Source organism: Drosophila virilis, chromosome 5 (genome assembly GCF_030788295.1).
Source record: "Drosophila virilis strain 15010-1051.87 chromosome 5, Dvir_AGI_RSII-ME, whole genome shotgun sequence".
In the NCBI taxonomy this organism is placed as follows: Eukaryota; Metazoa; Arthropoda; class Insecta; order Diptera; family Drosophilidae; genus Drosophila; species Drosophila virilis.
The window spans coordinates 11,813,159-12,910,136 of record NC_091547.1 but is presented as its reverse complement, the minus strand read 5'-3'; the positions used below and the strand labels follow the sequence as shown (position 1 = coordinate 12,910,136).

Sequence of the window (1,096,978 nt, the reverse complement as noted above, 5' to 3'; positions counted from 1 at the left end):
GGTTCGTTCGTTTCTTTTGCGCCTGTTTGTTTTAATATTAAAATCGATCCAACGAAGTGAACTGCATTTGCGGCACTTGCACTTGAATGCATTTTAAAGCAGCTCAGGCGCATATTTTTTACTGTTTCCTTCTCCTTTTTTTGTTATTTGTTGTTGTTTTTATTTTTACCGAATTTCAGCGATTTCAACAATTTCTGTTCGCATCCACGAGGCATTTGGCGTTATGAACTGCATATACATATCTGTATGTGCGCGCGCGCGTGTGTGTGTGTGTGTGTGTGTGTGTTTATACGTGTGCATTATTAACCAAATATTTTATATTCATCTCTGCGTCTGTCTCTCTTTTTTTTGGTTTTTTTTTGTTTTTGTTTTTTTTTTTTCGCTCTGCATTTCATGGCATTCGGCTCGTCTATTTGGGCTCTCGTGTGGGTCGTGGGCGCAACGGATTCCCTTTTAATTAACTCAATTTCATGCCATTTACCACTTTTTACTCTGATCCGGACATATTTCATGCATGTCATGCACGGTAACCCATCAAATATCCGATGCATGTTTTAATTAACAGATTTCGACAAACTTATTTTAAGTTTTTTTCTTTCCTTCTTTCTGGTCACGAAATGGGTTTCACTTTTAAGCTATGTTTTAATTAATATCCTTGTCTCGCTGCAAAAAGTTTTTTTTATCAAAAAGGATATGAATAAGGATTATGTATGGTGATCAGATCAGACCAGGGAATAGATATATGTCTAGTTGATGACTAATGAAACCCTAGGAAAAGCCTACTCTTAAGGCAACCTGACTCTTAGCCTTAGGTTAAGTGCAAGAAAGGCTTCTTATGACAGAGATGGGCGTGGCAACAACTGTTCGATTCTTACAGAAGTCATCTATTTTGGGTAATAATTAGAATTAGATACTTCAGTTTGTTTTAACACGGATAGGCGGACGTATACTTGTTCTTTAAGTCAAAATTTGAAATTTGACTGAAAGTATTTGACTTTAACATTGTGTGAACATAAACGAACTATTTTTAGCTCATTTTTATCTCTATAATTTTGTTCTAATGGCTAATACACCATATTTATCCATGACAGAGAGAATTTAAATAAATTTGCTTTCATATATTGCAGCATATTCCATGTATTGTAATCGAATCAATAATAATGGAATTCTAAAATCATTCTCACATATGCCGAGTCAGTCAGTTTGGACTTACATGAAAACATCATCTCAAAGACTTTTGAAACTTACAAATATCAAATTGGATTAAATTTGTATATGTTTCTCATTTCAATTATCTGGAACACTTGGATATTCAACCGTTTTGCTTAAAAGAAGGGAAAGAATATCCGCTTTTACAAGTGAAAAGTGGAAAGGATCAATGTTATTTGTTATTTGTTGCAAGTGTTATATGCTACTCGAATTACTTTCTGTAACCCAATATGCATGTTTACATAAAATATTTGAGAGGCTGGGAATGAGTTCTTGGACTATGTCCTCTTAGTTTCTGGATCAAATGTGTTTTAGGATCGCTTTTTACATATGATAAGTTCAAAAAATTGTAAAGGACTTAAGCGAAAGAAGTTAAGTTTCATTAAGTAAAATGCACCGCAATATTTCCCCATTGAGTTTATAATCAAAAATGAGTATTTCCCAATGTCTTAGCAGAAGGACGAAGGAGTATGAGCAGATGGTCTGTCTTAGGCCGGGCAAAACTAATAAACTCGCCTTTTTTTTCTTCGGTTAAATTTGCCCACATCCACTTCCGCATCCTCATCCGCTTTTATGGACTCTTTGTCTTCTTCTTTGAGTCGCGCGCCTCTAATTGCTGTTTAAAGCGAATATCTTGGCCATGGTGGAGCGGTAGGGTGGCCCCACAAATTTACCCAGCTGTGTTGGCCAAGTGCAAATGCAGCTACAACTGGAGCTCGAAACGGAGCATTTTTGTGAATTATTTTCCCATTATGAACAGATTAGGTTTATTGTGGAGCGTCTTAGCAACGGGCTGCAAAGGAGTTTCCACTCAGGCGAAAGTAAACGGCACACATCGGGCTCCGGGCGGCGGGCGGGCGGCGGGCGGGCGTCGGGCGGGCTACGGGCTGAAGGAAAGCACAACCCAACGCGAGCCGGCTTTAGTCTTGGCTGCCTTGGGGCTAAGATGGAATGACTCGACCCCCAACCTGGCATCAGAATAAGGACTAGAAGGTGCGCTAAGGCAAGACTTCGTCCTGTTGTCTTGTCCTTCTGTCGTCCCGTCGTCCCGTCGGGCTGGCTTGTCATGTCGAAACGGTGAAAAGTTCTCCCGTTGCCGTTTGCCGCCTTTGTTAGGCAAATTGTAAAGAACAAAGGGGAAAAGTATTTTAACGCGGTCTGAATTTCAAAAGTTTGCCAAGGTGCTCAATGTGAGTCTGTTTGTGGGTAGAGAAATGGGGTAAATGGGCTGGAGCAGCTGGCAGACACTTGAAATTCCCGCTTTGAAGCGTTTGTTTTTATGCGCATTTTCCATAATTTTCCCTCAGTTGTCTAACATGTAAATTACTAAATAACTGACAATGTCATTCTTTGGCTCGAAGTACGCAACGTACAAGATATCTGTATAATTATGTATATTGAAACAGGCATGTGTTTTGAGCACACATTAATTAGAATATCAATGGGGCATGTTTCTTTTCCGATATTGTTCTACAGGAAATGTCAATTGCGCCACCTTACACATAAGCAGAGGCAGCAGCAGAAACAGAAGCTGCAGCAGAAGCTGGGAATCGCCTTTCAGATGGTGAGAGATCAGACAAATAAATCACAATAACGCCAGCTCCTGACGTGACCGGCCAACCTACAAAAACCGCACACACACACACACACACACACACACGCACACACACACACATATGCACATGGAGTGCAACCGCAGGCCGGCGCACAAATGAACCCGAAATGAGAGACGAGCTCAGGCCCAGGAAAATGATGTATTGCTTTTTTAACGCTGCTGATAGTCTGCGCAATCGCAATCGCAGGAGCCGGCGACGGTGACGGCAACGGAGCTGGAAACGCCACATGGATGCGGATGCGGCTGCGGCAAGCGAACCACAGCAGAAGCAAAAGCCGCATCAGTAGCCGGCTGGATGATTGGATGACTGGCTGCTTGGCTGGCCGTAATCAGCGCTGCATGTGGGATCAATGGACGGACGTGGAGCAAATGAGCAAACATGTGGTCGAAATGTGTTAATTCTACGTTAATTATAAATTGATTTCTGTCTCAGTTCGCCGCTTTGAGCAGCCAGGATATTTGAGCTCGCCTGTGAAATGGCAATGCACCTTAGCTGGAGCCCTTACTTGAGCTAGAGCTCAGCCAGACCCCACCAACCCTCCCCAATTAGCAGGCAATTCAGTTTGATCGAATTTACGATTGGCCATTAAGTATTTAAGAGCCGGCACGGGCAGAAGCACGGCTACCATCTACCGGCTACGTGGCACGAAGTAGCCGTAAACTCTGCTCGAGCCCGGAACACCGTGAAATGCCCCAAAGACAACAATCGACTCCCGCTGGAAATGTTGTTTATTTATGTTTGCGTTTGTGGCCAGAGAAAGGTAATGGGAATCAGAATGGGAATGGGAATGGGGATAGGCACGAGCACGCACAAATCCATAACAATCCCGAGCACATTCGGTGGCCATAAAGTGCGTCAGTGTTCCGTTTGGATGTCAGAGTTCCAATAGTTCACACTCGACCCAAATGTGCCCAAAAATATCCGTCTTGTTGTTTCTGTGTTTTTATTATTGTTTTTCCATCTTATTTATTATCAACTTTGGCTTCTCTTTTGACGTAATTTAACACGTCAGGCAATTTGTTCCCGTTGACATCTCCGAGTTCTTGTTTATCTGCACCAAAATTAATTTTCATTCAATTTGAAGAAGTTTTCATTTGCCTAACTTAATAGTTCGTATGCAAATCCATGGACCTGAGACATTTGAACATAGAATTTGAGAACTAATATAAACGTAAATTAAGCAACACAGTATTAATTCGGGAATCTATTTAACTTTGAATAGGAATATACGATTAAGTAAAAAAGCACTTTATTGTAGCAATATTCTTCATAGAGACCCAGCTTACATATGTTCATCTATCGCCCTTCTTAGCGATTCTCACAAATTCAACTTACATGAGTTGGGTTGACTATCTAATAAGCTTTATTTCTTCTGTTACTCTAGCTCTAATTAACTCTCTTAGATAAAGATAGATAGATAGATAGTGATAGAATTATATACCGCTTACCTTACCTTTTCTCTCTCCAGGTCTTACTCTAACCGGCTTTACACTTAGTTTCTCCTTTTATTTATTGCATATTTATTGTATTTATACTATTCGTGTTCCTTTTGACATAATTCTTGAATATGGTGCTATGTATAGAAACGTGAAAGCTCAAGAGTACATAGACACAAATTTATTGCATCTTTCAAGATTCCGACCCAATTCACAAAGTTTTATCCAGAAGGGAAACTAGGTACAGACAAGGAGCCTCGATTCCCATAGAGGGTTCAGCTTTCCATGCCAAACCAACTGATTACCACACAATGCGACAATAAACTTGTGATGTAGACTGAGGCTGCTTCACATTGGGTGCTGTCTTATTTCGTGTTGGCCAAAACGGAAGGAGGAAGTGCCGCCAAAAACGGAACCATCTGTCGCGTCTCCGAGTTGAGTGACAATGTCGCAAAAAAAAAGGTGCAGGGCGAGGAGCAGACTAAAAAAAAAAACGAATTTAAACACTGTCCGTGCAGTTATTAAAAAGCGATAAACCCAGCGCAAACGCATTGGCGAATTGTTGAACACCTTGGCGATCGGGGCGGCGGCCCAGTTAGCTCCGCGAAGCTGTTTCCAGTTATGGAATTCTTATGCTAAAATAATGTGAGCACGGCTGCCACAACTGCCGGCCGCTGCCACAGCCAACGATCGGTAATAAATTTGTTTCGCTACCATCTCTCAGTCTACCCCCAAGCCGGACAGAGCGCCGAGTCAGAGCCAGAGCGAGAGCTGAGCTGGAACCCGTCTGGCAGTTGGTAGAGTTGGCAGTGGCAAAAAGACTTGATGTAAATACGCACACGGGAGCATGTCGCGCGTTTGTCCGTTTCTTTAATTCATGAGCAGCGGAGCAGAGGATCTCCTGGAGAACGGCTGCCGGGCTGCCGATCTGGCTGGCCGGCCAACTGTTTAGATTCGATGAGGCGCGCAAAGTTGACCAACTGCGCGATAAGTCATTGAAAGTCAATAATATGTTACGCGCCTTTCATCGCATTGTATAATAGCAATAACAATAAGAACGTCGCCCCAACTCAGGAAGTGCCTGCTCTTGTATCTGTATCTCAACTTGTATCTGTATCTATAGCCGTGTGCCTTTGTGTGTGTGTGTGTGTGTGTGAGTATCGATGCAGTAGCTTCCAGCAACGATCTCGGTCACAGTCACGGCCACAAATTTGTGTCTTATTTGTGTCTTATTTATGACTCGAACTGTGCCGGCGACTATCTGAGATTTGTTTTTCATTAATTATGCATCTTCTTAGCCGGGCACCCTCGGTCCGCCAACGCCGATGATAAATAGCCCGAGATTAATAAGGCGCCTGGCTAAATGGCGTGGCAAACATGCACATGTGAAATTAACGATTATTAAATTTGTTTTTTTCTTTGATTCGTATCGGGCTCTGCTCATCGTTTTGGCTGGAAGCTCACGTTTGTTCGAATCATTAGCATAAATGATGACTGCGCTTGCTGCTTAGCAGGATGAGCCCCAACCAGAAGGAATCATTCGAATGGGTTAGGCAACGTTTTGATTGTGTTATGTAACATTGATTCTTATCGCAGCGATTGGCAGGGAGCCAGTAAGTCGAAGGTAAGATGAAAGGATTCTCCTTTTATCTTTAAATTTATGAACTCTTAAACTTCCAGTAAGCCCACTGAAAGGGCTTTCAAATACATCTACACAAGCCAAACCTGATATTGTCTGTAACGTTCTTTGATTTCTTTCCATTATTAGACTAAAAAGTCGAATACTATGACATATCCTGTCTGTGCTTGGAATACCTCTGTAGAATATGATAAATCTTGCCTCTGAAGTTTCAGTATTTCATTCGCAATAAGAAAAGAAAACACAGATTGGCATTTTGATTGTATTCAAATTGTTTTTATTTTAGTCATGTTTTGTTTTTGTTGCATTTCAATTTGTATAACCTAATTTGTGAAATTCAAAATTGAAGATATTAAACAAAATAAATTCTAGCTTTCAAATTTTATGTCCAAGTCGTTAACTATACAAGAAATGTTGATTATTATCGTTAGTTTTATTATCGCCGTAGTAAATTGTTACCAAAAAACTCTAACGCAGATAATGCATAAGAATACATATATATATATATATATATTTATATATCTATATATATATATATATTTAAGTTTATATGTACTTGTGTGTGTGTATATATGTATATTTTTAATTAATATTTATGCGTGTCTAACTTGCTGATATGGGATGCTAAAATTATGGGGCGTACAATACAATACAAAAATTACACAATTTTAATACGCGAATTGTTTACAATATAAGAGTAAAAGTATATTTAAACCTCACAGACTCACTTTAATTACAAACAAATTTCATAATTATGCAAATTTCAGCAACGTTCAACAGAGGATATTCAATCTAAACTGGTTGCATTGCGCGGAGGGGGAGCGGGGAAAGGGCACTCATCTCAATCTGTGCTTAACATAAGTTTGCACATTTAAATATATTTGACTTAATATTAGCGGAGCGTCCGTTTATTGTTTGTTGTTGGGTTTCCTTTGCTTGCTTGTGATTTAGTTGCATTATTTGTTGAGTGTCATTTTCTGTTTTTGCTTTTTTTTTTTTGTTTTTATACATCAACGAGAATTCCCCTCACACCTGCTGGCGTCGTGGGATAACACTAGAAGAGAGACCTCTGGCCGTCGAGCGCTTCTAGAACCAGTACAGATCCTTTGACGATTCCTGCACTTGAGCTTCCAGACCTTTTGTAAACAAGTTTTAGAAAAAAAAAAAAAAAAACAAACAAACACACATTTCATTAAAAAACACATCTCGGCACAGGTCAAGCGCTTTGAGCCGCACCATCGCCATGACAATAGCACACAAATGGACAAATGTCACAAGTCCTTAAAGCCGGAGTCGAGTACGCACCTGCCATTGTTGGGTAGCTCGAGTAGGCTGCCGCACTCTCCAAAGCATGTGCCGTCTGCTGGTCGTGGTGTAGTCTGCAATGTACCCAAAGAAAAAGGTTTTTTTTATTTTTATTTTTAAAGCATTTTTGTACATGCTTTAAGTCTCAATTCAATTGACATATATTTCTTATATAAAAAATAATATTAATATAATCTAAATCTTCATCCAAATCGACAAAAAAAAAACAAAGATTCGCATGATTTTACTCTTAAACTTGGGTTCATTTCTATAATCAACATTGTTTTGATTAATTTTTTGAATATCTCGGGTAAATATCGTCCGATTTTGTAATTTTATACCATTTTGGACTTGTAAGGATCTGTACTACCGATTGGCATCAAAAACAAAAAATCGAAATTCTGACCCAAATCGACCAAAAAGCCAAAATCGAGTTCGTTTCGATAATCCAAATTTTTTGGATAATTTTTTTTTCAGTATCTCGGGTAAATATTGTCTGATTTTGGAATGTTATACCTTTTTGAGTTCAGATGGATTCCTAATATCAATTGGCATTCGAACAAATTAAAAATCGATTGGTTAACAAGAGTGTTTGACCACAAAACGATTCGTTTTCATTTAATTAATTAATTGTATAGGAACAAGCAACATATTTGTGGGCTGTCAGTATTAAAAGGCGTTATTTAGCATAATTGCGAAAATAGAGTAATAAAAATTGTACCAAACAATTGAATACAATTTTTATTTCGTCTATTTGGGGTGCTTGGAGATTTGCTTACCTTGTGCCGTGGCTGTACTGCTGGGGCAGGCGCAGCAGGCTGCCGTACTGGGCCATGTTGTGGTGGTAGGCATGCGCGTGGGCTGCATGCGCATGCGCCGCATGCGCGTAGGAACCATAGTGCGCGGCTGCCGCATGCGGCACCCAGGGATCTGCGGCGTAGCCAGTGTCTGTCGCGGTGCCGTACAAGTCGCTAACCTGGATATGGACAGAGATTGCAGAGAGAGATATTGACGGTCAGCAAAGCCCGAATTACAACTTATTTAAAATGCGTGTGTGCGTGTGCATCGGAACCTGGACCTGGACCTGATCGAGGTGGACTCGTAATTGCGGCACGTATTGCAGTTAATCGTTTTCGTGGCCGTGGCATTGTTTTGCTGCCGACACTTACCTGTGGATGTGTGGGGGCGGGTATGGGATGCACGTAATTGCTGTTCCAGAACGATGGTGGGAAATTGCGACTCGACATGGGGCTGCTGCTATCTGAAAGAGTCGAAACCAAAGAATATCGTTAATCCACATGGCCAGCCACTGTTAGCTGCAATCGTCTTGCATTTGAATTCCCCGCCCGATTGGGGAGTGCCAATAGCATTGGCAATTGCAATTCAAGTGCATAATGATAAACTGAGCATCTGCTGCCGGCTACACACAAATGGGAGCTGAGGGAACAGCCATGACCACGTACTTAGTTGTCGTCGGCGCCATGGCTTGTTGCAAATAACTGAGCGGAATGTTTGTTGTCGTTGTCGTTGTGGTTGTCGCTGCCGTGTTCGGGATCATCACTTGTATTAAATGGTTGTAAATCTACGCGTTTATGAAATCGCAAAGACGAACACGCAGACATCTCCATTACGTGGCAAACTGGCAGCGGCGGCACCAGCACTTGGAGCGAGTGTAATGGAGCTCTGCCGCTTGAAAATTGTTGCCGAAAATAGCAACAACTTTTGGTTGGCTGCCTCGCTGGCGTCTGTGGCATGCACATGTGCCAAGGACTGCAACTGGGGACTGGGGACTGGCACTGGCACTGCTGGCACTGGGACATAGGCGCATTTGCGTTGACAACATTCCAAACTCAATTCAAGAGAAAAATATACAACAACTGCAGCCCATCCGGGCTGTTGGGCTTCTGGGCGGGTGGGGTGTGGCATTGGGAATAGAGTCCATGCGATAGGGACGAGAAGGCGGAGGAGACAGTTACTGAGGGTAGCTGCAGCTTCGAGGATGTGCCAACGCAAGTTGCAAGTCGCGAGTCGCGAGTCGCGAGTTGCGAGTAGCCCGGCACGTTGTGAGTGTGCCTTGAATGCTGATGATGTGGCTGACTGGCTTGTGACTTGGTTGGTTGGTTAGCGATGCCGCGTGCCCCATTCAGCTGCGAAGCCTGGCAAAAAGTCGTCATCATCATCGTCGCCATCTTCAGCGTCATAGTCATTCACTCACTCGCTCAACTGGCGGCCAGGAATTCCCATTAATGTGCAAACAAGCACCAAGCATCAAGCACCAGTTGCAGTTGCGGCCAGCGCTGGCAAAGATTTGGCGACGATTCTCTGCCCTCCCGCGTCGCCTACACGGTTTTCACTTTCATGCTGGCACTCGGAATTCAAAGCGAAAGCCGCACAGGCTACAATTGCTGCTGCTGCTACCTGATGGCCGCTCACCTTTCACCTGATCTTGCCGGCCGGCCTAATGAAGTTGCACCTGAATTGACTGCGATGCTGATAAGCGCCGATCACACGACCCTGGCCACACACTGACCATGTCCACTGTCACTGCCAGTGTCCTTTTAGACCACAAACCCATCCACATCTGCAATAGGATAGCGCGTTACCCAAATGGGAGCGAACGGCAGGCAAGTTGAATTTAGTGCTGTTTAGGGTTCGGGCGGGTGCGCGGGTCTTGCATCTGCGCCAGCGGCGGGTGCCAAGGAATTTTAAATCGAATTCTTCGAGCATCTAATTAAATACTCGTAGCATTCGAATATCATATGAAAGTGCCACAAAACCGAAAACAGGCAACGAGGCACAACTGAAGGCTGCAGCTGAGGACGTCGTCTCGGGCCAGCCACATCTTTAGGGCGATGTCGACGATATTTTAAGAGCCAGAACAGAAGCCACAACAACTGAAAGTGCAAGCGTGCCACTCAGCCTGTGTGTGTCAATGTGTGTGTGTGTGTGTGTGTGTGTGTGTGTGTGTGCCATGCAATGCGTTGTGAGTGTATCTCGAGTGAGCAGTTAATTGAAATGCATTTTAAAACCGTAATGAGGAATCTATGCGGCATTCGGCATTGGCACCGCCAGACGAACCGCACAACACCAACAACAACAACAACAACAATAGCAACAGCAACAACAACAACAACAACAGAAATAACAAACAGCAACAGCAGCAGCAGCAACTGCAACAACAACAACAACATCGACCACATCGCATTCCGGCGACATTTTATAGCACATTCCAACTAGATATATATACACACACACACACCTCATGCACATATATATATATATATATACATATCTATTCATATATACGATATGTATGTGCGTGTGTATGTGTGTGTAACTGCACATCGAGATAAAGAGAAAAATCTATATAAATACTGAATAGTTTTTAAAGTACGTACACAAATGCTAAAATGTGTGTGTGACTGTGTTGGTGTCTGTGTGCACGTGTGTGTGTTTGTGTGCGTGTGTGTTAACCACTCAAATAGACAAATGGCCAAAATGAACTTTAAATACCATTAAGTAGCGTCACAATAAAGCAAAACAAAAATAAATCAAAACGTGAACAAAGTATTTATTTTTATTTATTTTTATTTTTGTTGTTGTTTTCATTTCGCTTGAATTGCGCAAGTTTCGCGACTTGAACAACAACAAAAAACGTTTGTAATTAAAGCCGCATATTAACAACAAAGACAATTTTGTATACACAATAAAAGAAAATTGTAATTTAATTAAGGCATTTTATAATTTACTTTGTTTTACTTTTAACCGAAGACGTTCACATTTTATTTGAAAATGCATTTAGAAAGTTTCTTCGCAATTAGGCAGAGAATTTATGGCATAGATGGGCATCAACAGCCTCGTTAATATATATAATAATCAATATACAATATAACAGCCTAATATATATCTGTCTGTCTTTTGTATGTATGTATATGTCGAAACCGGATCGGAGGACTATATCATCAACCAAATACAACATTTAGCTGCCCCATTCGACAATATATGTATATAGCAAATATCAGTTTTTAAACAAATGTGTTTTTGAAAAATTCTTCATCTAGATATAGAGCAACATAATGAAACTCTGCTAAGCTCTAGAAGCTACAGCTTAAGTCTGTATATTATTTACGAGCTTGACAGAAAATATCTAAAATATTTATCTAATAGAAGAGAGGTTCTCCATTCTATACCACTATTCCATCAGAATATTGTAAATTAATAATAAATTGCTTATAACCAATCTCGCTCATGATTATACAAGCTTTAGAAAGGGAGGGCACAAACAATCTGTGTTCCAATTGGAAACCCGCTTGCATCTGATTGGATTTATACGGCCAATATAAACGTGAATTTGCAATTAATGCGTGTCGAATGAAATTTGACGAAATGGCACAATCAAAGCGGAAGCCCCGTGAGCCATAGACACGGTAGACAACAACCACCCCGAAACGCCCTTCCGACTCCCCTCCCCTGCCCACTCCCCGCTCAATGGCAGCCACAGAAGCTCAATAAAAGCCAGCTGAGCATTAAACGCGACTCTGTCTCTCCCGATTAGCGGTAAAAAGAAATAAGCCACAAAATGTTCGAGTGCTCGTTGATTGGCCGAATTTGTGGCCGTAGAAGCTGAGCGCAGCTCAGCTGAAGAACACGTACGGGACATTAGCGTACCTGGCGGCGTTACCTGCTTAGCATGCAAATGTGTGCGTCGACTCCCAAAAGTGATAATTGATTGATTTAGCAATTGGTCTAATTGAAACCAGGACTGAAAATTCAAAAACAATCTGTTCTTAGATTTATTTCTTTAATTTGTATAGAAACAATTTAATTTTTAATATATACCTTCCTGTTTTACTGAGAGGAAGTGTTTCCATGGGTTTGGGTCTGCCGCCAATGTCTTTTATCTTTAGCCTGTTGAGCCGAACTGTTTTTGGTGGGGATTAGCTGGTTTAGTTTAAGGTTCAGTTTATGGTTTGAAATAAATAGGAATTTAATTTTCATTCCATCTAACTAGCTGCTATAGCTTGGCAGATTGTTCTGTGATCTTGGAAGATGCAAAGACAATGAATTTTATACACTCTGAAAAATAAAACGAATATGAAAAAGTACTTGTGCGACAGTAGCCAAAAGATGCAAGAGATGTGTGCGCACAGACATTGTGTTAGGGGTTAGGGTGGAGGGAAGGCGGAGCAGGGGGCGAGCAGAGCGACAGGCATGAACAAACATGAACAAAACGTTTATCTTCATTAAAGGAGGTAATTAATTTTGAAATCGAAAGAACAACCGAGTGGCAAGTGGCAACTTGATTTATTTGGTTTATTGTGCGACGCAATGGCATCCAACGTTGGACAACGGGGAAAAACTGACGGCATCGGGGTCTTCGGGAGGAATACGTACTGCAAGCGCCCAAGACTGTATTGTCTGCTTAAAGGCGGCTCTTATTATAATCAACATTTGCGAGAGTCATTTGAAAAGTTTCCCTTAAGGAATAACTGAGAGAATGTCTCGAATAATATCTGATCGTTAAAACAGAATCTATTAAAACTAAGATTGCAAATTTAGTCAAATATCTAAGAGAGCGGTTACGAAATAGGTTTCCCACTCTTATTAATTTCTTATACAGCTCTGTGTATGAGAGAACGTGCCCCTTACTCTACCCCTTCCTCGTTGCCATTTCCACTTTCATTACCAATTGCACGCGACATTTTAATAACTCGCTCTGATTCTTGGCTAATTATGAGATTTTGTGCCCTATTCTTCGGCTCCGGTTCTGTTTGTGGCCCTGGTTCTGGCTGTGATTCTGGGTAATTGTGAACGCCAACACGCAAACTGACAGCTGGGACAAGTACATGACATGCGCGGGTCTTTTGATCAACATGTAAATGTTGAGTGTGGGCCGAGGGGCGGGCCGAGAGGCTGAAGCATAGTCACGCGGATGACATGGCAGATTTGCTGTGGGCAATATATGGCTAAGGATTACCTACCTTTTGCCTCCTTATTGCTGTAGTTGAGCGCCCGAGAGAAATGCTCGTCCACAACGCTGGCCGTATCGCCCGAGTAGTTGGTGAAAACAACGCAGGTGGCCGACAGATACTGAGCGCGTCCTTGGCTGCCGCCGCCGGCGACGCCGCCGCTGCTGCTGCTGGTGTCCAGTGGCAGCTCCTTGGACATGGCGCCCGTGGCTGGGCCGACGCCCGCCGAGGAGCCTGCCCCCGTTCCGTGCAGCGAATGCGGATGCGCGTGCGGATGCCGCGGCGAGTCTGGACCAGAGGAGCAGGATGATTCATTGTGATGATGCTGTTGGGAGCCCACCAGACGCGCTGCAACGAAGCCAAGTGCAAATGCATTACATTATTGACAAATCAGGAAACAGGACAGAGTGAGAGACAGAGAGAGAGAGAGAGAGAGAGAGAGGAAGAGAAAGGGAGAGAGTGAGAGGTGTGAAGCGAGCCGCATTGTTGCATGTTCTCAGTTGCATTTCCGTAATAAAATATGATATAATTTATTAAATGTTAACTCGTCGGAATGTTGGCGAACTATCTCAAAAATGTGTAAATTAATTAGCCTGCTTGCGGCTCTCTCTCTCTCTCTCTCTCTCTCTCGCTCTCGCTCTGTATCTCTATAAATATATGCATGCATCTCTTTCTATATCTCTTTCTCTCTCTCTCTCTCTCAATCTCTTTCTCTCACTCCCTCTCACACTCTCCATGCCGTTCTTGAGTACATTTAAACGGCAGCACATTCCAACCATTGCGAGCAATCGATCTTCGACGCTGACAGCAGAAATGTGATTATAAATGCTTATTTTTATTGGATTTATCTCTTACTAAGGTGGATAGTAAAAAAAATATATATATAAACATATCTGTGCAGACATAAAAATAAATCGTAGAATGTTTGTTTTGCGCTGTCACGAAATCTAAATTGTCTGCTTTTAAGCTTGCGGCTGCATATTGCCTCATTTTGCAGTACGTAAATATTTAGCCGAATTCAGCTGATCTAGTTATCTATAATTTATATTTATTTACAATTCAATGTTTCTTATCTTATTATAAGAAACAATTTTCATGACTGTCACATATTGTACATAGGTAATTGAAAATAAGTTCGTGCAAACACGAATTCCTTTGTTCATAATTTACATTTAAACTTTTGACTTTGAGCCCGTTTTCCAACCGAGCGTGGTGGATTTCGCGAAAGCGTGAATATGTTTCAAGTCACGAAGGAGTGCATTTTTCGAAAATGGTGAAACACGTCTCAAATTACTTGCAATAAACATGTTAAAAAACTGAGTTTGGAGACAATCGGAAAGTAAACAATAAGGTTTCCTAAATATCTTGACCAACATTAACTTCGATCTATCTTAAATTTAATTTATGTTAAAAATACTGTATCACAGACGTTTTTCACTATTTTTTCACACTTGTGGGTGGATTTTTTGCTCTCTTGGTCACTCTCTATCTCTCTCCCTCACTGTGTTTTTTTTTATTGCTCCTGCTAGTGATGTGTCTACCTCCTGCTAATAGTTTTTCTCCTACTGAATATTAAAAAAAATAACCAATTCCTTAAGACACCTTTTCTGCTGTCAGTCCTCGTGGGAATCGTGCTCTAGCTTTTCAAAATATTTAACTTTTCTCACTTACCTTCAGCTTCGCTGCGCGGCACGATGAGATCTTCTTCTTTGGTTTGGTGTGTCCGGCTGTGGATGCCGTGGCCGGGTCCGGCGCCGCTTAGCACGGGACTCATGCCCAGGCCGGCGCTGGCGGCGCTGCTGCCAATGGGCAGATTGGAGCCAAGTAATCCGCTGGCAGGACCGCCGCCAACGCCGCCGCCCACTGGGCCGAGCTGCAGGCCGGAGGAGGAGGCCTGATTGGCCACCGCCGCAACGGCTGCGGCCGCTGAGTTATGGGCGGCGGCAACAGCCGCTGCGGCTGCATTGGCGCTCACCGAGGGCGGCAGGATGGGGCTGCAGGGCGAATGAGAGCTGCCCGAGGCGCTCGAGGAGGCGGCCAGTTGCACGCCCGAGGACGAATACAGATCCTGGTTGAACTGCAAGACAGACACAGAACAGATTGCATTAGTTGCGAGTGCATGCGCCAGTGTCGGCGGTTGGGGAAGATGAGTTATGGGCGCGTTGGTGCAAATTGAAAATGACACAATACGAGAATTTATGTTGATGGGAAATGCAGCGTGGCCATTAAATTTACGAGCGTTCGCATATTGTCACGCAGTTGCCACCGAAAATGGGGCAGGGGCAGCTAACCCATTGGGGAGGAGGTCACAGCCCAAAGCCGTTCGTTCACAGGGCGATAATCACGCCGCAATCTCCCCGGCTTGGCGACGTGTCACACATAATGCGGCGCTCGAGACAATTTACGAGCGCAGCGCAACACCTTCTACCCCAACCCCTACCCGCTCCCCTTTCCCCTTCCGACTGCTGCTCCAGCGATGCACCTTCTCCGAATGCGCGTCTTGCTCTTTAATGAGCCCATTAGCGCAAGCGTTCTATAAGTGGCCGATAACCCGATGTCGTTTCGGCACATTTGCGAGCAGGCGCTTCTAAATTTAAACCAGCCCCGCACCAACCCGGGTCCCCTTGGCCCCCGCTCCCGCCCCCGCCCACGCGAAGGCGCACGCCAATTATGAGGCTGCCAGGGGTTAATAATGGGTTAACCAGCACGATCCATTTGAAAAGTGCAGCGGGCATCGACAGCTCGTGGCCCGGCCATGATTTATGTGCAGCAACAATGCGCCGCCTGGCGTGGGCGTGGGTGTGGGTATGTGTGGCGAGTATCTCGTAGATACATTCCACAGCAGCAGCAGCAGCAGCAGCTGGCACAGACGCTTCGGCATCTCACTTTCAGTTGCGGCTTGTTTACAAAGTCTTAATTTGTTCCCCCAAGTGCTAGACGACCTAATTAGATAAGAGCATAGTGCCAAGTCATGGCAGGCGCAGGATACGCCGTCTATGACAACATCAAATGTATCTGTAGCTGTATCTGTAGCTGTATCTGCATCTGTATCTTTGGCCGTCAATCGATTTAAGCACATAATCAATATGTTGCCGCTGCCGCTTATCGGGCGACACGATCGCTGCCCAGCTCCAGCCAAATTGGCCCAGCCAAGTGCCAAGTGCAGTAGCCGACGTGCGAACAATGCGCAGATACAAAAGTATCTGCAAGGGCCGCGATTGCAGCTGCAGTCGTTGTCGCTGTTATTAGCTGCAGCGATATTTCGATTATGCTGAGCGGTCAGCTCGAAGCTCACACGGCATAAATCACCTGGCCAGGGCAGACGAACCTGCGACATCTCCCAGTCCAAACTTTGTTCTCTTCTGTTCTTCTGCAGGTTTTGCTGCGACGGGCTGCGACGGGGTTATCTGATCGCAGCTCGGGCTCGCTCGCCGTTTTGATGTGCTCGGCAAGAACTAATGGCGATACACACAATAAATTAAGAGAAAGGGAACGGGCATAGGCACACAAGCCTTTACGCAGGGGCCCGCCAAAAAAGCAAAGTGTCGACGGGACGACAAAACTGTGCGCAACTTGGCCAGAGCCACAGACCATGGGCAAATAAACCGGTCACCGGTCACCGGTCACCAGGCTGGCTGCTGACTCAATCTGCGATTGGCCGGCCGAGCCGAGTCCAACACCGAACCCTAACCCTAACCGTAAGCCGGGACGTGCGTATGGCTGGCGGCTCGGTGGAGCGTCGTGCGGCGATCCTGGGTTTATCTGGGCCTCTTTATGGTCATGCAAAAGCATAGAATCAGAATCGTGTCGTATCGGTTACTTACATAAAAGGCCAATTTCGATTTGGTGCCGCGGCCTTGTATAATTGGAACTTGCGACACAAGAATTTCTTTGTGCCACAGCGACAAGCTCCAAACACCGAAATGTAGACGGAGACGGACCCAGGCCCCAGCCTCAACCTCAGCCTCAGTCTCAGTCTAAGGCCCAGGCCCAGTCAGCGTCCCTTTTGGGCAACTGTGAAGCGCTTTTGGCATCGTGAGAACTTTTCTGTACTTGTCACAAAAAATCACAGATATCTTCGAAATCAATGTTAGCAAAAAACGCAAACAAAGCGACATTTGCTGGCGGAATTCCTTGAATCTTGAAGACTGCGTCCACATTGGAAAACGATTTGCGTTTTGCGTGAATTCTTATGATTTGTTTCCCAGATTTAATTATGCCCTGGCCCAAGGCGAACAAATTGCCATTCGAATTGTGCGTGCTTATAATTATTATGTTTATGCACATTTAACTAACTATAATTAACTAAAAGTCACAATCTAAAGACAATTATTTTCTTTGGATAGTATTTTTAACCTTTTATCAGGATGCTAGCAAAATTTTTTTACTTGGTTAAAATATGAACTAAAATAATAATGTTGAATCAATTGGCACAGGATATGTATATTACCCAACCTAAGAAATGTTTAGAGGGCTTTAAAGCACGTAAAGATATGTCTTGCAATAAACTATTGAATTCTTATTCTTATTATATTGAAATAGACATTTCTAATACCATCATATGAATAATATTCTTCATGCGGACAACCATTTGAATCGTTTTAGATAGATGTCCTTTTCAATCTGTCTATTTCTATGGGAATAGGCTCTCACGCGGCAGATAAAACATACATATCTTCGATCCCGATCTTTTATATTGAAAGCAAACCGTATGTACTTAAGTCGGCGTAAGTTTATATATAACTAGATTATTTTTATACCCTTGTTTTCTATCAAGTAATTACTAGCTCACGGAATAAATCATATTATCCTACTATATCTTCCAGGAAAACAATCGCTGGCAAAGTGATCTTTCCTAGAAAGCACAGTTAGATATTCTTTCTTGTTATATCTAAGATATTATGATGTATCTAAAACAAAAACAAGTAAGAGGTTCTAGTCGGGAGCTCCCGACTCCCTCTTCTTCCAACATCAAATGCATATATATATTCTATTTTAGAAGCAACATATATTATTTACCAAAAGTGCCCAAAAAACAGGATATCGATATCGATTTGTATCGATACACTTTATGGGGTCGGAGATGCTTCCTTCTGCCTGTTACACGCATTTGGATTCTGCACAAATACAATATACAAGCGAGATGTAACCCCCTCCGCGCGGAGTTCTGTCGTTTTGGAACGTCATATCTCCGCTCGGAGTTATTTCCCGAGATATTAAAAAAAATCATCGATAAAGTTTCGATTTTCGCACCGACCTCGATTTTGAAAAAAAACCTGATGTAACCCCCTCCGTGCGGGGCTCTGTCGTTTTGGAACGTCATATCTCCGCGGGAAGTTATGTCGTTTTGGAACGTCATATCTCCGCGGGAAGTTATGTCGTTTTGGAACGTCATATCTCCGCGGGAAGTTATGTCGTTTTGGAACGTCAGAGGGCTTTAAAGCACGTAAAGATATGTCTTGCAATAAACTATTGAATTCTTATTCTTATTATATTGAAATAGACATTTCTAATACCATCATATGAATAATATTCTTCATGCGGACAACCATTTGAATCGTTTTAGATAGATGTCCTTTTCAATCTGTCTATTTCTATGGGAATAGGCTCTCACGCGGCAGATAAAACATACATATCTTCGATCCCGATCTTTTATATTGAAAGCAAACCGTATGTACTTAAGTCGGCGTAAGTTTATATATAACTAGATTATTTTTATACCCTTGTTTTCTATCAAGTAATTACTAGCTCACGGAATAAATCATATTATCCTACTATATCTTCCAGGAAAACAATCGCTGGCAAAGTGATCTTTCCTAGAAAGCACAGTTAGATATTCTTTCTTGTTATATCTAAGATATTATGATGTATCTAAAACAAAAACAAGTAAGAGGTTCTAGTCGGGAGCTCCCGACTCCCTCTTCTTCCAACATCAAATGCATATATATATTCTATTTTAGAAGCAACATATATTATTTACCAAAAGTGCCCAAAAAACAGGATATCGATATCGATTTGTATCGATACACTTTATGGGGTCGGAGATGCTTCCTTCTGCCTGTTACACGCATTTGGATTCTGCACAAATACAATATACAAGCGAGATGTAACCCCCTCCGCGCGGAGTTCTGTCGTTTTGGAACGTCATATCTCCGCTCGGAGTTATTTCCCGAGATATTAAAAAAAATCATCGATAAAGTTTCGATTTTCGCACCGACCTCGATTTTGAAAAAAAACCTGATGTAACCCCCTCCGTGCGGGGCTCTGTCGTTTTGGAACGTCATATCTCCGCGGGAAGTTATGTCGTTTTGGAACGTCATATCTCCGCGGGAAGTTATGTCGTTTTGGAACGTCATATCTCCGCGGGAAGTTATGTCGTTTTGGAACGTCATATCTCCGCGGGAAGTTATGTCGTTTTGGAACGTCATATCTCCGCGCGGAGTTATGTCGTTTTGGAACGTCATATCTCCGCGCGGAGTTATGTCGTTTTGGAACGTCATATGTCAGCACGGAACGTCATATGTCCGCGTGGAGTTATGTCGTTTTGGAACGTCATATCTCCAAGCGGAGTTATGTCGTTTTGGAACGTCATATCTCCGCGGGAAGTTATGTCGTTTTGGAACGTCATATCTCCGCGGGAAGTTATGTCGTTTTGGAACGTCATATCTCCGCACGGAGTTATGTCGTTTTGGAACGTCATATCTCCAAGCGGAGTTATGTCGTTTTGGAACGTCATATCTCCGCGGGAAGTTATGTCGTTTTGGAACGTCATATCTCCGCGGGAAGTTATGTCGTTTTGCAACGTCATATCTCCAAGCGGAGTTATGTCGTTTTGGAACGTCATATCTCCAAGCGGAGTTATGTCGTTTTGGAACGTCATATCTCCGCGCGGAGTTATGTCGTTTTTTGAACGTCATATCTCCGCGCGGAGCTATTTCCCGAGATATTAAAAAAATCATCGATAAAGTTTCGATTTTCGCACCGACCTCGATTTTGAAAAAAAACCTGATGTAACCCCCTCCGTGCGGGGCTCTGTCGTTTTGGAACGTCATATCTCCGCACGGAGTTATGTCGTTTTGGAACGTCATATCTCCGCGGGAAGTTATGTCGTTTTGGAACGTCATATCTCCGCGGGAAGTTATGTCGTTTTGGAACGTCATATCTCCGCGCGGAGTTATGTCGTTTTGGAACGTCATATCTCCGCGCGGAGTTATGTCGTTTTGGAACGTCATATGTCCGCGCGGAGTTATGTCGTTTTGGAACGTCATATGTCCGCACGGAACGTCATATGTCCGCGTGGAGTTATGTCGTTTTGGAACGTCATATCTCCGCGGGAAGTTATGTCGTTTTGGAACGTCATATCTCCGCGCGGAGTTATGTCGTTTTGGAACGTCATATCTCCGCGCGCAGTTATGTCGTTTTTTGAACGTCATATCTCCGCACGGAGTTATGTCGTTTTGGAACGTCATATGTCCGCGTGGAGTTATGTCGTTTTGGAACGTCATATCTCCGCGGGAAGTTATGTCGTTTTGGAACGTCATATGTCCGCACGGAGTTATGTCGTTTTGGAACGTCATATCTCCGCGGGAAGTTATGTCGTTTTGGAACGTCATATCTCCGCGTGGAGTTATGTCGTTTTGGTACGTTATAACTCCGCGCGGAGTTATGTCGTTTTGGAACGTCATATCTCCGCGCGGAGTTATGTCGTTTTGGAACGTCATATCTCCAAGCGGAGTTATGTCGTTTTGGAACGTCATATCTCCGCGGGAAGTTATGTCGTTTTGGAACGTCATATCTCCAAGCGGAGTTATGTCGTTTTGGAACGTCATATCTCCGCGGTAAGTTATGTCGTTTTGGAACGTCATATGTCCGCGTGTAGTTATGTCGTTTTGGAACGTCGTATCTCCGCGCGGAGTTAAGTCGTTTTGAAACGTCATATCTCCGCGGGAAGCTATGTCGTTTTGGAACGTCATATCTCCGCGCGGAGTTATGTCGTTTTGGAACGTCATATCTCCGCGCGGAGTTATGTCGTTTTGGAACGTCATATCTCCAAGCGGAGTTATGTCGTTTTGGAACGTCATATCTCCGCGCGGAGTTATGTCGTTTTGGAACGTCATATCTCCAAGCCGAGTTATGTCGTTTTGGAACGTCATATCTCCAAGCGGAGTTATGTCGTTTTGGAACGTCATATCTCCGCGGGAAGCTATGTCGTTTTGGAACGTCATATCTCCGCGTGGAGTTATGTCGTTTTGGTACGTTATATGTCCGCGCGGAGTTATGTCGTTTTGGAACGTTATATCTCCAAGCGGAGTTATGTCGTTTTGGAACGTCATATCTCCGCGGGAAGTTATGTCGTTTTGGAACGTCATATGTCCGCGTGGAGTTATGTCGTTTTGGAACGTCATTTCTCCGCGGGGAGTTATGTCGTTTTGGAACGTCATATCTCCGCGCGGAGTTATGTCGTTTTTTGAACGTCATATCTCCGCACGGAGTTATGTCGTTTTGGAACGTCATATCTCCGCGGGAAGTTATGTCGTTTTGGAACGTCATATCTCCAAGCGGAGTTATGTCGTTTTGGAACGTTATATCTCCGCGCGGAGTTATGTCGTTTTTTGAACGTCATATCTCCGCGCGGAGCTATTTCCCGAGATATTAAAAAAATCATCGATAAAGTTTCGATTTTCGCACCGACCTCGATTTTGAAAAAAAAGTGATGTAATTGCCATTTTGTCGATTTGGGTCAAAATTTTGAATTAAGCACTTATGATGATAAAAAAAGGAACTTAAACAGCATTACAGAAAAGCGTCGCAATAACCATGCTGTTAAAATGCGAAGCATGTACACAGAAATTCTTAAAGATGCTGCTCTATTCAATTGCGCAGTTGCATATAACTTTGTTTTTTTTTTTTACCGATCTTTATGAATTAATATTAATATAAGCTTAAAAGAAAATGTTGACGAAAAATGACCAAAATATTGTTTTCCTAAATGACACAAAGTGAAAATTGATACTAATTTAAGAATATTTTCAGGGAAAATTCAATAATATTGTTAGAAAAATGATCTTATAACTAGATTCAGAGAATTTCTTTTTTTTCTATTCCTTCAAAAATAGTCACAGTTTTTGTTACTTAAATCCAGGATCGTAGATGTAGGCGTGGTGAAAACTTACCCTCTCATATTGATAAAATGAACGACTAGGTCCTGCGCGCCCATACAGATATGGATAATAGGCACCGTACATAACTTCTGGGCAGGACACTGCCATCGTCGCAGTTGCAGTTGCAGGCGCACTCAAATCCCGATCTGTCGATTGAAATTTGTTCACTTCGATGTATTAAAACGAGCTTGTATTACACGCACACACACACACACGCGCGCGCACACACAGTAATCACAGTAATCACAGTTTTCCGTGAGCTTTTCCACAAATTTTCAGTGTTCGACAGCCAATTGCTATTCCAATTGCCGTTTTCAGTTCTCGGTTCTCTGTTTTTGGAATCGCAGCAATGGCCGCGCCTGCGCCTGCACCTAGGCCTCAGCCCCCCGGCCTGGGCCTCGGTCTGGGCCGACAAAAATGATATATATATATATATTTATATATATGTGAAAAAAAAGGTAGCTCAACTCAAGTGCCGGCCAGTGGAGTAAAGTGGAGTAATTATAAAACCGGCTCAGACTGAAGTTGCAGTAGCGTGTTTGTGGTCGGGTATTTGTGTTTGTATATTTGCCGCTGACTTCGTTGGCAATGGCGAATTCCAGGAATGAAAACTCCGCTCGGCTAATTATATTTACATATTGTAAAACACCATCGCGTTTGTATCAAGCGCTTTAATTACTTTTCGTCTTTATGTTTTTGTTTGATTTTGTTTTTTTTCTTTTCGATGTTGTTTAAGTTGCTGTGTGTTGTTTTTCCTTAGCCTTTTTTTCTTTGCTGCTTTCTATGAATTTTCCTTGCTATTTTTTTAGCTTTAACTTTCTTCAGACGCTTTGCTTTGCTTCTATGCGCAGGCGATTGCAATTATCATTTCCACATTGTTGACTGCTGTTAGTTGTTGTTGTTGTTGGTAGTTGCTATTGTTATCATTGTTGTTGCTTGCCCGGGCATCCATTATGGGGCCGTTCCCTTGTCCGAGTTTCCGTTGAAAAATTGCAAGCTGTGGAAAAGACAAGGCAATGAAAGGCATTAAAATTGTTGCTTGCGTCAAAATACGAGTTCCTACACATAATTAGCTATCTTAATGGTGCATCAAAGCCCTCCAGCAGCAGAATCTTCAATCTATAACGGATCTGCATATACACCTATATATATATATACATATATGCCCAACGTTTATTATAGTGTATATTTATATATTTATTCTTCGACAGCCCCAAGATAACTCATATTTCTTCTTTTGGCATTTGACATAAATGATAATAATCTTTGGCTTTCTCAATGTGATATAAAATTGTTTACGCCTCGTTATTTATCATTTTTACTTGTGCAAAAGTAGTTTATGAATCGCAAATAAAAAATAAATGAGCACAATTAATAGCCGAATTTCTTTAGGTTGAATTCTAGAACTGATTTTCTTGAGTCCTTTATTTATTATTTAATGATTTGGCAAACAAAACAAATTTTATACTTAAACTTTAATTCTTTCGTTATGCGCATTTCGATATTTGTAAGTAAAAACCTATAGTTCCCATAAATATATATTGATTGATTCAGCAGAGTCCAACGAGCGCTCTTATGGATTTTCGAAAAGCACGTTGGCAATTGCAACATAATTTAATACAATAGACAGAAAATGCAATCGACTATTAATTATAAAAGACAACTATTATTAGAATTGAACTCCATAAAAAAATTCCGCGAAATGCCATTTTGCATGAGTATAAAATATTAGGAATTGTAGCACATTGTGCTCGATAAGAATAATTGCTTTGTTTTTCATTTTCTTTTTCAGTTTTCACCTCTTTCCCGCCCTGGGTTATCTTAAATTCTATATCTCCCTTTATACGCAATTTGAACCTTTGATTAGTCCAAACTAAACTTTCGCAACTGGAAACAAGTCTAATGCTGATAGGGACTTACGAAAATCAAATGTTAGCCATTTTCTTATTGGTCAATTAATTACCCAAACTACTTTTAGAAGGGAAACTTTTAGTTACATGACTTTAAAGGTGAAAGCTATTGGCCGTTTGCGGGTTACACGGGGAATTACTATCTGGGAAATATGTCAGTAGGTAAATAAGCAAAAGCAGTAAAATAAGTAATTCTAAGATTTCTAAAGTACATATAGATGATTTGTTTGCCATCTTTATTATATGGTGATTGAGACCCCTTTTTCACTAAGCTTCATATATATTGTATATACTTACGCGTCGCAAAGTGAAATTTTATAATCCAATGTTCTGCGCTCTGAATTGGTGTGAGTTTTATCTGATTTATGCACTTTATCCATAAGCATATAGACTTTCATTTGTATGGGTACTGTATAAGAAAACACTTGGCTTTGTGATTCACTTATGGGCATGGGTAAATTTCCACAGAGAGTGACGGATTAATGCCGTCGTAAAAACTTGCGTTTTGCGTATTGCTAGCAGTTAATTTAAATAGTAATTAAATTTATAAGCACCGGAATTTACACGTGAATTTTTAAGATTTTAACGCGGCTTTTATGAGTGCGCGGGTTGCGGGAATATTAACGGGGTACGCGGGCGAGATCTGAAAACGAAGCGTACACAAAAACATTTGCTCGCGCACTCAATGAAAATATTTTCGCTAAATCCACAAATGCCAAATTCCATAAATTCTTGCGAGTTGGCAGCGCGGCAAAGGCGACGGCGACGGCGTCGGTGACGGCGACGGCGACGGAAACCGCAATTGAGACGATGACGGAGACGGAGACGACCGATGCTCACATTCACATTAGTTTACGTTATGCATGCAGCATCAGTTGAGCTTAAAGTGAAGGTGGAAGCGCATCGACGACGGCGACGGCGAATAAATCTTTTAATTGCACTCAAATTGAACTGCATTTGCTGCGATCGCTCACATTGACTGGGTCTGAGAGGGCGCGTAGAAGTACGCGAGCGTAAGGCGATGCGGAACCGCCGCTGCCGCTCGATTGGAAGGGAGAAAACAAACTGGCTGCCTGCTGCTGGCGTTCGTTCGATGGATGCACTCGCGACAGCAGCAGCGGCGCAGCAGAAGCTCAAACAAAATGGCATTTCAACCAATTGCTGTCTCTCTTTGCGCTGCCGTCGATTCAATGGGCTAGAGCGAGACAACTGCTGTGTGCTGTGCGCCAGCACTCAGCACCGCCCACTTTGTCAATGTGTGTGTGTGTGCTCGCGCCTGTGCCATTTACGTGCATTGGTTGTTGTTGTTGCTGTTGTTGTAGCTGTTGTTGTTGTTTTAGTTGTTGCTGTTAGTATTGGTGCACGGTGTCTGAACAAACGATGCCGCGGTGTGAAAATAAAATGGAGTGCGTCTCAATTGTGTCTTGAAGTAGACGGACTCGTACTCGTGCAGCAGCAAATATTTGCTCCTGCCCTGTTCTCCTCTCTTTTCCACTGTTCTGTTCTGTTATGGTCGGCTCTCTGCTGCGTCTGTCGCTCTGTTGTCTGATTTTAAAGTTCGTTTCCCGATATCAGAAGCCACGCACAGTTGCTGTGCAACACGTACACGCACACAGATTGAAAGGAATTTGTATTCGTTCTTTTGTTTGACCGAAAAGTATTTGCCAACTGTGTCAACAGTGTTCCAGTTGGACACAACGTGACGTATACGTACTTGCGTACTGATAATAATCTGATTGAGTCTGAATCAAATTTATTGTGTTTTCCTCGTTGACAAGGTGTGCACAGCGAACACTTGTCCGATAAGTTCAATAGGCATGTCAACGGTTCTCAGTGAATTTTCATCTCATGCTCATCGATGTTGCATTATCCTGACGGCTTCATAATGAACTCTTAATCAGTGGCTGACAGTGACAGAAGAATAAATTGTTTTAAGCACTAAGTAAGATTTTCAATTAAATCAATCAACATAATAATTGCTCGTTATATTTACAAGCACCAATATTAAATTGATATAAAAAGATTCTCGATGAGCTTCGTTTGAGCCAACTCTTTCAACCCAATTTCAACCCAACGAATTTACACACTTAATGAAAAACAACTTCAATTCCCATTACAAGCCATTACAGCAAAAATTCGAATTTTAATTTGTTTAAAAGAGTTAGTGAGTTCTTTTTTGGATAATACATAAAAATATATTGAACTAAACTTTATTTTTATGTGAAATATATTTATTTTGTCAAGAAAATATATTTATATCAAGTATATTGTCAAGTTATTTATTCTTTTATTCTATTTCTTCTTTTATCAACCTTATTTAGATAATTTAAACAGCCCTGTAATTATTATTAGTGAAAAAAGGGGATTCCCTGCGAACACAGGCATTAGTTATTATTTTTTGCTCAATTTAGTAGAGGACGATTCGAATTTTCAAAGGACGGAAAATCTGTTTCTAATGAGTCTGAAAAATACCGGCTGAGTAGTAAATACCATGAACTAGTGATATTCTGAGCCTGAGTGTATAACAAGCAGCAGGTCGCTTTCTCAAATCCATCAGCAATTTTCAATTTCTATATATATCTATTTATTATATAACTGCTCAAACTGAACATATATAAACAATGCAGACAATAATTAATATAATTTGTGTATTGTTTTATTAATTACAATGTATCCATGGCCAACAAACAACAAACAAGCTTAGAACTTTTCGACAAACATATGCTATTTTTTTTAATTCTTAACAAATCTTAAATAGCAGCACAGCTCTTGTTTTAAGCATAAAACTGCATCGTTATCCAATTGTTTGCCACTTAGAAGAGCTGTAGTCGAGTTGATCCGATCAGCAGATACCTGTACTCCAACTCCAATTCACCTTTTGACATCGCGTATCCAATTTCGTTTCCTCGACAGTTTGTTGACAGATTTTGAAATGGCTTTTGTGTTCATACTTTTTAAAATTCCGAAAATATAATACTAATTAATGTTTAGCCATTTGATATTGTCTTTAAGTCAACTTGAAAGTTTTCTTTCATCGGCCATTCTTGGTAATATGCTTTGAGTAAAGAACCATGGAACTTTTTAAAAATAACGTTGCTCTAATGAGCCCACTCCCTGGCGCTTAGGACCCGGTCCTTGCTAAACAGACTAGGTTAATCAGTACCTTAAACGTGGGCTGCCTGTCAGGGGCCACCCCGAGCTGGGTGAAATTATCAGTGCACAGGCATGGTGCGTTGGGATTACTCGACATATAGAGCGATATTATATTGAATGTCGCAGCAACTGCTTTTTTTCCATAAAACTAAGCCTTAAACGATCGATCCCTTGGAGCTATAAGAATAGTGGTCCGATCTGACTAGATCTGAAACACTATATGTATTGCCTATAAGGAAAAGCAAGACATGTCGAAAGATTAAAGGCTGAGAGACTTGTTTACTTGGAAGCAGACAGACGACATGGTCATATCAGCTCGGCTGTTGGTACTGATCCAGAGTCGGAGTTGTCTCCGTCTATACATTTAACAATTTGCAAGAAACTAAAGGTATCTCTTCAAAGATACAGATAATCTAATTTTCTTAGCAATTTATTAAATGGATTCAATTTCTTGGATATATTGACTGAGGTACCCGTAACAATTAATTAAGTGGGTTTCACTTTGATAGCTTCTATTAATTGGATTACTCATGCCGAAAACGCAGTGTCTTCTATAATAAGGACAAATATTAACCGCTGTTGAAATCGTTCTCTTTTTCTCGTAACAGAAGTTGCATTTGCCTATAGAAACAATGGACAGAGACATTACCAAACACACTTGCAAAGATTTATTTCGTATGGTTTTAAACACTTTGACCTAAGCAGTCTTTACAAATTTTGTTGTCAGACAACTTTGCAGTATGCAAGTCCTTAAAAGAGGATATAGACTTAGGGAGTAGCAGGCGTCTACTAAAATAAAAAAATGTTGAGAGTTGGCGAAGGCTCACAGATTGGAAAGTTAGAGGGAAAATTAATTAAGAAATTGTAGCGAATTTAATTCAATAAAATAGAAGTTTTTCCTTTTGAATCGATCACGTTTAAGGCGTTAATCGTTTGGGATCACGTGGGAACATTGACGTCTTTCTAATGTTATCCAAGCCAAGATACAACATAACGACACGCTCCATGCCAATGCCGCCGCCAGCGTGCGGTGGACATCCATAACGGAAGGATTCAATGTAAGCAGCAATTTTCGTGGTATCTGCAAGAATGTGAATGCAAAGAATAAGCTTTATGCTGCCTGAGTGCAATAGTAGTAACACCTACCAATGCCGTGGTGTTTCGCACGCTCAATTAAGTACTCGGGATCGTGTATACGTTGCGCGCCCGACAGGATCTCTTCACCGCGCATGAACATGTCGTACGAGTTGGAATAGATCGGGTTGTTGGGATCGGGCATCGTGTAGAACGGACGTATCGACAGCGGAAACTTGTCGAGGATGTAGAAGTCAGTGTCGTATTTGGCTTTCACCAGGCGACCCAACAACTTCTCATTTGGCGTTGACAAATCCTCCTCGTCCCCCGTCTCGATGCCAGCTTCGCGCAGCATAGCCACGCCCTCCGCAAACTCGAGTATAAGCGGCGGCTCCAGGAACTTGAATGGCTCCACCTTGTACTGCTGGCCAACGGCTTCGATCTCTCGGCTGTACTTGTCGCGCAGTCCCTTAAAGATGGCTGTAAACGTGTTGCCAATCGTATGCAACACTTCGTGGTAGTGGTATTTAAATGCCATTTCCAAATCGAGTCCAACGAACTCGGTCAAGTGCCTGTGCGTGTTTGAGTCCTCTGCGCGGAACACTGCGCCAACAGTGTACACCTTGTCAAAATCGGCAGCGATTGCCATTTGCTTGTACAGCTGCGGAGACTGCGCCAGGTATGCAGAATCTGGAAAAGCCAAAAATTTAATACCATCGGCAAAGCTTATTAATATTTCCTCAGAAAACTTACCCTTGAAGTAACTCACGGTGAAGACATTAGCGCCACCTTCGCTGGCAGCGGAAATGATCTTGGGCGTGTGGATTTCGGTGAATCCCTTCTCGGTCAAAATATCGCGGAACAAACGACATACGCCAGCCTCCAGGCGAAAAATGGCCTGATTTGCTGGCGTTCTTAAGTCGAGTACGCGGTTATCTAGTCTGGTGTCCTGGTTGACGCGTATGTTAAGTCCGTCGGCCTCGTCTGCGTTTTCAGGTCGAGATGCGTCCTCAATTTGCAGTGGCAACTGTGCCTTTGCCTGCGAAATGACGAAAATCTGCTCCACGCACAGCTCCAACAACTGTTCCGTGCAGGACTCAATTCTGGTGGGCACAGACACCGGCTTCGCTTGGATATCGATAATGCTCTCCTTCGGTATGCTGCAATCAATCAATACATCAATCAATCAAATGCATACAACTCAATCGCATAATCGTTTAGCTTACTTTCCGGCAAATTTGACCATTTGCTTGGAGATGATGTCGCCCACAGCCAGAATACATTGAACCGTGCTGCTCTGCTGGCGCAGAATGAGGAAGCACTGTTTGCCCTTCGAGCGCGACGTATGTACGCGGCCACGTACCCAGACCAGACCCTTGCCCACATGCGAACTGAGCTCGGGCACAGACACAAACTCACGCTCGCTGCGCTTATCTTTCGACTGTATCATCTCGGAGAGACCGTAGCGGCCTGAAGCATGATCAGCTGCATTGTCGCCGGCCGCATCGTCGGCGGCGAGGGCAGCGGCAGTGCCGGCTTTCTGCTCAGCTTTCTGTGGAGAGATAAAGTAGAAGAATTAATGAGCAATAATGGCACTAATCAATGTTATCAGCCGTATATAAGCATGAGCTCAGACTTATGCCACGTCGCCACGCGCAGCTTACCTTGGCCGCTTTCGCTTGCTTCTTTGCTCCCTTCTTGGAGACCGGCTCCTGTCCAGCAGCGGTGTTCGCACTGGCTGTATTCTCCTTTTCCTCGACCATTTTGGAATGCAACAAAGACGGCTGAAAATTGCGACAATTTTTATAGTTTTACAGGCACATCAACCGCAATGGTTGCGATAAGCAACAGGCGAGAGGGGGCACGAATTCGGCACTCAACTATTGCGTCACACACATACATATACACATATATGTGTGAGTGTGAGTGCATGCGTTGTCTATAAAAATAGCAGCGAATGTAGCGTGCACTAATTTGCATATGCACTGCAATTGAAAGCCGCTGCTGCCGGTTACATTCTGCAGTTCAGTCAACCCCACGCATCAATTGCCCACTACATATGGAAAGGGAGCCAACCTTCGCATTGTTTCGTGCCGCACTCACACATAACCTAAGCATACAACACTCTGATGACAAATTTCACCATTGTTGGCCTTCATTTATTGATTTTGGTTGCACTTGCAAGACACTTACCAGATCTTTCCTAGCCTTTTAATACACAAACGAATAGATTACACGAGTGTCGGGAACTATTGCAGCATGCTCGGCCGTTGTGCAGTTGGTAATATTTAGGTTGTTTTTGGCCTGTTATCGATGGTTGACGGAAACTGTATTATCGATATATATTAATGATGAATGCATCATTAGCCGGTAAATACTTTGAATAATAAAATGAAAATCCACTTACAAATACAATAAATAATATATATTTAACGTTCTACAAATTTTAGTTTATATGATGGTCATATCAAAATGAACAGTTGATTCAAAAACTTGCTAATAGCTAGCGATGGCATTTTACCAAAATCGGAAATGCACTCCGTACTAAACTCAACACTGCTTATCGATATTTTTGGAATTATGCTATATCGATATTATTTTCATCCCTAAGAAACGCAGTTTTCTGAAAAACACTCAAGTGGAAGTTTGTTTAATTTGTTTAGCCACATTTCTGTGCGTATTTAATAAGGTAAATTTCAACGATGGATATTTTTAGAACAAACATTCTTTGCTAATCATATATAAACAAGTGTTTTTTAGTTTCTTTTGTTGTTTTTAACCCAAATAAACACTTAAGTGGTGTAGCGAATGAGTCACCAGCCAATATATAACTGCTTTGCCTTACTTTAAGCAGAAATGCGGGGGAAAATTTAATCATCTCGCACAAGTACAGTGGCCACATATCTGGCTAAACCTTTTGATTAACAACTGCACACTTAGTATATGCACAAGCATACAAGCGACAATTATACGTATTAATAGGCATCTGCAGAAGGTTCACACGTCATGTTTACTTTTTTCCACAACAATCCACGTATTTTAGGACTGGGCAATTTTCCATTGCTCCCGAAATTCCCCCAGTTAGAGAGTTCCAGCAAAGCTATTTAAATCGTTAGAAATCTGACTGGAAATTTATCTGAGTCTATTTAAACTAGCCTCTTAGTATATGTATTTAGATTTTGTCTATGGAATATCCTATTCTGAGTGCAGTTAAAATAAATAAGTGACAAGAAATGATTAAGTAATGACTAGACCAAAGTAAGTGTGCTTTTCATAATGATAAAGTTAATAAGGAAACAACAGAGTAATTATGTAAATTAAATTTCAAAATTACTTTATTAATCATGTTCATCAATCGAACAATGGGGGTTGTTGCATGTTTCATTAGGACAATGCCCCAATTCGTATTGCCACAAAGACCTTGGGCAAAATTAAACTCTCCAATTGTTGTTGGACTACTTGACCGGCTTCATAGAGTGATCTGAAAAACAAGAAACGAGATTTAAATATTTTACTTATGCATTTCAATATTTGATTTTGCTTGATTTCAAACAAAAGCTTTATGCACTTACACTCAATTATCCAAGGTAGTAACACATTAAATTATAAATTCAATTCATTAAATTATTCTGCATTTCTTTTATTTTGCAGGTAAAGCGACATCCATTGAAAATATCGAGCTGTCACAGCGACAAGAATAGCGCAATGCAGGGTAAGTTCTTATATACAAACTGGAACTAACGGTTTCTTGGGTCTACTTTGCAGTGAACACTCGATATAGTGGCCCCTAGTAGCTAACTGTAGGAGCAGATCGTTCAGTTCAGTTGAGCCCACAAACGCGACAAACTTTACAGCAATGTCGTGGCAAAGTGTCCCTCAATATCCTCAATACCAAGGTTTAACTTAATTTTACTTTTACTTTTGTTGGTTAATTGATATGATTTGATATGCTTTCTGTTTCGTTACCCGTCGCATGCTTTTGTTGCGTTTCATTATCTGCCATTATTTACATATTTATAAGGTCTGCTAGCCATATTTGTAGCTGGTCCATTTCAGAGTACATCACGCCTTGGTTGGATGGTTTATTGTCGTATCCGAGTGCTCTCATTCATTTTAAATATAAATGTAAACAGATTTTGCTGTTCCTTCATCTTTTACCAGAATTTTCGATAATCAATAATTTTGTTGAATACTCAGAATGCAAGTTGGTTTGGGTTTGCGACAATTTCTTTTAACCTGTGCTTACTGAACAAATTAAATATTTGCACATTATATATATACTTTTCTTTATTTATATATTCCTTCATGGTTCTCCATACGGACTGATACACATCTTAAGATAACAAAACATATGGGAAACATATAAATATCGTGCGGTGCGTTATTACTAAGTGCTTTCTTATCTATGCGAATGAATGAGGGTTACTTAGTAACTTACTAACTTTTGTGGTTTTCTAAAGAGAAAATACTTTCATAGACTTTAATACATAAAGTACTTTTGCATAGGGAAGTACGTTTTCCTCATACTCGTGATTCATAATGACTCTTTTAATGATTGTTTCCATTGTTGTTCTGTCACAAAGTGTCTTAAATTGTGAAAATGATTTAGCTTGACTAATACCCAATTTAACACTTCAATTTACAAGCTTGATCTTAAGCTCTGCTCAACATTACAGACAAGACGTAAATGCCTTTTGGGACACATATTTATTTATTAATATATATTGCGATCTTTTGGTTTTTGAAACCCTGCACAATATAAGATGATGTGTTATCTTTCTTTGGTTTTTCTTAAGCTGTGCACTTGATTCTTGATTGGAATATATTTTTAGGATTTCGTGGTAGACGTTAAGATTATTTTTCGAATGCTCATCAACAAGTCGAGGCACATTTCTGTTCAGTTCGGATTGCATGAGTGAATCCTTATATAGAATAGATTCACATATTACTCTTCCCACAGATCCCAATCAGCAATACAACTATGGTGGTGGCTACCCGCCACAGGGTGGTTATGGCGGTGGTTATCCCCAGGGACCGCCACAAGGCGGTTATCCGCCGCAAGGAGGCTATCCGCCCCAAGGTGGTTATCCGCCGCAAGGAGGCTATCCGCCTCAAGGATATCCCCCTTACGCCCAGGGCGGCGCTCAACCATATCCGCCTCCGGGCGGATATGCGCCTCAGCCTGGCTTTGTTCAACCACCTTCTGATGGCTACGGGTCCTACGATGATCCGGAGGGTCAGCCCAAGAACTTTTCATTTGACGACCAGAGCATCCGTCGCGGATTCATACGCAAAGTTTACATTATTCTAATGGTAAGCAGCTTGCTTCTGATAGCAAACGTTGCCCAATTTATATAACTAAAACAATAATTGAATTTGGATTTTTATTGCAGGGTCAACTCTTGGTCACCTTCGGAGCTGTAGCACTGTTTTCCTTCCACAATGGCACTAAGAATTTTGTACATAGCAATAGATGGCTCTTTTGGGTAGCTCTGGGCGTTTTGGTCGTGACCATGTTGGCCATGGCCTGCTGCGAAAGCGTGCGCCGCCAGACTCCGACCAACTTTATATTCTTGGGAATATTTACAGTGGCGCAATCATTCCTCTTGGGTGTATCAGCTAGTACCTACGGTCAGACAGAGGTGAGTACTGTTTGCAAATGTTTTGTCAACTCCAAATTGATTTCCTTGATCCTGCAGGTTTTAATGGCGGTGGGCATAACGGCTGCTGTTTGTCTGGCACTCACAATATTTGCCATGCAAACCAAGGTGGACTTTACCATGATGGGCGGCGTATTACTCGCTTGCTTGGTGGTCTTTATGATATTTGGCATTGTGGCCATATTTTTCAAGGGCAAAATTATAACGCTGGTCTATGCGTCGTTTGGTGCGCTGCTCTTCTCTGTATATCTGATATACGACACTCAGCTGATGATGGGCGGAGATCATAAGTACTCTATAAGTCCCGAGGAGTATATCTTTGCTGCTCTGAATCTGTACTTGGACATTGTCAACATTTTCATATATATTCTAACCATAATTGGCGCCTCGCGGGACTAAAACCATGCGCCCAATTAACTTGTATTCGGCAAACTTTGATTTAATGTTAACAGGCAATGTGAAAAACTTAATTGTATTGCCCTTACTAATGTTATATTTCTAATAACCGCATAATCTCATTTACCAGTCACAGAAACGAAAGCGTTCGAATATTATTATTTTGAGCTGTTTGGTTGCGGAAATATCACACGCTTTGTTAAGTTGTCAATTTCCTTTATATATTGTATTAATCTTAAGCTGAAATGTATGGAAAATTCTTATGTTGTTATGCATAGAAATGCACTGATGTTGATGTCGTTTACTTTCTTGATATGTATTTCAAAATTACCTAAAGACTCTGCATACCTGATATTGATTGTTTATCCAAACCAAAAAATAATATCGCATAAATACAATAAATAGTCGTATATGTAATCACATACAAATAGCTATGTACATACCTATATTCAAATATGTATACACGTATGTATGTACATATATGCAGCGTCGCTTGCAGTTGTTAATCAAAACCTAAAACCTAATACAGGCGCCCCAAATATTCTATTCTGTGCAACGACACACAGCGGTCAACAAATCAACAATAAAGTGAATCTATTTATTTATTAAAACGAATGTAAAACAAATTTAAAAACAACCCAATCGACAATGTACTCTGTATACTGAGGCGCACTCTAAGACAGGGCATTGTGCGAGACTTGTAGGTCTTCCCCATAACATTTTAGGGCGTGGCAGCCGATGCACTTGCGTATGTAGTTAATGCCGCAGTCAACTGGCGGCAGTTGCCAGTTGGCGTTGCCTGCGAATGGATTAGTCAGTTTCGACATTCGCCCACATAAACACGTATCATATTTAGGTTATTTTCTTATCTGGGGCGATAAGTGTGAGACAGCCAAATATTAAAAGACTTGTGCTAGCTTCGCCGCCAAACCTAGTTGCGCCCAGGTTGGCCAGTTTTATTCGGAAGCTTCCAGCAGTGCGTGTGATTTACGGCGAGCAACTGCCCCAGAGAGTCATCGAGATATCAGAGAGTTACAATACATACCTTAAAATGTATCATTACCAGGCAGGCAAGTAGTCAGTACAAATATGTGAAAAACAAATTGCGAAAAAGTGCTAAAGATTAGATATTCCGGTTTATGTACATGGCACATTGAACCACACAAGGGTTAACCGCAGAATGCGAAACTTTCTCGTTTCTTGTCGCAAGCTCACATTACAAATTCCACTCATGAAAGTAGTTTCTGTGCGGCACTCTTTCCTTATCAAATGCATTTGATAAGATCTGATGATTCACGGCGAATTGTACATAATTTACCAATCAACTGGTAAATAAATGGAGCCCAGGTGTGTCATATCGATACGAGACTGTGCGAGTGACGCGTTATCAGCACTTACCAATACCAGTTCGGGCTCCAGGTAATATGTACTTCGTCTACTCGCTTTGGCTGTTATCTAAGGCTTTCGATGTGTTTGTGTCGGCGGCTAATCTGCTGCTATCTGGCATATGGACAAGCGAAAAAGGTGTCAGGTAATATCCATTAGCCGAACGACACAGACGCATTCGGAGTTAAACCAAGCAACAAATACGAATATATAAATATATAAAATCATGAGCAATACCCATTTTCAATACGGTAAACCAGCTATGGCACAAGTTGCTTCCATTCCACATTTTCTGAATCCTCTCTTTCTCTGGTACCCAACAGGCGATAACAATGGCGTCTACGCGGATGCGGAGGCGGACAAGAGTTTCGCATTCGATGACCAGACCATACGCAAGGGCTTCATACGCAAGGTCTACCTGATACTGATGGTAAGTGCAGCCGGATTGGTATGTTGACAGACGCCCATTAAACGATCCTTTGACAGGTGCAACTGCTGATCACCTTTGGCTTTGTCAGCGTGTTCACCTTCTCGAAAGCGACCCAGGAGTGGGCAATGCACAATCCCGCGCTCTTCTGGATTGCGCTGGTAAGTTGAAATGCCTTGGGCAGACCAAAAACGGAGTATCTCAATATTTATCGATATCTTAGGCTGTGCTGCTTGTGACGATGATCTGCATGGCCTGCTGCGAGAGCGTGCGCCGCAAGACGCCGCTCAACTTCATCTTTCTGTTCCTGTTCACGCTGGCCGAGTCCTTTCTACTGGGCATCGTTGCCGGCCAGTACCAGGCGGATGAGGTGCTCATGGCGGTGGGCATCACGGCAGCTGTCAGCCTTGGACTTACGATATTCGCGCTCCAAACGAAATACGACTTCACCATGTGCGGCGGAGTGCTGGTCGCCTGCCTGGTGGTGTTCCTTATATTCGGAATCATTGCGATCTTTATTCCCGGCCAAATTATTGGATTGGTCTACGCCTCGCTCGGTGCGCTTCTGTTCTCCGTCTATCTGGTGTACGACACCCAGCTCATGCTGGGCGGCAATCATAGGTACGCGATCAGTCCCGAGGAGTACATCTTTGCCGCACTGAACCTCTATCTGGACATAATCAACATCTTCATGTACATTCTCACCATCATCGGCCTGGCGCGCAACTAAGTGAACCCGATCGGGCTGTGCGCTATCTAGAACTATTTATTACTTTATTACCTAACTGAGATTATGTGTCGGAATTGTTCAAGAAATACAGTTACAATAACAATTTATATTTGTGCGATTTGCGAGTGTTCCAGCGACTGTTGCTTGTGCTGCACCAGCTGCAATCTGGCAGTTGGGCTGCTGCGACCCTGTCTCACGCAGCGGTGTCCAATTAATTAAAACACACGAAAGGCCGTAATGTAATTATGTCCAATTGAGATTTGGCCGCGTGGCGGTTGAGCCCATGGCTTAGCGCTTGGGCAAAATCTGGTCTGGAAATGCGCAAGGCCCCGCGATCAGTTGTGCGCGCATTTGATTCGGGTTCGGTTCGGACGGTGCGATGGATTTCGATGAAGTACTTAAGGAGGTGGGCGCATTCGGCCTGTATCAGAAGATTATCATATGCTCGGTGCTGTTGCCGGCGGCATTGCCGTGCGCCTTTCACGCCTACAGGTTGGTCTGACCACGCCCACAAGTCTCTGGACTCCGGATTAGCCCCTTTCCTAATACCCTAATGGCTTTGCAGTCAGTTGTTTATTGCAGCCACGCCGAAGCACTGGTGCCGCATCCCAGAGTTGGAGCCATGGACACAGGACTATATACAGCTCGTCAAGAACTTAAGTATTCCGCGGGACGGACACGGCGCCTATGCTGAGTGTGCCATGTTCGTCCGCAACTACAGTGAGATAGTGCGTGAATTAAGCATCTTTTCTATTTTCATAAATAACAAGTACATATTTGCATGCATTTGCATTATAATTGCCCAATCCACAGGAGATCTTCAAAGATATCGAAATATTCAAAAACTTATTAAATTCCTATAAGAACTTCATAATGAATACCTACATATCTAGTATGTATGCACTGCTTACATCACTTACATTCACTGCTTACATCAGTTTGCATACACATTTACTTGTGTGTACTAAGAACATCACAAGCGAAAGCAGTTTAAATGTGAAATCAAGCAGTGCACAAGCAGTGTACCCCGTTTGGACAGTTCGTTACGATATTTAAGCTATTTACGATATTTTAAGTGCCGCATAAAGCGGAAATTTTAATATTTTTCCTTTATTACAGGTGCGTTATCTGGAGTATCGTACGCCGTATGAGCTGCAAAAGGAGCAGGCGTCAAAGTTATTAAAGGTGGATGAGGATTCGGTTGTGGCCTGTCAGCATGGCTGGCATTACGATAGATCCATGTATCCCAGCACTGTCGTCCAAGAGGTACGAGATGCTCCCTGATGGAACTTAGTTAATCCTCTTTTGCTTGTAGTGGAACCTGGTCTGCGATAGGAGCTTCTACGTGACCCTTGCCCTAGTCCTCTTCGGCGTGGGTGGTCTGGTTGGCAACTATGTGTTTGGCTATCTGGTCGATCTGTGGGGTCGACGTCCCTCCTTCTACGCCTATCTCCTGCTCGAAATAGTGGCTTGTGCGGCCAGCGCCTTTGCCTGGAACTACTACTCATGGCTGGGTCTTCGTTTTGTCGTGGGCCTCACCGTGCCAGCCATATTGGCCAGTCCCTACGTCCTGGCAATCGAACTGGTGGGACCGGAGCGTCGGGTATTCTGCACAATTGTCTCCAACATTGCCTATTCTCTAGGCCTGGTCCTGCTCGCGGTAGATACAATCTCGCTGAACGAGAACATAGAAGATTTAAGATTTGTATATTCGAAGGGCGTGGTCTACTTAGTGCGTGACTGGCGATATCTGACACTGGCCGTATCGCTGCCGCTGCTGATGCTCTTCTCCTGCTTTTTCGTGCTGCCCGAGTCGCCACGTTGGCTGATAGCCGTGGGCCAGACAAAGCGGGCAGTGCGAATCCTCAAGGTCATGGCTCGTGTCAACGGAATGCATGTCTCGCGGGACTTTGCGGAGCGGCTGCAGCAGCGACTAAGCCGGACACAGCCCGGGGAAACAACGCACTATGGCATTCTGGACCTCTTCCGCGGCACAAATATGCGACGCAAGACGCTGATTGTGACCCTGATCTGGTTCGCCAACACCAGCGTCTACGTGGGCCTCAGCTACTATGCCCCGGCGCTGGGTGGCGACGAGATCTGGAATTTCTTTCTTGCGGGCGCGGTGGAGCTGCCCACGTACCTGCTGCTCTGGCCTGGCCTTAGCTACTTTGGACGGCGTTGGATTCTCTTCATTTCCATGCTGGTCGGCGGAGTGGCCTGTGTGGCCACCGTGCTGTATCAGCAACAGGCGGAGGTGATGCTGCTCCTTTACTGCATTGGCAAAATGGGCATCTCATCGGCGTTCGTCGTATTGCCCCTGCTCGCCTCCGAGCTGTACCCAACCGTGGTGCGTGGCCTGGGCATGAGCTTCAGCTCCGTGGTGGCCATGACGGGGCCCATTATTATACCGTTAATTAATCACATGGTGAGCTCATTGAGATTAGCTAAATGGTGCTCATCTTAAGCTAACGTAATAATCCATTCTGCGTGCAGGGCCAGCAGATGCTGGTGCTGCCCCTGATTGTGATGGGCGCCCTGCTGATTGTCGGTGGCTTTGCCAGTCTCTTCCTGCCCGAGACGCGTGGCAGGAATCTGCCACAGACTCTGGAGGAAGGCGAAGCGGTTCCGCTCAGTTTTCTGCTCTGCTGTTGCGCAGAATCGAAGCCGAAAAGCCGACAAAGAGGTCTGGGCACGAGCCGGATGATGCCTGAGGAAGCTGCAACGGTTTATCACAGAGTCGGCGTTGGAGGTCCTGCGTCCTGCAAAATCGTTTGCAGCATTTGTAAAAAAGAAATGCGAACATTGTAATAAATAAACAATTGTTTAAAATCTTCAGTAACAATTGGATCATATAATTATAATTGATATTGTATATGTACACGTGCTTTTCGAATTGGTAAAAATCACAAAGCCGAACTATGACAATGCGATCTGTCACATATTAATATTCTGCCTAGAAGTATGCTACGATTTTTTTGTATTTCTATGCAAGCCCTAACATTTATGGGCTAGTTACGCTCAGTGACTCATTTCGCTATTTGTGATATTTGTACATAAGAATTAAATTCATAATTGATTTTAAAGAGAGATTTTAGGATACATAACTGCATGCCATACGCAAATGTATTATTATTCAATTCAATAAGATGATATACTCTTTCAAGCGTATAGTAGATGTTAAATATTCTTTTAATTCTTTCGCATAATGGATGAGACAGTGAAGAAGACATCCATTAATTAATGGATTACAAGCAAATTTGTTCCTAAGTTTAATTAAGACTCTTCTTGATTAGAGACGCTGAAATCGGATTGCTAGATTATATAACATTATAGGTTTTTGTACAAATGTATCTTATAACAACTTGAACCACGTTCAGTTTATAAAATTAAGTATGCTAAGCTTGATTGCTTCACGTTATTCAGATCAGATAGATAAATAAGTTCTAGAAGTAATTTAATTAACTTGCCCTGAAGGGCATCCCAAAGACAAGAAGCCATTTTGTATAGAGCAACCGCTGCTTGTGTGTGTGTGCACGTGCGTGTGTGTGTGAGTGTGTTTGAGCTGAAGGGTACTTCAGTTATGGGTAAAAGGTGTCAATAGTCGATAACACTCAAACTAGTTGCTTAAGAGCTAGTATATACTTAAGGCAACTTAATTATATTTGTGTGTGTTGTTCAGCTATTTACTTTGTAACAACTTACACACACTCACACACACACACACGCACACTTTATTTACATGCTTACATAAATAAGTATGCATCATTTATTCAATACACACGCACGTTTATCAGCACAACTACATATATACATATGTACATACGTATTGGTACGTTTGCATGAGAAAAAGTGTAAAGTACAAAGTCCAAAACACTCGACGAGTGGCTGCGATCGCAGTTGTAAAATTGCATTCGCCTTATCAATGGCACACGGAACGCCGGAGCACAACAAATAGGAAAAGAGAGAGACTCGCAGTGCGGAAGTGTGTGTGTGACAGGTAATTACATGCGCGTATGCCAACAAAAATGGATAAACACTTAAAATTGCAATTCTCTTATGTATACGTATATTTGTATGTAAACTTAAGCAATAGCCGAACAAAAGAATCCATAAATAACATAAGCAAGAAGTACCGAGAATAATAATGAATATATGCATAGGTGAGTCTTAAGGTAGATGTGTATATGTATTTGAATAGGGGCTGGTTTAATTGTCATACTTTCTTCATTAACTGGATTTTATGCATTGTTGCAGAAATGAGTTGCTTGGCTTCGCTTAACTTTTACCTTGCGATTTGCTCAGGTTCTCAAAATAAACTTTTAATTGCAAATAATGTAAAATTAAGAAACACATTTTTTGGGTTAAACGAATCAAATTCAAACTGTTCCAATTTGTGCCGCGAACACACACCCTGTTTATATGTATGCAAGTGTCCATGGAGTGGGCATGTGTGTAACAGTGAGAAACAACGATCAAAACAAACAAGAAAAACTGCCTCGACCAGGCAGATAAACGAAAGACAACAACAACGCCAGATGTCGCCAGCGAGTCGAAGAAACCCATGTGCATTTAAAACATAATGTAATCGGTTCGAGCATCTACAGCAATGTACAGCTAGTACACACACACACGCACACGCACACGCACACGCTTGTATATAAATGTATGCATATGCCCATGTATATATATAAACTTAATGTTGTGTTTGTGACGCCTTCGCAATTGATTAAACCTACGGAGCGCCCGGCATCGACCATCGAGCAGCGTTGTCGGCGCTGCGTTCAGTGCGATCGCAGACATTGTGCAAAACGGTTCGCATAGGCTCCAAACTGAACGCTGGAATTGAAATTGGAATTGAAATTGAAATTGAAATTGGAAGTGCGCAAGTAGCTGTGCTGGAACTGTGTCAGGCCAATTTGTAAACGTTGAAAAGGGCGTTACCCCCACCCCATGCATAGTGGCCATCAATCATTTTAACCAATTACAACGAAGCACAGCACAACTCGTCACAGCCTTGAGGTAGGTCGCGTTTGGCCTCTATGTTATGTCCAACTAGTGTAAGGCCCTTGCGGCTCGACGGGCTTCAAGGCTGACCTTATCAGCAAGAGTGCAACGTCGTCTTAAGGTCCATCTTATCGTGCCACGTTTGCTGTTAACAAATCAAATAGCTGTTGACTATAATGGCGCGTGCTCGGCGCTGATTTTAGTAGTCAAAAGTGTTATCAGTGGTGCGAAGTGAACTGTTTTGAACTTGTTAAGCGCCCGAGTGCTAATTGATAATATGTATGAATCGACATCGACTATATAGTATATATAGAGGTGCTTATCTTCAATATTGCCATGCTGAAACTAAGACGCAGTTTATTTTCTCTGCGCGGCGAAATTCATAAATTGCATACTTATCGCTTTCATATCAAAAATGTACCTTCACAAAAGTTTGAGCCTCAAAATAATATTATTTGCAATTCATTTACCTTCCAATGAGTTGTTATTTGTTTCGAAACGCTGCAAAACTTTATCGCAAATTGAGTTAATTCAAAGCAATCATACGAGGCCATTATCACACACACACAAAAAAAAAAAAAAGAATAAAAAGCCAAACACTTGGAAACAAGAAGAGAACATAAAAAACAATGTGCACACAAATATATTTATACGAGAGTCCACTGAAAACACGAATTCACAAAAAAAAAAAAACAAATCATTTTTGATATATTTTTAGCTTTATCAATTTGTTTTCTTACGGGAGGCTCGACATTTGTGCGCTCTTACTCCTCCAATTTATATAGCCATGGATAGCGTCAAGTCGTTTTTCGCCAACCCAAACAAAGAGAATAATCTGGCCAATCAGCAAAATGGCGTTACGCGTCGCTGGGCCACCTGGAACGGCAACATGCAGGCACACTCGGATCCGGGTTCGGTGAACGCGGCCAGGAGAGACCCGAACCGCGTCGATGCCAAGCGCAAGGATAGCGACAATTACTTCTATATCATGTAAGTTCTAAATATAGTCCAAATAATGCGGGGCAACAGATTGTGTGCAGCCTTGACTTGCTTATCGATAGAATTTATAAACGATGTGAGCAATCAATTTGTGATTTCGGTTCACCTTTATCAACTTGCATGGAAATATCTTTATAAACACTTCGAAGCGTTATAAGTTATAATTTACTCTTGTTATCAGAGCGTAAACAGCAAATACTTAACATTTTAATTGGACCGAGACTCCAACGTTCTCTAGCACTTTTTGTAAACCAGTTTTTCGATCTGGTCGTCGTCATTGAAAAATACCAGTATCGTGTTCATAAAACCAACATTCAACCCGAACAATTCCAAATCGTTGGCAAAAGCTTTTCTGACGTACACACTAGAGAACTTGGCATAAAGATTGATATAGTGAGGGGCAAAGGGTTGGTTGGGGGATTGCTTTGGGGCTTTACGTCGTACTCGTTCTCCACTTCAGTTACGAATTAGCTGCGACGAGCGTGAGCTGTTGCTTAAATAGCTTGTCGAAGGCGGGCTAAAACCCAAAAATAAACTCACCTGGGTAGCCAAGTATAAAGTGAATGATTCAGCACGGCAGCTGGAACAGTACCAGTTGGCCAACGGGCAGGATTACGTGCAGCGCGTAAGTTTCAAGATCAGCCAAATGTTGACTCATTCTGCTTGAGGAAGGGCGTTCATTTTATCCAGATCCAACTAATCTCTCTCTCTCTCTCTCTCTCTCTTCGTCTTGCTTCCAGGTGGCGAGCTTAAGGGAATCCCAATAGCAAAGGAGCCATAAGGATTAGGATTTAGTCTAAAGTGACCTACATCTAATTAAAGAGACATCGGCGCTGTGACAGACGTGTTTTGCCCTGTTGCACAATCTCGAAGCGCGGTGTTTAGTGATATTAGTTATTTATTTGTAATTGATTTGTAAACTCACATTGTCTGATCGAGACTGGCTCACCTTTTCCGGTGTTTATGGACGCGTTAACAGCTTTTGGCTTGATTTATTGGCTGATCTGCATGTTTCTCTTTGGACCCATGATGTTCTTCGTCTGCGTTTATCTGCCCGAAGTGCCAGTGCGATATGTGAAGAGCCTGAGACAGCAAACATAGATCTTTTACACCCTACTTAATTGTTTATAAATACTTATATACACACCCAATACATAGCACATAGAATATACAATTTATACTGTAATTGATGTACTCGTATAAACAATATAACAACGCATTCTTTACGATAAAAACCTCCGATGTGTTATATTCAAAAGTCATGTTCTCTTGAATCTTAAAATCAAGGTTAAGCCCAGCGAGGTGCGAGGCTTGCCCGTCCAAAGTTCGCGTTTGTATGAACCCAGCCATGGCCTTCTATCTATAAGCGAACATTGAACTCTCTCGCTGTATGGGGATTACGGATAAATATTTAACGCGTGAATATGTGAAACAGAAAACTGCAATCGCATTGACTTCCTTTCTAGTAAGTCCAGGCTTGTCATCTAGTTTTCTTATTTATAGATTGAATTTAAATTAAAACATTTTATAGCAAGCCAAGAAGAGCTCAACAAATGGCATGCAGAATGTCTCTAACTACAGGTAAGCTGCTTACCATATTGAAAAAATTAACCATATTTTTGATCGTGCTAGACTATAATAATTATAAATACCTCCAGGGTAAGTTAGATGAACGTGGCTTGAGCTTTCTTCGAGATGGATATGTGCCAATCCAACTTGCTAACATTTATATAGGAACTACCCTTTCTTCTTCGATTACCTTTGCTAGGAACGATTATCAATTATGATGGAGTATTTTGTTTCACTCTAGACTGTCAACATGACTTTATAAATAAACTTGGACCCAATGTGGCTTCTTGGCTCCTGTGTGAGTTTAAGAACTTTGCTGAATGAATGTTGACTGTCAAATTAGTCGCACGAGCTGTGTATCCAAAATAAAGATTAGAGAATAGAAATAGCTTTACGCAGCCAAATCGATATGCAAATGGCAGCTAATGCCTGGGAGCTGGGAGAGCTGGGAGCGTTAGCAAATTTCTATAGTAACTCGAATAAACAAAGACGTTGACGCTGGCAAAGGAAAAGCAAGCGGCGAATTCCATTGTTCTATATCACAATTACGTAAAGTTTAGACTGTGAAAAACGAAAAATTTGTTCAGTTAATGTCAGGAAAACATTAGTGCCCCCACATGAGTGTGTATAAGTACAAGGGGAAACACGTTTAGAAAAACCTTTTCAAGAACAAACAAAAAAACTATCCACAAGCCACATCCACGCCGAGAAACCCGAAAACGAATACTGCTCCATCATGCAGGTGGCTAAGCCCAAGGAGGGCAAGCAAAAGAAGGTAAGCAATTATTCCAATATTCCAACAATCAAAAAATAAAGAAAAACAAAACCACTTTGCACAATTCCATACGAGTCCGGGTCCGGGTCCATTCGGTCTCTGTGCATGCGCACGCTTTGCGAGCTGTCAACATTGTGATTGGGCTAGGGGCAAATCCTTGTCAGCGTCGCGCATTCCGTTGTCCTTCGCTACCAGGAGTCTATTTTCGTATTTAAAAATTCGCAATTACTTTTTAATAAGTTCGCTGAAACGTAGCGCAGCAAAAGTTATTGGCGCTCTGATGGAACTTTGTCACGAAACATAATTTGCAATTTGCCCGAAGCGCAGGGCGGGTCAGGGCGGGGGATTGAGGGATTGGGGCTGGCAGGTCAGGTGGGCTGGTTGGCATGTGCGTGCCGCCAAAAGAGATGGCACTACCAGCTTTCAAGCACGGTAGATCAGTGCAGAAATGCAACTGTATCCAAGAATTTCTATTCGAGTACTCCCGTTACGAGCCAATTGGGTGTCACTGGCAATCAAAGTCAAGTCAAATCCTTGCCTCAACGCAATAAAAAGAGTCAATAAAACAGACATTGATACGACTCTAGACTCGACATAGAAATAAATAGCTAAGTGAAAGCAACGCCTAGGGCACAAGTCCGCCCAACAGTAGGTCGGGATTCCCTTTAAGCGGGTTGTGTGCAATTTGCTATTTATTTACGCGCCCAGCCGGAAATGTCAACACCCTCTCGACTCCAATCGCATCCTTGCCCAGGACGATGACGTGCTGTAGACGTCAGCGTGGCAACTTTTGGCTGCGCGTCGAAAGTCGAAAGTTTCGCGAACGTCATCAGCTTCGCTTCCAGGAGCTGGCTGCCTCGTGGTTGGCCCAGGCCAAGACTCAGTCGTGTTGCGCCCTCCAAAAGGTTCAGGCCTCGCACGTCTCGTGCCCTAACATTTCCCACTAGTGCTCCGCCCGTACAGATTGCCGAGATGTGGAAGCTTGCCAACAAGGCCATGGCGGTATTTGAGTATTCAATCGTAGCGATCAGTATCTGTATCTGTATCTGTAACCATATATCTATCTGTATCTGAGCAGTTTTGTACTAGACCTTATGCAAGTTGCTTTTATCGCAAGTAGTGCAAATTGTGTGTGTGTGTGTGTGTGTGTGTGTATATATTTTTATGTGTGTAGTTGTACAGCAACAGCAACAAGCCAAACAAAATGTAAATACAATCTTAGACTACAATTCTGTAAATACAAATCTTATTTTCCAACTATGTATGTAGATCTTCTCATTCAATCAGTCAGTCAGTCGGTCAGTTAGTCAGTATGTCAAATTGTGCGTACTGATCGACAGCTGCATATACTGTATATAAGTGCATAGCATCAATAAGTAGATTACCTGTCTACTACGCACCTGATCCATTAGTGTTTAGCTTGTACAGTTACTCGTCAATAATGTCAGATACTGGTGCCGCGGGTCTACCGGAAGACCAGGATGAACAGACCATGAAGGAGCAACAGCTACTCGAGGAGGTAACTGCAAATGTCACGCCAGCCAGTCGAGAGCTCGGCTCGCCGAACACAAATGCCCTTTCCAAAATAACTGATAACTGATAACTGCCCCATATCAACAAAATGTTACCATGCTTAAAGTAAATTAAAAAGCGAGTTGTTGTGAGAATAACAAATAGTCAAAATTATCAACGTAATATCTGTTTCCGATCTTCAACCGCAAATACTATAAGGAATTTTATTATCTCTCTCGCACAGCCACTAAATCAAATCTGAATCCCTTTTAACATAAGCTTTAGATTAATGTTGTTCTAGACTTTTGGAAAGAGTAAATTGGCAAGTATTAAAGTAGTTTCGACTTGAAAAATGAAATATATGCATGCCGTGGGATTTTGACTATATTGTAGATATATCGAACCCATGAATCACGTAGCTCTAAATCGATGCACCCTTAATTCGAACAATTGATGTTAGATTCCTGTAAAGTATCCTATGTCATCGAAGGTAAGTCTTTGACCGGTTTTCCATATATCCCGCTCCCTGATAAGCTAACCATTATCGCACTTCCAATTCCACACTGGACTCTTTTTTCGTGCTAAATCCGTTTGATCCAATTATCTCTTAACCCATTATTTGTTTTATTAAAAATAATAATAGATCAGAGGATCCAAGAACAAGGGAGAAGGTGGCGGGGGTGGTGGCGATGCCGATGACTTTGATGCTTGGATGAAATCGCGCCAATTGATCAAGCCGGATGACCAGCTGGATCTGACAGAGGCCGAGCTCGGGGAGGAGGTCACCAAGGTGCTCACGCCCACAAATACAAATGTGCTACGCAATTTGGTTGTGTTCAGTTTCAAGGAGGGCGAATATGTGTCGGCACCCATGCCGGGCAATACTGTGACTTTAATAAGCTTTCCGGGAAATTCGCTGCACGTGGACTCCGAAGAGGCGCGCATTCAGGTTGAGGAATCCGATGAAATCGGTTATCCATTGCCCATGCCGAACTATTCGGTGGTCGAGCAGCGGGAAACCGTAATGGAGGGCGAAGAAGAAGGCGAAGGGGAAGGCGAAGAGGACGAGAAAAGCGATATTGGAAGCAAACACGGTCATATCGCTGGCGAGGAAGAGGAAGCCGAGGAAGAAGAGGACGAGGAGGGTAAGGCAACAGAGGGCGAAGCCGCCACCGAGACCGAGGCTGCCGGCGAGGACGAGGAGCAGGGCGGAGTACAGCAAGCAGTTGCTACTCCAGGCAAAAAGCGTAAACTGATCAATCAATTCAACTATTGTGAACGAGCTACTCTGACCTATGTCAATCCCAAGCGTGTAAGTATAACCATAAATAGCCATCGCATTATTTCTAAATAAAATCCGTAACGTGTTTCCAGAATGTGGACACTCAAACCATTCCGCCGCCTCGTTCCCAGTTCGGCGCCAACGTGCTGCAGTGGGTCATCTATGACACCTATATGGAGGACTACGAGGAGCAGCAGAAAACGGGCCACATCCATGGAGATCAGAGAAGACGCTCGACCAAAAAGAGCTTCAAAAAGAAGACCGCCTTGGCGGAGCAGCTCAACCGCAAGTATGTCAGATGCTGGCAAATTCTGGAGCGTATGATAAACCAGAATATATACGACGATATTGGCAACGACTATCGCTATTGGGAGGATCCGGCCGATGAGTATCGCGAAGGCGAGGGCAACCTGCTGCCACTTTGGAAGTTCCAATACGAGAAGACCAAGAAAATGAACGTCACCGAGATTACGTTCAATCCGAGCTACTACGATCTATTCGCCGTGTGCTTCGGTTCACGTAAGTAAACCCGTTGTCCTTGGGAATTCACCTCCTGCTAACATCCTATTCCTTGCAGATGATTTCCTAAAACAGCCCAATGAAGGCTATCTGTGCCTGTTCACCGTGAAGAACCCCTCGTATCCGGATTACATAAGTGAGTTTGATTGGGCCTCCAAGTCAGACTTCAGTCATAAATGTTTTCCTACTCTAGTTCAAACGGATTGCGGCGTCATGTGCTGTGATATCCATCCACACTATCCGTTCCTTGTGGTCATCGGCCTGTACGATGGCAATGTGGCCGTCTATGATCTGCGTGATGGCTGCAAGGAGCCCATGTACGTCTCTAGAGGAGTTAAATGTAAGCATGCCGAATGCGTTTGGCAGATCAAATGGGGACCGGACATGGTTGACGGCGAAATCAACTTCTATTCTGTTTCCTCCGATGGCTGCGTCTTTAACTGGATTCTGATGCAGAACAAACTGTGGGTAACCACCATAATTACGCTTTATCTAGAGAACGGCATTGCGGATGGACCGGATGGCACCAAAGTCACACTCAGAAGTGGCGGCTCCTGTGTTCAGTTCCATCCCACAGATACAGCCGTCTTTCTTGTCGGCACCGAATGCGGTCTGATCTACAAGTGCAGCACGGCGTTTAGCTCCAAGTATCTGATGACCTACTATGCACACAATATGTCCGTGTATCGCATCGACTACAATCGCTTTGATTCGAATATATTTGTGTCCTGTAGCGGAGATTGGCGCGTCAAGGTCTGGGAGGACATGCGAGCCGATCCGCTTTTCATATTCGACCTCGGCTCTGCCGTTGGCGATGTCAAATGGGCGCCCTATTCGAGCACCGTATTCGCAGCGGTCACCACCGAGGGCAAGGTGCATGTCTTCGACCTGAATGTGAACAAATACAAGCCCATATGCGTGCAGGCTGTGGTGCCCAAGCGCAAAAATAAACTGACCCGACTGGCCTTCAATGAGAAGCTGCCCTTCATTGTGGTGGGCGATGAGAAGTGAGTATCGCTGGGATATTTGTGTGCTCCATGCCGGATAAATGCAAGCTTATCTTTTTTCCAGGGGAGTTACCACCTCCTTAAAACTGTCGCCCAACCTTCGCATCATGGTCAAGCCACCGAAGAAGCAGCTCTATCTCGACCAGCTGACACTGCAGAACGCAAAGCTGGAGAAGCTATTGTCCCTGGTAAGGGAGTTGCCGGAGGGTTCACCCGTGCCGGATGCAGCTACCACTGCACGGACTTAGACGCCAGCTATCACAATGATAATGTATTATATTTTGATAAGTTAACCTATTAAATAAGTACGAATAGTACACGAGATCTTTATTGAATGGACTGTAGACGAGTAGGTCCGAGGACCTTGGCTTGAGGATTAATCACTTACTCATCTAGCTATAAATATAGACAGATGCGAGCTAGCTATCAACATAAATATGGGGAACACAGAAAGGAACACAACCTTAATCTTACAAATAGAGCTTAGCACAACGAACATATAGTACATACAGGAAGTAAAGGACCTACAACTGTTCTTTAACGATCTTTAAATGGAAACTTATGCTAAGGGCTAAACACAATTGTTGCTAAGTTGTTGGTAAGGATCATCTAATCTTCAGCGGCATCATTCGAGCTGACCTTGATGTTTTTGCCTTCGAGGAACTCCAACACATTGTTGGGGCACATGACACTCTTGCCCAGAAACAACACAGTCGACATGGGATGCAAGTAGTCGGAAGCGAAGGTGGATGCCTTCCAGCCGAAGAAGCCGCTGGCCCGGACCTCGTTGCCGCTAATCTCGTAGGGTAACAGATTGACGCCCACCTGATTAACCTTGGAGAACTGCACACGGAAGTAGTGGCCGTCGGTTGCCTTTATCCAGTAGAAGCCCTCGCCGTCCACGTGGGGCTTGCTCTGCGACTTCTTCATGGCGTTCGAGCGCTCCAGGTCCTGCACATTGAAGCTGATGTCAATGTCGTAGGCATCCGGGGAGAGCTGATTGGTCTCGATGGCGCTTTTCAGAGCATAGTTGTCCAGCCAGTAGCGTATGCCCACGTTCTCGAACTCCTCGAGCACATGGTTAAAGGTGGTCTTCAGCTTGTCCAGGCAGCACGGGGGCGTGTGCTTGCCCAGATAGTGGTAGAAGGGACGATTGTTGTAGACGGTGCCAATGCACGACTTGGTCGTTCTCTCGCAGCCAAACAGATCAATGTCCGTAACGAGAGGCAGTGAGAAATTGGATGACGAGAACTGTGCATCCAGCACGGGGCTGTGCGGCTGCCAGTTGCCTTCACGTGCTGTCGTCTTGCCGCCGACTCGATGGGTTCGTCGCACCAGGCGCTTAATCTGCAGCTTCTTGTACATCTCACGGAACTGCCGACGACGCAGCTCCATGCGCCGCTGCTTCGTGTGGAATGAGGCAAATAGCCGGCGCCCCTCCAGAAAGGATTGAGGAAAAACGGTCGTCTATGCGAATGGAAAACTTCGATGTGAAAGCGAGCACAGGGTAAGTACTATAAGACTTTATGTTACCGTTAGGTTAGCAATCTTGGCCTGCACGTAGAGCATCTCCGGGAAGGGTAGAGCGAATGGCTCCGGCATTGAACCGAGTGTCGCCACGTCTATGAGAATCGCATGCTTCTGCAGGAACTGGAAAGAGAAGCAGAAGCAGCGTATATTTTATGTCTATATCATATTCATATCCCATTTACCAGGTCGCAATGCGTACTATCATTGCGTGCATCCAATTCCATAGTCCAATTGGGCAGATCCAAGTTGAGCTTGGCGCAACTGCTGAAGGATTTCTGGTTGCCGGCGAACGGCACGAGTACCAGACGACGCACAGTCTCCTCCGGCGCGACGGTCACTCGCTGCTGCACTTTGCTAGGCTCCCGTGAGCCGGACTTCGTGTTCATCTCGCGCAGAATCTTCTGCAGCAGATTCTTGCTGCTCAAGCGCACACTGTCCGGCATGAGGAGCGCATATTTGGTGTGTATTGCGGCGAGCGGGTTCAGTTGCTCGCGTGTCCGGCGCACATCGAAGGCTAGACTCATAAAGTGAACCGTCTGCTCCTCGCCGCTGGTCAGGTTCCGCTCAAAGCTAACCGGCGGGTAAGCATACTCGGCGGCGCCCTCCTGCAGCACCAGGATGGGTATATTGGGCACAACCTCCAGTATGCTAAGGAGACAACGAGTGAAGCAATAACCGGCATATAAACAGGTGAGATACTCACCTTTCGATGCTGGGTCGCAGATCCTGCTCGAAATTGTAGTGGCCATAGAATACTATTGTTATGGACTTGCGTATGTGCTTGTTGGCGTTGCGTGCCTTGTCCTTTGGCGAGAGCTTCGTGCGGCTGCCATCGCCCTTTGGCCTCGCCTCGGCGGTCTCGCCCGAAAGCGCCCTGCTGATGCGCCGCCAGAGCAGCGTATTCCAGGTGTAATAGAAGAACACCAGATTGGCGATAATAAAGCCAAACAGCAGCAATTTGACCAGCCGAAGTCTGAATATCTTCATGATGCTGAGCGTGCTCGGGGCAGCGTGTGCTTAATGGCTGGCTGCTAAACAGATTATCCTTGCGGCTGCGAATGCAACTATGAACTCTACGGATAACACTTCCACTGGCCGTGTATCCCCATCAATGATGCGTGAGCCGGCTCGAGTTCACATTAGCATGTGTTCGTTTGCAGTGCAAACACATTTTATTTAATATTTTGTCACTTTTGTTTTTGTTCAGTTTCCTTTTCCGTCAGCTTTCCGAGTATACTTTTCGCGTCAAAAGCTTTTCCCAATCCCAACAGCTGATTCTTTTCACCAAGGAGCAGCTGGTTTGGCAACGAGCTAAATTTCCACATCCTGCGAAAGCTGCCGATGAGCTTTGTGCCGGTGAAACGGACGAGTCGAAACATACCCTTAACGCGGCTACTCGCTCACAAATTGGAAGAAAATTCAAAAAAAAAAAAAAACTACCATCAATGTAAGATATGTTAGGTAGAGGGTTATTATAATTTTTTCATTAAATATATAACACATAGCAGGAAATATTTCCCATCTTAAATTCTTGATGTCCATTTAATAAATTGTTAAATTTGACCTACCTGGCCTCTAATAGCAGATATTGCTATTGCATTATTAAAAAAGCTTTGCACTTGATGAATGCCAACAGCCGATTTAATATATAGTTATGTCCATGTCTGTTCTTATGGAAATTTGTCTCTCCGAAAGCTATCGTTAGAAGCCTTGCCTAGGCTAGACCGCAAACCCAACTGGATCCAAACACTATATCCTACAGCTTTCATTTGAATTGTTGGAACAAATGAAATGTTTGAAAAACATTTTTGTCTTTCAAAATATCGGCACTTATTGTTTTCACTATGTTTCTTAACTTATCAGAGTTGTCCATACAATAATTTAAAAGAAATATTCAAATATTTAAATATTTATTCGGTGATTATAAGAAATATATTTTATTTTGTTTACATAATGCAAATCTTGTTTGAAGTTGCGAAGCAAATACAAATACATACACTACATTTTATGACCGACATGCATATTTGGCATTTAACAACAAGAGAAACATTTATTAACATTTATTGGGAAAATTCAAGCATCGAACATATATATTTAGTTCCAGATCTTAGGGTAAAGCTATGTTGCAAGCGGCTTTATCGGATTATAGAAATCTGTATAATTTGCAATCTATTGTTTTTGGCACTGCGGAATGTTTTAAATGACAATTACATATGTCAATTTTTTGGTATACAACTTCTTGAAAACCTGCGCTTAGCTCTCATATTAATATCACACAATATTTCGAATACTAATCTCTGTCAGGTAACTCTTAGTTTTTTACTATTGTTCGGTTCAAATTGTGCTCCAGTGAAGGGTTTTATTTTGGCTGTAACCGACCGCGCAATACTCTATTCAGTTGAAGCGGCCGAAGGGGGCTCTATTTCCATTTGTATAGATTTTTTCGTTCTGGTTGGAAAAAAAAGTCTACCACGAATTATTTAAAAAAGTCGACTCACAGGAACTAACATAATCTCTTGTACTTTACGAGCAGTGTATAGAAAATTGAGCAACAATTATATTTGAAGCAACTAAGCACTTTTCGCACCAAATGGTTAACTTTCTTTTTAGATTAATTTTCGGCTAGATTTGTACTTGAGATGTTGGGCATGGGATACTCTGCGCTGGCTCACTTTCCCATGCCGGCGAAGAGCAGGGGAAAAGGTACCTCGTCGGTGTTTAGGAGCGGCGGAGTGGGAGCACGCGCCTCAGCCTCGGTGGTGCTGTTTAGCCAGTAGGTGGTAACGGTGCCCTTGCCCTTGAGCTCCACATCGCCCCTGTGCTCCAGCTCGAATGTGCCAAACTTGTCCAGGATGGCCTTGGTGGCCGACGAAACATGAATCTTTCCAGCTGCAAATCGGACGATATTAGAATACAAAAAGTACTATAAAAGGCCGATGGCCACATACGCATGCCCGTGGTCTCCAAACGTGAGGCGGTGTTCACGGTGTCGCCAAAGAGACAATAATGGGGCATCTTCTTGCCCACGACGCCGGCACAAACGGAGCCCGAGTGCATGCCGATGCGAATCTGGATCTTGTAGTCGGGCTTGTGCCTGAGGTTGAACGAGCAGACAGCCTGAAGTATGTCCAGGGCCATCAGCGCAATTTCCCGGGCATGCTTGTCGCCATTCGGCTCCGGCAGGCCCGAGACCACCAGGTATGCATCGCCAATTGTTTCCACCTGATGAAAGACAATCAAGGCTTGTAATCTATCCAGTTGTGAACTCACCTTGTACACATCGTAGAAGCCAATGATGCGATCGAATGTGCTGTACAGATCATTGAGGAAGTTCACCACGTCCATGGGTGTGCTGCGGGCGCAGAGCTCGGTGAAGCCCACAATGTCGCTGAAGTAGATGGTCACGCTGCTGAACTCCTCGGGCTCCACGAGATCGCCGGCCATCAGTTGCTGGGCGACGGGGCGTGGCAGGATTTGATACAACAGCTCCTCGGTGCGTTGTTTCTCCAAGCTCAGCTGCCGGGTTTTCTCCTCGACAAGGCTCTCCAAGTTGTTGGCATAGTGCTCCATGCGATTCAGCAGATCGTCCATTAGATTCTCGCAAAATCCTCTGACAAGCCCAGATGCATATGAAAATTAATGGAAAATCGGAGACACTCTACTCACTTCATTATTGTGCGTATGTTGCTCCTGATCGTGGAGAATGCGGGACGCTCCTCCTGATTGTCGGCCCAGCACTTCTCCATGAGCACCAACAGATCCGGCGGGCACTCTCGCTCGCGAATGAGCGGCCGGAAGGGCGGATATTCGCACTGGCGCACCTTGTGCAAAATCGTGTGCACGTCCATGCCCTGTTGCCGTGCCTCCTGGTAGGGGCCACCACGATTGACAATCTCCTCGAGAATAATGCCAAAGGAATAAACGTCGCCGCGCTGCGTTGCCGGGCAGCCGGGTATCGATGTCATCGGCAACAGCTCCGGCGCAATCCACAGCAGCTCTGGAAAATCAACTTGGTTAGCAACAACAGCAAATAGCAAAACATTTATTCGAAAAGGCCACTTTCTTACTGGTATAGTAGTTCTGGTCGCGCACAAAGTCGGAGGGCGTGGTCAGCGTGCTCAGGCCAAAGTCGGAGATCTTCAGAACGAAGCGTCCATCGATCAGGCAATTGCAGGAGCGCAGCTTGCCGTGCGCGACAACATCGCAGTTATGCAAATAGCTCATGCCCTTGACAATGTCGTGGATGAGGGACATGCGGAAGTTCCAGTCCAGCTCGATGGCCTCGTTCTCCAGCACATCCTTGAGACTGCCGCGCGAGCAGTATTCGGTCAGGATGAGCACAGTCGGTCGCGGCAAATCGATGCAGGCGCCCACAAAACGTACCGTATTCTCATGGCTCACGTCGCGCGCCTGCTTGATCTCCCACAGCAGCGTTGAGGTCACCTCCACCTTTTTCACATTCACCTTCTTGATGGCCACCCGCTCGCCCTTGAACTGCCCAATTGTCGTGTACACCTGCGGCGGCAACGAGGCGAAGCTGGCAATCGAGGCTCGTCCAGAATGTATGCCGAACTGTTGCAGCGAAATGTTCTCCACGTCCAGGCGCTGCAGTCCACCCTTCGAGCCGAACATGCCGCCCATTTCTATCAACACATCTTCGGGTCGCACGCGCCACGACATATTGTGCAGCTCCTTGCTGAGCTTCATTTGCCTGGCGAAAGAGGGGAGAGTCAACATTAGTAGGCTAGCATAGTACAAGCAACTAAATCCCTTTATTATTTATTGAGTAGATAAAGTTACACTGAATACCTGTCTTGAACAAAACTACATAAGGAGAGATCCTTGAATTTTCGCAAGTATCTTTATAGAGATACTTTGGATTAGATGCTTTGCTAACTAGGCCGAATAAGAATAATATTGGATCATAGGGATCTACTTGATACCCTAAATGCATTGAAAATATGCACAAATTATTTTGTGGCTCTGCACAAGGTTTCCTTAAAGTTTTCAAGGCTTCATTAAAGTCTCGAAGACATGTTTTATATCTACAAGAATATTTAATCTTCCGCCGATCTTTGATCTTACTTGTTATTACTTTTCTGACTTTACTTACCTTTGCAGCAGACAGATGACCAAAAACACAAGTGCCAAAAACAACGCCAGTCCGAATACGGAATACATGATTGTGGTTTCTGGAAGAGATTAATATTGAATCACCAGAAGTCAGAGAATGGAGTGGATTATGAGCGTACCGTTTCCGTGACAGTCGGGTGAGTTGCCCAGAAAGCCGCAGGGTGGAATATCCGGTGGTGGTTCCTCCCGGCCACCGGGCCAATGGATCTTCTTGCCATGCGCAGCCGCATATTTCCTGGAATAAAACGCCGTTAAAGAAAGCCTGCGGCAAACAGGCCAAGGATACGCACCTGTGCAGCCCGTAATAATGTGCCACCACTGAGAATTTGCCATTGATGGGATCCAGATCAAGTATAGAGTAGTCAGCATCGCGGTCCCCGTTGTCGTCTATGCGAACGTGTCCGGTAATGCCGTGGAATGTGCGATTCCACATGCGGCGCGTGATATTGACACCGTCTCGAATGTCTCCGCCCTCGGTCAGCGTTTCATTCAGGGCCATGCCCAGCAAGTAGACGCCATCGTAGAAAGCCCCAATGAAGAAGTTAACCTCCTCGCCCTCGCCAAACGTGTAGTTATACTCGGAGAGGGCATTCTCGCGCACATTGTCCGCAAAGTCCTGGAAGGTGGGGCTGGTCGGCTGCAGCAGCGAGACGCGCAGCAGAGCCTCGTACGCTTTGCGGGCACGCATATCGTTCTCGTCGCCCAGCTCCCAGTCCTTATCGCCCCAGTAGGCGCTCTGGAATATCTCCACATCGAGGAACACCCACTCGCCGTTCGTCATGCCCAGACTGTGCGCGGCCAGCATAAACTTGCGTACGAGAACACCGCGTACCGACAAGATGACCACTTGGATCGGGGCACAGAAGCACTTTTGAACATTCAAATCTGTCAGATTGATCTCTAAGCCTTACCCCGCGCATACATGCTCGCGTCCCTGAGATAGTTCTCGTATATCTCCTCCTCGTTGCCGTTTAGCTCGCGCACAAAACTCAACAGTCCCTCCTGACGCAGTCCGTACTCCAGATTCTTGCCAACCGTCAACGAGAATAGTTCCGAACGATCCACCAAGAGCGCCACATGCTTCCAGTTGAACTGACGAAAGACGCTGGCAAAGACCAGCTTGAGGCGACACTGGCAATAGGACATTCGCGTCAGCGTCGGATACTTGGACTTGTCCTTGAACATGCCCTGTAACAAAAGTCTGCTTTCAGCCATACAGTACTACGAAAAAGTATCTAAACCTCTTGCAGATAAATGTTGAAGAAGATATTTAGTCTATCACAACAATGTGCTTCGAAGAAGGGCTTATTAGAAGCGTTTGAATTTGAAATCTTTCTTTTTAATCTTCTTTTCTCTTTACCCAATTCGACATCCAATATGGGAAGATGGGGGTCAAAGCTTTTATGAAATACATCAAAATTTGTTATTTTCAAGAGCCTCAGGTGTCTGAGCCTCGGACTAACAAGCGAGAAGACGCTAGTTCAAATCTTTTATTTTCGAACCTAGCGCGAATTGGACCAAAAAATTATTAGATATTATATATGGAAAATATTCCTGGAATATTATTCCTCCTTCGTTATCTTAGGCCCTGAATATTTCATTGGAATCGGCCTATAAACACCAAAGTTAATGGCTTCAGGGTATCTGCTCGTCGTGCATATCTTAATAAATTATTTGGATTTTTTGTTAATTAATTGGGATAATTCACTTACCGTACTCTCGTTTTTCCACTTATGTATTCTGCCCAGAATGCCGGAGGTTACGGTCAGTTCGCCCTCGGATGAGGGCGGCTTTGGGGAAGAAAGGAAATGGAAATGCGTTTATTGAATCTGTGCCTCGTCTAAACATTGTCCAAGCAACTAGTTTGTACAATGATTCAGTTCCCAATTGGCTTTCGTGCAATTGCTTAAAAATCCCGTTTAATTGTCAATGCCAGGCAGGGATTGGGGGAGGGGTGGGTGAAATGTGACTGCCTGGAGCTGTGTGGTGCGAGGGATTAGTTGGCTATTATGCACCAAGCCGAGCATATAATTGAAAGCCCACTTGCTGTGCCGCGGCAGACATGGCGGATACGCGTTGAGAAGGGCACGGACAGATGTCTCACTCACCTGATCACCCATTCCCGTTATAATGGGGGTGTTCCAGTAAGCGGCCAAACGGGCAACCGGCTCCAGAGCGAACGCGCACGCGGGTCCTATGAACGCGATGACATCGTCCTTGAAATGCATATCCGCCGCCAATCCCGGCGCCCGAGCGCCCGAGCACGACGGGTAACTGGAATGAGCGGGCGTCAGGAAAGGATTAAAGCATAGACAAATAATTTGTGCAAAACATTCTCGAAATGCATTCCATGGAAAGGCGAAGGGGCGTGGGAATGGGAATGGGAATGGGATGTGGCGGATCAGGCGCAGAGCAGCTCAAGAGTGCGACCATGAAATTCGAGTAATTAACTGACTCGTGCAGCACGCAACAAATGGCAGAACTTAAACTTAGGAGGCAATTGGGAAACAAGCTTAATTCACGCAAGTTGGGCAAATCAGGACTTACCTGGCCTTCTTCTTGACCAGCCGGATGTTGTGCGGGCTGAGGAAGCGCTTGTTAATCTGATCCAGGGCCAAGTCCACGGCAGGGCCGCAGCGTTCCAGGTCAAAAGGTGAATCTAAGGCAGATTGCATGAGGTTGAGTCTATGCTGTTGCCCCCAGCCCGCCCAGTTCACTTACCCAAATGAGAGGCCATTAGGACGCCAACATTGTAGACACGCATCTTGCTGATGTCACTCTCGTTGAATGCCCCAGTCTGATTTTTGGACTCTCTTATCCGCTCGAACACATTGATGTCGATGCTTTCATTTAAGTGGCCATTGAAGTTACCATTGCTGGATCTTGCCAGATGCGTAATGCCATCAACAGCCTGTTCCCTGCCCTCCCGAGACTCGACCTGATGCAATCCAATCCCAAGTGCGGGCATCAGCAAGCCCAGAGACGTAATTAGGTTGGCAATAAGCAGCATATTCTATATCTACCGACACTGAAAATGAGAAAGAAGCCCAAAATTCAACGTTGACCCCCAAATTCCTTCAAAGGAACACCTCTGAAAATAAATTCAAGATCGTTTTTCGCCAATTTTCCACAATAGCGGGTGAAATTCCCCAAAAAATATCGCATAATGTAATTACTCCACAAACTAAAGCTTTTCATGTCATATTGCTTGGGCTGTGTGTTGATCATCAATCAGTCAGTCAGTCAATCAGTCAGTCAGTCAATCACCCAGCACGAACAGTTTTATATGCAGAGATAAGCTCGTTTCCCATATAATAAAGCTCCATCAAGTGGAAGAGATGTCATTTTGGACTAGTCGTATGTACGAGCTTATGAGAACTTTAAAAATTCCAGAATTGATTATACGAAACAATCTTAAAATTATTCAAAATTTAAAGCATTTCATATTTATCCACCAATTCACTTTCTTTAGCGCTGGCAACATAGAAATGGGAAATTAATTCAAATCACACTTACAAAAGATAATGAGGCGCAAATAATTATTCTGAGTTGTTGCCTTGAAATGTTGCCAAAAAGATGTTGAAAATTTAGCAAAGTATTGTTCGAGTTAGAAATTAAAAAATGGGTTAGCTTTAATTTTAATTTAGTTTTCACTTTAAATTCACTAAAAAATATTTAGATTTTGTTGAATAGAAGAGTTCGATTTGTTCCGAGAAATACTTTGGCCGAACTTTGGGAGTCGCGTCTATCGAATGAGCCAGATGCAAAGCCTGGACCTTTTATATAGGCGGGACGCTGCTCGGCTAACAGGACACCTCCAACGCGGAGGCGAAGAGCAAGACATCGGCACGAGCTACCCAGCCAATGGCAGGCACTCGCCAGTGGGTGAGATGGCGGCTCGTGGAGCCGAATCCGGAGCCGGCATCGTGTCAATTGAAATGCCAATGTCTAAGGTTAGGCGAACAATGTCAGCGGCACAGACTCTGGGGCAACTTTGGGGCTGCAAAACAAAACAAAAAAAAAATAAAAAGAAGGACATAATTGTTTTCCTTACACTGCGTCTGCTTTCACTTGTTGCCTTCCGAGCGTGCTCCATTTGAATTTAAAGTGTTTGCCAGCCAGAAGAGCAACAGTCTAATAAAATCGTGTCGCGTGCCGCCAACAATTAATGCGTCTCTGCGTCTCTGGCTCCGGGTGTGGGTAGGATTTGGCCCATGCTATTCGCCAGCGAGCTATAATCGTGTCTGCTTGAGCTGAGTTTATGGCCCAGTGCATGTTGAATTCCCGCCTAGTCTGCCTGGAAATGTTGTCTCTTGCCTTACTGTCGATACTTAATAATAAATTAATCATAAACATGCGCATAATATAATATATATACTTTATTAAAATCAATTTAGAATATAATATATGGAAGCAGCATTTGAGAATGAAACCTGGCCCTTGCATAGGAAACTATTTCAGGAATATTGCTGTAGTTTAGATTAAATTAAACTGTAAGCCTGTTCTGGTCGGGAATTCCCGTATAAACGTTACCCTTAAAGTCCAAAATGTAGGATATATTCAGAGCTTCAACATGAAGGATCCCAGAGGATCTCAGAAGTAAAGCATATAATAAGATTTTAATTAACATGTGTATTTTAAGATTGTGCCATCCATAAAAATTGTAAGTTTCACAGTTTCACATTTCACATCAATTAACTTCACGCGTGTTTTGCATTTGAATTTTTTCGCTGTTTTTTTATGTGTTACCAGCTTACAAGACGAAATTAATTTACACATCCTTCTAGTATTTAATATATTTCTGTTGGTTTTTTTTTACCGTTGACAACAAGTATCGATGCTCGATCGATAGCGATAGCATAATTTTAAATTTAAAATTGAGCAGTTGCTTAAATGTGCATCAATCAGTGGAAACAGTGGACAGTTCGTGGTTTCTTGGAAATCGATAGTTTGCATTATTATCGATGTATTATCTAAATCGATTACAAATAATGTTTCTGATATTAAAACAATTAAGTATTTGCCACAATGAACGTTAAATTAAAGAGCTTCTATATACTACAACTTCTACACATTTGGTCGAAATACTAATTTAGAAAACTATCGATATATTAGTTCCCCTATCGAATAAAAAACTAAAGTAAGGCGACAACTCTATTCGGCGATGACAAGTATAATTTGGGAGAAACAATACTCGACGCCGCATATTTGCTTAATTTCATACAAAAAATTGTCTATACTTTCAAATTAATAAAAAATGGTAAGTACATTTTATACACCATCTACAATTAATCAAATCTGATGTAAGCACAGAGTTTAAGACGCACAAGCTCTGCGGCTTGCACATGCATGTGCAATTTGCCTAATCACCTTTATAATACTTTTTCGCCGACTTTTCCAGGCGCGTCGCTATGATTCCCGCACAACTATCTTTTCGCCCGAGGGTCGCCTCTACCAAGTGGAGTACGCCATGGAGGCCATATCCCATGCCGGCACATGCCTGGGCATTCTGGCAGAGGACGGTATTGTGCTTGCAGCCGAATGCCGCAGCACAAACAAGTTGCTAGACAACGCTATTCCATCCGAAAAGATTTACCGGCTGAATGAGTAAGTCATAACAAATATACACCAAATAGTTAAATAGTCAATTCAAAATGTAATTTTTTAGAAACATGGTCTGCTCCGTGGCGGGCATTACGTCCGATGCAAATGTGTTAACCTCTGAGCTGCGCTTGATCGCCCAACGCTATCAGTTCAGCTATGGCGAGGTGATTCCATGCGAGCAGCTCGTCTCCCACTTGTGCGACATCAAGCAGGCGTACACTCAATACGGCGGCAAGCGCCCCTTCGGCGTGTCGTTGCTGTACATGGGCTGGGATAGCAAGTATGGCTATCAGCTATATCAGTCCGATCCCAGTGGCAATTATGGTGGCTGGAAGGCCACTTGCATTGGCAACAACTTTGGTGCCGCGATTTCTATGCTAAAGCAGGAGCTGGCCGACAAGGACAACATTAAGTTGGATGAGGCCAAGGATTTGGCCATCAAGGTTCTGAGCAAGACTTTGGACACAACAAAGCTGACCACAGAGAAGGTCGAAATGGCCACTTTGCAGCGCATTAACAACACGACGGTGTACAGCGTTCTGGAAAAGCCCGATGTGGAGAAGTTAATTGAGAAATACAACAAGTTGGAGGCTGAAGCAGAAGCCGCTAAGAAAGAGAAGCAAGCTCAGCAACAGTCGAAATCCTAAGCAGTCTGTGTTGCTTGAGATGGTACATGAATAACTTCTAATTATAATGGAAAAAGTTAATTTTGTATATGAAATAAAATTTCAAAATTATGGGTTTAGGAAATGAAATTGATTGGCGATAGCGATGACGATAAATGTGCGATGTGGCAACTCTGACAATTCAAGCGCGTTGGCAGTCATCGTCAGAAATTGCCTAAAAATGACCTGATTTTTCGTATGCACTAAAAAAATACCGTACAAAACATTTTGTGGAAATTCCGTCGCTTTTTGCAGTTTTTGCTCCTAAGAAACTAAACTAAATTTGTAAAAATAGTAAATAATCGGTTTCCATCGATGGAAAATTACTAAAATATATTTCGCGCATCGGTATAGAAATAAAAGCAAACATTAGGAAATTTTTCCTACGCAGCAGATCATCATTGAGCGCGCGTCGGTGTGAGTGTGTGTCTGTGTGTGCGTGCGTGTGCCACAGAAAGTGGCAATCAGGCAGCAGCAATAGTTAAAGTGTACAAATATTCGTTAAGCATTTGATATTGTTAATTTATGCAATAAAATGTGAAACCAATGGCAATATCTCAATGTTGTCAATACAGAAAAAAGTTGTGTAGAAGCAGCCGCAACAGCGACATCCGCAGTAGCCGTCAACGTTAACGTATAAAAGGGCAAAAGAAAAATAAGGAAAATGAAATAACACAAAAAAAAAGAGCTGCGCTGTTGCGAGCAAGTATAAGAAACGCGAAACACACAAGTAAAGAAAAATCGAAATAATAAAATACATACGTACGTACTGTATGTATGTGTGTGTATCATAAAATTGTGCTTGTATGCGCAGTGCAAGTGTGTAAGTGTATATGTGTGTGTGTAAGTGAAACGTATAAATAAAATTCAGCCAAATGCAGAAACCAACAACAAAATGGATAACAAAACTACACAGTTGGATTTTAAATTACTGGTAATTAAATAATGTTTTCTATAAAATACCCTGCCTGTCCCAGTCCCCTCGCATTTAACTAAATACATAAATGTGTACATTCATGCTCACATGCATACACACAAGCATGCATGCGTATATGTACATATGTATATGTAAGTCTACATTCCGTGCGACTATCAAATGAGAGTGGCAAAACAACGTGTAATGCGTAGGCAAAGAAGAGAGCGGCAGAGTCGCATGGAGAAGCAAAAGAGAGAGAGTGAGAGAGCGAAAGAGATAACAAATGAATTGAAGTACAGTGTGCACTAACAGTTTAATTTCAGCTGTTGTTTTTGTTGTCATCTCTTACTATAAAAATGTGCGGAGTCTCATTAAAAAATTTGAGCATTTTTAAAAACCTTCCAGCAAAGCGAGCAATGGCAAGCATACATATATGTATGTTCAGTATATATTATGATCCCTTATGCATATGATCTGTAATCAATATTCATTTTGTTTATTCATCATTATATTATAGCCCTGCTTTTGGGGTGGTGCAGGCAGCTGCTTGTTTTATTATTTAAAAGCTACGTTCGTTTAACCTGCCCCTTCCGTTTTGCCCGTCCCACAATCAGTTCTTGCACAATATCCGCGCGCTTAAGCACACACACACGCAACATGGATATTTTGTGCTTGTGTCTGTGCATGAACTTCCGCAGTGTAGTTGTGTGCCCTTGCCCCACCCCTACCCCTACCCACACCTTCTACCTCCTAAGCTCACCCCCACCTACTAACCCGTAGCACTCCCTTTCCTCAATTCCCACACCAGTGCCACATAAAAGCATTATTCTCTTCTCTTTTATTTTTTCTTTTCTAAAATGAATTGTAGTTTTGTTTTTCTTTCCCCTTTTCCCTTGCCCCTCCCAAACCCACAAGCTAGTCAGTCAGTTTTACTTCTCCCACTTTCGACCCATTTTCTCATTGCCGTAGTTGTGGGGCTGGCTATTATTCACTTTTGTTTTGTTTTCTTCGTCGTTTTGAGAAAATATTTATTTTTATTTTTATTAGTTTATAACAACATTACATTACTTGAATGCACACACGCACACATGCATACAAACACTTATGCATAATATGAACAAGCGTATTTACATAGCTTAATATGTTTGTATGTATGTGCATAAATACTACAAATACTACGAAAACCAACTTGTGCGCGCCACTCTGACTACATATACAATAAAAACAACAAGAGCGACAACACTGGCAACAACGAGAGAGCGAGAGCATGAATTTGATTGTATTTGTGTTTGTGTGTTTGGGTTTGTATGTTTGTATTCGTGCTCGTGTGAGGGGGAGAACGAATGGACGAGCAAAGCACAAGTGAAGAATTGTAAACAGCGTGCACAGTGGTAAAATAAAACGTTGCAGCAAATTTTCATAAATTTCTCGATTGTGTTCTTGTTAGAATGCGAGTAAGAGTAAAATGTTAAAGCCAATTGGTGCCATTCGAAAACAGTAAAACTAAGCTCGGATAGATATTGTCTAATTGTACTTGAATGTTGCGTTCATAAATGAGCTTAAAGTGTTTCAATTAAACATTTTATCGCTGCTGATTAATTTAATTTAATTAAAAGCTACAACAACAAAAAGTACACTGTCATGCACACGAATCTACTGTATGACTATTTTATAGGGGAGGGGAATGGCGATATGTATATATACAAACAATATTTGAAAATACAGGCTTAAGTTTTGTGCATTTTGAGAAATTGAAATCATGAGCCACTGTACGCAAATTCAAGTCTGTATATGTTTGTGTATATGTATATGTGTGTGCATGTGTAGCTGGTTTTGTTTCGCTTTGTGCCAATTTCATTAATAAAGAAGGACAACGTAAATGCTATTTTTATTTGATTAGTAAAACTACACAAGTGCTTACACACACATGTATGTGCATAGTGTATGTGAGTGTGTGTGTGCACAACGTACACGTTGCATGCGCTCAAAATGTAAAACATAAGTTTTGCTAAAAATGCAGCCGCGATTCTTGCCCCACTTCAGCTACAGCTGCAACTGCAACTGCAACGTTTACAGTTTGGCAACCTAAATATGTGCTTTGTATGTAAACAAATACCTCGAAACATGTAAATATGTATGTCTATGTCTGCTTCTATGTGTGTGTGCGTGTGTGTGTGTGTGTGTGTGTGTGTGTGTGTGTGTGTGTGCTCACTCTCTTTCTTCTCATCTCTTCCCCTGTTGCTTTATCGCTGTGCTTGTGCGTGCCGAACAGGTACATAACAATATCAAAACGAAGCAGCCCAAAAAGAAGCAACCAAATCCAATAAATCAAGACAAATTGCATTTGTATTTCAAATACATGTGTACATAGGCAATCGTTTATCGAATACTCCCCAGTCTATTATACCATTAACTTTATAAGCACAGAGGAAGCCATAGACTTGGAACATCCAGAAATCAGATTTGTCTAGAAAATTGTTTTAGAGAACTTCCAGAGTTCATACTTGTCTAGAAGATAGTTATTCGCATGTTCTTTAAACTTTTAACACAACATTTTTTGTATAAAACATTTGAAAGCCCGCTAAAACTGTTCCACATTTGACTTTCACAAGTTCCGTGCGATTTGCTACGTGGAATTAAAAGTAAAAGGCTTAATTGGAAAAACAATAAATAGTTAATTCATGGTTTTTTAAAGAACCAATTTGAAGCTCTTTACACATGAATTTAGTTTTGTTTAGTCCAGGTCTGAGAAACACGTGTTATATTCATACCAGGCACTTTAAAAATCATTTACACTTACAATTTATTCCTTATTTCATTGACCAACCTTTTGCTTTACTTGCTTTTACCAATTTTAAAACATTCCCTGCTCTTTTTGAGCACTTTTCAATTTATGTAATTCAAAATCGAATCAGGTTGAGATTAGAGAAGTTAATCGTAATTAGTTATAAAATTGAAATTCCGCTCATATGTGTGGAAAATAAGTGGAAACTTATGATTGATTTTCTCAAGCGTGGAATTGCTATAAATACATCAAAACGAAGAAGATGAAAACGTAGTACGGGCAAAGCCGGACAATAACTGCTGCAATAAATTCACAGTAACATAAATATGGATACGTACATGTTAATTGCTTGTAATGCTGAACAGCTGATAATAACTAAACAAACAAAATAGAACACTTATCATCTTGCTAAAGAGCTTTATTAAATCTATAATAAATGAGTTTAATTGAGTCAAATAAGTTGATTATAGAAAAATCTTAATGTTTTTATGATTCCCTGAGAATGCCTGCTTATGTAAAGTTCTAAATTCTTTCTGTTTAACATATTGCCTGTCAATTTAATGTCAATTCAATAGATTGTAAACAATCCTTTCATATAGAGGACACAATTTCATGCAGAAACTAAGAGTCTAAGAGGGCACTATTGAACCCATAATTTACTCGGTATCTTGAGCTAAAAGTTAGTTCCGTTTATGTCTCAAAGCTCGGTACGATTTACATAAATACAATAAAAGGAATCTAAAACGAATGAACCATAAATTTGAAGCGAAACAAAAGAACAAGAATTTCTCGCATGTTGCGCTAAAGAGAACTTAAGCCTTCGTGCTAAATGCTCAAATATTTGTAAATACTATATGCATGCGTATCTATAAGATATATATGTATCTATAAGATATATATGTATCTATAAGATATATATGTATCTATAAGATATATATATATATAAAGTGCAAGTGTACACGCACACACGCGCACATTACTTATTTAGTTTGCTAGTTGCTGTGCTCAATTTGGTTTTATAGATATTTCAGGCACTTTTACATGCATATTTATTTATATATAAGAACAACTTTCTATTAGATACAATAGTAGCTTATTTATCAGGGTTTCTTTGCCTATAGTATTTATGTATTTAAAAGATGTAGATACTAAACCGGCAGCTTAATTTCCTGCTCGCAAACGAAAACGTTTTCGTTTTTAAATTAAAATAATCTTAATGCAAATAAAGCTGACAAATGCTTTTAGTCGGGATTTGTATCAAATTATATTTATTTATTATTGTGTCAAGCGAACTAATATTTCAATCTGTGCTTTTTGGGAAAGGCATAATCACTGGAACTAAATGGGACAAAATTGCCAACAATTATCTCGCATGTTTATTACTAACTAACCTGTTTTATATTATATTATCCAAGAGTTAGGCAAATGCCATTGGGGTTTACTAAGCGCTTGGATAATTTAATGCCACATTTAAATGTACTCTAGATCCTGATATTCCAGGCCAAAACTTAAGATCCTTCGTAGCTCTAGATAATGCTTAATAAGATTCTCTTCGATATTTCCATGTCTTAGCATAAAGAAGAGGCTTAATAACATTTGCTAAATGTGTATAAAGCAATAAATGTAGTTATATTTATTACTAACATAAAAAGAACAACTTCTGGAGTCGATAATGAAAAGATATATTTAGATATTTATGGAATTAAGTCAAGAATCTAAACTAATGTATATTACATAGCATATACATGTATTTGTGCACACACGCACACACACACACACACACATACAAGCATGTGTTCATATTTATGTAATTAAAATTATAATTTGTTTTTCCTTTACACTGCTTGCGCTCAAGCTTTGCAACAGGCACACACACACACATGTACATGTATGTGTATGTATAGCACGCACACTCTCTTACTACTGTACATGGACACACACGTGAGCATTGCTGCACGCACACAAACGCACGTGCGTTTTCGGTTTTATGCGCTGGCCGTGCTCTCTTCTTCTTCAATCTAAGCTTGCAACAATATTAACTGTCAATTTCGAGAAGAACGCAAGCGAAAAGAGTTGCCACCGCGTCGCAAGCCAATAAATTTTACACTATAATTAGATTGCTTTGGGCCGTAATTATTTATAATTTCCTGATGCTGGCACGTTTCCCGTTAGCCTTTCTTTAAACTTTTGTTTTTGCTTGGCATTCCAGATATTTAAAAAGATTCATTCTATATTCTCGAAATCTGGCTTAGTATTTGCATAACATTTTAGGTTCTGACTCGAAATACCAAAATTTAGTTTTTAGTACAGTTTCATTGAATATTGACAAACCAACCTTGAGAGATAAACCTTTTTTTTACCTTGTATGTTTATGTTAATTGGATATTGGATCTGGCTTCGATGTCTTAAAAATGAAAAGCAATTCACAGTTATTCAAAATAGTCACAAAAAAGCTTCCAAAACATGCGAAATATTATTTCGAATAATTTGTAACATAATTGTTATGCAACAATATTATCAAAGCGGGCTTATGGAAATCTCTAAAGTTAACTCATATTTATGATGTTTTTATAATCTTTTTTTCAACGTTATTAAATCAGTCTACACTTTTTGTTGTTGTTAAGTTTTGCTAAATACAAATGATTACATTTTAATGTGGCGATATTAAATACATTAAATGCGGAGTTTACATAAAGTAAAAAAACTCTAATTTAATACCCATGCTACTGCACCATCCCAAAGAGATTTTGATAACAAGAGAAATATTACAAAACATCCAAATATATAATTAAATAGTCATATATTAATCTAAATATATATATTAAGTAACCAGTTATTGTTTCGCCGTAATGAGGAATTTTCTCAATTCGCTAAACATCTTATTAATTTTGTGCTCGTGCTAAAAGAATATTTAAAAACTGGCTAGCATGGCCATAGTTTTGTTGTACAGTGCCGTTGCCCCCAACCCGTTCCTTACAGTTGCCGCTCACACACTCGCGCTGCCACTAGCTCCTTCTATATATATATATATATATATACATATATAAGAGAATATACATGTCTATATATTTGTTAACCTCTCTCGCTCTCTAAACAAATGCCAGCCAGTGGGTGGGTTGTGGGAGAGCAATTTAGAGAGCGCCATCATGTTTTTACAACTACAACTACAACTACAATAATTTGTTGACTCGCTGCTTTAACTCTCGCACACACATAAATATAGCCGCGCGCACACACACACTCACACACACATGTACATTAACATTATATACAGAGATGGCAACATTGTGGAATGGGGAAAAAGTAGCACAAACTGTGCGCTGTTTTAATTTCTTTGTCCCCCCTTTAGCCGACATCGTCGCTGGCAGCACGCTTCTTTTTTTCTTTATTTTTATTTTCATTATTGTTGTATATGTGCATATACATATGTATGTATACATAGATGTAGCATTTTTATTTTTCCTGCTATTTTTTATACACTTTTGCCTTTGCCTGCCATCTTCGCTATGCTGTGCGCTAATCGTTCGCGTCGGCAGCGCAGTTACTGTCGCTGTCGCTGTCGCCGCGCTGTCTGCTGACGGTCTTCTCATTGACGACGACGTCGACGCTGACGCTGACGCTGGCTGAGCTGAGCGCGCGCGCTCTTGGCGCTCTAATTGCATTAAATTGTTTGGAAAATCATAATCAGTAATTGCATTTGATGACAGTTTTTGAGTGCACGTGTGAGTGTTGGCTCTATTCAACTTAATTGGAGTAAAAACATACATACAAAACACACGCACACACAGAGAGAGAGAGAGAGAGAGAGAGACTCACATACACTCGTACTTACAGTGCATACATAATTGATTTAATTGAGAATTTCATTAATTATTCCATTCTGGGAGCACGTGACAACACTGCCACACATTATTGTGTGGGCCGCACACCAAATGGGGCCACCTAACGGAAGTTGGCCATTTGTACGCGTCACTTAAATAAATATTGAATAAGCTATTAATGGAGCTGGCCAACACCAACAATTGCGACTGCTTTTAATATGAAATCACAGTGTAATTAAAAAGTATATATTACATATTCGAGACGTAGGATCGGCACAAAATCAAAATTAAAACGTAGTGTTTTTTAAATGGGTCTTCAATTTAATCGAAATGTATACCGCAAGAAAGGAGACGCTTCAAGCCCATAAAGTATATCCTTTAGCATTGATAAACGGACAATCAGCTAACATAATAATTTATATATTATATTCAGAACAAAATAATAAATTAAATATTATTTGGCATTTTACAGGTGGATCAGTCTGTGAATCTACTGGATAGTCTGAATGCGGCGTCGCGGTGCGATGCGATCAAATTTTTGCTGCAAACGCTTAAGTGCAAATACCCAGAGGCCTGCGACAGAGTCGTCAGGAATCTGTTCAGTCACAATCCAAATGACAATGGCGACGGGACGGACGCAACGCAGCTAGCGAAGAGCGAGCAGTTGCAGCTGCTGCTTGCCACCAAGAAGGAGAAAACGGAGCCGGGCGTGAAGATAAAACGGGAGAGCGAGAATGAGGCAGCCGCTATCGATTTAAATCAAAACTTTGAGAAGATTCTCTGCAAGGAGGAGTTTATGTGCCTCGATGAGGAGGATGACTTCCTCGATGATGACGCCGATACCGAGAACTCGTCTTCCATGAGCAAGCGTTTGCACTTTCATCGCGCCATCAGCGCGAGCGCCAGTGTCAGCAACAATGTGGATACGATTACCGGAGCGGGAGCCATCCTCTCCAGCGATCCCCTCGATCTGATACACACGGCAGCAGCGGCCAGTGGCTTGGTGAAGCGCAAATATGCTGCGACGTTCGACGAGGAGGCGGAGGAGGACTATGAGAACGGCGATGACTATGACAATGGCAGCAATAGTAACAACTGTGAAGAGCTCCTGATGCGCCGGCAACAAAAGCTTATCGGCTCCACGTCGCTGGTCAAGCGGAAGCGTACCAACAACAGCCACGTGGCCAGCTTGGACGTTATGGCGCCGGCCATACGCTCGCGTCTGGGCGAGGGCTATGTGTTCCACGAGGATAATCAGTACACGCTACGCTATCACCACAGCAGCGGGGAGTTCAGTGAGCGCGCTTTCAGGGCGCAGTTCCGGGTGCTGCTACGTCTGGCGCTGAGCCAACATCACAAGCCCTTCCTTAAGCAGTTCTACGACAACTTTGTGATCACTGGCCGGCTGCTGGGCACAACGCCTTCGACACGAGTGCTGAAGGAGCTGCGCGAGCAACGGCTGGACGAATGGCGACGACAACGCGAGCGCAGACAGCTTGCGAAGGCCGCCGCCGATGCTGCAGCAGCTGCTGCTGATGCTGCTGCCGCTGCCAGGTTGCTGGGACAGGAGCAGGAGCAGGAACAGGAGCAAGAGCAAAGGCAAAAGCAAAGCCAACAAGTGGACCAACATCTCGAAGTGCCGCTGCAGCTGGAGAGCCAAGAGCAGCGCCAGCTCAGATCCATTTCGTTTGGCGACTCTGAGCTAGAATCAGAGACAGAGTCGCAGCTATCGTCGGCTCAGGAGATTATGAAGTTCGAGGAGTTCATTGACGATGGTGTAGGCGCAGGTCGTCTCATCGATGGGCTGGAAATGGAGCCTGAGATTGACGAAATGCTGGCTGGCGTAGGCAGCGGATTGGACAGCGTAGCTGGCACAGGCAGCGGGAACAGCAACAGTAACAGCAGCGCCGTCCACGACAACGGCATTGCCTCCCTTCTCATGGACACCAGCCATGGGACGCAGATTCATTCTACCCATCTGTAAGTCAACTAATCCCAAAATATATTACAGAGTGCTCGACTAGCAGATACTGTGTACCCAGACGTAGATTCATATTCACATACACAAAATTATGAGTTGATGTTGCAAGCACCTTCCCATTCATTTGATGCTTTAACTGGTTGAGAATTTTAGGCGTCGAGCAACGAAAATTCAATTCAACCCAAGTTAAAGGGAATTGAAGTGTTATATATCTATCCTCTTTAGAGATGGAATAAAGTTAATATTTAGGGCAGCGTCTTAGGCCTGGGTACAGGATATCTACTAGTCTGGCACACCGGAATAGTGCTTATTTATAGTTTCATTTGCACTCCTGAAATGAATTACGTTTTTTCTCGTTTTATTTTGCAGCAATAGCAGCAGCAGCAGCGGTGCGAATCTTGTGATCAATGGCCTTACATCGTCAAGCAATATTAACAACAACATCAATTGTAACAAAAGCGATAATGCGCTGTCCCAGCAGCTGGGAACGGAGCATGCCGCCAAGCAGTCGGCGTCGCAAGGACAGATGCAGACGCAGTCGCAGCATCTGGCCATGCCCATGAGGACTGCGTATGGACTTGAGGGTGTCGCCATGTCGGCGACAACGCAGCTAATGTCTGGCAGTGAGATTCAGCTGCAGAATGAGAATCAAAACCAGAGCCAGAGCCAGAACCACTATAATTCAAGCAATAACCCAATCTCAATGCCGCCCATCATTGAGCAGATGATGCAGATGCAAATGCAACAACAGCAGAGCCCCTTTCCACAGCATCAGCATGCGCAAATGATGAATAATCGTCAGTCGCATATGCATTCGCATCCGCATCCACATCAGCAGTCGCAGCCACCGCACCTGGCTCCATCTGGAGTCGGATCGAATGCGTGTCCGCAGCTGAACTCCTCGCTGGAGTTGGATGATAATGAGCTGTCGGGCGAGGAGGAGGACGACGAGCTGGACACTGAGATGGACGAGCTGGACGCTGCCAAGCAGCAGCTCATTGATGGCGGCAGCAGCAGCAGCACCTCCCTGCAGGCGCCGCCCTCCCAGCTCGGCGGCAGCCAAACGCCCGGTAGCAAGAAGGACAAGCCCAGCTATAATTGCTTGCTGTGCCCCAAGTCCTATCGGAAGCGCAAGTCCCTGCTGGACCACTACAAGCTGCATCCCGGCTACTGTCACGACTGCGGCCAGCCCAACGGCAACACGCTGGAGGTACGAACGCAGACCATTCATATGTTTTATTTCACAAAGATACGGACGAGCAGGCTTACCTGAAAAATTTACTCTTATTACCCAAGATCCGCTTACCAAGCTTGATCGTTCTTTAATGTCATATTGCTGCCGCGGTTGAGTTAACTTATGCATTAGTATCAGAAATACTGGAATTCAGTTGAATTGATTACAATTATATTCCTAGGCGCATGTAATGTATATTGTTGATAGAGATGATGAGAGATGCATCAAATTTATGCAGATGCAATTTTAAATATTGTCGGTCATTCATCTGTGAATTTACATCATCTTTCATTTGCAGCTGTGAGCATTCAACACAGCTTTCTATTTGGTTAATTGTATTCCAATGTTTTTTGCGTTTAGTTAAGATAAAAGAATGAAAATAATGACCATGTTTTGGCCCAACCCGTTTAAGATTAAAACCAGTTTGCAGCCTCTTCAGAATACTTGGGTGAAAAGTTGCAACTTTGTATTTCATTCATGCCAATCCATGGATATTGATAGGTCATAATATAGGCCAGCCATTATTAGGGATAGAGAACTCAGAGCAGAGTTTCTTCAATAAGAAGGAGTTCGGTTAAGACAATAGACAAAAGACTTTAATGAGACTTCCTTTACATTATAATTAACACAGCAAAAGTACTTATTGATGATAATGTTATTGCAGGAAATAATTCAGCACAATCGCACGATGCACGTGAAGGAGTTTCCATTTGTATGCGAAACCTGCGGCGAATCCTACTCGCGTCGGCAGCAGTTCCACGCGCACGTCGAGTCGCACAAGAAGGATTTCAAAAGTGAGTCGACGTGAATGTAAATTTCACCAAAGCCGCCGGTGCCTAGTAAAGCCTGGTCGAGGAATTTTATCTTGTATATCTATTGTTAAAGCGAAGCTTTTAACTAATATCCTTGTTCTATTCTTGTTTGCAGTCTTTCCGTGCGGTGAGTGCGGCCTGAAACTGTCGCAGAAGAAGATGCAGCAGCACTTCGAGGAGACGGGCCACAAGGCCGACGGCGCCATCTGCGAGGTGTGCGGCGCCGAGTTTCCCTCAAAGAACGCCCTTTATCAGCACATTATTCGCGTACACAAGCGAGACAACTTCTTTGAGTGCCACATTTGCCATAATCGCTTCACTCTCAAGGCCAATCTGGAGCGGCACGTGCAGCTGCACACTGAGGTCAAGCGCACCTATGTGTGCGATCTGTGCGGCTCCTCGTACTTTACATATCCTGCGCTCAAGGAGCACTACAGCAACGCCCACGTCGATGTATCCGAGTGCAAGTGCACGCTCTGCGGCAAGCGCTTTGGCTCCGCCAAATCGTTGCAGCGCCATTTGCCATCTCACTCGGAGGAACGCCCGCACTGCTGTAACCACTGCGATCAGGTATGTTTATTGTCTCATATTGTTATGTACAGATTAAACACATCATTTCTTCTCTGTAGACCTTCAAATGGAAAACACATTTGGTGCGCCACAAGCAGACAATGCATGGGAATCAGCCGCCGCCCCCTAAAAAGGGTAAACAGCGTTTTCCCAAATCGAATGATGAAGGTAAGTGCATGCTAATCCGTTGACTGTTGACAATTTACTTATTTGCTCTCTTTCTCTCAGATATGGCGCCACTGCCTGATATGCCAGGACCACCACCGGTTAAGGCTAGCAAAAAGTCAGCAGTCAGCAAGGCAAAGTCACAGGCAGGAGCGGCAGCTGCAGCCGCGGCACAACAGCAGCAGATGCAGCAGGGCGCAGGCAAGGGAGTTAGCGTGGGGGCAACGCCCACACCGCCGCCGCCATTGTCAACAACGCCGGGCTGTTCGCAGCAGGAGCAATTCAATGCCGCCATTGTGAGCAGCAATAGCTCGCAATCCTCAACGGCGTCAACGTCGCAGCACTCGGTCTCCACGAGCGAATCTCAGCAGAATTCCATGTACAATCAAAGCTTTAGTGCAGACAAGCTGCAGCAGCAACAGCCGCCGCCAACGCAACAGCAGCAGCAGCAACAGCAAAATGCGCTACATCAGCATCAGCAACAGCAACAGCAACAACATGCAGCGACGCCGCCGCCAACTCAGCAGCAAGCGGTGCCACCGCCTCAGCAACAACCGCAGCCGCACCATCGCCATACGCCCCATACACCCCATACGCCCAATAATAGCACCCCAGAGCTGCATATGCAACGGATGAACAGTTTTGGTGGCCAGGAGAGCCAGTTTCACTTTGAGCCCACCGGCAATACGGCGGGCGGTTATCAGCAGCACCAGATGATAAGTCAATATCAACAACAGCAAGCGCAGCAGCCGCAACCGCCACAGCAGCAGCAGCAACAACATATGCGTAGCCACACGCCCCAGAGCCCACATCCGCATCCCCATCCGCATCAGGCGCAGCAGATGCAACAGCAACAACATTTCACCTCGCCGCACCACATGCCCCCCATGCATCACCAGCATCAGTTAATACTACAACAGCATCGTCACACCCATTCGCCCCAACACCAGCACTCGCGATTGCAATCACCGCAGCCACAACCGTCGCCGTCAGCCGCTGCGTCCGCAACGCAACAGCAATTTATGCAGCAGCAGCAACAGCCAACTGACTCCTGGGGCAATATGGGCTTTGGCGGGGCACCAAACAATCAGCCAGTCGAGCTCAAGGACAACAAGTTCTACATTGTCGACTCAACCGAGTTTCTCGGGCTTCCAATGAACGTCGGCGCCCCAGCGCCGTCCACTCAGCAGCAGCAGCAGCAAGCAGCCGTCGGTGTCAACAAGGCACAGCAGCAACAGCAGCAGCAGCAGCAACCACCACCACAGCAGCAACAGCAGCAGCAGCAGCCACAAGACCCAGCATTGACTGGCGAACTATTGGGCTTCCAGCACATGTGGCCACAACAGGTGCAGCCTCAGCAGCAGCAGCAGCAGCAGCAACAACAACAACAGCCGCAGCAGCAGCAGCAGCCTACGACGGCACAGCCACAGGCGAACCAAGTGGGACCGGGAGATGCTCACAACTATAACAACATTGGCAGCATTCTCACGAATCTCATCGACACTAATCCCACGCCTCTGGAGTACAACTTTGATTTAATGCCACAGCCGCCGCCCCAACAGCAGCAACAGCAGCAGCAGCAACAACCACAACAGCCGCAGCAACAGCAGCAGGCGGCACAGCAACATCACAACGCCGGCGGCGCCTATGGCAGTGGTCTAATGCGGCATCCGAGCGCTGGCAATGTTTATGAGCAACATTACAATCACAGCGCGCTAAGCGAGCAGCTGGTCAGCGAACAGCAGAAGCATAACAGCTTTCAGCCGTACCATGCCCACGCGCATGCGCACGGCCTACAGCAGCCGCTGCATTCGCTGGCGGGCGCCACGCACCTGTTGCCACCGCCGCCGCCGCACGGCAGCGTTTATGAGCGCACGGCGCCGCCCGTGGGTGTTGGCGTAGGTGTGGGCTATCCGATGCTGGGCGACGATACGAAGTCAGTGCTGCCGCCAATCAACGACTATATGCATCATATGCAGCAGCAGCAGCCAGATCTAATCTATTATCCAGTGAAGAACGATTGACAACCAAAGTAGCCGGCGCTGGGTGGTGTTCCAGGGCACCACCAGCACCACCACTACGCGCATAATCATAATCATAATCATAATCTAACGCGCTGGTGGCCAGCACCAGCAGCAACTTTAGGCGCCAAGAGAGGCGATGTTTTTCATTGAAAAACATTAACCATAAACATTTGTTTAAGTCTGTACGTTAAAGTGTGCAAGATCCGGATCGGAAGCGATTCGTAGCACTTGTGTAGATAACAAAGATGATTCTAACTAGATAAGGTTAACAATAACAAACATTAACACTGGCATGTTATGGAATATAGAGCAATAATTTGAAGATTGGAGCTGCGATGCTCAGTATATCTAATCCGACCGACCCTATGAGGCACGTGTATTGTATACAATAAACTGAATTATAATAATAATAATAATAATACAGACAGACAGACAGACAACAAATCAAATGCAATGTCAAAATGATGAACATGAACATGACTACAGACATCTATACATAGTAGCGAGTAAGCAAAACAACAACAAACAAAGATGATTAAACACTAAACATAATTACGTAAATGTTGTAACATGATGTAGCCTGTAAGCATGTATCAACAATAATGGCAGACCACAGCAACAACAACAAACTTTCGAACAAATTTTGCAACATATTTTATGCTTAACACAAATACGTACGTTGATATATGCATAATCAAAGCATACGTATCCCATATGAGTCGCAACAGACAGACCCTTAAAAAAAAAAAACAAAAAAAAAAAAAAACGATAAAACAGATTGTAGATTTATTTGATTGAATTAACGCTTGGGGCCTGGCATCACACCATAGGAGGCAAGATCGCGAACCGGACAACGTGAGAGTTGTTCTTACCATATCACGAGGCCCTTTGCCGTCAAATAATTATATATTATATATAAATAATAATTTTAATTTCGATAGTGCTTGTTATTTTCTATTTAGTTGAACAATCAATGATTATATACATACATACATTTATTGCATGCAGAAACAATTGCAAACAATTTGATTAACATGACCTAAAATGCCGATTGAGCCCACATTTTTTGTTAGATTAGTGCCTAAGTCTAAATGTATATCCATTTTGTGGCTTTTTACACCCAAAACTTGTGTAATTATATAATTAATTAAAAGTGCATACGACTATATGCTGTATGCCCCTCTATCTCCCCGTCAATAGTTGCATACGAAAATGTATTTGTTTAAATCTTTTGGGCGCAAACTATTGCCAAAAAATACTATTTGTATAAATTGTAAGCACACATCCAAATCTCCTTACTTCCTTCGCTTCCAAACGCAACTAAAACATGTTTATTGGTATGTATGTATTTCCTTAATATTTTTTCAGACTCCCCCCCCTAAGTTAATCATATTAATTATAGCGTTGTTCTTGTTTACAAATTGTGTATTCAATTCAGCTAAGAAACATTACATAAGTGAAAGTTTAAAACGATACAAGTGTAAGGCTACTTTTATGAACAAAAAAGCAACCAACAACTACATTAAATTAGATTTGTATTCTGGATACAAAAATAAGAAACAAACAAAAAACACAAAACAAACAAACAACAACAACAACAAAAAATTAATAAAAACAATTAAAACACACACAAAAAATATAAATAAAATTTGTATATTTAATAAAAATAGCAAAATAAAAATAAATAAAATTCTTTTAAAAAACCTTTTGAACAATGTTAATTGATCACAAAATCTAAGACTAGCAATACCATTTTGTAAGTTCTTTGTAAGTCGTATGGAAATTTGTACAAAATTCAAACTAATCAAACTTCATGGGGAAAAATGAAAGGAAACAGGATCTTTAAATAATTCAACACTTGCTAGTGTTATAGAGAGTCCGTATTGAAATTTCAACAATTTATTTGCACTTTTCATACATTCCCAAACGTATCTATTTGAATAACAATTTACATATATATTTATCTAGTTTACGCCTCCGATAAGATTTACAACGCGATTCTTGTAACGTTTTGAAATATCCTTTTCAATAAATGCTTGCAGGGTCCGGGTTTGTTCAATCAGCTCATCCAAAACGGGATTCAATTTTTGACGCTCCTCCCGTAATTCCACGGCACGCTTTTTCAACACCTCCCGTGTTGTGCGCAGCTTGTCCACAGCCTTTGTCATCTGCTGCAGCTTGCTGGTCAGCAGGTCGGCGTACTTTGGCGAATGTTTAAGTTGGAAAAGATGACTCGTCTGCTCATCGGAGGCCTGCTGAATGATCTTCCCAACGTCGGCCAATATTTTGCCAATACTCTCGCTGTCATGCGTAGAAATGTTGTCCATCAGTGAGAACATGATATTATTGGACGACTCCAAATGATTGAGCTCATAGAGACGCATTTGCAAAAATGCCTCCAACTCGTGTAATTCGTCCAGAAAACGCTCGCGATAATTGGGCGAATCTAGTAGCGTATAGGCCTGATCACCTGAAACATGTAATCCATATTTAAAAAAAAGTGAACAAGACATTATTCTGAAAGCAGACCTTTGGCAGTTCCACCGTCCATGCCAGTGCCCTCGACTACAATGCCGTACTCCTCGACGGGTATATCAAAATTAATCTCAACCGCATCTGTGGGCGCGCTTTCAATGCCCCAATCTATGTTGCCGCCATCCGTTTCCTGGAAGTCGCCGTAATCAATAATCTCCGCGGAGACTGTCGAGGATGTGCCGCCGTTGTCATCCGTGCCAAAGTCAATTTCATTGCCATCGTTTTCCTTACTCGTGCTGGAGCCGCTAAAATTAAGCCGTACCTCCGGCTCCTCAATAGCAAGAGGCGCCTCTTTGTGGATGTACTGATAAACTGTAGTGTTTCCGTGCTCCACTAAATGGCGCAGAATAGGCAAGCATTGCTGCTGACCGCTAAATTCAGCGTACAAATCAATACCAGCTTGCACTCTTCCAATGTTTCGCAAGGACTTTGCGTATAGCTCTGGCAGACCTGCAAGCACTTCTATGAATTCAGCATGTAGGTTATCACCTTTAACGCCCAGCTGCTCCAACAAGGCGGCGTGCTCGGACAGAAGTTGTGCCTCTGGTTTGTGCAGATCGTGGGCTCGCTTTAAGCACTCATCGGTTTGCTGTTCCAGCTTGATCATTTGCTTCCGCACTCCGGGAATTTCATAGTTCACATTGCGCACGAATATTTGCGCCGTCTCCGCCAGGTATGTGGCGTTCTTCTCGTACAGGCGGCAGACTTCCTGCCAGTCTTTCATACGCTGACTGCCATAGGTGCCAAAGACGCTTTTGGTATCCTTTTCCGTCTGCTTAAGTATTTCAATTATCTCCTTGACATGCAGATAGTTTATATCTGCAATAAAGTTACGAACATTAGTTGCGAACGTGTTTACCAAAATGGAAACCTACTGGAACCAGATAACAATTTAATCAATTGATCATTGGCGGGCATATCATGTAGAGCGTTGCTGATTTTGGAATGGATATCCTTGATCGGAGCCTGCACATTCTTTGGAACAATACGTCTGCTTATAAGCCAATCCTGAAGCTTTAGCGTGTGGATGTCAATTGGTATCTCCGATTCCTGATTTTTTACATAAACAGGTGAGTCAACGGAAACATGTAAAAGTGATAGAATTGAAGCGCTCAATATATTATTTTGGCAATTTTGCAATATAATTTATAAAACTTACATTCATTTTAACGTTGTTGACGTAGCTGTTTGTTTTAAGAGTTACAAGCGCTATGAGGTTGTGCACGATAGTTCGAAACCTTTTTTGCGCAGCGCCTACGTCACAAGTGAATCTATCGATATGTGCAGAAATCAAATCGATATTTTTGAATTTTAAATAAAAACAAAAATAAATTCTTTTATTAAACTAAAGAGAATACGGCCCATAATAACCATAGTACAATGTATTTGATGTAGAATGTCGATAATTTCTAGAGAGAATTATGTAAAATATTTCAATACTTTAATTCTCTGGGCTTCCCCTTCTATCGAATTTGTATTCCATTTAGTTCCACAAGGCATCTCGTATCTCAATTATATTCATTGGGTTTGTAAACATTTTTACATACGTACATATATTTCTACACTTAGGGAAAATATATATATACATTAGGTAGGGGAAGGTAACTAGGTGCATTAAAATACATTTGAAATATTCGGAATCGCGAACGTTTCAGAATCTTCTCTGAACATTTGCGACACCTGGGCACTGGGTAGCACCTTTTGGGAGCTACCCGTTTTTGTTTTACGCCAGTGATCCCACTCATTTGGATGCATACGCTTTTTGTGGGAGTGCATATTAGCGTTTGAGTTAAAGGTCCGCGGACAAAAGGGGCATTTATAAAGTGGTTCGCCAGTATGCTGAGCCATGTGCTCCTGAAATTCAGATATTAATTAATATATGTATAAATAGACAGGTAATTGAAATGGGAAACCTTAAGGCTAATATCCTTTTTGAAAGTTTTGCCGCACTGTTCGCATGTGTAAATTGTATTCGAGTGTGAATAACGCTTGTGTCCAATGAGGGCGCGCGAATTCTTGCAGCTCTTGCCACATTCTGAGCAAATGAACGATTTGCCCTCGTCGTTATGGCGTCTTAAATGCTGTTTCAAATTATCCTCATCTTTTAGCCAGCTCTCGCAGTCCGGTCGAGGGCATTTGATGCGCGGCCCGCTCTCTTCAAAATGCAGCCGGACGTGCTTCTCGAAGACAGCCTTATCCTTGATTTCTTTGCCGCACACATGGCACACGTTGGCTGCCTTGCGGTGCTGCATACTTATGTGAACCTGCATGTGGTACTCGGTGGCAAAGCTGGAAACAGATGTGTTTGTTATTTAGTGGTTTTTTTCTAGTTTTGTAGCCGGTTACGCACGCATTATGTTTGGGACACTCTGGACAGATGAACTTCCGCTCGCTGGCTGGCACATGCGAACCCTTATGCAATTCCAGGAGATTGCGCCGGGAGAAACGCTTACCGCACTCTTCGCACTGGAAATCACATTCCTCGTCAGGCACATGGTGCACCAGCCAATGGGCGCGTAATACGCTCGAGTTGGCAAACACCTTTCCGCAGTCGTTGCATCTGAAAACAACAGATATAAGTAGGACATATGAGGACATATATGCATAAATTTACTTAATGTATTCAGGATTCTCGTGACGCCTTGCATGCTCGACAATTAGGCAACGTTTATTTAACTTGCGACCGCAACATTTTACGTAGGGGCGCTCGCTTGGGTGTTTGTCCTTAAAATGATCACGAATGCCATCGAAATCATCCGCCAGGAAAATGCACAGTTCACAGCCCATTACAATATAACGTTTTATTAGGTCCTCGTCCTCTTTACAAAATGGGGGCCATTGCTGTTTCCTGAATGTCCTTTTTGTCGTGGCTTTCCGCTTATCATGGCCTTTGGCTTGTGTTACCTTTTTCACTTTGACTGTCCTCAACTTATCACTCGTTTCGGTGTCACGTTTCCGCTTGCGCCCACTTCGTGTTACGATAATATCAACATCGTCCAATTGGTTGACGAACTCGTCTGGCGTGAGTCTCTCTAGTTTTATGTCTAGCTTGCTTTCGGGGCCGACATTCGCATATGTTGACATTTCCAGGTCTAATTCATCTAAGGGATTTACGCTAAGTTGTGTGCTGGTATAATCGTTATTTGTGCCGCCATCCACTGTGAGCTCTTCGGCCGGCATCATTACCTCCTCTGGCCACGACGAGCTCATCATATCCGGATCAGGATCCTGTTTGAATTTCGGCGCATTGGCGTAAATCACCTGAGCCTCTTGTATGGACACGTAGAACTGATGGAACTCAGACACCTGCGTCCAGCACACATTGCACACAACTTTCGATATTGCATCGTTCGGTAATACCTGCAGGAAGAATGATCGAGTATGTGAACAAATGTCAAAGTGTGCGTTTATCACTTGGCTCACCTCAAACCAAAAATGCTGGCGCAGAACTTCCGCAACATTTGGCACGTTACCTTCTGCACCTGCATCGCTGCTAAAGATTTGAAGACACATCTGGGAGCCACAACCACGCAAGCATAGCCGACAAATTTGTGGTTCCATTTCAGCAGCTTATTTAAAGGCTCTTAACGCCTTGCCCAGCGATTGAGATCTGTCTGCGTGGACTGGCAGTTGGCGACACACAGTCTATTTTGTTGTACAAAAATTATTAACTTAATTGTAATTAGGGATGTTGACTTCATATCGATATATCGATATTTCACATCAGAATTTACGATATTGTCATCAAATGTGTGATAACGCGATATCGATACTCTCAGTTATTCGTGTGTTGCTATAATTAATTAAAATAATTGCTAATATGCAGAAAACCTTAATTATATATACAGCGCATTAACTATTATATTTTATTATCAAATAAGCTCAGGTATACTAATTTTTGAGTTCCTTAATATTTAGATTTGGAAGCCCATAAGGTTGTGGATACTCTGTATTGAAGAATTTTAAAAACATAATAAGTCGTTTCATGCAACATTCTGGCTGCCGTCTTATGCATGATGCGCATGTATGAAATGCAAACAATATCAGAGTTATCGATAGATGTTTGCAGGCCTTATCGATATAATTTTGCCGAGAAGAAAATTGTATTTCTAAAAATAAGAACATAAATGTTAAAAATTAAAAAACACAAAGCATAACAGCATGAAGGTAAAACAGATACATAAACAAATTGCGAACGGGTATTACACGTTTCTCTATTTAGCGCATTAGCGAAAAAAAGCTGGAGGCCTTTACGGTCGGCACATTTTCCAAGCGGCAATTGGTGAGTTCTTAGAACATAAATATTATGCCTTACAATAAACAATAACAATTCTGTTAGTCCAAAAAAGAATTAGAGGAGCAGAAGAAGAAGGAAGATGAGGCCGCTGCGGCACATGTAAGTTTAATAATGCTTTGATTCGAGTTGCAGTAACTATTGACTTATAATTTTCAGGCTTTTAAAGAGTTTGTTGAGACGTTTCAAGAAACGCCCACAGCCTCTTCGAAAGTGTGGGTGAAGGCTGGCACATACGATGCGGGCTCCAGACGGGAGGATAAAAGCGAAAAAGGCAAGCTGTACAAGCCGGGCTCCAAGCTTGACAAGAGTGCCTCCGAGAAGGCGGAGGACTATGCTAAGCTGTTGGCCTCTGATCTTAAGAAAGATCCAACACCGCTGAAAAAGAAGAATCAGGAGAAAAAGAAGAGCAACTTGGAGCTGTTCAAGGAGGAGTTGAGACAGTAAGACAGTGACAATTTCATTAAACTACAAACTGTGTGACGTGTCCTTAACATATTTATAGAATACAAGAAGAACGTGAAGAGCGACACAAGTACAAGCATATGGCAGTAGCGAGTGCTCCAGTTTCACAGCAGCAAAAGCCAGAGCCACAAGCTCCGAGCACTTCACAGCAGGCGAGCAACGCTCGAGATGCTGGGGGTTCATTTGACACTGGCGATCCGAACACAACGAACCTGTATTTGGGCAATTTAAATCCCAAGATTTCCGAGCAGCAGTTAATGGAAATCTTTGGTCGCTATGGTCCGCTAGCCAGCATCAAGATCATGTGGCCACGTTCTGAGGAAGAAAAGCAACGTGGCCGAAATTGTGGCTTTGTAGCATACATGAGCCGCAAGGACGCCGAGCGGGCGCTACGCACTCTAAACGGACGCTATATAATGGGCTATGAAATGCGTTTGGGCTGGGGTAAGACGGTACCCATCATGAATACACCAATTTTCGCACCGCAAGCCCTGTTAGAACTGACATTGCCGCCACCTCCCTCGGGTCTGCCTTTTAATGCCCAGCCGCCGCCAAGCGAGGCGAATACATTGCCTAAGAAGAACTACAAGGATTACGATTCTATTGAGGACAAGGAGAATATGGAAAGAGTGAGTCAACCATCTTATCTACAAGAGCATTAAGCTAATAAAAGTGTTTTATTAATTTGTAGGTTCTGAGCAAATCTATTGTTAAAGTCTTTATACCGACGGAGAAGTATGGTTTCTTGGAATGCATTTAAATAGATCGGTTCATATATGTATGTCTGCATTTTAGATCTGTTCTGAATATCATACATCGCATGATCGAGTTCGTAATACGAGAGGGCCCTATGTTCGAAGCGCTGATCATGAGTCGCGAAATAGAAAATCCTATTTTTTCGTTTCTCTTCGACAACGAAAGTCCAGCGCACATATATTACCGCTGGAAGCTCTTCTCGCTGTTGCAGGGCGACACACCGAGCGAGTGGCGGGAGCAACAGTTTCGTATGTTTAAGGAGGGGCCTGTCTGGAAACCTCCTGTGGCTAATTTCTACACTCAAGGCATGCCGGATGAATTGGTCGTCGACCCAGATGCACCTGTGGTGCATAAAGGCGCCTTATCGAATGCGTAAATCATTTTGTTTATATCCACAAACTTGTTTATTTATAAATCGTATCTTGAATGGCAGGCAACGTGATCGACTGGAAGACCTGATACGGGCTTTGACACCAGAGCGCGCACGCATCGGAGACGCAATGATATTTTGCATTGAGCATGCTGATGCCGCCGATGAGATTTGCGAGTGCATCGCCGAATCGTTGGCAAATCCAAAGACGCTGGCTTCAAAGAAGATTGCGCGCCTATATCTTGTCTCCGATATATTGCATAACTGCACTGTGAAGGTGTCGAACGCATCTTTCTTTCGTAAATCGTAAGTTTATGCGAGTTGATCTGTAGCCTTTACTGATTGGCTTGCTTACAGCGTGGAAAAGCAATTGGTGGACATATTCGAGAGCCTTCACACTTATTATTTGGCTATTGAGAGTCGTTTGAAAGCTGAGGGCTTCAAGACTAGAGTGTGTAACGTGATACGCACATGGGAGGAGTGGACAATTTACCCAAAGGATTTCTTATCGCAATTGCACGCTATATTTTTGGGTCGACAGGTATATATAGCGTTGTATATGCTGACAAGATAATATTCACAGCGGGGAATTAGTTTGCAGTGCAGTCTAACTCACCGGTGCAAGCAGATGAATCGCGCTCAGAGGAAGCTCTAGATGAGGACATAGACGGTGCGCCACTTTCTGGGGAGGAAAAAGATGATGAAGATTTGGATGGTGTGCCACTCGATGGTGCTGCACTGCTAAAGAGCGCTCTGAAACTTGTCCTACCAGAGTCAACGGTGGCCATGCAACAACGAGATACACCCAAGCGGGAACAATATTTTGACGAAATCGATGGCGTGCCCTGTAAGCCTTTGTATAAAGGAATATGCTATTGTTTATTGTATATGTAAATAATACTTTCAGTGGATGAGGATTTGGATGGTGTGCCGATGGTGCAAGCGCAAAGATCAACAGATTCCAAGTCGCAGGCCAAAATGCCCGGTTTTATTCCATCTAAATGGGAAACGGTTGACCCGCAACAAGTTGAGGCCCAGGCCATAACCACAAGCAAATGGGACACGTTGGATCCCCCAGATCCACCAAAGTTCTATAGTTCGGATGATGATAGCGATGGCGACAGCTCCCAAAAATTCAGCGACGAGAGTCGCCAAAAACTGCGCGAAATTGAAGTGAAAGTCGTGCAGTATCAAGATGAACTGGAGTCTGGAAAGAGACGCCTGGAACCGGGCTGGACACTTTCCGAGCAAGTGGCATACTATCGTAAACGTTTACTCAAGCGGGTAAGTCATTGTGCAAGCATTCTGACTTACTAGAACTTCAGTTAGTAACACTCGAACCTTGCTTACCCACAGCATTCCCCTTCGGATTCTGTAGACTCACCGTTGAGCTACATGCACTCGAAATCGAGAAGTTCACAGCGCAGCGAGAGTCCTGACACCAGGCATGCCCTTAGTGCTCACTACAGCAGCAGCTCCCGCTCCAGCCCCAGCTTACGCACCAGTCGCAAGCGATCCCATTCGCCGTTTAGCGGAGGCGAGAGCAGCCGCAGTGGCAAGTCTACCAAGCGCAATCGGTCACGAAGTCAGTCGGACTCGCCCAAGCGCCACTCGGAGCGCTCAGGTCGCACTTCTCGAAAATCCCCATCGCCAACGACGTCATCCTACAGCTCACGTTCGAATCGACGCAGCAGCGTGTCCCCAGGACGCCATCGGTCGGAAAAGCACAAGCACAAACATCGCCATTAATGTGTTCAGAAGTTTCTTGTAATACGTTTATATATTCAGAAATTCAGTGAGCAGCAGCCAAAGGTCTCGAACAAATGATTTTTGGTTTGGACTGAGAATAAATAAAATCATGCAGGAATGGCGAGTAGGTCAAAAATGGCCAATTGTTGATAACAATGATGCGTTGCGGTCGTGGTTGGTTCAGGTGGCCTTAAGAGACGCCTCGTGCTTGTAGACTTCAATGACATCCTCGATGATTTCCCACTGATTCTCCCTGGTAAAGTCTTTGACCAATGGCTTGTACCACATCGAAGCCTCGTCTGATTCGTCGGTCAGAGGCACCTGCACGCCATACGTTTGCAGTGCCAGAGACAGGCATCCAATGGCAACGTGCGTGGGCTTGTACTTCAGTATATTTGGACTGTGGTGAAAGTCCTGCAGGTACGAGGCGGCCGTCTTGGCAATCGGTACAGAGTTCCACACATCCGATCCCACCCAATCCTGCAGTGTCTTCATGTAGTAAAGCAAATACTGCGCATGCGAAAAAAGAGAAAGTGCATGGATTAACTGGCGCGCCAAAGAGTTGCTAGTGTTACCTTGTGCGCAAGTTCAATGTTTAGGTCAAAGCTCAAGGTACGCGTTATCAACAGCTCAGCCTGGACAATAGCGTCGCGCATGGCCCAGTACTCATCGTTCAGATCCAATGGAGCACTGCCGCGGTTCAGTGTGCTGTATGCCACGTTGATGACGTCGCGGATTTTAACCGTGTCGTCGTCTTTGATTTTCCCAGCCAAGTAAAGCGAGGAGGCGGCTATCAGCTGTAAACAAACATTTTGAGTACATATGCGCCATGGCGGGGCAACCTGATACTCACGAACTCATCGTAGTCGCTGGGCTTGACCTCCTTGAAGAAGCGATGGTAGACAATGGCGGCGCATGCGGCTGTCAGCGGCTTCATCTTTAGCTTGGCAGCGCACTCGAAGATGTAAAGCGGAACCAGACCTGGTTTAGTGGACTTGCTGGAATATTTAGACGCGTATGGAGTATGGAGTTGTATGTCAGAAATTGGAGCGCAAAATGCGCAACTGACTCACCGATAATCAATGGGCTTCATGTTTTGTGCTTTGCTTGTCTCCACGTGCTGCTGCAATGACATGACATCCAAAACGTTTTTCATTTTATTAGCCGCAATATTTGACGAATCGAAAACTCAGAATTAGCCTAAATGATGGTTCCGCGAGCCGTATTCGGGTTCGTTGCCACTAAACAGCAAAGAGACAGAGATCCAGACCACTTTAATATGTCAATCTTAACCGTTTACTCAGATCAGCTGTCCGCGACCGAACTCTAAAATTGACTGCACGCAAAACGCCAGACACGATGAAAATTCGAGACTCTGGCACGACAATACCCGAAACCGGTTCGACAGAAACGGCCGGGCCGACTGCACAGTGGGCAGTGCTCGCGCATTGTTGTCTGAGCGCACAGTGGTTAAAATCAAACAACAAAAACCCACCCGAAAGATACTTTTCTTTTTTTGATTTGGCTGAAATTTGCGACGCAATATAATTGTTTTCTTGGCTGCGCCTAGTGACAGACATTGGAGTAGAAATCAAGCGATGTGCAAATGGAAAATATTCAAAGACAAGTATTTGAGATAAATGTTTATTTATTATGCATGTAATTAAGAACTAGTGGGATTTTTTTTGTTTTAATGGACTTGCGGCTCTCAAGTAGTTCGCTTCGGCCTAGCAAATTTAGCTAAAGAACAATCTAGTGGCGCGCTCAATAACATTTAAGGAAAAGTTGCCGAAATTCAAGAAATTTGTCATCTTTCTGCTCCAGATCCACGCTCGAACTGCTTTAAGCGCGCCAACAGGCAGGCTCACATTTTATTACATAGTATATGCGATATTATGATTAATTGTTATTAGGGTCTACATTTAAAAGTAAATACGAACGGCCTCCTCGGCATTCTGTTCGACGGGACAGTAGGGACACTTCAGGATGTGGCCATTGCTCAGCTTGTGCAGGGCGTCATTGGAGATGACATGGCCGCATGTCAGCTTCTTCGGTGGATTGTCCTCAGTGGTTTGCTGCCTGAGAATCGGGCAGGCGAAAATAGAATGAAACCGAAACTCTGGCTGCAAGTCGATCTCAATGGGCAGCTCGTCGCAGCCATTCCACATGCCCAGCACCTGGCGCGACTGCATTACCTGCTTGATGTTTAGCAGCGCAGGCAGCGCGGTGCAGCCAGCGTTTACGACCACCGAGAGTGCCGAGTTTTTGCTGATGCCCAACAGCTGGCAGGCGTCCTTGAGGAATGTGAACGATAGCTCGGTCCACATTTCCTGGGCTAGAAAGATCTTGTACGGCGTTTTCTCAAGGCCACCGGGCAAATATATAAAGCTGGCCATCAAGTTGGCAATCTCATGCTCGTAACGCACGGCAAACTTTTGAAAGTTGGTCCTGGCGTACACGATGGCTTCGTGCTGGGACTCCAGGCCATACGAAACCAGCTGCATGAATCGCATGCGATGCAGCCGAAACTCAATGAGCGAATGCCGCTCCATCAGCTGGCTCGAGTGGCGTATGGCCCACTTGAGGGCTTCGGACAGCTCACGCTTCTGTATCTGTATCCAGATGCTGTAGATTTCGGCGAACTCGCGCTCCGAATCGAACACATCTTGGGCATCGTTCTCACTCATTTTACATTCCTTGATTAGCGTGCGGGCAACCTCGTCCATGCCCTGACGGCAGTAATGTTTGGCAATGGCCTTGTTTAGCAGCATTAGGTTATCCTCGTCCTGCAGCGCGTCCACGCGCATTGTCGAGCTAAAGTCCGAGCTAAAGTTGCGATCGATGGCCTTCCCAATCTTCGAAACGGAACCATGCGAGTCACGATGTTCCGTCGACAGCTTCTGTACGCGATCATTGCACTTCAAGATCGCTTCTCTGATTATTTCCATTTGGCTATCGGTCAGACGTTGTGGAGCTGCTGGCTCTGTCTCCACCTGCATGTTCACGCCATCGCCCATGGGATCGTCTGTGCTGCTCGTGCCTGGCGCATTCATTTGCGTACCAGCATTCAGTGTGGTAACCAGCATCTGCTCCGCATTGCCCAGAACATTGACCAGTTCCGACATAAGCGACGCAACATCTCCAATTTCGACCGAAGCGATCTCGTGCAGTTGCTCCAACTTGCTTACAACGCGGTCGAGCTCTTTCTCAACGGTCAAGCATGCCTCGTCGTCCATTATGTCGAACTCCGTCTGTGGCTCAGCAATAAATTTGGTTAATTTGGAGCGACGCCAATCAACAGCGCGCATTAGGTTTTTAGCCAAATACAATTTACGACGTTTTACACGCTATTTACTGGGACGCAAATCCGATTTTCACTCCACGTTCCGTGTACCAATATGTATTTATTTGGCAAATCTCAATTTTATTATGGCTTTGTCTACAATAATAACACAAAGAAGAGCACCATCACTACCAGAGTTGCCCTGCAGCTTACTCAAGCACTTTATTTTCCGTATCGCAGGATGGCAACTCTGGTGCACGGAGCAGCTGTTCATGCTATGAAGCACGACAAAACGCAAAATATCTATGCATACGTGTATCACCTCAGAATTTTGACTTACCCTGTGCTGTTGGTTTAAGTAAATGATACTGATTCTTATTCCGTTTGATGTCTGTTAATCTTAATCATTATTTTGCTACATAATAAACCCTTGCACGCGTTGACATTTAAGCCGGGAGAGTATAGATGCCAGGGTTGCGTTTTTTGCCCAAGGCACAAACACCTAGCACAACCTTGCTGTATAACAATAGCACTTTACACAACCTGCTTTGCCGACACAGGCGAATTTTCCAACTCTGTTTAATCTAATAAGAATATAATTGTCATTTTTTTGTCATGGCATTTATAGAGAGATTATCGTTTCAAGCCGCGCTAAAAACTATAAATTTATTATAAAAATTCTTGTTGATGTTCGCAGAATGTTGAATAATTTGTGTTATACAAGGCCGACAAGGACTATATGTTAAAAAGCGGATAGGAATGGAAATAGTTCGCGCCTGTTTATTAAATATTAATTTTTGTCAGCGTTTTACAGCACTGTTGATTTTACTGTCGATAAATTGTGGTGGTGGACCAATAAGTTGGCCAGACGTATATTGATTTTCCGAACACACTTCATAACGACAAACATATAGTTTGAATTTAGCATTTAAGAGTTTTTGAATACTTAATTTAAATTAAGGTAAATTTTGATATGGATTAGCAGAAATTGCGAAAAAAAAAATGGAATGTGTGCATCAATATAATTGCATCAAAACTGTCACAATTCGCGCTTTACCAATTTGTGTATTTATTTATAAATAAGTTATGAAAACATTTGTGAACCGTGCGACATTGACTTCTTACAATGTCCGTGACTCTAAAAATAACCAAAGCGAGGAGCACTGGAAATGGACGGCGAATGTCAGATCTTGACCATACCAACAAAATAACGAAGGCACCAGCACTTAGAGATACTTAGCTGTGCCATGCGACTTGTTAATTAGAGTAAAACAATTGCAAAAGAGCAAAAAATATGTACGTATGTATGAATGTATGTATGTGTGCACATGCAACACTTTCGCTAGTCAATGAGCTCGAAAGCGAAATGAAAATGTCTGGTCCCGGCAAAAAACTTAAGTAAGATATACACATATATATATATATATATGTATGTATGTATGCATGTTTACAGTCAAAAGAGCGTGTGCCATGGAAATGATAGTAAATATACAAAAACAAACAACGCATGTAAATACTTATGTACATACATATGTATGCACGCACATACATGTCTGTGTATTGGTATGAAAATTCCGTTATGCGGCTGATCAGCGCGTGCGCTTGCCGCGCTGCGCGGAACTGTCAAAGCGCGCGGCGAGTGCGGGGCGTGGGGCGTGCATGTTGCAAATTATTTTGTCGTATTCATTATATTTGAGTTTCGGCGGCACAAATATAACAGACAAACGCCCAAATTATGGCCGACTGGGCCCGCGACGCTAGCAGCGACGCGACGCGACGCGTCGTCGTCGCTGAGCTGTTTTTAAAAATTCGCTAATAGTTTGAAAATTTTTGCTTGGCCAGTTCGGCAACAACATTGGAGCTTTGCGTAAGCATTCGTCGTCGTTGGCAGCGAAATTGAATGGAACACTTAGATCAATAAATTTAAATTATTGCTCTTGTTTTTATTGTTATTGTTGTTGATTTGATTTTGTTTTGTGTATTTGTTGAGATGTGCGTTCGTTAAACGTAAAGTTGTGCTCAGTTTTGAATGCAATATTTATGGTTCACGGCAAGAATTATTAGACAGCCAAAAAGATTGAAACGACTGAAAAGTGTGAGCGCTAAAAATAAAATAATCGGGACTGCTATTTATGTAATAAAAATTTGTTGTGCCCAAAAACAACAGAATTCAAATACTCTATAATTGCGAGCAGGCGCAGAGATGGCTTCAATGTGAACCTTTGTGCCCATATAGTCTATATACGAAGCGAAAGCATTTTGATTGAAAATTGTATGTGCGTATTTTTCAGATAATGCAATAACAAGGCAGCAGAATCAATAGGAAAACTGCATTAATAAACGTAACAAAAATGAGCCAACGCCAAAGTTAACCTCAAATATTCGAACGCCGAACACAACAATAAGAGCATCAGGTAAAACACCAAAGAATTCTCAACTGGAGCACGAGCAGACACGGAGAGTTGCCTTAAGATTTGAGCTTTAAAAGGAAAGCCTGCGATCACGTCAACATGTCCACAGCATCGTCTCAGCAACAGCAGCAGCAGCAGCCGGGGGCGAAGCTAAAGCAGAAGCATCGCTCAGCCACGGAGGAGAGCATGTCGCCCAAGAAAATGGGCATCATTGCGATTGTGACCGTGGTTGGCTGCATTGCCATATTATGGCCAAAAGTATTCCATCCCATGATGTTTGGCGGAGCGCCGCCCAAGCCAAGCTTTAAGGATCAGCCCCAGCGCGGCGCACCTGGCGGTGAGTCTCGATCTTCACATTATCAAATCGAATTGTATTATTTTAATTTGATTAATTTCTTTATTTATTGAATATTGTACGTGTGCGTGTGTGTGTTTTGGTGTTGTCCTGCTCTGACCAGGTTGTTGTGATGTCGTGCTTGACAGGGAGCAGTTCATGAACGCCTCAAAGCCGGGCCTCGAGCCGTTCGGGCCTCATTTGTATCGCAAGCAGATCAACTTGTACACGGGCGAAATAAGTAGGTGCAATCCGTGAAGCGTTCTTCCATCTCGTTAACTAATCTTCAGCTCGACTAACGGCACGATTGTCTTGATTAGTATCTAACCAATCTAACGGCTTTTCTATGCATCTATCTGATAAATAATCACATATTTAATCCCTTCACTCACCGATCTACGAACATGTTGATTGTTTTCCCAACTCTCTGTACACGTTTAATTGTTTGCAATATGTTTTTTTTTCGCACAGGTCTGCGTCAGGAACGGCCAGCCCACCTGCATCCGGAGTCCATATATCAGGCGATGCGTGAGCGGGGCCGCGCAATACCAGCCACGCCCACCGTTCCGATAGTCGAGCGCAAGAGTTCGCCGAGTAACCCACCGCCCCGCATCGTTGACGGCCGGGTGAGTTCCGACTTCGATTTGCAGCTCATTTTCCATTGACGACGAAGTGACGCGTCGTCTCATTCGCATGGGCTTCGTTGGGGACGCTGGGGATGAGACATCGGGCCAGTCCTATAAATAGATGCGTTTATTTTATTTGGATTTGGGTTTTGTTTTTATGACACTGCACGCAAATTGAAGGCAAAAGACAGCCGAAAGAAAATATATACAAAAGCAAACCGTAAAGGAAGAGTGAAATGAGCAAAAAAAAAAAGAAAAAAATAATACAAAAAATATATTGTTCATATTGAACTTGTGCCAAATCTAATGCGCCACCTGCCCGCGCATCCATTTGTTGTGCTAGGAAACTACAAACGGTATATGGAGGTGGAAATGTGTGCGGTTCCGATCTCTCTAACATATACATACTAAAGCCAATATCAGATAATCCCCGTCCAATAGGTAATTTGTTTATATTTATAGTAGAGCATATTGTTATAAGACAATTCTTACATTCTTACACTAGCCAGGGATTAAGACCCGCCGGCCCCTTGCTATTTAGTTGCCTTAATCTCAGGAGGTCATTCTATATGTAGATGATGATAGGATATTCCCTATGACGACGCAAAGATTAGGAAACTACAAGCGGTATAAGATTAAGAGTGGAGGATATTGTTATTGTTATATTAGTTGCCTCAATCCAATGTCTTTCTATATATAGAGGGTATTATTCTCGTTTAGAACTTAAAATTTAATTTTTATTTTAAGCCTGGACCCATACCTGGCATGCGACCGCCAATGGGAGCGGGTGCCTTTCATCAGCCTCAGCAGCGAGCCGGCAGCAGCATGGGCTTCCTGATGCCGCTCTATACCATTGGCATCGTGGTGTTCTTCGGCTATACGATTATGAAGGTGGAAGACAGTTGGCTTTACTAATTCCTTGAACCAAATACTTACACTCTCATTTTTTAGATTGTATTTAAGAAGCAAGTACCAAATGCGCCGTATGGGCCCGTTCCAGCGGATCCAAGCTTCCGCCAAGAAGTTTTTGGCCAACAGAATCACAGCCAGGTGGAGGATTTGGGCGGCACCAAACTGGGTGAGTTGAGCTCCATGCTGATATATATATATATATATATAGATGATGATCGAGACTTCTAGTTCTACTATAACGACTTCTTGTAGTTGCACATACTGCATCCTTATAAACAATAAACACACACACACACACACACACCTATACAGACAGACACTAGCACAAGTACTTAACTCATAATCAATTACTAACCAAAGGCGTTCATCTGTTTTTTGAATTTTCTGCATTGCCATTTGCGAAAAGGTTGGCGCGAGCATCAGACAAGTAAGCTAGAAAAGATTTTGTTTTTTAAAAGTCTTTATTTTGAGTCCTTGTACGCAATGAATAGTCGATGTTGTGTGAGAAGATGCGAGATCTCTGATCGCTCTGGTTCAGTTTTAAAATATGTCCTCCTCATTTGGTGTAGCTAACCAACAGCATTGAGGGCTCAAGCCTTTGATGTGTTCTGTTTAATTTATAGATTTTTTTTTTTATATAAATGTTGTACTTGTTTGTATGTATGTATGTAAGTGTCTACTAATTCACAAGCCATAACCAAGCCAAACCAAAAAACCACATTGAAGTAGTTAGAGAATTTTTGTCATATATATCCTAGTGATAAAATACGATTTCATACAGTTTCCGTTCTCTCACCTTTTTATCGTTTACTATTACAATTATTTTTTTGTTGCTGTATATAAATGACTATGCTAGCTGTTTCGTTGTCCTTGCCTCAACATAATTGTTAGTTAAAGCAAATCCTACGAACACTTTTTAGGAACTGCGACGAGCGCAGCGAACGGCAGGCGCAACGACAAGGAGCTCTACAAAGCCACCTTGTCGGCCACGGAAATGGCCACCAATTTGTCCAGCACGCTGAAGGCGCACCAGCAACAGTGCCACGGCCAGGCAATAGCCCCTAAGACGCTGGCCGAGGTGGAGAAGTCGCTGTTCAATAAGGAAACGGAGCAATTAATGGAAATTGAAAAGTTGCGCAAGAAACTCGAGGACACGGAGCGAGAGATGGCAAAATTAATTGCCGAAATGAACACCGATCAGTATGAGGCAAAGGTTAGCATCCAACCAAAACGTAGCTAGCCGCATCAATGCACAAGTGTGCGCTGCTGTCATTCACGTCAACTCGTGGAAACGGTAGCGCCATTGTCCATGACACACTTAAACCATTTAAACCATATGAAACCATTTAGATTTTCGCACAAATTTAATGTACATTCGTACATCTGTATGTATACATTTTTAGTTGACGCGTGCAGTTTTCATCGGCGTTTGATCTCATTTATTAATATGCTATATTTTTGTATTCTCATTTTCAAGATGATTGCTATGAAGTTTCTCAAGCGGCAGCCAAATTTCTAATGCAACCAACATTTATTTACCGCATATATAATACCAAATCACAGAAATAGACCAAACTAAGTACAAGTCATAAGTTCGTTTCTACTTTTGATTTCTAGATATTACCGAGTTTTATCTATACCCGTACATGTACTATATCCTAGTTCTCGAAAAGTTTGACATTCTGTTTGTGTAATGCCACAGATTCGTAAACCGTCAGCTCCTCAGTTGCATGCGGGAGCGCGGCTTTATAATATTGCTTCTGTGGCCCGCTCAGTATCCCATTTATCTATGACCTTCTCTCTGTTTCTCTCCTTGTTATGCTCACGCTTCGCCTGTTGCATGTGTGGGCCTCGATATGGACTGATTTCTCTTCCCCCATCTCTCTGTCATTCTTTGTTGCACTCTAACTTAACTATTTGCCGTCTTTCTTTCTAACTGTGCTCGTCTGCGATCGGCATGCGATACTGTAGCCATACTAACTAACTATCCACAAATACTAAACACTACTAAGTATGTATGTTTATACGTAATTGTGTCTGTAGCTCTCTATTACTATATCAATACTTATGATGGGGACATATTTTAGAAACCAAAACAAAGAGACTGGAAATTAACCATACATACAAACATATGATATTTATGTATGTGCTTAGATACTTTTCGATTCATAGTTTACCTTTTGCCAATACTCATGCCAATTCACAATTCATACGAACTTACATCGAAAAGTTGAGCCTTAGTCAAAAGCAAAGCCAATTGCCTATTGCCAATGCAAAATGTTTATTAAATCTACTTACATTCTGTCGTTTCTTCGTCTCCATGTTACACATGTACAAATATATATATGTCTCTGCCATCTTGTATATTGTCGCAAAAAAAAATATATATATATAATTAAGTTTTACACGTTAGGTTACTATAAAAAAATATATTTCAATTTATTATTTTCACTTAACGGCTACTTTTGTTGAGTACATTCAGATTTGCTTCCCGAATATGAACTGATTTATCTAACTGTTGCGGTCGCTTAGCAAACTTCGCTTTGAGAGAGTTTGAGTCAAAATTGAGTGAAGTTTGAGCTGCGTCAGCAATTATGCGTGGGATAGTACTCTGATGGGAACATTGACAGTGGCGTGATATTTAGGGTGAATTGTTTATGTCTACCAAAGGGGGACAGTTTGATCTTGACCAATGTCGATGTTATCACCAGGCTCTTTGTTTACAATATTAGAAATGTTTATAATTGTGCTTATGCTTATGCGCCAAGTTATGTTAAAGGGTGGGTGCGACTATGGATATGTCACTCCCCCAACCATTAGAAAAGTGCCTGTCCTCAGGTGTTTAAGTTTGGATATAGTGTAACATTTTCTTCTTTTACAATTGGTATATCTCCTATTATTGTAGGTGTTTCTTCTACTTTGGGTTTTTTATATTTTATAATTAATTTCTTAGGTATGCTTTTGAACTTATATGTCAAATACAGTGTTAAACTTATTAATATGATTACAAATATGGTTATTGTAATTATCTGGAATACATTGTTAAATTTTGTATGTGCATTTATAATTTGTTTCGTTTGTACAAACGAAAGTGGTTCTAATTTTATAACATCATTGCTTACGTAAATGCTTTGAGTATAATCTAACATATTGTTTGAAATTGAAATTTCATTAATTTGCAATGAACAATTAAAGATTTTTATTATATTGTTTCCTTCTATTGTTATTTCGTTATTTATACAATTATGGTTTAATATAGTTTTTGGTAAATTCCAAGTTAAAATTATATTTGGTTCTATGTAGTTGATTTGAAAATTTTGCAAAATTTTAGTATAACTACATTCTGATGTTATTTGGTTTAAAATTCCTGTTAAACATTCATTATTAATTAATTTTTTTGTTTCTCTGCTATAAACTTTTTTATCTTGGGTAAAATATTTTTCATGAGCTATTTCTGTCAAAATATTATTATTTTCATCCGGGTATGGAATTATTTCGAATACCGGGCTTTTTATTATTTCTCGAGGAATATGGGATATTATCAGTATTTCGTTTGTATCTGATTTAAACCAAGTGGAAGTTTTTGTATTCAACAATTTCTCAGAATTAACATGCAACAAATAGTCATGTTTTAGTAATTTTGGGTTAAAAATTCCTAATCTTGTGAGCTGCATTCCCATCTCAATGTCTTCTATATATTCTGTAAAGTGTTGTAAGTTAAATATAAGGATATCTAATTTCTTTCCTTTTTGTTTCTCTTGATCTAGTTCGTTCATGATTTCTATTCCTTTGTTTATAGCTTCTATTATATAATTTAATTCGTTAACCTGAACGCTGTTTTCTGCTAAGTTGCTTATTTTTTGTTCAATTTCTGCTTTGTCTTCTTGATCTAATGTTCCAAATAAGTATTTATATGCTGTTCCTACTATGTTAACTAAACCTCTTTTGCTGCGTTTGGCTATTTTTAAGCCGTTTATTTCTCTGTTTAATTTTTCTACTAGGTATTCGATTTGTATAAGGTTATTGAATTCTTTACTTTGTTCAATTAAATTGTTAAAAGTTTCTTCGGTTTTTGTTATATTAACCGTTAAACAGTGGAATTCGTAATCTGTCGGAATGTCTATGGTTCCTGTTTTAAATATGAGATATCCGTTATGGGCTTTGATAGGATTAATTTCAATACTCTGTGCATTTATATGGTTTACAGTTATTGATAGTAATATTATAATAATTAATTTAAGCTGGTGCTTGTATGTTTTGATCGCTGTCTGTTGTTGACCTGTAATTGTTATATTTGCTTTGATTAGTCTTCTTTTTCTTTTTGAATTTGGTTTTGTAATGTGTTATTTTCCTGCCTCTGTTAGTTTCCTCAAAATGTTTGTCGTCGATTTGTCTTAGTTCTCCTGTTTTCTTGAACGGGGTTGTCGTCTTTGATTTAACTAACGGTGAGTGTTTGTATCTAGTGTCAATTTCATAATTTGTTCGTTTTTTGTTGAGATTATTTATTAGTTTTTCTTTATTAGCTTGAGTGTCATACTCTGGTGTACCTGCATATATGAATATGTCCGCTGGTGTTCTGTTAGTCGTTTTGTGCTTTGTTTTATGATTGTACGTGTAGAGTATAGTTTCAAATTTTGTAAGTTTATTTTCGACGTCTGAGTCGCTGTTAATGATTCTTAGTTTTTCGTTAACTGTCTTATGAAATCGTTCTACGTCGGATATACCATTTTTACTAGTGGTTATATTAATATTTACTGCTTCTGATTTTAGCCATAATTGTAAAGCTGTGCACATAAAAGCTGAGTCTTTGTCTGCCTTTATTTCGATGGGTTTACCCATTTGGTTGAACACTTGTAATATAGCTCGTTTGGTTTCTAGCCAGTCTCTACTTTTTATTTCTATTAATGATGCAAATTTTGAATAGATATCAATGCAAGATAAAAATTGTTTATCTCCTACTATGTAAAAATCCATTACATATTTTTCTCGGATATTAGCGATTTCCGGAGTTATTTCGAAAGTTAATTTTGTATCTCTGTGTTCTGTTTTTGCGATGTTGCAAATCTCACATTCATTTATTAGATTTTGAATTAAATTTTGATAATCTGGGAAATAGTGGGTTTCTTTGAACCAATTGATAGTTTTTTCAATTCCTGGATGTAATAATTCTTTGTGCTTTTTTAATATTAATTCTTTGAATTCTGCATATGTTTGAAGGTCTATTAATTTTGTACTAGTTTTCATTGCCTTTGTTGAATTATTCGGACTTATTATTTCTAAGTAGGCTTCTTGAAAAATTGGAAAATCTGCTTCGTTGTGGAAGTATAGCACACTTTTCTTTGTGCATAAGTATTCTTTTATTAATTCTTTGGCATGCGTATTAGTCATGTCTTTGTACGTAATTTTTATGTTGGTTTTGTGAAAGTAATTCGTAACTTTTGTTTCGTTCTCGGTTCCTTTTTCAAATTCTATTTGTCGATTATAATAATTAAGTGGTCTTTCTGTGATTTGTAAATGGTTACTGTTGTCTTCTTGAGCACTATGTATTGTTGCTCTTGTGCTAATTGTATCTTCGCCTAAGAAGTTTTCGTTTAATTGAATTCTGGACAGAGCATCTGCCACATAATTTTCTTTTCCTGGGACGTATTTAATTTGGAAATCAAACTCATTTAGCTTGATCTTCCACCTTTGTAATTTCATGTTAGGTTCTTTCATATTATTTAACCAGACGAGTGGTCTGTGATCACTAAGGATTTGAAATTGTCGACCAAAGAGATAGGACCTAAAGTATTTAGTGGCCCAAACGATTGCTAATAATTCTTTTTCAATCGTTGAATAATTTAACTCATGCTCGTTGAGAGTTCTACTTGCATAGCATATAGGCTTATGCTCTTGCGAAAGGACGGCCCCTATTGCCATATTACTCGCGTCTGTAGTTAATGAAAATGGTTTTTCGAAGTTAGGGTATATTAAAATTGGGTCGGATGTTATGAGTACTTTTAGCTTTTCAAACGCTAGTTCGTAGTCTCTGTCTTTTATATTGATTTTTGCTCCCTTTTTTAATTTAAGTGTTAATGGTTTTACTATATTAGCGAAATTTGGTATAAATTTCCTATAGAAACCACATAATCCTAGAAATGATTTAATTTCTTTTGGGGTTTTTGGAATTGGGAATTTGACAATTGCTTGTATCTTGTTGGGATTTGGTTTTATACCCTCAGTTGTGATGATGTGACCGAGAAATTCAGTTTCTTTTCTCATAAACTCGCATTTATCCAACTGTAGTTTTAAGTTAGCTTCTCTAAGCTTCTTAAATACCTTTTGTAGCGACAAAATGTGTTCCTCCAATGAAGTGGAAAAAATAATAATGTCGTCTAAGTAGACCAGACAATCCTTAAAAATTAAATCTTCTAAGAGATTGTTCATACAACGTTGGAACGTTGCAGGTGCATTCTTAAGACCGAATGGCATGCGAGTGTACTCGTAATGGCCATGTTTAGTCGAAAATGCGGTCTTGGGTATTGAACCAGGATCCATTTGGATTTGGTGGAAGCCTTTGGCTAGATCAATGGTTGTGAAATATTGACATTTTCCAAGTTTGTCTAATATTTCATCCATGATCGGGATAGGGTATTTATCATTAATAGTTAGTTCATTGAGATTGCGGTAATCTATGACTAACCGGAACTTTTGCTTTCCAGATGCATCGTTTTTCTTTGGAACGATTATTACTGGTGAGCAGTAAGGGGATTTGGATTTACGTATGATATTTTGTTTTATCATATCGCTTATTTGTTTATTTACTTCCTCATCGTATATTTGAGGATATTTGTATGGACGCTTGTAAATTGGGTCCTCATGTTTTGTTAGAATTTTGTGTTTAATTGTACTAGTGAAAGTCAAATTGTCACCTTCATGGTACTGGATATCACGAAATTCATGTAAAACTTTTTTTATTTTTTCTTTTTCTTCTGAGTTTAGGTGCTCTAGCCTAAACTCATTGTTTTCTATTAATTCATTATTAATAGCGAAGTTAAATGGTCTGTCCTCTGTTGAGGGTGGATCAAGGCACTCTTGTGCGGTCATGTCCTCTTCGACCTCTTCGTCGTTATATCTAAAACAAAAGTTAAATTCTCCTAAGGTTACGGATCCTTGTGCATAGTCTATTTTTGCTTGACATGCCTCAAGGTATTCTCTCCCAATCAGAACATCATAATGCTCTGAGAAGTCGTGAATATAGAATTTTTGTTTGCTCGGACAAATTTTGCTTGCTCCTAATCGTATACTTTGTTTTAATTCAATAACACCATTTATGGTGTGAACCTTTAATGTTTCGTTGTAAACTGGAAAATTTAAGCGGTTAGTTTTCATTAGATTAATGGTTGAACCTGTGTCGATGACACATTTTAGAACTTCGTCATTCATAATCAATTTTATGAATGGATTTCTTCTGTTTGTTCCGAGGCTTGCTGATGAAAATTTTCGGATGTATCCATTTTCATCTGCCCACTGTTACTATCTCTTTGACGTTTAGTCGGAGGGTTTGGTGCATTCAAGCGTGAATGGGACTGATTTTGGTAGTTTAAGGGATTTTGGTATCTACCTTGACTTAATTTCTGTTGGAACTCGTGGTGAGCTTTCTGATTGTCTTCGGACTTATTATGCTGTTTATTTTGTGCGTGATAACTCTGATTCGTGTTGGAATAGCCACTTGAAATGGTGGTTGGGTTAGCATTTTGCTGATAATTTCCCATGTTCCTACGATTGTTATTTGGATTTCCCTGAACATTATTATTTTTAGGTTTTTCAGTAACGCTATTTTCATATAATCCCTCTCTTTGAGCTACTTGCTTTAGTTTTTGTGTCGACGTAATGTCGTGTCTGGCTAACATCATGAAAAGCCTATCTGGTAATTTTTTTGTAATAACATCTTTGATTGTGTTATTCATAGCATTTGTATAAAGGGTTGTATTGCTAGGTATATTTTCTAGTGCTAACTTATTTAATATAACAAAAGATTTATTCTCGAGCTCCTCGATGAACTTACGGACGTTTCCTTGGTAATTCGTGTTGTATAAGCGTCGAAGGAGTTCTTCAAATGGTGTCTGCACTTTGTATTCTTCAATTAATGCGTTTCTCAGCTCCTGCCAAGTGTTGGCTGCTGTCCTTTGTGATATTCTCTGAGCATCTCCTGTGACTTGCAATTCGATGGCTCCGTATAAGATGCTATGTTGTCTAACATCTCGGGTTGGATACAGGTGTAGGATGTAATCTATCCTTTTAATGAAGGCGTTTAGTTGATCCGTTGATCCGTCAAAGCTTGGCACCTGTCTAAGTTGTGAAAGGGCCTGGTTGAGGTGTTGTTCTGATAATTCCATTGTCATCTTGGTGTAATACACTTTTTTTTGAATAGTTTTGAGTTTGTAGGTTTGAACTTTATTGTTCTTTGATTTTGCACTTTTATTTTAGGTTAAAGTTTGTGATGGATTATTGGTTAAATGTTTCTTTTTTTTTTTTTTTGTGTGTGTGTCTTAAAAAGACTCAGTAATAACGTATTGCAGGGATCAAACGATATGCAAATCCAGTCGTTATTAACTGTAGTAGCTTTATTGCCCAAAGGGTCAATATTATTAAGCTACTAGTGACCCGAAGGTTCTTGTGCGGATACGTATTCGAGAAAATTTTTATTACACTCCGACAACACTTTCGGTCGCGATTGTGCGTTAGATCTGGGAATTAATTATCCTTTAGCGATCTTAACTTTTTCCCGACGTATCCTACCGGCTGCGCCAATTAAGTTTTACACGTTAGGTTACTATAAAAAAATATATTTCAATTTATTATTTTCACTTAACGGCTACTTTTGTTGAGTACATTCAGATTTGCTTCCCGAATATGAACTGATTTATCTAACTGTTGCGGTCGCTTAGCAAACTTCGCTTTGAGAGAGTTTGAGTCAAAATTGAGTGAAGTTTGAGCTGCGTCAGCAATTATGCGTGGGATAGTACTCTGATGGGAACATTGACAGTGGCGTGATATTTAGGGTGAATTGTTTATGTCTACCAAAGGGGGACAGTTTGATCTTGACCAATGTCGATGTTATCACCAGGCTCTTTGTTTACAATATTAGAAATGTTTATAATTGTGCTTATGCTTATGCGCCAAGTTATGTTAAAGGGTGGGTGCGACTATGGATATGTCACTATATATATATATAAATGAAATCGAGTAGTTGTAACGGCTATACAAGGTCTTATAGACGCTGCCGACGAGCAATTGAACGGTCGAGACGTGCACGGGGCGAGGAGCGAAACTGAAACTGAAACTGAATCTGATTTGAATAAGGTTAGCGTCGACGACGGGCCGCTCCGCAGCAATCGTTGAAAGTTTGTTAACTCTTTTGTTTTGTTTATTAACCAGCCAAGTAACTGAGAAACCCCAATTAATGCACTTTTTTTCGTTGCGTTTCTTAACAACAATTAAGTAAATATTAAAAGTAAATATTGTTTCATTGTTCTAATTAATTTAGTAAATTACAAAAAATAATTTCAATTATTATTATTATTATTTTTTTGTTGAGCCAACCAACTTTAAAAATGCTCAGTTCTTTTGTTAACTTTCAATATTTCAATGTTATGCCAAAATTAATGATCCGAAAATAAATTTTAAACAGCATCACGACGACAACGAAAAAACGAATTTGACAAATGTAGAAAACCAGAACATTTCCAATGGGCATACAACTAACGATCAGGAGCAGAATAAAACACAGGGTATACAGGATGCGACTAACACTAAACAACAGCAACAGCAAAGGAAGCGACGCGACATCAGCGCAGAGCGTGAAATGACGGTAAAATTAAATATTAATTGCAAATCGGATTTATACAGTTATACTATTATATTGTTTTTGTATATACTGGCATGATATGTATATTAAATTGTATACATACATGGATGGGGTGCAGGTTCTTGGCATGGAGGTAACAGCCAGTTGCGAGGGCGGTCAAAGATGGACTGGACGCCCTCCAACGCCTGTCTTCCGCGCAAATAGTGAACATGTAAGTGCCTCCGCTGCACCTTATTACGCTCAAGCGAATCCTGCCATAGTCAAAGAAATTTCCAAGCAGCGAAACACTTTGATAAACAAATATCTAGTGCTTATGAAAATTGTGTGCTCCATATGACTGACAATTGACAATTGGTGTGCTTTCATTTCAGTCCAAATTGGAAGAAAATCTACCCGAGCCGCAGTCCATTTACTTGGAGGGCGCATTGGCACACGACTCACAGATTTTGGTGGCCGATTCCCAAACGAAACGTGAAGAGGTCTACGATTCTGAGCTGAATGGATCATCTGAGGAGCCGGCAGTAAATAAAACAAATAAATTAAATCACAAAGAGTACAACGAATTTTCTATCTTATCGCAGGTCATACTCAGCAGCAAGATGACGTTATCATTAATTAATTTGGATGCAAATCAACAGAATGGTAGCGAAAACAAACAGGAAATCGAGAGTCCCTTGGCTGATGATATTGAAATAATTGGACACGACGAACAATAAAATGCAAACTATATATTCGTATGTATGTTTGTCGCATAACGTTACGGCAATCATAATGCAAACATCGAACCCTATCGCATTGTTTTGCCTAACTTGCTATTTTCAAGTTGATTTGAAAACAGGCATCACATAATTGGAAGATTTGAGTGAATTTAACCAGATTCAGCACGAATTTTACGACTGATTAAAAAAACATAGATCCTGTTCGTAATTTGTCATTTGATTTGTATATAATTATGCCCATATATGTATGTATGTATTTCTATATATGTATGTATTGTGTGTTTTATCGATTTTGTTCTCGAAATCATATAGTTTTTGCTTTGTATCTGCACCTGTTCGGTCAACTGAACTTCTAAATGTATGCCAAAAAAAAATTCATTAAATGGATATCCATGCCTCCTTATTAAAAGTGCAAAATTTTACGTGCATATTGTTAGTTGAAAGGCAAAAAACTAGTCTACCATCATCGATTTAAGAACCTTAACGTATTCACATTTGAAATCAAAAGAATCATTTTTAATTTTAAACGATAATTTTTCAAATAAATTACATCCTACATAGAACCCATACAATAATGTTCGATTGCACCTCATGATCAAACATTAATTAATGTTAGTGCCACAGTGTTTGTGAATTTAGAATAAAAAGAATACGTGTAAAAAATAACATGTTAATCATGATTTGAGAAAACCTGGATTTCTTTTCTTTTTAACTTGGCTAAATACAATACAAGCCTCTGGCTTTTCTAGATTGCTTACGATATTTTTCAAAATAGACATTACAGTTTATTAATTTGAAAAATGTTAGGAAAAGCCGCTACATTTAACGTAACAGCATGTTAAACTCAAAATGGCATGTTGCTAGTATTTTTTAAGTATTTTAATGGTTGTATTTTTCTGTGGTTGGTACACACTGGTCAACAGCTGTTTTTGTCAAACTATTTTGCGTTTGGGAATAATTACGTAAATTCGGCAGGTTAGTAAATTAATGGATAGATTAAAGCATTTCTCGTTGCATTAATTGTCTAATCAAATGATAATGGACCAGGGAAATGTTAACAATATTCTGCAATGCCCAAAGCGCACTGGCCAATGAGCGGTAGACAGATTAGTTTGAATATTTCTGTGATTATTATTTACATGCATTCATATGTTTTTTTTTTTTGTTATGGCATCTAGGCAACTATGTCGATCTTACGCTCCAAATACTACGACCATCCTGATGGCGAAGATGCCTTCGGAAAAATTGTGGCCACAAACAAATATGCCTTCGTCGCCGGTATGGCGTGGTCCACATTCGACGTGTTAACCCTCACCAAGCCACAGGGCTACATACCCACTCTCGGAAGGTTTGCCTACAACACGGGCCCGCTGATGGGCATGGCTACAGCATTTACGCTAACTACGCTCGCTGCCACAAACGCCCGCGGCAAGGATGATAAGTGAGTGTTAACCGGTTTGAGCTTTCCAATTCTGATTTATACAAATGCCATCACTTGCAGAATTAACTACCTGATTGGAGGCTTTGCTGCTGGCGGCGTCTTTGGCGCATGGAAGCACAATCATGTAGCAGGCCTGTGTGCTGGTCTATTCCTGGGTAAATCGATATAGACTCGATATAACAATTGTGGCTAAACGTTTTAATTTACTGCTAGGCATTGCCGGTGTCATCAAGAAGATGTCCATTGAACAGGGCTGGGAATTCTTGCCTGACCCGCCCACGCATCAGTATGGTGGCGTGAATATTGCCAAGAACGATTACACTATTATGGCCGAACGTCCCAAAAACTGGACCGCGGAAAAGAAGTAAAGAGCCAATCGCTGAACATGGCTATAAGCTCTTTCGTGTTTTTAGTTATTAATGTACCGAAGGGAAGCCGGCAATTGTGTAGCTTACAAATGAATGTAAACGAATAAATGCCTAGTGAGAAGTGATACCTAAAGCAGTGGCAGCTGTGCCGAGAAGAAAGCGAGCCAATCGCGCAGATATGCTAAGCTATAAGATGTCACACAAAGCTTTTCAGCACTTGTGCGCGCGGATTATTGATGCCAAAGAGTCGGCGATCACATAACAGTCAACAATAAGCGACAATATTCGGAATCCAGTCACGCTCACAGTTAAGCCAACAGTTTTTGGGCTCTTCGGGGGCCCATTTTAAAAGCCATGAATGTGCACTTAGTCACTTGGGTCTTTTCTCTTATGCCTTTTTACCTTTCTTAAGCGTGACCGTGAGTCATGCGGCATGTATCTACCTATGTATGTATGTCTATATGTATCTGTGGACAGCACACGCATAGCAATCATAAAGCTCTGGCTGGCCTTTCGCTTGGAGCCAGCAAACTACATTAATCTTGCACATGGAACGGGTGAGTGCACATGGTTCAGATGGTTTACATTTAGTCAAATTAGCTGCTAACGTGTTACTAAGTAATGATTATCAGTTTATAATGGGCAGCTAGCGATCGCAGTCTAACTATAGAGAACAGGTTTTAGGCAAAACTTAAAACTAGGCAAAATCTCTTTCAGTTCACACATAAGCAACTATTCTTCATGCACACTTACAGGAAATTCCGTCGAATTGCTGAGAATCGGTAGGCTGGAGCCACTGTTACGACCATTGCCAACGCTGCGTTTCCTGTTACCAGTTCGAAAGTTTCCCATTTTTATTATTTTTTATTGTTGTGCGTTTCTTGTTGGTGCTAGCTGCTGTTTTGCTGCACTTCGCTTTCTTAACCTTTGCCAATTCTGGGCTGAGCTCAACATGGAAATTGCAGTGCCAGCAACTGCTGAAAATCAAGATCTTTTGTCTTAAACACGAACAATCGCGGCTGCGGTTCGTTTAGCTGAGCTGAGCGGAGCGGAGAAGCGGTAACCATGTGAGAATGCGAATGAGTCTGAGAAAGCATGAGTGGGTTAAGACCTCTTCGTTTTTAGTGTTTCATAAATTTTGCGGTTTCATTGTGGCGTCGTGTTCTTTTCTTTTTTGATGGAATAAAGTTTTGTTCTGTGAGTGACCTCTAAGCTGGGAACCGTTAAACTTGCATTGCGTAAGATGATGCTCATTTGCCCAAGGGCTTGTTGATGAATCTTCTTTATATTGTATTTCATTTATTCATATAGTTACACTAACACAAGTTAAATATTTCGATCTAAGTAATAGTTACTTTATTTAGCATACACCAAATATATAAAAATTAATTTGCATAGATGCCGAAGGCTACAGAAATCGAGCTAAAAGAAACGGTACATACTTTTTGTAGTATTGTAAAGTTGCAAATTAGTGTAACCAAACTTATTAAAGACAAAAAACTTAAAATGTGCCAATTTCTGTGTTGCCAAATCTCCACAGATCCTTTGCATTGACTCTAATTTCCAACGAATGTCCACACTTGCGATAGTTATGTGATTCAATTCGATTGGCATTATACGGTTTTAAACAATATATTAGTTATACATTGGCTAGCACAACGAATTCACCTTGATCTTTGTGCACGTTTCGCGGAGCAGCTCCTCGCAACTGCTGCTCCCCTTTGCAGGCGCGCAAACCAGTTGAGCGGCTTGCCCCGAGAGAATTAAAGTGCGCCAGTGCCGGCAGTCACTAAGACTGACTAATCTCTGGCAGCTGCTCCACTTCGCTGTCTGCTGCTTGGCGTGCAGCCGCCGCCGCAGCCGCAGCCGTGTCTCCAGCTGTCAGACTTGTGCATGAGCATAAACTCCGCGATCGGGCCGTGATTTATGGGATGCTTTTGTGCAGCAGTGCTTGTTTGCTCGGTTGCCTTGGGGATGACATCATCATTGGCAAAAATTCAGCCATCGCAAGTAAAACAAATCGCATATTTATACGAAACATTTGCGGATCCCATTTTCGCGTTGACAAGGAATATCAAATCGGACGGAAACGCTGTGCAACAAGACGCTTAACAGTCCCATGCATCATACATGCCTCATAATATCGGGAATAGCTATGGAAGAGACACACGCATACACACGAACACACACATGTAAGTATGGCACATTTAAATATGGTTAAGCGACCCTTAATGACACTTTACTAATTGGCGGAACGCTGCCGAGTCCGACCCTCTGTTAAATGTCAATTATTTGCGCCCCTGATGACACTTATCCTGCTACTCGGGCCCTGGTCCTTCTCCCGTGGGCTCGCGTGTCAACAGGATACAAAAACTAAATATGCAAATGTCAAGCAAGGATTACAGTAAAGGTCTCTGGGGATAGCTCGCAAAGTATTTGAAGTTTATGGAAAGATCTTAAAGCTTTTAAATTAATGATACACTTGAAAACACAATGAAAGACTTCAGTTTGTAATTGTCATGTCACAACATTGTTCCGCAGCGTGTGTGTGTGTGTGTGTGTGTTGGGTCTTGGGAGAGGCGTTCGTAATTAATCTTATTACGACTGCAGTTGCCCACATACCCGCCCCGACGCCAGAGTCTAGCTGGCATTTATGGAATTGCGGGTCCATCGGACGTCGCACATTCACGTCTTGTAATCCTTTTAATAAACCCGCGCAACTCACGCGACACCAGCGTCAATTAATCACCAAGATCGCAACGGACACGGAGGCGTATGGGTAGATGGGTAGATGGCCGCTTCGCCGAGTCACAACGCACATTCATCCTCATCTATGGGTCGGCAACACAATTCTGCAATTAAAGATCGGCGACAAGGCAGCGCACAGCGCAAAAGAAGATACACTCGCACACACACACACACACACACACATGCATAGATACGTGTGCAGCTGTGTGTATCTGCATCTGCAACTAACATACTATACACATTTGTTGTCATTGAATCGGTGTCAACTCCAACGACTTGGCCGCGCACAGTGGGTCAATATCTATTGTGCACAAGCTCAATATGGGCATTTTTAACGAAGACTTAATCACTGACTGATTGGTGAAGAAAAGGGTTGCATAGTATTTGTTTATGTTTATCTAACAGTCTGAACCAAATTTATTTTTTAAGATATATGTGAAAATTCAGTTTTCAGATATTTCGCCACATCCACACCTTCGTGGTGGAAAATGGGTGCAAAAGATGAGCACAGTTCGGGGCTCAATTTAATTTCCCAGAATCTTTATGAAAATTTCTTTCTTTCCGCAAATCCGTTCCCCTGCGTGGAATATATTGGGCGAGTTTAAGTTAAGTAAAATTTCCTGCAAGTACTACATATTTATGTGTTCTTCGTCCAGTCGGTGTCAAGCTAATTTTCTTAGATCTTTTTTTTTTTGAATGATTCAAATAGCCGGTGAACCACTGTGCCCGTGTGCACATCAGATGATTTTGCTACTGCCTAAGTAGATACACATATGGGGCCAGGGACACAATCCATCAGTGCACACAGTTAAAGCATTGCGCAGCTGCAGCTTGACTGTGAAGCGGTGGCTATGGTCAAAAGGGGGGAGGGGGTAAAGAGAGAGAGAGGGAGAGAGAGAGAGAGAGAGAGAGGGAGAGAGACATTGCTTGACATTCTGAGTAGCCGCCGGCAAACAGACAACAGAGACAACAGCCTCGCTTTCGAGATGCAAATGCAACGGCAACAGCAACAAATGCACGCGGAGCAGAGTCCATATCGGATTCACTTAACCCGATCGGCGACAGCCAACGCCGGCATGGGGGTCATAAGTGCAGAGTAAATAAAATATATTTCTGAGTTAGGCAAGAAGCCGACGACGAAGATGATGCCGAGCCCAAGACGTAACAAATAAAGTGATTGAATGCATTTGGCAGCTGTGCGATGCCGAGGGGGGCGAGAGATTGTGAATGGGGTACCGGGCGGGCGGGCCAGCTATTGGTGTTCCAGCGACAATAGCACGCTTTGGGGGTCTCCTCGCGATCATTTATTTGTTGTTGTGGCTGATGTCTCTGCATCTCAAGTTGGATAACAACAAACAAGAGTCAAAACCGGTCGCCAGCGACAGATTGATTTCTTTTTCGTTTCCTTTTCGCATCCATCAATTGTGGCAGCACTTTTGCTGCTCAAGTTCCTACAAGACATATTTCAATACGCTCTCCACTATATGCTCTTCCATATATGAACATACATATGTTATGTCGTGGAATGCCTGCCCATGCTCCAGTTGTTTTGATTGACATCTTTCAATGGACCGAGGGCATTGGCGTTGACAATAAACTGTTGCAACACCAAGAAGTTCAACAGCTCTTCGACGATCGTCCGGGTGCTTCACTATTTACAACAATTGGAAATGTCGTCTAGGTTCCAGCCTGAATGGGCTTCCCGTTTGGAGTCACCCTAATGAAGTCGATGGCAAACATGTTGCAGATGGAAATTTTTATGTTGCAATGAATTGTTACTGATTTGGCCATAAAGTGCGTGGAATTGTGGCGCAAATGCATAAATCAAGTTAAAATTCGTCACAAGCGACTCCTCGATTTCCCGATCTGGCAAGAGACAGGCAACATTTGTTGCAAATGAAGTGCGGCACATGGCTGCAGCTCCCCAACGGTGCGTGGCACGGCAGACACTCTTCATACTCTCTGCCAACTTGCAGCGTATTCAATTATGAGACTTGTGGCAGCTGCTAATTTTCTTTGTTGGGTGTCTTCGTTCCTCGATCCCATTCCACACACACTCACACACTCGCAGTTGTGATTTGAATGCGAATATGAATACAGAGATGAATACTTGGTGGCGTCGCTGGCTCCTCGAGTGGCATTCTTGGGCTGCCGCATGCCTTGGCCTTTCTTTCGAGTGGCTTCCGTTTGCGGCTGGTCGCACACTAAATCTTCGGCTGGGCGTGGCGTGGGCGAAGGCGTCGTGACTCATGTGAACTGCAACTCCAACCTTCGCTGAGGCAACGCTCAGCTCATATGAAATCAAACTCGAAGCACGCGAGTTGAACTTTTTATTGTCTGGCATTTAAAACCAATTCCGGCTGCATTGCCGCCGTTAAGTGCCCCTAATGGCAGTCGATTGACATCGATCCATACGCAAGTGCTGCGATCGCCCAGATCCAGGCGCAGGCGCAGCTTACCCCATGCCCCATGCCCTATTCCCCATCAATTGCCGCAACTTGAAATCTCAGCAGCATTGGAAGCTTTCAATTGCCAGCTACTGCTACGATGGCTACTACTTGAAGCCCCCTTCCCCTGGGCTGTTGCCTTCCCCCTTATTTATGGACTGCATTTCATGCCACATTTGCTCTTTTATGCTGGCAACGAAAAAATCTCTGCAACGCATTGTTCCCAATTCCATTTACAATGCATTTTGTTCGCCGAATTTCCATTAATTATGAATGCTGCATACCACCAAGCGAGGGGTATACACGACTACACATATGAGCTGTATGCGGTAGAAGAGTTTCCACATGTAAAATCAACTTTTCAGTTATATTGATCCCACTTTAAATGTAGATGAAAGTTAAAATATTCTTGGATATTCTTCTCCCTCTTGTTTACAGGGTATTCTGATGGTCTAGTTCATGAAAATATTCGAGTAACTTAATCATTTTTGGGTTTGTTGGGCCGTCACTTAATTGATTCAATTATGCAGAGCAAATCATAATTTTCGTTTGATCAAATCTCACGAGAATTTCAATTGTTCTCTCCCATGAAGTCGAAACTTGGACTCGATCGTCTCTTAATTTTGTGAATTATGCGCTTATAGACAAGATTTAAAAACAATTCCCCCCTATGTACTGAGTTAACTTTTTGATTGATTACCACGTGTCCGCTTAATCTCTATTAGAAACTACAACAAAAATTTATAGAAACGATATATATATATATTATACGCTAGGGAGCAATAGGTTATAATCGATTCGGGAAGTACATTTTACAGTTTTTGCTAAAACAATAAAAAATATTATACAAAAAAGTTGTATTTCTGATAATACAGAATCGCCAACTTCTAACTGTGTATACACTGAGAGAAAAATGAACGGGGATTTAAAAATCTCGAGCATTAGACTGTTATTTATATACAAAGATGAGTAGTTATTCTTAGACAGTTAAACAAATAGGGTTAAGTTTTAGAAAGTTTATGTTAGATATTTATTAAACCTAAATGTGCCTTCTTATTCTCCAAGCATATTATATTAGCCTATATGTATAAAGTATATCGTATTTAAACTGTTTCTTCCGGACATACTTACAATTATTCTCGGTTAATAGGAGCTACTGTATTTTGTACATTAACTTGCCTTTAAAGGCCCATTATCCATAAGTTGAATTTCGAATGGAATTTTAGTATGCGCTTAGCTGGGCAATTTTTCAATCAAGAAACAGGCGTCGGGTGCTTCTGGAAAATGTGCATACGTCGTGTTTTATTCATAGCTATATCGGATTCCGGCATCTCTGACGCTTTGGGGGCGAGTCCATTTCCATCTATCGCCACAATTGGGGCCAGGGCGAGGGCGAGGGCGAGGGCGAGTGCGATTTCGATTGTTTTGTCTGCGCGACTTTTACTTTGTGGTTGGGTCTATTGTCGAGACCCACTTAGACACATGGACAGACATCGAGACAGCGTTCAATTTGCGGTGCTTCTTTGGGTCCCCTTTGGGTGAGCTATGTGCTGCTCCGCAGTTATCTATTGAACACATTTAGCTCTGTCAACTTTTTCACTGTGTCACGCTTTAATTGTCGTTGTCTGTCGTTTATTTTGTCGTATCTGTCGTCAGTTACTTTAATTTCGGCTAGCTTCCGTTTTATGCTCTGCTATTTGTACCCAGCACTTGTGGCAAAAGGGGTTAATAGATATCCTTTGATAGGCGAACCAGTTCACAACTCGAATCCTAGGCTAGAATATCTTACAGGCTCAGCCGAGTGTTAGGTATAATCGGAGGTGATCAGGGCTGATCAAAAGATATTGAGCATCTTGTAAATATATCCTATTTTATCCATGCTATGCTTAGAAGAAGGAAACAGATATAATCCCAGATATGGGAAGATCTTTGTTTTAAGGAAAAATCGTACACAAAATATGTAGATAATCGGAGTCAGAAGTGAAAGAAGTTTAAGCCAAGTTTTACATAAGTACGACTTAAATCAACAAACAAGTGTTAAGAATGATTGGTTTGAATTTAATGAGAACAGTGTTGGTAAACGAATATAAATGCTTTCTACTTTTTATTTTTATTTATATATCAAAGTACTTTATGTGTATGTATTAAAATTTGATCATGTTTGTTTATTATTCTATATTAAAATAATATTATTAATAATTAAATAAATAATTCAATAGACGCAGACTTTAGTTCAATTACCAAAAGGCCGATTCAGTCCAGTTTCAGATAAAGGGTACCGTCTGCCTTTTAGATAGTTTTCTGGACATTATATTTGTAGTCAGTAGCACCGGAATATACCCGATTTAAGCTTTTTTTTCTCTCTATATATTTTATAGTGCTTGTCATTTGCAAGGTATATCGAAAGTTGGCAATTCGCTAGTTTTATTCTCGCTTTTGTGCGCCAATTTCGTTTTGTTCGACTGTTTACTCTTGATCGCATTGTATCGTTTTTATTATCTATGGGTGCGCTACTTATTGGACGCACTGTGGACATCTGAGTGGGTGCAGGTGGGTGGGTGCAGGTGGGTTGCCTGATTGTTGACTGTGTATAGAGACTCGCACATAGATAGATACGCATTTCGGTATTGTCTCGCTTCCATGCCTCTCTTCTCTTTCGCTTGGTCAACTGCGCGCAGCAATTCGTGACAATTTCCATTTCTACAGGGTATTCATCTCCAATTTACAGTTGCTGTTGCTGTTGCTGTTGTTCTGCTCCCGGTAATAGAGATTCTCAGCACACTTTTCGACATGCTTTTGACTTTATGGCCAGCATCGAAGATTTGTCGCTGACAACTCGCAACATGTGGAGCTCCCGGAAAGTCGCAGCCGCGGTAATTACGACCATCACGCACATCGCACATAAAAACGGTGCATCTTGTCGACCGGGAGCGGTGGCATGTTTTTTTCTTCATTTTAGTGGCAATTTAAGAAGAAAGTTCTTAAAAACAAAATTGATTCGGTGGCAATGGGTGGGCGTTGCATTTGAGTACGGAATAAAGCTAGATTTTATTTGTAATATATGTAATCCGAAGAACCAAGCTGTATTTTCATATACCCAACTATGAACAAGGCTTCAAACGGGCTTTGAGTCGAACCTGTTCCAGTTCGTGATCAAAGAACTCTTTGGTTTAAAAGAAATAACTTTTAAAGGGAGAACTTAAATATGCCCAAACTATCAATATGAAAAAAAAAAATTTAAAAGAACGAAAAACCGTAGTAAGGAAGTTGGTTTGCAGCCCTGGTAGTAATATTTCTTAAGTTTCTCAAGTCTTTAAACTCCACTTGTACATACTTAATTTTACATTTTTTATGTAAGTATTGAAAAATTTGATTGCCGTTTTGAATGTCCATTAAATGCCTGTGATAAAATTGCAATCAAAATTTTATAGAGCCCAGTCAAAGAAATCAAATTGCACTAAATCAGAACTAATGTGCCTTTTACTATGCGAGCTTGTGCATATATTTATTTCCATTTCCCTGTTTATGGAGTGTCGCATTGTGAAATTTATGGACATCGCACATGCCACAACAAGCAACCGCCGGGGCAGATACACACTAGGGCCTGTACCTAGTCAGAGCTGGAGTTGTACTGCAGTTAGAGCCTTTGTGCCCATGTCAGAAACATTATCGAAATTGAATCACTTGAGCAATTTGTAACGCAACCCACCCCGGCAGACTGTTAACCAACAAGCTGGAAGGGAGGCTGTCACAATAACAAACTAAAGTAAACTCGCGAGTGCATATGACACTCGTACTACCGGGAGGGGAGCTGGGTGAATCTGGCTTTTCTGTCTGATAAACATGACCAAAAAATGTAAACATACGCTGTTTATTCTAAACTCTCCCAAGTTACCAAATCCCCCAACTTTGTTTCGCTTTCTGTCTGGTACGCGGTTTCTATTTGCATTGCATCAATTTTTGAGTACATTGGAGCTGGGCCAGGATGACGCTGAAAAGGCGAACCCCGCGACAAAAAGAAAACAAAATAAATGGAATTACTAGGACATAGCTGCGGGCATCCTGCGGCGCAGCCTGTTGAGTAATGTGATGGCCGCACGCGTCTCACAAAACGAAAGGAACGTGGAACTAACCCCCGGAGCACACGGCAGCTGCTGCAGCACCGAAAGGGCTGATATTGTACTTGTATTTGGCGTGGGCGCGGACCAGCTGGATCAGCTCCTGCTGCTCGGTTCAGCTTGCTGATTCCATTACTTCGCCTCATGTTTATGCTGACTGCACCGAAATCCGGTTGCCAGGCCACGCCTTGCCCTTGTTGTGACAACCCCTGATGACTCCTCGTCCCCGTTTTATGTGCCCCTTGTCCATGAACGTGCATTTGGTGGTCTCTAAAGTCGCCGCTTATCAGCAGTTAAGTCCTCTGGTAAGTCAAACGTAAACAAATACAACCCTCGGGACTTACGGACAGAACTCCAAAACTGTCTTCGGAATATTTATTGCCTTCGTTCGGCTTTCTTTTAATAACTTTGCTTTCAATGGGGCTTTGTTTTGTTTCTTTTCGGATTTTATATGTTTGTTTTTCAACTAAACAAACAAGAAATCTCTGAGTAAATATATTTTAATAAATTTAAAATTTAAAAAACTTGATTTCGAATTTTGTGCTAGCAAAAGTTACTTTCGTCCCACTGTGCGCAGCTTATGAATTATATATATTACATCCTCTAATTTCAGATATAGCAGCTGCCACAGTGAAATATGCACCAATTCTACGGCTTACTCAACTTCCACGAACCAAAAGCTATATGGGAAAACAGGTGGGTGAAAATTTCGAAAAAAAAATTTGCCAATATTCAAAAAGCTCGTAACTTTATATATATAAAGTCTATAGCAAACAAATGAATTGCAGCTTTAATAGCAAAAAAGCAGAAGTCAAGGCATTAATAAAGAAAGAAACCCTTTCACACATTTCGCACAATCCACCCCCATGCATGGAACATGCAAGTCAAAATTTGAGTTGGAGGTGTTTAAATTGTTAGCTCAGCTACAATTCAGAGTTTTTCAGTACGTTTCCAGCGAATTAACTAATTTCACACACAACTGTGGAATATTGGCGAAAAATGGTTGAGCTCAACTTTTTTGTTTACTTTCCGATCGGATTCAAATATTTTTTAAATAATCTTTGCAAGACGTTTTTGAGATGTGTTGAATATTTTATAGAATGTCGTTGAAACTAACTACATACAAGAGTTGCTAACATAACTAACATTCCTTTATAAGAAGCTACAAAAATTATATTTCTATAAATTTTAAGCCGGGGCTAGTTATGAAAAGATTTACGAAATGAGTCTGCGGATAAAATTATATTCAAAGAACACAAGTGACTAAGTCCAATTAGAAATGTCGCCTGAGTCCAATTAGAAAAGATGTGTTTTTTTTTTAATTGAATGAAAAACAAAAGCGAAAGTAAACAACGCGCTAGCTAGTCGTCGACATTAACCCGTATTAATTATAATCATAAACTATAATTTTCACCCAACACGCGGCCAGTAAAAAGAATCACTGACCGGAAAGACTGAACTCTTGCGGGTCTGTTGGCTGAAAAAGAAAGCGAGCACACATGTTTGTTTATATTTATATGATATATAGATATATACTTGTATGTACTATATATATATCGTATAACTCTCGAGCCCGACCATGCTCCCAAACCAGAACAACTGCTCGCGACGCGCGTTAATCTGGCCACCAAATTGTCGAGCGGCTCAAAAGACAGTTTGCCATTTTATGCGAAATGTTGGCACAAAAGTCACATGTCAAATAGGTCGGATAATATAATACCCCCTCCGGTAGTCTTGGTTCCTGGATACAGCGTTACAGTTGAGCGCGTTTTGCGTGCAGAAACCAGAATTTGAATTCTCCTCGACGCAGACATTCGCGTGGGCGTCCATAACTTGATTTCGATAACAGGCTAAAATTGTCAAAGCGAGTTGTATGTAAATTTGGGAGCTTTACGTAGACATTGGGCATTCGGTGTGACGCATAGGCTTTGCTCTTTTTGGGTAAGGTATATGAAACCCGAACGAAAAACCTTGGTATCTGCAAATACATATATAATTTTGAACATGGATTGTGTTTTTAGAATACATAGACAAAAGTTTGTCTTGTGTCTAACTTATTATTAAGTACCCATTACCATAGATAGAGTATCTGATATTATTATAAGGGTTCGATTAATTTAAAGAGGATTTTGTCAGTAATTAACAATGATATTCCATAAAAAAATATTTTATTTACTGAAAGAATTTAATAGAAATTCAAGCTAAAAGAAAGAGCTTAAGAAGCCTAATATCAACTTGCAATTGTTTTCCCACACTTTATAAATATATGTAATATTATAATTTATCTGCCCACACACCTCTTTAACGCAGTTTGTGTTATTTAAATTTTAAGCAAGCCCACCTACTTAAATTCTCAAGATGCCTTTCGACACTTTTATGTGCATATGTCTGAATATAGTATGCACATGCATATACATATAAGCTTTATCTGCCGTTGTAAGTTCACATTTTATCATCATCTTTTGCATTTTACACGCAACTCTGTTGCGGAGGTGCCGCAAATGTCTTGAAATGAAACTGGATTTCGTGGTGTTGCATGTGTGGGTGTGTGTGTGCGTGCATGTGTGAGTGCATTTGGCATGGGGTTCGCCTGGCCGTGTCCGTGTGTTGGTGAGTGTGACACTTTTCTCTTTTATTGCATTATGACATTTATTTATGATCGCTCTCCCGCCCCGACACAACAGACCCAACAGCAAGGGGAGTGTTGAAAAACGACATGCAAAGGCAATTCTAGGGTTGTTCCTTGTGACACTATTCAATGTCGCATTCGCAATGGTCACTCATAAATACGGAGTATGAAAATGCATGTGCACATAAGTATTTATGTGTGTGCGTACATATGTTTGCTATTTATTGCTATCAGCTCTGACTTCAGTTGAATTCGTTTTTCATACTTTTTCTTTCTTTATAACGCGTACTTCCTCACGTCTGCTCTGCTTTCTAGGAAAATTATCACGAACATACATAAGTACAAACATGCATATACATAATTGCATGAACACTTGTTGTATGTATGTATGCACATAATTATGTAACCGTATAAACATATGCCAAAATGCCAAATGCATTTCCAAGACCGAACTGAAAGCTCGAATCTGACAGCCGAATCTGGGGCTTGACTGAATCACACCTTTGTTGCCGTTGCTGTTGAAACTGATAAATGAAAAGTTACGTTTATACATACATATGTATATGAGCACCTCAATAAATATACGTGCATACATATATATGTAATTATGTATGTGTTCAGACTTCCAGTAATATGCATGCGTCAGGCTGTAGCTGTTGCTTTGAACGAGATCTGAAAGAGCTTTGGGTGTGATATTGCGAATAAATCATACAAAAGTCAGACACACACACACACATACACACAGAACTACACAGATGTCTAACTGCTGTGTACTTTGTTTTTTTTTTTTCACATACTACTTTTCTCATAATTGTTTTTCAAGAACAGTTAAATATAACCAAAGCTTGCGTAATGCATTTAAGCTTGAAGAGCACGAAGAGAAAGAGAGAGAGAGAGAGAGAGTCAGATAATATCGAACAGAGATGACCAATGGCATAGTCTGGCCAGACAAAGATCGGTCGCCGGAGCGCAGAACAATTTAAATTCATTCAAAAACTCGTAAACTTAATTACCGAACGGCGAACAGCAACAACTTGAAAGTGTGGGTCGCAAACTAAATACGTAGCAGAAATGGCATCTCAAACAATATTCAGTGTCAATGTGAAGTGGGGGAAGCAGTTATGACAGTATATGTGTGTATGTATTATCATACATGCATACATACATACATATGTGTTGTCTGTCGAGAGAAAACAATTACAATGAAGCATTGTTACACGTTTCATCGTGAATGAATAATTATTGTGAATAGTGAGCATTTACTTTAAGAACACATATTTCGTGGTACCTTATGGTTGTGTATGTATGTGCATATAACAGAATCAACACTTTTATTTATACATAAATAAAATTGTTTTACCAATTGTTATCCAACCCACATACCTACAACTGTTAACAGCTTATGTTAAATCTATGCCATCAGCAAATGTTATTCCATTGTTTTTTTACTGTTATAATTTCTCGAAATCTACATTTAAATGTGGTTAAACGAACTAATTGTCAGCTCTATAAATGCAAGCAGGAGTGCCCGACTAGCAAACACCCTTCACAAGCATGCACAGACACCCCATGGAAGATTTATTCCGGAATCGAGTCGGTGTTTATAGTCCGATCACTACGAAATTTGTAGAGGCTTCATGGGAACTCAACGTTTCCCAATTTGGGGAAAATGAGGAACGGTAAAAGTGAGGTTTTGACATAACAGGGTATTTCTTTTTGTTGAATGTGAAGAAGTTAAACATGAAACGTAAAACTTACTGAAGCACACTGTTCTCGCTGGATAAAATCTTAGTGAGCTTTGTAATATAAGCAATTTTGTTGACTAGTATAGAAACCAAAATCAATTCGAAACTCATCTAAGATCATAACATTTTTATTTGACTTTAAATTCCGGTGTTATTTGTCCCCGTATAACTCGTATACCCGCAAATGAAGTTCCGGCGCAATCCATTGCCACGACGACTCGTAGACGTCCTATGTTTCCTAACGATAGTCGTTGTGATACCCCTTGGGATTCTCTATGACTTCATATTTGTGTTGCCGGCATACCATCAGCCTGGCGGATATGCATATGCCTTCACGGTACTTACAGTTCTATTCATGTTCCTCAACGGAATTGCAAACCTGATTGCCTGCATGATAGTTGACACAAGCGTCGACCGTGAGTATTGATCGACCCGGAGCTGGCACTATGTGACTTCCTTTCGCCTTTAGAAGAGCGTGTCGTGCTGTACTCCAATGGGGATGTGGAACCTCTCAATTGGCGACACTGTGCCATTTGCGATAAGCTGGCACCTCCCAGATCCTGGCATTGCAAGGCGTGTGGCGTTTGCATATTGAAACGCGATCATCATTGCATGTTCACGGGATGCTGCATTGGGCATCTAAATTATCGGTATTTCGTGTGCTTTGTGTTCTACCTGTTCGTTTTATCGGCCCACCTGCTAGTTTATAATTCGATTCATTTGAAGAGCTTTTTCAGTTTATTGACTATTTTTCATTTCTGGACCGATCCATGGGGTATGCTACACAAGCATTTGCTTTCTCTCAATGTGCTGCTATTCGTCATAACGTCCATAACTTTGGTCTATAATGTGCCCAAAATGTTACGGGGTCGGGTCTGTACGGAGTGCAAGGCTTCGCAGAAATACAATTGTGGAGTCAACTACAATTTAAAAAATATTTTTGGCCAGCAAATGTATATCGCTTGGCTTTCTCCTCTGATCAAAAGTCAATTACCTGATGATGGTTACACGTGGAAATCAAAGTCGGTAGACGACAAGTTGAAATAGATAAATGAAGCAAAAGGCATAGATAATAGCTAATGTAGTCTAAGTATTTAAAATCCAGCAATGCTCAATTATACTATTTGAATTTTGTTATATATATTTTGTAAGATTGTTATAATAAGTCTAAAAGAAAAAAAAAAGAAAAGGAACTTTCGTTAACCATGCTCTATTTTTATGGTCGCAAAGGCTTAAGCTAAGGTTCCAAGATCATAAAATAATACTTAATTTCAGTCCAATTGTTGCTTACGATACAGGCTCCTTTAGCCTACATATGCCTACAATTTCTCCTTAATCATGGAGTAGTTTAGGAAGAAAGCTAAGCTTGATTTGCTCATGATTTGAGCGAATCGAAAAATATTTGGTTAGATCGAATAGCAAGTCAACTAGTTGCTCTAAAAAGTATATATACATATATTTTTGGTTCGCAATTAATAACGAAAACTATAGACTGAGCATGGGACTCAAGTGGTTGTTGTTGGCGTTTGCATCGCAGGAAGGTGTCTTAACGGATTCGGTACGTGTTGTCTGGACCAATCTTCGGTTCGGCTGGCGGCAGTGAAACCAGTCCCGGTCAAGCCGAGGCCCTAAAGTGTAAATTGGCCATGTCCAGTGCTAATGGATCGACGCACGCCAGCGCAAAAGGAAAATGTGAAAACTGTTTATGGGCACACAGCATTGGAGCAGCATATAAATGGCAATGAATTGCCGTCGATCGTGCAGGAAAAATGCCATGGAAAACATGTTCAACACGAAAAACACGCGCCAAAACAATTCCCAATGCGCTGAGAAAGTCGAGAGGCCGATCGAAGTAACAAATGCTTAGAGTGTGAAAAGCTATTAAAGAAAAAGGGGTAAAAGGTGCTTAGACTTTCCCTACTCGCCCTAAAAGCTTCATTGCAAATCTGCTAGGGATAGCTTATAATTAAAAATAATAATATCTCTGTGCATCAGTCCTTTCATTATTATATATAAATCAACCCAAAAGAAAGGTGAAAAATTGAAGACATCTAGAGATATCTTTAGCTTGGGGTTTTCTTTCTCTAAACAAAGATTACCCAAGATCTTTGTGGTAAGATTGTGGAATTCTTTTGTCCGCCCAAAGCAATTCTGATAACAAAGTTATTTTTATTAAAGCGCACACATCAAATTATAATCGCAGGCTCAAAGGAAGACAGAAGAAACGCTTCAAAAGTGCAAGCATGAAAATATTTTTATGTATAAACAAGGTGCAAGGTAAATAAGCAGAGAATCTATATGCGAAAATCGCCGTCTAGATACCCTCTCCAAATGAGATTTTCTAAATAGCACTTAGAACTCTTCATAAATTTAAATAATTAGTTTAGCAAAACTCAGTAAAACTCAGCCAAAGAAGAAACTTTGCTTCAATTGGAGCTAGAATGAAATACTTAATAAGTTGTACTAAAGTTAAGGTAAGAATCAGTATACCCTTTGTGAGGGTGTTAAACTCCACAGAGTCATTCGCAGGCAGTTGGCCGAGCTGGTTAGCTAGTAAGCCGAGTTGCTGCTGGGGCTTTCATGCTGGCCAACAACTGCAAACGGTTCGTAAACTTGAAAACTGGTAACTGTCTGCAAGGAAGGAAGAAGAGAGAGGGAGAGGGCAGATATCGAGAGAGAACGAGAGAGAGTGAGAGGAGGAGAAGACCGGTTTTGCAGACTTGAAAAATGCAGAAAACGGAAAAGAGTCAAGCACAAGCATAAACATAAACGCTGGCAATCAAATGAGGCTTGGCACTCGCAAAAGGGGTCAAAGTTGAGCACGGCACTCACATTCTTTCATACGAATACATACTACATGCATGCACATATATTTAAGTACACAAATATTAATCATTTATATTTCTTAGACTCAAACTTACTAAGAAAGCTGTTGATTGCAACTATTTGTTTTTCGTCCGATCGATTTCAATCTCGTTTTAATACATCGCAGTAAAATGTTATATGATTGCGAAAATCCATTTCCAAAGTGGTCGAGGCAAATGTTAACTTTCCTTATGTTGGATATGGATATCAGAGATACAAATTTAGAACGGGCAAGGCCGGGTAATATCGTCTGTATACAAATGTTGCGCCATTATAACAAATGCAACTCAGGTTTTCTTTAGTAAAAACAAACTAAGAAAAACGCATTTTCACTATCGCCCTTCTACGCGATTCTCATGAATTCTAGTCACAAGTTTTCTTGCTTTGATAAAAAGTGAAATGTGGCGTTAGCAATCTTCAAATGTTGTTTTTAGTGACACATGCCATTCTATTGGTATTTGTTAAGATATTTCCAGAATCTCCCATATTTGTTATTGTTTATATATAAAGCAAGAATATTTGTTTGGATATGATTGAATGGGCTTGTAATTCAAGTGAAAAGAACAATTTTGGGCTAATTTAAATGTTGATATCTTTGTAGATCTTAAGCATTATACATTTAAACCTCATTAACTCTCCCACGGCTATGACTATGTCTATGACTTTGGGCACATCATTACCGCCGAGACACCTCGACACCGTCATTAAAATTAAGTTATGAGATTGAAGCTTTCACACCCAATTGTAATTATACTTTTCATAATTTATGATAATTTTCCATCACCTTTTCCATGCCATACCAGAAACCCCCAATTAAAGATTGTGCTATAAATCCGAGATGAACATACACCAAAAATAAGGCATCCAAACATGAGAGTAGTTTATTTCTCTTGAAATCGGTCGACAGATGCGGGCTGGTTCAAATTAATCATGTTGAAGTTGTGAAAGGGGCGGAACGGGCTTGGGTGGATGACATGAAATCAAGTTGCCACAATTAAAAATCTTTTAAGTTTCATGTTTTAGTCATAATGTTAAAATGATTCGTATGGAAATTGGAGATCATTTACCAAACCATTTGACACTTAAATTTCGATCAGACATTGAGAAATGGACTTAAGCAAAATATTTCCATTTAACTATGTATGAAATTCTATATAAGTAGTTAAGGATGTTGAGCCTCTGTAATGCTAGAGAATATCAAGATCTCCAGAGTCAATTGAAGAATGTAAATATAAGAAAAATTAATGTTTTTCGGCTGGGATGGGGGCACTCAGAGATTCCGGTGTCGTAGTTGAATTTCGAAGCCAGATGAAGCGTCATTGAGCTGTCAAGCTGAGGCATCGAGGCACCAGACTGGCGGCATTCAGCCTTCAAACTGTGGCATACACGATTATTATTTCAAATTCAATTAAAACTCGCTCCCTAACGGATCGCTCTGATTGACAGGGGGTTTGGCCAGGGACTATTGACATACAGCAGTCGGGCGTGTAAGTGCGTGCCGAAGGAGTTTGGGTTCTAGGAATTCTGCTCAGTCTATGAACAGCTCTCAGCATGGCGGGTCATTGTTTGGAAATTGTTGTACATATTTTTCTATATGGAACTATAGCTCTGTAACGCAATTCAAATCAGATTGCCGAGGGAGGGGCAGGGCAGCTTGTGCCTGTTTTGGGGTCAGGCCCGCGCCGAATGTCTATAAAAATCATATTAATTATCAAAAATGTGCTGGGCATTTATCAAAAAGCCAAAGCGCATTAATTTACCAAAGTGTCGGGAAAATATTTCACACAAATGGGCAACCAAAGCTAATACAAAGATTTTAATTAAGAGCGACCATATTATTTATGGGCCTGCGAGAATTGCCAGAGGCGTTGGCGGAGGCGATGGGGGTGGAGGAGGGCAGTCCGCTTGGATACCGTGCACTCCAGTCGAATTTCGAATTTATTTGTCGATCAAAAGCTGTGCGTTTTTTTTTAATAATAAACTTTGCATATTTATGAAAGTTTATGGCACTGCCGAGCGTCTTCCCTCGCCATGCGACGCATCTGTATCCTCATCCGCACACGCACGACGAGATTTACAATTGCCCATAAATCTTGCGGCCGCGTCTGCGCATGCTGCACTCGCTCTTCGCTCCCCTCGGCGCAGTCGGTGGCAGTTGCCCATTAAGCGACACCAGGAATCAAAACATTAAAAGTAGCGGTAGCCATTGATGACGGAGGATGGAGGATGGAGGCTGGAGAATGGAGGAGGAGCGGCCGCCGCCGGCGGCGTCTGGTAGCACTTGCTTTCGCTTTTCATTCCAGTGGCAGGGGATGCTGAGAGCCGGCAACAGCCGGGTAGTGGCTGCCACATGCAACGTGGCACATGCAACATGTCTGCCCTCGCTGCTTGTGCATCTTTCAGTTTGTTTACTCGACTGTCATAAAAATTAAATGCGTACTTTGGCGCTAATTTAGATGACGCTGGCCTGGCGTCTGCCGATTTGCCGGAAGATGCGCATTTGCTTAATTGGAAGTGTTGCTAACAGGCAGCTCCAAATCCCCCAGTTGACAAACCTGCCCACGGCCAGATCTGCTTTGTCGTTGGAAAACTATCCAAGTGCTATTTTTGGCATTCTAATATTCGCCCGACGGTGAAAGTCATTGCCATTTGAACGTTGGGAAGGTGCGAAATTCTGGTCTCAGGGAATTTAACAAGAGACCACAATTTATCTTCAATTCATTAAATCATCTTGAAAGTAAATCAAATAAGAGGATAAAGTCGGGAGTCTTATGGGTTTAGACCCAGACATGAGTCTTAGGGCAGACAGACGGGCATGGTTTATTCGACTCGGCTTTTGCTTACGCATTTTCAATAGGTTCAGGGTATACAAATTTTAACATAAATTTAAGTTTCTTCAATTAATTTACATAATAGTTGGATAGTTCTTTGTGAAAAGTCCGATTTACTAAAATGATTCAATAACAATCTTATAATGATCGAAAATAAACAACAATATAGGAAGTTATTCCATTGATTACAAGAATAATGTTGATATATGTGAATGGACTTAAGTATGCATGTTTGTATGTATGTGTGTGTGAATGTGTGTGTGTGTCCGTATGTGAATGTATGTATGTGCGTATATATGTATGTATGTTTATATGTATGCATGTAAATTGTCTGCTATACCAATAGAAGTCCAACTTGTCTTGTTGCGCGATAAATTTAAATAGGGAAACGTATTTATTAAAGCTGCCCTCCTCCTCGATTCTCAAAAATTTAAGTAAGGCCTGCCGGCTTCACCCTTCAATTAGTCGCAGGAGGCCTCAACCCTGGAAGCTGAGGAGCCGGAGGAGCATCGCGGAGGACCAGGAGGAGGAGCACCAAGGGGGCGGAGCAGGAGGCGTAGGTATGTAGGTATGTAGGTATGTAGGTATGTAGGTATGTAGGTATGTAGGTATGTAGGTATGTATGTATGTATGTATGTATGTATGTATGTGTGTATGTATGTATGTATGTATGTATGTATGTATGTATGTATGTATGTATGTATGTATGTATGTATGTATGTATGTATGTATGTATGTATGTATGTATGTATGTATGTATGTATGTATGTATGTATGTATGTATGTATGTAGGTAGGTAGGTAGGTATGTAGGTATGTGTGTATGTATGTATGTGTGTGTATGTATGTATGTATGTATGTATGTATGCATGCATGTATGTATGTATGCATGCATGTAAATTGTCTGCTATACGAATAGAAGACCAACTTGTCTGGTTGCGCGGTAAATTTAAATAGGGAAACGTATTTATTAAAGCTGCCCTCCTCCTCGATTCTCAAAAATTTAAGTAAGGCCTGCCGGCTTCACCCTTCAATTAGTCGCAGGAGGCCTCAACCCTGGAAGCTGAGGAGCCGGAGGAGCATCGCGGAGGACCAGGAGGAGGAGCACCAAGGGGGCGGAGCAGGAGGCGTAGGTATGTAGGTATGTAGGTATGTAGGTATGTAGGTATGTAGCTATGTAGGTATGTATGTATGTATGTATGTATGTATGTATGTATGTATGTGTGTATGTATGTGTTTGTATGTATGTATGTATGTATGTATGTATGTATGTATGTATGTGTGTATGCATGTATGTATGTATGCATGCATGTAAATTGTCTGCTATACGAATAGAAGACCAACTTGTCTTGTTGCGCGGTAAATTTAAATAGGGAAACGTATTTATTAAAGCTGCCCTCCTCCTCGATTCTCAAAAATTTAAGTAAGGCCTGCCGGCTTCACCCTTCAATTAGTCGCAGGAGGCCTCAACCCTGGAAGCTGAGGAGCCGGAGGAGCATCGCGGAGGACCAGGAGGAGGAGCACCAAGGGGGCGGAGCAGGAGGCGTAGGTATGTAGGTATGTAGGTATGTAGGTATGTAGGTATGTAGGTATGTAGGTATGTATGTATGTATGTATGTATGTATGTATGTATGTATGTATGTATGTATGTATGTATGTATGTATGTATGTATGTATGTATGTATGTATGTATGTAGGTAGGTAGGTATGTAGGTATGTGTGCATGTATGTATGTGTGTGTATGTATGTATGTATGTATGTATGTATGCATGCATGTATGTATGTATGCATGCATGTAAATTGTCTGCTATACGAATAGAAGACCAACTTGTCTGGTTGCGCGGTAAATTTAAATAGGGAAACGTATTTATTAAAGCTGCCCTCCTCCTCGATTCTCAAAAATTTAAGTTAGGCCTGCCGGCTTCACCCTTCAATTAGTCGCAGGAGGCCTCAACCCTGGAAGCTGAGGAGCCGGAGAAGCATCGCGGAGGACCAGGAGGAGGAGCACCAAGGGGGCGGAGCAGGAGGCGTAGGTATGTAGGTATGTAGGTATGTAGGTATGTAGGTATGTAGGTATGTATGTATGTATGTATGTATGTATGTATGTGTGTATGTATGTGTTTGTATGTATGTATGTATGTATGTATGTATGTATGTGTGTATGCATGTATGTATGTATGCATGCATGTAAATTGTCTGCTATACGAATAGAAGACCAACTTGTCTTGTTGCGCGGTAAATTTAAATAGGGAATCGTATTTATTAAAGCTGCCCTCCTCCTCGATTCTCAAAAATTTAAGTAAGGCCTGCCGGCTTCACCCTTCAATTAGTCGCAGGAGGCCTCAACCCTGGAAGCTGAGGAGCCGTGGAGCATCGCGGAGGACCAGGAGGAGGAGCACCAAGGGGGCGGAGCAGGAGGCGTAGGTATGTAGGTATGTATGTATGTATGTATGTATGTATGTATGTATGTATGTATGTATGTATGTATGTATGTATGTATGTATGTATGTATGTATGTATGTATGTATGTATGTATGTATGTATGTATGTATGTATGTATGTATGTATGTATGTATGTATGTATGTATGTATGTATGTATGTATGTATGTATGTATGTATGTGTGTGTATGTATGTATGTATGAATGTATGTATGTGTGTATGTGTGTATGTATGTATGTATGTATGTATGTGTATGTGTACGTGTATGTATGTATGTCAGCCAAATATATTTATGACCATTGGGAAAAAAAACGATGCTCAATTCGGCTTTCGGTATAGTTTATTTTGGTTGTTAGGGCTAGTTTAAGGTTCTAATGATAGTCTATGGTTATTTTGCACTCGAATTCGAGACATATCAACATTTGGAACCATTTAGCTTACAATTCAGAAAGGGCTCTTCAAATGCTTTGGTCATGAATGTTTTCTTTGGCTAGATCCTCGTGAAACAATTTTCAACCATGATATATTCTTTTTACTTTTGAGGACCAACCCTTTCCATGATAAGGGACTAATTGCAATCGCTCGACTGCAGCAGCTGCTATTTGAAATGTTTGTCTGTATATTCGAATATTTATATACAGAGAAGTGTCGAAAAAAAGGGGGTAGCAAAGCAGAATGGAGTGTGCAACAAATAAATCTGCAACGGGAACAAAGCAGAATGCGAAAGTAACAAAAACAAAAGAGAGTGCTCTGGCGGGGAGTGCTCGAATAGAAGATACCGCAAGCTGTGATTCTTCGTACCTTGAATAACAATAATAGAAGCCCCCCTTGGACATTTTCTATCAAACTATTTTGCCCTTCTGTAGCTGTCCGTCCAAAAGAGTTTTCCCTGTAGTGTACTTACACAAAACCAGTATACCCTTTCGCAACGATTTCCAATAGGTACAGGGTATTAAAAGAAACTGCAGAGCTTTGCAGCCAGCGGCGACAGCTGCCACCGAACGAACTGCGAAATCAGCTAAAGCCAAAAAGTTGGACTTGTTATTGTGGCTAATTATGCGCAACTGCAGCAGGAACAGCCGCAAAAAGAGTCCCACGTCGAGCGGCACTCGAGGGGCACGAAGCCAAAGGAGGTCGCGCATGCGCCGCACGCTGCGATTAAAGTCCAACGGGGGCTAGAGTTGCAAACCATGTGCCGAACGGATCTGGATCGCGGAAAGAGGGAGGGGTGGACTGGTTAATTGCTGTGTCTCAATTTTCAGCAATTGGGATTTGTCCAGCTTGCATTCCGGTTCGTGACTCATTGGCAACTTGGCAACGGAAGTCGACACGGGAGTGCGGCACATGTATGTTGCACGTGGACCATGCTTGACCCCATAGCCTGGCCCGAGCCTGACCTGGACTGTCGCCTGTTGCAACGCTTTTTCTATGCTTCGGCTTGTCGGGCTTGTCGTTGCGGGCCTCTGCATTTGAATTTACCCCTCTAGGGCTTTTTTTTTTTTGTCAGTTTTAACCAGTTTTGTTTGTTTTATTATTGTTTGGCTTTTGGACTGAGCCTGCGCTTTAGTTCAGTTCTACTGCCTGGCCAGGCCAGGGGACGGACGGGTTGAACGAACTGACAATGAGTTGCACAGTTGGGTGCAGCGGATGTTATTGGAACACAATGCCAGCGACTAGATACACATGGCCATGTTATGCTCACGTCGGGCCCTTATCACTCTGCTTGTTCAGATAAAAGTGCGCTTCGATAAGATATGATTCAAAGTTTGCTCACGGAGCATACAAACATCCGTCTCTTTCTCTTTCACTCTCTGATTCGGTTGCCAATCTGTGTTTACTCAACAACTCGACAACTTCATTCGAATCTGCTAGTTTTACCTTCTGATTCCACTTATGGCAACACCTTTCTGATATACCTGAAATATTATCTTTAGTACTCCAACGTTTACAGAAAATGATCGGAATTTTTATAACGACGGGTCATTTAAAGCCGACTTCTGTAAGGGTTTTTTTTTTTGAAGATTATAATAAAATATTCCATCATATTGGGAAAGTAGCGTCACTCACTTTTTCTAAGAATTTCATTTTTGTCAGCTAAATTTTCTTGGACTCAACCAGGAAACGGGAAACGGGGGTAAGAAGATACAAATGCGGCTAATACCAGACCAGATGGAACTGCCAAATGTGACAAATGTGATAATATAAATAGCGCGGGCGCAGCGTGTGAAAAGACGCCAAGAAATTGTCCCATGCCAGAAGCGGGTGAAAAACCCGTTGGGATCGCTCCACTGTTCGCTGTCCAAAAACAAAATGGAAATCGAAATTTCGCAGAGTGCGGCTCGCATCTCTGTTTGATTCACTAATTTGCATTTTATTCAAATTCAGCGCCAGTTGATGAGACTTGCCGCTGCTTCATATTCAAGTTAACCAATTCATTTCTTAATTATTCGCTGGAAGTCACGTCAACAGTTCGAGTGTAAACATAAACAATGCAACCATAAAAAAGTTAATTCCCAGTTGTTGTTGTTGTTGTTGTTGTTGTTGTTGTCGTTTACTGCCAAGTTTGTGCAATTTTCTCAAAAATTAATCAGCAAAATGTTGTCGCTTAGCCAAAAGTATCAAATAACCCAATTGGGTGCAATTGTCGGGAAATTCGATCGGTTATCGCCGCAATTAGTGTGCTGCCTACTTTCGAGCTACGATTTAAATAGAATATCACAAAATTACAAATCAACTAACAAATGCTGACAACAAGCCTGATGGGCTTCCAAATGGGTTCATTCCACCTTGATCGGCAGATGGCCAGCAGGTGCAGCTGAAGCAGTAAAAGGTTCAGAGCTTGATAAAAACACGGCAAAGCGGATGACACCTGTGACGTGTCGGGTGTGTGTGTGTGTGTGTGTGTGTGTGCATATATATTGTTGTTTATCATGATAATGACAGGCACAAGAACTCACTGCTTGGCCACCAAAAATTTGTAGGTGCTGCGGACTACAACAAAATTGCAGCGGCAAATGCACTCGACTGTGTAAAATGAAGTTGAGGTCGCCCGAGGATGTGCGGGGTGTGGCCAGTGCGAGGGGGGCGGTTGGTGCGAGGCAGGGGTGCCGCTACGCTTGGCTGCCTTTAGGCCTGGGAAACTGTTAACGAGAAGTCGCGTAATTGACCTTTTTTCGGTCACATTTCCACAGCACGGCCAAAACTAACAACAAAAATGGAATTTCAATATGAACGCAACCACGCCCACAACAATAACAAAGTGCATAAGTGCATAAACATTTATACACATCACATATTGTGTGTAGCTACTATTCAATTATATTTATATTTGAAAAAGTTGATTTTATGGCTATTTCGTGAATGTCGCCACTTGATTTGCATAACAAAAGGTTGCTCAACTCAGCAGTGAAAAGTTTTAGAAATAAGCCCAAGTTTACACAGAGACACATCCAGCATTTGTTTATCCATTGGCAGCGCCGGGCAAGCGCAACTAATTGCCGGCACAACCATATGGGGGCACCTTTTTGGGGAACTGGAGCTGAGAATTGTGTAAACAATTTGGGTGGGAATTTAGCTGCGCCAGCACTTAAAAGTGCTTCGCGTTCAGTTTATGAGAAATTCGCGAGAGCTCAAATTAAAAATCGTTTCGTTTACTTCATTCTTATGGCCAGTTTTTATGATTTGTTTAGAATCCAGGCCAGATGCGAACTATGCATATATATAAATATATATATTTTGTAGGTGTATGTGTATTTAATGGAAAACATACTATTGCATTTTTGCATTTGTTTACCAGACTAGGAAACAAGCTATGTATTTTTCTTTTGTTTACAATTTTAAGCTATAGTTGACTGAAATTTCTTATATAAAATGCGTTTAAATATTTAAATGAGAGCAATAACAATTGGCCCAAATTGTTGAAATTAATTAAATGGATATCTGTTTATGGAACCAAAAAATTTGCTTTACTCGAAATAGTCGAAAATTATATGAAACAACTTGGGTTTTTCAGTTCTTTTTGTTTGTGTTTGTTTTTCTATCATGCGTGTGAATATTTCTGCAGCATTGTTTGAATTTCGCGCTTCATTTGCTTTTGGGCTTCAGTTTTGTATGTTGTCTCCGGTTCAATAAATAACACAAAAGCAAAAACAAATGCGTTCCAATAGACTCTAATTTGCTTAAATGCTCTTTAAACCAAAAAACCCATTTAAATGCGCGCTGCGTTGGCTCCAATTGTGTCCCGGAATGTGCGTGCGCACGCGCCAATCCACTTCCCCCCCCTATAACCACCCCCTTCCCTTTGGATGTAAACGGAAGTGCACTGTCAGCTGAGCTTGGACGGGCTTTCTTTGAAGCCGCCGTCCATGGCAAGCAGCTTGGCTTTTGGTGCGGCACGTCCAGCACCAAATTAACAGACATCCAAACGGCAAACTTGAAAAGATTTTTTTTATGGCCGCGCTTCAAAAGATACTTTTTACATAGACAATTGCACTCGGAGTCATTGTCACTCGGCCATCGGCGGCAGCGGAAGCCTGCGTTCCAGCCAGATGAAAGACTCAAGAGAAACACCCAAGCTGAGGTCCAACTCTAACGAGAAAAGCAGCTGACCTCATTCTTAGATTTAGCACTGCGTTAAATGCAATTTACGCAGAAAACAAAAGCCGAAAGTCCGAACGTGCAACAAGTGAGAAGCGCAGCAGAAGCACAAGCAACTAGCATAAGTCAGAGTTAATAAATCTATCCATCTATCTATCCATCCATCCATCTATCTATCTATCTATCTATCTATCCGTCTATCTATATATCTATCTATCTATCTATCTATCTATCTATCTGTATCTTTGTTAAATTACAGTTTTCGCTCTTAATATAGTGTAAGCGAATTTTGGATATTCTGTGAATCTATCACAAAGATTTTTGCTAACAGTTTAAAAGCTGAGTAAAAATGTATACAAAACATTTTGGAGGGGACTTCGAAATTATTTCAAAGGAAAAGGGAGGTATCGCAGAAATATATGCTCGTCTCGTATTCAGGAAGTTTGTCTTACGATAAGCATAAGTGAAGGTAGCCAAAGGGAGGGCAGCATCCAAAATGTTGGAAAAATGGGGGTTTTCGGCTTTTCGGTGACATGTTAGGATTTTCCTATTTATATAATTGACAGGTATATGGCTAAACCCTCGACGGTCACATGTGCCTTATTAGCCCAGCTGTTGAGTGTGGATTCCAAAATCTGGAAAAACTAAAAAAATATTAAATTAAAGTAGTTCCTAATAATATTTACAAACATTGGTAATGTTTTAATTCTCAGTCAGCAAAAAGCGACGTCAAATACCAGAAGAGCTTAGAAAGAGTTCGCTGTAAAAACAATTTGCGTTTTTTAGTGGCAGAGGGGGCGAGGCGGTGCAGCTTGTTGCAACTACTAAGCGGATCCAATTCTTGCCACACTTGCCCTGCCTCCAATAGACTGGTTGGAGGTGCGTTCCTCGGTCTCAAATTCCCAAATGATCGACTAATTTGTCAAATGGACCTGGACCGCGTTCATTACTGCTCGAGGTGGATTATTACCCAACAATGCCAAGATTTTCCTGCCTCTCTCTAACGCTCTTAAAGTTGTTAAATCATGCAACATACGAGACTATTGTGTGTGTGTGTGTGTGTGTGTAAGGGTCTTCTTTCAACCGCTTTGGGAACTGTCGACGCACTCAAGTTGATCGGTTCCAGCGCCATTTGGTGCGAGATTTCGCGCTGTGTGGCCCCACCAGGGTTAAGTACCTCATAAACCGGGTCTGTGGTAATTGAAATGGGTTTACACACTAATACGTTCTTCAAGAATGTTGAACAACTTCAGAGATACAAAAACTCTGAACGATGCGTCTTATGCAGAAGTAATTTGTGGTCTGTAAATATTAGAACTTTGGGGTTAAGTTTACAATTTGGAAGATATACTCTCATCTATTATATCCAGTACTCAAAAATTATTGCTTGAGATTCACACAATTAGGATCCGGATCCGTGAAACCTTCCAATGCGTATAGTAAATACTTATAATAATAATAATTAGAGCAATAATAAAAATGATATTAATAATAATAATGATAATAATAATAATAATAACAATGATAATAGTAATAACAATTATAATAATAATAATATTAATAACAATGATATTATTAATAATAATTGTATTGTCAATAATATTAACATCATTTAATCATGTGGCACATGAGCTGCAGTTTTGACTGTGAGGCCAATTCTGTCGTGCTGTGGATTGGCCGACCTTTGGCCTTGTTTGTGGGCAGCCTTAGAAGCGTTCACATTTGGCCGCTTTCTGCAGTGTAAACTGAATCTTTTGTGTCATTGCTTTTTTGGTTTATTGGAAACGTGGACACCATGCGGCCAGTCCAAGTCCAGAAACGAAGGCAACTGATGCTCCAATTCGACGACTTCTCTATTTGTTTTGCGCTGTTTTTTTTTTTTGTTTATTTTTTATTTTCTACTTAGGTTACTCAAATGTCGTGTTTCTTTTATTTCGACTTAGCAGTTTTTTGCAGCGAAACCTTCGCGTCGTCGTATTTTAAATGTCTTCTTTTCTTTTTTTTTTTTTTTGGCCATTGCTATTTGAATTTCTGCAGCGTTGACGAAACTCTGAAGCTTATTTGACAGCCACAGATTTTGAAGCCATGTTTACCCGACTTAACATGCTGCGATTGTTTTGAGAACGTATCATCATCCCATAGGAGAAACAGACGCAAGTCTTCAACAAATTTTAATTGGTGAAACGTTCTGTGATTTCCTTTCAAACAATGGCATCTCCATCATATCTACCATATGTTTACTTCATTTAAATAGAAATTAACATTCAAAAGCTTTCGATGATCCCTGGACTTACAAAGGGCGCCTGTGTTAAGTATATTCACAAAAAGGGTTGAGGTTTGGAGGTTGAGGGTTCTCCAAGCCTGCGATTTACCGATTTACCGCTATCGAACTGCAGCACATGCGGAGCTCTTGTCACGACGCGGCATTTATCAAAGCTGTCAAAGACTCACATTCACATTCCACATATTCCATATACACAACCGCACATATCCATGGCTATGGATGCATTCATTATGCACTCAGGCGGCAATAAGGCCAACAGGGACAGCAACAACAACAACAACAACAACAACAACAACAGCAACCAGGCGACATCTAGATAAACGAACTAGCTGAGAATTTCAATATCTTTTCGCAGTTGTCAATGCGACGACGATAGAGGGAAACACGGGCACGCATTCACATACATATCTATTTATGTGTACATAGGGCAACTATGTGTGTGTGTGTTTGCCGTGTGTGTGTGTGTGTGTACCCAACGACCTACATATCCGGTGCTCTTATCAATTATCACAACTGCCAGCAATTGAGGCAAAAAGCCGACATTGGTCACAGAAAAGGGCATTAGTTTACCTAACTGGCCAGAGATTTATCCCAGGGGCGGGAGGCCCCTAATACCCGAGTAGTAGGTACCTACATGCACACATCCTTGAGTCCTTGAGGCTGTTGCTCATGCGCAAAGCTTCGATTTGGATTTCATAAAGACGAATGCGATTCTTTAGCACAGCCCTTTTGCTCTTTGGGAATTCCATTTTGGGTTCGCATTGTTCATAAATTATGGTTTATGGCGAGGGTTGCTGCGCGTATGTATCTGTGTGTGTGTGTGTGTATCTGTGTGTGTGTTTGTGTGTTGTGGGGGGTACTCTAATTTGTATTAGGGTCATATTTCACTTGTAGGGTTTCCAGCGAAGTTTCATTTTAATTTTATTGTTGTCGCCGGGCCACCGAAACTAAAGCGAGCGAGTGCATTGTTTACGTGAGTGCCACGATTTTTGGACTGCATTGATCCACCCTGCGGTCCCGGGCGCTATTTGGGACTCGTCCCGTTCCACGAGGGTGGGTGCAAAAAGCATTTCGTGGGTTTCCGCATATTCGTCAGACTCTCCTCACATTGTTTTGGACTGCGTTTCCCTTTTTTTTCTATATTAATAATCGACATTTGTTGACGCACATTTATAGCAACAAAAACTCTGACAGCTGGCGTATGGATTTCTATTTCTATTTATTTGCAGTCATATCAGATATTATGTCACGCTTAATTGGGCTACAAACAGAATGCTTAGGATTTTGCTAAAGATTACATTTTGCTGAGACTCGCAAATAACAAACAAGTAAAAATTGCAGTTGAATGTTTGTTAAATATTTCTAATGTAATCTCACTTCAGCATTTCCAAAATATTTATGTTATATATAAATATTTAATGTTGCGATTCAGTAATTATTATTATTCAACTCGTAGCCTTATATTTGTTTTGTTAGATATTCTGCAGATTATTAACCAACTGCCAGGTGCTGGGAAAGGGACCGAGTGTACAGCTAAAACCAAAAGCAATTCTTGGAATTCCAAATTCTTTGTAAGTCGATGCAAAAAAGGTGAAAAAATTCACACTCTAAGAATGCAAATGAGGCGGTAGGAACTGCCGCGCTGCCACAGTCATCGAGCCCAAGTCCAAAGTGCTGCGGGGCACCTCTCTGCGTCCGTGTGCCCGTGTGCCAAGAGTCGCAGCTGAAAACTGAATCACTTGGAAACATTGCAATTTAAGCAGAAAATATGGTCTTAAACTAGTTTTGCCACGTTTTCGCCTTCAGCCTGGTCTGTGAGTGGCAACTAATGCTTACGCTGGCAAACAAAGCTAACAAAACAGACTAAAGCAAAAAGGCGACAGCAACAAAAACAAATGCAATATAAGCCAAAACATATTTCTAGCCATGAACAATATGTATATTGCTTTCAAAATGCCCTTAAAACCGAACATAATTCTAAAGAAAAACCAATTTCTAAGCGTCAAATTTTAGAGCTACAAAAAAGCCTTTTTGGCTTTTGCAAAGCGCCTTTCTAGTCTGAGAAGCGGCCACTGCACACATTATTTTTGCCACCACTGTGACCTCAGCGCCAGGCAAATAAGAAAAGCTGTTGAGTTTGCCTTAAGTAAATCTATCTAGATCAAGTGTTATATTTTAACACTTAACACTTAATGTTGAATATTATATTTTTAGGTGTAATATCTTTAGATGCAATTCTAGCTATGAATTTCTCTCTCCAAGGCATATTTGAATATATAATTTTGTATGCTGCAACCAAAAACGGCCTAAGAGGTACAATATTTTTGCCACCACTGTGAGCACAGCGCCAGGCCAATATGAAGAGTTGTTGAGCTTGCCTTAAAAAAAATCTATCTAGATCAAGTGATATATAAAGCCTGACAATAATAACATAAAGATTTGAAGATTATATTTTTGAGTCTAATATCTTTAGATGCAATTCTGGCCATGAATTTTTCTCCAAGGCCTATTTGTCCAAATATGAATATATAATTCTGTATGCTGCAACCAAATACGGCCTAAGAGCTACATTATTTTTGACGTTTAAAAACGATTTTGGCCTACAGTGCTGGGGCCATTAAAAGATGGCCAGCAGAAGCTCACCTTAGCGATTGCTGCATATCATCCATATGCACTTATATGCACCTATGCACATAGGTTTGTGTGTGTCTGTATGTGTGTGTGTGTGTGTGTGTGTGTGTGTGTGTGTACGTGCCGGGCATGGATAAACAGTTGCTGCGACAGAACCTCGAGCCGGCACGTCCCGCTGGACAGCATTTGGACTCCAATACAAAGGCCTACTACGGGCAGCAATTGAAGCTAAAAATTTCCCTTTATGAGCGATCTGTATTATTGATTCTAGACATCTGCCAGGCCAGAGCTACCTGTTGGCATGTTGGCCAACTAATAAGCGACTTAATAGCCCAGACACGTAGCTCGCTTCATAGAGTTATTAGTGTCGTCTCGAAAGGTGTGTGGGTGGAGGAGGCGCAGGTGGTGGAGGAGTGCCAAATGAAATGCTGATCAAGCCGTTCTAACGATTAATTTACCTTAAAAGAATTAACAGTAGCATATAAAGAAATTTTCTATTTAATTATTTGCTGCCTATTAAATAGACTCCATTTACCGCGTTCACGTTTAAGGCAAGTGTTAATAGCAAAGATATTTACATTTTGAAAGCTTTGATTTCTTACAGTGCCTGTTATTTGTACAGGTGGGTGCAAAAAAGTAAGACTACCTTTACACTGCTCTAGACTTTGGCATATGTATAATTCAAATGGAAGTAAAATAGATTTGACTACAGTCCGTGCAAAAAGTATATTTGCATCAATAGAACTGAGCACAATGGAAGACCTTTGTGCGATCTTGTGAGTGGAACACTGCCAGCATCTGCTCGCCATGGTAATTGATATTGTGATGAATAGTCGGAGAGTGTTAATGAGCACTTTAGACGAGAAGCTCGGCATTTGCCGAGCAGCAGCATTACGTCCAGGGCGCATTCCTTAATGGTCAGCTAGTTGGCTGTTATTAATCAAGAGCAGAAGAATGTGTGTGTGTAGGCAGGGCAAAATTGCAGTGCTGAGCGGAGACAAAGATGGGTAACAGCAGAGGCAGCAACAGTGGCAGCAGCGACGGCGGCAGCGGCAGCATCCTCATCAACAGGTAGTAAAACGCCAAGACGTGCCCATCAATATCAATACAATGGCATCGTGCGTGACATGTTCAGCTTGTTGCTGTTCACAGCGAGAGAGACAAAGGGAGAGAGAGCGAGAGAGAGAGTGCGAGCGAGCGTGCTTTGAAGCGCAGAAAGAAAGAAACCTCGAACTAGCAGAAAGTGCAAAGAAGGCGGCAGCTGGCGAATGAGCAGGAACAGCGTATACGAATACGAGTGCAAAGCACATCCGAATGCACTCAAACTCCGTTCGCTGCCGAACTTCACTCAAGAACACAAAGAGACACAGCGCGGCACGGCGCTCAACAGATACACACCTCTCGCTGTCAAGCAGTTCAAAATACTGGTTTTCTGCAGGCGGCCAAGTTCGTTACAAAGATTTGCTTTCATTTTTCCGTTAACGGCCATAGCGTATATACATATGTGTGCGTGTGTGTGTGTGTGTGTGTTAGTTGGCTTGTGTGTATCCGCGAGATACATGTGCTTGTGTGTATCCGAACTGCAGCAGCAGCAGCTGCCGCTACCTTTGCTGTGTCCAGGTAGTATCTGAGCCGAGTTCTCGACTTGGCATTGCTCAGCTCTTCGCTGCTTTCGCCTCGTCGCTATTATGTTAATCCCAATCCCGTGCCTGGCTCCGGCTCATACGCGTACACACCTGAGCGGCAGCTGCAGCTGCGCCGAGCTCTCTGGACAGGTAGCAAAAGGTTATTTGATTATTCAACAGCCATTTTTTTTTCTTTTTTTTTAGTTTTGGTTTTGTTTGCTTCCTCTACAGCGGGCCCTACGACTTTCAGCGATGGCCTCTACCTGGGCTCACGTTCTGGCGTAGCCAAACGTCCTTATGTTCATCAGAATTTTTGCATTTATTTTTGTGGCAGTTGTTGTTGTTTCTTCTTTGTTTTTGGTTGTGTTTTGTTATCGACAATTTGGCCGAGATATAAACGCATCTGTCGTTTATGCCGGGCCTTTCCGCAATCCACGAAAGCCTTACCAATGACATCAGAGCTCAGCCCAGAAGGTCTCTGTATTTTGAGCACCGCAAATCTATTGAGAGGCAATTGAAAAGCAATTTCTGGAAAATTGATGACCATCTGGTCGCTATAAAAGTCTAAGCAAGACGAAAAGCTGTGCGCCTGATCAACAATTCAAAAGAGTTCCCCACATTCAAAAAAAGGAAAATTTCTGAAGGGCGGGAAATCGAAGGAAAGATCATGGGAAGAGGCAGCTGCTTAGATCTAGCCGTGTAATTGTACAGTCATGTGCTGGATAAAGATTAAGATACATCTGCATAGTCAATCGATTTGGTGGGCTAATGTGCACCTGCACATCTAAACTGTTGGCTGCCGGCCCAGTTCGATGTGTGCGAGCCATAATCCATTTGCTCGTGCCGCAATCGATTTGTTCACATTCACACACAATTTGAAGCCGGCGACATGGCGGCCTACTTTCCAGGCCGACCCACTGATAAGATAATGGGGCTTTTCCTCCGACGCCAAATGCTGTTCGGTAGCCGCCAGTCAATGACTTCCACTGTGGGCTGCTCCCCTGCCCCTACACCTCCCTCTCGCCCAACGGAGCCAAGTGTAAACAAAATGCGTTTGGGAATCGTTCCGTGGTTCGTGCTACGTTTGCATTTGTTTAGATTTCGGTTTGCGTTTATTTTGGAGCTTTCATAAGTCGGAAAGTCTACGCGTGTGTGTGTATACTTTGATTTATAGAAAGAATTCTGGCAAGCTTATCGATCGTTTCGGCGGCTCTCCATGTGTAATACTATACATATTTCCATGCCTTCTGCTGACCAGGTTTCACATGACTTTTACGGATGAGCTCTCGAAACTGATCCACAAGTCTCGCTCTCTTGGTTAATTCTTTGTTTTTTAATAAACATATTATTTATTATTTACATTTACATATACCTACGCCCATACCTTGGCTTATCGCCCACGGGGTCAGGTTCGGGGTTCATTTGTTGCTGCTAATCGAAAATCGTAAATGAAAAATAATGTTCTTTTCTTTTAAATGTATTGTTTATTTTTACACAATTGCTGTGTGTGTGTGTGTGTGTGTGTGTGTTGTAAATTATTTTCATATAAATAAATTTACGTTGGCATGTAAAAAATTCGCTTAGTTTAGGACTCTCGACGAAAAACGACTTATAAAAATACATATAGCATTTATTTATTAAATTTATTTTTCACATAAAACTTTGTTTTCTACTTATTAATTCGACTTCTATATGGAACATAGAAATATCTGCATTATCATAATTACAGCGTCTAACTAAAAACTGTTGAATCCAATAGATTTGATTTTTACATGTGTGTATATATGTCATCATATATCATCAAAAAATATACAACGAAAACTTAAGCGCTTATTTTCAAAGTGAGTTGTTTTTATCGTTTTCTTTTTTTTTCTTGATTTTCTTGATTTTTCGTTTGTTTTTATTTATTTGTATGCATATAAATTAGGTGTTTGATATATCGCGACTTGTCTTAAATATGAGTTATTATAACTTTTATTCGGAAGATTTAGCGAGTCTCCAAAGTCTGTACATCTGGAGCTTCTTCTTCTTTTTTTCTCTTCTGCGTGTTTTAAACTTAAAATAATGCCTTTTGTAGTACTTGTACATATATAAATATACGATATATATATTTATGAAAGATGAAATTAATATTAGGCCCTAAACTTAGATTTAAATTGTTGGGAATATGCAAGAAAATGCAGTGCGTTTTTTTTTTTTAATAATTTGTTTTCGTAGGAATATTTGTTGAATTTTGATTTTCATTTCATAATGATTAAATTATATTTATATATATATATATTTATTATATATACTTATGTGTACGATATAAAGTTTATGATAATTATGTTAAGTTCTATATTTTGTCGAAAAATACAGACAACAATTCTGCAGATGTTTTGTTCTCGGTTGCTTTGCTAAATTAAAGTTTCGATTTTTCTTTTTTTTTTCTTTTTTTTTACGTAAGATCAAGATCACTTTCTGCGATTACATACAAAAAACGTGTTCCTATGCCCTTGCAATGCTCCTCCTTTATAAAATCTATATATATTTGCAATGTCTTCAAGAGCGCACGGCACGTCGATTGGCCGTGTTGGGTCCGTCCGGCTATGCCGGCGTCCCGGCGCCCTACACAACTTATCGTAAAAGTCTTTTCAATTTCGTTCGCGCTAACGCATCCTGTTCCAGTTCACGTTCTGGTGCCTCAAATGCGCCAGCCCTGCTCGTCGTCCACGTTCGAGTCCGTGTCGGAGGGCTCCTCGCCGTACATGTCGGCCAGCTTACGGAAACGTGGTCCAAAGTTGGACAAATAGTCGAAATTGAGATCACCGTCGTCGGTGCAGGACGCCAAACTTGAAAGGCTGCCGTCCGAGTTGCCGTCACCCTCGTACGCGTAGTGCCGCACATCGTCCACCGTGTTGGCGCCCGTGTCGCGGTCACAGTTTTCCTTCTTCCCGCCAAGGAAGTCACCAATGTCGGGTATATCGTTGGGATCGCGCATGCCCGACTGCAGCGCATGCGGATCCTTGTAGAGCTTCTCCTCGTACAAGGGCTGAGTACGCAACACGTTCAAGTCGTAGTCGGTATCGCGCTCGCCGCCGCCCTCGTCCTCGTAGTTGATGATCGTCTCGCGTATGTCGTCGATGTCCTTCTCGTGCCAGCCGTTCTTCTGCTTCTTCTGCACAACCACGGCCAGCAAGATGATCAGCAGCAGCGCAATGCACGTGATGATCGCAATAATGAAGTTGCGATCAATGCCAAAGCTGACGGCCACAGCCACGGCGCGCTGGCAGCCGCTGTCGATGTTACGGGAGAGGGAGGGCAAGCCCAGGTTGTAGGTGCGCTCATTGATGGTCAGGTTGCGGACGCAGCCGAAGAAGCCCTGCTGGTTGGGCACATGCGTCCAGTTCAGCTGGCGACCCAGCTGCACCAGGTCCACCGGCGTGCCGCCCAGCTGCAGAGGCGCGTTCACGTTGAGGAACTCGTTTGGGCCCTGCGGCGCGCCCAGGCTCATGCAGGTGGACAGGCGGCAGTTGTCGACGGTCATCTCGATGCTGGCCCTCTGCAGTATGATGTCCAGCTGATAGGAGCGACCCGCCTGCAATTGGATGTGCTGATGCTTGATGCGTACCATGCCAGAGCCGTAGTCCACGCTCAGCACCGGGTAGCCCTTGTCCAGCTCCAGGGACAGGAAGTCGGTTAGCGGCAGCAGCGGATTGTAGTTGAGCGGGCCGAGGTACATGATGAGGCCCTGCTCGTGCTGCGGTGCAATCTCCAGGCTAATGCGCGTATTGTCGCAGGCAGAGATGGGCTCGTAGAAGGCGTAGCCGTTGCCGTAAAAGCCCACGGATACCAGTTCGCAGTGGGGACCCGTGAAGCCATCGATGCAGTCACAGGCGTCGTTCTCGCCGTAACGGCGACTGCCGCCGTTGAGGCAGGGCGAGGTTGAGGGCGGCGCCTCACAGACGCACTGCGCCTGGACAAACGCATTGACGCCGACAAAGGAGCTGGTGTTCGAGTAGATCATGTAGGGCACAGAGCTCTTGTGCAGCTCGTTAGTGCAGGAGCTCTCGCACTTGAGCCGCTCGATCAGGCACTCGTCTATGTTCACCATCAGCATCTGCAGATCGAGCTCGTTCTCCAGGCGCTGTTGACTCTGGGCGACCATGCCGTTGAGCTTCTCGGGCGCGTAATAGGGCGAGCCGTGGGCGGAGTAGCGCACGTCCAGTGTGCGGTTCTCATTCTGTAGCACAGTGAAGACGTCCACGTTGGATACCGAGGTGTTGAACAGCTTGGCCAGCGAGTGCTGCAGGCGATCCTTCAGCGAGAAGACATCGTCCGCCTGCACATCGCGCGGCACACTGATGAACTCCTCCTTGGTAATGTTGTAGAAGCGAATGCTGCCGCTCTTGTCCACCGCCTCCTCCGGCAGCTCGCGCACAATTACCGTCACGTCGGCATAGACCCAGTGTCTGGTTATCAGAATGGATTCCTCGGTGACCTTGAACTCCAGCAGGTACTCGCCCTCGCTGGTGCCCTCGAGCATGGTGATCATGCCGGTGCTCGGATTGAGTCGGAACTGCTCGTGCGGTATGCCAGTCTTCCACTCGAACATCTTGTCATCCAGATCCCAGTCGTCCTCATCGTCCACAAAGACGCGGCCAATGTCCGTGTCGGGCGCTTCGCCCTTGTAGTTGTACATGAAGATGCGGGAGGAGCCCTCCGACATGGCATTGTCATTCACGTCGCCAATTATCAGATGTAGAATGCTCACGGAACTCTGCTTGGGCACGCCCGCATCGCTGATCCGTATGGGTATGAAGTACTCCTTCTGCACCTCGCGATCGAACTGCACATTGGCGAAGAGGTAGTCGTTGTCGATGCTGAACTTGGTCTTGATGTCGGACGAGGCATCGCTGTCGATGCCGAACGTGAAGGGCGGACCGTTCTGTGGCTCGTCATAATCGTTGGCCAGCAGCTGGACCACCTGGCCGGGATTGCGGTTCTCCTCCCAGATGACGGGCATCTGATTGATCAAGAACGGCGCATTGTCGTTGATGTCCTCCAGTGTGATGATCACGGGTTTAACCGATTTCAAGGATGTGCCAACACCGTCCTGATCGCTCGCCGAGATCAGCACCTGCCAACTCTTGTGCCCATTGGGCGGGTCGCGATCCAGCGGATGGATGAGCCGCAAGCAGCCGCTATTGTCGATGGTCAGCAGTTTCTTGTGATCCTCCTTGACAATCGAGTACGTGATGTGCTGATCCGCAGTGCGATCCTTGATGTCCGGATCGTATGCCTTGATGATCAGAATGCAATCGTTTGACAGTATGGGCCCCTCGGGAATGGTCTTGCTGTACTCCTCCATGAAAACGGGCGGATTGTCGTTGACATCCTCAATTTTGACCACAACCGTTGTGTTGTCAGCGTAAAAACCGTCGAAGGCCCGCACTATCAGCACGTATTCGGTAATTGTCTCGTAGTCGAGGCGCTGGTTAACTGTGATTTTGCCAGTTTTGAGGCCGATCTTGAAGGCGTCACCCACGTTGCCGCTCTCAATGCTGTAGACAATCTGCGAGGCGTTGTCCTCGTCGTCGGCCTTCACCTCGATCACCTCGAAGTTGGTGTTAGCATCCTCGAGCAGCTTATCGGCCAGGTACATAGATTTCTGGAAGTGCGGCGGATGATCGTTCTTGTCACCAATGGAGATCCGGAACACCTGATAGCCATGGTTGTGATCCCCGTTATCGAACAGGCTGGACGGCGAGTTATCCGTGGCGCTGACCTTTACATTGTAGAAATCGCGCTCCTCCCGATCGAAGGTCGTCAGCGCCGTTATGTTGCCCGTGTTTGGATCGATTGCAAAGAACTCCTGGTTGTCGGCCAGCTCAAAGGAGACGATATTGTTGGCCGGCGTGCCGTCCATGTCGAAGGCGCGCACCTGCATCACCGGCGTGCCGGGCGGCTCGTTCTCCAGTATCGTGCCCGACTTGACCTCCGTGAAGAATGGAATGTTGTCGTTAACGTCCTCTACCTTGATCTTGATCTGGTGCTCGGCGGCCAGCTCAAAGGTATTGCGCACGCTCATCGTCAGCGTGTAGTCCGTGATGCCCTCGTAATCGAGGCTCTTGCCCAGCTTGATGGTCACCTCGTTGCCGATCTGATTGAACACGAACGTGTTCTTGCCGTTCGTCTGCTCGGTGCGGCCGGTGATCAGCTCGAAGATGACCTCCGGCTTGTCCGGCATATTGGACACGGCGCGCAGTGTGGCTATGGGCTGTGAGAAATTGTTGAGATCCTCTTTCAGGTAGATCGGCTCGTCAATGGGATCGACGAACGAGGGCGACTTTATCGATGACTCCACCACGCGTATGCGCACCTCGATGCGCGCCTCCTGCAGCGGATCCGGCACTATATTATAGGCACGCACATTAATCGTGTACATTTGGCCGGGCCGCTTGTCAATCGGTCGACTCAGATAGATGATGCCCGACTCCTTGTCAATTCTGAAGTACTGAAAGTCACGCTCCCGCAATATCTCGTACTCCACAATGCTGTTGTTCCGATCGTCAAAGTCGCTGGCACTGATCGACATGACCACCGCGTCAAGCTGAAAGTAAAAGAGAAACGAGTTCGATTCAACTTCCATACAAGAGACCAGTTTCCCCCAGGCTCCAAGCAGCGCACTTGCCCACCTGCCAGAACACAATTATGCACATTTTCCTGCACTTAATTTATGCAAGCCAATTCCCAACAGCCCATCCAAAGCTCCAGCCTGAACTGAAACGAAAAACCTGACCAATGCAAAACTAACACACATTGTGCCCTTAACTACAGTGGCTATTCGCAATGTGCGACCTTTGCTAGCTCGAAATTGAATTCAAACCAAAATTCTTTTTGCTTATGATTTGAGTGAGAAGAGGGTATATAAGGGCTTTGGAACTCTTCGTTTGGCTGTCTTTCGTTTGATAATTTATGAGATTTGCTCTAGAAGTTTTTACATATTTATTATATTAAATTATTATTTGTAATTTTCCTTGCAATTGGTTTGTTTTTTTTTTCCTCCTAATTTAAATGTTAATTTGCATTTAAATTTGTATTGGAGAATTCTGGGAAACGGATTTATTTGCATTTATCGAGCGAACACTGTATTTAATTATTGATCGATTTTTTTGTGCTTGTCCAACAATTTGAAACCATCAAAAGCAGCACATAGCAGGTGGAAGAATAACACTAGTTCAAGGCCAATTCTCTTTTATAAATATGCTCTTTATTCCTGGGTCTGTCGATAATATAGAACATTCAAAATTGGATACAAGAGAAAGTAAAATAAATGCCCTAGATTTCTATATATACCATTTTTTATAAATATATATAAAATGAAAACTTAGCTCTACGAGAAAAACAATCCATTTAACCTTTTTGTTAGCTTGTTCATAATAATTTATATATAGATATATAGATTGATCTAAACGATCCCCCCTCCCCCCCGTAAAACATCTACCAATTAAGCTAATACCCCAACTAACTAATTCTACTGTCAAAACGGGGCATTATAATTTTTGTTTATCACAAAATTTGTAAAGGTAGACAATTTCGACAGGTATCTTTTATGTATCTTATTTATCTGAGAATATTCATCTGCCAGCTCTTTATGACTTCGTGAGAATTTTCGCTGCAAACCTTTTCGAAATAACACTAAAAAGAAAACCTGTTTTAACCCGCGACAACTTTGTTAATTATTTAAAAAAAAAAAAATAAACGACTAATAAAAGATCTAATCAAAATATAATATTTAAAGAGCTTTAAGTTTGCCCTAACAAAAATTAACCTATTTTCTTTAACTATAAAATATTTAATAATATTTTCACATTTCCATATACCAACATGTTCAAGCCACAATCTAACCTGATGCTGTTTTTGAGTCTAACTAAAAATCGAACCTTCCTTATATGGATTATCCCTATCCCATGCCTAAAATTTTGAAATCCCGCAATTTCTTGAACGTATCCAAATTTGATTGGGTTGCAAATAATTCGCCGTTAAAAGAGAGAATCGAATTCTAGGATCACAAAAAAGTTTGGACGGGATGCTACGTATGGGTCGTGCAGGTCAAACGGCGGTAATCCGTGGTCCACGCGTTTGACCCGGTTGACGGAGCGGATGCAAAAGATTTGCGGCGACTCACCATGGTATTCTCGGACATGGACTCGTCGTAGCGTGCCTTGTTGAAGACAGGCGGATTGTCATTGATGTCCACAATGGTCACGTTGAAGGTGCAAACGTCGTCGAGGGGCGGCAGCCCGTTGTCCGTGGCCTGGACCGTGACAAAGACGAATTTCTCGTGAATGGGCTCGTCGCGGTCAAAGATGTGCGAGGTCATAATGACGCCGGAGGTCTCATGTATAGAGAACTTGGGCCGTTCGCTGGCCGACTGTACCAGGCTGTAATGTATCTCCTGGTTGGGATCCGGATCAACTGCCTGCACCGTGAACACATACGTGTTCTCCGGCTGCTCCTCCTTCACGGAAGGCGCATAGCCGGCGCAGTTCTTGAAAGCCGGCTTTCGATTGTCGCCCGCAATGCTATCGAACGCCCCCATCTGGAACGAGGAAGCACTCGAACTGGAGCCGGTGCCGGCATGGAGTGCTTCGACGAACAGGGCGGGTGTGCAGTGTGAGGAGATGATTAAAACTAACGTTATCGCTAGCAGCCTGTGCAGTGGGCGTGGCTGTGGCCGCGGGCAGGTGTAACTGTAGCGAGTTGTTCGTGTTGTTGTTGTTGTTGTTGTTGTTGCTTGACAGCGACATTTTCGCTTATGCTGATGATGTGGCTGCTGTTGAGCGGGATTCGCGATATTGTCGTTATTTTGTGATTTTAACAACATTTTATTGCATTTTATTCTCTGTCGAAAGGAGTGGTAGCACAAGTAAGGGGTGGGGATGTTTCGATGAATTTAAGTAGTTGAAATCATCGCGGCAAAAAAAAAATACACTTTTTCATGAATCACCCAGTATTTCTTTTAGTATTTTTCTATGCTGATATATCTGTGTATGTGTGCGTGCGTGTGTGTGTGTGTGTGTGTGATCACAGGTTCACGTTGCGTCAATTGACGTTTTCTATTGAACTCCAACTCCTAAACTCGCTCTCGTTCTCCGACTCTCTCTCTCTCTCTCTCTCACATTTGTTTATTTGTGTTCGTATGCTTCGCCGTTTGTTTAGACTGCATTTTCATGGCAACCGACGCACAAATTAAATCGAACTGAATCAGCAGAGGGCCATAAAATACAATTTATTTAATTGATTTTCGCTTGTTCTTAGCGTATATTCAAAAGTATTCACATTTAACTTAACAATATCATTCACTCATTTGCTTTGGTATTCATTTTGATTGCCAACTTCGCTTTGTTCACCTCTTCGCTTTTGCCGCTCTTCGGCTTATTTCACTCGCACAAACAGGTAAATCCAGGTAAAAAGTGGTTTCACGCACACAACCACAGGCGTGTGTATGTATGTGTCGTATTTAAGAGCGTCGTTTGTTGTTTGCACTTGTATTTGTTACCAACAGACGAATTTGTATGTTCGTGTGCTGGTATGTGTGTACGTTGGCAAGAGCAAGAGAAAAGGCACTTTTGTTGCTTTTGTGACGTTTGCACAAGTCACAAGCTCGGTTTTCTTAGTAATATTCTTCACAGCACTTCGATTCAGTTGTTAACTCTATTGAACATTTGGGCGTTTGTATTGGACGTACACCGGCGTTTTGTTTTGCTACAATTTTATTCACTACCGCATGTGATCGTGCTTGAGGGCGACCGTTAAACGAGCTAAGGCGACGACAAGAGCGCGTAATCCGCACGAGCGTCCGCACGGTTCGACAGCAAGAAACAGAATGAGCGACAAGCCGACAAATGAGAGGCAACTCTGAGAGTAAGCGACAAGGCGACATTGTAGCTTGGCAATTGCAGAAATATCGATAGTTAAATGTTACCGATTGTTTATAATTGCCAATGTTAAATAACAGCTATGAGTACTCTTACAGTTTGGAGAATCTGTTATTTCTATGAATGTTCGTTCTAATCCAAGCACTTATTTTTCAGGAATAATATTATAGTAAATTCGGAACGTGGAATATTAAAGCTACACTTGTATCAGCGAAGTTTTGATAGGTGGCAGGCTTTGCTGCGTTCGTTAAAAATTAATTAATCATTGACTATACAAGAGTGTGTATTGAAATATACGTAATTAAGATATAGTTCCCTGTCTAATAGTCTTTTTAAATTATTAGTAAAACATGTTTCATTTGTAGGGTGCATTATACAAATTACCGATAATAACAAAGATTGCGAAATGTGTTTTAAATTTACTGCTTTAAAAGCAGTTGGCGCCTACATTCGTGCGATATATGAGTATCGCATTCTTTTGAGTACCGATATATTTATACGATGTTAGCGTACTTTCACACCTCTGTAATTTATCGAACGACTGCGCCAGACAGCCGCAGCAGATTAAGCTATGCAGGATGTCACAAAGCCATTGCAAGATTCGGCTGTTACACAAAAAACGGTCATCATCAGCACGTAGAAGGATATTTACTCTTGTAGACAAGTTTTTAATAAGATAAAATATTGCCCAAATGTAGTAAGCATAGTACAACTCCTAAATACCATGTTTGGTCTATTTTTTTTTTTTTTTTTAATTTCCAATATTAGGCTAAAGTACAAAGTCAAGTGGATGCCAATTTTTAAACATAATATTGGTGACAGTCAAATATCGACAGAACGCAAAATGTGGTGTCATTCTACCATTGCTAAGCAAATCTATCGATATATCGCTATCGATATTTGTAAAAATGTATTAGAAAATATAAGACCTCGACCAACAGTCTGCTTTAGTTATTGTGATTTTTAAAGCTCTGCCAAAACGTATATTTTTGCAATGTAAATCAATAATAACTACCAAAATATTTGTGCAGAAAACAAATGCGACACAAAATGTTGCACAGCAAGTTCGCTACGTAACTTGCAGATCATAAACAAAAGTTCAAACACTGTGTGTCGTCGTCTGTCTGCAAAAAAATTCGTCATCAGCTGGTCGCGAGTCTCGAGTCGTCGTCACAGTAATTGCATTCGCAGTTAATTGTGTGACGTGCGCGAGAGAGCAAACAGCAGCAGCAGCAGAATAATAAAAAAATAAAAAAAAAAACAACAACAACTGAACTGTGCTGCCCACTAAGAAGGGGGTTAATAAGGTGAAATGTGAAATATATATATATGCAACATGAAGCAAAAACAAATTCAATTTGTGGCCGAATAGATGTGTGAACAAAGAACACACACATAGACACACACACACACACATTCATGTACAAGCATATTTTTCGCTAGTGATTTCAACACTTTTGTCCATTGTTGTTGGACGCAGCTGCAGCTGACGCAGATGCGGACGCGTGTGCGCTGGATGCCACACTCATTAAATATGTATGCATTACGGTTAAAACAAACGGCCAGCGTCTAGTAAAAGCCCAAGGACACACACGTCGGCGGCAACAAGTGTTTGTTAATTGTTATTGATTTTCTTATTGTTGTTTTCAATTGGGCTCTCTTCTTCTTCTCTTTTTTGGTGTGTGCTTCTTTTCAGCAGTCACAAAGCTCGCCATGGAGTCGGCGGACACGCTCTTGGAGGAGCAGAAGCTCATGGCCGAGGCAAAGTATCGCCAATATATGACCAACATTGACAAAGCGCTGCGCAATTTCGAATACTCCAGCGAGTGGGCGGACCTAATAGCTGCACTGGGCAAACTGAGCAAGGTACGCTGCTGACCCACAAATAGCCAAACACAATTTGCCGCAGCCACGCGCCATCTGCCAGCTCTGATAACTATAACAGTCGCCAGCCAGCCAGCATTTGCTCCGCTGGTTCATGCTGATTCATGCGCTTATTTAGCTAGCGTTATCGCCTTTGTTTTCTCGTTAACGTATTTCTGGGATTTTTCACTGTGCCCGAAGTGTATTTCAAGTTTCTAGTGCCTAAAATCGGTCAGATTTCACGATTTATTTTGTTCAAGAATATGTCTATATCTATTTATTTTCATAGTATATCCTCAAGATCTGAATGGTGCTTACAATTGGGAATACTCTATATAGTTTGATTTATGAAAAATCAAGAAAATGAATGTAAATTTCCTTCAATATCAGAAAGGCAACAAAATGCAGTTTTAACATATTTATTAATTCATATTCAGATTTGCACTTCATTCAACTTTATTAATATTTTTGTAAATCTTCTTGAACCCGTTTTTGCGATAGGCAATATCAAGTAATACGCAGTACCAGGTCATACCCAGACGCCTGAAGATAGCCAAACGTCTGGCACAGTGCATGCACCCCGCCCTGCCCTCGGGCGTACATCTGAAGGCGCTGGAAACATACTCGGTGATATTCAGCAAGACGGGACCCGAACGTCTGGCCACAGAGTTTATATATGGGTGAGTATATTTGGAGCCTTGACAACGTATAAGAGCTTTTTATATGAACTCTTATCCATATTGTAGGGCCGGACTCTTTCCACTGCTCGGCTATGCGGCCATGAATGTGCGCCCGGCGCTGTTAACAATCTATGAGACATACTTTGTGCCGTTGGGCGATAAGCTGCGTCCGGCGCTGAGCGGTTTCCTCAGTGGTGTGCTGCCTGGTTATGATTGTGGTCTGGATCATTTTGAGCGCATAAGTGCGCTGCTAAAGAATGTGTGCCTCGCAGTCAATCCCATGCACTTTTACACAGTGCTGTGGGAATCGGTGGCTAATAATGCGGCTATACGATTGCCGGCAATTACCTTCCTGCTGGAGCACTTTAACAAGCGCCTGGACATGCAAAAACAGATATACATAATGGGTCACAATCGGGAGATCATGATGTCGGCGCTGTGCGCCTGCCTCAACGATTCTGTGATATTGGTGCAGCGCAATACGCTGGAGTTCCTGCTGCTGGGCTTTCCCATGCACACCAAGCTGCTGGACGAGGATCAGCTGGTGTTATTGGTCACGAATGGCTTGAATACAATACTGCGGCGCGATATGTCGCTAAATAGACGACTCTTCTCCTGGCTGCTGGCCAGTGAGGTAACCAAAAATTCGCCCACCTATGACACGCTTTCGCTAGACTCTGCGCCAGTGGACGGACAAAAAGAGGAGCCCTATTTTATTACACATTCCCGGCATATACTTATTAGCGCACTGGTCAGCACGCTACGTTTGAGCTTGGAGTGCCAGCCCATGGATCTGAAGCCGTATCGCATTATGCTCTCACTATTGGACAAGGCGGAGATCGGTAGCGCCGTGCTAGACTTCGTTCTGCATGACATAATACGCGCCATGTACATCTCTAGCAGCAACGCGGACGCGCTCAAGTCGGCCAATCTGCTCTTTGCCACCTTCGATCCGGCCTACATCTGGAGCTACATGACCAACATGTTTGAGCGCGCCTGCCAGCAGGCGCCCAGCTCTGTCCAGTCCAATAGCGATGGCAAATTCGCCAGCATCGTTGGCTCCGGTGATCCGTGTGTGCTGGAAATATGCGTGCTCACCGAATTCCTACTGGAGACCATTTCACTTGAAATGTACACGGAAACCACTCGAGTCTACTTACCCAAAGTGTTTCTAGCCATTACCCAGCTGCTCTCCCTGCACATGGATTGCTTAAGCAGTGATGAGATCACCGCCGCCCTGAAGCTATGCATGAAGATTGTGTCCCGCGTGCAGCCTATGATTACGTGAGTAACTAAGAGTTTTAAGATAAATGTGACGCACTTTTGCTAACTTTACTATTTCAATTGTGCCTGCAGAAGCCCAATTAAACTGAATAAGCTTATGGAGCAGAGCAACTCCGGCTCAGATGAGAAGTACGTGAATGCCACCGGCAGCAGCAACAGCAACAACACTTTGGAGTCTACCACACAAGCCAATGCGCTGGAGAAAAGTAAATCAGATTCCCGATTGAATCAATTTGGTGAGCATTCTCAGTGTGCGGAGCCCGAGGACGAAGAGCTTATCCGACGCTCTGCCTCCAATCAGAGCGTGGTGCGGCACAGTCCCAAAAAGAAGGCGAAATCCTTTTCACGACTCTCCGAGCTAGACAAGGATGTAAGTCTTTGCGCCAGATTCTAAGATATTTATTAATATGACTGTCAATTTTGCAGATAAGCGCCTCGGACACAGGTCAGCAGTCCTCCTCAGATTTGGACACGCCGCGCAGCATTAAGAAGATCAAGGCCAAGGCCAAGATGCCTTTTACACGCAGCAGCCCAAAGAAATCGCGACCTAAGGATATTGTAATTGCACCTAGTAATCCGACGCCCATTGATGTCGCCGACGATGCGGGCGAGGAGCCGCCCAAGAGTGCTCCCCCGGAACATTGTGCAGAGTTTCAGCTAGACGATGAGCAGACCAAAGCTACACAAAAGCGCGGCTTTTCCATTCTGGAGAAATGCATCCGACAATACGAGATCTTCTTTGAGGTTTATTTGGCGCGCCAATTGCTGCAAATCGACACGAGCTCCGACAGCTCCGACTTAGGCTCGAGCAGCAATAAATGCGCAATCAAGGTACAACTACAGCGCAGCTCCAGTCATAGCTCTAGCCTGTTTATGGTGGAGCAGGTGCTGGAGCATCAGTGCGCGGCCCGTGAGTCACAAATCGAGCGATTGTTTGGCCTGCTGCGCGTGGATCTGGTGCCGCGCTCCAAGCAGCTGCAGCGTTTACTTAATCTATCACTGCCCACTGTCAGCGCCAGCGAACTGAGCAGCGATAGTGATGCCACCGAGGAGCCGCAGCAAAAGTTATTAGTCGACGGGCAGACACAGCGCAGTGTGCAACAGCTGTCCGAGCTGCAATTGAGCACGGCTTTGCGCTCTGCCGTCAAATTGGCCGCCACGCTGTTGGTGGAGATGTCAACGTTTCCCAATTGCAATAAGCACATTGTGCTGGACAAGAATGGTAACTGCAACCTGGAACCTATTTCTGCCCTATTTACTTTAACTAAGCCTTTGTTATCTTTTGCAGAGCCGGAGCTGCCCAATTGGCTAAAGGTGCTGTGCCTGGTGGCCTGCTTTGCGCAGAGTGATAAGGAGCTGCAGGTGGCTGCAATTACCACGCTCTTTGATCTTATCAGGTAGCTATAGCCTTGATATCAAGGCCATGCCCAACTTTAACAGCTCTTTTATTGCAGCCTGTTGCGCTCACAGATCGAGCACACGACGAGTCCAGGCGTCACATTTGTGGTTATGCTGCCACTTCTCAAATTTGGGCACGTCAATTACATGGAGCAGCGTACACGCGTATTTCAGCTGGTCACCTCCATATTGTGGGACTATCTGGGCACGCCGGGCATTGATCCCTCACAAATATCAGCGCTGCTGCATCAGCTGCATAGCTGCCTGGAGTCAGGACTAGTCGAATCCGTCATAGGTAATCGGATGCATGCCCAGCATTTGCTTCAGGCACAAGCCCAAACTGGACTCGGTGCCGGCAACGCATTGCGTAGCTACCAGCTGGAGCGTGTGGCAGATGCTCAGCTGCTGTGTCCCACGGCCAGTATGGAGCGTCTGCGCGAGAGTCAGGCGCGCAGCTACAAAAAGTTCGAGCTGCTCTGGCATCTGGGCAGAGAAAAGCAGATGACGCGTGGTTTCGAGAAGACGCTGCTCAAGGTGCTCGATACGCTCGCGTTGCCGCACTACATGTCCGAGCGCACATTCGTGACCAATTGGCTGCAGGCTTCGCTCCTGCGCGGCGATTTGGCGCGTCTAACAAAGCCGCTGTACAAGATTCTGCTCTCCGCCAGCTCTAAGCGCGTGGGCATTGTTCACATGCAGCAGCTGTATCGCGAGTCAGCGGAAACGGAACAGGCCTGCGATGAGGATCATCAGGCGCCGGCCTTTGAGCGTGATGTCTATGCCATAAGCTCGGAGCAGGGCAACGTTAAGTATCATCACATGGAAGCGGCTAGCAGCACCGCCGGCGGCGTTGGCACAAGCGGCAAGAAGAAGAGCCCCATCAGGCATTTGCCGAAGAAGATCTTTGGGGTAACGCTCAGCGGTAAAACCAATAAAACATCCAATTTCGTGAGCGACAAAACACCGCTGGCAAGCGAGGCATTACAGGATATCAATACCATTGGTCTGATCATAAATCCTCTAGAGAATGCGCATGATTTCGATGATGAAACCGATCTGGAGGAGCCACGCATTGAGCTGGTGCACAACGCTGGCAAAGATGCGCCGCAAACGCCGCTCGAGCAGAAGTTGGCCAGCGCCATGGATGAGAGTGAGCCAGCGCAGTTGCAGACTGCACCCGAGCCGGAGCCATCGCTGCACTTCGACCAGGACATCACCGATCATTCGGAAAGCAGCGATTTTGAGTCGGACTCGGAGTTGCGCGAGACCAGCATTGAAAAGGAGGACAGTCTTACGATCAGTTCCAGCGGAGCGGGCGGCGGCGGCGACGATGTCAAGCGTTTTGTGGGCGACTGCGAGCGCGTCACCGAGGCGCTAACCCAGCACGAGCGCATAAAGAGCCGCAAAATGTATCGTTTGACGCGGGAGAAGACGCCGGGTGGATCCAGCCTGAATGAGCCCGAGGAGCAGACGCCGGCGCCGGACAACGAGCACGCGCTGCCAGCGGATGAGTATTTCAGCGAAGCGGCCGTGGGCAAAAAGCTGGCCAAGGAGCTGCGCAAACGCAAAAAGCTGCTGACCAGCAGCGAGAAGAAGCGGCTCAGCTGCATCTCCAAGACCTCGACGGACAGCAATCACAGCAATCTGGCCGAGCAGCTGGACACAGAGGCGGCGGCCACGCACAGCGAGGAGGAGGCTGAGCTGGGCAATGAAGCGAACACACAAAACACCATAAATGTGGAGGACAAGCGACGCAGTCTGTCGCTGGAGACCAGCAAGCTGCAGCCGGACTGGCAAAAGACGCTCGAGAAAAGCAAACAAAATGTGGAAATTTTGCGACAGAATGCGGCGGCGGCAGCGGCTGCAGAGGAGCAGCTCAGCATACGCTCCTCCACAAAGAGCAACAGCTCCTTGGGCATAGGCACCTCGCGACAAACGGATGCAGCTAATCTCTATCACAACCACTTGCTGCTCTATCTGGCCATCTATGACACACGACAGACGCTCTACGCGCTGCAAACGCTGCGCAACATCATCTGCTGCGACAAGCGCACGTTCCTGTGCCTGTCCATAACCACATCCTTCAGCAGCGGCAGTCTGAAGCAGCTGCTCATCCGACATCGCAAGAGCATCTCGGGCAAGGGCTTCGCCGGCAGCGTCAGTAACTCGGAGTACGCCCAGGGCTATCGAGGCTGCATGCAGCTGGAGCTGTTGGTCACGTTGTTGTTGTTCTATGCGCGCGGCTACTTTCAGCGCGAGTCGCTGGATGCACAACGTCAGCCGCCAACGCTGCAGGATGTGGTCAACAATCGTCGAATTCAGCTGGAGAGCATTGAACTGCTGGCGCTCATCTGCACGGAGCTTATCGATATAGTCAAGGGCATGGGTCGTGGCCTGGCCTGTTATATAGCTGATCTGCTGGCGCGCGCCAAGCTGCAAAAGGTCATGCTGCACTGCCTCAACAGCTCCGTGTGCAGCTATGCGCGCAGAACCGGCGGCAGCAGCAGCTATGCGGATCAGGTGCTCAGTTTTAATGATCCACAGGATGATCAACTGCATGCGGATTGCTTTCAGCTGCAGCTGCTGCGTCTGCTGTTGGCTGTCATTAGGCTGGAGCATGAGGTGCACCAGCTGCGTCAGGATACGCCCAGCGCAGGCGCTGCCGATGATAGCAATGCCTCGGGCAATGCCTCGCCCACACGGCTGGCCGAGGGCGCCGCCGCCAATGTCAAATATTTGCCCAACTGTCTGATCAGTCAGCAGCCCATGTTCCTGGCCGCCGTGCTGGGCGCACTGCAGCAGGAGCGGCTGCGCCATTTGCATCGCAACTGGACGGATCTGGTGACCAGTTCGCTCAACTGCTTCAGCTTTGGCTCGCTCACGAACATTGTCATCAGCGTGGTGCATCAGCTCTGCAATAATCTGGATCGTCTGGCGCGACTCTCGCTGCCCCAGCAGCGCCACTTTCCGCCCGACTATGTGCTCTCCCAGCTGGAGGCACTCACCATACTCTGTCACTATTGCCTGCTGGACAATACGCAGCAGACGGCTCTCTCACATCTGTTCAACCAGGCCTATCCGCAGACGAGCGTTGCGGCGCAAAGCTCCAGCACGGGCCAATTGCTCAATAGTATTGTGCACTCGTTTCTCTCGGCGAGTGAATCCAGTTCCACGGCCACAGCGCCGCGCAATCCTCAGCTGCAGGCGGCACGCAACGCGGTCCTCTCACATTTGCCGCGCATCATGACCAGTGTGGCGGCCATTTGGGACAGTGAACTGGGTCAGCTGCGTCCGGTGCGTCAGCAGTTGCTGGAGTTTCTATCGCCCGTTTCTCTGCATCATGGATGCAATTTCCTGACTGCCATTGCTGTCACCTGGCAGCAGCGTGGCTGCAACAACTCTAACAACAACAGTTCCAGCTCGTCCAGCATTTCGGAGCAGTTCCAGCGCAACTCCACGCTGCAAGCGTGCGCGGCACAGCTGAGCCTTGTCTCGCTGGTTTCCAGCATACGCGTCATGCCCATGGATTCATTTGTGCAGACCCTGCATCAGGTGGTCAAGTCGCCGCCGCCCATCCACCGGCCGCCCGCTCACCTGAGCATTGAGGTTAGCGCCTTGGAGCTTTTCTACTTCTATATGAGATCTGCGCCCGCGCCACAGCTGGCCGATGCTTGGGCCTCGCTGCTGGTGCTCATCCGCGATGGACTCAATCTGACGCCGCCTGCGCAATTCGCGCTGTTGATGCTGCTCAATGAGTTTGTGCAGCGCTGTCCCCAGATGCCCTTCCCCGACAAGAAGGAGGTGCGCGAGCTGCACGATGTCACGGCGCGTCTGGTGGAATCGCTGTCCAGCGTCGCGGGCGCCTGCCTGGAACAGACCACCTGGCTGCGACGCAATCTGGCCGTCAAGGAGGACACCGATGGCCATGCCAAGGACAACAGCCTGGGCGGCGGCATACAACAATATTCGCTGCAGGCGCAGAGCGTGCTTGCAGGCATACTCTCGAATCTGCTGGACGTAGCCTATGGCTCGCAGGAGAAGGACAAGGTGGTGACCATTGTGACGACGCTGCTTTACAATATAACGCCGTATCTGAAGAATCACACGGCACGCAATGTGCCCTTCTTTTACGCCTGCTCCGCCCTGCTGGCCAGCCTCAGTGGCTATCAGTATACGCGAAAGGCGTGGCGCAAGGATATGCTCGACCTGCTGCTGGACAACGCTTTCTTTCAAATGCACATCTCATGCTTGCCCTTCTGGCGCCAGATCATGGACAGCCTAATGACCTACGACAATACCACATTCCGGGAGCTCATGACGCGCGTCAGCCTATCCCAGGCGGGCAGCCTCAACATTTTCGCCTCCCGCGATCAGGAGTACGAGCTACGCGCCATGCTGCTCAAGCGTCTCGCTTTTGTTATCTACTGCAGCGAATTTGATCAGCACAACAAGTATATGCCGGATATTCAGGGTAGGATTACAGTGTTAGCACTTGTGGAACTCGTGTATTATAATATATTGTTCAACTGCTTGCAGAGCAATTGGCCAACAGTTTGCGTCTAGTCCCGCTGGGTCCCTCTGTGCAGGCTGCTGTGTTTCTGTGCTTCCGTGTGCTGCTGCTGCGCATGTCACCCGATCATGTGACTTCGCTGTGGCCCATCATCATAGCTGAAATGGTGCAGGTTTTCCTGCAAATGGAACAGGAACTCAAGTCGGAGAGCGATGAGCGCAGGTGCGTCTATTTAGCGTAAGGGGGGATTCTCAGAGAATCCATTCTCATGGAAGATAAATAGGTGCAAAACAATATAAATGTTTATATATACCCTCTAAACTGTTCTTACAGCCAACAAACACGCCTGCTGCCGGGCATTGATGTCTCCTGGTCGTCTTCCAATTCGAGTGCCAGCAATGGCATCAATCCCCAGACGCCCATGCAACACTGGCGTTCGGTGCAGCTGGAGGCGTGCAAGCTGCTGGAACTGGGCTGTGTGCTGCCGGCCACGAAGCTGCCGCATTTCCAAATGTATCGTTGGGCTTTTGTGGGCACCGAGTTCGATGTGCACGAGGAGGTGGTGCCGCTGCCGCTGCCCAATGGCAGCATTGAGAATCTGGCCGCATTGCCCAATGCACTGTATGTGCCGCATGTGCGGCGCGTGGCACGTCTCATGGACATGAAATATACTAATCAGTCGCCGGTAAGTGGCATCCCAGTTGAGTCAGTTGTGGGTAACAAATTAATCCTCTGACAGCTCTTGCAGCGTGCGCGCAATCGTCACCTGATGTTGGGCTTCCAGCAGCTGCAGTCGTTGCAGGAGCTATATCCATTCTTCTCCACGCTGGGCATTAGCTGCCCCAATCCGTGCAACTATGCCGATACGGAGCAGAATGTGGCCAGTTGCCTACAGGAGATTGAAGATGTCTTGGCCCAAGATTTTCTTGAGAAATTGCCGAGCATCACAACGCCCAGATGAAAACTGGTCGCGGCCTACAGGCAGACGACGCAGGCGCACATCCAGACAAGAAGCCTGACACAGTTCGAGCTGGAGCTGAATCTGGGCGGCAACGGTCAAACGGCGCGCATCTTTGCGGCGGTTCAAGCGAAACTGAGCAGCCAGAACGCGGAGACGAGCTTCATGCAGACAACCAAGAAGACCAACTTTCCATTTTATGTTTAGAGAGTGAGCCGAGCGATACGATAGCTAGTTAGATAGTGCAGTATAGTATATATATATATATAGCCGACTATGTGTATTAATGAATATTATGTTTTAACTGTTGAGTAAGTCCTATGAAATGTTTAGCTTAGTAGCAACCTGTATGTATGTATGTGTATATTTCAACTGTTGATAGCTGCGCCGAAGTAAACGACAAATTGCAATTCAATAGAGCTCTAGTAGTATTTAATTACAAATATTTATTTTGTATATATAAATATGTATAAAACGAAGGCACACGGTAAACTCTTAAATTAAACAGTTGCCGACAAAATGCAACCAAAATGAGGAGAGCTTCACACGAAATGCGAACACCTGGTCGATTCAAACAACCACCGAATGCTGCGGCGAACTGCCCTGACGATTCTTCAGCTGCAGGTGGTACGAGTACACGATGCGTGCGCAGAACAAGCAAATAACTGAAACGAAGATATACACATATAATTTATTTGGATCAGAAGTTCGAGGAGCTACTTACGCATCACGACAATGTAAAAGAGCAGCGCCAAGATGACATTGTTAAAGCCCGTCGCCTCGCGATAGCCACCAAAATGGAAGATCGTACCGAATACGGCAAACGGAAAATTGATGGCTATTAAGAGGGCGTAGATCAGCCAGATCCCGACCAGCACATGGTTATACTATAAGGGGAATCAAGAATAGATCTTCATTTATCAATTTACATATGTTAACAGCTGTAAGATGTAGAAAGTTTATTATCATTAGCAAATTAGTATAATTAATGCATACAGCAAAAATATTGTAGGCACGACTGCTAAATACCCTGTAGTCAGTTTTAATACCAGCTGCAGGCTATGAAAGTCTTGGTACAAGCTGCGGCAAGGGAGTAGCAAATATATTTCTAACCTAATCTTTTAAGCTCGTAACTCAATTGGCAGATTACTCAATTGTAAAGATACACGTGTTAACTGGCATGAAAAAAACAGGGTATTAACCGGGTTGGCATTCAAAATATCAAATTTCCATAAGAAATATTAGCTGCCATTTCTGAATAGAATTCGAATTTTTTAAAAATAATATTCGGTGACATCACAGTTGTTGCGAAAATGCCGAATTCTCTGATATCATCGAACTGCAGCGCTTAAATACTGAGAAATATATATATGTATGTATGCATGTAAATACCTATATATTTATAGGTAAACTAACCGAGTGTGACGGTAGGCGTGACCGCAACTGTTATACCAAATGTGTTATGGGCAATGAATTAAATTCAATTCATACGAACAGATGTCTACTCAACGAAACCTATATGCCCGCTTTGCCTGTGGGAACAGAATATATAGAACTGCAAATTTAACACTTGTTGCTCTCAATAACAGGACTGTATATGTATGCATGTATGTGTGTGTGCGTGTGTGTGTGTGTGTGTGTGTTGTGCACATTTTTCTTCACACAGTCAACAGAGTGTAGAACATTTTTAAGAGCAATCTTAACTTCTAGATATGACTTATCAGGCGTACAAAGAAAGTGCTACTGCTCGAACCGGAAATATCAAAGCTAAATATAATGTATATATTTTTGAAAACTTACCCGCAGGCAGCCAAAAAGCAGGCAAACATTGGCAATGACCGCAATTGCGAATCCAATAAAAGTCAGAGCTAGAAAATAAGAATTAATCTCTGTGTGATCATCGCTTGATTCAAACTTGGCATCACAGTCGTTTAAATTCCAAACTATCAATGTAATTTTGAAAAAAAAAAAAAACAACAAACGAAAAACTGAACGAACTAAATAAAACGCTCGCCCCTTGTCATGAGAACACGTTTCGAAACGCCTTCTATAGAGAAGTATTAGCTCATACTTTATATTTACGTATATAGGTGTTTGTGTGTATGTATTGAAACATACACACACACATATATATATATATATATATATATGTAGACTGTATGACCGTTGGAAGTGTATTTGCGTAGAAACCAAAACATATTCATGTGAACATAAAATTTAACGAATGTTGTAGCATATGTAGATTTACATATAGAAGGCCACAAAAACTTAAAATACATATATTCTCACTCACCAGACGGCGCAAATAGCGTATTTAGTGCTATGGAAATTAACGTATAGATAGCTATGCCCAGACACCAGCTACGTAGCTCTGTATCGCATGGTCCACGGTCTACGGTTAGCTCGAATCTCATTTTAAGGCCTGGCCTATAGTGTGCGCGGCAAAGTTGACAAAGTTTTCAGTTTTTCCCGAATCGAAGCGGAACGGAACGGATCGCGACGCACAACTCAAACACAACCGAAGCGCGCAACAGGCGAACAACAACTGACAACTGACGCGTCTCCACATTCTGCTACGCCCCACATTCATCTCCCCAACTAGCAATAGAGATGGGTATAGCGTGCATTAGCATGTATATATGTATATGTGTGTCATGAGTCAGGAGTACAGTAAATGAGCGTGTTTACGGTACCCCTGAGAGGCGTTTATAACAATTTTATGTGTAAAATGCACACACAGTTCATATAACACAAATATAACAGTTATTCATTTTTTTAAAAATTTCGCTAAACAAGCAAAAGCATTTTTGCAACAGTCTGGCAATACAGTCACGTCTTAGTCACGCTGATAAATGTAACTGTTAATAATAATTATATATTTGAATTGTGCTGATGAAAGTGAATTGTTGTTATTAAATTTAGGCGGAGCGGGGTACAAACAAAAAAAAAGTACGATTTTAAAGCATTAAAATAAATGATTCAATGAACTTGTACGCGATTTCTAGTTCACCGCATTTCTGTGCTCAGTTTGCGCAAGAGGCACAGCATCATTGTTTTGGTTGTGATACGACAGTGTCATCCCATTATAAATCTTGCCAGTTACAGTTAACGTTGCTGCGCATTTCTCATACTGCATTCATTCTCAATTGCGACGTGTAGGAAGCAACTACAAATTACTGAACGAAGTTCTGTGTAAGTGTATACAGTATGTCAATAAAGTGTTTTTACTAACAAAAAAAAACTAATTTTTTGGGTTTAGTTGAAAATAAATGTACCTAAAAGTGAGAATTTTTTTTCAATTATAATTTATTTCGATTCTATATTTCTCCTAGAACTTAATGGCAAAAAGAATTGTTAAATAACATTACCCAAACATTTTATAAAATTAAAAAACTAAAAACATTCACATTTTATGCTGTCAATAAAGTGTTTTTACAGCTACGGTAAATTGTTTTGCCGTTCTCTTTTGGGTGATCCCGTTAGATTTGGGCCCATGCGTTTTGGCTTCTCTTGTGTCTTCGACTTTTCTTGTCATTTTCTATTGCAATTTATAACGTTTTGCTTTAATTTTATGAAAAATAAAATGCCAGGAAAAAGAACAACTTTTGAAGTCGCTCAGCTGGTGTATTATAACCATCAGATGGGACGTCAAGTCTCGGAACTGGCTGATATGTTTAATTTATCAAAAGCAACGATATACAACATATTAAACAGAGCCAATAAGGAAGATAGGCTAGAGGCAAAGCCAGTATGTGGTCGACCCTGCAAAATTTCTGACAGAGATAAGCGAAAAATTCTGAGAAAAATTGAGAAAAATCCACAAATTTCGCTTAGGGATATTGCTCAGGAGTTCAAGGAAGAAAGTGGTGTTGATGTGTCACATGAAACTGTCCGAAAATTACTGAATTCCAATGACTACACATCACGAGTTGCCAGGAAAAAACCTCTACTATCGGCGGCGAATATTTTGAAGCGGCTATCGTTCGCTCAAGTCCATGTAAATAGTTCGAACGATTTTTGGAGTAACGTCATATTCTGTGACGAAAGCAAGATGATGCTATTCTACAACGATGGGCCATCCAGAGTCTGGAGAAAGCCACTAACAGCGTTGGAAAACCGCAATATTATTCCAACCGTTAAATTCGGAAAACTATCAGTGATGGTGTGGGGGTGTATTTCGAGCAAGGGTGTAGGAGATTTGACCTTCATTGAGAATACCATGGATGCTAGACAATATCTGAGCATTTTACAGACACATCTCGTCAGTAGTGCACAGAAATTTGGATTCTATGAGGACAATAAGCCAATTTTTAAATTTTACCAGGACAATGACCCGAAGCATAAAGCTCATATGGTAAGAGTTTGGCTGTTGTACAACTGTGGAAAGGTGTTAGACACTCCACCACAAAGTCCAGATATGAATCCAATAGAAAATGTGTGGTCATATTTGAAAAAAAAAGTCGCAAAGCGGAGTCCAAAATCAAAAACTGATTTAAAAGCTGCTGTACTGGAAGAATGGCAGAAGATTCCAGAAACATACATACAAAACCTTATTGTTTCAATGAAACGGCGATTGCAGGCTGTATGTGACGCTAATGGCAGCCACACAAAGTATTAAAAAAAAATATTCCTGTTTTTTTAACATTGTTATTTAGTAATAAAGTTTCGTGTAAAAACACTTTATTGACAGCATAAAATTTGAATGTTTTTAGTTTTTTAATTTTATAAAATGTTTGGGTAATGTTATTTAACAATTCTTTTTGCCATTAAGTTCTAGGAAAAATATAGAATCGAAATAAATTAGAATTGAAAAAAAATTCTCACTTTTAGGTACATTTATTTTCAACTAAACCCAAAAAATTAGTTTTTTTTCGTTAGTCAAAACACTTTATTGACATACTGTATGTGTGTGTGTGCTTGCGTTGGAATTTGATTTCATTACTCATTACATATTTTCTGTTTCTGGTTTGTTGAATTCAGTTTATATCAAATTTTGTGATAAACAAACGTTGAAAATGATGGAAAGGGTGTGCTGCATGCGCCTAAGCACCGCCGGCGTCGTCCTCGGATGGATTGGTGTTGTGTCCTCTTTTGTGCTGACAATTCTCTTGTCCACCATATTGGGGAACGCCGATGTGATTGCTCGCAGCATTGTGGGCAACATGACTGAAGACGCAGCGAAATATGATGAAATTCACATGGGTAAGTGCATTATGGGGAAAACCGACAAGTGCAAAGTGCATTAAAACTCCCATTAAATTGTATATTTGCAGGCTTAATCGTGTCGTGCAGCGTCTACTTGGGCATTTTTGTGCTAAATTTGTTGGCATCGGCCATGCTTATCCTGGGCACAATGAAGGTGAGTGATGCAGAGAGGCTGCACATGTGTTCTGTTATACTATTATATATAAATACGTATATATTTTTTTCTCGATTTGTCTAATTGTGCATTTGTATGTCCGTCTCTTTTACTCTAATGCAGGAACGTCATCTGATGCTGTTGCCCTGGCTGATCAACTCTGGCGTTGGACTCATATTAAGCATTATATATAATTTCGTCGTATTGATCTTAGCGCTGTCCAGTGCCCAGATCGATCGTATTGTTCCTGTGCTGATAGTCACTTTCATTGGGCTTGGTGAGTCACAATATTGTTTCCCATTGGGGAACTCAATGCAATCTTAATTTTGCACTCACACAGCCAAGTGCACATGTGTACACATACTCATACGTATCTGTCATACTGATAGCCTGCTTTGACGGCTCTGTGTACACATGTATTACAGCCGCTGCTTATCGTGCGCTTATTGTTATATATACAACTGTATATACACACATGCACATATATGTGTTCCTTGTATACTGTACTAACTGCGCATTGCTTGTTCTCTTTTAGGCTTGCATATCTACATTTATTGCGGCATCTATTCGCTGTTCAAGCAGATTCAGCGTACACGCGAGCAGCAGCAGCCGCTGATTAATCAGTCCCAAGGCGCGAATGTGCCCGCTCAGGGAAACAGTTATCCCAGCTATACCAAAATCTAAACTCCTTAATAACGAGCAAGCGAATGTTGCCGACCGGGAAGCGATCGGGAATATTTGGAAACGAAAATCATATTTAATGTTTAATGTTAAAACCCATATATATATATATATACATATATGTATACATGAATATATGTGTGCACAGGGTGCACGCGTACTGTCGTAATAATCGTATATGCTGTAACAGGATCAAATATTTTTTTGCTATTTTTCCGGGCATTTTTTAATGCTTGCCTTTAAATATAAATATATCTATATATATATATGTATATGTACACACAGATAAGAATTTGAAAAGTTGGGAAGCGGGCAAGCTGGAAATGGATCTCAATCGTTGTAACCTGTGGATGCGGCAGCTTATGGTCATTTGCCCAGGCCCAGCCACATGTAGCTGGGATCAATGAACTGGGAGCCACGATATCCGTTCGGATTGCGTGATACCAGCGAGCGTACCTTCTGCGAGGGTCGATAGCTGCGTATGGATTGCAGCAGCTTGGATGTCTTACGATCGGGCGGCTGGCCGGAATCATAATCGTCATCCTCTTCTTTGTCGTCGTCGTCCTTCTGCAGCGGATGCGGATGCACACCCTCGAGCAGCTGAGATTCCGCCTCGCCCAGCTGCTGCGAATGCTCCGCAAAGTGCACGTTCGCCTTTAGCTGGTTAAAGAAGTCGCCCAGATTGGTCATGACACCTGGAAAAGAATGTGGCACTAAGCAAAACGTGGCTCCCCACCACACCTGGCATTTCAGCTACCCACCAGCACTGATGGACGGCTTGTAGCGTGTACCCTTCTGCTCGGACGGCTCGCGTTTATGTTTACGTTGTTGCTGCTGTCTGGTGCGGGAGTAGCCAGAACCTGGTTGACCGGATAATGCCAGCAAGTCGTCCTCGCTGGCTGGCCAAAGCTGGGTGCCACTTGTCTGTCGCGCGGTGGAGTCATCAGCCGGAGATTGCAGTTCGTCCAGCCATGTCCGATGCAATTGCAGCTCCTTTAAATACTTATCGTAGCGTTGATGCCCAAGACGCCAACCCTTGTGCATGTTCAGCGGAAGCAGTGGGAAATTAAAAGCCTTCAGCAAGGCATCGTCGAATTCGGGCGCCATTTCCACAGCCTCAATTTTTGGCAAAGGGCTTCCGTTGTCAAGAAAATCGCGGTAAGAGTTTTTCGATGTGCCCGCCGGCCAGTTCCAGGTCGCCAGCGCGTCCTCCGTCTCCGCTTCGATGGGCGCCTGGCGCATTGGCGCCGCTGTGCAACAAAATAACATTAATTGTGTGTGGCCCCAGGGATTCATATTTTCTGTAGCCTGGAAACGGATGTTCAATTTCCGTTCGGGCCCTGCAGATTTTAATTGCCGATATATACACATATAAAATACAATTAATTGAAGGTCAATCGTTAATCTGACATGGATATATGTGCGAATCAAGTTAAAAGGTGCACGAAAGTCGGGGTCATGTGGTTAGATTTCCACGCTGTTGCCTCTGCATCATTTCCAGATTTTATGAATGATTATATATATATATATATATATATGTATAGTAGGTAAATTGATATTTGCGCTGCTCGTGTTACAGCTAAAAAAAATGATTCGGCACGCCGAAGATTTAATACCCTTGTGACATTTGTCGCACGGAAAGAAAGAAAGAAAGATTCTTCCTTTTTTTTTTTTATTTTGTGGCTATATAGCATTTTATAATATAATATAATATATATATATAAATTAGTATATGTCCCATTTGGTCAAGAAATCTTTTTCTTGCAAGTGCTTCATTTCCAGCCGATCGTTCCGTGCATAACTATATAATATAGTGATCCGATGTCTTGGTAAAACCAACATATGTCAAGTTTGATATAGGGGTTTTTCCAAGAATCTACCTTCGATCGATTCGACCAATAGCAGCTATATATATAGTGATCGTGGCGGATCTCTGACCTATGTAAAGTTTCAAGGCGACTTAGCCTTGAACCTGAACGAACTTAGATCTTGCTGCTGATCAAGATAATATATACTTACTGGGTTACATTTTGCATGACATGATTGTAATACCCTATACCAGAGTATGATAAATAATCGAAATGGGTTTTCCCTCAGTGCGCAACTAATGGGCATTTCGGGCTTATCTCTACAGTGGATATATATATATATATATATATATGGGTACAAGCAGAGATGAGTAGATACGTACAAGCATATATGAATTAATTTGTATACGCTAGGTAAATAATATTTCCACGTAGTACCCAAGTCAATTGAGTTGATGATAAATATATTATTTAGGTTTATTTAAGGCCTTCAGTAAAAGCCTTTTCAAAGAGCACATGGACGATTAGCAAAGATAAAGCAGCATCTTCGATTATTCGACTTTTTCTTTTGAAAAAAAAATATATATATATATATATCTACTATATATGTAATCATATGGAAATCGCCTAGTTTGCACAATGCTGCCTTTTTGTACATATGTCTATCACATTTCTTCCGCGAATAGTTGTATTCTGTTTGTTTGTCACTTTTTCAATTCTCGTGAATTAGATTACGATTAGATTTATATACTATGTACATATGTGATGTGTAGGGGCTAGGCGCGAATTCTATTGGAAATATAGGGTTGATATTTTAGACTCCTTCTGAATGATCTAAAATGGCTAGAAAGCTGAAATTTGTATTTCGCCCGCAAGCGTGAAAAATTCACGGAAAACGTTCGCATGAAACTTTTCTGTTTAACACTTTGCGGAAAATTCAAGGGAAACGAAAGTTTCAGTACGTTAGAAAAGAATCAAAATTTGTTTCTTAGGCGATTTGTTCACTTGAAAATTGTAGTATAAATTATATAAAATATCTCTCATTGAATGGAAAAAAAAACTATTTGGCAAAACCTGCTAGTTAAAATTATAAACATTGAAAGTTAAGAGATCTTAACTAAAAATCTTAATATTTTCCAGGCTTTGATTCCGATCAAACTTTTCGAAATCGAAACTGATTTCACTTTCATTCCGATAAGATCTTCTCGATTCTCACTGAAGTAGCTTTCACTTTATTACAAATAGCATATGGAAAAAATCTGTCTTAAATATATGATTGGCATATCTCACCTGCCATTGCGAGCATCAAGAGTAAAATGCATCGCCTAGAGCTTAAGATTGGAAGCGACATTATTGGTGTTAGTTTTATTGCAGGCCTTATAGGGATACTCGGCCTTGGGCTAAAGGATTGTTAAGCACATTATGTTGGAAGTACACAGAGTTTTGAAAGCACAGCTCAGGGATTGGAGCACGAGATCGAATTCCACAGCGTGGCAAATGGCAACTAACGGCAGAGGCGACAGTCTGGTGCGTTTTTATAGCGTCAGGAGCGTATCCTGGCCAGCGTGCCGAGCACCTGTTGTCCGCGCCTCGGCTCAGACGGCACGACAACGAAGTCGCAGGTGCCTGATGCTTGGTGCCTGGTGGGTGGCAGTGGAAGGTGAAGAGTGAACCGAGGACATGCGCAGCAGACGCAGCCGCAACCGTCGCATTAGCTGACTATTTGAAACGCGACTCGAGCTTTGGATATTGGCTAATATGCATGGCAATGGCAATTGGCCAATTGGCGTGTGGGTGGCCCACCTTGGCGATGCCATCTTTCGAATACCCATTCAGCTCCTTTTGCAGTTGTTAAGCGCCAATAAGGCTCAGGTGTGCCAAAAGGCACACAAGTGCGACACAATTATCCTGCCCTATTGCGTAATCTCCATGTCATATGATAGTTCTTCTTTCAACTTCAACTGATTGCTGCTCCCGTCTGCTACTGGCTGCCCCTCTCGACTGTACGCAATGTGACGCAAAAGGCTTTTAAAAATTCATAGCATTTACATAATTGGGTCAGTGGCTGGCGGTTTTGTTAGCCATCATTGTTTGACTTGGCCTGCGCTTTGTTGTCGTGCATTCTGCATATATAGCATCTCCGGTCGCCTTTGAGCCCAGCTCCTGACTTCTTTTACAGCAGCAGCAGCAGCAGCAGTAGCAGCAGCTGCAGCAGCACGACCTTGATGCTGTTGCTGTTGCTGCTCGGCAATCTAATTGGATTTGTGGGCAGCGGCGGGTTCTTTGTGACGCGCCCGGCGAGCTAATGGCCAGCAACGGCAACTTTCGCAAAAAGCATTTAAAAGTTTTTAAACACTTTGTAAATTTGCCTACTTTCCTGTAACTTTATTTGTGCTGCAGCATTCCACGAAAAAATTATGCAACGGACCAATACATAAATATGTCATTTTGCATTATTTAACATTCGTAGGGAAAGCTGAATTTTCCCAGTACCAGAAAATTGTTTAACCGCCTACAAGTATGCAAGACTTTTCGGCGTGGTATGGATTTTCTACGTCAAATTCTGGTTGCGTATAAGTACTGTCTGCAAAACAGTTATATTTTCTGCAAAATTACTTATTTTATTTATATTGTGTAAACATTTCATATTTATTAGCTATCGTTAAGGAAAAGTTTTGATCAATTTCACTTTGCATAGAAAACAAACACCCTGTTAAGCAGTGCATAAACAAATTCAAAAGCTGTTGCATTTCTTAAGCTTTAAAAGCTTTGCCTTTGAACAGCAAAACAAAAGCCACGCGCGTAAGTCTGCCTCGTAACAGTTAAATGATGCCATTTTGAGTATAACAGCAATAAGCAAACACAGCTTAGCATAGCTGTTAGTTTACAGCGAGTATGCTAACAGTGCTAAACTGCTTCAAAGGAACATCATTCTGACAGCATATCCTTAATAACAGTGCAATACTTTGATTTATAACAGACAAACTTATTTTTATAGTTTTATGTTAGCTGCAAAGGCTAACTATGTCAATAAGCCAATTAAAAATAAGGGTTAGCTGCTTCTAAAATTGCGTATGTTCCTTTTTGAACATATAGAACAGTTATTTATTTAATGACCCTCGCTCAGCATTGGCGACCATCTGCGCTCTACGCCTCTGGCTCACTCACGTTCGTCGAGTCCGAGAAGCCGATGCGTACGTCGCGCTCAGTTGCGTTTGAGCTTTCGTGCCGTTCAGTTGTTGACCGCGCAGAGTTGTCAAAGCCAACGAAGTTGTTCACGCGACGCTGGCAGCAACAAAATAATTGGCTAAACAGCAGTTAACATTTTCGGTGTGTGTGTGTGTGTGTGAAGTTAATGTTGCAATACCAAAAGGAACAAGGACCAAGAAAAAACAGTTAAAGAGTTTATGCAAAGCAGAGCACAGCTGCCAAATTAAAGTTCAGCTACAAATCGAAAACAAGGTGCGGCAGTAAGTTTATGTGAATATGTGAAAAATATTTAGGGGTAGAGGAGTTGTATGCGGCACATGCCGCTGCACTGCCCAAAAGAAGCAAAACTCCAGTGTCATGCGCAGACGCAACAAAAACATAAAACGGCTGTTTCACACATTTTCCCGCGCTGCGGCAGGTTGACGACCCGCTGCGAGAAAAAAATAATAATAATAGCCGGCACAGGCCGAACAGCGATAACAGGCTGAATATGGCGACCCAGTCCCAAGCCCCAACTCATCTGCTCCACTCACTTTCGTTGCGATGTTCTTTTATTGGCCATTCGCCAAACCAAACGAAGGCCCACCACTCAACGCAGTTAACATACATTAATTGCGGCACACGCGACGTATACGCAACGCGCTGTAAATCGTTGTAACTGCCTGTGGGCTGTTGTTTACCTGGTCGCCGCTACCTAGCCAGGTAGTCAGCGCCACCTACAACCACATTCTCCATATTTGGCCGTGCTCTCGAGTACTTCTTTCGCATTGGCACCTGAGCGCGTGTTGGGGGCGCTTCAAGAGGTTCAATAAAAAAATGTGCTAAACATTCGTGCCGTAGAGGTAAGCCGCGAATTCAAGTAGACAAAATTTTGGTTGTCAAGAGGCAAATAGAAATCCAATTTTAATATTTCCGCCGAAAAAAGAATTACCCAACTTTTTACTCTGAGAAAGTTTTCGAGCAAATTCTGCGCTACAGCAAAGGTTTTCCTGTCCTGTCTCGCTATGTGGTAAAATCTTTAGCCTATCACATATATTTTTAAGAGTTTTATTTTAAAATTTTTATTGATAATATATTAATATTGATTCGGTTTTTTAGAGAGACTTAAAGACATTGCTTGAAATAATTGCTATTCAGAAAATTCTTGCCAACTTATTCATTGTTTTAAGCCGTAATTGAAGCTGAGTTGGCCGCTTATTTCCGCGGCATTGCTCAAGGGAATTGCATTGACAACAACTGGTTGACCTTGCTGCATGTAGAGAATCGCAAAGTCGTTGTGATTAATCATCAATGAAGCGTGCAAGAATCAAAGAAACTGTTGGCACTTGGCTGCAATGTCTGTTCGGGGCGGGTCTCACGTGGAGCACAAAACTTGGCTCAAAAGATAACGAACAAGCGTATCAAAGAATAGGCATTATATATATATATATATATATACATAAGTGTAGATATTCTAATACAACTACAACCGGTTCAATGTTTGCACAATTTCTGTCGCCAGACGTTAAAATATTACTGAATGGCTTTTGCCTGAATTGGCTGCGGCTCTGAGGGAGCCACATGAACTCGTTAAATGCTTTCGGCAACGTGTGCCGCATTCGGTTCTGGCTTTATTTGTTAATTTGAATTTCACACACAGCACACACACACACACAGACTCAACTTCAGTTTCTGTTGAACTTAAATTTTGTTTATTGTTTTTCATGTGAAACATATTTTTGTTGCCATCGGAAGCTGGTTGACTTGTTGAGCGAATCTTTTCGCATTTGAGCTCCCAACTGGTCAGTTGTTGCGGAATCTATATATATATTTAAAAACAAACTGCAGCTGCATCCATTAGGAACAATCCACTTCCTGTTCCTCTTAAACGATGCTTCCTTAAAGCTTATTTCATAAAGAAGAAACAAGTTAATTAAGCACAGAGAGGCAGGTAGAGAGAGTTAGAGAGAGAGAGAAGCAGCGAGAGAGTAAAAGAGAGAGAGAGAGAGAGAGAGAGAGAGAGAGAGAGATATACACAGCTCCTAAAATATTCAAGTCTGGCGAACTAGAAGTCTTTGCGGATTCTTCAATTGTTTAGTTGCCCTTCTTTGCGATTCTCATGAATTCAAAAAGCCTCACAGCTTTCTTGCTCTTATTACAAGCATTGTATTAACAAGCTAAAAAGCTTCTGACTTCATTCAACATTTTATTTACTGACAATTCTGTAGTTTTCATAACTATATGTGTCTCCAAGTGTAGACCGCAGAACTGTTAGAGTTAGTCCGTGTTGGCTGTCACTGAGATGAACCGCAAAGCGTAACGGCAAACGGGGTTCCTCGGCCCGACCCTGGTGCAGTGCTTTGATTACACGCACATTGCGTATACGCCAAGTGGCACGCACAGTTTTTTTTTGGGAACTGACCCTCGCGTTCTCAAAAACTCAAAAAGTTGCATGCGAATTGGTAACTGTGACAATCCCACGGCTGATTCTGCTTCTGTGTCAAGTCCGTATTGCAACTGTTGCAATTGTCTGCAGTTGTGTGTGTGTGTGTGAGTGTGTGAGTGTTGTGTGTGCGTGCAGTAATAAGCACCTAATGGGGCTTCTTTTTGCTAGGGTGCCTCTACGGGTCCCACATATTAACGGGCATTGCCCTTCCAGCACAATTGCGCCCTCAAGCATGGCATTTCGCCCGGGCTACGCATTTGTGTAGGGATGACCATTCGATGGCCTTCACAAGCACTTGAGTTCTTTATGTTCATATTATTTATTTAGAGAAATTGGTGAACAAGCGTAAACTTATGATTATTGTACATTTTCCGACATGTATTTCAAAGACAACGAGCAACAGCGAACACATCTTTTCATTGACTCTTCTAGCTTACAACTGAGCTTCTCCTTCTTGTATTTTTATCGATAAATCTATCGTTGATTAAATATCCATAGCAGGGTTGCATATGATAAGTGATTTTATATTACCAAATGAGTATAATGCCAACATTATACTCGCCTGTTTAATTTAACTGATTGTAAGTTCGACCACTCCTAGTTCTGTTTCCAACTCCTACACTCGGCCATCCTGACTCTTCATTCGACCCGAATGACGACTCTTCTGTTAAATTAGCATTTGGCTCCCATTTTTTCATGTATTCTGCTACAGTTGTAGTTTTCCCTGGACCTTCGTGGTCGCCTACCTTTTCTACGTCATATCTACCATGGTTTTGAATCTTTACTATTTTATATGGACCAAAGAATTTAGGTTTCAATTTTAAACCAGTACCATACTGTGTTCTCTTAATGGCTACAAGTTCGTTTATTTTATAATTGGACTCTTTTTTGCGATGTTTATTAAAAGATTTTCGGTTTTCCTGCTGTATTTTTGCTATATTTTGCCGCGCTTCTTTACGAACTTCTTCTCTTTCGTTACTTAGCTCCTCTATAGCAGCTTCTTCTAATAGTTCTTGCAAGTCCGATATTCTTTTAAGTTTCATCTCCACACCAGTCAACAATCTAAACGGTGAAACTTTAGTGCTTCTTGGCGGCGTACTGTTGATTGTTTGTTGAACGATATCAATATGCTTATACCAGCTACAAGGATTTTCACGACATAGTTTAGACAACATTGGTATTACGATTTTGTGTATACGTTCTACCTGGCCGTTTCCTCTTGGAACTCCTGTAGCTATCGTAAGATGCTGTATACCTTCTGTTTCACAGTACTCCTTGAACAGGTTTGAAACGAAAGCTGCACCCCTATCTGATATTATGCGCTTAGGATTTCCAAACACTGCTGCCTGCCGTCTTAGTCGATCTACAACTCCTTCTGCGGTGGTATTTTTTGTTGGATAGAGCCAAACAAATTTTGAAAACGCATCGACTATCACTAGAATATAGTTATAGTTTTTACTTGTCTGTTCTATTGGACCGACATGATCCACATGGTACGTGCCTAAGGGCTTGTCTTCTTTGTCAATTGGTGCCAAAAACCCTTCTTTCTTGCCTGATTTGCTCTCAGATATTATGCATTCTACGCAACTTTTTACAATTTTTGGCACTTTTGACGATAGCTGCGGAATATAGAATGTCTTCTCGATTGCTTCTTGAGTTCGTTTCGCCGAGAAATGCCCTTGCTTGTGTGCAATTCTTATGATTTCGTCTTCCATCAGCGATGGTACTACTATAAGTTCCTTGATGGGATCCTTGTATAAAATACCATGCCTGACATAAAAATCTTCGTATGTGCTACAATCCAAAACAGTTAGCACCGCTCGGACCCAATCATCTCTCGCTTGTGCTTGCTGCAATCTGTGCTGCAGTGAGTCTTCAAGCATAAGACAGGATACGCGGCTTAAAGCATCAACATGCCTCATTTTGCTGCCATTTCGATGCTCAATACTGTAGTCAAAATCTTGAAGGAAGAGTGCCCAACGCGAGACTCTCAATGGAATATCTCCACGTTTTTTCATGGTCAAAGCGAAAGCGTTACAGTCGGTCACAATCTTAAATTTTATGCCAAGTAAGTAAACGCGCCACTTTTTCAAGGCCTCGACTATAGCCAGCACCTCAAGCTCATAAGAATGATACTTCTCTTCTGAGGGTTTTGTTTTCCGACTTAAATATTGAATTGGATGCAACAATTGATCGTCCGAGTCTTTTTGCAAGAGTACACCACCATAACCATTCATTGAGGCGTCCGTATGCACTTCAGTCTTGGCTTTCGGATTATATAATCGCAATACTGGAGTACTAACTAATGCTGATTTTAATTGCCTGAATGCGACTAGTTGTTCTTCATCAACTTTAAATTGCACGTCTTTCCGTAACAAATCGGAGAGCGGTTTGGCTATCAGCGCATAGTCTTCTACAAAGCGCCTAAAGTACGATGTTAATCCGAGAAAACGCTGCAAACTCTTTCGGTCATGCGGTATAGGAAAATTTTGAACTGCCTGGGTTTTTCTTGCAGATGGTCTTATTGTGCCTCCCTGTATAACGTACCCTAAAAAGTCAACTTCCTTCATGAGAAACTGGCACTTGCTCCACTTAATACGCAAGTTAAACTCTGCTGCTCTGTCCAGTACGCGCTTTAACTTTTGGATACCTTCATCTATATCCTTGGAGGGAATTATAAGATCATCCATATAAGTTACGACTGTACCATCCTGTACCAGATCTACAAGAATTGCATGAATGAATCTGGAAAATACAGCTGGGGAGTTCGATATTCCAAAAGGGACGAACAGGAATTCATATTGCCCTGCACTTGTTACAAATGATGTAAATTTTCTCGAATTTGGCTCAATTGGAACATGAAAAAATCCGTTTGCGAGATCAAGTGTAGTAAACACACTTTGGCCCTGCAATCTCTCAATCACATCGTCTATTAAGGGCATTGGAAAATTGTCCCTCGCGATCTTTTCGTTTAAACGCCTGTAGTCACAGCACAATCTTTTGGTACCATCTTTTTTCGGAACGAGGACAACAGGAGATGCATACTCCGATGTACTTGGCTGTATGATCTTTTCTTCTAGCCAAGTTTTGATTTGCGAATCGACAATAGACTTGTCCGCATGTGATATGCGCCTTGGGCGTTCGAAAACTGGACGCTCATCATTTAACAAAATTTTCATTTCAATTGGACATTTCTTCTTCATTTCAGGTGAATAGTTTTTAATCATTGCTTGAACTGCGTCTGCAACAGGTTTTTCTAAGTGATGTAGATCGATCTCAGCCTCCTGATTTTCTGCAAAAAAGCATACATCTTTGAATTCTTGTAAAAGCTCTATGTCTGGCTTCTTATTTTCGACAGTATCTTCTGTTATTGTTGATGTCTTGTCAATTACTCTCTCGTTTGCATTGTCCTTCACTTTGGGTCGAAATTCTACGAAATTTTCCGATACTATTAAGTCCGCTTGCTTCAATACGCTGTTTCCTATTACAGCTGAGTATTGGATGTCGTCTCTGCTCGTAACATGAAAGGTTATATCCAGTAAGATACCATCAACTTCGACTTGAGTGACAAAGCTTCCCAGTGTATTTAGCTCACTATTACAGATACCAACAAGACACTGTTTTTCATTATTCAGTTCAACTTTTCCTAGCTCTTTAAGGATATCATCGCGTATCAGACAGAGGTCACAGCCTGTATCGATTAATGCAGAGAAGCATATGTTCTTACAAGACAACTCCTTAAAAATGCATTTTCCACTACTGTTGGCCTTGTTTATCATCGTGTTCGCATTTTGGCCTTCTTTCTTCTCCACTGCACGCGATCCTGAACAGTTAGCTGCCTTATGCCCTGGTTGAGCACACTTGTAACATTTTATTGGCTGTCTACATTCTCTGGCTAGATGTGATGGATCGCCGCATTTGAAACATTTCTTAATTCGTTCTTTATTCAAGTCAGGTTTCTTTTCTTCGGTATCGTTATGCATCCTACCCGTATTAGACGCTTGAGGGCGACTACTACGGATTTTCTCATATACCTTGATTTGTTCTTTTAGTTGCTGCAGAGTCTTGGCCTGATACAGATTACTTTTGTTACTCCTCGAGTCAGGTATTCCCTCAATAAAATATTCTATCAGGCTTGAGTCATCCAGGTTAAGAGGTCCGCCAATTTCCATAAGGCTATACAGATATTCTATATAATCTTCACCTTGACGCTTACGCCTATTCCGCAACATGCGGTGGACGTCTATTGATGAAACTACCGTCCCAAATTCTTCCAATAGCGCTTGCTTTAAAGATATCCAATCTGAAATTCCATGCTGACTGCGCACGAATAATTTTGCTGCACCTTTTAGTAATTGCTTTGAGTAAATAAATTTCTGAAGGTCGTTCCACTGCACTGCCAAAGCGTTATCTTCAAATTCATGAATCCATTTTTCAACAGCTGGTTGATTTGACCCATTGAATTGCGAGAGTGAATCTTCAATGTCGCGTAATGTAAACGTTGTTCGGACTATCTGCATTGGTGAGCTTTGACGGGTATGAGCCGACCCAGCATCGTCATACTCAGATTCATTATCGTCAACCTGCAACCCATAATATTCTAAAAGTCGGTCTTGCAAAGTTTGCTTTCTACCTGTTGTTACCAAACTAAGTGCCGATAACTTTTCTTTTAATTCGTTAACTCTTAACGCCAAAATTTCGTCTCTGTTCATTTTGTTATCGTCGTTGCTCGCTTTTCACAATGCTTAAAATTGAATCTTACAAATAAACAATTCAATGTACTTAACTTAATGGTATAAGTAATTAAACTCTTATGAATCAAATTTTAGTTTTTTTTTTCAGCAACTTTAGAAATTATTAAATTATTATATTCGTCTGTCTTAACTTATACTTTCACTTTGTGTTTGCTTACACTTAATTTCTTCTTTGTTATAATTTGATTCTTTGAAAATTTTTTACTGATTTAACACTCTTTACTCAACAACTAGTTAATTATTTTCATATAATGACGAAATAACATACTCTGTTGTTGATCTGTAACTTGATACACCCTGTGATCATCGTTGTCGTGTTGAAGCACGTTCCAGTCACACGCTCTTTTATTGAAAGATTCCGCGCTCTTCGCTCTTCGCCTCTTTGATCTGCAACTTCTTATTTCATCACGAAGTGAAAATTTTGCGCTATCCAGCCTTTGCTACGCAGAATTTAAAACATCGCCTTCTCGCTTGCGCTTATCGACCACTGTCACGCAATACACGACTGTTTGTCTCGCTCTTACTAGAGCTCTCTAGGCATACTTCGCCGCTGTCGCCATTAATCCTAGACGATTCTTGACTTTTTCCATTTTTTCCAGGGCATACGAATTTTAATGAATTTTCATGCACCCGCTTCGTTTTATGCTCCGATTAATAGTCTTGCATACGTTTGTACTCGTTAATCAATTTACGAATTTCACAATTTCTGTCTATCCCACTTCTGACACCAAATTTGTAGGGATGACCATTCGATGGCCTTCACAAGCACTTGAGTTCTTTATGTTCATATTATTTATTTAGAGAAATTGGTGAACAAGCGTAAACTTATGATTATTGTACATTTTCCGACATGTATTTCAAAGACAACGAGCAACAGCGAACACATCTTTTCATTGACTCTTCTAGCTTACAACTGAGCTTCTCCTTCTTGTATTTTTATCGATAAATCTATCGTTGATTAAATATCCATAGCAGGGTTGCATATGATAAGTGATTTTATATTACCAAATGAGTATAATGCCAACATTATACTCGCCTGTTTAATTTAACTGATTGTAAGTTCGACCACTCCTAGTTCTGTTTCCAACTCCTACATTTGTTGTTCTTGCTTTAAACTAAAACCAAAAATTGTCGTTAATTTGTTTCTGTGCAAAGTGAAATTTTTTGTGTGTGTCTTGTTTTGTTTAATTTCTTGTTGTTGTTGTTGTGCTTGTCTTTTTGTTAATGCAGCGTTAAAATTCGTGACGCTGATTTCACACATGCCGCTGGACGGCTGTCTGGCCACGTTTTGTTGACCCCAGAACTTTCCAAGCGTGTTATTATTGTTGGGGAATGGTGGGAAGGGAGAAGGGGGGATTGAGAGGGCGCATATACTTAATATGAGTACGAGCACAAATAATAAGCAACGCGCTTTTTCATTTATTTGCACAATCTGTCGATTGCATTGGGCTGTTTATTTTGCATGGCCAGCCGCAAGTAAACATTCAGCACAATTTCGAGCCGGCCAGCACAAGGGAAATAAAAGTTACAAAAAAAAAGTCGTTTGAAGCACGCATTCTATATACATATACATATATATAGCACCGCTATCATATCAGATATAAAGAGCTATTTATTGATTTTTGAATTTATATGCATTAACAATTATCTTATCTTACATTACAGTATTGCGCAATATCTAATAACAATAGCGTATATTATTAGCATATAATATTATTATTATTATTATTATTATTATTATTATTATTATTATTATTATTATTATTATCATTATCATTATCATTATCATTATCATTATCATTATCATTATCATTATCATTATCATTATCATTATCATTATCATTATCATTATCATTATCATTATCATTATCATTATCATTATCATTATCATTATCATTATCATTATCATTATCATTATCATTATCATTATCATTATCATTATCATTATCATTATCATTATCATTATCATTATCATTATCATTATTATTATCATTATCATTATCATTATCATTATCATTATCATTATCATTATCATTATCATTATCATTATCATTATTATTATCATTATTATTATTATTATTATTATTATTATTATTATTATTATCTTCATCTTCTATTAATGTAGTTTATGAGATTCTGGGCAACCGTTTTAAGATCCGGGGCAAGCTCTAACTTTACGAAGTCGTCTTCCGGACCTAAGCTTTCTTTTTCTTTCATTTTATTAGCTAACTTGTTGACACTTCACTTTGACATCTTAACCTAGCTATACAATAAGTTCATTAACATACTTAACATTAACATTACTTAACATTAACATACTCAACATAACATTACTCATTAACATGAAGTGAACCCTGCGACGACTCCGTTGCTTTGTTCTGCAAAGTCTTCTTGTCAGTATGTTAGGGTATATTAGACAGTTGCGGTAGAAGGTCACCCACCAAAAACTAACTAACTTCTGTATACCCTTTTTAACATTATTGCGCTCTCATGTTACGCTATATTCCCGCATATTTTGGCTTTTTATAGACTCTGTTTGCAACCTTGAATGGAATGCAATCGTTGGCCTAGCAAATGCGAAAATTGCATGTGGCAGGACATTTGGCCGGCTTCTACAATCGCATCCTGTGCTGCAGTAAGAGCTATGACAAAGCGACTTCAACCCAAATACGGCTGGGCGCAGCTTTACAATGCGTGGACAGGGGAGTGGAAGGGGGAGGGCAGGGGCGGGCAACGGGATTGTCGGCACTTAACCTACTTTGCGCAGCTATTTAGATGCTTACTTTTCACTTTGACATGGCCGAAAAGTCGAGCAGCTATGATCTCATGTCTGTGGCCCGCCCCCAAACTGCGTGTGACCTAAATTTGGTGTCTTGTTGCTGTTGTTGTTTTAGGGGTGCCAGCTAAACAATTACATTCTATTGATTTTTACTTTGGCGACTTCATTTTAGCTGCAACTTCCGGAACTGCCAAATAAAAGACTGAAATATATAAGTGGGACGCCTGCAGGAGCAGCTGCCCCAGCAAATAACCAAGGACCAAGGATATGTTTTAGACGCAAGTCGCGATAGACTCGTGGCAAGCCGCAACGCAATGTTTCTGCCCGTCAAATCGAATCAGTGAGTAAACATAAAATAAATATGAATCAAGTGCTTCCATTCATGTCGTTGCCGGAAACATCCCCCAAATAAACCGGAATGGGGGCGAGTTTCGGCGTGAACAACCCTCAGCCGCGCCGCTGGCGCTGTCTGGCGTCATCTTGTCGCCCCATAACCAGCATCATCGCCATCATCGTCATTTGGGATTATACATGAAATTTGATTTAAAACGGCAACGTGTGTCTCTTGTTATCTTCCCGTGTGCAGCTCCGCCGAGGCGAGTGGCAACAATGAGGATGTCACCACGACCAGCAACAATTCAACACAGACGCCCAGCGATCTGAGTCCGCCGGGTCCCAATGAGGAGGTGCTGCCGCAGGCGCATCATCAGAACCCAGGACACTGCATCGCCTCCTTTGCGGCCATCAACCAGATGCGCAACAATGCACAGGTAGGCGATAAAGGGGCCGAATCTAATAATAATCCTTCTGATATATTCAAGTTGACATTGCCAGGATAACTAGAAATTGTCAAGATAAGAGTAAGATATTTAAATAATGTAAGAGCTATCAGCTGGCCGAAGGACATCCTAAGGATTTAACGTATTTATTATGGTTTAGTTGGTTTAGTTGGCATTCAAGGACTTCCAGGACACGAACAAAGTTCTTATGGAATTTAAAAGAAAGTCCTTCAGACAGCTGAAATAGCCTTTTTTCAAAGACAAAATTCTTTCGAACTCGGCGTTGTCCTTGCGACTGGACTTTCAAATCGTTCTGTTAGTACTCGAAATATCAAGGATTTTCGACCCATTCCCTTTTCGATTGAAAAGTTAAATGAACTTTTGATGAGTCCCAAAAATGCAAGTCGAAAGAGTTGATCCTTGCGAGACAAACGCACTATATCCTGTGAAAAACCGGAAGTGTTCCGGCTAAAGCTTTTCTCCTTATAAATACAAATCGTTCGTATCCACAACTGGCCGGAATCATGATTATTGATTGAAAACTTCCAGTACTTCGAGCATATGACCTGCGAGTAGCACTCATTGACCTTAGCTTGGACGAAAGTCCTTTACGCCTAAAGGCCTTAAATTAATCCGGTTGGTTTCCGGAACTTCAAGGAACTTGTGTTTTTGGCCTGCTCTACTGAGTTTACCCTGAGATGACTATCTTCTATCCAATCGCTAGAAAAGGACCTTGATCTAGTCCCTAATTTGCAAAGAAAAAACTTGCCAACTATCTTTCGCCAGTTAAACCAGCTTAGCTAAATGAAATCTATTAAAGGGGCATCTAAGATAAGAGACCTTTTTACTATTTATACGATCTGTTCAATTAATGTCGTCAGTATTTAGCATAATTATAATTGAACATAGCCGGGCGGACAGCGTGATTGGGCCAAGCGCCCGGCGGCTCACATGGCGTATACATAATTTCACTTGCCATTAATTTGATATTTCTTGTTTATTTTTTTTTTTTGGCGCAATTAATTGCCTGGTTGAGTGAATGTCGTGCCGCCCAGAGGGCAGCTGGGTGAGCTAATAGAGCAAATTGTCGTTTAGTTAAAAATAAAAAAAAAAAAAAGAAAGGCAACAGCAACAAAAATATTTGCCCTGCGGGTGGTTGGCCTTAAGCCGACTCCATACCCGCCCCCGTCACATGACGTGTGCTGGCAAATTTGAATAAAAATAAAAATAAAAAAATACGAGAATTTGTAAATTGTTGCAGAGCCATTAAAAATAGATATTAATCGGGTGCACTGACTTGACAAGAGGCCGCTGCAGGGGCTCAGTTTTTGCGTTATTTATGGAGAGGCTGGCACAGTGTCTGGCACTGAAGTTGAAGCGAATCACTTGTAAGGATTCAAGGGGAGCGCACAGTGGTTCAAAGCCGCGCAAAGTTTGAACGAAAAAATAAAAATGTTAAACATATTTGTGAATCAAATATATTTGCGTCTGTTCGATTTAAATGGTAAAGGTTTTAGGATTTAAATTTTTGAAAAGATTTGGAGCATAATTTATAAAGATTTAAATGTTGAATTGTAAAAAAGAGCTGAGAATTGAGACTTAAACCAATATATTTATGTTAGTACGTGTAGATTAAAATTTAATTAATTAATATTAAAATAATATAATATTAAATGGAGGTCCTGCATTTTGCCAAGTGTTCGAACCACTGTGCCTTCGGTATGTCTGTAGCAGACTGTAAAATTGAGCACGTAGTGCCAGGACTTGGGTGAAAGGTGACACTTTGTTTGCCGGCTGACGTTGCTTCATGTGTCAATGATGGCTTCTTCAATCCCGTTGCAGCTCTGCGATGTGCGCCTGGAGGTGGGCGGCGACACCATCAATGCGCACCGCGTGGTGCTGGCCTCCGTATCGCCTTATTTCTATGCCATGTTTAATGGTAAGTGGCGCAGCTCACGATGTGGGAACAGGGCAATTTAAGATCCTTTGCCACTTGCAGATGACATGCTGGAGCGCAACCAGGGCCTGGTGCGTCTGCACGATGTGGACAGCGCCGCGCTGCGCCAGCTGATAGACTACACGTACACGGGCGAGATTACCATAACGGAGCAGAATGTGCAGGTGCTGCTGCCGGCATCGGGTCTGCTGCAGATGCACTCGGTGCGGGATGCGTGCTGCAAGTTTCTGCTGCGGCAGCTGCATCCGTCCAACTGCCTGGGCATACGCAGCTTTGCGGATGCCCACTCCTGCAAGGAGCTGCACACGCGCTCGCACAAGTACGCGCTGCAGAACTTCCAGCAGGTGGTGGGCACTGAGGAGTTTCTGCTGCTGCCGTTCGAGGAGGTCAAGGAGCTGATATCGAACAGCCAGCTGAACATCAGCTCCGAGGAGAAGGTGTTTCTGGGCGTGCTCAGCTGGGTGAAGCACGATCTCAGCCAGCGTCGCCTGCACATTGCCGAGCTCATGTCGCACGTCCGCCTGCCGCTGGTTAGCCGCGATTTCCTTATGAGCTGCGTCGAGGCGGAGACCCTCATGCGCGACGACTCCGAGTGCAAGGAACTGCTGCTGGAGGCCATGAAGTATCATCTATTGCCGGAACAGCGCAGCCTGATGGGCAGCCAGCGCACCCAGGAGCGCCGGCCGGAGGGCATGAAGCCCTACATCTTTGCCGTTGGCGGCGGCAGCCTCTTTGCCATACACAACGAGTGCGAGGTCTATAATCCGCGCTGCAACAGCTGGTCTCCCGTCGCGCCCATGCTGTGGCGTCGCTCCCGCTCTGGTGTCACCTCTCTGCACAAGCAGCTGTACGTGGTGGGCGGCTATGACGGCGTCAGCGATTTGGCCACCGCGGAGTGCTACAATCCGCTGACCAACAAATGGACCAACATCACGCCCATGGGCACCAAGCGCAGCTGCCTGGGCATATGCGCCTACGACGGGCTGATCTTTGTGTGCGGCGGCTATGATGGCGCCTCGTGTCTGAGCAGCATGGAACGCTATGATCCACTGACGGGCATCTGGAGCTCCTGCCCGGCCATGAGCACGCGCCGACGCTATTGTCGTCTCGCCGTGCTGGAGAATCAAATCTATAGCCTGGGCGGCTTCGATTCGACCAACTATCAGTCGAGCGTGGAGCGTTTTGATCCGCGCGTGGGCCGCTGGCAGCCGGTGCCCAGCATGACAGCGCGACGCAGCAGCTGCGGTGTCGCCTCCACCGATGGCAATCTCTACTGCATTGGCGGCAACGATGGCACCATGTGCATGTCCAGCGGCGAGCGCTTCAACTTGCGCCGCAACTGCTGGGAGCCCATTGCGGCTATGCATTCGCGCAGGTAAGCTTCCAGCTAAGACAGTTAGCAATAAGTGGAAATTATTAATTGACCCATTTGGCTTACAGATCCACGCATGAGGTGGTCGAGGTGGAGGGTGTGCTGTTCGCCTTGGGCGGCAACGATGGCAGCTCCTCGCTCAATTCCGTGGAACGCTACGATCCGCGCCTGAACAAATGGAGTGTGGTCAATGCAATGGTCGCGCGTCGCAGCAGTGTGGGCGCTGCGGTGCTGGAGTGCTTCCATTTGGAGCGCGGACTGGTGCAGACGACGAACTTATGACCCCCGCTGAGCAGCATCAGCGAATCTTTTGCCGCTGCCGCAGCGAACAACGCCAGCAATAACACCAACACCAACAGCAGCAGCAGCAGCAATGGGAACGGGAACAGCGGCACCTTGAACGTGCCCAGTCGCGCCGAGGCGGCTGCCTTTACAGCCAACATTGCTTTGAGCTCCTCGGCGCCATCGGCCAGCTCCACGCTGCGTCGCCATCGACGCGATACGCCCGCCCTGGCGGAGAGTCGGCGCGCCAATAGCAATGCCAGCAGCAGCAGCGACAGTGCCAGCAGCAGCGGCAAGACACCATCGACTGCCTGATCCTGGTCCATGTCGAGTGGGCGACACTCTTAAGCAACAAAAAACAAAACAAAATACACTAATCTACAAAGCTAACCCCAACGCGCCTACTGCAGGAATTATGATTGATTGTTCGAGTTCGTTATTATGGATAGATCCAATATGATATGGTAGATATATATATATACATATACATATACAATACGGGAAAGTTAATGGCAGCACCTTAGCTAAAGGGGCACCTTTTTGCTCAAAAAGTTGATCAAAACACACGCAAGTTGCATTTAAAGTGAAAGTGAATCCCACTTTGAGTACACAAAATTCGATTGTTATGCTGACGTAGGCGGAGGAGCCAAGGAATAGATTCCATAAGATCAGACCTCAATTTTGAAGACAAATCGATATATCCGACTTACGCATAAGCATAACAATAAACACACACACACACACACACACATTTTTCTAGTCAAGATCTCGCACGAACTTTAAAGAACTCCCAAATGTAACAGCTACAACAAGGAACCTAATCTGCCTACAATTTTTACATGTGAATCGTCTATACATACATATTAGAAATTATACTATATACACGACATCTCTCTTATGTACTATTCTTATGTATTTTATACATGCAATTATTATAATAATAAGTAAATGTATCGTATTTGATGAAATGCCATCTGCAGTCAATAGTCTTGCTAATCGATAGGTAATTTTCATAAGGCCCTCATGTAGTCGTTTATATAAGTCTGTGTTGTGTGTTCTTGCTTTGTTTGTACTGGGTTTTGAATTTCTTGTTATTTGTCGGTAAGCCAAAAAATGTTGCAGCCATAATGTGATTCTTCATTCGTCAATTACATGATGCGTTCGGCGGTGCTGCGTGCTACATTGCCCACATTGGTGTCGCCAGCGGTTCCCATTTTGCGTGCGTCTAGCCAATTCTTGGGCAGGCCGGTGCCAACTGAAAAACGATGGGGTTTTTGTGGTTTTAGGATACGAGTCGAGCTAAAATGTATATAATCGATTGATTGATTTGTTTGAGGCTTGACAGTGTTTTCTCAATGCGCATTTATTAAGTTTTCGTGGTGAGTTCTTGAATGGGATAAAACGCTAAATGCTGCGGCGATTTGGCCGCGTACTCGTCACCCCATTGCCACACACTGTGTGTGCCTCAGTTGATCGCGTGTTGTGCGCTTGCGCGGCGGCAACGATATGAAATGAAGCTGTTGCCGCCTGGCAAGACAACACGAGATGAAACGCGGCGCGGCGCAGACAGTGTGTGTGTGTGTGTGTGTACGGCAAATGGCGACGTCGCGTTCAGAGGTTATATAACTAAACGATACTTAGGCACTAGGCTTATATGTATGCAATTTCGCGTTATTAAGAGAAGAAAACAATCGCATAGAATTAATTAATCAACAATTAGATAATGAATTAGCCCGCTTACTTAATCCAAATCGTTTAGAACTGCGTTGCGCGTTTCAAAAATAAGTAAAAAGAAAAGGAAAGAAGCGTAAACGAAGTGAATTGTGTGTTGGCAAAGAGAAAAAAAAGAGAGATTTAAGAAAACGTTACTCAAATACACGGTCTACATATGTCTAAAGTTTTGGCCAATGCTCGAAACCAAAAACAACAAATTTTCAGTTTGTTTCAATTTTCAACTTAAACGTTAACTCAATGACGAAACGAGTTATTTACTTTTGTAAACCTTCTCAGTCATGTCATCGAAGCCGGAGTCCTGAATGTTCAACATCAAGCTGTCGGCGGACAGATAAACCTTGTTCTGTGAGCTGGCAATCTGTTGGGCAAGAGATTCAGGTATAACATCAGTTTGTCAGAATATTGTTATTTGCTTTTATATCTTACTGTGCGGGCAATGCTCTGGGCAGCACGCAGCTTACGCAGCTTCAGGTAGGCTGGATTCTGCTTGACGGCCAGACCTAAGTAAACATATCAGTTAAGGTGCAAACCAAGTGCATACAAAATAAATGCCTAAAAAGTGTGCTAGAATGCGTTAAGTTTTGTTAAAAGGATATCATTTTGGCTGCCTCGGCTTCACCCTCGGCCTGCACGATCTTCTGTTGTTTCTCCTGCTTGGCGCGCTCCACAAAGAAGACGGCCCGTTGTGCCTCTTGCTGTGCCACCTGCTTGGCCTCAATGGCCGCCGTGTATTCTTTGCCAAAGCTCAGCTCAGTCAGCGAAACATCATCCAGGATAATATTAAAGTCACGTGCGCGCTCCACTAGCTCCTTGCGTATCAGCAGCGAGACCTACAGAACACAGCTTATCAAATACAAAAATAAAAGGAATTGATTTTAGCTTCTACAGACCTGTTGACGCTGTGTAATCAGCTGGGAGGCATTGAACTTGGCAATGACACTCTTGAGCACCTCATTGCAAATGGAGGGCAGCACCTTCTCGTCGTAGTCAACGCCCAATTGCTGGTGCAGGAAGGGCAAGTTCAGCGAATCAGGACGCGACAGCACACGCAACGAAATATTAATCATTTGCAAATCCTTCGAGCCGGTGGGTGATGAAATTTTGCGGGGACGCGAGCGTATATCGTAAATAATTGGATATTGGATCCATGGAATGCGCACATGAAGACCCTCAGAGTAAATATCACTCTGTATGCCACCCAAGCGGCTAAAGATGATGGCGCGATGACCACCCTCCACTGCAAACAGAAAGAGATAAAACTTTTAAAGTTGTTGTTATGCAACCACGAGCAACGGGCAAATGGGAAAGTGCTGAGCAAATGTCATCCCGGAAAATAATTCCAATTGGAGTCTGTGTACAACTCTTAAGTGAACCTTCGACAACAGAGAAGGAATGCATTGTGCAAGCGTCTTAATTAGTTATGAAATTCCATAGCACCGCTAGCACCCACACACACACACAAACACGCACAGCCGCATACAAAGGCTTTTTGAGGTTATGTGCACATGCCGCTACGTAAGTCGTGTTTTGTTGTTTTGACCATCAATGTAAGCTATTTGTAGTATATCTAAGAACTTACCGGTATACAAGGATTGACTGACACCATAGGCTGCTGCACCCACGGCAGCCAAGAGCTTCAGTCCAATTCCCAGGCCAGGTGGGCCACCTTTGCCCAGCTTGCCCGCTAGATCATTGAGTTTGCTTTGTGCCATTGTGTGTGTGCTATAAAAAAAAACTTATTGTTAATTCGCTTAAGAATTTGAAACAAACACACTTTGTTGAAATAAATGAAATAAAATGAGTTTTTCCTTATAAATTGCTGTGCGAGGAAATCTTACGCACGTTATTTACTTGTGTCAGAAAGCAATTGGTATCGTTCCCATTCACCAGCGTATCGATGCTGCTGCTAAAGAGCTATCGATACCTGCTGCATAGCATATCGATAGTATCGCATCGAGTAAAAATGACAACCCTACAATTGGAGCTGTTTTTCGCGCCTTGTTAAAATTTTCGCATTCAACAAACTACATATTTGGCATTACAATCAGTACGTTTATATATATTATATTGTTAAAATCACATATCATGTGTCACATATTCGTTACGTTGTGCATTTCATTGCGTCCAAAGTTCGTGTCGCGCAAATAGTGTACCGTGGAGTCGTTTATCAGCGCCATCACAATTCCCTTCAGGCCCAAAATGGATGCCAATTTGTATTTGAGGGTGACGGAGCGAATGAGCTCCACCAGCTGAGCCAGAGATTCCTCGTGTTTGGCACTCGATGGATTGTTCTGAGTGTGCAATATATACCTAAAAAGGGAACAAGCTCGTTCTAGTCAGGCGTCAGGTGAGTGCCGATTTCGCTTACCCCTTGACAACCTGCTCAATGACATTGTCATTGATGCGTTGATGGCCGCGGTAATCCTGCAGATAGCTGCGTCTTTGAAGCAACACAAACTGAGTTAGCAAAGCTTCGCTCCAGTTGACATCGTGACCATAGGCGCGACTCAGTATCAGGGTTTGGGGTACTCTATAGGGCGGTAGTTGGTAGTTTTTAAAGTTTCATTTTGAATCCACCAAAAACCCACCTTAAGTGGTTGTTGATCAGCTCGCGGAATTGCTCTCGTGTTTGCACGCCAATCACGCTGATGCAAAGCGGCGCCGTGCTGCTTGTGCCAACACCAGCTGGTCCACTGCCGCGCTTCTCCAGCGCTTTGTTGCACAAATCCAGCTGCATGGCCACCAGTTCGGCGCGCGCCACGCTCTGCTGAGCGAGTATCAGCTTGTTGTCCAGCAAATAGTTCTCGGTGGCATGCGTGAAAAACTCCAGCGCCTGTTGCAGCTGCTGTTGCAGCTCCAGGCTAACCTTGAGCTTGCTTGGCTCGGCTGCAGTTGATGCTGCCGAGCGCACTCTATCCAGGATACCTTGCGCCTCCTGCGACCACATCTCCGCCAGCTCTTTGTACATTAGGAAATGATGCGCGGCCAGACGTAGCAGATCCTTGCCATTTTTGGGATTGTACTCGCGCAGATAGCCCAAGATGGCTTGCCGCAGACCGCTCTTCTGATCCTCGTCGAACTGGCCCAGTAGCGATTCGAACTGCTCGTTTTCGATGAGCGCATCGAAGCAGTAGAACATCTCACGATAGCGCGCAATCCCAATCAGCAGGCGCACAATAAGCGACCAGGACTTGGCGTTGGTCAGCTGTGCGTTGAGCAGCTTGGCGCGCTCCAGCACACTGGCAATGCCCTCCATGGAGCACTCGTGCACAAAACACAAATGCGCCTTGATCAGCAGCTCCACATAGATTTGATTCTGTTTCTTGTGCGACAGCACTTGGGGTATGCCCGGTGAGCCAGGCACATTGCTGCTGCTGCTGCCGCTGTTGGGCAGGCCATAGAGTGTAATAATCCCGGAGAGACGTTCAAAGGCCGTGCTCTGCTCGTAGGGCTTGTTGTCTTGGTAGCGCCTGTAGGCCTTCAGTGCATCACAGTACTCGAGTAGACAGTTGCCCAGCAGCGTCGTATTGGGCGTTAGCTCCAGGAAAAGGTGAAAATCCCGATCAATATTGTGTCCCCAGAGATCGGCGTTGCGCGGCGCATTGCGTGGCTGTTGGCTGGCATGGAATATATAGAAACGTGGACGCACAATGCAAGTGGTCAGCTCCAGGGCCAAAGAGTCGGCAATCTGCAAAATTAAATTCATTTAGCAGCAGCATAAAATCGTGAAAGAAGGACGCGCACCTCCTGTGGTGTCAGTCGCGTGGAGATGTGTATATCGCTGACCACCAACAGACGCTGCAGGCAATCCTCCTCGGCGGCGCTCTTGAGCAGCACGCTGACGTCCTTGGTGCGCAGCACATCCAAATACTCCTTGTCCAGATACATGGCCGCGCGATAGGCCAGCACAATACGCCGGCCCAGCTCGACGCCGTGCTTCAGCTTGGAGCCAATGCCCAGCAGTGTTTCCAGTGTTTGTTGTTTCTCCTTCGATGGAATCTCCTCGAACTCGAGCGTGGAACAGCTGCCGGACAAATCGCTGCTGCATCTGGTCATGGGACTCTGGTTGAGCGTCAGTCGATTGAACTTGGGAAAGGCGCTCTTCTCGATGTCGCTTAGCAGCTGACGCTCCTTGCTGGACAGATTCGCTATGCTGGTCATGCCCTCGGCCAGGGCCATGGCGAACACAATGAAGCGCAGATCATTGGGTCGAAACTCGAACAGCTCCTGCAGACGCAGTGCCTCCACAATATCGCCCTCGTCCAGCAGCATGTTGAGCAGCGCATCTAGCCGCTGCTCCATCTCACCTGTCAGCTGGGATTTACTGGCTATGCTGAGATCATCGATACCCGCCAGTTCCTTAAGCTCTGAGAAGGATTTGTAAAGAACGCAGCGCTCCTGTCGCATTATCTGCTCAAAGTACTCGGAATGATAGATGTCCACGATCGTGAGCTGCTCCTGCTCCAGCTGCAAATAGCACAAGACCATATCGTACTCAATCTGATCCCGGTCGAAGCATTCGTTGGGAAACAAATGGTGCTGTTTGATGACGCCCAGCGCGCTCTGCAACAGCTCGTAACGACGCCGCAGCTGCGACTCCGGCTGCTGGGCGGCAGCCTGCAACAGAAAGTTGACCAATATGGCCGGGGGCAGGGCATGCTGTGCAATCTCCTGCTCGTACTCCGCGTGCAGACGCAGCTGACCCGCCTCCAGCTCGGCCAGCCACTTGGCATAGACAATGTCCGCCAGCGGCAGCTGCAGCAGCGACGCCAGCTGCAGCGCCTGCTCATAGGCCTTGGCCTCCGTCAGCGCATCCACCAGACGTTTGTATTCGGCGCTGTCCCGCCGCACCAGCTGCTCGTAGTTGATGCCCAGTTGACGCAGCCAAGGCGCTGCCACGCCAAATATGCGATGCAGCAGACAAAAGTCCAGCAGATCGCAAATGTCGCCCACATCCGAGCGGCAGATGCAGTCGAGAAACTTTTGCTGCTGCATAATGCAGTCGAAGTTGGCTTCGAGCTGAATGAGCAGCAGTCCAATGCAGCGCTGCAGCAGCTGTTTGCGCGCCAATGGCTCACAGAGCGGCAGCTGCACTGCGTCCTGGCTCCAGCTGCAGAAGAATTGACGCAGCTCCACAATGGTCGCGTCGCTGAAGTCCTGCTGCTGCGCAGTTAATTGCAGGAAGTGACACAGGTGCACGATTTTGCAGTGCTGCAAGAGGAATATGAGACTATATCGATGGATCTGCGGGAGCGGTGAGGAGAGGCAACCACTTACCGGCTGAAAGATGCAGAAGCTGTGCAGGAGCGCATTCAACTGACCCCCGCTGACAGCGCCACGTATTACCAGCCAAACGAGCTCCGTTTGCTGCTGCGGCTCCTTGGACTTGGTGGCCGCCTGGAGCAACTGCAGCCACTGGCCACTGGCCACGGCTAGCCAGAGCAGCCAGCACCAGTCGCGATTGTGCTCGCCCAATGTCGCCGCGAGCACGGCCAGCACGGGCATCTGCTGGCGCACGCAATGCTTGAGCAGATTAATGCTGCTGCAGTGCTGTGCGCTGCTCTGCATAAGCTCCATGAATCTGGCCATGCTGCCGATGGTCTCCTCCGGCAGGCTGTTGCTGCTGCAGAGCACCAGGGCAAACAAATCCTGCTGTGCATTGTGCGTGAGCAGGCTGCACAGCGACTGGCCGGCATCGCGCTGCAGCTGCTGCAGATTGGCATCTAGTCCAGAGCTGTGCGACGAGTTGGTCATAGTTTCTTGCGAGGAATTGGTTTGTCCATCGCTGCGACGATTGCCGGCGCGCTTATGTTGCCGTTCATGGATGCAGTCGTAGCTGAGCGCCCGCAGCAGATGCACGCCCAGCGTGCCGCACTTGAAGTGCGGCAGCAGCTGCTTCAGCGCGCTGAGCGGCAGATCGAAGTACTGGAAGAGCAGCAGCAGCTGCCACCAATCGTTGCGTGCCGCAAAGTGTTGCAACAGCGCCGAGGGCCATTTGCCTTGGACGTTGCGCGCCGCCAGCCGCATCAGGGCCTGATACGACTCCAGTGGAAACTGCTCGGGCGTGGCCACCAGTTGCTGGACCAGCGCCTGATCCCAGTGCTGCAGTTGGCTCGTGTAGCCGCCGGAGACGCCTGTTGCCGGCAGCAGGCGCTGCAGATGTAGAAAACTGCGCAGCGTTTGCGTATCAAAGTCCAACATTTCACAGCAGGCGACGCAGTGCGTCACGAGCTCCTCATCGCCGGCATGCTGCAACGCCAGCTGTGTGGCCGTCTCGCAGGCGTGGAATAGCTGTGTGCGCGTGATCTGGCCATAGAGCTGCAGCTGCTCCATGAGGAAATAGTATACGGCATAGGCGCTCCTCTGCTGCTTCAGATAATGCGTGTAGTTCAGCTGCGCCTTGCTCGCATAGCGTTGACTTAGACGCGCATTCGAGAAGCTAACCAACTCGCCCTGACCCGCCGCCGCCGCCAGTGTAGCAAAGTTGACCTTCTTGAACTTGTGGAACAGCTCGTGAGCGCTGGGCACCGCATCCGAACTGCTCGTGCCATGATGCTCAAAGCGCGCCATCAGGGAGTTCAGGTACGGCACTCGCCGCAAATTGCTGGAGGAGAGAAAACCCTCCAGAGCACGCACGCTGGGCTCATGGCAGAGGAAGTCATAGAAGGTCAGCAGCGGCTGCTCCTGCAGCGAATCGGCGCCATGGTGCGTGCGCTCCAGATAGCTCTGAACACTCTTGGATATCTGGGTGGAAAATAAGTGAAAGCATTAAGACTACTCTAGTTGATTTCCTGATAGATACCCGTCAAGGCCGACGCACTCACCATTTCGAAACCCTCGCGCTGCATGAGGTCATGTGTCTTGAGATCGATTATTAGTGTCAGCAACGGCTCATTCTCGCCCGCCAGCTGCTCCAGCGCCGAGACGGGCACACAATCTAACAGCAGCAGGGAGTGATAGCCACGCTCTAGCAGATGACGCGCCAGTGGCTGGCGACTGAGCAGTTCCGTGTGCTGCTCCAGGCACTGCATTGTGCACAGGCGACGCAGCAGCGTGGACATGTCCGAGGATTCAGCTGAAAAAAAGTAGCCAGCGCGGGCAAAGTAATTGCGCAGCGGCTCACATGGCTGCTGCAAGTGCTCCAGGGCATATTCATACATGAGTGGCTCGATCTTCCAGCGTGCATAGGCCTGCTCCAGTGGCCGCAAGTCAGCTGTGCCTGCCGCAGCCTCCTGGCACCAGCACCAGCGACGCAGTCTGTCCAAACGTCCGGTGTCTACCAGATGCTGCCACACCAGCTGCTTGTTCAGCTCCGGCAGCAGTGATTCATTGCCATTGGCAAAGTAAAGTTCAACAATGAGCAGCTGCAGCGTTTGCTCGGGCAGCGTCATCAACGCCTCGATGTGAACTCGTGGCAACAGCGCCTGGTGCCGGGCCAGCAGATCGCTGCACTCGCGCAGCTGCTGCACCAGGGACCAGTAATACGCCAGGACGGGCTGTTCCTGCTCAAACAGCTGCGGCTCACGACAGCGCAAATGATCCAACACAAACTCGCTCAGATCCGCATCGTCGCATTCGCAGGCATATTGATAGAAGAAGCACTTGACATCCCGCTCCACATTGTGCAGCACGTTGTCCGCCTTGCAGACGAGCCGCTCGGACAGCAGTCGCTGCACATAGGCCTGTACCACATCGTAAAAGTAATGTCTGTATTCTTGAACTGGTATCTTTCGCTTGCCAGCCCAATATTCCATGCACAGATCGATGTGCTCGCCCTTGGTGGCCACCTCCTTGATGATGGACACCTCGCTGATGCCTGACCAGCTTTTGAATATTTTATTCCGTGCCTGGGCCGTATGCATTGTGTATAGCTGGTCTGGTATGGGCGTGTCTCAGTTCAGCTTTTCACATTTTTCACAGAGTTCGGTGCAATATTGTTTTCTTTGTTTTCAATAAGGCAATCAACAGATATGTATGTTTTTTTTTATCTCCATTGAAATCAGCTGCGGGCGGCACAGCGTTGCCACCTGGTTAATGAGTACTTTTCTGTGAGTACTTTTTGAAATGTGGCGGCAATCGCAACTCATGTGTCAGCGTATCAACTTTCCATACTCAAGCCTGGCATTTGCATTTTTTGTTGGTAATTGAATAGCCCAGGCAATGTCCTTGCCTTTGTATGAAATTTAATAAATTGCAGGAAACGACAGCCGCTACGCAAACAAGTTGCCTGGCAAAGTTCAAGCCATGAACTTGGGCTTGAGACCACACACGCAAAAAAAAAGAAGAGAAAAAAAAATACGACAAAACAGGCAGAAACAGCAAAATGCCTGGTTTTGCTTAATGTTTTCATGTTTGGGGCCTTTTTCTCTCACTTTTCGCTAGAACAAATTGTACGTACAACTTCAAGTGTGTGTGTGTGTGCGTTTAGATTTGCAACTGCCTGCTTACAACATCCGCTTACAACTTTGGGTGGGCCAAAATAAATCAGCTTACAGCATATTACAAGTGCCGAGTGGGCAATTTCCAGGAATGTCACATTTTTACAAGATCCCAAAAAGACCAGACAGACGCCTTTCTAACAAGAATTATGAATCGAGCAAGTGGATGCCGTTTATTTTTTATTTTTTTTGTGGGGTGCCATTAATAAATTTCACACGACTGTTTTACATGGCATTTGGACATAAAAACGTTGCTCAGCACTAAACCCCGCCAGCTTATAGGCCAAGTTGCGTAAGCTGCTATTCTATTTTGTTTTTTTCTCTAGTTTTATGCAGCAGCATAATTGTTGTTCTTCATATTGTTTATGAGCCAAGTAAAGGCTCGAGAAATGCTGCCGTTTCTTCTTGTTGTTGTTGTTGTTGTTGTTGTTACCGTTTTGGTCACTTAACAAATAGTCGAAAAGCTTTATGGGATTCGGCGCTCTGCAGTTTTGTTTATAAGCGGGTGACTTGGCTATCCAAACCAAACCGGTTGTCCCTGCTTCAAACACCCCGTTGGCGCGCACTCGCTGTGATTTATAGTTACGCACAAGCGCGCAAATCCAATTAGACGAACCGACTGACTGACTGACTGACTGACTGACTGTAGCCCGCGGCCAGATAGAGTCACAAAATGCCGCCAGGCCAGAGGACGGTCGCAGTCCAAAAATGATGTCTCACATCTCCTCTTGCCATATAAATATAATTCAAATATGTACAGTGAACGCTCCACTAAAACGGACAAACAACTATTTTTTGCTTGAACAATTATTCTGTGCAAAAAGCATTCCTGACACGAACAACAGTATAAGTTATAAATATAATAATATATTTACTTTTAAATCTTTTTTTTTTATCATAAAAAATAATTATGAATTTATTTCCACGACATATCTTAACCTATTATGTACCACAAGCTGTTGTTCGCTTGAGGGAGCTTTCACTGTACCTAAACGTACATAAAAATATATTTTAAGTAGATTCGGGTCACCCGCTGCATCTATGTTTCTTTTTTTTTTTGATTCGATTTCTTACATCATCGCGGAACTGTGCGCCTCCGTTTCGTTTGTCCAAAATGTCGCCCCGCGCCAACGTGGCGCGTGGCGGGAGGGCGGCCTTTTGTTGCATTTTGAATATCAAAGAAAAACTGCAGCATCTTTATCTAAGAGCTGAACAGATACATGTGTGTGTGTGTCATAATACCAAAGGCATGCCGGGCAGTCTCTGCGGCTGCTCGCCGCATGTTGCATGCAAATTTTCAGCATATGGAGCAATGGAGCGTTGCCAGCTGATGACGTCATCGGAGGCGCTCAATTGAAATGCAACGTGGCAGCTGCCTGACAACAATTGCAAACAAATTATACAACATGCTCAAAAGGGCTCTGAGCTCTGATTTTGACCGTAGCGTTTCCCACGTCAAAATGCCTTTGATTTGATATCAGCAACTGGAACTGGGTGTGTTTCGGTTTGCCAGCGTTTCGCACCTGAATGCTTAAACAGCGAATGCACCCGCATACGCACCTCCTCCCACCCACGCTGCCGGCAGCGTAACCTTCAGCTTGGCCAGCAGCTGTTTGCCTGGTCTAAGGGGGGGGTTGCTTTTCCAATGGAAAGTCAAGCCAGTTTGGGTCAGCTGTAAGAGCTACTAATACGGATTTGGTAATGGCAACGGACAATAGACAATAACTGATTGATAGTCGCGGCACATTCCATGCTGCCTTCTCCTTCTCTTACCCGGAGCAGGGCCAGCGGTAAACTTGTTTTTGTTTTGCAAACCGCACAAATAAACAAATGTGTGCGCCCACCAAAAAAAAAAACAAAAAAAAAAAAGGAAATCGTGATGATTAATTGGAGAGGAGCTCCGTGCGAGGCGCGAACCCGTGTGCGTATAGTTGGCATTAACTGTGTGACCACAGGCCGTGGAGTTGCTGATCTCAGCGAGACATGTTTAGCCACAAAACTACCGCGGGCTGGCTGGTGAACTTTAGGCCCAGTGCATGGCATCTAACGAGCGCGCGTGCTTTTGGCCTTTATCATTTAAAATCGGTTAATGAACTGTGAGAATGGCAAACGAAAGTTGAGAACTAGCCGAGAACCGTTGATTATTGTTGATATTTGGGCTTTGTATTGTGTTTTATTTTTTGCGTTGATGTTTTTTATACATTTTTTTTTTCTATTTTTATTGTGTCAATTTGCATGTTGCCACCTTTCGCTTGTACCGTTACGGCAGCGGCGACATGCTGCAGCCGCATGGCAATTATGCCTTATAAGCATGGCACATGCATACATACATAAATTAAATGCCACAGAATGGGCTCATTAGCACCTGGTTGACACGGCCAAAGGAGACTGGCCATAATCATAATTGGGCACAAATATTGGTCTAAATCAATTTGTATGCTGTGCCACGACGTTGGTGGTCGATCTTCTTCTTTTTCATTTGCTTTTGCTTAATTGGAAGAGACTTGCGCTGAAAATCAAAAGTGCCAACAGCAACAACAACAACAAACGGCAACAAACGGCAACAAACGGCAACAATAAGAAGAAGCAGCACATACATAAATCAACTTTGAAGTGCAGCGACGCAGCAGCAGCAGCAGCAGCAGCAGCAGCAACAGCTCAGCCTTAGCTCGGCCTTGCTTATCAACGTTTCCTTCATTTTGCTTTGCCGCTTCTTGCTGCGTTTCTTTTTGTTTTAGTCTTTACTTTCTTTGTTTGCCTTTTGTCCGCACGAATTTTGGCTAAGTGCAGCCATAGCCGCTATTGCTGTTGCTGTTGCTGTTGCCGCTGCCAGCGTCGCAGTCGCCGCAACAGGTTCTCGTTGTCGTGCTTGTTCTTGTTGTTCTTTAGCAAGAACTGGACGCATAGCACGCGCAACAGGTTCTGTCCAATGCCTGATTAAGTGGCGAGCGAGCGAGCGAGTGCTTGACTGCCAGTGCATGTGTGTACGTGTATGCTTGTGCTTGTTTGTGTGTGTGTGTGTGTGTGTGCATGTTAGATGCCTCTCTCGCACACTCTCAGCAGCTCTATTGCAGGCGCGCTCACCGACAGCTGAGATATACTGAGTGACTTTCAATAAAAAAAAAAAATACCTGTTTTTGTTGCTTTTGCTATTGCTATTGGTTTGCTCTGCTCTCTGCAGGCAGGCCTCTATGATAAGACTGACCCCCATTAGAAAACGTTTTTACCAAATGGAATTGCCACTCATGTCCAGCATATTGAGAGCAGCGTTCAAATTTCCACTGGGGTTTTTAACAGCCAGCGCAGCGCAGGTAAATCAGACTTAACATTTGTTTTTGTATGTGTTGCTACTCGCTCTCTCTCTCTCTCTCTCTCACTCTCTTTCTCGTGCGCTGCTTTCGGCTTGCGTGGCCGAAGAAAACATTTTCGCAATTGCCGCTGCGAGAGCGTGTCTCAGTGTGTGCATGTGTAGGTGTTGGACTCTGACTCTGACTAGCCGCTGCTGCCGTGAGCTTTGCCTGATCGTGCCTCTGTCTCCAGTGTCAGTCCACTTTTGGCTCTCGTATCGTGCAGTTAGCAAGCAAAAAAGTACATGCCGCGTTCATTGGCCGCGCGTTACGTGTCTGTGTGTCTAGCTGGTGTGTATGCGTGCCTGTGTGTCTGAGCGCACCATGCAATTAATTCAATGAAAATTAATATAGAAAAATTAATATTCGATTCTCTGTTTACATTCGGTTCAATAATTGACGACAACTCTTAAGCAGCCAGCCTGTGTGTGTGTTTGTGTGTGTGTGCTGTTACATGAGCGTGTGTGTGTGTGTGTGCAAAGTGAAGCAGCGGCGACCATCACGCGTCGCGCTAACAAACAAAAGTGCAACAACAACAAAAGCAACAACAACAACTGCAAGAGCGGCCGCAACACGAAACGGCATATTTAGCACAAAAGCGCGGCGTGTAAAATGTGCCTGAAAAATTACAAAATTCAGCAAAAATAAACAAAACATATAAAAAGAAAATAAAAAATTTAATAATTGTATAATAAAACTATAAAAAAGAGTGCAGCACAGCCTTCAACGTGCACATTTCTTCCGCTTACAACAAAACTGCTTTTGCTGCGTCTTCTTCTTCTTATTCTTCGCCCTCATCTAGCGGGTGGCAAGAAGCTTCTGCTGCTGCTGCGGCTGCTTCTTCTTCTTCTTCGCCAACTCCATCTTGTGCTTTGAGGCCAACAAGTTTTGCTCAGGCTGATATTTTTTGTTGTTGTTGTTGTGCGCCCCACCCTCCCCTCGCACAAGCAACATTTTCCTAAGGCAGACCAGTTTTTGGCGGCTGCATTTTGCCATTTTCCGCGCTTCAACTGCAACTCCAAGCAGAAGAAGAAGAGGCAGCGGCCAAGGCGGAGCACTGACTGAGGAGAGCAGCTGCTGCTGCCGCCGCCCCATTGGCAGTTGCACTTGGGAAAACTCTTCCCAGCCATATAAAGCATACACATATTTGCACACAGCCCCATAACAAAGGCGGCCAGTACGTGTTTTGGATTATTTTAATTGGCGCCAGACGCGAGACATGTTCAGGAAAACAAAAACAAAAACAACAACAAAAAACAAAAAACATAACCAAGAAACAGCAGAAGCCGTAGAAGAAACAAAGTGAGAACCAAAGTGATGCACACTGAAAATTATTTGCATCGGGTCAGTTTTTTTTTTTTTTTTTAGCTTAAATGGACCAAAAACATGTAGAGCTGATAAAACGCCAACAAAACTCAACAAAGAAGTCGATGACATAACGAGTGTAAGAGCTGTGTAAATCGGAGCAGAGGTAGCGCCAGGTGCTAGACTAGGTACTAGATAGATGTGCAATGGGTCACAAACGATGCGGGCTAAAATACAGAACTAACAAAATGTAGCCAAAGCTAGAAAATTAAGTTTAAAATGTACATAAATCACATTCAAATGATAACCTGATAAAGATATAGGCAAAAAGATATATGGGTAGATATAGGTAGAATTAATAAAGTTATAGAAGCATTTAAGCAGTTGGGTCTTCAAGAAAACTTTAGAAATAAATTAAGTAACATTAACTTAAATAATTGTTACTTTTATATAGAAAAAGAATTTCTGAATGAAATCCTACTATCATTATATTTATAGAGAATTTTACTTCGAAACTTTTTACTTATGCCCCTTTTGTTATTATTTTTGCAGAAGTTGGCAAAACGTCAGCTTTATTTATTTGCATTCCCAACCAAATTTGAGCTATTTAAGATCTATTTAAGCCCGGAACACGTGTCACGCACTTAATCTACATTTCCACAAAGCCTGATAAACTGTTTAAATTTTGTGGAAAATTTACATGTAGCTTAACTGAAAGTATTGCGCCGATTTCAGTTGCTGATAACGTCTGATAAAAAAAAAAAAAATACTTACAACCGCAATGTAAATCCCGCCAGCCACAAAAAAGTGAGCGGCATTACCTGGCATTCAGTTGCCACGTAATGGGGCATTGACGAAATCGGAGTTCGAAGTGACGGACTTATCAACTGTCACAGACAGAGGCGGCCGGCAGACCTAGCAACAAATACTACAAAACAATATCAGAACAAACATGTTTGCTTTAGTGTGCGTGTGTGTTGGGGGTGGGCGTGACAGGCCGGGGGAGCCCGGGGGGAGTTTGCTTGGCTGCCGATGGGTTCAATACACTGCAACGCGGCAGAAATGTGTGCATGAGAGATTGATTGAATTATAAATTAAGCTACAACGTTTCAATTAAAGGCAACAACATTGTTGCATGCAGCGACCTTGCCGTGCAACTGTATCTGACGGATTGCGTACAGTGAAGACATCTTCAAGTTCCAAGCTCTTTGCTTACTTTCGCACTTTCAAGTGGAATATCAGCTGGAAAAACTTGCGAGAGTCGAGAAGTTTTCTTTCTCTAAGGAATATCTTGTAGCCTTTGTTTGTTTTTCGACAAACGCCTCAAGAGAGCTTTTACTGTGCATTTGTATCTGACGGATTGTGTCTGTCTGTCTGTCTGTCAGGCATCATTGGCAACCAGTTTTCTTCTTATTCATTCCTTTTTGTTTTTTTTTTTTTTTTTGCTGCGTGCGTATGGAGCAAAGGCTCTCGTTTATCTTATCATCCACAGAGACTGGCTAAGTCGAATTTTAATCTTATCTGTCAGAACTAAGTAGTGCAAACAGCAGAAATAACAAACGAACATCAACGGCAATTCAAGTATTTCGAGTGCGTTTCTACTCTTCGCGTTGTCATTGTAAATTGTTCAGATATTAAAAACAAAAACAAAAACAATATAAAATCGCTTGTTGATTTCCTTAACAGCACATATTATTCTTCACAAGTTTAAGGTAATTTTCCCGAAAACCAGCAAATAACAATGGATAAAAAAAAAACAAAAAACCAACAATAACATTTTTAACAAATTGCGCACAACATTTTTCTGCGCCCAAATGACTGAACAGTTAAGCAAATAGCAAACAGACAGTTGAACTAACCGAATTACGGCGAGCTCAAAAGTTCCTCAGAAATAACAATATCATCATGAATTTCCCATTACTCGTGCCGCAAGATTTCGAGCAAACTCTGAAAACTGTAAAGTGGGAAAACTATATTTAGGAATCGATATGGAACTCTTTCCTCATTTCTTTCCCTAAGGTTGTATATCCAACTTTTTACTAGTATATAATTGTTGATCGACCTTGGACTAAGTCCAATCCTTATAAACTGTTGGGTCTAACAACATTTTGCTTGGTTTGATCTATATCTTCGTAAACTCTATAAATTTAGGCTAAATGGACGACAGCTGCTGGACTTAAAGTAAAATCTGAACAGATTGTTGAATTGTCAAGAGGGGATACTGTTTTATTGATAGATATCTTTTCCTTCTTTAAGGTTATGTGTCCAAAGTTTAGCTAATCTGAATCTATCCAAACTTAACTTTATTCCAATCTTCACAAACTCTATAAATGCTCGGCAAATTCTGCGTTTGCAGTTAAATCTGAACTAATACTTTTTATGAAGTAAATTGGAGATCTTATGACTGAGATAACTGATCTATTATTGATTCACGTGAATTAATTCCAAAATAATAATAATAAGACTCATTTTATATATCAGAAGCTAGTCAGATTCGGTACTTCAAATGCATTTCAATCTTTCTTAGGAAACCCAATCACAATGTGTTCCAAATGTGTTCTTGGGAAACTTCTCCCAGGTTAGATGTCAAGCTATCAATTGATCTACATGTATTTATATTAATTCTTTTTTTATGTTTCTGAATTATTAAATTCTTTTAGATGAAACCCATTTGAAGACCTCGAATTCCGCAACATTTTAGTTTAACTCTTGATAAGATACAAAGTTTTTAGTCGCACGTAATCTGTTTTTGGCTAATTTGATGAGCTGCGTTGATAAATAAATACCTAAATAAATAGATACTTATTTTGGCTTATAGATATATCAAGTGTTAGTCTGCTTTTAGAATCTCTATAGTTTTTCAACTTTGTCCAGATATAATTGTTTAAATATTGTTCACACATGTGGCTGGCATATATGTATGTATACTTATATGGCCACTTGGCCATAAGTATTCCCTAACTAGTTTTCATTGTGATTATTTCATATTTCAAAAATGCACTTCTCTCGCTCTTTTGCGCTTCTTTCGTTTTTGCTCCCGTTACGTTGCACGTTTTACAATTTGTATTTGCTTTGCCAAAGTGCTTGGAATGTGCTGTGCAAATATTTGTGGCACATAGATACACACACCTACTAGATATTTAGTGAGTGTGTGTTGTTGTCTCGTTTCGTTTCGTTTCGTTTCTTTTTTTTTTTTTTTTGTGTTTTATTTTTGGTTCACGCTCGGCTCAGGTGATAAGCAAAACGCGACGACCTTGCGACAACGACCTTCACATCCTGCCCGCTGCGCTGCGCTGCCCGCTGTCCTCAAGGCGGAAGTAAATCGCGAGAACAATGCGCAACTGCTGCGGGCGTATCCGAAAAATAAAGTATCTGAAATCTAAACTCGAGCGCTAGGTAGCTAAAAACTAAAGCCCAAACGGAGGCTGAGATACAAACTGGGGCCGTGGCTGTTGACAGGGCCTGAAAAACCGTAGAGACCAAAATGAGCTGAGGTTTTGGTTTGGCCTCTTGTGGCAATGAGGATGAATAATGCCAGGCAACAGGGCGAAGCATGTGTGTGTGTGCAGGTGTGTGTGTGTGTGTGTGCGGGTGCTGTTGCCGCTACCAAGAAGCGCGCTTGGGAATCGCATAGCCATTTTTTGCGCTGTTTTATTTTAGCTGCAAGCGAAGCGCGGCAAGCACTAAAGAAGACGTTGAACTTGCCACAAGCGCTGACTGCAATTGCAATTGCACTGCAACAATTGTTGATTGTTGTTGGGAGCCCTTTTTGCTGCTGCGGCTGTTGCTGCTGCTTTTTGCGGAAATCCAGCGAACGAATTAAATTTAATTGTAAATTTATGCGTCTTGTTGTTGTTGTTGTTGATGTTGCTGTTGCTGTTCGCCCTGTGTGAATGTCTCAGCGCCATGCGATCTTCACCTTTGTCAGCTGCTGTTGCGCGCGTTACCTGTGAGAATTGACAAAAATTATAATGAATCGCAGCAAGAGCTACAACGGGGCCAAAACCTTGCAGCTAAATGCAAACACACACAGCTCACACAGCTCAGGTAAAAGCTAATCACAACATAAGCGGGCAGGTAAAACAGTTTCATTCATGTTGTTGCAGTTGTCGCCGTTGTTGTTCTTATTGTTGTTGTTGTTGTTGTTGTTGTCAAGCACTTTGTTACGCTTGTTAGTAGCTGACACTACAGCAATTTGAGCGGAATTTATGACAGTCACAGTTCAGGGACAGCTATATCTTTATCGGGCAACTCAATCTGTGACAACTCTTATTTAGCGGCTACAACCCTGGCGCAGCGGCATAGCTGAAAAAATCTACTGCTGATAAGCCCCTGGAAATGACACGGGTGCTAATACCACAAAGTCGGGTATTTAAGTGCTTATGAGAAATCTTTGAGCTGCTGTGACAAAATATAATTTCACGCAGACTTCTCAGAGCACAACATTTTTTAATGCAAAAACTCGTTGGACTTAAAAGTTCTCTAAATATGAAGTATACTTAGAAAATATGAACCATTTCTTATGCATTTGTTTATAAATCTAATGAATATTTTCAATTTAGTCTTTCATCATTTCTTTCATCAGTTAGTTTCTGGCAAAAAAAAAAAGATACGAATCATGAACTGCAAATCGTGTTGAACATCTTTTATGGAATTATGAACAACAAAATTATGTTTAATTTCTACAATTTTTTTCCGGTTCTCAGTTTAACTCAGAATTTAGCAAGCGCCCCAATATTCAACAACTGCTTTTTTTCTTTGTATCATTAAATTTAACCCAAATATTTGTGAGCCTATAAAAATATTCTGTCCATCCGAAACTCGGAACTTATCAGAGCTAGAGTCTTGAAATTTTAAACGTAGGTCCTTCTATTGCCCGCGTGTTACGAGTTTGTTTCCGATATGCGATAAATTGTCCCGTTTCCACCAGATCGATAAAAATCGATATCTAATTGCCATTATTAAGAACATCTCTTAGGTTTTTTTCAGCTGGGATTACCAACCTTGGTCAAGTTTATAATATTATATCAGATCAAATAGTTTTCAATTGATTTTAAGCTTCAGCTTAGTCACTTTATCTTAAGTCTGTGATTGCTTGACACCCAAATTAGTTATTTGTTCCAAAAGCATGAGCATTAAACTTAAAATTTAAATCGATCTGCTACAAATTCCGCTTAGAGAGATTGAGAATCTTAATTGTGAATAATAGAGACATGATCTCTATCGCACAGCTGGTTCTTGATTCCCACAATACATACTAAGTATAAAGCAGGCACATATTTTAAATCAATCTATTATAAAATTTCCTGTTTAGGATCAACAATCTTCAAAGCCAGCTCACATACAGATCTATAAGAGATGCCTGGAAAGTGATCGTTCGTTTCACTCATCTATGTAAGACACACGTCGACGTCGTCGTCGTCGTCGTTGTCGTCTGATTAGTGCCGCAGCCTGTTTTTGACCTCGCTTGTGTGGAATTTATTGGACTACTGATATTCATAAGCAGTCTATACCATATAAACCCGTTCGCTTGGGTGTGACGCTGACGTGGGGTGGCAAAGGGGTGGGGGGACGCCGGCGTGTTCCGTCTTGTGCTGTCGTCTTGCAGCTGGGAACTGGGTGCTCTGTGCCCATTTCGCTGGCGCCAGTGTTTAGCCATGTTTTTCCGCATTTTTAACGCTAAAACTGTCATTTTGCATTTCGCATGTGTCGCTGTTGGCCAAAATCCGCACAGTCCAGCAAAAGTGTCTAATTTCGCTTTTAGCGCAATAAAAACAACAACAGCAACAACAACCTAAAACCAAAAATTAATAATAAAAAAAGAGCGAAACAAGCAACAACAATAACAAGCTGTCGACAATGTTGTCGTCTAGTGCCCAAAAATCGGCTCGATTAGAGCTCGAAAATGGCCAGCGGCTGCGTCCGTTGCGTGGCAGAAGTTCCGCTCAGCTCCTTGGGGCCATAATTAACGTATTTCTTAGCTGCTGCTCTTTTTTTTTTGTTTGTTTGTTTGTTGTTATTGTTGTTGTCTGTTTTGGGCAGCAGCTTTCACACAGCAACGCCGCTGGGCACAAAACTGGCGACAGGAGCATTTGCAGTTGCAGCCTGCGATTGCAATGTCATTGCACTTACTGCACAGTCAGGCTGGCTAGCAGGCAGTTAGCCAGGCTAACAGGCAGTCAGGCAGCCAGGCAGCCAGGCACTCGTATGTCGCAGATTTATCTGCGCCGTCTCGTACTTTGCCCCCTCAAACTGGCTTCCTTCTTGGCCATCTAACTAGGCCCAGTCGCAGCCTAGCTTAGCCTAGCGTAGCCCGACTTGACTTGGTCTGGCTTTTGTGGCTGCAGTTTTTTCAACGGTGCCTTAGAATCCAGTTTTGTAGTCTTGACAATATTTGCTGTCTCTCTGCCAGCATATAGTATTTGCCCGTGGTTCCAGTTCTTGGGCGCCCGCTAACGCAGCCTCATAATTATGCATTAAACACTTGAGGTTTACGGTGCAGTTGCTCGGGCATTAATGGACAGCAATTTGCATAGAAACCATACACAAGATGGGCGCCCATTTGACATGGACGGCCAAATGACCAGCTTGACATTTGCCAAAGGTAAGCGCAGAAGAGAAGGGGGGGTGAGGGTTGGGGCATAGGTAGACGGAACTGCTGCGATGCGTGGGCAACGAAACGTAACCGAAATGCAGTTGGCAAACAAATCGCATTTGAAAAAATATATACACTTATATATGTATAAAAAACTTGTTTATTGGCTTAGCTGGCTGCGGGAACAAGGTGGGATGGTGGGAGAGGGGGGGGGGGAGGTGTGTGCTCTGTCTGTCAGCGTCTGCCCTCTTGGGTCAATGTTATGTAAACCTGGTTCACTTTTCACACAAATGCATCGAAGCAAATACATAATACGCGGCCGCATATTACACAAAAACCCAAATAACTCAGCAACAGCAGCAACAGCAGCAGCAACAATAAATAACTTGGCCAAAGCAATCGATTCAATTTGTTGCCACTCTTTGGCTCTCGCTAGCTGTTTGGCCAGCTCTTGGGGCTGCATTCCAGAGATGCGCAACGGCCAACGATAAGAAAAAGTGCAGCAGCAAAAAAAAAAAAAAAAAAAATGAAAAAAATGTGTTGCCAGACGAAATGAGAAATAATAATTTAACAAATGCTACAAAGTTAAAAGTGAAATGTGTGCCATTATATATATATATATGTATATATATATATTTTTTTTTATTTTGTTGAATCGCGTGATCTTTTTCTTAGAGTCGCCAAAATGCTGGCAACAAGGTGTTAAAACAATTTCAACATTCACATAATAATCATAATAGTAATAATCGCTGCAACAACACAAAAAAAAAAAAACACCAAACACCAAACGAGACGCAACGAAAACTTCCAAAATCCCAGCAGCAATTACTTAAATGAAAATGCGAAATCATAAAGAAAACGGAAATCATCAGCAGAGCTCAGCCACGACGACAGCAACAGCAACAGCAACAACAACTGCGTCGGCGATGGCAACAGCAACCGCGACGTCGACGACGACGACGACGGCGACAATGCCACTGGAGAACTCCAAAATGGACAACGCCAATGGCAACAGCCACAACAGCAATGGGCAAGCGGATAAGCTGTCTGTGTCCAAGCTGTTGCTGCCCGCACTCAAGAACGGCTCAAAGGATGCAATTCAGGCGCAGTCACAGTCGCAGTCACAGTCACAGTCGCAGCGAAGGCAACAGCAATTCACGCCCCTCTCCGTATCGGATGCGGCGAGCAATGCCAGCTTCAGTTCCGCATCAGTCGCCGGCTCTATACAGGTAAGCTATCCAAAAACTCAACTCAACTTAAACTTCAACCTAAAACTCGCATTGAAGGAACAAAAATATAAAAAACATTTAAGAATTTTCTACTACATGTGCTAGACTTATATGTTACCCTTTAATTAGCTGCTGTAGCATATATATATAATTAAAATATAATTAAATAGTATAATGACAGCTTATGAAGAAATATCGACAGTACCGATTGTTCATTTGCCAACTATCGATGATTGAAACTTGTTAAATTATCGATATGCAAGTAATCGAAAACTAATGACTGATGACATTGGCATTGTATTAGTTTGTCAACATATTTTATGTATTAAAAGAATTTCTACATGTAGTCTGGCATGCCCATTTTCCAGTCGAAAAACTACAGGGTATTGCCAACGAATAAAAGTTTGCCAACCGGTTTAACGCTGCCGGCTCTTCTCGCTGTGTCTGGGTTTGTTTCTGTTTCTGTTTCGGTTTTTTATTATTCTTGTTAATAAATCCTCAAAGCGCGCAGAATTCCAATCGCACTGGCGCTGACTCACTCTGGCCCACAGTTCCAGTCTCCGGTCTCCGGTCTACGGTCTGAGCCGCAGAAAAAGTGAAGGCTTAAACAAACAGAAATTTAACTTTGATCGTCGTCGATGTCGATTTACATGGCCGGCAAAAAAAAGAAAAGATGAAGAAAAAAATAAAAGACGGAGAAAAAAATGTGCACAGCAAGCGGAAAATAAATTTATAAAAATTGGATTTTTTTTTTCTTTCTTCTTCTTCTTTTGTTTTGGCCCACGCACAGTGGGTCGGAATTTTTGAGGCACGGCCTGCAGTGACACCGCTGCAGGTTCCTAATTGAATTATGAGGTTGACCTCCATTTGCGTGTTGCTTAACCCGATGCTCGGTTTTCGTTTTCGAAATCACGATACTGTGTCACTCAGGCGACAAAACGGTACTCTTGTTTTTTTTTTTTTTTGTCTCGCAACGAAGGGGGTGGGGTCTGTGCACCAAGTGGATCATCGAGAGCTGGGCATAAAATGCGGTTTATTCGCATGTCTCATGCACAGGATCTGACAGCGGGTTATTAACTGGCAGCCCGACAATGAATGAAAACGTGGATATCTTGCTTCTTTTTATGTTTTGGCTTTGGGTTGTCATGTGTTGTCAATGGATGGTTACTTTCTTTAAAGATTGGAATACTTTTCTTGTTGCTATTTTCCGTATTTTTCTTTTATATTTTACTATTATCTTAAATTTGTATTTATTATATCGAGAATTACGTATAGTATCTATCCTGACTTAAGCATTCTTGGTTTGTTTTCTTCCTAATGTAAAATGCTATTTCTTTTCTATTAAGAAATCGATCAGATATATAGAAATATACTTCATTTTTTCGAATTTCGAATTCGAATATACCGTAGTATATTTAGTATATCTTAGTAATATTTCTTGGCTTTGTGGTATTTTGTGGTATTTGTCTTATATGTTCGAGTACTTTTTGTATAATTTTTAATCTTTTTTTCGCTCTTTACTTCTGCAAGATGATATCATCTGTAAGAACTGTAAAACCTTTTTCTTTTTTAGCCAAAATAATATTTATTTTTAGAAATTCGATTATAACGAACATTCCTAAGTTTCTATAGAATTTATTTCTACTCTGTTTGCCTGCCACGACTTGCCTCACGCACACAACAACACAAAAGCACATGGAGCACCGGCTGTAGGCCCCAGCCCGGCTCAGTTCCATTTGCTATAGTTTTATATGCCCGTCACCCATTAACCTTAACTGAATTACAAGTTTATAGTAAACTCGCGGCCGCGGTGGCATCATCGTAATGATCATTATGGATATCATCATCGCGATCGATGGCACAATGAAAATGGATTGCTTTTGCTTCTAAATGCAAAATAATTTACCAAATTAACGGTACCATTATCAACAGCGACGATCCGATCAATCAAAGTGAATCCGATCAATTAAATGTTGCCTCGAAGCGTTGCACGAAGAGGAAAGAGAGAGAGAGAGAGAGAGAGAGAGAGAGAGATGGAGAGAGAGCACAAAGAAAATGGGTTATGAACAAACAACAGAGCAGAATAGAACAGAATTGAAATAAACTGAAAAGCTACAGAGAGAAACGCGGCGAGGTGAATGTCTATCGGGTTTTGCTGGGGCATTCGAACTATGTATGTGAATTGGAACAGTTACGACCTTATCAGTGTGCAATGCGCATAACCTCAAAACGGCAGCTCGTCTTCTTCTTTTGTTTTCTTTTTTACTCTTCGCCTGCTTTTGGGGCTCTATTGGGTTCTTGACTTTGTTGATTAATCATTGTCTTTTGCATGTTGCGAACTGTAAACGCCTGTAAAGGGGGCGTGTCTGCGGCGCTGCAAAGTTTTATCGATCATCATCGATACTCGCCGATCGATTGCCGATTGCCGATTACCGATTGGCAGGTTATTGAACCGCTCAGCGACGCGGTTTTTTTTTTCTTACAATACGTACGCTTGAGTATTTGTAACATTTTTCTATACACATTTTTTTTCTATCATATTTTTTGTGGCATTCTGTGAGCAAACGCTAATTGCCGTATGGCCGTGCCCCATGCCGTTGCGGCGCATGCTTTAGTTCCAGTTATTAGAGAAGACTCCATCTGCCATGGCCACATCCATTGATGGTGGTCCAGGCAGGCGGGCAGGCTGTGAGGCAGGCACTTATAGCCCATCTGCATTTCGCGCGCTCTCTCTCTCTCTCTCTCTCTCTCTATCTCTCTCTCTCTCTCTCTCTGTCTCTCTCTTGGTTTGGCTTAGAACAAGTTTTGGGGCGATTTTTGCATCGATTAGGCGCATTCCAAGCGTCGCCTACTTTGTGGGCGTGGCTAGTAGACGACTGCAAGCCTTAGCTATTTATAGGCTGCAATCAAATTAATTGCAGCCACGCCCACTTGCAGCACTGACAAAAACCAACTGTAATGAAGCCCAGGTTGACGAAGGTCGCTTGGCTTTTGTTTCTTGTTTTTTTTTTCTTCATTTTTTTTTTCAATGTGGTTTTTGTTTGCTTTCAGATGAATGCGCAGATTTCCACAGAAACAAATGCATAGATACAAAATATTTTGGCTTTAGATGTAAGAGTTGCGCGAGCTGCCGCTTTTAATGTGTTTAGTTTTGTTTTTTTTTTTTTCTCTTTCTGTCGAATCAGCCAAAACACTTGACGCGCTGCATTGGAATTTGTTGTTTTTCATTTCATTTAGCCCTGCATGATGTAAAGTTCAAGTGGTCAGCGTGAAGCATTTGGTTTGTGGAGCTGTTGTGGCTGTTGTAGCTATGCAGCCAGACTTTGATCTGACTTGGCCAAGCCGGTGTGTTGGCCATGGCTCTTAATTGCTGCTTCATTTCCGTGAACTGTCCACTGTTCGCTTTCGTTTTGCCCACGGAAATGAACACATATTTTGCCAAAGAGATCAACAAACAGTTCCCGAGATCTCAGCTCAGCTCAGCTCTCCATTGTTGCGCAATTAGGGCGGCGTCAAGCTAACGCCTCCTTTTTCAATACCCTGTAAATAGAAAGGGAGTGCACGAGAGCTCAACTCTAAAGTTTCAATATACTTCTCAAATGGTTTTTGGGGCTCAGCTCAGGATATACTGTAGACAGAAAACACAGATGACATTTAGACCGGGCAGTTGCTTATAATTCCCAAAAAGTTTAAGCGTAAATAGGTTGAGTTGATTAATGCCTAAGTAAATTTTGGATAAACCTTTCAGCTCACAAATATATCAAGAATTATGTTATATTTATGGCGTTTCTTCGCCGCAATTTAGGGTATTTTGTGCGCATTGTTCTATTGTGTTTAGCGTGTTTCTTGCCTTCATTTGCTGTTTCATTTTCATTTCCAATGCTCAAGCACAAAACTCTTAACGCTCATTAGTTTTCTAAGTTTGCCGTCGAACTCGTTTCTCACACACGACGCGCGGCGGCCTCTCTGCAATTAATTAATGCCAACAGGCCAACAGAAATACCAACAACAACAACAAGAACAGCAACAATGCCGCCAGTCAGCGCTAAATTCTAGCCAGATTCCAGCTAAATTGTTTGCGCTGTCTTTGAACTCGCGCCGCCTGACTGAAGTCCCGGAGAAGCTGCAGCTCTCTTGGCTGTTGTTAGCTGTAGTTGGCCAACCGTCAATGCTTTGCATTTTTTCAACAGAAATTATAACAAATAATTGCAACGCTCACAATATGCAGGGGTGGGGGTTTCGGGGCATAAAGGGGACCGCGCTTGACAGGCGACAGGTGCAAGAGTTTCACCTTTTGCATTGTTCGAGGCCAACAGCGCAGCGGCTCCCAGGCCTGCACTTTGGCCATTGCCATGGGCATATTGGGCATTTCTTTATGAGCTTTTGGCTTGTTAATTCATTAACAGGCCAAGTGAAAATGCATTTTGGCCAAGTGCCGTTTGCCTGTCGGCCAAATTAACTCTTCTGCCGCTTCGATTTCATTTTTGTTTGGATCTTATTTTGAGCTTTGGCTTTTTTTTTATTTTTGTGGCTAGTTCTGAACCCACACGAGAGAAATTTCACTTTTGTTTCTTGTTGCAGGCCACAGACAAAGCGACATTCAAGCCACGAAAATTTTGAGGTCACAAAAGACTCGTTCCCATTGCCAGGCCGGCGGGCGCTCCGCTGCAGCCTGGTCCAAAAACAGACTCCCCGGCTGCCACTCGAACAGCAGCAACAGTGGTTGTTGTTGTTGTTGTTGTTGTTGCTGTTGTCGTTGACTCCATTGAAATTCTTGGGCTGTTGCTGCCAACCGCAAATGAACTGCGTGCATGTTGTTTACTCCCGCCCGTCTCCCGCCTGCGGTCCTCTACTTCCCCTGTATGTAATTTAATGCCAACTTAGAAGCTTTCAGCCTGCATTGAGTCTTCGGGCCACGCAAAAATTCCTCAGATCCGGACAGCTGCCCTTGCGAAACTGAAATAAGTAAGAGTGCTCCAGTCGGGAATGCTAGACTGGCAGTTACCCTGCAGTTACGCTCGGCTTCGTTCTTCACTTAGCCCCAGACTTGGCACACTTTGACTCTTGAATAAGTTGAAGGTAGTGTGAGGCTGATTGCCAATGCATCTGATGGGAAGGTTTCCTATCTGCCTGTTGCATACATTTGTGCAGCTTTATTATACCCTGCTTGTACATGCTCTATATGTAGAGGGTATAAATATGCAAACTTTCGATCCAGTTGCAATCCCATGTGACAGACACCGGAGACCTCAAGACATGATATGCCATTTTGAGGCAGCAGCTGCCAGCAGTTGTTGCTGTTGCTGTTGGGCCATCGATTTTGTGTGTTGTCATCGCTTGATGAGTCTGCTGTGCGCAGCAGCTGCCCAGTGTCCAAAGAAAAGTGAAAATCTGCGCTTTCTAATTACGCGCAACGATGGCAGCTGGCGCAAGTTCTTGCCAGGCGGAGCGTGCATAATTAAGGGTCTTGCAACCTGTTGCCTAATTATGGCTAATACATGACGCTGCTTTATGCTAGCAGGAAAGTCTAAGAATCGGCAAAAACTAAGTCTAAGTTGCAGTTGCGCTTCGCTGAGCGCTGGGCATGACCTTCAGGCGGTGCGCGGGACAGACCATGTGGCCAGCATATTCTCGCATGGACATGCTAAAGTGGAGCTGAAGCTGCAAACGGGTTGGTTTGGTATGGTTTTTTTTTTGGTTTTTTTTTTTTTTTTAGCTTGACTTGTCTTTTGCTTAGTTTGTTTTCGCATGGCTATTTATTTGTTCTTGGCATGCTCCTTGGCCTGTTCGCCAGTTGATTGCCAGAGTCAAGCGAGCAGAGAGCTTGCGTTCTTATTGCCTGCACGCCTCAAACTTATCACTGGCCATAAATCTTGTCCCGCATACCAGCGACAGCCACAGAGCACAGGCCGGATCCACACACACACATAGAGAGAGAGAGATACAGAGAGGGGGGCGATGAAGACTCGTAACTGGTTGCCATGCCATGACCATTACCAGTTGGCGGCCTGCTCCAGCTCCAGGTTATTAATTCGCACAATGCAGCATGCTTGCTGCTTGCTGCCAACGGGGTCAAGGATGCAGTCAGTCAGCCAGTTGCTGCATTGTCTGCCCGCATATATATATATATATATATATATATATATATATATATATACATATATCCTGCGTTCAGTTCAGACACTCCACACGCTAATGAGTCCCGCCTACAGCTTGCGCAATTCGGTGACGCATCCTGCTCCGAACGTCTCCACCACCTTGTTTCTATCCCCCAGCTGGCCAGCAGCTCTGCAGAATGCCACAAGTGATTACCAATCAGGCCAAGTGGCGTTGTCTGCAGCGCATTAAGTCACAAAGATTTACTTTCATTTAACCCAGGCACTAAAAGGGTCCCAACTGCCACTTGACAGCTGGCGAAAGGCGGCAGGAGGCCGCTGCCCATTTTGGCCACTTCGTTGCGAAAGTGTGAACGCAATCCGTTTTGATTTGTTCAGCGGTCTGACCAAAAGTTTAACTCACCGCCTGTAAAAGCCAGCTTGGAATTTATCAGCTCAAAAGAATCATCAAAATGCTGTCAGAAGAAAGCCTTTTACCAAATTCAGAAGCTCATACAATTTGCCAAATCCAATTAAAAGTCAACGTTTGTGCGTGTAAATAATAAATACTCTTGACAGGCCCTTAACAGCTCTGTTAATCAGTTTGTCATGCTTTAAACGAATAAACGGCAAAAAATAATTCTTAAATCCGGCAGTAAAAAGCATCAAAAATATTTATTCATAATTCTATTGAAGACATTTTGCTTAACATTCCTGCAGTGAAAGACACTTAACATAATGATAATCTTACCAATATTAACAGTTAGTAGTTGAGGCAAAGTAGTTTGTATTCATACTTCTAACATTTTCGGCTTAACATAATTTTGGCAATATGCAAATGCTGTTAATGAAACTATTATTTTTCTGTACTTTTAAATATTCTTAACAGTTTTGTTCATCAATTTTAAATGATATCATATTATATTACCAGGTCTATGAGTAAAGTATCTCAAATTCATTTTTAAGCTGGCTGTTGGGAAATTTGAAAATTGTAATTAACATGGCAATAACATGTCCCAAACAGAGAAAATAACATAACATAATGTTAAATTAAGCTATTGAGGTTCTGTAAAATATCCTATTGCCTTACTTTAAGAGCTACAGATGAGCTTTTAGTTAGACTAACATTAATTCACATTTGATAGATATGCGCTTGGTAACTCAAGCTTCAAGTTTTAAGTACTCGTAAACATTTTGCAACACAATTCTGAACGCTGGGCTGATAGACAGCCAAGCAATTGAGAGACTGAGTGACTGACTATCCGACTGACTGACTGACTGACGCGTCGTTTGGTTTCGTGCTCTTGCCAAATTCAAATCCAAATCGCGGCACGATCGCGCCAAAGTTGTAAGCTTGAACCAAACGCTGAACGAAACTAAAGTTGGGTAGCTGAAGCTGAAGCTGGGGAGCTTGAGATGGAGCTGAAGCTGAAGCTGAAGCTGGCCACGTTGTAGCCGACACGTTTGCTCGCATTTTGATTGCAATTTCTTTTTGCTGTTTGGCCGGGGCGCGTTTTCTCGCTGACTCCATTAAAGAGTCAAATTCGTGTTGGCCATTAAAAAGCCAGCGACAATGGAAAACGCAAATCAAAAGCTAACAAAATTTCCTCACGAAAAAATCAGCAAAAAGATGATGATGCTGCTGCGACCAGGCCAGACTGGCAGGAAAACTCCAAGGAGAAACTTTTGTTGTATTTGCTTTTTGATCAGCTGCTAAAACTAGCGACATTTTTGCTATACAACTTCGATTTTCAATCAGTTGTTGTTGCTGTTATTGTATTTGTGGGCAGCTTGACACGAAAATCTCTGAAACAATGTGTGGTTGAGGGGTGGGGGCAGGGTTTATGTATCTTTTCTTGTATTTGTTGTCTCTTGGCGCATTCTCAATGCACATTCCGCCAAATATTTTTCCACATCTTGTGACAGCTTGGCAGCCACACATATGCACACTCAAGTGTGTGTGTGTGTGTGTGTGTGTGTGTGTGTGTGTGTGCTGCAATCAAAATAAAGCAAAACTCAAGTTGTCAACGCGTAGGTGGCTTTATTTGCTGTCTGCCATATCCCCCTCTCGCTGTCCTTCCCGCGGCCTGTCTTATCAGTCGCATTTTTTTTGTACCCTGAACCCATGGCAAATCTGTAAAGAGAGAGTATATTGGCTAAGAACATATGTATGTAACGGTCAGTAGGAAACAAACAGGATTTATATATTCTTTATCAGGACTATAATGTGTCGATCTTAGAAATTACTAAAACTTTGAAATCATGAATGCCCATAAATTGTATGGGAAAAAGAAAAGAATCACAAACGACTAACTTGCAACGTGGAATTCTTTTAAGAATGTCTCTTTTAGTGTTTAGTTTTTAGCCTTTAAGTATTGAGAAGGTAATAACTGCAGCTCGGCTTTGGGCTTAGGGTATCTCTTAGCCGGTCCCGGCTAGAGTTTTGGGATATTTTTGTGCTTTTTACTGGACTCTTTGCAAAGTAAACAGCGCGACAAATAAGCCGCCGACAATTGAATTGCTGTCGTCTGACTGCCTGACCCGCTGACTCCGCGTGGGGGTGACTCAGTCGCTGACGTCGCCGGCATATCAGCAAAATATTGTATTTTATTATTTTTGAAATACCAAACGCTTAACCGAAGTTAAGCTAGTTGTTGTTCTTTCTTTGGCAATGACCAATGTGTATTCATTTACGATTAATGCGAATTTCGAGCTGTCACACTCACAAGCTGCAAAGCTTAAGAATTATGAATGAAATTTCACTTCATATACAAAATGAAACACGTTCTTATGTTTGTTGGTCTTTTGCCATTTATTGAATGTCAGCTTATAGCCGCATCATTGCCCAATGACACTAGCTGAAAGTGATACCTAAGCACTGGCATGACATCTTTGTGGAAGAAAAAAGCAGCTAGAAATCTGGCCAGCTGAGACTCGTTGAAAGTGACATTAGCATAAAAAGTGTGTGCGAAAGCCTGTGGTGATAATTGCTCAATGACACTAGCTGAAAGTGACACTTAGCTGTGGACATTAGAATGAAAGATATGACAGCTAAATGTCTTGACAGAGACACTTGTTGAAAGTGACATTAGAATGAAATTTTTACCGCAGAAAAAAAAGCCACTAAAAGCTTAATACTAGCTGAAAGTGACATAAACAACAAATCTGTGTGTTAGAAAATGCCATTCTAAATTGGGGCCAATACTGGGTAAAAGTAAAATCTGTGCGAGAGTAATAGCAAGAATGGCGATGTCTAACAGAAAAAAGATTATTTTCAACTAACTTTTCACCTTTTATAGCTATACAACACTGCAGAAAAATCTGTTTTAAAAGCTTTAAAAGCACATGAAAGCTTGACTCTTGATTAAATGTCGCGTAGGAAGTAAACACTAAAACTAACTCCAGGCTAAGTTGATTTTCTTTCATTAGAGTTGAACTTAATGAATTTTGTTTTAACATTATCTTAAATTTGTGAGCTGTTAATCAACATTGAATTGGTTTTTTTCCATGCTTTTTAGCTAGTGTCATTAGACGTTGAAAGGCACTTCTAAAATTGTGAAAGCCACACAAATTGATTACACTTTTCAACTACGCTTAAGCTTTATTTAAACGCCGGAATAATTAAATATTGAAAAGCGACCTGATACACGAGTGTCATGAGCTCTCACAAAGAGTTTAAAGTAATTTATGGTGAAATTTCATGCCCACCCTTGGCTATATTTGTTACTCATACGCAACGTGTAGCGGCTATTGGAAATTAATAGACAAATTCTCGCCATTCTCTGCGCCTTTGAACGTTCAAAATAATCGAAATGGGCAGCAAATTTGTTGTGCCACTCGCTTCCCAGAGCAACTTTCAATAGTTTTCCAGAGCCTTAGGGCGCATGCTTAGCACTCCATCAAGTGATTTATTTAACACGCGCTCAATCCGAGTAAGTGGCCAGAGGGGGTAGGGGGAGAAATGGAAACTGGAGACCCAGACTGGAGACGGGGCGACCATTAAGAAGCATCAACGGCCAGCGGCGCTCAGCTGCGTCCAGCTGTTGACCCACTGCACCAGTTTTAATACGCGCCCCGCCATTGCCATTGATTTATAGATGCGAGTTGTAGCTGCACAGATGTATCTGTATCTGTAGCTGTATCTGTAACTTTGTATCTTGAAGTTAAAGTTGAAGTTGATGCTCATCCGGCGCAATTTCACATGCGCGCTCTTTAGCCACACAGCTGTGTGGATGGATAATTATGGTGGGCTGTCAGTTGCTCTAGGAATAGGAATAAAGTAAAGGGCCCCATTGCCCCGTGGGACAGTTGCTGATTTAAATTCGTGTTAGAGAGACAAAATAATTACGGCAATTGGCCAAAAACAAAAAACCAAAACGAAACCAAACTGACAAGCACGACGAACGTATAAGTGAACGAATGAGTGAGTGAGTGAATGAATGAATGAATAACTTCGGCAACGAATTTGAGTTTAGCTGCGATTTTGGTCTTGGGAACGTTCAAAGCCATTAAAATTCTTTTGCTCTAGCTGCAAACGATGCGCGCCGCCAGGCAAAAGGCCCAACTTGCGACTCTTAACTCGATTTTCGGCTCATTGCCAGAGACACCGCTGCCTAAGTAGTTGACCCACAAAATTATTGTTCTTTTTTCCCTTTATTTGTTGTCTGCTGCATTTGTCTGTCATATGATTATTATTATATATTTGCCATTAAGCTGGCAACAATTCTATGGCGCCAAAGTCAAAGAGACAATCAACAGCTGCCCACGTTGATGGCGGCGATTGCGAATGCGCTGGCGTCGCACCACACTCAGCTGAACTACAGTGAACCACACTGACGTCGACGTTGCCAGTCAAAGCCAGTCAAGTGGCTCAGAGGCTTGGTCGTAATGTTGCCCATAATTTTTTTTTATTATTTTTTTATTTATTTATATATATAGTATTTTTTGGGGGGCTTTATGTGCCTGAGTATTTACAATTCGATTTGGTTTGTGAGAGTCACCGACGCCGTCGCACAGTGCAAACATTCAAAATATTAAGTATACGTAGCGTGTTTTGATTGAGCATTTGACACCAGGGCTGCCGTAAATGTTGATAGCCGGCAAGGCGATTACATATCGCAATGATGGCTTTTCAAATTGTGATATAATTTGAAAACTGTAAATAACTTCAACTTTATTGCATTGTTAACACTTTTTGAGCACATTTGACAACACTTATAGCTAACAATCTTAGCATAACAATCGACAATGGCAGCTGACAGCGCAGACACACAACATTTTTTTTCAGTTTTGAATGAAATTGAATATTTTGGGTAACATTTAAAGTAACATATCAGTATTCAGTGTATCGCGGATCAAAACCAGATGAATAAATTTATGTATATGATTACCTTAATGTGTTATTAAGGATAATGTACTCTTAACTCTCCATTCATTGTAATTTTCATCGTTATATTCCAATTGTTCCTATAGCAACTAAATGAAGTATAGATAAACTAGCAAAGGCCAAGTTTGGTCCAGATACCTTCCAAAACCGAAAAGTTCTCATATATCTCTTGTACATAGTGTGGACTATGCGGGGGCATATGTTATAGACATGTATATGTTATCTATAGACACGGACCTCTTATCTATATTTTCTATCTATTATTTAACTATAGATTTTAACAAAAAATACCTTTATCGATGCCTGTAAAATGAATTATACGAATCAGATGCTTATCTGAGCAACGATTTTTGGTCTACTTTGCCTATCTATTATTCATTATTATCTGTTAAGATTGAAGTTCTGCTGACACCTCCGGAAAAGGCTAACAAAAATAGTTATTGGAATGTTTTCTACATAATAAGTGGAAATCATTTTCGCTATTTGAGCTCGATTGAAAACAAAGAATAGCTCAAATTTAATAACAAATGCAAAGCTTTAGACGAGCCTTAGTTAGTTGCAGGTCCGCAAGTTTGACGATCTTGCATGTAGATAATCAGTGAGTTGTTATCAAATCGGGGGGTAAATATTGCATGGGTTTAAGTGCAGCCCTCGTCAGACAGACACAGTCAATCCCTGGGTGGGTTCAGTTACTTAATCCGGCTTATTATGGACGCTCTGTTTGGTTGCCTGTTGATTTGTTGAGCTGGCCGCGTCCAGTTTTATTTCGCGCTGCGATTATGTACGAGTAATTTTTTGTTGGTTCGCTGTTGTTTCTTTGGGTTTCTCAACATCGCACAAAATTCGTTTGGCTGCACTTCAAATGTTTCGTTGCTGGCAATTTTGTTACCATTGGCAATCGTCGGGCTTTTTGGGCTTATCGCCAGCAATCGCTGCACAGTGCAACAATAATAATTTTCACTTAATTATCTAATGAGTGCGCAGAGTAAACAAAAAGCAAAATAGAAACCAAAGAGCATTAGGCTGAAATGATGTTTGGGGGTATTCATTCATTTTTGGTTTTATTTGATTTTGCGATCATTTGCAAACTGATTTTAAAGCTCAGCTCGGCTTTTGACCTGCAGCGATGTGGACATAACTAATGATTAAATTGCCAAGAGCTGCAGTGAAATTTTTGCCAGGCTTCCATTATGTATACGCAGCGTTATGCAAGCTGCCAGTTGCCGGTTGCCAGTCGCCAATTGTTGGTTACATTTAATGAAAGCCAACAGTAGCATTTAACTAAATTGTTTTTTCTTACAATTTTTTTTTGTATTTTTCTATTGCAGGATGACATGCAGTCGCCACCCACGCAGCAGCAGCAGCAGCAGCAACAATTGCTGCCGCAGCAACAGCAACAGTCGCTGCAGCATTTGGATCAGTGCGGTCTGACACAAGCCGGCCTGGAGGAGTATAATATACGTGCCTCGTCCTACTACGATCAGACGACATTCCATCATCAGAAGCAGGGCTCCTATGCACAATCCGAGGGCTATCACAGCTATGTGTCCAGCTCGGATAGTACATCGGCGACGCCGTTCCTAGACAAGTGAGTATAGCTTGGGCTTGAGCTGGGGCTTGGACTATTGATGCGTTGTACTTGGGCTTAGTTGCAAAACATGTTTTCTGGCGACAATTATGAATTTTATTTGCGCACACACACACACACATAGATCTACATAAAAAAGTGATTAAAAGTGATTCTTGGTAAAGCAAATAACAAACGTCGCACATGAGCCATAAAAAACACAAACGAACTAGCTTAACTTTCAAGGTCTTGGCAAGAGACTCGAGTTGCTCTATTGTCATTGTTGTTGTTGTTGTTGCTGTTGTTGTACGTACGTACCTCGCTCTTGTTGTTGTCTCATATGTTTTGGAACTTGCCACCGCAAACAGCTTGAAGAGAGTTTTTTTTTTTATATTTTTTGGCTGTCTGTGTCTCATGTCTATCGCCATCGAAATGCGATTTTGAAGGCTAAGCTGAAATTCAAGTAATTACGGTCATACCCGACCGTCGTCCGACGTCCGTCTTCCGTTGTCCGTCGTCTGGAGGCCTCCGCGTAGAAGGAAACGCCAAACATGACAACCACAAATTTCGGATTTTTATATTTTTATATAGTCAACGACGCAGCACGCAATGATTTGCCATATTTGAAGTTCTTACATTTAACGCCTTCCTCTTTCTCTCTCTCTCGCTTTCTTTCTCTCTTTTAGATTACGTCAGGAGAGCGAGCTGCTGTCCCGGCAATCACATCACTGGTCCGAGAACGATCTCTCCTCAGTCTGCAGCAATTCGGTGGCCCCATCGCCCATACCATTGCTCGCCCGCCAATGCAGCAGTGGCAACATTAGCAACGCCAACGGATCCGCACACCAGCACACCCATGCCCAGCATCATTCCAGCGCCAGCAATCACAGTCCCAGCAACAACAATAACAACAACAACAACAACAGTTCCGAGAGCACCTCATCTACTGAGACGCTCAAATGGCTCGGCTCCATGAGCGACATATCCGAGGCGAGTCATGTGACGGGCTACAGTGCCATTGCCGAGTCGGGTGAGTACTCCATTAGCTTATAGATGACATCTTATATATATTGAGTTTACGAATAAGTACGCCTAGAAAAGCTTGGAATTGTTAGCAGCTCATAAAACTTCAAGTTTGGGTTAAGGCAGTGTTAAATATTATTATCATTGTTGCAAAAGATATTTCCCCGAAGTGTAACAGAAATATTTATTGCTATAAGCCATTTTAATATGAAACACCAGCGCTGTGATGCATAAATACTTCAGGGGTATTCCTTGAAACTCTTATAAGATTTTTAAGCTTTGAAATGAGATCTGAAACACTACAAGAGTTTTCTTATAGAGATAGAGATAACTTCTTTATATGGTTTTATTAAAGCTGCGTTCGTTCATAAATATATATCATGGGTATTTTATCAAAAATTGTATAAGAAGTTTTGTTGAGTTTTATGTCAAGCTTGTCAGCTGATCGAAACTGCAAATTATTTTGAAATGCATAGTAAAGGTATTCCCGTGAATAGCTACACTAAGTAAAATCCATTCTCTGAGCAGGATAAAACCAACGTAGCTATCACTGCTCGCCTATTTCTTATTCGGTTATTTATTTATCAGCCAATTCAGCTGTTGGAATACCCCTAATTTTAATATGCATATCAAAAACATGCCTGACGTGAACGTGACTTTATCTAAATTATTTCTATTAGCAGTTTTGTTAGATATTAGAAGCCTTCTAAACCAGTTGCTGCAAAATTCGGCGACTGGCGGCCGCTCACATTAGGGTGGGGAGGGGGCGCCGACCTTGGGTCATTGTTTTGGCCCCACCGACCCACTTTTACTAGCAGCAGCAACAGCAGCAGCTCCTGGCTGCGCCTTTAGCCCATTAGAATGTTGCTATCGAACGGTTTGTTGTATTTTTATTTATATTTATATTTGTTATTTTTTTTTTTTTTTGTACCGCCCGCAGTTTCCTCCTCGCAGCTGATTGTGCACAGCTCGCGTGTGCTGACGCCCAAACGGCATCAGAGCGAGAGCGTGCTCTATCTGCACGACAACGAGGTGACATCGCCGCTGCCACCGCCGCCGCAGCCACCAACCAAGCCGGGCAGCAGTTCGGCCGTTAACAACGTCAAGCAGTCGTCGCCGATCTCAGAGGATGTTGTGCAGCCGCTGCGCTTTCAGCATCGCCACAGTCCCAGCTATCCGCCGGTGCACACGTCCATGGCACTGCATCGCTTCCAGCAGCAGCAGCCGCAAAGCTACAAGCTGACCGCACAGAGTTCCTTGCCCGAGCTGGAGTCACCGCCAGCGCACGAGGCGCGCTCACTGCTGGGTCAATCCCAGTCCACGGGCGATCTGCAGCAGCCCGCGCAGCTGCTGCGTCCGGCACAGCAGCACAAGTCGAGCATATCGGTGACCATATCCAGCAGCGAGGCGGTGGTCACCATTGCGCCACAGCCGCCGCCCAGCAAGCCGCAGCTCAACAAATTGGAGCTGCACAGCTGCAGTGCACCGAATGTGGCCAGCAGCAGCAGCGGCGGCAGCGCGGAGCAATCGCCGCCGGCGTTCATCAACGATTCGTATCGAAGCAATCATCGCCTGTTCCCGGTGAGCACCTACACGGAGCCGCTGCACAGCAACACCTCGCAGTATGTGCAGCATCCCAAGCCGCAGTTCAGCGCCAATCTGCACAAGTCCGCCAAGTGAGTACGCCCCCGCAGCCCCTTACCCCATCTCCGATCTACAACTGAACTCTTTGCCTGCCTTTCAGACTACCTGTGATAACGCCCGCGGGCGCTGCGGTGCAGCCAGCCTGGCACTCGGTGGCGGAGCGCATTAACGACTTTGAGCGCAGCCAATTGGTGGATTCACCCAAGTTTTCATATCTGGAGCCCAGCAAGACACATCGCCTGTCCAATCCGGCGCTTAAGGCGCTGCAGAAAAATGCCGTTCAGTCTTATGTGGAGCGCCAGCAGCAGCAGGCGCACAAGGAGGAGCAACAGCTGCTGCGCTCACAATCCCACTCGCATTCCTATCAGGCGCTGCACGTAGAGCGCAAATCGCTGCCCAACAATCTGAGTCCCATGCTCTCGGGCATGTCCAACAGCGGCTCTGGCTCCGCCTCTGGCTCCAACTCTGGCTCTGGCTCTGGCTGTAGCTCACCTACTCCACCACCGCCGCCGCCACGCTCCCGTTCGCTGCTGCCCAATCTGCTGCGTCGCTCCAGCTCCGCCTCGGACTATGCGGACTTTCGTGAACAGCATCAGCAGCATCATCACCACCATCAGCAGCAGCAGCTGCAGTCCAAGCCACCCAGCATACGCAACATTAGCAGCGCCGAGAAGCTGTCGTTCAATGACTGCGGCATGCCGCCGCCGCCGCCACCACCGCGCGGCCGTGTAGCCATGCCGGCACGACGCACCTCGTCGGCCACGGAGTATGCGCCCATGAGGGAAAAGCTGCTGCTGCAGCAGGCGGCTGCCTTGGCACATCAACAGCATCATCCGCAGCAGCATCGCAGCGTGCACATTTACCAAACGGCCGTGCAGGCGCCAGAGCGGCCGCCCGAACGGCCGCCCAAGCATCCGCAACTGCGTGTGCCCTCGCCCGAGCTGCCGCCACCGCCGCTCGGCGCTGAGCTGGACAACAGCTATACGTTTGATGAACCGCTGCCGCCTCCACCGCCGCCGGAAGTGCTGCAGCCGCGTCCGCCGCCATCGCCGAATCGACGCAACAGCTTTGCTGGCGCATCCACGCGCCGTTCTGCCTACACTCAGCCCACGCTGGCGCCGAAGGTGCCGCCGCAGGTGCCCAAGAAACCCACCAGCTTGCGACAGCAGGTGAGTCTAGCTCATGCATTTGACTGATTAACAGATGCACTTACTCATGTGTGTTGCCTTCTCATCTCTTGCAGCTGCCTCACAAGCCACAACAACAACAAGCACTGTCCAATGGCGGCAACGTCAAGCCCACAAATCTGCCCACAAGCCGCAAGCGTCCGCACAATCCGCCGCCCATCCTGGAGAGCGTCGTTTCCACTGCCAGCGCCGCGCCGCCGCCGCTGTTGCCGCGCGCTCGGCCCACGCTCGCTGACAGCGTTATAGCTAGCAATCTGGAGAGCAATCAGCAGAAACGGTGAGTGCTGCACAATTTGTACATCAATCATACGCCCCGTTAAGCAGTTGCATTTATTTTCCCCCTTTTTTTTATATTTATGATTTAATTTGCAAGCCCGAAAGTGTTGGCGGCTTTGAATTAAGCAAAGCGGGAAATTGTGCGAAAAGTTTGCTTTCCTTAAAATGAAAAAAACCGATTGCGCAGAAAAGCTTCATGCTTAACGCATTAATTAATGGTCTAATTTTATTCAGTGTTAGTTGAGGCTTAAAGCTCCGCCAAATGTTTTTTTTTCGGGACATATTTTAATCGTAACATTCTCTAATCAATTGTATTATTTGCAAAGCTCTTAAATGAAAGCTTGATACAATGAATCTGTGCTCCCTTATGCTTTAAGCAAATGTTTAAACTTTTTCATATTGACTTAAAGTAAACGCTCAATATCTAATATCTTTTGATATTTCAATACAAATCAGCTTAAGCTATCGCTCGCAGCTAATGTCATTGACATTTACAATTTAAAAGCTCTTTCAGCCGCAATATTTTATAATATGTAATTTAATTTAGTCCATTAACGAACCAATTCAATAATAACCAAATTACTTGGCTCGCATTCCACCTTGAAATTTGCTAAGCAAAATATGTGTGCTCAGTCGAACTCATTTGGCAATTGTGGATTAAAGAAAAATCGCTTTAAGTGTAGCCATGACGCGCCTCGCTCAATTGCCGCATTGTTCTTGACCTTATCGAATCCAATTAACTCTGAATGCGGTGCGTGGCACAGTAGCCGCAGTGCAAGCACCACTGAGCACACAAGCCTCAGCTCAGCTCGGCTCCATCGAGCTGTGCTGGTTAATAAGCCGCTTCCTTTGGGCCAGCTCGGGCCGTCAATCAGCTGTCGTCTAATGTTCGCTGAGCAGCTGTGCCTTGCGCCTAATTGGATTATGAAACACACAGACACACATACACACACACACACACACACACACTGCACTGCACAACATAAATCAAGCAAATCGAGCGTCAACTGCGGACTTTCGCTTTTAGTGGCCATTGTGGGTGACCCAATATTCGAAAAAGCCAAAACGCCAAAAAGCCAATCGCCAAAACACCAAACGCTGATCGCCAATTGGCGCGGGCGCACCTGAGCACCCACCACGACAGCAACAACGGCCACAAAAATGTGTCAACAATTTATGTTTTTTATGTATTTTTATTTGTATTTGTATTTTTTTTTCGCTGCTCCTGTGGCGCGTGGGCCGCAGTTCTTTGTTCTGATTGTGGGGTAAAAGCAAAGCGAATTCAATTTGAACGTAATCGAAATCGAAATTGAAATTTATCTTAAAGGGGTACCCCTTAAAATACAAAAGGTACCATTCTTTTGCACCCGCGCTGACATTGATAGATGAACGATGCTGGGGTTCATTAGCGAGGCGCGCATAGTTTTTGCACCCACTGTACCGGAGGCTGGGTGCGGGCATTAGATAACCAGCCACCAAGTGGAGCAACAACGAGTTGTTGTTCCTGCTGTTGTTGTTGTTGTTGGTGTTGTTGTTGGTGTTGTGGCATGCTCAATAATTTCTGTGGCCTGTCATGTATTTGTTGCTGTTGTTATTTTTGTTGTGTGGTGGCTCTGACACCGCTGCAGACCTTTGCGGCACGATTTGTTGCAGCACATCCAGCACGAGACAAATATTGACACAATTTGTGGCAAGTTTTTGGGCTTGTCTCTCTCCCGTATCTGTAACCCGGGTTCAAATGCCGTTCAATCGTTGAACGTGCCTCATTTGCATTTTGAAAGTTTGGCTGGCTGTCGCGTCTCGTGCAGAAATTGGAGCAAAGGGCAAGCGCATTTCCTTGCAACGCTTCCACCACCTGCACACACACACACACACGAACTGTAATCACAGCATTGCCTGACAGCTCGTATTTTTGGCCCGCTTTGCGGTCATTAATTGGCCAAACACCTACGGCCACTGTCAGTTTCGGTGCTAGAGGTGTGTCAATTTTTGGTGTACTAGAGGGGGGGAGAGGTGCCATGTGTTCTCGACAGGCGCTAATTATCGGCTCTGCACAGCCGGCGGCGGTGCTGCCCAGGCCAACTATTTGAATTAATTTTCCATGGCAATTTGGCCATACAGTCGCCTTTTAGCCGAGTGCCAACTAAGCAACTGGCCAACTAGCGTATTATTTTCAAATTAACTGCCAACTCGATTGCGCACACGCGGCGTATGCGAAATAAATCACTCATGCGCCGCGTTGCGCCTGCGCCGCAATCAAAAAGCAAAAAAAAAAAAAAAACAGCTCGCCAAGACAATTCAATTTGCGAGACAGTCGCGACAGACGCGCGATGCAGTCGCCATGATTAGAGCCAGAAAAGTAACAACAATGAAACCGACGCGACGCCAGTTGCCGGCATCGTCGTCGTCGTCGTGAGCAACATTTAACAAAGTGCTTGCCATAATTTTGGCGCTATCGCCGGCTAAATATCGACAGCAATGATCGATTGAACTTTGGCTGAGAATATTGCGCAAATTTCACGAACACTCAAACACACACACACACACAAAAGGCGATTGCATTTATTTTATGGTCAACGCCAAGTTTATCTCATTTCAAAATGCATTTTTTGTTGTTTCTTTTGTTTATTTGTGTTGTTGCCTTCTGATTTGTGTTCACTGTCATGTTATACGCAATTGTCTTTTACGATTTCTACGCTTGTTAAAAAAAACTCCTAGTGTGGGCCGTAAAGCACTTTTGCTCAGAATATTCCTAGATAAATATATTTTAGTATCATAAATTACATCTAATATATCTCAAAATTCCCCCTAGCCACTTTCGAGTATTTATCGAAAGTCGTTGCATACTTTTAAGCGCCCTTGATAAATGTTATGTCGCGCTCAAGAGTATACTTGAAGTTTTTGCTGGCGCTGAGAGAAGCCTCATGACTAATATGAATAAATATTGTTTGACAAATGATTAACACTTACAATCTTTATAGTATATCAATAAAAACCTATTCATAAATATAAATACGAAATATGAAACCTGCCAATAATCTTCAATTGTTGCTGCGCAGCTATTAAATCTTATAAAGATAAGGTGTGAGTCCAAACAAATTGATGACTACAAAAATATATTCACAAGATCAAGCAAATGTAAATATAAATATAATAATATAAGTAATAATAACATAAATAATAATAACAAAAAGTAATAAAAATATCAAAGTATAAGTAGAAGTTAAAAAATTAACTTACTAAAAATACTTAAATATAAGTGATAAATATATTTCCGAGAATATTAAATACTTTACTTTAGATTACGTTCGGTTTTATGAGCCACTTTATTTTGTGCAGTGCAACTCACACACACACACACACACTCACAGTTTGGCACAGTTCTATTTGTGTAAATCGCTGCCTGAGCTCAGCCGAGATCACTGCAAAGGCCGAATGCCAAATGCTGTCTCACCTGAGATACGGACAAAGAGATAGATGGAAAGAGAACAAGAGCGTAAGCCAGAGCCAGTCAAACATCGCCAAACAAAACAGCAACAACAATAACCATACACTCTCACTTTTTGTGAATTGTCCAGAGCTCTGCGCTTGGCACGCTTGCGCACGCTCTCGCCACTCCGTACGACTGCGCGCGCTCTCCCACTCTCTCTCTCTCTCTTTTGGCATACGCTCTCACGACTGCGCTTTGCCGGCTGCTCCATTGCGGTGCGCCGCTGTCTGCCGCCATCGTTGCTGACATTCGGCCATTTGTGGCCGCCACTTCAAACGAGTGAAAACCGCTGACGCGTGCAGACGTACGCGCAGCTTTGTAGCGTTGACATCAACGACAGCGACAACGACGGCGCGCGTGCAAACAAATTCTCTCAGCCAAACGAATCGCATTTAAAGATCTAAACGCAATGCAAACGAATTTGTCATAAAAAAAATAATATTAATATATATGTGTGTATATATGCAACAAAACATGTTAAACTTTCGCCTCTTTTGCATACGTGTAAATCAATTGCAATTGTCGCGCACTCCTCACGAATAATATATACACGCCCACCGAGCGCCCCTAACTAAAAAAGTGCTACCCAAACGCCAAGAAAAGTGTCGTCCAAGTGAACAAGGAAGTTCGACAGCCCGGTTCAAATGTTATGCCAACAAACCGCACAGCAAAAGTTGCATTTTATTTGCACAAATAACGACAGTGAATTACAATAAAGTAAAAAATAAAACAACAACAACAATAAATACAAGTAACAAGAAAAGAAAAAAAAAACAGGCAACACGTTTCGGTTGTTATTGTTGTTGTTATTTGTAGGCCTTTGTTGTCGCTCAAATTGGATTTCACAATATTGGATACCGTGGATCAGCTGAAAATGGTGTTCGGCGGCAGATTTCGCATTAGAAGGTAAACGATACGTTACACAAAAAGAACTGCCTAGCATATAATTAGTGTTCAATTAATTAAAATCTAATTAACCAGGAAATTCTATAAAACAAAAAAAAAAAAGCAACATGCTATTAATTAAAACTGGGCGCAGTGAAAATGAAAAGCCTCTAATAAGCATAAGCGACAGTTTCTCAAGATATAATCGCAAAACGTGTCTGTGTAAGCGCTAATTGCACTAGTTTTTTTTTTTAAGTGTGTGCGTGTTAGTGTGTGTGTGTGTGTGCGAGTGTGTGTAAGTGGCGGCTAACTTCAGTGTGACCATATTTAGCATGCTCAATGCCTAGCTCCAGACTCGCTAATGACGACAGTTGGCTCCGGTTATAACACACACACACACACACACACAGAGAGAGAGACAACTGCTAATAACTGTTCACAGCTGTTGGCCGTCCACGAAGTGATCTTTAACTCAACATCAGCAGCAGCAGCAGCAGCAGCCGCAGTAGCAGCTCGTGTTGCATGCCACTTGGCAGTTTATATAGCTTGACTCGCTGACTTCTGGCCATTCTCCATTTCCATTGTAGGCGGCAGGTGCAAAACGAAATGCTGAAAGAAACCTTCGCGGCACGTTTCCTGCCTGACAATCAAAATGCCAGCGTGCAAAAAAAAAAAACCTTCCTTTTTATTTTTGCTTTTTGGCTTTTGCTCACATTTTGCCAGTGACACGCGCCAACAATGCAAATGCAGAGCCTTAAAATTCCCAGTGATCCGCTGACATGTGAACAACCAGATGTATATATACGACAGTATATACATGTATATCTCTTATGGGGCTGTCTCTAACATTTCTTCATCATTTTATCAGCTGCTCGGATCTTATCGATTTTTGATTTACGCCATAAGAGAATGGTTGCCTTTGTTTGGCTGCCATAAACTGGCCAAAACCGGTTCTGGCCAAAACAGCCAGTCACCCCTGGCAACAGCAGGCAGCCCTTAGACAGCACCCGCACCCTTAGCATCGTGTGCTCACCAAGCCGGAGTCACCCTCGTGCCAAGCCCAGGTGCCTGACATAATAATGAAGTACCTGCTTTCCAATTGACAAGCGAGCCGCTGACAAAAGCTGCCTGCTATGACTAGACCAAGCAGTTGCCTCGTATACCCTTTCTCCAAAGCATTCATTCATGAAATCCCCTTCAATTTCATGCAATTTAGCCAGTTTTCTCAATCAAAGGCGCGTACAATTTAAGGCCAGCAAAGTCACAGCCCAATTACTCACACCCTAGTTTAATTATGTATATCGTCAGCTAATGCATCTCGCACTTCCCGACTATATTTTTGTAGTGTAAAGACTTCAAAGCGTATTTAATTTGTTTGCGTTTACAAAAACGTCGCTATTCTCAAAATGCTTTTGTTTTTGTTTTTGTGTTGTTTTTCTTCTTTTTATTGAGGCTTTGCACGAATTTCGACATAAATGAAATGAACGAACGAGCTCAAGAATTTGCCAGCTATGGAGAAATGTTAACGAACCACGAATTTCATTCGCAACATAAACAAATAATCAATATGAAGCCAAAAAAACAAAGAATGAAGTTGTATTGCTTTGGTGTATGATCGACATAGTAATACCCTTGCCGATATTATATGAGAAATAAGTAGTTCAATCATGTGTATATATACGCCATATTTTCTTCAGATAGGCGGAATCAAACTTAAAATATTTGAGAAATTTGTTCTAAAGTCTATTTTCTAAGACATCTTTATATGAGAGATATATAATATAAACCCATTCGAATTAAACAATAAAAAATTGCTCGGTTTGATTTATATGAAAAGTTGCACAATTTACAGACTAGAAATAGAAACCTGTCTCACCTTTTCTTGATCTTCACTAAATATATTCCATATTGTCGTAATGTATTATCCATTAATTATACCCTTTCCTAGGGCATAAAATGCCGCATTTACAATAACGAAGAGCACTTCAAAATAAAACCTAAAAAACGCTGTGCTTTTTACAAAAATCAGTTTTGTGGCACTAGAATTTTGGTTTACGATTATACGAGTGTATCTGGAACAGAAATTGGTGTGACCTTCGTTCCGTCGAGAGGGCGAGGGAGGAGGGGGGCAGGGAATTTGGAATTGATTTGTGCCTGCGGTAATTTGTGTAGGGCTCAATGCTGTTTATTATTATTGTTGTGCGGGGCCACTAAACAAATCAAACAATAAACGTTTATTGTGCCACGAAACGCTTTTCATTGCCAATCGATGAGATGTGGAAAAATTGTAATGGGGCAGATGCTCAGGGTCGGAAGCCCGACCCCTCCCCTCCCCTTACGAAAGGCTTACGAAATGAGAAAAACGTCAGCGCCAAAATGTCAAGAGTTTTCAATTAGCGCATCTCGCTCTGCTGCTCTATTAAATTGATTGTTCTTTATGCTGAAAAAAAAAAAAAACAGATATGTCTCGAGTTATGGCAAATTATTGAAATATTTAAACGTGTTTTTTTTTTTGTCTCTTTTTGATTAATTTTTTTCGCGTGCTTCTTTTTTTGGGTTATTTCTGTGGCATGCCAAACAAAACATTCAACACTTGTGCAAATAAAAAAAATAATAAAATAAAAAAATATATTAACATGCATTTCAATTGCCATACAGAAGCAGCAGCAACAATCAAATACAATACATATGCATATATTTGTTTTAATATCTTGTCGACACGCGGCAATAATTCAGTCTTAATTAAAATGTATAACAGAACAAAAATTCCGCTTCTTTAATCAACGCTGACAAATTGACAATTGAAGCGTTTCATTTAAATGTTTGTATATAAATGCCATTTAACATAAACAATTTGCCGGAATTTTTGCGGAAATTGTCAAAAACAAATGGCTATATAATTAAAACCTAAGTGCACTGTGAAACAAAACATGCATTTAATTAATTAACAAATAATGTGAAAGGGCGTGTTTATCAGAAAGATATTTACAGATTATTTAATGATAAGAATTAAAATCGTAATTTACACATCAATTAAAATCAACTTATTTTTAATATTATTCGCATAATCAAGCTGTGTTTCCTGTTTTTTCACTCGTTGTTATAAATTTAAGACTCAAATCTGACATTATTTTAAGCTGTTTATGTACTATTATTTCTGTCAGTGTACTCTTTAACATGCTGTTAACTAACAGAGTTCATTAGACTGCTAGCAATGTTATCGGAAATTTGTTAAACATGCCGCTTGCAGTTCGCAGCTTTTTTTTTCGTTCTGTTTGTTTTAAAGCTAATCGAACTTGTTTCAATTTCAATTCATCAATCGATCAATAGAGCGATTTATTTGTTGTTGGCTGTTGTTGTTGTTGTTGTTGTTGTGCCAGTTCCTATGATAATTAGATAAGAGCGTTATAAAACCAGCCCAAAAACGTGAAACTTGCCAGCATGTCGCCTCCAAATGTGCCCCCTCCCCTTCAGCCTGCCACTTCCCCTGGCCCACAATCGATTGCCCAGTGCCCATTTGCGCTTTGGATACGTGTTAACTTCTGGCTTATCCACACTGAAACTGTCATTGTACCCCACGACGAGCACACGATATGCAAATGAAGCCAAAGCCCCGCATTATCATTGTCACTCACTCGGGAAGCTCTAGAACCCCCCCCCCCCCCTCCCACTCACACGCAAACACGCTCAGGTGAACCGTGGGTAAACCAAGCTGAACCTGAAGCGATCCACAACAAAGCGCCGCCACAGAATAGAACAAAAGCTACCCACATACTTTGCACAGTTGTTCCATACTCTATATATCATTGCGTTCCGATTGTAATTTGTTTTTTGTGCTATATTTACGTAGTTACTTTCCCAACTTTATCTGAAAGTGAACGGCGCGCGGCGCTCGTTACTCAGCCAACAGATAGACAGACAGACAGACAGACAGACAGTCGGGCAGTCAGCGAACCATCAAGTTTCTCGCACTCCGTATCTCTGTACAATAGCCCGGGGAATACGCGGGCATTATTCATGCATATTCTAAAACAAAAAAGCCAAATGAAGTTAAATGAGTGCAGCGACAAAACAAAAGCGTTTCAGAACGTCGCTTCATACAATATCTGACTAAGCTATACGCTACGTTCTTTTCGAGAAAACCAGAAATCGATCTTATCGATCAGTTAACTGAGTGATCCTAACATTGTTAATAAATGGGACAGATTCATAGGACTAAGACAGGTTACAACGAGTAGCTTAGATGTTTATATTTCTATAAGTTTCGTCTGCCTGCTACACTTATTTGCTAGCTTCTCTCTCCAGTGTTCCTCCTCCCGCTACTATCTTGCATATTTATCGATAACTAATTTAAACTTGTTCTACGCATAGAATTCGCCGCATTTCGACAGTTTCTAATTTCTAATTTATGGACCAATAAACAATGCTAAACAAAAAGTTGCGAACATTGTAAACTGTTTGAATGGTGTGGAAATTGAGCAAACTATAAAAATCAGCATTTATAGCCAGAACTCCACCTACATATATTAACAGAGTCTGGCTAAAATGCTCGTCAGCCAAACGGCATATTAAGTATTTTCACAATAGTAGAGATTAACACACATATCATTTGGTTCCCTTGAAATTCTTGGTCTCATTCAAAGGCAAATATGTGCTTAAGATATGCTCGGTAGCATAGGGCATGCCATAGCTGAGGTGCTTCTAGGCACATCAGCATACCTGTGTTGGCTGTAGATTGTAATTACAACAACGGTTTACATTCTACAGAATTATGTGTAGATAAAGTTGCGGGCCCAAGTCGTGGCCTCCAGCCGCAGCAGCAGCAGCAACGGCGGCAAGTTCAAGTCGAGCGGGCTGACAAAGTACCGCAAAAGTTAAACAAATGTGGCAACAAGTCAAGACGAAAAAAAAAGAAAAAAAAAAAGAACAGCAAGAGGAGGAAGCAAAAGGTGCAGTTCACGAAGAAGCAGCAAGAACAGCAACAGGTGCGGGCCATTTGCTTGCACACAGGGCTCGCACTCAAGATAGCTTTTTGTTTGGTTTTGTTTGTGGCCAGCTTATGGCTTATGTTGGCTTGCAAACAGCCAAGTGACAAGGTCACAATTGAGGAACTGACAACCGTTTGAAGCAACATCAGCAGAAGTGGCTGCGGCCGCGGCAACATTAACTACTGCAAATTCAATTAGCTGAAAATTAATGATGAAACGAAGCTAAACGCTCCAGTAACCTCTGGCAATGGCGCGCAACTTCCTTTGCAGACGTGCTTGCTGCACGAGCCGCGCCAATCATTAAGAAATCCAACAGCAACAATAAAAGCCGAAAAAAAAAACCAACTGAAAATTTCACAAATTAACTTTATAACACGAAAATTTCTCGCACGAGCAATAATAACAATGTCTGCGTGCCCCAGACGAGCCACCTATTCGTACAGCAGATATATGCACATATATGACTGCCTGCCTGCCTGCCCATACATACATATATTAATAATTATGAGCTGAAAAGTGGCCAAAAGGTAAATATATTGGCTTCCGCTACTGGAAGCGACACACATGAATCGCATCGATCGGATCGCTGGCATCTGCCGGGCTTGGGCCTGGGCCTGGGCCTGGGCCAGCACGAAAATTGCTTTGACATAAAAACAAAATATACCAAACGATACGATACGAAAGGAAAAACAAAAAAACTACTCTGTTTAGTGGGTCACGCGCCTCATGACGTGCCCAGACCTCATAGCACAGAAGACAGTCCAATGTAAACCCTTGGCCGGCGGCCAGCCCACCCAGCTGATAAAAATCAAAACATGCGCAAAAAAAAAAAACGACCCAAAAACACGACCAAAAACCCAAATTAAAAACGGAGCAGCACTTGGCTAAGGCTGCGAACTACGGGCCGGGTTTCCCGGCCAAAGCGCATGCTTAAATTGTTTGCCTAATTTACGTTTTTTGTTTCGTTTTTTTTTTTGTTGGTCAAAATGTAATGCAATTAACATAATTTTTTTTATTGTACATTTATATATAAGTATATATAGGTGTAGTACTATATGTATGGCGATTTAAACGCAAACAATTTCACAGTAGCCTGGGAAGGTTTTCGCTCATGAAATATGTAATTGAATGGGGCGTTGGGCAAGTTTTGCTTAGTTGGCGTCGCTTTGCAGATCCGCAAATATGATTTGGCTTATGCGAACTTTTCGCTCAAGTTTCGAAAAGTCACTTTGATTTGAACCACTTTAACCTAACAAGTATTATATAACTGAACATGTAACAAGTTTAATTAAAATTGATGCTGATTCAGTTAGATAAGCTCGTTCGTTAATCTAATATAAGTATATAAGCATTCCGCAAGAAATATTAATATTAAGCTTGGTGTTGACATTTTATTGGACTTATTTCCAATTTTCATGCAAATCTATCTTAGTGTTAGGGTTATAAGATGGCAATGATAATGTTAACAGCTTCCCAATGCTAGAGATAATGTTAACAGCTTGTAACTCTTTATTTACCTTTTTAATGGACTATAATACAAATATGCTGTGATTACCTCAAAATTGGCCAGTAACCTAATATAATTCTACAACATTATTTCTTCTGCATCTAATATTCCATGTAAATCCATCGTGTTGTCAGGTTTGCGTTGAGTATAATAACTCAGATCCTTAACATAGCTGAGCAGCATGTGCTTAACATTTGTTTTAACATAACCGCAAGCTATGCTCAAATCAAGAGTCATTAACAGTTTATTTGTGTTAGCTAAGATTAGGTCAGATTTAGAAAAAAAAAAATTGGCAATTTGAATGCGCCAGTGGGTTTATTTAATTGCAGCCCTGGGGTTTTTCTGCGGCTGTTACAAACGCAAATAACTTAAATTCATGCAATGTTTTGTGTACTTTTTTGGTATTCGTCATTTGTTTTTGCTTATTGCATGCCTTTGTTTTGGTCACGATAACTTTGCATGAGTATCCCGTCGGTCGGATACTCTTTGGCTATGGGCTAAAGCTAATGACCAAGTCGATAACCGCAACGCAGCGCAACTGGCAATCGGGCGTGGCTGACAAGATTTCAGCCGCGACACTCGGACGCCTGTCAATGAACTTGGACTGTTTTTTTTGTTTTGTTTTTTTTTTTTTTTTTCGCTACGTGCCTGCAATTATTCTTTGGGCAGAGAATCAACGTCTCCAAAGCGGGCACCAAACTCTTTATTTTTTTGCATATTTCTTTAGCTGCTCGAATATCTTGTTGCGCAACTTGTTGCCCAATATTAAAATGAAACATTTTATGTGGTCTACGTGAGAGCACAGTTCGAATATATATTGGGCCGAATAAAGTGCCGTTAGCACCGGCTGACTGGAAATTCAATTAGTGACACCCACAAGAAGCCGAAACGCTGCCCAAAAGTTCTGCGCCACTTAATGGACACGATCATTACAAAAGCAACGCACACTCTGACACTCTCATAAAACTTAAAAAGCAATTTAATTTTATTACGAGTATGGAACTCAAATTGACACCAAAAATAATATTGAAAACCCGCTCGCTTCCATTTCGAGTCAGTTTCTCGAGCCTGGGAAACGCGGCGAGTGTCAAATTTATGTTTTGATTTTGATTTGAATGCGGCTTATTTCTGTGTGACAATTGCGCGTCCACTTTGAAAGTCATCCAAATGTGAGCTGACTTTGAAAATATTGTACGACGACGCGCATATAAAAACCAAGATAGAAAACAATCAATGTATTGACTTGTGCAATATGCATATTAAATGCTTTCACTTTCGTTTTCGTCAGGCCCAACGCATGGACATTGGGCTGGGATAGCAGATGCCGCAGCCAATCGAGGACTTATGTTCCTGCTCGGACGCCCAGACAGCCGATATCCACATATAATATTTAGATACAGATACAAATTGTGACTAACGCGCGCACGCATTTGACGTGCATTGGGCGTGAAAGCCTCCGCCAGGGCTCTGAAAATGAAAGCAGCTTTTGCAACAAAGGCCTAACGAGCCAGGCTGGCCGGTCCGGGGCGGGCCCCCTTTTTAGCGCTCCCCCCGCCACCCTTCTGGCTAATCAGCGCCATTTGTTGGTCTGTTCGATTAGCACGCGGCCCGGTGAAAAGCGCCAAATGAAAACGAAAGCCAAATGTGCACACACAATTGAAATGCAAAGCCAGCTGCAACGCATAGCTCTAACTATAACTGTAACTGTGTGTGCGAGTGTGCGAGTGTGTGTGTAGGTATGAGATGCATACACTAGGAGAAAAGTGCAAGAACTTGGTGCTCAAATCAATCAGACTTAAAAATTCATTTATTAGGCTTTATTTGTAAATTTCTTCGAATCCTCATAAATGATTGTAGTTGAATTTAAACAGAAATGTATTGCTATAAATTCCAGAAACCGCTAAAATGCAAGTTTATAGCTACTTTTTCTCAGAGTGTACTATAGAGTAGTTATATTTGATAGCTAGAATGGCCAATGCCATTAAATGATTGTCAACAAGTCGTCGCGTCGTCTGCCTTGTGCTCAATCATGATTATTGCGATTATTGTTGTTGCTGCCAATTGCGAGTGCAATTGCAATGTTGTAAGTACACAAAATAATAGTTGTGTATGATCGCATGCAGTTAGCCACGTTAATAACTAATAAATGACTCTGACTAGACAGCAGTCTGGCCGACTGAGACAGAGACGCAGATTCAGGCTCCGGCTCTGGCTCTGGCTCTGGCTCAGATCAGCGAGAGGCGGGAGGCGAGAAGCGGAAAACGAGAGACTCGATTTCAGCTGGATTCGTGATTGATTCTCACAATGCAAATGAAATGCAATCAATGTGAACACTTTGCCTGCGCTGCATTTTGCTGTTTGTTTTTCTTTTAGCTCTTTTTAAGCCTCGTTTTTTTTTGTATAAGCTTTTTGTTCAGTTTGGAGATCATTATTATGCGTCCAAGTTCGCGTCCGACTCTCGTTGCACATTTTGCTTTCGTACGTGGCCAGCGACAGCTCAAGGCCGACAGTCTGGAGCCAAGACTCTGAGCCAGCTCACGTTGTCAATGCATTACATAGCTCCCGACTGCCTGACTGCCAAATGGACTAACTGACTGACTGACTGCCTGCCGCAGGGCCTGACTGCATAATACAACAAAGTAAAAAGCGCCAACTAAGCGGCGTATATTGCTTTTTATTTGCTGCCGTTCTCGCATCGCATGACGAATTACCACGCAGCTCCACAAAGCCAAATGCCTGGCCGCAAAGGTGCAGCGGAGCCCCACAAGCCCACAAAGGCTGACCACAAATATGCAGCGCATCCTGCTGCCTGCTAGCCAGCGGCTGCTTTTGTTGCCCGGCTTTGTTTGCATCACGTTCTTCAGGGAAAACAATTTTCAATCAGAATGCAAGCAGCTTCAACTTCCAACTTCAATTTGCAATTTGTTTGTTTTTTTTTTTTCTCTCGCCAGCCAATTTGCAATTGCTGCTGAAATGAAATGCAAAGCTAAGCAGAAGACAACAACAACAAAATATAATATATATATATATATATATGTAATACATTCCACAGCGCCGGCCATAAATAAAATAAAAAGCAGCAGCAGCAGCAGCAGCAACAGGCACATTCCTGCCAACTTCTTGACAATTTATATATTTACATTTTTTTGGGTCAGCCGCAGTGCATAAATCAGACAACAACAATAACAGCAACAACATTTATAAAAGCCAATATGTCAGGCATGCGTCTAATTTGTTGGCTAATCAGCTGCCCGAAAGTTTCCCGTCCAAATGGAACTGGATGGGGGGGGTGGGGACAGAGGCGACACCACATTTTCCATCTTATATATATTATGCCTGCAGCCGGAATTATGCCATTTATTTTTAGACAACTTAAATCTTCTCTGCCGCCGCATTGTAGATTTGTGTCGGACCAGGCACATTTGGGCCAAATCGATAATTGGCCGACTGCAGCGCTGACTCACGGCCATATAAGTGCGTTCTGATAAGAGGTGAACGCTTATCGCCCATTTGGCATTAATTTAATTCATTATATTTTTATTCGCAACATTTTTTCTCTCTCTTAATTTAACGTACGCTTGCCCTTGCCAAAATGTATTGTTTTAGTCCAGAATGAGTACACTTAATAGATTCATTTGGGAATGGTTTTTCTTATGATGCAGCACAATTCACAGGCAAATACACTGAGCGAAAATATGTGCTAGCCAAAGGAATTAACTTACAAATTTATCAGCGTATAGTTAAAAAGCAGATAAACAAAAATTAAATACTCGATAATTCCGGGTGAAACAACATGCACTTGGCTCATGACAGTTTCGTCGGGCTTAGCTTAATATATATTTGTGATATAAATTAAATGAAATAATTTTATTTAGAAGATTAAGTGAGAGCATAACCCAAGGGCTTAAGACTAGGATTTTGTACATTTCGGCTGTTTTGTTGGGCAAGAATTTAATTGGAAATCCGGACTCTGGAAATCTCTCTCTCTTTATGTGTTTTATAAATTTAACTGGAATAGAATAATGAATAAACATTTTAAATAATGGCGCGTATTTTGGTAATTGTTCTTAATTTAAATGATATTTTTGCATGTCGATTTAATTTAATGCATATCATAGAATATTTAGTTTTTTTTTTGTCTTAACCTCGAGCTTAATACAGAATTATTTATATATTTCTGTTGCTCTTTCATTTTTATTGAATTGTAAATTTAAAATTAAATTGAAAGTCATGGGCACTCGTTTAATTATAAACAATATCTGAGTTAAAACGTATATGTTTTTTATGTATCTTATATTTATTTCACTTTGTGCGCCATGCTTTTATGTTAATCAATGTAATTAACTATATTTAAATATGCACAACAAATCACATAACAATGTTTTATAGCCCGCCACGTTTTATTCGTATGTATATAGATATATAATCTTTTTAATAGCTGGCGGCCATTGTTAAATAATACATTTTCCCACATTTATTTGTTCCATAAGGAAACTGTCATTATTAGCGCCCTGGCAAGGGCATTGCCAGTTCGTTGTTTACGTTCCACAGATTTTCCCGCTGTCATATGCTTGCGCTCGCACATTTCGTGCACATTTTCAAAAACAATTTCGCGTATTTGCTACTTTTTTTTTTTTGGTTTTTCACGCTGGGATCCACAAAAGTTCGCGTATCTTTTGGATAGCCCGCGGCAGCTGTCTCATTTAGTACGTTCTGTTCAATGATGAGCAGCGGATTTTCGTCGCTCAGTTGATTTATTTTTAAGCAACACAAAATTAATGTGCGAAAATAGACGCGTATTTTTAGTTAATTGAGTTTCGGCTGCGCATAACTGGAGGAGTTGCTAAGATGTCGCATTGGTGCCAACATTTGGGCTTTAGGTAATCATTAGTGAAGCGTGTAAATGGCAAAAGTCTAGACGACAGCTGGCCAGTTGTGTGTGTGTGTGTGTGTGTGTGTGTGTGTGTGTGTGTGTATTATGCAAAACTTTAAATAGCGACAGCAAATGTGACGTCATTGTTGGCGGCTGGCTGCGCAATTTGGGGCACAAGCGTCGCAATTGGCGGGACTGGCAACATTTCCTAGCAGAGCAAAAACACGCCATATATGTTGCCAGTTTTAATTGCAGCGCGCCAATTTGGGCAATGCAACAACGACAACAACAACAACCTTGAAAATGCAATCAAAGCCAAATCTTGATCTCGTTTTTTGATTTGTTTGTTGTTGCTGCTGTTGCGAGTACTTAATTGCGTTTATTTTTTTTACATTTGCCAGACTCTTGCATTGCTCTTGGCATTCACAGTTGCTGCTGCTGTTGCTGCTGCTGCACGCGAGCAACAGCAAGCCAAATGAATGCCAAATGTGTAACCAATTTTGGGGGCGACGACAAAAGGCAACAGCGCTTCCTGTCCTGCAACAAACAAGCAACAGCCAGCCATCCTCGCAAGTGCAACAAGTGCAACAGATTGTTGTCAGTTGTTGTTGTCAGTTGTTGCCGTTTTATTATTATTATTATTATTCGGGTTCGTTGTACACATAAAAAAAGTGGCTTTGACTCAGCGAGCAGCAACTATTTAGGGCCATCAGGAGGTGCGGCGTAACGGGGCGGATGATGTGGCAGGGGCAGCTCGAATGTCATGGCTGCCATGGAGGCACAAACAATTTCACGCTTTTGCTTGCCCCAAACTGCCGCATCGCACTGCCTGTGCAGAGAATTATGTTTATGGCAAATTTTGTTGTTGCTGTTTCGAAGCAAAAAAAAAACAAAAAAACGCCCACCAAATGCACCAAAATGACCATTGGCGACGACTCGAGCTGAGGATGTACATGATGATGATGATGATGATGATGTTGTTGTTGAAAATGCTGTTGATAATCGGGCCGCTGATCGTCATTGGCTTTGTATCTTTTATCAATAAACCGTTAATTATCGAACGCCTAACATTTTGCGGCAACTGTTGCAATTGCTGCCAGCCTGGCCAAACAATACGCGGATGTATTTGAGCATTCGGTTTGGTTTATTTTTATTTTTCACTGAGATTTTCTCAGCTTTTATCCACAAAAGCTAGGAGTGGCACTCATCACCAGCTACAAATCCGCAACTGGGGCCAACGTTCGGTTAGCTGGAGCGCTCGATACACGTCCACGTCCAAGGTTTTGTAAACAACAACAACAACAACAAGGCTTTCGGCGTGGGTGTGGGTTGGGTCTCCTTTTGCGCTCTTTCAGATCTTTATGGACTTGGGAACTGTTACTTACGACGGACATTTGACTGGGTGTTCCGCTCCACAAACCTTCGCTTTATGGGGCAGCACAGTTCAGAATTCGAATCTCAAAATTAACAACCAAAATAAGACAGCTAAAATTGATATTTGAATGAATTTAATACCCTTACAGAACATTGGACAAGGCTGTTGTTCAATTTTCTAATTAAACTGGATTATTGTGTGCTTCAAGGTTATTTGCAAAGAGAAAAAGAATGAACAGCTCCATTTCTTAATTAATAGAAATAAAAACAAATTTCAATTTTTAAGAATTGTTCTCCTTTTATTAGAATAAATTAGTCTTAAATTTGTAGCGCTTGCTCTAAATACGTTTTGACACTCTTTAATTTTCCTAGTTTAAAACAATATTGAAATAATGAATTTAATATGGAATTTAATACTTAATCAGATTCAAAATGAATAATATATAATCTTTATTAACATAAATATTATTACCTTATGCTGAAAGAAGTTTTTTTTTTTTTAAATTGAAAGATTTATTTAGCTATTCATATTTGTATATAATTATCTAAATATTGATATTCATTAAGATTGTGGTATTTCATTATGCTACTCTATAAAACTTGATTTAGTTTTGATACTCTTCCATGTTAAGGGAATTCAAAATATTATTCTTTCTCGACTATTGTTTATTTTGCACACAATAACAAGGAAAAGAAAAAAAAATAGATATGTTAAGATTCTTAAGAGCTGGCCTTGTGACGTCACCTGTCCGGCTATGATGAGTGCAAATACGTATAGTTACATTCTCGTACTCCAATCCGGTCGGAGGAGTCATGCTTGGAGCTTTGCTGCCACATCCAACACATTCGTTCATTCGTTCATTCGCTACGCTTTGTTATTGTTTGCTTTTGGGTTGTGGAGCGCGTGACATAGAAAACAACTGGAGTGCAGCCCCAGTCACCAACTGAACTACACCGAGGCACAGCCCAATGTTGACACAACACCAACAGCAACAACAACAAACAGACAGACAGACAGACAGACAGACACAGGGGGCAATGGCTTACTCTGGGGCTGCATCGGAAATCGATCAATCGAGCATTGCTATCGATTGCCGCGACTTTGAATTAAAACTTGGACTTGGTCTTCGAACTGTTCGCTGTTCGGCAGCGTGAGAATTCTGATTTTTTTTCTTTCAAATTGGCAGCTGGGTTTTTTTCTTTGCCCCTAGTTCTTTTGTGAGCTTCACACTGGGCGCTTTGATTTGCATAAATAATTGCAAACTGATGCAAATTTTTTGGTTCGATATCGATAGCGATTGTTATTGCTGGCCATTAATTAAGCAATGTACAGTACAGTGTCTATCTATGGGAGTCTGCGGCATTAACCTTGATTGATTTACGCTACATCAATAACCATAGCTCCATAACTATCTGAATCTATTGTGTATCTTAAATGTGTTTGGCTCTGTTCTGGGCGCGTCTGGCGCAAAATAGAAACAATGCAAGCGATTGTTGTTGTTGAAGCTCTTGTTATAGTTGGACCACATCATTAATATGCTAAAGGTCAAACTGGAAACTAAAATAAAAATAACAACAGCAGCGACAACAGCGACAACAACTGCAGCCAGCACGGCAATTAACTGACGCATATAAATACATAAACTTGCCGGACCATCCATCAATCTCTCACTTTCATTCCAAAAAAACTTCAGGAATGTACTTATGCACAGTTGTACTGCCGGTACTCCATCTGCTATATACGCATATACAATGTGTAGCTGTAATTTGTATCTGTATCTGCATCTGTGTATCTGTGTATCTGCAGTTGACACGACCATCGTTGATCATGCGTCGCCGCGTGTTGAAATATATAAATGTCCATGATGATCGTTGCTGCTGTTGTTGTTGTTGCTCTTGATTGTTGTAATTGCCTGACTTTGTATATATATATATGTATATATTGTTTTTTCTTTATGCTTGTCGTTTAACTTATTTTAGTGCCTGTTGCTGACATGTTTCACTGATGAGCTCACGAACCTTTTACACATCCATTTAACACCACATTTGCTGCAGTTCCGTTCTGTTTGTATCTATCGTAGCTGCCTTATGATATCATATATGAGTTCGTTCTGTTCAGTTATTGCAGCCAGAAATTTGCAATCAACAGCTAATGAAGGCTGATGAGGCGATTAATTTTAGATGCCAGCAACGACAACTTAATCACAGAGTGCAATATCATAAATAACTGATAGGCAGAGACTAATATCAAATTCGAATTTCCAAAATGAAAAGATTTCTTATTTACTTCACAAACAAGTTCTCCCGCAAGAGATTAACTAAAGATGTCATAAGTCAAAGTACTTAAACACTCAATCAATATAATTAATCAATATATTAATATATACAATTGGGATTTATTTCAATTTTATCAATGTCCAATAGAAACTGGCTTCAAGTACTTAATTACATGTTAATATTTTGGCTGAAAGGAACGCTTCAAATTGAGAGAATCTTCAGAATTGTTGGGCTCGATTAACAAGAACTTTTTAAATGGCTCAATACATAAATAATTAGATATTAATAATTATATTTCATATTGTTTTCTTGCAATAATTTTGCTAGAAAGTTATTGTATTTATCGCCCGCTTGATATGTCTAGCTTCTCTGCTACGCAGTTGTTGACATGCCCGGATCTTCGAGCTGTGACATGGTGCCAACTGGTAAATCAGAGTGCCGCGCTTCACACTCTTACCAATTCCCGACGCTACTCTAACTACCTTGAATACTTCATGCACTTGACGCATTTCGCAAAGACAAAAAAAAAGCCAAAAGCTAAGCGCACAAATTAGCAGCAAAAACAACAAAAAAGAAAAAAAAAATAAAACAATGCGAAATCCGTATTCAGGGCAGTTCCTACTCAAACGGCGGCAACACTTTGGCATTCGCCAGCAGCTTTTGTGTAATGTCTAAAACGCAAATGGCTTAAAGAGCTGCTATCTGCCGGCGACTCCGACTCCGTCTTCGTCTCTGAGTCCGACTGCGACTCCGGTTAGTGCGACTGATCCATGTCGGACGTGTTGCGCATGCGCCCGCGGGCCAAATGCGCTGTTGTTTTATTTTTTTAGCTACGAGTGAAAATGTCATTGGCAGATGTGTCGCGGATATTTGCAACAAGACACAAGACATGATCATTCACTTCACATGATCAGCAGCAGCAACGACAACAACTTGGCCCAAAACAAAAGACCCGCAGCACGAAAGGGTGAACAATAGGCGGTCTCTGGCTGGCTTATGGCCAGTTTAGTTGGCTTACAGGTGGTGGGGCGTTGGTTTTGTCTGTGGCTCTTCTAACATTTTTACGATCTTGGCTTTGTTGTAGCTGAGTGCGCACATGTCCAGGCCACAGTCCACTGATTCAAGCGGCTGCCGCTTTTGTTCTGGGGGCCCGCAGCTGCTTGTCTTTGCCTTGTTGTCTCTCATATAATTATTATGACTTGGCCGTTTAGCTCACAAGTTAATTACCCAGTTTCAGAGTTGCAGCTCAGTTCAAGTCTTGCTGCAGCCACTTTCGACACTTTCAATAGCTGCTGCTGCTGCTGCTGCTGCTGCTGCATTTCCCAAGTTGTCTATTTTGGGCAGAGCCCTCGAGCGAGAAGCGCCATTAAATCGATTTTACATTAAAAATATTGCACAAGGCGCCGCCCGCCGCCAGAATTAATGGATCATAATTATTGTTGAACGGCAGCAACAGCCACGATAACAACATCAACAGCAGCAGCAACAACAGCAGCAACAACAGCAGCCGCAACATCAACAACAACCGCATTAGAAATGAAAACAGCCCACGAAACGTCTGGCCGACGATTGTAAGGCTTAAAAGAAGCAGCCACACAATGCACAGTGGTGCAGGAATTAAAGACTACAGATTCGAGCAAAGATTCCAGGTGGATTTGGCAGCTTTGCTCACAAAAGTAGTTGGTTAAATAGTAAATAAATCAATAAAACAAATTTCATATTGGCTTAAATGAAGAACATTTTATGCTTATAATTCGCAAACGGTTATGGCTTAGCATAGAAAACTGTTTGAGCTTGTAATTCTCAAATGGTTGTAGCATTAAGTATAAAGTCCTGGCAGATCATTTGAAAGTCCAGCATTATGGCTTAAGAAGAAAAATTGGCATCTAATTAAATTTTAATATTTGACACCACTGTGCGGCACGCAGAGATGAATCTTTCAAGTGTTGCTGGCCACTCACAAGCGGCAGACGCAGATGCTGCAACGTCCACTTTCGATATGAAGAGAGAACTTTTCTTTTCTTGGCTTGTCTTGTCTTAACTTTGCTTTTCTTTACATTACTTTTTGCTTTGCTTTTCCGTGTTGTTTTTTTTTTTTCTGTTTTTTGTTTTTTTCGTTTGGCATTTTACAGTAATTTTTCCAAGAGAAATTTATGCCATAGTTTGATGCGTTGCTGGCAGTTGTACAAAAAAATAAACGCCTAAATACCAGAGTCTTACGACAGTTGAGTCTCGAGCTCATTTGAAGAGCGAGTTGCCGCTGCCGCTGCAATTTGTTCTGGTGTGCCTGAATGCGTGCCTGACCTCTCGATCCCCCCTGTACGCTGCTCTGACCTCAGTGCAATTTCATGCCCCGCCGAAAGAAGAAAGTGGCGACTGCGACGTCAACTGCGACTGCGACTGCGACTGTTGGCCATCTGTTTATGTTGGACTTGACGTCATTTTGCGGCAAGTGAAAATGTGTGCGACGCGTACAATCCGGTTTTTTTTTTCGGCTCAGCTTGTGAGATGTTTATGTTTTCAACAGCAACAACATCAGCGAACATTTGTTCGCCTTCTTTTTTTTTTTTTTTTTTGGCTCAATGTTAAGACGAGATGTTAAAAACGTGATTTCCATGCGTCGCCGGCGTCGTCGCCGTCGTCGTCGGCATATTTAAATAAAATACTTTTACTATCAAAGAAAACTAGTCAGCGGCAACCAGCTCGTTATATTGCTGATCAAAAATTATAGTGCAGCGGCGCCAAACGTTGCATACGCAACGCGCAACGCGCCACGCAGAGGCCACTGACCACAAGCATCCAGACTCAGCTTGCAACTGGAACTTGCAACAGCAGGCGGCAGGCGGCAGGTGGCAGAAGGCAGGCGACTGCCCGTTGACAGTGACTCGCCAATCTTCATGCGTTGCCATTTTGGACACTGAACCCCCCGACAAGCGGGTGGAGGCAATCAGCGCCCCTGCCAGCTAAGATAACTACCCATCATCATCATCAGCATCATCATTATCATCATCATCATCAAAATAGCGTATCTATCTATCGGGCGAGCGTATCTTATGCAACTCCTGACTAGCAAAACAAAAGACCAAGCAATTTATCAAAATCTGCTCTATGGTATTCATAATTTGCATCACATAACCAGCGCCCCAAACATGGCAAAAAAAATAATAATAATATAAATATAAATAAAATAGCAGCCATACAAAAAATATGCGTTAATTGTATGGAAATGGAAATGTTATTGACCAGACGCTCTCGGACTCTGGCGCTGAGTAAGAGTTGGAGACTCCCAGTCCCAGTTCCAGTTCCAGTTGCAGTCTCAGTCCAAGTCCAAGTCCAAGTCGGATACCAGCTCAGCCAAGCATTTCATTTGGGCCCTTTCTTTAGTCTATTCGGCATTTCTTTGGCTTTTAAGCATTTTCAATGAAATGCCTCAGCGCATTACGCGTCTTATACAACATTTAAATACTCATTCAAAGCGACTCGCGGCTGCCAAAAAGACCGAAAACAAAACCGAATAAAACAATAATTTGCCATAAATCTGGCTATTATAAACCAACTACTTAGCATTGCGGGTGTAATTTTCTCTTCATTTGTAACACAAAACAGAAGCGAATGTTATGTCAGCTGTTGCCCAATCTCAGCGAATCGTTTGAATCGTTGTGATCTCCAGATGTTGCTCTAGTTCAGTAATTGACATTAAAATACGCTTATTTATGTTTGGTAAAAGAAACTTGGGTCGTATTTTGGTTTCTGTGCAGCAACATTGACTAATTAAAGAAAATTTACGTTTGAATTGATCATTTTTCAATAGAATTTTTAAGCATTTCCTATACCTAGTCTCTGAATGATTACGAGGAGGCAGTTCTTTAGAAACTTGAGTTAGGCGCTTTTGTTTGTTGTGCTTATCAATAGGAAACAATTGTTCTATTGTTAATTTGGCCTATTATTAAATAAGTCATAGTCTATTTATTTTATGGCAACTTAAGCACTTTTATAGCCAGAGAAGTAATCAATTGATTCAGCGAACAGCACAAAGAACTTTCGTTGTTTGCATTTTCAAGCTAAATTGTAAATATACTTGAACTTTTTGCAGTAGCTTCCAATAAACTTGGCCAATTGCTGCCAACTGTTTGATATATTTAATATTTAATAATATGAAAATACACAAAATATTTTTGTAGTTAGGCAAACTATAGTCATAAATTATATATCAACGCTTGCTTGACTTCGATAAGATTTTATAGTTAATTTTAATCAGTTTTTTACCTGAGTGTAGTCACATTTCCTCATTGTAGCTTCCTATGTGATTTGTTGTGCTTGGCATAAAATTTACTCAGAGCTATTTTTGTTTATATTACCCGGCGCGGGGCTTGTCCAACGGGCGGGCGGGTGTTTGATGACAAATAGACTTATCAGAGCATCAAAATGTCAAGTGCATTGAAATCAGTGTAAACCCGAGTTGAAGATTATAATTCGAGGAACAATATTTAGGTAAGATAGGAATAGAGAAAAGCAAAGAGAGCAGCACACAAAGTATATGCTGAGCTTAGCTTGTCAATCAACACTTTTCCAGACAAACAAGATAAACTCAGTGGGGTTGCGTGTGGGTTGTGTTGGGTATCTTTTAATATTTGGCAGACATTCTGTCGCTGCTGTAATATGCAAATTCCATAATATGCAAATGAAACGCTTTGCGGCTTGTACGCTAAAAGCTAAACAGAAACCAAAAAAAAAAACTACAACAATAAACATGGCAAAATTGGCAATACACACACACACACACGCGGACGCACACCCATGGTGTTGCATATTACTCAACAGGCAGGCGGCGAACGGAAGTGATTAAGAGAAGCAACAAGTGGACAGCTATCAGCAGCAGATACATCTACAAGCAGCTACAAGCAGCTAATGTATCTGACGGATGCCTGCGCCCGAAGAAAGTGAAGAAGCTGCGTTTTGTCGGCTATAATCAAATGTGAGGCGTTGGGAACTAGACAAAAGGGTCGCTTATGCAAATGCCAGCCAATTGAGAGATACAGATACTAATACGGTCAGCCAGCCAGCCAGCTTAAGATACAGATACATTGGCTACAGCTGTTTTTTTTTTTCGGATGATGTAAGCGGCCAAAATGTATTTTTTGTTGGTTTTTGTTTCTGTTTTTTTCATTTTTGCTCTTAATTTATGTAAATGTGCAACTTGTCAGCATTTCTACGTCGGCTTTCTTTTGACTATACGAGCTCAGAAATACTCAAATATGTGCACATTTATATAAATATATATATAAATATAAATATATATATAAATATAAATATATATATAAATATATATTTATATATTTTTCGCTTTTACGCACATTTGAACCGTTAGAGCAACACCTTTTGTCCCATTCCGGGGGTGGCCAAGCCGCAAATCGCGCTTGTTAAGAAAAAAACACGGCAAAAAAAAAAAGGTTAAAATTAGTTTAGCACTTTTTGAAAGTTGTCGACAACATCCGTCGCCCCCTCGGCTCGGCCCCGCTTTGGCTGGCTGCACACAAAACTGAGCCTCGACTTTGACTGAAGACTGAACTCGTCAAAACCGAAAACTGAAAACTGAAACATAAAACTCTTTATAATTGCACTGTAAACATTTCACTTTCGTTTTTGTTTTGTCTCTCGCAAACTGTTTTTAATACCCGCACTGAAAATAAAAAAAAAAAAAACACAAAATGTTGTCGCCGCGCATCGTGCACAGAATAATTTTTCGGCTGCTTTTTATTATTTTTTTTTTTTTTCGGAGCAGCCACTTTCGCCATGTGGGTGCCGCGAAATGATGAGCTGCCCAGATGTGTATTTGATGCCGTCGAGGACTCAATTAGCAGCAGCCCGTTTCAGATTTGCATAATTTTTGTGGTAGCGCAACGCTCAAACGAGACTGACTGCCAAATCGTGGCCTGCGTGAGCAGCCGATGACCCCAGCCGATGACCTGTCGCCCACCCCTGCCAAGCTGCCACAGACTATCTCAGACTGTCTCAAGCTAACGATTGACATTTAGTTGGGTTGGGCCAAAGGCAATTTCATATGCTTATTAGCTTCGTACACGTGACAGAAGTTTGCCACGAAATTTCCCAACAGTTGAGCGCAGAAAAAACATTTTAGCTGCATTTTCTTCTTCCCAACTAAATATGTTTACTTTAAATTTCTTCAAATTCTCAGCAAAGAAATGCAAAGATTTTGAAAGAATCTATAAACAACTTTTATTTTTTAAAATGAATTCTCTTAATTCGAATTTTAATAAAACCCATGCTTCTTTCTGCTTTCAGATCCAACTCAAAGGCCTCGTATCTGCCGCGTCAGAGCCTGGAAAAGCTGAACAACACGGATCCGGACCATGGCATTTATAAGCTAACGCTCACCTCCAACGAGGATCTGGTGGCGCACAACAAGCCCAGCTATGCAGTCGGTGCTGGCAAACTGAAGTTGCCCAACAATTTGCCGGATGTGCTGCCGCTGGGCGTGAAGCTGCAACAGCAGCCGGTCAAGCCGCCGCCGCCGCCTAGTTCGCCCGGGGATGTTGTTGCTCTGCGCTATGGCTCCAATAATAACCTCGCAACGAAATCGCCAACAAATGCCACGCCCACAGCTGCAGGTGTTGGCAATAATACGGCCTATGCCATGATCTATGGACAGTCGCCGCAACAGCCACAGCCGCAACAGCAGCAGCAGCAGCAGCAGCAACAACGCTACTCATCGCCTGCCCTGGGCCACGCCTACAGCAAGAGCAGATCGCCAGCGCCGCAATTTACGCGATCTCAGTCGTACGATGTAAAGCAGCAGCAGCCGGCGCACGATCCGACGCAGTTCGTGTCCCAGTCACATGTCGATCTGAAGCAAGCCGTCCATGACCTAGAGACGACGCTGGAGGAGGTGTCGCTGCCGGACACACCGCCGCTGCTCTCGCCGGCCAACTCCGACTGCAGCCTGAGCAACAGCTCCCTGGAGTGCAGTCCAGAGAATGTGAAAAACAATCTTAATGGCAATCCTGAGGCGCACATCTTTCGCGCCGAGCTAATTAGCACAACGACGACAGCGACACTCCCAAAGCAGCCGCCGCCGCCGCTGCCGCCCGTGAATCGACAGGAGTCGCTGCGCGAGAACATCGAGAAGATTACGCAGCTGCAATCGCAGCTGATGTCAGCGCACCTGTGCGACTCCGCCGGATTGCTGGGTAGCTATGCCAAGCCGCTGAGTCCCAGCAGCACAGAGCCACCACCGACCACAGAACCGCCGCCTAGCCCACCGCCTAACCAGGAGCAGCTGGCGGAGCTGGAAACTGAATCCAAGCCAGGCTCACCAATGGTTGCCAACACGGATAGTCTTAAGCTGATGCAGCGCAGCGAGCTGGTGCTTATTGTGAATCCTACGCCCAACACCGCGGACATGGCCTGCCAGACAGAGGATTTGCTGGACAATGAGCTGGTGGCGACGCGTGAGGAGCAGCAGACGCGCACGACGCTGCAACCACGCCAGCGTCAGGCCATTGAACTGGAATACGAGAATCTGGCCCTGGAGCTGATCAAGCAGCTGGCGCCCAACGACAAGCTCATCGAAATATTGACACCAAAAAGCTACAAGCCGACGACGCAGTACGTCAACAATTTGTACAATCCAAATGTCCAGCTGCGTCCGGCCAAGCGAGATGTCGGCACCACGACGCTGATGCGCATGAAAGGAGCCAGCGGCACAACGACGCTGCTGGCGACAGCGGAACTCCAGGTGGTCAGCGTGGAGCTGCAGCTGGCAGATGACACAGGCGATGCGGATAGCACGAATTTAATCAAACAGAAGCTGGTAAGTAAAGCCATTGCGCTCAATCGAGGCGGCTTGACGGTCAAATCTAATGCCAATCCCTTTGCAGGATGAGCTGATCAAGCAGTTGAACCAAAAAATTGGCGCACTGAAGCGCGAGCAGCAAACCATTGTCGATGAGTGCGCCATCAATGATCAACTGGGCCTGGATTTGCTGGCCAAATTAACGGAGAAGGTGCGTCCCAGCGAAGCGTCCAAGTTCCGCACCTACATCGATGATGTGGGTAACATAACAAGCCTGTTGCTATCGCTGTCGGAACGGCTGGCCCAAACCGAATGCAGTCTGGAGGTGCGTGTGCCCAGCAGCCAGCAGGAGAAGGTACAAAAACTGCATTACAATTTAAGCAAAACTCTTATGGCTAACTTGTTGTTCTTCTTCATTTTTACAGAGCACGCTGGAAGCCAAACGCGCACGCCTCTATGAGCAGCTGGAGGAGGCGCAGCGCCTCAAAGCGGACTTTGACAGGCGTGGCAGCAGCATTGCCAAGCTCTTTGGCAAACATCTCAGCGCCGACCTGTGCGCCGACTATGATTATTTTATCAATATGAAGGCCAAACTCATTGCCGACGCACGCGATCTGTCCGACAGGATTAAGGCCAGCGAGGAGCAGCTGGGCGCGCTCAGCGATGCGCTAGTCCAAAGCGATTGCTAATGCGTCTAGCTCTCACTCAATTTTCCGTGCTGTCAACTCAAAGTTGAGAGTGGTTTGCGAGAATTGAGCGCTGCCTCTTTAGTCGCCGGTCGGGGTATTGTGTGTATTAACTTAAACATGTGCTTAAAATTCAACCACACACACACACACTATAATGTATAAATATTTTATGTTCATTTGTGATTTTCAATTAGCTTGTAGGTTAAACTATATATCAACCGCATATGTGTAAGCAATTTTTTACATAATTATCAAAAGCAAAGATAAACTGTATGCATTAATAAATATTTTAAAGCAATATAAGTTCTTAAGATCGATTTCAAAATGATGGCGCGCGCCCAGTCGTATAATGCTATCTGGCAATACCTTGGCGTTGCCACTACTGTTCAACACCTGTTATTGTTCACAAGCATCGTATGACTGTTTAACATAACTATCGTAAAAAGTATCGAGTAGTATCGATCAAATAGATTGTCAATCGATAATCTAATTGGAAATTGCCCATTTGCAAATATTTATGAGAAATTATAATTAGTGTTAGCAAATTCGACGTCTTTAAACATAAAACAATCATAGAAGAGACACTTATTGGTCTATCTGTAGTTTTTACTACTTAGTGATTGTGTGTAATCGATAACTTACATTGTTTATCAATTCAGTCAGCTGATGGAATGCCCTTTCCATTCAGCATTATCAATTAAATTGCTATGTTTAGAGGCAAAACACTCTGCCAAACCTGGATAAGAAGCGCTTTCGCATTTACAGCGCCACAAACACAATTACAGCGTAGTTGGCCGATAGACGAGTAAGTTCTAATCATATTTGGCATTAGTCACAATTGTTAACTCCAATTTGATGCCAAAGACAATTACTAAACCGTAGCAGAGCATCAATAGCAGAGACGCAGCAGCACCTGTTTCGTGGCATGGCTACGGGTGGCGAGACAAAGGCGCAGTCGCCGAAGCACATTAACCGATTGGCAGCCTCCAAGTCGCCATATTTGCTGCAGCATGCGCACAATCCCGTCGACTGGTGAGTATACCAAAAGAGCATTAAGTAATTACCAGCCAACTCAAGAGCTTTGTATATTTATTGACAGGTATCCCTGGTGTGAGGAGGCCTTTGAGCGTGCGCGTAGCGAGAACAAGTTGATTTTCCTATCTGTGGGCTACTCGACGTGCCATTGGTGCCATGTCATGGAGCACGAATCGTTCGAGGATGCCGACACGGCCGCCGTGATGAACAAACATTTTGTCAACATCAAGGTGGATCGAGAGGAGCGACCCGATATTGACAAGGTCTATATGCAGTTTCTGCTCATGTCCAAGGGCAGCGGCGGCTGGCCCATGAGCGTTTGGCTTACGCCCGACCTAGCACCACTTGCAGCTGGCACATATTTTCCGCCCAAGGCGCGGTAAGGCATTAAACATTCCATATTCGTATAGTTTCTAATGGCTTCTCTGTTTGCTGACGCAGTTATGGCATGCCCTCGTTCACCATGGTGCTGGAGTCCATAGCCAAGAAGTGGCAAACGGATCGCACATCACTCAAGAAAGCGGGAAGCACGCTGATGGAGGCCATGCGAGCCAATCAGAATGCTGGAACCGACGCCGAAGCCGCCTTCGAGCCTGGCAGCGCTGATGCAAAGCTTGCGGAGGCGCTGGCGGTGCACAAGCAACGCTTCGATCAGGAGCACGCCGGCTTTGGCCGGGAACCAAAGTTTCCGGAAGTGCCGCGACTCAACTTTCTGTTTCACGCCTATTTGGTCAGCAAGGATGTGGACGTGCTGGACATGGTACTGCAAACTTTGGATCATATTGGACGCGGTGGCATTAATGACCACATTTTTGGTGGCTTTGCGCGATATGCTACCACGCGAGACTGGCATAATGTCCACTTCGAGAAAATGTTGTACGATCAGGGCCAGCTGATGGCGGCGTATGCCAATGCCTACAAGCTAACGCGCAGCAAGGAATTCCTGCGCTATGCGGATCGAATTTATGAGTACTTGATTAAAGACCTGCGTCATCCGGCAGGCGGCTTTTACGCTGGAGAGGATGCCGACTCCTTGCCTACGCACGCGGACACCGTGAAGGTGGAGGGTGCGTTTTATGCCTGGACCTGGGATGAAGTGAAGCAGGCCTTCGAAGCCCAGCAAGCGCGCTTTAATGATGTCAGTCCGGCGCGTGTCTTTGAAATTTATTGTTTTCACTATGGCATGAAGCCGGCGGGCAATGTGCCGCCTGCCAGTGACCCGCACGGCCATCTGACGGGCAAGAATATTCTGATAGTGCGCGGCTCTGAGGAGGACACGTGTTCGAATTTCAACTTGGAGATGGCACAACTCAGCCAATTGCTGGAGACGGCCAATGACATTCTACACAAAATCAGAGATCAGCGTCCGCGGCCTCATTTAGACACCAAGATCATATGTGGCTGGAATGGCCTGGTGCTATCCGGTCTTTCAAAGCTTGCCAATTGTGGGACCGACAAGCGGGATGCGTATTTGGCCACAGCCAAGCAACTCATGGACTTTTTGCGCACACATCTGTACGATGGGGAGCAAAAGTTACTGTTGCGCTCCTGTTATGGTGCCGGCGTGCAGGATAACACCTTGGAGCAGAATCCGTAAGTTGGGATTTATATGATAGCATCACTAAATATCTAAAAATCTATTAATGCAGAACACGCATCGAGGGATTCCTGGATGATTATGCTTTTCTTGTCAAGGGATTGCTGGACTATTACAAGGCATCGTTGGATATGAGCGCTCTGCACTGGGCCAAGGAACTGCAGGTGACACAGGACAAACTCTTCTGGGATGAAAAGAATGGCGCCTATTTCTTCTCACAGCAGAATGCGCCCAATGTCATTGTTAGACTCAAGGAAGGTTCGTGTTGTGTCATATTGATTCCATTTAATTCATAGACATTACTTCTCACTCCAGATCATGATGGCGCAGAGCCATGTGGCAACAGCGTCGCCGCACGCAATCTCACCCTGCTGTCGCACTATTTCGATGAGGGAACATATTTGAAGCGTGCCGCCAAGTTGCTGAATTACTTTGCCGATGTTGCACCCTTTGGTCATGCATTGCCCGAGATGCTATCGGCGCTGCTGCTGCACGAAAATGGCCTGGACCTGGTGGCAGTCGTGGGTCCAGACTCACCGGATACCAAACGCTTCGTGGAGATTGTGCGCAAGTTCTATGTACCGGGCATGATAATTGTCCACTGTGATCCGCAGCATCCGGACGAGGCGTGCAACCAGCGACTCCAGCAGAAATTCAAAATGGTCAATGGAAAGACAACCGTATATATTTGCCATGATCGTGTCTGCCGGATGCCGGTGACTGATCCTGCGCAACTCGAAGAGAATCTGATGGCCAATTTCTTCAAGGAGCGCATCTAATTAGATACACACCTATTGACATTACTCGAATTAGGTATTAGAATTATGTTATTATTATTAACAATGTTATTGTTTAGCTTTGAAAGCTTAAATCGGTTCTCGGAACTTGTTCTATTATAGCCTTAGCTCCTCTTCTCTCGTATTATCCATGTTCGTGTGCCTCTTTAGCGGCTGATTAAACAGATATTACGAAAGTGTCCGTGTTCGGAAAGATCCTTTTTCGTTTCAAGACATCACTAAAAACTAACGAATCTATAAGCCTGTAATGTAATGGTAATATTTCCTTTAAAAAAAAAAAAGTATGTTTTTTGTAGGATATCTAGGAAATTGTTTAATTGTGACTTTTAAATCAATTCGGTAAACTTTAATCAGGATTGCACTATTATATAGTCGTTCGAAATAACTTGTTTGTACAAATTGAATTTGAAGACGGTTCGTTTGTTTTTTTTTTGTTTGTAGTTTTTGCTTTTCTTAGACAAGAATCGAAATCACAACATCGTAACGCTGTCATATAAACAATTTCTTAAATAGATCCGATCGGGATATGTTTAATGGCGGCGCGATAAGAAAATTGCGTTTTCATCTTCACAAATACAACACATTATTTTGTGCATTTATTGGAATCGTTCGCTTGGCTCCCATATGGACGCGCTCAGGCAACAACAACCAAATACTAGACATTGTGCTGATTGGTTTTGTTCTGGTTACTATTATTATTTTTGTCGTTATTGTTGTTGTTGTTGTTGCTGCTGCTGAGCACGGTGCACGGGGGAGCCGCACAGGCGTAAGAACTAAGCTAAAAACTAAATGCTCGCCCTGCGCTGCGCTTGGGCTAACCCATATGGATCTGGGGATCGGACACATGCATTGGCCGCAAGACGCGACGGCAATCGGCGCAAAAGAACTAAATGTATGGAGAGAACAGTTCGATAATCGATAATCGGTAATCATAATCGTAATAATAGTAGTAGTAATAAAAATAATTTAGTTGAAATTCACATTCATCACATTGGTTTGCACTTGGCGGCGAACCACTTGCCCGTGCCTGTGGTGTTGGTTGCTCGCGATTGCGGCTACGGATCCGGATGCTGCCGCTACAGTTGTTGTTGTTGCTGCCGCTGCTGTTGCTGCTGCTGATGTAGTTGCTGTTGCGGCAGCTGTTGCATCCGCTCAGGTATCTGCATCGTTAAAACTCATGGCCGCATCGAAGCTATCGACGATCGTCTCCATGCGCTCGTGATGCTCGAATCGTGCAAATTTACGCTCCATGCGCGTATACGAGTGTCGGCGCGAGTGCCGTGTCCGTCGAAAGAAACGGAAACGTGTGTCCTCCTCCTCTTCATCGTATTCGGGCGCCGAGACCGAATCCTCGTCCGTTTCGCGCAGGAATTCCTTGGGATCGCGATGAATCTTAAAGATTTTCGTCGCACCATGCAGCTTGGAAATTGTGCGCGATGCATTTATGATGCCGCGCTCGGCCAGCTGCTGTTTGTGCGTCCGGTTCTTGACGGCCGTTAGCCGATTTGTGATTGAGACCACGTTGAACAGTTTGGACAGCTCCGAGTCAACGCAACGTGATTCACGACGCAGGTTCTTACCGTTTTTTACGTAGATAAAATGATTGATTTGATTATCGGCCACCAGGCTGGCGGTGGGTGAACTGGAGCTACCATTCCCAGTCCCGTTGGCGGTACAATTGCCGTTCCCAGTGCTGCTGCCGTTGCTGCTGGACGTTAACAGCGTCGGTGTGGAGGGCGGCGCGGGGGGAACGTGCGGCATTGTGTAGCAACGCTGACGTCCCTCATACAGGTTGGCCACATTGTACCGGCTAAGTCGGCACGATTCCGACTCGATTTCTTCGTGGTCTGAGCTCGGCATGTCCATAGCCTGCGGCGAGAAGCGTATGTGTGTGTATGTTTGTGTGTGTGTGTGTTTTTATGGGTATGTGCATATATATGTGTGTTGGTGTTTTGAGAGTGGGTGCGTTCGCGTGAGTGGGCAGACGAAAACGGGCAAAAGTTGGGCGTTGTAATAATTGAAACATTTAAATTTGCCATGCATGCAATCTGTAGGAGATGTTTTTATACCTGTAGCAAGCCCTCTACTTCCGAGTAATGACGATCCGTCAGACGGTGCAGTTGTTGATCCATTTTTGCTAAACAACAACAACAACAGCATAACAAAAATACGACCGTCCGATACCAATACTTTTGGAGCACAGCAACCCTGCGCACTGCGCAGTCCCAGACGATACCAATACCAATGTTGACGCCCTGGCTAGCAAGAAAAATATGGCGATTTACTCGTTTGCAGATTTATTAAACCAGATGGCAACGCTTAAAGTTGATTAGACTTGTTGAACGGGCAGCAGCAAATAATAAAACATAATATTTTATTAAATAAATACAGAATAAATAAAATTTATTTTCACGTGTATGTATCATCCGAATCGTGGTATTGTGTAGTGGTTTACAAATTAAATTACGTTTCCGATTTCGCCGGCCATAACGTTATTGTTCTCAGATTCTTGTACAGCAGTGTTCCTAGCTCGGCCCCGGCCCCTGCCTCTAGCTCCACCACGACCTCTGCCAACATTGTTCGCGGTATCCCAACATTCTATGGGGAACTTGTTTATTAAAAAAAAAACACAAGTAGGAATTCTATACCCAATTACACACCTGGAAGTGGACGTTTTCGTGAGGTTTTCGGTTGGTTTTCCTCCTGATTATTGTGCTCGATGACGCGGCCTTGTTCAAGCAAATCGCGGAATGTTGGTACACTTTGACGTGCAATGTGCTTGCGGTACTTGATGTTCAAAAGCCCGTACAAGAAATCGAGCTCTGTCTCCTCGTTGTGACGGCCCTCTGGCAGCTGGGCGAGCAGCGCGCGTTTCTCGACCACAAAAGTGTCAATGACAACGTCGTCCTCTTGCCTCTCCTCAAAGAACTCCGTATAGACTTGATGAGCGGGCTTGGCGGGCGAAAAGTGCTCCCGGATAAGGACAATGACGTCGTTCCAGCATTTTGCCTCCTTGCGTACACCCTGCCACCAGGTGGATGCCAAGCCGTAGAAGAGCAGGGATACGCCCTTAAGAGCATTCTCATCGCTGATCTCTTCCAGCTCCTTGTAAGTGACAATGTTTGTGATGAACTCCTCGACCTCGTCGTGACTGCGAGAACCGAAAAATCGGTGCGTGCACGCGCTGAAGCTGCCCTTTGACTTCGAGCTGGAGGCAACCCCAACAGCACTCCCAGAACGCACAGTCTCGATGAGCTCGCGCAGTTGCTCGTTGGTCATTTGTATGGTTTGGGCCATATTGTTGCTGTTTTGGAGCCAATAGGACAAAGTAGTCAATAGCAGTGGATCTCTTGACCTGTTGATGTCGCCTAAAGACTTGTAACGATTTTGAATTTCCACCGGTTTTATATCGCAGACTTGTGAAATTAGACTTCAAATGACAGTTGCGCTCTTTAAAAATGTTGCTTAATGAAAGAGCAATAGTAGGTCTATTAATATTATACGAAGAGAGCTGCAATTTAATATGTATAGATAATTAGCTATGGGTAAGCGTATTCAAGCTGGCAACATTCTGAACTTATCAATTGTTGGGAACTTAAGAGCACGAGCAGTAAATGCACTTAAATAATAACTTAGTAGCAACTCGTAATACCTAAAATGGATTCATCATGATATTTAGGCTCAGTTTGAGTGCCGAGCTGAATTGATCCTTGCGATCCTAACTCTATTGTCAAAATATCTCAAGTTTTATATACATATGTATTTATATATTTTCAATCAACAATTCGATCTAATTTCCTGCTGTCCGTGATATATACCCAGATCACCTCATATTCTTTTGCATTTCGTTAGCTAAAAGCCAAAATATGTTCATGTCCATGTTCAAATTTCGTTGTAAATTTGTTTAAAAATAATTTTCAATTAAAATTTCATGCCTTATCAGTTGTTTGCCTGATAAAAAGTACACGAATCATGTTAAAAAAGAAAGTGTACACCTAACTACTGTTATATGTATGCGTATGTGTTTGTCAATATATGTATGTCAATTAACTAATGACACTATTCTGAGAAAATTTATAAAACAAAACCCCATGGAAACATATATATGTACATATACATACATCCATATATATACACATTGATATGTTTATACACACAAATACATATGCATGCGTTTAAAAGTATTAATCACAATATCGAAAGCAAAAATTGCCGGTTTTTCGAACTCGAAAGCTTTTTCAACTCTGTGTACTCAGAGAGCAAATTGTTTTAATTTCACAACGAAAAAAGCTCAAAACAGCGGCCATCATTTTGCCTAGTTTATTTCTTGGCAGCAGCGAAGCAGCTGCGTTTGTTTATTTACTCTTGTCGGAATCAAAGTCTTGCTTTGGCGAAATGACGCAGTTGTCGGACGAACAGTTTCGCATACTGATTGAAACCATCAAATCATTGGCACCCCAGAAAGATGAAACAGAGCAGCACTCAAGGGGCAGCTTCAGCAATTGTATGGCCCGATTTAGTGGGCAGCGGGACCATGACGCCGTCGAGGTGTTCATAACGGCAGTGGAAACGTACAAGGAGGTGGAGGGCATCAGCGACAAGGACGCGCTGAAAGGCATCACGCTGCTGTTCCATGGTATTGCCGTTGTCTGGTGGAAGGGCGTGCGGCGCAATGTTAAGACCTGGCAAGATGCACTGCAGCTGCTGCGGGATCACTTCTCGCCCACCAAGCCCGCCTATCAAATCTACATGGAGATCTTCGAAACGAAGCAGACGCCGGGAGAAGTGATCGATGCCTATATTTGCAAGCAACGCGCTCTGCTCGCCAAGCTGCCGGACGGGCGGCACGACGAGGAGACCGAGCTGGACTTCGTCTACGGCCTAATGCTGCAAAAGTACAGAGAACACATACCACGACATGAGATCAAAAACTTCCGAGAGCTGCTCGAGCGTGGCCGCAACGTGGAGCGCATGCGGCACTAAAATCTAGACTAAGTTAGTGGAATATTTTTAGATAGACAAAAGTATTTATTAAAAAACATAAATACAGTAAAAATTTTAGATATAGACAGGAACAAACCGAACTAAGCTCAAAGAATTCCAAATTGAGAATTTCAAAAACAAAATGCATTTACTTCTAAAAACAAGATTCATTGAATGAAACAACAAAGCATTTGCCTCTCGAAGATTCGATACCCGATCTATTGTTTCCATGCAAAAACTATCCCTCTATAAGAGTTATATATAGATGCATATCTAGATTTTAAGCGAACGAGTTAATTCTCGATCTGAGCAGAATTTACTTTAATCTTTAATACATGGCCTGAGTAAAGTTGTGTCAGAAACTTGATTTGATTCACTTTTTTAAGTCGGCTTTCCCGCAATATAATATAATGCAAGAAATCGGCTTCAGCTGATGTTCCTGTAATAAATAATAATAGTAATTAATTGAGCAAATCCCGCCCTCTTCCTCCGCGTAGCCACATATAAAACGACGTAGAAAATTGGTTTTTGGGTTTTTGTATTCTGGTTTTTCAGTTTTCTGGTTTCAGTCTTTACAATTTTTGATTTCTTAATCGGCTTATCGTAGCCTCTTGTGGTCATCGTTAGGCCCCCAGCTGGATGATGATGCGAATATGCCAAGGAGCTGGCATCGCACTTCATCGGGGAACGCGGGCCGTCGTTGTTGCAGCGCTTCGTCTGGCCAATGCTCCAAGGTGCTGGCGCACGCTGGACGACGACGGTCACCATGGTATGGACACCGATGTTAGGCATGGATGGCACTACGCGCCTAAGGATTCTACACAAGAGGCTAGACTTGCATGGTTTGGGGTTTCGTGACAGTCGCCGCAAGCTGGAGCAACCGAGCAGCGACGAATCCGAAACCCCGATGTGTGTGTGTGTGTGTGTGCGTGTGAGCGCTGGCGTGCCTAATGCTTGCCGAGTACAGTGAAGCCCCAAGGAGCTGCCACCGACAGGCGTCAATTTAGCGTGCCAATTGCACGAATGGCGACAGCGTAGCCATCGTAGTGCAATGTGTACGATTGAAGGACATTAATAATGTCAATGTAGGTTTTCGAATCGCCTTGAAAGACGATTCGGGTTTGCCCATGACCAAGCCGCAGCAGCTGCTGTCGCGCCAGACGCAAGCACCGCAAGCACAACACCAGGCCGGGCATATCCGCAGTCGGCAGCGGCGCTGCAGCGCACCGAAGTGAGCCGCAGAGTGCTGCCAACTGGCCACAGCGTGGAATTGCGTCGAGCACGTGCGCCGCACAAAAGCGACTGCGCTGCTTCCCATGAGCGTGTTTTGTTTTGCCGCATTGATTAAGGACCAGCGTCGCAGCTGCTGCAATTCGAACTTGGCGACAAGCGGACGCGAGCCCTGCTGGCCGAAGCCTGCAGAGCTTTACGCCTACGCCTGATCGCCTTGTGCGCACTGCAGCAGCGCTGCGCCGGCACTGGGCCAAGGCAGCGGAGTTTGAGCGTGTAGGCAAGGGGGAGGAAGAGGGCGCACGCAACACCCATCACAGTCATAGGCGCTGCGTCGACGCATACGCAGCAGAGGCAGCGACGCTCGCCGCACAAAGCTTATCAAAAGCTTTGCACAAGCAAACGCCGCTGCTCTGCTGCTCTGCATAAAAGCAACGACTTAACCTGGGGGCGAAATGTGTGCGCCAACCTCCACTCCATTACCTGCCGCTCGGTGTTGGCAAACAAAGTTTGCTGTTTAAATTCCAAAATTTGTGAAAATATCACAATAGAGTTGTGTGGGAGTGGCGTTCAGAGCCAAAAATAGCCGCAGGCGCGACGTGAAGATTCGACATCGAAATGTCGTGTATGTTGTTGTGTTTGATCTCTGCTTTGCTTGCCGGCACGCCACTTGGCGCTGAAGGAGAGTTTGAAATGAACTTAACCAAAAAGCTGCTAAAGCTTTGTGCTGATGCTGCTGCTGCTGCTGCTGCTTCTCTTCGTTGTTGTCACTCTCGTCTCTCGCTCATGTCCATGTGTGGCCGGCGCGACAAAGTGAGTGTTGGTGTATTGGTGAGAACATGACGTAGGCTGCGAATATGCGCCCAGCGCATGATGTTAATAGTTGTTGTTGTCGCTGCCGATGATGTCACGTCCCGCGTAGGTTGTGTGTGTGTGTGTTTCGCCTTTTACTCCTCCGCCGCAGTTGCCTCATCCCGCGCCTGACGACGCTTGCGACAGACTTCGAAAGTGTGGCCGCGGAAGTTGCAGTAGGTGCAACGTTCTCCACGACGAGCACCGCGTAGCGGACCCTTTGCAGTCGCCTCATCCTCCTGATTGTTGTGCTCGATGATGCGGCCCTGTTCGAGTAGATCGCGGAATGTTGCGATGCTTTGGCGGGAAATGTGTTTGCGGAATTTGATGTTTAGCAGGCCGTACAGGAAGTCCAGCTCTGTCTCCTCGTTGTGACGGCCCTCTGGCAGCTGGGCGAGCAGCGCGCGTTTCTCGACCACAAATGTGTCAATGGCAACGCCGTCCTCCTGCTTCTTCTCGAAGAATTCCATGTACACTTGGTAGGCGGGCTTGGCGGGCGAGAAGTGCTCGCGGATGAGGTCGATGACGTCATTCCAGCATTTGGCCTCCTTGCGAACACCTTGCCACCAGGTGGATGCCAAGCCGTAGAAGAGCAGGGATATGCCCTTAAGAGCGTTCTCATCGCTGATCTCTTCCAGCTCCTTGTAAGTGACAATGTTTGTGATGAACTCCTCGACGTCGTCGTGACTGCGAGAACCGAAAAATCGGTGCGTGCACGCGCTGAAGCTGCCCTTTGACTTTGAGTTGGTTGCATCGCTGCCGGCAGCAGCAGCCGCAGTTCCGGCTGCGCTGACCGCGGATGAGCGAACCGCCTCGATTAGCGCATGAAGCTGCTCATTTGTCATCTGAATAGTTGTTGCCATTGCAAACAGTTAAGGCACACACTTTGTTGCGTTTGAAAATTTTTGTTGAGTTACGGAATGCAGCGAACAAAGCCAATGTAAGATGGCGAATGGTACTGCTTCCACTTGTGTTGGTCGTTGTTGACTGAAGTTCCGTTATTTGGTCTGTCAGCTTTTATAGCCGAGCGTTGTGAAATTCAATTTCGAAAAAGCTCTGAGAAAAGAGAGAGAGAAAAGAAACGAAAAGAAAGAGCAAGAGTTTTGAGATAGCATTGCCTTCAATAGTTTGCTGCGATTTCTAGTCTCTAAATTCTAGTGAGTCACTTTTTCGGCTTAACAGTAACTAAAAATCGATAATTATACATACATACATATGTACATATGTGTTGGTATGGTGCCATGCGAAGTTTTTAACATGTATGGATATGAATATCTATGTATGTATGTATTTCGCTAAGTGATTGGTAAAAATATTGATAAGCGCGACAATACTTTTAATAATAGTTATAAAGTTATTGCGTACATATGTACATGTGTACACACTAAAAATTGATCATTTCAAATGCACGTTAATACATTGTATGTATGTATGTACACACATACATATGTAACTAGCCGGGCCTTGTTACAATTGCATTTCGATTTTAATTTCATAGAAACATGAAAATGCACGCATTTCGCAAATACATGCATACATATGTAAGTTTGAGTAAAATGTTCTTGTGCATATGTGTGTGTGTGTCCGCATTAAGGTATGAATGTATGTATATGCATGCATGTGGACACGAATTAATAAGCTAAACAGAGAGAGAAATAACTGTCAACATATGTTTATTTTCTTACAAAGCGCTGATGCTATGCTATATTTTGGCATGGCAAACAATGCGATTGTCGTGTCGGAGCGGTCCTCGTATACAAACCTCGCGCCCATCTGTAGTCTGTATAACATCTTCATGTACAAATACATATGTACATATGCATGAATTCAAACTCAAGCAATGTATAGCCAATAAACAAAACTTTTAAAATAATATATGTGTTCATACACATGTGGCATGTGGCAATTGGCACAGCGATCAGAAAATGCTTCGATAGCAAAAGTTTTGGTCAGTTGAAGCTGCCTTCCGAAGGCTTATTTGTTTATTTCATAAAATGGAAACGTTTGCCACATATTCTAAAATTCCCTATTTTAAATAGTTTTACAAGTAGCGTGTCAAAAACATTGCACCACCATATAGGATTATAAAAAAAAAACTAAAAATTATATTCCGTTTTTCTAAATTCAACTAGAAATTCAAAAGTGGTGCGCTTTTTTCGTGACGTTGCCATATCGCTGTGACGCATTGCCACACCAGCTGGTAGGTTATATGCGTATTATGAACTAGTTCGTACACAAAGTTCCCAAGCAGAATTAGCCGGGAAGCCAATGATAATACTATTTGAAGAATTAGTTATTACTAAATTCAACACAAAACTCAAATATGACCGATTATGTGGTTGAAGGCATCGAAGGCAAGCGCATAGTAAATGGAGTGACCGAATACTTATTAAAATGGCATGGATATCCACGCAGTGAAAACACTTGGGAGCCAGTCGAAAATCTCTCTTGCCCCGACTTTATAGCCGCATTTGAGGAATCGGAGAGGAACAAAGCACAGGCTAAAAAGAGACCTTCGTCGGAGTATAGCAATACACGTGATGAGCAAAACAAGAAAATAACTTTCATAAAAGACGAAACTGAAGAGAAATTTGGTTTCGAACGTGGATTGGTCGCTTCGAAAATACTAGGAGCCACCGATTCTTCAGGAAAGCTCATGTTTCTCATGTCGTGGGAAAATTCAGATCGCTACGAACTGGTGCCTGCCAAGCTTGCCAACGTAAAATGTCCACATGTCGTAATTAAATTTTACGAGGAGCGCCTCACTTGGGAATCGGATAAGAAAAACGAAAATAATGCAAAAAGAGAACGCTCAGCTAAAAATGATAATAAAGTCGAGATTGACTTGACAGTTGGCGAGGACGTCAACTTTTGAGCAAGCATCGGTACGTGCTATATACATACATACACATATTCATGCACACTATTTGGATGAACGGACATTAGCAGTTATGCATATACGCAGGCATATATGTAAATGTGTATGTGGCGGTAATATAAAACCATTTTTATCTTAGAATTATGTATATATAAATACCATATGTATTTGAAAAGTAACCATTGTACTTGTCATATCCAATTTCGTTACTTTGTAATACTTAAGTTGACAGTTTAAAATATTAAATACTCTATTTTTGTATTATTTGAGACGGTCGGGCGGGCACAATTTTGGCGCCGGCAACTAAAGATTTGTAAATTGGAGTTGCCACAGTTTCCAATTATCAAAAAAAAAAACTAGTTCAGTGAACTTGGGATTTTCGCTCCGTCACGAACCACAAGCACTGTTGGGCAATTGCACTTTGCTACGAGGTGCGTTTTTAGTAATCTCGTGAAAATAGCGAAGTATTGTGCTATATGGCTGTTCCACGTTGCACAGCATGATTCCGAGAGTGCCTGGGTGACGCTGGCATCTGCATAAATGTATTTTATGATGTGATATGATGAAAATGCGTGTTCTTTGCATATTGCAGGCTTGGGCTGGCATCTGAGAAATTGATGTGAACTGCAATTGGATTTTATTGAAGCGTTGCCGCCGGCTGCAGACGTAGACACAGACGACAACGATGACCACCAGCAGTGAAGATGTGCTCCTCCAAATGGGTGAGGTGCGCTACAAGAAGGGTGACGGCACGCTCTATGTAATGAACGAGCGCTTAGCATGGATGGCGGAGCACCGGGACACGGTGACCGTGTCCCATCGCTATGCGGATATAAAAAGTAAGTGACTGCGTGCATAAATTGCGTTGTGTGAAACTAACTAAAGGCGGTGCATATAAAATGTAGCTCAGAAGATCTCGCCCGATGGCAAGCCAAAGGTGCAGCTACAGGTGGTGCTGCATGACGGCAACACTTCGACGTTCCATTTTGTTAACCGTCAGGGCCAGCCGGCCATGCTTGCCGATCGTGACAAGGTCAAGGAGCTGCTTCAGCAGCTGCTGCCCAATTTCAAGCGGAAGGTAGACAAAGATCTGGAGGACAAGAATCGTATTCTAGTGGAGAATCCCAACTTGCTGCAGCTATACAAGGATCTGGTTATAACCAAAGTACTTACCAGCGATGAGTTCTGGGCCACGCACGCCAAAGATCATGCTCTAAAAAAGATGGGCAAGAGTCAGGAAATCGGTATGTGCACATATAACAAGGATTAAAATATATTGTGTTTTAATATGTCTCTGCTCCCTCAGGTGTCTCTGGCGCTTTTTTGGCCGATATTAAGCCCCAGACGGACGGTTGCAATGGCCTTAAATACAATCTTACCTCTGATGTCATACACTGCATTTTTAAAACATATCCCGCCGTTAAGCGTAAACATATGGAGAATGTTCCCGCCAAAATGCCTGAATCAGAGTTCTGGACGAAGTTCTTTCAATCGCACTATTTTCATCGAGATCGTCTCACCGCTGGCACCAAGGACATCTTTACGGAGTGCGGCAAAATCGATGATCAGGCGCTTAAGGCGTCCGTGCAGCAGGCTGCAGGTGATCCGCTGTTGGATTTGAAAAAATTTGAGGATGTTCCGCTGGAGGAGGGCTTCGGTAGCGTTGCCGGCGATCGCAATGTGGTAAACAGTGGGAATATTGTGCATCAGAACATGATCAAGCGCTTCAATCAGCATTCAATCATGGTACTGAAGACGTGCGCTAATGTTAATGCCACTTCTGCCACCGCTACTAATGGCACTAACGTAGCTAATGGCCCACTAGGGCAATCCACCTACACAAACGGACTAAATGGCAAGGGAGCCAAGCATACGGTCGATAGTGCTCCCAGTAATATTGATGCACCACAAGCGAAGAGGCAGCGTCTCATTGAAAAGATACACTACGAAGATTTGGGCAATCCGCTAATCGAATCGGATGAGGATTCGCATCAATCGACCAACAAAGCCAAACAATTTGAGCTATCCAAAGTGGAACGCTACCTCAACGGACCGTTGCAGAATCACATGTACGAAAATCATAGCGATGCTCTCAGTCTGGACGATGTACAGTACAAGCTGGTTCGCAACTCGGAATCCTGGCTGGATCGCAGTGCGCAGCGCAATGTCATCTGCTCCAAGGCAGCGGTCAATGCTCTAGGCGAGCTCAGTCCAGGTGGCTCTCTCATGCGTGGCTTTCAGGAGCAGTCAGCGGGGCGTAAGTACACTTTATTATTAAGAATCATTTTTACTTACATAAAATCCCTTTTGATTAACCCGCAGAGCTGGTACCACGCGACTTTCAACGCGACTTGCGGCACTTGTATCTGTCGCTCTTGGAGCTGCTGAAACATTTTTGGAACTGCTTTCCACCCACCACGGAGGAGCTGGAAACAAAGCTACAGCGTATGCACGAGACACTGCAGCGTTTCAAAATGGCCAAGCTAGTGCCTTTCGAGGTGAGTAAATGCTTAAATATGCTGAATTCATAAGGGTTAATAACTCTTTCACACTCTCCATAGAATCGTGCAATGCATGAGCTCTCGCCGCTGCGATCATCACTCACGCAACATATGAACATGCTGCTGCGCACCGCCAACTCCAAGTATGCCACATGGAAGGAGCGCAAGCTGCGCAACAATAGATAACAAATGCAGCATCAGCAGCACCAGCAACAGCAACAGCAACAGCAGCCGCAGCAGCCAACCATCCTAAACAACATTATTATCGACTAGCAGTACTCAACGCATTGAAATAAAAATATGAATTACGTATATAATTAAGATATAACCACTGTTTGTATGTGTCTATGATGTGGTGCTTATAAATTTATACAACATCACAACGGATTGTTTCTGTGACTGTTCATCAGGATATTGTGCATCATCGGTTTTATGATAGCTTATTGTAGCCGCGCCCCTTGACGCCGAATCAACATGTTTCGCACGTAGAGTTCAAACTGAATTTAACCAATTCCCCATGACCCACATAGAATGTTACGCACAACAATCAAAAAAAAAATTCGTTTCATTTGTTTTAATTAACAAGTTCTTGATTGTTTTGAACGACAAGTTTCTTGCTTGACAGTACGCACAATGGGCGTCAGTTCAACACGAGTCGCGCTCTCAAGAACAATCAAAAACTGGACGTAGTTCCAGAAAGTTGCCTTGGCTATAAAGTGTATTTTATATTTCCATTATCTCTAATCGCTATGCAGGCAATCTTTGAGTTAAGCCTAGTGCTGTGCCTGATTGCCAGCTGCTGCATTTCATCCGGCCACGCAGCTCTGCTTTATCCCACAAATTCGGAATATGGTGTAACTTGTCAGCTTTAAGCACGCCTCGCATTTTGTTGCTAACAATAATTTATTGCAGCTCTTTGTGGCCATATCCGTGCCAATAAGTCTGCCGCATCGCAATGTGTTTTTGTCCTACAATTACGAGTTTAATTACTATCATCCGGAGCATGTCTACAAATTTCCACCTATTTTGGTAAATTAATTGAAGTTTGTGTCCTAAGTCTTTTGATTTAGCGTTCACATTTTTCAACAGATGGGTCAAGATTTCGCAGATGGCTATCTTACGTATCCCACCCATGATGCAGCGCAAAGCAGACAGTGTCACAATTGCACCGTCGGCACTAATACTACCAAGGCAGAAATCCCGGATCCGCAAAAGACGAGGGACACAAGTACGGCGCCGGTTCGTGAAAAACGCGAGTTGTCGCTGATGACACGCAAGACCTTCTACACTATACTGCGCGATAAACTAGACAGGTGTGAGCCGCAGTTTGAAATGTGTTCAGTAACCAATTTAACAGTTAATCCTCGCCAGATCTGGCTATCCCGCTGAGGCCTGTTTGCTGCGCATGATCTGCGAGACGAACGCCTCAACGCTGGGCGAGATAAATGGATTCTTGGGCAGCATTGTGCACGTTATTTTCACGTAAGCCAGGAATCAATTCCATCAGTAAGCACAACTACATCTACATTTGCAGTCCCAGCAGTTCCAGAGATGAGCAGCTGCCTCATGTTTACTATCAGGCCGAGGCGGATGGACTGCAGCAGCAATGCGCGCTCTACGAAAGCGACTGCCCCTACAATGTTATGGATCTGATTTCAACGCCCGTGGAGCGAATACTCCAAGACATCGTGCAAAGAAGAAGAAGAAAATAAACTGGAGTACATGATATAGAGTACTCGAAACATTGCATCTCACTCACTCGCTCTCTGACTTGGGTTGCCTCTTGGTTCTGTTCTCTAGCTGTGTTTGCCCTGCCCATTAACAGTTGTGTCTTTAATGTAAACGCACTTTCGGTGCTTGCTGCGGCTGGAGCAGCAGCTCAGTTCTTGGCTGAAGCTCTGCCTGATCAATTGAATGTGTGTGTGCATACGAAATGGGCTCAGATCAAACTGTATCCCACCTTCTGCTGGCCATGAGCGCGCTGTGCTTGCGTTCGGCCGACGCCTACCTGGCCTTCGTGCCCTCGAGCACGCATGGCGTGAGTTGGCTTTTAGCCTGGTGTTTTGGTCGGTGGTTGGTTGAATGTGCTTTTCTCGCAGGTGTTTGCCGCATTGGCTGTGCCGCTGGAGCTGCCGCATCGCAACGTTTTTGTTTCTTACAACTTTGAGGCAAATTACAACTCGCCATATAACTGGAGTAAGCCGACCTTATTTGTAAGTCTAGCTCATGCTGATCTGACGTCTATAAAATGCCGCATTCACTGGCAATTAGCACAGCATTTAAAAGGCCAATTAGCAGCTATGCGCCTGATATTCTTTCCATAGACATATCGATTCTCCAGAAATAACATTAAATTTCACATTTGAAATGTCTGCAGCAAAACGGTCCCATCGAGTCCGAGGAGGTGGAGCTATCACGCAAGACTAGCCATGCAACAGACGAGAGCAGGAGAGAGCCGGAGGAGGAGCTGGACATAGAGGGCAGTGCAGATCAGGAGCAGGAGCAGTCAACTTCCATGCCCACCTCTGAACCCAAGCGCGAGAGACGTGCGCTGCTCACCCGTAGCAATATTTATCACATACTAATGGATAAATTTCAGAGGTGCTTATGACTCGAAGATTGGGGGAATAGTTTATATATAAAATCGTTTACTTTCCAGGAGTGGCTTCTCGGGCGAATCCTGTTTGCTGCGCCTGATTTGCGAGACCAGCGCCGCCGAGCTGGGCGAGGTCAACGGTGTGCTGGGCAGTCTAATACACGTGCTCTTCAGGTGAGTTGCTCAGAACCCTATGCGAGTAAATTTCTATTAAATGAGTTAACATGACAGTCCCAGCACCTCCGAGCCGGAGCAGCTACCGCTGCGCTTCTATCAGGCGGAGCACGATGGCTGGAACGATCATTGCAGCTTTTATGAGCAAAACTGTGGCGAGAGTTTGTTGGAATTGATATCGGAGCCGTTTGAGCAGATCCTTGAGCGCATAGAGCGCAATGAAATGTAACAAGAATCATACGTGTATTCGCAGAAATATAAATTTGTTTTGTTGTGTGCCCCAGTTTAAAGTGCGGCTGTCTTTTTAATTAGCAACTTTCACTGGCCAAGAACTTTTCTAGCTGCTCCTAATTGCCACATCAGTTCCGAGTCGGCCCCAGTTGTCGCTTGGCGTTTGCCGAAAAATTTTGATTTTCAGTTGTTCGAAAGAAGCGCTGGAGCTTGCAGCGCTGTGAGGCAATCATCAACATGTATGCGGGCCTGCTTGAGATCCTGCTAACAATCTGTTTTGGGCGCACAGTACAGTCGGCGCTCGTATGGAACACAGGTGGAACAGCTGCGGTAAGTATTTTCCCATCTGTAAGTCTATTAACATTTACAATTTCTTCTTTTTTTTTTAGCTATTTACAGCTATTGCCATACCACTCGATCTGCCGTCAAGGCATGTGTTCATGTCATACTATTTTGAGGCCACGTATTCGCTGCCCAAAACTTGGCATGAAGAGCCACCAGTTTTTGTAAGTTTCTTGAAAATTTGATTCGATTCACATCACATTTTTGCCACTGTTTACAGCGACGTGGTAATGATACGAACTCGGATCCAAGTGGTGATCCAGTGGCTGATTTTGGGGACTACTATGACGACTATGAGGACCACAAACCATCCAAGTTGAAGCCGCCCAAGCGTAAACACAAAACCAAAAAAAAAACGAAGACCACTCCGAAGCCGTCGTCTGATGACTACAAGGACTTCTTCGAGGGCTATCCGCGGCAGGAGCGGAATGAGGCTGTGGCCAGACATCGCCAGGAGCATCAGCTGCTCTCACGCACCAAGTTCTATAAGATACTTGGCCAGAGATTCGAAGAGTTCGTATAGCTTCAAAGCTGCTTTAGTCATCTATTGACCTGTTACCTCTTGCTCCCAACAGACATGGCCTGGGCAGCGGCGACGGCTGCCTGCTGCGGCTCATCTGCGAGGCGAACAGTGCACAGCTGGGCGAGCTCAATGGCGTACTGGGCAGCCTGATGCATGTGATGTTCAGTCCCAGCAGCTCCCAGTACGAAGCGCTGCCCCAGCGCTACTACAATGCGGAGCGCAATGGACTGCGGGACAATTGTCGAGGGTATTCCGCCAAATGTGGACGCAGCGTGCTGGACTTGATAACCCGACCACTGATCGACTATATAGTAGGCAATAAATCCATCTCGCTATAGTTCTTTATTTCATGTACTTTTCATGAACATCTTGAGCGCTGGCCAGGCACAGCTCTTGATATACGCGCTCGCCTCCTGGCAGTGCTTGTTGGCGCGCTGCCAGGCGCTGGCCGGACAGCGTCGCATTAGCCGCGAGTAGGCGCAGAGGCTGTAGAAGAGCGCATGGCGATCGCAGGCAGCGCTCTGGCGGCTAATCTCGGCCAGCTCCGTGTACTTGCTGGGCACCAGCGACGCGCAAGTTGCGAAATTGCTGGCATAGGCATCGATTATGTCCGGATTGGTAAAGGCACGCTCCAGCATGGTACGCACCTGGGCTAGATTCAGCTGGCGGCCCTGCAGCGCCATCGTGGCATTGAATATGCAGGCCAGCCGGCACTGGGTACAGTCGATGAACTCGAAGATAGTCAGTTGATATAGTCTGGGTTAATATAAGCTAAACACTTACGCTAGGCTGCGCGCCCGACTTGCCACACTCGCTGTTGTAGGCGCCCCAATTGGGCAAGGGCAAAGGACAACACATTTGAACGTTCTGTAGAGCCAGATTCGATTAGTCGGTGATTTTTTTTTAAGCTTGCCTCCTCTACCTGCAGGGATTTGGGTGCTGCTCTGCACTTGGCAGCGCTCAGCAAAGCGGGAAGTTCGGCGATTAGGAAAAACAGCCAACTCAGCCGCATGCTAGAAAGTCTCTCAATCAACTGCATAAAAAATACCCCGATCTGCCTGTGGCTAACAATATATATTGCAATTGCGTGCTGCAGCTGCATGTGCAGCCCGATAAGCTGGCGACAAGCGTGGCGGCTTGTTCTGGTCAAAGATACAAAGATACATAACGATTGGTATTTTAGAGCCATAAAAGTGTCTACAGCTATTAATAATAGTATTACCTTTATTATGACTTTCAATTAAACAAGCGTTTGCCTAATTACTTAATACCAGCTTATTGTACAACCATGACAAAGCGATTTGTGAGAAAAATTATGTTTTCTATTAGTCAACCGCACTATGTAACTAACTTTGGTTCGCCACTTTAGTTGAGATACCTGCTTTTAAATAGGGTTTTCTTACTTATCTTTATCTAACAATATATACATACATATGTAATATAACAAAGACAGCAGCTTCTCATTGTAAATACCTGAAAAGTAGAAAAAGTGCAGAGTTGAGAAAAATCATCAAGAATTTTACTCTGATTTTATTTATTTATTTCTTTTTTATCTGTCAATTTAACAAGATGAGTATTTGGCATTGTACGTTTTAACATTTCAAGTTACAGCTTGCTTAACATCATGTTAAAGCGATTTTAAAATTTACAATGAAGATTAGAAATCTAGAATCTCTAGTTCAACTCCTTTCTAATGTTTTCAAAGTGCCAGTAGCGCCTTGCTAGTTAAAGTAAGTTCATTTAAGTTTAACAACATGTTAAAGCGCGTGTTAACCTAACAATGGAATGTGAGACAACGTGCCAAATAGACCTCAAGAAGTGGTATCTGTCGCAAGTCCTGACTGAGAAGTCGCATAGACTCGAAAAGTAAGCATATGCGGAATTATGTAGGCATATTTGGGCGAACTTTTAATTATACAATTTATTTGCCAATTAGGTGCATAATTTGTGTGCGCTTCATTAATTTGTAGACTGTCTGAACAGTCGTATATATATAGCATCAGATTCGGAAAGTCATGGCTCAAAACGACAACAATGCTGACAAAGTGTGCGAGTGTAATAATTTGGCTGTTGGCCAACATATTGTCCGGCAGTGCTGACATCGACTGCAGTCAGCGTTTGCAGCATAATGTGAGTAAAGCGAAAAAGGATATTGAATCCTTAACGAGCACTTACAATCGAATTTCCCAAACAGACGATTAGCAACTGCTGCGCCAAGCCCAGCTTGAACTTTGAGGCATTCCGGCAGAGTTGTGGCCGGTTTATGGCCGATAACCGCAAAAGCATGTCGCCAGTAAGTAGCAGAGCATGTCTCATGTCTACTTAATACAACTAACTAACACATTTTCATATGAAAGTGCCTCTACGACTGCATCTTCAATGTCAGCCAGACGCTGACCGGCATGCAACTGAATGTGGAGAATGCACACAGGCTGACCGAACGGCTACTGGGCACCAACAAGGAGTTTGTGGACATATATGCGACAGCTCTGGAGAATTGTGCTGCCAACGAAAGTGCAATGCTCAAGTATAAGAAACGGCGATTTTATGGCACCGAAAACTGTACCCTGCTGCCCCTGTATCTGGGCATTTGCGCTGCGGAATACGTATTTGTCCACTGCCCCTCGGCCAGCTGGACACGCAGCCGGATATGCGAGGAGGCGCTGGAATATAAAAATACCTGCCAGTGTGATATTAGTGGAAGATTTTGCAGTGCCAAATCCAATTAGTTTTACCATTACAGGAAAATAAATGAATGACCTTTAGATAATCAAACTTTCTGCGGATCTTAAAATCCTTGCCCCAGCATATGCTCTTCTAATAGCTAGAGTAATAAAACCCAGACATGCTTGGCATATGTTTCTATTTATGATCTTCAGATGACAGCAATTTATATTGGTTTAGTTGAAGAACACATCATACCAGCTGGGCTGATCGCGATAGCTAAGCGACTCCGCTGCACTGCAACCAGCATCGGAGTCCAATACATCCTCCTCCCCAATTGCCTGCATTTGAGCTGCTTGCGATTATCAATCAATTAGAAAAGTTAGACCAGTTTAATTATGTACCTACCCAATTGCTCCAGATTCATGCCCAGACGTTGGGCATGTTGCATGAGCGCTGCGAGCAGCAGCTGTGTGTCGACAATGCCATCTTGTTCCACATCATGGAATGAGATCAGGGGCTGTTCCTCTTCTGCTGGACAGCCCAGAGCTATGTCGTTATTGGGCTCCAACTGTAACTGCTGGAATAGGCATTAATGAGACAGGAAGATGAATGGATTATGCCCACCTGCTCTGCCTCTGACTCAACGACAAAGTCCCTAAAAGCAGCCCAGGCGTTGCTGCCGAGCAGCAGGCAGCTGATTAGAAACACAGTCGAATGATTCATAATGCAAATCCAAGATCGAAGATCGTTTTTCAACTAAGCTGTTTGACAACTGAACCTTGAATGGGCCAGGGTGAAAAAGATTTGCCAAACTCGGCAGCCAGACACATGTCACGGCTCATTTAATGGGAACTGAGTCAGACTAATCAGCGTAATTATGAAATGATTTTAGATTTCTTTTTTTTTTTTTTCAGTTATATTTTGAACACTCGAACACAAAACATAAAGCTAAAAATGTTTATGAATAGACTTATCGAGATCAGCTCATGGGCAGCGGCACGTGCGGCAGAGGATTGCATTGCTCGGCAAACTGTTTGGCCACGAGGCAGTGCTCGTCCGACTTCCACATCTTGGCCGGACAGTTGATAAAGGTCTCCGCATTGACGCAACTGTAGAGCATGGCGGCATAGGGCGAACAGCCCTGGGGTAGCACCTTATACGACTCGAGCTTTGCGGCCTTCATGTGGCCATGAACTGCGGAAACAGTAGAATGCAAGTCAGTTAATCTTTGATGCAAAATTTATATATATTACGCATACGCACTGTTTTTCCGACAGGTCTCAAAGGAGCGCACAATATGTGGCACCACCTCGCGATCGCGTCGATGCACATGCTCCTGCAGATACTGTCGCACCTTGTCCATATGCAGTCTGCCATTGACCAGGGCGCCCGTCTCTTTGTATATGCACTCCGGATAGCACTGGCAAGTGTCCGGATGTTTAAAATATACTTTAAATGACATTCGCTTGGTAGTATTGGTATTTGCTTACCAGATGCGCAAAGGCCGGATACTTCTGATTGGCGGACTTAAGTTGATTTACGTGCTGCTGGCATTTTTGTGGCACGTTGCCTAGATTGATTTCCGGCGTGCGGCAGCACGAGTTCACGTCCTGCCAAAATATTTCATTCAATATTCATTTATAATTTATAACGCTCGATTGAATTTACTTACGAAATTGTTAAAATTCGGCGGCGATGAACAATTGTAGGCGGCATGGGCGTGGCACAGCAACAGCGACAGCTGCACATAAATATATAATTAAAGAGTCCGCGCATAAAAGGCCATTTACTCACCATTGCCAATGCAGCGCACTGGAAAATTGTTGGTCGCATTTTTCGGAACTTTGTTTAATTGAAGTGCGGCAAATGAATAAAATTTGTGCGCCAGCGAATCGCTGCTTTATATAGTCAACCGGAAAACATACTCTAATGAGCTAATGTTATCGTCATTCTAATGAAAACAAAACGCTGCCTTTGGTCCAATGCGTCAATTGAAGGTGACACATCCGAAACACTAAAACAAAAAAAAAAAAAACAAAAAATCATTTTGGCCAACTGATGGGCAGAGTGCGTCGACTGATACGTGATTACTTTCACCAGGCAACTGACAGTGCGTGACCAGGGTAAACAGTCATTTTTTTTGTTGGGGGGAAATACCAGCAGCTAAATGGGTTTTAATATCCACTAAATACCCTGATTCTGATTCTGAACACGATAAAAGTCTTTAGTCTATTGTTTACAGTTTATAAGAAGTAACATAGTGTTTCGTTCGCCTATCCTCCACTTATTATAGCTATTTTATAGGACTTCTCAGTAAATGGACTAACTAAGTAATATATCTGAACAACGAGTACAACGAACGGGCTTGAGTCACAGTTTTGTGTTTCGATATAGTAAAGTATTGTCTGATTGGTATTTAAAGACATATAGGTTGATAGTTTGAATGGAGGATTTTGATTTTTTTGCATGCCAATCCAAAGTCCTGTTTTGTACGTATGCATCATTCATGCATCTGACCACATTGTGCCGACAGCTGCATATTAATTATAATATTTCTAAAGAACCTTCATCTAATCTCACGCATCTGAAGTCCAATCTAATATGACAAATAAATATAAGCATGTGTCAAAACAATGTCAATGCAACTAATTAATAATGCATATAACTCATAAGGGCTCAATTGCTGGTATCAGCACGTCTCAGCTCAGTTAAACAGTTGACGGCTATGCAGCCTTCAAAGGAGTTAGTTCATAAATGCATGAGTAATGTGCGTAATCAGATTGTTGTTGGCTCAATGCCAACAAGTCGCCAGCTATTGTTGTTGATGCTATTGCCAAGCACCCAGACCACCCACTCGGCTGTGAGCTCACTTGAGCCAGCGCATTGTTCAATTTCATTATCATCTCCGTTTTCATTCTCATGTCAGTCTCATATGCTCGGCGGTTGCCTTAAGCTCTTAACCGCCGCACGTTGATGGGTTTTTTTTTTTGGTTGTAAACTGAGCTACGTGCAGGAGATTAAAGACATTAAATATTTTGAGTATTGTTTGCGTCAGGTAAGTAGCATATAAGATAAAGTTATATACGTTAAATTAAAGATTAAAGGTTCAGCATTTTTGAAATTTCTTACTTTAACGACATCATTTGTAGCTCTTCTTCGTATAAGTTTTGTCCACACTTTGCATACATTCGCTAGCTAATTTTTAGCAGACGAAGTGTAAAAAGGCCTAACTGCAAATGCTTCCGATTAAGGTTCAATTTTTGAAACTGGTTTTCCATATCTGTGAATCCAGCTTATAAAGTTCTCACATACTTTATTTTATTCAAATTAGTGATTTTCTCTAGCAAAAAAAAAATCAAATCAATTTTGGAAAGATAGATCGGAAACTTTATTTTCTTAAGCAATTACGACTTTTATTCATCATATTTATTCATTTATCAATATTTATCTTATGTTTGACATTTGATAATGTGCTGTAACGATTTATTGTACAAGAGTTAAGTAATCCCAAATTTGTATCTTTTTGTTAATGCTTCTATGTAGGAAATATAAATTAACTCAGATATGGGATAGTCATGGACAAGTCTACTTTTAGTCCAGTTCCTCGTCTCTTGCTTGATTTTCTGAACAGTTCTCTTGCTCTAAAACAGAAAAAATTAATCTCAATTAATCTCAATTGTCGTTGCATTAAATAAATTGCACTTACAAATTGCATAACTTTCTACAGCAATTGACAGCGAAAGGGTATTAAAAAGGCCAGCAGCAGGCAAGCTGAATTGCAAGAACATTCAATTCATGCGCCACTGACTGGCAAAGAAATCACAGTTAACTCTTTGCCACAATGCGAAAACAGTTTGCACTGATAGTTTTTCCCGTTTGGTTGAGGGAAAATTGAAAAACTTTTGCACAGTGTGTCTTAGCAATCAATCTAGGACTCGATGCCAAAGCACTTTAGACATACTTGAAAATCAGTTTTATAGGTTGCTTAGATACTAAATGTCTGGTGTTAAATTCAATTGGCTGGGGCTATGGCATGTCCTTGCCGTGAATGTGGATGAGCGCTTTAATATGCATAAGGATATGCGCAAACAAGGCACGCAACGGCTGCAGGACATTTACGGCGAACATGTCTCTGTGCTCTTGGCAATGAATTTTTCAAATGGAATTTAAATGCTCTCGAGTGGCAGTTGACATTAGCATTTATTTTTGTAGAATTTTGTCCGTGCTGTTGTTGTTGCTGTTTTTGTTGTTGTTGTCGTTAAGGCTGTTAAGGACGCTTGCCGAGTGTGTCAGACGCATTCAGCCCTCAACTGTTTGGGGCCAAAATGTTTCTCATTGTGTTATTATCAGCCGGTTCCATGTCGGCTTTTTATTTAAATACGAATGTGGGTTTCGGTGTGTGGGGATATCTTTGTTTTCACTGATTTATTTTTTGCGTTTTTCAATTTGAGTGTGCCTTACGGCAATTTCAGTTGAAGCACCTGTCGCATATTGTGATTTTTAATAAATGTCGACACGCGTCGTGCTTGAGTTTAATTTGATTAGCTGCGAACTGAAACTGAGCTTTGGCCAGGCGCAACTTCAAAGGCGATCCGAAATGATAACCTTTTGCCTGCATTTTCCGACCCTAAGCACACACAGTTGCCGAAGGGGCAGCAAAATGCTGCTCAAACATTGGGCATAGCAAATATTTACATAATCAAATGAGCAGATTTTCAGGCGCTTTAGCGAGTGGTAAGCGACAAAAAGAAATTGCATTTCCCTTGGAAAATATTCCCGAAAATCTCAACACACACACACACACTCACACGCACACCTGTTGCGGCAAGTCGGGCGTATGCCCGAAGCAGCAACCGCCTGTCGCTTATATGGAACGCAGCTTTCGCAGAGCTTTTTGTGGAATCTAAATATTTCGCGCCATTTCCCCCGAGTGGAAGGTGGTAAGAACTTGGTCGTTTTCCGGGGCTTGTTAAGATGCGACAGCATAGCCTTCAGTTATCAGCGGTTGGTGAGCGAGTGCGGTTCGAGCAGCGGCGGCCACAAATTGGTTCAGAGTAAAGCTCGGTCAAAACTTTTCAAAATCGCAACGAATCCCGAACACATACGAGTACTCCAATTAAAAAGATTAAATATTAAAGAGTGCATATATGAGGAGTTTATTTATTTGTTTCAAGTATTCAGTTTAAAATTGAGTTATTTTACGGCAGTGGAAAACATAAGTGAAATGCCATGACAAATAATCCAGCATTCGAATGCTTAAGTGACAACAAGTAGTGAGTGTGTGTGTGTGAGTGTGTATGTCTGTCTATAACCAAGACAACGCGACAGCACACAGAAACCAAGAATAACGCTTTAGCATAATCATTTTGCAGCTTAGCAGGCGTTAAACAAATGTAAGCCAGGGCAAATAAGTGGTCAAAGTGGAGAAAGGATACCCAAAGCATTTGACTAAGCAGCGGTCAAATGAAAAATCCCACGCCAGCTTAGGCCAACACACACAACGCCGAGGATTGCAGCCACTCGACGCTAAATTAACACAAGCCAGAGGTATGTGCAATTTGTGTGTGCGAGTGTGTGTGTGCGAGTGTGTGTGAATGTGTGGGAAGCAACAATCATCCACTGTTTGTGGTTTTAATTAAAATGCCAAGCAAAAAGCTATACACGCCCACACCTAGCACAACAATGCGTAGCAAAATAAAAGGATTGGCGATTGGCTTCATTGTTGTAAGTGTGTGTGTGGGGGTGTGTGTGTGTGTGTGTGTGTGGGTGGGTGCACACCCGGTGCACTATCGATTGCCAAAAAATCCATTAGATATGGATAAAGATAGCCCTAGCAACAGATTCATGTGGAAACGGAAGTAAAAATATTGTTATTGCTGTTGTTATCGAGCATAACAATGGCAGCCAATTGAGAGAAAACTTGTTGCCTACTTTTGGGCTGGGTTCGGTCGTGTAACTTCAATTTGATTTCGTTTTATGAACTTCCGTTTGCCGCACTCTTAACATATCAACCCCATGACAATGGCCATGTTTGGAGCCCCCAGCACGGTCGTAAATCTTCTGGCAAATCTCTGGCATATTTGGCAAAACTTGCAATGCATTAAACCAAATTTTTATTGACCCAATAAATAACAGATTTGCCCACACGCAGGTTTTTTGTTTTGTCTTATTTAGCTTTTGTTGTGTGTTCATTTTTATGGATTTATGCGAGTCAGCAGCCGCAAGTAAATCCTCAGCTTGTTAGCAACATATCAGTAAAAGCCACAGCCACATCCTCTCCAGCACTCACGTAGCTGCAGCGCGTGCCGTTCCGAGCTTTGCTGGTGCTGCACGTGCCGCAACACTCAAGCGGAACGGAAAACCGTTAATGGCGAGACAATAAAACGCAACACTTGTTGGCAATGGCGCCTGATCCTGCTCCAAATGGCCGACCATCAAGTTTTGGATAACAGCCAAAAGTGGCGCCCCGACAGGTGTGGGAGGCCCTCGAGCGGCGGAAGTCTGTGCAAATTATGTTGCTCGTCTAGACAAGAGTCGGTCGTTCCTTGGCTAAAACTTGCCACACCCACTCCTCAAACGGCTCTTTCGACATTCGCATGCGTAAACCAATATTTAAACCTTTGCCAGACCTTTGGACTGGGTAAAAACAACGTTTGCGTTTTTCATGTCGTCCATCATCAAATTTCATTGCCGCCTGTGGATACATTAAAGTCGAAGAAAACACTTGCCACAAAAGTTTTATGCCTCGACCAATCTATGTACCACTACATTGTGCACATTAATGCATTGCGGAGATTGCGCCTAGGGGAGTCGTATCAGTGCGAGAATTCATACATAAATAGCGCAGACAAAAAATCTGAATGTGTGGCCTGAATGCTGCCAAAACATCAGATGATAAAACTTAAAAGACGTAACCCCTTAATTTTTGGTCGAGTTGGGCCAAATTTAGATTTTAATTTTTTGATGCCAATCGATTTGACTGTTTCTTACGAGTCCGAAGTGTTGTAAAATTCCTAAATCCAACATTATTTGGCCGAGATATTTAAAAAAAAAAATCATCGAAAAAGGTTGATTTTCAGATTATGATTTTTATACCCTGAACCCTTTAAAAATGGGTATAAGGGTATATTGTATTTTTGCAATATTCAAATGTATGTAGCAGGCAGAAGGAAGCATCTCCGACCACATAAAGTATATATATTCTTGATCAGCATCAATAGCCGAGTCGATCTAGCCATGTCCGTCTGTCTTAAATACTTACTAGACGTAGTCAGTAGTCAGTAATATGCTGAAAGTGATATCTTAGCAATAAAGATTTTATTAAGGGAAGAAGTAAGAAATCAAAGAGAGAAAGATAGAGAGGGAGAGAGAGAGAGAGAGAGAAAGAGAGTGAGATTATAAAGTAGAGCTGCCAATTCTCAATAATAGCGTAATCAACATAATAGTTTAGAGTTCATATCAATTCGTTTGTTTAGTTTAGTTATTAAAGGTAACAAGCATTCGATTATTGTTATTATTTTCTATTTATTTGTTTGTTAAATGGCTTGTTAGGTTGCTGTTGCATTTTATTTTTCTATCTATGGATTTGTGTTTCTTTCGGTATTCAAAAGCATCCGATTAAAATCTAAGCCATGAATGTTGTTTAGCTGCAGCTACTCTTAAATACATATAAAACGCATTTGATATTGTCATAAAATATGCCCAAAGGCGAAATATATGCGCATATGCATATGTGTGTGTGCTTTTAAGCATTTTGCACTGGCGCACGCGACGTATGCGTAACATTTGCTCATGAATTTTTAAATGCTCCGCGACTTCATTGTCTCTGCTTTGGCCCTGCTCGCTGTGTGTCCTGTTTGTGCATATAAAATTTAATGAGCTACAATAATGAGAGCTGAAACAGAGCAGCAACAGCTAAAAATAGCAATCAAGCTGTGTTGGCTTTTTGTTGGGCACATCCTGACATTGTCATCGCGCTGTTCCGACTCTGCTTTCTGCGGCTTTATTATCTTGGCGTCTGCTGATAATGAAAATGTCTTAAATACGAGCGCGACCTGTCCACGCGACCTGTCACAGCCAGGCGACAGCTGGCATTAAGCTGCCCCACTTTGGCGGTGTCAACCGCAGCCATTTAATGCTATATGCCGCAAATGGCGGAACAATTGCACCACTGTGTGTGTTTCTCTTGTATGATTATTATTATATTTTTAATTCTATATATTGGAATGCTCGGCAATTACCAGCAGCAACAGCAGCAGCGAAAGGAGCGTAAACATTTATAAGCATTAGAGCAGCAGCCGGATATTGCAGACACTCGCAGAGTACAGAGGGCAGAGGGCACAGGGCAGAGTGCAGAGCTTGAGGTATGAGCATTTCGCATTCCGTTCACTACGGTACTCATTCAGCCGCAGGAATTCGATACACACACACACCCGCACACACTAAACGTCTTTTTGTGTGTGTGTGTGTATGTGTGTGCGTGTGTTGTCGCCAGCGCCTTTGGCAAATCCATTGTGTGCAATCGCACGAGATTAGATACAATCTTCTATAATAGCATATACGCTGGCACTGTGGCTTGGGATCTGGGCGGAGGGATGGCAAGAACTGGGCAAGGATGCGACAGCAAATAAGCAAGCGTTATACTACATTGCCTCCGCCCGCCGTTTCCGCCGGCCACTAGTGTGTTTATCCATTTGCTCTGCTTCTATTTGTGTGTGCATTTTATTTGTTCATCTACATCTGTGTCCTTTTATACCCTGTATACAAAGCAGCATAGTAAAGGGAAGTATGTGTAGATAGAGATACTAATTCATATGCATCTTGTTGAGAATTGTTATTATGCCGATAAATTCACAATTTTGATGATATTGTATTTTTGATATCGTCAATGTGAAAGGCTATACTGTTTAGGAACTTGTGTTTACTTCAAACTTGAAAGGAGAGGGTATCTCCCAGTCAAGATCTCATATGTCCGTTTTTTTTTTACCAGCCTGCGGGCGTTTTCGTAATGTGCTTTTTATATTTGTGTTGATTTGGCCAAGCTGAAAATATTTTATGATGCCAGCCGGACATTCATCAAGTTGTGAACGCCATAAATGAGATTGTCAGATGAACACATTTCATTTGTGTGTGTGTGTGCGCGTGTGTGTGTGTGAGTGTGTGCGGGTGTACGTGTTGGTGTGTGTTTTGCCGAACTGTCAAAATAAATTTGCATTTGCGCCTGATGAATTGTAAGGGACATTCTGCTGTTTCGTCTCTTGTTGCGGCTAATTGAAATCAAATATGCATTTAGCAATCATATTTCCATTTTAATTTAAATTCTTATATATTTCCCTCTTTTTTTAAGGGTTCAGCTTGCCAGCTGCACATTATTTATGAGGCAATTAGATGCTCGGGTATTTCAATTTTGTTCTTAATCATTTTTTGTTGCCGCCTTTGCGCGTGCAATTTACAAATTTGCGGCTTCAAATTGAAATGTTCAGCGGGCGCAAGCGCCTCCGCAATTGCAATTGGCTGTAACCAGCAGCTAACGCGGCTAATGAATGCTGGGCTGAAAGTAAGTAAGCCCGAGGCATGTGCAGAAATAATCTAGTCGGCGGCTTTATGTTGCGCTAATTTACGAGCCAGGCGGCATGCACAACAATAACAACAATAAACAGAACAGTTTCAGCAAAAGAGCGTACAACAAAGGGCTAAGCAGTTATGAGCCATTGCACACAGTGAGTCAGAAAAGTAGAACGCCCATATACACACAGTGCGAATATGTGCTAAATAGCCAACGGGCAATAACTTTTCTGTTGGACTAAAAAATCCATTCTTTGCTATAATAAAAAAATACAGTGTTCGCTCGCATATTAGAACTTTATTGTTGAAAAGTTTATCAATATATTATTCCAATTTGTTATATGTTATTACAATAAAGTAAAAAGTAAGTTATAATCGAGCTTACTATTAGTTATAATATTTTAATATTATATATAAGAACTTAAAATGACAAAATCCTAATAGATCAATCCTATGAATGGCACGATCTCAGATAGTTCGTAGTCGGTCTTTAGTGTAAATGTTAGTTAAAATGAGCATAAATTGAGAGTTTCTGTTGAAATTGTTTTCTGCTATTCCGTCTAATACATAAATAATTGTTAGCTATTTACTATGCCGCCCCATGCATAAATAAGGACTTACTATTAAATGCGAAACCCTTTACGGTCTTCGCAACAGCTAGTCTGGGCACATATATGAAAAACCACTTCCCTTTTCATATTCCACCCGTTCGCATACTCCACACGTGCACTGTATTGCACGGTTGGCTGGGCACAGCTACTACATATTTATTATCTGTTTATATAAGTGTGTGTGTGTGTGTGTGTGTGTGTGTGTGAAATGTGTGTATTTGCGCCTGTTTTTATGCCATGCATTAATGTAACGATGCATCATTTATGCCATTTATTATCAGCATATAAATGCAAGATTTGGGTCCTGCTGACTTGAAGGTTGTGCTCCCGACCACGCCCTTTGCTGGCTGTCTAGCCTCTAATTTCTACTATGGCCTGTAGGCTACCTTTTTGTTTTTGGCCTTTTTTTTCAGCCAAACCACGGCCAAAACCCCAACTGACTGTCAGTCAGCCGTTGATGGCCAACTTTTGTGCAAGCTAATGAATTTTTATAGCACTGTGCTATTGCCCCCCTCCCTCCTCCCTCCACCCTTCCCCTCACTGCTCGTACTATATTAATAAATCAGGCAAAATGTGTCTGGGCCAAGTTAAAGCCATAAGGTAAGGCCGTTGGGCATAAAATGCAATTTTCCCCATTGATTTTATGGCGCTTTAAACTGTTGCCCTTTTGGCACAGAAACCATTCCGTTGGGTTCTTTGTTGGCCAATGCAATTAACACACGCACACACGCACGCACACACACACACACGCCACACACACAAAGTGTAGTTGCCGCAAGCTGCGGTTGCCATCAGCTTGTTTGGACCTCAGTCCTGGTTTCTAACCCAGTTGCCGCGCACAATCCCTGGCACTTTGTTAGCTGTCACATTGAACTTTGTTTTCTTAGCCATTTGGCGGTTTGGCGGTTTTTCTGGTCAGCTAAAAGCGATTTCGTGGCAAATTTACATGTTTAAATAGTCTAAGAGTCTTGGATTTGTTGGACTTTAAGCACCGAGTAAATAAAGAATGCCTTACCCATATGTGGGGCCAAGGAACCTGTGTGTATGTGTGTGTGTGTGTGTTTGAGTGTATGGAAGGAAATTGGAAATTTTAAATGACAGTTCGGAGTTAGGTGCAGGGTATCGCCCAGTTTGGGCACTACCGACTATAAAACTGTAACCGACTTACGACTAGAGTGTTGCAACTTTTGAATCCTTTCCAATTTCAACGTTAAAAAACAGTTTTATTCTATGTTTTAGAAATTAAATTCTTTGCAGAACTTTGAGTGTTGTTTTACTTGAATTGACGACGCAAAGTGCAAGTAAAAGTAAGTTAACCCAAGCTGCTAATATGCCAGTTTGACACGCCCACAGCCAAAGCAGGCGCAGCAGCTGCCACAATGAGCAAGGACAACAACAACAACAACAACAACAACAACGGCAACAACAATCCGATCGCTAGCGAAGCATTGAACAGCAGCGTTAATGACGCGCTTTGGTCCCTCGACAATCTGGATGGCATCAATCAAAGCGTCGAGCTGCACTGCCTGCTGCAGCAGCAAATTGAGGCAACGACCTATGGCAATGCCAGCGACCATTGCCTCACCCAGTTCGATACGATACTCTGCTGGCCGCGCACGGCACGCGGCACCCTGGCGGTGCTCCAGTGCATGGATGAACTGCAGGGCATACACTACGACAGCAGCAGTGAGTATATGTCGTTGACGTGGCGTTGCCTTTGACCTATCCAACCGGCTGTCGTTACGCTCCGCAGAGAATGCAACGCGCTTTTGCCACTCGAACGGCACCTGGGCCCAGTACACGGACTATGATGCATGCGCCCATTTGCCCGCGGAGACGCAGACGGTGCCGGAGTTCGAGACCATTGTGGAGCTGCCCACCATCATTTATTATATTGGCTATGCCCTAAGCCTGGTTTCGCTCACGCTGGCGCTGATTGTCTTCGCCTACTACAAGTAAGTGGAGTGTGTGTCCAGCCATGCCAGCTATTCCTATATACAACCTTTTCTTTCTCCTGCCTTCAGGGAGCTGCGTTGCCTACGGAACACCATTCACGCCAATTTGTTCTTCACCTACATCATGTCGGCTTTGTTCTGGATACTCTTGCTGTCCGTGCAGGTGAGACGTGCCCAGCGCCCGGACAGCGTCCATTTCTCATTTCGCTTTACCCTTATGCCGCTGTGGCCCTTTTTGTCTGCCATCCTTGCAGATCTCTATTCGCAGTGGACTGAGCAGCTGCATTGCCCTGGTCACGCTATTTCATTTCTTCACGCTGACCAATTTCTTTTGGATGCTGGTGGAGGGTCTGTATCTGTATATGCTGGTGGTAAAGACTTTCTCTGGCGATAATATACGATTTAATATCTACGCCTCAATTGGCTGGGGTAAGTTTTGGCTGCGATTGCAATTTGTACAGCTAATTAAGTTGTCATCTACCCACCTCCCTGTTTGACTGCTTGACAGGCGGCCCGGCGCTCTTTGTGGTCACCTGGGCGGTGGCAAAGAGTCTAACAGTGACCTACAACAACAACATGGAGAAGGTAGGTTAAGGCCGCACAGCTTACTCTCGTTTCGTTCGGGCTCATTAAACTTTTATTCGCGCCCAGTATGACATCAACTGTCCCTGGATGGAGGAGACGAACGTCGACTGGATATTCCAGGGACCCGTCTGTGCGGTTCTCATCATCAATTTGACATTCCTGCTGCGCATCATGTGGGTAAGTTGTTAGGCTCAACGCCCGACGCATGTCAAGCCAGGTAAGCGCAACAGTTCTTCTTCTGTTGTCAGGTGCTCATCACCAAGCTGCGGTCCGCGAATACCGTGGAGACGCGCCAGTACCGGAAGGCGGCCAAGGCGCTGCTTGTGCTCATTCCGCTCTTTGGCATCACCTATCTGGTGGTGCTGGCCGGCCCCTCCGAATCGGGCCTAATGGGTCACATGTTTGCCGTGCTGCGCGCCGTGCTGCTCAGCACCCAGGCAAGTGTTTTGTTTGCGCAACGTTGCGGTTCAAATATTTACTCTTCCGCTTGACAGGGCTTTTGGGTGTCTCTGTTCTACTGTTTCCTCAACTCGGAGGTGCGCAACGCGCTGCGACATCATGCATCCACTTGGCGCGACACGCGCAACATACAACGCAACCAGAACCGACGGTGGGTGCCAGTTTCAAGTAGTTAGTCCCAACTATTCAGACACACAGCCACACTTGCTCTCACCTTTTTGATACACACCTCTAAAGCTCTTCTTTCGCAACTCCTTGGCAGGTATACAACAAAAAGTTTCTCCAAGGGCGGCGGCTCCCCGCGCGCTGAGAGTATGCGGTAAGTGTAAACTGTCTTGAGAATTTTTCGGGTTTAATTACACGCACCTGTTTCGTATAATGAGGCAAAGCGTGTTGCAGGTGTCAGGTAAGACAGTAATGAGCAGGTAGATCGTACAAGTAGATTAACTTACGCTTGAACTAGTTCTTTTGTTAACGTTTTTTTAACAAACATGGTTCACATATCGAATTTTGTTTATTCTTGTGTATTGTTCTTCAACTTGAAATCTTTTCTTAAAGTTTTAAGTTCATAATATATTTTTTAGCTGTTTCTACTTTTCCCCTTACACATTGCTATGTATATATATGTGTGTGTGTGTGTATGTTTTACTTAAACCCTTTCGACTACAAAGTTGGTGCTTGTATTAAGTTTTCGTTTAATATGCAGCCCTTTGACATCTTACTACGGACGTGGCAAGCGTGAATCTTGTGTATCTTCGGCCACAACCACCACGCTGGTGGGTCAACATGCACCGCTGTCACTGCACCGTGGTTCCAACAATGCGCTCCACATGCTGCCCACCAATATTGCGGGCACTGGCAGCACTCTGAGCGTCATGCCCAGAGCCATCAGTCCCCTAATGAAGGTAGCTGGAAAATTAACAATTTATTGCATGGAATTGCTAAGATTTTCTACGATTGCAGCAGGGACTCGAGGAGAACTCCGTATAAGAGGGCGCACCACACACAGACAGAGGGTAGATGAAATGAAGTCTCCTAGGTCTCCAATTGATGTTGTTGTTGGCATTGATGGAATTGTAAATTGTACAACTAAGTAGTCAAGATTTTAGCAAATGGCAAGCAAGCTGCAAGCATCTTAAGAGACTGAACTGAATTTTAATTTGAATTTTTCCATCCCACAATATTTCACAATGTGGAGCTAAAGTTCATGAGTTAACAATTATTTTCCAATCACGCATAGCTATATAACGTTTTTATCTTTTAACTACTATAAACCCATACAGATAGCCAGACAAACTGTTTTAATTGTTGGATGTTGTTGTAAATGTTTTCAGCCATATAAACTAAACCTATGCGAACGCTACCTAAAACAACTATTCTATCGTAAACTAATAAATGATATTTATTTGAGTGTATACAAAAAATACCAGTTGATTCAATTAACTGGCTGCTGATTTTATTCGCCCGTTGAAATGTGGTCGGCAGTTTTGAAAGTACGTGTAAAATACGAGCTGAAGAGAATCAGAAATTTGCAAGCCTAAAATAAATAATCTGAATAATTTATATGTGTGACATAAATAAATCACAGGAGTTGGTTTAAATATTGAATTGGTTTCTTTTTATGTTCACACAAATTTTGCCAATTCATTGCGTTCGCTTTTTCGCTTTCTTTTCTGGGCGAGGTCATTAATTTTTATAGCTTATTGTGCTGCTGCTATACGACATTTTTCAATGAAATTTTAATTTTCTTGTTTTCATAAATTTAAAAATAATAATAATAAAAAAAAGGGAATGGTGCATACATCAAAGCAATTTTGTTGCGCACAGCAACAGTTGCTGAACGACAAAAGCGACATGAAAATGATTTTCTTTTTTAATTGCATTCTTTGCTTTTTGTTTGCTTTGCGGCGCTGAGAACCATTAAAACGAACGTCAATTTTATTTGTGTGTCACCAGCAAAACTGTCAGCACAGTCGAAGATGCAGTCTTGTCAGACCAGCAGGATTTGTGCCAAATCCTTGAATTAGATTTTACGCCAGCTATAAAATGCGCTGCTGCTGCCGCAGTTAATTAGGGTTAAAGCCAAGGTAAGTAAGCGTATAATGCGTTTATTGAGTCTAGGTGCAGTAAGGCACTTTAATAACGTCTGTATTACAGCGGGTTCACTTAATAACTTAGCTGGCATGTTGCAGGCCACGAGTTGTCGGCTGAGTCTTTATGAATAAACCATTGCTGCAGAGCAGACGTCATAAAAATGCATTGCATTGCCACAATAAAATGCCAGTGCCTATAAATATTGCATGAGCAGCGCGGTTCGCACATAAAACAAGTGGAAATGCAAACGAGGAGACCTCTAGACGTGAAGATACCCTGCATAAAACTATTGAAGCATTTTTTTACGAGATTACGGCTCTTGATGTTTAGGGTAAGTATCAAAAGGCAAATTCATGAACCACAAGAATCTGCATACCAAATTTGAAGTCTTCAGCTCTTATAGTTCCTCAGCAAAATCGCTTGTATTTCTTTTAGGTTAAGCATGCGACTGCGAAGATGGCAAATTTTCAGAACACATCTCGTATAGTTCCTTTAATGGGTACGGATAACCGGAAATTGCTGAAACGACACGACTGTTAAAGTTGATAAGGAAATTTTTAGGGGCAGAACTGCTTTCTGCTGCCATTTACCCATCCTTTTTGTGTGTGCTATTAAGTAGGCAGAGGCTTGTCGAGCTGGGGAATCGTATATAGAGGGCAATTTGAATGTGAAACATGAGATTTCCACTAGCAGCAACCACATGAAGTGCATAAATATTTAATATATTTTTGTAAAAATGTGACTGCGGTATACTTTTTACTGGCCAGCTAGCATATTTTTAGCCGGAAACTAATCGGAAACATGGCGTATGAGCAATATGCGACTGCTAAATACAGCAGACAAACTAAACTCAGGGCGTGGTGTTCGCCTGCACCTAACCGAATGGCAATGAATTGGGGCACATTATATCAGCATGCCACAAAGTCAAAGTTCAAAGCACTTAAATGCCACAAACAGCAGAACAACAACAAATGCAACAATAATAATACTGAAACTGGGCGGCAGCATATACATTTATTGTGTTACCAAGTGGCTTTTGGCATTCGAAATGTGCTTCGGCAATTGCAAAGTTTTTTATGCAAATTAGTTATAATAAATAAAGATTTTACAGACTGTGCCACAAATTACAAATTGAGTCGTGTGTGGCAGCTGCCACACGGCCAAGCTTTGACGCGTCTAGCGTAGTTGTGGCTCATCCCGCAGGGAGCACGCCCTTGTGCGCTTGATGATTTGCATAACTTTTGGCACTTTGCAACAAACACGTCAAGTGCAGTTGCTTGAAAGTGGCAAGGACATTTGCCACCTGGCAGTGACATCGCACACCCCAAATGTGTGGCAAGGCGCAGCACAAAGATAACCACTGGAAACTGGCAACTGGCAACTGGCAAGTGCCACAAAAATGCCAACGCCAATTGTAACATTTTAATTAACCAAATTGTGCGCCCTCAAAAAAGAAATTGGTCGACTTTACGAGTATGAAATGAAACTCAATTAAAAGTCGCTTAGACGCTCAAATTGCTGCCGCCTGTTGAGGATCCACAAAATGTTTGCGCCGCTTTAATTAAGTGAGGCCCGAAGAGCATAATTTAAGTTGCCGCATAATCAAAAGTGAGTCACATTACCCACTCGACCGCTGCCAGCTGAAATGATGTTAAAGGTCACTCAAGCGGCAGAGCACACAAATTGACGGCCCCAAAGTGTTGCTACAAAGTCAAAGCTGCTAACAATAGCTACTTCAGTAGCAGCCACCGCAGCTGTAGGCTAAATAATTACCCGAATTTTTGGCAACGCAATCTACTTCATGCCAACTTTTTTGCTTGAAATGAAAATGTCGTTGAAATACTGCTATAGACCTATGAAAGACATAATTGTATACATAAAACTGTGCTGCGCCCTGAATCCACTTTTCATATTTTATTGCATACTTTTGTGCGCAACAATTGAAGAGCTCCAAGTAAATAAATGTTAACAAAAAGACAGGTTTACTTGGCCAATTCAGGATAGCTAACACGTTGCTTGGCAATTGTCGTAGCAAATGATGACCTGGCGATAAGGACCCCGCTATTGCCAGCCCCTCCAGCGCCAGTCAGTGTTTCCGGATGAAATGGCATTGCGTCGTTTAACTCTAGCCTGGAAAATTTTAGAGCAAAACAGAAAAGCTGTGTTCCGAAACGACATAACTCCGCGGAGAGATATGACGTTCCACAACGACATAACTCCGCGGGGAGATATGACGTTCCAAAACGACATAACTCCGTGCGGAAATATGACGTTCCAAAACGACATAACTCCGCGGGGAGATATGACGTTCCGAAACGACATAACTCCGCGGAGAGATATGACGTTCCAAAAGGACATAACTCCGCGCGGAGATGTGTCATTCCAAAACGACATAACTCCGCGCGGAGATATGTCATTCCAAAACGACATAACTCCGCGCGGAGATATGACGTTCCGAAACGACATAACTCCCGGGGAGATATGACGTTCCAAAACGACATAGCTCCGCGCGGAGATGATTCATTTCAAAACGACATAACTCCCGGGGAGATATGACGTTCCAAAACGACATAACTCCCCGCGGAGATGTGTCATTCCAAAACGACATAACTCCGCGCGGAGATATGACGTTCCGAAACGACATAACTCCCGGGGAGATATGACGTTCCAAAACGACATAACTCCCGGGGAGATTTGACGTTCCGAAACGACATAACTCCGCGGGGAGATATGACGTTCCGAAACGACATAACTCCCGGGGAGATATGACGTTCCAAAACGACATAACTCCGCGCGGAGATGTGTCATTCCAAAACGACATAACTCCGCGCGGACATATGACGTTCCGAAACGACATAACTCCCGGGGAGATATGACGTTCCGAAACGACTTAACTCCCGGGGAGATATGACGTTCCAAAACGACATAACTCCGCGCGGAGATGTGTCATTCCAAAACGACATAACTCCCGGGGAGATATGACGTTCCAAACCGACATAACTCCGTGCGGAAATATGACGTTCCAAAACGACATAACTCCGCGGGGAGATATGACGTTCCGAAACGACATAGCTCCGCGGAGAAATATGACGTTCCGAAACTACATAACTCCCGGGGAGATATGACGTTCCGAAACGACATAACTCCGCTGAGAGATATGACGTTCCGAAACGACATAACTCCCGGGGAGATATGACGTTCCAAAAGAACATAAATCAGCGCGGAGATGTGTCATTCCAAAACGACATAACTCCCGGGGAGATATGACGTTCCGAAACGACATAACTCCCGGGGAGATATGACGTTCCAGAACGACATAACTCCGCGGGGAGATATGACGTTCCAAAACGACATAACTCCGTGCGGAAATATGACGTTCCACAACGACATAACTCCGCGGGGAGATATGACGTTCCGAAACGACATAACTCCGCGGAGAGATATGACGTTCCAAAAGGACATAACTCCGCGCGGAGATGTGTCATTCCAAAACGACATAACTCCGCGCGTAGATATGTCATTCCAAAACGACATAAATCCGCGCGGAGATATGACGTTCCGAAACGACATAACTCCCGGGGAGATATGACGTTCCGAAACGACATAGCTCCGCGGGGAGATATGACGTTCCGAAACGACATAACTCCCGGGGAGATATGACGTTCCGAAACGACATAACTCCCGGGGAGATATGACGTTCCAAAACGACATAACTCCGCGCGGAAATATGACGTTCCAAAACGACATAAATCCGCGCGGAGATATGACGTTCCGAAACGACATAGCTCCGCGGGGAGATATGACGTTCCGAAACGACATAACTCCCGGGGAGATATGACGTTCCGAAACGACATAACTCCCGGGGAGATATGACGTTCCAAAACGACATAACTCCGCGGGGAGATATGACGTTCCAAAACGACATAACTCCGTGCGGAAATATGACGTTCCACAGCGACATAACTCCGCGGGGAGATATGACGTTCCGAAACGACATAACTCCGCGCGAAGATATGACGTTCCAAAACGACATAACCCGCGGGGAGATATGACGTATCGAAACTACATAACTCCCGGGGAGATATGACGTTCCAAAACGACATAACTCCGCGCGGAAATATGACGTTCCAAAACGACATAAATCCGCGCGGAGATATGACGTTCCGAAACGACATAGCTCCGCGGGGAGATATGACGTTCCGAAACGACATAACTCCCGGGGAGATATGACGTTCCGAAACGACATAACTCCCGGGGAGATATGACGTTCCAAAACGACATAACTCCGCGGGGAGATATGACGTTCCAAAACGACATAACTCCGTGCGGAAATATGACGTTCCGAAACGACATAACTCCGCGGGGAGATATGACGTTCCGAAACGACATAACTCCGCGCGAAGATATGACGTTCCAAAACGACATAACCCGCGGGGAGATATGACGTATCGAAACTACATAACTCCGCGGAGAGATATGACGTTCCGAAACGACATAACTCCGCGGAGAGATATGACGTTCCGAAACGACATAACTCCCGGGGAGATATGACGTTCCAAAACGACATAACTCCCGGGGAGATATGACGTTCCAAAACGACATAACTCCGCGCGGAGATGTGTCATTCCACAACGACATAACTCCGCGCGGAACATATAAGAGATGCGCAGATCGAATTTGTTTCCGATAATCGATAACTTACTCCGTTTCCAAGCAATCGATAAAAATCGATATCGATATCCTGATTTTTGGTCAATTTTGGTAAACAATAAGAACTAGAGTCACGAAATATGATATGTTGTTTTCAAAATAGAATATATATATGCATTTGATGTTGGAATAAGAGGGTTCTGGGTACTTACTTACTTACTTACTTGTTTTATTGATAATCTTTTTAATGCGGGGCTTTCTTTGTAAACTATATATAGATTGAATACACTACTTTTTTGGGATAAATAATATATGTAGATGTGTATTGAAACCAGGAATTTTCTCTTAATGCACTCTACTAAGAGGAAAACCCTTGTGCTTTATTCAACGAGCCGAGCAATTAAATTTAAGCAATTAAAGTTTCTCGATAGCGTTGTAAAGCCAAACTATACGGTTTCAAAGAGTATCTCAGCGAATTCGACTCGCCAAAAATTTACACTTTTTAATGAGTAGGAAGCTAACTTATCAGTTTTATTTCCTTGGCTGCTTTTTTATTGCAGTCATTTCAGCAGCTTTATTAATAGAGCTCAAATGTAGGCATTTCTCTTTTTCTCTTTGTCCGTGTCTTTCCTAGTGCAGTGATTTATGGCACGTCTTGGCAAATCCATTTTAATTATGCTTAAACTCGCTTATTTATGGATGAGTATCTGGCATTAAAGCGTGAACTCTGGGCATAACTTGGCGCATAGTTGGCAACTCATTTGGGGAATTCTCTTGAATCAGCCACCAGCCACAAAATGAATTTCTTTCGACGTGGTTTCACGCTTCACTGCCGCCAAAATGTGCCTGGGCCACCAGAACCGGATGTGCCAGTCGCCTGCTTGACTGGCTAACTGTCTGCCGGGCAGGCTGACAGGCAGTCGGGGAGGCCTTCCGACATTCCCTTAGGCGCTGCTTGTGTTATAGCTAATTAAATATTTGCTCTCTGCCCAAAAGCATGTCATTGCTGTCCAGAGATTAGTGTAGAAAGTTTCTGTTAAGTTTTAGTCGACGGCTTCGGGCTGCTGCTGACAACTTGAAGAACTGTCCGTTAACGTTTAAAAAACAATTTCCGCCATGCAGCCAATGAAATACGGCTCACTGCTCCGCCTCGCTCCTCGGCTGTGTACCTATAAAAGTATATATGCAAATTGTAAGACGCAGCCTGGTCGCCTGTGTCGCAAGTAGCACGAGCTGCCATGTTGCAATATCAATTGCCAATATGCCTCAAGGGGCGTCTCACGTTTTATTGGACAGACCTGACCGGAACAAAGAAGTCTGAATGAACTCAAGTAATACCCTATTTACACATTCTGATTAATCTTGATAGAACTTCTTTTTGACTTTGATATATCATTTCGGAATCCCCCTTACTCGACAGTTTCACGTTTATAGGGTATGCAGAAGTGTTAACGGATTTTCCCTTTGCCTTTGCTGCTTTCCTTTTCGAGTTGCTGCCCGTCATGCATACTAAATACTCTGATAGCTCTTCTATTAATACTCTCCAAGAGTTCAAGTTGCCAACTCATGAATTGTCTACACTCGAGCTGCTTGCTAAGCATTTTATTTGTGCCACATTTGAGCACATTTAAGCACAATTGCGGCGGATCCATAGAATTCAGCAACATTTTGTCGCTCAAGCGGCAAAAGGAAAAATCAATCAATACAGAGTAGCAAAACATTTGACATCGGATCAATCGATTACGTAATTGATTGAAAGCGGCAGGCAGTAGAAACAACAACAGTATTCAAAGCAGCATCAGCAGCACCAGCAACAACAGCTACTCAAGCTGCAGCAGAAAAATAAGCAACCATTGAAGCATTAGCAGTAACAGCAACAACTGCAGTAGCATAGACATTAACTATAAGAGTATTAACATCGAGAACAACAAAAGTACAAAAATATCGACAAATATGTCAGAAGCAGCTTCAACTGCAATTAAATACAATAGCAACATTCACAGCAGCAACATCAAGAACAATACCGAAAGGCAGCAGGCAACATCTGCGGACGGAGCGGCATCCGTAACAACAACAACAGCATCAAAATAGCAAAAGCTAAGAACAGCAGCAACATCAACTAAAACAGCAAAATTATCCAGCGAAAGTACAAATATTAAACAGTAGTAGCAACATCAACAAGTAGGCGAATAACAGCAGCAGTAAATGCACTGCATTTGAGGCTATCACAAAAGCACAACCCGTGACTGCAACATCATCAACAGCAGCTGCAACAATTTTAACAGCAGCAACAACAGGAACATATACAAGGCAGTGTTGCAACATCATTAAATGCCATACCAAGAGCAGCAGCAACATCAACTAAAACAGCAACATTATCCAGCGAAAATACAAATATTAAATCGTAGTACCAACATCAACATGTAGACCAACAATAGCAGCATTTATAGCACCGCACCAAAGGCTATAACAGCAGAAGCAAAAGCAAACCACATAACAGCAACAGCAGGCCAAGAGCAGCAGCAACATCAGCTAAGACAGCATCAGGATCATTATCAAATACAAGAGCAGCCAAAATACAGACAGAAGCCAGCAGCAACATATACAGCAATAACATCGGCAGCGACAACAAAACCCATAACAACGTCAAGAGCAAGAAGAGCAACTGCAACAGCAACAAGAAGTGCACATATAACGACTGTAGCAGCAACATCAACAAAAAGATGAACAACGAAGGCTGCAAGAACTGAAGCAACAACATCTACAACAAGAGGAACAACAACAGCAGCAGCAACATCAACAGCAGCGTATAACATTAAAGCTGGTTTAAACAATAAAACTGATTAGTGGGTATTCTGAGAGCTGAACGCGTTGATTAGCTCATAAATGGCGCGTGATTATGCAATTAAACTTGAATGCAGTTATGTGGCGAAATTTCGCATAATTTCAAGTGGCTGAGCGCTTAAGCAACTCATAATCAAATAAGCTATCAAGTGTTGCGAACGGGTTGTCAACAACAGGCTTCTTAGCTAAGCTGCTTTCACAAACTCAAGGAGCCGAGTCGAGAGTAAAAGCATTTGCAGCATTCGCTCGAGTGTTGTTGTGTTCCATTAAAACAACAGAAATTGACACTATAATGCAACTTGGTGCCAGCATTTCAGCAACTTTTCTTTAAGGACTTGCTGCATTGGCAATATATTCATATTTCACAGCAACTGCAGCGACATTTGCAGCAGCAGCAGCTGGCACGGAACTTGTTTGCACACCGGAATATAAGAATAATATCAGGCAATTCGCTGGGGAAATGCCCGTCAGCTGAATTTGTAGCATACTTTTCCGCGCGCCATTAAAGTTTCCTGTTTGCAGAGGCAGAGAATCAAGCGAGTGGAAAACTGTTGCAACCTGCTTGAGCCACTAATTGGGCCATTAATAATGCGGCTTGTTTTAGATATTTCACGGGGCAACAAGTCATTCTACGTGTATCTACAAAAACTTTGCGGCTAAATTATTATTTTAGGCATGTTGTTTGGCCCAATGCTATCTGATATCTAACCGGCGGCAGTTCGAACTTCTGTTGTACATTGAAAAGTTGGCCAAGTTTTGTGCGGTGGGTTGGGCAAACCTTTTTGCGGCTACACAGCACACAAGCACCAAGTTTAAATAATACATAAATACACGCACATACAAGAGTGGGGCACACCGTGACTTCGTTTGTAAAGTTTTGTTTATTTATTTTTGCTTTTGGTCATTTAATTGGTTTTTGGGACTTAGCCCAAAGCTCAGCCTCAAAACTAAAACTCAAATGCGAGCACTTTTTATTTGTTGTTGCAAGTTTAGTGCAGTTGTGTGGCATAGCCCTTGCAGTTAGATATGCTGCCACACCAAGACAGGCCGCACGCCTTAGGAAAAGGTCAAGTGAACAAAAAACTTTCAAGCTAGCCCAGCAGCTGCCACATTGCAGCATCCTTTACTGCGGCATGTGGCACATTATAAACAGCATTTGGGCAGCAAAGCAGAAACAAAAAAAAAAGTGAAACTTTTCGCTTGCTTTGGCAAACTTAATTTGAAAGCATCAAAAGATACAAATGCTGCCTCGCAATTTCCGGCTTCAAATTCGTTTCACCTCAGCCTTTTACCTTTTATTTTTGTACAGCTTGCATACGGCCAAATAAGCAACAAGTGCTGACACACACACAGTTTGTTGTCGGTTCGAGTTTGACACTCGTTGAAAACTTTTAGCCTAAACAGAAGCGACAACTTTGGCAGCCAGGTAAAACTTTGGCGGCCTAATTCAATGAGAACTGCGTCGACTTGACGCCTGGCCAACTGCTAATGGCAGTAATGCAATTTCAATTACTATTTAATATTATTTGCGTCACATTCTTTTTTTTTTTTTTGGCCACTGGGCGCTGCCAATTATATTGCAGGCTGGGGCACATCAAAGGCTTGTTGGCCGGGCCAAAGCAAACAGCTTGCTGTGTCAATATCAAACGATGTACATATTTAATTGTGCCTGCCCTTAAATATTGGCAAGCCCTCAGCAGAACGGTTAACAATAGCAGCAGAAGGTATTGTTGCTGTCTGGCTTTTGGCCATTAGCTGTGTGGCAGGTGTGGTAAGTGCTGCCATTGACAGCAGCAGCAGCGGGTGGTCTTTGTTGTTGGTTTCCCTTTCTCAATTGTTATTTTTGTTGTTGTCGCACATTAGCCGCAGTGTCCTTTTTAATTGCAACACATTTGTCAGCGCTCTTCGTAGACAAATGCGTGATTTACAGCCTTTGTTGCTCTTGACTGGATTGGCATGCTCGGTGGTTAATGGCCCAAAATGGTTGGAGCTGGTCAGTTCAGTCATTTATTTACCGCTCGAAATCAAGTCTTGATTTCCACTCGTAATCTGTCACAATTTTGGCGCTGCCCCCAAAATTATGCTACACACAACTGAGCTTCAGTTGTGCTCAGACAGCAGGGCGTATGCGCAATGCTGGCATCCATTTGCTTGATTGATTACAACTAGATCATGACTGGGTCACCTTTGCTGTAATTGAGCATAGCAAAGCGACAGCAGCAGCAGCAGCAGCAACACTTGAGATGCCTGTCGAGGAGTCTGGGAGCAGACGCTTTTCACGCTGTGCCATTGTTAGAAATATGCTCATGTGGAAACGTGTTTTTCCATCAATTCGAGCTCAAGTGTGGAGCTTGAATTTAATTTGTGCCTTTTACCGTATGCCTCGCACGCAGCTCTCGCATTTCCAATTACGTTTTCAAGTGAAATTTTATGCATGGAAATTTGAGCTGCCGACAACATTTGACTTCAATTTATTGTGTAACAAGGCAACAGTCAAGCGTATCAGCTTCCAAAACGAAGCTGATTTTCTTGCCAAGCTCAAGCATATTATATGTATTAATAACTACAAGCTGCTCATGCTTACATCATGAAGTTTCTGTTGCTGTTGTTGCTGCTGTTTCCACTACTGATTTCTGCGAGTCGCCGCCACTCACAACTGTATCGCGTGCCACTGCGTCGGTTCCCCTCGGTGCGGCATCGCTTTCAGCAGTTTGGCATACGTATGGATCGGCTGCGTCTGAAGTTTAGCGGCAGGACGCGCGGGTTTGAGGTGAGAAACGTGCCGCTAAGCAACTACCTGGATGCGCAGTACTTTGGGCCCATCAGCATTGGCACGCCCCCGCAGAAGTTTAACGTCATCTTTGACACGGGCTCAGCAAATCTGTGGGTGCCATCGGAGTCGTGCCATCAGAAGCTCGCCTGCCAAATTCACAGTCGCTACAACTCCAGGCACTCGCGCAGCTACAAGTCGGATGGCAAACAGTTTGATATACAGTATGGTTCCGGCAGTCTGGCTGGCTACCTATCACAGGACACGGTGCGCGTGGCGGGGCTGGAGATAACCAATCAGACGTTCGCGGAGGCCACGGAAATGCCGGGTCCCATCTTTCTGGCGGCCAAGTTCGATGGCATCTTTGGCCTGGCCTATCGTGGCATCTCCATACAGAACATCAAGCCACCGTTTTATGCTGTCATGGAGCAGAACCTGTTGAAGCGTCCCGTTTTCTCGGTCTATCTGAACCGCATAGCCAGCAGTCGCCAGGGCGGATATCTCTTCTTTGGCGGCTCCAGTCCGCGCTACTATCGCGGCAACTTTACCTATGTGCCGGTCACGCATCGAGCCTATTGGCAGGTTAAGCTGGAGGCGGCGCGCATTGGCCCACTTCAGCTGTGCCTCAACGGATGTCAGGTCATCATCGACACGGGCACCTCCTTTCTGGCCGTGCCCTACGAGCAGGCCATTCTGATTAACGAGTCGATTGGCGGGACGCCCGCTGCCTATGGCCAGTTCTCGGTACCCTGCGAACAGGTGCCGCATTTGCCCACCTTAAGTTTTACACTTGGCGGTCGTCGCTTCGAGCTGAAAGGCGAGGATTATGTATTCCACGACATTTTCTCGGATCGCACTGTGTGCGCCTCGGCATTTATAGCCGTGGATCTGCCCTCGCCCAGTGGCCCGTTGTGGATACTGGGTGATGTGTTTCTGGGCAAGTACTACACAGAGTTTGACATGGGCAATCATCGCATTGGCTTTGCCGATGCCGTCAGTTGAGACGAGCGCTCCGGTTTGTCCATTTTGTTGTTGTTTTTGTTTATTAAACGGCTGCCATGGCAGCGAAAAGTCTGCAAAGTTGACAACAATTTAAGGCAGACAAGAAAAAAATAAATATAATCAGTAAACAGCATTTTGTTATTTTATTACCTGCTCGAAGCGACAAACAAGCGGAGCTGGCCCAACCACACGGTTCCCAAACCCATGCATTACATCCAGCCCCGGATGCGGCACAGAGCCGCAGTTGACGTCAAATGTCCGCCGAGCTGCGTGGGCGGAAGCTAATCAAAACTTGCTTCCAGGCAGGCCCAAAAAGAGGTGGGGACTGGCATGGAGTTTGTGCCTCTTCTGGAGTTGTGGCTGTAATTGATTTGCAAAGCAAAAAAAAAAAAAAACGAAAAACAAAACAAAACAATGTCCTTTGCTGACGCATCCTGAATCTACTGCGGTTCTTGAGTGAGCGCTTAAAAATTGAAATGAATAGCTTTAAGTTTACGACTGACGCGTTGCGTTTGAATTTGAATTTACATTTTCTAACCCACCTTCCCCCTCCCCCCTCCCCCCGCATGCACTACAACCGTTGGCCTTCACTCTGTTAGGGTTCGGCGAGTTTTTGCCAGTTTTACGAGCGCACACAGCAAATTTTTAGTTATATGCGAACCCCCTGTATTTCGGGTAGGGTCAGTTGTCGCCTTGACTTTCTTTCTATGCAAAAAGGTCGCGGGCATATGGACACTAAAGTAAAGATGTTATGCGATTAAATGGCTCTGCACAGCACAGGGTAAGCCTTAGTCGAGCGGCTGGCTGTTTTTACTTTTGGCCCTTGTATTTAATTTTTTGCAAGGACCTTTCACCGTTTCGTTTTGGTTTCCTGCGGCTTACAAGGCCTTTATTGATACTTGGCTCTTGGAAAGCTTCTTTTGAGCCTTTTTATAGCACAGACGGGACGCGAGGCCGAACTCATGCCTTTAGCATATTTGTGGCTTTAAAATTGTTGATATTGATTGCTGTTTGCCTAACCTTTTCTTTTTCCATAATTTCGACACAATAAAGACTGCTTTTAGTCGTCGGGCATAATGAGTGGCCGAGACACAGCCTTAAGCTGAATGTTGACTTTCAGTCAGCGGCTGTCAGCTTTGTATTGCTTTCAAGTTTTCTTTCTTTCCTCTGTCCCTCAGATAGCTAACATAAAATACATTTGCAAAATACTTGGCTGAAAGTGGTTTTTATCGTCAGCCGGTTTGCCTGTTAAATGCTAAGCCTTTTTGCGGCACCCGCCTGCCAGCTACCAGTTTCAATACAACAACACTAAGCTACTTTCGCATTGTGCAATGCAGGACCAACAGCAACAACAACAAGGATGGTGTGAAAAATTCGCAGAGTTTTGTGTGGCAGTTGCAGCATTTGCGCACAAGTGTCGCCTGGGATTTGCGCAATCAGCAAGAGGAAGCGTAAAACAGAAAGCGGAGACTGAAGTGAAAATCAGTTAGGTAAAAGTAAAGAGCCATTGCCAGTTGTCAGCCCTAAATCCTGTTCGACACAAGGGGTTAACAGTTGAGAGGCTTGTCGAAAAGTGTAGCATACTTTCAAGCGCTGCTCAAAATAAAAAACAGTGCGAAATCAAACGCTATAATTGTTAATAAAAGGCACTTGCGTCTGTTTCAAGACGCACTTGGCAAATAATTCTAGCACCAAATGGTAAATTGAATCATGTGTGTGTCAGAGTGTATGCTTGTGTGTGTGGGTGTGTGTATGTGTGCTACATGTAAAACTGTTTATGTCACGCATCCAGGAAGGCCCGAAAACGCAAGTAAAAACTGTAAACTGTATGCGTTGCGCACAGATAATCACCATGACAGCCAGCCAGCAGCTGAAAGTAATTGGCTGAGGCAGCTTACGAACAGGCCGAGCACTAGAGTTGCCAATTTAGCTGCTTTCTAGCTGACTTTCAGAGATCGTAAGCGAGAAACTTGCAGCTGTTTGTCATTGTATGTTTAAACTGATTTAGCTATGTGCTTTTACCTTTTATTAGGTATCTTCTCAATTTTAAGAATGAGGTGTGGTTGCTTTGCATAATTAATATAGATGTATTTATAGAAAATATTCAAAGGTAGCTGCGAAAAAGTAGGCAGCTAATGCTTTTTCCCAAGATAGTGACTATACTGGAATACCTTGCTAATTAAGCTAGTTACATTTGGTAATATTTTAACATTAGACTTAGCTATATTTTCTTTAAAACCATTATTTGGCATCACTGCACACCACACAACACACACAAACAGCTCATTTGGATCACAATAGTGGTTGGGGAGAGGATAACGCGATAAGCATCATAAAGCTAAATGGTAAAGAGCCTGCGACTGCCACTGACAGCAAAACCAGCATCCCCAGCAGCAGCAGTAGAATTAAATCATTCGATAAGATTATGCATACATTGCCAACGGCATTGTCCTGGCTCCTTTGGAGCCGGCGCTGTCCCTTACATTTCCATGCAAATTTATTTGTTTGGTGTTTTTATTAAATTTTTTTTTGGTCGGCAGCTAGCAAAGCCCTGCTAATGACACTCAAAACTCGGCTAATGAGTCAATAAGGCTATTTGCCAGTCAGGCCAAAAATGTGAGCGAGAGTGATACGCACGGGAACAGGAACAGGAATTTGGCCAGGCACTGGGACAGGGGCAGCAATGGCACTTAATTACTTTAATATGGCATTTATGTGAAATGCTTTGATTAGCAGCCAGGTCCAGCAGCTGACCACTGCAGGCACTTGCTATTTTAGCCTGCCACCTGTTTTGCCTGGCATTTTGACAGGCTCGGCTGGGCAGGCAGGTCCTCTGACAAACACGTTGCACGTTGCGTTGCGTGTTTGCATTTGATCTTGACTGGGCTTATGGGATATGGGACATGTCAATTAGTTTTTGAAGCAATAGCAATTAAATGTGTGTGTGTTCAGCTACTTCTTACACACACGCACCACACACACACACACACACAGCCTGGCAATCATTGCAATTGAACTTTAGGCCTTGCTGGCAATTAACTTAAGTGCATGTGCTTTAAAGAACAACAACTTGAGCTGCTTGTAAGAAATTGTACATCATTTATCAAAAATCCTTTTGTGTCTGCAGCTTAACATTAATCTAAGCCGCTTGCGAGGGCCGCTCAAACAGTTTGCAATTGACAATATTGCTGCCTTGCATTACTTTGTGTTCCCAACCACGTTGTCGCTCAATATATTCGGTCGTAGGTAAGGTCCTGTCTTAGCTTTTTGTTACATTACACGTCTTAGCCTTAGTCTTAGCGTCTGCCTCAAGGACACACGCAGACACAAGCCGCATGCCTCACTCGCTGCTCTCTTTCCAATAATGTTGCAACAGCAACTTCAACTGTCAGCATGCCTCATTTTTTAAACAGCAAACGTGACAATGTCAGGGCTCAATCGAGCGTTAAGCTGAAACAACGACAGCAGCCCGCTTGACTCACACGTTACTCATACGCACCGTGTCACACACTGCTTGAGTTTCGCCAGCTAATTAGACATTTTATGGATAGCCACTAAAAAACTCTTATTTTCGGCCAGCACACGCTATTGCGTGTGTGTGTGTGTGTTGTGTGTGTGTTTGGCATTGGCATTGAGCCTTTTGTAAGCTGTCGCAGCAGCTGGCGTGCCGCTCGTTTCGCACGCCTGTGACATGCATACTAATTAGGCAGTTTGGCATGGCTTTAAAATTTCAAAATGTGATCAACACACACCCCGACACACACACACACACACTCACACACACATACACATGACGCAGCTTAAAATGGCTTTTCGAAAATGCTGCATAATGAAGCTAATCAGGCGTGTTGCGCGTTGCGCGGGCTTAGTGCAAAATAAAATTGTGAATTTGAATTTGAATTGAGTTTTGGAATTTGAATGCGAATGCGAATATGGCGCAGCTTTGCATCACGTATTTGCATATTCAACAGATACTTGAAAACTGAAGTTGTATCTGAAAATGTGCAGGCAATTCAGGCTAATTGAGGGGCATGCAGCTTTTGAAGAGCTGCCAAATTACAGGGCCAGCCGTGCGGCGCCAACCAGAAACTGTTAACTGATTTTTGTTTACCCAAAAAATATTAAACACCTTGACTGCTTGTTTGTACATGCGTTTGTTAGTGCAACTGACAGGAAAAAAAAACTTTTTGGCGCCCCATTGTCAAAAGCGCAAAGTCATTTCTAGTTGGTCAACTACCAGCTCCACCTGCCACACTGAGATTCCTGTCAAATGGATAAAACTTGCGTTGCCCCTAAAAACAAGATAAACGAGTTTTAGTTCTTCATGAGTTTGTTAAAGAGCTGTTGGCAAAAGCGCAGCTAATTGAATTACAGCTTAATAAAATGGCGCTGTACCTGTTAATGGGATAATCAAGGTTGAGTTGTTCGGGCAAGCTGTTAAGCCATTAAATACTTATTCTTGTTTTTGTTACTCAGACTTAAGCGTTAATTGCTTAATACCCTTATTATTTGCCTGTTATCAAAATGTTATTTCTTGATTATAAACAGATAAATTTAATTACAGCAGCCAACTCAGTCTCTAACTCTGTTAATGCGAGCTGCAAATGTTAATTGCTTTCATGTTAAAAGCCTGTTATGTAGTTTTTATTTCATATCATACTTATATTGTTATTCAATAAAAGCCCGTCCCTGCTCCGCTTCAACTGCTTTCTAATAAGAATATTATGTCACTTTAAACATGCTGATTGCTCTGCAAACCCTTAAGCTGTCCGGGGCCAGAGCTCATAGTTGAACGTTTTCACTCAGAGCAATCAATTGCTTAACCAGGCATTTTTAATGGCTTAACCATCGAACATTGATTGCATTTTTGGGCGATGGCAGAGTTCAACAATTCATGTGCAAGTGTCAGCTGGTGCAGCTGCTGCGGGCACAATTTGATTTATGCGCTCTGCACTTTTGATAAAGTGTTTGGCATTGACGTTGCCATCCGATGCAGTTGCCTCTCAGCTCTCAGTCAGCCCGGGCCATGGACATGCCGAGGCAGCAACTGGCAGTCAGTCATACAATATGGCCTGCCAGCTGTTCTAGCTGTATTCGCATTGTGGCATTGTCATTGCTTATTGGCCATTGTTGGCAGACAGTTGGAGCTAGAGCAGGACTCTCGCAAAAGTTGCTCGTGCATAGTTGTGCATGGCATTTGGATGTTTGTGTCCCCAGTGGCTTTTGCTATTTCGAGTTGAATTTTTTGCTTGCCTGCTTACATAGAATTATGCTCTGTGTTTACTATGTAGGCTAACATGAAGTTTGCGCTTTTCATTCTGTGAGTCCTGTTGCGATCTGCTACCTGTCTGAAGTGTACTTCAGCGGGTCGGCAAGGAGCAGGAAATGGACGCCTTAAGTCTGCCCCCTAGGATTTCAAGTTTTGCCTTGTAACGTTATCAGAGGCAAAAAGTTGCGGTTGAAGCATTTCATTGTGCTACTTTAAGAGCCATAACAAAAGAAAGTTCACGAATAGTAACAAAAGCAGAAAACAACATCAATTTTCGTATACTTATATTTATTTTAATGCCTTAATAATACATTTGGATTCATACAGATACAGAAAAAGTTTAGTTTCTGAAATTATTTTATAGCTTACACAATTTCAAGCTAAATTTTAAATGAAATATTTGTTTAATTGCTCCATCGAAATCAATTAAACAATTTACACACTTTCCGCGAATTTCGTTCAACTGTCGCAATTTTCGCGCACACTTCATTTGCAGCTGGAGCTCATTAAAGATACATCAGCAGAGGTATTTTAATAAATGAAATATACAAATTGCAGTGGCGCATGCATTATTCACATCGCTAATGAAATATACAACAATTACAATTTCAGGCTCCCTCAACATTACACAGCCTGCAATTAAATCCATCAATTGCCCGTTACGAGTGATACCAACAAATTGACAAAGTTGCAACTTCCGTCGCGTCCGTTGGGCATAAAAAATTCAAATAGTATATGGCGCGAGTCCGTGCGGGAGTGGGCAACGGGGTGTAGCGGGGTGTGCTGCGGCGCCTGGCATAAATCGTGCCAGCAGCAGAGCTCGGTGCAAATTTGATGGAAAACGGCGCCAGTTTCAACGCCAAAAGACGCACACAAACAACGTGCAACGAACAACGTACAATGTACAACAATGCCCAAAACTCCCTGCACTGGCACGCCCAGTGACGCCCACACGAGAATTTGTTTGCTTAACTGCATGACTGGGTCGAATTGGCTGGGCTTGGGTTGGCTCTTTCGAGTTCGAGTTCGTATTCGAGTTTCGGTTAGGGTTCGGTGGCTCAAGCTCCGGTCTTTGGGTCCCAGCGCAGCGCTTCCGCAGCTCCTCTCGGCAATTCCCACGGCGTCTGCTGCCTGGGTACACCCTGCAACTTTTAATTTGGAAAATTTGTAACAGCAAACTTTCTGTGTCCGTATACCCTGTAGGAGCACTGGCAAAGGAATGGCTGTCACAAATGTGAAATAAATTATGTAGCTTACAAGTAAACCAAGAGGGAGCTGGGTTCGAATTGCTTTAGATAGTTTTTGAGCCATGTTTTTGTTATGGACAAAAGTTATTATTGGGAGAATGATATATTTAAAACAATTCATTCAATTGTTCCTATAAATTGTAAGGGGTATTCTTATTGTACATCAGACACAGATGTTAATTCTATATAAATCATTTGCTTTCGCTCTTCTCCTCTTGCCTGACAGTATTTACTTCCCTATGCTTTCTTTTTGTTGTTTCCCCATTGTTGTTGTAGTTCTTTTGGCCCCAACTCTACTCAAAGCTGCAGCTAACCATTTTAAACAATTTGTGCAACATTTTTAGTGTTAAATATGCACAGCTATTTAGCATGTTTGTCTCATTGAAGCAACTGAGCGGAGCAGACCGCATGGCGACAAGAGGAGAGTAAGGAAATTTGGTTTGATTGTGCTTTAAAGTTTTGCTAAACAGAACGTGCTCCGCCCTTTGTTGAACTAAAACAGCCTTAAAATTTGACCAGGCAATCAAATGTGAATCCCAGGATAGTTTTCATCATTGCGTCCGCATCTTATTAACTCGCCTGTCAACCAGCCGACCAGCTGGCGCTCAACTTGACCGGCAGTCAATAATAAATGATACAAATGGAGCAGCATTCGCATATGCTAGCTATTCGTATTCCCAATTCCCAGTGCAGACGACCCAACAACTTCAAAGGGCCACACAGAATTGACAAACGTCTGGCAAATCCTCAGCTCGTGTCCAAATTTGAATGTGCTGAAAATGTTTGATGCGCAAATCCGTTGAGATTTCTATTTTAACTAAGCGAAGGCGGCACAGAGATAAATACATTTATGTATGGTATGTGTATGCATTAAGCTAGACGTATTGCTTTTTATATAATTTATTTGCGGCAATTGATATTTTTATACGACATTTTAACGCTGGCTTTTCGAGGCACGCGGCACGCACTTGGCAGCACGTCAGCCGCAGCTGAGAGACGGCTGTAAAATATTTGAGGCAATCAGCCGGCGGTGGTTGCCGCACAATGAACTGCTGCGACTGTTGCCAAATGCCTCACAATTTCCGCCTAAATGTGACAACAATTGCGTGCCACCAAAATTGAAATGTTTGCCAAATGCCAGCTTACCTGGGCCTGACTCAGATGCCGCATCCTTTGTTTATGTTTAAGCCAGCCCAAATAGATAACAAGTCTGCCACGGGGCATAAATCTTGGCCTAAGCTGAGCCCATATATGTGTGGCCCATTTATCCCTTGTATTTTACGTTTAATGGTCGTAACAAATTTATTTCGAATTATGGCTGCGTCTCACGAATTGTGTGTAAACAGTTCACAAAAATAGAACGTAAACACTTGAAATTGAATTTTAATAACAGGCAAAACAAATCAAATGAAATATTTAATGGGACATTAATACGCAGCAAAGTCATTTCTAATTAGTATCAAGCAGCCTTCCAGTCTGGCTACTAGCCAGGGCCAGGGCCAGGGTCAGGGGGCCAAGGGGCCCGGGGCCCGTGGGACAAGGGGCTGGCGGGCCACGCGAATTGTGATATTTTCAGATGCCGCAACGTATTTGAATACATATTAAATTTTGCTGCGGCCTTCATTTTAAATGCAAATCAGTGGCAAACGCAATCGCTTCGGGGTAATCAATATGAACAGGTTGCCAGAGGCGTCACAGCAGCTTTTTTGCCGGGCGTGGCTAGCGTCTTTTACTTACTGTCAAGGTTATAAATCTGGCACCTGAGGGCGTTGGTCCCAGCCGTATTTCATTAGGCATTAATGCAGCCCGTATGTTCGGTAATCCAAATCAATACAGCAATATATATTAAGTCAAAAGGTTTCGAGTACTCTTCAATTCAATATGAAATTTTAAAAAATATACGTATATACTGTGTGGTCATAATAAAAGTTTTCGATTAAGTTTAGCTTTAGCTGGAAATCAGTTTTCAATAAAACTTCAACATGGCACTAGACTTCAGCTTTCAGTGTGTAAATGAAAAACTTGCATATTCCAGCAGGGCCACGGGGCGTATGAACAATATTGAGCATACATATGGCTGCAGCAAGCAACAGCATGTTTTCTAATAAAATGCCAAGCTGATGCAGAGTATATCCTTGAGGGGGGTACTTTAAAATGGTCAGGTCCTATGTAACACTAAGTTCCAATATATATTCATACTATATATCTTACTGATGAAGATTGAAAGCTATGCAGATAAAGACATGCACATTTTTAAAGAAAATGTTATACGAGTATAGTTTATTTTGTATACATTTATCATATTACAGTCTAAGGGCAAGGCCACAAAATTGGCCTGATTATAATTCTGTAGCTAATTAAATAAGGCAGATTAAAGCTAGAACATGAGTTGTGACATATTTTTTCTGGATATGTATATGTCAACATGGATTTATCTACTCTCTGGTATGCGCAGACTCGTAACTACGAAGAATTTGTGTCGGCTTGCAAGTCAACTAAGCATATTAATTTAAGCAGTTGCTGAAAAGGGACTTCGCTCATTAATATGCTGGAAACATTAATTCATTTAGATATTTACATGACAACAAAGACAGTCACATTTGAAGCAAGCCAACTAGCCCAGGCTCATGCTAGAAATGCCACATTTTTTTCTACAAAAACCAAGCAGACATATCTCAAATGACGCAAATTCCTGCAGTTGTTAGCATCTAAAAAGCTTTCTTGTTTCAATCTCCATCTGATTAAAAAATTACCTTAGTTTGGAATTCCATTGGCATATCATAGAGCTAATATATGGGCTGGGCGAGGGTGTTATATATTCGTTTGTGTGTAGTTTGTTGTTCTTTCATCTTTTTTTCTCTTACTTGATAAACATAATTTGCTATATACAATGCAGCTGCATACACAATGGACTGCCGACTACAAATTGACTTTATGCTGAAAAGCAGCAACTGCTGCTCCTGCAGGAGTCGAAGCAGCAGCAGCAACAGCAGGAGCAGATGCTGCAGCAGTTGGCAAGACAAAGACGCAGTTGAAGTTTCATATGCTGCTTATAACATTGTTGTAGTTATTAAGGACCTGGCATGCATATAAAATAACAAGTATTAAAGTTACTTGGTGTGTGTGGAGAAGCAGCATTAATTAACTATAAAGGCAGCAAACAATAGAAACAAATTACCAGCCATACAGAAAACTGGGGTTTGAGCTTCAGTCAGCAGCTGTGCAGATGAGAGTGCAAAATGTTGTTAGCTGCCAAAGAGTATGCAGATGACAGGCAGGGACGAGTTAAAGGATTTCAACTAACATACATATTTTATTATGAAATGCAAGACTTGTGCACAACATAAGAGATTATTTATTAGCGTTTGTGCAATTCGCTTGTTCATCTCAATGTCTGTCCGTCTGGCTGATCGTCTGTCTGTCATTCTGTCTAATTTATTTCAGCAGCACTTTAGCATTTGCCCCAAACACAAGAGACTCCCCTTTGTATGCTTTTTGTGTAAGTTTCTATGGCAAATAAACATGAGGAACTCAACAGTTGCATATTTCGAAGCCATTCGCAACTCATGTATTATTTATATTTGTAGTTGGAGTTCTGGAGATTGTCGAATAGAGATGGAGGCAACTCGGACTTTGTCAATTGGAAGAGATATTGACGGCACGCAGGAACAAGAATCACGAAATTTGTTGGGTAGTTTAAAAGCTTTCGTAATCCAGTCTATATTTTCGAGGCGACTTCATCATCAGACAGACTGCAGGTTTTCTATTCCTTTGAATCCAAGCTGACTTGGAGGTGTACCCAATATTCTTGCGCACGACTGTAGATGATGGCCCTAAGAGAATGTACCAATTAATTTATTGACAAAAACTGAGAGGTGTACCCAATATTCTTGCGCACGACTGTAGATTATGCCTTTAAGAAACTGCAGCAATTAATTAACATTTGTGAATGCTTGTGTTCCTGTTTCTCATTTTGTACAGCACGAAGCACGCGCCCAACTCGACTTTAAGAAAGAGTCCAACAATGGACGACAAACGGAAAATGTGCCTTTGAAGCAAAGGACTGGACATTAGAGTGGCACTCAGAGTAAATTTAACTGCTGCTTTTGCAGTATTCAATTTAATCAAATGCTGTTTAGTTATTGTAGTGCGACTCAACTAAAAGAACGTGCCAGAACTTTAGTTTCGAGCATGAAATGCATTTAATAACTGCAGAACAACAACAGTAATTGCAGGAACAGCAAAAACAGCAATAATTTATGCATGCCTGACATTCTGCACATTACTCTTACATCCTGGCGGGCCCCCGCAGGCTATTGGGCTTGTAGTATATGGCATGGACACTGAGCCACTGAGCCAGCGAGCCACTGAGCCACTGAGCACATGAAAGCCAAAGGCAAATTCGAGTCCAGCACCGGAACCAAGCAGATCGGACATTTTGATTTGCATTTGTAATTTTGATATTGGGGGCAACAGCTTGACGCTTTAAATGCGTCCAGCACCAGGCTGTGTTAAAGCCCTGTCAAACTGACTAACAGCTAGTTAAGCCACTCAAAATGTGCCAGCATTTAGGCGCCCTGGCATTTCCATTAGTTATCTAAGCACAATTTGTGACCATTCTGGCCAAACATTTATCTTCATTTTGTTCCAGAGCACAAAAACAAAGGCCAACAAGTTGGCAAAAGGCAGCTCAACAAACTGTAACTGAAATGGAAACTGGAACTGAATTACCTAAAGGGCTATACACTGATTGCCATGTTTAGTCAACCAAATATGGTCCGCTCTCCCCCTATATCCATACAATGCGTATTCCCCATTTAAAAGTTAACCAAAGCTAACATATAACAATAACAATAGAGGCCAAGTTGATTACCTTTCATGCTGCCATTGTTCTTGTTGTCGTGGATGGTTTAAACAAGCAGACACTTAACAACTCAGCTGTCCTCTGTCGCTGTTGACACCCTTTGAGGTGGGCTCTGCCACAGTCACACAAGCTGCCAGCTCTTGTTAGGCCAACTGTGTCTACAACAATGTCTACGGTGTAGCTTTGAGCACATTTTCCAAATTAACCTGCCCTGTTTTGCCCGCCGTTCTTGCTTGCCTAGCTGGCAACGCGTTAGTTTAAGCGACTTTCGTGTTTAATAGCTATCTACATATGCCGCTCCTACTCAAACTTTGCATGTGTTGTGTGTGCTTGTGTGTGTGTGTGTGTGTAATGGTGGGGGGGTGGGTGTGTTTATAGGCCTAGCTATTTGGTGGGTCTATCCACACGGCTGTGTCACGTTCAGAGACACACAACATCCGCTGTGACTGGCATGCCAAAAATACAAAATATAATCAAATAGTAACAAACTAGAACGGTTTAATCAAAAGTTAAGGAGTAGCCCAAACAGCAGATACCCTATAGCCGAAAGAGGAGTAAACAAAAATTGCCTGTCACAAAAAACACAAAGTCCTTGGTATTTTGATAACTGTCAGATATATGAAAGCTAGATATTAATATAGAAACTTTTCTCTGTTCCGCATCGAAAGTTTCTACTTAACCTTAGAGAATACCTTTGCATTTTGCAATATGTTACGTACATTACTTTTGTGTCATAATACCCTTCGCTGGCAGTTTTATGACTACGGAGCAAAAGAAAAAAAAAACAAGTAAGAGGTTCTAGTCGGGAGTTCCCGACTAGGGGATACCCTGAACCCTCTTCTTCCAACATCAAATGCATATATATATTCTATTTTAGAAGCAACATATCATGTTTCGTGACTCTAGTTCTTATTGTTTACCAAAATTGCCCATAAAACAGGATATCGATATCGATTTTAATCGATTGCTTGGAAACGTAGTAAGTTATCGATTATCGGAAACAAACTCGATCTGCGCAGGCACTAGGAGCACCTACATCTAAAATTTCAAGTCTATAGCTCTTATATGTTCCGCGCGGAGTTATGTCGTTTTGGAACGTCATATCTCCGCGCGGAGTTATGTCGTTTTGGAACGTCATATCTCCCCGGGAGTTATGTGGTTTTGGAACGTCATATCTCCCCGGGAGTTATGTCGTTTCGGAGCGTCATATCTCCCCGGGAGTTATGTCGTTTCGGAGCGTCATATCTCCCCGCGGAGTTATGTCGTTTCGGAACGTCATATCTCCCCGCGGTGTTATGTCGTTTTGGAACGTCATATCTCCGCGCAGAGTTCTGTCGTTTTGGAACGTCATATCTCCCCGCGGAATTATGTCGTTTTGGAACGTCATATCTCCGCGCGGAGTTATGTCGCTTTGGAACGTCATATCTCCGCGCGGAATTATGTCGTTTTGGAACGTCATATCTCCCCGGGAGTTATGTTGTTTTGGAATGTCATATCTCCCCGGGAGTTATGTCGTTTTGGAACGTCATATCTCCCCGGGAGTTATGTCGTTTTGGAACGTCATATCTCCCCGGGAGCTATGTCGTTTTGAAACGTCATATCTCCGCGCGGAGCTATTACCCGAGGTATTAACAATTGCGCAGTTGCATATTATATATTATATAATTATTATATAATTATATATATTATATAATTTTGGCTTGATTTGTAGCTCTATAAAATTAAAGATACTTGACAAATATATAATATTTTAGAAGAACATATCATGTTTCGTGACTCGATATCGATTGCTTAGAAACGGAGTAAGCTATCGATTATCGGAAACAAACTCGATCTACGCAGGCACTAGGAGCACCTACATCTAAAATTTCAAGTCTATAGCTCTTATATGTTCTGAGATCCTTGCGTTCATACATACGGACGGACGGACGGACGAACAGACAGACGGACATGGCTAGATCGGCTATTGATGCTGATCAAGAATATATATACTTTATGTGGTCGGAGATGCTTCCTTCTGCCTGTTACATACATTTAGATTTTGCACAAATACAATATACCCGTATACCCATTTTTAATGGGTTCAGGGTATAAAAACAGTTTCTATGACAGCTTGGCAATGACTTCATTTGGCTTATGACACACACACATGCGAAAGTGCGCATATCTGTTTGTAAATGTGACAAAAATCAGTTTGTTATTTAAATTCCGGATGCCGTTACACCAAACCCATGAAAACCGCTTGATATTTACTTTGGGGTATTTATATAGCTGAACATATAGTTGGTTTTTATTATTCTTGAAATAAACCATCAAATTGAATTGCATTAAAGTTGTTTTTCGCCGTTTTTGTGCTGTTTACTTAGTACGGCACGTACTCGGGGGCGTATGCTTAATTATTGTTTATTAAATTCGCCTGCGGATGTGCGTGCACAAATGCTGTTGGTGTCGGTTCTCCGTTTGTTTAACCCATCGAGCAACATAAAATCCAGTTACGTTGCAACTAAGCCAATTTACCGTTGCTCTGATGGCAAATTAAAGTGCAACCGCAGATGCAGATGGAACCGTAACAGCAGCAAGTGCAACTACCACTTCAACTGGGACTGCATTTGATGCCACGACCATTTGACTCCATCAAATGTACTAAATGCATGGAGCCAACTGATGTTGTCAGCCACCACATACGTGGCCACAAAATGCAACCACACATAAACGGGCATTGTAACCACAGCTGCTTCGGATTCCGTTCTGTTGGTCGCCTTCCTTCTTTTGTGGCTCGCATTTCTGTGCCTGTTTCGGCTTCTTTTGCTGCGTGTCGCCGTGGTTGTTGTTGCGTGTTGCTGCTGACATTTTGCGGTGCCACTTTCCAAAATGACATTGCCACTTTTCTAGCCAAGCTGATAATGATGATGACAGAACATTTGCCAAATCAATTTGGGCAGCGAGCGCGCGCTCGCATGTTCGTGGGCGTGGCTATTGGCCACATAAGCGTTAATATCAATAAAAAAAAAAAACAACCATCGAATTTGCAGCATGAAAATAGAATTGCGATTGGGGTATTTAACTGAATCCAGCCACATAGAACTGCACCATTTAAGCAAATTGTAAACAACTTTAATTGAATTAAGTGCAGTCAGTTATGTGTGTGACAGTGCAACTAGAAACTAAGTTAAACTTAAATGGAACATAGACAAAACGGTAGAAATGAAAATAAGGTAAAAGTAACTTAGATGGTGCTTTGCAACTGCAACTGCTTATGCTTACAATGGAGAGTTATCTTTTCATTGGAAATTTGCGGGAATGTCACAAATTTCATACACAGAAAACTAGCTTAAGCTCTTATAACTTATCAAGATAATTAAGCATTAAAAAGGGATTACATTTGAGGGAATAATGTATTCTGAATGTAACTTTAGATTACAAAATATTTGACAATTTATAGCTGATTTTTTACAGAAGATTTAAACACAGATGAATTACCTAAAATTTCTTTTACAGCCACAGTTGTTTCGCGGAACCTAGTCAAGTTAAAATGTATGCTGCATACTTTCAGGCGCTGCTTTAAAATGAACTTCGCCTCGCCGCCATTTTGTTTGCGCTGGGCTGCGACGTTAATTAAGCGCCACGCGGAAACTCATCAACACATTAACCATGACGTCAGCGTGTGCCTTGCTGCAGAGCTCTAAATGTTTGTGCATTCCACTTTGATTACGCGTATTTGCATGCTGCGCTGGACTCGGCCCCAGACCTTCCCAATGGTCACACAATCTGGGTGCGCAAATATTTGTTGTGTATAAAGCACACAAGACGCCATACGGATACCTTCTGTGCTCGGCGGAAGTTATGACTGTGCGATATTCATATCGATTTCATGAGTATTCAATTAAAAACAAAACAAAAGCTGCATTTATTTGCGCACAGCTTAAGTATTTTTTTGTTTTAGCTTTAGCTGAGTGTGAATTTAACTGAAACTCAAGTCGACGTTTAAACGCATCGTATTTTCTGCTGACAACTGACCCAGCAAGCATTTTCATAATAAATTCATAACGAATGTCACGGTCTGCTATAATTAATGTGGCCCATTTGTCTGGACGGACATTAAAGCGGCTATTTAAGAAACTGAATGCCAATTGAACGCACACACGACGCCCGAGCGACGACAACCGAAAACCGCAAAGAGATGACGGCGAGCAGGAGCATGAAATATTATGGAACTGACTGGGCAACAGAATGTAACCAAGTGGCGGCATAATAGTTTGATTTACTGACTATCTCGGCGGGCAAACTCAGTAGAAACTTGGCAGAGTTCACAGAAAACATCGCCTAGGTAAAATTCTCATTCTGTGGCAATAAAGATTCCATCTTAATAAATAATCTTGTGTAATGTTAATCACGTAAACAAGTACGTGACAGTAATTAGTTTTCTTGGCATTGGAAATCTAAAAATATATTATCGATCCAATTTGTAAAAGACAAAACCGCTATCAAGTTGCAATAAATTGGTCAAAAGCGTAATGATTTTCTCAACAAAAAAAACAGTTTCTTAGATTTGTAAATGAATGTAACATCTAAATTCTTTTAATTTGTAAATTTCCATATAAAAATCAATGGCAGCAATATACCCAATAAATAATATTTGAGTAGGGGCTGGGTGTAAGTATAAACACATTTGCCCATTTTTACAGCTAAAAGAAGTGTCCGACAAAACGACAATTCACACGTCCAAGGTCTAAAACTTCCGCTCGAGTACTTTTGCCTTCAGGTCTTTATGACGTGACAAAATCAAATGCCGAAAATCATAAAGCCATAAAATCGCACAATAGGCGAGTAGTTAAAGTCTTAAATCTTTACGGGCAATAAATTTTCACACCTGATTTTACATCGCAAAGTTCCGTTTTCGATTTTTACTGCTTTAAATGCAATCGAATTGCAAATACGCTTAAATTACACAATTGGCAACTATGTTGACGCAGTTGGCAATTAACAGTTACAATTTCCATTTGTTATGTCTTGCATTTATTTATAAGAAGAAGAAATATGTTGGCCTGCATATTCATTAACGTAGCAGTCGCATCTTTCATATAAGGTCGCACTCACTTGATTGGATTTATATTTTGTTTCTGGCTGTGGGTGGTATGAATGCGATGTGTGTTGTGTATGTATGTGTGTTGTGTGTGTGTGTGTGTGTGAGCGCGCGTGTTTATGTGCGTGTGTATGGATGTGGCATTATTGTGTAGTCTCAATTATGATCTCGTGCGTATCCAGATCGGGCACCGAAAACTTCATCGGCAAGTAGTCGTCCGCATGCATATGAGACATTTGATTAACCTCTAGCTGGGTGCGTTCATGTTCCTCATGGCACTTGCCCTCGTGCTTCTCATAATCCCCAAACGTTTCAAAAATGGCACGACAGATCATGCACTCAAAGAAGCTACTGCAAAGATTAAGTAATTGGGATGTTAGGCAACCGGTGCAGTGGTCAAATGGGAAGCTGGTCTTACGGTTTCTGCTCGGCCTCTAGACGCTCCCTCGCCAAAGCCGTAGCCGCCTGTATTGCACCGGGCACATCCACATCGACGCCTTCCTTTATGTGTGACTGCAGATGCCGCTTAAAATTGGAGAGCTGGGTGAAGCCTTTTTCACAGTAGTTGCACTGATAAGGCTTGGCATTCAAATGACCCAGCTTGTGCTTCTTGAGGTTGACCAGTTGCGAGAAGTAGCGGCCACAACGCTGGCATCGAAACGGCTTCTCTCCGGTGTGTGTCATTTTGTGGCGTTTCATATTGCTTTGCTGGGTAAAGGATTTGTTGCAGAAGTTGCACTGATATGGACGCTCGCCGCTGTGTACGGCATAATGTCGCTGCAGGTTAACCGCCTGTGCAAAGGCCTTGGAGCAGATGTTGCACACAAACGGCCGCACATCGTTGTGCACCTTCATGTGCCGATCCAGATTGCCACTGTTGCAAAAACTCTTGGCGCACAATTTGCACTCATAGGTAGTTTTGTTATGGTTGTGCACCTCCTGTCGATGGAGCGTCTGATCGCGTTTACTTGTAAACATCTGCGGGCAATATTAAATATTTGTAAATAAGTTGTTTATTCGCCAAGGCGAGTGAAACCTACTCGGTCGCAACGTTTGCAGCTAAACTGATTGACCACAATCTTATCGAATTCCACCGGGATGCCCGCCATTTTTGGCGCTGCTACAACATCGATCCGGTGCGGTTTTATATCCTGAATCGTACTTATTGGAAATAACAGATCCATATAGAGTACAAGTGCACTAAAACTTACTTTGATTTGCCTAATTTCTATATAATTTTTTCGCGTCTTGTAGAAAAGTCATATGGTAGTAGAGATGAGAGCTAGATATCAATATATCGTTTTATCTGCATAGTGCACACGGATTTCCATGAATTATATATCGATGTTCTGCGATATATCGACTGAAACACTTCAAGATAATATTTTGATTTCATGAATAAATAGGTTTACTTTTTCAGCTGATTTATGCTACAAATAATGACTTATATTGAATGAAACTATAAAAACTTGTAGTCGTAAACAATTTTGGAATTTATGATTATTTTGACAATAATGAACTATCGTATTTACAAAAATGTGACTATCGCTTGCTTCAAAAATCAACGTCTTCAGATTCAAAGAAGAAGAACATACATTTTTGCCGCCATACTCAAATTTTAAAATATCTCACAATCAACAATTTGCAAGACTTCACAAATACTTATAATACATCTCCAATACAATGCTATAATATCTAATAATTCAATTTATGTTATGCATGACAGTGATGTAACCCATCGATAGGTGTGTAGCGTAACCTTCACAATGTATCATTCTTGTGAAATAACTTTTTAATGATGCAACACGATATATAGTGGGAAAATATAGACACATTTGACTCCATTAGTTATTATCAGTAACTTATACAATTTTATGTATAGTATTTGTTTGTTTTCATGCTCTAGAGTTGTGACCGTAACAAAATAAGTAATATATAAGTTTATGCAACAGCTGTTCTGTTACGACTCGGTTAGTTAGCAGATGTTAAAATCAACTTCCAATCATATTTACCGTTTTCGGCCAAAAGTGACGCCGGATTAAAAAATTGTCTTACATCAGATCACTATTTATATAATTTTCTATATAATTGCATTTACCAAGTCTACGTTATATAACTCAAAAAACAATAACGCCAGCTTTTCCAGGAAAATTAGTTTGCTCTGTTAATAGCATTAAGGCAACTGTTAATGTTTTTAGGGTGCCCACATATGCCGTTTAGTGTTGATTTGGAGCTAAAAATCAAGAAGAAGCATAATTAAGAAGGAACACAACTCCTTGCACACACAAATGCAGAGATAACTAAGAATTTGTATTGTTTTGTGAGTAAGAGACGTACCAAGTGCAATGGCCACCTATTCCAACCAGCACTGGCTTCTCTCGCACATACGCAACTCATTCATTTCCACGGATGACACGGGCATATGCGAGACCGTAATGCTGAGCGACGATATGCCGAAGCATTATCTGAGGAAATTTCAAGCTGCCTCAATTATGGATGTCTATAGGCGTAGCCACCGCAGCCAGGCATCACAGCAGCGCAAGTCGATGCCCAAAACTCCAGATACTGCCACGCCTACGCAACGGTCTGCGCCACTGCAGCACATGATGCCACCCAGAATAGCGGATCCGCCGCTGCAGGAAGTAGACTTTGTCTGCTATCCTGGTCTAGATCTGAGCGATGATGAGGATCTGGACATGTCCACGCACTCTTTCGACATTCAAATGTATCCCGAAGTGGGCGCCCATCGATTTCGCTCGAACACAGCACAGAAGCTGGAGAAATTGGACATAGCGAAGCGCAAGGCGGCGCGCATTAAAAGTGTTAACTACAATGAGGAGGTATTGCCACCGGACCGCAAGGATTTCTTTAAGCGCAAAGAGGTTAAAGAGCAACCCAGAGAAAAACCCTCCACTTCAAAAACAACTGCAGCAAATGTGAAGCGTCCGGAAAAAAACAGCGATGACGACCTCTCTGATGAGGGTGTTAAGAGCATGCTGACGGAACAGCTAGCCAGAAGCCCCAAACAGACGCAAAATCGTTTCATTGAATACGCTCGCTTTGATGGCACCGCCCAGGTGGGCATGCCCACAAAGCGCATCAATGTCTATGTAAATATGCTGCCCGAGCCGGAGCGCAATTATCCGCTCAAAATCTGTGTACTCTCCACGGCAAAGATCATTGAGGTGATTGGCCTGGTCTGCTACAAAACTACCCTACAGTATCCAGATGCAGTGCAGCTCAAGTCTGTGCAGCACTATGCATTATATATGACGGAGGATAACGATGATATGGATGATTTTCCGCCGCTGGACAATCGGGAGCCTTGTTCCAAATTTGGATTCTCGCATTTGACGTTGGCCGAACGCCGACCGCTGGCGCCGGTCACGCGCATTGACTATCACAATCAGTTGGGCACCAAGTCTATGACTTCAGAGGAGGACAAGGTGGCGATGGCGGATGCTGCAGTGCGTGCGCTGCAGAACATCAATTTGAATGGAGACGTGCCCGACGCCGGCGGGGGAGATGGCGGCGGCGAAAGCCCCCTAGACCATGTTAAAGAGTATGAGCAACGCCTGCTTAACCACAATGATATGCTGGAAGCGCCAATGCATCGGACCTATCGTGTCAGCATCATCGACAAACGTTTCTTCAAGTGCGACGTAACGCTGGCCGTATCCGGGGAACGCATCGAGATAGATCAGCATAAGAATACCAAATTCTGGACGCAACGGAAGCCGGTGTCTACGCCCATCGATATGGTGGCGCACTGCGAGATTGTGGAGCAACGGCAACTAAAGGCACTGCTGCGTATTTGGCTGAAATCCAACTCTTCCAGCAGTATGACTACCAGCTGCACCTCGGCACCCAGTACTGCCAGCATTGCCACGCTGATCCCGGGCAGCGGCAGTGTGGGCCTTATTCATTCGCCCGCCAGTCCCCGTCATCAGGCAACGCACAGCTCCAGTTCGCCCTTTGGCCTCTTTGGCAGCGCGTCCAACATTCGATTTAAGCATTACGACTTCGATACGGACGTGCACACGGCCGAACAGATACGCAACAAACTGAACTGCATTCTGGAGATGCGCGCCAGCGATATACGACGCGAGTTTCTGCAGCAGCGCGAACGAAAACAGGAGAAACAGCTGGCCAAGCGCCAGCTTAAGTTGTAGTATTTTGTTCCTAAGCTGGCCATGCTGCGCCTCGCCTCGAGCTGCTTGTGTGCCGCCTAGCGTGCAGTGGACGTAACTCTGAGGCCATCCTTGTCTGTCGCCGGCTAATCAACTCCAATTTCCCATCCCCGCCCCGCTCCCTCCAACCCGTTGAAGTTGTATTTTAGTTGCTAACCTAAAGAGCGTGTGTAACACACGTTTCGCATAGCCTATAAGTATTTATTCAAACACTTAAGTAACTAAAAACAAATCCGAAGTGCAAAATGAAAAATAAATAGCATCAAAGTTCACAATTATGCTGAAAGACAAACTGTGCTATCAGCTTCCACTTTATTACTGTAAATTGTGTAATATTAGCAACAACAATAGGCACACACTGACACTGATTCTCTCGCCTTCGCCTTTAGCTGCACTTGTTCCCCAGCCGTACTTGCGAGCATGCTGTGTAGCCTGAAAAGTGCAATGGGTTATTCACATAAGAATCAACGCTGATTGTTGGCAGGCAAATCATATCCAAAGTACCTTTAGGATCAGCAGCGTCGTTCGTTATATTAGCAACAACAATAGGCAACACACTGCCAGCGATTCTCTCACCTTCGCCTCTGGGCTGCACTTGACCACCCAGCAGAACTCGCGGACATGACAGCAGCATCGTTTAATAGTGATCGTTAGCAGCGTTATGAATGCCTATGTACATTGTAAAAAGTTCTGCTGGGTGGTGTCGCTCTCTTTCTCTTTCGCTCTTCCTCCCTTCCTGTCTTTCTGCCGTACAAACGCGCACTCGGACTACTTCCGCATTCGCGGCTTCAATTGTAGGCGGCTGGCGCGCGACTTTGAAGCGTTTTACTGGCGTTTTGTGCGCGATTAGCGTTTTGTATTTCCGTTTGGCGCGGCTCGTTGACATTGCAATTGTCTGTAATCAATGTGCAATTAATCTAACAGACCCCCAGACGGGGCCAGGCCGAGCTAACGGGTATTTTGTTATTGCTATTGTACTCATAAGTATGTTTTGTCGTTAGACTTGTGTTTTATTTATAGTCTTGCAATGTCAGGCAGAATCTCTGTGAATGGGCGGGCGGTACCTAGGGGCGGCGACAGCTGTTAAGCTTATTAATAGCTGCTTTTACATAGTGCCGTTATAATTATGATAGATCTGTGTGAACAGACCAATAAGATATATAACGATAAGTCATGAAACGTTTGTTTTCGTTTCGTTCTATGTAAGGCCAAGGCTGCTAACAAAACAAAAGCTCACAATTGCGACTTCACTGGCAACAATTGACATTTGAGGTCAGCAGTGCTAAAGGCGTTGATGATGATGCCGATGCCGATGCTAATGATGATGATGATGATCATGATGATGCTGCTAACTGGCGTGACTATATAAAGTCAGCGCAAACAAGTTCATCGAATGAATCACAATACACAATGATTGATATCGATATGAAAACGAAATTGAAAATTTGGTTGTATTTTAGAAATCTGTACATCTGTACTCAATTCCAAAACTTCTGACGCTGTCGATTCGTCTCAAAAAGGCTGCCCTTAAGCGTTGTATTAATGCCGTAAGTTGTATTCGGCTTATAGAAGAGTATAGAAAGCGTAAAATCCATCTCGGGCATAAAAGCTGGAAACTGATCCACACCAGATATGTTATGGAAATACAGCAGGCCCTGTAAGACGTAGGCGTAGGCATTAATTAGGCACAACTTTAATCAAATCTCCTTTCATACCTCACTGATGGGACACACTTTTGCCAGATTGCTGTTTCTGATCATGTTCTGATAGACGAGGTACGCCAGTTTATTACACATGACGCCATCACGCAGCACCTTGCAGGCATCAAATGCTGAATCGAATAGCACCATTTCGGTCTTTTGAATTGGGCGTGGCACCACCAGCTTATACTTAACCCACACGTCTTTAATGGGCTCAGTCACCTGGATGTCGGAGCTCAGGTTGCCATCGTCCTGAATGCGACAGCTGAAGTTGCTGATAATGGGCCACAAGTTCACGCAATCAAAGCTGGACCACTTCAGCACGTAGCGCGATCGCTAAAACCCGGCAACAAGCTTAAAACAGTTAACAGTTAAAACAGGTGCCTCTTGAGGGGACTTACGCGTACTGCGTGTACAGATGACCAATTGGCCAGAAGCCAGAGGATAACTAAGAAGCGACTCCGACAGATTTCGTTCATGTCCATTTGGAAACTGAACGGGCATTTAATGTTTTCGGCTACTTGTTGTAATAAATGCGACTAGCATAACGATCGAAATATCATCAGTTATGCTTAAATGAATATGCGAACGGGCGAAAACAGTTGGATTTTAATTATGTATTTTTTCGTGCCACGTGACGTATGCGTAATAAATGCGATCTATTTTGTCACTGCCTTTTTTTCAACTGATTTGTGCAACTGATTAAGGATCACTATATATGGCATATTTATGCCTTGTCCGTGCCCATGATTTATGCCTTGACGGCTGCTGCTGCTGCTCCACCTCCGAAACTGGCAAAGGAAAAACAAAAAAAAAAGAAACGGAGACAAAACCCCAATTCAAATATCACATGCAATTTGTCAAATTGCGTTGCGGGTTCAATGATTTTTTTTCTGATTTTCTTGATCTCTGCAAATGCGAAAATATTCATTGCGAATAGAATTTATTATTAGCAAGTGCAGTCAGCGTCGACAAATTACCTTCAATATTTTCTGTGCTCGTTGTTTTAGTTGTTCTTTTTTTTTCATTTATTTATTTTTTTTTTTTCTGCTGTTAATGAACTAAATTTGCGTTCGCTTTTGTGGGCGTCATTTTGTAACACATTTTGAATTTCACTTGGGCGTGCCACTTGTGGTGCCGCTCTAAATACTATTATCAGCTAATTTACTTAAGAACAGACCCACAAATATGTGCATATAAATGCGTTTGTATCTATGTGTATCAGTGTGCATGTGTGTGTGTGTGTGTGTGTGTGTGGGCTACAAGGATGCGTGTTGCAGCAGACGAGACATTGTCGCTAGAGCTAATTGAAAGTCAATAAATGCTATGAAAATTAATTAAAAATGCACACAATTGCAACCTTGACATTGAAATCGAATGACAGACAACAAACATAATAACAGAAGCAACAACAACAACAACAACAACAACAACTATGAAAAGTTCACGTATGAAAGTTGCCAGCGTGTTGGCTGTCGGGCTGACGGGCTGTCGGGGCGGGACTGGGACAAACTTGGCACGCATTGTGAGCGGATTTTCACTGCAAAACAGCAGCAGCAGCAGCAACAACAACAACAAGAACAACCAGAATATTAGCAAAAGCAACAACAACAACAAGAACAGCAACAATGTTGTTGTATTGTAAAAAGTGAGCGGCATAGCAAACAGTTTGCCGGTCCGTTTCTCAATTTATCAAATGCATAAAATAATAGGCCTAGGCGCATAATTTAATGTCGCGATTTTAGAAGGCCGCACGGGCTTCTATGCATATGCAGATTAATCACGATGCAACAACAACAACAATTGTGGCATGTGGCATGTGTCACGCAAAACAACCGGACAATGCAAATCTAAAGTTGATGCACCCGATAAAGCTAACCCCAACAAGACTAGAAGTATAATATTTAAACGTTTTTTTTCAGAGATAACAACTATAGTTCTTAGTTTTGAATGATTCATGACTTTTGTTCAACTTTACATTGAACTTGTCCTTACTTCGGTTTTTTGTTTTCGTCCGACGAACACTTCTAGTAATTTCCGTTGCTTTTAAATTGCGTTTCTATAGAAATCTTGCGTGCAATTGGAATGTAAATAGCTTAATTGCTTTACGCTACAAATCAAATAAACAATAGCGATGTGGGTAAGGTTTAGCTAAGCAATAATTTAATTAAATTGTTATTATTATTAATGGAACTGTTTTGAAGTATTGTACTTTTAAAGCATAACTGAGTAAATGCTTAATTAAATAAATGTTCATTAAATATTTATAAAATTAATTTAATTTAATGCATAAAATTTGTAACCAATTAGATTAAGAGATTGGGGTAAAAGAAACTATTATAATTTTTTAAATAATGCTTGAGTTGATGAAAATTGCAATTTGCAAAAAAACACTTCAAAATGAAGGTTAAACCTAATGAGACATACTTTAATGTACTTTTGCTCGAGAAAATATCAAAAAAATGCACAAATGGGCAGCACTTTTCATTGCAGTACTGGCGCGATTTCGCAATTTGGTAACACTTTTATTTAAAACTGTCAGCCCATAAATGTTAAGAGTTTAAAGTGCCTGAAATGTGCTTTACATTATTGCCATGTCTTTCATTATGGCCATAACATTTTGCACATACCGAGACCAACCCACACACACGCAGACTCTGTGCGTTGTTACCGCAGCACGCACCAAGCAGCCAGCGTGGCCAGTCCCAGTCGCAGTCGCAGTCAGTCAGTCTCTTGGAGCCATTCACAAAACGTTTGCGGTCCCAAAATGTGATTTTAATTGCACAACAATTTTCAGTTGGCTTTTAAATGCGAGCCGGGCCCAGTTCTACATAGGCCTAAAGCGTGTTTTATGGGGCTGTTCTCGCACTGCCCGCTTGACATATGTAACCCAATTCTGTCGCAGACTGTGAGAGTGAGAGCGAGTGAGAGAGAGAGCGAGAGAGCGAGAGAGAGGGCGGGCAGAAAAGAAAGAGAACGTATGAGAGGCGTTGCACTTGCAATTTTTCAACATAATTGAACGGCGAACTTTTAATTAAAAGCGTTCTTTTAAAATAAATAAAATATGCGCACAAATATTCAACAGCAAAAAATATGTAACGCCAATTGTGGAGGTCAACTGCAGTCAGCCAACCCAAAGACGGAGACAGACAGACAAACAGACAGACAGACAACCTGTTCCACACACTCGGATCAATCTGCCAGGCCAGGCGGGCTGGCAGCGGCTTCCTGGCCAGTGTAAGCGCGCTTTCTGATTACAATACAATAAATTGTGCTTGGGGTCTGTCAAGGTTGCGATGTTGTCTGAGCTTCATTAATGAAGTGCCGAAACTTGGGCTCGTTGCCGGCACTGGCTGCGCCTGAGTCCGAGCACTTGCAACCACATTTAGCGGGCAACCGGTTCAAGTAGATGCCACCAGCAGCTTAGTCGCGCTTAATGCAGGTGGTGATTGCAACTTGTGGCCAGACAAAAGGCGCTCAGCTTCAAGGCTGCAATGCCCTTGGCTGACAAACCGAGTCGGGCAACAGGCTCCTCCGAACTGAACCTGTTTGCACACTCTGCACAGGCAAAAGGTTCTGGGTTATGCAACAATCCCTGTTTCTAGCCGCTGTTCTCATGACCCAATTTTCAGACAGGCGTACCTAAAATTGGCAAACGTCTGTCATTTAATTTAAGCATCATAAATCGCATAATCCAAAAGGACTTAATGCCCTTTGGGAAATGTTAAATATGGCTTTAAGTTAAGCCACAAATTACAACGCGGCAGCTGTTGGGCTCAGCAACAATTTGTGCCTGCCACATGGACAATAAGTGTGCTACCACGTTTCTCTGCTTTTAACATTGAACTTGGGGTGAACAGCGTCAAGTTTAATATTTTATTTATATTTATTAAATCGTTTTTCTTTTTTTTTGGGTGCTGTCGTGCTTACGTTAGCCAGTTGCCAGCTGGGGCCCAGCCATTGCCTCACGACGTTAACTGTCATGCAATCTAATGAGGTGATTCACATATTGCGGAAAAATATTGGTATAAATAATATAAATAGCATAAAATAAAATATAGTATGCCTATAAATTATGTAAGTACCTATATGACAAAAAATAAATTGATATGCAAGCGAATACCTAAAAACATGTTAAGGAGCTATCCACATAAACGTTACAAATAAGATCTAGTTGGGCATGGCCGACTAGCAGATACCCTAAGCACCCTTTAGTAAAGTTTAAACAACTTCCCAGTAGCAGTTTAATTCGAAATGTGATACGTGTCAGTTTTGTTTAAGTGTATGGACCTCGGTTCCTAGTTCTTTCCTTTTCTCAATATCTGATTTATATTTGTGGCACTTGCCATTTGAGAAAAGAAACACCTTTGATATACTCGACGCAGATCCATCCCAATCCAAAAGGTTTATTTTATGGCTGCTGTAATTATAAATACATCAACATTAATTAGGATATATTTTTAAGACGAACTCTTTGTCCATAAAAAAACTCGTTTATCGATTGTTTTGCTTTCGTGTAAGCTGTTAAATTTAATTATTCGCTGCAGTTCGATGTACTTTTCAAATAACAATATTTACAATTGTTTTTTGTGTAATACTCTCAAAAAGTTTTAACATTTTGGCAAGAGTTCTGCTCACTTTCTTAATCATCAGCATATTGGGTTATTTCTATATTGTTTATTCGATTCGATACCTTTGGGAATTTCCTACACAATCTTTGTTAATTTATACATTTTTACTAAACAAACTGGTAACCAGCTTGTGGCGCAGCTTCAGCTACCACCTACCTCAATGCGAACAATTCGATGCGATTTGATTTGTTTCGCTTTGCGTAGGCTCAAGTGTACAATTCCCAAAAACATAATTTTTGTTGTACGCGCGACGCGTGCAAAATGTCAACAGAAGGACAAACAACAGCAGAAATTAGAGTGTAAAGCTGCTGCAACAACAACAACAACAGCAGTAATAGCAATAAGTAATAATAATTATAATGCTCCGAGCGCTGATCATAAGCAGATCGACAACGACAGCGCCTGGATGACCCTGGGCTATAGCAGCAGCTCCAGCAGAGTGTAGGCATAGCAACAACAGCAACAACAATAACAGCATGTGTGCAAAAAGTAAATAAATGTTAAATAAAAGCAAATAAATGCGTGAACAATAACAAACATGGCCAACAATGCAGCGACTGCGCGTACTTAAAGCCTAAAGTGCCTTTAAGAGCCAATTGTTACTTATTATTTGTCCCACAAACGGGCACCTGACTAGGCCAGAAATTTGGCTTTGAGTAGCTCTGACCTATCCCAACAGATACGAGAAAACGAAAAATAAAACACAATTTGCCAACTTCCTGGTTAGATGGCGAGCTTTGCTGCAGATTAATCTTTCTATGGTACATTTTGATTGACACGCCCTTTTATCTTAATATAATTTTACTTATTTTTGGAGGCTGCCAACAAATTACAAAAAATCATAATATATTATGGTTTTGAATTTATTTTTGATTTCTAAATAAATAAATCATTTGTTTTGTTTTGCTAGCAAATGTTGTTTTTTTTTTTTTTGTTTTGCGGCTATTGTTGTTGTGTCTTTTACCGCAAGGTTATTTTGCCATTGTATTATGTGCACTTGTTGTTGTTGTTGTTGTTTGAGTGTTTCTTAAAAATCATAATTTACTTGTTGGCAAATCAAATTGTATGACTACTCGAAATCAAATGGTCCGCAAATGCCTGTCGTCAATTGCCAATTAATGGACAGCTGACCTTAACGAGCTGCTAGCCGAACTCACATTAGGCATACGCCCCATTAGCCCAATTGGGTAAAAGAGTTCTTTGTGCTACCCGCATACGTACATGGATGTGCGTAATTGGATTGTAAATGTGTGTCAACACTTAAGATTGTATAATTTTATCAGTGCATTGAATAAACAAAAGCGACGTTGCAACCACTGATGCAACCACGCCGACAGCGTTTCATAAATGCCCGCCTGCCACTAAAGGGATTAGAATGCAATGGTGCCCCATAACATAATAACATAACGAGTAGGCAGCTCGCATGACGCAATTTGAGGCGCCTCTGAAAACGCTTTTGAACTTGCACTTGACATTCAACTGGCAGCTGGTGGCGGGGAGAGGAGGGGGGTTTCGCTGATGCCACAATGGATTTGCCTCTGAGCAGCTGTTTTGTAATGAGTTAACGGGAATCGAGCTAATAGAACGACGTCGTTAAAATATTAAATTGCCAAATGGCAAATGCATAGTTAAACAAATTACTGACCTTGTTGCAAAATCAATTTATGAAAGTAGAAAACCAACATGTGTACATTTATTTTAATAATCTATAAAATATATGCGACTTATGCAAAACAAAAAATAATTTATGAAAAATAAAATTAGTTGAATACAAATTTATATAAAATATGATGTATAATATTATATATATTATTATTAATTTATTATTCTTATATTATTAGGCAATTTATTTATTCCATTTTCTAGTTTTTCTGTTAAGACTTCCTCTGCGTAGACGGAACTTCTTGACGCAGCCCAGTTGAGCTGACTAGATGCATACTCCATTAGTGCCTGCTCATTTCCTAACCCTCAACGAATTGTCATTGTTGCGGCGTTTCCTGCTTCCCCATAGATAAATTTTAACATGCTGGACTTGCATGCTGCATTGCAATTTGTTTGACGGCAAATTGGATGCAACAAGGTCGCCCATCGACAACAACAATAACAATCAGAGAGGCAAAACTAAATCAACTGAAGCACTTTCCCAATTTTCGCGCAGCGAGACGGGGCGTCGCGGCGAACGTTGCGTATGAGCAATGCGAGCATTTCGTGATCGTTCGCTGTGCTCAATGCAAACTGGCTGCGAGAAAAGAAACAAAAAGAAAAAAAAAACATTAAATTTGCAAATAAATAAATCGGAAGCACCTCGCAGTATGTGTGTATCTGTATCTGTATCTGTAGCTGTATCTTGCCAGAACAATTTATAAGAAATAAAATTCAAAAAATATATAACAACAACAGGCTGACAAATGCACTAAGCGAATGTTGTTGCTGCTGCTGTTGTTGTTGTTGTTGTTGCCAACGCAACAAGTTTCGTGTGCGGCTGCTGCTGCTGCTGTTGCTCTGCTGCTGCTCTGCTGCTGCTGCTGCTGCTGCTGCTGTTGCTCAGTTGCCAATAAGTTGTTGCCGCTGGCTGCGCAGTCGGCGCAGCTGTCTCTCTGTGTTGTTAGTGTTGTTGTTATCGGTTGTTTCGTGCGTACTTGGACCGCTCAATAACGCCGCTCGACGCGATTGTCGCTGCTGCTGCTGCTGCTGGCGTCGCTGCCGCCGGCAGTTGCGCTGTAAGCACAGCAACAGCGACAACAACAACAACAGCAACAACATGAAAAATACAAAAATTAAACGAAAGCAGAGGGTATTTAACCGACCTCAAATCAATTTGCAATTTCAGTCTATCTCCGCGTTGCAGCGTTGCATGAACTCGCGTACAAAACGGATCGATATTTAACGGCAACAACTACAACAAATACCTGGCAAACACCCTAAAGACAACGGAAATAATTAAGAAACTCGCACGGGCAACTGAACTGAACAAACGGAATAACAACAAATTATAAATACAGCAACAACAACATAAAGCAAAATAAAAAAAAAACCCCCAAATGCATACGAAATTGTAAATTTGAAATTTTATAACAATTTATTTAACAAGAAAAACAATAACAACAAATTGTTGTGGTGCCGTTTTTAACGACTATCAAATGGTGTCGGTGTCAAGCGCGGCCTAGAAAACAAAAACCAGCGAAACACTTGCCCCCGCCCCCGGCCGTGTCTTACCTATAAAAAATAAACCATATTCAGACAGAATTCCAAGCACGTTTAACGCAGGCTGCAGAATTACGCAAAATAAACCCAACGAGCAACAACAACAAACAGCTGACGTTCATTGAACGCCCAAAGTTGAGCGTAAATGCACACAGTGACTGCCAAATGTAAGTGCACCACAGACAGCAGCAGTTGGAGCTGAACTTGAAAGTGAAAGTGAAATTTGCCCCAGACAAAAGCAGGCGGCAGCTCAAGCGCTTATAGATAGAGATACATAGACACAGAGAGGCAGATACAAATACAGTAACAGAGACAGATACATTTACAAATACAGATACAATTGTTGCTGCCGATAGAAATTGGAGCTTTGAGCGATAATACAATTTTTCAGCAGCTTTTGCTGGAGTGCCCAGTGCTCAGAGCATCAGCCAACGTTCCAGGATGAGCGAACAGGATCAGGCTACATCCAGCCGCAGGCCCAGCAGCTACGAGGTCAAGGTGCCGCAGGGACACACCTTTGTTGTCAGCCCCGTGGTGGCCAGCCCCATACTGACAGCGGTGCCCGTTATGAAGCCCGCGACGCCGCCAACGACTCAGCTGGCGGAGGAGGCGGAGCTGGAGGAGCAGCCTTGCTGCAGCTCACAGGCTGTGGTGCCATTGTCCTCTTCGCTGCCGTCAAAGCTGCTGCGTTTGCATGCTAAACGCTCGGCGCAGGCGCTGCTGCATCAGATGGAATCGCTAGATTCGCAGTTTGGTTCCGGATCCGAGGATGCACCAAACAGTCCAAGTGCGCCGCCTATGTCTCCGTCGACGCTGTCGACGCCCAGCGATGATAAGCATCTGGATGTGGGCATGGGCTCGTCAATAGGCGACTCTGAGGAGTCCGAGGAGGATGATGAGCTCAAGCCGCTGGCAGTGGACAATCACATCATAAACGAGCCGGAATTGAGTGAGGGTCAGGCGTCGCCACCAGCTGTGCCGCTTAGCGAGGCCAATCTAGAGAAGTTTCGCAAGCATCACATGGACAACATCTATTTGCATCCCAACTTCAGTTTGGATGCCTCGCCACCACCCGCCGTGGCGCCAGCTAATTCGCCTGTAATGGAAACGCGTCGTGTGCATCGCTCGTTCCTCAGCCTAAAGAAGCCTGCCGAGGAAGAGCCGCAAGCGCCGCCGCCGCCGCCGCAGACAGCCCACGCGGAGCAGCCAGTGGAGCTGGCCAATGAAATAGACACGCTGGAGCCGGCGCTGGTGCCAAGCGATGAGCTGGCCGCGGAAATAGCCGAGGCCGTTGAGTTCTATTTCTCCAACGAGAGCATTCTCAAGGATGCCTTTCTGCTCAAGCACGTGCGCCGCAATAAGGAGGGCTTTGTCAGCCTCAAGCTGGTGTCCAGCTTCAAGCGCGTGCGCCAGCTGACCCGCGAGTGGAAGGTGGTCGGCGATGCTGTACGCCGCAAATCGCGCAAGATCGAGCTGAACGAGCAGGGCACCAAGGTGCGACGTCTGGAACCGTTGCCCAGCTTTGATGAGACCATGCCCTCGCGCACTATTGTGGCCTGCGATCTGCCGCTGGACAAGCTGAGCATTGAGAAGGTCTCCGACCTGTTCTCCAAGTGCGGCGAGATTGCCCTCATACGCATACTCAAACCGGGCATGGCCATACCCGTGGATGTACGCCAGTTTATGAACAAGTATCCGGAGCTGCAGCAGAAGGAATGCGCCCTGGTTGAGTATCTGGAATCGTCTTCGGCACGCGATGCACTCCATCTGGACGGACCGTTCCAGGTGTACGAGATGGTGGCGCCCAAGAAGAAGACGGGCAAGAAGGCGGCCGTTATCCAGCTGGCCGCACCCGTTGCTCGCATGGTGGAGAACTATCGCTACTACAACGACGCTAATTGCGAGCGCACGCGTGGCGGCAGCTTTTCCGGCATGCCCAGCCATGAGCCGCTGCATGATCTGCGCTTCAAGCTGAAGCGCAACAACTCCGACTTCCAGCCGACCTACTATCACCAGCAGCAGCAGCAGCAGGCATATCACCACCAAGCAGCTGCCTATCATGGCCATGGACATGGCTATCAGCACTATCAGCCACGTGGCAGCATTGGCTTGGAGCAGCAGTCGCAGTCGCCGGGTTTTTTCGGCTATGTGCCCAGGCGTTACAGCAATACGTCCACCATCTCGGCCAATACGGCGGCTGCCTTGGGCGAGCCCTCAACGCCGCCTTCTGCTGTCGCCGCGAATAGCAGCAGCAATGTTAATCCAATGCCTGTGGCACCGGTGAGCAGCCTGCAGCGTCGCCTGTCCAACTGCTCAGAGCAGAACTATGCTCCGGACACAGCGGGTCTCTCCATGTCGCGTCGCGTGAGCAACTGCTCGGAGACGGGCGCACCGCAGCGTCGCGATTCCAACTGCTCGGAGAGCTGCCCGTGCTCTAGACGCGTCTCCGACTTTGGCCAGTCGGAGACGTATCGCAAGAGCTCCGTCTGCTCCAATGGCAGCTGCCCGGGCAATGGCGAACGGCGCTACTCTAATGGCTCCATGCAGTTCGAGCGCAGCTTCTCCAATGCCAGTGAAGGCAACGGCTTCTATCGCCGCCCCTCTAACGACTTTAATGTGGACCGCGAGCGCGAGCGTGATCGTGATCGTGAGCCCGATCAGCTGGTGGGCGGCGGCGGTGGTGGGTATCAGGTGTGGCCTCGTCGCTACTCCAACAATTTCCAGCAGCTGAGCAGCAAGCTGGCGGCCTACGACAATGCCCAGTACATTGGCGGGCGTCGCATCTCCACAGACTCCGGCTACGATCGCCGCTGCTCCTTTGGCTCCGAGGGCTTTGAAGGATCGCCGCGTTCCCGCACCGGCAGCTTCCTGAGCAACTACAAGCATGGCGGCGGCTCCGGCAGCGACTATGATGGGCAGCCGCGTTCGCGCACAGGCAGCTTTCTGGATGGCTCGCCGCGCTCCCGTTCCGGCTCGTTTGCTCAACGCGCCGCCGAGAGTCTGGTCCGCACGCCCATGGGACCCGATGGCAGCAAGGGTTTCGGGCAGCGTGCCCGCAAATTTGGCCAGACCATATCGCCCGTCAACTAGGACTGGCTCCAAAGGAATTGTTAACTAATTTTAGTGGGTACATTTTCTTAATCGATTTGTTTTTTTTTTTTGTGAAATTATTAATGGCTGTACACTGTGATGCTGTCCACCTGTCCAACAACCAGAACCAGAACCACAACCAGAACCACGACCATGCCAACGCCCACGCCCACGCTCCCAAGCCCAGCATAGGGCGTAAGCAAAGTTTAAGATACCACAACAAAAAGAACTTAACGAATTTGTATATCATAAGTTTTAACTAAATTAATTCAACCGGGTTGAGAGTAGAAAATGCGGCATTTCTCTTGCACTTGTCCCACTGTGCAGCTACTTATTTTTGATATCTAAAACCCTATAACTTAATGGAATGTTTGAGAAGAAGCAGCACTGCCAGTGATTAGTTTTAGCTTCGATTTCAGATGAAGAAATTTTAAAATTCACAAATATGAAAAACTACTGAGAGTTTCATAGAATGAGAAAGTTGTTCAATACAATTTTTAAATGATAAAAATATTTTAATTTTAGTTACGATTTTAGGTATAAGTATTATGAAGAAGTTATACGACAACTATAAAGTTGAAAATTTGAGCAAAAAACTTTGAGAGTTAGGAGTTAGTAAATGTAGAAAGTCAATTTAAATTCACTTTGATTATTATTTTATTTTTTCTGTTGCAAGTTTAGGCAATATAATAACTAGCGAAGGTCCATGGTTAAAACATGAACTAAGTTTACAGCTGCATCTGAAAAATACTTATGCTGATTGGAAAAAGTGTGCCGCTTAACATAACAAGAATTAAGGAACTTACTTAGAGTCTCAGGTTTATAGATTAGAATTAGTTTATAGTTTAGCAACAGGAATGCCACATTTTCTAGTTTTAACTAATTCTTTATTGTTTTTCTTTTGATTTCTTACATGTTTTTTGTTTGTTTTTATTTGTTTCTTTACTTTTGCCAATATTTTAGCTAGTTTAATAATTCATGTATGTTATAGGCTTAAGAAACTCGGTTGTCCTTGCGAGGAAACAACAAAACGGTTTATTACAGGAGAGAATAAAAATATTTTTCATTTTTAGCTTTTAATTTTCTTTTGTGCAAACATAAATGATAATTTATGTGTTTAAATAGGTGCCAATCAAATGTTAACTTAACTATTTTTATATGCATAACTCTATAAATATATTAAAATATTAATGTGCCTATTGTTAAACTCTGCAAATATATATATATATGTATATTAGAGTATTGTTTTCTTCTCCTATTATTGTTTAAGAGCTGAACTTGAAAGAGGCATCTACAAGGCTGGCCCTCAAAATGGCCCTACTCAAAATGTGTCCCACAAATAATGCCAACTCATGGTCTATGTGAAAGATTGCGCAATTGCCAAACTGAAGGCAAATATTCGCAGCCACTCGAGAACCGTTTGAGGCTCGAAGGTAACTAGGCCAACAAATCATACATAGATACAGATACAGACACAGTCACAGATACAGATATAGATACAGATACAAGCTGTGCTATGTGAAAGCGAAATTGTTTGGCTTGAAATTTTCAAACTCTGATTATCGATTCGCAAATGCGCATTTATGAGCTCAATATTAAATTTGTATTGTGACACACGATCCAAGCAAAATGCAAAATGTGTGCACGCGTGACGCATGCAACGCCAAGTCCAAGTATCTCGAGCCCCTCTCCACCCCTCCCCACGCTGCCCAGCCACGTTGCCAGCCTGCGGCTGAGACGCCCGTAATTGTTAATAAAGCGGCCGTTAGCATTGTTGGCCAGCTATTGGTATTTGTTTGCGGTTGTTGCTGTTGTTTTTTTAAAGCTGCAGTTGAAGTACTTATACTCTGGCACTCGGTATCTTAATCGTTGGCCGTGCGTGTGCGATTTTTTTGTGGTTCCAAGGTATTCGCATGTTTCATTTTTTGTTGTTTTTCGTTGTACTTTATTATTAAAATATTTCAATATCTCTTGCCTTTTTTTTGCGCTGCGCACGCATTGCGCCGCCCACTCCAAAAAAGCCAAAGAGTTGCGGCAAAAAAACAAAAACCGAACTCAACTCGAAACCCGTTTTTTAGCGCTGAACTAATTGTCGCACATTTCTCAAAGCGTGGGCAAAGGAGCTGTGCTCCAGCTTCATGGGTAAATTTACTACGAATGTATCTGTATAAAAGCCATGTATCTATGGGAAGCTGTGCGTGCCGCTTGCATAACTCTAATGTGGTTTAATCTGCAGCCAGATGGAGGCCCCCACATGTAATTTGCGTAGCCGCCGCTTGGGGCAGGCACGACTGAGGCGACGATTATGAGAGCTAATTGAAGATCAGCGCTATTCGATGGTGGGATACCATATTGGGCATATAACTTCCGGCTGAAGTACATTTAAGTATGGTCACTAAATTTAGCAGCTGAACGCAATTTATGCTAATTGTCGAATAAAACATTTCGAAAATGAAAGCAAACGCTGAGAAATGAAAGCTGAATGAGCAACCGGTTCGCGTTCGCATCTGATCAGAACAGAACCTCAAATTAATTAAATGTAATGCAGGCAGGGTTCATCCTCAAACGCATTGTGCCAGGCAATCCAGGCCTTATTTATAAACATTGTAAATTATACGATATAAGAGCTGGGGCCAACAAACAGCGATAGCTCTGCTCAGCCTGTCGATGACATAACCCGACCCGATGCGGTCTCGTCCAGGCCAGTCCAAGCCGCGACTGGATACGCTGTGCATTGAACTGTGCCCGTGATTCGCTGTCGTGGACACCAAATTGAGCTGTTCGACTGCTGTGTTGCTGCCACTTGTGGCGAATCTTGACGCTGACCTTGACATGCGTCTCGCTTTTGGCGCACTGCGTTATCCTTGAGGCGGCTAAAAATGTCTCAAAGCGTTGCGCCACGTCGCACCGCATAACGTTCGCGAATTCAATGAAACTCATCGCCGCGGGCTGTGCGTAGAACGTGCCGTGTGGCAAGTGCTGCTGGCAACAACCTTGACCGTCATTCAACAAGTATACGAAAAAGGCCTTTCGGCTAGTCAGCCATACGACGACAGGCAATGAGAAATTGGACTGCGACTGTTCACATGGCGTATGCGCAATATATTCACTTCCGGCACTCGAACAAAGGTTGCGCCTTTTTGTTTTGACTTGTCATGTGCGAGGGTTTTTCATTTATCTTCAAGTTCAATAGTTAAGAGCAATATCTACCTGCTTGTTGGCAAACAAAGAAAAGTGCGTAGAAATTTCCGCTAAACAACATTAAAATTCACATTTAGTTCGTTTTATTTGCAGCCAATGTGCGTATTTGTTGTATTTATTTCAATCTCAATTGCATAAACAATTCTCGTCGGGTCTGACCTCAACACGTTCTCTCTCTAGCCAAATAAAAATAAATTCACAAATATCGTACAGTCATCAAATAAATAAATTACGATTTTACACTGATGTTCAGTGTATTATTAACATAATTCAGATATTTCCCAATTTGTGTTTCAAATAGAATAACATTTTTCTGGGTGCCATGATTTCTAATCGAATCGGTCTTATGTAATATATACAAATTTTAAGCATATGTGAGCTTGGCTTCGTTTTTTACTATACTTTTAGATTTTAAAATAAATAAAATCAGTAAAATCAATTAATAAACAAGTTATATAAATACTTAGATGATCCGATTGCATTGAGTGACACCAAAAGAAGTGCCTCTTGGGATCACAACAATGATTTCGCCAAGATAGACTTTCTTTCCTGAAAGTAACAAAAGGAAGTTGGAGATCTATAAAAAGATTGGCATTAATTAATGATATTGATATATTCGTACTTGCATATCCTGAGTGTCGTGTGGTAAGCAATTCCCATGGATCAGAGCTATTAACTGGCCAGAGGACACGCAAATCGTCCTGATTATGTTTGCTGTTTTCCTGCGGACCACAAATGAAATTATACATTGGATTCTGACACCAGATTGCATGAATATGAATTGTTGAATGAAAATCTGAAAGTCGTTTTGAGTGATGTCGTTTTGGAACGTCATATCTCCGCGCGAAATTCTGTCGTTTTGGAACGTCATATCTCCGCGGGGAGCTATTACCCGAGATATTAAAAAATATCATCGAAAAAGTTTCGATTTTCGCACCGATCTCGATTTTGAAAAAAATCGTGATGATTTGTCGTTTTGGAAGGTCGTATCACCGCGCGGAGTTATGTCGTTTTGGAACGTCATATCTCCGCGCGAAGTTCTGTCGTTTTGGAACGTCATATTTCCCCGCGGAGCTCTGTCGTTTTGGAACGTCATATCTCCGCGCGAAATTCTGTCGTTTTGGAACGACATACCTCCGCGCGGAGTTCTGTCGTTTTGGAACGTCATATCTCCGCACGGAGCTATTACCGAGAAATTAAAATATAGCATCGAAAAAGTTTCGATTTTCGCACAAACCTCGATTTTGAAAAAAAACGTGATGATTTGGAAGGTCATATCTCCGCGGGGAGTTATGTCGTTTTGGAACGTCATATCTCCACGCGGAGCTATGTCGTTTTGAAACGTCATATCTCCGCACCAGCTATTACCCGAGATATTAAAAAAAATCATCGAAAAAGTTTCGATTTTCGCACAAACCTCGATTTTGAAAAAAATCGTGATGATGTGGAAGGTCATATCTCCGCGGGGAGTTATGTCGTTTTGGAACGTCATATCTCCGCGGGGAGTTATGTCGTTTTGGAACGTCATATCTCCGCGCGAAATTCTGCCGTTTTGGAACGAAATATCTCCGCGCGGAGTTCTGTCGTTTTGGAACGTCATATCTCCGCAAGGAGCTATTACCGAGAAATTAAAAAATAGCATCGAAAAAGTTTCGATTTTCGCACAAACCTCGATTTTGAAAAAAATCGTGATGATTTGGAAGGTCATATCTCCGCGGGGAGTTATGTCGTTTTGGAACGTCATATCTTCCCGAGGAGTTATGTCGTTTTGGAACGTCATATCTCCCCGCGGAGTTATGTCGTTTTGGAACGTCATATCTCCGCGCGAAATTCTGTCGTTTTGGAACGTCATATCTCCGCGGGGAGCTATTACCCGAGATATTAAAAAATAGTATCGAAAATGTTTCGATTTTCGCACAAGCCTCGATTTTGAAAAAAATCGTGATGATGTGGAAGGTCATATCTCCGCGGGGAGTTATGTCGTTTTGGAACGTCATATCTCCGCGGGGAGCTATGTCGTTTTGGAACGTCATATCTCCGCGCCAGCTATTACCCGAGATATTAAAAAAAAAAATCAAAAAATGTTCGATTTTCGCACAAACCTCGATTTTGAAAAAAATCGTGATGATGTGGAAGGTCATATCTCCGCGGGGAGTTATGTCGTTTTGGAACGTCATATTTCCCCGCGGAGCTCTGTCGTTTTTGGAACGTCATATCTCCGCGCCAGCTATTACCCGAGATATTAAAAAAAAAAAATCAAAAAATTTTCGATTTTCGCACAAACCTCGATTTTGAAAAAAATCGTGATGATGTGGAAGGTCATATCTCCGCGGGGAGTTATGTCGTTTTGGAACGTCATATTTCCCCGCGGAGCTCTGTCGTTTTTGGAACGTCATATCTCCGCGCGAAATTCTGTCGTTTTGGAACGAAATATCTCCGCGTGGAGTTCTGTCGTTTTGGAACGTCATAACTCCGCACGGAGCAATTACCCGAGATATTTAAAAAGATCATTAAAAAAGTTTCGATTTTCGCACCGACCTTTTTTGAAAAAAATCGTGATGATTTGTCGTTTTGGAACGTCATATCACCGCGCCGAGTTATGTCGTTTTGGAACGTCATATCTCCGCGGGGAGTTATGTCGTTTTGGAACGTAATATCTCCGCGCGAAATTCTGCCGTTTTGGAACGAAATATCTCCGCGCGGAGTTCTGTCGTTTTGGAACGTCATAACTCCGCGCCAGCTATTACCCGAGATATTAAAAAAAATCATCGAAAAAGTTTCGATTTTCGCACAAACCTCGATTTTGAAAAAAATCGTGATGATGTGGAAGGTCGTATCTCCGCGGGGAGTTATGTCGTTTTGGAACGTCATACCTCCGCGGGGAGTTATGTCGTTTTGGAACGTCATATCTCCGGGCGAAATTCTGCCGTTTTGGAACGAAATATCTCCGCGCGGAGTTCTGTCGTTTTGGAACGTCATATCTCCGCACGGAGCTATTACCGAGAAATTAAAAAACAGCATCGAAAAAGTTTCGATTTTCGCACAAACCTCGATTTTGAAAAAAATCGTGATGATTTGGAAGGTCATATCTCCGCGGGGAGTTATGTCGTTTTGGAACGTCATATCTCCCCGCGGAGTTATGTCGTTTTGGAACGTCATATCTCCGCGCGAAATTCTGTCGTTTTGGAGCGTCATATCTCCGCGGGGAGCTATTACCCGAGATATTAAAAAATAGCATCGAAAATGTTTCGATTTTCGCACAAACCTCGATTTTGAAAAAAAAAAAAAAACCTTATGTAACCCCTTGACATTTTTTCGATTTGGGTCAAAATTTTGAACTAAGCACTTATGATAAAAAAGGAACTTAAATAGCATTACAGAAAAAAGTCGCAATAACAATGTTGTTAAAATGCGAAGCAGACGCGCATGAATGTGTGTTTGTACATATATACAGAAATTCTTAATGATGCTGCTCTATTCAATTGCGCAGTTGCTTATCACTTTGGTTTTTTTTAACCGATCTTTCTGAAATTTTCTACAGTACAGACAGATGGGCATGGCTAGATCGTATCGGCTATTGATGCTGATCAAGAATATACATACTTTATGGGGTCGGTGCTTTCTTCTGCCTGTTACATACATTTGGATTTTGCACAAGTACAATGTACCCTTATACCCATTTTTAATGGGTTCAGGGTATAATATTTGTGTACATTCGGCGTGGTACGAAAGTAGGCAATAGTTGTGTGTATCGCGATATGTTTGCGACTTCCGGTTACGGCCCGAAAGTATGCAATAAAACTTGTGCTTCGGTGTTTTAGGGATCATCAGGGAAGTATGCAATGATTTATTTCAAAAATGATTAAATATGCTAAGTCCACAACTCTGCGAATATTAAGTTGGAAGGCAGCCAGATAATTTTTGCAAAGCACAGTAAATATTCTGCTAAGGAACTTTCGATATGCAATTGAATGCATAAATGAAATATGTCATTATATCAGCTCATTGTATATCAGCTCGTGTATTTGATTGATTAATCCCATCCTTAACAATCTTCAATGACTAAACTGCCTAATTAAAACTCTCTCAGTCTACACATAATTCCCTTTTCGAACTTTTGACAGGACTACATTCCTTTTACCCGCCAGGATGCGACAGTCGCGCCACTCTGACGACAATTTGGAATGCTTCCAATACCCCAACCTCAGGCACAGTTCCTGGCCCATAACCAGAGCCAGACACAGTCACCTACACATGCCACAGTAGACATTTTTATTTACTAGCTGGCGCCTGAGGCGTTCGCTAATTGCGCCTAAACGCCAGCAATAGGCGCCAACAGCATCAGCAGCAACAACAACAACACTTTAAGGGAACAGGAAATAGCTGAACGGGAATGAGGAAACTTGTTTTGGATTACGACTGGGGAGTCGGACTGTGAATTGGTCTGGGCCGTGCGCTTTGTAGTTGATAGCCTTTGCATTTAGTTGCCACATCGTAGCTAATAATAAAAGCTAATTAAGCATTACTGTGACAACACCTGTAAGTTATGAGTGTGTGCGCGTGTGTGCGTGTGTGTATGCAACACTTTCCACAATAAATTGCCACTAAATGTCACTAATAAGTGTCTGCCTCGAGTGAGCTGCAACAAGAGACATCGCAAGCTAGTTAGAGTGAGAGGTGCATAGTTTTTCCAGGCAGCAACTTGCTTTTCTAATTAATTTATGATTTTCCTCACCGCATTAATCTCACTCAAATGCCGGCGGCCGTGTTGGAGGATGTGGGGCGCCTCAAACGCGCACGTTCCCAAATGAGTTGTGGTTGTTGCTTGCCTAAAAAATGTCATGCACATGTGCCCCGCGTGTTGTTGTTGTTGTTGTTGCTACGGTCTTAGGGGCAGCAGCAGCAGCTCATGTTTTCTTAGACATTTATCATAATTTCCAAAGAGTGGCAGCAACATCAAATTATGTCTTTGTTGGCTCAAAAAATGAGCTGCTACGCGGATTATGCGATCTGGGGCAAGCGTGTGGCGTCTCCATTTCAATGCAACAAGTGCAACAGCAACATTCGCCCGGTTAAGACAGCGCTGTCAGCTTAAGTGGCATTTGCCAAAACACTTTCTTGGAAATTAATTAAAACATATGCTCATCACTCAGTACCATAAATCAGGCCCCGGCGACAATTATCAGTTTCAATTTGTGCGTAAAACTGTTTGATATCACAGAGCAGCAACAAGAGCTGTGTCCCAGGCCAATTAGCAGCAGGCAACAGCTAGACCCCAGACAAGAGCAGCAACAACATCGTTTGGTATTGCCTTAACCCTTGTTTCGGGGCGCAATTTGCCGCCACTTTGAGGAGGGGCAAGTTTGGTTGCAGCTCATTAAAATGCCGCCGCGCAATTGTAGCTAAAGTCAAAGAAATTAAGCAAAATGCCGTACAAAATTTCATCGATGCGTTGAGGTGGCAACAGAACAGCTCAACTCGACTCGACTCGACTCGAGTCGACTCGCAATCAAGTCACAACCTGAGGCACGAGGCGTAGTTTTTCCACTGGGGCGTGCTGGCATTTTTCCACTAGCAAACACCCTGTTGCCTGCCTCATCAGCTTCTCAGCCAGCTCCAGTTGTGTCTTGTCAACTGTCGTCCACTGAGTAATTACACCAAATTAATTGCCCAGCGCTGTCAGTGGCGCATTGTCTGCTAATTTTTTCCAATTGCAACGTGCAACGTGCAACGTGCAACGTTTAATTGCCGCCATCAGCACGTGATTATCTGAGAATTGATTGTGGCGTTGCAGTTGGGCTTTGATTTCGTTTTTATACCCTATAAAAAGACGCACACAATTGCCTCAATGGGTAACTAAATGCCACGCCCCCACCCACCCACACACACCACTCCACTTTGGGCGACCATAAAAAACGTTGATTTAAACTGCATGTTTTGTAAATATCTAATTTGATAATTGGTTGTAATTTATGAGTTTTGTCTGCGCGTACAAAACATGCATAAATGACGCCTTTTATGCGCTCGCTTCGCTTCTCAGAACTCCGCACACACACGAAATGAGCGCACATTAAATTAATATGCATTGCTTCTTCTTATATTTCTCGTTTTCTCTCTTTTTTTTTTAATTATTATTTATATCTGTCAGCCTATAAGGCGTGGATATGTGCAGCGGTTTATGTCTTCAGGGAGTTTTTCATGAATGAAATAAAATGCAGCCGTCGCCTAATAAGAAAAAAACGAGATGAGGTAAGTTTTTCGGAAACCGCAAAGGATGCTGAAATCTGAGACTGGAATCCAATTGTAAACAAGCGCTCCATATAAAACTAAAATTTAAAAAATTAAAGTTAATAAAGTTTGTTAAATTGGAAAGAATACTTAATTGATAACTTAGACTAATAATTGATATATGTTTTTTTTTATATATTTATAGTTTGGAAAAAGATTTATTAAAATTTATATGATGTAAATGTACCTAATTTATTTAGGTCACCCGCTGATGATTTTTAATTAACAGACTTCCCAACTATTTTACAATTAATGAAAACGGCTCAAGCAATAAATTATAACAATTTTTATATAAATTCTAGTTAGTCGGAATCTTATTATAATTACAAGTTGGAAAATATTGGAAATAATTTGAATTTGCAATTCACTTATTCATAATTTGTTTTTAAAACCTTATTTTAAAGAAGGAAAACCTTTAATTAAATGAAAAATGTTGAAAATGCAAGTGGTGCCGCCCATGATTGTCCTTCCATGATTGTGTTTGTTGACTTCATAAATTACTAATTATTAAGATTAAATATAACAAAATGTAGGAATTGAAAATTGCTGCTGGATTTGAGCCAATGAGCTCTCGCTTTTTGGTGCAATGCAAACTTTGACTAGGAATTAAGTTTTACTTCAACTTGGCCTCTTTTGATAAAGCGTGGCATCCATATGTAGCCTGCCTGTCATGTTATAGCCAAAAAAGCTGCCCAAATCTTGGCAAAACTAATAAACATTCTAGAGATAACCATTGAGTCAGGTCAAAGTCATTTGCGTTTATGGGTGTAGAAAGAAAGATCAGCTCAGCTAATAAAAACAATAATCAATAATTAAACAGATGGAAAATAGCTCAAAGAGCGAAGATAATTCTTTAGTTGAATTTCTATTGATATAATTGAAATGTTTTCAGAGTCTTCTCCCAATTAGAAGTCCCTGCGACTTGTTGTCTCGTCTTGCAGTCCTTTTTGTTTCTGACACAAATTAGCGTCAAGGCAAACAAACAGCCCAGCAAATGAATCATGCTGAAATTTCGTCAAAGAGTTCAATGCACGCCCGGCCACAAGATGCGGCACAGGCACTTCACCTTTGACGTAATCGGAAACCCAAATACACGAGCAATGGCGTGGGAGTGCCTCGGACAGATGTTTAGTCCGGGGCATTTCTTCTAACTTGAATGCATCATTAGTCGACAAACACACAAAAAACAAAAAAAGGGACAAACAAAAAACGGCGAGTGATACACGCGACTGCGAGCCGGAGTCGGAGCCGGAGTCGGAGTCGGAGACGAAGACGAAGACGAAGACGGAGCCGTGATTTATGTTGCGTGCGCCTGACAAACACTTGAGAAGTGATGATTTATAATGAAGATGCATGCATTCGTATTAATTAAATGAGTTTTTTTGTGACACGGTTGCGCTCCATTTAACGTTAAATGCCAGTGGAGGACGACGACGGGCTCCAAAGTAAGCAGATCCGATAAATGTAGGATTTTTGTATGCATATATATATATGTATCGGGGCATCCAGTTTCGGTATCTGGCCCAGAGGGCCGGCTGCAAATTGGTAATTGATTTGGAATGCCAGTGCCAAGTGGCTATATTCAGGGATCTGGCAGCGGAATTTAAAATATGGCAAGCAATAGTCGAATATTCATTAAGCGCAATTATGAAAATTAAGTTGTCATTTTGATTTGAATGTGGCGGCATGCGGCATGTGGCATGCGGCTCATAAGCAATATGCTCATTAAATTAAATCAAACTGACAGCCAGCCTGGCTAAATAGATGGGCCCAGCCCGTGCTCATTCCTCGATTAGCCCCCCCCCCCCCCGTTACCCCACTGCCAGCTGCCACCACCCTCCTCCCCCCCTTTACTGTCGCTCACTTTCATAGTTTAGCAGCAGCGCCGACTAATTAACGTGCTTTCACATATTTTGCTCAAATTGTGCATGAATAATGAAGACATTATCGCGATGCGATGTTACAGGCTGCTGCCAAAGCAGACACCCTGTATAATTGGCGTACAGCCAATTGCATCAACTATCCTCGGCTAAGGCAATTTTCGATGCGTCTCTCTCACTCGCACTGTTGCCATCTCTTTCGCCTGAATTATGTGTTAATAATTTGGAATTAATGAACGTTTTACATGTTCCTCGAAATCTGCCCAGCCATAGGAAAACGACAAAATTGTTTATTGCACGAAAAGTGCGCCTGCCAAATGGTGGCTAATAAACTGAAACAGAAATATTTATATAGCTAGAATGGGATGGAATACATAAGTACAATGGCGGAATACGAGTTCCCATATTTTGATTATCATAATTAGAGTACATCACAATTCTGTCACGAAAAGTCTTCGACCTCTAGATCAGGCTCTAATCTTACAATAGGACGCCAATTCAACCAGACTCTAAAATATTACAAAAAATAGAGAGAGAGAGAGAGAGAGCATACAAAAATTGAAATACTTGGAATCGAAATTGAGATTGAAATAGAAAAAATTTATGAGTACATTTATCTGCAGGCTAACCCGCCGAAGGGGACATACAACCCACATATGAGTAGCTTGTGAAATATGTTTGCAAACTTATTAAATATATTTAGCGAGGCATCAAAATATTAAATAGCGCTACTTGTAAACAATTAGCCAAAAAATATGACTTTTAATCGTCAGCAGAAGAACCAAAAAAGAGAACAACAAGTCCCAGACATATAGACATTACGTGGACACGCCCACCACACGCCGAGAGGCTGCGACAATTTCACACATGTTATATAAATAAACATATGTGTGGTTTTTCGTGAAGAGCAACATCTTCGAGCGGCCCGACCATTTCTTTCCACTGCATTGCCACAGTTCCGGCGAATGGAAAGAGTCGGCTATATGGCCACAGGCCACGCCCCCGCGAGATCTGTGTTCTACAATACGCAGGATGCGTTCCGTGCTCGAATTCAAATTAGTTTCCGAAACAAGTCGCCGCGCGCTGTTGTGTCTGATTCCGGCTAAGGCTCCATACGAAATATCCGATCCGAACCGATCCGTTCCGATCTGATCCCAAGTGAAAATGAATGCACAATCTGTGGTGCGTCGCCATCCGCACAGTTTTTCGATCGAACAGATTCTAGCCAAGCCCGAGCCACATAGTTCCAGCAATTATGTAGACAAAGCGTCCAGCTTTGAGGTGATCCACGATAATCAAGCCCAGTTGGCGCACGAGAGTGGGCGTGGCAGTTGTGATGTGTCGCGCGTATCCAGTCCGGCGACATCCAGCTGCCTGGAGGACGGCCTGGACGATGCCAAAAGTGATATAGAGCTTGCCTCGGATGATGGCAGTGGTGCGTATAAGACTCCAATTGTAAATCGAACAAAAATCAGCTAGTCACACGGGGAGCTTATTATTGCAGTAGAATGTTTGTGTTGTTCCTCTTAAATGCAATGCAACAGGATAATTGGGTCGTATTTAAAATTGCATATTTAATAAATACTTTTCTTTTTGTCTTCAAAAACGTTCTACTGGAGTATTACTCTTTAGAAAACCCAATACCTTAGTTTAAAACAGCCAAATTGATTAACACGCATTGATAACTCCGACGTGACACGTTCTTTGGTTTAATCAATCTTGGGACACGACTTAAGTAAAAATCGTGATATCAAAAGTATTTATTAAATTTGCAATCATTTGTCTTTCATTCTTTTCTCAACTAGACGAAACTAAGAAACTATCTGCAGCGGGCCTGACTATATAATCTGGCTATGTCCCTAGGTTAAATAGCGTCGGAGAAATTGCGTGCAGATTTGTGAACGATACAAAAATATATACAAATAGTTTCAAATATACAAAATTATATTCATTGCGTACTTGTGGCACAATTTACGAGGATTACACAGAAAATTATAAATTTTTGATGTCGTTTGCAAATTGTCAATCATTTTATATAGAACTCTATCTATTAAGATAATAGATCTCTATCTATTAAGAGGATCATGCCCAGTTAAAATTATATTAGGTAAAGGAAAAAAGACTGGTTGTCAGAACTAGAATTAGAAATCAAAAGACTTTTGCCAAAAAAAATTGATTCGTTAAGGCAGCTCTCCTAATAGCTAGCTTTTAAGCGAAACATAAAGATTAATTATTGGAAAAGTCATAAAAAAAAATAAACATCATTCACCAATATGCATTGGCTGAGTGATCTCGTCTGTCATGTGCGCGATCCACAAACAAATAATCAGAAATTGGCCCGAGGGGCGTCACATAATGGGCCGCCCGCTAATGATGCAAATGTGGGACGGAAAGCCGTCCCGTGGGCGGGCAACTTGGTTGGCTTATCTCATTTTTCGAACGAAAATGTCACTGAAAATCGAAAAATTTATATGACAATTTGTTTACGGTCAAGTCGGCAGAAATGTGCTGCCAAATGGCCAATTAGATGCATTGGCCACAATCAAGATGAAATGATGCCAATTAAAATTGAGCGTCAAGTGTTCGCATACAGGGTGCTCTCGGCGCTGCGACCTTTGCCAATTAGTAGATTGGCAATTGGCAAATTCGAATTAGCCGCAAATTGTTTGGCAGAGCACACGACAATGGCCGCAGTCGATAGCAATTAATGTCTAAATCTGATTCACATACCATGCGGGATGCCTTTTCGTTTGCATTGCAGCGCACGACGATCGCAAGAAGCGTCCACGCACCGCCTTCTCCGCCGCTCAGATTAAGGCGCTGGAAACGGAGTTCGAGCGTGGCAAATATCTATCCGTGGCCAAGCGCACAGCGCTAGCCAAGCAGCTTCAGCTTACCGAGACACAGGTAAGCAGCAGCTGATTCCAATAAGTGTTGGTTTTTTTTTTTTAAGCACTTTGTTCAATTTGTAGATCAAGATCTGGTTCCAGAACCGACGCACCAAGTGGAAACGCAAATACACCTCAGACGTGGAGACGCTCGCCTCCCATTATTACTCCCAGCTGGGCATGGGTGGCATGGCGCGTCCCATGGTTGTGGGCGATCGCCTCTGGCTGTTTAGCCAGACTCCAGCGGGTCCCACGCCCATACAGTCCATCATGTTGAATGGCAGCGGCGCCGCGCCCCCCATGCGTCCATTCGGTCCACCAGCTAGTGCGCCTGGCATGCCGCCTCTGCACGGCTCAAGCGTTATTGAGAGCGCCAGGAATGCCATACTGTCGCGTGGACAACCGCTTAACTTTGCACTGCCTTTTGGACTGGCCAAGCCACCGCCGCCAGCCGGAGGAGCAGCAAGTGCCCCAGCCAGTTATGTGCCGCGCTGTAAGCCGTATCCGAGCAGCTTTACGGACTATATACCGCCACATGCTCACAATGAATCTTATCTTCAGCTGAAGTATGCTACACTGCCGCCTGAAGTGGATGCGGATGCGGGCACCAGCAATGGTCTGGCCGAGCTGGAGCGCGTGTTCGGTGATGCCAATGCCAATTTTCTGCTGAACAAAAACGTGCCAGTCGCCACCAGCAGCATCTCCTGTGGCTATGGACACGAGGGACTGTCACAGGCGCAGCGCAGCCGACGCGCCACGCAATCCGAGTCCGACTGCAGTGACATTGACTGCGAGCAGCTGGACGAGGACGCGGACGCCGTGGAATAGCCACATGAATCAAATGAAAAGTCAGCTTGTAGTTAGTTATCTTTACAATCTATGTTTATACGCCACACACAAAAATATGCTCATATAAATACAAATAGTCATACAGATGTGATGAGTATGTTGTCTGTAGGTTAGTAGCTATCACTATTTGACAGTGGCAGGCACACAGAGTAGTAGGATGTGTGTAGTAGGGGGGTATTTCACTGGGGGAATTTAACGTGTGTGCCTGTCTCCCGAAATGCTTAGAGTTAACTATGGCTATTCTATGTTACATGTTGTGGGTCGGTTGTTGGCTCTCTTTCAAGTTACATATTACACGAATTATAATTAGATAAATCAAAATCACAAAGACTTATGTTTAACGGCCATTACAGACTTTCGAGCTCGATCTGGAGTTGGAGTTCATTCAACTTAACAACTAAATGCTCATTTGTACAGTAAATCAGATCGAATCAGCATTAACAGAAATAACATTGCAATATTCGTCAGCGACTGCTGTGACTATATATAGTATACATATTATCTAATACTGTCAACTTGTCGTTGCTATTGCTTCGGTTACAAATTTCAATTGGCTGTGTGCTTCGAGATGGGGCGGAGGGTACGGATCTGACTATAACATAGAATTGGATCGGTCTCGTTGCACAAGTTTTACAAATTAAATATATACGTAGTTGTAGTAACTGGAGTCTCATCTTAGATCGGTTTAGCACTGGTTGCGAAACATACATTAATTTTACAATTTTAACTAAACTACTTAATGAACAAAATATAAACTTGTAGTCCTATTTTTTTGGTATTGCAAAAAGTTTTCAAACACTCATTTTGATTCGTTACGTGTTACATTGAGCTGAGCTTAGGGTCTATCTAGTAACTAGTTTTGTGATGTTAGCTCCATGACAGGTCATAGCCCTTCCAATTAGCACTAGGCGCTAAATGTACACGTCGCTTATTATAATAGAACGAAACGATGCCATGGTAAGCGGTGCGTGGCACACCACTCTGTCAAAGATAAGATAACTATTAGACACAATACGTTGAGAAATCTGTGAGATGCTAACCTTAAAATCGTCCATGAGCCCAAGCATTCTGGTAATGCGTTTGTACTGATCACGATTATTGTACTGCATGCGCACTGGTCCCTCCATGGCAATGAGATTGAGACGCAGCTCGTCGAAGGTGACCAGGGGAAGCACATACACTTGCTTTAAAAACGTGTTATCATAATTATCCTGCGAAAAACACAATAAATTAGTTGACCATCCACTAAACAGCGGGATGTACGTACTTTTAATAAATAACTCATATTTATTTTGCTAAACTGTACAAAGTCCTCGCTGAGCTTTATGTGTTTCAGATACTTGTCAAAAAACAAACCGCTGAAAGAATATGCAAAACCATATTAATAGTTAATAAGTAAAAGTATTTCAACCACTTACTTTGACACGCCAATCTTGCCAAAAGTGCGTGTCCGTGAGATTTCAGGTCTAATGCAAACGCGATCCTTGCGTTGCTCCGGATGCCGTATCCAATCATCCCAGAAGCTGCAAAGTAGATTAGCATATAATAATTGTGCTCAAACTATTTGTACTGCAACTTACGATTTGGGCCATTTGACAGACAGCTCGCTCCACAGCTCCTTGGTCAGCATCCAACCCAGGCCGGGAAAGAAGTCGGTGCGGTAGAGCAGCTCAGGCTGGGCCGTGTCTATAACGTTCGCCTTGCCATTGTCATTCCAAGCCGAAACACACCAAAGACTTTTATCCTGCTTGAGCAGCTTGTGCGTGCCCAGAAAGTACTCGAAGAAATCGGGTGCCACATTTAAATCGTCCTCAACAATTACCACATAATCAAAGCCAACATGGAAGGTGGTATTCAGTGCCCAGCCATAATGTCGTGCAATCTTGTAATAGCCCTTAAACTTCTTCTCCTTGGGCAGCACTGTGATATCGCTCTGATCGGGCTGCTCTATAAGCGTTAATTGGTTGCCAAATGACTGAATGGCTTGTTTGGTCAGCTCATCGCCGCAATCCTATAGAAATAATTATTTGAGTTGTTGATCGGTTAGCTTGCGCCGCCCAACACGTACCTGGGAAACAATTATGGGAAACTGCTCGATGCTGGGCCGATATTGCACCAGATTCTCCAGACACTTGACGACCGAGATGCGATTGCAGGCAAACACTAGGATGGGTATGACAGGCTCACCATTCGCCAGATATGTTCTAGTCGGTATTTGCGCTGATGTTGCCACTGATGCGGCGTGTGTTGCTTTCGATTCCTGTTCCAGGAGCTCATTTGAGATTTCAGCTGCGACGATTGTTATTTTTGGAGTCGTGGTCACTTGCGGGTCGGTGTACTTGAGTCTCAGAAATTCTATCAGAGTTTGTGATAATCTCAAGCTTTTCGACCGCTCCGTTAATGCCTTTGGCAGTATTTGTTTCACCTGCTGACTTTGGTGCATCGCGTCCAGTTGGCCATTACTATTGCGCAGTAGTATATAATACGTAATGAACGTCCACATGATGAGGAAGCTAATCACCATCACCTGCACCTTGCGCGAACGCATATTGCTGTGTGCTGGCTGAGCCGGGCAGGGAAAGGGGCGTCAAACGTTTCACGTGTTCGTCGTAATCACTTGATATCTCACGCCAGCAGAGCTCGCTGTGGCTAGTGCAGCATCTGTTTGATGTGAATGGCTCGTCGTCTGAGTGAAAATTGAAATTGTTTGTGTTTGTTGAAGCGCCAGGTGCGCTCATGTATTGCGTGCTGTTTTAATCGGTGGGAGTGGAAGCTTTGTTGTTGTTGTTGTTGTTGTTGTTGTTTGGGTTGGTGCTGGTTTTGCTGTCGTCGGTGCACTGGACAACAGCAGCCCTCGCAGCGGCTCAGTTTTGCAAAGTTTATGCTGCTGTCGCACCACATTAGCATCGACTGCTGGCGTTGTGTGACAATGGCAAGGGCGGCTGGCGGTGTCTCTGCTTGGCCGCTACATTTATAAATGGATTACGCGTTATGCACCAGCGCCTGACTTAATGACGATTCGTGTTGATGTGGAAAGCAATGCGCCAGCTTGGCAATATGTTCAAATGCCCAAACCAAACAAAAGCGCACACGTTGCCTGTTTCTCTTAATTGTAAAACTGTGTTTGTTGTGTGATCTACTAGTGGTATTTTAAGATGGCTAACAGTCGGTCACACTTTCCCAGTCAGCTGGCATTTTTTCAATGTTAGGCAACACTGGAGCAGTTATGTTAACTCAAATTGGTACTGTAGAAACTTTAAATCTGCTGTGCTGTGCAGCGAGCGTAATTTGAAAATGTATAATTTATTTGAAAGAAAAAAATTGACACAAACTGAATTCAATTGGATTGTTTAATTTTATTAATTCATTTAGTTTTAGTCATTAATTAAATTAGCTTAACAGTTAAACTTAGAAGACTAGTAGGTGCTTATGCATAAGACCAATTTATCATGTTATCGAAATGTTTATAAGAATCACTGTGTTTGTTGTTGCTGTTGTTATTGTTTGTTGTTGTTGTTGTTGTTGTGGGTTTTTCTTGTCACTTAAGCTGGCATTGTCGGGAGCTTTAGCTGAGAACTACACACATTAAAATTAATTGTATTTACGATTTATAAATGGCAGTTACATAAGTATATATATTAGTAGTAGGTAGTATATATATTTTTTTTTAATTGCCATACACACTGCACACACGCAGCTCCAACCTGATTAACAACCAGCCCGCCTTTCGTTTGAGATTTACAATTGCCATATATCCGACTATTTACATGAGGCGCCAACACAGCGCACCGACCAGCGCCCAGAGGCTAAAGACGACGGGTTGGACCGCAGCCGAGCTGAGCTGTCCCAGCTCTCGTTCATCCACCACAAAGGCGGGGACAGCGCTGCTGGCGGGCGTTTGCTCCATGCTGCGGCTCAGTTCCGCAAAGTTGCCGCGACTGTTGCGCGCCAGGCGCTGATTGGCCAGCTTCAGTTCGCGCAGCTTCTCCTCCAGCTGCAGCACCTCATCTGTGAAGAAGGAGTCACCGATAAGCTGGCACACAAAACAAACGCCTGGCTCAAGAACTCACTCTTGTTGACGCCCTCAATGTCGTTGACTTGCAGGAACATGGCCAGTGATATCTCATAGACCTTATTCGCGGCGCTGATCTCACGCTTGCGCCTGCCATAGCCCACCTGGTTGTTGGAGCACTGTGTACCTAGGCACTTATCCAGGCAGACATTGACCGTGGCGCGAAACTGCACATACGAGGAATCGGGAAACTTGAAGGCCTTGAACTTGGCGCTCAATATATCGCCATCTACGGTGTTAAAGTTCTCAAACAGATAAGGATCCACAGTGCAGCTGCAAGGAGTACAAAAAAGCAAAGATTAACACACACAAACTAGCTGGGTAATTGATCAGGTCGTATGCACCCCTTGAAGATGAGCGTCTCGGAGGAGCTGTGCGTGTCTGTAACATCCAAATAATTGACGCCCAGGCCATAAACCGGCGCCGAGTCCTCATCCAGGTTGATTTCCATCGTCAATGGCGTGCCCTGCATGAAAGGAGAGTAAATTAGTGCCATAAACAAGTGTAAGTGTGCTTGGGCAGGCGAACCTACCGACTTGACCGTCAAATCTCTGGTAAACTTCTGGCCATCCTGGCTAACTCCAATCGACAGACGCGGCTCCGGTGCACGTTTTGTCAACGAGGTGGTTATCTCCAAATCGCTGCAGGCGATGCCAACAATGACAGAAGCAGAATAAAAGAAAAATGCACTTGAAAAGAGCTGTCGGAATGAAGGGGGGACGGGGAGTACGGCACACCCATTAAATGTATGCCGGATTCAACAAAGTAATTGAAGGACATGGCACGTACATATATCAACAATGCACTCAAAAGCAAACATTGTAATACCCTCTCCCCATCATTAAGTACGTTTGTCCGGCGGCACGCCCGGCAATTAAATTGACTGTGGGGGTATTAGCGCGGGCATCGATTTGACGGCTAATTACCGGCTGGTAATGGCCGCCCGTACAGCCAATGGGACAGTCTTTTGATTTATGACCACACAGCCATGGCATAGGGTTGGGTCCGTGCCGCTGCCGATGCTTGGCTCTGGGTCTGGGTCTAAGTCTGGGCATTTAATATGCCATAAAGTTTGCATAGATTGCGCATAAAAATATGCATAGATGCAATTTGAGGACGTTGCATTTTGATGGGCAATTAAAAGATGGGCAGCACAAACCGCTGACCGAAAACTTACTCTGGTTCCTGAAAACCCGCCGGCAGCACATCGCGTCTGACCAGGCCATGATGCTGGGCAGGCAGCTGTTCCTGGAGCACGACGCGCGTCTGCTCCCGTCCGGCGTTGGTGCCATTCATCATGACATTATAAACCGGACCGCTTGTGGTAATGCATTTGACGCTGACAATCTCCTTGCTGCTGGCCGATTCAATGATGATTTTATGGTAATACACCTTTTTGCCCTGCGGTGACAAACAGCATGTACACATAGAGAGAGAAAGAGAGAGAGAGAGAGAGAGACGGGGGATTATTCACTATCGCTGGCAACGAGTGGGGTTGGGTTGGGGGGATTCACCTACCGTTAGCTGGTTGACCATGCGCGTCACGCCGCACTCGTAAAAGTCGCTGAGCGATAGACGAAAGACGGCGAGAGCGCCATTGATTTGGGGCTGACAGCGCACATCCGGATAGCCCTTGAGACCCTCCAAGTAGATCTGCGGACGATCGGCCGAGCTGGCGCTCGTGTCCGCTGGCAGGCCAATGTCGACGCGCATCTGATCCTCGGAGCAGTGTACCTTGTGTGCGCCTGCAACAAAGTAGTCAAAGAATGCAAAATGGAAATTAAATTGCTGCCGCTCTATACAAAAACAAAAACAACTACAACTACAAGAACTGCATTGGTTTTGGACTGAAAGTGGGCTAGCATGTCGTCGCCATGGTGTAAACTGGCCAAACTGAGCCAAATGCTCAGCCAGCAACGCCTTTCCATGTCCAGCGTGTGGACATTGACGAGCGCAGCAGGCTGCAAGCGGGAGCGGCGCAAGCACTAAACAATTGCCGCATAATTACTATGGAAGTGGAGCGCGTTCGTTGCCTAAGTCTTTCGTTTTTATTGCCTCGCTTAATAAAGCTGCAGGGCTGCTTTTGATACCCAGCACAAGAAATGCACCCGGAGCGTATTGAGACCAGGCTGTGTTGTTCCCCCACCAGACAACAACATTTGAGAGGGTATCTCAGAGTCGCTGCTAACTCTGGTCTATAGTGCTCGCTTGTGCAATGTACATCGGCGGGGTCTGGTCAGCCACAAGACGAAAAATAAAAAAAAATAAAGAAATATGTATAAGAAAAAGCAAAAGCCTGGCATTAGCCCAGAGAGTCAGTCAAGTCAAGTCCAGCCAGTTCAGTTCGTCAGCCTGCCAGTTGTGCGTCCGTGCATCGAGTCCGAGGCACACTCACACACTGCTTTGGTTTAGTTTGTGCGGCTGGAGTGTCAGGCATTCGCTTTGGCATAATTCCGTTGCTGCCTGCTGCCCCATCAGCCAAGAGAGTAGTAATCAAAATCTTATTACGCCCGGAACACGTGTAGGCAGGCCCGGGTGTGTGTGATCGGCTTAAACGCTGCGGAGCCATTAGCTGTCCCGATCGCAGAGCGTTCATTTTGAGACTGATCAGCAGCGCATTGCCAAGTAATTTGAATAATTTGCTCAAAGTACTTAATCTCGTTCTAATGCCGGCAACAAGCCATGCATTACCAAAAGAGTTCAACAGAAATGCCGCCAATTAAATGTGAGTAGTAATAAAAGAAAAAAAAAACAAAGGCAAAAGCAGACACAAAGGCAGAACAAACAACAGAGAAAAGCAAACAGCAGACAACAATAAAACAACAAAACAAAAAGTACCCGAAAAAACTAACCACAAAATTCGTGGTAAGTCCATGAAATGCAGAGACAAGCGCAGAGGCTGAGTTGGAGAGCAAGGTATGTGGGAAGAGTACATATTATATATAAAAGTAGCATAATAAAAAAAGTATTAAGGAATTTAACTGTTTTAATTAATTTTTAGCTATTAATATTAATAATATATTGTATTTCGAATGAAAGAAAAAGCTTTGCAAGTTGAAGAGATTACAGCTTACAGCCAAGTTCGGTCTTCGACCCTCGAGTTGGATGGATCCGCTTGGGCATGAATCAGCCTTCCCCTCCTGAGAGTTGGAAATATTTTCATAGATGCAGCTATTAACAAGTAAGAGGTTCTAGTCGGGAGCTCCCGACTAGGGGATACCCTGAACCCTCTTCTTCCGACACCATATGCATATATAAATTCTATTTTAGAAGCAACATATCATGTTTCGTGACTCTAGCTCTTATTGTTTACCAAAATTTCCCAGAAAACAGGATATCGATATTCGATATCGATTTGTATGGATTGCTTGGAAACGGAGTAAGTTATCGATTATCGGAAACAAACTCATATCTCCCCGGGAGTTATGTCGTTTTGGAACGTCATATCTCTCCGGGAGTTATGTCGTTTTGGAACGTCATATCTCCGCGCAGAGTTATGTCGTTTTGGAATGTCATATCTCCCTGGAGTTATGTCGTTTTGGAACGTCATATCTCCGCGCGAAGTTATGTCGTTTTGGAACATCATATCTCCCCGGGAGTTATGTCGTTTTGGAACGTCATATCTCCCCGGGAGTTTTGTCGTTTTGGAACGTCATATCTCCCCGGGAGTTATGTCGTTTCGGAACGTCATATCTCCGCGCGGAGTTATGTCGTTTTGGAACGTCATATCTCCGCGCGGAGTTATGTCGTTATGGAACGTCATATCTCCGCGCGGAGTTATGTCGTTTTGGAACGTCATATCTCCCCGGGAGTTATGTTGTTTTGGAACGTCATATCTCCCCGGGAGTTATGTCGTTTTGAAACGTCATATCTCCCCGGGAGTTATGTCGTTTTAGAACGTCATATCTCCCCGCGTAATTATGTCGTTTTTGAAGGTCATATCTCCGCGCAGAGTTATGTCGTTTTGGTACGTCATATCTCCGCGCGGAGCTGTTACCCGAGATATTAAAAAAAAATCATCGAAAAAGTTTCGAGATTCGCACCGACCTCGATTTTACAAAAAATCGTGATGATTTGGAAGGTCATATCTCCGCGCGGAGTTATGTCGTTTTGGAAAGTCATATCTCCCTGCGTAGTTATGTCGTTTACCCTTATACCCATTTTTAATGGGTTCAGGGTATAAAAAAAAACACTTGAAGACTTTTGTGCCGAACAGCTAGGAATTGTTGTGGCAACCCGCGAATGCAATTGGCATGCTGTCGAGCTCGATAATGAGAGAAATCAGACGCTTAAATTTGGTTTTAATTAGCAGGCGAGAGAGTGAAACCCGACAGCGAGAACGGCCGACAGTAAAAGCTAGGAAATATAAATTGCAAGGTAATTAAAAAGCGGCAGCTGCTGCATTTCAACAGTTGCCACTTGGTAATTCAAGCGGCAGCGCCAAGGTGGGCGTAATGCAAGCGGCGCCTAAAACAATTACAAAATGAGCAGCAGCCCGCAGAGCTGGCCACCAAGCTAAGTACTTCCGCGGCGCAGTAAAACAAATAAAAGCGACAGAGATACGGCATACGGCATACGGGTAAGTGCCTGATGATGTTCCAAATTACGCGCAGGCACGACAACGGTCCATTGATTTGTATCCAGATGGCAAAAGGAACTGCAAATGGAACTAAATTCTCAGAGCAGACGGCGCGCCACGCCCACATGCTGCCGTGCTGACCAGTTAATTGAGCCATGGCCATGGCCATGGCAGCAACAAATTCACATAGTCGTATTTCTAGGCACCATTTGGAGCAGTGCCTCGGCGCAGCAGGAAATGTTGTCTGCTGCTCGTGACAATAATTGAATCCAAGGTGCTCGGCCCTTGCCAGGCTTGTTGTCAATGTCTGCTGGCCACGCAAGTTTGTCGCCTCAGTCTTTTGATTTCGCCCCGACGACCGCGAGACAGAGACGCCAACGCTGTGCACTTACAGCGCGCACAACTTTAATTGCAAGCAAGGCATTTTTATTGAATTTTTACAACTCAATGGCCGAGTGCAAGAATCGCATTATAGACGGACTATATCAATGCCGCTGATTACGATTTATTTGACACAATTTTTATGGCAGTCGCTTGGCTCGTGGGAATCTGGGCCCGCGGCGATGGCGAACCTTAAACTATTTCAGCATGTTTTTCGGCCCGTATGTTAGCAGTAAAATATCTGAAAAAGACTTAACCCACATCTCGTGTGCGGCAAGCACATGACCACAGCTGAGCAAAGGTTCCGTGCTTTGTTTTTGGCGCTTGTTATATCTGTATGTACAACAACGGCCAATTTGTGGCAGCTAGCAGAACGGGCCACGGCACAGATCATCAAATGCCGCTTGACTGGGGCAGCTGATTCTTGGAATCGGAATCAAAAAAGTTGCCATTAGCATTTAACCTGCAACATGACAAATCAAGAAAACGTGCAGCATGCATGAACATGCTCGCCGGCTGCACAGACAGACATTTTGGCCCCGGTTAGCTGCAAAGCATAAATTTCCATTAACAATAAATTTAAAAGAAATTACATTAAAATGAAAATGACCCGGAGCGAAATTCTCAAGAAAAGCTCACCGAGCAGCAGCCACAAAAAGAGGAGAGTTGGTTCAATGGCAACCTCATCATCGGCACCATCATCATCAGACCTGGCCAGGCCCATCTGCAGCCAGCGACCGATTCACTCAATGACACTGTCTACAGCTGTGTCACTGCCTCTGTCTACCGTCTCTGAATCCGGGCTCCCGCCGCCTGTGTCGCCTAACTCCTGACTTCCTATCGGCATCAACAGCCACGACATTTGGTGCTGCGCATTCTTCCAACAATTTGGCAACAAATGCGCGCGCACAATCAAATGAATGCACAAATCAATAAGACTACCACCAGCGAGAGTCTGCTCGACTCGCAGATACTCTGGGCAGTTTTAACTATCTAATATTTAGATTTAAGATCAGGTTTCAATTCAGTTGAAAGCATTGAAAATGCTTAACTAACCCAAGCAAAGTCAATACAACAGAAATGTAAAAGCCAATTTTTGATAACATTCTGAGAGAGACAAATTAGACACACGAAAATAAAAACAAAAAGACTGCGGAGCCATGCCAACAGTCTTGTCCCACAGCTGACCACCAATACGTGCCTTCCACACCCTAAAGGCAAACTTTGTAAATGTAACCAACAGGTGACATGCACCTGTACAGCTCAGAGCCTCAGCAGCTTAACCCGTTAACCAGGATTTTCTATGCGTGAGTCACCATTTAAAGTCCGTTTAAATTTCCTATGCTATAGCTTCTGATCTTTGTGCATCCACTGATTCGTCAGCCTAACCCAAACTATGCCAAGGTTTTTTGTAAACAAATCTCTTTGCAAAGGTTTATATTTTAGAAAACCCTTAACGCTTAGAACAGTGCTAGCAGCGAGCGGAGCTCTAACACAATTACAGGGTATATATCGAGGAGAAGTGCAGAAGTGCCAAATGCTTTACAAGCCACGCCAACAGTCAAAGCCAACAAATTCAAATCATTGCCATGCAAATGGCATCGTTTTGCAGTCATCGCCAGCTAAGAAGCCAGCGCAGCAGTCGTGAAAGGTGGCAAGACATCATCCACCATCTCTCAGCACCTACCCAGTCGGCCGCCCACCGTGCCGCACCACACCGCACCGCAGCGAAGCGCAGCTCGTTGTCAGCCAATTTTGTGTCACCCCCTCGACCGCATGGCCAAGCCTGGCGCACTGTGTGGCGACGTTCTGGACATGGACATTGGCGTCGTCGTCGCTGTTGTCGTTGTCTGCATTGCAAGTGCAATTGCAATTGGCAATTGGCAATTGCTGGCAGAGATTATGCAATTGTCTGACTCAGCGTCTGGCGTCCGAGCCGAGTCACGTTTGCATTTGCTGCTGGCTGCCAAGGAGCTGCAGGTCTTTGGGGGTTTTCTTTTCATCCGTTTGTTTTTGTTTATTTTCTTCTTATTTTTTTTTTTTCTTGGCCAAAGTGTTATGCCTGGCGGCTGGAGAAAACTAAATTGAATGCACAACGAACGGTAAACATGCATGAAGCGGGGCGTTGCAGCCACCATCCCCTCTCCCCCTCACCCAACTCACCCTCTCTCAACCATGCTCCCCCACACAAAGCACAGCTAGTCAAAAGTTGTGCACTCAGTGCGATTTGTTCAGAATGCATTAGCATTAACCCATGAGTCTATGAGTGACTCTCACAGTTATGACGTGGTTGTGGTTGAAGTTGATGCGGATACTGATGCTGATGCTGTTGCTGTTGCTGGAGTGCAGCTGCTGCTGGGACAGCTGCTGCTGGCACAGCTGATAGCGTTTTGTTATCGCATTTTGCAACAAATTGCCAGCAACAAAAGCAACAAAAGCAACAATCTTGACACACACGACGCACGATTATCATCAATCTTGGCCAGGCAGGCACAGGAAATACTGGTAATTTACTTGGCCCCCAGCCGCCAGCCGTTGCAGTTGCAGTTGCAGTCACATCACATGTTGCAAGCTGACTGCTGACTGCTGTCTGGTTAGCGGGGTCTGGGGTCCCGTCTCATTGACGCACAAATGACCAATTACACTTAACGGCCGTGCATAAAAAATAAATTAGAAAACGCCGCTTTGGGCAGGAGGTCAGCGCCGGTGCCCCAGGTAAGCCAGCCACTCGGCCTGCAGGCAAGCCCAAGTGGGTGTTGTCCGCACACTGGGAGGCACTTAAATGCCTTCTATTTTTTAGTTTCCCATATGCTAAGCAGTGTCAATGTGTCAATGTTGCCGTGTAAATTCATCAAAGTGGGCGAGTCAATAAACAAACTTGTTTAGCTGCCAGTGCCATAGCAAATCCAGCTGAAAGACGACTGCAAAAACTGATGGGACACTCGGAGAGTCGGACAGACGACGTACAGCGTCAAATTGCAGACGTCAGGCAGCGTCGCTTTTTTATGGCCCGGCTGGCAATGTGGCCACAAATGTGATAATTGTTAAGTGCTTAGTTGCCAGCAGTTCGCCTCTGTTGCCTCTGGGCCAAGTCAAGTGAAAAACTTGACTGCCTACTGTGTTATTATAGTTACAGTCACAGTAACAGTAATAGCATGCACGCTGGTCAGTTGCAGTTGCTGTAACAGTCCAATGTTATAATACCGGCAATGGTAATGGAAACAAAAACAGCCATATTTAACAGTGGGAAATCTCAATAAACGTCAAATACAATAACAACATCTAAAATTGCATTAACAGTAGGTGTAAGAGTAACAGTATGTCCAATAACATTTGCAAGAGTCTTTGGCAAGATTAACAACATTTGATACATGAACATTACATTACATAACATACATAACATTAACAGAGTTAAGAGCATCAAGCATAATAATAACATTCGCAGTAACAGCGCGTGAAACAGAGGAACAATAACCACGAAAAAGCCCCAAACTCAGCTTTGATGAGTTATATCTGTTTCAATTGGTCAACTTATTGAAAACTTAATTAAAATTTTAATAAATTTAGATAAGTTATATATTAAACAATTATTAAAGCAACATATATTTATTGAAATAGTTTGTGAGTTTATGTAGCTTAGGGTTTAATTTTAGCAAAGAGCAACTCCGATAAAGCAATCTCTGTGATGTCACCAATGCAGCGCAGCTCCAACATCACAGCCGCTGCTATCCTTGAGCTGTTTTGCCAGTTGGTGATCCACACACCTTGGCATGCACGTGCACTGACCGCCAGTTGCATACGAGTCAAGTAAATACAAAATTGCTGTCAGTTTATCTTTTTTCAACATTAAACTCCTTCTCGTCTCCATGCGCATCCCCCCTTCGTGGACGCGGTCCGGCTGTCTTTTCTTCATTATCAACGTCAGGTTTTTGTTTGCTAATTGTTTGAAATGACGCAATTGCGGTCTGCCATTTATAGATTTTGCCAACTGATTGCATCAGTCTGAAAGATTTCAGTCATGGCCCGTTCAGAGATGGCGGCTCATCAAGCCGGAAATTACCGGGCAACGCCTGGCGGCCAATCAATGGCCAGCGCATTAAGGCCAAATAGTCGGCAAATGAATTGAATAGCATTTGCTACACATAACCCAACTCCAACTGGAACCACAGCTCCTGCCACTCCTGGCCAATAGCCGACACGGTCGCTTAAATTAGACGCATGATTAATTGCCCAAGACGATGAGAACGCACAGCGGCTGCGTCTGCGACTGGGACTGGGTCTGGGTCTCGGTCTCGGTCTCGGTCGCGGTCGCGGTCTCGGTCCGGATCTGGCCGGGTCTTGGCTGTGGCCCGAACATGAGATGCAAAAATGAGATGCTGTTCATCTTGAGGAACGGTAAATGTGCGCCAACTTCCACTTGGCGTGAACATTATGCGCAGCTGGCTAATTAAATTACACAACAGTTTAGACATGAGTGCACAAAAAAAACCAAAACGCGAAGCCGAAAGAACAGTAAGCCAGCAACAAAACAATGGCCAGCTTTATGACGCTCGACTATGACTTGAACTTGGACATGGATGTGGATGTGGACATGGTCTTGAGCTTGGCTGCAACAACAACAGCAAAGGCGCAATCTTAATGCCCAAGAGTCGTCAACAACAAGCTGCTGCAATTGCCAGCTCTCTCATGCGGCAGCCACAGCAAATGTGGCAAATGTGGCATGACGTGGCTGCTGCAGCCAGCATCAGTTGCCCAGAGACGCGACAGTTACTCAGCTATTTGCATGGCTAATACCGAAATGTGTTCAAACAACAAACGCCGCATCTCCACCCACAATTGCCTCAATGTTGCAGGGTCTATCATTTGCTCGAGCCACTTTCTCACTTACCCATTCATGCATTCGTGGAGGCATTCTGCGGGCTGGCGCTACGCGGTGGCATTTGCTAAATTGTCAGTTTCCGCTGGGTAAACCAAATTGCCGAGGCAAAGAAATATGCGAGCCGAGCTGCCGCTTTCCACATGCCACTCACACATCAACAGCAGCAAAGGCAGCTGGGGCAGCTGATTGTGGGCCTGGCTAGAATTTACCGCTAACAGCCTCAACGAAAGGGAGTTGCGGCCAATTGTTGCATTGTTTGCTGTTCGCTGTTTGTTGTTTGTTGTTTGTTGTTTGTTGCAACTGGTTGTGTTTGCTTATAAAGTAATTTGCGAAAAATGCGTTTACAGTTTTGGGTGGCCATTAGCTGGCGGGCCCCCTCTGCCCGCCTAACTGTAACCGAGGCAACTTAATCACTAAATACCCTCATGCCATAATCATAAAAATTAATTCAATTTGCAACTAAATGCGGCAAAGCAGTTAACAGCACTTATTAGCCACTCCGCTCGGCCCGGCCCATCCCGGCCCCCTCTAAACAGACAGCGTTCACCTGTTTCTCAACTAACTCAATGCCACGGCATTCTAATTGGCAGGCAAGCTGCAACTGTGGCAGCAGTAGCTGTTCATTTTATACCCTAACAGTGGGTGTTACAACATTGTTTGCTCTGTTTGGCAAAGGCCTTTATTTGGCCTGTATGCACATACTTCTACACGAAACCTGATTGCCACTGAATTTTCTTTATTATACCCTGTAATCGTAAGTGTGGTAAGAGGGGTAATATATAAAGATCATATATGACGACATTAAATTGGCTGGAACCATGACCTGATATACTAACCATTTCTTTGGATACTTAATGCTGATTCTGATTTTTTATCTGGCAACTTATATCTGTACCTCTTCTATATACCTATATAAACAAGTAATAATAATAAGTAACATACTAGGTAGATATATTATCTGATATCTGAAATCTCACTACAGAGCATCTTGCAGTCGTACCCTTTTAAAATGTGTTATTGTTGCCGGGTCGCGCAGCCTTACCATTTTGGTGTGAAAGTGTTGTCTGTAGCGCGTTGCTTTTACCATATTTGCAATTAAATACATTAACTGGCCGGCAACTGTTGCTGCTGCTGCTGCTGCTGCTGATGCGGCTGCGGCTGGCTGAAAGACTTGTCTTGCGATTTAAACACGCCGTATAATTGCATTTCTCCTAATGTAATGGCAGACGGTGCTGCCTTTTTATGCTTAATTGGCAATAAAGTTGTTGCCTGCAGCTAATACCAAGAATCAAAAGAGAAGCAGCGAGAATCAGAGATACAGAGATAGAGCACGAGAGAGAGAGAGACGGAGGGAGAGAGAGACTGCGTCTTTTCGGCACTTGTCGCTAATCATTTATCAAAAATTATTTTCATGCCAAACAACGCGACTGACACATTTCCAAATGGCCGCCCGGGGCGATGACACACAAATTCCAATGCCTCGAGCCCATGTCTATTGGCCGTGTAATGCGATATGCTGCAAGAACCAAGATCCCAGCTGAGGCGGTTTGTCGAACATTAATCAAACGCCGTTTGCTGAGCGTGGCCAAATGTGAGTGAGAGAGCGAGCGAGAAGGAGGGGTTAGGGTATTTGGGTTTGGGCAGGCGAACTTTAACCTGCGACCCAATTGCTAATTACGGGCACGCAAGGGGGGCGCACAGCACAGCGTGGGCAACAATCGTGGGGGAGAGATAGGAAGGGTGGGCAGAAGGAGTTAGAGGTTCAGGGCACATAAATCTGTTATGCGAGATTTTGTGGTTTGCGGCTTTTCTAATAAACTGAAGCGCCGCAGCCAAAGACCAGGCCACAAAGGTGTTCGCAGCGAACACTTTTAGTGCGAGTGTGTGTGTGTGCGAGTGTGTACTATATGGGACAGGAAATCTACACAAGCCACCGCGTGACCAAGTGACCGATGCCAGGCATAAAATTTATTGCATACGTGTATACAACTTCTTTTGTTGTTGCAGTTGCATATGGGGAAGCTGCGCGAGGCCGCAATATTTTATTTTGGTCATTTGCGATTTGCGTTGAATTAGCAGCGGACAGCACACTAACACACACACACACACACACACACACATACAGCTCAATGACCAAAACGGGCTGTGGGCGTTTGTCTGGGGAGGCGGCGTGCAGCTGCAGCTAATGCCCAAATGTGGTCAGAGGCTGGAGTCTGTGGCGAGTCTGGAATCGGGAGTCTGGCGCAGCGCAGCCTTTAGCCTGTGGGCTGTGCTCTGTGGTCTAAAGACTGGACCATGGCTGAGGCTCTTCTGGTTGGCCCACACCTGCAATTGACATTATTATTTGGCTTTGGCTTGCGTGAGAGGAGCGTGCGCGTTGAGTGCGCGACAAGAGCATCATGATTTATAATTGTCCAACTGGGTCTCTGGGTAGACATTCCATTCCACGCATCTTGATACTGCGTAGTTTATGGCCCGGGTCAGGCCGGATGGCCATCGCCAGCGTGTACAACAAACTTGTTGAAACAACATTTGTCTCGCGTTTTGTTTCGTTGCCAATTGCCAGTTGCCAGTTCCCTGTTGCCCGTTTCCTACTGCCTGGCTGTTGCCTAATGCGTTGCTGTTCGTTTATCTGTTAGGCCTGAACGCTTGGCTAACCATCTGCTGGCCACGTTAATAACCGTTTTGGCCATGCCAAGCGGCATTGTTAAAACAGCATTTCTTTTAAACGCGCTGCTGCGCTTTTAATTGCCGACTGGGCGACATTTTAATTGAAATTCTACAGAAATTGCATTTTAAGGCTAATAACACTCAGCAACAGCGCGTAAAACAAGCAAGAAGCTGTACAAATTTTGAGAGCTGCTTGAATTTAAATGTGCTTTAAATTGACATTTAACTGTTTGAGTTAAACGTTTCTTACGCCTTTACACCCAAATCATTCGCCCAATACAAATCAAGATCAGCAGCTCTTTGTATTGGATTGCTTCTCTATTTTTAAAGCAAGCTTTATATTAGTGACTAGAGTGATTTCCCAACAATATATATCTTCACTATCTACTTAATATTATTAAATACATATATCTTACACTAGTTTTAGCCCAGACTGTGGCTTTTCTATAAGCCCTAATTAACTTCATATTCTGCTGTTCAATTAAGATAAGTTTAAAGCTCAATAGTCACATACAAAAGATAGAACTATCTAGTTCATCAGCTTAAAGGTCAAATAAAGCTTCATGCTCAGCCAAATCATATATTGAAATGTGAGTTCTGAACGTTATAATGCTGTTATTTGCGATGAATAGATTTTGATAATCGCATATTGCCAGTTCACATTTGCCAAATGAAACTTTCTAAACTCAATTATTTTATTGCCAATTTCCGCATCGAATGCTTTGCGGGATAGTGTAAATGTATGGCAAAGAGAAACCGCAGGGCACATTACGCGTCATTCCCACACATCAGAAAACAGAGCACAAGCCCAATCCAAAGACCCCTTCCAGTCCAGTTCAGTTCAGTCCATTCCAATCTAATCCAATCCAATGCCATTCAAGCGAAATGCCAAGCAATGCAAATCAAACGCAGCCAAACCAAACCAAACCAATCCAATTCAGTTGTCTGTTGAACGGCCCCCTTTTCGTTTGGGGCGTTGGGGAATTGCCCTTGAAGTATAGAAAAGCGAAACCATTTGGACGTCTCAGAAAATAATTTGCTTCCTGGATCTACAGATCTGAGGGATCTCGGCAACTGGCAACTGGCCTGGCCAAAGCAAATTGCAATCGGATTGATTTTGACCGCCAGGCAAGTGACCACCGCAGTTGCCTTTGCAGCTACCAGACCTGGCGATCGGTTCTTGTTTCATTTGGGCTGGCATTCCGTTTGGATATGCATCTTGGGCATTTCTTTTCAATTACGGGCGTGCGCTACTATCTTTTTGCGGCTGCGGTTACCCTTGGCCACGGCCATATAATTTGGCCATCAAACGCATGCATGTTTGATAAGCAGCCGGCGGCAAGCCAGCAGCAGGTTTAGCTCGCATATCAAAAGACTCAAGACACGAACTGGCTCGACAGTTGGCATTTTTCATAACTTTTCATGGTTGTTTATGAGGCCGCGCCAGTTCGAGTGCGAGTGTTTATTTTTTTTCACCTTACAGTTGCGCACGGCAATTCAATAAATTAATTAATTAGAACATTTTTATCACTGATTTTATCGCGCCACAAATGCCGAGTTTTCATAACGCGTTCATTAACCAGCCAGACAGACTGTCGGATCGCCTCCAAGCAACTGATATAGATAAGATCCGCTCCAGCTAGGTGTATACATAATTATATACGACCAGCAGCTGTTGATGTGCTGAAAGCCAAAGCTGCGCTGGCAGTTTTTCTAGGTTCATGTGTGCGCGCCTCCTAATTAAAGAGGCCACAGGCCGACGAAACCAAAATAATAGACATGAAAAACTATATGACATTAAGTGTTTATGTGCTGCTGCCCTCCCCCATACCCCTGGCGGGCCTGTTATTATTGTCATTAAAAGCGCTTACAACAATAATGAGCACATTTTTATAGCCACATCCATAGAGCAGTTGTTAAGTTTGGTTCTATTGTATGCCGGCTTGTCTATGGCCCCAGCTAGACACTAAAATGATCTCGAGAATGAGTATATACTTGAGATAAGCAAGCAAAAGAAATTTTATTATACCCTGAACCCATTAAAAATGGGTATAAGGGTATATTGTATTTGTGCAAAATCCAAATGTATGTAACCGGCAGAAGGAAGCATCTCCGACCCCATCAAGTACATATATTCTTGATCAGCATCAAAAGCCGAGTCGATCTAGCCATGTCCGTCTGTCTCTCCGTCCATCCGTCCGACCGTACGTTCGACCGTATGTATGAACGCAAGGATCTCAGAACATATAAGAGCTATAGACTTGACATTTAAGATGTAGGTGCTCCTAGTGCCTGCGCAGATCGAGATTTTTTCCGATAATCGACAGATTACTCTGTTTCCTCGCAATCGATATCGATATCCTGTTTTTGGGCAATTTTGCTAAATAATAAGAGCTAGAGTCACGATACATGATATGTTGTTTCTAAAATATTATATATTTGTCAAGTATCTTTAATTTTATAGAGCTATAAATCAAGCCAAAATTTAAATGCAATTGACTTTCAATATACACCAATATTCTATGATGCAATAAGATATACTGTAGAATATTGCATCAAGATCGGTTAAAAAAAACCAAAGTTATATTCAACTGCGCAATTGTTAATACCTCGGGTAATAGCTCCGCGCGGAGATATGAGTTTTTTAAGCGACATAACTCCGCGGGGAGATATGACGTTCCGAAACGACATAGCTCCAGGGAAGATATGACGTTCCAAAACGACATAATTCCGCGCGGAGATATGACGTTCCAAAGCGACATAACTCCGCGCGGAGATATGACGTTTCAAAACGACATAACTCCGCGCGGAGATATGACGTTCCAAAACGACATAACTCCGCGGGGAGATATGACGTTCCAAAGCGACATAACTCCGCGAGGAGATATGACCTTCCAAATCATCACGATTTTTTTAAAATCGAGGTCGGTGCGAAAATCGAAACTTTTTCGATGATTTTTTTTAATATCTCGGGTAATAGCTCCGCGCGGAGATATGACGTTCCAAAACGACATAACTCCGCGCGGAACATTTAAGAGCTATAGAATTGAAATTTTAGATGTAGGTGCTCCTAGTGCCTGCGCGGATCGAGTTTGTTTCCTATAATCGATAACTTACTCCGTTTCCAAGCAATCGATAAATACTGTTTTTTTTGGCAATTTTGGTAAGCAATAAGAGCTAGAGTCACATGATATGTTGCTTCGAAAATAGAATATATATATGCATTTGATGTTGGAAGAAGAGGGCTTAGGGTATCCCCTAGTCGGTAGCTCCCGACTAGAACCTCTTACTTGTTTATCTTTAAGTTTGTCTTCTCGTCTGCTAGTCAACCGAAAAGTTGTTGCTACTCCACTTGACAACACAGCCAAGCGCTGTTTGTTTAGCTACACTTATAGGGTATATCATAGTCGTTGCCTCTGACCACTTGTTCATTTATATTGCTTGCTTTCTGCTGCCTTTTTTGCAGTGTCATTGACTTTGGGCACCCGCCGCCGCCGCCGCCGCCACCGCCACCAACGCTGTGCGTGCGCAAATTGCGCCAGGCAGAGCGCCAGGGCAGCCAGCAGCTCGCATGCGATGACGACAACCCGACAAAAGCCAAGCAGCAACAAGAAGAACAACAGCAACAGCAACAACGCGCAGACGTGGCAAAAACAACACTCAGACACGGTCACTAAACATTGTAGCTAGCATTTGCGTTTTGTTTTGGCCATGAAATGTAAATATACAAGCCACAATTAGAAGAAGCTGCCAAAAAAAAAAAAATAAGCTGCGGCCTGGTCAGTGACTCGCAACGAATCAATTCTCTAGTGAATCTTATAATTTTGAGCTGGCTGACTTATATGATGTAAGCATACAATGCAAGTTTGTTGTCTAAGTCTTTTTGTTGATTTGCAAGTTTGTTGCCTAAGTCTTTTGTTTGCTCGAGTTCTTTGGGGCTCTTTTGCATTGTACCAAGCTGAATGGCTGGCAATCAATATGCAATATGGTCAGGAGTGCCAGCTATGCCGTCATCAATCTCAACAGCTTTTGGCATGCGGTCCATCAATGCCCAACAACAACAACAACAACAACAGCAACTTCTCACAGTTGGCTTAATAAACGCGCGTTTTGACTAAAAGCCAAGCAGAATTCTGGTGTAGCGAAAGCAGAACAACAACAACAGCAACATCAAAAGAACAAGAACAACAACGAACAAACAAACGATCGACAGAGCGAACGGCAGGCCGACAACAGCAACGACAACAACAACAACAACAACAACAACAACAACAACAACAACAACAGCAACAACAGCAACAACAGCAACAACTAGACAACAAATAAATATGATTAATTTGCCACATGCAGTTAGACATGCAATTTATCATGCGGACGGCAAATGCAAAAGTCAGTAAATGTTTTTCTGCACCTAACCCCCGCCCTCCCTCTCTCTCTCTCTCTCACGCTTTATATACATATATCTTTCTGTATGTGTGTTTGTCGAGTTCTCAATGCGTATCTTCATCTCCCGTTGCGGGTCAGTGCGTCTAATAGATTAAATAAATTTCGCATAAATTATGCAATTGTGGCGAGCAATATTTTAGCCAGCTGCCGCCCCAGGCTCCCCAGGCATTACGCACCAACTCCTCTCTCTCTCTCACTCTCTCTGTTTCGTGTGCGTATCTACTTTTATTTCTGGCTTATTAATTTCCATGGGGCGCTGATCCTGTTCTAGCACCGCAGCGCCGTTATTTGCCTGGCGTCGGCAGCGTTTCAAATGTCTCTACGCACTGCGCTTTTTTTTCGCCTGTTTGGTAATTAAAAACCCAACGAGCCACTTGGCCACTTCGACACTTGGACAGCTGGTCAGCTGGACACCTGGACATCGACATGGTCGTGAACGTGGACTGGGCGACATTGCGCCTAACGGTAAGCGGCAGCAGTTTCTTGGCGAGCGTAGGTTGTACACAGGATTAGCTTCAGGTTTGCTTTTTGCTGCTCATAAAATTTACATAATATTTGCTCCAGATTCCGCTCACACACACACACACACACGCACACAACTGTATCACCTGTCGCTTGGCTTTGCTTTTGCACGCAAAAAAAAATACTTAAACTGGCCAAGTTTATGGCCATGGTCTACACTTATCGAGCCACAGACCTCATAAATATGCGCACTGCGCCCTTGCACAGCAGACAGTTGACAATTTTTTGTCACATTTGCAGCAATAAGAAGAAGCAGGAAACAGATATCGTGCTTGACTAGCAGCTACCCTGTAATTGGAGCTTAGGTAAACCTCCAGAAATGCATCGTCCTATAATTTATTACCAGAGCTATATCTACCACATGAGTTAGCAATAAAGTAATTAATTATAGCTGTAAAAACACATGTAGACTGGCTTCATTTTTGGGCAACTGAATTGGTTAAATATTTGGTTTATTAGAAAGAACATTAAATTTGATTTCAAGTCGTTTTTGTTTTAGACCAGACTGTTAAATCATTTATAATATGGGTTTTATCAAACGCTTCGTTTCCACAAAGCGATGAAAGCACAATACAATTACACAAAATTTTATAGATTGTAATTAGTGGCTGCATCGTAAAGGTTTTTATGCTCTTCAAGAATCGTGACCAAACAAACAAACAAACAAGCGAACTAATTGTTTCTCGCCACACGCCTTTGAATAGAAATATTTGTTAAGAGCAACTTGAGAACTAAAGAAGACAATTTCAGTGCGTCAATTTGAAATGGAATTTGAAGAGGAATTTGTGCTGCTAGCCAAATTTCCAACATATTTGTAGCTCAAGCATTGAACCAAAACAATGCAAACAGATTCCCAAAGCCTAACTGAACCGAGCATAACTAAAACCTGGCTGGCTTGTGAAACCTATGCTAAATTCCCATGCCGAATTTGTATGCAGTTATATCATTTTGAGCTGCAAAGTCGATTAAAAGAGCTTGCAGCACAACTAAACCACTTCTGTTACATATTTCCATGTTGCAGTTGCAGTTGCCGTTGTTGCTGCTGTTGCTGCTGCTGCTGCTGCCTAATACAATTAGTCTTGTGTAATACGCATGGCTTTTGCTTTTGCTTTTGCTAGCTGCCCAGCTCTGGAGGAGTGCCAAACCCGTTAAGTGTTGCGAGTGTGGCGGTATACAGTTAGAGTTGGTCTCTGGCCAGGTTCATGCTACGCAATTCGCGACACACTCACACACACACACACAGGCAGACATCGCGTACTCGCATGCACCGCAATTGAAATGCCTTGGGAGCGCGAATTGATTGTGCGGCTGGCCAGCGCTGTGCAGAGTTTAAAGCCTTTTAGGCCTTCATTTTGGCCGCGTCGCTCCGCCTGCCATGCAGTATGTCAGATTTTGTGTTTTGGCCCGTTGCCAAAATGGTGAGGCTAACGGTAAAAGTCTGGCCAAATCGAAAATAACAACATTTTATTCGTGTTTTTATTATTTTTTGTTGGATTTTTGTATTGCCATAACTGCTGCTGCTGCTCCTTGGTGCTGGTTAATTAAAGCCAACGCGAGAGTGAGTTGTCCTTGTCCAACAATGTACTCCAACTAACAGCAGTACCCATATGGACGCAGCTCCAGCTGCAGCTTCACAGACCGATATACATCCAATCGGATTGTAATTCAATAAAATGCCGGCACAAAGATGGCGTGCACTTGATGACAAATGCCTGGGCACAGCAGGGCAGGGCAGAGGAGTTATTCCAGGGGCCAGGGGCCAGGGGCCAGTCAGGGGCAGGCTTGGGCAGACAGCGGCCCTTAAAGCGAGCCGACGCCTTTCGATTTGCTCGTTTTCTTATCGCTGCCTTTTAATCTGCCAAATGCCGCACAGACTTCACTGCGAGTACAGGCTCTGCACAGCTTATTTTTTTTCCAGCTAACTCACAGCGGGCACTTAAAGCGGACAGCGGCAAGAGGGGCGATTGCAACGCATTGTTTTGCTAAGCCCATCGGCGACCTTAACCCATTGACATGCTGTTGGTCAAGCGACATAAGGATTAATTTGATTGACAGCTAAAGGCTATGCAACATAAGTGGCATAAGTGAGTTGTAAATGCTTTCAGACTACTAACATAAACAAAAAAGCTTGCCATTTACTCAGACTTTAAAATGACAAAGCTATTAACGTTGATCCTTTTATAAAAACATATTTTTAAAATAAATTGCTATCACTTTCTAACAGTTTTTTAAGACAATACCAATCACAACTTTTTAACATCACAGTATGCTGTCATCCCATAAGCTGTTAATGTACTAGGCATAGCTTAGAATAGCAGAGTTCTGTTAACTCACAGCCTGCTTGTTTTGCAACAGAAGCTTCACAGCTTGAGACCTTTGCGAATTAAGAATCATGTTAACCTACAGTCTGCTTTTATTTTAACAGCAGCTTAACTTTCGGAGATAACAGAGCCATAAACTCTCATAACATAACAGTTCGATAGCTCAGTGTAGCTTAATAAATGTTAATTAACTTTGAAAACAATAATATTAAAAACAAGCGTAGTAGAACATGTTTTTTTAAAAACAGGTATAATACAATGGAATAATGGAACTGCTTGTAGATTATCTCGCTTTGGGATTCTATCACAAAAATTAACCCAAAAAAAAATTTCATTTAAAATCGTCTTAAACTCTCAAAAGAATTGTTTAAGCTGTGGGTCATGAGCAGATCAATGGTAATGGCAACAATGGGTTAAAAGTTCAGAGGGGAGGTTGGACAACATGAGGCCAGCCAGCACAGACACGAGTTTGCGGACTGCAGTTGCCCCAATCGCAGCTCGATTTTATTAGCTTAGCAAAAGGCTTTGATTGTTGTTCTTGCAGTTGTTGTTGTTGTTGTTGCTGTTCCGGCTGCTGCGCTTGTCTAGACGGGCAATTTTTCACACACACAGAGGCACACACACTCACACACATATGAGCTGGACTTGCTCTAAAATTGGCATTTTTCACACACATAAGGCAAAAATGTAAAGCGCAGTCGCGAGTCCAAGACGCGCAGCCGGAGTCAGCGTCAGAGGCACAGACAGGGGCAGAGTCAAGCGGTTTATTTGCCTTGTGTGGCATCAGCTTCATCATCATCCTGCCCGTGCCTGTCTGTGGCATTGGTTCAGCTAGTGGCTCTGCCTGTGCCTGTGCCTGAAACTGGCCTGGACTTGGCCATCGTATAGTATATTGTTGGACTGGCCAGCCCGTTGGCATAATGTGGTCGGGAGAGCGACCGTACAACGTTTGGCGCGCAATTTCTTTATTATTACGAGCATTTCGTTTGTTGTCCTTTTAGGCAGTGCCTGCAACTCTGTGGCAAGCTCTGTGGCGACTGTCGCTTGTCAAAGCGTACTGATCATTATTGTTCTTGTTGTTGTTGTTGTTGTTGTTGTTGTTGTTGCTCTTTTGTGGCTAGTTTATGTTGTGCCTGCTGCTCCCCCTCACACAATGCGATTGTCAATGTTTTGTCTTAATGCCAGCTCTCCAGCCGCATAATGCTGTTGTTGTTGCTTGTGTCGCATGTTATTTAAATGGACGCTGCTTGACTGCGAAGATTTACAACTGGGCAGCACATCGATATATTATGCCATGGCAAGTTCGTTGTCTAAGTCATTCGTTTGTTGTTGATTCGTTCTGGCCATAAATTAAATGATGCACAGCCACTCAAAGCGAGAGAACGTTGCCAGGCAGACAAAGAGAGCGAGCGTCGCAGGGAATAAAGCAGCCCAACGCAAGGTCGACGTCGCGTGTGCTGCTTAGCCGGCAATTAAACGAGTTAATCACAGTTCGATGATTTGTCAGTTTCCTTTTTGGCCCTGGCAGTTAGTTCTCTCAGGCCGAAGTCTTTGCGCGCTCAGCTGTGACGCTTATAAGCAAAAAGCTGCAAGTCAATGAGATCATCAATTGACGCTTTTGAGCATTTTGTCAAGCAGCGAAACATACAAAGATAAAATAATTTGTTTAAGTATAACAAATGTCAGTCTTAAGATCTCATAGCTTAAAACAATGCTTGCCCAAGTTTCATTTGGCTTTTGTTAACTTTTACTTTTCCTAATGCAGATGCCACAAAATAAGTTTCGCTTAGGCGTTGGTTTCTTTTCTTTTTTTTTTTGGTTTCTTTCTTTCTTTGAGGCACGCCCCACGCTGCCAGCCCAGTAATTTAGCTTTCAGCTTTTGCTGCTGTTGCTTTCTGTCTGCCAGCCTGCCACAGCTGCCCCGTCGGCTATGAAGTTGTGCTCTTGAGAGCTGCTGCTACTCGAGACTGTCGCTCAGTTCTGGCGCGTCTCGCGCGCTCTGCTGTTAAATTATAGACGTCTGCGCACAAAGAGCCAGACCATAAGTCAGCCTTATAATATGTAGCTTATATATTTATATATATATATATATTTTTGTATCTGTTTCTGTATCTGTTTGTGTACATTAGGCTGCATTTTGTTTTTAACCAACTCAATTGGGACCTGTTTCGCCTACACGTTTGAGTGTCGCGCGTTTTTTATCGCTTCATTTTTTGCGCAATTTTTGCACTTGAGTAACGCGTTTATAAATAAAAGCAGCTTACCTTTTTGTTTTTTACGTATATGGCAGTACTTACGCGTACCCGCAGAAAGGCCAATGTCAGGCTCTTATTGGCAACGCGTTCCACTTGATCTTCTTCTCTTTTTGCTGTGTACTTAGAAGTATAATAAGTAAAACTCTCGGTCTGGCCCGGGCGCATGATTGCTTTTTAATAAGCACCACAACACGTCTATATGTGTGTATATATATAAAGTTATATATATATATATATGATATATCGTATCGTATGTGGGCATAAATTTCTTATATTTCTCTCCCTCTGCCTTCCCTGTGCTTTGAGATTATCTTGTACCATGGACAACGTTGTTTTTATGCCCTGCACTAAAACGGTTATTAAAACATTGACTGCGGCTAGGACAACCGTCTAAATACTGTTTAATGCTATTCCTTTTTGGCCAGATTCCGGCACTTTAACATACGTACTCAGCACAAGTACGGAACGAAATTCTTACTGTGACAATTTCTTATACAATATTAATATTACTTTTGTATAAAAACTGTGGCTTTTAAGAAGTCCTGCTTATTATTCATGAATACCCAATGTCTAGGGTATTTCATTGCCCAAGTTGGCTGTTCTATCAGCTCAAATATAGTATTATTTTTTTGTTTAGTTCATTTTCAGCGTGTCATGTTGCCCTTCCTGTGTTGTGGCTTGTGTAGGTGTTTTCTTTTCGTTTTTGTTTTTTTTTTTTTTTGTCTTGTTTTTGTTGTCTTCGCCGTGTTGCTTTTGTTTTTGCCGCATTTGTTTGCTGCCTCCCGACTCTCTGTATGGCAACCTGCAGCACCCGGCTCAAGTTAATGACTAATGTGTGGGGCTTTGTTTTTGTGAATATGCATAAGTTTATGAGCGCGTTGCTGGTGGGTGGGGTGCTGTGTCGGCTTATAAGGCAGACAGAGCCACAGTTCGGACAGGCGGTGAGTGAATCATGGCTGGGCCCACACTTGAGCTAACTGGCAACTTTATTAGCCAAGTTCGTTGCCAGAGTCATTTGTTTCGCTTTGAATTTTTTTGCAGCAACAGCAGCAAAAGCTACCCTAACAAACCGTTAAACGCTCGCTAACATTCACACACACAGATAAAAACTGATAAAGCGAACGCCCGCGCGCATATCGAAGATCGTTAAGCTACAAATAGCCGTGGAGCGAGCGCACTTCAAGCGAAAACGAGGTCAGTTTTGCGGCGAAATAACCATTTTCGTATTTCATTGCGCACAAAACATGACATCATGAGCTTAACAGCGCATGTGTGTGTGTGTCTGTGTGTGCGAGTCAGAGCTTAATTGCAGCTGTGCTAAAGCTTTTTTGCACTTAAGATACATATATATAAATATCAAATATTTTATTGGCGATTTGCTCGCCACTTACCCTTTGCTTGCGCTAATCCACAATGCACGAATGCTGCCAGGCATATGGCATGCCACAATTGATGCGTTGCAAACATTTTCGCCGCCACCAAAAATTTGTATCTAATTAGTCGAAACGGAAAGACAAACGGCATTATTAAATATTAGATTGCACAAAAGAACAGCAGTGGCAACGGCCAACGGCACATGCTCCACAAGAGCCACCACACATTTCATTTGTATTCTTTAACAGTCATACACACACGCACACACACACACACACACGCAAACACACACAGACACACTGTTATATTATGAAACAAAGCCGTAGTGCTAAAGAGAATGCCAGTCAAGTAGCGGCCGAGGCTGCTGGCCAACGGCAAGTGGTAAACGTCGAATACGTCGAAAACTCAACAAATCAACGGCAAATAAACACAAAAAACACAGACACGCACACACATGCATGCACACATGCATATAGTCTGCACGTATTCGCCTTACTTAACGCTAAACACGACGAAAACACGTCCAAGCCGCACGCTGGTCGCGAGGTAACTGAATATCCGCAGCCAGCTGAGCATCAGTTGAAGCCGACGCTTGCGCCTGCGCGTGACGTCTTTTGCTTTTTTTGTTCGCATCGCTGGGCCAATGTGGCCACTGTGCAGCGCTTACTGAATTTCTTGAGGCGCAGCGCGGGGCGCCCAAAGAGTTGTTATACTCTAAGCTCGACAAACGAGAATATATTTATATCTAAACATATACATATTTTGCTTTTAAGCAAATTCAACTTGATTACATTAACAGCACGAAATAATTTATGCAGTCAAAAGCTTTTGAAAGAGGGAGAGAGAGAGTGAGAGAGGAGAGCGAGCTTGCGGCAGCCATGCACACTAACACACTCAGCACACTGATAGAATGTGTGTGATAAAAATCAGCCGGCTGCAAACGACTTAAATGAGAAATTGTGGGAGCGCAGTTTTTTTGCAAGCAATTACATAATATGGCCTTTGTTATTGTTGCTGCTGGTGCAGCCGCTGACATTGGCGCCATTGTTGGTTTTAGTTGTTGCTGTCAAAGCAAACATTTAATTGTTGTCGCCAGCAGCAGCAGCAGCAGCAGGTTCTCAGTCAGCTCAGCTAATCTAAGAATGCATCAAATTATATCAGACACCGAAACTTTGCTACACTGGAGTTCACTGTACTGAACTGACTTCCGCTTTTTGACGCTTTGCAACACCTTCAAGCAGGCAGAACCGTTCTTTTGGTGGTCATTTGGCGCAGTTCAGCCCAGTTGAGGCACAAGCATCGGTGCTTGGACCGGACCTAAAACCATTATGCCATGTTATATGCACTCAATTTCACACTTGTTGGCCGCGCGTGCTCCTCCACTAAAGCGCACTGTTTTTTTATTGTTCAGGCAACACACACACACACACACACTTGTTAGATTTCCAAGCCAATGGGCAGTGGAGCTGATGTGCCAAAAGCTCTGCGCCTATCATTAGGCCAGCTGGCCAGTGAAGCCACAGGGACGGTGGGCAACGAGGGGTCGCGGCTAACAGCAACGGTAAATGACGTGCAAATAAATGCAGTCAACGATGCGCGCTAATTAAATTTGCTTATTATATTTAAGCGAGCACTAAACCATGTTTTATACAACACAATTAATTAAACCTAAACTACAATTGCTAAATAAATCCATTTAAAACAATTTTCAATTAAAGTTATGCTTTGTCACTTAATCTGAAATGTAAAGATAAGCCCCACATATTAAAAAATAAGGTACTCTAGCATTTATTTTTATTAAGCAAAATATAGAAAATAAGTATTATATTTTTTTACGATCAATTTTTATCCAAGCTAAGCGCGAACTTTAAATTCTGTTAAAAAAAATGTTTCTCTCTTTGTGCCCTGTTATCCGTGCGAAACATAGAATTCGGTTGCTGTCTTTGCTTAATGCACGTTACGCCCATGCCGATGGTTGTGCAAATAAAAAGTACACTAGATGGCGCCAGCTAAATAAAAACGTTAAATTTTCAAACTCTTGCGGCTTCCGCGGCTATTTTCAGCCAAAATTAAAATTCTTGCATTTCTGCCGAATAATGAAAATATACTCGACTTAGCCTAAATACAATTAATTTGTATTGCTCTTAATTAATGAATTAATGTTAAATTAGATGCACAAAATTATAAAAAATTCTACAGCAAATCGCTGCTACAGACAAAACACATTGCACCTTCAATAATCCTATGTACGAATATACACACATACATGCAAAAGCATCGAAGAAAATGATTAAGCACAGAGAGAGATGCTTGCGAAAGAGAAACCAAAGCATAAGCAGAAAAAGTTCGACGGCACAAAGTTAACGCCAAATTCCTAGAAAACAGACTTTGCTCGGCGCCATTCGTTCGTCTCGCTCGCACTTGCTGCCATTAAAGCCGATCGTCGTCCTAACGGGACTATGCTCTTCAACACATACATACATACACGCAGTACATTTATATTTATATTTGATGAATTATGCATCTACACTTATAGGCCGGGAGATGTGCAATATGATTATAGTTAAAAACATATTCACACAGAGCACGGCCTAAAAATGATTACATAAGGCGCAAGGCTATGCGCAGTATTTACCAAATTGTTTTAATGTTCCATATATCGAAGAGAGCACGGTTCATTTTTAGGCCGGGAGATGTGCAATATGCTAAACAAATTGATTTAACTGCACATATTGTCACAAATACCGTCCTTAAAATGGTCATGCGGACGCACTAGTTTTTCCAGCTTTAACTTTTCATGGCGGGAATTGAACAACACTAGACACGGCCTGAAAAATATAGCTTGCACATATTAATTGAATTGTGCGCAATCTTGTGTTTTAAATGGAATCTCAATTTTTCCGGCCGTGAAAAGTGCAATACTTGTAAAAATAAAAAAAAAGAATTGACACTGACCACAGCCGAAAAACTAGCGATACTTTTGACAATAGAAAATTGCACTATAATTCAAGCACAGAACTAGTAGAAAAATAAATTAGTACACTACTGAAAAAAGCTTAAGCCTTTTACTTATCGCAATTATATTCGATTTTAAATTGGTCCTTCCAAAAAAAAAAAAGAAAACCAAGTGCAAGTCCTAATCTGTCTGCCAGACGAGTTGCTCGGCACGACGAAAAAGTTATAATGACAAGCTTGAACATTTACAGCGAATTATGAGTTTCGTACAGAGGCTGTTAGGATAACAGCAGGAGCTGTTAATCATTTGAAAGGGCTGTTATGATAATCGATCCGTCGACTGATTCCAATTTTCGATAGTTTGGCTGAATTTATAATTGAAAAATATTAAGTAAAGTTTATTTTACATAATATATTTCGTATTGCAGAATATACACATAAGCTTAACTTATTAGCTACTTATCATTATCTATCATTAGTTTCGTAAGTTCCATTAATTTTGGTTTCATTTCCTTGTAATACCCCGTTTGCTGATGCATCAGGGCGTAAAGTTTAACGCGTTCGTTCTGAATGCTTTGTATACGTTCGCGATTCTCTCTGCTCTTTGCCATGGCAATCTGAGGAAAAACATATTTAATGTATACCATCAGACCATAATAGATTTGTACTAGAACTGACCCCAATAGCCTTTTCCTGAGAAACTATTTGCTTTTGGATAAATCGAATGCTGGAATCCATGAGGCGCATGCGCACCGGCCGTGTCCGTTCCTCTGGCGTCAGTTTATGAACGTTCCTGCAATTGTTAAAAATTAGGTTATTGATTGTTATAGCAAGCTAATAAGCAGCTGTTTTCAGAACTCACCAGCTAGTGCCTTTATAGGGTTCAAACTTTTCCTTAAGCACCTCCATGGTAATCAACTTCTTGCCAACATCATTGGACACAAAAAAATGATCGTTTATCTTGGGCAACGCCTGGCTCATTCTCGCGCGTACACGTTCGATTAGAGTATCCTTGTTTAGGATAGTGTTCTCATGCTCCAATAGAATTGCTGCAAACGGTTCCAAGCACATGGCACTGAAATTGTAAATACATATTAATAACAGTATGGACGCTTGCAATTCAAATTTGATTACAACTTGCCCCATGTCTGCAAAGATTTCCATAAGCGCTTTATCGTATTCCGCTTTTACTTTACCCGCAATTGGGCTGTGCCTTTTGAAGGCTTCTTCAATATTTGGTTCTGATACAGGCATTCTGGCCGGTTGCGACATGTTTTAAACAATACAAATTAACAATAACAAATTTGACGCGGCTTGGGTAGACAGTGTGACCACAGCTCTCAACAGCTGCTACCTATGGGTGCATTCGATGTCTATCGGTGGGCCACCACATTACCACAGTCGATAACTTATCCTCTCCTATCGGTCATTTGCCATATCTAACAAATTTTATAAGATTGTTTTTGTTTACTTACAAGTTGGAATTGCATAAAAAGCCGCCAAAATGGGTAAACGACAGCATCAAAAGGATAAAATGTAAGTCATACAGTCTAATAATTAGTTAATTACTCACTGCTGTTCGTTGTTATTAGGTACTTAACGTACACCGAGTGGACCGAGTTCTATGGTGGCAAAAAAGTGGAATCCTTGGAAAATGAACATATTAAATTTAAACGTTTACCATTTGGCAATTGCTGCATAACTATGGCACCATTCGAAATGCCGTACAGTGATCTCAATGGGAATGTCTTCGAGTATGAGGCTATATTGACATTCTTGAAGGCATTTAAAGTCAATCCCATTACTGGCCAAAAAATGGACTCCAAATCCTTGATCAAACTTAACTTTCACAAAAATGCCAACGACGAATACCATTGCCCCGCATTGTTTAAGCCCTTCAGCAAAAACTCGCACATTGTGGCTGTGGGCACAACGGGCAACGTTTACTGCTGGGAGGCAATCGATCAGTTAAACATTAAGACCAAAAACTGGAAGGACTTGGTGGATGATACACCATTCCAACGCAAGGATATTATCACAATACAGGATCCCCAGCATTTGGAAAAGTTCGATATATCCAAGTTCTATCACATCAAGAAAAATTTACGTGTGTTAACAGCGGAAGAGCAGCTGGAGCGCAAGGATCCCCTGGGACGCATCAAGACCATGAATATGGAAACGAAAGAAACGCTGGCACAGCTACAGAAAGATTATCAACCAGCGGAAGAGGCACCATCTGGCTCTAAACGCACCGCAGACAAGTTTAACGCAGCGCACTACTCAACCGGCGCTGTTGCAGCCAGCTTTACGTCCACTGCCATGATGCCCGTATCCCAAAGCGAGGCAGCTATCATTGACGATGATCTTGTCAAGTACGAGCGAGTCAAGAAGAAGGGCTATGTGCGACTGAACACAAATTTCGGGCCGCTCAACTTGGAACTCTACTGCGAGCAGACACCACGCGCTTGCGACAATTTTATTAAACATTGTGCAGATGGCTATTATAATAATGTGCTGTTTCACCGTTCCATAAGGAACTTTATTGTGAGCAACACTCGACTTGGCGCTAAATTCAATAGTAACGTAATCTGTTTTACCTTAGATACAAGGAGGGGACCCGACAGGCACAGGTGCTGGTGGTAAATCGATATGGGGAAAGATGTTTGAGGACGAGTTTAAGCCTAATCTAAGTCACACGGGACGCGGCATGCTGTCAATGGCTAATTCGGGCCCCAATACAAATGGCTCCCAGTTGTGAGTAGCAATTGAAGTAGCTAATAAATTCAACTGGTGATTACTCTCTCTCTCTTTCTCTATAGCTTCATTACATATCGCTCATGCAAGCAGCTTGACGGCAAACACACAATTTTTGGCAAACTTGTTGGAGGCCTTGAGACTTTGCAGAAAATGGAAAACATTGAGGTGGACAACAAGGACAGGCCCATTGAGGACATCATAATAGAGAACGCTCAGGTGTTCGTTAATCCATTCGAAGAAGCTGTCGAGCAGCTGGCCAAAGAGCGTGCCGAGGAAGCGGCCAGTAAACAGGTGGCGGCCATAAAGCTTGAACAGCAAAAACGTTTAAACGAACCGCTTAAAAAGTACCGTGAAGGAGTGGGCAAATATCTAAAACCAAGTGCGCCCAAAAACCCAGAACCACAATCACAATTGCCTGGAGCACAGCCAGCGAAAAAGAAGAAACATACAAACGGTTTTGGCGATTTCTCCAGCTGGTAGCTGTGTTCAAATAAACACATATTTTTAATAAGCGTACACTGCTTCACTTTTCATTCTCTCCACGCTCACGACTTTGCCAGGTCTTCTTCATCTCCTGCAATTTGCCTTGCCGGCGTTTGCGCTCCGAGGACTTTTTCTGATCGAGCACTTTCTGTTGTGCTGCAATTGACTGTTCGCCGTTTAGGTGCGCATCGAGCTTATCCAACAATATTTTACGCGCCTCAATCCGGTTCTTGGAAGCCAAACGATGTAGATGACACTTGACGGTTATGCCAGTTGGCAGATGACGTAGAAAGACGCAATTGTTGGTTTTGTTTACGGCTTGTCCACCAGGTCCGCTGCCGCGCAATAATGTCTCCTCAATGTCCGACTCCTGGAGACTTGGGTAGCGTGAGTAGTCCAAGTGAGCCGTGGACGCCAGCCGGCACAGGTTGCTGGAGAGTGCACCAGCCAAAGATCGCAACTTGAGCATTACTAGAGTATTCGACCTTTCTTGAGCAATGTTTCGCCGCGCTGTATTTGAAATCCAGGTAAATTCAAATTTATTTCAATTTATTGTGATATAATAAGAAAAACACACCTTAAAATTGAACTCAATCTCTAGGGGACTTGTTAGCTGCCGATTCTCACGGAACTCGTGCCGCACTCGACCCAGAAAGTAGTTTTTATCCGTGAGCTTCAGGTGATTGCCGTATTTGATAAGATGCTTATAAAGGCGAAGCACCTGTTGTCGTGTTGGTTGAAACATATTCCTTTAAATCCCAACAAGCATTTGTTGTTCTCACATACGCATGTAAAACTGAATTGCTACCAGACTACAAAAAAAAAAAACAGAGTTGCCATATCGGCTGTGCGGCTCACCATATGCGATTTAAATCAGCTGATGACAGCACATGGTATTTTCTTATGATAAACACACACACACAAAAATATGTATATGTTAAACAGCGGTTTTAATCAACATATAAATTTGATAACGTACTTAGCTATATATACACTTTTTACAACACAATCACCAATAATTTATATTTATGTTAACAAGCAACTGGTAAATTCTCAAGTCATGGCCAATGGCAATCTTTTGTTTGCTAATTCACATTGACGGGTTTGTGCTTAATAAATTGTTATCTATTCGAATTCCACGCTATTAATCCATGTACTGCTATCAATATCTTCATCGATTTGAACATTGTGCAAGCGGCTCAGTTCAAACATTTCCTTCATTTGGTGGGCAATCTCACGATCGACTATTTCACCTCCTTGTGACATAGCCTCCTGTATGATTTCGTCCTCCGTTTTCTGGAGGGCAATCATTTCAGCGATCGTCAATGTTGGAGGCTCGACTAGCATCATTAAGAATGATGCTGAAATGCTTAGCGAATACGGTAAAAATCGTATATACTCCTTCAGCAAATTCTCGCGACTACAAGGAAACATAAATTTGTAAGTCCAATCAAGCTATTAACATTATAATCATACCTCAAAAATTCCGGAATTTGCCCCTCTTTGTGCTTTGTGTAACTCTCAAAAAGCGCAGTGCAATAATCATCGAAAATACTATCGAAATGCTTATGACGCACATCCGCGAGCACAGAGTTTGCCAGGAATGTTGAGAGGTCGATCATGGGCGAGGACAGACGCATTGTCTGATAATCAAACATCATTATATCCAGGGGAGTGCCATTATTGTCCGTAGCGTACTTGTAGGCCACATTATTTCGCAGGTAGTCCCCGTGGCAGAGGATAGAGAGTGGTTCCTTAGGCCCCACCCGCTGACGTCCATAGCCCACGTAGTCCCACACAGTCTGCTGAAACTTTTTGATAAATTCCTTGTCCACTTCTGGATAGTAAGTGGTCGTCGCCTTGGCAACACGTTTTAGTCCAGTTTTCCCTATTAAAGCATATTCGGGATTCATAACATCGTTGGCATATCGAGATTCCCTAAATTGGCGAGTTAGCTGCTCGAAACGGTCCTTCTGGTTGTGCTTAATAGCATAACCAAATCCATGAAACATGCCCAAGTACTTGACTGGAAGAATGATATTCCTTAGTAACTCACTTAATTGATCTTGATCTCTGGCTCACCTGCGATGCGCGTGTGCTCCAGACTCAGGCCATATCTGTCCTTTGTCACACTCCAGCCATCCGCTGAAAAGTCCCCCAGGATAAGCCATGCAGAGTTCGGTTTTATCTCGCTGTGATAATACTTGGGTGCAGCAAACTTGCCATTGCTCAGCTTTAGAATTAGTGGTAGTATCTCGGTATAGAAACTAACTTCGTTGTGGAATAGATCACCGAACTGTGCATTCTCGTAAAACTCAGGTGGTACCTCTGGTGTTTTCTGTAAATGGGAACGTGTTAATTAATTCATCAATTCAAATCATTTTTAGTACACTATTCAAATAGTATTGTATGCGCACCTTAACAACAAACTTGCGCTGCTGCTCCTCGCCGGCGTATTCAAAATTAACTGTTGCTCGATAGCATTGAGTCAACATAAACGCCTCTTCGGGTCCGATGACGGCGATTTTAATGTCCCCAACCTTGAATGTGCTCAGCTGTGACTCGCTGTAATTGTCCACTAGACGTCCGTTTTTTAGAATCTCAGGCAAGATTGAAGTGGTCAGCCACTCGACTTCTCTATCAACGTTCAGCGCCATTATCAGAGAGTATATTCGAGAACCGCTCAGCTTCGTGAATAGCGTACAACTAGTCGTTAGACGGCTATGCAGTGCTCATTTTAAGCGACAATAGACGAACGTGAACATGTGTATATACATTTATATTTGTATAAACTAATCAGTGTGTGTTTGCTCGTGTGTGTATTGATGATGTTTGTAATATTATTGTTTGGGCTTGTCGAAATGAATGCGAATTTAATCGCAAAATGTGAGGGTTCTCAATAGTGAAAACAGTGTGCTCTCCACGATAAGATATGATCACATTTTTGTGGCGGCTTATTGCTGTGAGCGTCGAGTTATGAAATACAAAGCTGTGCAAAGCTAAAAGATATAATTACTTGACTAATGTTTTATAAATAAGAGAACATCTTGTCTACTCTTAAACATGTTCAATTTTATAAAACTTTACACATTCGTATTGCGCATGTTTTCATCAATCCAATGTGGGCCATCATTCCATCTTTGCTTTAAAGCTGTTTAAACATTTTATTTATATGCAGATTCAATTAATAAATCGTCGCGACTGCAAAAATTTGATTCCTTATTAGTGTTCATATATAAACTTTAAAGATATACAATTACTTGAAGTACGCTGGAAGTGTATTAATTTAATGTCTCCAATAGCCTTCAAATAAAGCATGACAGTGAAAGTTCCTTGAGCAAGATTATTGGATGGTGAATCTTAAAGCAATGCTGTGGGCGTATAAAGCGAAACAGGTCGATATTATCAATTAGCGGTACGATGCTGCTAGGGAATGGAACTGCTATTTAGTTTTGCTGCGCTGGGTAATCCGATGATGAGATGGGCTAAAGGAAAATAAACTTGATCTTAATAAAAGTTGGCCAATGGCGATGGCTGCCAACACTGAACGCTTTGTGGGCTTGCCAATTGGATTAAAAACCTACCTCAATTTAGTTCTTGGAATCCAAACGACGCAGATGCCACTTGACCGTTATTCCAGTTTTCTAGGAGGCTGCCGATTCTTACGGAACTCATGTTACACTCAACCCAATAATAATTCCTATCCGTGAACTTCAGGTAATCACCTGTATTTGATAAGATGCTTTTAAAAGCGGTTGGTTGCAACTCATTCTCTCAGTCTCAGCAAGAATTTGTTGTTAACTAAATGCATATATGTAAGCGTATGTACAATTAGGTTGCTGCCAGACTAGATATAGAAATAGCGTTGCCATATCGACTATGCGGATCACCAATATAAATTCAATCCATATACATATGTACACACTTACAAATATATTTGTTTGAAAAAACGCAGATTTGGGTCAACATACATAGCTAATTGATAATGTGTTTATATAAAGGCGAAGCACAGCTATTGATATACAGATAGATATTAAAAGTCATTGCCAATGGCAATCTTTCTATCTAGAATTCATGAATTGTTATCTATTCGAATTCCACGCTATTAATCCATGTACTGCTATCAATATCTTCATCGATTTGAACATTGTGCAAGCGGCTCAGTTCAAACATTTCCTTCATTTGGTGGGCAATCTCACGATCGACTATTTCACCACCTTGTGACATAGCCTCCTGTATGATTTCGTCCTCCGTTTTTTGGAGGGCAAGCATTTCAGCGATCGTCAATGTTGGAGGCTCGACTAGCATCATTAGGAAAAATGCCGAAATACTTAGTGAATACGGCAAAAAGCGAATGTACTCCTTCAGCAAATTCTCGCGACTGCAAGGAAACATAAATTTGTAAGTCCACAAAAACTATAAACATTATAATCATACTTCAAAAATTCCAGAAGTTCCCCATCTGAATGCTTTGTGTAACTCTCAAAGAGCGCAGTGCAATAATCATCGAAAATACTATCGAAATGCTTATGACGCACATCCGCGAGCACAGAGTTGGCCAGGAATGTTGAGAGGTCGATCATGGGCGAGGACAGACGCATTGTCTGATAGTCAAACATCATGATGTCCAGGGGATTGCCACTATTGTCCGTAGCGTACTTGTAGGCCACATTGTTTCTCAGGTAGTCCCCGTGGCAGAGGATAGAGAGTGGTTCCTTAGGCGCCACTCGCTGACGTCCATAGCCCACAGAGTTCCATACAGTTTGCTGAAACTTTTTTACAAACTCTTTGTCCACTTCTGGATGGTAAGTGATCGTTGCTTTGGCAACACGTTTTAGTGCAGTCTTCTCAACTAATTCAAATTCTGGATTACTAACATCGTTGGCGTATCGAGATTCCCTAAAGTGGCGAGTTAGCTGCTCGAAACGGTCCTTCTGGTTGTGCTTCATAGCATAACCAAATCCATGAAACATGCCCAAGTACTTGACTGGAAGAATGATATTCCTTAGTAACTCACTTAATTGATCTTGATCTCTAGCTCACCTGCAATGCGCGTGTGCTCCAGACTCAGGCCATATCTGTCCTTTGTCACACTCCAGCCATCCGCTGAAAAGTCCCCCAGGATAAGCCATGCAGAGTTCGGTTTTATCTCGCTGTGATAATACTTGGGTGCAGCAAACTTGCCATTGCTCAGCTTTAGAATTAGTGGTAGTATCTCGGTATAGAAACTAACTTCGTTGTGGAATAGATCACCGAACTGTGCATTCTCGTAAAACTCAGGTGGTACCTCTGGTGTTTTCTGTAAATGGGAACGTGTTAATTAATTCATCAATTCAAATCATTTTTAGTACACTATTCAAATAGTATTGTATGCGCACCTTAACAACAAACTTGCGCTGCTGCTCCTCGCCGGCGTATTCAAAATTAACTGTTGCTCGATAGCATTGAGTCAACATAAACGCCTCTTCGGGTCCGATGACGGCGATTTTAATGTCCCCAACCTTGAATGTGCTCAGCTGTGACTCGCTGTAATTGTCCACTAGACGTCCGTTTTTTAGAATCTCAGGCAAGATTGAAGTGGTCAGCCACTCGACTTCTCTATCAACGTTCAGCGCCATTATCAGAGAGTATATTCGAGAACCGCTCAGCTTCGTGAATAGCGTACAACTAGTCGTTAGACGGCTACGCAATGCTCATTTTGAGCGACTATGGAATAGCGAAATATGTACGAGTAGAAATTTATATTTGTATGGACTAATCAGCGTGTGGATACTCGTGTGTACATGTTTGATTTTTGTAATATTTGTTTGGTCTAGACCAAATAATTGCGAATTTAATCGAGTAGTGTGATTGTGCTGAATAACGAAAACAAGCTCTCGATAAGATATGATCAAATTTTTGGGGTGAAAAAAAAAGCGGGTGATTTCTGAGAGTGATAAGAGAGTAAACAGCACAAAGTTTTGCAAAGCTGAAACACATAATTAGGTGAAAAGTATTTAATAGATTAGAAAGCATTTTGAGATAATATACTTTTATGTAGCCAATTCTTAAGTTTATGCCATTCGATACAACTTAAGCACTTTCCTATATCCAATTTGTTTCTGTTATAAATTTGCAAGCATCTTTAATCCAATCTGATGTATCAATATCCTCATCAATTTGCACTTTGTGCAATTGGCTCAGCTCGTACAATTCCTTTATTTGATGGGCTATTTCCCGGTCCACCAGCTCACCGCCTTGCTTCAACGCTGTCTGAACAATTTCCAAATCCGAAAGCTCCGTGTTAAACATTTCCTCCGCCGAAACTGTTGGTGGTTCAACCAGCGAGAAGAGGAAGTAGCACGTTATGTGCACAGCGTATGGCAATATCCTGATGTACTCCTTCATCAAATCATCGCGACTGCAACAATTCAGCTCTTGATTAATGTTAATACAATAATCTTAAAGATATGTATTTACTTGAGGTACGCCGGAAGTGAAATACTTGAATGTTTCCTATAACTTTCAAAGAGCGCATTGCAATAATCATCAAAAAGAGTATCAAAATTGTTGTAGCGCACTTCCGCCAAGAGTGAGAGTGCCAGGAACACGCAAAGATCCATCATGGGCGAGGACAAACGCATTGTCTGATAGTCAAACATCATTATATCCAGTGGAGTGCCACTATTGTCCGTAGCGTACTTGTAGGCCACATTGTTTCTCAGGTAGTCACCGTGGCAGATGACAGCGAGTGGCTCCCTGGGCGCCACCCGCTGACGTCCATAGCCTATATAGCTGTATAGGAGTAGCTGAAACTTTCTGACGAATTCCTTGTCCACTTGGGGCTGATATGTAGCTACTACCCGCTCCGCTCGCTTGAGGCTGGCCTTATGTTTTAGTTCCCATTCATGGTTCAGAGATTCTTTGGCATAACGTCCTTCTCTGAGCCTGCTCGTGAGCTCCTGGAAGCGTTCCTTATGATTGTGCTTCATGGCATAGCCGTAGCCATGAAACTTGCCCAAGTACTTGACTGGCAGTAGGATAGTCTTTAGCAGATGGCTTAGTTCACTTTGATCTCTGACTCACCTGCAATGCGTGCATGCTCCAGACTCAGGCCAAATCTGTCCTTAGTCATTCTCCAGCCATCCTCCGCAAAGTCGCCGAGGATGAGCAGTGCGGAGTTCGGCTTGATTTCGCTATGATAATACTTGGGTGCAGCAAATCTGCCATTGCTCAGCTTTTGAAGAAGTGGCAGTATCTCGACATAGAAGCCCACTTCATTGCTAAATAGATCATCAAATTGCACCGAATCGTATACCTTAGGCAATATCTTTGGAGTTTTCTGCGGATATCAATGTGAAACGTTGTTTATCATCACGTATTCTTTGTATCTGTTTTATAATCACGATTAAGAGATTGCTTAAACTGTATCGTTATCAGGTGGAAAGCTTGTCTAGTATAAGTTTTGTGCATCTCATAAACATAATACAGAGCTATATTTTGACATGCTTATCTACTATATTATACTTTTCTTATTTCATGCTTACCTTAATAACCAGTCTCCTCTGATGCTGCTGGCCGGCATATTGAAATTTGATATGAGCCTTGTAGCATATGGTTAACATGTAGGCCTCATCGGCGCCGATTACATTGATATCGATGCTCTCCACCTGGAATGTTTCCGCCAGCGACTCGCTGTAGTTCTCCAATAGTCGTCCACTACGCAGGATCTGCGGCAAGACGCTTGTCGTTAGCCATTTGATTTCGTTCTCAACAATCAGCGACATTTTAGAGATAGAAGTAGATACAGCCACGGCAGAAGTTTCCGACTGACAATAGCTGAGCCTCTTGTGTTTCTTATGTATGAGATAATACGTGATATCTGTCTCTTATCTGAACAGATATCACTCGTGCAGCCACATAGACATCTTAATCTATTGAGGCCTGTCGTGACTTTTGTTCCATTTCCTACGCTCTTTATCTTCAAATATCTGTTCTGTCAAGGAACAGGTCAGGTAGATGTGGAAGATCATTTTCAAAATATCTTCGAGACTTACTCGCTAGCTAATATCAAGTTTGATTTTACTATTTTGACTCAAGTTGCTTCGCTTTAAAATTCAAAATTTAAACGATATTTCCGTGCAATACCCATTAACAGTATTAGACAACTGGCCATGTCGCACAAGTGGTATAGGCTCTCAATCTCGGGCTCGTTCGCTAATCCGCAGAACTATGTTAACATATTGTCGAATGCCAGGATGTCTTCTTTCACGCCAACGCAAACGCCAAAATATATGTCGGTTACGGGCAGTGTCAGCGATCTGAGCTTGTCCACCTTGTCCCGCATGTCTCTTTTGGGCAAACCAAGTGCCAAAAAGTTGACAAAAAAGCAAATCCCGAAAATGCCAAGGGTCAGGCAAAAAAAAAATGAATCATGCGTAGCCCAGTGTCAGCAGAATCAGTGCACGGCAGAAGAATCCCAGCTGATAAGAAACTTTATCAGAGAAGTGCGCTATCGCGAGCTCAGGCAGTACTATGCCAAAATGATTGCCGCCGAGAGAAGCTGGCCATCGTATATACCGATCTGTTGCATGTGTTCCGGGTGCGGATTACCCAAGTTTAAAGCACCGGCCAAGGATATACGTCACAATGTCTATTGTTGTGGACCTGAAACTATGTGCTAAGCGCAGCATTGGCTCAAGTTTCTCGCTGCTGCACTTACCTGCCAAAGATGCTTCTCTTGATCCACCCACTCACCGGCTAGGTATCTGTGTGTGTGTGTGTGTGTGTGTGTTTAAGAGCAGCACCTTTGGCATATAAGTTTCTTAGCCATCGTACCAGCTTCCATCTGTATATACTTATATAACATTTGTTCAATTATAATAAATCACATGTGCGTTCGAGATTGGAGCTTTGTGTGGCTTGTCAACTGATGCTGTTATGTCAGCACAGTCAGTAACTGGATTCGTTTTAGTCAGCATATAGCTCGAACATCTCGCTCTCATATTCTCCTAGTTGACCAGTTCAAGCCGCCGTACCATGTATTCAGAGCCGCCCCAGAGTACGAAAAACACACAGACGGAGGCACAGCCGGCACCGCCCCCGATATGTGTGCCCCTGCTCATGGTCGATGAGGATGGCAGGAGGCGGTACTGTTACCATGGCGGCAAATGCCGTTGCGAAATGTGCGAGAGAATACGGCAAGCACAACAGGAGGAACTGGACAGGAATCTTGATGCATTCATACCACATAACCGTCTCAAGCTGGAACCGGCCATACGTCAGGTGAAGCACAAGCAATATAAGCTGGAGGCTAGGCGCGTCTCGCCGGAATATGGTCTGATGCTGCTCAAGGATCACTTGCAGATAGTCAAGGATGTTCCAACCTATTACCTGCCGGACAAGTATTATCTGAGAGATGCTTGGCGCGTTATTGGTCCGCTGGACAAGGGCACGCAAACCGAAATACTTATTGGCAACTATGGTGTCGATGGTTGTCCGTGTCCCGAGAAGACCGTTTGCTGGGATATCTAGTCCTGTAACAATCACTAGGGGAATAAAGACTCGAGATGAGTTTGTATTAAGCGCAGTCTTCAATTGATTTTCGGGTTGGGCATCCGTTGACAGGACAAACAAATGTCTTGACAGCTGGAAGAGCTGACGCCTCCAGTCGAGACTCAGATCAATGTGGCTTATTGAGCAGCTGATTTAAACAGACTTTTTCGTAACAAAATTTTCGAATTTCCCACACAATGCTAAGACGTATGAAAAGCGTGAAGCTGCTGCAATCGGCATTCTCTCTCGCCAGCGGACGCCGTCAAGCAACTACCAAAATCGACGAGCACACCCACGTAACCGGCGTGAATGCGTTCATGGCCAAAGGAGATGTGCGTACGGAAAATGTGAACGTGTTACCCAAAACCAAGTACGGCGGCATCACGCACGTAACGCTCCTCTGTGGCGAAACCATAATTGGCAAGCAGGGCGCCAAGTACGTGAAATCGCTGCTGTCCAGCGCCCGGGTGCCGGTCGATGTGCAGCGCATCTTTGTCGATCAGGGCACAGAGTATTACAATTCGGTGTTGCGCAATCGAGCTGCCATTCATGTGGACATTGTGCACGATGCGATTTCGAAAAAGAAATCGCTAAAGGTCTGCAATGATCTCGATCTGCATGTCTTTCTGACCAATCTGCGCAGCTTTCCGGGCTTCAACTGCCGCTTTCCCAATGTGAACATCCAGCTGATTGCGCAAAACAACATGGGCAACTATGCCGAGCTGGAGTATTCACCAGTGAAGGGTGTGGTCGAGGGACTGCGCGTTGTCACCAGCCGGCACATCAAACGCTTTCTGCGTTACGCCTTCAAGGCTGTGATGGATAAAAAGCGACAAAAGGTCACTCTTGTGCACAAGTCAAGCGAGTGGCCAAAGACTGAGGGTATCCTGCTGGATATTGCGCACAACCTGCAGGAGAAGGAATATCCCGATATTGAGCTGGAGCCGATGGAGCTGGACAAATGCGTTGCCCGTCTGATACTCGATCCGGAGTACTTTGATGTGCTGGTCACGAGCGATTTGTACGGCACCTTTATGGCTACCATTTGTAGTGCCATCTGTGGTGGTGCGAATCTGTTTTCCTCGACTGAGATTGGGGAACATCATGCGGTGTTCAAGCCGCTGCAAACGAAACTCTCGTTGACCAACTACAAGGTGCTTAGTCCGTATGGAATCGTGTCCGCCTGCGTGGATCTGATGCATCATCTGGGCCATGACGATTGCGCCAATGCGCTCTGGACCGAAATGATTCGCACCATGGAAACGGGCATCAAGACGGCCGACTTTAAAGGCACAGACCGTGGCGAATATGTCATATGCAATATTATGAATCGTCTGCGTTGCAACATGTTCACCGAATTTAACAAGAACGATTGAGGAAATCAATTTATGTATTAAATTTATTTCAATTGATTCGGATACATAAAATTAACAAAATACATTTATGGGAACGAAAAATGATCAAAAATTGCGTCTCATATTATTGCCGAGCTGCGCTTGCAAAAGGAAATAAAAGAATATCTGTCGTTGATATTTTTCTCTCTTTGAGACGCACCTGCTGGTCCTCGGTGCGCAAGTTGCTCTCGCTCGTCTGCATCTTCCAGTCGTCGGTGAAGGTGACCAGCTCGACGACACGCTTAAAGGACACACTCTTCTTGACCTTTGGGTGTGGGTGCAGAGTCTTGCCCTTCTTTTTGCTGGGGTACTTCATATAATCGTAGACGATCGGCTCCTTAATATCGATGTGGGACGGTGTCGGAGCTGGGACTTCCTTCAATTTTGTCGATCCACCGATTTCAGATAGAATTTGCTTCTCTTGTGGCTTTTCGATCGCATCCATGTTGCTAAGAATTTTGTTAAAATTTACATAATACGTTTGCTTTTGGTGCTTAAACTTCGATTTGGAACGCCAAACTCATTCGATTTTGGCTAAATATTTTAATACACAATATTTTTCGACTAATATTAAAACAAGTATTTCTTTTTCGGTAAAACTCTTATAATTTTATTAAATTTTGGGAATTTCAATTTTGTTAGTCAAGTTGATTGAGTGAAAAATGAATGACTAATTTTCCAATTTTAGAAACTTTCAAACTGAAAACTATGAGCTAAATTATGGAAACTCAGCTGAAGACAACAAAGGTTAAAAAGGTAATATTGAAGCCAATTAAAATTGAAGGACCAAAAGTAACCCAGCCAAGCGCTGTTAATCATATTATGATAAGAGCAAATATGTGAATGCAAAAGTACTGCACGTAATAATAATAATGGGCTATTATGTGTTATGGCAGTGCAATAAACTTTACTCCAATTTGCACGTACAATTTCAATAAATTTATGCGCAACCATTGCCAGAGGCAACAACTGTAAACAACTACATAAATTCCATACCAAAAACTCGCAGAAAGAGACCCGGCCAGAGTCGGCGACTGTAATAGAGACCGTAGAACAATTGCTTCAACTTGGTTAAGGCCCTGCACAGAGAGGGCGGCAATAAAATGCTTGCTCGCCCGAAGTGTAGCATATTTGCAGGCGGGCGTTGGGGAGATAAATAAATAAATTGGTACATGTGTAAGCCCCAGTCGATACTTTATCATCATGCAAATGGCTCGGCTGTCGGGCAATGTTAATAAGTACAATAAACGGCTGAGCAAACAGCAGGAACAACAACCACAAGCTCGCAACACAATGTAAATTGGGCAAATCCTTGCCGTGGGCCAAGGCCTTGCCATGCCAAATAATGGCTCCTTTGGCCAGTGTCTTCTGGCTCCATTTTAATCCCAAGGCAGACACACACACACACACACATACTTTGTATATTTGTAGCAATTTATTTATGTCTATGCCAAATTACATACAAAAAGTCACTTAAATTAGAATGTTACACATTGCCCACCCCCCATCTGCGCTCCCCCTCAGTGCATCTGCCATTGCAGCTAACATCTTGTCCGAGTCCGATTCCGAGTCCAAGTCCGAGTCCAGCGGCACTTGCTCTGGGTCATTGCTCCGCTAGAGTCAGCTCGTTGTTGTTGCTGTTGCCGCTGGCCAGCTTGGCCTTGGCCGTGCTGCACATCATCATAAAGGTGACCAGGGTTAGCTCCAGCATGCGGCACACACAATAGGCGACCACATCCACCAGATGCTCCACGACGCCCAAATACAGACACATTTTCAATTGCACTGGCACTTTAAGTTCGCTTTCTTTAGTTTATTTAACTGGTTTGGCTCTTGGTTTCTATCGCTTGGCGTGTTGCCTGTACAATGTTTATGTTGTCGCCTTTTCCAAATGACAACAGTTCACATTTGCGGCAACGTTTTCAGTCCTGTTGCTGCTGCTGCTGCCCGAGCTGTTCTCGTCTCGTATTTCTCTACAAAACAATTGCCGAGTGGGCGGCACAATCGACAGCTTCCCAGTGTCGGTGCATGCGCATCATCAATATGCTCTCTCGAGCTGTTCCACCTCTTCCTCTAATCATACACTGGACAAGTTTCGAACTTTCAGCTTGTAAGTATTTCAATGAAAATCTGACGATAACTGTAGGGATAATAGCATCATATTATATTCTAAGTAAATAAAAAGTAAACATATAATTATAAACAATTTTTCATAAAATAAACATATTCAGACCCGGGTAGATGTGCTGTCCATGTGACCCAGTCATCAACGAGGATCCGAGTCCATCTAGCCATATCTGTCTGTCTGTCCGTCAGTTCGCAAGTATCTCAGATCCTATAAGAGCTAGAGATTTGTAAGTTTTTATCATATCAAACACTTTGTTTTCGTGCTAAACCAAGTAGCAGTTGCCCTTGGACTCAGCCAATACTTGAGACTAGCACAACAATTGTCGCGTGTCAAGCGATTCAAACAGTTCGACAAAAGGTAGCCCAAAGTAAGTCCAAAGGACATTTATTGCCTCTCCACTCCACTCGACACGAGGGACAGCGCCAGAGCTGAGCTCGAGCCAGAGTTTGTTGTGGCCATATGGTGCCGGTTGCTGGAGTGCGGCTCGATGCAACATATGGTCAGTAGACGGAAGGCACTAAGAAATTCAACAGCGAGTTAATTGATGTGCCAGTCTGTAGCCAGTAGCTCATCCTCGCTCTCACCCTCGCTCAGGCCTCTCGCTTGCTCGTGCTGTTGTGTGCTGTTGAGCGTGAAAGTCACAAATTATAGAAAAAGAGATCACATGCCATGATAGCGGCAATTTGGCAAGCTATGACGCGTGCCAGGGCCAAGGCGAGAGCGGCACAGCATGAATGAGGCAAAGGTCAAAGTAGTAGGCGGGAGCGAGCGAGCAAGAGCAAGAGCGAGAGAGGGAGCGAGAGCGAGGGAGAGCGCATCTAACCCCTAACTGGCCGCCCCTGTTGACGATCCTTAATATGGTAATGATGAAGATCCTGGCTGAGGGGCAAGGGGTCATTTGCGGGCCACACTCATACAAACTTGGTCAGCGCAGCGGTAATAATATTTGTGCAACTAGGCACCGTGGCCCGAAGGGTGGCTTTGCGTCTAACTGCAGCATAATCATTTCGTCTCTGGCCAGCTCGTGCCGCTCGCGCGTCAGTTGCAGTTGCGGCACAACATTCGAGCCGTGCAGAGCTGAAAACGCCAAAGAAATGAGCCGCTACTACTCATCGGAGGAGGATAACAGCTCACAGTATCTGGGCAGTCCCAACTACAATCTAACGCTGATGTCCAGCGCCACGTCGGCGCAGCAGTACAACCAGGTGGCGTACTTGTCGCCCGACTGGCAATTTCTGGATGCCACAGGCGGCGCCTTGGAGCAGCAACAGCACCCAGCACCCGCCAGCTATGATGAGACGCACACCATGCAGATGCAGCATGTACTGCCGCAGGATGAGAGCCAGCAGCCGCTGAAGAAGCGCAAAATAGGCCCGCGCAGATTGAGCGTACAGTCGACGCCCAGCTCGCTGGTGCTGAGCCCCACGGTGCAGAAGCGGAGACGGCAGGCGGCCAATGCGCGCGAGCGAAAGCGCATGAATGGGCTGAACGAGGCATTCGACAGGCTGCGCGAGGTGGTGCCGGCGCCCTCCATTGACCAGAAGCTGTCCAAGTTCGAGACGCTGCAAATGGCCCAATCCTACATATTAGCGCTGTGCGATTTACTGGACAACAATGGCGAGGACGTGGATGCTGCCGCCTACACGATCTTTGGCGGTAGCGAAAGCAGCTTTGAGCTGGCATCTTAAACGATAAAAATAGGAATATTATATATTATATAAAGAGCGTTATTTGGTTAAAATTGAATCTAAGATTTAAGGTTTGTGATTTTCTTCTAACTGTAGCATTATAATAAAACATATTGCATTAAATTAAGAACATTATTAAAGAACTTCAAATTTACTAAAGGGTTGCTCACTGTGGAATCGGGATATCCGAAGAAACAATGAAGTTTCCGATCCAAAATTCTTATTTTACAAATGTTTTAATCCTGTTGATACTGATCAAAAGCTAATATGTAACATATTATCTTAGCTTTAGCTTATTTCGTGACAAACTTAAGTCTATCAAAATTGACTTCTTAAAATCCGCAGCTTTCTGTGCATCATGAAAATCAATTAGCTGGGCTACGCTTCAATAGTTCCGAACACCGCTCATAAATTAATTACTAAAAACTTCATTGATAGAAAAACAATAAGTTCGGCAAACCCCTAACGAAACGACCTTACAGAGCGGTATTTATGGCAATACCGAAATGTTATCCTCATATCGCACTGAAGCGTAACGCCCCTTCAGGTAAGCAGGGTGCTTTTTTCAAAGCTACTTTGGCATGCTTCCGTACAATAAAATGCAATTGAGGGTTTTTAGTTGGTGTAAGACATTTTATGGTGCTATGGATTGTATGGATGATGTGTGAAGAAACTGGAGCTATGGTTAGATTGGTTTGGCATAGGTAGTCAGTGACTAGGTGATTATTTTGGCATGGGCCGCATTGCTTTTGGATATCTTTCAACTGCCCGATGTTGTCGCTCGTAATTCTCTACTTCGAAGTCCTTCACGCTGAGCGAATACTTCGACGGACGAAAGCCCGGAACCGGTGCATGCAACACAATGACGTCTCGTTTCGAAGCATTGAAATTTAATTTCAGAAACGGATTACTTGCAAAGCGATCAGCAGGATGTCTACCATTTCGCCGTTCGATATAGTTGTTTCGTACTGCATAGCATTTCGGATGCCGTTCTTCAGTTTCTGGAATTGGGTAATATTCGTCTTCCTTAGTCGGCGCATTATATGATATGTGATTGTTCAGTATGTCTATTGTCTTCTCTGCCAAAGTTGGCGGCACACGGAATGAGCACAGTATAGCCAAACCATCGCGTGTTTGCGATTTATTTACATGCTTAGGATTGACCTTTTTGTATACCTCATAGCCGACATTCTGATGATTGCTGACATTAATGTGTATCTCATCCTGCATTTCGTACACGTACTGGCGTGCTTGGCCGCCGAGGGCCTGGAATTCTAGGTAATGCCACCGATCAGATTGCAAGAGTTTAATAATTTATGAACTTACTGTTTAGGCCGTCGTCGTCGATTTTGTTTTGACGCTTGCTAAGCAAACGTGGCTTAGCTCCCACGGGCGACTGTGACCTTTGTTTCAATTGTTCGTTCTTTGCCACAGGACTTGCAGGACTTGCAGCCTTAGCATTTTTCGATTTATTGAATACGGGTGGCTTGCATGAGCAGATTTTTCCTATTTTTTTGGCTCCTTTATTAGCTGGCTTGGCCTTAGCGGACGGACCACTACTTTCAGTTTCTTTTGAGATTGCATTTTTTTCTTCATTCGATTTTCTCTCTCTTTGCTTTTCTGTTTCCAAGGAATCTTCAGAGCAATTGCATTTCTTTCGATTGCTTCTATCAGTCAATGTCATGTCAATGTCCGTCTCAACGGCCGCCTCGCAAAGACAAGGAGCCCGTATAGGTGCCTCTGGCTCTGGTGCTTCCTTTGCGAGTTCAAGTTTCTCTGCATCGTCTTCGCTTGTTGGGCACTCACAATCAAGCATTACCTCCTCCTCATTTTTTAGGTCTTCCTGATCGGTAAGGGGCTTTTCAGGTATAATTTCCGGCTCGTACTTTTCAGGTGGATACTCTATATCTCGATTAACCGAATCTGGCTGATTTTCTGGATAGGCGCAGTCCACATTATCTTTATAGGGCTCTGTATTGTCACCATAACGAGCTATCTGATTTTCTGGACAGTCCACTTCATCTTTATAGGATTCCTCCTTAGGAGGAGCTGTCTGATTTTCTGGACAGTGGCAGTCTAGATCACCTTTATAAGGTTCCTCCTTAGAAGGAGCTGTCTGATTTTCTGGACAGGCGCAGTCTAGATCATTTTTATATGGACCCTTCTTGCGATTTGCTGGACAGGTGCAGTTTGGATTACATTGAAAGGGTTCCCTCGTGAGATTTGCCGGACAATGGCAATCTTGATCATCATTATAGGTTTCCTTTTTATAAGGAGCTATCTCATTTGCTAGACAGGGGCAGTCTAGATCATCTTTATAGGGTTCCTTCTTACGATTTGCTATACATTTGCAGTCTACATCACATTTAAAGGTTTGTTTCTTGCGGTTATATTGATCTGGCAGATTTGCTGGACAGAGACAGGGATCATAGTGCTCTTGTTGATTTGCAGGTTCATTATTCTTATCTTTGTTAAAATCAGCGTCCATCCTTCTCTTGTTCTCCTGGTAGGTCTGATCCTTATCGCGGTTATACTCTTGCCTTCCTTGGTAGCCATCTTGACGGGCCTGGCTTTCTGGACAGTTACAGTCCTCATCATTTTTATCCGATCTTCTTCCACGGGCATCCTGGATGTTCTGGTATTTAGGACAAATAGGACCCATGTCGGGATCTCGTCCGTCGAAATTTGTGTTGTTCTGGTAATTTGCAGGACATTCATTGTAATCCTGTTCAGATTGGTATTTTGATATAGGATCCTTACCACGATTATACTCATCGTCTCGTCTGGTCTGGTATTTATCTGGTACATATTCCTTATCGCGGTCGTAACTTTGCCTTCCACCATAGTTTTCTTGTGGATATTCACTGTTCATATTGCGGTTAGGATTGTCGGTGGGTTTTTCATAATCTTCCTGACCATTCTGATCTTTTACAGATAAACGGTCCTTTTCACGATTATATTCATCGTCCGTAGTCCCTTCTACGTAGTCATCCCTGTCGGTATCGTAATTTGCGGGATACTCATTGTTTTTTTGACTGTTTCGTGTACTTCTAACCGATGCGCACGTTGCGTTACAACTATCTTTACAAAGATTATTGGGTTCGTATCGATTGTAGCCCTGTTCATCCTTTCTAGATCGTTCTTGTTTTTCGATGCTTTGCCGGTTTGATCTATATTTGGAGCTGTTTCGCGAAATATACCCTTCATCGGCGCGTTGAGATTGCCTTTGCGAAGGCTCCACCGGATCCGTTTCGGGATAATAGGACTGACTACCACGCCTAGATAGTTCTCCTTTATCGCGGCTTTGCCGATTTGATCTACTTTTAGAAACATCTGGCGAAGTCAATTCTTCAACGCCACGTTGAGATGGCTTTCGCGAAGACACTACCGGATCAGTTTCGGGATAATAGTCCTGACTGTTATGCTTTGACCTATATGATTTATCGCGGCTTTGTCGATTTGAATTATTTCTCGAATCATCGATCCGTTGAGATTGTCTTCTCGGAGGCTCCAACGGATCAGTCACGTAGTCCTGGTCATCATTTCCGGACCTTTCTCCTTTTACGCGGCTTTGCCGATTTGATCTATTTTTAGAAGCATCTGGCAAAGTGTAGCCTTCATCGCCCCGCTGAGATTGCCTTTGCGGAGGCACCACCGGAACACCATCTGAATAATATTCCTGACTATTATGCCTTGATCTTTCTGTTTTATCGCGGCTTTGCCGATTTGATCTATTTTTAGAACTATCTGGCGAAGTGTAGCCATCATCGCCCCGCTGAGATTGCCTTCGCGAAGACTCTGCCGGATTAGACTCGGGATAATAGTCCGGATTATCATTCCTAGATCTCCCTTGTTTTTCGAGGCTTTGCCGATTTGATCTATTTCTAGAACCATCTGGCAAAGTGTACTCTTCATCGCCCCGTTGAGATTGCTTTCGCGGAGACACTATCGGATCAGTCTCGGGATAATAGGCCTGACTATCATGCCTAGATCTTTCTCCTTTATCGCGACTTTGACGATTTGATCTACTTTTAGAAACATCTGGCGAAGAATACCCTTCATCGCCCCGTTGAGATTGCCTTCGCGAAGACACTATCGGATCAGTCTCGGGATACTGGTCCTGATCGGGTTTATTTCGTGACATACTTCTTAGTGATTGTAATCTTGATTGTTTTCCTGGGCTGTCTTCATCGGGTGGTTCTGGGTAATTTTGATATGCTCTTGATTTTTGGCTAGACTCCAACGGACCTCTTTCATCTTCACGACCTCGGCGCGATGGTCTTTCGGAGCTCCCTCTAAAGTCATCACTTCTTTGCCGATTTCTGTTTTCTGGGCCCTCTCTAAGCCCATCGTCATCATATTCGTTCTGTCTTCCCGAAGGGCACATTATCATATTCTCCTTGGGCGATTTACTTAATCTACCTCTGTTATTTGTACAGACCATCCTTTTGGGAGACCGTATTTGTTCGAACGATGGTCGATTGGACACCGCTCTAGACCCAGCTGCAGATGCAACCCTTGAAGTTCGCTTTGATTCAAGTCTTGACGATGCGATTGGCATATCCCTTCTTGTGTCTTCCATGTTGTAACACGTGCCATCAGTGCAAATAAGATCATGGTCGTTTTCGTCATACACCCTGCCACTTCTAAGGGGACAGCTATCATCATCGCAAGACTTTCGAGGGGGTGATGAAGGCACATACATTTCAGATTCTGGCTCTGGGTCTGATAATATTGGCTCCGGTGCCTGTTTGGAAGTGGGTTCATTGTACTCGGGTTGCTCATTTGGAAAGGCATTTGGACAACAGGTGCAAACTCCTTCACCTTGATATGTTGGTTGTGTGCTCATTTGCTGAATAAATGGAAATGTGGCGGGGGCGTTAAAACTGTTATTCCCTGCATATTTGTAGTTTTGATTCTTAGAGTCGTTTGAACTGCGACCAACATCTCGTGAGCTTCTACCACTGCGATAGTCATTCTCCCTGCCATCACTCATTCTATGGTGCAGTTTTTGGCTTCTAGAATCATTATTTCTCTGCCAGTCATCCGTGTCGTAATATGTGTCAGTTCCATGTGAGTGCCTTGATTTGTTTCTATATCTTCCGGTCAAAACCTTTTTTCTAGGCGGACCGCGAGCTCTGGACCCATACGAATCGACATATATATTGTTATCGTCATCAAACGTATTTGTAGTGGCACCCATGTCTGGCCTATATGCAGCTGGACTTTGATTACAGCTACGTCTCTCATTTCCACTGCTGACACTATAGTTGCTGTTGCGGTTTTGTTCTTTCTGATAGGATGACTTCCACTGTCTCCCATCATAATCGTCATCTTCATGGTCATGATATGAATTTGATGCGGATATCCATCGATCGTTACCAGAAGCTACTCGGATTGGAAGCTGATTAGTTCGTATATCATGTGGAGGCAAAGGCAGTTGTAACGATTGCTCTTTGTCTGAGGAGACAAGCGGTTGCAGCACAGAGCTTGTAATGCCATCTTCGTTCGATACGGAAGTGATCTGAAAATCAACTTTTTCGCTGCGGATACTGTTCTCGCTGCTGCTCAGCAGAAATGCATCCTCAACGAGGCAGTTGATTTGTTTGCTGCTGACCTGAGTCTTTGACTGTAATGCAGAAATAATATTATATTTTTGTAAATCCTCTTGGGCGCTTATGCAATTATATAACATACCTCAATGGCTTTAACACTAACACTGTGCTCCATCGCTTCTTTCAAAAACTCCAGATCTGCAAAGTAAGATTGTCGAGGAACATAGTGGTATCCTCCCAGTTTGCTACGTTTAATGGCTAATAGTTCTGTAGCATAGTAATAACGAAGCGATAAAATCTGCAATTTGATCTGATCCACGGTTAGCTTGTTCTTAAAAAATTGTGCTATGCGTAACCAGGCTCTCTCCTTCAACGCCAAATTCTTAAATCCCGATGATTTTGGATTCCAAAGACAATCATTGGCGCGATAAAGACGAATAAGTTTGTATGTGCCATTTATGTCGCTTTTACGCTTTCGATTGGAGCCCATGTTTTTGCCAAATAAGAACTTCGTAAGCTAACCAACCTTTACCAGCAATCTACCATAACATAGTGCCTTCTTAGGCTATGGGTACTGGTCTATTACGTATTGTACAATTTCAAATTAATTTTGTATGCCAAATGTAAAATGTTGTTAACGCTTCAAAAACAAATATATGTATGGGGAAAATAAACGAAAGTTTGGCAATTAATTCAAAATCGAGTGTTGGAAAAGTGCTGAAAACCAACCGATAACGATACTTGCCGAAATACATTCACTTAACGAAACAGCTTTAATAAAAAGTGTGCTTTACTATCTTACTTAGATCATTACTTAATTATGCAGACAGCGTTCATAAGCGTATTATAAATAGTGTTCTTTAAATAACACACAAATATCTACATATATCGAGCACTGTCAACACTTTAGCTGCCAGGCTGTGCAATCTATCGAACACATATCGGTTTTCCGCCACAATCTATCGACCATCTATCCAACAAATATTTTTTTATTCAACGTGATATTGAACCTAAAAAATACAATTTAAGTGGAACAAATTTAAAGGCACAACGCATGAGAGTGCATTTAACAGGCTGCAAAACATTCCGGGCCAATAAACAAGCGAACTTTATTAAAATACGGCCCATTGCAGTAACAGTAGAAGTAGAAATAACAACAACCTTTGCATCCGATTGATTGTGATTGTGACTGGTGTCTGGTATAACCACAAAAATTTTCTCTGCATTTCGAGCCCCAATTTCGCTGGGAGAACGAGCACTTCGAAAAACCGAAGAGCGGCGGGACGGTACAACAAAGTCACAATCAGTGCTTGGTGGCTTCGTCATCGTCGTTTTATTTGTTCGAATGTTAATTTTTGTAATTACATCGAATTTTAACACTGAACATCAAAGTTGAAGTAATACCAACTATAATATAACATTGCGACAATTGTATGCGAGATTAAGCTCCAAGTAAAATAAACTTGGCTGAATAAGCATTAGCTGCTGTTGATATTGCAACAACAACAAGAATTGTACAAAAGTGTGTGGGTGACGGAACTGCATTAAAATGTCTGCGGAACGCGAAATACCCGCTGAGGACAGTATCAAAGTCGTCTGTCGTTTTCGGCCGCTCAATGACAGCGAAGAAAGGGCCGGCTCAAAGTTTGTTGTCAAGTTTCCAAATAATGCGGAGGAGAATTGCATATCCATAGCGGTAATTAAACAATATATATCCAATCAGATTAAACGATGCATGCACACATACATAAGTACACATATACACACATATTTCTGCGTGCCGTTGCGGTTCTGTGGCGGTGACGTCATACCGAACATTGTCTAACATTAGCGCAGTACATTAGCCTTTCCTTACCGCCACAATTACACAAACACACACACACACACACACACACACAAATACATGTAGTACAACTGAGTGAAAGAGAGTAGCAATTATATACATATCTACGTACGTATGTGTGTATTATAACTAATTAGCGATCCAATTTTTGCGCGTGTCTTTAGCAATTTTGGATTTTGTTGCCAAATAACTTTAAAATTGTTACTACACTTGCCACATTGGGGCAAAAACAGAAGTCGTTCAATTGATTTTTCGCGCATAGTGGCAACCTGGCCTTTATGTCGTTGCATGTGTGTGTAACCAGAGCCACCCACTCGTGTTTGCCGGGCATGTTTTTTTTTTATATTTGCATTGCTATTTGACTTGATATGGCAATATATGCACATTCTACCTGTCTACCAATACGCCCAACTTCAGCTTCACCTCTACCAACATAGACCTAGGTATGTACTCTATTTGTGTGTGTGTGTGTGTGTGTGCGTGTATGTTCAGTAAGCTTTGGCCCCAAAACAAAACATCGCCCTCGAATGTTGCTGCTTGCCACCAGCTGCTGCCCGTTAAATGAGTCATGCACGCAAGCCCGCAAAAAAACTGTAAATAATAATGTAGCAAGAACAACATGAATATGCATGTTTTGGTTAAAGATATTTGGATTTTAGTGAATATTATTAATGGCCCAAAAGTTCAGCTGTCTACCATTGTGTCCGCCATGATAAAGTTAGTTGCACACAATATACATATATCTAAATGTTAATAAATATATGTATGTATATGTATGTGTGTGTGTATACCCTTGCTTAGCGAAGCGGCATAAGCAGCTTGTCGAATATTCTCATATATATATACCCTTTTATTGTAGCTTCGATTGTTAGTCAATGACCGATAAAGCTTGTTACATGTGCTGTTAATATTGTCAACCCATCAAATGCCTACAACAAAGTTTCGCTTTATACACATTTAACATTTTATAGCTTTTGTTTATTACTCTGCATTTCCCGGTATATATTTGTTTAGACATGAACTAAGTGGAATCGGGTTACATGCGAAAGTTGGGTGGATTTAAAATGGAATTGCAGTTCTTAATTAACAGCTGTGAATAGTCCGCAAGCAATGCTGGAAATATAAAGCAATGTAAATAGATAGACAGACAACTACAGAATTTTAAAATTCAAAATATCAACTTAAAAGTAAATCAGTTTCTTATATTCTGATAACCATTAGATCTATGTCACTGCTGCTGCTCTCTAAGCTCCTTGGCGGGAGATTCATTTGATCGCAGCTTACAGGGTATTTTGCGGTCGACTACTTCCGGGGCAATACTTACCTATTATTCATATCAGCTCGTACTGTTGCTCTCTTTTAGCTCTTTCTTTTATTACTGCTCGTTATTCATTTATTTCAAGTTCCACTCATTTGCTGTGCTTCTGCCTCTTGATGCTTCTGCTCATCTTATAATTACGAGCCGTTTCGCGGTGATGCGTTGAAAATTATTTGAAAGCTGTTTTGTGGATAGAAAGGAGGGGATTGGGGTTGCTGACACATAGACACATGTTGTGGCCGGCATGAAGACACAAGACAGCAGACGCAAGACACGAAAAATATTTTCACTTTACTACAAAATTAGTCGTTGTTTTTTTATTTTTTAGGGCAAGGTATATCTGTTCGACAAAGTCTTTAAGCCGAATGCGTCGCAGGAGAAGGTGTACAATGAGGCGGCCAAATCGATTGTCACGGACGTGCTGGCTGGCTACAATGGAACGATATTCGCCTATGGTCAGACATCCTCCGGCAAGACGCATACAATGGAGGGCGTCATTGGCGATTCGGTGAAACAGGGTATAATTCCGCGCATTGTGAACGACATTTTCAATCACATTTACGCGATGGAAGAGAATCTAGAGTTTCACATTAAGGTTTCGTACTATGAAATCTATATGGACAAGATCAGAGATTTGCTCGATGTATCCAAGGTGAATTTGAGCGTGCACGAGGACAAGAATCGTGTACCCTTTGTCAAGGGTGCCACGGAGCGTTTTGTCTCCTCGCCCGAGGACGTCTTTGAGGTGATCGAAGAGGGCAAATCCAATCGTCACATTGCCGTGACAAGTAAGTAGAGATAATATGATAATCTAAAGCAAGAGGTAAATTCAATTAATTGAATCTCTCATAGACATGAATGAACATTCATCGCGTTCCCACTCGGTGTTCCTTATTAATGTAAAGCAGGAGAATCTGGAGAATCAAAAAAAGCTTTCCGGCAAGCTGTATCTGGTGGATTTGGCTGGTTCCGAAAAGGTATCGAAAACAGGTGCCGAGGGCACAGTCCTGGATGAGGCAAAGAACATTAACAAGTCGCTATCGGCGCTGGGCAATGTCATTTCGGCGCTGGCGGATGGCAACAAAACGCACATACCGTATCGTGACTCAAAGCTGACGCGTATCCTGCAAGAGTCACTCGGCGGCAACGCACGCACAACGATTGTCATCTGCTGCTCACCGGCCAGCTTTAACGAGTCGGAGACGAAATCTACGCTGGACTTTGGTCGGCGCGCCAAGACAGTGAAGAATGTTGTGTGTGTCAACGAGGAGCTTACCGCCGAGGAGTGGAAGCGTCGCTACGAAAAGGAGAAGGAGAAGAATGCACGGCTCAAGGGCAAGGTGGAGAAGCTGGAGTTAGAGCTGGCGCGTTGGCGTGCCGGTGAAACGGTCAAAGCGGAGGAGCAAATCAACATGGAGGATCTCATGGAGGCCAGCACGCCAAATCTCGAAGTGGAGGCGGCTGCGCAAGCTGCTGGTGCCGCAGCAGCGGCGGCAGCTCAACGCACTGCCATTGCCAACATGTCCGCCTCGGTGGCAGCTGATGAGCGAGCGCGATTGGCCACGGAATGCGAGCGCCTCTATCAGCAGCTGGATGATAAGGATGAGGAAATCAATCAGCAGAGCCAGTTTGCGGAGCAGCTGAAGGAGCAGGTCATGGAGCAGGAGGAACTTATTGCGAATGCGCGACGTGAATACGAGGCGCTGCAATCAGAAATGGCGCGCATACAGCAGGAGAACGAATCGGCCAAGGAGGAGGTCAAGGAGGTGCTGCAGGCTCTCGAGGAGCTGGCCGTTAACTACGACCAGAAGTCGCAGGAGATCGACAACAAGAACAAGGACATCGATGCCCTCAACGAAGAACTGCAGCAGAACAAAACTCAATTCAATTCCACCTCGACGGAGCTGCAGCAGCTGAAGGACATGTCAACGCACCAAAAGAAACGAATCACTGAAATGCTGACTAATCTGCTGCGCGATCTAGGCGAGGTTGGCCAGGCCATAGCGCCCGGCGATTCCGCAATCGATCTCAAGATGAGTGCCCTGGCGGGCACCGACGCCGCCAAAGTGGAGGAGGACTTTACAATGGCACGTCTGTATATCAGCAAAATGAAGACGGAGGCAAAGAACATTGCGCAGCGTTGCGCCAACATGGAGACACAGCAGGTGGACTCCAACAAAAAGATATCCGAGTACGAAAAGGATCTGGGCGAGTATCGTTTGCTCATCTCGCAGCACGAGGCGCGCATGAAGTCGCTGCAGGAGTCGATGCGCGAGGCCGAGAACAAGAAGCGTAATTTGGAGGAGCAGATCGATTCGCTGCGCGAAGAGTGCGCCAAACTGAAGGCAGCCGAGCATGTGTCCGCGGTGAATGCCGAGGAGAAGCAGCGTGCCGAGGAGTTGCGTTCCATGTTCGACTCCCAGATGGATGAGCTGCGCGAGGCGCACACTAAACAGGTGTCGGAGCTACGCGACGAGATTACCGCCAAGCAGCACGAAATGAATGAGATGAAGGATGTGCATCAGAAGCTGTTGCTGGCGCATCAACAGATGACCGTCGACTACGAGAAGCTTAAGCAGGACGAGGCAGACAAATCAAACAAATTGCAGGACATTATACTAACCAACGAGCGTCGCGAACAGGCGCGAAAGGACCTCAAGGGTCTGGAGGACACAGTCGCCAAGGAGCTGCAAACGTTGCACAATCTGCGCAAACTCTTCGTACAGGATCTGCAGGTAGGAATTCATCCCGTATATCATATTTATTCATGCACTCCAACTTTTTTTTGTATTACCTGCCGCACGTAGCAACGCATTCGCAAGAATGTGGTGAACGAGGAGAGCGAAGAAGATGGCGGCTCGCTGGCGCAGAAGCAGAAGATCTCCTTCCTGGAGAACAATCTGGATCAGCTGACCAAGGTGCACAAGCAGTTGGTGCGCGACAACGCCGACCTGCGATGTGAGCTACCAAAGCTGGAGAAGCGTTTGCGCACAACAATGGAGCGCGTCAAGGCGCTGGAAACGGCGCTCAAAGAGGCCAAGGAGGGCGCGATGCGAGATCGCAAGCGTTATCAGTACGAGGTGGATCGCATCAAGGAGGCGGTGCGACAAAAGCATCTGGGCCGACGAGGACCCCAGGCACAAATTGCCAAGCCCATACGGGCTGGCCAGGGTGCTATTGCAATTCGCGGCGGCGGCGGCAGTGGCGGTGCCGCCGGCGGTGCTACAATGGCTCAGGTCAGCGCTGTTAACTCCTAAATCGCCGCCCAGTTCAGTACAGTTTCAGTTTAGCTCCGCTTTAACCTATTTAACCATAAAATAATTGCCTTCGCTTAAAGAATGTCGTTTTGCGATCATGTGCAGCGCTTTATATATAAATATAAATAATTAAATAAATGAGAGGAAAGTAAAAAAGAGGAAATTATTAACTAAATTTTACAACAACAAGAAACCCCACAGATATTTAAGGACACATAAATAAGTTTAAGCATATTTATAAACTTTTCAAATATAAACTTAAATAAAAGTCGCAGACAATTTATGTTAGTCTTGTTCTTTTTTGTTGTTTGGTTTTGTTTTCTGTTACAGTTGTCCAATAAAGATATTGTTCCCCCGTTGTTAATAATCCCCCATTTGTTGTATATTGCCGTTAGTTTAGTTTATAGACGCATATTGTAGCCCATGCCACCCACATTATGGCGCTCGCATTCAGCAGGCTCGCACACTTGCCACTCATACCAGACCTTCTCCGGGTCGACGCAGCGCCAAAACTTGATGGAAATTTTTTCGCCCGCCTTGATAGTACGCGGTTGCTGCAGAGTTTAGAGATATCATTTAGTACAATTAAAACCTGGTTTAGCAGCTCGGACCTACCGTTGGAAAGAACATTGGAAACCAGGAGAACATGCCCTGCGTGTGCGTCAGAGGATTAATGCTTAAAATTATATTCTTATACAGCACAGTATCAAAGTAACCGCCAATGCCGTGTAGCACACAGTCCTTCTGAGCTGTAAAGGACAGCTGTTTGTGACGCGTATTATCAATATCTTTAGCCCGATTCGGATGCGTAAATTCAAACAGCGCCTGAGGCTGATCAATGTGGTAAATGTTCTTGAGCAGCACCACGTAGCCACAGTTGAACGCAGGCACAGTGGAAGTCAGCTGGCAGACATTATTATGCAGAACAGCTGACATAAGTGGATTAATATACGATGTCGATTTACAGGGTATGCTTATGCCGTTTGACTTGAGCAGTTTCAAGGCGCCGTCGAGACACTCGGGCGACAGCTCGTTGTCGCCAAAGGAGCCGAGCAACTCGGAGACAAGCACGTCCGCCAATTCAGGAGGCGAGAAGTCACGCATGTCCTTGGAGAATATGTGAACATCTGCAATAGCAAATTAGCTGAGTGTATGATATGAGGGTTATTGAGCGCAATCTACACCTTTTTTCGACCAAAGGGTCTTGACCATATTGGAAAGTGTACGTATGGCACTGGGATTCTTTTCAATGATATAGACGCGCACTTTGCGTTTTGTAATCTCTGCAGCATTAAATACGGCACGCGCCAAAGGACCACGTCCACCGCCCAAGACCATGATGACCGTCTGCAAGAGGAAAGCATATTCATATAAAGGTTAATCTATTTTTGGTATATGTTAATTCCTTTTCTTACCAGCTTTCGCTTGGCCTCATCGTCGCTAACACGATCCTGCAGCACCTGCTGTATGGCCTCCTGGTAAAGCTTATACTTGACGGGATCTGTCTCAAAAATTTCATAGGTGTACGTATCCAGATTATCACACAGTGGCTGCAACGGTATCTCCAACATGTTCTCATAGCTTAAATAAATAAATATTAAAGTACATTCAGAAGCAGTCGATGAAATGGCACCCACTTGTTGAGGGTGTGCGTGTCGCAATGATCGTTGATCAGCTTCTTGACATATTCCGCATACTGGGAAATAGCATTATCATTGGCATTTGTGGAGACTATAATGTTGGCGCGCACGGAGATGAAGTGGCCCACAATGGCCTGCCACTCCTTGTGCAGCACATAGTAATTGGAGCGGTTCAGCACAAATAAGCTGGATGGAATAATAATGGCCTCGATGGGTTCGCCAAGCCAACGGCGCACGGTCTCACGGCTGGGACGATCCGAGTCGCTAAGCTCGAGCACAACTTTCACCTTGCCGTTGTGCTTAACGGCAAAGCGCAGTTCGTTCCACCAGCTCCAGGGATCAACCTGTTGGGCCTCTTCAATGTCTTTTTCAGTTGCATCCTTGCGGTGCTCAAAGGTGGCCACTTCGGGATTAGTAATGGGCACATGTATAAACCAGTTGCCTAAAACAACAAAACATTTAATTCATGTTATATATCATATAATTGATAGCGTGACACAAACCTTTCGTCCTCGTCTTGATTATTTCGGCCAAATTGTCATTTTTTGGCCCTCTTAGACGTACCATTAAGCTGCCATTATTCTGCAAGTGCTCTGCCCAGGTGATGTCGCGCAGCAGCATAGCTTTCGAATACTCACGTAGCTTGGCATTGGGTGAATCCACATCCACGTCGGACACTGTGAAAATCACTTTGGAGTTCCAATCAACGGCATTTAGCACGGTTGCCGGATAGGTTGGATCCGTTTCAAATGGATCCATGGGCAGCATATTTGCATTAATCGATGTGGCGACCACATTGTAGTTATTCGCATGGGCTTTTTGTATTAATTTCGATATGCTGCTAATGCCTTCCTGATGTAGACAAACGTAGTAATTCATTTTAATCAATCAAAAAGCGTGTGCCGGCTTCGGTGTGCACACATCGAAAAGAAAGGTAAATAAGCAAGGTATCGATACCAACGATTGTCGCGCTCTGTTACAGTGTGTACACACTTATAAATTCTTAACGTAATTGATAGTCGTATCGTGTGTGTGGTCGTTAGTTAGCAATGGCCATTTTAGTTTCGTCGGCTTTTATTTATTTATAATAGTATGTAATTATTGTTGTACATGGCTAATCGCGATGTTTTCTCCAAGATCTTGCCCAATGTTAAGTTGGCAACGCGCTACGATGCAGAAGGGCGCGAAATCCAGGTGGGTTGCCTTAATTTGTGCATGTAAACAAAAGCTATAAATTGAGTTTGGTTTTGTGCAGGTGGAACGCCGTGAGGACACGGATGCTGCCGCCAAGGAGCTGGACACATTTGATATGCTCGTAGCTGCCGGCTACTATCGAGCACGTATCAAGGGCCTATCTGCCTTCGACAAAGTTGTGGGCGGCATGACCTGGTGCATTGAATGCTGCGACTATGATGTGGATGTCGACTTGCTCTTCCATGAGAACTTAACAATTGGCCAAAAGATGTAAACGCAAATATATCCTATACGTGAGCATATTGTAAATAATTGAATTCCGTTTTCAGAGCGCTTGTAGAGAAAATTGTTGCTGTTCTGATAGACATGAAATGTCCCCATAGCTTGGAACCGCATCAAGTGCAGGGCCTGGAGTTTCTGGCCATACATCCCGTTATCCAGTGGCTTGTTAAGACCTCAGTAAGTTCCGATTCTCTAAAGAGTTTGCCCATCTCAAATTATCAAATTAATACACATATTTGCAGGTTGAAAATCGAGAAGAACGCGGGCAACGCTTGAAGAGATTTGCCATTGGTCAGTTTCACCATGACTATCAGTATAAAAGCGACAAGGATAATCTCACAAAAATACGCTACGCCGCTGTAAACATTAAAGCTATTCAGGTAAGTCAGGTTTTCTTTAACTTACACATAAGCAAAAGGTTATAAATTTGTTAAATCCTTTGCAGGAGCTGTACAGTCCCAAAAGACAGTTTGAGCGCCAGGACGCTAGTTGCGACGATGATGCTTTACGCGTGCGTTTAACGTTATTAGAATACGGCGATGCGGGCCCAGCGGCTAGGCAAAGCATGGAGCAGCAGTTGGGATCTAACACAGCGGAAATTGAGGTGAGTTTACCGTAGGTAATTTATATGTTAAAGTTATTGTAATCTTACAATTCAACTGCAGCCTGATCTGGAGAGGAAGCTGCAGCAGCTCACTGTTACAAAGGAGCCCTCACCGGCGCCGCTAAAGCGTATCGATTTGGATCCCGTCGCTCGCAGTGCTCTGCAGCAGCATTATGCTGAATTCAAGCTGGAAATGGAAACGGATGCACAGGAGCTGAAGTCGCAAAATCAACAGAAACGCTTGGAGGCAGCTAAGATAGCGCTGGAGCACAAGATAAAACGTTACGGCAAAGAAAACGAGCAACTGGCAGTGTCTTTTGAGGCGCAAAAACAACAAACCGAACAACAAGAGCAAAAGCTACAAACGCTCAAAGCAGAGCTGGACTCGTACAAGCAAACAGAGGCGAATGCAGAGCCTGCGTAAGTGTTTGGTTAACTGTGGTGCTATCAAAGTTTAATTATATGGCTTTCAGTTTGTTGGAAAAGGTGCGGGGACTTCTGCAGCAGCACGACGAGCTGAAAAAGAGCGAGGCGGAATTTAAGGAAAGTTGCCGCACGGATCTGGCCAATTTGCAGCAGCAAATCGAGTAAGAATGTTTCAGCTCTAATTGGCATGATTAATTTAACAATATTTACTTGAAGCGAACTGGAGACGTTTAATGCACAAGATGCGGAGGCACAGGCCGCTGCCATAGCAAACGAGCAGCAGCGTTTGCAGGAGCTGCGTTTGCATCTCGCAAAGCGCAATCGCGGCATTGTAGCCATTGAGCGCAAACTGGACGCAATACCCGATCGCACAGAGCTGGCCCAGTACCAGCGACGCTTCCACGAGCTGTACAACGAGATGAGTGCCAAACATCTAGAAACTAAGCAATATTATACACTCTACAATACACTTAACGACAAGAAACGCTACCTGGAGAAGGAGCTGTCGCTGCTCAACTCCATTTGCGAGGCCTACAACGAGGGCATGCTCAGTCCGCACGGACGCGAGGATTTCATAAAACAATTCGAGACCATTGTGGACGGTGTGAAGAGTGCCCAGGACAAGGTGCGCCACAAATACAACGAGGAGCGCATGCGCCGGGATGAGCTGAACGAAGAGCTGCTCAGTCTGCTCGAGCTACAGCGACAGTATGCGGCCGCTGTCAAGCAGCTCACCCGGGAGTGCCAACGTTGCGATCAGCTTCAACAGCATCTGAAGTCAATTAAAAAGTAACCGAACAAAACGCATACGCTATTCCAATCATAATATAGTACATTCAAATTATGTTTAATCAACGCCGAGATATAACTCATTAAGTTGCGGCAATTTTTATTTGGAGCATTGAAGTTATATATGATATACATATATTATACAATATTCTCAATTATCCACTGCCACGGTCTAAAGCCTATGCACGAATTATTCTTCATAACTGTTTCCATGCGCCAATATTAGCCCATTTTTAGTGTGTTTTGTAAAAGTTTCAATAATTATAGTGTGTTGCTTTGCCCGACTGTAATTTATAGCTACTAATTAAAGAAATATTAATATTTCGCGCAGTGCTTGCCTGTGAAACCCAAAAAAACAGCGGCTGAGGTAGCAAATAAGAATATAATGCAATATTTTAAACTTCTGCATAATAAGTCGAGCAACTCTCGCAATTGATTAAAATATGTGAACTCAATTGGCGTGCAGTAATTGATGTTTGCTGCGGCTTGAGCTGATTGGGGCAGGAATTATGTGGATAAGCTGTTGGTTGTGCCATGACAAATGTGGTGGCCAGTATGCTATGCTATGCACATAATGCTGTCGATATGAAGTACGCCCCAGTGCCGCGCATTTGTCAAGCTTAAGTTTAACCTTTTGACAGCAGAAAATGGAGCTGAAGAGTGTGGAGAGCATGCCCTGTATCGTATTTCACAGAGGGTCTTATATTTGTGTATTTATGGAATAACTGGCGCTCCGTTGCCTGGGCAAGTGCAGTTTATATTCATAAAGTAGATAAGGCATCTGGCATACGCCAAATATTTGCATATTCGCAATGGCGCGATGGGGTTTATTTTTACTTTTGCATTCTAATTAAAATGCAGGCCGCTTAGCTGCAGCTGCAATCGCAATCAGAGCCTTTTCAGTGGGGCATCAGCTGCTCAGCTGCCTGCCATCCTGTCTGCTGTTAATTAATGTCCTTGCCTCTTAACATTCAAGCTGAGAGCCGAGCAATTGCAATTAAATTTCAATGCGGCAATCAATTCAATTCAACAAGTTGCATCCCCGTCCCTCATTTGGCCAGGTAGCTAAAGCCTGACATTGAGATGCTTGGCTACCAACAGCCAGCCGCAGGGTCCAAGTGTCCAACTCTGAATGCTTTATGGTGAACCTTAACCCACTTTGATAGCATTTTTTAACATATGACAAATATTTAACCTTGGGGTGTGCCATTGGCAGCTTCTAAACACAATGTGTGTGTGTGTGTGTGTTCGTGTGTGATAATGAGCTTTTCAATGAGCAGCAAATGCTTAGTTCTGCGTTAACACACACATACACACACACATGCGACACATACGCTCATAAAGCCAACCATGCATTACATTCGCACTTGCTGGGCGTAGGGGGTGGTGGGGTGGTGGGGGAGGGGGTTGTGGGTGCCATCACTTACTGGCGAATTGTGCGGGGCACCGCCTGACTCCACGCATTTCCTTATTTGTATTTGCGTTGGCATTCTATCCCATGTGTACCCAGACGCACACACTGGCAAATTCGCCTTTTGCCTTTTGCCTTTTGCACGGCACAGGACAAAAGCTCGCATGCACACACAAAGGCGTGCGCCTTGACAAAAGTCAATCAACATATTTGCTCCATTGGAGGGAGTACGCCAAGCGTATAATCGATTCGAAATGTGTTTGAATAACAAATTACTCAAATTGTGAATTGTGCGAAAGTCCATTGTATCTACGCACACACACAACCTCACACTCGCACTCACACATATGCACACACATATGAGCACGCGGCTTTCACGTTCATATTGCATGCTTTTAGGCGCGCCGTAGAAATTAAATTTATGCACAGCTTGCATCTGGCGCTACACATTTTGTGGCATGTCTTCGTCATCTGGTGGCACGTCTGTCTGTCTAACCACTTGTTGGTATTGGCTTCTGGGTTGGTGACTGAACTTCACTTGAACTATTTGAACTCTCAGACAATGTACATGTGAGCATTGGATTATCCTTGTGTCTTTGCGAAGCTACCAAAAAAAAAAAAAAAAAAAAAACAAAATAAAAATAAAGGAGACCAAACAGCAATAATCAAACACGTACAAAACTGCAGGCAGCAGCTTGTTAAAATAGAACTCAAGCAACAACGGCAGGTACAAATACTGAACTTGAACTCAAAAGTATGCTTCGAGAGTAAATGTCAAACGCAGCGTCAGGCAATTAATGTGTGCCTTCTAGAACATTTCTTATATGTTGATTAAGAAAAGGTATGCCAACTAATTAAGCTACTGTCTTACCAAATAAACCCTAAGCGAACTGCACTTGGCCAGGTTTAAATCAAACCAAATGAATTGTGCGTGAGCATCGGCTGGTTTGGACAGGGCCTAGACATGGTCGTAGACCGACATTAATCAAGTACAGGCATGTTGTCGCCCAGCTTCTTTATCTGTGTGTACTTGTATTTTTGTGTTTGATGCTATGCTTTGATTTCAGCAATTTGTCAATGTGTCAGGCAAATCGCGCTGTAGGCGGGTTAATAAACCAGGCTCAGTACAACATTTAAACATCAATTTAATTAATTTATGTAGCCATTTGGCACGCTGCCTGGCAACAGCTGCCAGACTAGTGGCAACACTGGTCGCTCGCCAGCATCCCAGCGAACGGAATAATAGAAATGAAGGGCAAGCAACAGGTTACATTACGCGCGCGAAAGCTCTCACACAAAAAGCTTGCAAGGCATGAATGAAAAGCACGCACACACACACACACACACACACGCACGCAGGCATGCACAAGCTGCTCTCGACGCGTCTGCTATCGGCTCTGTTCGGCTGCTGCTGCTGCTGCTGCTGCGGGCGCTGCTGCTTCTGCTGCTGCTGTTGGTTGGTGTTTGCATTCGCATTTGGTTCTGTGTTCTCCCACGGGCGCTCATTGCGCCGTTAGCCAGGCATGCGAACGTACACGGCGCGCAACATCTCTGCAGCCGCTGTTCCGTTATTCTCCCGCTGGCAGTCTCGTCCTGTTACGCGTTTACGCCATTTTGGTTTTTTGTGTGGAGCGCGCGTGATTTTGTTTCGCATCAGCAACAGCATCAGCATTTGAATTTTTATTCAATTAAAGTGCAAAAATCATCGCCATTTTCATGCAGCAACTGTTAATGGCCAGCCCCCCCCCTCTCTCTCTCCCTCTCTCACTCTCTCACAGAGTGTATTTGTGTGCGTGTGTTTGGGTGTTTGTGAAAAAATGCGCCGCTCAAAAATACATATTCAAATTTAATTTGAAATTACTGCACGCATTTAAATAATTGTGATGCCAGCACAAGTGTAAAAAAGTGAAAAATTCAAATACTGAGAGGCAACAACAACAACAAAAAGCGGCAAAATATAAAAAGAGGCACCCGCGCAGCCACAGCAGCCAATGTAGCCACATCTAATAGGATTACGCGCTGCCCGACAGTTTGCCGGATTAATAAAACAACTCAAATAGGAACCTGCCTGCGAAAGGTAAGCCCCTGTCGTCACAGCCGCACTTCACATCCTGCCCGTGCTGCAACAGGCGCTCTGATCCTGCGTTAAGTGTCCTTACGCTCATTCCCAACCAGGCAACCAGGCAACCAGGCAACCAGGCAACTAGCGTGATTTGAATGACCAGCTCGGCACTTGCTGGGCCCCATATGCAGTGTGGACAGGCGTAATTGTTAACTATAAGCACACATATTAATATCTAACTTGGTGCCATATTAATTGGCATCCGCTAACTGTTTGGAGGGGGGGGGGGGGGGGAGGCGTTTGTGTGGGGCGTGTCGCAGGTATCGGCAGTAAACTCCATAAACAACGCATTTTATTAAACCGAAACCCCGAATCCATTTGCGTTATTGCGTTTACGTGCACGAATGCTAATTGAAGCCAGTTCACCTTTACGGTGTAAGAGCAGCAGGAAAATATAGATATAACTCTATATATATATATATACAGATATATACTCCATATATAAATAGAGATTAGATAAGTCGTCGATTGCCTTTCATCGTCGCTTTAAGCTCATGAAATTATTAGCGCATTCTGCTAAACTTTATGCAAAAATGAATATTCATAATGAGCGGCACGCAGTCGGGGACGGGGGTCGGACGCGTTGGTGAGTACACACATTTTGATGTGTGCTCGAAGCATGAAAGCAAATTACGCACAAAATAATTGACATTAGCATATTTTGTGCTCCCAACTCCAGAAGCCAGCACCTACGGCACCTGCGCCTGCAGACAGCGTCTCAGTCCTTGTTTTGATGCGCCACACACATGGCGTATACGTGATATATGCCTGAGCGTCAGGTTATAAAGCGTCTAACTGCCTGGGCTGAGTGCCCTTTTTTAGCTGCTGCCCCCTCCCCAGTCACTTTGTCGGCCATATTTGTCTTGTACTTATACTATATATATATATATATATATATATACTATATCAATAGATATGTATACATATAATTGTATGGTATATAATACTTATTTGATGTGTTTCGACTCGATTCGTTTTGGACGCAGTTTATTTACTTTTTCATAGATATGGCCGCATGTGTGTTTATTTATTCAAGCAGCAATTGAAAAAGTGTTTGAATTGTTTTTTTGTGTCTGTTTTTTTTTTTGTGTCTTCTCTTATCTTTCACTTTATCCGCTGTGCTATTCAGAACTCTCATAATCCTTGCACACACAAGTGGAAGGCGTGTAAACGATTCCTTTGGGCCATAAACACCACAAGCTCCCAGCGCAACTTAATCATTACAAATGAGCCGCACACACACTTAACACACACGCACACACACGCGCCATTTATAGCTCGTTAGCAATTCGAAGTTGAGTCAAACGATTTGGCCAAGCATCAGCGCAGCGGGGCATGAGATGAAGCTATAGCTGATGCCGAAGCCTTGTCTCGTTTCGATGTCCTGATGACCCAGGCCAGGCGTTAATTGCTCCGATTTGACCTGCCAGCGTTTTGTGGCCGCTTTGATTAGGTGTTAGAAGCCGAGCAATGCTATCGAGCTGAGCTCTTAACAATTTGTTTCTCTAAAGCGAGTATTTAATGGCTTCAAGGCACTTGGCCCCTTAAAAACTTGGTCAAGTGTTGTTGCTATTGCTGTTGCACTGGCACATTTTATCAAAGTCAAGTTTTCTGCTGTTATCTGCACGAAAATGTTTGCAGCTGAAGTTGATAAATGGATTTACTTTGATTTTATAGCTAAAAATCGATGTGTATGCTTTGTCTTGCATCCTTCCATGTCGCCTCAGTCCTTGCCATTTGAATGTCAGAGGCTAGGCCACCCACACCCACAGCCTACACCCACGCACACACACACACACACACACACACAATGCGATGTCTCTGCTCTACGTGTTTTTTTTTATCTACTTTTTACTTGGTTTTTTTTCTGTTTTGATGCGGTCAAAGACTTTGCCACTGACTCATCAAACTGCAGCAACAGCCACTGCGGCAAAAGGTTTTTGCTTTTACACTAAAGGGCTTTGCGGGCCAGGGGGGGGTGTAAGTAGATGGGTTCTTCGTTTTTGGCAAACCGAAATTGCACTTAAAATTGAATGGTCCAGCGCAGCTGAAGCGTGCAGCACAAGATAATCTATGACATAAAATCACGCGACAGTTAAATGCCAGACAAAGGCGAAAGGCACAAGACGCACACAAAGAACAACTGCGACTGGCTAGCTGCAATCCTCAGCTGGTTTTTGGCTACTCAATCCCGTGCTGCTGTTTGCTCCTGCTCCTGCTCCACCGCCTTGAAGTCTCTGCGCGCCATTCAAATGGAAATTATGTCGAGAAAATTCGCATTTTGCTTAATTTTTGAGCACGTTTTGATTATCTGCAAGACTTACACAATTTGCATTTTGGCACAATTTGTACAAATTTTCGGCATTTTACTGTGACTCACATTTTTGCAGCTGTTCCGTTTTCCTTTTTTTTTTTTCCATCTAACATTTTTTTGCTCTGCTGCCTTCGCTTGGCATTAGATGCGCGTACTTATGCTTGTCTGAAATCTCTTTTTGCCATGCTGTCAGCATGTATTTATCATTTGCGCCTCATTAGTTGATGTCTATGCTGCCTGCGGCCATAGTAAAGGACATTATTTATGCACTCTTTCGGACAACTGGATAAACTCGGAGTTTATATGTCTCAAGCGTCAGGGTCATGAACTCAACGGAAAGTTTTTGTATCTGTTTTCTAGCTAGTTTAAGTTTAGTTTGCACGTGCGACAAGTATTCCATAAATTTATTAACCGGCTCAGACACAGCTTTGAAATGCATATTAGCACAAATATTAGTTCATGAATATTAATAGAGTTTTGTCTCAGCTGCTGAAGCAACATTCATTCAGTTGTCCATTTTGGAATTTATATATATAAAATTGCTTCTCAGCCAGTTTTAATTGCCTGCTCAAAAATACGCAGATTATCATCGAAAGCGGGTGCTGAGCAGGAAGAAGTGCCGTGTTTTCCGGCGTGACAAGACGGATCCGGTTCGCAAAAGTTATTTTAATCGTGTTTTGTGTGGATTCCAGAAAATCTCATCAACACGAAGTGCACGATGAAGTCAAGTTATAGTCAAAACAATATAATCGGATAAAACTTTCGATTCAAAGCTTTCAAATTTTCTGAAGAAAAAGAGTTGGAGAGTGATGTTGTTCTTTATTAAAAACTTCCACTTTAAACTAATTTGATGTAGTTAATATATAATATGAATTATATTCGCAACATTTCAAACTATGAAGGATTTCTGTGCACATTATGTTACAAATTTTAAATTTCTAGTTCTTACAAGCTCTAAGATCAGGCAGATGCATAATCGAATCTTTGTTGATGCAGACGACATATAGATATATACATACATATATAGAATCGGAGCAGCCTGCTTCTGCCTGTAAGATATATATTTTCAATGAATTCAAGGTAAAATATTAGCTTAAGAGATTTGTACTTTTAAAGCTATTCAAAAATAGCTGGAAAATTGTAATTATCTAAGATTAAGGCTCCACAATAATGCTATAAAGTATCGTGAGCTCAAGCTTGGGGATTTCTATAATGTGATAGATATTAGCTTCTGTAAGTTAGTTTGAAAAGAGCCCGAAACCCATTCAAAATGGGTTTATTTGCTGCTCAACTAATTTAAATCACTTTATAATTATTCCTGCCCCAAAAAGTATGCTAAAAGTTCTCGGAAATGGCTGCAAAAGTGCAAGGCGGAACATTTCTCATAACTCAAACGATTCACACTAATATGACTGTCTGATAATATAATAAAATACGTTTGCCATAGTTTAACAACTCGGGCAGCTGCATTTGAAGCGAAACCAAGCTCTAGAATGTGCTTAATGGCTGAGCAGACAAAAATCACAGTCAGCAATGCGAATCACAGTAAAAACTATAAAATAAAAATGCAAACATAAAAGTAAGCTGTGTTCTATGCTGATTTTATGACCACAGGAAGCCATCAAAAGGCGCCCAGGCGACTTGCTCTGGAATTCAGCTCGGTTTCTTCTGCTGCTGCAACTCGCTCTTATTGCGTGTTTTTGGTGTTGCATACCTTGAGGCGCGGGCTGTAAGCCCACTTTTCTTTTAATTGCTTAATTACGTCTGCATTGCTGGCACGCCCCCGCGCAAACCCAAGTGTGCTGTGCTCAGCCGATTTTATGGCCCAGCAAGCACTAACTGGCACATGGAACGAGCGTTTATGATTGCCCCAAACAGTTCTACAACAATTGGCCCGCCCCTCAAGTGCCTCAACTTGCGACATTAATGTGACTGTTCTCCATGCTTTTTGTGCTTGCAGCTGCCTCACCTGCGACGGGCTGCTACTTCGACTGCGATTGCGACTGCTTCAGCTTCAGCTTCAACTTGAGCAGCTCTTCATCTCTGCGCCTGCTACGGTTAAGTGCTTGCGTCATGTGCTCAGCGTAGCAGCATTGGATGCGCCGCAATGTGGACTTACATGATGGCTGCCGCCCGCGGAGATCGGGTCAATACAATGATGTCCAGCAGACGCCGCCCCGAGACCGAATCACCCAAATACGGTTACAAGTAAGTGGGAAATCAAACAGATTCGCTTGACAATCATTATTTTCCATCTCGTTGAACAGCCTCTCCCGTCCGATGTATCGTACCACGCGTTTTGTTGGCCCTGCTGCCTCGGCACCAGCTCAGTTGCCCTACGGCAGCGGAGGCGGCAGCAGCAGCACCAGTTCCAGCTGTAACGCAGCTCAGCCGTTGCCCATGGCGCACGAGGAGCTCGAGATCAGCGGCGGCTTGTACGCGCCCTTTCAGCCGACGCTGGCGGCTGTCAGCATGGAGGGCGTTTGCCTGCCGCGCAAGCATTTAATTGCCAACCAAACGGCGATACCCATGGGCCCAGACAGCGACGAGCCCGAGGAGCAGCAGCTACACTATCCACGCAGCAGCTGCAGCAGCAGCAACTGGCAGCCTAGGCAACGCATTGCATTAGACGTCAACCAAGATGACGATGACGATGACGCTGACGACGATGAGGATGATGATGATGATGATGATGATAATGATGATGCCGATGTGGAGGCGACGGCAATTGGGCGTGGGAATGGATTTGCTGACGCACGTGGCAAAGATAACCAGGAAGAGGCGATTGCCCCTGCCGACCAGAGGTCCACACAGCCGCGTGCCAATGATGCCAACTATCTGGAAAATGGCAGGAAACTGATACAAGTAAGTCTTGTCCGGACATCGATACTGTCTATCTATCTATCTATATTTATATATATATATATAAGTACCCATAAATCACGCGGCGTATGTGTAATTTAATATGCCATATGCATCAAGTACAGCATACAAGCTTATATTTAATAAAACGTGAACAGGCGAGATAAACAGCTTTAGATACGCGCATTTAATGCAGACACTTTGCTCATTTGTTGCATTAATTTCATTTCGTTTTGGCCCGGTCATAATTCCGAGGCCGACAGCCTATTCAATTATGTGGGCCGTAATTAAGTAATTGCGCTAATTGATTGACGCCATCGACAACGAAACCACGAACAAAACCACCAACAACAAGAACAACAATAATAACAATAAAACAATGTTACTTACCAAGCTGCGGGCCACAGCAGCAAAGAGAGGGAGGCAGCTGGGGGGCACTTCCTACTCCCCACTTCTTGTTTTTTATTTGCACATTCACGAAACCCATGCCTCCCCGAGTATGGCTCCATGCAAATGAACTGCGGACCTTCATAAACTTGACCTTGTCGTAAATCGCGTTTTAATTACTTCCTCTATTGTCACGTAGCCGACGCGTCAGCCGATGCTCCGGGCACCGCGCCCCGTGCTCCGCGCTCTCCACACACACCACGTACCACACTCCATTTCCATTTCCATGTTCCCATGTTCCGTGCCAGCTGACTGCCATTTTTGTGCCCTCAGAAATTTTTATTAGCACGTGTCAAATTACTTGAATAAAAAACTCAAAACACGCTGCAAGTTAGTGTAGCCGACGTCTTGATACACTACATACAGAATAAATAAATAAATAGGAGTCGGATTTTATCAGGGCATTTGAGAATATTTCAGATGCATGAATATTTTAATCATGTATTTTTAGTGGGAAAATATTGTCAAAATAAATAGAATAGCTTTTCTACATATAACGTATGCCCAGGTATAAGCATTATATTTCCTTTCAAGATTTTTTTAATCTAACTAAACTAAACTCAAAATTAAAATATCTGGCCATTTATTAGAACTATTTTAAATGCGACAACTTTTGTGTTTTGCAACACTGGAAACCGTTTCTTTTATAAAATATTTAAATAGCACATTTTATCAACCTATTTGACTCGGCTTGCAAACTTTTAATAATTACATTATTTTAGGCCTTTACTCTTTATACGAAAAAAAAGAGACGTAGAAACGTACAGAAATAAAGGTCTGTTAAGAACTTAATTTGACCCTCGGGTTATAAATACTTGAGCAAGTGAGACAAGGACGAGGCCCAACGTTGACCAGGCATATCAGCTACTTGCTGGTCACGTCGGTTGCGGGCTTGCCGAGGCGGTTGGTGGCGAGGGGTTAAGCTGATATCTTGGCCGACGACCAATTTGATAGATAAGGCCATTGAGCCATGGTGGGAGAGAGGGGTGTGGGGGAAAGAGAGAGAGAGAGAGAGAGAGTTAAAGTGAAAGCAACCACAGAAACTGAAACTGAAACTAAAATTGTTTCAATGCCAGGTCAAAGGCAGAAGGAGAGCACCGAAAACGCAATGAAATAAATACAAATGGAAAGCGCTCAGTTTCAGGTGGCAGTTCAACAGGAAAAACCGCCCAACCACCCAACCAGCCAACCATCCAACCACCCGATCACCCGCATAACAGCGTCCAAATATTGGCTTGATTGTTGTAATGCCTTTGAGGTGTGTTGTCTGTTGTTTGGCCATCAACTCTGTGGCACAAAACCGCAAACGGAGGCCACAATGGAAACGGCCTGTACACAATATATATAGATATAGATGTCGATATTTAGCATTTAGTTGAGCGCTTGTACATAACTCAAAACACCTGAAGAGTTCGTTGAGTCTGCGGGCATTTGCAGTTAGTTGAAGTTCGATTGGGGCACTCGAAGTGCGCACCAAGTTGGCCATAGTCAGCGGCTGCTTTTGGCCATTAAACCGATTAATGAACTCTATTTGCTTGCCATACCTTCTGGTATTTCCATTTCCATTACCAATACTATTTCTTCTTTTTGTTTTTGCCTTCGATTGGCCGCCGTTTGGTGCTCTGTTTTGCTTATTGTTTCTGTGCAATTTGAGCTGACAGCAGGACACTCGAGCAAACAAACGCTGAATGTTCCTAGTCGTGTGAGTCCTGTGCTCATCCTTGCTGCCCCCCTGCCCGCCTGCCCGCCTGCCCGCCCGCCCGTTGACAGCAACGGGTTTTTATTTTTCGCTTATTCGCTTAGTCAATTTCTGTACAATTTTCAACATCGACGGTTGCGCAAAAAACGCGTTCGCCAGCGGCAGCACGAATATAATAATACAAAAATTAACTGAAAAACGGCAAAATTGAAATCCTTAGCTTAAAAACGGGCACTAAATCAAAAATTGACTAATACGCTTTGTAAACAATGCCAACTAGGCCCAAAGATTAGGCCAGAAAACACACTGAAAAAGGGCGTCGTATTGGACCAGCTGGATTTTGTCTTGATGAGGGTCCATTTGGGGACAGTTCCAGATCATTTTATGCAGCTGCTTTTTCTTGTTGTTGTGGGTATCTAGTTTGGGCTGTCGGCCATTAGACAAGGTATTAGAACGGCACGCAGTGTTCGAGGGAATGTGTGTTGTTTGATTCCTGTTGCTGTTGCTGTTGCTGTCGCCGATAAGCGTTGTTGTTTATGGTCATCGTCATCCAATTTGCGGCGCATTTGCATAATTTCCCACGGCGTTCAGTGGAGCATTAAGCCAAACAAAAATCTTTACCAATATCAACACAGCAAATAACAAAAATATTACAGATAAACTCGGTGCTATCTATAACAACTGAATATGTGCAGTTTACCAAAGTTCAAGTACGCCAAAATGTCAGAAGGCTAAAGTGCTTATCAGCTAACAATTGTGATTACGGAGCTGGTGTATCATGGCATCGGAGTATATATTCGATAACAACGCATATGGTTTATATGGTTTATTTAACACAAACAGCATTAAGGGACCACAAATCCGCAATTTGTGATGTATATGCTTGGAATTGGTGGATTATTCAAATGCATTCGTGCATTAAACAACATTGTGGTTACTTTATGCAAAGCATTATTCCTGTAATGCGGTTGCCTTAAAACCAACAAATGGGTTTCAATAAGAGCCCTTTGCCCTTTTCTAGTCAAGAAGCTTTCTGTATGCTGTTTTTCTATTAGGCATTTTCATTAAAGCCTTAACGCGCTTTCAAAGCTGACTTTTTATACCCTGAACCCATTAAAAATGGCTATAAGGGTATATTGTATTTGTGCAAAATCCAAATGTATGTAACAGGCAGAGGGAAGCATCTTCGACCCCATAAAGTATATATATTAATCAAGTTAATAACACAACTTTTATTGCCAACAAATTTAAGCCAAAATTTAAATGCAATTGATTTTTCAGTATATACAAATATTCTATGATACAATAAGATATACTGAAGAAAATTTCATAAAGATCGGTTAAAAAAAACCAAAGTTATATGCAACTGCGCAATTGTTAATATCCCGGGTAACAGCTCCGCGCGGAGATTGACGTTCCAAAACGACATAACTCCATTTTGGACCCCATTTTTGACTCCGCGCGGAGATATGACGTTTCAAAACGACAAAACTCCATTTTGGACTCCATTTTTGACTCCGCGCGGAGATATGTCGTTTCAAAACGACATAACTCCGCGCGGAGATATGACGTTCCGAAACGACATAACTCCATTTTGGACTCCATTTTTGACTCCGCGCGGAGATATGTCGTTTCAAAACGACATAACTCCATTTTGGACTGAATTTTTGACTCCGCGCGGAGATATGTCGTTTCAAAACGACATAACTCCATTTTGGACTGATTTTTGACTCCGCGCGGAGATATGTCGTTTCAAAACGACATAACTCCGCGGGGAGATATGACGTTCCGAAACGACATAACTCCATTTTGGACTGCATTTTTGACTCCACGCGGAGATATGACGTTTCAAAACGACATAACTCCATTTTGGACTGCATTTTTGACTCCGCGCGGAGATATGTCGTTTCAAAAAGACATAACTCCATTTTGGACTCCGCGCGGAGATATGACGTTTCAAAACGACGTAACTCCATTTTGGACTCCATTTTTGACTCCGCGCGGAGATATGTCATTTCAAAACGACATAACTCCGCGGGGAGATATGACGTTCCAAAACGACATAACTACGCGGGGAGATATGACGTTCCGAAACGACATAACTCCATTTTGGACTGCATTTTTGACTCCGCGCGGAGATATGTCGTTTCAAAACAACATAACTCCATTTTGGACTCCATTTTTGACTCCGCGCGGAGATATGACGTTTCAAAACGACATAACTCCATTTTGGACTCCATTTTTGACTCCGCGCGGAGATATGTCGTTTCAAAGCGACATAACTCCGCGGGGAGATATGACGTTCCGAAACGACATAACTCCATTTTGGACTCCATTTTTGACTCCGCGCGGAGATATGTCGTTTCAAAACGACATAACTCCATTTTGGACTGCATTTTTGACTCCGCGCGGAGATATGTCGTTTCAAAACAACATAACTCCATTTTGGACTCCATTTTTGACTCCGCGCGGAGATATGACGTTTCAAAACGACATAACTCCATTTTGGACTCCATTTTTGACTTCGCGCGGAGATATGTCGTTTCAAAACGACATAACTCCGCGGGGAGATATGACGTTCCGAAACGACATAACTCCATTTTGGACTGCATTTTTGACTCCGCGCGGAGATATGTCGTTTCAAAACAACATAACTCCATTTTGGACTGCATTTTTGACTCCGCGCGGAGATATGTCGTTTCAAAACGACATAACTCCATTTGGACTCCGCGCGGAGATATGACGTTTTAAAACGACATAACTCCGCGGGGAGATATGACGTTCCGAAACGACATAGCTCCGCGAGGAGATATGTCGTTTCAAAACGACATAACTCCATTTTGGACTGCATTTTTGACTCCGCGCGGAGTTATGTCGTTTCAAAACGACATAACTCCATTTTTGGCTCCCCGCGCGGAGATATGACGTTTCAAAACGACATAACTCCATTTTGGACTCCATTTTTGACTCCGCGCGGGGATATGTCGTTTCAAAACGACATAACTCCATTTTGGACTCCATTTTTGACTTTGCGCGGAGATATGTCGTTTCAAAACGACATAACTCCATTTTGGACTCCTTTTTTGACTTTGCGCGGAGATATGTCGTTTCAAAACGACATAACTCCATTTTTGGCTCCCCGCGCGGAGATATGACGTTTCAAAACGACATAACTCCGCGCGGAGGAGGTTACATCACGCTTTTTTTCAAAATAGAGGTCGGGCGAAAATCGAAAATTTTTCGATGTTTTTTTTTAATATCTCGGGTAATAGCTCCGCGGGAGATATGACGTTCCAAAACGACATAACTTCCCGCGGAGATATGACCTTCCAAATCATCACGATTTTTTTCTAAGTTGAGGTCGGTGCGAAAAACGAAACTTTTTCGATGATCATACCGTGAACCCATTAAAAATGGCTATAAGGGTATATTGTATTTGTGCAAAATCCAAATGTATGTAACAGGCAGAAGGAAGCATCTCCGACCCCATAAAGTATATCAGCATCAATAGCATTTGATGCTGGAAGAAGAGGGTTCAGGGTATCCCCTAGTCGGGAGCTCCCGACTAGAACCTTACTTGTTAATATATGCATTTATTGCAGTGTTAAAAAAAAGTCATGCACAAAAAAGTGCGGAAACCGTAAAAACGCCCTTAAGCTACTTTCTATATATTTATATGACATAAGAGCTGCATATTAGACTCTTTAAATGCTGTTTTGAGCTGTTCGCATTGGGACTTCCGTTCTCTGCGGAAATCACACGTAAATTAAAGATGGCTGATAAATTTAACACTGTTCAACACTTAGTATTAGACATGAAACTCAAGCATAAGCATGTGTGTATTTTTATTGGGGTATTCTCCCACAAGCCAATACATTTTCGCTCCTAAATGAAATAGTAAATGTTTTGTGTTCAGCACTTGACATTCAATCTGTTTTGGGCTCGCCCCTGTCAAAAACGGAAATAAGAGACCCACACACACATTTGATTGAGAACAGTTTCTGTTACACACGCCTGGCCCAAGACAATTTCCATTCAGCGCTTAAGCTTCCCTTCAATCAGCGCCACGTGCCTGGCTGACCTTCTCATATTTGGGCGCACAGCTTGGCTGGCATTTCAATTTTGTGTCCATTGGTCATTTCCAAAGGTCTACGGGGCTTAAAAGTCGCTTAAAGCAACTTTATTTGGGCATAAAGCACACGCATGCAATAAACATCAACGGCGGCACTTGATTTGCTTAGCATAATGTGGTCCGCCTAACCACCTACTGGCAGTAGCGTGCCCCCTCCAACCCACCCTTCCCCTCTCTCTCACTCTCTCTCTCTCACTGCTCACCTGTGTCAACGCCTAACGGTCGCCGGGCAATTATGGAAATTTATTGTGCAGCTCACGCCGCAGCGCTGTGAATGCCAATCAGGCAGGCAGGCAGCCGGCGAGTGTCAGCAGCACTTGTACAGATATTGGCTAGCGGGAGGTAATTCAAATTGTATTTCGATTTCGATTGTGATTTCAAGCACAAGAGCTGCTGCTGCTGCTGCCAATCCGAATCAGTTGAGTTTATGGCTGCAACCTTGCAAATAAAAATAAATAAACCGTTTTTTGCCATGCAACTAGTGTCTGGATGAGCTCATCAGCATTTAATCAACATGTTTATTATCGCTGCGCCGCCGCTTATCCATCACAAGTGGATAACTGGTTAGCTGCTTCCTGCCAGTGCCAATGCAACTTAATTTATGCACCAGTTTTCTGTTTTTGAGTGTGTATACACTGGACACACAAATCGCAAAAGCGATTACTTATCGATATTGTCTAGAGACGCGCGCGCTCTTGATCGCATTGGTTCGCATTGTGCGTCCACCTGGCAACATCTCTCCGCTTAATTAAATGGTGGCAACCTAATTTATGCACCAGTTTTAGTTTGTGGAGACACTGGACACACATATATCGTACAAGCGATTACTTATCGATATTAGCTAGCGACGCGCGCGCTCTTGATCACTTGGCCTCGCATTGTGTTGTGCCGTCCACCTGCCAACAGCTTTCAGCTTAATTAAATGATGGCCAAACAATTAAAAAGCATTTACAAAAACGCGCACAGTTCAGCTGAAAGTGTCATCAATCTTGTCAAATTGCCATCAATGGCCATAGTATACACACCCCAAAACAACAACTACACGACTCTTGTCCTCTGGCTGCGATGTGGCGCGCTGGCAATGAAGGACCAAAGTCACTTGAGACTTTTGCGAGTTAATTAATTAAACGCCGACGACGTCGCCGATGTCGGCACATGCAAATTAAGAAAATTGCAAAATAAAACACAACAGCAGATAAAATAGCATTTCGAATTGACAACGGCAACAAAACCGACAACAACAATAACAACAACAGCAACAACAAACATTTAGTTATTGTGTATGCCTGCCGTGGCTAGCTGTGCGTTCGTGACTTCGACGTCGACGTCGGCGTCGCTGCTGGCGTCGCTGTTGCTGCCTTCAATGGCAGTTGCAAACGGCGCAACGCATTTTTTTCCAGTGCTAACGGGCCTTTCGACGTCGACGCGCATGCGCAGCAGCAGCAAAATACTAACGGTTAACGGTCTTCACATAGCAATTGTAGGTTAAAAAAAAACTTGCTATTACGATTAAAGTACCAAGTGGAAGAGGAAGAGCACGCGTGCGACATTAACGTCGCTTTTGCATGCGACATTTCAAAGTCAAAGCCATGGTGCAATCTTTGGATATAGCAGCCATAGCGGGACAACAACAACAACAACAACAAAACGATGCGGTAAATGTGAGCTGAAAATACATAAATAAAGACTATGCCAAGCTTGTGTGTGTGCGATTGTGTGTGTGTGTGTGTGTGTTTGTGCGCGCGCGACCTTCATAACAGCTGGGCGCAGCAGGAGGCGTGGCATTGCATTGTCATTAGCATTGCGCCCGAAGGGCTGCCATAGAAAGAGACGCACGTATGCGTCACATTGAGCCAAGCTCATACCAGCTGTCCGCCCCACGCCGATTCATGCCCGGCGATATAGCTTAATGGATTAACCGCTGGCAGCGGCTGATACGCGTTTATTAGACTGTCAAGCACACGCCCCTAATCTCAGGATGTGCAGAGTGAACGCGAAACAAGCATCCCATGTGCGATTATGCGCGCGCGTGTGTGTGAGTGTGTGTGTGTGTGTGCCTTTGTGTGTGTTAACCATAAACTTTATACATGCCAACATATGTATTCACATACATATGTAGAATGTTTGTGGAACCCCTTGACTAAGCACTGAGACTAACTTGTCCGTTAACTAAATGCGCTACCCTCTTGACCCCACAGTAAACGCTGTCATGAATACATACAATATGAACGTTATATTAAAAGTGCACGACTAAGAGATACCCTGTAGCAGACTGTTGATTGTCCGAATGTGTGCGTACTTAACTGTAAAAAAAAACATAATAGTCTTAGCTAAATTCATGAAAATCGGATAGAAAGGCGAAAAACATTTGAGCTAGTCTTATTACGCTCTAGTTGAAAGAGTAATCAAATTGAACAGAATTGAAACACAGGACAAACGCAATTCCAAAGATGACATTGCCCGTATCATGTGCAACTATTATACATTATATATATATGGATATATAGTTCTTTGCCAAACAGCCCCTCCGTCCGCCCCCTCGTTGGCATGCTACAGCTGTGCAGACATAACAAATTTAAGCGCCAAACTTGCAAGAGCTGACCAAGTTTTAATGTGGTTACCCCGACCAGGATTGGGTGACCGCACAAAGGCACTGTAGATGGCCATTAAAATGTTTCAATTAGCCTGCGCCAGTTGTGTGGCACATTTCATATAGGAGGACGTTGGCGGGGGTCGACAAACTTTGAGTTGAGCTTCATTTTCTCATGCCACGCTTCTTGCAGGAGCCGAACAAGCGGAGCAAACCCTCAGCGCTGAGGCGAACGCTGCAGGCGTTGCGGCAGCGTCTGACAAAACGGAGTCGCGCCAAGCCGCCCGATTGGTTCCTCGAGAAGTTCTCCAATGCCAGCAACACGGACAAAATAGGCAAAACTGGCGCCATGGACGACGCGGCTCTGTCCAGTGAAATTCGCGGCAGCAGCGCGCTCTGCAATCGCCTCTCCGTGGATCCCACGCTCCAGTCACACTACAGGGTAAGTCCGATTGGTATGCACTTTAACTTTTGCAATCCATTAGCTAATATAACACGTTCCAGTGGCTCGCTGTGGTCTCTCTGGCGGTGCTCTATAATATCATATTTGTGGTCGGACGTTCCGTGTTCTGGGAGATCAACAAGAATGCGCCCGCCGTTTGGTATACGCTGGATTACCTGTGCGATTTCATTTACCTGCTGGATACGCTGGTGCACATGCACGAGGGTAAGTTCAACATCTCAGACGAGACGGACAGGGAGAAAGGAATGGGGGCCTGCTTATGCAAATGAGACTTGGTGACTTTTGGTCTAACTAAGCCGCCGCAGACAATGCCAGCAAAGCGTTGCCAGCAAATCCATTTGCTGCCATATAAAAAACATACATCAACAGCATATGTGTGTGTGTGTGTGTGTGTGTGTGTGTGTGCCTGTCTGTGTGTGTGTCAGTTGCCAAATGCAGGGATAAGCCAGCCTTGACATTTCAGACGGCAACAAGAAAACGCTTTGTAATACTCTCGCCGCGAGCCACGCAACTTTGTGAAACTCTAGTCTAGAAAAATCGGAATTAAAGGGAATGCCCGAGAAGTGCCCTAAGAATACGGGAAAAGCAGAGGCCCGCAGCCAAACTTGAACACATTCTTAAATGTTTTTATACCCTGAACCCATTCAAAATGGGTATAAGGGTATATTGTATTTGTGCAAAATCCAAATGTATGTTACAGGCAGAAGGAAGCAGCGACCCCATAAAGTATGTATATTCTTGATCAGCATCAATTACCGAGTCGATCTAGCCATGTCCATCTGTCTGTACTGTAGAAAATTTCAGAAAGATCGGTTAAAAAAAACCAAAGTTATAAGCAACTGCGCAATTGAATAGAGCAGCATCTTTAAGAATTTCTGTATACATGTACAAACACACATTCATGCGCGTCTGCTTCGCATTTTAACAGCATTGTTATTGCATCTTTTTTCTGTAATGCTATTTAAGTTCCTTTTTGTATCATAAGTGCTTAATTCGAAATTTTGAACCAAATCGACAAATTTGCAAGGGGTAACATCACGTTTTTATTTTCAAAATCGAGGTTTGTGCGAAAATTGAAACTTTTTCGATGCTTTTTTTTTGACGTTCTAAAACGACAGAACTCCGCGCGGAGATATGTCATTCCAAAACGACAGAACTCCGCGCGGAGATTTGACGTTCCAAAACGACATAGCACCGCGCGGAGATATGACGTTCCAAAACGACATAACTCCACGCGGAGATATGACGTTCCAAAACGACATAGCTCCGCGCGGAGGGGGTTACATCACGTTTTTTTTCAAAATAGAGGTCGGTGCGCAAATCCAAATTTTTTTCGATTTATTTTTATATCTTGGGTAACAGCTCCGCGTGGAGATATGACGTTCCGAAACGACAGAACTTTACGAGGAGATATGACGTTCCAAAACGACATAACTCTGAGCGGGGATATGTCGTTTAAAACGACAGAACTTCGCGCGGAGATATGACGTTCCAAAACGACATAACTCCTCGCGGAGATATGACGTTCCAAAACGACATAACTCCGCGGGAGATATGTCGTTCCAAAACAACATAACTCCCCGCGGAGGGGGTTACATCACGTTTTTTTCAAAATAGAGGTCGGTGCGAAAATCGAAATTTTTTTTTTTTTTTTTTAATATCTTGGGTAACAGCTCCGCGGGAGATATGACGTTCCAAAACGACATAACTCCACGCGGAGATATGTCGTTTCAAAACGACAGAACTTCGCGCGGAGATATGACGTTCCAAAACGACAGAGCTTCGCGCGGAGATATGACGTTCCAAAACGACATAACTCCTCGCGGAGATATGACGTTCCAAAACGACATAACTCCGCGCGGAGGGGGTTACATCACGTTTTTTTTTCAAAATTGAGGTCGGTGCGCAAATCGAAATTTTTGTCTTTTTTTTTTTAATATCTTGGGTAACAGCTCCGCGCGGAGATATGACGTTCCGAAACGACAGAATTATACGAGGAGATATGACATTCCAAAACGTGCCTGCGCAGATCGAGATTGTTTTCGATAATCGATAACTTACCCCGTTTCCAAGCAATCGATAAAAATCGATATCGATATCCTGTTTTTTGTGCATTTTTGGTAAATAATAAGAGCTAGAGTCACGAAACATGATATGTTGCTTCTAAAATAGAATATATATATGCATTTGATGTTGGAAGAAGAGGGTTCAGGGTATCCCCTAGTCGGGAACTCCCGACTAGAACCTCTTACTTAAGTTTCATATTATTATAAGTACTTGCTTCTTGCTTAGCAAAATATGTTATTCCTTACCAAGTAGTTTATATTTATAAACTTATATACTTAGTTTCTGGAGAACAATTATTATCACGCTGCGAGCGCTCGGAAATGGGAACTGCCTGCAATTAGAAATTTCCAGAAATTACTGTTCTCATTTTCCCAGAAAATTTCATGAGGGGAAATCTTCGCTTAAAGTTATTTTATTATAAGCTTCCCTTTTATGAAACTTGTGAATGTAGAATAAAAATCCTTACATTTAAAATCCAGACTTGAATTCCAGTTGTCAATTTTAACGAAGAAATATGTCGAATATTTTACATTGTTAATAATAATTGGAATAGTCAATTATATTTATGCATTCTTCAAACATGTCATTTAACATTGAAATATTTGACATGTGCATTCATTTTGTTGGGGTCTTTAGCAAGAGTCGTCTGTTTCCTAGTCTCTCTATAAGCCAAGCAAAGCGAGTTCCACATTTTGCTACTCAAATCCTCGCACAGGATTTGTGTAAATAAAGTAAGCGGATTATCCAGTTGCCAAGGGTATCAAAGTTTTAGTTTAAGTTTTACATTTCCACAGTTCAGCTCAGGCAACAAAACGCTGCGAATTGTCTCGCTGCATTTGGCATGCAAAAAATGAACTGAAAAGCACAACCAAACACACACACACACACAGACAGAAATACGGCGTTCTAATCCTTTCGTTTTGGCCCGCAGGCTTTCTGGACCAGGGTCTGCTGGTGCGCGATGCTTTCCGGCTGCGTCGCCATTATTTTCACACCAAGGGCTGGTATCTGGACGTGCTGTCCATGCTGCCAACGGATCTGGCATATATCTGGTGGCCGCCGGAGACATGCTCCAGCCTGTATCTGCCCTGTCCGGTGATTGTGCGCCTGAATCGCCTGCTGCGCCTGCCCCGGCTCTGGGAGTGGTTCGATCGCACGGAAACGGCCACCGGCTATCCGAATGCCTTTCGCATCTGCAAGGTGGTGTTGGCCATTCTGGTGCTGATCCATTGGAATGCCTGCATGTACTTTGCCATTAGCTACGAGATTGGTTTCAGCTCCGATTCCTGGGTCTACAATTTGAACGGCACGCGAAACAATACGCTGCAGCGTCAATATATCTACAGCTTCTACTGGTCCACGCTGACGCTGACGACAATTGGGGAGACGCCGACGCCAGAGAATGATGTGGAATATTTGTTTGTGGTCGCCGACTTTCTCGCCGGCGTGCTCATCTTTGCCACCATTGTGGGTGAGTGTCTGCCTGCCACCACCTCCCTTACATTTGTGGGACTGGGAAGCTGGTCCATTTTAGGAGGATTTTTAGCTGTTTGTTTTGGCGCATTGTTTACGCAAATATTTCGTCTGATCGTTTAATTGGTTGCAGAGTGACATCTGTGACATCAATGGGTATTAATTTACGGCCCGCCACGTACGTCAGGGACAACGACCCACACCCTCTGTGTGTTAGTGCGTGTCCCTTTTCCAGTGGGCGACCCTGACCCTGTTGACACCCACATTATTCATTACGCTTTTCTGTTTTCAACATTGTTTTGTTTTCTGTTTTTTGTTTGGCATGTGCGGGGTTGATTTGTTGCTGTCGACGCCTTCACATTCGCAACGCTTTTTGGCAAACGTGCCTTTTTATCATTTTTGTCGTCCTTCTTATCGCTGCCATTACCGGGCAGCTGCTGTTCGGCGTCCCGTCTGACATCTGGGCAAACAAATTTACTTACCATGATGAATGCAAAGTTCGTCAGAGTGGCATATTTTACCATCATGCATATACACAGTCATATGTATGTCCGTCTGCGTTTCTGTGTCTGTGTGTGCACCGGAAGTGCCGCCATTAGTCGCCTTTGTGCCACGCGTTACGCATACGCCGCATGGGCCCCTTGAAGAATTTACGACCCACAAGTGGCGCGGCACATCTTCAATGCCAGCAGCGGAAATGGCACTCGAGATTAAAATCAGCCTCTAACAAAACAAGCCGTTCGAGTACTCGACCAGGAGATGCCCAATTGACCCGCATTCCAAAATAAACAGGCGAGCGTCGTGGGTAACTATGAAGAAATTTAAATATGCGGTATCTATTCAGAATTCCATTTCAAAAGTTCTCAGTATCTGTAGGATTTGTGTGTTGTTCTTAATGATGTATAAGTATACCCTATACCATTAGCTAATAGCTACAGGGCATTAAAACAAGTATTTTATGACAATTTTGAAAACCATATTGTTCCTGGCTGGCAATAGGTAACATCGGCTCTATGATATCCAACATGAATGTGGCGCGCGTGGAGTTCCAGAACCGGATGGATGGTGTCAAGCAGTATATGGCCTTTCGACGCGTGGGCCATGAGCTGGAGGCGCGAGTGATACGCTGGTTCGCCTACACCTGGTCGCAGAGCGGCGCTTTGGATGAGGAGCGCGTGCTGGCGGCACTGCCGGACAAGCTGAAGGCGGAGATAGCTATACAGGTGCACATGGATACGCTAAAGCAGGTGCGCATCTTTCACGACACAGAACCGGGCCTGCTGGAGGCGCTGGTGCTCAAGCTGAAGCTGCAGGTTTTCAGTCCCGGCGACTACATTTGCCGCAAGGGCGACGTCGGCAAGGAGATGTACATTGTGAAGCGCGGCAAGCTGTCCGTGGTGGGCGACAATGGCGTCACGGTGCTGGCCACGCTGGGCGCTGGCTCGGTCTTTGGTGAGGTCTCGGTGCTGGAGATTGCCGGCAATCGCACGGGTAATCGACGCACGGCCAACGTACGCTCGCTCGGCTACTCGGATCTCTTTTGCCTGGCCAAGCGTGACTTGTGGGAGACGCTGGCCGACTATCCGGAGGCGCGGTCCACGCTCACACAGCGCGGCTGTCAGCTGCTGCGCAAGGACGGGCTGCTCGATGAGCAGATCTTTGCAGGTAATTGACGCCAACACAATTTGGGCCATTTCCGTTCAGCTTACTAACGCACTTCCGCCATTCTGTTTGCCTTTGATTCGCAGATTCGCAGCGCGTGCACGACAGCATCGAGGGCGGCATCGAGAAACTGGAGCTGTCCGTCGAGAACTTGAACATGCGACTGGCCCGCCTGCTTGCCGAGTACACGGCCAGCCAGGCCAAAATCAAACAGCGCCTGGCCAAGCTGGAGCTCAAGTGAGTTTGTGACTTAACATGTTTGCACTTCGGCTGCTCCTAATAGACATTTTATCGTTTGTAGCGGTGGCTACGCTGGTGGCTCCAGTGGACGGGAGGCGGAGCCGCAGATGCGCTCACGCAGCGGTCGCCTGTATTCCCTGCAGACCAAGCGGCGCCCACGTGCGCGCCTTGAATCGGCTGCCAAATGCGGCGAGGCGGCCAAACAGAATACGCTCTAAGGCGACGATGCCCGAACCAGGCGCCCGAGCAGGGACATCCGCATGGCGACATTCCAAATGTCGCCTATTCCATATGCCTGCGTTTCCCGCTCTGCTGAATGATGGTGATAAATGCATTAAGCTTGACGGAGTTACGAGCATGGAGAATCATGCTGCAGATTAAAAACTTGCAACGGAGTAGCTTGTGGTTGGGACTGGGACTGGGACTGGGACTGTGGCTGGGACTGGGGCTAGGGCCGGGGGGAAGGTTTGCTGCGACTTGGCTGGGCGCCAACTCGACGCGTGCGCGTGTAAATCAATTTTTAATTTTTACAATTAGTTTTAGGACGCGCCAAAGCAGGTGCAGGGAGGGAGGGGGGAAGGAGTGTAGAATGTTTGTCAGTCGAGTTTTTCGAGTTAGGTTTTGTTTTTTTTTTTTTTTGTAGCGCAACTTTATAAATTTATAAAATGATTCAAACTGAATGTGCCTCAAAGTGTGTAAAAGTAGATAGGTTAGGAGCCGGCCTGAAACAACGCAGTGGGACAGGGGAACTGCTATGATTCGAGAACTCGAACTCGAACTCGAACTTAAACCCAACTAAAGCACAAATATGTGAATTAACTTGCAAGAGACAAGAATCGTTGTACATATGCAAGCTGAGCTGACATTGTGAATGCGACTCGGCAATAGTCCAATTTTACAAGCTAGATTTTATTTTTCTAAATCTATAACCGTTTGAGATACGCTTAGGTCCAACTACGTATATATTTTTACCTATATATAAATATATATATGTGCAACTACAACAACAACAACAACAACAACCACCAAGAGACATTTGCTGAAAATGCTGCGAGAAGGAAAGAGAACGAGCAGGAAAAAATTGAGAGACAAAACAAAAAACGCATTTCCTATTAGTCACACCTCGGTGCACCTCAATGTTTTTGTGCCGTGGATGCTACCTTTAGTTATCTGTGTAAAAGTACGATATATACCATATACCATATATATATACATATATATATATATATACAATTTATGTATGTGTCTGTGTGCGTGTATGTACAGGGAATGAGAGCAGAGGAGCAACAGTAACGAAAATTCATGTTAACATTTTTTGAGTCAGCGAATTGTAATTGTATTTAAGTAATTCAGTGTTAGGAGTAAAACAGCTTCCAAAGCCGAAACTTCAAATACAAATTGTAAACAAAAGAAAAACAAAAACAAAAACAAGAACTTAAACAACACACACACAAGTGGAAAACTGTATTTTTATATTAGCCTGGTAAATGTACGAGAGTTAAATGTGTAAGCAAAACTACTTATAATAAAATGTAAAGAAAACTTTAATTAAACATTTTCAATACGTCAATAGCTCAATGAGCCCCAGCACTTGGCCAATAAAACAGGAAACCAGCCACGACTCGATTCTAATGACGAGCTGAAGCGGGCAGACAAAGGCGGCAATTACGTGAAGTACGTAAAGAAATGCAGACGCGTTCGCTTTTTCCCACCGCACCACGCTGCGTATGAGTAACGCGCACAAATAACAAGCTGCGAGACAGTCAGTCAGTCAGTCGCTGAGTGAATCGTGCGAATGTCAAAGTGAAAGTGAAAGCCACGCAACCCAAATGACGACCCCATCCTGTAAAAAATCAATTTTGACGAAACGCGTCAAAAAAAAAAAAAAAAAGAAAGGAAAATAATAAAGGCAAAACCCCCAACAATTGGAGTGGAAGTACTCGGCATAGGCAACCATTTGCCTAGGCAGCCGGCGCAGCTTGCGTGGAGGTGGCAAATCCATATGACTTTATTTGTTGCCATGACAAAAAATGAATGAAGCTCCTTGGGGCGCATGACAGACAATAAAATTTCGACGCTTCAATGGAATTATGCGAGCTGCGAGCGCTGCTTTTCTGCTGTACGATAACTCGGTCTGCTGCAGGCTAGCAACAATTTTTGTTAATGGGTTTTTTTTCTAAGAGACAAGGTTACTTTTTGCTGCACTTTGTAGTCTACGCAATTATGTTCTGTTTTTATCCATACACAAGTATGCGTAATAAAACTAAAAGATTCCAACCCGTTGCGAAAAAATGAGAAATTGAATGTCATTCGATTTAAAAGAATTCAAATGCTGAGCTTTGTATGATAAATAAAAGTTGTTATGGCTTAGTACAAAAATATGCTGCGTGAAAATATCTTAAAAACATAATATTTTGCCAAAGATGATCCAACTATTCCACCGATCTTTTGTTTTTTTTTTATATGCGTAATGCGTATACGTAATATTGATGCATATGTAGGAATATTCCGTTGAATACCCTCTTTTATCCGCTGTCAATGTATAAAGGGTATACAAAATTAATTTTTATTTATATATATATTTATATTCGATTTTATCAAAGTTAGCACGTGTTTTATTTCACGTGAATGAAAACCCCAGTGAGCCAGGAATTTGCCGTCGAAGCTGGTTAACCTAATAACTTTTTGGCTTTGTAAACACAACGATCGAACACAAAGAAATATTCATAAATTGTGCGTTTATTATTAAAGTGAAATATCACGTACCGTCAATCGATATCGCAAGCTTTATCGCTAAGGAATAATCAATCAACCATGTCAACACAACCCACCGATGTACAGTACCTGCGCTGCCTGAAGTGCCTGAAGATCATCAAGTGCTCGCGGTACGACACCAGCTGCCTGGTGCGTCACGTGCAGAAGGATCATCCGGAGATCATTGACGAGTCCAATGAGAAGGTGCAGAATCTGCACAAGCTGGCCGCCGAGCATGGCATCAGCGAGGAGCGTCTGTCCGAGATTAGCAAAATGACGGGCATGTCCGAGGCAGAGATGGCCGACGAGGCCGAGCGCTGTAAGTGATTGCAGTTGACTAAACCCAATCTCTGCTTCAATGCGTGCCATTCCCAGATTTGCAGGGCAAGAAGCGACCCGGCAGCCAGCAGCGCTCTGGCGCCAATTCGGAGAATTGGAAGCAGCCCAAGCTAACCGATTCCAAGGAACTGAACCGACGTCAGTTCTATCGCAGCTCCATTGAGCGCTGGATGCCCACAGAGGGCTGCATCTATTGTCCCAGCTGCGGCTTGAATCGCCGGCCTGTGATCAAGACCAGCTCCGAGTTCTATACGAGCACCGGCTGCTCGGCGGCCTGTGTGGCCAATTGCTGGCCCTTCTGCTTTCTGCCCTGCCTCAACTCGGGCGACAATCGCGAATATCTGCACTGCTCCAATTGCAAGAGCTTTCTGGGCATCTACGATCGCGAGAACAACTGCATACGTCCCAATCGCGAATATGTGCCCACCTAGGAACAGCATCTGCCCAACAGCTCACCAATAGCTATATATGTATATATATTTACACATACATTTGGGGCTGGAAATGCGAGTTAGAAAAAATAATATATTTCAATTGCGACCCAGAAGGTCGCCACAAAAAAAAGCTTGCTTAGCCAAGACAAGAACCATTCAGCCCATTTTGAACTTATTGCAACACAGTTTGGGTTTGATTTTGATTTTGATTTTGCTTTTGCGCCTCTCGCTGGGCGCGCTTCTCGGCGCGCTTGGCCAGGATTAGCTCCCTGGACTTCTGGGCGCGCACCGCACAATCCTTGGGCTTGGTCTTGAGTCGCATCTCGTCCACGACAGCCTGTTTACGTGCCGACTTGGCAAGGCAGCGCTCGTAGCAGCCCAAGGGCACGTAGCGTCCGATAAAGCAGCCGCAGTGGGCACAGTAGTGATTGATGTCCTCGCGTCCGCTCCAGCTCTTGCTGCGATTGTGGAACTTTAGTGGGCATCCTTGGAAAAACTCTAGTATGTGAACTCACCATAGCTTGGTCAGGCCAAGCAAGCGCTGCAGACAACTGACCGCCTCGCGCTGCACAATGCTCGGTTCGAAGTGCTCGCAGGCGGGACAGTTGACCATTGTGGATTGCGTCTGCAGGTAGCCCACTTGGGGCTTGGCGCCGCCGATGCTTATGGCTATGACTTGCGGCTCCACCTTGGTCATGTTGGTGCGCACTCTTTGCCGTATGGCGCGTTACTAACGCCAGCGATGCCCCAGCAGCCGAGCGTAAAGCAGCGGCGGAGCCAACCGAGAGCGGGCCGCAAAAGAGAGAAACTTGCTCTGTTCAGCCGCAATTAATTAACAATACGCATGGAATTTAATGCCTGTTCTTTATTGTTGTACAGTATAAAGTGTGCAGATGAAGATGATGTAGGGTATCAGAGCTGGGGTCGCCTGTAGACGCCCAGGTACTCGCCGCAGGCGCCGCAATGGTGACGCTTGGTGCAGCAGCGCAGCCAGGAGCGCACCAGACGCGTCCTGGCCAGCACCTTGCAGTAGGGGCAGGTTATCTCGCGGGCGTTGGGGCCCACGGCAAAATAGACGGGCGCAAGTTCCTCAGCCATGTTGAGACCAGCTGCTGCCGCGTGTTGCTCGCAACGCGTGTGAATGGATACTGAGAGCTGCTCTGGAGCGCAGAAAAAGACAAGTGAGAGCGCGATTTTTTTTCGTTTTCGTTTTGTGTTTGTTTATTGGCAGCGTGTGGAAAAATATAAAATTTGATGAAAAACCAAGAGAGAGGCGCGCTAATATGAGCAATTCTTTTTTATTGTGTGGGTATCTATTGACTGGCCCTCGCTTTGATTTTGAGTGGAGCACGTCGCTTCATGGCGCGCCCAAAGTAGCAGCCGCAGTTGTCACAATAATGACTGCGATCCGTTTGCTTGCAGGGCACAACATAGTCCAGGCAGCAGCAGCAGCAGAAGGTGCTGGAAAGGAAGGCGCAAAGATTAGTCCGCGGCACGAACGGAACGGATCTGGCGGCAAACCTACACGAAGAGACAGCCCACAATGCGGTTGAGTTCGCTGGCCCACCACTTGAGATCGTTTTGCAGCACGCTGTGATCCTTGATGCCGCAGGCGGGGCACTTGAGCAGCACGGACTCGTGTGGCAAATTGAGAAAAGTGCCAGCCAGCGGCGTGGCAAAGTTCTCATAGATATCGAGCTCCTTTTGCGCCTCCGCGGCCGCAGCTGCCAGCTGCTGCTGCTCCTCAGCCGTCCCCGGCGTCGTCGTCGTCGTCGTGGTGGTGGTGGCCATAGCTGAACAAATTGAAAACTGAAAGCGTATTGTGGCTAAAGCCAAGGGGCAACCTGTTTGGACAGCAAGCAGAGAGCGTCCGAATGCCAGAGAGTGAGACACAAAGAGATCGTGAGAGCGAGAGCGGGAACGAGGGAGAGCTCGAGCGAGCGGGTCTTTAATTGAGTTAGATGCGTAATAGAATTAAAACAAACTATGTGTGGCATTTATATCAATTTAATTGACCTAATCGGACTTGCTCTGAATGCCCAGCTTGCCGCCACAGCGGCTGCAGTAGACGCCCTTGGTGGTCCACTCGCGATTGCAGCCGCACCAGGTGCAAATGCAGCAGATCCAAAAGATGGGAAACACGCTGAGCAGAAAAATTATACAAATTAATTGCCTGGCTACACAAAGTGGAGTTGGAGCTCACCAGGAGAGCAGGCTCAGGCAGCAGCTGGCGTCCTTGCAGCCGGCGGCGCGCATTACGGCCGCATCGCTTCTCTCGCGGCACAGCGGACAGAGCAGCTTGTAGGTGGAGGGTCCCGGCTTGTAGTAGCGCAGGCGTGGCTGTGCCGGAGCAGGTGCCGCCTCCAGCTGGTTGAGCAGCGTCCGCTTCTCGGCCGGCTGGCCCACATGTTCATCGATGTAGGGCACTAGCGCGGCCTGATGACCCTCGACAACCACATTGGCTATTATGTTGCGGGCACGCTCCTCGGCTGTCTGTGCCGGCAGCAGTCTGATCTGCAGCGTCTGCGTCTCCATTGTAACTGGCTGGGCAACACTGGCTGCCCTCAGCGGCGAGCGTTAAGCGAGCCAAGAGCAGCTCGGAGCGGGAGCGGGAGCGGGCGTTCGCTCACTAGGCGTATGCGCAATGCTGTATCTCTTGCTCTGTGTGTGGATCGCATATGATGTCATCATCGGCTGGAGCTATTCTGTGTGGCACGCCAACCAGAACCAGAACCAAAACCAGAGCAACAAACAAATTGCTTATTGTTTATTTGCTTAACAAATGTGAAGCATTTCGGAGCGTCACACATTACGAAATACCATAGATAGATCGGCTGCCAGACTACCTAATATATGCATATATATATATATATATATATATCTATCTATATCTATATATGTTTATGGCATGCACACACACGGACCACTTGAGCTGTCAGATTTCAAAAATGTTTTTGCGTTTTATTTTTCTTGTTTATAGAATTCTTGCCCTACACACACTTCGTTCCCCCTCGGCAGATTCTAGATTGAAGATGAATTTGGCTTCCTTGCGTGGCGCCTGGATAAAATCAAAGCTGGCAAGTATCTTGGCCAGCTTGGAACTAACCTCAACTAACCTCAACCACAATTCCCTTCGTGATGGTTTAGTTGCTGTTTAAAGATATATGACGATATGACGTACCAAGACGACATACCTCCGCGCGGAGATATGACGTTCCAAAACGACATAATTCCGCGCGGAGGAGGTTACATCACGCTCTTTTTCAAAATAGAGGTCGGTGCGAAAATCGAAAATTGTTCGATGTTTTTTTTTTTAATATCTCGGGTAATAGCTCCGCGGGAGATATGACGTTCCAAAACGACATACCTCCGCGCGGAAGATTTGACGTTCCAAAACGACATAACTCCCCGCGGAGATATGACGTTTCAAAACGACATAACACCATTTTGGACTCCGCGCGGAGATATGACGTTTTTATAACGACATAACTCCGCGGGGAGATATGACGTTCCAAAACGACATAACTCCGCGGGGAGATATGACGTTCCGAAACGACATAATTCCCCGCGGAGATATGACGTTTCAAAACGACATAATTTCCCGCGGAGATATGACGTTTCAAAACGACATAGCTCCGCGCGGAGGAGGTTACATTACGCTTTTTTTCAAAATAGAGGTCGGTGCGAAAATCGAACATTTTTAAATGTTTTTTTTTTAATATCTCAGGTAATAGCTCCGCGGGAGATATGTCGTTCCAAAACGACATAATTCCCCGCGGAGATATGACGTTTCAAAACGACATAACTCCGCGCGGAAGATTTGACGTTTCAAAACGACATATCTCCGCGCGGAGATATGACGTTCCAAAACGACATAACTCCCCGCGGAAGATTTGACGTTTTAAAACGACATATCTCCGCGCGGAGATAGGACGTTCCAAATCGGCATACCTCCGCGGGAGATATGACGTTTCAAAACGACATAACTCCATTTTGGACTCCGCGCGGAGATATGACGTTTTAAAACGACATAACCCCATTTTGGACTCCTTTTTTGACTTTGCGCGGAGATATGTCGTTTTAAAATGACATAACTCCATTTTGGACTCCATTTTTGACTCCGCGCGGAGATATGACGTTCCAAAACGACATAACTCCACGCGGAGATATGACGTTTCAAAACGACATAGCTCCGCGCGGAGGAGGTTACATTACGCTTTTTTTCAAAATAGAGGTCGGTGCGAAAATCGAACATTTTTCGATGTTTTTTTTTTTAATATCTCAGGTAACAGCTCCGCGGGAGATATGTCGTTCCAAAACCACATAATTCCCCGCGGAGATATGACGTTTCAAAACGACATAACACCATTTTGGACTCCGCGCGGAGATATGACGTTTTAAAACGACATAACCCCATTTTGGACTCCTTTTTTGACTTTGCGCGGAGATATGTCGTTTCAAAACGACATAACTCCATTTTGGACTCCATTTTTGACTCCGCGCGGAGATATGTCGTTTCAAAACGACATAACTCCATTTTGGACTCCATTTTTGACTCCGCGGGGAGATATGACGTTTCAAAACGACATAACTCCATTTTGGACTCCGCGCGGAGATATGACGTTTTAAAACGACATAATTCCGCGGGGAGATATGACGTTCCAAAACGACATAACTCCACGGGGAGATATGACGTTCCGAAACGACATAATTCCCCGCGGAGATATGACGTTTCAAAACGACATAGCTCCGCGCGGAGGAGGTTACATTACGCTTTTTTTCAAAATAGAGGTCGGTGCGAAAATCGAACATTTTTCGATGTTTTTTTTTTAATATCTGGAAATAGCTCCGCGGGAGATATGTCGTTCCGAAGCGACATGATTCCCCGCGGAGATATGACGTTTCAAAACGACATAACTCCGCGCGGAAGATTTGACGTTTCAAAACGACATAACTCCCCGCGGAGATATGACGTTCCAAAACGACATAACTCCCCGCGGATATATGACGTTCCAAAACGACATAAATCCGCGCGGAGGAGGTTACTTCACGCTTTTTTTCAAAATAGAGGTCGGTGCGAAAATCGAACATTTTTCGATGTTTTTTTTTTAATATCTCAGGTAACAGCTCCGCGGGAGATATGTCGTTCCAAAACGACATAATTCCCCGCGGAGATATGACGTTTCAAAACGACATAGCTCCGCGCGGAGGAGGTTACATCACGCTTTTTTTCAAAATAGAGGTCGATGCGAAAATCGAACATTTTTTTTGTTTTTTTTTAATATCTCAGGTAATAGCTCCGCGGGAGATATGTCGTTCCAAAACGACATGATTCCCCGCGGAGATATGACGTTTCAAAACGACATATCTCCGCGCGGAGATATGACGTTCCAAAACGACATAATTCCGCGCGGAGATATGTCGTTCCAAAACGACATAATTTCCCGCGGAGATATGACGTTTTAAAACGACATATCTCCGCGCGGAGATAGGACGTTCCAAATCGGCATACCTCCGCGGGAGATATGACGTTTCAAAACGACATACCTCCGCGCGGAAGATATGACGTTCCAAATCGGCATACCTCCGCGGGAGATATGACGTTCCAAAACGACATAACTCCCCGCGGAGATATGACGTTCCAAAACGACATAACTCCCCGCGGATATATGACGTTCCAAAACGACATAAATCCGCGCGGAGGAGGTTACTTCACGCTTTTTTCCAAAATAGAGGTCGGTGCGAAAATCGAACATTTTTCGATGTTTTTTTTTTAATATCTCAGGTAACAGCTCCGCGGGAGATATGTCGTTCCAAAACGACATAATTCCCCGCGGAGATATGACGTTTCAAAACGACATATCTCCGCGCGGAGATATGACGTTCCAAAACGACATAATTCCGCGCGGAGGAGGTTACATCACGCTTTTTTTCAAAATAGAGGTCGGTGCGAAAATCGAACATTTTTAGATGTTTTTTTTTTAATATCTCAGGTAATAGCTCCGCGGGAGATATGTCGTTCCAAAACGACATAATTCCCCGCGGAGATATGACGTTTCAAAACGACATAGCTCCGCGCGGAGGAGGTTACATCACGCTTTTTTTCAAAATAGAGGTCGATGCGAAAATCGAACATTTTTCGATGTTTTTTTTTTAATATCTCAGGTAATAGCTCCGCGGGAGATATGTCGTTCTAAAACGACATAATTCCCCGCGGAGATATGACGTTTCAAAACGACATAGCTCCGCGCGGAGGAGGTTACATCACGCTTTTTTTCAAAATAGAGGTCGATGCGAAAATCGAACATTTTTCGATGTTTTTTTTTTAATATCTCAGGTAATAGCTTTCGTTCGTAAATTCAACCTTTTTGAATATTTTTTGGAATATTTCCGTTAAATAATGTCCGATTTTACAATTTCATACCATTTTTGACTCATGCGTTCATCCTCAATCGACAGTCAATTATTCTAAACAAACAGTTTAGATATACAAAACAAAGTTAATTGCTTTAAAATTGCATTTAATGATTAATCGAATTTACAAATAGTTTTACATGGCACACATTTGGCATTCAGGGACGCTTCACCAGGCGCACGTGCAGGCCTCCCTCCGGAAGAAGCACAGGCGCAGGATCAAAGCGAAACTTGACTTCCTTACGTGGTGCTTCTATTAAATTGAAATTGGCAAGTATTTTGGCCACAGCCACCTTCGCATTGACCTTGCCCATACGCAAAGCTGTCAAAGAAGAAACACCTCTTTTAAGTAAAATGAAGCATAATTGGATAACGGATACTACCCACCTATGCAGTGTCTGGGACCCTCGCCAAAGGGCATATAGGCTGTCTGGTCGTAGTTCATAACATCAGCATCAAATCGATGAGGATCGTAGCCCTCGGGATTGGGAAAATAGCTGGGATCGCGCTGAAGGCCAAAGAGTGATATCAAAATGGGCGTGCCTTTCTTGATGGTGTAGTCGATGTCAGGCACCGTAAAGTCCTGAGTGCACTCGCGATTGAGGAAGGGCAAGCCAGGATATTTGCGTATGGTTTCTGTTGTGGGACAGATTGCAATTGATTGGTGATCAAGTTATACACAGTTTGATGATCCTTACCCAAAATACAATGATCCAAGAACTTAAGTTCCTGCACCGCCTCGTAGGTAAACTTGTCGCCGCGTTCAAGATTGTGACGTTTCATGACTGCATCCAGCTCGTCGCGTGCCTCCTTGAGGAGCTCTGGGTACATGGCCAGCTCATAGAGCGTAAAGGAAGATGCAGCCGCCGTGGTCTCCGAGCCAGCTATATAAAATAGAAAAGCCTGGGCTGCAATCTTTTCAATGGACATGGCCTTTAGCTCCTCCTGCGCCGTTTCGATGTCCCACACCTCGTCATCGTCGTCGCCGATCTTGCCCGTATTCCTCAGACGTATGAGCAGCTGCAGCAAATCCTTCCGTACGACATTGTGCTTCTCACGGAACTCAATGGTGTGCTGCATTATGTCACGCAGTTTGGCAAGTACTTTATTCTCATAGCCAAGACGATTCATGAGCTTGGCAAGTCTGTTGATGACAGCAGATCATGGGATAGGACTGATTTGTAGACGATCTGGCTGAATATACTTACGGAGGGAATATTACCGAGGCCATGTTGTGAATTTTTAGCACCAATTCGTCTTCCACTAAGAGGGAATCACTGACAGCGCGAAACTCGTTCTTGGGATTGGTAAAGCTATCGATCTCCAGGCCGAAGATCACCGAGCCTATAATGTCCACGGCATAGGTTGTGAGTTTCTCCTTGATTTCAATTGCTTCATTTGGTGCCTTCTCTATGACGCCCATCAAATGCTGCACCAGTCGATCGCCCACATCGTCGATCGTTGTGAACATGCCCTTGATCTTGCCCGAGGAGAACGAGGGTGTTAGTTTGTTGCGCAAGTTGCGCCACGAAGCACCCTGTAAATTAAATAGATTGGCCGACAACGGATCGTGCTTCTCATCCACATAGATGCCACGATCGTGGAAGCTACTGAAGTCGCTGGTCATGATCTGGCGGGCCAGCTGGGCATCGCGCACCAAGAGAGTCGGTTTGTGCATCATATAGATGCCCACAATTTTTGAGCTGTGGCGTTCGTAGACATCGCTTATGATGAGTCCAAAGCCGCGCTGTCGTTTCACCAGCTTATCCAAAACGCCAAAGGGAAACTTGGCTGGCTCCTCGGCCACACCCTCGCGCTGCCAATAGCTATAAATGCGTCTTAAATATTGCACCAGCAGCGCCAGCAATATGGTCAGCAGCAAGACGAGATACATTCTAGAGCACTATCTCTGGCGAAATGCCCGGGCAAACTGAACAAGAGCGTCTGTTCCAGTCTTGAAAGCGATTCGTCTGTAGCTAAAACTTATATAGAGTGTGTTCCTGTTGCCGATCTGCTGGATTCTATATGCTTATAACAGCGCTGCAGCGATAAGCGTGATGAGAATTACAATTACAGCACGTTTTGTTTGCTCGTGACGTCATAACAGAGCAAAAATTCAGCGCGAGCGACGCTTTTTCATAGACAAACAGCAGCTGAGCGAGCTTTGGCATTCATTATCTGATCGGAGCTATTTGTTCAAATGAATCACTGGTTCGCTGCTTTCTAGTTTAGAATTTTAAATGAAGTTATGCAACACTGCTCAATGTGCTAGGATGCCCATTAGCTCAAAGATCCGTTATGAACACAATCAGCCTTTTATTCAAATGAATCAGTGGCTCGCTGTCGAAAGGTTATTAATTTGTTGTTTATTAAAAATGTTATTTAAAATATCAAAAAAAACGTGAGTCTAGTTCTGCTTAAGCGCGGCACGCTGCTTGCCCAGCTTCTTTTCGTCCAGCTGCTCCTTCTCCACCTTGCGAAAACGCTGCCAGCGTCCATGGTCCTCCACCTCGGAGCGCTGCATGCGGAACAGAGCGCGTTTGTACCAGCTCAGCGAGATGTGGCGTCCAATGAAGCAGCCGCAGGCGCTGCAATAATGATTAGTGTCTTGTCGTCCGCTCCACCGTATCGGATTGCTATGGATATAAATTGTATTTCTGCCTGGTAGATCGAGAGACTATGTATGTATGTATATATACGCACCAGCAGAGCAGCCAGTTCAGGCTGCATGCGATCTTCTGTAGGCAAGTGACGGCCTCGTGCTCAACGCAGCTCGTTTGCAGCTGCTGGCAGGCGGGGCAGACAAACTCAAGCGGCTCGGGTGGCAAATGACCCACCTGTGGCACAGCCGAGATACCGCCAAAATCACAGGCGCTGCCGTCCAGACTCTCAGTGCTGGCCATTTGATGACAACGACGGCCTCTGAGCAACTAAGCGATGCCATAACAACTGCGAAATTCCACTAACTGAGAGGCGGGAGATCGATCGAGAGACTGAGTTCTCCAAGTAGACAACAACAACAACAAGAAGAAGAAGAAGCATAATCAAGAGGCGTTGATAGAAATATGCGTACTTATTAAAAAGAAAATGCTGAAATTTTGGCAACCGCTGCGCGAACTGCGTTTATTTATAGAACACTTGCGAAAATTGTGGCCAATAAAAAAATAATAAAGAAAAGTGTGGAAACAGTAGCAATAACAGAGCTAAATGGGACGCCAGTGGAAGCCCAAATGACCACCGCAGCTGCTGCAAAAGACGCGCTTGCTCTTCAGGCGGCTCTGCAGGCAGGAGTAGACGCAGCTCAGTGCGAAGATGGGAAAACAGCTGCAAGGGATCAGTTGCAAATTATAATAGCTGAATGCCATGCCACCACTCACCAGGACAGGGCGGACAGCAGACAGCTGAGCTGCCCCAGGGCGCCGGACATTTGCACCGTTTCCGAGCGGGAGCGATGCTGGCACAGCGGACAGAGCACGCGATAGGTGCTGGGCCCAACGCTATAGAAGCGCAAACGCGGCTTCGACGAATGAAGCTGCTGCTCCTCGCCCAGTTCCAGTGTGGCCGTGGCAGCGGATACATTATCCAGCTGCTGCTCCAGCTCGTCCAACATGTTCGGCGCGCTTGACATTGCGACTGGGCGCAGCGGCAGGCGGCACACCACATCAGCCCAAAGAAACACTCACAGCAAAAGAGCGACAGAGAGGCACGGCATATGAGCGAGAGAGAGAGAGGGAGAGAGGCAGAGCTTGCTCGCGCTCATCTCCGTCAAAAATAAAAACAAATACTGATGGCTCTCCCACGCATTGCAGGGTCAATTGGTGCTTAAAAATTAACAATAACAATAGCGTAAAATATATAACTTAACAAAATCGAATTGAAAAAAACACAAAAGCGCTTCGCTAGCGCTTCCAGGCGCCCAGCAAGTAGCCGCACTTGCCGCAAATAACCTTGCAATCATCCTTGGAGCGTCGCATGCAGCAGGGATAGATGGGCAGCAGGGCGAAACAGCTGCAACAGAGAAGAACAGAGCTAAAGCAAAGGCCGCCAATAACTGGGCTTGGGCTTGGGCCACCTACCAGAGGGTGAGCAGGCGCTCCAGGCGCACGCCCTGCTCATGCAGACGCTCATGGCACTCGGGACAGTACATTTGCCGCAGGCAGCTGATGTTGGTGGCGGAGGGCGGCGGTGGCGATACCTTCTCGGCCAGCTGGCCGGTCGAGTTTGACTTTTTGCAGAAATAAAAGTCGGCTTCATCATCCGTGTCACCGTAGCCATAGGGATAGCCACGGTGTGTGGGCAATGTGGCTGTAGTCCTGGCCTGCAACAGCTCGTCCAGCGCCTGCGCCGACTGCTGTTTGGCCTGTGCCCGGCCGCCATTCAAATTGATCTCCACCAGATCCGAGTGGCATGCTTCGGACGCCGGCGCTTGGAAGCTGAACCTCAGTTGCCGGCTCATGTCTGCTAACTGCGGCGCTTGGCTGGCGCAAGTGTTTCTTATTTGGTTTAAATTTGGGTTAAAGTACAAGACAGTTGAAGAAAGAAAATGAAATAACAAAAACATCGGCCAAATGTTTGTCAAGTGCTGTGTGTGTAATTTTCAAAACCAGTTGTCATTATTTTTATGCTATTTTTTTTAAATTTATTTCTATTTTTTTTTTTTTGTCTATTTGTTATTTGTTTCCTGCTCTTCGATCTGAGTTTTTTTCATATTTGCCTAACATTATTTTCATGGCTCAACTGTTAACGTTTGAACTTGAAAGCGCCAAGGTAGCGCCAAAAGCTACAGCCACTAGAAAAGCTTTCACCATTTTCAGAAAGCTTCAGCGTAGGCGGACGTTAGCTAAAGCGGCGCATGTTTTGTATCCCGTTGTCTTTGAGCTTTCGCTTTTGTTCGACTTGCGCGCTGAAAGCTCAAAATCAAACAGACTTTGACATTGCTCTCCGTTCAAATAGCTGGCATTTGTTGTTGTTGTTTCTGTTGAGAGAAGCGCTGTTAATTGAAAGCAAAATAAGCTCCCGTTATTGGCCACGCCTTGATCCACAATCGCAATACATATCTAGTCAGGGGCAACCAACGGTAAAAATCAGCTTGATTCTAAAACAATTAAAAGCTAAAAAATGTAAATGGCAAAAATTACATAGAAGCCAAATCTTAACACAACAGACTACTATATCTTATAGAGAATCGGTCAAAAAAGATTTTTTAAAGTAAACTTTTATTTTGATTTCTAGTTTTACTATATTCCTAATATATCTGCCAAGTCGTGTTCTTCAAACATTTTTATCGTATGGATCGGAAATAAGGCAATTTCAACCCAAGGGTATTAAATCATCGGTCATGCGTTCTTGTTTTTATTTGCAGCGAGCTTTCAGCCGAGTCTCTTTGGCGTGACGTCAGATGATGAGGCTTAAATTTAATATGAGTAAATAAAGTACACGTACTAAGGCACTTCACTCGTTCTATCGTACCCAGACCTATAAATTCTAGAACATAATCTTTGATCTTGTTACACCCTGTTCGTTAGTGGAATATAGAGTATATTGGGTTGCCAGTCTGTGATCTCAACCTCATCATCAATGCTAGGATAATTCCTAATAATCAAGTCTAAAAGAGAGTTCAAATCTGACTGAATTCTGTATTAAAATATATTTAAACAATATCTTAGAAAATTGAGATGAAAAATAAACACTTGTGCCCTGGTTCAAGTGCATTTCCCATGCCCAGCAGCGTAAAATATAACGACTGAAAGTGTAATATATGGTGAAATACTCGAACCCAGCCCCCTCTCAATAGATTAAAGCGATACAAGGGCTCGAATCAGAGACGAGGAGACGTCACAGACGGTGAGTCACAGAGCGGATTTTGCAGGCAGAGCTCGCACTGATCTCTGTGTAAATATGTATATTAAGATCTATCAGTGTTGAGCGGAAACAAGCCAACAAACTGCCAAATAACTAAACCCAATTGGGCACATATTGTGGCCAAGGTGTTTGCCAGCTAATCGCAGGCAGCAAAGCAGCTGATAAGATACGCCCGAATTGGCTTGAATTGGCCCAGCTATGGGCGAAGTTGGGCGGGCGTATAGTCAGCACCCGATTTTCTCGCTGGCTTCAGTCGAACGACAGCCAGCAAGCCGCGCGGTCGAGCCAAGCTCCAGCAGCCCGAGAAGCACAGCAGCCCGAAACATGGACAGCAAGCAGCCTCCGCCGTATAGCGCAATGCCGCAGCCGCAGCCGCTGCCCGGCTATACGCCAGCACAGACCTATCAGCCGTACCCGTCGGGTCCCACACAGCCGCCGCTGTATCCGCCCATGCCACAGCCACCGCAGCAGTCAACGGTGATCATACAGACGACAACCACATCCAATCTGGTGCCCATTGGCAGCGGGCCGACGCGCATACGTTGCCCCTCCTGTCATGCGGAGGTGGTGACCACCGTTAAGAGCACACCCTCCGGTCGTACACACTGCTGGGCCCTGGTTCTATGTCTATTTGTGTAAGTGTGACTTGTGTGTAGGCGTGTGTGTGTGTGTGTGTGTGTGTGTGTGTAGGTGTGTGACAGCAGGTGAATCAGTTCCAATTGCAATTGGGCCGCAAGCAACAAGTGACATTCGCTCACAAATACGTCGCAGTACATAACCAGACGCTTATCTAAAGTGCAAGGGTGTGTGTCAAGTGTGTGTGTGGGTGTGTGTGTGTGCGTGTGTGTGTGTGCGTGCGTGTGTACCATTGTTATCTCAACTGGCTGCGGAGTTCAGTCAGATAACACAGAAACAACTGCGTTAAACTGTCACAATGCCGTATTTCAATGGAAAAACCTTTTATTATGCTCGCTATGAACATATACATATGCATTTATCTATATATTTATAAATAACTAATATATATTCCTATGCTTCTTCTTCTACTTCAACTCTAGCTGTTGGCCCTGTGTATGCCTGCCCTACTGCATGGACTCCTGCCAGAATGCCAATCATTACTGCCCCAACTGCAGCTCCTACATAGGCACCTATGAGAATTAATATACATATACACACACACACACATACACACCCACACACACACATGGACACGTGTATATGTATGTATTCTAATTAAGCACATGTTTACATAGATCTTAAGTCTGAACGAATTAATATTTTTTGCCGACTAAGCGAATTCGAACGAACTGTAAATATACGAGTATATCAAGTAAATTATTACGTATACGCTGTGTTTTTTTTTTTTTCTTTTCACCTTTTTATGGGAAGAGCAGGTGTACTGGTTGTGCATGTCAGTGAAAGGCCATTTTTGGTTGTCGTCTTTTTTTTTAGCAGGTTTCTCATATATTATCAAGAGTACAAGCCGATAATAAATATGAGTTAAGTTCATAACTTAATCTATATACATGATAAAGATAATATTTGAAAGATGCCCGACTAGGAGATACCCTGCACCCAACGCCGAGCTGCACATTCCTGATTATTTTTCTGAATCTTTGTTCAATATTCGTGTCCCTTTATAACAAATTTGGTGTCTCTAGTTAGTTGATCTCTGAGATGAGCCCCCAAAAATCTAATCTAAATTCGATATATACGATAATATGATCGTTCTCAAAGTCAAGTCTCTAGAAGGGACTATACTATAGATATAGTATCACAGATCGAACAAAATGGCTTGGTATCGGATAAGCTAAATACATTTTTTATATAGTATTATATTCACAAATGGGAATGCTCTTTTGCGATGCCTTTTTTGGGCCTTTTTTATCCAGAAAAGAGTAGAAATTAAATGAAATCAGAATTATATTATATATGTATACAACTTGTATTATCTCTAGCTAACTGAGTTCGTTTAGTTATCTAAGATAATGAGATAATTGAACAAGAAATAGCCCCATTCAGTAAATTTATCAAGATCAAATAGCACACAGGGAGAGATATATAACCCATTTAAAGTGCTGCTGGGCTTATCAACAGTTTCCAAATGTTTACCAACTGTTGAAATGAGTCAAGTTTATAGAAAAGGCAGGTCGTAAATACCTAACGAAACGCGCTCAACAATCATTGTTCTACGAACCACTTTTCAGCCATGAGTCAGACCTATTGATATCATTTAGCAATCCTTAAATAGCAAAAATAAAACAACGTTTTAACGTGAGGAATTAGCATTAGGCGAAACTCTGACAATTAATCGTAAAAAGTCCCCTATTGTTTTCAGTGTTCTCTCTCTCTCTCCCTCTCTCGCTATCTTTTTCTCATTCTATTTTTTTTTATCAGTTATGGCACCGCACCTTGTAAGATAAGGCGACACGATATCTGACTGTGGAACCGTATAGTAGGTTCTACAGAAGCACCTATATAGGCTGCAGTGTAACGAAACCCATTGAACAGTGAACATTTAGTTGGGATTCTTAGAGCAACATGAGCCAGGGATACACGCCAGCGCAGACCTACCAGCCGGGACAACCCCATGTGGTGATCCATGCGACTACCACAACGAATGTGGTGCCCATTGGCAGCGATCCATCGCGTGTCCAGTGCCCCTCCTGCCATGCCGACATCCTGACCAATGTGAAGCGCACGCCCACGGGACGCACCCACTGCTGGGCCCTGATCTTGTGCCTGTTCCTGTAAGTTGCTCGGCTCCAAGTGCTCGGCGCATGACTCATCTGTGCACTGTGCCAATTTGAGCTAGTTTAGTCATGCATGAATCATACACGCCTGTTGAGTGCACTGACAATGGAAATACATTTCGAAATGATTTTTTTCTTTTATTCCCCTTGCAGCTGTTGGCCTTGTGTTTGTGTGCCCTATTGCATGGACTCCTGCCAGAACGCTGAGCACTCCTGCCCCAATTGCGGCGCCTATATTGGCACCTACGAGAACTAGCCTAACCCAGGACCTACATTTAAGAACGATTTTTGTATTTTAAAATAAGCTAAAGTCTCAAATTAAAGCACCACGATCACGACTGAATCTATAGAAGTTTTTTCTTAGAATTTTCGACATTTTAATAAAATGTACATATGTAGATATTTTCAAACGAATTAGCTGTCAATCGAATGAAAAACAAAAGAGTGCAAACAAAATAATTGTCCCATTTTATGCCCGTGGATTGGACTTTAAAAATCCATCCAAATAATTGCCTAGAAGGATTGTGAGAAAGGAATTTGAGCCCGTAAACACGCTCGTTACTTTTCCACCCATGAGGGATTGTATTTTGCATAAAGTGCGTATCAAAGATCTTTGAAAATGAGTTTCATGTAACTGTTTTCACGAATTTTCCACACTTGCGGGTGGAATTGCTAAGCAACCTGTCTTGGCGCCAGAAGACGCAATTACAGGATATGCACTTAGAACCAAAACTATGTTGCATTTTAGTCATTAATTACGAATTTTGTTGTGCGAACCTTTGGAAAATGTTAGGAACATTAGATGATAAGGTCTAATAAGTGTGTGCACCAAATGCCAGTTGTCCGTCGTTATCGTTTTATTGTTGTTATTGATAGGAAATAAAATTATCGTCGTTTACACTCGTTAGTAAAAGTTGGCAGCCCATTTTGGCCACTTTGTCAATTTTCAGAGAAACAGGTTATTAAAGTGCCCTTTAACTTGAAAAGTCCCCCATTTCCCAGATGTCAGCACGAGCTAATCTATGCCAGCTGTGCAGGTTTAAGAGATAAGTTCGATAACAGGCAAACTCATGGACTTTTTTGTATATTGTGCACACATTATCAGGCCTTAGTTTGCGTGTGGCTAGTTTAGTAAAACAATAAACAGCCAGCTGAACGGTTCGATTGCTCGGTGACAATTTATAAAGATAATACAGGGAACACAAACTGATCATGGAAAAGACAGAGCCGCCGCCGTACACTGAACAGCCGCTGCCGGAAACGCAACCGCAGCCAATGCCACAGGCAACACCTCAAGCACAGATCAGGTTTGTGCCAGCGCAAACCTATCAGCCGTATCCGGCGGGTCCGACGCAGCCGCCACTCTATCCGCCCATGCAACAACAACAACAACAGCCACCAGGTTCCTGTGTCCTGATACACACAACAACACAACCTATCCATGTGCCAGTGGGCAGGGATCCGACCTTCGTACGTTGTCCCACCTGCCGAAATGATGTGGTGACCACAATTCAATGTACGCCCACAGGACGAACACATATGTGGGCCTTGCTGCTGTGCCTAGTTGGGTAAGCTTGTGATATTGAACCCGTTCAGCCCAGTTCACAGTCAGGTTTCATTGCAACTCTATTGTTATCTGAAATCCATAAATTATCAAATTACAAAAGCAAAGACAAACCACAAATGATTCGACAATTGGTAGACAAACGTATTAGAGCTTGCCTATAAAGCTTGTCGAATTCATTACTTATCAGTAACAACAATAATCTAATCTTCCAATATTCCTACACAGCTGCTGGCCCTGTGTTTGTGTACCCTACTGCATGGACTCCTGTAAGACGGCGAACCATTACTGTCCCGTCTGCAATGCCTTTATAGGCAGCCGAATGCTCTGAAAGTGTTAGGAAATCAAAATTCAAAATTGTGCTCTAATAAAGGAACTGACCTACTGTAATACATAGATAAGTAGTACGTTCAAAAATAATTGTTATTAACTACCATCCTATAACTTTTATAAATACTATCAGATTTTGATTGATATACAATTTTAGGCTCGTAAGGATCCCGACAAATCGATGGGCTAAAAAAAGTTATTGACCAAAACACGATTCTTTTGTAAAGTCAACCTTTCTTGATGATTTTTTTTTGGAATATCTCGGCAAAAATATATCCGATTTTGGAATTTAACACCATTTTGGACTCGTAAGGATCAGCATTGGCAATTGACATTCATTGAATGAAAATCCAAATTTTGACCCAAATCGACAAAAAATCAATCAATCAAAAATCACGTTTTTTTCTCAAAATCGGGGTCGGTTCGAAAATCTCAAGTAAATATCGTCTGATTTTTATACGTTATACCTTTTTTGATTCGCACGGATCCCTACTTTCAATTAACGCTTAAACAAATTAAAAATCGATTGATTGTAAAGTCAACCTTGATGGTGTTGATGTGGAATATCTGACACATTCAGTATTTTGATTTTCTAGTTGAAACTAAAGCTAAGCTTCTTAGTTCGCATGCCGAAAAGTATGCAGCCCAAATCAATGGTTGCATTTTTGTGGTGCGTACAAAAGTATGCTACGCTTTTAATATAGAAATATTTGCAGCTTATGCATTTCTTTCAGCTGTGTCTTAAAGCCGTATATACTTAGTTTTATCTATGCTATTTGTTAAATAATATTTTATTTTCTAGCCCCTCGATTAGAAATACATATTTATGCTTCACTTTCTTTCCTACCAAAAATATGTTTACTGGGCTAACAATTATGTTTTGCAAGGCTTTTCTGGGCACTTTTTTTTCCGTTTTGTGCACTGAAAATTTGGCGTGTGTTGCCATCTCGCTCGCACAAATATAAAGAATGCTCAACACTTTTGCTTCTTCTTGCCGCTGTTCGTTTTTTGCGCTTTGTTCATTTCGTTTGTGTTTTTGGAAGAAGTCGCCGGTCGCTTCGCTCGCTTTGCTCAGTATTTCGAAAGATAAATAACTAAAGTTCATAAATATTAAGTAAGTATTGCTTGTATTCATGTAGAAACGTACATATTCATAAAATTGTATTAGGCATAAATAAATAAGTATGCATTTATATTACGGTTCTTTCCCCGCAATAACGTCGCAGCAGTCGAATAGTGTCAGATATTGATAACACTTTGATTTCCAGGCACGTGTAACTAAACTAGCCATGGAATATAGCAAGGTGTCCCCACAGCCGCCGCCGTACTCACCTGAGCAGCCGGGCATGAGGGCAGCTCCCAGTGCACCACCAAGCGAAATGATTCATACAGCACCGATGTATAACCCGCCGGTCACCGTGGTAAACCATGCCCCACCGATCACCGTATTGAACCAAACTAGCACGGTTCTTATCGATAACTACTCGGGCAATGGCATGATATGTCCACATTGCCATGATCGCATTCGCATGCGTGTTGAGCACCATGCAACATGCACCACATATATGTGTTCCGCTATACTCTGTCTCTTTTTGTAAGTGTACACGAACGTCGTGACGTTTCAGTTTCCGATTTCGGCGACAACTCGCAGCGTATCTAATTGCAATTCGTCTTCACTCCCCCACAGCTGCTGGCCCTGCGTCTGCTTGCCCTGCTGCTGCGATTGCGGCTATAAAACCAGCCAATACTGCCCGAACTGTAAGGCCTGCCTGGGCAGATTCTAAAACGACAGGAAACTGCGGAGCCAATAAGCAGATATACAACTCTAACCACAAAAGCACATATATATATATTATATACATTCAGATATATTCCATATATGCGCACTCTAACAGAGAACATGTAATACGTGACGTACATTTGATTTATAAAAAGGGGAGATAAGGTCGCGGCTCTTGAAATGAAACCCTTGCTTAAAGCAACCAACAGAAGCAAGCTTTTATAAACAATTCGTTTCAATAGTTAAATAAAATAGATAAACATAAGTTTTTTAAAGTAAACACAAATTTACCCTGTCAATATACGGACTCGTGTATAAACATAACTATGCATTTATTATTTTTCTGAAAAAATACAACATATATTTAACGACACCACAACATTGTTTTTTATTTCACATATACTTTAAATTATGGCAAATATATTTGTTAACGAAATTAAGAGGTTGCTAGCTCATGTTTCAGCAACATGTTCGCAACATTGTTGCCAAGCACTGTGGCTAATGAACAGTTTATTGGCTTAAACTAACTGTAATAGATATTATTTTAAATATTAACGTCACTTCAAGTCAGTTTAGCTCGATGAGTAGAGAGAGAAAGCTAGCTGAACGTTCGGACTCGAATTTAACTGTCACAAAATATTTAGGCAGCGTTGCCAATTTGTCGTCAGGTGGCAACACCTCGATAAAGTTATGCTTATGCAGTAACAGTTTTTGAGCCCATGAAAACGGGAACTGCTCCACTGTGCAGCATTTGGGGGTTAACATGCCAACAATCGGTTGGGCTGCGGCTCATCTGCGTTGCGAACTTCAAAACGCTTTCGTTCCCGCAACGCGCAACAAGTACGCGACGGCAACGCGCTTCTCTTAAGAGCAACCATCTACAGAAGTGCCATATAAACATCAATAAATTTACATATTATACACATATCGATGTGAGTATACAAATTGGCAGCTGGCTGCGATCAGTTTGATGACGAGGCTATTGATGAATCTGTACAGAAAGTGTTTATGTTCGAATTTGAAATTTGTTTATGCGGCGCGAGTGTGGCAAAGTACTATTTAATGTTTATTAATTGTGTGTACTCTACGTGAAATCCCTAAAAGTAGGCAATAAAATGGACAGTCAAGGCTTAACACATTAGCATTGTCCAGGGGATTGATGGAGATAACGATACACACCCAAAAATAATGGTGGATACGCCCTACATAGCCCAAGGAGTGGAGCAATGTAGAGGGGTGGGTGGTGCTGGAAGTTAGGGGGAGTTCGAGAGAATATTCGTCGTTGTAGCTGGTTGTTTTTATTTGTACAACCTTTTGTTGTCTCTCTGCTCAAGTTGGGGTTGCTGGAACATCTTTTGCATGACGACATCGTTGTGTGGCATGTGGCAGACACTTTCGCTGGCGCCACAAACTGACATCATGGACAGAAAATATGAAAAGGCAGGCGTATTATGATATCAGAGGAGTCGCTTAATATAATAGTGCGGTGGGGTTATTGAAATTAATTTGCCTGCCGCATGCCAAGCAATTATCCAGTATCGGCGCAATTAGCAATAGAGTCATGTGAAAGTACGTTGAAACAACAAAGAATCACGTACAGTTTGTTATTATCATGTTTAAAGCCATATTTTAAATGGGCTTTCCAGATGACATTGCACTGATTGCCACACACACGCCAGTTGGCATGCAACGAGCCGAACGCGAAGGTCAACATCAACTTCAAATCGATAACTAACCAAGCCCTTTATATTTCTTGCGACAGCAAAATGTCAACACCTGTCGGCCCGGAGCCCAGCAATGTGGTCTGCCCCAACTGCCATCAACAGGTGACCACGCGCACCGAGCCAAAGGCCAGCACAAAGACGCACTTGATAGCGCTAATCATGTGCCTCACCTGGTAAGCAACTGCTCTGCCAAACTATATACATATTTAGTTAATCCGACTAATGGCTATTTAATTATTTATTTCCACCCAGCTGCTGGCCCTGCGCCTGCTGCTTGTACTGCACGGATTGTGCGCGCAACATGGATCACTTCTGCCCCTCGTGCAGCGCCTATGTCGGCACCTATGAGCGCTGAAGAGTCCTGACAGCCTTTTGACTCCTTAAAGTACACCTGACATTTACAGCTAGATGCACAGCTAGTTAACTTCAAAACAAAGCACAGCCTTATTGCATTTCCTCTATTCACATACAGTCGAGCTACGCTTTAACGAATGTTGTTATTGAGCACAGTTTTTAATAAACATTTTTAATATTTAATGTATATTAAAACACGTAAGAGGTTCCAAAAAATCATCAAAAAGGTTGAATTTACGAACGAATCGGTTTTTTGTCAACGAAATTTTTCAACCCATCGATGATTAATTTGCTTGAATGCCAATTGATGGTAGGGATCCGTACGCATTCAAAAAGGTATAACATTTTAAAATCAGACATTATTTACCCGAGATATTAAAAAAAATCATCGAAAAAGATTCGATTTTCGCACCGACCTCTATTTTGAAAATAAGCGTGATGTAACCTCCTCCGCGCGGAGTTATGTCGTTTTGGAACGTCATATCTCCGCGGGGAGTTATGTCGTTTTGGAACGACATATCTCCCGCGGAGTTATGTCGTTTTGGAACGTTATATCTCCACGGGGAGTTATGTCGTTTTGGAACGTCATATCTCCCGCGGAGCTGTTACCCAGGATATTAAAAAAAAAATCATTGAAAAAATTTCGATTTTCGCACCGACCTCGATTTTGAAAAAAAAAACGTGATGATTTGGAGGGTCATATCTCCGCGCGGAGTTATGTCGTTTTGAAACGTCATATCTCCGCGCGGAGTTCTGTCGTTTCGGAACGTCATATCTCCGCGCGGAGTTATGTCGTTTTGGAACGTCACATTCCGCGCGGAGTTATGACGTTTTAAAACGTCATATCTCCGCGCGGAGTCCAAAATGGAGTTATGTCGTTTCGGAACGTCATATCTCCCCGGGAGTTATGTCGTTTCGGAACGTCATATCTCCCCGGGAGTTATGTCGTTTCGGAACGTCATATCTCCCCGCGGAGTTATGTCGTTTCGGAACGTCATATCTCCGCGCGGAGTTATGTCGTTTTGGAACGTCACATTTCCGCGCGGAGTTATGTCGTTTCGGAACGTCATATCTCCCCGCGGAGTTATGTCGTTTCGGAACGTCATATCTCCGCGCGGAGTTATGTCGTTTTGGAACGTCACATTTCCGCGCGGAGTTATGACGTTTTAAAACGTCATATCTCCGCGCGGAGTCCAAAATGGAGTTATGTCGTTTTGGAACGTCATATCTCCCCGCGGAATTATGTCGTTTCGAAACGTCATATCTCCCGGGAGTTATGTCGTTTCGGAACGTCATATCTCCCCGCGGAGTTATGTCGTTTCGGAACGTCATATCTCCGCGCAGAGTTATGTCGTTTTGGAACGTCACATTCCGCGCGGAGATATGACGTTTTAAAACGTCATATCTCCGCGCGGAGTTATGTCGTTTTGGAACGTCATATCTCCGCGCGGAGCTATTACCCGAGACATTAACAATTGCGCAGTTGCATATAGCTTTGGTTTTTTTTAACCGATTTTGATGAAATTTTCTACAGTATATCTTATTTTATCATAGAATATTTGTGTATACTGAAAAAGTGAATTGCATTTAAATTTTGGCTTAAATTGGTTGGCAATAAAAGTTGTGTTATTAACTTGTTTAATATATATAATTTATGGGGTCGGAGATGCTTCCTTCTGTCTGTTACATACATTTGGATTTTTTTTAATGGGTTCAGGGTATAAAAAAAACGCTTTGAGCTTATTTTGGGTCAGCAAAAAAGTTTACAGAAAAGCGAAGAAAAGATATTGTGAAAGGAAAAGGCATACAGTAAAACCTGAAAGATTAGAACTTTTTAGATAGGTTTTAGGAATTAAAGCAACAAATCTTAAATAAAGCGAACAAATTTTAAGATGATTCACATAAAATGCAAGAAACAATCAGAATATTAATGCCTATAAGGACTTTCATTATAGCGAAGTCCGACTGTAACTTAGTGCATTTAACATTAACTTGTATGCAATTATTTTGATGTTAGACAACAAAATTGTAATGTTTATGTCAATTGTTTTTCGAAATGTCAGACATTAAATAAATATTCAAGTCAAGTGCCGAATAGTCCTTAATGGGTCGATTATTGCGTATACGCCGCGTAATGCCAAATGGAAAACGGTAAATGCGCAAGCTAACTATAAAAACCCGCCGAGTTTCAGGCGCTTATCACATAACATAACATGGAGGCGGATCTCAAGCAGATTAACTACGCCTACATGTCAACGGCTCCTGCCCGGGCTGAGATGACAGCTCAGCCAACGCCGGCGCCGGCGCCGGCTGCAGTGATGGTGCTCAATGCAAATGGTAAGTGATTGCATCACCTGGCAGCACCCAACCTGCGGATAACCAACTCCTGTTGCAGCCGCACCGCCATTGGGGCATGAGCCGCAGCGCATGACTTGCCCCAGTTGCCAAAATGTGATGCAAACGCGCCTGGCACCGCGTGCGAATAAGAACACGCACCTGTTGGCCCTTATACTCTGCCTAACCGGGTGAGTCAGCTAACGTCAGCAGCTGCTGGCATGGAACTAAATTGCCCTGGTGACGCCCTTCTGTTCTGTTTTCCAGGCTGGTCTGCCTGGTGCCGCTCCCGTATTGCCTCAAGAGCTGCCGCAGCTTGGATCATTATTGCAGCTGCTGTAACCAGTACCTGGGCAAAGCCGTCAACTAATTGCACCCATTACCATTAGGTTTTCAATCGGCAGAAATTAAAATTAAATTGCAAAACATTTAGACAAAAAAAAAAAAAACAGCATAAACAAAGTAAAAGTGCTCTAGTCGGGAGTGTCCGACTAGGGGATACCCTCTGCCGTCTGCTATTAACGACAAATGTAGCCAAGAATATCTATCAAAAACTCTCGATCTTTCTATGCTATAAATGTAATTCTCAAAGCTACATATTCAATTTGAGCTGTGAGTCTTATCAATTGAAGAAACAAACTTGACTTGGCTTTTTATGCTGATCAAGAATATATATGTATATTTTTTCTGCCCATTTCATTCATGTGCGCAAAACGTTTTTTCCATTTTTACACATTTTCAATGGGTTTATTTAATATGAGATATGATGAAATTCGGATAGCCCCGCAGAACTAGAGAAAATCTGCACACATACATACATTCTTTTGTTATTGCTGGTAAAATAAACATGCTCGTAGCGCGATCAGCATTTGGTGCTAGAAGAGAATGCCGGGAGTCCCCTAATCGGGAAACTTCTTGGTATATATATGAAATGGGGCATAGCTGGCGGGACTGGCAAATAAAACACCTTCAACGCTCGGTGATGTTATTAGTAAATTGTGTGCTGTTAGCATTTAATATTTCATAATGTACGTATAATGTATTGTATATATATATAGTGACATATCCATAGTCGCACCCACCCTTTAACATAACTTAGCACATAAGCATAAGCACAATTATAAACATTTCTAATATTGTAAACAAAGAGCCTGGTGATAACATCGACATTGGTCAAGATCAAACTGTCCCCCTTTGGTAGACATAAACAATTCACCCTAAATATCACGCCACTGTCAATGTTCCCATCAGAGTACTATCCCACGCATAATTGCTGACGCAGCTCAAACTTCACTCAATTTTGACTCAAACTCTCTCAAAGCGAAGTTTGCTAAGCGACCGCAACAGTTAGATAAATCAGTTCATATTCGGGAAGCAAATCTGAATGTACTCAACAAAAGTAGCCGTTAAGTGAAAATAATAAATTGAAATATATTTTTTTATAGTAACCTAACGTGTAAAACTTAATTGGCGCAGCCGGTAGGATACGTCGGGAAAAATTAAAGATCGCTAAAGGATAATTAATTCCCAGATCTAACGCACAATCGCGACCGAAAGTGTTGTCGGAGTGTAATAAAAATTTTCTCGAATACGTATCCGCACAAGAACCTTCGGGTCATTAGTAGCTTAATAATATTGACCCTTTGGGCAATAAAGCTACTACAGTTAATAACGACTGGATTTGCATATCGTTTGATCCCTGCAATACGTTATTACTGAGTCTTTTTAAGACACACACACAAAAAAAAAAACATTTAACCAATAATCCATCACAAACTTTAACCTAAAATAAAAGTGCAAAATCAAAGAACAATAAAGTTCAAACCTACAAACTCAAAACTATTCAAAAAAAAGTGTATTACACCAAGATGACAATGGAATTATCAGAACAACACCTCAACCAGGCCCTTTCACAACTTAGACAGGTGCCAAGCTTTGACGGATCAACGGATCAACTAAACGCCTTCATTAAAAGGATAGATTACATCCTACACCTGTATCCAACCCGAGATGTTAGACAACATAGCATCTTATACGGAGCCATCGAATTGCAAGTCACAGGAGATGCTCAGAGAATATCACAAAGGACAGCAGCCAACACTTGGCAGGAGCTGAGAAACGCATTGATTGAAGAATACAAAGTGCAGACACCATTTGAAGAACTCCTTCGACGCTTATACAACACGAATTACCAAGGAAACGTCCGTAAGTTCATCGAGGAGCTCGAGAATAAATCTTTTGTTATATTAAATAAGTTAGCACTAGAAAATATACCTAGCAATACAACCCTTTATACAAATGCTATGAATAACACAATCAAAGATGTTATTACAAAAAAATTACCAGATAGGCTTTTCATGATGTTAGCCAGACACGACATTACGTCGACACAAAAACTAAAGCAAGTAGCTCAAAGAGAGGGATTATATGAAAATAGCGTTACTGAAAAACCTAAAAATAATAATGTTCAGGGAAATCCAAATAACAATCGTAGGAACATGGGAAATTATCAGCAAAATGCTAACCCAACCACCATTTCAAGTGGCTATTCCAACACGAATCAGAGTTATCACGCACAAAATAAACAGCATAATAAGTCCGAAGACAATCAGAAAGCTCACCACGAGTTCCAACAGAAATTAAGTCAAGGTAGATACCAAAATCCCTTAAACTACCAAAATCAGTCCCATTCACGCTTGAATGCACCAAACCCTCCGACTAAACGTCAAAGAGATAGTAACAGTGGGCAGATGAAAATGGATACATCCGAAAATTTTCATCAGCAAGCCTCGGAACAAACAGAAGAAATCCATTCATAAAATTGATTATGAATGACGAAGTTCTAAAATGTGTCATCGACACAGGTTCAACCATTAATCTAATGAAAACTAACCGCTTAAATTTTCCAGTTTACAACGAAACATTAAAGGTTCACACCATAAATGGTGTTATTGAATTAAAACAAAGTATACGATTAGGAGCAAGCAAAATTTGTCCGAGCAAACAAAAATTCTATATTCACGACTTCTCAGAGCATTATGATGTTCTGATTGGGAGAGAATACCTTGAGGCATGTCAAGCAAAAATAGACTATGCACAAGGATCCGTAACCTTAGGAGAATTTAACTTTTGTTTTAGATATAACGACGAAGAGGTCGAAGAGGACATGACCGCACAAGAGTGCCTTGATCCACCCTCAACAGAGGACAGACCATTTAACTTCGCTATTAATAATGAATTAATAGAAAACAATGAGTTTAGGCTAGAGCACCTAAACTCAGAAGAAAAAGAAAAAATAAAAAAAGTTTTACATGAATTTCGTGATATCCAGTACCATGAAGGTGACAATTTGACTTTCACTAGTACAATTAAACACAAAATTCTAACGAAACATGAGGACCCAATTTACAAGCGTCCATACAAATATCCTCAAATATACGATGAGGAAGTAAATAAACAAATAAGCGATATGATAAAACAAAATATCATACGTAAATCCAAATCCCCTTACTGCTCACCAGTAATAATCGTTCCAAAGAAAAACGATGCATCTGGAAAGCAAAAATTCCGGTTAGTCATAGATTACCGCAATCTCAATGAACTAACTATTAATGATAAATACCCTATCCCGATCATGGATGAAATATTAGACAAACTTGGAAAATGTCAATATTTCACAACCATTGATCTAGCCAAAGGCTTCCACCAAATCCAAATGGATCCTGGTTCAATACCCAAGACCGCATTTTCGACTAAACATGGCCATTACGAGTACACTCGCATGCCATTTGGTCTTAAGAATGCACCTGCAACGTTCCAACGTTGTATGAACAATCTCTTAGAAGATTTAATTTTTAAAGATTGTCTGGTCTACTTAGACGACATTATTATTTTTTCCACTTCATTGGAGGAACACATTTTGTCGCTACAAAAGGTATTTAAGAAGCTTAGAGAAGCTAACTTAAAACTACAGTTGGATAAATGCGAGTTTATGAGAAAAGAAACTGAATTTCTCGGTCACATCATCACAACTGAGGGTATAAAACCAAATCCCAACAAGATACAAGCAATTGTCAAATTCCCAATTCCAAAAACCCCAAAAGAAATTAAATCATTTCTAGGATTATGTGGTTTCTATAGGAAATTTATACCAAATTTCGCTAATATAGTAAAACCATTAACACTTAAATTAAAAAAGGGAGCAAAAATCAATATAAAAGACAGAGACTACGAGCTAGCGTTTGAAAAGCTAAAAGTACTCATAACATCCGACCCAATTTTAATATACCCTAACTTCGAAAAACCATTTTCATTAACTACAGACGCGAGTAATATGGCAATAGGGGCCGTCCTTTCGCAAGAGCATAAGCCTATATGCTATGCAAGTAGAACTCTCAACGAGCATGAGTTAAATTATTCAACGATTGAAAAAGAATTATTAGCAATCGTTTGGGCCACTAAATACTTTAGGTCCTATCTCTTTGGTCGACAATTTCAAATCCTTAGTGATCACAGACCACTCGTCTGGTTAAATAATATGAAAGAACCTAACATGAAATTACAAAGGTGGAAGATCAAGCTAAATGAGTTTGATTTCCAAATTAAATACGTCCCAGGAAAAGAAAATTATGTGGCAGATGCTCTGTCCAGAATTCAATTAAACGAAAACTTCTTAGGCGAAGATACAATTAGCACAAGAGCAACAATACATAGTGCTCAAGAAGACAACAGTAACCATTTACAAATCACAGAAAGACCACTTAATTATTATAATCGACAAATAGAATTTGAAAAAGGAACCGAGAACGAAACAAAAGTTACGAATTACTTTCACAAAACCAACATAAAAATTACGTACAAAGACATGACTAATACGCATGCCAAAGAATTAATAAAAGAATACTTATGCACAAAGAAAAGTGTGCTATACTTCCACAACGAAGCAGATTTTCCAATTTTTCAAGAAGCCTACTTAGAAATAATAAGTCCGAATAATTCAACAAAGGCAATGAAAACTAGTACAAAATTAATAGACCTTCAAACATATGCAGAATTCAAAGAATTAATATTAAAAAAGCACAAAGAATTATTACATCCAGGAATTGAAAAAACTATCAATTGGTTCAAAGAAACCCACTATTTCCCAGATTATCAAAATTTAATTCAAAATCTAATAAATGAATGTGAGATTTGCAACATCGCAAAAACAGAACACAGAGATACAAAATTAACTTTCGAAATAACTCCGGAAATCGCTAATATCCGAGAAAAATATGTAATGGATTTTTACATAGTAGGAGATAAACAATTTTTATCTTGCATTGATATCTATTCAAAATTTGCATCATTAATAGAAATAAAAAGTAGAGACTGGCTAGAAACCAAACGAGCTATATTACAAGTGTTCAACCAAATGGGTAAACCCATCGAAATAAAGGCAGACAAAGACTCAGCTTTTATGTGTACAGCTTTACAATTATGGCTAAAATCAGAAGCAGTAAATATTAATATAACCACTAGTAAAAATGGTATATCCGACGTAGAACGATTTCATAAGACAGTTAACGAAAAACTAAGAATCATTAACAGCGACTCAGACGTCGAAAATAAACTTACAAAATTTGAAACTATACTCTACACGTACAATCATAAAACAAAGCACAAAACGACTAACAGAACACCAGCGGACATATTCATATATGCAGGTACACCAGAGTATGACACTCAAGCTAATAAAGAAAAACTAATAAATAACCTCAACAAAAAACGAACAAATTATGAAATTGACACTAGATACAAACACTCACCGTTAGTTAAATCAAAGACGACAACCCCGTTCAAGAAAACAGGAGAACTAAGACAAATCGACGACAAACATTTTGAGGAAACTAACAGAGGCAGGAAAATAACACATTACAAAACCAAATTCAAAAAGAAAAAGAAGACTAATCAAAGCAAATATAACAATTACAGGTCAACAACAGACAGCGATCAAAACATACAAGCACCAGCTTAAATTAATTATTATAATATTACTATCAATAACTGTAAACCATATAAATGCACAGAGTATTGAAATTAATCCTATCAAAGCCCATAACGGATATCTCATATTTAAAACAGGAACCATAGACATTCCGACAGATTACGAATTCCACTGTTTAACGGTTAATATAACAAAAACCGAAGAAACTTTTAACAATTTAATTGAACAAAGTAAAGAATTCAATAACCTTATACAAATCGAATACCTAGTAGAAAAATTAAACAGAGAAATAAACGGCTTAAAAATAGCCAAACGCAGCAAAAGAGGTTTAGTTAACATAGTAGGAACAGCATATAAATACTTATTTGGAACATTAGATCAAGAAGACAAAGCAGAAATTGAACAAAAAATAAGCAACTTAGCAGAAAACAGCGTTCAGGTTAACGAATTAAATTACATAATAGAAGCTATAAACAAAGGAATAGAAATCATGAACGAACTAGATCAAGAGAAACAAAAAGGAAAGAAATTAGATATCCTTATATTTAACTTACAACACTTTACAGAATATATAGAAGACATTGAGATGGGAATGCAGCTCACAAGATTAGGAATTTTTAACCCAAAATTACTAAAACATGACTATTTGTTGCATGTTAATTCTGAGAAATTGTTGAATACAAAAACTTCCACTTGGTTTAAATCAGATACAAACGAAATACTTATAATATCCCATATTCCTCGAGAAATAATAAAAAGCCCGGTATTCGAAATAATTCCATACCCGGATGAAAATAATAATATTTTGACAGAAATAGCTCATGAAAAATATTTTACCCAAGATAAAAAAGTTTATAGCAGAGAAACAAAAAAATTAATTAATAATGAATGTTTAACAGGAATTTTAAACCAAATAACATCAGAATGTAGTTATACTAAAATTTTGCAAAATTTTCAAATCAACTACATAGAACCAAATATAATTTTAACTTGGAATTTACCAAAAACTATATTAAACCATAATTGTATAAATAACGAAATAACAATAGAAGGAAACAATATAATAAAAATCTTTAATTGTTCATTGCAAATTAATGAAATTTCAATTTCAAACAATATGTTAGATTATACTCAAAGCATTTACGTAAGCAATGATGTTATAAAATTAGAACCACTTTCGTTTGTACAAACGAAACAAATTATAAATGCACATACAAAATTTAACAATGTATTCCAGATAATTACAATAACCATATTTGTAATCATATTAATAAGTTTAACACTGTATTTGACATATAAGTTCAAAAGCATACCTAAGAAATTAATTATAAAATATAAAAAACCCAAAGTAGAAGAAACACCTACAATAATAGGAGATATACCAATTCTAAAAGAAGAAAATGTTACACTATATCCAAACTTAAACACCTGAGGACAGGCACTTTTCTAATGGTTGGGGGAGTGACATATCCATAGTCGCACCCACCCTTTAACATAACTTAGCACATAAGCATAAGCACAATTATAAACATTTCTAATATTGTAAACAAAGAGCCTGGTGATAACATCGACATTGGTCAAGATCAAACTGTCCCCCTTTGGTAGACATAAACAATTCACCCTAAATATCACGCCACTGTCAATGTTCCCATCAGAGTACTATCCCACGCATAATTGCTGACGCAGCTCAAACTTCACTCAATTTTGACTCAAACTCTCTCAAAGCGAAGTTTGCTAAGCGACCGCAACAGTTAGATAAATCAGTTCATATTCGGGAAGCAAATCTGAATGTACTCAACAAAAGTAGCCGTTAAGTGAAAATAATAAATTGAAATATATTTTTTTATAGTAACCTAACGTGTAAAACTTAATTATATATATTATATATGTAAATATCAATTATTGTCCGAGGCAAGTGCCAAGTTTGTCTAATAGTTTTTATGCCAAAGGGAACTAGCTGCAACTGCTTACTTAATGCTTATTTGATATGCATTCGATTAAAATAGCAATTACTATTATGATGGATTTGACAAGCTTTGGCTTATATACCCCATATGCATGTCCTACAGCTCAAGTTGAGTTTATACTTCTTATATAACCAATGCTATAGTTGAGACTTTACTGTTTAAAGATAATAAATAAATCTTTGACTGAACACTGCGTCATTAGATGGCTGACGTTGTGGATTCTTGCGCTGGAAGTTGACTGGACAAATTTGTTATCTAACTCACACGCGCACACATACAAATTACACACCCACACACACACACACACACACACACACACACACACACACACACACGCTTGTATACCCTTGTGTTATTTTGCTATTGACTGACAGGCATCGGGAAAGCAGCGGAATTTCACGCTTCTCAGTTTCGTAGCGAGCCGCAAACGGAGCAGACCTCGCTCGGAAGACCAAAGCTGAGCAATGGACAACAAATCGCATCTCTATCCGCAAGCGCCGGACGCGCCGCCGCAATATGGTGACCTGGGCGGCCCGTCGATGATTCCGACGGAGTTGCCGCCATCGGCAATGCCTGCGTCCGTAATTAACGTGCAACAGCCGCAGGTTTACATGCAGGGTTAGTGGAAGCCAAAAAAAGTGGCCGAACAATTGTTAAGTAAACAAAAGACACAATTAATAATTTACGCAGGTGTGGCACAAAATCATTTGGGCCGAATGCCAACTGTGGCCACCTGCCCCTCGTGTCAGGCGCGTCTGCTGACCACGGTTAAGCACGAGCCCAGCACCAAGACCCATCTCTTGGCGCTGCTCATTTGCCTGGTGGGGTGAGTACTGATCGCGTTCGGGAACCATCTGTTTACCATCGATAATCTGTTGACTTGCAGCGGCATCTGTTGCTGCTGTGTGCCGTACTGTGTGGACTCTTGCCAGAGCGCCGTGCACACCTGCTCCAGCTGTGGCGCCTTTGTGGGCACCTATCAGAACTGAAGCAGTTCGGGCTGGCTTTAAATACAAACGAAATCTCTAAATACTTAACATTACGGAATTTGTAATGTCTTCAAGATATTCCACACGATTTTCGGTATTAATCATCAATCAAATTGAAATAAAATATTGAATTAATTTAAAATTAAATAACAAACTCAATTTTGTATATGATGCACACACATTATATATTCACTTAATTAAATGAAAAAGCTTATACACAAATGTATATTATTAGTTTTGATTCTATTCAACATATTCTATCCGTATGTACCATCTGCTATATATCCCAGTTTTAGACCTAAGCTCAATCAATCTGTGGAACTTTTCCGTAAGAGCAACTACTTCGAAAGCTTTTGTGAGTTGAAAAGAGAATTTCAAACACACTTATCGAGTTAGTTTATTGTGCACGCATTTAATGCGGGTAAGTTTTCTGCTTTTTACAAATAAATAATAAATAAAGTCCGTAAGTTATTGAAGAGTCACAGTATCGCAACAAGCAGCAGCCGCAGCGGAGCTCAACATCAAACAAATACTAGAGGCAAAAACAAAATGTCCACAAACGTTGGTCCCGAGTCCTCCAGAGTGGTCTGTCCGAACTGTCATCTGGAGATGATGTCGCGCACGGAGGGCCATGCCACGACAAGAACACACATTTTAGCCCTAATCATGTGCCTGACACTGTAAGTGAAAAGCCGCAGACTCTGATCAACTTTACTTGAAGATCGTACTCAAATTTCTGCCCTCCTTCAGTTTGTGGCCCTGCGCCGCCTGCTTGTATTGCACGGACTGTGCCCGCAACGTGGATCACTATTGCTCCTCTTGCAACACCTTTCTTGGCACCTACGAACGCTAAGCTCAACTGATGTATGCTCATATTTTGAATAAAGAAATCCAGAACTCGGAATATATCTAAATTAAATGTGAGAAATCTTAAAGCCAGTCTCGCTAGCTCTGTTGTCGAAGTGGGGCTCGGGGATGAGGGCTCGAATTCATGGCCAAGTCTGCTCTATATATGAATTTTTGTGAGCTCCAGTTCGAATCTTTGTGAGAGAGGCTTATTAGCTTATATTCTTAGCTAAACTGAATGATTGATAAGCAGACATTAGCTATTGAAAGGGACATTCTATTCAAATCGCCTCCACTAATGGCCAACTCTCTGGGGTCATTATTATAATCATTCTATTCGCTAAGAGGCAGAGTTCATATTAATAAGCATATTATTCATTTCACATTGAACAATGTTTCCTTTGTTGATAAATCAATAGGCCTTTGTTTTTGAAACTGTATGACTTGTCACCTGCGGGTACTTCTTTTATGACGACACATCTTTTGCTCTCATATTTACTTTTATTTCAAAGCCTTATCAATGGCTCTCCGCAGCTCGTTAGCTCTTCAGTTGCACCCATTTCTTGAGTGGGTTTCTTTTGCGGTTTCACTCGACAAGAAGTTTCAGTTCCGCGTCAAGCTGCGAGCACTTCAGACCTTCAGAGAAGCCAACGAAAATGGAATCGAAGCATGCCTATCCCGTGCCTCCTCCTAGCTATAGCGAATTTGGCAATCCAATTCTAAGGCCAAGTCCAGAAACACATTTCATGACGACAGCGCCAATTGCGTCGAGTAGTAAGTAGTTTGCCGCGATCATCCCAAGAGAAGCCAAATATTTGACATATTTTTTGTTTGTAGCTACGGTGCCGAACGTCCTAGGCAGCGGACCCTGCATGGCCACCTGCCCCACGTGCCACAGTCGTCAGCTAACCGCGGTCACATTCGAGCCCAACTCCAAGACGCATTTGGTTGCGCTGCTCCTGTGTTTGCTGGGGTAAGCAAATGTTATTTAAATTTGTTTGGCCTTTCTTTAAGGATATTTCCTTATCTACTCCAGTTGCGTCTGCTGCTGCTGTATACCCTACTGTGCAGAGTCCTGCCAAACAGCCGTGCACAAATGCGGTCGTTGTGGCGCCTACATCGGCTCCTATCAGAATTGAGACCGTCTTCTAGGCTTCGATTTCATCACAAGCTCACAATATACATATATATACATCTGTATACACAGATATACATATACTATATGCATATAAGTTTGCAGAGCAAAGCACGACGGTTTTTTTTTTATCAAGAAAATAAGTTTTAACCTTCCTCATCGAGATCGATAATTTATTTTTAACCAAAATTTGTTTCACGTAGATTTAAATACTATTATTTTTGTTTATAATATGCCTGCGATTCATCTAGCAAAGCGTACAGAAATACACTTTTATCAAGTATAATAAAGCATTGAAAGAAACCACATAAAAAAAAGTTTAAGGAAAAAAATGCAATTTCAAGAAATTTGTTCATGATTCAGTAAACCTCAGTTTATAATCTTGTTATATATATTCCATATATCAAATTTTAAAGGCACAAGATCATGGAAAGCCTGATGATTATTTCCAAGCATTACACAATCTCTGGAGTTCGTGTTTAGGGAAATGTGGCGATATGGTTGCGCATTTCCGGTTGCATGCAAATAAAAGCGTCGCTAGTATACATTTTAAAATAAGTCGCTGATAAATCGCCTACGAAACGAACCAAAGCGTTTAGCTGGCAATAAATAAATGAGTTGGCAACTGTTGCTGAAAGTTTCGAAAGCTTTTTAACGGCATGTTGCTGCAACATGCGCGCTGGCAACATTGTTGCCAGACACAGGCAGAAAACAACGAAGAGTACGAAATCGAAGCTGGTTAACAACAGACCTGTGCGCGGATAAAAACCGAACATGAGCTATCAGTATGCGCAGGCGCAGCCACAGCCGCCCAGTTACGAGCAGGCAACACACTTTCACGTGCCAACACCTGCTCAGGTGGTCATCATACAGCGTAAGTACAGAATGTTGCTCATTTGATGAATTGTTTGATTGTTTGGAATAATTGCAGAACAGCCGTCGCCCGCTGTGGGGCCGGATCCGTGCTACATTAGCTGTCCGCATTGTCATGTGCAGAAGCTGACGCGCGTCGAGTATTCGCCCAGTGTGCGCACCCATTGCATGGCCGCCCTGCTTTGCATCGTGGGGTAAGATAACGCAGACTCTGTTATCAATAGCTCTCACTCTTCCTCTCCCTCTTATCTTATCGGTATGTGCTTGTTTTTCTTGCTCGTGCAGTCTCTGGTGCTTTGCCTGTTTGCCCTACTGCGCTACCAGCTGCATGAATGCGAATCATTTCTGCGGCAATTGCAACAAATTTGTGGGCGTCTATAGCAGCGATTAATAGCTTTATGCTAAACAACAATAAACGTAAACAATTTCTCCACACATGCACACGAACATTTTTTTTTTTAGGTGTTAAGCGACACGCACGCACACATACTCTGATGGAAAGCTACTCATTTTACCTATAAGGTAAACAAATAAGCGCACAATCGGCGTGAAGCTTTCGACAAATTGGGCGCAAGAAGCAGAGACAGCAGAAACCTACCACATTTGATAAGAACCGATTGGGTGCGTCGCAGGTTCTTGTTTTTTTTTTGTTTTTCATGGCTAGCATTGACAGCGCCGACAGAGAATTTGTCATACGTCGGTCATACTCCAATTATGGAAAGTGTCTATCCCAAAGAGCCGCTGGAGGTGCCTAAGGAGGTGCACGAGCAGCCGGAGCAGGAGCAGCTGTTGGCTCCACCAGCGCCGCCCAGCTATGATCAGGCAACGGCCACGACCACGCCCACGCCTGCCCAGACAACCGGACCCGGAACCGTACCGGCAACAACAGGGACAAGCACTCAGCACACGGTGATCGTGGTGCCCAGCTCGCCATATGGCCCGGATCCACAGGATGTCCAGTGCCCGTTCTGTCACAATTACACGCGCACCCGCGTCTCCTACAGGCCCAACTCGCGCACCCACCTAATTGCGCTGGTGCTGTGCTTGCTGCAGTGAGTAATCGCCGCAATGGCCCACAGATAGTACTTAGTTGTTGTTGTTGTTGTTGTTGTTGTTGTATGACTGTTGCGACACTTTTCCATTCCGCCAGACTCTACTGCTGCGTGTGCCTGCCCTACTGCATTTCCAGCTGCATGAACACCAATCACTACTGCGGCATGTGCGATCACTACCTGGGCACCTATTTGCGCAAGTGACGCTCCCAATCCCCCCACCCCTCCCCCGCACAGACGGATGTGGAACTCCAAAATGAACGTTTATCTGCAGCAGCAGCAGCTTTTGCTAAAAATACAAAATTATACCTGAGATACACATACATATATGCATATAGCTACCTGTATTTAAAGAGCAGGCATTTGTGTACCTTAGATAAATTGTTCAAATACATTAGTATCTAAATTTCGTGTTTTTTTTTTCGGTTGTGCAATTGTTGCAAAAGATTGCCAAAGTTTTTACTTGATTTTGTTGTGTACCCTATAACCATAAAAACTGGCTTAAAAGGTATATTGAAGTGCTGAAAAATATAGTTGAAAGCCCTTATGGAATATCTATATATAAATTGACAAAAATCGATTTGTAAACAGTTTTCGAACTTGTTTTGTGAATTATACATTTAATTTATTAAATGTCCAATCCATTTTCTCTCAAATTTAAAACGAAACCTTTTTAAAGTTTTAGCCTTGACATTTCTACGACATATTTAAGCACAACAAATATCTTAAGTACGGGACGGTAAACACCGAACTTATTCAGGAATGCATTTGCCATAGTTTGGGGCTGAGAAACGAACTCGAACAAATAAGATTGTACTAGAAAGTAAGCAGTATCTGCCAGTCGGGCACCTTTGAACATCTCGTTCGTACCTGTTTTTGTTTTCGTTTTAGCTTTCAAGCTCGCTCTCCGCAGATCTCTGGCAGCTATTTTGGTTAGCGCTAAACTTGAATTCAGTCGCGTGTTGAAAGTGAAACGAAAAAGACCACGGCGAGAGCGTGAACAGAGAGTCGGAGCGAGCAACAACGACGAGGTTTGAGACGGCAATTAGCAAAGCAAACAAAGCTTTTGGGCTGTGATTTGTCGCTCTCTGTAGTATCTGATTCATATTGAAGTTAAAGCTGAACTTCGCACCATGGAACAGAAGCGTGCCATGCTCTATCCACAAGTGGATTTCAACACGCCAAGCGCTCCGCTGCCGACGCCAACAAACGAACTGTCTGCTGCCCAGCTCGGCGTGCCCATTGAGGCGCCGCCATCGTATGATGTGGCAATAGCAGCACACACTCCTGCTCCCGCTACCGTTCCCGCTTCAGCGACGATTGTGATTGCGCAGCCGCAGCCACAACAACAACCACCACAGCCACAACAGCTGGAGCCCACATTTGTGCAGACAGGTGAGTCCGGCTGCGTGCAATTATGATTGCAAGAAATGTTTTAAAAAAAAAAAAAACAACAACAACTTGGTTGCAGGTCCCACAAATCTGGGCCCGAATCCCTGCCGCGTGCTGTGTCCCGCCTGTGGCGTACAGAAGACCACTCGCATGACGCACACAGCCAACGCACGTACTCATATGGCCGCAGCGCTCATCTGCCTGGTGGGGTAAGTGGGAAACCTCTAGAACCTCGGTTCGAACTCTAATCCAATTGCCCATTCCATAGCTGGTGTGTCTGTGCCTGCTTTGTGCCCTATTGCATGAATAGCTGCCGCACGGGCAACCATTACTGCCGCAAGTGCAACACCTTTTTGGGTGTCTACAATCCGAAGGGTGTGAAATGATGCAGTCGGATGAGCGCGATTAAATAAGATAAGATAAGCCAACCGTTGATCTATTTACATAAGCAGTCACATATAACAGCTTAAAATGTCACTTTAACGTCAGCTGTTTGTACTATATATTTTTGTAGCTATTTGTTTAAGAATATTATAATTAAACATGCATACAAATAAACTATGCATACATACATATGTACATACATGTGTGTGTGTTAAAAAACAAGTTGCGCTTGGTTTTTTGCTGGACGGCCTTTGGGTTCCATTTTTGCGCGCTGCGTGGGCGCAATACGGCAGCCACGACACAGATTTATTAAGCGTACATTATTATTATTAACTATACACACAGCATAAGTGTGAAGATGTCCAAAACACAATGTAGATTCTTATTCGATTTGCTTAGGCGCGCTTTTCATTTTATTTTATTAATTAAGGTTGCCAGATCAAACACACAGAATGAAACTTTTCAACACTTCTACGACTATCGATAACTGCCACCCGCACGCTGATTATATTCGCGGTATCGAACATGCAACAGTGTAGTAAAAGTTGTGCCAGAAATTTCTTAGTTTGTTGTTTATTAAATATAAGTTAAATCTATTAGTTAAAATGTTTGAAAAGAAGAAACAGGCTGAGCATAAGCCTAGGGATGATGGAGTTGAGCTAGAGAACCAGTTCATAATGCGTTTTCCCAAGGTAGGGCAACGTTCGCTTACTTTTGACACATTTGACAAATTGCCTCCTTTTTTAGCACCTGGCCAGTGTGGTGCACGAGTCCATACAGGCAGGTAACATCAAGGATCGATTAACTATACAATTAGATCAGGATTTGCGGTATGGGGAGGTGCGGCTCGATGACCAATTGCTCTACGCAAAAATTGTCGACCTGCCGACAGTTATGGAGAGCTACAAGACGATAGACAATAAAAGCTTTTATAAATCCGCGGACATTTGCCAGTTGCTCATATGCAAGGAGGAGCCGGAGGATGAGACGGAGAAAGAGTCGCCCAACAAGAACAAGAAAAAGGATCCCAACAAGGTGGACAAAAAGTATTTGTGGCCCCATGGCATAACGCCGCCCTGCAAGAACGTACGCAAACGACGCTTTCGCAAGACGTTGAAAAAGAAGAACGTGGAAACGCCGGAGATCGAGAAGGAAGTAAAGCATCTGCTGCGCATCGACAACGAGGCTGTGCGCGTCGAATACGAGATCATCAATGAGGAGGACAAGCCCAGCGATGAGCTGGATCAGTCAGACATCAAGCCGTACAACGAGGCCGATGAGGATATGCAGGACGAGACCATGCATGCCAGCGATAAGACCCTCAATGAGAGCAACTCGCAGCGTGAGATAAACGTGGAGTCGGATGACGATGAAACTAGCAATTTCGATACGCATCGGGCGCCCAATATGGGCGTAGCTGCTCATGATATATTCGGCGAAGAGGTCTCTACCACAGATGACGAGGACGAGCCCACATTGCCCGGCAACAATTCGCGTGCGCAGCGACACGAACTGGAGGAATCTTCACGGTTGTCCGCCGACGATTCACGCATGTCTGATTTCTTTGGCGCTGCCAGCGGCGGTGGCGTTGGCGGCGGCGCTAGCAACAGTGGCGTTAAGATGGAGCACAATGAGTTCAACAAGTCGATGTTCGGACGCGAAAACAGCAGTCCAAAGCTGAGTGCAGCCGGCTCGAGCTCGAATTTGGCTGCGCCCAGCGGTTTCTATGACAATCAGCTTATGACCAAGCGTGAGGAGTTCGAGAATCTGGAGTTCATGGATGAGCCGCAACCACAGTATACACAACAGCAAATCCACGACAAGATCAATCAGCTGACGCGTCAAATAAGCGAACTGAAGAATCAACAATCGCAAAAGTCAACCGAAATTGCGTCCATTCAGAATGCCACGCTGAAGCAGAGGATGCAGGAAACGCTTGATAATCTCTACACGCAGGTCATAGAGCGTGAGCTGGAGCTGAAGGACTTTGAGAATATGCTGGAGCAATAGATTTGATCATAGTTATATCTAAGTAAAATGTGAATTATAAGCTAAATGAAAACATGTATATATATTATCTAATATTAAGATGAAATTTTATATTTAGATTTAGGACAAATGAGGTATATGTAAATATCAATGTCAATTTTTGTAATAAAAATGTGTTTTTAATATATATTTAAAATGGGTGTTTTTAATTCAAAGAGCTGCATGAAAACTAGAAACAAAAACAAAATTCGTAAATAAACAAAGCATATTTTATCAGATACTTAGCGATGTTTTGCCTATCGATACATTGCCGCCGATATATCGATAGGGATTGCGGTAGTTCAGCAACATTTTGTGTTTATTCTCGCGTCACATACGGCAACTCCGCAACAATTTTCTATTTGGCCAGAAGACAATTGCAGAAAGTTTTCACCCGAAAAAAGCAGCTAATATTCGCCAATTGCAGATGAATGGAGTAATTAAGCGTAAATTGTGCACATTTTGTAAGCCAGCAGCGCTGCAGTGACCGTTTGCGAGCCTTTCTGTTGCTGCGCCCAGCAAGAGCAGCCACAACAACAGTAGCAGCAGCAGCAGCAGCAGCAGTGACAACAACAATTGCAAAAATTCGGCCAGCTGCATTTGACATCTCTTTGGTCAGCGTTATTATTATGGACAAAAAATCCTCGCCCGTGCGACGACAAAAGCGCCAAGCGAAAGTAATTGAGGAGAATTTCTGGGACTGCAGCGTCTGCACGTACAGGAACTCGGCGGAGGCGTTCAAGTGTCGCATGTGTGACGTGAGAAAAGGTGAGTGACCTCGATTTCGATTTAGAGCCAACTGCGACTGCGACGCCGCGTCAACGTCAACGCCAACGTCGCATTTGAATTGCGAGTAATTTGTAAAAAAAAAAACCCAATCGCTCATGTGATGCGGTGGCATAGTATCGCCCTCTCGTTTTACTGTTTATGCTTGGTCTCATTTTCCCTTTTCTGTTTTTCTCCTGGTGCTGCTGCTGCGGTTGCTGCTAGGCACCTCGACGCGCAAACCGCGCCTGAACTCGGCGCTAGTCGCTCAGCAGGCGGCCACATTGCCCGGCGCCAGTGGTAACATGCCCAACGGCAAACCGGCGTCCAGTTCGCGGCATGGCAGCGGGCACGACAGGCAGCGACACAAACGGTATCCAGCGCGTTTGAAGAACGTGGATCGCTCGACGGCGCAGACGCGTGAGGTGACCGTGAATTCGGTAACCGTTTTCATCACAGAATACAAGGCCAAGCCGGTGAGCAGCCGGCGTGAGTCGAGTGAACAGAGCTTCAGCGAGAGCAACGATAGCCGGAGTTAGGTTTAAATGATAAGCGCGTAATTTGTGTTCCCAATTATATCCTTTTTTTTTTCTTTTATATATGTATTGAGAGATATATATATGTGCTTAAAGATATTCTCTGTCGGTGAACGGCCACGATTCCTTTCCCGTCTCCGTCCCCTATTCACATACACACACACACACACGCGAATCTAATGTCGTCTTAGTGTACAACTAAAAATTGTAAATTCTAATATTAGGCCTAAGTACAATTGTAAATCTATAGCCTGTTCTTAAGTTAGCAAGTATTAAGCGATATTCATGTTCTGTAAAACAGCAGCCACAGCATCTGACGATGATCCCCATGCATAAGAACTTCCACTTATACTGGCTTTAGTAGCCAATGACTGCATTTAAAAGACGCTGTGGCTCCGCTGCATTCTCGAACGAGAAACAATGTAATTGAATGTGAAGTCGAGAACCTTGTATATATATACATATATGTTTTTCAACCAAACAAAATGAAAACAAAACAAAACAAAAAAAAACAACAACTGTCTCGTATTGTAATATTTGATTCCTAATTTATTGATTTGTAAGCGCATCTTATACATACATATTTATATATGTTCTACAAATCTATTGTTTATAAGTGTCAAATTGAAAATATAATTCGAATAAGTGCAACTGCGAAATGTTCTATGTTCACAACACGCCCATTCAATGGGCAGACAAAGCGACGACGCTCGTTTATGTAAACAACAAAACAACAACAACAACAAAAAAATGTGAAAAGAATACCTGATTCTCAATTTGTCTGTATTACGACTGTGTATGTAGCTGTATGTAGGTTGCAGCAGCAGATCCAATAACCAAGTTCAAGTGTCTCCATTAAATGGTTTGTGTTTTTTTTCATCATTATGTTATGTATTATTATTAATTTACTAACAATAACAATTTTTGCCTAGTTAAATGCTGCATGACAACGAAATAGGCCGTAGCCATGTGAATAATACTTAGAAAATTTGCTAATTTAAATGATTTTTGTTTTGTTTTTTTTTGTTTTTGTATACAAGACTGATTAAGCAAATACCTAAAGACCATACTACTATAACGATAGCCCACACAGTTCAGTTTGTTTGTGTTGCCCTCGATAAGAACACACAACTAACAGGCACAGAAAATAAACAATACAATAGTTGCAATAATTACAACAATTTTTTATACTTAGCAAAGTTTTCAAGCTTGGCCATACAAATATATTATACATATATATTATATATATATATATATATACACATATAGAACGTATTTAGCTGAATCAAAGAATTTTGATATACTTTTTAGTAATGGATAAATGGGTTAGATATGCATGTTTTAAATTACTTTTAAAGTATTCCTTCACACACACACACACACACGCACATACACCGTGCTCTTCAGCAAGTTGTTCAAGTCTTTAAATTGGCAAAAGCTTCGCACAAAAAGCTCCTTCAAAACTGCCGGACTGAGTAACATAGTCAAAAACGGGAACTTCCAAGAAACGAAGAAGAGAAGTCAACGTAAACAGCAGCTTAATATATTTGTAATAAGTATTTAAAGTTCATAGTTTATATACTTAGCAAACAATATACATAATTAAATCAAGGCTAGCTAACAAATAAAACTAACTAATTAAAAATCACACACACAAACACAAAATAACTCAAATTTCAAATTGTGTTAAGCGTAAAAGTTTTAAATAAATTTCAAAAACCAAACCTTAAACATGTTGTCTTTAAAACGGTCCAAGTAGCCCAACAGCCCCCCCGCACCAAAAAAAAAAAAATATATATAATTCTCCTGCCCTACCCCCCCTCCAACTACCACAACTTCTAGGGCCACCCACACGGCGCTAACTAAATGTGTGTGCTTTCCTATGTGTGTGTGTGTGCGTGTTGGCATCATCTGTATCTGCTGTTGGCTGCTGCTCCTTCGGCCTGGCACAGTTGCGCCATCGCTATCGCCATCTCTGGCTACGCCTTTGGCAGCTGCCTCAACTTTCGCACGCTTCGCAAATAAATTACAAATTGTTTCGTTCCAGCTTCGCAGCAGCCGCTGCCGCTGCCGCTGCCGCTGCCTTGCATTGCTACTACTTACACACTGCCACGCCCCACACACAGCTCGAGCCGCCGCCAACCCCAGCTAGACATGCTCCAACAGCGGCCCCAACAATTCGTTTCAGTCGACGCTGACATTCGAAAATTTCGTTCGTTCGCTTTTCTCTAAAATGTTAAAATTCACAAGTCCTCCTGCTCCATGGAGCAACTGTGTCTCTACGTACGTCCGTCTGTCTGTCTGTCTATGCTGGACTGCCTCAGGCATTGGGTAGGTCCCCGCCTGCACGGCACAAGTCCTGTTGCCGGCTAGCACAACTTGCGTTATCAGCGACGCTCTGTGCGCTTATCTTCTTCATGTACGTTGTACGTTCTATTCGTTTCGTTTCGTTTCGTTACGTTTGTTTGGCTCGTCCTTCGTCCTTCGTCCTGCGTCCTTTGCCGCTGCCTGCCCCGGCTGCTGCTTTGCCTTCTTATCCGTTTGTTTGTCCGTGCTTCCGACTCGTCTGTGCGACCGTTCGCACATCCTGCTCCACCCTAACGGCTCTCGCCCCACCACCACCCCCCTTTGCCCTGTCCGCTGCTTTTGTTACACTTGCCTGTGTGTGTGTGTGTATTTGTGTCGTAGTCAGCAACAAAAATGTGCAGCATTTCGAAAATGTTAGAGACTCCTTTGGCTGCCTTGGCGTAAAGTTTTACATGACGCATACGCCGCATTGGCCCGCTGCGCTGACCAGCCGAGCTGGCACAGGGCCCAGCGCGATCGTCAAAACTGGACAGCATGCCCTTACACACACACACACACACACATGTATGCTTATCTAGATATATACATATATATATATATACTTGTATTCCCTAGAAAAGTTTTTAGCAGGGCAATGTGTAATCCCAGCAAGTAACTTGAGCGCTTTATGGCACGTGTATGTTACTGAGGGGGAGATGGGCCCCCTCTTTCCGCTCTCACGCACTTAAAGCTCGACGGCGGCTGCGGCGCCCATCGCGCGTTTTTAAAGTTTTGCGCGTTTTAGGCATTATCCGTTTTAATTACATTAAAAGTTTTTGGCATTAAATAAATTGAAGCTGAGCGCTGAACTTATGTCACTTTGATCCCAGTTACAGAGCAAAAGTAACTTTTGCTGTTCATGCGAGAAATGCCCCCCCCTCTGCCTCTCCCCTTCCCCATTCTCCCTACTATCAAAGACAATGGAGCAGGACACAAAGCTACCCTCCCCTAAAAAAACACACACACACACACATACAAAGAGGTCCTTCTCTATCTCCTGGCAGTTGCTGCTCAGTGAGTCGCGCGTAATCAAGTTTAGTGTTTAAGGCTTTAAATTGAAATTCCGGCATTAGACAAGGAATGCGACTACACGAACTGCTGCCGTTTCGTTGTCTTGGCAAAAGGGGGTTGGCTCTACGTGTGTGTGTGTGTGAGGGGCTGGGGGCTTAAAGGGGTTGAGAATTTGATCCGCTCTGCGTTTATCTGACGCCGCGTTGCGCATAGCTGCAACAAATGAGCAACAAATTGCAATCATTGAGCGCAGCGCACGGCCCATAAATCAATTACACAGGTGAAACGCCAAAGGGGTTGGGCCGGAGGGGTGGGCCCGGCTGCAGGGACGCACAGGCCAATCGCACAGGCCCTAATTAAATCATTATCGACACGAGCAAGGACGAGCGGAGCGTATTCAGTCAAAACTATCGACTGTCACAAGGCCTCCCTCCCAACTGAAGCAATGTCAACCCCCAACCATTTTAGTTACTGCGCTGCTGGCGTCGCAGTCGCCGTCGCCGTCGCTGTCGACGTCAACGTCATTGTATTTACTTCTCATGTTAAAATCAAATTCCCGCGTGTGCAATTTTTCATTTGGCCTGAAAATGAAAAGGAAGTGGAAATATGTGTTAAGGTGCGTGCGTGCGCGTGTATCTGTGTGTGTGTGTGTGTGTGTGTGTGTGCTTCTTGGGGGTTGCAGAGCTGCTTCCGGCGTGCTGTCCCTGCGCCAACAACAGGCTCCACGTAATGTCTGTAATGCCAGAGCCTTAAAGCGAGCTGCAAAGCTGCCAACTTTAAAGAGTGCAGCGCATTCAAAAATTGCCAGCGGCAGGGGCAGGGGCAGAGGCAAGGGCAGAGGCAGCCGATGCCTATGCCGACAGGTACCAAATAACATGCCGCATGAGGCATGCTGCCTGTCTTGAACGCCCACACACACACACACACACACACAACTTGCGCTCTAAACAAAACAAAATGCGTTGGCAAAGCGCTGGAGTAGACGCTGCCAGGGGCGGCGGCAGAGACGCGGGCAGCTGGCGTCGACGGCGACAGCAAAAGCAACGTCATTTTTGTTGCTGCCACAGCCGCCTGCCGCCTGTAAGGATATGAACAGGGAGAGAGAACGAGGATGCGGGGCGAGGACAAGAACGGGCAGACACGACACCAAGTGTACAATAGCTTTAAGCTTAAATTCTCGCACACTCACACGCACACTCACACTTACACACACACACACACACACACAGACAGACAGCGACACAAAGTTGCGCACACACACACACACACACAGCTACACTTATGCTCACAGTATATTTTATAATACAGGGCCACGAGCATTTCTCGAAAATGTGCCCAAGCAAACGAAGGCCTTGAAGCTCATGAAGCTATTGCTGCTTCAGCTGGTGCTCCGACCTGGTAGAATTCTTCAGCTTGGAGTCGGTGCAGCACTGGGCATCAACTGGAACGCCCTGTATGCACGGGGAAAATTCACGGACGAGCGCTATATAGTATGTCCAAGTCCAAGAAAGAAAAATACTTGCCATGCGACAACATAGCCAGAGCGACCAGGGCTGCACACGGCGTCCGCTTGGGGCACGCCAGAGCCCAAGGCGAATGGAACCCAGAAACAGCTGTGCCAACAGGAAAAGCCGCAAAATGTTTGGCTAAAACAACATTATGTCATATATACATTTTGTTGTTGACTTGGCTAATAACTGTGCGCATATTTTTTTGGAAGCTAAGCAAGATCCGTATCACACCTGGCATACCTGTTGAGAGTCTTATAAATTATAGTTATATCTGATATGAGGGGGGGTGGCTATCGAAATCTTAACGCTATTTTTAGCTGGCCCTTTTCAAACTCTGCCACAGTTTCGAGTCGCAGCGAATACAACAGCTAATTCTGTTGAAAGAACGAAAAAAAGAGCTTATCAAGAAACAAAACTTAAATGATATTTTAGTTTGTACAGCTGACAAGCTGATAAGAATTAGACATACACTGAGAAAATTACCTAAATGGAAGTCTTCGAATTGGATTCCAATTGGAAATAATGGAAATTAACGAGGTGTAACGAAATATTTGTAAGAAAAAGAAACTATCGAAATAATTAAAAAGAAATGTTTAAGATCTCATAAGTTACGGAATTGGGCTTAAAGATCAAATATATAGGATACTGAATCTTGCATTATATTAAAAAAAGAACCGTTAAATTGTCCTCATACATTTAAGGGAACATAGGTTTATATTTAGTTAAGAGCCTTATGATACATGTTTCAGAAAAGAAAGCTATGATTAAATGCGAAAATTAAAAAAAAAACAATAATTTAAAATGAGTTTTAATGAAAAAAAAAAACACTAATCAATATCAGCAATGGAACGAAATATGTCAAGTTACAGCTAAGTAAGAATTAGGGATCATGAATATATCTATCTTTATTTACGGAGCATAAGGAACTTAAGCAGGGAGTCTTAGATCTTCAACCAAAGGAGGGTAAAGTGCAATTAGAATAGATTTGTGGATCGCAAAGCTTATTGTATACATAACCGTTGTCGATGGAGCAGTTAAAATTCTCAAATATCCAACTCTTACAACGCGTTGTGTGACAGAAATTCGAATGCCTAAGGTATATAATTTATGTGGAATTTGTGCCGACGAGTTGGTTCTATTGAAAAACCGCAAAAGATACTGATATACATAGTGTGGAATGCGAATTGGACTCTTTCTAAGCAGTTTTCAGTTTTCAGTTTTCAGCTGCCGTGACGTAGCCCTGGCAACTCAGCAAGGCAAAGGCAAGGCAAGGCAAGGCGACCAGCCAGCCAGCCAGCCAGCCAGCCAGCCAGCCAGCTCCAGCTACGACTACAGCTACAGCAATGGCTACGACGACGACGAGCTGGAGCTTGGGCAGCTTGGCGGGCAGCGTTGCGGGGCTGGCAGCGCCCATTTGAGGGAGCCATCAGGCAGCGCATTTGTCGGCACAGCGCACAGCGTTTGACATTTCCCAATACTTGCTGGGGCGGCGCGCCAGTAAGTGTGCAGAAATCAGCTAGCCAAAAATAAGATAAAAGTATCGAGCACTTTATGGCGCGTACGCCACCAAAATGTTTCAGCTTGATGGGCGCATGGCGTGCTGTGGCGCAAAACTCGCTACTTGCTGGCACGCGGCGTCCCAGCAAGTATTCAATTTTTGTGTTGGACACGCTGCGTGCTGAGCAATTGCCTGCCTGATGGCGCACACTGGCTGTGCCCCCAACCCGTGCGCGTCGTCGACGTCGTCGTCGTCGTCGTCGTCGTCGTCGCTTGCCAGTGGTGGGTAGTGGATGTCGTTGAAAGCGGTGCGGTGCGGTGCGGGCTGCGGGCGCGTGTTCTCTCACTCTCGCTCTCTGTAGCTGTGTCTGTGTGCGTGCGACAGAGAGCGCGCTCGTATCTGTGTGAGCTGAATGTAGCTGAGCGCTGAATTAGCAGCCGCCACATTTGAAATCCAACGGTCTTTTGTGTGTGCAGCCAATTTGGCATTGGGGCTGCACTTGAATTTAACTGCAGCAACAATTGCAAATGTGCTAAATAAAAATGGTAAAAAACAACAGCTATACTAACACACACACACACATGCTAGCTGTTGCAATTTGTTGTGCCATTGTCTGATAATAAAAAAATATATTGCCTACTTTACAGCGCTCGAAGCTGCTGCGATAATCAAAACGTCGCAATTATCTATGCGTTGTATTGCGTATGCAATTTATACTCATATAATGCAAACACACACACACACACACACACACACACACACATGTAGAGAGACACACGGACGCACTGACAGAGTTGCATTTGCATGCATAACCAGCAACAGAAGCGTTTCCCTTTAACCTCCCCGCGGCCCAGGCTGCTTTTCATGTTGCACATTTCATGCATTTCCTTTGTGCAGCCAACTTATCAAGCTTCCTGTCCGGCAACCCGCACTCGCACCCACATGGCAGACCATGCAGCCGCCAGACCGCCCCCACCGCCCTTCAACTACCCCATAACCGCTGAACCGCCGGCTCACACTACGGCCAGACACCATTAAGCATATACAATAATATATTTGCCATTTGGCCCAATGCATATACGACATGATTCTGCATTTTTGCAGCACGCACATAATTTTTGTGATTATATTTTTGATTTTGTTGCAACAGTTTTTTGAAATACTCTACACAATTAGGCAAGAGTTCTATTTTTTTGTCAAACTCAAAGTCGAAGTCTATACAATATATATTTGCATAATTTATGCCATGAATATGCTCCATGAATATTCTGTCAAATGTGCAAGAGCATAGATACAATTGGAATGGATAGATGAAATTTTATACGAAATAATGGTAGATAGTTTTTGAAATACTTTGAATGCGCTTTTCCAAACGTAGCTTGAATGTCATTGAGTATTAAATATATATTCAAATTTAGATGCTTAAATGGCTAATCCTTGAGCCTAGGAGCCAGCATATTTATCATGATGTTGCGACGCCATTTTGTGGGCAAACGGAAGTGCCGGCCATGTTGTTGCGGTTGAGAGCATTTTATTTATTTATGCATTTTTCGCATTTGTTGCGCAAAAATTGTAATATTCAATTCGGGCGTGGCGGGCGTATCCAGCACTGCAATTAGGTTGCGCCGCAGTTGCTGTTGTTGTTGCAACCAAACTGAAAAAAAAAAAAAAACGAAACAAGTCTGGCAGACAAGTGATCCTAAGGCCATGTTTGCCATGATCGGGCAGGTGGCTGACGCTGACACAGAAAACCAGACGAACGACACCGACACCAGCCAGCAACAGGCCGTGGTAGCCGCAACAACAACAACAGCAACAACAGCAACAACAACAACAATGGGTAACTGCAACAACTGCAAGACGCGACTCTTGACATGCATATGCAAAGGTCTTTCCCAGGTTTTGTTCGCGCTGACAAACAATTTGCGTTTGGTGAGCTTCGCAGGCGCAGGGCAAGCGCCAAATAATGCAAATGGCGCGCAGCTCGAGAACGTTTTTGATGAAGCCCTTGATGTGCACCGCCGCACCCTCCAGCCGCTGCAGCACGCAATGGCCAAATAATCGATATTGTTGTTGTTGTTGTTGTTTTCAAGCCAAGCTGTCAACTGTTAAGCTAATGTCTAAGCGAGAGGACAGCTGCCAGAGCAGCCAGAGCTGCCAGAAAGGCGAGCGGAAGTCGTTGTCACATCAAATGGCGACAATAAGCACTTCCGCTACGCACAAAGCAGGCTCTGGGCCCAGCCCTGAAGTCCTGCCAGACCGAAAACTTTCGTAAGAATGAAAAGAAACCAACAACAACAACAACCTCATTGAAGCTCTAATCAAACAGCAACAACAACAACAGTTATAACAACAAAGTCGTCACATGTGGAGACCCCGTGAGGGCAATACCCCACCCCCGCCATTCTAACCCATCGAAACGTGTAGAGTTCCAAGCTAAGAAGGAAGCCGACATATGACAAGCTTTAAAGCACACACACACACACACACACACACACTGAGACAAACCTCGTGTTCGTATACCTGCCTATATATGTATGTATGCAGCACAGCGATAAACCCTTATCTAAGGCAGGGCTGTTGGAATGTGGGATATATGCACGATATGTCTGCTCCGTCTGCTCCGTCTGTCTGTATGGCAAGTTCCCATATATTCCTCCGACATTTGAACGCGTCTCGCTCCTCTGCTTTGCCGATCGTCGTCTGCTCTTTGTGCATTCTTTCAGTTTGCTTTGCGCTCGCATTCGCTTTGATTGTCGGCCTGTGTATGCGAACCGTTGCCACCGCTCGCCGTTCTTCGCTCTCCACTCTCCACTCTCCGCTCTCCGCTCTGCTGTCTCCAGTCTCCAACGAGGCATGCAGTCATCGCCGTTGCGAGTTGTTGTCGCTGAATTCAAGCAACGGTGATTCATCGAAATTAAAAATAAGTATCTGTATCTGTATCTGTATCTGTATTTGTATCTTAGCGCTTGTTTCGCATTGTTCTCACACACATTGCGGCTGTTGTTGTTGTTGTTGTTGTTCGTAGCGTAGAACGCTCGCATTTCCTGAGCTGTATTAGATGCTTTGACCCTGAGCTCGCAACGTTTCTTCGCACACAAAAGTTTACAGAACCATTTAGTTGCATTCCTGCAATATACTTAATTGTTTGATCAACAACAAATTCGATAATCAACTAAAACAACACGATTATTACTTCCAGGAAACCACGCGAACTATCAGATTTCCCGTGCTTGTTTGCTTGCCAACTCGTAAATCTCATCAGATAAACGCATTTTTCGAATTTCCCTTGAATTTGTCGACTCCGATTTGAAAGTAATTGAAATACTTAATACCAAGTTTAATGTGCAAATACTCTATTAAAACTATTGTATCTCAAGATCACAGAAAAATAGAGAAACTTAAATTTGAATTGTGGCTTTCCTTTATTTATTTATTTTTTTATTTAAAATTAACTTTCAAAAGGAAAACAAATAGAATTATTTGAAGTACTTTTAGCAAAAGATTAACATTTTTAAAGCTCTGCAGAACTTGAAATATGATTATTTTCACATCTGCCCCATTTACGCTCATCTATTTTCCAGCTTGATTGCGAACTTATTTCTCTCAGTGTATTCAGATTGTTTCTAGTACTGCCTAGCTAGAGCGTATAGGTATTTCAGCATGATGATGCTCCGCACTGCGCATCTCTTCAGCCGGCATTCTGACAGCGGAAACTATTTGTAATCTCGGAGCAATTTGGACACCTGTTTCAATATTGCAGTCAAGAAATCTTGACACTTCTGTCGCTGATCCTTGCCCGGCTGCAGCCAGCGCGTTGCGTTCCTGCCAAGGGGAAAGTTTTTGCATTGTATTGTGTGTGTGTGTGTGTGTGTGTGTGTGTGTGTGTGTGTGTGTGTGTGCAACATCCGGTCGCAGGGGCAGGTAAGACGGCTGCCCTTTGACACTGACAAGGATGAGGATGCCGTGCCGCTGCTGCTCCTCGTCCTGGGCCTGTTACAGCTTCGCTGTGATAACCTTGCCGCGGTGGTGCTTTATCAAATTCTGGTCACCTTGGGCGGCATTTACAAAATGTGTATCCACTAACACACACACGCACACACGCACACACACTCACAGACACACGAAATTTTCTAAAGGGCATATGCGGGACCGCTTTGGATTAAAATTTCTTTCGTTGCTTTTTTATGTTGAATGCATTTCTCTGCGCCTGCGACAGCGACTGTGACTGCTCGGGGCATGGGGGGGGGAGGCAGTGTACGGGCTGGGAAAATGTGAACACAAACGGGAAGGGGAACGGGAACGGGGCACAAGGGACAGGGCATTTATTTTCGGCATTTGAAGTTGGTCCTTTGCAAACGGGGGTTCAAATTCAAAGCGCTAGACCGAACCGAACGAACGTGCGAAGGGTTGTTCGCTGTGTGTGTGCCTGGCTCTGTGCGTGTGTGTGTGTGTGTGTGTATTTGTGTGTGCGCGCGGCAAGGAACACATTTGGATGCCAGACTGCGTCTCAGTTTCGACTCCCTGTGTGACATTATGCGCCGGCAGCAAACGCAAAGTGTAAGCAGCAAATCGATTTTGGAATTCGTCTCATGCGAATGTGTGGAAAATGCTGATAAATGGAGACGCCACCAAAAGCGGACAACTGGACAAAGGCCTGGACCGGCAGCACTAGCTAGCAGCTCATTGCCATGCTAATGAGGCCAGCCTAACTGCAACTGCAACTGCAACTGCAATTGCAACTGGAACGGAACTGCCCGGACTTACGCCCCTTTTTTTGTGACCGATAAGGCGGGATGCTCTCTCTCTCTCTCTCTCTCTCCCCCTCTCTCTCTCGATGGGTTATTTTTTTCATCTATGTCGAGCCGATTGCTGGGTTTTGTTTACCCACTTTGACGCTGTGATAAGATAAGCAAAGCCGCTTTTACCCACACACACTCACACACTCACACACACACACACAGGCGTATGCCCATGGCCAGCTCGTGACTCGGCGAGTTCTTTGAGCGAGTTTTCAGTAAATTCAAAATTCATAGAATGCAAATGTTGGTTAAACAACATTTTCGCCAGGCACACGACGTCGCCAAAGACCACACAGAGCCGCAGCCAGGTCGCAGTTGGGCACAGCCAAGGCAAAAACAAAGCAACCCGAGGCAACTCTCTGAGAGCACCTCGTACGTGTTTGCTCAGCGGGGCAATGCAGGGGGTTTCCATAGCTCTGAGTCGGGTTTTCTTCTTCCAGTTGTTGTTGTTGTTGCGGTTGTTGTCGGAGTCGCAGCTCCGGCTGAGCCGCTGCCTGTGACTTGAATTTGTAACTGAAACTAGAGCTAAAAATTGTAAACAGCCCCCCCCCCCCCCCTCCAAGCATGGTTTGGGCCAAAATGCGCCAATCTTAAAAGCAACATGGGCCACAGACTTGTTGTGTTAAATGGGATCTCCATGGTTATACGAGATTCTAATGCCGAAAGTTTCCCATAAGTTTATCCTCAATTTAGCTTGTGAAGTAATACAAGCATATCTTCTAAATTTCATATGTAAATATGCAATAGTTTTCCACGTTTGATTGATTTTAAAGTAGTTATTATATGTATTATTGAAAGGAACAAAAGTCTAAGAAAGCGGGTTAAAGAAAAGGAACAAGCCAGAAAGAGAGAGAGAGAAAAGAAAGCATGAAGCCCTGTAGGTCTAACTTGCGTATTTGAGAATCGCAAAGTAGAGCGATATAAAACGAATCAAAGCCGAAAATGAGCTTCGTTTGCGTTTGCTATAACAGAAATAAACACACACACATATATATATTAACAAATATGTACATACAAATATACAAACATACAAACAAACACACTTCCAGATGCACATACATACATTGCTAACACAAAGAAAAAACCCCTTACTGAATTCATGAGAATCGCGTAGCAGGGCGAAATGTAAAACACGTTTTTGTTTAATACGCACACACACACACACACACATGTATAAATGCATGTATACATGTATGCATATGCATATATACGTACAAGAAATTGACGTAAGCCCAGTCTGTGTTTCATATATGGGACAGCAATATATCTAAATTGACGAAAGAAATCCTACACCTTCATTTATAGAACATTTAATGCAGGGAATCTTGAGGTAACTCAAGGGCCAGCACACATTTGTTCGAAGAGAAGGATATATATTTTATGAAAAAAATAATTATGACTGCTCAAAGTACATATCTGCAAAGGTATACATAAGGTAAATATACATTTCAAATATGAATATTTAAAAAAGCAGAAAATTTGAGTTAACATTAGCAATCGGGAGTTCAGCCTTAAAGGTCTCCTGACTTAACAAGCTTAAAGTGCAGTCGACTAGATTACAAGCCCTCCCCTTGCTGCCGCTGTACTCCTTGATAATATAGCTGTAATTGAGGCTTTAGTTACAGCACTTAACTCAAGCTTTAAAGCTTGACTTTCGACTAACGGCTAAGAAGCTGCTTAAAGCTTGGCATTCAAAATTTGTGGCCAGGCCTGCAATTGATTGCACAGCATTAAGGCAACATTTCCAATTGGGTGGCTTTTCTGCACACATACACACATGCAGCATGTGTATATATATATATAATTAAGTTTTGCACGTTAGGTTACTATAAAAAAATATATTTCAATTTATTATTTTCACTTAACGGCTACTTTTGTTGAGTACATTCAGATTTGCTTCCCGAATATGAACTGATTTATCTAACTGTTGCGGTCGCTTAGCAAACTTCGCTTTGAGAGAGTTTGAGTCAAAATTGAGTGAAGTTTGAGCTGCGTCAGCAATTATGCGTGGGATAGTACTCTGATGGGAACATTGACAGTGGCGTGATATTTAGGGTGAATTGTTTATGTCTACCAAAGGGGGACAGTTTGATCTTGACCAATGTCGATGTTATCACCAGGCTCTTTGTTTACAATATTAGAAATGTTTATAATTGTGCTTATGCTTATGTGCTAAGTTATGTTAAAGGGTGGGTGCGACTATGGATATGTCACTCCCCCAACCATTAGAAAAGTGCCTGTCCTCAGGTGTTTAAGTTTGGATATAGTGTAACATTTTCTTCTTTTACAATTGGTATATCTCCTATTATTGTAGGTGTTTCTTCTACTTTGGGTTTTTTATATTTTATAATTAATTTCTTAGGTATGCTTTTGAACTTATATGTCAAATACAGTGTTAAACTTATTAATATGATTACAAATATGGTTATTGTAATTATCTGGAATACATTGTTAAATTTTGTATGTGCATTTATAATTTGTTTCGTTTGTACAAACGAAAGTGGTTCTAATTTTATAACATCATTGCTTACGTAAATGCTTTGAGTATAATCTAACATATTGTTTGAAATTGAAATTTCATTAATTTGCAATGAACAATTAAAGATTTTTATTATATTGTTTCCTTCTATTGTTATTTCGTTATTTATACAATTATGGTTTAATATAGTTTTTGGTAAATTCCAAGTTAAAATTATATTTGGTTCTATGTAGTTGATTTGAAAATTTTGCAAAATTTTAGTATAACTACATTCTGATGTTATTTGGTTTAAAATTCCTGTTAAACATTCATTATTAATTAATTTTTTTGTTTCTCTGCTATAAACTTTTTTATCTTGGGTAAAATATTTTTCATGAGCTATTTCTGTCAAAATATTATTATTTTCATCCGGGTATGGAATTATTTCGAATACCGGGCTTTTTATTATTTCTCGAGGAATATGGGATATTATCAGTATTTCGTTTGTATCTGATTTAAACCAAGTGGAAGTTTTTGTATTCAACAATTTCTCAGAATTAACATGCAACAAATAGTCATGTTTTAGTAATTTTGGGTTAAAAATTCCTAATCTTGTGAGCTGCATTCCCATCTCAATGTCTTCTATATATTCTGTAAAGTGTTGTAAGTTAAATATAAGGATATCTAATTTCTTTCCTTTTTGTTTCTCTTGATCTAGTTCGTTCATGATTTCTATTCCTTTGTTTATAGCTTCTATTATGTAGTTTAATTCGTTAACCTGGACGCTGTTTTCTGCTAAGTTGCTTATTTTTTGTTCAATTTCTGCTTTGTCTTCTTGATCTAATGTTCCAAATAAGTATTTATATGCTGTTCCTACTATGTTAACTAAACCTCTTTTGCTGCGTTTGGCTATTTTTAAGCCGTTTATTTCTCTGTTTAATTTTTCTACTAGGTATTCGATTTGTATAAGGTTATTGAATTCTTTACTTTGTTCAATTAAATTGTTAAAAGTTTCTTCGGTTTTAGTTATATTAACCGTTAAACAGTGGAATTCGTAATCTGTCGGAATGTCTAAGGTTCCTGTTTTAAATATGAGATATCCGTTATGGGCTTTGATAGGATTAATTTCAATACTCTGTGCATTTATATGGTTTACAGTTATTGATAGTAATATTATAATAATTAATTTAAGCTGGTGCTTGTATGTTTTGATCGCTGTCTGTTGTTGACCTGTAATTGTTATATTTGCTTTGATTAGTCTTCTTTTTCTTTTTGAATTTGGTTTTGTAATGTGTTATTTTCCTGCCTCTGTTAGTTTCCTCAAAATGTTTGTCGTCGATTTGTCTTAGTTCTCCTGTTTTCTTGAACGGGGTTGTCGTCTTTGATTTAACTAACGGTGAGTGTTTGTATCTAGTGTCAATTTCATAATTTGTTCGTTTTTTGTTGAGGTTATTTATTAGTTTTTCTTTATTAGCTTGAGTGTCATACTCTGGTGTACCTGCATATATGAATATGTCCGCTGGTGTTCTGTTAGTCGTTTTGTGCTTTGTTTTATGATTGTACGTGTAGAGTATAGTTTCAAATTTTGTAAGTTTATTTTCGACGTCTGAGTCGCTGTTAATGATTCTTAGTTTTTCGTTAACTGTCTTATGAAATCGTTCTACGTCGGATATACCATTTTTACTAGTGGTTATATTAATATTTACTGCTTCTGATTTTAGCCATAATTGTAAAGCTGTGCACATAAAAGCTGAGTCTTTGTCTGCCTTTATTTCGATGGGTTTACCCATTTGGTTGAACACTTGTAATATAGCTCGTTTGGTTTCTAGCCAGTCTCTACTTTTTATTTCTATTAATGATGCAAATTTTGAATAGATATCAATGCAAGATAAAAATTGTTTATCTCCTACTATGTAAAAATCCATTACATATTTTTCTCGGATATTAGCGATTTCCGGAGTTATTTCGAAAGTTAATTTTGTATCTCTGTGTTCTGTTTTTGCGATGTTGCAAATCTCACATTCATTTATTAGATTTTGAATTAAATTTTGATAATCTGGGAAATAGTGGGTTTCTTTGAACCAATTGATAGTTTTTTCAATTCCTGGATGTAATAATTCTTTGTGCTTTTTTAATATTAATTCTTTGAATTCTGCGTATGTTTGAAGGTCTATTAATTTTGTACTAGTTTTCATTGCCTTTGTTGAATTATTCGGACTTATTATTTCTAAGTAGGCTTCTTGAAAAATTGGAAAATCTGCTTCGTTGTGGAAGTATAGCACACTTTTCTTTGTGCATAAGTATTCTTTTATTAATTCTTTGGCATGCGTATTAGTCATGTCTTTGTACGTAATTTTTATGTTGGTTTTGTGAAAGTAATTCGTAACTTTTGTTTCGTTCTCGGTTCCTTTTTCAAATTCTATTTGTCGATTATAATAATTAAGTGGTCTTTCTGTGATTTGTAAATGGTTACTGTTGTCTTCTTGAGCACTATGTATTGTTGCTCTTGTGCTAATTGTATCTTCGCCTAAGAAGTTTTCGTTTAATTGAATTCTGGACAGAGCATCTGCCACATAATTTTCTTTTCCTGGGACGTATTTAATTTGGAAATCAAACTCATTTAGCTTGATCTTCCACCTTTGTAATTTCATGTTAGGTTCTTTCATATTATTTAACCAGACGAGTGGTCTGTGATCACTAAGGATTTGAAATTGTCGACCAAAGAGATAGGACCTAAAGTATTTAGTGGCCCAAACGATTGCTAATAATTCTTTTTCAATCGTTGAATAATTTAACTCATGCTCGTTGAGAGTTCTACTTGCATAGCATATAGGCTTATGCTCTTGCGAAAGGACGGCCCCTATTGCCATATTACTCGCGTCTGTAGTTAATGAAAATGGTTTTTCGAAGTTAGGGTATATTAAAATTGGGTCGGATGTTATGAGTACTTTTAGCTTTTCAAACGCTAGTTCGTAGTCTCTGTCTTTTATATTGATTTTTGCTCCTTTTTTTAATTTAAGTGTTAATGGTTTTACTATATTAGCGAAATTTGGTATAAATTTCCTATAGAAACCACATAATCCTAGAAATGATTTTATTTCTTTTGGGGTTTTTGGAATTGGGAATTTGACAATTGCTTGTATCTTGTTGGGATTTGGTTTTATACCCTCAGTTGTGATGATGTGACCGAGAAATTCAGTTTCTTTTCTCATAAACTCGCATTTATCCAACTGTAGTTTTAAGTTAGCTTCTCTAAGCTTCTTAAATACCTTTTGTAGCGACAAAATGTGTTCCTCCAATGAAGTGGAAAAAATAATAATGTCGTCTAAGTAGACCAGACAATCTTTAAAAATTAAATCTTCTAAGAGATTGTTCATACAACGTTGGAACGTTGCAGGTGCATTCTTAAGACCAAATGGCATGCGAGTGTACTCGTAATGGCCATGTTTAGTCGAAAATGCGGTCTTGGGTATTGAACCAGGATCCATTTGGATTTGGTGGAAGCCTTTGGCTAGATCAATGGTTGTGAAATATTGACATTTTCCAAGTTTGTCTAATATTTCATCCATGATCGGGATAGGGTATTTATCATTAATAGTTAGTTCATTGAGATTGCGGTAATCTATGACTAACCGGAATTTTTGCTTTCCAGATGCATCGTTTTTCTTTGGAACGATTATTACTGGTGAGCAGTAAGGGGATTTGGATTTACGTATGATATTTTGTTTTATCATATCGCTTATTTGTTTATTTACTTCCTCATCGTATATTTGAGGATATTTGTATGGACGCTTGTAAATTGGGTCCTCATGTTTCGTTAGAATTTTGTGTTTAATTGTACTAGTGAAAGTCAAATTGTCACCTTCATGGTACTGGATATCACGAAATTCATGTAAAACTTTTTTTATTTTTTCTTTTTCTTCTGAGTTTAGGTGCTCTAGCCTAAACTCATTGTTTTCTATTAATTCATTATTAATAGCGAAGTTAAATGGTCTGTCCTCTGTTGAGGGTGGATCAAGGCACTCTTGTGCGGTCATGTCCTCTTCGACCTCTTCGTCATTATATCTAAAACAAAAGTTAAATTCTCCTAAGGTTACGGATCCTTGTGCATAGTCTATTTTTGCTTGACATGCCTCAAGGTATTCTCTCCCAATCAGAACATCATAATGCTCTGAGAAGTCGTGAATATAGAATTTTTGTTTGCTCGGACAAATTTTGCTTGCTCCTAATCGTATACTTTGTTTTAATTCAATAACACCATTTATGGTGTGAATCTTTAATGTTTCGTTGTAAACTGGAAAATTTAAGCGGTTTGTTTTCATTAGATTTATGGTTGAACCTGTGTCGATGACACATTTTAGAACTTCGTCATTCATAATCAATTTTATGAATGGATTTCTTCTGTTTGTTCCGAGGCTTGCTGATGAAAATTTTCGGATGTATCCATTTTCATCTGCCCACTGTTACTATCTCTTTGACGTTTAGTCGGAGGGTTTGGTGCATTCAAGCGTGAATGGGACTGATTTTGGTAGTTTAAGGGATTTTGGTATCTACCTTGACTTAATTTCTGTTGGAACTCGTGGTGAGCTTTCTGATTGTCTTCGGACTTATTATGCTGTTTATTTTGTGCGTGATAACTCTGATTCGTGTTGGAATAGCCACTTGAAATGGTGGTTGGGTTAGCATTTTGCTGATAATTTCCCATGTTCCTACGATTGTTATTTGGATTTCCCTGAACATTATTATTTTTAGGTTTTTCAGTAACGCTATTTTCATATAATCCCTCTCTTTGAGCTACTTGCTTTAGTTTTTGTGTCGACGTAATGTCGTGTCTGGCTAACATCATGAAAAGCCTATCTGGTAATTTTTTTGTAATAACATCTTTGATTGTGTTATTCATAGCATTTGTATAAAGGGTTGTATTGCTAGGTATATTTTCTAGTGCTAACTTATTTAATATAACAAAAGATTTATTCTCGAGCTCCTCGATGAACTTACGGACGTTTCCTTGGTAATTCGTGTTGTATAAGCGTCGAAGGAGTTCTTCAAATGGTGTCTGCACTTTGTATTCTTCAATCAATGCGTTTCTCAGCTCCTGCCAAGTGTTGGCTGCTGTCCTTTGTGATATTCTCTGAGCATCTCCTGTGACTTGCAATTCGATGGCTCCGTATAAGATGCTATGTTGTCTAACATCTCGGGTTGGATACAGGTGTAGGATGTAATCTATCCTTTTAACGAAGGCGTTTAGTTGATCCGTTGATCCGTCAAAGCTTGGCACCTGTCTAAGTTGTGAAAGGGCCTGGTTGAGGTGTTGTTCTGATAATTCCATTGTCATCTTGGTGTAATACACTTTTTTTTGAATAGTTTTGAGTTTGTAGGTTTGAACTTTATTGTTCTTTGATTTTGCACTTTTATTTTAAGTTAAAGTTTGTGATGGATTATTGTGTAAATGTTTTTTTTTTTTTTTGTGTGTGTGTCTTAAAAAGACTCAGTAATAACGTATTGCAGGGATCAAACGATATGCAAAGCCAGTCGTTATTAACTGTAGTAGCTTTATTGCCCAAAGGGTCAATATTATTAAGCTACTAATGACCCGAAGGTTCTTGTGCGGATACGTATTCGAGAAAATTTTTATTACACTCCGACAACACTTTCGGTCGCGATTGTGCGTTAGATCTGGGAATTAATTATCCTTTAGCGATCTTTAATTTTTCCCGACGTATCCTACCGGCTGCGCCAATTAAGTTTTGCACGTTAGGTTACTATAAAAAAATATATTTCAATTTATTATTTTCACTTAACGGCTACTTTTGTTGAGTACATTCAGATTTGCTTCCCGAATATGAACTGATTTATCTAACTGTTGCGGTCGCTTAGCAAACTTCGCTTTGAGAGAGTTTGAGTCAAAATTGAGTGAAGTTTGAGCTGCGTCAGCAATTATGCGTGGGATAGTACTCTGATGGGAACATTGACAGTGGCGTGATATTTAGGGTGAATTGTTTATGTCTACCAAAGGGGGACAGTTTGATCTTGACCAATGTCGATGTTATCACCAGGCTCTTTGTTTACAATATTAGAAATGTTTATAATTGTGCTTATGCTTATGTGCTAAGTTATGTTAAAGGGTGGGTGCGACTATGGATATGTCACTATATATGTGTGTGTGTGTGTGTGTGTGTGTACATACACGCATATAATGATGTGGAGCGAACACACAGACACAAACACATGTGTGCGTGGGCATGCATACGCACATTTAATGCAAATTTAAGCAGTTAGCAAGCAAGTAAAACCGTTATGTCTATGTGTGTGTGTGTGTGCTCAATATGTGCTTGCCTATATATATATAAATGTATGCGTGTGTGTGTGTGTGTATATATTGCTGCGCTGCTGCGGATACATAATGCAGGGCAATATAAATAATTGCAATACATATAAATTGCAGCTGTACGTGTGTGTGTGTGTGTGTGTGTGTGTGTGTTGCATAACCGCATTTGTCGTTTACATATGCTACAGATACATAGGCATATCCTTATATAGTCAATACATGCAACTGCCTATGTTAATATGTTCGTGTGTGTGTGTGTGTGTGTGCGTATTTAAATGTGCATCGATGCCTGCCGCATTGCATTGCAATTGCATTAGTGTGGCGTCCTTTTGTTCATTACACGCACAATGCTGGCATAAAATAAATCTACAGCAAAATACTCGAACGCATTTGTTAAATGAGACAAGCGAAGTAGCAGGAGGCGGGAGGCGGTTGCAGAAGCGGAAGCTGCTGGAGAAGATGTTGGGGGTAGACTGTCGCTGACTGATGTTGCATGCGAAATCCGAAACTTGACTTGCCCCCTGGCGGCAGCATCTGCATTCCTCTACAGCTTCAGCCGTAACTCTACCTTACATATATATATATATATATATATAGATAGATAGATAGATAGATACATATATATTCAACCCCCGGGCGCTTAAAGAACTCTAGCAGAATTTTTGTTTATTTTAATTTTTACATATTGAATTTTATTTCCGTTTCTTCATGTTTTTCTATGTGTGTGTGTGTGTGTGTGTGTGTGTATTCGCCTGAAACTACAACAAAAATATCAATAATAAAATGATATTAAACTTAATGCTAAACTTGGATACTCAAAGAAACGTCAGAGAGTTCAACATAGTTACATAATAATAATAATAATAATAATAATAATTAGATATTTCTGTCTTGAAATAAGGCCTTTATAAATATTGCATTTGGACTGAAATTTAAAAAAAATTGGTTCAACAAAACTGACAGATCGGGAACTTGAGCTAAAATCGAAACAGATCTGAAACTAGACTTAACATATAGCTACTATATATAACATAGTTTTTTATTTTTTTTTTAATTTTTGTTGTATTTCTTTTAGTTTGTCTTTGCTTAGTTAAAAATAAAATTACGTAATTCTTGTATTTTAGCATTTAATTTTTTTGTTTTTGTTTATACATATATATTTATATCACAATAGAAAAAAGAATTAATTCACATATTCTTTTCAATCGTTATAGTTTTTTTTTGTTTTGTTTTTTTTTTTTAACTTTTTGCTTACTTATAAATTAAACAATAAAAAATGTACAGAATTTTCTTTAACGTTTCTTTTGTTGTTGTTGTTTTTCTTTTCTTTTCGTTTTTTTTTTTTTTTGCTAGTAAACAAAGTTGTTGAGTTATTTGACTAATTGTTGCTTGACCAAGTTAAAAACTAAAACTAAATGTAAATTTATTAAATTTGCGTTAAGTGTCTACTATTAACATGTTTTAAATTTAATCGCCAACTAAATTAAACGGCATAACTAACGACGCTGCACTAAACAAATTCGAAACAAAAGCAAACAAAACAAAAAATAAAGTTCAACACAAAGAATCTCGTTGGGCCAAATACACAAAAACAAAAAAAAAAAAACATTTCTAACAAAAGGCAGAGACAGAGAGCGCCAACAAAGAGCAAACTTTTTTTTTTGTAGTCGTTGTCGTCGTCGTTGTTGTTGTTGTTGCTGCTGCTGCTGTTGCGGGCAAGCTTAAAGCGCTGCTCACGTCGCTGCTGGCGTCGCAGCTGCCGCCATTGCTGCGCCTGCTGTTGTTGTTGTTGTTGTTGTTGTTGTAGTGTTGGAGGACGCTGGCTTTTGTTGTTTCTGCTTCTACTTTTTCGCTGTTGTTTCTGTTGTTGCCGAAGCGTGAATTAAAATAAACTATTTAAATTTATTTGCATCTGTTTAACTGCGGCCTGCATTATACACACAGGCACACACACGCACACACAGCAAAGCACACATTTATGCATATGCATACGTGTGTGTGCGCTGCGTTGCCCGCACTCTTTCTCCCTCTCTCTTTCACTCTTGCGCTATGCTTATCGCGCGTCTCCATCACCATGCACTTTGTTGCTGCCGTCGGCCATAGCTGCAGTCGTGTTTTTTTTTCTCTCGTTTCTTTTTATCGCTGCCGCTGCGCTGCGTGCGTGTAAGCTGACGCGTCGTCGTCGTCCCCTTCCCCCCTGCTAACCTATACCCCGTCAACGTAACGCACAGGCCCACAAGTGCGCCGCTGCCAGCCCCTTAGGAACCTGCGGCGGCAGCAACAACACACCAGACCAGACCAGAGCTTCAGCTCCATGACACCGTAGCCGTAGCAGTCGCAGTCGCAGTCGCTGTTTCTGTTGTTGTTGCCGTTGCCGTGCTTGTGTCTGCGTATGTATGTATATGTATATGTGTGTGTGTTGTGTTCATTGTTTGCTTTTTGTTGTTGGCGTTTGTTGTTTTCTGCCTCTCTCTCTCTCTCTCTCTCTCTGTCTCCCGCTGCCGCTCTCCCTCCTTTGTCGTTGGCTCGCTCGCCTGCGCTCTGTCTCTGCTGTTGCTTTTGCTGTTTCGTTTTCTACTCGATTCGTACGAAAAAATTTAGTACAGCGTGTGGTATGGCAAACGAAAGCTATGAGTTTTCAGTGTATCTTGTTGTTGTTGTTGTTTTTTTTTAACTTAGTTGTCTGCCCAACTCCGAATGTGTGTGCGTGTGTGTTGGGGTGTGTGCTGGTGTGTGTAATTACGTGCCTTGCCTTCACGTCAGACATGCAACACGGCACGCAGGTAGAAGGAGACGAGTAGGAAGACGAAAGTCAAAAAGAAGTAGAAGACGCAGCCAAAGTCACAAAAGTCACACGCACACACACACACGCACACAGACAGAGTGTGTGGCATCCTAAGCGTTAGCCTGCGCCGACTTCTCTGCCTCGGCGGCGGCACAGGCATTGCAGTCATGGTGAACGCATCATCTGACCAGCCAGAGGCCCAGATTGAGCTTCTGCAGCTTGGGCAGCTTCATGATGATGTCGATGCCCTTCGAGCTGAGCTGTGTGCAGCCATAGAGATCGATGGTCTTCAGATTGGACAGATCCTCGGCGAGCGTCTGCAGGCCCTTGTCCGTGATGCGGCTGCACTGGCCAATATTGAGATTCTCCAATTCGTGCAGCGACTTGGCAATCTTCAGCATGCCCTGATCCGTTATCTGGCACTGGTTGAGGCTCAGCGAGCGCAGCCTGTACAGGCCCTGGGCGATGTGGGTGAGCGCCTGGTCGCTGATCTTGTCGCAGAAACTGACGTCCAGTGAATTGATGCCGCTGCCGCCCTCCGTCAGGTAGGCCATGCCAATGTCGGAGATGTTGTCGCAGGAGCGCAGATTCAGCTGTTCCAGCTTGGGCATGCGCGCCAGATGCTTCAGTCCGCTGTCCGTTACCGACACGCAGAAGCTCAGATTGATGGACTTTAGTGAGGTTAGACCCTGTGCTATGTGACCCAGCGCCTCGTCGCTCAGCCGCTGGCAATCCTGCAGGCCCAGATACTCCAGCTGCAGATTGCCCTCGGCTGTTTCGCGGCTGAAGCCGGCCAGATGGCCGATGCCCTGGTCGCTGATGTGCCAGCAGGAGCGCAGATTCAGATGGCGCAGCTTCTTGAGGCCCCACGCGATCAGGAGCAGGCCCGTGTTGGTTATGTTGCAACAGCCGCCCAGCTCGAGCGTCTCGAGATTCTTTAGATGCTGCGCAATCCGGCCCAGACTGGTGTCCGTGATCTGTTTGCAGAGCGACAGGTCCAGCGTCTTCAGATTGGGCAGATCCACGCTGAACGCGTGTCCCAGATTCATGTCGGCCACATTGAAGCAGCCGCTGAGATTCAACGATGTTAGCGCCGGCACGCCCAGCACCAGATCCTTGAGTGAGCGTCGCAGCGACAGAATTTGCACCTTCTTGATGCCGCGTCGCACCAGGCAATTGAACAGACTCGGACTGGAGCGCTTCAGATGCAGCTTGGCCTCGACACCCTTCCACACGCTCTTCGCATAGGCCGCATCCCGCCAGGCGGTGCACACCTGTGCCGCACGCCCCAAGTCTCGCACCGGCAGATGCTCAAAGATCTGCTCGAGCAGCTCCGGGAACAGATTGCTGATGTGTGTGCCCTCCACGGGCGGCGGACTCTCCGGCGAGGCGGCTCTGTGCTGATGATGGTGATGATGATGATGATGATGCTGGGCATGTGCCGCTGCAGCGGCCGCTGCTGCTGCCGCCGCCGCGGCTGCCGCATGTTGCAAATAGAGCGCAGGTGGCAGCGTTTGCAGCTGCGGTCGATGGTGCAGCGCGTAGGGCGTGAAGCGCAGCAGGTGGTGGGCGTTGCGTGTCAAGCCGGGCAGCTCAGTCTGTTGATACAGTTCGTCCATATTCCAACCGGCCGCGGAGCCGGCTGCCATGCCGCCAGCTGCAGCCCCACCGCCGCCGCCGCCGCCGCCGCCGCCACCACCTCCTCCTCCGCCAGCGCCACCGCCATGATAGTTGGTCAGGGCGGCGGCTGTCTGCAGCGAGATTGTGGTCTGATGATGGAAGGGCAGCAGCTCTGTGTTGGTGGCCATTCTATGTGGCAGCTTCTGCTTGAGCTTGCAACGAGTTCCTCGACTCGTCGTTGTTTTTGTTGTTGTTGCTTGTGTTCACTCTTGAGATATTTTATACTTTAGATACTTGATGTGCGTCGCATTTTACGCTTGCTGCGACAGTTGCTTTATATGGATGCACTGGGGGACTAGATGAGCACTGCACAAATACGAATTCGGATGCACTTGCTTGTGGCCAGCTGTTGTTTAGTCCAGATGAACGGCTTTTTTATCTCTATTATTCACTGGCGAACGAGCGTTAAACGAGCTTCAAGTGAAGACAAAAACCGGACCACGACAATTGATTTCCGCAGCGACGTCCGAACGGTTCGATGGCGAGTAACAGAATGAGCCACGGTATGACAAAGCGACAGAATAAATGAGCGGCCGCACACACGCCACCAATACAAGCGCAAGTACGCTGAGCGCGACAGCAATGGCAGGCAGCTAAATTCAGCAATAGGCGAGCAGGTAATGGCGCTCTCTTGTGCGCTCGCTCTCTCGCTCTCGCTCTCGATTAGAGCTGCGCTTTGAGTTATCTTTGGCTGTTTTATGGCTAAATTCTGTCTGGCTCGACTTTTTAGAGGTTGCTTATTTTGAATTACCTATTTTTGCTCAAGGATATGTTTTAACAATGTCGGAACTTGTATTTTCTATATTTTCGAAATTAAATAAGCCACATTCTGCATTGCAAATGGAAGAAAAGCGTGCAGCTGGTATATTTGTAAACACTTTCGAGGCAGACAGCTCGCACAATATATACAAATTTATGTATTCAATTAAATTTAAATGCAACATAAATTTGGTTGCTTCTTCTTGCTATTTATTTATCTTTAAGAAAGAGAAGAAAACTAGAAAATCTCTGTGATTTATGCTAAATATTCGTGTATACCCCTATCGCATAAAATGTCTATATTTATTATTTATATATTTTTTTGTTAAGTATTGCAAACGAAAAGAAAATGGAAATATTTGTGGACTATCCAAAACAGCAGCAAATTTTCTTAGTGAAAAAATGAAAATTGAAAACATGAAAAACAAATAAAGGCAATCCTTTTGAGGAGTTATGCGAACTACAGGGTAACTTTTTATGTTTCAAAATAACTTAGTTTAATATTTTTCGACATTTAAATCTTGATATTCATATTAAAATGAGTTCCTAGTCCAGACATATGCCAAAACTCCGACGCATTTGATGTGCTGCAGCAATGCATTCCAGGCACGATCATGTGCGCAGGTACCTGTCTTGCCCTGCCCCTGTATCTTTATCTGTGCCCAAGTGCCAGTGTGTGTGTGTGTATCTGTGATCGTTTCATGTTGGTGCTTGTCGCTACCTGCGTCGGCGTCGGCGTCGGCGACGCACAACAATCCCGGTTTCCAAGAAAATATTAACGATATCTCCCAAAACGTTGCCGCACACAGAAATCCGAAAGGCAGCTCGAGTTGCGGAGCTGAGACCCGCTGCGAAGCACAAAAGCCGACCCACAATAGCGGGCCACGCATTGTTATTGATACTAGGAAAGCAATGCACACGCACACACACACGCACACACACACACACACGCACACATGTTGGGTAAAAATTGTGAATCCAGACGGAGCCTTAAAAAGGCAAGGAAAACGCCGCCGCCGTTTCTAAAAAAAAAAAAAACAAAAAGGAAAAAGGGACCAGGCATCAGGAATTGGGAAAATCTGCGTCGCTACCTGCCCGGGAAACAATCACACACGGACAGACACCCGCATACGAACGCACCCTCAAGATCGTTTCGGGCTGGGGGCAAACGGTAAAAAGAAAATGCCTACGCTGATTTCTCATGCCCATTGTCTAGGCTAAGGAGAGGCCGAGGGATTCGTACAGTCAGTCAGCTATCCAGATTATCCTTGCCGAGAGCCAGAGCGAGAACGAGCTGCTTTCTTTCAGTCTCTCTCTCTCTCTCTCTCGCTCTCTCTCTGTCTCTCACGCTCTTTTGCGCTCACCTTTGCTTAGCTTCTACCTGTCAAACCGGTTGGCCCAAAGGGCCAGGGCCAGGGCCAGGGCCAATCTCTGGACAGGCACGGGAACGCGGTCGTGTCAAGGCGTCGCTGGCAACGAAAAATAATCTGTTCGCTGGAACTCCGAAAGAAATATATAGTGCGGCAGATAATAATCGATTGGTTTTTGGCTGCCTTTCGCACACACTGTGATCATCATTAGCTGCACCAGGTAGAAGCGGCAGCATCTTTGTGTAACTGCGGAAAAGGTGCAACACGCAATAGAGACAAGCAGCAGCCAATACATTTGTGGGCGAGGTGCCCAGAGGGGAGCCCACGCAACAAGTGCAAATCAGGCGACCGCGACCCCATTGCCAACTCTCTTCGCGGCGAGCCCAATAACTGGAAACCACAAGATACAAGATACAAGATACACACACGCACACACACATACGTATATATGTACATCTGTATGTATCTGCATAAATACCTGTACTTGTCACGTACATACATACACACTTACACACAGTTTATTATATACGAGGCTGGGCATATGCGTGATTACACACTGAAAATTGCTTTATTGGCTCTAAAGACTGTTGTTGATTTATGGGCGGTATTTCTGGCCCTTCCTGGTACTCTTTGCAGCTGGACAAGATTTGCACATCGTATAACCAAGAAGTATATCCAAAAGATCTCAAGCCAGAATAGAAATAGACAGTAAAAATAACTGGCTACAGTATACAACTGAAGGATATCTTGGTATCTGCTTCAACAAGGATCAAAGATATTTATCCTAAAGCATCTTAAGACTCTAAGAATGTGAATATGAATATGATCTTCAAGTATATATAGCTAGTAAATATTCTATGCGAGTATCAGAGATATCTTTTCATCTAGCTAAGGCCTATATATATCTAGACAATCCTAAAATCTTTAAGCTTATGATTATTTTCTATCATAAACAACAATATATTCAAAATATGGTCAAGCATGATCTTTCTTATCTTATCTTTGCTTCTAACTAAGCGCTTCAAATATATTCAAAAATCTTTCGACTCTTAGATTTGCTCTACAAAGTATCTTATGCCCCCTAATGCAATTGGAAATTGGATTTCATATAATATGATTATATATAAATTGATTAATTGCGTTTCCGGTTGATCCAGTTTTAGAAATACACGCAAATTAACCCAACAAGTACTGTGGGATTGTCAAACAAAGATGCCGCTCTTCATTTTAATTGTTGTAATCGAAATCTGGCCTCAATTAGTATTCGGTTAGCCCGCATGCCCAGCTCGAAGGGTTAGTTGAGTTTGATAACAAATTGTGGAACCGACAGCGGCGTCTCACAATGACTGTGACGGATCGCATCAAGATTGCAGATGATGGTTCCTGGCATATGACGGGGTAATGCAAGCTATTCTTTCTGTTGAAGCAGGAAGGCATTTCAGGGGCTTTCGGCATGATCAATCACACAATCACATATATATCCAAGTTGATATGCAGTTTGGGAAGCCTTCGATACTTAGACAGCTGTCTTAGAGCCGGACTGGACACTTGACAGGTTTTTTGGAACCGCTCGGTAATCTCTGTTCTAGGCGAAAAAAACTGAAAACTGAAACCACGTTGTGGCTGGCAGCCAGCACTTGGCTCAAGTGCCAAGTTCCGCAGTTTTCTGTTGAAAACAGGCGTTGCTCTAGGGATTGAGCTGGCACAACTGACAAAACATTAGTGGAAAAACTCCTGCTGCGACAACTTAACAGTTCTTAAGATCTATGAGAAACGTAGCAATATTAATAAGTACGTAAAAGAAGTTTTCTAAAGTGAGTTCGAACTCAAAATAAACCAAATGAACTAAGAGGAATTTATGCTGATAAATAGGAAGAGCAGCAAGATGACATACGGGAAAGATAAATGTAGAAAAAGATCTTTAAATTATGTTAAAATATAAAAACAAGAGAAGTTAATGGTATATAAAACATATAAGTTGACTGTCTTAAATACACTTATTAAATAGCCTTAATCTTTTCCACATATATGTAAAATGTTCCTTTATTGTTTATGTAATTTAAATGCTATATGTATATATATATATATATGTATATATATATCGTTTTATATTATGTATGGTAAGTAGATTTATGTCAGTTTTTCCTTTTCGTTTTTTTTTTGAAAAATGTCGTTTACATATGGCATACTATTATGCACTAGAAATTAATGTTGATTTTAGTTTTAAATCTTAAAATTCGTTTACGCTATGACTTTAAAATACTCGTATGTACGTAGTTAATAACTAGTTGCTAATTAATTAAAACCCAAGTGCCCAACTAGGCTTCATTATGCTACGGAAGTGTAGTTCAACTCAAGCTAGTTGGCTTTCAATAATATAATAGTTTAGTTTATGTATGTATGGCTGAGGGGGGGGGCATAAATATGTTGTGTTGTGTTTTGTAGTGTAGTGTATATGACGCTATATAGTGTATATTTACATGCATGAGCACCTCAACGAACTAGGCTTATAAGTAGGAGGGTGCACGCAAGGAAGTGGCTTGTGTCTATATGCTAAAAGCATTCTTTTGATTTTTTATAGTTTGATACATGCGCGTTTCTATGTGCTATATGCTAAATATTATCATTATTATTATTATTATTATTATTATTTAAAATATTATGTGTGTGTATTTAAACATTTCATTTCGTTGAATTAAGTCCAAATGGTTATAGTATTAATCAATGGAGTCGCACACTTTGTTTGTCTAACCGTTTCGGGTACTTAAGAATCGAGACATGTTTTGAAAATTTTGAGTGTGCGACCTCTTCGGCTGGCCGAAGCAGCGCGTTTCACTGGGCTCTTTATTTTATTTGGGATGATGATATATTTTGCATTTCTAATGTCGTACGTGCTAAGTTCTAAATTATGCTATGTTTGCTCTTAAAACACCCAAAAATTTTCATATATGTGTGTGCGGTTTTCGTTGCTTGAAAAATAAAATGTGTGAGAAAAAAGTAAAACCAAACTAAGAACACAAAAAAAAAAATCTAAAAATTAATAATATTAAAATACTTTAATGGGGTTATATATATCACAGGTACATTTTAGACTTTTTCAAATGCAAGCTTGTAAAAATGTATGTACGTTATGGAGAGCCCCCACACAAAGGCGAACGGCCGGAGGGTTCAAGGGGTCGTAAACAGGTTAAAGATCGGACAATGGCTTGTATGTGTGTGTGTGTGTGTGGAGGTTTTCTTCGATGGCACCGAAGTGTTGGCTTTAGCTATTTATGTATATGCTGCCTATTAAGCATAATAAGTTGTAATTAGAGTTTAAGTTTTACTAAGCACTAGGTCAAGTCGTTATTTATGAAGTATTTCTTCGTCTTCCTTTTTTTTTTTTTGAGTTTTCAGTTTTATAGAAAAGCACTAACCATTAAACATTGCAACTGCCGTTCATTGTTCTCGATCTAAACGTCGTCTTCGTAATTTCCTTCACTATATAAGTAGTATGTAAAATGCGAATTCAGGGAACATAGTGTTGATAAACGCTCGATTGTGATCGTAGATATGAAAGAGTTTTGTGAGTACATGCTACTAACGTTAATTCAAGCCTATGACTAGGGGCCAGCCAACTCTAACTGTATACATACTGTTTATATCTAACTAGTTCTGGATTTATCAAAAGTGTTATTTATGGTACTTGCTATGGCCTGACTGTTATTATTTTTGTTGAGTACGTATTTCGTGTTTAGCAATTTATCGAGTTGTCTTCCTTATCTTTTTGTTGTTGTTGTTGTTTTTTTTTTTTTGGAAGCATATTATACAGCATTCACTTCTTAAGTACAGTATTTTGGGATCTTTCATTCGCTCTGTGCAGGTTTTTACTGAGTTTTTTTTTTAATATCTAAAATTCGTATTTGCTTAAGGCCCGCACAAAGTACCATTTAGTTAAGATCATAATTCGAGCTGTGCACCTTGATTGTAGTTTAGGTAGTTCTACTTCTTGTTCTCTTGTTTTTTTTTTTGTGAGTGTATGTACGTATTCGGTTTCATTCCATTTTGCGTATTATATGTTTTGGGGCCGCGGGCGCGGGTACGGTCGCAGCACAGTTCTAGTTATATAAAATGCGGTATAGTATCGTGTGCTAGGTTCGATATGAATGAAATTTCGGACTAGATGCTATATTAATACTACGCAAGACCCAATCCCCATCGGATCTTTATGTAAATACGCTAGCCAACCAGTTTAAGTATTTTTAGCAGTCATCAGGCGCGGAGCCGGTCCCATGGGATCCCCAGCCTCGGCGTACAGGCATGAGCCCTCGCTGCAGGAGCAGGTGTCACCCTCGCGTGAGCTGTTGCAGCAGTCGCTCGTATAATTGCGTTGATGCAGCTCATAGCCCGACAGCATGTTCTCGTTCTCACTCTCTGCGCAGGAGTTCTGCTGCTGCTGCTGTTGGGCAAGATGTGCAGCTTGTCGACGCTGGCCGGAACGCTTGCTGCTGCTGTGCTCGGCCCTGCTGTCGGAATGGATCTGCTGCTGGTGTCGCTTGCTGTGGCCATGCGAGGCGCGCGAGTTGTCCGAGCACTCAGAGGAGCACTGATAGATTTGGTGACTGGAGGCAGTGGGCTGCATCTGACTGCCATGGGGATGCACCGGCTGGTACCAGCCCTCCGCTGGCGGCGGCAGCGGCGGTGGCTGCATGGGCGAGGCCAGTGCGTCGCAGCTGTTGCAGGCTCTGTTGCTGTTGGCGCAGCGCGTCGCATTCAAGCCGGCCTGGTACTCGCTGACGGCATGTCGCTGTGTGGGATAGTGGATATGTATGTTGCGGGAGGCCATGTCGCCCGCGCCGCTGGTGCCAAAACAGGGCGGATATGGCGGCGGATGCTGGTTGGTTGGCGTAATCTGGTAGCGATTCTGTGTGCCGCCCATAGCACTCAGCGGATTGCTGTACAGATCCTCCTGGGGACAGGCGCCGACGGCGCACTGCGGCGAAACGCCCCAGGCAGAGAAGCCACCCGACGAGCTGCTGTGTATAGAGGCATTTAAAATGCTGATAGAACAGGGGGGAGGAATTTAAATGGTCCTTCCATTTAATGCTGCAGTTATGTAACTCACCTTTGATTGGTGGAAATGCCCGAGCCGGCGCTTTTGGAGCTCTTGCGCGAGGATTCAGGCGAGCCCTGCGCATAACCATAGTTGGAGGACAGCGGTGGCGGATGTTCCGGTGGTGGTGGCAAGAACTCTGACCAATTGATAGATTCAGTAGGATATTGCAAATAGTTCGACTTGTTGCTAGCAGCAGCCGCAGCAGCAGCTGCAGCGCTCTGTGCCGTGAATGCATCCGAGTAGGGTGAATGCGTGCCCGAATCCTTGTCAGCGCTTAGCGAGGTCGCTTTGGTGCAGGTTTCGCTGGAAGAGGTGCCCACGATCATGGTCGTGGCATAGGGCGTAGGATTGTCGGGGCTCTGAGAAAGAACAAGCTGATTAACTAGAGTTTATGTTGTGGCAGCAACTCGGACGCACCTTGCGACAGTTGTAGAACGTGGTCAGGTTGCGTGTGTCCACTTCGGCATAATCGGTGCCGCCATCCGAGTTATTGTAGTTGGACTGGCTGCTGTTGACATGGGACAGTAGCTTTGATTCGCTCAGACCCGAGTCCTTGTCGGTGTCCGTCGTGCGCCAGCCGCGATCTATCCACAGACTCTCCTTGCTGTTGATGTTCAGTGCGGTTATCTCATTGGCGCTTACCACTGGCCAAAGAAGAGAAGCGTTAGTTATATATAGAAAACCATATTAATGGCTTGGCTTACCGCTCAGATGACCCAGCTCTTTGGTCATTTGATGCCGCCGCTTAAAGTAAACCATGGCTGTTGCTGTGGATACCACCACGACGAGAAGTATAATGATGACCAGCACCATTACCCAGGTGCCTTGGGGAAATGCTGTGTTCTTGCGATGTGTCGTAGGATTGGCATTATTGGGCTCCGTGTTGACCATGCCATTGGTGTGGTAAGTAAAATCGTTGCCAGACTCATGACGGCCATCGTGTGTGCCACTAGGATGGGCACGCGGCGGATGCACATGATAGGTAGGATCCATATACAAGGATTTCTACAGAGAGAGCACAGCATATAACAAGAGCAAACACTAGAGGCAAGTCATTCCACACTTACAGGCTTTGAGTAAGGTCCATCGCCGGCCTTGGTAAACGCATTGAGTCGCACGCTATAAACGGCCGTTGTGGTCAGATTGTTGAGCAGCACCGATGTGGTCGTCGCATTCAGCGTCATATTGGCCAACACTTTCATGGTGTTCCCGGCGCTAACCTCAATCTTGTAGCCATATAGATTGCCATTGTGGTGCTGTGCTGGCGGCGGCGTCCACCGCACCCAGCCAGCAGTCAAATTGTACATGCCAATTTGTATATTATCCGGCGGTGCGGAGGGCACTAAACAATTAATCAGATTAAACACAAGCATAAACAAAAGGAATATTGCTAAGACTTACCATCCTCAAAGGTTGTCACCAGTTTGGAGTTGCTTGGCTGGCCCTCGATGGTTTCGTAGAAGGGCGTCAGAAAGAATTCGTATTTCGTATATTTTCGCAAATTTGCCACCACATGGGACTCCGCTCCGGCATCAAGCACTGTGATGACATTATATTGCGTCGAGTGGGAGCTAGCATCCCGATAGCGTATGTGTAAGCCCTGGGGAATAGATTGGAGATTAGTTGCTGAATTCTTGATTTTAATAAGGATTATAACTCACCTCAACAAATTTCTCATTGGCGCTCACATGAAGCATCCAATCCAAGCGCACGGCGCTGGCGTTTACAGCGGATGCATCGATAAGCTCCACGACCTGTGCATAAATAAAATCGTAAGTATTTAATTGAATTTGCTCTTATTGAGTTCTCCTTACCTTGCCCGTCAGCAGCGTGCGCGCTGCAGATAACTCGTTGGACGGCGTCACATCAAAGTCCTCGCCCAAGGTTTTTATGGCATTCGATAGGCCTGATGGCACGGACACACCCTGTGAATTTTCTGCGCGCACCAGAAACACATACGCCGTGGCGGATGTCAGTTCTGAGATCTGTGGAGAACACACATAAGAAGGATTAGCCAAATCGTAGGTATGACAATAAGGGAAGGCCTACTCACCGTCACTTGAGTGTCGGGCACACGATGAGCGGCTACGATCCAACCCGTCTGCAGATCGGGACTAAAATACTCCACAGCATAGCTGCAAATAATATATGATATAATTTGAATGATATAAATAAATTAAATATCAGTTTAGAATTAGCTATTTATCGAAACAAGTCAAAACATTTAAGCAATCTTGCTCTTAACTTAGGTATTCTAATTAATTCTCCACCATTTCATTTAAGCTTGGTCTTGATTTTTATCAAATTTCGATTACAACGTTTACAAAAAAGCTTACCCTATGATAGGTCCAACGGCGCCTGGTTTTTCTTGGCTCTTGGCCCAGCGCAGCGAGATGCTGGTGCGTGTGACATTGATCACCTTTGGCGTGCCTGGAGGTGCGGGATAGGTGCTGGGATCCGCTATACGATGCAGCGTTGCAGAGCTACTCTTCTCCACCTGTATGAAAGCAAATGTTATTAGTGAGCAGACAAGACATTTTTCAATTAAGCTGTAATTTTACCGTCAGGGTAGCCGACCAAGAGGATTCACCACGTTCCGAGGTGGCAGTGCATGTATATAGACCAGAATCGCTTAGCTGAAGGTCTGTAATAGATTAGAACAAGTTTAAGAATCTATATTTATAAAAATATATTCAAAAATATATACCATCCACTCTGAGGGAGCTGCCCTGCACGATACTGTGGCGATTGCTCGTCTGCACCGCGTAGCCGTCGTGGAACCATTTAACACGTGGCGTAGGATTTCCTGTGGCTCGGCAGGGCATTGTGGCCACCGAGCCCTTGGGCAGGGTTTGATTTGTGGGTCCAATTTGTATGATGGGTGGTGGGCGCTCGTCTACCGTGCTGACCTGCAAAAAGATGCGCACGGTGGAAGAGTCAACCACACTGAAAGCGGAGCACACATAGAAGCCCTCGTCATCCTGCTGCACATCACTGATCTGCAGCGTGCCCTCCGCTGTAATGTGCTGACGTCCATGGGTGCTGTTTGGGAACATAAGCGTGGATACGCCCTCCTTGGTCCAGAATACAGATGGTGGCGGATTGCCAGTGGCCACGCAAGGCAGCTGCACTTGGCCATTGAGACCAACTTTCTTATTTGTGGGCTTCTTCGAGAAATTTGGTGGTGCTGCATAGGAAAACAAACAATTAGGTGGATAACAATATGGAATACTTGGCTAATCAACGTACCATGCACGGTGAGCGTTGCTCTGGCGCTGATCTGCCCCACATTGTTGTGCGCCTCACAAACATAGGTGCCCTCATCGTTGGGCGTTATATTGCTCAGCTCGAGGCTCTTCTCGTCGTGCAGAATACGCGCACGGGATACGGGTATGTTGCCTTCCTCCTTCTTCCAGAGCACCTTTGGTGGCGGATCACCACCAACAGAGCAGTGGAACGTAGCTGTTTGGCCATAGACCATAGTCAAATCCTTGGGTTCTTTCATAAAGAACGGCTTGATCTGTACAATCAGTTTGGCATAGCTGGATTCGCGCGAGCCCAGCAAATTCTGGGCAATGCACCTGTAGTTGCCCTCATCGATTGGCTCAACATTGCTGATCAGCAGATTGCCGCCATCCACAATGCGCACACGAGAGCTGGTGCCGAAAGGTTTCGAGGTCAGGTCATCCAGCGGCACGCCATTCTAAAAACAAAATATAACAAAAAGCCAGACAGTTTAAAATTTGGCATAAATGTTGCCTAAGATTTGCGTTTGCTTGCCTTCATCCAGATAATGGTCGGCTCTGGTATGCCTTTGGGCGGCCCACACTCGAGCAACGCCGTTTCGCCTTTGGCCACGCGTGTGTCTTTCGGTTCCACGCGAAAATCGTCGCGCAAAACTGCAAAGACAGCAACAAGGTGTCAAACATGGTACCAAAACATTCGCAAGTGTGGGTTAACAAGTTGTGGTGTCTGTGCCTGTGCTTACCAGCTATTTGGAGCGAGGCATGCCGACTGACGGCTTTGCCCACGTGGTTTTTGGCCACACACCAGTATTCGCCACCGTCCTGCTCCTTCTTGCTCTGCATGGTGCGGTAGAAGAATAGGGCGCCATCCTTGAACAGCACACGATGCGATTTCTTCTCATTGGTATTGACTGGTTCGCCATCCTGCACATCAGAGACCAGATTATATATGGAAAACTCTTTAGTATTCTCTCGCTACATACCTTATACCACTCAATGGTGGGCTCCGGCTTGCCCTCCACCTTGCAATTGAGTGTTGCGGGCTCATTTTTCTTGACCACCAGATCCGTGGGATGCTCGATGATGCGCGGCGATTGATATTGCGCTGCGAAAGACAACAGACTGGGATCTAGACAATATGCTTGGATGGATGGAGCGGATGGCTTTACCTTTGGCTGCTGGCAGCGCGACCAGGATGAGGGCCAACAGCAGCAGCAGTAGAAGCTGCCGGGGCATATTTTTTATGTTTGATGCTGGATGATAGTTAGTGCTCCAGATGTATCGATGTCGATGTGGTGGATATATATACATATGCATATGTATATTATATATATATAATATTTATATGGATAATATTATATTGCGCAGTTGTGAGTGGTGGCAATCATTGTTGTTGTTTTTTTTTATTATTTAGCGTTTGACTTGGCTAATGGCACAAATGAAAATGGCAAAGAATGCGGCAGCTGTTAGTCAATAAGAAGCACAAATGAAGTGCACTCACACACACACACACGCACGCACACACATATATTTTTTTTTCATATATATATATATGTGGCGGGGGAGGTGTGGCAGTATTTGAATACAAAGAATTGTTCTTGTGGCAGGCGCATTTACAAACCTTTTATTGGGGCCCGTTCTGATTTCCGCGTTTGATTTCTTTCTTTTTATCTTCAGGCCTGCATTGAACACATTTCGGAAAATAATTCTACGCCTGCTCCAGTTACATTTCCATGCAGGCAGCTCTAGCTGCAGAGGCGCCCAGACAGACCCAAATCGAAGGCGACAATGACGACATATGCATATAGATAAGCACTCAGCGCGCAACACCAATAAAATTATATATACTTATTTGTGTCTATGCTTTTCCATTAATTTGTTTTTTTTTTTTTTATTTCTGTATTTATCTCTCTTTATGTTTATCTCGCGTCGCCCAACAAGAACGAGCGCCTACGGCGACGGCGTGGCCCAAAAAGAAAAAAAAAATTAATTTACAATCCAAATGCAGCGCAGAGCAGAGCAGAGTTTTGATTTTGATGGGTTTTTGAGTTTCTCACACTTTCTATGCACAGTTTTCGTAACTTTATATTTTCGTTGTTTTTATTAATCACAAAATAAAGTTGAATCGAAGCTAAAAGACCACAGCGCTTGTCTTCTCTCCTTTTTGCTTGTTGTTTTTGCCTTTTGGTCTTATGTACATAATTCGTTTGCGTTTTCGGGGTTGTTTCTCTTTCTCAGCCTCATTTCCGCATTTTCCGAATGAAATTTCTTTTTGGTAATTTTACAAGAACAAGAATATGCTCCTGCTGTTCAGCGTTCACCGTTCCCGTGCCCGTTGCCGTTCCAACTGTCAGCCTGCTGCTTCTGCTGCTGCTGCTGGCTTGTTGTTGTATCTATAACAGTGCGTAGCGTACGTACAAATGTACACACACACACACACACACTCCCAAACGCACATACACTTTGAATTCGGTAGATACACAGATGTAAAAAACACATCCGATTTTTACACCCCGAATGCGGGCTTGATTTCGACTTTAATTCACTTGTCCATTGCTTTTAATTTGTGCGCTGAATTAAGCAGCAGCGGCAGCAAACTTTTATTAATTAAACTTGAACTATTCTTTGTATTTAATCGGATTTCTGTGTAAACGACTATTGGACATGGGTTGTGTCTGCGGAAAACTGCGGAACAGTGTGGATGTGAAACGTGTATGCGAGCCACAACGAAAAACATACTAGATAAATACTGTCTGAACAGTATTCAACGATCTGGCAGCACTACTGGGGTTGCCGGCTTGCGTTGTCTGGCGCCATATTGAAAGAAAAGCGTTACAAATTTAAATGGAATTTGTGCTGTGCTTTATAGTATTTTCCCAGTCTATTACAAAAGTGTTGGTTACTTTAAGATTTCAGCGGATTTCTCGGAGTGACGCGCAGACTTTGGAAGCGCACTCTTTCGTTTCGAAATTCTTCACTTGTATTATCCGATTGCGGCTCCAACTGAATAGGCGGGCTGGTTATTTGAGCACCGATATTCAGTTCCCTATCGCCTGTGTTTGATCCGATGCATTCCGAGCAAAGGATTCGCTTCCTATAACCAATGCGACATGGTTTAAAGTCGAAACAATCCCTGAGCGGCATGCTCAGGTAATCCACCACAGATTTGGGCTTCTTTTTGATATTTTTCGTCAGATTGCAAGTTAACTTGACCCAGGTCATGTCGTTGTCGCGACGTCGCGATATTAATGCCCCGCGTATATCTACGAGATGATCTCTGCCAGATTCTAAAAGTTTTGTATACAATTTTCGGCAGCTGGCAGCAAGGTTGGCTTGGGCATGGCTATAGCCATTGGCTATGGAATCTCTTATGGGCACCCCACCAAAGGCGGGCGGTGGGCATCGACTTAGCACAAAGCGCTTGATAATATTCCGGGAACGATGCATTTTAGTGCATTACTTAAAATTAGATAGTTTTCAAATGGAATTTTCAAAAACTGGCCGAAATTTAAAATTTAGAAGTGCTTTGTCACATCAATTTTAGCCAACTGAGGCCTGCCCCTCACCAAGTTACGAGATCGAATAGTATTTGATATGCCTGCTTCACAGCTGGGCACATAGCTACCAGCTGGACGCGGCAGCGGTCGTCGTCCGCCCGCTGTTGCCATCGCGCTCTTGACCTGTTTGGGCTGCAGGCGCAGCTGGGTTACGCGGTCGACGGACATGCTCTTGGGCCGCTTGGACAGATAGTCGTGTATGTGGCTGTTGGAGCCGTTGCTAATGTTCAGGTTGATGAGATACTCTTGCAGTTCTGCCTTGAGTCGTGCATTGTCTGCCTCCAGATTGCGTTTTTGCTGCTTAAGACAGGCCACGTCAACGGACACATTGTTGACGCGCCGCCAAAAGGTTTCCATCTGCGGCAAGGCGGCAACTTCCTCCTAAGTTGGAAATTAGTAATTGCTCTGACTGCTCAAAAGTGCGGCTTACCTTGAGAGGATCGCTGACTGCATCCTCCTCTGGCGTTTTCAGCTCGCGTATCTCGATTATTTCACGTGACAGCTGCGGCAGTAGAAACAGTTTTTCCCGCTGGGTCTCCATTTTGGCGCAGATGCGCGACAGCTGCGACAATGTTTCCACCTTGGTCAGGTGCCTCTTGAGCGTCTGAAATGGTTATCACTAAGGGCTATGTCATGTTGTAGACCTGTCAGGCACCCACCTCAATGGCCTCGTAGCTCTCCACGGTCATTTGCTTGAACAGCTTGTGCTCGGTTTCCAGCTCCTTGTCGACGCAAGTCCGCAGCTCGCGCAGGCGCTCCGTGAGCGCTTGCTTGATGCTCTGCCTCTGCTTCAGCTGGGCCTGCTGCTTGATTTGCTGCTCCTCGGCGAGCAGGCGCAGATTGGACAGCTCCTCAATCAGATGCTCAATCTCATAATGTTGCTGGCTGATCTGTTGAGCGCTCTCCTCGTCATGTTGCTTCAGATCCACATACTCCGAGTAGAAACCCTCGATGTGCTTGCCATAGCCGGCCAGCACAGATTGATACTCCTGCCACAGCGCCTCCAGCTTGCCCTCGCCCCTGCCCGTAATGTTCTCCAGTTCCAATTGCATCTGAGAATTGGCGTTGAAAACGGAATTATTAGAATTGCAGTCAACGTCAATGCTTCCATTGTGTGTCAGTCAAGCGGGCGGCTATTAGGGCGTCAGTGTCAGCTGCCACTGGCTATAAATGTCGCGTGCAGTCATGAGCAGCTCAACAGTGCTTGAGATGCGTCTACTGGTGTTCCTCTTACTCGGCTTTTGTTGCGGCATACACTGCCTCAAGTGTCGCTCCCAGGATGGCGTCAGCGATTCGGAGCTGAAGCGAATCGTGCGCAACTGCATGCAGCGCAGCGGCAGCAACCAGGACGACAATGACAGACGCTATGGCAATGGCAGATACAACTTTGACAACTCATACGGTATCCAAGACTATGGCCAGGGGCAGGGTCAGGGCCAAGGTCAGGGGCAAGGGCAGCGGCAGCAGCAGCAGCAGCAGCCCTATGGCAATCGTTGGCAGCGCAGTGTAAAGCAGACGGACAACAACAAGGTGAGCCACACGGGTGACATGGGGGGCGCCTGTGTGGCACAGTGCTTCTTCGAGGAGATGAACATGGTAGGTCAGCCACAGGCAAGAGGCCCCTCAACACTAACAGCTAAGCCCTGTTCTTGCAGGTGGATGGTAATGGTCAGCCGGATCGCCGCAAGGTCAGCTATTTGCTGACCAAGGATCTGAGGGATCGCGAGCTGCGCAACTTCTACATGGACACGGTGCAGCAATGCTTTCGCTATCTGGAGCACTCCCGCTACAACAGCAACAACAACAACAGCAACAACAAGTGCAGCCAGTCGCGTGAGCTAATCAAATGCATGTCGGAGTATGCGAAGGCGCAGTGCGATGATTGGGAGGAATATGGTAACATGTTGTTTAATTAGCTGATGAGCACTCACGTCGCTCTTCAGATCCTCGACACGATCCAGGAAACTTTCGTGATTGTCCTTAACAGCTCGATCAGAGCTATCCTCTAGTTGATAGAAAACGCACTCCAGCTGTTGTTGCTTTTCCGCCTGCAGCTCCTTGAAGATGCACGCATCCTGTTTCCATTCTCTAAGCACCGCCTGTTTATCGTCCTCGTAGATGCGCCAGAAGAACTGTATGCGGCTACTGTGAATGCCTGGGTTTGGGGTTTTGAAAAAAAATTAAAAAAAAAAGAATAAAATAAATACATGCATATACCACACGTGTCCAGACTTTACCTATGATCCGGTCAATGTTCTCCATGTGCGACTGCTGCAGATTGGCGTACATATCCTCCGTGGTATTGATGTCGCCGATGAGTCGTTGTATAACCTGATTCTTGCGTTTGAGTGCCTCCTTGAAAAACTGCGCCACATCGACGATTTCACGTCGCAGATCCTGTATCTTCACCTGCCGCAGTATGGAACGCCATTCCTGGTTGATTTTGGCCATGTTTAAGCGGCAAAACGCATCCTCACGCTTCAGTTTGTTCTGCAGGGGATCAAGAGTGTATAGTCGAGGGGAAGCGCAGTTTTGTTAGGGTATTTGTGCGTCGGTACTTTCATGTAGAGCGCAATGAGTTGCATTTTACGTCGCCTGGTCTCCTCCTCCATGTCGGCGCGCATTTGCAAGTATCTGGCACGCTCCTCCTCGGACATTTTGGCCAGCTTATTGCCCTTGCCCTTGCCCTTTTTACCCATCTTTAAGTGTTTCTATTGATGGATGCTTATTGAAAACCTCTTATCAAATTTCAAAGGCCAGCAGTCGGACTAATTAAGTACACAGCTCGCAGGCCCACAACAAGCGAAAACAGTCCGCGACCCGTTTGACAGCTGCCATGACGACCCTCCGCTGGCTCGTTGCCAGGGGTTGCCCGCTGGTTGTCATCATAATGCCCAGCAATTGGGCGTGCATTAAATTAACGTCTGTTCATTTCAAACTCCATTAAAGCTCGACAATTGATTCGGGCTAAACGCTGACCTATAAATGGCCACTGGCAACTGGCATCCGCAGCTAGTTGTCAGCATGTGGAGAGCGATATATGTGTTGGCCTTTTCACTGGCGCTGCGGCTGGTGGTGGTAAGTCAAGTCAATGCTGTGCTTGACCGACCTGATTCTCAATATAACATACGTTTATGCACACACAGATCCGCCCCTCGCTGGGCATTCGAGTCCACTGCCGCCATATGGAACGCATTCACGAGGATCACATACACTACTGCTGCAAACATCCGGACGGGCACAACGATGTCACCGAGCTGTGCGCTCAGCAAACCAATTTTCGGCTGCCCTCCAGGAACGAGGAGGCCATGGAGGACATCACTGTTGACGAGGTCATGTCCGCCAACTGTTGGGCCAAGTGCGTCTTCGATCATTACAAATTTATGGTGAACGATTCGCTCGACATGCTGGCCGTGCGCAGTCATTTTCGGACCGTGCACAAGCTGGATCCCGAGTACGAGACGGAGATGTTGGATGCATTCGAGAAATGCCATTCGAAATGTAAGCAAACAGTCGAAACTTTTAGTAGACATTCATATTTTGCATGGGCACACTTTCAGCTGAGGAGGCCACGGCGGAGTTTCTATCGATGCCAATTGTGCGCGCCTTCAGTACCGCAAAGTACTGCAAGCCCATGTCCAGCATTATACTGTCCTGCGTGATCAAGAACTTTTTCCATAACTGCCCCAGAAGCCGTTGGTCCAACACCACGGAGTGCGCGGAGACCTTGGCCTTCTCCAAGAAGTGCAAGGATGTGCTAACCACCATGTGAAGGATGTCCATAGACTTCTAAGCATATAAATCTTTATAGAATTGTATAACGATCTTTATAAGAGGAATTAAATGAACAAAGCAGCATACAACTTTGATTTTAACTTGAGAATTAAAGAGGTGCAATAGAGCAAAAGAGAGGGAACATTCTCATCAAGAATTTGGATAGATATATGTTTAGTTAAAGTTGACAAGTCGCTTAGAGAGAGCTTAGAGAGAAAAGCTGATCAATTAAACAGCTAGATCAGATCAGATGGATATATGTAATATATCTTCTTTATTGTTTCATAGTTCAACTCTTTACAAAGTGGCCAAGGAATCGCGACAGTTCTGACTAAAGGCCAATACGTTCTCGCACTCCGCGGACTTGGACCAACGATCGGCGGGACAATTGTGGAAGAATTGTCGTATGACACAGGCCATGATCACGCTGGACTTGGGCGCGCAGAAATGCTGAGACATCTGCACGAATATATGATTCGACATGAACTTGGCAGTATTCTCCTCAGCTGAAATGATACGACATTCGATCAGATTGCGTACAGAGATGGGATTCGCTATGGCTTCGACTCACTTTTGCCATGGCAATGATCAAAGGCGCTTATCATTTCCTTAACATACTCCGGATCATCGCTGTACTTGTCGTTCAAATACTTGCGCACTGCATCCATGTCCAGATTGTCGTCCTTCATGATGTTCAGCTTTTCGAAGACGCACTTGGCGAAGCAGGTGCCGGCAATGGCGCGACCTGCAGTCAGATCCACAATTGCCTGCTCCTTCGGATTGGGCACCTTGAAGCCCGTCTCATTGGCGCAGCTGGCAATGATATCATTGTGCCCGTCGGGATGCTTGCAGCAGTGATGGATGTGATCCTCGTTTATGGTATCGGTCTTATCGCAGTCAATTTTGAGTGCGCCGGCGAACTGTTTAAAATTAAACTAAGTATCAACATTTATATTTTAGTCAGGAACTTACCCAGACGCAACAGACGAATGTTATGGAGATTTTTAGATGCATTTTGCTGCTCAACTTGGTTCTTTGCTAAATCCGAATATGTGGCCTTTATATAGATGCTACTCCGGAACATTGGCGATTTCGGGCTGAATTTAAATTATTGCCTTAAATGAGGCTTCATCGTGATATCATATCTTCGAGCTAATAGATTTGTTTTTGTTGCGAGCCATTACACAAGTGGAGCTGCAATTTTTTCTAAATTTAATTAAGCAAAACCATTTTAATTAAATACGAAATGTTATAAAGCAGCGTGCAAAACTCGGCTCCATTTCATTAAACAACACAATGCCTAGTCGAGTGTGTCTACTACTTGGCCTTCTGCTGGTCGGGCAGGTCCTGGCACAGGAGTCCGAGGAGACGGCTGTGGAGGCGGGCTCAATAGAGACACTAACTGAGGAAAAGTGTGGCATGAAGGTGAGCAGCCGTGTCTTCCATTAACAGCCCAGAAATAATTGATAGTTAACGACAATGACAGCGCAGTGGATGCTGCTCGGATCTGTATTTGGGCGATGAGGAGACGCTGATGAAATGCTTCTCCATACATTCCAATCGGCTGCCACCGGATGGAGATAAAGATATGGGCAAAACGCTCAAGTTTCTGTCGGTTGGTATATATACAGTTGGGATCTCTAACCTAATCTAATCTGCGATCGGTCTCTAGTGCTTCGTGGAGTGTCTTTACAAGCAGCGCAAGTATATAGGCAAGAGCGATACGATCAACATGAAGATGGTGAAGCTCGATGCGGAGACACTGTACGCGGATCGACCCAAGGAGCAGGCGTATCACATCAAAATGTTTGACTTCTGTCGCAAGGATGGTGAGATCTTTCAATAATTGTCAGCTAAACGATATTAAATGCATATTTCTGTGCAGCCATGACCGTGTACAACCTGCTTAAGACCAGCCCGGGTGCCAAGGCCATGCTGAAGAACGCATGTCGGCCCTTTCTCCTGATGGTATACCTCTGCCAGTCGGACTATCACCAGAAGCACGAGTGCCCCTACTTTCGCTGGGAGGGCGACGAGAAGTCGGGCACCAAACAACAGTGCCACGATGCCAGGGCCAAGTGTTATGCGATCGATGGGATTGCAGCACCCGAAGACAGTAGCACATGATGTGCCTAACTATTCATAACTCAAACACTGTGCACAATAAATATAAACAAACAAAATTACAATTACACATACATATATACACATACAGAGTATTTATACAAATGTCGCAAGGGTATACGGTGCGCGGGGCGACCAAAGATGATCTGCAGAGCATCTCGGCGCTGATCTATGAGCCGGCTATCAAATGGTTTGGCAACAAGCGTCCCAAATATGAAAAGAATGAGATCTTCAAAAAGTATCAGACCCATCGCATGGCCGTCGAGCTTAATGATCCCACGGACAGCAGCCTAATAGCCTATGCCGAGTTTCGCAATTATCCGGCAATCGGGCCAATGCCCAGCGACAGCTGGTTGGAATGGCTGCATGAGAAATATTGGTAAAAATTTGATATATGCCTGGCAGTTATCTATGAATTGGCAGCATTAAAAAAGCCTGCTCCATCAGCATCAGAGACACCATAAGCCGGCTGAACTCCATGTTCTTTAACTTTTGCGTCTATCGAAAGGAGCATCCGGAGGCGTTGCTTGCGCTGCTGCGTGAAGTCTTTTACTTGGAGAATCGCGTTTGGTATTTGATAACAATTCGAACGCCGGTACTGCAAGAGGATTTGTATTATGCCGAGAGCTTTGATGATCTGGAGAAGTATGCGACAGTCTATTATCCACGCGAGTTTAGCATTACCTCCAATTCGAACACGCAGTCATTATATATTACGGAGCGGTTCAGAGTTCTGCCCAAGATCACATATCGCAAGGCTCTGTAAGTTCATGTCTCAGTTTCGACTGTTTCCAAATCCTTCAACTCCTGCCAGTGCACCCTTAGCGCCGAGGATAACGACGACATCATCGAGATGCACGAACACGAACTGCCCGAAATGCGCGCCGAGCTGGGTGACTTTTATATTGCCGAAGAGCTAATGCGCACGGATGACGATGCCAAGAATTCGGTGATAATTGTCGCCGAGCTAGAGAACGAAAAACAGGACTCGCGTACTGCGGGTTTCATCTGGCTAGACGCAAAGGTGGACATACGCTTCTACGTGCAGAACTTTGAGATGGACATGTTCGGCAATCTGGTCAAATTCTCAACCAACAAGCCGTTCGATTACGAGCAAGTAACTGTGTCGTGAGTGATCCTCGTGTATCTTTGCCAGGCATAGCTTCAATTGGCCTCTACCCAGGTCCGTGGAGCGCAAAGCGGAGGCCAACCTATTCACAGCCGATGCCATGGATGACCTCAATGCAACGACCATAATTGGTGGCGTGCAACGCAATGATAGTGGCATCAGGTTGGATATATTATTTTCATTTTTTCCCAGCTCTGAACACTTTAGCTTAACAAACCCTCTCTCCGCTGGGTATAATGCATCGAATGATTGTCTGTCTGCATTGTTTTTGGGAACGTGTGTTAGGTTTTCGATATTTTCATTCAATTACCCGATATTGGTATATATTTTTGGGTCATACTTCGCAGTTATTAGACTTTAATATTTCACATATGCAAGGCATAAAGTTCTTATGTATAAAGTTCATAAACTTCTTATGAAGTTTCATCTTAATGTCCCGAGTTCGGAATAAAGTGCGTTTAGAGCTGGGGACAGGGTAGCTGCTAGTCGGGCAGCCTTGATTCGAGCATTCTAACTTCTGTCTTATAGTGTGGCCAGTCTGAGCAAGCTAAAGGTGAGCTCGATTCATGGCAATATCGTAGATACGAATGTGTCGACCAGTCAGGATAAGTTCTACATGCGTGAAGATCTGTATATGAAGTTTGTGTATATATTCGAGAGTAAGCTTTGGGTCCTAGAAAAAAGGCTTCATGTTTAATATGTGTGTCATATGTGTGTCTCTAGAGCTGGTCACGACTGGCTACTACATCAATGAGCAAAGCAAGTGCATTAGTCTTCATTATAATACGGATCCAAAGAAACGACAGGTGGATGGCGTGCAATCTGCCTCAAATGTTTTTGAGTTGAAGTACATCTGTGTGCAGGAGGACTTTCCCCTGCCGCGTTTGTTTAGCTGCCTGAATGCCATGTACGCGGCCTTTCCGGACCGTGACTATTGCATAATGACCATACCAAAGAGCGTCAACTCTTTGCGCAGTCACGTGGAGGCGCTTAAATATTTTATGGCAAGTCACAAAAACCCACAATGAAAATCCATGATTTGTAGTTTCTGCCCCTTTCACACAGCCCGTGGCGATGCGTCCTACCAAAGTGGCCAACTTGACTGATATCTATATTACGCATCGCAGCGCCATTTTTGGAGAAATCAGGTATGTAGCGCCCCAATATACTCATGCCTATCTCAAAATTATCCATAACAACCTGCCCAGCCTCTATCGCTTGGAAAGCACAGACTTTGATACTGTGGTGGACCTGGCCAAGGGCGGCCAAATGGTACCCGACCTGAGAGAGATGTCGTCGGCCAGCAGCTTCTCGTATAACTCCAAGGTGAATGCGTTCGTCAACATTGACAATGAGGTGCAGGTCATACAGCAGATCATGAGCGACGTGCTGGAAAAGGTGAACAGCGATTACGATGTGTTCACCATACGCTGTGGCAATTCCACCAAAGCAGCCATTCACAATACGGCCATTGGGTTTGTGATCTTGCGCAAGTATCTTCACCATCACGAATTGCATTATCATTATCATCTGCCCAAAAACGACCAGCATCTGGATAATGAACGTGCCGAGATTATATCGCTTCGTTTGCATCCACTCTTCAGTAATTGTTGCGATGTGATACTTCGTAATCTGGCAGCGAAGACCAGATATTTTGATTTCTATTTCATATATGCACGTAATGTACGGATTTCTTTTTGTATACTCTACATATATATTTCTTTATTTTATATACACTCGATTTGTTGTTGTTGCAGAAATATTTATTCTCCAACGATTTGAAGACGATGATGATGCCCATCGAGCCCACGCCCATGAAGAAGTTTTTCTTCACCAATATCGAGAAAAAACTTAAATGGAATTCAAATAGCTCGCTTATGGGCCTGCCCGATTACGATTACTATCGTGATCATTTGGTAGTCTTTCGCCACAGGCTGAATCCCTCGCAATGGTTTGGGAAGACCACCAGATTGGTCATCATTGGATTTACGGCTAGCGCCAAGGCGTTCTTGCGTCAGCTGGTCTTTCAGTGGAATACTAAGGAGTAAGTGCATTCGCCCCATTTCTGCATCCCACTGTCTAATCGCTAAAATGCCCTGCAGCCACGCGAACTCGGAGAACTATAACTGTCTGCCGCGCTTGCAGGTTACGGTTATCGCAGCACCCGGTCTCGTGGAGGCGGAATATGATTGCATGTTCGATTGTCCCTACTGCCCGCCGGGTGGACACTGCTATTTAAGCTATCGAAACTATTCCTGTTATGTGCGCGATGTGGTGCTGCGCATGGATCTGCGCCTTTGGGTCCAATTTCTGCCCGGGCATGTGAACTACATTAACAGGTAAGTCTTATGAATTAATGAACGCCTTCAAGCCCCAATAATTGTCACAGGGAAAAGAAGTTTGTAAAGATAAATAAGACCTGCGAGATATACTACGATACTTTGCTGCTTATGAACTATTTGAGCTTCAGACTAAAAGTGGACGATCACAAAGAGGAGCATCCCGGGCGAATACCCTCTAATTTTATTGAGCTCAACAACCGCCTCGACAAATTTCTGCTCTTCTATAAGCTGCGTGTGCTCATAGAGGAGCACAAGCGCGATTATTTAATACTTATGTACGGTTCCAATTTGCATACTTATGAGTGCATTGCCTTTCTGATATCCCATGGTGTCGCGCCGGACCGAATTGTCCTTGTCTTGCCTCATAAGAAGCTTGGCACTGAAGAGGAGCAAAAACTTATCAGTCCTTTCGTCGATGAGAATCTGCAGTACATACTGGATGACATGTTAGAGGATCTCGAAGTACAAATACATAGGGATCTAACCTTTGCACATTGGGTACAACATGGCACAGCGAACTTCATACTTGAGGTTGTGTTTAAACCCTGGAAAGGAAAGAAAGAGAGAGTTACATTCGATTGCGATATATTCATATCATTCCAGGAGGGTTGCATGGACTCCAACACCGAGGAATGTAAGTTAACTAATGTCAAGCCTAACTGATTGTTCAGTTTATTCTTAACACAGGGCTGAAGGCATCGGAAATTAAACTGCGAAGCAGACGTATTTTGGTTAATAAGAACTTTCAGACAAACGATCCGGACATTTATGCCGTGGGCAAGCACATAGAAATCAATGAGCCCATAAATCATCAGTATCAGTACACAAACGAGAAGGAAACAGCTATTAAGGTTGGGTGCTATGGAATAAGTTTTGCCTTGATCTTACGCTCCTTACAATTTCTTACAGTTAATGCAAATACTGGAGCTGCGTCAATTCGACACACCTATTGACTATAAATACTCGCAGCCCTCATTCTTTAAGGCCCTACTGCCTCTTGGCTACTTCATCACCAAGCTGACCATGCCTCGCCGCTATCTGGCCAGCTTTGTACTCGGCTGTACCAAATGTTCTCTGAGCACTTACTTGAACAATACCTTTTGTCGCATCGGACTCACACCGAAAATGATTGTGGATGAGATAGTTGTTGTCACCAAACAGGTGAGCCCATGGCGCATGGAGACTCCTCTATGGCCAGTGCATGTTTTATACAATTTTCGTTTGTAGAGTGCGCCTTTGGATTATCTGGAGCACTTCTGTGGCAAACACGAGAAGATGTTGAATAATCTAAAAGCGCGCTATAAGGAAGGTAACATCAAGTGCTTCTTGCGGTTCCTTCAAGAGCCCTGGACAGAGCTGTTAATGCACGATGATTTTGATGACTTTCAGGCCGAAAATCATAAAATGCTAATGCCCATGATACAAAATTTGGACTGGGTAGACCTTGACATCAAGGACGTACGCATATAGCATCTAAAAGCATTACTTTTCTTTTCAACAGAACACCGAGAATAATCTACGTGAGGTCAACAAACAGCTATTGGAACACAATCTATTGGACTTTATACGAAAACGTCGAGGGGAATTCCATCACGATTTCGTACTGCCTGAGGACTACATACAGGCGGATAACTTTGGGGACCTTCGCTCGGGTCATGGAAATTAATCAAAATTTTCAATGTTCAAATAACTTGTAAACTGAGTAGTTGCATGGAACACAATTCATTACTTTAAAACATAAATAAATAAAAACAATAGTTACTCACATATACTACAAATGGAGACAGAGTATGAGATACGCACGGCTAGCAAATACGATATCGAGCAGCTTGAGTCGCTCTTCTCCTCGAATTTGGCGAAATATTTTGGTCAAAAGCGACAGCCGCCCTTAAAGCAGCTATTCCATGAATATCAAACACATCGCCTGGTCGTCTGCAAGCCAAAGGATCCTAAAGCTATATTGGCATATAGCGAGTTTTGCATATATCCAAATATACCGGTGCTATCCAATGACTGCTGGCCACAGTGGCTAAAATGTCGTTTTTGGTAAGAGAAATTCGAATAGGGTAACAAGAGCCAATAAGACAAATATGATTTGAAATCCTGCGTGTTGTGCCTTATAGCGTGGATCTGCCCATTACGCTGATGAACACAATATTTTTTAATTTTTACATATACCTGTCGGAATATGAAGATATTTTGAGACAACTCTTAATGGAGGTATTTTATCGCGAGCACAAAGTATCTTTTTTGGTTGTTGCTAGGCCCCCAAACTACTCACCCAAGGAATTTGAGAAGCTGGAAAGCATTGGTAAGGTCTATTATCCCATTGCGTTTGATATGTTCTCATGCAGGAATCTGCCGACAATTATTGTAATATCGCGCAGCAAATTTATGCCATCCGTATCATTTCGAAAAGCCCTGTAAGTAGCTCTGTCACAATACTAAAGATTAATGCAAAGTCTATAACTATGCAGACCTGAGGACAATGATGATATTGTTGACATGGTTGACGTCCATGAGCCGGAAATGCGCCAAGAGCGTGGAGATTTCTTTATAGCTGAGTTGCTTCTGGGCACAGCCGGTGGCAATATAGAAAGAGATCAAATTATTGTTACAGAGGTACAAATATAAAGAACGGTTTGTCCTGACGGACAGATAATAGTTTCCTGGCTAATTCATCTAACAAGGGTGGATTAGTAAGGAAAAGCTGTTGTTATTTACCTTTTGGTATCGTCACCTACATTGACCTACATTGAAAATGAAAGGGAAAACACTTATTACCTCATATTATTTAGGAAGCCGGCTCCTCAGTTGATGGCAGCACGGGTATGATGTGGCTCACGGAGGAGGTGGACATCGAAGAATTGATTAGGAACTTTGATCTGGAGAGCTTGGGCAACCTGGTGACATGTACTCCCGATATGCCACACGCCACTGTGCAGTTCAATGTCTTGTAAGTAAGATAATTATAGTTGATCAGAATTAGTGGCTTACGATTATGGCTGACCACGCAGCACGGCAGAGCAGCGGCAATATTTTAATCTCAAGAAAAATTTGAATTACTTAAAGCGGCGCGGTGTCTCGCTGAGAAAAGGAAGTGAAGTCAGTACCTATTCTGAAATGGATACCGGTTTACTGGGTGCAACTGAGCGCCTTTTCACAAAATTTAAATACATAACCGATGGTAGGTTAGAGCCCTTAATGGACCTTCTTGTAAGCTTCTACAATTGCAGAGCTGAGTAATAGCAGCAACTATTTGGACAAGGTACCGAAAACTCTGAACATATCATTTGATATGCCGACGCGCAAGAGCATGAGCAAGAACAAGAAATACGGCCTGAACAATGCCTCCCGGGCGTTTCTGCTGAAGAACTTCATACTGCACCCGAGTCTCAGACTGGAGTATTCTTATTATTACATCTGCGCGATGTTCAGCGCATATCCGGATCGCGATTATTGCGTGGTGCCCGTGTCACCCAGCGCTAACAATTCCGCCAGCCTCTGGGCGTTACTTAAGTTCTTTATAGTGAGTAATTTCGAATAGATGTTGGCTTAACAATCCCTCGAGTTCCAATTTTATAGCGCGTGCAACATCGCCCCAGCTCCGAAATGTCCGACGAGGTCTTTGTGGCACATCGCTGTTCCATTAACACAGAGCTCAGTATTTACCACCTGGCTAAGGATGACATCGACGATGTTATCAAGTTGATGAGTGTTAACAACCAAACTAAATTCAGCAATGAGAGCCTAAATAGTGGCCTTGACTCGCATATCCAGGAGACGGTCACCCATCAGATTAAAATCGTTAAACAGATTAGCTCCGATGTGCTGTATAATCCGATGTCCGAGTTTAGCTTCTGGGTTATACGTTGCGGTCACACAAGCAGGGAGAATACAACGGCTGTTGGTTTTGCTATATTACGGTAAGTGGGCGTGGCTAGTGGAATACATTTAATGTTCCGGCTCGCAGTCCGTTCTCGAACTACGAAGCGGTGTATAAGCAATTCGTGCTGCCCCACGATGAAGACTACATGACCTTTGATCGTTGCGAGCTTGTGATGCTGCGTCTGCATCCCTATTTTCACATGTGGTCCGATGAGGTGCTGCGCACCGTGGCCATAAGATCGGGCTATCGGGAAATCTTCTACTTTCAGGAAATCATCGGCGAGCCCTTACCAAATGATTTGGCACAAAAAATGATGCCAGTGGAGCCGCGTCGCATGCGCAGAAACTGGTTCATAGACACCCAAAGCGAGCATTGTTACAGGCGTTCGTCGACACAGGTGGATCTGTCGAAGATAAACTGTGTCATGGATCAGTTCTATTTGTTTCGACACAATCTATTTCCCTCCAAATTTATTGGCAATCAAAATCCAATAGTTATCGTCGGTTTCTCGGACATATGCAAGGCTTTTTTGCGTCTCATGGTTTTTGGCTGGAATACGCCCGAGTAGGAGCTGACATGTTTTTGACCTTTTCCTTGGATTACTCTACAATGTCTTTCCCTTGTAGCTACAAGTACGTGAGTGTAAACAACTGCCTGCCCGTTGTGGAAATAACAGTTATTGTTGATCATGGCGAAATCGAGGCGGAGTACGATCCTAATGTTGCGTGCCAATACTGTGGCCGCAAGGAAGACTGCTATTTGAGCAATAAGAACAGTTGTCCCTTTGTAATGGACACCACACAACGCCTGGATATGCGCAACTGGATCAACTTTGTGTCTGGAAAGGTGACGTATATTAATCGGTGGGTGTTCGAGTAACTTTACTTGGTTTGGGTTGGTTTATAACGTATACGCACCGTTTTGCAGTGATGAAAAGTTCATTCGTCTGGATAACAACTGCAAAGTCTTCTATGACAAGCTGCTGCTGCTGTGTGATACCAAGTTTGGTTTGCCTACCCTGGGAAGAACTGATGAGACCCATCAAGCCTATCCATATAACTATGCGCACATCAATGGACGCCTAGACAAGATTATGCTATATCACAAGCTCGAGGAGCTCAACGATTGCGAGTTGTCCAAAAAAAAGATTATCATCTATGGCTACACCTTGGCTCTATACGAGTGCATTGACTTCATGCTGAAGCATAACTGTCGGCCCGAGAATATTGTGTATGTACAGCCGCATAAGGTGATCAAGCCCGAGTATTTAAATAATCCCACAAATGACAAGAATCTGGACGACATACTGGTGCAAATGGTTTCTGATCTTGGCATTAAAGTCTACGAATCAGCCAATTTTGTGAGATTTTCGTTGTATACAAGCGTGAACTTTATTGATAGGGTTCACTTTAAGCTATTTCCCAGCGGAAATACTCTATCCCTGACCTGTAATATATTTATCAATTTTATGGAGAACTATATGCCCATGTCCATAGAACGAAGTGGGTATCCTGAAGATGGGAAATATTTACTAAATGCTTAAAAGTTTTTTTATGCTTTCAGTGCTTCTCAACAGTGATATTAATATGAAGAATCGCAAGATACTTGTCGATGAGGACTATTGCACAAACGATCCGAATATTTATGCGGCTGGCAAACATGTCACCTTTGTCTGGGATTCGTTCTATCAGTATATCTATACCAGCGAACGCGAGATGGCCCAAAAGGTGAGTGACAGCTGGCCTCTGCATGCTTCATCCCGGATTTTGAAACATTTCCGCATCCAGTTGATAGACATACTACAGTTGAGCCAGGAGTCGTATACAAAGGAGCGCAAGTTTAGCAAGCCATGTTTATTTCACTGTCTACTACCCCTGGGTCATATGGTCATCAAGATAACTGTGCCCAAGCGCTTTTTACTGGGCAAGCTCTCAAATGAGTACAGCCAATTCATGACTAGCTACTCCAGCTCAGGTGATTTCTTTCGCGTACGCTTGAGCCAGAATCTGATTGTAGAAGAAATAGTGTGCGTTACTCGTAAGGTAAGATATATCTACATATATGCAATAAGATTCCAATGTAATCGGCATGAATTTTATATGCCTGCTCAGCTATATAAACCCCTCTATTTTCTGGAGTACTTTTGCGGAAAACATGAGACGCTGCTCAATAATATGCATAGTCGTTGGAAAATGGGTCTGATCAAGGATTTCGTTAGCTTCTTCGAGGCGCCCTGGACCGAATATCTAATGCACGATCGTTTCGATGATATGCAGAACAAAAATCATTCTACGCTAATCACGCTGCTGCAGCACATGTACTTCGGCGTGAACGGCATGAGTATTGGGGATTCCGATTTCGATGGGGCATGCAAACATTTTTTGGAATTGAATCTACTCAAATTTCTGCGCAAATATCGCAAAGAGTTTATCAACGAATTTGTCTTGCCCGAGGATTGGGAGACGGAGAAACAGGTTTAGCCATGTGCTACATTTCATATGGGTTTCCGATAGGTTTCAGTGTTTTCTATAGATTTTTTTTTAGGCTTAGGTGGTATCTATATTCATATTAAATTATCATAAACTGTTGTTGTTTACGTGCTATGTACAAGATTGAACCAAATGCTTTTTAGCTTATATTTATGTTGAGCAAGCAGGATTATTTCGGCTGCATCCTTTACTATGATCTTGACGAATTAACTATGCAGAACTTTCTTGTCGTCCATTGCCTAATAGGCCTACAAACTGTTTACAACATAGACAAATCCTTGCATGACCTGACGAGTCTCAGAAGACAAGAAAACTATGCTATTAAATGACATTGAAATAGTCCTGGTAGTTTTGCTTGTTATTATATAAATTTCGAATCGATAAAGTTAACAAACGCACTTTGTCCCTTGAACATTTTTAAACTTTGCTGATCCATTCTTGTTAATTGAAATACCAAGAAGCATGCAGCAGGAATCAAGGATTGTATCTTTTGGGGGCCCACAAAAGTATGCTATGATTTTCGCAAATACGATTGTTTGCGGTTTCTGGATCTTCTTCCAGGTTTCGGCAGCATGTATGTGTACTTTAATGTCGTGTATTTGTATTGAATACGTTGTTAAACATTTGGATCAAATAGTTTCGCAATAATAACATTGTATTACATAGGTATTAGGTCTACAACTATAAGAACAGAAAGCTATTTATCGTAGCGCCAAAGCCTTTTGTAGCCCGAAGAGCTGAGCCTGGCGGGCCGCGACTTCATCTAGACTTATGGTAGTCGATTCGTTTCGTTCGGTTTTAAAACTTAACTAGTACTCATAACATATGTATATATATATATATAAATATATAATGGTTGATCTTAACGATCTGCGATTGTAGCTACACGTGCGTGCTCATATGTATACCCCACATATACACTATAAATATTTGTGCCATCCACTAGAGTGGAACACAGGCGGCACGACGCGACTGCTGAGTGGCAGCCGCAGGCTGATAGCGAATGGGCGGAGTCAGGCCACTGGGGAAGACAATGATGGGATGGTTGATCTGGCCTCATATGCCCTGCAAGTACCTTCGTAACTCCTCCTCGGTGTCGAAGATCATGACGGGGAACGGCGAACCGGGCACAAATTCACCAGCCCACTTGACTTCGACGCGATAGTCACCCGGCTCCGTTGGATCGTACTAGCAATCGCATAGAACAAGCCATATTAATCACACTTCAAACGTACAAATACGCCTACTTACTTTGCACAGAATGGTGCGATCCTTTTGGCTCTCGCGCTGCATTTCCACGCGGAAGGCACCCTTGGGTCCGCGCACGCGCACCGTCAGCTGCCCGGCGCCAGCGCCACGTGTGTCGCATATGAATCGCGATTGGAAGGTGGCCAGCACACCATGCTCGATGCCGGGCCCATAAACGCGAACCTGTTTGGTTAAAGAGTCACATAAGTAACGGATTAGGCAAAGGCATACTCTTTATTACTCACCTTGCTGGCATCTGGTGCGCCGGCCACTTTGAGCGCAAATGGTGAGCCGGGCACATTCTGTCCGCCGTATTTGATGGTCAGCAGATGACGTCCCGGCTCCTGTGGCTTAATGTTCAGCGTAAAGGTGGCATCACCATGGTCATACAGCTCGCAGTAGGCCACCTTGCGTGCGCCGGCGCAGTGGGCGGTTAGCTCGCCAGGTCCGGCGCGTCGGGTGTCTATCCAGGATTTGATGTCCTTGCCGACAATGCCGTGGCGCAGACCTTCACCGGACGCAATGACCTTAGAGGCGTCCATGGAGGAGCCAACGGCCACAGTGAGCGGGCAGCCCTTAACCAGCCGGCCATTCCACTTGACCGACAGCGTCAGAGTGCCTGTCATGGACTTCTGCGGCGTGTACGAGGCCAGCCAAATGTTTTCGCTGGGCCGCGGCTGTGCCAGGCTCACGGGCAGCGCAGTATTCTCCTGCGTGATCAAAATAACTTCCGGGCGGCCGGCTGGCGCATTGGAGGCATCGATGGTAAAGTGCGCCGCCTCGCCGGCCTGGGCGGCGGCTAGTCCGCGACCCATTAGCACCACCTTGTCGGCGGCTTGCTGACCCGTTACAAAGGCGCTGCGTGGACACTGTGTGATGGTCAAACCGCTCCAGGTCAAATCCAGATCATGCTCGCCGGCGGCCAGATTGTCGCCCGTGATGTTGAGACACATCTTGCCATCGGCCAGCTTATCGACGGGTATTTCAATGCCATCGATGCTGCAGACCAGCTTGCCGGGACCGGCATTCTCCATATCGAAGATAATGCGTGCCGGCAATATTAAACGTCCGTCATGATCAACCAGCGTGCCCCAGCCGCCAACAGGAGTGACCTTGGTGGACTCCACGCAGCAGATGCGCCAAGGTGAGCCGGGCAAACTGCCGCGGTTGGGGCAGCTGGCACGAATCTCGTAGGTGCCCACCGATAAAATAACATATGAGATGCGCCACTCGTTGTTGCCCAGCGCCTTGATCTTGGGCTCGATGCGTTCGCCAAACTCGTCCACGCGTTCAATCTGCACATTGGGTGCAATGGGACAATAGACAACAAAGGAGGCCTCCTTGTTACGATGACATACTTCCAAGCCGTGTCCAGCAGCGCGTGCATCATTACGCACGCCACTCGACGAGGCGCTGAAGTTAAGCGGTGAGCTGGGAATCGTCTCGCCGCCATACATGAGCGTTAGCTTATAGTTGCCCGGCTGGGAGGGCACAAACTCTACGTTGTAAATGCCCTCGGACTGTTCGCTGATGAGCACGGGCAGGCTCTGGTTAGTGGGCGAAATGGCAAAGGCTTCCAGCTCGGCAGTGCCGGCATTGTCTGTGCGCACGGTGAAGCTATTGGAGCTGTGCAGCGCCAGTGGCTCTTTGGTGACGCCCTGCACAGTGACCTTGCTGCTGTCAAACGCCTCGCAGGTGAAGGGGCTGCCCGGCAGTGGCTTTGACTGATGCAGCACCTCTGCAAAAGAACACGATTTCAGATTAGAGATTGGACAAGGACGAGCCTGTGAAGGCGGTACCTACCGATAACGCATTGACCCGGCTTATTAATGCTGAACTCCGCCTGCAGGTGTCCATTCTTGGTCTGATAGCAGCGCACGGGCAGCGCCTGGCCACCGGGTCCGGAGACCACAACATCGAACTCTCGCGCCGGCCGCTTCACTGTGTCAATGGCAAAGGATGTGGTCTTGCCCACCCGCGCCTGATACAAGCCCAGACCGCTGACGCTGATCTCTTTGCCAGCGCTGGCAGGCAGCACATTAATCTCGAGTGGCTTCAGCGATATGGGCACATCGTTAAAGAGTATGCTTATCTTGTGCGGCGCCACACGCGTGGGCTGGTAGACAATCTCGTAGACGCCCGATTTGCTGGGGCCGCGTATGGTGTGCGGCACCTCGGTGACACCGCAACGCACCAGCGCCGACAGATCACCCTGCCCGGCTTCGTTGAGCGACACGCTGATGCTGGCCGGACGATGACACAGAGCCTCGCCCACCTCGGTGATCTTGACCAGCATGGGATCAAAGGCGCAGAGCGTACGGGTGCCAATGTGCTGACGCGTCTCGCGGTCAATAAAGCGCAGCGTGTAGTTGCCGGTCATGTGGGTGCGGAACTCCGCCGTCTGGCGATTGATGGTGTACGGCACGGGCTTCTGATCGGGCGCCAGTATCTCTACAATCTGATCGTCGGCCGGAAAATCAATGGCTGCCAGACTGCCAATCTGTATGTGCTGGGTGTGCTGCTGTATGTCCACGCGGAAGGGACTGCCGTCAACGGCGACCTCGTTGAACGTAATATTCACATAATGCGGCTCGGTGCTCTGTGGCACAAAGGTGACGTCGTAGAGGCCGCGAGCACAGGCGACCACCTCGGCCTTGACAGTGCTGCTGTCGGTGGACACCACCAGCTCAAGTGTGCCCTCCCCTGCGCCAGCTGCATCCACACTGAAGGTGACAGGCACCCCCAGCGTGGCAGGTCCATACTGCTGCTCCAGGCCGCTGATGCTCACGCGGGAGACGTCGAACACATTACAGCTGAAAGGTGATCCATTTATGTGCTGATCATTCGCCAACACGCTGATCAGATGGCGGCCCACTGTGCTGGGTCGGAAGGAGGCGCTGTAGCTGCCGCCATCGTGCTGACTCAGTTGACAGTGCTCGTTGTCACCGGCGGGCGACGTGACAAATATCTGTGGCTCGATGCCCTCAAAGCCCTCCAGCTCGAAGGTGTTGTCCATCTTGACGGCCGCTTGCTTAAGGCATTCGCCCAGCGCCTGGGCGCGTGGCACGCCCGAAGAACTGGCGGCAGCAGCTGCTATGTGGCAGCTAAAGGGTGATCCCGGTACCGGGTGTCCGTTGAAGCGCACGGAAAGCGAATGGGCAGCCGCCTCTGTGGGCTTGAAGTTCACCTTGAAACGCGCATTGCCCTCGGATTGCACAAAGTTGGGCACATTCTTGCCGTTGACGGCGACAATGATCTCCAGATTGCCGGCGCCCGCCTGGGAGGCATTGATGCCAAAGCTGACGCTCTTGTTGACCACGCCAGGTCGTATGTCCGTTACGATTACCTTTTCGGCGGAGTAGGCCTTCAGCAGGAAGGGACTGCCCTCCACATGACCGCCGCCAGGCAGTCGCACCTCCACCGAATGATCGCCCACCTCCATGGGCTCGAACTTGACATTGTAGCCCAGCGTTGAGCCGAGTGCGTCGATCTTCACCGGGACACTTCGTCTGGCCGGGCCGAGCACTTCCACCGTTGGCTTGGTGTCTGATTCCACCACAAACTCGAAGAGGCGACCCACGCTGACCTTGTCCATGGTCTCGGGCGATTGTATGCGTGCTGCGGCCGCCACCCGGCACGTGAATGGTGAGCCAGGCACATCCTGGCTGTTGAAACGCAGCTCCACCGTGTGACTCTCAGCTTCGCGTGGTGTAAAGCTGATAGCATATGTGTGCTGGCCCTGTGCCTGTGCCGAGGTGGGCACACGACCGCCGTTTACTGTGACTTCCAGATTGCCGGGACCAGCCTGGGAAGTTTCGACCAGGAAGGTAACAGGCTTACCCACCGTTCCACTGCTCACATTCTTCACCTTGATGGCGCTGACGTCATAAACCTGTGGAGACGAAAAAGGTTAATGTTCAAAATGTACAAATATGGGCTTTATATTCGGATCTGGAGGGAGGTATATATCTAAAAGATAGGCACAAGCACGGTGAGTGTGCATAATTCTTCCAAATTTAGTTTCGTATAAAGACTATTATAATTTTGTCATGAAAGGTGAAAGGGACAGAAGAAGATATCTTCGACCCCAAGAAGTATATGTCATTGGACAGCAATATCGTATAGCTGCCATAGGAAATTAGCAGAATCTCTTACAAATAACTTAGATATTATACGCGCCTAAATATTCTTTGTTTTTAGTATGCGGTTGACCAAGAAATAAATGACGATTTAGACAACATGTCGAGACTAAGACAAGGCATTCGACCTAGTTATGGGCTTAGAAAAGTTAACATGAACTTTACAAGCTACATTTAGATAAGAATATGTGAACTTACCTTAGCCGCATAGGGACTGCCAGCTGTGGGCAAACCATTGACAGTGACATTGACGCGATGTTCGCCGACGACTCGGGGCACAAACTCCGCCTTGAAGACACCCTCGGCGGACTGATGCACCTGGGCGGGCACAGATTGTCCGGCGGGACCTGAGTTGCCCCGATTTTGCAATGTGCACATTTTGCATTTTATTTGTATATTTATTTGTTTTTGTTGTTTTTTTTTTTTTGTTTTTAGTATTATTAGGTTTTTAAGTTTTTAATTACGAATTTTCGATTACGACGCGGCCGGAAATGAGTTTTGAGAGGGTTTCATTTGATTGTTTTGTTGAAATTAATATATAGAGCATGTTGTTGTTGTTTTTGTAGTTGTAGTTGTCGTAATTGTTGTTGTGTAGTGTAGTTAGTGATTTGTTTATGGTATTTTTTTTTTGGTTTCGCGTAATTGGTAAAAAATTTGGAAAAATGTTTACTCAGATTAGTAACGGCATTAGGCTTGGGTTTGTGTTTTTGTAAAGAGCTTAATATGAACGATGCCAACGGGCTGGTTAGTGGGTTGTCAGGTGTTGTAATTGTTGTGGTTGTTAGTGGTTGCAGTGGTTGCTTTTGTTGTCTTGAGTATTATACCGAGAACGTGCCAGAAACGGTTAGTAAACTTGAGATGTTGCATGTATTTCTTGTAGAGACAGAGCGAGCAGCGAACAGATATTATAATTATATATCCCTGTAGTTATATACTTCTAGTGTCTATATAGCTTATGTACAGTACTGAATGTCTGCCTGAACACAAAACAATACCAATACACACAATCCTTTATGCATATATCATGTATGTAAAACATCTTTTTATTTGTTTGCTTGCGCTTCTTTTAAAAGACATTAATCAGAATCAATTGAACAAATTAGTAAATATTTTGCCCTGAGGCGCAAAAGGACATTAGTAGTAAATTAAAAAAAAAAACGAGTACTTTTTTGTTTAGTTTGGTGTAGTGGGTGCTTTTTTATAGTTGTTGTTGCTGTTGTGGTTCTTTCACTCGTGGTCGATACAGTAGTACTTCGCTTGGTAAACACGCTGTTGGGTTATGGTTTCTTTTCAATTTAAACGGACTGTTAGGCGGAACACACACATATATATATATATATATATATATAGAGTAGATATAAGGAGCTAGTATATACATATATATAGAGTGAGAAAGATAGAAAGTACTCATATATAAAGTTATATATATATATAGATAGGTAAGTATATGCATAATTATAGAGTCTAGTACAAAAGATTTCGCCGTCCTGAAATATAATACAGATATAAAAGTGAGCAAATTATTACAAATTAAAGGGCGTAAGATTACAAAACATTTAAACACAACTAGATACCGAGCATACACACATACATATATAGAAATAAAGACCACAGATACACACACATACACATACATGTACACATACGCATACTACAATGTTTATATACAGTTCGATTAAAAAGTAATTACAATTAAATGTGCTGCTATACAACAGTGGAATCAATTACATAACGTACATTTTAAGGCCTATACACACTCACACACATACACAGACTTTTACACACGCCTACACAGTTGCGGCCATGGCATAATCCAGAGTTTGTAAAGCCTAAGCACAGATGCTAATGCGTCAAAGTGTAACCGTAGCAATTGCCAAAATGATAAATATGACGCATAATTACATATACTAAATGAGCACAACACACACACAGATACACATACACACTCAGTTAGCCGCAGTGGCTAAGTGGTGCGGGGTGCCACACAAGTTTACAAGCTGCCACACGGTGGAGCAAAGCTATTGTCAAGAGCGCTGCGTGTGAAACAGAAATAGAGCTGTGAGTAGAGGAGAGTTAGGGGCCAGTTGTGGGTGGATTACAATTGAAAAGGGTTGGGCGGGGTGGTGGGCGGACTGAGGCGTGCTGGCATGCTTCAAAGTTTCAACAACAATTTCCGTAGATTGTGTTGAAAAGTGTGAAAATGTGTGTGTGTGTGTGTGTGGGAAAAAAAGTCATGTGTTTTTGTGTGCCAATGCGGATACGGATAAGATGCTAGCTAAAGATACGGATTATGAGCAGATATGTATGCATATGTGTGAGAGTGTATGTGTGTGGGTGTGTGCGATATCGATTACTCTCTTCCACAAACACACACACATACATAGACAATTATCATTTAAGTAACGAGCAATTTAATTACAATTACGAATAACTTGAACCAAAATCAAATGCAAAATGCAAATCAAACCACACGCAAACAAAATGAAGGCGAGCAGAGCACAATGATAGAGGGTTGGTCGGAGGGGCTTATAAATGTGAGGGGGGGAGGGGTACACATAGCGCATGTGTACCCTGTGTTAGTGTGAGAGCGAGCCCGTTCAGCCAGCTCCTGGCCAGCTACATACCTTCGACGTTGACCTCAATGTCTTCCAAACGGCCGCCATTGTGATTGATAACAAAAGAATTGGTCTGATGCACCGGCCCGGGACCGCCAAGGGATACCTGGGGCCCGGCTACGCCGCCGCTAATGCTAACCGTTATTGGGCAGCCGGGCACGGGCATTTTATTAAAGGAGACATTAATCGTGTGCTCGCACGACTCTGTCGGCACAAACGAAACGGAGAATCTGCCGAGACAAAGAGAGAAAAGTGTAAGTAAGAGCATCTGGCATCTGACAGGTAACACCTGATTATCCTTACCTTGCACTGCCCTGGGGATGCACCTGTGTGGGTATATTTTGACCCTTGGCCGATATGGTTATCTCTAGATTGCCCTCGCCAGCATCGCCCGCATCCACAGTGAACTGCACGGGTCGACCCATGGTGCCACGGGAGACGCTACCAACGACCACCTTGCTGGCATCATATGACTTGGCCAGAAATGGTGTGCCCTGTACCGCAAAGCCATTGTACTCCACATTTATCGAGTGGCCGCCGACGCTGGTGGGCGTAAACTCCGCCGTGAAGCCGGCATGTATATCGCCAGTGACGCGGACGGGCAACTCGCCGAGTGGCCCACGGACGCTGACCGCCAGTTCAGCGGCTCCACCACCGCTCACCGTGATGTGAAAGGACGAGGGCCTGTTGACCGGTATCAGCTCCAGATTGGACAGGTTGAGAAGAACACGCGAGGTGTCCGCCACGGCACAGACAAAGGGGCAGCCGCGCACCGTCTCCCCATTGAACTTGATGTCTATCAAATGGGACTTCGCCTGCTCGGGGGTGAAGGAGACGAGACAACGACCGCCGCCAACGACCTGGACATGGTTGGGCACCTCGCCCTCATTTATGGATATCTCCAGCTGTCCCTCACCAGCCGCACTGGCGTCCACACGAAACTGGCATGGCTGGCCAACCACGCCGCCATTAACCTCGGTCACTTGGATCAGGCTGGCATCGTAGACCTTTGCTATCAAAGGACCGCCAGCGATCTTCGTGCCATTGATGGACGCATCAATGATGTGCGTGCCCACTTCGGTGGGCACGAACTCAATGCGTGCAGCACCATTTGCCGCCTCATGGGTGACTCTGGCATTCAGCTTTGACTTGCTTGGAGTCAAGACCGTTGCCACGCACTCGCCTTTGCTCAGGCTTTGTCCAGGAGGCGGCAGTATCTCAAAAACCGCCGGCGTATTGGCGGGCACAAGGCGTGTGGATTCGCCCAGAGCGGTTAGGCCGGGTGACGACATGATCTCAGCGTGCCACGGTGAACCTGCAATCAAGCACAAATCAGAAAAAGATTGTCAGTCAAGAGCTCAGATAAAAGATATGCGTGTGTCTGTGATTCGAGCTGCCCTTACACACTCTCTGGCCAGGTTATTTGACCCACAAAGCGACTTTATGCTGCCGCATCGCTGGTAATTGAGACGCTGCACGCGGTGACTAAGACAAGCGACACAGTTCGTGGCTATAGCGAGGGTGGCTCAATAAATAAACATATACTTAAAATGTGTAAGATTTATGATTGAATAAAATACGATCCTACTTCTAGACTTATGAAAGGCTTTAAAGTAGTATCACAATAAAGTCGATATATCTATCGAAGCTTGGAGATGTGGAAGAAAATGTGCTTCCAAAAGCCACGAAATGTTTGAGAAGTTATCATCTTGATATGTGCATACACACCATAAGTTCAGTAAAGTCAATATTTACTTGATGTAAATATGAAAATTCGAGTAAAAGTACAAGCCGGCCTTAAGCCAAGTTTTAGTTGAGACATTTTTAAGACCTACCTACCTATATCTTAAAGCTTGATTTAATAATTATAATGCTTAAATTAAAAATGTTTATGTAGGAATTCTACTTGACTCAAGAAGCTTTCGCTTTAATGAACGAGCTTGTCTTTAGAAATTTGTTTTTCTATCCACTAACATATTTCATAAGCCTTTGTCCATATAAGCATATTTCCCATAATTAGTTAGCTGCTTTTTATATAAAGTTGACATGTGCACAACATTTCATTTAACTGGTAAATAGATTTTTTGTATAAATTAAAATATAACCTTTTGCTTAAATTCGTATACCTCAATAAAAAAAGATATCGTTATCAAGTCATATCTCTTTTCTTGAATTGGAATCTTTTTGTTTCTGTGTCAACTCTTCAACTTTCCAAATAATACATACAGCATTTCTGTGGCAGCCCCCGCATGGAAGTCAAAACCAGGTTTCTATTTGTTTTCCGCTGCGTCCCATTATAATTGTCGCAATTGCTACGCAGCAAACGCAACAACAATTTGTGCCGCCTCGTTGCCAGCTGGCGGAGTGCGAGGCACAAGTGCGTATCTTGAGCTGCGTATTTGTATCTGCAAGATGTAGCTGTATCTGTAGCTGTATCTGCATTTGTAGGCATCCAAGTGGGCACGGCCAGTAGGCTGCAAATGCTTAGACAATCAACTCGGGCAGATTATAACACATTAATTGGCCAAAGTTAGTTGCAGTAGCTACAGTTGCTAATGGAGATGGAGCTGGAGCTGAAGCTGACTGCAGGAGCATTGCGAAACGCAAGCAGCTCGAAGCCATTAAAGCTTGAGGCTCAGACAGACAGAGATGCATTCGTGAGCTGGCGCTAAGCGAATTGAACTTGCAATTGGCAATTACGAGCAGCTCGTTAAATGTTTGCTTATTTCTTCTTTTTCTTTTTTTATTGATTTAGTCGATTGTTGTTGTTGTTGCTGTCGTGTTTTAGCTTGGCGCAAAAATTTACTTTTGTTTGCAACTTTCCACACATTTCTCTTTCTCATTTTTTTTTTTTTCGTCTGCTGCTGCTGCTGCTGCACTTTTCCTTTTAGCGCTCGTTTCGGTTGCAGCTGCTGGTGCTGCTTTTTATGGCTTTTCCATGAAAATTGCCACAGCAGTTGAGTTGCGCCTCGTACCGTCGTTTCAGTTCAATGGAAAATCAAACTGTTGCGTTGTCGCTCAAAACTCGATTTGAGTTGGCACTTTTTTGTCTTGCGCAACAACAGTTCATTTTGGCCAGAAAAAAAACCCAACCTTTTTGCCTGGGAAACTTCTTGCGATGCGCCAATCAAAAAATTGAAACCGAATTCGGCCGCGAACTGTTATTGCTGTTGCCACACTCAAAACTACCGCAGCTCAATTTGAATGCCGCTCTCAGGGTTTGTTGACCACCAATTGGCGGCACACTTTGGGCCAGCATTTATCAGTCGCACTCACAGCTCGAGCTCCATGTGAACAACAGTTAGCTGGTCATCTAATAAACCTCAACAGCTTCAAGTTAGAGCTTCCCATGCTCATAAATTAAGCTCTGCCTCTTTGTCACTGCCACATTCTATGCGTTGCACAGACGAGCCTGCAACTTGAACTTTGCTTGCATTTGCGACGCTAACGGGCTCAGTTTTGGTGGCTTTTTCTTCTTGTTGTTGTTTTGTTTTTGTAGCTATCTCAAGAGAGTCTTATGCACGTCTTGTGGCGTGTGTGAAGCTCATGTGAATGCGAATTCTCGGTCGAATTGCGTGCGCTAAACGAGCGTATGAAGTTGCCAGGCTAGCTGCTCGGTGTTCAATTCATATATACTCTATAACACAAGTAGCATATAATATGTAAAAATAAAATTCAGGAATTATAGGGAATTATAAAATGTTCAACATTCAATTAAGTTGAACATCATACAAAAACTATTACATTTGAACTTTGCAAATAATAATAAGCTCTTTCCATTATCTTGATATTGATTCAAGCACTAACCAGTCTATACAATTAACAAATAGCTTAATATCTAGTTGCGCATATTAGCCGCTAGTTCTAGTTCTTAAATCTAGTTCAAATTTAAGTTGGCATCATTTCTGCATAATTTGCTGCTCTATAAACACAATAAAAGCGTGATTTAAGACAAATTGCTTGCAATCTCAGAAAAGTATTTTTACCTCTAGATTGACATACCCCAGTTAGTTAAAGTTTGTAATACAGTTGACCTCAACTAGCTGAGTTAAGGCAGGCAGCTTAAACAAAGTGTGGATTAGGTTGCAAAAACAAATGCTTTAAACTATCTTCGAACGAGTTCTTTGCGAGCTTTACTCATACAATAGATATTATTCCCACGTTTATTTCCGGCGACATTCTGAAAGTTAATAGCCAGGTAACGGTTCGAACCAATTCAAAACAAACGATTATTTGAACAAATTTGTTGGTCAACAAATCTGGCTTTATGTTCGGTTCGACAGCCGCTGCTCAATGTAGGCCCCATGCATCCTGTGCCTGATTTACGTAACGAATAAGGGTATTTTGGAATTCGGTGTGTCTACCTGTTGCTCTGGCCGCGGCCGGTTTTGTTGCCGCGTAGCTGTCGCTGGCAGCGACCAACTTTTCCGGCATGTGGCCAGAGAACAAGTGCAGTTAAGAGTAGATGTGCTGAATGCTGTTATTCAATATGCATACGAGTATCTGTGTGAGTGCCAGAGTAACTACGTGCAAGTGTGTGTGTGTGTGTGCGTATACGAAATCGGTTACGTGACTGCGGCATGCAAACCGTTAGATGGCCAGCAGCTGTCGCCACAGCAGCAGCGGCAGCAGAAGAATTCAAAGCCAGAATGTCTGACAGCGACCGTTACGAATAGTTGATGTATATAAATGTATCTATGCGCACATATGTATCTATATACACATGTATCTATAGCTGTAGAATTTTTGGTATTTGATTTCGCAGAATGGAGATTTACGTTTTGTGGTGACTGTGTCGGTAGCTGCTGATGATGCGTTGGAGCGTTGGTAGCGAGGCTTTTCTTGCTGTAGTTGTAGTTGTTGCTGTAGTTGTTGCTGTGGTTGTTGTTGTTGTTGTTGGGGCAGTGCAAGATGTTGTCTGAAAACGCGTGATTGGACCTTATTCTTTTGTATATCAATACACAATTGCTGAGCGGGCGGCACGTCTGAACTTGAACCACTTGAAAGTCAAGTTGTTGAACGCGCTGCGATTATGTCAGCGGCTTGTTATTTTTGTATTATTTTAATTATTAATTTTTTTCAAAAATAACTTGTGAATTTTGTATGTATATATTAAAATGCTTGTGTTAAATGCTGCACTGTGCGAATTTCAACAGAACAATTTAGTTTAACGAGCTCTCTTTGCTTTTTTTCTACACATTTCGTCGAGCATTGCAGAAAAATGTTGTTCAACGAAAATCACGAATCGCGCACGTTTTTCTCGCGTTTTTCAACGTTTGCCGCGGCCGTCGCAAAACAAAATTAAAAGCCAAACGATTTGTAATTTATCAGTTGTTTTAATTGCGTATTTGGTTTGTTTTATTATTATTGTTTTTCTTTAATTTATGTTGACCGTCGCTTAAAAAACCAGTTGCCTGTGCGCCATGCGGGTACCAAACAAAAATTTCACTTTGAATGTGGCTCATAAAATCACAAAAATGCAGAGTGATAGAGGCACCAGCTGAGGGGCAGGGCAGGGCAGGGCAGGGGCAGGGGCAGCGGACTAGCTGTAAAATTGGGCATGTATGCCAATATGTTGGACAGCGGAAATAGCCATAAGCACCAGCAGCAGCAGCAGCAGTGGTAGCGGGGTAAAAGCTCTGTTCAAAAGAAAGAGGTGTGGCCACAACTCATTATGCCAGAGAAAAAAACGAAACGAAACGAAACTCAACGCAACGAAAACGAAATGTCCGCTCAAATATTTGTGTGTTGTGTCAAGTCAGTGGGAAAGTAAGTGGCAGCCACGTTGTCGCAGCAGGCAGTCGAAGAAATTGCAATCTGTGCGGCTGATCTTACGCGTACCTGGCCAGTACCACGCCCTTGCCGCATACCGCCAGTTGCAAGTATGTGTAAATGTGGCATACAGCTACAACAACAGGCTGGCAACCTATCCCAACGGGTTTCGAGCTGCAGCCGCATTAAATGACATGGCAAACAACAGTACGCGTATCTGTTGGATCTGCTGTTGTAGCCGTATGTTGTTGCAGCTGTATGTGGCTTTGTCATAGGGCGTGCAACTTCCTTCTGCAACGGCTAACAAAGGCATGCAACAAGTGCGCCTTGAACCACATAGAAAAGCCAACGACAACAGATTGAAAATTGCAAAGCAAACAGCATGAGCAGACAAAAAAGAGAGAAAAAATATAAATGCAGACCACTTCCCGCTGCTGCGCGAGTGTGCGCTTGTGTGTGTGTATGTGTGTGTGCGTATGTGTGCGTGTGTGTGTGTGTGTGTGTGTATCTATGAGCTTGGGTTTGAACTATGCGCGCCTGTCGCTTGATTATGTGTGCTGCACTGGGGCCTTTAACTTGGCCAATAAACGAGCCAAATTGCGGCTGTGGCATGTTGCAAGCTCTTAACAAAATGGCTGCCACACACACACGCACACAAACACCAGAATCGTGTTCAATGAACATTGCAAATTGCAGGGCGACAGTTTTCTACGCTTTTGACGTTGATTTCAACCGATTTCAACCTTTAAGCCAAGCAGCTGTCTAGTCCCATTGAAAATATGTTCAGCTAAAAGGTTCATTAAACTGGTTTTAGTTTTGTTTTACTTATATATATATATATATATCATTTTTTTTTTTGTCGTAGCGCGCGCCTCACACACGCAACACTCACACATGCACACAACAAACAGAGACCCAAATGCGACGAGGGCAACTTTGTTTTGAGAGACGGCAACGGGAACGGGCAAGGGCAAGGGAGCGGGCATGGGCACGGGCACGGGAACGCGACGTCCGCATTGGCTATATTAGCATATTTCTTTGGCATAGAAATCTCACAAACAAAATCTTTTCGATTCGCTTAACATTCCACAGAAAAAAGTTATCTTTCTTTTCTTCTTTTTTTTTTTATGTGAATTTGGTATTTCTCTCAACCGTTTGACAATGTTTTTGTTTGTGCTGTCTGATTACAAACAATTCTTTTCTTTTTCGCTTTGCACATTCACACACACTTCTAGCCTTTTCTGCTTTTCCTTACTATCTAGTTGTTTTTCTAATTTATTTCTTCTCTTTAAATTTTTCTTGGCTTTAACATTTGCGATCGCTGCTGACGGTGCGCCGACGTGTCAGTTATGTTCGGAGCGCGAGCTGTGACTGGTGGCGGCGGCGACGGCTGCTGCCAACGCGACCCAGAGCTCTGCTCAAAACTCGTTCGGCAGGTCGCTCACTACGGCTGGCTGAGCGCGACGGAGCGTAAAAGAGCGTTCGGATTGCGGCAGGTGAGCGCAGGTAGGCGCAGCAACAAGTGATCAGTGACGGGAGAGTGAGCGCCAGTGTGAGTGTGAGTGCGAGCTAGAGCGCAGCTCTGCTTCTCTCAAGCCAACTGCACGAATTCGCCGCACCGTGGTCTGCAGTGCCATCAGTTGGGGTGAAATCAAATAGACTCTTTCAAGCAAGGCTTAAGCTTAATGCTGTCCTTATCCTAATTATAATTTAACTAATGGAAGAGGCATATTTGCTTCGATTCATAAATTAACGAAGAGTGTACAAAAAAATAATGGTATAAATATAACCCTTCCAAATTCTACGAAGCAGTCAAAGTTTCATTTTAAATGAATAAAGAAATCATTTATAGCTAGAAAACATTGATGTTGAACTTCTTTTCTGGGAATCATAAGATTATCATAATATATCTTCTAAGCTTTATGAATCAATTTAAATTTCATGGGAGTAGATATTACAGCATTGCAACATGAATTGAACTGAAGCTTTTACAGGTCGGATATACTTTAATATATCTCTATATATAAAACTGTTTGTCCTAACTGATTGACTAACTGACCAAGACAGGCTTTCTGGAAATTCCACCCGTATGTGCGGATAAATCGCAAAAACGTTTGTATGAAACATTTTTGTTTATCATCCGACCGGCCTCAAACTCAATTTCATTTCAATTCATATATTTAATTCAAAACTACATGTTAACAACATCTCCTAAGTATTATGATTTTCCCAAAATATTTAACTATTAGCAACCTTTTACTCAGCTATGTTGGGCATTCCAATTTAGAAAACACTTTAAATCAAACACGCCAATCAACTTAGCATGCCCAATTTAGGTAAGGGTACAAAACGAGTAGCACATCGAGATTCGCAGCGCAAGAATGCCGAACTTGACTTGAAAGTGCGCAACGCCCACGTTATGTGGAGCTTATGGCGTCATACTTGAGCTTCCTGCTTGATCAATAACTCTGCCCCGACTCACCTGGTACCGTTTCTCCATTGAAAGTGATCTGCACGGTGTGTGTTCCATGTTCGTGTGGCGTGAAGCTGGCTATAAAGCGCTGGCCGCCCAGCGAGCGGACCGACGATGTGACCCGGCCGCCATTAACCAAAATTTCCAGATTGCCGGAACCGGCCTTGGAGCCATCGATCTCAAATTCCACCGGACGTCCAATGGAGCCATTGGGTATGTCCTGTACGCGTATGGCCCGAGCACCTGTCGCATTGCTGTCTATGGGTCGAAAGCGTGACAGCGAGCTGTAGCCGTAGCCCGGCCCATTAGCCGAGCTATGGCCATTGCTCTCCGTGACCACATGCTCGCTGGACTCCTTGACGGTCTTGATATAGCCGCCGGACTTGTCCGTATACGTGTTGTTCGAGTGTGACTTGACGGTGATGGCACTGGGTCTGCATGGTGACAGAAAGAGAGAGAGAGAGAGAGAGGTAAAGGGACTGGCATGGAATATTAAAGAATATATCTAGTACTTGTAGCGATCCACGTCGTCGGGCGAGTCGCGTCGGTAGTCCGACTGAAGCTGTTGCTGCTGTTGCTGCTGCTGCTGCTTGTGCAATGCGAATTTGTTGTACTGTGTATTGCGCTGCGTCTCGTGGTCCAGATCGGGGCGTGCGTAGTTAAGCTCCGTGTTGAGCTGCGTCTCGGTCATGTTCGCCAGCGATTCGAGCGAATTGTGCGAGAGCATATGCTTGGTTTTGTTGATGACATCCCAGCTATCGCGACGCGCCGACGCCGGCTTCAGCGAAGAGACGCGCACATTCGAGGAGTGATCAATGCGCGGCTCCGGCGAGCCAATCCGACGTAGTCGCTCGGCTGTGCCATAGAGCGAGGGACTGGCGCGCACATTCGAATCGGTGACATAGTTCGAGGTGGATTTGTAGGTGGATGACTTCTCCACGCGCGTTGACTCGTATCCGTTCTAGAAATACACCAGAGTCAGTTCTGAGCCGGCATTACGTCCATCTAAGTGCATGCCTACCTTGTTCAGGGTGCTGGTCACGGGACTGCCTATGCGATGTGTGGCCGTGCTGATGTACGCATTGTTGGGCGAATAGCGCTGCACCGGCGAGGCGGAGGCGTGACGCGGACTGCTGGTTATGTTGCGTGTGGAGCTCTCGTACTGATTCGATGTCTTAATAGTCAGCGGACTGTGGGAGTGCAGCTCGCTGGAGCGCGTCTGTGGATGAGGTGGATGAGATGAAAAGATTAGCTTTAGTTTGTCAAACTGAAGATAAGACACACATAAAGAGCACTAGTTTATCTTTTGGAATCGAGCAAACGGATCAAACAAAAATTTAGTTACATTCAGTGTGGGACTAGGTATTGGACTGAGCGAGCTGGTCAGTTGTTGGTGTCGCTGGAAGCTGCTGCTGCTGTTGCTGTTGGTGGTTAGCTCGCGCTCCTCGCGCGGCGGCGCCAGCTTGGGCTTGCTGACGATGCGCCGCTGGCTATACAGCTCGTTCTCCTTGTCGTAGTAGTAGTCATTCCGAGTTGAGCTGCTATTGGAGGTCTTCGAGTCACGCCGACCACCGGCAGATTCCGTGTAAAGGTCCGTCGAGTTCAAATATTTCACTGTGGGGGAGCCGCTAGTCGTTGGCGGCAGGGGCGGTGTGGGGGAGCCGTGGTTCTCCTGTCGAATGTAATTTTGAGTGTGTGTCAGGGGTCACAAGGGAGTGTGTGTGTGTGTGTAGGTGTTAGCCAAAGATTCAATTTTGTGGTGTGCATTGTGGTTGTTGTGCAAAGCATTAACAAGAAGCCCGTGCCGCCGCGTGCTTAAGATGAACTGAAGCCATTCTGCCTGTTGTCTGCCTTTACTTACCTCGCTCTCGCGCTTGTAGTACCTGGAGCTGGAAGTGTGGTAGTCGGTTGTGTCTAGCTTGGGTGAATACTGCGGCGAGTAGCTGCTGGTGCGCTCGGCCGTGTTATGGCCGTGCAAATCCCGACGAGAAAGCGACGCATTGCGATAGTCATTGTGACGCGTATTTGTCGTGGAGATGAAGTGCATTGAGGGGCTCTCCGAGCGATGTTTGCTCTCATGCAGCGGACTGCTGCGTGTCTTGCCCGAGCGACCTTTAGTGCCCACGCGCATGCTGCAAAATTTTACGGAGGATTAGGCCAGAGCACATGTTTAGCATTGATTGGGTTACTCACATGAAGGGCGAGCCCTTGACATCGTAGCCATTGAAGTAGATATACACGCGATATTTGCCATTCTGACGCGGCATAAAGGTCACCCGATACTTGTTATCCACGATCTTCTCCACAGAGCAGACCAGCGAGTGCTTGTCATGGACAATGTCCACATGCAGCTCGCCGTTGACTCCCACGCCGCGTGCGTCCACCTCGAAGGTGTGAGCCCGCAGCGGCATGGCGCCATCCAGGCCATGTACAGAGACGCCAGAGGCATCGAACACGGCACAGGTGAATGGACCGCCTTGGATGTGACGGCCCTGATAGGTGATGGCTATCTCCCAGATGCCCGCCTCATCCGGCTTGAATATGGCACTGTGTCCCTCGTCGATCTTCTTCAGCGGACAGTTGTGCGAGATGCCCGTCGGCGAAACTGCTGTGACCAGAATATCTTCCGTTTTGGGCGCGCCTGTTGCATTAACTAGCACCTCGACCAGGCTGCCCAGGGCGCAGGGCGCCATGCCAGGTGGCGCCACCTGCAGGAGACGCGGCAACACGCGGAAGAAATGACCTCCCAGGCTATCCTCGCCAATCTCCACAACAATCTCGTGCATACCATAGCGCTCCGGCACGTAAACGCCCTCGCCATGCGCATTTAAACGCACCGGCTGCCCGGGATTACCGGACGGGGGCACCACGTGACAGCGCACTGAACTCAAGCTGATGTCCCGCGACAGCACGTCGATGCGGAAATGCGTCTGCGTGTGAAATGGGTATTAAGCGTTAATGCGGGTCATGTCAAGCACTCAGTTATGCGTGGTACATACCGGTTCGCCCACACGGCCGGATGTGCTCTCCAAATAAACGTTGACCAGGTCGGAGAGCGGTGGACGTGGCGGCACCCACTGCAGATGGGCTGCATATGCCATGATGCCCAGATGCTCAACTTCCGGATTCGCCATGTCCTTGGGCGTCAATATGGGCTGTACGCCCAGCTTGGCGCCAGCGTCGACAGCCTTGCGTATATTGTTCTCATAGTGAAAGGGATCGGTGCTCAGCTTATCTGGCGCTGGCGCCGAGCCGCCCAGTCCCTTGATGATTTCGCACAGCACGCGTCCATCGTTCCAATCGGTCTACAATGCAATGCAATTAATAGTTTAACCAATTACAATTAAATTCACAGTTAAAATTACGGTCGCGCAATTGTATATTCAGCCAGAGTGAGGGATAAAGTAACAGTGAGTAAGCAGAGCAATGGCTTTTTCAAATACCATTGTTTAAAAAAAAATATATAAATATATATATACGTCGATTAAAAAAACATTTAATGTGCAACCATGAGAATCGCATAGAGAGGCGATAACGAATGGTGAGTGGGTCAAAATAAGAGTAAGTAGATGCAGGAAGGGCAAGAGAGAGATGTGAAAAGAGGGAATGAATGGAGGTGATAAAAAGGAAGCGCGAGATAGAGAGAAAGAGAGAAAGGTATATCAAGAGATGGATGAGAGAGTAACTAAGAAATGGAGAGGGTTATCGGATTGAAGTAGAGAAAAAAGAAGCACAGAAGGGATTAAGAGAGAGAGAGAAAGAGAGCGTGTGTGAGAGGGAATGTGACACGCATCGGTTATGAACTTTGAATTTATTAAGGGTCAATATATTATTATATTATTATTACTCACCGTAAAATTCTTGACGGGCTCCTTAACCTGTGTGTTAACCCAACGCATGGTGGCATTGTAGCCGGGTCCACCTGGTTTCATGAAGTACGACAAATACGTCATGCCGGATAGCTCATCCAGCCAAGGCGAGGCCAAATACTCGGGCTCTAGCACCTTAGGCACACCAAACTCGCGCTGCGCCAGATTCATGGCATTGGTGCAATTGCGCACACTCTGACTAGGATCGAGACTGCGCCAGTGCGGAAACAGGCCCGGCTGGCAGTAGTCCAGCAACGCGGCCAAGTTGACGCCGCTATTCCAATCTGTTGTGAGATTGGTAATCTTGCAATCCGGCAGCGCGGCCTGCAGCCAGGCCAGCATGAGTTTGCGCGGCGGAAACTTGCTGCGTCCGATTTGGTAGCGCACAATCAGCGACCAGATGAGGCCCAATATCAGCTTCACGTTGCCGTTGACAATGTCCACGTTGCCAATGTTCACCAGCTTTATGTGATCCGCCTCAATCGACTTGAGAGCGGTTGTGGCATTCTCCAGATAATGATGCTGATTGGCCGGGCGGCGATTCCAGGATGGTTTCAGCGGACGCGTCTGCAGGTTCTCGACCAGCGCACACAGACAGGTGCCATCGCAGAAGTCCGTAGCCCAGTCATGCACCTGCGCCAAGTGGAAGAAATAGCAGATTGTTTTTTTTTTTTTTTTAGTTTTATTATTTATGTTTTTATTTTTAATCACTAATGGCGAATCTTTCAATGGGCGTTAATTAGCATTGTCTGTGCGAAACTATGCATGTTTTCTGCTAATGTACCTACATGCCTGCTGCCTGTCAGCCAGCTTTCATAATGGGCAATCAGCAAAGGTACAACAACAACAACAACAACAACAACAACAACAACAAAAACAATAAGTAGAAAAGCCCGCTAGTTGTGGCCCACATTGGGCGTGTACCGCCTTCTGACTTGGCCGGAATACACTCACACAGCAAGGCTGGAGCTGAAGCTGTTGCCAGTTGCCAGTTGGCTTTCTCCGGCATCGTCTTTGCAATTTTTACCATTTGACATAAAGCTTTTTATCTTGGAGCTGTCAGCAGCCGGCGAGACAATCGCGTGTCTGTTGCTGTTTGTTTTCTGTTCGTGCCCCATACAGAAAATATTCTGTGGATGGCCATAAAAATCTCGCACATAGTTGCCAACGCGCTGTTCCCTAACAAGCGCCAACAACAGCTCCACTTTGGCTGGCAGTTGGGGGTGTTGTCTTTTGCTGTTATCGTTGTTGCTGTTGCTGTTCTTCTTCTTGTTGTCATGTGCGCATAACCTTTGAATTTGCAAGTCTGTGCTGTGCGGGAGTGGATATTATCAAGAAGCGCTCATAAATTCCTATTGTCTGCTATGCGAAAAGTTTCATCTCATATATCCTAGAGGCAACCATATGCGCGGGGGGACTGACTCAGAGGACTCTTTGCTGACATCTGCTCCTTTCGCATTAGATACTGTTAATTGATAACATCATAAGCTATGTAAGACACCAGATGTTAATAGTTGTACATATAGTTTCCTACAATCTTTGTTGATTTGATCGTTAAGGCAATATTGATTGCTTTTCATGCATTAAAATATGCAAAATATATTCGACTTTCTATGTTTAAAATGCATAACAAAAGCAACTAGCGTTTCTTGGGTTCGACTAACACATATCAGTTAAGCGTTCTCTGGGTATAAATTACTATCCAATAGCTGTTTGACATTTTATTCCGAAGCAAGTGCAAGACCAGAATCTTTTTTAAGCAAATGCATTTTAGTTTAATTGCAAAACTGAAAAGCGTTTTACGTCAAACAATTTAAAGGGGCTGTTAACAACAATCTAACCAGCTGTAATGCTAGCAGACAAATGTGTGGGAATTTTTTTACTAGCTTTTTTGAATGAATTTAATGAATTCTAGTTTTACTTTGATTTTTTTCTATATGACAAGCAATATGCCACACGATTTGTTTGCTTAAAAAAATGAACGTTTAATTTATTGCAAAACTGAAAAACGTTTTACTCTTGTAATTAGTATGCACTGTTAATAACATTTTGGCTGCTGTTACGTAAAGATACTAATGCATGGGAGTACTTTACAGCTTGTTGTGAGAACAGTTTGTGAATATGCTATATCAAAAACTTAATGAATTTTAGACTTAATCAAATGCACCTGATAGAGTATTTGAGCTGTGGCATGCCGAGCATAGTTTTCCTTAGTTGTTTTTTTATGGCACAACAGAGAATATGGCACACAGAGTTGATTGCAATTTCATTAGCCATAAGCTAGAATATAAAATGCACACTTGACAGTCTCAATTTGGCATTTTGACCTAAATATAGCAGCCAGGTTTGTCGGCATGTTGTTATTCATTTTTTTTAAGGCCTATTGTCATTGGCTGGGTGCTCAATTAGCGCTGTTTACAACCTGACTCGTATGCGAACTCTGCCCATTTTGGAGGGCTGCGGCCTTGCTCCAGCTGCCTGGTTGCCTGGCTGCCTCGTCGCATCATCTCTCGATTTTTTTTAGACTGTCCCAAAATGTATGCATAAAACTTGAAAGATCTGTCACTGGCTTTTGTTTTGTAACACGTAATGGCTTTGCAGCGATGCTGTGTTTTTTTATTTATATATGTATTTATTTAAATTTGTTGTATTTTTTGAGCTACGGCCTTGGCATTCAAGCGCCCAAATATGGCCAGTTCATGTGTGAGAAAAATATCTATAAAAAATCAAAAACAACTAAAATCCCACAAAGGCGACTCGACCCGAAGCTGACTTTCAAATTGACTAATGAAATGCATGCCACTTGAGCGCAAAGCAGCGATTGCATGTTCGTAATTGTAATTAAATTGACCGACGCAATTTGAAAATGTCGCCTTCGAGTGTTTCGGCTTTGTGTGAGTAAAGTTTGCCATTGAAGTCGTCGCACTTGCTCCAGGCGTGGGCGTTGCGTATACGCCGCGTGTGCGTGTGCGTGTGAGTGTGGGCGACAATGAGTCGAGATCTGAGCTGATATTTATGACTGTACCGGGGTGGCGTATGGTGCATGTCCATTTAAGGCATTTTAAGGCCCCGCGGAAGAGCAGCATACCAGACCTGCAGGCCCACAAGCTGTCCAAGCGTGCAAGCTGTAGCTGGGCATGCCAATGAGCCCAGGCCCTGCTCGAGGCGCTGATCTAATGCATTTATATGCTACATACGGGTAATCGATAGTTCTATTGACTGGCCGACCCATTGACTGAGTAACCGAGCGTCGTATTGTTAGACAGTTGCGCTTCACTGAACGCTCGCCTCTTATGTAAGCGTCTACGGACTAGCCCATATGCATAGCACTCACCTGCATGCCCGTCTCGCGCAAATGCTCGTTGACCCAATTGCGAAAGGTGTTCGCTTGGATTTCCACCCACAGGTCTTCGTTGCCGCGTATATTCATGCCCTTGGCGGCGGTGCCTTCGGGACTGCGCGCCACCAGGCCGGCATGTGTGATCTTTTGGGTCTCGGTGGTGCCATCTGTATTGTGCTTGAGCAGACCCGCGTGCGTCACCTTGGCGCCCTTGATATCTTTGACGTCCATTGTGGCGTTGTGGCGCTCACTTTTCGTCACCTCACTTCACCTCAGCTCACTTCACTTCACTTCGGTACACTTTCGTTGCGTTTCGCTTGCCTCAGTTTCTTCTATGCAACTTCAGCTGGCAATTGTTTCATTGTATTTGCTATTTTGATTTATTTTAATGACTATCCACGTGAAACGAAAAATAAACAAAAATTCTATTAACTTGTTAATTGGAAAACGCGATTCGTTGCGATTTCAACGTCCGATTTCCCGATTTCGAATCCGACTCCGGTTCGATTCGATTTCGATTGCCGAGCGCACGCGATCATTGCCCAATGCGAACTGAGTGGCTGGCACTTTGGGCCACTTGCTTTCTGGCCAAAACAAACAGCATGCGAGGCGGTTAGTGCAAAAACAATGACGTCATGACAGAGCTTAAAGCTCGGCTCGTCAACGGCAACAACAACAACCAGCACAACAACAAGAGCTACAAAAATGTGGGTATGCGAATCCGAATCCGAATCTGGCTATAGAAAAACTGGTTTGCAACGTTCGTTCCAAGCCAAAGCGAAGCGAGCCAAAAGGAAAAATTGAAAAAAGTATCTGACAATAAAACACGAAAAAAACAACAACAGCAGAAAAAATTCACTTAGTTTGGAATTTCGCCGCAAAAACAAAAACTTTGCGATCTCAGTGCGGTGGGCAGCGTCTAAAAAATAAAAAAAATAATAAAAAAAAATATAATAAAACAAATAATAGTGCTCTACTATGGGAGTGCTAGCTAGGAGATACCCTGTACCATGTATTTAGGGCTCCTACTCTGTATATGGTATAGAAATAAACCATATACCATAGTTGGTATCGTTAGCTTTTATAATCTTCGAGTTATCCTTAACACCAACTGTTCTTCTCAATATCTGGAGGTGTTGTTGATAAATTAAGATAAACTCGATGGGCATGTTAATTTGTTATTTTTAAAGGGACTGATCTTCTAGCTTTCGAGTGCCCGTGCCCGAGCTCATCGTCCTGATCCGGAATACCCCTTAGAGTATGCGCACACATATGCCACCTTCGGCCTGTTACATAGATTCGCACAAAACTACTATACCCTTTTAAGCCATTTTCCGTGGTTACAGGGTATTAAAAGTGTGTGGTTGTTGTTGGCGCAGCGTAGGAAACTGTAAGTCTTTCACAACAGCCACAGCGTGGAGCGAGTTAGAAGGCCGTCAAGGTTTCTGCTTACAGCCCATATAGCATAGACAGCATTTGCTGCGGCCTGGTCTCGCTGGTGTCTGGGTGGGTGTCGCTCTGACGCACTGCGCCAGCAAATGTGGCGGCTCAGATAAACACGCACACACACACACACACTCAGAATTGCAATTGTAATTGTCTGGGCAATTGATCAATGTGGACAATTTCACTTCGCTTTTACCGCAGGCATTTTGGCCAAATTGAAAGCTACTTGAAATGCGCTAATTGGGCTCTGCTTGATAGTTATATTAGCAAATGCTGCCAAAAAACACAAATTGCGGTTTGTCGTTGCGGTCCAAAGGCCCCCGCGCGCCCACTCAAAGCTGGCCGACATTTGCATTTGGGCAGAAGACAGCGAGGCGTCAAAGGTGCAAAGGCCTTAATTATCGGAAATCCGGTTTTAAAAGATTCATATACATATTTGTATTAGCCACTTAACATACATCATCTTGGGGGCTCACATTTCAAATACCAAAATTGTTTTATTTTCGCATATTGAGAAACAATTTTTGTTGAACGTGTTTACTGTATTTGATGATGACATCACGCATCTTCCATGGAAACGCGACAAGTCGACAAGCTCACTGTGCTGACTTTTTGTACAAAAACTGATTGAAAAAAACAAGTAAGAACGCCCTCGACGGCTGTGCTCGACGAGCTGATGCCCTGTGTTCGCATGGTATCTGAATCTCTCTCTCTCGCTCTCTCGCTCTCTCAGACGTACATCACAATGTAAAGATGAATAAGAGCTGACAGCGAAATGAATTACCTACATTGATCCCAAAGAGTGTTAATTGACCGAGAGGGTCATATATTCATTCATAATATATTAACAGAATGATAATCAACATTCCTATTATTTAACAGTCTCTGTTAACCGTTCTGCTTTCACAGCAACTGTAATGCGAACGGTAAGTGTATATTTTTATCTATATTTTTCTAGAAAGTCTAGATGACGTGAACCTTAATGATACCCTGCACTTTAAACATTTTTATGGATACAGGGTATAATTACACTATGAATTGCGCCTCGCAAATTGCATAAATTTAGATAGACAGCAAATAGTTGGAAGTGAATTCCACATGTGTAAACGGTCAACAGGCTGAAAAAAAGCGTTAAGGTCGTCAGCGAAATGAGTTATGGATTTATGTACTCGTACATGTGGAATGTAGTATACTATATATATATACTTTATGTGACTAAACTGAACAATTCAACTGAACTCAGCTGAAATGAAGTCAATTGTGATCTGTTGCTGTTGCTGTTGCTGCTGCTGATGTCATGTGGATGCAATTGGCATTGGCAATGAACCTGGTCGTAATTAGTTGTAGTTAATGAGCACGCGTTCTAAATCGAGTCATTTTAGTGGGACAGCGCCAGCTAATTTCGCAAGGTCATGGGAATGGGCACAGCCTGAAGTTTAACGTCCACTTCAACAACAACTTTAAGCTTTAACTTCACTACCAACTAGAGCCACAATTGAGGCAATGCGCTATTTGAACAGTTGGTCAAGAGAGCAAACAGTCAACGAAAGTGTTTGGCTAGTTGCCTCATTTGTTTGCCGTTTTTTACTAGCCTTGTTGCTGTTGTCGTAGTCGTCGTCAGTTGTTGTTGTTGTTTTCTGTTAACATCTTTAACGTGACTCAAGCAGCTTGTTTGAGCCAAACAATACAAAGTGTACACGCCCAGTTTTAGTTTTAGGGCCATGCCAGTTACATTACGTAAGCGGCTGAAAATATGTTAGGCTTAGCCACTAAATCTGGCCAAAGTGGAGCTGGCCAGGTTTTTTGCAACGATATCATGCATTGCATGTGTAGGTGTTTTCCTTTATTTTTTTCCCCATTTGACTGTGTGGCATTTTTACACATTTTTCGATTTGGTTCGATTTTGCTGTCCGAAATTCGCCTTGCCAGAACACCCACACACGCACACCTAACTCACACACAACCCCAGAGCAGCGTCAGCAGAGCACCCACATGAGCATGGAGCTGCTTCTGGCCGTTGTGCTGTGGTGGTTCAACGCCTCGTTCTAGACGTGGGCGAGGTTTCAAGTTTGATTTGTGCCAAAGCAAGCGACAAATGCGCATTGAATTGTGAATGATTTTATGGTGTGATACAAAACAATGTAAGATACGACACTTTTATTATGCTTCAACTTGTAGCGAAACTGACGGCATAGCCAAGTCGTCAAGTCAACGATAAAAAGGGGAGTTTCTAGTGTTGCAAGGAAATAATTGCTATTGTGTGGGTTAGAAGTTATGGCTTCGAGTAATTATGTCTATAAGTTAGAAGGTGCTCGATGCTTTTGAAAAACACTCAGCATAGCAGAGCAATTAGTTTAGTATCTGAGTGCTATTTAATGTACAAAAGTACAAATAACAGTTTATGTGGTCACTAATTTAATTTAATTTGTTTTTGAATACAGTGATGATAAGCTAAAGTTTCATCAACATATTTTGTATATTAATGTCCTCTGTAATCGATCACTTGTTACATTAATCTGTTATGTTAATCTCATTGCAGTTCTGATTACTTGTACTCCCGATGTTAAGTGACTTGTTAACTTAAAATCAAATTCAAATGATGTAAGATGTATTACTGGACTCTGTTTAAAAGGGTTTAATTTCAGTAAAGCTAACAGGCTGAATAAGAACATAATAAATTAAAAAGTTGACTATTTTTTTAATCGGCTCATTCTTGAATTTGATATGTAAAAACATTAGCTATTTTTACATATTTTACAGGAAATGCCAATGGATTGTTAATTGTAATTTGTTTCATAATACAACGAATTTCCATTATTATTGGCTTCGCATGATATTCATGTTAATTTTATTTGCCTTGTATGCCTTTCGGCTGTCTCATTGGCAAATGCTATGTCAGCCATACTATAGCCATTATTTATCTATAACTTGGCTTTTGGACACGCCTTGAACTAACTGGCAGCTCATTAACGTCTCGTTTCCTATGAATTGTTGGCAAACGAGCGTTTATTTTTGGCAGCATTTATTGCTGTTCATAAATAGAAGAGAACACCCACCAGCGCACAAATGCACACACACACACACAAACGCGTACCCAGCACACTTGAGGCGCGCTTGAAGTTTGTGTCTTCAGTCTTTTGATTTATGCCGTTAGACGTCACCAAAGCGCAGTCGTGTGTTCTATTGTATTTTTACCTCTATTGTTTTTTTTTTTTAATTTTTGCTCATTATTTTACACACTCGACTTTGAGGCACTTAAAAAAATTGAGAAAAAAGCCAGTGTGCCAGGCAGTCCATAACAGCCCAATTACCATTAACTAACTGCAACTGAATGCGGGCTAACACGAGCCGAGCAAAAACTATAAACTAAAAACTAAAACTGAAGCTAAAACAAAATAGTAAAAAAATAAACTAAAAACGAATCGAAAAACCAGATTCAGATAGAGATTCCGACACAAGAAATAACTTTCGGTTTTAGCGCTGATCGTCGTATGCGGCATTACGTAATGGGCCAAGAAAATGCAAATACAGCAACAGAAATATTTAAAGACAACGCCCGCGACTTTTGGTATTTGCACGCCCAAAAACGAACTTCCATTGTGAACTAGCTATTCTGATATTGTGATTATGATGTTTGCTGTTACGACTATTATTACCATTGCCTTGTTCACACGGCCGCATTTAGTTCACGTGTTTAGCACGAATATCAGGCAGCAAAAAAAAAAATATATATATATATATACTATACAGGCAGAGGTAGAGCAACAATAATGCTGTATGGCTGCCTAATTTGTGGCTGGAAATTAGAACAGCACGCAACGCGAGCGCTGAGATGCGAGCAGCTGTGCCTGTGTCTCGTCTTGTCTCGACTCGTCTCGGACAGGCACAGAGAATAATAACTTTGAGAATGTGTTTCAAACTTGGCCAAAAACAACGCACACAGCGAAGCAGTCAAAACACTACTCGCTTAACTTATGCATAAATATTAAATTATGCTTGAGCGTTAGTTAGGGATGGCGGCGAAGAGGAGCGCGGGCGTTGCTACGCGGTGCACTTGAGCAGTTATTGTTAGTTTTATATCAAAGTTAGTTAGGGCTAAGTTAAGCGGCGGTTTATTTATTTTTATAGCATTTCTCGCTAGGTTTTTATATCATATTTTATTATCTTTTTATCTTTGTTTTTGTGTTGTTTTTGTTTAGCACTTGTTGCTGTTCGCCTCTACTTGCACTTGCCTCGAACGGGGAGGGACGGGGCGGTGCCCCTTTTTAGCTTTACTTTGATTCGGCGAAAAAAACACGTCCAGCGCGCACGAGTTGCTCACAACGACTGAACTACGTAGCGTGCTTAAATCCAAGTTTCAGTTGCGATCATTTCCAGCCGCAAAAAGCTTTTAGCTGGAAGCCAACCGAAGACGTCATCGTTTCCACATTGCGATCTTGTCTTGTTTTGCTTACCAGCTTTGTTTCGCTTTTGTTTTGGGCTCTTCATTCGCTTTAAAGTTCCCTCTCTTGCTGTTGTCTTTGTTGTTGGCGTTGTTGTGAGTGGTTTAGTGGCGTTTCCGTTTACGAAACGCATTTCGATTCTGGAGTTTTTATTTCAGTTACTTTTAATGGACTGCACGTTAATTATCGATGACTCTGTGGTTTTTCTCTTGATAATTGAACAATTTGTATGGGCCGCTGCGGCTTATTTCAAAAGTTATTGATTATAAAACGCAGCTTGAGCTATTACTGGCGCCCTCCCTCTACCGTCCTCTTAGTCTAACCCTTCGCCCAAGCCCCAACTCTTAAGTGGAAACAATGCGTTTTCTTTCATTTCTCAAGAATTTTTTTTTTGTTTGTTTTGATTTTATTTGTATTTTTAGAGTTTTTTTTTTGTTGTGTGTTTTGTTGTTCGTTTTTTCATCAATTTGTCATATTTGTTACCCTTTGCTTGCGCTGTAGCTGTCAGTTTTGTGTTGTTTTGTGGCTAAGCACAAACATGGCTTTAAAATGCTCTTGTTTATGATCGAACTGAACGATCATAGTACATAAGTATTTGGGTATACAGGTGTATTAGATAAGCTCGATTCACTTGCTGCAAATCGGCGCTGACTGCTCTGAATATTATCTTAAAAAATGCCATTAATTTGTTTTTATACGATTTTTTTGCTTTCATTTTTGCTGCTGCTCTTATGTTGTTTTTTTTTTATATATTTTTTTGTTTTGTTTTTTTTTTTTACTTTTGAATGAAGTCATGCTGAATTAATTTATTGTATAATCTTATAAATTAATTAATTAATTTATAGTCACAAAATAAAGCTATAAATGTTGTTGGTTTTCTCATAGTATAATGCTTTAAATTAATTAATTAAATTATTTAGCACATTTCTCAAGCCTTACACAAACTGTAAGCTTTAACATACGGCAAATCCACGGCTCTACCTTCCGCAACTCCCCAATATTTGTTCTACAATTAGCAACAACACAACCAAATCGATGTAGTTTCTTCTCTTCCTCTTTCCTATATACTCTTCCTAACAAATCGAATAACGAAAACATTGAGCTAACCAAAAAGAAAAGCCAACAAACATTTGTAGATGCCAACCGGCGAAGGAAGTTTTACTATATCGAGATTCTCTAATGTTTGCTACAATGAGATCATCTCCAAACCCTTCCAGGCCCTAGTTCAAGCCTTCTCTGCATTAGGTGCTATGTTTAAGCATGCTAAGAAGCAATAGAATGTATAATTATAATTATCTAATAATAATATTATTTTTTTCACGCTTGGCTAACTAAAAATCAAAAACCTTCAACAATTTTTAGCATAATTATTTTTTGTTTTCCATATTTTTTTTCTCATTTTCATTTTTCGTCTTAGATGAAACCCCATTTTTTGTTTATTGTAATTTTTATGTAATGTAGGCATATTAATGAATAAAATTCTCTTTTATATATGTTTCTTTCGTTTATGATAATAATAAATTGCAAAAATGCTTTGAAATACAATACAATTAGGTTTAAACTATGAAAAGGAATTATGAAATTGTAGTTGCTTGAATTGCTTCTTTTTGTTTATCTCCGAAAAAAGTATGAAAAATCTAAGAGAAAATGCTAACAAAATGAGTTTGTGTGCATGGAATTTCCATCATCAGCATGAAGTGTATTAGTTTGTTATAGTTGGTTTTTCTTTCTACATGGGATTTGCTCGCAGCTGGAGCTACAATAGCACATTAACTAGCGGCTTATAGACACTCAATCAATCAATCAATCAATCAATCATCAATCAATCGTCAATTAATCGCATACTCATTGATACACTTAAGTAAATAGCTTAATTTTTTGTCGTATATACTCGTAATTATTACTTGTGGAATTTATGTGTGTGTGTATATATGTTTGTGTGTGTAAGTGAGTGTGTGTATGTGTGTGTATTTGTGTTGACACAGAACAATTTCTGAAATATTATTTGGTCTTCCCTTGTACACATCTAATGGTAACTAATTAAGTTTCTTTTTTTTTTTTTTTTTTTGTTATTTCTAAAGTTAATATCTAAATTCTTCGGTCTTCGATCACGTAAGCCTGCAGTGCGTTCCCATATTATGGGTTTACCAAAATCATCGCTGAGTTCTGCTACAGAACTTACTCTACAGCGTTTAGAATCCATTATCATCATCATCATGATCATCATCATCTTCATCATCAAATATATTTTTGAATCTTATCTCAAATGTGACTTCAGCATTCGTTTCGCTTGACAACTAACTAACATTACAATACATTTAGATCTTTCAGTTGAGAGTATCCATAGCATATATATCATATTATATATATGAACATACCCAATGCCATATTACATACAATATACTAATATAGTAGCACAATATAGTATTGCATTAAAAGTTGTTTGACAGTTGTTTTACCTTTTACCATTTTCTTTGCTTTTCTCTACCCAATTATTGGTTTTGGTTTTTCGTTTCGATTTTGTATCTATTTTGTGTGTATAATGTTTTTTTTTCTCTTATTTTTGTTTGTTTTTTTTTTCAGTTTAGTTTTAGTGTCTGTTGTATGCTGTGGCAGTTCTTTTCCAATAGTACAAATATTTTGCAAATATCTTTTGTTTGGTTGTATTATAAATTTGTTTAGTTTTTCTTTTTTTTTCTGTTTTAAATATTATTTTCAATTTTAAAGTAAATCGTTTCCCATATACACATCTAGTAAATTTTGTCAAATTACAATTACATTTAGCAAATATTACAATACGCTAATTGTTCATAATTACATTATTATTAGTTAGTTCAATTTATATTAAATTATTATTAGAGTAAATACCGGTTTGTTTGTGTTTGTGTTTTTGTTACTATTTTGTTTTTGTATTTTTGTTAGATAATCATTTTAGTTTTTGATATTTTCTAATTGAATCCTTAAATAGAAAATATTTACAATGCAAATTACATACAATGCGCGTAGTTGTATATGGATTAATAATGAGCGTGTAATTTGTAATCATTTAATTAAAATTAGCGAAGATACTAAACTCTAATGATGCTACCTACACACCTAGCTATATATATATTTATATATGCATGCATACATATATATTTATGAAAATGGTAGCATGGCAAAAAGTTGTAGGTATATATTTGTATAGAGCGGGAGTTACAGCTAGAGCTGTCAAACAACGATTTATATGGGCTGAGTTGAGTTTTCTGTTTGGAGTTTCTGTAATTCGGAATATCTATTAAAGCTTTTCCGATATACTTAAATACATACTTTGCAAATATATTGGTTTAGTTTTCAAAAAAGTTTTTCACAAGTCTTAACGTAACTATAACTTTCTTTGTTTTCTTTTTGAAATCCGAAAGATGCAAACAAAACTAGTAAATGGGTTTATTCATTCATTTTGTCTTCATCTTTTTTTTTTTCATTAGTTAAGGTTTAGCTTTATGTACATATTGCTTTGACCTATGCCAACCTCTGAGCGGTTGTTGCAGTTGTCTAAACAATTCTGGCAGTGCCATTTAGTGGGTGAATGGTGGATCCTAGCACAAGCCACATGCGTTCCTAACACTAGCCTATCCACATAGCTCTGCCTACACTGAAAACAATACTTATTAACTCTTTTACTCATGTCTCTTACTTGCGATTTTCTTGTCTCTCGTTTATGGTTTCATCTTTCTCGTTTCTCTGTGGTCCTACAGCGAGCAATATTTGGCATTCTTGTGGTTGTTGTTGTTGTGTGTTGTTGTTGCTGTTGTTGTTTGTGTTGCATTGTTGCTGGCGCGTTGCATGCGCCGTAAGATTTGGCCAGTTTGCTGTCGCTGTCGCTGTGGCTGCAGCTGTACCTGTGGCTTTGGCTGATGCAGCTCCTGTTGCAGCTCCGTCTCCCCCGCCGTGCTGTTGCTTGTGCTAGCAGCTGCTGCTCCTGTTCGCGTCGGGGTCATTCAGTTAGTAAGGCAATTTGTCAATTTGGCAATATTTCAACCGCATGCACAACAATCACACACACACAAACACACAGACACACACATAGAAAGAGGAAGCGAGCGTATGAAAGACATGTACAACAAATTTTTTGAGGGGGGGCGCGGCACACACACAGCGAGACACATAGAGAGTTTAACACACAAAGAGAGAAAGAGAGAGAGCGAGAGAGAGAGTATGATGCGAATGTTTATGAGGCGTTGCTTTCGCATTCGTTGTGGGCGGCACGGACACGGTCACGCCCATTTCGTTATTTAGTTTTTTGATTTTGGTTTGATTTTTGTCGAATGTCGAATGAATCATGGAGTCATGAGGAACATGATATGTACACCATACCGATCGGCTGATGCTGATGGGGCAGCACGCTCCCGTGTTATATAATACTCTCGCGATTCCGTTCCAGCTCCTCGGCCTCATTTTCGGGATCCACGCTGGACGTGGACGAAACGCCGCAGATTTGCATTTCAATCTCTGCCAGACGATTCTCCAAATCCCATTGCTGCTGCGAGAGTTTCGTATTAAGAGCCTGATTCTCCGATTCAACTGTATGCAGGCGTTCTCTCAAACGCTTAATCTCATCCTCCAGAGCCTCGTGAGAGCCGAGCAGCGGCGTGGTTCCGCCACCAACACCTCCAACGCCAGTGCCATAGCACTCCAGCTGTGAGCTCGAGTCGCAAACGTGACCTAAGCAGTAAGAAATAAAACGAGAGACAGGGCGAGAGAGTGGACATGTTAGAGTGATATAGGTTTTATTTAAAGACCGAGAGAGAGAAGAAGAAAAGGGGAGAGAATGTCTGCTCACCTGTGTGACTGGGCTGTGATTGCGGTCGCATTGAGTGGTGCGAGGTGGCGCGACTGCGCGGCCGCTCCTCTGAGCCGTGTGCGCTGGGACTGACCGAACGTGGCGAGTCCGTGGCACGCACCAAATGCTCCGTATAGCTGCGTGGACTGCAAGCATATAGTCGGGGGAAGCTCAGCGAGCAGAAACCAAGACTCACCTGTAGCCATGCGTATGCGGCAGCTGCTGGTGATGTTGCTGCTGTTGTGCCTGTTGCTGCTGCAGCTGCAGCTGTTGCTGTTGTTGCTGCTGCACCTGATGCTGCTGCACCTGATGCAGCATGTTGACTGAGGCTGGCGGCAGCCACATATCCTCCAGCGTGGTGCGGCCGCAGCTCTCCACCAGGCCCGGCGTTGACTGGCAGCGGCCCATGGCAACTACATTAAAGTATTTGACTGTGTTTTAAAATCAAAAACGATCACAGAAAAAACAAGTGGGGGGGAAATCCAACGGAAAGCAAAACAATCGATTTGTGTTATTACAAGGGGGGCAATCGTATTCGCATTCAAATTCGTACACTCGGAGAAAAACGCAAGAAAAAAAACTTTAACTAACTACAAAATAGTTATTAGAAGGCTTTGCAAGCTTGAAATGAATAGTTTCAGTTTTCAGAATAGTTGTAACACGAATTTAATTATCATCAGCATTTGAGTTTGAGTTTTTCTCTGAGTGTATGCACATACCCTGCTTTTGGGCTTAATTTCGAGTGTGTGTGTGTGTGTGTGTGGATGTGTGTTGGAGCGGCTGTGTGCGAGGTATAACTATATAAAGAAGTTTATGAGCTGCTTCGCAACTTACCTTTCTCCAGTGGCGCCTTCTTGTATTTCTCCAAACGCTTGACGGCTATCGACTCCAAGCGGACACGCGCCGCCGGATACTCCTTAAGCACGTCCCACATGTCCTTTTTGCTCAGCACGAACAGATCGCTGTAGCCCACGGAGCGAACGCTGGCGGTCCGTCTGTTGCCTGCACAAGTAGCACAGTGTGGCAAGTTGACAAGTTGGCAAATGTGGCGATGTTGCACGTTTGCAGCAATGAAGAGAATGAGGCATAAAGTTTAATATCAATAACTTGTCAAAGGTATTTCTCGTTGCTCTTGTTCTTGTTGTTGTTGTTGGTGTAGTCTGTTGTTCTTATTGTTGTCTGCACACAAACAAACAAACATACGTACGCACACACATACACACACACACACACACACACACATTAAAATTGCATGCCAACTAAAGGTATGCAGGCAATTGGTTGCGAGCTATACAGGGTGGGAGCGCTTGTTGCAATTGGAAATTGGAAGTTGGGAAATTGGGCTGACAATTTCACAGGGCAATTTATTGGATGCCCAAGTGCTACATACAGCTACAAAGATATGTTATGTACGTCTGTCTGTTTTTCTGTCTGTCGCTTTTGTTCGGGCATCCGTTTGCTACAATCAAGCACTGGCTGCTATAACAGCAACAGTTTACTCAGAGCAACAGCTCAAATTGTGCTTAAATATTTCATTGCATACTTTTGCGAGCTGCCAGATTGCAGCTAGTTGAGCCGTTCATAGTTGGGAGGTCGCTAAGTCGCTGAGTTGCCATTTCAACATTTCAATTTAACTTGTTGGCAATTAGCATAAAATTTGTTTTTAATCGTTTACGCTGGCCTATTCCAGCTGGGGGTAAGATTTACTTTAACTTATAGTCAAATTTTATGCTCTTCTAACAAGTTTTTGTGGACTGAACAACCTGGCTTAACTTACAAGCTAGAAAAATCAGTTGTTAAATATTTACAAAGTAGAGCGTTGCCACCTTGTCTTACGTAGCTTTATGACTGATTTATGATATGCTAAGTTGACAGAAATCTTCGGCAAGCTGGCAGTGTTGAATAAGAAATTTCAAGAATTTATACAACACTATTAATTCCGCGTTGCCAAACTTGACATTAAGCATGAGATAGCAAAATGCAACCTGCAAACTTGTCAAGTTTGGAAATTCTTATCAGCTTACAGCAGCATACAAAACTTAAGAAAATGCAATATTGTTGCGAAAATGTAACAAAATTGATTGCTTGATACATTCTAACGAAAAGTCCCAAAGATATGCAGCATAAATTGTAGCAAATGATGTTATCTATTTATTGGGGTCAAAGTTGGCGTGCAATTTAAATGTCTTCGCGTATTTGTCTGTGTGTGTGTGGAACGTCGAAATGTATGTAAATTGTGGCAACATGGTGACGTATACTTAATTTTAACACTGTCAAAAACAATTCAAACGTTTAAATTACGGCCAGGCAAAGCAATACAACAACGACTCACAAAGAGACAGATATAAATATAGAGGGCGAGAGAGAGAGAGAAAGAGAGAGAGAGATACAGAGATACAGAGACAGGGGGAGAGATAAAGAGAAAATAGAGCTGACTAGAAAAAGAAATTAATAGACATATGAAATATTCAGTTGCTCACGCTTAAAACTACTTAAGGGACATACTAAATGGATTGTGTTTTGGGTGTCAATTAAAGTGCTTAAATCATGCAAGCGCACAAAAGAATGAACGATAAACAATTTAAATGATACACGAAATTCTTCGATTTTATCGATTTGTGTGTCCAAGTTTGCAGCAGCAGCAGCAGTAGCAGCAGCAACAATAGCAGCAGTTCGCTCGAGGTGACAACAGCTTGACAGCAACTTGGCCAATTGTCTGACAAAGTCAACGACTAATTGAGCCAGACGAGGCAAAAGTTTTTGGCAACGGCGAACGGCAACTTTTGTCAGCCCTTGCTAATAGAATTAATTTGTTGTTGCTGCTCCTGTTCCAAATTGAATTAAGCGGCTGCAAGTGAAGCGCCACTGCAGTATGCAGTGTCCCACATGCACACACACACACACACACACACACACACATACACACACACTATTTGCGAGCATGGGTTGCGCTAAGATAAATTTTGGCATTGTTGTTAATTATGTGCCACACATGAGAACTCTACATATAAATTATATATAGGAATATATATATACATATATGTATATAAAAGATATGTGTACGTGATTTATCGCTGTAATTTACAGTCGAGTTCAGTTGAGTTGAGTTGCGTTTAGCTAAAATCAAGTTGCATCGCTTTAAACTGCCTTCCAATATCAACTGAAAATTAAAACCAAAATTTACTTTGACAGTAACAATAAATTGCACATTATTATTGCTGATTTAAGCCAATTTATCTGTAGTTTATTGCATTGTTTAATTGTGCAAAATGTACTGTACATATGTGTGTGTATATATGTATATATATATATATCCAATATAACGGTGCGCATGCAGGTGTAATAATTGCATTTGGCATTCATTAATTGTGCTCAGCGCCAGGGCAAAGCGAGTGAGTGAACGGGGGGTAAACAGGGTGAGAGAACAGGGCAAATAAAGTTGTTTTTACGTATGTGTGTGTTTCTGTGCTATAAAAGTGCATTGCATACTTTTAGGACGGGCATAAAAACAATTTTTTGGCAGAAAAATGCAAAAATATGCAAAAGACCAAAAAAAAAAATTGTTACGTGCGTTTTCCAGCTGCCAGTGAAAAGCAGCAAAAAAAACAAACAATAAAAAACAGGAAACAAAAGTTAACTTCATGTTGGCGAACTATAAATACACTAAATTACATATATTAAGCCAGTCTGGTCAAAGAAATAATACATTTTTGTTTCGAACACAAAATTTACATATTCGTAAGCAAGTTCCTGCTTTTAGAAGAGCTCAATTATCGACTGCTAGTTAATATGGCAGATATAGACTATGTGCTATCAACTCAATTAGTATTGAACATATTCAGATTTTTTGAACTGAACTCTTTTTTTCGTGCTATATAATATAGTAGTAAAAAATGTATCAAAGCACTTAAATAACAACAACTGATAAAACCTAATATAAGTCATAAGTGTGTAGCAAATTTAATAGCACATTAATGATACCTGCCACAAGCGTATTTAAACAATTGTAATGCTTCAATAAATGTAAGCATAAATAAATGAAAATACATCAATTGTATTTTTGTATATTTTAATCAATTGATGGAATTTAAACGATTACGAGTGCGCGTGGCTGATGTCTGCTCTATTAAATAATACACCGAAATTGTAAAAATAATAAATAAATGTGTGCGAAAAAACACAGACAGAAAGGTGTGTGGATGAGTGTGGGTGTGAGGGTGTCCGGCGGGAGGAAAAGGTGCTAATACCAGATAAGGTAATTGTGCTGCTAAATGAAATGCAACAAGAGCGTTGCCAAAGTTAATGTGCAATGGAATACTCTTTAAGGACTTCTTTTGCAAAATGTACTTTCTATAGACACGTATAAAATACATAGCTAAAAAATATTTGGAGAATTTCATTAAAAACTTGTATTGTGTTTTGTTTATATCATTTGAATTGGTTGTTTTTGCTGTTGTTGTTGTTGTTGTAGTTACATTAATTTGTTGTTATTGTTATTGTTCCGCCTGTCGCACTAAAACGGGATATTTACCAAGTTCTTTACCTGCGGTGCCCATATTCAGTATACTAATCTCGCCGAAATAGGAACCTGCCTTTAACGAGGCCATCACCGTTTTGCCATTGTCAGCAACGACCTGCAATCGTCCACGATTCACAATGTACATCTCCTTGCCCACCTCGCCTGCATGAGTGAAAGAGAGAGTGTGAGAGAGAAAGGGAAGTGAGTGAATTAGGGTGGTTTCTCAGATATACATATATATAGTGTAGATGTATGTATGTCAGTCCATTTATATAGAAGCATAAGCTGAAGGTCTCTCTGGTCACTCACCTTTCCGGCAAATGTAGTCGCCCGGGGAGAAGAGCACGGGCCGCAGTCTCAGCACCAATTCGCAAAGGAAACCCGCTTCAGTGTTTTGAAAAATCTCAACCCGCTTAAGTGTATCTAAATGGACGTTAATTGCTATTTCAGCCTGCAAAAGAGAACAGAACAGAAAACAGAGACACAGTTGAGCGGTTGGAGCCTGTTTTGGAATTAAGGACAAAGGGCGTAGTAACCAGTAGCAGGATAACATGCTACAGAAATTGGACAATTCATGTTGCCACAGCAGTTGGTTGGGGCATCTGTTTTGTGTACGGTGCGGATTATTTACCTTTAATTTATCAGGAAGACAGGATACGGCGCGCTCCTCGTCCGAGCACTTTTGCGTGAGCCACAGGTAATCGAACCATTTGATGACCTTCACCTGCAGATGATTCGGCACACGCCGCATGCGCATGTACGTCTTAACTCCGTCCAGCTTGGCTACGAATGGCAATAGTATTCGATTTATATCTCAATCTATACATATATATATCTGTATACATATAGATATGCTTATTATATATGCATGCTTGTTTGTGCTGTGGATTACACGCAAATCGAAACGCTCGCCGCATACAAATGGCCATTGGCCAGCGGCCAGCGGACCCCTCCAGCTAATCGCTGCGGCTTCAGACCCAATCAGCGTTTTGTTCTGCATAAATTTCATTATGCGCATACACTCGGAGAAAACCCCAAGCTTTTTGTACTTGAATTAGGTGAAATGATAAAAAAAATTGGCAAGACTGAACACAAACAAAAATATCATTAATACACTGTTCGATTACCAAATGTATATAAGCTATCGAAAAAGACATCTTCATTTAAGAAATTCTTCACTTAACACTAGTGGTGGTGCCACATTGACAGACAACGGCTGAGAGCTTTTGGCGGGAGGAGTTGTTTGCTCGTGTAAACATTAGCAAACCAACTGGCAAACAAGCAAACAGATTGAAAACAAATAAATAAAATTGCTTGTCGGCCCAGCAGGCAAACTCCCAACAGAGCTTCTCCTAATTTCACAGACTCATCTATAATGCAAGTGACGCGCGGCAATCACAGTTGCCCCGCATTTTCTTGCCACACACTGCCACATTCATTTATCATTGAATCATTGTTGGCTTCAATACCTTGTCGCCCAATCAGTCAGTCGAAGTGAATACGGTTCAAAAGGTTAGCAGCCAATACCAAATGCTGTGGGTGGCTTTTCATAATTGAAATTCGCCCGAAAAAAAACCATTAGAGATCATGAATGTTGTTTTTAGTTAAAGCATTCACAAAGTGAAAAGAGTGTACATATCAGTCCGACTATCCGTATTTTGAAGTAAGATACTTGATATTTGGAATCTATAATTGTGAATACCCTTACATACGACGTTCAGATTAGATGGCTGAAGCTGAATTAACTTGATAATACACAAGTTTCTGGAAGGGCTTGTGGGTTTGCAATTCTTGTGAAAATAGGCAAAGATTTAAGTATCCCAATCAAAAATGTAGTTTTGATAGAAAAAATCAAAGTAAACCTCATAAATTGAAAACAAATCTTAAACTTTAATGGTTACCGCGTTCTACTGATTGTATGCTGTTAGCTTATTTATCACCAAATTATGATTATATCAAACTGATAAGGTCATATAGATGTTGAAAACAAGTCCCGATATAATATATATAAAATATAAAATAAATCTGAAATTTGCGATGCCCAATCATAATTGATCTGCGACTATATAAAGAGCGCACCCAACCCCACATTTAGTGAGTTTCTGTCTCAACACACTCCAAAATGTTGTGACATCAATTAGCCGCATTTTCTTTTCTCAGCCTGGCTTTGATCAAGCTGCATTTGGTTGCAGTTAGCAGTCAGTCCGTCCCGTCCGGCCAGCTGTGACACGGAGTTCACCAAGGTGGGCGACAAGTGTATGAGAGCAATGCACAAACCTGGTTCGAGGGTTATCGCAACTGTCGCTTCAAGGGCGCCAGACTGTATAACGAATCACAGCTGGAGCAGATTAACAATTGGCTGAATGAGTATCGCAGCGATGTCTGGACCTCGGGCAACAATCTGAGCAACCAAGTTGTTTACTTCTGGCAGAGCACGGACAAGCTGGCGAGCTATCTGCCCTGGAGCACGGGTTAGCCTCAAGCTGCAAATGGCGATTGTCTGCTTCTGGCTGACCACAGTTTGCTAGTCCTTGACTACCGACTCGCGGTAGAACAGGAGCTACGCGCCTTTGAGACGCGAGTTTGCCTGAAGCCAACTGCCTTTGATACGGCACAGGTTGTTGTCAATTAATTAAAAGGTTCTATGATCTGACTGGAAGAAGCCTTTAATTGCGGGCTTTCTGTCTTTGACTATCGAATTTGTGAAGCACTTGTTAGAGATTTTTGTGTTTGCAGCAAACAAAGAAAGAATGCTAAAGACTTAATCGTCGGTTTTGCAGTTACGTGAGGCGAATTATGAGGTTCCTAATTCCAGAGTCTTGTAAAGAAAACTTTATTTACGGCTATTTTCGGTGGTTTCTATTCAGTTCCCATTTTCGTAGTTTTTGCAATCCGTAGAATCTTAATTACGCAGTTGTAGAACTATTTAATTTCCGATTTCAAATAAATTCTTCTATTAAACACTTCATATTAAGTAACAAGCTTATGTCATTTGACTTTTTTGCTATCTGCTAAGCAACGTCAAAATATATATTGCCCATTAGAGTGCCTCTCCGTAAGACTTATTGTTAATTATAAACTGATTCATCGGTTTATTCTTGGGAAGTCGCTTGGGATTCCTTTGTAAAGATAAGCAAAATTTATAGTTAATGCCTCTATTTTCGGCTCTGGTCAATCAAAGCTTATCATTTCGCCCAAGTGATAAGCGTTAGATAGGCGACCCTCAGTCTAAACTGGCCAGCGACTATATAAGCACCAAGTCCAACAGACCAGTTAGTTAGTATTGATTTCTATATACTACAAACATGTTGTGGCATCAATTAATTGCCTGCGCTGTGCTCGCCCTGGCGCTGACCCAGCTGCACTCTGCCAGCAGCCAAACAGCTACCTCCAAGTGTGCCAAGAACTTCACTGAGGTGGGCGACCAGTGCCTGTTGGCTGTCAACAGTTGGTTGAACTGGTACGAGGCAGATCGCTACTGTCACACCAAGGGCGCCGGACTGCTCAGCCTGAAGAATGATACGCAGCTGCAGTTGATCAACAAGTGGCTTAATACGTCTCTGGCAAACCAGCTGGAGCTGTGGACCTCCGGCAACAGTCTGGGCCAAAAGGGCGTCTACTTTTGGCAAAACACTGGCGAACAGTCCCGCTATTTGCCCTGGGCGACGGGCCAGCCCCGACCATATGACGGCGACTGCCTGATGCTAACTGGAACCTACAGCGGATTGGGCGTTGGAAATTATCGCCTGGCGATCAGAAACTGCTCCAACTGGGCTGTTTTTGTCTGCGAGCAGCAGTCACAAAATCGGTCTACCCGTGTTTGCCTCAAGCCCGAAGCCTTTGAAATGGCTCAGGTGGTGGTGTAAATTAAAAAAAAATTTGTTCATTGAAAAATTAAAAATGCATTTTCCTAGACCCTAACATATGTTAGGGTAAATAAAATATATGATGAAGCTCAAAAACAGAACTAAGAACTTAAGTATGATGATTAACTAGATGGGTGAAGGGTAGAAACTCTATTTAAAAAATTATTTTGCATATTGAAAGTTAAGAATTTCTCTGAACTCAGACACACGCTCGACTAATGTCAAAAATTGGCAGTGGATAAAAAATTTACGTGGCACGTCAAAAACTGAACGAAACCGAGTAAAGTATGATAGTACTTATGTGAAGAGAAAGGTAGAAACTGATTAAAAAAAACTCTAAGACACATTACAGCATCTTATATGCATTGATGGAAATGAATTGCTTATCAGGCATTTTAAATAATTTGTTGCTTTGATGACTCAGAGCCATATTCAAAATATCCATTAATAATTTTCCACATAAAATATTATTCCTATATTTTTAAATTGGGCTTCCTTCAAATTTAGATAAGTAGCTTATTGACATTATCGCAATTCTTATCTTTTGCTTATGCAAAGCTGAAACTTGCTTATCATATCACCAAGGCCCGGGTATCGTACACGCTAAATAGCGAACTAATCAGTTATTGGCAACTACTACGAAAATATTACTGCATTTTACAAAGGTCAATCTCGCTCTGCCGGAGTCCCATTCTGCTGCTGGCGGCTGTTTGCTTCTGGCTGACAAATGGTCCGGCTGGTTCCTGTTAATTCACGACTGATGCTCCCGGGGCTCCAGACGCGTCGCACTGCAGAATGAGACCCAACCGAATCTGCCTATCGATTGGAAACACGTTGGCGCACCCTGTAAAATGGAGTTCTGCGCCATGGGCAGCAATTGCAATGGGATTAAATTCTACGGGCAGCGCACTGATCAGCCGGCAATATATTTACCCAGGGCTGTTAGTTTACCCAAACTGGCTAATGGCGATTGCATGATGCTCCATGCTGCCAACTATGCCAGTTGATGTGTGTCGAATTAACGTCTTGTGGTCGGGAATAGCCCATAAATAAATGACAATACCTGCAGCTGATAAGCTTTGATTAAACTGTCAAGAAGTTTTGAATTGTTTGGGATTATTTGGGATCGATTACAATTAATTGCTTCGACCTGTGTAAATTAAAATATCGGTATGCGCTCAGGCATGTTATATAACATGTTAAGTGTTATCGGCTGGTTAGTTATGATATATTTGGCTATTTTTGGTTATATTACTTTATGGTAGTTGAGATATGTTATTATTTTATTGTTAGTTTCGGCTATGCTATGTTATTATTATTGTACCGTTTAAGTAAGTTGAGTTAAGGTACAGCTCCAGTTACAGTCGGTTAATGGAGAGATGATAGAGGCACTTCTTTAAGCCTACTAAAAGCTAAATTAACATTTTTTAAATATTATTTCTGTCTGAAATAGGTAGTTCCGATGAGACACTCTCTGAAATGTAATAAGCCTAAGTTTCTGGTCAAAGGCTGCCTGCGTTTATCCTCGAATTTGTAACTGGGCCATAGATGTATTAACTAAAACGTATTAAGTTTAGGTTAGCATGATTAAGTATTTTAATTTCAAAGGACTCTAAGGAATGGATTGTTTACATTACATTTTAGTCTATAGACATTGTTTAAGCGTACATCAAATAAAAGATTCGACTTACTTTGTTCGCTTCTTTGTCTCTATCTCTCTCAATATTGTAGCCCATGGGTTGCACGGAATTCATAGCCTACTTTTGGGCTTATCCGTTTGCTGTTTGAAATACTTTGCATGGTTTGCTCCAAAGCGTGTTACATTGTGGGTTTTTATTATTTTATTGTTGTCGTTGTTGTTGTTGCTGTGTAAGAAATATTGCGTAACTGATGCTGGCAGCAGTATCGGGTATCGAGTATCGAGGTATCGATTATCATACGTTTACTTCTTTTGCCTGCAAACAATTTTGCCTCATTGGCAACGAAACGCATCCAAGGATTATTGCATGGCAACGCAGCGTCTTGGCACACAACACATAACCATTACATACAACGGATATGCTTGCTGATAGCAAAAACACACAGTCAAGTACACACAAGCACACGCACACACATACACACACACACACACACACACACACACACACACGTGGCACACAAGCAGCAGGGCGACAGTATGCAAAATTACAGCGATTTTTATTGCGGTTCTGCTTGACTGCATGACACTGCCAGCATTCCGGCAATGAAGCCTGACACGTGAGGGGCGACTGGGACTCTGAATGGCGGACAGAATTGGAGGCGGGGTGGAATGGTTACGGATTCGAGTGCTGGTTGTGCATGTCACGTTACGCTTTGTGGATTCTTTTTTAACAATTGAAAATCAATCTAAATATTAATTGCATATTCCATACCAGCATTTTATTTGCATGTGTGTGTATGCGAAAATGGAAATTGCCAAAAATATATATATATATATAGATATTTTGAGCGTTGTCTCGCTTGGTCTCGGCTCAATAATTGTGGTTAGTTGTACACTTTGTTTATGTAGCAATTATTTGAGATTTAATTCCTGCTCTCTGTGGTTGTTGGTTGTGGTGCACAGTTTATCCTTAGCCCGATTGCATTGCGTTCTGCTTTCAACGCATTTTTCCATTCCGCTGCATTTTGCCGACACAAAATTTAATTTGCCATTTTGCCCTGAAGTAAGCACAGCTGGGGCGTGGCCAAGCAGGGGTTGTGGTTGGGCTGTGGGTTGGGGTTGGGATTGGGGCAGGGCTTGCTGTGTGAACTGCATTTGGCTTCGCATCTTACCGCACATTTTCTTCAGATTTTCCGTTATTTTTCTTCGTTTTTCATATTTATTTTTCATTTTATGCTCTGCTTGGCCACAGTTGCCTCTAGCGCATTTTGATCCGCTGCTGCTGGTGCTGTATTTGTTGTTGTTGTTGTTATTCTTGTTGTTACAGCAGTTTGTGGTTTACGGCGCCTGCCACCTTAAGCACTAATCTGCAACCATAATTGCATTTAGATATTGCACACGGCCGCTTTGTCCAGATCAAGAGCTCAAGTGGCAACAAATCTGACCTCTGAGCCGACAGCTAGCGCGTCTGACAGTCTGGCAATCAAGACAATTGTCGCTGGGTTTGGGATTAAGTGCGTATTGCAAAAAAAAAATATGAAAATATAAATGAAAAAAAAAAAAAGAAAACTTGGCATCATGTGTGAGTTTTTGCCTTTTGTGGCGCAACAATATAAAAATCTGGGGTGCAAAAGTTCAAGCTATTGTCTGGCAAACAAGCTGCAGCAAGTTTTTCAGTTGAGGCCAGCAGGATGCAGCAGAGAGCGGGTGGCACCACGAGTTTATACAAACAGTAAATATGCGTGACAAAAACTTGCTCTTCCTGCCTTTTCATAAGCCCAAGACAAAAAGCACACGGAGAGCACAGCAAGGGGTTCGGTTCGGATCGGGGTGCAGGCCAAGCTGAATGCATATACGTTGTGGGTAACTGGCCAAGTGAAAATTTCAAACTAACTAGAAACCACTTAAGAGCGACGCTGATGTGCATGTGCATGCAGTTGCTAGGACAAAGAACCAGCCCAGCAATGGGCCGGCTATGAAAAAGCTAAAAGTTCTCTGCGGAACTGCATTGAAAATAAGTAAAAAAAATAAAAAACAGCTTAATATTGAGCTGATATGTTGTGGGACTGAAAACTAGCTGGAAAGTAGCATAGAAACGATTGAAAAGTGGTTTTCGGCTTACAATGCAGCAATTATTCTAGGTTAAATGGAAGATGATAGATATTTGCCGTTCAAAACGAAAAACCATACCTGTTCTCTTGAATAAGGCGGAGCCGAAGTCCGAACCCATCCAGAATTTAATCACAATAAAAATCTTTTAAGGGACCATATTTGGTAAAACAACAATGGGGGTAGATTTTTTGTATATTTGCTTCAGTAGAACGGGCAATTATAAATTAAAGCTTAAATTTTGTATTAAGCCAAAACTTTGGTTCAAGGATGCGGATAACAACCTTAACGAAACCAACTGATTTGAAAAGACAATTAATGCTTGGGCTTGCAAGTCTTGCTTTAGAAAATTTAGCCATGATTTTTTTTGTATTAACAAAACCAGATACTTGACTTTTGCCAAGGGGCTTAAGAAAAACCGGGGTATGCTTTAAAAGCTGATATAATTAAATATTGGCCACGCTTTTGTAAGCACTCGCAGCTTCCGCTGCAAAGACTTATGGTTGTGTTTTCTGTTGCGCTTGCCTGAGTTTTCCAGAAAAACCAATTTGTATCATTAATTATGCATATGAGGTTACTGCTGAACACACGCGCTCTTGATGAGGTGCCGGCTGGCGTTGAATGCTGTATGTTGTACTTTGGGTGCTCGATGCTCGATGCTCTCGTAGATTTGTTCGGGCGGCAAACAAATATAAATGCGCTCCGTTAGCCAGCGTTGCAATAACAATAACAATAACACTTACAATAACACTAACAATAACAATGCGCATGTTAGCTGCAGCTGCAGCTGCAGCATCGTGGCAGCACTAGCAATATCCTTGGCAAATTCGCTTTTCAAGGATAATGGAATATTTTGCCCTTTAAGGGCAGCTACATGCCATACAATGCCAGCAGCATCAGCTACAAAAAAAAAAGCCATGTTCTAAAAATACGACGGTAAGTTGGCGTACATGCAGCTTAATGGGCAAAAGCGGCCAACAGCGGCGACTGCGTCTACAATATTGATTGGAATATACACACACAAACACGCAAACAGACACGCATACACACAGTCGCACATAGGAGCGCACACACGGTTACGGTTACAGCTGTAGGGCATAAGCAGCAGCAGCAGCAGCAGCAAACATAAACACACACAAATACACATGCACAGAGCGAGAAAGACTCACACATACACACACACACACACACATACGCACATTGCTGTTGCTCTTATTGTTGTTGTTGAAGCTGTGGCAAGCGAAAGCAAACAGCAAAACGAACAACAACAAAAACAGCAGCACAAACCAACCAAATTCACACACACACACACAGACACACACACACTCACACACGCTACCCAACACTGGCAAGTCGGCCAAGTTAAAGTGGATAATGGACGCTGCTTCTGCTGCTGCTGCCGCTGCTGCTCGCCTTGACTGAAGACTGAAGCAAAGGCAATGGCAAAAGGCAAAAGAGCGCACCGACTGCGAATTTGTGCGTCCCTCTCTCAAGCCAATGCTCGCTCAGCCGTTCGCAACTCGTGCGTACGTCGCTCAATTCTATTTTTAGACACGCGCTCATTGTGCGAGAGCAAAAGCAACAGCAACAACAATTGCTGCAATAAAAAGAAAAACAAAATAAAAAAAAAACAAAAAAAAAAAACGTAATAAAAACACACAAACACACACAGCTAGCCAGTGCGCGAGTGAGACGAAGTAGTGAAACGGGTTCAAGTCAAAATGGCTGCAAATCTCGCACGTAAAGTACTACAAGTCGCAAAGTACTGAGCCAGTGCCCAGCTAGTGTATATACATATATATATATATATATATATATATAGCTGTGTGAGCCTGTGTGTGTGAGTAAATTGAGCGCATAAATTGTTTTAATTGCAGTAAACAACTGCAGCAAAAGGCGTTGCAAGTGACCAGCTGAAGCAGCAACAGCCGCAGCCACAGCCACAGCCGCAATGTTAGCAGCAGAGCGAATAACTTACACACACACAGACACAGCACACACCCACACGAACACCAAACACAGATAAGTTGTGTGCACAACATCAATCAAAAGCGTTGACAGCGCTGCTGACGCATAATTTGCATAAAAAACTATTTACAATAATAATTACATAAGAGCAGGCAGCAGGCAGCCGGCAGCTAGCAACAAATTAACATAATTTTGAATGGCATATTTGAAAAGCGTTTTTGGATTTATGCCAAACCCAAAAACAACAATAATAACAACAACAAAATTCGCACAGCGTTTAAAGTTTGCGTCTGTTTGGCGTTAACAAGCCGCAGCTATGGCGCTTAACTAAGCGTAAATGTAACTTGCGGCGTGCGAGTGCGCAAGTGTGCGTATGTGCGAGTGTGCTGGTGTATGTGGCATCAACATTGTTGCTAAAATGATTTTGAAAAACCATCAATAACTCAAATATAATGACAGTTTTCCACTTGTTGTCAGCCAGCCATTCAGCCAACCGGGCCGTAAGTGGGGCTAAATGGATGAATAACTTAAACCAGCTGCTTGTATACATATCAATGTGTGTGTGTGCGTGTGTGTGTGTGTGTGTGTGTGTGCGCGTGTAAGTTGCCTCAGTGCCTGATGTGATGTTATGTAATGTAATAACGTCAATCAAATTTGAAAAAAGGCAGGCCAACTATTTGAAAATCAATTTTCATGCGCTCAACCCAACACAACGAACTGAACGAGTAAGAAAACCAAGATGAGCCCGTAACAGAGAAAATGCGAAGATGCTGAAATGCGGAGATGTTGCGATGCGGAGATGCTGCGTTGCGGAGATGCGAAACGGGGTGCCTGTTACTAAGTAAATATATAAGTTTTTAAGTTGTTGGCCAGAGGGAGTTTGCTTAATGTAGCAGAAGGCCATCACTAAAGTGTTGCGCCCTAAGCCATGACTAGCGGTATTTGTGATATTTGCTTGCAAAGTGCGTGCAAAAAAAATACAAGAAAGGGAACAAGTTGAATAGGGTAGCAATGGCAACAAAACTGAATGAGTTTGTAAATGCCAAAAGGTTGAGATATCACAGATCAGCGGGATCATGTCAAGCTACAGGGTTAATAATTATTAATGATAATTATTGCCGCATCAGCTGCAAGCGGGATTATCAAACAAAAAATGAGAGAAATAATAAAAAGAAGGAAAAAATTCTCATTAAAAGGATTATGTAAATTTTCTTAAGAAATGCAAGTACTTTCGAAAACTTTGGGATTAATGGCAGCCTGGTAAGACAGCTTTTAATGCAATGACACTCATAAATCGACCGGAAGCTATTAAAACAGCGTGCGCTGAAAGTTAATTGGAAGAACTCGTGGACCACAAACAACTTTTTCAAATTTAATTTAAAGCTTCAACGCAACTTAAAGCTCTTTTCTTAAAGGGTTATTCGTTAGGAGAATAAGTAAAGTGTTGAAAAACGATTAAAATGAAAGAAGGTAAATGTGAATTTTAATATACATTTCTTGTGTTTATAGTGTTGCCTAACGTATGCAAATCTTAGCTATGAGTTGCATTTTATCCTATGAGCAAGATCTCATGACAAGAATTTTAAATAAAATAATCCCCATAGCAACTTTCAAAGTTGACAAGGGCCTTTGCACAAATTTCGAAAACTTGTAATGTTGAATAACACATGGAAATTTGCAACAACACTGAGAATTTAAAATGCAGCGCACTTGTTAGATGTCAAACGCGCTCCGTGTTTTCTTTTTACTTAACCTTTTCCTGTTGACACCATTTTATTCGCTGCTTTTACATGTGGTCCACGAGGCGCATGAGTTATATTCGACAATATATTACACATACGCTTTGTGGCCGCACTTGAAGAGCATTTGAGCGTCACCAAACGCTGCATTTGATTTCGGTCATGTTTTTTTTATTGCGATTTCTGCTTGCTCACAACCAACCTTCCACTCAGCCTGCCCCCGCATCGCTAAGCGCTCCGCATCAGCAAGCAGCAGGCAGCAGGCATCGGGCATCAGGCATCAGACATCGAGCATCGAGCATCGTTTGCTTCTTGTGGTCTCGCGCACTCGAAGCGGCAAGCGCTGAATTGACAAATTGATGGATGGTCCTCGTTGCATGTCCATGGTTATATGATGTATTATTATTGTGGTGAAGGCAAAAGTTGCGACGGCTTTGGGGCAAAAACTACGTGAAAAGTTGCCGATTCAGCGATGCGCAACGGTCACCTAAGTGTTTTATTAGCCCTTGAGTTCAAGTTGCGGCTCTGAGTTGGTTGTCAGTTCGTTTCTCGTTATTCGTTTTTATTTGTTGGTTTACTTATGAAGAATCAGTTATTTCATTTTTATATTGTTATTTATTTTTGTATTCGTACAAATTGTTGAGTAATATTCGCGAATATCTGGGCAATCTACTTAGCTCCCACAATGCCAAAGTATATGGGCCAGGAGCTGCATATAGAACTAAAAAGGGTCTTTGACAAATATGATGAGGATCGGAATGGGTCCATAGAGGCTCGTGATCTGAACCTCATCATGCGTGACATGGGCTACGAGCCAACCGAAGCGGACCTAAACGAATTCATCGATGCTGCGGACGTCGGTGAACTTCGCCGTTTAGATTTTAAGGAGTTCCTCCAAGTGATGGCGCCCAAGCTGCGCGAAATCGAGAGCGATGAGAATCTGCGTAAAGCCTTTGAAGTGTTCGATCGCCAGGGTGACGGGTATTTTAACGCTCTCGATGTGCGCACCGTGATGGCCACCATGGGTGAGGTGATTAGCGAGGCGGACAGCAGCATAATAATTAACGAAATGGACGCTCACAACGAACATCGTGTGGGATTAAGCGCATTTCTCGACTATATGCATGCGGGCGGACCCAGCGAAATGGCGACACGGCAATAAAAAAAATAGGCATACACAATTTCCAGTGGTGCAATAAAAATTGAGATTTGCTGCATGCAAATATGAGAAAAAGTTTCGAGTGCATAAAACCAGAAATTAATGCACCAGCACGTTTTGTCCATTAAGCCGCTGAGCTTTGCTTGCTGACTTTTTGCCTCGCTGCCCGCTCCGTTAGACTGAAGCCCTCAATCACTTGCGACTCCCTTGTGTGCATGCAACATTCGCACACACAACACACACGCACACACACACATGCACATGAAAAAGTGTTGTGCAAACATTTTGATGCTGCATCTGGCAGCTACTCTCTGTAGAGGTGCAAACTGTTGCCACGCCCATCAATGAGCAGAGGAATTGCTTTGTTTACCCCAAGCTACGGCTCCAGCTGCCGGCCAAAGTCCACTGCTAAGTTTAGCATCCGTTGTCCCTTGGGCATTCGCCATTGTGGCCCATTGCCGTTGAGTGGCCTTAATATTTTCAGCTGACGTTCGCCTAATGAAAGTCCGTTCTCGGACAACCCCAGTTTTGCCATTTTCTTGAATTGCTTGCCAGGCATTTGACTTGGGCGGTCTTTTAAAATTAAAACGACAAGACGCCGTCCGACTGCAATGGCGACACTTGCATTTTGTCCAGTTATTTATGGAGCAAATAAACGAGTTCATTTAGCTAATGGCCGCATGGCCTACTGAGCTCACAAGAGGCTGCCTGGCAGTGCAAAATGCTCGAGGAGCGTGTGCTCAAGCAGCACGAGTAGAGAGTCTTGTCAGGCACAAAAGGAGCAACGTCTCTTAAGCCAGCCAGCATTTGTATATACTATATACAATTGCCCGTGTACACACACATACACACGTACAACATTTTCCTCAATTTAAGCAGCTAAAATGGCAAAGCCAAAAAGTTTTGCATACTTTTGAGAGCTTTGCTCATTGTTCTGTTTTGTCAAATGTTTCTACCCCCAGGTTTCATTCGTGTATCCCATCCGTTTGTCCGTCGCTCCATCTGTCTGTCCATTTCGTGTCTCCAGCTTTCTCATCTTGTTGCTATGTTTGCTGCGGATTATTGTTCCCATATGTATGCGTATCTAACCTAGCTCTGAGCAACAGTTTAATCAGACAGCTCGTAAATATTGAAGCCACACAAAGAAACAACAACAATTTATATGTTCCAGCTTAAAATTGTCTTGATAAGGATTTGCAAAAATAAGATGAAGAAGAAGAAGAAGAAGAAGGAAAAGCAAAAAAGAAAAACCAACAACGGATAATGATTACATTTCAACATTGTATGCTGTGATTTATGGTACCCTCCTGAGCCTAATAATTAGATGTTGGCCTAATTCGCTTGGGCCCAAAAACGTGTTGCCTTTGTACTCTTTTTAAAGATCAGTTTTACCGTATCAGGCAACATTTCGAGTGGAAGCTGTTTTTTCTTGTTATACCATTCCTATGTACACAGGCCCTTTTTTTGTTTTGTCGAAAATCTTTCGAGCTTTTACCTCTGTCGCTTTAGGACTGTTTCTGCTTTTGACTTGTTCGTCATTTATCCGTTTGATTTTTTATGCAACTCTCACTTATACACCTATGCATACATTGCCAAACAGGTAAGACAATTCGCTGCAAAGGCGTTTTAAATTTACAACCGATATTGTGATAAAATATTCACAGTGCAAATTCTATCGTCCTATATACATATTCTATGTAATATTTATTTTGCCAAATTTCCGCTTGCTTCTGAGCTTAACCGTTTCAAACTAAAATACATTGTTCCATTATGCATATTGTCTTTATCTTTTATGTCTTCAAGCTGTACTTCTATCTAATGAATTAACAATTTTTTTTGCTGAATCGTAAAATGCATATAACCGGTTCACAACTGATTCGACTGCCGCATTTTCGACATCTTGTATGTTTTCCAGCTATGCACGTATCTACCCATTTAATGCGTTTCCTTGTTTAAGCGTTTCAAATTGAAATGTATCTAACCTGTTCGATGTTCATTTACCAATTCAATTTATTTTGCATTTTATATCTAGCTGCACCTGTACCTATCTATACGTTAATTTCTTGAAGTTATACCGAATAAATCATAATCCAGCGAGAGTTCTTCACTCTACGCTTTTTAGAGATGTTTCTGAAGCAAACCCGTTTCACTTCATAACCGATTCACCGGGCAACAGTTAAAAGATATTTGTGATCATGTACTCACCTTGAAACTCCTTGCGCGCCGCACTCACCGACGTCACAATGTTCGCCACATGTCCGAGCACCGTGGCAAAGAGCATCAGGCCGAATAGCAATTGCAATATCACAAATACGTACTCGCCCTTGGAGCGGGGCTTGGGCAGGTCCCCGATGGTGGTTAATGCCAAAGTGCACCAGTAATAGCTCTGCAGATACTGTTTAACTACGTCCGCCGACTCGGAGTCATGATAGACCCAATTCCGTGAGCCGAAGCCATTGTTCTTGTGAATTATGTGGTAGAGGCAGCCGTTCCAATGGAATATCACAAGCAGATAATGTATAAGGGCCGTGGAGCGAAACAGATTCGGATAGTTGGTGTGTCGCTCGGTTCGGTCCATGAAGGCCCAAAATCGATAGATCTTGACCAGCCGAAAGCTGCGCAGTATCGAATTGAAGCCAATCGACAAATAGAGAAAGTCCAGCGGCAGCAGGCAAAGGCAGTCGATGTAGAAGATCGTCGAGTTCATGTAGTGTGTGCGCAGTTTGATTGCGTCCGTTTGCAGCACCCCATCCTCCAGATATCCAGTGCGAAAGTGAAAGAATATGTCAATCAGATATAGAAAATCGGACAGATAGTCCAAGCAGAACCACACGGCGATCGTGCGCCGATTGATCTCCTGGAAGGCGAAGCGGTAGATTATCACCCAGAAATTATACAAAAAGGCCATGGAAACCACCATGGACCAATAGTAGCAGAGCCGCCCCGCCGGATCGAACACAAAATGCAGCTTGCGGGCAGCCGTGGCGGCGCGTATACGCTGCGAGGCAGTGCGATGCGGTTTCTGATGCTGTGTTGAATGTCCGCTGACACCCCCACTGCCAGGACCGCCGCCACCATGCAGTTGATGGTGCGGATGGCCGCCATGAGGCGGACCAGGGCCGCCATGTGCGGACTGACCATGCGCATGCGGGTGGTGCGACACCGTGGAGGCAGAGTGCTGCAACTGGTATGGGTGGTGCGTGGCTTGTCCGGCATTGTGGTGCGACTGCTGCTGCGAGCGCGAACGCGGGTAGCTGTCGTTGAAATCGAAGTTGAATTAGATTATAGAATAGTTTATAAAAGTTGGTGCTCACCGATCCGTGCCGTTGCAATAGTTGCCGCCATATTGTGTATGTCCCATGAGTACACTGGTGGCACCACCACCACCTCCACTTAGCGTGTTATCCTGCGAGCCGCGGCCTGTGGATCGATTCCAGGTGCCCAGCAGTGGCTGATCGCCGCCGGTCGTTTTCAGACGGCCGCGCGATTTGTTGTTGTTGGGGCGTTGCTTGTTGTGCAATAAATCCATTTCGGAGGCAGTGCTTACGGTGGCCATATGCGAGTTCGATGCTCTGGAGGCGCATGGTGTGGCCAGGCTGTCATGCGACGTGAAGAAACCTTGTTGCGAGACGCTCTGGCCGAATTTCGGCTGGGACATGCCAAACTTGGGGCCTAGATCTGAAGAAGAGACGAGAAATTGGAGTTGAACGGGTTGCTAATTGATGAAATTATGGGGCACAGGGTATACAGAGCGCACAGCAGAAATACACACACACACACACACATACACACAGACAGACACACAGCAGTCTTACCGAGAAAGCTCTGTCGATCGATTGAGAAGCGACGCAGGCTACCCAAATCAATAAACTGCTCATCAGCTGGCATTGTTGGTGTTATTGAGAGTTCGGTTGTGTGAAAGGCACCAGCACCACCACCGCCAACACCACCACCACCACCACTGCCACTGGCAGCACCGCTGCCAACACCAACACCAACACCACCACCGCCACCACCACCACCAGCAGCAGCAGCAGAAGTTGCTGTCGCAGCACCGCCCACTGTCAGATTGGTGCACGTGGTGGCTCCACCGGTGCTGCCACTCATGCCAGCGCCCAAATATGCCGCATTGCTGCCATAGAAGCTGCCATCGAGCTCGGCCATTTGCTGTTCGTAAGCGGTCAGCGGATTTATCGACCTCGAGCTGTGATCCCGGTACAGAGGACGCGGCGATGGCATCAACGATGGATACGGTGGATTTAGCATGCCGTTTAGGGATAGCCGTGGCTGCATTATTTCAGGAAAGCTGGCGCGTGGCGCCAATCTTTGACTGGTTTTAGTTGTTGTTGCTGCTGTTGTTGTTGTATTTCTTTTGTTGTTTTGATGTTTCGCTATTGTTGTTGTTATTTTAGTTGCTGTCGTTTTGGTCTGTCTGCTGTCAAGTGTTGCAGTTGCTGCATTCAGCACATTTGGTCGCCATCGTTCATCATCGTCAGCAACATCGTTGACGTCACAGCCAGCATTGGCGTCGGCGGCGGCGTCGACGTCCGCGTTGACGTCTGCGTCACCACCATCAATGGCCGCTGTGCGGCACAAGCGGCCACTGGGCGTGGCCTTGTTAAGCTCGGCTGCAGCCATCCAAGCGATTCAGTTGAAATCATTGGCAATTGTTTTTTTTATAGATTTTTGCATTAATTACATAATTTTTTGAATTTATGTCCGAGTTTTTGTTTATTTGTTGTTTTATTTATATTGTTTTTTTTTTTTTTTTTTTTGAAAAACAAGAGAAATGTGAGCAGATAGTAAGATTATTTGCATATTAACCATTTTAAACATTTGTGTGTACTTGGAAAGGAAGCTGCTATAAACAGAGTGAAATATAAAGAAAAAAAGGGTGGGACAGCTAAAGTGACGGACAGTGGTGATGTAGTGGTTGGTGGTTTTTTTTTTTTTTTTGGCTACAGGTGACTCGGCCTTTAACAACAACTGCAATTCACAACAACATTCAACAACAATTAACAGCAACAACAAGATTCGAACAACTTATATTTATTTATAGTGTATTAATAAAATACTGGATAAAGCTTAAACTAATTGTTTTTTATTCCATTGATGTTAGGTTGGAGGGGGCAAAAGGCAGTAAATTTGTGTAGAAGCAGAGCAAATGTTAAAAAATAAGTATTTGAAATATAATAAATAAAACATGCTGTGAATTTCACTTTCGTAACGATACAAAATCTAGTTTAAAAATTTCATTTGAAATGCATTTAACGCTTTGTATCTAAATTTCTAAATGAAAGTAAGCGAATGCTTAAGCTGTAAGGCTGTTAGATGTTTTTTTTTTTTTTATGTAGACCAATTTTTAATATTCGTATTATTTATTTGATTTTTTCTTCAATATTTTGTATCGAATTTAATTGTGCTCTATATCTTTAATTTTTAAATGTATAACTATATGTAAATATAACTATACAAATAATAAAACTTCCACAAAAAAAAATAATATACAAGTGTCTTACATATTGAAGCTTTCTAATTAACAAGCTCCAATTTTATTTATTTTTTCTTCCAAGCCAAACAAAAACTTTTATTCTTAAGTTATTTTGTATGGCAAGAGAATATTCTGTTACGTTTATAACACACCTGAACACCTCCATCTAAGGAACAAAAATATCTGCATATCTGTTTTTAGCATACTTTTATTCGCAAGCCAACATGTTAACTTTTCCTTATAAAAGTTGTATTTTATTTAGAATATCCCAAAAAGTATGCTATATAAAGTAGATATATTACTGTGAATTCGAATTCCATGCTGCCATTTGTTTAAATTTGACTTTCCTTGCACTAAAGTAGAAAAAACCTTTGAAAAAAATTCACCACGTTCTGTTCATGGCTTATTTAAGCAATATTCATTGAACATGTGGCACGTGTGGTCAATGGGCAGGTATGTAGATAATCGACAGAGTTTTTTCTCTTTTGTTTTCCTTGACTTTTGTTTTTGGGCTGTGGGTCTCTTATGAGCGCTTGGCAGCATTCAAAGAGTTCGATCACTTGAACAAATGTGCTAATAAAGTTAGATTTAATTACGTGCGCCTTTATGGGGCATGTAGATGAAAATGAGACATCTAAACACATGAAGGGATGCGTGTATGCACACACACACGCGCGCGAGCGGGTGGTTCATTAGTTTTAAGCAGCTGCTGGCAACTGGCTCACTTGGCAATTCATGGGTCAACACAAACACACACACACACATATATATATACACACAGAAAACAGCACGAGTGGCACTTGACTACCGTGGCCAAGAAGCTTGCTTGAAGCTGCGTGCGGCGCCAATATATTTCTATTACTCGAATGCTGCCAATTGTCTGACTGGCCTGTTGCTGCTGCCACAGTTGCTACGGCCACTGTGGCCACCGTTGCTTTGTCAACTTTCAGCAGTTGTTTTTTTCTTACTGCTGTTCTTGTTGTTGCTGTTGCTGCTCTACCTGTCTCCAGCTGTGCTGCCAATTGATTATCAGGCCAACCGCTTTTAATTATTGCGCTGCGCTGACATGAAGCGCCTTTAATTCAATTAGAGCACCAAAAGCAATGCATCAGCTCTGGGCTGAGGACCGACAAAGCTCTTGCTGCCCCTCAAAGGCTACCCGCCATGTCCCTGTTGCCGTACAATGCAAAATTGTTTAATTAATTTGAGCGGCAAACGCGGCGTATGAGCGACATGTATTTGCACTTACCGCTGCTCGAGTTGCGCAATAAATTCGAATTAATTTTGCTGCACACACACAGATACGCATACACACACACAGCATTCACACCCACATACACATACACTCGAATCAGTCAAATTAATTTATTAATTCAGGTGCATAAATTCTTAAAAAATGTGTTAGCAGCCGCAACAGCCATTTACTTTTAGTCAGTTGACCAAGTTACAGTTAACAGTTACAATTGAACCTAAAGTTAAAATTACAGTTACAGCTACAGTTACAGTTACAGTTCCAGTTACAGTTACAGTTACAGTTTACAGTTTCCTGGCAGCCATTTTTGGCCAAGTGAAAGTGCATTTTCATGTCACGTAGACTAAAGTTTTTTGTGTGTGTACGAATGTGAGAAAATACACACACTCACATACACACGCACATTTGATATTCTGGCCTGTTGCTCGACTTAAATTCGCTGTCAGCGCTAATTGGCCCCCATTTTGCCGGTATTTCTGGCCCCAATAACTGTGGCTCAGGCCATGGGCGTGACCGCTGCCAGCCGCCATAGCCACGCCCTCTTGAAGTTTTTCGCAGCAGCTCGCCAATGGCCCCCACTTGACTCGCATGAAGACTCAAACCGTGGCGGCTTTTTAATTTTTGCTAATAGTTGAGTACCATTAATTTAAACTTTGTTGTCTTTTGGCCATTTGCAGGCACAGATTCTGCCGCGCCGCGCTCCGTCTGGGCGTTGCGAGTGCTTACAGAAGAAGCAGAAGAAGTGGCGCAAAAGATGAAAAATGAAAAATCTACGGCTTAAATGGGCAGGCAGTTTGTCATGGGCGGCCAGCCGGAAAGCACAACTTGCGACAAACTTGCGCCAAAGTTCAACAGAAAAAAAAAACCGCTTGAATAGCTTTTGCGGCTGTTGAGTGGTGCCGGAGTTGGTGTTCATAGTGTTGGTGTGTTGGTGTTGGTGTTGGTAGTGGTGGTGGTGGTGTTGGCGCCATGAATTGTCAATAAATTTGCTTGCCACAAATCAGCGAAGCGGCCAGTCACGATGTGGCCAAAGACAGTGTGAGCGAGGCCGAGATAGCCAACAGAGCCACAATTATTTGGTGCAGCTGCCACAAGCAAATGAAAATATTTGAGCGTTGTAGCCAGAAATACTTTTGCCTAAAAGTTTATGCGCAAACTTTGCTTAAAACATACTTGAGAGCAACGCCACACACACACACACAGACAGTTAAAAGAGTTGGCAACTGGTAGCTGCAAGTGGCTGTAGAATTGCCGCAATATACAAAAAAGGACATAAAACGGAAGTCAAGTAATAAAAACTTGAAACACCAAGCCCCCCATCATATACCACCCGCACATATCTGACACATTGAAAATTACAATAGTCAAGTGTTTAGTGGAACAGCTGTCAACTGAATTGACATTGAGGCGGGTTGCCCGCTCGAACGAACTTCAACCCAAGCTCTGTCACAGCTCTGCCGCAGCCACAGAAGTCCACTAAAAGTATTTCAGAATCGTTGACTGACAACTGGCCAAAACATAGCTGAGTCGAATACCCGGAGCTGAACTTCCTAAATTGTGTGGAGCAACCATTTAAAATGTAATCAAATTTTCAACAGAAATAGAAATACTTGACTGACAGCGTCAAATCGAACGAATAGAAGCATAAGCTGCTTAACAAATTGAAATGTTAAATGTAGTCTAGCAATATTATAAAAAAAACATAACAATATTATTGGCAAGCAAGAGAAGTTATTTTAGGAGTACCGGAGATTCAAAAACTTTGCAGATACGGATACATATCTATATATGTTGTGTATATATAACTGTTTGACCTGAATGATAGACAAGTCGGTGGTCAACGTTCAGCCCAAGGCGTAGGGGCTAGAAAACTACAACTTTTACCTCAGTTACCGCAATTGATGAAAACTTTCACCTGCAAGTAAAAATCGCTGAAAGCAACTTTTTAGTTTGACTAATTTCGCAATACCTTTCATTCCTTAAATCATTCCTTAAACCTATTTAAGACAAGCGACTTGAGATAATGCGGGAAGATAAGGTGTTGAAAAAAGATCTCTCAAACTTTCTCCGGTTCAGGCACCGAAACATTCGTTTGAATGAAAAATGTATAGAATTGATGATGTAAGCATTAAGGGGAACTGGAAGCTTTAAGCAAAGCCCAATTTAGAAAACTGTCAACGCTTCATTCGTTTTAAAAATGATTTGTATAAATAAATTTTAAAAACACTTGTTCTATGATTTAACTGTACTTGGAATATTTTGAAAATAAATAGTTAGTTAGTTAATTCGCGCATAAATAAGTTAGTTTGCAATGCCGGAGGATGGATATAGTGGTCGGAATTGGAGCACAATTCGACAGATAATTTGCCAGGAAATTTATTCAAAATTTTTATTAGAACTATTGGAAACACTTGTAGCTCGAAATGAACTATCGAAATTGTTCAGTGAAAGAGACGTTACTGCTGTTTTTGTTGCTGTGCGTAGAACCCACTCTGTTTGACAATCGCGTGAAACGCCTTTCAACGCCTGACTACGACAAGAACCGAGTGAATGCGCTGGCCAAGTATGTGGTCTCCATCCGGTCCCGTACACCTCGCCTTTACTTTGGGGATAATCATTTTTGTGGTGGTGCGATAATAGCACCCAGATATGTATTAACTGCTGCCCATTGCGTCATGGAGTGGGTAGAAATGCATTTGTAGACCGCTAGATCAAATTTAATGTATATCCCTTGCCCAAAGCAAGAGCAAATTCAAGTACTCCAGCCGGTCGATACTCGTTGTGGCTGGCACCCCAAACAGGCTCAAGTTCGTTGACGATGTATCGGTGAATTTGCCAGTTAAGGATATATATGTACCCATTAATTTTACCAGTAAGAATACCAACAACATTGCCGTGCTGCTGCTAAGGGATCCGTTGCCCAAAAATAATCCACGCATTGGCATTATCAATCTTCCTAACTCAAATCCCACGTTCAATGCGAGCTACACTGTCCTTGGCTGGGGAAGATTATATAAGGTGAGTTTATTGTTGCTATGTTAAGGGTTGCTGCAGCTTAGATATTTCACAATTTCACTTACAGGGCGGACCTTTGGCCACGAACATCTTGCATATCGATATTACCCTATTGCATCGTGAGAAATGCAAATGCATGTTGATGACCTTTAAGGAGGAAATGCTGTGCGCCAAGCATCGTAATGACACCGTCGATCAGAATCCCTGCGAGGGTGACGAGGGTGCGCCCATGATCTTGAACGATACTGTGTATGGTGTCGCTGCCTATCGGCTGGGCTGTGGCAGAACTCAGCTGCCCTCGGTCTATACGGATGTGTGGTATCACATAAATTGGATCAATAGTATAATGAATGCTGCGCAGCATTCTATAATAAAGATCACCTTGCTTTCACTGTCAGTGGTGGCATTTTAGATTGGGCTCAGATAAATATATGTATGCTTATTATAATATCGAAGTTAGTTTTTATTGCCATGTACCAGGTATCGGTAAAAGAAAAGTTCAGACTTTATTTGTTGCCGGCATACGTTATCATTTTTAACATAAATATCTTTATATACTTTTGGTTGGTCTCATAGGCGAGTCGATGCACGTCCATTCATAAATATTTTTCCCTGTCTGTTCTGATATATGCACACACTTGGAAACTAGAAAAACTTATCAACGATTGGTCAAATACAACAAAAATTATATAGAAGAATGCAATTTTGAAGGTGCGCGGCTGAGAGAAAAACCAAAGCACAGGCAAGTTATGTTTATTCCCGCAACTTGGAGCTGACTACTGGGTATTCCCTAGTCAAGCACACACATTTGAAACACTAGTTGTCAGTCGAAAAAAAATATTAGTTAAAGGGGATTTCTCTACACATTAACATGCATTAGTTGGGTCTGGGAATATGCATTACCATCTCGGCCTGCAGCTCTATTACGAATTCTTCCATTTTACAAAACTTGTATAAATGCAAAACCGAAATTATTCAGTTTTAGATATTCTGCTGCTATATCTGATGTTGGAGACGATCGTACGCGCCGATACCAAAACTGTGGAACGTACGAAACGTTTGACCTCAGCTCTAAAAAATGAACAGACAATGTTGGTGGCCAAATATGTTGTTTCCATACGATCGCAAAAGCCGCAGATCATTTTTGGAGACAATCATTTCTGTGTGGGTTCCATCGTTGCGCCCAGGTTTGTTCTCACCGCAGCCGTGTGTACTATGAGGTGAGTATCTCTTGGAGTTTTTATAAATACGAAATACGAAATTGTCTGAAATCTGAATCTGTCTAAAGCAATCGCAAAGTAGAGCACACATTGCGATCTATTGTCGTCGTTGGCGGCACACCCAACCGACTAATAGCCGTCAAAGATACAGTTACTAAGAAGGTGCAGAGGATCTTTGTGGCGGATAATTTTATACAGCGCAGCACAAACAATATTGCGCTGCTCAAGCTGGAAGATTCGTGGCCAACAGGAAATCCTAGCATCGATATAATAAACCTGCCCAAGGCGGAACCCGATTATGGTATCAGCTATATGGTGCTTGGCTGGGGCCGTATGTTCAAGGTAAGATGTGGCATTAACCCACTCGCAGTCATTCAACTCGCACCACTGTCTACAGGGTGGTCCGCTGACTGGCAATCTAGTGCATGTTTTTGTGAAGCTGATGGATCGTAATATTTGTCTGAGCATGGTGAAGACCTTGTATCCCGAAATGCTATGCGCAGGCAATTTTGACGAGGACGGGGACAATAGTCCTTGTGCTGGCGACACCGGCGGGCCCATGATTGATAACAACACGCTGGTAGCCATCGTATCGCATCGCCTGGGCTGCGGCTCAAGGTCAACGCCTTCGATCTACACTGATGTGTGGTACCACATGGACTGGATAAACGACACAATTACCAACGCATCTAGCCCGACTGCAGCTAGGTGCTGCATTTTATTGTTGATACTCTCGCTCCTTTGTTTGACTGTCAAATAAAATTAATGGACTAGTTTTTTTTCGTTTCCAATCCGAGAGGTTTGTAACAGAGATTCAAATTTAATAAGCAGCCACGCGTTAAGACTTAAGGCGAAATAATAGCTCGCGCCCAACGCCGAGCGAACTCGCCAGCCATGGTCTCAACTGTTCACTTTTCAAAGAAAGTTTACTCATTCAACCTGAGAAGCAAGTTTTTTGCAGCATACGTTATCTGAAGACTTTTCGGCTTGACAGGAAAATTATTTGTAGAGTATATCGTCCAGAATGCAATCAAAGATACTGTTTCTAAGCTCTTGGTTCATCAGCTTAAGTTACTTATGCGCACTCCACTTTGATAGCCCAGCAAGGTCCAGTATTTGCAGAGTATCACAAGTTGAAGTGCTTCTTGAGGCAAGCTAAGGCCTTAGTTGCCAGTTTTGTTGCATGGCAGCTTCTCCTAAATCTAAATTTGAGTTCTTTATTGCTTTCCTTTTTTTCTTTTCGAAGGAGGCAATTAAAATGCTCGCAAGCACCGCACAGACGCGGCCCGAGTTTGCAGTAATTAAGAACACGGTTAGCCGGTCGCCTGTCGGTCATTCGGCCAGAAGCCAGTCGGCCCACATCTCGGTGCTTTTTGCCATGTTGCTGGGTCAACAGCAGCGGCAACGTTTTGTGTATGCGAAAGGAATGAAAAACCAATCGACACAAGTGGCAGGTGGCAGGTGGCAGCTGACAGGTAGATGCCCATACAAACAACCAGCCGGCCTGCCTGGTTGCCCAGTCGCTTGGTGGACGCACGCAACTTGAGGTCGTTTTCGTGGATGAATTGGCAGCTTGGTGGGCTGCCTCGATGGCTGCTGGCGCAGCTTGAAACCGTGTTTGATTTGATTTGTGCCCCAATATTGCTGCGCCTGGTAAGCAAACAATCAGCGTGTGCAAAGACAACAACGGCCACAAGTTGTTGCAACTGCAACATAAACCAGTGCACCACGATCAAGACTCAGCAGAGATGATGGCCATACGCACACGCGTGGCCAAATTGACGTTGAGTGCAGCCACGGACTGAATCACTGAAGTAGAACGAATAAACCGAGTTAACCGAATATAGAGTCCACTGGCAGCACAGACATGGTGCATGGTGCATGGTGCATGGATTGGCAGAAGTGCCACACAATTTCCACATGCATTCTTCGCTGTTGGATGGTGTCTACATCAGAGCTGACACCACACTGCAGCATGGTGCAATTAACATACACCACCAAGCAAGTCATCAGCTTGTGTTTGGTGCAGCGCGACACCATTTTAATTAGTAGCAATAACTCAACCATTCAACGAGATAGAAGCACACGTAGCACAAGGGATCCGTGCCAGAGTTTGGTGGAGGAGAAGGAAATGAGTTTGGTAACTTCCTGCACTATGCATTTCCTACTCTTTTTAAAAATCGAGATCATTTTTTCTGTAAACTAGTCTTGATATCCTTCTGGGCACTTTATCCAAGCTGTGGTATCGTATCTTGTATTCCTACATTTTAATTTAAATTTCCATCCATTTGATAATACAAAGAAAAAGCTTTAAAGAAATCCAACATTTTTGTATCCTTATTTGATAAGATATCGAATAGAAAAGAGTTTTGAAGCCCGCGATTATAGATTAAAGATAAAATTGCTTCATAGGCAGATTTATGGTTCGGTTCGTGAAGTTCTCATCTAAGCTGAAGGTTGCAAAGATTAAGCATATTAACCTGTTGCATATTAACTGGGACTAAATATATGAATAAAATTAATTTACTGGCTGTGTAAAAAGATACAGTATATTTATCTCAATTGATAGTAATGGAAATATTGCTATAAGAGCACACAACCATGAGTGCTTCGCAATCACTTAACCTGTTTGAACTCTCATCAACTTGTGTCAAGTGGGCATTTGATTTGCGACAATTAATAGTTACAAAATCTTTAGCTGACTGCAAAGCCCCTCAATTCACAGATAGCTGTATAAATGCAATTACGAAATGATCGCAATCAGCATTAAGTTAGAAATTATCCTCGACGTGTTGTCGTATCGAATTTGAACTCATGAACCCCGATGTCTGATAATACAAATTTGTCTATAACGCTGCCGCTGCGCATATGTCAGGACATGGACAATAGACGGCACCTGGGCTCCATTTATGTAATGAATTTCGTGCCGTGGCGTCTCCAGCTCCTGCGGCTGCTCCTTTGCTACCCGACACTTGCCGAGCTGCTGCGCCGCGCCGTAGGCAAATGCGTAATGACAACATTAATGCAAACGACTTCATTTAATTAAACGCCCGCAAAGGCAGAGCGAGAGACCGAGAGAGAGAAAGAGGCAGGGGGCTGCTAAAGAAAAGCAAACCCGAAACGAAACTGAAAATGGCGTCCTTGTCATAGTCATCATTGAGTCAGATAACAGCAGATATCTGGCAGAAAGGCAAATATCGCAGCACTCATACGCCTCTTTGTACGCATGAATGCGTATTAAGGTGCACGCCATTGGGAATACTGAATTGGGCATTGACTGTGTGCGACAAGTGGGCGTGGCAGGCAGCCGGAACCGCCGCTGTAGTAGTTCTTGTGCGCACGTGCGTGTAAATACGCATATACATATATAAATATATATATAATATATATATGTGTGCGTGTGTGCGACAGGTGTACAGAGAGATGTGTCCACAGCAGCAGGTATCAGCCAATTCAATTAGCAGGCAGAAACGTCCCAGCTGCAGCAGACCCACAAAGTAACAACAGACAACATTATATAAGTATATATACATATATATATACATAAGGTATATACAGGTGTGTACTCTTATATTGACCAAATGGCCAAGCTTAGCTGGCATTTTATTCATAATGCTTTTAATAACCTGACCTGACCAAAATGGACTTGCTAGGCACAGCCGACAGACTCTATTGGGCACATTTTTGTTGAGAGCTTAAATTAAATTTGAGCCGCGATGAAAACATATACAATTAAAATAATAAAAGCATCATTGAGACTTAATCTTAACATTTCAGATATTAAACTTTTTTGTAATGAATGTTTGTACTCATAAAATATTTGCAGCACAAGCTGTTATTTTTGTTTACATTTGCAGTATTTTAATTAATATAACATTTGAAACTTGTATTCATCAGGATTGTCCCAAACTAAGATTTAATTATTTCCATGCCATTTATTTTGTTTGATCTTCTTTGTGTAATTCAGTATTTAAATAGAATTTTAATGTAAATAGAATCTTACGCAAATTAAGTTCATTTCGGAAGCCCATCCATAATTATTTTCAAAATTGTTTATAATAAAGCTTTGTTAAGAAAATGTGCTACTGCTCCTTGGTGTTTTCTGTTTCTATCCAAACCTAACATACACTTTACAAAATTTTAATATCTTATCATGAGCGGAACTTATCGTAACAATCATAAGAAAGTAAACAGTTTCCTTTTTCCGCAAAGAGAGCAAACAGCCAACTGCAACATTTTGTAGCAAGTTGCAAAACGGGCAGGCCGCATGCCGCGTTTAACCGAATTTAATTTGGTCTGACGGCAGAGTCAATGCACTAAGCACATATTAAATTTTTCAACAACCTCAGCGCGTTTAAGTGAAATGCGCTCATTAGCAGCAGCAGCAGCAGCAGCAGCAGCTGAGCTGAGGCAGCGGTTAGAGGGCTTTGGAAGTTGGTGTTCAAGAACAACATTCACATGCAGCACGCAATAAAAAAATTAAAATGAAAAAACACAAAAAAAAAAAACGGGAGAGTAAAAAGGCCAAAGCCAAACTGTTCATTTGCATGCGCTGGCGCTCATTACATTTACATTAAACTTTTAATATGCGCGGACATGTGGAAGAATGTGTGTAAAGAGTAAGAGTGTGTGTGTGTGTGTGTGATGCGGGCACCATATGCAGGCATTGAGTGACAGTAGGGCCAGACAGTGCAGACAGCAGCTGCTGTGTGTGCGGCATGTGAACTGGCAACGAGCGTGTGCAAAACGTGTGGCCCGCAGCTGTCTGGCCAGGCAATTTCTTAATTTCCCCTGAAATATGCAGTTAATTACATTTGACCAGCTGCGATTTGCAGCCGCAGCTGCAACACAGACACGTGCCACACACACACACACACACACAAACACACACATACACGCACGCAACAGACAGTCACATTTTTCGCTAGTCTTAAGCTGCAGCAACTGACGACTATTCAAGCAACGTTCGTCAGCCAAGCCAAACAGCAGCAGCAGCTGCAACACATACAGACACACACGCACACACTCAAAGTGGTTGAGTATTCGCTAGTGGCTGTGGCACATGGGGCAGCCGTATGAATGCCAGATGAGCTCGCTTCCAAATACAGACCTGGACTGGGGGTCGTATACTTGGTGCTGCGTATAAAGATACAACCAGTCGCGGCTGCTGCTCGGGCATTTGACTCTAAAGCTGCCTGCATGCTTGAGGTATAGCTGTGACTGTGACTGCGCGTGTGTGTGTGAGAGAGAGTGTGAGAGTGTGTGCGTTGTCAAGTGTAAGTGCATTTCGTTATGAGCTTAGCAGTCTTATAAATGTTTGCGTATTTGTTTGCCAGCGTTATTTGCCCCCAAGTGCAGTCGCCGTTTGCTATTTACTTGATGTTTCCTGCCGCTGAGCTGTTGTCTGGGTGTGCGCGTGTGCGTGTGTGTGCGTATGCGTGTGTATGTGACCTCTGCGTAGCTTTAGCTGTATCTGTGCATCTGTTGAGTGTCCCTCAAGCGCCGTGTATATCTGTGTCTGTTACTGTGCACAGCACATAAATATCTAAAGCGTTCTTGAGTAACTGCTCTAATGGATTTGGGTTAAAAATACACTGTGTACATGTACATGTGTCTGTGTCAGCGTGTGTGTGTGTGCGTTCAATGTTGCAAGGGCATGTTGAGGGCATACAACTGTAGCAAGTGCCTCGGTCGAGCTGCTTGCTTGTTTAAGATTTACAAATTAGTTTAATTTAAATTAGACTGCAACTGAAAGGAGTAAAACGAAGAAGAAGAAGAAGGCAACTGAAACAAGCACTTGGCAGTCTGTTTAAATGTCAATTGCTAACTGGATAAGCCAAAAAGCAAAGCACTATATAGTAGTTTATAGTCCAAACATACATACACCCACACATACATATACATATACAGATAAATGTGCCGTTGCCTGGGGATTTATAAACTATTTAGTTGTGCCAAACATTTGTAATGCTCGAAAGAATTAGATAAACTTTTAATTTTCATGCTGGGTTCCGTTTTCATAGCACTCTTTTTGGCGCACTCGAATTTAAGAGAAGACTTTAGTAAATTACTAATTAAGCATGTAAGGGTGCTCAAGTGGGGAGTGCTTGAATAAAGCATACCCTGGAACTAGCAACAAGCTGTCACTACAAACAGTCTAGCCTACAAGATAAGTTTCAGGGCTTGATGGATTTTCAAAGGTTCCTTAAGGACTTAATACTGCAGAATGATGCATGTTGTTTCTTTAAATGAAAGCGATAAATGATTATGCAAATAGATATTGGACTTGATAGTATATTATTTGGCTTCGTCTACTCAAAGAGGCAGCCACCCAAACATAATTGCCTTATATCAATTAGTGTTACCGGAAGTTTCTTATAAAAGTTGCATTAAGGACTGCCCAAATTGAAATTATAACAGATATAAAGTAAGCCCCAGAAATATCAATGCACACACGCACACGGACACACAAGTCGAATAAAAGGGTAGGGCCGGACAGGACATGCGTAACAGGAGAGTGCGGCATATTAAACAATTTTAAGCAAAAATTATATATGCCATAAAGACATTCCGGAGCACAACACAAGCAGAAGCATACACTCACACACACACACACACACACACTTCAGCATACAACACACATACACACACACACACACGCGCACATGACATAAACGTCGTCGTTTGCTGGGCACAATGTAATAACCGTGTTGGGCCAACTTATTGTTTACGACGTGCTTAGTGGCAAACTTGGCTTTGATAATGAAACGAGCCAGCACACACGCATACACACTCACACGAACACGCACACGCACTGTCACACAGACACGCGCTGACAGTTAACGGCAATTGCGACAAATACCACAAGCGACAAAGCAGCCGCCCCATAAGCACATCAGGCGTATCATTTGTTTTTGGGGTAGAGCTGGGCCCCAAAAAAAAAAAATATAAACACATTTCGTGCCACAAGATAGTTGCATAAACACCATCAGAGTGTGTGAGAGTGTAGGTGTGTGTTTAAGGTCCAAGGGAACGTGCGCACGTGATGTGATTAGCACAAAGCCGCCAATGTCGCCAGCTTGTGCCCAACTTGTGTTGGCTTAGATTTTAATTTTTGGCTACGATTAAAGTGAGGCCAATGCTGGTAATTGTCACGCCCACACGCCATGCACGTAAGGTTCTTTTAATATTTATTGGTGGGCCAAAATGGAAGATATCATATGACACTCCCTCCTCAGTCGCACGCGGCGTATGTGTTATGCCAGCACCTATACATTTTTATCGAATTTCAACTAATTGCAAATGCTGCAGAATTTTGCTGTATGCGTGTGTGACAGGCAAGCATCAATCGGTCGAATGGTCAATCAATCAATCAATCAATCAATCAGCAGCTGACAATGCCCTTAGCCAGCATGCTCTGACGTCATTTGCTTAAGTTGCAGCTGCCTCGAGCTTCTTGAAAATGGGTCAAAAAAAAGGTATATTTAAGCTGTGAAAATGTACGTAACATGGCAAAAGGAAGAAGGGTTCAAAGGTAAAACATTTTGACTTTCTTCCGATAGCTGTCACTTTTTATCAAAATCGACAAAGATCGATTGCGATTGTCGAAGCATAGCTTGGATGATATATAAAAACATGAACCCTTTTATGGTATGCAGGGTTTCTTAGCATACATAGATAATTAATCGATTTAGGTATTTTGCCAGTATTAAGTGTAATTGTAACTAGTCGCATCATCTGTGTGTGTATGTTCACAGATATACTATATATACATGTGGATGCACGATAAGAGGTATTTTCTAGCCGAGTATGTTCTACGGAGGAAATCTTGTTTTTATTTGGTTTTTTTTTTTTGTGGCTGCGCTGCTTTGCTGGCATTTTACTTTGCATGCCACAAATAATTTCAAGTTTGGCAGCAGTTGCAGCAACCTATGCGGCCAGCAGTTTGCCTCATTGTTTCGCAGAGAGTTTTCCGGCAATGCCAAAAATGCCAAGGCGAGGAAAGGCAAGGCAATGCAAGCCAGGCGCATCCAGCCAGGCCTGCGTGTTGTGTTTACACTGTATGTATCTGTTTGCGTGTGTGTGTGTGTGTGCGTGTGTGTGCTGTGTGTGTGCGTTGTAGCAACTCAAATTAAGCTAAAACCGCTTCAAGTTGCAATTTCCGATGCTGCAGCCAAAAAACAACAACCAAATGCCTCAAGGATATGAGTGGAAGCAACAGCAACAGCAGCAGCAACAGCAGCAAGGGGCAAGGGCAACAACAAGCTGTAACTATAATTAAAACTTTGCACAGACACGAGAGTGCTTGCCACGCCCATACCCACGAAACACCCAACTACATGTCATGTAGTCCATGTAAACATCAAGATGCTGGCGCTGCACTCAAGCAAGTTGCTTAAATGGAATTAATGCATTAATCGCTTTGGGCCGCTAAGCCGCTTGCGGCGCTTGCTAATTGACGAAATGCATAACAACAACTACAAAAACAACAACAACAACGATCACGGCAACAACAACAACAATAGCTAGCAGCGACCCTTGACCCTTGCACCCAGCTTGTCGCTCTGGCTAAAAGTTAAATTAATTTCTGTCGACAGCTACGCAACTTTCAACTGAATTTCATATTCGAGGCACGCAACTAACTAGGTTAGGAGTACGCCATTTGGGCACGGCGAAGGGGCATGGCCGCGTTTTTAATTTTTATTTTATTTTGTTTTGCATTTGCCTTTGCGGCTGCCTGTTTGCATAATCGTATTTGTTTTACTTGCTTTTGTGAACAGTAAAATTGTTAAAAAATTACAAATAAATTGAAACAGCTGCCCAAAAGGGCTGACTTCTAATAATAACAACAACAACAACAACAGCAACAACCAATTACATTGTATTGACTTTTCAATTTCGTTTTGTGGGCAACTTTTAAAGTGGCAACCGCCGCCGACGCTTGGGCGGTAGATGAGAAATTGCCCAGCATTTGCCGCTACTTTCAACGTTCGAATTTTTTGTGGCAATTTTTATTTATTTTTTTTTTTTTTTTTGGTAGCATGTTTGCTTTCATTTGTTGTTGTTGTGGTTGTTACTGCTGTTGGTTAGTGCTGGCTGTTACTCTGGCTTCCGCCATTATGCCATTAGCTCTTGGGTAGCGTATTTAGGTCACATGATTCCAATGCTTGTGCATTAATGGCCCCAACAGCAATGCGGCTTTCTTGGCCAGCTACAACGACAACGACGACAAACCGGACAAACGGCAAAAAGCCCAAACATAATAAGAGCCACGCCTACTGTGCCACAGAGGGGGCGTGCGGCAGTCTGCTGAGTGAATGTGGATGCCTTAAGTCGTAGTCAATTCGAGCCAAGCATCTGAGCACTGAGCACAGCGCACAAAGGATATCAAATTTAAGTGCACACACACATCAGTGCGGGTCAGACATCAAGCGACGAGGGTTATGCCAAAAGTTTCAAGAGTTCAAGGCGAAAGCTCTCCAAAGTGCTACTCGGTTAGTTATTGACATGCATGTTTATTATTAACATTATCACCAACATTTAACATTTGCTGTTAATTCTGTTAATTATGTTAAGAGTGCTTCAGACACAAAGAAAGAATTATGTTAACGGCATTATTCCATAACACTGTTAAGAGACTCTCATGGCAGTTAGTAACTAACTAGCTGTAACTTTGGTTACAATGTTACAAATATACAGCATAGTTTGTTTACTTTATTATGTGTTTTAAGTTAAATTAGGCTAACATGATTTACTTTACAGTTTGTAATTTGTTCAGAAATATTTCGCTCATTTTCAAAATGTTTTTCTTGCAGTACTTTTCTCTCAGTAGGTAATATACGAATGAACTCAGGCACTATGAACCTGTTCATTTATTTGGGTTCTCTGATTTGCTTTAAGTCATTCCAGCTGCGTAAGCTTCGTAAGCTAACCTCGCGCTCATCTTATGGGTATATATGTGTGTGACCTAATCGCATTGAATTTAATGTCAAGCAATTTCTGCTCTCATTCGAATGCTGCTGGCTGCTACTTTTTTCTCCCTTTGCTGCTGCTGCTCAATTCTCAATTCAACTCAATTCGCTGCCTGTCTGTGTGTGTGTGTGTGTGTTAAATTCTTTTGAAAACATCATGAAAATAACATACTTTGAACTTTTTATTGTCAATTGCCGTCCGTCTGCACACAATAAAAGCTGACTTCATTTGGTAATTTTCATTTCATAATTTGTCGCAGCATTTTCTCTTCGATTTCTCCCTGGACGCGCTTTAATTTGATTATTTTATGAGTATGCGAGTGTGCGAATGTGTGCATGTTTAAATCTACAGTGGCAGTTGACACGCCCCCAATCGCTACCGCCCACTGTGTCCAGTTGACAGTTTGCGATTGAATGGAACCGGCTGCTTTTGGCATCAACTGTCGCATTTGGTTATTTGATTGTGGTCATAATAGTTTACCGCAGGGGCCACACTATCAATGCCGCACAGCCATGCGGGAAGTGTGATGGGAAGATAGTTTGGCTGAGTATTCATATTCACACATGGCTCATCGCATGGACATCACATCCTGCCAGCAACTCATCTGCCTTCAGCAGCTACTCTTTAATTCAGTTACGTTTCTCATTCAGTCAAAATATTCGTCCGCTCGTTCGTACGCTTGGCTGTCAAGAGCTTTTGGGCAACATTTTTATTGGCAAGCAAATGCGATTACAGCTACAAAGTTGCAGGCACTGCACCTTGCTGCCCTGGCCCTCACCGTCCCCCTCGCCCACGCTGAGCTATCAAAATTGCTTGCACTTTTTTGTTGCGCTTGAAAAAAGTTTCGTTTTTCATTTTTTGTTGCCAAAAAACGTGCGCGCACTGCAAACTGCAAAGCACTGCTGCTTTCTGTTTTTAGCTACTGCTACTGCTGCTTCTTCTTATAATTTCCTTGGCGCTGTAATTGCGCTTATCGCATTGTAAGAAGGCAAATTTGCCGCACCGCCACGTGCCCAATCAGCAGCAGCAGCAGCAGCAACAGCCAAAAAATAAGAATTAAAACAATAAAAAAGGACCAAAATTAAAAGCAAAAGAAATTGGCACACGGCATAAAGTTAAAAAATAAAAGAAAAAAGAAAATATTACAACTTTTTTTTTTTATTTTGTAATCCGCTTAGCCGCCATCGTCAGTTGCCAGTTGCCATTTGCCAAAGGGAGAGCAAAGCGCAAAACTTAATTTGCTGCGTGGCAATGCTGCGGGCCAGCGAGGAGAGTAGAGAAGAGGAGCGAGGAGCGTCGGGGTGGGTAATTACAACATAAATTTGCCAAATTGCTTCTTTAAAAAAGTTTTCACTCGCATCGCAGCAACGGGCAACTGGCAAGCTGCGAGGCATTTAGTTGGCTGACATTTAATGCTGATGCAGACGAGAACAATTGCCCTCTTCGTCCGGTTGTCTGTCTGCGGTCTGGTTAGCTCTGTTAATCCCAACCGGCTAATCCTGGGCGGGTCAGCATATGTGAGAGCCTGTGTGTCGGCCAGCCCCAACAGCCACTGACTGGCAAATTATCGCTGCCAGTTGACCAAACCTGATAAGGCCAAACATGTGTAGGAGTCACACCAGCTTAGCAATCTCAGCACATGTCTGCCTCCCTGCCTATTTCCTTGTCTCTCTAGAGAGCTGCTTGCCAGACACGCCTGTGGTTGAAAAATAATAGGTTTATGCTCTGCAGGCATCAGTCATGTGATTGATATGCCAAAACTGTCGCCGTAACTGAAGCTGTAATTGTGGTCCAACAACAATGTACAACAAATGGCCGAAAGCCTATTTCAACTTTAATGTGCTTAATATTTGATTTGTGGCTGTGCCTGTGTGTGCTCGTTGTGTGTGTACACTGTACACTGTGTGTGTTTGTGTGCATGCTTGTGCTTGTGTTTGTCAATGACACTTGCGTTTAAGCTCTGCTCTTAAACACCTATAAAAACCTCTCATAGCTGCAAATTTGATTTAACTTTCAGACTTGTTAAGTGGCCAAACTTTATAAAATAAGAGCTTTATATATTAAGTTTAAGTAAATAGTTGCATTAAAAAAGTTTTCATTTTTCTCGACGCTGTCAACGCTGCTGCTCGCCTGCTTTGCCAAACTCGTCAAAATTCAACAGCATTTACCATAGTATTATTTCCTCTATGGTTACTTTGGTTAAAAAATGGGTTTTTTTTCTCATGTCTAAGTTTATTATTATCAAATATTAGTTTTAGTTATTTTGTTGGTTTTTCATTTCTTTAGTTATAAATATATTAATATTGTCACATGTCTTCCTTACTTTGGCAATATAAACGAAAGTTTATCTAGCCACGAAAACTATCTTCAAGTACTTAACTACTTGAAACTAAAGAGGATGCTAAAACACAGCTGAGCTTTTAATTACGTTTCATTTAAATGGACAAGTTTCAGATATTATTATGTTCTCCATTGCTACTTCATTACATACATATGATATGATAGCAACAAGAAGTGAGACCTACAACAATCCCAGTTTTAAACACGTTTTATGTCATATAAGTGACACTTAGCTTAGCCCATGTCCTCCATGCTTACTTTTTGAGCATCAAGCACTCCATTTAGAACTACACGTAAGTCCATTGCATGTGCTGGTCATCTATTGCGGCCTTTTTGTGCATGCGTGAAAAGCGACACTTAGAGACCGTCGCCCTCTCCCACCGTTGACGCATTGCCGCTGGCAAATGTGCAAGAAAAACAGGCGAACAGCTTTGGTAATTTTTTTAATGCTGCACTTTAGTTGATAAGTCAACCACTTGAGAGCAGCGGCAAATCCATGGCTATCTCGGCTTTCTTTTATTCTATCAGCTCTCCTACTCACTCTTCCCACCCTTTTTGTCTCTCTTGACTATTCTTAAGCGTTCTTTGGCCAACACCTGCCAACTGGCCTGTCTGGCTGTCTGCCAGGTAGCGCCTGCCCCACCTGTATGCCTCCCACTGTTGGCATTTTGTAATTGCATTACGAGCCCGACAAAGCAAAACCTTTTGAAAGCACTTGCGTAGGAGCGTGTGTGTGTGTGTGCCAACTTTAAGTGCCCCTTTGTGTTCCTCCATACCTGCTATCTCCCACACTCTGTCGCTCCCTGGCTGACGCTTTTTGCTGTTGCACAGTTTTGTGTGTACGACAAGTGACTAACGCGGCAACATTGTCGCAGGCAGACGACGCGGCGTATACGCAACATGGTTGCCAGGTCATCAGCTCGTTTGGCACAAACGCGAACGAAAATTAAAACGCAGCCGTAAGCGAAGTTGCCAATGCAACATTGTGGCCATATTTTGGTGGCGCATCAGCTGCCTCTTGGGCCACCTGGCGCGCTTTGAATAACATTCAATTTGACGCTGCAGTTGCCGTTAACTTCGCACTGTGCAACGCCGCCATGCTGCCTGATCTAAGCCGGGCTATCAAATTGGTAAACTAATATGGCCAACAATGTAAACGCTGGACAAGCGCTCGACAAACACAGCGCATCATGATTGCTTTTATAATTGAAATGCTCAAATTACTAACAACCACAGCAAAGCTAAAGCCACGGCAATCAAACTGTCTGCCACACGACGCTGCCTCCAATCCCTGCTGTTGTTGCAGCTGTCGGGTTTGAAGTCAGGAGTCGGGCTGGATTACAGCTAGTCTTGAGGCGCTGCTGCTTTTTGTTGCTCTTCTTGGCCAGCTGATACACAGGCCCCGTTAGGCTGGCCATCATGCATAAATTCTAATTAAAATTTGTGTGCCAGGTGGTAAATAAAACTAATTATACATGCGCAATTCATCGACAGGGTAGGTGGGTGACGGGGGGGTCGTGAGGCGGTACATCACCTTTAAAACGAGATGAAAAAACTTTTCGCAGCAGCTATGTCTGTTGTTGAAGTTCGGCGCTAAAGCTGACAACAACAAACGTAACGAGCGTGCAATAACAACAACAACAACAACAACAAGAGTGGCAGCAACAACAACTACAACAACAAAAACTTTACACAAAACTTTGTCCGAGCTTGAAGCGTGTGTAGCAGGCGGTGCGGTGGCAGAGGGCGGCCAAATCAATGATGCAGCTGCCATAAGACCTCTAAGCTCAATTATGGCATGAACAGAGCGCACAGACAGAGGCAGGCAGAGGGAGACGGCAAGAGAAAGAGAAAAGAAGAGAGAGAGAGGGTGTGTGTGGAATAGACAAAGGCATGTACACGCCCATTCTTGATGGCTCCATCATCCACAAATTGAGCTAAGCTCCAAATGCGCTTGAAAGGGACTAAAGGTATTTGTATTTGATAGATACATGGATATATACCCACATATTTTGCATTTGTCATTGATTGACGCTGCTGCAAGTCACTGCCCAAATAAGTAGGCAACAAATAATATTATTGTTAGCGGCAACAATTTGAGAATTTGAATTTATGCGCACATTTATGCCCCACAGTGGGTATTTAATCTCTGTTATGTGATCGCATAAGTAACGCGTGAAGGCCAGGTAATCCGTTAAAACTCTTATTTATGGCAAAATTCATAGATTTTTTCATATGTACACATAATTATTATATTAACTCAGCCCTATATAAACATTTCCTTTATATTTCATTGCCGCAAAATACTATCTCAACAAATTGAGAGTCGCACAAACAAATATTCTTTGAAGAATATGCAATGCTCTTTGCGTACTAAGGACATCGAAAGAGACCTAGGAGTTCTCAAAATAGGAGACGTAAACCGTCAACATGCCAAACGATACTTTAGGGCCTTTGATCCATTCACAACCTGCTAGCAAATCGCCTTATCTCTCTAGGGCAAAAAGAGAAGACTTAATCAGACGAATTAAAACCTTTTCGCTTTATGGCCTTAACGTTATCCACCTTAGACTAATTAGCAGTTAGTCTTGTTACATTTTTTTACGCCTAACTAGCTTAAGCTACCAATATTACAAAAAAAGTTATATTATTCTGATTCAAACACAATTCGTATGAATAAATCACAAAAATAATTAAATGAAGTATGAAAAACTTTTGATATATATTATATAAAATAAAATTTAACTAGATTCATTGCATGCGCATATTTCTGTGTCACATGCAGAATAAAATATGCTCAATAAACACACAATCTCGTTAATCTTTTTCCAATTTCTCACTTATGATTTATTTGTTTATTTGTTTTTGAAAATTTATAAACCTTCTCGTATGATATTTTCTTTATAAAATATTGATTGGACAATATTTTTAGGTAAAATATTATCAGACTAATAAATTTAATCTGATCTCAGCAGTTTAATCAATTTGCAATGAATATACTCGACGGTACATAACTTCTTCGTCACAGTTAGGGTATTAAAGCCGCGACTCGCCGTTAGCAACGTTTATTGCCCTCTGTTTTTAATAAAATCACTCCAAAAACAGAACTTGCCTATTTATATTATTCATCGAGAAGCGTCTATATTGCACGTTCAGTTTTTTAAAAATGCTCAGAGTTCCTGCTCGTTGTCGTCTCTTTGTAAAAGTCAAATTCAATTTAGCGATACCATGGCAGGCAACAAAAAAAAAAAAGAAGAACTTTGATCAAAGCCACGACCAAATTGCTATTGTCAACGACCAAGCACACACACACACACACACACACATACAGACAAGCGCAAACAGAGAGAGAACGCTTGATAGTCTTAAAAGAGCAATGTACGTACATCCTAAAAATTGTCAACTTCATTGGCAAAACAAAAAAAAAAAGAAGGAATATGCCAAAAGTTGAAGAGTTTCGTTTTATTTTTGGCAACTGGCTTTGGTTGTTGTTGTGGTTGTGGCTGAAACTGGGACTGTGCTTCAGATGGCTAAAGATACCCTACAAGTATTAAGTAGCAGGCAACTAAGCAACGCCTTCATTATGTTAAATCACAAAGATAGAACGAATTTTGTTAAAATTTAGTTCAGATAATGGTCTATTTATTGATTTTATGTGTGAATTGAAGGTAGGCAGATGTATCTTAAAATAAGCTGGCAGCCGGTACTTAAATGGATTTCTGAGTAGCTTGCCCCATAAGAAGAATTTATATCTTTAGTTTTTCAATTTGGCTTTAATCTCTAAATGTTCCTTTTAGCTCAAAGTAGCAGGATGGCTTGCAGTCTGTCATTTTCGCTTACACTCAATGTGTCAGACTGTTTATGTGTGTGTATGTGTGTGAGCGTTAAAGCGTTCATTTGGACATAAACAACTTAACAGTCATTAAATCCAAGCCACCAAGCGATAAATGTCAATAGCAGTGCCTGAAAAACTTTGCTGCACACGCATATACACACATATGTTATATACACACACTCACATGCATACCAGCACATATATGCTCTTGCATATAGCATTATGCAGTGCAGCCGCAGTCCTTAACACATAGCGCATACGTCACGTTGACCCTCATTTAGTGAAGCCCTTGGTGGTGCTGCTGCTGCTGCTGTTGTTGTTCTTCTTCTTCTTATTGTTGCTGTTGTTATTGTTTTTGCTGCTGTTGTTGGCGCCGTGCAAATTGCAGGCGTTTTCAGCTGATGCTGAAACATATGGAACAACAACAGAATCTCTTTTGTCCAGTCGTAGACCAGGTTTCTCGGATGCTTTCGACTCGTTAGAGCAGTAAAAGTGGCAACGAAATTTGGATTTATGGGCCGCACAGTGATAAATTGAATTTCGCTGAAAATTAACTGTAAGCCAAAGTGAACGTGCCACAACGCAATCAACAACAACTACAACAGCTGGCAGAAGAAAAATGGTCGCAACATATGCAGCCTATAAAATGTGACAAGCAGCAACCGCAAAAGGAAACAGCAACAACAACAAATTACAACTGTGGCTTTGCTAAGACAACGCCTGTTTCTCTGTCTGTGTATGTGTGTTGTGTGTATATGTGTGTGTGTGCGAGACCGCAGCGTCAAGTTTACTGCTGCAGCCTGGCAATGAAATTAGGACACAAGCTGTAGGCTGAACAGCGCCTTGGCCTGGCAATTGTCTAAGCATATTTGTCATTTGATTGATTTATTTTTCCTTGCCATACAAAAGACACAAAGCGCCAGATTTTTGGGACAAACTGACTTGTGGCTCAATTGTGACAGACAGGCATTCCAAATACAGGTTGCCCGTGAGTTGGACCCAAACTAAGGCGCTTTGTCAAATCAGAGCAACCTAAGCATATCATCCGAGGCAGCAGCCTTAGATAGGTGCGTGCTCAAATAACATATGCTTTTTACTATAGACCTATCTATTATTTAGTTGTGGGAAGTAAGCCTGCTCTTTGAGAGGCATATAAATAGAATTCTGTTCTAACAGACCAGTGAGGTGTACTTCACTTTTCTAGTAAAAGCAAGCATAAAAGTGGGTTCATATGAAATTGCATGCCTCCAGCTTTATAGTCCTTGAGTTCGCCCCAAATATAATATAAAATGCTTCGGATTTCCTTGAAAACGTCCTGAGAATAACTGCTCTTGAGAAGCTATAATTCTGAATAGATTTATTAAGTGTAAATTCGTACTCAAAGACTGCAAAAGCTAGTGACCTGATGCTTAACATATATTTTCTAGTTTATCGTATGCAGAACTAGCATGACTCGAATATTATAAAAGTTAGATGCTGCAAACCTGGTGAGTAGGTTCTTCTTTCGACTTAAAATCTTTTTAAACATATGCCCAATACCCATAAAAATAACAATCACATTTTAAGTTGCTGGTTTGGTATTTACGTACATTTTTCTACCACACTTATGGGCTGAATATAGCATAAAGATAGCTATAATCACATATCATACCAAATTTCGTGTGGCTATCCTCAGTTCATACAGTCATCGAAAAACAATTTCTATAAAAATTGAGAAGTACGAGATGAGAATAACCCCAAATGAAATTTCTAAGGATTCCCTTTAATAAAGGTAAGTTACACACCATATCTTTTGATAGCCGCAACGCATAAATATGCAAAACTAAATAGAATGGTATTTTTTATGAGTTCAGGCACATAACGAAAGGTGAAAGGTGACTGTCTAAACAATTGCCATTTCGGTGGCTTAGCGATTTTCATAACATAATGCGCTCGAACTTGAGCGAACTGTGGGGAGCCGTTGGATCTGATGATGGCATTAAAGTTGTGCCATTTGAAAGTCATTCAACTGCATTAAATATGCAAATGCGAAATGGCATCGTTTGGCGCACCTTTGACTGCAGTTTCGCTTTGGGACTGGCTTTGTCTATTTTTGCTGACATTATCGAAATGCCAATCAATGGCAAAAGTTGTTTGCAACTGTCGAAGGCAATTCTCGCTCGTCCCTAAAGCCAGGGCATATAAAATTTAAATGCTACGCAAAAAAGGATCATTGAGAGAAAAAGCTGCAGTCGGAGGGACAGACAAAGACAAATCCAACGACACTAGAGTGCAGAAGCACTTAAATAAACAAACCTCCATATACTATATATACTTATGCTGCATTAATGAAATCTACGAAATCCTCACTAGCAACACTCAAAAAATCACTATTTTTAGACTTGTTTTAAAGAGAAGTTAAATAGTCAGAAGCGCTAAAATTAATGTTAAAACTAAAAAATCATTTTAATTTAGCCAGAAGAAAATGTCAAATTCAAAAGAAATATCTATATATAAGTATATCCCGTAATCGCATCCTACACAGAGTATGTTTATAAGATACTTTCAAGGTAAAAAACAGGTCTCTCAGTGGAATTATCTAACACATGCCCTTGTACTTACACAGCTTACAGAGCTCGTACGGCTTGTACTCTAGTCAGCCGGCTAAGAGCCTAACCTTATTTTTACTTGATAGCTTAATGATTATTGATACAAGCTGTACAGGTATGTGTTTTCCGTTTATCCGTAAGTTAGGACACACAGTGTTGTATTTAGATATTTAGATATATAGATATATAAATATAAATATATATATATATATATACATATATAACTGTCAAAGATGTAGCAATACGGTCTACACAATAAATGCGACAGCATGCAGAAGGGTTACAGGTGTGAAGGGTGGTGGTGGCAAGTTTAGAAGTTCAGTTTGCCGATGGTGGGTTTTGAGTGGTCTAGTGGTTTGGTGGTTTTACTGCATGTGCACTGAGGTGGAAATTGACTACAAAAAGTACTTAAACATTTGATTGTTATGGGCAGGAGCGTAGGGGGTAGGGTAATGGTGGGGGGTTTTGGGTGTGTACGCATTTTCTATTTCAATTTTTCGTTGTGCAGTGCTTACCTGTTGAATAACGGGCCACAGCCGCGGCGGCGCTGCTGGCGTCGTTGTTATTGCCAATACAGCCGCCATAGGAGAAATGATGGCTAGTCGAACCGGTGCCGGAGACAACGGCTATTTCGTCCAGCTCATGGCCCGGCGAGGTGCCAGCGGATACGAGCCGCGTCGACGATGTGGCCGAATTGCCCTGCGAATTTTTGCGTCCACGTAGCGAGAGCACCAGTCTTTTGGCTGTGGACATACCCACAGCACCGGATGCTTACCGCCGCCTCCTACTACTTCTACTACCTGCCGTGTCGTATCGCAGTCCCCGTCGTCGTCGTTTCTGTCTCTGAGACTCCTCCGGTTGCTGAACTGCAATGAGAAATTGAAATGGAAATGAGAAACTTTTTTCAATATTTGCAAAAGCAAAAAACGAAACTTAAGCACAAAAACTAAGTCAAATGGGAACGTGAAGATTCAAAAAGGAGATACCCTATAGAAAGGTTATACTTATTTTAAAGCGAGAAGAAGAGTGGCAACAAAAGGTGGATAGAGAGAAAAATAGAGCTGGCGAACCACAGAAAGTAAGAGGGAGAAACAACCTTATTTGCGACCATGAGAATTGCGAAGAAAGGCGCGTTTTAATAAAGAAATAGTAAGGCACGTACTAAACTATATCTATGCAACTGCCATTTTATCTCAAAATCATGTTAGAATTGTCTCAGCAGTTGACCAAAAATATTTTCTACCACTTAAGCTATCTTAATGCAAACATTACACTCAGTTAATGGGTGCTTGGTTAAATACAATGCCGGCTACCAACACTGCTATTTATAACCTTAATAATTTAGCAGAGCTTCAAAGAAATATGTTAATCTTGAATGAGCGCCGACTGAGCTTGGAATTTTCATTTTAATGCGCCGCCAGAGTGGAACACACAGGATGCTGAAATTCTCTTTCTCTCTGTGTGTGTGTGTCGAGTGTCAGTGAACAGAACAATCTTAAATTATGCAAATGCTTGCAATCAACGCTTAAGCAATGCCAACAACAACAAAAGCAACAAGAAGAACAACTACAAGAGCAATGAAAAGTATAAAAAAAAGTGAAAAACAAAAAAAAATGGCACACAAAATGATTGCGACATGAAAAATATGGCCGCAATATTAGCATACATACAGCATTGTATCAGCTGATAGCAGGAATGGGGAGTGAGTTGTAGGTTGTGGGTTGTGGGCGGGGCACGTGCTCCACAGTGAAATGCGGGCAAAAGCCGCTTAGGCAAAAACACATAACGGCAAGAACAAGAGAAATAGGCTACAAAATGCTACTTATAGATGCCAATACCCCAGAAAAATATAAGAAGAAGCAAATAAAAGGAACAAAAAAAACTGTCGCACACTTCTTGCTCGGGCGCTGGTGCCTTATCAATTTAATATTTAATAAGCCGTGGCAGGCATAAAGAAACGCCGAAATGCTGAATGCCCCCAAATATATTCAGTTGAGTGTAAAGTTGATAACCTAGCAAATGTGTCGGAGCACGCAATGCTTTCGATTTCAATTCCGATAACGATTACTCTAGCGATTACTTGTATAAGCATAAACAAGACCCAAGTCAAACCGCACTCTACATTAAATAATATTAAAATGTGTGCCTCTAGTCTATATATCCATATGTATCTATTTATATATATTAACTTTTAGGCTCGCTCGACTTTAAAGTCCTATACTAATGGTACGCACACTCACACTCACACACACACACACCCGCACGCGCGCACACATCTGCGACTTGACACTTGTACGTGACGCATAACAAATTTGAGGGATTTGTTGCACTTTGATTGAATGTTCGCTGGCGCCGCATAGCTAAATATGATTTATGTGCCACACAAATACACAACCACACACCCACACACACACACAAACACATGTGACTCAGCTCAGCTAATTTGTGGGCGTGGCTGCATGCTGCACGCCAGCATAGCTCTTGGGAAACAAACTCGTGCCAAACTTATTGCATATCCGATTTTTATGGCATGTGAAGTTTCTGATTACGCAAAGCGACAAAAAAAAACAACACAAACTCAAAATTGTAGCCAAAAACTGTGCGAACAGACTATGGCCGGATTGCTGGCCAGGTTGACTACATTCCGGCCAAAGCCAAAAGGCAATCAAGTGTTGCCAAAAACTATGCAAACACGAAAATTGCCAAAAACGCTACCCAATGCATCACAGCCAGTTTTCAAATACAAGCCCAAAGCCAAGCCGAAATTGCAGTTGCACACACCGCAGCAGCAAGAGTGAGAGAAAGAGGGACAAAAAGAGTGAGAGGAACTGAGTGAGTGAGCAGGCTGCAGCGAGGTGAGAGAGCAGCAGATTGCGGACAATTGTTTGCGTTGTGCAAGTGTCAACAGCATTTGCAATTCTGTTAAATTTTTACCTCTTTTGGGGTTTTGTCAACGCTTTGCTGGTCAGTACCCTGTAATTGACAGGCAGTTTGGGTGTTTTGGGCTATCTTAGAAATTTTAAAAGTTTTTATAAATCACCTAAAATGGGCTCGAACATTGTAATGATTTTGTAAAAAATAAAAGCTGAAATTCGATTAGCTAAATATAAAATTGTTATAAAATAAACGAAGAAAAAAATGTGTTTAATATCAATTTAAATAGCAGAAAGAAGAATATTGAGAATAAAGCCATTACTTTTTATGCTTCGAACTGCTTAAAATAAGCTAGGGATGTCCATATCACTTTTATTTATTTATGCTATGTTATCTGTCAGATCTACGCAAGCAATATCTATAGACCTATTAATCTATTGGGCAAAAACTGGGTTCTTTGCAGTCTATCAAGTGTTGTGACAAATTTCAAATTTTATTGTACACATTGTATGTGTTGTGTCTGTCAAAGTGTGTAAAAATATGGTAATTTCCTTTTTTTTTTTTTTTTTGCTGGGCAGCTATTCTTTTTTACCATGGCAGCTGCTAGCCGCTTGAATATATTAAATATACAATAAAGAAACACTTATATTTATTTCAATATGCATTTCAATTGAAAGTTTAGTCAATATTATTACAATCGCATCGCTTATGTGTGGCCCACGGGGCGTATGCGAGCCGACAGCAGGGAAGGGGCAGCGGGTAGCGACAAGTGCGGCTTTAGCCGCTATGCAAATTTGCAAATGGAACGCAATTCAATTTCACAATTTCTCTCGCCTGACAATATTTGAATTTGCGATACGTTTTACTCGCAGCGTGATGTGATCTAATATTCGCATTCAGCATTTTCACATTTTCACATTTTCGCCGAGTTAACGGTAGTTGGCTAATTAAAGCTTATATATACGCAATGTGACTCCGGCTGCGAGTCAGCTGAAAATTATGGTCAGCATTTGTCCATCTCGCATGGCAGCAGCGACAGCGGACTAAAAAATGAATCTCCATCAATCTCGCGCTGACATTAGCAGCGACTGCGACTGCGACTGAGGCAGCGACAGCGACAACGGGTAACCCCGAAGAGCGATGGTGACCATGGAGTACAAAAAAGGCAACTAATTACAAAGCTGTTGACAGTACCTCAGCAGCGCGAGCGAAAGGGGTTTTGCGGATGGGCAGCGGGCTCGGTTTCGCCTTGCTTGCCAGATTAGGGTTCTGATATCCTAGCCCAGCCAAAATAAAAACAACACGATTAAGTGCTACTTTAATCAACTATGCTCGACTGGGAAATACCCTGTCTGCTAAGCAATTAGGTTTTTACTTTACTTTTACCGAAAAAAATTCGATTCAGTGTTCCTTTTTTTTATACCTATACCGAACTGGAGATATTTAGGTTCAAACTGTCCATCACTGGATAATCCTTTTATTTGCTTTATCTATCTATTTAGTTATGAATCATGCTGGCAATAGTTAAGCCCGTTAAGTTCACTTAATGTAGACAGGGTATACAAATAAAAACAAGGCTACGCCCCGCATGCGTTTATGCCCAGGCACACATTTGTCATATGCATGCGACAGCATCGAATGGCTCATGACAACTCGTCAGGCTGATGAAATGCCAACATCTTTCACGAGAACAGACCACAATTCAAAAAACTAATTGCATTTTCGCTGCCATTTTGCCAAATAAACTGATTAAAATTGACCCTTCAGTCGTTGTTACTTTAAAACCCGCTGAGGTGCTCAGCACTGGAAATTTTATTGAATACAAAAATGGCCAATTTCGTTCAGAATTGTTATTATATTACATGCAAAACGAATTTGTATAATAAATGTGTTGAGAGGCAATGATTTATAGCCTGCCAAAACTTCCTGATAAATGAATACTTGACGGCAGATATGCTCATTTATTATGTATTCCATAAAATACGCATTTAATAAATTAATAAATATTTCGCCTTGAATAAAAATATATTTGCATATAATTTAATTCAACTTTTATTACTTCGCAAGCGTTTCTTTGGTTATAATTAAGTTTCCATTTGCAAACTGATTATTTATAATTTAATAAGCTATTAAAATACCAAACAGTTAAAATTGATTGGGGACAGCTTACAAATTCACAAGCAATTAAATTTGTTAAGAGCGGGGCATAAAAGCATTTAATTTCAGCCAATAATACATTTTAGATGCAGAATCGACTTAGGCACAAACAAGGGTCAACATTCAATTAAACGTGAAAGTCTGTTAAGTTTTGTTAAAGTTAAAATGGAAGTCTTGGCCAAGCGCCGCTCCTTAAACGGTCAACAAGAAGTTCAAACATAATTCAAAAGGGAATTTATTTAGGATCATTTATTAACCAATTAAGGGTCAGTTTTTCATCAAAACAAACTCATTTCAAAACAGTTTTACGTTTCGCTTACAAATGGATTAAGACTAAAACGGACCCTATGTAGCCAATTCCAATTCCAGGGGCACAACCAGTTCAGGCCTGGCTCATAACCATTTTGAACCTGCTATTGGTTTGCTTAGATTCAAATCTTATATACATACAAGCTATGTATATGCTAGCTAGTACTTACAGACCTTGTCCGGTCTCAGTTTTTGCTTCAAATTTTAAACATAGAAAATGCTATCCATTTCCCACCAGTTTCCATGTCTATCTCTATTTGACAATGCTTTTAAAAAGCAACGAATGAACAATCAAAGGCAGGAATCTGCGCTTTCCGTGCAATTTAGTTTTGTGACGAGAAACTTAAGGCCGGAAAAGGCCGCGTTTTCCACTCAAGAGAAGTAGATTTTACTAAAAGTTTCAAACGTATTTCAAATAATAATCAATAAATAATTTCCCAGTCCCATAACTCGGTCAAAACTCATCTGATTTTTAAAAGGTGTTTTTCTTTATTCATGGTTTGACCTCTAGATCAATTTGACATCCAAATCTGGCAACATTATTTTTGGTCGAAATTCATGTAAAAAAGGTACCCTCAATTATCCTAACTATATAAAATTTCCAACTCGCACAACTGGGTAAAAACTCATCCTATTTCCACGAGAATTGTATTTTTATTCATGGTTTGTCCTCTAGATCAATTCGGCATTTATATCTGGCAACACTATTTTTAGTCAGAATTCATGTAAAAAAGGTACCTTCGAATATTCTATATAGACACAAGTAAAATTGTCCCACTCCCACAACTCGATCATATCTCATTTGATTTGCACGGGGTTTCCTTCTTTGTTCATGGTTTGACCTCTAAATCATTCATCCAATTTCCTCGAGGTTCTGCTCTTTGTTAATTTATTTTATGCGTAACACGGGCAAGGTCGGGTAATTGCCGCAAGTACAATATATCGATACTGCATGGAGTCGGAAATATTTTCACCTCTGTGTACCATTTTTTCAACAACAGCTTTAACTCATGAATCGCTTTAAAATAATGTTCAACTTCCAGTTGACTGATATTTTTGAAGAGGAGCAGCATTACACAAACAGTATTTAAGATCGGTTCAATTGTCGATTCTGTCTGTGGGTATATATTTACCCAATGGCTTTACGGCTGTGCGCGTCCTTTTCTTTTCCTTCTTTGCGGGTAAATAAAAATCAAATTAAAAGCACTTAAAAAAATTGTTCACAGTTCCCGCATTGTTTCGCTGGGCGTTATTTATTGAAGCGATTCATATTGATATGTGGTACAGAGGGGAGGGATGTGTGAATGCCACGCCCACCTGCCAAATGCAAATTGCAGACTGCAAAATGCAAATAAACATAAATGCAGCCAACCGCAGCTGCAATTCGGTTACAGTCGTTACATTTTAACAGCGACCCCGCACATGGAGCACATTTAAAATTGTTTAATTTGAAATGTTGCAATAGCGTGTGTGCCAGGTTGCAGCTAGCTGTTGCCCCCGCCCACGCTGTGCGCCCATAAATGATTGTTCAGTTTACGTTGGATTTTTAGCGATTTTCAATGCACAACATAAAATTGCAGCGGCCACATTGTTGCCATGGCTGGCCGCGCAAATATTTAATTGTGCCCAGCTTTCATTTTGTTTTGTTAATTCTATTATTGTAACAATTTTCCGCCCTTTACTTGCCACACACGCATACCAGCACCAGCTCACGCACGCACACGCACATATAAACACACAGACATGGTTGGACAGCCGCAGATGCATCACCTGCAGCTCGAGCGACCTCGCTGCCTGCGGCTTTGCCACACAACAACTAAACCAACTAACCCAACTAACCAACTATCCAGCCCAAACGTTACAGTCACAAACATCCCCTCCCCCCCACCACTTGCTCTGTGTCTCTCTTTTCACCAAACTATTCTTGGCTCTAACTCGTAGCTGTGCTCTCTTTTTGACGCCATCTCGGATGCCGTTTCGCCCAGTTCTGACTGGCAAACGTTGCGCACGAGTTGCAATTTATAACTGCACATACGTGCATACTGCCATCTTGCCACGCGCCCTTCGCTTCGCTCGCACTCGCCCCCAATTTTCAGCAGTCCCCCTTCAGCACATAAACATTTTTGTTAGCTGCGCTTTAACTCCACGCTGCTTCGCCTTTGTGCCGAGGTGCCTGCGTCCGCGTTCACGTCTACGTCCAACATTCAGCGCCCCACGTCCTACGTCCTGCGTCCTGCCTTCGCGTCCCATCCATGTCCCATGTCCTGCCCCGGACTGCTGCTATTACAGTTTTTGTGATCCGCCGGAGCGCAAATAAACAAAAGGTTCGCCTCGTGCAAAAAGCAAAACAAAATAAAATACAACTACGACGTCAAGAACAATAAAAATAACAAAAAAAAAAATAACCAGCCTCAATGCACGTAGGGTATGCGCGACTGCTAGAGAATGTGTAGGATATATTTGACTTAATATCTTTTGCGATATCTATATGGACGTAATTATTTTATTGTGTAATAGATTGAGAATGAATGAAAGGACTTTGGTAGTAATAAGATCAAAGCTACTTATTAAATGGGATATTTCTTCTATTAAGAATCTTGTATACCCCATATAGTGTATTAAGTAATTCTGATGTCTGGTCGAACTGAATTATCAATATGGTTCTGCATCATTAGAACTCAATACTGCCCATTTGTATGCATCACAGGGTATGTAACAAAAGGCAACAAAATGCGGGCGACGGGCACCAAGGCGTCAGTTGCAGCTATAAAAGTGAAGAATGAAGAGGTGGAAGGGGGGAGGGGAGTCGCCAATTGCAGCTGGCAACAAATTTGCTGGTGCAGGCGAAATATGTGCTATCCTGGCAGCTTTAGGCACAGGCAGCAGCCAGGCAGGCAGGCAGGCAGGCAGGATGTGGAATGCGGCCGAGAAAAACGTAGACTTTGGCTTTTCACAGAGATTATTAATCAATGGTTGGACTTTTGAGCGCAGTCAACTAAAGAGATTTGTTAGGATGCTAAGGGCCATAATCAAGCACTGCAGCGCAATGTGCCGCACTTGGTTGCATGCCACACGTTGCCCATTTAAGTGGCTAAACGCTATGTGGCACTCGGCTTTGGGCTTCTCGTACGCTGCCTTTAGCCTATTGAATGCGAAATTTACTGTTAAGGCAACAAAGTGCTTGAGCTTATTGCATAATTGAAAACTGCTTCAAGCTTGCCTGATGAAGTTGCATTTCAACGCAAACGCACAACAAAATAATTTTCGCATAAATTCTACACGTCGCACAGCAAGAAAAATTCAATTTGCCAGGAAGTGTGTGTGCGAGTGTGCCATGAATTTTATCAGCGCTTGTATATGCATGGACTATGCGTTGGCTGTGTGCCTGCCTGTGTCCTGGCAGCTGTTGTCTGCTTTTGACAGCTGCCTCTGATCGTTGGCCCCCACACTCCACCGGCGCTGCCCACGCACCCGCCAGCTGTCAGGCGTGTCAAAACAATTGTCATTCATTCCCAGCTTTGCTCTAGCTCGCATCGCACTCCAACTCCAAAATATATATCTTGCAATTATGGTCCAGTGACATGTGTTAACAGCCCAGTCAACCAGCCAACCAGCCAGCCAACCAGCCAGCCAGCCAGCCAGCCAGCCAGTCAGTCAGTCATTGAGTCAACCCAGCCAGCAGGGACTCATTGCAATGTGCTCTCAACATTTCCGCACAGTTATTTTGCCCATTTCCTGTAGCCTTAGAGGCCGCTTTCAGCTCGTTTACAATTTGCGATGTTGCGTTGCGACGCGTTTTACCACGCCTGAAATCAATATCAATAGCCGCGGGAGTCGGTGTTGGTGAGGGGTAGCTTGGTCCCTGTTGTCGCCTTGATTACTGCTGTCATATTATTTTCACACTTGAAATGTTCCATGTCGATCTGCAGTGCTGGTCATTATCAATGCTGCTGTGTGTAAGTGCTTGTGAGTGTGTGTGTAAAGTGTGTGCAAGTGTGTGTATGTCTGTGGCACTTGGCTGTCACTCTTAACATGCTTCACTTCGGCCGTGTGGCTTTTCTAATATCCCAGTATCCGCTGTCGCAGTCATTGCACTCACTCTTGGACAGTCCACCCAAACCGCCCACCAATTCGATTCAGATGATGCATTTTTATACCCTGTGCCCCATTAAGAATGGCCCAAAGGTCATCTAAACTTTGTAAGTCATAGCGAATAATCGACAGAAACATTACAAGCCCGGAATACCAATATATTTTGTACTGAAAGCCTAGGCCAGAACCCCAACCCCAGCACCGCGAGTTTTTCAATATATTTCTGATAAAACTGAAAATAAAATGAAAGTATATGAAAAGCCAAGCTGAATATTTTAGTGCCTCTAAGATGCATAACAATGGGTTGATAGACTCACGAAACAAAGTACAGGGTATCTGCGATTCTAGTCAACTTGACTCGAGCTAAGCCCGCTTGTTTCAATTCGCACCAGCCTTCGCCTCAGGCAGGAGTCTGCAAATGCTGCTGTCTGACCACATGGCGTGGGTAATTGATGCTGTATCGAGTTATGTGTGTGCTGGTGGGTACGTGTGTGTGTGTGTGTGTGTTGGTGTGTGAAAACTGCTGGGCGCTTGGTTATCAATTTTCGCCTGGCGCACATGTTGGCCATAATTTGCAAGTGTGCGCGTATTTTATGAGCAATCGTGTTTGGCTTGGCTAAAACGAACTTTGTTTGACTTTCGTATTACATAAAGCAAATAGCTCGAGGGAGAGCGGGGTTAGGTGAGGTGGTTAGTTTAGGCAAACGCCAGGCTAGGCAAACCTCAGTATACTTGTACTTGACTTTCCACAATACACATACAAAAACATACAACAAACATAACAAGAAAATGCAGTTTCCACTTAAATTGTTACTGTCAATGGCTGCCGCGTTCATTGCATTGGTAAGCATATTCTTATACCCTACCGGCCCCCTCGCCAACTTTCTTCCACCCGCCCTCACGTGCTCGCCACAGAACCGCTTACCCAGCAGCTGGGCCAGATATTTACCTCCGCCAGCAACCGAGTCTGTGCCAGCCGCCAACGCAAATGCAATGTCATCCACTCTAATGGATGCCAACGATTCACCGACATCCACCAACAGCAGCGTGGTTATGGGTGTCGATGTCGATGTCGACGATGATAGTTTGGATGATGGCTATACAGCTACTGCCACAGCTGCTGTCACTGCTAGGGGCAGCGATACTTATACCACCAGTGTAACAGAAGCTGCTACATTGGAGCATATACGGCGCCGTCGGGAGGTTCAATGTCCACAGGACATTACCGATATAAATATTATACACTTGCCCTGTGATCTCGATATACCGGATATCAGTAAATATATTGAGAACTTGCCAAATCAATGCATATGTGCCTATAATGCTCGCTACAGCTCGGAACAGGATTATCGCAATTTCATGATACTCCAACTTGAGGGTTTCTTCTTTGGGCAATACTCGGAACGCTTTAAGCGCTTCGAGGTTGATCCCCATGAGTTTGATTATAGGATGTAAAGTACGTGTTTTAATAATGCTAACAGATTCTTTTCAGATTTCAAACAAAAGAAACACATCTAAAAGATAGGTGGGATAGGGAAAGATATACCCGTATAGTAAGGAAATCGTGTATAAAATTTGGCTACAAATTTGTATCAAAATTTTACTACTTTATGATACGAAGTTTCCATTAAAGTAACTGGGTAACAGTTGAATTTTACGGAAAAGAAGAAAAGCTAGTAAAGCTAGTGCAATTTTAATTAACCTAATTAAGTGAACTTTTATATCAATTTAAAATGTCTGCAAGCAAATTAAATCTAAATCAAGCCCAGAAAAGGAAAAGATAACATTTCCATAGCTTAGGGTTCGAGCAGTGGCACCTTTATATTGTTGATGGCCATAATCAATCAAATTTTGTATTGGGCAAATTCATTTAGCCAAGACGCAGAGCTTGGCGCTTGGGTGGAGGGGCAACAAAGCAAATAAGGTGATACGCTTAAGTGATTTGGTGAGCAGAATTTGCGCGATTTTTATCTGCCAATTCGCATAACATTTGTGTAATTTGTAATTTCGTGGATCATCAATCAGCTGTCGTCTGTCGGCAGCTGTCGAACTGCGATTTCTTTTGCCCACAGCCGGGCGTGGAACTTAACGCATTGATTTATCGATGAGTTGCCAAAAAAAAGGAAAGAAAATGGAAGAAAACAAAAATCAAGTCCTGCTCGAATCTAATTAGAGACATTTGCGGCTACGCCCAATTGCAGACTGCACACGTTTGCATTTGAGGCCAGGCCAGCCATGAAAAATGTTGCCTTTATGGCGTCTTCCTGCATCCGGTTTCCGGCCAACTCAGTAAGCTCTGCCAGTTCGCCGACTCCGACTGTATATTTATCTTGCTCTGTGTTTTGGCTTTGTCGCTAGCTACATAAATTACACTGTGTTGGCCAGGTCCTTTGCCAAGTTTTGCCTGCACCGTGCACCCCTCTGTGCCTTGTCCAGCATATTTAATTGTGCATTACGATTATTTTACATAACTATAAAACTGATTTATGCATGCCTGGCTTTTACGTTTTCATTAAATTTTCTGTAGGTTGTTATTAAAATTCCTCTTCCAAAAAATGCGTACATCAAATAAGTATTTCAATTCCATTTCTGCCACGAAGCGAACAGCATTCGTACAGCTATGAGTGCGCGCGCAACATAAATCTTCATACTTTACAGATACCCTATAATCTATTTTGTAAAGCCCCGTCTACATTAGCTACCAAGGCTTCAAGCTGGTATTAAAACGAGCCTTTCTTATCCGGGAATTACATTTTCCTATTTGCTACAGATTAACTGAAACAAAATATGTTCCAAGCAATATTTATAAAATGTATTCAGTAATTGATAACTTATAAAATTCTATTGAAATCTCGGATCCGTTTTAAAGATGCAAGAGACAAGGTTTTCATACCATATTTAATTCATGAAAATAATAAATATATTCGTTTTATAGAGATTCTGATTTTGGTAAAAACAAGAAATATTTGTAATGCATTGCATTAAAGCAGATAAATATTTGGCTTCCTTATGAAGAAAAATAAAACTTTATTCAAAATAAATAAATTAAAATTCTTGTTCCTGATCAAATGAGAAAAACTTATGAAGAACTTTGATAAATATTATGGGGTTTCCTCCCATTGGGCATACCTTTATACTTATTTGGTACAGGGCATAATGATTGTCTCCCTGGGTTTTTTCTTCTTTTTGGCCCACACTTGAGGCTGCTGGCAACTTTTCCACATGAACAGAGTGAAAAGTTGAAATTGAGTTTCGTTAATGCAGACATACACACTCGCACACGCACACGCACACACACACACACACGCTGGACGATAACACAAAGGCAGCGACAGCAGCAGCAGCAGCGACGTCGTAAATGCCGAGCAAACGCCGAGATGCCCGGCAAAAACTCCCAGTGGTAAAGTTTTTGGCGCAGTCAACAACAACAAGAACGAAAAGGAGCCAAGGGGTAGAGTGGGAAGGAGCCAAGGGATTTGGAGTAGGGGCAGCAACTGAAAATGCCGCATGGCTGTTGACGACGCAAAATCCACAGGCGCAAAGTTGCCGCAAGCGAAGAGGTGCGCCAGACAGACACACTTTGAATAAAGAATATACTGGAGACAGAACGAGCGAGAGAGAGAGAGAGAGAGAGAGAGAGAGAGAGAGAGAGAGCGAGAGGGACAAAGAGAGAAAGAGGTTTAGTTAAGGGGCAGCATTTAAAATTTTAATGTCTTTGCAATAAAATTATTGACTCAGCTCGGTTCGTTGACTTGGCCAGCAGCTATCTCAGGGGTAAGGGATTTGGATGGGGGCCTTAACAACTATGCAGGTGGGCTCTAAGTTAAAAACAGGGCCAAATTAAAGAAGATACAGCTGTTGCTACATTTTAATTAATATTAAATTACAAATCAAGTGCATGCAGCTGTAAGCATAAAAGCACAACTCGCACACGCACGCACACACACTTACACACACTTACACACGTAGACTGGCATCTACTGGCAACAGCAAAATTTATTTGTGGCAGCCGCATTTGTGAATGCTTCATTCAGTTTCCAAAATAATTTTGTATCATTAAAATTTTACGGGAATTTATGTTCCTTGCTGTTATCCTTGTTGCTGCCCTTCCTTTTTCGTCGGACACGTCAATTTCTATGCAAAGCTCGTTTGTCTGCCTTTTAGTTTGTTTGTGCTTCTTATTTTACTTATTTTTTTGAATTTGAATGCTTTACCCCCCTCAAAAAAAGTAGGCAGCTTGGTCAGCGCCCCAAGCCCCAAGCCTCAGCTCGAGCTCCCCTTCGCCTGGCTCCTCTTTGGATTTTATTTATTTATTTCCGGAAACGTGCTCTGGAGATTCTCTAAGCATACTTGTGCGCCAGCAACAAACTCCCAATGGTGATGCGCTTAGTTAGCATACACACAAATACACACGCACACGCACACGCACACACACACACACACACACACACACACACACACACACACACACACATACATAGGAAACATAGCAACAATCAGCCGCGTCCGCTTTTCATGGAGTTCATTAAGTTTTTCGCGTGCTCATCCATTTGCCTTTTCAATGTGGCGCGTGTTTTCGGCCCGTTTCGCACTCTATATACCCTGCAATATTCAGCTTAAGAGGGGTATAATGACAAATCATATGATTGACTGCAAACTTAACCGTTTATCGATTCAAAAACAAATGAGTACAAGTATATATATGTATATCCATCAATTGATTTTTCACTCCAACTTCAATTGTGCACTTCAGTTTAGCTTTTGCCTATCTAGACAAGGGATATATTGAATAGATGCCACCATATTCTAGAGTAAGTTTCTTAATATACACATATACCTATGCAAAGATCTTAAATTCGCGCTAATTTTCAATTGAAAAATATTTCTTTTTCTAGATTTTCACACATAAAGCACAGCTTTTAAGTCGCGCACTTAGAAAAGCAAAAACATTCCGGTTTCTTGTCTCTGCGTTGCCAAAGAGTCCCTAAAGAGCATGCCCTCCATGCTTTATAGTCTAACCTCCTGGCCAGCGCCCGGCCCTATGTTCACGCCTACCCCTGGTCGCCTCTTAGCTGAGCTCTTTGCGTGTATCCCAGGCGTCAATTGCCGGGCTGGTTTCTATGCTTTTTGGCCTCCGGTCCAGCTTGTGAGCATTGACCAGCGCCGGGCGAGGCCGCCACGCCAACGCCTAATGAAAAAACAATAAAAATTTTGCGCTTTTCTGCTTTCCCAAGTGGCTGTGAAATTTTGATGACTTTGTCAGCTAACGGGAATGGCCAAAACTCATAGCACAAATGGACACGCAGCATTCTTCTCTGTTGAACGGCCTCAAGTAGTTGCACGTGGAGCCTCATCGTCAAACGCTCTCGAGTTTAGTTTACAGTAATTAAGTTCACAGTCTTTGTACAAAAGCAAAATGCTTGAACAAATTTAAAGACATTTCTAATTATTTGCCTGGGCCCTAATCTTGAGTTGAGCAGTTACGTATTTAGCTCGAGGCATTTCGAGGAATTTCAAAGATACAGCGTGTTCTTTAGATAATAGCGTGATGAGGCAGCTGCATGAAAGTTTGATGCGGAAAAAAAATACTTGAAGTGCGTCGTTAAACTATTTATTAGTTGTTTTTGAGTAGTAAGGACTATTTAAGGACACCATTTTATTGCCGAAACTGGGAGTGCAGCTCACAGATATAGTTTGACATAAAGTCGTGAGTACAGGTAATTTATTTTATGTTCACATTGAGAATATAGACTTGTTTCAAAATGAAAACAAACTGAATCTTTTCAGAAATATTTCTGCATAAATAAATAAGTTTTAGTATAGATAGAGTCGAGTTAGAGCTCTCAAGCAGCGTTTGTTATTTGAAAACAAATTCACAACTCAAAAACAATAAATTGATACAAATGTCAAAAGTAAACAAAGTTATTGACATTTCATAGGAATGGAGTAAGGTAATTTTAAGCAGGCACGACATGTGGGCTGCTTTACTAATTTGTTATATTTTCTTAAGAGTGCTCGCACTCGAATGTGCTTCAGCAGAAAGTTATGCCTTATTCATATGCCCGCCGCTTGCAGCCCCTAGGACAGGGCTCTTAATTGGGCAAAGTTTCGGCATTAGCTATTAATGATATATAACTGATATATAATTGTAGTTATTAATGCTTTTGGCCAAGTGCTTTAACTAGTTGCCAATTAAACAAGTGCTGAAAACTGATTGCGCACATTTATGGACTCAAGTTGAAAAAGAAGCCACAGTTGGGAGACCATTTCAGCTTAAAATTCAGTTGCCGTCAGTGTGTTTGTTTATTTATTTGTTTGACTACTTTGTGGTTTTGTATTGGTGTGTGAGCGAGAGTGTGGTCTTGTCCCTTTGCGACCACAAAGGTGCCCGCCCTTCGCCCTTCACGGTTGCTGCCACTCCTGCCACTGGCACTGGCTGTCCAAATTCCCACGTTCTTATTTCGAAACTGACACGACGCATACTCAGAGGCGCAAATCTCATTTCCCCTGTGGCGGCATGCAGCAGCCGGCAAAAGAAGAAAAAAAGAAGTAAAGTAAAACCAAGCACAAAAAGTAAAGCATACTCGCATATAAACCATATATACATATATTTTTGTTGTTTTTCCATACCCTGTTGCCATAAAAATGCTCGAAAGGGGCATCATAAAGTTAAAGACCTCGTAAAGCATATATATGCTCTTGATTCTGTGCTAACGGCCCAAAAGTTTCTGTAATTTCCATTTGTTCAGAGCATAAACAGCGTGACTCTTGGGGACCACAGCTTGGATTGTGGGCTTTCGTAAGCCGTATGGCAGTCAGATATGTTTTAGATTATTAATCAACCCGTCTGGGATGTGCAAGACACTCGAAATTGAATAAATTATTGTGTACTTATGAAAACAATCAGCTAGCTATACTAGTTAAACCAACAATCCTATCCGCAGCGTACAGGGTATATGGTAGCTGAGCCTGGGTTATGCTTCAGAATATTTTAAACATTTAAAAATTCCTGAAGAGCCAAATAGCAAAAGCAAAGATTGTAAAAGAAACAATACGTTCCAGCTGCGAGTACAGGGTATATTTCAGTTGAGCAACAGTTGAGTTTGTACTTTTTAATTATCTTAAGGTTTTCCGCATAACTCAAACAAGTCGAAAGCAAAGTTACAAAGTAAATTAATTATCCTAAAAAGAAGTCTAGGGTATCTACACCCAAGAATTAGTTAAAATAAGCCTGGAATAAATATCGGATATTTGTCAAGTAACAGGATATCTCTCAGTTGTACACTCTGCCCTAAAAGCATACTTATTTGAGTTGTTTTTTTTGCGCTTTCTGTTTTATTTTTTGGTGATAACCCAATTTAATGGTCGCTGCTGCTGCTGCTGCTTACGTCACATTTTCGCACCTTGCACACACAAGCTGTTTTCTGTGTCACTCACACACACACACACACACACACACACACACTCACATGCACACTGACAGCAACAACAACAACTGCTAGAAAGCGGAACAAAACAGCAACTGAGGGAAATACACCAGGGACGCGGCAGAAACAACAAAAAAAATATGAAGGTAAAATATGAAAACGGTAACAAAATTACATACATCAAAGGTGTTTTTTATGAATATGCGAGTGGACAACTTCCGCACACTGTTGTTATTGTTGTTGTTGTTTTGGTTGTTGTTGCTGCTGTTGCTGACCAATGGGCCATGTAATTTTTTGGCAAGCAGCCTCATAACAGCAGAGCAACGACCCTTTTTGGATCTGACCCCGTATAAAAGGGAGTATTTGGGTACGGGGTGGTTTTTTTGGCTCTGGGACAGACTGGTTTATGAAAAATGCTCACATTTTGTACGGGGATTGCTTTTCCGTGTTGCCCTTTCCCCCATCCCTCTCTCCCCACCCCATTCTCCCTTGCCCTTGCCACATACGCCACAAACCCCCCCTCCGGTACTCGCATGTGCGGCAACAACACATTTTATGATGAATATGCGGGCCGCCGCTGGTCAAATAAACTCGGCCAAAATATGCGGGCAGCAGGTTGCGTAGTTTAAAGCGCACACACATGCCCACACACACACACACACACACACCGATACGCAAATTGACATCATTAGTCGGGGGTCAGTTGGTGTATGGTAGGCGCGTCGTCGTTGGCACTAAATCATGTCCATACATAAAATGTATGAAAAGAATGCAACACACGCTTACACACACACTCACACACAGACACACGTCTAAATGAATGGCACACGTGGGAAAAAGTTTGCAGCCCCAAAAAGTAAGAAAAAAAAGTTTTGATTTATGCAAATAACTGGACAAACTTTAAGCCAACTCTTTTATATGGTGTGTATCGTATAAGGCATAAATCTAACAGCTTTAACTTGGCTCAAAGCAAGCTGCATTCTTGGCACAACAATTGGCAATATATAAGCCGATAACAGCTTAACTGATGAGTCGATGCCACAGCTGCTTCTTTTCTTCTCTGATGCAAATTCTTTTGCATTCTTTCTCACACAATCGCACACGTCCAAGTCTCCTTTTCGGTTCGCATTGTTTGCATTGGGTTATTGATGGCACTTCAATCAGCAGAAATAATAAATAAATGAGCCTAACGTCATGGCTCAATGGCAAATTCTGAGCTTCTACTGCCTCTAGCCTTCGCCGCACACACAAACACACACTTACGCTCAGATACACACATGACATGTTCCTTTGACTGGGCACATTCACCATTTTGTATCCTGTACAATTTCCTTTTGTATTGCATAAAATAACTTTGGTCCATCGACTATGCAAGAGTGTGTAAGTATCTTAAGTATGCTATTGAGTACGAGTGTTCGGTTAGCAGAGTATTCTCAAAGCAAAACCATTGTAAAAGCCAGCCATTCGGCAATATTTCTCTATTACGCAACACCCTAAATGGTAGATTTTCGTTTAAAAGTGTGTGACCAAAAGTAATAAAAGTTATGAAAAAAAATTAAGTATACGCATCCAAAATTAAATTATATGTTGAAAATATATTATTCGTTTACGAGCGCTCTTCTCTCATATAAAAAAAATATATCTGCATCGAATTACTGTATATTTTTGCTTTAAATTAAACGACTTAATAAAAATCACAACAGAACATTATTTTTCGTTAAATTTCTTGAAGCCTCCAATTTATGATAGAGTTAATTATATTTACATAATTTATATTTATTAAAGCTAGCGAGATTTTTATCGTGCTGAAACGATTTTCGCTATTGCAAAAATATTTTAAATATAAATAAATTCTAATAAGCCAATAAAAAATTGGAATTCAGCCTCGATGAATATTTTGTTTTATGCAAAATGGATGTAAAATATTTAAAAATCAAATATTAATTGTGCATGCCTGCAGGTATGTACTATATTTTGCAGAACAAGCACAAGCTGTTTTGTGTCTTTTTATATTCTTAAGAATACATTTCATTATACTATAATATTTCTGTTTTTCTACCCATAATGCTAAAACAAATATTGTTCGTTAAATTTGGGGTTGTTGAACTAAACATACTCCATTAACCTTTACACGTCAGCACAGAGAAAGCAAACGCATCTATATATTTTAAAAGTGCTCGTTAGCTCGAGCTTTAGAAGTGTATTTAAAGTTCAGTGCATCTTTCGAAATGTTGCCCCACTTGTGCGTTCTGGCATCGCCATCATTTGTTTGTGCATGTTGTGCGTGACGTATACGCAACGTGTGCCATATTTTTACATGTCCGCCAGGCAACAACAACAGCTACAGCAGCAGCAGCAGAAGCAGCAACAGCAACGACAGCATCAGCTTGGCCGCTGCAACTGACAGGAAGTCAGAGTGCCGATGACGATGGCCCAGTCGTAGACCCAGAGCTGGGGGATAACAAGGATATCAGTGGGTTTATTTAGCGCGCCACGCAGCAGGCGCCAAACAGCTGCCATGTCGTCACGCTTATGGTGGGACCGGACTCCTCGCCAGTCCCGCTCCAGTTCGTGTGCCTCACAAAGAGCATGAATAAACAGTTGTTTTTTGTTGCCAGGGCATAAACATTTGCCTTGCCGATTGTTGTTCCTGTTGTTGTCACAGATGCGGGCTTACAAGTTTCTTATTGCATTGCATACATGCACACACACACGCAAACACACATGTATGTGTACATATCGCGCAAATTAACATTTTGCAGAGACAACACGCACACGCATACACGCTTAACCTGAAATTGCATTAACATCACGCATACGCCCCTTTGGCCAGCCTTCCCTCAGCTGCAGCTGCTGTCATTAAGCAATCTGCTGCTGCTGCTGCTGATGCTGTTGCTGCTGCTACTGCTGCGGTTGCTGCCACCTGTGAAATGCATTAATCAACTTCTCTGGCAATTTACTCGCTGCAAGAGTATGCAAAAAATTGCAATTGATATTGTGCACATACACACACACACACAAACATAAGTATATATTAATACATATTGATGCGTATATAAACTTTAATAAATACATTGTTTATTGATGCAATTTTCACATATTTATGCACTTCAGCTCGGCTTTAGCGGGGGCTTTAACACTTTTGCATATCATATTAATAATAAGCATACACACTCACTCACTCACACACACGCACACTGTCACACACGCGCACATATACACACAACAGATGCCAAAAATCGCAAAGATATTTATTTATTTCTGTCATTTTTATTTTGTATTTTACTTTTTATTGTGCTGCCAAAAGACAGAAAAAATGTACGACGCCTGTTCTTTAAAATATATGAATTTTTAGACATGTGTATCGACTTCACATAAACCCCTACCCGCGTCCCCTGCCACTGTCTCTGCCCCACCCCTCCGAACACAGCCCTTGTGACGCCCAACCCCTGCTGTTATTTGCTTTTGAAAAAGTTTATGACACTTTGCCGTTTGGCATTTTCATGCAAATATGAATTACAAAGCGCATTTCAACTGACAGGCAGACAGCAAAAGGAGGCGCCGTATGGGGCGTGGTTTTTTCTGTGAGCTGGCCACACAGGGTTCCGTATAACACTGACGAGGGCAGGTCAAGCTCTTTGGCTGCCAATCACAGATGTATCAGTGCGTTGCCATCTAAATTCATATATCTATCTATATGCACGCACACACATATGTATATATGCATAGGTATCTATATCTATGTGTGTGCGCGGGTGTGCCTTGGCCACATTAGGTGGCGCCTTTAATGCGCTGCGTCGCATTGCACATAAAACATTTTTATTGCTCATTTAGATATTTATGCGCTGTTTTATTATAATGAAAATTGTGCGTATGCGAGCGGTTTTTATTGTGATTGCAGTGGACTCCAAGATCAACAGCTGTGCGCGGGTGACAGAGGGAGACGGAAAGTGAGAGAGCGAGTTCTTATCGTTATCCTCGTCCGTCATTTGTTTGCTGCTTATCTGCATCTGAAGCGTGACCAACTTTTAAGCGCACGTGTTTTGATTGCTTTCGCTGCCAAAGTTCAATTTTACGCAGCTTTACGCTTTTGCTTTTGCATTTTATGGCCCAGCAAAATACACACACACACACACACACACACACACACACAAGCGCGCGGGCACTCGCATATACAACCGTATGTGGAATGTGTGCCCGCAAAAGTAGGCAATGCTTTTTTCATTTCCATTTTTATGACGCCATTTCGCGGCTGTTTAATTATGATCGATATCAAGATCGATTATATATATGTGTGTATGGGTGTGTGTGTATATGAAAGTTTATGTAACCAAAATTGTTGGCTATCATGCGGAAAATGCAATTGGGCTAATGCAACAATTTTCAGATGCATTTCCAAAAACTCATTTTGTATGCACAGCGAATTGCCAGCTTTTCCGCAGCAGCTGTTTAGCTGCCACTGTGTGTGCGTGTGCGTGTGTGTGTGTGTGTGTGTGTGTGTATGTTTGTGGCTTTTCAGTTTTGTTTGCGTGCTTTTCAATTATGAGCTTTGGTTTTATGTTTAGCTGAAATGCATTTAATGTACTAATTATTAAACAAATATCAAAAGCGCCGGCTCAATCTGCAACTGCAACAAAAAAAAGCAGCCACGGCAACAACAAGCCGAACCGCAACAATAATAATTACAAACCAATTAAAAACATATTTATATATTGTCTTTGCCATTAAACACACACACACACACACACACACACACACACACACACACTCACTCCGCCCACACTCCGCCCACACATATTAAATGGCAGAGAAATGTGTATGCACATGCTTTGCGATAATGCATATAAATCTATAGACATAAATAAATTTATTTTATATACGCAGCAACACATGTTTATTTGTTGTATCTCAGCTTTTGCCCATGTGGCTTATAAATTCGCTGGCAAACATTTTGCGGCTTCAGCAACGTCTGCCATTGATTGACGGCAAATTGGCAATAACACACACAAGCACACACACAGCACACACACAAAGCACACACAAGTATTTTTGCGTTATATTACATTTTTACACGCTGCCGCATTCGCATAATTTGCATGAAATTTATCAGAGGTATATTAAACTAGTTCATTTGCAGCGAACCACTTATCCTTGGAGTAGTTCATAACGTGCATCAATTCCATAAAGGAAGCTTCAATTGGCTTTCACTAAATAAAATTAATTGCATTGCATTGGCTTCCAGTTCTAGATCTTTGTACGCAATAGTAAACTTTTAACTTAGTTGTAATATGGTATTTTTATGCCCTGAAAAATGAAAAAGGGATAAAAGCAGGCATCTTCGATCTCCTGAAATGTATATAGTCCGGATGAGGACAACGTGCTGAGTCCATCTAAACACGTCCGTTTGCTGTCCGTCCGAACGATTGTATGAAGTACTTAAACCTGGTATGGTATATAATATCGTATAACATACGGAGAAGAAGTCATTTCTTGTCGTAGTCTTACGCCATTGTCGCTTTAAGATTATAAGAGCTAGATACAAACTGTCGCAGAGTATTTACAATGTGCATGTGTGTGTGTGTGTATGCAATAAATCTGAAATATTTGTAAGGGTAGCTCAGCGTGAAGCTCTGAATATCTGCTAATCGTGCACACGCACTTGCTTAGCTTGAATATGCCTTAAGTTCATTTGCAACCTAAGCAAATTGAGCTAGTTGCCGAGAAGTACTCTTTTGTGGTAGCTACACTTGAGCTGGTTCCTAATTTACACTCAACTAAAGCTGTGCTTCATTATTTAATAGTTTATTCATTCGAAAAGAGAAACAGTTTCAACTATTTCTCAAGCACTTTTCACTTTAAAGAAATCACTTAATTGAGCAGAGTTTAATTTGTGCAAACATTTTCATAGGCAACTGTAAGAAATGTGCTAATTGAGCTCTGTGCACCTCAATTCATTTTCAATATGAGTCAACCGAGTGTCATGCTGTAGCTCTTTGAAGTTTGTGCATCAGCAGCTACCATCAGAAACTGACACAGCAATGGCATCTGTATCTGTATCTGTATCTGTATCTGTGTCTGTATCTGCATCTGCATCTGGATCTTAATCGAACGGAATTTAATTGCGTTGCTTTGCAAGTGTCTCTTTGGCAGTGCTGCAGCATTTTGCACCTGTTACATGTTGCACTTAGCTTGGCAACAGCATATTTGCTAACGTCATCAGCTGCCTGCCCCGCTGTGGGTGTGTGCGTGCCTTTTGTGACGCAAGCCGCAGCGCGCCTATTAAATGCCAATGGCAGCTACACACATTGAGCTCTAAAAGATAATGGGCTCAAATGGAGGGGCAGCAACGACTGGGCAATGACAACGGCAACGGCAACGGCAACTATGGGTTATGCAAATTTCTCGCATGTCGACGCGTGGCGATTGTCTCCCTTTCTCTCTCTACCACACACTCTCCATCTGTCTGCTGCTCGATTAGACAGATTCAGTTCAGTCGGTCCAGTTAGTTGACATGGCCTGCTCGCTGCTAATGCGGCCACTGGGCAGTCAACTCCCCCTCTCCCACTATTGCCCCCGATTCTCCTTAGTCTCATCGCTATGTTGCGCCTGTGCCTGTGCCTGTGTGTATAGTTTTGTTGATTTTGCCCTTTGGCTGACACAGAACGCTGTTGACTTTGCATATTAAAACAAAACGAATGCAGAGAAACAACAACAACAAAAGCAGCAAACTGACTGAGCGACCTTTGCTCAAGTGTAACAGGCTTTACTGTACTTGTATGGCTACTTTTTAATTTCTGATTTCAACAGCCCGCCACCCTGTCACTCGTTTGCTCGGCTCTGGCCCAGTTGCCTTTAGCTAAACTTTCATTAATTATATACGGTTTGTTTGGCAAATTAAAAACTGTTGACTTTTGCAAAAATATGGCACAACAGCCAGTAAAATGTGGCAGCATGACAATGCGGCAAATTGTGACTAAAACGTGGCACTGCTTCTTCGTCTTTGCATTTATTTGCGCACTCACATATTATTTGACGCTTTCAATTAGCGACACAGCAGAAAAGTCAACAATAAGAGTTCATACAGCGAAAGCTCACTAAGACAGCTTTTCTCTTGGAATATTGAAGAAATCAGAAGGGATAAAACCTAGTTTAAAAAGGTTTCACCGAATCTACATTTTTATTTGTTCCTTATCAAATTTTTAATTCTGCTCATGCTCAAGAAGATCGATGTTTTATAACCTTTCTTTTTTTTTTGTCTACTTTCTTTAAAGCAAATTGTTTATCGGATTTGTACTTTGTTTCTGTACAGAAGACAAGTTGTAAAAAATAATAAAAAAAAAAAAGATGTTGATTTTCTTTTTTCACTTCAAGGAAAATACATATACTTGTACATACAACATCATTTATTTGAGCCGGGCAACGCCGGGTAATTTACTCAAATATTATATAAATGACATTGATGTAAGCATAGTCAGGCATAAGCTGTTAGGTGTTGAGGGCTAGCTGTCACTCTTAAAGCGTTCATCGTTGCTTCCGTAAGCAGCTTAGTGGAAAAGTGCCAAAAATTGTGAAAATGTGGCAGCCTGTCAAAGTGTGTGTGTGTGTGTGTGTGTGTGTTTGTGTGGCATGCAATAAGAATGAGTAGCAAAGAAAAAGAAACAGCATCAATAGAATGTCAAAGCTGTTGCTGTTGGCACAGCTAAAATGCTATTGATTGACACGCAATGCGAGCACATTGCCCAAATGTGGGCTGCAAGTGGAAAATCCTGTTGGACATTGCCCCACCAGCCGCCAGCCAGCAACGATTGCCACCAAGCACTGCCACCAGCCACTGGCACCAGCTAGTGGCACTAACATGCTAATTGGAGCACGTAGCGGACATAGAGGACAGCTGATTCTGGACTGGGGCTGCGGCTGGGGCAAGGTACGTAAAACGAAGAAATGCACTTAATTGGAGCAAGCGAAGTGCGTTAGTTCCTCCTGCTATTCGTGGTTGCCATATGATTAATTAGTGCCCGTGTCGCAAGGGAGAGGCAGACCGTGATCCAGCAGAAAGCAAGCTGTGCACGAGTGCGGAATGCATTTGCCCTCTACTAAGAAACTCAATCAAATTCCCAAATACACACATCGGATTATGAACTCAAAATAACTCATTGATTTATCAAATATGTGGTATTATTTAGTTGAACAAACTTAACGCGAGTTTCTACAACAATTTCGATTTGCTTTGGCGGAATCCACGCAAACAAGCGGAAAAAGCGTGGTAAGCCAGTTTAAGGTTAACATTGGGCAAATCAGCTAAGACCAGGCTGTCTATTATTCATCATAATTTAACAAGAATTGCTTTTGTCTGCGGCTTTAAGTTTCCCGGCAACCCACGAGAACTTTTCAACTGGCATTTCTCGACAGCTTTGCCAGTTGCAAATTAACATTTTTGTTGTCACTCTCTGTCTGTCTAAGCCGCTTACGTGATATGCATAAGTTAGTACCATTTCGGCCCGCCCCTGACTTTTTACGCCTTCTAATTAGCGCTGGAAATGCTTAAGTTCTTAAGCTGCAGTTAAAAGGCATAAAACTCATGCGCGTCGTTTGGCGATATGTTAAGTTCATAATTTCAATTTTAAATTGTTATTATAGCCCGTCGCGGGCTGTCAGTTTCTCTTACTTGGTCTAGAAAAACCCTTCAGTTGCCCGCCCCCGCTCAGCACCATCACACGCCTGATTATTATTGACAGTTGCCGCCGACAGAGATTGTTATTGTTGTTATTGTAGTTGTTGTTGTTGCTGTTGCTGTTATGGCTCTCATTTTAGTCTCATAAATATGCAAATTAATCATTTGCGGAAATTTGCATACTTAATAAGTTGCTTTAATTAAATGTTCACGCACGCATGCCTCACAATCTTTCCCCCAGGAATCGCCGCGAATCCTTTTCGCCCAAATGCCATTTTAAAGTGCCAACTTGTTAATTGCGCGAACCAGCCCAAATAGAAATAAGCAAACAAACAATAACAAGAAGCAAATGTACAAATACATAAATACACAAATAGCAATTCAAAAATTCCATAGATTCCAATTGCAGTGGGAAATATCCGTAAAAACTTGTATCTGGCCGAATTGGCAAGCTGTTCGCCTCATATTTAGGAGCTCAGTCACGTACCAAGCCGCCGCAGCGCGCCAGACAACAACAACAATAAGTGCTTCAGTGAAGAGTGCCCGACTAATAGATACCCTGTAAGCTGAGCTGCGCAGCTTAATACATTCAGTATTATCAAGCCTTAAAGATATTTATGAAATGTATGCAAAAATCTCTTTAATTTCGCGAATTCTTCTCGGAATCGGAGATAACATATAATATACCTTAATATATACAGCTCATCTGCCTGTTACATGCCTTTACACATTTGCGTTATACCCATTTTTCATCCAACTCCCTTGGGTACAGGGTAAAAAGAGTTTTTCGCTGCGTGACGCTGGCAAGTTTTATTATTTTCGTTTTTTTTTTTTTTTTGTGTACTACATTTTTGAAAATGAGCAGCATCCGAACAAAAAATAAGAATCTATATAGTATATATCTTATATATACATATATATATATATATATATATATATATATATATATGCAAACGGCGAGGCGCAGCCGACATAAATTAACATTTTTATGCGCCGCTGCAATGGACGAAAAGGACGCCAAGGACCAAAATCAGGAGCAGGAGCAGAAGCAAGAGCAGAATCACAGTCAAAGCATAAGCTTGAAAATGGGCGCCTCTCTAAGGCCCCGCATTATTTACGATGGGCCTGACACTGCCAAAAGTGGGAGTAGTTGATGAGTAGGGTGTATGTGTTGGTGTGTGTGTGTGTTTGTTGCGTAGCCATTCACATTTCTTCATTACATTTCATTTTATTTCAGTTCACAACATTGCCAGCCACGTTTATTTATTTGCCATTCGGCAGCGCCTTTGCCCTTTGCCTGGCTGGCAAATAATTTTAATTGGTTTTACCCCACACCCCCACCCTCCCACCAATACCCCCACCACTCGATTGGAGAAGTGATGGTGAAGTGATTTCATCTGCAATACGAGTACATCTTCATGTATGTGTGCGAGTGTGTGTGTGTGTGTATGCACACATATATATATTTATTTGTACATCTCTTGTTCTGTTTGTACATCTTATTATAAAAGTTGTAGTTCTTCTTCCAGAGTTGTGCGTGTGTGTGTGCGTGTGTGCGCGTGTCTTTGGCAGCCGCAATTGCAAAATCAATTTGGTTTATAATTTGCATAAATGCGTGTGTGCGTGTATGCGTGTGCATGTTTGCATATTGCATGGCTTTTGACTAGTTCATTTATTCACAAATAATATACTTGAGACTAAAAACATACACATTGTAGGCTTCTAAGTTCAAAGTTCAAATAGATAGTTGGCTTACAATGCATTGCAGCACATTTGTTGACATTCTCTTTTATAACTTTCCTAATGAAGTAGAGATCGTCGAACTGAGAACATACGAAGGAACCCTCGCATTTAACCGAAACAACCCTGCAAGGGCTAACCTCAGCTGATAATGAGCTTAGCTTTTTACTCAACACTAGCTTGACAGTGTTGACAAAGGGGCAAAGAGTCACCTTTTCAGCAGGGTTGTCCCCAAACGGAAGTGTGAGAATGTAAGAGTAATAATAATAATGAAAGTTAACTTCTTTTGAACAAAAACCATAAATGAGAGCTCATACATAGAATAATATTTCAGTATATCCTTCCGATTGTCGGTCTCCTAGTTAGGCGGGACATGTGCCAGTGTTGGTCGGATCGGAACACTATATTAAATAGCTAGCAAAATAATACAGTTGCTTTTGTCAGTCACGAATTGGTATTTAAACTGTGGCATCCCGAAAATTATACTTTTTTTATACCGAAAACAACTCTGAAAGCAAATTGTCCCCATTTCCAAATACATGCACACAGTTAACGGCCATCATAAATTTACAGTTACATAAATGCAAACATAGACAGAGAAAGAGAGAGAGAAAAAATCGCTTACTTGCATTCACCTCAATTTTTAAACGTTGCCAATTCCTTTTGCAACTGATCCTTTGTGGTTAAGGTTGTGCTTTGTTTTGTTATTCGTTACGTTTTGATTCGCTATTGTGCTCTACCTATGCGCGACGCTTCTGCCTCGTTTCGCAAATCCGTTTCACTTTCAGCTTGTGGTTGTTGTTGTTTTAACACGCCATTGTTTAGTATGCGGCGTCCATCATTTAGAAGTCAGCGTCACACATACAACAACATGACACACACACAGACACGACAAAGCTGCTGTTCTTGTTGTTGCTGCTGCTGCTGCTGCTGCTTGGCACATTTCGCAGAAAGAGAGCGCGAGAATTCATTAGGCATGCGGGAATTTTAATTTCACTTGCTCACACACGCGCACATATGTGGCGACATATTTCTCAAACATTTTCGCTGCGTGCGGCGACGGCGACGGCGAATCGGCGACGTCAGTTTTTTAAGCTGCGACGGCTGCTGCGGCCGACTTCTGCTGCTGCTGCTGCTCCGTGCGTTGTTTTAGCTTTGTTATTGCTTAGGCGCTCTGCAATTTGCATGACGGCGGCGTCGACGCTGCTTTCTGCTGCTGCTGCTGCTGACCTTGCTGCCAAGTGGTAAAAACTATGCCGCACACACACACACATGCACCAACACAATGGCGCGAGCCAACGACCGCAGGAGAAATACAACAACAACAAGAACACGCGCGACTTTGACAGCTGTCAAAAATGTTCGGTGCGAAAGGCTCTCACAGACACCAAACGTAAACCGCGATAACCTGCGGCGGCCGGTTCGGCATCACCCATAGAAAGAACAGTACAAAGTAAGCCTCGAGAATTTCCATGATGTGCGGGGGGTTGCGAAAGCGAGGCGGTTGCGGGTTGCCGTACACGTTTAATGTTCAAGTCAAGTGCGAAGCTTATGCGCCTCGAAATGTGCGCGTGAGTGCGTCTGTTCGTGTATAAGTATGCGTATGCGTATGCCTATGTGTGTGTATGTGTGTGTGTAGTGTGTGTCGTCTATGTATTGGTATGTTTTTTGGATGCTGTCGCGCTGCTTGGAATGTTTGCTACGTTTTCTTTTGTTCTACGCGCGCGCGGGTGCTGCCAGCCTGATGACAAATTTTTCGCACACTTTTTTGTTGTTGTTGTTGTTGCTAGACAAACACAAAACTTCCAGTTGTTTTTTATTCTTTTTAACTGCCGCTGCTGATTACTTGCTTTTCCTTTTTAGCGTGCACTTTATAACGTTTTTATTGCTATTTGCTTCTGTGTTTTTACTTTTTTTTTTTTTGGAGATTGGATGTGTTTTGCCTGCGTATTGCTATTGCTATTGCTATTGTGCTTTGTCTTGGTTCGCTTTGTTGTCTGGCTTTGTGCTCATATTTCTTTTTCTTTTTTTTTTTAATAATTGGCAACGCTGATGCTGCTTGCTTTGCAGCGCATTGTTTGCATAATTTGCGAGAGGCGAACGCTTGCAAATGCCGTTAATCCTTTCACTTTTCCGTTTCGCTCTTACTTATTGTCAACTGACTGCACTTGGCTAACGAGCTGTTATTGCTAACATGCGGACATGTGGACATGCGAACATGATGCTATTAGCACGTGGCAATCATCGTCAGCATTTGGCATCGATTTGACAGGGTCGCCCGCTGTCCCGCTGCCCCTCTGGATGCTCGAATTTTCTTCGCCTAATTGCGTCGCTTTTGGCAAACAGCTGCTCGCCGCCCGCTAAAAAAAAAAAAGTATGCTTTGCTTCGATTTAGTTTTGCCGCAACTCTTCTGCACCAATACAAATGCAAAATCGCCAAATTGATATTAAAATTCTGCCACGAATTGAATTCGCTTACAAAAGTGCGCTTTTTATGCGGCACTTTTATATTGCATTGATGCGCTTAACTGTTCGCGTTTGTTTTTTATTTTTTTCATTTGCACTCGTGCACATATTAAACGATTTAAATTACTTCTTTTTTCCACGACTGCGTTCACCCAGTCCACATGCTCACATCTTTTTAATTCACTTTATTGTATTTTTTTTTTTCTTTTTATATATTTTAATCTCCGCGTTGCGTTAACAACACCGCACAAACTCCGACTATGAACTGGCAGAGTGCTTCAGGATGGCTCTACAATTTAGTACTGAGATTATGTGGCGCGCACACAGCCTCCTCTTCGGCTGGTGCTCTCACTTGTGTAGAGTTTCGCAGGATGCTGGCGCGTTCGGGTGCGCTTTCCAGCCCAAGTCCCCCTTGCCGAGCGCCAAACCGAACGAACAACTCAGAACTAACATAGCAAATCTCTACATTCTTAACACACTACTTCTTAACGTACACTGTTAAGCAGGTGGAGCATTCTATAACAGTGCTGTTAAGCGCAGTGCTCTTTTGAGTGACCAGCTGACACATTTTGTATCGATACGCGCCGCAATGTTGCCCGCACAATTATCGATAGTATCGTTGGCTCTTTTTTGCACTACTCTGGGCACACAGACGTGCAGCGAACGTGAGCCGAACGGCAACCATCTTTGTGAAAAATACCTACGAGTCTGGAGAGCAGTCGGTGTAGGAATTAAATAATTTCTGCGGCTTATAAAAAGTTAAAAATATAAAAAAAATAACAATGATTTCTGCTCGTTTGGCGTCGTCGGTCGCTCGCAACTTGCCCAAGGCGGCCGCACAGGTACAAAAAACCAGTTAACAATTAAAAAAAAGTTGCAAAACGAAAGAAAATATTCAGACCACACATAACCCAACCCAATTGGCCGTAAATTGCAAATTAAAAAGCGCAATTAAAACCTTGGCGACAACTCCAACTGGATAATACTTTCAACTACCTGGCGTTTCATATACCAATTACATTCATTTCATGTTCGCTAAAGTTTTAGTTTTCTGTTACGCAATGCGAAACGCTGCAGCCGCACACAAAAAAAAAATTGTTACATAACAACTAAAATGTACTTTGTGCGAATATTTTGCAAATGTTGAGTTGTTAAAACCAAATCAAAGTGAGTTTTTGCCTGCAATTTGTGTTTTATAAAAGGTTACATAATTTGGCAAAGGGTCGCAGCTTCGCTTGCTGCTGCTGCTGCTGCTGGTTGACTTTGAGGTTATGTGCGCGCATTTCGTTTCAATTCAGCAGGAGGAAACTGCGAAAAAAAACGTATACACGGAATATAATGCAAAATGTTGCCGAAATTTAATAACAATTTACAAGTGTAACGTAATTATTGTAAATTTCGGAATTGGGCCGGCCGCCTGCGTGTGGCTGTTTGTGCTGTGTGGTAGAGCGAGACAGCAACAGTTCTGTTCATGTGGTTATTCAATTCTTGTTCCCCCCTCTCGCACTTGCTTTTTTTTTTTATATAAGAAAAGAGCTAATGTTGGGCACAATTGGAATTCGTCCACAGGTTGCCTGCAAAGCTGCATATCCAGCTACCAGTCTTGCTGCCCGTAAACTCCATGTGGCCAGCACACAGCGCAGCGCGGAGATCTCCAGCGTTTTGGAGGAGAGAATCCTGGGCGTTGCACCCAAGGCCGATCTGGAGGAGACTGGTCGTGTGTTGAGCATTGGTGATGGTATCGCTCGTGTCTATGGTCTGAACAACATCCAGGCCGATGAGATGGTGGAATTCTCCTCGGGCCTTAAGGGCATGGCCCTCAACTTGGAGGCCGACAATGTGGGTGTCGTCGTCTTCGGTAACGACAAGCTCATCAAGCAGGGTGATATTGTGAAGCGTACCGGCGCCATTGTCGATGTACCCGTCGGTAATGAGCTGCTCGGTCGCGTTGTCGATGCTCTGGGCAATGCCATTGACGGCAAAGGCGCCATCAACACCAAGGATCGTTTCCGTGTCGGCATCAAGGCCCCCGGCATCATTCCCCGTGTGTCTGTGCGCGAGCCCATGCAGACTGGCATCAAGGCCGTCGATTCGCTGGTGCCCATCGGTCGTGGTCAGCGTGAGCTGATCATCGGCGACAGACAGACTGGGTGAGTAATCTGTTAGCAATGATAACAACAATAATAATAAGAACTCATCGTCACACTTTTGGCATGCAGAAAAACCGCTCTGGCCATTGATACCATCATCAACCAGAAGCGTTTCAACGATGGCCAGGATGAGTCGAAGAAGCTGTACTGTATCTACGTTGCCATTGGCCAGAAGCGTTCGACTGTCGCCCAGATTCTGAAGCGTTTGACCGACTCCGGCGCCATGGGTTACACCATTATTGTTTCTGCCACCGCCTCCGATGCCGCTCCTCTGCAGTACTTGGCCCCATACTCTGGCTGCGCCATGGGCGAGTTCTTCCGCGACAAGGGCAAGCACGCCCTGATCATCTATGATGATTTGTCCAAACAGGCTGTGGCCTACCGTCAGATGTCTCTGCTGCTGCGTCGTCCCCCTGGTCGTGAGGCCTACCCCGGTGATGTGTTCTATCTGCATTCGCGTCTGCTGGAGCGTGCCGCCAAGATGTCGCCCGCTATGGGTGGCGGTTCACTGACCGCTCTGCCCGTGATTGAGACCCAGGCCGGTGATGTGTCCGCGTACATTCCAACCAACGTCATTTCGATCACTGACGGTCAGATCTTCTTGGAAACCGAGTTGTTCTACAAGGGTATCCGTCCCGCCATTAACGTGGGTCTCTCTGTGTCCCGTGTCGGTTCCGCTGCCCAGACCAAGGCCATGAAACAGGTGGCCGGTTCCATGAAGCTGGAGTTGGCCCAGTACCGTGAGGTCGCTGCTTTCGCCCAGTTCGGTTCCGATTTGGATGCATCCACCCAGCAGCTGCTGAACCGTGGTGTGCGCCTAACTGAGCTCCTCAAGCAGGGCCAGTATGTGCCCATGGCCATTGAGGATCAGGTATAGAATTCATTGATTCAGCTATGGTTCATGTCACACTAAACTATATTGATTACTCCGTCCAGGTTGCTGTCATCTACTGCGGTGTGCGCGGTCACTTGGACAAGATGGATCCCTCAAAGATCACCAAGTTCGAGAAGGAATTCTTGCAGCACATCAAGACATCCGAGCAGGGTCTTCTCGACGGCATTGCCAAGGATGGCCAGATCTCTGAGGCCGCCGATGCTAAGCTGAAGGACATTGTCCAGAAGTTCATGTCCACCTTCCAGGGTTAAGCAGCAACAGCAACAGCAACCGCCGCGTGCAGTTATCATATCGTAGATATGCGGCAAACCAAACATCTTGCAAGCAAATAAATGAATTAATGTCTGAGCCGAAAGTCACGTTAATAATTGAATAAAGCTGCCAACTGCGCGTAGATGATAACAACAACAACATCATCCGAAGAAAAGATAAAACAACAACCTACACCATAAGAAAATATAAACAAACAAAAAATTATAAAACTAAAGAAAAACCTTTGCGCATTCATGTTTTCCTTTGCTGCACAATTCACGTCCCGTCCCTGCCACACACACACACACACCTGGGGGAGAGAGAGAGAGAGCGCGCGGGACGGACGTGAAGAGAGCAGCGGAAGTAACCCCACTTCGAATTTCAGCATTAGCCCCACTCAAATAATAAACTCTGTTGTTCTAGCTTAAAAAAACTATAATCAATATTTGAAATATTGTAATCGAGAATAGTCGAAATACCGTTTGTGGATGATTGTGAAACGATGAAAATAAAAACGATACTAAATTATACACTTAAAATATGCTCGATTTACTAGATAGTTGAATATATGTCATACTCCGACTGGAAATCCTGTTATATTCGGTTTTATAGTTAACTCTTAGTCCCATTTAAGAACAAGTTTCTATTCGGAAACCTAATGTACAAATTAAGGTATTCATGCATAGAATATATAGACTTGTAGATTCTATATAGTTGGAATAACATAGATACTTCCATTTAGATGGATTTACTCGTCTAAGACTTAGTACATAAACTGAATAACTGAACTATAGCTAATATGGAAAGATCTTCTATATTATTGGAAGAGCAACCCCAATTTGAGAATCAGCGAGACATGGATGATATCAATCTATCATAGAGCGTCTTTCTACACAAACTAGAACATATAGAAACTCCAAATTCTGGATATCTGATCTGAACTATTTCCCCAAGTTGAAAAAAATAGTATAAACATATTTGATTAAGCATAACGCGCATACTCGGATTAGAAAGTAGACCTCATTTACTTGGAATTTACATTTTCGGATCCAGCTATAATCATTTTCTACATTATCCCAAGGAACCATTCAGGTGGACCTATGTAAACATGGGTCAATAATTGTCGCTGGCAATTACAAATTGAAATCCTGTCACCATGCAGACAGACGGAAAGGAAGACGGGGTCCTTTTGAACTAATCTGTGCAAAGTCTCAGCTGATCCGCCAGCAGCAGACAGCAGCTGTCCTTCTTCTCACAACCTTTCGCCACTGACCTTGCAACCCCTCAGCGGGATCTGCGGCTGCTACCTGACCAGACGCTGCTCCCGTCAGGATAACAGCCAACTCATCAGCGAGCCAGCCGGGTACGGCCGCTCACTTCACGCTCTGCATATTTGGTTAACAGTCAACCAGAAAACGGCGCAAGGCTAGAAACGAGCCCAATCGACTGTAGCAGATGCCCATATCCAATAATGTGTGTGTGTGTGTGTGTGTGTGTGTGTGTGTGCGACAGGACACGGGTAAAACTGGCTCCTGGCGGGGAGCCCACAAGACAAAACACAAAAAGTGACTACGATTTTCCATGGCAGAGGCACAAATTACTAGGCCTCAGGCTCCCCGCGCTGTTGTTGTTTTTGCCTGCTTTCTTTTTATTGCATTTGTTTGCTCGTAAAAGTGTCGAAATTAATGGGAGCTATAAAACCGTCAAACTTAAATTTCGAACAGGCGAACAGCGGCCGCAGCAAGCAGTCGCCGCCATTCGAACTCGCCGTCCCAGTCGCAGTCGAGCTCTTCTCGGTGCCAGTCAGCCTCACGCATACTTGGGCACCCACACACATAGCGACATCGACACGTACGCAACACATTTACATACACGTGCGCGTGCACACAGCGACGACGTCGAGCCAATGCTGCCGCCACCAGGCAATTGCCATAAAGCAGCCCAAAAGAAACGAGAACACAGAGAGAGAGAGAGAGAGAGAGTGAGAGAGAGAAAACACACGCACGCACGCACGCACATGAGCTCAGCCAGCAAAAGAAGTTGGAACATAAGGGCGGAAAAACTGACCTGCGATCAAGGAAGAGGACAGCCAAGTAAAAGTAAAGGCAAAGCAAGTCTCAATGCCCATTTGCTGCCATTGTCTGATTTTAGACGCTTGTGTGTATCTGGGAGTTGAGAAGGACTGCGCAGGGGTCGTCTCGCTTCTTTTTTTTTCTTTCGCTCCGGTTTTCAACTTTCTCACAGACCTCATCAGATGCTTGTTTTTGCTTTTGCGGCAAAAAAAAAGTACTAATTTATTTGCAATGTGCCCTAAGGGAAATTATGATTACAAAAACAAATTGGCGGGAGATTTAAGGGGATTTTTGCAAGTTCGCTGGGAATTTTATTGGATTTTCGTAAAATATTTATATTTATAAATTGATTTAATACACAGAGCACAATTGACAAATCCAAATATTGCTTAAGCTAAATATAATATAATGTATATGCGTAAAATGGCGAATTTGTTGCCCGTTTTTATTATTTTTTGGGAAAGTAACTTAAAATACTTTGAGAGGCAACGCCGATATCTTCAGCCAGCAAATGCGCTCGTTGCTCACCGGTTTTTCCGTTTTTTCTTTCTTTTTTTTTTTTTATAAAATTTGCTCAGTTTCCAGCCATCCTCTCACACAATCGTACATATAGAATAGATATGTATACATAGCTGCAGCAGGGGGACGCGGGCCACAGACAGACCAGGGACAAAATCGAACTTGTGGCCAAAGCGAAGCGAAGCGGTCGAGCCTGCGATGGACTGACTCCTGTTAGATGGTAAGTTGTGGGGGTGTGTATGTGTGTGTGGAGACGAGCGGAAATTAAACGTAATCATGATGAGGATCATATAATGATTATTATACACACGCACACACACATTAAAGTGAGAAACACGAAACGAAAAATACACAAATTTAAATAGAAAACAAATTGAACTAAACTTAAAATGCAGTCAATAATAACAATAACTGCAATGCCATTGTCCAAAAGTCGACACGTAGCGTGTGGAGGCAACAGGAGGTCATCTACTATTTCTTGCCCACAATCGAGTCCATGAGCGGACCGCTCAGTTCGGCACGCAGCGCAATCTTCTGGAACTTGTTGGCCTGATACTTGTTGTATATGGCCCGCAATTTGGTAGTCGGCGCATCGCGCGCCAGTTTTGCAATTTGCCGTGTAATCGGACGCAGATGTGCGGCCGTGTAGCGCGAGTAATGCACCAGAGTGGGCGTCCAGTGCTTGTCATTGAAGCCCGTGGCAGCACGGGCATTGCCATTGAGCAAGTGCAGCGACAGGAACAGCGAGCCGGCTGCAATCTGCAAGGCAACATATCAATATTAAGAATCAAGTCTGCTATTGTAAAGGAAAACCCACCTCGGAGGGCTTGTAGCTGGCCAGCTCGTAGTCCATGGCAGCCAGTTCCAAGAAGTACTTGGACATGGCGTGATGCTCATCCTCAGCGCTGGCGGCCTTCGAGTAGCGACGCAAAAAGTGTATGGGCAAGGGACGCGACAGATTGTTATCGATGGCCTTCAGTATTTGCAGCTCCATTTGCCTAATCTCGCGACCCGTATAGCTGTCGTCGGTTATGAACACAAAATCGCCAATGGCCGGCGGGAACAGCTCCTCGTATTTGGTGGCTATGAAGAGAGCCGTGACGCCCACCAGCTGCAAATACTTGCGCCTGGTATTTTTGACCACCTGCAGATAGCGATCGATAATGGCCACGGCCAGATGGAATGTCTCGGCAGCCAAATGGAACTGCAAATGCACCTCGTTGATCCAATCGATGAGCACAGCGCGCATCTTGTGCGACACCTCCAGCTGATTGGCCAAGTGATCGTTATGAATGGGCTGCTGCTCCTCCAGTTCGTAGAGATAGTCGTAAATGTCGTTCACATACTCCGATACCAAAACCAGATTCTCCCGATCATCGGCATCAATGTCCTCCACCTCGGCCAGCCGCTTGCCGGCCAGCGATAGGGTTGATGGAACTGTTGCAACAGCCACGGCTGGTGTGGGACGCGTCTTGGGCAGCCTGGCCAGCGCCGTGGGCTCCTTCTTTAGGTGCACTGCAGCAGCAGCCACATCCTTTTTAGCTGCCAGCGCATTTGCTGCATTCCTGGTCTGCACCCTGGGCACCAGCGGTTCCTTCTTCTGTGCATTGACTGCCGCGGCGGCAGGCACATTCGGCTTGGCCAGGGCGGCGCGCAGCTTGGTCAGGGATTTGCGTGACAAGTTGCTGTCCTCGCGGCGCAGCGTGTTGACCTTCTCGTCGGAGATGGACTTCTGCTTGGCTGCAGCTGCAACTGTACGTTGGAAGGTTGCCATGTGGGATTTGGGCGGTCCGAATGTTTTATACTTTTGGATTGGATACTTACGCTTGTTGTTCGCATCGGCGGCCACTTTTGCATTGGCCGTTGTCGTTGCGGCAGCGCGTCCAGCGTTCAGCGTGCTGGCCGAGATCTGGCTGGCCCCAGCGGCGGGCTGCTGCCCATGTGTGCGCATCGAGTTCGAGCGCATCAGGGAGGAGGCTGTTGCCTTGGCTGCACCTGCACCTGCATTGGCATTGGCATTGCTCACGCCCAGCGGCTGCTTCTTCCAGTGTGTGTCCACACGCGCCTTGGTCAATTTAACGTCTTTCAGTCTGTGATATTTATGTTGATTAACAGTTCTTATTCTTGCTATAAACTAATTGCCCTAAACTCACTCTTTTTGTGCCGCATCTTTGGAGATCACGCCACGGTTCAGTCCTCGATTCTGCAGATCGCCGAGTGCGGCGCGTTTTGTGTGGTTTGCCTCGTTTGTAGGCACCGTCAATTTCTTCACTTGGACATTATTGTACTTCTCCGTGGCATTCTGCAAGTATTCACAATTGCAATGGGGGTCAATGCATGGCGGCCATTTTGTATGCGGTGCATAGCAGAGAGATGCAATTAGCGGTACAAGTACCGCTACTCTGCCAGAAAGCACCAAAAAGGGCGCCAAGCACATTTACCGCTGCAGCAGCAGCAACAACAGCGCTAGACAAAACGGCATTTTTTTACCCTTCTCTTTTGTGCTCAGCTGCTGCGCCGACGCAGACGCCGCAATGGCGGCGGCGTCGCTGCCAACGCAATGCGTTAGCTGCTGCTGCTGCCGCCTATTAAAACTTAAATAAAAATGTGCATTTATGTGTATTCTTACCTCGTCCATGATCATTTTAAGCGCTGTGCTCACCATGTTTGTATATTTATTTATTTTCTTTTAACACAAATATAATTATAATTAACAAGAACGCTTCGATTTTGTTTTTGCACTTGAGCGCGTCGCTTTAGTTTTTTAACGCAAATATATTGTTGAAATTTTGTTTGGTATCTTGTTTTAGATTGCACAGATTTTTGTTTAAAATTGATATTTTTCAACGATTACTAGTTTTTTTTTCGAATTTGTTTCGAGTCTTTCGAGCTCAGCGCACGATGCGAACGCAAGCCGCTGCCGTTTAGATTTGAAAAGCACGCAAGATAATGAAAATAATGTGCCCAAATGAAGTAACTCCGAAAATAGAGGTTAATAGTGTGACCAAATGGGCACAGATATGAACAGTGCAACACTGCAGCGCAGTTGTATACAGCTGTAGCAGCCAGCTTGTGCTTGCTACCAAAAAGTGCTGCCCATAGCAAATGATTTAAATTAGATACGTTACATCGCAAAACTTTCTGTAAATAATTCTGAACTTTAGCCTGGCATTGTAAATTGTCAAAGTTAAGTGAGTATTATTGATATATGAAAATAGAAATGTTTTCCAGCTGTTGATTCATCATTGTCGTCTCGGTGACTGATGGCATCAATTAAAAGTTGATCACTTCAATTGGCTGCCGTTCTGCAGCTTCATGCCATTTGCATTGCTGATTTAGGATTTCCTTCACAATGCTGTTGTTTTTGTTGCTGCTGCAACTTCAAACCGAACGGAAATGCAGCATAATTCTTAGTTTGTTTTTTACTCGACTGTGATGATCAGTGTCAAGTTTTCGTCTGGCCGACTACCCCATCATTTTCAGGCACTTGACCACAAAAAAAAAAAAAAAAAAAAAAACCAAGAAAACAATTGGCATCGCACCGTTCGGTTCTCTGCACTTCTGCTTCTCTTTATTATAATTTTTGTGTTATGTTTTTCTTTTTTTGCTGCTAATTTTTCGGCTGCTTTACTTAACGGCACCGTTCTATTGTTCCTTTCCGTCCGACTCTGGCTCATTAGCATACAGCTAGTAGCTAAATCTTCGACCTCAGAGCCAGGCAGCCGAGAAGAAGTCTACCCAACAGCTCTCACGAGCCGCGAGAGCCGACGGCGCTTGGGGTCGATCGTGTGCTCCGTCGCATGCATAAAGTTTTCCGCAATCGTGATTTTTTCGTCATTCGCCAATGGGGCGCTGCCGTGAAGAGATCTGTTGGTGAGCAGAGCGCGCGCGCGTTCGAATTTGAAATTCTGTTAAACTAAAATATAAAATAGTTTGTTAAATCGATTGAGCTGACCTCCAAGTGAAACGGCGAATTATATATTTGTTTATATTTGAACTAAAGTGTAATAAAAATCATAAATTATATGTACTCAAAATCGTTATGCTTGAGAGCGGCTGTTGATGTTTTGTGGATGCGCGACGGCGGCGTTTAAATAAATATAAATGCGTTTAAATATGAAAATAAACAACTTTGTTTAACAGCAGCTGCGACACTTGCCGAATTTGAATTGGTTTTCGAAGTGCGTTATCTGTTTGCGCTGCAATCAGGAAATGCAAGCGGAAAGCGCCAATTGAATTGATAAGTGTGGCCAATTGATATTCTAATCGGAGTATCGTAATCGATACCACAAACGACTTAAGCAACAAACTTGCGCTGCTCATAGCAAATAAAGAAAAAAAAAGGTGGTGCATGTTAGAAAAAGTAAAGCAAAGCTGCATCAAACTAACACAACAACAACAACGGCAATTAATTAGTGCATAAACAGTTAAATTAACTGCCGCAAAAGTTGGCTGCCAGCAGCGGGCATCAGCGTCGACGTCGACGTCGCTGTCAGCGTCATTAACAGCAGCGCTGCGTGCATTCACTTTTCTCTCTGCCCTGCTGCTTGCACGTCTTGTTGCTGCTGCTGCTGCTGCTGCTGCAATCGAAAAATTAAGTGAAATACCAAATTTGTTGTTTGAATGTTTTTTTTTTGCAGAAAATGTAACACAAGTTAAAATTATGACGCAAATACGCAAGTCAAATTAGCTTGCGCAGCAGAATCAAAAGGCAATCGCCACAAAGAAACAACACAACATTTATTTTGCAATCAATGCAATTTGTTCGCGTGGTAAGCAGCAACAACAACAACAACAATAACAGCGAGTCGCACCGTTTGAGCAACAGCAACTAATGTAAATAGTATTACAAGGCGCCACACAAATCGCTTAATTGTTGTCAACTTGAAAAAGCGTCGTTATGTCTGCGATTGCGGCCAATCAGCCCGAGTCCCAGCGTCATCGTTATCGTCATCGTTATCGTTATCGTCATCGCTTGTGCCTAATTGTCTTAGCCGCACTCTGGCTGGACACACTGGCCACTGCTGTCGCTGCCGCTGCCAACGTCAACGTCGACGTCGACGCCAATGCCGTGCATATCGAGCTGCGACGCAGGCGCAGCGTCAGTCTGAATGGCATTGAGGTAAGTTGAGATATTTGATTGCAATTCGAAATGCATTTTTTTATATTTATTAATGACATTTGTCATCGAACCAAATACTGAAGAGCACACATCCATATGGCATTCTGTGTCACCTGTGTCACCTGAGCTCATCGGGCGATTATGCTAAATCCAAAACCAAAGCCAAATGAATCAGGCGATTGTGTCGGGAAAAACTGCAGCTCTTGCTAAAAACTGAAAACGCGTGATTAATTAAGAATCGTCAGCATGTGCACTATATACACTATATATAGGGCGTGGCAGTGTACCACTTTAGAGCAAGTGGAGCCGAAACGTGAGGCGTTTAATGACCCCTCCGCAGCAGAGGCGCTCGCCCCATATATATATGCATATATATTCTTGTAATTGAATGCCAAGTGCCGACAAGCAGCTGGCGAAGAACAAAAAAAAAAAAAAAAAATAGCTTTTCGTCAACTGCAACATGCAGCAAAATAAATAAAAACTTTTGTCGAACAAGTCAAATTACATGACGAAATTTGGACGAGTTCCGAGCATATTTCCAGAGACAGCACATATTTTGAACCCACAAGGCGTCCAACTGTCTCTAACAAGTCCGATGCGCGATTCTGCAGCTTGTGTCTGCCCAATTTGACGAGGGTGGCCATATAATAGTTGTTAATCATGCAGATATGCAGAGCATAAAAAACCTGCACATGAGAATTGCATAGAAGGGCGATAATATGCAGCATATTATTTATAACGTCTTTCGCAGGCCTACAAGCCAATATTTTTTTTTTTTTTTTGGTAAACTAGCTCTTGTTTTTAACTAATTTGAATGGTTAATAAATAGAATTGAAATGGAGAGGAAATTGTGTTGAACTAAACACGATTAAAATACAAAAACAAAACTGCTTGACGAAAGGTATTCCCCTATAAAAATCGATTGGGTCTTGATTAATTTATCGATAGAGGAAATTTTTGTAAATTTTATAAAATATCGTTGCCTGCATTTGTCACTTGTCGTACCACCCTCGCACAGAGCTTATAGACGAGCTGTCGGAATGCATCGCACGATTTGCCAGACGTAGAAACTCCCGCGTCAGCAGCTGCTGGGCAATAAGTGTGGCGCGACTTTTGGCAGCTGCGAAATTTACAGCTGAGCGCGTCGCCAGCTTGTGCCAAGTTATTGACCCAACTCGAAATAAGCTGGGAATGGCTGGGCAATTGGTCGCAGTTGAGAAGCCCCAGTTGCTTTTTATACTGATTCTTGGACCGCCAATTTGCTGGGCTTACCCTCACCTAGATGCCGATGCCATTTTCTGTGACTTAATTTCAGCTCTTTGTCGTAGTTTTTCTTTGTTGTTTATTTTATTTCATTTTTTTTCTTTTCGCTATCCACGGGTCACGCAAAATTTCATCACATAATCAGCCGGCGGCCGATTACAGCGCTCAGAGCTGGGTTACGAGCGAGTGCGAATCCGAATGCGAGTTTGAGTACTCTAAACGCTTTTGCAGGCGATTTCCACTTCCATTTCCACACTTGTTGGTTTTCTGTTTTCGTTGTTGTTGTTGTTGTCGCTGTGCTTTTCCGGCATTGATGGACCGGCCTTTTATGCTGTTGCCCTTGCCGCCAATTAGTGTCGTTTTATTGAACATTGTTTGAATGCACTCACACAAAGTTAATGAGTGGCTGAGCGGGTGAGCGAGTGAATGAATGGGCAGGCTATGAATGTGAGTGGAAATAAAATGAGGCAAATAAGCAACGATTAAGTGAACGAATAGTTATCGATTGGCAATCAAAGAGTTATCGAATATAAGGCAAGCCTATAACTGTTTAGGAAACGAATATAATTTACTTAATTGTGAGTTAAGCGCCTAATCGATTAATCGAGTTCTTATCGAATATTTCTTATCAAATAAGGTACCCTTATTATAATTTATACTAATGAATGGGTGAGCGAATGAATTGCCTGGCAATCAATGTGAGGGGAAATGAATTAAGGCAAATAACATTCAATTGAGTAAACGAATAGTTATCGAGTGGCAATCAAACAGTTATCGATTATATAACAAAAAGATAAACGTTTAAAAAACGAACACAATTTACTACTTAGTCGATAGATATGGTCTTAAAACAATCGATTAATCGAGTTATCATCGATTATTTATTGATTGACATTCTCAACTTAATTTGTTCTAGAAAGGAATTCAGGAAGAAAGAAATATGATTGGAAATGGGATAATCTGAGAGCCTCGCTCACTTGCATAGATTTATATTGATTTCTATTGAGAACAAATTCGATTGTATTTGTAAGCTTTGAGCCTAGAACATAACACTCTCCGAATACTTCTCTATCGTTCAGCTACTTCATTTTAAACTAAATCTAAAACTTTCATGCCACGCCCAATTTCGGCAGCATTGTTTTGTTAACCATAGCAATTTGTGCAACACCTTCACCTCAGTAAGTATTTGGGAGGCGGTGGGGGCTGGGCCCGCAGCGCCCATTGGAGCCCAGCGGAGCTCTCTTCACGCATCGCTGCCCCGCGACGCGCTTTTTCCAAATGTAACAACAAATTAAATTAAATAATAGTACAAACGGGCACACGCACAGCTTCTAGCCGAAGACTAGCAGCTGCTGACCGAAATACGATTGCCGATAACGATATACGATAACGATAACGATAACGATAACGATAACGATAGATAGATAGATAGAAGATGCAGCTGCATGGCGGCGACTTGTGGCCATTTTCCCATTTTCCGGACTGCGTGCGCTAAGCAGGCGTAGAGAAAGAAGGGGGGAAAAAACCTAATGGGGTTTTTCCTTAACTAATTTTCTATTGTTGCGTGCAGTGAAAGTGTTTTTCGGTATTTGGTTGCTGACTTTTGAAGACAACCCTTTTGGGGCTATGGCTATGCTCTTTTTACGCTTTGTTGAACTGCGCTTGTTACACTTTTCAAGTATTTAAACCGAACTCTCATTTGCCCTTTCTCTTCGCAGCTGGACGAGAACGCGCTGCTCCAGCAGCTGGCGGGCCACGAGCGTGCGCTGATCTTTGGCACGGCAGCAGGTAAGTTCTTGGCCCTGGGGGTGGGCAACCGATTGGAAAGATTAGCTAAGCTGACATAAGCTAACCTAGATAGCTATATATATATATATATTATTTAAGTTGCGGGCTATGGAATACATGCCACAAGTTTTGGGTCTGTGGAAAGTTTTTTTTTTCATGTTTATACCTTATCGAAAATGGGTTAACTAGGGTATGCTGATTTTGGGCAAACGTATGCAACAGGCAGAAAATTAATACTATATTATTCCTATAAAGATGTAGCAGCTACAGGGTATCTGCTGGTCGTGTCAATGCGCCTGTTATTTTACTTTGGACGCTTAAAATCAATGCCAAATGCTGACAGGCAAATGAACGGTCGAAACGAGCCGCAACATATTATTACCAGAACCGGCAAGATGGTCAGAAGTGCGCCAGGCAACGATGACGCGCCTAGCTTATGGTTGGGCGTGCGTGCGAGGGGGCGGTAGGCGGTGTAGGCGTGGAAATGTGCGCAGTTGTTGTTTGGAGCGACGTCATTATTATTATTATTATTGATTCATAGAATGCATATTTTGCATACGCTGTTTTGTATATACCTGTTCGCTCGTTTGCCTTGCAGCGCCCCAATTCAAATTGGTTCAAATGGAGCGGCGCAGCGCGCAGCGGGAGCATCAGCGTTGGCGTCGCAGCGCGGCACAAGGTAAGTTGAAATGCATGCCGCAGATGCAAATGCTAAAGCACACAACACACAGCACACACATGCAGCTCGTGCTGCTCCAGTTGCGTCTGCCGGCTGGCGGTCATTATGCGTATAGTTTAATTAATTCAAATGCATTTGGCAGCCGGCACTGTGGAAGCCGAACTGAAGCTGGAGCAGACGCCTCAACTGTTTGACGATAATTTCATTTTCATAAGACGCAACGCGAACAGCAGCCAATTTGTGGAGCATTCGCCGCAGCTGCTGCAACGTCTGGAGCGCTGTTTCTATCGCAGTCCATGGGCGGCCCTCGATCTGTGCGATGCGCAGAGTGTGGTGAGTACGGCAATAGCTGTGGCAGCACGTGCCGCACCAGTCCAGCCTGGGGCAAGTTAAAGCCTGTCGACACATGTATCTTGCACCTAAGCTGACCTTGCCCGTCTGAGCTACAGCCACATGAATATTTTGGTTATTTCGTGTTCCATTATCATGTGTAATAGCACATGTTCCATTTCCATCGTTTCTTGATATTTCCTTTTTAACTGGAATTATGGTTATGGAGCAACAGAGGGAAATCAAAGTGATTGACAAACAAGCAGATACTCCATATGAACTGCTTTTCTGTTCCACATCCATTTTAGTCTCATTTCCATCGTTTCATTGCCTAACCTTAGCCTTACCTAACCTTTAACAACTGCCATTTGTCGACACCTTGCAGCGCGGCGTATTCCAGCAAAACGCCAGCAATTTTGTCATCCAACCGCTGCCGGCACGCTTTGGGGCGGCGGCCCATGTGCTCTACCAGGCGCGCTTAGATAAGACCAACAACAGCGGCAGTGGGAGCGGGAGCGGGAGTCAGATAACACCGTTAGACAGTCAGCTGCAGTTTGAGCCCGATGCAGACGAATTCAACGAACCGCATCAGGAGCAGCAGCAGCAGCAGCAGCAACAACAACAGCAGCGCCAACAGCTGCATCGCAAATTGCAATCGCAGCTGCGGCTGCGCTATCAGCCGCGTCATCATCATCATCATCATCATCATAGTCATCATCATGGCACTGGCATTGCCGGCGGCTCTGGCACGCCGCGTCGTCGGCGGCGGCACATTGGGGGCCCGCCGCGGCGCTGGCCGGTGCCGCACGAGCTGCACATTGAGACGGCGATATTTGTGGACAGCGATCTGTATCGGCACATGAGCAAGAACTATCCGAAGGATACGGAGAGTCAGCTGATACGCTTTGTGCTGGCCATGATCAATGGCGTGCAGCTGCTGTATCATCATCCGACGCTGGGCAGGCGCATCAATTTTGTGCTAAAGCGTTTGGAGATCTTCCGCAAGGATCCGCCCGAGCTGCGTCGCTCCAGCGACATTGACAACTATTTGAGTAACTTTTGCATGTGGCAGAAGAGTCTGAATCCCGCCTCGGATGCTGACAGTCTGCACTATGATCATGCTGTCATCCTCACTGGACTGGATCTCTATGTGACGGGCAAGAATGGCAAGGTTACCAGTCAAGTGGTGGGTCTGGCGCCCGTTGCCGGCATGTGCACCCCCACCTCCTCCTGCACCATCAACGAGGGCAAGCACTTTGAGAGCGTCTTCGTGGTGGCCCATGAAATCGGACACAAGTGAGTTGTAATCTGTTGCATTTCTGTACTGTTCCATTCTTTAATGGATTCGCCATTTTCTTGCAGCTTGGGCATGCGACACGATTCCAAGGAAAACAGCTGCGATCCCAGTCTGCACATAATGTCACCCACCCTGGGCAGCGGCAAGATTACCTGGTCCAAGTGCTCTCGCACCTATCTGGAGGAGTTTTTAGCGTAAGCAAATTGCAGCAAACCGTTGACAATGCTATCAAAAACTCCAACTCTTTCTTTCAACCCACTGCAGTCAACCGCAGGCTGAGTGCCTGTTCGATCGTGGACAGTTCAAGGCGCATCTGGATCACTCGGCGGAGGGCATGTTGCCCGGTGAACGCTTCGATGCCAATCAGCAGTGCATGCTCAAGTTTGGACACAGTTCGGTGCATGCGAGCAGTCAGAGCAAGTCGGAGATTTGTCACGATTTGCACTGCCAGCGCGAACGGCTCACATGGACCTCACATCCGGCGCTGGAGGGCACCGAGTGCGGCGATAGCATGGTACATAACAGCTAATCCCATTTAAATCTGTTTTGGTCTAAAAAGTGTGTGGCTTTTGCAGTGGTGTCGCGGTGGCTACTGCGTGCTGCGTCCCACGCAGGAGACGGCCATCAGCTCGCTGAAGCAGCTCAGCGGTCTGTCCAAGCCCAGCTATGAGAAGCACAGCGCCGCCAGCTTTGCTGAGTCCAGCAAAATGGGCCAGCTGCTGCAGGAGTACAAGAGCAGTGGCAACGAGCTGCCCGGCACCAGCACCTGGAGCGACTGGGGCGAGGCCAGCGGCTGTGACTCCGGCTGCCTGTACGGACCCTCGCTGCGTTTGCGTCAGGGCAGCACCGGGCTGCGCATCTACAGTCGCAGCTGTCTCAACTATCGCCAGCGTTGCATGGGTCGCGATCGCAAGTTCGAGACGTGCATAGCCAAACAGTGCTACACTGTGCCCGTCCAGACCATTGCTGACTTTGCCACGCATGTGTGCAAGCAGGCGCGCAAGTCCGACAACGAGCTGACCGGCGAGGGGCAGCAGCTCAGCGGCTCCATTGGTGGGTGTGGCAGCTGTTAAAGCCCCTTTGCACATATGAAGCTTATGTACTCTATTGCTTACAGAGGATTCGTGCAAGGTCTTCTGTCGCACCAAGAACAATGGCACCAAGTCGCGCCGCTGGACCTTTCCGGATGGCACCACCTGCCGCGCCAAGCACCATGCCTCGGATGACATCGCCTACTGCATTGCCGGGCGCTGCGAGCAGTTCTCCTGCGACAATGCGACCAGCAATTTCTTCAAAATTGACAACACCTTCTGCGCGTATCGCACACCAAGCTCGCAGCGAGACTCCACGGAGCTGGAGAGCAAGCAGCAGCCCAGCTATCAGAATAACGTCAGCTACAAGCGCTATGCGGATGCTCAAAGCCACAGGAATCGCTATGAGAATGGTAAGACAATTGCTGCTCCTCCCGCTTCCATTCCCAGTCTCATCCTGGTGTCCATTTCAGAGGTGGCCGTGCGCAGCTTCCATGGCCAGGACAATCAATTAACGCAGCAGCAAGAGTCGCAGCCGTACAAGCGGAAAGCTCCCGCCAATGATTACAAATACAATTACAATGTCCAGGATCCGTTTGGTAAGTCGGCGCCGCCGCCTGCCTCCGCCTCGCTGATAGCCGAATCGGAGCTGTCGTCCGACTGGCAGGTGAAGTCGGGCTGTCACTCCAATTGCATGACAGAGTCAAAGGGCGTCCAGGTGGTCAGGTCACGGCAAACGGGTGAGCACAATATACAGTTGTGCACGCACAAGGTAAAGCCCTGCGAACGGCTGCAAACCCCAGCCGAATATGCGGAGCAAACGTGTGCCAGGTACAAGCTGAAGGTGCGTGGCTTGTCCGGCCATGGTGCACAGATCTCGGCGAGCATCGATGAACCGGATCGCAGCTGTCGCGTCGGCTGTCAGGACGAGTACATCAAGTATCGCTATTATCTGGTGAACGGTAACCACGGACACTTTCCCATCGGTACGCGCTGCTCCCAGGTGGGCAGGCGCTACTGTGTGCATGGCAAGTGTCTGGAGTTCGGTGCGGACAATCTGCCGCTGCAGCAGTCCCACATCAGCCTGGCGCTCTTCCGCAGCAAACGAGAGGCGACGCCGCGCCAGAAGCGCAGCTTCCTCTACTACGATCCGGTGAACATTACCGAAACGATTACCCAGGACTTTCTCAATAGCATTGTGAGCAGTATTATTGACTTCGAACGGCAACATTTGGGTGGGTAGTCGATCAACTACTTAGTTTGAATATGAATATTGATATTGATGATGATTATATATATATCTGTTTTTATCTAAATCTATCAATTTTCATATTTATCTGTTCATATATTTATATCCCTCTACCTCTATCTATCCAATCAACTGCATATATATTTATTTGGCCATCTAATTACCTTTTCTCTTGCAGACGTTGCCTACGACCACATCGAATTATCCAATCCTATACACGTCTCTGCGGACGAACTGAGCAACAAATAAATATAAGTTTTTACTTTTTATATATATGTATGCATATGAGTATTTTATGTAGTTTATGTAGCTTATGTGGCTGCCGTTCTGCTCAGACTGCCGCACCCGCCCAGGGTCCTCAATTGCAACCCTATTGTTTTAAGTCTAGTTGTAAATGTTAAGCTGCAAATTTGTACGAATATTAGCTGAAATAACCATGTGTGAATGTGACTGAAATTAGCGTGAAAAGTGGAGCATTAAGAATTTGTATTTGATACTCCGTTTCTTTCAATTCCAATTCGTCTTTACAAGCTGCTTCGTTCTTTTATCAGCCTGAAGCATACTATTTCCAATTAAAATCGCCTTAAATATTCGAATGTAATATAAATCTCCGCTCTTTTGACCTTTAACCTTCCATGAATAATGATACAGGTGACCCCAAAAGAAAATATTCGTTATTTTACAAATATAAATAAAAATAACTTTCAAATTGTGTGTGGCATAGTTTTGGGCTCGCCGACAAACGCTGCACCACGCGCTCAAAAGTATACACGCATTTCACTGGCAGCTAAGAATACCACACACGCACACACACACACACACTGTGCCACGCCCACACACAGAACAACCACAGGGCATGCCCGAGCACTTGTCTGCTCATCAGTTGTGTTACCAATTTTGGCGTTTGCATGCAAACAGCCAGAACCATTACCAATATTCGATATCAAAAGGATAACAACAACAACAAGCTCACACACATACACATAAACATAAACACACACATACACATGCGCTAGACAGGCTGTGTGTGTGTGTGTGCGTGCGCTAGAAATTAGATAAAAACACCTACAAAATGCTGAATATGCCGCAGTCGGCAACTAAGGCGCGCACCGTGCAAACCAACAAAATAATACACAAAAAAAGTGGTAAAAGAAAAGCCCAACGGAAAATTGAGGAAAAACCTAATGTGCCTGTGTGTAGTGTCTAGTGTCTAGTGATTTTCGTGTTAGCCTTTGGCCTTTGCATTGAATACTTGACCAGCTGGCGGGCGGTTGTCGGGCGCGTTGCAAGTTCAATGCACCAGCTGCAAGCGGCTGTGGCATCGACTTGGCTCATGAATAATGCAATAATGCAAACAAAGGGGCGCCAAATCATTATCGAAATCTACTACCCTTAGCCGGTGTCCATTTAAGTGCTACGCATTAGTGTTTAATAAGCGTTCTAATTGCTGGTCATTCGGCATTGACATTTTGGTGTGTCCAGCTTTCTGTTCCCAGTGCATTGAATAAGTTGGGCAGGGAGCTTGGCCTGAACTGGGTCACAAGCCCAGAAAATTGAGTTGCCTTCAAGGTTTTTCCGTAATTTCCAAGAACGTCATAAGCACGCAGCTTGGAACATCCTGAAAAGTGTGTCAATTGGTATTTTATGTCTTTTTTATAATTGTGCTGTACTTTGAACACGCAACGGCCAGTTGTTCGACTCTCAATTAGTCATTTAGTATGCTCAATTTCCCATTTTGCAATTTTCATTTCTATTTGTCACCGGGCTGCGGTTGGTGTGCCAGCTAAGGGTTCACATCGCGTTCCTGCCACGTGCTAACACACACTTGCCACGTACGCAGGACCTTGAAGTCCTCTCATAAATTGTGCGCGGCTGTTTGCTCTACTTTCGATCATTTTTCGAATTCGAAATATCGATTTGTGTTAATTGGTTTGTTTTCGTTTGTCGTCGCCGCTCGGCGAGCAATTGAATTCTTTAGTTACTTCATTAGGCGCGACTGCCCGCAAAAGTATGCAATCATTTTTTATATACGGCTAGACCAGCTGCAAGCGTTGCCCTCAGTTGTATGCTACAGTTTTTTCTATTAGCTTTCACATGCAATCAAGTCATAGATTGTACCCAAATTGACTGATAGACAAAAGTCTACCCTGTTTCAAGTGTCCAAGTGAAGCATTCGCGAAGTGTAAATAAATGAAAAGTGCATTTCAATATATATTTTGTGTTAATGTTGACTTGGTCAAAGTATAAAAGGGTTAAGAATTTGTTGTGAAATCGTAGATTTTATAGATCTGTCCGATATCGGGCATCATTTAGCCGAAGTATACTAACTAAAAGTTATAAAAAAAATAGTGCATTTTATAGTAATATTTGTAAAATTAAAATTTTATTTAATTAAATTAAATACCATTTAAGTAAAAGCGGACATGAGGACCATCAATTGGCATTAAAAAAATTTGTATAAAAAACTATTTATTCCTAGTTTGACCTAGATGAATTCGCTGCACAAATTATTCTTAAAAGTGAAAAAAAAACACCAAAACAAATGCAACTAACGAGTATTTTTAAAGTTTCTACCTATTTCCGCTTGCACAGGTTTTGTACAGCCTTAAGCTAGTCGATTTAAAATAAGGGCGACAACACTTACAGATAAATAGTACCTCCTCTATATGCAGGCTGTTCATATTTAATGCAGAGACACGCGATCCGCGCAGTGCAGTTGGCCAAGTGAACCACAACAGCCACTGAGCATTGGCAATAGTCGAGTGACCGACGACCGCAACATGCGTATTGACCAACTGCTAAAATCGTTAATGTCAGCCAGACGTCGTTGAACTTGCAAAGCCAACGGACGAGTCGAACGGACCAACGGAAAATTAAAAAAGATTGTGAACAATTTGTGATATCTGTGAGCATGTGTCATTTGAATCGCGACTGGGGCAATGTGCAGAGTCGAGGACTCTAAAATTGAGTTTCTATCGTTTTAAAGCCAACGAATTTGTAGCGCAACGTGACGGAAACTGCTTGGAGGCATGCCACCAAAGCGAAGACGCAGATTTCATGGACTCTACTACCATTCGTCGCCGCCAAAGGGTGAGTGAAGTGATGAATAGATCCATTGAGAGCCATTCATATTCATTAGTTGCACCTAATTGAGCCAATTACAATTTGTGTGCGTCAACCAATTAAAGCACGCATAATTCATATGGGGACCGCGAATGTGAGGGCGGGGTGTGGGGAAGAGCATGCGTGACAAAGCGCAGACATGGCCAAAATTTGCATATTGCGTGCGCCCCAAATGGGAGCTCAACAAGTTAACCTACCCGAACATCACCCATCGCCCTCCCAGCCCCGAGAACCAACTGGCGACGACATTAAGTGGCACTCGCTAATGCGCCATTTCCGTGGCAATTGTTGCCTTTTTTTTATTGCCACACAACTTTGTTGCAAGTAGTGTGAGCCACTCCAACACTCCAACTTCATTTACATGTAAGTGCAAAATATACACACAGAAAGCCTGGTCAAAGGTTACATTTTGGCAGGCAATCAAGGAATGTTGTAGCTTAATATTTACATATATGGCTAATGAATTCGTTACTTAACCTAAATTCTATATGCCCCACAAAGCTGTTGCGTCTATATATGTAAGTATATAGGATTAAGCCAGCAATCCAGCCTTAAGCTAACCTGGGATTCGAGCGCAGATACTCGTTTACAATTTTGATCGAGGACTGCATTTTGGCAGTTCATTTGGACGATACATAAATAACACAGAGGAACAAGGGTATCTCTGCTGTATCCAATTTCTTCCTTTACAAATGTTTGGTTTTAAAAGTTATTAAATTCTGTAAATTTATCACTCAGGCAAGACCTATGCTTCTGAGCTAGCCGAAAGGCCTTAAGCCCTGACTATACTTTAAATGTCAAAGGACATTTCATCGCGATGGAAGATACGAAGGCGATACAAGAGAGATATCGTTAAAATTAAAGTGCTAGCAGGGTGTATGTAAATAACACACACACATTCACCACACATACACACACACACCGCATAGGGCACTTATTTACTCAAAACACAATAAAAAAAGAAAGAAATAAACAGCAAGAGAGCGCGTACAGGACGCAATTACCGCCCACTCTGGCCAGCACGGTAAAATGGCACACAAAAACAAAAAAAAAAAGCGCTATGTATGAGGCAAAAAATGGAAAAAATGAGAAATAACACATTGAGCTGTCCTAAATTCAACACCTTGCTTTGGTCAGCAACGTTAGTTGCCCAACGTGGCTCAAACCTGCCACACGCAATACGAAGCACAAGTCCTTCAAGCAAATACATCAAGTAGGCTGTTTGTTTTAAGGCGATTCCATAATTAATCAGCCCAGCACATATATGTACATACATATATGAACATATATATAAAAAAGAAAAAAAAAAAATAATATATCTATATATTTATATAATTTATAAGTAAAACATGTCTGATACACTTGCAGTCATGCCGATGAATGGACAGGCGGCGGGCCAGAATGGACGCAAGCGGCGCGAGAATGACGGTGCGTATGAGTAATTTGTTAACTGTTTGGCCAACCATTTAAGGATTCACGTTAGTGACTGCTAGCGCAATCGAGGGGAAGGGGGTGTTTGACTAGGCTGCAGTTGGCAGCTGTCGCTTTCTCAAAATGCTGTTCAATATTTCAATACGCTGCCGTACGGCGGCATTGGAAATTTGAAAGGCGACCTTCAAGGCGTTTCAAGTTGCCAAAAAGTCGCGGAAAAACTTATAAGAAAACTGCCTGAGGAATAGTAAAGTTGTTGAGACTTTAAGTTGAGCATTTGCTTGCGAAATTTAGCTTTTAATTTCGCTTTTACTTGCAAATTGCATGCAAACACGAACAGCCAAAATGGCCAGAATTGTAAATGAAATCGAGACCGTGCTCGAGGGGGTTGGAGGGCTGTTTGTTCTTGGGGGAATTGGCGGGCGACTGGCATATTCAAAAGTCGGTGTTAAATTAATTTTGCTGCATTTGCAATTGGAATTTATTTTTATTTGGCGCCTGGCGCTAATAGATTTCTCCGTGAAGCTATCGACCATACGTATCTGGATGCACGAAAAGGATATTGGCAAGCTGACGCGCATCTTGTGGGCGGGCCAGGGACAGCGCCTGTGCCAGCAGGCTAGCAACAATGGGCGTGTCAAGCGCTTCCTGGCCGCCGTGCCGCACGTTATGGTAAGCCCCCGAAAGTCAAGTCTGGAAAAAAGAGATCATCTAAATTGTTAACGCTGCTCACAGAATGCCACGAAGGATCTGCATCAGGCGGTGATTGATAACAACCTGGAGACGCTGCAAATGCAACTGGAGCCGCCGGTGCCACCAGCGCTGGTCACCGCCAAGGATAACAACGGTCTCAATATTATACACAAGGCCGCTGGCCTGGGCCATACCAAGATACTGGAGTATCTTATCGGCCTCTGGCCGGAGGGCATACATGAGATCGATATTACGGGCAAGACGCCGCTGCATTGGGCGGCCAGTGCCAAGAACAATATGCGCTGCTATACACTGCTCACCCAGGCCGGCTGTGATGAGGAGGCGCAGGATTACGTGAGTCCATTACGTGGCAATTATAATTGCTTCTCACTGTTCGTTTGCTTTACAGAAAATGAAGACGCCCTCGTACTATCGCCATAAGCCGCACGAAATCGAGCGAGCGTTTCTGGTCTATGTGCCGGAGGCGCCGCGCATCTCCCCGGATAGCGTCACCGACTGGGAGGCGCTCAGTGATGATACCGATAGCAATGCCGGCGGTGATACCAGCCGCAGCAGCAGCAAGCAGAGCAAGGTGAGTGCGGGCGATGGGGTTGGGCTCCTATGCCCTGGCTAATTGAAAAGCTTGTCTTGCCCAGAAACTGGACATTAAACCGGCGGCCGCTGTAAATGGCCGTAAATCGTTGGACGACAGCGCTGAGAACACCTCCGAATTGGACACGAATGATGGGTAAGTGCTGGGTGGCTTGACATTGACATGGCCTTTAGTATGGCCAGCTTTTCGGGGCAGCGCGGGGCGGGGCGGTGCGTGAGCTATGTGCTAGCTAAAGGCTTCTGCGTTTTACGTTACACTTTTGGCATGGCTTTGAGAGTTTTTTGCATTTTGATCAACCAACCCAAGCAGTACCAGTGCCATTGATGACGAAGATTTGTCCAAGGCCGATGCGGAAGTTGAAATGGCAGCGGCAGCGGCTGCGGATGCGGATGCGAATGCCGCATTGCCGCTGGCCCAGCAGCGCCGGCCGGAAACGCCGGCGGCCTTTGCGGCGGGCAATGCCAGCGATACAGCCGGCGATACCGAAAGCGAAGCTGAGGTAAGTCCTTTAAGCTACCCAGGCCGCCGGCCTGAGGTCCTTTTTTGTTTTTTCTGTTAACTGCTTTGCACCATGCGCTTTTGCTGTATAGTTTATTGGGTCAATTAGCTAAATGAAGAGCTGCAGTTTTTTTTTATTTTAGACGCTGTCGAAGTAAGCTATTGTCGGCCATGATGCGGCTTTCTTTTTGCCACACGCAACACACACAAAACGTACACACACTTTTCCCTGCAAGCATTCTGAATTGTCTTTAATCTGTATCGCTGGGAAGATATTATGGCGATACTATCGATAGCACAGCATAACTTTACCGAAGGAGAGGTTAAGCGGTGTTGATGCTATCGCAAGTTTATTATCCAGTCGATTCTTACACGAGTCTTTCCCATTACACATATTGCCAAGGGAAAGATACAAATTCGATAAGAAATGTTTACAGGGCTGTAAATAAGAGCTGAACACACATACATACACACACATAGAACGCTCGCATTTAGCGCTTGGTCAGCTCGACTGATACATGTAGATAAAAGTAATATTTTTCACAATTTCGAAAGTTCACAAAGGAAAGCAATCAGTCGACAATTGTTTACTTTTACAGAATATTGCAAGAGCTCTAAGCGCTGAAGATGCTGAAAAGGTTGTGCCAGGGGCAGCGGAACAAGCGGAGGATGAGACGGATGCAAGTGTAGAGCTGGTTGAGAATGGTGAATTAGATGCTGAGAGTGAGCAAAATGCAACTGAAAAGACTGAAGCAATTGTGAATGAGAACGGAACGGAAACGGAAATGGAATTGCAGCCGGAGCAAGAAGTAGCAAATGAAGCTGAAGAGCATGAAGAGCAAGAAGACCAAGTGGAGGCAGCAGAAGCTGCAGAAGAGCCAACCAAAGACAACGAAGAAGAAGAAGAGAAAGCAACTGTTGCTGCTGCTGCTGCTGCTGCTGCTGGTGATGAGGAGGTGGAAGAGGACGACGATGAGGTACAGATTGGCTTGCTTTAAATGCCAACTCTTGTGCAGTCAGCAAATTGTTTAGTAGATTGATTGATTGATTGATCGATTGATGTTTTGTGGCGTTTGCTCAACTGTTTTTTGATATGTGAACTGTATAAAACTAAAAAGCAGCTGCTGGCACTCAGTTTAAACCATATATATATATATATACTTAAATACCTTAATTCTGTACAACAACGTAGTCCCAACAACAACAACAACACAACACAGCTATACTATATATAAATATACAATATACAACTGCTTAGTATTTGCTATAAAACCTAAACAATATTAAAATCAAACCGATTTCGTGGATGCCGTACAAAACTTATCATTGTATATTTTGTAAACGCAAGTGTTTCTTACTTTCAAAATACATACAAAATACATACATATTAAACATATATATCTAACTAATTTAATCAATAACAAATTAAAAAATATTGACTCGAAAAGCAGCAATAAAAAAAAAAACGCAACTCGTGTGTTTTGTTTACGTTTTGCACTCGTATTTCCGTGTTACTTTCCATTTCTATTTGTTTATGTCTGTCCCTTTCTAATATAGATCTAATCAATGCCAAAGTCTGAAATTGTTTTTTCCCCTATCGATTGGCTGAAATCAGCAGCTGTTTTGCCGCAGATACACTCTCTATAATAGAAATGCAAAGAATATAAATACACATGTGAATGCACATTCGATACTCGGCATATGTCCTGGCATTTCACTTTCACTTGCCATGTGTCCTTCTCGGCCTGCCTGGCTGTCGTGCTGCCAGCCTGCCAGCCTGACGTTTGCCCGACTTGCCTCAGCTGTCAGCCGGAACCAAGTCCAAATGGCAACTGAGCATGCAATACGTCAAGAACAGTTGTAAACGTTAGATATTGTATGATATATGTTAGGCGTATACTATATATACTATATGTTTTCCGAGTTAATTTAAAATTGCTGCGCCTGCTGTGGGCCATTTGAAACTCGCAGTTATTACATTTTGTTTGTCGATTAGCATTTGAGTGGGCGTTGGACCACAATTTAATGACTACAGCCTAGATCATATCTTCAGTGGCCCAAGGTAATACAATATAATAGATTCAATTCAATCACGCGGCGTATGCGCAATATTACGTATACGACATGTTGCAGCAGTTAACTGTAAATTTTGGGTTAAACCCGGCCGATCGCACCATTTGGCATGTAAACAGAACTGCAACAATGGCACCCAACTACCTGGCACTCATTTTGTCGTAGTATTTAGTCCTGTGTTTCGTAACCTTGTTGCACTCTAAGCTAGCTGTCCGCTGAGCTAACAAATAAATACGCAATTCTCTGCAGGATGTGATTGCAGCAACGCCCAGCCAACCAGAAAAGGAACAACAGCAACAGCAACAGCAACAGCTGGACACGGAACAGGATCTGGTGCAGGATAATGATGGCGGCGATTCGCTCACCTCGTCGCTGGCCATCGAGGGCTTTGTGCAGGGCGCCTCCGAGGATTATACAGTTCAGTCTCAAACGGCAGCTTATGAAGTCGATGATGAAGTATAAGCGGCTAACCCTTTTCTATCTACATCTACTTCTCTATCTCTCGTTTTTTTCATTTGCCGTCTCCTTTGGACCAATTTACTTGATTTTTAGATTTGGCACCTCTTTTCCCGCTTTCACTTCATACGCACACAAACTCTTGTCGCTTTAATTTTCAGCCAAAACAAAGTTTATCCCTTGTTTTTCCACAGGATGCGCGCTTGCAGCAAATCATCGAGTCGGGCGACATGGAGCAGCTGGCCGAGATTGTGCTGAACGGCGAGGGTGCCCGCCTGTTGGGCCTAAAGTCCAAGGAGCCCGAAATACAGGCCTTTCTCAACAATGTGCCCAGCTATATGGTCTGTACCTGCTCTTCCCTCTCTATTTTTCCATCTCACACTACTCTCTGCCTATCTACCTCTTTTCCCTCTTTCTCTATTGTGTATATCCAATTGTCCATTGATTGCTGCACTTGCTCGTCTGCAGGAGAAAATCCATCGCGTGCACGATGCGGCACGTGACGGCAGTTTGTTGGCGCTGCAGCAGGCGCTGGATCGCCGGAAGTTCGCCATTGCTAAGGACGACATATCGCCAAATGGCGCCACGCCACTGCACGTTGCCGTACTCTTTGGCCACAGTGGTAAGTTATGGAGGGGGGGACACTGTCAACATGGCTGTGTCACAGTTTGTGTACATGCATCTAATCCCCATTCCCAGATATTGTACGCTATTTGGCTTCACGCTTTCCGGAGACCATGGCAATTACGGATAATGACGGACGCACGCCGCTGCACTATGCGGCCACAATTAAGGACAACGGCCACTTTTACAATGTCCTGTCGCAACTGGGCGCCAACCCAAAGGCACTCGATAAGGTAAATATATATATATAGGACTCACAGCTCTCGCATAATTTATAGCTCAAGCCATTATGCCGAACATTTTCGGGTGAAATTTAGCTTGGTTTAAAAAGTACTTTACTTTTTGTTATACAGAGGGGTCAAAGATCTTAAATTATTTGAACTTTATGATTGGCCAGAGAGTAATTTTTATATTGATTGCAAATGTTTGCATTTTGATTTATACTAGCTGTCCGCATATGTTTTCAAGGGTATTTGGCGTTCGGCACTCTAAACATACTCGTTCATAATTTCCTTAATAGCTCAATTATTGTGCTTAGAATGGGTCTTGGAAATTTCATATAATACTTAACATACCCGAGAGCTATTAGTTTCTACTAGTCGGAACTACAGCAGCTGCGCCTTCATTTAAGTCCATGCCAGCTTAGCAAACGACCTAAAATTACATTTACACTGGCCAGAAATAGGTCAAGTTAGGCCCGCGTTGACTTTCAAGTGTCAGCGCAGTATAAGGTTGGGCCTCGAACTTGCCTTCGCACTTGAATCAATATATGCTATAAATATGAAATGAACTAAAGAATATTTTAAATTCAACACGCAGCTGGGCCACACACCCGAATTTTATGTGGACATGGAGAAATCGAAAGATGTGCTCACCTACACCGAACTGCTGACCATATTCGGGGCCGAGGAGCTGGAGAACCAGCTGCTCAGCGATCAAGGTAGGCATTCATTTGTCCAGTTCGTAAAACCTACTGCCAGACGCATTTGAAATCAATTTTATTTTGCTTTGCTGTTTGGCTTTAATGTTGTTTTGTTGTTGCACGCAATTTCGCCGCACAACCACATACAACAAACACACACACTCGCACACACACTCAACTGGTTATTAAAGCACTCACAGTAAAAATAATTAAATAGGTTTTTTGTTTGCTAACCGAAACTTCCGGACATGATTGGTTGGCTCGTTGACTCTGCGCCCGCCAAGCATCGATTTTCAGTTGTACACACCACACACATACGCACGCACACATAGGGGGTCACACACACGCACACTCAGGCCACCCCACACACACAACACGCGTCCTTCGCTGGATGTGTACTCACATATTCCTACCTCCATTCGTATAGTTAGTCAACTTTTGGTGGCTAATACGCGCAGTTGGTCCCGCGGACAGTTCGGAGCGCATTCAAATGGCGGCAAATCGGGAATTTTTCAATGAGATTATCAATAATATTGATGATATATTCGGTATGTGTGCAGGAAGATAAACATTGTTTTCTAAGAGTGGACTCTCGAGGCACAAGTAGCGCGACAGTATCGAATATAAATTTCACTCTTAGCCTTATTATTCATAAGGCTACTATAGCTGTCCTGCTTTAGCCTTAATCGGGTCCAATTCTAAGCCAAAGTTTCTGTAAAGCAGTTTGAATAGTTAATTGGGAACATAAACTTGAACTTTTCTGGAAATTATACGTTGATTGGGGCACTTATAAAGTTCAAGTACGCAAAACTATTTAAAATATTTGATATGGGTTAAATTTTACATTTTACAATTGGAGTTAGGTTTCAATTCTTATTATTCTTTTTTTTATTAAACCTTTGATGATGGGGTCTATTCTATAGGATTATAAGCTTATTGGCTGCAATATGATTGATTTGTAGGTTGGCTACCAAATACTCATCTTTTACATGCACTAATTTAATTATATTTGTACCTGTTAAAGCACACGCGCCTCTTCTCTGCACCCACAAACATAACAAGTCTCTTGTGCTGCTCTGTGTTCGTGTCCATGTGTATGTCTGTGTGTGTTGGTGTTCAAGCCCGCTGTGCTGTACTGATAATCATCAACAATTACACCCAACGCTGCCCAACAACAACAACTACAACAACAACTACAACAACCAGTGCCCGATGATCTGCACAGCGCACGCCGCGAGCTCCAGGATGGAGAAATCGCTCGCACTCTGGAGCGTTGTTTTAGCGTCATCACGGAGTCTGGAAAGTTGCTGAGCGGGACAACAGCCTCGGCACTGGCGCATCGAAAGCCATTGAGTGCCTCCGCGCTGCAGCTATCCGTGACGAGCTATCTGAGCCGCTTTCTCAAGCGCATGGTCTACGAGAAAATTAAGCGCCGGCAGACGCGGCTCGATCATAATCTCTTCGATGTGCTCTGGCCGGCCATGCGTAAGACTTCGAAGCTGCGGCACCTGGAGGAGGATATCAATTGTGGCATCATAGCGCCCGACTTTGATGTGTTTGTAGTGTTTCAGGAGTTCCTGGTGCCGCTGCTCAAGGACATGCACTGCCTGAGCATCGATGCGGACTTTAAGCCGCAGCCGCGTCTCGCCTACTTTCCCATGGACAATGGCGAACGCCTCAATACGGCTGCCTTTGTGTTCGACGATGAGTCGCAGCTGGTCACGCGCTGCATTGTGGAGGCGTCGCGCAATCTGGATCAACTGGAGTTGCCGCTCAATCTGACCATAGGTCAGATCGAGCAGGCCGAACGCCTAATGATGGGCAAAATGTTTACGGCCAACTTTGCCGAGGCCATTGGCGAGACGGAATCGGGCAGCTACTATACGCTGACGGAGCTCATGGAGCCAGACTCGGAAGTGGCAAAGCAGCTCAGCAATTTGGGTCTGATGATTCCACTGTTGGATACCAAAGATCTGGTTCAAGCGGCCGAGTCAACAGCCTTTAATGGCGCACTGTGGCCTTATGGCCGTGGCGTCTACGTCAACTCCGCACTCAACATGGCCTTGTGGCTAAATTGCCAGGAGCATCTGCGTGTCATATCGTCCAGTAGTAGCAAGGAGCCGGCAGACATGGGCGCTGCCTACACGCGCGTCGGTCGCGCCGTCTCTTACTTGGAAACACAGCTGCACTTCAAGGAGAGTTATCTGCTCGGCTATTTGCAATCCCGGCCAGCTTACCTAGGCACGGGTCTCAAAATGACCACAATTGTCAAGCTGCCCAATCTGATGAAGGAGCTGGACAATTTGCGGCATCTGTGCTCCGTGCGTGGCCTCAGCATGGTCACCAATCGTCTGTCCAAGCTGACCGTGCGGCTAATCAATATGCAGAGTATGGGCGTTGTGGAGTATGTCCTGTTCCAGGACTATTGTACGGCTGTTACAAATATAATGTCGCTGGAGAAGGATATGTCGCTGACAAACTCCAAGCATATAGCCACCATGCTGGTCAAGATCTTTAAGCGCAAAAAGAACAGCATTATAGATCGCAACTAATCGCAGCCAAAAAAAAAAAAAAAAAACCAAAATCAAAACATAGATCAAAGATAGAAAATGAAAGCACAACTCATACATTTCAAGGCAATTGTATTGTAAATACAACAAGAGCAACAGCAACAACAAAAAGTGCACTGATAACTATTAAATTGTAATATATATATATACATATATACAGCTGTATTCGATCGATCAATAAAATTAGAGTTTAATTAGTTGCAAGGCAGCAGCAAAACAAATCAAAGACAAAAACTAAACCAAACCAAATCCTCAGCTTCGGCCTCATGAGATACACGTACGTACCTATTGCTTCTCCACCCCGCAGCTCCCTCTCTCCCATTAGCAATGTGTACCGTTCTTTGATATGATTTGCAAGGTTTGTTTTTTAGTTTCATCGTAGACTCATTTGGTTCCAAAAAAAAACCTTACTTGACTCTTTCGCTTTGTGTACAGAAATTAGTTGAACTTTTGAATGTGCCCAACGATTGCTGATCTTCAGCTGTGTCTTATAAAGTTTCTCTGCATTCGCAGGTCAGTCGCAGCCGGTTACTTTTCAGGGCAATCCCATCTTTAAAACGGAACAGGGCAAATATCTGGCGGATTGTAAGTGCACCGGTCACACAAGCAAGGTTTTCAACTGATTCAACCATTTTTCCCCCCTCTCAGCGCTGGCCGATCCCTTGATTAAGGCCTTGACGGAAATAGCCAATAAACGGCCCAAGGATCCCGTCGCCTATCTAACCGGTTATCTGCAGCAATTCATGGGCCAGCGCAAGCCCATTACTGAGGCCGTCGTCCACTCGGGCAGCAGCAAGACCAGCAACAACTCCACAGCGATAGCCAGCTCCGTCTCAAAGGTTAGCAGCAGTCGTACGGGCAAACCCCATGCGGACATCATTGAGCTGGACGCACGCTCACTAGCCGAGCAGCAGGAGGACGATGAGGACGCCGCATTGGCTGTGCAGCACTTGGAGGAGCGCGATGAGCATGGCCAGAGCATGTTGCACTTTGCCTGCGCTCGCTCGCATCGGCGTGGCGCGCTCTACACGCTCATCGAGGAATCGCGCATTGATGTCACCTACAGGGACGAGCTCTATCGCACGGCTAGAGACGTGGCTCTGCAGGCGAATCAGCCAAATAATGCCGCCGAAATCGATCGCTATGTGCTCGCTCAGGCAGTGCTGGGTAGGCTAAACAGTTGCCTCATGTCAATTTAACTCTTCAATTCATATTCCTTGCTGCTTGTGCAGGTGATGTGGAACCCTTTGAACAGCTGGCACTTCAGGGTTACGATCACATTTTGGATGTGGAAGATGAGAACGGCAAGTCCATTGTGGACGTGGCCGCAGAGCGTCGGCATGAGGCACTCGTTGGATTTTTGAATAGTCTGCGCGTGCTGGAAGAGACACGCGAGGAGCTGCATCAAATGATCCGGGACAAGAATATGGAACGACTCAAAGAGCTGACTGCAGTGCCCAACGCCAAGTGGCTTATTAAGACCAAAAACTATTATGGTATGTGTTCCAGGAATGGTAAATATTTTGATGGATTCCTTACAAACTGCTCTACTCTTTGATTAGGTCGCACCGCACTGCACATAGCCGTGCTGAAGGAATCCGAGGAAATGGTACAGCACTTGGTGCAGCTTTGTCCCGAGGCGCTCAAGGTGACGGATAATGTAAGCTATCCAGGTTTCTCGGAAGAAATTAAACTCCTTCAATTTCTAACATTCACTTCCTTTCCTTTGTGGCCTCTCAGCTGGAACGCACCGTCTTGCACTACGCACTGGGCACCAATTTCTGTGAAAGCGTCAGCCGTATTCTCATTCAAAATGGCGCCAAGCGCACGGCAAAGGACCTGAAGGGTAGACAGCCGAGCTACTACTTCATCAACAAGGCGGACATACTGCGCCTGCAGGAGGAGGAGGAGGAAAGTCGCTGAGCAATATTTACATATAGAAGTCATTTAGCTTTAAGTTGTTCTAGTTAAATAAAAAAGTTTAGCAACAATTGCCTTTATAAACGATTTAAGCAAACAAATCAGCCTTCACCCAGTTTGTCGCGCTTTAATTAATAGCACCTTCGCGAGAGTTGGAATTCTCGGACCTTTGAGCAACACTTTCTCCTATCTGCTAAAGTGGCCCATTGAGATAAGTGCTAAGACATCCAATTGCGATTAGTTTAAGCTATCTTGGGGAGCTGCTCGATACTGTCATTCATTGATGTGAAGTGCTCCATTCCACAGGGTCGATAAGCGCCGGGTAACTCAATGCGAGTGCTGTGACAGTCAAAGATAAGATTACGACTTAATCCATGGCCTTTCTGTTCAATAACTGTGATTTTTTTGCCATTGAAGTGAGGTTACTGACTTAGTCATGCGTTTTAAGACGCTTAATAAAAAAAAACGTTTAATTACTTAAATAATGATTCTGTTTCGTTTATTACTAAGTAGAAAGCAGATTTCATAATAACATAACATAATAACATAGTTGAGCATTGGAATTGCAAAAACAAGAACATGAAAAAAAATATTTCCAATCTATATTCTATTTCCGGCAGTACTCTTTATGTTATATTTCCGATAAGTTTTCCATAAAAGTCTAAAAAGCATATTAATGTGTATCAGCAGTTATGAGCAATATAACAATATGTGAAAGGGTATTGAATGTGCGGCATGTGGAAAATGCTGTAATTATTTTCAAATATTTACTTTCTATTAGAAAATCATCCGTTGAGCCTTGGCCCAAGTGGACTGGGTCGTCCGTCTGTCTAGTCATGAGCATTATCTATTCAAATGAGAGACCAACATCTGCATATGTATGTTGTATATTATCAACAATGGAGAAGACTGTGTGTGGGTGGATGGGCGTGTGTGTTTCGCGTACTGGGCTATGTGTTTTGTTTTTCTCTTCGATTTGCTGTCAATGCCCTATCAGTCGTTCGGTGCGCATGTTGCTGATACTTACTATCAGAGTGTGTCTGTGTGTATGTTTCAAGTGAAGTGCTCTGATTTCAGACTAACGCCAAGTATGAAACGATTAACAGGCAGGTGGTTGGTTAGGTGTAAAGCCAGCTGACAACCGGAGCTACATTGAGTTGCTTGCCGGAGTGGTGCGTGCGCGGTTCAAGTATAAGTCGAGCGCTACGAAATGACAGCGGAAACGAATACGGGTAATGAAAAGTTAGGATCCTTGGTGAAAAATGTTGAACAAGTTGAACAAGCCAAAAAAAAGAACCCTGCTATTTGATAAATGTGTTGTGTTTCAATGTGATATAGAGCCATGCTCTTGCAAGTTTTAATCTGATGCATAAATATATCAAGTGGACTGGGCGATTCTATATATTACAGTTTACGAACACAGCTCTAGAAATTCCCAGTTATATTTTTAGGAAATGACTTGAGCAAAGGCGCAATAAAATGAGTGTCGAATAGGAAAACAAAGAGCTACCTTTGGAACAGAAATTTAAAAGAGATTATACTTGTTGTTTTCAAAAGTTTAAAGTATATTTTGTAATGGATTTCCTTTCGGCTCACAGGTCCCATGCTGGGTCAGCGTCATGTGCAGACTTTTCTGCTTTTCCTCTCGATTGTAGTCAACTATATAGCAAAGTTTAACGCTGGCGTTGCAGTTGTGGCCATGACCAATGCGGAAAGCACAAACCCCAATTTTCCCGTAAGTATTCAATGCATAAATAAGGTAAATACTTACCCTCAATTATCCTCGCAAGGAATACAATTGGAACGAAATGGAGCGCTCTTATATACTATCCAGTTTCTTCTGGGGCTATATTATGACGCAGTTTCTGGGCGGTTGGCTATGCCGTCGTTATGGCGCACGGCTGACCATGTTTGTATCGACCATTGGCTCAGCCGTGCTCGTTCTGCTGGTGCCCTTCTGTGTGCCTTGGGGCGGCTGGCAGGCCTATTGCGTGATACGTGTCGGCATGGGCTTGTTCCAGGGTCTGATGTTTCCTTGTGTGCACGCGCATTTGGCCAACTGGTGCCCGGCCTCGGAGCGTAACAGACTGGGCGCCCTGGCCAATACCGGCCTCGACTTCGGCACTCTGCTGGCCATGTTTGTGAGCGGCCAGGTAGCCGCCTCCAGCATGGGTTGGCCGGGCATCTTTTATATCTCCTGCGCAGTGGGCGTACTGTGGTGCATTGGCTGGATCATATTTGGTGCTGATTCGCCGCGGCAGTCCAAATTCATAAGCAAGGCGGAGCTGCATTACATCGAGTCATCGATTAATGCGAGCAGCAAGCAGGAGGAGAAAATAGAAACGCGTCAAATTCCAGTGCCCTGGAAAGCTATCCTGACTTCGGCGCCCTTCTGGTCGCTGTTTTTGGTACGCTGCACGCAATCCTGGGGCTACTCCACACTTCAGGCAGAGATTCCCGCCTATATGAACGGCGTGCTACTGATGGAGATGAAGAGCAATGCCTTGTTCTCTGCACTGCCCTATTTGGCCTCCTGGGTTATGGCCTTTGTCTATCTGATTGTGTCGGATATTTTGCTCACAGGCGGCACACTGACCATCACTGGCATACGTAAGACTTTCAACTCGCTGGCCTCCTGGTTGCCAGCCATAAGTTTGATTGGCCTCAGCTTTTTGGACAGCAGCCAGAAGACTCTGGCAATTGTCCTAATGACCGTCAGTGTGGGCATTAATGCCGGCTCCACCATTGGCAGCGCCCTAAACACCATCGATTTGTCTCCCAACCATGCGGGCATTCTGATGGGCATTGTCAATACGGGCGCAAATATTGTGCCCATTCTGACGCCGCTGCTGGTGGGCATTATTGTCAAGAATGAGGTGAGTTTGCCAGATATATTATGTATATACAAAAATATGCTAAATTCCCATTCATTTTCGCAGCAAGATCGTGTTGAGTGGCAGGTGGTTTTCATTATTTCTGCAGTCATTTTCTTTGTGGGCAATCTGTTCTATATTCTATTCGGCCAAATGGTAAATCAGCCGTGGAATGCCGCCGACTTTCTCGATCAGCAAAAGGCACCTATCTGCCAAGAGGAAGGGCAAGCAGCTAAAGCTAATGCAAAGGCCATCGAGGCACTGCAAAATGAGAAGCAAGAGAAGGACAACAACACATAATGTGTAAATTAAATCTGAAGAATTAAAAACCTGAACAATATTACGACAAATCGAAACTCAGCGGATCCATATAGTTCGATTAACTGAACAGGCCATGTAATCGTGGAATAGTGATAACAACAAATATGAAATAGCAGTGCTTATAGTACTAAGTTATACCAATTAAGAATTAATCACGGCTGGGTCGTAGATAAATAACATAACTGTATTTAATAAATTTATACTAAAGATAAACGTATTTCGGGGTTGCCTTATCGTTATTTCAGAAATGTTTGGCTACTTACTTGGACGCTAATCTTTTCATTATTGCTATATTACATTTTACTTGATTGTTTTTAATTATATCTGCTCTGACGTATTTAGGCGCAAGTTGGTATGTGGTAGAAATTCTTCGATGATGTTTTTTGTAAAGCTTTCAATTGAATGTTTTGTTTGGGGCCTGGAGATTTTTAACGTGCGATTACCATCACCACATCGTCGTCTTTCAGTAAAAACTAGTTAGTAAGAAAGTACGGGAATCCAGATTATCTATAATTAAAATTGGACTGGAATTATTAAAGGGACACAGCAAACATATACATATGTATTCAGGGTAACTATTTTGTGGGTAACTATTTTCCATCTGAATTTGAATTTAACCCAGCCCTGTCTAGTTTCCAAGTGCCCGCAATAGCAGCAGTGTTGGAAAACATAGAATAAAACGCTGGAAAAGTTATGATTTTTACACCTAGTGAAGGTCTGAATAATCGGCTTGCATTCAAAAAAATCGAATTATTAATCGAATCCGCTTGCTCAAAAATTTGAATTTTATTTATTTTTGATATGTTTAAGTCTGAAAGGGAAAATAATTCAAATATCTGACGCAATCAAACTAAAATGGGAAAAATAAGGCCTTAATTCGGAGTACTTTCGTTTCTCATTTATGATATAAAAATATTTTATTGCGAACAATCATTGCATACTTTTGCGCAGCCGACAAATGCTGCATACTTCTGGGAAGTGGCTTAGACAACTGTATTTAAGGGACGAATGGATAGGATAAGGACGAATTAATTGATTTTTTTTCGTCAGCTGATAGGGCCGGTATTTGCAAATAACCTATTTTGTATATAGATTGTTTTGGGGCTGTGCTCGTGCCTCGGTCTAGAGGATTTCCTTCGCTCTTTCTCTGCTGCTGCTGCTCCTCTGTTGGTATAGGTCAGCAAACAACATGCTCACCAAGGTAATTGCCTTGAAGTTCAAATATTTCATTTATTGCCGTACATTGTTTTCAATTTTCTTTGAATGTGCCTCGATGGGGCTCTGGTTATTTTGTAGCACGTGTTCGGCCTTATCGGTGGATAATCAATGCTGATAAGCTATCCCAAAATGCTTGATAATCAGTTTCGATACGATCAGACTAAAGTGTCAAGAGTTGAATTAACATTAGCTCGATTTATTCGGCTGTGGTCAGTAGTGCAGATTGAACGTGGCAAAAACTGGTGGCTCTCTGGAGAACTATTAACTATTTTCTGATTATATAATTGGACCAAGGACTTTGACGGGCCAAATGACCGCCGAGGTGAACAAAGGTAAATTGTTTTTCTTAACTGTGAAGGATGAGAATAACAAGTGTTGAAAAAGAACTTTTGGAAATCCAACACCTTTCGATTTGTTTTGTCATAAATATTATAATCTGCGTATAATCAGCCCACACGCAATAGGAAATCGCCCATAAATAAAAGCTAGTCTGGTTGTTCAGACTTGCTGACTGATAAATGTCAAGGCACGCGAATGTTTTACAACATGGTCAGATTATTTGGACTTTAATCGCATACAAAATGCTAAAGGCCTCTGGGAAATTACCATATTAATAAATCATACTTTTCAGGTCCCCTTTTGGGCATACGCCATCTGCAGGCGCTGCTTATATTTATAACCATAACCGCTGTTTACATTGGACGTCTTAATGTGGGCGTTTCTGTTGTGGCCATGACTAATGCGGAGTCTACAAATCCAGATTTTCCCGTATGTAGCATTTTTCCATTCCACAACATCGATTAATTCGTGTATTCGTGTATTCGGCAGGAATACGACTGGACAGAGGTCGAGAAATCCTATATCCTGTCCAGCTTCTTTTGGGGCTACATCGTCACTCAGTTTCTGGGTGGATACCTGTGTAAACAGTTTGGTGTGAAAAGTGTCATGTTCTGGGCCACCTTTGCTTCGGGCGTCTGCAGCGCCCTCACGCCTTTGTTCATAGGCTGGGGCGGCTGGGCCACCTACTGTGGCATTCGCGTGCTGATGGGCTGCGCCCAGGGACTCGTCTTTCCCTGCATTCATCAACATTTGGCACGCTGGTCGCCGCCAGAGGAACGCAATCGCCTTGGCGCACTGAGTCACACGGGCATTGAGTGCGGCAATGTATTGTCCATGTTTGTGAGCGGCATGATAGCCAAGGGCCCGATGGGCTGGCCCGGGATATCCTATGTATCCGCTGGAGTGGCCTTTGTCAGCTGCACCTTATGGTTCTTTCTGGCCGCCAATAATGCCACCGAATCCCGTCTGATAAGCGAGGCTGAGAGAAAATACATCGAATCATCTCTAAAGCATGGAGAGAATTATCACAATGCCATCATTCCCATACCCTGGCGAGCTATTTGGACTTCGGTGCCCTTTATTGCTTTGTTGCTGACACGCTGCGCCGAAACCTGGGGCCTAAGTACGCTGCAGGCTGAGATTCCGGCCTATATGAATGGAGTGCTGCAAATGGATATTAAGGACAATGCGCTATTCTCTGCTCTGCCCTTCATGGCCATGTGGATTATGTCCTATATCTATCTGGTCTGTGCCGATCTGCTGCTCACAAGCAAATGCATGACGCTGACAGTTCTGCGCAAGACCTTCAATTCGATGGCATTTTGGATACCCACTGCCACGCTAGTTGGCATTGGCTGTATCGATGTGAACCAGAAGACGGTGGCCATTGTATTGATGACTCTCAGCGTGGGCTTTAACAGCGGAGCCACCATTGGCAGCTCTCTGAACTCCATTGACCTGTCGCCCAACCATGCCAGCATTCTCATGGGAATTGTTAACACAGCGGCGAATGTGGTGCCCATTGTGACTCCACTCGCCGTGGGTCTGATTGTCAAAGATAGTGTAAGCTTTAATTTTATGGTTATCTTTATACTTTCAAGTGTGCTATTCGTTCCTTCTTTTACTTATTTTAGGGTGATCGCACACAATGGCAAATAGTGTTCACAATATCCGCCGTGATATTCTTTGTGGGCAATTGCATTTTCTTGGCATTTGGCTCGGCTGTTTCCCAGCCCTGGGATGCCGAAGACTTTCTGCTACGACCGGAGCCCGAGCTGGCAAACCCTCCTGCGTTAAGCGAAAAACCCGAATCGAAAAAGACGATCAGCAGTTAACCGGAACCGATAGGCCGCAATCTGCTAGCAATTGAGTTGAACGAGTATTATTTTAAATCACATCATAAACCCAATAGAAATGTGCGACTGTTATATTTGGCAATTGACCAAAGCGATAAGCCAAGGAGTGTCAAGAAATAATGTTATATATACTCAACAGTTGCCATATATACTCAACAGCATTCCACTTTGTTAGTGAGCAATATGGACAAGTAGATTAGAGTTATAGAGAAATAAAGCAAACCCCACGGGGTTTTTCTAATATATGATTTTTGTTTTGGACTTTTCGACCTTTATATTTTCAATCTAACATATTGATAATATAGGCATGTGCCAGCTATGCCTCGCATACCTGAAAGTCGAACACATATTCTCTCTTACGTTTAAGACATATTTCTATGTAAAACACATTTTGAAAGATTATCATTTATGAGTTATTGTTGCATAAAATCTGTGCAGAATTCTCTCCGCGCATGGCGGAAATATTAATCATCTTTCAAGTTTGACGTGTCTTTTCTTCCTTCAGTCGCCTACTCTAATCGCACGATTTTCGGTCTGGTGATAACTCGATTCAGCTTTAATTTATTTAAAGCGAGCCAATAAAGTGTTATAAATAATATTCCTTGACTGCTGCTATTGTTTTTCCCCTGCAAGACAGAGTTTCTTTATGGCCAATAAGTGGTTCAGTCGTACACTGAGAAAAAAAGTGGGTAGCAAATAGAAAGGAGCGGAAGCACAAGTTCGAGGAAAATTTAATTTAATTAAGCAAAATGGTTAACAAAGCGTATAGAAACCACTGTAAATATGTATATTATATTTATACTATTTATAATAGATGCAAACATGTAGTTTTTTCAAATTGAAAGCTCGATTTTTGTACAGTGTATGCCACTCGAGCCAATTGATAATTCGTGTTTTTTTGTCTTTGTTTTTAGCAATATTTTGAAAGCTTATCGATTATTTTTATTATTTATTTAGCTAGTAGCATCGCTTATCAAAGCATTATTATTTGCTGGACAATTTGATTAAAATCATAAAGAATATTCAAAAAGATTCATTCACTCGCTGGCTCGACTTTGAGTATCAACATGTGGCTTCGGCTTGTGGCAACAGCTGTTGGCAAAGAGTGAAGAGCAGTCAATCAGAAATCTTGATGCAAAATAAATAACTCGCTTCAAATGATACGTCACATTTCTTTATTTCTTTAATTTACCCCCTTTTTCAAGAGAGAGAGAGAAAGAGAGAGAGCGAGCCCATCAATATTTGTTGTTGAGCAGAAGCCGATCGGACTGAATTGAATGGAGTAAGATAAACATAATGCCTAAACAATAGATCCCAAGAAATGCGAACGTCATTAGCCTGTGGAGCCACTGGGATTTGCGTCAAGAGCAGTTTTATTTATTTAATTAGTGTTCTCCCGGGTAAATGTGAATGATTTGCGCCGCATAGCCAGCCGAGAAGTCAGCTAACAGTGCGCTTCTATAAAAGTCGCCGTTACAGTAGCGACTAGCTCCAGAACCATTCCGCACAACAAGCGGTGCACAAATAGAGTGCACAAGCAAAAAAAAAAAGCAGTGTAAATAACTCCAAGAGAAAGCATTTAGTTAGCCACACACCATGACTAGCCTCAGCAAGGTGCCCAAGGGGCCACGGATTGGGCTGCGGCATGTGCAGTCGCTGCTGCTCTTTCTGGGCCTCACGGTCATGCACATTGCGCGCTTGAACGTCAGCGTAGCGATTGTCGCAATGACCAATGCGGCATCCACGAATCCCAACTTTCCGGTAAGTTTAAAGTGCATCCAAACATAATTGCATGGCTGACGTGTTGGATTTTATGTGCATGCAGGAATACAATTGGACGGAACGCCACAAATCGTATATACTCTCCAGTTTTTACTGGGGTTACATTCTAACGCTTTGCCCGGGCAGTTTTCTGTGCCGTCGCTTTGGCCCCAAGATCGTGCTCTTTATAGCCAGCTGTGGCACAGCCGTGTTCAGCCTGATTACGCCCTGGAGTATCTCTTGGGGCGGCTGGCAGGTGTTCTGTGCCATACGGATTCTGCAGGGTCTGTTCCAGGGCGTCATCTTTCCGTGTGTCAACGAGCACCTGGCTATGTGGTCACCGCCGGAGGAGCGCAATCGTCTGGGCGCCTTCAGCTACACGGGCACGGACTGTGGTACCGTGCTGGCTATGTTCATCAGCGGCATGATAGCCAAGGGCGCCATGGGCTGGCCGGGCATATCGTATGTCTCGGGCGCTTTGTGCGGCGCCTGGTGCATACTCTGGCTCATCTTTGGCGCGAATAATGCGCCCGAGTCGCGTTTTATCAGCGAAGCAGAGTGCAAGTATATCGAATCTTCGCTGCAGCACAACGAGGACTTCCATGACCGCATCATACCCATACCCTGGCGTGCCATTTGCTGCTCCGTGCCCTTCATGGCACTGCTGGTTGCTCGTTGCTCCGAGACCTGGGGACTTAGTACGCTGCAGGCGGAGATACCGTCGTATATGAACGGCGTTCTGAATATGGACATACAGAGCAATGCGGTCTTCTCCTCACTGCCCTTCCTGGCCATGTGGCTGCTCTCCTACGTTTATCTGATTGTGGCCGATGTGCTGCTCAAGCGCAAGTGGTTGTCTCTAACGGCCGTGCGTAAGCTCTTCAATACGCTCTCCTTCTGGATACCCGCTGCGGCATTGATTGTTATCGGATTTTTGGGAGAGGACCATTCGAATGTGGCCATTGCCTTGATGACGGTCAGCGTGGGCGTCAACAGTGGCGCCACAATTGGCAGCTCCCTGAATACCATCGATCTGTCGCCCAATCATGCGGGTATCCTGATTGGTCTGAGCAATACGGTGGCCAATGTGATACCCATCCTGACACCCCTCATAGCTGGCGTTATTGTTGTGGATAAGGTGAGTTGCAGGATGGAACATTGAGTTAGTCTACGATCAGTTTTTTTCACGGTGTGCTCTTCTACTCTCTTCCAGCATGATCGCGGCCAGTGGCAAATTGTGTTTGGCATTGCCGCCGTCATCTTCTTCGTGGGCAACTGCGTGTTTCTCATTTGGGGCACGGCGCAGGCCCAGCCTTGGGATGCGGATGACTATTTGACGCCTAAAGATGCAGAGACGTGCAGTGAAAAGCGTGCACCTGCTCAGGCCATTGCGCCTCCCATTGATCCAGTGCTGGAGCAGCAAATCAGCTGGCCTGAGAGATATACGGCAAAAGCCATGGACTGAGCTGCGGCGGAAACAGGGAACAATTAGTTTTATTTATCAGTATTAACAAATAAGCAGGTTGTAATTTATTTTATTTATAAGGCCATAAATGTGAGCTTAGGTAAATTATATTAATAGATTTCGAAATCAACTGTTTGTAGTTTTTCCTGTTGCTACGAATCAATGAGACGGATTTCGACACTCGACCAACCATTCAAAAGTCAAGGGTCTACACTCTAGATTCTATTGCCCCTGCATTATCTAATCTGACAATTTCTTTAAAATATATTTGACATTTATATGTATATTAGTGCGAAACACTCCGGCATAAGCCCCTATATCTTCGCTGGTACCAGCCAGCTGGAGCTGGAGTCGACGCACAGATAGAGACAACGAGCAAGCGTGCGAGCTTTTAGAGCAGTTGGCAAAACATTTGTCGCAGCTGTTTGGCTTGCCACTAACATTCCGTTACCGACTGATACTAGGCTAAAAGTATATACTATATGTTTATATAGTCAGACGTATTGCCGCTATTTCTGTGCACAGTGCCTGCTTCTGTTTGCACTACGTGCCCCCTACAAGTGGGTTAAGTTCAGGGCCAGCTTGTGTTCTCTGGCCTGTGTGTCGTGACCAGATCTTGAGCCTTCGCACGCGACCAGCTTATTGTAAGGGGGCAGGTCTCTAGCTATCTAATCAGTCGGTAGTCTAAGTTCAATTATAGAAAAGCGTTTAATAATCGTTTTTGCCATCTGATAAAATTGAATCAGATCGCAATTGGTTCAATGGATTGATATAATGCCCTGCGCTCAGTATTTGCACTTTGATAAGAATTGTCAGTGTCAGCCGCCGGTTCAATAAATATTGCTCCCTATTCCACGATCATATGCTATGTATATTTGTGTTGGTGTTTGTATTGTTTGTTTACCAACAAACTATTATTAAGTCATTCACTTTATCTGCTCTGCTTTGTCATTTGCTAACCCAAATCATTTTGCAATTGTATCAAGAAAATGTCTATAAACAGAATCAGCTGAGTCCCATTTAGTTTAATTTTAGAGCGGGTTACTCAGTACTTCGTTAAGTACTTTTTTTTATATATATTTAATTGATTGTCCTAACTGACGGACTGACTCACTGGTGATCAACCGTAAGAAAAAGAAAGCTGCAATTTTTCATTTACTTGCCATATGTGAGGAAGGCGTACGCTGAGAGGAGATCTTTGGAAAATCGCGGAAAAATTGCGAAAAACAGTTGTTTTATGTTTGTTTGCTTTGAATACGGTTTGAAGTCCATTTCAAGGATCTGCTTGAAAATTCATAATTTTTCGCAAAATAGAAGTAAGAGTCGATAAACTTATATATATACACTTTAGAAGTTGAATTGACAATTTTCACGAACGAAACATGGGTAAAAATTCGATTTAAAAAATTTGAAGCAAAAATCTTGTACCGGACGGGGCTGGGAAATACCAGCTAGTATTTATATATGTCTGTCTTTGAATATTCGCTTACAAACTGCTTTAACTAATTAGTTTTCCCTGCTAATTGTGTGTTAACAACACTGCAACAGACTGTCAGAAGTGCCTGATATCTTACTTGGGGCCCTATAACACATGTTTCGATACTTTACACTTAGCGTTAACATTATACAATTAGTTTGCATGTGTATTTATTATTATTGTAATGATTCATTTTATAATTATTCACTGCATAGGATATGTTTATCCTATCAACAATTGTTATAAAATATCAACCCAATTTATTTTGTTAATACCAATGTGACAATTATACTCACTAGCCTGTGTATCCTATCTTGTGTATCTGGATTCTTGTTGTTCAGTTGTCAGAATAGCATACGTATAATATTCAAGCTGTCAGTATTTATGAGCTTGTTTATTTCTTTCAAGTTGCATCTTAATGTTTTCAAGCATTTATTATAATATTTAGTTAATTTCTTATGGCCGCCCAAAAGTGTGCTACTTTTTAATCCACAAACACATAAATTAGGCCTTCTCTGATTGGTTGGTTAAGTTTCTAGTCTATCAACTGTGCGTTGCCTTTGATTGGACGAATTTGTAATCTATTGCCTTATATTTTCTAGACTAAAAATTTCATTTATGTTTTTTTCGCATGGGTGGATACGAGAATATTGTGTGACTGTAAAAGGCTGTGCTTTTGTTGTAGAATGTAAAAAAAAAATAGGATAGACAATATTTCCCAGCCGGCCAGCAACTTGTCTTATTTTAAAGAGAAGCTAGGAGTTCCATGACTGCAGCTTGGTCTAATGCGGTCAGAAGGGATTCTATAATCTAAAAAAATCATTAATATAATGTACAAAATTAAACAAACAAAAATTAGATTAGACTTTAAACAGGTTTAACTTCTCACAACATATGTTTAGATTTAGTTCGTTGCCTAAGTCTTTCGTTTTGCACTGAGCATTTGACATTGCAAAAGTAAAAAAAGATGCAATTAAAGCAGCTGGGCAACACAGCTGCCAAACTTACTAATGGCCCATTGCAGAGCAATATATGTAGAGTAGAAATGGGCGAGGGCTGGGTTTTTATGGCTCGACCCAACTCGAATACGAAACAAACTTTCTCAAACACGCACGAGCACGCACCCGCAAAAATTTACCTGGGTACGGTCCTGCCCAACAATTCATAAATGTTAAATTTATTAACTTTCTTTCTAAAATTCATAGATAGGAATATTTAAATTTACTGTATATTTTGCTAACCCGATATCAGAATATCGATATAAATTTTACTGTATGATTTAATTTTTTCTACTGGTTTGCATTAGAATACACGAAAAATTCATGTTTTAGATTTTTAGGCGAAACGTGCAAGCTATAGAATGAGACTGATACGAAATTTTTACCTGCTGACATTGTGTTTATTGTAGCCCACCCTTAAAATCGTGTTCTGTGTTTAGTGGACATTGGGGATATGGAAATAGAACATCACGGACTAGTCGTGCTGCGGGAGAACACAAGGTCAGAGCTACGCATACATGAGAGATAGATATAATCATATTCGATTTTAAGCTTGATTAAACCGTACAATGCCTAGATGTCTAAGGAGTTTCGAAGACCGCGTTGAAAAGCTCGTCAGAATAAGCCGAAACTAGCAGTCGAATCCCTTCTGGACATGCTAGTGTCTGTCTTCCATTGAAAGTGGCTGATTCTACAATTATTATTCATTGTATTTTACCTTCCAATTATTTTATGTATATAAAGTGTTTGTAAATTAATTTTGGTCACAGCCCTAGGATATGCAACATAGAGCGAACTTTGGAGCTGTATTGAACTGCATTGACACCTTTTTGTTTGTCATAGCAAAAGGTAGTTTTCTCATACGCTAAGCTAATCAAAACAAATTAAACCCAATTAATGCTCACATATTAGTGCAGAAAGGCATTTTAATGGGAGCCTAATTAGTTACTTGCCAATTTATAGAACAGCTGTGAGTCCCTGATAATGTACTAAGCTCGCCTCGTTCTCGTTCCCATTTCGGCTTATCGCAACAGTTCTGCGGACTACCTCGTGTTCTTTTTGTTATTGTTTTTCTCAAAGTGTACAACGTCTTATTTTTATTTTTGCTGTTAAGCCAATACACAACTGATAGGGACGAGTGTTTTATGACTTTACTAATAAATCGTTACCTGATGGGCTTATAATTAAATTATGTATTCACTGATTAGATAAGAACTCATGTTTATAGGGTATATTAAAAAGAAAGTTCATGGACTTGGATTTTGCAGCTCATGTTTTATAGAGTATCTAATGCTCGATATATACTGCTTTTTACTAAATTCGAATCTTGGTTCTTTTTTGGTTCTCTCTTGCATTGAATGAGAAAAAACTCTTCTGCGACTTTTTCGATAAACATTTTACTTGACAGACAATTGACGCACTTCGCGCGTCAATGGCTGTAACATTTTTGATATCTTTTGAAACATTTTAACATGTACTCGATAATAGTTGTTTATGTGAGATTTGCAAGATGATATGCTCCATTTCTAAGTATTTTTGGTGGATCACAAGCTCGAACAAATATATAATAATTTAAAGTTAATCCCAGGCTAAATATAAATAATTCACGGACCGAATTGTAATCAGTTTTTTTTTCTACGACCTGCCGATTAGCAATTAAAAATAGTTTTATAAATGTTTTTTGAATTTGCATACAGCTATGTAGAAACCCCAGAGAATAAATACAGAGAACAATATATATTAACGATCGCATATTAAATCCAATTTCCCCATTCAATGTACGTAAATACGTAATGAGGTTCGGTTGAAAGACCGCTGACCAAAATCGCAAAATGGAATCGCTATCTGAATAGTTAAGCAACCGCTTGGCCTAGGCTTTGTTTTTTGATGAGAGCGCGCGAGGGGGCCGCCTAATCAATGTCATTGAGCGCCGACTCAACTGTGGAGTTTTTGGTCGAAATCGGCGATCATATGGTAATTAGCATGCACAACGCTGTGCTCACAATACCGAGTAATACCGATACCGACGATATTCGCCAATTTTGCCAGACTGAGCTTCCATTGAGCGGGTGGCTAAAACTGGGAACTTGAACTTGAATTTACATGTGAACGACGGGCAAGTAAAATTAAGGAACTAAATTGGCCAGGCGACTTTGGCTTTGGTCAAGTTCAGCCAACGGCTCGCTTTGCATATCTGATAGTAGAGTTTGCTTGGTTCGAAAATACCCTGTAAGTAGTACAATGCTCATATCTAGCACTCAATCAAAAATCAATTGAATAACATAGGTATTTATTAGCTAAATATTATGGAATGTGTATGTAAGCCAAATTTATCAGTTATAGCTTTAAATGTTCAGCTACAATTGTATTTTTTTAGATTTGAGTAACAGAAAATGTAACTTTGAGATACCCGGTTTTAATATTTTATTTTTAAATATAGAGTATAGGAATAATATTGACAAAATGCGATGAGCTGGTTGGGTTATATAGCACAATGCGATGCGGGAGACACGTCGTAAAATAAATATATGTAATGCATTGCAACTGTTCATTTAGTTGTTGTATAAAATATGTCAATAGTATAATTGCGGCTGCTGCCTCGTATGCCCCTCGTATGTCTAACCGAACATGAACGGGGGCCAATTTGAAATGCAATTGCATTGCCCCGGTAATTATATTCGAGCCGAATCGCCCCTAAACACTACGGCTAGCAAAACAAAAAGAATCTAAACACACGGCTCAAACAACTCGTACTATCATTATTATGTACCTCAACTAGCACAGATGCATATTTACAGAGTACAGTTAGAGCCTCAGATACAGCTACAGATACAAGTGCATGTACTAAAGCATAGCGTGGCTGGGTTTTTCGAGTACGAGAAAGTGCTGCATCATTTGGTTGCAGGCAGACACAAAATATATTCGTCTTTGAGTAAGCGCATTTATTCAATTGGTCTACGATTTATTGTTGTTAAAATCTTTTAATGATTTTCGATTTATATTTTTTATGTAGTGAAAATCTGAGAGTTGAGTGCCTGGCACGAGCCTCATAAATCTTCAACCGACAGCCGGAACTGAACTAAATTAAGCAGCTGTTTCTACAGCAGATTTTAGAACTTGTAAGAGCTCGGTCGTTCGATATTAAGAGTAAAATTCAATCAGGGATTTCTTGAAATTGATTAGTGCAGGCTGAATAAATAAAACTATCTTGTAGATTTCCTTGCTTCACTTTAAATGAGTTATACTTATTTCATATTAATTTAACTCAAATGAAAGCAAGGATAGATTTAGTCTTCATTTATCACAAAGTGTAAATTGTTAATAAATGGGGTTTTTTTCTTCTTTTTAACTATTAAAGATAATATTTTAATCTGAAACATTTAAATTAATGCAAATACATATGTATGTGCATTGCTGTCTTAAGTTGATCAAATTGAATGACTGGGAAATGCAGTTTTAAAGTACGAAAAAATCAATTGCTGTCAGTTAACGGGCAATAAAATTCAATTATTGTCTAAAATAAAATTCCAAAAGCGTCGTCAGCACGATGACAATATAAAAAAACTATATTAAAAACAAAGAAAAAACAAAAAGGGCAAAAACATTCACACACACACACTCGCACACACAGTCGGTGTAAAGTCGACATAACAATGAGAATTCCATTGGTTCAACCAGGCATGAACTATACGTGGCTAAGAATTTCCAATCATTATTAAGCCAACTATTGCTGCGACTAACACACAGCTGTGAAAAGTCCATTCTAAATGATTCCGTTCCAATCGGAAAAGAAAGTAAAAGTCTGCGATTGTGTCGAATGTCAAGTGCTAAATGATCGGCATTTGCGGAATGTGCGTCAAGTGCTTTATGCCAACTGTTGCTTCTGGACAAGTCAAGCTATGCCAAATTGTTGTTGTCCCATCAACCAGTTTGAGGCGTTTAAGGCAGCTTGTTTTGGCTTGCAGCATGCCAGCACGCCGTAGTACGGTGCCATGATCATGCCCAGAGATCATGTCCAAGGCATTAGGCGGAGAAGTCTCATTAGGTATTCCCGAAATAAATTTTCCGTTGTGATATTTCGGTACCAGGCATGCATAGGTACATTCAGATAGCACACTGAGAGGTCTGGCCTGTATATAATGATGTTTTATGAAGAACATCCGGATCATATCTATAGATTGATCGACGACACCTGATATTGGGCCACGGCCAGAAGCGGAGACAGTGTCCCCGGCGGTTGACTTGCTCGTGGCTGCACCGTCCAAAGTGTAATCTAAAGAAGATTCCGATAAGATTCGATTCGAGTTGTATGTCCCTAACCCCAGTTGTCCACGGGCTAGAAGTGTGCTGGGAGTTAACGTGACGCTCAAGTGCCGCTCATGCTGACGTCGCCGCCGACAGCGACGGCGACGCTTACAACAAACGCCGCCCGCCGCTCACCGGGAGCGTGTTCAAGTGGCCGAGCGTAGAAAGCGGCGACACCGGGCGGGCAGCGCCGAACGCGATTGCCATATAAATGGAGCGGCCAGCGTCGGCTCAGCGTTCAGTCGGTCTGTAAACTGCAAGCGCGACGCGTCCAGCCCATATATAATCTATCGCCGAGCGATCTATCGAAAGTTAAAGGCAAAAACAATCGGTTTGTTTTGCATTCGAAACAGTTAAAATGCAAGCAATCGCATTACCAACGATCGATACCCTACAAATTGCTGGGCAATAGTAGTGCGAGGAGTGCGGCAAATATAACCCAATTGTTACGGCACATTAAACTGATGCTAAAAAATAATTCATTGGCGCGAGCAACGGTCGTAAACAATAGGAAAAACAATTGCAAAAAAAAAAGAAAAACAATCAACAACACGCTGCCAACGGAACAAATGTAAAATAAATAAAACCCCAAAAAAATTAAAATAACAAATTCGCGCTTTATTGCTTATAATTTGTACATAAGTATTTAAAAAAAAAAATAAATGAAGTTCCTGTGCTGTGGCGGAAATAAAGGAAATATGGCGGTTAACGCAAACAGTACCTCAGGGGAAAATAAAAAGGAAGCGGAAGCGGAGGGCGCAAGTAAGTTTTAGAGCATGCGATGATCGGAATATGAGGGAGAACTGCTTTAAATATTGCTTGTCAGAATGAGTTTGCAATTAATGTGTTAGAAAGGATTAGAATTGTTTAATAATAATATTTATTATTATTATTAATTAATATAAAAATCATCTTCAAAACCTTGCTTAAAAGATTTGCTTCAGCATTGCAATGGAGATTCTAACGATTCTATAGTTAGCATAAACATTTTTTTAAGACATATTCTAGTAAATTTTAATCCTAGTTCTAATGTTCCAATTCTAGTATTCTATTGAATACACAAAATATATATTTGTTTTGTATTTTCAACTTATTTTTGATTAAAATATGTCAAGTTATAAATGTGGTCTATATTTGAAATTTCTCTTTTAATTGACAACCCTAGTATTTATTACGTAAAAATAAACAAAAAGCAAATTTAAAGTTAAATTTGCGTATTTAATGTATTTTTGATTATTTAGAGTTGTTCAATTAAATTTATATACCAAGTATATTTAAATAGTTGAAATAAAATTTATTCACTCGCATATTAAATGCCTTTGTAAAACTCTCTAAAACAATGCATATATACTCAAACAATTTAATTTTGATTGGAAAAGTAAATTTATATATATATATATAATTTTTTGCTGATCTTAATAGTCATGCTCTGCAAATTTAATTCGGTAGGCAAACAAATTCCAAACAAAGCTGATAAATAATATTCGAATTTTGTTGAACTCTGCGTGACTTTGAGTTAATAAAACAAACAACATGATCTGATCTAAAATTAATCAAGTTCTGCGTAAATATTTTGTTTTAGTATTTTATTATTCTTTTATTGTAGTTTCAGTTAACTCAATATTCATGAACCAAAAGCTTATACAGCGGGGCAAACGCAGTGGAATTTTCGGCATCAGCCGACTTGAAGCTGTCATAAAAAAGTGTTGAGTGAAATTGTTTAGCACTTGGGCAATTGCACAAGAGCTCAAAGGAGCGTTTAGCTAGATGCGCAAATGTTTAACTTTCTAATTCCGTGCGTTATATTTTGAGTACAGAGTTAGCGTATTAATTATATTTATATGATATTATGATTAGCCATTGCTAATTAGATAATAAATTTGCATGGGCATAAATAACGGAGTGCTATAGCTGGTCCGGCACTCGTGTGCCGACCTGGAAAGGTGGCTCCAAAACATGACCATTCAGACAGGAAGCTGACAGCAGCAGAGCAACAATAACAACAAACACTTTTATTGCTTCTGGCCGTAAATCGTCAAAGTTTGTATGCAAATTTGCACAGCAATTGGAGCTGGAGCAAACATTTGTTGCTTGTCAACGCCGTCTGACTAAGTCTGTGGGGCGGACTGACGGGCAGGCAAACAATAACAAGCACGCACAGCCAACGACAGGCAGGCAGTCTATCAAGACACACTCTCGAGAGACTCTCCGGCGAGATTCCAGTTTAGTACAGATCGCTTAATGAGCGACAGCGCATGTCAAGCACTGCAATAGATTTGAGATACTGGCAGCTAGAAACTAGCTACCCAGCTGCCAACTAGAGATAATTTCTTTGAACAATTAGCGACGTATATGGGTAAAACATAAATCTCGCATATTTGCTAAGCTTAATTTATGTTCCTGTTTTGACTAAAGTTAAATCGCGTGCAGCTGCTATCAGCCAGATACAATTAAAAGGGATCGAACGCTAATTACAGGAAGGTGCACAGGCCTCCTCCCGTACTTTATTTCCAGCTAAATGCTTAAAATCATATATACACATATATATATATCTGTGTGTATGTATGTATACGTTTAATATATATGTTAATTTGTTTTATTTTAGCACTTGACAAAATAATTGAAATTCCTTCCGTAAAGACATAAATTATATATTTAAAACGATGCCGACTTTTGATTATGTAATTGTAATGTACCTCAAAAAAAAAAAACGTACAAATTATTCATAGCGGCAAGGTAGGCGCCAGGCGCCGGCACAAGGCGTTAGGTTTATGTTTATGTTGACACCAGCACAGCAGGCACACTCACACACACACACACTCAATCGCCAAGTTCAATGCTGTCTAGCCTCACAATGACATACAGATACAGATACTGCTATGGCTACTGCTACGGATACAGCTAAATAAAACACGCTCAGCGAGTTTAACGGTTGCCAAAAATAAAAAAGGAGAGAAATTAAAATTACGCTCGAGCATGAGCAAAGAGCATGATAGACCCTCGCAGCGTCAATCTATGTGACATACATTTTGGCACCGTGACGCACAAATCAGATTTTCCATCAGCTATCAACAAGTGGCATGCAGCCATTATCTGCTTGTTGTTGTCATGCCATTATCGTTAACTCTATCTGATGGACACTTCAAAGTCATTGGGCTTAATGTGTAAGCGTTCAGGAAAAATCAATCTGAAAACAATGCATTAAGTAATAAGTACCTATGCTTATCGCGCTCACATGAGGGTTTGCCCCGAGGCGTATACGCAATATGCGCACAAGCGAGCCCTCAGCCTATCAGCTTTTAATTAGTCGAGTCTGCTGTAAGGCCCTTGTTACAAATATCTCTAATTATAATTAACTGGCTGTGGGGCTAAGCTCAGTGACTTATGCATCAGCGGGCCCAACTGCCACCCATTTATCATTCGCACGCGTCATTCATGCCACGCTTTCAGGTGTGTGAGAAAAACCTAATAATTGTTATTACAATTACAATTACATTTACAAGTGCACTCAGCTAACCGCGATCAGTCAACTTTAACGGGAGCTTTGCCGAGATGCGGCAAAAAAAAGCGAAGCAAAGCTTAGTCAAAAGCTGCGGTTCGTTATGTGGTGTCTTCACTGTTGTAAACAATAAGCTCTGGCTTCTCAAAACAAAAGTTGTATAAGTTTGGCGCCGACAAAAGCTCTGCTTGAAAGCTTTAATTTTGAAAAAGCAGCATTGCCAGCTGCAATTACTTCCAAGCAGCCAACGGCTTAGTTTAAATATGTTTTTAGCATTAAAACTAGGTCAAATTTAAAGCTGAGTTCGATTTTAGATAAGTTTTTATGCACGTCGATTACTTTAATGCAGCAATTTGAGAAAAAATTTGTATAGTTAATTGCGATTTATGGCTTGCATTTAATTAAAGATTTATTGTGGGTATTTAAAGATCCACCAGATAGGCATAAACGCTCGACACGGGCTTAGTTGTGAGCTACCGTTTAAATGTACATTAATAAATATATTTACAGCATATACATTTGAATCACACACATAGACAAACACACACACATACGCAAAAAACAGCCTTTGTTAGATTAGGCGCATCTAGTCAAGCATTGAAGGTGTTGAAAATTATTAGAACTTTTAGTCTTTGCAAATCAGATGCTCTATAAAGCATCAATCAGTTAGTTATTGAACAGGCTCCGTGGCGTGCGGTTCTGTCACATTGAGCAGTTTTCAACAAGTATTCAAAAAATTGCAATACTGATACATTTTCAAAGGTATCTTCGAAAATCTCAGAATTAAAGGAATTCAATATTCGCCATGGTGAAGAATCGTCGCTTTGAAGAAGAGCAAGGTTTGTTTGACTTTAGCCCAACTATTGTGTCAATAAGTCAATAAGTTTTGGCTGTATTGAATTGATTATTGTGAAAATTAATTAATCGATAGCATATTTACACAGCTCTTATAGTTTTGTGTGTCTTCCGAGATACGCATTTGTTCCGCTTCACTAGAGCTTGGCAATCGCAATGGCAACTGACGAGCTATAAGCTGTTAGTTCTGAATGATTGTGTATATTATATTGATTTAACTGGTTCTGCAAAGCATAGTGATCAAGTGTACTCGATCTACAATTAGAAAAAACTATGTGCTTAGTTCAAATAGTTTGCTATAATGGCTTAGAGTAAGAGGGAACCGTAAAATAATTCCTTCAGCTAAAAGGTTTTAATCTCTGAACACGTTTAACCGAAATGATAAGAAACTAACGTTAAAGACGAGCCCCCCAAATTTTATAACTACAGCTGTAAAGCTGCGTCAGGCGCTGAGCGTATAAAAAAGCAGCGTAAAGCGGTTATATCTTAATCAGTTCTACGCATTCGAAACAAGGCAGAAACTTATCTTACCTAAAATACCCACAAAGGACTGGCGTAAGCAGGGGCGAGGGCGTGGCAATGACGACAAAGCGGCTGCCAAATTGGCGCCAGTTTTGGCGGGGGCGACAGCCCAGATAAACAATCATAGTGAATGGAATTTTTTTCTTTGGGTATTCTCATAACCCACACAGACCCTCGCCCAATAAACACTGGTAGCCGCACATAATTTATCTGCTCGTCTGGCCAGATAAGCTATAGTAAATCTGAAGCGAAATGAAACGAAAGTCTGACGTGATAGTATCTGCCAACAAAGAGGTGGTAAAAACACGCCTTGATATACGATTATATGATTATGTATGGCTGCCCGCTCCATAGGCAGCCACGTGTAGATGTGTTTGGCCGTTGGGGGGGCCTGTTGGGGTAATATTCCATTTAAGTGCTACGCAAAAACAAAAGATTTTAGCTAAAGAGTGACAGCAGGCTACTGACCTACATGTGACCTACAGCCAATAGCTGATAGCACATATTGAAGGCGTCTGGCTGATCGATCTGTCAAGTACATACATGTGTGAATCAAGTTGAAGTTCAATATTACGTATGCTTGATTATGCGTATTAATGACCAATCGCAATCTATTTATATTTTCAGAACATGGTCTGGGTATACGCCACTTGCAAACGTTCCTCTTCTTTTTCGCCCTGGCCGTTGCCTACGCCCAGCGCGTCAATCTATCTGTGGCCGTCGTGGCCATGACAGATGCTGCTGAAGCTAATCCTCACTTTCCTGTAAGTACTGTCCACAAAGATCTATACAATGCACGTCTACAATTAATGCTTTCAGGAGTACAAATGGCCGGAGAAGACCAAGTCTCTGCTGCTGAGCAGCTTCTTCTGGGGCTATGTGCTTACCCAGGTGCCCTCCGGACAGCTGGCACGTAAATTTGGCGGCAAGATTACGCTGCTGACGGGTTTGTCCATCTGCTCAGTGCTTAATATACTGACGCCTCTGTTTGCCAAGTTGGGTGGCTGGCAGCTGGTCTGTGCCCTGCGCGTCGTGGAGGGTTTGTGCCAGGGCGTGGTCTTTCCATCCGTGCACACGCTGCTCTCGGCCTGGGTGCCGCCCAATGAGCGACCTGTCCTGGGCACCGCCGCCTATGCGGGCAATCAGTTTGGCACCATCATTATGCTGGCCACGAGCGGACTACTCGCCTCTTCTTCCGCTGGCTGGCCGAGCATCTTTTACATTTCAGGAGGCGTTGGCTGCATCTGGGCCATACTCTTTTTCATTTGGGGCGCCAGCTCTCCGGCGCACTACAAGAAAATCTCTACGGAGGAGCGTAAGATGATCGAAATGGCGCAAGCCAGCGAAGCGACGTCGGAGCAGCCCAAGGAACAGATGCACACGCCCTGGCTCAGTTTCTTCACCTCTCCGGCCTTCTTGGCGCTGATCGCATCGCACAGCGCCAACAACTGGGGCTTCTGGACGCTGCTCACCGAAATACCCAGTTATATGAAGAATGTGCTTGGCAAGGATATTAAGTCGAATGCTTTGCTCTCGGCTCTGCCCTACGCAGCCATGTTCGTCATGTCGTTTATCTTCTCGGCCATTGCCATGTGGCTGAACAAGCGAAACTGCATCTCGACTGTGGCTAGCCGGAAGCTCTTCAACTCCATCGGCCTGTGGGTGCCCATGTGCGCACTCATCGGCCTGGCCTATGTCAGCAGTGATCAGAGCAATCTGGCTGTCATTCTCCTGACCATAACAGTTGGCTTTAATGGCTCCTGTTATCTTGGCTTTCAGATCAATCACATTGATTTGTCGCCCAATTTTGCAGGCATTCTCATGGGCATCACCAACTGTGTGGGCAACATCATGAGCATCATTGCGCCTCTCCTGGTCGGATTCATTGTTAACAATGAGGTGAGTGCTTGTGGAGAATCCTTCGAGCAGAAGCAGGCATGCTAATGACTCTCTCACTTTCTCTTTGCAGCACGATGTGGAACAGTGGCGCGTTGTCTTCTTCATTGCTGCCGGCATATATCTAGTGGGCAATGGTCTCTTCATCATCTTTGGCCGCGCCAATGTGCAGCCGTGGAACGATCCACCCTCCAAGCCGCGTCGCCACTCCACACCGCAGGTGGAGTCTCAGCATTAGAGGTGCGCCGGTTGCGTCCCCCGACGAGAGAGAGGGAGAATCGCTAGTCATCTAGTTCACATTTCCAGCCCACTGGCTGGTTCGATCATCGATCGACAGAAGTCGCCAATCTAACTGGAATTCGAGGAGATGTATTCTCACATCGTCCCAGCGAATTCGCATTTGTTTCGTATTTCTATATTGTACACTATGATATATATATATAAACATATATATATTATCTGAATTTGTCGTATAAGTTTAGCGTGTAGTCTGTAGATTAGGCCTTGTTGCATATGTGTATAAAGACCAAATGACGAAAAAATATATATATATAATTATAAAATGTTAAGAAATCACAAAAATGCGTTAAGGCAATTCCAAAGTCTATATATGTATATGAAAGACTTTGTCCTAAATAAATAAGCTTAAATTGTAAGATTTGAGGTGCTTAAATTTTGAATGAAGCTTCCCTGCGAAAAGTGTTTAGAAAATTTGACCGGCAAGTGATTGAAAAGGTGAATGAAAAACATCAGAAGCAATGCAGCCATATAAGTGTGTGTTTGTGAATGCAACGTTTTTTTTTTGTTTTTTGCACATGTATGTAATAGCAATCTGATCCCATAAAGTGTATATAGCCTTGTTAAGCGTCAGTGGCCGAGTCAATTTAGCCATCTTCATCTGCCTGTCAGTGCGTCGTTTTCAGAACCTATAAGAGCTAGAGACTTGAATTTTTGAACGCAGGTTGAAAACATAACAAACTTATTGTTTATTGCAAATCAACGATAACAATCCATAAGAATCTGAGCATAACTCTTGGGTCTTATGATCTAGAGAAATGAAATTTAGCATGTAGGTACTCAGGTATATATATTTATTAAAGCTTGAGCTACTTCTTGTTTTGGTAGGAAAAGGTTCAGGGTATTTGATAGTTGTTCACTTAATTAGATTAATTGCTATGGGCGTTAATTAATTGTTTTATCAGACTCAAAAAAGTTGTGTCCATAGCGACGTGTGCCAAAAACAATCAGCACGAATTTTAGATACCAAAACTCCGTGAAGAGAAAAAGCTGTTGAAAAGTTGTTTTAATTAGAAAATATATATTTGCTTAAATAATTTAAGACCAACATTTTTGTTGCCTAAAGTTGTTGCAAACTACACAATTTTCGTTACTACTACTTGCATTTTCATTAATAGACGATTTTGGGAATTTATCTGTGCTGGCAAGTTTTTTGCATAGACTCAAATAGTCAGTATTATCATAATGTTTTTTTTTGAGATTAGCTTAGCTTATTCAAACAATATCAGCGGGTATTTAATTTTATCCAGTTGTGTTTTCTTACAAAATAATAACGTGTGCATTTTCTAGCTTCAGTCGCACCTTTTTAGCTATCTTATCGCTAGAAATATTTGCATATGTCAAGCAAGGGCTGGGGCACTCGAGCCGTCAGTCAAGCAGTTGTGACAGTTAAATGCGGCAAGGAGGCTTCCAAATTTACGGACTCGAAAGACTGCCAAGATGCTGAGTCTAATATTTATCGGCTAGTTGGTGAAAAGGTTTCGTAGCGTTCGGTAACGCAACAGAGAAAGGAGCTAAACTCTGAAATAAAAGATCCAGGAATATAAAGATGGCAAAGAATCGTCGCTTCGAAGATGAAGGTAGGTTGGCTCAATTATTGCTGCCAGACTTGTAAATCAGTGAACTATATAAAAATATATTTAAATATCGTTGCCAATGCTGCAATCCTAGACAAAGTAAAAAAGGAGTGTGTTTCTTCTTAAAATCCTGTCAATGTAGCTTGGATAATGTGTTTTGAGGTGAGCTGAAAGTCAGCAGCCTTCAACTTGAATGAGTCTCATTTCGTAATCAAACCAACAAATCTTATTCTCATTTTCAAACATAAATCTTCACTGTAATTTATGCAATCTTATCAAGTCAAATAGCTCATTTTTGCGTAGATTCTCGGGAACGAGTCATTCCCACTAAAATTTCACCGAAGTAATAAATCTGCTTCTTGACTGCCACATTATTAACATAGTTGATTTAATGGTCATTTTATAAAACTAAAGCCGATGACATTTTGTGCTGTATGGTAAATAGATAAGAAATACTCTTGTAATAAAGATATTTCATCAAGGCCCCCAACGGGGGCTCGCCTCTGCCTAGGCTTGCAGTGCAGTAAGAATTGTTGTAAGCTAGTTTATCCGCAGAATAACTTTATTTAAATACTTATGCCTAATATATTCTAGCATAAACAATTTTGTTTAATATCATCATCTTATTCCAGGCTCTGGTCTGGGCGAGCGTCACATGCAAATGTTTTTGCTCTTTTGTGGCCTGATGGTTGCCTTTGCCATGCGAGTTAACCTGTCCGTCGCAATTGTGGCCATGACTGAACTGCCTGTAAGAACTGCCTGAACGGAAGGTTGAGCTATACTACAGCAATTAACTTCTTTACCCTCTGCCCATTTAGGAATACCACTGGACCGAACAAACAAAGTCTTTGGTGCTGAGCAGCTTCTTCTGGGGCTATGTGATGACCCAGGTGCCCGCTGGTCTTTTGGCACGCAAGTTTGGTGCCAAGGCCACAATTGTCTCAGGTTTGTCCATCTGCTCCGTGCTGAATGTTTTGACACCACTCTGCGCCAGATTGGGTGGCTGGCAGGTGCTTTGTGGCGTGCGTTTGCTTGAGGGAATATGTCAAGGTGTGCTTTACCCATCTTACCATACATTGATATCATCCTGGGTGCAGCCATCTGAACGAGCCTCGCTGGGCACCTATGCCTATATGGGCGCACAGTTTGGAACTATTGTAATGCTGGCCACCAGCGGCATGCTAGCTTCCATGGCTGGCTGGCCCAGCATCTTTTACATATCCGGTGGTGTGGGTTGTGTCTGGGTAGTGGGATACTACCTGAGAGGTGCCAGCTCGCCGGGCGCTTCAAAGAATATCTCAGATGAAGAGAGGCAACTGATTGAGATGGCGCAGGCTAAAGAGGTGGATACCAAGCCAGAGCAGCCCAAGGAGAGCCTACCCACGCCTTGGATGAGCTTCTTTACATCGCCGGCATTCCTGGCGCTGACAGCTGCGCACTGCGCTTCAACTTGGGGATTTTGGACTCTGCTGACACAGATACCGAGCTACATGAAGAATGTTCTTGGCAAGGACATCAAGGCTAATGCGCTGCTCTCCTCCCTCCCTTATACCGTGATGCTGCTGCTCAGCTGGTTTTTTGTCTGGCTCTCAAAGGTTTTGCAGAGAAAGTCAGTCTCCCTGGTCTTTAGCCGGAAGTTCTTCAACACAATTGGCCAATTCATTCCAATGTTCCTGCTTGTTGCCCTTGGCTATGTGAAGCAGGAGCAAGATACCCTTGCTGTGCTTCTGCTCTCACTCACTGTCGGCATTAGCTCGGGTGCTCAGCTGGGCTTTGTTATAAATCATATTGATCTCTCCCCGAATTTCGCCGGCGTTCTAATGGGAATTAGTAATGGAATTGCCAATGTCATGAGCATCATTGGACCACTGCTGGTGGGCATTATTGTTACCAATGAGGTGGGTTCTCTGTAGCTTTTCGTAGGATTTACGACTGTTTTCTAACTTTCTTATCTCCTTTTCTCGACAGCATGATGCTAGCCAGTGGCGCATTGTTTTCTTCATTGCCGCTGGTTTCTATTTGGTGGGCAATGGCCTCTTCTTAATCTTTGGACGTGCGGATATCCAGGAGTGGAACGATCCTACAGCAAAGGTGCGTCGCAGCTCTACGCCACAGTTGGAGTCACAGAAGATTGCCGAGAGAGACTGTTAGTCATCCGGCCTTTAGGCGGGGTTTTTGTTAAATAGATAAGATCTTGTTATTTACTTTAATAAATATCCAATTTAGATATCGGGAATTTATTTAAATTCGTCTATCTTTTCTATCACGTCTATCTTACTTAAAAGTGTACAATTATTTTGTTTCAAGACAAGCGAGGAAGTGGTTTTTCCAAAGTTTCGATAATGTCCATCCAATTTAAAGAAACTTTGCCAGTGCCAGTCAGTGCTGGTTCAAGGCATGCCCAGAAAGGAAGTGGGCTTAACGTATTTACGATATTGTCAATCAACTTGAAACAATCCATAAATTAGCGATAGCTTACAAGCATAATTATCAAATGACAACGTATTTATACAGAAGCGCCTTACAAATTTGCTCTGGTTGATATTTGTCTATATATTCAGTTGCCGATTTGTTGTGCAAATACTTTAATACTGTATGCATCTACCAGTTTTACTCACACCCCATTGTTATCTTATCAGATTGTGCAAATATTTACTTAAGTCGTGTTTCCCCTCTTCCACTTAGATAATTACTGTGGCAACTCATATAATGCAAGGCAGGCGATCATAATTTTCGGATAAAGCACTTATAAGATGCTGAGCCAAATATAAATTAGTTAGTTAGCGAAAAGATTTCGTGGTCCGTGGTAATGCACCATACCGAACTCTTCTCAAAAGACAATGGCAGGCAGCATCAGCATAGCAAAAAATCGTCGCTTCGAAGATGAAGGTAGGCATTTAATATCAGGAGTTAAGACTTTAAGGATATCCGAGCACTGCCATTAAAAATATGTATACTGCGTATTACAAAAGCATCTTAATTGCATAAGAATCGTTTATTTTAGTTTTCTGTCCTCTTTTGACCTTCGCCAGCTTTCTTACGTAAAATAGAAACGGCAGTCAAGATTTTACAATGCATTAACAAATCATAAGGGTAATTCATTTTTGATTTACTGACCTTATCTCTGCAGATAGCTGTATTTGCAGCATTACGCATTATATATTTTAAGGCTCAATCCCAGTCGAAACACCCCAAAAAATTTTCCATTGGAATTACATTAAAAACTGCACTGCCGCAAGATAATTAATTTGGGGAAGTGAATATGGGAGAACTTTAAAGATTTATCAAATATTTTCGGTGACCTGGACTTTTCATCGTAATAAGTTGAGTTTTCTTAAATTCCAAAGGTGCACTTGGTGTTCGTCACTGGCAGATATTTCTACTATTCTGCGGTCTAACAGTTGGCTTTGCCATGCGAGTTAATCTATCCGTAGCTGTTGTGGCCATGACCGATGCCGCCTCGATCAATCCCAATTTCCCGGTAAGTAAATGCGATTGTAAATAGAGACTTATATAACTAATTCATATTTATTTAGGAATACCCGTTGTCGGAGAAGACCAAGTCGTGGGTATTAAGCAGCTTCTTCTGGGGCTACGTGGCCACCCAGGTGCCCGCCGGCACCTTGGCCCGCCGGTTTGGAGGCAAGGTAACGCTGTTGACTGGCGTTTCCATCTGCTCGGTACTCAATTTGTTGACGCCACTCTGCGCTGGCCTAGGTGGCTGGTCGCTGCTCTGCGGACTACGCTTGATCGAAGGTTTGTGCCAGGGAGTTTTCTTCCCGTCGTGTCATACGATAATCTCTGCTTGGATACCGCCTAGAGAGCGAGGCTCCTTGGCTACTTGTGCCTATACTGGCGGTCAATTTGGCACGATCCTTATGCTGGCCACGAGTGGGCTGCTCGCTTCCTCGGCAGCTGGCTGGCCGAGCATCTTCTACGTTTCTGGCGCCTGCGGTTTCCTGTGGGTGGTGGTCTACTATATTTGGGGTGCAAGCTCGCCGAAGGATTCCAAGAGCATCTCACCGGAGGAATTCAAGTTGATTGAGCTGGCGCAGGCCAGCGAGAAACCAGTCAACTCGCAGCAGCCGAGCCATCGACAATCCACGCCCTGGCTGAGCTTCTTTGCCTCGGGACCATTCCTGGCCCTCACCGCTGTGCACTGCGCCTCCGCCTGGGGCTACTGGACCTTGCTGACGCAGATACCCAGCTACATGAATAATGTTTTGGGCAAGGATATCAAATCAAACGCGCTGCTCTCCTCACTGCCCTACATTGCAAATCTTGTGCTGAGCTTCCTCTTTGTCTGGGTGTCCAAGTTTATGGAGAAGAATGAATCTCTTTCGCTCTCGTTCAACCGGAAGTTCTTTAATACGATTGGCCAATATATTCCGATGTGCCTGCTTGTTGCATTGGGCTATGTGCCCAAGGATCAGGACTCTCTGGCCGTGGTGCTGCTCACGCTCACCGTGGGCATCAATGCCGCATGCCACCTCGGCTTTCAGGTAAACCACATCGATCTGTCGCCCAACTTTGCTGGCACTTTAATGGGCATCAGCAACGGATTGGCCAGTATAATGAGTCTGAGCGCCCCGCTCTTAGTCGGTGTTATCGTTACCAATAAGGTAGGTTTCTCTTGGAGATTTGTTCCTAATATGTCTCATGTGTAATTTCTGTCCATCTCTATTTGCAGCATGATGTGGCACAGTGGCGTCTTGTGTTCTTTGTTGCCGCTGCTATTTACCTGGTGGGCAACGGCCTCTTTGTCCTATTCGGGCGCGCGGATGTACAGCCATGGAATGATCCTCCCGCCAAGGTCGATCATACCTCCATACCAGAGATGGAATCGCAAAAATCGGAATGCTGTGATAAATGATGTTAATTATTCGGGCCGAGTATAGACAACAGTTGACAGGGTGCATCTAGACCCATAAATATCGTATACTTATTTTTATTTTAACCGTACAAATCATGGAGTGAGCCGCATCATGGCTTAGCTATAGTTCGTATTAAGTATGTATGTACATATATCTTTTTGGCTTAAGGAATAATAAAATATCTATTATGAGCATCTAAATTAATTCTTATCTTAAGCTTTCTAGCCTCCTTCTAGTTTTCCCGCTATTTAAATTTCTAGTAGTCTATAGTCAAAGTATTTGTACTGTGTTACAAATGTATTTCAGTCTTATACTTCATATCTCAGAAATTATTTTGCTATTCTTTAGTTACTATTTATAGATCTTTATCTAGATTCATGTAAGACACCCTCCACCATTTCAAGCATTCGCACATTAGCATACATATATAAAAAAGCCCAAGGTTATTCCTAGGAAACGTCACAACATACGCGTTGTCCATTTAGTGAAATTTACGAATGATATAAAAATGATATTAATATTCAACTTGATATACGAGAAGAAGAAGTTATGAAGTGTAGCTCTTAGAGTATACGTGCTCGACGTGTTCAAATAGACGGACGGATACAGATTGATTCAGCTTGCCACCCTGATCAAGAATATATGGAATACATGTGCAGGTAACTAATATGCTCTTTTAACCATCTTCAATAGGAATAGTTTGGTCTATAAAAATGCAGTTCATAAAAGGAACTTGTCCTCTAAAGTATATTCGCCTTGTCATCGCATTACCATAACATTTGGTAAGTACTTCTATGAATATTTTGAAAGCCGAGTGTTATCTTATCAAATAACAAATAAGCATATTTACTTTAGTCGTGCCGACGGCACGCGATTTATACAATTATAAACACAGAAGCTGTCACCATTTGTTGTACAGAAGAACTCGTAATATGCTACATCCGTTAAGCCAGCAGCTAGTTAGTGAAAAGATCTCGTGAAGTGCGGTAATGCAACGCACTGAAGACTCAACATAAACATAATCAAGTGGCAAGCAAAAGCAGCAACAAAATGGTTAAGAATCGTCGTTTCGAAAACGAATGTAGGTAGCCCAAGCCGAGGTATATAGATCACATATTTTCGAAATTTAAAACATTGTTATTTTATTTTTATTCATTTTATTTTATTCATTTTATTCTTTTTAGAGTAAAATAATGACAATAATAGAATAAATAATAATAAAAATTTATACGTAAATACACTTGACAGAGCTACAAAGTGATGATTTTTATCTAAAGGATAATTTTTGCTTATGTTTGAATGATGAACTATTTTATATGAAAATATTTTTATGAAATATTTAATATAAAATTCATCACTTTGTAGTGCTATCAAGTAAATGTATAGCTTTAAATTCGAGATAAGTTAGGCGCATATAAAAGTGGGTCAATGTAGAAAACTGAAGCGCACTTATCTAACTTGGAAGTCCACAAATCATTTTGAGTGGCTCAGCATAAGAAATGAAGCTCTGCGTTAGCATATCTTTTTATAGCACACCTGGATTAATTTTTTTTCTACAGCTTCTGGATTTGGAATACGTCATGTGCAAATCTTTCTGCTTTTCTGCGCTCTTACCGTGGGCTTCGCCATGCGGGTCAACCTGTCCGTAGCAGTTGTGGCCATGGCCGAGTTTCCCGTAAGTAAAAGCTAATTTTCATTAAATATAGGTCAAACTCACGTTTATATCCATTGGCCATTTAGGAATACGACTGGTCCGAGAGGATAAAATCTCTGTTGCTGAGCAGTTTCTTTTGGGGCTATGTGCTTACCCAGGTGCCAGCTGGTCCTCTGGCACGTAGGTTTGGCGGCAAGGTCACAATTCTAACCGGCTTGTCCATCTGCTCGGTGCTGACCATTTTGACGCCACTCTGTGCCAGGCTGGGAGGCTGGCAGCTGCTTTGCGCGGTGCGTTTGGTCGAGGGCATTTGCCAAGGATTGCTCTTCCCCTCGACCCATACGGTGATTTCCGCTTGGGTGCCACCCAAGGAGCGCGCCTCTCTGGGCAACTTTACGTACGCAGGCAACCAGTTTGGTACCATCATAATGTTGGCCACCAGTGGCCTGCTGGTCTCCATTGGCGATTGGCCCTGCATCTTCTATGCATCCGGGGCCGTGGGCTGCATTTGGTCAGTCGTCTATTTTCTTTGGGGTGCCAGCTCGCCGGCAGATTCCAAGAACATATCCGCCGAGGAGCGAGAGCTGATAGAGCTGGGACAGGCCAGCGAGCGAAGTGCCCATGCGGAGCTGCCCAGCCATCAACAGACCACGCCTTGGCTGAGCTTTTTCCGCTCACCTGCTGTCCTGGCGCTTGTTGCCGTACAATCTGCTTATGCATACGGTTTTTGGACCTTGCTGACGCAGATTCCCAGTTACATGAAGAACATCTTGGGAAAGGACATCAAGGCCAATGCAGTTCTCTCTGCTCTGCCCTACACCGCCATGCTTGTGCTCAGCTTCCTCTTTGCCTGGCTCTCAAAGCTTATGCAGAGGAAGGATTCGATTTCGCTCTCGTTCAACCGGAAGTTCTTTAACTCAATTGGCACTTGGGGTCCCATGTGCCTGCTCATTGCGCTCGGCTATGTGCCGCGGCATATGGACAGCCTGGCCGTGGTGCTGCTCACCCTAACCGTAGGCATAAGCTCCGCCAGCCACGTGGGCTTCCTGATAAATCATATTGATCTGTCGCCCAATTTTGCGGGCATCCTAATGGGCATCTGCAATGCAATTGCCAATTTAATGAGTCTCGCTGCTCCACTCCTGGTGGGCATCGTTGTTACCGATAAGGTGGGTCATATTTTGAGCTACTCCGTTTTGAAAGGTTTGTGATAAATCTCATTTTCTTACAGTACGACGCAAATCAATGGCGCATAGTCTTCTTTGTGGCAGCTGGCATCTACTTGGCGGGCAACGGGCTCTTCCTGATCTTTGGTCGTACCAGTGTCCAGCCTTGGAACGATCCACCCGCCAAACAGCACAGCAACTCAGCATCTGAGTTGGAAGCGCAGGATGGAAATGAGAAATAGAAGGCTTCAGAATATTAGAGATCAACCAGTTTAAAGTTTACAGATGAGTATATTATCTCCCTAATATAACAATATATTTGTGAAATATAACTGAATAGTATAAAATTATATAAATACAAAAACTATTTCGGCTTAGTAAGAGAACAGCTTCAATGGAGCCGTCGGAAGTCGATAAGACATATTATCTTAAGCTCAAGGACTTAAGGAGTTACAAGTGTTTTTTATTAAACAATTTGTCTGCGGATTGCGTCTTTATAATATCGAGATCTCTGTGTATACAGTTACTCTCATAAGTATGTACTTTTCGCAATTAAATGAACCTAGCGGCATTTTCAGGAACTATATTTAAGTTGTACTATAGCATACTTTTTGACGGGTTTCGTTAAGCAGAAATTATTGTGAATATATTCAACAAGAAGATACAAAATATGTAGCGCTAACCTAGGAGCAGACTAGATTAACAAAAAGTTAATTTGGATAGGGCGTGAGTTATTTAAGAGTACGTTATATTGAGATATATAAAAAGAAAGACATATTCTGGAATAAATATGTGAGTGGATTGTGAATGTATTTGAGTTTTTCACGCTATGATGCATTGAGATACATATAGCTTTCCATTTGAAGTGTATTTAATATATGTATTTTACAAATTTAAGGAATTTAAGATATAACAGTTTAATCATTTTTAAAGTGAAATAATAATTATTGTTTGTCGCATTGTTGCACAATCTTTATAAATTTAAGTTTCTAGCAAAATAATCTTCACGAACACGACAGGAATAATTTTATACTTTTGAGTTTTTTGGGGACCGTGGGCAATAAAGGCCCCCCTCTGTACACGCCTTTGATAGCAAATGTTTGTGCACACTTTATGGCAACCAAATTGCCCGCATGGCAAATGTGGAAGTTGCGGTCGTGATCGTGTGAGGCGAATCTGTTGATAAGCAGAATTTGAATACACGCACGCGATATGGACCGTATGTTAACACAGACACATACATACATACATATGTACATAAGCACACATAAACACATGTTTATTTGCATATTTGATACGACGAATGCGATTACGAAATACTTCCATGAGGCGAACCTACTCTTAGAAAATATACAGTATATTAAGCGGTACATTTATTTAATTCGGATCTTAAGACAGAAGAGAGCTGAACTCTTTCAATGTGGCTTAGTACGTAATTATAATATATAGGCAATGACAGTTCCAACGGGAACTGTTCCCAAGAATTTCGGAACAGGTTTGCATTTGGGCTGTTTCCACTTGGGCAGGCGCACGTGTTAAGAAGATGAAATATGGAACGGCAAGCGAACAGATAGCGTGAGGCGCGAGCAGGCCTTTGTTGCAGGGTCCAAGAACAACAAGAAAAATCCCAAAATTAAAAGATAATGAAAACCATTAAATACGAATCTTAACGCTGTTATTTATACCATTTCCAGTCAACTTAGCGCGGCGCGACAAAGCGCCAGATGCTATCAACATCACAGTGCAAATAATATGCCACTTGTCATATCAGCTGAAGCCCCGAGCGCCAACATTTCAGTAGCTGCCATAGAATCGAGTTCTTGCCGCTTGTAGTTTAACCGGTAGCTCCAGAGCGAAGATAGAGAATATAGAACGTTATCTGAATCTGAAGTACTCACTTTATTGTCTGCCTATTCGGCATGAATCAAGGTTTATGGGCGCCAGCGACGGTGGTGAAATCGCGATCGGATATGGGGCCCCGTGTCTCTCGTTCTCTCTCGCTCGAACTCGATCTTGTCAGTTTTAATCTCTCAGTTTTCGTTTATTTCGGTGCCAGGCTTATGTTTACGTCATTCCGAAGGCGTTGTACTTTATTCAAAGATCGAATTTTGCAAATCATTTTGCCAAGCGAGCAAAGAGCAGTCAATGCAATAACAACACAGAGCTCTCGTGTGTTGTAGGTGCTGGGTGAAGGGGCGCAGCGGCAGAGCGAGAGGGTGCGCCACTGTAAGCGTCAACGTCAGCGTCAGCGTCGGCCGAGAGCCGATTGGCATTGTACACTTGCGCATCACGTGAACGTGGAAGTCGTCGGCTGTGTGCCGAGCCGAACGTGTGAGAAACGTGATCAAAGATCAGAGAGAGTGCGAATTGTGAGCGCGCACACACACACATGTACAGAAAGTAAAAAGTGAGCGCGGGAGCGTGGATATGCCGCGCCTGTGGGAGTGTATTGAACGACCATGTATAATAGTGTGCGTGCCTGTGTGTGTGTATGTGTATGGAAATGTGTGTATGCATGTGCATAAAAATGGCAACAAATTAACACTGCGCGGCGCCAAAGCAGTTGTTGCTGCCGGCAAACTGTTGGCGCATTTTGACTTTGACAAGCTCTCCCACTCGCGCTCTCTCGCTCACACGCTCTTTGCGTTTTCTTCCTGCGCGCGCTCTCTGCGTCTCTCTCGCTTTGTCGTTAAGGTTATCGCTAATTATTTTGCAAATATCAATGCTGTTTTTCTTGCTGCGATGTTTTCAACAAAACTTATTAAACATTTTGTATTTTTTGTAAATCTCTCTGATAATGAATTCGCTAATGCCCAGCCATTTCACAACAAAAGGCAAATATGTATGCACTGGAAAACAATAGCAACAACAATTACTGCTTTTTATTTTTGTTATTTTATCATTTTGTGCGCCGTCATGCTGCCTGCTTTTAATTTTATGAATTAAGTTGCCTTGTGACAAAACTAAGTTTATAAATATATTTATGTTCATATAACTAGGCAAATACCACGAATATATTATGCAAATAAAAACTTTTTTTGTTAAACTAAGTATATTACACTGTGCGTCTTGGCTCTTTCAGTTGGTGCCGTGCCGCATGATGTCACAGTGATAAATCAGCTGCGTGGCTGTCGCAGTACCCCTTTTAGGTCCACACGGACCAACTCGCAATGATAAGATTTATATGTTCCCCGAATTACTGTCATAATTGGCGGTCTGGTCTGAGATAAGACTGCAGCAGCGGCATCTAATCATGGAATTTGCCGAGTGACTAAGTACTCGCCGTGGATTCATGTGGGACGCGATTTCCGATCGAAGCTAGCGGAACTAGCAATACAGTTAAAGTTCCCTATCCAAGATCACGAGCAATTAAATATATATATGCTACACATTCTGTTTGCTTTTAGCACTTTTGTCTGGCCAAATCGTATATCCTTATTGTTTATACGCTAGCTGGGATCACATCACAGCACAATATTTAAAGAAAACCCAAATTCGAAGAGACGGCTGAAGGTGGCGACACTTAGCCGAAGAAAATATACACTACATTTAACATAATGGAGGTTCTACTCAAATTTTAATTAGTTATTATCATGTGAGGAGTTTGGGATAAGTCTTAAGATAAAATATATATTTTTAAAACTTTCATTTACGATTGATTAAGATAGCTTCAGCAAGAACAAAGTTTTTGATAAAAGAAGGAAACATTATTTTTGACGGATTGTTCGTATAGCAACTATATCATATAGTGTTCCGGTCCGGCCGACTCTTTGATGCTTAAGACTAGCAATATATTTAGATATTTTATAGAATAGTCGAGAAGGTATGCTTCAGTAGAAATATATTGCAATTGATTTAGTTTTATGAGTTAATCAAACAATTTTCATTGCCAATTGACTGAACGACTGTTATGCCCATTGTTAGAGTAATGAATGTGAAAAATCAAGTGGCCGCACGAGCTGTGAAAATGAAAAGTTCTATTTAAAGCAACTACGTGCCGCGTGAGCCGTCAGGCACTCACGCCCACACAGCTGAGGATGTCGCGATGGGGAGGCCAACGAGTGAGGGGGGCGGCTGGTGGGTGGGCGAGCGGACATTGGAAAACTGTGAGAGGATAAGACGCGAGGCGCTATCAGCTGCATTGGCAATTAAAATGATTTTCATTTGCAATTGCGGAAAAAAGAAACAAAATAAATACGCGTCTTTGACAAGATGCCAGCTGCCTGCTGCCAGCTGATGCGGCCCGGTTCGGTCCGGTCCGGGCCAGGGCAACGACGGACGACGGCTAGACACAAATCAAATAACGCAAAGTGTCCATCAATGGGATGGCAACTAATGGCAACTAATTGGGCGCGTCGCGGCATTTGTGACCAGGTTAGCACCTGCTGGCATCCAGGGTTTAAATGCGTTGCAGGGCCAGCTAAGTTTAGCGAAAAGTTTCCATGCGCCTTTGTGAACGCTAATTCATGTCAATTGAGCTTTATCAATTGATTGCATACAATTCAATTAGGCCCGACAGATAGATGTTGGCCCGGGCAAGCCCCTAGCGCTAGATTGGCAAATATATGCAATCGAAATTGAAGCTAAGTTTATTGCAAATAATTCAGCGTAAATTGTTGACATAAGTCTTTAAGGCATTGTTCAACAAGTTGACAGAAGGCATCTAACTGGCGGCACAGTTCCCATCGGTTTGGCTTCTTCCATATACATTTGGGGGCTGGGCAGTCTGTAGGCCTGGCTAACAATGGAATGGAAAAACACCTGCTGCACTCCGGACTGAACTTGACATGTTAATTCCATGTCGCTGACATTGTGGTATCTTAATGCCCTTGTTGAGGGCATAACAAGCTCGTCACGAAGTTTTTAACGCGTAGAAGGATACATATTCGACCTTAGAAGGCGTATATATTCTTGATCAGTATCAGCAGGCGACTAGATTATTAGGTTCTTAAATGAAGAAATTATTTATACCTTGAGTGTCTCCATGTGCCCAACATGCTTGCAAGACCTTATCAACATCCTTGTACTACATAGTTTAGGTGTATAAATTATATTCCGCAAAAAAGTAAGTTTCATATAGCTTGAAATATGCTATGTCATATGGGTCGAATTAGGGGAGATATCTTGACCAAAGTCTAAAATTAAGAACTTTTCTCAATTTTTATCGACTCGAGCTACTCAACTAAAGTATTCGAACACTTCTTAGTTACATATTTACAAAGGGTGTTGTTTCTTCGGCGTGCTGAAGATAAATGCTTCTGTTCTTCTTCTTCTTTTCAGCTCTTGTTTGGCTAGGCTGTTAGCTTTGTTACACGCGGCGTATGCGCAATATATCCCAAGTGTGTTGGCTGCCGTTTGTATCATTATCGCACTTCAATTGGCGACGAATGCAAAAAATTCCACTAGCCGGGGGTATCGTAGCTGTATCTGTATCTGTATCTAGGCACTTTGTATCTATTCTTAAACAGTGCAAATTTCCATATCATAGTCGGGCTAACAAGCAAGCATTTTAATTGCTGCGACGACGGGTGTGGCCCAGTGCAAATTTGTGCAACGCCAAGACCTGCAGTTGCTGCTGCTGCCCGAAGGAAGGCCCTGCCTCCCGGGCGTGCGTCCCACATCCGCTCGCCTGACGTCAAGCCCGCAGCTGACGAGCGACGCGCTGTTTGCCATTTGTCAAATGTCGCGCTTTGATAAGCGTTTTGTTAGTGCACAGCGCGCAGATTCATTAATTCGCTACAGCGATTTGGGCCGCCTTCTGGGGGCTGTGCGGTGGGCATGACGCATCCGAGGAGCAGGCAATGGAACGATAAGATCGACACGATTAGATTGATTGGGCCAACCGGCTGTCAGTCAGACCCATTAACAGACGAACCGACGACTGTTTCTACCACAAAAATGACAGATGGAAACACTTGACTCAATTGAACTCAACTGGATGCCACTCGATGCGATCGATGGCGACTATATTTAGCATTGTTTTTCTCCAAAATCATTCACGGAACGTGTCCCTTTTCGGCTGACAGTTAATTCTTTACATAAGATCTCTGATAAGGGGTTTATGGAGTCGGCGACTGCCTCTGGCCTCCGCCTCTGTCTCTTTCTGGGCACATACGGTTTGACTGTAATGATAACCCAATTAAGAGCCACTAAATCCCCGCTGAAAATCCACTCATATTTAAAGGCACATTAACTGATAAAGCAGCCGCAATCACGGCGAACGTGCCGAAAAAACGTGTCGATTCTCTTTTTTTTTTTTCGCTCCAAAAATACTTATCAGCTACAAAATTCTGTGCAAAAATAAAAGAACAAACCATTAACAAATGCTCGTGTACCGATTAATATTAAAAATGAGCATGTTCTTTATTGCTGTCTTCGATGGAATCAGCATGAGTTTGCCTGCGATAGCAATTAGTCTAGGGGCAAGCGGAAAGTTGGCTTGTTTTCGTCTATTTTTTTCTTATTCATTTTTTTATGATTCGGTTGCAAATCAAAGTCTCTCTGATAAGCATGAATAATTTGCTGTTCTACAAAATATAATTGATAATAGCGACTCGAGTTTGGCAGCGATTCCTGTTGACTCCAAGTTCCATATAGGGCTCTATTGATGTCAATTCTGGAATGGAATTGCATTCATCAGGGCCAATGGATCTGCCAATAGCTGAGTTATGGATTGTGCAAGCGATTCCTTTAGACAATTCGATGGCCATAGTATTCTTGCGATACTAACATTGGACAACAGCTGCTGTCAAAGCTCGAGTTATGTCATCTACAAGTAGTTTGTTTTTCTAGCCAAGATCGAGAGAGAGCGAGAGAGAAATCTACTAGATGCCATTACTGAGTGTGTGCGTGGCTTATCAGCGACTGCGGCTTGACCTCCACAGCGGCTCAGGCTTATCAGCAGGAGCAAGGCAAAATGAAAGCTCAAGCAAAGTATCTGACGGAACAAAAAGTATCTAACGGATACCAGCTGTAAATGGGTGCAGGAGGAGAGAGAGAGAGGGAGAGAGAGAAAATAGGATGTGACTAATTTTGTTATTGCGATTTGTAAGAAGAACAAAAACCCATTACGCAGAAAACCCAAAAGGCTGCCAGAGAGCGAGAGTGAGAGAGACAGGGCACAAGGCGCGAGGCAGAGTGAGAGAAAGAGAGATCGGGCGAGAGTGCGGGCGAGGCTGAGGTAGTCGAGTGCAAGCCACTTGGGATTGATAGCTGGGTGTTGTCGCTGTGTTAGTGTTGTTTACATATTGGCCGGCAAATTCGAGAGCAGAGAGACCAGGCAACACTCACACACACCAATACACACACACACATGCACACACACAGCAGGCCCGTCTGCCTGCCTGCATGCCTGGCAGCGTGTTCGGGTTTTACTGATAGCAAAAGCAACAACCAAATGGAAATGGAATTCACGCGATACACATGTGTGTGCCCACAACAACAGCAACAGCAACAGCAACAGCAACAAAGTGACAGATACTTCGAATGCGACTGCGAAGTCGACGTCGACATCGACAGCGAACTCTCTCGACGTGCAGGCGAGCGGGCAGCCGAGCGAGCGAGCGATCATATTTATAAAAGAATCGCTGCGGCAAGTATTTCAGGCAGTCGTAGTCGCTCGCTAGAACAAACCAAAACCCACAAGATACGCGTAATTCAGTCCGCACGGCCAAAAGTATCTGTATCTCTATCTGTTGCTGTAGCTGTTCTCTATCTGTATCTGTATCAGAGCAGAGCTGAGTATCTGCAGTAACTCGTGTGTTCGCACCTCGCATATCCGTATCCGTGAAATATCTGTGAAACGAAACGTCGAATCGGAATCGCATAATTTAAATCGAGCAACAGCTGAAGCCCCAGACTTTTGTCAACCTCAACGTGTCTCCGCGTCGTGCACATGTGCTCCACCAGCTAAATGTCGGAACACGTTGTATGAAAATCAAAAAACCACATAAACAAAAAATTTCCACTGCCCGCAACTCCAGCCAGCAGTCTGACAGAGAAGGAGCGAGAGCCAGCCAGAGTGCGAAAGAAAGAGAGTTCGAGTGCATCTGAAGTCAGCCCGCGCCGCACACATGACCACCACCTTGAATATGGTGAAAACTGGGAAATACGCCAATGGTATGTACCCGAAATCGGAGCACTATATAGCTCCGCATAGTTCGCATGGCTCTTATCGTGCCTTCGCCATTTGCCTCCACGTGCACGTGTCTGGCGTGTTTATGTAAGACCGACTCGGGCCGAGTGCAATTGTCAATTGTCAGAATTTAACGTGTTGCCGGAAACAGCTGAAACCATAGCCTCTCCGCCCCTCTCCCTCTTCCACCATTTCAGTAAAGCTGCGGCTTTTGCATAGCGTGTCCAGCTATAGGCTTTAGTCTCAATCCAATGCCTTATAAGGCAAATGAAGCGAACGTTAATTGTATTTGAAGTTTGCAACAATTTTTATATATTTTTTTAAGCTCATAAATATTTGTTATAATTGCGCTTGTACGTGCTCGCATATACTATATAAAAATATGCATCTCTCTATGAGCTATTCAGACGACCTCCACTGCGCTTCCAAAAATATTTCTTCCATGCAAAACTCTAGACACACTTCTTTTTCACTCAGCTTATGTGAAGAGAAGCAAAAACAAAGAGTAATAATATGAAAAAGTGTGGAATTTTATACAACTTGGCTGACAAAATAAGTTTTTAGCACGCTCAACAGAAAATGATAAAAATAAACAAATATAAAAGTATGGGGAGAGGTGCTGGTGGAGGGGGGGCTATAGAGAGGCAGCCAAATCAGACGCAGTATTTATGCTATTTTTTTTCTTTCTTTTATTTTATATTATTTAATTTTCGTTTTGTGCCAATGAAACTGAAAATTCGAATTAGGATCGGAAGATATAGTAAAAGTAGAAAGTACTTGGACTATGCTCAAATGACGCTGATGTAAAAGAGCGAGAGATAGAGTACAGAGCGAAAGAAAGAAAGAGAGAGAGAGAGAGAGAGAGAGCGAGAGTGACAGAGAGAGAGAGGGAGATCATAAAATGAATTACAGCTGATATTTAGCCAAGAGCATTACGAGACAAAGGCTAACAGAAGCGTCCATTGTAAGCGGCGGGTCTACCTACACGTAGGCCCCGAGTGCTAGCCATGCATGCAGGGCCTGCTGGCTTCGATGAGTCGTAACAATTATCTAATCTGATAGACTGACATATTAAGTATATATATAAATACTAAATATTTAGGTTTGTGTGTTGTGTCTGTGTTTCTGTATATACCAAAGATTTCTTGTTGTTATTGCTCCAATTTATCGGGCTCGTTATTGCGGTACAGTTATTTAGACGTTATCGGTTATCAGCACATTTGCACTTGGCTAAGGTGAGGTAGGTGGGTGTGTGGAGTGTGGAGGAGGGTGGTTGATTTGCTAATGTCCTTCGCTTGGCAGCCCAATTATCGCATATGACCATGGCCAGAAACTATATATAGCCCATATGGGAGAGTTCCAGGGTATCAGATTGGCAATCAATCAAAAATCAACTTTCATAGCAGCACATAAATGTTTATTGATGAAATTGCCCTGGAAATTTGTTGCGATTCCATTTATGGAACAGCACAAATTTAATTGCTTGTATTTCTGTAGTCCCCCCTCCCTCTTTTATTAAACAAAAGTGTATAAATTAACATTAAGAGTGCGACAAAAAAAGCACATCACAAATGGGCTGCGGCGCGCACCCAAAGTGGGTCTAAAAGCAAAAACCAGAAGAAGCAACAAAATGATTGCGCAAAAAAAAACGGTTCGAAAAACGTGTCAGATAAAAAAGAGTTCCACCGTAACGTGAATCAGCTCCATTAACAGAGAGACACTGTGACAGAGCGAGAGAGAAGGTGAGATCAGGTGTGCGAGCGGTAGAAAGAGAGGGAGAGTGGGAGCTCTTGGCTGACTCTGCAAATTGCCAAAGTCTCAAAGTTCAAGCAACGTGTCGAGTCACCGCATGTTCGCCCCCCCACCAACGATTGTTTATTATTGAGTGAAATTAATAACGAACAATTATTAATAACGAAAATCAAGCCAAACGCCTTCCACTGGCATTGGCTGGGCTGAGCTGAGAAAACGCTTCGGCCGATAGACCGGCGGTTCAATAGACCCGCTCGGGCCGTGCCTTGTAAGGCCGCGCCGCAAGGTTGCAAATTGGCTGGTTGTGCAACAATTATTGCCAACAGCTGCAGCCAGAACTAAGTCTGGGTCCATTTAAGGCGGCGTCCGCGTCTAAAAATAAAGCCCCGATCAAGCTCGGGCCAGTACTCAAAGAATTCCCCGTGTCGCACCACCGAACAGCTGTGCCCGTCCAGCCCGCGTCCGCATAAGAACAGATCTGCCGTCACGTGCGGCTGAGCGAGCGAGCGACACGCTTCCAGGTAGCTCGTGCGGGGCAGGTGGGCAGGGCTCTGGCTGTGGCATGTCGCGTGTGCTGCTGTTAGCTGTTAGCTGGTTTTCGCTCTGGGTACAGCACCGTCTGCTGATGTTGGTTGCACTTCATTGAGGCGCAGGTCTCGCGAGTAATTCACATTCACGAGTGGGCGTTGCGAGTGCGTATACCTGTGCGTCTGCGTGTGCGTGTGTATGGTTGTGTGTGCGGCCACAACAAGATTTTGACACAGTGTTTTATAAATAAACGCGCCCCACATACAAGCGACAGAGCGAGAGAGAAAGAGAGTGAGCGCCATGGATAGCGAAAGAGAGCGCCTTGCTTTTGGCATTGATAAGAGCGCTGCATACGTTTCTCGCGGCCAAAACCTAACCTTATATATGCTCTATCATATGCATAACTCTCCCCATTGATAGCCGGCGTATTTTAAATATTTCCAGTAAATTGTATTTTTATTGAAAAATAAAATTAAAACAAAACAAAATGATTCGGTTCGGTTAGAGCTAGGCTACGGAACCAGGCTGTTAGAAAATGTAAGCCTGGAATTAATATAAAAATCTTTATACTCCTCTCGACTTACAGATAAAATCATTGGCGTGCGGCATGTGCAGTGCATCCTGTGCTTCTTCTGCCTCTCCCTGGCCTATGCGTGGCGCGTCAATCTGAGCGTGGCGCTGGTGGCCATGACCGAGCCGCCAAACATAACGGAGACTAACATCACGGACGACAGCCAAGAGGAGACCATGGATATGGATGTAAGTGCCACAAAATGTTGCAAGCAGTCGAATGAAGCGCCTAACGCCGATCACTCTCTCCCTCTGCAGTATTACCCCTTCACGGAGTCGGAGAAATCATACATGCTGAGCAGCTTCTTCTGGGGCTATATCGTCACTCAGGTGCCTGGCGGCTATATCGCCCAGCGTTATGGCGCCAAGATGCTGCTGATGGTGGGCCTGGTTGCCTGTGCGATCCTGACACTGTTGACGCCGCTCTCACTCAAGCTGGGCGGCTGGCAGGCGCTGTGCGTGGTGCGAGTGCTGGAGGGCCTCACACAGGGCGCAGTGCATCCGGCGACGCATTCGCTGCTGTCCAAGTGGGCACCGGCCAATGAGCGCGGCATGCTGGCCACCATTTGCTACTCGGGCGCACAGTTCGGCACGATCATGATGCTGGCCACCAGCGGCTTCATAGCGGACTCCTTTGCTGGCTGGCCGGGCATCTTCTATTGCGGCGGCATCTGCGGCTTTGTCTGGGTGCTCTTCTGGTGGATATTCGCGGCGAGCACGCCGGAGGAACATGGTCGCATATCACGCGAGGAGCTCAAGTATATTGAGGAGTCGCGCTCGGTGGGCAAAATGCAGGATGCACGCAAAATGGCGCCCACGCCCTGGGGCAGCATCTTCACATCGATGCCGTTCCTGTCGCTGCTTGTTGTCCACTGCACGCACATGTGGGGCTTTTGGACGCTACTAACGCAGATTCCCAGCTACATGAAGAACATCTACGGCATTGACATCAAGTCCAGCTCGCTGCTCTCCTCGCTGCCCTACACGGTCATGATGATACTCAGCTTCTTCTTCGTCTGGCTGTCCAAGGTGCTGCAGAACCAAAAGTCCATATCCCTCTCCTTCAATCGCAAGTTCTTCAACTCGGTGGGCCACTGGATACCCATGCTGTCCCTGATTGGACTCGGCTATGTGCCACGCGAGAGTGCCACCTTGGCCGTGGTGCTGCTTACACTCACGGTGGGCATAAGCGCGGCCACCTACCTGGGCTTCCAGGTCAATCATATTGATCTGTCGCCCAATTATGCGGGCACCTTGATGGGCATTACGAATGCGGCGGCTAATGTCATGAGTGGCTTGGCACCACTGGCTGTGGGTCAGATCGTCAAGCATCCGGTGAGTAAAATGCTTCAAGGATAAGCCCAACTTTTGGCTAATTGATTGCACATTCCATTCTAGGAAAATGTGAGTGAATGGCGCACGGTGTTCTTTGTGGCCGCATTCTTCTACTTCGTTGGCAATCTGCTGTTTGTGGTCTTCGGACGCACTGATATACAGTGGTGGGATTCTCCCGAGCCTGTGGACGAGGAGAGCGTGGAGGCGGGCGTGCCACTGGCAGCGGCTGCCAAGGACCAGCAGTCGGGACAAATCGCAAATGACAAACCCTAAGACCACCAGCCGGACTAAGGACTTTCTCATGCCTTTCAACTGAACTAAACGATAATTCGTTTATATATGATGATGTAGGAAGAGCATGATACTGTCATAGTTGTTGTTTTCTTAAACTAAGTGCTTAATATAAGACAATAGCTATAATTAGAGGTTAAAGGACAAAAGCTTAAAATTGCCATAACGACGATCGCGTGCTTCCATTAGCGATATTAATAACAACATATGATAATTGTTTAGTTTGTAGGCAGCATAAATTATTATTTCCAGTATTTTTCCATAATGTACATAAAATATAATATTTAAAAACAAAAATATATAACAAAAAAAGCTAGTTGACAATGTAAATAGCAAAATATAAATTGCTAGCCTAAGTAACTATATAAACGCTGCTCTATTAATTGTTATGTTTTAAAGTGAAACTATATACCTTAGCTAACTTATGGCCGTAGTTAATTAGTTAAATTAGTAATAAACAAACAACCAACTTGTGATGTACGTAAAAGAAATGAACTAAAAAAGGCAGAAAAGAAGACATGCTTAGAAAACAAACATATACATATAATGGCCAGCCATTGTGTACAAATCAAAATGAAACAAAACGTTTGTCTATTTATTTCAAGTACTTTTTAAAAATGGCGCCAAACAATAGCCGCAACTATCGGTTAGCAAACACAGCTGGACTCTCGCCGCAGCTGTGTTTGATGCCCGATAGTTGTTAGTGCCGATAGTCGCACACACACTCACACACACATACACAGCTGTCGCAACAGCTGAGCTGTGTTTGCTGACCACAACAGAGGCAGAACGAAAACAAAACGCAACGTAGGCAGCACAGCAGCAGAATCGTTGGCGTCAAAGATTAATTTTTTTTAGTGCAACGTATACGTGTTGCTGCGCAAAATGTTTAGACACGCTAGCGACGCCATTGCGCACACATCAAAGTAACTGCAGACATGGTTCTCGGCTGCTTTGACTGCTGCAGCCGCACGGGCTACGACACCATCGGGAATACAGGTGAGCGCAGTGTACCTTTGTTTATTGCGGTTCCGGATTTGCACTGATTCATTTGAACGAACTTTTGTTTTTGTCTTGTTTTTTTGCCAGGTCCCCGTTTCGGTGTGCGTCATCTGCAATGCATTTTGGTATTCTTCGGATTGGCGGTGGCCTATGCCATGCGCGTGAATCTGTCCGTGGCGATTGTGGCCATGACGGATAATAATCATACAAATCCGGATTTTCCGGAGTTCGCGTGGGACGAGAGCATCAAATCGTATTTGCTGAGCAGCTTCTTCTGGGGCTATGTGGTCACCCAAGTGCCGGGTGGCTATTTGTCGGCAATATTCGGTGCTAAGTATATGCTCTTCTTTGGAGTGCTCATCTGCTCCTGTTTGGCGCTGTTGACGCCATTCTGTGCGCTAACCGGCGGCTGGAAAATGGTCGTTGTGCTGCGCGCTATCCAGGGACTCTGCCAGGGCGTCATCTTTCCCTCCACGCATACGTTCCTCTCGAAGTGGGCGCCCGCTGAGGAGCGCGGGCGTCTCGTGGGCTACTGCTACTCGGGCTCACAGTTTGGTACTGTGGTTATGCTCTCTGTCAGCGGATACATTGCATCCTCGTCGCTGGGCTGGCCGAGCATATTTTATATTTCCGGCTGTGCGGGCATTCTGTGGGCCTTAATCTGGTTCTATTTCTGCGCCAGCACGCCCGCCCAACATCCGACGATTGCGCCCAATGAGAAGCGCTACATTGAGACCTCGGGCCAGCTGCGTCGCGCCTCGGATGCGGGTCGCGAAGAGTTTGCGACACATCAGAATCAGCGCACGCCCTGGCTGCGCATTTTTACATCGCCACCATTCCTGTCTCTGCTGCTGGCGCATTGTGCCAACAACTGGGGCTTTTGGACGCTGCTCACCCAGATACCGACGTTCATGAAGAACGTGCTGAACATGGACATCAAGCACAATGGTCCGCTGTCGGCGTTGCCCTACTTCGCTATGATCATATTGACCTGCGGCTTCATCTGGCTGTCGGATGCTCTGAAGCGGAGTGGGACTAGCATGTCGCTTAATTTCTCGCGCAAATTCTTCAATTCGCTTGGCCTGTGGCTGCCCATGCTGGCGCTGCTGGGCCTGGGCTTCATCACACAGGGCGATGCGAATGCCAAGCTGGCTATTGGCTTGCTCACCTTGGCCGTGGCTACCAATGCGGCCAGCTATTTGGGCTTCCATGTGAACCACATCGATTTGTCGCCCAATTTCGCTGGCACTCTGATGGGCATCACCAACTGTGCCGCAAATGTGATGAGTATTCTGGCGCCGCTCATTGTGGGTCTCATTGTTAAGGATGAGGTGAGTAGGCCACAGATTATAGATGACATAGCTAACCACTTCTCTCTTTCCTTTTAGACGGATCCCACGCAATGGCGCATTGTCTTCTACTTGACCGCCGTCGTCTACTTTGTAGGCAACCTGGTATTCATTGTGTTTGGACGTGTTAGTGTGCAGCCTTGGAATAGCCCCGGTTCACGGCAGGCACGCCCGTCGCCCACCCACGGGCAGGATGAAGCAGAGCGGTCGCCTCTTATTGATTCCTAAATAATTCGAATTTATACTTTTCAGGGTGAGTCTGAGCTTGAAACTGATGTACCTAAAATTATAGGGTATTTAGATGGAATTGATTGTCGCTATTTTATGCTAATATATATAGAAATATTACTACGTCTAGTTATACATGTCACATTATATACACTAATATGTTATAAAAATATAAAACGCTTTTTGTGTGCTTATCGAAATAGCGAAAATTTGTAATGTTACCAATTCTTATCGTAGATATGTATGTGTATGTTCCTCCTGTAGTAACTTATATTATCTTAAAATAATATTATGGTATTTGTTTTTTTTTTTTTTTCAGTTCATATTGCTTCCTGAATTTATTTAAAAAAACAAGTTTCTGTTATATCTCAGTGTTGTGCTGCTTCCTTAAAAACGTTGTAGAACATTTGTGTAACTCGTTCGGTTTTTATGGACACATAAGTTGTAATATTTGAATATTGTGCCCCTTTCATAACCACTTATCTGCCCGAGGTTTGGTTTCGAACTTCTACTGAACATAGCGAGGTGTAATTTGAACTTCTTTATAGCCCGACAGACGCATAAATTCTATTATATAATTTTCGTTGCCCATAATTGTCATATCAGTCAGAGGGTTATGTTACTTTAACCTTTAGAGAACCTTTGTTCAATTTTTATGATAAACGTGCTTTGTTTCCCGAGTTTAAACCATAAATAACTCGTGCAGGCAATTCATATTATTATGTTAGAAGTTTTGGTTTCTGTGAAAGATTATATTGCGGCTGCTGACTATTTCCCCTTCTCAATTATATGCATAATACTATTTTATATACTGGCTGGGGGGTTTTATAACGATTTCGATTCTTTATTTGTTAGTTCTCATTATTATATTGTACAAAACTTAGGCTGCCTATCTGGTATTATGTAATAAGTACTCGTATTTTAATCAACTAACTATTTTAACTATGATATTCACTACGTTTTTCGAACAATTCTTCGAATATATAGATAGAATACGATATGCATATATAAATATGTATATATATATGCAAGTATATAAAACTCTCTATGCGCTTAATCCCTAAAACATATTCGTAGTTTAAAGCTAATTACAAGCGAATACGGCGCGCGTTGCGGTCGGAGAACTTATTTTCCGGATCGGTGCTCTGAACAGCCTCCGTCTACGCTCGTCTCACTTGTCCTTATGTATTTACATGGGGAGTGCCCTGATGTGGCGGCACTCAGTGCAGCTTGTGATTGGCGGGCAGATCCTCGGAGCGTATGCAACGGCCGCGATAGCAGATCTCTGTCTCGGAGGTAACTTTGGTTGAGGTGGAAGTCGCATAGACCACGTGCTCCATCAGGTCCTTGTGAAAGTTATCCTCCTTGCCGTTGGCAGGCGTTGCCACCGTTGTGGTGTCCAGCACTCCGGCCGGCGCCTCTGTGGCGGCTAGCGTGCTGCTCTCGGCGGGCGTGGCTGGCTTGGTGCGCTTGATGCTCGTGTATGCCTGGCGACGTTTGCCAACGGCTGCCAGCGCAGCGGTCACTGCTTGATCCTCGCTCTCATCGATGGCAAACAGATCGTGCAGCTGCTGCCGCACCTCGGAGAAGATGCTCGGCTGCGTCTCCAGGTCATCCACATCCGCAGCTGTGTCCATGCGGCGCGTGGCGCTCTCCTCGCTCATGGCCAGCGTTGTGGCTATTGTTGTTGCATCGGGCGTCTTGGCGGTGGTCCCCTCGTACTCCTCTGGCGTTGTGATGGCTGCCGCTGTGGTCGTTGCCACCTCAGGGGTGGTGGTTGTTGGAGCCTCGGTAGCTGGTGTCATTGGTGTGGTAGTCTTCAGGTCCGGCTCCTCTTTCTTCTCACTGCCGGCATACAACGAATTGTAGAGCTGTGGACCCAGGTTCTGGGATTCGGCTGTTTCGAAATTCTCCCCATTATCTGAACTGCCTGAGACGCGCGACTTTTTCCACTTGCCACGCCTATTGAGGCGTCCAATGGTGCTGCTCGTTGGTGTCTCGGTGGCCAGCTCCTCGGGTGCCTTGCCCATGACCTCCTCCAGCAGTTCCGCAAAGGATTTCTCGGGTCTACAAATAAGGAAATTGGTTTCAATATATTTTTGATTTCTGGCTTGGCTCGGAAACTCACTTTAGGTTCGGCGCCTTCAGCGCGGGCGTCGTACGCTGTGCAGCTCCCGATCCACCAAGATTGGCAGCTACGTTGAACTCGTAGGTTTCCGGTTGATCTGTGGGTCCCGCCGTCACAATCTCCGGCTCATTCTCGAAATTGTGTGCTTCGTTCTTGGAGCCATATTTGGGATTGAGAGGCTTGAAGCTGTTGCCGTTGGTATTGCTATTACCCGTTTCCGAGGCTGGCGACCACTGGGATTCCTGGCCCTCAAGCTGGAAGGGCTGCTTGTAACGACGACGTGGCGTCTGTGGAGCCTGTTGTGGTGCGACGGTTAATAGTTTCCCATGCATTCCTAGGAGCAACTGGATACTCACCTCCCTCTCAGACTGTTCCTGATTGTAACGGCTCAGCTTGCGCAGATTCTGCCTCTGGGTAACCTCCTCCGGGGCAGCGGTAGAGGAGGCCGGATGAGCTGGACGGCGCTGGCGTTGACGCACCTTGACCACGCGACGTGGCGGCAGGCGAGAGCGAATCTGTCAGATGAAGCAAAATTAAAGTTAAATGCTTTTTGAGTAGGCTATAAGAACTTACAGATGGGCGCTCCTCTGAGGGCGTCGTGGTGGTCACAGACGGCTCAGTTGTTGTGGTGGTTCGTACCCTTGGATAATTGCGGCGTATGAAGGGTGAGCGGCGCGTGGTTGTTGTCACAGGCGCCTCAGTGGTGGTGGTGGTGGTGGTTGTGGTAGTGGTGGAGGGTGTGGTCGTGGCCAGTGTGGTATAGATGGGGCTCACTTCGTTGCGCACGATGGCTTCCGTGGGATTCAGATCCTCCTGGTTCGGAAAATAGCCGGGTCCATAGTTATCTTTGGAGAACTCGTTGTAGTGCTGGGCTATCTGCATGGGCTCCAGCAGGCTGGGCACATAGACGCCCTGATCTCCTTGATCGATGCTATTGCTGGGCGTGACCGTGTACACCTGTTGCGTCTCGGACGCGGGTCCCTCGGTGTTGCCCACATCATAGGAGCTAGGTATGGCCGTGGGACTTGTGGGACGGCGAGAAGGCGCCTTGAACACTGGATAGTTTTGCTTAAGCACATCGCGCTGATAGTCCAAATCCTGATCCTCACTTGGCTTGCCATTCTTGGAGCCCTTGTAGTGCTTCTTCTTGGTCTTCAGCGTCTGACGCTCTTCTGTGGTGGGTTGGTAGCGTATGCGGTTGGGATTGCGCAGCAGAGGATTGCGCGAACTGGCCGGACGACGTGTTGTGCTCTGCACCTCTTCGCCATTGTCTGTGCTGGCTGTGGCGGCTGCTGTGGTACCTCGGCTGCCATAGGGACGTCTGATGCGGTGCGTGGGCAGCTTGGCACTGTTCTCGGACTCAGAATAGGACACCGAGGAGGTGGTCACTACCTTGGAGATGGCAGGCTTGCGCGTGCGCAACAGTGGACGACGTGTTGGACGCGTCTCCGGCTCCGGCTCGCTAAGCGGTGTTGTGGTGGCGGCCAACTTGTCCTTCTCCTGCAGATTGTTGACCAGGCCAGGGATATCCGGCGTCAGCGCTGGCAGCTCGGATGGCACGTGGTAGGGATTCGGCTCGTACTCCACATTGCCGCTGTCGATGACCTCGTTCTGATTGTAGCTGGGACGATGGTTGAGCGGCGGCTGGCCCTGTGGATCCACATTGTAGCCCACATCGGAGGTGGTCACAGGCACTGCACCTGGCGTGTAGATGGTCACCCGTTGTTTGGTCTTTTGCGTCGTTGCGGGTTGTGGTACGTCGTAGTCCTGGGTAGAGGGCGTGTACTGCACCTGCTCGAAGGGTGGATTGGTGGTTTGTGGGCGTTGACGGAAGGCATCCTGTTGGCGGAAGTACTGCTTCATGCGCAGCTCCTCCTCCGCTGTGGTTGCGGTGGGCGGACGTGTCGTGAGGCGTGGAAGCTGCTCCTGTACCGGCTGTAGCTGTGGTGCTGTGTCGAATTGAGGATACAGTTGACCATTCGAGCTGGGGAACTCGACTTGCGGCCTAGAGCCATAGGTGAACAACGTCTGAGGCGGGGCTGTAGTTGAAGTAGTCGATGTGGTTGACGTGGTCGTGGAAGTGGAGCTGGTAGTTGAGGTGCTCGGCTTGCTGCTGAGCGTGTTGAAGAAGTCCTCGCCTCCGATTTGATTCAGTGTGTCGAAGGGATTTGGCGTTTTGGCAGGCGCACGGTAAACGGGCTGCTCCACGGGCACATGCTGTGGACGCTTCTTCTTGTGCCGCTCCTGCTTGACGGGCTGCTTGGGCGAGCTGACCTCCTGTATGCCATCCTGCACATAGTAGTAGCTAAACTTGTTGCCGCGCGTGGGTGCCGGACTAGCGGCGGCTCTCTGCGGCTGGGTGGAAGTCTCGAAGGGATTGCGCGTGCTGCTGGTGGTGGTATGCGGACGCTGCGTACGTACGTGCTGCGGCTGAACGAGCTCCTGTATGGCGGTGCTGTCCTTGGCACGATTGATCACAATTGAGCCCACATGTGGCTCGGGCAGCAGAATTTTATTGAAGCCATTGGGAGTGCGGTAGCTGAGCGGAGCGACGAAGAACGAGACGTCCTGCAGGTCGCGGGAGTGCGCCAGCTGCGACAGATAGGGCAGATCGAACTTGACATAGCCGTCCGGTATGGGCATACCGGCAGGTCCAACAAAAATATCCGGCGTCTGTTTAGTGGGCGCATCGATGACTGAAATGGCGCGGGCATTGCGCAGGGCGGCTACCACATCCGACTGTGTTGGCCGTGCGTTGGGGCGCAATAGGAACATGGCCAGTGGGGGCTGATGTGCCTTCGGCTTGGGCTTAGCCGTGGTGAATTGAGGCTGAGACTGCGCCTGTGCTTGTGGCTGTGCAAAGCTCTGGAAGATGTGTTGCGGCTGTGAGGTGGTGCTGCTGGGTCGTGAAGTGGTGCCGGAACTAAAGAAATCGCTTCCCACACTCGGATCTTGTGTGTAGAACTGATTGATCTGATAGGGATTGACGGCGGGCAGTCCAGCATTTACATTAAACTTGTTCACCTCAAAGCTGCTGCTCGAACCGAGGTTTGAGGCGCCCTGAGGCTGGCGCTGCTGATTGTAGAGCGTGTCATAGGGCACATAGAGCAGCTGCACCTCCTGCTGCTGATTGTTAGCGGAGGGTGCAGACGAAGGAGCAGCTGGTTTGTTCAAACCAAAGACCGATTCCGGCTCGGGATCCACGGGAAACACTTGCGGGGTGACGCTCTGCAGAGAAGCCTGCGTGGGCAAGGGCTTGCCATGGGACTTAATGGGGAAATTATCCTGTATATAGTTCTGCTGATGCAGTGGCTTGCTCAGCGCCTGGGCGAGCGGTTTCTGTGATAGTGCTTGGAAGTCTGGGAACTGCTGCTGCTGCTGCTGGCCATAGAGCGCAGGTGGACTGAACAGCGAGGAAGGTGCGGGCAGACCGCCGCCGCCACCAAAGGAATGCTGGATCTGATAGCCCGTCTGCAGAGTGGGCGGCGCATTAGGCTGATTGGCTTCATTGTGGAAGGGCATCTCGAATTTGAAGAACGACTGCGAGGTGGGCTCCTGCCCGGCGCTGCTCTTTAGCGGCGGTGGGCCCTGATGACGCAAAGGCAGCGCCTGTGGTGCGCCATTGGCAAAACGCTGGAACTGATACGGAAAGTCAAACTGCGCACCAGTTGGCTTGCCTAGATCGCCAAAACGCGCGCTGGGTGGAAAGGATTGCGAGTAGGTGAGCACGCGCCCATTGCCAGAGCGATCCTTGCCGCTGTCATCCAGTGGTTGTGCCAGCGGCACCCAGTCCAACGCGTCTGTATCCCCGGTGCCAACAGATTCCAGCTGTCGCGACCACTTAGCAGAGGACTCCTGCTGCGTCTGTGCATAGGTAGCTGCGGCCAAGAGGCCCAGCCAAACGGCGATAAGTTGCATGCGTCGCTTCATAGCCAAAGTGCCTGAAACGAGCAAAGGGTAAACTGGGAGTGAGTTAGATTGTGAGTTAAGTTCTTCCCAAAAAAAAAAAGAAAACTGACAAAGTTGTGATCTTCTCGTGCGTATAACAAAATCCTCATAAACATGTTTGATAGCCTTGAGATTTCTTGAGACCAGCTCTTATTCATAATACGCCCCATGCAATTATTATTACAAACTGCAGCCAGCTTTTACAGAACTCAGTCACGACACGTGCAGACTTCAAAGCAAGGTCAGTGGGTAACCATTCTATTGATTTGCATTCGAGGGAATGCGCAATGCGTTGCCAGGTCGGGGCAGGTGAAAGGTTGCTCAGGCCACAACGGCTGGTAATTGCCGGCTACTGGCAGTAAGCAGCCGGTCTTCGACTTGGCCAAAGCAAGTCGGCAGCTTTGTGCCGAGTGCAGCCTAACGGTCCATAACTGCCGCCAAATAATTGCCATAATTGCTGCACTTGCTACCATTTGGTCATTGCGAGAAATTGCATTAAGTCTAAACAGTGTCTGCAATTTGCAATGATGATGCATGATCGCTGTTCACTGATCACTGATCAGTGATCACTGAACGCACTGAAGCTGTCAAATGATTTCCTTATTGCTGACTTTGCATATTGGCAATATGATAATTTGTCTTGGCTGGGCTGCCTTTAATTGCATCATCATTATCACCACACACATATACACACACACCACACACATATACACACACACACACATTCCAAAACGAAAGTCAACTGACCAGTGTTGGTTGATGGTTCAGCATGTGAGCAAGTGATCAACTAACTGGATAACTGCAGCTCTGATCACTTTCGTTTTCACTTTTCCACTGAATTAAAGGCGCACATGTCTTCTCTGTATGTGTGTGCGTGTGTGTCTGTGTGTGTGTGTGTGTGTGTGTGTGTGTACTGTTATTGTTACCGTTGCTGAAATGAAAAATGCACATGCTTATAACGGATGCCGCACCGGACCAGACCAGACCAGACAAGACCTGACCAGACCCGCATTAAATGGGTTAAACGAAAGCAAAAGCTAAAAAAATATGAAACAAAAAAATGCGAAATATCGTAACAACCACAAAAACGGAACTCAAACCCAGAGCAGGAGCCAGATAGATCCATTCGTGGAGGTCTACAGGTGGCACAGTGAAAGAAGAAAGTTCAACTGAAGCAAAGAGCGACAGAGATGGAAAGAGAGAGAGAGAGAGATAGCAAACAAATCATAGAAATTAGACACACTTGCGGTCACTTTGAATAGCAGGGTATTGGCGGATCGGCGGAGGAAGACGTGGAGTATCTATCTGCTAGCCAAACCCGTTGTCACACCCGACTGACTCCAGGCCTGCCAGAGACATTGGCCTGCAATTGAAATGCTCATCTATATGCACTTATTGTCTGGCTGTAGCTGTATGTGGGTATCTTTGTATCTCTGTACTTGTATCTGTATCTGTATCTCTCTCAATGAAAGTGAAATGTGACAATGCCCTCGGTCGCGCAACTGTCGTAACGTTTGACTAGCTGCAATTGAATTTCCCTTTCATTCGGGTAGCACACATCTTGTAATCTTAAAGAAAGTTAACAAAAACATATGGGGGGCGTCTCTCGACGATCTTGTGGCTTTTAGCCTTGAATTAATTGCAGTTGGTAAGCTTAATGGCGCTGCGGTTGGGCAGCCAACCAGCCGGATGTGCGTTGCCTTTTGGCCAAAACCAACAATACGTTAGGCAGGCAGGGCATGCTCCAATAAAAAAATAATTACTAAGCGGCTTACAATCCGTTCCAGTCTTAAGGCCCTGTTCAATTACGCCGCAACAACAGCTTTCAATTTGTGCGGATTGGGATCAATTCTGCTGGCATTGACATTGCCTCATCGACTGCCTTGATTACCTGGGTGTGTGCCCAATTGTCGCCGACACGCCCACACCAAATAACCAACAGCAGGGTCGCGCCCATAAAAATAAATTGAGTAATGAAAAAAAAAAAAACAACAAAAAAATCAAAACTCACCATAAACAGCGGCAACAACAATGCAAATTCAAGTGTCCAAATGAGTTTCGTTTTGTTTCTTAATGGGATTTTTGAGAAACTGCAAAGAGAAATATGCAAATTATGTTGAAAAGGTGTTGAATTATTACAAAATAATAAGCCTGAAACTTTGCACACGATGTACTGACAATTAAATACTCTCAACTAATTGTAAACACATCTGGCCTATTGAGCAATTGTTTTTGCTGTCGATGGGTAAAGAGCACAACAGCTAGCTTAAAGTAAATCAAGGTAGATAGTATAACTCTTGAATACAGAGCGTCTATTTTAAATTTAATTAAATTCTAAAGCAAGTGAGTTCATTCTTTCTTCAGGTACTTAATAAATCTTTAATACCTGAGGCCTTGATAGAGTATATTTGCATATATATATTTGCATGTTTGTACATAATGATAGACTTGAACGGTTAATGCACAATAAGTAGTTAACTTAGGCCCTCTCCAGCATGCTGTTATGTTGTAATGCAGCAAACTATATAAATACATATACAAATACAGAGACAGATACAGAAACAGAGACATATAGAGATACAGATACAAAATACACAAAACTCAAATGCGAGCTAAGTTTTTAATTGCATTTGGCTGGCAAACTCAACGCCTCGCTGTTTTTGTCTAGTTGTATGCCACGCTTTGTTGGCTTCAACACCAAATGTGACTCGACTTGGGTGTGGGACGGGCGCAGATACTTGTGGCAACGCCTGCAGATACAGATACTTATGGGCACGAAAAAAGATACAAGCCCGAAAAGTGCAGCGCACAACAGCGCTCAAAATTATCAGAGCAAGTCCAACGCATTGCGCCTCGGAGGCTGCACGTTTGGCAATGGACCCAAAATATATGCGTCAGTTGGGGGCAGCAACTGATCCGATCGCTCGAAAATTATGAGTCAACAGTTGCCAATTTCCAATTGCCAAATTGACGGCCGCTAACTAATTGAATTGCAACGCAGCCGATTGCAACACATAAAACAACAATTTTGTCAAGTAAAAATTCCAAAAATAAAGTAGAGCCGAATATAAAAGACCCTTGCATTAAGTGTTTATTAGGTATAGTCTAAGCTGATCAGGCGTTAGCTTTACCTCTTTGCGAATGGCATCAGCTCAGACTATATCCTATTTATTTAAATACGTTCTACACATATGTAGCTTAATAGTTTGGTCGATATTAACTTAACTATTCGCATGTAGTATGTATTGTAGTCCGGCAAATCAAATACATCATATATAATTTGCATATTTTTAAAGTTAACAAAATTGATTTTTATACCCTGAACCCATTAAAATTGGATATAAGGGTATATTGTATTTGTGCAAAATCCAAATGTATGTAACAGCCAGAAGGAAGCATCTCCGACCCCATAAAGTATATATATTCTTAGTCAGCGAGGTCAAATCGAGGTCGGTGCGAAAATCGAAACTTTTTCGATGCTTTTTTTTAATATCTCGGGTAATAGCTCCGCGAGGAGATATGACGTTTCAAAACGACATAACTCCCCGCGGAGATATGACGTTCCAAAACGACAAAACTCCCCGCGGAGATATGACGTTCCAAAACGACATAGCTCCGCGTGGAGATATGACGTTCCAAAACGACATATCTCCCCGCGGAGATATGAGGTTCCAAAACGACATAACTCCCCGCGGAGATATGACGTTCCAAAACGACAAAACTCCCCGCGGAGATATGACGTTCCAAAACGACATAACTCCGCGCGGAGATATGACGTTCCAAAACGACATAACTCTCTGCGGAGATATGACGTTCCAAAACGACATAACTCCCTGCGGAGATATGACGTTCCAAAACGACATAACTCCCCGCGGAGATATGACGTTCCAAAACGACATAGCTACCCGCGGAGATATGACGTTCCAAAACGACATATCTCCCCGCGGAGATATGACGTTCCAAAACGACATATCTCCCCACGGAGATATGACGTTCCAAAACGACATAGCTCCGCGTGGAGATATGACGTTCCAAAACGACATATCTCCCCGCGGAGATATGACGGTCCAAAACGACATAACTCCGCGCGGAGATATGACGTTCCAAAACGACATAACTCCGCGCGGAGATATGACGTTCCAAAACGACATATCTCCCGCGGAGATATGATGTTCCAAAACGACATAACTCCGTGGAGCTTCTAAAATGAAATATATATATGCATTTGATGTTGGAAGAAGAGGGTTCAGGGTATCCCCTAGTCGGGAGCTCCCGACTAGAACCTCTTACTTGTTTATTTGTAGAAATATCTGTATTTCAAAATGTTTTATATATATGTAAAAATATTTTTGGATGACAAGAAATTTTATATTAATTTGAGCCAATCTGTCTTTTTTTAAAGTTATTGATTCAATTGAAAGATAATGTCCGTCTGTTCTTAATCTAACTAATGGAGTTTGAGGTTCACTTTATGGTAAATTAAATATTATTACTTCGGATTCAAACCGGTTTACAGCCCTGAACCACTCAGTGAACAGATCTGTGAGCCGTTTCCGAATGAAATTTGCCAAATTTTCTGCCGCATAATAAATCTTCCACAGCAAAACTTTAATAAACAAATTGCAACCGATATAAGCAAAAACTATTTGCATATTTTATGACATATTAATGATACCCTTTGCAAGTGTAACATAATGAAACGGGCTGGCATTTTAATGAAGTTTTTCCAAGAGCCTTGCACAATCTGCACGTGTAACTAACTAACTGACAGACTATATCTGTCTGTCTGACTAATTGTCTGTCTGTCTGTCTGGTTTGTTATGAACACATATAACTCAGCTGGCAACAAAATGAATGCCGTTACACATTCGAGTTCACGCAGATCAAAGATACTTTTTGGGTCTCAACGGTGTGTGTGTGCGTGTGTATCTATCCGAACTGCAAAGGTAGCTCGAAATCGCAATCTCCGGCTGCCTGTTTAGCCAATTACTCAGCCGGAGCTGTCGCTTAGCTGGGCATAGGCAAATTTATGGCAATATTATTGGGCCCGTCACCCGGCGGGGCCAAAAGGGGCAGCGACAATGCAAAATTTATGCGCTTCGTGGTCGGGACATTGAACTCTAATGAAAACGAAAGCGACAATGAAATGCATTTTATGGCTTTGGCTGCCATCAACAAAAAAATATACAAAAGCCAAGTAAAAATTGCTGGCCAGTGCCCCAAGCAGCTCCAACAACAGGCGGCGGCGGCGGTGGCTTGTTTTGCTGCCGGAAAATTCAATGCATTTTCCATTTTCATGCTGTTGTTGTCGCTGTTGCCGCTGGTGGCGTCTTGTGCCCATGGGTGAAGGCAGGCCCAATTTAGGCGCCAAAAATGATTTGGATTTCTGGTTTGGGTTTTGGGTGTCTTGTTTAGACTAATTCCTCAAATTTTATGCCGCGACGCACATGAGAAACGTGAAATGCTTGAAATTATTAAACGAAATGTAAATTTCACGCCGCTTGGGGGCAAACTTTCATTTTTGTTTGCTTTCCAAATGAGCCAAGCACCTGTTCAGAAACCAAATATGCCGCCTCGTTAGGCAGGCAACGCGGCGCTTGCGCAATCTCAAGAATTTATGGGCCACACGAGGGTTGCGTATTAGATAAGCGCATTAGAAAGTTAACATGTTATGTATTTGTATGGGCTTACAGCATATTACGATTATTGAATTCAAATATTAATTATTGTTAGGCAAAGCAAAAATGTTTTAAATTGTTTAATTTTCTTAATAATTTCCTTTACAGAGAATTTATATAATTTTCTGTAATTTATTATAAGTGAATTTTTATGATTCACCTTATAAGAAAGTTGATTTTTTAAGAAATATAAATTTAATTATATTCTAAGTATAATGCCTAAAATATTAAGTGAAGTATGGATTTCACTATCAAGATAAACTCGTTAACAAAATGTAGTCACCCATTGTGAAGTCACAAATTGTATTAATTTAACATCGAAATATCTAAAATTTCTTTTTATTATTCCATTGATGGCCACAGAAATTGAATTCACTTAACTATTAAAGCGCTGCGTCATGAAATCGTTTTGCATTTGAAAGCGAAAGTATTTTGGGCGTAAGCGGAAAGTGCGTGTAAATATGTGCACAGTAGCACAGATCCCAACCGGCCATGCTTAGTTGGGCAAGAATGGGAAACGACAAGGCTGTAAGACTCACGTTTGCACAAAGTCGTTTGTGCAAATAGCTTGTACAAGCACATGCATCGACAAAATGATTTGCATTGCGCAAGACACAAAGCGGATGCGCGACGCTTAATGACTGAAATTCACAGTTAAATTGTTTGTGGTGGTAAATTGTTAACTTGTTAAATTGTGTTTTATTTTTTTTTGTTTTCTTATTTTGGGCTTTATCGGGTGGCCTGATTGATTTCGTAGCAATTGCGTAAGGATGCGCAACAGTAATTACAGAGCGTTCGGCAGCGGGTTTCCAAACTGGGCCCCGAACAATGTGACAATTGCAAAAGTTAACAATAAAACTGCTTCGTACTAACGAGTATATGAAGAAGCATAAAGTAATGTTGACAAAACAAAAGCCGCAGCCAGCGGAGTTTGGCCCAATTCGAGCGGGCCAAGTCAAGTGGAGCAGCCAGCTGAAGAAAGCAAAAGTTGCGATCTACGTGTGTGCCCCGGGTGTGTGTGTGTGTGTGTGTGGGCCATTCTGGCCCATGGCTTGTGCAATGGTTGCTCGAACCACATGCACAAATCTACATAAACGACTGCATTTGGTCAACATTTAGATTCAGATGCAGCTTTATAGATGCACATTAGCAATCAATCCACATCCATATGCCGCGCACGATACGGACAAGATCTCGACACGCTGGTGTGACTGTGAGAAAATATTGCACGGGGCAGCAAAAAAAAAAAAAGTAAAACTAAAACAACAGCTACAACAGCTACAAGAAAAACAACATAAAAACTGGCTAACAAATAGCAATTCCTACAGCTAGGCCAAGCAGCTTTAACTTGTTTCTCTTGCTGTGGCCCAGACTCTAGACTCCGGTCTAGAAACTAAATTGGCCGCCTTGTGACACGGCATTTGCTGACTAATCAACTGTCGAAGCGTCGATCTGTTGCACTGGCACAGTGACTAGCTGTAAATGCACCCAGGGGACAGCCGCCACTGCAACTGCAACTGCAACTGCGGCAGCAGCAGCAACAGCCGCAGCTCACGATTTATGCGCTGGGACAAAAGCAATTACAACAGCCATCGGGCATTTGTTGTTGGTCTGTTTGCTTTTGGCGCGGCCAATTGAATTCATTTTTTCATTTGATCTGTGCGATATTTGTATAGTATTTTTGTTTGGGTATATACCAGCTCTTCAGTTGATTCATAATTAATTTTGACGTTTGGCTTGTGGCTTATGTGCTTAACAAGTTTGTGTCTTAAGTCTTTTGTTTTGAGTGGTAGTTAGCATATAAGTGAATTTGCTTAAGCCGAAAGTGTGAAGTGAAGATGTAGAGAAGATAAACAGCAGGAGAGAGTTGGCAAAGGACAGTTAAAGTTTAGCTGAGGCAAATCCGAGAAAACTAGTTGGAAATGTTGAAAGCATTAAAACCGAAATAAGCATCTTAGATAACTTATCTAAAAGTGATTAAAGTAGTTGAACAAAGCGGCTTTGAGGTTTGAACTCCAGATGTTTCAGGCAAAAGTCATTGAAGTAAGCGCCAAACATTTATAAATTAGCTCGAAAATATACCCTTGTTAAAGATGTGAGAGGATAATTAACAGAATGTTATGCTATTATACTTCTTAATAGATTTTAATAAATTTGACAGTTTGAAAAAAAGGAAACTTGAGTCCCATGACTCATTAATAACATTTAAATTAATCTTGCTTATTCCCTATTTGTTGTATTGCATAAGCCCCTTGTGCTGCGACACATAAGCTCTGTTTAATCCCCATCACAGTCTACAGCTTTCTTTGCAACAAGTTTCTTGAACTTTGAACAATGGCTGTGATGAAAGTGTGGATTATGAAATACAACCAATATAAAATGAAATTTGTAATTCTTATTCAATAAGAGCTAAAGAAAAACCAGATGGAAAATCGTTCTATGAAAAAATGCTATTATTCCTTCTACGCCTAACAGATTCCATGAAAAAATTATAATATCGACAAAGATATAAAATACCGAAAGCTTGGTGAAAAATATTTGATTGGTTGAGATACTCTGCTACTCTCAAAAAGAAGGCACATCTTTGGGTCCAAGAGTTACAGGAACTAAAGTAAAGGTAAAGGAAGAACCTCTTGCTGTAATTTTAATCTACAATAAATTTTGTTAAGTGAAGAGAGTTCTTTTTAAATCAACATTCATTTTATTGCAACCTGGCGTAGTTAAAGCTCATCACATTGGTAAAGAGAAGTCGGGACTTACGGCTTCTGCTGCAATATCTAATCCAACTTTATAATAAACTTGCAATACCTTTGAAGAAGCAGTAAAATTCCCCCAATAAACAGCGACCAATTCAAATAAATTGCCACACAAATCGCAGCTATTTGCGGCTGTCGAAGTCTCTGGTAAAGACCAGACCACAGCTGACCACGATTGGCACGTGCAGAGGAGTAGCTTCTGGCATTGGGAATTGGGCAATGGTTATGGGCAAGGTATGTTGTGGGTATGTGTAGGCATTTGCACGTTTCACTTTCATTGTGGAAACTCTTTAAAGCATACAACAAATCATTGCGGCACGCGACGTGCTGCTTGTGGGCGAGGGGTTTAAGGGTTGGCTGCGGCATTATGGTTCGGTTATGGTTTTCGATCTTTGGTTTGGCACAGTGGCTGTCAATAAATGCGGCTGAGAGCCAAATAAACACATCAAGCGCTACATAAATTATGACAATAAAGAAAAAGTGAGTCTGGGTTTGTTTTCTTGACACTTTCGCGACTTTGTTACTGCTGTTGTTGTTGTTTTCGTTTTTTTTTCGTCTGGCTTTGGCTGACGCGTCGGCTACGTGATTTTAGCCACTGCCAAAGGCTAAAAACGTTGAACGGACATTGCCTGCGTTTATTGTAATTAGAAAGTATTTAATTTCGCATACGAACAAAAGAAAAAAGCAACAAAATAAATTAAATATATAAAAAATAAAATAAATTCCATATAAGTAAGTAAACAAAAATAGTGTGAAGCGTGCGCGCAGGTTTCGCTTTTAATTTCGTGTTTATTCGTATTTATTTATTTTTTGCCAGGTAAAAGCCGAAAATGACAACAAATGCCGCACATTAGTTTCGTTATGGGCATGCCACACAGGTTGATGGATAGCTGGCCACGATGATGGCCCATTGAAAGCGAAAAGCCGTTGTCATACGGACTTGTGTCTGTGTCTCTTCTGTCTATGTAAATGGCCAGATAAACAAGATTTTTCTTGCTGTTAACTTATTTTTTTCCAACCCGAAAATTTCACTCTAGTGAAAATTGGGTTAGTGTGTGCTCGTAGGGGAAAAACAAAGAATGCATCAGATGTCTATCTTTATGGCTCTTTGTGTCAATGGGTCGCTGGAGAGCATCCGATGAGCGCTGCACAATAAATTGTGGCCCATTATTGACAGCGTCTCTCTATGGGCCACAAATTGCATGCCACTTGGCGAGTGGCGAAGATGAAAACAAAAATCAAATTTCCAAATAATTAGAGCATGAAAATGAACAGCAAATTTCCACAGCGAAGAGTCAATTGGACGCTACTGAGTGTGTAAGTCGGTGTGTGTGTATGTGTGTGTGTCTGTCTGTGTTAGCTGATAAATTTCTATTTGCCTTTTTTGGCTGCTTCCTCTGCGGCAGCTACTTACCGCTACAGTTATAGCTGCTGCAAGTGGGCAGCGTTATTTTCGCTCTCTCTCTCTCTCTTTCTGTCTGTCTCTCTGTCTGTGGCACCTCTTGGCTCAGTTATTGTTTTAATTTAATTTAATTTGCGGAATTAGCAGTTGCCACTCGCGATGGTGCGCGGTTGGGGCGGAGGGCGGTGGCCGCTTCGAGAAAATCGTTTCGAATGGAAGTGCAATGAACGCGTTCAACAAAATTTCACTTGCTGCTGTATTGGAATATCTCCCACTTGAAGGCACATCAACAACAAATAGCAGCTCTCTCGTTCAGGAAGCGCACGCACTTTCAGTCCACTTGGTACCACTGTGCACTAGTTATACAGTTAAACAGTTACAGTTACAATTACGGTTGGTTTTTAGCCGGAGCTAACGCGTCTGCATCGCTAGCGTGCCGTTAACAGACTGAAGAAATGAAAAGCGTCTGTGGCCAAAAGTAAGTAAGAGTGGTTTGTGGTTTGCTTTTCATCGCGCGACAGCCGCGAAGCCAGCGCCGACTGCGCTGCCAGCGGCGACGCCAGTGCGACGGCTGCGCAGCGTTTAAAGCGGCTTTTAAGCGTTTGTAGCTACAGCTTTTAGCCCGACCACAAAAAACTGTAGCAACAGCAGGCAAACACACACGGACACAGGTTTGTTGCCGCGCCAAACAAAAGACTCAGGCAACAAACTTGCTGACTTTTCAACTGTTCTTCTGCCACAGGAATTTCTTGTCTACAAATTAGTTAAAAACTATAAATGTCGCTTAAATTGAGATGCAGGCTAAGACCCGTTTTGACCGACTTTTGCAATATTCGTTGTGGAATTTGCGCTCAGCAAATCGATTAGTGCATTTGGCTCAACTGCAGCTTTGCCAGTCATGAATCATGTGCTAAGACTCCACCTGCGCTCGCTGCTCGGGCCACATTTATAATATTGACTCATTGCCATACCAAAGATCCGTATGTCAAGCTTTAATTAGACTCAACTGGCATGTGGTACTCAAGGTCGTCTCTTGCTACACTCGACTCTATTCTCTGTTACACAAATTCCATGGTATTTAATTAAGTTGTTTGTTTTCTTCTTCTTTGAGGGCAGCCCTTGTGCTGGCCATAAGAAGCTGGCTATGAAATTGATTAGGTTGCAGTCTGTTGGCGGCTTAAATTTATGATATTGTTCAGAATTCGAGAGCTCAACGAATTAAACATAAAAAGGAATTAGGCTTAGTTAGGAAGTGCTGCTTTTTAAGATATCTTTATTATCTTGATAGAGAAAGTTGCTCATAAATATTTAAACTTTAACTTAAGAATGGTTTCTTATATCATTTTAAATCAGAATAAGATATAATTGTCTTGGAACTCTTAAGCCTGAGTGTAAAAGCGCTTAAGCAGCCTTTACAACCTTCATGTGTATCGCGTTAACGTTTCTTTGTCTTGTCAAGAATTGGCCTTAAGCGTTTTTTTTTATCGGGGTTTGTTTTTGAAAATTTTCTATAAAGCAATTAAAATATTCTCATACCACAGTTTTGTCTTAATTTCCGCTATCAAGCAGCTGCAATTGTTTTGCGAGACTTTTATGGATCGTGGAAATTAAGTTAATTAGCATATACTTTATACTTAACTGCCCGACTATGCAAACGAGCTGGCCAAATTGTGTACATTAGGTAACGGCCCGTCTTGTCTCCAGCTTGGCAACTTGTCAAAAATCGTAGCCAAATGAAATATGCATTGGCAAAGTCACAGAGTCGCGTCGAACAGCAACAGGCGAATTTCGTTGACGAAAACTCTGGAGCTGCAAGTTATGAGCGGCATGTGGCATGTGGCACATGAGGCTGCAGTTTGTCACTCTTCAGGCAAATTATGCGTTTTGCATGTGATTAATTTTATTTTGGTTACAGACATGATCTACGGCTCGTTGTGCGCATTCAGGCGTGCAGGCACTTCCGCCCTTCGGCGTATCCATTCGAGCCATTGTCTAGAAGCAGAACGCAACACTTTCGTTTTTATAGCTCAACAGAGCATCGATTGTTGGCAACAATTAAAGCCAATTGCGAGGCATGTTGACCTTTTCACAGGTGTTGGTTCAGGTCTAAGTCGCAGTCGCACTCACAAACGGTGCATGTAGCCGGCTCACACGCCCAAGTCGATGCCAAATGCCACAGCAGCAACAACAACAACTTGAACAATGACAACAACTTCAAGTGCCTGGCAAGGCGACCTTCAGCCTCGTTTATGTATTTTATTTAAGTATTGTATTTTCCCAAGCTGCGCAGTTTTTCCAAACGTATGCGGAAAAGATTAACAAGATTTGCATAAAATGCGAGCAATTCTGTCTATTTTTTTGCTCTACATTTTGGCCAAGTTTTCCCACAGCTAATTAAGTTATGTGTCGCAGTTTTGTTGCTGGCCGCAAAACCAATGTAATTCGTTATAGAATTTAGTTAAAGAGCAGCGTTCAAGTAGAAAACTCTGGAGCAGCCAGAGCTGATGCAACATTGTCAAGCCTGCCGACATAAATCGGCCGCATTATGCAATCCAACTGGCCCCACCAGATTTGGCCAGGAGACGCATCGACGCATCGCGGCATCGCGAGTGTCGACAGAGATTTTATTTGATTTAATTTTTTTCTTTTGGCGCACGAAACTGAAACAACTTTTTTGTGCAGCTCTCCCCCCGCGCTGTTTGGTGCCAAAATGCCTTACGATTGCCATATACGTATATGGGACTCTTAAAAACACTTCCTGCTGCTGCTGCCGCTGCTGCCTCTGCTGCTGCATTGGTCAAATGTGGTCGAAATCTGGTCGTAAACTGGATTACAAGTGCGCCCCAGAGACACCACAGAAGGCACACACGGCTGGAGTTCAGTGTGTGGTGCGGAGGTTTCCTTCCTTATGTCTTGGATTTGAGTTGGCTAAACATTTACTTAACCATCTTGTTTGTTGTCTCACTCTAATATGGGGCATGCTTGGCCCAAGCTGTTTGCTTTGCCACATCTTTTCGTAGATTACCTTTAAAGGAGTGGAATTCTGGCATTTGTTTCCTTGGCAGCAATTGTAAGCAAAATACATACATAATACATATCGAAAATACATAAAAAATAGTTAAGAAATAAACCAAATATCTTTTGATAGTTCCATGTACTTAAAGCTAATTATAAGTTAAGTATTCTATAAGGTTTTTAGGTTTTTTATCTTAAAATCATTTAGAATTCTTACCGAACAGTTTCTTATGTAGCATTAACTTGTTAGGGTATTCCAATTTCAATAATCGCTCGTTTCTGGTCATTTTTCACTTTGCTTGCTGCAATTAAAATTTTGTAATATGGCCAACAACAACAACAGCAAATAAACTGTGGCAAAACATTTGCTTTGAGCGTAAACGGTGGCATGGAATGTCTGTTTTGTCGGGCAACAAATAATTGAAGCGCTTTCAAAATGATTTTCAATTTCACTGCATAATACAAGAGTGCGATAGAGTATGATATGCTAAAGCATAGGCCTTGTGCCAGTGCCGCCAATTTATGCCTGTGTGTGTGTGTGTGTGTGCGCGCGCAATTAATAATTATGCATGTGGCGTATTAAACAGCCTTAGAAACAGTCGAAGAGTCCAAATGAAATTGAAAACAAATCGAAAACCCATCACCAGCCGAGGGGGGTCAACAATAACAAAATATATCTGCTTAATTTCACTTTCCTTTCCCTAGTTGGTGCAGCGACTGCATTGCATTTCAATTTACCTTTTTATTATTTTTTATTTTTTTGTAGGTTTTTCATTTTTGGAGTGGTCTTCAATCCATGGACTTGATAATTGTTAGTAGGTTCCACAAGGTGTGAACCAAGTGGACTGCCAACTGGAAATGGAACTGCAGCTGGGAACTGGGAACTGGGAACTGTTGACTGCCCGTCACTTACAGCGAAAGCTAATAACTGCGTGTGTGTGTGTGTTCGTTTTGGGCAAATAATTAAAACTCGATGAGAAGCATTAAAGCTACTGAAATTTCACTGCCAAAAAGCAAAATGTAATTACGAATTACGTGCCTGCCGGAAATTGAAATTCGCAATGACAATTGCTGTCTGCCTGTCTCTCTGTCGGGCAATCTATACTCGATACTATATAGTTATACTGCCACAGATCAACGTTACGGCATGCGCAGAAGAAGAAGAAGAAGAATAAACAGATAGAGAGAAAAGTCACGCAAATTCATTAACATGAATGCGATATAATTCGTGATCGGGTCAAGAAACTGTTTACTCTGCCCACGATGTGGGCTTGGCTCCGTTCGCATTAGGCCCTAATCTCGGCCAGTTTGTTGGCAAATAATGCCCATAATTTCAATTTGCATTTCAATTTAAAGCGCCCAACTCCAATCTGCCAGCTCCGTGTCGCTGTCAATCTCAAGTGCACCGCGCTGCGTTGCGCTGTGCTGCCCGCCGCTGGCGAGTGAAACTATTTCTGTTGGTCTATAACCATGCTTCGAGTGCGCATCTATTTTGACATTACTTTGCATGGAAATTAGTAGCAGCAACAACAGCCGCAACGGCAACAACATGCTTAACAACAAGCCGCAGCGCGGACTCGCCTAATGAGCAGCGCACAACACACAACACTGCGTATACGCGATGTGATCTCTTGCGGAGCACCTAGCGCTTGTCCAAGCCCTGCTTTCTGCGGTCATATGGCGCACTTCATGCACATAGGTTTTGCGCATTAATGCGTTGCTCTTGTTAAATATATATATACCCTGTATACGCTTGACAAGGGGTATAACAAAAGACGTAAGGCGCGCTTTTTTTTCTGATACGCCATATCTATGGGAAAAGTGAATCAATATTAATTGCAAATGAAAAAATTATAACTTGATAAGGAAAAAAGTGTTCACTTGATTCTTTTAAATTAATGTTTTTATTCCTAGAATCGTTTGCATACATACTAATTTTAAATTATCAGCAAATTAAAAATGTAATAAACCTAATTAGAAAAATTTGTGCAATTTAGTATTTATTTCAATTCAATGCAGAATTTCATATACAAAATACATTTTTATTAGCCTTAAATTTTCCTTCACAATTTATCAATTTACAGGGTAGCAATGGGTCGTTGCTCGACCGTTGTGAGCATTCTTAATTGTTGCTGTTTGTTTAGTGTAAATTGTTTAAAAACGCGCTCTCACTCTGTCATTTGTTGTTGTAGCTGATGTCGATGTCGATGTTGTTAATGTTAATGTGAATGCTGTTGTTGTTGTGGTTGATGTTATTGTTGCTGGTAATGTTAATCATACGCTGAATTGCACTTTATGCGTGTGTTAGATAAGAAGGTGTTGTAGCTGTTGCCGTCCGTTGTCAACTGTCAGCCTGACAAGTGCTGTGCCCCGCTTATGCAATAGGATGTTCGTCCCCGTTTTTGCTGAACACTGTAGTCGAAAAACTCCTCAATCGAATTCCACTTGTGTAGCTTTTGTAGCCGCAGCTACCCACCCACACCCTGGTGCTGCAGACACGCTGACACAGATGTCAAAATACTGCGAGGCAATATGACAAAATCATTGCGGTAGACTAGCTGCAAGATCGGGTCAGAGGCAGACTCCTCAATCTGTGCGAAGCAGGTTCTCTGGCTGGCGAAATCGTGTTAGTGGCTTTTTGATAAAGCATAACGACGCCGACAGCGACGCCGGCAGCGGCGCTGGCGTTGCATAAGCGGCACGTAAAGTGGCCGAAATTTGCGAAACGCAGCCCCAGTTGCAATTTCATGCATGCCGACTTTATGGCCTGGGCACAAACAACTGACAACAACAACAACAACCATTAACAACCGTAAACAACAACAACAACAATAAGCATAACCAAATGATCAACAGCTCGTAGACTCGATATTTCCAATTGGCGCATCTGGTGGGAAAGTTATCAAATCGAATACGATACAAAAAAAAAAAAAAAAAATGGTAAAAGAAATGAAATATATATGCGCAATTGTATTTGTATTTATTGTACTAACAACTATTGGGCAAAAAGTGTGAAGGGCAAATATTGGTAACGAGGGTTCGCGTACGATTTAGGTTTTTGCAAACATTTGGAAATTGCGCGTGCGCTTCAAGTTATGCACGACATTTGACGTAACTTTGCATAGCCAAAGGGCAAAAATAAAAGAATGGAATATAGCGAGAATATATGTAGTTAAATTCGAATAGAGGAGCAAACACATTGATAAACAGAGCAAACCAGTTCAAGTTCAATTGATAAAATGAACCAATTGACGCTCCATAAGCGCACTCAGAAAAGTGTGGCAAACGATAATTGAATACATATGGCTGCGCCATAAATCAGTTCATAAGATAAAAACAACGAGAACATAATGGAATAATGCTGATATCAGCTGAAGCTTTAACTATTTGCAAGCTGTCGAGCTTTTGACTTGCGCACAGTTTGAGCAGCGCTGGCTGCACAGCTTTTGCCAAACTATACGCACACACACGCGCACGCCCACTTTACGCCATGCCCCCAAACAACAGCCGATGTCGTCGCAGCTAAAAGATAAGTCGCCAGCGCGTGTTATTTAATTAGAATAAATAAAACTAAACAAGAAAATATACTTCCAGTCAGAGCTTTTGCTCTCCGTAAGTCTTATTGGCGCTTACTCTCACCGAGAGCGCGCGTTTCGATCTATCAGAGTTGCCGGCGCGCCCAAAGCGGCCACAAATCCGGTTTCTCTACGCACTTGACTGCCAGTTGGCAAGCCTGGCGCTGTGGCGTGAGCACGCGCTGGAAAGAAGCCGCACTACGTGACAGTCAACGTCGTCCATTGAGCAGGGTGTGCGCTCAGTGTGCTTTTGGCAGTGGTCCGATCGCGTAGGACCTTTAGCAGTTGAGATTTCTCGTTCGTTTCTGTTCGCTACAGGTGGGTGTGTTCTTTAATGGCGGAAGGGGGGCGGGTGTGCACAAAACGCTTACATAACACAATCTTTAAATTTATTAAACAGCCTGCAGCCAGTTAACATGTCGCTTCGCATTGTGTCGCAGTCCCTGTTCAACGCCTGGAGCCAGACCCTGGTGCGTGGCATGTCCACGCAGGGTGGCTCCAAAAACATCGGCTTCGTCGGCCTGGGCAACATGGGCGGCCACATGGCCAGCAACCTGATCAAGGCCGGCCACAAGCTGCATGTCTTCGATATCTCGAAGCCCGCCTGCGACAGCCTGAAGGCCAAGGGCGCCACGGTGTACTCCAAGACTGCGGAGCTGGCCCAAAACTCGGACTTCGTGATCACCATGCTGCCCAACAATGACATTGTGGACGCCTCGTACGAGGAGATGACCGCCAATGGCGTCAACAAGAACACCATCTTTATTGACTCCTCCACCATTGATCCCAATCTGGTCAAGTCGCTGCAGAAGCGCATCAGCGCCAAGGGCGCACGCTTCATTGATGCTCCCGTCTCTGGCGGCGTGCCCGGCGCCGAGCAGGCCACGTTGACCTTCATGGTGGGCGGCACCGAGGCGGAGTACAATGCGGTTAAGGCTGTGCTCGAGTGCATGGGCAAACGCATCACACACTGCGGCGACTATGGCATGGGCCAGGCCGCCAAGTTGGCCAACAACATGATGCTGGCCATCTCCATGATTGGCGTCTCTGAGGCCATGAATCTGGCCATGCGCCTGGGCCTGAATCCCAAGACTTTCGCTGAGATCATCAACTCGTCCACCGGCCGCTGCTGGGCCTCCGAGGTGTACAATCCCGTGCCCGGCGTCTCGCCGACCGCACCAGCCAACAACTCATACAAGGGTGGCTTCTCCACAGATCTGATTACCAAGGATTTGGGTCTAGCCTCGGGCGTGGCCACCGCCTCCAACACGCCCATTCCCATGGGCGCCCTGGCCCACCAGATCTACCGCACGCTCAAGTCACAGGGACTGGGCAACAAGGACTTCTCCGTGGTCTACGACTTCATGAAGAACGACAAATACTAAGCAGCTGCCCGAGGATAGCTCTTGACGGGCTTCCGCCCACCAGTTTTGCATTTATAGCGCACTAAGTTAAGCAGTCCAATTGGGATTCAATGTGTTGGCGCCTTTTAGGGCTTCTCGAGTTCCAATTTTGATATACATATATATATATGAATTTGTGCTAAATATATATTAAAGTTGTATTTATACAATGTATTTTCATAAATATCTGTGTTTATCTTATTGTGTGGAAAAGTTTTCGATTGCATAACGATTGGCGAATTCAAGTGGAACTGTCATCTGATAAGCATATTAAATACAGCTGTTTGGATTCTAGTTGGCTTCTGGCTGGATTCTAGTTGGTCACGAATTTATGATCGACATTTCATTTCCAGCACGAGCTGTGAGCTTTTGCGCTTCCAGTGGACGGCGTGCGGTATTCATTTGTAAAAATGAAAGTAATTGAAAGCTTTTTTGCAAGTAAACAGAAATTCGAGCAAAACAAACGGCAATAAAGACAATGAAAGCGCAAAGAACGCGATGTAACATAAATGAAAGCACACAGTTTGAGAGTGACCAACTTACAGTTTGACAGCCTTCGAAAAGTAACTTCAAATAAAACGCTTTTGTTGTTGTTTTGAGCGAAATCCAAAAATATTTTGTTTTTTATTTGGTTGTCGTATTTTGAAAAATAATTAACAAACTTAACTTACGTGCTATTTAATTAATGTTAATTAATTAGGATTTGTATGTATATAAAAACTTTGTTGCTGGAGTATAAAATAGTTTCGACTATCTAATTAATTGTTTCTCATGGATTTCTCGGAGTTGTTTGGATTGCAATTCATATGGCAACCTATGTACTAGGTAATTGTTGATCAATCAAATTACAATAATTATTTAAATAGATCTATCATATATGAGTAAGTATAGTTAGGTATGCATATAAAAAGCCTTAAATTAAATTGAGGGCAATCAATTAGACTAAAAATACATAAATACATTCATATCGTAGGGTAACTTCAGAAGTAAAGGTATTCAAATATTTTTATCTGTATATATATATATATGTTTATATATAGGTAAGTATTCTCATATATTTTGGATAAGCCACATAGTACTTCTAGTTTGAATTCTTTGAAAAATATCACAAATTGAAATATACAATAAATAATTAATTCATATTCATACGATTGCAAAGGAATTGCGCGGGTAGCGTTTTGGTAATCTTCTTGGTAAATACAAATAGATGTTCAAAAATAATTTTAGGTACTGGTTCTATATAGTATATATAAGTAAAATGTAAGTACATGCTTTATAAAGTACAATGTGCTGTTGGTGTATTTACATAACTGAACCAAATAGTTTTGCTCAGTGTATATCCATCAAGTGTAAATAGTTTGATTCGATTTTAAGCTGAGATAAAAATATGAATGTTGCCTAAAATATTCGAATACTCGTTCACAACTAAACGAGTATATTGACTACTCGTCTGTCTGACTTGAAAGTTGGTTTGCTTATACTCGAGAATCTATATTCTATATATATATTCGACAGCTTTAGAAGTTAAGTATAGATATTTGGTATAGAGACTATTGAGGAGTTGCTCTAGAGATTATTTAGAATTAATTGGGTTTCTTTCACGGAGTTATTCGACTGTGAACGAGCATTAAGCAGTCGGTTACACCCGACAGCAAGATTTATACTTATGTTTTTTTTGAAGCTCTTAATTTAAGCAAAAACTTTGGTGCATTTAGTTAAAGTTGCGTCTGCGATGTTGCTTAAGTGCCGTTAATTTGTATACTAAGTGGACTAATCGCCTTGGCTTAGACTAAGGCTCTTGGCCTGGCCAAACTTGTGCTTCAGCTGGCTGGTATTGGCGCGGAAGCGTGTGGTCATCTGCTGCATCAGATGCTGTGGACCAGTTGCGCTGTGGTGCAGCGGTGCCACCAGCACCGAATCAGCGCTGGTTATGGACTATGAGCCCTTGAGTTTCTTCTTGGGATTGTTGCGTGCCTGGTCAGTGGTCGCCGACGGCGGCAGCTCCCTGTACTGGTTCTGCAAGACAAATCCGATTAGACTGATTAAATTTATTTAATTGGCATCACTTACAATCTCCTCATTGTCGGGCACGCGTGATAGGAAGTCCAGCAGCTCGTTGTTCGGTATGGTGTTGGGGCGCAGCAGGCGCCGCGAGAACTTCATGAAGCCCCAGAAGAGCAGCAGCCAGCGCAGCGGCACGAAATGCAGCACGAATATGGCGCTCAGCAGCAGCACCACCGCCAGCCAGGTCAGTTCAGGGACGGAAAAGTTAAATGTGCTGCAAGGAAAGTTAGCATGAGCGAAAGCATGAGCTGAGCACCACTTGGTCTATGGCTGTCACCCACTTGATGGTGCTCTCGCCGAGGGAGGCCAGATAGCCGATCGTGTTTTGTACGGTCTGAGAGACCTCCTGTATGGCCTGGAGTCGCTCCTTAATTGACTTTTTCTCCTCCTTCTCCTTGTCATCATCGTCGTCCTCGTCGTACTCGTAATCATAGTGGCCCGCATTGGCGTCTGTTGTGCCTGTGATGAGCCTAATGAGCCACTTTCTGCAATTCAAAGGAACTCGAGTTTAACTTGAATTTATTACGGATCTGGGACATACTTCAGTATGATGAGCAGCAGCACCAGCGGCACCGTCTCCAGATCGCCATAGACGCAGGCAACAATCCACAGCACGAAGGCAATGATCGAGCGCACGGGCGATTCCCACTCGAAGCAGCTCCTGTAAGAGAAGGCGAATGAGTAGGAGAAAGAGAGAGAATGATCAGCTGCCACGCTCCACTCAGAGCGGACTACTCACTGGACATAACGTGCCGCCTCCAGTATATCCATTATAATCTGCTTGAGGCGATTGACATTGCGCAGGAAGAGCTGTCGCTTGAACTTGGCCTCCTGCTGGATGAGCTTCTCTTCCTTGGGCTGCAGGGCGCGACACACTGCCCTGACCTCGTTCCAGATCACAATCAGCTCCAGCTGTATCTGCGGCGAGTTGCCCTTGGCGCGCACGCACAGATTCTTATCCTTGAGCGTGTACCAGCGCTTGACTCCGCTCTTGATGCGCAGCAGGGGAATCACGAGCTTGCCCAGGAACTCCACACGATGATCGCGATCCTCATCATATACTGTAACCTCCAGCACCTGGGTGATATCCTTGATATTGCTGTGAAGCGAGAGGAGTTGAGCTACTTTCAATTTGTGCAGTATGGATGTCACCTACAAGGTAAAGATCTTATTCCAGCTGGGCGTCAGCGTCTTGTACTCGGTTTGCGTCTGGAGACGCGCATTGCCCAGCTCCAGCACGCAGAAGGGATCCGATTTGCCGCCTATATCGGCCGCTGCCAAGCCCGTGGCGCCAAACACCTTGACCGTGAGATGACCCACATCACGTAGATTTTGCAGACTGCGCAGAAAGCGATACCGTTCGCGCAGGAGCTGGGTCTCGCGCGGATCCTCCTTAAACGCCTTCAGGTCGCTAATCGTCTCAAGGGCCGTGGTGCCGCTTATGGTGAGCATGAGGAAGACCTCGCCGGAACAATCCTCCAATGGCTTCCAGATGCCATGTGTGGTCTCGCGCTGGAAGACGCTCAGATCAATGTTGGCCTTGCCGTACAGCGTATTGCGATTCCAGAGAGCCAGCTCCAGATTCTGATCCTCATCGAACAGATGCAAATCGAACTGCTCCAGCCAGCGCTCCGTCCAGGAAGACTTGCTCTTGTACTTCTCATTGCCCAATCTGTGGCCAGAGTTCTAGATGGTTCACGCTCTTCATTACTCTAGTCTCAATTACTCACCTGAACTTGAAGTGTATGTCGATGAGCTTGCTGCCATCCTCAGCAAGCGGCAGATCTTTGGCCTTGACCAGAAGTATTGTCACCACGGAGCTCCAGATTTGCGACTTAAGACGCTTCGATGACTCAGCTAGTTTGGAATTGCGTTGAAAGTGCTGTAAGATGTAATGGAAAGCTGTAATTGAAACCCGTTCACAACATCCAAAGTGCATTTCGAGTTGACCTCCTTTAGTTCCTCGCAGCCCAGCTCCAGCTGCTCACGTAGCTCGCTGTGCTGCTGGCGCAGCCTCTTGAGCAACATGCGCGGCGCAACCCGGTAAATTGGACCAGGCCAATCCATAATCCGCACAACCAATGCACAACAACTGGCAGACACACACACGCACCTCACAAATCAAAGTCCCACTTCGCAAACGAAGCAACGCGCAATGACTAAAGCCAATTCGTTGGCGTCGCGCTCTCGACTTTAGACTGAGTCAATGAATTCTCTAACCTTGAAGTGGGCATATACACTTATACATGCACTTTGCCACACTACGTGCAAAGCGTCGGCTCTGAGACTGGGCTGAGACCGAGGCGCTGATAAGCAGCGACTGCCTGCAATTGGTGTCAAGCAACCTCCAACTTTGTACACTGAACTTAGTTGTCGGCAAGAGCCCATCAATTGCGTACTATCAGTATAAATATGCACATATGTATATAACAATTAATTTCATGAACAAATTTTCAAGAGGTTACCTTACGGAGCCTAAAAAGTAAGCATTAAATTCGTTCAAATAAAAGATAAGGAAATTTGCATAACAGGGCAAAACATATGTGATAATTAGAAACAAGTAAGAGGTTCTAGTCGGGAGCTACCGATTAGGGGATACCATGAACCCTCTTCTTCCAACATCAAATGCATATATATATTCTATTTTAGAAGCAACATATCATGTTTCGTGACTCTAGCTCTTATTGTTTACCAAAATTGCCCAAAAAACAGGATATCGATATCGTATTTATCGATTGCTTGAAAACTGAGTAAGTTATCGATTATCGGAAACAAACTTGATTCGCGCAGGCACTAACTACATCTAAAATTTCAAGTCTATGGTTCTTATATGTTCCGCGCGAAGTTATGTCGTTTTGGAACGTCATATCTCCGCGGGGAGTTATGTCGTTTTGGAACGTCATATCTCCGGGGGGAGTTATGTCGTTTTGGAACGTCATATCTCCGCGGGGAGTTATGTCGTTTTGGACAGTCATATTTCGCGGGGAGTTATGTCGTTTTGGAACGTCATATCTCCGCGGGGAGTTATGTCGTTTTGGACAGTCATATTTCGCGGGGAGTTATGTCGTTTTGGAACGTCATATCTCCGCGGGGAGTTATGTCGTTTTGGAACGTCATATCTCCAGGGGAAGTTATGTCGTTTTGGAATGTCATATCTCCGCGGGGAGTTATGTCGTTTTGGACAGTCATATTTCGCGGGGAGTTATGTCGTTTTGGAACGTCAAATCTCCGCGGGGAGTTATGTCGTTTTGGAACGTCATATCTCCGGGGGAAGTTATGTCGTTTTGGAACGTCATATCTCCGCGGGGAGTTATGTCGTTTTGGAACGTCATATCTCTGCGCGGAGTTATGTCGTTTTGGAACGTCATATCTCCGCGGGGAGTTATGTCGTTTTGGAACGTCATATCTCCAGGGGAAGTTATGTCGTTTTGGAATGTCATATCTCCGCGGGGAGTTATGTCGTTTTGGACAGTCATATTTCGCGGGGAGTTATGTCGTTTTGGAACGTCACATCTCCGCGGGGAGTTATGTCGTTTTGGACAGTCATATTTCGCGGGGAGTTATGTCGTTTTGGAACGTCATATCTCCGCGGGGAGTTATGTCGTTTTGGAACGTCATATCTCCAGGGAAAGTTATGTCGTTTTGGAACGTCATATCTCCGCGGGGAGTTATGTCGTTTTGGACAGTCATATTTCGCGGGGAGTTATGTCGTTTTGGAACGTCATATCTCCGCGGGGAGTTATGTCGTTTTGGAACGTCATATCTCTGCGCGGAGTTATTTCGTTTTAGAACGTCATATCTCCGCGGGGAGCTATGTCGTTTTGGAACGTCATATTTCCGGGGGAAGTTATGTCGTTTTGGAACGTCATATCTCCGCGGGGAGTTACGTCGTTTTGGACAGTCATATTTCGCGGGGAGTTATGTCGTTTTGGAACGTCATATCTCCGCGGGGAGTTATGTCGTTTTGGAGCGTCACATCTCCGAGGGGAGTTATGTCGTTTTGGAACGTCATATCTCCGCGGGGAGCTATATCGATTTGGAACGTCATATCTCTGCGCGGAGTTATGTCGTTTTGGAACGTCATATCTCCGCGGGGAGTTATGTCGTTTTGGAACGTCATATCTCTGCGCGGAGTTATGTCGTTTTGGAACGTCATATCTCCGCGAGGAGTTATGTCGTTTTGGAACGTCATATCTCCAGGGGAAGTTATGTCGTTTTGGAACGTCATATCTCCGCGGGGAGTTATGTCGTTTTGGAACGTCATATCTCCGCGGGGAGTTATGTCGTTTTGGACAGTCATATTTCGCGGGGAGTTATGTCGTTTTGGAACGTCATATCTCCGCGGGGAGTTATGTCGTTTTGGAGCGTCACATCTCCGCGGGGAGTTATGTCGTTTTGGAACGTCATATCTCCGCGGGGAGTTATGTCGTTTTGGAACGTCATATCTCCGCGGGGAGGTTTGTCGTTTTGGAACGTCATATCTCCGCGGGGAGTTATGTCGTTTTGGAACGTCATATCTCTGCGCGGAGTTATGTCGTTTTGGAACGTCATATCTCCGCGGGGAGTTATGTCGTTTTGGAACGTCATATCTCCAGGGGAAGTTATGTCGTTTTGGAACGTCATATCTCCGCGGGGAGTTATGTCGTTTTGGACAGTCATATTTCGCGGGGAGTTATGTCGTTTTGGAACGTCATATCTCCGCGGGGAGTTATGTCGTTTTGGAACGTCACATCTCCGCGGGGAGTTATGTCGTTTTGGAACGTCATATCTCCGCGGGGAGTTATGTCGTTTTGGAACGTCATATCTCTGCGCGGAGTTATGTCGTTTTGGACAGTCATATTTTGCGGGGAGTTATGTCGTTTTGGAACGTCACATCTCCGCGGGGAGTTATGTCGTTTTGGAGCGTCACATCTCCGCGGGGAGTAATGTCGTTTTGGAACGTCATATTTCCGCGGGGAGTTATGTCGTTTTGGAACGTCATATCTCTGCGCGAAGTTATGTCGTTTTGGAACGTCATATCTCCGCGGGGAGTTATGTCGTTTTGGAACGTCACATCTCCGCGGGGAGGCTTGTCGTTTTGGAACGTCATATCTTCGCGGGGAGTTATGTCGTTTTGGAACGTCATATCTCTGCGCGAAGTTATGTCGTTTTGGAACGTCATATCTCCGCAGGGAGTTATGTCGTTTTGGAACGTCATATCTCCGGGAGAAGTTATGTCGTTTTGGAACGTCATATCTCCGCGGGGAGTTATGTCGTTTTGGACAGTCATATTTCGCGGGGAGTTATGTCGTTTTGGAACGTCATATCTCCGCGGGGAGTTATGTCGTTTTGGAGCGTCACATCTCCGCGCGGAGTTATGTCGTTTTGGAACGTCATATCTCCGCGGGGAGTTATGTCGTTTTGGAACGTCACATTTCCGCGGGGAGGTTTGTCGTTTTGGAACGAATTATCTCCGCGGGGAGTTATTTCGTTTGGGAACGTCATATCTCCGGGGGGAGTTATGTCGTTTTGGAACGTCACATCTCCGCGGGGAGTTATGTCGTTTTATAACGTCATATCTCCGCGGGGAGTTATGTCGTTTTGGAACGTCATATCTCTGCGCGGAGTTATGTCGTTTTGGAAAGTCATATCTCCGCGGGGAGTTATGTCGTTTTGGAACGTCATATCTCCGGGGGGAGTTATGTCGTTTTGGAACGTCATATCTCCGCGGGGAGTTATGTCGTTTTGAACGTCATATCTCCAGGGGAAACTATGTCGTTTTGGAACGTTATATCTCCGCGGGGAGTAATGTCGTTTTGGAACGTCACATCTTGTATTTCTTTCGTATAACTCACTGAAAAAACCAACCAAATTCTGTAAGCCTTATTTAAATACTTGATATTCGTATAGAAAAGCACGCTTATTGTGTACTCAAAATAAAAGAGTATACAAGTTCTGTTGTGCTGTAATTAACTCGGCCCATTTCAATGCTGTTTACTCTGGGTCATTCGGGGTATTTCCACTATGTCATTGTTAGTTGTAGCTTTTTGTTGCCTAAGTTGAGCGCTTTACGTATAATTGTAATGAGCTGCGATCAAAGCAGCACCGCAGTGTGGGTACAGGGGCTCACACGCTCGCCCTAACAATGCCCAAGCTGAACTGAGTATATTTAGTCGGGACTGAGGAAGTGGCACATTTGCCGACTGACTGTTGTTTGAGTCGCTTACTAATTGAGAGAGTTGCGAAGAGTCAAAAGTTTGAGTCAGAGCTGCCATAAATCTACACGCAATCGAAACAAACTGCAGGCTGTCAAGTGTTGTAACGATTACGAATGACAGAACAAAGGTAATAGGCGATTATGTTAAGTGACTGGGCAAAGGGAAAGGTCGCAATGTCGAAAGTAGCTGTTGAACAGTTGATGAGCCCTTAACAGTAGCTAGATATAGGCGTTTCTTTTGGTAGCTAAGTATCTGTATCTGTAAGATACATTGCATGTGACGCTTAACTTCCGCTTTGCCATTGACTTGTAGCTCCTCCATTTATCGTCATTTAACAAATTGTTTATTGAATTTAATTCGACAGCCACCTACCATTTCCTTATCCTCCTGACTGCGCGGCCACAGCGTCAGATTGATGAGTATCTCGCCCATGCTGAGGCCCGGCTCCCCGTTGTTCGTATCGCTTAGCTGCAGATTGATATCTTCCGCCTTGCCCAGCTCCAGTTGAGTGAGATCAATTTTCGCCGAGCCCATAAAATCATCCTGCAGTCCCCAATCGTAGTCAAAGACCTGTAGGGAATTGCGTTGGCGAAAAGCGGAAATTGGTTTCGGTTAACTGTTTGCATTCGAGTGAATGTGAAGCAATTTGCCAAATTGAATGTCATGTTGGCAATTATTTTCGTAGCTGATTGTTGTTGTTGTTTCTCTTGGGAAATTGATTTTCATTTTTTGGCAGCGAGGAGCGCTTTTTAAATTGCCCTTTCTTCTACCACAAACTTTGCTTTAGCTCAATTAAAACTGTAGCTTAATTTCATTAGAGCTATTAAATTGTTCTCTATGAAAGCTCAAATGAATACTGCAATGTATAAATGTATAAAGATTTTAAGGCACAATCTTTTGTCGAAATAGATGCCAAAATATAATTCTCTTTTAATTTTTTGATAGTTGGTAACAATGAGCCTCGCAGCTGCAAAGTCGCAAGGCAAATATCTACAAATGAGAAATATTTTTACTTTCTCGTTTTTAATAGCTTTTTAACACAACAACGCGCCAGTCTTAAAAGCTTTAAGCAAATTAGATTGCATTACAGCTACATATATTAAATTATTTTTCATTCTCACTTGAAGTTAAGCTGAATACTGATAATTTAATTTCAAGAGCTTACATCTGATTTACGTTCATTACTTTATAATCTCACTTTAAGTTTAACTATTTACTGAATTTTTAAAATCAATTAGCTCAGCTTATTGGCAGTTAGTCGCCGAATTCTCTTAATATCTCTTCTTAAGGAAGTTTTAGTTATTTGAAGAGATATGTATCTCCCTTAAAGCTTAAAGCTTATCCAACGAAATGTGTCTCTATAGCTACAATTAATCTAGGCTCTAATTAAATTTTATCGCCTTTCATTAAAAAATTTCATAAGCTACTCTCGTTGTGGCTTTGCTCACCTTGACAATAATCGGCTGAAATGGGTCCTCCACGGGCACAATGAACACCTCGTCCCACACAGGATTGAGGTCGCGGTGAATGGTGCGCGACTTGTGCAGTAGTCGGCCGCCCACCTTGAATTTGACATAAGGATCACTCAGTCCTGGCGCAGAGGAAAACACAAAGAAACATAAGTGACAGGGCATGTCGGTTGCATGTCGGTGCGGGGGCGAGGGAGGGCATGGTCGTGGGCGTGGGCGTGTGTATTCGAGTCCTTAACGGGCTTACCATTCTTGTCCATGGCCACCAGGTCGCAGCCGGATTTGAGATGGACGCGCAGCTGAAAGAAGACGAATTGTCGTAATTGTGTCTCCCGCTTGCGACGCAGCTCGTCGACCTAGAGTTGGGCGTTAGTGATGGGCAGTGGCATTGCAATTGTTATCGTTTATCGATATTGTTATCGACAGTTGCCGTTGCGTGCGTCAAGTTTTTGCAGAAAGAAGCGTAAAACATAGTTTCGAAAATAGTTTCGTTTTTAGTGTAGCACAAAAAGGCATCCAATTGAAACAGGCAAATTAAATATTTAAAACCAAAAATAAGTAGAAGAAGCCTTGCACCGGAACTCACCTGCAGAGCATCCAGCTGCTGCTGCTGAGCTGTTGCACCACTGGCGCCGGCGGTCGGGGCGAGGCTGTTGCCATGCTCGGGCTGCTCGTCGATGCGACCCTCCATGGAGCCGCCGAAGCGTTGGATAACCTGCGCCATTTTCGCAGTGGCACGAAAATCTCGCGCCAGCGGTGAACCAATTGTGGTGGCCCGATGTCGTGGACTTTGCGTTACGGAGCTGCTCTCGGAGCTGTAGTCGGCGGCATAGTCGGTGCTCTCCTCCAGAAAATCGCTGGGCGATTTGCGGCCAATGCGGTCTTTGCTCTTGGCGCGACTCCAGCGATGCCTCAGATTGTTAAAGAAGCCGTGCGTCTTCTGCAGTACGCCTGCGCCGCTGGACACGCCCACAACACTGCTGCTGCCGCTTACGAGCTGCTGTGAGGCGGCGCTTTTGGCCCGTTTCGGAGACAGATGCGGTGACTCGTTGCTGTGGCAATCGTGACCATTCAGCTCCGATGCGGACTTGCTCAGATGCTTGCCCAGGCGCTGCTGCAACTGCGGCGAGCCTTGCGGCGAGATGCCAACTCCACTCGGCGGCGAGGCGCTGGCAGCGCTGGCATCAACGCTGCCGGCGGCGGGCAAGCGGCTGCTGCAAGGGCGCTGTTCCTCACGCTCCAAGTAGTGTATGCGAGCTGGTGGAAGAGGTGAAGGAGAGAGAGTAAAGGGGTGTTAAGCTAGTGCGTAGCAACTCGATAATCGATTTAACAAAAAAATTACACGCGTTGCGATCCAGCGCACAAATCATATATGACTAAATACCACGAAGATGCCGCATGACATCATTTGGATGCTACTTGCGAGAGAGAAAGAGAGCGGACGTATGAGAGAGAGAGAAAGAGAAGGTGGCATGAATTCTCTTACGCTGCTGAGTGACCGCAGCTGGCTTATATCACAGCTGCCGAGCCATGTGAATGGGATAACAGAAATCACCGCCGAAATATTGAAATACCCTGGGACTAAAAGAAAAGCGGGTAAAATGGCTAAGCTACAACTAGTAGCTAGATCCCACAAGCTCAATGTATATGCTTATTTTGTTTTAGAGCCTTGGTTTTGTGTCAAGAGTCAGCAACATTCGGGTTAGTTAAATAGCTGACAATGTAAGCCCTTAAGTATCAAAAGGAAATCGCTGTACAATTGCGAGTTACAGTTCTAGAGTCACAGGTTTGGTGTTACAGTTGTGAGATTACCTTTGATCTATACATCGCTAAAATCACTCTTTATTTATAAAGTCGCAGTTTTAGAAGTATATTAAGTCACTTTTTAAGAGTCACAAGGATACAGTCTTAGAGTCAAAACTTCAATGTGACATTTGCAGAATTACCTTTGTGATCAAAGACAAATCGCTGAAATCTTTCATTAGTTTTAGAGTCACAGTTAAGCTATTTAAAACGCTTAACAGCTGTGGAGCTACGCTATTAGATTCACAGTTTTAGAGTTAATCTTTCAAGATACAGTTTTAAAGTTTAAGAGTTACACTTTGTAGATAACTGTTCATATATTTTTCGGATCCTGCACAAAAGCATTTGGAATAGTCACAGATTTAGAGCAACCAAATTAGTTTTGCTGGATTACGGGTGATCATTTTTGAAAATATATATAAAATCGCAGCCATACCCACTGCCGCCTTTATAAAAGGGCTAAGCTGAGCTCATTTCACTTCGGAAATAGAGTATTCATTGGTCGATAACTTCCAGCCACAAATATATTTGCTCTACCTGCAACTGGAACAATTTTGTTTAACTTGTGGCACAGCGCAAATGTTGCCTGCTTCTGCTGCTTCTTGTGCAACGTTGATTGCATGGCCATCAGGCGGCTGCATTAATAATTAACATATTCACTTGCCGATTGCAAAGGGGCGGCAAACAAAGGGGCTACACCCCCGACACAATATTCATTAAATGCAGCACAAACAAATTGTAGTCCAAAATAAAAGAATGATAAATAAATTTTGCATAACTTGAATAGGAAACACAGAGTTCGGCGAGGCGCCGCGCGTTGCGGCATGAACTGCACAGCAGCAATGCTCCTAAAAGACTGCCACAGTGGATGTTTTCTGTGGGGCACAAGCAGTGTTTGTTATTGTTAGCGCCATCTATAGGTCACATACACACACTTGCAAAATGTCAAGTGGCGCGCTCTGTGTATGTGTCTGTGTCTGTGTGTGTGTGTGTGTGTGTGTGTGTGTGTGTGTGTGTGTGTGTGTGTGTGTGTGTGTGTATTGTTTGGCACTGAATAGAAGCGCGAGACGCGACTGTAACTGTGTGTGTGTGTGTGTGTGTGTGTGTGTGTGTGTGTGGGCGTGCGTTTGTAGTGTTTTTTGTGGCGATAGCTTTTGCATTATTAATGCCTTATGCTGTGCTGCCGCTGTCGCTGCTGCTGCTGCATCACGAATTGGAAAGGGCGCCCATAAAATGCAAATGGAGGCGCACACAAAGTAACTGCATAATTGCCTGTGTAAGTGTGTGTGCGTGCGTAGCGAGGTTTACGCACTGATAAAAGCTTAAGGCAAAATGTTGCCTTCAACCCCCCCTTGACGAAGCGAACATCATGCGACACAGACTGTCAGCGTGCGGCAATAAAGTTTGTGAATGAAATTATTTTAAAAATCAGACGCAGCATTTTACAAATAACGCACACATATATGTGTCTGTGTGCGTGCACATGTGATTCAAAGGACATACAAAGGGCAAAGGGATACGAGCGAGATTTTACATAACCACAAGCAACCCAACAAGTACAATATTTAATCATATTCAAGCTTCGTGTCCTGACAACAACAGCACAACATTTAACTTTTTTCTTACTGCCCTCACATTTTAATTAATTTAATGCAAGGGCGGGCAGCCAAGGTGTGTGTGTGTGCGAGTGTGTGTGAGCTCTCGTAAGTACATACTTATAGTAATTATTTTTTTACTCTAGCTGCGCCCGCGCTCCTAAAACGCTCCCAGGACGAGCGTCCTGGCATTGGGGAATTCATTTTAGCTGGTGTTGAGCATTTATGCAGTATAAATATTCTATTAGACAATAATTGGACACATGTTACACAACTTTCTCGTTGGTGTGTGTGCAGAAGTTAGACATTTGTCCGAATATATACGACGCTGGTGTAAATAGTTTCCAGAATTTAAAGACTAAGACTAACGACATATTTGGGATTTTGCTCTTCCTTGCGACTGAAATTAAACTAGTGCTGAATAGTCAGATGATCTATCCATCTTAGACTTCAATGGCTCCTCGATGTGCCAAATATCCTGGTATATTTCCTATAATAGATATAATGCTGGTGAACCTATAAAAGTTAATTTGGTTTATTTACTCAATGTCTGCAAAATGCGCACGAATATGGTTGAAAAGCATGTCCATAAGTGCTTAATTCAAAATGTTGACCCAAATCGACAAAATGGCAAGGGGCTACATCACGTTTTTTTTCAAAATCGAGGTCGGTGCGAAAATCGAAACTTGTTCGATGATTTTTTTTAATATCTCGGGTAATAACTCCGCGCGGAGATATGACGTTCCAAAACGACATAACTCCGCGCGGAGATATGACGTTCCAAAACGACATGATTCCGCGCGGTGATATGACGTTCTTAAACGACATAACTCCGCGCGGAGATATGACGTTGCAAAACGACATAGCTCCGCGCGGAGATATGACGTTCCAAAACGACATAACTCCCCGCGGAGATATGACGTTCCAAAACGACATAACTCCCCGCGGAGATATGACGTTCCAAAACGACATAACTCCCCGCGGAGATATGACGTTCCAAATCGACATAACTCCCCGCGGAGATATAACGTTCCAAAACGACTTAAATCCCCGCGGAAATATGACGTTCCAAAACGACATAGCTCCCCGCGGAGATATGACGTTCCAAAACGATATAACTCCCCGCGGAGATATGACGTTCCAAAACGACATAACTCCCCGCGGAGATATGACGTTCCAAAACGACATAACTCCCCGCGGAGATATGACGTTCCAAAACGACATAACTCCCCGCGCATATATGACCTTCCAAATAATAATCACGATTTTTTTCAAAATCGAGGTCGGTGCGAAAATCGAAACTTTTTCGATGATTTTTTTTAATATCTCGGGTAAATAATGTCTGATTTTAAAATGTTATACCTTTTTGAATGCGTACGGATCCCTTCCATCAATTGGCTTTTAAACAAATAAATCATCGATGGGTTGGAAAATGTTGTTGACATAAAACCGATTCGTTTGTAAAATTAACCTTTTTGATGATTTTTTTGGAATATTTCCGTCAAATAATGTCAGATTTTGCAATTTCATACCATTTTTGACTCGTAAGGATCAGTTCTATCGATTGGCATCAAAAAAAGGAAATCCAAAATTTTGACCCAAATCGACAAAATGGCAAGGGGTTGCATCACGTTTTTTTTCAAAATCGAGGTCGGTGCGAAAATCAAAACTTGTTCGATGATTTTTTTTTAATTTCTCGGGTAATAACTCCGCGCGGAGATATGACGTTCCAAAACGACATAACTCCGCGCGGAGATATGATGTTCCAAAACGACATAACTCCGCGCGGAGATATGATGTTCCAAAACGACATAACTCCGCGCGGAGATATGACGTTCCGAAACGACATAGCTCCGCGCGGAGATATGACGTTCTAAAACGACATAGCTCCGCGCGCAGATATGACCTTCCAAATCATCAAGATTTTTTTCAAAATCGAGGTCGGTGCGAAAATCGAAACTTTTTCGATGATTTTTTTTTAATATCTGGGGTAAATAATGTCTGATTTGAAAATGTTATACCTTTTTGAATGCGTACAGATCCCTACCATCAATTGGCATTTAAACAAATTATACATCGATGGGTTCAAAAATGATAAAGTCAATGATGATGATTTTTTGGAATATTTCCGTCAAATAATGTGAGATTTTGCAATTTCACACCATTTTTGACTAGTAAGGATCAGTTCTATCGATTGGCATCAAAAAAAGGAACTCCAAAATTTATATATAGTTATAGACTTGAAATTTTAGATGTAGGTTCTCCTCGTGCCAGCGCAGATAGATTTTTTCCGATAATCGATAGTTTACACCATTTCTAAGAAATCGATAAAATCGATATCGATATCCTGTTTTTTGGTCAATTTTGGTAAATAATAAGAGCTAGAGTCTCCAAACTTGACATATAGCTTCTAAAATTGAATATATATATGCATTTGATGTTGGAAAAAGAGGGTTCAGGGTATCCCCTAGTCGGGAGCTCCCGACTAGAACCTCTTACTTGTTTCAATAGCTGCTGCTTCAAGTCTGTTGTACATTCGATCCAAGAGTCATGTAATGCAGGTTTCCATCCTCTGATATACTTTCCTCCCATTTACTAGTTCTTTTCGCCTGGTACTTCAGTCAAATATTTGTCAAAATCTCGACAGCCAACCGCCGCCAACGGTCGTCTCGTGCATTAATGCAATACAATTTCACAGCAGTTGATTTCCTCTCTACCAACTTGCTATTTCTGTTTGCATAGTATCTGAGACCACCATGCATACAAATCTCAGCAGTGTGCGCTTGGCAATAAAATCTAGCTGCATACCACGCCCCGCGATGTACGTAAACTAATGCAAACTAAGACCATTAAAGTTTTCAATATTAATTGCAAACAAAGCTAGAGTTATAAGCATAGGAGACGGTTTTTTTATTTCTCTTACTAACTTTACTTTGTTTTATTATTGAACATTTTTATTTTGTATAGCATATTATAAAAGTAATTCCTTTTCTGTATATTTATTTGGAACATTTATTTATAGAAGAATGTCCGTAAAAATACTGCGAAAAAATACATTGTGCGAATATAGAAAATTGCTTATAGCTTGGCAATTGCAATGACTATCGAGGTGCCCTTTGGCTAACACAAAGTCCTTATCTTCACCTTGACCTTTACCTTTACCTTTACCTCCAAATGGCTGACAAAAAAGACTTTTTCGTGTAGACAAAAATTTGCTTATCACGCGGCTTTATCCTTGCGTATCTTCAGTCCACTCCTTTGTCAAATATTTTGCAAGGAGCAGGACTTATCGGCTTTGCCCGCCCCCAAAAGTATGCAGCATGATTTTGCAATTGCAGATTTTCAAGAGCGCACAGAAGTATGCTATGATTTACGGTACATATTCTTTGTAGTGTGAGTAATAAAAGCGTATATTTTGATTATTCTCGCAGTTTTGACTGATTTTAATTGTAAAAACTATCAACATTACATTTCGTACACTCAACAGATACATACAAATAAAGTTAAAACAAAAAAAGAATGAAGACAAATAAAGCACTTAGCAAGCGCTTGTATTATTTTTCTGCACTTCATGATCAAATTGCCGTAGGGTATATTAGTACGATTCCAGTTAATCTTTAGCCAGTTGTGCTAATGTTTTATTTATGTTTCCTGTTTAAGGGTTTTTTGGTCCAATTTCCAGGGATTGCTTCTAAATGCTCGAAAAGTGCTTAGAATAAGAAAGCGATAGAAAACATTTCATTCGAATAATTGTATCGATAATTTTAATTTATAAGAGGCCTAACTTCAAGCCTTGATCGGTTGCTGGTCATAAATTTCAAAGTCTAATCGCCCAAATACCCACCGCGAATCAATACTATCCGTTACGCCATAGCTAGCTACAGGGTAGCTCATAGTCAAGCACACTTGACTGTAGCGTGCTTGTTAAATCCGCAGCTTTTGACTGCAATTGGCCAGCTTGAAACATTCGACGACAAAGTTGTCGGCCATGATTCAGCTCTGTTGGCCATTAAAACTTTTGCCTGGACAAGCGAAAGCCAGCGATTAACACACATACGCAATGTGGCCTGTACAAAAGGCAAATGGGGCAACTGGCAGCTGGCGTCGCACATTTCCATGACTGTCAGAAAAGTAATGTCAATACGCAGCAGCATTTTAGTCAATTTAATGACTTCCTTTTATAAGGCTTTGTATTTGATTTGAGCAGCAAATAAAAGATGTGACTAAAAGACTCGATAATACCCTTTAAGACCAGACCTAGTACAAAATCCATTAGATATCAAATTGAAATATGAAGTTGGTCATAAATACGTAGGCCTTAGAGTATAGTATATATAGTTAGAGTATAGTCTTATAGACTCAGATATCGATGAGATATAGTTATCAGAATTTATATCTTTAACATATTAGTTGCCAACCCAATCAAGCAACACTAAGGCACACATTTCATGCGAATAGGGTATAAATGAAATGCCTATTACCATTTTTATTGCTACGGAAATGCGTTTGTGCCATGTTGCTGTACGCCAGGTCATTTTATAGGTAATGCAAAGGATATAATCATCATTTGGGGCATATTACGAGCAGGCCATATCGAAATCGAAAAATTGTCAAGCCAATCAAGTAATGCAACCGCTGAGAGAGAGAAAGTGAGTGGGCCGGTGGAGGGGAATATCAATTATGAATATGATTGGAGACATGTGCAATATGCCTTTTATAATATTTGTAGTTGTTTGTTTTTTCAGTGTGGGTTTAGCCAATAAATCAAGCTCGAGGCCAATAATCAATTATTTAGCAGCTGATACTCGAGGCGATTGTGAGTGTGTATGTGTGTGTGTGTGTGTGTATCTGTGTGTGCGGCATGTGTTGTACATGAGCCAAAAAGTATTTTGCCGTTTATTAATATTTGTGTGTGTTGCCCGTTGCTGCTGCTGCTGCTGCTCACCTGTTGAGGCAAATGTTGCTGACTTTGTCAACATGTTGTAGTTGATTTTGTTGTTCTTGTTGCTGTTGCATGTACGGACAGGTGAGGGGCAAGTTTTGTATACAATGCCCTTTGTAATCAGTTTGTCGCTTAGCCTCTGGCTGTTTATATGCCCTTTTGTTGTTTTATATGCTTTGATTTATTTTTGGCGTGTGCTCTCTTGTTGTTGTTAATGTTTGTTAGTGTTGTTGCCCAGCAGCAGATGACGTCACCAGCTGCCGCCGGTTGGCTGTGATTGTTGTTGCCCCAAACTGCGAACGGGAACTGGCGTCATGTGGCTGTCTAGCAACGCGCAACGCCCGTCGCGATGGCAGTTAACTTTGCTTTCGTTCTTGTTGCTTATGATTCTAGTTACACCCTGTAGTGTAGTGTAGTGTGAGGGGGGTATCATGAAATGGTAAGCATGTAAAATATGGCTTTGAATAAATTTGAGCCTATTTTGTGGCTGTTCTTTTTAATGCTTCTGTGTTTTGTTAAATCCTATGCTACATCAGCAGTCGAAATGGGTAAATTGAAAACAAAAGTTGTTTACATTTAAATTATATTTAGCTGGTTTTCACTTTCAGTTTGACACAGTTTTTGCAGCCACTGTAAACAAACATATTATGCAACTTTTTAGTTAATTCTTAGCTTGAAACCACTTATCATATTTTTTTTTTTCTTTAACTTTTTTGAACCCATCGATGTTTAATTTGTTTGAATGCCAATTGATGGTAGGGATCCGTACGCATTTAAAAAGGTATAACATTTTAAAATCAGACATTATTTACCGGAGATATTAAAAAAAATCATCGAACAAGTTTCGATTTTCGCACTTACCTCGATTTTGAAAAAAATCGTGATGATTTGGAAGGTCATATCTCCGCGGGGAGTTATGTCGTTTTGGAACGTCATATCTCCGCGGGGAGTTATGTCGTTTTGGAACGTCATATCTCCGCGCGGAGTTATGTCGTTTTGGAACGTCATATCTCCGCGGGGAGTTATGTCGTTTTGGAACGTCATATCTCCGCGGGGAGTTATGTCGTTTTGGAACGTCATATCTCCGCGGGGAGTTATGTCGTTTTGGAACGTCATATCTCCGCGGGGAGTTATGTCGTTTCGGAACGTCATATCTACGCGGGGAGTTATGTCGTTTTGGAACGTCATATCTCCGCGGGGAGTTATGTCGTTTTGGAACGTCATATCTCCGCGGGGAGTTATGTCGTTTTGGAACGTCATATCTCCGCGGGGAGTTATGTCGTTTTGGAACGTCATATCTCCGCGGGGAGTTATGTCGTTTTGGAACGTCATATCTCCGCGGGGAGTTATGTCGTTTTGAAACGTCATATCTCCGCGGGGAGTTATGTCGTTTTGGAACGTCATATCTCCGCGGGGAGTTATGTCGTTTTGGAACGTCATATCTCCGCGCGGAGCTATTACCCGAGATATTAAACAAAAATCATCAAATAAGTTTCGATTTTCGCACCGATTTTAATTTTGAAAAAAAAAACGTGATGTAACCCCTTGGCATTTTGTCGATTTGGGTCAAAATTTTAGATTTCCTTTTTTTTGATGCCAATCGATAGTTATGGCGCGGAGTTATGTCGTTTTGGAACATAATATCTCCGTGCGAAAACAGGGTGTGTAACTATCTATCTATCTATCTATCACCTAAATAACACCTGATTTAATTGATCTTTCATTTTGTCTACAGCTTTATGTGTATCTCATGTATACAATCAACTGAAACAGCCTGAACTAAATCATGCCCTAGCAATTTAAGGCTCTATTGTTATGGTTGCTCCAGTTGCTTGCTGTTGTTGTGGTTGTTGGTGTTTTAATTCGCATGCTTGGTCAACACGCAAACCCATTGCGAGGCGCTTATCAAACGTAACATTTATAGCTACGAATTTCACGTTTCCATTTCCACAGAAATTTGAGGGTTTTTGCGGTTTGTTTTCAGTGGTTTCGAATAAAAAGCGATTGGTGCAGCGCTTTTTAATGAGATTCCTTTGTGAATCGTTAACAAATCATAAAAAAATTCTAATAAGATATTCGGCAGCGATAAAAATTTAGCTGTGCGTTTTAACGCTAACGACAGAACTTTTATTTGAAAAGCATTTTCTAAACAAATCATTGAGCTTTTCCATGCAGCTGCTTGCCACATGGGGCTGGCTGTCTGCTATTCATATTTATGATATAATATAGAAGAAATTAACACATTGTGTGTTCCGTGCATTTGCCAACTTTTCTCTAAAACAATGAGAAAAGTTACCAGAATGTTGCCTGAATAAAAGTGAATGTCGCTGCTTTCCACTCTTCAAGTCGAGTGCTGCGTAAATGAGATTTTCTTCTGCTCCGTCGATTTTTGAATAATTCATGGAACATTTTGTTGATGTTTAGGCTATGGAGGGTTGCAGCTGTTGCCAATGGAAAAACTCGACACGAGACATTTTATTGGGTTCCCATTTATAGTACACACAACTAACTTAACTATGCAAAAACTGCTTTAAGTTTTGAGGAATGCAACACAATTTTAAGGCAAGCGGCAAGAAGCAAGAGATCACACTTTTATATACACAGCAGTTGCAGCACTCTGCAGGTGGGCGTGGCATACAAAAGAAAATGTAGCGTGCAAAGGGTAATTAATGGGAAACTGCGTTACCAGCATGAATGCGGCTGGTGGGGATAGAACAGGGCGTATACGTAATGTAGATTTCTGTGCATTCTGTTCAGCTCGAAGGGGCAATTACTCAGGCGGCATTAGAGCTGTAGAGATCCAGAAAAACGGGTTTCATAAAAAGCAATCAGTGCAATAAATCAAATGAAACGCTGTTGCATTTGTTGGAAGCTTAAATCAAACCAGATTTAATAAAGATGAGAAGTTTTTGTGGGCGAAAAACAATCAATTTATGAAATAAAAAGTTTTATTACGCTTGAATTGCTCTAGTTAAGGTTGCTTTAGAAATTGATTTGAAGATGAAAGGTATATTAGTTCATTAATCAGCAAGCTAAAGCTTTCAAGCTAGCTTTGAAAGCACATTAAAGCCGCAATGTTGTAACAGCAATAAGCAAAAGCTTTTAACAGCCTTGAAATATAATGGAAAATAATGATAGTTCTGAACAGCTCTAGAAGCACAAAGAACACAAAACAATAAATTATAGCATATGAAAGCTGTTAAAAGCTTTCTACAAACATCATTGTGATGTGAAAACCCGAATTTATTTGAACTTAACATTATTTCCAAACTAATTTTTGTAACACTCACATTAAGTATTAACTACAAAGCAGCATAAATAATACAGCCAGACCCTTAAGCAAACATTTAACACACGCACATATCAAAGTGAGTTACATTTTTATGATAAGCCCATGATATTCGTCTACGAGTCAATTACAAATTCTCCAAGTGTAGCTGTGTGCGTCCCAATCACTTGTCAATGTTTGTCATTTATGACAAGGCGAGCCACATTATGCCTAAGCCCCGACATAAAAGCCTGTCATATGAATACAAAATTATAATCGCTGCATTGTTCATCAGCTGCAAGCGTTAATTAACTTGGTCAGCACCGAAATCGCCGTTAGCGCCACACAAGGCTGGGCATTTCGGCCTTAATTAGGTGCGAGTGGACAGGATAATGGCTGCACTAGAGTGCACGAATAGGGATATAAAGCTTAACGAGCCGAGTGCAGCCCAATTGATGGAATTGTGTGCTAGCTAGAGTCCAAACTCTGATGGTGAGTGTAGCTGTCTTAGTAGGGCCTTGGCTACAGTTTTAATTAACTCTTTGGTCTTTGAGGTCAGATGTCACGACAAGTAATTAAAAGTTTTGGACAAAAAACAGCCGACAAAGTGCCTCAGCGGCAAGTCAAGTTGCAATTGCAGAGAAAAGCAGAGCGCGGGGCACAACAAAAGGTCGCATTTCGAGGCACTGCATCAATTTGTGGCAGCTGTCAGGCGGCAAATTGAGCAACAATAATGAGATTTTCCTTTTTGCCCATTTTCAATCGAATTTTACATTTTCATGTAACCAATTTGTGAATGTGGCTATAATTTCAATCACGTGGCAGCAGCAGACGCCGCCTTCTTCCTGGGGGCTAGCCGTGTGGCATGCTGCGCAGCGTGCACGCAGCGGGGCAGCAACAATGGCGCAGACAGATGACATCTCGAGGCCACAGGCGGCGGCGACGACGCAGCTGCTTGCCCCGCCCCTCTTCGGATCACCATACACCAAGATGCTGACAAGTCAAATGGCCGCATAATTGGGAGGCGGGGCTGGGAGGAGGACCAAGAAGCAAAAAATATTGTCGCCAAACTAATGCCGCAATTTATCTGCGCGCTGCGGCACATGCGACAAATGAACGCAAATGCCGCTAAGCAATAATTATAAAAAAATTTCAAGCCAAATGACACGCGACATCTATAAGAACTATGCGGTATGGGGTGGGGTAGAGTGGGGGAGGGTTGGAGAAGAGGAATATGCAAATACTTGTATATTAGCCACAAGTGATGTTCATGTGCGAAAAGCAAACGGAATGCAAGTTGTGGCGTGTGCCGATTCTCTTCTTCTCTGTGTGTGTGCGTGTGAGTGTGCGTGCGTGTGTGTGTGCAGCGGAAGCGCTGCTGCATGCAAAGGTGCCATAACCCCATGAAGAATAACATCCGTGTGACCGTGCGTGGAATCGCCAGTAGTCGACGCTGGCGCCAAAACAACAGCGAGGGCAGCACTAAAACTTCTTTTTATATGCCACTGACAACAAATGCAACAGAATGTATTGAGATTCTAATAAGTTCTGGAGAATATTGAGGAGCTAGGAATATTGAGAGCTAGGAAGATTGTGAGCTGGTTGCTAATAAAAAATTGCAAAATTAAATGATGAGGCACAAACGCACTTGCGACGCAAGAAATGAGCAGAAAAAGAGCCAACAGCCAGTTTATAGTTCACTTAATTTACATAAATTATAGTAATAAAAAATTACAGGCATCGAAAAAAAATTTCGAAAAAGCAGACGAAATAGAGGTGAATAGAGCCAGTTTTCCTAAAGATCAGTTCACCCAAAGCAACACTCTTGTTCGAATGAACTAGTTCAAAATCAATCTGCATCAATTGTTTGTTCTTACTTTCTTAATCTCACTTTAACTTTTGCTTAAACTATATGTCTCTCTCTTTCTCTCCCTGCCTCTCTCCCTCTCTCTCTATCTTCTCTTAATCATTGAAATGCAACCATAAACTAAATAAACTTTTGCATTAATCACAGAAAACCCATTTATTCTCTTTGCCCCACACTTGCCTAGTTTGCTTAGCTCTGTCTGATGCTCTTACATTTTGCCATTTTCTCCCCATCTTATTGTTGCCCTTTCTATCTCCGTTTGTCTCGCTCTCTCTCCTCTCTCTCTCTCTTCCAGCCTGTGCCTATTTGGCAACTCTTTGAGCAGCCCTCGTTCCACAAATTTATGCGCAAACTAATTTTGCCGGAGCCGCATATAAAAATAGCCCACATTAATGGCAGTGGCTGCATGCTAAGCAGCCCCACTCGAGTGGGGCTCAAAGTTTAGAGCTGAGCCAAAGCCCAAAGCGGCCAAATGCAGAAGCGAGTCAAGTGTTCCCGGCTGGGGCCTAAAGGATAACGGATTACAGCGAGCCCCCACTAAAATCTGCTTAAAAATATACACATGTAGGTGTGTGTATATACAGACAACAGCTGTTGCCGGGGGCAGAGGGCAAGCTATTAACCCGTTACTTTTGTCAGGCTCCGCTGTGTCAACATCTTTTTATAGAGCGGGTCGCAGGTCGTTTATCAAATTTTGGCAAAGCGGAAAACATTTTTTTATAGACCTGTGTGTGTGTGTGTGTGTGTGTGTGTTTGAGTGTGTGTTTTGCTCATTACTTACGCATGTTTAGTGGCCCTGCGTGTGCGTAGTGTGTGAGTGTGTGTGTGTGTGCTCACAGGCACGCGACCCAGCACCAATACAAATAAACTACAAAATTTGGAGGCCTATGCGGTGGGATATGCCCCGCGAACCGCTCAGTTGGCTGCGCGTTGATTCGTTGGTTGCTGGTTACATCGACACATTGCGGAGGCGCCACCTCCCGATGCTGCTGCTGCTGCTGCTTCAACTTCTTTAAAGTTAACACTGACAGAAGATGTTGGCTTTGATTATTATGCTTCACACACACACACACACACAAAATATGCCACTAATTGCACTGCGTATTTAACTGCTGCCCCGTTATCCTGCAGCTCTGCAACACACGCGAGATGAATGGCGCTTTCGCCGAGTCGCTTTTACACTGCGTACGTCGCCTGTACAGCAAAGCGCGCGCTCTTCGCTCCGCTATGTTCCGTTTCGCCGCGTCGCTGCGTCCGTCAGCGTGGAGAGTTTTTGCGCAACTGAATTTTCGTTGAGAGCTTTTTGTCGCTTGTACTAGACGAAAGCTCTTCAATGTGTTTGCACTGAGCGCCGAGACAATTGAGTGTGGCGCCGAATGCCCAGTTGAGTGGTTTTGGTCGGCTATGGGCGGCTCCTGTAAACGGGATAATAATTGGTGGCACAACAGGATGAGGCAAAGCTCCTACACTTGACTGGCTTGATAAATAGCTGTGCTTTGTGTTCTGTAATGCAGGTGAATTATTGAATCTGACAGTTGAATAAATATTCCAATTTCATGTCGTCTTTTCCCGTTGTTTCCATTCCATTTTTGTGTAGCTTTGCATGCATTTATTTGCACTAACCCAGGAATTCCTAACCTGTGCTTAAATGAATGTGCGATTTCAAGCATCCACTCGAGCTGTGTGCGCCAACACTTTCCCACTCAGCACAAGGGCTCTGCTTTGCCTACGCTCTAGTTAAAGCAAGCCGAGTGTAAAAGCACGCTAGTCGCCCTTTTTTTTTGAAACTATTTGCGCAAGTTCGTGGTTAATTAGTGGTTGTTTAAACTAAGCGCAACTTGATATAGCTGCAATTGGACTCTCTTCGTTTCCAATGCTGAGTGCAGCTTAATTAGCGCTCTCTTTGTCGCGCTGTGCGCTCTTCTGATAACGGCAATCAGTGCTGCCGATCGCTGGTCTCCCGGTTGGCAGCCGCTCGGCTTGCGCTGCCTTGTTCAGTCACTCGGGAGTTGTGCAGCCGTTCGTTGGTCTATTTGCCAGTTTGGTTCCGTGCCTTTAAGTGCTAACTTTTAAATCTTATATATAGTTTTTTTAAAATAATCAAATAGAATACCATAAATATACCGGCTGGTACGCAAGCTTCGACTAGGGCACAAGAAAAGGCAACAAACTGCAAGACTAAAGCTTTCAGAGCTGCAGATCGGCAAAGTACAAGAAGTAAAAAAAAGAAATACCGGTAAGTCATGCTTTAATCGGCTGTGCGCTTTGTTGGGCTGCTTCTCGTGCGCCATTTAATCTACAGCGACCGTTATCTCAATGTGTAGGCGGCCGAGGCGGGCGGCGGGCGGCGGGCACGGTCTCTGGGCGAGTTCAAGCTCTCTGCAGGGTTCAACGTCGCAGTTAGTTTTTGCGCCTTTCGCACTTTTTACTTTCGTTGTGCACAGCCTGCAGCATGGCTTTCCATTCCCATGCAGCTGTCTTTTTCTCGCTTGGCCATCTCTTCATTCCATTTACACTGTACCACAAATTATGTTCCATGTGAGCTGTGCGTGTGTGTGTGCAGTCGTTGCTTTTGCATACAGTTTTCGATACACTTTGATCCCGCCAATAAATTTTTGATAATTTTATTATTTTTGTTATTTAATTTTTCGTTTTTCATTCATTTTTTTTTCGTGTATTTATTTATTTTTTTTATTTTGCGATGCAATAAGCGCTATAAATATCAAATTATATGCCATGCATATGTAAATATTTATAACAAATATTCGTCGAAATGTGTTCAAATTATTCAGGCTCAAAATGCACGCCGATTTTTATTGAGTGTGACGGGTATTCATTTCGAAGATTTGGAATTGCTGGGAATTGGATGAAGACATAGTATGCATATATTAAAGATGGAAAGATCACCTATTATTCACACTATTCAAAGATAAGCTGCGCTATGAGTGGGCTATGCCTAATATATACCCTTGCGATAAGTACTATACTTTAGCAGTTCGATTTGTTACGCATTCTAAAAAGTACTTATTTATTCACGATGTGATCGGTGCCCCATATCATATAGTATTCTAAGCGAAAGAGCTATATGGGAAGTTTTGGATCAGATCAATATTTTGCAACTTATATATACATATCAACCGCAGGCAAGGGCATTTGGTAATCGTGGACTTCAATTTGACTTTTCCCTCTCGTTCCGCTTATCACCAAGTTAAGAAATCGAAAACTATTCAGAGTATTCCCTGCTTTGGGGCAAAGTACAACTTTTATATGCACACACATATATACATATTACCTAATTTGTTTTGATTTTTGTTGTTAGTCACGATGCCGGAAAGCAACAATTTCTATAGCTATTGCTAGATCCCATTAGTTTGGCCAGACAGCCGCCAAAGGCAACAAAAACAGCAACAAATTCAAAATTTAAGTGTATAAAAAGTGCGATGCGATGATGCCAGCTGATAATACGAATATATGAGAATAGGTGGCAATGAGACGCGGCGATGTCAGACGGTGTCAGTCATACATATACTTATAATAATACCTATACTTATGCCTATATAGTAAGTACTTTTACTTATAGAGGTAGTACAGGTCGTTTTTGGGGTTGTCAGCGCCTAATCACGCCGCGAATGCTGTCAGAGCTCGCATTAGTACCTTTACGATTAGCGACAAAGTTGGTGATAATCAAAATATAGGCACAAGACCAACAAAAAAATAAAATAAATAAATAAAATGAATACAACAGGAAAGTACAGTTATCTTTGTGATGTCAAACATGAAATACCCTTTCTCTAATATATTTACCAGACGTACGATATCTTGTTTTCAATGTCCAATGGTTTGTTCCCCTGGCAAACTAAATTGTTGAGTTTGGTCAAGATACTTATTTTGAAAATCCCATAAGCTATCAATACAAAATCTCAGATTTCTATCGATCTAATCTGAATCAAACGATTCTGATATATCCCTTGAGAAAGATGAGATATCTTTACAACGTCTTATGATAGTTTCAAAAACGAAAGATTAGTCGGCTGATCAAGAATATATATGCATGTGTCATGGACATGCACACATTCCTTGACAGACTCCCCGGCGAGCGCATATAAATATTATGAATATATATATATATATACATTTATATGTATAAAATATGCCATTAATCAAGCGCAGTTAATTATCATAGCTGAGGAGCATGCAGAGCGGCAGCATGGCACAGAAGACAGAGATGCAGGCCAAAGATCAGCATACGCAGCACGATCTGATCGGCGATGATGAAGTCAGCGAACTGCAGCGCCCGCCCAGCTTCTATCAGAAGGTGCGTGAGCAGGCGGAACGCTTTGCGAGCACCCGACTGGGCCAGTTTGTTATCGAGAGGGCCGATCGTGCTCTGAAGCTGATCGAGGATACGACCAAGTGGAGTCTGCCGCAGGGTAAGAATTGTAAAAGCGTTAGCTACGAGTAGCAGCCTTCATCCAGAGCCTGACTCTCTCCTCCTACACAGACAAGAACTCGAGCGCTGTCGTGCTGGAGCGTCCCCTGCCCTGGGCATCTTTTCTGCTGCTGATCGTACTGCTGCGCCTGGCGCGCATCTGGGTCTCGCTGGGCGCCCTGATGATAGGCAATGGTCCGGTCTCCCCGACGGATATGATATACTTTATACAGACGCGTCGACGCAAGCTGCGCGCCATACGCGTGCACGGCCTGAGGGTAATGCGTCATCGCCAGCAGGAGACCTCCAGCCGGACGAGCTGCTCCTACACGCAGCAGTTGAGCCAGTGGCTCTCCCGTGCCATCTGTCGACCGGGTGTGCAGCGAGCCAATAGCGGGCGAGTGCTAAACTTGCGTGACATGGAAAAGCCACAACAGGTGGGTGCAGTGCAACCAACTGCAGCAAGTAGCTAATCCAAGTTCCATGCAATAGGGCAACCAGCTGAATAACAGCGTGTCCAAGCGTCCGCGCGACGACGACTCGAATCCCGATCAGAATCTAACCATTGATGAGATGCTGGCCAAGTACGCCAATGAGAACTCCGAGGATGACTCTGACTTTGTGCCCAACCCCGAGGATGGGACGTCGGCCACCAGCAGCAGCAGCAGCAGTAGCGACAGCGACAGTGCATCCCACAGCAGCGAGCAGATCAGCAGCAATGAGGAGCAGGCCAATGCAGAGCAGGTGAGCTAGCCTTAACCAAGGACAGGGCTGACTAACTTATCAATAATCCGTATAGCACAAGGAGAACACGAAGCCCAACAAGACAAACCAGAATCATGTGGAAAAGCCGAAGGATCAGCAGGCAAAGCCGGCCACAATCAATGGCACCACCGAAAAGGAGCAGACGGAAGTTGGTAATGGACATTGAATCCTCTATCTAACTGTTGTTTATTAGACACACAAATACACACACAAACACACGCACACACACAAACACACACAGATCCCCTCTGCATATATAGACACACCTAAGTCTAAGCCCTAGTTTAATGGAAAGTATCGATTAACGATTTAAGCGATAAGATTTTGAAGTTTTTGGTGGATGAAACGATAAACGATAAACTGAAATACAGAATAATAATTGTGCCCAGAAACCAGTCCTTTATTTGCTTTGTCCAACCGAAAGAGAAAATTAATACCAAATTTCCTTAAGAGTTTTGTTTTTAGTTAATTTGTGAGCTTTTGGCCAAAACCCTGCCCTGACATACCCAATCTTTTCTTTTTCTCTTCCCGCTCTAACTCTAATCCAACAGCTGCAATCGCCGCGAAGCAGGAGCAATGGAAATCCTCGCCGGGTCATTTGAGCGCCGCCATGATGAACACGCATCTGTACAACAATACGGCGGCCGCAGGTAATTCCTAGAATATTGCATGCCAATTAATCCCAACTGGATTGTGCCCAATCTAGGATTTCAATTAACATTTTAACTTTAGTATTTTGCCTTTGTTTCTGTTACTCTGTGCATGTGTTCAAACACAATAGCCAACATTGAACCCGCTAGCACTCCCACTCCAAGCAACTCCCCAACTGACAATGAACATGATCCCGAACATGAAGATCCTGCACCCGATTCTGTTAATGCCTCCGACTCCGATACGGACAGCAGCAGCACGAGCACTGTCTGCCACCAGCAGCAGCAGCCACAGCCAGAACACACTGATACCTCAACCCTGATAGCTGATACATCCAATCCTAAACCCGAACACCCCAACGTTGAGATCCCAACACCTGCTAGCCCCGATCATCCCACTGTTGAGACTCTTACGCCTGCTACCTCCTCTGAAGATATTTTCTATAGCCCCATTGGTTTGTCCACCTGCTTCCATTCACTTTACCCAGACTCTTATATTCACGAGTGTAACGAGTGTATTCGCTATTCCACAGGCTCGCCCAACAATTTCAATAGCTGCTTCGCCAACCAGCCACTGCTGCGAAATGCCATTGTAAATGCGGCTCCTTGTAAGTAGTCCATAATGCATTACTGTGCTGCATAATAAGCAACTCCTATTTCACACAGCTCACTCCACGCCCAACTCTGAACTAGAAGAAATTCATTCAGCTGGCTCTGAGCTGGAGGAGGCCACCAGGCAGTGCATCTCCCTTGCCCATTCCGTTGAGCAGCAGGACACGCCCCCAGTTGCCAAGCCCTTCAAGCAACAACAGCAGCAGCAGCAGCAGCAGCAGCAGCAGCAACAACAACAGCGACAATTCAATCATTCGCATCAGCGTTTCCGCGGACGCAACCGACGCTAACCCTATACCCTAATCCTTCCTATAAACATTCATTACATTCCCATATTGTTAGCTGTACTTCAAGTAAATCTCTGAACTTACCACGTTTTTCAAATCTCTAATCAGGAATTGGCTCAAACTTGAAGCGTATATCCCCGTGTGGTGAGAGTATAATGGTGCTCTCATATTGCAGCGGCGTCTGGCCCAGCCAGCTGACCTGGTAGCGGCGCAACAGACGCACCAGCAGCGTCTCTATCTCCAGCTCAGCAATGCGCTTGCCTATGCACGTGCGCGGTCCAAAGCCAAAGGGTAGGTATACGAAGGGATTGCGGCTGCGCGCCTCCGGACACGATTGTGTGTCCCCATCGGTGTCTGGTTTCAGCCAGCGCTCCGGAATAAACTGTGCGCTCTGGGCAAAGTACTCATCGCTATTGGAGAGCTCCAGGACGCCCATGAGCACGCCCGTGCCGCGTGGCACGCGATAGCCGGAGAGCACCAGATCCTTGGTGGTTATGCGAAAATTGCCCGGCGTTATGGAGGTAATCCTGAGGCCCTCCTTAATGCAGGCGCGCAAATAAGGCATATTTTTGGTATTCTCAGCGGTTAGAACGTCCTCGGATCTGGGCAAAATGCGCTGCAGCTCGCGACGCAGCTGCGTTTGCTTGACGGGATTGCGGGCAAGATGATACAGAATGGTCACAAAGGCTGAGGAGGTCTGCAAATAGGATATCCATGAAATATATCAAACGCATTTCCAACTGGATTCGAAGTATTTCCTACCGTATCCAAGCCAGCCATCAACATATCCATGGCCATAACCACAGCGACCTGTTTGTTGAGAGCCAACAGCTGCTCCAGGACGCACTTGTTGCCCGTGTGCTGCTCCTCTTGCTTGAAGCGCTCGATGGCCGTCTCTATGTAGTTGGTCGTAATCTCTGTGATGTGATCGTAGGTCTCTAGGAATTTCTTGAAGCCAGGCGTCTTGTAATACGGCCAAATAGACGGTTGCACATCGTACTTGAAGCTATAGTTGAAAAAGTCCGACATATGCTGAGCTAGGCGTGCGGCATTCGGATCCGGCCGATCGGTCAGCAAGCCCATGCGTGTATTGAGCGCCACATAGCTAATGGACTCGAAGGCCCACATCTTGATCTGCTCGTGAAAGTCCGCATTGAGTGTGTGCGTTGAAGGGTCACGTAGGGTTTCCAGCCTAGTCGCAAAGAGAAATATTGTAGTTAGTGTCCCAGGTAAGTTGGAGTAAGTATACGTACTTGTCTATAAACTCTTTGGATATCTGATCGATTTGTGGCAGATTCTGCCTGACGTTCTGTACCTTCATCAACACCGGATTCACCTTGTTGCGTATGTCCGACCATGATTTGCCTTGTCTGTGTGATAAGGAATATTTTCAAATATACATAGCGAGGAAGGACTAAAGCTTATTTAGCCCTTACTCTGAAACCAAGCCGCCAATGCCGCCAAACACATCCGGCCGATGCACCTTGCGATAGTAGGTGAAACTCTCCAGGCCAATGCGTATGGGCCAAATGCCCTCATTTCTGTAGGTCGACTCAAAGTCCTTTGGGTTGTAGGTGAAGATGACATCCTTTTTGCCCAACATGCCCGGAAAGCGATATATATCGCCATACCACTCACGCATGCGACGATTCATTTGTATCAGATTCGTGTTGTATAGCTTGCCTGTGGTAGACAAAAGTCATAAGTCTTTAGCTTTATCCAATTTGAACCAATGAAACCTACCGCCTGGCAGGAAGTAGGATAACACACGACATGTGCCCGGTCCAGGCACTGCTGCATAGGGTTTTGCCTGCAGCCACTCCTCATCGGTGCGCGTTGGCGTTGTGTCCAACAATTCCAAGTGGGTCTGTGCTCAAGTAAATTGACCAGCGGGTCGGATTGTTTATAAACAAAGCTGGCTCACGCTCTCTTATTCGCCCGCTCTCACGCTCTCACGCTCTCTTGCGTTGAGCTGAGCACACTCACCTGCTGCTTCAGTGCCGTGCCCACAGATAACGGCCGCCCAGCGCACAGCTGATACCTTTGGCCGAGCTGTTTTTGGTACTTCATAGACTTCCACATTTTAATTGCACTTGACGAACTAGTTATTTCTATATTATATTTTTTTTATAGTATTATCAAATGCGTCATGCCAAAAAATAGACGACACACAGCAAACCGTACGCAAGCAAAGGCAAGCTATAACTAAATTGACTTGCTGAGCTTTTAGCCAAATTAGATTGTTATTTTAACCTGCACATACACGAGCTTTTCGATGCAAAGCTTTGAAAATGGTTTGTGTGTTGGCTAAAACTTTAACCCTTGGCTGGACAGTGTGCCATAAATGCTGCTTAAGTAAGATTTCACTTTTAAGACTTGTTTTTTTAATACATTTATTCATTGCATGCGTAAAATTGTTTTTAAATTTTAAAATGTTGATTTCTTTTTAGTTTTAGTTTCCATACAATTTGAATGATCATTTATTTCATTTTGCTGCTGATATGTTTCGTATCGTATTTATATCATGTCATGTACATTGAAAATTTGAATAAGAGTCAAGAGAATTGAGATTTTAAGAAATATACATAGTTTTTTTGTGGTTGTTTTGTTTTTAAGGTACATTATAGATTAGCAAGTTGAATGCTTATGCAATGGTATGTGTGTTGACTTTAAATACACACACACACATATATATATTTTAGAGTTAAGTAGACAATACATCAATATATCAATGTCAATGGAGGCATTAGAGTTGAGTTAAACACTTGATATTTATGTATGTATGTACTATGTATGTAATTGGCGTAGTTAAAGGGATAAAGGTAACTACTCGACATTTTTTAACTTTATATAAATGGTATATATATATATATATTGATATAGATATATGTATATATACGACTAAATTCAGCACACAGAAACAAACTTGGTATTTTTGGTATTTATCTTTGTCGTTCCTAGTGTTCGGTTTCTTTGTATAAAAATATAACAAATTATAAACGTTCGTTGTCTCTGCACAAATTTATCTCATGCTACTTATATATGGTTGATTGGTATTTCCTATTTTTTGATATACATTTTCCTTTCAAAACGAAAATCATTGAGAAAACATTCTGCGGAGGACCTTCAGTCTTGTGTTTTGTTTTGTTTTGTTTTGTTTTTGACTTGATATTGCTTTCGTGGTTCATTTGTCATCGTTTTGCATTAAATTCAACTGGAAATCGTTATGCATTTAGTTCAGTATGCGATACATTGAGGTGACAGAATCACCTGGATTGTGGATTATTTAACAATTCTATGTCTATAGAGCATTTAAACGTATTAAGCGCTTATTGAATTCTGTGCTGAAGATCCCTAAAACCTAGTACTTAACACGAACCAAGGCAATACGTAGAACTAACCAAGCTAAAAGTTACTTCAAACGTTGGGTCATTATATATGATAATTGGGTATTACACACATTTATGAATAGCTATTCATTTGTTGCTATTTTCGGGCTTCGCTTAAGTTAAATTGCTCACATTGTGTTGATATGCATTAAGTAGTTGCTTTTTGTTTTTTTTTGTTGGTATTTCTTCACAATTAGTTTCGAAAGTACATGACGTTTATAATTAATATAGCTAAATCTTAGTTAAACTGCTCGCGATATGTATGCACAGTAATTTTACCTAGCATTTGTTTATAATTATGGTCTAAAATTTAAAAATAACTTTTGCTAAAAAATGCTTTAAAAAACTTACATCTCATTAGGTTGGTGCACTATATATATATATTTGATATTTACTTTATTTTAGGCAGTGCATTTAACTAGTAATTTGTCTAAGGACTTGGTATTCTGTTTAAAGCTACAAACTAGTTGAATGTATTAAAATTAGACTCAAGTATAATTTCTGCTAAATAATATTGATAATAAATAACAAATTGCATATTAACTTAAGCCTAGCGTTTACTTGTATGCATATAACATATATTGGTATATCATATTTTGTATATGTGTGTATAGTTTCTTATATAAGTAGTATATTTAAGCTTTTTGCTGATATGTTTCGAGTTCTTGGTTGGGCTTTCCTTCACTTTTCCTTTTGATATGTTACGTTCACTTGATAAGTTTTTCTTTTGTTTTTGGTATTTTTATAATATACTTGGGTTGAGTTCAGAGCTCAGATATGTGTATGCGACTTTGGTATATACTAGTTAATATTTGTGTATTGTAATAGGATAAGAGCATCATTGGTAACCCTAGCCAGGGTATTATAGTGTCACTATCGATGTTAATTATAACAGTACGATAAGTAAATATCGATAAAGAAAAGCGGCTGCAGAGAAGAAGTGGAAGGCAGTCTCTCTACAGTACTAGCAGTAAGAAGACGTGTTGTTAAAAATAAAAAGGCAACCCGAACATAAGTTAAATCAACGAAGAAAATCATACTATTACAATATCAGAAGTGGGATTGACTCAGAAAAAAAAAAACACAACAAAATGGAAAATATAAATATAAATGACGTGTCAATAGCGACATTGAAAAGTTGGTTGGCATTACTAAATTTGCCAACAGAGGGTACCAAAACTGAGCTGATGGCGAGATTAAATAAGGTACCAGTGGATATCCGAGACGATGCTGCAAAGGAACTTGAAGTTCAACGTAACAAGGAACAGACAATTGAGGCTCAAAATGAGTTGCAAAACATAATGCAACAACAGCGTGACGAAATAGCAAATGGCGCCGAGATGCTGAAATTGATGCGTCTCGAAATTGAAGCGTCTCGAAAATTCCTAGAAGAATTTCAAGTAACGGTGAACCGCAACTCGCACATCGGCGGGAGCGACGGGGGAGAGCAAGAAAGTGAAGTCGGCGATTTATTGCAGCTAGAGGATGGTCACACTGAAGAAAGACCACGGTCGACGGATGGCAACGCTGGTGCAGCTGATTACACTGGAACGGATGGCAACGCTGGTGCAGCTGATCACGCTGGTGCAGCGGGCAACGCTGGGGCAGCTGGAAGGATCGACGAAAGTGGCAACGCTGTCGGAGGCAACTTAAATAATTGCATCCAAACTGGAGCGATGATGTTAGCCAAGGAAATTTTATTAGAATTTACTGGAGAAAGTGAGGTGCGTAAATGGGTAATGCAATTCTTCAATGTGGCCAAGATCTACAGACTAAATGATATGCAACAGCACTTGCTTTGTATAAGCAAATTGAAAGGCGGTGCTTTGAAGTGGTTGCATGCAGACCCTATGCGCATCATTGCTCCGATTGACGAGATGCTAAATCAATTGGTTTTGGCCTTCGGGGGAGGATTTTCGAAGTCGGAACTACGACAGAAGTTCGAGGATCGGGTTTGGAAACCAGATGAGGTGTTCGCCACATATTTTAGCGAAAAAAGCATATTGGCACAGGACATCAACATTGATGTAGAGGAGTTAATGGAGGGTATTATTCGAGGCATACCTTGCGAAAACTTGCGCACTCAAGCTAGTATGCATTGCTTTACCAATCCGGCTCAAATTTTACGTGCGTTTGCAGCTATAAAGTTGCCAATTAAACGGGTAAGAAACCATGTAGTGAAACAAACTGCACAGGAAGCACAGGCGGACAAACAACAACGTTGCTACAATTGCAATGTTAAGGGCCATTGGGCCAAAGATTGTTTAAAGCCCAAACGGGAGGCAGGATCTTGCTATGCGTGCGGCTCAAAGGATCATTTAATAGCAGGATGTCCAAATAAAAAGTATGATATGGAAAACAAATATGTAAGATACTTAAGAATTCATTTTAGTAACTCATTTAACAAATCAATAATTGCAGAATGCCTTATAGACTCTGGCAGCCCTATTTCATTTTTAAAGGAAAAGTTTGTGCCATTAAAAGTAAAGCGTATGCCAGATGCAAATTCGTATGTAGGTTTAAATGAAAGTAAATTGAAAAATTTTGGAAAAATTTTATGTTTTATGAAGAAAAAGTTAATAAATGTTTATTTTAATGTTATAATTGTGGCAAATGAGTCTATGAGGTATGACGCTGTGCTTGGTAGAGATTTTATGGATTCTTTTGGTTTAAATATTGATTTAAGAACATTAAAAATTGTGAACGGGCATAAAGTTGATCACCAGAATAATGGTAAAAATGATATCATAGCTACAAGCTACAAAGAAAAACAAAAAAAAGTGGACGATGAAGATATCAAACACGAGCAAAATGAAACTATATTGTTAAATGATAAAATCGTTAATAAGGAAATAGTCAGTAATGAAACTGGTAGTGATGAATTAGTTAGTGAGAAAATTGTTAGTCCGGAAACGCTTGGTGATAAAGTTGGTAGTGATGAGATAGTTAGAAATAAAATAATTAGTGGTGAAATAGTTAGAAATGAAGTGATTGGGATCGAAACTGTTAGTGATGAGATAGTTAGTTATGGAGAGCTTAAGCTCGAACCTGATAGTGAAGAAGTTGTTAGTGATGAAATTATCTATAATCAAACCGGGATTGAAAAAGTGATTATAGAAGATATAGGAAACAGTGCAGTTAAAATTAATAATCATGTTAATGAAGCGCCAGTGAATAGCGAAATCATGGGAGTGTTAGAAGAGAATTTTGAGAAGGATATCTTAACAATAAGTTGGGAAGATTCTAACAAAAGAGAAAATATATATATTTTAAGTGAAGATATTGATTACAGCACAAAGTGTGAATTTGAAAATTTATTTGAAAATACTTATGTAAAAGCGAAAAGGCCAAATCAGCCAAAATTAAGACATGAGTTAAGCATAAGATTAGAAAACGACAAAGTATTTAATTGTACACCTAGGCGGTTATCTTATATGGAAAAAGAAAAGTTGCAAGAATTATTAGACGACTATTTAAAAGATGGAATCATTAGGCCAAGTTGTTCAGAGTATGCATCACCTATAGTACTAGTGAAGAAAAAAACTGGAGACATGAGGTTATGTATTGATTTTAGAAGACTGAACAAAATTATATGTAGAGACAACTACCCGCTACCATTGATCGACGATTTATTAGACAGACTATGCGGAAAAACAGTATTTTCAAAGTTGGATCTAAAAAACGGGTATTTTCATGTTTTTGTTAATGAGCAATCTATTAAATACACTTCATTTGTTACCCCTTTAGGACAATATGAATTTCTTAGGATGCCCATGGGTTTAAAAACTGCGCCACATGTATTTCAAAGATTTGTTAATAACATATTTTGTGATATGATAAAAGATAATAAGGTAATTGTTTACATGGATGATATTATGATAGCAAGTACAAACATAAAGGAACACATGGAGACCTTAAAGGAAGTGTTTATAAGACTGGTGCAAAACAAATTAGAGTTGAAATTAGATAAGTGTGAATTTTTTAAAAGCAGCGTTAAATATTTAGGATTTGTGGTGGATAGTAAAGGCGTTAGGGCTGATGAAAAAGGGTTAGAAGCGGTTAAATCCTTTCCAATACCAAACAAAATTCAGGGAGTACAAAGTTTCCTAGGGTTATGCTCCTACTTCAGGAGGTTCATTTTAAACTTTTCTATATTAGCTAAACCCTTATATGATTTATTGAAAAAAGATAAGAAATTCAAGTTTGGAGAAGAGGAGTTTAAGTGTTTTAATATGTTAAAAGATAAATTGTTAGAGGCGCCAGTACTATCAATATATAATTACAAAGAAGAAATAGAACTACATTGTGATGCCAGCGCAGTGGGATTTGGGGCTGTTTTATTTCAAAAAAAAGAAGATAGGAAATTACACCCGATTTTTTATTTTTCTAAAAGAACAACCGAAGTAGAGTCTAAATATCATAGTTTTGAGTTAGAAACGCTAGCCATCATTTACGCATTACGCAGATTTCGTATATATCTGCAGGGAAAACGATTTAAAATAATGACAGATTGCAACTCTTTAACTTTAACGCTTAACAAAATAGATTTAAATCCGAGAATTGCTAGATGGGCGTTAGAACTACAAAATTACGATTTTGAGTTAGTGCATAGATCGGGCAAGCAAATGCAACATGTGGATGCGTTAAGCAGATGTTATGAGGACATTTTAGTTATTGAATCCAATAGTTTTGAGGACAATTTAGTTATTTGCCAAAGCAAAGATGACAAACTGGTAGATATTAGAAAGATGTTAGAAAAAGAAGAGCACAAGCTATTCGAAATGAGAAATGGGGTCATTTACAGAAAAACAAATGATGGCAGATTAGTTTTTTATGTACCAAAGGATATGGAAGAACATGTACTTTACAAATATCATGATGAGTTGGGACATGCTGGGAGAGATAAGATGATCGATGCCATTGGAAAGAGTTACTGGTTCCCATATATTAAGGAAAAAGCAATAAAGCATATAGGGAATTGTTTAAAATGCATTGCCTTCGCCCCCAAGACGGGTAAGAGTGAAGGACTATTACATAGCATACCGAAAGGAAACAAACCGTGGGAGATGATCCATATAGACCATTATGGACCAATTAATGCAGGAAGGGCTAATAAATATATATTGGCGGTGGTTGACGGATTTTCAAAATTTGTTAGACTATATACAGCAAAGACAACAAGTACGAAAGAAGCGATTAAGGCATTAAAAGATTATTTCAGAGCGTATAGTAGACCTAAGTTCATTGTATCGGACAGAGGGAGTTGTTTTACTGCAAAAGAGTTTGATGAATTTTTAAAAAATGAGGGAGTAACGCATATTAAAATAGCAACGGGTTGTCCGCAAGCAAATGGTCAGGTGGAAAGGTTGAATAGAGACTTGGGTCCGATGATGGCAAAAATGGCGGAGCCAGAAAATGGTTTACATTGGGATGTTATTATAGAAAATGTTGAATATGCAATAAACAACACACAACACAAAAGCATAAAGAAATTTCCAAGCGAAATGTTATTCGGATTACAACAGAAAGGAAAAGTTGTTGATGAATTAAAAGAAAAATTAGAAGAGTTTACACAGGTGAACACGTGTGATAAAAGAAATTTAGAAAATATAAGAAAGAGTGGAGAAATATATCAAAAAGAAGCTCAAATCAGAAATGAAGAGCGGATTAATAAAAAGAAGAAAGTATCAGTAGAATATAAAATAGGTGACTATGTCATGGTAAAAAATTTTGATAGCACACCAGGAGTTTCAAAAAAGTTAATACCAAGATATAAAGGGCCTTATAGTATAGAAAAGATTTTAAAAAATGATAGATACTTGTTAAAGGATGTAGAAGGCTTTCAATTATCTCGCAACCCGTACGTTGGTATCTGGAATAGCCAAAACTTTAAGCATTGGATGCGAAAATAGGCAATAAGCATTAGTTATAAAGATAGATACACATATAAAAGACAGAGATCGGGAGCTCTCTTTGTCAGGATGGCCGAGTTGTAATAGGATAAGAGCATCATTGGTAACCCTAGCCAGGGTATTATAGTGTCACTATCGATGTTAATTATAACAGTACGATAAGTAAATATCGATAAAGAAAAGCGGCTGCAGAGAAGAAGTGGAAGGCAGTCTCTCTACAGTACTAGCAGTAAGAAGACGTGTTGTTAAAAATAAAAAGGCAACCCGAACATAAGTTAAATCAACGAAGAAAATCATACTATTACAGTATGTATATGTATTTGTTGTTTTTTTTTTTTTTATGCACACTTTTAATTCAGCCGACGGTTTTTGTCCTTGTCTAAATACAATTAATTGCCCCGAAAATTGCAATTGCAATTAATTTCCATTTGTTTATCGCTTATTTGCTATAAAATCACATTTAGTTGCTTAATTAAATTTTATGCATTCTCTCGCTCACTCACACACCCATTCGCGCTCTCTTTCATTCTCTTTCTCTCTGTTTCTCTCTCTCGCACACAGACAGTGCAAACTTCGTACATCATGTAGATATTGCTTTTAATTTATATTTTCTTTTGCGGATACTCGATATTTTTCCGTACATTTTCATGGCCGGCTGCACTGCAAAAAACACGCGCTGTTTATCCTTCAATTTTTCTCGTTTTTTTTTCTTTCTGTTTTCATTTGGTATTTATTTTCACATTTTCTTGTTTGTTTTCTCTTCACGCTTCTTTTGCGTTTTCGCTCGCTGCAGTGGAAATCTGCGTTTTGTAGGTTTGGGCGTATAAAGGATATTCGTGGGCGCCAAAGTTCGCATAATTGAACTGTCAGCCGGCTGGCAGACAGCCAGAGAGAAATATGGCGCCCTGCTGTGCACTGTAATTCCAGCTTACTGCGTCCCTCCGGCCTGCATCCTGTCAGCCAGCCTCGCAGCCTGCACGCAGTTTTTCGCATCGATTGTTTTTGTTGCGCTGTAATTAAATGCGCCAAAGTGCAGCCCAGCATAAGGTTGGGAAGGGGTTGTTGTATGGTGTCGTAGTTGGAGGTCGTTAGCCTTTCAGTCCATGTTTCTCCATTGCAACTACTACTCCTCGGGCCAGCCAAGATCCTCGCCAACAAGCTCGTAGAAGCGCTGATTATACTCGGCAAAGAATTTGCGCAAACGCGAGACGACAACAGGATCCACATGCGGATGCTTGCGGCCCTTGGTCTCGCGCAGGCAGCGATCGCCGTTGTCATAGCGCAGGCAGTAGAAGCCCTTCGTCTCATTGAAATAAAAGTGCTCGCTGCGCACGCGATGCTCAATGCCTGCAGCAGGAGGAAAGGGTAAGGGCAAGTTAGCTATAGCTTCAGGCAGATACTATGCTTTGTGCTTACCTAAAAACGCCTCGATGCGCTTGAGCTGGGAGAGCGGATCCTCGATCAGGCGATCGCCATTGACCACCAGCAGTTGCTCGCGTGGAAACACCTCCAGCCAGCGATGCAAATGTACATGGTACATGGATATGCTCAATGGGCGATAGGCCTCGTTAACGGTGCCATTGGGAAATATGGCGAGCTCCTCAAAGGATCTGGGGTTGAAAGCGAATTCAAAGGAAACATTAAAAACTTGCAACAGCAAACGGAAATGCCATCAGGCACGTTGCACTTTTTAGTTTGCCCACTTACTTGGCTGCCAATTGGGCGGCGCTGGGCGTGGTTGGGGGCACGCTAGTTGTTGTTGTTGTTGCTCCCCCACGCCTCACGGCTGCACCTGCGCCCGTCCTGCCACTTAAAGCTGTCTCCTTGGCGCCCGCACCGCTGCCCAGCGCATTGTCATAGCCGTGGGCCGGCTGCAGCTTGGCATAGAGCGCAGACGTTGACATCTTGGCGCCATAGCCGGAACCGGGCGCACTGCTCTCTGCCAGCGGCAATATCGCCGTCGCCGCATGGCTGCGCAGCTGTGTGTAGTCCGAAATGGCTCTGGTCACGGGCTCACGCACAATCAGCAGCAATTTGATGCTCGCATTCATGGCACGCACACGTTCCGGCACCTGCAAAATAGCGAAAGAAGATTGCAATTGCGGACACTTTAAGCCGGATATGGTACATGTATATATATCTTGAATAATGCCAAGTTATGACAGGGCCTAGATAAGCAGCTAATGAATTTACGGGCAGCCATTGCCAGTGCTTGCCACATGCCACCTGCCCCGTGTTGCGCTTGTTGTTGCCACTGTGGAAAATATGTTCGTAGAATCTCGTAGGCGAGAAGCTGCGGCATAGAGGCTTAAAGCATAAGTGTGCCAAGTGATGTTTCATCAAATACCCTGTATTACGTGCTCTCACTTTCATCACATACAAAATACCCTGTACTATTTATGTTCTCGCTTTTACGCCAATGTCTTAGAAAACTATCAATAAGCTATGATAGTTTAAATAATCGATCTTTGCCACAATCGATATAAAGCATATTAAGGGGAAGGTTTTAGTAGAGGAAACGACAATTTAAGAAGAGTTAAAGAAGAGTACAACAATTAATTTTTAGAAACCCTTTATAGTTCCTAAGCTTAAAGCACAAGCTGTTTGGCATGCCTTTAAGTGTCGCCTACTACTGCCTCTAAGAACCTAACACAAGTGCATGGGGTATTTCAATAAAGCCAACGAGGCGTACCAAATAGAGTTAATCAATTTCAATGAGCGCCCATAAAGTATGCAACAAGTGCAAGCGAGTGGCAGGGTTTCATCTTGATGAACCAGAAACCCGACGCGTCGGCCTTTTGTTCAAACTATGCCAGCAAACGAGCTGAATAAACGGCACTATATTAACTATAAATATATATGCATGCATGCAATTTACAAAGTAGCCATGGTAAATATTAGCGCGTCCATGACTGCACGCTGACTCCCCACGCTGCCGCCCCCGGCCGTCGACTCCTCCATTCTGTTGGCAAGCACACCGTCGGGATTTGCATTATTTATGAACGCGAAGGCTAGTTTTAAACAGCAAATGCGACGAGCAGCTCTCGCTTTAAATGTGCGCAAATTTAAATAAGATACAATTATCCAGACAAAAGCAGAGCGATCACGAGTGACAGAGACAACTGCTCGGCCAGTGGGTCGTGAGTGAATGCCTCCAGAGAGGCGAATGACAGCCAGGTTATGTTTATGTGTGTCTGTGTACCCCCTCTCTCCACTCACGCCAGCCGAGCGTATGTCAATAAATATTAATCATGACATTAATGAAGATTTAACAGCTGGAACGCAATGGAATGAAACAAAATGCAACACAGCGAATGGGGATGCTGCAGCTGCAAACTGCAGCTCAGTTACAAATTGAAAGCATAAACTGAATGAATTATTGCATTGCCATGACACCTACAACAGCAAGCGCGCAGTCACCCAGATCCCAATCCAGATCCCAGTTACCAGTTACCAGTTATCAGGCTCGCCCGTTCCCAGCTGATGGCTTCAATTTCAGTGACACATGCAACTTCCGGCTCGACCAACAAATTGCATCAGCAGCCGACCCACTCTGCGGGCAACAGGCGACAAGAAATAGCAAAAAAACATATTCCCAAAATAAAAAAAAGCTAAACTTTCTGTTGAAATTATACGACGGACAGATACCCCGTGCAGGACTTTTGTGTGATATATGCATTACTTGATTGAATCTTTATTTTTGTATTAAAGAAGGAAAACGCCTCTTTGAAAAGGTTTAATCATTGTTCTGGAATATGGGTAACTTCAAATATAAAATTCGATAGTCGAAATATCCTATTCATGTATATATTTTATGTCCTCTTCTACTCTTTTAAAGTTGACGATTAATTGTATTCAAAAGGCGACCTTTAAAGCCAAGGTAAGCTTTAATGCTTATAAATATATATGCCTTTAAGGGTCCAAAAAGCGGCCTATTCGGAAATCTTTCTTTTTTAAGCCACTTGACAGGCTTACAGGGTATTCGAAACAATAATAAAACTGACTGTCGACCTATAAACTGAACCAGTTGTGGGCGAGTGGCTTTTGTTGGGGCTTGAAGGGGGGAGCTGTCGGGAACGCTGTGTGTTAGATGACGCCGTTTGGCAAATGAATTTGCAAACATTTCCGCTGCCAAAATTGGTTGGATACGGACACGGACACGAGAGTGGAATACGGAAATTGGCAAAGAGACAGCGACACAGAGACAGACAGAGAGAGAGAGAGGTAGAGAGAGTTAGCAAAGAGCATCGACAGCGTTTCGGTTTAATTTGATAGATGTCGATGCAATCTGCGTCTATATATATAAACATATATATTTACGTATGTATTTCTACCTATGCCAGTGGCCAGTTAATTAATAATTAGAAGCGGTCATGTGCAGTGGACGAGCCTAATTGGCAATTATGACATCAAAGTGAGTGCAGAAATTTTAAATGGGCTTGGACGGACGTGACTCACCTCGGGCGAGACAAAGTAGCTGGGACTCTTCTCGATGGTAATTTGGCCTCGAAACGAATGGGGCATCTTCTTGCGATACCAGTCCAGGCCCCTCAGATAATTCTCATCCCGGTCAAAGAAGTGCACCTCGCCGCCCGCCTTCTGGATGCGGGGATGCAGATAGAGCATCTCGAGCAGGGCCCTCGTGCCGCACTTGCGTACGCCAATTATCAGTGCCTGTAATTGAAGTGCAAATGCAAATTGCAGCAATTAACAGTGTTGGGTAATTCGAAACCGGGCCGCATGCAATTACTCACCTGGGGCAGGCGACGACTGGTCTTGGGGAAGTGCACACGGCTGGAGGGAAAGACCATGGGATGACTCAGTTGATTTGAGCTGGCCACGGGTTTCACAAACACGGGCAAATGATTGCCATTCGACGCTGTCCGAGTTGCGGCGGGAGCTGCGGCAACTGCCGAGGCGGATGCGGCCAGCGAGAGGCGATGTCGTTCGTGCACCGCCTGCGCCGCCTGTATATTGTACACGGCGCTGTCGTAGAGCACGTGAAAGGTGAGGAACAGCGAGATCAGCATGACCGTTAGAAAGACAACGGCCAGCTTTGGACGGGAGACGCCAACAACCAGGATGCAATCCGTGTGCGAGGCATCGGCGCCAACCGGGCGCATAGCTGACTTGGGCAGCCAGCTGACAGAGAGAACGAGAAGAAAAGAATGTCAGTTAGTTTAAGCAAATATACGTTTAGACAATCGGTCCTTGAAAGAAATTTAGCAGCGGCGCAGGATAGACAAGTGATTAATCGATAACTCGATCTGCTAACCTGAAAACGACAAATATGGATCTTTCACATATTGTTTCACTTATTGAATAACTATTAAGAGCTATAGCCTTATATAAACTGAAACAAAGAAAATATCCTGCTGTGATCATATCAATACGCATTACAGGAACAAATACTTAGAAAGAAGTCCTTTTTGTCAAGTAAATAGTCCTAGCCTGAAATGGTTTGTTAAACGACTGCAGCGGGAGGTCGACTGCAGTAAGCTGCACAAATATTTCGACAAAATAAAGTACAAATTGTTCACAGTGCAAAGCCATGGCACAGTCGCTGCTGCTTGCCAAATACATAAATAACAAATAAATACAGATAATCTCCCAGTTGGAAATGACGCTAAAAACACTTGCTTTTCAATTGCGTTAGATTAACAACGCCTTAAATATATCATCATCAGTTGTCCTGCCATGCTATTTCATTTATTATTATAACACTTGCAAAAATATCTTTCTCACTTCCAAAGGAGAGGTAAATTGTTACCAAAGAAGCTTAAGTATATATCTATTTGTATATATATCGTATTTGTATAACTGAGATATTGACTAATTGCATTAGTGACTACTTCATCAAAAAAAGAAGCGAAGTTGAATTGTTTTTATATTAAGACTACCAGAAATGCCATAAAGTTGCCTTCTTCAGCCTCTTATATTAATTTACATAGCTGCATAGTCTTTTTAAAATGTAAATTTAGCATGGATACTGCAGACCACATTGTTGCCACGTGGTGGCATACGACCTACGCATTTGCAATTTAAATAATGTCTAAGTAGGACTGCCAGTGGATCGCTAAGTGGCGGTATTGAGCTGCATTGAGGCAGCTCGAAAGTAGTGAAAAGTATAGCTTGTGCTTGTGCTCAATTAATCTAATGGGCGCCCGCTTTCAATGGCAGACGCCTGTCGCTAAGCTAATTAGATTGCCGTTTCAACTGGCGCTGAGTAATTAAAGTGGCGGCCCAAACGACCGACGGGCCGAAAGCAACTGGAAGTCTCGATGACTCACTAAGCGCCCCGAAAACTGCTTGCTGAAATTAGCGCAGCGACACTTGCTTTGGCTGTAACGCCCCCCTCAGACCACCAGCCCCCTCCCAAACATACAACCCAGTACACAGCCGTTGTTTAGCCATGCGGCTTGTCAGCGCTTAAGCGAATTCCATTATAAACGTTTCCGCTTAGACCGCAGCAAACACGGCTCACATTATGAGCGCATACAAACTGCAGTGGCCCACACGCGGCGTATACGTAACGTCGTCGTCTAATGGATGACTTCATTTGCAGCATGCCGCAGCCGCAGCCGTAGCCGTAGCAGTAGCAGTAGACGCCTCCAGTCAGACGACGGCTAAGTGCATTTCTATATATATTTATATATATAGCCAGCGTTAAGGGTGGGCTACAGCTGGCGGGGCTAGGGGGAGTTTGGGGCACGGCAACAGGCAGTTGGCAGCTGGCAGCTGGCGTTCCATCCTGTTGGCCGAGTTTCGCCTGCGACACCTCGTTAAAAGTAACGACACAGCGTGCTGCAGCCCACAAGGAGTCACTTCACACATTTTCCAACTCCTATATACTCAAACTCCGACCATGTGGCGCGCACACACACACACAAACACACACACACAAGACGTCTTCCGCCTGTGGCATGCTTTGAGTTTTCTATTTGCAACACAGACACAGACACATACACTGGCTCGCCTGGCCTCGTTTTTCACGCCCCTTTTCGGGACAGGCGTGGCTACCCACTTGACTTGGCATCTGCATAAACGCAACGCTTCCCTTTGACTGTTATGTTATTGTTGTTCCCGTAGTTGTTATTAGTGCGCTGCTGCTGCCGCTTGTTGTGGTAGCCGCTGCTGTCACGCATTCAAGTTGACAGCCCGCCCCTCACCGCACATCGCACGTCGCCCCTCGCACCACAGCCCAGCCGTTCCGGCTGTCGTGCTGGCCCGCAGGCAGCTTAAACAGCTTAAATTCTGTCCAAATCAGACATTGTTTTAAAAGGGCTCAACAGTCAGTGCGAAAGCGGCTTAAGGACTTAGCCAAAACCCCAACACGAACTGAGTGCTCAACAATTGCAGCAGTTTGCAATTAATATTAATATTGCCAACTTCTTACATTTATCAAACCGATTTAACTTAGTTGCCCTAAAATATGATTTGTGCAGCTCTTTAATTAAAGAACTGAACAAAGTTTCGGATATCTAGACAACTTGATGGCGTTGCCAACAATTAAAGCCAATGCAATTAAGAAACGTTCTTGGTTTCTATATCAAACGTTGGCTCTCAAGCGAGGTTTGCTTTTAATTGATAAGTCATGGTAAAAATAACAATTTTGTTTTTACTGTCAATTATAAACAATAAAAAACTATTGCCATTTTCTGCGGCTTTGAACATTTAATTCAAGCCAACGTGACTTGAGCATTTGTGTACCCTTCCAGACTGTATTGCAATATAAGTAGAAGGAAACATCTTTCTACCCACAAAGTATACATATTATAGATCAGCCATGACTATGGCATCTAAGTTTTAAAGCCATCGGCTCTAGAAGGGTATAAAATCTTCGACATACCCAAGATATTCTTGGTTTCTCGTTAATGCTGCAAATCATTCGATAAAGTAAACCATAAGCCGAACCACCAAAAATTTGTGATTGATTTGCGGACGTAAATAGTTCAAGCAAGGCATACAATTAACACAATCGTGAGATGTTTCAACTTTTGGATTTGTGTAGTTATCAATCCAACAATTAGTCCCACTTTGTTCTTTCTAGATTATTTATCTTAATATGCATTCAACATCAAAACATTTAGATTCCAGATTCGGCATACGCATGCAATTAAGAAAGTTAATTGACATACAGCGAAATGCTTATCAAAAGGAAAATAAATATATGGCACTGCTGTGGAAATTGACTGAGAAAATTGTTGTCCAGCCATTAACATGAATGCAATTTTCATTCGAGTCGTTCAAATGTAAATTTTATGAAAGCATGAGACGTGCGAACATTGACTGTTTTCTACATTGGACATTGCCTTTACCAGCATAGTGTTAAAATGAGTATTATGACTAAAGTATACCCTGTAGAAAAGCAAATACTATTAAGACTTTAAATGGAATATTTTAAAAAACAACTTTTATATGGAATTTTAAAATATAGTAAAAATGATTACTTTTCAAATTTATTCCAACCTTGATTTAACTAATAATTTGAGCTTTATGACAAATTTCTACAAAGGAAAAGCCAAAGCTCTGACTGAAAAAATCGTTGTAATTATTTAAATCAAATATTAGTTATTCTTGAATTTGTAGTCCTCAGCCGTTTTTACTATGAAATGAATTTCTTAACAGCCTTTAACAGCCGTTTTTTACAGGGTATACGTTACTTAACAAGTTGCATAGTTAGGCGAGCGCCTGAATCAGCATTAGCCCGAAGGGAATATACAGCTTTAATCTAGACGAGAGCCCACTCAGACCCTCAATATTAGCCCGTCTAGAGAAATACTCACAGGATGTCCAGCGGCAATTTGACAGAACAATCGCGCAGTGTCGCCGTGGCTGATGCTGCTGCGGATGCCTGATGCTGGTGTTGGTGCTGATGCTGATGCTGTTGGGGCGAGTGCTGCTGCTGTCTCTGGTGGTATTGCTGTGGGTGGTGGAGCTGGCCATGGGGATGATGTTGATGTTGCAGCAGCTGCTGGTACTCGTGCGCCTGCTGATCCGCATCCTGATGCCGATGCTGCTGCTGCTGTTGCTGTTGTTGGTGCTGGTGATGATGCAGTTGATGATGCTGCTGCTGCAATGGCTGCTGCTCACTGTTGCTGCTGCTGCTGCTGCTGCTGCCGGTTGTTGCACGTCTCTTGGCGGCAGTCATCAGTGTGGCATCAGGCTGACGTTCAATGAAGCCAAAATTATTGCCGCTGGCTGTTGGAGGCGGCGACTAATTGGCCAGTGCTGGCCACACGTACGCGAGAGGAGGGCGCCCTCCCCCGTTGGAGAGGCCCTGCCGCCTGCCGCTTGCTGCCTGCTGCTTGGGGTCGTTGCCTTGTCTGGGGTTTTCGGTTTAAGAACTGAACTCCAATTGCAGGCGACGTGCAACGGGCTGCTGTTGCGGCTGATTTATGACCGCTTCCACGCCCCGACTGTGCTATGACTCTGCCGCTTCTTTGTCGACTCTTTGTGCGCTTAATTAAATTCTCAACAGCTGCAGCAGTTGCACTCGCCCTTGTTGCTCCTCAAGCTGAATTTTTCTGCACTCTCATATTCAATGGGTCAGCAAAACGTTGCTCACATTCGGAAGCTCGTCCTCATCATCCGCCAGGCAGCTAGTTCACTGTGCGTGTAATTCGATTTGTTGTTGCTGCGCCAAGTGCTTGCCACATTCTGTTACTTAAGTTTCTGCTGTCCGTTGCTGGCGCTTATTTTGCCAGCAGCTGTTGCTGCTGCTGCTGCTGCTGCTGCTGCCTTTGACATGGCCAAAATTTCCATGTTTGCAGCCCATTGTTGTATTTAACGTTTGGTGAATGGCCTGTGGTGGAGCCGTAAGCTGCAACGAGTTTAAATTAAATCCGTGAAAAATAAAACAAATTTTCGATAATGTAGTCAAATGACTGCGTAACCTCTGCCAAATACGATCGAATCGTCAACATATTAATACGGATTTACATATGTAAGCATTCGTACATGTACATGCACATATATGTCTACATGCATACATATATACGCGCATGTATATATTTTTCTACAAAGCCATTCACATTGCTAACCTGACATAATTTTTGTACTTTAGGCACGAATCGAATGCATTGGCTCAGTCGTATTTTGTGAAGAGTCGCACACAGATCTTGCTTAGTCCGGACAGAATGAACTCCACAGTCTTTGGAATATTTGAAATACCGCCTGCAGGTAGAAAAAATACCAAATCTATGTCCCATCTAAGGTATTATTATAGATATATATTGTCCTACACAGATCCTTGGATAGAGCACATACCCTTACTCAACTCACCATGGCCTATTACACTAATCGTTTTGGCATATTTATTATTTGTCTTCAAGTACGGGAAAATATTTATGGAGCACCGCAAGCCGTACAATTTGAGAAATGTTATGCTCACTTATAATATTTTTCAGGTGATCTACAATGCAGCTATATTTATTATGGCAAGTATCATAAGTTGCAAATCACATTAAACGTACGCACTAACAACTCTTCCTTCCCTTAAAGTGTGCCTATTATCTGTTCATCGATCCCACTTATGACCTATGTTGCATAGATACCCTTCCGCTAGACCATCCGAGAAAGAATATCGAACGCTGGCTTACGTATGCCTACTTTCTCAACAAGGTGCTCGACCTGATGGACACCGTGTTCTTTGTGCTGCGCAAGAGCTACAAACAGATTACAATGCTCCATGTTTACCATCACATGATGATGGTATATACCTTTTACTGGACGGTGCGGTTCTACGGTGTCGGCGGCCAGTATAATACAATGGCCTTATGTAATTCGTTTGTGCATACCGTTATGTACTTTTACTACTTCATATCGGCCATGGGCCCGGGACTTAAGAGCAGCCTCTGGTGGAAGAAGTACATCACGAGGATACAAATAGTTCAATTTATAATATTCTTTATGCAAGCTGCATTAGTGCTATTATTTAATCCTTCTTGTCAATTTCCAATCTTTATGCAATACCAACAGCTATTTCAGGCTACCGTAATGATTGTCATGTTCAGTCAATTCTATTATAATACTTATCTTAGTCCCCGACATCAGAAACAACAATAAACGAAATTAACTTGAAAGTTTAAAAGTTCACTAATCTACCCCATACAGAATCAGCAGTAAATACTGTACTTTTACATAAAGCTTATGCCTGTATTAGCTTCTCCATAGACTGTTGTACTTGTACTTGTATCGTTGAAACGTTTTTGCATACCGTCATGTATGTATGAAGTACATCTCGAGGATACAAATAGTAAAAACTATTCGAGTGTTCAATTTTACTTGCCTTTTTTCAGCTTTTCTGCAATATCTATAGCTCTTCCAGACTACAGTAATAACTGCTATGTTTGGCAGTTTTTATTAACGTGCTTACGTTAAGTTCGGACATCAAAAATAAGAATGAAACGGCCAATACAAGAGGGTTTTTGCATTCATGCATATTTATTAGATTTAATGCTTTGCATTTTTTCCCGACGAGCTAAAGTACATAATTTAGTAAGTTGGCTTACTTATGTTAAGTGCGGACCATTAAACAGAGGGAATACATTATATATTTTAATGAATCCCAATTGGAAACAAACTTATGTAGTCTTTGTATCACATTACCGACAACCATTAAACATTTAAATACACAATAAGTTTTGTGTTGCGGCTCTGCCTTAGTCAATGTGAGAATTGAGAAACCGAAAATAGACAGTTCCAGAGTCCGGAATGTCTAATAGCAATATATATTTATACATATACATAAACATTTAATAAATGGCTGGTATTCTGCTTACAACCCAATTCCTTAAAATATGGATAAAATGTGTAAACTGGCTTTGGCAGAGTATATTTTTGATTTTGCGGAACGCAGCTTGCAGCTTATAAGAGGCATACACACTTAATTGGCATGTTTTTTGTCTACACATATCCAAAATATTTCACATATTTCTCAAATGGAATAAGGGTCCTCCTAGTCTCCGATACTTTTCCTATTTATCGATATAGTATGTGATATCAATAAGAATATCCCTTAAACTTTGGCCCCACACACTTAGTCTATTTATTAGAGAGCACTATGCAGTCGATTGCATCCGATTGGAGGGTTCTTACTTGTTTACTATTATTATTATTCTTTTCTTATTTTCTTGTATTTTGCATTAGCTCTTAACTTTTAAGGTGTTTTTAAGCTAAATCGTTTCGATTAGAGTATTCGTACTTCTTTACATATGCACTTTGGTATGACTGAATTTGGTTTCTAATGTGGCTCTACTTATACCCTTGTAGTTGGGTATTGCAATGTTGTTACACAATATGTAACGCAGTGAAGACATCTATCGGAGCAGTCAACTGCGTATATGACCATGCTCAAAAAATATACATGTTATGTCTTTAAACATGTGTCAGAATTATTTTACTAGGCTTTTAGATCGAATTCTCAATTCCTCATAAAACTGAAATACAAAAAATTTGTTTAGGATGTGTTCAAGGGTATTCAGTATTCAATATTCGACACCCTGGTGTTATCTATTAACACTTTTGTATTCTTGGTAGTACTTAAGCAGTTGTGAGTCGGATTTTATTCTTATTTCCATGGCAGCGTTGAAGCTCTGAAGAGCCCGATTCGAGATATAGTTCAGCAAAATGGGTTCAAGTGCATTCGAAATTTTCTACAGAGCGCCAGCAGGTACAATATCCTTTTATTAAGCGATTGATTATTCTCACAAGCTCTAAACTTTTTCTTTGAAGATCCTATTGTGGCCCGGCATATGCCATTGCTATCTTCCCAATGGCCTGTAACAATCATTTTGCTATGTTATTTAGTCTTTGTACTCAAAGCAGGAAAAATATTTATGGAGCACCGTAAACCGTACGATTTAAAAAATGTCATCCTCGTCTATAATGTTTGTCAAATGATCTACAATGCAGTTATGTTTGGTTTTGTAAGTTTCGCAAATCACATTCAAACTTAAAAGTTTTAACTAAGAAACATCTTAAAGGGTGTATACTATATCATCCTACATCCGGCGTACGACCTACGATGCATGGAACCCGGTGCGGAAGACCATCCGGATAAGAGTGTAGAGCGCTGGATAACATGTAGCTACTTCCTGAATAAAGTGTTAGATCTGTTGGACACTGTGTTCTTTGTGCTGCGAAAGAGCTACAAGCAGATAACTATACTCCATGTTTACCATCATGTCCTGATGGTTTTTGGAGTATATTGGTTGGTGCGGCTGTACGGAGTTGGTGGCCAATACATGATGACGGGATTCTTTAACTCCTTTGTGCACACCGTCATGTATTTCTACTACTTTATTTCGGCATTGTATCCGGAGCTTAAGAGCAGCCTCTGGTGGAAGAAGTACATTACGAGGATACAAATCGGTCAATTTATTCTATTGTTCATGCAAGCTGCATTAGTCTTGTTATTTAATCCTACATGCCAATTTCCAATGTTCATGCAATATCTACAGCTCTTCCAGTCTACAGTAATGACTGCCATGTTTGGCAATTTTTATTATCATGCTTACGTAAAGCCCAAACACCAGAAACAGCAATAAAACCCCCCACCACATATTATGATTTTTTAGTGATTTAAGCATAAATAATAATAACTGTTTTTATACCCTGAACCCATTAAAAATAGGTATAAGGGTATTTGTAAAAAATCCAAATGTATGTAGCAAGCAGAAGGAAGCATCTCCAATCCCATAAATTATATATATTCTTGATCAGCATCAAAAGCAGAGTCGATCTAGCCATGGGCGTCTGTCTGTATATATATTGCTTCTCAAAATATTATATATTTGTCAAGTATCTTTTATTTTATACCTATCGCAACCTCTCCGATACCACCCCAGAGCTATAAATCATGTTAACAACCCAACTTTTATTGCCAACCAATTTAAGCCAAAATTTAAATGCAATTGACTTTTTCGGTATACACACATATTCTATGATACAATAAGATATACTATAATATAGAGCAGTATCTTTTGAATTTCTGTATACATGTACAAACACACATTCATGCGCGTCTGCTTCGCATTTAAACAGCATGGTTATTGCGACTTTTCTCTGTAATGCTATTTGAGTTTCTTTTTTTATCATACGTGCTTAATTCAAAATTTTGACCCAAATCGACAAAATGGCAAGGGGTCAATCGAGGTCGATGCGAAAATCGAAACTTTTTCGATGTATTTTTTTCTTATCTCTCGGGTAATATCTCCGCGCGGAGATATGACGTTCCAAAACGACATAACTCCCCGCGGAGATATGACGTTCCAAAACGACATAACTCCCCGCGGAGATATGAACTTCCAAATCATCACGATTTTTTTCAAAATCGAGGTCGGGGCAAAAATCGGAACTTGTTGACATAACTCCCCGCGGAGACATGACGTTCCAAAACGACATAACTCCCCGCGGAGATATGACGTTCCAAAACGACATAACTCCCCGTGGAGATATGACGTTCCAAAACGACATAACTCCCCGCGGAGATATGACGTTCCAAAACGACATAACTCCGCGGGGAGATATGACGTTCCAAAACGACATAACTCCCCGCGGAGATATGACGTTCCAAAACGACATAACTCCCCGCGGAGATATGACGTTCCAAAACGACATAACTCCGCGGGGAGATATGACGTTCCAAAACGACATAACTCCCCGCGGAGATATGACGTTCCAAAACGACATAACTCCCCGCGGAGATATGACGTTCCAAAACGACATAACTCCGCGCGATGATTTTTTTTAATATCTCGGGTAAATAATGTCTGATTTGAAAATGTTATACCTTTTTGAATGCGAACGGATCCCTACCATCAATTGGCATTCAAACAATCATCGATGGGTTGGAAAATGTTGTTGACAAAAAACCGATTCGTTCGTAAAATTAACCTTTTTTGATGATTTTTTTGGAATATTTCCGTCAAATAATGTCAGATTTTGTAATTTCATACCATTTTTGACTCGTAAGTATCAGTTCTATCGATTGGCATCAAAAAAAGGAAATCCAAAATTTTGACCCAAATTGACAAAACGGCAAGGGGTTGCATCACGTTTTTTTTTTCAAAATCGAGGTCGGTGCGAAAATCGAAACTTTTTCGATGATTTTCTTTTAATATCTCGGGTAAATAATATTTGATTTTAAAATGTTATACCTTTTTGAATGCGTAGGGATCCCTACCATCAATTGGCATTCAAACAAATTAATCATCGATGGGTTGGAAAATGTTGTTGACAAAAAACCGATTGGTTCGTAAAATTAACCTTTTGATGACTTTTTTGGAATATTTCCGTCAAGTAAAGTCAGATTTTGCAATTTCATACCATTTTTGACTCGTAAGGATCAGTTCTATCGATTGGCATCAAAAAAAGGAAATCCAAAATTTTGACCCAAATCGACAAAATGGCAAGATCACATTTTTTCAAAATAGATAAGAATCGATATCGAAATCCTGTTTTTTGGGCAATTTTAGTAAATAAATGGCGCTAGAGTCCCAAACTTGACATAAAGCTTAAAATAGAATATATATATATGCATTTGATGTTGGAAGAAGAGGGTTCAGGGTATCCCCTAGTCGGGAGCTCCCGACTAGAACCTCTTACGGGTTGAAAAACATTTCAAGAGTAACATTTACTAATTTCTCTTAATTCATTTCAGGAAGAATTATCGTTGAACAAAACTCTTAGATCGTGCGCAGAGAATAATAGTCAGTTAATTAATTCAACATTAAAATGCAGTTTCGAATAGGAATGACAGAGGCAATAGACGAGGGCAGAAACACACCTTACATTTGAATATTTTTCAACTAAATCAAAAGCTATAATCGTATTCATCTGCTTGACAACAATTTGTTTTTGAGGAAGATAAAAAGACAGAAATTTAAATGCCCTTCCAAGTCAAATTTTAAATAATCCCTAAAACAATACAAAAATCAAACCGCTGTCCTTGGTTATGCTTTCATCTGTTTATGTACATCTGTTATGTACATCTGTTATATACTTTCATCATACTTTCATATTTTTTCCATAACGTCGATATAAAATTCGATAAATCATCGCACAAAACGCGAATTATGTGGGGGAATACCAACATTTTTTTGCAAATACATCCAGGCTACATTTTTCACATTTGAAAAATATGTGACATTCGCAAAACAATGTAAGAAATGCTTGCAGTGGAAAAGGCTATTACGCTAGCTTTTATTTTCGGATTGTTTCCACGTGTCTTCGATTAAACAATTTGCATTTTGTTGTACACCTCGCTTGAATTTGGTTTTTAGTGAGATTCTTTTTATACCCCTGTAGCTGGGCTCTACAATTTGCTTACAAAATATGCAATACATTGAAGCAGACGCTAACAAAACCTACGTCTGTTTAAAATCTAAATTTATTTAATGATGGTCGGGAGTTCTCGACTAGGAGATACCCTAAACGCGCTTCTATCAACACCAAATGCAGGTCCCGCTATGTGATTTAGTTTTTGTTTCAGCGATATTTATTAATCGAAAGATACTTGATATGTATATATTTTTTATATTAGTAGCTACATGTCAAGTTTGGTGACTTATAATATACGAGATTTGCTGAAAAAAAAAAAAAAAAAAAACAGAATGGCTAGATCCACTCGGCTGTTGATGCTGATCAAGAATATATAAAGTTTATATGTTCAGAGATGCTACCTCCTGCCTGTTACATTCATTTGCACAAAAACATCAATCCCTTTTATCAAAATTTTAATGGGTTTAGGTTCAACAGGCTTTCAGTTCGTATAACTATAACCTCATAATACGCATGCGATAAATTTATTTCAGTTCTTAGCAAGGGTATTCATTCTTCGTCACCCTTATGTCATCCATTTATACGTACTTAAGTAGGTTGCATGTTGGGTTTTCGTTTTAATTCCATAGTGTAGTTGCTGCCCACAAGATCCCGATTTGAAATATAATTCAGCACAATGGATTCAAATGTATTCGAAATATTCTTTAGAGCGCCAGCAGGTACCATATCGTACTTTTAAGCTGACGATTATTTTCACGAATTCTTCGTAGATCCTGTGCTGGCCAAGAACATGCCAATAATAGCCTCTCATTGGCCTGTTACGTTAATCCTAGTGGGATATCTTCTGTTCGTATTAAAAATCGGAAGAATATTTATGGCGAAGCGCAAGCCGTACAATTTGAAAAATATTATTGTCGTCTATAATATTTGCCAGGTGATCTACAATTCCGTATTATTTATTTTGGTAAGTTTCACAAGTCCTATTATAAGCGCCGTATCTAAGATATCATTCAAATAAAGGTCATATACTTAATATTCGTAAATCTGGCGTACGACCTACAATGCATGGAAAGCCTGCCGCATAAACATCCGTCTAAGGAACTGGAACGCTGGCTTACCTATAGCTACTTCCTGAACAAGGTGATAGACCTGTTGGACACTGTGTTCTTTGTGCTACGAAAGAGCTACAAGCAGATAACTATACTCCACGTTTACCATCATGTCCTGATGGTGTTTGGCATATATTGGGTGATGCGGCTATACGGAGTCGGCGGCCAATACATGATGATGGGATTATTCAACACTTTTGTACATGCCGTCATGTATTTCTATTATTTTATTTCCGCAATGTATCCGAAGCTTAAGAGCAGCCTCTGGTGGAAGAAGTACATAACGGGGATACAAATATTACAGTTTATTCTTTTGTTTTTGCAAGCTACATTAGTCTTGTTATCCAATCCTAGTTGCCAATTTCCAATGTTCCTGCAATATCTACAGCTCTCCCAGGCTTTAATTATGATTGTCATGTTTGGTAATTTTTATTATCATGCTTACGTTAAGCCCAAACAACAGAAACAGCAAAAAGCGCCCTAAAAATGGTAATTCTTTTTTTCTGAATTAATATTGTATTTTAATAAGAATAGTGCCTTATACATATTTATTAAATATAATTTTGTTTTTGCTACGAATATTTTGTATGGAAATCAAGCATCGAATATCGATCCAAGCGCAGCATTTTAAAATTTCTCATTCATGAGAATGAATTTATCCTGCATGAATTTAGACCCTGTCCAGAGAGCTATACTCAGCTAACTAACCTTCACAGATAGCAAATGTAATGCATTAAAATTGCAAATATACAAGCATTAATTATACACTTCTTTTGCAAATCAGTTTATAATAAAATTGAACGTAGCAATAGAAAACTAATTGTCGTCAAGACTTAAAAAGAATACCCTGGAAGTGCGTCACGGCAGAGCTGTGAAATTTGCGAAAAAACCTATCAAATAAACTCTCTCAAAGATCATTGAAAATGAGTTCGAATCTCCGCCATAAATATCTTACACTTCCCAGGCTCCACCCCATCGACCTACAAGACCGGGTAGTTAGATAGAGAAAATATAAACCAATTATTTAAAAACTTAATAGGTAAGCTACGTTAAGATGCGCAATTATGGTATAAATAAAATAGCAAATACAAATTAAATAAAGAAATTAAGAAGGAATTGATTAGGCGAAAAGTATGCAACAGCTCTCAAATTAATTTGAACAAAGACCCTGTAAAAAGAGTTTGGATTGAACAAAGCGGCATACCAAAGTTTTTCATTGGAATTTTCCAAAACCCCGTCTTAGCTACATTTAAAATGAGAAATTTTAGTTGGCCCAATCAGTCAGTCAGTTTTACTGACTGACCAATCAGTCACAGTTTTATGCATAGAGATATTAGTTTTATCACATTTTCTCAGCATAAAAGGGTATCTTCAAGTAATGCCATTGCGATTAGTGTATTCGTACTTGTTAACATATGAACTTTGCCCTGATTGAATTTTGTTTCTAATTATATTCTAAATGTACCCTGGCAGTTGGGTAGGTTTGCTGTTTTACTATTACTAAATGGTCACAGGGCCTGACTAAAACATATATGGTTTGTATTTCCAATAAAGTATAAAGTATCTAACTAAATTTTCGATCTAACTGTATCCCCATAAAACTGTTGTGCTATAAATTCGTTTTAGATGTCTGCAAGGGTATTCATTCTTCGGCACGCTGATGTTATCGATTAACAAGGTTTTTTTTTTTTTTGGTGATACTTAAATAGTTGTAAATTGGTTTAAATTCTTATTTCTATGTCGCAGTTTCAGCGTACAAGAGCCCGATTCTAAAGTTTACTCAGCCAAATGGACATATTCAAAGTTTTCGTTAGACCGCCAGCAGGTAAGATATCCTTTTATTTAACAATCGGTTCTTCTCACAAAATCTGAATATTCTTTATAGATCCTGTGATGGCCAGGGATATGCCATTAATAAGCTCGCCATTGCCTGTAACAATCATACTTTTGTGCTATTTACTATTTGTACTTAAATTCGGAAAAATGTTTATGGAGCACCGGAGGCCGTACAATTTGAAAAACATAATGCTGGTCTACAACTTTTGTCAGATGATCTACAATGCGATTCTGTTTTACTATGTGCGTCTGAAAACTTGCACTTATGACGACATAAAGCTAAATGTATTTTTCTTTTACAGGGTATTTATCTTATAATCCTCAAACCGGTGTACGATATACGCTGCATTGTAATTCTTCGAGACGATCATCCAATGAAGGGAACTGAGCGTATGGTGGCATACATCTACTTTTTGAACAAGTCTCTTGATCTGCTGGATACAATTTTCTTTGTGCTGCGCAAGAGCTATAAACAGATCACTTTCCTGCACGTTTATCATCATGTCATGATGGCTTATAGCTCTTATTGGGTGATACACTTCTATGGATGTGCTGGCCAATTTACTGTGATGGGAACTCTGAACACTTTTGTGCATACCGTGATGTATTTTTATTACTTTATTTCCGCAATGTATCCAGAGCTTAAGGGCAGCCTTTGGTGGAAGAAATATATCACCAAAATTCAGATACTGCAGTTCGTGATATTGATAATCCAATCACTGGCAGTTCTAATATTCAATCCGAGCTGCACATTTCCGATAATTTTGCAATACCTACAGCTCTTCCAGGCCACTGTTATGATTATTATGTTTGTTAGATTCTATATACAGTCTTATGTCAAGCCAAAACAGAAGAATCATATAAAATAATTTATATTAACAAATTGTGTTATCCGTAATTTAATGCCAGTTAGTCGAACTGAATTTATAGTTGAAATAAAAACGTATTGTCTTGATACAAGTATTTAACTGTACGAATTCTTTAAAAAGTGCGCAGTCTTCATCGACCTAATGTATTTTATAGCTAAATGACTTGCTGAATGTATTTAAATGTAAATGTAAAAATGTAATAAACGTTTAGTATTTCGAACTAGAACTTGGGTTTGTTATACACGTAGTTGGGTTTCAAAAACACAATCGAATATATATTAAAATAGATCGAACATCGACATTAAGCTGGGCTTGCACGTGCTTATGTTTAGAACCCATTCGTATTGGTGAATATTCAATTATCTTTGATGTACTATGGTACTGTGGTACATACATTATCAATATTAATGAGCCAAAGTCCAAAAAAGCTTTTGTTATATATTTGCAAACAGCTTTTAAAGCTTTAAAGATATTCGAGGTATTTCCAACTCAATATCTTTATATGCCATTCTCCGATTTCGCTCTCCCCCTTTTTGTGTTGTATTCGTTTCTGTCAACGCATTTTCGAAATAGACTACAGAAGAAACTCAATAAATAACTCATTTGATTCATACAAAAATTTGATTAGACATGGAAACCGTTTGACATTCGCGTTCATTCGCAAATCGTATTCCGACCATACTGGACGAAAAGTTGAAGCGATGTTTGGCATTTTCAATATACCGCCACCGGGTAGGATATATAGCTCGTCTTTATGACTCTATATCACAATATCAATTGGATTAACCCGTAATATTATTAACACAGATCCTAACCAGCTGCCCTTAACGAATTCACCATGGCCGCTCATTTTAATACTCACAATCTATTTACTATTTGTACTCAAATTTGGTAAGATCTTTATGAAGCATCGAGAACCGTACGACTTGACCAAGTTATTGCGCATCTACAATCTGGGCCAGGTGGCATACAATGGCATCTTCTTTGGCATTGTCAGTAAATAATTTGCTTAATTGCATTCAACTGGCGCATGATTAAGCATATTTAATATTCTATTTTTTCGCAGACATTCTATTATCTGATCTGTCAGCGCATTTGCAATCTGAACTGCATGGAAACCTTTCCGTTTGGGCACGAGCACAAGAATCTGGAACGATATGTACACTATGCATACTTTATCAATAAGATCCTAGATCTGCTGGACACGATATTCTTTGTGCTACGCAAGAGCTACAAACAAATTTCCTTTCTGCATGTCTATCATCATGTGATGATGGTTATCGGTTGCTATTTGGTGATGCGCTTCTATGGAACTGGTGGGCACTTTAATGCTGTGGGCATGATCAACTCTTTGGTGCATACTGTCATGTATTTTTACTACTTTCTGTCGGCGCATTATCCTGGTGTCAAGGCGAATATTTGGTGGAAAAAGTATATAACAATAACTCAACTTATCCAGTTTGTTGCACTATTTCTTTACACGTCCTACGTGTTGATCTTCGCCAAGAATTGTGGCTTTCCCAGCAGCCTGCTATTGGTACAGATAGTACAGGCCCTGATCATGATGTATATGTTTGGCAATTTTTATGTGAAGACCTATGGGCTTACATCCGAGCAGCAAGTGCGTCATAAACAGGGCTAATAGATTAACTAACGATGACTTTCCCCGCGTATTTTTCATAATGTAAATAAAGTTTAATGTAAATATCAATGCTTTGTTGTCGTGGGCTAATTACCTAATGACCAAAGGGCCAATGCGTGATCTAGATTCCATATCCAAAATGATTTGCAATTCGTGCCAAACGCGATGGCATTTTCTAGACGTTTATTGCATTGTATTGTTTTTTAAGTTTGAATTCATCGTATAATGAAAATTATAGCGTGGTGCCCCCAGGGGCAGGTAAATTAACTTGACTACCGACTCACATTTTTTATTAGGACTGCAACGAGTGCCATCTAACTGAAAATAGCAGCAGAAAGCAAAAATCGTACTAGAAATGACTGCAACAGCTTGAAAATAGAACTGACTTACCGGAAAAACAGCTGTAGGCAATCACACACAGACACACACACAAATACAGAGAGAGAACATTGTTAGCTACACTTGATAAGCATGATTCAAGTCGAGTGGGGAAATCCAAAAACAGTAGCAAAGTAACGATGTGCAACGAGCGACTGCACACATAACAAGCTGACAGTTTCCGCCTGATTCCCGAAAAGCCACAGTTGGGCAAATTGCAATGGAAACTAACTGACTGCGCGATACGCTGGGCCCAAAATTAAAAATACATTGATGTTAATTACGTGAGTTCGGAAATAATATAGTCTTCAAATTCTTTTCTTAAGTTTATTGGCTGTTAAATATCAATATTGATTAAGTTTAAATATATTATAAATAAAAACATATTGGAGACACGGCAGTTTGTTCGTTTTACTGATTTAAGTCGTGGTTAAACATACTCAATCAACGCCTATGAATAAGCTTAAGTACAAGCAACAATTTAAGATCTCAAGCTCTTAAGCTGATAAATAATACCCAAAGTATATAGAGTCGATCAAAAAAAAAGTTCTCCAGCTGCCATAACGTCGATGGAAACTCCCCGTTTTCGCTTGGACAACAGGGTTTAAATGCCGACTGATAAGATAGCCAGCAGCGTTATAACTGCAGCTTTACCCAAAGTCTGTTGCCGTCGTTTTGCCAAAGCAAAGCCGGAAATTTGGAGTAGGTTTGTGTTGCCACCGAGAGCTGCAACAATTGGAGCGCGTGGAGTGAGAGAAACAATTGCGGCAAATATGGCAAATGGCAATTGAAAAACAAAAGTCTCCCGGGAGAGCAGAAGAAATCCTTTTCCATGTACTTTCACACTTTATGCGCTTAACAAAGACGCGATGACAAGATGAAGAAGAAAAAAACAGCAGAAGGGGAGAACAACGAACACACACCGCAACGAGGTCAGGAGCATGCACAAGGATAAGAACTTGGACAGGCTTGTTAAATTGGACGGGAGCCGGGGCTAAGAAGCACAAAATTGGCTGTGAAATGAACGACGCATCGAGCGGGCTTCAAGGAGGGGAAGGGCTGAATTTTATCTTTTGTGTGTGCACATTTGAGACAAAGTCAAATGGAAATCTGCATAAAACCCTTCAAGCTGCATTGATACAAGGAGGGAAGGTGAAAGATGAGCGGGTTTCAGTTGGGGTGCACACACACACACACACCATACTACACTTGAGTGAGTGAGGCGAGATCTGAGAAAAAGCCATAGAAAAGTTTCCTTTCAATTGCACAAGCACAGCAGCGCAAGCAAAGCAACTATATATATATATATATTTAGATATATGTATAGATATACAGAGGGATTTAACTATGCTTTCAGCTCTTTAACTTTAATAGGATTTTGCCTAAAAAAATAACTTTTAAAAGCAAAGCATTCGCACCGGCAGAGAGAGTGTGAAAAGGACAGCTACAGAAAAGAGCTGAAATGGAGTCAGAGTGAGAGCACATAATTGGAATTAATATGCCCACATAAATTCCATTTAGAGTTCAACTAGCTAGCTCAATTAGGGTTTTAGCACACCATATATGCAAGCAGGCACATAGATACACACATATACACGTACGGGTGACCCTTTAGCTCTGCTTGTGCCACACTTGCTACCACGCTGGCAACTGTGCCATAATTTACACTCTATCGAACGATAACAAACAACCTGCATAATGTATGGCGCTTTATAAACTCCAACAACTACCTGAACTCTCGCTGCAGTGCGAGGGCGTCGCAAAGGGGAGAGAGTGGCGGGGCTGGGCGGGGCGGAGCTATTGAAGCACAATGTTGTTATTGAACGATGGGGTCACAAAGTGGCACAAACAGCGCTTGAAAATATGCGTGTGTGTGTGCAAGCTATATACATGGTGCAAACGATAAAATACTTGCACAGTCCGCGCTGCATTATCCTTGAACGCCAGCCAAAAGTGCATGAAAAACGCTGTCACTATTGGAATTGTGTGCATGTGTGTATGCGTGTGTTTGTTGGCAGAACGACTTAAAAGGGTGACTTTTAATGTTGTGCGAACCCCAAATGAGCCGCGAAGATGGACAACAGAGATGCGTAGAAAATCAGGCACTTTGCCTTGACTTAATTCTAAAGTATACAAAACGGAACTGTATCCATTACATATCTTAAATTGTAACTGAAAACACACTGTTAAGGCGCAGAAGGTGAAGGGCAACCCTCGTAGCAATCATATTGCTTTCGCTGAGCACCAAACAAAGGGCTGTCCAGGCCAACCTTTACAAGCATGGATATCGGGTTAGATGGTGGGTGGGCCCGTTAGTGCTCCATGTGTTGCAGTTAATGTGCACATTCGCGCTTCATTGCTTTTGGCCTTCGCGGAGTAGTAACAGTATTAGTAGTAGAAGTGGCATTTAATGGTTAATGACTGCCCCCCGCCCGCACTGCTCGACTCGAATTCAGGACGCAGCGTTTGGGTTTTCAATGTTGATGGCCAACATTTAAGGCGGGGACATTTGCATTTAAATGTTTATTGGGCCAAAAATGAGACTCGAATATGGCAAACATGCTCTTTGTAACCCAAAACACAAGCGGACATACATGACATATACGTAATGCTTATTACGTATACGCAGCGCATGCAGGCATATGGCATAATAAAATTTTAATTCCCAACGATTGATGGGCTGCACACGCATCAATGGCTGCTTCTAAATCCTAAATGACAGCAACAGCAACAACATGCAAAAGTCGCCATGGAGAATGAGAAAGAGAGAAACACAGAGCGCGAGAGAGAGTGAGAGAAATGTCTGTGGCAGGCAACACATTAAATTTTATATGGCAGCCAGAGCTTATTTGCATATGGATACATACACACACACACACACACACACACACACACACGTACACACACCTACACATTCGATGTGTGCCGAGGCTGTAACATTGATTGGATTTGTTTGAGCTTTAGAGCTGCACATGCTGAGTGGCGGGCGGGAGATGGGAGCTCATGGGTTGAGTTTAAGTGCCTGGCATTTGGCAAATGGCAAAGAGCCTCCGCCTGTAGCTTACACACTCTTGGTAATATTTTCTCATTTGTTCAACCAAAATTGCGGCTGCATCGTTTAATTTAATGCCCCTTAATTATGCCTCTGTATCCATCTTTCTCACACTCTCTTTCTCTCTCACTCAAGCATGTCTTATGTCTAATGAAATGGAATTGAGCATTGAGCTGGCCTCTCTTCACAGCATACTCCAAATAAAGCTTACTTTAATGATTAACTTGAGTTAAAGCTCGGCAAAGAACAAAAGTCGAGCAGTTTAATTAGTTGTAATTTAAAATAACTGCAGCATGTTTCCTTAATTAACAGCTTATATTTTCATCTTTAAGATGATTTATTTGCAAGAGTATTAAAATGCAGGTGACATGGAAATTGTTTGTGTTTTTTTTTACGCCTATCTCTGAAGCATTCACAACCAATCTAAGGCCCACCACGTATGTACGTCAACCGAGCAATCTTTTGATTATCAATCCATTTCAATCGAAATTGTGAACATCAAATCTTGACATTTAAAATACAGATGCTGCTGTCGTTGAACCGGCAACCTCCCGCTTCTTAATCTGACGCTCAGACGACTAAGCACATACTAAAAACAGGCTCTTTGCAAAGAACAATTTTAATGAGCAATGTTTGAATTACTTGAGGGTCGAAAAGCAAGCCTCAGAATCCGTAGTTCTTGAAGTTTGAGGTGTCAGTCATTCAGTCATTTAGTCATTCAGACAGGACAACTTCACTTGTATATATATATCTAGGTTAATGCAAATATATACATTGATTTAATGATACACAAAAAGTAATCAGAGCTTTTTATGTATTACGTGAGTTCATGAAAATAGAATAGAAGGTCGTCAATCTGAATTTAACTAAAAATTAAGGTAAATTAAGCAGAAACAAACAGAAAAAAAAAGAAAACCAACAACAAAACACAATGCGCAAAAAATTGTACAATGTGTATCATGGTCAACACCCCGCCATCCATCGAATACCTCTACGAATGAACAATTTTTGCGTTGTTTATGCAATAAACATGTGACTAAATAATGTTCTTGCTGCCTGTTTGTGAATTGTTAATATTGCATGCCAGCAAATAAACAAATAGACAACAAGTAAGAGTGGGAATGAGTTAATTGACCGCGCCGGGATAATACCCTGTGGCGATTAGTAGGCAAAAATGAATAGAAAACATCAGCATACCCTTTCCTACACAATTTATAGCCACAGGGTATAACAACAATGGGCAATCTGCACAAATACGCACACAATAAGCCCACCCACAGGCAGACAAAAAAAGCGTGTGGAATGAGCTCTCATTATGGTTATTAAAATGATACAAGCACACGCACGAATAAAGACTAAGTAAATCGTAATTAATCTGTATTTTTTAAACACTGACATGGATAAATACAAATATTTAAATGCCATAAATGTCCACAATGAAGCTGAAGCCCTTGCTGCGCTGGCTCTTAAAATAGATTTTGGCAAAGGTTGCCTGTGGCCCGCCAGCCTCTAGACGGGCAAAGCCACCTTGACCATTCCTGATTTGATCGGTGACCACAATTTGGGTGATGCGACGCTGATAACCCTATCAAGACAAACGAATCAAATCAAGCAAGAACTGAATAGGAATGCACTATAATTAAGACCCACGATTTGTGTGAAATTATAGTAGCGCGACACAACGCGCAAAAATTTCGACTTCTCAGTTATGATAGCCCGCTCCAGGTGCATATCCCGAAAGATGCGAGCACCCCACGTAACGCTGTGGCTCTGATTTTGTCCCTCGCTCTGGGCGAGAGCAACGAGAGAAAGTAGCCCCAAAATGGCCAGGAAACAAACTTTCATGTTGCGCGCAGTTAATTACCGCGATTCGGACTGCAAGCCGCATTTATATAGGCCCAAAATGCTTGCATTTAGCCCAACGGCAATTGTGCACAAAAAAAAAACTTATTGTTTTCACATTCTTGATAATCAGAATTGTGTGGCCTCAGCTGGCATGCCAGTCCCAAATACGCAGCTGTTTTAATATATAACCCAACTGTATCCTATGCATATGCAATTTCCAGCTACACAACAAAGCAATACAACAAAAACTAAAAAGCAAAGTAATATTATATAAAAAAACAATGCACGCAACAAAGTCAATGGGAATGTCAGGGGCAGCTGGCTTAATTCCTAGCCTGCACAAATCAACCATAAAAAATAAAACAAAAAATAAAAATAAAGAAAAAAAGAGAACAAGCAAGAAATAAGCAGAAAATGCTCAAGAAAAAAGTATTCCTCACAGCACATTAAACATGCAAATTTCGAAATGGATTACACATGAATACCTAAAATGTTTAGCTTGGGTCTGGGGCCAGGTCGGGATCAGAGCAAACAGAGCGTGCGAGCGGGATAGAATCATATGTTCGGGATACGTCCTTGCTATAGCTGTGATCGTTGCTTTAAACTTGCTCTAAGCTAAATATTTATTTAATTTTTGTTAATTCCCCGCAACTCTCCCGCGCACCAACCTATGCCCAGCTGCACAGATCCAATTTACTCAAGTACAAAAACCCTGTCGCGTATATTGTTGAAATTTTATTGTGCAAACATGAGAGTGTACAATATTTATGTTCGTGTGTGTGTGTATGTGTATATTGGCACATGTGTGTGTGTGTGTGTGAAAAAGCTTTATGGTTGCCACGTTGGTTTTGTTTCTCATTTACGTATGTGTGGGTTTGTGTGTGTCTGTGCATAAACAAAGTCTAAGCTTGCGACCCGTTGTTAAGTTGTGGCTGTCTGTGCGGGTGCGGGTGTGTAAACCGCAAAATAAAAACGATTTTTGGCAAACAAATCAACTAGACAACACAACAGCCACAACAAAATCACAAGCATGAGATCGTATTATATGGCAAGCCCCAGCGGATATACCCTTTGCAGAAATAATATTTCTGCTATATATAAACATACCTGGTATTTTGATACAGTTAAACAATTTTTGCAAATCGTAAGAAACTATAGTTCAACAGCAGCTGGCTAGCTTCGAGACCGTATTTTGCTTATAGCACAGCTACAGACAGAACAGGTTGCGAATTATAAGAGAAATTTAATAATTTTTCTTTTCTTAAACATACAACAATAGACTGTAGCTTAGAACGTATATTAATAAGACAATATAGCACAGCTATATCAAATTGTGAATTAGACAAGCACAAAGAACCCACATCAAATGGGCGCAATCAGAATTAGACTATTAAAAGGAGAAATTCAATTAGTAAGATAACAGGGCAGCTTTATGCTTAACTTATGCTTAAGGCAGCTTAGGGCAGCTTATAGAGCCAAGTGTTACAACTTAAGTTCAACTTTGCAAACATGTTGACATAGTTGTTGGACCCTTGCCCCTGGCAATCACAATATAAAAGCAATTTTGTGCATAGGTGGACAATAAAATGACAGAATCGTAACAAGCAGCGACAAAAAGAGATACATATCTGTGTAGATTGTTGTTGTTGTTGTTGTTGTACACTTTGCATTTCATAATGGATGATATAAATAACAAAAATAAGATATTTTTGGGGTTTCATTGTCTTTCTTTATGTTCTTCTCATCTAAATGATGAATGGATGCAGATGGCAAATGAAACCATATGAATATTAAGCACATATTTATTTTATATTTCTTTTTCTCTCTCTTTCTCGCTGAATCTCTTTAAGCCAGCAACTCTCTGTCTCTACATATTTTTGACTGCTATCAATGGGCAGCGGCAAGTGCGGCTTCAAACGCTTTAAATAAATTTTAATTAAAACAAATGGTACTTGATACAAAACATGACCTGCCAACACAGTAGACAGAGACAGCAACTGTAATTACAGATTGAAATCAAGAGGGAGACAGAGGAACAGGTGGGATATGAGCATGAGATAGTAATAGAGAGAGAGAGAGAGAGAGAGAGAGAGTTACGTGTTGTTTGTGCATGAAATCAAGTGCTGTTGTTGCTGCAGCGACAAAACGACGCACACATACACCTAAATTAACAGCCGTTGCACCTACACACATACATCTACACACACACAAACAAATACACGCAATGTTCGTGACAAGCTGAGACAAAACAAACAGCCCGACAGACGCGCAAACACAACTTCATTTGATTAGGTTAGCAACAGGCGAGCAAGAGCAGACTGTGCTTAAGAGAGAGAGAGAGAGAGGCAAGAGAAAGAAAGAGAGAGAGTGAGAGAGAAAGGTAGATGCAAAGCTCTGTCGCGCCCGCAGCAGTTTTCACGCTAGAAAATTGGCTACATATACAAACACGCACACATACTAAACGCGAATGTGGGAGGGAGATGGAGAGCGAGTGTAAGAGCGAGACAGACTACAGCCATTAGCAAGCAGCGAGGGGACATACATACATAAAAAAATATGAGACGCTGGACAAATGCAAAGTGTCTTCCACTGAATTGTAATTAGATAGCAGCACCCACTCCTAAGCCCACCCCGAAAATAAATATAACCCTCCTGGCGGTACGCTTTAATAACAGTTATTAGCCACAAATGTGACTTTTGGGCAGCTAAGCAGCACGAAATTAGACGACTTCGGCCCTGTAATCGGCGGCGTTTGTCATATTTGTGTTAAGGAATTGCCACTGCCACATGCCGCACAGACGCTGCGCAGAAATGGAACTCGAGACAATCGACAAAATCCACTTAGTTAAGGCGACTCGTCGCAATCCCAAACCCTCTTCAATGCCATTAGGCGACTCATTGTGTTTAGTTGTGGTTGTGGGGCAGCAGCAACTTTGGCTGTGCCCACGTCTTTGACAATATCCAAACTTGAGCGACGCTTGACACTTGCCACACACAACAAGGGGAGAGAGTGTGACAGGGGGCGTGGCAGAGAGCGTTAGCTGAGCTGCAAATAAATGCCATTTAAGGCCTTAGTATGCTAAACGACATTAACGTGGCACCCAAGTGTCAGTTAACGCCTGTCACACACAACAAAACATAACAACAACAACGCGGCGGGTGTTGAGTGCGTTGCGCCAAGTTTTCCCATTTCACACAAAATTTTCAACAGCATTACGCATACGCCACATGGACAGCAGCCAAAAAGCAGCTTCGTCAACAATTACGATACACATTTGTTAGATTTACAGTTGAACACAAATACGCACGACTACCAGATGCCCTGTAAATGCTGATACATAAAATTTCTAGTTCTAATTTTCTAGTTTTTGTGTTAAGCGCACAATAAGAAACTTAACACAGGCAAAAATCTCCCAAAAACTCTTAAATGCGGCTTATCTCAGTGACATTTAAGTCTTCCTTAATATACAAATTTAATATTTGAGCTAAATTCATATTTCTAGCATAATGCTTTTGGGTTAGAAAAAATCCCCCTTCGGAATACATATAAAGTACCTTATTTTGTCTCAAATCTCTAGAGAACTCTTGCTTCGGACATAAAAAGTTGCTCTTGTCGTTATTCTTGTCGCAGTCGTTAGCCAGCTCCCACATCTCACTTGTGACTTTGAAAGGGTTTTTGTAGTTCGAGCAGTTTATGGACAGCTGTGGTGCACTGTCATTGTGCATGCAAATGCTGGCTGCAAGTAAATTGCAACAAATGTTGCACTCTGAGCCACAGCAGTGCGGCAAGTGGAATTGGCCTCAGCGCCGACACCAGCCCCACCCACAGCCGCGACTTGTGACAGTTTCAATGAATTCGAAATTCGTTAGCTGAACAAATCACAGCTAGCCGCAAAATGTTGACTCGGCTGACTCTGCTGTTGTTGCTTCGCATGCAAATTGGCCTTTTGGCTTTGGCCCTTTTGGGCGAAACTTCAAATTGTCTTGGAATGTCGCTGCCGCTGATAAGGCAGCAAATAAGCTGCCAACAGTTCAGACAATTGTGACTTGCAGGTTGGGTATTTTATTTCGTTTCATTTTACATTCAACTATAAAACTTGGCAAGCAAACAATGAAAATTACTTTTCATATTTAATTGCTGGCAACGTTCTTGTGGCAGAGCCGGGCAGTAGGTGCAACAGTGCAAAAGAATGCAAACAAAGTGTCACATTAAATTAAACAAAAACTTTAAGTTGAAAAGCAATTGAAATTACCTGCCGCATGCCACATGCCACATGCCAACTGCCAACTGCTGCAACACAAACACGAAATGGCGCAAGGACTTCAAGTTCTTGACTTAAACTTGGCCAAAAATTAGACGTGCTAAGTAAGTAATGGAGACAGCAAATGTTTGATATATGCATAAACTGTTCAGCGCATACATCACACATACATTCACACGCACACACACACACATACACACACAAGCACAGCCCAAATAGCTGTGCTAAATCTAGCCAGACTTTGAGGTGTAAAAATGCAAATTGCGTAGCAAATTTATATTTCAGCTGGCAGCTCAGTTGTTGAATTCGCATTAAAAGCACAAAATGCTTGTCAGGGCAGCAGCGTACTTGCCACATGCCACATGCAGCAGCTGCAAAAGAAAACAAAAGAAATTACGTTACACATACGCCGTGTTGTCAGCGCCAAACCATTCACAATTTTGTGCAATTTTAGAGAATTTGAAAGGGAAAAAAATGAAAACGAACTTCTCATCCGGCATACAATGAAAATTCCCTTGAAAGAATAAAATTTTCATATTTAAAGTAATCTATATATGTACTACTTTATGGGCTCGGAAATGCTTTGTTCTGCCCGACACATGCATTCGCTCAAAATTATTTTTTTTTTACATAAAAGAAGAAGATACCCCTTATGTGCATCACTGCGCCTACAGGGTATTCAGGCAGAACCACGGCTTATCATTTTCGGGGTAATTCTAGAGTGCCCACAAGAAAAAAAAAATCTGCCGCACAAAACTTTTTACTTTGTCGTTGTGTGTGCGAATGTGGTTGCCAAAAAGCGAATGTTGTTGTTGTTGTTTGTGGTGCTGCCATTGGTGCTGTTGGTGTTGGGGCATGCGTAGCAGTATTGCCATTCGATGTCAATTTAAAGTTTTTATTTTTATTTAGTTTTTTTTTTTCTTCTTCATGCTGGGCCGGATAAAGTTTCAGCGCAAAAGTTTTTTCGTATTGTTCGGAGCGGAGCTGGCGGGGCTGGCCAGGCTAGCTGGGCCTGGGCAATGGCAAAGGCTAAGGCTAAGCTCGGCATAATCGATTTGCTTTTGCCTTTTCATTTTAATAACTTTTTCTGCACAGGGCAACAATGGGTAGCTGCAACAAAGAGTGGCAACAATTACGTGCGGCAAACAACCAAACTGCAATCGACAATGCCAACAATGGCTGAAAGCTGGATAGAAAAGGGTGGCAAGTAGCAGGTAGCAGGTAGCAAGTTGCTAGTTGCAAGTTGCCAATGCCAAACTGGGTTAAAGACTTCGTCTTCGTTTGCGCCACTTCCCTTGACATTTGGCGCTTGCGAGCAGCTATTTGTGTGGCAGGTGCATTCGCCTGAATGCTGCTGCTGCTGGTAAGGGCAAGGTGCCACATAATTGAGGCACGCGCAGCTCGCAACGCCACGCAAAACAAATGCTGAGTGCAGCAGCAAACAACAAGATGCGGCAACAATGCGCAGCGATTTCGTGCCACAGTTTTTCATCGCTTTCCTTATTTTTGGTGGCAAACAAAGCCACGGACAGAGGTGCCGCACGCAGTTTGACGCTTGCTACGTGCCGCACAAAACTATCATTTATAATTTACAATACGCATTTACTAGTTAAAATTGCATACAACTAATTTATTTATGCAAACACATGCATTACAACTAAACCGCAAATGCAACCGGGTGTCGGGGCTCGGTGCGTGGTCCAACCACCGAAAAATATGTACACAAAATCCCATTTCATGTATATTACATACAGGAAGATATATATACATATATAGATATATATATATATATTTTTTTTAGCTGGCAGCTCTCGATGCAGTTTAATTCAATTGAAGTTGATTAAAAATTAATTTCAAATTAAATGTGCGCTCAATGATTTTGCCCTTACAATTGGTGCGTCGAGTGTGTGCGGCTGAAGGGGGCTGTGTGGGGTGTCGCTTCCTCATGTGAAATGTCAGTTCTTAGCGAGGTAGTTAAAAGCTGTCAGCCAAAGTAAAAATTCGACACGTTTTTTTCATCCGGCCGATACACACACACGTAGCAAATGGCAAAAGTTGCCACATACTCGCACACAAACACACACACACGCACACACAGCACACACATTGAGCAACTTACACAATGCTGACTAATAAGTACACGAGCAGCTCAAGCGGAAACGGAAGTTGTTGCAAAGTCCGTTGAAATCAATTTTAAAGGTAAACTTGTTACAAGTTACAGAAACAACAGCAACAACAACAACAACGTCAACGGCAAAAGCAAAACTAATTGCAATACTCATTATACCCTATACCGTATAAAAGCTGTGTGTGCTTGGGGTATTTTGAAGTGAAGGAGGGAATGCAAATGTGTGGATATTCCATTTAATTTAACTTGAGTATTAATGGAAGGGAAAATCAAGCCAAGGTTTTCAGTGTTAACAGCGTCAGCAGCAGTGCTGCAAAGTGTTATCAATAAAAGATTAAGCATTTAATCTTGATAAGTCAAAAATGCAAATTGAAAATTGATGAATTGCTCAAGGTAATAAAAACATTGTATAACACTGTTTGAGAGCCTTCATAGCAATACAACATGGCAATAAATATTTCATAATTTTCTTTTCTTCGCCAATAGTAGAATAGTGCACATCAAATTGAAATAAGAGTTATTATATGAAAATTAGCTTTAGCATGTGTATTCACTTTATAAAAGAAGGGCATTCAAAAGTTATATACACATAACTTTAGCATACTTCGCGGCCTTGTTGTTGTTAATGTGCCTTCAAATGTAGCTGTTGTTGTTGCAATTGTTGCTGTGGCAGTTACAGTTAAAGTTACTGTTGCTGTTATCGATTGTTACACACACACACACACACATGTAACACTTATATGTTATATGAACGTGCTTCAGATGCGCCCCATTAGCGTTTCGTATGCCACGGCAAAAGTTTCAAAATTTATTTGCCTCATTTTGTGCACATTGTTTGGCTGGCTGGCGGAATCTGCGTGTTGTGGCACGGTAAAGTTGCAGCTCCTGCAGGCAGCAATTAAAAGTGAAGCAATTCCCCGCCATTGCCCCCTATTTGCCACGTCTAATGCACAGCACTTTAATGAACTCCCCATCCGCCGAAAAACTTAGTTTCGAGCTCCAGCTAATGGCAATTTATGTGCGTTAATAATCACTGAAAAAAGCCAACAGGATTTAGCGAACGGCTTTTGCGTTGCCCTCAATTTCCAGTCAACGTCTGCAATCAGCTTTATCAAAGCAATTTTATTCTCATAAATCTGAAGAAAGTTGTTAAAAACCCATTTAAAACTGTCACCATAATGAACGCTCAACATCTCCAGTACTTTGATTCCATCTTTCCGTTTCATTCTATAACGTTCCGTTCCATTGCCTTTTGCTTGTTGCAACTGGAAAACGGCAGCTGCAAGTTGGCAGCCTTTCACTGGGGATGTTAATTAGAAAACTCTTGAAAATGATTAAAAACTTTCGCGGCTGTCAGGCAGCCAAAAGAGTTGCCAACTTTTGCTTTCTGCTGTAAAACGAGACGAGATGCCTTCTGCCTGGCTGCCAGTGCTGCCAGATACTTAAAAACTTTGTACAGGTTATTTGCTGCACTTAGAGAATCTGCGAAATATATAATTATAAAACTAAAATTAATCTCATAAAGCTAGTTGGACTATGAACTACTCCGACTTGAAAGATAGTCAAAAGAGCTGCTCTCTCTACCAATGTTGCCAGATGAATTTTCAGCATTATTCAAAAGGTACACTATATTATTATAAGCGGTGCTGTCAGACACATACGATATCTCATTATTTCTAAGAATTTTCAGAATCGAACATATATGCTCCATATAAAATGTCTCTCATCATACTAAACATTGAAAGATCAGTAGCTTTTCACATGTCCAATGTCAAGAAACAATAAAAAACGTTATCTAACGCGACTTAATGATTGATTTACAACTGTTTACAGAGTACATCACACCGATGTATTAAATTTCAACACTTAAGCCTGACAATAAACACATGCACTCTAATAGAAAGATTCCAAACAATTTGCACATCTTTCAGTACAGCTACTGAGCTGTGACACCTGCCTCAGGCTCCGCTCCGCGCCCCACTGCAATTCACTTAGCATCTTTTATTAGTGCCAATTAAGCGAAATGCTACAAATAGACGTATAGATAAAGATAAACTGTATACCGCCACGAACCAGATAAGCCGGAAAAACAAATTTCACAATGCGACTTGTAACTAAAATCTGCCAGAGAAATCTCAGCGGTTGCGTTAAGTCGGATTGACTGTGTGCGACAATTGTCAGTGGAATCAGTCGACGACGCGACCTCAAAGTGTGCAGTTCAAGTACCTAGAGACAATTAGTGAAAGAACCAGCAACGGGAGCAGCAGTCAAAGATGTCACAGCAGCAAACGCAGTTAATGCTAGACAATAACAAGGAGAAGGCGCAACAGCAAACGGAACAGTGGGGCAATGGCTTGGAGTTCCTCTTCTCCTGCATCTCCTTGTCCGTGGGCTTAGGCAATATCTGGCGCTTTCCCTATATCGCCTTTCAAAATGGCGGCGGCACCTTTGTGATACCCTACTTAATAGCACTGCTCGTAATTGGACGACCCGTCTACTATTTGGAGATCTCTCTGGGCCAGTTTCGCGGCGGCGGCGTGTTGCGCGCCTTCGATTTGGCGCCCTTGTTAAAGGGCGTGGCTGCCGGACAGGTGCTGGCCACAGGCGCCTCCATCACCTACTATTCGAGCATTATGGCATTAACACTGCGTTTCCTGCTAGCTTCGTTTAGTGCGGTGCTGCCCTGGAGCAGCTGCCGCGAGAGCTGGGGCAGCGATTGCTACGATGGTGGCTCGGTAAATGCCACTGGTAAAATGTCACCCGCGCAGCTGTACTTTGAGTGAGTAAACATATCTGGAGGGTATGTTTGGAGAATAGTTCAGCTCGTAATTGCTTTGTTTGATAGATGTATTTTGAAAGACAGAACGATTTCCCAACAATTTCACATTTCATTAGACAATTATAACAACCATATTAATGGGATTCAATTGTGGTCTATACGCTCATCCCAATACAGGCGTGAGATTCTCCATGAGCTGCCCAATATTGACCAAGGTCTGGGTCTGCCGAATTGGCAGCTGGTGGCCTGTTTGGCCGTGGCTTGGCTCATCATAGGCGGAGTGCTGATACGCGGCATTAAGAGCAGCGGCAAGGCCGCCTACTTTTTGGGCGTGTTTCCGTATGTGGTGCTGCTGTTGCTGCTGCTGCGCGCCGTGACGCTGCCCGGCGCCTGGGATGGCATTGTGTACTTCTTCAAGCCACAATGGCGAGAGCTGCTCAATCCGCTCGTTTGGTATGCAGCTGTTACCCAGGTGTTCTTCTCGCTGGCCATTTGCTTTGGCACCGTGATAACCTATGCCTCCTACAACAATTTCAACAAGAATGTGTACAAGTAGGTGGTGCTCGGGCACAGTTAACTGTTGGAACTACATTTGCAACCACTTCACAGCGACATTGTTATCATCACCACAATGGACTCGTGCTCCTCAATAATTGCCGGCTGCATTACCTTTGGCATTTTGGGTAATTTGGCCAAACAGACGGGCATTACGGACATTGGCAGCGTGGTGAAGGGCGGCACTGGTTTGGCCTTCATCTCCTATCCAGAGGCCATTGCCAAGTTTGAATATGTACCACAGGTAAGCTATCGAGAACACGGCGCGCCATGTGCGCTTTAAAGCTCAACTACCTAAAGATGTTTGCGGTCCTTTTCTTTCTCATGCTCTTTGTCCTAGGCATTGGCAGCACCGTCGGCATGGGCTCCTGCATATTGCGCGTCATCCGCGACCAATTTGGCAAGCGGGCGGGTCCCAGCTGGGCCCTCGCTGGCGCACTGGCTGCGCTGGGCTTCGGTGTGAGCATCGTGTATGTGACACCCGGTGGGCAGTTTATAGTCAATCTGATCGATTTCTATGGCGTTTCCTTCACTGCGCTTATACTCGCCATCGGCGAGCTGCTGGCCGTGGCCTGGTTCTATGGTGGGTTGTTAGCTGCGACCCTCCTCCTTGTCTTTCTTCTGATTCTCCTTCTGACTGCCTTTAACTGCTTCTCGTTTTGACAGGCGTACGTCGCTTCTGCGCTGATATCAAATTCATGATGGGCATTGAGACGGGCTGGTATTGGCGTCTATGCTGGACCTACATTACGCCTGGCCTGATGGCCGCTGTCCTGCTCTACACGCTGCTCAACATGAACGAATTGACGTACAAGGGCGTTGCATATCCTCATATAGCGCATGGTGAGGCAATTTGAATTCATTACATATCACTTCGGTTCTTTTTATACCCTGAACCCATTAAAAATGGGTATAAGGGTATATTGTATTTGTGCAAAATCCAAATGTATGTAACAGGCAGAAGGAAGCACCTCCGACCCCATAAATTATATATATTCTTGATCAGCATCAATAGCCGAGTCGATCTAGCCATGTCCGTCTGTCTGTCCGTCCGTCCGTATGTATGAATACAAGGATCTTAGAACATATAAGAGCTATAGACTATAGAAATTTTAGATGTAGGTGCTCCTAGTGCCTGCGCATTTCGAGTTTGTTTCCGATAATCGATAACTTACTCCGTTTCCAAGCAATCGATAAAAATCGATATCGATATCCTGTTTTTTGGGCAATTTTGGTAAGCCACGAGACATGATATGTTGCTTCTAAAATATTATATATTTGTCAAGTATCTTTCATTTTATACCTATCGCCACCTCTCCGCTACCACCCTAGACCTATAAATCAAGTCAATAACCCAACTTTTGTTGCCAACCAATTTAAGCCAAAATTTAAATGCAATTGACTTTTACAGTATACACGAATATTCTATGATACAATAAAATATACTATAATATAGAGCAGCATCTTTTGAATTTCTGTATACATGTACAAACACACATTCATGCGCGTCTGCTTCGCATTTAAACAGCATGGTTATTTCGACTTTTCTCTGTAATGCTATTTGAGTTTCTTTTTTTATCATAAGTGCTTAATTCAAAATTTTGACCCAAATCGACAAAATGGCAAGGGGTCAATCGAGGTCGGTGCGAAAATCGAAACTTTTTCGATGTATTTTTTTCTTATATCTCGGGTAATATCTCCGCGCGGAGATATGACGTTCCAAAACGACATAGCTCCCCGAGGAGATATGACGTTCCAAAACGACATAACTCCCCGCGGAGATATGACGTTCCAAAACGACATAACTCCCCGCGGAGATATGACGTTCCAAAACGACATAACTCCCCGCGGAGATATGACGTTCCAAAACGACATAGCTCCCCGCGGAGATATGACGTTCCAAAACGACATAGCTCCGCGTGGAGATATGACGTTCCAAAACGACATAACTCCCCGCGGAGATATGACGTTCCAAAACGACATAGCTCCGCGTGGAGATATGACGTTCCAAAACGACATAACTCCCCGCGGAGATATGACGTTCAAAAACGACATAATTCCGCGCGGAGATATGACGTTCAAAAACGACATAACTCCCCGGGGAGATATGACGTTCAAAAACGACATAACTCCCCGGGGAGATATGACGTTCCAAAACGACATAGCTCCGCGTGGAGATATGACGTTCCAAAGCGACATAACTCCCCGCGGAGATATGACGTTCCAAAACGACATAGCTCCCCGCGGAGATATGACGTTCCAAAACGACATAGCTCCGCGTGGAGATATGACGTTCCAAAACGATATAGCTCCGCGCGGAGATATGACGTTCAAAAACGACATAACTCCGCGCGGAGATATGACGTTCCAAAACGACATAACTCCCCGCGGAGATATGACGTTCCAAAACGACATAACTCCCCGCGGAGATATGACGTTCCAAAACGACATAACTTCCCGCGGAGATATGACCTTCCAAATCATCACGATTCTTTTCAAAATCGAGGTTGGTGCGAAAATAAAAACTTTTTCGATGATTTTTTTTTAATATCTCGGGTAATAGCTCCGCGCGGAGATATGATGTTCCAAAACGACATAACTCCCCGCGTAGATATGACGTTCCAAAACGACATAACTCCGCGCGGAGATATGATATTGGTCGAAAATCGATGATTTTTTTTTCTCTTATCTCGGGTAATAGCTCCGCGCGGAGATATCATGTTCCAAAACGACAGAATCCGCGCGGTAAATAAAAAGAGCTAGTATCCCCAAACTTGACATATAGCTTCTAAAGAAGAATATATATATGCATCAATATAGAGTATTAATCGTAATCTCTTCCGCTTTCAGTCTTTGGCTATTTCTTAGCTGGATTAGGTCTGTTGCAATTACCCGGCTGGGCCTTGTATGCATTCTACAAGCAGCGCAAAACGGAAGGCAGCTTCTGGGAGGTAGGTCCACCATTCTATTTCTATTAATATATATTATATATTATATGACTATTGCTTTTCAGCGTCTTTGCGCTGCCAGCAGACCAGCTGAGTCTTGGGCACCCGCCATCGCACAAATGCCACAGGACTAGATGCGTGCAAAATTGCTATTGGCTGACGCAGCGTATACGCTATGTGTTTAGAGCATGTGTCAAGTGCATGCGCAAGTGTTTAGACTAGATTGTTTATAGAGTACGAAAAATAAAAGCTTTAAATGTAGAGAACAAAAACCAAACTACAGAGTTCATTTTTTTCGGACAGGAATAAAAGAAGGAAAAACTATTCGCGTTGGCTAGACAACAATTAAATACGCTTTCAAACAAATATGTTTATTTGACAGCAAAATATGATTTCTGATCTATCCGACTGATTCTGAGAACTAATTGCTCAGAATGGGAGAAGCAGAGCTATATTGCTAAGTTCGTTGTCATGATAAAAAAAAAAAGTATGCATCCTGATCAAAGCGTTGCACATTTCCCAGCCAAGCTAAAATACTGCCACTGCCACTGCGAGGGTATACTAAATGCAGAAGCAACTGGAACAAGGACAACAACAACTGGTGAATGAACAACTCGAACAACAAGTCAAACAGCAAAAACAATATGAATAAACTGAGGGAGCAGCCAACTGCAAGCGCTTTTAATTACCCCAGGGCGTGCCTTGTGCCACGTCAACAGCATGCCGCATGCGGCAAGTAGCAGTCATTGCCGTCGTGACGGAGCGTAGGAGCGTGCGGATGCATGGCAATGGGTGGACGAAACAGCTAAAGCAATTGCAGCTGGAGATGGAGATGGAAAACGGGAAATGGAACTGAAGCTGTGCTTTGTGTGTGGGTGTGTGTGTGTGTGCGTTTGAAATGCCAGACATGTCGGCAATGCGGAAATGCGCAAATATCAAATGAAAACAAGCGGGTAAAATGAACGAAACGGCAAATAAAACATTTTTCTAGCCGTTGTTCGACGTACTCATTTAGAGCGCGTCGACAGGGGGCTGACAGGGCACAGACGAAGCTGCTGCTGCCGCTGCTGCTGCTGTGACATGGGCAACAAATCAAAATGGCGCACAGATGGATAAAGCCATATATGTGTGCGTGGGCGGGTGTGAGTGTGTCTGTGTTTGAGTGACAAAAGTTTAAATGTAAATATGCAAAAGCAAGGCGTGCGAAATGTACTGAGTTTGGCATTGCAACGCTTTTAACATATTACAACGCATTGACGTGTGTGTGTGTGCGAGTGTGCTGCGAGTGTGTGTGCGATTGTGTGTGTGCGCGCATCAGTTGTCAAAAAGTGACAGTGTTACATTTTTTCGCTTCTCGTCCACTCCCCTTGCCGCTTTCATTCACATCACTTGGCATCGCTGGCAACAGCGACAACAAAAACAACAACAACAACAACAAATTGAAGAGTGTGTTGACTTTGACTGACGCGTTGTTAGCCGTGAAGTGTGTGTGCCATGCGGCGTCACAACCTTCTGGCATTGCGTGTCCTCACAGCGGGCACACCCACAGCACCACACTCACACTCACACACAGACACACACGCATATTAACACACACACACATGTAGAAATAAATGGCGCCAACTTTGTTGCGTTTTATATATCCTGTACAAAATCAACGTCAACAAGGCAATTTTAGCTGGAGTATGCATTTAACAAAATCAAAAATTATAAGTTTGATCTCCGGATTAGGAGCTAGCTGCCATTATGTCCAGTAAAATGATACCTTGGCAACGCTAAACAAATAATTAAAGCAGGAATGTCTTCTGGTCAAAACACTAAGCACTGTTCCTTATAGATTTACAGGGTATGTCTTAACTTAATCACCCAGCTTCGTTTTTCTTTGTTTATTGCTTTAACGATGCGCGTAAATCTTGACATACTTTTCTTTTCGAACTGGGGGCGTCGCAAGCAGCCAAAGGGCGGGCATGGCTCACACACACACACACGTAAACACACACACACAGACACACTCGCGGGCTTTTATTAGCAGCGGTTGTAGCTGGCAAAGCAACTGCTCATCTCAGCCATAAAGTATGCTTCACATGCCATGCAGCTGCCACACACACACACACACTCGCACGCACACTCGTACACATGCCTTAGACAAGTGGCACAGCTGTCCACAGTTGACTGGCTATTCATCCAATTCCTGCATCCATTTATGTAAAGTGGCCCAAGTTGTTGAGTCAGCCAGGGAGAACATCTGCAAATGCTGAGTTACCTGCCAAATTTTGCCGTGTGCCTCAGAGTGCTGACTACGTTTGGTCTTTTTGATTATGAATATGAAAGCGACTCGAAAAATTGATGGCAAAAGTTGTTGATAAAACTCTGAGATGCACTTTGCACACATTGGCTCTTAAAGCGATATGGGCCTGGTCCGGGGCGGTGGCAGTGGCGAGGCGGGGAGGTCAGTGCATGATAGAATTATCGTGAACCTAAAACGTTTATCGTGTTTCACATTGACGCTCTGGCCTACAACGTGTCGTATACTTAATGCTAGTAGCTGTTGTTGTTGTTGTTGTTATAATCCTAGTGGTTGTCCTGCTTGCTTCTGTTCAATGGCTAGTTAAGTGCATAGCCATTTAAATTTAATTGCATTCACAGTTGAGCAGTTAAGACCGTTAAGCTCCAAATGGATGGAGCGTTTCATATGTTGGCCTTTTTCGTGTGGGTCCTGTCATTAGAAATTAATGGCTAACAAGTTGCCTAACTGGGCCCATTCATTGTTAGTTAGTTGGTCAGTTGTTGGCTAGTTGGTAATTAGGTAAGTTGTGTTTAAATATGCATTATGCATTGGTCAATAAATGAAACAGTCTGCTTGCGCTGGCCAGTTGTCGGCTGTCGCTTGTCAATTAAATCCAACCTGTTAACTTGCTTTATGCCCAGTTAACTTGTCTGCTTCCTATATGGTCTAGACAACATAAATTTTGTGCTGCTTGGCCGGCTTTAGCCTGTCTTTTTATCTAATTTATGTCATTTACGAGCGTTTGCCTCTTATCACAGTCACAATAAATTAAAAGACTGCGCTGATAAATGCCCAGGCTGGCCAAAGCAGACGTACGCTCCTCCGCATTGCACCCATTCCAAAGCCAATTACGCTTATTACATAATTTAGCAATAAGAACAACAAGAAGAACATGTAGATAACCTGAACGAATGATGTTCTGCAATTTCAGCAAAAACCAGCAAGCATAAATTAAATAAGCAGATAGAACAGTTGTCCTTGGTCTCCCAAATATTTAATACTCTTGGAGCTATAAGATGTATATTACTCTGATTTTAATACGATTGTGCTGATATGTTAAAAGCAAAGCTTTTGGAGATTCCCATTGGAGCTATTTAGAATGTTTAGAAGAAAGCGCCAAAAAGCTTTTCCTATATTAGATTAACTTGGGCTCCTGATCAGTTATACATAAACTATATAAATGCCGCAACGCGTTCCTTAAGCGTTACGTATTTCCTGAAAAAATAGTCATACACATGGCTGGAGTGTAAAAAAAAGGCAGCTCAAAAGCCCCTAGAGAGATTCACTGAGACTTGGACGCCATGCAGTTGCCCACGGAGGCGGGTGCACGGGGAATTGATAAAGGAACTAGGGATTTGAGTGACCACCAGCAATAACAGCAGCAGCAACAGCAGCACAAAAGTAAAGTCAAACAATTAAGAAGGCCTAAAAGCCTTAAGAGCTGCCACAATTTTTAGACAAAAGCCGCACCCCAATTTGCCACACCCAAGCAACTAATGCCTAACCAATAGATGCGGGAGGCTTCCACGTAGTGTGGGCAATAGGAAAAATGCCTTCAACTGCAAGGAATCAAAAGGAATTCGAAGAACTAGCAGCAACAGCAATAGGACTGAAAAGGAGTTGCCATGCGTGCTGACAGCATAATGCGAATAATGTGGAAAATATTTTCCATGTCTGCTAATATGTGTGTGTGTGTGTGTGTCTGTCTGTCTGTCTGCGAGTGTGCGTGTATGTGAGGTGTTATGCTAGGAGGGAAGAGCCACAAACGAAAAGCAGCGACAGTGAAATCCTATTAAGAAGTTTGCTATCGCAAATTAAAATCTAAATACGCCAACCAAATGACGGCGACGTCCGCCCCAAGGGGATCGAGGGAGGCGTCGAGGGGCGCCATAGCGAGCAGAACAAAAGGCGTTACGCTCCCTACACCGACGCAGCTGCTGCCACGCCCACGCACAGCTAACATTTTGAATTATAAGCAAGCGAAAAATTTAATAAAGGTTGTCCCTAAATATGCACGCCAAGACGAAAAGGCAGACTAAAGACAACCACAACAGAACAGGACAGATTCGAGGTGGGCCGGGGTAGATTGACGAGGACGAGGACGAGGACGAGGACGTGGCACAGACTATGACAATGTCAAAGAGTTTGTGCACGCAATGTGGGCGTGGCAGCTGTGGCCGTGGCCCCACAAAGCAATAACAACCTACAAACAATGCGGGCGACGGCAAAGTTTTCACTTTTCTTTTTATACCCTGTACCGATTAGCATGGCTCAGAGAGGTGTACACAAAATATATAAATGACTATGGAAAGTATATATATTCTTGATCAGAAGAAGAAATTTAAGCAACCCATCATATTGAGCCCAAGAATCCCTTATAGATTAAGACTAAGACCAACTATACCATGCCTAAATTTGCATCATCGATAAAAGTACATGCAGAAGATAAACATTTGAATAAGTCGTCGATTGGCGATTTGCAAAGTTAGTTTGTCAAGTCAGGTTTAATGCAAGGATATCTCATAGTCGAGCAGCTTAGCTTGGAGACACTCTTATTCGTTCTTTATTTCGCATAACTGGCAAATGGCAAAAGTTTTCCATTTTTGTTTTCTACCTTTGTTTTCTTGCGTTGCCATTCGCAACTTTAAGTCCTTATTAAATTGGGTATGTGTGTGCATGTGTGTGTGGGTGTGTGCTTGGCTTGGACAACAACAACAACAATTGACAGCAAAACAAACGATTGTCATTGTCAAGTGTGTGCGTCAACCTTTGAACCCGCCTCGGAGCACATAGCCTTAAATCGTGTCCAAGCTTCTCAACACACCATATTCAGCACACCCCCCCGGAGCGCCGAAAATAAGCGCCTGCTGTCATCCTTTTGTGCCAGCAAGAGAGCTCGCTTTAAATTGTATTGTTAATTTTTGGGTTACCCTTTTTACGTCAATCCGATTTTGGCCCAAAGAGTGAAGGGGCTCGCAACTTTTGTTTGGTCCTTTGTGCGCGCTATGCAAACATTGCCTGCCAGTGACAACAATTGTCATTTGCTTAAAATATCCGAACAGCATTGTTGTGCCGCGTCCCCTCATCCGAACCCTTTGATAGCGCTTCAGTTTGAACTGCAACAGTTTGCGGCAATTGAAACATTGTTAGAGCCATAGAACAAGTTGCCTTTAACTCTATCTTGTTCAGTTTTATTGTTTTTATTGCCTATCTTTCACTCTATTCCGCAGTGCAACATCCGTGCTTCTATTTGCAGAATTTCAGTTGGCCATTTGCATATTCCTGGGGCGCACAGTTTCCTGTTCCACCCCACCTGTTCCCGTTTCCATTCCCCCTCTCGCCAACACTGCTTGTAGAATTGTTTGCATGGCGTTGCTCTATTCGCTACCTCAATGCGCATAAATCAAGCGCAAAGCACAAATATTTTGCCAGCGACAACAAATATATAATGACCTCTCCGTTCTCTTATCTCCCGCTTATCGTGCACCTGTGCACAACCCGCCCGCCCCCTTTCTATTTCTCTTCCCTACATGCACTGCGCCTGGCTGGTGGACCCGTCGGCTGCTGAATTTGCCAGTCGCATTGACTGCATTCACAGTTATCGCATTTCCTCTTAAATACTCTTTATTATAGGACTCTTGAACTTCGCCATGGAGCTTGTACCAGAAAATACAATAGCTCTGTGGGGTTGCTCTCAAGTTTAATTATTCATAAACTAGATTATATTTATTATCTTCTTGGGTGGTCAACTTGGACAGCTCCTTGAATTTTACTTAGGGTCTTATTGGAAAAATGCTTGTACTTATTTATATATGTGACTCCTTAGTATATTTGTTTTTTATTTAGAGTGTTCGTTTGTCAGCTTGCTTTATTCTCTCCATTCTTTCGCAATATTATTTGTCGCTGCGGCTGCTCCAGTTTCTTTTTTTTTTCCGTAGCGTCGCTGCGGTTTGCGCTTTGCTGATTTCATTTTGATTACGGCAAATTGTTTTTAGTTGCCGTCGTTTTCCGTTTTCCTTTTCTACGTATTTATTTCTATTCCAGCTCTTGGTGAGTTTCAATTGCGGATTTGTGCAATTTTCTGTGCCCATTATTTGCATTTCTTGCATAATCACGTACTATTTATATTATTCTATCAGCGATCAGCACAATAATTATTTTTCTGAGCGGATTATACAAGCCGTACCATTTTTTATGGACATTATTTGTGCCTAATATCACAGATAACTCCAATGCAAATAAAGATGGCGTGCGCCAGCTTTGAGTCCATCAAATATAAATAGACATTTTTTATTTGCATTGTAATTTAGGCGGACAATAAATGAATACAGTTAAAGGTTACACGTGCGTTAAAGCAACTTATCATTAGCGAGTGTTGATCGACTATTTAATACCTCGCACAGAGCTCTAGCATAAGCATAACCTTTTTGCTGGAGTGTTTTGTAGTGAACAAAAAGCACAAATGGCAGCAACTTTTTTTAATTTTCCCAAAAGCTCGCATAACAAACGAATTCGACGAGGTCACTAGGCACGTCCTGGAGTTTTCAAAATGGCGACCAGGACAACAACAACAAAAACAACAACAACAAGAACGACAACCAAATTAGTCGTTGCGAATGCAGTTTTTGTTCTGTTTCATCCTTTTTGTTCACTTGTTATTTTGCCCTGATTTGATGCTGCTGGGTTTTTAGGGCCACTTATTGAAGCGAGTTATTTCCACTGGCCCCTCGTCAGCTTTTTGGCGCACAAGTTTTTAATGAAATCAAATTAAAATGCATGCGGCTCTTTCTGAAAAAAAAAAAAAATGAAAACGGAAAGAAAACCCTTTTGGCAACGATGAAGTGCTGCTGCTGTGGCAACTCTGGCAGCCAATGGCAGCTTAATGAGCAGCCAACTTCACTCCAGTATTCACTTCATTTTAATTTGCGTCTGGTTTTTGCCCTTTGCCAGAGTTGCCAGTCGGCATTTCTGGTTCTCTACTCCGTCTGCTCTATCCTTTCCATCTTACAATCCATTCGCAAACGCTGCGTTGTTGTAATGCAAATTGGTATTTGCTGCGTCTCGCATTTTGTGTCAGCTGTCAAGTTGACATTTGTCATTCTCTATGCATTTCTGTAGTTTCAAATATCAGTTTTAATAGCTGACAAATTGCAGTGAAATGTGTTGCAAATTGAAATGAAATGTGAGTGGGAGTTATGGGCGTCGTCTCTATCAGTAATCAACTAGGCAAATTACTGCGTGGCCCATTCCCCATGACGGATGTGTCCGTGTGTGTGTGTGTGTCTACATTAATGTGATCCGACTTATGTCATATTCATGGCAGACAGGCACACATGCCACGCCCACACACACGTGTGCAATAGGCACGCTTCGATTAAACAAACCTACTCAAATATGCAGCGACATTGAGGCAAAGACAAAGACCTAGAGTCACGGCAGCGCAAGCTGTGTGTGTGTGTGTGCGTCTATGAGGCAATAACACGCACACACACACATAGTTGCAGCCGATGGCAAAGGTCAGAGACAGTTGCATAACGTTAAAACAGGACACGGATGCGACTGCGGCTTCTTTGTGTTTGGCTAATTAAAAAAATAAAGCTGACGCCTGCGATTGCATAAGCCAAAACCGAAAGGGGCAAAGCAAGCAGCTGTCAGCGCCAGCTGTACGCGTTTACATGTATGTGTGTGTAGGGGGTGTGTGTTGCAAAATGTCAACGCAACGCATGCAACATGGACGACGCTCAAGGATATGCACATAAACAAACAAAAAAAATGAAGCCCGTGTGTGTGCAGCGCTTGCGTAACGTAAAAGTAGCCTTGAACTGCAGCCTGTCGCTTTCAATGGATTTGCATTCCATGCGCTGCTCACACACACACACACACACACACTACTACTACTACTACCAAGGTCACACCAACGCCAGCCGCAATTGACAGTTGGAGTGAGCGGGAGCGACAGAGGGTTATGACATTCACAAGGCATTAAACGCACACACAAACACTGTCAAGCCCCAACCGAAATCTCAGAAAACTGTCGCGAAGTTTTGCCTAATTGGCGCTCAAACGAATGCAGCGATAGAGGCAGAGAGAGAGAGAGAGCCGTAAAGCAACGACAACAACAGCGCAATATTAATGCAACTGTGCAAGCCAAAAGGAGCGCACACTTGTCGTCATTCAATGCGTTCGTTCTCTGCAATATAATAACGGTTAAGCACGCAGAGTCAAGCAGCAAGCCGCGGCGATGGCACAAAAACAAAAACTCAAAAGGCAAATGTGCAAGCAGGGCAGGCAAACGAGCAAGGCGAAACAACAGTTGGATAATGACGTCAAATGAAACGCAGAGAGGTGGCGAGAGTGAGAGAGAGAGATGCCTGACGAAAGCTGCGTAAGAGGGTTGCCAGATCAACAGCAGCAGCAGCAGTAATAGGAGCAGAAGAGGGTTTGTATCTTTTGTCCGCTATAAATAACACAAATGCTTAACTATTTACATATTAAATAAATACTCATTTGTTTTATAAATGGTATAGTATAGTATTATGCATATTAGATTGTCTCGCATTGCCCCAAAAGTCAGACGCTTGCCAATCAGTCAATTAGATAAAATACACAACACACACACTCACAAATTCGCATATATGCTAATAGCTTGAGTTGCCTTTGAGTCACCCTCGCACACAGACACACACGCAACTCTCGCATCTGAACGTGTAACGGGCGCTGCCCGGCGAGCCATTAAATGGCCTTTTCGCTTTTACTTGCCGTTCGCACACACACACACACACACACACACACACACATACATACATACAGTATAGCCCCCTCTAGCCCAAGAAACCCTTAGAAATCGCTATTTGGTTATGCTGGCAGCTCTTTCATTTATTTTTTTTCTGCCTCTCTTTTACTCTTACGGACTGCGCGTTGTGTGCAAGTTGGTCATAAAAATGGAGTTACATTTATGACCCACATCAGCAGCACACAGATAGAAGCGAAACGCCAAATGAGTTGGCTCCAGGAGTAGGGCGCGGGGCAGAGCGCTGCAAAAATTGCGAGCGCTGCGTGCCGGTGGGCGTGTGTTGGCCCCTGCCAGCGCTGTCGCCTTCAAGCAAGCTACATTCACAAGAATATTTTATTTTACTGTTATTTTTGTTTGCTATTTTTACTGTGTACGCTTTGTTATTGTGTTGCCCTCCTCCTACGGCATTTCGATGGCCATTTACTTTTGACTCCAGTTACACCCTTTGCTCTTTTCTTTTCTTCTTCTACTTCTACTTATACTGCTACTTCTAATTCTATTTCTTTTTGTTCATCAAATTGCCGCCGTTCTTTTTCTCTTTGCTGCGCGGCCTTAGTTTTCGCCGCCAAATCGCCGTTAACTCGTCGACGACGCCGACGTCTTTGCTTGTTTGCCGTACAAATTTTCAAGGCTAAATATGCGTATCGGATTTTGTTGAGGTGCACAAGGATTTGCGTGTCACACACACACACAAACACACACACACATGTGTGTGTGTGAGTGCTGGCCACTTAAACTTGCGCCTGCAGTTAACTTACCCCTTGTTCCGCTTCGGTTTCTGCTGCTGCGTCTTTGCTCATTAAGTATGCAGCACAATTTTGCATGCGCATGCAAGCGCCGCCATTTAATCTGGCGCCCGTCGCTACCCCCGCGCGTCTTTCGCACACTGACCCAGTTCGCTTTGTTTTGCGTGTTTATCTTGCACACGTTTCTCTGCTATGCGGCTGCTGTTACCGCCTGTTGTTGTTCCTGTTGTTGCACTGCTTCTGCAGAGTGCCGTTGTAGCCTTTTAAAGGCAGCTCTTTTTTAGATATGCATGCAATGGCTAAGACTCTAAGTAACGGGAACTACTTTGCTATGTTGTTGTACTTTTGCATATCTTTGCTTTTAAAAGGCAGTTTTTGTTTTTCTTTATCTCATTTAGACGCTCAGTAACGGGAACTGCAACGGTCACTATTACAGTGGGCGCAAATTGTTTGTTGCTGCCTAAGGCTGGTGGCTAGAGTTGAGCCCGAAAGTATGCGAGCTTAAATTGATTACACTTTCACCGTTTCTGTCATTGGCTTTACGCTTTCTTTTCCTTTCTATACACTTAACCCGCTCGTGTGCATTTTTTATGCGCTTGTTTTCACTGTTTGTTTTCCCATTGTGTTGCTAATTTCGTTACTTTCACTTTGTTAGGCTTTCGCCTCGTCTGCCTGTGCGTGTATGTGTGCACTGCTGTGTCTGTGTGTTTGAGCGTGTGTAAGCACACCTGTGCGTGGCTGCAGCCAGTTTCGTTTACTGTTACTGTGTGTGCGTGTGTGTATCTGTGCGTCGTCAGTTTTCGTTATTCAACTTTTGGTAGCGCATTGATTTTTCACTTAACTTTAATTTGTTGTTATTGCCTTAATTAAAATATTTTTTTTGTTTGCATTTCTTAACGCAATTTCTCGTGGAACTTTTGTTGCGCGTTTTTCATTTCGTTTTGATTGCTTTTCATTCCAGTTTTGCGCGCGCTTGCTTAACGTTCAACGTGTGCGTCTGTGTGTGAGAGTGTATGTAGCAGGTGGATAATAATATAGTTTACTCGATGCGGTCCACGGTCGCAGCGCACGTCCGTTCGCCACGACTCTTCACACATTTCTGAGAGCGCGCGCTTCGAAAAATGTTTACGTTTGGCTTCCTTGCATAGTACACTATCTCCCTCGCACACTCTCTGAGTCTGTGACTTTGCAATTGGGTTTGCTTTGCTTTTGCGTGCGCTCTCTGTTTTTTCGCGGAGTATCGGAGCTGAGCAAGCGGCGCCAAAATGTCTACGCATAAATAATACGCACGTGGCTTGTTGGGGCCGGAGAAGAGAGGCAGAGTAGATGAGGTCTAAGATTCAGTCTCACTGCAAAGTAAATCCTTGCAGGCAGGTGTGTGCGTTAAAGAGAGAGAGGTATATATGATAAGCCATGACGACATCGCACGTACCTGACAATCAACATTTTAAAGAAATATGAATTCTTTTACTTAAAAAATATATTCCGAAACTTCTTTAGCTATGCGTCAATTAAGGTTGATATCAGTTTTATTGTGACATGTTGCATATAATTCGATTAGCGAAATGGCGATTGTTTTTTAAATTGCAGGTGCTTTCATAATGTAATGAGTTTATTATTTAACGAATTTAACTTTTCTACTTTTTATGTATTTAATTTTATTCGTCAGTCGGCTATGACTTATTCATTGTATTCCATACAATTATAACTGTAAACAAATCGCTGGAGAGAGATTCCGATGCAAGCACACATATATTTGAATTGCGGCGCTCTCTCCCTCACTCTCTTTTGCTTTTGTTTTTTGGCTCATGCGCTCTCTGATATTCGCTCAATGCGCAGCTTCTTAATGTCTTCTTTGGCTGCTGCCCTCTGCCGCTGCCACCAATGCCAACAACTTATGCTTCGCTGCCGCTGCCGCTGCTGCTGCCGCTGCTGCTGCTGCTGCTGCCGAATGCGGAGCACGTGAACTTTTGTGTTTACTTTTTAATTTTCTTTCAGCTCGCAGGCCATAGTGTTGTTGTTTCCCTGCTGCCTGCTGGCTCTGCCCGTGTCTGTTGCTCGTTGCTTTTGTTTTGCTTTCTGGCGCTGTGCTTGTTTTGCATTGCATTTCCATTCATCGCAGCAAAGTCGAATTTCTGTGAGGTTAGGTTGAGCACTGAGAACCATGCCAACTGCCTTACCATTTACTTAGCCAGCGATCGGCATGGAAATTGGCGCAAAATATGCCGCAGTTGGTTCCCCAGGCGCCTGTATGCTTATGTTGTGGCTGACTGGTGCCTGCTTATTCTGTTTTTGCTTCTACTTATGCTAGCACATTTTGGGAGCCCAGTTGCACTTTGCATATGCTAGAAATGTTGCTGTTGCAGGTGTGTGTTGCTTTGAGTGCGCTCGTGTGTGTATGTGTGTGTGTGCTGGCGTTTTACATTTCCTTGAATCATGTTAAATCATGTATGCTGATTGCCCTGCGGTCTCAAGGATACCGCAATACTGCAGACAGCTGCTGGCTGCATGCTGATTTGCATCCAATTTTTGTCTTTTGCGAAAAGTTTTGTATTAAACAGAAAAAAACTGCAGCACTGTTTGGGACACAGGGCTGCCAATTAGTAAATGTACAAGCCGCACCAAACAGATGCAAATCGTGCAGCGTTGCCAGAGTTTTGCCAAAATACGGTAAACAAAGGCTTTGATTTTGGGCAAACGAAGTGCATGATAAGCAAATAAACAAATGCAGCCTGCTAACACACGAAGCACACAACAATGGTCGGATTGGGTGGAGCGGATGGTGGTGGGGGTGGTGTCTACAGCAACGGATATGCTGGCCGTAACTCATATTGTTGACCCCCCCGCCCCCCGCCCCATCCATTGCCATGAGTAATTGCTGTTGTGCATGCGCCACTGTCTATCTGTCTGGCAATACCCACAGCGACGCTGTGTGTGTGTGTGTGTGAGTGTGTGCGTGGCTCACGTAGCGCCCACCACATCAAGGTAAACTGTTGATTTCAAGCGACGCTTTGCGGTCGGGGCAGATTCCAACCAAACCCTGCTGACAATGCGCCGTATGCCAAATGTCGCATGTGTGTGCGAGTGTGTGTGTGTGCGAGTGTGTGTGCCTATATGTTTGCATATTTTGCTGAGCTGCTGCGGTTCATAATAACATTAGCAGCAACTAAAAGCTGTATGCTAAAAGGTCAACAGTCGTGCGACAAATGCAATGGTAAAAAAACCCTTTTACACTCAGCTCCCTCACCAACGCCCTCCTCCCTTTGTAGCATGTTGTATGCTCCTGTATGTTGTATGGCATGCAAATTTCAGCGAACAGCTTTGAGTGCTGCCATAAAATGTGACAAAATGGAGTCGTGGCTTTCGGGCGCAGCAAAGTATGCTATGAAAAATGTAAAACAGAAAGCATGCACAACACACACACGAACACACACACACACACAGAGAGCTGGTGTGAGTTTGACTGGTTTATTTTCGTATTGAGTCGATAATTTAATGTATGTACAGACACTAGGGAATAGACCCCAAAGGGTTGCTAGCAGTCACCCAAAAATACAAAAGCCCACGGGATGAACCCTTTTTTCTTTGCGTGGGTGGAAATTTGGGGCATGGCCTTAATATAGAATTTGCACAGCCGGGAAAGCATTCATCTCACTGACCAATTCAACACACTAAATAGTGTTTAACAGTTATTGTTGTTGTTGTTGCGAGTATTTCTGTGGTCCCAGCATATCTTCTTGCACCTATAAGCTATGCTAAGCTGTTTTTGAGCCTTACAATCTACAATACCTAAATATATATATAGATATCAGATATAAATATATGGATTGTGAATAAGTCTTGTAGAACCTTGCCAAATAAATATACAGAGCAGAAGACGAAGACAGGGTCTGGCAATGAAATGGAATTGATTTATATATTAAGACAATAGATTAAGAGCATTTAAATAATGCGCTGATAAGTATGCTATAAAAATAGATATAGAGAAGCATTCATTTATTTTTATCGCTCTAATGCTTTTTTTGAATTTATAGCATGTTTATTTTTTCTGTTCAATTAAAAATTAATTTATTTAATAAAAATTTGATCAGACCAATTTTAAAGGCAATTTAAAAAATAAACATTTCACGTGCTGCCGCACATTCAATACCCTCTAGATATGTACAAGTTTTGCGATATGTGTCTATATTTGGAAATAGAACTCTGGACAGTTCAAATGTTATCATATTGATACAGTATTATTCTTATTATGTGGAGCATAGTGAGGCTCGTAAATGCCAAGTTTGAGATATACTAAGGTATCTGTTAGAGGGTCCTTTCATTGCGCCCCAGCTTTGCTCCAAAATAACGAAAGTGTATTAAAAATGTCGACTGCTGTTAGTTGTGCGGCGTGTGGCACAAAGCCAACCGCAGATTGTAATTAATTGAATTTATGTGATGTATGCTCCTTATATCATGTGTGCATGCACGTGTGTGTGTGTATTTAGGCGAATCAACATTAATCCCATATGCAAATTGGAATCAAATGCAGATACTGTTCAAATTAGCGACTAATACACAACTAACCGCAGACTAAACAACTCATGCACAGCCAAAAATGTTGCTATAAATGCAATTCCCAACGGCTTACAGCTAAACATAGAACCTTTGGCACACGATTTTATAATTAAACTCAATATTATGAGCTATATAGCTTACAATTATTATGAAAATTGAATATAAAATTGCTTTGCGTCCAATTTGAATGCTATTTTCATGTGTGTGCAGACATAATTAAAACGAAAAATATACGCAAATAATAAAGTTCGACTTTTGTGAAAATATCGCGAAAAAGGCAATATTTCATATTTCCAGCGATGCCTTCCACAGAGCTAAATATATAACCCAGAATTGAGATCTTGGTAAGGTTTGGCTTGCTTATAAACAGCATAGACAAATATTTTGATAAATAAAAAAGCTTTTCGTACAAGAACTTAACTTTCGACCGCAGCTATATAATATATTGATCCAAATGTATGCAGCAGAGAGGAGCGTTGATATCTTATAAACAAAGTTTCTCGTATAAGAACCCAATTATTGACCTTTTATGCTTGAGGCAGCTTTATGATATGGTACTCCGATCCGGTCTGTGCCGACAAATGTACTACAGGAGGAAACAGACAGACGGACGGACGGACGGGCATGTCTTTATATGAACTTGGCTGTTGATGTCCTTATAGAATTTATATATAGTTTATGAAGTCGAAGTGTTATCCTTGACCAAATTTGTTACATTCTATAAAGGTATTCGGCTGTGTAATATAATTAAATCTATTTAAACTGAATATTTATTTATAGAGAGTAACATAATTGTGCATTAAATGCTCGAAGAGCAGCTGCTCGTCCTTGTCTGAAGATTAAGCTAAATTTAAAAGCTGTTAGAACTTTTGTTTTTGTTTGCAACACGACAATATTTGTAACAGTGTATATATATATATATATATGTATTTATTGCTTGTAGCTCTAACCAATGCCTTGCCCCCGCAGCTGTCAGGTAACACAGGTTTTTTTTTTTTAGAAGCTGCCGCAGCAGTTTAGAGATTACGCAATCAGCTTGTCAGTTTGGCATTTGGCTGTTTGTTTTGCATTTGCAGCGAGTGCCGCTACGTGCCGCCCGGGGGTCAGAGGTTGCCAGGGGCTGCTGCTGGCACAAGATTGTCACTTGAATATTCCATGCGTGATCGATGCACACGGCACGCGAAGCAGACGCTATAGCTGAAGCTCTCCTGGGCCAGCGGAATTGAATTTAGTGCGCGGCGTCTTGGCACGCCCCTCACCCTTTCAGCTGACTCTCGGGGGCAACATTGTCAATTTTGATGCCTGATTTATGGCAACGCATTTGGGATGTCGTGTCACGGCCGCATGGCTTCATTTGAATTCAATTGGCTGGCTGCAAAGATGCGGCTCTGATTTACCCAGAACTGGCTGAGGAATGCGAAGAAATAATTCCATATATATATGTATATGTATATATGAGTGTGCGTGTGTGTGTGAGTGTGTGGGTGTGTATACAGCTTGTCACGCTTGAAGAGCACGTGACCCGCTAACCTTAAAAGCGTTTGCCGCCTCTCTGGCTGCCACGCCCACGTCACAGCCAAAGGGCAATAAAAAATTGACAACGTCAGAGAAAGCGACGCCCACTACAAAAATAAGAAAAGTTGCTGCCACTGAATTTACAACAATGTGTAGCGACCCACCCACTAACCCACCCCTTGCCCCGTACACACCCCTCTTCAGCCTGCCGCTGTCTATTCCTATCAGCTGCAAAGGGTCTGCGACACAGTTACGAGCCTTTTGGTTGCCTTAAAGGATGCTGCGCCGAAATTGCGCTGCATTTGCATTGTTAGCACCCACCCACTAATACCTCTAGCAAGCAACACCTGCCATCGGCCATGGTTTACGGTTATTAAAGCGCCGCCTGGCGTCAGGTGGCGGAAGCACTTTGCCTGCAGAATTTATGACCAAGATTTGGCCAAGGTAAACGCATTGCATTTTGCATTTGCAGCTGATAAAGCTGTTCGCACTTGCCACATTCGGTTGCAGCTTTAAGTCGCCCTCAACAGTGTATGCCCAGCTGTGCTATGTTGCGCAGTGTAATTTACAGTTATGTCATGCCCGTCAACTTGTTTGGCTTTCATTTGCTGTCCATGCAGGAAGACGGCCTCACTTGACTGCGCCACTTGGCAGTAATCCCCGTCAAGCGTCCAATTCTCTGTATATAATCCATTAAAATGAAACGCAACGAGGGCGGCTACAAAAGTTGACCAACTCGTATTATCTATGTCACCTTCGCTTTCTTATGCACTGAAGGCTCGCATCGGTGTTTAAGGTTTCTGTTCGTAGCTTTATCTATTCTTTTCGCATGTTCTTAGTTAAACTTTTTTTTTTCCCTAATATTTTTACATTTTTTTCTGATTTTAAATATTTAATTGGTTTGCACGAGGTCTGGAATTTAATTTATTTAAAAATGTTCTTTTTAGATATTATTTAAAGTTTATATAGAGGCCACGGTTTACCGTGTGTCGAAAGTTGAAGTACTAATCAAAATATTGTTCGAATCGCTTCACGTCACATTTCAGAACTTGTGAAGCAGCCCTCGCTTGACTAAAATGTTCGCAGTGCTCATCCACTTGGCTCCGCTCTAAGTGTGCTCAATGCAGCACTGAAATTCATTTAACGACTTGGCGCACTTTAACAACGCGCACACACACACACACATCCGCCACACACACACACACACATAGCCAAAAAATACACATGAAAAGTTGTTCCTGTTGCGCGCACATTAAGTTGGGTTCATTTTTTGGGAGGTTGGCAGGGGGGAAGGGACGCGTGTGGCAGGCGGCTGTGGGAAGACAAAAGTCGAAAATGGATGTAACTGTAACTTGACCTTGACACGTTCGATGTTCCAAGCTTTGCGCTTGTCACTCCGCCCCCCCCCCCCCCCTCACAACCCCTGGCAATTGCCGCTTGACGTTTTGGGCGCTTTTTTGACATTGGCTTGGCTTATGTAAATTCAATTTTCTGTTTGATGAATGAAAACCTTGTGCAATTCTCTATGCTTGTGTGTGCGTGTGTGTGTGTGTGTATGTGTGTGTGCAGCCTGCAGCTAGGCAATGCACTTTCGCGTCTTTGGGACAGGTGGAGCCGAGGGTGCGAAGCGGGCGCCACGTGATTTACACAATCCGCACACAATTTGACAATTTGAAATTAAATTCGAGGAGCTGGCCAAACTTTGCCAAAGGTCAAAATGTTAATGTATTTGAAATGAGGCAATGCCGCAGCAGATGCGAGATACAGAGATACAGAGAAACTTTTACTTTTACTTTTGCCGTATCTGCCTCGACTTTATCGTCGCTCTTCTGCCAATTTTGTGGCAGACCCAAAGTGAAAAACTTGTCCATGTTTATTCATGCATCTCGACATGCCCGCCAGCCGCACGGCAACAACAGCAACTGTGGCCAGTGTCTGCCTACAAGTGGCCGGACAATCGCATGACATGATGCCCGAACGCCAGGAGCCGCTGTCTCCAGCTCCATCTCTGTCTCAGTCCGTGTCTGTGGGTGTGTTCGTGGCCGTCGCGTGGGCGCATAATGCGATTTACCACACGTAGACAAGCTACTGGATTGGGCAGACAGCTCAAAACAAAAAACTCGAACTTTGCTTAGACGTGGGTGTGCTTCCCGCCCATTTAGCTATGATTAGCACATTGGGGCCACATTGTTGAATTATTTATTCATAAACACTTCGGGCATAAGTAAGTATTGCAACATATTTGTTCTTAGCCTCGATTTGGGTCCAAGACGCACAGCATCGACTCGGGATCTGTTACGCAATCTGCACAGCAAATGTATTAAAAATTATTGTGAAATTTACCAGTTCAAAAAGCAGTCGAATTACCTGCTGCAACGTTGCAAACAGACGCAGTCAGCGTCCAAGCTGCAAGCACTAAAATCTGGACAATGCGTTCCATTGAGAGTATTTTTTTCGAATGTTGGTGTTTTTTTTTGCTACTGGGCTGCGTAAAAGATCAGCTCAGAATTCTAAAAGCAAGCACCTATATAATATATAATATAATATATATATGGGTTTATTGCTTTCGCGTTATCAGCTAAAAGATGATTTACTTTAATAGTTCAAATCAACAGCTGTGCATATTTAACCTATTTAAGTTATCAGTATTTTTGAGCACTTGCTTCAATTCGAGCTTAAAACAAATATATTTGTATACAGACCTTGTCTCCGTTGATATTTCAATAATAAGCAAACGCAATTCAAATCACATTTGTGTTATTCAGCTTTCAAATTGTCGTTGATAGCGCGCTGCTTAACTTTTGTGGCGGTCGGTCGATATGCTGGGGATATAGTGACCACATGAAAACATAGAATCCACAATTTGAGTTGCGCGCTCAAATGTAAAATGCCAGACAACAGTAAATAACAGACAAACAAACAGCGAACATTGCCAACACATAAATTGTTATCCAATTGCTTGTACAAATTACACAACTTTCAGCAAATGAAGCGAACGTACAATCTGCTCAGACAGCTGTAACACGACTACGAGTATGTTATCGATTGTTAACGACTACGACCCTGTTATCGATGTTAGCTGTGTGAAGCATTTAACAGCTGTTAATAACAGCTAGGCAACATTTTTGGTATGCATTTAACAGAAACATATGTTTTTGTTTTCAGACACACAAACTAAGTGAATAATAGTTTGTAAATAAGCACTTAATGAACAAAGTAACGGCAAAAACAACATACCCAATGGACGAAAAGGACAATCCGTTTGATATGGACAGCTCCAGCTTTGATGCAGACAGATATCTAGAGAAGCTGCTGAAGGATTGCTCATTGAAGCAAATCATGGACACGGAGGCGGCCGTCGTAAAGGATACCCAAACGCTGCACTCGGACATGCAAACGCTCGTCTACGAGAACTACAACAAATTCATCTCGGCAACGGACACCATACGCAAGATGAAGGATGACTTCAAGCAGATGGAGACGGATGTGAACCTGCTGATGACCAAGATGCAGTCCATCACGACGTTCAGCGAACAGATTACGGGCACACTCCAAGGCACACGCTCCCAGCTGTGTCGTCTCTCGGAGAAGCACTCGCTTCTCAAGCGCCTGCAGTTTCTGTCCACGTTGCCAGCCAAGCTCAAGTCGCTGATAGAGGAGCAAAACTATGCGCAGGCTGTGCAGGATTATCTGCACGCCCAGAAGGTGTTCGCGCAGTACGGCAGGCAGCCATCCTTTGATGGCATTCAGCGTGACTGCGATGCGATAATGGCTGAGTTGAAGGAGCGTCTGCGACAGGACTTTCAGCGAGCGGGCAATACAGCCCAATCGCTGACCGAAATAGGAGAGCTGCTGCTGCAGCTGGACGAGAAGACCTCGGATTTGGCCAGCGAGATGTTACGGTGTGCTGCCAAGCGTCTGCACGAACAAATTGTCATGCTGCAGGATCAGACAGAACGCGATATGCTGGAGTTTGTCGACATGGGCATCGATGGTTTCCTCAACGATCTGGCGCTGGTGGTCACCTCATATTTCGATATGTTTGTGGCCAAGCATTACGAGCACGAACGGTGAGTTGGTCACTTTCTAAAGGCACATTGCTAATTACTCTCTCCATGTGTTTACAGCGACGACTTCCAGGAGAATGCTCTGAACGAGCTAAACCTCTTTCTCAATGAGAACATAGACAAGTATCTGACGCTGGTGCAGGATCGCGTCGAATCGGATATTGGTTATGGCGATACGCAGGTCATGCTGCGCGCCTTGGATCGCCTGCATCGCCGGCTGCAGGCCATGCGCAACATCTGTCGCGGCCTTCAGGTGCAACGCAACACGCTGGACATCATCATTGCGGCCGCCCATCAGCTCTGCGATGCGCATGGCAAGAGCCTGAGGGATCACTTTGCTGATAGCCTGAGCGCAGTGCGTCTGTCGCTGGTGTCGGCCAAGAGCGATCTGGCTGCGGGCGTGAATCTCAATGATCTGATCAGCAATCTGTATGTGGCCATGGTTGAGAAGATAAAGGGCGTGCTCCAGGATCTAATGATATTTCTGCGCACCGATTGGTCCTTCAACATCAAAGCCGAGCACAAGGGCGCTCTGTGCGTGGAGGGGATTAGGGAGAATCTGTTGATTGGCTTTTTGCGTCACATCTCCAAGGTAATGTGCGGCTTTGCAGATGCCTCCAGCTCCAGTCCACCCAATTTGCTGCTGGTGCTCTCCAAGACATGCCTCGAACTGGAACAGCAGGGTGTGCATATACTGGTAAATCATCTGATTGAGAACTTTATAATTTATAGTAATTACATACGCCTGACTTGCAGATTGCGCTCGTCGATGATCTCTACGAGATTGAGTCGGAGAACAGCGCCACGCTCACACACGAAACGGAAATCTGCGCAGAGATGCGCGAGACAGCACAGTCGCTGCTGGACGCCTATGTGCGGCTGCAGGGCACAAACATATCCCAAATGCTGCGCAAGAGCGTCGAGACGCGCGACTGGCTCAACTGCCTGGAGCCTCGCTCGGTGCGGGCGGTGATGAAGCGCGTCGTGGAGGAGCTGGGCAGCATTGAGACTGTGGTGGCTAGTCTCTATGAGAGCGCCGGCAATCCCGGATTTCGCACCACGGCCAGCAGCGATTCCAGTCGCAAAACCTACTTCAGCAATTTCAATGCCTCCAAGCCGCAGTATCGCTCCAATTGGTCCAACTATACGCCCTCGCAGCTGGAGTCCAGCTATGTGTCCAACATACATCGCTTATTCTCGGAGCGCGTGGACATATTCACCTCTGTGGAGTTTAGCAAGGCATCCATTGTCATGGGCATCATTAAAATTGGACTCAAGGTGGGTGCTTCTCAGCTCAGTTGATTGCCTCAGTCTCTAATTGATTCTCTCGCAGACGCTGCTGGAGTGCGTGCGTCTGCGCACCTTCAGCAAGTTTGGACTGCAGCAGATTCAGGTGGACGCGCACTATCTGCAAATGAATCTCTGGCGCTTTGTCAGCGATGAAAAGTAAGTGTATCATCTCTGCGAAGAGAAGACTCCAATGTTTAAACTTAACATTTAACATTAACTTTACAGCCTGGTTAATTTCCTGCTGGACGAAATACTCGGCTCGGCGGTGCATCGCTGTCTGGAATCGGTGCTAATGGAACCGAATGCCGTGGAAATCATTTGCGAGCGTGGTTAGTATTCCACACAGAATATCTCTGTGCAACATTCCTGGTCCGAAGCCTGGCCTTAATCTGTGTCTATTTAATTTTGTTACTTGCTGCTAGCCTAAGGATTTTACTTAATATACAAATACACTAAATATTATATACCATATATATAAATAGTAAACAGATTGTCTATTCCGCCGGCTGTGGACTGAGTGTGAGCATGAACTCAATGTCCTCGCCCTTGAAATCACCATCGCTGTGCTCTGCCGTCGTGGTTACGAGTATATTGTGCGTCTCCAGCTCGCCGTCTGTCTCGCCCGTGGTAATGGTTATCAGGCTCGTTTGAGATTTGCTTGGGCTTGTGTTGTCGCCCATGCGATTTTGCATGCGGGCCTTGCGCGCCTCCTCAAACTCCTTGGGATGGCACTTTTTTCGATGCGAATGCTTGTTGGCATTCGAATTGAAGGTCTTCGGACAGTGCGGACACTTGTAGAGCACCTCGCCTGTGTGCGTGGCCATGTGCTCTTTGAGATTGATGGCTTTTTTGAACTTCTTATTGCACACACTGCAGCCATGGACCCGATCCGCATTGTGTACATAGCGCTGGTGGCTGAGCATCGCGCTGCGATTGGGCGACACCTTGCCGCATATGCTGCAGGTGCACTCCTCGGAGGAGCCGTTGTGCCGTCGCACATGCTTCTTTAGACTATATTTGTTCTTGTGCCACGAGCCGCATATGTCGCACTGCACCTTGGGCTCCGTAATGCCAGCATGCTCCAGCTGATGGCGCTGAAAGGCAGCGCGTCCTCGTATCACCTGGGCGCATATGTCGCACATGGTGCCATAGTTACCGTGCACCATCTTGACGTGCGTGCAGAGCATTGAAACGTTGGGAAATCTGAAACGAGGCAAATAGATCAGTTTATAATTGGACCTTATACAGACAACCGGGAGCTGGTAGAAACGCAGCTACATCACATTCGCTCACCGCCGCTCGCATATATCGCAAGGCACGTTGCGCTCCTTGTGTATTATTCTATGCTGATCCAATAAATACTGCTTTGTATAGCGCTTGGGACAATGCTCGCACATGAACTTCTTCTGCTCGTCCGGCTGATGCTTGAGCAGCTCATGATTGCGCAGACACTGTTTGTCCGCAAAGGTTCTGTCGCAGAGCTCGCACCTAAAGAACAAGTCAATCATTAGTATTATACGTTCTGGCAATGAATTTGGAGCAGTTGATGCTTAAAGCCCGCACTTTACCACTCACTTAAATTTCTCGGGATTCGAGTGGCGATCAATGTGATCTGTGAGAAAGGAACGTTTGTAGAACTTCTTGTTGCAGCACACCGCATAGCCCTTGCGATGGTGCACCTGCATCATGTGCTTGCAGAGTAGTAGAAACGTCTCCTGTCCCTCGTGGCAAATGCTGCAGGTGAGCCGCATATGTTGCGCTATCTTCTCATCGATCTCCAGCATGGATTTCTTGTAATCTGCATAGCGTTTGTTCTTTGGCAATTCCTCGGCGCTTCGGTTGATTTTCTCGGGCTTCGACCTACCTCGTCGCTTGGCTGGCACAGGCTGCTCAGCTGCAGCAGCTTGTTGGGCTTTGCTTTTGGCGCGCGTTGAGCGCGTTTCACGACGCTCTTGCATAGCCTGTGGTGCCGCGGTTTGGTCCGGCTCATCGGGCGAGTCTTTCGTGTGTACATCAGCATCTTGCTGCTGGGCCAGCACATCGTTGAGGAACTGCTCGTTGCTGAATGATGCAGCTGCATCGCTCTCGCTGCCGCTGGCGTACATTGCCTCCACAGCATGGTCGTTCTCTTGAGCCAAGTCTTCCTCGGCGTCGCATTCGCTGTGCAGAGGAAAGTCCTTTGTGTCCTCTTGCTTTTCCTGCTTCTGCTCGCCTACTACTGAACTGCTGCTGCTTGTGGTAACCCGCTCCGGCTGTTCGCCGCCTTTGATAGAGAATCTCTCGGTGAGCAGACGATGCGCCTTCTCCACGCTGGCATAGAACTCGTTAAAGTCGCTGACACGCGTCCAGCAGCCCACACAAATGTCCGTCGATATGGGATCATCGCTTTTCGGCTGCAACAATGTACTTTCTGTACAGTTGCAATTGGGAATAGGTATAAAAACACAAATACACATACCTGAAACCAAAAATACTTGGCCAGCACTGTGGCTACGTTCAGGGACAAGCCGACGCCATCAAATATTTGAATGGTGTCGCTTGCGCTGTTTAGGCACAGACGGCAAATCATGGTTGCGTTAATTATTCCATTTAATGCGTCAGCAATAAACACAAAAATCGCACAAATTAAAATAGCGCATCAAAACATTCTGCTGCTTCTTCTTTTGCATGCAAGGCTATCGATAATCAATCGACGGCAACATTTGTGTGTGGGAGACTGTTATCGATAATTGCTGTAAGGCATAGCTCTGTTAAACACACTTCATATTTTTCCCAACAGGTGGCGCAGCAATAGTTTTGGCGCGTAAATTAAACTTAAACTTCATTTAGTAAATATAAATGTGATCACCTTATGTTAGCATATTGTTTGGAGAATTGGTAATTTATTTAAGATAAAGTTGAATTAATTATTATATAATCATATGTATAACTAAGTTCTTGTTGTTTATTTGTTTGTTTTCTTGTTTATTTTTTTTTTAATGTTTTGTTTGTTTTTCTTGTTTCTGAACTAAATATTTAATTATATTTAAAATCACAGCAGTCTTTTAATAATAGATTTCTCAATTTGTGTTTAATCAATTTGAACGCATATCGAAGGCGCCATTACTAACCATTAACAAACGAACAAAGTTTTACTAAATAGAAAAACCTTCTTTTTTTTTAAATTTAACGGAATCAAGAGCTTACACATAATATCGGAGCAAAAACTGTAACTAACTAACTACAGAAATTACTTTAATCGTCATACTATTAGCATATATATAGAATAAAGTGTTTGAAATCGAAATCGTGCCAAATCGTGAGCGCTATACACATTTGTCGTATCGGATTGCACAGAATTTAAAAAGATATTAGGCTTAACTAGATACTACATATTAGATATATCTTTATATATATGTATATCCGAAAATGTATGAAAAATTTTAGCTACTGGAATGCATTTAACTTGTTTTCGTTTAAGTTGTTCCACAGAAAAAAAAAAAGGGAGTTTAAGTTTTCTGGATACATTTTAGATAAAACATATCTGTCAGTTTGGCTGTGTGTGTGTGTGTGTGTGCATATATATCTAGATCGTTGCTTTAAGCCTGATGTGCTTTATCATAGCTAAAATCGCAGCTATATAAATTTGAAAATGCTCGCCGGTTAAATACACAACTATAGCTATTTAGTTCCATATATAGTAAATATTAATAAAATTTTGATTAAAGTTACTAATTTGAGGAATTTGAACAGGACTAAAAAAAATAATATTCAACTCTTACAATAATAGCATATGAATTGTTTTATAACAAAAACTAATCGAACATAGTTTGTTGTTCTTTTCTTTTGAATTTCTTAAAAGTATTCGTACGCCTGTTTGATTTTGTTTGTATTGTATTTAACACGCACACACACAGATGCATACATGCAGTTGCACATAGATACGTTCACATTTTACATATATATATATGTATGTACTTATATCGTACATATCGGCTTAAATCACAGCTACGCAGAGTTTATAGGCAAGGCGAGTCATTTTTGTTTGGTTTGTCTAAAACTAAAGGACACACAGATACACATACACATACAAACACAGACACACATGCACATACACGTACACATATATTAGTAGGGGGTTTTTGTTTTTCTGGACAGTCCTGCTGTCTTAGCCCGCCACCTGTTGCATGGTTATGGTACTAATCAGCTGTTGGCATATTTTGCCATACTCAAACTGATCCCCCGAGATGCGCCGCAATTTGATGCCCTTGCCGGCGCCATGATGGTCCCGACTGCGTCCCTCGCACACCTGCAGCTCAATCTGCAGCCCGCCCGAATACTCGAGACTCAAATTCGTGGTGGGCTCGCCATAGCTGGACGCGCTGCAGGCAGGCGCATTGCTGCACGCGCTGGCGCTGGGTGTGGCATGCGGTGTCGCGTCGCTGGACGCATTGGAGGCGCTGCTGTGACGCGACTCGGCGCCACTGTCCTCGGAGCTGATGCTGCCCTTGTGCAGCACAAAGCCCTTGGGCGGCATTGTCGAGTCGATGGTCTGCTTGACCATCTCGAGTATGCGCGTCGAGTCCAGGTTGGAGCATTCGTGCGGCAGCGGCACCTCGTAGCACATCTCATCGGACATGCGACGCGAATCGCACATGGAGTCGGGCGTCAGGTGGCCGCATTCGGTGTGATCGCCAATTTCGGAATGTGAATCGGACTTGAAGCCCGAGCTGGCCGATGGCTCCTGGCAGGAGGGCGACAAATTATTCGAGTCGTTGCTCAGCGAATCGTCCGAGAAGCCCAGCGACTTATCGCTGCCACGCCTATGCGCCTCCACATTTGCGGTGGCCTGAGCTTGGGCATGGCAATTGGGTGCAGCATGATTGGAGCCGGGCTCACAGTCCAGGCTGGCCTTGCGTCCAATGCCGCGCGTTATGGAAGGCATATCGCTGCTGGCCTCCGTGATGATGAGACCCTGGCGGGGTACAGTGGAATCAAGGATTAGATCATGATCACAGCACAGCCAAAGAGTTGATGCTCACCTGCAGCGACATAATGGGCGTATGTGGCTCCAGCGAGTCCTCGCTGTCGCGGCTATTATCCGACGAGAGGGCCACCAGTGTAATCTCGCTGCCCTGGACATCGGTGAGGCATATCTGCGGCGTTATGCCGCCCGTGCAGCCCGCATAGGGCGTGCCCGTGCTGATCGTATGACACATCTGACCGTTGCCGTTCTCCTCCTGTATGATGCACAGATTGGGCGATGCTGGCGGCGTAGGCACCACGCGCACCGGCTGCGCCGGCGACAGATTCAATGGCTTTAGATCATAATACGCCGCCGTGGGCACAAACCAATTGGGCGTCGCATAATCAGCCGGTTCGGTGGCAATGACACCACCCATGCTGCACACATCCATGGACAAGTCCAGCGGCTGCTGAGCGGCGCCCTCGCTGGCGGCGGAGGTGCCGCGTGTTATGGAGCCACCGCCACCGCCCGTGCTCAGGCCCGATATGCCCTTGGTGATCTGATGAAGCGGCGAGGAGGCGCCCGCGTTGACACTCACGCAGGGATTGAAGGGTCCCGTGCCGGGCAAATACGGATTCGGATTGGGCGAGCAGCTGCCGCTGAAGCCGCTGCCGCTATTGCTGTTGCTGTAGACGGGCGACTGGCAGCCGCTGCTGCTGTTCGAGGTGCTGGCGCCCAGATTGATGCTGCTGAACTGACCCACCAGCTGCTGATGTGGCTGCAGCGGCAGCGTCAGCGCCAGCGTGGGCATGCCCCCGACTGCTGCCGCTGCCGCCGCCGCCGCCGCCGCCTGATATTGATAGCCACAGATGGGCTGGCCGAACATTTGCTTGGCGGAGGTGAGCGAGGCGTTCGGACCGTGCGGCAGCGTTAGCGGGGACACACTGTAGCTGTGCATAGGCTGCGGCTGGTGCAGATGCGACTGATCCAAATGGCCGCCGCTCACGGCTGCGCCGCTGGCTGCGTGCGCGGCGAGACCCAGCTGTGGCGCCAGATCGATGGGCACCACATTCGATGAGATTATCTTGTTGGCTATTTCAAAGCTGACGCGCTGCTCCTTCACCAGACGGTCCAAGGCGGGCATCAGATTCTTAATGGCCTCCGGCGGCACCTCGATATCGTGACCGCGACGCAGCGCCAGCTGCAGATTCGTGGGTTTGCCGTGTATGGGCGAGCCTGTGGACGATGACAGCGAGAGAGCAAGAGAGAGAGAGAGAGAGAGATTAGTTCATGTGTCCATGGGCAGAGCAACTGCATCATTTGGGTGTTCTCTTCTTTGCGAGCGTATTTTATGATTTCGCTTACCGGGCAGACTGATCGAATTTTCTAAAAGCGGCGGACTGGGTGCAACCAAAAAATTTCTCTGTGCGATACCTTTTTGCAGGGATTGGCATTCCTGCAGCGGACCCTGGAACTGGGAGCGTGAGCCCTCCGAGGCGCGGCGCACAGGACTGTAGCGTCCTATGGTCGCTAAGCGGCAGCCAGGCGAGGTCGTCAGAGAAGTATACAAAAAAAAAAAAAAAAGAAGACAGGGAGAGAGAGAGAGAGAGAGCAGAAAGGATATTAGTGAAACTCTGCGATGCACGGGCATTTTGTTGGCTTTGGCAGCAGCAGCATTACTTTTGCATTTAACAAATGAAAAACTAATCAAAATAAACGCAAACAAGGAAAACATAAAACTTACCACCCTCCTGCACAGTGGGCAGCTTACAGTGGGCGGCGCGATAGGCGCGCCGATTGTTGGCAGCCGTTGTGGGCGCCACCAGCGGCACCGAGTTGCTGCCGCCGGCGATGCTCAGGGGCAGTGAGTGTGGTGTTGCTGCCACGCCCATGGGCAAACCGAAATTGGGCGCATTGGGCGGGGACTGGCTCAGCGATTTGAGCGTGGGCGGCAAATAGTCGCGATTCATGCGAGATTCAACTTCGCGTATGAGCTCGGGGCAAATGACTGGCAGACGTGGTAGGGGGTGTTGGGGAAGAAAGTTAAGCGTGCAGCAGCAGCAGGAGCAGCAGGTTGTTGTTGTTGTTGTTTTATTTGTTGTTGTTGTTGTTGTTGTGCAGCAGGCGTTGGCGGTTAAGCGGTTACACACAATGCAATTAACCAAAAATCCAAAAATCATAAAACGAAATACAAACACAAATAAAGAAATCAATTCAATTAAATTTACAAAATTAAAAACAAATAAATTGCTATTGAAATTTAATTTAATTAATTGATTCAACCAAAAACTTAAAGGCAACTAATTTAAGGCGTGGCATTTTCATTTAGCTTAAAATTAATTAATCACTTGGCGAAAGTCAAATTTTCCATTTTTCCCATCTCAAAATTTCCATCATCCAACAAAATATTTCCCTCATCTAATCCCGCCTTCAAATTTATGTTGTCTCTTTTAATTATAACCTTTACTCAAGATTTTGTGAAACGTAATCCGCAAACACAAAAAAAAAAAACATTCAATTTCACGTGAACATGTGAATTCAATTCCGCTTTGTTTCAAAGCAAGCGAAAGCCCTATTCTGATGCAAATGGAATTGTGAAAACATAAAAATAAGATTTGTTATTAAAAAAAGAATTTGGTCATTTTCTGGTCATTTTCGGATTACTGTGAGATTATGATATATTTTAATTTTTATGATTCTTATTCTTATTTCCCTTTGCCTATTTCCATTGGGCTCAAAAGCCAAAACAAAAAATATATATGTTGATATTTCCCATTATTTGACGTAAAGTAAGCTCGTGCTTCTGGGGAGATGTAGTAGGAAATGATACTTAAGAGTACATCTAGTTTAAGCAAGGTCGGTTGTCCATATGGTAGATGCTTCTACCCAGATCCCCATGTGTGTTCGTAGTTAGTGTTAGTCTTTTAGGGACAGGCAACACTTGACAACTAGTTAAACAGCTAAGCAGCATGTAAGAAACATACCTGGAGGTCGTTCCGTAACGGTCAGCAGACCCGTGCGCCGGGTGCGCATATTGCCACCGCCGGCAGCGCTGCCGGTGGGCGTTTGCGCTTGAGCGCCCGGCGGCACCTGCATGTGGCCCAGTTCGCCGGGACTGTGGCTAACGGAGAGATCTTCGGTGCAGCCCACGGTATGGCGCTTAACACAGCCGCGCTTCTGCATGTACCTTTAGGGATTAGGATCAAGTTGAATATAGTGAATGACAAAGGAATTCAGGCAAGACTTGCCTCTGTATTTCCTCGCTGCACTCCTCGCCGCAGTTCTCCGGGCAGCAGTGCAGCTGGCCCATTGACTGCTCGCTGAGCGGCGACAATTCCGGCGGGCCGGGCGCGGTATTCAAGCTGGGATTCATATAGTAGCCTGTGGTGTCCATTTGCTGTGGAGTTACCGCAACGCCGCTATTGCCCGCCGAGATGCTGGCGGGATAGTAAATATGCAGATTGGCGCCGCCATCCGAAGCGCGACGTCCAAAGGAACCTGACGAAGCAACAGAGGTTATTAATAATAAAGTGAAGATGGATGGGGATGGACTTACTGGCACCCATGACGACGGGCGGCTTGAGCAGATGCTGATCCTTGATGGTCAAATTGTGCAGCGGCTGGTTCTGCAGCATGGGCAAATTTGTGGGATAGTAGAGCGTGGCCTGGGCGGCATCGTTGCACTGCGGCGGGCACTTAAAGTCAATGGGCGGCACATTCGGATTGGCCAGGGCCTGCTCATGGGCGACATCGCCGGGACCAACTGTGTGGCGACGCGTGTTGGCGCCCGAGATGCCACCCGCTGCGGCGCTCAAATGCTGTGGGTTGACAGGTGGCTGCAGGGCGAGACAACAAGGATAAGAAGCAGCTGATAGGGCTGTCAGGAAGACAGAAACTCACCTCGTTGGGTCGCGCCAGGCACTCCAGCTCAAAGTCACCGTACTTCTCCAGATCGACACCCACATCGGAGCACCAGCCAAAGCCCAGCGCCGAACTGGACGCGTTCGCATTGCTGAGCGGGCTGAGCCGGTCGAGAGATTCCTGTTTAACCGGCTCGGAGCGATCCACAACGCCGGTGGTGATGCTTGTCTTGCGGGATCTCGAGTAGGCAAGGTTCGCATGATGCTGCAGTCTTTGGTTTTCGCGTCGCTTCTGCAGCAGCTTATCCTGCAGCAGATTGTATATGGCATAGATATTATCGAAGCGCTGCTCGTGCACCGACTGCGCAATCATGTCCGCCGTCAGGCCGGGCAGCTGAAGCATGTGCGTCATGACCACCGCATCCAGCTGCGGCGCAGACACCTCTGAGCTATCGGCGCCCGACAACGATGTAGTCGAACTGCCCAAGGAGCTGGACTGCAATTGGCCGCCAGCGGCGCCAAAAGGCAACGTATTGGCGTCCAGGCGCTCCTCCTGCTGCAGCTCCGACTGCCAGTCGCTTAGCCAGCGATGCTTGATGATCTGTTTGATGGTATAACGGCGATCCGGCTCAACGACCAGCATATTTCTGATGAGATGCTCACAATCTGGATATAATTTCAGTAGATTAGCTTGCGACAAATATACCAGAGCTGCGTCCAGACTCACCCTGCGACATGAAGAAAGGTATGCGAAATTTGCCCTGCACCACGCGGCTCTTGAGCTCCAGTATGGTCTTGCCATCGAAGGGCAGTGCGCCGCACACAAGTGCATAGAGCACCACGCCCAGACTCCATATATCCGACTTGGGTCCATCGTACTCCAGGCCCTGAAATACCTCAGGCGCAGCATAGGGCGGCGAGCCACACCAGGTGCGCAAAAGGCTACCCTCCTCGTAGTGGTTGCTGAAGCCGAAATCCGCAAGCTATGAAGGAACATATAGATGAGCAATCGCTTGGATATGCACAGCCGCTGCAACTGCTCGGACCCACCTTTATGTTCATGTCCTTGTCGAGCAGCACATTCTCCGCCTTGAGATCCCGATGCACCACGCCGCGCAGATGGCAATAGTGCACCGCCGAGATGAGCTGTGTGAAGACACGAGCCGCCTCTGGCTCCTTCATGCGTCCATTGGCCACCAGATGATCAAAAATCTCGCCATTTGGCGCATACTCGGTGACCAAATAGATCATGGACTGTGATTCCATCACCTCGTAGAGGCGTGTTATGTGCGGATGACGCAGCGATTTGAGTATAGATATCTCGCGAAATGTCTTGCTCAGATATTCCTCGTTGAGGCATGTCTTATCGATGATCTTGATGGCCACCTGGTCAGAGGAGTACAGGCAGAACAGGAAACAGAAGGTCGTATCAGTTAATGTTGCTCTCAGGCGTTTCGTGAATGCCACAATACAAAAATTAAATAAGTCAGATGTGGATGCGAAATTTGGGTTTGGCCCCGAAGGTGAACGAACCAGGCGAACCAGGAGAATGCGACGATTGACAACAGCGAGGCGAGCGCCAAAGAAATTCAAGCTGTGTGGGCTGACAACATCTTGCTCTCCCAGTAACAAGAGCAAGTGACAAGCAATATATACTCATATATATACGCATATATACATATATATGCAAGTCGAAGATCAAATACACTTAAAAATATATGTGCTATAATATATATCAAGCTTTGTGAAAAATGTATACAACTTTGAGCAGCAATTTGTAATACTTTAGCAAAGCTCTACAAATTCTCATTTCTAGCCCCTTGATCTTAAGCAGAATGGCATACCTTTGGAGAAACAATTATTGGCGAGCTTACTCAAAGCTTAGAATTATAACATAACTTTATACATATATCCCGTTGCTATAATTTAATTATAATAGTGTTAAATTAGCTTTGAAAAAAACATGCTCAAACTGACGTGAAACTTTCTTAGTGTCTAGTCAAATGAAAGTTCTCATACAATAAATGATCTAATGTTCGCAGCTTAAACAATATCATTTATCATCCTTAATAATAATACTCTACATTTAACTTTGAACCTTTAAATACTTTGTTACACTCTATATAAGCTCTGTGCCTAAATATAAATCTGTGCCTATTTTAATGCTCTATGATTTACAATCCTAACTTCGAGCTTTATCATCCATTACATAAATTACATCAGATCTTAATATGCTGATGAAAATAATAACTAAATAAGTGTAAATATTGTGGATATAGTTGAAATATTTAAACTTTTATTTAAACTAATTGTCTAAGTAATAAAATGTTTGCTGTTTGCTTGCGAACCCTTGCATATAGCTTTTGCTCTCTACCTGACTGATAGTATCAGCATAATGCCCTATGTAAGGGTATGTACATGCAAAAAAGAACAAAATGAACGTGTCTCGCTGTTGCTGGGGGTCAGGTGGTAGGTGGCGCACTGTCTGCAGCCACAGCAACAACAACAACAATAACTACAACAACAACAACAACAACAAACACGACAAGCACGACGACGACAACAACGCCAAAGATGGCGTGAGTGTTAAATTCTGTGTGGTTGTCGTAAGAGAGGTGCTAATGATGACGACGACGACAATGATGACGATGTCGGCGGGCAGAGGCAGGCAGGAGCAGGCAGAGAAGGGGTCCACGCAGAGAAGGGCGTGAGGGTAGACAAGACAAAAAACATTCTTTACACACACGACTTTCGTCGACGTCGACGTCGCCGTCTGTTTATTTGTTTTTTTATTTTTCTTTTTGTGTAGGTTTCGCCAAGCATTTCAATAATTATTTAACAAAAACTGAAATAATTAACAATCAAGCGTAAGCGCAGCTAGTGCGAGAGAGTGAGCGATACGGGGAGAAAAAGAGAAAGAGAGGCCGCGAAAGAGAGCTAGATCACTTGCTCTTGCTAACACAACTACAACAACAACAACAACTACAACAACTACAACAACAACAACAATCTTCATTTTAAGCAACACAGCTTCATCGTGATAAGCCGCACACCGGTTTTCGACTTGTTGTTGTTGTTGTTCTGGCTGCCTCAATATTTAAACAAATTTTTTGATTTGTGTCTGTTTTGCTATTGTTGTTGCTCAATTAGAAGGCAATAATAAAATATAAACAAATAATTTATATGAAATTTCTAAAATAATACAACCCCTGCAATACTTGGCGTATGCGTGATGTTTTTTTTTTTTTATTCTGTCTATGTCTTGCTGTTTTATGCACTAAATAAATAAATTAGCAACAATTTTTAATAGTTTTAACTAGAGGATAATTAAAATTTCACATTGCAATACTTGGCGTATGCGTAATTTTTTGGTGTGTTCTTTTCGTCTATTGCCTTTAGCAATCCATTCGAATGCAACAAATAAATAATTTACATAACATTTCAGATAAATTCTTTTTTTTTTTTCTTTCGCAGCGACTGAAAATAAATGCACTGCTTCAGCACTGGGCGTATGCGCAATATTTCTGCATTGTCATTTGCAAGTCGATTTCTTTTGACATTTTACATAATTGACGGAGCGTTGGGCAACAGTTTTCTGGAACTGTCAATGCCACGTGATCGGCGTGCTTGAAATATATATACATATATATATATATATGAAGAAGAAGATACCCTGTGAGCAGGCCATAAAGTCTTTTGCACAAGCTAGAAAAGTTTTTCTTGAGCTGCTCGAAGAATAGACAGCCAATTACTTTATATATTTATATGTATTGGGAAAAGGCACAAGAAGGCAAATCACAGAAAAACTGGTTGTGTGTTTTTTTACTAAATCAGGTTACAGATTAAATTCTGCAGATCTTTAAAGCTCCTGTATCCACAAGATAGATAAACGAAGATAGACTGCACAGAGATGAAAAATATATGTATGTGTACATTATTAACATGGCAATGTCACCTTTTGTCTGTTTCATATATTAGACGAAGTTTTCAGAGATGTTATATAAAATATGTTATTACAAACCCCCCAACTTCTTACAGGGCACGAGGTATTTAAATATGAAAATGATGTACGACAATTGGACAACAATCGTTTGTCACAAGCGGTTGGGTAGAGGGTAAGCTTGAGTGGGGTTTGTAGCAAGAAAATGCCACGTGCCATTTTGACCTTTTGCAGTGAATGCGATGAACCTTAAGAACAAATGCTCGTAAATGAGACATTCAAAGCAAGCGCAACAGCAAAAGCAACAACTCGAACAAGAACAATGTCACATTTGGAAATCCTTCGCTTGGCACAACACAAAAAAGCCAAGGCAAATGGCAGTAAGGCTCGCTCCTTGGCGCACATATTGATTTAAAGGCAAGGACTACAAAGCCTGATTGCCAGAAGTGCTAAATTCTATTACAAAATGTAAATTCCTTTTTTGATACTCAAAGCTGACTCATTTCGCGCCGTTTACTGTTCACATTTTAGTCAAAAAAGATTTTAACAACCTTCAATTGATAACTTATTAAATATTGTTGAATAGAAGTATCAAAAAAATGAAATCTATTCACAATTAGTTACATTAAATTTCCTGATAACTGCAAAATGGAACCACTTGTCGTTGAATATTGAACTAATTCTTCAACTTGACAAATAGTATTTCAAGTCAGTCAAGCTCTTTTTGTAACAAAATTGGAACCAAAACATTCGAATTGTTTTCCCATTCCACATTAAATATAGACAGACATTCTCTCGAACATATGCTTTCCTTTTTGTTGAACTAGTTCCTGTTCAAATTTGTTTCTAACAGATTGATAATAATCACAAAATGGAACCAATTCAACTGATTATTGAACTGACTTTAAACATTATAACTAGTTCACAGCTATGGAAATTTATTAAAGCCAGTAAAAAAATTGAACCAGTACAGTGCCAAACTGTGCTTCCATATTATATGAATCTGTTCCTACTTAACTAGTTCCTTAAAACGAAACTAAAATAATTTGCTAATCAAATATGGACATAGATAGCCTTGCGAGCATCGTCCTCAAATGCTGCCTTTCCAGACGAACCCATTCTCCTGCTCCAGTTTCTTGTACTCCTCCCGCAACATCTCCAGCTCCTTGGCATTCTGTAAGCCCAATCGCTCCAGCTGGCCATTGAGTACAATGATGCGTTCCCGCACAGCATTCACCGTGTACAGGCTGAGGCGTTCCGGTTGAAAGACATCCTCTTTGAGTGTGCTCATGTAGTGCCACATATCCTGCAACTGGCCACGTTTTGCCACGTGATGCTTGCGCAGTTTGTCATCCAATTCCAGCTTCAAGCGATCAATGTCATTGATGAGGCCGGCGACTTTGGTGCCACTCGATGGCCGGCGACAGCCTGGGGGCTTGTCCTCGCCGTCTCCCTCATCAGGGTCGTTGTCATCGAGAAAATTGTTGGCATTCAGCTTGACTTGATTGCATTCGAGATACTTTTGCTGTGCCTTCAGCCGCATCAGTTCGCATAGTAGGCTAGTGGGTGTGGCCGTTGACTTTTTTTTGCCACGCAGCGACGGTTGCGACGTCGGTGTCGCCCCCTTCTGGCTGCGTCGGACTGGGGGGCACGTCTCAATGTCGGGCTGGCCTGACGTGCCTGGCTGGACGTGCTTCGCAGACATGTGACCCGCTGCTGCTCACGTTTCGAGCCCAAATGTTCTACACAGCCAGCGAGTCCTTGTTTTAGTTGTTGCTGTTTACACGTGGTAATCAAACGTGTGTTGCCAGCCAGCCCAACCCCCCCCCACAACCCAAGGGCCGCGCAGCAGCTCGTGTTTAATCAATAGTTACCCTATGGCCGCGCCCACTAATGCTCGCTGTGGCTGCTGCAATTGATGTTTTCTCTCTCGCTCACGCTTGCTATCTTGCGCTCTCTTTCTGCCCTAACCCTTGTGCCTGTGTCGCGTTTTTATGCCACGGGTCGCTAAACTTTATTTGGGTTCAGTTTGGCGGCGATTTAAAATTTCCAATTGCTTTTTAGCAGCAGCGGAAAATCGATTATTATAAATTTCCATTAAATGGCCTACTTAAAAGCACGTGCCTTGATGATTCAACAAAAAAAAAAAAAAAACAAAATAAATAATAGGAGGTTCAGACTTAAAAAATTTTAATAAATGAAGCGAAATAAGTGCGGGGGCTTTGACTTTAATCAGGCGCCGCGGCGCGCCGCATTTTTGTTGATTAATCATTTATAGAAAGTGGGAAAATACTTGAGATTGTATTCGTTAGATGATGCGAATGTATAAAGCAACTAAAGATAAATTCAGAACTGACTAAAAAGGGTGAACAAGAGTGAGGGAGGGAGGGATGGAGAGAGAAGGAGAGAGAGCGACAGATATAACATAAAGTGAGCGCGAGAGCGAGAGGAGGTTGCTGTGCACGTGATTGATTCGCAAATTGTTGCGTTGTTTACGTAGTTCTTTTTGTTGTTAATTTACGACTGGGAGCACTTTGATAACGCGCTTGTTATCATATGAATGCGAATGTTTATCGAGTGTGCGCGTGTGTGTGTCTGCGTGTGTAAGTGTGACAGCGCCAGCAACAAAAACTTGCAGACAGAAGACAAATTCAAGCGCGAATCAACAATAAATTAGTTAGGCAAACAATCCAAGCAGATACCCTATCAAAGTGTTGGAAAACGCCTTTTTGACTGCTTTGCGTGGTAGTTCTTAAGCAGTGCACTGCTTGAAAGAAAGTTAAGATCAATCAGGATATTTAAGGAAATATCCTTAAGTACATACTTCATTTATTACTTTAAAGAATTTTATAGTTATTTTGTTCTCTATTCCTATCATAGCCCCAAAAAACTGACAACAAAACTTTCAATCATGAAATTTACAGGGTATTCCGACTGGCAACAAATACACGCAGACAGTAAGCCTATGCAATAGAGACAGCAAATACCGAAGAGACAAACAATTGGCCTTACACTCTTTGCTTAAAAAAAAGTTGTTGGTAAAAAAAAATGCCAGACAGTTAAAAGACGCAAAAAAAAAGGAGAGAAAATACAAAAAAGAAACACATACACATACAACAAAAGCCGCGAAATAGTTAATGAAAAAGTAAATAAATTTTTAAACGATTTGGGCAGCCATGCGTCTGAGTCGTAAAGCAGAGCTGAAGCCATACATATATATATATATACACATATATATTTGTACGATATGTATGTATATATTTCAGCTCGAATCTTTGAGTGGTCAGCAACAAGTTTTATTATACCCTGAACCCATTGGAATTTAGTAAAAGGCTATTACGTGCTTGTGCAAATGTATGTAACAGGCCGAACGAGGTATTACAAGAGCTTAATACACACAACTTCGTATGTTAGTTTTTGATTGGGAATATATTACTTTTTTGGGTATCTCCTTAATCTCGGCTTTAGTATTTACACGCAGCTGCCTATGCCCTCAAAATTTCATACAGATCGGACTCTAAGTGCCGAAGCTATTTTAAGAGACATTTCCTATTGTTGTATCAAAGTGAAGAAGCACAGCAATGCGTGTGGGTTTCTATGAAAGAAAGCTTGAATGTTTGTTAGCAAGTAGCAAGGGTATCTTCAAGTCAGTCACTCGCAATCAGAGCCCTCTTGATTTTTTTTGGTTTTTTTTTTTTACTGAGATCGCATCGTGGCCAGACAGCGTGAGCTCAAGTTAAATATTTGGCCATAGCGAATGATCAATCAAAGTTGCCTCAGTGCGCAACGGGAGCGCAATTATTATTGTGTGATTCGTTGGTTAGAAAACCCCAAAAACACAAAAAAAAAAAAACAAGTAAGATGTTCTAGTCGGGAGCTCCCGACTAGGGGATACCCTGAACCCTCTTCTTCCAACATCAAATGCATATATACATATATTCTATTTTAGAAGCTATATGTCAAGTTTGGGGACTCTAGCTCTTTTTATTTATCAAAATTGCCCAAAAAACAGGATATCGACATCGATTCTTATCGATTGCCTGGAAACAGAGTAAGTTATCGATTATCGGAAACAAACTCGATCATCGCAGGCACAAGGAGCACCTACATCTAAAATTTCTATAGTCTATAGCTCTTATATGTTCTGAGACCCTTGCGTTCATACATACGGACGGATTGTTGTTTACACATAATGTACATTGTACATGTGCCCTATTGATAATACTAATAATTATTAGCGAAATGCGCATAGTAGATAAGCTAAGGCTATAGGCAAATCATAATTATAATAATAATAATAACAACAATAATAATCCAGGCAAAGTCATGTTGTACTTAAACATTGCATTTGTTACACGCACACACACACACACACACACACACACACACACACGCACACACGTGCGGTAGTCCATTGTGAATGTTAAGTATGATAAGTGAGTGCGAATGGACCTTGAAATTGACAAACAGCTGTGTCGGCCTCTCTTATCGGAGTATTGGGGAACAAAAAATAAATAAAACAAAAAAGAACTGTAAAAGCAAACAGAATGGAGGCGAAAACAAATGAAAATGGAAATAAAGTAAAATTTATAAAATATGCGCGTTGTATGTAAATGTTTTCTTTTCAACAGCCCAGACGCCATTTTGAATTGCAGGCACGTGCTGTTCTCACTGAGATGAATCTCTCCACAGTTGTGTGCGTGTGTGTGACTCTCCAAGTTCGTGTTGACAATTTAAATAGTTGTTGTTGCTTTTTTAAGTGTGTGTACTCTGCCGTTGTCAATTATGCACATAACGAGCACTTCTGTGTTTGGCCTACAAATTTGCACTTATATGCCCGGTTATTGTTGTGATAAACTATTAAGGCGCATGGCTTTTGTTGTTGCTATTATTGTTGCATTTGTTGTTCCAGTTGTGGTGGTTGTTCTTCTCATTGTTGTTCTTTTCGTTGTTGTTTTTGTGGTTCCTGTGTTCGGTTCTGTTGTGTCACTTGACAGCGCCAATTATCAGCAGTCGCATGTAGTTACAGCAACTGTGACAGCTGTGTTTTGTTGTTTCACTCTATATATACATATATATATATATTCATGTGTATCTTTGTGTGTGTGTGTGTGTGTGTGTGTGTGTGTGTGTGTGCTTGCCCTCAGCCCACAGAGCCCGATGCCCAGCTGAAGGTGACTCATTATCACTTCTAGCAGCAGCTGTAAAATGCATTCGGAATGTATAATGCAGAGAATGCAGAGAAATTGTCGCTCAGCTGATAGAGCACAAGTGGCAAATGTGCAGCACATTTGAATGCACGACTATTAAATACCCTGTAAGCCATATTTATAGACATTCTGATATGATGCACATAAAGGCTTAAGATTTTATCGAAATTAAATCTTAAAATCCTTTTCGAATAACTCTACGCAGATTCTAATGTGATTAAACATAAAACAGGGTATTCAAGAAACCGATTACGCCTCTCAGTAATTTAACGCAGCAGCATCCCAGCCATTTTAGAGATGCATTACCGATAAGTTGTGCGGAAATTGTCGAAAATATTTGTGAATGCAAATTATTACATTTGACAGCGGGAAATAAAAATTAAATAAACCAAGTGAGATGATCTCAAACAGAACGAAACACAACTTAATTACTTCCTCATACAGAGACAGAGCGAAGGAGAGCGGAAGAGGTAGAAAGAAAAAGAGATCCCATTAGCAGGTGTGGAGGGCTCCGACTTGTCTTGTGTGTTCCCCAAGCGATAGACGCCCCGAGGGCGTCAGAGGCTGAGGTAAATGCCTTTCAATTAGCATCATCTGATCGGAGTCGACAGCAGCTGCTGCTGCTGCTGCCTCTGCTGCTGCTCCAAACGCCGTCAATTGAAAGCAACAACAAAAAATATATATACATATATATATATATATATATTTTGAGGCAAACAACTCCCCAAATGCTGTTGCCGTTTACCCATGCCGATCTGCCTGCTGGCAAATATGTATTGTCAATAAGTTGTGTAAACACTAAAGTATACTATGCGCACATATTTACGCGGCAATAAACAAAACAACAAAAGAATCATAATCACTAAAATCAATTTGATTAAACCGAATGCGCAGCCTAACGGCAAAACGAAAACCAAAATAATATATTCCGATTCGCAATTCGATGAGTTTCTGATTTCGATAATCGATAACGATAACACGTACCCAAATATAACCGAGTTTGTTCTGATTGACTGACTGACTGACTGATGATCAGGCAAAGTGAGAAATTTGGTTGTGTTTCTGTGCGTCGGACCAGCAAGCCAAAGATCGCTGGTTCTAATTTAGCAGGAATTGCCTTTTCTTATATTTATTATTTATTTGTTATTATACAGACGGAAAATAGCGATAGCGGTTTATTAAAATCCTATTTTCCTCTTTGACCGTCTTCAATAAATTTTCACAGAGAATTTCTAACATAACTTTTGCGATTTATCGTATAACTAGCAACAGCATCTTATACAAACATTCTCCGCCATTTTTTCACATTTTAGGATGGAATTGCCTAAAACTTGTCTTGGCAGGCAGCTTCTACACATAAGATATCTACAATCAAAATGTCAGCTGTCAAGCCAAGCATTGTTAGTCCGTCAGGACAAACAGTTCTATATACCCTACAGTTCTTGACTTTATGTATATGCAGGATTATTAATATTGTATTAATTGTATTAGTTCTTCTGAATAGATGACAGTTCGTAGGCATTACTCACCTTGGTCTTGGTTACAATATTTGTGGCTAGTTTGACCACGGCAAAGTTGCCCTTGCCAATTGTCTTCTCCAGCTCGTAGTAGCCGACGCGCAGGAGCTTGTCCACGGATATTTTGCTCGTCGATGGCACTTTGTAGTTTTGTGGCGTTGATGTGGAGGCGGCCATTTCAGTTGCAGTGGGGCACTCGGTTGTTGTTGTTGTTGTTGTAGTAGTTGTTGTTGTTGGGCTTAGTAATTGGCTAATGTTGCGTCGCCTCCTACTCGTTGATGTTCTTGTTGTTGCTGTCGACGCAGGAAGTTCACTTAAGATGCATTTTCTTTTGTTTGCCGAGCTTGAATTCATTTGCTATTCATGCCCGCTGCTGCTGCTGGCGACGCAGACGCACACACACACACACCTACATTAACAAAGAAATACACACACACACACACACACAAGTACACCAGACAAGGCGCAGCTTTGGCTGCAGCGGCGCTTGACGACAACGACCACGACCACGACGAGGATGGGGATGAGGATGAGGATGGAGCGGGCACAGCAGCAGCACCCCCAGCAAAATTAAATTCGATGCGAAGCTCAAATTGATTGCAACAGCAATTACGTGCGCGTTGCGTCTGCGTCAGCGTCAGCGGCTGCGGCTGTGGCAGAGAGTGTGGCAGAGGTCAACGGCAGCTGCGTCGTTGTCGTCGCTATGGCTGTGGCATCTGCTCCAGCTACCGGCGGCGACTGGGCCATTGGGCACGGCCACGTGGCCAGCGCAGCGAGCACGTGAGGCGTCTCCTTTTGTGTGGGTTGCCGTATGCGTTTCACGTTTCCAATTCCACGGAAAGCTGTTGCCTGTTGTTTGTTGTTGTTGTTGTTGTTGTTGCAGTTTGATGATGTTGTTGTTGTTGTTGTTGTATGCACACGTTTTCTCTTTTCACATGTTTAGCCTTGTTGCTGAGGCGCTGCGATTGATTGCAACAGTAAAAAAAAAAAGGAAAAACAATTAAAGTAAATTCACAATTGAAATTTGAGCTTAGTTTTTCTTTTTGTTATCATTGCTGCTGCTTTGCACTGGGCGTGGCTGCGTCTCTTTTATCTATGCACAAAACACTGTGTTAACCACAGACAGGCGACAACTTTTGGCTGCCAGTGTAAAAAAAAACCTGTGTCTGCCCAACGCACTCACACTCCCCCTCCCGCTCACGTTTTTCCAACTACAATTCTCCCTGTCCCTCTCTCTCTCTCTCTCTCTCTCTCTCTCTCTCCCTTTCTGTGAGAGGTGCGCTGTAAGCTGATCGCCTGGACAAGCTGCTTCCTCCTCCTGGCTGCAGCCTGCCTTCTGCTAGATTGCGACCACGACAAAACTTAATGGGTTAATGTACAGCATCAAGGTCGCGTGGCCAGGCACACACGCACACACACACACACACTGATTGAGTGTGTGAACGAGATGGCGCGTGTGGCCCAAGTCAAGTGGCGATGTTTGTTCAAGCTGCGTTCAAGTCAGCGAATTCTTATTGAAATCAATTTAAGGCAGCAACAGCGTGAAATAGTTGTAGCAAGAGGAAGAGCAGCGCAAACATAACAAGTAGATACTCACACACACACACACACACACACACACACACGCACATACACACAATTCTAATGCCAATCGAAGCAAAGTACAAAAATGTTGGCCATGCAAAGCGAATACACTTATTTATGCCCTGCAATTCGCATGTTAAACAAGAAAAGCTTTTTGTGAAATGAGCAAAGCTTTTGGCGTGGAGAAAGTTACAAGATTAACAACTTTTTATACAATTTTCAATTTTATTTTAGCAAAGCTGCAGAAATTGACCAATAAAATAACGTTAAAGACGGATATTCGAAGCTTTTCAATATTTTCTGGTTAAAAAAGTGTTCACATGTACAAAAGAACAATTTACGCACGGAGCTTCAAGTTAATAAAGTACAAAGCTTAGAGTTTGAACAAAATTTTGAAGCTTTCGACTCTGTAGAAGGAACAAAAGTTAGTAAAATGTTAAAATTAAAGCAACATTTTAAATAAATTACGTACAAGATCTACATTGATCTACATTTAAATTTAGCTAATTATAAAAACTGCAAAGTCTTGCAATAAAATGTAAGAGACTCCAATTATAATTGGTTAGAAACGATCTGTGTACAATTACGAATTGAAATACAAATCAGATCTTAGAGCTTTAACACACACTGTAAACTGAACAACCTTCTCTCGTATAACCGATTCTAGGGTCAGTTGGTGCACGACAAAAGCTAATTGCTATGCACACTTCATACTGCATGCACATGAAAAAAACCTTCTATATTTTTTTTACTCAAATTACCACGCACTTAAAATGCCCCATTGTATTTGCGTTATAGAGTATAACAGTATAACACACACACACACACACACACATACAGACGAACGCACACACGCACATGACGTATAAATTGTAAACAATTTGTCGGCGCGAAAGAGCAACGGCAGCTGTGGGCAACAATGCAAAAGCGATATTTAAGTGGGTTTCCTCAAGCATTTAATTTGCACATTTTCACGTTTCTTGAAAATTTCTCAGCGAACACGAGGCAAAAAATGAAAAAAAAAGCAACATCAAATCAAATTATTAAATACCAATTGAAAATGTTTTTCTTTTTGTTTACTTATTAATCAAAAAAGACACAAAACAGTTGTAAGCGGTCGTCTCGGTGCGATGAAACAGCAGCCGCAGGACAAGTTGAACGAGGCGAAGCGCACACAACTCAAAGTCAATGGACAAAAATCAACAGACTGCGACTGCTCCGGCTTAGGAAATGGATAGAGAGTGCGAATGCGGCGACAATCTGTGCCTGGAAGCGCCGCATCAAAGCTGAATGAACTTCCAAATTGGAAGCAGCATTTGAAGCTGGGCCACATTCCAACGCACGCACGAAGAGCAGCGCCAGCAGTCAGAAAGAGAGAGAGGGAGAGAGAGAGAGAGTGTGAGAAAGCAAGAAGGAGAGTTGCGAAAGCGATGCCAGCTGTAAAAGACGTCACAAGGCAGCGAAACTGTGGTATCGGCGAACTTAAGACGAAATCATGCTGTCATTCACAATTGGAGCAGCGCACAAGCAAGTGGGTGGGTGGGCGGTTGGTTGATTGGGTGGTTCTATGGCACAGCAACAGTAGTGCAGTTTTTTAGTCGAAAACATGAGTTAGGCTTACAGTCAATCAATCGGATTGGGATAGATCAGTTAATACGGGAGTTACTTGAATACGCATGGTACTCAACTTATGGACCGCACTGTAATCATATGTACTTACATTTATATGTGTGTACACACATACATATGTACATGTACACAATATCTGTTGGGTATTGCTGATAACTAAGGCACCGCAGTAGTTGTCGGCTTGCTGTTGTTGTTGTTGTTGTTCTTGTTCTGCTCGCACTCATGCCCTCTGTAGCTGCTGCTCTTGTTGTTGTTGTTGTTGTTGTTGAACCAACAAAAACGACAGCATAATCAGAAAAGGCAAAATACGAGAATGATTAAAAAATAAAACAAGAATAACAAAAGAAAACCAAAAAACAACAAAAGTCGCGCGCGCACGAAAAAAAAAAACAACACACACACAAGTAAAGTAAATGAGCCAACAAATATAAAAGAGCAGAAAAACAAAAGCTAGAGAACGCGACTTCGACTTACAAACAGCAGCCAGACAACGAAAACAACAACAACAACGAAAACAACAACAACAACAACAGCAGCCCAGAAGCGCCAAGCGCCAACGCCAGCGCTCAGAGCAGAAGGCAAATAAAACGCAAGAGCAGGCAGCAGAGCCCGCGACGGCGTGTGTGTGTGTGTGTAGTCGGCGGGGGCGCAGCAACAGTTACGGGGCAGACAGGTTGCGGTGTGCATGTGTGAGTGCGGTTGAACATACATACATATATTGTGTGTCTGTGTATGTGTTGTTGTGTGTGTGTGTGTGTGCCTGACTTGGTTCAAGGAGTCAAGGAAATTCGCAAAAAACAACAACAGAAATTACAATATGAAGCAGCATGATGACAATTACAAACACATACACACGCACACGTATGCGTGTGTGGAGGGGCGAAAATGAAACTTGTCGAGGTCGAGCATATAAACCACTCGAATAAAACGTATGTACGTTTGTATGTGGGCACACATTCACGAGCGAGAGCGAAAGAGAGATAGAGAAAGCACACACACACACAATTGATAACGGGCGAATGAAATAAATTTACAAACGCAAGGTGTCCAATTAGACCACTCAACAGCAATTAGCTTTTCTTCTTTGGCTTATTTGCGTTTTACTGGAGTTGCTATGACGTTCGCAGTCAAACAAACACACCCACACTCACACTCACGCACACAGTGGCGCGCGTGAGAGCAGCGCGCACTCACACACAAACGCACGCACTAACAGCACAGATACATATGTAGCTATGCAATCGAAAAACGTCACGACTTCCAAGTGGAAAACCGTACGTAGTTTTTAGCCGTCGTTTTGGCTGTGGGCCGAACAATAAGTTGCCGCAACGGCAGCATAATTGCCATTCATGAATGGTTTTTGCTTCCGCATGTCGCCGCACACACACACACACACACACACACAAAAGCACGTATTTACAAAAATCATAATTACATTACACATGCATTACACAGATGCATGTGTTTGTGTATGTAATTGAAATTCAGCGGCGCTCCCATCTCCCGCTCTAGTACATTGTGTTGTTTTTACAGTTCCAGCCACAGCAGTAGCAGCAACAATAACAAACGCTGCTCAAATAAGAAACACTTTGTTTAATCTTTGTCTCATTTCATTTGCTTTTGCTCTTTTGCTTACACATTACGATTGCTTTCTATGTTTTATATTATTTTTCTCTTCATATGTCGCCAGATTTCTTTTCACGTTGAATTTGTATTACATATATATATATATATATATATATATATATATATATTAATTCTTGCGCTGTTATCACTTGTGCCTTGTGGCTGTTGTTGTTGCCTTTTGGCTTTTGTTGGTTGTATTTGCTGCCGTCGCATGCACTGAACTTGAACGCGTGGGCGTAGCATGCGCCGCGATTTATATTATCAAGTGCCTTTGCTTTCGGCTATTGGAATTTTTTCATATTGTTTAAGAGGCGATTCTTATACGATTTTAGCGCGAAGCGCGGCCCACCTGCTCACAAAGCAAAAACTCGGCACCAACTGATGGCAATTCACTCTCTTCGCACACACGCGTACCGACAGAGTTCACTCTCCTGCTCGCACTCTTGCTACAGCACTAAAGGCAGTGTTGATTTTAGGACTTATCGATAACGAAATATGTAGACTCTTCTGTTAAGCGCGACAGTTTTCTGTTAAGACCTAAGCCGTAAATGTTGTCTGCTAAGTTGGCAGCCCACTTTGAATTGGGCGCGTAAAATGAAACATTTAATTTGGTGGTTCATTAAAATGATTTTAATTTCGTTATTTTTAATTTTCGAGTAAAATTTTTTGAGCTCAATGATTAAAATGTTTTAATTTCATTAAGGTTTTACAGTAAAAGCGAACAAAAACAGCCAGCTTTCAGTTCCCATATAACAAGTACAGATACCTAAAAACAGGAAAAGTTATTAGAAATGAGTGCTTTTTATAACGGGCCATGCGCTCACTAAATGGTATGTTTCCTAAAAGTGCACATTATCCACTAACTAATGCTAATTATATGCGATTCGCTTGTCTTGCCGCCGGTGACATATATTTGTTGTAACTTCTTCCGACGACTTTTCTAGGATGATTCGCACCCCTTTTTGCGGTGCACTTGTCGCTGAGCATTGTCTTAGGCACCTCCCTCGCCTCATACCAGTAGGGATTCACTCGCTTCAGCCAGTAACAGCTGCCCATTTGCATACCGCTTAGCAGCTTGGCGACACACCCGGCACTCACCATTTTTATTTATATATTTATATACTTTTTTTTTCCTGTAATTTATGACTTTTCTTTTTTTATTAACTTGCTTCAGTGGATAGTCAATTTTGTACAAAAGATTATAAAATCCTTTGATATTTTCTGATATTTTTTTAAAATTCCTTCAAGTCTATTACGGAAATTTGTCGTTTACCGTTCGAAAACAAAATCAAAATGAAATTCACATTTACTGTTAGACTCCGACTCGGCTGAGCAGCGAACTTAAATTGCGCGCCTACTTAGTGAGAACAAGATAACAACAGCAAATAACTGTGCCTTCCACTTCATCTCACAACAGCTTTGTGAGAGAGCGTAAGAGAGATGCGAACGCTTCCAATTGAAGTTGGGAATTGTGCGCTGGAAGTGAAGTGAAGCAATGAATGAAATCTTCCATTGTGGCCGACCGGCAGCAGGCACAAAAGCACTCATGCGACGGCCGCACCAAAAGCATGCGTGACGTCAGCTCTAAAAGCTCTCCAGCTGTGGGGTCAACACGTGGGTGCGCTTTTAACCTAGACGAAAAAGGAAAGAATAGAAAAGAAAAGCACAGGATACTGCGGACCTTTGCTTTGTTCGTCAACGTTTTGGACTCGAAAAAGGGCTTTCCCCAATAATTATGGCACCAAGCGTGTATTCAAAATTTTAAATGTTTACCGATTCAAGAGACAAAAAAACAAATACAAAAAACAACACAAATTTCAAGTAAAATTGCGAACCATAGCGAGATTTTTCATTTTTTCCCCGTTAACATTTAGATAAAGCATGGTGCGACGACGTGGCATGGTCGGTGGCTTGGCCAAACAGCTATCCTACAGCGCCTATCAGCATATGATGGCGCCGCCGCCGCCGGGTCAACATCTTAACATCGGCTGGCTGGGCAGCCCATCTGTGCACTGGCCGCCACAGGCGCCCAGGCCGCCCTCCCTGATGTCCGCCATGTGCAACAAAATGGTGGGCTCACTGCCGCGCATGCCTAGCCTGCCGCAGCCGGAGCTGAGCAGCCGCAGGCTGAGTCGCCTGCGACGCAATCTAATGCAGTCACCGCATCCCCAAGTGCTGCCCGTTTATCCACAGGCGCCTTTGATGCAGACTGCCAATATTCTGCCCATGTGGTGTCGCTCCGATGAGCAGATGTGGCAGAATCCAGTCAAGCAACGCCACAGGCTGCCCACGAGCGATATTTCCATACAGCTCAAGCAGCAGCTGCAGCAGCTGAAGCGACAGCAGCAACTGCAGCAGAAACGGCAGCAGCAGCAGCAACAACAGCAGCAGCAGCAGCCGCCGCAGCAGCAGCAGCAGCAGCAGAGGGAGCTGAGCAGCGGATTTATGCCCTTCAATTTTGGCAAATGTGCGAGCAGTCTGATCAAGTTTCTGGACAGAAGCGGCTCCACTTCGGAATCCTCTCTATATGCGGCCACACATCCCAATCCTGTGCCGGAAGCCCAGCATGTGCCCACGATTAGCATCGTGAAGCGACCCTATTCAGTGGAGCGACACATTCATGCGGCTGACTTTGACTATGTGAAGCTGGCCAAGCAAATGGTCACATCCAAGGACAAACAGTTCACCGGAGGTGGCGTCGGTCGCACCCAGGTGCTGCCCACTCATGGCGAGCCCCATAGGCTGGCCAATCGTGGATCTAGCAAAGCGCCGGTGAGCTTCACAGCTGATTATAGCGCCAGCAGCACATCGTTAATTAACCATTCCGCGGCACAAGCAGGTCGCCAGGAAGAGCTTAAGGCCAAAAGTCAAAGTCTCCAAGGTGAAACCCCAGCGGAGATGCAGCTGAATTTTCTGGCCGCCGATATAGACGCCAATTTGCAGCAGATACGCAAACTTTTGGGAACAAAGCTGCCACACAAACGATGCGGCAGCACCAGAACAGCAAAAGGTCTGGCAACGCTGCAGCGGCCAGAAATGTGCGCCAAGCTAAAATATCCACCATTGGCAGGACACGCCGCACGGCATGCCAGTCTGGCAATACCGCAGCAGTCGGACACAAAGCTGCCACAGCGAGTCCACCAGCAGCACAACAGTCCGGTAATGTCTGCAAGTCTGGCAGCACTGCAGCAGTCAGAGTTGCCACAACAATTAGCAGCGGGCCCTGAGGGAAAGGCAAAGGTAGCCAGCCTGTCAGAAATGCAGCAGTCAGAGCCAAGCGACAATGTGGAGTTGCCACAGCAAACGGAGCTGAGCGGCAATGTAACGCCTACAACGTTGCCCAATCTGGCAACAGACGACGCGGACGCCAAGCAGGAGTTCAAGTTCACAGCCGAGCAACTGGAGCTGATGCAAAAGATTTTGCAGGAGAAAGACCAACTGCAACGGGCAGCGGAACCGGAAGCGTCAATGAAAGCCAAGACACCAAAAATTGACGGCCATAAACGGCAAATAAATCTAAACGAACTGTTCAAGGACAAAAATATGCAGTGCGTCGAGTCGGATAATTCCTTGTGGAACTCGCTGATGCAGTTGGTGGCGCACATGTGCGACGACAGAAAGCGAAACGAGGAAACGGAACGCCTGAAGGCTGGCGCCATTTTGGAGCCTTCGAAAAAAGAATATTCCATCTATCTGATGGTTACCTCTGACGATGAGGACGATGTGGGGGATTCGAGCCGCGTGGGCAACCAATGCAATACGCCCATCGCGACCCGAAAGCCAAGACAGGCTAGGCGCAAAAGAAGTTCCACCATCAAACCGCTGGATATACCCGCTCCTTACGCCACACTGCGTCAACGAAAGCAGCAGGATCAACGTCGACCGTTGCGCAAAAAAAGACGCCCCTCATTAGGACATCAGAACACTGAGGTCTTCTCCTGTTTGTCGCTACCGGCGCGACGACCGCTGCACTGGCCCAATCCACGGCACATCAAGTGCCTGGCTCAGGGCAAGAAAAAGAGAAAGAGGCTGCCCCGACGCCCATGCCTCCGGCGACAGGCCAGCCACACATTGGACAGCATCTATCCGAGCCAATTAATCAATCCAAGAAAAAGCAACAATCGCATGTCTAATCCGTTCCTGCCTCAGCCACGTGTTCCAGGCAACTACACAGGGTTTTGGTGACCCGAAGCCCCAATTCTAGATGCATTGATCGTTCGTACTTGCAAAGCTTAGTTAAGCAGTTAGCTTTATGCCTTAACTATGCTCTGCACATATTTACGATCCATGCATTATAGATATCTACAATGCGTATGGATATTTATTGTTAGTTGCTGAAAAAGAAAAAAACAACAAAAAAAAAAAACTGTAGCAAATAAAGTTTGAGTTGAGCCAATCCAACGATTTGTTTTCTTTTGATATATATCTCTAAAAATATGAGACACGCCTTCTATCTGACTAACTGACGTAACCGGATATGTTGCCACTAGATCCTGTCAACCCAGCCAGCTTGTCACCCAAAATCAAACGTAATTGATCAAATCAGCTTTGTTTTTTGTGTGTCTTGTCACTGTTTTTGTTAAATTCACAAATTTTTCGTGTTTACACTCAACATACCACAGATAATGTGAGGCAAATCTTGGCGGAGGATAAATACGGAACTCCCAGTTGCCGTTACAATGGCCCCGACAGTTCACAGGCAATGCCAGGTTGGCGTCCCACGTAGGGGTGCACGACCACCCAGATATGGAGGGCACACAGATTGCAAATGGCAGCAGCGACAAGAGGATCGATATTCTAGTCAATACAGTGACTCGTACCACGAGCCGTACCAGAAGCAATACCCGACCGAGCATTTTAGGCCGCATCATGCATTGTACGAGGATCAGAGCTCGTATGGATGCCAGAGTCCGGAGTGCTATCGACAGAAATTCAATCAACACTACCAGGATTCGTGCCGGATGTCATCCCGGTTGGCGTACCAGAAGCACTACCACTCACCGTACCCGCAGCAGTACCAGAGACAGTTTCAGGAACAGAATCCGAAGCAGTACCGACATCGGTTAATGGAACAGTACCAGATGCAGCACCAGAGATCGACCCAGTCTAACTCACATACGTTCGACAGGGATAGAAGGATGGAGTTTAAAAACCAAATCTATGGCCATCTATGGCCTCCAGCTCGTCAGTATGGTGGTATGGGCCCCTCCAATTTTAGCTGTAACCCAGTTGGTTTCCCCACATGTGCCAATAGAATGGTGCCAGATAATAATCAGCCAGCTTGCAGTCGTGGACAGCGTTCCAGATCTTGTGAACGAAGTGAACCTCGCCGGGCTTGCAACGGAGCAACTTGTTGCAGGAACCGTAATGATTCCCGTTCACCGTCTATTACCAGGTCACACTCTAAGCTGCGGCGCGGTCAATCCTGTGCTTCAGTGGGCAACGATGCTTATTGTAAACCACATAACTCATATCGTTCCAGACAGAATCATGCTGATTACGGCAGAACAACACAAACACGCTCCGCATGTCCCTCAAAATCTCGCGATGCTGCATGCCAATATTCTCACAGCGTGGACAGTGCCTACATGACGCCAGATTCGTTATCCAGACACCGTTGTGATTCTTATAGCGATACACAGAAAAAACATAAATCCGTAACACGTGCTCCATCGCGTTGCGAGCCTGGTTGCTTTGGAACACCAGAAAAGAAATGTACGAAGCAGCCGCCAGCACAGCTACAATTTCCACCATCATCTTGCTGCGGTTCTTGCTTTTCGCAGCCAGAAAAGCAAAAATCGAGGCGACACGTATCGAATAGCGAGCATCGTAGACAATCCCGTAGCGATCCTTTCTGCGAACCTTGCTACGACCCTTACCAGGAGGACCAATCCGCAGGATGTTGGCAGCTTCGCAGTGAGCCTCGCAGTGAGCATCGTTACGCGCATAAAACTGAGGCTCCACCCAAGTCCTCAAAGCAGCCTCGACCTCGCTGCGAAGGTTGCTACGAGCCCAGACCGCAACCCGAGCCACGTCGCAGTAAATCGGCATGCAGTTGCGGTTTTGGGCCGCGTCCAGTAACTGAGTCATTATTCAGCTGTTGTCCGCCAGAAAAGCCAACGGATTACGCGGAACACAAACAGTTTACTACCATGGCACATCGAAATCCCTTGGTGGTTAGATCACACGGTTGCCTAAGCGAATGTCCTACCCAAGGTTACCGCAAGAAGACCAAAAAGTCCAGGGACCCCAGGGCTAAATCAAATTATGGCACTTATGGCTCGTTACCGTGTAAGGCACCAAAGCATGCACGTCCAGGCAATCAGGGCAGGGATTACTATGGCAATCCGCGCTCAGACTATGCGGAGTTGCAATATCAAAGTGGTAGATTCGTCAGGAGTCCCCTAACCGTTTCTAGCTGCAGTTGCAATATGCAACCGAGTGTCATGCCACAAGCTCCTGCCAAAGCCGTTAAGGAGCGCAAGGCCACACCATACTCGTCCTATCAAACCTTCGATGAGGCGCAAGGACCCTGCGCATGTCCACCGCAAGCTCCACGAAAAGAATTTGGACGCAGGCACACGTCTTTCTATCTGGACGAAGCAAAGGAGTTGCCCTGCCGTTGTACGGGCAATGGCTTGCCTGCGCTCAACAATAATAATAGTCCACGCACGAATTTTGTGCCAGCGATGTGGTTCAATGGAAGTAGCTCGCCAGGGAAAACGCCAACAAGTTCCCGTAATGAAAGATCCTACTCGGGCGTAAGACAACCCCTTATGTTTCTATCCATTTTCAAATATAAGTTACTCTTGCCTTCCATTTTAGCTCTCGCCTATAGCCTCGTCCTTTATACAGCGGCGCCAGGTGCCTGCCAAATCCTGTGTAAGCATTCCCGGTCAATGCCGTGTATTATCTGCTATCGTCTCTTAATTAACCCTTGTTCCATTAATTCCCAGCATCTTGGATCTGCACCCCACGGCAGCCTACCATTGGCCAAGCAACGGGGAAGTTTGCCCAAACGACGTCTATCCGGCTGTGGCGTAAGCTTAAGCTGTGTCTACCTTATTTATGAACTCTAATTTCTGCTGTTTTCTACCTCCTCAGACTTGCAATGTGAACAAGAAATGCTTGGGTTTGCACATCAAGAACCGACGCTGCACCGGCAAACTATGCTCGAGTTCAGGTTCAAATAAGGTTAGTTTAAATATTCCAATTGATCTCACCCACTCAGATAAACTGATTGCAGAAGCTACCACTTTTATCGATAAGTAATCTGCTGAAGGCCCGCCGCATGCCCAAGGCCAATCCGGGTGCACTTCGGTTACCCATTAAAGTCCACAAGCTACTCGATTGCACGGGAGTTAAAATAAAGCTGCACAAGCAACGCTGTCGCGGCGGCAAGCTGTCACAGGCCGGCAACAGCCCCCAAGGGGCAAGGAACGCAAGTTCCAGGCCTCGAGAGAATCAGATAGGTGGCACTAGAGCCATGCCGGGCGCCCAACCCAAGCCCAGCCGACAGCAGACTACAGTTAGGAGCGACAGAGTGCAAGGTCAAGGCCAATCGCAAAGGCCGGCACGATTGCAGCAGGATGCAGAATATCCACGTGAACAGCACCCACAGCCCGCAGTAAGACCTAAGCCTCCAGCAGCAGCAGCACGACGCGATCTGCCACAAAGATATCAGATGCAGGCTCCAGACCAACAGAGTGCCAGACCTATTCAAGTCACAGAGAACATACCGGCATCTGAAGGCACAACAGCAACACGCCAACCAGCTAGAAATGCGCCAACTGCCGCGACAGGGACCGAGCCGACGACAAGGCGGGAAACCATCGGAGCATCGACAGACAAGCGCGAGATAGCTTCAATCCAAAATCAAAATAAAAATCGCGTGCCAGAACGGACGGAGGAACGGGCGCGGGAACAGGTGAAAGAACGGGTGCAGAATCGGGCACAGGAGCGTGGAGCACCACGCAGTGAAGAAAACACACTGCAGCGTGCGCGTAAGAATAACAACGAGAAGCAAATCACAACACAACGGCCCCAGTACCTGAGGGATGGCCAAGTGCAGCAGCTACCACAGCCCATAGTCCACTCGCACAGCAGGGATGGCTGTATGGGCACGAATATACATCATTTCTATCGGGGCAGCTTTTTGGCTGTGCGCTCAACCCAAATAAGCGATGAAGGACCAAGCAACGGCCCCGGCGGATCAAGAAGACGCGAGTCACTTTTGACAGTCGCCACAAACATGCTGAAGCCGCGGATGGTCAAGAAATCACTGCCAAAATGTTCGGCATTTGTGGTGCCCAACAAATGGCAGTGTACGCAACAGCTGAACGGTTTTGTGGGCGGCAGTCCCATTGTGGAACTGCAAAAGGTCAAAGGATTACACATAAGCGGCAAGAGCGGCTGGTCGTGGCGCAAAATGTTGCCCAGTTGGCTGGTCAATGGCAAGGGAAAGGCAACTAGTGCATAGCCAGCGCTGTCAGAAGGTGTAAAAAAAAAAAAAAAAAAAAAAACAACAAATTCTCGATGCGTTCCGAAAATTTTCAAATATGACACGATTTGGTTTCAAAAAAATTCTAAGCCACTACAAAAACTCGAATGATGCTAGCCTAGCGGACGACAAGTCCAGAAGCCAGAAGTTCGATGCCCAATCAGGCCCCACGCAGAATGACAGCAGTTGCGACAACATTGAACCAAAGGCCGCTACGGTAAGAAAACTTTCGACTTCACCACCAAGCGAAACGGTCAATCCCAAGAAACGTGATCTGAAGCCCACCGTTAGGACGCAATTTGTGCTGGGCAGGACAATGAGGAACAACGATTATAGTCCGACAGCCATACGGAGAGGCAGCTACATGCGCCGGGACCAGTCTAGGCCGAGCTGGCCAGCCACAAGGACAAGGTCAAGAAAGCCCAAGCCCATACGCCATGTGGGCGGCGGTGTCAGATTGTGTCCTGTCTGCGGTCAGCGGGCAATCGACACCAGCTTTTCGCCCGATGGACACAATTGTATTTGTGACTTATGCAATGCCAAGATCCACGCGGCTTTGGAAAACTACAAGGGTCAATCTGGCAATTACTCACCATGCTCGTCGGACTGGCGACAGAGCACGCAGTCGGGAAACCAAGGTCCAGGTCAGGGTCAGGGTCAGGGTCAGGCAACAGTACAGAGTTCCGGTCCGGCTGGTAATCCGTGCGAGCCGCCACCGTTCAGCATTGTTGTGCTGCAGGATTGCGAAAATAGTGCACTGATTGATCAGCTGACGACTGCCTTAGCGCGAACCTGTACACAACAATCCAACTTTCACAACATCAGCAGCATCAACAGCAACGAATACAAAAATAGTTATTTGAGCGGCTACCTGGATCGGTTTGTATCGTTTTACAAGACAAGACATCTTCGGACTTCCGAAGCTAAGGTGACGCAATAAGCAATAAGGGATATCTTCAGCAGCTCAGTCCGTCCGGATACAAGGTCAGCTTTCCATATTAAGAGAAAGTCTACTACCATCTTAAAGTTAATTCCGGTTTAATACTTCCATATTGAAAGGAATTCTTTGCTAGCTCAGTCTGTCGTTCTGCTAGATTCTAGAGTTGAGATCATATTTTCGAATATATTCTAAGCCTTGCCCTTTTTTTCAACAGAGGCGCAACGAGTGTATTGCCAACCTGTGACTATGCACCACCCGGCTATAATCAAAATCCGCCACCACCGCCCACGGGTCAGGTTTATTATGACGATACTCAGAACCGCATTTATGACACTCCATTGGTCCAAAGTAATTGTGAGTGTATCCTTAGTTCGATGCTAATGATTGAATATTCCTGTATTAGATGCAAGCCAAAGAAACGGGGATTGGACTGACAATGAGCCTTATACCGATAATTATACTGATAAAAATAGTGAGTTAAGCATTAAGCCAACTAAATGAATTAATCCAATATTCCGGTAGTAGCTGCAGCTCCAAGAAACAATGAATGGGCTCCCGATTCAGGTTTCTGCAATGCTCGTCCTGGGCAACGCGACCCGCGTAAGTTGCACTTAACATTTTTGCAAATGTCTTAAGCACGCGCATAATTAAATGACTGCTTCAGGTGAAAGTCCAAGTCCTCCTAGCTGCACAGGTATGCGTCGAAAGAACGGGCCTGTCAATGTGGATAACAATAGCTACGCTTCCACGGCTGATCGAGACGATGTGAGTGGCTTTTCTGGACCTGGATGTACCTGCAATTGCGAATTCTGCAGAAACAGTTCCGAAAATAGCGAAAGGCTTATTTGTCTCATCGCACAGGCCCTCGAGATGTTCCTGAGCAATTATGTCAGGCAACCAACAGCCCAAAAGGAGAAAAAGACAAAGCATGGTGGCAAGGACCGCAAGTCGCCCCGTTCCCGAAGCGCATCTAACACCGGCGTATCTGCTAAATCGTCAAACACAAAAACCTCAGCTCAGCATAAGGAGAAGGAGAAGGAAAAGAAAAAGTCTAAGGAGAAATCCAAGAGCTATAACAAGGAGAGGACCAAAGGGCAACCAAAGGATAAATATAGAACCAGACACGTTCCACGTCAACTTAATAATTCGAACTTCTTTCTGCCCGACTCAGAGCAGGCCATATGCAAGTTCAAGCATTCAAGTCCCTGCAGCACAGCCTGTCGCAGTGGCTGCAACAAATTAACTGGCCGCAACAACGGCTACTCCGGCTCGGCAGGCTATAACGGAAGCTGCGTTCCCAACTGTACGGCTCCCTGTGGCTCCCAAGGGCTTGAGCGCGGCGGCAAATGTGTGAACTGCTGTGCGGGCTCACGCTCGACAGAGCACAAGTCCAGTTGTGTTCCAGGCTGTCAAGCCACCTGCAGTAGCTCGATGACGAGCAACATAAGTGCACCCAGTCGATCCAATCAGCGGCAGGGTAGATTGGGCGGACGCAACAGAGGGCTTCCTGGCAACCCTGGAACGGGAGGACGCAACCAGCAGTCAGGCGGTCCGGGAGGCGCCGAGTCGTCGTCGGGCCAAAGTGGCCGCTCGAAGCAACCAACGGCTAGCCATGACAGACCAAATGGACGCTCCAAGTCGCCAGGCGGCAACGGGCAAAAATATTGCCGCTGTTGCAGCAAGCAACAGGATCGCTTTGGCGCTGGTGATGCCACAAATCGGACGCCATGCGGCTGCTTTGCCGCCTTTACAGGGCGACGCATGAACAGCCAGGCGGCCAGACCCACGGGCAACTGTATTCATGGTCTACAGCCCGTGGCCCACTATCGACCCGGCATGCTGCAGTTCCCCATCAACTATACGCTCCGGCGCAACGGCGAGTGTGTACGCCGTAGTCTGGTGCGCACAGCGGCGGGGGCCACACTCCACGAGCGGCCACACAGTGAGGAGCACATATCGAATGCCCTGCATGATCTATGCGGGTCCAAGCCATGCAGTCGATGTCGTTCCAATTTACAGTTTTGGCACTGAGTGCACAAATTACGCATTGTGTAGATCGTATATAGTACTAATCCATCTACTTATATCGAACATATAATGCATAATTTTGTTCGGCCGCGTGGTGGTTTAGTTTTCAAAGCAAAATTTCCGTCGACTTTCAATTAAGCTATAGATCAATATATATATATATAATAAAACCGGTAAAATGCAAACTCAATTGTTTCATTGATTTCCGGATTTAAATCGTATTTCTTGCTGGTAAAAGTGATCTTATTTGGTTTGTTGTTTTTTGACATGTGTAACAGCTAAAGGATTTTTTGCATTTGCAGCTTCCGCTTCCGTTTCCGTTGGCCCAGATTAACTTCTTCTGTTAGCGGCGCAAATCAAACGGGCCACAGCTACAGGACAAACAATTAACGCCACAGGCGTTTCCTTATTATTCTCCATTCCATTTGGAATGCGACCAGGCGCAAAGTCACTAATCACCAACAATATTTTGGAAGCGAGTACCGGACAAAAGGTACCGGAACCTGTACCTGTACCGTGGCCCAATGGCCCATTCGGACGTGAGCGCACAATGGGCGCGTCGAGCTGCTTCCTGCGCTGCATTTCACACTGCGGGACGAGCATCTAATTGCCTCCTGGCCACATGTCCTGCTGTGCGGCCAGCAGCTAGCAGCTAGCGGAAAATGTTAATTGCAGCTACAGAACGCACTTTTCCACACTCGTTGATGCCGCTAAGCGGCAGCAGGACATCCTTTTCCTTGTTTTTGTTGTTTGCCAACATTTGTTTTTACAATCTGCCCTCTCTCTCCCTCTCTCTCTCTCTGTCTCTCTCTCTCTCTCTCACACACACACTCTTTGGATTCTCTGTTTGTGTACAAAGTACGCGCCTCCGCAGCGTTTCCGCTCATCATTCGTAAAATTTGTCGGGCCACGCAGCAACAGATGATATGAATGCCCCTTGGACCCGTCCCGTCCCGTCCCAGCCCAGCCCAGGACCGGCTTGAGCCCATGTGCTGTAAGTAATACAGGATGCGTTTGTGCAGGAAGTGCAATTGTTCGATGTTTGCCTCGAATTTGAGCAAATGTTTGCGAAACGTGTTCGTATATCGATTTGTTGAACTTGGCTTCTACTCAGGTGAAACAAACATGAAACGTTGGAATATACATTTAACTGAGGGCGATCGCATACATATTTCTCGATTTATACATATATGTTACGATCAAAGCAGTTTCTATCTAGATTTTTAGTTCACGCTGGATACGAATACGAATATCACATAACACACGAGCTTAGACAATTAATCAAATAAATATATCACTTGTAGTTAGAGTAGCCTGACCTGGCTGGTGCAAAGTTCGCACCTCACCTGCTTGCATTGAAGATCACACTTCAGGTAACTCTTATCTGTTATCTGCTGGCAGGCTCTTCCGCAAAAGTTCAGCTGGCAGCATTTCGTAATTCGATAAGCTTCAACAGCTCAGTTGAGTCCAGGTATATCCATTTATATTTACATGGGCGACAATTGCCCAACAATGGATGCTCAGTTCTCGCCGAGATCTGCTCTTTTTACAGCAATTTGTGAGCTTTGCCTTTGTTGTTGTCGTTGTTGTTGCTGTTGTTGTTGTTGTTGTTGTCGCTGATGATTGTTCTTGGGCATTTTGTGGGTTTACTTGGGAAACAAACCATTTACGTGACACATTTCCGAGTCGTTGTAGTTGCCGTTAATCAGATTCACGGCGCATTTCTACAGTTCTTAAGGTTTTTATTTTTCATTGTTATCATTTGAAAATGCCTTAATCCGAATTTATGAAATGAAAGCGGAAGTCTGTGCGGCTTGTTTCCCATTGTGCCCACGAGCACTCGCCATCTCTGTCTAGTACCATCTCCCCCTCTCTCTCTCTCTCTCTCTCTCTCTCTTGCTCTATGTCTTCTTCTATCTGATCTTCTTCTGGTAGTACTAGGGGGCTTCTCCGTTTTTGTTTTGTGTGTGGCATTTGAATGGCTGCGGAATCTGTTGTTTTGGTTTTACGAGCGCGCGTTTTCAGCTTTATTTGATATTTTTTGCTTTTACGGTTACCTCGTCTCGTTTTGTGAAGCAATTGATTTAAACATTTGACGTTCTGCGCTCCAAACTGGGATCCGCAGATCCACAAAAAATTGGTGTTAATGATCGTTTTTTATGTGCGGAGTTAGCTGCCAGCACAAGATGACAAACGATTCCACGTTCATTTATGACGAGCCAAGAAGTAACCGCAAGTTTTCAAAACTCGTCTCGAAGATAGTGAAATTACAAGAATCCCCAACCAACACGCACTCCCTCACACCCAACTTGGTATTTCTGGCTGAAAACTTTACGACACATCTGTTTATTGATTTATAGTTCGGGAAAGTGCCAATAAAACTGAGTCCACGAGCCTGCCTAGGATTAGCTGCTATGCTGAGGCTGGGTATTTCCCCCTCTAGCCAAACACTGAAGATCATAAAATTCACTTTTCTGTGTATATATTTTGGTGCAGTTTTAATGCCTGGCCTGGGCCTATTAATCGTTTAGGCGAGGGTGGCTGCTGCAGTCATATATTTGGTATATATATATGTATATATATAGCTATATATAGGAAGACACCACCAGGAACATTTGGTACTTATGATAACATTTGATTAACGGCGAGTGCGCTGCCTCGATGGGTTTTCCCTTAAAATGCTCGCTCCCTATATTTGGAACTTGATATATGGGCGGCACACGCCCCTGCCATTGCCAGCTGTAACATTTCTGGTTGAAAAAATCCCATTAGAAATTATATAATGTTTGAAATACACTCTAGCCCTAGACAGGGTTAAAAATAGGGTATAATGAAGTCGTATAAGCGCATGCGACAAGCATGCACCATTTTGTATATATTCTTAGTCCCGGCAATCTTTCAAAGGCGGAGACAGCAAATCCGCTTAGATTTCTAATCTTTCTAAGCTTTCTTCGTTTACAAACAATCGATAAATATCGATTGAGATTTGGGTAGCAGATTCCCCTAACACCAGCCATTGGAAATTATATAATTTATTATTAATACCCTACCATAGAGTATGTTGAAAAAGGGGTCTAATGAAGTTGTATAGGTTTATGTGGCAGAGACATCTTGTTGGCAATGTTGATTCTTTCTTATCGTAAGCTATCCTCCTTTATTTACAATCGATAGATACCGATTGATATATCAGTGGCATATGTCCCTGCCACGGCCATTAGTAATAATATTATTTATTTGTAATAGCCCAAATAGACTGTAATACCCTGTAATAACCATAGACTGAGTAAGCCTTCTTCGTTTACAGTCGATAATTTTGAATATCCAGAAATTTATAAGAACGGGAGTGCAATAAAGACCAAGATGGTGTTTTATTATATGTGCGCCCATTCTATGAAGGATTGCAATAATAAAAAATAAATCTTAATAAATTGTGGCATTTACTTACATTCAAATGTCTTCTCAGGACGCGGCACTATTCACATCAATTTATTTTTCTAACAAAATTTATTTATTTAACACGAAACACAGAAGTTATCTTGCTATGTTTAGAGCACGCAGCCGAGTGAGGGATATCTGCGAGTTGGGCAACCGCGACTAGAGTTTGTGGGTTCGTGTCAAGCGCTTACTTCCTTTTGCCTTGCGCATTTATTCGAATTATGCACCAGCACAGAGTTACCTGTAATTGAAAATAAACAGGCTAAGCAAATAGCGAGAAATAATATAGAAAATATGGTAAGAGCTATATATATGCTGAATATTAACGCACAAGCCATACAAAGTCACGTACGTGGCTGCGATATTAGTTGCTGAGCCTAAGCAAACATCCTTTGTTGGCCAATCCACCCGGTCTGGCTTCCTGTCGATGCTTATCATGTGTGAGCCGGAGCGAGAGGCATTTACATGCATTGTGTGGGCCGAAAACAATGGCAATTGCAATTGGAGGCACGGCAGCTGGACAGGATGCCCAGCCTAGGAGGATTAACTGTAGCTGCTTGGCCGGCAGGATGTGTGCAGCTCAAACAACAAATCGGCTCATATGGAGAAGTAGGATCGGTTCATGCAACGCTGCTGTCTGCTGGCTGCTGTCTGCTGTGCCACATTAGGCCAAGAGACGCCGCTATCAATTAGGCGGCCAATTAAAGCACTTAATTTATTTGGTCTGCGATCAATGCGAGCGATAAACAAGCCATTAGATGCAGAGGCACAATAAGTAGAGCTCGCTCTCCTTTGCTCTCCCTCTCTACTGTCTTGCTCAGCGAAATGCGAGCAGGCATCAAAGCAGGCGGCGACAGGACGAGACGGTTAGCAGCGAAGCCAGACAGCAGTTGCAGCTAGAGATGTAGCTACAGATACAGATACATTCAACAGATGCAGATACATTTACAGAGACAAAGGTGCAATCTTAAGTGAAAACCCAATAGCAATAATTGCGCAGGCTCTGTTAAGATAATTTCAGTGGAACTGCCTGCTGCAACAGCAGCTGCTGCTGCAATTTGAACTCACGCACAGGACGCGCGTCCTGTGGTTGCTTGCAACAAACGCCTCGTGCCTTGTGCAACACCAAGGGGCAAGGCTCGGGGGCGCGTTTCTCTCTCTCTCTCTCTCTCAGTTCTGGGTATTCCAATGAATTGAACTGCAAGCCAAAAGGCTGCGTAATTCGAGTATTCCACTTCACGCTTGTCTATAAATTGATGAAAGGATTCTGGCACTTAGCTGGCAGCCATATGCTAACGCACAGACCCAACACATGCTGCAGGATCTCCCTTCTCCCCTTCCCCGGTCAGTCAAATAAATGATCCTGTTTTTTTTTTTTGGCTGTCAGTTTGAAAAGGAAGTCGACACCGCAAAGCGCGCATTCATTCTAGCTGTGTAGGCAAAAGGATTTCCTGTAATTACAATTCGTCGTCTAGGCAGCGTAATTAGTCAACACACAACACACAACACACACACACGCACACACACATACTCGACTATGGCTCGCATGTGCCCCCCGGTGGCACGTGATGGCCACTGAAATTGTTGGCATTGCCCCCACGGAATTGTTTATTAATATGTACAAAAGATATTTCAATGAAAATTAAGTGCGACTTGATTAATTGACGCCTGTCAACGTGTGAGGAAGAGGAAAAGTCAAGAAAAGAGCAATATATTGTTGAAATGGTGCCAACCCAGTCAAAAAAAGGTTCCAATTTTGAATATATCAATATATATACATATTCGAAATGATAAGTGCGAGAGAGAGGGTGGAGGCAATGATATGGAAAATGGTGTTGAATATGTAATTGATATTTAACGATTAGCAAATGGAAAGTATTTTAAAGTATGCTTTATCAGATCATATTATGCTTTTTCTCAGTATTGCTTATTATTATCATTATAATTGTTATTGTCATTACGTTATATTAATAATTTAATTAAAACGAATGATAATAAATATAATAATAATAATAATAATAATAATAATAACTACAAAATTACTAATAATAATTGTAATGAAAATAATAAGCATGCAGAATACTGAGAACAATTCTAATATGATGTGAATATTATGACTTATATTATTATAACGATTTGTGTTATTGTTGATGATTATATTTTTGTAGTTATTATCATTGTTTTCTCTATTATTATTATCAATATTACCACTGTTATTATTATTGTATTGTTAGCATTCATAAAAAGTATCTTAAATCTAAAAAACCAGGAACAGCTGTATCTCAATTGAGATATGCTCACTTGCGACAGTTCTGAATACATTCTTTAGCAAAAACGTTCGACCTACCCCTTAAATCCATGAGTTAATCGATTTGATGCTCGACAATGCGGGCTCTACATTTCATGAATGAAAAACCGATTAGTTTTTGGCCCTTTTCAAACAAAGAGCATCTGAAAATGTGTCAGGTAAGCGTATTATCGAAAGAGCTGTAAAGATTAATTCTAAAAAAAAAACACAGAAAATCGAGAATCAACCACATAAAATACAAAAATTAAATAAAATTTATATGCTATATAAAATATATATTATCATAAGGATTGTGTGTTGGAAAATAATTTATAAATAAAATTGACATTTTCCCAGTTCTACTCTCAATTTTTATGATTTTAGTGTCTAAGTTCTTGAAAGGTAAACCCAATTTTTGTCAGTGTAACAGAGAGCGCCGCTCGCAGTCGGCCGAGAGAGCGTGTGAGAGCGGTTATCTGATAGTGCAAAAGAGAGAGAGGAGTGACTGAGAGAGAGAGAGCGTGAGATTGGCTGAGGCAACAAAACCCGCTGCATGGGCACGATCGCAATCAGTTGAGAACGTGAAGTGCGCGTGCACAGAACGCAGATACACACAGCTACAGATACAAGATACAAGATACTTGTGTTGCGCTTGCTGAAATACGCAGATACTCGTACGCAATAACAACAACAACAAAAGCGAATTGCAGCTGCAAGCTGGAATTTTGTGTTAAGTGAACAAAAAAATAATAAGAAGAAACTTGAAGCTGAAAACGTTGCAACAATTTGAAAATAAAGCAACAACAAATAAAATTAAAAAACACAACAAAAAAAGAAGAAAAAAAACAAACTTTCGAAACCCGAGCCAAGCGCACATAGAAAAGTAGTTCAGAGCGCGTATTATTGTTGCCGCTTGCCGCTTCTAACTGTGAGATACATTTTTGCAAATTGTGAAATTCGCAATTCGCACACAAATATCTAAGTGTGCCTCCAGCTGCCAGAAGCCGTGCACTAGTGAAAATCGTATTGGGAGAGAGCGCAGAGACAAACTAACAAAAAAAAAAATAAACAGCTTAAGCGAAAGCGAAAACAAGTGCAGTTTCTATTTTCGCGAAAAACAACAACAACACCCCAATATACAGATATATATATGCATATTTATATATTTATTAAAAATACGAACGACAACTGAAATTGCATTGGCAATTCCGCGCAGGAAGTTCCATAAACAAAACGCAAATAAAAGAAATTCATAAGCAAATTGCAAACAAGCACGTATATATTCGCATATATATATATAGAGAGAGAGAGAGAGCAGATATATATTAAAACGGATATTGTCGTCACTTTGAAAATCGGCAACAACAACTCAACACAGCGCCAACTTTTGGATTAACTTTCGACTCGAGGTAAGCAGCATCTATAAGGTAATACGAAACATTTCGTAGACCCTAACCGAAGCCAAGTCCAGCTCTGGCGCTCATCAACTGCCAAGTTTGGCTATCATTAAAAACAAAAACAAATTTGTTGTTGAAGTATTTTTGTTGTTATAGGTTGTTTAAACTTTAAACGGCTCGTTTGACATGTTGAGGAATGCGCTCAATCGGACAATTTATTTTATGCCTTTTGCCTTGTACTATGTTTCGTTATTTCTCTCTCCCTCTCTCTCTGTCTGTCGCTGCTTTTTGTGACTTGCTAATTGACCTCTAAAAGGTGCTTCGTAATGACTGTGTATATACACACACATGCATGCCCGTAAGCCAGCTGAAAGACCATTTCAATTAACATAAGCGCAACATTTAACAGATACAGAAAACAATAAAAAAAAACGATTTGTATAAAATTGAAAGTGCGAGCGCTGCCAAAGCCATGCGATATTTATGAATATTATATGGCACAGCTATAGGTCAGCTCGAGACTTGACAATCAACGTTACCTTGAATTAGGATCGTGTGCTACAAAAGCGTTTTCAAGAGCACAAGTTGAAGGAGAGGCTGTTAAAACTCTGTGCCAATCGAAATTGGGCGGGTATATAAGATATAAGGGCAATTCGATCCAATAAAAATGAGTTGGAATACTGCAGCCGACTTTCTTTTACTCTTCCTCAGCTGATTAGGACATGAGGTGCTTTTGATTTGATTATTATAACCGTAAGACTACAGAATATAGTTTCTCATAAAAAGTGGCTCACACAAGGTTCTTCCGTTATTATACCTGAAATTCAAGCACTTTGTTTATAGTAGAACCACAGTTAAGCTGAGCTGAGCTGTATTACAAAAGGCGCAGCACATAAGCGGACTTGCTTTAGTTTAAATAGTTTAAATAATAAAGATATCGCACAATCTTTTTGCGCATTGTTGCCAATTCTTGGTGCACACTTCAAGTCCAGTTATAAGCCAGGTTCGCTGTTGGCCCTTTCAGAGACTGTGCGCGGTTTTGTGCAGCTTAGACTCAATGTGCAGTTGCCATGACCGAATTTATGGTTATGAAAACCTAACAACAGAAATTGTCAAGAGAATAACTGGCAACAGACCGGGCCAAGTTGCGGCTCAGGCGGGGCAGAGAACCGCAGAGAGAAACCACAAAACAAAGCGACACACTCGAAATGCCAAGACGGCAGCTGCAAAACAAAAACCGAAACAGAAGAATCAACTTGAGACAGTCAAGCGAAACAGAGAGACGGACAGAGAGAGAGGGTGGGAGCATCAGAGTGAGAGAGCACGATATTAAATGCATTTTGGGCGCTTTGTTAGCCCGCATGAATATTGTGAATGCGCGCGCATGCGCAAAGGATGTGGCCAAGTCGGCAGCGCATGAGAACTTTCTCAGCTGGAACAACTATTGTGGCAGTCGGCTCTTTGTAATCTTTGCAGCTGCTGCCACACATATCAAAAACGCACCTGGCCACACAACAAGAACAACAACAACAACAACAACAACAACAACGACAATCACTTAATTAAATTCTGTTGCAGTCGCGCGCACGCTCTCCCTCTCTCTCTCTCTCTGGCTCTCTCGTTCTCTCCCCAGGCTGATTCAGCCCGCCGCTGACCCACTAGAGGAAATAACAAACCCATGACATAGCATACTAGACTCTTTAAATGCAATTTCTTAGATAGTACCAGGTAAAGCCCCTATCAATTTTCGTTGCCTCTTGATAAGCTCTTGCTCGCGTTTCCGGCTGCGTCTCTTTCTATACCCTCGCAGAGGGCATTATCAAACAGTCTCTAAGTATGCAGTTCATAGAAAAAACTCCCTCAAATATACAAATTGTTGATCAGTATCAGCAGCCGAGTCTATATAGTCATGCCTGTCGGTCTTCATATGGAAACTAGTCTCTAAGCATTTAATGCATTGCCATATTTCTCTGCTTGTTTCTTACGAACTCTATTTGCCTCTGAAGCACATAAAATATCATTAAATATATATTAAATATAGGAAGAATTGGCTGAATAGTAAATTTTGTGCCGTGTTTGTTTCTGTTTTTCAAGATATTTGGACTAAGCTCAGCATTTACAAGCTTCAGGTTTCCCCCCATGATATCCGTCTCAGATCGTATTACTATACTATAAGGCTTCTATAAAGCCCTTGTAAGAAAGAAAGTGTATTCAATCTTCGGGCAACAATTTTCTAATCTGTTTATTTTGAAGGCTAACCCACCTGAGTTGTAGTCGCTGCGGCTGCTTGTTAGACTGCGTCTGTTTATGGCGCGTGTCGTGCCAGGGCGCATCCTCCTGCCAGTCGGCTGTCCCGCTTCATTGCCCGCGACACGTGTGGGGCGTGAAAAGACAGCGCCTGATGCTGTCAATGTGCAGACAGCGTTGGAGCAGACGAGGGCCACATCAGCAGCTTCGTCATCATCAAAGCATTTGACGGGCTCTGCTTTTATTTAATTTCCAACTAAATATTTACCGGCCCACAGCCGACCCGACTAGCCCCAGGCGAAATGCATTTGGCGCCGTTTGCTTTTTATTTTTGTAACGAGGAAAAGTCGTTACACATCCGTCCATCAACTGCGCCCTCATGAAAATGATGAATGGCCATGCGATGAGCGCAGTTCCCGCATGCCATGCCCCATCCCCCAATGCCTGCTCCGGCTCTGCCCCAACCCCTAGTTACCTCTAGACGCCCCCGCTCCACCATGCTGCAGCGCCAGCTTTTGCAGACGTCAGGCAGACGCCGCTGCGACAGCGTTACATGATTTGTAATATCAGCAAACATATATACACACACACACACACACACACACATACGTCACAAGAAATACACACATGTGGGAATCCGGTTGTTATTGTTGCTTCGCTCGCAAAAATGTTTATTTTTAACAAAATTCAGCAGATTATCATCTGTCGTCTGCCGCTGTCTATAGTAGTTGTTGTTGTTGTTGTTGTTGTATGCACTCTGTAAAATATTTGTTATTGAATGAGCAAGTTTATTTGCCTTGAATTGCAGCCAAGCAAACAAGCCAGAAGCAGCTGTTTATAATCTTAAATAAATTAATCTAATAGTTTAATAGACAATAAGATATAAATATGTGCCTGGACCGCCCACCGGCCATTTCCACATGATTAGACCTCAGAAAGCAAAAAGAAAAACTCTTCAGTTGGAAATTCAACTTTATTGTAGAGAAGAAAGTGAATTGACTTAGGAGGAAGCGCATAATTTGGACGTGCGCAATTGTATCTATGAGATACACGTATCTGCTAGATACATTCGTGCGCGCAGAGCAAAAACAGTTTCAAATTGTAATCAAATTAATGGCAGCCCGCAAATTTACATAGTCGCTGTGTTTTCTATTTGTCAGACATTTGATATGTAAGCCAAACAAAATCAACTAGAGAAGACATCTGCCACGATTGCGACTACGAAAATACCCTGTAAAACAACATAGCGCTAGCGAGAAGTATTTGAAAGCCAACCAAAACTTTTAACTAAAAAACTGAGATTTGTTAATTAGGCTAAGTAAAGATTCGAAATTTACGAAATACTTATAGCTACATCTGTTATAGGTATACTGTGACATAGCTGGCTTTCCTGTCATGCATGGCACGTGCAAATCGTTTTACAGGGTATAGAAAATCTGTATGCGAAAGTGAGCAAAAGTTTGTGATGCCCGGCAAAGTTCGCGGTAGATGAGTTCTTCAAAAACGGAAGCGACCTGCAGATAAAGATGGGAGGCGTCAACCGACACAAATACACAGCAAAGACTTAAGTGTATACGTGTGTGTGTGTGTGTGTGTGTCAGTGTGTGTGGGGAGCAAATTACGCACTTAAAGTGCTCGCCAAATGACAGGAAACGCGTCATTTTTACGAACTTCAAATTACGATTTTACGTTTCGTCTTTTTTTCGTTGTTGTTGTTGTTGTTGTTGTTGTTGCTGCTGCTGCTGTCTGTGCACACTCAAAGAAGAGACGCCTGTGTGTGTCAGTGTTTATATAGTAGCTGCCACTAAGTAGCAGCAACAAGAAGAACAACAACATGCGACAGTGCAAAGTGCAGACGTCAACGTAATTAAAACTGGCGCAAATGCATTTGTATTTGTATTCGTTGTCGTATCTCACATTTGCTGTGTGTCTGTCTGTGTGTGTCAGAGTTTCCTTTTGTGCATCCTGTGCGCGGGCGGAGGCGGATATGCGCACATTGCACAGACTTCCTGTCATTGACTCCGACACACACACACACACACACACACTCACACCCGGACAGCAACAACTAGTAACAGAAAACCATTTCCTACCCAGGCACAGACCCCGAAGCACAAGACCCTGGGCTAAGGGCAACCACGACAACAATTTGCTGTATTGGGCGCGTGCTCAGCACGCGGTTTGTGTGTAGCCAAACCAAACGAATGCCAATGCCAATGTTGACAAAATACAACAAAACAAAAAAAAAAACAAAAAACAATCAGTCAGATAGACAGGCAGACAGAACGATCGCTGGAGCTTGCGTGGGTTAATGATTAAGCTATTGATGTTGCCCTTGTCGCGACGGAAGCGCAACAGACATGTGCCACACACACACACACAATTTTTACCTTTTGGGCAATTGATGTCTGGTCTTGATCCTTGCTCCGCCCACAGAAACTGCTTCAGCTGCTGACAGCTTTATTGGCCACTTAATCTTTGAACATTTCACACGCCTTCACTTCGCTGTGGGCGCAACTTCGTGAATTTGCTCGCGGAAGTCGCCCCACGGGGTGGTCTCACATAAAATTCAAACTGTTATAATTCTCTAATTAAGCGCGCCCGCTGTGCGGACCGCCCGAACTGCGGCCGGTCACATTTCAAATGCAAATGTTTATCGTTTATCGAAATGCTTATCGAACCTGTAAGCTAATCACATGCCTAACATAGCGTGTGCTGTTAGGCCTCGTCTTGGACAAACTTGGGCATGTTTATGGCATCCGCTGCAGTTGAGTCACACACATGCTGATAGCTTTTATCAAGGCGTAGGCTGGGCTACATTTTTGTTGGCATCGCTTAAATCTCAGGCAACACCGTTCTGGCCATGGCTTATGCTACAGAGCGACCAATTTATATGTTAATAACTTAGTTTGCTCAGCATTTCCCCCAGACAGCACACAAACATACATATACACATGTGTACATACCTCAACAAGTGGCTCTTGTGGCAGCTTCCAAGCGGGGCATTGTGTGTGGCTTCCTGGCGAGCAAACAAAGAGAACAGCGAAAAGAGTTTTCTGTTTTTTTCATATTTGTTGATTCATTTCATTTGCTTACGCCCGTCGAATTCGGTGTTCGTGGGAAATAACGCGCTGCTGGCAATGAACTGGGCACACTCACACACACACACAGGTATAATTAAAATTGCGGCTTCATACGAATTCGATTCCTTGACGGATTCTTGGCTTGGTTTTACGCACTTCCTTGGACGGAAGCACTTGAAACGAGTTCCGGAAAACTATTAACGCACGCAAATGACAAATGGGCTAAACTTAAGGGTTCTTCCACAATTGGCTTCCCCACTTTTTCGTACACTGTGTGAAACGAAATCACAGATGACGGTTGCCGCACCGCCCGCGGCTTCCGTTGCCTTACACACACACACACACACCTTTTAAGTTTGGCTTTGGCTTTGCGGCGGCGGATGTTTTGCTTCTCACTGCCATTTTCATTTCCATGCCCGTTGTTCGCATTGCCATTCTGATTGCCCAAGCTGTGTGTGAGCTGGCTGTCTTTTGGTTTTTCGCTTTTGTTTTGCTCGCCATATTCGCAAGCTGCCAATTCGCCGCCGTCGTCGTAGTCGTCGTCACCGTCGCCCGTTTGCTAATTGTTTCCGCTTCTGATTGTTATCGTAATCGATGCCATTCCGGTTTGGCACTTGCCTTTCTATGTCAGCCAACAATTGAGCAAACCACTGAGCCATCAGCTAATAGTCAGCGATACAAATGTGGGCCATTTATTTAAATGTGACCATGGCTAACACTCGATTGTTGTTGCTGCTGCTGCTACGGCTACTGTTAGTGTCGTCTCATTGCTGCTGCTGCTGCGGCTGTTGTTGTTGTTGTTATCGATATGACAGCAGCGTAATGATTATTCAGCGCTTCCTTTCGCGTGTGACCCGCCCCGCTCCGCAACCGTGCGTCCCATTTTTTTCGATGGCAACAAGGTCAGATTTAATATTGCGCTACAATAACAAAATATCATTCAAAGCATAACAACAGAAACGAGCAGACCACGGCGACACGGCGAAATTCGAATACTCTTACTTAACAGCGCTGTTAAGTGAGTGACCTACATACCAGCTGTATAACAGTTGATGTTTGTTATGTTATAGCTGCTTTATGTTAAAGAAAATCTAAAGACATTTTTATAGATTGATAATATTTACAACTAAAAAAAACGTTTCTTAGTTTTCACTGCTGATTATTTGACTGTGTTATGCGAATAAGCTTTACCAAACCTGGTGACTAAACTAAAAGGCTTTTTATTTGATTATTGCACGTACAATGCGGCGTATGCGTATTATTGTTGCCGTTGACGCGATTAAACAATTGTCTGCTTGTGAAAGCATTTCCGGCACTTGAATTCTGCCCATGCATATACACACACAGTCATATGTATATGCCCCCACTCTCAGCTAATGATTCACTTCCATTAATCGGCGTCATTTCTATCTGTCATTACAGCTGATTGTTTGAGGCAAGTGCACAATGCAAGTGGAGGCCAGTTACCCGAAATACGCCGGACGCGTGCCGCCTCTGGACTTGTCGCAAGTCAATGCCGGCCAGGAGCAGCTGCAGCAGCTGTGGGCGAGCAATGCGGCAGCTGCCATGAAGCGTCATCATCCATACCAAATGCTGGACAAGTGTCGCGGCGGCGTCACAGTGCTCAGCGAAGATATCAACAACAACAACAGCATTGCCACGGGCAACAGCCAGCACAACAACATGAACAACAACACCAGCCTGCACCATCCCATAGGCTCCGATGGGCTGCCCGTGGATCCGCGAGACTGGACACGCGCCGATGTCTGGAAATGGCTGATCAGCATGGCCGTCTCCGAGGGCCTCGAGGTGACGCCCGAGCTGCCACAGAAGTTCCCAATGAACGGCAAAGCCCTCTGCCTGATGAGTCTGGACATGTATCTGTGTCGTGTGCCCGTCGGCGGCAAGATGCTCTATCGTGATTTCCGTGTGCGCCTCGCCCGCGCCATGGCGCTGCTCTCCTAGGGTGTGCTCGCCGAGAACACCCGTGCGTAATAGCCTAACCAGGTTGTACATATACATAGTATATACATATAGCACCTATGCTTTATATAGCTCACTTAGACCTAACTAGTCGCTAGTGCTCCTAGTCTTAAGTCTTAGACCTAAATGCATTTGTTTATTCGCTTAAGTGGTCGAAGCATGCCCCGCCTGCGCCTGCTCAAGTGCGGCCCACCGCGGGGCACACTTCAAATGCTGTCCTATTAGTCGTATAAGTTGCATCTAATGAAAATATAAAATGAAATTTTATGAAATGAAATCTAACTAAAAACGGAAGTTCTTGATATGAATGTATTTACGGAAGTGGCGAAAAGTTCTTGAAATATGTAAAACAAAGTGAAAGAGTATTTCTCCCAACCCCGAGTTGTTCCCTAGAGTAAGTGAAAGGGGAAGGGCTATATAATATAAAATGCCGAGCTATTTTAGGAACAATTCTTAATGAGAGAACTTTTGCTAGACAAGAATTTGATAGGTATTGTCCAAGATCTTGAAAACAGTCTAGATCGTAGAACAAGTGTAATATCTTATTGGATCATTTACAAAATTGGTTTAGATCATATAAAATATATTTGTAGAAGATTGGGATTGAGTTACGATTGGGAAACGTCTTTTAATCTTTTTAATCTTGATCTTCGGCTGGCATACTTACATGGCACAAGAAATAAAGCGATTATAATAAGAAACTTAATATAATCGTGTTCACAAATGCGAAATTATATATAATGTAGACAGCTTGAAGTGTTTAAATAATAATCTGCATAAGCAAGAAGGTTTATTTGCTTACCATTAAGAACAGGTATATCATGATAATTAAATAATGCAATTAGCAGGTGATAACTGTCAACATGTCTAGATATTCTACAGACATTGCCGAGCTATAAAGCTGTAGACAGGCGCTCGAGATATGCGTTATCAGAGCATAAAAGAATGTACGATAAAAAATGCAAAAGTATAACTAAAGAAAAGCTTCCATTTCCGGACCCAACTGATATTTACAGGTATTTACCGAAGATTGGAGCTGCTCAGTTCACGCTAAATTTTCCACTCAAGGCATTTGGAGAAGATTAAAGACTTGTCTCTGTGATGGATAAGCGTCTTAATAAAATTCTCATGGCTAGAGTAAATCTTTAGAGCATCTTCTTGGCCACTTTCTAAACAATTTGAAATGAATGCGCACAACTTGCGTCTACTTAGTTTGTGTGTTTATGTGCTGTTTATGTCTTTCACAATTTCGAATGGAACCATATAGAAACCAAAGAGGAAGAGACGCATTGACATGTTGAATACGTTGCCCAATTAGCACATCATTAAGGTTAAACGAGAAACGAGAAATGGTCTCTGAAGCGGCTGTTGCAGAGTTCAAGAAAATCAACCAAACTCAATGGAAGTGCAATAAACTTTTTGTTATTGTTGGCCAAGAAGTTAATGTTAACATTTGTACAAGTCGATGCCAGGCGGTAGATCACCCATAATGTTTATTTTTAGAGCGCCGCGTGATTTATGTCTACGGCCCAGGGAGCTGCCGCGTTCTCTTCAATATTGTATTCCTTTACTGGACTTGGCAGTTGTTAATTGCGAAGCAAATAATATTGGGCAGTTGGGTAAACCAAAGCTGGGGCTTGTTCTCATAATTGAACACTTTAGCTCTTTCCCCCTATTTTTTTTTTAAGTTTAATATTTTCTTTTTTTTTTTTTTTTGCAAATAATAGTTGAACAATTATGACAATAACAATAACGAGGCATGATAATCAGCAGCGGTAGCCAAATAGAAACCGCACGTAGAGATAGGGCTCTATAGGTACACAGAGAGAAAGGCAGAGAGAGGGAGAGGCAAGAGATATAGAGAGAGGGAGAGGGCGATGCTGATTCAAGCGCTTCATCCGCCCGTGCATCCGCTCGTTGGTTTGGTTTTTCTATGAATGAACAGCCACAGATACAGATACCCGCACACAGATGCAGATACAGATACATTTACAGATACAGATACAAAAAGCATGTGCGCTGTCTCTTCCTGTATGCGGCTCATTGTCGCTGCTGCTGCTGCTGCTGCTGTTGTAACTTTGGAACTTTGCATTTAGTGCAGTTTTATAAATTTGTCTGTTTTCTGTTTTTAATTCTCTCTTTAGTTGAGCATCCGGGATGTTGTTTGTGCGCACACAGCGCCGGCCTGAAAGGTAAAGGAAGTGAGACAAATGGGCCAGTAGCAACAACAGCAACAACAGCAACAACAGCAGCAACAACAACAACATGGCAAGCACATTGTTTGTACCTTCGGCAGCTCTACCTTGTAATATGAAACAGATGTCGTGGCCACAACCTCCAAGAGACAGCCACGACCTGCCACATGCCACATGCCACACGGCACAGCTGACGCTGTTTGCAGCGCACGAATATTTTTACAAATAACATATTGACACAAGCTATCCACAGAGCTGTGAGGGTAGGTCCCACAGCCCAGGATTCCTGGCGCACATATTTTATACGCAGTTTGAACCTTTAGTAAACCCAGTTAGGGATTGGATAACCGTATAACCTTAGAATTGGTAAGCCACCTTCTAAACAGATCTGTGCTTTATTGTGAAACGTTGAACTACATCCATTTTCATGATTTACTAGATTTTTATATTCTGAACCCATTAAAAATGGGTAGAAGGGTATATTGTATTTGTAACAGGCAGAAGGAAGCATCTCCGACCCCATAAAGTATATATATTCTTGATCAGCATCAATAGCCGAGTCGATCTAGCCATGTCCGACCGTCCACACAATTGAGCAGCAGCTCAAGTAATTCCGATGACATTGGAGAACCTTAAAAGGCTCTCGGTCCATCGGCTAGCATATAGGCAGCTATGAAAAGGCATTTATATATTCAGCTTTCAGCAATTTAATTTGATAAATAGTTTTTTTCTACTTTTATAAACTTTTCGTTAGTTTTCTATCCAAATCCAAAATGCAGCCACACAGTAATTTTTTGAAGAGGTACTTAGCCTAAGCCCCACTCATCAAATACTAAATCTTGAACGTCTATTCCTAGCATTATGCCGGTACAGATATATAAGTCGACCAGTGCCATATATATGACCTGCTTGTCGAAGCTGTCGATATCGGCCTTTGTGCCGGAATGCAATCAGAAGCTGGCCGTCGAGCAGGCCATTGTCCAAGCGCTGGACGAGACGATCATGCCCCACAACTATGCCGAACGCCAGGAGGAGGCCGAGGAGCTGCTGCAACGATCCCAAACCAATTTTCGTAACGTATTTGCCCAGCCTGCAGCGCCGCAAGCCAAAAAAGTTGCGTGGGGCAACAATACCACCATGTGGATCGATTCCGATGATAAGGTCCAACGACCCTTGCACCCGATCAAGGCGGCCCGTTATGATCGCATCTATAGGGCTCACTGTCGTGGCATGCGACCGCAGCAAATCGGCAAAAACCGAGTGGTTGGCCCCCCAACGGATTTTTCAATGCGTGCGTATGCCACTTTACCCCACAAATCTTTAAGTCTCATCCTGCTCACTGACCCACAGAGGACCTGATCAAAGCCATGCTCCTGATGGGTACGCTGAGCATCACAATTTATTTGATTGCTGATCTTCCCTTCTGAAGACTGTTTCCGCTGGAAGGGGTGGAATGAGGGTTTCAGTGGAATGTTAAATTGTGAAAACCGTTTTTTGATCAATCAATCAATTTGTTAACTCTCGACTCTAAGCGAATGCGCTTAGCAAAACAAAAGCGGCAAACACAAATAAATAGGTCCAAAGACCGGGAAAATTGTAGGAAACGCCGCTTATGTAAAGTAGAATATCCGCCGGCGGCCGACGACCGAGCGCGACCCGAGCGCCGTCAAACGGAAGACGAGGTGCGAAAACAATAAAAACTAAACGGAAGTGGAAGCCAACGACGGTTCCGTCCAATCTTTATCATCTACAACTACATCATCATCATCATGATGACCATTTTGAGCTACTGGACAACAGATTTTGCCAATTTGCTCGAAATGGCTTTTCAGTCGTTTTTCCGGCCTTTCTGCTGGAATCTCTTTTTCCAAAATTTCGTTTAGGAAATGACTTAACTAAAAACTGAGTCACATCAATAGATGTTGGCTCAAGTGGTTGGGTTTGCTTGTTAATCGAGTTCTGGCCGGAGCTGGGTTTCGGGAAAGAAACAGCAACAAACACATGGAAAGGGGAAAGGGGGGGGAGGGGCATGGGGGCCCAACTGGGGTTACGATTGCGCAATTGAAACTCTTGGAGCGGCCGCCTCTTTAATTAGTTCATTGGCAGCAAACGGAATGGGCGCGATATTTCCCACGAACTCTGAAATCGACGGGGTAAACAAATGAAATGAATCAACAAATATGAAAATAACAAAACTGAAAATTGAGCAAGCGCGCTCTAGTCGAGCGTGCCCAGCTAGAAGATACCCTGCGAAATTTTCTCCGCAAGCTAAATAACTTTTTCCTTTCGATTTTAGAAGGAAATGGTTATACATATATCTAAAAAAAAAGCTTTAATACCTTTCAAAATCTACGTGATATAATCAAGAACTAAAACTAACTGTCGAAATATCCGCTTAAGAGAAATACGTCAACGAGCTGGAAAATAAAATTATTTAAAGCACTTTCCTGGACCAACTCATGGGACGCTGAACGAGATTAGATATTGGTTATGGGACTGAAGATGGCTGTTTCGGTCGATAACATAAATTTGATGAACTTCAATAGATGCTGGGTATAAGAACAGAACTCGGAAAAACAGACCCTGCCCCGCTGTGGTGCCACACACAAAGCGAACGCCCGCTTGGCAGCTGCCCCAAGAGCCACTTGTTCGCCCGAGACTTGTGTTCTGTTTGTTTATGTGGAGTTCAGTGAATTGTTGGAACATGCTGCGGCATTAACATATGAATTGGACAGAGCTGAGTGTTGCCGAAGTTACACGAAATACGAGCCACAGTCCCAAACATGACACCGAACACCGAAGAAATGTAACCCACGCCACGATAAAAGCTATCAGTGCGTCCGTCTGGCTGTTGTCCATTTGGTGACTCAGTTGCAGCGGATGCCATAAACAATGTCCAAATCCAGCTTAGACCAGACTCTGGACACGATTTGTGTGGCATATCATTAGCACCAAAGCTCAGTCGATTACCGATTGACGTTTAACGATAAATATTTTCAGTTCAAATGCCGCAGAGCTTCGGGCGGTACGCAGCATGTGCTCCAGAATTGTGGGCCTAATAGAGAAACTAGAGAATTAATTATTGCATTTAGTGCCGCAGTGGCTGGTGCGACCTCCCATGAGTCCAAGCGGCAGCAGGGGGCGTCAACTTCCGGTCGCGTTAGATGTGGCAATAAAACGTTTCAAGAGTGCAGCTCACACTTGGCCCGGAATGTGCTGACGAAAGCAGTTGAAGTTCAGTGGGTTTCTCACGCCCACGCTATGCCAAGATCGCCCTGAGAATGGGTAGGGAAAAGCCAAAAGCTGTGTGAAACTGTTTCAAGAAAACGCGACGGCCCAAGACAAAGCGCAAGAGCGAGCGAGAGAGTGAGACGTGGCCACGAAACTGTCACTGACTCTGCCAGAAAGAGCGAGCATGCAAGCGAGTGTGCGCGAGCGAGAGCGAAGAGCATTCTGCATATAGAGCAAACCGATTGCCACACACACACACACACACACACACACACACACACACACACATTCAAGTTCATGGGAACTAAACACTGCGGCTCGATGTAGTCAAGTGTAAGGCAAGCAACTCCTTTGCCCTCGCGCCCGCCCCCGCCCTTGGCATTTACCACACTGTCACTCTTCGTCTCTGTTTAGCTGCTACGCTTCATCATCCTCATCCTCAGCCACATTCATCTTCAGCTTCATTGTTTCGAGAGAGGATTAAATCTGCTTGTAATTTAATAACATGTGTGTGAGACGAGCGTTTGAAGCGCTTTTGACTGAGGTTGGCTTTTTACAGTGACAGTTTCTGGTGGGGAGCTGCCCAAGGATCCCTTTGATATAAATGGACTAAGAGAATGATCTCTCAGCCGAGTCCTAATAACCATGCCCTTCTGCCTGTTTCTAAGCGAACTTCACCCAGAATGTGACCCCTATATGGTTATCATAGGAATCAGTCGAACATTATATAGCATTTACGAGTAAGATTTCCCTTTGCTTTGAACTTTGAACTGAGTAAGCGACAATTTCGAATGGATTTGCAGTCAGTGTAGTTAGCTAATAGGATTTTGAACACATGGCTTCTCCGGTTTCCATTATTTCTGCTGGCTCTTTGCTAGAGATTATAGAATTCAGCTGTCATAAGTAAACCCTTCAGTTCAGGCTATGCTGATGCACAGGCATGCATTTATAAATACATAAATATATAATGAATACAGGTGCACACACACACACACAAACACAGGCACACGTGTGAGGCAGGTATGAAGATACAATGTTAAGAATATCTGCTGTGTGGGCGTGTCAACACTTTCAATTTTTGTGGTCGAGTCAGGCAGTCGGACAGACACCCGGGCCCGGATTGCTGTACTGCGTTGGGCCTTTGTCACGCCGCCTGCATAGCCAAACGAATCTGGCAGGGAATAAGCTAGGCCGAGCAGCGGGAGCAACTGCTTTCCGACATTGTCTGCGCCTTGTCTGCCAAAGAAGACGACGACGACGTCTGCGGGGCTTCCGTTTCCTGCGCATAAATTTTAATGAGCAGCGTTGCGAGCGACGCAATATCAATTGAAGTGAGCAAAAAAAATAGGGAAAAAAAAGTATAAATAACAATAAAGCAGGAATTGGCAATGCGTTAGTTTAGGCGGCCAGCCTTGACTTTGGACACAAACAAAGTCAGCGCAAAACAAAACAAAAAAAAAAAAAAAAATAGCCCGCCAACCAGTTAGCCAGTTTTGAGTGCTTGGCCATGGCTCGTTGACTGCAATTGAGGCGCATGGGTGAAAACAGTAAGATGCGGCTTTTACTTGGCTTTCCCGAGCGTTAAATTTGCAGCTATGCGAAAAACTTTAGCCCAACGAAATGACAACAGCAAATATTGGCTATCGAAACTAGTTTTTCAGGTTCGGCGCATGGCCAGCGACAGGCTGTGATAACAACAATTGCAATTGCAGGCTCAGACTTTTTAAAGACTGCCCCAACTGGCCGCTCGAGACTCGGTAGAGACTCCGGCTATGCGAGGAATGTTAATTGCGCAAAAAAAAAAGCCAACAAAAAAGGAGGGGCAAAAAAACAAGTGCCAGCACAGTGAGAACATATCGCGTGTTGCTGATGAATATAATGGCAATAGCTGGGCTGGCTGCGGCTCCACATATGATACCATAATTATGATCATTTCAGTCTGTACTGCGACTGCGAAAAGTATAGAAGCCTAGACAGGGCGAGAAAATCTTACACGCTGCTCGAATTATAAGTCGTCGACATTCTTGCAGTTCTTCTTGCGGCTCGAGCGAACCGAGAAAAATGAGCCAGCACAAATAAACCAGGCAGCAAAATAGAATTAGACTTTGCGTATCTGTATCTATGGACCTAGACTGTATCTGTATCTGTATCTGTATCTGTAGCTGTATCTGTATCCGTGTATCTGTAGCTGTGGCTGTTGCTCCGTCTGCTTGTTTGTTGTTGTTATTGCACAAGGCAGAAGAAAAACACAGACTTGGGGTCTTGGGTGTTTGGTCTCTTGGTCGCGCCACAGTCAGTGGAGCGAGCTGGGCATACGGAAGCCATAAGCTGCACGCTGTTGCCGCTCTTGGCTGCCCAGCAACAACAACGCGTCTGTGCAGATTTCTCTCCAATGCTCATGTTTCGGCGCTGTGGCTCTGGGCTGTTGAACCCAGCGCCAAGGCGCTGTGGAGCGTTCGAAAGGTGGTCGGCCGCAACTGGGTTGGGAATGTGGTGTGCAAATCGCTTCTCATAAACATTATGCCCAAGGATGCAGCTCTTCAAAATCAATCATACAGCTGCAAAATTATGAAACGCTGATGCGTGCAGAATCACCCAAAATTGCAGGAAGCAAAAGCCAGAGCACTTGCCGAAATGGCCAAAAATCATTCAATTATGTTGAACACGCCACAGGCAACCACAACAAGGATGCGCTGTCAGAACGCACAGCTGCCACAATAAGGGGCGTGTGCAATGGCAACAATTACGCAAGCAACCTGGATTAAGGCCAATCGCCACTAGTTGCCCCGTTTAAGGACAGCCAGTTGTTGTTTATTTATGAGAGAAAGTGGAGCAGGCAATTTGCTGCCCTAAACCTCGGCTAAAATCAACGCGTAAGCAAATGGGGTCACGCCCGGAGGGCATTTTTATTAAAGTTGAATGCAAATTCAAATTGCCCAGCACACTTGGCGCGCAACTTTTGACAACATTAATTTGTAACACTAACAGAGCCATTTTGAGTTTAACAGCACGCTGTTAAACTGTAATATAAGCTTTGACTAACATATTATCGAATAGAACGATTAATTATTGAGCCGACGTCAGACAGCTGCGAGTCATTTTTGTGTTTTCCATGGAAAATGCGTACAACGTAAACAAAGTACAATAAAACAAAGAACAAACACATTGGCACACACATACTGACGCGCAAAGTGTTTTTGCCAGGCCAATGAGTTACGAAGCATATGTGCACACCCTCAACAAAACCCTACAGGCCTTCGCCCAACAAGTTGAACACTTCGCTGGAGTCGCTCTGCAAGCTGCTGTTCAATTTCGCAGCGAATTCAACACCTTCACAGGCGACTGGCACTGGCAGTGGCAGTGGCAAAGTCCCGTTGAGTTTACCGCATTACAGGCAACGCTGCTGAAGGTGCTGCTGGCGCTGCTGCTGGGCACGGGTGTCCTGATTGCCTGGTCCTGGGGCGTCTACGGTCGAGTGATCACTGAGAAGTTTGTCAGGCCGAGTGAGTGACAGGCAAACAAGTCATGTTTTGTCATATTCATTTCGACTGTATATGGTTAGCACAAAACATCATAAATTTTTGGTGAAAATCTTTTTAGGCACTTTGAAGGAAATTGAGGAACTTAAATTATCTGTAGCCAAATTGAAGTTGCCCAAGGAGCATTCGCCAAGAATTTAAACCTTGTTAACCATGTCAAAAATTAAACGATTTTTTTCGAAGAAGAAGGAGGAGGCCGCCTTCAAGGTAAGCGCAGTTACCCCCCCATATTTACTTGACCGTTGTTCAAACATTTTTCTCAACAGCTGCGTTTGGGTGGCGGCATGGGTCAGGGTCACAAGCTGAATGCGCCCAAGCCGGATGCCCCCACGAGCAGTTCACGACGTCCAGTGGATGTGTATGTGCCGCCCAAGCGCAACGAGCTAAGCAAAGAGGCTCGCGCTGCTGCAAATGCTGCACTGGCACGCATTGAACGCAAGGAATCGCGTGACTTTAACACCTCACTGGCAGCAATCAAGGCGCAGGCCAAACGCGAGCTGGAGGCGGAGCGTCGCCAAAAGGAGGAGCTTTCCAACACAAGTAGCTCGATTGGAGCCAGCTCGACAGGCGCCAGTACCTCGACTGTGGAAAATCGGAATTTAGCCTGTGAGGGCGTATTCTTTCGCTGCCCACTAATAGGCGAGGAGGTGCTGCCCAAGCAGGCCTGGAAGTTGAAAATCAAGGACTTTCTCTATCAGCAGCTGGAGTTCGAGCGTGGCTTGACCGCCTGCTTGATCATACAGAACTGCAATTTGAAAGAGAAGGCCGATGATTGTACAGCCACACTTATTAAATATTTGGAGAACCTCATCCAGAATCCAGACGAGGAGAAGTTCTGCAAAATTCGCATGTCCAATAAAATATTCAGTGACAAGGTGCGCTATGTGGATGGCGCCTTGGATGTGCTCTATGCAGCTGGCTTCAGTGAGGTGGAGGTGGATGGCGAGCCCTTCCTCTTATGGAGCAAAGAACAAATGGAGGAGGGTCTGGATCTGGTCACGCTTGTGGATGCCCTTAAAAATTCAGAGCCAATACAGCTGGAGCTGGATCGCAACATCAAGGTGTTGCTGCCGTCGCAGGCACGACGCGTTGTGCTGCCCGACGATTTCTATCGCATCTCGCCGGAGGAGATCAAGCGGGAGCAGCAGCTGCGCGCCGAAGCCATTGAGAGCGCCCAAATTCTGAAGACGAAGGCCATGCGGGAGCGCGAGGAGCAGCGCAATTTGCGCATGTATCGCTACTCCTTGATAAGGATCAAGTTTCCCAATGGTCTCTACATTCAGGTGATCTGTCAGGCAGGCTATAAAATTCATTTATTTATTGTGATTAATTTTTTTCCAGGGTACCTTTAATGTATATGAAAAGATCTCTGATATTTTTGAGTTTGTGCAATCGTGCCTAGCGGATGAATCACTCGAGTTTAACCTGGTGGCCACCAGTGAGGGTAAATTTAGCGAGGACGACATGGAAAAGACTTTATACGACTGCAAGTGCGTATAATAAAAACAAAAACAAAAAAACACATCCTTTACAGCCTTATAAATAATGTGCTTATTTGCAGGCTCATTCCAAATGTTTTGCTACTTTTTGCGGTTCCAGCAATACCAACTCCGGTGGCAGTTGATTTCAACTTTTTGAAGGAGGATCTGCTTATGCTGGTGCAGTCCATGTAGATGTTATATGTATTTCCATGTAACAGTCGATAAGGCATAAGGGCAGCAGTATATTGACCAATGTCAATGTTTTGAATAAAAATTTTGTTATTATTTATTCCCAAAAAATAACTGAGCACACATTTTTGACTAGCATAAAATTAAAATGACCCATTTCAGGCTCTGTCAAATTTCGATTGCCTGGAATAATCGATGACAAGTATTGCGCTGTACTTTCAAGTGGTTGTGGTGCAGCGAAATGTTACAATGTACAGGGCTTACTTTCGATACGCTGTTATAGCAATATTGAGTCGTTGCTGTTATCGGCTGGCCGCCACAGTCAATGCACATGAACAGCTGTTTAATAATTGTTGTGCTGCGGTCACACAGTGCCGAACTGAATTATTTACCGTGATATTGGAGCTAACAAATAAAAATTAGCTAAACACAAATATGAGCTTAAAATTCTTATTGTAATTAGTGCGTGAAAAGTGTATGTAAATATTTATAAACTTATTGGTGATATGCAAAAGCGCAGGTGAGTCATGTAATTACACATAACAAAACAATAACAAAGCAGCAGAAGCTACGCTTTGTTTTTAATTTATAATAAGATTAACCTATGATTAACGCATTTCATTTGTTGTGTGTGTGAGTTTGTGCGTGCTGGTGTTGGCAGTTGTCAAAAATGCCATAATTCTTAAACAATTATTCTTAAAGTTGGGGCTGCTGTTGACAGCTGGCTTGGGCAATATCTGCGGCGACGTTCGCGTCTGTTGCGTGCCGCTGCGGTGCTCGCTCATTAACGAACTTTATTGAATAAACAGAAATTGTAATTTGTAATGCGTTGTTAATTAAGCCGAAAGGGCGCACAGCCATTGACTGCAGCTTGCAGATGTGGGCCACCAAATGACACATGCACACACACACACACACACACACACACAGACTCGAAATTCCTAAAACCCAGCATTTGGATTTAATGAATCCATTTCGCCGCGCTCTGCCGCAGCGCCAATCGGCGCCGCATCAGCGCAACGGTAAAAGAAAAAAGAAGCATTATTTTTGATGTGGCGAAGTTCAAATACCCTCACAGGCATACGGAAGATCTCCAATATCTTTTTAGATTAGCTATTTTCAAAAGATTGTGCTCCCTTATAGTAGATCGATATTTTCAAAATTATTCCTATTATTTTTTTTTTTTTTGCATTTGAAGCTCTTAATATCTCAGTGTAACTTGTTTTTTCAACGAAAACGTATATAATGACTGATTTGTTCCCATAGGAACTATGTATTTGATATGGTAATCTAATGTTGATAAAGTTTTGCCTACATATTAATACATATTGATAAGGCTTGTAAATGAATATATCTTGAGAAAGCAACAAAAACAAAGGGATCCCATGTTGATAAGACTATACGGGAGTATAAAGAAATGCTGCTTGACTGACAGTCATCCAAAAAAAAAGTACAAGTTTTATAAAAAGGCCCGTTCATAACAAAATTGTTGGACCCTTTGTAAGGGTATAAAAAAAGGCCTGCAATTGCAGCCCAGGCCAGGCGGGCAGGCAATTTGGCGCAAATCTTTTGAGCCGCAGGCAAGTTGATCTTGGGAAAAAGTAAATAGGAGAAAATCTCCTCGTCGCCAACCCCCATCCTGCCCGCAGCCTAAAGGCAAGAAAATTTAATGAATCTTTTGTGTGGAGGGGGGCTCTCCGGCTAACAGTCGCTGCTAAATTAAATCGAACGGCGGCCCGCAATCGGGCCAAAATCGAAAACTCCAAAGTCGCAGACACGCAGCCAGCAATTGGCCTAGGCCAATGTTTCCACTGGCGGCGCAGGGCCCATTGTTGGGGCTACTTATTATGGCCATGGGATCTGGGCCTTCATTAAACGCTTGACCAGCGACTAGCTAGGAGCCAGAGGCTCAGGTTCAGTGCCAGGTTCAAGTGCGTGAGATATGCATTATTTATCTAACGTGCAAAAAAAATTTTACTCATTTCTTGTTGTTGTCCACTTCCTGGTCGCAGTCGAGATGGTGCATTTTTAAGCATCTGCTGGCTCTGATAGAGAAATTGAGCCTTAACTATTTGGGACATTCTCAGGCTGCTGCGGCTCTGTGGCTCCGGGCCTCGCGGGCTCTGGCTGTTGCACGTGCCACAGCCGTTGCTGATGGCAACCTTTTGGCCCAGTGCCGCTTGGCTGAGGCGCTGATTGAACGATTCGGCAGGGAGAGATCATCACCCGTGCCCATTGCTGCCCATGAGATAGAGAGTTGATGAGGTGCAAATTGTGGCTGCCATGAAATTGCAAATCAACACAAGCCAACCCTCTTGCAGCTTGTTACCCCGCCATGCCCCGCCATTTATGCATCGACATTCGCCTTGCATTTCATTCAAAATTGTTTACTCAACTGCAAAGCCTGAAAATTGCAAATCGAATTCGGATTTTAGCGCGCCCGCTGCCTGTCTGCTTCTGCCTGACGCTTGATTTGTTTTTGCGGTTGCCACAAACCACACAGCAGCAGCAGCAGCAGCAGCAGCAAAAGCAAGAGCAGCAACAACAACAATGAGAGCCTCAATTTCGAGCGCGCCCTTTAACAAGCGTTTAGTCTGCGCGCCTGCGCCAGGGCCGCCTCCTCCTCCTCCTCCTCCATTTGCTTCTCCCTGCTCAAAACCAACTGTGGCACCTCGTGACCCGTTCCCAGTGCCCGAAATTGATGTTGTTGTTACTGTGTAATGGTTAAATCGGTTAGAACGAAACCCCCCTATAGACCCGACACGCAAGCGCCCTGCATTTACATATTTTTGCCTGCATTTGAACTCTGAACCCCAAGCTGAATGAATACAACAGCTCCGAACTGTAACTTGCAACTACGACAGCGATAGCAGCTGCGTCAGCTACAAAACGGAAACGCTGCGGCTTGTCACTGCGAAACCCTTTGCTTCAATTAACACTTTTGAACTTGACAAGAGCTGCTCACACACACACTCGTGCTGGGTGTCGACTGTGCACATTTAATTATCCAGATAAACACACATACATTTGTCTAAGAAAAGAAAATAACATAAAAAACTCGTTATTAATGAAAATTGATTATATACTCGTTTTTCAACACTGGCACGGGAAGGCAACTGGCTAATTATTGGCCCTGGCTTGGTAGACGGAAAGAAAAGGCAAAGATTGCATTTCTTTGGTCTGGAAATTCCTCAAAAAATATCTAATTCATTTCCTTCCAAATTCATAATTTCACGTTAAGGTAGTAAAGTAAAGTATTTTATATATTTCTCTTGTTTCCATCCAATTCCATTTTTATCATTTACTCACGTCGGCTCTTGTGCTTAAATATCACCCTTCTATGCAATTCTCATGAAGCCAAACAAGGCACATTCAGACACATTATATGTATTTTAATGTTTTCTAGACAATGTTTGTTTTAGTTAACTAAAAAACTATTCACATAAGATTCGCTGATTGATACATACACACATAATACACACGCGATGAGCAATTTGCAATCCAGAACAAGAACTTCCGGTCAGCATCGTATTTTGTTTCGTCTTCATTCTTTTCTTTTTTTGTGCCTCATTGAACGAGTTAAGTGTTGTTTCCATTTTATGAATGAATGAAAATCTTGTCATCGTGCAGCAGCTGCCACATCATCGTCCGCCCCGCTCCTGCTGCCGCTTCCCCGTTGACATATCGCGCGCAGCGCCTCATCATTCGCGTCCAATTAGCGCAATCAAGTGGATGCCACCAAGTACAGCCAAGTACTGTGAATCGCCCACACCCCAATCTCCCTGCCTCCTGCCAAGCCCCGCCTAGACAATTGCGCAGCGGCAAGTAAAAAAAATCTACGCAAAAGTTCACAGCTTGATAAGATTAATTGGCTGCATCAATAGCGAGCCCCAGTCGGAGGCCCCTCTGCGCCAGCGAGGAGTAGCTGCAGTCAATTCCAAATACATTTGCAATTTGTCAAATTTGGTAGCGAGCAGATAAATTAATTTCGGCATCGATTTGATCGCTTGTCTCTGGCCATTTTGCATTTTCCAAAGCTGAGCCAAGTTTGCCGCAGTATCTGCTGCTGCTGCTGCTGCCGCCTCATTTGGTTGCCGGCCAAGACTCTAGCCTGGCTTTGGGCAATTGTAAATGTGCTTTAATGACCATTGGTCAGCAAATCTCATTTTTTGTCGCTGCCGCCGTGGCTGTAGCCGAACATGCTCGACATGGACCGCCTGCTGACACACACACACAAACACTCGCTCGCACACACACACACACACACACACACACATTCTGGTTGCCAAATAGTAGTCGTAACTGGTACCTGCCCCAAACGAAAATAATGACCACTGTCCACATGCTGCACATTTGCACATATTTTGCGCATTTTCCCATTTTCCTTACCTATTTTATCTTTATCTCGCCCGCCTTCTGCCCCTCACTCTCTGCTCCCTCTTTCATCGGCTTGCATTTTTAACACCCGAAAAAGTAAAGAAAACTTCACAGTTGGCTTTTCCCCAACTTGGTCGTCATTTGAAAAATGACATTACAAATTGCGCACATTTGTCTAATTAAATCCCTGCTCCAATAACGAGATCTTAGATTACAATCTCACAGCGGTGCGTAATGGCTTTGGTCAGTTGGGGTCCACACTTTGGGGTCTCTCTCTCACTCTCTCTCTCTCTCTATTTCTCTGGTTGGCTTTTTCCGAGCAAATGTTGGCATTTGTTCAGGTGGCAGCTTGTTGAAATGTGCTTAAATTTTGATTAGTTGGCTGGCTGGCAAGAAAATAATTGAAGAAGCTGTTGCAAAATTTGTAAGTATAGCTTGATTAAGATTAAATACATTATAAAACTGGATTTAAGCTGTCTTAAGACTCCTTTCAAATGCTTTGAGTAGCTTTTGCGTTGGGATTTATACCCTGAACCCTTTCAAAATGGGTAAAAGGGTATACTGGTTTTGTGCAAATGTATGTGACAGGTAGACGGAAGCATCTCCGACACAATCGATCAGAATCGATATCGAAATCATGTTTTATTAACAATTCCCTTAGGCTAGAGTCAACAAAGAGTATCTTCTTATCGGGCACTCCCAACTTACCTATTTAATATTTTAGTGGTAATCGTAGTCGTCAACTTTAATATATACTAAGCCAAGTGTATATGCCAAGCGACTTACTTTTCTAAAAGCCAGGCGAAACGTCATCGTGTCATCGTCACAGCAAACTCTTTTCTCCCAATGGCTGTTAAGAAAACGATAATATAGCGATATTGGCAATTAGCCAAGTCAAAATTGTTTAGACATTAGTTTCAACAGACATTCACTTGTTATTCCCAAGCAGTTCTAGTTTCAATTTGTACCACTTAGACTTGGACAACGAATCACTAGATGAATCGTTCAATGAACCTCAAAGAACTTGCTTTGTATATGAGTCGTTTAATCATGTTAATATATATAAGGCCCGACCCCTTTATTATGATGCTAATATATCTGAGCTAAATTTTATTAGAAAAGCACTGTTCTCTAAAAACTTCTTCTAGCTCTTCCCGTAATTATCTTAGTTTAAAGCTGAGACCGTAGCTAATTAATATATATTTATTTAATATCAATTTTGCCATTAGCTCGCACAGTTCTCCCACATTTTTGTAAAGCCCTAGTTTATTTTATTATCATCTAATATCGATTGAAAAGTTGTTTATGCCTCCGACTCCCAGCTAGTCGCATAATACCCGAATAGGGGCTTTGAGGGTTTTAAGTGGCCCTCGTCTGGCATATAATGTATAATGTTTGCTGCTGACCAATTAGAGCTCATCGAGTGGCCAACGTGGCTGCTGGCCAAATGCAACCCCAAGCTGGACGAATGACCGCAGACAACAGCAAAAAAAAAAAAACAACAACAACAACGCTGCGCCAGCATCTAATGAAATTAAGCAAACAAAAAATAAAAAAGAAAATAACAATAAGCCGAAGAGAAGCAAACAAGCTCCACTCAAATCGAACTCAACTTAAACTCAACCCAAGCTAGCCCAACTCAACTCTTTCGCTATCAGCTGCTTGAGTGGGAATTTCACTCGGTTTTAGTTCAGTTCACTCAACTGATAAGAGCACGTGTTGCTGCAAGCGCCATCTCTGTCGCGCATGCATGCAGTGCAGCCCGATGAGACAAACTCTAAGCGCCAGGCTCCATTTTGCCTTTTCACTCAGTGCACGAGGTTGCCAGAAAGCGGTGCCACCAGGTGTGTTGAGCAGTATTTGAGAATTTTCTAAAATACATTTTTAACAAAAATTGTTAATCCATATATTAATCTTATTTGGATTTATAAATCTGTCAAGCCCAAGGGGATTGCTTAACACCTGTAAAGGCGGTTTTTTTTTTTCATTTTTCAATATAAGAACATTTCTTTCATTTATATTTAACGGTTAAATTTTATTTTCATTTATTTCGTATTTGCAATTTGGCGCTGACCGGCAGCAGCTTCTGCTAAAAGCTGTCTATGTGCGACAGTAACAGATATACGCCAAGACGTAAGCCAGAAAGAGAAAGCGTCTGTGCTTAAGCCAGTGAGCAATGCGAGAGAGCGTTTGAGTGTGGGAGAGCGCAACTGCGCCTGGCGGAGTTGCTTGCTCAATATATTTCGTTGCCGGTGGCAGCAAGCATGCGCTCTCTGTCTGGCCAGTTGACTTGGGGCGCAGGCGGCGCTGGCGCTGACGCTGACTCTTTTATACGCGAACAGCAGCCGCAGCAGCAGCAGCAGCAGCAACGACGCCGACTCGACTTGGACTTGAGCTTCAGTTGCTCAGTCGCAGTCGCAGTCACAGTCACAGCCTCAGTCGCAGTCGCAGTCGTCAACAGCGCTCAGTCCGGTTTTGGAGCCCCCAACGTTGAGCGCGACTCGCGGATTGCAGCAGTAGTTGTTGTTTTTATCGTTGTTGATATTTATTGTTGCCGTTGCCGTTGCCGCAGCCGCTGCCGCTGCCTAAAAAAAATCCCATTTACCCATAAATATCCAAGTGCGTCTCCGTGTGCATGCGCAAAAAAAAAAATTAAATAGCCGACGGCTCTCAAGTGCATTTTGTGTGCGAATTTCCCAGTAAACAACAAATAATATACACATAAACAGATGCAGCTGAATATAACTAAATATATGATCAAAAGTGTCCAAAATTGAACTGGAAACAAACGTAAGTTAAGCATTCCAGTTGCCTGCTTTATAAGATAAGATAAGACAGCTGCTCCGAAGATGCTGTGCCCCCAGTCCAAGAGAAAAATTGAAAGTGTGGCTCTTTAGTATTTGACACACGAAACGCATATTCCGATCTGAATACTCGGTCTTAGTAGAACTTCTTATCGCCATACGCTGAATGATCATAAAACATTTTGTAGCTCAGTTCGGCGTTAAATTTTTGAATCAGGCTTCGGCACTGATAAGAGTTTCGTATTCATAAATCTGTTCGCTTGAGCAATCGAACTGAGCTGATTAGCTGGTTGTCCAGCTTGGGGAGATGCATATATATGTATATGTTTGTATATTTTTTTTGTAAATGTTTTCGAGCTGTATGCGTATTTGATTCGATTGCGTTTGCCTGGGGGCTTTCCCAATGCCCATTTCCAAGTACTCGACGCAGGGCAGAGAATCACATTTTTGTTAAAATTAATAACGCTTGCCACAAAGCTGGCAACGTACAACAGAATCATGTAGAAGTGATTAAATTAATTAATGATATAGACACTGCGCAATAATGTCCACGCACACAAGACCCAAAGTCGCAAAGACTTCTCGTATCTATCCATCTGTGTTGATCTTCCTCTTGGCCGTTGGCTCTTCCTGTTGTTCTTCGCATGCAGCGCAGTGCGGCGCACCGCATGATGCTGGCCAGGCGATCTTCTGGCTTGTCGGAGCGCGGAGGCGCACAGATCGTTGTCTTAACTTGTCGTACACGATGTCTTATACGTGTAGCAACAATTTATTTCGCTGCCCGATCCAGTCGCAATCGATGAGGATCGTCCCAACCGTCCACGGCGACGGCGACTCATCCCCCGGCGATCAATCAAGCAACGAACCAGGCACAAGTTGGACCCAATGATCAATATTAGTTAACTAAAAATAATACAAGACGTCTTATCTCTATCTACTTACCAAGTCACAGGGCACAGTCCAGGGGCTCCTATTGCGATCTCCATCATTTGGATGGGGCAACTGTTAGCTAGGCAGAGTCTTAGAATGACAGAGCTGTAAACTTTTTTATTCCTTATATATTCAGTTTTATATAGGATATACTTTATATAATTTATATATATATATATTGTATATATACTCAAAATATCAATTGATTGATGGAAAACTTGTAGATCCCAGTAGATTATACGATTTTTATACAGAAAACGCCTCACTTTTAAGTTGAGACTTTGACATATATTGAAATTCATATTCATCAACTATTCATCAATTTCCATATGCAGATTCACAGACTCATAGACCTTACATCCTGTACATATTCATATTTCGATTTCTATTTACATATTCATATTCTTTTCCAGACTTTGTTGATATTTCATTATTGTTCATGCTTAAGTTCAAATTCGCAATTCCAACACACATTTCCAAATATTTCCATATATATACCTTTTAATTTAGGGTTTCGTTCAGATACGATATCATGATATTATATTGGGACTGGTCCATAGGAAACCGTAGAAAGTTACCAAAGTCTTGAATGCTTCTAGCAAATGCTATGGATTAAATTCATGAAATAGCAAAATTTTGTTATTAAATTCGAAAGAAAATAAAAAACAAAGTATTGTTTATCAGTATTGTTATTAATAATTTTTGTTTGATTCACATTAACAATTGTATATTATATATCAATAAGGCTTATCAGTCGAGAAAGTGGCGCTTTTTTTATTTTAAATATATTATGGAATATATATAGAATATATGTATATGTGTTGCATATATAGCAAATAATATATGCTAGATAGATACGTCCTATAATCTTTATATAACAGAATACTTGGCCACTTTATTGATGAGTCAGCTTGTATGTAACAGATAAGTGCAAATGTCATATAATTTTTAGGGTAATACCTAATTTGGAAAAGCGACTCATTGGGAATATAAAACATATATATAGATGCATATGTTGAATATAGAGCAGATACGTCCGTCAGGTTGTATGTAACAGATATTTGCATATATATGTGTGTATGTCATATAATTTTTGAAGTAAGACTCCATTAAGAAAAGCTAAACAACTGAAAAGCAACTCATTTGGCTCGCACTTTGGTTTGTTAAGATCTTTTATGACTCTCGTAATTAGTTTTTACTTTAGTCTACATATTTGAAAGATGTTTTATGGTGCAGCTGCCCTCGGCAGAGACTTTATCTTGTCTAGGGTTTTGGGTTTTCTCCGATTTCTCGCGTTTTATGTGCCGCCTCACCTAGAGAAAGGAAGCGAGAGAGAGAGAGGGAGAGGGATAGAGAGAGAGACGTAGAGATGCTATTAAAACTGGGTGTATGCGCGAGTAACTGTGCCTGGTTGTTTTTTCCAACTAATATCTGTGTCCAAAGTGCTAATTGAAGCATCTTTAGTCTCGAGCGGGTCAAAGCAGTCAAAGTTCTTTGGTGTTGTGTGCTTTGTTTATAGTCTTGTTTTTGCTTAAATGGAGAACAGACGCTCGAGTGTGTGGGTAGATGTGTCGCTCCAGCCGTCCAACTGTCCAACTGTCCTCTCCGTCTGACTGACGACAAGTGCCTACTACACCTCTTTCAGGTAAACTGTCAAGCTGGAGATTGTTGTCGAGCCATGTTTACAGTCTTCGATGTCGAATTAATTAAACTAACTTGCAACCCCATTCAGGCTAACAACCAACATACACACACACACACAAACAAACACACACACACACACACACAGCCTGCACCTCAATTTGTACTTTTCAAAAGCAAATCTGCCTCTCAGTTGAAATTGGTCAAATGTAACCTGAGGCCATTGACTGACCCGTCCGAGGGAGTCTGCTGCCTCCTGCTGCTGCACTTCGGCGAGCGGTCACTCATCAGTTGTCCTTAGGCCATAGCCGAGAAAAAGGACACAATCGCCTGCAATATATTTAACAAAAGTTGAGACGTTATCCTTGAGTATGCCTGGGCTTTTGTTGAGTTAAGATTTTTAGCTGGCAATAAAACTCTACAAATGCAAGCTTTCCATTTGTCAATTTAATTATATTTCAATAATTTCATAGATATTTTTAAGCTCTACAGCTAAGGCAGCTCTTTTTTAATACCCTGTAAGTATCATATGGGGAAGAGTTTATCGATCAGCCTCAGGCAGGCAGAAGGATGCATCTTTTATGCTGTACAATTTAGTAGTCTAAGATATATCCCTTTAAACGAAAAGAAGAAGATTTATAGAATACGCATTTTTGAATACGCTAAAAATATCATAACGATCAGACGATTAACGGAGAGGTTGCGAAGAAATAGAATAAATAAAACTAAATCCTGATTATTTGCTTTTATAATAAAGCTCAAGTTCTTGATGCTGAACTATTTCCATTGCTGTTAACAGGGTATTTTCAGGACTCACAGAAACCTTCTTAATTCTATATATTCAAAACAAGCTCAAATGAAATTTAATTTCCTGCATATGCAGAAGAGGTCAGATGTTGTATAAAGCTCATCAGCTCAGCTGGCTCACGCCCCCAAACCCCTTTGCCCGCCCACCCCCTGCCACAACCTGGCATCCTGGTGTAGGAGCTGCAGACAAAGTGTTTGGGCCATTGATTGGAATATTCATTGAATAGTTTTTAAGCTGATTTATATGCCATTGTGTGCTGCTGTCGACAATTTAATAAATATTTAATTTCAATGCTGGTCAACGGCTGCTTCTAAATCCGCACACATATAAAAGATTCAATCAAGCGTAGACGAGCCATGCACCTTCGTCCTGATGCTGATGATGATTACGATGATGATGTTGCACTCAGTTATTAATAATAATAACGAATACTCAGACACACACACACACACACACGCACACACCCAAGTTGCCGACATCGTTGTCGTAATTTGCAAAACGCACAATCGCTTCCTATAAATCAAGAGCGGGGGGAATGGCTAAACCTGTTGTACTCTCGCATATATGAGACCTATTCAGATCAAATGGAGCAGCGCACCGTTGCCATAATTCACCTGGCGTATCATAAAGGTATTCAGTACACAGTATACAGCATTCAGCCAGCCTTTGTCAGTGAGTGCACCCACCAAATCCAAAGCCATAGACGTCAACTGCTATCAATCTCAGGTGAAACAGAGCTAGCGTTGCCTTCTATCCAATGCCTCCCAGCAGCCCCTCTTCCGCTCCTTCAGATTGTCTACGTACCGCTCAAAGGAAAGCGCCCGTCGCAATAGATCGCACATTGCAGATAGAGGCGTGCCTTGCCACTCCACTCTCCACACAGCTCCACTGAAGGAGAGGGGCGGGCTATGTAACAAAGGCCAAAGTTCTCGGGAACGCAACGAAATTGTAATACTCTAGACCGAGTCTGTAGTAAAGAAAGACTCGAACTATTCAAAGAGGAGTATTATTTTATAGATGCCCAAATATTTGTAATATTCCACTTTGGCATAGTTTCTCAGAATATGGAATACATCTTTAAATATCTTAAACGTTCATTTAACACACAAAAGATTTCAAATTTAAATCTTCAGATTCTTAACTTATTAAATACACTAGACTCTAGAAGGCTCATTTATTGATGGATACTTGTAATGTTCCTCTGTGGTATAAAAAGTATTGAAAAGTATGGAATATTTCTATACCCAACTATTTGTTTAAAACATTTTAAATTTATAATTCAATTCAATTTTAATTTAATTTCCACTTGCACCTAAAAAGTTTACAGCTTTTTAAACGTTTCGTGTCTACTGTTTATTTCGTTTCAACATCAAAAACACTTAGGACATCATTTTTAAAAATTTTTAAAATTATAATATATTATATGAGGATCTCAGATCTAGAGAGCAACTCATATACCTCTTCTTACCTCCCAGTCCAATCACTCTTTTGCGCTCTTCCTTTCTGCTCTCACCCTCTACCTGCGCATTCATTCCTGTTGAACAAGTGATGGCATTCGCTTCCGATTAGGGTATACAAAAGACAGAAAACCAAACAATGCTCTGCAATTTCAGCCCCACAAAGGATGAACGCAGCAGCGCGTAAGGCCCAGAGGAACAGATTGCAGTGCGCAGCTCTCAGTTCGCAGTTCGCAGTTGGCAGTTCGCATTTGGCAGTTGGCAGTTACCAATTCGCAGTTTTACGTTTTGCAGTTTTGAAGTTGGCTTTCGTGGAGCGCCTTTAGCTGTTGTTCAGTTGTTGTTATAAATTATAGTGCCGCATGCGGCATGAATATGGCTCTGAGGCGGACACTATAGAGTGAAACTTGGGCGGCTATAAAAACAAACCTGCCGCCCCCGCACGTAGCTCGATCCAAAGCTGTGTATGCTCTGCCTCCTGACTGTGGCTGGTAAATATTTTACAGTGTACCGCTATAAAATTTGGTATTCCAAGACGCCACACACTCCACACAGGCTGAGACTGAGGCTGAGGCTGCTGTGGGGCTGCCATTACCACGTTGTAGGCATGTTATAAATGCCAGTCGATCTGCTGTGGATGTTGTCGTGTGTTTGTGTGTGTGTGTGTGTGTGTGTGTGTGTGTGTGTTGTCTTGGCCATAAAAACAAAAATGAGCCCACGTTTAACATGGCGCATTTTCATTTGCTGGCGGCGCATCAGACAACAAAACTGCAAAAACCAACATCAAATCTTTTGGCGAAATCTGCCAAACTCCTCTTGCCCAAGATACTCTCATTAGAAAAAATGTTTTGGTTTTATTATTATTACCTATTTTTTTAATTGCACAAAAGTGTTGCCATTTCTCAGCTTATTGTGCAGAATATTTGAGTGTAGCTTGATTTGTTGTTGCTTGGATATGATCAAAGTTTAAGCTGAATCAATGATTCCTCAACTAAATATAGACTTGTAGAATTCTTATGTGAGATGTATTAGCCTGTGTTTGAGCCTAATTGAGCGTCTCTGAAGACATCTTATGTGCGATAATAGAGCTTATTGGTTTGTATGTAAGATACAATAACATATTTTGATATGAAATGTTGGCTATATAATCATTTTGGCTCGATTTGTTCGTCTGTTTTGGGTTCTTACATGGGATACTAAAGGATGGTTTACTCCATCCTCTGTATAATGTGGTAAACAAGCGAGTCTTAAGTATTTTAATAGAAGATAGATGAGAATATTTGCCCCTTAAGGGCTTATTTCTTGGATACAATTTACACTTTTTGTATAGCTTGGTCTATGATAAGATATTTCAGGTATTTTGGTTTGGAGTGTTTCCGGAGCTATTCCGCAAGTTGGCGTTAAATCGATGGTCCCTTAAGGATTCTTACCTGAGATATAGGCTGACTTTTGAGACGACAAGCAACTGCATTAGACTTTGGTTTGTTAATGGCAAATGCTGCGTGTGATAATATTTGATGAGCGCAACTGCAGCAGCAACCCACGTAACGCAGGGGGGTGCTAGGGGCAGATGGCAGACAAACAAAGCGCCGCAGTTGTCAAGCAGCAACAACAACAACAACAACAACAACAGCAACGACAACAAATGCGACTCTGTGCTATGCTAATTACTGGACATGACGGCAGCGAGCGCTTTTGGAATCGGCAGCAGCAGCAGGCACAAACAACAATAACAACAACAACAACAACAACAATAACAACAAGACGACTAAAAAAAAAAGGCAACCGTCGGACCATGTGAACAAAAGGCGCAAAACGTTTTTACGCACACTCCACACAAGTCGCAGCAGTCGCATTTGCATTTGCATAAGCAGCCGTAAACTTAACAGGCAGCAGAAGCACCAACAACAACAATAACAACAACAACAACAGGAGCAAAAACAACAACAAACAACAACAAACAACAACAGACAACAACAACAAGAAACGTGCGATCGTTGTTGTTTATGGAAAGATATGTACTATGTGTACTTAGCGCGTTTTCTTATACCCTTGCCGAGGGCATTATAATTTTCTTACCAAGTGTGTAACGCGTAGCAAAAGACACAGCCGATTCCATAGAGTTAAGATATTCTTGATGAGTTTCTAACAGCTAAGTCGCAAGAGCATATCCTCTCTGGCTCTTTCTAATCTTTAGTTTTGATGCTGTCCGATTAAAACTTTTCGTTAAATGTCGTTCAGATCGAATCTCTATATCATAAAGCAGGCAGAAAAAAATATAACCCATATGTCCACAAGAGTATTAAATCTTCGGCGAAGGCAGCTGCTTTTGCTTCTTCTTTCTGTGTGCAAAACCTTTGCTTTTCTTAGTATTAAAGTGTGTGTGTGTGTGTGTTCGTGTTAGTGCATGTGTGCGTTGGTGTTGCAACTTAAAAATTCGCAATTTAAAAGCAAATTTCCTTATTTAGCAAAAAGCTTGCTAAATTCCAAATCAACTGCTTAAAATGGTGCTTTAAATGCTTGTAATAAGATCATCTGTAAACTCAGTAGATCTTAGTAGAACTTCTCGAGTGGGGTTGGGTGGAAAACCTGGAATGTTATATGTGTGCATCTAATATATTCTAAAGATCCCAAATCCTTATATAGTAGTAAGATAAACGAGACAACGACTGTCTGTGTCTACCTAGAGATTGATAGATATTTAGAAAGCTAGATTTATAAGTATATCCCATCAAGTTCTAAATAATAATTATAATAATATTAACAATTAGATATAATAGATTAGGATTATAGAAGCAATCTAATGAACTATCTGTTCATTTTCTCATAAGCACATTTTTCTACGGCACCCTTGGAGTTATTTCACCAATTGCACAGATAATAATTATATAGATCAAAGCTGTTCTAGTTAACTATTTATGCGCGACTCAAGCGTTCATTTCGCACAATTGTGGACGGGGTGATGACAGTATAATGAATACTTCACGTTCCGCACATCATCAATCATCGGGCGTTGTCCGTTGTTGAAGATCTATGAATGGGACTCATCGAGCTGCGGGTGAGCATTGGGTAACGTGCCGGCTGGCACCGCAGCGCAAATCGCACGAAGTACAATTCTAATTAGAGCCATTCAATAGGCCAGTCTTTAAACCAGTTTTGATTGTTCGGAATGGGTTTGAAGCTACTTGGACCGAAAGATGACAATGTGTACCCGGGCGAGGGCAGCAGGAAGGCAGCGAAACATGCTCAGAAATGTCAACTGCCAATGCTTGTTTCTTTTGGTAATAAAACAAATTTTGTAGAGCCGCAACACGAAATCGAAACTTTCGTTTTTCCTCTTGCTCAAATAAGTCTTGGCAGCAAGGTAGCCAAACCAAAGAAATCCAGCAAAAGACTCACGATATTTGCGTGCCTTGGCGAAATTGAATGGAAGTCAATTGGCAGTCACGTTTATACTCCTTCTACAGTGCCCAAAAGGCAGCATTCAGTCCTCTGGTCAAATTAAATTGTCAGTTGTTTGGGCCACCAAAAAAAAAAAAACACAAAACAAAAAAAGAGGCAATGTCTTTTAAGGAGTTTCCTCAAGTTTCCTTTCGAGATTGAACCTCCTATGCAATGCATTTCGAAATGCTTAAGTTTATCCACAGTTTCCCCCCAAAAATAAAAAGCACCAAAAAATTCCCAAGTAGTTCACAATTTTATGGCCATGAAATGTGTACAAAACAATGACAACGACAACTGCAACAACCGCAGCAACAACAACCACAACAACAACTGCAACTGACAACAGCAGCAACTGACAACAACAGCAACTGGCAACAACTGACAACGGCGGAGGACAAAACGAAAATCACGAACCCGGAAGCAGGCATTACTTGGCTCTGTTTCAACTCTCTCCCTCTCTCTCTCTCTCTCTCTCTCTCTCTCTCTCTCTCTCTCAATGATTCCCTCTGTCTCTTGTTGCCTTTATTCTCTATCTCTCTTTTTCTTTTTATCAGTGCAGGGGCGGCTCTTATTGTATCTACATGTCGATTATTATTCCTGGAGCTCCAAAGATCAGCTAAGGAGCTTTCCTCTCCTATCAATAAGAATTCCCTCTCCCTCTCTCTATCTCTCGGTCTTCCTCTCTTCAAAAAATCTAGACTCTTCTACAAGCTCTACATATATCCTAGGCTCACTCTTCTCTTTATATCCAAAGGCAGAATAGTTTTGTCATGATATGCCTTGTCCTTATGGAACTTGTTAATGTCTTCGCTTTGATTTTCATATGATCCATAAAAAGGTGGCTCAAAAGAGAACATATTAGATTCAATATTTTCTTAAGATGTTCAACAATATAAATATATTTTCTTAAAGAATCAAAGCGTGCTGTTATTTTGAAATTCTGACTATCAGACAATAGTCTTATAGAGTCTTATAATCAGAGCCTCTTCTGTGGCAGCCCTCGTTCTTCCATCTGTTACCACCCCTCTATTTCTCCGCGTCGGTGTATCACATGTGCCCGGCAATTGTTGTTGTTGTTGTCTTCAATTTCTTCATTTTCGACCAAACAACCGCCCACCGACACCGCATGGCGAAATTTCCGCTGAAGATCAGCAAAAGTAGCAGCAGCAGCAGCAGCCGTGGGTTGGGGGAGGAGCTGGCAGAGGTAGACCCAAAAGCAGAGAACCGGTCGCTCGGAGCGAGCACATGAAATTTGTTCGCGCTTGTTGACAATTGTCGTGTAAGGGCCCATAAAGAATTTGAAATGTGCAGCGCGCATGTTACCCTGGACAATGGACAATGGACAGAGCAGAGACAACCATAGGAGAGAGAGAGGGAGAGGGAGAGATAGAGGGGCAGTTAGGTGTACAACATGACGCTTGGCCAACGGCAGCCGCGTTGTATGTCCGACTCTGGTGTAAATTACTTTAGCACAAACAACGAGCAAAGATGAACCACTCGGTCAGCTCCTCGACTGCGGCCAGTTGGAAGTTGCCAGTTGCCAGTTGCCAGTTGGCAGTTGTGGCAGGTTACAGCAGGCAGAGTCGTCAAAGGGGCAATCAATCATGTGGCCAAGTGGCGGCCAAGAATGCCGATGCTAACTAAATGGAACCTGTTCCGATTGGTCCACAGTCAGCCGGCGCAGTGCCATAGTTTTTGATACCCTCTACCCAATGTGTACAAATTAAGTAGGGTATAATGTTGTGCAAATTTATAGAATAAACGATAAACTATATGTTTTTATCAGCATCAGCTGCCAAGTCTAGAGGCCTTTGTAGTTTTCCCCAATAACTAGTTAGTTTTCTTAAAATCGATAAATATCGATGTTGTATAAGCTGTTGTGGAAGTGCATGTAAAAAAATGGGAAACTATATGTTGTAATCTTATAAAAAAAATCCTACAGACCATAAAATCTTGTTACTACCAGAGAGACTACTCCAAATCGATAAATATCGATTTTCTGGCTATGTTTGTATATTTTCATTTTTATGTGTATGTAAGAAACGATAAGCTGTAGGTTCTCAAACAGCTTTGTATTTACAGCTTGCTGTTTTTAATTCAATAAGTTCTTAGTTTTCACGAAATCGATAAATATCGATACATATGGTGTGGCTGTTGAGCATATCGTATAACATATACACCAGCAAAGAGTGTAGGCCGTAGTTGTGTTTCGTGTTAAGAGAAGAAGCAGCACTGATTAGTTTTTGTCTTTTTCTATAACTAAACATTGAATGCATATTGTGACGCTGGATGCAGGGTATCATATAGTCTTGCCTGTTGTGATTGTGCTCCATTGTTGCTATCAGTGTTAAATCTACAAGATCATTTTCTCAGCGCTGCGCGGCTCGCAAACCCATAATTTGTGATTGTTATAAAGTCGAACCGGCCAATCTCGAGCGGCACGGACCGACTGCTCCAAACCAGTCAATCAGACCAGGTTCCAGGTCTCAGCCTCGTAATAGACTCGTCGCACGCGTAATGAATTGAAACGTTTCTGATAGTTATGATCATTGCATGTTGTTGTTGTATTTATTGTTGTTGTTGTTGTTGTTGCTGCAGCTGAAACTGCAGCACGTCGCCCATTGCCCAGTGCCCATAGCCTCCTGCCATCGATCATTGCTGCATTCAACTTCAGTTGAATTTCGGCTTAGATACTCGTATCTCACTGCCTGGTCGCTTCTCAGAACTTCAAGTGGGCCATTGTCTATGTCGTTGGACGCTGTGTGGTTCCAGCTTTCAGATGATTTATTTTCCTAAGACAGCGAACCGAAGCGTTGACAGGCGACGTGCTCAGAGTCGCAAAACTGTGATTGAGCTGGGCAGGCCGTGGAAACGTTGTAATTTCAAAGATGCCTAACCTATACTTAAAAAAAAAATGATCTAATTGAACAGGAAGCGGCGGGTATTATTTGATATGTGGCATTCAATTAGCTCTAAATTCAAACATGCCTGTCAGACTTGTAAATAGTTCAATCTGAACAGAAATCGTTTAAACTTAGGTTTGAATCAACCAGTTTGAAATAGCGTATGCCAACCCAACAAAATTTACTTGAATACAATATCTAATTTAATCCATTCGATTGTTTTTGAAACGTATAGCTTAAGGTATTATTGTTGATCCAAGGTTTTCGTATCTGTGACTCTCTCTGCATAATGCCTTGGGCTTTTGCGGTGATGTCAAGTCACCATTTGGCTCATCTCTCATTTGGTTGACTTTGCCCACATAGCCGTATCAAATGAATGGAATCTCGCCAGTTGAAAGCTTGTGGCACGAATTGACTGCCAGACCGCCCGCCCAGCGGCAACTGTTTGGCCAACAGTTTGGCTGATTTTGGCTTTAAGTTTTGATGGCTTATCAGCCAAGAAGGCAGCGCAGTGAGGCAATTGCCATGGGCATCGGAAGTTGGAACTGGGAATATGGCATTTGTTGCTGCAACTACTGGATCTGGGGTATTATAAAAGGCTGCTCTAGCTAGATGCAAATACATATGTATGTCTAGGGGGCGGGACGGGCAGCTGAGGTTCTTCTACACAGCCCAGTCGGTCCTTTTGGCTTGGATTGTCTACGCGCGCGCCTATCGCGAACTGTCATCATTTTCAAATTATTTCTCGTTGAATATCTAATCAAGATTCATGCATGATCGCGGCTAAATTGCTTCCAGGCAACAACAACAGCAACAACGGCAACAACAATGCATAATGCAACAAGCACTGTGGCACCACGGCAAGCCCGGCTGGAACGTGCAACAGCATCGGCAACATGCCCCCAAAAAGTCAGACGCTGCCTTTCGGTTGCCTCACTGGAAGTTTTTTCTTATTCATTTTCCTTTTTTCTATATATATATATATATATATATATTTTTTTTTTGGCATTGTTTTTCTTGCTGCATTTAATAGTGTTGTTATTGTAGGCCAATTTCTAGCTATTTCTCTTGCGGCTCTTGAACCAGTTATTGTTCGTTCTGCAGGCAGCTTTTCCTGGCCAGGAATTAGCTTTTACAATTGCTTAAAATACAACTCAAATGAATCAGACGCCTTTGCTTGTTTTTAATGTTTACGACTTGCTGTTGTTGTTATTGCACACTCACATTAGTGTGCGAGCGTGTGTGTGTGTGTGTGTGGACATACTTGTACTTGAACTTTAACTCATCTTTATTTTTGCTTAATTGAAACTAGACAGCGGCTGTAGGTAAATATGTAACTCAATTACACACAATGCGCGCCTGTGAGCTGACGACTTAAGTCAATTGCCAGCTACTTGACATGAATCGTCAATGCGCTTGGCAATTGTGCGGCACAGGGTGCTTCAGGTGCAGCTTGTGCAGCAACCAGTGTTGATTATCGCATGTTAAACTGTAGTTAAAGTGGCTGGCAAATGTTGCCAGCTAAATACAGCCATCAAAACGAATTTGATAACATGTTTGTAAATGTTAACATGCTTAAATTAATGTTAACTTTGACATGCACCTTAAAGCGTGCAACTGTTTGAAAGTCTTTTCTATAAAACAAACTGATATATATTTTTTATTTTAACCTGAATATAGTTGAGTCAGATAATATTTTGTGATCTAGGAATTGCCAGCAAAGGATGATGCCAATTTCAATATAGAATAAGGATGATGAATGAATATAGAATAAAGTAGGCTTATGGTCTAACTCTCCTCTTTTGTGGGTAATGCTCTGATATACCTTTAGAAAAGTCTTTTCGAATTGGATTACTTAACCAGAATACTTACTCTCTGTTAATTGGAGTGGCAAATGAATTAACTGTCGATATTTGAAGCCTTCGAAAATACTCACCATGTCCATAGCGCAAATCCTTTTATATTTTTCGATAGCCTCACGGATCCATTATTGTCTATTGTGCTTCTAAGATCTATTTACTCAGGCGACGTCTGCTTGTGAAGTGGTTGTAAATGAGATTTTTATTAAATTATCGGCAACCGGTCGTTGGCTGTGTCGTTAATTTGTTGTTTGTGGCCTGGCTGGTGGTGTTGGTGGCTGCAGTTGCCACTTAATTGTTATTAACTTTCGTGTGACATTTGTGACTTTTGGTGTGGCATCAATTGACGCCCAGTGCTGCGCGCCATGCCATCCATATACGACTCAACTAATTGTTGACCCGAAAATGGCCTTAAAAATTGTTTTTATTAGATTTACAGCCACCGAATGCGCCAGTTGCCCGGGGGCGGCCCGGACCGGGCCCCCCCACTGGGGAACCAATTTCGAACATCAAGTATTTGTGTATAAAAACTGAATAAACGAGTACGATATATGGTATAATTTCGCCTGCAGCTACAGGTATGACATTTTTATTTAGCCTTCTGCGAAAGGGCCTCCAAATTTACGAGCCTCTCACCCAGTTGGTCTGAGGTAAGGGGAAGTGCAACTGAAACAGTAACTGAAAAAAGAACGAGTTGGCAGCGCCAAACGAATGGCGAAACGGGCAATGGGAACGCCCTCGGCTTGCATACGCATATATTTCACATTTATTGTATACACTTAGCAGAGAGCTCTATCATTTGGCCAGGCAGTATGCTGTAGTAAATATTTGTCGAACTCAACTGGATCGAACCACAATATTATCAATATCATAGGAACAATCGGTCAAAAATAAAAAACTTGTTTGTTTTTTTCAGATATCTAAGCAAACACAGCATTTTTTCCCATGGGAACAATGGGTTAGTTCTAGATAAATATCGAAAGGGTATTTAAACTTCTCCAACATGAAGATAACATATTTTTTCTTGTACGTTTTCTTGTTGCCTTCGACAATGATTATCAAGCATGCAAATCTTTGGGCTGCCATCTTCGTGGCGGACTTGCATCGTAAATTGATTTTTATGCTTCTTGTTGTCTGGCATGAAAAGATTGTGGTCCAAGTCAAATAATGGAAACTTCTCTCGTCTCGTTTTCAGCTGGTTGCTGGTGCTACTCGTCTTAAGGGGCAACAACTCGGCGTAATTGAAATTGAATCTCTGCTTGGTGGAGGCGTTAACTAGACGAGACGAAACGACCAGGATGGTGCTTGTGCTGAACGGTGTGCTGCAGGATGACTGCCCGATGGATACAAACAGCCTGTTCCTGCAGCATCCTGTCTATAGAGACTATGCACAGCAGCTGCATTCCATACAGGCCAAGTCTGTCGGCCCAGTGGGTCTGCTCTATGTGGGACAGCGGGAGCTGGCCGCTGCCGCACCGCACGACAAGAACATCAACATCATTGGGGCCGACGATGCCACCACCTGTATTATTGTTGTTGTGCGGCATTCAGGTGAGTCATAAATTGGCTTCGTTTGCCTTCTTTGAAACTAAACACAAGTTACTCACGGCAGGCTCTGGTGCTGTGGCATTGGCGCATTTCGATGGCAGCGGCGTGGATGAAGCCGTTTGCACAATGGTGTCGCGTGTCCAGGAGCTGGCGCTGGGCTATCCGGAAGGACGCATTGAGTTGCAGCTGATTGGTGGCTATCGGGACTCGCAAGGCTATGGCGAGGATGTGTTCTATAGCATTATGCGTAAGTCATAGGCTTTTCCGGCTTGACTTTTCCAGCTCCAAGATCTTGCTCACCAGCTTCAATCCCTTACAGAATCATTCCACAAGCATCACCTCGAAATCGATTTGACGCAGGCTTGCGTGGGCGAGCTGAACACAATGCTGCGCGGCGAGATCAATTGCCCCATCATCTATGGTGTGGGCGTTAATATCAAGACTGGCGAGATTTTTCCGGCCTCCTTCCCGGACCGAGGACCCGATCGACAGCTGCGCGACGCGCGCATCTTTATGGGCTCACAGACGGTGCGTGCGGCGAGAGCAACTGCCTCCAGTTGTCTGGTTGGCTAACTTTAATCCATTTTCATTTTTTGTTTGTGTGTGTGTGTGTGTGTGTGTGTGCAGGTGCTGGACGTTTATGACTCGACGCTGGGCATGCTGCGCATCGGACCCTTCAATTATGATCCATTGCGCGGCGCCGACCTGTGGCTGTCGCAAACAGATGAGTTTCTGCTGCAGCATTTGTCCTCCAGTCCCGACGTGGAGCCGCCGCACTTTGCGCCACAGGTGCGTTTCACACAAGACACCTTGTGGCATGGTTGCTAATTTGCTAATTGCCTGCGGGGGCTTTCCATTGCAGATGCGTGCCACCATACGATTTATACAGGAGAACCAGTTTCCCGCTGTCACCGTTTTCAGGGATAATCGACCCCGTTATTATAGACGCGATGATGCCACGGGCTGCTGGGTTTTGGTTAGATATTAAAGCTTAATTTAGTTCTTAGTTGTTACGCAAGTAGTGAAAACCGTTTTCTTGTCGAAGAACTCCCTAATACATCTCTACATCACATACCGTCAATCAGACATCAATCGGTGCATGTGTTATTTTCGTCATTTCCCGATTCCCGATACTTGATTCATGTGTGTGTGTTTGTACTTTAACTACCTGCATATATAAATATATGTATATATATATATGAACATATATATATATGTATACTTATCTCTATACCTTCTACGTATAATCGTTGCTTCTCTGCTTACATTTTTGCAATTTAATTGTTGAGTTAATTGTTTTTGGCTGTAATTAAATTCGATGCGATTGCAATTGCAATACATGCTTTATTTATAACTCGATTAGGGCAATTGCCAACTGCTTTTGTTTAATTCGCATCCAATCGAGTCTTGTATTGTATTGTATGTCAAATATCATATTCTTTTTTAATTACACATTAGGTTCGAGATTGAGTTCGGATATATATTCAAACGTATATATATATATGTATATATATATATATATATATGCCTAGAGAACACCGTTTGGAATGCGCCTTATTAATGGATCTGAAAGTAAAACGATATATTATTGTGTATGCATATATGTAAATATATATATATGTATGTAATTCTTATTGAAATGAATTATTTAAAAGAGATTCTTAGCAAAATATATATACACAATATGTAAACGAAATATTTAAATGCAATCATCTTAGTTTTTAAACTGTAAACTGTAATCAAACTTAATGAAATTAAAAATGGCTTGGCTATTCGTACATACATACCACAATATAATGCTCACATTTGTTTTATTACATAATAAATGCTATATTAAACCAAAATATAATATTACGTTTTAAAATCCGTTAATTTAGTTTACTGTAATGGTATTGCGCTGTTACTGCAATGTTAGCATTCTGTTAAGTTAACAGATATGCTCCTCAGTATCTGATTTTGCGCTTTACCTAAGTACGGCCACACTGTTCGCGATTTGTCATCTAATCGATTCTGCAACCTATCGACAGTCGTGTCGTCGTTGTCTCGGGCTGTGTTACTGGGTGGGCTAGAAATTTTCGAATTAATTCTATTTCGCATTGATTAATTGCTATATGATATAACTACGACTACTGCAACACATTCAAATTGGGTTGCGCTTGCGACGCAAGCAATTTTGGAGGACTACACACAACTAAAAAGACTGAAACTCAACGATTTCTAATCATACTCGAAAGACTTTCTACCACAAACCACGAAGTAACATCACATATTGCTGACAGCCACTGCGGAAAAACGCTCGCCACACATACGACACATATCACTCAGAAGACGAAAAAAGTGTGCCAAAGCCGCCAGCCCGCCTTTAAGCCACACGGCCGCAATCAGCATAAAAACAAATAAGAATTTGTGTAAATACAGAAGAGCAAAGCGGATCAGAGCAACAAATAAACCAATTGGCTGGCCGCTTGGCGACTGTAGTGAAAATTGATGCACACAGGGGGCGCTGCAGAGGCACGGGCCGTGTTTTTCCGAGTTTCGCTTTGGACAACGACGACGACAACGTAAGTAGTTTGGAATTTTGTTAATTACTGTCGTTTAAAGAGACAAAAGTAGAACGTTAATTATGTGTGTGTGGCAGAAATGAAACGAAACGCACACACACACACATACACCTGTGCAAACGCTTAGCATATAAATGCGCAGGAAACAGGCCATGTTTACAGTTATTTCTCATGCATTTCGGCATAGAGTTGCCAACACATGCCAAAATAAATATAGACAATTCTGTGATGAGTATTAACGGTTATCTTCAGTATATATATATAAACACATATATATAACGTATGTGTGTGTGTGTGAGTGTGCGTTGCGCTTGCAGTGAAATCGAAATTAAGATTTGCAAAAATTTATATGTGACAATGGCGAAAAGAAAAAGATTGTGCTCTGAATATTTAATGATTTTTGATATATTTTTGCAGCAATAAAACAGTTCCAGAATGAACGGCAAGACGCCATTGACAAGTGGCGGAGCCAGCGTTGATTTGTATATAACGCACCTGGATCATGTTGGACCCTATTTAAAACTATACGGGCAGGCTAATCGGGATGCCGCCTTTCTGGTCAGCACGCGCATCGAGACGCTGCTGCCCACCTGCTTTGCCATAGACCCAAGCTGGTCAAATGAGCGCCAACAGGCGCTTCTCACACCCGGCACCTTTTGTGTCTTCAAGCGGACAAATGGCGCCGCGCCCGGGGATGTGGAGTATATGCGGACGCGTGTGCTCAGCGCTGGCCTCGATGACAAACACCTGAACAATCGCAGCCAGATGCGCGTCGAGATTGAGTTTCTTGATTATGGCTACAAGCGAAATGTGAGCAGTCACGATGTGAGTATTTAATGGAAATAGAAATTCCATAGCTATCATATTCACTGATATCATATGTCTTTTTTTGCCACACCGCCAGCTGCTCTTCTCGAAACAGCCGCAGCTGCTGCAGAATATTCCAGTGCTCTGCTCGCAGTACATTGTGCTCGGCATTTGCTCGGAATGGGATCAGTCCGAGCTGGATGCAGTGAAGCAGCTGATGGTAAATCATGTGGTCAGCATCAAGGTGGATAGCACACAAATCTGTGGCCAAAAATTTGCCAGCGTGCGCTGGAAGGATTTTGAGCTGAACGAATTTCTGGTGCAACAGAAGCAAATTGGCGCGCCCATTGCCAATGAATTGATCATGGATCACTGCAAGAAGTTGTGGAAGGCAGCACCACCCTCGCCCGTCATTGAGTACAATAACAACAATATCCAGAGCACGGGCGGCTCACCGAAGACGCCCACAGATGTGGCTCGCGAACAGATTGCGGCACGCTACTCGCTAGCCGCTCGCCTGGACGTGCACCGTACACTGGCCACAACGTCACCCCGCCCTCTGAAAACCACCAACGACTATACACCACCCAAGCAGCAGCAGCAGCCGCAGCAACTGGTGCAGGTGCAGCCGCCAGCTAAAGTTACGATTCCCACGCCATTGGCTAATTTGGTAAGAGCTTGATTCTAATTGAAAAACCTAATTATTAGCATATTCAAATTTTGCATTTGCAGACAAATGTTTTGCCAAACACCATCCAGGTAGCACCAACGCACCTGGTTAATGCTCAGAAGGCCGCATACGCAGCGGTCAGTCATCCATACAATCAACATAGTGCCAATAATCAAACTTCCAAATCATCGTCGGGGCTGTTGCCCGCGCACAATGTCTTCGCGCCCAAAACTAGTCCCAGGCCACTGAATATGTATTATAATGTGCGCCTCAATAATCCCATGCAGCCACAGCCGTTGCTGCAGCAGCCAGCGTTGAATTTTGTGCCTATACCACGTTATGCTCTGGGTCAACCGCCGGCTGTGGCGGCGGCGGCTGCGCAAAAGCAGCAACAACAGTTACAGCCCATCGTTCCGGCCTTTCGCACCACCAGCCTGACCGTGGGCTTAACCTACGATGTATATGTGAGCTTTGTGGAGAATGGGCCTCATTTGTTTTGGGTGCAGCTGAAGAGCGCCAACGGAGATCTGAATGCAATGATGAGCCAAATAGAACGCATACGTCTGCAGACGCTCACTCAGTTTCCTGGCGTGGGTACTGCATGCGTGGCGCGCTTTTCCGAGGATGGCAATTTCTATCGTGCCTTAGTCAGCGCCGTTTACGGCCAGAGATTCCGTGTTGTCTATGTGGACTATGGCAATTCGGAGCTGGTAACACTGGCCGATCTCTATCAGATACCTGAGGAGCTGTTGCTGATCAAACCGTTTGCCTTTCGTTTTGCACTAGCCGGCGCCAAGGAGCTCGGTGCACTCGATGAGAGCATGAAGCGTATTTTCAAGAACTCTGCTCTGTATATAAATTTTCAACTAACAGTCCAGGCGGCAGAGAGCGTGGGCTCCATCCAAACCTGCCACCTGATGCATAATGTAGGTATCTTTCGACAAAGTTTTGGGTGCAGCTTTTAATGTATAAACATTTTTTTCAGAATAACAGCATGTTGGAGGTGCTCAAGAAGTTAAAGAATTCGCGCCAGGCCTACGCTAAGGCGGAGCAACTGCAGAACGATGATGCCGTCGAGATACGTTACATTGACTCGCCGAGCAATTTCTACGTGCAAAAGGTCAACAACATAGAGCAATTCGAGCAGTTAATGGACGAGATGTTCGCCTATTACAATATCAATCAACTGGTGCCCGAACAGCTTGTGCTGGGCGCGCCCTGCGTGGTCAAATGCGATCGCGAATGGTATCGCGCGGAGCTGCTCCGCGTGGACGACACCACAATCATTGTGCGTCACGTGGACTTTGGCTATGAGCAACATGTGAAACGGCATTTAATAGGAAATATTGCTGAGAAGCATCTGTTGATGCCGCGCCAGGCCATCAAATGCTGTCTGAAGGGCTTCGAGAACAGCGAACTGAGTCAGGACAAGATTACGGATCAATTCGAAATGCTTGCCGAGGAATCGAATATCAGACGTCGCACGTTTACCGTGCGCGTCTTTCGCATCGAACCCGACGGCCTCAATGTGGTCAATCTGATGGCCAAAAATCTGAATGTGATGAAAAAGCTCTACAAACTGTCTATGCCATTTGAGCAGTATCTATCGCTGGAGAAGGGACAGTTTAATGCGAACGTAACACGCGCCGAGTCTATAGCCTCGGATGCGCTGCCCCAGCAGCTGGAGAAGGGTCAAGTGCTCAACTCGACGACCGTAGAGAGCGAGGATCGCATGCAGTTGCAGAAGCAGTTGAAGAAAACAAACAATGTCAATGCAAATGCTCATGCTAATGCCCATGCCAATGCCAATGAGTGGGACAAACACAGCTCTGCTTCGACCAGCTCCAAGGATACTCAATCCCAGCAGAGTGGCGCTAAGCGGCATCTGCAACAGGCACGCGTGGAACGCAATGGCCCAGACAGCAATTTGGTGCGGCGCAGTCGTGATATTCGCCACGACACGAGCTTCGAGAGCCGCAGCACCAGCAGCTACACCAGCGGCATGAGCTCCCCGCGCAAGGGCAATCGCCAGAATGGACGCAATCGCACGGATTCACCGCGTCTGCAAAATGGCAAAATGGAGGCTAACAAAAATTCGTGAGTTTCAATAACGCGACATGTCTTGGACTTATTTTAATTTTGTTTTCTTTCTGGCAGTCGCCTTAGCAACATTCAATCGCCGCGTAAGGACGCGCAACAAATGCCGCAGTCTCAGCGCAATTCACCAAATCAACGCTCGCTGAATGCGCCGCAAGGTTTCGCACAGAAGCCGCAGCGTCAGAAATCCACGCTCGATGGCACATCGGCCAGTTCGAAGCGTTCCAGCGGCGTGGAAAGCGATGCCACCTCAAATGCTGAAGCGGCATCGCCCAAACCTCTGCCCGAGCCGGAGAAATATGTGCCGCTGGACAAAGCGTTTACGCTGCACGACATCAAAACACCCTCCAAGGAGGCGGCCAGTCTGTCCTGGTGGGTCTCGCCATTCCAGTTCTACGTTGTGCCAAAGTCCCTTGCTGCCAAATACGAAAGTGTGCTGAGAGAACTGCGCCAGTTCTATCGCCAGAAGCCGCATCAACCGCTGCAGCTGAAGGTTGGCTCCAGTGTGGTGGTGCGCCAGCGCAAAGACAATGCCATACTTCGCGGCACGGTGGTTGCCTGCAACCACATGCTGCGCAAATATCGCATCTTTTGCGTGGATGTGGGTAAACTGCTGACTGTGACCTCTGAGGATGTGTGGCAGCTGGAGCAGCGGTTTGCGGAGGTGCCCTGCCTGGCACAACGCTGTAGCTTTGATAGGGTGGTTACGAACTATGATCATCTGTATATAGTGGATCGCATGGAGAAATTTGTGCCTGCCAATGCCAAAGTTGAATGCGAGTTCAGCTCCAAGCAGCCGCCAGCACAGCAGCAGCTACAGCAGCAAAACAACAACAGCTGGGCCACCTATATAGTCAAGATGCTGGTGAATGGCGCTTCGCTGCGGGACACTCTAATCAATGCACAGTTCCTTACTGAGGTGGCGGAGCGTGAGTCCATTAGTGAATTCTATTTGCAGGTGAAACAAGCCGAAAACATGTTCTCTTCTTAATCCCTTGCAGCGGTGCGCGTTGGTCTTTTGGCTGGCCAGCAGGTGCGCGGCAAGTTCACTTCGATTCGGGACATGACAAACTTTAAGATCCAGCTCGAGAGCTGCAGCGATGTGAACTTCTTGTGCAGCTACGATGATGCCAAGTTTGTCAAGTCCAACAAGGAGCTGGCAAAGCCCTTCAAGGAGCACTATGAGGGCAAATCGTATGCTTTAAATATTAAGCATGTCTGTGAAAATAATATGTATGCAAATGAATTTCTTGGTATCATGGAATATGACAAATGCTAATACCTTATATTCTAGCATACACTTGCGACCTGTTATGCCGCTTTTCAAGGAGGAGCGCAGCGCCTACATTTGCGGCTACCCCGTTTTGGTTAGCAGCTTTCAGGCATTGGTTGTTTACATAGCCAAATCCTATCGCATCTTTGTGCAACCCAGCTCTGTGGAGCCAGCCATGAAGAAATTGCTTGATGATATGTATGCCTTTTACTCTAAGAAAGGTAAGCGGGTAGATCACAAATATGTTCAGATATATAAATTGTTATCGTTTCTAGGCAAGCAACTGCGCAAGTTCGAGAAGGATCAAGTTTGTGCCGCACTCAGCAGCGATGGCAACTGGTACCGGGCACGTATTCTAGCCAAAGAGGCCAGAAGTGCGCGCATGGATGTGCTGTACATTGACTACGGCAACACGGAGCAGCTGCCGCGTGAACAGCTGAAGCAGCTGGAGGAGAAATTCTATGTTAATAAAAGCTGCTATGCAGTTGAGGTTAATTTGCCCTTTGGGCGCATCAACAACGATGAGCAACTGAAAGCGCGTCTGGCTAAGCTATTGGAAGAGCAAGTGGTCACTGTGAAGCCCGTTGAGACGCGACGCAATCATCTGATTGCCGATGTGCTGCTGCCCAATGGAAGTGAAAGCGTGCTAGAGACTTTGAAGGCAGAAAAACTTATTGCCAGCAGGGATATTGATTATATGCGCAAGCAGCTAGACAAGGAGAAACCACACATATACGAGTACATTGAATGCGTGGACCTAACCACCGATGATGATGAGGAATTGCAGCAACGCAAAAGCAAATCCAACTCAGCGAACAGCTCGCCCAAGGCCAAGAAGGAGCCGAAAGAGCCTAAGGAATCAAATAAGCGCAATAAGCAAGTGGAGCAGGCAGCACCTGCACCTGCAGCGGCAGCAGCGACTCCAGTAGCTCCAATTGCTGCTGCTCCTGTTCCAGCTGCGTCCAAAGCTGAAGTGAAGCCAATAGAACCGACGCCTATAGCTACTGTTCCAGAACCAGTGGTAGCAGTGGAGCCGCCAACAGCTCCGGCGAGCGAGGAAATTGCGCCCGCAATCACTCCTCCACCTATCACTGTAGCTCCCATACCCACACCCGATCCGTACAAGGACATGGAAAAAGCCGTGCTGAGTCACTGCGATAATCCTGCTCATTTCTATGTGCATCCTCTAGATGCGGTGCCCAAACTTAAGCGTCTGACAGAAAATCTGCAAATTGTTTCCCCATCACTACCGCAACTTTTGGAAATAGTAAACGGCGCCGATTGCATATCGATGTACTCCATGGACAAGTCCTGGTATCGCGCCAAAATACTCGATGCAGAGCTGATGGTGCTGCAGTTTATAGATTTTGGCAACACCGATTGCGTCTCGGACGCCAAAGAGATTAAGCAAAGCATGTGTTCCCAATTGGAGCCCTTCTGTTTGCCCTTCGCGCTGCCCATTGCGCCCAATGGCAAACTGGACTGGGCAGATGCAGCGAATGGCATATTCAACGATTCCTACGAGAAGATCCTGCACTATGAATACTTAACGCAAGGTGACTGCTACACGCTCAGCTACGTCAACTTGTATATCGAAGGCGTCGACGTGGCCAAGAAACTTATCAGCGATGGGTTTGCCAAGCCGCTGGACTATGTCAGCAGCGGCAGTAGCTGCTACATCTCGCACGTGAACAGCATCGCTGACTTCTATATACAGCTGGAATGCGACTCTAAGGCACTGGAGCTAATCGAACTATATCTGGGCGATGCTGAGCAACAGCTGGAGCCGCTGCAGCGTTTCGAGAAGGGTAGCATTGTGGCAGCTCTCTTCGACGACGATGGACTCTTCTATCGCGCCGAGCTACTGCGTCAGCTGCCCGATGCACGCTACGAGGTACGATTTATTGATTATGGCAACACTTCCTCCACATCCAAGTGCCTGTTGCTGTCGGAGCAAATTGCCAGTGCGCCTAGTTTGTCAAAGCGCTGCGGTCTGCAGCTACCGGAAGATTATGTGGGCTGGTCCCAGGAAGCGGAAGCCAAGTTTGCCGAGCTTACGGGCGAGGGTGAGCTGGTTTTTACCACACAGCTGCTGAAGCCGGGACTCGAGAATATCATCATACACTTGATGCTGGATGAGGATAATGTATTGGATCAATTGCTACCGCTGTGCACGCGCAAACAGCCCAAGCCGCAGGAGCAGCCGCAGATTGACGAAAAATCCGAGACCGAGTCGGGCTCAGGCAACGTCATGGCCATTGTCACACATGTGAATAGCCCCTACAGCCTCTACCTGCAGTTCGACGCGGACAACGTGCACGTAGACAAGACCAGCGAGCTGCTGAACGGTGAGAATGCCAAACTGCAGCCCAAGCAACAGGTCGCCCAACTGGGCGAGCTGTGCGTGGCGCAGTTTGCCGATGACAACGAGTTCTATCGCGCGCGCATCCTTGAACAGCTGCCGGCCAAGCAGTTGCTGCAGTATCGCGTTCTCTTCATAGACTTTGGCAATCAGGCACTGGTCGACAAGCTGTTTGAGTTGCCCGCGGAGCTGGCGCAGCTGAAGCCTCTAGCGGAGCTGCATGCACTGGAATCCTGTGCCAATTTCATAAAATATCCCAAGGAGTCGCGCGAGGCACTGGACGCGCTCATCGACAGCTGCAACGGCGAGGTGGCCGTTGAGTTTGTCAACAAGGCGGCACAGCCACCGGTGGTCCGGCTAAAGACCATGGATAAACAAGCTCTAAACATACACGAGCAGCTCCAAAAGCTGCTGGAGGCGGAGCTGCTGAAGCCCCAGGCGCAAGCGAACAACAAAGAGTGCATCATTTCACACGGCAGCTCACCCAAGAGTTTCTATGTGCAGCTCAAGAAAAACTCCGCTCAGCTAGATCTCATTGTCAAGACGCTTCAGGGCGTGTCCAGTGAGCAGCTGCAGCCGCTGACAAGTCCCGCCGAGCAACTGAATGGCGTGTGCTATTCCCAGGAGGACGATTGCTACTATCGCTGCTGCATCAAGCAGTTGCTGGCCGATGACAAGGGCTGTGAGGTGTTTCTCATTGACTACGGCGGCAGCCTGATCACCTCACAGGTGTATTTATTGCCCGATCTAATTTGGCAGATACCGCCGCTGGCGCTGCACTGCCAGCTAAGTGAGATACCACAGGATGTGCCCGAGGCCAAGCTGGAGGAGGCTTTTACAGCGCTCTTGGAGCAGCATTTTGGCGAGGTCTACGAGCTGGTCAACGAGCCTAATGAGGACACAAAGGAGCTACAAGCTGTGCAGCTGCGCATCAACTACAAGGACTTTGCCCAGGAGCTGGCCAGCACAGTGGCTGGCGTGCAGCAGCCGCTCGAGGTGGAGCTGTACAATTGCATTGTGGTACAGTACGACAATGCCAAATCTTTCTATGTGCAAATGGAACAGGATGTGCCGGCTCTGGAGCATATGACCGACAAAATGCTCGATGCCGAGCAAAACTTTGAAATATTCACGGAGCTGCAGGTGGGCGCACTGTGCGTGGCCAAATTTCCCGAGGATGAGGTCTTCTATCGTGCCGAAATAGTCAAGCTGCTGGACGCTGGCAAGTGCGAGGTGCACTTTATAGATTTTGGCAACAATGCGGTGACCGATCAGTTCCGCCAGCTGCCCGAGGAGCTGGCCAAGGCGCCGCGCTACAGCAAACACTGCGAACTGGAGAGCGCCACCATAGCCAAGTGCGATGTGGCCGCGCTGGGCGCCTTCATCGATACGCGCTTCTCCGAGACATTCCAGCTGGAGATACTGGCCACAAAGGAGGAGCGCAACACGCACGTCGTGCGTCTATTCTACCAGAATACAAACATAAGCGAGCAGCTCCGTCTGCAGAGCCAGCCATAGATGATCCTCACGTGGAACGAATCCCCAAAACACATCCGTCAAGCAAGCCGTCAGCAAAGTCAATTGAGAGGCATACGAAATGTTTGGTGATGCTATAAGCACCCATACACACACACACGCACACACACACACTTACACACTCTTTATATAGACACACACACACACACACACTCAAGAATATTTGCAATATGAATGCAAAAGATTGTGATTAGTTTTGGCTAAAATATCCGTTGTATTACCTAATTTAGTTGGAACAAGTTAAACTTATTCAAACAACAGAATTTTGAAAGCTCTTGATTTTGTGGCTATATGCTTATAGCCTGAAGCTTCATTGATTTTTCATGGAAAACCAAACTGGAAGCTCATTTATAATTTTCTTATTAATTAATTATGAAAAGAAAAGAAAAAGCAAAAAAAAAAACGAACACATTTATACATATATGTAAAAGAAAACGAACAAAAAAAACGAAAAACTTAAAAAAAAAGCTGCATAAAAAAACGAAAAGTATGCAGATAGGAAAAAAAAATTGTGAAAATATTTAAATGCAAATCAAACTAACGAAAGGTGTTGCAAGTGCAAAGAAACGCATAATTGCTCAATTATAACAAACACCAACACACACACACACACATACACACTTTTAAAGCAATTTTATATAATCAAAAGACCCTCTAGAGAAGGGCTGTGTGTTAACAAAAAAAAAGATTTATGGGCGGGTTTTATTTATTATGATTTTTTGTTTTACGATTTACTCAATCTTCTTTTTACTTATATCTTAATTTTTCAAAGTTTGTGACTTTTATTTGCTCAATTAATCCAACTGAATGAAAAACGAAAACAACAAAATTTAATTTTTTATCATATACTTTACATTCAATTAACTAATATTCAACAGCAACAAAAACAAACAAAAAAAAAACATTTTTGAAACGAAAAAAAAAAATTAAAACAAATTTGAAGCAAAGACTAAAAACTAATGGAATATGGGTTTTGATATGTAAATGAGGAAAACCCTTAAAAAAAAATAAAACAACATAATGTCATATTTTTCTACCATTTCTTTTTCATGTTGTAAACAAAAATAAATAAATAAAAAGGTAACTAAGAAAAACCACAAGCGATTGCAAAAGGATTTCTGTGTATATTTTGTATGTGCTGCGTTATTTGCATTTACCTGTGCTAACAAACAGCAGCTACCTGTGTTCAGGTAGCTGTCGGGCTAATGGAAATGCCCGCCAGAAATCAAATTAAGATAGTATAACAGCATTAACAACTGTTTATCTGTTTAGGGGTTTATCAGCAGTTTTTACTTTTAGTTGAGTTTTTGAAAATTAACAAGTCGTTTATACAGTGAATGCTCGCAGAGCAAAACATTTGGGTTCTTGGGATGGTTATAATATCTGGAATATAAAAATAATATAATTTTAAAGTCAATTAAAATGAAATATTATTATTAATGCAAAGCGTCCAATTGCAACCAAATATTGCCTACAAGTTGAGTAAGTTCTAAAATGAAGACATTTCTGAAAAAGAAATAACTCTTTTTAATGAAACCCTAAAAATCAGGCCATTGTCAAAGAAACTCTTCTGATAGCAGAAAAGACTTTCATAATTGACTTTTGTTTGACAACTGTCAGTTAAAAAATTGTTTTGTATTTTTTTTAAGGTCTTAATGAAATAGCACATTGTTGATAAGAAATTTGATTGCATAAGCTGACGTTCCAGTCTTATCACAGCAGACGTCTGTTCGTGTCTCTTCTCTAGAACTGTAATTTGTGGCAGTTTTAGAGTCGGAAGCGCGCGAGACGTGAAAGATTGATTAAATCGAAAATGCTGTTGGGTGACATCGTCATCGATCCGATCAATTTGTTAGCTATCAACTGCTAATTGAAGCTGAAATTGAGCTGCACACAAATACTAAATAAAGCTGTCGAAATCACAAACAGAGCAAATTCAATTCAGGCCCAGGCACAGTGGGCTGCATGCACTTTTACATGGGCAATATCTATATCAATTCCAATTGTTATCAGCAGCAGCGAGTGCAGCAAACAGAGAGACTGAGAGAGAGATCGAGTCTTACGCTCTTGAAATTTCCATATTTTCATATTTCACTCAAGAAATTTTCAACGCTTGCAGTCCACCTATTGCCGCCCTTTCTCCTCTACCTCCCACCCACCCCCCTATCCCACAAATGGGCTGCATTGTCGCCGCGTTCGCGTCGGTGCTTTATCAACTTTTTCAGAGTTTCGGTTTTTCGGAACCGAAAGGCAAACCGAGCAAACGAGCGATCTGCGCTGTCTCGACGATCGCTTCAATTCCCAGTCTGCGGTTGAATTGAACGGGTCGGTTCCGGTGGTCGTTGCGATCGGTTCCGTCGGTGGGCAAAATAAAGCACACAAAAAAAAATAGAAGCAACAAAAATTCGTGTTAATTGAAATACAACTGAAATTTCTGTGTAACGAAAATATATATTTTTTGTGCAGTGTCTCAATTCGATCACACAAAATGGAAATTATCAAGCATATCGAATTGATATCTAAATAATAAAAATGTGCTCTGCCGGACAATGTGTTGAACCTAAGGATAACGAACTTTATATGGAAATATCTAACATATACTGGATTACCTAAGAGGTAAGACGCAAACGCTTAATTTGAGGCCTTATCAGGGTTACTTGGGTTATCGCCAGTAAAATACAAATATTATATTAAAACAGAATATTAACTATGAAATATACAGAAGAATTGACTTGAAGTTTCTAGTCAGCTATATGCGCTTTGACCTCAAGCACTCTCCACAGCATAATGAGATAAAACAGTTAAATTGATTTCAATTGAGCGAAGAGGCGGAGAATTCTGCGCGTACTGCAGGGAATTCAAAGTAGAGTCGGGTGGTTTTAAGAGTACCCAAAACGTTTTATGTCAAATGCGAGTAATATTCATTTCTATATGTGGAGAAATATTGGGCAAAGCAAGACAAAGCCGAGAAAGATAAGATTTGATTTGATTTCATAGACTTAAAGAAAAGCTATACGAAATATAAAAAGCACTTTGTTACCGTGAGATTTCTTTTAATAATCGTTTCTAACAACAACTGGCTGTGTTTTTAATCACACTTGAGTTCACTTTTATTAACTGTTGTTAAACAGTATAGGACACACCTGGTACGTGTTGCATAGAGCGAGCGTATTGCGTTCTACAAGGAGCCATAAATATAAAGCAATTTGTAGGGCAATAATCGAAACAACTGGCCGATAAGATCCAATCTATAAGGTTATTGGGAAATTAAGACTATAAGAAAGTATTATTGTTTGCCTTTCTTAGTTCTCTCCATAAATGACTGGCCCTAAAAGTTCTTTCTTTCTTATCTGAAATTCTTTATCTCTCTTTACTCTTACTTCTGTGAGTAATTTAAAAAATTAGTTGGCAAAGATATTTCATCTGGCTTGCCATGGTTCTACTTCTTTTGCACTACATTTTTAGCATCCATAACAATGGTCCTACATAAATCCATATCCTACAGATTTGTGTAGTTTCTTCAACTTCTCTTAATGGAGGGTTCTAATTATCGTTCTTTATTGAAGATGTGTGTAAACATTTAAAATTTCCTGGGAATAACATATTTGTACTATTTTAATTCCCGAGAAAGCCAGATCCGATTAGTTCTAGGAATTTCATTAATTAATTGCTGCGTTTTTGCTGACTTCTGCCGACTTAACTTTTCGGAAACTTCTTTAATCTTTACACATCCTATATGTATATATCATTTTTTGTAAGTTCTTCAATTGGCCCCAATGCGAATGCCAATGGTCAGTTTTTCTGCTGAAGCAGCGCATTTTTTTCGTACCGTCTCTGGGGCAGAATGTTTTCTTGATTGTGTTTAATTGAAATAAATGGGCAACGTTTTTATTACATTTGTTGTTGTTGCTTTCAATTAATTTCGTATTGCCTTAACTTCGACTTTGTCGTTGTTTTCGTCATCGATGTTTCCCGTTTTTTTTACGAAGCAAATGGCTCCAAAGGCAGCCCACTCAACATAAAAAACAGAAATGTTTCATTACGCTGATAAAACCAACATGTTATATGTGTACACTGTGCACTTGAGTCCTCCGATTAGATTCAGTTACGTTAAAGTGTTTCGGCGGTTAAAAAAACAAATAATATCTGAGGCAGCCAGAGGCGTAAGAGGCCCCTATGCGCATATGTGCCCCTCTTTTATTGTTTCAACACATAAAGTCTAAACAAATAAATCTTTATCATACGAGTCTGCGTAAAGAAAAATGAGAATAAATCTTCCGAGCGGAGGCCCCCAAACTGCACACCTGTTAAGGGGGGCTACACACACACACACACACACGCACACACACATACACATATGGAACGGCGCACAACGCCCACAAAGTGTGACAAGGGGTATCAGAAGAGCACATAAATCCATTCACAAATGTTTAGAATGTTATTAAAATATTTGAAACTAATTTAAAGTTTCCTTCTTCTTGTTTTATAAGCTTTAGAATTTGTGTTTTTTTTTTATATGTATATATATATTTTAGTATAGTTCTGATTTTTACTGATCCCATAATCGCTTGCTTAACATCTGCTTGGGTTATGCGAAGATAAATAATATTCCATACATATTTATCATTAGCCAGGCCGTAATCCATTGGCTGACGAATCTTCTACACCCCCTTGTTATAAAATTCCCGTATTTTTGTCGAGTTTCGTTTTTTTTTACTTTGGGCCTCCTGATTGAGCCCCATAAATATAGATAAATATTGTACAAATGCGGCCAAAGTGGAATGCATAAATTCGAATTTTGATTTCAATTTAAGCATTTCCATTTCCATTTTCATTTCTATGCCATGCCCCACCTCAGAGCATAAGGCGCGAATGTATGTGCCCCATTTGGAGGTCTGTGTCTGATCTGTTTTTATGGCTATAGAAAATGTTCGTTTGTAGCCGTATCGCTTGTCGAGCATTAGCCCTTTTTATTGCCAATTTTATTGAATTTAAGCCCAACAAATGTCGGCCATACCGCATCAACACACAACCACCCCCACCCCGACCACAACCCGATACTAATAAAAAAAATTAAATAAATAAAATGGTTTTTAAGCTGAATTGAATACAACAATTTTCAACGTTTGTGTGCGCCATAAGTCTGCAGTTGGCCCTCTTCTCTTTCCGCTGCTCAAAATTTTTAAATTAAATTTGAATTTTTGTTCAAAAAACCAACTTGCATATGGAATATACGGGTAGTATTTATAGCCAGAACTCATTGTTGCGGTCGCATCTCTGTGTGTAAATCTGTTGAAATCACTTAAATTTTTTTTATATATATTTTTTTTGCCGATTCGGCAGGCATCTCTAATGACAGAGGTACAGGCACAGTGCACAGTGCGCGACAGCAGTACGCCTACCGAAAAGTTGTATAATTATTCAGTTCGTATTTATGTCCTTTCTTTCGTGACACATATTATTCTATATACATAACTATAATAATTATTTACTACACTATTTTTACCGAATTTGATCTTTCGCTTCCGTCCATTTAAATTAGCATGGGTATCCCGATGGGGCCTTTTAATAAGTTGCTTAAGTCAAGAGAGGCATACTTTTTGCCAGCACTGTGCACGCATCTTTTCCAACTCTTTGTCAATTGGAGCAGATAGATTTCTGGACAAAGTCCAAATATCTGATTTTCTTTTACCAAGTAAAGCGAATCACCCATTGCGTTACTTGGCCAATACTAGGAAAGCGTGTGATACATTTATTTCGACATAAATTATTGATTGGTTTTACCGCCTTGGTGGACTTATCGGTATATGACGGCATTAAAGCCATCCATTATAGCTGCGACTCGAATTGGCTTTGGCATATGTTTTATTGTGCTCAAATACGATTTCCGAGTGCCCCGAGCCATCAATCATTCGGCCACGTTAAGTTCTGGGCAAATAGGCCAAGTGGGTAGCTTTTCTTATGATATTCCTTGATGCCTTAAATCAAATGTAAAGTGCTGGACTAGAAGATACCCCATACAATGGCTTACAATTCTTCTACTAAAATGCCCTTTTAACAACAATTAACAGTTGTTATTTATTTATTTTGCTGTAAACTGAACTTGAGGAAAAAAAAACGCATTGCAATTATCTTGAATGTCACAGAAATATGCGAACGCCTTCGGGGGCTGTATTGTAACCTGATATTATTTAATGAAATTGTATATGTTTAGGAAAAGGTACGTTTATGATTCGGACAACAAATTAGTCATAAACAAAGGTTTGTGCAATCACGCAACTGTTTTCCACAAGCTCGTAATTGGCACGTGCATTGTCCAGATGAAATGCAACAAATGAAACAGCTTGGCGCAAGTCGAGGAAGTGGAAGGCGGAGAAGAAGAACAGAGGGGGCAACATGACTTTGCCGACTGCACTTGGGGAATGGGGCGTGACAGCCGCATAAACAATTGGCAAACGTGCAAAATATGTGCTCGGATATATAATATCTTTGGAAAACCATTTCTGGCAAACGGCATCAGATTATCCTGAGCTACATTAAGATCTTCCATGTGTAGACCCAAGCATTTTTGTTGTTTGTGGCTTTTGGCAATCAATCAATTTACATTCATTCAATATATCTTGTTTTCTTTTGATTTTGGCAGCACTTGTTGTTGGTGTTTTGACACGTTCCATAAAAGATATTTTGGTATTACGATTCCTCCATGATTTATTGTGCGCAGCTCGCCTTCTGTTTGATGTTGTATCAAGGGAGATATATAATAAATTTGGGAAGGCACAGCGATAAGATAATAGACAAAGAAGCCCCCAAAGACTAAAGCTATTTAACTTAGACTCATTTTAAGTTCGAGTGGCAGCGAGTGAGTCAGTTCTCGCGTTATATTTAGCAGGTGGTTTCTATTGACGTGTACAGCTTGAAGAAGAGCACAAATATTGCACATTGTGAATTATTTCCGGCACGACTTGCCACGACTCATCCCACCCAGTTGTTAATCAGCATTTTTATGCCCTGAATAATTTTGATATTTGTGTTTTCTTCGAGATGTTAGAATTGAAAAAAAAAAAAAAACAAAAACAGACCCCTTTTAACCGGCTGCAGCCAGTCAAAATTGCTTGACTCTTTCGATTTGCTTTTCTCTATATAACTACAGTTTGATGTGCGCACAATGGGGCTGCCAACCCCTTGACACTGAGTGAAAGCCAAACAACAACAGGTCGTATACGTAATATGCGCTAAACACAAAGCAAACATCACTCATACGCCGCATTGACCCGCGTTGCGTGCCCTGCTCAAACAATGTTTTGTGGCTTTACATAGTTCACAACTAATTCAATTTATTGCCACGCCCACAGCGAACATACTAAACGCCCACCGAGGCGGCGCAGTTCCACTTGATTGAACGCATCGAGCATGGAGGCTGATCCTCAATGGCGCGGCATTGATCTTGTAATTTGTTAATTCGAAAATAATTGTTTTTGGGTCAGGTGCGGCAGTGTGCACATTTAAATTTCGTTTTATTTATTATTTTGATAGACAGCCAGGGAAATAAACAGCACAATGGGCATAGAGCAGCAAAGATTTAATAGGCGCCATTGATGCCTCAATGTTGGTGGTCAATATTTGTTTTCCCATCTAATCTATATTCAATCTATTTACAGCATGGAGCTGCGTTGCCTGCTGCTGAACATTGTCTTCATATCCGTTGTGAATGCGATGCTGGCCTTTGGCTTTGCGCCCCAAGATGAGCGCAGGTGTTCGTACGGGCGCATCGAGAAGCTCATGCGCATACGCTGCTACAACATGGACCTCAAGGAGGTGCCCCAAAACCTAAAGACGTCCGTCGAGGTGAGTAGCTGACACCAATTGGCCGATGGCAGCAGCCATCCGACCTGTCATAAGAGGTCAATTTGAGCCAATAAAAATCGCATGACCCCAAACTTAATTCGTGTCTCGTGTATCCCCAGTCACAGTTACAGACCCCAGTCACACACACACGCACACACACACACACACACACACACAGACAGTAGCCAGCCTCAATTGAGCTTAATTAAAGCATAAAGAAGTTCACTCGTAGCATGGCATAAATATGCCGGAATATATGCGACATGAATATGCAGATATGTATTTGCATGAGAGCAACCCCCAAACCCAGTTAAGAAACATATATTCTAGTGTATCTAGAAGCCGTGCAAACATAATTGACTAAATTTTAAATAAATTAAGTGAGCAATAATTTCTTTGTTGATTGATTATTATAATCAAGTTTATTCTTCTCAAGAAAATTTCTTATTATAATTAAAAGTTTTCTGCTTTGTATGCAGATATTTACTTAGTGAAGAGTCTGGCAGGTTTTATATCTTCGGGTAAATCGCAAATTTAATATATATACCAAATTTGCCCCGTGTCTGTGCTTACACTCTCCAGATATAATGTATCTTTAGTTGTAGCTGTAAGCAATTGCTATATCTTGCATGACTTGGCAATTTCTTTTGACAATTAAAAAGCGAGAATTAAAGTCATAATTTGTACAGGTACTGGACTTATCGTACAATCGCATTAGGAAGCTGAGAAGTGGCTCGTTCCAGAGGTATACCGATATTAAGTTTTTAATGCTCTATGAGAACATGATCTTATCGGTGGAGCCGGGCACATTTGCACCGCTCACCGCGCTGCAGGTAAGCAACAAATATCTAATTAATGTCGGCAATTACGATTTGCGACTGACTAACTAAACCATTGATCGATGCACAGGAAGTCGATCTATCGAATAATGGGCTCACTACGATTCCCATGGAGCTGTTCTCTCTGCCCAGGCTGCGCAATCTCTACATAGACAGCAATGATCTGAGAGAGCTGCATCAAGAGCTCGAAACGCTGGAGAAGCCCATTCGTGCGCCTCTGGAATACCTGAATGTGGCCAATTGTGAGCTGCATGATATTCCCGATCTGGGAGTGTTGCCAAGTAAGTCTCTCATTCAATGTTCGTGTCAAAGCTCACGTTAGTTTACAAGCAGCTAAGACGATGTGGTAGCGCTGTTGCGTTGAGCTGGCAACTCTTTGCCGAGTAGTTGAAGGGATTATTTCTTTGTGTGGAATAATTGCACAGGGATGCCAGATATTCACATGTTGCAAAGCTACCTGATAAATTTTGATAGACAATCTGTATATTATTTATGAGTAAGCTATCTTAAATCTTTGTAGATAGCTGTGTGTAGTAAGTGCTGCCACATGTTAAGACTTTTGTCAGGTGGCAACGCTAACGTATAGCTTCATGATGAATTTGAATACGTAACTGGCTGACAGATAACCAAAACATCAATCATTTGATTAAAATTAAATGTACCCCAGGCGATTGTCAGTTTTAACAGGAACAAGAAGAGATAGTATAGAGATATCTTGTGATATAGCTGAAATATACAAGAGATTTATCTTTCTTTGCAGATCTTTGGCAGCTGAACGCCTCGGCGAATCCGTTGAGCGACTTCAACATTGACAAACTGGCAAATTTGTGCCATCTGAAAGTCATCGATCTGACACGAACTCAAATCAACGCCTGCGTCTGTCAGCAGGTGACCAATCACCTCATGACGATGGGCGCCAATCCGAAATTCGTACCCGTTTGCATGGGTAAGCAGAAGATGCAGTTACAGCAGCTGCGACTGCTGCTAATTTTGGCATTTGACCAAGTTTCCAATTTCGATTTCCATTCCGCAGAGGCGCTAGACAGCGACTCGTGTCCACTGCCCTACAATCGCACCGTGGACTCGCCGACATTCCGCAGTTGTGTGGACAGCGCGGAGCTGGCCGAGACGCGCAGCCTCTGGCTCTTCGCCGCCGGCTGTTTTGGCGGCGTTATTTTGGTGCTGCTGGGTAAGTCAAACAAATAAAAACCAATTTCGTGCAACATGATGTGGCATGTTTTTTACCTTTACAGTGTTCTGCTACTGCATACACAGATGGCGTAAAAAGCGCGCCAACCGACGCCTCAGCCAATCGATACAGAATCGCAAACGCTTTGTGATATCGCCGCGAAACACAATCAACAATCGGCTGGAGGACGAGCCCCTGCACTGTGATACTGCCTCAGCATGACCATAGCCATAAACACAATTAAATTATATATTAGATGTATAGCGCCTAGTTCTAAGACTAGTTATTTATTAGCCTAGCTCCTAGCTCTAGTATGTACGCTTAGAAAATCTACAGACTATCTATCGAATTGCCATATACCAACTACGAGTACCAAAAACTTTAGCTCAAGCTTCGATTTGTTCGTTTCGTCGACTTAAGAATTCTTCTACTTACACAGACTTTGTGTTCATGTATGTGTATGTATCTATATGATATTACACGCAACCTGAGCCAACCCTCCAAGCAACATATCTCTGACTTATTGTTGTTTTTTTCTTTATATTGATAACATTTTTAAACAACATGTCCTTTTGACATGGGAAATTAAATCCTAATTTTGTTGGCTATTATGAATTTAATTTAATAGCTAACTTGCTAACTTCATTTAATAATGATTAAAAAGTATTAAGTGCAGAAATTTTATTGCATACTCTAGCGCCTAAAATGGACACTTTATCACTTTCTGTTGCATACTTTTGTGCGCAGAAATTAAGGTTAGTTAGTTCGCTAATTCCTTGAGCATTTTTGCCTTATTATCAGCGTATCCTAGCTTGTATGCCAATATGTTATGTCCAGTCGAGTCCTTAAACGTTTGGCAGAGTTATGCTCTCAGTTTTAGATATATAGCTACATATATCTGTGCAGATTTTCAATAGCGTTATAATCGCAAGGATCAGCTTAAACGGCATTTAAAGGACATTTTGGCTCTAAGTTTATCCTGCTTAAAGTTTGCCAAGGGACCTTTGAAATACAGATAAAAGGGTCATAAAGAGTTCAAACATTTATGCTACCTGCTTGACAACGGTGTAAGCCTAAGCTGTAATATTTTCTGCTATCTTATGCTGGGTTTGGGTAGTTATGGAGAGTAGCTCAGATGTAAACAAGAACGAACATGTCTGCAAGTGGGCAGGTCAGAAGATCAGTGCGAAAATACTTTATTATTATTTACAATTGCATTGATAGCGGCAGTTGTTTTGTTAGGCTTATTGTTTTGATAAGCTTATCAATTAATAAAACTGTAAATTGCATACACCTTTTACAGGTATACCTCCGAAGGCCTTTACTAATGCAACAAGTGCAAGTTTGAATGCGTTGGCAGCCTGTGGGCTTTGCGCTCTTAAAAAGGTGCCGCTCTTAATAACTAAAGAGAGATTGTAAAAAGAGCGAGCACGAATTGAAATTTACTGTTTGTCTTTGTATATATTCGCACCTTTAACGCGCGGTCTCTCGCTTTCATTCTCTCTGTCTCTCTCTTTGGCACCGGTATGCACAGATTGCCGGCGAATAAGGTTGAAGCAGAAGAAATGAAATTCAAGCGAGCATATGTATAATGCAAAATTTACTTTCGGCGCCTTCCTCGTCGACTTCTCAATGCCCTCGTCTCCCGTAACAGTTTTGTGGTTGCTGCCTGACGGCGGCGACAACTTACCGACTGCGACTGCGACTGTGCCCCCACACATATTGCCCGCGGTATCGACGTTGGCGTTGCCGTTGCCGTTGCTGTTGTCTGCGTCGTCGTTGTCCACAGTTTTCGCTTGCTCACAACATTCAGTTTCTCGTCGTCGCTCGTGGTAGGCAGAACAGCCAAGCGCAGAACCCTCCGTCAGGCAACTTAGAATATCGACTCGCTCTCGTCACTCTGTGTGAAAGCTCAACGGACACGCCCCACCCACCGCCACCACCAAGACCAATTTCATCCCCCGGAAAGCAATAAGACGCGAAGGACTCGCTCCGCGTGTTTTTGCAGTGTTTACAGTAGTTAACTAACAAAAAGAAAAAAAAAAAAACAAAAACAAAATGAGCAGTAAGTTTTTCCAGCAACAACAGCAGTTGCCGCCAAAGAAGCGGCAAAAGAAGTGACCACAGATAAAAAAATATAAAAAAAAATATAAATGAAAATCTGTGCGTGTGTGTGTGTGTGTGTTATGCATGGCTACTGCCTATCATATCCAAGTTGAGAGAGTCGCTGGGCCTTCCCTTTGCGATTGCGACTGCGAATGCGACTGCGACTGCGAGTGCAGCAGCTCTTCTCTGTTTCTTTTTATCGCAATTAATAAAAGCCGCAAATAAATTGCATTCTCATATTTCATAGCGCCGCATTTATGCAAAAATACCTATAGATTTTATATATTTCATATGTACCTGTTATACTGAGATTGTCAAATACATGTGTTTTGAGGCCAGCAATATGCGGCGACGACCTTTACTGACCTTCAATAGCATTTGCCTAGCCGCTGCCGCTAGCCAAGCCTGTGCGTGTTTGCATGAGAATGTAAACGTATGCGTGTGTGTGTGTGTGCATGCATGCAGAGCATTTAGATTTCTTTTGATTTCGAAAAAAAAAAATGTGCATTAGAAGAAGACAAAACGTGTAGAAAAACACAGGCACACAAATACGTCAGTTGTTTATTTATGAAAAGTATGCGCGAAATTGCCTTAGGCAAATGTTGACGCACTGATAACGTGCACACTGGTTACGTGAGCTTTGGCGCCGTCAGAGAGCCAAGCTTTAACAGCCTAAGAGAGCGAGAGAGTGAGAGAGTGATTGAGAGCGTAGGCACAGCTATGCTGATATGCGCCGGAATTGCATTGCCTGAGAGCGTAAGCACAGTTTTTGTTGTATCGCAATGCTAGGCAAAGGTTAGCATAGAGAGTGGGCAAATTATTGAAGAGAGCGCGTGGTGAAGGTCAGTGCCAGCCTTGTTGTCACTTGTCAGTTGTCGTCAGCCCATTGATTGCTGCAAGTCGTGACCTAATTATAACTGTTAAAACTAGAAACTAGCGCCAGGCAGCACTCGCATATTCAGCTTATCAGCCTGATAGGAATTTCCGCATCTTAATGATTGAATGCCCCTATGCCCATTCCCATTCCCTAGCTCATTAAAGCTGCATTTTTCCACGCGTCATGTTTGCAATGCATGAATCAAATGAATATAATCATATTCTAAATGTACGCAAAGAGCGTGCATAAGTTATAGATATAGATCGGCTATAAATAGCCGACAGCACTTATATATATACTCTTAAATATGTATTATATATACATTTATGGCTGGCGACAGGCGCTAAAAATCGTTAGTGGTATTTCACAATTTTCGAGAACAAACTTTTCCACAGCCCCCAACGCCCACAACGGCAAGCGGAAAATTAAAGAAAATTAAAATGCCAATACGTATAGAATATGTATATGTATTTGTATCTGTAGCTGTTTCTGTATCTGTATCTGTATCTGTATGTGATGCCCGCATAAATCATAAGGCTCTGCTTCTCCAGTTTGGCAGCTCCCTTGCTGCGTTCTCTGATTGAATTTCTAAAAATGTATCTGTATCTGTGTTCTGCGTTCGTGTATCTGTGTGTGTGTGCGCTGCATGCAGCAAGCAGCACGCAGCAGCGATTGCTTGTCGCGCTACAATTTCATTTCACATTTTCGGGCTATTTTTAGTGGCCTGTTCCTTGGTGCTATACACACAACGCATATCTGCCAAACACATACATATGTATCTATATGTATATAAGTATCTAGCAGATACACACGCTTCTTCAGATGTGCCGTATAACTTGTTTTGGGATGTTGGCATTGCATTCGCTGATTTTTGCCGGTCTGCCAGTCGTCCATTGCTTTCGCATCTCGCCATATGCCGGCTGCAACAAATGTGGCGTTCACTTTGGCATTGGCGGCGATGCATGAACGGGTTTCCGTTTCTCGAGTGCCACCGATTCCCCCAAACCGAATGCCCACTATTTGCCACACCATGCCCTGCCATTCATAAGCTTGTTGCATACAAAGCACAGCCTCAGGTCAATTGAAATTTTAACGCCTCATTGAGCATGTGCCGCTTTTGTGGCACGACCTTTGTGAGCTGCAACTGAATCAGCTGATAAAGGGCAGCTGGAGCGGGGGTTGACGACAGCTCGAGGCCCTTTGCTAGCCAGCTAAGAGAGCGTTGCAGCTGCCGAGCGAGCTTTTCTTAAGCTAAGAGTCATATTGTTAAGGCTGGCTGAGCGAGCTTTTGGTTACACTGCGCACAATTTCGAGTGGGTTTTTCCATGCTAAATTTGCTTGCACAGGCCAACAGCTGTCGGCTTACTCAATAATTCCTTAATCGCTTACTTAAGTAGATATATTTATATATATATATATATATTCGTATTTTAAGATCAATGTTGATTCGTTTATTTTGACATTTGTACAATTTCGGCAACAGTTGTTTTTAAATTTGGTCGCACAAGTGTTGTTTATTTGATTTAAATCAAAATTTACGATGTTGTTTCATTTTTGGACACATTCGTTTTGATTTTTAAAAAATATACATATATTTTTTATTGTTGTGAAATGATATTTTGTTGTTGTTTGTGCTCGTATCCGGTAAGTCACGAAGTTATTAAAAACCATTCTAGTTTCGTCAAGTAAATGATTTCATTTTTATTTTAGGCACAACAGCTCATTGCACACACATAAAATAAAATGAAAATCTCAAAAAAAAAAAAACAAAAAAAAAAAACAAAGAACAAACAAGAAACAACAAAAAAAGCTAAAACAACACCCTGAAGTCGCATTATTTTGCACCCACACACACCCATTAAATCCGTCAGATACATTTTCGTATATGAGAGCGCCACCTGCCGGACGGTGGCATCGGCTGTCACCAATGCATTCAGCTGCTGCTGCTGCCGTTTGCCGCTCGCCGTTCCTCCGTTTCCATCCGTAACCGAATGCCTAGCACAGAAGGTAGTTGTTGTTGTTGAAATTCATCTTCTCTTCTGTTTTTGTTGTATACTCTACATCTAAACGCTTCTCAACTACCAATCCGGTGCGCTTTCTAATGCTAAATAAACCCAAAAGATTATTTAGCTAAAAAAAAAAAAAAAAAACAATACAACAAATTAAACCCAACAAAATGAACTAATCATGAACTTAACCCAACTAAAGTTAGTTGCAGACACCTGTACAAAGATTCGTTGATCGTAGCATTGACTTAGCATTAAATTACTTGTCGACTATCAAATTATTGGTCAAAAATAAATTTTTTATTTTTCTATTATAACGATGATCTAATGTTGAATTTTATTTTAAATATTTTTTTTCGTTCTACTTCGCTTTTTCAAAAATTACGTGCATGTTTATTTATAAATAATTTTAAATTAACTTTTAATAATATTCATAAAATATTTATGTAGCAGGATGACAAGATGGGTCATGAAGTTTTCCAAATATATATGTATAGTTAGGGTATTATAGACTGCTGAAGAAATTAATGTTGTAAGAAAAGTATTTCTGATACCAAAAAATACAATTTGGAAGGGTCGGCTACAATTCGAGTCCTTTTCTCAATTTTTGCCAGATGTCAATTTCCTCTGCATAAAACTTTAATTTAGATAGTTATAGAGTATAAGGAAGATATACAAAATGCTACTATCATCCTTAGACAAATTAAGCCTTCTAAGTTAATCATAAGAATTGGATTTATAATAACATTAGAGAGGTTGTTAATATGCCTAATGTACATTGCCCAGCTTGTAATAGCTCAACGCAGAAATTAACGCTTGCTTTACGAATAAAATTGAGTATTATTTGGATCGTGGAATTTATATATACCATTGTATACGATTATATATAAATATATATCAATATATATATATATATATTCGATTCAACTAAATGCCAACAACGCAAAATATAATTTGCCGACTAAACAGATGCGCCTTTAAAATATTTTGCCATGCTTTTCTTTTTGCTAATTTTCTTTAGTTTTTCCGCTTTTTTTTTTGCGAATCCAACAAAATAACCCAAATGGGGCGCAATATAACCCAAATAATCGAGAGTTTGCCAAAAGCGATGCATGCGAGTGCCGCGTGCCCCGCCCACAAGCTGTTGACGCAGATGAGCGCGCACACACACACACACACATACACACACAAACACACAACATACAGAGCTAATAGATCGTGTATCTATATAAACTATACACATACATATATATACTCCTGCTGCCTGTTTATTTATAATCCATAATTTGGCCGCTGACGCGCTGCGAACATTTCTGAATGCCAAAACTAATAAGAAGAAAAAAACAAGCAAATGAAAATGAAAATTGGAAAAACTTGTGCCAATGCCAAGCTAATGTGTTCGTAACTGTGTTAGTGTATCTGTGTAGCTCACTCTCCCTACTAAGATCCCATATGTATATAGTGTATGTGTCTATGGACTGTAAACTGATCCAACTTCTTGTCGCATCTGCTTCACAGAGTTCGCCTGGGTTACCCTGACCACAAATGATACCTACTCGCTGGGCGCCTTGGTCCTGGCCCATTCGCTGAAGCGTGCCGGCACCGCCCATCAGCTGGCTGTGCTGGTGACGCCCACCGTTTCGGAGGCGATGCGGGACAGACTGAAGGACGTGTACAATGTTGTACAAGAGGTGAATGTGCTGGACTCACAGGATGCCGCCAACCTGGCGCTGCTCGCCCGCCCCGAGCTGGGCGTCACCTTCACAAAGCTCCACTGCTGGCGCCTGGTGCAGTTCGAGAAGTGCGTCTTCCTCGATGCGGACACGCTGGTAAATATGGCCACTGACACAGCAAGCAGGTGAACCTGAATAACTCCCTACCTCTACTCCGGCGACAGGTGCTGAAAAACTGCGATGAGCTGTTCGAGCGCGAGGAACTGTCCGCTGCTCCGGATGTCAGCTGGCCGGATTGCTTCAACTCGGGCGTGTTTGTCTTCAAGCCCAGCGTGGAGACCTTCAATCAGATCACAGAGTTCGCCGTTAAGAACGGCAGCTTCGATGGCGGCGATCAGGGCCTGTTGAATCAGTTCTTTGCCGATTGGGCGACCGCAGATATCAAGAAGCATTTGCCCTTTGTCTATAATGTGACAGCCTATGCTTCCTACTGCTACTTGCCTGCGTTCAAACAGTAAGTGGGCCATGCACTGCAAGTGCACAGAAAGTATCTTTGAGGTTCATTCTGTATCTATCTATGTTTATTTTGACGCACTCAGGTTCAGAGATAAGATAAAGATTTTGCATTTTGCTGGCAAACTGAAGCCCTGGTTGATACAGTTCAACTCTGAGACAAAAACCGCTGCCACGCCCCACGATTACTCCCATGCGAAAGACCTTATCCAGCACTGGTGGACCATCTTCTGTGATAATGTGCATCACTTCCTTGACGACACTATGGTAAGTGCTTGTCATATCATAATATCTATCTACACCCACACGACTGTTAGTTTTTCACTTTTGCTAAACAACTTTTGAGAGTTTGTCGTTACGTCCAAGACTAAAACCTAACCAAAATAAAACTCAATCTGTCGTTTTAACCCTAACTTGCTGCTCTGCGAATTCGCTACAAAGCCCATAAAGCCGGATAATACAGATATTGCTAGTGATAATACCGATAGAAGCGTTCAACCAGAGGTAAGCTGATTCAGTACCAGCGCACATTTAGAACGCTTCACTGTAGCTCACCAGGCGAGGGTCGCTCTAATTATTGTTTATACACAAGATATTCATAATATTTATGGCACTTTGTACATATGGTTACGATACTTATTCGATATACAATTAGATTATTTATTGATAAGCCAAAATGTAAATAACAAACAAACATCGATTTATTTTGCGTTTCAACGACCTCGCTATAGTTTTCTTTCGCACTTTTCTCTTCTTTTCTTTTCTTTGGTTTATTATTACTTTGTGTTTATTTTAAATTATTTAGTTTATTTCAATTGACAGCCACGCCCCAATTGGCCTCTATTCTCTTGCGCTAGACAGACATTTCTCTAAGTGAAGTCTTTCTTTTTCTATTCCCTCTGTTCAATTTGTGTGTGTGTGCCTGTGTGTTTGTGTGTGTGTGCGTGTGTTAATGTGTATTTTCCGTGTGCGCCTGTTTTTTGTGTTGATTCCTTATTTTTTGTGTGTTTTGATACTGCATCGATTTGGCCCAATGCCAACGGAATGTTTAGTTGGCGGCGTCAATTAATTAAAATGATCCAAATGGCATGCAAATTGGTATTGCCAATTGACAAAAATTAAATGGGTATATAATGAAAACGAGTGAAAGTTTCACCAGACAGAGCAATCAATTTTTGGCACCTCAAGATATTCAAAAAAGTAAGAGGTTCTAGTCGGGAGCTCCCGACTAGGGGATAGCCTGAACCCTCTTCTTCCAACATCAAATGCATATATATTCTATTTTAGAAGCTATTGCTCAAGTTTGGTGACTCTAGCTCTTATTATTTACCCAAATTGCCCAAAAAACAGGATATCGATATTTGTATCGATTGCTTGGAAAGGGAGTAAGTTATCGACTATCGGAAATAAGCTCGATCTGCGCGGGAACTAGGAGCACCTACATTTAAAATTTTAAGTCATAGCTCTTATATGTTCCGCGCGGAGCTATGTCGTTTTGGAACGTCATATCTCCGCGGGGAGTTATGTCGTTTTGGAACGTCATATCTCCGCGGGAAGTTATGTCGTTTTGGAACGTCATATCTCCGCGGGGAGTTATGTCGTTTTGGAACGTCATATCTCCGCGGGGAGTTATGTCGTTTTGGAACGTCATATCTTCGCGGGGAGTTATGTCGTTTTGGAACGTCATATCTCCGCGGAGAGTTATGTCGTTTTGGAACGTCATATCTCCGCGGGCAGTTATGTCGTTTTGGAACGTCATATCTCCGCGCGGAGTTATGTCGTTTTGGAACGTCATATCTCCGCGGGCAGTTATGTCGTTTTGGAACGTCATATCTTCGCGGGGAGTTATGTCGTTTTGGAACGTCATATCTCCGCGGGGAGTTATGTCGTTTTGGAACGTTATATCTCCGCGGGGAGTTATGTCGTTTTGGAACGTCATATCTCCGCGGGCAGTTATGTCGTTTTGGAACGTCATATCTCCGCGCGGAGTTATGTCGATTTGGAACGTCATATCTCCGCGGGCAGTTATGTCGTTTTGGAACGTCATATCTTCGCGGGGAGTTATGTCGTTTTGGAACGTCATATCTCCGCGGAGAGTTATGTCGTTTTGGAACTTCATATCTCCGCGGGGAGTTATGTCGTTTTGGAACGTCATATCTACGCGGGAAGTTATGTCGTTTTGGAACGTCATATCTCCGCGGGAGTTATGTCGTTTTGGAACGTCATATCTCCGCGGGGAGTTATGTCGTTTTGGAACGTCATATCTCCCCGGGCAGTTATGTCGTTTTGGAACGTCATATCTCCGCGGGGAGTTATGTCGTTTTGGAACGTCATATCTCCGCGGGCAGTTATGTCGTTTTGGAACGTCGTTATAGTTTTCTTTCACACTTTTCTCTTCTTTTCTTTTCTTTGGTTTATTATTAGTTTGTGTTTATTTTAAATTATTTAGTTTATTTCAATTGACAGCCACGCCCCAATTGGCCTCTATTCTCTTGCGCTAGACAGACATTTCTCTAAGTGATGTCTTTCTTTTTCTATTCCCTCTGTTCAATTTGTGTGTTTGTGTCTGTGTGTTTGTGTGTGTGTGCGTGTGTTTATGTGTATTTTCCGTGTGCGCCTGTTTTTTGTGTTGATTCCTTATTTTTTGTGTGTTTTTTGATACTGCATCGATTTGGCCCAATGCGAACGGAATGTTTAGTTGGCGACGTCAATAAATTAAAATGATCCAAATGGCATGCAAATTGGTATTGCCAATTGACAAGAATTAAATGGGTATATAATGAAAACGAGTGAAAGTTTCACCAGACAGAGCAATCAATTTTTGGCACCTCAAGATATTCAAAAAAGTAAGAGGTTCTAGTCGGGAGCTCCCGACTAGGGGATAGCCTGAACCCTCTTCTTCCAACATCAAATGCATATATATTCTATTTTAGAAGCTATTGGTCAAGTTTGGTGACTCTAGCTCTTATTATTTACCCAAATTGCCCAAAAAACAGGATATCGATATTTGTATCGATTGCTTGGAAAGGGAGTAAGTTATCGACTATCGGAAATAAGCTCGATCTGCGCGGGAACTAGGAGCACCTACATTTAAAATTTTAAGTCATAGCTCTTATATGTTCCGCGCGGAGCTATGTCGTTTTGGAACGTCATATCTCCGCGGGGAGTTATGTCGTTTTGGAACGTCATATCTCCGCGGGAAGTTATGTCGTTTTGGAACGTCATATCTCCGCGGGGAGTTATGTCGTTTTGGAACGTCATATCTCCGTGGGCAGTTATGTCGTTTTGGAACGTCAAATCTCCGCGGGGAGTTATGTCGTTTTGGAACGTCATATCTCCGCGGGGAGTTATGTCGTTTTGGAACGTCATATCTCCGCGGGGAGTTATGTCGTTTTGGAACGTCATATCTTCGCGGGGAGTTATGTCGTTTTGGAACGTCATATCTCCGCGGGGAGTTATGTCGTTTTGGAACGTCATATCTCCCCGGGGAGTTATGTCGTTTTGGAACGTTATATCTCCGCGGGGAGTTATGTCGTTTTGGAACGTCATATCTCCGCGGGGAGTTATGTCGTTTTGGAACGTCATATCTTCACGGGGAGTTATGTCGTTTTGGAACGTCATATCTCCGCGGGGAGTTATGTCGTTTTGGAACGTCATATCCCCGCGGGGAATTATGTCGTTTTGGAACGTCATATCTCCGCGGGGAGTTATGTCGTTTTGGAACGTCATATCTCCGCGGGCAGTTATGTCGTTTTGGAACGTCATATCTCCGCGGGGAGTTATGTCGTTTTGGAACGTCATATCTCCGCGGGCAATTATGTCGTTTTGGAAAGTCATATCTCCGCGGGGAGTTATGTCGTTTTGGAACGTCATATCTTCGCGGGGAGTTATGTCGTTTTGGAACGTCATATCTCCGCGGGGAGTTATGTCGTTTTGGAACGTCATATCTCCGCGGGGAGTTATGTCGTTTTGGAACGTCATATCTCCGCGGGCAGTTATGTCGTTTTGGAACGTCATATCTTCGCGGGGAGTTATGTCGTTTTGGAACGTCATATCTCCGCGGAGAGTTATGTCGTTTTGGAACTTCATATCTCCGCGGGGAGTTATGTCGTTTTGGAACGTCATATCTACGCGGGAAGTTATGTCGTTTTGGAACGTCATATCTCCGCGGGGAGTTATGTCGTTTTGGAACGTCATATCTCCGCGGGAGTTATGTCGTTTTGGAACGTCATATCTCCGCGGGGAGTTATGTCGTTTTGGAACGTCATATCTCCCCGGGGAGTTATGTCGTTTTGGAACGTCATATCTCCGCGGGCAGTTATGTCGTTTTGGAACGTCATATTTCCGCGGCCAGTTATGTCGTTTTGGAACGTCATATCTCCGCGGGGAGTTATGTCGTTTTGGAACGTCATATCTCCCCGGGGAGTTATGTCGTTTTGGAACGTCATATCTACGCGGGAAGTTATGTCGTTTTGGAACGTCATATCTCCGCGGGGAGTTATGTCGTTTTGGAACGTCATATCTCCGCGGGAGTTATGTCGTTTTGGAACGTCATATCTCCGCGGGGAGTTATGTCGTTTTGGAACGTCATATCTCCGCGGGCAGTTATGTCGTTTTGGAACGTCGTTATAGTTTTCTTTCACACTTTTCTCTTCTTTTCTTTTCTTTGGTTTATTATTAGTTTGTGTTTATTTTAAATTATTTAGTTTATTTCAATTGACAGCCACGCCCCAATTGGCCTCTATTCTCTTGCGCTAGACAGACATTTCTCTAAGTGATGTCTTTCTTTTTCTATTCCCTCTGTTCAATTTGTGTGTTTGTGTCTGTGTGTTTGTGTGTGTGTGCGTGTGTTTATGTGTATTTTCCGTGTGCGCCTGTTTTTTGTGTTGATTCCTTATTTTTTGTGTGTTTTTTGATACTGCATCGATTTGGCCCAATGCGAACGGAATGTTTAGTTGGCGACGTCAATAAATTAAAATGATCCAAATGGCATGCAAATTGGTATTGCCAATTGACAAGAATTAAATGGGTATATAATGAAAACGAGTGAAAGGTTCACCAGACAGAGCAATCAATTTTTGGCACCTCAAGATATTCAAACAAGTAAGAGGTTCTAGTCGGGAGCTCCCGACTAAGGGATAGCCTGAACCCTCTTTTTCCAACATCAAATGCATATATATTCTATTTTAGAAGCTATTGGTCAAGTTATTTACCCAAATTGCCCAAAGAACAGGATATCGATATTTGTATCGATTGCTTGGAAAGGGAGTAAGTTATCGACTATCGGAAATAAGCTCGATCTGCGCGGGAACTAGGAGCACCTACATTTAAAATTTTAAGTCATAGCTCTTATATGTTCCGCGCGGAGCTATGTCGTTTTGAAACGTCATATCTCCGCGGGGAGTTATGTCGTTTTGGAACGTCATATCTCCGCGGGGAGTTATGTCGTTTTGGAACGTCATATCCCCGCGGGGAATTATGTCGTTTTGGAACGTCATATCTCCGCGGGGAGTTATGTCGTTTTGGGACGTCATATCTCCGCGGGCAGTTATGTCGTTTTGGAACGTCATATCTCCGCGGGGAGTTATGTCGTTTTGGAACGTCATATCTCCCCGGGGAGTTATGTCGTTTTGGAACGTCATATCTCCGCGGGGAGTTATGTCGTTTTGGAACGTCATATCTCCGCGGGCAGTTATGTCGTTTTGGAACGTCATATCTCCGCGCGGAGTTATGTCGTTTTGGAACGTCATATCTCCGCGGGCAGTTATGTCGTTTTGGAACGTCATATCTTCGCGGGGAGTTATGTCGTTTTGGAACGTCATATCTCCGCGGAGAGTTATGTCGTTTTGGAACTTCATATCTCCGCGGGGAGTTATGTCGTTTTGGAACGTCATATCTACGCGGGAAGTTATGTCGTTTTGGAACGTCATATCTCCGCGGGGAGTTATGTCGTTTTGGAACGTCATATCTCCGCGGGAGTTATGTCGTTTTGGAACGTCATATCTCCGCGGGGAGTTATGTCGTTTTGGAACGTCATATCTCCCCGGGGAGTTATGTCGTTTTGGAACGTCATATCTCCGCGGGCAGTTATGTCGTTTTGGAACGTCATATCTCCGCGGGCAGTTATGTCGTTTTGGAACGTCGTTATAGTTTTCTTTCACACTTTTCTCTTCTTTTCTTTTCTTTGGTTTATTATTAGTTTGTGTTTATTTTAAATTATTTAGTTTATTTCAATTGACAGCCACGCCCCAATTGGCCTCTATTCTCTTGCGCTAGACAGACATTTCTCAAAGTGAAGTCTTTCTTTTTCTATTCCCTCTGTTCAATTTGTGTGTTTGTGTCTGTGTGTTTGTGTGTGTGTGCGTGTGTTTATGTGTATTTTCCGTGTGCGCCTGTTTTTTGTGTTGATTCCTTATTTTTTGTGTGTTTTTTGATACTGCATCGATTTGGCCCAATGCGAACGGAATGTTTAGTTGGCGACGTCAATAAATTAAAATGATCCAAATGGCATGCAAATTGGTATTGCCAATTGACAAGAATTAAATGGGTATATAATGAAAACGAGTGAAAGTTTCACCAGACAGAGCAATCAATTTTTGGCACCTCAAGATATTCAAAAAAGTAAGAGGTTCTAGTCGGGAGCTCCCGACTAGGGGATAGCCTGAACCCTCTTCTTCCAACATCAAATGCATATATATTCTATTTTAGAAGCTATTGGTCAAGTTTGGTGACTCTAGCTCTTATTATTTACCCAAATTGCCCAAAAAACAGGATATCGATATTTGTATCGATTGCTTGGAAAGGGAGTAAGTTATCGACTATCGGAAATAAGCTCGATCTGCGCGGGAACTAGGAGCACCTACATTTAAAATTTTAAGTCATAGCTCTTATATGTTCCGCGCGGAGCTATGTCGTTTTGGAACGTCATATCTCCGCGGGGAGTTATGTCGGTTTGGAACGTCATACCACCGCGGGCAGTTATGTCGTTTTCGAACGTCATATCTCCGCGGGGAGTTATGTCGTTTTGGAACGTCATATCTCCGCGGGGAGCTATGTCGTTTTGGAACGTCATATCTCCGCGGGGAGTTATGTCGTTTTGGAACGTCATATCTCCGCGGGGAGTTTTGTAGTTTTGGAACGTCATATCCCCGCGGGGAGCTATGTCGTTTTGTAACGTCATATCTCCGCGGGGAGTTATGTCGTTTTGGAACGTCATATCTCCGCGGGGAGCTATGTCGTTTTGGAACGTCATATCTCACCGGGGAGTTATGTCGTTTTGGAACGTCATATCTCACCGGGGAGTTATGTCGTTTTGGAACGTCATATCTCCGCGGGAAATTATGTCGTTTTGGAACGTCATATCTCCGCGGGGAGTTATGTCGTTTTGGAACGTCATATCTCCGCGGAGAGTTATGTCGTTTTGGAACGTCATATCTCCGCGGGGAGTTATGTCGTTTTGGAACGTCATATCTCCGCGGGGAGTTAAGTCGTTTTGGAACGTCATATCTCCGCGGGGAGTTATGTCGTTTTGGAACGTCATATCTCCGCGGGGAGTTATGTCGTTTTGGAACGTCGTTATAGTTTTCTTTCACACTTTTCTCTGCTTTTCTTTTCTTTGGTTTATTATTACTTTGTGTTTATTTTAAATTATTTAGTTTATGTCAATTGACAGCCACGCCCCATCTGGCCTCTATTCTCTTGCGCTAGACAGACATTTCTCTAAGTGAAGTCTTTCTTTTTCTATTCGCGGAGTTATGTCGTTTTGGAACGTCATATCTCCGCGGGGAGTTATGTCGTTTTGGAACGTCATATCTCCCCGGGGAGTTGTGTCGTTTTGGAACGTCATATCTCCGCGGGGAGTTATGTTGTTTTGGAACGTCATATCTCCGCGGGGAGTTATGTCGTTTTGGAACGTCATATCTCCGCGCGGAGTTATGTCGTTCCAAACGAAATATCGGATATCGATATTTGTATCGATTGCTTGGAAATGGAGTGAGTTATCGACTATCGGAAATAAACTCGATCTGCGCGGGAACTAGGAGCACCTACATTTAAAATTTTAAATCATAGCTCTTATATGTTCCGCGCGGAGTTATGTCGTTTTGGAACATCATATCTCCGCGGGGAGTTATGTCGTTTTGGAACGTCATATCTCCGCGCGGAGTTATGTCGTTTTGGAACGTCATATCTTAGCGGGGCGTTATGTCGTTTTGGAACGTCATATCTCCCCGGGGAGTTATGTCGTTTTGGAACGTCATATCTCCCCGGGGAGTTATGTCGTTTTGGAACGTCATATCTCCGCGGGGAGTTATGTCGTTTTAAAACATCATATCTCCGCGGGGAGCTATGTCGTTTTGTAACGTCATATCTCCGCGGGGAGTTATGTCGTTTTGGAACGTCATATCTCCGCGGGGAGCTATTTCGTTTTGGAACGTCATATCTCACCGGGGAGTTATGTCGTTTTGGAACGTCATATCTCACCGGGGAGTTATGTCGTTTTGGAACGTCATATCTCCGCGGGAAATTATGTCGTTTTGGAACGTCATATCTCCGCGGGGAGTTATGTCGTTTTGGAACGTCATATCTCCGCGGGGAGTTAAGTCGTTTTGGAACGTCATATCTCCGCGGGGAGTTATGTCGTTTTGGAACGTCATATCTCCGCGGGGAGTTATGTCGTTTTGGAACGTCGTTATAGTTTTCTTTCACACTTTTCTCTGCTTTTCTTTTCTTTGGTTTATTATTACTTTGTGTTTATTTTAAATTATTTAGTTTATGTCAATTGACAGCCACGCCCCATCTGGCCTCTATTCTCTTGCGCTAGACAGACATTTCTCTAAGTGAAGTCTTTCTTTTTCTATTCGCGGAGTTATGTCGTTTTGGAACGTCATATCTCCGCGGGGAGTTATGTCGTTTTGGAACGTCATATCTCCCCGGGGAGTTGTGTCGTTTTGGAACGTCATATCTCCGCGCGGAGTTATGTCGTTCCAAACGAAATATCGGATATCGATATTTGTATCGATTGCTTGGAAAGGGAGTGAGTTATCGACTATCGGAAATAAACTCGATCTGCGCGGGAACTAGGAGCACCTACATTTAAAATTTTAAATCATAGCTCTTATATGTTCCGCGCGGAGTTATGTCGTTTTGGAACATCATATCTCCGCGCGCAGTTATGTCGTTTTGGAACGTCATATCTTAGCGGGGCGTTATGTCGTTTTGGAACGTCATATCTCCCCGGGGAGTTATGTCGTTTTGGAACGTCATATCTCCCCGGGGAGTTATGTCGTTTTGGAACGTCATATCTCCGCGGGGAGTTATGTCGTTTTAAAACATCATATCTCCGCGTGGAGTTATGTCGTTTTGGAACGTCATATCTCCGCGCGGAGTTATGTCGTTTTGGAACGTCATATCTCCGCGGGGAGTTATGTCGTTTTGGAACGTCATATCTCCGCGGGGAGCTATGTCGTTTTGGAACGTCATATCTCCGCGGGGAGTTATGTCGTTTTGGAACGTCATATCTCCGCGGGGAGTTATGTCGTTTTGGAACGTCATATCTCCGCGGGGAGTTATGTCGTTTTGGAATGTCATATCTCCGCAGGGAGCTATGTCGTTTTGGAACGTCATATCTCCGCGCGGAATTATGTCGTTTTGGAACGTCATATCTCCGCGGGGAGTTATGTCGTTTTGGAACGTCATATCTCCGCGGGGAGCTATGTCGTTTTGGAACGTCATATCTCCGCGGGGAGTTATGTCGTTTTGGAACGTCATATCTCCGCGGGGAGCTATGTCGTTTTGGAACGTCATATCTCCGCGGGGAGTTATGTCGTTTTGGAACGTCATATCTCCGCGGGGAGTTATGTCGTTTTGGAAAGTCATATCTCCGCGGGAAGTTATGTCGTTTTGGAACGTCATATCTCAGCGGGGAGTTATGTCGTTTTGGAACGTCATATCTCCGCGCGGAGTTATGTCGTTTTGGAACGTCATATCTCCGCGCGGAGTTATGTCGTTCCAAACGACATATCGGATATCGATATTTGTATCGATTGCTTGGAAAGGGAGTAAGTTATCGACTATCGGAAATAAACTCGATCTGCGCGGGAACTAGGAGCACCTACATTTAAAATTTTAAATCATAGCTCTTATACGTTCCGCGCGGAGTTATGTCGTTTTGGAGCATCATATCTCCGCGGGGAGTTATGTCGTTTTGGAACGTCATATCTCCGCGGGGAGTTATGTCGTTTTGGAACGTCATATCTCAGCGGGGAGTTATGTCGTTTTGGAACGTCATATCTCACCGGGGAGTTATGTCGTTTTGGAACGTCATATCTCACCGGGGAGTTATGTAGTTTTGGAACGTCATATCTCCCCGGGGAGTTATGTCGTTTTGGAACGTCATATCTCCGCGGGGAGTTATGTCGTTTTAAAACATCATATCTCCGCGGGGAGTTATGTCGTTTTAAAACATCATATCTCCGCGTGGAGTTATGTCGTTTTGGAACGTCATATCTCCGCGGGGAGTTATGTCGTTTTGGAACGTCATATCTCCGCGGGGAGCTATGTCGTTTTGGAATGTCATATCTCCGCGGGGAGCTATGTCGTTTTGGAACGTCATATCTCCGCGGGGAGTTTTATCGTTTTGGAACGTCATATCTCCGCGCGGAGTTATGTCGTTTTGGAACGTCATATCTCCGCGGGGAGTTATGTCGTTTTGGAACGTCATATCTCCGCGGGGAGCTATGTCGTTTTGGAACGTCATATCTCCGCGGGGAGTTATGTCGTTTTGGAACGTCATATCTCCGCGGGGAGTTATGTCGTTTTGGAACGTCACATCTCCGCGGGGAGTTATGTCGTTTTGGAAAGTCATATCTCCGCGGGAAGTTATGTCGTTTTGGAACGTCATATCTCCGCGGGGAGTTATGTCGTTTTGGAACGTCATATCTCCGCGCGGAGTTATGTCGTTCCAAACGACATATCGGATATCGATATTTGTATCGATTGCTTGGAAAGGGAGTAAGTTATCGACTATCGGAAATAAACTTGATCTGCGCGGGAACTAGGAGCACCTACATTTAAAATTTTAAATCATAGCTCTTATATGTTCCGCGCGGAGTTATGTCGTTTTGGAGCATCATATCTCCGCGGGGAGTTATGTCGTTTTGGAACGTCATATCTCCGCGGGGAGTTATGTCGTTTTGGAACGTCATATCTCCGCGGGGAGTTATGTCGTTTTGGAACGTCATATCTCCCAGGGGAGTTATGTCGTTTTGGAACGTCATATCTCCGCGGGGAGTTATGTCGTTTTAAAACATCATATCTCCGCGTGGAGTTATGTCGTTTTGGAACGTCATATCTCCGCGGGGAGTTATGTCGTTTTGGAACGTCATATCTCCGCGGGGAGTTATGTCGTTTTGGAATGTCATATCTCCGCGGGGAGCTATGTCGTTTTGGAACGTCATATCTCCGCGGGGAGTTTTATCGTTTTGGAACGTCATATCTCCGCGCGGAGTTATGTCGTTTTGGAACGTCATATCTCCGCGGGGAGTTATGTCGTTTTGGAACGTCATATCTCCGCGGGGAGTTATGTCGTTTTGGAACGTCATATCTCCGCGGGGAGTTATGTCGTTTTGGAACGTCATATCTCCGCGGGGAGTTATGTCGTTTTGGAACGTCATATCTCCGCGGGGAGTTATGTCGTTTTGGAACGTCATATGTCCGCGGGGAGCTATGTCGTTTTGGAACGTCATATCTCCGCGGGGAGTTTTATCGTTTTGGAACGTCATATCTCCGCGCGGAGTTATGTCGTTTTGGAACGTCATATCTCTGCGGGGAGTTATGTCGTTTTGGAACGTCATATCTCCGCGGGGAGCTATGTCGTTTTGGAACGTCATATCTCCGCGGGAAGTTATGTCGTTTTGGAACGTCATATCTCCGCGGGGAGTTATGTCGTTTTGGAATGTCATATCTCCGCGGGGAGTTATGTCGTTTTGGAACGTCATATCTCCGCGGGGAGTTATGTCGTTTTGGAAAGTCATATCTCCGCGGGAAGTTATGTCGTTTTGGAACGTCATATCTCCGCGGGGAGTTATGTCGTTCCAAACGACATATCGGATATCGATATTTGTATCGATTGCTTGGAAAGGGAGTAAGCTATCGACTATCGGAAATAAACTCGATCTGCGCGGGAACTAGGAGCACCTACATTTAAAATTTTAAATCATAGCTCTTATATGTTCCGCGCGGAGTTATGTCGTTTTGGAGCATAATATCTCCGCGGGGAGTTATGTCGTTTTGGAACGTCATATCTCAGCGGGGAGTTATGTCGTTTTGGAACGTCATAACTCCCAGGGGAGTTATGTCGTTTTGGAACGTCATATCTCCCCGGGGAGTTATGTCGTTTTGGAACGTCATATCTCCGCGGGAAGTTATGTCGTTTTAAAACATCATATCTCCGCGTGGAGTTATGTCGTTTTGGAACGTCATATCTCCGCGGGGAGTTATGTCGTTTTGGAACGTCATATCTCCGCGGGGAGTTTTATCGTTTTGGAACGTCATATCTCCGCGGGGAGTTATGTCGTTTTGGAACGTCATATCTCCGCGGGGAGTTATGTCGTTTTGGAACGTCATATCTCCGCGGGGAGTTATGTCGTGTTGGAACGTCATATCTCCGCGGGGAGTTATGTCGTGTTGGAACGTCATATCTCCGCGGGGAGTTATGTCGTTTTGGAACGTCATATCTCCGCGGGGAGTTATGTAGTTTTGGAACGTCATATCTCCGCGGGGAGTTATGTCGTTTTGGAAAGTCATATCTCCGCGGGGAGTTATGTCGTTTTGGAACGTCATTTCTCCGCGCGGAGTTATTACCCGAGATTCTACATCCAAAATATCAGTCTCTAGCTCCTATAGGTTCTGAGATCCTTGCGTTCATATATACGGACGGACGGACGGACAGACAGACGGACATGGCTAGATCGACTCGGCTATTGATGCTGATCAAGAATATATATACTTTATGGGGTCGGAGATGCTTCCTTCTGTCTGTTACATACATTTGGATTTCGCATATATACAATATACCCTTATACTCATTTTTAATGGGTTCAGGGTATAAAAAAAGATAATGATTGTAATTATAAAAGATGAAAGAAAACCTAAATTTTTATGGGCCGTGGGAAATTAATATTTAAGTTTGAGTACCTCTGGCTTAATACAAGCTTCCGATACATAAAACGAAAATGTATTGGTGATAATATATTTAGAGATATAATATTATTGAAGTATTTAGCATGTTTATATTGGAATATATCTGGATGTAAGATGGGGTTTACCTATATTGTTTTTCTTATTAAATTATTAGCAATATGATGGTGTTTGATTGGTGATAGTTAATTTAATAATTCATCAATTTTAGCTGAAAACTCACCTGCCATATATATACTGCACTTCTCTTTTGCGCACCTGTAAAAGCTGAAATAAACAAGAATTTATGAAGAATTTTTTTTTATAGAACAACAATATATTATTCTTACAATATAAAAACGACTGTAAAGTTGTCTCTAAATAATCCCATTTGATATAGCTGAAAAGTTGCCTAAGTCTTGTAACTCTAGAGCAAATGGGCAGCACTGTATTTTAAGTGTGCCCAGATTATATTTTAAGTGTGCCCAGATTATAGGAGAACAATTATTAATAACAATTATTAATAACAATTATTAATATTTATCAGATTCATGCTAGATGCATTTAGTAGATTTTATTTAGGACCTGCAGAGAATACCCAGTATTATGTTGAAAAAGTTTTGTATTCTTGTTTTTCCCTCTCTCCTTATATGTTCTTTATTTTGCTTACTTTTTATAATTTTTAGTCTTATAATTTTATAGCTTCAAAGTTATTTTAATTTATTTTTGATTTTCAACTCCTATTATGCGCTTTACTATCGCAAATAAAACATGCAAAAACTATCGCTAAATTCACAAACCAGTGCCTTTGCCTAAACATAACGCATCCGTCGAGCTATGCTGAATATCATAACGATATGGACAGCTACTATCACCAGCATCAGCATCAGCAACAGCAACAACAACCACAACAGCAATATGTGCCGCATGTCCGTGAATTTCGTGATCCTTGGGCAGATTATTATGAGCAAGTGGAGCGAGAACTGAATGAGCCCGAACCAGAAGCCGAGCCCGAGCTCTGGCATAATGAAAATACGAATGAGAGTTCATGTGAAACGCAAGTGCATGGCGAGAGGAGAAGGAGTTGGGGTCAGAGCGATGCATGCCGAAATGATAGACCCAGATCCACATCACCAACACCTCAAGCACGATCACCACCACCACCACAACAACAACAACAACCACCACCACCAGCACCACCCACTGCCAACGAAGATTATAGAGCAATTGATGTAAATAGCAATGAGCAAGCACCCACCCACGAACCACACACGAACCACTCCGTGCATTGTCCAACTGTACAGCACACGACACAAACCACCTCAAACCACACACAAATCGAAGAAGTTCCCGTTGCTGATGAGGTAAAACAAAATTAAGAAAACAATATTATGAATCGGGCAAATCTCAAAGTGCACCACACCAAACCACAACAGCCACAACCACATGCCCCACAACAAACCATCTCCCGCTCCTTCTGTTTGCTGATTTGATGTAATTCTCATTGCTTTGGTTGCACTGTCTCTCATGTCTCTCGTCTCATGTCTCTCGTCTGCCATACACTCCTTGCCCCCAATATGTCGCAGTGCGTCTCGTGTCGCTTGTCCTGCGTCTCGTCTGGTGTCTAGTTAAGTTGGCATTGTGCAGCTGCTGCCGCCTGCTGCTTGCCACATTTGCATGTCCATTATCACACGTTGTTATCACTGTCCACTGTCCACTGTCACTTCATTATCTTCATGCACATTATCGACAACAACAACATCATCATCATGATGTTTGCGGGTTGTTGTTGCTGCTGCTGCTGCTGCTGCTGCTCCATTTGCTGATTTATTGCTTGCTTTGGCCTATTGGAAGGGCATTAGCTACGACGTGGCAGGGGGTTTGAACTGGTCAAGTCTGTGTGTGTGTGTGTGTGTGGGTGTGTGGGACTTCACCGTTAGCTGCTGTGGCAGTTGCAGTTGCATTTGCATATAAAAAGCATTCAAATGCCAACAGCATTTTTTATTGTTGTTTATTGCACACACAAACACACGAACACACACACACTCACACACAGACAGCGCTGGTGCCGCACTCCATCTTCATATAGCATATAGAGTAATCTGCCACAAGGTCTGCTAGAGGACATGCGGTAATATGTTGCAGTCAGCAGCTTGCAGCAAGGGGCGCGCTGATTTATGACCCCCCACCGAGCAGCATTTTGTTGTTACGTCATATTAATCATACGCCATGTTGTGCACGCGCAATAAACCTCAACACTAACACTTGAATCTACCTTAAGGAAATTACTTTAAATTTTGTATATAAATCTAAGTAAATGCAAATACTAATCAATTTGTAAATCAAGCATGCTTCTATGTACTTTAGTTGTGTTATCCATAAACAGTTTGTTTTGTGTACGCACTTGGCAGCACTGTTTTCTGTGGCACTGTATAACACTGGCAAATTGGATACTTTCAGGCTGGTCTCGCTGGCGCCTTGGCACAGCTGCGCATCGGCGTCGAACGCACACCCGAACAGGAGCAGTACGAGAATCTGATGCGTCGCCAGTGTTGGGAATCGGGACAGATTGACTATTCGGGCGCCGATGCGTTCGACAATATCTGGAAGAAGATCACGCAGACTCTGGAGGCCAAGCCCGACAAGGAGGCGGAAGCGGAGGCTGACCAAACTGGTAGTTCATAGATACAAAATAATATATATATGTAGAGAACAAAAACATAAACAAATCGTTTGTCGTTTTGTTCAGCCCACTGACAACTCTATATCCCAGCCCAACACACGCACACACACTTGCACACAACTGTGCCAAGTTTTTGAGTCTGATCAAAAATGAAAAAAAAAAAGAAAAAAACAGAAGGAAACTTAAGCCAAGTGCTGTCAAGTCTCATTCAGATTGTCATATTTAATTGCTACACCCAGACACACGCACACACGCACACACAGGCACGTATGTTGTAGCCTAGTAAGCGGCAGTAGCACACATATCATAAAACTGAAAAAAAAAAAATAAAAAAGAATATATGTAGAGGTATATATATGAGAGCAGACAAATTTTAATTAAGTTTTCAAATTAAACTTTTTACACTCGTTGCCGTCGCTGCTGCTCTCGACGTTACACTTGCAATGCATGTGTGTGTGTGTGTGTATGTGTGTGCATAAACGACGCACTTGGCTTTCAATTTAATTCACGCACACACACAAATACACACACGCACAAACATATCCTTGGCACCACAACCACTTGGCTCAGCCACAAAACTTTTACACTTCATTGTATTTTAATTGAAATTTGTTGTACTTTTGCCCTCTTGAGTCTTAACCGATTTGTGGCATCCACTTTTCAGCTCATCTGCATAAAACTCCTCATCAATTTTATTTAATTTTTTTTTCTTTCTGTTTTTAATGCAAAACGTGTGTATAAAATGTAAAATAATAATAAAACAAAAATCTCTTAAATATATATATATTTCGAAACTAACTTGAAAATGTTGCGTGTGTGTGTTACCTGTGTGTGTGTGTTTTAGCTTCCCCTCAAAGCGAGCTGAACGCCAACTATTTGTTTTAGTTGCTTTCTCACAGCAATAAAATCTTTCTTATACCTCTATGTTGTAATTTACATTGAAATATTGTCTATAAAATATTTATTCAAGAACACAAAACACAAAACAAAACCCTTCGTTTCGTCGCGAATCGTTTAAACTGTGCATTTTTATTTTAGTTTAAGATCTCCTCGTTTTTTTACCCCTTTCTCTCGTATTGTATGTGAGTTTGAACAATATTTTTTACATTTATTGTTTTCAGTCGTTTATTTCTAAGTTCTCAAAGCGCCATCAGACACTACATTACATTAAACCCAATCCATATAAGCATTTTTCGGCCGAGTTTTTTAGAATATTATCATATGCTGGGCCCATTTTATGAGATTGGCATTTATCATCGTTTTTATTCACAGCCTCAATCACTTTCTCTTAGCTCTCTTAATTTTTAGCAAATGCATTTCGCAATATTATGCATCTGTCATCTGCCATCACTCTCAATCAACAAGTTATCCAAAGTTTTGTGCTTAAAACAGCTAAAGTTATCACCTTCAGTCATTATTTATGCAATTGACTTGCCAGTTTTTTTGCCAGTTAAACAAACTACCCTAACCGCATTTTCCAGATAACGATAACGTTAACGATAACGATAACACGATAGGCTATAACAAATTGCTAACTAAAACCGCTAGCAGACTGCTGCAGCAAACGCACAACGCAACGCCAGCCAGGCCCAGCTCTGACCGCAGCCCCAGCCCCAGCCCCAGCCCCAGCTCAAGCTCGAGCTTAGCAACTAACCAGGGGTCAAGTGTGGCAGAGGCCAAGGCCAGCCCCGCAGCCGCCACAACTAACAAACTTCCAACTAACGCACAGAAACCAGTCTCCAGCAACACAGCTGTGGAGCAGCAACCGACAACGACAACGACAACAGGAAAGCCGCAACGTGTCCAGCCTGCGGCTCAAGCGACGCAACCGCAGCACATCCTTCAGCAGAGCCCGGCGCCCACCAAGCCGAGCCGACAGAAGGCGTCGCGTAAGTTCAAATAACAATTACTGCAGCTGCTGTTGCACTACAGCTGCCTGCCGCAACTGGCGACCAGGACAGCGAAGACGCCGGCGCTGCTCCGACTGACCCTGCAACTGGATAGCGACAACGAATCCGAATTCGTGCCGGAGCCGGTGCACGTCTAAGCCCAAGTACAAGTACAGTAAAACCTACAAAATGCTGTAAAAAGTTTGCTTAAAAGAAATTATTAAACAATTTACCAAATGCGCCTTAGATGAAACTAATTTGCAATATCTTAGCATAGGAATATTGAAGTGAAACCCTTTATATGGTTGATATGGCACATCCATACACGCACACACACACACTCAGACAGAGAATAAGTGGTTCGCAAGCTGCGCTTCACAGTCAATTTACTTACATATTGTACCATCTAATCCACACACACACACAAACACACAATAACACTACTTGATACAACTTCTTTACCAAACCCCGAAGAGCTCCTGACCTCCGCGGACATTCAGGATGGCAAGGTTGAGTACGACAGGGCCACCGGTGCTAGCACCAAGTACAAGCTGATTGAGGGTGGCTACGAGATGATCATCACCACGCCCCAGCCGAATGGTACGGTCAAGACCCAGGTGAAAACCTTCTGGGATCCGAAGCCTGTTAGCGAGGCGGATCTGGCCAAGGAGCAGGCAAACAAGAAGCTCGTCAAGCAGCGTCTGGGCAAGGAGATACGCATCGATGAGAGAACCACCATGCTGACCCGCGCCATTGAGGGCGGTTACGAGGAGGTCTACACCACCATCAATGACGATGGCACGCGCAGCTCGCGCACCAAGACTTTCTTTGATTCCGTGCCCACGGAAATCAATGAGAGCACCAACACCCAGGTGAACAAGACCAAGAAGAATGTTACACGCAAGTCGTCGGTGGACTCTACCGACTCCACGGAGTCATCCTCTCGTCGCATCGTTCAAAAGACGCAGAAGAACGTGATCCAGAATGTCAACGATAAGCAGTCGAACTATCGCGAGGATACCACCATCGAGGAGACGCGTCGGGTTAGCCAGAATATTGAGATCACCGAGAACAATCGCACCGTGCGCAAGAATTCGCTCCAGGAGCAGAGCATCAAGGCCATCTCTCAGAGCACCAACGATAGCGGCAAGAAGAAGAAGAAGCCCAAGTCATCGGCACCACCACCACCAGCGGACTTTGTGCAGAACGATACCACTACCGTGTCCTCGAAGCGAGTGCCCGGCGGCGTGGAGTACACCTACTCAACGGAACTGGAGTCGGGCAAGACCATTACCACCTCGAAGACCGTCTACGAGGAGGAAGAAGTCGAGCTGACTGAGGAGGAGATCAAGCAGTACAAGAAGACTTTGAAGGATGCTGAGAAGCTCAAGAACGTGACCAGCACCAAGAAGCTCAAGTCCGAGTCGGGCACCAAGAAGATTGTGCCCTCCGAGAATCCAGGCGATGTGACCACCGTTGAGACCATCAAGATCGAGGGCGGCACCGAGTACCACTATACCACCGTGACCGCTGAGGGTATTGTAAAGAAGGCAGTGAAGACTGTGTTCGATCCGGTGCCTAGCTCCAAATCGAACCCCGAGGATACCGACGAGGAGGAGATCATTGAGGAGTACGAGGAGGAGATTATCGAGCCCGGCGAGAAGACGGTCAAGACTATTGAGACTGTAAAGCAGTTGCCTCACAAGTTCCAAGGTAATCCATTAAAAATTTAACGCATTCAAAGCCCCCCAACTTAAACTAAACTCGATTTTCTTTATTAAACGCAGAGGAAGTGACCATCACCCATGAGAAGAAGGAGAAGAAGGTAAAGAAGTCCATGGTCATAAGCCATTAGAGCGCGCACGGCACAACCACAAAACAAACACGCACCCATCGAAACACACACACGCACACCTATTCACACGCTAGCTTTTGTATTCGTTGAAATTTAAAAAGTATATTTTGATCTGTAAGATTGGAAATTATGAGTACCCCTAATATGTATTTCAGCGCCCAGTTCAGATAGCTGTCGCTGGTCTCTGTACTCTTCTCGTAAGCTTTCTTATAAATTATTTGGGCAGCAATTTGTTGCCCTGAAGCGAGTTGAGAAAAGTCATTTGTCTATGTTTACTGAACACTCAAAATTGTATTAAAAACTCTAAGAAAATAACTATACATTTATTCAAACAATTTAACATTATATTTGTGGCACACTTTTGTTTATCAATAAAACGTTTTGAGTTAAAAAAAAAAACAATCCAGGATTTTCTAGCTTTGTTTCGACTTTTTTTAAGGCTTCTTTGCAGAATTAAAATTGCGACAAGCGAGGAGCAGACCTGAAATGGGCAACACAACTATTGTCAAGGCAATGCAAAGGATATCCAGTAGTTAAAATTTATACAAGGTCAGGTCCAGACCCGCATATATAAATGTAAATGTACAGTAGTCCACGCCCGTTATTGTACCCTTCTCAACATTCAAATACTGGTCGGCATAGACGGGCATGCCGAGCATGGGAACGGAGTAATGTAACGCCTCCTGAGTCCCGAAAAGACCACAGTGGAAAATGAAAACCTTGACATTTGGATGACCAAGGAGGAGGGGCATACATTTCAACAAATTAAAGAATATCCTGAGCTTTTCGGCTCAAAAGTCTGCGCCGGATCCTTTTTGGATACCTCAGTCATTCATCACAGGGTATTCTGTAAGGAGTCTTCATTTTCTCGTATCAAGTCTTCTATTATCAACTATTTATCATGCGAATAGTGTTTATCTCTAGTCTAGTTTTAGAGTTTAATAAGAGGCAATAAGATAAGGGGAAAAGGGGAGTGTGAGTCAGAATGTTAGCCGACTGAAAACACCAAACGTTTCGATATTAGAAACATTTTGAGAATGTATTCAAAATAATTAACACAATATTGCTTATCATAATGAGTTATTGACATAAATGAGGACTTTGTTAGTTTTGCTTAGCCTTTGTTTTAGGCTTCTTCGCAGAGTTATAATTGCGACAAACGAGGAGAAAACCTAAAATGGGCAACACAACGATTCCGAAGGCAATGCCAAGGATGTCGAACAGGTAAAACTGATACCAAGCCAGGTCCAAGCCTGCAGATACCATATGCGGTGCTCCACGGTGTTCAATGACATAATCGATCCAGAACATGGCCGTATCCATCGCAGGCAGCGGACGATCGCGAAAGATGCGCGAGGCACGCTTCATGTTATCCCTGTACTTGGGATTCTCCAGCAGCTCTGTAAGGGAAGACTGCAGCTCCTCCTTTGTAACTGTGAGATAGTTGACTTCAAGGGCATAACCAGCAGCTGTGCCCTTCTTAATATTCAAGTGCTGGTCGGGGAAGGCGGGCATGCCGAGTACGGGAACGCCGTAATGTACCGCCTCCTGAAAGCCGAAAAGTCCACCGTGGAAGATGAAAACCTTCACATTAGGATGAGCAAGTATATCAGTATGGGGCATCGACTTTTGGACCATCACATTAGCCGGCAGATTGGGTAACTTGTCATATTCGAAATGCCACAGGACGCGTTGCTTTAGGCTTCCAAACACACCGAGAAACATCTTGATCTTCTCAGGCGGAAATGCTACACTGGGCACTTGGCAACCTTCCAGGAAATATATCAACCACGATCAAGGTTCGAAAATCGTAAATACAACTTACCTAGGCTTACATAGATTGCTCCATGGTTAGCTTGATCCAAAAACTTTTGCATGTTTGTGGGCAAGAGTTTCGCTGATCGAATATGAAGTCCACCCACGGGAACCATATTGAATGAAACGGGCCTAGGCGGCTCCAAAGGCAAATATGTGTTCAGAAGGATGGCTGAGATGTTACGCTCCAGTTGCTTAATGGTTGGCAGCTCCTTGAACTGCTTGGAGAAGTGTTTCTGCAAGATATTATTAAGTGCCGGATAGTACCAAAAGGTGCGCAAAGCGTCCTCTACAAGCGAGCTGTAAACGTTATCAACTCGTTCGAAAAAGGACATGCGATCTCTGTAGGGCTTCCAGCCGTGAGCTACATATGACCAGGGATTTATAATGCCCGTCAAGGAAGAGAAATAGTTGGAGAAGCCAAAGGATGTTATGGTAATAATAGGAATTTGATATAGATAGCCCAAGAAGAGGGCGCCCTCATTAAAGAACTGCTCCGTCAGAAGCAAATCATATTTGCCCAACTTGTCCTTGGCATTGATAAAATTCAACACTTCCTTCTGCTCGAACGCAAAGTCCGTGCTACCCAAGCCGATGACATAGGCCATCCTGAGGAATGTAACCGTGTCCAAATCTCTCATGTCAACCGCTGCCTTGGCTTTGTTCATATCCATAACTGCAAGTGACGGACAAAAGCTGTTTAAGCTCCTGTTTACTTCAATAGACTTGCCTGCGCTCCAAATGTTGTATTGTGGAATTAGAACCTCCGTATAATTGGAGCCCAAGTTCTCCTTGGCCAATGAGAATGGCGTGACGAAGGTCACCTCGTGTCCGCGCTTCACCAGTTCTTTGATAATGGCGTTTATCATCATGAAGTGACTCTCGCCGAGAAAGAAGATGGGAGCCAGTATCCGGTATCCGGCTCCAATCTCCAACAGCTGCAGCGCCACAAAGCCCAGCAGAAGGAGTTTCAAGGCAATCTTTGGTTGCTGAAGATCATTTAGATAGGTTATCAATGGGCGTACAAGAGTTCGTGTTAAATTGATGATCTGTGTCACTGGAAATTGTAATATGTATTGCAGTCTTGTCTTTATGATAATTATTTGAATAAAACCGATTGCGATCTGTTGCCAACTTGTCCATGAGAATTATCTATAAATATTAATAATTCTGTTCAATAGCTTTTGAACGTGACGTGCGTGTTAAGTGGCATTATTAGGATATAGATGCAGTTGCAAAACGTTTTTGCATTATAGAGAGGCGATTTAAAATTTTGCGAGCGAGAGATAGAGAGAAGCAAGGTATAAAGGTCTGAGTAATAGGTCTGAGAAATACGGAGCAACGCTTGCTAAATTATGATCAAAAACTTGTTGAGCCCTTTGTCTTTGGCTTGGTAATAATATCATACGAAGTTACGACTATTTAACTTTGTGCACATTTTTGATCCTCAAATTCCAAATAATTTGATTTAATTTGTCGATGCTTCGTTGATATACACACCATTTTCAGTTCCCACTATGCACTATGCGTGTTTCCGATTTTCGACCGACCGCTGCACTCCGCGATTCACAGACGACTGAGTCGCTGGATCGGTATCGGATCTCGTATAAAAAATATATATATAGACTTGAGGCAAGCTATCGGTGACGCGTCTTTTGAAATATAGTACGAGTTAATATGCATTTCATATACCCTGCAGTTATTGATTTGGTTGTCTGGGCATATGCCATGAGAGATGCTTAAAATATTCCATCCAATATTTGATATAACAATAGTTGATGAATAGTTGCTCGCTATTATAAAATATAACATTGCTAGCTGCATTTGACACACGTCTAAATGGACTCCATAGAGTATAGAGTAGGACTAGCTCGTAATAGTCACACATTTGCTTATTTAGTGTTTAAAGTTAAGTATAAACCGACTCGGTCGGTGCAGCTTAAACGAATGTAAATAAAGAGAATCACTCGCCGGGAGGAAATTGGAGATGGACGACTTACTTAGTAGCGCATAGAAATTGGAGCTCACAAACCGAATACGAAGGGTGTTTGTTGGGGAAGCTGAAGAGGATATGAACTAAAATAGGTAGGAGGCTCAAGTCGGGTAGAGGATACCTTTCTCTACCAACCCAAAAGGTAGCTCGCGCTACGTGCTCGTTTGCTTTATCAGTAATAAAAAATTTGTAGAAAGAGTTCTCTCTTTTGGGTGCAGCCGACCGAACAACTTGCCACCGCCTCCACTCGATAGCCATAACAAGAATTAATTTTCAACGAAAAAAAGCTAATTAAAATAGCAGCATATACATACAGCACTAAATATAATACAATCGCAATTGCAATGCTGTTTATAGAATCCAATAAAGACGTTCCTGAATGCACGTGTGCACATGTATAAAGACGCTCATGCAATTTGCGCTAGCTGCGTTTTCAATATACGCACAAGATTTCATTAATAACTTCTGATTTCCTAACCGATCTGGATGCAATTTCAACAGTAGATCTTCTTGTTCAATAGAATATTTCTGTTGCATTAAAATTGTTGCTTAAATTAGGGACTAGTTTCCATCGGACGCCGTACCCTGGGAAGGGCGGGGTATACCCGATAGTCGTGCATATAGGGTTTGTCTCTAGTATTAGCCTATTTTTATAATTAAAAACTCTTATCGTAGATAGCACAGCTGCACCTTCTGTTGGTTGCACGCAAAATGAGATGCAGTTCATTGATTAGACATTTGCGTGAAAAATATAAAATAATAATAATATAATGTGGGGTACTTTAGTTGCCTGCTGATGCAAGTGTCAAGAAATGCTTCGTATTCTTCCCGATTCTTAATAGTAAACGTTCGCAAGATATTGCTTCTAATATAAATCACGAAAAATCATGTAGAAGGGCTGTAATAAAGAGATGGCTTTGTTAGGGAGAAAATTGGAAAATATGAAAGGACGGGGGCATTGAGAGAGGCAGAGAGAGGTGAGAGAGAGAGAGAGAGAGAGAGTGAGAGGGAGGAAGGGAGGTAGCTAATTAACTAAAAACTCCAATATAGTAAATATTTATTAGAAACATTTTAAAAAGTTATGCAAACTAATTAACATAATTACAGCACAATTTTGCTTTTCAGTTGAAGTTAGCAACATATAAAAAGACTTTGTTAGTTTTGCTTGGACTTTGTTTTAGGCTTCTTCGCAGGCTTGAAATGGCGACAGGCGAGGATCAGACCCAAAATAGGCAAAAGTATAATTGCCAAGGCAATGCCAATGATGTCCAACAGATAAAACTGATACCAAGCCAGGTCCAAGCCTGCAGATACCATATGCGGTGCTCCACGGTGTTCAATGACATAATCGATCCAGAACATGGCCGTATCCATCGCAGGCAGCGGACGATCGCGAAAGATGCGCGAGGCACGCTTCATGTTATCCCTGTACTTGGGATTCTCCAGCAGCTCTGTAAGGGAAGACTGCAGCTCCTCCTTTGTAACTGTGAGATAATTGACTTCAAGGGCATAACCAGCAGCTGTGCCCTTCTTGATATTCAAGTGCTGGTCGGCATAGACGGGCATGCCGAGCACAGGAACGCCGTAGTGTACCGCCTCCTGAGTGCCGAAAAGACCACAATGGGAAATGAAAACCTTGACATTGGGATGCGCGAGTATATCATTTTGGGGCATCCACTTCTGGACCATCACATTAGCTGGAAGACCGGGTAACTTGTCGTCCTCAAACTTCCATAGGACGCGTTGCTTCAGGTTTCCAAACACACCGAGAAACATCTTGATCTTCTCAGGCGGAAAGTCTGCACTGCGCACTTGAGAACCTGTCAGAAAATGTGTTAACCATGGTCAAGGTCAGATAATAGCAAATACAACTTACCCAGACTAAAGTATATGGCCCCATGTTTAGCATCATCCAAAAAATTTTGCATGTTTGTGGGCAAGGGCTTCGCTGATCGAATATGAAGTCCACCCACGGGAATCATATTGAATGAAATGGGCTTAGGCGGCTCCAAAGGCAAATATGAGTTCAGAAGGATGGCTGAGATGTTACGCTCCAGTTGCTTAATGGTTGGCAGCTCCTTGAACTGCTTGGAGAAGTGTTTCTGCAAAATCTGATTTTGTGCCGGATAGTACCAAAAGGTGCGCATTGCTTCCTCTACAAGCGAGCCGTAAACGCTGTCAATTCGTTGCCAAAGGGTCATGCGATCTGTGTAGGGCTTCCAGCCATGAGCCACATACGACCAGGGATTTATAATGCCCGTCAAGGAAGTCAAATAGTTGGAGAAGCCAAAGGTTGAAATGGTAATGATAGGTATTTGATACAGATGTCCCAAAATGAGAGCTCCCTCGTTAAAGAACTGCTCGGCCAGCAGCAAGTCGTATTTGCCCACCTTGTCCTTGGCATTGATGAAATTCAACACTTCCTTCTGCTCGAACGCAAAGTCCGTGCTACCCAAGCCCATGACATAGGCCAGCTTGATGAATGTCACCGTGTCCAAATCTCTCATGTCCAGCGCCGTCTTGGCTTTGGTCATTCCCATAACTGCAAGCGATAGTTAAGATTAGTTAAAAGCTGTTTAAATTTTTGTTTACTCCAATTGACTTGCCTGAGCCCCAAATGTCGTATTGTGGAATTAGAACCTCCGTGTAATTGGAACCCAAGTTCTCCTTGGCCAATGAGAATGGCGTGATGAATGTCACCTCGTGTCCGCGCTTCACCAACTCTCTGATAATGGCGTTTGTCATCATAAAGTGACTCTTGCCCGGAAAGAAGAAGGGGGCCAATATGCGGGATCCAGCGCCAATCTCCAAATGCTGCAGTGCCACAAGGCCCAGCAGCAACAGTTTCAAGGGTATTTTCGGTTGCTGTAGGTCATGTAGATAGTTTAATAATGGGCGTAAAGAGTTATGGTGAAATTGTCGATCTATTCCACTCGAAACTATAATCTCAATCATCATCTTATCTTTATGATAATTATTTGAATAGCTGCCGTTTACGAAAGGCTTGTACATTTATAACTTGATTTCTTATCTGTCCAATGATTGCGACCTGCTTAAAGCTTTTACCCTCTCACCAGCGTGTCTATGACAATTATCTATAACTATAAATAATTTCGTCTAATAGCTGTTCAACGTGAGGCTTTAAGTGGCATTATTAGGGCTGTAGATCTAGATAACTGTTGATATGATGTCTCAAAAGAGAAGCGATTTAAACGTTTGCAAACGTTTGTGAATAGAGAAAGAAAGAGGGAAGCGTGGCACAAACATTTGAGCATAAAATTAAAACGAGGGAATGTTTGCTTTTTTAGTTCTGCTAAAATATGATCAAAAACTCGTTGAACTTCTTTAGCTTAGGCTGGCGAAATTCTTCTTTTGAAATTACAATTATTTAGCTTTAGGCATTTTTTTGGTTCTCTGCCAAAGTTCTTCGCCTAATTCAAATAATTTAATTTAATTTAACAATGCCTAATTGTTGTACACACCATTTTCAGTTCTCACTGGGCACTGCGCGTATTTTCCAATTTTCGGCCGACCGTCCCACGCCGCGATTCATAGACGACTGAGTAGCTAACCCGGCATCGGTTCTCATATAAAACGTATGTTGTAGAGCAGAGACAACTTATCGGCTACGCGCCTGTTGTGAAATAAGTTATGTTAAGTTGTTGTTTTTCATATATACCCTGCAGCTATTGATTTTGTTGGCTGGGTATGCCATGAACAATCTTTCTGCTAGTACTTACTTACATAGCTCTTAGTTAATACAGAGCTCTGTGCGAATTGTCTAGCAATAATTAAATTTAATAATCAAATCTTTCAACTATTTGCTTAGATAGAAAAATCCAAGTTCTGCGCTCACGAAGAATTACCTAGCCTCCCAATTCGATGTATGCCATTGTATAGGGTATTATAATTTAATCACAGCATATATGCTTCATCAGGCAAAGATATATTATGGAAATTATTATAATTCATTCACGAAATATGTGAAGCATATAGCAAGATGCCTTCGATCCTATAAAGTATTTATTTATTATCAGTATTAACACCCGATGCGATTCGATTCGATATTTATGTTCGTCTATCTCTTTATAGGGACGATCGGTTGAAAAACGAGTTTGCGTAGTAAGAAATTGTTTGCGTTCTACCAGATTTATATTTCGTAACATTATTGCAAAGGCTTTAACTTCTTCTCAATATGAATGTCTTTAAGGGTATTCAATCTTCGGCGTGCGTTCTTTCTTGTTTGTGTTCGTTTTGCTTGGCTGGTGAGTCGACAGTTTTTCAAAAGTTCGGACTGCGGTATTATTGGTGATGTGCTGGAAATGTTGAGCACTGATTGGCGCGCACGTGTTATCAGCTGAGGCAGAATCAGTTGCTTTGTGGATTACAGAGAGACACATGCATATCAACAATCTTTATTTGACGGCAATAATTGCAGCTAGATTAAATAGTTGATGATTTAATGACTTTTGGATTTGCTATGCTTCTTGCCGCTGCCCCGCAGCAAGCGTAAGGCCAGCAGCAGCAGAAGGAGCACAGCCAAGCCAACGGCTGCCACAAAGCTAATTACATCCAGCAGATAGAACTGATACCACCTTAGGTCGAGACCAGCGGAACGCATATGTGGTGCTCCCTTGTGCCGTATCACATACTCGATCCAGTAGACGGCGCTCCGGCGTGGCGGCAGCGGGCGATCGCGAAAGATGCGGGAGACGCGCTGCACATTCTCCGCGTAGCTGGCATTCTCGATGAGCTGCAGCAGCGAGTGGCGCAGCAGCTGCTCCGTAATGGACTGAAAGTGTAGACTAATGGCATAGCCGCCCAGCACGGCCTTGTTCATGTTGAGATGCTGCAGATGGTGAGAGCTGGATTATAGACCACATTATAATTAAAAAGTCAAAGGAAACACACCTGGTCACAGTAGAAGGGTATGCCCAGCATGGGTACGGCATAGTGTACACCCTCCTGCGTGCCAAAGAGGCCGCCGTGCGTGATGAACACTTTGATATTCGGATGCGCCAATATGTCCGCCTGCGGCAGCCACTTGCGTATCATCACATTTGGGGGCAGCTGACCAATGGAATCGTCCTCGAACTTCCACAGCACGCGCTGCTTCATGGAGCCAAAGACCTTAAGGAATAGCTGCAGCATGTGGGCCGGCATCTCCTTGCTCTGCACATTGCTGCCTGGAATGGGATTAGGGTAGGGTGTGGCTTAGTATGGATAGGCGGAGTACCCCTAAGGGAGTTGCCAGACTTGCCCAGGCTAAAGTAGATGGCGCCATCTGTTGCCGCATCGAGAAAACTCTGCATGTCCATGGGCAGTGGCTTGGGCGGATAGATGTGCATGCCACCAACTGGTACCATGGCGTCCACAGTGGGACGTGCTGTTGTCAGCGGTGCGTGACTGTTGAGCAGCATCACTGAGATTTGCGTCTCCATGTGCCTGACCTTGGGCACCTCAGCTGCGGGTGAAAGAAATAGCAGGGGATTCTCTTTACAGCAACTGTCGGCACTCACCTAAGACTGGCCCGAAGTAGAGCTCCGTGATGGCATCCATTTTGGGAAAGTAGTTGAACAGTCGATCTAAATCCTCGTAGAGCGAAACATAGGTGTTGCGCACACGCTCCATGAAGGACATGCGATCGGTGAAGGGCATAAATCCGTGCGGCACAAAGGACCAGGGTGTGATCAGGCCCATCATCTGGCTCATGTGATTCTCATAGCCCAGGGTGCTGGTGGTGACAATGGGTATTTTATACTTGTGGGCCAGCGCCAAGAAGGCCTCCTGATAGAACTGCTCGGCGAGCAGCAGATCGAACACGCCCTCCGTCTGCCTGGCATGTATCAAGGCCTGTACGTGCGGCTGACGCAGGGCATGCTCCGTTGTCTTCAGGCCAATTATCTCCAGCATTTTGAGAAAATCATAGTTATTCATGCGTGTCAAATCAAACAGATGCTGCACTCCAAAGTTCAGCTTCACTGTGGCAAGTGGCAAAAAATAGGTTAGACCCCTTTGCAATAAGGCGGTGTCAGCTGCTCACCATCATGCCAGAAATCGTAGACGGGCTCGATCAGCAGCTCCGTGTAGTTGCTGCCCAGCTGCTGGGAGGCCAGCGAAAAGGCCGCAATCATCGTGACTTGGTGTCCATTTTGTATGAGCTCTCTGATCAGCGCCGTGTGCATCATAAAGTGACTCTTGCCTGTATTTGAGTCAGTCTTAATGCAGCACCTGCATTACAGTGAAGCTCGCTTACCTGGAAACGCATAGACAGCTAGAATTTTGGCTGGCCTTACTTGGGGCAGCGCGACCAGCGCTGAGTACAGTATAAGCAGGCTCAACGCCTGCAGCTTCATTGCGGCAATACCAATTTATATTAATAGTATTCTTAAAATGTATTTTCCTTAAATGCCACAATTAGGTGGCGAACTATTGATCACATGCAACAATGATAGATTGCTGCATAGATACATATATATTTATGGCACACTTCTTGACTTTGTTCAGTTCAGTTTAATTATTTTATTTATTTTTCGTATTCCGGTCCTATGAGCTCATCCCGACTATCGGACGACCGTTCCACACCGCGATTCACAGATGACTGAGACTCTGCCTCCATCGAGTCCCACATATAACAATATGTTTTACGTTAAATTTAGGGAGGGAGCATGTTGTTATACCCTAAGCCCACTGAAAATGACACAAAAGGGTATATTAGTATAGTAAAAATGTATGCGACAGACAGAAAGAGTCATATGGAGAAAGTTTAACTAATAGAGAGGATATACTAGATTTTACTTCTTCAGCAGTTTAAGATGTTTTCGGGTTTGCAGCCAGGTGATGGGAAAGAGAGGTCTGTCCAGTCTGAGTTACGTGTGATTTTAGTATATCGCTTGATTTGCAGCTCAACAGATTCTAGTTTCAAATCAAGGTGAAGCGTCGAACCGCGCATGTATCAATCACAGTCAGGTTAATAATCGAAGGGCTTTGTTCTGGAGTGAGTTTTCGGTTCGACCTAGCAGCCATTCCCCAGATCTGGATTCTGGATTATGGCTAACGCCCAGTCGCTAAGCCACACATTTCTTCCGAATAGAGCACTCTCACTTGTTCATTGATTTGATATACCCTGCGGCCGTTAATAAGAAATATCTAATTGTGCTTAAGTACATGTGTCAAAGTCTGCAAATATAAATACTTATTATTGTATTGTGGTTATTCATTGAAATAATCAATCATATTATCTCTCATTGTCAGTTGACAGGCGTCGCATCTTTCTGGTTGAATAGTCGGGCATATTCAGCTTGTATTGTAATAGTCAATCGATTCATTTCAGGAACGTGTCTCTCTGTCACTGCGAATCAGTTAAACTTTCAGCAAATGAATTTCAACTCGACTGCCCTCTGGCGAGCGTACCTAAGTGCGCAGTTATCCAACACAAGCTCTCTTCTCTTAGTCGTATTTCTTATACTTCTTTTCGAATCGATAAAATATAAAGATATATTCATGCCATCTCTATGTTCAAATCAAACACTTAAGTTACTTATTTGCAGGGTATTCTATAGCTGTGTGTGTTTGCTTAGTCGTGATGACTTGATCAAAAACGAATTACTTAACAATCAAATGAGATTTCTGAGCACGCATGCACACATATTTTGTTTTTACTCAAGCCTGGCATATTATTTATGTATTCGAACTTGGGTTGATAACCTGTGATTAAGTATACTGTAACTCCCAGCCAACAAAAATAAATAAACGTCGATTAATCTACTGAAATAATCTCGTATCTAGAGATTTTAGAGAAAGACACGATGATGATCATGAATATATAACATTAAAATGTTCAAGCATAATTATTTCTATATTGTGTTGAATTGCTTTAAAGAGATTAGATCCCCAAAAATATATATATTTTTTAAAATTTGTGTTTGCATAGATAGCCGACGTGAGTATGTCAAAAGAACACACGACACCACGCGTTCGCCAAATAAAACTATTTATGAATTAAAATCGGGTGTAGATGTTTCGTTTTTAACTTGTGACAGTTCACAAATTGGTGTTTAAGAATAACAATTTTAATCTTTCGATATCAAAAACGACCTGTTTTTTGCGGCCTTTCTGTTTTTGTCAACAATAAAAGACGGCAGACTTTTGTGCTGTTTAAATTATTAACAAAATGCGTGCATTTTACTGCAAGCTTTTGGGCACAAAAGTCAAATAAGTTGCAAGTAAATAATATTAATTAATTAAAAAAGGGCCCTTATTGGGGCATAGCTTTGCAGATTATTTAAACACTCGTTGCGTTACAAAACGAAAATCTTTCGATATGCATGCATATTCTAGGATCCGATGTAATGAACCAGAGATATATATTTGAAATATCTGGTTAAATACGTTCCATTTTTTAAAATAATATACTTTTAGACTAGATATCGATTTACCTTTGGTCTTGGCGACCTTTCCATATCTAAAATAACAAATATTTTTGATTTACCTTTAAGAAATAAGAATTCAACTGAAATACCAAGCGTACAAAATAACTAGAAATTGTCGTCTGGCTGTCGAGCTCTGAACAAAAAGTTGGCTGAAGTACCAGGCGAACAGAAATGGTCAGCAGGCGAAAAAGAAACAGCTGATGATAAATTTCATTGCATATGCGAAGGGGCAAACTGTTAGGTTGCTGTTGAATAACATAAATATAACATCGACTGTACAGGCGGCTGTTAACAGTTGAAGTAGCTTATTTAAAAGGGGTGCATTATCTGTCTACATCTGTTGTATAAGCAGAAATATTGGCGTCATATAGGAACCTATAAGGGTATATGCTTTCTACACATATTACAATTATTCGCTTAATTTAAGTTCACCGGGAATATGCCTTTAAATTAGATGAATTCGCTAGGTATGTAAGGATACTGGATTCTCTAAGGTTTGTCAACATTTCTGAAATTCCAAACATGCCAGAAAGTTAAAATGTTAGGCGTATTCCACTAAGGGCACTCTATTTATTATTATTGCATTTAGAATGTAATTTGTTGTGTATTTGTTTTTGTATTTTTTGTATTTTGTGAATGCTAGGAATAGGTGGTAGGCATCAGGCAATTACATATAGATACATATATATATATATATAAACTAATTATTAATGTATTTATTAGGAATTGTAAATTGATAACGAAGCTGCTTTTGTTTTAGTCATAGGTAGTAAGAACTGTACAATAGACGATATTAACGATATTTAAATTATGTTTTGTTTAACTTTTTGCACTTTCGCTTTATACAACACAAAAATCACGATTTCTTGTTGTTGTTCTTGTCATGTGTCTAAAATGTGTGTAAATTAATTAATGCATGTTTTTCGAATATTTAGTAATAAAACTCGTTACTGGCAATTAACAAACTCGTTTTCCAACCACAAAGTGCACAAAGTCTATTGAAAATTTCAATTTTCATTTTCAATTTGCATCTTAAATTTGAATTTCAAATTTTAGTTTTATGCACAGAAAGTTGAAAGCAATTTGTGGCGAGTTGTTGGGCGGCTGGGGGCTTGTGTGGTGCACATGTTTTACTTAAGTTATTAGTCTAGGCCTTAATCTAAGCAGGGGGCAGGCTTAACTGAAATCCAATTTATTGTACGTGTGCAGGACGACCAAAAGCAGGACCAGGGCCAGGACCAGGACTAGGCTGTTGCCTAATTGTGGTCCGCTCATGACTGCTCTCCTTTTATAATAAATAGCTGTTGCCGCAGGCGCTGTGGCAAATGCTGCACATATTCCGATGATGGACACACGTTTGCACACTTGCAACACACACACATGACTTGTGTGTGTTTGTGTGTGTGTGTGTGTGTGTGTGTGATTGCGTCTGGTTTCCTTCTTGTGGCTTTTCAAACAAACAAAAAAGTAAACAGGAAAGAAATAACACGAGGCTGTCATAAATAATGCCAGCTCATAACTAAGACGCGCCTCCCCCTCCCTCTCCCACAACCCATCAGCATCCGCATCCGCATCCAGTTTGGGAGCGCGGAATTAGGCGCAGGAGACGCGCGGCGGCACGTGCTCAGAATCTGCTGCTCAGATATACTTGGATATATAGCGCTTCTGCACAAGTCGGCCAGCCTTGCGCTTGAGTATGGTAAAGCGTATTAACTGCTAATCGCTGAAATGCGGCGACTGCGGCGGCACGCGTGGATACAGCTGCGGAAGAAATCCTTATTAGCAGCATTCAACGGTGAAGGGAATTGCGGTTACGAATTGTTTACCCCAAGCAGATTGCGTGGCACGTAGCCCTCCTCGCCGGCTGCGTTGCGCGCCCACCACCACTCGTTCTCGGCATCGTCGCCCTTCCGCAACACGATCAGCGGCTCGTTCACGTGGAAGCTCAGCTCGTCGCTGTTCTGCGCCTCGTAGGAGAAAACGGCATAGACATCGCCGTTGTGCAGAATGCCCAGTTTCTCCTGAATGCCTGCAGGGAAAGAGGAAGGCATAGAGAGTCAGTCAGAGAGAGCGAGAGAGGAAGAGAGAGCGGGTGAGAGAAATATACATTAATTGAGAGATCAAGCCTTATTCTCGACGGGATACAACTTGAATCTATGGGAAGCGGCCTTTACTTACTGTACAGATACTCGGAGCAGCCGTCAAATCCCTCCTCGTCCTCCTCGCACTTCTCGGCGGGCGTCTCGTGATCGGACAGCGTGGAGGCAAATAGACAGGCGCCGCTCTCGACGAGAAACTTGACCATGTTTAGGTTGTTGCAGCTGGCGGCGCAGTGGAGCGGCGTCCAGCCATCCGAATCCTGGGCATTCACATCGCAGCCAAATTGCACGAGGAATCTGCAGGGATTAAAAGAAAAATAAATATATATGAGACACTGGGCACATGTTGAGGCATTTTTGAGACTCACTTGACTATGTCAAAGTGTCCCGCGCAGATAGCATTGTGAAGCGCTGTGATGCCCTCATCGTTGGCCGCGCTGGGATTGGCCACCTGCATGGCCGTCTTCTTGACCAGCTCCAGTTCGCCCTCCAGGCTGGCATCTAGCAGCAGCGCAAGCGGATCAAAGCTGACGCGCCGCCCCAGCTTGGGTTTGCTGGCGGCACGCTCCTTGAGGCTGCTGCCAATGCTGCTTTCCGCCTGGCTACCCATGCGATCCGGCTCATCCACGCTGGAGCTGCTCTGCGAGTTGCTGTTGGGCGAGTGCTGCGGCGATTCGGCTGAGCTTATGTTTGGCTCCTGCTGCATGGGACGCTGGGCTTCCTTGGCTGGCGCCTGCGCCTCCGGCTTGCGCGGCAGCTGTTGCGGTCCGGGCTTGGAGGCGCCTCCGACAACTGGCGTGCTCTTGAGTCGTGGTGGCTGCTCGAAGATGGGCTGCTTGCGTATGGTCAACGGCTTGGCCTTGATGGGCAAGTTGTCGTTGATGTTGAGCGACTGCAGTCCAAAGCTGGGCTGTGCCGCAGCTGCTGGCTGCGCCTTGCCACTTGTGCTGGCCGTGGAGCCAGTTGCGCCCGCTGCAGCTGAGCCACTGTTCTCGCTGGGCTGTTCCGTGGGCGACATTTTGCTGGGCTTGGGCGGCAGCGCGGGTCGCGGATCAGCCGTCGGCGTGACCACATTGGGCGCCACGCGATTCACCTTGGGACTGTAGTTTATCATTTTGGGTATGGCGCTGCCTCCTCCGCTCCCGCTGCTGCTGCCCATCGATGTGGGCGCCACGCTGCTGATGGGCTTGCGCGGTGGCACCACCAAATTGCCCACCTGCACCTGCAGCGGTTTGGTCGTGTTGCTGCTGCTGCTGCTGCTGCTGCTGCCCGAGGCATTCGCATTGGATACGGCAATGGCCACCGATTTGCTGACTGCGCCTAGCGGCATACTGTGCACGGTGAGCTGCTGCTGCGTATTGCGCTCCGACAGCGTCTCGCTGGTCACCGATATCTCGTTCTTCTTGGCCGGCTCCGGCGACTCCTTGACGGCGCTGGCCTGCTGGTTGAGCTTGTTGATCAGCGCCGAGGCCGAGCTGCTGCTCGAGATGCTCTTGGGTATTTTGCTGGCATTCATGGAGGCAGCGGGCGACGTGGTTGTTGCTGTTGTGCTTGTTGTTGCTGCTGCTGCTGCTGTGGCCTCTGCTGCTGCTGCTGCTGCTGCCGCTGCTGCTGCGGCTGCTGCTGCTGCCGCCGCCTCTCTATCCCGCTTTTTGGGTCCCACCTCTGCGTAGATGTGCGTAGTGCTGTCCATGGCCTCCGTTTGCGCCTGCTTGCGCAGCTCCGTCTCCGTCTTGGACTTGCCCACAGGCCCAGCTGCAGCCGCCGCTGTGAGCAGCTTCTTGGCCAGCTTGGACTCGTCGCTCTCGCTGCTGCTGCTGGCGTTTGCTGGCGCCGGCGCCGGCGCCGCAACGTTGCTGCTCGGGTAGAAGCTTTGACCCGGGGTCAGCTTCACATGGCTGTGGCTCAGATCCTGGATCAACTGATTCTGCTGATTTGTGTTGGCCGTTGCAGCCGCATGCTTCAGCATGTTGCCCGCGCTCAGGTAGCTGGCGGTCGACGTAATTGTCGACTTTTGGGGCGTGTGTATGAAGGGCTCCACGGCGGCCACATTGACGCTGCCACGCGCAATGGCACGCTCGGCGGCGCGACCTGCGGCGGCTGCTGCGGCCGCTACTGCCAGCTGATTTACCTGTTTCTGCAGCAGTTGCTGCTTTAAGGCAGCGACACCTCCATGCTTGGAGGCGGGTGCCGCGGGCTGGCGTTGCTGTTGTTGTTGCTGCTGCTGCTGCTGTTGCTGCTGTTGCTGCTGTTGGGCGGCTGCGGCAGCAGCTGTTGCTGCCAGCAACTGTGCGGATTGCACGTGCAACTGTTGCTGCTGTTGCTGTTGCTGCTGCTGTTGTTGTTGCTGTTGCTGTTGTATTTGTTGTTGCTGTTGTATTTGCTGTTTTTGCTGTTGTTGTTGCTGTTGCTGCTGCTGCTGCTGCTGTTGTTGTTGCTGCTGCTGTTGCTGTTGCTGCTGGTGATGCGTGTTGGCCTGCTTTTTGCGCTGCAGGCGCGTCTGCAATTCGTAGATACGCTGATCCACCGAGCGCAGCTCCGCCTGCCGCTGCTGCAGCGCCTCGCGTTGCATGTGCAGCCGTGCATCCTGCTGCATGGACAGCTGATTGCGATACTAAAACGACAGTTAAAGAGCAGCAAGGCTTAGTTAGCGTTCGGTGCGCACCTCCCAAATGCCCGGCTTACCATCAATTCACGTCGCAGCTTCTCGAGCTCCCGCGAGGCCTGCGGCGGCAGCGACTGGGCCGCGCCCTGGCCCGTTGCGGCCAGCAAATTGACGGGACATCGACGGTCGCGTCGCAGTTCCTCCAGTTGGCGTGTGAGGGCCTCCACCTTTGCCACAGCCAAGCTGAGCTCCTTTTCCTTTTCGCTGAAAAGCGCACGAATCGAGTCCAAGTCATTGCCTAAGCACAAAAGTTAAACGGATTAGTTGGCCACGACTCAAGGATATGACCCCACCCAGCCTCGCCTGTGACCTTCGTCCTTAATGATGTTAGTGCACTTTGAAGCTAATTGAAGATGGCTGGACACAGGTTCTCGAGGGTCCGCAGCTGCTTAGGCTGTTTAATCCTAATCACATGCCCTTTCCTCTCAGTCACCCAACAAATTGTCCCTTTTATATGCATACATTTTAATCGTTTGCATATTTCTGTTAATTCACACCTTAAAACATTCGCAGCACCTGGTCACACATGCCGATGGGCTCTCCTAAATGGATGCCTGCGCATCCGCCGGATGCTGTCTGAACTAATTATCGCCCAACAACGCGCTACTGAAACCTCATTAACATAACATCCTAGCCAGCGGGTGTGTCTATGCCTGTGTGTGTCTGTGTGTGAGTCCTGGCATAAATCGCCAATGCCGGCACAGTCAATGCCAACAACACCTTAAACTGTTTCAGGCTGAGGTGCTTGGCTAGAAGATACCCTCTGTGACTTTCTCTGCGAACTATTATCTAATATCGAGAGGAATTAAAGTAAAAGAAATTAAATACTGGGCAATCAACTTCTCCTTTCCGTTAATATCTCCAAGACCCAAATTAATGAAAAGGAATGTATTTGGTTTAGCCAGGAATCTCTTCCAAAAATCTGCGTTCGAAGACAGAGTTTTGCATTTGTAATTATTAAGAAATGCGTAAGCAAAGCGGAATAAAAGAACGATATTTATCGATTTGGAAGCGTAGATAATATAGATTGCCTTATAGCTGGCTACAAGCGTGTCTTTTGCCTTTCCATTAGTTTACACAATTCATATATACCCTTTTAATGCGTTTTGAATGGGTATAGGGTATAACAAGGCCATCAACAAGGTTAACATCTTTGGCAGGGCAGCTCAAGAGCCACCCACAGGCAATCATAAAGGACAACAAAGTGCCACACATACATAAATTAAAGTCACACACACCCACACCCGCACACACACCCGCACACACACACACACACACACACACTCGCACGCATGCTAAGGTAGCAGCACTCAACACGATTTTAACACATGTTAATCCCGCAGTCCCTGCTCAGGCGCCACGCCCACTAAACGCGCGTGTGCATGTGCGGTGCTTAACTCAATTGGACTCATCTTCACTTTGTCGCTGCCCTGCACTTGTTAGCCCCTCCCCCATATACTCACTCAGTGTTACATTGTAGGTCTTCTGCAGATCCACTTGACCCCGCAGCGCGCGCAAGCGACGCAGCTTGGACTCCTGCGCCTCGACGCGCTCCCGCAGCCGACGCAGTCGCTCGCCCTCAGCGCTGGCCACCGCGCTGCGCACCTCCTGCGATTTGAGGAAGCGCAACCGTTGCTCCTTTGTGGCCAGCAGCTGGTGCTGGCTGTCGATTTGCTGCTGCTGTCGCAGTGCCATCGCCCTCAGTTCGGCTGACGTCAGCCTGCTGGGCACCTGCATGGATGAAGGATGTGTAAGTGGGTGGGATTAGTGGATTATAGTGCTATATGTATCTGCTCATAGACATAAGTGGCTCTCTTTTCACTCTGTGTGTGTGTGTGTGTGTGTGTGCGTCCGTGTGTACAGATCGTTAGAGATTCAGCTGCAGATAAGCTGCTCCAGAGGTGTCAATGCCCCGCCCCTCCCCCATGGGCGTCAATGGCGTCAAAATGAAAATGAAATTTCCACAATTTATAAACGTTATCTGCAATCGTTACTTTCAACTCAAGTCAAGTCAAGCCAAGTCGAGCCGTGTCAACTTGTCAACATCCTCCTCCTGGTCGCAGTCGCAGTCGCAGTCGCAGTCGTGGTCACGGTCACGGCCCGTCGGCTACGTCCGATACCATAAATCAAGTTATGTTTATGTGTGTGAAAAATGAAAGCTAATTTGCTACCTTTTTATTTAGGCTCTAGTGGAAAAGCCAAACAGACAACAAAAACTGAAAATAACAAGAGACGTTCGCATAAATAGATTAAAGTTGTTTCCCTGCCCCGCGTCGACGCTTTCAGCCGATTTACAGCTACCTTATCGTACACTGAGCACAAAAGAGTGCCAAGAATGTGATTAAGATTGTTTTATAGCTGCTTTTAAAATTAAGGACAAATTTAATTAAAATTTATTCAATTGTTGCAAAATAATGAATTTTCTTTAAGAAGTAAACCAAAATGTAATATTGATGTAACCAAAGAAAAGCTCAATTATTTGCAGCTGTATGCATTTCTCTCAGTGTATTTGTTAGGCTGCACTTTACTTACGTTCAGCTTCGGTTCGGATGTCACAACTTGTGTGGGACTGTGGAAGCCGGCGGAACTGCCACTGCCACTGCCACTGCCACTGGAGCTGCTGGCGAGCGAGGCCCTGGAGGCGGGCATCATGGAGGCGGGGGGCATTTTGGGCAGATTGCCCGACACGGGCCGACACACGCAGGTTAGCATCGTGAATGGGGCTCAACTCTTTCGTTATTCGTGCTTCCGGTTTTTATTTTTTTACTCTTTCTTTTTATTATTTTTGCACAGATATTGACGTTGATTTCGTTAACGTTACGAATTTGGCTTCGCAAAACACTCGCAATACGAATAATATTCGGGATGGGGGCACCACCTTCAGTTTTTGTAATATTTGATTTTGCGCTTTTTATTTCTGATTCTTGATTCACTTTAAAATGCACTCGCACTTGTAATATTTACGTGTGTGGCATGCAGCTTATGTCCTTCGTCGTGCAACTATTTGTTTTGCATGCGTCTTGCTGCTGTTGCAAGCTGCTGCAGCAGCAGCAAATTTGTTTTTATTGTTGCAGTAAATATAACGAACGAAGCCATGACTTGAAAGCACACACCCCGCAGCCCCTCCCCCACCCCTGTAGGGAAGCGCCCGCAGTCTGCGACCAGCTGCCTTCGCAGTGTACTCGTTAATGGATTTTCAATTCAGTGCCTGATTGAAAGCATACTTTGTACCCATAGTGTGTGTGTGTGTGGGTGTGTGTGTGTAGTGTGTGTGTGCGTGTAGTGTTTGTCATGCGAGTGTTGGTTGTCATTGGCAACGGGCAGCGTCAACAGCCGTGACAACAACAGGCACTCCACGGGGCGGCAGTCAATGTCTCTCAGCACGACAGCCATAACAATTAAGACTACTCCGTCGCCGCCCAACACGACTAATAGTTACCCTGTAAGTTGCAAAAAGCAGCCGACAAACATTTTGTATACATTTAAAAACATTTCAAGCAAAGATCCCACTGCAACATACTCTGTAAGCGATGCACAAAGAAGACTGCCCTTTTTAGCCTAGTCTTAAGCTTAACTATAACAATCTTGATGCGGTCAAGTCGACTAACAGTTACCCTATAAGTGGTATACTCAACTAGACCTCTCTCTCTGTCTCGCGCCCTATTTTTGTTTTCCCTTTACCATGACGTATCAATTGCGAATGCACAAGGCAACGTGGCTGACTATAAGATACCCCTTAAAACGAAAAATCAGCCCAAAAACATTGCAGCATATGTTTAATTACACACAAAGCGTGCCTACTGCCACTCCCCTCACTCCGCTCTCCTGTGTTGTATGCGACTCCAATTTAGCTGCTGTTTTATTGGACTTGGGTCAAAACCCAACTGGCCCGCGAACGGGCATATCTCTAACAACCACTACAGTTAAGTTAACGACACCGTTGCGTGTGCATAATTACTCGCACTTGCAAAATAAGAGTGGGTCAAGCGGGGGTTAATGCAAGTCAAATAGCCAAGCGACATGCCGCTAAAAACGTGGCGCCTCACCATTAAATAAGGGAGAGAGGGCAGCTGCCACGCCCACACGCAGACACACAGACAGGCAACTAAACATTGTGCAAACAACAAAATGTCGTCATGTGTTGTTGGCAAATGGAAAATGAATGCGACAGGCGGCTAACGGGAAGTGTAGTGGGTGGGATTGGATGGGATGGGGTGGGAACGGAATAGGAACTTTAGGTTCTGCTGCCGTGCGACATGTCAGCAGCTGCTGGCTGCACAATTGGCTTCGGTCACACTGGTGCACATCCATATTGATGGGCCACACTCGAAGGGCCAACGGCAAGTTAGTTGAAAGGGGGCGAGGAACGTGGGGCAGGGCAGGGCAGGGCAGGAGGCAGCTGATCAATGGCAGCAGAAATTGCATTTCACAAGGCATTTTGCAGTTGCGAAAAGGCGCGCCACACACGTACATAGAATGTAGTCTCAATTTATGGCGCTTTTATGGCTAATATAAGGTCACATATGTGCAAAAGTCAAAGAAGCAGGGCCAGGAGCAGAAGGGAAAGAGGGAGCAGCAGGGCCAGAAGCAGCTACACAATCAGGTCGACAACATGCACAAGGTCTAAGATTGTGTTTTGTCAGATTTTGATTGATTGATTGATGCCCCTAGCAGGGTCTAGCGGCAGCCAATTTTGATTCGAATTAAGTTCCCAAAATTTCAACTGTCAACTAATAATTCCATAGAGACACACAGCCACGCCTCGTCGAACTTTAGCTTTAATCGAGAAGAAAAGGAAAACATTTCGGTTGCGCATATTTTCCAATTAACAAAGTTTGTCATAATAACTCGCTGGCATCTCGATCATGCAACAAGGAATGTGCCTCAAGCATTCCGCCAGCCATTTATGCCAATGACAGGGGGCACAAGTGCGGCTGCGGGCGGTTTCAAAACTTTAGCCAAGGAATTTCAAACATTTTCGCTGGCGCAGCACCACATAAAGTATAAAAAAAACGCAACTATTTATGTTGCACAGTGTGGCAAGGGGCAGCCCAATGGGGTAGGGCAGCAATAGCGATAGAGCAGCAAGGGGTAGGTGCTGCTAGGGGTAGCATTTGGTCTGGGGTGTGGCACAGCCAATATAATTGTACATTGAAAGACGTCCACAGTGCCTTTGGCATTTGCTGTCGTCATTGCCATTGTGTGGTTGTTGCTGCAAGTTGCTGTTGCTGTTGCTGTTGTTGCTGTTGCAAGTTGCTGTTGCTGCTGCTGAGCTGCTGCTGTTGAGCAACAAGCATTTTATTGATTTTAGCCCTTTTAGCAGCACCCCCTGAGGGCTGCCTAGTTTCTGGCAGCGAGACAGTGGCCAACAGCAGCAGAGTGTGGGTAGAGTTGGCCAGTTGTTGCTGTTGCCTGTGGAAGAGGAGTGGGAGTAGGGGAAGGGAGGGGCTTTAGTGCCCGACCTCAGGGCAGACATCGCGTGCGCGCACGTTTATTGCTAATTTTTTGTACTTTTCCTGCGCGCGTTTTTTTGTCGTTTCTATCGTTTCTGGTTTTTGCCTTTCATTCCCATACCCTCACGTTGAGTATTTACATTTTTTGTTTATGAACAAACAAAAAAAAGTAGCAAAAAAGGGGTAACTATGGGTTACAAACTAAAAGTAGGTGTTGCAGCAGGGTTCGAAATCTAACAAATTGGAAAAATGTGTTTAATTTCAAACAGAAACTGTTTATGATCAAAAGGCGAGGCAAAACGTTAAAGTCCAATACTCGAATACTTAAAAAATCCCAAATATAGTTGGGTTTCTTAGGCATTTCAACAAGGAATAATCGGACCCACATTTAAACCTAATAGGCAATAGGGCACAGGGCGAGTTGTGAACGGGTTAATGTACAAGAAGTATTCTCTTCAAATAGCTACCATATGGAATCTTTACACTTCGAAAGAGTATGCTTATTTCGTTGTGCAGCTGTTGTTTGTTTTTTATTCTACTCGAAATGTCGCGCTGTTAAGTTTCTCAAAGTTGCTGACGCTGTGTCCTGCTGTCACGTCCTTGCTGCACATTTTGAAATCGATTACAAACGGGATATGCACTGCGGAAGTGTGTTTCATGAGAGAGAGAGAGAGAGAGAGAGAGAGACGGAGATAGGGAGAGGGGAGATAGAGACAGAGGGCAGACAGCAGAAATCAACTGAGGCGATTAGCTAACTACGGCTGGGCAGGAAGCGAGCGACCTGCTGTTGCCCCGTTGCAGTTGCAGTTGCAGGTGTGGCTGCATCCCCGGGGCAAGCTGGGGTTGAATGCAGTCCCGGAGGGCGCTTTGAAGTTTAATCAATTTGCATGGGATCGAAGATCTGACATCGACATCGAGCATAGCCGCAACTTGAGCAATTTGTGGGCCGAGCCTGAGCAAATGTCATCCATGTGGTGGCTGACACCTGGTGGCTAGCTGCCGGTCGCTGGCGGTGCCACAGCAATGCGACACGCTGCGTTACAGTTCAGTTGTTTTGTGGGTCGCACACACACGTTCGCAGTAGAATGCGTTTGCCAGCATCCTACTCCAACTTGCATGCCCTGCCTCCACTTCCTCTACCACTTCTTATCCTGTGCAGAAACGGCTTGTTCCGAGTGGTTTCAGCGCTGAGTGGCTTTTGCTGTGTACAACTTTTGCACACTCATGTATTGTATGGGTTATGTGTGCTGGCTGCCTGAGCGGTTGAGCGGTTGGGTGGTTGGGTGGTTGGGTGGTGCGCCTAGTTGTTGGAGCTTCAGCTGTCGCTCACGCGAAACGTCTCGCCTTTGGGGTTAGCTTCAAATGCTCGATGCTTTGTTGATGTCCGGAGCATTGGCAAAAGGTAGGAAATAAAGTGGGCGCAAACTGCGTCTGCGGTTGCGGTTTGGTTTGTTCGATGGTTTCGGTTTTGGTTTCGGTTTGGGGTTCGGTTTGGGGTTCGGTTTGGGTTCGCATTTGTGTTTGGGAGCCAGGACGCGTCGTAATTTCACAGAGCGTCATTCAGGCCAGTGTCGGCGCTTTCCATTGACGTTTCTTTCTTTGCCGCCCCGTTTTTATTTGCCTTTTTTTCCAGTTTTTGCTTTGGGGTCAGCCGCCTGACGATTTCGTGCCAAACGCTTAACACTCCACAAAGTTGCGAGTTGAAGCAATTTTACGCAAGAGTAATTAAAGCGCAGCGATTGTGGGCTGCGCGGGGCTCGCACAGCCGGGAGGGGTAGGCAGTTGTTGGTTTCACGTGAGCGGTGCCAGGTCAGCGCGTTTGCTTATTTGGTGGTGGCCTGGCGCCTGGCAAGCGAATTAAAACGCCCCAGCCTCAAGGTCGCACAATTGATTTCGAAACGGCAATTAAAGCAGCAAATGAAATGCTCTCCTCGCGGAAAATGTACGCTTCAGCTGAGCCACAGCTCAATACAAATGATGATGACACGGTTTTCAAATCGACTTATTGATTAAAGCAGCTATTACTGCAAGTAATTGAAAGAGCGCCAGTTCTCATGGATACTTTATGCCTGAGCTTCAACTTAGCAGAGTTGCGAGCAACGCTTAAGAGCTTTAGTTAACTGAAGATGCTGTTTAAAGTTTAGTATAAGCTTCTATTATTAATAAAATTATTGAGAAATCATTCTGCTCGCATTTTAAAAAAGTTAAGACATCTTGATAGTCTCTTTTCGGAACTGAATAGTATGGTAATAAGGTATACATGTCATAATTATCATAAGCCCAAAATAATCCCACTTTAAAATGTTGCAAATAAATGAAATGCAGTTCTTATTCCCTAAACGAATTACATGCACAAAAAGTCCCAAAATCTATTTGAATGCATGTAAATATAAATTTTTGTAATTTTATGCAAACGATTTACGTTAATTAAGTGAGCCAAAATGATGAACACACGCACGGTTTTACAAGTTGTTATTTTTGTTTGACAATTTAATTGTTCAGCTATTTTTAATTATAAATTTGAAAATTTAATTTAATGCTTTATTGAATTGCTGCGCTGCAGTTGCCAGCAAAACACGTAATTGTTGTTGTTAAATAATTGACGTAAAAATAATAAACAAATTAAAGCTGAAAATTTACACGGTCGTCAACTCGCACAAGCGAGCAATTGGATTGAATATGAGCACGAAATCCGTAATACGAAATAAGTAAAAAATCAACGTGAAATTGATGCAGCTGTCCGCCTGCTGCTGTTGTTTTTTATTCTTTTTTGATGTTGTTTTTTTTTTTGTTTTTTTTTTTTTATGCAGTTGCGTGGGGCGTATGCGCATTAAAAATTGATACGTATGGTTTTTATTTTCGTCGGACACTGATTATTTACGCGCACACAAAAGCCAAGTTGGCCACAAGGCCAGCCCAGGCCCGGAAAGGCCACGCCAGAACGCCACCGGACGGAGCTCGGATCAGATCCCGGCTCGGACAATGGCTGGCAATTATTCAAAACATGAGAAGTGGCAAACAAGTTTGCCGCTTTTTTCTTTGGCACTGATTCCTCTCAAATAATAGTTGCGATTTACGGCGAAAGTGTGCGCTATTAGCCTGCATATTTCAGTTGCTAACTTTACTGGCTGCCACACCCCCTTAGCGTAGGCCGTGCCGTTTTTCGGTTTCAGCCAAATGACTATTCAAACTTTCAACTGTTGTAATTATTATAAATAAATGAAGGGCAATTTGGTAGGCAGTGAGGGCCATTTGGCTTGGCAAAGGCAGAGACACACGGCTTAGGGCAGGGCCTTCCCTTACAGGTTATTGCCTTGGCATGTCCTTCGGCGCGGCGCTGCGTTGCTTGCTGTAAATCTGTCTAACTGACTACCTATTTGTCGATACCCTCTAATCAGAAGCTGGTGCCAGTGGGTATTATGATTGCTTGCCTCATAAATTTGCTATCACGCATTTCATGTTATATATAGTATATATTCCACCTGCAACAGTGGTAAATTGGCGGAAAACATTATTAGTTACTGGTAAAAATGCATACATACATACATGCAGCCAAACAGCCACACACACACAAACACACACACACACACACGCGCACACACACACACATACCTACTACGCCTCCTGCTCCGCCCCCTTGATGCTCCTCCTCCTGGTCGTCCGGCTACTCAGCGTCCAGCGGTGCAGGCCTTACTTAAATTTTTGAGAATCGAGGAGGAGGGCAGCTTCGAAAAATACGTTTTTATTATTTAAATTTGCCGCGCAACAAGTCAAGTTGGTCTGCTATTTGTATTTGATTCTACAATATACATACATACATACATATATACATACATACACACATAAACAAATATACACATTCATAATTCAATTTTTCATTATTTTATTCATTCATTTATACATGCATGCATATATATACACATGCAGACAACCACACATACATACATACATACATACACACAAACATACATACATATATACAAAATCAAGCTGGTAACATTATTCTTGTATATAATAAAATAACAATGTAAGAAGAATATTCAATTCTAGTCACAAACAGCGTAAGAGATATTTCGCACTTTCTCTACTACCTTTTTGTCACTTTCAATTTTAATCTACTTATCAACAAATGTCCTAGCTTTAGCCTGCTTAATATTTATGTGCATGTAGGCACTTGTCTCAGAGCACAGGGCAGCTGCTAGTCGAGCTTACTTGCTTGAAGCATTTCTTGTTTATTATTAACGCGACGAACGCCCACATTTGTACAGTTGTTCATTTGCAGCTCTGTGCCAGCATTTGGTAATAGAAATAGAAACCAGAATCGAGAAACGAGAACCGAAAACCGAAAACCGAAAACATGAACCCGCCCCAAATCAGCATGACATGAACCGAAATTAGACGAGGACCTCAGACCGAGAGACACAAATATATGACAGCTCTCTCCATATGACAATTATTTAAATGTCCAGGCTCGGGCTCATATATTTTTCTTGTACGTGTCCCATTGCCGCTGGGTCGATACCAAATGGTAATTGTTATACACACATAGTGTTTAAATCGGGCACATGGCCTGATTTAAGGCGACATAAATTATGCAAAAATGCCATTTAAATAATTTAAATGTGCAGCTTTTAAATAGATATATATGGTATATATGCCGCTTTCCCCCATGTGTGTGTGTGTGCGCAATGCACACTTGGCGAGCATTATATCTGTGTCTGCATAAGACAATTTAGATATGCTCAGATAAATCAGTTTCAAACTGCTTTCGGGCACAATTCACAAGCGCCGCATTCTTGGACAAACAAAAATTCTTATCGCAAAGCTAGTTTGAATTGCACTCTGATGAGTTTGCATTGAATTAGTCAGTTCCGCAATTCGTTTTGGCCAAAAACTATGACTGTCAAGTATTTCCGCAGTGCACAGAGCAGCAGGCAAAGGCAGATAATAAAAGTTGACCAAAGCATAATCTCTGCTATTTTCACTGCAATTTTCCATTTCAATTTCTATTTCAATTTTTCATTTGAATTTCCATTCGCATTACCATAACCATTTTTGGCCAACTTGTGCTCTTGGGCTAAATAATAATAAAATACGAACTGTCTCGGCCATCAGGGACAGCAGAGCCATCAGCAGAGCCATCAGCATTGCGCCCTGAGTGTTGTCTGCGGCAGGCATTGAACATTTATTAACTTGACCTTGACTGGCACTCCTTCGTCTCCATCCATTCAGATGCCGAGCTAGGGTATACTGCTCTCCATTTGATTGTTGCATTTACCACGCAGTCAACTGCTAATTACACACTTGGCCACAATCTGTCCAATAGACAGTAAATCTTTCTGCAATGTGTGAGCAATCAAATGAACAAAGCGTTTGATATTTCAGTAGCCAAACTTGAGATACCCTTTAAAGCAGGTTACAGAGAATGGAAAGTAGTAAGAGAGAGAGAGTTGGGTATTCTGCCATACATTCTCTTTAGTTCTATTATGTTTAACATTTTCATGTAGTTGAATCATTTACTAGTATTTAACAGAATGTAACCTTACATAAAGATGTTAGTTTAACTAATGAATATTCTTTTAAAGCTGGCATAATGTACAACTGTTTATGTTAATTTTCTTGAATATCAGTGTAAAAGACCATTAAGTTAATTTTTACATAATATAAATGAACTGAGCTTGTTATGTTAAATGTAATGTTCTTCTTAGTCATGATTATTATTTTTAGCAGGAATTCTATGCAATCTCTAATTCACTTCCTCTTAACAGACACTGAAGTTCATCTGTTAACTGGATTTCCTAAGAACTTTAAACGATTTTCAATTGCGTCTAAATGAAACTAACGACGCACCCATTGAAAAGTTTGGCATGTAAATCGCTTTGTAGCACAAACACGTCTGCTTAATATACCCTCTGCGAAAGCTGTGTGTGTGTGTGTGTGTGTGTGGGAGTGTACAGGATACATTAAGTAGAAGCCAACAGCCACAATAACAGCTCAAATGTTTAGCCTGCTGCTTGATTAAAACAACATTTACGCAACAATCCAAAGAACAATGAACAGAACAAAACCAAAACCAGGCAAACAGCTGCAGGGCAACAAAAGCAAGAGTAGGAGAGTTGAGGAAATAGAGAGAGAGAGAGAGAGAGAGAGAGAGAAAGGGAGGCAGTGATAGACGCAGAGTTTGGGGCAAGCATGCGAATCCGCACGGATTCATTCATTGAGCCGCCCACTTCCAAACATCAATTGAACTCTTTTGTGCAGCTCCAGGCAATAACAATAACAACAAGAACAACAGCTACAATAACAAATACCAGCAGCAGCAGCAGCAACAACAACTGGCAACGGCATTTATTGTATGTAATTCGAAATCAATCAATATCACGCATACGCCATGTCTGCTTACAAAATCAAACGCTTACCCTACTCCCTCTCTCACTCCCTGTCTCTCGCGTACTCTGGCCTGCTGTCTCTTTCTATCATCTGCTTAGCGCCTATTTAATTAAGTTAATGTAGTTAAATCTGCTTAAGCAAATATTTTCAGCTGCTCTGCTGCGGCCATTCAACACAATGTAGGGAGATAAAACGCCGCCTGAAGCTCGGAGCAGCGATCCCCTGCGCTCCTCCGTGTACCCTGCCCTCCAACTGTTGGCTGCTGCGGCTCCCAGAAGTAAACCAAGTCAAAAGGCGCACACAAAAGGCATTCATTACATAGACAACACGGACCAAGGCGAACTTTTTTTCCTTCGACGACGACGACAGATTTGCGACATGAAGCTGTGGACGCTGTGGAGCTGTAGATGAAACTGGCCTCTACAAGCTGGGAGCTGAACCAAGCCAAGCGTCATTAATATTAAGTAATCGTGAAGGATGCTCTCTCTCTCTCTCTCTATCTGGTGTGTAATATGCTAGGCGGGGCTGGTGCTATCGGCTAACTGGTGCTAACCTGTGCACTGAAGTTCATGAACCCGGCTAACGCCCATTGCCCGCTACGAAATGCCCAATGCCAAGTGACCATGAACATTGCCAAGTGACCATGAGTGACCAAAAGTGTCTGCCCACTGGTCGTAAATTCACTTGGCACACACACACGCACACTCACACGCACTCACGCACACTCAGTCGCAGCCAAAAGAAACAACAGTTATGATGCGACCATTTTGGCCCACTCGGAATGCCACACAATGGACAGATTAGTGAAGTGCTAAGAGTTCAAATGTGTTTAGGACCGAATGGACCCAAAGCAACGGCAACAGCCTTGAGCAGCTGATCCTAATGCCATGTGGCAGGGGTTCAGCGTTGAGCGACTTGTAATTGCGACTTCTTAAGTGTTTAAAAGGTGCTTGAGTGCATTGAATGTCAGCCAAAAAAAAAAAAAAAACAGTCGATTATTGTGTTATCGAGGGCAAAGTCATCTAAATTGGTAATCGATAAGTTTTATGTGAAGAAAAAGCTTGTTGGTATACAGACTTTTGGCTTTACTTATGGGTTTGTTGAAGGTTTTGAATTATTTGAATAAATTAAAATATATCGATAATATATCGATTCTCAGTTCAATGTTCACTTATTAAAATTTAGATGAACAATGAATGGTTGTGTGGAATACCATTATAACAACTGGCTTAGTTAGTAAAATTAAGAATTTATTTCCAAACAAGAGCATTTTTTGTGTTGAATACCTTCAATTATGATAACAGGAAATCTTTGCTGGCATTTGTTGGCGTGGAATACCCTTAATAATGTTAATATTTGGATGTACGACTATAAAAAAATAAATTGGTATTGAAATGTTTTTGAAAAACTTGCAGTTTCATGTGCGGAGCACCCTTAATATCGCTTATAATTGAAAAAAACAAATATTAAAAATGCAAATCGACAATCAAATTAATAAATGCTGATAATCTTGTTTGGATCGCCTCATATTAGATATAATACTGAGCTTCTGCTTTCTGGGTCCGACACCTAAATGCATTTTCTTGGTCCTTGTGGAAATTATGTAATTAACTGGCTACCTTAAAACTTTTTTCATTACGAGGCTTTTCGGGCTGCTGCTGTAAAATGGAAAATGGTTAAAATTTATGAGCCACAGATACGAGAATATTGTGTACATAAATATATACATATATATGTAAGGATTCGTTTTGCCAGCTCCTTGGGGCAAACACACGCACACGAAGGGAGAGCATATGAATCTTGTGGAGTGGCGTTTAACGCAATTTCAGGCAGATGCTTGTGTTTTTTTTAATTTGAGTTAACTTGCCTTAACCGAAAATTCAAATGGAATGAACAACGTGTCCACTTGGCCACTTAGCGGGGAACGGGGCATTGCGTCCGATATATACTGGCATTCCTTCAGTTTCTGTTGGAAAATTGCACATTAAGCTTAATTAAGAAATTCATTGGCGTGTCCTGAATGTGGATGTGATGTACTGTTGCTAATGGCCAACATTTAAAGCTGGCCAAGAGCTGTAGACTGCAAACTGTGAACTGTGAACTGTGTAAATCGTAAAAGGACACCAAGTTGCCCAATGTGAGCAAGAGAGCAGGCACTACGAAAACAGAGAGCGAGAGAGAGAAATGGCAACAATTTTTGAAATAGTTTTCCCACTTTTGATTGCCTGCGGTGCCTGCCCCAACAACAATTGCACGAATGCAAATAAAACTTGCGGCTGCTTTGGGGTAAACTTGGGGCTACCTGGCCAGCAAGAGGGAGAGGGGGAGGGGGGCCCATGGCTGCCCACTGGCACGCAGGACATGAACGTCGCACACTTAACAAATTAAAATGCCGCAACTTTCTGCAAGGCAGGCGCCTCTCTGATGCCGCTGATGCACTCAAGTGGGCGTAAAAAGCAGACGCTGCAAATGGCCAGGTGAGTGCGTATTATCCTGCCGGCTGTTCCCGCTGCTGGCATTAGAACTTATGTGGGCTCTCAGTTTGCTAAACAAAAAGCGACGACAAAAACTTAATTCATGCAGCTGCTGCAGCGATGCAGAAGCCGGCCAGGCGGGTCGGTTGGCTGGCGGAGGTCAACAAATGACCTTATCTCAGATCCCCGCATCGCTTTAAACAAAAGGCAGCTAACGTACAGAAGCTAGTGGCCGCCTCCAGATCCGCCCCTAGCTGGTTGTCTGTAATGCGAGCCAAAAGTTGTTGCCAGGTTTTTGCTAGACCACGGGGCGTATGAGCACTAAATAAGTGCGAGCCAAGCGCCGTGTATCTGTGGCGAAACTGCACTGAAAATTCCGCTCATTAAGCCGTAATTCAGGCCAAACGCAAGGGGAGTGGGCGGGGCACGGTGGAGCTCTTCTATGATTGCAATGAGAGCGCGACACTTAAAAAGTCGGCAACAAATCTGTGCAAATTGCAGCGACTCATAGGCAGTTGGTACGCTTGGGTGGTAGCTGGGATGGGGATGGAGATGGGGTGGACCGAGTGGCGACGTGTGACAATATTGATTTAAATGTCATAAACACCCAAAAGTAGCACGCTCACACACACACACACACACGCATTGGGCAAGTGGCGCATCCGTAAGATACTTTGAATGTTTTCAGAGATACACGAAGCGGAAGCCAAGTCAAGAAGGTGAATAAAAACAAACAGGCCGGCACGTTGTCAACAAGGTGTGCAAGTGTGTGACACTGTGTGTGTGTGTGTGTGTGTGTATGTGTGTCTGGGGCACACTAATGTGTGTAATATGCCACACACGTATCCAACTATTAACCAAAATGGAGCGACACACAAATGACAGCGCACATTTGTGGGCTGACCGAAACCTAAACCAAAACCGAGGAGACGCAGCTCAGACTCGATTCGATGCGAACTCAGGGATCGTAAATATCAGCCCAAAGAAAGAAGAGCAACAGCCAAAAAAAAGCTACAGCAACAACAACAGCAGCAACAACAACAATAACAACAGCTACTGAGCTTCCTTGTCATTTGTAACAGATGCGGGCGCCCGGCCACAATTGACTACACATTTTGGCCTGGGTCGGGGAAGGGGGGACGAGCATGGGGGCATGGCTTGATGTTCAGTGCCTGGTAATTGGGCGCCACGCAGAGCGAGTGCTGTGATATTACAAAGATATCTACAGTTATATATGTACATGTATTTATTTTATATGTAAAAGGCCTGCTGGCGGTCGCTTTGTCACTCGGTCGCGCCCCCCTTTCGAGTGCGCCGCCCGTAATTGCGAGCAAAGATAAGCGCTTTATTACCGATTCACTGGCTTTTATCGCATTTTAATAACTCACAAAATGCGGCCACGAATTTAACGTCACGTTCGCGTTTCCGTTACGTTACACGTTGCGTTTCATTACGTTACGTAGCGCCGTTACGTTGCGATGCGTTGCGCTGCCTTGCGCGCTGCGTCCCTATGCGAACTGTCGTCGGCGCAAGCCAATGCACAACTGAAACTGAAACCGAAAGCGAAAATAGCGGTAAAAGCAGAAAACAGAACTGAACGCGTCGGCGACTGCTGCTGCTTTAAACGCTTTCCCTTTGGCCCAATGGCTGCCAGCCGAGCCGCAGACGCAGCCGAACACAGCGCACGAAGCGCGGCCAGAGCCGAAGTGCCGAAGCCGAACGACTGCAGCTGTTCACCAACACACGCAGCTGGTGTAAGGGGTTTCTCGGCAAAGAGCGGGGGTGGGGCGTGCTGGTTGGTTCTTGCTCACTTGCATTGCCAAATGCTTAGGATACGGCAAGGCGCGGAAGTGCGTGCGCCAACAGCAGAGCACAGTGGTACGCGATGATTGTTATTGGAACAAAGAACAAAGATTATGAAATTAGTTGCAAACAGTATACAAATTTGACAACAAAACAAGATATGCCAAAAAATAGAATGTAAGGTATTTAGAGGAAATTGATAAGAAATTGCAAATATTCCATAATAATAATGCACTCATTTAGTAAATGTGAGTGTAGACCTAAATCTTAGTAACAATTTGAATAAATATAAGTAAGTCTCTAAATGTGTGGTATGTAAGCAAAGGGTAGCTCTTAGTCGGTCCTTGCAAGCCCATTCCCTGCTGCTAACTGCTACGCAGCTGCATCGGCAGTTATTCTTCGTAATCCAATCAAGTCCACTAGCGCATATCCTTACTTAAGTTATGCAAATTGAACAGCAAATAGCTGAAGCTACCACTGTTGCTTTTTTTTTTATTTTTATTTAAGCCTTTTTTTTTCATTTATTTTAATTGGGTTTCACTGTGCCTGTGCTGTCGTTTAGTTTAGTTGCGCAAATTAGCCGCCTGCCTCGGCCGTTTGTCATTTTTGCAGCACAACTGCTAAGCTTTCGCTGTGTGTGCGTGTGTCTGTGACTCTCTCTGTGTGTGTGTGTGTGTTAGTACCGTTATAAACTCCGAATGCAAGTGGCTGCTGCTTGAGCCTTCTGCTGCCAGTTTGTTGCAGCAAATCATTGCCGACTTTTGTGCGCAAATATTTACGACAAAGTCAACCAACGACTGCTGAGAGGCAGCTGCTGCTGCCGCTGCCGCTGCTGCTGCTGGTGCTGCGTGGGCGTCCCGAGGCCGCATCAGTGGCAAAGACAAAGGCATGCGTCTAGCAGCAGCGACAACAACCTGTCACAGCGACACAGGCGCAACACACAACACAATGCGACATTAGCTTGTCGTGGGGTCAACAGAGACGCAGAGACTCTGGCAACAACTACCCCTTCTGCCGCCACCCATGGCCTCTAAACAAAAGACAAACTTGTTCAGAACGCGATTCTTTTTTGCTCCATGCTGTTTGGGGACCTGCTGCCAATGCCACGGGGTGTACTCAGTGTGTGTGTGTGGATATGTGCGTGCTTCTGTGTGTGTGTGTGTGTGTGTTGTACATATGTCTTTTTGCAAATTAATTTATAAACACAATTGACATTGAGCTAAAATGTAAATATGCCGTTGAGAATGGCTGCCTTGCATTAAAATTTCAAGCGACCTCTCAGTCACATCTGCATGCCAGCAATTGCTATGCCATGCCACGCGAGCATGTGTGAGTGTGTGTGCGTGACCCCATAACTGTAGATGTATCTGTTACTATGTATGCCCTTATGTGTATGCGGTTATGTTTGTCTTTCGCCATGCTTTGGCATTTATTTGGCCAACAGCACAATGGGGCACAGCACGCAAGCTGATGTTGCACTTAAGGAAATAAGCCATATGCCCCACAACCATGCCCCCTTACAGCAAGCAGCGCCCACTCATCTACGGAAATTGAAGCTGTAGACTATATGTTACCAGCATGCTTAGCACTGCTTAGTTCGCTTCGCATCGGGCAGACAGACAGACAGACAGACAGCTGAAATGTCAAATCGTTTTTCGAGGTGGCTGCAACACGTTGCGTATGCGTAACAAATGCCAAAACAGTTGCTGACTAATTTGAAAGTTTTGCGTTTGGAGACAGTTAGTGCCACTGACTGCTAGTAGCTGGGCAGTTGCATGCTGCATGAGTTGCAATTAGAGAGCTGTCAGAAATTGTATGCCAAACCTGAAGCGTTAAGCTTACGTGTTTCATTGTCATTAAGAAATTCTATACGCCTGCGTCTATGGCTCTTCGTATAAGTCTCCTTAATTAACGTGCCGTTGTGGGGGGGTGCTCAAGTTGAGCAGCTCTCTGTCTCTGCAGTTTAATTAATAACAAATTGAGTTTTCGACCAAGAACTTTTAATTAATTTAGTTATACACTTAACAAAGTGGTTGGCATACAAATATTTTTACGGGTTTTTAGCTAAAAGCTTTCATAATTTGTGGTTTGCCAGATTGAAGTCAGGTATTTCGTGTCAACACAATTTGCTAATGAACAAACCTGTTGAGAAATAAAAGTGCACAGATACGGCGCATATAGGAAGCAAAGTCTTTAGTTCGGCATGAATAAAAAATAGTTAAAGTAAAAATGTTTAGAGAGAAAATTACAAAATTGCAATTTTAATAGCATACTAATGCAATGTGCACAATCAAATTTAATAAACGTTCAATCAAAATATTATCATATTAATTTCACAATAGAAATTTAAAATTTAATCAAAATATTTTCAAAGTAGTTTCTCCACTTCACTTGGCCCAATTTCCCAGCATCTTTGCCAAGCACAAGCTCGAGTTGCCCGCAAAAGTATGCAGCATTTATGTACATAAAAAAAGAAATCAATTTGATAATCCCAAAGCGCTTTATATAATATAGTGGCATGTTGTATGCCATTAAGTAGACTGGGCCAAAAGCCAAAAACGGACTGCTAGCAAAACATAATCGTAAAATTTCACTGTAATCCCGCCAAGGAATTTCGGTCGGCAACTTTTGCTTACTAGCTAAACGGTTATTAACTTTCGTATGTGTCGCCGTCTCCGCTGCCACTGCCACTGCCACTGCCACTGCCACTGCCCCTGCCACATGCAACGTTCCACGCCCGACACAACTTTGCCCACACTGCTGCAAACCACTGTAACAACAACAACAGCAGCAGCAACAATGACAGGCAACTTTATTACTAAATACAGTCATATAAATTCGTATGTTTACACCACGAAACGTGACGCAGATGGAGGCGCTTGTTGTGTGGATGCCAGTGGTTGTCCGTGGCCGACAGCGTGGAGTTTTGGGGTTTGAGGTGGTGCTGGGCATATCGCTTGTTTTGGCAGCAACGGCAGCAACAAAACAACCTGTCGTTGACTTTCAAACTGATTTGCAATTTTATAAAAGAACTTGTTGAGCAGCTGAGGAGCAGCTCGAGGATTAACATGCACAGGCATGCAACACAAGCATCTACTTCAGGTGTGTGTGTTAGTGTGTGTGTGTGTGTGTGTTAGTGTGTGTGTTTGCGGGCTTGTGGTGCTCATCATCGTCAGCAGCCCAAGCCGCAAAATATGCCGACTGCCACAAGTTCTCGTTGGAGAAGGGAGTTGTTTGGCTGTATGCCACAAGGTTTTAGTGTCCTGTGCGTGTATGTGTGTGTTTGTGTCCCTTGTGTGTGCGTCCTTTTGTCTGTGTCGCGCTCTTTTTGACCTTTTGCGTTAAGCAAAAATTGTAAAACTCATTTACATAACAATTACCCAAACGTTGCGAACCTTTTGCCAAACTGACATCCAAAACAAACTGCGGCTTGGCTTAGTTTCAACTGCCAATCGCAGGCCGACCCCCTCATCCCCCGCCCCCACCCACCCTTCTGTTTGCTGTAGACGTCACATGTTGCGTTTTTGAAATTTGGTAACCCTTTTATGCTAGGCTGGCGCCACCTGGCGGCATCATCGCACACAGTACCATTCTAGTTAGATTGCTTTTCCAGCCCTCATCCCACATTCCTCATGCCCCTCGCTGGCCCAGCACATTTTGTCAGTTGCATTCGTTTGACTTTCCTCAACAAATGTCACGCCGCTTAATGTCCTTTATATTTTTTTTCTGTATGTTTTTCTGTGGCAAACCCCATTTGGGTTTCTGTCTGTCTGTCTGTCTGTCTGTGTGGCGCACTTTAGTTGATATATGAACTGCATGGCACTTACAATTTCATCCAAAGTGTTCGCCGGCTCCTTCATACCATGACGTTAGAGATTCAGCCAATCTGCAAATGACAAAAAACGAAATAAGCAAAGAGCCAAATAAGCACAAGCAAAGCAAACAAGTAAAAAAAATGTAACTTCGGCCTGCCGAAGCGGAAATACCCTTGCTGGGAAGGGAGCGGATTAATACTCTTAGAGGATTTCCTTTCCCTAGAACAACTAAACCATATTCTTAAATTTAATAATTTTTATCTAATACGATGTAAGACTTGGATAAGAATTACATTCGTTTTGCACTTTAATGAGGCTTTCGGAAAAGCGTTGCATGTTTCCTTTACATATTATCATACCCTGTGCTAGGGTATAGCGAACAAACAAACAATCATTGGATATATGAGACGGTTGACAGCACAGGTTTCACTGTATCCGTGCACGTGTGTGTGTTTGTGTTTGCTTTGCAAATATATTTAGCGAAGCAACACAATTTAAATTTGTATTTCCATTTGGCCCGCTTGCTATTGTCTGCTGCGAGGGTATGTGTGTGTGTGTGTGTGTGTGTGTCTGGTTGCTAACAATGCAAAAAAGAACACACACACACATATACTCATGCACACATGTGGCCGAACTGCCTTATCAATTTCAAGCACTTGCCGCATTAAAAAACGACAGCCTCTCTCTCTTTCTCTCTCTCTTGCTCTTTCTCTCTCTCTCTCTCTCTCCTCTATCTAACGCACTCTTTAGTTGACTTATTTAGCTGTAGCCGCATGAAAAAAGTTCCTTATTAAAATGTTTGCCCAAGTCCTTCGTCATTTGCATTTCACTTACTGTCCTTGTTTCTGTTCGTGGCCCACCCTTTGCCAGTCAACCCCCCCCCCCCCCCCTACCCACCACCCGCTCAAGGCTCACCGTTCCCCTGGTGCTAGACAAGGTTTATTTTTTTGAAATTGATTGCCACATAAATTTCATGTAATCTAATAAAATTTGAATTGTCGTTGTCGTAAATGTCACACACACACACACACACACACACACACACACACACTCACATGCATATATCCTTACACAATTGCAGGTCCAGGGTCCTCGTCATCAAGGACACACTTATACACTCACTCATACACACACACACACACACACACACACGCACGCACAGAGTGACTGAGCAGTGCCACGCCCACTTGGCGCAGTTCGCCCACTTGACGCTTGCTCTTGAAATGCTGATGAAATTTCAACTTTGAACGAGCGATAAGCTAATCAAATTAATTCAACTTAAAACTTGGCAAGCGAATTTGCAACAAATTAATGTTATTTCATGGCTTCTTAAACTTGACACTGCGGTCCTCAGTCCTCAGTCTCCAGCATACCCCACGCCACGCTCTCAACCCCTGCCAGCAGCGAACAGTTCAAAGTAATTCATTTCTGATTGGAAGTTTCCTGCCAGCATTTTCTACTCTATTCTATACCCTGACAAAGGCTATTAGCGATGCAGGGAGGCGTATTCAAACTCACAAGGTATATTTATCGATATATATGTGCATAATCCTGATCAGTATCTAAAGTCAAGTAGTTCATATTTCAACGAGTCGCTTTTAGATTAACAAAGGATGAAATATGCGCCAAAACTAACTTAATTGTCTGCAAGAGTATTTAATCTTCGGCTCACAAGAGTTAACAAACTCTTTCTGCTATTTTTTTTTTGGCTTTGTTTTTTTTTTGACTGCTTGTAAACTGAATGAAAAGTTTGCTGCATGGCTTAAAGTGCGGCCAGCTTGGGGCATATCAGTCGTGTCGTCGTGTGTGAGGTTCTTAAAGTCTGTGCATTTATAGCTTTATACACTCTACTCCCGTATCGCATATGTGCGAATTGCTGCCAAGCAACTAAACAATAAAGTTGAAAATTCGCTTGAGACTCGCAAGGAAATTGGCTCCGACTGCTGATGCTGCTCCCCTCTCGAGAGATTTTGATCAACAGCAATCAGCAACAACAAGAACAAGAACAACAACAACAAGAACAACAATCAACAACAATAACAAGTAACAACAGTTTCACAAAGTAGATCAATGTGGATTTTCTCATATGAAAAACTCGCATGCAAATTGTGCGGCCGCCCGCATTTTTGGTTGCTCCTTGGAGCAAATTTTTTGGCTCGTTTATTGGCAAAAACTTTTCACAAATACTTGTTTAGGGCTACTTTTAATGGCCCCCCAAACAAGTTAATCAACTCAATAAGCCCCATAAGGCAGCCAACGTTCGTTTTGCGTGTTCTCTCTCTCTCTCTCTCTCTCTCTGTGTGCGTTCCACATGACGTATACGTAACTTTTCTCTTGGCTCAGCGCTCAGTGCTCAATGCAATCTAAATGAATACCACAAAAAATAGCAAGTGCCGCAATGCCAAACGTGTCAAATGCATAAAAATCAAAACTGACAGTGAAAAAGACACAAAAAATGCTAAGAGAAACAAATTTAACAGAACCAAATGCTAGACTATGCAATGCTCTGTTAACTGTCAAAACATATTTGCTTAAATTGTGAATAGCATTATGAATTATTGATTAGTCAAATAAATCAAATACAAAAACCTTAGTTGTCGAGACATAAGTGGGTTATATATTTGTAAGTCGGATAAAGGGTCCCAGCACTTCGCTTTAGCATAATTAAAACTACTGTCGAGAAGTGGGCCTACCCGAAGTTTCAAACTCGTCTCACTTTAAACGCCAATATACCCCATTTTGGCTGTAGCAAACAGGGTATATGAAATAAAAGAAACGCTTCTAAACCAAGCGATGCGCATGCAAAATTTTGCACACAAAATAATTCGCATAACGAAAACCGAAATACACAGAGAAAGGCAAAATTTCACAGCTCACAGATCCTTTTATTAAAAGGAATACGTATACGAATTCGAGCAGCAGCAGGAGTCACAGGCAGCGCCTCTGCCACTGGATCTGACTGTGGCGCCACAGCAGTTGAACCGAATAAAACCACATTTATCGTTTCGCTGGGGTCTATAAAAGACAACAACAACAGCAACAACAATAACCACGACAAACAAATGTAACCGCAAATTGTTATTGTTTCTAAGCTCTTGTTGCTTTTAACTTTGATTGGATTGGAAAATTATCCGATAGATAATACGCTGCGCTTGCCAACTGTTTATTATTGCATTATTAAGCGGTTTTTGTTTATGCCACGGGGGCGTGGCAGCGGTCAGAGACGGGAAGCCGCCCAAATGCACATTCAGCATATCGAATTGCGTTTCCGTTCAAAAGTTGCACATGAATTAACCGAAAACACGCATAATCGAATGCATATTTAATGAACTTAAATATTTAACATCAAACATATCACATTCAATTTCAAAAACAATCTGCGCAGCAAAATGTTAAATAAACATGAGGTGCACATTCATTTTGAACTTGATTCCATTTGAAGTTTGGCTTTTCAATTTCTTTAATTTGCAACATTTTCAACCTGCGCCAAATCAAAATTGCTCAATGTCCAATTATTTCTACAATATTCTGAGCCTTTCTCTTATATTAATGAACTTATTTAATAAACCCTAGACATCAACATTGATTTGAAGTATTCCTTAGATATTTTACTCTTTGGAAACTTCACTCTGTTCACACTAAATTATGAATTAGCATCGGGGCAATATATTTTATGGTCTTGTCTGCCAATGCTAACTTTAGCTTGTGAACTCTTGTTTCTCTCACTGTAATTATTTTTAAATCTTTTCTTTTTTAAATTTATTTGTTTTAAATATTAAATTTATTTATAGCAATATGCGCATACCTTGTGCCTGCGATTAGATTGGGTATTAAAATATGCGCCTGCGGCTTTTTAGAATCGGAAAAGGCTGGCAACTGTGGAGCGTGGCAAGGAAAGGCCGCAAATTTGTGTGCATTTTGGTTGTTTGCATTTTGGAAAATGCCGGCGGCCTAAAATGCGTGTATGTGCATGTGTGTGTGCGTGTGTGCGAATGCATGTCAAATGCAAAGCGACAGCAGCAGAACATGAGCGTGAATATCAGCACCTGCAGGTGTAGCATGACTGCGGCAGCAACAAACTAATTAAAATAGCTGCGGCAACATTAAAATGCCCCCCCCCCCCCCCCTCCCACTCCCCCCCGCCACACGAACCCCTTTCCAGCTAGTAGTGCAAATAAATAACTATATGTACATATATAAATATATATTTAACTATGTATAATGGTTAACGACACGTTCCGTTGCAAATTATCAGCGCAGATGCACTAGCAGATATGTATATCAATAGCTGCAGATGTATCTGTATCTTTACCTGAAGCTGTATCTTCATGTGTGCGTGTGTCTGGGTTACGCAAAGACAGTGAACATGCACACGCTTCGGCAAACAACAATTGGCATTGTTCTCTGTTCACAGGGTAGACAGCGGGTTAATGCTTGTCTAGCAGCAGCAGCAGGTGGCAAGTGGGGTGAGAGAGAGAGAGAGAGAGAGAGACAGAGGGGGGAAGGGCGGTGACCATCTCAATTATTTGCGTGTTAAGCATGTGCGGTTAACACAACAAATGCGAACTTGGCAATGGGGCAAAAGACAACAGAGCTTAAACACAGAGCAGCAGTTACAGATACAGCCAACGAGACAGATACAGATACATCTAAATCTTAGGATGCATAGCCACAGATACACTGAACAAAAAAAAAAAAACCCAAGATCAAATTCTAGCATCAGCTTGTTAGAGTTTATAGTCCAATTATTTTTTTTACCGCCGAGAACATTTCGTTCTTAAATATATATTCAAAGTAAAACATACAAAACGAAAGCACGTATCAAAAAAGGATGCTATATTTCAGAAATTCAGGATTATGTGCAACATACTCGCATTTCTCTCGGTGCACAACTGGAAATGTAGAGCTACATAATTAGATTCATCGAACTGTGGGCAGGCAAAGCGATTTGTTTGTAGCACACGCTAACAAAGCTGGTCTGTGGCCAGTGTCATTAGAGACACTCGGGAGAGAGAGAGAGAAAGAGAGAGAGCGAGAGAGTGGAGGATGCCTGACGAGTGCCGCAAATTATGGCGTCTGAATGAGTTGTTTCCGGGCGGAAGGCAGCAGGGAAGGTTCAAGAAGTTGTACGCCATAAATCAATAGACCCAGTGACAGCTTTGTCAATGAATGCACACACACACACACAAAGGGAGAATGAGCGAAGCGACCCGCTGAAGCGCAGATTGGCAACAGTCATAAGGCAGCAACGCCACATCACGTATACGCCGCATTGCTCGGGCGCCTCAATTCGATACGCTTCGATTGCTGCCTTCTTTGGAGGTCATCAATAAGTGGCTGCTTGTTGTTCCTGCTGCTGCTTCTGCTGCTGCTGCTGCTGCTGCATTAGCTGCTGCCGTTTCAGCGAGCTGTCAAAACGAAAAGCATTTTCCACGCTGCCACTTTTCGTTAGATTTTCACAAAGAAAATTTGTCCAACAACGAAACTGTGTGTGTGTGTGTGTGTGTGTTTTTGTGCGTGGCAATTTGTACAAATTACTCAAGCTTCGACTTCGATTTGCTTTATTAAAAAAAAACAAAATATTGAGACAAAAGCAAAGCAAACAATAGTCAAAAAAAAATGAAGAGCCACGCCCCCAAAGAGCGTGCCAGCGCTCAGCAATTGTTAGACGCCCATCATTCAACATTTTGTGCAGGCGCAAAAACATTTTCAATTTAATTAAAAAGAAAAAAAAAATAAAAACAAAAAAAAAGCGTTTTCATTGTTTTAGCTTTTAGCGCCAGTCGCTACCCTCGCCCTGCTCTCCGCTGACTGCTTGAATTGTTAGCTTAGCCGAAATTGTTGGCCATGTTCAAATAATAATGCAAATTGTTTTGCAAATGAAATTATATAATGAATTTGGCTCGGCCAAAGTTTTTTCTGAGCGCCGGATAAACTGGCAGATGGGCATAGTTAAACAGAGCATAGAGAGAGAGAGAGAGAGGGGGAGAGAGAGAGAGAGAGAGAGTGAATAGATAAGCAATAAAAGAGAGCTAAGGAAAGCTGCGACGCTTATCAATTAAGATAAAAAGCTCCCCCCCCTCCTGCGCACACCACACAACGATAATACTCCTTCTCAGCGCTTTATGAAGTTGTGCTTCTGAAATCGTGGCAATTAAAAATATGAAAATATAATTTATTTTAGCCAATTAATAGAGAGCAGACAAGTATGCAGCAGCCTTTGCCAGAGAAGACTGAGATCGTGCTTTAACTGCTTGCGAATTATAATCCGTGCAATTCTGTGTGATGTTACAGCTTTAAGCTTTTGAAATAATAAAGCCTAACTTTCATGAATGGAAACTTCTTACAAATATATCTGGTCATTAAATAAATATATTTACTCTATTTAAAGACTTCGCATAAAATAAATAAATAATGCTACTCGAAAAGCAAAGTTGCGTTTTATCACACTTGATGCTGGCTTTAAATAGTAGCGATAAATAATGCTCTTTCGGTCTGCCGGCGACAACCCAGACAGTGTGGCAACCCTACTCAAGGCAATCTAGTAAATTATCATTTTGCGGTTGCGTTTGTCACAAACATTGCTAATACGCAGCGTACACTATGCACACGCTATATAGAATATATATATATATACGCTATTTGTTGGCCTAAACAGATGGAAATTCTGGTAAATCGCCCCTTGCCCTTCCCCTTCCCCTGCCTTCTGCCGACCCGGCTGGTTAAAAGATACAGTTCCATTAGCAGGCAGTAAAATATGTAAATGCCGGGCGAATAAATCGCAGTTGACAATTTGACGCGCAAGTCGGGCAAAGCGGAGCCAAAAGAGCGCGACATTCGCTTAATGCGAAAAGGTAACAGCCAAATCCATCAGCGGACCACGACACCCAAACGCCCCCCACCCCCTCCCACCCATTCAGACTCCCTGCACACTCTGTGTTCCCCCCTCGAATGATGAGTTGCGATTACACACATAAATACGCAATTCGCTTAAGTACGCAGCTCTGCAACGATTCGATTTTCGCGGTCGCCGCCGCTGATGTTGTTCTTCCGCCAGAGACAGACAACCCCCCCTCTCTTCACCAGATGCGCCCACATTTGCAATTCAATGTGGGTGCTCACACACACACACACACACACACACACACACGCGTGCACAACAATGGCAACAATAATGCGAATTGATGAAGCGTGAAGGATTTGAGGCAATTGCCGGTTGAGAATTCCGCTGCATATTCGTATCGCACATACGCAGACACCCACACACACACACACACACACACACACACACACACACACACAATCACGCACACATTCTGTTTGGCATACCAGGAAGAGCTTTTAGGCCGGAGATATGTAAGCATTATCATCGCAATGTATCGGCCGTAACTGTCGCATAAATGGAGGTCAAATGTGAGGTCCAGCCCAGAGGAAGGGAACGCGAGCGGGGGCGGGCAGCACTTGAGGGCGGCTCAGTTGTAATTTTAATTTAAATTGCAATTAAATTTGTGCTGACATTGATTGGGCTGCGCTAATAATGAGCTGAAGATTATGCAAGCTAGCCTGCATGCATGTGATGGACCAGAAAATACCCTGTACCTACTTAAGCAAGGCTGTAAAAGGCTGTATTTTAATTATATACATTCTCTTATATATTTTAAGATGAAGAATACCTAAAAGATACTATTTTGATTAAATTTATAAACTCAACTGTGAAGCTTTATGCTCAAATTTCGAGCGACTTCTGTGGGCTTAAATTAAAGCGTGTCCCAGACTCGACTATAATCGCCTGCCTCAACTGAATATGCCATAGCTGCCTTTCATTTATTTGCATCATTTATAAAGACATCAAATATTATATAAAAAGGCTTAGCAAGGAATTAAATCAACCGTGAATGCATGAAAAGCGCAATTTAAAACTGAAAATATATCCCATGTAAGCAGATAATTACAAAATATTTAAATACCCAGATAAATAGATGCTTCACTTCGTATGGGAACTAAATAAACTTTATATATATTGTCTACATAGTTTCAGCAACTAATAAATGCAAAAATGCAACTTTAAAAACAATTTCAGCTATGTTCGATCTGCAGCTCAACTCAACAGTTATTTTGTTTGCATCTGCTGCTGAGCCCAACAATTATTTTTTTTTATCTCAGGCGCTACAAAATAATGCACATAAAAAAAACTAAAGTTTTTACCCACTCGAATTGGGGAAATATTGATTTTTAATCAACTCAAAAACAACCAAAAACGAGTATCGAGTCGTGAGTGGTTGACTAGAAGATACCCTGTACCCAACTATGAGCTGTCGTTATGAAAATTTGAGCTTCTTTCTATGTTAACGCCCACAAAAATACACACACACGCCGCTTCCTGCGCTGTTAAAATCGGTGCTTGGAGTCCGATCTTCATTTAACTTTTTAATTTGTATCTAGCTCTTGCAATTTTAGGTTCATGTCTTAAGAGCCAAGTCTTAAAGGCGATTTTTATGGGAAATGGGATGCAATTGAAAATCAGATCGTATCTCCAGCTTTTTGGCAGACATATCGAAGCGCACTTCCAGCTGGACTCAGCTCGTCATCGAGCCTCATTCTGCTTGTTACAATTACCTATACACATGAATGCCCTTCTAACCCGTTTTCAATGGGTTTATATTTCTAATTTGTGCATGCTGTGCCGAAAAGGGGGCTGTTCACTTGCCCGGTTTCAGTTTCGGTTTCGATAGTTGTTGGGCTTGGGAAAATGCTAAAAAGAAATAAACAGGATGGAATTGTGGAAATACAAGCGAATTCGTATGCAGCATACAGGCAAAACTCAAATTGCGCTGTCAGCGAAAATGAATTCCGAAAGCATTTTAAATATTTTACGCGCAGCATTCATGTTCATGTGTGTGGGCTGGCATGAGGGCGTGGCATAAAGCTAAGCCTCTTTTGTCGCGGCATAGGCCAAGTACAACAAAACTTTGATGCTCTATGCAAAATCAAAGAAAATAAAGAAAAGCTGGAAAATGGAGCGAACATTTGCATGCTTCAAGGGGCGGCTGTGCGGGTTGTGTGTGCGAGTGTGTGTGTGTGTCTGTGTGTGTGCTGCCAAATAAACATATTTTTGGTGGCCTGTTTAAGCAGTTGGCAGGCATAAATATCTGCAAAGCGCATTTAAGCCGCGTCACACAATAAAAATATAAAAAAAAATTAAATAAAATAAAATAAAATTCAAAGGAGAAGAAGAAGAAGAAGAAGCAGAGAACTGGGCCAAGCTACACACAAAAGGGAAAACCTTCCAGGGGCTGCCTTGGGGCAAGGGCCAGCGACATAATAATAATAAATATTCAGTTCAGTTCAGTTCAGTTTCAGATTCAGATTCAGTTTAGCTGCCTTTTTCCCTTTGGGTTCCCCCCTTCTTTTTTTTTGAGAGTGCATGAATGAAACTGCGATATGAATGAAAATGAATATGAAAAACGAACGCCCACACACACACCCATACCTACTGCACTCTTTATAGGTGTGTGTGTGTGTGTGTGTGTGTGTGTGTGTGGGTGTAAGCCGCCCGCAAGTAAGTAAACCAAATGCGAATATGAACAGGGATTTGCATTCATAAAATATATCGCTGGCAAGGCAGACGCCCCCAGCACCCCATTCCCCACCTCAACCCGCCTGCAGGTATCGCTAACAAGCAATGTTTATGTGTGTGTGTGTGTGTCCCTTAACTTTCTCTGTGTTTTTGTGTGTATTATTTGAATTATGCAAATCGCTAGCATGAAAAACAAATATTAAACTTTTCATAAAAGATTCAAAAATTAAATAAAATTTTACAAAAGACATAAAAAGCGGCTGCGCGTGTGTGTGTGGGTGTGTGTGTGGGTGTGTGTGTGGGTGTGTGTGTGGGTGAGTGTGTGTATGGACGTGGCAGAACAGCAACAACAACAACAACAACAACAATAACAACAATGCAGCATCCTGTTTGCCAGCCGCATGCAATATTTATATGGCAGGCCGCCTCGCATAATGATTGTACTTACATATGTAAGTACAGGGTAGCCCCTAACTAACCAACCCACCAAGCCCTGCCTCACCCCCCCCCCCCTCTACCATAGCAGCTCCTGTGACTTTCCTTAACCCCCGCAGATGGCAAAAGTTGGCAACTCACTCGCCAAATAAGCAACATAAACAAACCAAAAAAGAAAGTAAGAGTGCTCTAGTCGGCACTGGTCGACTAGGAAATACCCTGTATATCGTTGCATACAAGCAGACGTGAGTTATGTTGGCCTCTACGAAGTCTAAATCGATTTTTATCGATTTCAATCACAAAGGTGGAAATGATCGATTATTTAAAAGAACCCCAACATTATACATTATATTATGGGGCAAGATTTGCCTTATTGTGATTAAAGCTTTTAATAAATGGGCAGACGGACGACCAGAAGATGTATATGACCAGATGAACTCTATTTGAATGCTACTCAATAATATTTGGTAGGGTATATACCCTGCTGGGCACAATTTCAACAATAACAGGGTATACAAATAACTTTTTTGGCAGGCGGACAATTGAAACGCCCGGGAATTGGACTACGGCTCTGGCGGAGGAACGATTGGGGGTGGGGGAGGGCGTGCAACTGGGCGCGCCTGGCATATGGCAAAAAGAAAAAAACTCGTGTTCACGTTGCGCGCAACTAGTTGTGGCATGTGTTTGGTTCCAGTTCATATATATGCATAAAGTGGGCCCAAACCGTGCAAACCGAATTCCTTTCGAGCGCACAACGCGTTAAATAAAATCTCGCATGCTTCGTTTAAACAGGCGCCAGACTGGCGTCGCCCCACCCCGCGCCCTGCGATCCCCTCCAGCACCTACAGCCCACATGCTGCACCCTGTGCCCTGTGTCCCACTCTCTACTGAACCAAAAAGCACAAATTAAAAAGGACTGTCAACTCTCTGGTATTTTCTTTTTGTCATTTTTGCCAGCAAGTTTCAAAATTCAAATTGTGGGCGTTCTACGTGCCACGCCCTGATTTGAGGTTGACTTTTTGTTTTCGGTTACAGTTTCGGTTTCATTTGGGCCCGCAACAAACTTTGTTTCAGTTAGTTCTCATTAGAATTCACAGCATGCGGCTTCATATACATCTAAATAGATATATATATATATTTTTTTGTTTTTTGTGGTTCCAACTTTGTTTTTGAGCCAATTCTCAATTGAGTCTTGGCAAAGATTTCGAAAACATGCCAAGGCCCCCAGAACGAGGCTTATACCATAGAAACTTTTGTGTGCAGAGGTCTGAGGTTTGATAAGTTGACTCTAAAACAGAGGCAGAAACTATAAAAAGAAACTTGAATGCATCCAATCGAATAAATAATTTAGAATTAATATATAATAGTCATAAATGAGAGTATCAAAAGTATCAAGTATCCTATAGATTATCCCAGGAAATTTGCCTCTAGATTAACAGTTCGCAGAGAAGAGGAGAAAGATTAAAAGATATCTTGTTTTGTCTATTAACCAACAGACAATTTCTCTGGCTTATACAGACTACGTCCCAGTTGTTATTTGAAATTTCTTTTATTTTTGGAATAAATTTATTTTATTGTCAAAGAAACAAAGTGCGAATTTCACACGAAAGCCCCTTTTTTTGCAGTCACAAAACAAACCTTTAAAAAAATGCTCTTTTATGTAGATCAACTGTCAAAAGATCCCAAAAGAAATGATAATGAGCGTGGCCGTAGGGTAAGAGAAATACACCGGAAATTCGCAACATAAAACTTTTGCCAGCTCTCCCTCCCTCTCTCTCTCTCTCGCTCGCACTCCTTTGAGCTGCAACAATAGCCCAAAATAAAGAGAGGAACACTGGAAGTTCATTAAACCGTACGTCAAATGCTGTGACGTCATAAACGATAAATGATTCTCACGACAGCCGCCAGTCGCCCTACTCAAACGGAGCGTGATGAATGTGTGGCTAACCAAAGTGTTACTGACCTCACATTACATGCAGCGAAAAAAAAAAGGCGCAGGTTCATCAACTTTTTTTTGTTTTTGGGGAAAAATGCTGAAGAAAAAAAAAAGCAACTGAAGAAAAAAAACTCAGCGAAGCGCAGAAGAGGGGGCTGATGAAGCAGGAGGGCAGCATAAAACTTCCAATCAAGTTGTGCTTAAACAAAGTTTGGTCGACGCTTCACTTTTCGCACTTTTCGTTTTCGTTGCGGCGCCGACTGCGCGGCCCATACGCTGGAATTTCTAAAAACAACAACGACGCCAAAGTTAAAATGACGCTGCCGACGTTGTTGTTGTTGTTGTTGTTGTTGTTGTGTTTTGGGCCTGACATTCCTGTTGCCAGAGCAACGTCAACGGCGACGTCAACGTTGACGCTGTAATTGGAATGTAGCGTTGGCGCAACGTCGTCACAGGCGCAGCCGCAGCAGCCGCACGATAAAACTGGCCCTGTAGCTTTTTAAAGCTCTGTGGGCTGCTGCTGCTGCTGCTCAAAGCGTGGCTTGGAACATGTTTTTGAGCGCTGTTGCGTCGCAGTCGCCCGTCGGAGCTGCGTACGTGCGTGTGTGTGTGTGTGTGTGCGAGTGTTTGTATTTGTTTGTGTGGGTTTTGGGGATGCTTTTGTGGATTGTGGACGCCAAACCGGAATGTGGCTCATTCAGTGAAAAGACGCTGACGCTGACGTTGACGCGGGCGCTGACGACGAAAGCGGAGCCTAAGAGTTTGTTGTTATTGTTGTTGTTGCTGCTGCTGCTGCTGCTGCTGCTGTAACTTGAAGCCAGTGGCCGGCAATCTATGCAGCAGCAGAGACAGCAGCAACAGAGAATTGTCGCCGTTGTTGTTGCTTGTTTTTCTGGTTTGGCATTCGCGCTCAATTGCGCCAGATTTGCGTTTTGGTTGTTGTTGTGTGGCTGATCGCAGCGACTGCGCCACGCTTCATTTCTTGCGCTATTGGGGCTTGGCTTCCACTCTTGGAAGCTGTAGCTGACCGACCAGCAGCAGCCCAAAAATACATGTGTGTGTTGTTGTTTTTTTTTTTTTGTTTTTGTACAGTTGCAGCGCCAATTGGCGACATGCGCATCGAACTTGTTGCTGTTGCTGTAATTGTTGTAGCTGCTGCCCACTCGAGAGTGCAGCCAGCACTCAAGAAAATTCACACAGACAATGCGAACGGAGCGCGAGAGGCAGCGGCAGCGAGAGGTGGGCAAATGATGGCGATGGCGTGCGGAAAGAGAATCACGTTTATACCGTTTTGTAAACTGATTTTTCTATGCTTGCCTGGCAGTATGCTGCTGCTTCTTCTATCTATTGCTGCTCTTCTTGTTTTTCAAGTGCAATTTTGTTGCTGTCGCTGCTGCTGTTGTTGTTGTTGTTGTTGTTGTTGTTGTTTTTGTTGCCAGGCATTTCTTTCACACACATACAGACGTCGAGCCACGCTCATTAAATGTTTTCGCTGTCGAATTTTGTATATGTGTGTGTGTGTGTGTGTGTGTGCTGCGCTGCTTTCAAGTGCGACGCTCAACTTTTGCTTACCTTGTCTGCACCTTGCGCTGCTGTGAATTCCGTTGCTGTTGTTGTTGTTGCTTTTGTTATTTTTGTTGCACTTCTTCACTTTTGCTTTATCACGCAGCTATTTGCATTCTTTTGCTGGACGCTCATTAAATTCACATAGCGACTGCTGGCTTTTTTGCTTTTGTAATTAATTGAATAACATATACAAATACACGCACACAGACACACTTCTGGAGAGCGAGCGACCGCACACAGGCATACAAGTGAACGCAATTGCGACAGTTTCTTCGCTGGGAAAAACACGTCCGCAGACAGGTAAATGCGCTGAACAACTGACGCGCCATTCAGCATTGGCTTGAGTTTTGGGCCGCTCTCTCGAACTCCAGCTTCGCCGTGCGCTCATGGTGACATCTCTCTCTCTCTCTCTCTTGTGCTCTCGATCTTTCTGTTAGGCTGCGCGTCTCGCTTGCACCTGCGCACTTGGCCGACCCAGCGACGATCGACAAAAGTTCGTTACAGCGAGTTCGCTTTTGAATTTTACCTGTGACGCGACTCGCACTGCTTGCGCGAGAGCGTAAGTCATGAGCGCCGCTCTTGCGCTCTCTGCTCTGTGTGCCCCTTCGTTGCCCGCTGTGCGCGTGTTTACCTGTCGTTATCTTGTCTTCGTTGGGCTGAGTGCCTGGAAATTAGCTGAGTGCTCTCTGTGTGTGTGTGTGTGTGAGTGTGCTGGTGTGAGCGCGTGTGTGTGTGGGTGCTCTTGCTTGTGTATGTTGAGTACACAGCAACATGTAGTCATGCCAACGTTGTTGGCAAGCATGTTATGGTGTTATTTAACATAAAGGCTGTACCTGTTACAACCATGTTGGGCTTACGTTAAGAAAAAGCCGTTATGTATGTTATTAAAAGGTTTTATGCTCATTAAAAGTTGCAGCCACTGTTAAAACATAATCGCTTAGTCACGTTTCCATTACACACTGTTACCATAAAATTCAAATTTCAACGGCGCTTTTGCTTGATGCATTAAACAGTAACGGCCGTTTTTATAACCGCCAGATGGCGCCAGCTGCTTAGCAGTGCTGCAAACCATTTGCCCTTTTAAAGCAGCTGTGCTGCGTGCACAGTTGAAGAGCCATTGTTACAATGCTAAGAGTGGATACAGTTTTGAATGCGTGCTGTTAATAGCTTCCTTGAGCGATTTATGAGGTTTCCATTCATATTGGCAGCGTAATAAAACTCCAATTATGCATTTTTACATGCTTTTTGTCGTTTTTACATACTCCTGCGCATGTCGTTAAAGGATCTTAAAATGCAGAAGCCACAGGACTAAGTCAGTGGCTTTTAAACTGCCTAAATGACTTGCTCTTGGCCTGAAAGGTGCATAAATCTGTTAAATTATCGACACACACACACACACACATACACTCCAGCACACTCACGTGCCATCTATCAACCGCAAAAAGGCAGCAAAATTTTGACTGTGAATACGTCATAAAAACCGATTTAACAGCCGCAACAACCGCCCCTCAAGCCGTAACCCCCCTCCCCATCTACAGACAGCTCTGCTTAAAGGCAAACGGAAATGAAGCGCGGCATAAAACAAACAAAAAATATTATATATATGTATGTATATGGGGATGGGAGAGCGAGCGCAAAGCTTTGATAGTCCTGCGTGTCCGCCCCTTTGCCACGCCCCTGCGCACAAGCCCGCAGCGTTTTTATGGTCCATCAGCAGGCGCCTAATGCCGGCAATTAAAATAAACGGCAGCAAAGATGCCGCCAGAGGCAGACAACCAGTCGGGACTAGGATCAGAGCCTCCTCCTGCTGCTAGGATCAGAGCCTGCTGCACGCCCAATTCCCAGGACCCGCTCTCGAGCGGCTCCTGCCGTCAACTCTTGACAGGCAGCTGCTATGCGGCCCATAACAAATGTGCGTTTAATCAAATTTTTATTCAATCAGCGCAGCGGCTTTTACGGCGACTATCTCACATCGCATCGAAAGTGACAGACAGGGAGAGGGGGAAGGGTAAAGAGGGGAAAGTGAGGGGGGGGAGGGTATGCGTTATGACAGACAACCTGTTGATGTGCTCGATGACGTATAAGATGCTTGATGTGTGGCGAAAGAGTTTGAAAAGCTATCAGAAATTGCAAAAAATTAAAAGCTTACTTTCATTGAGTAAGTTGCTTGAGCTTTAAGAGTTCTTTAAAGCATTAACTCAATATATTGAAGAGAGCTTAAAGCTGTTTACAAAACCAGTTATTTGATTTAGACAAGCTTAATTGCTTGCTCTCATTCACTTAATCTCACTTAAAGCTTGCATGTGCTATAAAGTCCTTTTTAAAAATGTTTGCTCAAATAAATAAAGCTTTCATGTGCTTTTCAAATTGAGAGTTGCCGAAAGCCTATTTAATTTTTAAAAGTCTAATATACTTAATGGAAGCTTTCAGGCACAGACAAGCTGAACAGCAAATAAAAGAAACATAGCAGAGCTTTAAACGTTTAAAATTGAAAAAGCGTTATTGCCATTTAAAAGTTCATTAACCAAAATTGAAGCTCTCATGTGCTTGTAAAGCTTTATCATGGACAAGCCCAACATCTGAAAGCGTATCTAGATTAACTTAAAAGCTGCAACTAAAGCTTTTGGTTTACGCTAAATTGCATTTTAAGCTTTAAGCAGCTTTTTCGTTAGGTTTCGTGTTTAAATTATTAATTTTCCAGCTTCATAAAGAAAAGGTAGATAAGATTAATTCCGGATCTACTTTTATATATGGAGGGTTTTCCTTTGATATATGAATAGATTCCTCATTTGGTTGGCTTTGTGGTAAGCAATGAATATCTGTTGTTGTTTCTTCATGATGTCACTTGGCGGGGCTGCTCACAGATATTTTGCTGCTTCATGTATATAATTTCCTCAATTTTCCTTAATTTTCGTCATTATATTTGCCGTACGCCTTGCGGCTGCAATTAGGCCGCCACACAAAAGCAAACACATTCGTCTAAGGCAGTCGCCCCTACCCCACTCCCTGGGAGGAAAAACCGCAAAAAACAGTTGCGTCGAGTTGGCCACATTTTCAGGTGCAGACATTTTCCGACCCTTTCCAAGCACACTCCTTCTCATTAAAGTTGACGGTGAGCCGCGACTTTCCACCTGGCTTTCAATTAATTCCGAGAGAGACAGACTGGGACGGGGGCGGTAGCGGGCGGGGGCGGGGACTGGTGCCTGGTTCGATACAGAGCGCCAACAGGTGCGTATTACATTTGCATAGATTAAGAGAAGAGCTCGGATTTTGGGCAACTTGTTCGCTGTTTGCGGCGGCTCAGAGTCGAGCACAAGTTGGCTTAATTAAAAAGTTTATAAAAATTTACATAAATTTCATTTGCGCCTAATGAATTTGCGCGCTGAAATTGAAAGCCCAGTCAAGCGGGCCAATGGCAACAATTAAACAGCTTATGGCCAGCGAAAAAAAAAAAACAAAAAAACAAGAAGAAAAAAAGGTTAAGTAGTCAACACTTCGAGTCCTTTGGCAACTGCCCCACAAAATGGCTTTGCTAATTTGTTTCGCATATCTGCCAAATATTGATCGCATTTTGGCAAGGGAGGAAAAGCGACTAAGCGGGAAAACTGTGCCGTCTGTCATGTGGGTCAAGTAAATCAATCGACAGCTTTTCCCAGTTTTCCGTACCAAAGAACAACAATAACCGGGGCCCCATAAAGGTTTGCTGTCTGGCCGGAGCCATCACCTGAGCTGGCCCTATAAATAAATCATGGCCTTTGATAATGTGCCACACACACACACACACACACACACACACACGCACACAGACAACTATAACAAACGCTTTGATAAGATATGCGGCCAGCCATTTTCACACGTCCCTGCTCGGGCGCCCCGTCGAGTAGGGACTCGACCCCTGCCCGGGCGAACCTCTTGACAGCGTTTGACTTATTGTCGAGAGCTGCTTCGCCTGCCAGCCTAGCTTAGCTTAGCTTGGTTTTGGTTTTGATTTGTTTACACGCCACAGCCCGTGGCACGCTCAATCATAATACAATTTGACATATTGTTGCATGTTTTCAAAGCGAACGACGCGGCGTATACGTAACGAAACCTTTTGCTGTGATTAATCAAGATGACATCGGGATTTGCTGATTCGCCGCCGTCTGCTGCATTTGGCAAATGAGTTTATTTCTTGGGGCTATTTAAACTACAATTTGTTGGCAAACGAAACCACAAAAAGTTTAGTCTCAAACGCCATAAATAAAGGAAAGCAATACAAAATGTGTTTGACATGATTTCGAAGCTTTTGAAATTTTCATTAATTATTATTTGATTGTATTAATTATCTTAAGCGAATTGACGTTGCAAAGGCAAATTGCACTTGCCATTAAATGTTTATATAAATTGACTGATAATATATCATTTATATAAAATCAAGGGTATTTAGAAGGCAGATTCTAAACATACCATTTAATATATTTCAATTATGATCATTCAAAATATTAAAAAAAAAAAATAGGGTATTGCTGCAGTTAGTATGCTCATTCTTAATAAAATACAATAATATATGTACATATATAATTTTAGTTTATAATCATTTTAAATATGAAACAATAAATGTGAAAAATGTTAAACTATTATTCTGATAGTATGCAAGCCTAGTCAATTATACAGAAAAGGCAAATGCATCAAATGTCTAATGCATGCGTGCCTGCAGTGTATTAAAATGTTCCCTTTGGGCAATTTGTACTAAACTTGTAGTATAATAAAAAAGAATATGCACATAACCTATAAATCGGGGTCAGCTGATAACCCGGCGTATGAGTAATGCGCCATAAATGAATGCACATTCACATTCACAGGTACAAAGTACAAATGTTGACACATTTATGCCCAGAATCTAAATTTATAAACACGCACTCACACACACACACACACACACACACACACACGCACACACACGCCTATCACAGATATCAAAAGGAGTGAAACGATATGAGCAACGGTTAATCCCAGCGACAGAGAGCAGAGCGCAGCAGCTAATAAAATGTGAAAAGAATGCGAACATATAAAAATAAATAAATAATAAATGCCTGTCAGCGTTTTTTGGCTCATAAGCAGGCCAGCGCAAAGGCTAAAAGCAATAGAAAGGAAAATCAAAATGAAAATAGAAGCAACAAAGCTGCACATGGTATAACGGCAAATGTCGGAGCAGCTGTAAAAGTTGCAGTCGTCGGGGCAGACAAAAGGCAACAACAACAACAAAAACAGCAACAGCAACAACAACTGCAGCAACAATAAATTTAACAGAGCCAGCAGCGACGTCAGCAGAAACTATAACAACAGCATAAGTAACAGCAGCAACAACAGCACAACTAACAGCAAAAGCAACAACAACAGCGGCCGCAATAATAGCGGCGACTGCAGCGTCAGCAGAGGCAGCTTCAGCGGCAGCACTAACAAAGCAATAGCCAAATAGCGGCAAGACAAACAAAGCAATAATAATAATGCCAAAGAGCAAAGGCAAACACAGCGCAACAAAAGCTTTGGCTTTTAACGATGACGTGCACGAGCGCCAAATGCACAGAGAGCTTTTATTTTGGTGTGTTTGTGTTTGTGTCGTCATCAAACATCCAGTTCGAACATGTTGCGAACAACTGCGAAGGCGACAGGCAACTCAGCTCAAACGCACGACGGCGCTTGCACGAAACGGACGCGAACGCGCAATTCGGAACATTCAAACGGGACATTCACTTTTCGCGCCAAACGGTACGAAAAACACAATATTTGAATCTCACTCGAAAACAACTTAAAAAAAAAAAAATACTGAAAATAAAGTTGCGAAAAAAGCTCCAAAACAGTTATTCACATACATATGTTGAGTGTAATTTTGATTAATTTGGATGTTTGAGTGGAAAAATCAGCGCGCAAAATTTTGCTAAATATAAATCAAAATACAAAAAGTGCATAAATTTCTGTATACAAGCCAAGTGTTTCGGTGTGTGCGAGTGTGTGTGTGTGTGTATGCTGATACAATTTATCGATCAAATACATAAAGCCGCATATTAACCGGCCCCGCGAGCACATTAACTTGCCTTTCTTTTTTTTTTATTGTTGTTGTTGTTGATTTTATTTTCCATGGATATTGACCAAGAAACGGCCACGTTTATTTAGTGAGGCAGCCCGAAATCCCCGCCAGCCCCTAGACGAGGGGGGCCTGAAAAACAGGTTGGTTTTTTTTTTGCTTAATTAAATAACTTAACAAAATGTCGCCCACAAAAATTGTTTTTTTTTTTTTATGCTCCTTGCGGGCTTTTTCCGCATTTTGTTTACATGGTTAAAGCGATTTTTTTTTGTTCTTTGATTTGTTTGCTTTTGAACGCTTTTCCCTCGGCTGGTTATCCGGCGCTTAAACTGTTTTCCGGCCAAATACACTTGCTGATGATTTGGGATAATCAGGCGCCCGAGTCCTTGCATGCATTATTTCGTACGCACTCGTAAAAAAGGGAAGCGAAAAATTCAACCAATAAATGAGGGAACAAAAATCGCTCATACGCAACGTTGGCCGCCCCTTTGGGTAACTTATCAAGACGTCGCTGCGGACCGGCGCGGCCTGTCGTAGGGGTCGGGGACGGGCTGGCATTAAATATTCCAGGACATTGACAGGCCAGTTTATTGCACTCTTTGAAGCGACCCAGTTGCCGTCGTTTGTTTTACGCCCCGGCCGAGCACCGATTGCCAAGTAAATAAATACATTTTGCAATGATTATTTCTGTTGTAAAACACATTTCGCATTCCTTCGGGTGCCATAAACCACTTGACAGCTCCAAAGGCAACAGAAACTGCCTCAATTGCAATCAATTTTAATACATTTTTAAAGCCAAAAAGGAAAAACTCAAAAAGAAAAAAATAACATAACTCACAGGTTGAGGCTAGTCAAACATACCGAAGTGTTGAGGCGTAAGAAATTTTAGGGCCAACAAATTCAAGTCGTTTTATAGATTGTGCTGGGGGATTTCAATTGGATTTGTGCATCATCAGTAAAGGCAGCCCCGTAATAGTTTATATTTACATAATCCTAGTTACAATAATGGCATGTTAAATTTGTTTAACATCATGTTAAGGCTCGCTGTAATGAAAACTTAACTCCTTCTGCAGGTTATTCTATTAGTGTTAAATTCCTTTTTGTGTTCCCATCTTGTACTGTTAAAACAAATGTTATTAACTGCTGCTAAGTGATTAATGTGTCTATTATGTTATAAAAACCCAAGCTAATGGCATTTAACAGCTTTTAAAGTCTCTGCTTCAGCTTTAAGATTTATGTGTTAACAGCTTTAAACGCCATTATCTGCCTGATTCTTAACATGTTAATGTTTAATAATAAAGCCCTCTTATAGCAAAGACTGTTATGTGCCTCTGACTGCAGTCGACCTAACAGTGCCAAATGCTGCTAAGTAGTAGAAGTAACAGAAATGGCAGTTGTCCACGAATAACCTTAAGGAATGCTTTGGCTTCATTTTTAGAAGCTGCTATGATACTAGCTGTGAGCACTGTTAAGCGGAGCATGTTAATAACAGCACGTGCTGTTGACTGTTAAAGGATCATAACGATATTCTTCTCCCAAACAGCAGACAGTTAGTCCTGTTAAGTGATATGTTAAACGGCTAACAGCATGAGATCTCATCTTGTAGTTAACATATAAATAATGTTATCAGCTGCTGTTAAGTGGTCTGTTATGTAAAATGCTCAAGATGCTCATTTAAAGCTGTTATATTACATAAAACGAACTCAACAGCTGCATTTGAGCACAGACATGATGATTTTAACTGCTTCGATTTAATGTTAATTATATTTCGAGCTATCTAGTTCGATCGAAAAGTGTTTTTTTCACACTAATTTTCTAGCTGAAATCTACCATTAAACAGAATAAAAAATAAGAACCTCGGGCAACTTGCATGGCAAATAAAACAAACAAATCCCCGGGGAAGTGCGCTCGGGCATAATCAAAGTCAGTCAGTCAACCGCTCGGATTGCCGCACGTTGACACCACAATTACAAAATCCAATCACAACAACAACAACAACGACAACAACAATAGGATAAAGTCGAACGAACTGCTGCACTGCGTCATTTGAGGCACATTCGCTTTGGCAATTGCTTTGCGGGCTGTTTGCCAATTAAACTAAAATGGCGATTGGCACGCGACTCGGACCTGGCCGCAGTCACAGCCACGCCCACACACTAGCCCCCAACCCCGAGCCGAGTCGAGGCGAACCGAGTGCGTTGTGTGGAGTTGCATTGCTTTTATGTCTAATCAAATTTGCCGAACTAATTCCATTTGCATGGCCCCCGCTCCACAGAAACAGAAACAGCTTTAGCTGAAGCCAAAAGAAATTCTCAGCGCAAAATTAAATTTCATTTTACGCTTGGGCCTTTGGGCACGCTTCAGCGCCTCGTCCAAAAATTGTAAATTCAATTAAAAGCTGCCACAAAACAGCGGCAGCAACAGCAGCAGCAGCACCACCAGGTACAAAACGCTTAAGTCTGGCCAAAAGGTTTAGTACCCGGTATCGGCTGTTGCCACATGTTGTAGTTGCAGGCAGACGAGTTGAGGGCCCAGTAAAAGCCACTGCTGCTGCTGCTGCTAACGCACTTACCACTTGCCACATGCCACTGTCAGAGAAGGGGAGACAGACAGAGCGAGGATGAGCATGAGCTGGGTTTGTTATGGTCTCTGCGAGCTTCAGAGCTGGAGAGCTGGCTCTGCCGACTGGTTCGCGGCATTGTTTGTGTTTGCCGAAATGCAGCAACCGCCTTCAAAAGTGCTTTTCATACTCTGTTTTCAACTTGAATATGGGGCGTATTAGCTATTCTGTCTGTCCATACGAACGAAACGAAGGATCTGCAGAGAGGGACTTAAATCTGGGCATATAAACAATAAATTTGAGCGCATGTGAAAAGCCACTTCAGGCTTTGGGTTGACCTTGATTGTGATCTTATAAGGCTAAAAAACCCAGGTCCAAAAGTTGTAAAGTTACAGTTTTAAAGGAACTGCCTTAGATTCCGACACAAATCAGATTGTGGAATATATTCAGCTTCCACCTTTAAAAGAGTATCTCGTAGCTGGAAGGACTTTAGAATGACACGTTTTTTCTCGTTTATTATTGTCATTGTAGTTGACACTGCCTGCCAGACGCCTGTATGTCCTGCTCAACCCCCCGCCCCCCTCACCTCTACCAACCCCTCTTAGACCGCTTTCCCTTCGTAAAACTCCCCAGGACTCCATAGTGCCCCCTGCCTGGGCGTGGCCACATTTCGTGTATGACAAGTTCCGTAGCTTCACTTTGAACTATGTTTGCCCTGTGTGCATGTGTATGTGTGTGTGTGTCTGATGGGTGTGAGCTGTGTGCGTATGTGTGTGTGCTTCAAGTGGCAAGCCCTCGACGTGGCAAGAAACGTGACTGAGGCGTAGACTTACAACAATTTCCGCTGCACAGTTTCTCAAAAAAAAAAGAAACGAAATGGGGAAAAACTAACCAAATGTTTAGACAACCGCGGCAGGCAAGGATGCGACAGGACACTTGGCAGGACATTTTGTTCGCAGCATTGTAAATGTCCAAAGCAAACATGCAAAAATCGTTGCCACACACACACACACACACACACACACAGATAGATTACCAATGTGCTGCACTTTCCTATATGAATACATTGTCGTAAAAGGAAAAATAAATAAGATATAGTATATGGTCCGACATGCATTTATTTACGCAGCTCAACTGTCTGGCCATTTGCCATGTTTCTTTTTTTTTGTATAATTTTCAGAGGCGCCTAATGGTCGCTGCGCATTGCTTTGGGCTTTTCCCCATTTTTCCCCATTAGTCCTAAGGCTCAGTCTTAGCTGAGCTGCGCAGCGCATAATTGGAGCGGGTTGCCGGTTCCCACGAGGCTTAGCGGTTGATCATAGTAAAAAACTGTGCAAAAGGCGCTTCACAAACAACGGACAACAACTAATCCCTTTAATCGATAAACCATTTCAACGGACAGTCAGCCCTGCTCAGGAATGGCAATTGGAAAACATATGCGAGGTCCTTTTAAGTGGAATTTTCAGCGCCTCTCACAATACAATCAAAAGATCAAAGGAAATCAAGGCTAGACCACGACGGATACAGTCCAAAGGAATTTAGGGATTTGTTTAATTGAAAAGTGTGAGAGTCGACTAGCAGATGACCTGTAGCCCGGTCGGGCGGTACTTACCCCGCGAAATCAACATGTAAGCCATCGCTCCAACTCCGTCTAGACTTGCGCTTTAACTTTGCTGTTTCCTGAGGCATCTTAATCGATTGTTTGCCTCTTCTGTGCCTATCAAGAGCTGCAGAAAATAAGAAAATAAAATATAAATCAATGTTATTCGAATGTTATTGAAAATCGCATAGAAAGGCGCAATCGATAGAAGGAAGGGGTTGGCAAAAGAGAAAGAGAGGGAAAGAAAATAAGCGAAAAATGATTTATACAAATTGTAATATGTAGCATAATATCAATTCTTCAAACTTAATTGACAATAAGCTAAAATAACTATTACAATAAACACTTCAACTGATGAAAATCGCATAGAAGGGCGATTACAGAGCTTACCAATAAATAAGTTTGTATACAATGAATAAATAGATATTAAAAGAGACAAAATTGATCGATTCTGGTAAATGAAATGATGATTAAATTCACAAGCTGGAAAAATACTGAATGCATAAAATAACTGAAGGTGCTGAGGAGCGCACAAAGCAAGCAAATACAAGGCGAGTGTGTGTACACACACGCATACACACACACACAGAGACGAAAGTCTGCCAAGTGTGTGAAGTCAAACGCAGCGAAGGACTCTTAACATATGCTCGACAAAGCCGGGGAATATGCTTGTATGCGAGGAAGTTAGATAAACACACTCGTAAACACAGCCTGTCAGACACACACACACACACACACACACACGCACACAATTAGGGGGCAATAAACTTGGCTCGCAGAAAAATTTCCAATTTATTTTGTGCTCAAGTTAATTATGACATACGCACATTAACACAGATTTCACAAAGGATATGCGTTTCGAGGCTGATCGCCTGGCATTCAGGGAGAGAAGGCGGGGGAGAGGAGGGCGGGGGAGAGGAGGGTGCTGTCAAAAACTAAATAAAGTGAATTTTTGTGTAAACATCTGCGCCCGCCGGCACTCAGCAGCCAAATTGAAAATAAAACTGAGCCCCACACAAGTCCTGTCGACAGTTTTTGCGAGTGCCTCAGAGAAGACGCCTTAAAATATGCACAACCAGGACTCCAAGGCGAGAGAGGGGGGGGATTTACCTACATGTGTCATAATCAACATAAAAGACGTTAACTTTAAACTAAGCAGACGCCAATTTGCGCCCCAACGAGCTGGTTGTCGTTGTTGTTGTTGTTGTCGCTTTGTGGCTCGTCGATTTGTGCAACGTTTTGGAAAATCTTTGACAAAAATAACATTTAGCCCCGTCATTTGCCTGGCTCCTTTGGCCGCATCGATTTATCGAACATTTCTGTAACTGAATAAAGCCGCAAGAAACCCGAGCTATGCTCCAGTCTACGTTGGCTTAATTTAATCAAAATTAAGCACTTTCTAATTTGAATGGGCAAATTTGTGTGCAGCTTGAGCTTGAATTTCTGCAAAATAAAACCACTTAGTTATTTACCGTGTGCTTAAATACCTCAGACGTGTTGCAAGCAAACAAAAACAGTTGGCTTTGAGTTGTCAATGCCCTACAAGAATACCCTGTAATACTATTAATATTATACAGAATTTATCGGTCAATTAGTTTTATAGAAGCTGTATATATTCATATGTTAGAGGCACAGTAAAACTAGCTTGGCTTCTTGTAGATATCTGCACTGTCCGCGATCAAAAACTCAGAAGAGAAAACAAGCTGTTGTCCCATTAAGCGTCTGGTATTTCCCTGTTATCAATAGAGCTTTTATTTATAGCTATATACTTGTATAATATGACTCAATGCGCAGACGAAATACACGCCCACATGCTGGCATTATGAACCAAACAAATTTCCCCAAAGTTCTGCACGCTTCCAGCGTTTGGCTGATGCTCTTTTTGACCGCTGGCTTGAGAAGTCAGCTCTTGCGAATCGAAACATGTGTGATTATGTCACAAAAGATCAACGAATAGTCGCCCAATTCTATATATTTATATATATATATAAACGAGAATATTTATGTATATATGCCGCGTGCCATTCAGCTTCAGTTGTTGTTGTTTTTGCTTTTTTTCTAAATATTTTCATTTGTACTTATACAGATTCTCGCACGCCGCGCGGCTTGTCAAAACTAAATGCATGGAAATTTATTTGGGCAACAACAAAATTCGTTGAGGCGAAAAAAAATCACAGCAAGCGTCAATTTAATGTTGATGACACAAACAAAAAAACAACTTGTGGCCGGCTGGCTACGCGGCGTATGAGTAATAAAATTTGTTTTTCCTGCCGCAGCTGCTCGCAACAAACCGCTAACGAAGAGCTCTAACGATAATGTTAATGCTAATGTTAATAAGCATGTTAAAGCACAAAAATATCATTGAAAAGCCCACAACAAGAGCTACAACAAAAAACTACAAGCACTGACAGCATATACAAGAGACACAACAAAAGGCGCTGCGAAGGTTCGTTAAGCGAAGGGTTGGAGGAAGTAGGGGTAGGGGCAGGGGGGTTTGCCGGAAAAGGCATCTGAACAACGTTCTGACCTTTGTAACAATGCCACATGTTGCCTGCTAAATGTGCGAGTTTGTTTCTGTGTGCGCGCGAGTCTTCGTTGTGCCCCCTTTTTCTCTCTGGCCATTGAAATTAATTTTATCGCCTGCATGCAACAGGTGCGTGTGCGTACAGGTGTGTGTGTGTGTGTGTGTGTGTGAATGTATGCGTGGCCATGAAAACAAACGACACACGCCCCTCAACAACAGCAATAGTTCAGGCAGAAGAACATTGAACTAAGTTGTTCGCAGCACACGCAACAGCAGAGTCCTGTGCGGAGCGAGAGAATCCCTTGAGCTAAGGATGTTCAATATATATACACATACGTATCTCGTTGACATGGTAAGGCTAGCATATTAAGAAAATAACATGCACTCTCAGTTAATTGAAGTTGTTTTAAACAAAGGCCCAACTCTAAAGTGCTGCGCCAATCATGAGTGAAAAGCCTGGCAGCTATTTATCGTAAAATAATTGTAAATCAAAGCATGTTATACATGCTTCTTTTATATGTGCTAGACATTTAACAGATAGTCCCTGTTCGGGCGCCATTTGCAAGTCTGTTAAATCTTAACAGCATGCTTCACGAAACTGTACTTTGAAAGGCTTTAAGCTTGCGTATTTCCTTTATATACTACTACTTAAATGCTACTCAAGCCAAGTTTCCCTTTAGCGTTCGAAGCTTTTCTAAATCTATTAGTCAAGCTGTTCTATTTCAGAAAAGAAAGGTCGTTGCTCGGGCGTCAATGCAAAAAGTCTGTTAAATATTAACAGCTTGCACTTATGTTAACCAAACTGTACTCTAAAAAACTGTAAAGCTCTGTATAACATGCATATGCACCTATATATTGTTTAAGCAAAGTTTTCCTATAGCAATCATATTTCTTCTAATGCTACTAATATTAATAGATACTGTCGCCACTAAGCAAAAATATTGTCCCCGCTCGAGCGCCAACGTCAGGAGTTAGCTTCTATGCAAAGCATGTCTGGCTCTTAAGAGCTTGACACCATAGCCTTAGTCTAGCTTTTCATTTTCGTTTGACTTGTTGTGCCTTGTTTCTCCATTTAGTAGAAGGACAGCAGATGACAGGTGTCGCAGGCTCAGCTCATGCCTCACGGAAAACACGCTGTTTGTCTGCAGCACGTCATTTGGCATGAGAAGACCACACGATATCGTGCGGCACTTATCGGCTTTTGTCAGGTTTATCTCAATGATAAAAAAAAATCCCCCACGCACTTTGTTGCGTGTGTGTGTGTGTATCAGTGTGTGTTGCTGATAGCGTTGAGTTGCTGGGAACCAGGCCCAGCTGTCAGCATATGCATGAGTGTGCATCGATGTGGATGTGGTGGCAGCTGCCGCTTCAATGGGCTGTTGCCCCCCCCCCCCCCCCCCTCTCCCTCACCCCTCTGTTAGGTGCGCTGATTAACCAATATGTGGCCAAATATTTGAGTTGGCATCAAATTTATGTTAATAGACCGCCACAATTTTTGTGTCTGTTGTTGAGTTTTGTTTTAGATAAAAATTGTGCCCAAAAAAATAAAGTTTCATAACAAGCCGAAAACGCACCATGTGGCATCATAAAAGCCCCAATTGTGTGCCAAAGGCAAGGCCGAAAACCTCCCAACCTCCCCAACACACACACACACACACACACACACACACACGTACACACACACGTACACACACGTGTACACACATGCAGCGTCTGTCGAGGCCAATCAAGGCTAGTCAGCGGACATTGTCGGGCAATTAGAGGCGGGCTCAGGCCCGCCCCCTTTATCTAGCTGGCGACCCTGCTGTCGTTGCTGGGCCTGTGGCATGATTCGAATGCAAACAAGACTTCATCTGCAACAGCTTTATGCACGAGCGAGTGGCTTCAGCTGCTGGCCCAGGTTCCGAGCTTCATAGTATCCCTTTTGCTGGCGATGCATCGCTGGTTTCTCGTTTATGTGGATTTTCGGTACGTGGCAAATCAAGCGTGAAGTCACAACAATGACAACGCCTCGAGAATATATACCTTTTTCGCCTGCTTGCCCTTATCGTGCCGGCCCCAAGTCTTGGGACAAGTTTAAAGGGTTCACTTTGTATTGTATTAAGTATACGCAGCGTGGGCCAGGCATGAACTTTTTCTGCATTATTTACCCACTTGGCCTTTGTGTATTGTGTGTGCCTGTGTGTGTATGTTCGCTATGTGTTCCGAGCTGCTGCTTATGCTGAGCAGCTTCACAGTGGCTTCTTGGCCGCCTCCAAGTGCTGCCAGCTGGCGGAAAGTCAGCGCAAATAAACGCGCTCTTTTAATAATTAACGTTTTAATCATTCAAAAAAGTTTATTACTACAAAACGTTGCAAGAAACAGAAAACAAAAAAGCAGAAGAAACAAAGGCAGCAAAAGCAGCCAGGTCCTTGACTTTGCGTTGTGTCCCCAAGAAGTTCAGCCAAAGGTGGATGGCAACATCTTCAAGGAGTCTGTGTATTACAGGTGGAAGGGGCCCATAATGTATATATATATATATATATATTCCAAATCGAGGCAAGGTCGATCTAGACAAAATCGATAAGTCTCAGCTTTCACAGCATTGCAGACGGACTCTACGAGCTAGCATGTAGATACTCGTCTACGTCTTTAAATATATGAGCTTGAGAAAGCGTGGAAGTATAGCTTCTTCTTTATTGGTATATATATTCATACAATGACATATTGAAAAAACAAGAACAAAATGTGTGCAACCCTCGGTCGGGAAATGAACAGCTTCTGAAGCTGTCAGCTCGTTAAACTGTTTGCCCGCGACAGCTTTGGTTGGCAGCGCCTTGCAGCAGCTGGTCATGCCCCAAATTGCACTCGGCAGAGAGACAAGCAGTGGATGGGCATGCGGCGCCTGGTGGTGTCCATGGGTCCTGGGGGCCGAACGACTTTGAAGCGTAATTCGATTATGCAGGCACCAGGCCCGGTCCGCAGGGCAGGTGCAGGCAGGGCGGGACAGAGACGAGAGCGATGGCTAACAAGGATACAGTGCCGGCAGCTTATGATGCATATCTAAGTAGTGCGAGCCTAAACAGATTACAGATATATTTTGATTGCTGATGCGCAGGACTTGAGGGCATCAACAACAACATGCCCCGGCGCCATTGTGCCTGTGTATTAAATCCCTCCAGGGTATACTAATAAATTCAATTTGGTTGTATTTCAGTTTTAGGCCTGGGTAATTGCCTTAAAGCTGGCCAAGAAATGGATTTCATCTCAGCCACTTTGGGCCTGCAAATGGCAATTAGTGCCAATTAAGCTGCAGGACTTTGAGAAGTGCTCGGAACTTCTTGGCACAAGATTAGTTTGCACCGCAAAGCTGCATCAGGTTGTTGTAGCTGCTGCCTGGTTGCAATTGATGCATTCCAGATCAACGCGCCCTCGATAAAAAGGCAATTTCTTAGCTTCGCTTTCTTTTTTCTTTTATTTACAACATTAATTGTGAAATGTTTAGAGCAACGAGAAAGTTCCGTTCATTCGAGGCACGGCGATGATGCAAGAAAAACAACACCTAGAGCAAAGGAAAGCCAAACATATCCAAAGAAATATCTATTTTTAGCAAGAAAAAATAAAGAAAACCTACATGATTAAACAACAGACACACTCAAAACACTCGCAACCAACCACATGAAAGCACACACACTCACACACACACACATCAGATGGTGTGCTTGTGTATTGAGTTCTCAAGTGCTTGGACTACAGTGTGGAAGCTCGATTAGCAAATCAAAAGTGTTGGTCTACCTAGTAAAAGCCCAATATGAAATGAATATTAACTGGAAGAGCAAGAATTTAAATGCTTAGAGTGAAGGCATTAATAATTTAAAGGGATTTTGATTTAATTTTAGGGAATTTTGAATGAAATATTGAGCATGCAATTCAGATTTCCCTCAATATAAATCACGGACAAGTTTGTAGCTAATCTTTTTGAGCACTTTCTTCAATTTCAAGTCGAACCAACAAGCTGTCTTTAGCCGGTTCAAATCGCATTTAAATCTATGCACTTTATGTACGGATTTGCTTTGTCTTCAAATCGAACCAGCAACAATATTTCAGCGGTTCAAATACTATTAAAATCTATGCAATTTATGTCTCCATTTATTTTGATTTCAATTTATGTATGAAGTTGTTGTTCCATATTGAATTATTTTAGTAGAATTAAGAGAGATGCCCAATTATGATTATTATTATTAAATATTATCATTATTATTGTTGATAAACATTCAACTTAGTTTTTATATTTCGCTATTCAATAGTATTTGTAGCCAATTAAGATCTTACAAGAGAGCCTCCTATGACAACAGATATTAATGGCATGTCCATTAATTTTATATGTAGTTTAATGCCTGCTTATTTTTACTGATGTGCATGTTGCATAAGCCGCAATGTTTTTTTTTTAATGTTTTTAGTTATGCATCATCGGTATCCAAATAATGCAGCTGACCAACCCGCCCAACCTGCACATCCCCCCACCCGGCGTATGTGTGATTTTCCACGCGCTGCTGCGGACTGTGACCCAGTTTTGTGGGACAGATGAAAAGCGTGAAACGGTCTAAAAATAATGTTCGAGTGGGGAAATAAAAGAAAAGAGAAGAGACGCGCGTCTAAATCTATGTTTAAAGCCAAAATAAAAAGTGAAATGAAAAATCACCCAGCAAATTATGCTGCATGTTGTTACACATTTTACTTAGTTTTTCACTTGGCCAAATTTGCTATGTCAGCTATTTTTTTTTTTTTTTGGATTCAGTTTTGCTTTCATTCGGTTGGTTTTATTTATAAAACACGGCCATGCGAATATATGAAAATATTTTGATTTTGAATGTTATTTGGTTTCTTTCATTTTTCACATTCTTTGCTCGCTTCTCTATTTGTTTATTTGCAGTTAATGCGAATTATGCACTCGCAAGTGCAATCATCACAACAACAGCAGCAACAAGAGCACCAAATGCATTGTGCACCCACTTCTTAAGTATACGAAACACCACCATAACAACAACAACAACAACAACAACAACCACAAGAAGCACCACAGTCATAAGCCACATTCAGTCGCAAGTCCTGGCAAAATGGTGGACGACATTTCGCCCATGCATCATCGCATGCAGAAGAAGACGCGCAGCGCCTCGATCTGTGCCACGGGGGGCAGCATCGAGACGGTCATCCAGAATATGCCCTCGGGCAGTGCCACGCCCGAGGGCGGCACGCCCGGCTACAGACGCCGCCGGCCCGCCACTCGCTCCCAAAGCGCACGCATCACCTCGGGCGCCAGATCGGTGAGTAAACTATTTCAATTTGTCGGCCGGGCGCCCATTAATTAACTAGCTATTTAGTTTGCTTAGCTAATTGATTGCTTCTTTCATTCACTTGTAGTTGAGCACATTTAGTAGAGCTTTGCGATGTGCCCGTGAGTTAGCGATCGACGTGTCACGACTTTTAATGGCATGCAACAGAAAACTTTAAAAAATTATGAAAATAAAAAGGAAGAGTGCTCTAGTCGGGAGATTCCGATGCCCTGAACCCAACCTTGAGGTTGCTGCACAAGCATTTTTAACTCTTGGGTAACTGAATAACTTTGGTGATTATTCTCTGATCTATATGAAATCAAATGAAAGGACATCAGTTTCCCATCCAAGGCCCAAAACTGTGTGTTTTCTAAAGTTTTTGAGAAGTATCTCCCATTCCGAAAGTGGAATATTCTGAATCTGTTTATACTATATGTCTTTATACTTTAATGCTCGCAGGCAAGCTCAAAACAGGTCATCGATAACAAAGATCGATTTACAAAGATTTACTGCCAACGGAATGCGATATCGATATTTAAAGAAACTTGATCTTTTCGTGTACTAGGAAAATACACCTTTCAAAAGTGATTAATTGATTGATACCAGATTGACGCGTGTACGGGCAGATGTATATACAGAGAGATATATGACTCTAGCTATTCATGCCTCGATACCGATTCTTATCGATTGCTCGATTGCTGGCACTACGAAGTCATATATTTCAAGTCTCTAACTTACATTAGCTCTGAGACCGACGCATTCTTACTAAAGGGCAGAAGAAGGGACGGACGGCAGGACGGACAAACGGAGCGATTCAGCAATTGATGCTGACCAAGAATATTTATACCTTATGGAAAGATGCTTACTTCTGCATACAACAATACCCTACTTTTAGCTCACTTTCATTGTTAAAAGTGTGCAAAATATGTTTTTTTCTATGAATCCTGATACAATGCTTATGTGAAAGTTATGATATAATACGCGGACAATCTGAACATATAGCTGCTTGGCACGCGATCATCTCTAGCCTGTGCTGTCTGCCATTCGCTGTTGTTTTCCAAATTGCTTTATAAACAACTGCACAGCACGGGTTTAAGTGAAATTTGATATACTCGCAGCTTAACAGCTGCTACTCCCTCAAGGCGCACCGCACCACCCACCCTCGATGGCACTTGAGCTGCTGCTGCCAGTTCACTGGACCCATTCGTGAAGCTTGCTGCAAATCGGATTTGGCTGGTTGGGGGCTCAAATGGTGCAGTCGGCCACGCCCCCTCTGGCTCGATATTGCGTGCCGGAAAGCGGGAAAGTTCATTGTTGTATTTACATGCAAATTGGTTATTGCGCTGTATTTTACTTTGAGCATGCCATGGGGGTGCATATTTATTGGGGGTCGGTAATTTACAGTTTGTAATTTGTAGTTTGCAGATTTATTAAATTCCATTTTGGGCGGGGGCCGAGCACGATATCAACTTATTGGATTTACTGGTAACTGACGAAAAGCTAGGTATGCTAGGGAAGCGGGGGATGCGGTAGAATTGAGGCAGGTGGTGTGAATGTCTGTGGATGAAATGTGGGCGGCATCAGGGAGGGGCTCAAAGCGTATATCATTTGCTGGACGAGATTGCGCTCGTGCCCCAAATTCCGGACCGAGTGGCCTTCGCGCAACTGTGCGAGCCGAGTGGTCAGCTGATTCATGCGCAACTCATGCTCCAGATCAACGCTATTGAGCAAGGACTGATGGACAGCTTGAATGGATTCTTCAGTTTTTCTCGTCATCTTAGACAGACGCTGTCGGCAGCGACTCAGCAGGGCGTGACGTTGAGCATCTTGGATTTCCAACGACTTTTGCTGGGGCTTGACGTGCTCGGGACAGGGCTGTGAGGGACGCAGGCAGTGACAGTAGCTGAGATTATACACCAGATACTCCTCGAACTCCTCGCACGGTTTCAGCATCTTCTGGTAGTTCTCCAGCGATTGCAAGTCGCTCGGATCCAAATGGCGTGCACCACAATCCAGCTTCAGGTAATGACTATAGAAATAGTTGAATAGCTCTTCCGCCAGATCCACAAAAAACTTGATGGGCTTGTGAAATGCATCGCCCAGTATGAAGGGCGTCTGCTCGGTTAGATCCAGTTTGTTGAACTCGCGGCGAAAGGACAACAGGTTAGCGCGTATGCCGCTAATGCCACGATTCATCGCCAGATTGGAGCCCAATATGATCTGATAGTGCAATTGATACTTGTTAATAATCACATCCTCGGCATCCACGCTGCGCGGCAGCGGCCTCCGGCAGGTGACATCCGATTGTATGGAAAAGTCGCGCGTCAATGGCCACAGCTTCTCGGCGGCCATGCGCTGCAGTCCCAGCTCCTTGAGCCACTCATTGAAGTAGCTCCTGTACGCCTCGTCCAGTATCAGCAGCTCGGTCAGCACCTTTACCTCAATGCCATCGTGCGCCCGCTGGATCACGCTGATCACCGGGCCCAGCGGAACCTTTGGCCAAATCGTGTAGTCACTGCATTGCATTAAACCCGTTGGTAGCCGGGGGTCCCCAATGTGATGGTCAGAGTTGTGTAGAAATTTCATAATGTTTAATAAAATATATATATCCAGTTTCGAACTCTCCCCCTCTCACTCTTTCTCAATTGATATTATGAAACTCGTGTACTGGAGCACAACTGATATATACTCATAAGTTTACTTGACTGGCAAATAATCGAAAAGTAGCTTAACAACAGCAACAGAGCATAGCTTTACCAGTAGGCCGTTTTTTTTTATTCAATGAGAGAATATACAGAACTATAATCAAATTAATTTCTGTAGCTAGAAATCAAAGTAGAATAACATGTAGGGCTTTTCACAGAGATGCGAAGAATCAAAATATAGTTTGATATTATTATTAATGAAACTGGGGCCAGGCTCAGAACGTAAGAGCAAATATACATACATTTAATTAAAAACGAGCCTTTTCATATTTTATGCATAAGTATAGTTTCTTATGGGACACATGCTTTCACGAAACTTTCCTGCTGGTCAGATGTGCTTTGATATCATATCACAAATGTTTATCGATTTGGCGCCAAATGTTGTTGGCATTGATTGTGAAATCGGAACAGCGCCCAAGGGAGACGTTGCCGGCAGGCAGCAGGACAAGAGGACAACAGTTTGACAGGCGGGCATCCAGTTTCACGTCATAACAAACCCGATACCAGAGCTAACCGAATCGAAGGACAGCGCTGACAATCTGCCAAAGCGTGCCACGTGCCATTTAAGATCTTTGCATATGTCCCCAAATGAGATACTTTTGTGCCATTTAAGCACGCAGCGTCCCACCCCTTCATTATCAGCAACATCTGCATTTTGATTGACTGTGTGTGTGGTGTGTGTGTGTGTGTGTGTGTGTGTGTGTGTGTGTGACTGTGAATTGAATTATGTGCTGGGGGCCAAATTCAATTTTTGCTGCGATGCTGCACAAAAGCAACATCACATGTCACATGCGTCAGAGGACGAGGCATACACTGCGTATGCGTAATGTCTGCCGGATGAGTGCGAAAACTAGAGTCGCGAGTCGTTGTCCTTGCTGCGTGTCCTGCGGGTGATTTTCGCAACAGCTACGCAGCAATGTGCAGCGCGCTTAAAGGTGAAGAATGTCAAATGTTGAATTTACGAGGCATGTGGCAAAAAGTTGCTCAAACTCTGCAACAAGTTTTCTACTGCACACACATGCCACATATGGGCGGCACTGTTGCTGGGCGTGGCTCTTCTCCCGGAACGAAATGAGTTTTGTATTTTATATTTTGTTTGGTTTTTTGCTCTTGTTGCTCGTATAAAACTTTGAGCTCTCACGATTTCATAATAAGTTCACGATAAACGACGCAGACAGCAAAGTTTAATGAGAATGTGGAAAAAGCAGGAGACAGATAAAAGGCGAAGGCCCTGCCAATGCCAGACGCAAAGACGGACTAATGACAAGTTAAAACACGACGCTCTCAGAGATTGGCATATCAGGATAAGCAGAACTACGCCCATACCATGCCAACTGCAACAACAACAACAACAACAAGGACAGCAACAAAAACTCATTTCAACTAAAACAGAAACAACAACAAAAAAAGTCATTTGCATGTAATGCATGTAGCTATTCGCTAATGGATGAACTCTGAGCGGGTTACAGGGAAAATACTCTATTTAAGTAGAGACAATTTTTCATTAAATTTCTATTTTAATGATAAATGTATCATATAATGCATTATTATTTAAAATGCGCTTCTCTCTATTGAAATACGATACTATCGATTGTTCATAAGCACGCGAAAGAAATATCGACTAGCAATTAGTCTGCGTAGCTAGTTTAACTAGCTTAACTAAAAGTAGGCTCTAATTATAGCTCCCTCCACTGTGTGGGAGGCCTAAACCAAGACATTCTGTACTTGGCTGAGAGTCCCCACAGAATGTTGCAAAGTCATCTGAGACAGCATGTTGTTTTTGCAACAGACTCGAAATGGGAAATGGTCTACGATCCGCAGACGTCAGCCCTATATATAACAAATACTATAATTCAGATTTTATTAAGAGCTAGGTGATAGCATTTGTCTTTTATTTGTGATAACTTCATAAAACGGGGAGCTACCATCCAAGGATTTCCAACGGTAACTCGTGCGAATGGGCAAGTGAAACGTTGTGGCTGGAACACTTTTAAAGAAACGCTTGACAACTACGAAACAATGTTTAAACTACAAATATGTATGCTTGCTTAAGTAGGTATTAGGCGAGGTCTGACAAAAAGCAAATTTAGATTTACCCATGGAACATTCCAATCTATTTTCCAAAATTGAAAGTATTGATAAAAACCCGACACTGACAGCGAGCTTACAAGCCGCTTAATAAATAAACACAAATAAAATTTCGCAAAAATTTTTCAGCTTTGGCGTGGAGTTTATGGGAAAGGGTAAAGGACGAATTAATAATTTTTTTTTGACAAGAATTTAAAGTTGAACGGATAAAAAGCTTCCAATTTGTATTTCCTAGTATATTTCGACTGCGGATTCTACAAAATAAGTGAAACATATATTCCTTAATTGTAAATAATAAACGCAAGCGAGAGAGAGTGAGAGAGAGAGAGCCATCGCACTGGAAGTAAACCTTTCTTTAAACATTTTCCAGCCAGGCGAGGGTGACTTTTCCCGAAAATGTAATACACAATACGCACTTGTAAAATAACCTTTAATTTCTTAAGCCTGGTCTATTTAGTCGTTTTATAAAAGGGATATTATTGTAGCCTTGCAGCATACCCAATCATATTTATATAGACTCTATGCACGACATATTGTAAGCTCGTGTTGTTTATATGCTGGACAAATGAAATAAATTCACAGCTGCGCAATGCCCCAAGGACTAATTGGGAATTAAGCAGATACAAATTGAAGACAAGGAGCAAGGACCTGGGCAGCCAGTACGACGACAGTTGGCCCGGATCAAACGCACAAAAGCCGGATGTAATTAATTTTACCCCAGCAAGTGAAGACATGCTGCATCCGGCAGTGACACCAAAGAAGGAACACATATATATATATATATATATATATATACATATACGGTTGACCCCCTGCCGCAATATTTGATTAAATCCGAAAATGAAGAAACACGCAAATATGGCACAAGAGCTGCAATTACGGGTCACGCGAGCTGCCGAGCTGCCGGGCGGACCATGAATTGTGGGCGCCATAAAAAGGCGCTGGGCATTGGCCACTAAATAAACACCACAAAACTTGCCTAATAGCCGCCACCCGTCAGCCCCCATCCCACAACAAAGCTCTCAGTGTGGCCCAAAACCGCAGACACTTGACGGCTGATGCCAGCACGTAAGCAACGCATCCGGCTAGCCCAGTGTGCGAAAGCCACAAAGTGAGCCGGGCTAAGGGTGCGGGCTATTAGCGTACGTTGTAGGTGGTGGAGGCGCTGGAGAGGGATGAGGGTGTGGGTGGTGCACTGCACAGCCGGAAGCTGCTAACAAAGTTCTGAGCCAACATTCACATGTGTCGGTGAAAGTTTTGTGCGGAAAACTAGCTGCAACCAGCAACTGCTTTAGCACTGCCAAATGAGGCTGCCTGTGGGGCAGGTGTGGCACAGCGACAGCGACAGGCACAGAGTGGTGCACGGACAGGTGTTTAAATGAGTTTTCATTGCGTTGTCAACACGCTGCCGGCGCAGGCAGCAATTGCCGTAACGCAGGTATTAGTTAGCCGCAGGACGTGCATTAGAAACAAACGCCATGTTGATTGCCATTTCGAGAGCCACAAAACCACCGAATGGGTGGTGCGCCCTTGACATTTTGCCGTTCTCCTAGCCAGCTCAGCGTTTTTTTTTTTTTGCCCTCAATTCTTGTTTGTCTGTGTTAATCAGTCCGAAATGTCGACTTGATGCTGTGCCAAGTCTTGAAGCAGTCCATAAATTCTAAAGTGATGCAAAGTGCGCCCGGGGGGAGGGGAGGGGGGGGGTCTGTGGCTAGGGTGACAAACAAATGCAATTTGATTTGTGTTCGACATTTTGCAATTTAATTCCTCTTCTGCTGCGTGCTGCAGTGCATAAATCAAAGGCTGATCGCCTCAGAAATAGCCTTAGGTATAACCATGGCCAGGTCCTTTGCTTTGTCCCTCAGCTGCAGCTGATTGATGTTGCAATGGCTGATGGGCTAAAACGAAAGATTAAGTATACGCCACGTTGGCCTTAAGCTCAGCTAGCCTTGCAAAAAAGGTATTATTTGTCACGAAATAGTAGAAGGTATTCATAAACATTTTCTTAAAGCAGATCTGGCGACTTTATGTCCCTTTGTTTTCCCAGAGATTATATAGCTTTTTGGGAAATTAGTGTCAACTACAGACTATATTTAAAAAATATGATGGGGAAGTGAAGTTTGGTCTAGATATCCAATACTAACTTTTCGACTCCGATACAGCTATTGAGCTAGGTACATTGGTTCGGCTGGGAGCAGCTGTTCTTTCTGGTCTCACTTGCTGTTAATCCCCCGATCGATTTGATCTGCCTCTTTACAGGTACGTCGACGCACCCAGGCACAGCAGCAGCAGCAGCAACAAACCACGCTGCAGGAGACGCGCCCCTATTGCACCAGCGAGCCTCGTCTCAGCGAAACGGAGACGCCCCCGCAGCGCCGGAAGCTCTCCCAGCGCCGGCCGCAGCCACACGGTGAGTAGAGTCCTTGTAATGGCCGTCGGGGCAATCAAAAAGTGTGCTGCCACACAAATTAGTCAAGTGGCCGCATTTAATGCGGCCTTAATGCAGCTCAAGATACTAGCCAAATTGAGCAGGCGGCCCATAAATCGTTTTACAGCCGGCAGCAACAGCAGGAGCTGGCGACAGACAATGTTCCTAGTTATGAGAGACTATTTATAGCGCTGCGGGAGAAGGGCGCACTGAATCATGAACAAAATTCGAGGCACTTTAAGCGACAAACAGTTCCATTAGCGCCTTATAAACTTGATGTGCACATGCTTATAATAGATTTTTCGTATAAAGTTGATTTAATTAACGCCCTGTCGCCGCATTCAGACTGGACGATCGTTAAACTTAACCATTGACCCACTTTTGGCGCACACCAATCTGAATAAAGCAGCGAATGTACTTATGGTAACGCCCCCATTGCCACTACCCCTCCACTTGACGCCTTTGTATATAAATCTGTGTCAGGCAGCAAACAACAACAAGAAATCGCTTTCAAAGGGTAAAAAGAAAAAACTTGACATTACCGGGCAATGAAAAACAAGAGCAAAGCCTTTCGGGCGGCCGCTGCATAAATACGCTTGTTTATAAATTAGTCAATAGATTATTATGTAGGAAATTGATCTTGGGTGGATACTTATAAGCAAGCTGTCTGGAAAGAGAAACTTACTCAAGGCAATAATATGCCTAACTCCGACAATAGATCTAGTATTATGCATTATTGTATGAGATAACAATAGAGCAATTGTTTGACTCATATAATAACAGCACACATTAATCAGGGAGATGTGATAGACAGACTTAATATGTCATTTTTCTATCTTTTAAGCCATTATAGAACTTATGCATGTTGCCTAAAATAAAATATTAAATAAATCAGTCAGATTTTCGTTCAACTTGATAGAAAGCTTGGCAAAATAATTAAGAACTGGATTTATCCAAAGTTTCTATGCCATCATATGACATAATACTGTAGTCAGATTATAAAGACAGTTCTAGAAAATTCACTTCAAATTGATGTGTTTTCAATACATTCTCGTCTCGTGTAGATACAATGGTATAGAAATATGATGCACTTTTTACGCTTCGTATAATAAATTTCATATAATCTGCAACATCCTACACATTTGTGCACTCTTGCAATCTCAAGTTGAGAAAAGTGCATCGCTTGCTTGTAAAACAAATTGCAATCGTTGATTGTAATGCAATTTATAAAGATAGAAATTAAATTAATATCATGATTTTGCAGGGCATAGAAAATCGAACGCCTTCCTGGACGTGCCCACAATGAACATGCACCATCTGAGAGTGAACGATGACGACGAGGATGTGGATCGCCTGCGCACATTTAGTGCATCCAAAGGAGGTAAGTGACAAAGGCAGCAGTCGATAGATAAAGAGAAATCAGACACGGACACCGTATGGGGCAGCTACACAAAAGGCTTCTTAGCCGCATTTATTAATTCCGAAATGGAAAATCAACAAAAGCGACGCCAGCTCTGCATGCCGGAGCTTAGATTTTACAATGGCAACACACATGCCAGCAACAATTTGGACTCTGGGCAAACCAGGCCATTTGGCATATGTACAATTATTGTGTGTGAAGAAAATGGTGAATTCTCAAAAAGGTTGCCTTAAAAGGCAATCAGTGTCATTTAATGCCACTTAAGATAGGCACAACGCACTCTTTAGTTTTCAACAGATAACATTTCTATATTTGTGTCACGTTATTGATACACATACGCAACGTGGGCCAATCCGACAGAAACCGAGACGGAAACCGAAACCGAAACCTTAACGAGAACTTAGCATGCTTTAGCTGCGCGCTGTGTGTGTGTGTGTGTGTGTGTGTGTGTGTGTGTGTGTGTGTGTGTGTGTGTGTGCGTGTGTCTCAGCCTGCATAAATGCATGTCTCCTTTAAGTACGTGTTTAAGCTCAACTGCCACACACAAGCCCACACACACACACACACACACATCCAAACACTCTTTGCTAGAATTGACACCAAACAGCCATTTGCCATGCCCTAAAAGCGGGTATTTAGACTTAGCCAAGCATCAGACAGCCTTTTTGAATGAAAGTAATATTTTAGACATATATAGTTATTTTTTTGAGCGCTAGCGAAAAACTCCAAGAAATGTCTATATGTCTTTCAATCTAACCAAGATTAAATCGATCAATGCTGCAAATGACTTCCCGTCTGAAGTGCTCCCGGGAATCAATTTTCTGTTGGATATATGAGATCTCTATCAAACGCCTTTTAGACTTCATTCGCGCAATTGACATCAAAATAAACTAAATGCACTTCAAGATTCTGTGCATTGGCTAGAGAACATGCACATTAAAGTGCAAGATTTGATAGGGTATTCAAGCGGCGCTGTTGGACTTCAAGTGAAACTTTGTAACTGGCAGCGACTGTCGCCTTGCGTATCCATATACATATATAGCATATATTATATTTATATATATATCTATATAGTTGAGTTGAGTACGTTAAATTGTCAGTCTTTTGACACTGGTTGGGTAAATGAAGCGCAGACTGGGGACATGTTTCAAATGGCATACGAAACACGCTGCATATTAAAATTCAATGAAGTTGCCAGCGTTTACTCAACTAAATTGCTTTCGAATACAAGAGAGTGTCTACATATGCAAGTAGTCATCCCACCGAGAGTCTGTGCATGTGTGTGTGAATTCCTTGTGGTTGTGCCGGGTGCGTCATGTGCACAAATTTAATTAAACTTAATACGCAGTCGACTCAGGCACGAATCGCCAAACCGTAAAGCAAGCAAAACCCCATCAATTATGTTTACAGTTTGAATTTAAACAACAACCACAGCGAAAATAAAGAACATTTACAGAAAATTTCATTGAAGTGCGTAGGGGGGCCTGGGGTTTGGTGGGCTGTTGGTATGATTAATTGAAGCGCTAGCATGTGTCAGTCGTCAGCGTCAGCCAATGAAGCGCCACCCAGTGAAAAATTCAATGAAAAGCTGTCCAAAAGCGGCCACAATGCGTTGCCTGTTATGCGTGCACGTGTGTGTGTGTATGTGTACGAGTGTGTGTGTGTGTGTGTGTAGCTCTTCTGCTGTGCTTAAGATTGAAATGGTGTGCGAGCTGGGAGCCTGGCTGCAGAACTGCGCCTGGTTATGATGACGCTCGCTGTGTAAATTCAATTATAATTGAATCACGTCCACGCACGCCCCGCTCAAGGATGTCTCTGGACATTGGGCGTTCGGTGACGTGGGCATGGTCGTGTGTATGACCGAATCGGCACATACGAGTTAGATGAGGCGCGGTTCATCCAGCTGGCATAGCTTAATTGGCTTCATCTGAGCTAAATAAATTATATACAAGCGAATAAAAAGTGAAACGTTCGTTCATGCTCGACTGTGAGATATCCATTAAACAAATATTGTTTATATAATTGCATATGTGAGCAGTAATAACAGAGGGGATATCTTTACGTCTTTAAGACCGAGTCGTCTGTCGATGAGCTTTAAGATTCTATATGTACATATAGACCCGGCAGACTGCAGCCCTGTCGAATCAGGGAGATTTTGTTCGTTTGCCACATCCTTGAATTTTCACAAAATATCAATATTTATATATATACCAATTTGATCTCCAACCACCTTGAAAGCGTCCAATACCCAGCTGAAAATAATTTAGCAAAAGGCAAACATGTGCAAAATCTCGTGCAACACTCGCCGAACTTTAAATCAATCGGCAAATAAAAATTGATATTTATTTTCTCAAGCAGTTATTCATTATCAAAAAATGTTCAAACAATGCGTGAAGGCAACTTCGAAAGGCGAAAATAGCTAAAATAATAATTTAAAGACACATCAAAAAGAGCAAAGAGCAAAATGAGTTAAACAAAAGCTGCGTCGATTGAGATAAATTCCACGAAACATAAGAAAAGGAAAATACTCAAAAATGAATGAAAATTAATTTGAAAAGTGAAAACTCTTCAAAGTTTTTCCACTGTTTAGATTCTGCTGGCATATTAGTTATGCCAAAGAGTTCAATTATTTTTGATTACATTTCAGAGTTCATCTAGCTAAATGTTAAAGGCATAAACTTGGGCAATTTCTATAGCTAAACACTTGATCATTTGACTCAGCTAAATTTAAACATTCGGCATTTGTACAAATATTTATTGTAACAAAACGAAACAGAACACAAAGAAAAACGATTGTTTAAAAGCTAAATTTTATGGTCAGCCGTTTTCACCTTTTCTTTTTCTTATACTTTTCTTTTTTTTTTTTTGGGTTGGCTCGGCTCGCATTCACAATATTAACAACGAAAATTCAAATGAAATTTTGCAAAATCGCAATTGTAATTTTTGCTATACTATAAATTGCCACCCAGCCGGGCGATTTTATGGCTTTCCAATGATGATGGCCGCACACCTACGCCCCTTCCCACCCTACCCCACCACCCTGGGGGTCCTGCTCGGGCACATGCAAATACACATATTTATGCATTTGTAGATTTTTATTGCCATTTTGGCAATTAATTCAATTTACACAATTAATGACCGCAGCGTTTGCTTGAGAAAAATCTCTTGGCTAAATTCAGAAATAACTGAATGCAATAAAGCAGGCCATAAATCTATTTATGACATTTAAATGTACACAAAACAATCGCATAAACCGGCACAAGTCGAATGCAAACAATATTGTTGCGGATTTTTTTTAGTTATTTTTCTTAAACCGTTGGCTCAATTTGACGACATTGAATGAATACATTCATGAAGACTTTTCAATTTTCAACTGCTTAAATGAGTACATTTCATATGCATTCTGTCAATTGATATATTCAAATCAAAATAGATATAGAAATGCAATCCGCAATTTGTTTTGACTAAAACAAAACAGGCAACAATTAAGCTGTCTATAAAATGCTCAACTAACTATTTTGTGATGTTTGCCAAACAAAATTATTTGTAAATGCATATCGTGTACTCACAGCAGTTGGTAAACAAAGGCATAATCTTCACAACTTGCAGCTGATCCTTGTGTTAAATACACTGTAAAATATGTTTGCATATGTGTCGCTATGTACACAGTGTTGCAAATCTTTGGAGACCTTACTTTATCGTCAAATGGCGCTATCGAATATTTCGATAACTGGTACATAACACAATCGATAACATCCTAGGTGCTCTTAATATTGGTAAGGATCGTTGTAAATACTAAAGTGCTGGGCTGTATTTATATATATAGAAACAGGCGAGTTATAGCAATATTGTTCAGAAAACAAGAACGATGCAAAAAGTTATGTTATCGAAGCTCTTAGTAGTAATAGATTCTAGTAAAAGCCAACGCTGCGAGGAAAATTTCGATGCCAGAGACAACTTTAAACATTTGTTTAGGATCGCTTTATACATTTACTAATGTACTTTAGCCCAATCGGGCAGACACAAATAAAATATTTACATAGGTCCGACATATAGGCAAACAATCTGCACTGGCCACCACAAAATATAAACAGAAATTTGGCATTTCAAATGGCTGCCTCAATGTGACTGGCTAAAATTTATAGATAAGCGTAAATGCACATTGCAGCTAATGAATTTTTAAATTTAAAGCCTCTATTCAATCTTACTGTCCGCCTGCTGCACAGCTGCACGAAAACCATTTCAAATAAACCACGAAGAGTGAAATAACAAAAACTAAATAAATTGAAGGGCTGCAGCAGCATTTGAAAAGGCGCAACAACTGGCAACATGTTCGCCATATTACGGCCGCAGACAACACGAAGTGCGGTTGGAGGAAAGGAGAGGAGAAGAGAGGAGGGGAGGGCTGTAGCTCACACAATAGATAGATTAAGCATTGTTGTTGTTGTTTTAGTTTGTTTGTGTAGTCAGAGTCTGCTGCCTCCGGCAGGCAAACGTAATTTTAGCCAGGCTCAACGCGGCGTATGAGTAACACATGCCGTCTCGTTGCGCATACGCCGCATAGGCCCGAGCCATGCGTTGCAGTTAGAACATTTTTGCGTGGTTCTTTTTTTTTTTTGACATGCAACTCATGGCTTGCACCACATTCATGCAGGCATCATCAATCGCGGCGACTCCTTCCGCAGACGTCGCTCGCGCAGCAACAGCCTCGCGCCGGTTAGTCCCATGCATCCGCGTAATGCGATGGCCGGTCTTAACGGTGCCGGCGGCGGCGGCAGCAGTCTGGGGCTGGGCAACAATTACAATGGCGGCAGCAGCAATGGCTTCGCAGCCAGCTCCGGCCAGGATAATCATCAGCCGGTGGAATTCTATCGTGTCGAGATGCTCGGCTCGCCCGGTGTCGGCAAACAGGCGCTCGTTTCCCAATTTCGCACCTCCGACTGCATCAATGCCTACGATGGACCAGGTAAGTGCAGCAGCTGTCGGATGATACATTTACAAAAAAAAAAAAAAAAAACTAATACCCTGCCCCTTGATCTGGGTTTTTGCAGAGTGCGATGAGGACGAGCAAAACATTTCAATTATTCTGAATGGCACCGAGTCGGAGCTGAAGTTCCTCACTGGCAATCCGGAAAGCAAGGTAAGTCAAGCGCAAATGCCCAAACGATCCGTTTGTCAAAGTGTACAACACACTCACACACAAAAACAAATACACACGCACACACACGCACACACACTCACACATATATCTCAACTTTAGTTTGCAGCTGTTGTCCGTTCGGGCGCTTGTCCCTAAAGACCAGCATTGTTGTTGTGTGTGTGCGTGCCATAATTGTTGTTAAATATATCAATATTAACCTAGGGACTGCCTACAACTACATTTACAATTTCTAGCCTTGCAACTGGAAGACAAATTTTGGCGTTTGCACAGAGCCAACCGCTTGAACTTGACCGAAAGCCATTTGTTATTTTGTCTCGGCACAAATTCAATTAATTACAAATGCAAACTAAGCAAATGTGACTTGAATTGTGTCTAAAGTGGGCGGGGCACAACAAATGCCGCCCCTCAAAGTTTAAGCAGCCACTAATTAGACCACAAAAGCGAAATCTCTGAATAACTGGAAATATTAATATAAAACGGCAGAACTGAAACTGGCCAAGAACTTTACCAAAACTGCAAGTTGCATAAAGAGGGCGAGACAAAAAGAGAAAGAGAGGGGAGGGGAGGGGGGGGGGGAGAAGGGCAGAAAGGAAGAAGATTTTTGAGTGCTGTGTCATGCAGCATGCTGCTACGTTGCCGGCATACCCAAGTGCCAGTCGGCAGAAGGAATGTTTTGTACCTTCAAAAACAGAGCAAAAGGTGGTTGAGTTCTTTATGCTGAGCCTCGGCATGCCGTGTAGCTACTCGAGAAAAAGGCTAAGCTAGTCAGGTACTTGAGAAATGAAGACTGAAACAACATAAAAGTACAGGATGAACACTAAGATCGACTATGATGTACACTAACCAAAATTAAACAGGCAATGAAATGGGATAAACATAGCAATATGACGGCTAGAAGTAAATATAAATAAGACATGTTCTAAGAAGTAGCCGCATTTGCAGAATAGACAGTCTATTGTACTCTATAAACTGCTAGAAGGAATCACGTTAAGAAGAAGGAAGGAGAAGGAATCACCGACAGATCAAGTGATCTTGCTATGCGATTAGTTTGTTTTCTGATAATAAAAAAATTCTTAGAAATATCCACGAGTTTCTGGCTGACTTTATACTGTATGTGTAACAATGGAGAAGAGCATTTTACCTAAAATCGATAGTGAAAGTTTTACTAAGGCACGCCGAAGATTTGATACCCTTGTATGCATTACCCTTACAATTTTGCAGATATGTCAGAATAGTAAAGCTCGTAAATGCTAAGTTTGTTGTCAATCGAAATTTCTAAGATTCTAAGATTTGCCTATTGTGTAATTAGTATAGAACAAGATATCTTGATAAACAATAAAGTTTTACATATAAGCACTTACCCTATGACTGATCATTCCTATGTCAGCTTTATGATATAGTGCTCCAATCTGGACGGTTATTCCATAGGTTCTGCCTGCAACAGAAAGACGGATAGTTTTGAAAGTGTGAGAAACGTTTGCATTGAAAAAGACAAACGAATATGGAATTATATATATACTTAACGGAACATTACACATTTCGTGAATAAATAATAATGCAAGCAAATAAAAAATGTAAGCATATATATATTTCTAAGATTTTTCTATTCACAAAACAAATCGCAACTGAGTGTAAGAAAAGAAAGTTCAAAAGGTAATTTAAATTGACCATGGAGATCCTTCGAGAATTGAATTAAGCAGATCATTTAAAAAATGCTATGCCTGAGCTAAATGACAGATAGCAATGTGCTCTTATGAAATACACCGAAGAGATTCTTCAAGCCTATGCGGACCGGTCCAATTATTTCAGCGGGGGTCCTACAGGGGTATGGCAAAATGGCAAGAATAACAAATACTGAACAATTTTTGCAATAACAAGCAAAACAACAAGAACAACAACAATACGCAGAGCGGCGATAAACATGCAATCGAAATGCCAAATTGCTGGCCAAATGCCAAATGACCAGCAAGACGCCCAACGGCCAAACCGACGACGTACGTACTGCTGGCCCGGAACGGGGCAGGGCGGGACGGTGAAATGGGCGTGCGAATGGATCCTAAAGCGTATGTATATATATATATATATACATCTATACGTTTGGTTCGGTTGAGGGGAACGCGCTTTGGCGCAAGCAATAATGGACGATGATTAAGGCGACGATTGCGGGCCAACAGACAGACAGAGGGGAGGTCGCAAGCGTGCGGGTGGCGGCGTTAGGTGTTGGGGCAGCTTGCAGCGTTGTCAAACAAAAGGATATGGCAACAATTTATACATTCTGGACACAGAGCAAGCACAAAGCCAAGCGCATTAAAGCGTTGCGCGTTCACGCAAAAGTTGAAAGTTGAAAGAACAAATAATAAACAGCAAAAATGTTGCCTCAACTCGAGTCCAAATGCACACAAGCATGGCCGTCAATCATAAATACCTTGACACACTCAGACACACGCCCAGACACACGCGAAGAACGTGGTGTATGCATTTGGCAATCGTAAATTCCTGCCAAAATGCCGGATGTGCCTGGCGTTGCTTGATGGCTATGTTTTAGCCACACAAGTAACTGAAAGAATAAAAGTAGCCAACACTGTAAAATTCAGCGTCACTTCCGCCACACCCACTGGCAACGCCTGTCTGGAAGCCCCCAAAAAAATAAAAACAATATACAAGCAGTTTGCTGCTGTTGCAGAAATGGCCATGACGATATAAGCTCGTAAGTTACTTAGGATATATGGTCTTTCGAAAAAGCTATCGGTTTAGTAAAGAGCTAAAAATGAATTAAATCAGAAAGATTTAAATGCTCAACGTATTGACATGTAAGTTCGGGTTTATGACGATATCGATAAATATCGAATCAGTTGAGAATTATTCATGTCACACTAAGTTATCTTGTAGGAAACCAGATATAGTAACGATTAATAAGCTCTACAGGGACTTCTGTAACGCCAGCAACAGATAATTTAGCGAATTGTTGACAAGTACTTTGTTTAAAAGATGATCGATAAGCTATCGAAGATATCGATAAGCGAGCAAATATAATAAATCGATACATTTATCAATACATCTTCTATTTCTATATAGTTTCCTTGCAGGGACATTAATAAGTCGATAAACTTTCGATTATTTTGGAAGCAGTTTTTGGAAAATCCTAGGCAAAATCGCAAGTTGGGTATGCCCATATACAATAGATTCCTTAAGCAAACCTCGACTAGCTTCTGATTTCTTGAATTTTGGCTGATTTTACGTGAAATAAGGAGTCGCTGCTTATGCAACTTGTCAGTTATGCAAAACAGCTGTTAATTTAGAGGCTTTAAAAAGGCACCTATTAGAAATTCAGAGTATCATTAAAAGTCGCGCTGCAATTTCAAGGAAACTTTTGACATTTTTTGCCTGGCCCAGATGCAGAGACAGTAGACAGGATGCAGGAACAAGTTGAGCTACAGCCAACTCTCAACTTTGTGGCTCGTTATGAGGCAAAGTGGCCATAATTTTAATTTTTACGAGCATAAAGAAACGGAAAGCAACAAACACGAACGTACAGGCAGCAAGTCCTGCAGCAGGACACGGCAATGAGCTGACGCTTTATGGCGTTGCATGCGGCGTGGCACTCGTAGTTGTTGGGCATTACCAACTTTTAATGTTGACTTAAATTAACACACATATACACACACATACACACACACGTCTAAGGTATTTAAGAGTTTTGAGTTTAATTTGTAAAACTTGTTGAATCATTTTAACAGGAGGAACTGGAGCAGGCGGATGCATTTCTGGTCGTCTATTCCTGCATTGACAAGGAGTCCTTTACGCGTGCCAAACAGATCTTATCGCGTTTGCAGGACATGGACTTGCTGCGCCATCGACCCACCATTTTGGTGGCAAACAAAATTGATTTGGCCAGATCACGCGCCGTCTCAGCGCAGGGCAAGTGCAGCCAGTGCGTGACTCTTGGCAATTTTCTAATTTAACAACCCCCCCCCCCCCTTCCCCTCTCTCTCTCTCTCTCTCTCTCTCTTTCACGCTCTTGACTCTTGCAGATGGTAAATGCGTGGCCTGCACCTTTGGCGCCAAGTTCATTGAGGTATCGGTGGGCATTAACCACAACTGTGATGAGCTGCTCGCCGGCACTTTGACCCAGATACGCCTGAAGAAGGATCACAATCTATTGCAGGTGAGTGTAAATGGATTCCCAACGGAATCGACTCAATTGAGTGTCTTAGACTTTGGATGGTAGACTAGGCGTAACCAGCTCCAGTTTCAGTACAGTAGATGTTGTTCAACATCTTTAGACATCATCTATCGCCTTTGCCTTCAACACCTGAGCGCTTTTCACATTTGTAATTCACTCTATCTATCTCTCTCTCTCTCTCTCTATCATTTATCTATGTACATTTTATGTGTGTGTAATTGTAACGTTCGCTTTCGCAGCTGAATCCGAAAAAGTCGAAAGACAAAACTAAGTTTAAAGATAGCAAAGACAAGCACTTAGAGACTGTAGAAACTGATAAATGTCTGACATTGACTGATCTTAAGGCCGACGATGCGGTAAGTAACGCAGCCAACCAACTACGTACAGTTCTTTGTGTACCTCCTTCCCCCCGAAAAACTAGTCCCCCAGTTGTTACCCCGCGTATCTTAAATGTTATCCAAATTGCATGCAAAACCTAACTGTCTACAGCTTTGCGAGTTTCTAGGTAATCTGAGCACTTCCAGAAAAAGCGAAAATCGTTTTTATTATCTAAATAGATTCCTAATTCTTTGATTAGACGTCTGCAATCCTTGGCGTGAAGCTTCAAACTAATGAGTATTAATAGTCGAGTGGTTTTACATATATATATATATATTACGCAATCAAAGAGTTGACAGACAGTCCATATTGATTGGGCAGAAATATATAATATATATATTGTATAAAAAAAAAATACTCGAGATGACGAAGCTAAATGCAAGTTTGCAAACATGACGGCAAAACCTTATTAAATGGGATTACTATCATGTCCATATATGGTTTCTATAGGAACAATCGAAAAAATAACAAAACAACAAGAGGAATCTGACATGTGTCTAACACACCTTCAACTGTATAACCTTTAGGCCAAAATCAAACTTTCGACAGCTAAATAAACGCCAAATTAGGCAATTAAATAAATTTAAATATATCTTTGTTTTTCGACATGTTGAAGGCACTGGAACTGCTCATATAGTGTAATTTGCCAGCATTATTTATATTTTCTTTGATCTCCTGCCCCCAGCGAAGCAGCAATACATATTCCAAATAGTTTATATCCATAGTTTGTTGGTTTGCCAAAACGGAAATGTGTCGTGTGTGCAAAATGTTCAGAGTTTATCTCATGCATATCTTTGTTTGTTCCGTTCTTGTTTTGTTATTGCTTGTGCATTATTTGTTGCTGTTTTCACATATTTCAAAACTAACCAAACACAACCACAACAGCCCGGACTTTCGAGTGCAACCAAGTCGTTTAACGAGCCAGAATAAACTTCTATGAAACTTAACATGCTAACATTGTCAATTGTTGTGCCTGATAAAGACAAACTCTTCTGAAATGCGTAAATGCCATCGTTTGCAGGGTCCCCGGGATGGCAGCTCGCCGGCGCATTGGTATAAGAGCCGCAGCGTAATGCTGGCCAGCATGAAGGCGCGACAGATGCTCACCTGGATACTGGGCAAGGAGGACTCCAAGTTCAAGCATTGCGAGAATCTGCAGGTGCTCTAAACACAATATCATATATCTAACTGCATCGGCTCAACAATAAAAAAAAAAAAGTAAAACACCAAATAAATAATGCTTCAAGTTATGCGAGTATGTGAAATGTAAAATTTAAGTGTATATGTAATATGTAACTCTATGATAAAAAACAAAAAAGAAGAATAATAATATGTGAATATTTATAAAACCAACAAAAGAACCAGCTAAACATAACCTTAAAATGTAAACAGGTTTCGATATTTCGATGACCACCAAACCCACACACACACACACACACACACACACACACACTGACACATACACAGCAATGTCCTTTAACTGTAAACAACAAGAAGCCTGATAATCAAAAATTAAATTAAATTTAATGTAAAAAAAAAAAAAACAAGTTAAGGAAGCGAGCAACTTTATGGAACCAAGCAAATGCAACAAAAACTATAAACTACATAAATCTAATTTTCTAATTGAGAAAATCAAAACTTTTTCCAAGCTTTGAGCTAAACGTGAACTTTAATATATTTCCCATAAACTATTTAGCAGAGATTAACTAAGTATTTAAAAATATTTGCTAAAGAGTTCTTCTGTTCTTTTTTAGAAGTTTTACATATATGTGTAGTGTAGTAGTACAGTGTAATCTCGTTAATCTCGAAAAAGCTCTATTTCTTTGACTAGAGATTTGCGTACAAAGCAAACACTTTAGAAACTGTCGGAAAACTTGGCATATTTCTTCTACTTCAGATGGCTTTAGATCCATTGAATTTTGTGTGTGTTTAAAATTTGTGTGTCTTCCCTATATTTTGTATATACATATACATATATATATATACATATACATATATATGTAGAATATATAAGAGAGTCCAGTATGGAAATCCATTGCAATGTAAGGAATTTGAGTGTCATCCACAAAGCATAATTCGCAATGTGGACAAAAGCACAAACAATAATATTTGTAAATTAAAAAATATCTTATTAGAATTGTTTATATGTGTGTGTATATAAGATTAATCACAAGTGGATATTTTCAAAAAAAATAAATAAATAAATATATATATATAAAAATAGAATTCCCCAAAAGTTCTACCATGTACTATGTATAAAAGCTCTAATAAAATATGTATTTAAATGTTAAATAATCAAATTTAACGTTGTTTCTTTTGTAATTTTAATTTAAAACCTAAATCTTTTGGTACAAAACGTTATGATAATGTCAGAAACTGATGCAGCTGATGAGTTGAGTATACGAAACTAGACTTATTATTATGGGGCCAAATTTTAGCCAAACTGTTGAGGATTCTTCACCCGCCTGGCAACCTCACCGCGATAACGAAACAGTGGCCGAAATACATTTATCTCGGCCAGTTCCATATCATCGGCATTCTCGTACTCATTGGACAGATCGTCCACGGCACGGCGCAGCCTGACCAATGTGCGCTCCATTTTGTAGAGATGCTCAAGTTTCTGGTCGGTATTTAAATACACAACATCTGTTACTGCACTCAGTCTTTGGCTAGGCTCAACGGAACTGTGGCGCTCCTGGGGATAGGCACAAGCCACTTCCAGAGTAACGAGGCACGCGACCAGTTGCCAAATATGCTATTGATAGAGCAAGAGATCTATTAGAGCCTATTCAGCTGCATATTTAGCCGGCTTACTCACCTTGTAAGACATCATTTTGTTTGGCTTTAGATCTGTTTAAGTGTTAAATGCACTACAATAGAGTTTCTTTATGTTGTATAGCTGTTAGCTGATTGACGGCGGAATTGTAAGTGTAACTAATTGGTGGCCGAGCATTGCTTTTTATACAATTGAGAAATGGCTGCAGTTTGCTCTAATTAGCACCTTGAATTGTTCTAATTGCACACCTTGTTTTTCACATGTTAAGCCGATTGTAATATTTCCAGGAAATTAGCATGTCGCTATTGTGTTGTAATGTCAAAAAATCAGAGCATTCAACGGCCCTAGACTGATGTCGAGACTAGGAAAGCCGAGTCATGTGAACTGCTTTTGTACTTTACAAATTCGAAATATTGTCACAGCAAACACAACTGACTAATAGTCAGCACTTAATTATTTTTTATCCGGTCGCGTGTCTGTCTCGTAATTAGCGCATGATCTCAACAGGTTGTGTACAATAATATAGCCCCAAGCTGTCAAAATAAACAAGGTTGTCAACACGTGCACCGTTCGCAATATCTAAGCAATGCAATGGATAATTCGTATTTTTAGTCAATTATTCATTTGAATTTGAATTTTGAACGCGAGCGGGCAATATAAAAATGGTTTGCGTCCCTGGTAAATTACAGTCCCTTACCGGTTAAGAAGTTAACAGCAGGCCTTGCTTTCCCGCTTAACATTCTGTTATCAGCGTATAGTCGATATACCGGAAAAACAGACCGCGCACATGAAATGAAAATTTACTTGCGTTGCCTTAGTCCAAAGAGAAGAAAATAACTTTCAACAATGAAGAAAAATGCACTGAAATACAAAGCGAGCAAATGAGAAATAACCGAAGCCCATTACGCATTGTACCTATGCAAATGTTAAATAGAAGAACAAAGCAAAAGCAACTAAGATAATGGAAACTAACAATAAGTAGAATTTAGCTATAAGACTTAATTGGATAAGGAAAACTTTAAGAATCGTTATTGCATCAATAAATACCTATATATATTTGTAAGCGAATGCAGAAACAACGGTAAATGGCTTCTACTTACAGATGCTGGCGAATGCGGTCTCCCTTCGGTACGCTTGGTTTAGCTCGTAACTAGCTGCTATGGCTATCACTTGACACATCTTAAACACACACATATTCCATATTACAATTAGTACACTTTTTACGGCAACGTTTTTAAAATTTAATACAATTTTATGGTTTTTACGCGAACACATTGCTGCTCCTCACCGATTAATTGTTTTAACTTCAGATAAAACTATCGATAACTTGCAGCTGCCATTGACAGTGCCATTGTGAGTTTAACAGCATACACAACTGTTACTGCAACTAGCCAGATAAACAACAACAACAGTCGACTTGGCAGTTCGCTTGTTCAGTTTTGTGAGTCGTTCGATTGAACATATTGCGAACGATTCGATATAACTGTAGATGTGTTACGCTCTTTTGTTTATTTGTTTTATGTTCGTTTAACGGTAAAGTAAATAATAATTAAGTAATATTGATTCGAACCGACAGTTTGTCAGCGTTGCGCTGACAGTTCCCCTGTGCAGCAGCGGCAGCAACAGCAACAGCCGCAGTCAAACGTCACGCAAACAACAAACAAAGAGTTGCTAATATCACTGAACAAACAAACTACGTTGCAGTTTCATATTTCACATTTTATTGCCAGCGCAACAAAATTGAATACAATTTGTTTTGTGATACGAATATTGTAGCCGGCGGTGATTCAGTTTGGACACTTGCCTCGCTTCCAGCTCGACTGACAGCATATGTTTGTTTGTCTGTGCCTGTGTATATGTGTGTGTGTGTTCGGTTCGTGCGCGCAAACTTGCGTATGTGTGCAAAAACAAAGTGCGATAAGGGAAAACGAATTCTTCAATCAAAACTTCATAGGAAACTAGCAGATAAAGAGCCTTCACTCTGCAACCGCAAGGGGCCGCCAACCGCGAATAGTTTTTTCTACATTATTAGCTACGCCAGCGTTACAGTGAGCGCTACCTGTTGATGAACACCCTACAAATACCTGCATTTGTGTAAGCCTCTAGATCTGCTTATACCCTTACAAAATCTCGGCCATAAAGTAAACATATGTTCATGATTAGTATTAACAGACGACGAGTCGTTATAGCCAGGTACGTCTGTCTGTCGCTCAGTTTTAAAGCAATCCCAAAGAAGCATGTCGCTGTAGACCAGATCGGATTATCTTCTACAGTCAATGTCGCTTAACTATATCGTATAGCTCCTGCAAATAGATTTATAGTGGCATATACTTTACTTAATGATAACATTTCTGTGTCTCAAGTTATCTCTGAAATTATCATATAGCTGCCATGGAAACGATCTGAGATTGAAAAAAAAAACCCTTTGCAAATCTGTTTTATTTGTAAGAGTATTGAATATTCGGCAACCCAAAGCTAACTGCAACTCTTCATACAGCTCAATATAGAAAGAAGTAGCTACACGATCTGCCCCCTGGACGTGTGCAGCTGCTTTATAGAGAAGCTTGGGCCAGTCGATGAGACCGTCAGCATCGAGAACGCGCAAAATGAGTAACAGCTATAACGATATACCCATCGGGATACGCGTGCTGCAGAGCTTCTCGCGGCAATGTCCGCGATTTCATGCGCGCAAGGAGCTGTGGTAAGAGACAATTAAGCAAATGTCAACGGCTAGTTAAATCTACCTTCGTTTCAGCTACAAGATGTCCATATTTTTGCTCACATTCCTTGCCTATGCCTGCTATCACATGTCCCGCAAGCCGATCTCAGTGGTCAAGTCCGTGCTGCATGGGAATTGCTCGAATACGCAGGCAAGGCTGCACGAGGCTGGCGATTGCGGCTATGCGCCATTTGGTTAGTTTGGGTCTAGCTCTTGTGCATATTCCGTGACTCACTTAACCCACTTTCTTTGAACAGATGGCTCCGACTCGAAGACGCTCTTTGGCATGCTGGACTCGGCCTTTCTGTTCTCGTACGCCATTGCCATGTTCATGTCGGGCTTCATAGCGGAGCGCGTCTCGTTGCGCTATTTTCTGTCCATGGGCATGATTATGACGGGCGTGTTCACCTATCTGTTCGGCCTGGCACGCACCTCCAATATACACAGCCTCAGCTACTTTATATTTGTGCAAATCTTTGCCGGCATATTCCAGACCACAGGCTGGCCGGGCGTTGTCACGCTAGTGGGCCGTTGGTTTGGCAAAGAGAAACGCGGCCTGATATTTGGCATTTGGAATAGCCACACATCCATTGGCAATATTCTGGGCACACTAATTGCGGCGCACTATGTGGAAAAGGATTGGGCCCTGTCCTTTGTTGTGCCTGGCATTATCATTGGAGCTGTCGGCTTTCTGCTCTTTCTGTTTCTGGTTGATCAGCCAGAGATTGTTGGCTGTTATCCACAGCATGTCACACATGAGCGTCGCAATGTGGCCAATGAATCGGATGTGGACCATGACGATGATGACGATGAGGAACAGGCGCGTCACACCGAAGCCGTAAGTATTTAATGTTCTCGCTTTCAGCAATTGTTGCTTGCATTTTTGACTTTTTATTTAAATAAAATACACACTCATCTCAAATAATTTGCCGTATGCCTGCGCAGTTTTATGCCCAGTCCGTTTATGCCGCCCAACAAACCGTAAGTGCATGCATCCCACATTTGTCTTTTCCATGTGTCGTACGCTTCTGTGTTTGTTGCGCCTCTTCAGCTAATTCTTTATAAATCTGTATTATATGTCCGATTCGCTTTGTGCTTCTGCTCATATTGATTACATACATTTTTCCCTGCAGGATCAGGTTAGCTATCGCCCAGCGCCCACCGAACGCACCCCCATCCTGTCACGGCAGCCGTCTAGGGAACGCCCAGCCGGACATGGCCGTCCCATTAGCTTGGTTGATGCGCTCTATATACCCGGCGTGGTTGAGTTCTCGCTCTGCCTGTTCTTCACCAAGCTGGTCAGCTATACGTTCATGTACTGGCTGCCGCTCTATATACAGTCTTCCAGTGAGTCAATTCTTGAAATATGTTTTTTCTGCTTACTTATTTATACATTTGTTTCGTTCAGGCACCTTGGGTCCAGAGCTGTCCGCCGATCTGTCTACGCTGTTCGATGTGGGCGGCATATTGGGTGCCATAGCCGCCGGCTATGTATCTGATCTGACGGGCATGTCGGCCACAGTGTGCACAGTAATGTTGTTCTTTGCGTCGCCCATTGTGAGTTCTATTCAAATTTAATCTGTATGCATATGTACTTAATGTATTGGCTTATTCCAGCTGTTAATGTATCAACAGTATGGCGCATTGTCCGTCACAATTAGCGTGCTTCTGCTCATCATTGTGGGCATCTTTGTGAACGGGCCGTATGCATTAATAACGACCTCAGTCAGCGCTGAACTGGGTCAGCACAGTTCCTTGGAGAGTAATTCGAATGCCCTGGCCACGGTTACAGCTATTATAGATGGCACGGGCTCCATTGGCGCGGCAGTGGGTCCGCTGCTGGCCGGTTTGATCTCCAGCCACAGCTGGCAGAATGTCTTCTATATGCTCATCGTGGCGGACATCATTGCCATGCTGTTGCTCATGCGTCTGGTCGTCAAGGAATGCACCACGTTGCGTCGCTCAACGACCCGCATTCGCATCGAATAGCAGCGGGCGAATTAATTTTATTCAATCGGAATTTAATATAAGCATATGTATATATAGCATTGTATTACATGCGTGCACACACACACATTCGCCCGCATGCATGTGTGCAGACTTATGTGTGCGTGCATGTGCAGCTCGCATTAACTATTTTAATATTACACTATTTCTATATATGTGTGCATGTTTAAGTACTGTGTGCTTGTTTATTCGAGAGCATATCACTTGTTTTTCTGAACCTACATAATTAGTTTTATCTGCGTTCATTTTTTATAGCTATTAATACTGAATGTGTAACGCACTAGACGCCCAAATCTTTACCATATTTATTATGTGCATGTAAACAATGGCGGACGAGCTATACGAGTTAACAGTTTTATCTATATATATATAAATATATTTTATACCGCTGTGTGTGTATGTATATCAGAGTCTCCTCGTTTTAAGTGCCGAAGAAATATACATATATATATATAATATAATAGTTAAGGCATATTTACACTGATATGTAAATACAGTTTTCGTACACTTTTCGTACCAATAAACTAAGACAATGCCGTATACGAGAATTGTCTAAATAAAAACTATCGAACAGACTTATTTAAGCCACTGTAATGTAAGAGAGCTCCTGTAAAGTAATGCTGTTAAGATTAACAGTACAAAAAGGTAAGTATGTAGAGATTTGAATGTGGCATTATAAAGCGAAAGCTGAACACGAAAAGCCTGTAAATTGTGGCTAGAAACCAAATTTAAGTTGACGACTTAAATTTCATTTAACAACACATTAGCTGACGTTTGAGGATAACAGCCTACTAGTAGCTTAAATGAGTAAATGTTAGCTTGGTTATGTTTAAAATTCTATGTATATTATTACTTTTAATCTCAATCTGTTGACTTTTTAGCCTCAGCAGCGAAAAAGAAACCCATCTAAGAGATATTTCACTTTACTACACTTAAAATTAGCCTCTTGATTGCGCTTAAATAAGATATAGTCTAGGTAGACCTTAACTAAAACTAGATTCCACCTATAAATGGCGCTAAAATGGCGACGATCTCAAAGCTTATAACTTATCACAACATTGAAATGAAAAACAAATCATACAACCTTAATATCAGCGTGTTTTACAGACGCTGCACACAGCGACGCACAATCTTGGCCTTATGTTGGCACAGCAGACGGAGTAGAAAGATGATGAGCAGCAGGCTAACGCCATAGCCGACGACGAGAACGGCGCGTTTGCGTCGCCGCCAACGTTGATAGTCGTTCCAGGACACATAGCGATTGCGAAATTGTGGAGGCAGTTCAAATTTGCTGCGTCGCGGAAAGAAAGATAAATAGAAATCCTCGAGCAGATGACGCACTAGCTCGTTATCCTCGCCACGCTTAACATCGAGATTGTCGTTGATGCAATTGAACTTGCGCGGATTGCGACGCATGCGGTCGAGCGCCTCAACGACTTCCGTCAGATTTGAGGTGAGCATCATAAAGTTGCTGTGCGAGGCGCGTTTTGGACTCACATGATAGCGATACCTGGAGCGTACGCCAAAGTTGGCGCTCAAAGCCTCCGCCAGCAGTGGACAGCGGTAGACTAGCTCGCGGGTAATTGTGGGCTGTGCAAAGAGCAAGAGTGAAAATTATAAGTGCGACTGACATAGAGCCTGGATTAGATAATAGCTTACCAAATTGGAGTCCTCGTAGCGCTCATAGACCAGCGTCGAGTGAACTATTTTATTATCTGTTGCAGCATCATGGCCCAGGTTGTGGGTACAGTTCTGGACTACCTCCTCGAAGTAGCGCATGGCTGACCAGTCCAGCGGCGGTGGATAGATGCGCGTCAGGCACGTGCGCACCTCGCGATCCGACCATGTGCCCGAACCGTCCGTATCGAACTCATCAAAGATCTGCTCCACGCCCAGCGACTTTGTCTCGCTCATGAGAAACGAATAGTAGGCGAAGGCGAACTGTAAATCTGTGGCCGCACGGAAACGCTGATGGGCCGTCTGGCGCACTTGCTGCTCGAAGCGCTGCTGCATGGCCTCGACAATGTCGCGTTCTATGAGAAAGCCCACGTGCGCCAGCACATGACGCGCCTTGAAGCCATAGACGCGATTCAGCAGCATATTGGTGGCAATCAGCGAGTGCGAGTAAATGTCTGTGGAGGATTTGAAGTCCTCCTTGTGCAGCAGATTGCTGCGGCTGGTGCTGCTGCTCATCGCGCTGCTGGCGTCCAGCTCGGGATTTAGAGACTTCAGCTTGTCTTTGTTGAAGCGTTCCACAATGCGACGCAGCTCCTGCAGCGTAGACACATTTCTATGCCGCATCAGCTCCTTGAAATTAGTGGAGCTGCGTTTGAAAAGCTGTTGCAGACCCACATTGGGAAACTTATGAACGCCCACATGACCCACAGGCACGGGCACATCGGGCACGCTATGCAGATCCTCTTGCAACTGCCCGGCAATCCCGGTGCCACTGTCGGTGCAGTCGCCACCATCAAATTGGCAGGCATCAATGTTACAGTGGCGATCACAGGCGCCATCGCCTATATACGTCCACGGGCAGTCCAAGGCGCAATCGGGCACCATCCATGCCTGATAAACACGCACGCCTTCCGCCTCCGTATACAAATCCTCCGGATAGAGCGGTGCACCCAGAAAGATGTCATCGTTCAGATACAAAAAACGTTTGGAAAGCTTTGGTATACGATGGAGGAATGTTTCAATGGCTGCACTGGAAAACGTTGGCAGTTGTTCCGGATCCGGTGCGAGCACCTCGTGCGGCACCACAGTCACACGTTCATAGTTGAGATCCAGCCAACTGGGTATCTGGCCGTTGGTCACAATGTAAACGTGCCGTATCCAGCTGGCGTGCTTCTCCAGCGAACGCAACGAGTATTTTAGTTCATTCTTGTCGTCGAAGCGCGACGGATCGTAGCTGGCATCGTAGCGTCTAATGGACTCAATAAAATCCGGATCCGAACCATTTACCCAGGTGTATACGGCATCAATGGGCGCACAATGCGTTTCGCCGTAGTAGCTACTGTAGTGACCATTCGAAGTCGTCAGCAACTGCTGTCCAGCCAGCCAGAATATTACGCATAGTGCTCCAAATACGGCTAAGTAAACCAACTTGCGGCGCGATTGCATTTTAAGGCGATAGATTTTCTCAATTGTACGCCGCATCCGCCGATGCCAGCGGCGTCGCAGACGCATTTCGTACCCCTATATAGCTCTACATCGCCACACTTTTCGTGCACTTTAATTAATAAATTCTGTTTATTTCGCACGTAATTTACCTTAGAGAAGAAAAAAGATTGATTTTAAGTCGGTTTCTAATTAGTGATGGTCGTCTAAGAATGATAAGCTTGTGCATGACATATGCAAGTACATCGATAGTATCGATGGGAACTATCGCAAAGAAATAAATATTGCGGCTTATAAGTACTTTACTATATAGCATATTAACTTTTTAATACGCAGCTTACACTTATTTTGTACATATCTAATTCGTCTTTTATTTTTTTATATTTGCCATAAAGGCATAAGCCTTTTAATTTGCATTGTAAAATCGCGCCAAGCACATATATTACAGGTCAGACCCGTTGTTTCGATAGTTTTCTTAACTTTCAGTGCTGCTTAATGCCGTTTTGCAGTGCGCCCGCGAGCAAACAATTTTACCATCGTTGTGACTGGCATGCCTATCGACTATAATATCGACTTAACACATTCGCTATCGGTCAGCTGGTCGCCCATCACATGACCTGTCATATGAAAACTTTTTCACTCTGACAGCGCAAATCGACATCGGGCCGTGCAAATCGAAAAACTTTTTCACATTTTTCGTTTGTAGTTTTTCTTAATTTTTGGTTGGTTTATTTTAATACTTGTGTTTAATTATGTTCATTTGTTGATTTTACTTTTGTTTCGTTTTAATTTCGTGAATGTAGTACGTCCACGTAGCGAGCCAGGCCACAAAATGTTGTGGAAGTCGCTGATTGCGTTGTGCGTCATTGGAGTCGCCTTGGGCGAGCAGACGCCCGTTTTTCTATGGGGTGCCAACAGGTGGGTGCTTAGTAAGCCGTTCAAATCGTAGCCATATATTACATCTATTACTTGACAGCCCCACGAAGCCATCGCTGCGCACAGTGCCGCAGGCAGAGTTTGGAGAGCAGCTGGCGACATTGCTGAAAGATCACATGGTTGTGGCCTTCGAGGAAAATGGCGTAAGTCCAGTGCAAATAACAGTGTAAAAACTGTGCTTCAGCAAAAGGTCTGTCTATTTTATCTAGCTGAGCAATAGGGATTTCCTGTGCTCCAATGGCGAGGCGCAGTCATGTTACGCTCAGCTACAGAGCGTTAGCCCCAAGACGTACTACACCAGCGTAGAGAATCCCTCCGAGGCACTGCGTGCTGCAGCTGAAAAGCGCGAGCACAACAGCATCGATGCCAATGGTCAGCTGGTGCAGCCCGTCAAGTGTGAGGTGGGCACAGCCCATTTTGTTTCCTTTGAGGATGTGTCCGAGACACGTGCTGCTACGCTCCAGTCACATGGTACGCCCTGACAGCCACTAACTCATGCATATATGTAGGCTAATTGATATTTACCTTATTGAACAGACTCCGCGATTGCCGCTATCAGCAAGCAATTGAACGGCTGCAAGGTGGCTTATCTGTATTTGGCTGCGCCAGCTACGGCACCCACTGTGCAGCGTCGCGTGCGTCGTTGGACCGCAGCAGAGACGAGCGGCTACAGATTCTACAGCGGCAATCAGTTTGCCATCAGCTTTACCGATGTTAAGTACATTAACGAAGGAGCTACTACGACAACCACGCCCTTAAAGGTTAGTGGTATAACCGTAAACAATGTCACCGCCAACATCAAGTTCTCCGTGGCACTGCACACCGATGCCGGGAAGGACATCACCTTTGATGTCAGCTATAGCAGCGTCGATGGTTATTATACAGTAAGCAATGCGGCATATGGCGGCGAGACATTCCGCACGCCTGGTGTCAATGCGCCCACAACGTTCTCCTATGCCTGCGGCAATGCGACCTGGTATACGCCAGCCAAGGAGAATAAGGCCAATGCGCTGGCATGGAGCTCACTGCAGCTGCAGGCGCCCTTCAGTCAAACAGCCAGGGATAATTTTGCATTCGATGATTCCTGGGACTGTGTTGGCTTCGTTACGCCCGGCATACTGATGGGTCTGTTTGTGATTGTCATTCTGCTGGTGATTGTCTTTTTGGGCCTATGCTGGATGATGGACATCAAGACAATGGATCGCTTCGATGATCCCAAGGGCAAAACTATTACGATTAATGCTAGCGCCGAATAAGCAGCCAGCTGTCTGCATTAATTCATTGTTTTTTCTTCTGATTGTTTTTCTGCATCGTTTAATGTGCATAGATATATATCCGTATATTCAATATTCATTCCTACCTTCAGCTACGCATAATATGTAATCAATTCAATCAACTTAAACAATTACATTATACAAAAAAAAAAAACACAAAAAAATGTCAGGAAATTAGCAGCCACAATTTATCAGTCATACTCTGTACAATTTACGCCCACAAAGGTGCGCTGCGGCGGATGCGGCCATGTTCAGCATCAGAAAACCACACGTGCGCCCAGCCCCCGCTACACACCTTTGCAGCCGTAAATTATTAAGGAATTATGTTATTATTTTGCTTGCAACGACTGCTGCTGCTGCTGCATTTGATAAACTTTAATGCAGTATTTTGTTTAAGTTTGTAAAGAAATGCACAAAACTACTTATAAACACGCACATTATGCTCTGTGTGTGTGTCTGTGTGTGCATGTGTATGCGACTGTGTGTGTGTGTGTCCTTACACGATTGTTTAATTCTAAGCGTCCTTTTTATGTTATGCCCTTGTATGATAATATATCATTTATGTACCTACCCCTGTGCGATATGTATGCGAAACACAAGCTCCCAAATAAAGTTTTTCAATTGTTTTACAAACATACCAACAAAACAAAAAAAAAAACAACAATAATCCGTATCCGTATTGACTTAATTGAATTCCCACAGTTGCCAGCGTAGTCCAAAAACTCATAAATACAAATCAAAAGTTTTATGAAAATTTATTGACTGTGCCTCTTGCCACATAGCTGCTGCTGCTGTTGCTGCTGCTGCTGCGGCTGGCTGCTGCCTCTCAACTTCACATAAGGATTAAAGATATATATGGCATGGCTGCTATATGAATGTGCATGTGTGTGTGTGTGTGTGTGTGTCTGTGTTCGTGTTGATTGTTTGCAAAAACTTTCAAGTCTAAAATAGTTGTACGTAACACTTTACGCTTGGCTTCTCAGCTCTCTGCAGAGCATTTCGGCTTGTGACCTGCAGCTTTCATTAAGTTGTTTAGCAGGATGCTCAAAAGGCATTGTTTATGACATTTTAATCTCTTGTTTATCCGCTTGACTTTAGCCCAGTGTCAGCAAACTGACCAACCCATCCACCCTCCCATTGCCCAAGGTTTCACTTGCTTTGGCAGTAGTAACAATATGTTTGTTTTTAGGCACTGCTCGACTGCCAGTTGACCTGTTCCTATACATTTTTCTTATATTACATATGTATACTAGCGGGCATTATTTAAGCCAATATATAAAACTATTCGTCCTGGCTTACGGTACCTTTTTGGTTCAAAGAGCGAATTTAGATGGAGTTTTGGACAAATCGACGTGCATAGTTAAAAAGTTCTGCTTCAAAAATGTGACCTCATAAGCCTACAAGGTTTCCGTGTGTGGGCGTTGAACTAACAAGCGAGAAATCAACAGTTCAATTCAAGGGGCAATTGTTAATTTATTTTTTTTATATAGTAAAATCTATAGAAAAATAATAAAAAGCAAACTTTTCTAATTCGAAAATGTTTGTTTTATATTTCATTCAATGGGAACTTAATTTTTTTTTAGGGGCAACGTTGGATGTATGAAAATCCCGAGCAAGCTCTCTGTGCACATGACAGTTTTGATGTCTAAAATGTCGTCTCTAATGTATTGCTAATGAATAGATGTCATCGGGGTTGGGAGTGGAGTGAATGCGTGGACAAGTGATGGCTATTAAGCGATTTTGTATATTTTGTGGAAGTTAACATGAATTACACAAACAATTTCGGTACCAAAACGGCGACGTCATGATGTGACATATAAAACAGCGAAAATGGGGCCATTGTTTGTTTTCATTATGATTATTGATTGGCAAAACCGAGCAGCAGAGATGAGGGCGGGGCAGGGCTCGATGGATGTGTGTTGATAGTTTTATTGGCACGCGGACAACGTGACGACAGGAAATCCTCGTTTATAGATTTCTGTACCAAACAGCAGCTCTTACTCAAACGTTTAATGCATCGAAAAGTTGAAGTTTAATGATGCTGAAATTTGGTAAGAGACCTGTTATGCCGCGTAACTTAAACATTAAACTGCTCGGAATTTGTGTAAATAATGCAAATATGAACATAAAGAGCCACGCTTAAAGAGTTTATTAAAACCAACAAAGTTAGTGTGTGTTGCCCCATATACTTATAAAGTTGCCCAAAACTTTGCATACCCTACAACTGCTGGGTATCGCAAACTTAGCAGCTGGCGCTAAAAAGTATGCTACACAAGCCGTCAGCTCATTCGGTGCGTCCGGCTGTCCGCGCTGGCAAGGAACCCAGTTGACTGCACCAAGTGTCGGGCGCTTAACTTTTTTGTTGATGTGTTTCCTTGTTTTTTCTGTTTTTTTCTTCTTCTTCTTCTTCTTGTTATTGAGGGCATAATGTAAATGTTAAGGGTATAATGTTTTTGCTCAAATGTTTGGCACAAGCAGTTGAAAGCAAATCCAACCACAAAGCATAAAAATTCCTGTTTGAGGGCGACGAACCGAATCGATCTAATCCCATATACTCTTATATTAAATGCTGAACGAATTTATGATTTGTTTGAGTCCATCTACTCGCATTTCCTTATCGATTTTAAGTCAAGCCCTTTAGAGAAGTCAAGCCAAATTAGAGAAGTAGGTTTTTGTAAAGTATTTGAATTCACATTTCGAATATCGTGTTAAAGGGTAAAGCCATGTGCTTAACTATGTGCACGCCTTTGGATGAAATTAAAAATCTGAACACTTCAACAAAGATCGGACATTAGGCATCGAGAAGGGCTGAGAGTTACAGAAGTACAGCCGCTGCATAATGGAGTGTAAGGCATATGAGGGTATCTGCTAGTCGTTCAAGGCCGACCAGCTCACTCGTACTGGTTTTCTTTGTTGTTGTTGTTGCATTTGAAACAGGTCAGTGCGTCATGCACACCAAATGAGCATATGAACCGCCGCGGCCCGTTGCCCTGGCTGGCTTATTTGGCTGGCAGCACCAAAAAACTTGCAGCGCTGCCTCGCCGCACCCCCTCAGACAATCTGCCGTGCCCACGCCCATGACGGCGCCCACTCTTTAGCTCTTTAGCTGGCGGGTCTGCTTGGGCTATGAAAAACAGTAATTATGCATAAGTCAACACGCGGCGCAGCGTGGCGGCATTCGTAATGAACTCCACTCAAAGCCAAACGAGCACTTTGCCTCTGCAGCAGAACCTACCCCAAAGCCCACATCCTTCCCAACCTTTACCCATTTACCCCATTTCAGTTTCTTCATTACGCGCCAAGTTCAAAAGTTTTTGGCTGCCGAAAATGTCACCAACTGCAGAGTCGCCAGCTAACAAACAGCACAAAAAAAAAAAAAAAAAAAATCACAAAAATAAAACTTGTCTGAAAGTTTTTGGGACTAGCCAAAGTGAAGCCAAGTGGCAACTATGTAGGAGTTGTTATATACATGTATTTATATATATAGTGGTGTATACAGTGGTATATATGTATGTTTGGCTGCGTCGCATAAGTAACCAGGGCAACAGTTGAAGCTGAAAGCCGCAAATGCCCTGCTGTGCCGCAGCCGCAGCCCGTAATAAACACAGCGTGGCAACAAATTGCAACATTAGAAGTGAGCACTGGGATAGGCGGTTAAAGGGGGACGGGGGCTTGGGGCAGGATTGGGGCGGGAGGAAATGCAGCAGTGAACAGTGCAGTCAACACTTTTGGAACATGTGTTTTATTCGGCTTGGCGCTTAATGCACCTAAATGCAGTTAGCAAAGTTTTTGCGAGCTGCAAATTGTCATTAAGTTGACCACATGGTCAAGTTGCACGAGAGGCAAGAGGTGCCGCTGAAGGGGGTGTGGGAGCGGCAGAGGAACTTACTGGTTGGCAGAGTCGAATCATTAGCGCTGCCAAAGCCGAAGTCAAACAATGAAAAGCGCCGGCAGGCAGCATCAGTTAATGATGGCATTTGTGTGCAGCAAGAAACCTAACTAGTCTCCGCTCTTTTTCTCCGACTGCCCCTGGCCCTACCGGTGTTTTAGCCTAAGCCGGTTGCCTAGCACTGCAAGCCTCATTGCACTGCCAGCTGAGCTGCTTAGCTGCGCTAAGTGCTTGCGGCCTGGTTGCGGGCCATGTTTTACTAATATACACACACCTACACTCACAGCGCGAGTTTGAGTCCTATTTTTGGAGAGGCAATGGGCGTGGCCTAATGAAGTCATTTGTGAACTAGACCCGGCCTCATTAAAGTGCTTTCGAGTGTCAGCTAGCGTTTAACCCTTTTTGTTGATGCCCTATCAGATTTTGGACTTAACTTCCCGGTCTATGCCAAAGCTGTTGCAGCTCCACTTGCCACATAACCCAAAAAGGTCATTTAAAATCCAAGCGCTGGTGCACATTGGTCAGCTCAGGCGGACAGAAATTAATTAGTTGTCATTTTTAACAATTGAGCGTGACAAGAGGATATTGTGCTCGGGCCTGGTTACGGCTCCCAGCTACTGTATCCGAGCTGCGGCCTGGCCGGAGTTGGGCACTGACAAATGATGTTGGCGCTGTGTGACGTGTGACAGATAAGTGCCGAAAAAAGGTTTACAACTTTTGCCAAATGCCATTTGTCATTGATGTCGGCCGCCCTGCCGCCATGCTTACCCGCAGCCAAATGTGTACAAATGAAAGTTGTGTCGAAAGTTTTCAACTAGCCGGCAATTAGGCACATTGCGTATACGACACCTCGGGCCAGGCTCCCTAATGACACGCCATGAGATAACGTGTGGCAGCCACAAATCAGCCAACTGTCTTCGCAACAGCGCGTTGCATGCAACGTTTCATTTCCATTTCACTCTCACTCTCCCACTGACTCTGCTTTCTCTTAGTTTTAACAGCTTTTAAATACTTTACTTTACCCGTCTTTGTTTGTAGCTTCAGATTTGAGACATCACTTCTTCACACAGGCTGCAATCAAAGTTTTCGGCTCATATAACTCGCGTGGCTGGTGTTTCTTGTTTTAAAATGCAGTGCTTCAAACTAACAATTAAACCAAGTCCCGAAGAGTTTAGCTTTCCTGAAAGTATGAAAGACTTTCTAACTTGCGGTTGGGATTTCGAAACCCGCCGAAACAATTACATTTTTGTATAGAGCTAACAATTTCGCAGGAAAAAACATTTCCTAATTATTTTCTACAGTTGCAAGTGGAATTATTATAAGCCCCTTCTGTAAATAACCTTAACATAAGATATCATATTACCTTTCTCCTCCGGCTTGGTCTTTTTGTTGTTTATCAATCAGCCTTTTGGGACAAAAAGTTTTATTGAATTTGCTCAGTCAATCAGAAACTGGCGATAATAATTAAGTGCTTTACATTGCCATTGAAATTGGTTGGTGTCTATTTGCCAATTGCTCGCAGCCTATTTACATATTTACTTTTAGTGAATTGAATTGAAACAACAAAGTTAAGGCCCTCACGAAATGCCTTTGATACACGCACTCAAATAGACTGCTAAATCCTAAACTAAAACCTAACTATTGCGGCAATTGTTTTAATTTAATTTCTATTACAGCTTTGATTACCTAATGAAGAAATTTGAAAAAGTGTGTATTTAGTTGATTATCTCTCGCATGCTCTATCACTTTTGTGGTTTCTCCCTAATTCACTTTTCTCTTACATAGAAGAATACCCTTACCTTTCTTGACCAACATCAACAGCAGAAATTAACTATATATGTTCGTCTATATGTCTACTTAAAATAAATGAATAGGTTATTCTCATAAATAATTCACATATTGGAATGTTTTCTAAAAAATCGTAGCTAGATTTATATGTCACAAGACTTTTCACTCTGGTAACAATTACGATTAACATTTTTCTGCTAACCTGAATTTTAATTAATTTTGTGCTTAATGTAAGCAGAGTTCTGTAAATACAAGCAGCTTGTCTTAATTACATTGTAAATAGGTTCTGGGATAAAAAAAAGAAGAAAAACGAAGCATGTCGCTTGTGTGCGTATCTGGATATGCAGCTGTGCATTTCAACTTGAGATATTAATACTGCAAGAGCCAGAGACTTGGCTCGGGAATTTACGTGGGTTGCCCGGCAACCAGTTAAGCAATTGAAAGCCCGTGGCAATGGCAAACAAATCCCGAGATTAGTAGCTGAACTAAGCCAAGGCGTTGACTGGCCAGCAGGAGGAGGCGGGCCAATTAGCAAACTGGCTGAAAGGAACGAGTATTATGCGAATATTGGATTGTAATGCGCCGTGTTTCGGGCCAAAGGGTGGCTTAGCTGGTGGTGCAAGCGCTTCGGGTCAAGTTAATGTAAATGCCAAGCAGTGGCAGCTGCAGCAGCACAGCTAATTGAAAGTGAACAAGCCAGCGAGAGTAAGGGTATTTGACTTGGCATATTTGACACACAGTGCATTAGGCTAAAATCCCAAAATTTATGGCAAACGGCAAACAAAAGAGGGCGAAAATTAAAGTCAACGTCAAAGCCAAAGCCGATTAGATGCTTACCATGTTAAACATGAAGAACGACAAGACAAGTGTGATGCAGCGAGGGCTAAAGAGGGTTGCAGAGACATTGTGATGCCAAATGTGCAAATAAGTAGCATAGGTGTATCTGTGTGTGCCAAAGTAAATACATATATTTATATTGACACACATGCGGTCACAGGCAGATAGAGTGCATTTTTATGTAAATATGGGAAGCATGCCACATATATACATATATCTTTGTGTAAGAGTAAAGTGAAAATGCGTAAAAGGGCGACACCAGGCACATATTTGCATAGCCTGCTTTTGGGAGGGGGGGGGTGAGCGCACCCACACACTGAATGCGATTTAAGGACTTGCCACGAGCTGCCTTGTCGATTTGCTTGTTTTCGCTTTTCATTTTCTATTTACGGCTTGACAGACTCGCAGATGGAGACATCAAGTCACGTAGCTATAAAGCCCAGAGAAAAGAGACGAAAAAACACAAGAAGGAAAGGCTAGCTTCGGTAACTCGATGATTTGATGCTCTTGCCGACATGTGAACTTTTACAATATATTTGATATTTAAGCTACATGTTATAGTTGAAGCAGATAGTTGCTACGACCTTGCAGATATGTGAAAGAAAACTTGTATAAAGATAACATGATCTTTCAAAACAAAACAAAAAAAAAACAAGAACTTAGTTTGCAAAATAAGACGGATATATTCAAGGCTACTGTTAGATAGACTTTCAGATTTTCAGGTTTTAGATACAAAGAGACGTCTTCTTCTGCGCGTAACACACATCATGTTAAAACTAAGGTACCCTCTGGCAGGGCATATAAACACATGCCTGTTACATGGACTCAGACCCCGCACCACCCAGGCGCAGCCATGTGTTATTGATTGGAGATGGAGCCCAAACAGCGACTGGAGCTGGGGGGAGGCGCATGTGTTTGCAAATCATATTCAATATTTTGTTTGCCCCAGCAGCACAGCTAACTACACGGCACAGCTACTGCCACGCCCCCTTCACCGAAACGACCCTCTAGCCGACATTCTCAAAAATCCAGTTTAAACCTTGTTGCAGTTGTTGTACTTACATTTGATTGCATTTGCCCTACACAACTTGAACTTTGCTTGTTTTTGGGGCTCGGTGCGCGTTGTTTGCCAAAAATTTGCCCAAGTTTTGCAACTTAATCATCGTGCGAGGGGGGAGGGGGGAGGAGGCGGGGTAATGGGAAAGTATAGAATGAGGCAAGCGCAACCTGGTTACAGTGCCCGGACAGCCGCCTGCCACGTGCCAGCGCCATCTGTTGTTGGGGGCGGGCAAAGTTTTCACATTAAAAGCATTTCATGCCAACAAATTGGGAAATGAGTTTAGGCTTACGCATTTTCGTGCACACTTGCAACTGAGTTTTCCTCTAGCTCTATACTTTAATTGTTTTCTTTTTATTACTTTCCTGTTGCTCAGGTGAAAGTCAAAAGCGAAAGTTGCAATGCACGGGGCGTGGCCCTTTAATCAACATTTATTCTCTTTTATTGCAATTTAAATTGAAATTCAGCAACATTTTGACCATTTTATGTTTGGGCTCATCTTATGCAGTTCAACTTGCTCGACTCGCATTTTGTTTTGATAGGAAAAACAGTTTTGCTGTTTTAAGTTTCACAGTCTGCAAGCTGAAAAGCAGGATATATAAGCCAAACAATTGCAGACCAAATTGTGCATAAAGCTGTCGAAAGCGCCCTCTGAAAATCCCTTCAAAACTGTTTTGTATACCCCAAAAGAGTGTTAGCCAGAAATTTGTAAATGCTTTTCACGATTCGCTTGACTATTCGTGAGTTAGAGAAATTATTTATCTTCTATAAATCTATTGAATTGAATATTCCATCAGAAAATGTCCTAGGTCGCAAACTTGACATACATTTTATTGTAGCTTTAATTGATTTAAATGCCTATTTAGAAATTACTCTCTTCATGGTAGATGTATATATTTAGTATAAAGTTATGTAGAACGTATATGTGAGGGTATTTAATAGTCAACATTCGCCGTCTCACTTATTCCACATTGAAAGAGTTTAGTTTTCAAGTTGAGCTTGAAGTAGTCAGCCTGAACTCAGCTCAGATGAGAATTTTATATATAATTCCTAAATGTGAAGATGCGTATTTGAGCATTTTATAGAATTTTGCTATAAAGCTGCATATTGCAGATTTATCTATAGAACAGAGGTATGACAAGAAGAACAAAAACCAAAAAGAAAAAAAAACAAAAAATATGTTCAATCGCAGCTTAGATGCCTTTTTAGCTTTGTATGCAACTGAATGTAGTTGTTGTTGTTCTTAGAGCTGTTGTTGTTGTTGTTGTTGTTGTTATCGGGCTGTGCTATTATATGACACTGACTGGCAAAGCTCATGCCGTGTGTCGAACTCGTTCTTTTATCGGGCCGTGTCTGCCTCACTTTTGTCGCATTTTCCACTTGCTTGCTTGCGAGCACAACAACAACACACACACACACACACAGACATAGCGAGGTAAAAGGGCCAACGCCATTGTCAATTTTTATATGAAAATGACCAAGCATCATATTTCTGTGTGTTTGTGTGTGTGTAAGTGTAGTATTGTTGCTGCTTATGCTTTTGTGTTGCTGTTGCAGGCTCAGTTGCTGCTGCTGCTGCTGTTGCTTGTTCATGCTGCTCAATTCCAGTTAAGAGATAAAATTTTTATGACATCACTTTTCTTTTTCATTATTTATTTGACCGAGCAGCATCGCTGTTGCTGCTGCTGTTGCTGCTGTTGCTGCTGCTGTTACCCCTGACAATCCGCTGCAAATGATGAGCAACGACGCCTTGGGAGTTTATGAACTTTATGTTTATTGAAGCCATAAATTGGTAGTGCATATGGCTGTTGTGTGCTCTGGCGTATACGTTATATTACGTATACGTTGCCCTAAACTGTGCATGACTTGCATGATTTAATGATTCGCATTCATTACATATTTATATCGCTAACGATAAGCTAATAACAACATTTAGGCTTAAAGCAAATTGTAATTAGTACGTTTTGTGCATTTAAAATTGCACAAATTAAGCATTTAAATGATGCAATCAGGGTTGGCAAAGGCAATGATGGCAATTGAATTATTATTTATTAATATGCCATAGTCAGGCAAGATGAAGTGGTCGGCTGCTTAGCGGCAACTCATCCAAAAGTTGTTTAAGACAATGAAAATGGCTCTTAAAAAAAAGAGCATATTTTTGAATAGGGATTCACTGCGCATTCTGCAAGTTGAAACAAAATTGGTTATTGATTTTTGCGACAATCGCATTATTGGACGTGAACGCGCACTTAAAGGCGCAGAGCACACACTCGAGGATATGGATACATAAACGTGCCAAATGTCAGCGAACCGAACAATAATGGCCAATGGAAGCCAATGATATTCGCTATGCCAGTTATGGGCATCTGTTATGCAATGAGATTCTTTGTTGGCAGCTAGCGCAAATCGACTATGCAGCTGGGTTTGAATACGAATGTGCATTCGATGGTTAGCTTTGCCCGCTGCCAAAGGATTCAGGGAATTACAGGGAATCTGTTGCTTAACAGCTCAACAAAGTTGAGAAGAAACTTTCATGAACTCAAATAGAATTCACAAATATTTGCATTTTATTACCATAAATGTTAACAAAATAATTTATTTGACGATATAGAATTTTATTTAACAAACTAAAATAATATTATATAAACTATATTTTATAAATAATATATTCATATGAAAGTATATTCTTTAGTCATAATAAAATAATCAAGAAACACAACTTGCCTATTTTTGTTCAAATTAACATACACAGTTACTGTTAAGCAACATAACAGAACGCTCTTTTAATAACATAGCAAGGAAACGTTATTGCTAACAGAAAGTTAACATTCATTTGGAAAAAATTCGATTTTCATGAATTTTGTCTATTAAAAAAAGGGATTTGCTTTATTTGTGACACTTGGTGGGGAAATATTGTTCGAAAAAATGAATACGGCACCAAAAAGGTTGATTAACAAGAGATTGTTGGACAATTCGCTGCACATGCTGGTAATTTCATGAGCTGATTATATTCTCATTATTGGATTGAATTGGTAATTAGTGGCAATAAACATTTATTGGTGTTTGACTACAAAGTTGTAAAGATTTAATAATGCGATCAGATGTACAAAACATGAAACCTCTCAGTTAAGAACCATATAAATTCAAGCGTCACAACAATTCAATTAACAAAAAGAAATATGAACTTGTCGGTGACGATTACCATACAGTTAATTCTGTTAAGGGCCAATTTATCATGGAGTTGGGTAAGTTAAGTAATTTGACACAAAAACAATAAATACTTCATTAATTGTTACTATTGAAGGGATACAAATACAATGTGCAAATTGTGCAATTTGATACTTTGGAACCCGAAAATGAACTACTTGTTGATTTTCGTAATCTTCGCGTTGTGGGCCGCGAACGCTCTCTAAATGGAACCGTCCACATACTCGAAGATATGGATGGGGAAAATTTTCAATTGTCAGTCGATTTTCGTAATGATCCAAACAACAATGGCCGCTGGCGAGCTGTTCTTTACAATGTACCCATAATGAATATTTGTAGAGCAATGAAATTGTATATTGGAACGTATGCTAAGTCAACATTGCGACAGGGCGAGATAACAAACTTACCATTTGATGGTAAGAGCTGTCCATTGCCCAAGGGCACATACTATGTTAGGAATCTGTTGATGAACACTGAAACATGGCCTGAAATAATACCAGCTGGTGGGGTGGAGCTCAATTATCGATTTTATAAGCATGGCAAACCTGTAGGTGGTGCCAGCTGTCGAGCTGTAATTGAGCGCAAACTAATGTGAATCTACAATAAAAGATCTTTAAATAAACCTATTCTGCATTATTAATACTAATGCAAATCACACATTATGCATTTGATTCTTACTCAAAGAACTGTTAGAGCTAACAGAATAGTTTGCATCACGTTTTCTCTACCGAACTGTCTCTACCCCTAATAAAATCGTTGC

General features: G+C 43.0%; 156 protein-coding genes, 2 long non-coding RNA genes and 2 other non-coding genes across 280 annotated transcripts; 95 read left to right on the top strand and 65 right to left on the bottom strand.

The window, feature by feature from the left end:
- Window positions 1-6,197: 6,197 nt before the first annotated feature.
- Window positions 6,198-25,932, bottom strand: vg (transcription factor vestigial). Of its 4 annotated transcripts, none has more exons than XM_032435676.2 (9): window positions 25,685-25,919; window positions 24,543-24,760; window positions 22,348-23,332; window positions 14,846-15,251; window positions 13,187-13,522; window positions 8,375-8,466; window positions 7,985-8,181; window positions 7,206-7,279; window positions 6,198-7,036 (listed from the first exon to the last, which is right to left on the bottom strand). In XM_032435676.2, the coding sequence occupies exons 3-9, from the start codon at window positions 22,441-22,443 to the stop codon at window positions 6,987-6,989; spliced, it is 1,251 nt and encodes a 416-aa protein (XP_032291567.1). In that variant the 5' UTR covers window positions 22,444-23,332; window positions 24,543-24,760; window positions 25,685-25,919; the 3' UTR covers window positions 6,198-6,986. The 4 variants fall into 4 exon arrangements, with proteins under 4 accessions (XP_032291567.1, XP_032291568.1, XP_032291569.1 ...); XM_032435677.2 differs by having other exon boundaries at window positions 25,691-25,919; XM_032435678.2 differs by having other exon boundaries at window positions 24,543-24,654; window positions 25,691-25,919.
- A 2,111-nt stretch (window positions 25,933-28,043) lies between these two features.
- Window positions 28,044-30,806, bottom strand: AspRS (aspartyl-tRNA synthetase). Its single transcript, XM_002050118.4, has 6 exons — window positions 30,666-30,806; window positions 30,137-30,256; window positions 29,699-30,024; window positions 29,226-29,632; window positions 28,545-29,162; window positions 28,044-28,479 (listed from the first exon to the last, which is right to left on the bottom strand). The coding sequence occupies exons 2-6, from the start codon at window positions 30,233-30,235 to the stop codon at window positions 28,316-28,318; spliced, it is 1,614 nt and encodes a 537-aa protein (XP_002050154.1). The 5' UTR covers window positions 30,236-30,256; window positions 30,666-30,806; the 3' UTR covers window positions 28,044-28,315.
- A 249-nt stretch (window positions 30,807-31,055) lies between these two features.
- Window positions 31,056-35,154, top strand: Nmda1 (N-methyl-D-aspartate receptor-associated protein). Of its 2 annotated transcripts, none has more exons than XM_015174445.3 (5): window positions 31,056-31,161; window positions 32,124-32,184; window positions 33,433-33,785; window positions 33,866-34,114; window positions 34,172-35,154. In XM_015174445.3, exons 2-5 carry the CDS (start codon window positions 32,178-32,180, stop codon window positions 34,529-34,531), a joined length of 969 nt encoding a protein of 322 aa, XP_015029931.1. In that variant the 5' UTR covers window positions 31,056-31,161; window positions 32,124-32,177; the 3' UTR covers window positions 34,532-35,154. The 2 variants fall into 2 exon arrangements, with proteins under 2 accessions (XP_015029931.1, XP_002050155.1); XM_002050119.4 differs by lacking the exon at window positions 32,124-32,184 and adding an exon at window positions 32,238-32,368 and having other exon boundaries at window positions 31,070-31,161.
- Window positions 35,155-35,333: 179 nt separating this feature from the next.
- Lfg (lifeguard) lies at window positions 35,334-37,178 on the top strand. 2 transcript variants are annotated; one of them, XM_002050120.4, is made up of 4 exons: window positions 35,334-35,598; window positions 36,238-36,344; window positions 36,401-36,502; window positions 36,565-37,178. In XM_002050120.4, exons 1-4 carry the CDS (start codon window positions 35,580-35,582, stop codon window positions 37,069-37,071), a joined length of 735 nt encoding a protein of 244 aa, XP_002050156.1. In that variant the 5' UTR covers window positions 35,334-35,579; the 3' UTR covers window positions 37,072-37,178. The 2 variants fall into 2 exon arrangements, with proteins under 2 accessions (XP_002050156.1, XP_015029932.1); XM_015174446.3 differs by lacking the exon at window positions 35,334-35,598 and adding an exon at window positions 36,011-36,165.
- A 137-nt stretch (window positions 37,179-37,315) lies between these two features.
- Window positions 37,316-39,900, top strand: Balat (Beta-alanine transporter). Of its 2 annotated transcripts, XM_002050121.4 has the most exons (6): window positions 37,391-37,563; window positions 37,637-37,799; window positions 38,191-38,337; window positions 38,387-38,731; window positions 38,789-39,499; window positions 39,568-39,899. In XM_002050121.4, exons 1-6 carry the CDS (start codon window positions 37,451-37,453, stop codon window positions 39,880-39,882), a joined length of 1,794 nt encoding a protein of 597 aa, XP_002050157.2. In that variant the 5' UTR covers window positions 37,391-37,450; the 3' UTR covers window positions 39,883-39,899. The 2 variants fall into 2 exon arrangements, with proteins under 2 accessions (XP_070066570.1, XP_002050157.2); XM_070210469.1 differs by having other exon boundaries at window positions 37,316-37,563; window positions 38,387-39,499; window positions 39,568-39,900.
- A 2,965-nt stretch (window positions 39,901-42,865) lies between these two features.
- Window positions 42,866-44,335, top strand: LOC6626173 (uncharacterized). 2 transcript variants are annotated; one of them, XM_002050122.4, is made up of 2 exons: window positions 42,866-43,068; window positions 43,818-43,960. In XM_002050122.4, the coding sequence occupies exons 1-2, from the start codon at window positions 42,866-42,868 to the stop codon at window positions 43,828-43,830; spliced, it is 216 nt and encodes a 71-aa protein (XP_002050158.1). In that variant the 3' UTR covers window positions 43,831-43,960. The 2 variants fall into 2 exon arrangements, with proteins under 2 accessions (XP_002050158.1, XP_032291972.1); XM_032436081.2 differs by lacking the exon at window positions 42,866-43,068 and adding an exon at window positions 43,564-43,702 and having other exon boundaries at window positions 43,818-44,335.
- An 878-nt stretch (window positions 44,336-45,213) lies between these two features.
- On the top strand, window positions 45,214-50,058 carry LOC6626174 (dynein intermediate chain 2, ciliary). The gene is made up of 6 exons (XM_002050123.4): window positions 45,214-45,421; window positions 47,577-48,245; window positions 48,308-48,734; window positions 48,793-48,870; window positions 48,928-49,741; window positions 49,806-50,058. The coding sequence occupies exons 1-6, from the start codon at window positions 45,383-45,385 to the stop codon at window positions 49,987-49,989; spliced, it is 2,211 nt and encodes a 736-aa protein (XP_002050159.2). The 5' UTR covers window positions 45,214-45,382; the 3' UTR covers window positions 49,990-50,058.
- Window positions 50,039-52,507, bottom strand: LOC6626175 (ribitol 5-phosphate transferase FKRP). Its single transcript, XM_002050124.4, has 4 exons — window positions 51,975-52,507; window positions 51,454-51,919; window positions 51,275-51,391; window positions 50,039-51,208 (listed from the first exon to the last, which is right to left on the bottom strand). The coding sequence occupies exons 1-4, from the start codon at window positions 52,256-52,258 to the stop codon at window positions 50,351-50,353; spliced, it is 1,725 nt and encodes a 574-aa protein (XP_002050160.1). The 5' UTR covers window positions 52,259-52,507; the 3' UTR covers window positions 50,039-50,350.
- A 1,269-nt stretch (window positions 52,508-53,776) lies between these two features.
- Window positions 53,777-59,414, bottom strand: LOC6626176 (atrial natriuretic peptide receptor 1). Its single transcript, XM_070210609.1, has 13 exons — window positions 59,126-59,414; window positions 58,952-59,063; window positions 58,513-58,678; window positions 58,117-58,194; window positions 57,316-57,592; window positions 56,695-57,250; window positions 56,524-56,639; window positions 56,385-56,463; window positions 55,339-55,982; window positions 54,938-55,268; window positions 54,542-54,881; window positions 54,220-54,493; window positions 53,777-54,160 (listed from the first exon to the last, which is right to left on the bottom strand). The coding sequence occupies exons 1-13, from the start codon at window positions 59,412-59,414 to the stop codon at window positions 53,940-53,942; spliced, it is 3,483 nt and encodes a 1,160-aa protein (XP_070066710.1). The 3' UTR covers window positions 53,777-53,939.
- A 2,102-nt stretch (window positions 59,415-61,516) lies between these two features.
- On the top strand, window positions 61,517-62,745 carry Prosalpha3 (proteasome alpha3 subunit). The gene is made up of 3 exons (XM_002050126.4): window positions 61,517-61,664; window positions 61,806-62,011; window positions 62,073-62,745. The coding sequence occupies exons 1-3, from the start codon at window positions 61,662-61,664 to the stop codon at window positions 62,653-62,655; spliced, it is 792 nt and encodes a 263-aa protein (XP_002050162.1). The 5' UTR covers window positions 61,517-61,661; the 3' UTR covers window positions 62,656-62,745.
- Window positions 62,746-62,879: 134 nt separating this feature from the next.
- LOC6626276 (uncharacterized) lies at window positions 62,880-77,456 on the top strand. The gene is made up of 7 exons (XM_002050127.4): window positions 62,880-63,607; window positions 70,668-72,175; window positions 72,546-73,386; window positions 74,075-74,204; window positions 74,338-74,792; window positions 74,852-74,960; window positions 75,021-77,456. Exons 1-7 carry the CDS (start codon window positions 63,569-63,571, stop codon window positions 76,979-76,981), a joined length of 5,043 nt encoding a protein of 1,680 aa, XP_002050163.1. The 5' UTR covers window positions 62,880-63,568; the 3' UTR covers window positions 76,982-77,456.
- Window positions 77,457-78,864: 1,408 nt separating this feature from the next.
- LOC6626277 (CDK5RAP3 protein homolog) lies at window positions 78,865-80,832 on the bottom strand. Its single transcript, XM_002050128.4, has 4 exons — window positions 80,676-80,832; window positions 80,392-80,566; window positions 79,511-80,335; window positions 78,865-79,451 (listed from the first exon to the last, which is right to left on the bottom strand). Exons 1-4 carry the CDS (start codon window positions 80,679-80,681, stop codon window positions 78,946-78,948), a joined length of 1,512 nt encoding a protein of 503 aa, XP_002050164.1. The 5' UTR covers window positions 80,682-80,832; the 3' UTR covers window positions 78,865-78,945.
- Window positions 80,833-81,015: 183 nt separating this feature from the next.
- Window positions 81,016-83,210, bottom strand: grau (grauzone). The gene is made up of 5 exons (XM_002050129.4): window positions 82,940-83,210; window positions 82,131-82,876; window positions 81,867-82,076; window positions 81,430-81,805; window positions 81,016-81,370 (listed from the first exon to the last, which is right to left on the bottom strand). Exons 1-5 carry the CDS (start codon window positions 83,075-83,077, stop codon window positions 81,131-81,133), a joined length of 1,710 nt encoding a protein of 569 aa, XP_002050165.1. The 5' UTR covers window positions 83,078-83,210; the 3' UTR covers window positions 81,016-81,130.
- A 338-nt stretch (window positions 83,211-83,548) lies between these two features.
- LOC6626279 (U2 snRNP-associated SURP motif-containing protein) lies at window positions 83,549-87,268 on the top strand. The gene is made up of 12 exons (XM_002050130.4): window positions 83,549-83,683; window positions 83,739-83,798; window positions 83,856-83,912; window positions 83,970-84,253; window positions 84,316-84,904; window positions 84,967-85,010; window positions 85,071-85,403; window positions 85,465-85,707; window positions 85,759-85,942; window positions 85,996-86,248; window positions 86,309-86,685; window positions 86,758-87,268. The coding sequence occupies exons 1-12, from the start codon at window positions 83,678-83,680 to the stop codon at window positions 87,148-87,150; spliced, it is 2,823 nt and encodes a 940-aa protein (XP_002050166.2). The 5' UTR covers window positions 83,549-83,677; the 3' UTR covers window positions 87,151-87,268.
- koko (cyclin Q) lies at window positions 87,147-90,920 on the bottom strand. 3 transcript variants are annotated; one of them, XM_002050131.4, is made up of 5 exons: window positions 90,774-90,920; window positions 88,224-88,273; window positions 88,004-88,148; window positions 87,726-87,947; window positions 87,147-87,660 (listed from the first exon to the last, which is right to left on the bottom strand). In XM_002050131.4, the coding sequence occupies exons 2-5, from the start codon at window positions 88,241-88,243 to the stop codon at window positions 87,331-87,333; spliced, it is 717 nt and encodes a 238-aa protein (XP_002050167.2). In that variant the 5' UTR covers window positions 88,244-88,273; window positions 90,774-90,920; the 3' UTR covers window positions 87,147-87,330. The 3 variants fall into 3 exon arrangements, with proteins under 3 accessions (XP_002050167.2, XP_015029271.1, XP_070066246.1); XM_015173785.3 differs by having other exon boundaries at window positions 88,224-88,391; window positions 90,774-90,917; XM_070210145.1 differs by lacking the exon at window positions 90,774-90,920 and having other exon boundaries at window positions 88,224-88,490.
- Sou (required for meiotic nuclear division 5 protein souji) lies at window positions 88,781-90,643 on the bottom strand. Its single transcript, XM_032436194.2, has one exon. The coding sequence runs from the start codon at window positions 90,456-90,458 to the stop codon at window positions 89,073-89,075; it is 1,386 nt and encodes a 461-aa protein (XP_032292085.1). The 5' UTR covers window positions 90,459-90,643; the 3' UTR covers window positions 88,781-89,072.
- A 359-nt stretch (window positions 90,921-91,279) lies between the features above and the next one.
- RIC-3 (RIC3 acetylcholine receptor chaperone) lies at window positions 91,280-105,290 on the top strand. Of its 27 annotated transcripts, none has more exons than XM_032436185.2 (12): window positions 91,285-91,394; window positions 92,725-93,181; window positions 93,303-93,419; window positions 93,650-93,804; window positions 94,552-94,695; window positions 94,756-94,882; window positions 95,123-95,143; window positions 103,949-104,061; window positions 104,390-104,569; window positions 104,685-104,777; window positions 104,938-105,087; window positions 105,148-105,290. In XM_032436185.2, the coding sequence occupies exons 2-12, from the start codon at window positions 92,944-92,946 to the stop codon at window positions 105,280-105,282; spliced, it is 1,473 nt and encodes a 490-aa protein (XP_032292076.1). In that variant the 5' UTR covers window positions 91,285-91,394; window positions 92,725-92,943; the 3' UTR covers window positions 105,283-105,290. The 27 variants fall into 27 exon arrangements, 24 of the variants coding, with proteins under 24 accessions (XP_070066244.1, XP_015029937.1, XP_070066245.1 ...); XM_015174459.3 differs by lacking the exon at window positions 103,949-104,061 and adding an exon at window positions 95,637-95,929; XM_015174456.3 differs by lacking the exons at window positions 91,285-91,394; window positions 103,949-104,061 and adding exons at window positions 92,167-92,300; window positions 95,637-95,929.
- LOC138911386 (uncharacterized) lies at window positions 101,014-104,812 on the bottom strand. The gene is made up of 2 exons (XR_011416952.1): window positions 104,670-104,812; window positions 101,014-104,510 (listed from the first exon to the last, which is right to left on the bottom strand). It is a non-coding gene; the product is annotated as an uncharacterized lncRNA (long non-coding RNA).
- An 828-nt stretch (window positions 105,291-106,118) lies between the features above and the next one.
- ND-B14.7 (NADH dehydrogenase (ubiquinone) B14.7 subunit) lies at window positions 106,119-107,219 on the top strand. The gene is made up of 4 exons (XM_015174463.3): window positions 106,119-106,260; window positions 106,464-106,726; window positions 106,787-106,881; window positions 106,940-107,219. Exons 2-4 carry the CDS (start codon window positions 106,470-106,472, stop codon window positions 107,092-107,094), a joined length of 507 nt encoding a protein of 168 aa, XP_015029949.1. The 5' UTR covers window positions 106,119-106,260; window positions 106,464-106,469; the 3' UTR covers window positions 107,095-107,219.
- Window positions 107,220-117,046: 9,827 nt separating this feature from the next.
- On the top strand, window positions 117,047-161,088 carry LOC6626821 (protein DOP1 homolog). 3 transcript variants are annotated; one of them, XM_070210142.1, is made up of 10 exons: window positions 117,047-117,103; window positions 152,341-152,519; window positions 152,586-153,803; window positions 153,876-154,173; window positions 154,230-155,025; window positions 155,092-155,200; window positions 155,258-159,672; window positions 159,738-159,933; window positions 160,045-160,396; window positions 160,451-161,088. In XM_070210142.1, the coding sequence occupies exons 1-10, from the start codon at window positions 117,092-117,094 to the stop codon at window positions 160,670-160,672; spliced, it is 7,797 nt and encodes a 2,598-aa protein (XP_070066243.1). In that variant the 5' UTR covers window positions 117,047-117,091; the 3' UTR covers window positions 160,673-161,088. The 3 variants fall into 3 exon arrangements, with proteins under 3 accessions (XP_070066243.1, XP_032292072.1, XP_032292071.1); XM_032436181.2 differs by lacking the exon at window positions 117,047-117,103 and adding an exon at window positions 151,673-151,842 and having other exon boundaries at window positions 160,460-161,088; XM_032436180.2 differs by lacking the exon at window positions 117,047-117,103 and adding an exon at window positions 151,673-151,842.
- On the top strand, window positions 120,853-121,645 carry LOC6626819 (probable palmitoyltransferase ZDHHC24). The gene is made up of 3 exons (XM_032436196.2): window positions 120,853-121,197; window positions 121,251-121,431; window positions 121,508-121,645. Exons 1-3 carry the CDS (start codon window positions 120,966-120,968, stop codon window positions 121,524-121,526), a joined length of 432 nt encoding a protein of 143 aa, XP_032292087.1. The 5' UTR covers window positions 120,853-120,965; the 3' UTR covers window positions 121,527-121,645.
- On the bottom strand, window positions 141,672-149,931 carry shg (E-cadherin shotgun). The gene is made up of 2 exons (XM_002050136.4): window positions 148,224-149,931; window positions 141,672-146,645 (listed from the first exon to the last, which is right to left on the bottom strand). The coding sequence occupies exons 1-2, from the start codon at window positions 148,920-148,922 to the stop codon at window positions 142,737-142,739; spliced, it is 4,608 nt and encodes a 1,535-aa protein (XP_002050172.2). The 5' UTR covers window positions 148,923-149,931; the 3' UTR covers window positions 141,672-142,736.
- Window positions 161,080-163,218, bottom strand: LOC6626987 (uncharacterized). Its single transcript, XM_002050138.4, has 4 exons — window positions 162,963-163,218; window positions 162,470-162,537; window positions 161,394-161,556; window positions 161,080-161,334 (listed from the first exon to the last, which is right to left on the bottom strand). Exons 1-4 carry the CDS (start codon window positions 163,081-163,083, stop codon window positions 161,240-161,242), a joined length of 447 nt encoding a protein of 148 aa, XP_002050174.1. The 5' UTR covers window positions 163,084-163,218; the 3' UTR covers window positions 161,080-161,239.
- Window positions 163,219-163,708: 490 nt separating this feature from the next.
- Window positions 163,709-166,987, top strand: LOC6626988 (uncharacterized). The gene is made up of 5 exons (XM_002050139.4): window positions 163,709-163,861; window positions 165,650-165,871; window positions 165,943-166,028; window positions 166,152-166,305; window positions 166,564-166,987. Exons 2-5 carry the CDS (start codon window positions 165,685-165,687, stop codon window positions 166,710-166,712), a joined length of 576 nt encoding a protein of 191 aa, XP_002050175.1. The 5' UTR covers window positions 163,709-163,861; window positions 165,650-165,684; the 3' UTR covers window positions 166,713-166,987.
- Window positions 166,783-170,024, bottom strand: LOC6626989 (uncharacterized). Of its 2 annotated transcripts, XM_002050140.4 has the most exons (3): window positions 169,808-170,024; window positions 167,471-167,959; window positions 166,783-167,404 (listed from the first exon to the last, which is right to left on the bottom strand). In XM_002050140.4, the coding sequence occupies exons 1-3, from the start codon at window positions 169,866-169,868 to the stop codon at window positions 167,076-167,078; spliced, it is 879 nt and encodes a 292-aa protein (XP_002050176.3). In that variant the 5' UTR covers window positions 169,869-170,024; the 3' UTR covers window positions 166,783-167,075. The 2 variants fall into 2 exon arrangements, with proteins under 2 accessions (XP_002050176.3, XP_015029270.1); XM_015173784.3 differs by lacking the exon at window positions 169,808-170,024 and having other exon boundaries at window positions 167,471-168,191.
- Window positions 170,025-171,720: 1,696 nt separating this feature from the next.
- Window positions 171,721-187,842, top strand: LOC6626990 (kelch-like protein 17). The gene is made up of 6 exons (XM_032436184.2): window positions 171,721-171,979; window positions 181,858-182,025; window positions 182,272-182,455; window positions 184,307-184,403; window positions 184,464-185,796; window positions 185,862-187,842. Exons 2-6 carry the CDS (start codon window positions 182,000-182,002, stop codon window positions 186,073-186,075), a joined length of 1,854 nt encoding a protein of 617 aa, XP_032292075.1. The 5' UTR covers window positions 171,721-171,979; window positions 181,858-181,999; the 3' UTR covers window positions 186,076-187,842.
- On the bottom strand, window positions 186,967-189,745 carry Phb2 (prohibitin 2). 3 transcript variants are annotated; one of them, XM_002050142.4, is made up of 7 exons: window positions 189,652-189,745; window positions 189,389-189,531; window positions 188,700-189,046; window positions 188,406-188,639; window positions 188,236-188,313; window positions 188,068-188,167; window positions 186,967-187,330 (listed from the first exon to the last, which is right to left on the bottom strand). In XM_002050142.4, exons 2-7 carry the CDS (start codon window positions 189,519-189,521, stop codon window positions 187,224-187,226), a joined length of 999 nt encoding a protein of 332 aa, XP_002050178.2. In that variant the 5' UTR covers window positions 189,522-189,531; window positions 189,652-189,745; the 3' UTR covers window positions 186,967-187,223. The 3 variants fall into 3 exon arrangements, with proteins under 3 accessions (XP_002050178.2, XP_015029268.1, XP_015029269.1); XM_015173782.3 differs by having other exon boundaries at window positions 189,661-189,685; XM_015173783.3 differs by having other exon boundaries at window positions 189,584-189,681.
- Window positions 189,746-189,840: 95 nt separating this feature from the next.
- Window positions 189,841-195,804, bottom strand: LOC6627234 (spatacsin). Its single transcript, XM_002050143.4, has 6 exons — window positions 194,634-195,804; window positions 193,087-194,553; window positions 191,554-193,020; window positions 190,398-191,497; window positions 190,178-190,339; window positions 189,841-190,119 (listed from the first exon to the last, which is right to left on the bottom strand). The coding sequence occupies exons 1-6, from the start codon at window positions 195,669-195,671 to the stop codon at window positions 189,900-189,902; spliced, it is 5,454 nt and encodes a 1,817-aa protein (XP_002050179.3). The 5' UTR covers window positions 195,672-195,804; the 3' UTR covers window positions 189,841-189,899.
- On the top strand, window positions 190,138-254,108 carry Shrm (shroom). Of its 5 annotated transcripts, XM_002050145.4 has the most exons (10): window positions 199,782-199,885; window positions 208,170-208,723; window positions 221,533-221,792; window positions 222,458-222,801; window positions 223,735-224,470; window positions 224,539-225,607; window positions 225,682-225,902; window positions 251,599-253,126; window positions 253,194-253,463; window positions 253,534-254,108. In XM_002050145.4, exons 2-10 carry the CDS (start codon window positions 208,328-208,330, stop codon window positions 253,795-253,797), a joined length of 5,088 nt encoding a protein of 1,695 aa, XP_002050181.2. In that variant the 5' UTR covers window positions 199,782-199,885; window positions 208,170-208,327; the 3' UTR covers window positions 253,798-254,108. The 5 variants fall into 5 exon arrangements, with proteins under 5 accessions (XP_070065761.1, XP_002050181.2, XP_015029953.1 ...); XM_070209660.1 differs by lacking the exons at window positions 199,782-199,885; window positions 208,170-208,723 and adding an exon at window positions 190,138-190,156; XM_015174467.3 differs by lacking the exons at window positions 199,782-199,885; window positions 208,170-208,723; window positions 221,533-221,792; window positions 222,458-222,801 and adding an exon at window positions 223,641-223,671.
- Window positions 254,109-254,443: 335 nt separating this feature from the next.
- On the top strand, window positions 254,444-257,260 carry LOC6627238 (spermatogenesis-associated protein 20). Of its 3 annotated transcripts, none has more exons than XM_002050147.4 (6): window positions 254,444-254,602; window positions 254,680-254,829; window positions 254,897-255,211; window positions 255,274-256,425; window positions 256,482-256,687; window positions 256,745-257,260. In XM_002050147.4, exons 1-6 carry the CDS (start codon window positions 254,505-254,507, stop codon window positions 257,206-257,208), a joined length of 2,385 nt encoding a protein of 794 aa, XP_002050183.2. In that variant the 5' UTR covers window positions 254,444-254,504; the 3' UTR covers window positions 257,209-257,260. The 3 variants fall into 3 exon arrangements, with proteins under 3 accessions (XP_002050183.2, XP_032292074.1, XP_015029955.1); XM_032436183.2 differs by having other exon boundaries at window positions 254,447-254,602; window positions 254,683-254,829; XM_015174469.3 differs by having other exon boundaries at window positions 254,447-254,602; window positions 254,662-254,829.
- A 326-nt stretch (window positions 257,261-257,586) lies between these two features.
- On the bottom strand, window positions 257,587-259,454 carry LOC6627239 (uncharacterized). The gene is made up of 2 exons (XM_002050148.4): window positions 259,296-259,454; window positions 257,587-259,095 (listed from the first exon to the last, which is right to left on the bottom strand). The coding sequence occupies exons 1-2, from the start codon at window positions 259,356-259,358 to the stop codon at window positions 258,379-258,381; spliced, it is 780 nt and encodes a 259-aa protein (XP_002050184.1). The 5' UTR covers window positions 259,359-259,454; the 3' UTR covers window positions 257,587-258,378.
- A 158-nt stretch (window positions 259,455-259,612) lies between these two features.
- Window positions 259,613-260,523, bottom strand: LOC26530933 (activity-regulated cytoskeleton associated protein 1). The gene is made up of 2 exons (XM_015174779.3): window positions 259,887-260,523; window positions 259,613-259,824 (listed from the first exon to the last, which is right to left on the bottom strand). Exons 1-2 carry the CDS (start codon window positions 260,521-260,523, stop codon window positions 259,685-259,687), a joined length of 777 nt encoding a protein of 258 aa, XP_015030265.1. The 3' UTR covers window positions 259,613-259,684.
- Window positions 260,524-260,688: 165 nt separating this feature from the next.
- On the top strand, window positions 260,689-263,723 carry Arc2 (Activity-regulated cytoskeleton associated protein 2). Its single transcript, XM_015174792.3, has one exon. It carries the CDS (start codon window positions 261,622-261,624, stop codon window positions 262,207-262,209), a length of 588 nt encoding a protein of 195 aa, XP_015030278.1. The 5' UTR covers window positions 260,689-261,621; the 3' UTR covers window positions 262,210-263,723.
- On the bottom strand, window positions 262,731-265,292 carry LOC26531897 (activity-regulated cytoskeleton associated protein 1). Its single transcript, XM_015174890.3, has one exon. It carries the CDS (start codon window positions 265,152-265,154, stop codon window positions 264,387-264,389), a length of 768 nt encoding a protein of 255 aa, XP_015030376.2. The 5' UTR covers window positions 265,155-265,292; the 3' UTR covers window positions 262,731-264,386.
- Window positions 265,293-267,445: 2,153 nt separating this feature from the next.
- Tfb1 (transcription factor B1) lies at window positions 267,446-270,021 on the top strand. 2 transcript variants are annotated; one of them, XM_015174470.3, is made up of 6 exons: window positions 267,446-267,600; window positions 267,762-268,008; window positions 268,075-268,413; window positions 268,476-269,426; window positions 269,492-269,667; window positions 269,731-270,021. In XM_015174470.3, exons 2-6 carry the CDS (start codon window positions 267,855-267,857, stop codon window positions 269,854-269,856), a joined length of 1,746 nt encoding a protein of 581 aa, XP_015029956.1. In that variant the 5' UTR covers window positions 267,446-267,600; window positions 267,762-267,854; the 3' UTR covers window positions 269,857-270,021. The 2 variants fall into 2 exon arrangements, with proteins under 2 accessions (XP_015029956.1, XP_002050186.1); XM_002050150.4 differs by lacking the exon at window positions 267,446-267,600 and having other exon boundaries at window positions 267,627-268,008.
- Window positions 270,022-270,332: 311 nt separating this feature from the next.
- Window positions 270,333-271,403, top strand: LOC26531087 (uncharacterized). Its single transcript, XM_015174793.3, has 5 exons — window positions 270,333-270,524; window positions 270,583-270,699; window positions 270,760-270,983; window positions 271,042-271,152; window positions 271,205-271,403. Exons 1-5 carry the CDS (start codon window positions 270,420-270,422, stop codon window positions 271,380-271,382), a joined length of 735 nt encoding a protein of 244 aa, XP_015030279.1. The 5' UTR covers window positions 270,333-270,419; the 3' UTR covers window positions 271,383-271,403.
- A 145-nt stretch (window positions 271,404-271,548) lies between these two features.
- On the top strand, window positions 271,549-272,669 carry LOC6627068 (uncharacterized). The gene is made up of 5 exons (XM_002050151.3): window positions 271,549-271,708; window positions 271,770-271,883; window positions 272,048-272,271; window positions 272,330-272,440; window positions 272,498-272,669. Exons 1-5 carry the CDS (start codon window positions 271,604-271,606, stop codon window positions 272,667-272,669), a joined length of 726 nt encoding a protein of 241 aa, XP_002050187.2. The 5' UTR covers window positions 271,549-271,603.
- Window positions 272,670-272,872: 203 nt separating this feature from the next.
- Window positions 272,873-273,874, top strand: LOC6627069 (uncharacterized). The gene is made up of 4 exons (XM_002050152.3): window positions 272,873-273,001; window positions 273,061-273,177; window positions 273,234-273,526; window positions 273,589-273,874. The coding sequence occupies exons 1-4, from the start codon at window positions 272,909-272,911 to the stop codon at window positions 273,872-273,874; spliced, it is 789 nt and encodes a 262-aa protein (XP_002050188.1). The 5' UTR covers window positions 272,873-272,908.
- Obp50a (Odorant-binding protein 50a) lies at window positions 273,864-274,548 on the bottom strand. Its single transcript, XM_002050153.3, has 3 exons — window positions 274,459-274,548; window positions 274,320-274,403; window positions 273,864-274,249 (listed from the first exon to the last, which is right to left on the bottom strand). Exons 1-3 carry the CDS (start codon window positions 274,546-274,548, stop codon window positions 273,884-273,886), a joined length of 540 nt encoding a protein of 179 aa, XP_002050189.1. The 3' UTR covers window positions 273,864-273,883.
- Window positions 274,549-275,570: 1,022 nt separating this feature from the next.
- Window positions 275,571-276,265, top strand: Obp50c (Odorant-binding protein 50c). The gene is made up of 3 exons (XM_002050154.1): window positions 275,571-275,666; window positions 275,731-275,829; window positions 275,894-276,265. The coding sequence occupies exons 1-3, from the start codon at window positions 275,571-275,573 to the stop codon at window positions 276,263-276,265; spliced, it is 567 nt and encodes a 188-aa protein (XP_002050190.1).
- A 171-nt stretch (window positions 276,266-276,436) lies between these two features.
- On the bottom strand, window positions 276,437-276,926 carry LOC6624797 (uncharacterized). The gene is made up of 3 exons (XM_002050155.1): window positions 276,828-276,926; window positions 276,609-276,780; window positions 276,437-276,552 (listed from the first exon to the last, which is right to left on the bottom strand). The coding sequence occupies exons 1-3, from the start codon at window positions 276,924-276,926 to the stop codon at window positions 276,437-276,439; spliced, it is 387 nt and encodes a 128-aa protein (XP_002050191.1).
- Window positions 276,927-277,182: 256 nt separating this feature from the next.
- Window positions 277,183-278,036, bottom strand: Obp50e (Odorant-binding protein 50e). Its single transcript, XM_070210608.1, has 5 exons — window positions 277,998-278,036; window positions 277,876-277,944; window positions 277,694-277,813; window positions 277,467-277,623; window positions 277,183-277,397 (listed from the first exon to the last, which is right to left on the bottom strand). The coding sequence occupies exons 1-5, from the start codon at window positions 278,034-278,036 to the stop codon at window positions 277,183-277,185; spliced, it is 600 nt and encodes a 199-aa protein (XP_070066709.1).
- A 3,182-nt stretch (window positions 278,037-281,218) lies between these two features.
- Dh44-R1 (Diuretic hormone 44 receptor 1) lies at window positions 281,219-291,021 on the top strand. 3 transcript variants are annotated; one of them, XM_032436405.2, is made up of 12 exons: window positions 281,219-281,750; window positions 287,618-288,064; window positions 288,132-288,333; window positions 288,403-288,496; window positions 288,588-288,762; window positions 288,842-288,918; window positions 288,985-289,095; window positions 289,167-289,355; window positions 289,413-289,528; window positions 289,640-289,696; window positions 290,084-290,282; window positions 290,344-291,021. In XM_032436405.2, exons 2-12 carry the CDS (start codon window positions 287,758-287,760, stop codon window positions 290,365-290,367), a joined length of 1,551 nt encoding a protein of 516 aa, XP_032292296.1. In that variant the 5' UTR covers window positions 281,219-281,750; window positions 287,618-287,757; the 3' UTR covers window positions 290,368-291,021. The 3 variants fall into 3 exon arrangements, with proteins under 3 accessions (XP_032292296.1, XP_032292295.1, XP_002050193.1); XM_032436404.2 differs by having other exon boundaries at window positions 287,636-288,064; window positions 290,341-291,007; XM_002050157.4 differs by having other exon boundaries at window positions 290,341-291,007.
- Window positions 291,022-301,457: 10,436 nt separating this feature from the next.
- Window positions 301,458-302,874, top strand: LOC6624800 (lysosomal aspartic protease). The gene has a single exon (XM_002050158.4). It carries the CDS (start codon window positions 301,553-301,555, stop codon window positions 302,735-302,737), a length of 1,185 nt encoding a protein of 394 aa, XP_002050194.1. The 5' UTR covers window positions 301,458-301,552; the 3' UTR covers window positions 302,738-302,874.
- Window positions 302,875-319,110: 16,236 nt separating this feature from the next.
- On the bottom strand, window positions 319,111-320,610 carry LOC6624801 (zinc finger protein 239). 2 transcript variants are annotated; one of them, XM_015173780.3, is made up of 4 exons: window positions 320,412-320,610; window positions 320,241-320,351; window positions 319,619-320,178; window positions 319,111-319,551 (listed from the first exon to the last, which is right to left on the bottom strand). In XM_015173780.3, exons 2-4 carry the CDS (start codon window positions 320,307-320,309, stop codon window positions 319,344-319,346), a joined length of 837 nt encoding a protein of 278 aa, XP_015029266.1. In that variant the 5' UTR covers window positions 320,310-320,351; window positions 320,412-320,610; the 3' UTR covers window positions 319,111-319,343. The 2 variants fall into 2 exon arrangements, with proteins under 2 accessions (XP_015029266.1, XP_002050195.2); XM_002050159.4 differs by having other exon boundaries at window positions 320,241-320,610.
- An 809-nt stretch (window positions 320,611-321,419) lies between these two features.
- Window positions 321,420-323,682, top strand: Sin1 (SAPK-interacting protein 1). Its single transcript, XM_002050160.4, has one exon. It carries the CDS (start codon window positions 321,546-321,548, stop codon window positions 323,370-323,372), a length of 1,827 nt encoding a protein of 608 aa, XP_002050196.1. The 5' UTR covers window positions 321,420-321,545; the 3' UTR covers window positions 323,373-323,682.
- Window positions 323,659-325,858, bottom strand: LOC6626828 (uncharacterized). The gene is made up of 4 exons (XM_002050161.3): window positions 325,492-325,858; window positions 325,106-325,426; window positions 323,895-325,045; window positions 323,659-323,822 (listed from the first exon to the last, which is right to left on the bottom strand). Exons 1-3 carry the CDS (start codon window positions 325,573-325,575, stop codon window positions 324,869-324,871), a joined length of 582 nt encoding a protein of 193 aa, XP_002050197.1. The 5' UTR covers window positions 325,576-325,858; the 3' UTR covers window positions 323,659-323,822; window positions 323,895-324,868.
- Window positions 325,859-332,539: 6,681 nt separating this feature from the next.
- Window positions 332,540-337,235, top strand: Achl (La ribonucleoprotein translational regulator Achilles). The gene has a single exon (XM_002050162.4). The coding sequence runs from the start codon at window positions 333,367-333,369 to the stop codon at window positions 336,013-336,015; it is 2,649 nt and encodes an 882-aa protein (XP_002050198.1). The 5' UTR covers window positions 332,540-333,366; the 3' UTR covers window positions 336,016-337,235.
- An 11,201-nt stretch (window positions 337,236-348,436) lies between these two features.
- Window positions 348,437-351,912, top strand: lms (lateral muscles scarcer). Of its 2 annotated transcripts, XM_032435961.2 has the most exons (4): window positions 348,437-348,819; window positions 350,146-350,291; window positions 350,357-350,765; window positions 350,834-351,003. In XM_032435961.2, the coding sequence occupies exons 1-4, from the start codon at window positions 348,549-348,551 to the stop codon at window positions 350,857-350,859; spliced, it is 852 nt and encodes a 283-aa protein (XP_032291852.1). In that variant the 5' UTR covers window positions 348,437-348,548; the 3' UTR covers window positions 350,860-351,003. The 2 variants fall into 2 exon arrangements, with proteins under 2 accessions (XP_032291852.1, XP_002050199.2); XM_002050163.4 differs by having other exon boundaries at window positions 348,438-348,819; window positions 350,357-351,912.
- Window positions 351,133-354,254, bottom strand: Mgat1 (alpha-1,3-mannosyl-glycoprotein 2-beta-N-acetylglucosaminyltransferase). The gene is made up of 6 exons (XM_002050164.4): window positions 353,190-354,254; window positions 352,702-353,132; window positions 352,540-352,644; window positions 352,389-352,479; window positions 352,162-352,332; window positions 351,133-352,102 (listed from the first exon to the last, which is right to left on the bottom strand). Exons 1-6 carry the CDS (start codon window positions 353,667-353,669, stop codon window positions 351,989-351,991), a joined length of 1,392 nt encoding a protein of 463 aa, XP_002050200.1. The 5' UTR covers window positions 353,670-354,254; the 3' UTR covers window positions 351,133-351,988.
- Window positions 354,255-354,457: 203 nt separating this feature from the next.
- On the bottom strand, window positions 354,458-379,230 carry qsm (Zona pelucida superfamily protein qsm). Its single transcript, XM_002050165.4, has 8 exons — window positions 379,117-379,230; window positions 378,638-378,738; window positions 356,712-356,938; window positions 356,371-356,594; window positions 355,726-355,834; window positions 355,538-355,659; window positions 355,192-355,466; window positions 354,458-355,129 (listed from the first exon to the last, which is right to left on the bottom strand). The coding sequence occupies exons 1-8, from the start codon at window positions 379,194-379,196 to the stop codon at window positions 354,885-354,887; spliced, it is 1,383 nt and encodes a 460-aa protein (XP_002050201.2). The 5' UTR covers window positions 379,197-379,230; the 3' UTR covers window positions 354,458-354,884.
- Window positions 379,231-381,967: 2,737 nt separating this feature from the next.
- Window positions 381,968-382,912, bottom strand: Nnf1a. The gene is made up of 4 exons (XM_002050167.4): window positions 382,717-382,912; window positions 382,438-382,650; window positions 382,254-382,368; window positions 381,968-382,192 (listed from the first exon to the last, which is right to left on the bottom strand). The coding sequence occupies exons 1-4, from the start codon at window positions 382,845-382,847 to the stop codon at window positions 382,031-382,033; spliced, it is 621 nt and encodes a 206-aa protein (XP_002050203.1). The 5' UTR covers window positions 382,848-382,912; the 3' UTR covers window positions 381,968-382,030.
- An 83-nt stretch (window positions 382,913-382,995) lies between these two features.
- Window positions 382,996-384,848, top strand: LOC6626505 (RING-type E3 ubiquitin-protein ligase PPIL2). The gene is made up of 4 exons (XM_002050168.4): window positions 382,996-383,111; window positions 383,168-384,119; window positions 384,178-384,329; window positions 384,395-384,848. Exons 1-4 carry the CDS (start codon window positions 383,080-383,082, stop codon window positions 384,810-384,812), a joined length of 1,554 nt encoding a protein of 517 aa, XP_002050204.1. The 5' UTR covers window positions 382,996-383,079; the 3' UTR covers window positions 384,813-384,848.
- LOC6626506 (mitochondrial translation release factor in rescue) lies at window positions 384,178-385,284 on the bottom strand. The gene has a single exon (XM_002050169.4). It carries the CDS (start codon window positions 385,282-385,284, stop codon window positions 384,856-384,858), a length of 429 nt encoding a protein of 142 aa, XP_002050205.1. The 3' UTR covers window positions 384,178-384,855.
- LOC26531916 (mitochondrial ribosome and complex I assembly factor AltMIEF1) lies at window positions 385,186-385,620 on the bottom strand. Its single transcript, XM_015168140.3, has 2 exons — window positions 385,393-385,620; window positions 385,186-385,325 (listed from the first exon to the last, which is right to left on the bottom strand). The coding sequence occupies exons 1-2, from the start codon at window positions 385,558-385,560 to the stop codon at window positions 385,287-385,289; spliced, it is 207 nt and encodes a 68-aa protein (XP_015023626.1). The 5' UTR covers window positions 385,561-385,620; the 3' UTR covers window positions 385,186-385,286.
- A 128-nt stretch (window positions 385,621-385,748) lies between these two features.
- LOC6626507 (uncharacterized) lies at window positions 385,749-387,538 on the bottom strand. The gene is made up of 4 exons (XM_002050170.4): window positions 387,233-387,538; window positions 386,898-387,153; window positions 386,292-386,841; window positions 385,749-386,235 (listed from the first exon to the last, which is right to left on the bottom strand). Exons 1-4 carry the CDS (start codon window positions 387,470-387,472, stop codon window positions 385,941-385,943), a joined length of 1,341 nt encoding a protein of 446 aa, XP_002050206.2. The 5' UTR covers window positions 387,473-387,538; the 3' UTR covers window positions 385,749-385,940.
- Window positions 387,539-388,732: 1,194 nt separating this feature from the next.
- Window positions 388,733-390,499, bottom strand: LOC6637024 (uncharacterized). Its single transcript, XM_002060413.4, has 4 exons — window positions 390,194-390,499; window positions 389,859-390,114; window positions 389,253-389,802; window positions 388,733-389,196 (listed from the first exon to the last, which is right to left on the bottom strand). The coding sequence occupies exons 1-4, from the start codon at window positions 390,431-390,433 to the stop codon at window positions 388,902-388,904; spliced, it is 1,341 nt and encodes a 446-aa protein (XP_002060449.3). The 5' UTR covers window positions 390,434-390,499; the 3' UTR covers window positions 388,733-388,901.
- A 330-nt stretch (window positions 390,500-390,829) lies between these two features.
- Window positions 390,830-392,789, bottom strand: LOC6626508 (uncharacterized). Its single transcript, XM_002050171.4, has 4 exons — window positions 392,342-392,789; window positions 391,881-392,136; window positions 391,275-391,824; window positions 390,830-391,215 (listed from the first exon to the last, which is right to left on the bottom strand). Exons 1-4 carry the CDS (start codon window positions 392,579-392,581, stop codon window positions 390,900-390,902), a joined length of 1,362 nt encoding a protein of 453 aa, XP_002050207.1. The 5' UTR covers window positions 392,582-392,789; the 3' UTR covers window positions 390,830-390,899.
- A 947-nt stretch (window positions 392,790-393,736) lies between these two features.
- LOC6627212 (uncharacterized) lies at window positions 393,737-394,378 on the top strand. Its single transcript, XM_002050173.4, has one exon. It carries the CDS (start codon window positions 393,834-393,836, stop codon window positions 394,326-394,328), a length of 495 nt encoding a protein of 164 aa, XP_002050209.1. The 5' UTR covers window positions 393,737-393,833; the 3' UTR covers window positions 394,329-394,378.
- A 12-nt stretch (window positions 394,379-394,390) lies between these two features.
- Window positions 394,391-395,816, top strand: LOC6627213 (isocitrate dehydrogenase [NAD] subunit gamma, mitochondrial). Its single transcript, XM_002050174.4, has one exon. The coding sequence runs from the start codon at window positions 394,547-394,549 to the stop codon at window positions 395,723-395,725; it is 1,179 nt and encodes a 392-aa protein (XP_002050210.1). The 5' UTR covers window positions 394,391-394,546; the 3' UTR covers window positions 395,726-395,816.
- LOC6627214 (uncharacterized) lies at window positions 395,731-396,384 on the bottom strand. Its single transcript, XM_002050175.3, has 2 exons — window positions 395,904-396,384; window positions 395,731-395,839 (listed from the first exon to the last, which is right to left on the bottom strand). The coding sequence occupies exons 1-2, from the start codon at window positions 396,186-396,188 to the stop codon at window positions 395,810-395,812; spliced, it is 315 nt and encodes a 104-aa protein (XP_002050211.1). The 5' UTR covers window positions 396,189-396,384; the 3' UTR covers window positions 395,731-395,809.
- A 781-nt stretch (window positions 396,385-397,165) lies between these two features.
- On the bottom strand, window positions 397,166-397,867 carry prim (primacord). The gene has a single exon (XM_002050176.4). The coding sequence runs from the start codon at window positions 397,515-397,517 to the stop codon at window positions 397,347-397,349; it is 171 nt and encodes a 56-aa protein (XP_002050212.1). The 5' UTR covers window positions 397,518-397,867; the 3' UTR covers window positions 397,166-397,346.
- A 170-nt stretch (window positions 397,868-398,037) lies between these two features.
- On the top strand, window positions 398,038-399,702 carry cato (cousin of atonal). Of its 2 annotated transcripts, none has more exons than XM_070210532.1 (2): window positions 398,038-398,370; window positions 398,432-399,702. In XM_070210532.1, exon 2 carries the CDS (start codon window positions 398,729-398,731, stop codon window positions 399,557-399,559), a length of 831 nt encoding a protein of 276 aa, XP_070066633.1. In that variant the 5' UTR covers window positions 398,038-398,370; window positions 398,432-398,728; the 3' UTR covers window positions 399,560-399,702. The 2 variants fall into 2 exon arrangements, with proteins under 2 accessions (XP_070066633.1, XP_032292693.1); XM_032436802.2 differs by having other exon boundaries at window positions 398,425-399,702.
- A 469-nt stretch (window positions 399,703-400,171) lies between these two features.
- Window positions 400,172-405,779, bottom strand: LOC6627217 (putative uncharacterized protein DDB_G0281733). Of its 3 annotated transcripts, none has more exons than XM_015173777.3 (3): window positions 405,257-405,777; window positions 400,886-405,188; window positions 400,172-400,833 (listed from the first exon to the last, which is right to left on the bottom strand). In XM_015173777.3, exons 1-3 carry the CDS (start codon window positions 405,602-405,604, stop codon window positions 400,283-400,285), a joined length of 5,202 nt encoding a protein of 1,733 aa, XP_015029263.1. In that variant the 5' UTR covers window positions 405,605-405,777; the 3' UTR covers window positions 400,172-400,282. The 3 variants fall into 3 exon arrangements, with proteins under 3 accessions (XP_015029263.1, XP_015029265.1, XP_015029264.1); XM_015173779.3 differs by having other exon boundaries at window positions 400,643-400,825; XM_015173778.3 differs by lacking the exon at window positions 400,172-400,833 and having other exon boundaries at window positions 402,061-402,254; window positions 402,320-405,188; window positions 405,257-405,779.
- Window positions 405,780-406,064: 285 nt separating this feature from the next.
- On the top strand, window positions 406,065-411,815 carry Khc (kinesin heavy chain). The gene is made up of 4 exons (XM_002050179.4): window positions 406,065-406,810; window positions 408,604-409,063; window positions 409,128-411,010; window positions 411,083-411,815. Exons 1-4 carry the CDS (start codon window positions 406,664-406,666, stop codon window positions 411,530-411,532), a joined length of 2,940 nt encoding a protein of 979 aa, XP_002050215.1. The 5' UTR covers window positions 406,065-406,663; the 3' UTR covers window positions 411,533-411,815.
- On the bottom strand, window positions 411,753-414,107 carry csul (protein arginine N-methyltransferase 5). The gene is made up of 6 exons (XM_002050180.4): window positions 413,676-414,107; window positions 413,170-413,614; window positions 412,948-413,113; window positions 412,717-412,879; window positions 412,148-412,659; window positions 411,753-412,086 (listed from the first exon to the last, which is right to left on the bottom strand). Exons 1-6 carry the CDS (start codon window positions 414,049-414,051, stop codon window positions 411,934-411,936), a joined length of 1,815 nt encoding a protein of 604 aa, XP_002050216.1. The 5' UTR covers window positions 414,052-414,107; the 3' UTR covers window positions 411,753-411,933.
- Window positions 414,108-414,197: 90 nt separating this feature from the next.
- On the top strand, window positions 414,198-416,922 carry fidipidine (coiled-coil domain-containing protein 93). Its single transcript, XM_002050181.4, has 8 exons — window positions 414,198-414,366; window positions 414,428-414,636; window positions 414,696-414,825; window positions 414,891-415,028; window positions 415,094-415,252; window positions 415,314-415,672; window positions 415,726-415,839; window positions 415,895-416,922. Exons 1-8 carry the CDS (start codon window positions 414,283-414,285, stop codon window positions 416,469-416,471), a joined length of 1,770 nt encoding a protein of 589 aa, XP_002050217.1. The 5' UTR covers window positions 414,198-414,282; the 3' UTR covers window positions 416,472-416,922.
- A 7,464-nt stretch (window positions 416,923-424,386) lies between these two features.
- Window positions 424,387-441,475, top strand: CngA (Cyclic nucleotide-gated ion channel subunit A). Of its 2 annotated transcripts, XM_002050183.4 has the most exons (8): window positions 424,387-424,522; window positions 424,582-425,179; window positions 434,238-434,486; window positions 434,549-434,711; window positions 437,506-438,045; window positions 439,047-439,712; window positions 439,796-439,946; window positions 440,011-441,475. In XM_002050183.4, exons 1-8 carry the CDS (start codon window positions 424,422-424,424, stop codon window positions 440,165-440,167), a joined length of 2,625 nt encoding a protein of 874 aa, XP_002050219.2. In that variant the 5' UTR covers window positions 424,387-424,421; the 3' UTR covers window positions 440,168-441,475. The 2 variants fall into 2 exon arrangements, with proteins under 2 accessions (XP_002050219.2, XP_032292179.1); XM_032436288.2 differs by lacking the exons at window positions 424,387-424,522; window positions 424,582-425,179 and adding an exon at window positions 432,848-433,109.
- Window positions 441,476-442,605: 1,130 nt separating this feature from the next.
- LOC6624907 (uncharacterized) lies at window positions 442,606-443,562 on the top strand. Its single transcript, XM_002050184.4, has 2 exons — window positions 442,606-443,022; window positions 443,079-443,562. Exons 1-2 carry the CDS (start codon window positions 442,764-442,766, stop codon window positions 443,471-443,473), a joined length of 654 nt encoding a protein of 217 aa, XP_002050220.1. The 5' UTR covers window positions 442,606-442,763; the 3' UTR covers window positions 443,474-443,562.
- LOC6624908 (uncharacterized) lies at window positions 443,550-444,220 on the bottom strand. The gene is made up of 2 exons (XM_002050185.4): window positions 443,992-444,220; window positions 443,550-443,934 (listed from the first exon to the last, which is right to left on the bottom strand). Exons 1-2 carry the CDS (start codon window positions 444,171-444,173, stop codon window positions 443,649-443,651), a joined length of 468 nt encoding a protein of 155 aa, XP_002050221.1. The 5' UTR covers window positions 444,174-444,220; the 3' UTR covers window positions 443,550-443,648.
- Window positions 444,221-444,321: 101 nt separating this feature from the next.
- Window positions 444,322-444,574, bottom strand: LOC116650960 (uncharacterized). Its single transcript, XM_032436277.2, has one exon. The coding sequence runs from the start codon at window positions 444,572-444,574 to the stop codon at window positions 444,389-444,391; it is 186 nt and encodes a 61-aa protein (XP_032292168.1). The 3' UTR covers window positions 444,322-444,388.
- A 74-nt stretch (window positions 444,575-444,648) lies between these two features.
- Window positions 444,649-445,267, bottom strand: LOC6624909 (uncharacterized). Its single transcript, XM_002050186.4, has 2 exons — window positions 445,002-445,267; window positions 444,649-444,937 (listed from the first exon to the last, which is right to left on the bottom strand). The coding sequence occupies exons 1-2, from the start codon at window positions 445,265-445,267 to the stop codon at window positions 444,790-444,792; spliced, it is 414 nt and encodes a 137-aa protein (XP_002050222.2). The 3' UTR covers window positions 444,649-444,789.
- A 210-nt stretch (window positions 445,268-445,477) lies between these two features.
- LOC6624943 (uncharacterized) lies at window positions 445,478-446,109 on the bottom strand. Its single transcript, XM_002050187.4, has 2 exons — window positions 445,680-446,109; window positions 445,478-445,619 (listed from the first exon to the last, which is right to left on the bottom strand). Exons 1-2 carry the CDS (start codon window positions 446,009-446,011, stop codon window positions 445,493-445,495), a joined length of 459 nt encoding a protein of 152 aa, XP_002050223.1. The 5' UTR covers window positions 446,012-446,109; the 3' UTR covers window positions 445,478-445,492.
- Window positions 446,110-449,980: 3,871 nt separating this feature from the next.
- Cyp6d2 (Cytochrome P450 6d2) lies at window positions 449,981-452,002 on the bottom strand. Its single transcript, XM_002050188.4, has 4 exons — window positions 451,099-452,002; window positions 450,589-451,034; window positions 450,278-450,526; window positions 449,981-450,212 (listed from the first exon to the last, which is right to left on the bottom strand). The coding sequence occupies exons 1-4, from the start codon at window positions 451,782-451,784 to the stop codon at window positions 450,049-450,051; spliced, it is 1,545 nt and encodes a 514-aa protein (XP_002050224.1). The 5' UTR covers window positions 451,785-452,002; the 3' UTR covers window positions 449,981-450,048.
- A 234-nt stretch (window positions 452,003-452,236) lies between these two features.
- LOC6624945 (uncharacterized) lies at window positions 452,237-452,885 on the bottom strand. The gene is made up of 2 exons (XM_002050189.4): window positions 452,594-452,885; window positions 452,237-452,526 (listed from the first exon to the last, which is right to left on the bottom strand). Exons 1-2 carry the CDS (start codon window positions 452,791-452,793, stop codon window positions 452,298-452,300), a joined length of 429 nt encoding a protein of 142 aa, XP_002050225.2. The 5' UTR covers window positions 452,794-452,885; the 3' UTR covers window positions 452,237-452,297.
- Window positions 452,886-452,986: 101 nt separating this feature from the next.
- LOC6624946 (uncharacterized) lies at window positions 452,987-453,579 on the bottom strand. The gene is made up of 2 exons (XM_015173776.3): window positions 453,268-453,579; window positions 452,987-453,214 (listed from the first exon to the last, which is right to left on the bottom strand). Exons 1-2 carry the CDS (start codon window positions 453,516-453,518, stop codon window positions 453,094-453,096), a joined length of 372 nt encoding a protein of 123 aa, XP_015029262.1. The 5' UTR covers window positions 453,519-453,579; the 3' UTR covers window positions 452,987-453,093.
- Window positions 453,580-453,675: 96 nt separating this feature from the next.
- LOC26531644 (uncharacterized) lies at window positions 453,676-454,508 on the bottom strand. The gene is made up of 2 exons (XM_015174865.3): window positions 453,967-454,508; window positions 453,676-453,898 (listed from the first exon to the last, which is right to left on the bottom strand). Exons 1-2 carry the CDS (start codon window positions 454,449-454,451, stop codon window positions 453,790-453,792), a joined length of 594 nt encoding a protein of 197 aa, XP_015030351.1. The 5' UTR covers window positions 454,452-454,508; the 3' UTR covers window positions 453,676-453,789.
- A 1,491-nt stretch (window positions 454,509-455,999) lies between these two features.
- On the top strand, window positions 456,000-457,097 carry LOC6624947 (lipopolysaccharide-induced tumor necrosis factor-alpha factor homolog). The gene is made up of 2 exons (XM_002050191.4): window positions 456,000-456,387; window positions 456,811-457,097. Exons 1-2 carry the CDS (start codon window positions 456,077-456,079, stop codon window positions 456,911-456,913), a joined length of 414 nt encoding a protein of 137 aa, XP_002050227.3. The 5' UTR covers window positions 456,000-456,076; the 3' UTR covers window positions 456,914-457,097.
- Window positions 457,098-458,239: 1,142 nt separating this feature from the next.
- On the top strand, window positions 458,240-458,848 carry LOC26531341 (lipopolysaccharide-induced tumor necrosis factor-alpha factor homolog). The gene is made up of 2 exons (XM_015174828.3): window positions 458,240-458,502; window positions 458,659-458,848. The coding sequence occupies exons 1-2, from the start codon at window positions 458,294-458,296 to the stop codon at window positions 458,759-458,761; spliced, it is 312 nt and encodes a 103-aa protein (XP_015030314.1). The 5' UTR covers window positions 458,240-458,293; the 3' UTR covers window positions 458,762-458,848.
- Window positions 458,849-459,624: 776 nt separating this feature from the next.
- LOC6624948 (lipopolysaccharide-induced tumor necrosis factor-alpha factor homolog) lies at window positions 459,625-460,692 on the top strand. Of its 3 annotated transcripts, none has more exons than XR_004303962.2 (3): window positions 459,625-460,073; window positions 460,298-460,473; window positions 460,557-460,692. XR_004303962.2 is itself a non-coding variant. In XM_002050192.4 (2 exons), the coding sequence occupies exons 1-2, from the start codon at window positions 459,718-459,720 to the stop codon at window positions 460,398-460,400; spliced, it is 459 nt and encodes a 152-aa protein (XP_002050228.1). In that variant the 5' UTR covers window positions 459,625-459,717; the 3' UTR covers window positions 460,401-460,499. The 3 variants fall into 3 exon arrangements, 1 of the variants encoding a protein (XP_002050228.1); XR_011416879.1 differs by having other exon boundaries at window positions 460,533-460,692; XM_002050192.4 differs by lacking the exon at window positions 460,557-460,692 and having other exon boundaries at window positions 460,298-460,499.
- Window positions 460,693-461,356: 664 nt separating this feature from the next.
- LOC6624949 (lipopolysaccharide-induced tumor necrosis factor-alpha factor homolog) lies at window positions 461,357-462,503 on the top strand. Its single transcript, XM_002050193.4, has 3 exons — window positions 461,357-461,513; window positions 461,668-461,993; window positions 462,087-462,503. The coding sequence occupies exons 2-3, from the start codon at window positions 461,689-461,691 to the stop codon at window positions 462,181-462,183; spliced, it is 402 nt and encodes a 133-aa protein (XP_002050229.1). The 5' UTR covers window positions 461,357-461,513; window positions 461,668-461,688; the 3' UTR covers window positions 462,184-462,503.
- Window positions 462,504-462,968: 465 nt separating this feature from the next.
- Window positions 462,969-464,421, top strand: LOC6625358 (lipopolysaccharide-induced tumor necrosis factor-alpha factor homolog). The gene is made up of 3 exons (XM_002050194.4): window positions 462,969-463,111; window positions 463,942-464,076; window positions 464,156-464,421. The coding sequence occupies exons 2-3, from the start codon at window positions 463,946-463,948 to the stop codon at window positions 464,256-464,258; spliced, it is 234 nt and encodes a 77-aa protein (XP_002050230.1). The 5' UTR covers window positions 462,969-463,111; window positions 463,942-463,945; the 3' UTR covers window positions 464,259-464,421.
- An 810-nt stretch (window positions 464,422-465,231) lies between these two features.
- On the top strand, window positions 465,232-467,325 carry LOC26530430 (lipopolysaccharide-induced tumor necrosis factor-alpha factor homolog). Its single transcript, XM_015174713.3, has 3 exons — window positions 465,232-466,594; window positions 466,653-466,782; window positions 466,859-467,325. The coding sequence occupies exons 1-3, from the start codon at window positions 466,471-466,473 to the stop codon at window positions 466,959-466,961; spliced, it is 357 nt and encodes a 118-aa protein (XP_015030199.1). The 5' UTR covers window positions 465,232-466,470; the 3' UTR covers window positions 466,962-467,325.
- Window positions 467,326-474,948: 7,623 nt separating this feature from the next.
- On the top strand, window positions 474,949-475,759 carry LOC6625359 (lipopolysaccharide-induced tumor necrosis factor-alpha factor homolog). Its single transcript, XM_002050195.4, has 3 exons — window positions 474,949-475,162; window positions 475,235-475,370; window positions 475,431-475,759. The coding sequence occupies exons 1-3, from the start codon at window positions 475,009-475,011 to the stop codon at window positions 475,531-475,533; spliced, it is 393 nt and encodes a 130-aa protein (XP_002050231.2). The 5' UTR covers window positions 474,949-475,008; the 3' UTR covers window positions 475,534-475,759.
- A 251-nt stretch (window positions 475,760-476,010) lies between these two features.
- LOC6625360 (lipopolysaccharide-induced tumor necrosis factor-alpha factor) lies at window positions 476,011-476,463 on the top strand. The gene is made up of 2 exons (XM_002050196.4): window positions 476,011-476,213; window positions 476,284-476,463. The coding sequence occupies exons 1-2, from the start codon at window positions 476,083-476,085 to the stop codon at window positions 476,384-476,386; spliced, it is 234 nt and encodes a 77-aa protein (XP_002050232.1). The 5' UTR covers window positions 476,011-476,082; the 3' UTR covers window positions 476,387-476,463.
- Window positions 476,464-476,979: 516 nt separating this feature from the next.
- On the top strand, window positions 476,980-477,825 carry LOC6625361 (lipopolysaccharide-induced tumor necrosis factor-alpha factor homolog). The gene is made up of 3 exons (XM_002050197.4): window positions 476,980-477,153; window positions 477,217-477,352; window positions 477,416-477,825. Exons 1-3 carry the CDS (start codon window positions 477,036-477,038, stop codon window positions 477,516-477,518), a joined length of 357 nt encoding a protein of 118 aa, XP_002050233.1. The 5' UTR covers window positions 476,980-477,035; the 3' UTR covers window positions 477,519-477,825.
- Window positions 477,826-478,226: 401 nt separating this feature from the next.
- LOC6625362 (lipopolysaccharide-induced tumor necrosis factor-alpha factor homolog) lies at window positions 478,227-478,828 on the top strand. Of its 2 annotated transcripts, none has more exons than XM_015174472.3 (3): window positions 478,227-478,388; window positions 478,451-478,581; window positions 478,673-478,828. In XM_015174472.3, exons 1-3 carry the CDS (start codon window positions 478,302-478,304, stop codon window positions 478,776-478,778), a joined length of 324 nt encoding a protein of 107 aa, XP_015029958.1. In that variant the 5' UTR covers window positions 478,227-478,301; the 3' UTR covers window positions 478,779-478,828. The 2 variants fall into 2 exon arrangements, with proteins under 2 accessions (XP_015029958.1, XP_002050234.1); XM_002050198.4 differs by having other exon boundaries at window positions 478,446-478,581.
- A 6-nt stretch (window positions 478,829-478,834) lies between these two features.
- On the top strand, window positions 478,835-479,845 carry LOC6625363 (lipopolysaccharide-induced tumor necrosis factor-alpha factor homolog). The gene is made up of 2 exons (XM_002050199.4): window positions 478,835-479,439; window positions 479,538-479,845. The coding sequence occupies exons 1-2, from the start codon at window positions 479,102-479,104 to the stop codon at window positions 479,641-479,643; spliced, it is 444 nt and encodes a 147-aa protein (XP_002050235.1). The 5' UTR covers window positions 478,835-479,101; the 3' UTR covers window positions 479,644-479,845.
- A 287-nt stretch (window positions 479,846-480,132) lies between these two features.
- LOC6625364 (lipopolysaccharide-induced tumor necrosis factor-alpha factor homolog) lies at window positions 480,133-481,409 on the top strand. The gene is made up of 4 exons (XM_032435930.2): window positions 480,133-480,262; window positions 480,331-480,834; window positions 480,911-481,040; window positions 481,100-481,409. The coding sequence occupies exons 2-4, from the start codon at window positions 480,573-480,575 to the stop codon at window positions 481,215-481,217; spliced, it is 510 nt and encodes a 169-aa protein (XP_032291821.1). The 5' UTR covers window positions 480,133-480,262; window positions 480,331-480,572; the 3' UTR covers window positions 481,218-481,409.
- Window positions 481,410-481,725: 316 nt separating this feature from the next.
- Taf7 (TATA-box binding protein associated factor 7) lies at window positions 481,726-483,393 on the top strand. The gene is made up of 2 exons (XM_002050201.4): window positions 481,726-481,907; window positions 481,963-483,393. Exons 1-2 carry the CDS (start codon window positions 481,821-481,823, stop codon window positions 483,223-483,225), a joined length of 1,350 nt encoding a protein of 449 aa, XP_002050237.1. The 5' UTR covers window positions 481,726-481,820; the 3' UTR covers window positions 483,226-483,393.
- Window positions 483,394-483,556: 163 nt separating this feature from the next.
- Window positions 483,557-485,429, top strand: RYBP (ring and YY1 binding protein). Its single transcript, XM_002050202.4, has 2 exons — window positions 483,557-484,011; window positions 484,234-485,429. Exons 1-2 carry the CDS (start codon window positions 483,873-483,875, stop codon window positions 484,545-484,547), a joined length of 453 nt encoding a protein of 150 aa, XP_002050238.1. The 5' UTR covers window positions 483,557-483,872; the 3' UTR covers window positions 484,548-485,429.
- Window positions 485,430-506,967: 21,538 nt separating this feature from the next.
- Window positions 506,968-509,470, bottom strand: Ppa (Partner of paired). Its single transcript, XM_002050203.4, has one exon. It carries the CDS (start codon window positions 509,089-509,091, stop codon window positions 507,463-507,465), a length of 1,629 nt encoding a protein of 542 aa, XP_002050239.3. The 5' UTR covers window positions 509,092-509,470; the 3' UTR covers window positions 506,968-507,462.
- Window positions 509,471-513,187: 3,717 nt separating this feature from the next.
- Window positions 513,188-522,302, bottom strand: robo1 (roundabout 1). Of its 6 annotated transcripts, XM_070210596.1 has the most exons (19): window positions 522,172-522,302; window positions 521,054-522,117; window positions 520,602-520,858; window positions 520,416-520,537; window positions 520,176-520,356; window positions 519,968-520,086; window positions 519,437-519,890; window positions 518,895-519,374; window positions 518,749-518,831; window positions 518,524-518,684; window positions 518,241-518,322; window positions 518,002-518,172; window positions 517,849-517,941; window positions 517,589-517,787; window positions 517,255-517,529; window positions 516,892-517,192; window positions 516,605-516,831; window positions 516,197-516,546; window positions 513,188-516,131 (listed from the first exon to the last, which is right to left on the bottom strand). In XM_070210596.1, the coding sequence occupies exons 3-19, from the start codon at window positions 520,747-520,749 to the stop codon at window positions 515,324-515,326; spliced, it is 4,254 nt and encodes a 1,417-aa protein (XP_070066697.1). In that variant the 5' UTR covers window positions 520,750-520,858; window positions 521,054-522,117; window positions 522,172-522,302; the 3' UTR covers window positions 513,188-515,323. The 6 variants fall into 6 exon arrangements, with proteins under 6 accessions (XP_070066697.1, XP_002050240.2, XP_032291546.1 ...); XM_002050204.4 differs by lacking the exon at window positions 522,172-522,302 and having other exon boundaries at window positions 521,054-522,124; XM_032435655.2 differs by lacking the exon at window positions 522,172-522,302 and having other exon boundaries at window positions 513,188-516,107; window positions 521,054-522,124.
- Window positions 522,272-525,777, bottom strand: LOC6626178 (dynein regulatory complex subunit 2). The gene is made up of 6 exons (XM_002050206.3): window positions 525,548-525,777; window positions 525,227-525,479; window positions 524,921-525,144; window positions 523,649-524,041; window positions 523,420-523,593; window positions 522,272-523,370 (listed from the first exon to the last, which is right to left on the bottom strand). Exons 1-6 carry the CDS (start codon window positions 525,686-525,688, stop codon window positions 522,948-522,950), a joined length of 1,608 nt encoding a protein of 535 aa, XP_002050242.2. The 5' UTR covers window positions 525,689-525,777; the 3' UTR covers window positions 522,272-522,947.
- Window positions 524,188-524,923, top strand: Obp59a (Odorant-binding protein 59a). The gene is made up of 2 exons (XM_002050207.4): window positions 524,188-524,585; window positions 524,645-524,923. Exons 1-2 carry the CDS (start codon window positions 524,199-524,201, stop codon window positions 524,903-524,905), a joined length of 648 nt encoding a protein of 215 aa, XP_002050243.1. The 5' UTR covers window positions 524,188-524,198; the 3' UTR covers window positions 524,906-524,923.
- A 364-nt stretch (window positions 525,778-526,141) lies between the features above and the next one.
- On the top strand, window positions 526,142-526,841 carry Obp58b (Odorant-binding protein 58b). The gene is made up of 2 exons (XM_002050208.3): window positions 526,142-526,490; window positions 526,550-526,841. The coding sequence occupies exons 1-2, from the start codon at window positions 526,175-526,177 to the stop codon at window positions 526,759-526,761; spliced, it is 528 nt and encodes a 175-aa protein (XP_002050244.2). The 5' UTR covers window positions 526,142-526,174; the 3' UTR covers window positions 526,762-526,841.
- Window positions 526,842-527,004: 163 nt separating this feature from the next.
- Window positions 527,005-527,961, bottom strand: Obp58c (Odorant-binding protein 58c). The gene is made up of 3 exons (XM_002050209.3): window positions 527,736-527,961; window positions 527,335-527,683; window positions 527,005-527,269 (listed from the first exon to the last, which is right to left on the bottom strand). Exons 1-3 carry the CDS (start codon window positions 527,775-527,777, stop codon window positions 527,061-527,063), a joined length of 600 nt encoding a protein of 199 aa, XP_002050245.1. The 5' UTR covers window positions 527,778-527,961; the 3' UTR covers window positions 527,005-527,060.
- Window positions 527,962-528,059: 98 nt separating this feature from the next.
- Obp58d (Odorant-binding protein 58d) lies at window positions 528,060-528,895 on the top strand. The gene is made up of 4 exons (XM_002050210.3): window positions 528,060-528,188; window positions 528,250-528,378; window positions 528,436-528,592; window positions 528,649-528,895. The coding sequence occupies exons 1-4, from the start codon at window positions 528,060-528,062 to the stop codon at window positions 528,888-528,890; spliced, it is 657 nt and encodes a 218-aa protein (XP_002050246.1). The 3' UTR covers window positions 528,891-528,895.
- An 18-nt stretch (window positions 528,896-528,913) lies between these two features.
- On the top strand, window positions 528,914-534,127 carry LOC6626183 (cilia- and flagella-associated protein 61). The gene is made up of 15 exons (XM_002050211.4): window positions 528,914-529,266; window positions 529,335-529,649; window positions 529,713-530,015; window positions 530,071-530,178; window positions 530,545-530,675; window positions 530,740-531,020; window positions 531,082-531,164; window positions 531,225-531,699; window positions 531,774-532,060; window positions 532,119-532,355; window positions 532,406-532,992; window positions 533,046-533,209; window positions 533,268-533,519; window positions 533,586-533,795; window positions 533,860-534,127. The coding sequence occupies exons 1-15, from the start codon at window positions 528,992-528,994 to the stop codon at window positions 534,022-534,024; spliced, it is 3,873 nt and encodes a 1,290-aa protein (XP_002050247.2). The 5' UTR covers window positions 528,914-528,991; the 3' UTR covers window positions 534,025-534,127.
- LOC6626184 (cilia- and flagella-associated protein 61) lies at window positions 534,127-538,835 on the top strand. Of its 3 annotated transcripts, none has more exons than XM_002050212.4 (13): window positions 534,127-534,404; window positions 534,482-534,781; window positions 534,836-534,980; window positions 535,157-535,314; window positions 535,376-535,545; window positions 535,595-535,887; window positions 535,944-536,284; window positions 536,332-536,811; window positions 536,874-537,110; window positions 537,175-537,749; window positions 537,811-537,974; window positions 538,035-538,289; window positions 538,359-538,835. In XM_002050212.4, the coding sequence occupies exons 1-13, from the start codon at window positions 534,136-534,138 to the stop codon at window positions 538,725-538,727; spliced, it is 3,756 nt and encodes a 1,251-aa protein (XP_002050248.1). In that variant the 5' UTR covers window positions 534,127-534,135; the 3' UTR covers window positions 538,728-538,835. The 3 variants fall into 3 exon arrangements, with proteins under 3 accessions (XP_002050248.1, XP_015029959.1, XP_070066115.1); XM_015174473.3 differs by lacking the exon at window positions 534,127-534,404 and having other exon boundaries at window positions 534,529-534,669; window positions 534,746-534,781; XM_070210014.1 differs by lacking the exons at window positions 534,127-534,404; window positions 534,482-534,781; window positions 534,836-534,980; window positions 535,157-535,314 and having other exon boundaries at window positions 535,410-535,545; window positions 535,627-535,887.
- A 480-nt stretch (window positions 538,836-539,315) lies between these two features.
- jbug (filamin-type immunoglobulin domains fbug) lies at window positions 539,316-567,971 on the bottom strand. 6 transcript variants are annotated; one of them, XM_032436692.2, is made up of 17 exons: window positions 567,871-567,970; window positions 562,187-562,584; window positions 558,835-559,485; window positions 557,983-558,288; window positions 557,177-557,913; window positions 556,845-557,115; window positions 556,329-556,655; window positions 556,005-556,202; window positions 555,496-555,944; window positions 554,993-555,417; window positions 547,042-548,053; window positions 546,748-546,968; window positions 544,322-544,470; window positions 541,788-543,876; window positions 540,230-541,722; window positions 539,988-540,167; window positions 539,316-539,924 (listed from the first exon to the last, which is right to left on the bottom strand). In XM_032436692.2, the coding sequence occupies exons 2-17, from the start codon at window positions 562,421-562,423 to the stop codon at window positions 539,793-539,795; spliced, it is 8,877 nt and encodes a 2,958-aa protein (XP_032292583.1). In that variant the 5' UTR covers window positions 562,424-562,584; window positions 567,871-567,970; the 3' UTR covers window positions 539,316-539,792. The 6 variants fall into 6 exon arrangements, with proteins under 6 accessions (XP_032292583.1, XP_070066107.1, XP_032292584.1 ...); XM_070210006.1 differs by having other exon boundaries at window positions 567,914-567,929; XM_032436693.2 differs by lacking the exon at window positions 556,329-556,655.
- A 2,154-nt stretch (window positions 567,972-570,125) lies between these two features.
- On the bottom strand, window positions 570,126-649,813 carry LOC6626749 (cyclic nucleotide-gated channel beta-1). Of its 8 annotated transcripts, XM_032435962.2 has the most exons (13): window positions 647,510-649,812; window positions 620,130-620,480; window positions 593,717-594,529; window positions 593,216-593,579; window positions 592,107-593,155; window positions 578,053-578,204; window positions 577,731-577,872; window positions 577,434-577,583; window positions 573,737-573,904; window positions 573,099-573,333; window positions 572,903-573,048; window positions 572,437-572,784; window positions 570,126-572,041 (listed from the first exon to the last, which is right to left on the bottom strand). In XM_032435962.2, exons 2-12 carry the CDS (start codon window positions 620,365-620,367, stop codon window positions 572,474-572,476), a joined length of 3,768 nt encoding a protein of 1,255 aa, XP_032291853.1. In that variant the 5' UTR covers window positions 620,368-620,480; window positions 647,510-649,812; the 3' UTR covers window positions 570,126-572,041; window positions 572,437-572,473. The 8 variants fall into 8 exon arrangements, with proteins under 8 accessions (XP_032291853.1, XP_070066111.1, XP_070066109.1 ...); XM_070210010.1 differs by having other exon boundaries at window positions 570,126-572,784; window positions 577,446-577,583; window positions 647,510-649,813; XM_070210008.1 differs by having other exon boundaries at window positions 570,126-572,784; window positions 647,520-649,813.
- LOC6626750 (C-type lectin 37Db) lies at window positions 580,702-581,388 on the top strand. Its single transcript, XM_002050217.4, has one exon. It carries the CDS (start codon window positions 580,727-580,729, stop codon window positions 581,285-581,287), a length of 561 nt encoding a protein of 186 aa, XP_002050253.1. The 5' UTR covers window positions 580,702-580,726; the 3' UTR covers window positions 581,288-581,388.
- LOC6626753 (chymotrypsin-2) lies at window positions 598,877-600,071 on the top strand. Its single transcript, XM_002050220.4, has 3 exons — window positions 598,877-599,324; window positions 599,386-599,662; window positions 599,727-600,071. The coding sequence occupies exons 1-3, from the start codon at window positions 599,068-599,070 to the stop codon at window positions 600,069-600,071; spliced, it is 879 nt and encodes a 292-aa protein (XP_002050256.1). The 5' UTR covers window positions 598,877-599,067.
- LOC6626754 (chymotrypsin-2) lies at window positions 600,665-601,654 on the top strand. Its single transcript, XM_002050221.4, has 3 exons — window positions 600,665-600,879; window positions 600,948-601,221; window positions 601,277-601,654. The coding sequence occupies exons 1-3, from the start codon at window positions 600,665-600,667 to the stop codon at window positions 601,637-601,639; spliced, it is 852 nt and encodes a 283-aa protein (XP_002050257.2). The 3' UTR covers window positions 601,640-601,654.
- Window positions 629,739-630,718, top strand: LOC6625599 (uncharacterized). The gene is made up of 2 exons (XM_002050223.4): window positions 629,739-629,889; window positions 629,962-630,718. The coding sequence occupies exons 1-2, from the start codon at window positions 629,836-629,838 to the stop codon at window positions 630,499-630,501; spliced, it is 594 nt and encodes a 197-aa protein (XP_002050259.2). The 5' UTR covers window positions 629,739-629,835; the 3' UTR covers window positions 630,502-630,718.
- A 194-nt stretch (window positions 649,814-650,007) lies between the features above and the next one.
- Window positions 650,008-653,186, top strand: blw (ATP synthase subunit alpha blw, mitochondrial). The gene is made up of 4 exons (XM_002050224.4): window positions 650,008-650,192; window positions 650,920-651,500; window positions 651,570-652,371; window positions 652,437-653,186. Exons 1-4 carry the CDS (start codon window positions 650,133-650,135, stop codon window positions 652,644-652,646), a joined length of 1,653 nt encoding a protein of 550 aa, XP_002050260.1. The 5' UTR covers window positions 650,008-650,132; the 3' UTR covers window positions 652,647-653,186.
- Window positions 653,187-655,518: 2,332 nt separating this feature from the next.
- On the bottom strand, window positions 655,519-658,175 carry CycB (Cyclin B). Its single transcript, XM_002050225.4, has 5 exons — window positions 657,868-658,175; window positions 657,392-657,540; window positions 657,063-657,328; window positions 656,056-656,990; window positions 655,519-655,997 (listed from the first exon to the last, which is right to left on the bottom strand). The coding sequence occupies exons 1-5, from the start codon at window positions 657,901-657,903 to the stop codon at window positions 655,710-655,712; spliced, it is 1,674 nt and encodes a 557-aa protein (XP_002050261.2). The 5' UTR covers window positions 657,904-658,175; the 3' UTR covers window positions 655,519-655,709.
- Window positions 658,176-659,079: 904 nt separating this feature from the next.
- Window positions 659,080-668,272, top strand: stl (stall). Of its 4 annotated transcripts, none has more exons than XM_015174475.3 (12): window positions 659,080-659,111; window positions 659,879-660,360; window positions 663,342-663,411; window positions 664,010-664,090; window positions 664,233-664,423; window positions 664,806-665,716; window positions 665,783-665,911; window positions 665,982-666,231; window positions 666,293-666,770; window positions 666,835-667,161; window positions 667,222-667,983; window positions 668,176-668,272. In XM_015174475.3, the coding sequence occupies exons 2-12, from the start codon at window positions 660,139-660,141 to the stop codon at window positions 668,244-668,246; spliced, it is 3,492 nt and encodes a 1,163-aa protein (XP_015029961.1). In that variant the 5' UTR covers window positions 659,080-659,111; window positions 659,879-660,138; the 3' UTR covers window positions 668,247-668,272. The 4 variants fall into 4 exon arrangements, with proteins under 4 accessions (XP_015029961.1, XP_015029963.1, XP_070066164.1 ...); XM_015174477.3 differs by having other exon boundaries at window positions 659,092-659,107; XM_070210063.1 differs by having other exon boundaries at window positions 659,106-659,242.
- A 2,397-nt stretch (window positions 668,273-670,669) lies between these two features.
- LOC6625603 (serine/threonine-protein phosphatase 6 regulatory ankyrin repeat subunit B) lies at window positions 670,670-683,016 on the top strand. 5 transcript variants are annotated; one of them, XM_070210043.1, is made up of 18 exons: window positions 670,670-671,087; window positions 672,489-672,548; window positions 673,063-673,223; window positions 673,287-673,598; window positions 673,654-673,836; window positions 673,901-673,992; window positions 674,164-674,356; window positions 674,955-675,332; window positions 676,678-676,884; window positions 677,079-677,225; window positions 677,353-677,506; window positions 677,584-677,741; window positions 678,328-678,448; window positions 681,514-681,585; window positions 681,649-682,167; window positions 682,233-682,496; window positions 682,563-682,660; window positions 682,741-682,966. In XM_070210043.1, exons 1-18 carry the CDS (start codon window positions 671,027-671,029, stop codon window positions 682,921-682,923), a joined length of 3,363 nt encoding a protein of 1,120 aa, XP_070066144.1. In that variant the 5' UTR covers window positions 670,670-671,026; the 3' UTR covers window positions 682,924-682,966. The 5 variants fall into 5 exon arrangements, 2 of the variants coding, with proteins under 2 accessions (XP_070066144.1, XP_032292351.1); XR_011416920.1 differs by lacking the exons at window positions 681,649-682,167; window positions 682,233-682,496; window positions 682,563-682,660; window positions 682,741-682,966 and adding an exon at window positions 679,637-681,277 and having other exon boundaries at window positions 674,167-674,356; window positions 681,514-681,569; XR_011416921.1 differs by lacking the exons at window positions 681,649-682,167; window positions 682,233-682,496; window positions 682,563-682,660; window positions 682,741-682,966 and adding an exon at window positions 679,637-681,277 and having other exon boundaries at window positions 676,678-676,845; window positions 681,514-681,569.
- A 980-nt stretch (window positions 683,017-683,996) lies between these two features.
- MFS1 (Major Facilitator Superfamily Transporter 1) lies at window positions 683,997-686,331 on the top strand. The gene is made up of 4 exons (XM_002050230.4): window positions 683,997-684,152; window positions 684,519-684,655; window positions 684,711-685,796; window positions 685,860-686,331. The coding sequence occupies exons 1-4, from the start codon at window positions 684,131-684,133 to the stop codon at window positions 686,091-686,093; spliced, it is 1,479 nt and encodes a 492-aa protein (XP_002050266.1). The 5' UTR covers window positions 683,997-684,130; the 3' UTR covers window positions 686,094-686,331.
- A 1,207-nt stretch (window positions 686,332-687,538) lies between these two features.
- LOC6626427 (putative inorganic phosphate cotransporter) lies at window positions 687,539-689,772 on the top strand. The gene is made up of 4 exons (XM_002050231.4): window positions 687,539-687,664; window positions 687,964-688,100; window positions 688,161-689,234; window positions 689,306-689,772. The coding sequence occupies exons 1-4, from the start codon at window positions 687,643-687,645 to the stop codon at window positions 689,504-689,506; spliced, it is 1,434 nt and encodes a 477-aa protein (XP_002050267.1). The 5' UTR covers window positions 687,539-687,642; the 3' UTR covers window positions 689,507-689,772.
- Window positions 689,773-691,045: 1,273 nt separating this feature from the next.
- On the top strand, window positions 691,046-692,883 carry LOC6626428 (putative inorganic phosphate cotransporter). Its single transcript, XM_002050232.4, has 3 exons — window positions 691,046-691,288; window positions 691,353-692,426; window positions 692,502-692,883. The coding sequence occupies exons 1-3, from the start codon at window positions 691,124-691,126 to the stop codon at window positions 692,751-692,753; spliced, it is 1,491 nt and encodes a 496-aa protein (XP_002050268.1). The 5' UTR covers window positions 691,046-691,123; the 3' UTR covers window positions 692,754-692,883.
- Window positions 692,884-699,770: 6,887 nt separating this feature from the next.
- Window positions 699,771-706,917, top strand: LOC6626429 (putative inorganic phosphate cotransporter). Of its 2 annotated transcripts, none has more exons than XM_015174479.3 (4): window positions 699,771-700,295; window positions 705,037-705,173; window positions 705,229-706,308; window positions 706,379-706,916. In XM_015174479.3, the coding sequence occupies exons 1-4, from the start codon at window positions 700,196-700,198 to the stop codon at window positions 706,541-706,543; spliced, it is 1,482 nt and encodes a 493-aa protein (XP_015029965.1). In that variant the 5' UTR covers window positions 699,771-700,195; the 3' UTR covers window positions 706,544-706,916. The 2 variants fall into 2 exon arrangements, with proteins under 2 accessions (XP_015029965.1, XP_002050269.1); XM_002050233.4 differs by lacking the exon at window positions 699,771-700,295 and adding an exon at window positions 703,715-703,871 and having other exon boundaries at window positions 706,379-706,917.
- Window positions 706,918-708,026: 1,109 nt separating this feature from the next.
- Window positions 708,027-710,425, top strand: LOC6626430 (putative inorganic phosphate cotransporter). The gene is made up of 4 exons (XM_032436387.2): window positions 708,027-708,182; window positions 708,812-708,927; window positions 708,998-710,077; window positions 710,148-710,425. Exons 1-4 carry the CDS (start codon window positions 708,152-708,154, stop codon window positions 710,328-710,330), a joined length of 1,410 nt encoding a protein of 469 aa, XP_032292278.1. The 5' UTR covers window positions 708,027-708,151; the 3' UTR covers window positions 710,331-710,425.
- A 544-nt stretch (window positions 710,426-710,969) lies between these two features.
- Window positions 710,970-713,244, top strand: LOC116650982 (putative inorganic phosphate cotransporter). Its single transcript, XM_032436386.2, has 4 exons — window positions 710,970-711,068; window positions 711,527-711,660; window positions 711,716-712,801; window positions 712,870-713,244. The coding sequence occupies exons 1-4, from the start codon at window positions 711,020-711,022 to the stop codon at window positions 713,050-713,052; spliced, it is 1,452 nt and encodes a 483-aa protein (XP_032292277.1). The 5' UTR covers window positions 710,970-711,019; the 3' UTR covers window positions 713,053-713,244.
- A 732-nt stretch (window positions 713,245-713,976) lies between these two features.
- LOC6627199 (putative inorganic phosphate cotransporter) lies at window positions 713,977-716,323 on the top strand. The gene is made up of 4 exons (XM_002050235.4): window positions 713,977-714,134; window positions 714,613-714,728; window positions 714,794-715,876; window positions 715,939-716,323. Exons 1-4 carry the CDS (start codon window positions 714,104-714,106, stop codon window positions 716,113-716,115), a joined length of 1,407 nt encoding a protein of 468 aa, XP_002050271.1. The 5' UTR covers window positions 713,977-714,103; the 3' UTR covers window positions 716,116-716,323.
- Window positions 716,324-717,214: 891 nt separating this feature from the next.
- LOC116650940 (uncharacterized) lies at window positions 717,215-718,429 on the bottom strand. Its single transcript, XR_004303949.2, has 2 exons — window positions 717,559-718,429; window positions 717,215-717,465 (listed from the first exon to the last, which is right to left on the bottom strand). It is a non-coding gene; the product is annotated as an uncharacterized lncRNA (long non-coding RNA).
- Window positions 718,430-723,472: 5,043 nt separating this feature from the next.
- Window positions 723,473-729,067, top strand: MFS14 (Major Facilitator Superfamily Transporter 14). 2 transcript variants are annotated; one of them, XM_070209697.1, is made up of 4 exons: window positions 723,473-723,991; window positions 726,858-727,046; window positions 727,116-728,192; window positions 728,256-729,067. In XM_070209697.1, the coding sequence occupies exons 1-4, from the start codon at window positions 723,989-723,991 to the stop codon at window positions 728,463-728,465; spliced, it is 1,479 nt and encodes a 492-aa protein (XP_070065798.1). In that variant the 5' UTR covers window positions 723,473-723,988; the 3' UTR covers window positions 728,466-729,067. The 2 variants fall into 2 exon arrangements, with proteins under 2 accessions (XP_070065798.1, XP_002050272.1); XM_002050236.4 differs by having other exon boundaries at window positions 723,474-723,991; window positions 726,874-727,046.
- A 191-nt stretch (window positions 729,068-729,258) lies between these two features.
- Window positions 729,259-731,269, top strand: MFS15 (Major Facilitator Superfamily Transporter 15). Its single transcript, XM_002050237.4, has 3 exons — window positions 729,259-729,482; window positions 729,573-730,816; window positions 730,874-731,269. The coding sequence occupies exons 1-3, from the start codon at window positions 729,422-729,424 to the stop codon at window positions 731,060-731,062; spliced, it is 1,494 nt and encodes a 497-aa protein (XP_002050273.1). The 5' UTR covers window positions 729,259-729,421; the 3' UTR covers window positions 731,063-731,269.
- A 616-nt stretch (window positions 731,270-731,885) lies between these two features.
- LOC6627202 (uncharacterized) lies at window positions 731,886-747,432 on the bottom strand. Of its 3 annotated transcripts, XM_070210042.1 has the most exons (6): window positions 746,987-747,432; window positions 739,150-739,228; window positions 733,764-737,131; window positions 733,547-733,705; window positions 733,191-733,486; window positions 731,886-733,129 (listed from the first exon to the last, which is right to left on the bottom strand). In XM_070210042.1, exons 3-6 carry the CDS (start codon window positions 737,118-737,120, stop codon window positions 732,283-732,285), a joined length of 4,659 nt encoding a protein of 1,552 aa, XP_070066143.1. In that variant the 5' UTR covers window positions 737,121-737,131; window positions 739,150-739,228; window positions 746,987-747,432; the 3' UTR covers window positions 731,886-732,282. The 3 variants fall into 3 exon arrangements, with proteins under 3 accessions (XP_070066143.1, XP_032291748.1, XP_015029252.1); XM_032435857.2 differs by having other exon boundaries at window positions 733,191-733,705; window positions 733,764-737,152; XM_015173766.3 differs by having other exon boundaries at window positions 733,191-733,705.
- Window positions 747,433-753,724: 6,292 nt separating this feature from the next.
- Window positions 753,725-755,151, top strand: LOC6627203 (probable 3-hydroxyisobutyrate dehydrogenase, mitochondrial). The gene is made up of 2 exons (XM_002050239.4): window positions 753,725-753,882; window positions 753,965-755,151. The coding sequence occupies exon 2, from the start codon at window positions 753,981-753,983 to the stop codon at window positions 754,947-754,949; it is 969 nt and encodes a 322-aa protein (XP_002050275.1). The 5' UTR covers window positions 753,725-753,882; window positions 753,965-753,980; the 3' UTR covers window positions 754,950-755,151.
- Window positions 755,152-755,564: 413 nt separating this feature from the next.
- On the bottom strand, window positions 755,565-773,089 carry Mctp (multiple C2 domain and transmembrane region protein). Of its 3 annotated transcripts, none has more exons than XM_070210150.1 (12): window positions 773,041-773,089; window positions 765,284-765,954; window positions 764,945-765,053; window positions 764,677-764,819; window positions 763,601-763,798; window positions 758,762-758,913; window positions 758,188-758,703; window positions 757,771-758,130; window positions 757,573-757,692; window positions 757,313-757,516; window positions 757,038-757,245; window positions 755,565-756,983 (listed from the first exon to the last, which is right to left on the bottom strand). In XM_070210150.1, exons 1-12 carry the CDS (start codon window positions 773,072-773,074, stop codon window positions 756,903-756,905), a joined length of 2,796 nt encoding a protein of 931 aa, XP_070066251.1. In that variant the 5' UTR covers window positions 773,075-773,089; the 3' UTR covers window positions 755,565-756,902. The 3 variants fall into 3 exon arrangements, with proteins under 3 accessions (XP_070066251.1, XP_070066252.1, XP_032291547.1); XM_070210151.1 differs by having other exon boundaries at window positions 764,945-764,996; XM_032435656.2 differs by lacking the exons at window positions 763,601-763,798; window positions 764,677-764,819; window positions 764,945-765,053; window positions 765,284-765,954; window positions 773,041-773,089 and adding an exon at window positions 758,982-759,194 and having other exon boundaries at window positions 755,569-756,983.
- Cyp12b2 (Cytochrome P450 12b2) lies at window positions 771,630-787,103 on the bottom strand. 3 transcript variants are annotated; one of them, XM_015173765.3, is made up of 7 exons: window positions 786,902-787,102; window positions 786,659-786,782; window positions 786,352-786,598; window positions 786,169-786,285; window positions 785,678-786,107; window positions 785,000-785,612; window positions 771,630-771,804 (listed from the first exon to the last, which is right to left on the bottom strand). In XM_015173765.3, the coding sequence occupies exons 1-6, from the start codon at window positions 786,995-786,997 to the stop codon at window positions 785,016-785,018; spliced, it is 1,611 nt and encodes a 536-aa protein (XP_015029251.1). In that variant the 5' UTR covers window positions 786,998-787,102; the 3' UTR covers window positions 771,630-771,804; window positions 785,000-785,015. The 3 variants fall into 3 exon arrangements, with proteins under 3 accessions (XP_015029251.1, XP_002050281.1, XP_032291548.1); XM_002050245.4 differs by lacking the exon at window positions 771,630-771,804 and adding an exon at window positions 780,205-781,027; XM_032435657.2 differs by lacking the exon at window positions 771,630-771,804 and adding an exon at window positions 783,616-784,068 and having other exon boundaries at window positions 786,902-787,103.
- Window positions 780,266-784,999, top strand: Jabba (jabba). 5 transcript variants are annotated; one of them, XM_015174483.3, is made up of 9 exons: window positions 780,266-780,408; window positions 782,356-782,602; window positions 782,674-783,038; window positions 783,094-783,345; window positions 783,401-783,518; window positions 783,918-784,016; window positions 784,148-784,471; window positions 784,550-784,624; window positions 784,683-784,999. In XM_015174483.3, the coding sequence occupies exons 2-9, from the start codon at window positions 782,365-782,367 to the stop codon at window positions 784,916-784,918; spliced, it is 1,707 nt and encodes a 568-aa protein (XP_015029969.1). In that variant the 5' UTR covers window positions 780,266-780,408; window positions 782,356-782,364; the 3' UTR covers window positions 784,919-784,999. The 5 variants fall into 5 exon arrangements, with proteins under 5 accessions (XP_015029969.1, XP_015029968.1, XP_015029967.1 ...); XM_015174482.3 differs by having other exon boundaries at window positions 780,267-780,408; window positions 782,343-782,602; XM_015174481.3 differs by lacking the exon at window positions 784,148-784,471 and having other exon boundaries at window positions 780,267-780,408; window positions 782,343-782,602.
- A 2,023-nt stretch (window positions 787,104-789,126) lies between the features above and the next one.
- LOC138911389 (uncharacterized) lies at window positions 789,127-792,166 on the top strand. 2 transcript variants are annotated; one of them, XM_070210153.1, is made up of 2 exons: window positions 789,127-790,648; window positions 790,726-792,166. In XM_070210153.1, exons 1-2 carry the CDS (start codon window positions 789,396-789,398, stop codon window positions 790,829-790,831), a joined length of 1,359 nt encoding a protein of 452 aa, XP_070066254.1. In that variant the 5' UTR covers window positions 789,127-789,395; the 3' UTR covers window positions 790,832-792,166. The 2 variants fall into 2 exon arrangements, with proteins under 2 accessions (XP_070066254.1, XP_070066255.1); XM_070210154.1 differs by having other exon boundaries at window positions 789,127-790,670.
- Window positions 792,167-794,535: 2,369 nt separating this feature from the next.
- Window positions 794,536-852,820, bottom strand: Hs3st-A (Heparan sulfate 3-O sulfotransferase-A). 3 transcript variants are annotated; one of them, XM_032436792.2, is made up of 7 exons: window positions 852,504-852,820; window positions 803,003-804,039; window positions 798,971-799,358; window positions 798,675-798,890; window positions 795,924-796,288; window positions 795,633-795,826; window positions 794,536-795,563 (listed from the first exon to the last, which is right to left on the bottom strand). In XM_032436792.2, exons 2-7 carry the CDS (start codon window positions 803,365-803,367, stop codon window positions 795,340-795,342), a joined length of 1,752 nt encoding a protein of 583 aa, XP_032292683.1. In that variant the 5' UTR covers window positions 803,368-804,039; window positions 852,504-852,820; the 3' UTR covers window positions 794,536-795,339. The 3 variants fall into 3 exon arrangements, 2 of the variants coding, with proteins under 2 accessions (XP_032292683.1, XP_032292684.1); XM_032436793.2 differs by lacking the exon at window positions 852,504-852,820 and adding an exon at window positions 843,742-845,065; XR_001450290.3 differs by lacking the exons at window positions 794,536-795,563; window positions 795,633-795,826; window positions 795,924-796,288; ... (1 more) ...; window positions 798,971-799,358; window positions 803,003-804,039 and adding exons at window positions 851,978-852,105; window positions 852,169-852,325 and having other exon boundaries at window positions 852,504-852,518.
- On the top strand, window positions 804,034-805,317 carry LOC6626908 (very long chain fatty acid elongase F). Of its 2 annotated transcripts, XM_070210155.1 has the most exons (4): window positions 804,034-804,162; window positions 804,283-804,398; window positions 804,465-804,655; window positions 804,720-805,317. In XM_070210155.1, coding segments are annotated over exons 1-4 (873 nt in total). In that variant the 5' UTR covers window positions 804,034-804,160; the 3' UTR covers window positions 805,284-805,317. The 2 variants fall into 2 exon arrangements, with proteins under 2 accessions (XP_070066256.1, XP_070066257.1); XM_070210156.1 differs by lacking the exon at window positions 804,034-804,162 and having other exon boundaries at window positions 804,289-804,398.
- On the top strand, window positions 807,116-807,698 carry LOC138911440 (very long chain fatty acid elongase F-like). The gene is made up of 3 exons (XM_070210607.1): window positions 807,116-807,145; window positions 807,203-807,567; window positions 807,680-807,698. The coding sequence occupies exons 1-3, from the start codon at window positions 807,116-807,118 to the stop codon at window positions 807,696-807,698; spliced, it is 414 nt and encodes a 137-aa protein (XP_070066708.1).
- On the top strand, window positions 811,133-812,725 carry LOC6626909 (uncharacterized). The gene is made up of 3 exons (XR_011416958.1): window positions 811,133-811,219; window positions 811,271-811,464; window positions 811,521-812,725. It is a non-coding gene; the product is annotated as an uncharacterized protein (transcript).
- LOC6626910 (uncharacterized) lies at window positions 813,121-814,445 on the top strand. Of its 3 annotated transcripts, XR_011416956.1 has the most exons (5): window positions 813,130-813,144; window positions 813,236-813,287; window positions 813,356-813,434; window positions 813,495-813,688; window positions 813,748-814,445. It is a non-coding gene; the product is annotated as an uncharacterized protein (transcript). The 3 variants fall into 3 exon arrangements; XR_011416957.1 differs by lacking the exon at window positions 813,236-813,287 and having other exon boundaries at window positions 813,121-813,144; window positions 813,748-814,441; XR_011416955.1 differs by lacking the exons at window positions 813,130-813,144; window positions 813,236-813,287 and having other exon boundaries at window positions 813,338-813,434; window positions 813,748-814,439.
- Window positions 814,924-816,025, top strand: LOC6626911 (very long chain fatty acid elongase F). The gene is made up of 3 exons (XM_002050250.4): window positions 814,924-815,046; window positions 815,122-815,306; window positions 815,381-816,025. The coding sequence occupies exons 1-3, from the start codon at window positions 815,016-815,018 to the stop codon at window positions 815,954-815,956; spliced, it is 792 nt and encodes a 263-aa protein (XP_002050286.2). The 5' UTR covers window positions 814,924-815,015; the 3' UTR covers window positions 815,957-816,025.
- LOC6626912 (probable salivary secreted peptide) lies at window positions 820,747-821,255 on the bottom strand. The gene is made up of 2 exons (XM_002050251.4): window positions 821,037-821,255; window positions 820,747-820,971 (listed from the first exon to the last, which is right to left on the bottom strand). Exons 1-2 carry the CDS (start codon window positions 821,229-821,231, stop codon window positions 820,801-820,803), a joined length of 366 nt encoding a protein of 121 aa, XP_002050287.1. The 5' UTR covers window positions 821,232-821,255; the 3' UTR covers window positions 820,747-820,800.
- List (Lithium-inducible SLC6 transporter) lies at window positions 829,799-834,173 on the top strand. Of its 2 annotated transcripts, XM_002050252.4 has the most exons (7): window positions 829,801-830,400; window positions 830,578-830,952; window positions 831,010-831,199; window positions 831,256-831,538; window positions 831,622-831,798; window positions 833,806-833,906; window positions 833,969-834,173. In XM_002050252.4, the coding sequence occupies exons 1-7, from the start codon at window positions 829,895-829,897 to the stop codon at window positions 834,035-834,037; spliced, it is 1,701 nt and encodes a 566-aa protein (XP_002050288.2). In that variant the 5' UTR covers window positions 829,801-829,894; the 3' UTR covers window positions 834,038-834,173. The 2 variants fall into 2 exon arrangements, 1 of the variants encoding a protein (XP_002050288.2); XR_011416954.1 differs by lacking the exons at window positions 833,806-833,906; window positions 833,969-834,173 and having other exon boundaries at window positions 829,799-830,400; window positions 831,296-831,538; window positions 831,622-831,763.
- A 119-nt stretch (window positions 852,821-852,939) lies between the features above and the next one.
- On the top strand, window positions 852,940-855,644 carry Vps51 (vacuolar protein sorting 51). The gene is made up of 5 exons (XM_032436789.2): window positions 852,940-853,871; window positions 853,929-854,565; window positions 854,625-855,146; window positions 855,202-855,314; window positions 855,384-855,644. Exons 1-5 carry the CDS (start codon window positions 853,009-853,011, stop codon window positions 855,490-855,492), a joined length of 2,244 nt encoding a protein of 747 aa, XP_032292680.1. The 5' UTR covers window positions 852,940-853,008; the 3' UTR covers window positions 855,493-855,644.
- Window positions 855,634-857,839, bottom strand: LOC6625031 (transcription factor grauzone). Its single transcript, XM_002050254.4, has 4 exons — window positions 857,617-857,839; window positions 856,734-857,551; window positions 856,452-856,646; window positions 855,634-856,361 (listed from the first exon to the last, which is right to left on the bottom strand). Exons 1-4 carry the CDS (start codon window positions 857,725-857,727, stop codon window positions 855,653-855,655), a joined length of 1,833 nt encoding a protein of 610 aa, XP_002050290.1. The 5' UTR covers window positions 857,728-857,839; the 3' UTR covers window positions 855,634-855,652.
- A 259-nt stretch (window positions 857,840-858,098) lies between these two features.
- Window positions 858,099-879,890, bottom strand: Sik3 (Salt-inducible kinase 3). 3 transcript variants are annotated; one of them, XM_032436803.2, is made up of 12 exons: window positions 879,480-879,890; window positions 874,643-875,589; window positions 865,014-865,349; window positions 864,691-864,946; window positions 864,004-864,629; window positions 863,660-863,939; window positions 863,352-863,601; window positions 863,088-863,290; window positions 861,848-862,111; window positions 861,469-861,633; window positions 860,180-861,339; window positions 858,099-860,112 (listed from the first exon to the last, which is right to left on the bottom strand). In XM_032436803.2, exons 2-12 carry the CDS (start codon window positions 874,982-874,984, stop codon window positions 859,306-859,308), a joined length of 4,689 nt encoding a protein of 1,562 aa, XP_032292694.1. In that variant the 5' UTR covers window positions 874,985-875,589; window positions 879,480-879,890; the 3' UTR covers window positions 858,099-859,305. The 3 variants fall into 3 exon arrangements, with proteins under 3 accessions (XP_032292694.1, XP_015029250.1, XP_032292696.1); XM_015173764.3 differs by having other exon boundaries at window positions 861,469-861,624; window positions 879,480-879,889; XM_032436805.2 differs by lacking the exon at window positions 861,848-862,111 and having other exon boundaries at window positions 861,469-861,624.
- LOC26531036 (uncharacterized) lies at window positions 867,358-870,016 on the bottom strand. Its single transcript, XM_015174786.3, has one exon. It carries the CDS (start codon window positions 869,606-869,608, stop codon window positions 868,994-868,996), a length of 615 nt encoding a protein of 204 aa, XP_015030272.1. The 5' UTR covers window positions 869,609-870,016; the 3' UTR covers window positions 867,358-868,993.
- Window positions 879,891-880,297: 407 nt separating the features above from the next.
- Window positions 880,298-883,881, top strand: LOC116651067 (uncharacterized). Of its 2 annotated transcripts, XM_032436811.2 has the most exons (2): window positions 880,298-882,241; window positions 882,309-882,520. In XM_032436811.2, exons 1-2 carry the CDS (start codon window positions 881,351-881,353, stop codon window positions 882,375-882,377), a joined length of 960 nt encoding a protein of 319 aa, XP_032292702.1. In that variant the 5' UTR covers window positions 880,298-881,350; the 3' UTR covers window positions 882,378-882,520. The 2 variants fall into 2 exon arrangements, with proteins under 2 accessions (XP_032292702.1, XP_032292701.1); XM_032436810.2 differs by having other exon boundaries at window positions 880,298-883,881.
- Window positions 883,882-884,010: 129 nt separating this feature from the next.
- On the top strand, window positions 884,011-887,999 carry LOC6625200 (uncharacterized). The gene is made up of 5 exons (XM_002050260.4): window positions 884,011-886,230; window positions 886,295-886,351; window positions 886,426-886,509; window positions 886,574-886,663; window positions 886,716-887,999. The coding sequence occupies exons 1-5, from the start codon at window positions 884,149-884,151 to the stop codon at window positions 887,946-887,948; spliced, it is 3,546 nt and encodes a 1,181-aa protein (XP_002050296.2). The 5' UTR covers window positions 884,011-884,148; the 3' UTR covers window positions 887,949-887,999.
- On the top strand, window positions 887,907-891,122 carry LOC6625201 (uncharacterized). 4 transcript variants are annotated; one of them, XM_032436809.2, is made up of 5 exons: window positions 887,907-888,848; window positions 889,124-889,257; window positions 889,313-889,381; window positions 889,435-889,509; window positions 889,574-891,122. In XM_032436809.2, exons 1-5 carry the CDS (start codon window positions 888,028-888,030, stop codon window positions 890,938-890,940), a joined length of 2,466 nt encoding a protein of 821 aa, XP_032292700.1. In that variant the 5' UTR covers window positions 887,907-888,027; the 3' UTR covers window positions 890,941-891,122. The 4 variants fall into 4 exon arrangements, with proteins under 4 accessions (XP_032292700.1, XP_032292699.1, XP_032292698.1 ...); XM_032436808.2 differs by having other exon boundaries at window positions 889,432-889,509; XM_032436807.2 differs by having other exon boundaries at window positions 889,124-889,263.
- Window positions 891,123-897,222: 6,100 nt separating this feature from the next.
- edl (ETS-domain lacking) lies at window positions 897,223-905,646 on the top strand. Its single transcript, XM_002050262.4, has 2 exons — window positions 897,223-898,068; window positions 904,809-905,646. Exon 2 carries the CDS (start codon window positions 904,833-904,835, stop codon window positions 905,349-905,351), a length of 519 nt encoding a protein of 172 aa, XP_002050298.1. The 5' UTR covers window positions 897,223-898,068; window positions 904,809-904,832; the 3' UTR covers window positions 905,352-905,646.
- Window positions 905,647-908,214: 2,568 nt separating this feature from the next.
- Window positions 908,215-909,178, top strand: LOC6625203 (uncharacterized). Its single transcript, XM_002050263.4, has 3 exons — window positions 908,215-908,366; window positions 908,422-908,855; window positions 908,915-909,178. Exons 1-3 carry the CDS (start codon window positions 908,338-908,340, stop codon window positions 908,989-908,991), a joined length of 540 nt encoding a protein of 179 aa, XP_002050299.2. The 5' UTR covers window positions 908,215-908,337; the 3' UTR covers window positions 908,992-909,178.
- Window positions 909,179-913,857: 4,679 nt separating this feature from the next.
- On the top strand, window positions 913,858-914,539 carry LOC6625204 (uncharacterized). Its single transcript, XM_002050264.4, has 2 exons — window positions 913,858-914,298; window positions 914,396-914,539. Exons 1-2 carry the CDS (start codon window positions 914,004-914,006, stop codon window positions 914,473-914,475), a joined length of 375 nt encoding a protein of 124 aa, XP_002050300.1. The 5' UTR covers window positions 913,858-914,003; the 3' UTR covers window positions 914,476-914,539.
- On the top strand, window positions 914,399-916,120 carry Gint3 (GDI interacting protein 3). The gene is made up of 4 exons (XM_002050265.4): window positions 914,399-914,541; window positions 914,601-915,617; window positions 915,676-915,824; window positions 915,896-916,120. The coding sequence occupies exons 1-4, from the start codon at window positions 914,488-914,490 to the stop codon at window positions 916,005-916,007; spliced, it is 1,332 nt and encodes a 443-aa protein (XP_002050301.1). The 5' UTR covers window positions 914,399-914,487; the 3' UTR covers window positions 916,008-916,120.
- A 246-nt stretch (window positions 916,121-916,366) lies between these two features.
- On the top strand, window positions 916,367-939,572 carry Ntan1 (N-terminal amidohydrolase 1). Of its 2 annotated transcripts, none has more exons than XM_015174489.3 (6): window positions 916,367-916,524; window positions 937,423-937,778; window positions 937,840-938,022; window positions 938,095-938,303; window positions 938,403-938,564; window positions 938,638-939,572. In XM_015174489.3, the coding sequence occupies exons 2-6, from the start codon at window positions 937,526-937,528 to the stop codon at window positions 938,761-938,763; spliced, it is 933 nt and encodes a 310-aa protein (XP_015029975.1). In that variant the 5' UTR covers window positions 916,367-916,524; window positions 937,423-937,525; the 3' UTR covers window positions 938,764-939,572. The 2 variants fall into 2 exon arrangements, with proteins under 2 accessions (XP_015029975.1, XP_002050302.1); XM_002050266.4 differs by lacking the exon at window positions 916,367-916,524 and adding an exon at window positions 922,839-923,171.
- Window positions 939,573-939,794: 222 nt separating this feature from the next.
- Window positions 939,795-950,150, top strand: tud (tudor domain containing protein). Its single transcript, XM_002050267.4, has 9 exons — window positions 939,795-940,336; window positions 940,754-941,161; window positions 941,241-941,813; window positions 941,876-942,739; window positions 942,799-943,910; window positions 943,971-944,839; window positions 944,912-945,143; window positions 945,205-945,404; window positions 945,459-950,150. The coding sequence occupies exons 2-9, from the start codon at window positions 940,772-940,774 to the stop codon at window positions 949,061-949,063; spliced, it is 7,845 nt and encodes a 2,614-aa protein (XP_002050303.2). The 5' UTR covers window positions 939,795-940,336; window positions 940,754-940,771; the 3' UTR covers window positions 949,064-950,150.
- A 1,224-nt stretch (window positions 950,151-951,374) lies between these two features.
- Window positions 951,375-961,013, top strand: Lapsyn (Leucine-rich repeat activity-regulated protein at synapses). The gene is made up of 7 exons (XM_002050268.4): window positions 951,375-951,697; window positions 956,740-956,926; window positions 957,616-957,759; window positions 957,836-958,046; window positions 958,526-958,711; window positions 958,799-958,954; window positions 959,019-961,013. Exons 2-7 carry the CDS (start codon window positions 956,741-956,743, stop codon window positions 959,174-959,176), a joined length of 1,041 nt encoding a protein of 346 aa, XP_002050304.1. The 5' UTR covers window positions 951,375-951,697; window position 956,740; the 3' UTR covers window positions 959,177-961,013.
- On the top strand, window positions 960,767-985,859 carry LOC6625389 (uncharacterized). The gene is made up of 3 exons (XM_002050270.4): window positions 960,767-961,019; window positions 984,352-985,590; window positions 985,665-985,859. Exons 1-3 carry the CDS (start codon window positions 961,013-961,015, stop codon window positions 985,730-985,732), a joined length of 1,314 nt encoding a protein of 437 aa, XP_002050306.2. The 5' UTR covers window positions 960,767-961,012; the 3' UTR covers window positions 985,733-985,859.
- Window positions 963,785-984,376, top strand: Gyg (glycogenin 1). 5 transcript variants are annotated; one of them, XM_032435973.2, is made up of 7 exons: window positions 963,785-963,944; window positions 965,462-965,772; window positions 965,841-966,130; window positions 966,216-966,396; window positions 980,109-980,669; window positions 981,766-981,979; window positions 983,470-984,376. In XM_032435973.2, exons 1-7 carry the CDS (start codon window positions 963,929-963,931, stop codon window positions 983,889-983,891), a joined length of 1,995 nt encoding a protein of 664 aa, XP_032291864.1. In that variant the 5' UTR covers window positions 963,785-963,928; the 3' UTR covers window positions 983,892-984,376. The 5 variants fall into 5 exon arrangements, with proteins under 5 accessions (XP_032291864.1, XP_032291866.1, XP_070066591.1 ...); XM_032435975.2 differs by lacking the exon at window positions 980,109-980,669 and adding an exon at window positions 966,571-966,633 and having other exon boundaries at window positions 963,793-963,944; XM_070210490.1 differs by lacking the exon at window positions 983,470-984,376 and adding an exon at window positions 983,110-983,420 and having other exon boundaries at window positions 963,796-963,944.
- Window positions 985,860-986,744: 885 nt separating the features above from the next.
- On the bottom strand, window positions 986,745-989,133 carry LOC6625637 (UDP-glycosyltransferase UGT5). The gene is made up of 4 exons (XM_002050271.4): window positions 989,048-989,133; window positions 988,278-988,536; window positions 987,558-988,223; window positions 986,745-987,501 (listed from the first exon to the last, which is right to left on the bottom strand). Exons 1-4 carry the CDS (start codon window positions 989,048-989,050, stop codon window positions 986,837-986,839), a joined length of 1,593 nt encoding a protein of 530 aa, XP_002050307.2. The 5' UTR covers window positions 989,051-989,133; the 3' UTR covers window positions 986,745-986,836.
- Window positions 989,134-990,580: 1,447 nt separating this feature from the next.
- LOC6625638 (UDP-glycosyltransferase UGT5) lies at window positions 990,581-993,180 on the bottom strand. Its single transcript, XM_002050272.4, has 4 exons — window positions 993,023-993,180; window positions 992,147-992,405; window positions 991,417-992,082; window positions 990,581-991,360 (listed from the first exon to the last, which is right to left on the bottom strand). Exons 1-4 carry the CDS (start codon window positions 993,023-993,025, stop codon window positions 990,696-990,698), a joined length of 1,593 nt encoding a protein of 530 aa, XP_002050308.2. The 5' UTR covers window positions 993,026-993,180; the 3' UTR covers window positions 990,581-990,695.
- A 759-nt stretch (window positions 993,181-993,939) lies between these two features.
- Window positions 993,940-996,155, bottom strand: Ugt49C1 (UDP-glycosyltransferase family 49 member C1). The gene is made up of 6 exons (XM_070210301.1): window positions 995,797-996,155; window positions 995,584-995,742; window positions 995,060-995,521; window positions 994,797-995,004; window positions 994,452-994,722; window positions 993,940-994,389 (listed from the first exon to the last, which is right to left on the bottom strand). The coding sequence occupies exons 1-6, from the start codon at window positions 995,894-995,896 to the stop codon at window positions 994,000-994,002; spliced, it is 1,590 nt and encodes a 529-aa protein (XP_070066402.1). The 5' UTR covers window positions 995,897-996,155; the 3' UTR covers window positions 993,940-993,999.
- Window positions 996,156-998,519: 2,364 nt separating this feature from the next.
- Window positions 998,520-1,076,599, bottom strand: ASPP (Ankyrin-repeat, SH3-domain, and Proline-rich-region containing Protein). Of its 3 annotated transcripts, XM_032436464.2 has the most exons (10): window positions 1,076,485-1,076,599; window positions 1,069,409-1,069,482; window positions 1,046,422-1,046,536; window positions 1,022,684-1,022,742; window positions 1,004,200-1,004,467; window positions 1,002,757-1,002,974; window positions 1,000,440-1,002,685; window positions 1,000,151-1,000,368; window positions 999,799-1,000,001; window positions 998,520-999,733 (listed from the first exon to the last, which is right to left on the bottom strand). In XM_032436464.2, exons 4-10 carry the CDS (start codon window positions 1,022,714-1,022,716, stop codon window positions 999,689-999,691), a joined length of 3,231 nt encoding a protein of 1,076 aa, XP_032292355.1. In that variant the 5' UTR covers window positions 1,022,717-1,022,742; window positions 1,046,422-1,046,536; window positions 1,069,409-1,069,482; window positions 1,076,485-1,076,599; the 3' UTR covers window positions 998,520-999,688. The 3 variants fall into 3 exon arrangements, with proteins under 3 accessions (XP_032292355.1, XP_032292354.1, XP_032292353.1); XM_032436463.2 differs by lacking the exons at window positions 1,046,422-1,046,536; window positions 1,069,409-1,069,482; window positions 1,076,485-1,076,599 and adding an exon at window positions 1,036,192-1,036,510; XM_032436462.2 differs by lacking the exons at window positions 1,022,684-1,022,742; window positions 1,046,422-1,046,536; window positions 1,069,409-1,069,482; window positions 1,076,485-1,076,599 and adding an exon at window positions 1,005,269-1,005,857.
- Rgk3 (Rad, Gem/Kir family member 3) lies at window positions 1,041,844-1,074,202 on the top strand. 3 transcript variants are annotated; one of them, XM_032436465.2, is made up of 10 exons: window positions 1,041,844-1,042,392; window positions 1,053,846-1,054,236; window positions 1,061,298-1,061,448; window positions 1,062,731-1,062,847; window positions 1,067,541-1,067,852; window positions 1,067,938-1,068,026; window positions 1,071,785-1,071,965; window positions 1,072,079-1,072,212; window positions 1,072,470-1,072,586; window positions 1,073,630-1,074,202. In XM_032436465.2, exons 2-10 carry the CDS (start codon window positions 1,054,030-1,054,032, stop codon window positions 1,073,774-1,073,776), a joined length of 1,455 nt encoding a protein of 484 aa, XP_032292356.1. In that variant the 5' UTR covers window positions 1,041,844-1,042,392; window positions 1,053,846-1,054,029; the 3' UTR covers window positions 1,073,777-1,074,202. The 3 variants fall into 3 exon arrangements, with proteins under 3 accessions (XP_032292356.1, XP_015029978.1, XP_002050314.2); XM_015174492.3 differs by lacking the exon at window positions 1,072,470-1,072,586; XM_002050278.4 differs by lacking the exons at window positions 1,041,844-1,042,392; window positions 1,053,846-1,054,236 and adding an exon at window positions 1,061,072-1,061,212.
- Window positions 1,055,594-1,056,930, bottom strand: LOC6625642 (uncharacterized). The gene has a single exon (XM_002050276.4). The coding sequence runs from the start codon at window positions 1,056,829-1,056,831 to the stop codon at window positions 1,055,755-1,055,757; it is 1,077 nt and encodes a 358-aa protein (XP_002050312.1). The 5' UTR covers window positions 1,056,832-1,056,930; the 3' UTR covers window positions 1,055,594-1,055,754.
- On the bottom strand, window positions 1,074,909-1,075,692 carry LOC6625682 (uncharacterized). Its single transcript, XM_002050279.4, has 2 exons — window positions 1,075,427-1,075,692; window positions 1,074,909-1,075,363 (listed from the first exon to the last, which is right to left on the bottom strand). The coding sequence occupies exons 1-2, from the start codon at window positions 1,075,439-1,075,441 to the stop codon at window positions 1,075,043-1,075,045; spliced, it is 336 nt and encodes a 111-aa protein (XP_002050315.1). The 5' UTR covers window positions 1,075,442-1,075,692; the 3' UTR covers window positions 1,074,909-1,075,042.
- A 171-nt stretch (window positions 1,076,600-1,076,770) lies between the features above and the next one.
- MFS16 (major facilitator superfamily transporter 16) lies at window positions 1,076,771-1,080,518 on the top strand. 3 transcript variants are annotated; one of them, XM_015174495.3, is made up of 8 exons: window positions 1,076,771-1,076,917; window positions 1,077,882-1,078,085; window positions 1,078,140-1,078,297; window positions 1,078,361-1,078,941; window positions 1,079,049-1,079,084; window positions 1,079,237-1,079,450; window positions 1,079,512-1,079,660; window positions 1,079,721-1,080,518. In XM_015174495.3, the coding sequence occupies exons 2-8, from the start codon at window positions 1,077,961-1,077,963 to the stop codon at window positions 1,080,090-1,080,092; spliced, it is 1,635 nt and encodes a 544-aa protein (XP_015029981.1). In that variant the 5' UTR covers window positions 1,076,771-1,076,917; window positions 1,077,882-1,077,960; the 3' UTR covers window positions 1,080,093-1,080,518. The 3 variants fall into 3 exon arrangements, with proteins under 3 accessions (XP_015029981.1, XP_002050316.2, XP_015029980.1); XM_015174494.3 differs by lacking the exon at window positions 1,076,771-1,076,917 and adding an exon at window positions 1,076,965-1,077,478; XM_002050280.4 differs by lacking the exon at window positions 1,079,049-1,079,084.
- On the bottom strand, window positions 1,077,882-1,083,445 carry Gnptab (N-acetylglucosamine-1-phosphate transferase subunits alpha and beta). Its single transcript, XM_002050281.4, has 2 exons — window positions 1,081,770-1,083,445; window positions 1,077,882-1,081,700 (listed from the first exon to the last, which is right to left on the bottom strand). Exons 1-2 carry the CDS (start codon window positions 1,083,297-1,083,299, stop codon window positions 1,081,212-1,081,214), a joined length of 2,019 nt encoding a protein of 672 aa, XP_002050317.1. The 5' UTR covers window positions 1,083,300-1,083,445; the 3' UTR covers window positions 1,077,882-1,081,211.
- Window positions 1,083,446-1,083,813: 368 nt separating this feature from the next.
- On the top strand, window positions 1,083,814-1,085,559 carry VhaAC45 (Vacuolar H[+] ATPase AC45 accessory subunit). Its single transcript, XM_002050282.4, has 5 exons — window positions 1,083,814-1,083,952; window positions 1,084,034-1,084,148; window positions 1,084,207-1,084,309; window positions 1,084,376-1,084,637; window positions 1,084,704-1,085,559. Exons 2-5 carry the CDS (start codon window positions 1,084,063-1,084,065, stop codon window positions 1,085,420-1,085,422), a joined length of 1,170 nt encoding a protein of 389 aa, XP_002050318.1. The 5' UTR covers window positions 1,083,814-1,083,952; window positions 1,084,034-1,084,062; the 3' UTR covers window positions 1,085,423-1,085,559.
- Window positions 1,085,560-1,096,978: the final 11,419 nt, after the last annotated feature.

Bases quoted from the DNA above. Each gene is read 5' to 3' on its own strand.
- LOC26531341 (XM_015174828.3), top strand. From the start codon at position 458,294: ATGAGCCAGGGATACACGCCAGCGCAGACCTACCAGCCGGGACAACCC. The intron at 458,503-458,658 runs GTAAGTTGCTCG...TTCCCCTTGCAG, and splicing joins CTGATCTTGTGCCTGTTCCT to CTGTTGGCCTTGTGTTTGTG.
- LOC6624946 (XM_015173776.3), bottom strand. From the start codon at position 453,518: ATGTCAAGCGCGCCGAACATGTTGGACGAGCTGGAGCAGCAGCTGGAT. The intron at 453,215-453,267 runs GTGAGTGGTGGC...GATCCCTTGCAG, and splicing joins CTGCTGTCCGCCCTGTCCTG to CTGTTTTCCCATCTTCGCAC.
- LOC6626990 (XM_032436184.2), top strand. From the start codon at position 182,000: ATGTTTCTGCCCGTCAAATCGAATCA. The intron at 184,404-184,463 runs GTAAGTGGCGCA...TGCCACTTGCAG, and splicing joins TTTCTATGCCATGTTTAATG to ATGACATGCTGGAGCGCAAC. The intron at 185,797-185,861 runs GTAAGCTTCCAG...TTTGGCTTACAG, and splicing joins GCGGCTATGCATTCGCGCAG to ATCCACGCATGAGGTGGTCG.
- LOC26531897 (XM_015174890.3), bottom strand. From the start codon at position 265,154: ATGGCAACAACTATTCAGATGACAAATGAGCAGCTTCATGCGCTAATC.
- LOC6626828 (XM_002050161.3), bottom strand. From the start codon at position 325,575: ATGGACATGAACGAAATCTGTCGGAGTCGCTTCTTAGTTATCCTCTGG. The intron at 325,427-325,491 runs GTAAGTCCCCTC...GCCGGGTTTTAG, and splicing joins CATCTGTACACGCAGTACGC to CGATCGCGCTACGTGCTGAA. The intron at 325,046-325,105 runs GTATGAAAGGAG...TACGTCTTACAG, and splicing joins AAGTGTGTCCCATCAGTGAG to GGCCTGCTGTATTTCCATAA.
- tud (XM_002050267.4), top strand. From the start codon at position 940,772: ATGAACGGCAAGACGCCATTGACAAGTGGCGGAGCCAGCGTTGATTTG. The intron at 941,814-941,875 runs GTAAGAGCTTGA...TTGCATTTGCAG, and splicing joins CCACGCCATTGGCTAATTTG to ACAAATGTTTTGCCAAACAC. The intron at 942,740-942,798 runs GTAGGTATCTTT...CATTTTTTTCAG, and splicing joins CCTGCCACCTGATGCATAAT to AATAACAGCATGTTGGAGGT.
- Obp58d (XM_002050210.3), top strand. From the start codon at position 528,060: ATGCCTAGTCGAGTGTGTCTACTACTTGGCCTTCTGCTGGTCGGGCAG. The intron at 528,189-528,249 runs GTGAGCAGCCGT...CGACAATGACAG, and splicing joins AGGAAAAGTGTGGCATGAAG to CGCAGTGGATGCTGCTCGGA. The intron at 528,379-528,435 runs GTTGGTATATAT...ATCGGTCTCTAG, and splicing joins AAACGCTCAAGTTTCTGTCG to TGCTTCGTGGAGTGTCTTTA.
- Mctp (XM_070210150.1), bottom strand. From the start codon at position 773,074: ATGTTGACAAAGTCAGCAACATTTGCCTCAACAG. The intron at 758,131-758,187 runs GTAGGTGACATC...CTCGCTTCACAG, and splicing joins TGGAATAAGATCTTTACCTT to CAATATCAAGGATATCACCC. The intron at 757,246-757,312 runs GTGGGTGACAGC...CTTTCCTTGCAG, and splicing joins CTCGGCGAGAGCACCATCAA to CACATTTAACTTTTCCGTCC.
- LOC6624801 (XM_002050159.4), bottom strand. From the start codon at position 320,384: ATGGATCTGTTATTTCCAATAAGTACGATTCAGGATATAAAACCGCAC. The intron at 320,179-320,240 runs GTAGGTTTCACT...TATTGCCCGCAG, and splicing joins GCTGCAAACGTTGCGACCGA to ATGTTTACAAGTAAACGCGA. The intron at 319,552-319,618 runs GTAAGACCAGCT...TAATCTTTGCAG, and splicing joins CTAGAGGCCGAGCAGAAACC to TAGCTTCTTTGAGTGCATGA.
- fidipidine (XM_002050181.4), top strand. From the start codon at position 414,283: ATGGCTAATCGCGATGTTTTCTCCAAGATCTTGCCCAATGTTAAGTTG. The intron at 414,826-414,890 runs GTAAGTTCCGAT...ACATATTTGCAG, and splicing joins AGTGGCTTGTTAAGACCTCA to GTTGAAAATCGAGAAGAACG. The intron at 415,840-415,894 runs GTAAGAATGTTT...ATTTACTTGAAG, and splicing joins AATTTGCAGCAGCAAATCGA to CGAACTGGAGACGTTTAATG.
- Phb2 (XM_002050142.4), bottom strand. From the start codon at position 189,521: ATGGCACAAAGCAAACTCAATGATCTAGCGGGCAAGCTGGGCAAAGGT. The intron at 188,640-188,699 runs GTCTGTAGAAGC...TGTGTTCTGTAG, and splicing joins TGATTACACAGCGTCAACAG to GTCTCGCTGCTGATACGCAA. The intron at 188,314-188,405 runs ATATCCTTTTAA...TGATATGTTTAC, and splicing joins AAGCCGAGGCAGCCAAAATG to TTAGGTCTGGCCGTCAAGCA.
- LOC6625360 (XM_002050196.4), top strand. From the start codon at position 476,083: ATGTCCACAAACGTTGGTCCCGAGTCCTCCAGAGTGGTCTGTCCGAAC. The intron at 476,214-476,283 runs GTAAGTGAAAAG...GCCCTCCTTCAG, and splicing joins CTAATCATGTGCCTGACACT to TTTGTGGCCCTGCGCCGCCT.
- CycB (XM_002050225.4), bottom strand. From the start codon at position 657,903: ATGGTGAGCACAGCGCTTAAAATGATCATGGACGAG. The intron at 657,329-657,391 runs GTGAGTTTAGGG...TAAATATCACAG, and splicing joins AAAGATGCGGCACAAAAAGA to ACTGAAAGACGTTAAATTGA. The intron at 655,998-656,055 runs GTGGGTTTTCCT...GTTGCCTTGCAG, and splicing joins CCAGCTACAAGCCCTCCGAG to ATTGCAGCCGGCTCGCTGTT.
- LOC6626989 (XM_015173784.3), bottom strand. From the start codon at position 168,080: ATGTGTATATATCGGCAATTAAAATCTGCAGGGCCCGAACGGAAATTG. The intron at 167,405-167,470 runs GTGGGTAGCTGA...ATTCTTTTCCAG, and splicing joins CAAGCCGTCCATCAGTGCTG to GTGTCATGACCAATCTGGGC.
- edl (XM_002050262.4), top strand. From the start codon at position 904,833: ATGCAAGTGGAGGCCAGTTACCCGAAATACGCCGGACGCGTGCCGCCT.
- LOC6626178 (XM_002050206.3), bottom strand. From the start codon at position 525,688: ATGGGTAAAAAGGGCAAGGGCAAGGGCAATAAGCTGGCCAAAATGTCC. The intron at 525,145-525,226 runs GTAAAGTCTGGA...CCCCAAACCCAG, and splicing joins GAACATTGACCGGATCATAG to GCATTCACAGTAGCCGCATA. The intron at 524,042-524,920 runs GTGAGTGCTCAT...GCCAATTCTCAG, and splicing joins TCGAGGATCTGAAGAGCGAC to ATGCAATTGGAACTGGAGAA.
- LOC6626749 (XM_070210008.1), bottom strand. From the start codon at position 620,367: ATGTCCACAGCCAAAAGACTGGTGCTCTCGCTACGTGGACGCAAAAAT. The intron at 573,334-573,736 runs GTAAGTTGCGAA...TTTAAAACACAG, and splicing joins GAAGGCGCCACTGGAGAAAG to TCAAATACTTTAATGTAGTT. The intron at 573,049-573,098 runs GTGAGTCTTGGT...ATATGCTTGCAG, and splicing joins CCGCATACGCATGGCTACAG to TCCACGCAGCTATACGGAGC.
- LOC6626821 (XM_032436180.2), top strand. From the start codon at position 151,690: ATGGAGTCGGCGGACACGCTCTTGGAGGAGCAGAAGCTCATGGCCGAG. The intron at 152,520-152,585 runs GTGAGTATATTT...TCCATATTGTAG, and splicing joins GCCACAGAGTTTATATATGG to GGCCGGACTCTTTCCACTGC. The intron at 155,026-155,091 runs GTAACTGCAACC...TATCTTTTGCAG, and splicing joins CATTGTGCTGGACAAGAATG to AGCCGGAGCTGCCCAATTGG.
- LOC6624909 (XM_002050186.4), bottom strand. From the start codon at position 445,267: ATGGCCACCACCACCACGACGACGACGACGACGCCGGGGACGGCTGAG. The intron at 444,938-445,001 runs GTAGGTTTGCCG...CTTCCTTTCCAG, and splicing joins ATTGTGGGCTGTCTCTTCGT to CACCTTCTGCTGCTGCTGCT.
- Nnf1a (XM_002050167.4), bottom strand. From the start codon at position 382,847: ATGTCGCAACCGGCCAGAATGCCTGTATCAGAACCAAATATTGAAGAA. The intron at 382,369-382,437 runs GTGAGTTCTGAA...TAACAATTGCAG, and splicing joins CCCTATAAAGGCACTAGCTG to GAACGTTCATAAACTGACGC. The intron at 382,193-382,253 runs GTCAGTTCTAGT...GTTTTTCCTCAG, and splicing joins CTCAGGAAAAGGCTATTGGG to ATTGCCATGGCAAAGAGCAG.
- LOC6625358 (XM_002050194.4), top strand. From the start codon at position 463,946: ATGTCAACACCTGTCGGCCCGGAGCCCAGCAATGTGGTCTGCCCCAAC. The intron at 464,077-464,155 runs GTAAGCAACTGC...ATTTCCACCCAG, and splicing joins CTAATCATGTGCCTCACCTG to CTGCTGGCCCTGCGCCTGCT.
- LOC6625599 (XM_002050223.4), top strand. From the start codon at position 629,836: ATGCAGTTTCCACTTAAATTGTTACTGTCAATGGCTGCCGCGTTCATT. The intron at 629,890-629,961 runs GTAAGCATATTC...TGCTCGCCACAG, and splicing joins CTGCCGCGTTCATTGCATTG to AACCGCTTACCCAGCAGCTG.
- ND-B14.7 (XM_015174463.3), top strand. From the start codon at position 106,470: ATGTCGATCTTACGCTCCAAATACTACGACCATCCTGATGGCGAAGAT. The intron at 106,727-106,786 runs GTGAGTGTTAAC...CATCACTTGCAG, and splicing joins GCCCGCGGCAAGGATGATAA to AATTAACTACCTGATTGGAG. The intron at 106,882-106,939 runs GTAAATCGATAT...ATTTACTGCTAG, and splicing joins GTGTGCTGGTCTATTCCTGG to GCATTGCCGGTGTCATCAAG.
- LOC6626508 (XM_002050171.4), bottom strand. From the start codon at position 392,581: ATGTCGCTGATTGTTGAGAACGAAATCAAATGGCTAACGACAAGCGTC. The intron at 392,137-392,341 runs GTAAGCATGAAA...TGATATCCGCAG, and splicing joins AGAGGAGACTGGTTATTAAG to AAAACTCCAAAGATATTGCC. The intron at 391,825-391,880 runs GTGAGTCAGAGA...TCCTACTGCCAG, and splicing joins GGAGCATGCACGCATTGCAG to TCAAGTACTTGGGCAAGTTT.
- LOC6625203 (XM_002050263.4), top strand. From the start codon at position 908,338: ATGCAGCCACACAGTAATTTTTTGAAGAG. The intron at 908,367-908,421 runs GTACTTAGCCTA...GTCTATTCCTAG, and splicing joins CACAGTAATTTTTTGAAGAG to CATTATGCCGGTACAGATAT. The intron at 908,856-908,914 runs GTGCGTATGCCA...ACTGACCCACAG, and splicing joins CCCAACGGATTTTTCAATGC to AGGACCTGATCAAAGCCATG.
- Obp59a (XM_002050207.4), top strand. From the start codon at position 524,199: ATGCGTCTACTGGTGTTCCTCTTACTCGGCTTTTGTTGCGGCATACAC. The intron at 524,586-524,644 runs GTAGGTCAGCCA...CTGTTCTTGCAG, and splicing joins TCTTCGAGGAGATGAACATG to GTGGATGGTAATGGTCAGCC.
- AspRS (XM_002050118.4), bottom strand. From the start codon at position 30,235: ATGGTCGAGGAAAAGGAGAATACAGCCAGTGCGAACACCGCTGCTGGA. The intron at 29,163-29,225 runs GTAAGTTTTCTG...TGGCTTTTCCAG, and splicing joins CACCGTGAGTTACTTCAAGG to ATTCTGCATACCTGGCGCAG. The intron at 28,480-28,544 runs GTAGGTGTTACT...ACATTCTTGCAG, and splicing joins TGCGAAACACCACGGCATTG to ATACCACGAAAATTGCTGCT.
- Achl (XM_002050162.4), top strand. From the start codon at position 333,367: ATGAGCGAACAGGATCAGGCTACATCCAGCCGCAGGCCCAGCAGCTAC.
- LOC138911389 (XM_070210153.1), top strand. From the start codon at position 789,396: ATGGAAAATATAAATATAAATGACGTGTCAATAGCGACATTGAAAAGT. The intron at 790,649-790,725 runs GTATGATATGGA...CAATAATTGCAG, and splicing joins GCAGGATGTCCAAATAAAAA to AATGCCTTATAGACTCTGGC.
- LOC116650982 (XM_032436386.2), top strand. From the start codon at position 711,020: ATGGCAGGCAGCATCAGCATAGCAAAAAATCGTCGCTTCGAAGATGAA. The intron at 711,069-711,526 runs GTAGGCATTTAA...TAAATTCCAAAG, and splicing joins TCGTCGCTTCGAAGATGAAG to GTGCACTTGGTGTTCGTCAC. The intron at 712,802-712,869 runs GTAGGTTTCTCT...CTCTATTTGCAG, and splicing joins GTGTTATCGTTACCAATAAG to CATGATGTGGCACAGTGGCG.
- Nmda1 (XM_002050119.4), top strand. From the start codon at position 32,329: ATGTCGTGGCAAAGTGTCCCTCAATATCCTCAATACCAAG. The intron at 32,369-33,432 runs GTTTAACTTAAT...CTCTTCCCACAG, and splicing joins TCAATATCCTCAATACCAAG to ATCCCAATCAGCAATACAAC. The intron at 33,786-33,865 runs GTAAGCAGCTTG...TTTTTATTGCAG, and splicing joins AAGTTTACATTATTCTAATG to GGTCAACTCTTGGTCACCTT.
- stl (XM_015174475.3), top strand. From the start codon at position 660,139: ATGTCTGCGATTGCGGCCAATCAGCCCGAGTCCCAGCGTCATCGTTAT. The intron at 665,717-665,782 runs GTGAGTTGTAAT...ATTTTCTTGCAG, and splicing joins GCCCATGAAATCGGACACAA to CTTGGGCATGCGACACGATT. The intron at 667,984-668,175 runs GTGGGTAGTCGA...TTTCTCTTGCAG, and splicing joins CTTCGAACGGCAACATTTGG to ACGTTGCCTACGACCACATC.
- Gint3 (XM_002050265.4), top strand. From the start codon at position 914,488: ATGTCAAAAATTAAACGATTTTTTTCGAAGAAGAAGGAGGAGGCCGCC. The intron at 914,542-914,600 runs GTAAGCGCAGTT...TTTTCTCAACAG, and splicing joins AGGAGGAGGCCGCCTTCAAG to CTGCGTTTGGGTGGCGGCAT. The intron at 915,825-915,895 runs GTGCGTATAATA...GCTTATTTGCAG, and splicing joins AAGACTTTATACGACTGCAA to GCTCATTCCAAATGTTTTGC.
- Hs3st-A (XM_032436792.2), bottom strand. From the start codon at position 803,367: ATGACTGCCGCCAAGAGACGTGCAACAACCGGCAGCAGCAGCAGCAGC. The intron at 798,891-798,970 runs GTGAGTAATTGC...CTTCAATTACAG, and splicing joins CCAGTCGTCGCCTGCCCCAG to GCACTGATAATTGGCGTACG. The intron at 795,827-795,923 runs GTAAGTGGGCAA...TTTCAACCCCAG, and splicing joins GCCGCCCAATTGGCAGCCAA to ATCCTTTGAGGAGCTCGCCA.
- LOC26531087 (XM_015174793.3), top strand. From the start codon at position 270,420: ATGCAGGCAATCTTTGAGTTAAGCCTAGTGCTGTGCCTGATTGCCAGC. The intron at 270,700-270,759 runs GTAAATTAATTG...ATTTTTCAACAG, and splicing joins ACAAATTTCCACCTATTTTG to ATGGGTCAAGATTTCGCAGA. The intron at 270,984-271,041 runs GTGTGAGCCGCA...AATCCTCGCCAG, and splicing joins CTGCGCGATAAACTAGACAG to ATCTGGCTATCCCGCTGAGG.
- Rgk3 (XM_032436465.2), top strand. From the start codon at position 1,054,030: ATGGTGGACGACATTTCGCCCATGCATCATCGCATGCAGAAGAAGACG. The intron at 1,067,853-1,067,937 runs GTAAGTGCAGCA...GGGTTTTTGCAG, and splicing joins CAATGCCTACGATGGACCAG to AGTGCGATGAGGACGAGCAA. The intron at 1,072,587-1,073,629 runs GTAAGTAACGCA...CATCGTTTGCAG, and splicing joins ATCTTAAGGCCGACGATGCG to GGTCCCCGGGATGGCAGCTC.
- Prosalpha3 (XM_002050126.4), top strand. The intron at 62,012-62,072 runs GTAAGTCATAAC...GTAATTTTTTAG, and splicing joins AAGATTTACCGGCTGAATGA to AAACATGGTCTGCTCCGTGG.
- qsm (XM_002050165.4), bottom strand. From the start codon at position 379,196: ATGCTCAGCTGGCTGCGGATATTCAGTTACCTCGCGACCAGCGTGCGG. The intron at 378,739-379,116 runs GTAAGGCGAATA...TCGACTAATTAG, and splicing joins TTCGTCGTGTTTAGCGTTAA to ATACAAATTTTTGGTGGCGG. The intron at 355,835-356,370 runs GTAAGTTTTCGG...CATCGCCTGCAG, and splicing joins GCGGGTTTTCAGGAACCAGA to CGATTTGGAGATAACCACCT.
- LOC6624797 (XM_002050155.1), bottom strand. From the start codon at position 276,926: ATGAATCATTCGACTGTGTTTCTAATCAGCTGCCTGCTGCTCGGCAGC. The intron at 276,781-276,827 runs GTGGGCATAATC...TGCCTATTCCAG, and splicing joins TTGAGTCAGAGGCAGAGCAG to CAGTTACAGTTGGAGCCCAA. The intron at 276,553-276,608 runs GTAGGTACATAA...AATCGCAAGCAG, and splicing joins CATGAATCTGGAGCAATTGG to CTCAAATGCAGGCAATTGGG.
- LOC6627068 (XM_002050151.3), top strand. From the start codon at position 271,604: ATGGGCTCAGATCAAACTGTATCCCACCTTCTGCTGGCCATGAGCGCG. The intron at 271,709-271,769 runs GTGAGTTGGCTT...CTTTTCTCGCAG, and splicing joins TGCCCTCGAGCACGCATGGC to GTGTTTGCCGCATTGGCTGT. The intron at 272,272-272,329 runs GTGCTTATGACT...TTTACTTTCCAG, and splicing joins CTAATGGATAAATTTCAGAG to GAGTGGCTTCTCGGGCGAAT.
- vg (XM_032435676.2), bottom strand. From the start codon at position 22,443: ATGGCAGTGTCCTGCCCAGAAGTTATGTACGGTGCCTATTATCCATAT. The intron at 8,467-13,186 runs GTAGGTAATCCT...CGACTCTTTCAG, and splicing joins CAGCAATAAGGAGGCAAAAG to ATAGCAGCAGCCCCATGTCG. The intron at 7,037-7,205 runs GTGCGTACTCGA...TGTTTACAAAAG, and splicing joins GAGCTACCCAACAATGGCAG to GTCTGGAAGCTCAAGTGCAG.
- MFS14 (XM_002050236.4), top strand. From the start codon at position 723,946: ATGACCACCACCTTGAATATGGTGAAAACTGGGAAATACGCCAATG. The intron at 723,992-726,873 runs GTATGTACCCGA...CTCGACTTACAG, and splicing joins AACTGGGAAATACGCCAATG to ATAAAATCATTGGCGTGCGG. The intron at 727,047-727,115 runs GTAAGTGCCACA...CTCCCTCTGCAG, and splicing joins AGGAGACCATGGATATGGAT to TATTACCCCTTCACGGAGTC.
- LOC6626908 (XM_070210155.1), top strand. The intron at 804,399-804,464 runs GTAGAAAAAATA...TGTCCTACACAG, and splicing joins ATTTGAAATACCGCCTGCAG to ATCCTTGGATAGAGCACATA. The intron at 804,656-804,719 runs GCAAGTATCATA...CTTCCCTTAAAG, and splicing joins ATGCAGCTATATTTATTATG to TGTGCCTATTATCTGTTCAT.
- Sik3 (XM_032436803.2), bottom strand. From the start codon at position 874,984: ATGAATTCAAGCTCGGCAAACAAAAGAAAATGCATCTTAAGTGAACTT. The intron at 865,350-874,642 runs GTGAGTAATGCC...TCCTCTGACCAG, and splicing joins ATATTGTAACCAAGACCAAG to GTGGCCATCAAGATCATCGA. The intron at 863,291-863,351 runs GCAAGTCTTGCC...TAATCCCTAAAG, and splicing joins TGCAGCGAGGAAATACAGAG to GTACATGCAGAAGCGCGGCT.
- LOC6626427 (XM_002050231.4), top strand. From the start codon at position 687,643: ATGACCGCCGAGGTGAACAAAG. The intron at 687,665-687,963 runs GTAAATTGTTTT...CATACTTTTCAG, and splicing joins GACCGCCGAGGTGAACAAAG to GTCCCCTTTTGGGCATACGC. The intron at 688,101-688,160 runs GTATGTAGCATT...TGTATTCGGCAG, and splicing joins CTACAAATCCAGATTTTCCC to GAATACGACTGGACAGAGGT.
- Khc (XM_002050179.4), top strand. From the start codon at position 406,664: ATGTCTGCGGAACGCGAAATACCCGCTGAGGACAGTATCAAAGTCGTC. The intron at 406,811-408,603 runs GTAATTAAACAA...TTTATTTTTTAG, and splicing joins AGAATTGCATATCCATAGCG to GGCAAGGTATATCTGTTCGA. The intron at 409,064-409,127 runs GTAAGTAGAGAT...AATCTCTCATAG, and splicing joins TCGTCACATTGCCGTGACAA to ACATGAATGAACATTCATCG.
- LOC6627199 (XM_002050235.4), top strand. From the start codon at position 714,104: ATGGTTAAGAATCGTCGTTTCGAAAACGAAT. The intron at 714,135-714,612 runs GTAGGTAGCCCA...TTTTTTCTACAG, and splicing joins TCGTCGTTTCGAAAACGAAT to CTTCTGGATTTGGAATACGT. The intron at 714,729-714,793 runs GTAAGTAAAAGC...TTGGCCATTTAG, and splicing joins TGGCCATGGCCGAGTTTCCC to GAATACGACTGGTCCGAGAG.
- LOC6627069 (XM_002050152.3), top strand. From the start codon at position 272,909: ATGTATGCGGGCCTGCTTGAGATCCTGCTAACAATCTGTTTTGGGCGC. The intron at 273,178-273,233 runs GTAAGTTTCTTG...CACTGTTTACAG, and splicing joins ATGAAGAGCCACCAGTTTTT to CGACGTGGTAATGATACGAA. The intron at 273,527-273,588 runs GTTCGTATAGCT...TGCTCCCAACAG, and splicing joins CTTGGCCAGAGATTCGAAGA to ACATGGCCTGGGCAGCGGCG.
- LOC6626505 (XM_002050168.4), top strand. From the start codon at position 383,080: ATGGGTAAACGACAGCATCAAAAGGATAAAAT. The intron at 383,112-383,167 runs GTAAGTCATACA...CGTTGTTATTAG, and splicing joins CAGCATCAAAAGGATAAAAT to GTACTTAACGTACACCGAGT. The intron at 384,120-384,177 runs GTGAGCAACACT...GTTTTACCTTAG, and splicing joins GTTCCATAAGGAACTTTATT to ATACAAGGAGGGGACCCGAC.
- csul (XM_002050180.4), bottom strand. From the start codon at position 414,051: ATGAATTACTACGTTTGTCTACATCAGGAAGGCATTAGCAGCATATCG. The intron at 412,880-412,947 runs GTAAGAAAAGGA...TTCCTCTTGCAG, and splicing joins ATGAGGCCAAGCGAAAGCTG to ACGGTCATCATGGTCTTGGG. The intron at 412,087-412,147 runs GTAGGTCCGAGC...TAAACTCTGCAG, and splicing joins TTCCAATGTTCTTTCCAACG to CAACCGCGTACTATCAAGGC.
- LOC6626753 (XM_002050220.4), top strand. From the start codon at position 599,068: ATGAACTATCGAAATTGTTCAGTGAAAGAGACGTTACTGCTGTTTTTG. The intron at 599,325-599,385 runs GTGGGTAGAAAT...CCTTGCCCAAAG, and splicing joins GCTGCCCATTGCGTCATGGA to CAAGAGCAAATTCAAGTACT. The intron at 599,663-599,726 runs GTGAGTTTATTG...TTTCACTTACAG, and splicing joins GCTGGGGAAGATTATATAAG to GGCGGACCTTTGGCCACGAA.
- LOC26530430 (XM_015174713.3), top strand. From the start codon at position 466,471: ATGGAGGCGGATCTCAAGCAGATTAACTACGCCTACATGTCAACGGCT. The intron at 466,595-466,652 runs GTAAGTGATTGC...CTCCTGTTGCAG, and splicing joins GATGGTGCTCAATGCAAATG to CCGCACCGCCATTGGGGCAT. The intron at 466,783-466,858 runs GTGAGTCAGCTA...TCTGTTTTCCAG, and splicing joins CTTATACTCTGCCTAACCGG to GCTGGTCTGCCTGGTGCCGC.
- grau (XM_002050129.4), bottom strand. From the start codon at position 83,077: ATGGAACCACAAATTTGTCGGCTATGCTTGCGTGGTTGTGGCTCCCAG. The intron at 82,877-82,939 runs GTGAGCCAAGTG...TTCTTCCTGCAG, and splicing joins GCCAGCATTTTTGGTTTGAG to GTATTACCGAACGATGCAAT. The intron at 82,077-82,130 runs GTAAATTTATGC...TGTTGTTTTCAG, and splicing joins GAGAATCCTGAATACATTAA to ATGCAACGACTGCGGAAAGG.
- LOC6625201 (XM_032436806.2), top strand. From the start codon at position 888,028: ATGACACGATTTGGTTTCAAAAAAATTCTAAGCCACTACAAAAACTCG. The intron at 889,264-889,312 runs GTGAGTGTATCC...TTCCTGTATTAG, and splicing joins TCCATTGGTCCAAAGTAATT to ATGCAAGCCAAAGAAACGGG. The intron at 889,382-889,431 runs GTGAGTTAAGCA...ATATTCCGGTAG, and splicing joins TAATTATACTGATAAAAATA to TAGCTGCAGCTCCAAGAAAC.
- LOC6625359 (XM_002050195.4), top strand. From the start codon at position 475,009: ATGGACAACAAATCGCATCTCTATCCGCAAGCGCCGGACGCGCCGCCG. The intron at 475,163-475,234 runs GTTAGTGGAAGC...TAATTTACGCAG, and splicing joins GCCGCAGGTTTACATGCAGG to GTGTGGCACAAAATCATTTG. The intron at 475,371-475,430 runs GTGAGTACTGAT...GTTGACTTGCAG, and splicing joins CTGCTCATTTGCCTGGTGGG to CGGCATCTGTTGCTGCTGTG.
- LOC6626429 (XM_015174479.3), top strand. From the start codon at position 700,196: ATGAAGTTCCTGTGCTGTGGCGGAAATAAAGGAAATATGGCGGTTAAC. The intron at 700,296-705,036 runs GTAAGTTTTAGA...TTATATTTTCAG, and splicing joins AGCGGAAGCGGAGGGCGCAA to AACATGGTCTGGGTATACGC. The intron at 705,174-705,228 runs GTAAGTACTGTC...TAATGCTTTCAG, and splicing joins AAGCTAATCCTCACTTTCCT to GAGTACAAATGGCCGGAGAA.
- jbug (XM_032436692.2), bottom strand. From the start codon at position 562,423: ATGGACGTCAAAGATATCAAGGGCGCCAAGGTGACGCACGCGGGTCTG. The intron at 558,289-558,834 runs GTGAGTAATAAT...ATTGCATTGTAG, and splicing joins AGCCCGTCAAGAATTTTACG to ACCGATTGGAACGATGGACG. The intron at 555,945-556,004 runs GTAGGCATGCAC...GTGTATTTCTAG, and splicing joins TGACCAGCACCCTGAACAAG to AACGGATACGAGTCAACGCG.
- Obp58b (XM_002050208.3), top strand. From the start codon at position 526,175: ATGGAACGCATTCACGAGGATCACATACACTACTGCTGCAAACATCCG. The intron at 526,491-526,549 runs GTAAGCAAACAG...GCACACTTTCAG, and splicing joins CGAGAAATGCCATTCGAAAT to CTGAGGAGGCCACGGCGGAG.
- LOC6627234 (XM_002050143.4), bottom strand. From the start codon at position 195,671: ATGCATACGGCCCAGGCACGGAATAAAATATTCAAAAGCTGGTCAGGC. The intron at 194,554-194,633 runs GTGAGTGCGTCG...TTTTCCACCCAG, and splicing joins AGCGCGAGGGTTTCGAAATG to ATATCCAAGAGTGTTCAGAG. The intron at 191,498-191,553 runs GTGCGCGTCCTT...TTAATTTTGCAG, and splicing joins CGCGACTGACACCACAGGAG to ATTGCCGACTCTTTGGCCCT.
- LOC6626912 (XM_002050251.4), bottom strand. From the start codon at position 821,231: ATGAAAGTTTGTTTCCTGGCCATTTTGGGGCTACTTTCTCTCGTTGCT. The intron at 820,972-821,036 runs GTGGGTCTTAAT...TTGTCTTGATAG, and splicing joins ACTATAATTTCACACAAATC to GGTTATCAGCGTCGCATCAC.
- LOC6624800 (XM_002050158.4), top strand. From the start codon at position 301,553: ATGAAGTTTCTGTTGCTGTTGTTGCTGCTGTTTCCACTACTGATTTCT.
- koko (XM_015173785.3), bottom strand. From the start codon at position 88,306: ATGAAAAACGTTTTGGATGTCATGTCATTGCAGCAGCACGTGGAGACA. The intron at 87,948-88,003 runs GTGAGTATCAGG...GTTTGTTTACAG, and splicing joins CCAGCGACTACGATGAGTTC to CTGATAGCCGCCTCCTCGCT. The intron at 87,661-87,725 runs GTAACACTAGCA...TCGCATGCGCAG, and splicing joins ACATTGAACTTGCGCACAAG to TATTTGCTTTACTACATGAA.
- LOC6627238 (XM_015174469.3), top strand. From the start codon at position 254,505: ATGTTTAGAGGCAAAACACTCTGCCAAACCTGGATAAGAAGCGCTTTC. The intron at 255,212-255,273 runs GTAAGGCATTAA...TTGCTGACGCAG, and splicing joins TATTTTCCGCCCAAGGCGCG to TTATGGCATGCCCTCGTTCA. The intron at 256,688-256,744 runs GTTCGTGTTGTG...TTCTCACTCCAG, and splicing joins CATTGTTAGACTCAAGGAAG to ATCATGATGGCGCAGAGCCA.
- Ntan1 (XM_015174489.3), top strand. From the start codon at position 937,526: ATGGTGCTTGTGCTGAACGGTGTGCTGCAGGATGACTGCCCGATGGAT. The intron at 938,023-938,094 runs GTAAGTCATAGG...AATCCCTTACAG, and splicing joins TGTGTTCTATAGCATTATGC to AATCATTCCACAAGCATCAC. The intron at 938,565-938,637 runs GTGCGTTTCACA...TTTCCATTGCAG, and splicing joins CGCCGCACTTTGCGCCACAG to ATGCGTGCCACCATACGATT.
- shg (XM_002050136.4), bottom strand. From the start codon at position 148,922: ATGTTGTTAAAATCACAAAATAACGACAATATCGCGAATCCCGCTCAA. The intron at 146,646-148,223 runs GTGAGTCGCCGC...TTTTACTTTCAG, and splicing joins CCATGTCCGAGAATACCATG to CTTGACGCGGTGGTCATGTC.
- Balat (XM_070210469.1), top strand. From the start codon at position 37,451: ATGGATTTCGATGAAGTACTTAAGGAGGTGGGCGCATTCGGCCTGTAT. The intron at 37,564-37,636 runs GTTGGTCTGACC...ATGGCTTTGCAG, and splicing joins TGCGCCTTTCACGCCTACAG to TCAGTTGTTTATTGCAGCCA. The intron at 37,800-38,190 runs GTGCGTGAATTA...CCTTTATTACAG, and splicing joins TCCGCAACTACAGTGAGATA to GTGCGTTATCTGGAGTATCG.
- LOC6625642 (XM_002050276.4), bottom strand. From the start codon at position 1,056,831: ATGAAATTTCTACACAACTCTGACCATCACATTGGGGACCCCCGGCTA.
- LOC6624949 (XM_002050193.4), top strand. From the start codon at position 461,689: ATGGAATATAGCAAGGTGTCCCCACAGCCGCCGCCGTACTCACCTGAG. The intron at 461,994-462,086 runs GTAAGTGTACAC...ACTCCCCCACAG, and splicing joins GCTATACTCTGTCTCTTTTT to CTGCTGGCCCTGCGTCTGCT.
- Lfg (XM_015174446.3), top strand. From the start codon at position 36,141: ATGAGCAATACCCATTTTCAATACG. The intron at 36,166-36,237 runs GTAAACCAGCTA...GGTACCCAACAG, and splicing joins CAATACCCATTTTCAATACG to GCGATAACAATGGCGTCTAC. The intron at 36,503-36,564 runs GTAAGTTGAAAT...TCGATATCTTAG, and splicing joins CGCTCTTCTGGATTGCGCTG to GCTGTGCTGCTTGTGACGAT.
- LOC6624948 (XM_002050192.4), top strand. From the start codon at position 459,718: ATGGAAAAGACAGAGCCGCCGCCGTACACTGAACAGCCGCTGCCGGAA. The intron at 460,074-460,297 runs GTAAGCTTGTGA...ATTCCTACACAG, and splicing joins TTGCTGCTGTGCCTAGTTGG to CTGCTGGCCCTGTGTTTGTG.
- LOC6626279 (XM_002050130.4), top strand. The intron at 83,799-83,855 runs GTGAGTTCTTAG...CAATTCTGTTAG, and splicing joins CATTTTCCAAGCGGCAATTG to TCCAAAAAAGAATTAGAGGA. The intron at 86,686-86,757 runs GTAAGTCATTGT...GCTTACCCACAG, and splicing joins GTAAACGTTTACTCAAGCGG to CATTCCCCTTCGGATTCTGT.
- Taf7 (XM_002050201.4), top strand. From the start codon at position 481,821: ATGTTTGAAAAGAAGAAACAGGCTGAGCATAAGCCTAGGGATGATGGA. The intron at 481,908-481,962 runs GTAGGGCAACGT...CTCCTTTTTTAG, and splicing joins TCATAATGCGTTTTCCCAAG to CACCTGGCCAGTGTGGTGCA.
- LOC6625638 (XM_002050272.4), bottom strand. The intron at 992,083-992,146 runs GCAAGTCAATTG...TATCGCTTGCAG, and splicing joins ATACGACATTTGGGGCTCAG to TTATGGGAATGACCAAAGCC. The intron at 991,361-991,416 runs GTAAGTTGTATT...ATTTTCTGACAG, and splicing joins GGCCATATACTTTAGTCTGG to GTTCTCAAGTGCGCAGTGCA.
- prim (XM_002050176.4), bottom strand. From the start codon at position 397,517: ATGTGTCTGTATTTGGGCGTCGTGGAGCATCTGGTGGATGTGGTCGCC.
- Vps51 (XM_032436789.2), top strand. From the start codon at position 853,009: ATGAACAAAGTAACGGCAAAAACAACATACCCAATGGACGAAAAGGAC. The intron at 853,872-853,928 runs GTGAGTTGGTCA...ATGTGTTTACAG, and splicing joins AAGCATTACGAGCACGAACG to CGACGACTTCCAGGAGAATG. The intron at 855,315-855,383 runs GTAAGTGTATCA...TTAACTTTACAG, and splicing joins CGCTTTGTCAGCGATGAAAA to CCTGGTTAATTTCCTGCTGG.
- Jabba (XM_015174483.3), top strand. From the start codon at position 782,365: ATGCAGAGCGGCAGCATGGCACAGAAGACAGAGATGCAGGCCAAAGAT. The intron at 783,519-783,917 runs GTAATGGACATT...CTAATCCAACAG, and splicing joins AAAGGAGCAGACGGAAGTTG to CTGCAATCGCCGCGAAGCAG. The intron at 784,472-784,549 runs GTTTGTCCACCT...GCTATTCCACAG, and splicing joins TATTTTCTATAGCCCCATTG to GCTCGCCCAACAATTTCAAT.
- LOC6625389 (XM_002050270.4), top strand. The intron at 985,591-985,664 runs GTAATCCATTAA...TATTAAACGCAG, and splicing joins GTTGCCTCACAAGTTCCAAG to AGGAAGTGACCATCACCCAT.
- LOC6627202 (XM_032435857.2), bottom strand. From the start codon at position 737,120: ATGAAGCGACGCATGCAACTTATCGCCGTTTGGCTGGGCCTCTTGGCC. The intron at 733,706-733,763 runs GTAAGTTCTTAT...TTCATCTGACAG, and splicing joins CCTCAGAGGAGCGCCCATCT to ATTCGCTCTCGCCTGCCGCC. The intron at 733,130-733,190 runs GTGAGTTTCCGA...CCTTATTTGTAG, and splicing joins CTGAAGGCGCCGAACCTAAA to ACCCGAGAAATCCTTTGCGG.
- Sou (XM_032436194.2), bottom strand. From the start codon at position 90,458: ATGCGCGCTGTTGATTGGCGTCGCTCCAAATTAACCAAATTTATTGCT.
- Obp50e (XM_070210608.1), bottom strand. From the start codon at position 278,036: ATGCGACCAACAATTTTCCAGTGCGCTGCATTGGCAATG. The intron at 277,945-277,997 runs GTGAGTAAATGG...ATTTATGTGCAG, and splicing joins AGTGCGCTGCATTGGCAATG to CTGTCGCTGTTGCTGTGCCA. The intron at 277,398-277,466 runs GTGCGTATGCGT...CTGTTTCCGCAG, and splicing joins TGAGACCTGTCGGAAAAACA to TTCATGGCCACATGAAGGCC.
- LOC6626173 (XM_002050122.4), top strand. From the start codon at position 42,866: ATGGATAGCGTCAAGTCGTTTTTCGCCAACCCAAACAAAGAGAATAAT.
- LOC26531036 (XM_015174786.3), bottom strand. From the start codon at position 869,608: ATGTCTGCGAAGCACGTCCAGCCAGGCACGTCAGGCCAGCCCGACATT.
- Cyp12b2 (XM_032435657.2), bottom strand. From the start codon at position 786,997: ATGTGGAAGTCTATGAAGTACCAAAAACAGCTCGGCCAAAGGTATCAG. The intron at 786,783-786,901 runs GTGAGTGTGCTC...ACTTGAGCACAG, and splicing joins GCACGGCACTGAAGCAGCAG to ACCCACTTGGAATTGTTGGA. The intron at 786,599-786,658 runs GTAGGTTTCATT...TGTCTACCACAG, and splicing joins ATCCTACTTCCTGCCAGGCG to GCAAGCTATACAACACGAAT.
- LOC6626175 (XM_002050124.4), bottom strand. From the start codon at position 52,258: ATGAAGATATTCAGACTTCGGCTGGTCAAATTGCTGCTGTTTGGCTTT. The intron at 51,920-51,974 runs GTGAGTATCTCA...TTGTCTCCTTAG, and splicing joins CTGCGACCCAGCATCGAAAG to CATACTGGAGGTTGTGCCCA. The intron at 51,209-51,274 runs GTAACATAAAGT...CCATTCGCATAG, and splicing joins CCAAGATTGCTAACCTAACG to ACGACCGTTTTTCCTCAATC.
- LOC26531916 (XM_015168140.3), bottom strand. From the start codon at position 385,560: ATGTTTCAACCAACACGACAACAGGTGCTTCGCCTTTATAAGCATCTT. The intron at 385,326-385,392 runs GTGTGTTTTTCT...TTTCAAATACAG, and splicing joins AGATTGAGTTCAATTTTAAG to CGCGGCGAAACATTGCTCAA.
- Gyg (XM_032435973.2), top strand. The intron at 966,131-966,215 runs GTAAGTGGGCCA...TGACGCACTCAG, and splicing joins TACTTGCCTGCGTTCAAACA to GTTCAGAGATAAGATAAAGA. The intron at 980,670-981,765 runs GTAAAACAAAAT...GGATACTTTCAG, and splicing joins AAGTTCCCGTTGCTGATGAG to GCTGGTCTCGCTGGCGCCTT.
- LOC116651067 (XM_032436810.2), top strand. From the start codon at position 881,351: ATGGTGCGACGACGTGGCATGGTCGGTGGCTTGGCCAAACAGCTATCC.
- Ugt49C1 (XM_070210301.1), bottom strand. From the start codon at position 995,896: ATGAAGCTGCAGGCGTTGAGCCTGCTTATACTGTACTCAGCGCTGGTC. The intron at 995,743-995,796 runs GTAAGCGAGCTT...ACTCAAATACAG, and splicing joins AGCTGTCTATGCGTTTCCAG to GCAAGAGTCACTTTATGATG. The intron at 994,390-994,451 runs GTGTGTTTCCTT...CACCATCTGCAG, and splicing joins TACCCTTCTACTGTGACCAG to CATCTCAACATGAACAAGGC.
- blw (XM_002050224.4), top strand. From the start codon at position 650,133: ATGATTTCTGCTCGTTTGGCGTCGTCGGTCGCTCGCAACTTGCCCAAG. The intron at 651,501-651,569 runs GTGAGTAATCTG...TTTGGCATGCAG, and splicing joins ATCGGCGACAGACAGACTGG to AAAAACCGCTCTGGCCATTG. The intron at 652,372-652,436 runs GTATAGAATTCA...TACTCCGTCCAG, and splicing joins CCATGGCCATTGAGGATCAG to GTTGCTGTCATCTACTGCGG.
- LOC6627239 (XM_002050148.4), bottom strand. From the start codon at position 259,358: ATGGATCAACAACTGCACCGTCTGACGGATCGTCATTACTCGGAAGTA. The intron at 259,096-259,295 runs GTATAAAAACAT...TTCTCGCCGCAG, and splicing joins AAGTAGAGGGCTTGCTACAG to GCTATGGACATGCCGAGCTC.
- Dh44-R1 (XM_032436404.2), top strand. From the start codon at position 287,758: ATGAGCAAGGACAACAACAACAACAACAACAACAACAACGGCAACAAC. The intron at 289,356-289,412 runs GCAAGTGTTTTG...TCCGCTTGACAG, and splicing joins CCGTGCTGCTCAGCACCCAG to GGCTTTTGGGTGTCTCTGTT. The intron at 289,529-289,639 runs GTGGGTGCCAGT...ACTCCTTGGCAG, and splicing joins CAACGCAACCAGAACCGACG to GTATACAACAAAAAGTTTCT.
- LOC6626183 (XM_002050211.4), top strand. From the start codon at position 528,992: ATGTCGCAAGGGTATACGGTGCGCGGGGCGACCAAAGATGATCTGCAG. The intron at 530,016-530,070 runs GTGAGTGATCCT...GCCTCTACCCAG, and splicing joins TACGAGCAAGTAACTGTGTC to GTCCGTGGAGCGCAAAGCGG. The intron at 531,165-531,224 runs GTATGTAGCGCC...CAACCTGCCCAG, and splicing joins GCCATTTTTGGAGAAATCAG to CCTCTATCGCTTGGAAAGCA.
- LOC6624908 (XM_002050185.4), bottom strand. From the start codon at position 444,173: ATGACCAAGGTGGAGCCGCAAGTCATAGCCATAAGCATCGGCGGCGCC. The intron at 443,935-443,991 runs GTGAGTTCACAT...CCACAATCGCAG, and splicing joins CTTGGCCTGACCAAGCTATG to CAAGAGCTGGAGCGGACGCG.
- MFS1 (XM_002050230.4), top strand. From the start codon at position 684,131: ATGACAGCGGAAACGAATACGG. The intron at 684,656-684,710 runs GTAAGTATTCAA...TATCCTCGCAAG, and splicing joins GCACAAACCCCAATTTTCCC to GAATACAATTGGAACGAAAT. The intron at 685,797-685,859 runs GTGAGTTTGCCA...TCATTTTCGCAG, and splicing joins GCATTATTGTCAAGAATGAG to CAAGATCGTGTTGAGTGGCA.
- LOC6626430 (XM_032436387.2), top strand. From the start codon at position 708,152: ATGGCAAAGAATCGTCGCTTCGAAGATGAAG. The intron at 708,928-708,997 runs GTAAGAACTGCC...CTGCCCATTTAG, and splicing joins TGGCCATGACTGAACTGCCT to GAATACCACTGGACCGAACA. The intron at 710,078-710,147 runs GTGGGTTCTCTG...TTTTCTCGACAG, and splicing joins GCATTATTGTTACCAATGAG to CATGATGCTAGCCAGTGGCG.
- RYBP (XM_002050202.4), top strand. From the start codon at position 483,873: ATGGACAAAAAATCCTCGCCCGTGCGACGACAAAAGCGCCAAGCGAAA. The intron at 484,012-484,233 runs GTGAGTGACCTC...GGTTGCTGCTAG, and splicing joins CATGTGTGACGTGAGAAAAG to GCACCTCGACGCGCAAACCG.
- Arc2 (XM_015174792.3), top strand. From the start codon at position 261,622: ATGACGCAGTTGTCGGACGAACAGTTTCGCATACTGATTGAAACCATC.
- Obp58c (XM_002050209.3), bottom strand. From the start codon at position 527,777: ATGCATCTAAAAATCTCCATAACATTCGTCTGTTGCGTCTGG. The intron at 527,684-527,735 runs GTAAGTTCCTGA...AATTTTAAACAG, and splicing joins CATTCGTCTGTTGCGTCTGG to TTCGCCGGCGCACTCAAAAT. The intron at 527,270-527,334 runs GTGAGTCGAAGC...GTATCATTTCAG, and splicing joins TGATCATTGCCATGGCAAAA to CTGAGGAGAATACTGCCAAG.
- lms (XM_002050163.4), top strand. From the start codon at position 348,549: ATGAATGCACAATCTGTGGTGCGTCGCCATCCGCACAGTTTTTCGATC. The intron at 348,820-350,145 runs GTGCGTATAAGA...TTTGCATTGCAG, and splicing joins TGCCTCGGATGATGGCAGTG to CGCACGACGATCGCAAGAAG. The intron at 350,292-350,356 runs GTAAGCAGCAGC...TTCAATTTGTAG, and splicing joins TTCAGCTTACCGAGACACAG to ATCAAGATCTGGTTCCAGAA.
- Obp50c (XM_002050154.1), top strand. From the start codon at position 275,571: ATGCTGACAAAGTGTGCGAGTGTAATAATTTGGCTGTTGGCCAACATA. The intron at 275,667-275,730 runs GTGAGTAAAGCG...TTTCCCAAACAG, and splicing joins GTCAGCGTTTGCAGCATAAT to ACGATTAGCAACTGCTGCGC. The intron at 275,830-275,893 runs GTAAGTAGCAGA...TTCATATGAAAG, and splicing joins ACCGCAAAAGCATGTCGCCA to TGCCTCTACGACTGCATCTT.
- LOC6626184 (XM_002050212.4), top strand. From the start codon at position 534,136: ATGGAGACAGAGTATGAGATACGCACGGCTAGCAAATACGATATCGAG. The intron at 534,405-534,481 runs GTAAGAGAAATT...TGTGCCTTATAG, and splicing joins TGGCTAAAATGTCGTTTTTG to CGTGGATCTGCCCATTACGC. The intron at 534,981-535,156 runs GTACAAATATAA...CATATTATTTAG, and splicing joins ATCAAATTATTGTTACAGAG to GAAGCCGGCTCCTCAGTTGA.
- LOC6626988 (XM_002050139.4), top strand. From the start codon at position 165,685: ATGATGGAAAGGGTGTGCTGCATGCGCCTAAGCACCGCCGGCGTCGTC. The intron at 165,872-165,942 runs GTAAGTGCATTA...GTATATTTGCAG, and splicing joins ATATGATGAAATTCACATGG to GCTTAATCGTGTCGTGCAGC. The intron at 166,029-166,151 runs GTGAGTGATGCA...ACTCTAATGCAG, and splicing joins TTATCCTGGGCACAATGAAG to GAACGTCATCTGATGCTGTT.
- LOC6625204 (XM_002050264.4), top strand. From the start codon at position 914,004: ATGAGTTACGAAGCATATGTGCACACCCTCAACAAAACCCTACAGGCC. The intron at 914,299-914,395 runs GTGAGTGACAGG...AAATCTTTTTAG, and splicing joins TGAGAAGTTTGTCAGGCCGA to GCACTTTGAAGGAAATTGAG.
- LOC6637024 (XM_002060413.4), bottom strand. From the start codon at position 390,433: ATGGCGCTGAACGTTGATAGAGAAGTCGAGTGGCTGACCACTTCAATC. The intron at 390,115-390,193 runs GTGCGCATACAA...TCCCATTTACAG, and splicing joins AGCGCAAGTTTGTTGTTAAG to AAAACACCAGAGGTACCACC. The intron at 389,197-389,252 runs GTATGATTATAA...GTTTCCTTGCAG, and splicing joins GAACTTCTGGAATTTTTGAA to TCGCGAGAATTTGCTGAAGG.
- LOC26531644 (XM_015174865.3), bottom strand. From the start codon at position 454,451: ATGTTTTTGTTATTTCATTTTCTTTCTTCAACTGTCTTGTACTTTAAC. The intron at 453,899-453,966 runs GTAGGTGGCCCA...TCTCTGTTGCAG, and splicing joins GAGCGCCTGCTCACCCTCTG to CTGTTTCGCCCTGCTGCCCA.
- LOC6627214 (XM_002050175.3), bottom strand. From the start codon at position 396,188: ATGGATGCGATCGAAAAGCCACAAGAGAAGCAAATTCTATCTGAAATC. The intron at 395,840-395,903 runs GTGCGTCTCAAA...TTGCAAGCGCAG, and splicing joins TGCGCACCGAGGACCAGCAG to CTCGGCAATAATATGAGACG.
- LOC6625603 (XM_070210043.1), top strand. From the start codon at position 671,027: ATGCCACCAAAGCGAAGACGCAGATTTCATGGACTCTACTACCATTCG. The intron at 674,357-674,954 runs GTAAGTCCTTTA...TTACTTTTACAG, and splicing joins ATACCGAAAGCGAAGCTGAG to AATATTGCAAGAGCTCTAAG. The intron at 675,333-676,677 runs GTACAGATTGGC...AATTCTCTGCAG, and splicing joins TGGAAGAGGACGACGATGAG to GATGTGATTGCAGCAACGCC.
- LOC6627203 (XM_002050239.4), top strand. From the start codon at position 753,981: ATGTCGCTTCGCATTGTGTCGCAGTCCCTGTTCAACGCCTGGAGCCAG.
- List (XM_002050252.4), top strand. From the start codon at position 829,895: ATGTCACAGCAGCAAACGCAGTTAATGCTAGACAATAACAAGGAGAAG. The intron at 830,401-830,577 runs GTGAGTAAACAT...ATCCCAATACAG, and splicing joins CCCGCGCAGCTGTACTTTGA to GCGTGAGATTCTCCATGAGC. The intron at 831,539-831,621 runs GTGGGTTGTTAG...TCGTTTTGACAG, and splicing joins GGCCGTGGCCTGGTTCTATG to GCGTACGTCGCTTCTGCGCT.
- Gnptab (XM_002050281.4), bottom strand. From the start codon at position 1,083,299: ATGCGTCTGCGACGCCGCTGGCATCGGCGGATGCGGCGTACAATTGAG. The intron at 1,081,701-1,081,769 runs GTAAGCTATTAT...CTCTTTGCACAG, and splicing joins GCTACGAGGACTCCAATTTG to CCCACAATTACCCGCGAGCT.
- VhaAC45 (XM_002050282.4), top strand. From the start codon at position 1,084,063: ATGTTGTGGAAGTCGCTGATTGCGTTGTGCGTCATTGGAGTCGCCTTG. The intron at 1,084,149-1,084,206 runs GTGGGTGCTTAG...ATTACTTGACAG, and splicing joins TTTCTATGGGGTGCCAACAG to CCCCACGAAGCCATCGCTGC. The intron at 1,084,310-1,084,375 runs GTAAGTCCAGTG...TATTTTATCTAG, and splicing joins TGGCCTTCGAGGAAAATGGC to CTGAGCAATAGGGATTTCCT.
- robo1 (XM_070210596.1), bottom strand. From the start codon at position 520,749: ATGCATATGTATATATATCCACCACATCGACATCGATACATCTGGAGC. The intron at 519,891-519,967 runs GCAAGCAAACGC...TTTTGTTTTTAG, and splicing joins CGACCATTATCTGGATGAAG to AATGGCGTGCCGCTGGATGA. The intron at 516,832-516,891 runs GTAAGCCAAGCC...TTCTTTGGCCAG, and splicing joins AGAGCTGGGTCATCTGAGCG to TGGTAAGCGCCAATGAGATA.
- LOC6625031 (XM_002050254.4), bottom strand. From the start codon at position 857,727: ATGATTTGCCGTCTGTGCCTAAACAGCGCAAGCGACACCATTCAAATA. The intron at 856,647-856,733 runs GTGAGTGGTAAA...CTTGTTCTTTAG, and splicing joins TCGAATCCCGAGAAATTTAA to GTGCGAGCTCTGCGACAGAA. The intron at 856,362-856,451 runs GTGAGCGAATGT...GCCTCGTTTCAG, and splicing joins TGCGATATATGCGAGCGGCG to ATTTCCCAACGTTTCAATGC.
- CngA (XM_002050183.4), top strand. From the start codon at position 424,422: ATGTGGACTTACATGATGGCTGCCGCCCGCGGAGATCGGGTCAATACA. The intron at 434,712-437,505 runs GTAAGTTCAACA...TTTGGCCCGCAG, and splicing joins GCTGGTGCACATGCACGAGG to GCTTTCTGGACCAGGGTCTG. The intron at 439,713-439,795 runs GTAATTGACGCC...TTTGATTCGCAG, and splicing joins CGATGAGCAGATCTTTGCAG to ATTCGCAGCGCGTGCACGAC.
- LOC6626174 (XM_002050123.4), top strand. From the start codon at position 45,383: ATGCAGGTGGCTAAGCCCAAGGAGGGCAAGCAAAAGAAG. The intron at 48,246-48,307 runs GTAAGTATAACC...ACGTGTTTCCAG, and splicing joins CCTATGTCAATCCCAAGCGT to AATGTGGACACTCAAACCAT. The intron at 48,871-48,927 runs GTGAGTTTGATT...TTCCTACTCTAG, and splicing joins CTCGTATCCGGATTACATAA to TTCAAACGGATTGCGGCGTC.
- Ppa (XM_002050203.4), bottom strand. From the start codon at position 509,091: ATGGCCACCAACACAGAGCTGCTGCCCTTCCATCATCAGACCACAATC.
- LOC6627213 (XM_002050174.4), top strand. From the start codon at position 394,547: ATGCTAAGACGTATGAAAAGCGTGAAGCTGCTGCAATCGGCATTCTCT.
- LOC6626176 (XM_070210609.1), bottom strand. From the start codon at position 59,414: ATGCTGCTTATTGCCAACCTAATTACGTCTCTGGGCTTGCTGATGCCC. The intron at 59,064-59,125 runs GTAAGTGAACTG...AATCTGCCTTAG, and splicing joins CCTAATGGCCTCTCATTTGG to ATTCACCTTTTGACCTGGAA. The intron at 54,882-54,937 runs GTGAGTAGAGTG...TGGGCTTGTCAG, and splicing joins AACATACGCACAATAATGAA to AGGATTTTGCGAGAATCTAA.
- Mgat1 (XM_002050164.4), bottom strand. From the start codon at position 353,669: ATGCGTTCGCGCAAGGTGCAGGTGATGGTGATTAGCTTCCTCATCATG. The intron at 353,133-353,189 runs GTACGTGTTGGG...TTATTTCTATAG, and splicing joins TTCCCATAATTGTTTCCCAG to GATTGCGGCGATGAGCTGAC. The intron at 352,103-352,161 runs GTTAGCATCTCA...TATCTTTGACAG, and splicing joins GGCTCATGGACGATTTTAAG to AGTGGTGTGCCACGCACCGC.
- LOC6626276 (XM_002050127.4), top strand. From the start codon at position 63,569: ATGGATAACAAAACTACACAGTTGGATTTTAAATTACTG. The intron at 72,176-72,545 runs GTAAGTCAACTA...TTTATTTTGCAG, and splicing joins CAGATTCATTCTACCCATCT to CAATAGCAGCAGCAGCAGCG. The intron at 74,205-74,337 runs GTGAGTCGACGT...TCTTGTTTGCAG, and splicing joins GCACAAGAAGGATTTCAAAA to TCTTTCCGTGCGGTGAGTGC.
- LOC6626507 (XM_002050170.4), bottom strand. From the start codon at position 387,472: ATGGCGCTGAACGTTGATAGAGAAGTCGAGTGGCTGACCACTTCAATC. The intron at 387,154-387,232 runs GTGCGCATACAA...TCCCATTTACAG, and splicing joins AGCGCAAGTTTGTTGTTAAG to AAAACACCAGAGGTACCACC. The intron at 386,842-386,897 runs GTGAGCCAGAGA...TCATTCTTCCAG, and splicing joins GGAGCACACGCGCATCGCAG to TCAAGTACTTGGGCATGTTT.
- LOC6625637 (XM_002050271.4), bottom strand. The intron at 988,224-988,277 runs GCAAGTCTATTG...CGTCACTTGCAG, and splicing joins ATACAACATTTGGAGCGCAG to TTATGGATATGAACAAAGCC. The intron at 987,502-987,557 runs GTAAGTTGTATT...ATTTCCTGGAAG, and splicing joins AGCAATCTATGTAAGCCTAG to GTTGCCAAGTGCCCAGTGTA.
- LOC6626277 (XM_002050128.4), bottom strand. The intron at 80,336-80,391 runs GTAGGTTTCCAT...ACTTTATTGCAG, and splicing joins TAAATTGTTATCTGGTTCCA to ATATAAACTATCTGCATGTC. The intron at 79,452-79,510 runs GTCTGCTTTCAG...TACATGTTTCAG, and splicing joins GGACGGTGGAACTGCCAAAG to GTGATCAGGCCTATACGCTA.
- LOC6627212 (XM_002050173.4), top strand. From the start codon at position 393,834: ATGTATTCAGAGCCGCCCCAGAGTACGAAAAACACACAGACGGAGGCA.
- RIC-3 (XM_015174459.3), top strand. From the start codon at position 92,944: ATGTCCACAGCATCGTCTCAGCAACAGCAGCAGCAGCAGCCGGGGGCG. The intron at 93,805-94,551 runs GTGAGTTCCGAC...TTTTATTTTAAG, and splicing joins CCCGCATCGTTGACGGCCGG to CCTGGACCCATACCTGGCAT. The intron at 94,883-95,122 runs GTGAGTTGAGCT...ATTTGCGAAAAG, and splicing joins TTTGGGCGGCACCAAACTGG to GTTGGCGCGAGCATCAGACA.
- LOC6626819 (XM_032436196.2), top strand. From the start codon at position 120,966: ATGAAGTTCCGGCGCAATCCATTGCCACGACGACTCGTAGACGTCCTA. The intron at 121,198-121,250 runs GTGAGTATTGAT...TTTCGCCTTTAG, and splicing joins AGTTGACACAAGCGTCGACC to AAGAGCGTGTCGTGCTGTAC.
- LOC6626987 (XM_002050138.4), bottom strand. From the start codon at position 163,083: ATGAGATTCGAGCTAACCGTAGACCGTGGACCATGCGATACAGAGCTA. The intron at 162,538-162,962 runs GTGAGTGAGAAT...CTTATTTTCTAG, and splicing joins TACGCTATTTGCGCCGTCTG to CTCTGACTTTTATTGGATTC. The intron at 161,557-162,469 runs GTAAGTTTTCAA...TTCCCCTTATAG, and splicing joins TGCTTTTTGGCTGCCTGCGG to TATAACCATGTGCTGGTCGG.
- cato (XM_070210532.1), top strand. From the start codon at position 398,729: ATGGTAATGATGAAGATCCTGGCTGAGGGGCAAGGGGTCATTTGCGGG.
- Lapsyn (XM_002050268.4), top strand. From the start codon at position 956,741: ATGGAGCTGCGTTGCCTGCTGCTGAACATTGTCTTCATATCCGTTGTG. The intron at 958,712-958,798 runs GTAAGCAGAAGA...TCCATTCCGCAG, and splicing joins ATTCGTACCCGTTTGCATGG to AGGCGCTAGACAGCGACTCG. The intron at 958,955-959,018 runs GTAAGTCAAACA...TTACCTTTACAG, and splicing joins CGTTATTTTGGTGCTGCTGG to TGTTCTGCTACTGCATACAC.
- LOC6626750 (XM_002050217.4), top strand. From the start codon at position 580,727: ATGTTGTGGCATCAATTAATTGCCTGCGCTGTGCTCGCCCTGGCGCTG.
- LOC6624947 (XM_002050191.4), top strand. From the start codon at position 456,077: ATGGACAGCAAGCAGCCTCCGCCGTATAGCGCAATGCCGCAGCCGCAG. The intron at 456,388-456,810 runs GTAAGTGTGACT...CTTCAACTCTAG, and splicing joins CTGGTTCTATGTCTATTTGT to CTGTTGGCCCTGTGTATGCC.
- LOC6625200 (XM_002050260.4), top strand. From the start codon at position 884,149: ATGGCCCCGACAGTTCACAGGCAATGCCAGGTTGGCGTCCCACGTAGG. The intron at 886,352-886,425 runs GTAAGCATTCCC...ATTAATTCCCAG, and splicing joins AGGTGCCTGCCAAATCCTGT to CATCTTGGATCTGCACCCCA. The intron at 886,510-886,573 runs GTAAGCTTAAGC...CTACCTCCTCAG, and splicing joins GACGTCTATCCGGCTGTGGC to ACTTGCAATGTGAACAAGAA.
- LOC6624945 (XM_002050189.4), bottom strand. From the start codon at position 452,793: ATGGCCAGCACTGAGAGTCTGGACGGCAGCGCCTGTGATTTTGGCGGT. The intron at 452,527-452,593 runs GTGCGTATATAT...TTATATCCATAG, and splicing joins CTGAACTGGCTGCTCTGCTG to CAATCCGATACGGTGGAGCG.
- LOC6624907 (XM_002050184.4), top strand. From the start codon at position 442,764: ATGTCAACACAACCCACCGATGTACAGTACCTGCGCTGCCTGAAGTGC. The intron at 443,023-443,078 runs GTAAGTGATTGC...TGCCATTCCCAG, and splicing joins GGCCGACGAGGCCGAGCGCT to ATTTGCAGGGCAAGAAGCGA.
- LOC6625363 (XM_002050199.4), top strand. From the start codon at position 479,102: ATGGAAAGTGTCTATCCCAAAGAGCCGCTGGAGGTGCCTAAGGAGGTG. The intron at 479,440-479,537 runs GTGAGTAATCGC...CCATTCCGCCAG, and splicing joins CTGGTGCTGTGCTTGCTGCA to ACTCTACTGCTGCGTGTGCC.
- LOC6626911 (XM_002050250.4), top strand. From the start codon at position 815,016: ATGTTTGGCATTTTCAATATACCGCCACCGG. The intron at 815,047-815,121 runs GTAGGATATATA...TTATTAACACAG, and splicing joins TTTCAATATACCGCCACCGG to ATCCTAACCAGCTGCCCTTA. The intron at 815,307-815,380 runs GTCAGTAAATAA...ATTTTTTCGCAG, and splicing joins ATGGCATCTTCTTTGGCATT to ACATTCTATTATCTGATCTG.
- Sin1 (XM_002050160.4), top strand. From the start codon at position 321,546: ATGGCCACCTATTCCAACCAGCACTGGCTTCTCTCGCACATACGCAAC.
- LOC6625362 (XM_002050198.4), top strand. From the start codon at position 478,289: ATGAGCTATCAGTATGCGCAGGCGCAGCCACAGCCGCCCAGTTACGAG. The intron at 478,389-478,445 runs GTAAGTACAGAA...GAATAATTGCAG, and splicing joins TCAGGTGGTCATCATACAGC to AACAGCCGTCGCCCGCTGTG. The intron at 478,582-478,672 runs GTAAGATAACGC...TTGCTCGTGCAG, and splicing joins GCCCTGCTTTGCATCGTGGG to TCTCTGGTGCTTTGCCTGTT.
- MFS16 (XM_015174495.3), top strand. From the start codon at position 1,077,961: ATGAGACCGTCAGCATCGAGAACGCGCAAAATGAGTAACAGCTATAAC. The intron at 1,078,298-1,078,360 runs GTTAGTTTGGGT...TTCTTTGAACAG, and splicing joins TTGCGGCTATGCGCCATTTG to ATGGCTCCGACTCGAAGACG. The intron at 1,079,085-1,079,236 runs GTAAGTGCATGC...TTTTCCCTGCAG, and splicing joins TTTATGCCGCCCAACAAACC to GATCAGGTTAGCTATCGCCC.
- MFS15 (XM_002050237.4), top strand. From the start codon at position 729,422: ATGGTTCTCGGCTGCTTTGACTGCTGCAGCCGCACGGGCTACGACACC. The intron at 729,483-729,572 runs GTGAGCGCAGTG...TTTTTTTGCCAG, and splicing joins CGACACCATCGGGAATACAG to GTCCCCGTTTCGGTGTGCGT. The intron at 730,817-730,873 runs GTGAGTAGGCCA...CTTTCCTTTTAG, and splicing joins GTCTCATTGTTAAGGATGAG to ACGGATCCCACGCAATGGCG.
- Tfb1 (XM_015174470.3), top strand. From the start codon at position 267,855: ATGACCACCAGCAGTGAAGATGTGCTCCTCCAAATGGGTGAGGTGCGC. The intron at 268,009-268,074 runs GTAAGTGACTGC...TATAAAATGTAG, and splicing joins TCGCTATGCGGATATAAAAA to CTCAGAAGATCTCGCCCGAT. The intron at 269,668-269,730 runs GTGAGTAAATGC...CACTCTCCATAG, and splicing joins CCAAGCTAGTGCCTTTCGAG to AATCGTGCAATGCATGAGCT.
- LOC6624943 (XM_002050187.4), bottom strand. From the start codon at position 446,011: ATGGAGACGCAGACGCTGCAGATCAGACTGCTGCCGGCACAGACAGCC. The intron at 445,620-445,679 runs GTGAGCTCCAAC...TTTTCTGCTCAG, and splicing joins TGCCTGAGCCTGCTCTCCTG to CGTGTTTCCCATCTTTTGGA.
- LOC6626754 (XM_002050221.4), top strand. From the start codon at position 600,665: ATGTTGGAGACGATCGTACGCGCCGATACCAAAACTGTGGAACGTACG. The intron at 600,880-600,947 runs GTGAGTATCTCT...ATCTGTCTAAAG, and splicing joins GCAGCCGTGTGTACTATGAG to CAATCGCAAAGTAGAGCACA. The intron at 601,222-601,276 runs GTAAGATGTGGC...CACTGTCTACAG, and splicing joins GCTGGGGCCGTATGTTCAAG to GGTGGTCCGCTGACTGGCAA.
- ASPP (XM_032436462.2), bottom strand. From the start codon at position 1,005,448: ATGCTAACCTGCGTGTGTCGGCCCGTGTCGGGCAATCTGCCCAAAATG. The intron at 1,002,975-1,004,199 runs GTGAGTATATGG...TTTTGTGCTTAG, and splicing joins GACCTACAATGTAACACTGA to GCAATGACTTGGACTCGATT. The intron at 1,002,686-1,002,756 runs GTAAGCCGGGCA...CTGTCGTTTTAG, and splicing joins AGCTGCGACGTGAATTGATG to TATCGCAATCAGCTGTCCAT.
- LOC6625364 (XM_032435930.2), top strand. From the start codon at position 480,573: ATGGAACAGAAGCGTGCCATGCTCTATCCACAAGTGGATTTCAACACG. The intron at 480,835-480,910 runs GTGAGTCCGGCT...ACTTGGTTGCAG, and splicing joins GCCCACATTTGTGCAGACAG to GTCCCACAAATCTGGGCCCG. The intron at 481,041-481,099 runs GTAAGTGGGAAA...CCCATTCCATAG, and splicing joins GCGCTCATCTGCCTGGTGGG to CTGGTGTGTCTGTGCCTGCT.
- Cyp6d2 (XM_002050188.4), bottom strand. From the start codon at position 451,784: ATGTATCTCGTCTTGCTGCTGACCATATTGCTGGCGCTGCTGGTGCAA. The intron at 451,035-451,098 runs GTAAGTATATTC...TGTCATCAACAG, and splicing joins GCCTCGGTAATATTCCCTCC to ACTTGCCAAGCTCATGAATC. The intron at 450,213-450,277 runs GTGGGTAGTATC...CTTCTTTGACAG, and splicing joins GGGTCCCAGACACTGCATAG to CTTTGCGTATGGGCAAGGTC.
- Shrm (XM_002050145.4), top strand. From the start codon at position 208,328: ATGAAAATGCGAAATCATAAAGAAAACGGAAATCATCAGCAGAGCTCA. The intron at 221,793-222,457 runs GTGAGTATAGCT...TCTCTCTTTTAG, and splicing joins GCGACGCCGTTCCTAGACAA to ATTACGTCAGGAGAGCGAGC. The intron at 224,471-224,538 runs GTGAGTACGCCC...CCTGCCTTTCAG, and splicing joins AATCTGCACAAGTCCGCCAA to ACTACCTGTGATAACGCCCG.
- LOC6625361 (XM_002050197.4), top strand. From the start codon at position 477,036: ATGGAATCGAAGCATGCCTATCCCGTGCCTCCTCCTAGCTATAGCGAA. The intron at 477,154-477,216 runs GTAAGTAGTTTG...TTTTGTTTGTAG, and splicing joins AGCGCCAATTGCGTCGAGTA to CTACGGTGCCGAACGTCCTA. The intron at 477,353-477,415 runs GTAAGCAAATGT...TATCTACTCCAG, and splicing joins CTGCTCCTGTGTTTGCTGGG to TTGCGTCTGCTGCTGCTGTA.
- LOC6626428 (XM_002050232.4), top strand. From the start codon at position 691,124: ATGACTAGCCTCAGCAAGGTGCCCAAGGGGCCACGGATTGGGCTGCGG. The intron at 691,289-691,352 runs GTAAGTTTAAAG...ATGTGCATGCAG, and splicing joins CCACGAATCCCAACTTTCCG to GAATACAATTGGACGGAACG. The intron at 692,427-692,501 runs GTGAGTTGCAGG...ACTCTCTTCCAG, and splicing joins GCGTTATTGTTGTGGATAAG to CATGATCGCGGCCAGTGGCA.
- LOC6626506 (XM_002050169.4), bottom strand. From the start codon at position 385,284: ATGCTCAAGTTGCGATCTTTGGCTGGTGCACTCTCCAGCAACCTGTGC.
- LOC138911440 (XM_070210607.1), top strand. From the start codon at position 807,116: ATGATCTACAATGCAGTTATGTTTGGTTTT. The intron at 807,146-807,202 runs GTAAGTTTCGCA...AACATCTTAAAG, and splicing joins ATGCAGTTATGTTTGGTTTT to GGTGTATACTATATCATCCT.
- Obp50a (XM_002050153.3), bottom strand. From the start codon at position 274,548: ATGCGGCTGAGTTGGCTGTTTTTCCTAATCGCCGAACTTCCCGCTTTG. The intron at 274,404-274,458 runs GTAGAGGAGGCA...CTGGCTCTACAG, and splicing joins CAGCACCCAAATCCCTGCAG to AACGTTCAAATGTGTTGTCC. The intron at 274,250-274,319 runs GTAAGTGTTTAG...GACTGTACCCAG, and splicing joins AGTCGGGCGCGCAGCCTAGC to TGCCGGCTGGCCTGCATATT.
- LOC26530933 (XM_015174779.3), bottom strand. From the start codon at position 260,523: ATGGCCCAAACCATACAAATGACCAACGAGCAACTGCGCGAGCTCATC. The intron at 259,825-259,886 runs GTGTGTAATTGG...AGTTCCCCATAG, and splicing joins ACGAAAACGTCCACTTCCAG to AATGTTGGGATACCGCGAAC.
- LOC6627217 (XM_015173777.3), bottom strand. From the start codon at position 405,604: ATGGGCTCCAATCGAAAGCGTAAAAGCGACATAAATGGCACATACAAA. The intron at 405,189-405,256 runs GTATGTTATATA...TCTGCATTACAG, and splicing joins TTAGTGTTAAAGCCATTGAG to TCAAAGACTCAGGTCAGCAG. The intron at 400,834-400,885 runs GTAAGTTCATAA...GGCATTACCTAG, and splicing joins CGACGACGACGGCCTAAACA to AATTCCAGGCCCTCGGCGGC.
- LOC116650960 (XM_032436277.2), bottom strand. From the start codon at position 444,574: ATGGCTGAGGAACTTGCGCCCGTCTATTTTGCCGTGGGCCCCAACGCC.